The 870,000-nt window shown below is 48.2% G+C and overlaps 307 protein-coding genes and 1 non-coding gene across 308 annotated transcripts; 161 read left to right on the top strand and 147 right to left on the bottom strand.

Annotated features, from left to right (window-relative positions):
- Window positions 1-1,274: 1,274 nt before the first annotated feature.
- I303_106326 (uncharacterized protein) lies at window positions 1,275-1,946 on the top strand (the record flags this gene model as incomplete). Its single annotated transcript, XM_018411676.1, has 3 exons — window positions 1,275-1,540; window positions 1,594-1,715; window positions 1,774-1,946. 3 exons carry the CDS (start codon window positions 1,275-1,277, stop codon window positions 1,944-1,946), a joined length of 561 nt encoding a protein of 186 aa, XP_018259488.1.
- Window positions 1,947-2,800: 854 nt separating this feature from the next.
- On the top strand, window positions 2,801-4,105 carry I303_106327 (uncharacterized protein; the record flags this gene model as incomplete). Its single annotated transcript, XM_018411675.1, has 3 exons — window positions 2,801-3,018; window positions 3,084-3,556; window positions 3,624-4,105. 3 exons carry the CDS (start codon window positions 2,801-2,803, stop codon window positions 4,103-4,105), a joined length of 1,173 nt encoding a protein of 390 aa, XP_018259487.1.
- Window positions 4,106-4,601: 496 nt separating this feature from the next.
- On the bottom strand, window positions 4,602-6,976 carry I303_106328 (uncharacterized protein; the record flags this gene model as incomplete). The annotated part of the gene is made up of 3 exons (XM_018411674.1): window positions 4,602-5,395; window positions 5,469-6,498; window positions 6,563-6,976. 3 exons carry the CDS (start codon window positions 6,974-6,976, stop codon window positions 4,602-4,604), a joined length of 2,238 nt encoding a protein of 745 aa, XP_018259486.1.
- Window positions 6,977-8,393: 1,417 nt separating this feature from the next.
- On the top strand, window positions 8,394-10,427 carry I303_106329 (uncharacterized protein; the record flags this gene model as incomplete). Its single annotated transcript, XM_018411673.1, has 10 exons — window positions 8,394-8,756; window positions 8,830-8,913; window positions 8,975-9,029; window positions 9,101-9,144; window positions 9,210-9,299; window positions 9,350-9,446; window positions 9,523-9,911; window positions 9,975-9,995; window positions 10,043-10,128; window positions 10,190-10,427. 10 exons carry the CDS (start codon window positions 8,394-8,396, stop codon window positions 10,425-10,427), a joined length of 1,467 nt encoding a protein of 488 aa, XP_018259485.1.
- A 579-nt stretch (window positions 10,428-11,006) lies between these two features.
- Window positions 11,007-13,046, top strand: I303_106330 (uncharacterized protein; the record flags this gene model as incomplete). Its single annotated transcript, XM_065969354.1, has 7 exons — window positions 11,007-11,113; window positions 11,209-11,524; window positions 11,624-11,992; window positions 12,051-12,238; window positions 12,411-12,511; window positions 12,627-12,852; window positions 12,953-13,046. 7 exons carry the CDS (start codon window positions 11,007-11,009, stop codon window positions 13,044-13,046), a joined length of 1,401 nt encoding a protein of 466 aa, XP_065825426.1.
- A 1,256-nt stretch (window positions 13,047-14,302) lies between these two features.
- On the top strand, window positions 14,303-15,060 carry I303_106331 (uncharacterized protein; the record flags this gene model as incomplete). Its single annotated transcript, XM_018411671.1, has 2 exons — window positions 14,303-14,432; window positions 14,591-15,060. The coding sequence occupies 2 exons, from the start codon at window positions 14,303-14,305 to the stop codon at window positions 15,058-15,060; spliced, it is 600 nt and encodes a 199-aa protein (XP_018259483.1).
- A 499-nt stretch (window positions 15,061-15,559) lies between these two features.
- On the bottom strand, window positions 15,560-17,750 carry I303_106332 (uncharacterized protein; the record flags this gene model as incomplete). Its single annotated transcript, XM_065969355.1, has 7 exons — window positions 15,560-16,003; window positions 16,067-16,151; window positions 16,213-16,426; window positions 16,487-16,658; window positions 16,727-17,139; window positions 17,204-17,263; window positions 17,336-17,750. The coding sequence occupies 7 exons, from the start codon at window positions 17,748-17,750 to the stop codon at window positions 15,560-15,562; spliced, it is 1,803 nt and encodes a 600-aa protein (XP_065825427.1).
- A 1,703-nt stretch (window positions 17,751-19,453) lies between these two features.
- I303_106333 (uncharacterized protein) lies at window positions 19,454-21,654 on the bottom strand (the record flags this gene model as incomplete). The annotated part of the gene is made up of 15 exons (XM_065969356.1): window positions 19,454-19,756; window positions 19,809-19,907; window positions 19,964-20,008; window positions 20,066-20,163; window positions 20,226-20,471; window positions 20,515-20,591; window positions 20,720-20,825; window positions 20,880-20,891; window positions 20,951-21,040; window positions 21,087-21,136; window positions 21,206-21,265; window positions 21,318-21,337; window positions 21,402-21,415; window positions 21,471-21,504; window positions 21,556-21,654. The coding sequence occupies 15 exons, from the start codon at window positions 21,652-21,654 to the stop codon at window positions 19,454-19,456; spliced, it is 1,353 nt and encodes a 450-aa protein (XP_065825428.1).
- Window positions 21,655-22,173: 519 nt separating this feature from the next.
- Window positions 22,174-24,526, bottom strand: I303_106334 (uncharacterized protein; the record flags this gene model as incomplete). The annotated part of the gene is made up of 12 exons (XM_018411668.1): window positions 22,174-22,491; window positions 22,567-22,683; window positions 22,736-22,889; window positions 22,945-23,130; window positions 23,191-23,302; window positions 23,352-23,372; window positions 23,429-23,714; window positions 23,776-24,006; window positions 24,087-24,273; window positions 24,336-24,367; window positions 24,420-24,438; window positions 24,495-24,526. 12 exons carry the CDS (start codon window positions 24,524-24,526, stop codon window positions 22,174-22,176), a joined length of 1,695 nt encoding a protein of 564 aa, XP_018259480.1.
- Window positions 24,527-25,581: 1,055 nt separating this feature from the next.
- I303_106335 (uncharacterized protein) lies at window positions 25,582-27,207 on the top strand (the record flags this gene model as incomplete). The annotated part of the gene is made up of 9 exons (XM_018411667.1): window positions 25,582-25,794; window positions 25,850-25,981; window positions 26,045-26,167; window positions 26,225-26,412; window positions 26,472-26,479; window positions 26,540-26,674; window positions 26,727-26,861; window positions 26,933-27,015; window positions 27,073-27,207. The coding sequence occupies 9 exons, from the start codon at window positions 25,582-25,584 to the stop codon at window positions 27,205-27,207; spliced, it is 1,152 nt and encodes a 383-aa protein (XP_018259479.1).
- A 623-nt stretch (window positions 27,208-27,830) lies between these two features.
- On the top strand, window positions 27,831-30,070 carry I303_106336 (uncharacterized protein; the record flags this gene model as incomplete). The annotated part of the gene is made up of 7 exons (XM_018411666.1): window positions 27,831-27,992; window positions 28,056-28,278; window positions 28,335-28,372; window positions 28,450-28,813; window positions 28,866-29,068; window positions 29,125-29,551; window positions 29,601-30,070. 7 exons carry the CDS (start codon window positions 27,831-27,833, stop codon window positions 30,068-30,070), a joined length of 1,887 nt encoding a protein of 628 aa, XP_018259478.1.
- A 658-nt stretch (window positions 30,071-30,728) lies between these two features.
- Window positions 30,729-31,505, top strand: I303_106337 (uncharacterized protein; the record flags this gene model as incomplete). Its single annotated transcript, XM_018411665.1, has 5 exons — window positions 30,729-30,746; window positions 30,815-30,892; window positions 30,943-31,092; window positions 31,148-31,303; window positions 31,383-31,505. 5 exons carry the CDS (start codon window positions 30,729-30,731, stop codon window positions 31,503-31,505), a joined length of 525 nt encoding a protein of 174 aa, XP_018259477.1.
- A 241-nt stretch (window positions 31,506-31,746) lies between these two features.
- I303_106338 (uncharacterized protein) lies at window positions 31,747-33,287 on the bottom strand (the record flags this gene model as incomplete). The annotated part of the gene is made up of 5 exons (XM_018411664.1): window positions 31,747-32,244; window positions 32,296-32,558; window positions 32,626-32,801; window positions 32,862-33,075; window positions 33,128-33,287. 5 exons carry the CDS (start codon window positions 33,285-33,287, stop codon window positions 31,747-31,749), a joined length of 1,311 nt encoding a protein of 436 aa, XP_018259476.1.
- Window positions 33,288-34,012: 725 nt separating this feature from the next.
- Window positions 34,013-36,701, top strand: I303_106339 (uncharacterized protein; the record flags this gene model as incomplete). The annotated part of the gene is made up of 11 exons (XM_018411663.1): window positions 34,013-34,541; window positions 34,599-34,719; window positions 34,776-34,964; window positions 35,027-35,092; window positions 35,142-35,356; window positions 35,418-35,520; window positions 35,578-35,787; window positions 35,874-36,028; window positions 36,089-36,315; window positions 36,374-36,597; window positions 36,674-36,701. 11 exons carry the CDS (start codon window positions 34,013-34,015, stop codon window positions 36,699-36,701), a joined length of 2,067 nt encoding a protein of 688 aa, XP_018259475.1.
- Window positions 36,702-37,060: 359 nt separating this feature from the next.
- Window positions 37,061-37,933, bottom strand: I303_106340 (uncharacterized protein; the record flags this gene model as incomplete). The annotated part of the gene is made up of 1 exon (XM_018411662.1): window positions 37,061-37,933. The coding sequence occupies one exon, from the start codon at window positions 37,931-37,933 to the stop codon at window positions 37,061-37,063; it is 873 nt and encodes a 290-aa protein (XP_018259474.1).
- Window positions 37,934-39,145: 1,212 nt separating this feature from the next.
- On the top strand, window positions 39,146-41,856 carry I303_106341 (uncharacterized protein; the record flags this gene model as incomplete). The annotated part of the gene is made up of 3 exons (XM_018411661.1): window positions 39,146-40,882; window positions 40,956-41,618; window positions 41,686-41,856. 3 exons carry the CDS (start codon window positions 39,146-39,148, stop codon window positions 41,854-41,856), a joined length of 2,571 nt encoding a protein of 856 aa, XP_018259473.1.
- Window positions 41,857-42,125: 269 nt separating this feature from the next.
- I303_106342 (uncharacterized protein) lies at window positions 42,126-43,329 on the bottom strand (the record flags this gene model as incomplete). Its single annotated transcript, XM_018411660.1, has 5 exons — window positions 42,126-42,511; window positions 42,569-42,734; window positions 42,787-42,844; window positions 42,913-42,972; window positions 43,052-43,329. 5 exons carry the CDS (start codon window positions 43,327-43,329, stop codon window positions 42,126-42,128), a joined length of 948 nt encoding a protein of 315 aa, XP_018259472.1.
- A 1,571-nt stretch (window positions 43,330-44,900) lies between these two features.
- I303_106343 (mitochondrial 37S ribosomal protein uS5m) lies at window positions 44,901-46,397 on the bottom strand (the record flags this gene model as incomplete). Its single annotated transcript, XM_018411659.1, has 5 exons — window positions 44,901-45,038; window positions 45,131-45,267; window positions 45,365-45,481; window positions 45,570-45,682; window positions 45,904-46,397. 5 exons carry the CDS (start codon window positions 46,395-46,397, stop codon window positions 44,901-44,903), a joined length of 999 nt encoding a protein of 332 aa, XP_018259471.1.
- A 374-nt stretch (window positions 46,398-46,771) lies between these two features.
- On the bottom strand, window positions 46,772-48,080 carry I303_106344 (uncharacterized protein; the record flags this gene model as incomplete). The annotated part of the gene is made up of 2 exons (XM_018411658.1): window positions 46,772-47,269; window positions 47,340-48,080. The coding sequence occupies 2 exons, from the start codon at window positions 48,078-48,080 to the stop codon at window positions 46,772-46,774; spliced, it is 1,239 nt and encodes a 412-aa protein (XP_018259470.1).
- A 566-nt stretch (window positions 48,081-48,646) lies between these two features.
- Window positions 48,647-49,279, top strand: I303_106345 (ribosomal protein P2; the record flags this gene model as incomplete). The annotated part of the gene is made up of 3 exons (XM_018411657.1): window positions 48,647-48,805; window positions 49,004-49,162; window positions 49,259-49,279. The coding sequence occupies 3 exons, from the start codon at window positions 48,647-48,649 to the stop codon at window positions 49,277-49,279; spliced, it is 339 nt and encodes a 112-aa protein (XP_018259469.1).
- A 547-nt stretch (window positions 49,280-49,826) lies between these two features.
- On the bottom strand, window positions 49,827-50,786 carry I303_106346 (uncharacterized protein; the record flags this gene model as incomplete). Its single annotated transcript, XM_018411656.1, has 1 exon — window positions 49,827-50,786. The coding sequence occupies one exon, from the start codon at window positions 50,784-50,786 to the stop codon at window positions 49,827-49,829; it is 960 nt and encodes a 319-aa protein (XP_018259468.1).
- Window positions 50,787-51,784: 998 nt separating this feature from the next.
- On the top strand, window positions 51,785-52,773 carry I303_106347 (uncharacterized protein; the record flags this gene model as incomplete). Its single annotated transcript, XM_018411655.2, has 6 exons — window positions 51,785-51,828; window positions 51,910-51,929; window positions 52,016-52,085; window positions 52,266-52,372; window positions 52,551-52,568; window positions 52,667-52,773. The coding sequence occupies 6 exons, from the start codon at window positions 51,785-51,787 to the stop codon at window positions 52,771-52,773; spliced, it is 366 nt and encodes a 121-aa protein (XP_018259467.2).
- Window positions 52,774-53,303: 530 nt separating this feature from the next.
- Window positions 53,304-54,592, bottom strand: I303_106348 (uncharacterized protein; the record flags this gene model as incomplete). Its single annotated transcript, XM_065969357.1, has 9 exons — window positions 53,304-53,528; window positions 53,589-53,648; window positions 53,706-53,720; window positions 53,774-53,867; window positions 53,938-54,003; window positions 54,138-54,222; window positions 54,315-54,384; window positions 54,448-54,461; window positions 54,532-54,592. 9 exons carry the CDS (start codon window positions 54,590-54,592, stop codon window positions 53,304-53,306), a joined length of 690 nt encoding a protein of 229 aa, XP_065825429.1.
- Window positions 54,593-55,624: 1,032 nt separating this feature from the next.
- Window positions 55,625-57,491, top strand: I303_106349 (uncharacterized protein; the record flags this gene model as incomplete). The annotated part of the gene is made up of 5 exons (XM_018411653.1): window positions 55,625-55,772; window positions 55,839-55,945; window positions 56,050-56,124; window positions 56,193-57,282; window positions 57,394-57,491. The coding sequence occupies 5 exons, from the start codon at window positions 55,625-55,627 to the stop codon at window positions 57,489-57,491; spliced, it is 1,518 nt and encodes a 505-aa protein (XP_018259465.1).
- Window positions 57,492-57,604: 113 nt separating this feature from the next.
- I303_106350 (uncharacterized protein) lies at window positions 57,605-59,544 on the bottom strand (the record flags this gene model as incomplete). Its single annotated transcript, XM_018411652.1, has 7 exons — window positions 57,605-57,701; window positions 57,770-57,995; window positions 58,108-58,208; window positions 58,297-58,484; window positions 58,549-58,914; window positions 59,026-59,341; window positions 59,429-59,544. 7 exons carry the CDS (start codon window positions 59,542-59,544, stop codon window positions 57,605-57,607), a joined length of 1,410 nt encoding a protein of 469 aa, XP_018259464.1.
- Window positions 59,545-59,908: 364 nt separating this feature from the next.
- I303_106351 (uncharacterized protein) lies at window positions 59,909-60,847 on the bottom strand (the record flags this gene model as incomplete). The annotated part of the gene is made up of 1 exon (XM_018411651.1): window positions 59,909-60,847. The coding sequence occupies one exon, from the start codon at window positions 60,845-60,847 to the stop codon at window positions 59,909-59,911; it is 939 nt and encodes a 312-aa protein (XP_018259463.1).
- An 838-nt stretch (window positions 60,848-61,685) lies between these two features.
- I303_106352 (uncharacterized protein) lies at window positions 61,686-62,713 on the bottom strand (the record flags this gene model as incomplete). The annotated part of the gene is made up of 2 exons (XM_018411650.1): window positions 61,686-61,936; window positions 61,999-62,713. 2 exons carry the CDS (start codon window positions 62,711-62,713, stop codon window positions 61,686-61,688), a joined length of 966 nt encoding a protein of 321 aa, XP_018259462.1.
- An 830-nt stretch (window positions 62,714-63,543) lies between these two features.
- Window positions 63,544-66,519, bottom strand: I303_106353 (uncharacterized protein; the record flags this gene model as incomplete). The annotated part of the gene is made up of 4 exons (XM_018411649.1): window positions 63,544-64,068; window positions 64,156-65,839; window positions 66,134-66,378; window positions 66,496-66,519. 4 exons carry the CDS (start codon window positions 66,517-66,519, stop codon window positions 63,544-63,546), a joined length of 2,478 nt encoding a protein of 825 aa, XP_018259461.1.
- Window positions 66,520-68,572: 2,053 nt separating this feature from the next.
- On the bottom strand, window positions 68,573-70,269 carry I303_106354 (uncharacterized protein; the record flags this gene model as incomplete). The annotated part of the gene is made up of 6 exons (XM_018411648.1): window positions 68,573-68,720; window positions 68,967-69,165; window positions 69,348-69,451; window positions 69,554-69,583; window positions 69,671-69,753; window positions 69,829-70,269. The coding sequence occupies 6 exons, from the start codon at window positions 70,267-70,269 to the stop codon at window positions 68,573-68,575; spliced, it is 1,005 nt and encodes a 334-aa protein (XP_018259460.1).
- Window positions 70,270-70,848: 579 nt separating this feature from the next.
- Window positions 70,849-71,652, bottom strand: I303_106355 (V-type ATPase, G subunit; the record flags this gene model as incomplete). Its single annotated transcript, XM_018411647.1, has 4 exons — window positions 70,849-71,025; window positions 71,292-71,392; window positions 71,496-71,574; window positions 71,650-71,652. The coding sequence occupies 4 exons, from the start codon at window positions 71,650-71,652 to the stop codon at window positions 70,849-70,851; spliced, it is 360 nt and encodes a 119-aa protein (XP_018259459.1).
- A 341-nt stretch (window positions 71,653-71,993) lies between these two features.
- I303_106356 (uncharacterized protein) lies at window positions 71,994-76,280 on the top strand (the record flags this gene model as incomplete). Its single annotated transcript, XM_065969358.1, has 11 exons — window positions 71,994-72,315; window positions 72,376-72,671; window positions 72,759-72,895; window positions 72,990-73,181; window positions 73,266-73,587; window positions 73,660-73,809; window positions 73,876-74,204; window positions 74,287-75,265; window positions 75,395-75,560; window positions 75,659-76,047; window positions 76,185-76,280. 11 exons carry the CDS (start codon window positions 71,994-71,996, stop codon window positions 76,278-76,280), a joined length of 3,378 nt encoding a protein of 1,125 aa, XP_065825430.1.
- Window positions 76,281-77,799: 1,519 nt separating this feature from the next.
- Window positions 77,800-79,982, top strand: I303_106357 (uncharacterized protein; the record flags this gene model as incomplete). Its single annotated transcript, XM_018411645.1, has 9 exons — window positions 77,800-77,898; window positions 77,981-78,130; window positions 78,265-78,327; window positions 78,390-78,610; window positions 78,688-78,856; window positions 78,917-79,124; window positions 79,190-79,488; window positions 79,560-79,726; window positions 79,796-79,982. The coding sequence occupies 9 exons, from the start codon at window positions 77,800-77,802 to the stop codon at window positions 79,980-79,982; spliced, it is 1,563 nt and encodes a 520-aa protein (XP_018259457.1).
- A 357-nt stretch (window positions 79,983-80,339) lies between these two features.
- On the bottom strand, window positions 80,340-82,137 carry I303_106358 (uncharacterized protein; the record flags this gene model as incomplete). The annotated part of the gene is made up of 2 exons (XM_018411644.1): window positions 80,340-81,889; window positions 81,954-82,137. The coding sequence occupies 2 exons, from the start codon at window positions 82,135-82,137 to the stop codon at window positions 80,340-80,342; spliced, it is 1,734 nt and encodes a 577-aa protein (XP_018259456.1).
- A 606-nt stretch (window positions 82,138-82,743) lies between these two features.
- I303_106359 (uncharacterized protein) lies at window positions 82,744-83,961 on the bottom strand (the record flags this gene model as incomplete). The annotated part of the gene is made up of 2 exons (XM_018411643.1): window positions 82,744-83,487; window positions 83,545-83,961. The coding sequence occupies 2 exons, from the start codon at window positions 83,959-83,961 to the stop codon at window positions 82,744-82,746; spliced, it is 1,161 nt and encodes a 386-aa protein (XP_018259455.1).
- A 595-nt stretch (window positions 83,962-84,556) lies between these two features.
- On the top strand, window positions 84,557-85,981 carry I303_106360 (uncharacterized protein; the record flags this gene model as incomplete). The annotated part of the gene is made up of 1 exon (XM_018411642.1): window positions 84,557-85,981. The coding sequence occupies one exon, from the start codon at window positions 84,557-84,559 to the stop codon at window positions 85,979-85,981; it is 1,425 nt and encodes a 474-aa protein (XP_018259454.1).
- Window positions 85,982-86,150: 169 nt separating this feature from the next.
- Window positions 86,151-87,176, bottom strand: I303_106361 (uncharacterized protein; the record flags this gene model as incomplete). Its single annotated transcript, XM_018411641.1, has 1 exon — window positions 86,151-87,176. The coding sequence occupies one exon, from the start codon at window positions 87,174-87,176 to the stop codon at window positions 86,151-86,153; it is 1,026 nt and encodes a 341-aa protein (XP_018259453.1).
- Window positions 87,177-87,698: 522 nt separating this feature from the next.
- On the bottom strand, window positions 87,699-90,346 carry I303_106362 (uncharacterized protein; the record flags this gene model as incomplete). Its single annotated transcript, XM_065969359.1, has 10 exons — window positions 87,699-88,187; window positions 88,261-88,538; window positions 88,599-88,869; window positions 88,919-89,105; window positions 89,171-89,433; window positions 89,496-89,578; window positions 89,641-89,837; window positions 89,893-89,942; window positions 90,001-90,164; window positions 90,223-90,346. The coding sequence occupies 10 exons, from the start codon at window positions 90,344-90,346 to the stop codon at window positions 87,699-87,701; spliced, it is 2,106 nt and encodes a 701-aa protein (XP_065825431.1).
- Window positions 90,347-90,785: 439 nt separating this feature from the next.
- I303_106363 (uncharacterized protein) lies at window positions 90,786-93,019 on the bottom strand (the record flags this gene model as incomplete). The annotated part of the gene is made up of 5 exons (XM_018411639.1): window positions 90,786-91,016; window positions 91,083-91,569; window positions 91,633-92,712; window positions 92,775-92,866; window positions 92,930-93,019. 5 exons carry the CDS (start codon window positions 93,017-93,019, stop codon window positions 90,786-90,788), a joined length of 1,980 nt encoding a protein of 659 aa, XP_018259451.1.
- A 532-nt stretch (window positions 93,020-93,551) lies between these two features.
- Window positions 93,552-95,749, top strand: I303_106364 (uncharacterized protein; the record flags this gene model as incomplete). The annotated part of the gene is made up of 10 exons (XM_018411638.1): window positions 93,552-93,739; window positions 93,802-93,817; window positions 93,874-93,952; window positions 94,018-94,233; window positions 94,305-94,394; window positions 94,448-94,504; window positions 94,564-94,844; window positions 94,918-95,149; window positions 95,210-95,440; window positions 95,499-95,749. 10 exons carry the CDS (start codon window positions 93,552-93,554, stop codon window positions 95,747-95,749), a joined length of 1,641 nt encoding a protein of 546 aa, XP_018259450.1.
- Window positions 95,750-96,318: 569 nt separating this feature from the next.
- On the top strand, window positions 96,319-96,824 carry I303_106365 (uncharacterized protein; the record flags this gene model as incomplete). Its single annotated transcript, XM_018411637.1, has 3 exons — window positions 96,319-96,511; window positions 96,576-96,733; window positions 96,804-96,824. The coding sequence occupies 3 exons, from the start codon at window positions 96,319-96,321 to the stop codon at window positions 96,822-96,824; spliced, it is 372 nt and encodes a 123-aa protein (XP_018259449.1).
- A 387-nt stretch (window positions 96,825-97,211) lies between these two features.
- Window positions 97,212-99,247, bottom strand: I303_106366 (uncharacterized protein; the record flags this gene model as incomplete). Its single annotated transcript, XM_018411636.1, has 6 exons — window positions 97,212-98,122; window positions 98,172-98,195; window positions 98,298-98,399; window positions 98,456-98,587; window positions 98,664-98,938; window positions 99,003-99,247. 6 exons carry the CDS (start codon window positions 99,245-99,247, stop codon window positions 97,212-97,214), a joined length of 1,689 nt encoding a protein of 562 aa, XP_018259448.1.
- Window positions 99,248-99,747: 500 nt separating this feature from the next.
- Window positions 99,748-101,231, top strand: I303_106367 (uncharacterized protein; the record flags this gene model as incomplete). Its single annotated transcript, XM_018411635.1, has 6 exons — window positions 99,748-99,875; window positions 99,945-100,047; window positions 100,102-100,342; window positions 100,406-100,642; window positions 100,697-100,950; window positions 101,016-101,231. The coding sequence occupies 6 exons, from the start codon at window positions 99,748-99,750 to the stop codon at window positions 101,229-101,231; spliced, it is 1,179 nt and encodes a 392-aa protein (XP_018259447.1).
- A 655-nt stretch (window positions 101,232-101,886) lies between these two features.
- Window positions 101,887-103,280, top strand: I303_106368 (uncharacterized protein; the record flags this gene model as incomplete). The annotated part of the gene is made up of 7 exons (XM_018411634.1): window positions 101,887-102,276; window positions 102,331-102,426; window positions 102,479-102,580; window positions 102,635-102,665; window positions 102,731-102,865; window positions 102,914-102,973; window positions 103,033-103,280. 7 exons carry the CDS (start codon window positions 101,887-101,889, stop codon window positions 103,278-103,280), a joined length of 1,062 nt encoding a protein of 353 aa, XP_018259446.1.
- Window positions 103,281-103,720: 440 nt separating this feature from the next.
- I303_106369 (uncharacterized protein) lies at window positions 103,721-105,798 on the top strand (the record flags this gene model as incomplete). Its single annotated transcript, XM_065969360.1, has 5 exons — window positions 103,721-104,014; window positions 104,080-104,269; window positions 104,338-104,377; window positions 104,448-104,856; window positions 104,920-105,798. The coding sequence occupies 5 exons, from the start codon at window positions 103,721-103,723 to the stop codon at window positions 105,796-105,798; spliced, it is 1,812 nt and encodes a 603-aa protein (XP_065825432.1).
- A 458-nt stretch (window positions 105,799-106,256) lies between these two features.
- Window positions 106,257-107,543, bottom strand: I303_106370 (uncharacterized protein; the record flags this gene model as incomplete). The annotated part of the gene is made up of 4 exons (XM_018411632.1): window positions 106,257-106,699; window positions 106,806-107,042; window positions 107,112-107,235; window positions 107,343-107,543. 4 exons carry the CDS (start codon window positions 107,541-107,543, stop codon window positions 106,257-106,259), a joined length of 1,005 nt encoding a protein of 334 aa, XP_018259444.1.
- An 864-nt stretch (window positions 107,544-108,407) lies between these two features.
- On the bottom strand, window positions 108,408-110,695 carry I303_106371 (uncharacterized protein; the record flags this gene model as incomplete). Its single annotated transcript, XM_018411631.2, has 13 exons — window positions 108,408-108,502; window positions 108,564-108,636; window positions 108,693-108,745; window positions 108,806-108,887; window positions 108,947-109,022; window positions 109,073-109,323; window positions 109,375-109,635; window positions 109,697-109,915; window positions 109,965-110,032; window positions 110,087-110,206; window positions 110,263-110,385; window positions 110,435-110,467; window positions 110,527-110,695. The coding sequence occupies 13 exons, from the start codon at window positions 110,693-110,695 to the stop codon at window positions 108,408-108,410; spliced, it is 1,623 nt and encodes a 540-aa protein (XP_018259443.2).
- Window positions 110,696-111,466: 771 nt separating this feature from the next.
- On the top strand, window positions 111,467-113,975 carry I303_106372 (uncharacterized protein; the record flags this gene model as incomplete). The annotated part of the gene is made up of 8 exons (XM_018411630.1): window positions 111,467-111,678; window positions 111,735-112,019; window positions 112,073-112,400; window positions 112,472-112,533; window positions 112,595-112,692; window positions 112,743-112,871; window positions 112,955-113,199; window positions 113,256-113,975. The coding sequence occupies 8 exons, from the start codon at window positions 111,467-111,469 to the stop codon at window positions 113,973-113,975; spliced, it is 2,079 nt and encodes a 692-aa protein (XP_018259442.1).
- A 1,801-nt stretch (window positions 113,976-115,776) lies between these two features.
- I303_106373 (uncharacterized protein) lies at window positions 115,777-117,083 on the top strand (the record flags this gene model as incomplete). The annotated part of the gene is made up of 2 exons (XM_018411629.1): window positions 115,777-115,905; window positions 116,028-117,083. 2 exons carry the CDS (start codon window positions 115,777-115,779, stop codon window positions 117,081-117,083), a joined length of 1,185 nt encoding a protein of 394 aa, XP_018259441.1.
- Window positions 117,084-117,255: 172 nt separating this feature from the next.
- I303_106374 (uncharacterized protein) lies at window positions 117,256-118,278 on the bottom strand (the record flags this gene model as incomplete). The annotated part of the gene is made up of 1 exon (XM_018411628.1): window positions 117,256-118,278. The coding sequence occupies one exon, from the start codon at window positions 118,276-118,278 to the stop codon at window positions 117,256-117,258; it is 1,023 nt and encodes a 340-aa protein (XP_018259440.1).
- A 966-nt stretch (window positions 118,279-119,244) lies between these two features.
- On the top strand, window positions 119,245-120,562 carry I303_106375 (uncharacterized protein; the record flags this gene model as incomplete). Its single annotated transcript, XM_018411627.1, has 2 exons — window positions 119,245-119,346; window positions 119,471-120,562. The coding sequence occupies 2 exons, from the start codon at window positions 119,245-119,247 to the stop codon at window positions 120,560-120,562; spliced, it is 1,194 nt and encodes a 397-aa protein (XP_018259439.1).
- Window positions 120,563-120,978: 416 nt separating this feature from the next.
- Window positions 120,979-122,238, bottom strand: I303_106376 (uncharacterized protein; the record flags this gene model as incomplete). Its single annotated transcript, XM_018411626.1, has 2 exons — window positions 120,979-122,061; window positions 122,134-122,238. The coding sequence occupies 2 exons, from the start codon at window positions 122,236-122,238 to the stop codon at window positions 120,979-120,981; spliced, it is 1,188 nt and encodes a 395-aa protein (XP_018259438.1).
- Window positions 122,239-123,475: 1,237 nt separating this feature from the next.
- I303_106377 (glycine-tRNA ligase) lies at window positions 123,476-126,775 on the top strand (the record flags this gene model as incomplete). Its single annotated transcript, XM_018411625.1, has 13 exons — window positions 123,476-123,623; window positions 123,766-123,928; window positions 124,087-124,321; window positions 124,424-124,569; window positions 124,658-124,807; window positions 124,901-125,066; window positions 125,148-125,279; window positions 125,403-125,686; window positions 125,776-125,864; window positions 125,969-126,078; window positions 126,154-126,247; window positions 126,399-126,521; window positions 126,603-126,775. 13 exons carry the CDS (start codon window positions 123,476-123,478, stop codon window positions 126,773-126,775), a joined length of 2,013 nt encoding a protein of 670 aa, XP_018259437.1.
- Window positions 126,776-127,139: 364 nt separating this feature from the next.
- On the top strand, window positions 127,140-128,936 carry I303_106378 (uncharacterized protein; the record flags this gene model as incomplete). The annotated part of the gene is made up of 5 exons (XM_018411624.1): window positions 127,140-127,205; window positions 127,371-127,626; window positions 127,913-128,069; window positions 128,312-128,380; window positions 128,510-128,936. 5 exons carry the CDS (start codon window positions 127,140-127,142, stop codon window positions 128,934-128,936), a joined length of 975 nt encoding a protein of 324 aa, XP_018259436.1.
- A 672-nt stretch (window positions 128,937-129,608) lies between these two features.
- On the top strand, window positions 129,609-131,923 carry I303_106379 (uncharacterized protein; the record flags this gene model as incomplete). Its single annotated transcript, XM_065969361.1, has 7 exons — window positions 129,609-129,772; window positions 130,025-130,133; window positions 130,270-130,413; window positions 130,559-130,950; window positions 131,133-131,341; window positions 131,531-131,601; window positions 131,690-131,923. 7 exons carry the CDS (start codon window positions 129,609-129,611, stop codon window positions 131,921-131,923), a joined length of 1,323 nt encoding a protein of 440 aa, XP_065825433.1.
- Window positions 131,924-132,520: 597 nt separating this feature from the next.
- I303_106380 (uncharacterized protein) lies at window positions 132,521-134,672 on the bottom strand (the record flags this gene model as incomplete). The annotated part of the gene is made up of 8 exons (XM_018411622.1): window positions 132,521-132,772; window positions 132,893-133,085; window positions 133,194-133,282; window positions 133,359-133,484; window positions 133,551-133,664; window positions 133,773-134,006; window positions 134,166-134,253; window positions 134,437-134,672. The coding sequence occupies 8 exons, from the start codon at window positions 134,670-134,672 to the stop codon at window positions 132,521-132,523; spliced, it is 1,332 nt and encodes a 443-aa protein (XP_018259434.1).
- A 701-nt stretch (window positions 134,673-135,373) lies between these two features.
- On the bottom strand, window positions 135,374-138,165 carry I303_106381 (uncharacterized protein; the record flags this gene model as incomplete). Its single annotated transcript, XM_018411621.1, has 5 exons — window positions 135,374-136,209; window positions 136,271-136,649; window positions 136,709-137,433; window positions 137,504-137,819; window positions 137,878-138,165. 5 exons carry the CDS (start codon window positions 138,163-138,165, stop codon window positions 135,374-135,376), a joined length of 2,544 nt encoding a protein of 847 aa, XP_018259433.1.
- Window positions 138,166-144,167: 6,002 nt separating this feature from the next.
- I303_106382 (uncharacterized protein) lies at window positions 144,168-145,820 on the bottom strand (the record flags this gene model as incomplete). The annotated part of the gene is made up of 4 exons (XM_065969362.1): window positions 144,168-144,575; window positions 144,655-144,725; window positions 144,797-144,870; window positions 144,943-145,820. 4 exons carry the CDS (start codon window positions 145,818-145,820, stop codon window positions 144,168-144,170), a joined length of 1,431 nt encoding a protein of 476 aa, XP_065825434.1.
- Window positions 145,821-148,641: 2,821 nt separating this feature from the next.
- I303_106383 (uncharacterized protein) lies at window positions 148,642-150,570 on the top strand (the record flags this gene model as incomplete). Its single annotated transcript, XM_065969363.1, has 5 exons — window positions 148,642-149,139; window positions 149,216-149,225; window positions 149,305-149,345; window positions 149,541-149,565; window positions 149,660-150,570. 5 exons carry the CDS (start codon window positions 148,642-148,644, stop codon window positions 150,568-150,570), a joined length of 1,485 nt encoding a protein of 494 aa, XP_065825435.1.
- Window positions 150,571-150,815: 245 nt separating this feature from the next.
- On the bottom strand, window positions 150,816-151,811 carry I303_106384 (uncharacterized protein; the record flags this gene model as incomplete). The annotated part of the gene is made up of 3 exons (XM_018411618.1): window positions 150,816-150,999; window positions 151,309-151,534; window positions 151,670-151,811. The coding sequence occupies 3 exons, from the start codon at window positions 151,809-151,811 to the stop codon at window positions 150,816-150,818; spliced, it is 552 nt and encodes a 183-aa protein (XP_018259430.1).
- Window positions 151,812-152,140: 329 nt separating this feature from the next.
- Window positions 152,141-154,304, bottom strand: I303_106385 (uncharacterized protein; the record flags this gene model as incomplete). Its single annotated transcript, XM_018411617.1, has 9 exons — window positions 152,141-152,475; window positions 152,565-152,757; window positions 152,826-152,951; window positions 153,052-153,304; window positions 153,416-153,565; window positions 153,665-153,784; window positions 153,877-154,032; window positions 154,116-154,179; window positions 154,259-154,304. The coding sequence occupies 9 exons, from the start codon at window positions 154,302-154,304 to the stop codon at window positions 152,141-152,143; spliced, it is 1,443 nt and encodes a 480-aa protein (XP_018259429.1).
- A 748-nt stretch (window positions 154,305-155,052) lies between these two features.
- I303_106386 (uncharacterized protein) lies at window positions 155,053-157,293 on the bottom strand (the record flags this gene model as incomplete). The annotated part of the gene is made up of 10 exons (XM_018411616.1): window positions 155,053-155,219; window positions 155,303-155,470; window positions 155,536-155,566; window positions 155,671-155,769; window positions 155,831-155,939; window positions 156,009-156,445; window positions 156,524-156,642; window positions 156,730-156,795; window positions 156,874-156,975; window positions 157,038-157,293. The coding sequence occupies 10 exons, from the start codon at window positions 157,291-157,293 to the stop codon at window positions 155,053-155,055; spliced, it is 1,554 nt and encodes a 517-aa protein (XP_018259428.1).
- Window positions 157,294-158,007: 714 nt separating this feature from the next.
- On the bottom strand, window positions 158,008-159,246 carry I303_106387 (uncharacterized protein; the record flags this gene model as incomplete). The annotated part of the gene is made up of 5 exons (XM_018411615.1): window positions 158,008-158,224; window positions 158,287-158,352; window positions 158,436-158,820; window positions 158,890-158,966; window positions 159,020-159,246. 5 exons carry the CDS (start codon window positions 159,244-159,246, stop codon window positions 158,008-158,010), a joined length of 972 nt encoding a protein of 323 aa, XP_018259427.1.
- A 691-nt stretch (window positions 159,247-159,937) lies between these two features.
- I303_106388 (uncharacterized protein) lies at window positions 159,938-161,345 on the top strand (the record flags this gene model as incomplete). Its single annotated transcript, XM_018411614.1, has 9 exons — window positions 159,938-160,140; window positions 160,193-160,265; window positions 160,336-160,405; window positions 160,471-160,510; window positions 160,571-160,596; window positions 160,653-160,805; window positions 160,879-160,918; window positions 160,980-161,264; window positions 161,327-161,345. The coding sequence occupies 9 exons, from the start codon at window positions 159,938-159,940 to the stop codon at window positions 161,343-161,345; spliced, it is 909 nt and encodes a 302-aa protein (XP_018259426.1).
- Window positions 161,346-161,808: 463 nt separating this feature from the next.
- On the top strand, window positions 161,809-162,725 carry I303_106389 (uncharacterized protein; the record flags this gene model as incomplete). Its single annotated transcript, XM_018411613.1, has 4 exons — window positions 161,809-162,089; window positions 162,182-162,305; window positions 162,419-162,494; window positions 162,577-162,725. 4 exons carry the CDS (start codon window positions 161,809-161,811, stop codon window positions 162,723-162,725), a joined length of 630 nt encoding a protein of 209 aa, XP_018259425.1.
- A 238-nt stretch (window positions 162,726-162,963) lies between these two features.
- I303_106390 (uncharacterized protein) lies at window positions 162,964-165,138 on the bottom strand (the record flags this gene model as incomplete). The annotated part of the gene is made up of 7 exons (XM_018411612.1): window positions 162,964-163,029; window positions 163,098-163,557; window positions 163,624-163,819; window positions 163,878-164,328; window positions 164,399-164,578; window positions 164,656-164,754; window positions 164,848-165,138. The coding sequence occupies 7 exons, from the start codon at window positions 165,136-165,138 to the stop codon at window positions 162,964-162,966; spliced, it is 1,743 nt and encodes a 580-aa protein (XP_018259424.1).
- A 349-nt stretch (window positions 165,139-165,487) lies between these two features.
- I303_106391 (uncharacterized protein) lies at window positions 165,488-169,722 on the bottom strand (the record flags this gene model as incomplete). The annotated part of the gene is made up of 7 exons (XM_018411611.1): window positions 165,488-165,551; window positions 165,625-165,662; window positions 165,757-167,097; window positions 167,183-168,451; window positions 168,542-169,021; window positions 169,099-169,284; window positions 169,429-169,722. The coding sequence occupies 7 exons, from the start codon at window positions 169,720-169,722 to the stop codon at window positions 165,488-165,490; spliced, it is 3,672 nt and encodes a 1,223-aa protein (XP_018259423.1).
- A 1,717-nt stretch (window positions 169,723-171,439) lies between these two features.
- On the bottom strand, window positions 171,440-174,431 carry I303_106392 (translation elongation factor Tu; the record flags this gene model as incomplete). The annotated part of the gene is made up of 9 exons (XM_018411609.1): window positions 171,440-171,531; window positions 171,624-171,792; window positions 171,874-171,907; window positions 171,968-172,200; window positions 172,331-172,404; window positions 172,489-172,589; window positions 172,659-172,805; window positions 172,912-173,066; window positions 173,127-174,431. The coding sequence occupies 9 exons, from the start codon at window positions 174,429-174,431 to the stop codon at window positions 171,440-171,442; spliced, it is 2,310 nt and encodes a 769-aa protein (XP_018259421.1).
- A 451-nt stretch (window positions 174,432-174,882) lies between these two features.
- On the top strand, window positions 174,883-176,752 carry I303_106393 (methionine-tRNA ligase, beta subunit; the record flags this gene model as incomplete). Its single annotated transcript, XM_018411608.1, has 6 exons — window positions 174,883-175,014; window positions 175,080-175,175; window positions 175,320-175,824; window positions 175,936-176,072; window positions 176,220-176,385; window positions 176,568-176,752. 6 exons carry the CDS (start codon window positions 174,883-174,885, stop codon window positions 176,750-176,752), a joined length of 1,221 nt encoding a protein of 406 aa, XP_018259420.1.
- A 440-nt stretch (window positions 176,753-177,192) lies between these two features.
- I303_106394 (uncharacterized protein) lies at window positions 177,193-178,982 on the bottom strand (the record flags this gene model as incomplete). The annotated part of the gene is made up of 2 exons (XM_018411607.1): window positions 177,193-178,091; window positions 178,232-178,982. The coding sequence occupies 2 exons, from the start codon at window positions 178,980-178,982 to the stop codon at window positions 177,193-177,195; spliced, it is 1,650 nt and encodes a 549-aa protein (XP_018259419.1).
- A 938-nt stretch (window positions 178,983-179,920) lies between these two features.
- On the top strand, window positions 179,921-181,529 carry I303_106395 (uncharacterized protein; the record flags this gene model as incomplete). The annotated part of the gene is made up of 6 exons (XM_018411606.1): window positions 179,921-180,129; window positions 180,230-180,378; window positions 180,471-180,715; window positions 180,813-180,984; window positions 181,078-181,206; window positions 181,306-181,529. The coding sequence occupies 6 exons, from the start codon at window positions 179,921-179,923 to the stop codon at window positions 181,527-181,529; spliced, it is 1,128 nt and encodes a 375-aa protein (XP_018259418.1).
- An 825-nt stretch (window positions 181,530-182,354) lies between these two features.
- Window positions 182,355-183,700, top strand: I303_106396 (uncharacterized protein; the record flags this gene model as incomplete). Its single annotated transcript, XM_018411605.2, has 3 exons — window positions 182,355-182,625; window positions 182,770-183,328; window positions 183,553-183,700. The coding sequence occupies 3 exons, from the start codon at window positions 182,355-182,357 to the stop codon at window positions 183,698-183,700; spliced, it is 978 nt and encodes a 325-aa protein (XP_018259417.2).
- A 223-nt stretch (window positions 183,701-183,923) lies between these two features.
- On the bottom strand, window positions 183,924-187,404 carry I303_106397 (uncharacterized protein; the record flags this gene model as incomplete). The annotated part of the gene is made up of 10 exons (XM_018411604.1): window positions 183,924-184,141; window positions 184,221-184,344; window positions 184,461-184,663; window positions 184,755-184,820; window positions 184,895-185,009; window positions 185,085-185,232; window positions 185,308-185,451; window positions 185,527-185,624; window positions 185,690-187,288; window positions 187,363-187,404. 10 exons carry the CDS (start codon window positions 187,402-187,404, stop codon window positions 183,924-183,926), a joined length of 2,757 nt encoding a protein of 918 aa, XP_018259416.1.
- A 291-nt stretch (window positions 187,405-187,695) lies between these two features.
- I303_106398 (uncharacterized protein) lies at window positions 187,696-188,599 on the top strand (the record flags this gene model as incomplete). The annotated part of the gene is made up of 4 exons (XM_065969364.1): window positions 187,696-188,013; window positions 188,077-188,146; window positions 188,201-188,439; window positions 188,516-188,599. 4 exons carry the CDS (start codon window positions 187,696-187,698, stop codon window positions 188,597-188,599), a joined length of 711 nt encoding a protein of 236 aa, XP_065825436.1.
- A 181-nt stretch (window positions 188,600-188,780) lies between these two features.
- On the bottom strand, window positions 188,781-190,141 carry I303_106399 (uncharacterized protein; the record flags this gene model as incomplete). Its single annotated transcript, XM_018411603.1, has 2 exons — window positions 188,781-189,863; window positions 189,959-190,141. 2 exons carry the CDS (start codon window positions 190,139-190,141, stop codon window positions 188,781-188,783), a joined length of 1,266 nt encoding a protein of 421 aa, XP_018259415.1.
- A 5,954-nt stretch (window positions 190,142-196,095) lies between these two features.
- On the top strand, window positions 196,096-198,098 carry I303_106400 (uncharacterized protein; the record flags this gene model as incomplete). Its single annotated transcript, XM_018411601.1, has 4 exons — window positions 196,096-196,166; window positions 196,222-196,334; window positions 196,396-196,480; window positions 196,547-198,098. 4 exons carry the CDS (start codon window positions 196,096-196,098, stop codon window positions 198,096-198,098), a joined length of 1,821 nt encoding a protein of 606 aa, XP_018259413.1.
- Window positions 198,099-198,653: 555 nt separating this feature from the next.
- On the bottom strand, window positions 198,654-200,498 carry I303_106401 (uncharacterized protein; the record flags this gene model as incomplete). The annotated part of the gene is made up of 6 exons (XM_018411600.1): window positions 198,654-199,036; window positions 199,184-199,356; window positions 199,426-199,581; window positions 199,653-199,822; window positions 199,925-200,379; window positions 200,462-200,498. 6 exons carry the CDS (start codon window positions 200,496-200,498, stop codon window positions 198,654-198,656), a joined length of 1,374 nt encoding a protein of 457 aa, XP_018259412.1.
- A 513-nt stretch (window positions 200,499-201,011) lies between these two features.
- I303_106402 (uncharacterized protein) lies at window positions 201,012-205,690 on the top strand (the record flags this gene model as incomplete). Its single annotated transcript, XM_065969365.1, has 16 exons — window positions 201,012-201,102; window positions 201,179-201,378; window positions 201,441-201,713; window positions 201,802-202,050; window positions 202,112-202,906; window positions 202,965-203,075; window positions 203,131-203,199; window positions 203,285-203,548; window positions 203,611-203,760; window positions 203,834-204,125; window positions 204,246-204,403; window positions 204,491-204,556; window positions 204,648-204,830; window positions 204,936-205,322; window positions 205,421-205,562; window positions 205,647-205,690. 16 exons carry the CDS (start codon window positions 201,012-201,014, stop codon window positions 205,688-205,690), a joined length of 3,474 nt encoding a protein of 1,157 aa, XP_065825437.1.
- Window positions 205,691-206,402: 712 nt separating this feature from the next.
- I303_106403 (uncharacterized protein) lies at window positions 206,403-209,457 on the top strand (the record flags this gene model as incomplete). The annotated part of the gene is made up of 7 exons (XM_018411598.1): window positions 206,403-206,447; window positions 206,525-206,546; window positions 206,680-206,960; window positions 207,104-207,336; window positions 207,434-208,323; window positions 208,401-209,281; window positions 209,383-209,457. The coding sequence occupies 7 exons, from the start codon at window positions 206,403-206,405 to the stop codon at window positions 209,455-209,457; spliced, it is 2,427 nt and encodes an 808-aa protein (XP_018259410.1).
- A 487-nt stretch (window positions 209,458-209,944) lies between these two features.
- On the top strand, window positions 209,945-214,733 carry I303_106404 (uncharacterized protein; the record flags this gene model as incomplete). The annotated part of the gene is made up of 19 exons (XM_065969366.1): window positions 209,945-210,025; window positions 210,145-210,199; window positions 210,338-210,395; window positions 210,530-210,573; window positions 210,650-210,766; window positions 210,911-211,056; window positions 211,170-211,230; window positions 211,309-211,370; window positions 211,442-211,506; window positions 211,560-211,699; window positions 211,795-211,980; window positions 212,042-212,134; window positions 212,213-212,245; window positions 212,317-212,430; window positions 212,485-212,618; window positions 212,677-212,722; window positions 212,786-212,887; window positions 212,943-213,092; window positions 213,142-214,733. The coding sequence occupies 19 exons, from the start codon at window positions 209,945-209,947 to the stop codon at window positions 214,731-214,733; spliced, it is 3,279 nt and encodes a 1,092-aa protein (XP_065825438.1).
- Window positions 214,734-215,198: 465 nt separating this feature from the next.
- Window positions 215,199-217,076, top strand: I303_106405 (uncharacterized protein; the record flags this gene model as incomplete). Its single annotated transcript, XM_018411596.1, has 3 exons — window positions 215,199-215,957; window positions 216,058-216,135; window positions 216,231-217,076. 3 exons carry the CDS (start codon window positions 215,199-215,201, stop codon window positions 217,074-217,076), a joined length of 1,683 nt encoding a protein of 560 aa, XP_018259408.1.
- Window positions 217,077-218,390: 1,314 nt separating this feature from the next.
- On the top strand, window positions 218,391-221,048 carry I303_106406 (uncharacterized protein; the record flags this gene model as incomplete). Its single annotated transcript, XM_065969367.1, has 10 exons — window positions 218,391-218,663; window positions 218,792-218,889; window positions 219,047-219,105; window positions 219,205-219,351; window positions 219,467-219,651; window positions 219,755-220,018; window positions 220,110-220,323; window positions 220,398-220,511; window positions 220,616-220,910; window positions 221,021-221,048. The coding sequence occupies 10 exons, from the start codon at window positions 218,391-218,393 to the stop codon at window positions 221,046-221,048; spliced, it is 1,677 nt and encodes a 558-aa protein (XP_065825439.1).
- Window positions 221,049-222,662: 1,614 nt separating this feature from the next.
- On the top strand, window positions 222,663-223,757 carry I303_106407 (uncharacterized protein; the record flags this gene model as incomplete). Its single annotated transcript, XM_018411594.1, has 3 exons — window positions 222,663-222,829; window positions 222,900-223,064; window positions 223,163-223,757. 3 exons carry the CDS (start codon window positions 222,663-222,665, stop codon window positions 223,755-223,757), a joined length of 927 nt encoding a protein of 308 aa, XP_018259406.1.
- Window positions 223,758-224,094: 337 nt separating this feature from the next.
- Window positions 224,095-224,753, bottom strand: I303_106408 (uncharacterized protein; the record flags this gene model as incomplete). The annotated part of the gene is made up of 5 exons (XM_018411593.1): window positions 224,095-224,208; window positions 224,275-224,379; window positions 224,446-224,475; window positions 224,549-224,635; window positions 224,700-224,753. The coding sequence occupies 5 exons, from the start codon at window positions 224,751-224,753 to the stop codon at window positions 224,095-224,097; spliced, it is 390 nt and encodes a 129-aa protein (XP_018259405.1).
- Window positions 224,754-225,941: 1,188 nt separating this feature from the next.
- I303_106409 (uncharacterized protein) lies at window positions 225,942-229,737 on the top strand (the record flags this gene model as incomplete). Its single annotated transcript, XM_018411592.1, has 2 exons — window positions 225,942-226,704; window positions 226,763-229,737. 2 exons carry the CDS (start codon window positions 225,942-225,944, stop codon window positions 229,735-229,737), a joined length of 3,738 nt encoding a protein of 1,245 aa, XP_018259404.1.
- A 285-nt stretch (window positions 229,738-230,022) lies between these two features.
- On the bottom strand, window positions 230,023-232,089 carry I303_106410 (uncharacterized protein; the record flags this gene model as incomplete). The annotated part of the gene is made up of 7 exons (XM_018411591.1): window positions 230,023-230,105; window positions 230,172-230,342; window positions 230,410-231,150; window positions 231,240-231,384; window positions 231,448-231,665; window positions 231,737-231,818; window positions 231,883-232,089. The coding sequence occupies 7 exons, from the start codon at window positions 232,087-232,089 to the stop codon at window positions 230,023-230,025; spliced, it is 1,647 nt and encodes a 548-aa protein (XP_018259403.1).
- A 799-nt stretch (window positions 232,090-232,888) lies between these two features.
- On the top strand, window positions 232,889-235,513 carry I303_106411 (uncharacterized protein; the record flags this gene model as incomplete). Its single annotated transcript, XM_065969368.1, has 10 exons — window positions 232,889-232,967; window positions 233,019-233,182; window positions 233,243-233,292; window positions 233,347-233,543; window positions 233,615-233,697; window positions 233,759-234,021; window positions 234,095-234,281; window positions 234,338-234,608; window positions 234,682-234,959; window positions 235,025-235,513. The coding sequence occupies 10 exons, from the start codon at window positions 232,889-232,891 to the stop codon at window positions 235,511-235,513; spliced, it is 2,061 nt and encodes a 686-aa protein (XP_065825440.1).
- Window positions 235,514-235,950: 437 nt separating this feature from the next.
- I303_106412 (uncharacterized protein) lies at window positions 235,951-238,233 on the bottom strand (the record flags this gene model as incomplete). Its single annotated transcript, XM_018411589.1, has 12 exons — window positions 235,951-236,117; window positions 236,195-236,492; window positions 236,571-236,614; window positions 236,677-236,806; window positions 236,868-237,017; window positions 237,079-237,127; window positions 237,184-237,197; window positions 237,254-237,534; window positions 237,616-237,681; window positions 237,757-237,858; window positions 237,920-237,951; window positions 238,019-238,233. The coding sequence occupies 12 exons, from the start codon at window positions 238,231-238,233 to the stop codon at window positions 235,951-235,953; spliced, it is 1,548 nt and encodes a 515-aa protein (XP_018259401.1).
- A 2,653-nt stretch (window positions 238,234-240,886) lies between these two features.
- Window positions 240,887-242,648, top strand: I303_106413 (thioredoxin reductase; the record flags this gene model as incomplete). Its single annotated transcript, XM_018411588.1, has 8 exons — window positions 240,887-241,054; window positions 241,140-241,156; window positions 241,238-241,274; window positions 241,359-241,429; window positions 241,500-241,619; window positions 241,747-241,919; window positions 242,015-242,130; window positions 242,247-242,648. The coding sequence occupies 8 exons, from the start codon at window positions 240,887-240,889 to the stop codon at window positions 242,646-242,648; spliced, it is 1,104 nt and encodes a 367-aa protein (XP_018259400.1).
- A 519-nt stretch (window positions 242,649-243,167) lies between these two features.
- On the bottom strand, window positions 243,168-244,948 carry I303_106414 (uncharacterized protein; the record flags this gene model as incomplete). Its single annotated transcript, XM_018411587.1, has 8 exons — window positions 243,168-243,252; window positions 243,344-243,428; window positions 243,580-243,758; window positions 243,890-243,984; window positions 244,083-244,184; window positions 244,304-244,526; window positions 244,662-244,753; window positions 244,871-244,948. The coding sequence occupies 8 exons, from the start codon at window positions 244,946-244,948 to the stop codon at window positions 243,168-243,170; spliced, it is 939 nt and encodes a 312-aa protein (XP_018259399.1).
- Window positions 244,949-246,370: 1,422 nt separating this feature from the next.
- Window positions 246,371-248,181, top strand: I303_106415 (uncharacterized protein; the record flags this gene model as incomplete). The annotated part of the gene is made up of 7 exons (XM_065969369.1): window positions 246,371-246,400; window positions 246,576-246,683; window positions 246,745-246,806; window positions 246,856-246,871; window positions 246,926-247,680; window positions 247,763-247,814; window positions 247,891-248,181. 7 exons carry the CDS (start codon window positions 246,371-246,373, stop codon window positions 248,179-248,181), a joined length of 1,314 nt encoding a protein of 437 aa, XP_065825441.1.
- Window positions 248,182-249,624: 1,443 nt separating this feature from the next.
- On the bottom strand, window positions 249,625-251,582 carry I303_106416 (uncharacterized protein; the record flags this gene model as incomplete). Its single annotated transcript, XM_018411585.1, has 6 exons — window positions 249,625-249,910; window positions 250,033-250,307; window positions 250,376-250,496; window positions 250,564-250,786; window positions 250,863-251,155; window positions 251,302-251,582. 6 exons carry the CDS (start codon window positions 251,580-251,582, stop codon window positions 249,625-249,627), a joined length of 1,479 nt encoding a protein of 492 aa, XP_018259397.1.
- Window positions 251,583-253,148: 1,566 nt separating this feature from the next.
- On the bottom strand, window positions 253,149-257,043 carry I303_106417 (uncharacterized protein; the record flags this gene model as incomplete). Its single annotated transcript, XM_018411584.1, has 5 exons — window positions 253,149-254,992; window positions 255,069-255,401; window positions 255,494-256,127; window positions 256,215-256,319; window positions 256,435-257,043. The coding sequence occupies 5 exons, from the start codon at window positions 257,041-257,043 to the stop codon at window positions 253,149-253,151; spliced, it is 3,525 nt and encodes a 1,174-aa protein (XP_018259396.1).
- A 1,416-nt stretch (window positions 257,044-258,459) lies between these two features.
- Window positions 258,460-260,393, bottom strand: I303_106418 (transcription elongation factor S-II; the record flags this gene model as incomplete). The annotated part of the gene is made up of 10 exons (XM_065969370.1): window positions 258,460-258,489; window positions 258,555-258,561; window positions 258,657-258,667; window positions 258,746-258,925; window positions 259,022-259,131; window positions 259,219-259,308; window positions 259,406-259,699; window positions 259,812-260,010; window positions 260,140-260,202; window positions 260,325-260,393. The coding sequence occupies 10 exons, from the start codon at window positions 260,391-260,393 to the stop codon at window positions 258,460-258,462; spliced, it is 1,053 nt and encodes a 350-aa protein (XP_065825442.1).
- Window positions 260,394-260,784: 391 nt separating this feature from the next.
- Window positions 260,785-261,624, top strand: I303_106419 (mitochondrial 37S ribosomal protein mS41; the record flags this gene model as incomplete). Its single annotated transcript, XM_018411582.2, has 5 exons — window positions 260,785-260,899; window positions 261,007-261,160; window positions 261,285-261,291; window positions 261,366-261,448; window positions 261,582-261,624. 5 exons carry the CDS (start codon window positions 260,785-260,787, stop codon window positions 261,622-261,624), a joined length of 402 nt encoding a protein of 133 aa, XP_018259394.2.
- Window positions 261,625-261,961: 337 nt separating this feature from the next.
- I303_106420 (uncharacterized protein) lies at window positions 261,962-262,222 on the bottom strand (the record flags this gene model as incomplete). Its single annotated transcript, XM_018411581.1, has 1 exon — window positions 261,962-262,222. The coding sequence occupies one exon, from the start codon at window positions 262,220-262,222 to the stop codon at window positions 261,962-261,964; it is 261 nt and encodes an 86-aa protein (XP_018259393.1).
- A 306-nt stretch (window positions 262,223-262,528) lies between these two features.
- I303_106421 (uncharacterized protein) lies at window positions 262,529-264,179 on the top strand (the record flags this gene model as incomplete). The annotated part of the gene is made up of 5 exons (XM_018411580.1): window positions 262,529-262,852; window positions 262,960-263,063; window positions 263,127-263,226; window positions 263,311-263,559; window positions 263,706-264,179. 5 exons carry the CDS (start codon window positions 262,529-262,531, stop codon window positions 264,177-264,179), a joined length of 1,251 nt encoding a protein of 416 aa, XP_018259392.1.
- Window positions 264,180-268,793: 4,614 nt separating this feature from the next.
- Window positions 268,794-271,279, top strand: I303_106422 (uncharacterized protein; the record flags this gene model as incomplete). Its single annotated transcript, XM_018411579.2, has 3 exons — window positions 268,794-269,212; window positions 269,407-270,293; window positions 270,456-271,279. 3 exons carry the CDS (start codon window positions 268,794-268,796, stop codon window positions 271,277-271,279), a joined length of 2,130 nt encoding a protein of 709 aa, XP_018259391.2.
- An 818-nt stretch (window positions 271,280-272,097) lies between these two features.
- On the bottom strand, window positions 272,098-274,649 carry I303_106423 (uncharacterized protein; the record flags this gene model as incomplete). The annotated part of the gene is made up of 6 exons (XM_018411578.1): window positions 272,098-272,610; window positions 272,745-273,041; window positions 273,137-273,232; window positions 273,302-273,422; window positions 273,501-274,340; window positions 274,474-274,649. The coding sequence occupies 6 exons, from the start codon at window positions 274,647-274,649 to the stop codon at window positions 272,098-272,100; spliced, it is 2,043 nt and encodes a 680-aa protein (XP_018259390.1).
- A 1,602-nt stretch (window positions 274,650-276,251) lies between these two features.
- I303_106424 (uncharacterized protein) lies at window positions 276,252-278,711 on the bottom strand (the record flags this gene model as incomplete). Its single annotated transcript, XM_018411577.2, has 9 exons — window positions 276,252-276,333; window positions 276,449-276,719; window positions 276,794-276,984; window positions 277,064-277,191; window positions 277,259-277,338; window positions 277,408-277,504; window positions 277,572-277,631; window positions 277,721-278,370; window positions 278,534-278,711. 9 exons carry the CDS (start codon window positions 278,709-278,711, stop codon window positions 276,252-276,254), a joined length of 1,737 nt encoding a protein of 578 aa, XP_018259389.2.
- An 810-nt stretch (window positions 278,712-279,521) lies between these two features.
- I303_106425 (uncharacterized protein) lies at window positions 279,522-281,759 on the top strand (the record flags this gene model as incomplete). The annotated part of the gene is made up of 4 exons (XM_018411576.1): window positions 279,522-280,797; window positions 280,897-281,002; window positions 281,076-281,294; window positions 281,435-281,759. 4 exons carry the CDS (start codon window positions 279,522-279,524, stop codon window positions 281,757-281,759), a joined length of 1,926 nt encoding a protein of 641 aa, XP_018259388.1.
- Window positions 281,760-282,364: 605 nt separating this feature from the next.
- Window positions 282,365-283,127, bottom strand: I303_106426 (mitochondrial import inner membrane translocase subunit TIM8; the record flags this gene model as incomplete). The annotated part of the gene is made up of 5 exons (XM_018411575.1): window positions 282,365-282,497; window positions 282,691-282,700; window positions 282,813-282,862; window positions 282,978-283,006; window positions 283,086-283,127. 5 exons carry the CDS (start codon window positions 283,125-283,127, stop codon window positions 282,365-282,367), a joined length of 264 nt encoding a protein of 87 aa, XP_018259387.1.
- Window positions 283,128-283,528: 401 nt separating this feature from the next.
- On the top strand, window positions 283,529-284,112 carry I303_106427 (uncharacterized protein; the record flags this gene model as incomplete). The annotated part of the gene is made up of 2 exons (XM_018411574.1): window positions 283,529-283,587; window positions 283,815-284,112. The coding sequence occupies 2 exons, from the start codon at window positions 283,529-283,531 to the stop codon at window positions 284,110-284,112; spliced, it is 357 nt and encodes a 118-aa protein (XP_018259386.1).
- Window positions 284,113-285,383: 1,271 nt separating this feature from the next.
- I303_106428 (uncharacterized protein) lies at window positions 285,384-287,121 on the bottom strand (the record flags this gene model as incomplete). Its single annotated transcript, XM_018411573.1, has 4 exons — window positions 285,384-286,244; window positions 286,302-286,725; window positions 286,785-286,869; window positions 286,929-287,121. 4 exons carry the CDS (start codon window positions 287,119-287,121, stop codon window positions 285,384-285,386), a joined length of 1,563 nt encoding a protein of 520 aa, XP_018259385.1.
- A 2,607-nt stretch (window positions 287,122-289,728) lies between these two features.
- Window positions 289,729-291,094, bottom strand: I303_106429 (uncharacterized protein; the record flags this gene model as incomplete). Its single annotated transcript, XM_018411572.1, has 7 exons — window positions 289,729-290,105; window positions 290,199-290,228; window positions 290,308-290,418; window positions 290,492-290,514; window positions 290,599-290,672; window positions 290,752-290,874; window positions 290,945-291,094. The coding sequence occupies 7 exons, from the start codon at window positions 291,092-291,094 to the stop codon at window positions 289,729-289,731; spliced, it is 888 nt and encodes a 295-aa protein (XP_018259384.1).
- Window positions 291,095-291,620: 526 nt separating this feature from the next.
- On the top strand, window positions 291,621-292,368 carry I303_106430 (uncharacterized protein; the record flags this gene model as incomplete). Its single annotated transcript, XM_018411571.2, has 4 exons — window positions 291,621-291,711; window positions 291,939-292,083; window positions 292,187-292,209; window positions 292,304-292,368. 4 exons carry the CDS (start codon window positions 291,621-291,623, stop codon window positions 292,366-292,368), a joined length of 324 nt encoding a protein of 107 aa, XP_018259383.2.
- A 720-nt stretch (window positions 292,369-293,088) lies between these two features.
- Window positions 293,089-295,693, bottom strand: I303_106431 (uncharacterized protein; the record flags this gene model as incomplete). The annotated part of the gene is made up of 7 exons (XM_065969371.1): window positions 293,089-293,286; window positions 293,458-293,834; window positions 293,929-294,400; window positions 294,478-294,746; window positions 294,843-295,484; window positions 295,553-295,609; window positions 295,678-295,693. 7 exons carry the CDS (start codon window positions 295,691-295,693, stop codon window positions 293,089-293,091), a joined length of 2,031 nt encoding a protein of 676 aa, XP_065825443.1.
- A 364-nt stretch (window positions 295,694-296,057) lies between these two features.
- Window positions 296,058-297,770, top strand: I303_106432 (CDK-activating kinase assembly factor MAT1; the record flags this gene model as incomplete). Its single annotated transcript, XM_018411569.1, has 6 exons — window positions 296,058-296,234; window positions 296,400-296,488; window positions 296,592-296,744; window positions 296,857-296,930; window positions 297,028-297,272; window positions 297,378-297,770. 6 exons carry the CDS (start codon window positions 296,058-296,060, stop codon window positions 297,768-297,770), a joined length of 1,131 nt encoding a protein of 376 aa, XP_018259381.1.
- A 424-nt stretch (window positions 297,771-298,194) lies between these two features.
- On the top strand, window positions 298,195-300,343 carry I303_106433 (uncharacterized protein; the record flags this gene model as incomplete). Its single annotated transcript, XM_018411568.1, has 3 exons — window positions 298,195-298,510; window positions 298,604-298,928; window positions 299,002-300,343. The coding sequence occupies 3 exons, from the start codon at window positions 298,195-298,197 to the stop codon at window positions 300,341-300,343; spliced, it is 1,983 nt and encodes a 660-aa protein (XP_018259380.1).
- A 226-nt stretch (window positions 300,344-300,569) lies between these two features.
- Window positions 300,570-302,145, bottom strand: I303_106434 (uncharacterized protein; the record flags this gene model as incomplete). The annotated part of the gene is made up of 4 exons (XM_018411567.1): window positions 300,570-301,170; window positions 301,307-301,413; window positions 301,492-301,610; window positions 301,674-302,145. The coding sequence occupies 4 exons, from the start codon at window positions 302,143-302,145 to the stop codon at window positions 300,570-300,572; spliced, it is 1,299 nt and encodes a 432-aa protein (XP_018259379.1).
- A 355-nt stretch (window positions 302,146-302,500) lies between these two features.
- I303_106435 (uncharacterized protein) lies at window positions 302,501-303,840 on the top strand (the record flags this gene model as incomplete). The annotated part of the gene is made up of 4 exons (XM_018411566.1): window positions 302,501-302,520; window positions 302,601-302,733; window positions 302,834-303,070; window positions 303,241-303,840. The coding sequence occupies 4 exons, from the start codon at window positions 302,501-302,503 to the stop codon at window positions 303,838-303,840; spliced, it is 990 nt and encodes a 329-aa protein (XP_018259378.1).
- A 476-nt stretch (window positions 303,841-304,316) lies between these two features.
- Window positions 304,317-305,376, bottom strand: I303_106436 (uncharacterized protein; the record flags this gene model as incomplete). The annotated part of the gene is made up of 7 exons (XM_018411565.1): window positions 304,317-304,396; window positions 304,463-304,473; window positions 304,539-304,640; window positions 304,701-304,735; window positions 304,804-304,872; window positions 305,036-305,091; window positions 305,340-305,376. 7 exons carry the CDS (start codon window positions 305,374-305,376, stop codon window positions 304,317-304,319), a joined length of 390 nt encoding a protein of 129 aa, XP_018259377.1.
- Window positions 305,377-306,036: 660 nt separating this feature from the next.
- On the top strand, window positions 306,037-307,390 carry I303_106437 (uncharacterized protein; the record flags this gene model as incomplete). Its single annotated transcript, XM_018411564.1, has 5 exons — window positions 306,037-306,101; window positions 306,206-306,343; window positions 306,479-306,560; window positions 306,674-306,803; window positions 306,954-307,390. The coding sequence occupies 5 exons, from the start codon at window positions 306,037-306,039 to the stop codon at window positions 307,388-307,390; spliced, it is 852 nt and encodes a 283-aa protein (XP_018259376.1).
- Window positions 307,391-310,298: 2,908 nt separating this feature from the next.
- Window positions 310,299-312,648, top strand: I303_106438 (uncharacterized protein; the record flags this gene model as incomplete). Its single annotated transcript, XM_018411562.1, has 2 exons — window positions 310,299-310,797; window positions 310,862-312,648. The coding sequence occupies 2 exons, from the start codon at window positions 310,299-310,301 to the stop codon at window positions 312,646-312,648; spliced, it is 2,286 nt and encodes a 761-aa protein (XP_018259374.1).
- Window positions 312,649-313,343: 695 nt separating this feature from the next.
- I303_106439 (uncharacterized protein) lies at window positions 313,344-315,550 on the bottom strand (the record flags this gene model as incomplete). The annotated part of the gene is made up of 5 exons (XM_018411561.1): window positions 313,344-313,381; window positions 313,562-313,731; window positions 313,906-314,330; window positions 314,526-314,937; window positions 315,033-315,550. 5 exons carry the CDS (start codon window positions 315,548-315,550, stop codon window positions 313,344-313,346), a joined length of 1,563 nt encoding a protein of 520 aa, XP_018259373.1.
- Window positions 315,551-316,718: 1,168 nt separating this feature from the next.
- I303_106440 (ATP-dependent RNA helicase DBP2-A) lies at window positions 316,719-319,445 on the top strand (the record flags this gene model as incomplete). The annotated part of the gene is made up of 8 exons (XM_018411560.1): window positions 316,719-316,721; window positions 316,795-316,906; window positions 317,106-317,193; window positions 317,252-318,202; window positions 318,263-318,354; window positions 318,939-318,969; window positions 319,038-319,190; window positions 319,256-319,445. The coding sequence occupies 8 exons, from the start codon at window positions 316,719-316,721 to the stop codon at window positions 319,443-319,445; spliced, it is 1,620 nt and encodes a 539-aa protein (XP_018259372.1).
- A 963-nt stretch (window positions 319,446-320,408) lies between these two features.
- Window positions 320,409-320,678, top strand: I303_106441 (uncharacterized protein; the record flags this gene model as incomplete). Its single annotated transcript, XM_065969372.1, has 1 exon — window positions 320,409-320,678. The coding sequence occupies one exon, from the start codon at window positions 320,409-320,411 to the stop codon at window positions 320,676-320,678; it is 270 nt and encodes an 89-aa protein (XP_065825444.1).
- A 50-nt stretch (window positions 320,679-320,728) lies between these two features.
- I303_106442 (uncharacterized protein) lies at window positions 320,729-321,926 on the top strand (the record flags this gene model as incomplete). Its single annotated transcript, XM_065969373.1, has 5 exons — window positions 320,729-320,839; window positions 320,945-321,006; window positions 321,171-321,513; window positions 321,624-321,712; window positions 321,797-321,926. The coding sequence occupies 5 exons, from the start codon at window positions 320,729-320,731 to the stop codon at window positions 321,924-321,926; spliced, it is 735 nt and encodes a 244-aa protein (XP_065825445.1).
- Window positions 321,927-322,888: 962 nt separating this feature from the next.
- I303_106443 (uncharacterized protein) lies at window positions 322,889-323,856 on the top strand (the record flags this gene model as incomplete). Its single annotated transcript, XM_018411558.2, has 4 exons — window positions 322,889-323,032; window positions 323,118-323,261; window positions 323,335-323,405; window positions 323,490-323,856. 4 exons carry the CDS (start codon window positions 322,889-322,891, stop codon window positions 323,854-323,856), a joined length of 726 nt encoding a protein of 241 aa, XP_018259370.2.
- A 1,008-nt stretch (window positions 323,857-324,864) lies between these two features.
- I303_106444 (uncharacterized protein) lies at window positions 324,865-326,258 on the top strand (the record flags this gene model as incomplete). The annotated part of the gene is made up of 6 exons (XM_018411557.1): window positions 324,865-325,014; window positions 325,126-325,278; window positions 325,376-325,437; window positions 325,587-325,905; window positions 325,975-326,063; window positions 326,138-326,258. 6 exons carry the CDS (start codon window positions 324,865-324,867, stop codon window positions 326,256-326,258), a joined length of 894 nt encoding a protein of 297 aa, XP_018259369.1.
- Window positions 326,259-327,138: 880 nt separating this feature from the next.
- On the top strand, window positions 327,139-328,439 carry I303_106445 (uncharacterized protein; the record flags this gene model as incomplete). The annotated part of the gene is made up of 6 exons (XM_018411556.2): window positions 327,139-327,294; window positions 327,386-327,535; window positions 327,613-327,674; window positions 327,756-328,080; window positions 328,164-328,249; window positions 328,322-328,439. The coding sequence occupies 6 exons, from the start codon at window positions 327,139-327,141 to the stop codon at window positions 328,437-328,439; spliced, it is 897 nt and encodes a 298-aa protein (XP_018259368.2).
- Window positions 328,440-329,648: 1,209 nt separating this feature from the next.
- I303_106446 (uncharacterized protein) lies at window positions 329,649-330,793 on the top strand (the record flags this gene model as incomplete). The annotated part of the gene is made up of 7 exons (XM_018411555.2): window positions 329,649-329,665; window positions 329,755-329,776; window positions 329,857-329,901; window positions 329,963-330,005; window positions 330,084-330,448; window positions 330,522-330,610; window positions 330,676-330,793. 7 exons carry the CDS (start codon window positions 329,649-329,651, stop codon window positions 330,791-330,793), a joined length of 699 nt encoding a protein of 232 aa, XP_018259367.2.
- A 1,297-nt stretch (window positions 330,794-332,090) lies between these two features.
- On the top strand, window positions 332,091-335,302 carry I303_106447 (uncharacterized protein; the record flags this gene model as incomplete). Its single annotated transcript, XM_065969374.1, has 14 exons — window positions 332,091-332,184; window positions 332,276-332,562; window positions 332,629-332,682; window positions 332,755-332,870; window positions 332,937-333,078; window positions 333,160-333,561; window positions 333,630-333,759; window positions 333,819-333,949; window positions 334,001-334,376; window positions 334,459-334,536; window positions 334,606-334,746; window positions 334,816-334,921; window positions 334,990-335,119; window positions 335,216-335,302. 14 exons carry the CDS (start codon window positions 332,091-332,093, stop codon window positions 335,300-335,302), a joined length of 2,274 nt encoding a protein of 757 aa, XP_065825446.1.
- A 1,973-nt stretch (window positions 335,303-337,275) lies between these two features.
- I303_106448 (uncharacterized protein) lies at window positions 337,276-338,139 on the top strand (the record flags this gene model as incomplete). The annotated part of the gene is made up of 3 exons (XM_018411553.1): window positions 337,276-337,477; window positions 337,601-337,750; window positions 337,931-338,139. 3 exons carry the CDS (start codon window positions 337,276-337,278, stop codon window positions 338,137-338,139), a joined length of 561 nt encoding a protein of 186 aa, XP_018259365.1.
- Window positions 338,140-338,944: 805 nt separating this feature from the next.
- I303_106449 (uncharacterized protein) lies at window positions 338,945-342,583 on the bottom strand (the record flags this gene model as incomplete). The annotated part of the gene is made up of 7 exons (XM_018411552.1): window positions 338,945-339,108; window positions 339,181-339,208; window positions 339,318-340,170; window positions 340,239-340,307; window positions 340,376-341,675; window positions 341,733-341,784; window positions 341,849-342,583. The coding sequence occupies 7 exons, from the start codon at window positions 342,581-342,583 to the stop codon at window positions 338,945-338,947; spliced, it is 3,201 nt and encodes a 1,066-aa protein (XP_018259364.1).
- A 364-nt stretch (window positions 342,584-342,947) lies between these two features.
- Window positions 342,948-344,289, top strand: I303_106450 (uncharacterized protein; the record flags this gene model as incomplete). Its single annotated transcript, XM_065969375.1, has 5 exons — window positions 342,948-343,520; window positions 343,599-343,663; window positions 343,807-343,933; window positions 344,092-344,176; window positions 344,252-344,289. The coding sequence occupies 5 exons, from the start codon at window positions 342,948-342,950 to the stop codon at window positions 344,287-344,289; spliced, it is 888 nt and encodes a 295-aa protein (XP_065825447.1).
- Window positions 344,290-344,919: 630 nt separating this feature from the next.
- Window positions 344,920-347,512, bottom strand: I303_106451 (uncharacterized protein; the record flags this gene model as incomplete). The annotated part of the gene is made up of 9 exons (XM_065969376.1): window positions 344,920-345,033; window positions 345,197-345,355; window positions 345,460-345,544; window positions 345,605-345,649; window positions 345,779-345,946; window positions 346,025-346,758; window positions 346,821-346,843; window positions 346,912-347,217; window positions 347,311-347,512. The coding sequence occupies 9 exons, from the start codon at window positions 347,510-347,512 to the stop codon at window positions 344,920-344,922; spliced, it is 1,836 nt and encodes a 611-aa protein (XP_065825448.1).
- Window positions 347,513-348,296: 784 nt separating this feature from the next.
- Window positions 348,297-349,922, top strand: I303_106452 (uncharacterized protein; the record flags this gene model as incomplete). Its single annotated transcript, XM_018411549.1, has 7 exons — window positions 348,297-348,332; window positions 348,387-348,459; window positions 348,534-348,640; window positions 348,712-348,847; window positions 348,946-349,170; window positions 349,240-349,518; window positions 349,702-349,922. The coding sequence occupies 7 exons, from the start codon at window positions 348,297-348,299 to the stop codon at window positions 349,920-349,922; spliced, it is 1,077 nt and encodes a 358-aa protein (XP_018259361.1).
- Window positions 349,923-352,257: 2,335 nt separating this feature from the next.
- On the top strand, window positions 352,258-352,728 carry I303_106453 (uncharacterized protein; the record flags this gene model as incomplete). Its single annotated transcript, XM_065969377.1, has 1 exon — window positions 352,258-352,728. One exon carries the CDS (start codon window positions 352,258-352,260, stop codon window positions 352,726-352,728), a length of 471 nt encoding a protein of 156 aa, XP_065825449.1.
- Window positions 352,729-354,703: 1,975 nt separating this feature from the next.
- On the bottom strand, window positions 354,704-357,001 carry I303_106454 (uncharacterized protein; the record flags this gene model as incomplete). The annotated part of the gene is made up of 1 exon (XM_018411548.1): window positions 354,704-357,001. One exon carries the CDS (start codon window positions 356,999-357,001, stop codon window positions 354,704-354,706), a length of 2,298 nt encoding a protein of 765 aa, XP_018259360.1.
- A 512-nt stretch (window positions 357,002-357,513) lies between these two features.
- I303_106455 (uncharacterized protein) lies at window positions 357,514-360,334 on the top strand (the record flags this gene model as incomplete). Its single annotated transcript, XM_018411547.1, has 8 exons — window positions 357,514-357,887; window positions 357,965-358,081; window positions 358,147-358,341; window positions 358,404-358,666; window positions 358,731-359,158; window positions 359,211-359,302; window positions 359,357-359,409; window positions 359,469-360,334. 8 exons carry the CDS (start codon window positions 357,514-357,516, stop codon window positions 360,332-360,334), a joined length of 2,388 nt encoding a protein of 795 aa, XP_018259359.1.
- A 1,100-nt stretch (window positions 360,335-361,434) lies between these two features.
- I303_106456 (uncharacterized protein) lies at window positions 361,435-362,430 on the top strand (the record flags this gene model as incomplete). Its single annotated transcript, XM_065969378.1, has 6 exons — window positions 361,435-361,531; window positions 361,648-361,666; window positions 361,737-361,746; window positions 361,882-361,967; window positions 362,103-362,130; window positions 362,326-362,430. The coding sequence occupies 6 exons, from the start codon at window positions 361,435-361,437 to the stop codon at window positions 362,428-362,430; spliced, it is 345 nt and encodes a 114-aa protein (XP_065825450.1).
- A 675-nt stretch (window positions 362,431-363,105) lies between these two features.
- On the bottom strand, window positions 363,106-364,521 carry I303_106457 (uncharacterized protein; the record flags this gene model as incomplete). Its single annotated transcript, XM_018411545.1, has 3 exons — window positions 363,106-363,401; window positions 363,488-364,080; window positions 364,151-364,521. 3 exons carry the CDS (start codon window positions 364,519-364,521, stop codon window positions 363,106-363,108), a joined length of 1,260 nt encoding a protein of 419 aa, XP_018259357.1.
- A 1,573-nt stretch (window positions 364,522-366,094) lies between these two features.
- I303_106458 (uncharacterized protein) lies at window positions 366,095-368,862 on the top strand (the record flags this gene model as incomplete). Its single annotated transcript, XM_065969379.1, has 10 exons — window positions 366,095-366,350; window positions 366,489-366,553; window positions 366,689-367,057; window positions 367,169-367,288; window positions 367,389-367,529; window positions 367,620-367,817; window positions 367,959-368,107; window positions 368,210-368,384; window positions 368,484-368,631; window positions 368,756-368,862. The coding sequence occupies 10 exons, from the start codon at window positions 366,095-366,097 to the stop codon at window positions 368,860-368,862; spliced, it is 1,728 nt and encodes a 575-aa protein (XP_065825451.1).
- Window positions 368,863-370,104: 1,242 nt separating this feature from the next.
- Window positions 370,105-373,409, top strand: I303_106459 (uncharacterized protein; the record flags this gene model as incomplete). The annotated part of the gene is made up of 7 exons (XM_018411543.1): window positions 370,105-370,179; window positions 370,252-370,299; window positions 370,384-371,149; window positions 371,222-371,340; window positions 371,402-371,589; window positions 371,651-372,866; window positions 372,963-373,409. 7 exons carry the CDS (start codon window positions 370,105-370,107, stop codon window positions 373,407-373,409), a joined length of 2,859 nt encoding a protein of 952 aa, XP_018259355.1.
- A 575-nt stretch (window positions 373,410-373,984) lies between these two features.
- Window positions 373,985-375,224, bottom strand: I303_106460 (uncharacterized protein; the record flags this gene model as incomplete). The annotated part of the gene is made up of 3 exons (XM_018411542.1): window positions 373,985-374,251; window positions 374,340-374,805; window positions 374,923-375,224. 3 exons carry the CDS (start codon window positions 375,222-375,224, stop codon window positions 373,985-373,987), a joined length of 1,035 nt encoding a protein of 344 aa, XP_018259354.1.
- Window positions 375,225-375,684: 460 nt separating this feature from the next.
- I303_106461 (uncharacterized protein) lies at window positions 375,685-377,424 on the top strand (the record flags this gene model as incomplete). Its single annotated transcript, XM_065969380.1, has 6 exons — window positions 375,685-375,876; window positions 376,046-376,139; window positions 376,266-376,508; window positions 376,583-376,825; window positions 376,907-377,159; window positions 377,247-377,424. 6 exons carry the CDS (start codon window positions 375,685-375,687, stop codon window positions 377,422-377,424), a joined length of 1,203 nt encoding a protein of 400 aa, XP_065825452.1.
- A 593-nt stretch (window positions 377,425-378,017) lies between these two features.
- Window positions 378,018-379,557, top strand: I303_106462 (uncharacterized protein; the record flags this gene model as incomplete). Its single annotated transcript, XM_018411540.1, has 3 exons — window positions 378,018-378,767; window positions 378,890-378,935; window positions 379,031-379,557. 3 exons carry the CDS (start codon window positions 378,018-378,020, stop codon window positions 379,555-379,557), a joined length of 1,323 nt encoding a protein of 440 aa, XP_018259352.1.
- Window positions 379,558-379,750: 193 nt separating this feature from the next.
- Window positions 379,751-382,457, bottom strand: I303_106463 (uncharacterized protein; the record flags this gene model as incomplete). Its single annotated transcript, XM_065969381.1, has 12 exons — window positions 379,751-380,478; window positions 380,538-380,621; window positions 380,675-380,747; window positions 380,800-380,882; window positions 380,937-381,033; window positions 381,136-381,537; window positions 381,617-381,660; window positions 381,723-381,849; window positions 381,942-382,040; window positions 382,109-382,184; window positions 382,258-382,345; window positions 382,418-382,457. The coding sequence occupies 12 exons, from the start codon at window positions 382,455-382,457 to the stop codon at window positions 379,751-379,753; spliced, it is 1,941 nt and encodes a 646-aa protein (XP_065825453.1).
- Window positions 382,458-383,023: 566 nt separating this feature from the next.
- I303_106464 (uncharacterized protein) lies at window positions 383,024-385,735 on the bottom strand (the record flags this gene model as incomplete). Its single annotated transcript, XM_018411538.1, has 8 exons — window positions 383,024-383,257; window positions 383,374-383,871; window positions 383,938-384,399; window positions 384,475-384,767; window positions 384,875-385,034; window positions 385,120-385,274; window positions 385,364-385,470; window positions 385,575-385,735. The coding sequence occupies 8 exons, from the start codon at window positions 385,733-385,735 to the stop codon at window positions 383,024-383,026; spliced, it is 2,070 nt and encodes a 689-aa protein (XP_018259350.1).
- Window positions 385,736-386,052: 317 nt separating this feature from the next.
- Window positions 386,053-386,914, top strand: I303_106465 (uncharacterized protein; the record flags this gene model as incomplete). The annotated part of the gene is made up of 4 exons (XM_065969382.1): window positions 386,053-386,270; window positions 386,354-386,376; window positions 386,513-386,714; window positions 386,848-386,914. The coding sequence occupies 4 exons, from the start codon at window positions 386,053-386,055 to the stop codon at window positions 386,912-386,914; spliced, it is 510 nt and encodes a 169-aa protein (XP_065825454.1).
- Window positions 386,915-387,234: 320 nt separating this feature from the next.
- Window positions 387,235-387,599, bottom strand: I303_106466 (uncharacterized protein; the record flags this gene model as incomplete). The annotated part of the gene is made up of 2 exons (XM_018411536.1): window positions 387,235-387,498; window positions 387,585-387,599. 2 exons carry the CDS (start codon window positions 387,597-387,599, stop codon window positions 387,235-387,237), a joined length of 279 nt encoding a protein of 92 aa, XP_018259348.1.
- A 781-nt stretch (window positions 387,600-388,380) lies between these two features.
- On the bottom strand, window positions 388,381-390,104 carry I303_106467 (uncharacterized protein; the record flags this gene model as incomplete). Its single annotated transcript, XM_018411535.1, has 6 exons — window positions 388,381-388,943; window positions 389,009-389,136; window positions 389,325-389,507; window positions 389,572-389,774; window positions 389,880-389,965; window positions 390,032-390,104. 6 exons carry the CDS (start codon window positions 390,102-390,104, stop codon window positions 388,381-388,383), a joined length of 1,236 nt encoding a protein of 411 aa, XP_018259347.1.
- Window positions 390,105-390,665: 561 nt separating this feature from the next.
- On the bottom strand, window positions 390,666-393,018 carry I303_106468 (uncharacterized protein; the record flags this gene model as incomplete). The annotated part of the gene is made up of 12 exons (XM_018411534.1): window positions 390,666-390,678; window positions 390,737-390,977; window positions 391,039-391,154; window positions 391,223-391,248; window positions 391,310-391,360; window positions 391,433-391,630; window positions 391,722-392,241; window positions 392,296-392,323; window positions 392,389-392,442; window positions 392,510-392,579; window positions 392,657-392,789; window positions 392,864-393,018. 12 exons carry the CDS (start codon window positions 393,016-393,018, stop codon window positions 390,666-390,668), a joined length of 1,605 nt encoding a protein of 534 aa, XP_018259346.1.
- Window positions 393,019-397,169: 4,151 nt separating this feature from the next.
- I303_106469 (uncharacterized protein) lies at window positions 397,170-404,422 on the top strand (the record flags this gene model as incomplete). Its single annotated transcript, XM_018411533.1, has 9 exons — window positions 397,170-397,245; window positions 397,320-397,402; window positions 397,475-397,740; window positions 397,791-398,182; window positions 398,268-402,790; window positions 402,851-402,941; window positions 402,997-403,964; window positions 404,046-404,248; window positions 404,317-404,422. 9 exons carry the CDS (start codon window positions 397,170-397,172, stop codon window positions 404,420-404,422), a joined length of 6,708 nt encoding a protein of 2,235 aa, XP_018259345.1.
- Window positions 404,423-404,754: 332 nt separating this feature from the next.
- On the bottom strand, window positions 404,755-405,806 carry I303_106470 (uncharacterized protein; the record flags this gene model as incomplete). Its single annotated transcript, XM_018411532.1, has 5 exons — window positions 404,755-404,996; window positions 405,165-405,257; window positions 405,355-405,428; window positions 405,504-405,514; window positions 405,594-405,806. The coding sequence occupies 5 exons, from the start codon at window positions 405,804-405,806 to the stop codon at window positions 404,755-404,757; spliced, it is 633 nt and encodes a 210-aa protein (XP_018259344.1).
- Window positions 405,807-406,614: 808 nt separating this feature from the next.
- Window positions 406,615-408,299, top strand: I303_106471 (ferrochelatase; the record flags this gene model as incomplete). Its single annotated transcript, XM_018411531.2, has 6 exons — window positions 406,615-406,632; window positions 406,836-407,303; window positions 407,414-407,520; window positions 407,602-407,676; window positions 407,777-407,963; window positions 408,069-408,299. 6 exons carry the CDS (start codon window positions 406,615-406,617, stop codon window positions 408,297-408,299), a joined length of 1,086 nt encoding a protein of 361 aa, XP_018259343.2.
- A 161-nt stretch (window positions 408,300-408,460) lies between these two features.
- Window positions 408,461-410,259, bottom strand: I303_106472 (uncharacterized protein; the record flags this gene model as incomplete). The annotated part of the gene is made up of 6 exons (XM_018411530.1): window positions 408,461-408,802; window positions 408,914-409,121; window positions 409,248-409,605; window positions 409,693-409,927; window positions 410,017-410,095; window positions 410,162-410,259. 6 exons carry the CDS (start codon window positions 410,257-410,259, stop codon window positions 408,461-408,463), a joined length of 1,320 nt encoding a protein of 439 aa, XP_018259342.1.
- Window positions 410,260-410,597: 338 nt separating this feature from the next.
- On the top strand, window positions 410,598-412,364 carry I303_106473 (uncharacterized protein; the record flags this gene model as incomplete). The annotated part of the gene is made up of 4 exons (XM_018411529.1): window positions 410,598-410,895; window positions 411,022-411,491; window positions 411,593-411,795; window positions 411,899-412,364. The coding sequence occupies 4 exons, from the start codon at window positions 410,598-410,600 to the stop codon at window positions 412,362-412,364; spliced, it is 1,437 nt and encodes a 478-aa protein (XP_018259341.1).
- Window positions 412,365-412,629: 265 nt separating this feature from the next.
- On the bottom strand, window positions 412,630-416,741 carry I303_106474 (uncharacterized protein; the record flags this gene model as incomplete). Its single annotated transcript, XM_065969383.1, has 18 exons — window positions 412,630-412,692; window positions 412,759-412,789; window positions 412,883-412,949; window positions 413,044-413,072; window positions 413,156-413,188; window positions 413,263-413,427; window positions 413,514-413,567; window positions 413,640-413,647; window positions 413,725-413,841; window positions 413,919-413,990; window positions 414,076-414,257; window positions 414,353-414,565; window positions 414,648-414,800; window positions 414,888-415,042; window positions 415,111-415,188; window positions 415,249-415,337; window positions 415,432-415,524; window positions 415,644-416,741. The coding sequence occupies 18 exons, from the start codon at window positions 416,739-416,741 to the stop codon at window positions 412,630-412,632; spliced, it is 2,700 nt and encodes an 899-aa protein (XP_065825455.1).
- A 1,292-nt stretch (window positions 416,742-418,033) lies between these two features.
- On the top strand, window positions 418,034-418,759 carry I303_106475 (40S ribosomal protein eS10; the record flags this gene model as incomplete). Its single annotated transcript, XM_018411527.1, has 3 exons — window positions 418,034-418,063; window positions 418,167-418,565; window positions 418,715-418,759. The coding sequence occupies 3 exons, from the start codon at window positions 418,034-418,036 to the stop codon at window positions 418,757-418,759; spliced, it is 474 nt and encodes a 157-aa protein (XP_018259339.1).
- Window positions 418,760-419,477: 718 nt separating this feature from the next.
- On the bottom strand, window positions 419,478-420,012 carry I303_106476 (uncharacterized protein; the record flags this gene model as incomplete). Its single annotated transcript, XM_018411526.1, has 3 exons — window positions 419,478-419,581; window positions 419,716-419,857; window positions 419,974-420,012. The coding sequence occupies 3 exons, from the start codon at window positions 420,010-420,012 to the stop codon at window positions 419,478-419,480; spliced, it is 285 nt and encodes a 94-aa protein (XP_018259338.1).
- Window positions 420,013-420,639: 627 nt separating this feature from the next.
- On the bottom strand, window positions 420,640-422,719 carry I303_106477 (GDP-mannose transporter 1; the record flags this gene model as incomplete). The annotated part of the gene is made up of 7 exons (XM_018411525.1): window positions 420,640-421,095; window positions 421,237-421,410; window positions 421,488-421,613; window positions 421,717-421,805; window positions 421,919-422,027; window positions 422,115-422,170; window positions 422,518-422,719. 7 exons carry the CDS (start codon window positions 422,717-422,719, stop codon window positions 420,640-420,642), a joined length of 1,212 nt encoding a protein of 403 aa, XP_018259337.1.
- A 756-nt stretch (window positions 422,720-423,475) lies between these two features.
- Window positions 423,476-425,900, bottom strand: I303_106478 (uncharacterized protein; the record flags this gene model as incomplete). The annotated part of the gene is made up of 6 exons (XM_018411524.1): window positions 423,476-423,740; window positions 423,844-423,969; window positions 424,047-424,843; window positions 424,922-425,004; window positions 425,125-425,294; window positions 425,467-425,900. 6 exons carry the CDS (start codon window positions 425,898-425,900, stop codon window positions 423,476-423,478), a joined length of 1,875 nt encoding a protein of 624 aa, XP_018259336.1.
- Window positions 425,901-426,333: 433 nt separating this feature from the next.
- I303_106479 (uncharacterized protein) lies at window positions 426,334-428,845 on the bottom strand (the record flags this gene model as incomplete). The annotated part of the gene is made up of 12 exons (XM_065969384.1): window positions 426,334-426,472; window positions 426,559-426,793; window positions 426,894-427,008; window positions 427,075-427,196; window positions 427,259-427,270; window positions 427,336-427,439; window positions 427,511-427,604; window positions 427,668-427,770; window positions 427,984-428,263; window positions 428,340-428,473; window positions 428,529-428,572; window positions 428,653-428,845. 12 exons carry the CDS (start codon window positions 428,843-428,845, stop codon window positions 426,334-426,336), a joined length of 1,575 nt encoding a protein of 524 aa, XP_065825456.1.
- Window positions 428,846-429,424: 579 nt separating this feature from the next.
- I303_106480 (uncharacterized protein) lies at window positions 429,425-430,207 on the bottom strand (the record flags this gene model as incomplete). The annotated part of the gene is made up of 2 exons (XM_018411522.1): window positions 429,425-429,540; window positions 429,763-430,207. 2 exons carry the CDS (start codon window positions 430,205-430,207, stop codon window positions 429,425-429,427), a joined length of 561 nt encoding a protein of 186 aa, XP_018259334.1.
- An 802-nt stretch (window positions 430,208-431,009) lies between these two features.
- Window positions 431,010-433,148, bottom strand: I303_106481 (uncharacterized protein; the record flags this gene model as incomplete). The annotated part of the gene is made up of 3 exons (XM_018411521.1): window positions 431,010-432,294; window positions 432,414-432,467; window positions 432,571-433,148. 3 exons carry the CDS (start codon window positions 433,146-433,148, stop codon window positions 431,010-431,012), a joined length of 1,917 nt encoding a protein of 638 aa, XP_018259333.1.
- Window positions 433,149-433,836: 688 nt separating this feature from the next.
- Window positions 433,837-435,568, top strand: I303_106482 (uncharacterized protein; the record flags this gene model as incomplete). The annotated part of the gene is made up of 9 exons (XM_065969385.1): window positions 433,837-434,165; window positions 434,235-434,345; window positions 434,413-434,554; window positions 434,618-434,625; window positions 434,688-434,752; window positions 434,821-434,917; window positions 434,990-435,035; window positions 435,107-435,186; window positions 435,265-435,568. The coding sequence occupies 9 exons, from the start codon at window positions 433,837-433,839 to the stop codon at window positions 435,566-435,568; spliced, it is 1,182 nt and encodes a 393-aa protein (XP_065825457.1).
- Window positions 435,569-435,754: 186 nt separating this feature from the next.
- Window positions 435,755-436,256, bottom strand: I303_106483 (uncharacterized protein; the record flags this gene model as incomplete). The annotated part of the gene is made up of 3 exons (XM_018411519.1): window positions 435,755-435,859; window positions 435,960-436,054; window positions 436,169-436,256. The coding sequence occupies 3 exons, from the start codon at window positions 436,254-436,256 to the stop codon at window positions 435,755-435,757; spliced, it is 288 nt and encodes a 95-aa protein (XP_018259331.1).
- A 314-nt stretch (window positions 436,257-436,570) lies between these two features.
- On the bottom strand, window positions 436,571-437,101 carry I303_106484 (uncharacterized protein; the record flags this gene model as incomplete). The annotated part of the gene is made up of 3 exons (XM_018411518.1): window positions 436,571-436,675; window positions 436,778-436,872; window positions 437,014-437,101. 3 exons carry the CDS (start codon window positions 437,099-437,101, stop codon window positions 436,571-436,573), a joined length of 288 nt encoding a protein of 95 aa, XP_018259330.1.
- A 597-nt stretch (window positions 437,102-437,698) lies between these two features.
- Window positions 437,699-438,228, bottom strand: I303_106485 (uncharacterized protein; the record flags this gene model as incomplete). The annotated part of the gene is made up of 3 exons (XM_018411517.1): window positions 437,699-437,803; window positions 437,940-438,034; window positions 438,141-438,228. The coding sequence occupies 3 exons, from the start codon at window positions 438,226-438,228 to the stop codon at window positions 437,699-437,701; spliced, it is 288 nt and encodes a 95-aa protein (XP_018259329.1).
- A 1,068-nt stretch (window positions 438,229-439,296) lies between these two features.
- Window positions 439,297-441,597, top strand: I303_106486 (uncharacterized protein; the record flags this gene model as incomplete). The annotated part of the gene is made up of 9 exons (XM_018411516.1): window positions 439,297-439,353; window positions 439,459-439,679; window positions 439,768-440,078; window positions 440,163-440,443; window positions 440,507-440,755; window positions 440,824-441,025; window positions 441,090-441,227; window positions 441,293-441,330; window positions 441,403-441,597. The coding sequence occupies 9 exons, from the start codon at window positions 439,297-439,299 to the stop codon at window positions 441,595-441,597; spliced, it is 1,692 nt and encodes a 563-aa protein (XP_018259328.1).
- A 147-nt stretch (window positions 441,598-441,744) lies between these two features.
- On the bottom strand, window positions 441,745-443,329 carry I303_106487 (uncharacterized protein; the record flags this gene model as incomplete). Its single annotated transcript, XM_018411515.1, has 6 exons — window positions 441,745-441,817; window positions 441,876-441,974; window positions 442,035-442,661; window positions 442,740-443,020; window positions 443,084-443,166; window positions 443,227-443,329. 6 exons carry the CDS (start codon window positions 443,327-443,329, stop codon window positions 441,745-441,747), a joined length of 1,266 nt encoding a protein of 421 aa, XP_018259327.1.
- An 823-nt stretch (window positions 443,330-444,152) lies between these two features.
- I303_106488 (uncharacterized protein) lies at window positions 444,153-446,118 on the bottom strand (the record flags this gene model as incomplete). The annotated part of the gene is made up of 10 exons (XM_018411514.1): window positions 444,153-444,353; window positions 444,412-444,520; window positions 444,590-444,660; window positions 444,721-444,853; window positions 444,910-445,045; window positions 445,101-445,225; window positions 445,294-445,491; window positions 445,544-445,673; window positions 445,744-445,874; window positions 445,943-446,118. 10 exons carry the CDS (start codon window positions 446,116-446,118, stop codon window positions 444,153-444,155), a joined length of 1,410 nt encoding a protein of 469 aa, XP_018259326.1.
- A 570-nt stretch (window positions 446,119-446,688) lies between these two features.
- Window positions 446,689-447,162, top strand: I303_106489 (uncharacterized protein; the record flags this gene model as incomplete). Its single annotated transcript, XM_018411513.2, has 3 exons — window positions 446,689-446,776; window positions 446,878-446,972; window positions 447,058-447,162. 3 exons carry the CDS (start codon window positions 446,689-446,691, stop codon window positions 447,160-447,162), a joined length of 288 nt encoding a protein of 95 aa, XP_018259325.2.
- Window positions 447,163-447,525: 363 nt separating this feature from the next.
- I303_106490 (uncharacterized protein) lies at window positions 447,526-449,344 on the top strand (the record flags this gene model as incomplete). Its single annotated transcript, XM_018411512.1, has 5 exons — window positions 447,526-447,654; window positions 447,740-448,522; window positions 448,629-448,811; window positions 448,913-449,152; window positions 449,234-449,344. The coding sequence occupies 5 exons, from the start codon at window positions 447,526-447,528 to the stop codon at window positions 449,342-449,344; spliced, it is 1,446 nt and encodes a 481-aa protein (XP_018259324.1).
- Window positions 449,345-449,510: 166 nt separating this feature from the next.
- Window positions 449,511-455,569, bottom strand: I303_106491 (uncharacterized protein; the record flags this gene model as incomplete). Its single annotated transcript, XM_018411511.1, has 6 exons — window positions 449,511-451,537; window positions 451,600-453,880; window positions 453,949-454,040; window positions 454,096-454,766; window positions 454,855-455,442; window positions 455,514-455,569. 6 exons carry the CDS (start codon window positions 455,567-455,569, stop codon window positions 449,511-449,513), a joined length of 5,715 nt encoding a protein of 1,904 aa, XP_018259323.1.
- A 364-nt stretch (window positions 455,570-455,933) lies between these two features.
- On the top strand, window positions 455,934-457,519 carry I303_106492 (uncharacterized protein; the record flags this gene model as incomplete). The annotated part of the gene is made up of 4 exons (XM_018411510.1): window positions 455,934-456,073; window positions 456,193-456,345; window positions 456,436-456,593; window positions 456,753-457,519. The coding sequence occupies 4 exons, from the start codon at window positions 455,934-455,936 to the stop codon at window positions 457,517-457,519; spliced, it is 1,218 nt and encodes a 405-aa protein (XP_018259322.1).
- A 588-nt stretch (window positions 457,520-458,107) lies between these two features.
- I303_106493 (uncharacterized protein) lies at window positions 458,108-460,185 on the bottom strand (the record flags this gene model as incomplete). The annotated part of the gene is made up of 10 exons (XM_018411509.1): window positions 458,108-458,137; window positions 458,202-458,448; window positions 458,514-458,782; window positions 458,854-458,952; window positions 459,018-459,135; window positions 459,189-459,323; window positions 459,389-459,470; window positions 459,550-459,678; window positions 459,797-459,828; window positions 459,899-460,185. 10 exons carry the CDS (start codon window positions 460,183-460,185, stop codon window positions 458,108-458,110), a joined length of 1,428 nt encoding a protein of 475 aa, XP_018259321.1.
- Window positions 460,186-460,827: 642 nt separating this feature from the next.
- I303_106494 (uncharacterized protein) lies at window positions 460,828-462,228 on the top strand (the record flags this gene model as incomplete). Its single annotated transcript, XM_018411508.1, has 8 exons — window positions 460,828-460,845; window positions 460,907-460,927; window positions 460,997-461,036; window positions 461,130-461,234; window positions 461,335-461,405; window positions 461,460-461,481; window positions 461,545-461,678; window positions 461,806-462,228. 8 exons carry the CDS (start codon window positions 460,828-460,830, stop codon window positions 462,226-462,228), a joined length of 834 nt encoding a protein of 277 aa, XP_018259320.1.
- Window positions 462,229-462,619: 391 nt separating this feature from the next.
- Window positions 462,620-463,846, bottom strand: I303_106495 (uncharacterized protein; the record flags this gene model as incomplete). Its single annotated transcript, XM_018411507.1, has 5 exons — window positions 462,620-462,795; window positions 462,949-463,024; window positions 463,238-463,572; window positions 463,662-463,677; window positions 463,757-463,846. 5 exons carry the CDS (start codon window positions 463,844-463,846, stop codon window positions 462,620-462,622), a joined length of 693 nt encoding a protein of 230 aa, XP_018259319.1.
- Window positions 463,847-464,609: 763 nt separating this feature from the next.
- Window positions 464,610-465,684, bottom strand: I303_106496 (acyl-protein thioesterase 1; the record flags this gene model as incomplete). Its single annotated transcript, XM_018411506.1, has 5 exons — window positions 464,610-464,785; window positions 464,851-464,926; window positions 465,062-465,438; window positions 465,527-465,542; window positions 465,613-465,684. 5 exons carry the CDS (start codon window positions 465,682-465,684, stop codon window positions 464,610-464,612), a joined length of 717 nt encoding a protein of 238 aa, XP_018259318.1.
- Window positions 465,685-466,039: 355 nt separating this feature from the next.
- On the top strand, window positions 466,040-467,428 carry I303_106497 (uncharacterized protein; the record flags this gene model as incomplete). Its single annotated transcript, XM_018411505.1, has 3 exons — window positions 466,040-466,269; window positions 466,345-466,612; window positions 466,682-467,428. The coding sequence occupies 3 exons, from the start codon at window positions 466,040-466,042 to the stop codon at window positions 467,426-467,428; spliced, it is 1,245 nt and encodes a 414-aa protein (XP_018259317.1).
- Window positions 467,429-470,360: 2,932 nt separating this feature from the next.
- On the bottom strand, window positions 470,361-471,225 carry I303_106498 (uncharacterized protein; the record flags this gene model as incomplete). The annotated part of the gene is made up of 2 exons (XM_018411504.1): window positions 470,361-470,984; window positions 471,070-471,225. The coding sequence occupies 2 exons, from the start codon at window positions 471,223-471,225 to the stop codon at window positions 470,361-470,363; spliced, it is 780 nt and encodes a 259-aa protein (XP_018259316.1).
- A 631-nt stretch (window positions 471,226-471,856) lies between these two features.
- I303_106499 (uncharacterized protein) lies at window positions 471,857-473,388 on the bottom strand (the record flags this gene model as incomplete). The annotated part of the gene is made up of 5 exons (XM_018411503.1): window positions 471,857-472,086; window positions 472,143-472,233; window positions 472,305-472,493; window positions 472,541-472,666; window positions 472,927-473,388. 5 exons carry the CDS (start codon window positions 473,386-473,388, stop codon window positions 471,857-471,859), a joined length of 1,098 nt encoding a protein of 365 aa, XP_018259315.1.
- A 778-nt stretch (window positions 473,389-474,166) lies between these two features.
- I303_106500 (uncharacterized protein) lies at window positions 474,167-475,433 on the top strand (the record flags this gene model as incomplete). Its single annotated transcript, XM_018411502.1, has 3 exons — window positions 474,167-474,344; window positions 474,434-475,266; window positions 475,362-475,433. The coding sequence occupies 3 exons, from the start codon at window positions 474,167-474,169 to the stop codon at window positions 475,431-475,433; spliced, it is 1,083 nt and encodes a 360-aa protein (XP_018259314.1).
- A 612-nt stretch (window positions 475,434-476,045) lies between these two features.
- On the top strand, window positions 476,046-477,484 carry I303_106501 (uncharacterized protein; the record flags this gene model as incomplete). The annotated part of the gene is made up of 3 exons (XM_018411501.1): window positions 476,046-476,286; window positions 476,367-476,491; window positions 476,576-477,484. The coding sequence occupies 3 exons, from the start codon at window positions 476,046-476,048 to the stop codon at window positions 477,482-477,484; spliced, it is 1,275 nt and encodes a 424-aa protein (XP_018259313.1).
- Window positions 477,485-478,117: 633 nt separating this feature from the next.
- Window positions 478,118-481,366, top strand: I303_106502 (uncharacterized protein; the record flags this gene model as incomplete). Its single annotated transcript, XM_018411500.1, has 8 exons — window positions 478,118-478,274; window positions 478,342-478,513; window positions 478,572-478,666; window positions 478,744-480,328; window positions 480,391-480,456; window positions 480,512-480,757; window positions 480,818-481,235; window positions 481,292-481,366. 8 exons carry the CDS (start codon window positions 478,118-478,120, stop codon window positions 481,364-481,366), a joined length of 2,814 nt encoding a protein of 937 aa, XP_018259312.1.
- Window positions 481,367-483,499: 2,133 nt separating this feature from the next.
- I303_106503 (uncharacterized protein) lies at window positions 483,500-486,100 on the top strand (the record flags this gene model as incomplete). Its single annotated transcript, XM_065969386.1, has 15 exons — window positions 483,500-484,035; window positions 484,214-484,318; window positions 484,418-484,545; window positions 484,604-484,619; window positions 484,700-484,709; window positions 484,793-484,857; window positions 484,914-484,996; window positions 485,082-485,341; window positions 485,417-485,430; window positions 485,492-485,581; window positions 485,639-485,649; window positions 485,721-485,737; window positions 485,794-485,817; window positions 485,872-485,966; window positions 486,034-486,100. 15 exons carry the CDS (start codon window positions 483,500-483,502, stop codon window positions 486,098-486,100), a joined length of 1,521 nt encoding a protein of 506 aa, XP_065825458.1.
- A 487-nt stretch (window positions 486,101-486,587) lies between these two features.
- I303_106504 (uncharacterized protein) lies at window positions 486,588-488,001 on the top strand (the record flags this gene model as incomplete). The annotated part of the gene is made up of 6 exons (XM_018411498.1): window positions 486,588-486,599; window positions 486,659-486,724; window positions 486,833-486,937; window positions 487,008-487,213; window positions 487,394-487,497; window positions 487,658-488,001. The coding sequence occupies 6 exons, from the start codon at window positions 486,588-486,590 to the stop codon at window positions 487,999-488,001; spliced, it is 837 nt and encodes a 278-aa protein (XP_018259310.1).
- A 173-nt stretch (window positions 488,002-488,174) lies between these two features.
- I303_106505 (uncharacterized protein) lies at window positions 488,175-491,479 on the bottom strand (the record flags this gene model as incomplete). The annotated part of the gene is made up of 6 exons (XM_018411497.2): window positions 488,175-488,198; window positions 488,281-488,386; window positions 488,483-489,238; window positions 489,311-489,466; window positions 489,536-490,079; window positions 490,162-491,479. 6 exons carry the CDS (start codon window positions 491,477-491,479, stop codon window positions 488,175-488,177), a joined length of 2,904 nt encoding a protein of 967 aa, XP_018259309.2.
- Window positions 491,480-491,853: 374 nt separating this feature from the next.
- I303_106506 (uncharacterized protein) lies at window positions 491,854-492,775 on the top strand (the record flags this gene model as incomplete). Its single annotated transcript, XM_018411496.1, has 3 exons — window positions 491,854-492,234; window positions 492,358-492,438; window positions 492,560-492,775. 3 exons carry the CDS (start codon window positions 491,854-491,856, stop codon window positions 492,773-492,775), a joined length of 678 nt encoding a protein of 225 aa, XP_018259308.1.
- A 114-nt stretch (window positions 492,776-492,889) lies between these two features.
- On the bottom strand, window positions 492,890-496,362 carry I303_106507 (uncharacterized protein; the record flags this gene model as incomplete). Its single annotated transcript, XM_018411495.2, has 16 exons — window positions 492,890-492,924; window positions 492,989-493,076; window positions 493,166-493,395; window positions 493,477-493,558; window positions 493,639-493,750; window positions 493,814-494,080; window positions 494,142-494,273; window positions 494,336-494,394; window positions 494,470-494,505; window positions 494,562-494,894; window positions 494,965-495,073; window positions 495,145-495,593; window positions 495,648-495,909; window positions 495,979-496,121; window positions 496,186-496,220; window positions 496,287-496,362. The coding sequence occupies 16 exons, from the start codon at window positions 496,360-496,362 to the stop codon at window positions 492,890-492,892; spliced, it is 2,448 nt and encodes an 815-aa protein (XP_018259307.2).
- Window positions 496,363-496,814: 452 nt separating this feature from the next.
- On the top strand, window positions 496,815-499,048 carry I303_106508 (uncharacterized protein; the record flags this gene model as incomplete). Its single annotated transcript, XM_018411494.1, has 7 exons — window positions 496,815-496,926; window positions 496,987-497,082; window positions 497,170-497,360; window positions 497,475-497,714; window positions 497,806-498,174; window positions 498,278-498,377; window positions 498,513-499,048. The coding sequence occupies 7 exons, from the start codon at window positions 496,815-496,817 to the stop codon at window positions 499,046-499,048; spliced, it is 1,644 nt and encodes a 547-aa protein (XP_018259306.1).
- Window positions 499,049-499,430: 382 nt separating this feature from the next.
- On the bottom strand, window positions 499,431-502,681 carry I303_106509 (glutamate-tRNA ligase; the record flags this gene model as incomplete). The annotated part of the gene is made up of 12 exons (XM_018411493.1): window positions 499,431-499,671; window positions 499,825-500,222; window positions 500,289-500,611; window positions 500,676-500,782; window positions 500,854-501,021; window positions 501,096-501,304; window positions 501,361-501,519; window positions 501,595-501,722; window positions 501,833-502,048; window positions 502,155-502,216; window positions 502,300-502,397; window positions 502,496-502,681. The coding sequence occupies 12 exons, from the start codon at window positions 502,679-502,681 to the stop codon at window positions 499,431-499,433; spliced, it is 2,295 nt and encodes a 764-aa protein (XP_018259305.1).
- Window positions 502,682-503,004: 323 nt separating this feature from the next.
- On the bottom strand, window positions 503,005-504,307 carry I303_106510 (uncharacterized protein; the record flags this gene model as incomplete). Its single annotated transcript, XM_018411492.2, has 4 exons — window positions 503,005-503,360; window positions 503,470-503,814; window positions 503,944-504,193; window positions 504,269-504,307. 4 exons carry the CDS (start codon window positions 504,305-504,307, stop codon window positions 503,005-503,007), a joined length of 990 nt encoding a protein of 329 aa, XP_018259304.2.
- A 661-nt stretch (window positions 504,308-504,968) lies between these two features.
- On the top strand, window positions 504,969-508,881 carry I303_106511 (uncharacterized protein; the record flags this gene model as incomplete). The annotated part of the gene is made up of 3 exons (XM_065969387.1): window positions 504,969-506,018; window positions 506,083-508,123; window positions 508,184-508,881. 3 exons carry the CDS (start codon window positions 504,969-504,971, stop codon window positions 508,879-508,881), a joined length of 3,789 nt encoding a protein of 1,262 aa, XP_065825459.1.
- Window positions 508,882-509,543: 662 nt separating this feature from the next.
- I303_106512 (uncharacterized protein) lies at window positions 509,544-510,091 on the top strand (the record flags this gene model as incomplete). The annotated part of the gene is made up of 2 exons (XM_018411490.2): window positions 509,544-509,980; window positions 510,061-510,091. The coding sequence occupies 2 exons, from the start codon at window positions 509,544-509,546 to the stop codon at window positions 510,089-510,091; spliced, it is 468 nt and encodes a 155-aa protein (XP_018259302.2).
- A 644-nt stretch (window positions 510,092-510,735) lies between these two features.
- Window positions 510,736-512,160, top strand: I303_106513 (uncharacterized protein; the record flags this gene model as incomplete). The annotated part of the gene is made up of 4 exons (XM_018411489.1): window positions 510,736-510,840; window positions 510,964-511,235; window positions 511,354-511,507; window positions 511,579-512,160. 4 exons carry the CDS (start codon window positions 510,736-510,738, stop codon window positions 512,158-512,160), a joined length of 1,113 nt encoding a protein of 370 aa, XP_018259301.1.
- Window positions 512,161-512,847: 687 nt separating this feature from the next.
- Window positions 512,848-514,137, top strand: I303_106514 (uncharacterized protein; the record flags this gene model as incomplete). The annotated part of the gene is made up of 9 exons (XM_018411488.2): window positions 512,848-512,956; window positions 513,058-513,145; window positions 513,225-513,258; window positions 513,328-513,376; window positions 513,449-513,589; window positions 513,686-513,724; window positions 513,800-513,910; window positions 513,983-514,037; window positions 514,125-514,137. The coding sequence occupies 9 exons, from the start codon at window positions 512,848-512,850 to the stop codon at window positions 514,135-514,137; spliced, it is 639 nt and encodes a 212-aa protein (XP_018259300.2).
- Window positions 514,138-514,262: 125 nt separating this feature from the next.
- I303_106515 (uncharacterized protein) lies at window positions 514,263-514,583 on the top strand (the record flags this gene model as incomplete). Its single annotated transcript, XM_018411487.1, has 1 exon — window positions 514,263-514,583. The coding sequence occupies one exon, from the start codon at window positions 514,263-514,265 to the stop codon at window positions 514,581-514,583; it is 321 nt and encodes a 106-aa protein (XP_018259299.1).
- A 344-nt stretch (window positions 514,584-514,927) lies between these two features.
- Window positions 514,928-516,648, bottom strand: I303_106516 (uncharacterized protein; the record flags this gene model as incomplete). The annotated part of the gene is made up of 5 exons (XM_018411486.1): window positions 514,928-515,122; window positions 515,237-515,364; window positions 515,439-516,310; window positions 516,388-516,451; window positions 516,528-516,648. 5 exons carry the CDS (start codon window positions 516,646-516,648, stop codon window positions 514,928-514,930), a joined length of 1,380 nt encoding a protein of 459 aa, XP_018259298.1.
- Window positions 516,649-517,562: 914 nt separating this feature from the next.
- Window positions 517,563-517,931, top strand: I303_106517 (uncharacterized protein; the record flags this gene model as incomplete). The annotated part of the gene is made up of 1 exon (XM_018411485.1): window positions 517,563-517,931. The coding sequence occupies one exon, from the start codon at window positions 517,563-517,565 to the stop codon at window positions 517,929-517,931; it is 369 nt and encodes a 122-aa protein (XP_018259297.1).
- Window positions 517,932-518,515: 584 nt separating this feature from the next.
- Window positions 518,516-519,541, top strand: I303_106518 (uncharacterized protein; the record flags this gene model as incomplete). Its single annotated transcript, XM_018411484.1, has 1 exon — window positions 518,516-519,541. One exon carries the CDS (start codon window positions 518,516-518,518, stop codon window positions 519,539-519,541), a length of 1,026 nt encoding a protein of 341 aa, XP_018259296.1.
- Window positions 519,542-520,125: 584 nt separating this feature from the next.
- On the top strand, window positions 520,126-521,214 carry I303_106519 (uncharacterized protein; the record flags this gene model as incomplete). The annotated part of the gene is made up of 1 exon (XM_018411483.1): window positions 520,126-521,214. The coding sequence occupies one exon, from the start codon at window positions 520,126-520,128 to the stop codon at window positions 521,212-521,214; it is 1,089 nt and encodes a 362-aa protein (XP_018259295.1).
- A 557-nt stretch (window positions 521,215-521,771) lies between these two features.
- On the bottom strand, window positions 521,772-522,542 carry I303_106520 (mitochondrial 54S ribosomal protein mL59; the record flags this gene model as incomplete). Its single annotated transcript, XM_018411482.1, has 2 exons — window positions 521,772-521,819; window positions 521,883-522,542. 2 exons carry the CDS (start codon window positions 522,540-522,542, stop codon window positions 521,772-521,774), a joined length of 708 nt encoding a protein of 235 aa, XP_018259294.1.
- A 423-nt stretch (window positions 522,543-522,965) lies between these two features.
- Window positions 522,966-524,891, top strand: I303_106521 (ATP synthase subunit beta, mitochondrial; the record flags this gene model as incomplete). Its single annotated transcript, XM_018411481.1, has 4 exons — window positions 522,966-523,131; window positions 523,281-523,596; window positions 523,677-524,050; window positions 524,104-524,891. 4 exons carry the CDS (start codon window positions 522,966-522,968, stop codon window positions 524,889-524,891), a joined length of 1,644 nt encoding a protein of 547 aa, XP_018259293.1.
- Window positions 524,892-526,495: 1,604 nt separating this feature from the next.
- I303_106522 (uncharacterized protein) lies at window positions 526,496-531,996 on the top strand (the record flags this gene model as incomplete). Its single annotated transcript, XM_018411480.2, has 19 exons — window positions 526,496-526,692; window positions 526,844-526,857; window positions 526,925-526,999; window positions 527,139-527,467; window positions 527,536-528,186; window positions 528,241-528,402; window positions 528,493-529,044; window positions 529,110-529,244; window positions 529,309-529,350; window positions 529,406-530,794; window positions 530,856-530,902; window positions 530,958-531,057; window positions 531,109-531,154; window positions 531,208-531,266; window positions 531,323-531,416; window positions 531,476-531,487; window positions 531,555-531,714; window positions 531,788-531,848; window positions 531,916-531,996. The coding sequence occupies 19 exons, from the start codon at window positions 526,496-526,498 to the stop codon at window positions 531,994-531,996; spliced, it is 4,206 nt and encodes a 1,401-aa protein (XP_018259292.2).
- Window positions 531,997-532,532: 536 nt separating this feature from the next.
- I303_106523 (uncharacterized protein) lies at window positions 532,533-535,661 on the bottom strand (the record flags this gene model as incomplete). The annotated part of the gene is made up of 5 exons (XM_065969388.1): window positions 532,533-532,758; window positions 532,816-533,924; window positions 534,025-534,782; window positions 534,915-535,232; window positions 535,352-535,661. The coding sequence occupies 5 exons, from the start codon at window positions 535,659-535,661 to the stop codon at window positions 532,533-532,535; spliced, it is 2,721 nt and encodes a 906-aa protein (XP_065825460.1).
- Window positions 535,662-536,240: 579 nt separating this feature from the next.
- Window positions 536,241-537,137, bottom strand: I303_106524 (mitochondrial 54S ribosomal protein bL12m; the record flags this gene model as incomplete). Its single annotated transcript, XM_018411478.1, has 3 exons — window positions 536,241-536,357; window positions 536,601-537,056; window positions 537,132-537,137. 3 exons carry the CDS (start codon window positions 537,135-537,137, stop codon window positions 536,241-536,243), a joined length of 579 nt encoding a protein of 192 aa, XP_018259290.1.
- A 425-nt stretch (window positions 537,138-537,562) lies between these two features.
- On the top strand, window positions 537,563-538,272 carry I303_106525 (uncharacterized protein; the record flags this gene model as incomplete). The annotated part of the gene is made up of 3 exons (XM_018411477.1): window positions 537,563-538,003; window positions 538,106-538,163; window positions 538,229-538,272. The coding sequence occupies 3 exons, from the start codon at window positions 537,563-537,565 to the stop codon at window positions 538,270-538,272; spliced, it is 543 nt and encodes a 180-aa protein (XP_018259289.1).
- Window positions 538,273-538,716: 444 nt separating this feature from the next.
- I303_106526 (uncharacterized protein) lies at window positions 538,717-540,347 on the bottom strand (the record flags this gene model as incomplete). The annotated part of the gene is made up of 4 exons (XM_018411476.2): window positions 538,717-538,819; window positions 539,050-539,639; window positions 539,858-540,012; window positions 540,161-540,347. The coding sequence occupies 4 exons, from the start codon at window positions 540,345-540,347 to the stop codon at window positions 538,717-538,719; spliced, it is 1,035 nt and encodes a 344-aa protein (XP_018259288.2).
- Window positions 540,348-540,889: 542 nt separating this feature from the next.
- I303_106527 (uncharacterized protein) lies at window positions 540,890-544,041 on the bottom strand (the record flags this gene model as incomplete). Its single annotated transcript, XM_018411475.1, has 16 exons — window positions 540,890-541,009; window positions 541,093-541,115; window positions 541,213-541,279; window positions 541,370-541,541; window positions 541,638-541,701; window positions 541,879-541,954; window positions 542,026-542,082; window positions 542,145-542,184; window positions 542,266-542,344; window positions 542,407-542,439; window positions 542,500-542,715; window positions 542,842-543,019; window positions 543,131-543,221; window positions 543,331-543,408; window positions 543,534-543,761; window positions 543,845-544,041. 16 exons carry the CDS (start codon window positions 544,039-544,041, stop codon window positions 540,890-540,892), a joined length of 1,719 nt encoding a protein of 572 aa, XP_018259287.1.
- A 1,833-nt stretch (window positions 544,042-545,874) lies between these two features.
- I303_106528 (uncharacterized protein) lies at window positions 545,875-547,179 on the bottom strand (the record flags this gene model as incomplete). Its single annotated transcript, XM_018411474.2, has 5 exons — window positions 545,875-545,983; window positions 546,150-546,611; window positions 546,751-546,886; window positions 546,970-547,035; window positions 547,152-547,179. 5 exons carry the CDS (start codon window positions 547,177-547,179, stop codon window positions 545,875-545,877), a joined length of 801 nt encoding a protein of 266 aa, XP_018259286.2.
- Window positions 547,180-547,832: 653 nt separating this feature from the next.
- Window positions 547,833-548,884, top strand: I303_106529 (uncharacterized protein; the record flags this gene model as incomplete). The annotated part of the gene is made up of 2 exons (XM_018411473.1): window positions 547,833-548,251; window positions 548,545-548,884. 2 exons carry the CDS (start codon window positions 547,833-547,835, stop codon window positions 548,882-548,884), a joined length of 759 nt encoding a protein of 252 aa, XP_018259285.1.
- A 204-nt stretch (window positions 548,885-549,088) lies between these two features.
- On the bottom strand, window positions 549,089-551,766 carry I303_106530 (uncharacterized protein; the record flags this gene model as incomplete). Its single annotated transcript, XM_065969389.1, has 11 exons — window positions 549,089-549,383; window positions 549,456-549,966; window positions 550,021-550,175; window positions 550,228-550,484; window positions 550,545-550,642; window positions 550,697-550,770; window positions 550,829-550,953; window positions 551,007-551,107; window positions 551,173-551,398; window positions 551,470-551,510; window positions 551,658-551,766. The coding sequence occupies 11 exons, from the start codon at window positions 551,764-551,766 to the stop codon at window positions 549,089-549,091; spliced, it is 1,992 nt and encodes a 663-aa protein (XP_065825461.1).
- A 657-nt stretch (window positions 551,767-552,423) lies between these two features.
- I303_106531 (uncharacterized protein) lies at window positions 552,424-555,050 on the top strand (the record flags this gene model as incomplete). Its single annotated transcript, XM_018411471.1, has 6 exons — window positions 552,424-552,500; window positions 552,611-552,792; window positions 552,911-553,116; window positions 553,184-554,576; window positions 554,687-554,748; window positions 554,823-555,050. The coding sequence occupies 6 exons, from the start codon at window positions 552,424-552,426 to the stop codon at window positions 555,048-555,050; spliced, it is 2,148 nt and encodes a 715-aa protein (XP_018259283.1).
- A 589-nt stretch (window positions 555,051-555,639) lies between these two features.
- On the bottom strand, window positions 555,640-556,281 carry I303_106532 (40S ribosomal protein uS11; the record flags this gene model as incomplete). The annotated part of the gene is made up of 3 exons (XM_018411470.1): window positions 555,640-555,885; window positions 555,981-556,083; window positions 556,175-556,281. The coding sequence occupies 3 exons, from the start codon at window positions 556,279-556,281 to the stop codon at window positions 555,640-555,642; spliced, it is 456 nt and encodes a 151-aa protein (XP_018259282.1).
- A 401-nt stretch (window positions 556,282-556,682) lies between these two features.
- Window positions 556,683-558,051, top strand: I303_106533 (uncharacterized protein; the record flags this gene model as incomplete). The annotated part of the gene is made up of 8 exons (XM_018411469.1): window positions 556,683-556,703; window positions 556,758-556,829; window positions 556,898-556,942; window positions 556,995-557,087; window positions 557,147-557,220; window positions 557,276-557,476; window positions 557,550-557,859; window positions 557,929-558,051. The coding sequence occupies 8 exons, from the start codon at window positions 556,683-556,685 to the stop codon at window positions 558,049-558,051; spliced, it is 939 nt and encodes a 312-aa protein (XP_018259281.1).
- A 145-nt stretch (window positions 558,052-558,196) lies between these two features.
- Window positions 558,197-560,368, bottom strand: I303_106534 (uncharacterized protein; the record flags this gene model as incomplete). The annotated part of the gene is made up of 1 exon (XM_018411468.1): window positions 558,197-560,368. One exon carries the CDS (start codon window positions 560,366-560,368, stop codon window positions 558,197-558,199), a length of 2,172 nt encoding a protein of 723 aa, XP_018259280.1.
- Window positions 560,369-561,984: 1,616 nt separating this feature from the next.
- Window positions 561,985-563,731, bottom strand: I303_106535 (peptidyl-prolyl cis-trans isomerase D; the record flags this gene model as incomplete). The annotated part of the gene is made up of 7 exons (XM_018411467.1): window positions 561,985-562,303; window positions 562,522-562,647; window positions 562,713-562,801; window positions 562,866-563,088; window positions 563,172-563,272; window positions 563,361-563,531; window positions 563,639-563,731. 7 exons carry the CDS (start codon window positions 563,729-563,731, stop codon window positions 561,985-561,987), a joined length of 1,122 nt encoding a protein of 373 aa, XP_018259279.1.
- A 414-nt stretch (window positions 563,732-564,145) lies between these two features.
- Window positions 564,146-565,003, bottom strand: I303_106536 (uncharacterized protein; the record flags this gene model as incomplete). Its single annotated transcript, XM_018411466.1, has 6 exons — window positions 564,146-564,200; window positions 564,259-564,302; window positions 564,363-564,423; window positions 564,529-564,557; window positions 564,640-564,746; window positions 564,898-565,003. 6 exons carry the CDS (start codon window positions 565,001-565,003, stop codon window positions 564,146-564,148), a joined length of 402 nt encoding a protein of 133 aa, XP_018259278.1.
- A 606-nt stretch (window positions 565,004-565,609) lies between these two features.
- Window positions 565,610-567,810, bottom strand: I303_106537 (nucleolar protein 58; the record flags this gene model as incomplete). Its single annotated transcript, XM_018411465.1, has 6 exons — window positions 565,610-565,768; window positions 565,861-566,436; window positions 566,511-566,905; window positions 566,981-567,331; window positions 567,411-567,610; window positions 567,692-567,810. The coding sequence occupies 6 exons, from the start codon at window positions 567,808-567,810 to the stop codon at window positions 565,610-565,612; spliced, it is 1,800 nt and encodes a 599-aa protein (XP_018259277.1).
- Window positions 567,811-568,493: 683 nt separating this feature from the next.
- On the top strand, window positions 568,494-577,217 carry I303_106538 (uncharacterized protein; the record flags this gene model as incomplete). Its single annotated transcript, XM_065969390.1, has 27 exons — window positions 568,494-568,653; window positions 568,807-568,965; window positions 569,148-569,257; window positions 569,565-569,737; window positions 569,799-569,872; window positions 569,928-569,991; window positions 570,047-570,342; window positions 570,400-570,789; window positions 570,848-571,452; window positions 571,510-572,121; window positions 572,182-572,505; window positions 572,573-572,753; window positions 572,820-573,114; window positions 573,172-574,266; window positions 574,340-574,694; window positions 574,749-575,062; window positions 575,149-575,273; window positions 575,335-575,501; window positions 575,569-575,773; window positions 575,842-575,914; window positions 576,017-576,170; window positions 576,237-576,335; window positions 576,393-576,448; window positions 576,520-576,702; window positions 576,770-576,807; window positions 576,875-576,954; window positions 577,026-577,217. 27 exons carry the CDS (start codon window positions 568,494-568,496, stop codon window positions 577,215-577,217), a joined length of 6,579 nt encoding a protein of 2,192 aa, XP_065825462.1.
- A 403-nt stretch (window positions 577,218-577,620) lies between these two features.
- On the top strand, window positions 577,621-577,734 carry I303_106539. Its single transcript, XR_010669135.1, has one exon. It is a non-coding gene; the product is annotated as a 5S ribosomal RNA (ribosomal RNA).
- Window positions 577,735-578,179: 445 nt separating this feature from the next.
- I303_106540 (uncharacterized protein) lies at window positions 578,180-580,624 on the top strand (the record flags this gene model as incomplete). Its single annotated transcript, XM_065969391.1, has 8 exons — window positions 578,180-578,266; window positions 578,344-578,371; window positions 578,450-578,585; window positions 578,677-578,750; window positions 578,814-579,668; window positions 579,777-580,081; window positions 580,163-580,219; window positions 580,334-580,624. 8 exons carry the CDS (start codon window positions 578,180-578,182, stop codon window positions 580,622-580,624), a joined length of 1,833 nt encoding a protein of 610 aa, XP_065825463.1.
- A 211-nt stretch (window positions 580,625-580,835) lies between these two features.
- On the bottom strand, window positions 580,836-585,489 carry I303_106541 (uncharacterized protein; the record flags this gene model as incomplete). Its single annotated transcript, XM_065969392.1, has 16 exons — window positions 580,836-581,872; window positions 581,937-582,099; window positions 582,170-582,292; window positions 582,363-582,620; window positions 582,700-582,846; window positions 582,909-583,170; window positions 583,241-583,386; window positions 583,438-583,488; window positions 583,542-583,783; window positions 583,847-583,937; window positions 583,997-584,101; window positions 584,177-584,293; window positions 584,371-584,541; window positions 584,615-584,738; window positions 584,809-585,007; window positions 585,081-585,489. The coding sequence occupies 16 exons, from the start codon at window positions 585,487-585,489 to the stop codon at window positions 580,836-580,838; spliced, it is 3,645 nt and encodes a 1,214-aa protein (XP_065825464.1).
- Window positions 585,490-585,817: 328 nt separating this feature from the next.
- I303_106542 (uncharacterized protein) lies at window positions 585,818-586,880 on the bottom strand (the record flags this gene model as incomplete). Its single annotated transcript, XM_018411461.1, has 4 exons — window positions 585,818-585,931; window positions 585,993-586,353; window positions 586,431-586,747; window positions 586,815-586,880. 4 exons carry the CDS (start codon window positions 586,878-586,880, stop codon window positions 585,818-585,820), a joined length of 858 nt encoding a protein of 285 aa, XP_018259273.1.
- Window positions 586,881-587,724: 844 nt separating this feature from the next.
- I303_106543 (uncharacterized protein) lies at window positions 587,725-591,589 on the top strand (the record flags this gene model as incomplete). Its single annotated transcript, XM_065969393.1, has 9 exons — window positions 587,725-587,956; window positions 588,031-588,133; window positions 588,197-588,824; window positions 588,886-589,086; window positions 589,152-589,796; window positions 589,870-590,420; window positions 590,483-590,617; window positions 590,683-590,838; window positions 590,917-591,589. 9 exons carry the CDS (start codon window positions 587,725-587,727, stop codon window positions 591,587-591,589), a joined length of 3,324 nt encoding a protein of 1,107 aa, XP_065825465.1.
- A 1,287-nt stretch (window positions 591,590-592,876) lies between these two features.
- On the top strand, window positions 592,877-595,720 carry I303_106544 (uncharacterized protein; the record flags this gene model as incomplete). Its single annotated transcript, XM_018411459.1, has 10 exons — window positions 592,877-593,105; window positions 593,189-593,284; window positions 593,421-593,633; window positions 593,711-593,752; window positions 593,863-594,014; window positions 594,094-594,385; window positions 594,506-594,621; window positions 594,699-594,823; window positions 594,924-595,387; window positions 595,491-595,720. 10 exons carry the CDS (start codon window positions 592,877-592,879, stop codon window positions 595,718-595,720), a joined length of 1,959 nt encoding a protein of 652 aa, XP_018259271.1.
- A 389-nt stretch (window positions 595,721-596,109) lies between these two features.
- Window positions 596,110-597,569, top strand: I303_106545 (uncharacterized protein; the record flags this gene model as incomplete). The annotated part of the gene is made up of 7 exons (XM_018411458.1): window positions 596,110-596,181; window positions 596,261-596,342; window positions 596,420-596,493; window positions 596,679-596,818; window positions 596,905-596,998; window positions 597,093-597,282; window positions 597,520-597,569. 7 exons carry the CDS (start codon window positions 596,110-596,112, stop codon window positions 597,567-597,569), a joined length of 702 nt encoding a protein of 233 aa, XP_018259270.1.
- Window positions 597,570-597,962: 393 nt separating this feature from the next.
- I303_106546 (uncharacterized protein) lies at window positions 597,963-600,352 on the top strand (the record flags this gene model as incomplete). Its single annotated transcript, XM_018411457.1, has 10 exons — window positions 597,963-598,171; window positions 598,261-598,342; window positions 598,408-598,528; window positions 598,602-598,699; window positions 598,782-599,078; window positions 599,160-599,387; window positions 599,465-599,590; window positions 599,657-599,822; window positions 599,900-599,922; window positions 600,035-600,352. The coding sequence occupies 10 exons, from the start codon at window positions 597,963-597,965 to the stop codon at window positions 600,350-600,352; spliced, it is 1,668 nt and encodes a 555-aa protein (XP_018259269.1).
- Window positions 600,353-600,624: 272 nt separating this feature from the next.
- On the bottom strand, window positions 600,625-602,315 carry I303_106547 (uncharacterized protein; the record flags this gene model as incomplete). The annotated part of the gene is made up of 4 exons (XM_018411456.1): window positions 600,625-601,099; window positions 601,230-601,375; window positions 601,522-601,904; window positions 602,210-602,315. 4 exons carry the CDS (start codon window positions 602,313-602,315, stop codon window positions 600,625-600,627), a joined length of 1,110 nt encoding a protein of 369 aa, XP_018259268.1.
- A 588-nt stretch (window positions 602,316-602,903) lies between these two features.
- I303_106548 (uncharacterized protein) lies at window positions 602,904-603,567 on the bottom strand (the record flags this gene model as incomplete). The annotated part of the gene is made up of 3 exons (XM_018411455.1): window positions 602,904-603,033; window positions 603,158-603,283; window positions 603,398-603,567. 3 exons carry the CDS (start codon window positions 603,565-603,567, stop codon window positions 602,904-602,906), a joined length of 426 nt encoding a protein of 141 aa, XP_018259267.1.
- A 781-nt stretch (window positions 603,568-604,348) lies between these two features.
- I303_106549 (uncharacterized protein) lies at window positions 604,349-605,674 on the top strand (the record flags this gene model as incomplete). The annotated part of the gene is made up of 7 exons (XM_065969394.1): window positions 604,349-604,465; window positions 604,544-604,791; window positions 604,901-605,018; window positions 605,081-605,159; window positions 605,235-605,300; window positions 605,362-605,487; window positions 605,553-605,674. 7 exons carry the CDS (start codon window positions 604,349-604,351, stop codon window positions 605,672-605,674), a joined length of 876 nt encoding a protein of 291 aa, XP_065825466.1.
- A 531-nt stretch (window positions 605,675-606,205) lies between these two features.
- On the top strand, window positions 606,206-607,579 carry I303_106550 (uncharacterized protein; the record flags this gene model as incomplete). The annotated part of the gene is made up of 4 exons (XM_018411453.1): window positions 606,206-606,601; window positions 606,806-607,067; window positions 607,214-607,278; window positions 607,376-607,579. The coding sequence occupies 4 exons, from the start codon at window positions 606,206-606,208 to the stop codon at window positions 607,577-607,579; spliced, it is 927 nt and encodes a 308-aa protein (XP_018259265.1).
- Window positions 607,580-607,930: 351 nt separating this feature from the next.
- I303_106551 (uncharacterized protein) lies at window positions 607,931-613,206 on the bottom strand (the record flags this gene model as incomplete). The annotated part of the gene is made up of 14 exons (XM_065969395.1): window positions 607,931-608,072; window positions 608,180-608,274; window positions 608,411-609,588; window positions 609,652-609,766; window positions 609,839-610,266; window positions 610,336-611,181; window positions 611,235-611,383; window positions 611,434-611,693; window positions 611,757-611,966; window positions 612,021-612,236; window positions 612,297-612,659; window positions 612,721-612,870; window positions 612,938-613,079; window positions 613,139-613,206. The coding sequence occupies 14 exons, from the start codon at window positions 613,204-613,206 to the stop codon at window positions 607,931-607,933; spliced, it is 4,362 nt and encodes a 1,453-aa protein (XP_065825467.1).
- A 556-nt stretch (window positions 613,207-613,762) lies between these two features.
- I303_106552 (uncharacterized protein) lies at window positions 613,763-616,364 on the top strand (the record flags this gene model as incomplete). Its single annotated transcript, XM_018411451.1, has 8 exons — window positions 613,763-614,016; window positions 614,113-614,203; window positions 614,263-614,635; window positions 614,702-614,869; window positions 614,927-615,042; window positions 615,103-615,296; window positions 615,354-615,849; window positions 615,921-616,364. 8 exons carry the CDS (start codon window positions 613,763-613,765, stop codon window positions 616,362-616,364), a joined length of 2,136 nt encoding a protein of 711 aa, XP_018259263.1.
- A 309-nt stretch (window positions 616,365-616,673) lies between these two features.
- Window positions 616,674-619,924, top strand: I303_106553 (uncharacterized protein; the record flags this gene model as incomplete). Its single annotated transcript, XM_065969396.1, has 9 exons — window positions 616,674-616,837; window positions 616,940-617,419; window positions 617,523-617,674; window positions 617,745-618,104; window positions 618,163-618,344; window positions 618,416-618,605; window positions 618,686-619,048; window positions 619,144-619,274; window positions 619,397-619,924. The coding sequence occupies 9 exons, from the start codon at window positions 616,674-616,676 to the stop codon at window positions 619,922-619,924; spliced, it is 2,550 nt and encodes an 849-aa protein (XP_065825468.1).
- An 851-nt stretch (window positions 619,925-620,775) lies between these two features.
- I303_106554 (uncharacterized protein) lies at window positions 620,776-622,165 on the top strand (the record flags this gene model as incomplete). The annotated part of the gene is made up of 2 exons (XM_018411449.1): window positions 620,776-620,826; window positions 621,107-622,165. The coding sequence occupies 2 exons, from the start codon at window positions 620,776-620,778 to the stop codon at window positions 622,163-622,165; spliced, it is 1,110 nt and encodes a 369-aa protein (XP_018259261.1).
- Window positions 622,166-622,730: 565 nt separating this feature from the next.
- I303_106555 (uncharacterized protein) lies at window positions 622,731-637,563 on the top strand (the record flags this gene model as incomplete). The annotated part of the gene is made up of 16 exons (XM_018411448.1): window positions 622,731-622,875; window positions 622,982-623,125; window positions 623,177-623,670; window positions 623,737-624,070; window positions 624,126-624,252; window positions 624,313-624,512; window positions 624,572-627,041; window positions 627,098-629,701; window positions 629,800-630,255; window positions 630,323-632,189; window positions 632,243-632,949; window positions 633,006-635,389; window positions 635,436-636,485; window positions 636,540-636,685; window positions 636,742-637,204; window positions 637,304-637,563. The coding sequence occupies 16 exons, from the start codon at window positions 622,731-622,733 to the stop codon at window positions 637,561-637,563; spliced, it is 13,851 nt and encodes a 4,616-aa protein (XP_018259260.1).
- Window positions 637,564-637,757: 194 nt separating this feature from the next.
- Window positions 637,758-639,659, bottom strand: I303_106556 (uncharacterized protein; the record flags this gene model as incomplete). The annotated part of the gene is made up of 5 exons (XM_018411447.1): window positions 637,758-637,818; window positions 637,927-638,165; window positions 638,535-638,675; window positions 638,767-639,348; window positions 639,465-639,659. The coding sequence occupies 5 exons, from the start codon at window positions 639,657-639,659 to the stop codon at window positions 637,758-637,760; spliced, it is 1,218 nt and encodes a 405-aa protein (XP_018259259.1).
- A 342-nt stretch (window positions 639,660-640,001) lies between these two features.
- Window positions 640,002-641,070, top strand: I303_106557 (uncharacterized protein; the record flags this gene model as incomplete). The annotated part of the gene is made up of 6 exons (XM_018411446.1): window positions 640,002-640,011; window positions 640,183-640,265; window positions 640,396-640,510; window positions 640,627-640,691; window positions 640,797-640,876; window positions 640,968-641,070. 6 exons carry the CDS (start codon window positions 640,002-640,004, stop codon window positions 641,068-641,070), a joined length of 456 nt encoding a protein of 151 aa, XP_018259258.1.
- A 1,299-nt stretch (window positions 641,071-642,369) lies between these two features.
- I303_106558 (uncharacterized protein) lies at window positions 642,370-646,088 on the top strand (the record flags this gene model as incomplete). Its single annotated transcript, XM_018411445.1, has 2 exons — window positions 642,370-644,615; window positions 644,762-646,088. 2 exons carry the CDS (start codon window positions 642,370-642,372, stop codon window positions 646,086-646,088), a joined length of 3,573 nt encoding a protein of 1,190 aa, XP_018259257.1.
- A 371-nt stretch (window positions 646,089-646,459) lies between these two features.
- On the bottom strand, window positions 646,460-648,186 carry I303_106559 (pyrroline-5-carboxylate reductase; the record flags this gene model as incomplete). Its single annotated transcript, XM_018411444.2, has 7 exons — window positions 646,460-646,493; window positions 646,637-646,730; window positions 646,816-646,887; window positions 646,990-647,227; window positions 647,344-647,512; window positions 647,741-648,065; window positions 648,162-648,186. 7 exons carry the CDS (start codon window positions 648,184-648,186, stop codon window positions 646,460-646,462), a joined length of 957 nt encoding a protein of 318 aa, XP_018259256.2.
- A 443-nt stretch (window positions 648,187-648,629) lies between these two features.
- On the top strand, window positions 648,630-649,733 carry I303_106560 (uncharacterized protein; the record flags this gene model as incomplete). The annotated part of the gene is made up of 2 exons (XM_065969397.1): window positions 648,630-648,686; window positions 648,846-649,733. The coding sequence occupies 2 exons, from the start codon at window positions 648,630-648,632 to the stop codon at window positions 649,731-649,733; spliced, it is 945 nt and encodes a 314-aa protein (XP_065825469.1).
- Window positions 649,734-650,049: 316 nt separating this feature from the next.
- Window positions 650,050-650,841, bottom strand: I303_106561 (uncharacterized protein; the record flags this gene model as incomplete). The annotated part of the gene is made up of 2 exons (XM_065969398.1): window positions 650,050-650,642; window positions 650,745-650,841. 2 exons carry the CDS (start codon window positions 650,839-650,841, stop codon window positions 650,050-650,052), a joined length of 690 nt encoding a protein of 229 aa, XP_065825470.1.
- A 1,183-nt stretch (window positions 650,842-652,024) lies between these two features.
- On the top strand, window positions 652,025-654,475 carry I303_106562 (nicotinate (nicotinamide) nucleotide adenylyltransferase; the record flags this gene model as incomplete). The annotated part of the gene is made up of 8 exons (XM_018411441.1): window positions 652,025-652,098; window positions 652,233-653,203; window positions 653,284-653,310; window positions 653,377-653,494; window positions 653,588-653,888; window positions 654,010-654,110; window positions 654,175-654,264; window positions 654,391-654,475. The coding sequence occupies 8 exons, from the start codon at window positions 652,025-652,027 to the stop codon at window positions 654,473-654,475; spliced, it is 1,767 nt and encodes a 588-aa protein (XP_018259253.1).
- A 328-nt stretch (window positions 654,476-654,803) lies between these two features.
- On the bottom strand, window positions 654,804-655,929 carry I303_106563 (uncharacterized protein; the record flags this gene model as incomplete). Its single annotated transcript, XM_018411440.1, has 3 exons — window positions 654,804-654,842; window positions 654,912-655,403; window positions 655,471-655,929. The coding sequence occupies 3 exons, from the start codon at window positions 655,927-655,929 to the stop codon at window positions 654,804-654,806; spliced, it is 990 nt and encodes a 329-aa protein (XP_018259252.1).
- A 92-nt stretch (window positions 655,930-656,021) lies between these two features.
- Window positions 656,022-656,774, bottom strand: I303_106564 (uncharacterized protein; the record flags this gene model as incomplete). Its single annotated transcript, XM_018411439.1, has 1 exon — window positions 656,022-656,774. The coding sequence occupies one exon, from the start codon at window positions 656,772-656,774 to the stop codon at window positions 656,022-656,024; it is 753 nt and encodes a 250-aa protein (XP_018259251.1).
- A 1,033-nt stretch (window positions 656,775-657,807) lies between these two features.
- I303_106565 (uncharacterized protein) lies at window positions 657,808-659,167 on the bottom strand (the record flags this gene model as incomplete). Its single annotated transcript, XM_065969399.1, has 4 exons — window positions 657,808-657,841; window positions 657,916-658,164; window positions 658,257-658,543; window positions 658,628-659,167. The coding sequence occupies 4 exons, from the start codon at window positions 659,165-659,167 to the stop codon at window positions 657,808-657,810; spliced, it is 1,110 nt and encodes a 369-aa protein (XP_065825471.1).
- Window positions 659,168-660,860: 1,693 nt separating this feature from the next.
- On the bottom strand, window positions 660,861-661,335 carry I303_106566 (uncharacterized protein; the record flags this gene model as incomplete). Its single annotated transcript, XM_018411437.1, has 2 exons — window positions 660,861-661,250; window positions 661,297-661,335. The coding sequence occupies 2 exons, from the start codon at window positions 661,333-661,335 to the stop codon at window positions 660,861-660,863; spliced, it is 429 nt and encodes a 142-aa protein (XP_018259249.1).
- Window positions 661,336-662,028: 693 nt separating this feature from the next.
- I303_106567 (uncharacterized protein) lies at window positions 662,029-664,062 on the top strand (the record flags this gene model as incomplete). The annotated part of the gene is made up of 4 exons (XM_018411436.1): window positions 662,029-662,151; window positions 662,263-662,587; window positions 662,698-663,084; window positions 663,203-664,062. The coding sequence occupies 4 exons, from the start codon at window positions 662,029-662,031 to the stop codon at window positions 664,060-664,062; spliced, it is 1,695 nt and encodes a 564-aa protein (XP_018259248.1).
- A 286-nt stretch (window positions 664,063-664,348) lies between these two features.
- Window positions 664,349-666,634, bottom strand: I303_106568 (uncharacterized protein; the record flags this gene model as incomplete). Its single annotated transcript, XM_065969400.1, has 8 exons — window positions 664,349-664,549; window positions 664,647-665,285; window positions 665,381-665,410; window positions 665,507-665,571; window positions 665,629-665,647; window positions 665,718-665,823; window positions 665,928-665,946; window positions 666,049-666,634. The coding sequence occupies 8 exons, from the start codon at window positions 666,632-666,634 to the stop codon at window positions 664,349-664,351; spliced, it is 1,665 nt and encodes a 554-aa protein (XP_065825472.1).
- Window positions 666,635-667,663: 1,029 nt separating this feature from the next.
- I303_106569 (uncharacterized protein) lies at window positions 667,664-668,532 on the bottom strand (the record flags this gene model as incomplete). Its single annotated transcript, XM_018411434.1, has 4 exons — window positions 667,664-667,716; window positions 668,068-668,165; window positions 668,304-668,416; window positions 668,512-668,532. The coding sequence occupies 4 exons, from the start codon at window positions 668,530-668,532 to the stop codon at window positions 667,664-667,666; spliced, it is 285 nt and encodes a 94-aa protein (XP_018259246.1).
- A 504-nt stretch (window positions 668,533-669,036) lies between these two features.
- Window positions 669,037-669,711, bottom strand: I303_106570 (uncharacterized protein; the record flags this gene model as incomplete). The annotated part of the gene is made up of 4 exons (XM_018411433.2): window positions 669,037-669,188; window positions 669,265-669,347; window positions 669,490-669,608; window positions 669,688-669,711. The coding sequence occupies 4 exons, from the start codon at window positions 669,709-669,711 to the stop codon at window positions 669,037-669,039; spliced, it is 378 nt and encodes a 125-aa protein (XP_018259245.2).
- A 1,685-nt stretch (window positions 669,712-671,396) lies between these two features.
- On the top strand, window positions 671,397-672,176 carry I303_106571 (uncharacterized protein; the record flags this gene model as incomplete). Its single annotated transcript, XM_065969401.1, has 3 exons — window positions 671,397-671,660; window positions 671,905-671,977; window positions 672,169-672,176. The coding sequence occupies 3 exons, from the start codon at window positions 671,397-671,399 to the stop codon at window positions 672,174-672,176; spliced, it is 345 nt and encodes a 114-aa protein (XP_065825473.1).
- A 566-nt stretch (window positions 672,177-672,742) lies between these two features.
- I303_106572 (uncharacterized protein) lies at window positions 672,743-675,765 on the bottom strand (the record flags this gene model as incomplete). Its single annotated transcript, XM_018411431.1, has 6 exons — window positions 672,743-674,459; window positions 674,540-674,691; window positions 674,760-674,857; window positions 674,929-675,378; window positions 675,464-675,609; window positions 675,671-675,765. 6 exons carry the CDS (start codon window positions 675,763-675,765, stop codon window positions 672,743-672,745), a joined length of 2,658 nt encoding a protein of 885 aa, XP_018259243.1.
- Window positions 675,766-677,762: 1,997 nt separating this feature from the next.
- Window positions 677,763-678,401, top strand: I303_106573 (uncharacterized protein; the record flags this gene model as incomplete). The annotated part of the gene is made up of 1 exon (XM_018411430.1): window positions 677,763-678,401. One exon carries the CDS (start codon window positions 677,763-677,765, stop codon window positions 678,399-678,401), a length of 639 nt encoding a protein of 212 aa, XP_018259242.1.
- A 4,075-nt stretch (window positions 678,402-682,476) lies between these two features.
- On the top strand, window positions 682,477-684,840 carry I303_106574 (uncharacterized protein; the record flags this gene model as incomplete). The annotated part of the gene is made up of 2 exons (XM_018411429.1): window positions 682,477-684,061; window positions 684,137-684,840. The coding sequence occupies 2 exons, from the start codon at window positions 682,477-682,479 to the stop codon at window positions 684,838-684,840; spliced, it is 2,289 nt and encodes a 762-aa protein (XP_018259241.1).
- A 1,222-nt stretch (window positions 684,841-686,062) lies between these two features.
- I303_106575 (uncharacterized protein) lies at window positions 686,063-688,943 on the top strand (the record flags this gene model as incomplete). The annotated part of the gene is made up of 8 exons (XM_018411428.2): window positions 686,063-686,087; window positions 686,157-686,195; window positions 686,328-686,368; window positions 686,469-686,592; window positions 686,729-686,792; window positions 686,867-686,894; window positions 686,957-687,019; window positions 687,090-688,943. 8 exons carry the CDS (start codon window positions 686,063-686,065, stop codon window positions 688,941-688,943), a joined length of 2,238 nt encoding a protein of 745 aa, XP_018259240.2.
- Window positions 688,944-689,323: 380 nt separating this feature from the next.
- On the bottom strand, window positions 689,324-692,606 carry I303_106576 (uncharacterized protein; the record flags this gene model as incomplete). Its single annotated transcript, XM_018411427.1, has 9 exons — window positions 689,324-689,701; window positions 689,979-690,086; window positions 690,234-690,655; window positions 690,774-690,860; window positions 690,953-691,249; window positions 691,362-691,541; window positions 691,671-691,847; window positions 691,965-692,172; window positions 692,346-692,606. The coding sequence occupies 9 exons, from the start codon at window positions 692,604-692,606 to the stop codon at window positions 689,324-689,326; spliced, it is 2,118 nt and encodes a 705-aa protein (XP_018259239.1).
- Window positions 692,607-692,874: 268 nt separating this feature from the next.
- On the bottom strand, window positions 692,875-694,244 carry I303_106577 (uncharacterized protein; the record flags this gene model as incomplete). The annotated part of the gene is made up of 4 exons (XM_018411426.1): window positions 692,875-693,580; window positions 693,707-693,854; window positions 693,921-694,163; window positions 694,223-694,244. The coding sequence occupies 4 exons, from the start codon at window positions 694,242-694,244 to the stop codon at window positions 692,875-692,877; spliced, it is 1,119 nt and encodes a 372-aa protein (XP_018259238.1).
- A 506-nt stretch (window positions 694,245-694,750) lies between these two features.
- On the top strand, window positions 694,751-698,794 carry I303_106578 (uncharacterized protein; the record flags this gene model as incomplete). Its single annotated transcript, XM_018411425.1, has 10 exons — window positions 694,751-694,756; window positions 694,824-694,895; window positions 694,980-695,069; window positions 695,136-695,269; window positions 695,329-695,901; window positions 695,972-696,398; window positions 696,454-697,380; window positions 697,454-697,539; window positions 697,799-698,198; window positions 698,264-698,794. The coding sequence occupies 10 exons, from the start codon at window positions 694,751-694,753 to the stop codon at window positions 698,792-698,794; spliced, it is 3,246 nt and encodes a 1,081-aa protein (XP_018259237.1).
- A 781-nt stretch (window positions 698,795-699,575) lies between these two features.
- Window positions 699,576-700,379, top strand: I303_106579 (uncharacterized protein; the record flags this gene model as incomplete). Its single annotated transcript, XM_018411424.1, has 2 exons — window positions 699,576-699,869; window positions 700,035-700,379. The coding sequence occupies 2 exons, from the start codon at window positions 699,576-699,578 to the stop codon at window positions 700,377-700,379; spliced, it is 639 nt and encodes a 212-aa protein (XP_018259236.1).
- A 107-nt stretch (window positions 700,380-700,486) lies between these two features.
- I303_106580 (uncharacterized protein) lies at window positions 700,487-701,383 on the top strand (the record flags this gene model as incomplete). The annotated part of the gene is made up of 1 exon (XM_018411423.1): window positions 700,487-701,383. The coding sequence occupies one exon, from the start codon at window positions 700,487-700,489 to the stop codon at window positions 701,381-701,383; it is 897 nt and encodes a 298-aa protein (XP_018259235.1).
- A 615-nt stretch (window positions 701,384-701,998) lies between these two features.
- On the bottom strand, window positions 701,999-703,940 carry I303_106581 (cell differentiation protein rcd1; the record flags this gene model as incomplete). Its single annotated transcript, XM_018411422.1, has 5 exons — window positions 701,999-702,137; window positions 702,218-702,507; window positions 702,719-702,825; window positions 702,893-703,048; window positions 703,118-703,940. 5 exons carry the CDS (start codon window positions 703,938-703,940, stop codon window positions 701,999-702,001), a joined length of 1,515 nt encoding a protein of 504 aa, XP_018259234.1.
- Window positions 703,941-704,581: 641 nt separating this feature from the next.
- Window positions 704,582-705,902, bottom strand: I303_106582 (uncharacterized protein; the record flags this gene model as incomplete). The annotated part of the gene is made up of 3 exons (XM_018411421.1): window positions 704,582-704,849; window positions 705,045-705,149; window positions 705,337-705,902. The coding sequence occupies 3 exons, from the start codon at window positions 705,900-705,902 to the stop codon at window positions 704,582-704,584; spliced, it is 939 nt and encodes a 312-aa protein (XP_018259233.1).
- A 507-nt stretch (window positions 705,903-706,409) lies between these two features.
- Window positions 706,410-706,826, top strand: I303_106583 (uncharacterized protein; the record flags this gene model as incomplete). Its single annotated transcript, XM_018411420.1, has 2 exons — window positions 706,410-706,564; window positions 706,664-706,826. 2 exons carry the CDS (start codon window positions 706,410-706,412, stop codon window positions 706,824-706,826), a joined length of 318 nt encoding a protein of 105 aa, XP_018259232.1.
- A 535-nt stretch (window positions 706,827-707,361) lies between these two features.
- On the bottom strand, window positions 707,362-711,605 carry I303_106584 (pyruvate carboxylase; the record flags this gene model as incomplete). Its single annotated transcript, XM_018411419.1, has 6 exons — window positions 707,362-707,469; window positions 707,587-707,926; window positions 708,016-710,425; window positions 710,492-710,850; window positions 711,057-711,341; window positions 711,445-711,605. The coding sequence occupies 6 exons, from the start codon at window positions 711,603-711,605 to the stop codon at window positions 707,362-707,364; spliced, it is 3,663 nt and encodes a 1,220-aa protein (XP_018259231.1).
- A 1,567-nt stretch (window positions 711,606-713,172) lies between these two features.
- On the top strand, window positions 713,173-715,689 carry I303_106585 (uncharacterized protein; the record flags this gene model as incomplete). The annotated part of the gene is made up of 3 exons (XM_065969402.1): window positions 713,173-713,228; window positions 713,298-714,058; window positions 714,143-715,689. The coding sequence occupies 3 exons, from the start codon at window positions 713,173-713,175 to the stop codon at window positions 715,687-715,689; spliced, it is 2,364 nt and encodes a 787-aa protein (XP_065825474.1).
- Window positions 715,690-716,116: 427 nt separating this feature from the next.
- Window positions 716,117-721,856, top strand: I303_106586 (protein CFT1; the record flags this gene model as incomplete). The annotated part of the gene is made up of 18 exons (XM_065969403.1): window positions 716,117-716,467; window positions 716,588-716,740; window positions 716,831-717,054; window positions 717,150-717,889; window positions 717,986-718,149; window positions 718,206-718,274; window positions 718,341-718,502; window positions 718,567-718,702; window positions 718,776-718,948; window positions 719,007-719,828; window positions 719,891-720,083; window positions 720,183-720,409; window positions 720,504-720,659; window positions 720,760-720,906; window positions 721,005-721,152; window positions 721,210-721,347; window positions 721,477-721,606; window positions 721,682-721,856. The coding sequence occupies 18 exons, from the start codon at window positions 716,117-716,119 to the stop codon at window positions 721,854-721,856; spliced, it is 4,308 nt and encodes a 1,435-aa protein (XP_065825475.1).
- A 789-nt stretch (window positions 721,857-722,645) lies between these two features.
- I303_106587 (uncharacterized protein) lies at window positions 722,646-723,340 on the top strand (the record flags this gene model as incomplete). Its single annotated transcript, XM_018411416.2, has 5 exons — window positions 722,646-722,673; window positions 722,730-722,793; window positions 722,852-722,867; window positions 722,922-723,020; window positions 723,086-723,340. The coding sequence occupies 5 exons, from the start codon at window positions 722,646-722,648 to the stop codon at window positions 723,338-723,340; spliced, it is 462 nt and encodes a 153-aa protein (XP_018259228.2).
- Window positions 723,341-724,294: 954 nt separating this feature from the next.
- On the top strand, window positions 724,295-727,886 carry I303_106588 (uncharacterized protein; the record flags this gene model as incomplete). The annotated part of the gene is made up of 2 exons (XM_018411415.1): window positions 724,295-727,807; window positions 727,872-727,886. 2 exons carry the CDS (start codon window positions 724,295-724,297, stop codon window positions 727,884-727,886), a joined length of 3,528 nt encoding a protein of 1,175 aa, XP_018259227.1.
- A 2,773-nt stretch (window positions 727,887-730,659) lies between these two features.
- Window positions 730,660-733,414, top strand: I303_106589 (uncharacterized protein; the record flags this gene model as incomplete). The annotated part of the gene is made up of 6 exons (XM_018411414.1): window positions 730,660-730,863; window positions 730,919-731,040; window positions 731,094-731,799; window positions 731,856-732,984; window positions 733,080-733,196; window positions 733,272-733,414. 6 exons carry the CDS (start codon window positions 730,660-730,662, stop codon window positions 733,412-733,414), a joined length of 2,421 nt encoding a protein of 806 aa, XP_018259226.1.
- Window positions 733,415-733,937: 523 nt separating this feature from the next.
- I303_106590 (uncharacterized protein) lies at window positions 733,938-737,541 on the bottom strand (the record flags this gene model as incomplete). The annotated part of the gene is made up of 10 exons (XM_018411413.1): window positions 733,938-734,455; window positions 734,573-735,004; window positions 735,084-735,199; window positions 735,263-735,365; window positions 735,430-735,576; window positions 735,647-735,968; window positions 736,020-736,156; window positions 736,230-736,451; window positions 736,524-737,332; window positions 737,432-737,541. The coding sequence occupies 10 exons, from the start codon at window positions 737,539-737,541 to the stop codon at window positions 733,938-733,940; spliced, it is 2,916 nt and encodes a 971-aa protein (XP_018259225.1).
- A 251-nt stretch (window positions 737,542-737,792) lies between these two features.
- On the bottom strand, window positions 737,793-739,174 carry I303_106591 (uncharacterized protein; the record flags this gene model as incomplete). Its single annotated transcript, XM_065969404.1, has 4 exons — window positions 737,793-738,602; window positions 738,682-738,830; window positions 738,894-739,019; window positions 739,105-739,174. The coding sequence occupies 4 exons, from the start codon at window positions 739,172-739,174 to the stop codon at window positions 737,793-737,795; spliced, it is 1,155 nt and encodes a 384-aa protein (XP_065825476.1).
- A 364-nt stretch (window positions 739,175-739,538) lies between these two features.
- I303_106592 (uncharacterized protein) lies at window positions 739,539-749,386 on the top strand (the record flags this gene model as incomplete). Its single annotated transcript, XM_065969405.1, has 9 exons — window positions 739,539-739,785; window positions 739,850-740,862; window positions 740,914-742,506; window positions 742,560-745,757; window positions 745,871-746,490; window positions 746,542-748,242; window positions 748,362-748,689; window positions 748,799-749,225; window positions 749,367-749,386. 9 exons carry the CDS (start codon window positions 739,539-739,541, stop codon window positions 749,384-749,386), a joined length of 9,147 nt encoding a protein of 3,048 aa, XP_065825477.1.
- A 288-nt stretch (window positions 749,387-749,674) lies between these two features.
- I303_106593 (uncharacterized protein) lies at window positions 749,675-751,279 on the bottom strand (the record flags this gene model as incomplete). The annotated part of the gene is made up of 9 exons (XM_018411410.2): window positions 749,675-749,856; window positions 749,974-750,225; window positions 750,442-750,608; window positions 750,693-750,808; window positions 750,885-750,970; window positions 751,030-751,044; window positions 751,104-751,130; window positions 751,199-751,214; window positions 751,277-751,279. 9 exons carry the CDS (start codon window positions 751,277-751,279, stop codon window positions 749,675-749,677), a joined length of 864 nt encoding a protein of 287 aa, XP_018259222.2.
- Window positions 751,280-751,736: 457 nt separating this feature from the next.
- Window positions 751,737-755,211, top strand: I303_106594 (OPT family small oligopeptide transporter; the record flags this gene model as incomplete). Its single annotated transcript, XM_065969406.1, has 18 exons — window positions 751,737-751,994; window positions 752,077-752,348; window positions 752,441-752,583; window positions 752,662-753,068; window positions 753,153-753,334; window positions 753,391-753,476; window positions 753,533-753,572; window positions 753,625-753,701; window positions 753,761-753,831; window positions 753,885-753,898; window positions 753,950-753,992; window positions 754,047-754,063; window positions 754,123-754,161; window positions 754,221-754,243; window positions 754,307-754,432; window positions 754,492-754,745; window positions 754,805-754,851; window positions 754,968-755,211. 18 exons carry the CDS (start codon window positions 751,737-751,739, stop codon window positions 755,209-755,211), a joined length of 2,343 nt encoding a protein of 780 aa, XP_065825478.1.
- Window positions 755,212-756,442: 1,231 nt separating this feature from the next.
- On the top strand, window positions 756,443-760,070 carry I303_106595 (uncharacterized protein; the record flags this gene model as incomplete). The annotated part of the gene is made up of 3 exons (XM_018411408.1): window positions 756,443-756,495; window positions 756,637-757,247; window positions 757,324-760,070. The coding sequence occupies 3 exons, from the start codon at window positions 756,443-756,445 to the stop codon at window positions 760,068-760,070; spliced, it is 3,411 nt and encodes a 1,136-aa protein (XP_018259220.1).
- A 531-nt stretch (window positions 760,071-760,601) lies between these two features.
- I303_106596 (uncharacterized protein) lies at window positions 760,602-761,791 on the bottom strand (the record flags this gene model as incomplete). Its single annotated transcript, XM_065969407.1, has 3 exons — window positions 760,602-760,940; window positions 761,012-761,167; window positions 761,294-761,791. The coding sequence occupies 3 exons, from the start codon at window positions 761,789-761,791 to the stop codon at window positions 760,602-760,604; spliced, it is 993 nt and encodes a 330-aa protein (XP_065825479.1).
- Window positions 761,792-762,123: 332 nt separating this feature from the next.
- Window positions 762,124-764,590, bottom strand: I303_106597 (uncharacterized protein; the record flags this gene model as incomplete). The annotated part of the gene is made up of 5 exons (XM_018411406.1): window positions 762,124-763,478; window positions 763,565-763,795; window positions 763,898-764,114; window positions 764,217-764,485; window positions 764,554-764,590. The coding sequence occupies 5 exons, from the start codon at window positions 764,588-764,590 to the stop codon at window positions 762,124-762,126; spliced, it is 2,109 nt and encodes a 702-aa protein (XP_018259218.1).
- A 984-nt stretch (window positions 764,591-765,574) lies between these two features.
- I303_106598 (uncharacterized protein) lies at window positions 765,575-767,041 on the top strand (the record flags this gene model as incomplete). Its single annotated transcript, XM_018411405.1, has 5 exons — window positions 765,575-765,686; window positions 765,782-765,933; window positions 765,996-766,270; window positions 766,329-766,507; window positions 766,596-767,041. The coding sequence occupies 5 exons, from the start codon at window positions 765,575-765,577 to the stop codon at window positions 767,039-767,041; spliced, it is 1,164 nt and encodes a 387-aa protein (XP_018259217.1).
- A 2,420-nt stretch (window positions 767,042-769,461) lies between these two features.
- On the top strand, window positions 769,462-770,915 carry I303_106599 (uncharacterized protein; the record flags this gene model as incomplete). Its single annotated transcript, XM_018411403.1, has 2 exons — window positions 769,462-769,647; window positions 769,770-770,915. 2 exons carry the CDS (start codon window positions 769,462-769,464, stop codon window positions 770,913-770,915), a joined length of 1,332 nt encoding a protein of 443 aa, XP_018259215.1.
- A 1,838-nt stretch (window positions 770,916-772,753) lies between these two features.
- On the bottom strand, window positions 772,754-773,459 carry I303_106600 (uncharacterized protein; the record flags this gene model as incomplete). Its single annotated transcript, XM_018411402.2, has 4 exons — window positions 772,754-773,050; window positions 773,129-773,218; window positions 773,311-773,341; window positions 773,413-773,459. 4 exons carry the CDS (start codon window positions 773,457-773,459, stop codon window positions 772,754-772,756), a joined length of 465 nt encoding a protein of 154 aa, XP_018259214.2.
- Window positions 773,460-773,819: 360 nt separating this feature from the next.
- Window positions 773,820-775,247, top strand: I303_106601 (proteasome subunit beta type-5; the record flags this gene model as incomplete). Its single annotated transcript, XM_018411401.1, has 7 exons — window positions 773,820-773,987; window positions 774,112-774,265; window positions 774,351-774,435; window positions 774,502-774,628; window positions 774,695-774,826; window positions 774,932-775,070; window positions 775,135-775,247. 7 exons carry the CDS (start codon window positions 773,820-773,822, stop codon window positions 775,245-775,247), a joined length of 918 nt encoding a protein of 305 aa, XP_018259213.1.
- Window positions 775,248-775,635: 388 nt separating this feature from the next.
- I303_106602 (uncharacterized protein) lies at window positions 775,636-779,778 on the top strand (the record flags this gene model as incomplete). Its single annotated transcript, XM_018411400.1, has 8 exons — window positions 775,636-775,834; window positions 775,923-776,072; window positions 776,160-776,696; window positions 776,779-777,168; window positions 777,232-778,321; window positions 778,406-778,730; window positions 778,805-779,459; window positions 779,534-779,778. The coding sequence occupies 8 exons, from the start codon at window positions 775,636-775,638 to the stop codon at window positions 779,776-779,778; spliced, it is 3,591 nt and encodes a 1,196-aa protein (XP_018259212.1).
- A 261-nt stretch (window positions 779,779-780,039) lies between these two features.
- Window positions 780,040-782,050, bottom strand: I303_106603 (uncharacterized protein; the record flags this gene model as incomplete). Its single annotated transcript, XM_018411399.1, has 7 exons — window positions 780,040-780,159; window positions 780,291-780,469; window positions 780,689-780,777; window positions 780,895-780,943; window positions 781,035-781,308; window positions 781,471-781,599; window positions 781,796-782,050. The coding sequence occupies 7 exons, from the start codon at window positions 782,048-782,050 to the stop codon at window positions 780,040-780,042; spliced, it is 1,095 nt and encodes a 364-aa protein (XP_018259211.1).
- Window positions 782,051-782,821: 771 nt separating this feature from the next.
- I303_106604 (uncharacterized protein) lies at window positions 782,822-783,928 on the bottom strand (the record flags this gene model as incomplete). The annotated part of the gene is made up of 3 exons (XM_018411398.1): window positions 782,822-783,315; window positions 783,505-783,737; window positions 783,903-783,928. 3 exons carry the CDS (start codon window positions 783,926-783,928, stop codon window positions 782,822-782,824), a joined length of 753 nt encoding a protein of 250 aa, XP_018259210.1.
- A 412-nt stretch (window positions 783,929-784,340) lies between these two features.
- Window positions 784,341-785,294, top strand: I303_106605 (uncharacterized protein; the record flags this gene model as incomplete). Its single annotated transcript, XM_018411397.1, has 4 exons — window positions 784,341-784,376; window positions 784,447-784,482; window positions 784,602-784,670; window positions 785,001-785,294. 4 exons carry the CDS (start codon window positions 784,341-784,343, stop codon window positions 785,292-785,294), a joined length of 435 nt encoding a protein of 144 aa, XP_018259209.1.
- A 1,193-nt stretch (window positions 785,295-786,487) lies between these two features.
- On the top strand, window positions 786,488-787,816 carry I303_106606 (uncharacterized protein; the record flags this gene model as incomplete). Its single annotated transcript, XM_018411395.1, has 2 exons — window positions 786,488-787,099; window positions 787,202-787,816. 2 exons carry the CDS (start codon window positions 786,488-786,490, stop codon window positions 787,814-787,816), a joined length of 1,227 nt encoding a protein of 408 aa, XP_018259207.1.
- Window positions 787,817-789,011: 1,195 nt separating this feature from the next.
- Window positions 789,012-790,015, bottom strand: I303_106607 (60S ribosomal protein eL33; the record flags this gene model as incomplete). Its single annotated transcript, XM_018411394.2, has 3 exons — window positions 789,012-789,035; window positions 789,215-789,373; window positions 789,878-790,015. The coding sequence occupies 3 exons, from the start codon at window positions 790,013-790,015 to the stop codon at window positions 789,012-789,014; spliced, it is 321 nt and encodes a 106-aa protein (XP_018259206.2).
- A 2,050-nt stretch (window positions 790,016-792,065) lies between these two features.
- On the top strand, window positions 792,066-793,784 carry I303_106608 (uncharacterized protein; the record flags this gene model as incomplete). Its single annotated transcript, XM_018411393.1, has 3 exons — window positions 792,066-792,310; window positions 792,451-792,694; window positions 792,765-793,784. 3 exons carry the CDS (start codon window positions 792,066-792,068, stop codon window positions 793,782-793,784), a joined length of 1,509 nt encoding a protein of 502 aa, XP_018259205.1.
- Window positions 793,785-794,739: 955 nt separating this feature from the next.
- Window positions 794,740-804,809, bottom strand: I303_106609 (uncharacterized protein; the record flags this gene model as incomplete). The annotated part of the gene is made up of 30 exons (XM_065969408.1): window positions 794,740-794,794; window positions 794,911-795,264; window positions 795,367-795,507; window positions 795,579-796,389; window positions 796,443-796,908; window positions 796,969-797,172; window positions 797,252-797,535; window positions 797,594-797,824; window positions 797,904-798,060; window positions 798,120-798,331; window positions 798,388-798,463; window positions 798,514-798,648; window positions 798,700-798,780; window positions 798,834-798,906; window positions 798,964-799,179; window positions 799,238-799,332; window positions 799,397-799,703; window positions 799,759-799,947; window positions 800,004-800,079; window positions 800,141-800,600; window positions 800,657-800,875; window positions 800,947-801,289; window positions 801,352-801,644; window positions 801,700-802,152; window positions 802,218-802,356; window positions 802,409-802,734; window positions 802,788-803,054; window positions 803,102-804,250; window positions 804,323-804,469; window positions 804,546-804,809. The coding sequence occupies 30 exons, from the start codon at window positions 804,807-804,809 to the stop codon at window positions 794,740-794,742; spliced, it is 8,223 nt and encodes a 2,740-aa protein (XP_065825480.1).
- A 639-nt stretch (window positions 804,810-805,448) lies between these two features.
- I303_106610 (uncharacterized protein) lies at window positions 805,449-807,003 on the top strand (the record flags this gene model as incomplete). The annotated part of the gene is made up of 6 exons (XM_018411391.1): window positions 805,449-805,522; window positions 805,591-805,755; window positions 805,827-805,981; window positions 806,090-806,126; window positions 806,260-806,716; window positions 806,875-807,003. The coding sequence occupies 6 exons, from the start codon at window positions 805,449-805,451 to the stop codon at window positions 807,001-807,003; spliced, it is 1,017 nt and encodes a 338-aa protein (XP_018259203.1).
- A 262-nt stretch (window positions 807,004-807,265) lies between these two features.
- I303_106611 (uncharacterized protein) lies at window positions 807,266-809,912 on the bottom strand (the record flags this gene model as incomplete). The annotated part of the gene is made up of 4 exons (XM_018411390.1): window positions 807,266-808,786; window positions 808,845-809,069; window positions 809,131-809,654; window positions 809,867-809,912. 4 exons carry the CDS (start codon window positions 809,910-809,912, stop codon window positions 807,266-807,268), a joined length of 2,316 nt encoding a protein of 771 aa, XP_018259202.1.
- Window positions 809,913-810,917: 1,005 nt separating this feature from the next.
- Window positions 810,918-811,580, bottom strand: I303_106612 (uncharacterized protein; the record flags this gene model as incomplete). The annotated part of the gene is made up of 1 exon (XM_018411389.1): window positions 810,918-811,580. The coding sequence occupies one exon, from the start codon at window positions 811,578-811,580 to the stop codon at window positions 810,918-810,920; it is 663 nt and encodes a 220-aa protein (XP_018259201.1).
- A 1,293-nt stretch (window positions 811,581-812,873) lies between these two features.
- Window positions 812,874-814,420, bottom strand: I303_106613 (uncharacterized protein; the record flags this gene model as incomplete). Its single annotated transcript, XM_018411388.1, has 3 exons — window positions 812,874-812,903; window positions 812,965-814,233; window positions 814,319-814,420. 3 exons carry the CDS (start codon window positions 814,418-814,420, stop codon window positions 812,874-812,876), a joined length of 1,401 nt encoding a protein of 466 aa, XP_018259200.1.
- Window positions 814,421-815,287: 867 nt separating this feature from the next.
- I303_106614 (uncharacterized protein) lies at window positions 815,288-817,387 on the bottom strand (the record flags this gene model as incomplete). The annotated part of the gene is made up of 7 exons (XM_065969409.1): window positions 815,288-815,587; window positions 815,664-815,882; window positions 815,973-816,018; window positions 816,082-816,436; window positions 816,549-816,676; window positions 816,747-817,081; window positions 817,160-817,387. 7 exons carry the CDS (start codon window positions 817,385-817,387, stop codon window positions 815,288-815,290), a joined length of 1,611 nt encoding a protein of 536 aa, XP_065825481.1.
- Window positions 817,388-818,461: 1,074 nt separating this feature from the next.
- On the top strand, window positions 818,462-819,873 carry I303_106615 (uncharacterized protein; the record flags this gene model as incomplete). The annotated part of the gene is made up of 7 exons (XM_018411386.1): window positions 818,462-818,601; window positions 818,720-818,834; window positions 818,915-819,099; window positions 819,178-819,271; window positions 819,341-819,428; window positions 819,494-819,647; window positions 819,708-819,873. 7 exons carry the CDS (start codon window positions 818,462-818,464, stop codon window positions 819,871-819,873), a joined length of 942 nt encoding a protein of 313 aa, XP_018259198.1.
- Window positions 819,874-820,135: 262 nt separating this feature from the next.
- Window positions 820,136-821,162, bottom strand: I303_106616 (uncharacterized protein; the record flags this gene model as incomplete). The annotated part of the gene is made up of 4 exons (XM_018411385.1): window positions 820,136-820,198; window positions 820,290-820,643; window positions 820,810-821,042; window positions 821,105-821,162. The coding sequence occupies 4 exons, from the start codon at window positions 821,160-821,162 to the stop codon at window positions 820,136-820,138; spliced, it is 708 nt and encodes a 235-aa protein (XP_018259197.1).
- Window positions 821,163-821,538: 376 nt separating this feature from the next.
- Window positions 821,539-823,115, top strand: I303_106617 (uncharacterized protein; the record flags this gene model as incomplete). The annotated part of the gene is made up of 8 exons (XM_018411384.1): window positions 821,539-821,544; window positions 821,606-821,640; window positions 821,701-821,721; window positions 821,777-821,886; window positions 821,962-822,065; window positions 822,141-822,253; window positions 822,359-822,713; window positions 822,822-823,115. 8 exons carry the CDS (start codon window positions 821,539-821,541, stop codon window positions 823,113-823,115), a joined length of 1,038 nt encoding a protein of 345 aa, XP_018259196.1.
- Window positions 823,116-823,472: 357 nt separating this feature from the next.
- On the bottom strand, window positions 823,473-824,575 carry I303_106618 (uncharacterized protein; the record flags this gene model as incomplete). The annotated part of the gene is made up of 3 exons (XM_018411383.1): window positions 823,473-823,603; window positions 823,755-823,961; window positions 824,164-824,575. 3 exons carry the CDS (start codon window positions 824,573-824,575, stop codon window positions 823,473-823,475), a joined length of 750 nt encoding a protein of 249 aa, XP_018259195.1.
- Window positions 824,576-824,984: 409 nt separating this feature from the next.
- I303_106619 (uncharacterized protein) lies at window positions 824,985-826,565 on the top strand (the record flags this gene model as incomplete). The annotated part of the gene is made up of 7 exons (XM_018411382.1): window positions 824,985-825,134; window positions 825,180-825,247; window positions 825,337-825,479; window positions 825,561-825,700; window positions 825,800-825,937; window positions 826,018-826,061; window positions 826,148-826,565. The coding sequence occupies 7 exons, from the start codon at window positions 824,985-824,987 to the stop codon at window positions 826,563-826,565; spliced, it is 1,101 nt and encodes a 366-aa protein (XP_018259194.1).
- A 640-nt stretch (window positions 826,566-827,205) lies between these two features.
- On the bottom strand, window positions 827,206-830,352 carry I303_106620 (uncharacterized protein; the record flags this gene model as incomplete). The annotated part of the gene is made up of 9 exons (XM_018411381.1): window positions 827,206-827,277; window positions 827,377-827,561; window positions 827,634-827,786; window positions 827,867-828,243; window positions 828,315-828,832; window positions 828,898-829,092; window positions 829,149-829,231; window positions 829,287-829,379; window positions 829,473-830,352. The coding sequence occupies 9 exons, from the start codon at window positions 830,350-830,352 to the stop codon at window positions 827,206-827,208; spliced, it is 2,556 nt and encodes an 851-aa protein (XP_018259193.1).
- Window positions 830,353-832,081: 1,729 nt separating this feature from the next.
- On the top strand, window positions 832,082-833,458 carry I303_106621 (uncharacterized protein; the record flags this gene model as incomplete). The annotated part of the gene is made up of 3 exons (XM_018411380.1): window positions 832,082-832,258; window positions 832,356-832,620; window positions 832,698-833,458. 3 exons carry the CDS (start codon window positions 832,082-832,084, stop codon window positions 833,456-833,458), a joined length of 1,203 nt encoding a protein of 400 aa, XP_018259192.1.
- A 155-nt stretch (window positions 833,459-833,613) lies between these two features.
- On the bottom strand, window positions 833,614-835,130 carry I303_106622 (uncharacterized protein; the record flags this gene model as incomplete). Its single annotated transcript, XM_018411379.1, has 3 exons — window positions 833,614-834,582; window positions 834,691-834,926; window positions 835,070-835,130. The coding sequence occupies 3 exons, from the start codon at window positions 835,128-835,130 to the stop codon at window positions 833,614-833,616; spliced, it is 1,266 nt and encodes a 421-aa protein (XP_018259191.1).
- Window positions 835,131-835,568: 438 nt separating this feature from the next.
- On the top strand, window positions 835,569-837,683 carry I303_106623 (uncharacterized protein; the record flags this gene model as incomplete). Its single annotated transcript, XM_018411378.1, has 5 exons — window positions 835,569-835,677; window positions 835,816-836,273; window positions 836,335-836,666; window positions 836,722-836,809; window positions 836,874-837,683. 5 exons carry the CDS (start codon window positions 835,569-835,571, stop codon window positions 837,681-837,683), a joined length of 1,797 nt encoding a protein of 598 aa, XP_018259190.1.
- Window positions 837,684-838,314: 631 nt separating this feature from the next.
- On the top strand, window positions 838,315-839,346 carry I303_106624 (uncharacterized protein; the record flags this gene model as incomplete). The annotated part of the gene is made up of 5 exons (XM_018411377.1): window positions 838,315-838,430; window positions 838,565-838,700; window positions 838,823-838,920; window positions 838,986-839,073; window positions 839,158-839,346. 5 exons carry the CDS (start codon window positions 838,315-838,317, stop codon window positions 839,344-839,346), a joined length of 627 nt encoding a protein of 208 aa, XP_018259189.1.
- Window positions 839,347-840,031: 685 nt separating this feature from the next.
- Window positions 840,032-846,361, top strand: I303_106625 (uncharacterized protein; the record flags this gene model as incomplete). Its single annotated transcript, XM_018411376.1, has 6 exons — window positions 840,032-840,234; window positions 840,377-842,247; window positions 842,419-843,389; window positions 843,451-843,568; window positions 843,621-846,181; window positions 846,242-846,361. 6 exons carry the CDS (start codon window positions 840,032-840,034, stop codon window positions 846,359-846,361), a joined length of 5,844 nt encoding a protein of 1,947 aa, XP_018259188.1.
- Window positions 846,362-849,524: 3,163 nt separating this feature from the next.
- I303_106626 (uncharacterized protein) lies at window positions 849,525-851,147 on the top strand (the record flags this gene model as incomplete). The annotated part of the gene is made up of 2 exons (XM_018411375.1): window positions 849,525-849,600; window positions 850,543-851,147. 2 exons carry the CDS (start codon window positions 849,525-849,527, stop codon window positions 851,145-851,147), a joined length of 681 nt encoding a protein of 226 aa, XP_018259187.1.
- Window positions 851,148-851,514: 367 nt separating this feature from the next.
- On the top strand, window positions 851,515-852,818 carry I303_106627 (uncharacterized protein; the record flags this gene model as incomplete). Its single annotated transcript, XM_018411374.2, has 4 exons — window positions 851,515-851,564; window positions 851,768-851,912; window positions 852,419-852,538; window positions 852,672-852,818. 4 exons carry the CDS (start codon window positions 851,515-851,517, stop codon window positions 852,816-852,818), a joined length of 462 nt encoding a protein of 153 aa, XP_018259186.2.
- A 103-nt stretch (window positions 852,819-852,921) lies between these two features.
- On the bottom strand, window positions 852,922-854,589 carry I303_106628 (uncharacterized protein; the record flags this gene model as incomplete). Its single annotated transcript, XM_018411372.1, has 11 exons — window positions 852,922-853,058; window positions 853,129-853,205; window positions 853,326-853,431; window positions 853,495-853,520; window positions 853,594-853,605; window positions 853,673-854,054; window positions 854,150-854,221; window positions 854,287-854,309; window positions 854,384-854,406; window positions 854,460-854,484; window positions 854,546-854,589. 11 exons carry the CDS (start codon window positions 854,587-854,589, stop codon window positions 852,922-852,924), a joined length of 927 nt encoding a protein of 308 aa, XP_018259184.1.
- Window positions 854,590-854,975: 386 nt separating this feature from the next.
- On the top strand, window positions 854,976-855,657 carry I303_106629 (cytochrome c oxidase-assembly factor COX23, mitochondrial; the record flags this gene model as incomplete). Its single annotated transcript, XM_018411371.1, has 5 exons — window positions 854,976-855,083; window positions 855,190-855,210; window positions 855,268-855,342; window positions 855,469-855,513; window positions 855,610-855,657. The coding sequence occupies 5 exons, from the start codon at window positions 854,976-854,978 to the stop codon at window positions 855,655-855,657; spliced, it is 297 nt and encodes a 98-aa protein (XP_018259183.1).
- Window positions 855,658-856,731: 1,074 nt separating this feature from the next.
- On the top strand, window positions 856,732-860,317 carry I303_106630 (uncharacterized protein; the record flags this gene model as incomplete). The annotated part of the gene is made up of 4 exons (XM_018411370.1): window positions 856,732-856,977; window positions 857,190-857,899; window positions 857,976-859,962; window positions 860,048-860,317. 4 exons carry the CDS (start codon window positions 856,732-856,734, stop codon window positions 860,315-860,317), a joined length of 3,213 nt encoding a protein of 1,070 aa, XP_018259182.1.
- A 130-nt stretch (window positions 860,318-860,447) lies between these two features.
- Window positions 860,448-863,896, bottom strand: I303_106631 (uncharacterized protein; the record flags this gene model as incomplete). The annotated part of the gene is made up of 12 exons (XM_018411369.1): window positions 860,448-860,550; window positions 860,648-860,909; window positions 860,988-861,051; window positions 861,115-861,364; window positions 861,427-861,502; window positions 861,561-861,662; window positions 861,726-861,952; window positions 862,027-862,205; window positions 862,293-862,575; window positions 862,644-863,268; window positions 863,387-863,591; window positions 863,645-863,896. 12 exons carry the CDS (start codon window positions 863,894-863,896, stop codon window positions 860,448-860,450), a joined length of 2,628 nt encoding a protein of 875 aa, XP_018259181.1.
- A 335-nt stretch (window positions 863,897-864,231) lies between these two features.
- I303_106632 (AP-2 complex subunit sigma) lies at window positions 864,232-865,203 on the top strand (the record flags this gene model as incomplete). The annotated part of the gene is made up of 6 exons (XM_018411368.1): window positions 864,232-864,255; window positions 864,339-864,398; window positions 864,458-864,529; window positions 864,800-864,920; window positions 864,980-865,032; window positions 865,102-865,203. 6 exons carry the CDS (start codon window positions 864,232-864,234, stop codon window positions 865,201-865,203), a joined length of 432 nt encoding a protein of 143 aa, XP_018259180.1.
- Window positions 865,204-865,514: 311 nt separating this feature from the next.
- I303_106633 (uncharacterized protein) lies at window positions 865,515-867,685 on the bottom strand (the record flags this gene model as incomplete). Its single annotated transcript, XM_018411367.1, has 3 exons — window positions 865,515-866,806; window positions 867,055-867,343; window positions 867,392-867,685. The coding sequence occupies 3 exons, from the start codon at window positions 867,683-867,685 to the stop codon at window positions 865,515-865,517; spliced, it is 1,875 nt and encodes a 624-aa protein (XP_018259179.1).
- Between the last annotated feature and the right edge of the window lie 2,315 nt (window positions 867,686-870,000).

Below are 870,000 nucleotides of genomic sequence, written 5' to 3' on the forward strand. Positions count from 1 at the left end.
CCCCTAACCCCCTAACCCCCAACCCCCAACCCCTAACCCCTAACCCCTAACCCCTAACCCCGAAGTGCCCCACCATAGCACCGTTTCCTCTGTAGCTCGTCACAAAAGCGGCTGGAGAAAATCAAGCTACAGATCCCCGTAGCGTTTTTAAATCTCTACAAGATGCCATCGATCGTTTTTCTCAAAAGTCCCTCAGGCAGAAAACCCCCGCCCCGGGAACCCCTTGTAACCCCCTAACCCCCTAACCCCCTAACCCAGGGAACCCCTTGTAACCCCCTAACCCCCTAACGCTTATAAAACACCATATGACTGCTCTCTCTGACAGCCTCTTCCACCCTACTTGAACCGTGAAATTTCTGAGGCTGCATATTTGACCAAAAACGTGGCAGCTCCCTAGGACGGTCATCTCCACCCTACTTGAACCGTGAAATTTCTGAGGCTGGATATTTGACCAAAAACGTGGCAACCCCCCAAGGACGGTGATCTCCACCCTACTTGAACCGTGAAATCTCTGAGGCTGCATATTTGACCAAAAACATGGCAAACCGGTACACTGAAATAAAATACATGCGGCTACTAAACGATTCAACCTATGGTGGTAGTCTAAGAAATGTATGCATGCCTCGCAGGGGTGATGTTGTGGGTGGATATATGATGCATAAATAAGAGCTATAAGCATATTTGGAGGCTGGTCGGTTGGGGTCCGGCTATGGGTGCGCGGGTATGTTTTCACGATACGTGAAGGGGGGGAAGACATGATTTTTGCACCCTGCTATGGTCGTCACTTTTCACAGATCGTGGAGGGGGAGAGACAACAACCTGCCCTACCTCCCTCCAACTCGCTCTGCCAGTGTACGTACGTGTACCAACAGACATGTCAAGTGTCCTCGTCTCTGGCTCCACCACGCTGTACTATTGATTGACCCCTTGCCCGCTGCGCCATTGTCCGACAATCCCTCTATGATGCCTCCTTATCTCAGGCCCCATCTCGCTCTACTTTCTGCTGCTCCCTACACCTGTGCGCCTCTCAACAACCACCCTCCACGAGCCTATACCACTTGATTGAACCCCCTGCCGGGTACCTATTTGGCCCTTTTTTTCACGTTTCGTGGAGCCCCAATGGACCACTTAACTGAAGTACCTCGATCAACTGCCACAGACCTAGGTCTGTGGCTGATTCCGAGCAGAACCCCCGCAAAGTGGTCCCAAAAGCCGTCAAGCAGACCTTCTGGCGGATCGCAATCTTTTACTGCTTTGGAATCCTTGTCGTTGGAATGGCTGTCGACTCCGCCTCAGCTGCTCTTGCCCAGGCAAACAAAGCAGGCACTGCTGGTGGTGCCTCTGCATTGCCTTTCGTGGTCGCTGTCATCCAAGCCGGTATCAGATTTGTCCCTTCAATTGCCAATCCGGGACTGCTTGTTTTCACGATCTCGGCAGCCAATTCGGATCAATATATTGCCAGTCGAACACTCTACGGCATGGCTCGTGATGGTCACGCACCTAAGATCTTCATGAAGTGCAACAAGCGAGGCGTTCCTTGGTACGTAACGTATGTCTCGTAGACATCCAAACAGTGACTGACCTACCACTCAGGGTGGCATTCTGCATCACGAGTCCTTTCATGATGCTGGCCTACCTTGTCTCTAGCAGTAACTCCCTCACCGTGTTCAACTACTTCTCCTCCGCGATCTCATTATTTGGGGAGACTCATTTGGGTAAGTGATGTTATCCGTCTGCTATTCCTCATACTGCGCTGACATCATCATCATACAGATCTGTATCCTATCCAGCCATATCGCCTTCATGCGAGCGATGAGAGCACAGGGCGTCTCGCGGGAAACGCTCCCTTACCGAGCTCCATTCATGCCTTACTATTCATATTACTCCCCATTCGTCATTTGCCTCGTCTGCTTCTTCAAGGGCTTCGACGCATTCATGTCGTTTAATTACAAGAACTTCATTACCCATTACATTGGCATTCCGGTCTTCATCATTGGCTATTTCGGCTTCCGCTGTGAGTTGACTTCCCTTGACCAGTGGAGAACAAGCTGACTTCTCTTCCAGTCGCTAAATGAGTCCGTTCTCCTTCTCCTGCAGAAGTTGATTTACACACTGGTCTCAGAGAGTTTGACGAGATTGGGGATGTTGTCGACATTGAGCATCAAAATTTGTCCCTCAAGCAGAAGGCGATAAGATATGTGAAGAACTGGTAGTTCCGGAAGATGACACGGCATTGTTATCGGACGATGACGATCCACGGACAAGGATTTTGACGTTGACTTGGTAGAACCTGCTTAATAGTCAGGCCGGCTTGGGACCTTTTGTGAACTTGGCCGTTGAGCGTGATGATGGATCCAGCGCGTTCACTAAGTGAACGCGCTTCTATAGGTTGAAATCACCATGACGTAGCGTGACAGAGATGTTACCCGCAATAGATAGTTAAATATGACCGGCCTCTCGCTTTTGCGACAGATTAATCGGTGATATATTTGACGGATCCAGTTTAAGGATTCCCGATCGATGTACCGCCCTCGGTTGAACAGGCACCAGCCGAAAGAAGATTCGCGCTATCGGTGCAACAGGCACCAGCCGAAAAAAAGATTCGCGCTATCGTGACTGATAAGATTTGGGCATCGCCGCTATAGGAAGTACACCATCAAAGAAATCGCCATGGAAGCGGGTCGATGAGGCCGCTATGTTTCTCGCAACATCTGAGAATCTCGTCGCCTTGTATAGATATAAGACACAGCGCGAGCAGATCTTCGCCTTCATTTTCATACCCATTCTGAATCAAACCAAGATGATGCTCCCCCTCGTCACACTCTTCTCAATCCTTCTTCCCCTCGCTCTGAGCGCTGTTGTGCCGTCGGGCACTACCTCTCAGCAGACTCGCTCGAAGGTTGCGCGCGATATCCCTGTGTCCAATGCGACACTCCCCCTCCGCCATTTTCTGTCCGAGACAAGGCAACCAATTCGCAAGCGTGACGACAGAATCATCACGAACGATTACGACTTTGTGTAAGCTGAACACGACCATCTTGATAAATCAAGCTCGAGGACTGACCGCAATGTTCTCTCGTCAGCCTCCTGGCCGGGATCACGGTGGCGGGCGCCGAGCTGGACTTCGTTGTTGACACTGGATCCTCAGATTTCTGGCTTGTCGCATCCAACTACACATGTCTCGACGGCTCGGGCAACCCTACAGCAAACACCGCCTGTAGATTTGGATCTTCCAGCTTTGATCCTGCTTCTGCAACTCCGATTTCCCCAAAGACCTTCTTCAACACCGGTTATGCAGATGGTGAGTATGTTATCGGCGAAGGTTTCATCGGGGAAATTGAGTTTGCGGGAGTCACCATTGCCAACCAATCTTTCGGCGTGGCGACACGAGCCAGATGGAATGGAGACGGCATTTCGGCAGGTCTTCTCGGTCTCGGTTCATTGTACGGCAATCAGATCTATTATGGAAACAGTGTGGCCGATGTCTCAGATGACAACCGCTATATATACAACAATCCAGCGACGAATGCCTACAGACAAGGTCTGAGTGGTCCTTGTAAGTCCCCGTTACTCCAAAGTCTCGGTCCATCGGTCTCTTCAGCTGACATCGTCAACGCTCTCAGATCATACATTTGCCGTCAACCGGATCCCCTTCGACCAGCAACACACCGGAGTCCAAAATGCTGGTTCCTTGACTCTTGGTGGGAGGCCTGGGGACGTCGAGGTCACCGACGCAGTCGTTACAGTCGGCGTGCTCACTTGGAGCCCTACAGCAAAAGGCGTGCAGATACCAGAAGAGGCCTATAGTGCCCTCGTCGCAAACGTATCTTTCATCTTCGACGGGTCCGACTCTGTCGATCAGCGTTATTCTGGTCTGAGCCTTGACAGTGGTTCTTCCGGCTTGTACCTGCCCACCGCTGTATTTGAGGCTTGGAAGGCCAATATCACTTCAACGCCTTGCGATGGATCTACGATTCCTCCTTTGACCTTTGTCATTGACGGAGTAAAGTTTCCGATGGAGCCAGTCGACCTGCTTGCGTACGATCCCGCATCAGCAACTTGTCGCTTGAACGTTGGGGATGGAGGAGCGGCGATTGGCCTGTAAGTGATATGTCGGCTGGAAATGGGAACACTGAAGAAAACCTATGGCTGACCCGATGTGTAGCAACGCGCCATTCCTGAGAAGTAACGTTGTAACGTGGGATATCGAGCGGAACGAGGTCACCATCTACAATAGGGCGCCCTATTGATCATTGGTCATCGATCTTTACTTGTGTGGGGTCACGAGAGGCTGCAAAGTAGATCCCCAACGGGTGAGATTTGGCGAAACTTCATGTTTCACAACATGCTATATACCCTTAGAAGCAGAAAAAATGGGCTTCATGCATTATCCTCCCAATAAAATTTTCCAACGCATCATGAGTTCCCGTTGGCGGAGAATGAGTATTCCGATAGTATGCAAAAGAGCGCGAAGGATAGGATTCATCGACACATGTGAATACAACAGAAGGAACCGAACATTCAAAAAGTGTGCCATCTCCTCACAACGTTGCATCCCATAGAGGTGGTTGAGTGATGCGGTTCGCCGCGGACTTGGGCAGCTACATATGTTGTCCGATGTCCAATGGATATGGCTGACTCGATCCTGTGAAAATGGGCTCTCGCGAGAGTTGCCAAGGCGGTTCCGAAACCCCGACGGTTTCGACAGGAAATAACATGGTCAACGAGGCATTTTGGGTATCCCAGGGCGATCTTTGGGCCTGAACGTGCGTTTGCCTATACGGATCAACAGGTGGCTGGTCGACGTGTTGGAGGGTGTGATCTTGATATGGCGGAACAGCATACGACACATCCCCTGCGGATGCATGCTGCTCACGGACCATGCTCTGTTGAGACGTACGACTGTCCCGACCACCTTGATGAGAGAGATGTGCATCCATTCTCCTCGATCTATTGTCCAGCAATGTCATTTGCTGCAAGATTTCCATATACTGTTCCTCAGCCATGGGTGTAGAGGACATGGCGGGAATAGCAGAAGTAAGATCCGTCGGACTTCGAATTGATGCGGTGTCGGCTGCACTCGGCTTGGACGGCATGAGAGCAGGTCGAAGGGCCCAACGTTGCTCCTCATGTCCATGGTGCATGCCCGAGCCCACTTGCTGATATGTTGTGACAGAACAATCATTCGAAGAGTGGCGTCTTTGTTGGGGAATGTATGCGGAGTCTCGGGACATGGGAAAAGAAGCCGTGCCTGCGCTACCAATGCTATATGGCGAATTACTCTGGCGCGATCCCGGGGGCGACGGGACAGGTGTGAGCAGCTCTGTCGGTTTCATAAGGGTGCCCGAGACTGATGCACCTGACTGAGGGCTAAAACTTGCGTGGATGGGAAGATCTTGATCGGGCGTCAGGGGCTTTAAAACCGGCGTCTGTCAGCTTGAGCGACCAACCAGCAAAGGAGAGCTGACTCGCCATTCTCCGCTTGGGATCCCATTCTTCGATTGTCGAGCTTTCACCCCTCAGCCCCTTGTCCTGAGTCCATTGGTCATACGATCGGCGCAGATACTCTTGCATACCGGAAATATTGCCGTTATTCAAGCCCACTTGTTGGTGCAGCCAGCCAGCCCGACTCAGGTCCTGCTTGAGAAGAACAATCAAGCGCGAAGCGAAAACTTCCCCAAGACTCATCGGTGTCAGAACGGGTGCTACTGACAGAGTTTGAGAGGTGGAGCATCCAGGTAATGTCTGAAAGCTATTTTTTGACATGTCCGGCACACTTTGATTCAAAGCTACCATCGGGAGGCCGCCTGGCTGGGCATGCTGCGTGGTGTCCGTGATGGTCCCGTCGCTCGACTGTGATTTCGAAGTAATAGTAATTACCCCTGCGAAGGAAGGCTCACTCCGGCTGCCATCCGTACAGGAGTGATTCTCCCCTGATAGGATCGCTTTGTTCCGCCCAGAGATGGATGACATCGATACATCTTGCCCGGAAGCTTTGTTCTCGGAATTCTCGAGGCTATGGACATCGAGATGAAATCGAGGCATAGAACTGATTGCAGGCTTCCAAGTTGTGCTTGATGGATTGGGCATAGATTGAATTGGCCCACGGTGGTATTCCATATATCTTTGGGTGGGTATCTGTGCTGACATGCAGGAGTGGACGTCGGGTGAGAGGCCACCGGGATCCGATGGAACTGAGGATTCCCATTCCGTTTGGCTCAACATGGATCCCGGGGTAGTGACTGCCGTGAAAGGTGACAGAACGTCGCCGGGTGTCGAAAGATGAGACGAGAGATTGCGCTCTGACATATTGTCCGACATGTCATTAGAAAGGTAGGAAGGGAGCGATGCAGCCGATGACGAGAGTCCGCATAAAATTGGAAGACGCTGTCTTGAGCTTTCGGAAGATGATTCTTGGATGTATTGGTTGTTGACGACATCTCGCTGGGCGCTGACGCTCTGAATGCCAAGCTGAGCAGTGACTTCAGAGAATGGTCCCTAAGCGTTTCCAAAGCAATCAGCATGCCGCGATCCAGTCATCATGAGCAAAGGGTGATCTTACCGCTTTGGCTTTTCTGTCTCGGCTCCGCTTGCGTCTCTGTCTCTCCCGACCAAAGAACCTCGACCTAGCTTGTCTTGCTGCTAGCCTCGAGTTCTTGGTATCCTCTTGACTAGGTCCCGAATTAAGATGTGGTGTACTGGATAATCCTCTAGGCGGGTGAATGGTTTCTTTGGGACGTGTCGTGGTGTCTAAGACATATGAGCTGAAGGAGGGCGAGACTCGGACGTGGTCATCGACGGAAGGGGATCCGATAGAGCCTGAAGAGGATGCTTTGAGCGGATCCGCGGACTTCTGGTGACTATCTACCTCTTGAACCGGTGAGCCTGCATTAACACTCGGCTCGAGAAGCGGCAGTGGAGTACGCTGGCAATCGTGCGGGGAAGACGCTTGAGATTGACGGAGTTCCAAGGTCATGTTCTCGAGCCGGATATGCATTATTGCATTCCGATGCTCTGTGTTGGAGACCAGGTTGTTGACGGAAAGGCAATCGCGCCAGGGCGTGGCCGCATATATGTGAGGCAAGTACTAAGGGAAGTATCAATGCCTGAAGCTCGGGCAAAGACAATCAAGACGCTTCGTTGGACAATCAACGACACGTCGTCAGATACACTGAGCACGCATTTTTGTCTGATTGTCATTGCGACTTCGAGGTAAAAATTGTCAGACGCGTTTTAAGAATACACAACAGTTGCACACAGTGGGGGAATGGCATCTCGGTGCTGAGAATGATCCGAAAAGGCAAATAACCATGTGAGACGGAAGAAGACCGCTCCTGATCGTCCGCAGGTACCAGTCATAGCAGTCTAGTGTCTTGGTCAACCGGTCGCAAAAGATCGAAGCTCAGTCCGTCCCGTTCTTTCAGTAGTAAATCGAAATACGCCCGATTCATGTGTCCTCGACGGAAACTGAATGAGCTATGTCCATCGCATGGAAGAGATAAACTTTTGTCATTTGTTTACCACAGCTGCCAAAAAACCCCGATGTCAGAGATCGGTCCGGTTCTGAGTTCAAGCCTTTTCAGAGCACGACGGAACCGATTTCCGCACGCAAATTCGTCGGAGTCGTCCTTGTTCCCCTGCTTCCCTGAAGACAAAACACAAAACACCACATGCTAAGATCTACTGCGCATCGCCTCGCCGTCACTCGCCGCCGGATCTGATGTTTAGCTTGCTTTCCCTTTTCACATCGCAGCCATGTGTGTAGTGCTTAGATCATTTTGCCCTGAGGCGCCATCCATCCGCGGTGATATATGCGATAATCGCAATAGCCCTTATCTTGCACCAAGACTGCCAAGTGACGTAAAAGGTGCCGCCCCGTTACTTCCTGAACCTTCTTTTAGGGGATCCAGAAGTGGGGGAAGACGCTTCGAGAAGCTTCCTATCTCTTGCCCAGAGAATGCAGTACTATCGAGCTTTCGCCAGGAACAATTGTTACCGCGGACTATTCCTTACAAGATCTGTGGAAGTAATTTTAGCTTAGAAGGCAATCAGGAACGACCCGACGCGGATTATTTGTTCCGCAACAACGGGTTTTGCCCTCTTCGGAGATCTTGTTAAGGGAACTGAGGGAAAATCTTGAATGGCACATGTGACAAATGCCAAGATGCAATGGATAGATGAGCGAGCAATCTCGACATGATTGAACTCATGTGAGACCCATATGGAAGTAAAGGATACTCGTACATGGTGCTCGCCCTGTCTGACCGCAGGCTCTTGATGAAGGGGACAGGACACGCCGTTGATTGTCTTGTCTTTACCGGCGGGGTGAGTATGAAAAGGATGCGTTCAACATCTTGCCAACCGCAATTGTTCTGGAGGCATAATATTAGGTCATGCTTCCATCACTCAGATTGAAGAAGGCCACTTTCCTATCGCTCGCAGGTCTATCCGCCTTTTTCGTCATAGAAGGTCTGCATATACTTGATGTCGGGATCGAGACCTATATCTTACCTTCTTCTTGGCAGGATGACCCTCCGGCGCTGCTAGCCGCTCTCAAGGGTCAGTATGGGAACGAGCAAGCATTGGCCTGGGAACAACAGCAGTATGTCGCCAAAGTAGAGAGTGCATTCCCTCCATATCCGGACTGGGGAGGAAGTCTTCATGGAAGAGAAGATTACAAGTATCATTCAGAGAAAGAATTGAGAAAATTGGCCGTGTGTACGGCCACGGACACCTGTGCGCAGAACCAGTCCAGTGTCAGTCTAAGATTCTGTTCTTCAAGGATGAAGCTTGCAAAGGCGATCCGACGCTAACCGAATGTTACACCAGGTTATCATCCTTGGACATATTTACAATCACTTCCACATCTACGACCACTACTTAGGAGGCGAAGGTATTTGGACGGCATCTTTGGTGTGTTTGGATCGTATATCAAGAATATATAATACATCTTCCTAATCTAGCCCTTCAGTAGGTCGAGACGTTGACGAAGTGGGGTTACACCATACTTCACGCACGCGATGATTGGGGTGAGTCCGAATACGACTTGATGGGGAAACGACTGTATGAGCGGTGCCCTGACCCCTTAGATTGATTACAGTCTACATGTGGTACCTGTATAATCAAATACCGGGATTGGTTAAGGTGAGCAGCATCGACCTTATAACGTCAAGGGGTCTTCAAGGCCGACCTGACTGGTACTTTCCTAGGGCATCATTGCTTGGCCTACAGGCCAATACGGAACTTTCGAAGATCAAATGAAAACTGGTTGGAGAGCTAATGGCATACCGGCGTGGCAGGTAAGCTGAAATATGCAGAACGTATTTCGTAGCTGACAGACCATGCTCAGTTCTTTGTATACAATTACTTTCCTGGTCACTACACCTCGATAGTCGGAGACGCTTGGAATATGCATTCTGAGCTTGGTTTCGTGCACGAACGACAAAGTAAGGATCGTTTTACCGGCCAGCAATTGGCATGTCGAAACGCTACGATCATGTTAACGCTTTGTGAGCTTACCAGACTTCACATTTATACCTTATGTTGTCGAGAGAGCTACTTCACCTCCTTACGTACCGACCGTACAGCGCCCAAATCAGATCTATATCCTGGCTAAATTCCTAAGATACTTCTACCCCGGCTCGCATCCAGCATGGGAAGACACGGGGATCTTCCAACGAGCGAAGGAAATACTACAAGTAGAATTCCCCGGGCTGGAGTTTGTGGTTGGATGCAGGGATGACAGGGATGAGCTCTCCCAACAGCAAACGCCTTTGGAATTGCCAGTTGGTGTCCGAAACCTAGGGTATATGAGCAGAGCGGAGTTTGAGGCTCAATTGGCTAATTCACGGGTGATGTTGGGTATTGGGTGGCCGACTTTGAGCCCCAGTCCACACGTAGCGTTGAGTCTGGTGAGTACACCCGGAGATCTGTGGCAGATTCTGCCGTCGACTTCAGCTGATTAAAGAGCACAGGGGATACCGTTCGTCAACCCCGTAAGTCGTCTTGTCTCGACTTAGGCGCGCTGCTGATTATGGCGCAGTTCACCTTGTATGGTAACAGTGACCCCAACGATCCAGAAACATGGGCGACAAGTCAGCACTACACTCTAGCAGCTCTCGGCGAGCCGTGAGTACGCCTCTCGCCGTGTTTTCACTGCAGCCACAGAATATGACTAATTGACTGGCAGATACGTATATAATGTCCTGTACAACAACGAGACTGGTTTCATTGATGCCCTCCGAAAGGCCTTATCTACACCGATCGAGCCCTTCATCTTGCCATTCATGACCCGGGAGCATCACGAAAGACAGCTGAGTGAATGGCTCAATACCGATTGGAAAGACAAAGCAGCTGCGATTCTCGACAACAGGAAACATGGCAGGGAGACGGAGCATGGAACGGAGATCAGGGAATTTACGTTGTAGCTCCCGTCGTCAAGGGTGGCAGCGAGAACACTCTCGCTCATATTCGTCTACGGCTCGTCTCCCTTTTTCTGCACAACAGAGTAGGAAGCTGCGAGAGGTGAGAGTATGGATATACTGCTTCGCCTAGAAGGGTTGCTGTCCCATAGAATGCATCTGCCTGAAATGTGGTGACAAATATTGAGAGGCATCTCGAATGTAAATAATCATCTTGCCATATACGGCTGCCGAAGTGTATCGGCACAACGTACATTTTACCGGACCTCATGCTTATTTCGAGTGTCGAGCAATGTGGACAGATCCCATAAGGTACAGCGCCGCTTTTCGAACCTGTCGGATTCATTTTTCACGGCTCAGGGAAAGGTCCGAAGGGGATCCTGTCGGCAGAGTGACAAGCCGATAGGAAAGCAGGAGTCACAATGCGCCTTTCCGCTGCTCCCTTCTGCCAGTCAAGGGGGCGATTTCCAACGAGACCACGAGTTCCTCGATTGATTTCCTGCGAAACATGTTTTCATATTGTTTTACGATTTATGACTCCAACGAAACCGCCATTCAATTTTTGTCCTTCGTACCGCCTCCCTCATGACATCGTTTCCAAGAAGCGCCTGGCATAAGGCGCGAGATGTAGCGCTGCTTGTATGCGCGAGCTTGATTGCTTTGGAAATGGCTGGATGGGACCTGCGGACAAAGTAAGGCTGCTTTGCACTTTTGCCAAAGATCTAAAGCAACACAACACGTACACTGAATGCAAAGAATTTATCGACTGAATTGGTATGGCCTGTAGCTTCGGACTTGACTCTTTTCGCAACCCGTATCTCCTTCCCGGCTTTCTTGTCTATTCGCAGAAGAGTCCACATGAAAATCGATGGTCGCCCTTCAATGGCTCCTCCTCTCCCGCCCTACTTGCATCACTTCTACGTTCCTCTTGGCATACTACATCCTCTTCAATCTCCTCCGATATTCTGAGACCAGAAAACTGGTGGAAAGAGCATCTGGGGCCAGATGGCCAGGGGTGGGAAGACATCAGCTGGGCTCGAGGGAAGACTGTACTCGTTGTCGGTGATAGCGTGGGCAGATTTCAGGTTAGGTATTTCTGCGAGGTGAGTGATCCTGAATACTCCTGGTCTCATAGCGATCCCGCTTCCGATGACTCAGCAGTGAGGAATGCAGGGCTGAACATGCGAGTCCATCAAACGCAGATGGCAGGTGAACCACTTCGGGAGCTGAACTGGGATCACCCATTCTCGCCGCCCGAAATATTGCATGAGGAACTCGTAAACTCGCAAGCCGAAGTCACAGTCGACCTACAAACCGAAAAGAAACACAACCAGCGATCATCACCTTCGTGGCATCGGCTTGACCGACAACCAAAAAGACCTACTGATGCGCCTTTGGGCCAGAAAGCTGTCTCGGGCGATAGCCCCTTGGTCGGTAGAGATGATGACACACGTCATGAGGGAAATGGTACCGGATTTCACGGGCATTACTGCCATGTGCCGGGGGTAGACCTGATGATCGTTCAAGTGTTCAATTACGGCTTGGACCAAAGCGGTTTCTGGACCTTCAGAGTCAGTGACATACTCGTAGAAAAGAGGCTTGGTCATTAAACAGCTCCGTATATCACAGGAAGACTACATTCCGCCATATACGATAGAGTCGCGGATATCGTTGCTTGCCTCGCCATATATAACAGCAATGGGACGAGCAAAAACAGCTCCAGAGCTGACATATATCGGCTCGGCCCTTTGGGACACGACGAGATGGATGCGGGAAGATGCTGCTCAAGGTAGAGATATCTCGCATCCCGTGAGCAGGTATGTATCAGTATCCGAATTCGTCATCCTTCTTACTTGCGCAGCCAAGGTACCTCCGGTATGCGGCAGAGTCCTTAGCCTCTTCTTCTGCTCCTTGCTCTTCTTGAACTGTCGGATGTCGTGAAGGAGGAGTCTATGGAACTCGGAAGCCGAATGCTTATGCTTTGGGCAGGGAGCGTCTCTTGTGGTATAGGTCCAGGATCCGGGAAGTCTTGATTCATACCAGAAAGGTTTTCCCCAAGACGGTGATCAAATGGTCAAGTCACCATTATCGTGAGCGATCGACCCTGGATTCAGTCTGGAATGCCTGAAAGCCGTTGAAATACCACGGTCTCCTGAATCGTTGGGATTCGGCTGACAGAAAGGACGGCGAATCAATCTCTTGCAGCTCTACGCTCCATGGCAGGGTGGTTCTTTGACGGAGGAAAACAGGACGAACGTCCCAGAAGACCTCAACAGAGATTGAATAGGCTGTGGCCTCTGCATCAAGCTGCTCTGTCTGCCACGACGGACTTCAGTGACGTGTCCCTCGCGGACTTCATTGCTCTTAGGGGGATCACGGTCAACATGTGGGGTAAGCTGATGATGGGTATGGAAGATCATCAGAGAGACGAGTGAGTGACAAGTATCATGACAAAATTAACTCGCAAATATCTTACCATGGCTTTGCCCGCATACCGTACGGCTAACAAGACTTATCATCTGGAAATGTAGCCTGCACCACAGACTTCTCCCTGGTGGCTATCTGTGGGCCGATATGATGTTGTTCGATCTGAGAGAAGCTGTGAATCAGAAACGGTGGAGTTGATAAGCTACAAAGCGTATCTACAGTCGGCACAGGTACAAACTACCAGGTCTTCGAACTTTGTTTTGTACTTCGTTGTCTGGGTGATACGTAGTGTAGGTTGTCGCCGGTTCTGATTGATACCGACGAGACACGAAGCCGGTGTGTGGCAAAACCATGTCCCCAGCCCATTCTAACCATGCTCAAACTTGCGTCAGACCCGTCATTCGAGAATCGCAAAATGTTTCTGGGAAATGCTTGCTTCTCGGTCAGCGTTCTTTGGACGCTTGCACCTTTCATGATGGCAATCGATAGCTACGGAGGTCGGCGATATGTATGATTATGATCCTGCTGCATCAGTTAGCACAGCAGCCCGTTCATGCAATGCCGAGGCCAGTGTAGAAGCGTAACGACGGATTGAGTCAGAGAGGCGGAATTGCCTTAGCGAACCGCGCGAGGAAAAGCCAGCGACGAGGGACCTGTGCTGCGATCATGGGAACTCCCGAGGCAGTAACCTCGGTTTCCAATACTTAGGCTCATAGCGATATTTGAGGGGTCAGATACAATGGATCAATTGCAACACACTTCTACGGATACGTATCCAGGGGTACACAAGTTGAACGATGATTGGTTCTATGCGACGTCATGAATACAGAGAAATGCGATGAATCAGACCACTCACAGCTGAGCCAACCTTGCCAAATTAACCAAATAAACGAATTCTGATGCCGTTGTCCAACACGAGCATTGTCACTAGTGTATAACCGGAAACAGAAGCTCTCAACATGGATGATGGCGTCGGACCAATTCTGTTTCGGCTTTATTTCAATCCGGAGATATTTATGATAATACCGTAACCCAAATGTCACGCAGGGCGGGCATATACCCCTTGTTTCACATCCCGTTACGTACCCTACCTGATCAGCTTTACCTTCCGATAAGGGCCAACCATCCTCCAGGACAATCATTTCTGGATGCAAGTCTAGGATAAACGCTGGAGTAAACAGATGCATTAAGATACAGTCGGACACCGTAGGCTGCCTAGATCACGTCAATCTGGATTGTTCTTGCTCGCTATCACAACAGCCATTGAAGGTGATCCGACTGGACAACCACGACATCGCGGATTGGCATACAGCTTGAAACGAGTTGTGTCTCGTGTATCTTTGAGGACCAGCAGGAAATCAAGTCGAAAGCTCGTACCACCCCACCTGCAAAGAGTGCCTTTGAACAGCTAGTCGACCATCTCATCGAATTGACAATCGGTCATGAGAATGAGCATGTCGTCTTCGGACCTCTACATGGAAGACGCCGATCCGAAGTCGAGCGAGGGAACAAGATCATTCGCAGGAGACGCGAAGCGGAATATCGTTAGGGAGCGGAACAGAGTCAAACAACGAAATTTGCGTGGTGAGTTTTCGCCTTCCAAACATGAGACACTGGTTTGTCCGGGCAATTATCGCGGAAAGCAACGATTGTCCTTTGCGTGAAAACTCTCGATACAATACAAATCGGTGTCTCAAGACAATGCGCTTCTCAAGGAGCTTTGAGCTGAGTCACTGGTCTAGCCCGACGCTCCACTCATGCAGCCCAAATGGAACAGAATCTCGCTGTTCTTCAGAACGAGTGCGCAGCACTCAAGATCCGACTTCAGCAGCTTCAAGATGAGCGAGAAAATCTACTAGCTTGGGGTTACGAATTGCAAGCGGCTTTGTTTCAGAACGGTTTGGCGAGCGAGGTAGACCGGATTCGTCGCAAAGGAGCAAAGCACACTACGCATGTCCAAAAACATACTCCACCGCCTCTCTTACCCGAACTGTCGAGTCGATTATATCAAGCTGGCATGCAGCTCCCAGGACCTCCAGGTCTCCACAGTAACGTGCTGGTCCATTCGCCCTTAACATCAAATTCTTTTCACTCGTCCACAGCTCATGCCCAAATCAGCCAACCCGACCGAACTCCGCATACAGTCCCGAAAACCCCCGTCGAGTCTCGAAGAGTCAGCCTGCCGCCCATACAATCTTTCGATTTTCTTTAGGTCTTCGGGACAAGGACGTGCAATCATACTGTCATAGAGTCATGTACGCACGTTTCCAGTACGATGCAAGTAGTCAGGTGAGCAGAATTGGCGGAAGCCGAGACTGCGACTTACAAGTCGTGTCGCAAGGTAGATCGCTCACTGCTATCATATCTCAAGGTGGGATAATTTTTCTTGGGGGGCTCGACATCCTCCCCGTACTAGATTCTATACATATTGAGCTTCACGCTTTCAGCGATACATTGTGCTGAGCGAGACCCATGCACAACCACATGCGCATGTCGATTAATGACACGTGTCATCCTACCTTCCACAAAACACAGATTACTCAGGATCAAGACACGAGGAAATAGCATAGATAAGATCTCTTAAGGGCGATGAGTCCCGTACAGTAGTCTCTTGATGTTTGTTTTATCTGTATCACATGCAAGGATTTACATGCAGTTTCGAGATCACGATGGAGACTTTGACTTCGGATCTACAAAAGGAAAGAAGACGTCTAAGCCTCTCCGGATAGTCTCCTCCGCTCGATCCGTTGGTACAGGCGTTCCAGCAAATCAGACATCATGCCTTTATTGGCCACATAAAGGTTCTGATGATACTGTTTCCACTCTGAGGAAGGATCAAAATTCGGCTCTCCGTCGGGTCCATGTGACTGTCCAACTTTTCGCACTGAGTGGACTGGCTGTTCGGACGAAAGCAAGCATTTGGGTAATAGAGGTTTGGTTTCGGTCAGAAGTTCCTTGTTCCAGCTCCTCGAGTTTTCCGCCTCCAGCGGTGATCGATCCTGAAATACTGGTTTGTTGGCTGTGTATGGGTCTAGACCTTTCCGCAGCAGTCCGATAGCTTCGATCTCCCTCATTCCAGGTTTGTGCAAAATGATTGCAGGCTCGCGCAGAAATTGATATGCGTTGAGGAGTAATTCGGATCCTAACAACGGCACCTTTGATCCAGATGTAGTCAGCCTATAGGCGCAGATACACAATGGACAGAGGGAAGGACTCACACGGCTGATAATAGCCGCCGGGATAGCAGAACTCAGTTTCTTCTCCAAATAAGTCCATCCTACAAAAGCAGGTAGGATGAGATCCCTACCACCGACAGTCTGTGTCAGTGAAGATGGCCGAGCGAATTGCTGTCATCGAAACTCACATAGAGCCTAGTAAGCGGTAAAAGTCCAGATAATACAGATCGGAATGGATAAACACCATATTTGTCAGAGGTGCTGGTACATCTAAATGCACGGTGGGAAGCAATGAGCCGATGAAATGCAATGTGACTGGTGGGGTCGATTTATCGTTTGCTGACATGTACGTAGAATTGGGTTCTGAAGATAATGGAAGGTAACCCCAACTAGCCGGGTCAGCTACAACACAGTGATCCGTCAGCCTTTTGAGCTACAGCTGCCCATCCATGAGAGATTGACCTTCTACAGCTTGAAAAAGATCGTCCAAGATGGAGTTGTAATTCCTTCTCCAAGGCTGGATATTGCCCAACACGGCAAATCTAGAAGGCGTCCGACCAGAATGCCGAGGGAAAAACTCGGCAACATTTACGAACTCGCTATCGCTCAGTCGCGAGGCGTCGATGGGGAATATCTGCAGTATGTCACCCTCGTGAAGGTTAGCCGTGTCGCAGTTCCGCAGTCTGACACAGTGGCACTTACGGGTATAAATTCCTCGACATAAACATTGCCCCAAGTTTGCTTATTCAACGAGTGACTCCATTTCAGCACCTCACTTCTTAGGTAATTCTTGACATGTTTACTCAAGGTGAGGTAGGTCAGACGTTCTTGGTCTGCGACGACCTCCCACGATTCCCTTTCCTCGTCGTTCAGATTCTCTAATTGGTGCAACATGCAGACCACCTCCAGTTCTTTACTATTCTTCATAGCTTCAAACGCCATGTCATTCCTGGGCCAGTTCCAAAAAGCGTGATCGCAGGATATGTGGAAGACCACATCGAACTCTCCGTTGTTCACATCCTTCGCGAAAGTCCCGTCCGAATACGGCGTAGGGGGTATCGTGTAGTCCATACCCAGCTCAAGGACCTGCTCAAAGCCCCATCGGAAGCCGTCACCTGCACTCATCGGGCTTCAGCTTAACAGATTGTCCTGTCGAAGTCCGATACACAAGACACCAACGGTAAAGAGTAAAGTCCACTTCGAGGTCCCTCAACGTTTTCAGCACAGCGCCAACTACCTCTATATTGATCGGCGATCAGTAGTCAATCTGCACCCCGGTAGCATCACAATTAGGTGCAGACGATTGCTTACCTTCGTGAAACCCAGCATGCTCAAGGACAGCAACCCTAAGTCCAGCGGTGCGCCAGGTATCGACAATCCCCTCCAGTACACCCAGGTCGTCTTCTCCTTCGTTGTGCCAGGCGCATGTTCCCGCATCGGAGATGACAATGTTCCGCTTCACCAACTTCGGCAGATCGTAAGCGGAAGTTTCTACAAACGTGTCCTTGGCAATTGGGCAGAAGTTTGCGCCAGGTATCGAAATCGGTGCGGGGCAGAACAGTGTGCTCCAAGATGGATCATACGAGGCTAGTAGATCTGGCGAAATGAGCACAGAGAGCTCAGTGGAGATGGATTTGTACAATAAAAGAGCCGTAAGTAACGTGATCGTCACAAGCACAGGAAGACGGTGTAATAGTACAAGACTCGAGTGTGGTTGTAGTCGCATTTTGCTCTACTGCTAAGACGATGTTGGAAATAAAGTACCCAGAGCTCTGAGGCATTGTACACACTACTGATGGCCAATTGAGGAGACAAATAGAGAATGACAAGGCAATCTGAGGGAGGTCCTGTCCATCGATTGAGTATACCGTGCTCTATCGATGCTGGCGGTGCATGACCTTCTTCAGGCAGATTGACGGCTCTGAGCTGAAGATCAGAATACTCCTGTTGCAGAGAGGCTTTTTCGCTCTCGGAAGTATATCGCAACAGACGTGGGATCCAGCGTCTGAGATGAGTGTCGATCCGTTCCCTACCGTGACAATACCCTATCAACCTGTGAACGCCACCCGATCAGGACGCCCACCGAGACAACTGTTGCATCCTGAACGAGCGGTTTCTCACCTGGTAGTGCTAGGTATCCATCTCGTCGCTCATCCCACCTCAAAGATTGTCCTAGCGGCAGATCCTGGTGTGACGCCCTTGAGCCGGCATACAGGAAATCACATATTTCAACACGAGAGAGCTGAAAGCATGAAGTAGAATGTATATCGCAAATGGAATCAGCATTTCACGGATCTTGAGCGCGGCCCTCGTGACCTGGCATAGGATGAGGAGGAATCTAACTGGGACTCTCGTAGACGCAATCAACAGACTTCGAAAAATCAGGAAGTCTTGAATGTATCGGCCTTTTGAGCTGCGCTAGAGGATGCAAAATAAAGCGAACTCCTCGTTGGCAAATATGTCTAAATGCTGTCGTGCCTCAGTGGAGGGCGATTACGTTGATGTCCTCCGGCACTACTTCCCGCCGGCTCACTTGATGCCGTGACCCTTTCGAAACGGTGTCTGGGTATCAATTTTGAACCTTCACCAAGAGGATCTCACTGGATTACCCTGCAAAGCACATGGTCATTCTTGTCGAGAAAGGCACAGCGTTACGGTACATTCCCTTTGACATCAAATGCTAAACGGAAGAATGTTGGTACCAGCATGTTGTTAACTATATCTCGAGCCTGCAGTTGAGGATTGCATCGGCTCACTCGCATTTAGGCTGTTGATAACCTGTTCACGGAACCTTTGTGTTATCCGACAAGTGCTGTGCAGAGGGACTCAGCAGACGGGCTTGCTGACACTTGGCATTACTCCGAAGTAAACGGGATCAGGGGTGCACTATCCGCAGTGGAAGACACGAGACAGCCGACCTTTGCCCTCATTGAGAGCGCAGAATACTGTCTGAACCCTAGACTGCAATGTATGATGGTGTGACCCGCGGACCCTGAGATGGCGGTGGCCAAGCGATGTTACAGATTGCGAATGTTCCGCATGCTTCAACCTAATAGCGCCTTGTGGCTGAAATAGTGTCGCGATGGTTCTCGCGGAGGAATCTCATTTATAGCGACCTCGTCAGTCTGCTTGATGACAATCCATCTCAATCGCTAATTACGCATCTCTTCAGCCACAAGAATGAGTCGGGAAGGCGTTCCGAGTCTTTCGTACAAGTATGTCTCCTGGAGGGACAGTAAGCCCAAACAATCTAGGCGCCAGATCCCGTCGATAGATACAGTCCCCGCTAGTATCGGTAACGGAAATGAGGGTTCTAAAACAATCGAAGCAGATCAGTCACGGTTCTCTTGGTCGCAGTCTGACTCACCTGTCTGTCGGTCAGATCCTGCTCTCCCATTCGTCGACCTTCATCCTCTGCTTCCTCCCAAGTCATCCCCTTTTCCCTGACAACACGGTCTCTCGCTTTGTTCGTAGCTCTCGCCCAAAGAACCAGCAGATCAGGATCATCTCTACCAGCACGAAACATGCTGCTGTGGTGTATAGCCCAGGCTTGTAGTCTGGCGCAGAGCTCGCCCAGAAAAATTGGGGGCCGATCAAAAAGCCGAGACAGTATGAGATGAAGGTCAGCGCTTGCGCGACAGACTTCTTGGTTCTGCCGGCTACATTCTGGGCCAAGGTGGACATGAGCAGGAATTGGGAGATGACATATGGACCCGTGATCCAGAAGCCGATCTGATGCTGTCCTTCAGCTTGACCATTCATCTTGACCGTGAGATGGACTCACTAATCGGCCCCACTTCATGCTCTTGGGCAAGAGACCTTCAAGGAAGATACCAATAATAGCTGGCAGCATCGCGAATATGGATATCAGAAGACTCCAATTCTATTGAACATTCTCATTAGCCGCTGCTGGGGCGGTTGAGGGGAAATGGGCCTTACCTTATGAGGATATCGTCTGTAGATAAGGATAATCGCTATGATAAACTGTACGTCGACAATCAGCTCGTTGACTCTTCAACGAATCTGAGAAATTATGCTCACAGAAGTCTGCAAGAAGTACCAAGGCAGTTGCAAAGCTAAACTCTCTGCAGCTGGAAATCCGAAGGAATTGACGATCAACGCTGAAAAGGAAGTGATACCTGGTAAAAGCCGCAAATGAGTGTCGGCCACGCAGCGCGATCGAATAGCAGCGAAAGCTTACCTCCTGACGCTGTGCAGATCAACAGCATGAACACAAACTGGAAGTAGATCTGGGGGTCGCGGAAGCACTCCCAAACCTGATTCCACTTGACCTTCACTCCGGATTCGTGTTCACCGTCCTTGTTCGACAACAGCCGTAATCGGAGAAGTTCCCGTTCCTCGTCGGTCAGCCATTTAACATGCGCTGGAGTTCCTAGGTTCCATGCCATGACGAACCCCCAGAGCAGAGATAAGGCACCGAGGAAGACTGATGCGATGTCAGCAACCATATTGACTTCGCTTGGACTCACCATTGATAGCCCTCCAAGGTTGCAGGCTGTTGCCGGTCGCGGCTTTCCCGATTCCGTAACAGCACATTAGGACCCAGCTTCGAATGTCGTCAGCTTATAACCAGGGGTCGAGTACATTGCCCACTCAAAGAGAGAACACACTGTTCATCATGCTTCATGTATGGAGTCAGCCTGGCTCATCTCCCTCCCCATCCACTTCACTCACAAGAATAACATTATTCGCACGGTCTGCTCCTCTCGCTTATACCAGGCGGTGACGATGATCAAGAAGCCGGGAGACACAGTGGATTCCGCCAACCCAAGGATAGCGCCTACTCAGATCGTTTAGTCTTTGTAGCCAACGTCACCTCGGACGTGGTACTTACGAACGATCATGACTACACAGGGAGACGTACCAGCATCAGACACCGAAAGACTTGAAATTTTCGAGACTTACGATCTCTGAGATTGTTGCAGGCGGCCAGACAAAGTACGCAAATACCCCAAACGATCACGCAGTATGCCAGGATTCGATCGATTCGAAATCCTTGGCGGGTGTCAGCTAGAGCCTGCGTAATGAGTCATCAACTTACTTTGCATAAAGTATGCTACCGGGAACTCTCCGATCAAATAACATAGATAGCTGTGGGAGCTATCAGCTTTCACGGCGACCAGATGATACCGAATGACATACAAGATTGTTGTCAGTCACGGGTACTGGTTACCCACGAGATGTGTGTCTTGTCGAAGATCGAAAATCGCTCCGGAGGACCTGCTTGATGTCGTCAGACTGCTTGATCACTTTCAGCGCAACACAGACTTACAAGGAGATCTTGTCGGAATACTTGAGATGCATAAATATTCCGTTAGTGATTTCCGGTGATCGCGCGACTTCGTTCCCGACGTACCTGAATCCCATAGGCTAATGACAATACCAGTCAACATCACATCGCGCTGAATTGTAATCGACGACTCACTGATCATAAGGAGAGGCATCACATGGAGATCAATCTGCAGTGGTTCTTCCTCAGCAGCAGTCTACATCTTTTTCTTCTAACATACCTTCCACAATAGCTTCCTGTCCCTTTCTTTCGCTTCCGCAGAGCCCTCTTCCAGGGCTGGATCGATCCGGACGGTATCAATCAAGTCTTTGTCATCCATCGTAGTGTTCAAGGTATGGTACGAAGATCGATCCAGGTTGCTTGAGCTGGGACAAGCATGATTGCCTTGTTGATGTGCCAGCTTATAAGCACTTCTGCAATCGCGATAAGGAGATTGGTCGAATGATGATATTTCCAATTCAGGGATCCCCATTTCCATTTCGGAAAAGACGAGCGAGCGAATTCGTTTTGAGTTATGTATATTATAACGGCTTCAGGGTGTTACCCCGCACTCACTTCTTGTAATCGTTCAAGTAGGTATATCGGCAGAGGTTTTTCACGGAATCCAAGAGCGAACTCATGGACGTGCTTGGCGCGTACGCTTACAAGTATCAATTGGAGGCGAGACTGAAAGATAGGACGACTTTGTGTGAGCGAGCCCATTGCGCAGCGTCAGATAGAGGTCCTCACAGAGTCGGACAGCTCGCTCTGAAGGCGCGAGACACCCAGCTTCGAAGCAGCCATCACAATCGTTGCATCACGTAGATCTGGAGACGCAAGTCATCTAGGATACATTCGCTCACAATACAATGGGATTTGCAGTATACAAAGCTTGCAATAATTCATCCAGATCTCTTTCACTCGACAGCGTAAAGTCACCTACCCACCACTCCCTGGATAGTGATTGCAGAATGTCTCCCATTTGAGCGGCACGGGGAATGCCCATAGATTTCAGTATCGATATTGATTCCTCGCATCGTGTTTTTGGATCATATATCACTTCATTTGAAGGATCACGAGGTGTGACTGATGCCAATAAGTGGACAGTCGCTGCTCCGAAAGCTGCGTGGCCTAGAATGAGAGGACAATTGCGTATGCCATACGTTTCTTGCCAATACTATATTGACGACAGAAAGGGAACGTTTGACTCTGTCAATATATGTGATGCGTGATCCATCTTTTCGATACTCACCTTCATGCTGTCATTGATCTGGGCCGCATGTCTATCGCAAGACCTTATAGCTTCGTCTTCGGCGATTAAATCCAGTATGTTATGATATAGAGGGCGCAAAGACAGGATCGAGAGCAGCTATACATCTCACACATCAGCGAAACATCCTTCGACGATTCCTCTAACGCACATCGGCGGTGATGCTGAGAGTGTGAACTTGTGTAGGCACAGAGGGCTGCCTCAGGGGCAATAATTGCCTGGGCAGATCCCTCCGCCATGCATCGATCTGACGATAGATGTTGTTACACGTTTTAGAAAGCTCGGCTGGACCATTCAAGCCATATCTGACCGGACGAATAAGCAATCATCCTTTTGAGAACCGATACAATGCTGACTCACATTTGCTCCATAATCATACCAGCTAGGTGCGAAAGCTTACAGGTCTCAGCAAAACAGAGGGAAACGATCGTTTGATCTTGAGCGCCGGTCAATAAGTTTGGTTGATGCAGTATCTCCTGCCTGTCCGGCATTGGGACGTTGAACGCTCCTAGTATAGGTTGTCTGCCCACAGCCAAAGCCCACAGTCTATGAATGCGTAACGTCAACGACACTTCACTAATGCAACCCTGCTCTAACATGACTGACCGATCTTGGCAGAACACAGACCAGAAGGTGTTGTTTCGTTGACGCTGCCTCTCTGTACTGATCATCCCATATCTGACCAAGTACGCGGGGTTTACGTTTAGGCCGAGGGTAACTGATATGTCATCAGCATAGATTTTGGTTGTAAGGATGCTCGGACGCACCAGAAGTCTGCACCGCCGCGGCTGTAATCATCGAGATCAGCTGTTGACAATCAATATTTGAGCATTCAGGAACTCACCGAAATAAGCTGCCCCGCTGTTCGTTTGGCTTTGTTCAGTATGTAGCGAAGCGAGCAGCATCAGTCCATTCACGGTCGCCGTCACAGGGTTTTCCAACTCTTCATGATAGTAACTGATCGCTTGTTGTCGGAACAGATGTGCTGCGTCCGCAGGTCGGTCAGGATTGGGTACGAAACGGCAGGCCATGGCTAAGATGGCGTTGTGAAGCAAGGGGGAATAATAGTCTGAGCGAGTGATGCCACCGATCCGATGCATGTCTTGAAGAAAGAGGTTCATATCTATAGCCTAGAGACGGTTTCAGCTTTTGCAGTCTGTATATTATAGTGTAAAAGCGGGAACCACACACATAAACCCATGAAGCGAAGTATCGAGTGAATGCTTCTGTCAGTTGTTGATGCTCAAACCACGAGATGTTGAACGAATAAGGCAGACAAGCTTTCCAACGAGTCGGGTCGAGCATGGTGGGTTCGCTGGGATTGACCATCACGATGTTGGATTGCATCATCTGCAGGTCGGGCAGATATGCGAAAGGAGAAGTTGGACCGAAGTGACATATTTCTGCACCTGCGCCGAACAGCTGTCGAGATGATTGGATCAGCAAACTGCCCACAATACAATTTGCTCCGTGTCATTCAGAATGGTTTGACATTCACTCACCTTGAGCCGATCTAAGACCTCGAATGTAGGCTTCTGCTCTCCTGCACCATCAAACGCATTCTCTGAATGTGGACTGGCGCTAGCTTCACCTGAAGAAGCCGTCCGATCCCGCTTCAACCTGGCATTCTCCGTCTCCAACTCATGTATCCTAGCCCGGAGCTCGTGTGCAACGGTGTAGGATATCCGTCTGTGAAGTGTGAGGATGGTCATTATAAAGCCGTTGCCATCCTACATCGCAGTGCAACTCACCGCCTGGAGTCCTCCTCAGACTGTATCTGGCACTGAGAGGGTATCCTTTAGCTGGTGTTGTCAAGATATTGCAGGTAGGCTCACCATGTCGCCTCGCCGTTGACTATTTCGTGAATCAGCTTCGCATGCGTAATGATCGCAGCGATGGGTCAGACTCACCAATTTTGACAAGCGGTAGCCGATCGTTCCATTATGCATCGCACCCTCCTATGACCCAAGAATCAGTCACGCCTAATCAAGAACAAATTGCCCGACTTCACCTGTTCCGACATGCTTTGCAGGCCGCGGGAGCATGACTCTTGCGCCTCCCAGATGTGTGTGATGAGGATGATAATGATGACGCAGGTAGCCCAGTTGTACTCATTGTTACATGATTATCAGAACGAGCAGGAATGAATAGATGATAAGAATCAAGAATCAACAAGTGGAAGCAGCGTCGTGGAATCGTCTTGTCTTGATTTTCCTCCACCTCTTCATCTGGGTTACCCTTTTCAGCTGGATTGACCATATGTTATGCATTCAGCACTATGAGTATTCTGCCTAAAGTCACATTATGCACTTCGTGAGCTTCGAGCTTCAACGACCCCACCCCCGGCAAATATTCCTCCAGCTGGACAGCCCTTTTTACTGAGCCTCGTACTTGGGTTTCATGGATCATTCAACTTTGGAACCTTGAACGCGATGCCAAGGGGAAATCAACTGTGATCGTTTTGATCAGACGCATTGCGACCACGGAAAAGGTCCTCGGCTCTTACACGACGGCAGAAGTAGGCAGACTGCGTTCTGCAGATAAGCAAATAGTGGAGAGCTGACATGCGGTAGAATGGGAATTTCGGAAATCACCAGCGAGGTATGTGCCGAAAACCATTTCTAACAACTTCACTCGGCTCTCATCACTTATTCTTGTCTTGTCCTGCCCATTGCCCTTCATGCTGATGGTCACAGGATCATCAACGACAATTGCCAATCATCAGCTCGCCAGTAATGTGCGAGCTCGTCTGCCCCTAGCATTCCCCATACTTCGCTATCCAACCCGATCCTCATCATGTGATTCTACGAACAAGCTGCCTTATCGAGAAGACAAGACGGGGTAGAGTAAAGGGAGCTAGTTGCCATTCGAAGATAACCATCTCGGTCGCTGAATCCGACTGCAAGCGGGTATATAGGATGAATCTGTACGCGGTACTCCAGCAAGAAGGGACTAGCACAAACATTTACGAGTGTCAACGCAACTCACACGTTCAACATGGCTATCGCTGCTAAACCTGAAATCCCACCTTGGATCCCTCCTCCTGAGACCAAGGAAGACCTAGATTGGGCATCGTTGAAGACACTCGATCTCTCTAAGCTGGACTCGGAGGATCCTAAGGACATCGAACAGCTCCTTGACGATACTAGACATGCTATTAAGGAGGACGGCTTCTTGTACTTGACACACTATGGCATTCCCCTTGAAAAGGTGAGCTAGATACATAGAACACATGACACTGAGGCTTATGTCTCATGTTACTCAGCTGCATCGACAATTTGCCATCGCGCAACACCTCTTAGATGGCAATGTGATCACGGAGGAGGAGAAGAAGAGATTGGAGATCCAGCAGCACACCGGATCTTACGCCGGTTACAAACCCATGAAAGGATGGGGAGTGAGTCTTGTCGAATTCATAATGATAGTCCTCGTCGTGTACGTTACTGACACGTCCACGTAGGCTGGAAATGGATCATATGACGGTATAGAAAACTTCACCTTCTATTCACCTGAGATGGAAAATCCAGACAAAAGGCCCAAGGGGCTGGAACCTTTCATGGACGAGGTCAAGGAGTTTTGGACTGTGAGTGAGGCTTTCATTCTGTATACAGATCACCGTGGAGCTGAAGTGTTTATGCAGTATGCACATGATGAAGTGAACAGAAAGTTATTAAAGCTCTTATCGCGTGTCCTCGAACTCCCCGACGACTATCTTTGGGACAATGTACAATCCCACGATGGTGAGGTATGCGCCGAAGGATACTTTAGATTCGTTTGCTACAGACCGATGGAGAAAGGACAAGAGGGAGCTAGTATGCGGATCCATGGGTGAGTCATGCTTGTTGAGAATCACAGGTGTGTCTACTGACTGAGACTGATTTCATTAGTCATCATGGTCAGCTCCGTCCCCAGCTGTGTCCACATTAGTTATGCTCGCTGACGCTTTCATCCATAGACATCGGCACCACAACCCTGCTCTTCTCCGTTCCGATCAGTGCGCTGCAGGTCTGGAATTCGAAAGCTGAGAAATGGCAGTGGGTTAAATACAAGCCTGGAGCTTTGGTCATCAATCTTGGGGAATCGCTTGAGAGTGAGTCGAGTCGACATGGTAGGAATACTCAATGCTGATTTATCGATCGTAGTCCTCACCGGTGGCCACTTTGTTGCTACCAAACATCGGGTTGTATCTCCACCCAGTGATCAGCAACATCTGCCTCGGCTGTCTTGCGCCATGTTCTGTTCCGCCAGAGGGGATCTGAAAGTCAGTCCCTTACAAGGTGAGTTCCGTTTCTGACATTGCCCGAATCCGCACAAATCTCAATTCCTCTCTGACGACATCCTTGCTTAGACTCTCCCATGATTCAGCGAGAGGGTCTGAAGAAGGAAGGTGTGTATGGGGAGTTTGCCAAATTGCTTGACGCGGGCATGGATGTAAGCGTATCCCCCGTCTTTTCCTCTGTGCCAAAAGCTTATCTTCCTGTCTGCTAGGTACCGGACCATGACACATGGCGAAAAGCTCGACGAGCATATGCTCAGCAAGGTCCATCCAAGCAGGTCACGATCAACAAAATCAAGTATTCTGAAGAGATCTTCAACGGTATCAAGGTGTATGTTCCCGTGTAGACCGATACTTCGATGGAACAAGTGCGACGGACATGTCGTGTGTGTACGTGTTGTCATTGTCAGCAGACGGGATCCAATTCTCTTGTCCACTATGATTATATGTATCTTTGCTTTATTGTGAAAATGACTATCAAGTGGGATTGCCGGAGTTGCACGGTGTTTTGCTGCATCGGATGTACGCGCTTCGCGTAAATTATGAATGGGAATATGAATGAATGAGTGAACCCACCGTCCAACCAAGATGCACCTTTTCTCAGGTCACACTATCAACCGGAAATGTCGGAATAACCCAAATAAGCGGATAAGCAGGGGGGATTCCAGTTGGGGCAAGTAGCAGTACGAGTATGCTGCAGATCATGCAAGGAAGAGTTATATGCGTGCCTTGGTAATTAACGTACGAGTATCTGGCACCATGCGGTTTGTTTTCGTTCCGGATCCCTTATCAGGACGAAAAATCAAAAATAAATCGACAAAATTTAGAAAATTATTATGGCTCCACTAAAAACCAAAGATAAGGATTTCAATCCTTCTGAAATATATGAGAACGTTTTCAAGGTGACGCATGACCTATATTCCCGCCATCCTATACACTTGGAACCCCTACCGCAACTGGAGTCCTCGAGATGGTCTCGCTCTCACCGCACTCGATCAACGAGGCTGTAGCCAAAACATTCGTCGGAAGATGGTTCAGATTAGAAGGTAGCGGACACCCATTAGCCAGACCAGGCTCTAAGTTCTTGACCGAGCTTAGAGCTGGTACCGTCACGGCGGCTGCTATGTTATATGTGAGTGGTGTCTTGTCCTGGTGTCAGACGTCTGTAAGCTTGTCTGACTCACTCTCGTTACAGATTATCAGTGTCAACGCCTCCATCTTGTCAGACTCCGGTGGACCTTGCGTTTGTGAGGGAACGGCCGATGATCCCATCTGTGCTACCAACACCGACTATGCTCTTTGTAAGAACGAGCTCAGACGAGACTATGTCACCGCTACATCTTCGATTTCTCTTATTGCAACCTTCTTGATGGGTCTTTTAGCAAATATGCCTTTGGGATTAGCGCCAGGATTAGGAGGTGAGTAGAAGAATGGTAATTCATGACAGGCAGCAAATACTCATCCTTTGTCACAGTCAACGCCTACTTCGCATACAGTCAAGTCGGTTTCAACGTGAGTGCTCGTTGGTCACAAGCAACTTCCTTCACTCGTTTCCCTGACAATCTGTCTTAACTTGCATTGTCATATAGGGTACCGGTCCAATCTCTTACCACGAAGCCCTCGCAGCAGTCTTCCTCGAAGGTATCATCTTCTTTGCTCTCACTATCCTCGGTCTACGACAATGGGTCGTCCGTCTCATCCCTCGATCTATCACGACTGCCATTGGTAGTGGAATCGGTCTTTTCCTCACCATCATCGGTCTCTCCTCTAGCGGTCTGAACGTCATCTCCGGTGGTGTCTCTACACCTCTCCAATTAGGTGGATGTATATCAGATTACGCGGATGCTACGACTGGCTTCTGCAACAGTCATGTACTGCAGGATCCTAGAATGTGGTTGGGTATCTTCGTTGGAGGAGTGCTCACTGCCTTCTTGCTCTTATACCGAGTCAAGGGTGAGTCTTGAATATTTTATATGCCTGAACGATTATGCTGACACCTGTGCAGGTGCTCTACTTTGGCCCATCCTTCTCGTCGCGATCATTTCTTGGCCCCGTCCCACCTCCGTCACTGCGTTCCCTCACACCGAGCTGGGTGATTCCAACTTCGATTTCTTCAAGAACGTGGTCGCGGCTCGAGGGTTCAAACTGTTAGGACCGTCCAACGTAGACTGGAAAGCGTACGCAAATGGAAAAGTATGGGTTGCTTTGGTGAGTTTATCGGTCCACCCAGTCAACTCGCACCTTCTGACACATCTCAACACTAGATCTCCTTCCTCTACGTCGACTTGCTTGATACTACTGGTACCATGGTCGCAATGTCTAAGCAAGCTGGATTATATGACGCTCGAGATGGTGATTTCGAAGGAAGCTCCGTCGCCTTCCTCGTCGATTCTGCCTGTATCGCTGCTTCTGGTCTCTTCTTCGGTACCAGTCCTTGCACCCCCTTCGTCGAATCTGCCAGTGGTATCAGTGAAGGAGGAAAGACCGGTCTTACCGCCATCACAACCGCATTCTGGTTCTTCATCTCCATCTTCTTCGCTCCTATTCTCAGTAACATCCCTGCTTGGGCTACTGGATCAGTCCTCATCGTCGTAGGAGCCATGATGATGGAAAATGCCGTCAAGATCAACTGGGATTACATGGGAGATGCTATTCCAGCTTTCGTTGTCATTGCTGTTATCCCCTTCACTTGTGAGTTAAACCTCTCATTTTAAAGCCGCTTCAGCTGACAGGATCCCAGACAACGTTGCGTACGGAATCATCGCCGGTCTTATCCTTTTCATCCTCCTTCACAACGTCCCCAAGCTCCTTGGTATGATCTCACCTCAATTGCTCCCACCCGGCTGGAAGGATCTCAAGGAGCCATACAACTCCACTGCGTTCCTCAAGCAACCCAACGGCAAAGGTCGAGTCAGCTTCTTGGCTCTTCTTCCACCTTGGCTGAGGAAATTGGTCAGTGGTGAAAAACGATTCTGGGCGTACACCCCCGAGGAGATTGAAAGAATCTTGGATGGTAGGAAGATTTCCCAGGAGACCGACGACGCTGCTGCCAGGATGCGACAAGACGAGAGGGATGAGATGAGGAAGAGAATGGGAGAGGAAGTCGTCACTGCGGATGAGGCCAAATCGGACGAGCATTCCGACGATGTTAACGCGCTAGAACAAGGCATCATGGCTAGCGGCTCAGCCTACGAGATGGAGCGAAAGTAAGCGATATCACGCGCAATTTTACTTGATCGAGGGCACCATTGCCTCCGTCGATTTATCCAATCCACATCATTCATTTCCATTCTCGGTCAAAATCGCGACGATATGTCCGAGAACCAAATCAGCGTAGTGGTGATTTTGCTTTTATAATCATGTTGATATGCACTCCGTTTGGGAGCTTCTCTCAGGTCACACAGTCGGACGAAAGTTGCTGGAACGGTTTCCAGCCGAACTTTCACTATTTGTGATAGTCACGCCCGCCTTTCTCCTCGTCACTCGCTTGCACAGTACAACTCGCACCAAAATTTGCGTTCACTCATATGCACCCCTTGGAGGAAGGAAGCAAAGAGGTTTCCAAGCGAGGAAGAGCTGGATTAGATCGTATGAGTTAGTCCAGATCGCGCAAACGCGCACGCGCGATATACGTAAAGATCGCTGAAATCGATGAGTTTTCGATGTATGTAATTGCGACTGAGCGAACGTCACGATCGAGAGTGACGTCAAAGCACGTAAACCTCATTCAGATGCGGATTGTGCACTCTTGCATACCAGCGGGGTCATCCAATATCAGTGCTCAAGATGACTCAAGTCTTTACCTCTTTTACTACTCGAATCGCTCGAAACACTCAGACTGAAATATCACGACTCAATACCAATCATCATGTCGACCCAAAACTTGGTGAGCGGTGTCAGATGGGCGATGCGAACTTTGTAAGGGGTTTCGCTGATCTTAGAACACCCCTGTAGCACACCGGTCCTGCCAAACACTCCGGTCACAAAGAAGCGACCGAAGAACACACTGATGCCGCTAAGCTCAATTCTCAAGTGAGTGCGTAAACCTCCGCACTCGAAGCGGCCAGCTAAATATGCTGCAGGCCGAAGGTGGTGATTACGAAGATCTCTTGAAGAACCGTATCCTGAACAACAGTCAAGTATCCCGTGCTGCTCTCTTCGACGAGTCCGACTTCCTTACCGTCGCTTCTTCGCCTAAACAATTCAACGTGGAGCCGGAGGATGTCAGAAAGGTGAGTGCGATGCGATTACTTGGTGGAATAGAAGGGCTGACCGCAGTCACTGCAGATCCTCGATGGCCTCTTGACCTTCTCTAGACAAGGAGATCCCACTTTCGCCAGTGGTGACGGACAAGCACCTCAGAATCTGAAGATAGGTAGCGAGGGTAGCGCATCGGTGAAGACTGGAAACGCAGATTACATCGTAGCGGAGCTATCTGGCAAGGTGAGTCAAAGTCGAATACTGAGATTGCAACATATCACCGAAGATTCAGCTCATCATTGGATTGATTTCTATTTTATAGCTCATCATTGCTGCCCGAACCGCTAAGCTTGTTCTGCTTGTCGAGGGTACTGACGGTGCCAATCAATCTTCTCTTGAAGGAACCGTGTCGTCTTTCACTGAGGGGTTGGAGAAACTGGCGTGAGTAATTGTCGCAAGTCCTTCTTTGGCGACCAATCTGACATGGTCTCGTAGTCTTTAATGATCGTTCCCACAAGACAAGAATTTTCACCCAATCATCACTGAAGTATAATGTAGAAAGTAAACCCATATGCATGTGCCAAAGCACCGAATTATCTATCCTACTTCAGCTATATGATCCTCTGAGAATCCAGGTTTGCGACGGAGATGATATTGAATCAACGACGGATGCTGTCCTCGCCTGTTCATACCTTCCACTGACCCTTATTCTTGGCAGTAAACCACGCTGCAAGTCCAAACAAACCCGATCCTACCGCTCCCATTGCTCCACTCCAAGCGATCGAAGCGCCGTAACCTCTCGCATCGAGGATAGCGGCTCCCAAAGGACTTCCCGTGAGAGCAGCGATTCCCAAGAATAACATGGTGACACCCATTCTAGTCCCGACCTCCGACTGTGTCTTCGCCATGGAGAATATCGAGGGCGCGAGAAGGGAGACGAAAGCACCAGATGCGGCACCATACAAGATGGCCACGACCACCAATCCAGCTGTACTCTTCGCTGCTCCGAAAAAGGCGAAGCACATTGCTGAACTGAGGAAACACATGATCGTGATTAGGTTGAGCGCACCGAATTTGTCTGCGATGAGATTTGGTAGCGTTCGACCAACGACGGATGCTCCATTCAAGATGGCAACCATGTAGAACGTGAGGTTTGCCGATGTGCCGTTGAGTTCCGCGAAGTACTGAAAAGCAGAGTGTCAGTCGCTGAATGACATCGCGTTGCCGTTACTTACCTGCAAGAACAGGATTGGGAAGAATACCCCCCAAGCTACGAAGAACACTCCCACACAAGCAAGAACGTATCCTGGCTCTTTAAAGAATGCCTTGACATCCGGTTTCGGTCCCGCTTGCTTGTGACCACGAACGCCGCCAAAGGGTCTTATGAGAGAGATACCAAGAACCAAAAGGCCAGCGATGAGTATGCCAGTGTACTGCACGCTCCGTTCGAAGTTGATCTTGGCTATGAGCTTGTTGAGCATTATGGGTAGGACGACCCCTGCAACGGCCGTCTAGGATCAGCGCCTTTCAATTCGAAGATCTTACTATGACATGCGTTGACTCACCTCCAGCGGAGGAACCAGTCACTACGATACCCGAAGCTAGGCCTCTCTTTCTCTTGAAGTACTGGCTGATGACACCCAGAGCTGGCACAAAGATCAAACCCATCCCTATTCCCGCCAGGACGCCTTGAGCGAGGAATGTCTGCCAGAATTCTTTGCAAAGCGAGATCATGAAGAAACTGTGCTATCTAAATCAGCCAAACACGTCGTATACAGGTATGAGACCGTGACTAGCTTACCTGAAGACGTGGATAGCTCCGCCACCAACGACCACAGGATAAAAATATCCCTTGTCGAATAAGGGACCAGAGATACCGCCCATCATGAACTGTAAGAACAGCTGAAGCGAACCGATCCAGGCGATTTCAGAACTCCCTCGCTCTGGGTATTTGTCCAAGATATAATAGGACTGGAAAACTCCAAATGCGTTGGACACACCAAAGGTTGCGAAGACTATGTGTCTGAATCAGGCTGATATTCTATCGTTTCAATGGTGGTCACTCACCTAAGAACCAGGATCCAATGACGGTCGACCAAGCTTGAGAACCGCCTTCGGGGAATGTGGGCTCATTCGACTTATCTTGATGGTCCGTGAGGTGAGTATCTTTCTCGACATCGATCTCTTGCTGTTCATTCTGTGCTGGAGGATTTTGTTGATGGTTCATATTTGCGAGTATCCGGATCTTCTAGGGAATCGTCAAACGAGTTTGACAAGTTAGAAATCATATCCTGTTAGAACCTGTCGCGATCTATCTTTTATACCTTCCAAGTAGACATCACTGGTATACTTCCCCCCGCGGTTATCGAGGTGGGCCCGCAGGCTTTAGCGTTGCGTGAATGCTACTTGATGCGACATTGATGAACAACTTCGGCCCCCTTGATGTGGGACATTACGGAGTTTATCGGTTGAACCGAGATAAAGCCGAAGGCCGGCGGCGTCGAAGATGTCAGTGCACAATCAACTTTGCCTTTCCCTCTTCCTCTATCAAAATTCACTCATCAGCTGCTTTTGCATGCACCTACATGCATCTGTAACAGCTCATCTGGTCACCCACCTCATTCTCTTGCTGCGAGTACGCAACTTTCGCCCCAACGAACCAGCAGGATGAGTGATGACGAGCATGAAATCTCGCCTAGGCGTGTAAAAAGGAAGCGAATCACTGTGGGTTCAACGCGGGTCATGTTGTGCAACAACCGTTTCTCCAGCTTATCTCATTGACCATCATCCAATGCCAGGTATCATGTCTAGCGTGGTGAGTGGTATGATGGCCTGACATAAGTCCGACAAAAGAAGCTAAGTGTTCTTAGCAATCGACGCAAAGTCAAATGTGATAGAACGTTACCATGTAACAATTGTAGAGCGCGAAATGAGGATGATTCTTGTCAATATATGGATGGTCACGCTCCAACCACAAGCACAAATTCACAATCTGCGCCTGCAACATCATACGAGGTTGACGCTTTGAAGCAACGGATGGAGCAATTGGAGAGACACATTGTACGACTCGTCGACATCGTTGATACCGCTCACACTTCCAACGGCTCGACCCACAAAAGTTCACCTCGTTCTCACTCCGCATATCCTACTCCATACTCTGGTCATACCGCTCCAACTCCATCAGCAGGCCCCTCCAAATCAACCACCATAGATAAAGCGTTCTTAGCACTAGATGATCTGTCGAGGGGCTACGTGGATACACCGAATAGTGCATCCAGAGAAGAACCGGCAAAGCGTCCATTAACAGGATCGGATATCCCTCGTCCAGTCGACATATGGCCCAGTATATTCACGGTCAACGATTCGCAATTACCTGATCCCAAAACAAGCCGGCTCATCTACGACATCGCTGCGGCACTCCCAAATGATCAGACAGTGACCATTTTAATCGATCACCATCTATCGAATGATGGAATCTTTTGTAGGTGTATAAACTTGGCAAGAGCTTTGTAGATATGGCTCACGGGCGATGATGTAGGGCATTTCATACAAGAGAACGTCCTCAAAGCGGAGTTATTGCAGTTTAGTCAAGTGCGGTATGGGCCAAGCTTGATTCTTGTAGACCCAGCGTGGTTGACTTTGCTGATTGCGATTCTTCGGTAAGTGCAGCTCTTAGACATTACAATACTCCGCTTACGATTACTGCTCATTACAGAGTATCCATTCAGTCTCTCCTGTCCGAAGGTGATCTAGCGGTCATACTTCTCGTCGGGGACAAAGTTACGTTAGAATCGATGGATGCCATGCTCGCAGATGCTTTCGAGAGTGCGATGCACGCCTCCAAGTTTTTACACAAACCTCAGGTCAGGATATTGCAGGCGTTACTCATATCGATGAGCCCGCAGTGAGTTGTTCATCGGGCTTGCAGTACAAGTGGATTTAATACTGACTTGTGTCGTCCCACAGACAATTGGGTTGCTTTTTAGATTGCAAAACGGAGAGAGGAGTATTATGGCACGATGTAGCTATCAGGTGAGTTGGGTATTCTCTAGGGGAGTTACGCTTATAGACTTGCATGCAGCCTTTGTACCCACCTCGGGCTTGCTCATATCGATGACTCTGTAGCGGATAACGACCTTCCCCAGGATCCTGCTTTCCCTCCTTCGGCGCCGCTGTACACTAGAGAATGGTCCGCTCGGTTCTCGCATAGTCTCCTGTTTATGGATGAGGTCATAGCGGCTATAGAGACGGATAGAAGGGGCAGTAGCAGTACTCGTGCGATCAGGCTCTCAGCTGGTATGCCTTTCCTCACCCTTCATGGCGTCTTTTTTGGCTAACACTAGCTTTTGCCTGACAGAGCATGTATCTACCCCTTCGCCCCGCAATTTCCGTGATGAAGATCTATGGCGCGAAGGTGTTGATGTTATTCCACGAGTGGAGCCGTGCCCTTCTTTTGTTCTGTGAGCGTCGACTTCACTAAACATCATCCGGACCAAGGCTCACGAATTGATCTGTAGCACCGAGACCTCTTGGCAGATTCATGGTCTTCGCGCGGCGTACTTCTGGAAGATCATCTCAGGATTGATCCGCGATCCCTCCACTATGACGCCAGAGATAATCAGGTCGATTGATTCCGAGATACGGTTGGGAGATTACGAGCTTCTGAGTTTAAGAAATAGTCATCAGTTGAACCGGGTCCAGGATATACTCTTAGAATCGTTCCACGGGTGAGTCTTCGAAAATGCTATCCCTACATGATTCCCTACCTTCTGCTGTAGATTACTGACTGAGCTGTTGATCACCCGGTCCATAGCTCATATCAACAACGCTGTCTGCGATTACACCGCCGCTACTTCCTCCAAAGCTACTCTGATTCCGCGTACGATTTCTCGCAGTCAGCTGCACTGTCGGCGGCCCGTTCGATTATTAAAGGTCATAAGGATGTGGTGCGGAAATACGATACATTCAGTGAGTCTTCGGTACTTCAACGATGCAGGCATGTCCGAAGATTACTGAATGCCTCTACAGGTCCTCGCTTCCTGACCCTCGTCTTCTTCTCCCATCACATATCCGCGACAGTGCTGTTGTTTATTCACGGTTGTCTGCGGCCTTCCGATCGTCATGGGGTTCAAGGCGAGCTTCAATCATCTTTATCATTGTTTGTCGATGCCAAGCCACCGAACAGCGTGAAAGACCGGCAGGCCTGGACATTGAGTGTCGGACGGGGAAAGCTGTTCGTCGAGGCTATGCTGCAGGTAAGTTTTCGAGACTGCCAGATCGAAATGTACCATTGCTAATATTCATCCAATTCAGGCTTTGACAGGTCATCCTCCTGCCGACTTGCCGAGCATCGAAAACTATTTGTTGGAGCTCAACAATCGTTGTGTTGAACCTCCTCCTGCAAATGTGGACTCGGTTGCAGATTATGATGACTTTCAGCAGGTCCCGTTATCTTCGCTATTGGGGTTGTTCGATCATTCGACAAGTGGGTATGTGCAGAATGGAGATGTGTCAGAGCAGAATCCGGCCCAACTCGAGTGCGTCTCCTTCGCGTTCTTTCCTGAGCTGAGAGCTGATTTGATACTATGTTTGATCCACTATTATGCTTAAAAGTTGGGACAGCATGTTCATGGGGTTCTAAGCGGAGGGTGAAATTTCTCGAATATATGCGCTGCACGAAAGCTTTGCTCAGAACCTCGCGAATACCGCCCATGCAAGAATACCCCCAGATCCTGAGTTCGTTGCCTGTATCAGAGATCCACTTTCCTGTCGATATGCCCGCTCGAGAAGTACCATATCAAGGGGCGGGGGGGAAACAATGCAGGATTGGCATCGTGGTAGAATCGTAGGATCAGAGGGAATGCAGCGCCTGGATTGATTGGGTGGTCTCTGTCAGACTCGCGTACAATAAGCATCTGCGTAGCAGTCGTCGTACTCCGTGAAGCTCAAGCTGCCAATGGGCCGAACGATTCATGCACTCGCTCAAAGCGTACTGCGATCTTATACCCTTTGACTTATCAGCTTGTCTAACCTTTGCCAAGCCTTCTCCACCTCCTCCGGTATATCCACATGAGCTATGTATCCTGCGCCTTTGGGACCGTAACCGTTCTTGTCGTCACGTATCCTTGGTATCTCTCCCATAACAAGACTGATGAATCGATCAGGTTCCCACAGATGCGACGTTTCCACCTGATCCACGTTTCCACCTTCTATCTTCCAAGTGAGTGAGCCGTCCTCCGAAAGACGTAACTCAGGGTAGAATGACCAAGGGACCAATGTCATTGCTTTGTCCTGTATATCATCTTGAAACGCCTTGGCGAATGTAGCTAGAGTGCGTCGATGCATGGTCGGATCTTGGATGATGACTAGTCGACTAGGACTCATGCCCTCTTTCTCCAATTCCTTCTTGCTTTCTATTGCATTCGCACCACAATTGGTACTCCTGTCATCTATGAGCAATCTCAATCTCCCATCGCCCAGCATTGACTTTAGCGGCGGCCAGAACCTCAGGAGAATTAGTTTGTACACCTGAGCTTCCGGCAAGCCTCGTATCTGTTCATAGATAGATGAATATCTGTGATGACGAGAGACTGCGGCGTAAAGAAGGGAGGTTGAGTGGCCGATTCCACCTGCAAGTAGCAAAGTAACAGGCTGTTGACATAGTGATATGTGTTGGAAGGTGGCTTCCAGAGTAGGTAAGATGGCACTACCTATGAGGACGTAGACCGTGTTGGCTAAGTCGTCGAAGTCAAAGGGCTGTGTGGGTGACGAGAGAAATGCTGAGATGGTATTGATATCCGTTATGCCTTTCGGGGTCGACAGCGAGCTCACTTCTGTGGGGCGAGCGGAGAAGGAGGATTTAGCTGTCGACATGGTAAGATGATAGTAGTAGGTGTCTGTCATTTGGGGCTTGAAAGGGGGATCGTCATTCTCATCTCGAACTCGATTAATTGTCGTTGCTCTGCCTCCACTTTCATCCCGCTTTGGGAATGAGCTGTCACCTTCTTCCGCCTTGTATGTCTGTGTTGAAGACTCGCAAATCGATGTGTCAGGACGGACTCTTCACAGCCAGTGTAGATCAACGTCCATCAGGCACTGCTTAGAGACACGTTTCATCGTATGATCATGTTAGGCGACACAATCGGGCGTGAGAATCTCATGAGTAAATGAACCATATTGGTAGTCGTAGGGTGTCTCAGTCGCGGGATAGAACCGACAGCGTACTCAAATTGGCACGGCGATTGCAGTCTGCCATGACGCTTCACCCGATATTGCCAAGGACCACCCAAATCGATCATCTGTGGCTAGGAGTTGGGAATCCTTGGCAATCATTTGGCATGTCGATCAGCCAAGCCATGAGCCGTGATGAAAGTTTAGCTGAATTAGACTCGCCTTGATCACGAAACAGCAAAGGCAAGGAACCGGTGAGCAGGCGCATCATCGCGATCTTACCAATCTGTGAGTGATTGCTGACGAATACACATGTGGAAGCTTTACCTGTTCGCCCTTGCTTAACGAGAGAAACGCGTGTGCAAATAACGGCTTCAGTTGCCTCTGGAACATGGTGAAACATATATCTCGGATGGCTAACGCCTCATGACGGCCGGAAGTAACCAAATGACCTTTTTTAGACATGATTTCTTACTTTGAAAGGGAATTCCGAGAGGCACTTCCGTGATCGGCGGATGTACATATGATCACACCCTTTCTACCTTTTTACGCCAAACCGACCATTTTCGTCGACTGCTACTGCATGACGCCTGAACCTTTCCCGAATTATGTTCGTGCATCGACAATTTTCGGGTTCAAGGATTCTGAGACAAGTGAGTAAGCACTCGTCACCGATGTACATCGGACACCTTGCATGTGCATCGACTCAACCATATATAAGAGGGCAAACCGCAAAAATGATCAGTCGTTTCTCCTTTTCCTTCTCACCACCAATCGGAATCCATAACCAACCGCGCACCTCGCAAATCTTTCAAACCTCACCCTAGCACCCAAATCTTAAACCTCGTCCCGTATTCTTCAATCCGACAACCTGCTTACTTCTTCACCTATCGCTTTCTTCTCTCAACCCGCACCATGCATACTACCTACGCTTTGCTGCCTCTGGTAGCCTTTCTCTCCCTCGCTGAAGCTGGTCCTGTCAACCGAAGAACACCCGCTGCATCTGCGGCTACCTCTGCTACCACTTCTCGGGCCTCGGGCGATCTGCAGACCTACAACTCAGGTCTAGGTTCCATCTTCGCTCCTGCAGTGACTAAGTCTGGAAATTACTGGTACACCAACAATCAACAGTTCAATTTCCTGACCGAGGCTCTTTCGCGATCATGCTACACCCAAATGGACGCATGTCAACTCAAGGCCAACCAACAGGGTAACACCCCCTTCGCCGTTTCCGACTGTAACGGTTGGCAGATCCAAGCTTGCTTGAACAGTGGATCTGGTAGCGGTAGCTCTTCTAGCTCTTCAGCTGCTGCCTCCAGCACCTCCTCTTCGGCTTCGTCCTCCAAAGCTGCCGCCTCGAGTTCATCCTCCTCCGCGGCTTCCTCCGCTGCTGCTTCCTCTTCAGCTTCGTCTTCCGCGGCTTCTTCATCGAAAGCTTCAAGCTCTTCTTCCAGCTCTTCAGCAAGTTCGGCCTCTGCTTCTCCCACCACAGCTCCCTCGACTACTACCGCCGGCAACTTCCAGACCTACACGGGTGCCGCTGGTGGAGTCGTCGCTCCTGCAGTTGCTAGAACTGCTTTCAACACGTGGACCCAAAGTGGAAACAGCTACAATAACATGTACACCGCCTTGCAGCAATCTTGTTATGCTCAAGCCAGTGCCTGTTCCTCCAGCTCGGCGACATTCGATCATGGTATCTGTTGGGGTACCCAAGTAAATGCTTGCTTGGATAACGCTTACTCTTACTCCAATACGTACTCTACCTCGGTAGCCTCTGCCAACTTCGCCGCCGCTACTATGGCTCGAACTGTCTCCGGTGATCTTCAGACCTTCACTGGTGCTCTTGCGAATATTCCTGCCCCCGCGGTCACCGGTACCCAATACCACTGGGTCGAAGCTGGTCGATCTGGCGAATTTTACAACTTGATCGATGCCCTCCGTCAATCATGTTACGACCAGCAAGACAAAGCCGGTGCGGCCGGTTCAGCTGTTAATTGGGCATTTGAGCTGTCTACCAACAATATCTACAATGTTCAAATCAACAACTGTCTCAACAACGCCAACAACGTTGTCGCCAATTGGTCTCCCAACAGCTCTTCTGCCAGTCCCGCCGCTTCGGCTTCGGCTTCCGCGTCGTCTACTTCCTCAGCTTCCGCCTCAAAGTCTGCATCGGCTTCTTCGTCGTCGTCTTCAGTAGCTCCCGCTTCCGCTGCTGCGACCTCTGCTCCGGTATCCTCCACTGTCGATGTCGCAGCTCAATCCGCCAGCGCCTACTCTGCTTCAGTATCAGCTGCCGCCTACGCTGCTTCCATCGCATCTGTGGCATCTGTCGCCTCTGTTGCCTCCGTTGCGTCAGTCGCCTCTGTTGCATCAGTTGCTTCGGTTGCTTCAGTCGCTTCAGTCGCCTCTGCCGCTGCTGCTTCGGCCTCTGCTGCTTCTGCTGCTTCAGCGGCTGCTGCTGCCGCCTCCTCTGCGGCTGCCGCTGCGGCACTCCTTCCTCCCTCAGGTTGGTCCGCTGCTTCGACCGCCTGTATCGCTGAAGGTTCAAGAGGCCGAGCTCTGATCGGTGCTTCCCTCGCCTCGAGCGACATGACTTATCAAAAATGTGCGACCTTCTGCGAGGGCAAAGGTTACAACATCTTCGGTATCGAGGTAAGTTGATATTATTAAACCACCTAAGCCGCTTCGCGAGATACCAATCTAACAATCTCTTCTTGCTGAACAGTACTCTCAAGAATGTTACTGTGGAGCAACTCTTTCGAACGGTGCTTCCTTGTCTTTGCCATCGAACAACTGTAACATGCCTTGTGGCGGAGCTACCGGTGCCATTTGTGGTGGATCTAACGCTCTGACTCTCTTCGTGAAGTCTTCCGCTCTTTCAGCTGGTACATGGTCTTCCGACTTGACCACGGTCAACGTCGCTTTACCAACTGGATGGGTTGCTGCGTCCAGCGTCTGTGTACAAGAAGGTACTTCTGGCCGAGCTCTTGCTGGATCAAGCTACTACGATGACAACATGACGATCGGCAAATGTCTCGCTTACTGCAAGAAGCAAGGTATGCAATGGGCCGGTATCGAATACTCGCGAGAATGTTTCTGCGGTAACGACCTGGTCAACGGCGCTTCCCTCGACCGAATCGGTTCATGCGACATGCCTTGTCCAGGACAACTCGGTACCACCTGCGGAGGACCCAACTTGCTCTCTTTATACAAAGACACCTCGCTGCTCTATACCAACACCAAAGTCGGAACTTGGTCCAAACAGGGTTGCATCCAAGAAGTTGCCGGAAGAGCCTTGACTGGTGCTTCTCTCGTTACTGCCGACATGACCCTGGAGAAGTGTACCGCTTTCTGTCTCGGAAAGGGCTTTGCCTTTGCCGGTCTTGAGGTAAGCTCAGCATAATTTTGATGATCTGTCCTATGTGATTTTAGCTGACTACAAACAATGGATTTAGTACTCCACCGAATGTTACTGCGGCAACACGATGGCTAATGGTGCCACCCTCAGTGCCTTCTCCACTCAATGCTACATGCCTTGTGCTGGTGACGCCAGCCAGAATTGTGGTGGTCCAAATGCTATTGCTCTTTACTCGACTTTGTCTGGGGTAGCTTTGATCGGTGCTTAGTGGAAGAAGTGGTTCTTTCATATGATCTGTTTACACTTCTCGTTACTTAGGAGTATACCCAGAATGCAAATGATAGGAAGGGGAGCATATACGTCTGTGCGACGCAAGTTTGATGTGGCCTGAAGGTGCACGAAACGAAAATTTCATTTGCAAGACTGTGCATTCGTAGTGGCTTTGCTAATGTCTTCTACTGATTAGACTTGTTTGGCTTCTTCAAATTGTCCGTCCATACTCCCATTCCACCATCTTGGAATGCTCTCCTAGCTAGTTTACAAGATACAGATAGCTCCGATAGCTACACCAAGTATAGCTGAAAGAGGAGCCAAGGTGATCTTGCTGAAACCGGCCGATGATCCACCGCCGGCAGCTAAAGCAGCAGCCGAAGTAGCCTGTCCAGCGGCAGATCCAGCGGCGGAAGTAGCGGCACCAACGGCAGAGGTAGCGTCTCCAGCAACAGATCCGGCGCCTGAGGTGGCTTGACCGGCAGCAGAAGTGGCATCGCCTGCGACGGACCCAGCACCTGAAGTAGCGGTAGCTGCTGCCCCACTAGCTCCGGAAACAGCTGCAGAGGCACCGGAGGCAGCAGCAGAAGTAGCTCCAGAAACGGCTGATGCGCCTGAGCCGACAGCGGCAGAAGCTCCTGAAGTGGCTGCACCTATAATATCGGTAGTCAGTGTATTGATCTAAGCAAAGAGACAATGTCGTAATTCACTAGCACCGCTGGCAGCCGAAGAAGCTGCGCCTCCAGCTACACCTCCAGCAACCCCAGAGGCGGTAGATGATGCATTGGCAGAAGAAGAAGCAGAAGAAGAAGCAGCTGTTTCGTCGAATAGGAAAGTAGGCTCCCATGCTTCGGAAGCGACGTTGGGGGCGCAGTTCTGGGGGTCATGTCAGTGATTGTTCGGGCCTCGAATGGATTATGATGCTTACCTGAGTCTCGGCGTTCGAACCAGAAGCAGAAAGACATTGAGTCCCACCAGTGATCGCACTGTACAACCAATAAAGAGTCAGCTTACTCAGCGTTGCGTCAATCTAAGAACTGGTAAGAAGACTCACACTCTGTTATCTCCTGTCAAGTACCAGATCTGCGAAGGGTTTTGCTGACAAGTTGCGATTCTACGAGAGCATTGGAAGGTCAGCCTGAGCATCTGAGTTGGAGAAGACCGGGGGAAAAGCTGATCACCAGAGCACTCACACAACTTGTCTGCCGGGAGCAGGAGAAGTCTGAGCATCTAAGCAGAAGTTGGTACCGAACAATTGGACACCATTGGCATTGTTTCCTTCAGAGATGATCCATTGTTGACCCGTGGAAGTCTGCTGGCTGTTCGCGCTATTACATGATCCGAGAACAACGTTCGAGTTTTCAGCGGGGGTACCGGACACTTGAAGACATTGTCCTCCGGATCCAAGCGATTGAACAGCTGCAAAGGCTGTTTGAGCGAGTGTAGCTGATACGAGGAGGGTTTTGAACATTTCGTCGGTTATCTAAAATCTTAATTGATCGATTTTGTATTGCGCTATGATGTGACACAATGAAAGGTCATAGGAACCTACATGATGAGTTTTCGGTATGTCGACTTATATCTATAGGTCCGATACTTGCTGTAGTACATCAGTCTTCAGGACGATGGTATGGACTCTGTCCAGACCGATTATTTCAACGTCATTTTCCATCAGAATCAGAATCTTGTTGCAATAGGGCAACTACAGAGATCACTTCTGCTGCTTCACCCAGACGAACTCCCTTCCTGTCCGGACGTGACGTCAATAAGGATATCCATATCCGGGTACCTTTCTTAGATGATTGATTCGTTGGAATTACCGAATCAAGGGTACCACCAAACTCTGCTTGGATCATCGTCGCCCTCTCGATGACTTTGGATCTCATTTTCAGCCTAGACAGCCTTAGGATAACCTTCCCTCATTTTCTTCGGGATGGCATAATGACGTATAGCAAGATCGACTTGATCTAGCGTAAAAGTGCGATTGCGGATTCTCATAAAAGATTACAACGCGACCCTGAGCGGAATATGGGAATCAGCGATATGCGATTATCAGTGATTGAACGCTCAAAAGTATGTGTGGGGTGAGGACGGCAGGGTCGCATCGATGTTACTGAATAAACGAGATTGGACGCCCTCGGCGACATCAATCGCAATCCTCAGAAAGACATGCTGATGGAGCAGTGTGCTATTGCTTGAGGCGACCTCGTCTGTGCAGAACAAAGCCAATCGTGCGAGGCGACGTTTCGACTCTTTACAAACTACTTGAGCGTTTGCTCTAGTCAAGTCAAGTTATCGGTCGTTTCTCTCTATTTGACTCGTTCTTTAAAAGGTCGGGATGAATGGTTTGCTGAAAAGGGTCTCCGGGCAATCTGCGCTTGTATTGGGATTGCCTACTGGGCGCTCTGAGATGGAATCATGGGAAGTGATCGTTTGAATCGTTCAGCTGAAGATCAACTTTCATCACTTGGGAGATCAACTTATTGACCCAGTAGATGGCGAAAGTGAAGCCTGACATTGGAGTTCTTGCAACTTTCTCAGATTTATATTACCTAGAATCGAAGGTCTAGACGATGACAATCGCGAGGCTGCCTAGTGGATAAGGGAGTGAGGGTAACCTTTGAAACGCTTCTTTTCTGTAGACCGGGACTTGAGGACCGTTCGGCCTGCTCGATACCATTTTTCGATGAATCTTCGCCGGCTACCAGGATCCCGAATCAAGTCTGGTCGGAAATATGATTGCCTTCTTGCAAGCGCTCTCATCCGTTTGTCGCTCCAAATCAGGATCAGGAGCTTGGTCACTTACCGAGAATTTCCTACCAAACAGAATTTGACTGCCTGTATTGACGGTCTTAGCTAAGGTATAGAGATCTGACAGCAGCGATGGAGACAATCAGTCAACGCTGTCGAACCAACGCCGTCCACCACTCTGGTGAACATGGTCGTCACTCGGGTAGATAGTTCGTGTTAATTCAAGACGCACGCAGAGACAGTCATGGACCAGCCCAGCAAGCACCGATCACGACGTATGATGCATGTGGACTATGTCCTTCTACCTACATCGACCCCGTATCTTCCTCTTTCACGTTCAATCTCCTCTTTACTCCTCATACCTTGGCCTTTATTTTCCCTTGGTCCCTTCTTACCGAATATACCAGTACCAAAACCAGACGGGTTGCCCTGCACAAACAAACGAGAAACATCAGATCAGGGTGGACTAGAGGATAAAAGCGAATAATTCGCTACTGGGTCGGAAGATCCAGCCTACTCACACCACCGTGTAAGATCTGAATAGTCGCTTTCAACACATCCGGTCGATTTCTCGAACCCGTTATCATAGCGCTGGCATCCTTGATACCGCATGCTGTGAACAATCTATGAATCATCGGTGGTACCATCAAGCCAAAGCCTACGACATACAGGGTCAATCAACCGAATCACATACTAGACGATACAGTCTAGGAGTCTAAGGTAGATGGTGATGTATGTATGATAATGATTCTCACCTGGTGGTCGTGCTCGAAGATGTACTTTAGCGGCACCCCACTTGCCCGTTAAGTCTTGACCTTCTCCCCAGAGTGTACGAGCCTCGTATCGATTCACGTAGTCCATGCTCAATACAGCTGTATCATGAAAAGACTGTCTGTCAGCTATGCCAATCCTCGCTGTGATTTCGATAGCGGAGATGCGAGCCAAGCCGATGATGCTCACCTTTGTGGAAGGCAGCATCTGCAGCAGCAGCACCGTTATGACCTCTTCCTCGACCTAGTCCGACTAAACCTCGTTCAGGTGATCCGACAACCACATAAGCTTGGTTGACTCCCCTAGACAGGAAAGACGAGATCAGATTTAGCTGCTGGTTCTCTCTCATCTTCAACTAAGCTTTCAACCACTTCACAATCTTTATCACGAGAACTTCCAGAAGGCGATCCTCGTGCCGAGTCGACGGACAGCGGCAAGCATGTTGCTTGGCGATGAAAGTTCCTCTCTACACTGAATCTTGATAGAGATACACATGAATGGCCAAGCGCAAAACTCGACTCACATCTTCCCCTTTTTGGTCATGTGCTGCACCTTCCTACTCCTAACAACGAACCTATTCAACCCTCGCAGCTCTTCCCGAGACAGACCAGAGATCGCCGACAGCTTCTGCTCTTTCCTGACTGCATTTTGATCTTCCAACGTTGTCGGGTACTTGGAAGGATGCGGCGGATTAAATAACGGTGTTGGGTGATTATAATGTTTATGCAAGGGGGAAGAATGTGTATTGGGGAAATTCGGTAATCGAGGGACTGTATGAAAAGGGACTGTGAAAGCTGGTCTTTCTGATACCTGTGAACGGGTACCTTGCGAATGTGTATCTAAGTCTGTTGAAGAGGAGGAAGAAGGTATAGGAAGATCGGCGGAGGGAGATGAAGAGGAAGAGGAAGATTCAGCTTGAGTGGTTGCGTTTCGGCAAATGATTCGAGATCCAGATGCGCATGCTGATGATGAGTGGGGAGCGAGTGCCCGCAATGGTCTGGCGAGGTGTCTTGACATGCTGACTATGAATGAGATCGCGATGATGATATGAGGATGTATGTTGATCAAATTAGTCAAAGAGAATAAGAATTCGGTGATTCACTGTCAGAAATCAAGAAGAAATCAGAAATCTCATTCTTCACCATACGTGTATTTCCGGGAAATACCGATCCCACCGTACAGTCAATTTAACAGGGTGGCACTATCACCTCACCGTACTGCTGTATCTTCGATCATTGTTCAACCACAACAACACTATTCATGCATGCTACAACGATGAGAACAACAAAACTTTGGTAGTATCGGGTACAAATCTAGCTACATACAAGAGTTTCTAGCAATCTGACGGATGGCATAACTGGAAATGCGAGATTCCACTAGAACCTGTCTACTCACGTCTCGTCCCATCTTACCCATTCGCACCTCAAAGCCCACAATCTCCTTAGACCCTCTTTCTCCTCTACTCTCCATTGATCCAACTCGCTCGTCACATTGAGACCTACCTCTCGAGATATCCGTTTGAGGTTTGAATTGCTGTCTATCTGATCTGTCGGTTTGCTATTCCGTTGCTCCTGATGACGACTATGATCATCAAGCGGAATTACCCTTCTCGTCCTCAGACGCTCCTCACGCCTGCCTTGTTGTCGGTCAAAGGTATAAGCCGTGTCGATCTTCATCTCTCTCGAACATCGCGAATATGCCACTCGAACTCGTATCTTCGATCGATGGTGAATGGAACCTGCTTGTTCATTGAGTGAATCTACGTTGACGCCAATATTTGTGTGAGACGGAACATTGCCTGAATCGGATCCGAGTTGGAAATTCAGGATTATGTTTGGTGGTTGGGAGCAAGTTATCGTCAATTGACCGAGGGGAAGATACATCTTGACCTGATAAACACCCGAAATATAAGTGCTCGGTCGCTCAAACATGTCCATTCACAAATTGGATAAGACTTACTCGCGGTGTGATGCATTTGAACCCTTCTACGACATCCCCAACATTCTTCCAGTCCCTTTTATCCTGCTCATTCCACATCTGTGCATTGTCCAGATTCAATACCAGCTCTGCGTCTTTGCCTTTTCCCGTACCGAATTCCGCAACATATCCCCCCCTTCTGATTTTGATCACCTTCCCTCCCACTAAAATGAGTATAAGCTCGTAAGCTGATCCGGGCAGACCAACGATTATGGTATCTTTCTTTCCTTTGATGAGTGGTATCGGACGGGATGTAGGCGGTAGTGGGTAAGATAATATTGGTCGTATGTTGGTTGAAGGATGATCTGAACAAGCTTGAGCAGAGATAGATTTCTCTCTTCGTTCCTCGTCGATTTTACCATTTCCTTTCTGAGTCGATGAAGCAGCTTTTGGTTCAGGTTCAGCTGCATCGAGTCTGGGCGATGTCGGTGGTGTCGTGGGTGGAGTCAGGAGAGCTGAGGAAGAAGAAGTGATCGCAAATCGAACATTGTTCCTTTTGTTGATTATCGGTGTATCGCTCAAATGCCTTCGTCTTGTTTCCTTCCAACCGCTTTCTAGATCTCTCAGAGGAGATGGCGTGTCGTCCGTCGGTGAGTTGATCTTGAGATCGGCTAACCGGAAAGGTGTACCAGGAGTCGGACGGTCCGCAAGGATAGAAGGGATGTCTTCTGGTAGTTCGGGTCCAGGTTCAGACGAGACAGGGCGGGGCCGACGCCTGATCATCGTCCTAGGAGCAAATGTGCTCTCACATTGTCAGATGCGAGGTTGATGATGGTCGCAATGGGTACAAGGGAGGTGTTGACTAGAACAATAATAACAAGGAGGAGAAAGTGGACGTACCGGCAAGTAGGTGAACCGAATCAATTATGGATGAATGACGTAAGCAAGCAGATCAGGGCGGAAGCGGCGAGCCCCGATACCCCCTCACATGGTCAGCTTAAAACCGACATCGGCGATAAGGGGCAGCGGGTTGACCGCCACATGAGATATTCCCGCATCCTACATGCAGCGTTTTCCACCGTAGCAACTTTTGGCCTCTGCTTGTCCAGCTCTCTCTCGTGGCTGTGGTTGTAGGTATAGGTAATATCATCTTCAACATCATCTGCTCCTACCTATATCTCCTTCCTCTCTCATCATCCTCAACAAAGGCTCAAACGTTCTCCTGCTTGATAGCTTAAATTTGGTTGACGTGCCATCAAACAAAACAAAGTGAGCAACGATAGCTTTACAGCATATTCACAAAGTCAATGACGGAGAAACTAACCCATCAATCAATTTCAACTTGCCAGATGAAATACCTCGCTTCTTACCTTCTCCTTCAACTCGGTGGTAACGCCTCCCCCTCCGCCGCCGATGTCAAGGCTCACCTCGAGACCGTCGGTATCGAGGCTGAACAAGAGAGACTCGACAAATTGATCTCCGAACTCGAGGGTAAGGACATCAACGAGGTGAGTCTTTTGAGTACAGTATAATTTGTTTTGTGCAGTCCCTCAAGAAGCGAGCAAGAATAGTAAAGAAGATTGGAGTAAGACGAGATGAGAGGGATCGGACCATGAAATATGACAATTAACAGGAGAGCGAGGAATGCAGGGTCTTTGTTCGGAAAAACATGCTGACTGCCTCGTCTTGTCTCGCCTCTCCTATAGCTCATCGCTGAAGGTTCCTCCAAACTCGCCTCCGTCCCATCCGGTGGTGCCGCCCCTGCTGCCTCTTCCGGAGGTGCCGCCGCCGCCGCTGGTGGTGCCGAGGCCGCCCCTGCTGAGGAGAAGAAGGAGGAAGCCAAGGAGGAGTCCGATGACGACATGGTGAGCAGTGCCCTTTCATTGAAATCTTGCATTTCGGTCACAATACACCTCAGAATTCCAATATGATATGCTGACTCTGTGTATCTGTCACTTTAGGGTTTCGGTCTTTTCGACTAAACTCGTCACTTTCCAAAATCCCAATCTTTGGAAAATCGACTTACTTCCTTCGTATCATGTAAAGCATCTATCTCCAATTCTCAAATTCAATTATATGGATCATAGATTGGGATGATGGGATGCATGGTATGCCTACTTCACATTTGACCACCGATCACCGATCTACCAAGTGGAGAAAGGGCTGCGTGACACGAGGACCTTCGGGCGCAGTGCTACTTACCAATCTCTCATTCACAGTCATGCTCACGCCGCAAATGTCAGCAAGACTAAACTTAGGGGTGAATCTGTCCGAAGTCATCTCAAGGGGTCGTTGAAGATCCAGATTTCCGGCAACGGGGACAAGGCTCAATGTTATATTTACCGATGGAGCAGCTGAGCGATGACGGCGGAAGGACGATCCACTTCGCATCACATCAATCTTATTCATATTCGTGGGTTCATATACATGATTGACAGGCTACAATCCGTCTTACTCATTCGACATCTGCCCTTCGAATCCTTCTAACAGTCTCGTGTTCCTCGTGTTCCGTATTCAGTCTGATCTACTTTACTTGGTCCATCCCACCTGAGCCAACAGACCCCCCAATACCTCTGCAGTGAATTGCGGTTGATCAACCTGAATAAAGTGTCCCGCTCCCTTAGCTATCACCACCCCTCTCTCACAATCCCCTATCTTCGTCAGACCTTCATTGTACCTCTCCCATGCGCTTTGAACGTACCCCAAGGACGCAGCAGGCATGCCTTGTCTAGTGACTGAATCATCCTTGAATTTATCCGGATCATGTCCAACCACAATAACCTTCGGGGGTTGTTGACCTTTCGCGCCTGCACTTCCACCTGCACCGACTAATTTCGGTCCATCGGAATCAGGTAATAATTGAGCCATATTCCGCCTGTCGAACCCCTGCGGATTGGGTAAAGTCGGTGAGAAGAATTTGAATGCCAGTTCCCTGGCTTTGTTCAGATCTTCGACTGATAGCCCCGTCGGAAGTGCAGAAGGGTCGAAGTCCTTTGACGATGGATTAGGGTAGATATCGTCGTGGAAATCGGAATTCGCAAGTACAGAATCGAGCAATAAGAGACCGGCAACTCGGCCAGGGTTCCGGGCTGCAAAGTGTCGAGCGACGGCGCATCCGATGGAGTTACCGACGAGCACTAAAGAAGGGGGAATAGAAGAGGACGGGGCGATTTGATGTATTACTGCTTCGAGGTCGCTGACGATGGAGTTCAAGTCGTTCCCGAATACAGGATCGGCAGGTTTGGGGTCTTTGTGAGTGGTAGTACCCGTCCCGAATCTGTCGTATGTGAGATAAGCGACTGAAGGATCGACACGAGTCTGAGCGTTGTCCTTGACCAGGTCGATGACGGGGAGCCAGGCTGCCTGAGGAGCCATCATACCGTTGATGAATACGACGAGTTTGGATACGTCAACATCGGTTTGGTTCTTGATGAGATGGGCTTGGATGGGCGCCGACTCTTTGCATGGGATAGTGATTTGTAAGGACATTCTGGATCTGAGGCGGTGGGAATGAGAGCAGGATGACTGAGGACGGTATCGAAAAACTATGGAAAAGGGTATTCTCATTCGACACGAGAAGCAGAAGAAGTGAACAAGTCTCTGCACGATCCTTTGTTATGCATATATATGACTGACTAGATGCATACGTAGCTTCCCAGGGAGATGGCCAAAGGGTGATGATGCACGCTGTACCGTTCCGGTCGCTTTGATACTGCTCGTCATCAACGCCGATAAGCCGGTTGGCTGGTTCAGGGGGGATGACGATCACTTTGGACGAACCTCGGTCTATCCAAAGTGCCTCGGTGATATGTATGCAGTCTATACTTGAAAGCGTATTCACAGACGCAGGTATGCACGATACATCTCGAGGACAGCTGTATGCATACCCTTGCATCGCATGCGACTCTCAGTACAAGAGCCTTTCCTCCCCGCGCGGCCATGCACATTAATGATTTTAATCGCTTCCTTTACCGTGCCAACGGGTCTGATTGAAGTAACCAACGATCCTCCTCTGCTGTCGGTCTGTCATCATCTAACTCTCTCGATCTTCTGTCCTTCAACGACTTGTATAATCAGGTTCTTGCATAAAAGCGGGCTCGATTGCATGCTTTGAACGGTTGGAATCTCAAGGAGCAATCTGAGCAAGAGTAGGATGACTTTGAATTTGATTCCGTTGATGGACGCGTTGTGAACATTTTCCCCGATCCATCAAGCACGCGTATCATTACATTCACTCGATATTATCATCTATCCTCTTCTTCTTCTTCTTCCCCTTGAACTTTCAAACATATCACATTGTCAACGACTACCCACTGGACGCCTCTCCGACTGCATCGACTACACCACATACAACGACACGGAATTCGACCTCGTCCATCGATTGACTCCTCCTTCATTTCGAGTCACTTCCCTCGCTGTCCTGTCGAGACCTTCTCGTCCCCACCCTTCTTCGCAATCACATCTCAGCCTGTCCTATCGCATAGATCATGGCGCCCGGTAAACAACCCACTATGGACGAATTAGCAGAGAGGTAGGTGCTGCACTCAGAGGCATATCGAAAAATGTTCCGTAGAGAGAAGTAGCTGATCGCGCAAATACGAATTCCCTTCAGGATCATCTATTCCGACCGATGTATGTTCAGACATCGAACACATTCATTTGGACAGACTCAACGGATGTAGAGCAAGATAGTATACTGATCATGAACAATCCGTTAGATTCGGACGATAGATTCGAATACAGACATGTGATACTGCCTAAAGCTATGCTGAAGTACATCCCGAAACAGTAAGTACCTCAGCAGACTTCATCTTGAAGTACAAATACCAGTCGAGTCGCGCATGCTAACGAAAAAATACTTGTACCCCTCTCTCGCTAACCTCCTCTTTATATCTGGAATCGCCTCGACACCCTGGTCTTTGACCTTACAAAACTGGTGTATCGTACTCTTCTATTTCCACATTACAGCTTATTCTCGCCGGACGATTCAGGCTTACTTCGGATACTTGAGGAAAACGAGTGGAGAGGGATAGGGATTACGCAGTCATTAGGATGGGAGCATTTCGAAGTGCATGGTGAGTGAATGATTCACGGGTTTGTATCTTAGACAGGTTTCGTTCGGAACGAGAAATGAATAGGACTCCAAGTCACAGCCAGCGAAAGATAGACAGTTCTCCTCCTTCCGCTTCGTTTCTGCGAACGCTCCGATCCTTAGCACGTGCTGACGTTTGCTTGTTCCTGGGTCATATTTAGCTCCTGAGCCGCACATATGTGAGTTCCATTTAATTCAAGTCATCGTCAAGAACTCTCATTTCTTCGTGGAACTCTTGTGTATAAGCTCGGAGCTGACGCTGTGTTCTCCTCTGCAGTACTTTTCAGACGACCACTCGTGAGTTCAGAGGAGTTGCGAAATGTCGACTCGCACATGAGAGCTTCTAACGCCATTGACCATCCTTCTCAGCCCGCCAAACGATAACCGGTCGACAAGTCCTGGCTTCCGGTGATAACAGCATGATGTGGAGACCGCAATTGCGGGGGACGTAGGCGTAAGGCTTTGTAGAGTGGATGATTGATGTTGATGAGTTTCGCATTTGGACGAAGGGTCGTCATCCTGAGAAGCAGGTATATGTCAAGTGATAGCTTCCAAGTGTATTTTCTCTCTGAATAGGTAACTTGACGTACCCATCATCACACCATCCACATACTTTCAGCCAGGCAGATATATTATTTTTCTTCTTCGGGGTTCTTTCTTTTCGGTTTTCTTCGTCTCAAATCATCTGAGTAGGCTTTCATCATCCCTCTTATGCAACATTTATATACATTCCAGTTGGGACTGTTCGAGTGCGAAAAAGTGATCATAACGTCATATATATACAAATACAACAATCAAGTATCCTTATCTACATACGAGCCAATGTAACGTCCGCGACTACTGAACTCGCTCTTTCAGGAGGAACGAATTTCATACGCGATCTAAAAAGAGGCGTCGTGAGGGTTTCACTCAACTCATATTCCGACAAAGGAGGATAATCTACCCACTACAGCCAACAACACCACAGCGACCACCCATCTCCAACTTGGCATCCAATACGATCCACCTCGCGGGCAGTTCGGTATGGGTACCATCGGCTTAGCGTCAGCTGGATTAGGGGTGATAGTAGTTGATGCTGTTGTTGGTGTTGAGTCTGCGGGGGCAGGTGTACTGGAATTCGGGGTTACGACTTTTGATGTCTCAACGACCATACAAGTAAGCCAGGCTGCAATCTGAGGCTTATGCAGACGATAGCTTACGGAAGTCGAAGGTGCACCTTTGCCCATGTCTGGTAGATCTACCATTTCGGGTTTATTGTACTAGATCGGATCGATGAATCAGCATCTCCAGCAAATCCTATAGCTCAACCGGCTCACGTCTGGGAAGATTTCCTGCTCGAACACACTATCAGCTCGGATCGATTGCAGAATGTGGAAGGACTTACTTTAAATTTCTTATTAGCGATATTGAAGCCATGACTCTGCTTAGCCAAGATCTTCTTTTCCGCGACGGTCGTTTTGACAGCACCAGCTGTTATTCTAATTCACGCCATAGGTCTCAGTCTGCCGTATATAGTAACTGAGCACGGCTAGCTGAGTCCCGACTCACTCATCCGAAAGCATGAAGCTGAGCAGACCAGTCAAAATAGTAGCTACAGACCAAGCCGCATTCCAACTGAAATCCAATACGATCAGCTTACACCCATACATGGGTCGTTGTGAAGAAGCTGACATACGTGCTTGGATGACTATTATGACCAGCCATCAGCGATGATACCACTAGATGAGGATGGATGATGCTGAACTAACTAAGAAGTCATGCTCATACAGATCTTATGCCCTGTCTCGAATCGCCCAGAAGGAGTGAACATCTTGACGTCAGGCGGCTTGAACGCTACACCAAGCCATTCAAGTCAGCAAGACACATTTCTGTCCGCTGTCTGTGACGGTATGCATCCGTGCAGCTATACTATGGGCACAACTCACGATAATCGCTCGGGAACCAGATAAGCCCGTGATATTCCCCTCCTTCATACGGTGTATCCGGTGGACCTCGCTAGTTCATGCAATCGATGAGCTGAGTTTGAATACACCAACAGCGAGTGAGATCCCAGCTTACTATAATGAAGTGCCCTGTCAACAGTGAGAAGTCTGTCAGTGATGCCAGGTTGAAACAGGGGCTGTTAAGCAGATGGCAACTGACAATCTAATATGTTCTTCTCCTCCGGACATGCCCATATGAACGGTGGCGGCGCTTTCTGCATAGCGAGGTACTCCTGAAGCACAAGTCAGCTAGTCCAACTAGACGTGGTAAAGCCGCTCGAAGCTAACCTTTTGGAGCTATGAAGAAAATCAGAGTATTAGCATAACATCCGAAGACATGCGAGGTCCGAGCGGAGGTGGCAAAAGGTAGATAGCTTACCCTCTTCTGAGCTACTTTGGTGGCCATCGTGACCTACTGCGCCTTGTCTGCTGCCCTAGACGATGATGCAAGAGATAGGATGTAAGAATAGAGACAGGATATTGGGGAAGGAGGAGTTGTATGATGGATTGTTGATGCTGGTTCACATACAGGTGATAGTTGACTCATTCGGCAAAGGAACGGCTAGGTACACTGATAATGACGTGGCATTTATACTTGTACAGCCTCCTCCTACTCATCGTATATTAAGACGCCATAATCATCAGCATTCGACTATGCCTATCTTATACGCCGATGCATGCATCTTGAAGCCTGCCTAGAAAGCGATGACTCCTCTCGACCAGATATCTTTTGATTATATGTACAACTCAGGCTACTGCTTGACGAGACAGCAGCGATTCACCTTTCAGAGAGCTATCCGGTTAAAAGCGGTGGTTGTTGTTTTGGCTTGAGTATCAGCTAGTCTTAGGCTACTTCGGAGCATATCCGGTCAGATAAGGCTGGTATCTTACACGATCCCGTCAAACTTGGTACGAGCAATAGGATATTTCCTCACTCCGACTCCGGACACTTCTTCTGCGCAGTCCCCTATGGCTTGAAAATCAGCATGCTGATAAGTCTCGGTATAAAATGGGTTGAATCTCGGCAAAATCGGCGCCGATCCTCCACACGACCCCGTCTAGCTATCCAGGTGATCTCATGATGCAGCTGCCTATGCGGGAAAGTCAAAAGACCAAATACAGACGATTATAGATGATGATGAGGGGACACATGGTCACATCGCATGCCTGATCTTGAACGAACACCTATCCTCCGATTCAAGGTGGTCCACAGATAATAATAGTCGAACAAGCGAAAGAATTCTATCGTCAAGATGGGTAGCTTCCAATCTAAATCCAAGTCTGATCCAGCATCGACGACCAAGATGAGCAACAAGAAAGATTTTTTGAGAGTTGACGGTGAGAAGATCGTCTTGGATGGGGATGAGATAATTCTCAAAGGCGCAGCTATCGGAGGATGGAGTGAGTCCTGGTAACAGATCCGATAACTGTTCCGTGACTCTCCCGACTGATCGTCACTGCTCATAGTGAATATGGAGAATTTCATCACTGGATATACAGGACATGAGCACCAAGTCAGAGCTGCGTTGAAGGAAGTACTAGGAGAGGAGAAGTACGAGTTCTTCTTCGACAAAGTAAGTACTGTCTTGCGTGTCTGCATCCAAAGTGACCACCTTCACTCAAACATCTCATGGGGTGTTTGACGAAAAACTGACTGGATTTCTGTATTTGGTGACAGTTCCTGGAGTATTTCTTCGGAGAAGAAGACGCCAAGTTCTTCGCTTCCCTCGGTCTGAATTGCTTGAGAGTGCCTGTGAGTTCCCGCTTGTCTATCCTTCGCCTCGTCTCTCTTCGATCCTGTCACTCATGAGGCAACTGTAGGTCAACTATCATCATTTCGAGGATGACATGAATCCGCGAGTCTTCAAGAAAGAGGGATTGAAGCATCTCGACCGAGTAGTCGACATTTGTGCGAAGTACGGTATATATACCATCATCGACTTGCATGCCGCTCCAGGAGGTCAGAACTTCGATTGGCATTCTGATAACGCTACACACAAAGCCTCCTTCTACGATCACAAAGATTTCCAGGATCGAACTATAATCCTATGGGAGCACCTCGCAAGGCACTACAAAGATAACACTTGGGTAGCGGGTTATAACCCGCTCAACGAACCTACGGACGAGAAACATGTTCGATTGGTTGCTTTTTACGATAAAATCGAAAAGGCTATCAGGAAGATTGATCCGGATCACATTCTGTTCTTAGATGGAAATACATTCGCAGCGGATTTCAGTGCTTTCGGTAAACCGCTGCCCAACAGTGTGTATACTTGTCACGATTATTCCAATTATGGTTTCCCGAGCGCACCGGAGATGTACACTGGGACGAAAGAGCAAGTCCAACTTCACAAAGACAACTTCAAGCGGAAGACAGCGTACATGAGGAAACACAAAGGCCCAGTCTGGGTCGGTGAATGGGGACCAGTCTACCAGAATGCCCATGATGGTATACCGAATTGGGAAAAAGTCAACGATTCGAGGTTCGACGTGCTGAATCTCCAATTGGGCATATATGATAAAGCGAGAGCGAGTTGGTCGATATGGCTGTACAAAGACATCGGCTTCCAGGGTATGGTCTATACAGGAGAGGAGACTCCCTATGTCAAGCTCCTAGGGGATTTCATCCAGAAGCAAAAGCGCTTGGCAGCCAATAAATGGGGGGCCGACGATTCTCACGTCAAAGACCTCTTCGCACCTATTGTTGAATGGCTATCGTCGAATGCGCCCACTTTCAAGAACCGATACCCAGCTAAGGGAGGTGTCAACGATTCTTGGAACACTGCTGGACATCTAGCGCGACTAGTAAGGAATATCCTGTTATCGGAAGAGATGGTCAAAGAGTATGCAGAGTATTTCAGGGGCAAAAATATGCAGGAATTAGATGATTTGGCGAAGAGTTTCCATTTCGGTGAGTGTATCATTCTGCGAATCGACGCATCTTTCCAGAGCCAGGTGTTCTTAGATCGATAGGTCTTCAGAAGATAGATGACACGAATGCTGATGTGGATGGTCGTTATAGACAATTGTACGCAACGGACTAGATTGAATAAGATCCTGAAGGAGGACTCGAAACGCGGTGAGAAGGGCATTTCCAGCTCGGCCAATGAGAAGGTCTAATAGATCTCAGCAAAGGACGTTTTGGTAGTAAGGTGTGAATTCATTTGTCAAATTTTGACAAGATGCATTGGTTGCATTACCATATGATATCGCACAGGGGATGCCGGACAGATCTATGGCTTCCACCACTTCTTCGTAACCGCTTCTCTTAGATCATACAGCATCATGTCTGCCCACAAGTATCCTCCCGGCAGCAGTTTATGATGGAGACTATCAGTCATCGAGCTATATCAGCCTGTGAAGCTGAACTGACATTCCGCAAAAACGCAAGAACTCACTCATCCTTCTGATGATCCTCCATACCCATCATCCGCCTCCCCCACATATTCATATCTATGTTCTTCAGCACGCTCTTCTCTTCGGACGTAGCATCGCTTAGATCGTTTATAGCTGATACAGCTGCCTCGTGTAAAGGCGATAGTCTGTTGAGCTTTTGCTGTGGTCTGTTCGGGCGCTGTTTCTGGTCTCCTGCTTCGAAGAACCAGCCAAACATTGCGCGGAGGGCTGAGTTTTCGTTCATTCAGTGACATAGTCAGTCAAGATCCTATTGACTGTGCTATTTCGGATGTGTAGCCAAGGACAGGGCGCATAGTTTGCGAGAACGTAGGGAACTCACGATAATGATGACTTGACCATTTGATCTTGGTCTCTGGGAAAACGTGTCTGGTATGCATGAGGACTTGCCGTATTCTAGTCCTGTACCAATTGAGACGTTCTCTGCGATAAGATGAAATGTAAGTCGTACCAATTCAGCTCTCGTTGTTCGATACCGCAAGGTCTGAAGAACGAAGAATGGCATACTCACTTGCTTAACGCTTCTGCAATGTCTTTTCCATTCGCAGCATCTTCCCTCATCCACCTGGTCGTATCCCATAAAGCCGAGCCCACATATGTCAACTCTGGCGCACTTGACGCTCTTCCGATGGCTCTGATATACGGTAAGGCCAATGATGATATTCGTGTTTCAACGGTATACGGTGGAATGTAGTCTTCCTAGAAACCCCAAACAACTTGACTATTCAGCATGTGACCTTAGCGGCATCTCTCTTCGACTCACTCGGAAAGTCCAGAAATTCTTCTCGTCCAGCCCGTAATTGAATACTTGAACAATCATGAGATCTATTCCTGGTACGTGGCAATAGTGTCCGTGATACCCAGTCCCATTCCCTTCGTGCCTTGTATCATCCTCGCGTTTCCTCAAGCGCGGAGTATCCCTCGTAAGATCGTCTCCTTGATCGAGGTCCATGCCTCTACTTGCATGTCCATGGGTCGAGGAGGGTTGAATCTGTCGTTGATGGTATCGCTCTATCTCTTCCGGCGTCTCTGGCACCCTATGTTCCTCTGCTTTAGGCTCTTCCCCTGTTATTTCGGGTGGTGAGAACGGATGGTCCCAATTTAGCTCGCGAAGTGGTTCTCCTGCCATCTACACAGTTCCAAGTAACGCATATCAGTAGTGAGAATTGTTCCTCTCTTGCTCTCTTTGCAACACGATCAAACAGCATGAGAAGTGGCTCGACCTAGATGAGAGACTGACCTCGCAGAAATATTTGACCTGATATCTGCCTACGCTATCCCCAATCACCAACACCGTCTTTCCTCTGGCCCAACTGATATCTTCCCATTCTTTCCCGTCCGGACCGAGCTCTTTCTCCGACCAACCCTTCGGATCCAGTATGTCTGAGGCCATAGAAGAAGCCTTGATAGCCCATGATGAGCGCAACAGCGAGGCGAGCAGCGCGGGCGAAGATGTTCCGGTGAAGGGATGCCAGCGATTCCCGTGCGGGTTCCATTGAGAGTATTCAAGGTAGCCCGGTAGAAGGTATGGATTAGACTGGGAAGAAAGGCCGACACTGGCATATTCAAATCAGAATCAACATGTGACAAGCACTTCAGGTGACAAGGCCGCGCAGTCTGGGTAGGGGAGATGGATAGCTCACTTTGTCCGTATGTCCCATCCACCCAGTTCGAGCGCTATCAGACCAGCGAGTACAACTAAAGCGAGATCACGTACTTTTCGCCATATATTCCAAGGAATGTATGGAGCTGGGGCCATGATACGAATCGGTCGTCCAGCTACTTTTGCGACCGTGCGACAGGGCCGATGAGCGCATTGACGAGACTGTCAGCGTAGATAACAATTCAACTCTGCTAAGATGAACGCGTTAATGTTTATAATTTCGCCGGAAAGGGGGTTATTACCGTGTTTGTTTTTGATTTGATCTTCGCTGGAATTGTGCCTGAAGCATGATTAAATGTGGATCATCTCACTATGTCAATCCGTCAAACAGTGCATATATTCATGTATTATATTTATAGCGGAGACTACGAATCAGGAGAGGAAATTTGGATCTACGAAATCTCTACGAACGGCGCATGATGTACGCAGCCAACGAGAGGAAAAGTACAGGTGGGATTATCTATGATCGTTTGACGAAATCACTCTTAGTCCTTAACCAAGTTTCGAAATCCATCATCCCCGGGTTGATCGCTTTCAACTCTTTCGAATCGGTGCTTATGAAACCATCTGTGCCGAACCAATTGATCATAATACCCATCTCCTTGACCGCTGTCTTGAGCAATGAACCCAAAAAGCTGAAAGTTGGAGTGAATGGTTTTCCAGTTACCTTCTTGATGATCGCCGACATCTCATCGATTGACATAGGTTCACCCGCCAGAGATAGAGCTTGACCATTGTATTTGACCGGATCTCTGAACATGGCAGCTGCGAACTCCCCGATATCGTATGTCGAGATCCAGCTCATCTTCTTTCCCTTGAGTGTATCTCTCAAAGAAGTCAAGAAAACCCTGGTTCCGTAATTGGGCGCGAGATTCTCGAAGAACGCCGCTGGTCTAAGGATACCCCAACGCATGTTCGTGCCCTTGCTCGATCTGAGTAAGTGTTGTTCGATCATGTGTTTGGTCTGGAAATGGGGTACGACGGTTGGATCTTGCCATGATTTCTCGGGCCCACCTCGTTCCACTGAGCTGTAGACAAACATCTCGACGTTGGCTTTGAGTGACTCGTCGATTATGGCGATACCTTGTTTGACTTCTGGAGAATTGGCGAGATCGTCATGGTGCTTCGTAGAGACAGTCTGGACCGAGAAGACCCCCCAAATCTTGCCGTCGGGAGAAGCCTTTTTGGCATTGGCGAATAGCTCGGACGCGCGATCAAGGTCGCCCTGGACCAGGCGGATAGCCTTTGATTTTGATTGGAGCCGCTGAGCACCGGACGATGTGGTATCCCGGGTGACGGCTAGGATGTTGAAGTTGGCAGAGGGAGTAGAGATAAGAGATTGGATTAAACCTCCCCCTTGTTTACCCGTGGCACCGGTGACTAGGATGGTTCGAGACATTGTGTGAGCGGTTGTGGAGCAATGGGTCTAGTATAAATGTAATGAGAGGACGAATGGTTGTGACGATGTTGCGCTGGAGCGTTGCGTGGTGTAGTTCGATACTAAATCGCGATGTGGATGTTCAGATCTGGAGAGAATGAAATCTTGGAGTTTTGAAGACCGTGATGAGATGATGAGAAACAGAACGAAGAAGATCACCTGAATCTCGACATATTTATACCTTTCATACTGCGGCGTACATCCGTCTGTCTCAGGCTGTCACTGACAAGATTGCTCAGCCGCTTAGACAAGCAAGCACCATCTGCACTCGAATTGATAATCAGTAACCTTGAAAACACACAATCGCCGAGGGTCTTCATGGGTGATAACGTTATGGTATTTTGCCATCTCGACAACTAGCACCAAAATTGAACGAATACTCAAATGCTTCTCGGCAGCAGCGTAGGCAAGGTTGCGGAAATGATGACAATGATTACTGCTTTGCGGTTCGAAAGTGGCCGTCGGTTCAGGTAATGAATTTATCGATTTATCAGTCATCTTATCAATCATGATTACTGGAATCTCCGAGCACCGTAGTTTCTCCGACCACCATACCGGAGAATCTGAGGAATAACCGCACGATGATTTGTCCAGCTAAAGTACAGTGGTTGATTAGATATGGCTCGCAATGCTCGATTGGGCTATGTGGTACTCATCAGTGACGGGGAGCTCTGGCGGGACATCAACGATGATGGTCTTGCGTCTTGCAGGATCTGGAATCGACTAGTACACACCACAATACATACAATACAGAATCTTACAGAAGCGATGACGGAAACAATCAAAATCTCGCTTCCTTTCAAGCTTTCTTGTGATACACGCTCTTCTCCTTCATCCACTCCTTCAGACTCATCAACCCCGGATGGATCTCTCTCACCTTCTCAATATCCGCGCCGTACCCATCACTGTCGAACCAATCCAACATCAACCCATAATTCCTCGCTACAATCTTCATCACACTTCCCAACAGCCCCCACGTCGGCGGAACTCCCTTGCCCGTCACGCTTTTGAATACCTCGTCCAACTCCCTAAAAGTGAACTCGTCCCCCGCTAACGAAATTGCTTTTCCCGCGAATGCATCTGGATCCATGAATGCTTTGCCTCAAGGACACCTGTATCCTTCGTTAAAATCCTTTGGCATCTTTTCTCCGGCCCAAGGGTATCTCGATAGGCAGTCATGAACATTTTCACTCCAAAGGAGGTGTTCGGGGTTTGTAAGTTCTCGTAGAACATTGTAGGTCTCAATATCGTCCATCTCATCGTCATCGATGATTCCCTGTCCTGGATTTGCGATAAGAGGTATTGCTCGATATGGAGTTTAGTCTTGAAGTGCGGTACGTAAGTTTCGTTCGTCCATGATAGTGCATCCCCGCCTCGATCGCCTGAAGTGTACACGAAGTATTGGACGTTGTGCTTGATAGCCTCGTCAATCAGCCCGAAGGCCTGTTTCACTTCTAGAGGATCCAAGTAATTGGCGTGGACCTTAGAGTCTTTATCTTGCATGGAAAATACGCCCCAAACGTGATCCTCCTCGTCGTGACTTGAATAGGAAGGGCTGGACGAAGAGGACAAGGAGGAGGAGTCGCGGATATTGATATTCCGAAAGATCCCTCCAGGTGAATTGAGATCCCCTTGAACGAGCTTAATCACCCCCGGTGACTTATCCAAAAGCTTCTGAGCACGCGGGGTGTTGATATCTCGCGTAAGAGCGAAAATCTTGAATTTCTCTTCGATATCTGGTTGAGATAGTAATGCGTCGATCAGCGCACCGCCTTGTCGGCCGGTCGCACCTGTCACCAAGATGCTCTTTGGTGTCGTCGTTGACATGATGGAAAATGATTCACGATCAGACGATTCTGGTCTCGTCGTTGTTATGGCTATTATTGTAAGTATTAATTGGATTGGATGGATTGTTTGCAATATCTGGCTCCTTCGCACTCAGCATGAGTATGCATCTGCGATACAGTCCAGGCATATATACCTTTTCTCATGAGACGCAGATCAAAGAGTGTCATTCTCCGTATCTTTCCCAATATGTGTTCTGTTCCGCGTTGACCCGAAGTCGAGATCTTGCTAAACTTTACGCCGAACAACGTTGCAGTCGCTATCAAGTGACGGTTTCTGCGTTCCTGTTTTCTCATAAAATGCTTGCCATTGCAATCGTACATGTCTTCAAATTAGCTCAGACAAAAATGCGATTAGGTCATAACATGCGCAGAATTGTCTTTTTGGATCCCAAGAGAGAAGCGGCGCAAAACGCATGTAAGGTAGATCAGAATGAAGAGATACATGCGTACACCTATTGTAATGGATTTACTGAATACTGAACCATTCGTTCGTTCGTTCGAGTCAAGAGTCAAGAGCGAGATGTCAAGGAAGAGAAAAATGAGAAAGGCGGAAAGGATAAATAACGAAAAAACCCGTTTCCTATGAGAAGAACGAGTAAAAAGAGCTCGAGGGATGAAAGTCGTTTCTATGTTTGTGGATGTGTTTATGCTTGGGTGGATGAGAACAAGAAGTACCGTATACTATATACTCTGCGATACGCGATATCGCGAAGGTTAGGGGCGCTAATGATGTCGGGAACATGATATTGATACTAATGATTATGACGGCGATGATGATATTATCGAGTGAAGGGAATAAAGTCGAATGCCCTATCCCAAGGAAGTACCTCTCCTATGACCTCTACCACCTGCTCCAGCACCGTGACCACCTTGCCCTTGTCCTTGTCCTTGGGTACCAGTGTGCCTATTCACATTCCCTCCCGCAGTTCCACCTTCATTTCCATACCACAATGCGCCCAGCAGATCCTTCGCGGTAGAAGCTATATTGGCTGCTCGACCCATGATACTGGCTCCGTCATCCTCGTCGTGTAATTGAAAAGGCTGATTAGACAAAGTTGGCTGAGCATTAGTTCCGACATGCGCTATCGTAGCTTTTCCTCCAGAGTTCGAACGGGCGTTACTGGGTGGAGCAGTGGCTGAGGCGGAAGTAGAGGATGAGGATGAAGGAGCAGGAGCGTGAGCGGTACTTTGAGACGAGGTAGGTGCAAATGAAGTAGAGTTGGTAGGTGAGATAGTAGTTGGTGGGTCGGCTTTGGGAAGGTCTGAGACTCGGGTGGTGGTTGATTGATGAGGTAACGAAGCGGGCGAGGTATCTTTGAGGGGTCGTAGTGAGATCTAGAGCTAAATAGTCAGTCAGACCGAATCTCTCCGTTTGTTTATGTCTGACTCAAGTTATATATTAAGGGGGAAAAGAAGACTTACTTGGGGTGAAGAATGAGGAGTAGGTGTGTTCGATCTATCAGGCACGTAATTCGCCGCATCCTTTTCTTTCTCCTCTGTAGATGAGGAAGGTTGCCATGATACACCTTCTTGAACTTTGTCTAACTGCGACGAAGGAGAGGACACCTTCCGGGGCAAAACCTGTTGCGAACCACTTGGACTGGTAGCGGTCTGTTCATTTGGTGATCTAGCCGAAGAAGCCGAGCCGAAAGACCCGGTAGAGCTTGTCGAAGTACCCCTAGAAGTGGACCTATCGTTCAACCCCCTGTCCCTGGATGGAGTCCTTCCTCTGCCTCGCTGTTCGTCAACCGTGTTGATGGCAGCTTGAGGCGATGAAATGGGTGAGCCAGTAGGTCCAGGAGTTGAATAGTCATATGGAGATCCTGCCGCGGCGGAACCTCTCATACCCCCGATACCGGTCGCGGCGGATGGCGTATAGTTGAAGTAGGCGGTAGGAGGTGAGGAAGGTTCCGGTATATTGGAAGTCGACTGTTGCGGCGATCGTACCTTGAGGATGCTTCGACTCGGCTGAGGAGGCGATAGCACGTTCAATGACGAAGAAGAAGAGCTGCTCGAAGACACAGAAGAAGGCTCAGCAGACGCGGACGGAGATTGACCTTGTCCTTGTGGTTGTTGTCGCCATTTGGGTTGTTGAGGAGGCTGATTGACTGTAGGAGCAGAGTTCTTCCCGTGCGATGAAGAGGCGACATGACTCGGAATGGGTTGAGCCGCGGATCTCCGATCGCCTTCTTCACCACCGGATCCGCTAGTACCACCGAGGTTGGGTCCGCCGAAGTAATCGAAACCGACTGAACCATAATCATCTTCGTCTTCGTCGTGGTTAGCCCATTTGCCAGTGTGCTTGTCGACTTGAGGCGAAGGGAAATCGAACGAGGCTTGACTGTTGTTACCCGGTGACTGATACTCAGGTGGTGGGGCGTAGATCATAGCTCCACTACTTCCAGGTAAGTTGAGAGTCTTGAGCGAAGTGGGAGCGATCTTGGCAATGGTCAAATGGTCCGAATTCGAAGACGAGGTTCGGCTTAAGGATGGTCTTGACGATCTGCTGCTTGAGCTGTATGATGAGGATCTCATTTCTAACATTTCATCGTCCGAACTGTCTAGATTATTGTTTAAATCCCGAGGCTCGTCTAAGGCGATCACCTGTTCAACAAAAGTGTTGAAACTGATGTGCTTCTTTCCACCTTCAGCGTTTGAGCCGGGAGAAGTGACCGATCCGGGAGAGGTTGCTTGATTGAGGTGATCCGTGTTACTCGCTATAGCAGTAGCGGTACCGATATCCAGGTTGAAATCCCTCGGAGGTGATTTTTCTCTTGTGACCGGTTGAGTACGTGCTCTCATTACGTTGGTGTCTGATTTACTCTGTAACAATTGAGGTCGATCGAGATCTTTATCATCTGAATCCATCTCGTCTCTTGATGTCGTAGCTTCGAGGATTGGTGAAGATGGTCGAGGGCCAGTGAGCATTTCCGATAGCGTCCTATGCTTCAGAATGGGCTTTTTCAGTACGGGAGCTGGTAGATTGGGATTGGGTCGATCGATGCCGTATCGCTCGTCAGTTGAGGCGACTTTCAGCGGCCGTACCGGCTCCACATTGGCGGTGTGCAGAGGTCCGTATAGCCATGTGACGTCTGAGTCTTTCAGCCTGCGGAGTGGAGCCCAGATATTGGACAGAGGCGATAAGGGCAGAGGGTTGAAGTATAGAGGGGGCAGGAAGGGCAGAGGGACCGGGGAAGGGGGGATTGGGGGAAAAGGCAAAAGTCGTTAGCTGAAGCTCCCAATGACAGATATCCGCTCTTAAAGCTTGCTGCTTTGCGCCTAATACGGTTACTGGATATCGCTTTGAGACTCCGCTCCACACCTCTTTCTCTGAATCTTTCGTTTGCTGTTCACTTCCTTCCACTTACGCGGAGCACAAGAGGGAGTCCGATACACTCACCAATTCAGCGTTTCCGGACTGATAGTCTTCAACTTATTCCTCTGTTTTTGCCATGTCCTCCAACTTGCATTTTCCAGTCTGACACCATTAGCGATCTCGTGCTTGTGTCTGGTCATATTCCGCCATGATGCCCAAACGTCTTCCTCTGACCAATCGTGAGATAGGTAGTCCACACATATCGACGGTAATCGATCTTGGATGTCTTCTACGGACGGTGCTGCGCTGGAATCGATCGGTAGGGAGGTCTATTGGGTTGATACGAACGTGGTTGCAAAGCGAGGTACAAGTAAGATGGGCAAGGGATGATTTCATAATCAGCGATCTTTCTTGACAGCTTCATGTAAGCATTTGATATGACTTACAATGGGAGGTATTATTTGAGCCATGGTGCGAGTAAATGCGAAGAGATGGCGTATTCAGACTGTCAATATATCAAGACAGAGTGATACAGCCTAGCAAGTGTGTGATCGGTATTCTCGTTTGAATAAAGAGAAGGTTGACTGGCTGAATCGAAGGCCTCCGAAGGGTTTCGATTGGATACTCGAATCGTCTGATGGCGTTGGTAGGCTAATGTAATGATTATGCAGATGTAGTGATACTGTGAATAGGAAGATAGATGCCTGAAGTATAAAGATGCTGATGGCGATAATTTGATGACCAATCTGATGGTTATCGTTCGGAAAGCGGTGTTTCAGTTGCGATCCGGGAATACAATCGTGAAGTCTGAATGAGGTATGCAGAGGGGCTCGTGGGGTGTTACTGATGGTTGCGCATGAAGAGGTAGTTGTAATGTTGAGGTGCTTGAGTTGTTCTGTCTTTTGCTATTTGCTATAGTGAGTGATGATGAGCCAGGGTATAGCTGTTGATGGTTGCGGGGAATGATCCTATTAGTGGCACTTTGACTAGTTTGTATGGTGGAATAACCGGTACACTCAAATGCAATATGAGGAAATTTTCCATCAAATAATACCATATTCGGTAATTCCTAAATCAATTTCAAATATAAAATATAAACCACCACCACCCTGCAAGCGGACCGCCGTTTATTATATACGCTATAGTACACCTGCTGACTCATTACACCGCACTGCAGATGCAGATCATCATCATCATCATTAGCTTCTTGTCCTATTCCGTCTATTACCATATCATTCGCACCAAGTCACGAGTCCAAGCTTGTACTTCATATACATCCCTATACACCGGCTTGGGCAGTAGGCAGTTCATATGTACATATGTACTGATGACACGGCCGCCCAAAGGAGAAGAGCAGATAACCCACCGGCAGCACAAGCCGCCACATACCAAGACCATGCATAACTACGAGTACATGGATAACTTATGTACTTGTACTTCGGGTTTATTATTGAGGGAATCATGCACACCCTCACACCCCTCATACAGTACCCTCACACACGTAATTAAGGTTTTCCCTTGCCGCCGGGTCCAAATGAATGTAACCCTTTTTATCATATCGGATCAAATCGGCCTTTCTACCAACTGCAATTTCGCACGTTACACATAAATGCATGGTGATCTTCTCGGACGCTACACATCCAAAGGGAGGGGTTGTCACTCGATACTTGTTTGATCTGCGTCCCACAAGTAGAAGACCCCGATGACCGTGAGAAACAAATGACTACCAGGTAACCAGTAATCAAAGTAAGGATGCACACCTCACCATAATTCGTCGAGTTGACCGACCACTGCGAAATTGGGTCATCCGGATATAAGACCTGATCTGACCTGAGCGGAATACAGTACACAGAGAAGACCGAGTGGACTGGTCTAGCATCATACCCCTCGATATCCCTGTTACTGGTTGGCACAGTCAACGATAAGTCTATCGGAATTCGATCGACCGCATGTCGGATAATCATCGGGCAGGGTAATCATATTTCTGATAGCACGATAGCAAGGGGTTATAAGTCATAAGGAGCAACGTGGGATGTTTCATCTTGGTCGTCAGCGTCAGCAACGGAAACCCTCGAAATTGATGAACAAGCCACTCACGTATGTTGGCATGATATCACTTTTCGCGATGCGATAAGGGTATCTGTAACCTGCAACCTGTAATCTGTCCTGTAATCTTGTCCCACATGAACAGATTTACCCTTGTTTAGATTAAACTAGTTTCTCCCATAGATAGCCCTGAACCCGTAATTTGGACTATTAGCCCAGGAGATGGTGTATGGTATCTCTTAGCGCCCACGTGAGGAGATCACTCCCATCGAAATCATGTATAGGTATAGGTATGAAAAGAACCTCGACTTTCAAACGATAAATAGTCAGATATATTCGGATCTTTTCTGTTGGGTCTCATCGAGCAAGCAGTACACCTTCCACTCTGCTCGTAGAGACATGTATCCGATAATCTGGGTGGTGTGAAAGTTGCGACCATGTGTATCTTGCATAACAAGAGTCCAAAACTAGTCCACTCTACATGATCTTACATCCCTCATCGTCCTTATCCAGCTGATCAACCAGACCACCCGCATCCCGCGACCTTTGTCCGCCTCCTCGACCTTGCAGGTCGACTATCAACACGCCCGAGTTGTCCGGATCAACGTGGGCGGAGAGGTTGTATCTACACCGAGTACATCGTGTTCAGCGTCGAGGCCATCAAACGAATGGTCGAGATTCGTGGAGAAGAGGGATACGGCAGGGCGACAGCTGAGACGTGGAGACCGATTATAGAGAGATCAGGTATGGAGAGGGTTCGAAAGACAAGTAGAGAGCAAAAGCAAAAGATGGAGTCCAAGCAATGATTTATTCTTCGCCCAGTAAACAGGAAAAAAGCGGGCAGGACACGCGAACTCAGACTCAGACTCACTTCGCCATGAGTTCTTCTACGGCAGGCTTGATCTTTGCTTTCCCACCTTGAGAATGAATCCCTTTTCCGACAATCACTCGCAGTTCTTCGGCACCGGATCGCTGAGAAGAGGTTATGGATTCTTCGACTTTTTCAATGGCTTCTTTCACATATAGACCGTGCAGATCTATTGTGTTTTGAGGAGAGGCTTTGTTGTTTTCTACCCAATGACAAAAAGACAATCGAGTATTAGTGTCAGTCTTCGCGTAGTCATATATTGACATTGGCATCTTCACACGGAAGGGGGACGAAGTCGAACAAGAAACACGGGGTGCAATATATTACGGTACACAATATACAGGGATCAAGATCGTCGAGGTTGTTCTACTGAATAAAACTCACCGTTGAAGATCCACGCACTAGCTTCATCATCTAGCTCATCTTGTCGCTTCTGGTGCGATTTACCTTGTACCGATAACTCATGCGCACGTTCACCGTCGCCTGATCTGTAGTGATAGCACACTGCGTCAGTATACGCGTCACATCGTACGTTGGCAAATATGGAGAATGCTCTCTTTAGCAGTAAGGAGACTTGAATTAATACTTACTGATAAGCCTGTTGAGATTGAGCGAAGCACCTAAGGAATGGGTCGATCATCAGTAAGCTTGAGTCACGATCCATTTCGCACGATGAAGCAAGTGTGCGTCTATCATGATGAACTCACCTATGAGCTTCGTCCCCTTCTTTCCGTGCGCGGTCTCGTAGTTCGGTATATCGTTGGTTGGTAGCATTGATCTGATCTTGGTTCTGTGCGCAGGAGCTTCACATCAATATATGGAACATACGTGATCGAGATCAGTCATGTGTGGGCAAGAGACTCACCATAGCAGGATGATGCGGTCCGACCACCCCTCCTCCGCCAGGACCAATGGGTGAATGAGGTTTACTCGGCGCATGTCCATTGGTCTGTTGATGTTGATAGTTGTTATGATGTTGGTTTTGGTAATTGTTGTTGTTGTTGTTGTTGTATTGTTGTTGTTGATTGTTATTGTAGTATGATGCAGCCTCACCACCGGCATTCACACCGTGACCCTGTCCATGTTGACCCGCGACGTTAGCCCAAGAAGGTTGACTCTGAGGAGGATAAGCCTGTTGTTGTTGATTATATTGTTGCTGCTGCTGACCCGGATAACCCTGTTGCTGCTGCTGTTGAGGATAACCTTGTTGATGCTGCTGAGGAGCTGATGGTTCTTGAGATGATCCGCAACATATCTTCAGGAGGGACGATATTATTGAGATCAACCCGGAATTATTGTTCGACATGGTGAGCGAATGAGCCGATGAGGAGCGCAGAAAGAAAGCAGCGTGCTGGACTAAGACCTTACAGGAACTGACGATCAGGCGGCTCAGGCTAGATGTCGAGTAGGACCGAGATGAGCGGTGAAGTAAGATCACGGATGAAGATGAAGATTGTAAACAATTAACGTTGAGGATGATGATGAATTTGAGGATGGTCACGTAACCGGGATCTGAGTGTGGGGTAGTAGTTGGTTATCGCTCGCTCGTGCAACGTTCATCACACTGAAACGACTCATCAATATCTCTGTGACACACTGGTTCTATGCAGCATCGAAAGAATGCAGTCAAGGCTAAGACATGTATGCAAGCCGTAACAAGAAAGTATGCCTAAGGGGTATCCTGCGGCAGAAGAGCAATGTGCAACCTCCTGCCTCACCAGCGTCCCCACGTCGAACCTTAAGCACAGCTAAACAATACAAAATGCATCTGGGAATCTACAAATCTTCAACAAACCTCTTCCCCCCTTGCTTCTCTAAAGCTATATGTCTTCCACATGCAGAGCCACCACAGGGAAATTGTATGAACTCAAGTATGATAACGCAACTAAGCCTCGATCTTCTTCAAGTTTTGATGTAATTTCGGATCAGATTGCAAGACCCTCTCTACGATCTTCTTGATCACGTCACCCTTGTTCTTCTCTACTGCTTTGTCCAAGTCGGACAGCTGAGTAGTCGTTGAGCTGTCGATGGATGATTGCGATGAGGATGTTTGGTTGGTGTGCTGTGTAGGCGGGGGATGCAAAAGTAAGAGAAATGACGATGGGTCAATCGGAGCGAGAGCGTTGAGTAGAAAGGAGGAAGGAGTTGAGTAAGAGAGATGTATGCGAGATACAAGTAGGAAAAGAGATTGAGGTCATAGTCAGCAGTCTATCCCAATACAGTGATACTGAGCTCAGTTAGGGGATGGCGGAACGAAGAGGTTTGGCGGGATAGCTGACGGAGTGATGCCTAGATATCTGGGAGATCCTTCGAAGTCAGTGCACTCACGTCCTTCTCGAACTTCTTGAACTCTTCTTCCTTTTGAGCACGGTACGCCTCAATCTCCTTGGCAGCCTCCGATCGAGCGTCTTTGAGCTTCTGCACTCGGTCTGTGTATGCGGGGAGAGTAGAACAACACGCCCAGTCAGCTGAATGGTCTACAAGATCACCTCACATGCAGCTGTCAGAGAAGTGTGGATGAGAATCACCCACACTGTCTAGCCTTTTGGACTACCTTGGCAGCTTCCTTCTCGGCTTCGAGAAGCGTTTGAATACCTTGCGAATTGGCGGCCTGTCCAAGAGCAGAAGCAGAGTAAATTGTGAGCTAGTCTTTCCACGAGACGGCTGCTGCGGCGGTGTAGCTCACCATCGTGTCTTTCCTCGTTATGTTCTAGCCGTCCGGGAGTCTTCTATATTGCTTGTGAAGTAGAGGTGAAGGTGAAGAAAGGAGTATCTGAATGAATCAGAATGATACGGTGTCGGAGTCCGGTAGAAGCGTGTCATAGCATCAGGGGTTATTAGGCTCGCCCATAAATCAGCCCTACAGTGCAATGCCGTGTGCCTATTGCGAAAGTGCCTTTATTGCTTCTCGTCATCTTGTATTCACCATCAAAAACCCAATACATCCTCCTCAGAGATGTATAAAACATTGGCTAATTGACTATTCACAAGCTCACTTGATCAGCTGCCCATCAGAGAGTCAGCTCCACGATGTCACTGTACTCGGAGGACGACCTAGGGGGCTACTTCCTCCCTGATGACCCGGCTACAACTGCCCCCTCGAGCTCAGGCGACCCTTTACACGCCTTGACAGCTGCATTGGCTCTACCTTCCGAGTCGACCGCACAGCAGGATGGTCTAGCAGAAGCAGCTCTCAAATTCGAGGAGAACCCTTCCAAGCTACCTGAATTAGTACCTCAACTACTGGGCTTGATCTCAGATGGAGGAGATTCGATGTTAAGGTTCTGGACGTTGGATATGATTGCGCTTGCAGTGGGAAGGAGTGGCCTAAAGTTGGATATCAAGATGACGGGTAAGTCGTGTACATAGATGCACAATTATGCAATCACGACAAATGCTGACCCGTCACTAGTCGCTCAACAATGCCTCGAAGCTCTTGTCAAGCTCTTGAACTCCTCTTCAATAATAACGATCAAAGCGGTCATACCGATTTTCTCCACCATATACCCCTTGATATTCAGATTACTAGCGACGTCTCGACCGCCTCCCGAGATAGTGGATCTCTTCAACATGGCCAAGATGAGAATATTGACGTTCGCCCTGGACCCGAATGCTCAGCCAAACAATGTTGGAATCAGGGCTGTCTCATGGAAGTTTCTTCAGAAAGTGATATTGGCAGGTACGAGAGCAGCAGGAGCCGATCCCAGAGTGAGTCACCTATAGAACGACATATGATGCCGACCAGTCGCGTCAAGAGGAGCGAAGGTGGCTTACCCATTTTCTATGCGAATACAGCTGCAACACAAAGCGACCAATCCGAACGATGTTAATCTGAGTATGATCCAGCCCAACTGCGCGCTCAACCCTGCGGAAGTCGAGGAAGAAGGGAGTGCCTTACTCACTCAGCTGGTTACTCACCTATATTCCTTATCGTGGGTCAAAAGCGTCAAAAGCGCTACGTCCCCTATCCAATGCAGAATCGTATCCGGAAATCGATTACTGATGCCTTGCTTCCTTGTATTCCAGTGACCCGGCATTGTTACACCCAATCATCAACTCCCTCCCCATTCTATGCAAATCTCGACCGGTAATTGCGGACGCCTTGATAAGTTCGATGACGTTATGGACGCCCTCTGCTCTCGGTGCTGCAGGCAGACAACCTATGGAGATCAGAGCAGTGGAAAAGACGATGCGAATAGTCATGTCCCACCTCCTACGGTGAGCTGATGCTTGATACCCGCTACTTACTGGGCAGTCAGTAGTGCAGATTTGGCTGACATTAACATGAAACTCCCAACATAGTCATCCACCTTTTGCCAATTTCTCCGCACGGCTCAACGAAGCTCTTGTCAGGCAAAAACAACGGATGGAGTCCGCTTTCGTCGCTGAGGCTCAAGCTAGAAAAGAACGCAGAAGGAATAAAGGTAAACATCTCATGGATGAACCGATTGCCGAGTCAAGTGAACAAGCTCAGAAACGAGCTAGACTTGAGATCCGGTCGGGATCGGGAGTTGGTAGTGGTCCAGAAGCGGATATCAGTCAATTGCCTGTGGAAACGGTGATTGATGCGGTTATGGAGGGATTGGATGTTGTTCCGCTCGAACTCTTGAATACTGCTTTCGAAGTGAGTGCAATACACTTAGCCGAAGAAGGTGAACCCTTTTGGAATGCGAGGCTGATTCTTCTCATTGATTAGAATGCGAGAAGGGCTTTAGCCGATAATGGCCCCGAAGCTCTGCCTCTTATAGCGTCTATATTGGGAGTGGTCAAGGTCGAACCTAAAGAAGAAGATCTTGATGAGATTCTGAATCCCCTGGATATGGACTTGGATGACGATGATCTCCTGGTACGCTGCTTCGTTCGTCTGCCTCGTCTTGGTGGAAAAATAGCTGACCTGATCATTCAAACCCAGCTCGAAGGGCTAGATGAAATATCGGGTGAAGAGGAAATGCCAGTCACTTTCACTTCATTTGAACTACCTCCCCCGACACCCCTTGAACCGGAAGATAAATCATACGTCCTCTCATCAGCCTTGCAACGTATATGGATGACAGGTGCAGATCTGTCGACGTTACCTGATCCGAAAGAGGAGACAGACGCGATCAAGCTGGCGGTTAAACCGAAAGAAATGTGGATGTTGCTTTTAGCCAGGTTAGCAACGCGCGTCAACGGGGACGGACCCACGGATCAAGAGAGGAGGAAAGCAGTAGCGGATTTCGTAGTGGAAGATTTCGTGAACAGGTCAGTGTAACTATCCTTCTTCCCCGCCATAAAAGCCATCTATGCCGAGGTTGTCTCGCTTACTGGTTTTGCGAGGTTTCAGGTCAAAGTTCGCATCGATATGGCTGAACGAAGAATGGTACACATCCAAACTATCCGCCAACCCCTCGACATCATATATCGATAATCTCCTATCAATCCTCAATGCCTACTTACCAAAAATCGATTCCAAAGACAAAACCCTCTTCGCTTTCATAGCCGACCTACCCGAAATACTGCCTCAGCTCATTGAGTTGCTAGAAACGTTATGCCAGGATGTCGATCGTAACTTGGTCGGCTTTTTAGCCTTACGAGATATAGTTGAGACCCGTCCGCCTGCCAGGAAATCCGCATTAGATGCTTTATTGGGCCTGTGTACCCACCCAGAAAGGAAAGTAAGGGTACCGGCCATCATCACGACTGTCAGAAAGTGGGGTCCTGATTCGCCTATGATGCCGACTCTGATCAAATATGCTCTGGGCATACTGTGGAGGCTGAAAACTGGCACACCTGGCACGCAGGAAGTCAAGGTTGAAGAAGAAGATGTAACAATGGAAGAGACCGCTCAAGATGAGGATAGTGGTGATAGCAAGGAAAAGACCGATGATGAGGTTAAGGTTGATTCTGTTGAGAAAGAGAGTGGACCCGAACCGGAACAAGTGGAAAGTAAATACCTCGAAGATGTGTCGCCGGAGACAGTCCAACAGCATGTGGAATTAGCATTTGCATTGACCAAACGGAATCAACAACTCCTAGATTCCATTTTCGACTTGTATCCCCAGTTACCTTCGACCGAGATACAAGATGCGTTAGAAGCTCAACTCATACCCCTCATCCAATCGCTCGGACCAACCGAAAAATTACTGGAAATCCTGAAGAGATACGCTCCGGGTACAGAGAAATTGGTGATGCGTATCATTGGTCTATTGAGCTCCAATGGCTCGAACGCGAACTTGATTAGCGTGATCAAGAGTCTGTTGGATGATGAGACGAAAGAGGTGGAGGGGAAGTTTGTGGCGAGTGTGGTGGGTGACTTGGATAAGGTAAGTCCTCACATCTCAGTATCCAGTGTTACCCCACTTCTCCCTTTTCTGCACTGGGTAGAAGACCAGAGTATCGGTGAACGAAATGTTTCGAAAACATTGCTGACATCGTCATGATAATTGCGACAGGTTGAAATCGACAAGCAATTACCTCGGATAGTCTCGTTGCTTGCAAATTCAGAAGATAAGGATCTCGTTCGAACGGCATTCGCCTCTGTTCTGGGCAAGATGACGCCAGCGGATTTGATGGTTGCTCTGCACAAGGACGAGAGCCAATTGAAATTCACTATCGAGGGTGAGTTGACTTGGATCGATAAACAATCACAAAGGAACGGAGTAAAGACGAGCTTGAGCTGATTTACGGATAATTAAACCGTTATCATGACAATTTAGCCATCGGAATATGCTTCTCGATGACAACAGTCTTCCGATCCGACGTCTTGGCCAACTCGATGTCCCGAATCGCCGAATTACCTACTCTACCTGTAGTGTTCCTCCGAACGATCATTCAAGTAGTCACCACCTACAAATCTCTAATCCCCTTCGTCGCCAACCATGTCTTGCCTAAATTGATAGCCAAGAAGATTTGGGAGAACAAACCGATCTGGGATGGGTTCATACGTTTAGTTAAGCTTATCTCGCCGGCGAGCTTTGGCTCGTTATTGCAATTACCGAAAGAACAGTTGAAGGAAGTAATTACGAAACAGCCGACGTTAAAGAATGGTCTGAGGACATTTATAGCTAATAAACCGGGAAGTGGGAATAAGAATGCTTTGGTGGAGGTGAGTCTTCGAGGCATTCGATTGTTCTTCCCTCCCGTCAATACTCGATCCCGTTCATTGAGACGCTTAGTGCTTGGTGCTTGGCGGTTGATGACTTGATGACACATGACTGACTCGCATGACTGTTTGCTTGACAGATCTTTGGCGACGAGTCGCCTGCTCCCACACCTACACTGGCTCCGGCGACCACGGCTACCCCGCCTCCACAACAGACTCCTATCCAGACTCAGTAGATTTCCTATCGACTTTTTATCTTTGCTTAGACAGGATATCGCTCGCTCATCAGGAGATGGAGCGGCAATGACCATTACGAAAGATACTCATCTGTACCATTTATGCATCGTGCATCATGTCACTTTATCTACACCAAATGTCTTGTTATCAATAACTACTCGTAATCGCCAAGTCTCCAAGAAGAGCTACAGAAATGAGCCGCGATCCGTCCCTGACGTGAATGATTTCGCATGTCGCTTCTGTTATTTTTAGCGAGGGGACTACGACCTTTGATCATCGTGATCCTTCTACCTTGCTCCGCGATACTTCCCCTTCCGAGTCCCATCGATACCCCTTCGTCTCTCCGTTCATCTCCATTCAACATAACCAGCCCACATGGGGATGATCCGATCTCCTGCGCTTCACACTTCCCCTTGTCGTTTGTTGTGACTGAGATACTTGACGATGAGATACAGGGGCAGTGATTTTGCCCCCGTCCCATCCATGTATCCCTAAGCTATCCCGAATCATTCGTTCTCACGAAATCAGGTACATGATAGCTAGTAATCTTATAGCTAGTTTCTCGACTTCCGCAATCTTCCGCACAATCGTGATCACCTGCACCTGAATCCCTGGAACGGAATGAATTGGTTTGCGGTTTGCGATTGATGCGGGCGAAACGACGCATCCATTGCACCTACTGTCCCACTTTGCGAAGGTATTATCCGAGGAATAATCAGATTTTCCTCGGCCGAGAAGGCTGAGGTAAGCCATTACCGAAAATATACCCTTAAATACGCAGGATGCCGGCGGCAGTTGACCTTCTTTTTTCGGTGTGTGCTAAATTAACCCCTGAAATCGGCAGTCTTACAGGGAAGAAACGTCATAAAAAAGTTTATACCACATGCGTTTGCTTTTAGGATTTAGTTTGAAAAATTTCTGGGTGACAGGTGTTACTCTACTCAGAAGTCAGCCGTACACTCGTATCTGCTCACGCTCAGCTACTGGCTTCGCTTGTGTTTATACACGCCAGCTCGTTGATCCGGTCTTAGAACGGATACCAGGTAGGCCTGAATTGCGGGCGGATGTATGCTTACCCTTTTCAAAGGAAAACGAAAATTTCACATACCTCTCCACACTGGTCAGTCTTCCATGGGGGCAAATATGAGGGTACGAACCCACACGAGGAGTAGTCCAAGGGGTAAGCAGGAGAGAATATGCAATCTCCAGATCCGATATTTGGTTTTGGTATTTGGTTTTGATAGCCATGGCTTCGTCAGACGAAATTTGTCAAACAAATCGCCCTCGCGTTGCTATTACGTCCACTTCACTACTGAGTATATGAAAGCAACGGCCCGACGAAGTCTTTCGTATACATCACGAAGTTATATATTGTTATAGCACTGTCATTGTTATTGCTTTGATTGACATTTTCCATCTTCACACACTCATCATTAACCGTATTTTCCCATACGAAACTTGTTCCGCAAATCGAACACAAACGGTATACCTAGTACAGAAACAAACAAACAAACCAACATGCCGCCTAGGAGCAGTAAGAAAGCCTTGACGCTATGTCTTTTCCAGAGTTTGGCTGGTGTCTTGTTCGGTTGGTCTAACTCGGAAGGAAGTGGTCTGGTGAGTTTCTGCGACAATTCCTCATAATCATGATCTTGCTATATAAAGTGGCAATACTGACTGTATTCTGCGTCTCATACAGTTCAACATGACTTCCTACCAAACTCGATTCGGTGAATGTGATGCTAGTGGTCTCTGTACCCTCAGCACTACCAGACAAAGTGCTATCACTGGTCTATTGAGTGTCGGTGCAACGATCGGTGCCGTCGGTTCTGGTTCGATCGCAGACAGAGTGAGTTGGGGTTCGACCGCATCAAAATCCCCTCTGTATGGTGCGGTCGTGACGGTATTCGCATCAGAGAGGGAGCTATTCTGAGCAACGTAATTCGAAGGAGTCCATACTGACTACGTAATCTTACCGCACAGTTCGGTCTCCGATTAACCTGCTTGATCTTCATCTTCATTTACCTCATTGGAGCTGCTATCGAGGTAAGTCATACCAACCAGCCTCATCGAATATGTTGGCACAGTGCTGATATTCATCTCGTCAGACATCGGCTATGCAAACATACGGTCAAATCTGCGTGGCTCGATTACTGACTGGGTTGGGTGTCGGTGCGACCTCAGGTTTAGTACCTGTTTTCCAAGCCGAAGCTGCCCCACCCAGATTCAGAGGGCTTGTTACTGGTTCTTTCCAACTGTGTGTCACTCTCGGTATTTGGGGTGTAGCGATCACAAATTGGGGTATGAGCTCTTATGCCGGCGATGTTTCGTAAGTTTTGCCCTCCTATGCAGTCCTTTGGTAATTAACGATTAGAACGCTAATGATTGTCATCACCGTCCTCATAGATGGAGGGTGCCAGTCGGATTGCAAATGGCTTGGGCTTTCTTGCTGCTTATCGGATTCGTCTTGTCACCTGAATCCCCACGATTCTTGGCCAAGAAAGGGAAATGGGATCACTGCCGCAAGAACCTCGCCAATTTACGAGGAGTTCCTATCGATCATCCGGATATCGAAGTAAGTCATCCATCATTCCTTCTTCCTACTTCCAGTCGGCTAATGATGCTTCTAATACAGACTGAGATGGGTGAAGTCAGAGAAGCCACCTTGAAAGACCAAGAACAAGGAGACGCCAGCTACTTGGAATGTTTCTCCACCAAAGACCGAATTTTGTGGAGGACTATGATCGGTATCTTCGTACAAATCGGTCAACAAATCACCGGTATCAACTTCTTTTTCTCATACGGTGTCCAATTCGCTCAAACGGCCGGTATCGACAACAGTTGTGAGTATACCTCTGGACTTCATTATTCCCGGATACCACTGGCTGATCAGTCTATTGCCCCGCAGACATCTTCCAAATCATCCTGGCTTCAGTCAATGTCCTCTTCTCGTTCCCCGGTATCCTCGCTGTGGATCGAGCAGGACGACGACCTGTCTTGCTTATCGGAGGAGCTCTGATGTTTACCGGTCAGATCGTCGTGGGATCAGTCTCAAAGGCTTATCCCGATAACAAGATTGCTGGAGATGTCTTGATCGCTTTCACTTGTCTCTTCGTCGCATCCTTCGCATCCAGTTGGGGTCCCGTCGCTTGGGTCGTATGTGGTGAAACCTTCCCAATCAGATTGAGTAGCTTGTGTGTCACTCTCGTGAGTATCTTCTCGCTCATACACCTAATCTCCGCCAGACTGTCAGGACTGACTGGAATCACGATGTCTAGGGTACCGGTGCGAACTGGCTGTTCAACTTGATCATTGCTTTCGCCGCTCCTCAAATCCAATCCATCATTGGAACCGGTATCTGCTTCGTCTGGGCTGGTTGTCTCGCTTTGTCTTTCACTTTCGCATACTTCTGCATTCCCGAAACCAAGGGAATGTCCATCGAAGAGTGAGTCAAGCCAGCACTTCTTTGAGCATAGAGCATACGAATGATGCTGACCACGGGTATGTCTCGCAGAGTCGACGCTCTTTACCTCTCGCACTGCCCTGCGTGGAAGTCCAACAGTTTCAAGGCTTCCCAAGCATCCACTCAAAAGCTCGCTTCCGAAAAGGCTTACGCTCGATCGACCCACAGAGAAGGTGAAGCGGGAAAAGCTTCCAACCAGACCAGTGCCAGAACCAGCGCCGAAGGTGCCATGGTATAGCTTTATGCACATATCACACATTCTTTGCGTGAATGGACGCTTGCCTCTCATTCCCCACCATACAATCCAACATCGCATCATCTCATCGCATCATCCCGTTCATACATCAATTCAAAGTAGAAAGTAGAAGATAGAACACATACAAATACAAGCACATAGCCTTCCATACGACGTGTCATGAATAGTCTGCATAGCACCAAATCCCTTTTTGCACTGATCAAGCTCAAACCCAGAATCAGGTGGACCACATAAAACAGATACATTCTAGCAATGACAACAGAGTGATGACTACCTCGATCTACAGCGCTCAATCCTGTATATGTAATATTGTATAGACGGGCGCCGATGAATAACGCCTTACAAGCCTAGCTTTAGTTTATGTAATTGTTGTAGCTCGGCACTACTTAGAATTCCCGCCAATTCCGCCCAGGTATCTTTCCAAGCTTCGATCTGCTGACTGTCGATATCATGATCAAAGGTCAACTCCTCAGGCCTTGACTTGCGGTTGTGCAGTATTTCCAACCGAGTCGAATTATCCATAGCTACGTAAGTATCTTCTATCCTTCTATAACCTTCACCTAGCCGTGCGGAAGAATGCACCCATATCATCCTTGTAGCGCTCGTCCAATGTACCGATTTCTGTCTCCGGAACCCCTGCAACTTTTCAAGCGTATTCCATCTTGTCCAAGCATTGGGTGGGAAACTATCTGACCGATACCTCTCATCCAAGAGTGATGCAACGTGCTCTCCTCCGTAATACGTATGATCTGCGCCCAATGAGCCTATGTCCTCGTCCAGCTGCTCCAACCGATTGAGAGTGGCGTTTCTGTGGGGATCATGACTGACCAAGAGGAACTCGTCGAAATCGATATACGCCTGGTATTTATCGGTTATACCATATCGCGATAGACAGTCAGCGGCGTAGATAGCTTGGTCGGCGTATTCCCTTGAAGATGCTGGAAATTGCTCCGAAAGTACGGGCGCGTCCAACCAGGTATCGCCCAATCCCAGAATGCGGTTGAGAGAATCTATCCATGTTCTGAAGATGGGATCTCTGGAATACCAGTGGACTTGGGTGACGCCTTGGTACATATGCCATACTCTCCACTGTACCAGTTTCCTCAAGTCAACTTCCTCGGGGTTCTCGGCCATCGGCCGCAGCCTTACGGGAGAGACACATATACTCAACCCGTTCTGAGGAGATGGCGCGGACCAGTCCGAAGGCGAAATCAAATGGCTCGGCCCAGGAATGATGGATCCCACTCTTACCTCAGTGTGAGCCTGACAAAGCTGGTTGCGTAATGTGTTGTCGAGAATAGGGGTCGAGGCTTTCGGAACGCAGTCGGTAAAGTCGAACCATGTTTTGATAGCTAGTGTCCCCATCTTCAGTGAATTCAGTCCTGCCGTGCGAATATCCTGAGGCTGCTCTGTGGTCAATCCATCTTTGATCCAGCTAGGTAGGACGCATTCGACAAGGAGATATTCGTTTCTAGCTTGATTCGTACTAGTGGCGTTCACTTCTTCCGTCAAATTGCCTGGTGCATTCGTGAAAACGCAGGTGAATCTAAGAAGGTCAGAGTTAGGTGTGATTCGAGCTTGTACATCGCGTCCGATCCATTCGTCATACTCATCTTGCTCGATATTCCATATGGAGCTCACTCGAAAAGCTGTGTCGGAGCGATGCTTCGAGGGATGTATCGAGGTCGAGATGTGATACATCGTACCGTTGTAAGGATCCATGTGAGCGTAGACGCTGAATGGAGAAGAAGAAGAAGGGTTTGTGACTAGCGTGAGATGCTCCCGCGGCGACTCCGCAGCGTCCTGTCCATAGGAAGAGGGATCCGGCTCTTCGGGCAGCACCGAGCTGTCCATACCTGGGTTAGACCGGAAGATATGTTGTTCTGGTACTGACAGTTACCAGTCTGTTAGCTTTTCGGACTGTCCTTGAGCGTCTCAGAGTCTAAAACATACTTTGATCGATCGAATAAATATGCCGTCTGAGACGAGAAGATCCCAGTCTATCTATGTCGAGCCCTGTAGCATGCCCCAGGGATACTGGATCGACGAGATCTGCAAGTACCACCAACAATAGAACGGATAGTAGCGCCTTGCCTAGTCGGACAATCCATTTCGGACTGGATAGAGTCACTACCATCTTCAAGGTGTTCAGGCTATTGGATGGTGTTGTCTAATGTAACAGCAGTCTTCCATGTGAATTCAGTAAGGACATGAACGAGCGGTATCATCATGGATGCTACTCTCCTTTCCATATACATATTCTACCCCTATTTCAATGGCGTGCATCAAAGCTATGCATAGACCGTTCCGCAAAGTCAAGGACCATTACACACAATTACATGGAGCAGAGAATTCCTGTACAAAAATCCGCACAGTCCTCTACGTCACTTTGACGACCCCGGAAAAGTAGGCTAATTTCGGATTCCCCTGAACTTTATTCACCGATAATCGCATCTCTCCCTAAATGCCAAGAAGGCATATCCGCGTTTCATGTTGCATCTGGCAAGTGCCTTCGGGCTCGCAGTCATCAGTCATAGGATGCCAACCTATATGCCGGGACTAAGTGTATTTGAAGTCAGATTCGTTCTTATCTTGAACTTGTCATTTTTAGTATGAGAAGCTTGAAAGCAAAGTTTTTGGCTATTACAGGACAAGGGTACCGTATCCTTCGTAGAGACAGTGTGAATGCATGAAAATGAGATACGACAGGCTAACGAGCTACGAAGCTTTCTGCAAAGTTGCGCTAAAGCAGTCCAGCCTTTTGCTCTAAATCCATCTTGGCAGCCTCGACGCCGGTATTCCTTTGCTTTTGCCTCTTTTCCATTTCCTTTACCCACGTATACCTTATTGATCCTGCCAGGATGAAACCTATACTCACGACTTGCCATCCGGAGAGACTCTCGTTGGGAAGTAGAACTACTGCTAGTAGACTCTGGAGAACACCTCGGACTGCGGTTGATATGGTATGAGTGACCGGAGTTGTGACCGTAATTTGAAGAACGGCTGCGATAGATACCAAATAATATGCCACGCTTGATACAAGAATAGGAGTGATTATGGATTTGTGTGTCGTTGTTGCCGTTAGGAGCGATTTGAACTGGTCGACTCCGCCAGAAGTGAGTGAGAGCGCAGAGAACACCACAAAACCGACAAGCGATGTCGTATAAACAGCCCTGAATACGGGCAAGTTAGGAGCGTACAGCTTGACCACGATCGTCTCCGCGGCGGTGGTGAACGTCGATAGGATACCAAGTATGAAACCAAGATCCAGCAAGGCCATGAAGGCCTCGAATGGTCTTGGACTCGAGTCAAAGCTTGCTGAAGCAGAGTATTTGGCTATCGATCCGACGATAAATCCCAGACATATCACCAAGATACTCTTGAGTATGGCAGAGGAAATGCGATTGCCGAGAAACGCGAAAGACATCGAGACTGTGATTGGAAGTAGCAATCCTCGGGAGACTTGGTAAAATGACGCCGGGACAAGCTGGATCAACAGAAATTGATGAGTCAAGTGTTCCAGAGACAAAGGATTCATGCTCACGTTCAGACACCACACCTTCATTCCGACTGCCAGGGTCCTCATAAACAGATAAGGCCACAATCTCTTGATCTCTTTGACATCTATATTGAGTGGTCCAATCGAGTCTGACGAGACTATCTTTACTATCAACGAAAAAAGAACACATATTCCAGTTTGAAACGCCAGTAACACTTGTGGCAACGGTACGTTGTTCAACGCCCATTTGTTGAGCAATGTCACCGAAAGCGCAATAGTGATGTGGAATGAGACCGTAAGGAAGACAGTGAGTCTACTTGGTTGGTTGTCGGTGTTGTTGGTTGGAACGCTCTTCTCCTCGGTGACGTCGTGGGGCAGGGAGGCATAGCTAGACGAAGCCACATTGGCAGGTGATGGAAGGAGACGCGCAGGAAGCGATCTGATGGGCCCGAGAATCCTCATTTTCGACAAGTAACTTAGGCATACATGATCAAGAATAGCACTTAGAGCTTGATGCTCTTGAAGACGTAGCAATGCACATGCAAATATGCTGATACTCCTGGTCGTCTCGGTCATGTTGAGGACTTCGGAGAAAAAGGCAGACTACGGAAAGATAGTGAAACGGGGTTCTCGTAATAAATCTGCTAGTGAAGCTTAACACCTTAGCATCCCTGACCGATAAGTGTGAGAACATCGCATTCTCCTTCTTTCTCTCTTCTCTCACGGCTCACCCGGCTTGAGCGTGTCATTTTCTAATATCTTTGTACTGCAGGCCAACCAGCCATCAAAGGCATCTTGCGTTTGACATGTCGGGGTTCCAACGGCGCCGCACGAGGCAGGCTTTTGTGGACGAGGGCATTGGCAATTCCTTTGGTTCTACCCCCTACTATTGCATGCGATCTAATTCCTGGTGAGTGAAGTCTCCTTTCCAATTTAGCAGGATATACACTGCCAATGTTCAGCAGAGTGCTGACTCAAGGTGCTGCTGGCCTTTCTCAATTATCGGTTGTAGCAAGCTGGAAAGTACATACAATCCCCAAATTGAGCTTGCTTAGCGATGCTGTTTTCGCCAGGCTCGCGCAACAGACTTATTCTCCTATCCACAATCATCGCAGCGACTATTCTTCTTCTATACTCCCAAGCTGAGCAAGCGAACTATGTCTACGGTACGCTATCGAACTACGTTGCCCCGTCGTCATCTCCCTGCCTCGACTCTATACAGCATCAGCGACAAATCCTGCTTTCATCCTACGCGGACTCTTTACATGGTGTAACACACGTCGCCCTCTTGGACGCTCCTTGGCATCATAATGCAGGAGACTCAGCAATTTGGCTGGGAGAAGTAGCATTACTGGAAGCACTAGGAATAGAAATACGATATGTGTGTCAACACGATGATTTCAGTATCAAGGAGTTAGACGCTGCTCTGGAAGATGTACCATTAGAGCAGACGGCGATACTTCTGCACGGAGGAGGGAATTTTGGAGATATCTGGGGAGGCCATCAGAAATTGCGGAACCAGATATTGCAAGCTCTCCCCAATCGCAAGATCCGACATTTCCCCCAAACATTCGAATTTAACCTTGATAAACCTTCAGAACTGCTCAAAGAAACACAGAGAGCGTACTTCGATCATTCGGATGTGGAGATCATTGCTAGAGATTCCGAGTCCTTTGACTTGTTCAAGAGGACCTTTGATGGGATTCATCTCAAACTTACTCCGGACGTTGCCCTTTTCATCGGTCATGACCAGCAATCCCCTTTCACTCCGCCCATCATGCGATCTCCTGGTTCCGACATGAGCATTTTAGGCTTGCAAGGAGACAAGAAAGCCGTGTTCAATCCTCCTCTCTCGCCTTATCAAAATCTGTCACAAGATCCGAACCACAACCCTTTCGCATGGCCAGTGATGTCCCTATCACCAAATCCTGCCTTTGATATCGTAGTCATAGCTCGCGGGGATAAGGAGGGTGGTCAGAATCGTCAAGACGCGGACGTTTGGGCGGGATTGAAACCCTACAAGATGGCAATCAAGGATTGGGCAGACGAATGGGGACAAATCAAGCGACCTACAAAAGCTAACTTCGGTACAATCGACAATGGCGCAGGAGAAAAGACGACATTCATGGATTATTGGAATCAAGCTGCATCGCTCAGGGTGCAATGGGCAATGTCGATGATGTCCACTGGCAAGATCGTTATTTCAGACAGATTACACACTGATATCATGGCGATATTGCTTGGGATAGGACACGTAGTGATTGAGACAGGACAGCTTAGAAAAGTGGAGAAAGTCAGTAATACCTGGTTATCCGAATGCGTTATCCCGCCTCCTCCCGTCACAACCGACATCAAACGACAATCACGTCTTACAGATGCGAACACGGTATTTGTGCATGATGAGGGCGAGGCGATCAAAGCTGCTAGGATATTGCTATCTCAGCAAGCAAATGGGGTGAAATGGTCGAGGTTTAATCGGTAATGCACATATGTCGGATGGATACTTGATGTCTTCTACGGGGGTTGCATACTTGTAAGCTACATTGATTTGCCAGCTGGGATGCGTGACACGGTTGAATGATTCTCAGTGGCTCGTCAACATGCAGTATATTTTGCAGGCCTTCTTTTAAACCTCCCAAACAGTCTTACCTTTACTGCAATTGGCTAAAGCGCAACTCGCTGTGGTGTTGATACGTTTCTCCAGGCTTCAGGATGGTGTTCGGGAAGTTTGACTGATTGATGGCATCTGGGTGTACTTGAGGTTCGAGGGCGATACCGTATCTGGACTTGATTTTCAGACCATCGTGTCCAGGCTGAGCAATGTTCAACGGCTTTCCATCGAAGAATTGAATTCCAGGTTGATCCGTCCATATCTCCATCTTCAAGTCCTTGTCAGACGAGATCAATTCTGCCGCTCTTCTAAGCTTCCCAGTATGATCCCTCAACACCCAATTGTGGTCGTAATGAAAGGAATCTGGCGTTTCAATAGGACGAGATTGTCTAAAGTCGAAGGGGGTCGATTCAACCGATTTGATCTCGCCGGTCGGGATGAGTCCGTCATCGACTGGTGTATAGTGATCTGCTTCGAAAAGGAGGGAGTGTTTGCTGGTATTTTCGCCCTGCGAGCCATTCAGGTTGTAATACGCGTGCGACGTGAGATTGACAATTGTCTCTTGATCGGTAGTGGCTGACCAATCCATTCTCAACGTGTTGTTGTCAGATATCGTATAAGTGGTTTGCGCAACCAAGTTACCTGGGAAACCTTCCTCGCCATCCGCAGACTTGTATTCTAAAGTGACTGATCTTGGGGTCTGTTCTTTGATTGTCCAATTGCGCACACCGAATCCGCTGGTTCCACCGTGACATACATGTCGATTGTTTTCATTCAGGTTGATCTGATAATGTTTCCCGTTGAGTGTGAATTTACCATGAGCGATCCGATTCGCGACTCTGCCGGGTACCGCACCCCAATGTCCACCTTTGTTGGCTAAGTGATCCTCGAAAGAAGGGAATCCGAGAACTACATGTCTTTTACCTTCAGGTGCGGGGACTTGAAGGTCTTTGATGGAGGCTCCAAGGGTGATGACACCTACTTCTATTCCGCTATCTCCCTTGAGCCGGACCTCCAGGACATCTTGCCCATCTATCGTACCGATTTTGGTAGCGTTTTGCGACATTTTGTATGGTCAGATGATGACCGAAAGTGAATGGGATTGCTGATGTTGGAAAAGAAGAAAGCTGATTGCAATTGCAATCAAGGGTTCTGAACTGGGATGCTGCATGTGGGCTTTTGAATCAAGAAACGTCATCGGTCCGACCGGTTAATTAGGATGGATGATCAGCCGGGGAGGTGCTGTGGCTAAATTACGCCGAAGGATAACATATCCGCCGAAAAGGCAGGCTGAAGGGGGAAGCAGCGGGGCAGGGGCGGAAACAAGTTCGCGCGATATGCGGAAGAGACTTACGGAGGAGACGGGGTCGATACAGACAAAACCCAAAGCGGAATCAGACAAGAGATCAAGCCTGGCGACATCAATAGAGGGAAACCGGCGGATGGACAGAGACAAACAAGCGGCGGGAACAAAGGCCGAACATTCAAAGCAGATCGACTTTCATGTATTTCTATGATGCATTGGCTACAGTACTCATTTATCGACCGTGTTCTCGCTGTACACATACGTGTTCTCGCTATGCAACCTCTATGCCGCCTCGTCGGCTCGCAAGAAAGCTGTCCTCAAGTGACCCTTACCACCTCTATTATCCCTAGCAAACCATGGAACGAATTTCAGCTTCTGATCAAGTTTCTTCCAAGTCCTAGCAGGTTTGTCTGAAGTGACCGCTCGATAAGCTTGATTGTTTGAAAGTTCGTTCAACGCAAAAGTCGGTTGATTGGCCTGAAGGAGGACCACGGGTATACCGTGAATGACTTCTTCGTCTTCTTCGAAGGTGGTTGTTGACGATATGCCCAGGCCTTCGAAGTGTTCGTACTGACCTTCGAGTTGCGAGTTGTCGAAGGCTTCGGCAGTGTAAACGATAGGTCCTCGAGACACGATCAAGGTATCTTGACCAGTCGAAATATGAGGAGCAAGCAGTCGCACTGGCATGTCGAACTGTTGGGTGACTTCCGCATTATTCGACAGGGACAGGTGAAGGAAGCCAGGGTTGACTTCTTGGGCATTCTCCGAGACCTGGGTTTCGGCAAGACGAAAGATGAGGGAATAAGCTTTTAGCTGACGGATAACTATGAGAAGCATCACTCACCTTGAGGTTCTCAGCGTAGTCTGGTTTGGGTAATCGGACATCCCATTTCCACCCCTCCGGAGCTTTGAAATCCCATGCTGACTTGCCCTTCCATGGCATATCGCTTCTCATTTGGACAGTAGCGCTTTGGCCGTTGGGCAAGGAGATGTTACGAGTAGCGGAAAGGAGAATATATACATCCAGCTTGATAGTTTTCGTCGCTTCCTCAACTTCTGCTGACCAGGCGTATCCTCCTAGCATACCCAATTGCCTACTTGCGTTTGGGGGACAGCAACAAACTAGCATTTTCAGAACATCAGCATGTCGATCCAATGGGTACGAGAGCAAAAGGAGCTCACCCTCAAACCAATCATGTCGGATCTGATCCTCATCGCCCCAACTTGCCTGCTTGTTGGCGTAACTAAACTGGTTGCCCTGCAAACTTCCACCTCCCAGTACGTTATTCAACAAACAGAGCTCGAGTATGTCTCTGACCTTTCCATCTAATTCGTGCGAGAGTATACGCTCAGATGTCATCATGACGGCGATGGATGCACAAGTTTCGGCGTAACATCCACCTTCACCAGTTGATTGGGGTAGATGGTGGGGTACGGGAGAGAAACCTTCGACCTGCGAAATATCAGCTCTAGCCTAGTCGTGCATGAAGTTGAAAGCTTACTCTTGGTTCGGTACCGAAACCAGCGGTAGCATACATCTTGTTGTCCACAGCATCGCTCCACAACCTCTTAGCATCGTCCAAGAATTGCCCTCCCAGGTCAGCAGCCGCTGTCATCAGGTAGAACGCTCTGACAGAGTGACCGAGAATAGCCTCTTGATCGTGAATTGGCTTGTGCGCTTGGTGATACCTGTTACAAAACAGAATGAGTCAGAAAAAAGGTCTGGCTTTGCTTGAATCGCAGTTAACACTCACCAAACATCGTAGATAGTATCTATGGTAGGTGGGAGGATATTGTCCTTCCTTTGCTTGGCCTCCCAAACGAAGTACGGTTCACCGCCTTGATCTTCGGTTGATACTCCTCTGGCTTCTAGAAGGTATTTGGCGAACGCGAGGTGCTTGGGGTCTTTGGTGAAGCTATACAATCTCAATACAGCTAGTTCCAGTTCCGGATGACCAGGATAACCATGTAGTTGATCCTTGTTGGGACCAAAGTGTTTGATGAAACAATTGATGTTCTACCATCCGAGGATCAGAACTGTCTTACACGAACATAGCATTCAACATGCAGAGGACTCACCTTGATCATGACATCGATGAACTGCCGGGAGCCCGTGTACCTTTGATGAGCGAGAGCAGCTTCTAACAGATGTCCGGCGTTATCTGGTAAATCAGATCTGGTGAGCTTCTCTGTGTGGAAGATGTTCGAGGCAGTATCCACTCACACATTTCATGTAGATCTCTCAAGTTCTTGAATCGCCCTTCTTTGTCAACCACAGTGAAGTAGATGTTGAGATATCCGTCAGGTTGTTGAGCCTTCTCGATCATGTCTACTAATTCTTGAATGGCCGATTCGAATTCAGCAGCGTGGGCACAAGCCTTTGCATCAGGCGATGAGAGGAAATAACATGCTCCTTCGACCCTTTGTATTTCACAGTCAGCTCTGAAGCGAAAGCGGGAAAGGACATAATATTCACCATTTGCCGACGTCCGATTCCCAGAAAAGCGAGGGAGGAATACCGTCAGTCTACCAGGATAAAGCATCAGCTTCACATGCTCGACTTGCTAAGCTAAGGATTGCTCACTCGGGTCTTTCCTCCATACATTCTACGGATGTCATAAGCAGGATGCCACTTGAGCCTGAAAGCATCGTAGCTGCCTTGCTTTTTAAGCTGCTCGAGTTGAGTCTTGAGGACCTTGTCCGCATAAAGCGATCTCAATTTTCCGTAAAAAGACCCAGGTTCCACAGCTGTAGTCGGTCCTCAATCAGCTTCATGGTAGACCCAGACCCACCCGTGGTTACTCACAAGTGAGGTTATAGGTTTCTTGAGGTCTGGTTCTGGTCAGGACACTAGAGTAATCATCCTTTCCATGTCCATTCAACCCGTTGGCGGCATGATCATTCGCATTGCTGACTTTGGTTTGTCCCATCTTGTCTTGATCAATCTACTTTTCTTTGACGGCGTTTGTCGACAGCGAACGGCGGATGGCGACACGCAGTCTTATATAGCACAACATTCCGCTTGATCCTTCCGGACGTCGGTGTGTCTGGTCTCAATCTAGCTGACCGAGATTGCGATTGCGGCGACGATGACACACAAGCGCTAAGAGAAGTACCGAGATGAAGAAGTAACACCGAGATGAGGTCAAACTCAGTAATTGCGTTGCCGATCGATTTCCCTCATTTACGCGAAGCTGGAACAATCAATCACATGGAACCGGCGATTGGCGGCCCGTGAACTCCACATACTCAGGTAAGGGGCACCCATAGTCAATGCAACCAAACTCTCTGTGCTATTCGCGGACGTCAAAAAGTGCACGGATTGGCAGCGGGTGATACAATGTCATTTATGCGGTACAACCAATACAATTAACTTGAGCAAGCCGCCAGCAATTTGACCTCATTCGCAACGGACAAAGCTTGCGCCATGGGTTGCACAAACGCCATACCGCTGCGATGTGATGCTACGTAATTATACAAAGTCTGCAACAAATCTGTCCATCGATCTAGTTTAGCGATATCGACCAGATCACTTCTTAACGTTGTTGAGGTTTGAAGCAGATCCGTCACAATCGATGCGATGTCATACAGCTTTTCAACCTGTGGAAAATGGCTTCCAATAAGCTGTGACCTTGTATCTGCATATACACTTGATTAGATACTCACGAATCCACAACCATGAGCTTCCAAGGCTTCCACATTTAATCGCCTGCAGATAAGAACAGTCGCACTGGCTACATCCACTACATAGCCAAGACCAAGCTCCTTGGATGATTCGTCTTCGGTGAGCCCGTGACCAGCCGCCAGCCGCCAGATCCGATTTCGCAACCATTGCCACGTAATCAGCAAATCGGCTTGCTGGACATCGCTGAGTCCGGTCAAAGCGATATCGCTGCCAAAGACTTGGGCTGGTGTACCACCAAGCGATCTGAGTATCGTCACGACTCTCTCTTTGGTGAGGCTAGTACATGTTGCTGCGTTGCATCTGCCATTCCAGCACGAGATGATGTCAGAATCGACAAATGAGAATAGCTTCGCCAGATGTAGCAACGTGCGTGAAGGAAGATCCTGGGTAGGTATCAAGCTTTTGAAGGACGGTGTGTGTAACGCTCCATGGAAGGTGATCGTACCGAATCGTTGCAAAGCGTACGCTCTGTAAAGACGTAGCATGAGCATACATTCATAGCAATTAGTGAATTTTCGTGGCAAAACTTACCGCTCTGTTATTCCCAATACCCAGAATAGGCGCATCCTTCGCCTCGCTTCATCCGCTTCAATTCCGACGTATGTCCGTATATCATCTAACTTCAAGAGCTCTCCAATGCCGATAGCCTCCTTGAGCCTCAACCTGGCTCCTTCTGCATGACCAAGCTCGAACATCGTTCCGAACAACATGTAGCTGGTAGTCGCGCTCTCTACACTCGCTTGCGAGGACCAGTCCCACTTCGACCTCAATCTTAACACTTCGTCCATCAAAGTCTTACTCTGTTTAGCTCTTGTAGTTCTCTGGGGCACCTCGTCGGGCTTCAGAGGGTGTATGAGTGACAGCGAACACATTGCTAATATAAGCGCAACGAAAGTTCGATTTTGGTGGGCTTCGACATCTGACAATCTCCCAAAGATGAAGGTGGGGGAGAATATGGGCATCATTGGATATATGCGCTCGAAGAAGATCTCTAATTGGGGCTTGATGAGGGTATCGAGGGTTAATGTGAGGACCGGAGAAACGTCTTCAGGCGGGTAGAAGGGCAAGTAGCTGGGTATTATAGGAGCGACGGTGGCGGGGCCGCCAAGGATGGAGAAATTGTTGTAGGTGAATGGCTGAGTATTGGTTTTGTTCGTCATCAAGGCATTTTGCGGAAACAAAGACAGGAAGTTGCCATCATCGAAGTCGACAGGGTCTTGCTGCGGTGGTATCTCTTCTAAAGCATTATCTGGTATCACAGAATTGGCATCAAGTGGGTCGAGCACCGGTGGTAATGCAGACTCGAGAAGCGACGTGTCCGCCGCTCCTGATAAGTCTTCGCTGAGAGGGGGGCATTTGTTGGCGGTCTCCGCGCATATTTCGTCCCACAAGCCTTCCAACACAAGACTTGTAGTGTCAGGGACATCCTTTTGCCAGTCCTGCACGGTCCATCCCGGAGTGCTGTTTGCTTGTAAAGTAATGTCCGAGCCTTGCCAGGTGTTGTCTATCCAGGAGTCAAATGGATCTTGCCTCGGCAGCCGGACTGGCGACGAAGAGCGGGATGTTCTGATGAAAGCGGACTTTTGTGATTTAGGTCTTTTCCGTCCTAGACTAAGGTATGGTCAAGTTTTAGCTGAAAGAGCGGAGTCCCAGCGTTCCTCCGATCTACTCACCGCGGTATCGGTCCTTTTGGCAAGACTGGGTTCAGGAAGGAACAGATAAAGTCTGATTTGGTGCACCTATCGCAAGGCTCTTGACCGTCACACTGAGGCATCGATCAGCGGGTCTGTGCCCTGCTGAAAGGTCAATAAAACTGATGACGGCTCACTTTGACCTTTCGGCTGTGACAAGAGTCACAAGCACGTTTAGTCGGCTTGGCTGGGCTGGCGGCGGCCGCAGTAGTCCCTAATCCTGGCATTTCTCCGTGTAAATATCGTTGTTGACACCTTCGTATGGCAGAAGGACCGATGAATGTCGATAGGAGAGTTCCAACAAGTATTTAGACGAGTTATATTTACAACTTCAAACAGTTGTGAGCGGAACTTTTTGGCTACATGATGGCAAAGAACCGGTCCGCTAGGTTCACTGACGGTAGGATTTTTGTCCGGTCATGTGGTACACTCAGCAACGTCATTCTTACGGTATTCCCAGAATATTCACCTGTTTTAGTCTTGTTCTTCTAGGAATAGCATGTCAAGTCAGAAGAGTTTCATGTGGTGACCCCACTCGGCGCAATGATAACACGTTGTTTTACGGCATCCACCTATTTCAGAGTAGCGCCGAGCGGCGAGCAGCAGCAGTGTCAGTTGCCTAGCGATGGCATTTCGGCGTCATTGGCGGATGCTTTGTCAGATAGCGATGTAAGGATGGGTATATAGGCAGATTGGCCGTCCCCATGGGCCACCGTCCAGTCTTCTCATCATCACTATTGCCGATACTATTCAGTCAGGATGGAACAGGAAAAGGTAGCACCTGCCGTCGCGGTCGCGAGGATCGATAATGAAACGCTCGAGCTCATTCAGAAAGCCCAGGAGGCCGATCTGGCGGATCACCAGTTGACGATTCGTCAGGCTTTGAGCAAGTACAAGAAAGCAGTCTTCTGGGCGATGCTCTTGTCCACTTCGCTTATCATGGAGGGGTAAGTGGCTCTCGGCCAGCAGAAAGACAGACATCCCAAGCTAATACTGGCATAACCCGCAGATTCGACCTGATCATCGTCAGTCGATCACGAAAGGAACTCAATGCCCCTTACTGACTGGCAGGCGTGTATAGATTACCTCGTTCTACGGTCAAACGCAGTTTCAGCAGCGTTTCGGAGAATTGCAACCCGATGGGACGAAGATTATCACTGGTAAATATGCTGCGCTTCAACTAGCTCGCGCACGAGAGTTCATAGCTCATCGCCTTCTGTTCTAGCTTCATGGCAGTCGATTCTCAGTAACATGTCCCTGGTGGGTCAACTGATAGGCTTGTCTGTCAACATGTGGGCGCAAGATCGATTTGGAGCGCGTCACACGATGATGTTCTTCATGGCGTGGATGACCGCTGCCATTTTCATTCCGGTGTTTGCATCAAGTCTACCAGTGCTCACAGTTGGCGAGATCATCTGTGGGATAAGTTGGGGAGTTTTCCGTGAGTTGCGAGCCCTGCGAGCCCACGTAGTAGGGCACCTTGTTGACTTATTATGATGGCATTCTGCTCAGAGACTCTGTCGACCTCCTTCGCGAGTGAAGTGGTGCCGACTGTGTTGCGTGCGTATGTCACCGCCTGGGTGTGCATGATGTGGGGAATGGGTAAGGCAGAGACACATATCACTGTCGACGCAGGAGGCTGACCGATCTTCCAGGTCAATTGATTGGTTCTGGCACCGTCCGTGGGGTGGTGAACGTCTCTGGAGATTGGGGTAAGCCATCCGCGTTGTCCACTCCTTGAGCTTGAGTTTACGAGGTCTCATCGGCACAGGATGGCGATTGCCCTTCTGCTTGCAATGGATATGGCCTGTGCCACTTTTCTTTGCGGCTTACTTCTCTCCCGAATCGCCTTGGAACGCTGTCAGAAGAAACAAGCAAGATCTTGCCAGGAAGTCCTTGAGACGGCTCCGTGACCAGTCAACCACAAGCGACAGCGATATCGACGCGACTCTAGCTTATATCACCCATATCACCAACCTCGAAATAGCAGAAACTGCGGGCGCTTCGATTTTCGAATGTTTCAGGGGAATCAATCGCAGAAGAACGGAAATAGTGGGTCGACTTGAATGATCACGCGCGATGCGCTGCAATCAGCTGACATGTTCATCTTTCACGTATTTTGCAGAACTGTGTCGTGTGGGCTGCACAGATTTTGTGCGGAAACGCAATACTGAACTACGCCGTAACCTTCCTTCAACAAGCTGGGTTCTCAGAAGTTCAATCATTCAACCTCAGTATCTCCTTGTCTGCCTGCTACCTGGTCGGCGGTGTCTTGTCTTGGTTCCTCATGGCAAGACTTGGTCGAGCCACTCTCTATATGGGTGGATTAGCTTTCATGTTCGTATGTCTGGTCACGAGTAAGTTACTTCTTTCAATCGAGGCCGTTTCACTGCGATGCTTATCGTCCATATTCGCAGTCGGCGCACTTGGATTCCGCAATAACAATCAAGCGAATCTAGCCATAGGAATCCTGCTTGTCGTGTCGACTCTGTGCAATATGACCACCGTCGGCCCGGTATGCTACCCTATCGTGGCCGAGACACCTTCAGGTAGACTTCGATATAAGACCTTGACCATCGGTCGATTCGTGTACAACCTTACGGGTATTTTCAGTAACTCCGTCACACCCCGAATGATCCAACCAACAGGTGAGCTTGTATTGCTCAGCTAACCCTCGCGCGACACAGCTGACGCCTTGTTTGCCAGCTTGGGGTTGGGGAGCTAAATGCGGTCTCTTCTACGCTGGGACGAACCTTCTTTGCAATATCTGGTGCTGGTTCAGGTTACCGGAAACGAAAGGCCGAGCTTTCGGCGAGATCGACATCTTATTCGAGAATCACGTTCCAGCACGGAAATTCAAGTACACAAAGGCTGATCAATTCGCACAAAGCGCTGAGGAGGTTCAACGGGTCGAGTCTAGCAAGAAGGCGGAGATACAACACAACGAGATAGTATAGTCACAGGTGTCTAACACGGATCAACCACCCCATGGGAATGGGTTCATTACGTATTCGGCGGATCTTGTGCGAGACAGGCTTGTAGGAGGCGAAAGCGCCGGTGTGTCAGAATCGACCAATATATAAAGAATTCGCAGAGATATGCACGTTGTGTCCCGTAGTCCCCTTGGATCTCCTTGACGTTGACAGAAACACAGAAACTGTCTCTTCGCAAGGAAGACGCTTTCTCTGTATAGGGAATCCAACAATGGAGTGCGGAATGCCTTTGTCACATTTCTGCTGCTTTACTCGGTGCACACGAAATGATTAACGGGCTGAGTCATACGATCTCGCGGTGTTTCACGAAGCCGTGTCAATTGGTCAAGAAATGCGATTGAGCTGTGTTAAGCCGTGAGATTCATTGGGGCGACCGGACCTGAGTGTGATTCGAGTAACAGATAGTGTAGGAGAAATGATCATACATCGTTGCATCTCCCTTTGTAGACTGCTCGCCTTATGTACAGCATGAGCAACAAGAACAGACAGACCGTGGGTCCAGGTAAGCTTTCAATCGCCAATCGGGGAACTCTATGACTGACCAGACTTCAGCCAGTGTGTTTGGCAGCGACGTGGTGATCGCACGGGGCTTTGTCCACATGGCCGGGGCGATAGGGGAGGATGGGAATGGCCAACTGATTCCAGGAAGCATCGCGGATAGGACGAAGGCAGCATTCAAAGTCATTGAAAAACGTTTAGCCTCTGTCGGTCTCGAACTTACAGACAGTGAGTCTGGCGCGAAGCTCAGCCACAACGATCTAGTGTCTGACACTGAAGGATCATATGCCAGTCGTACACATTACGATCTATCTTTCGAATTACCATAGAGACTTTGCGTCTTTCAACGCCGCGTACAGAGACGCTCTTCCAAAGACAGCCACGCCTCCGGCAAGAATCTGCATCGGAGTAGCGGATCTATACGAGGGCACTGATGTTGAGCTCTCAGCTGTAAGTGCATATGTCACAGGGATATCATACAACGATTCCGTTCACACGAGTACTGATGTCAGATTTTCAGATCGCTGTGACTAGGGATTGACTGACCGATGAGAAAGCTGCAACCACGCGCTTATCCAAGCTGTAAAGCGATAGCGAGCCCTAAGTATCGAATGTTTCGTTCTCCATTTATCAGGAATGTATTATAACTATGCAAATGGAGTTATTTTGATGACAAAAGTGATATGCATGGCATTTGGACGAATCCTTGTGACACTGAACGAGATTTGAAATGGCAGTACAAGAGAAGTTGAAGAAGCAGACTCAGAAGGAGACAGCCAGAACAACTAGACTGCAGCAAGAAGAAGAGCATATCCGAACCACATCGCACCGATCAGTTTATGACGATGCTAGAACAAGTCAGGTCAAAGCAAGAGTGATAAAAGCGTTCGTGGACAGAATCACCTGTGAATAATAGCGTGGGTACGCTCTAACCCCAGAGCCATCGATTGAATTTTCCGATCTTGGTGGTAGGGTCAGGTTCGTCCCGATTGTCGTCCATGTCCAGGTCAGTTCGGCCAGCATCAAGTGGGACTTCTCGGAGAGGTACCATAGGAGGTCGCTTGAAGAGTTTGTAGCCGACCAAAGCGACAACAAATATCGCGAAGGAGAAGTAGGCGAAGATGAAATTGGCGACGGACCAATGGCCTTTCATGAAGACACTGAAGCCGTTGGTGAGGAAAATGATCGAGTAGAAAAACAGTGACACAATCGAGTAGTAATATTGATGTTTTCTGAACCATGGTCTTTGGTCATCGGTGACTCCTTGAGCCTTCTGAGCGCGGCGGAATCTGATATAGATGATGTGGAATATACAGTAAATGAGCAAGTTGCCGGATCCGACAATGCTGGTGAGCCAGGTGAAGACCGTTAAGGAGTTGTTGGAAACAGACATGAAGGAGATCCAGGTTACTGCCCAGATGGCAAGCACGCAGAAAGTGGGGACACCTCGCCAAGTGAACCGCATGAACTTGGGGACCTTCCCATCGACGGCAAGGGAATAAAGCGATCGAGTGGAGGCGTAAAACAATTCGAGTGCGCAAGACCACGCGGAAGTCAAAAGGACCGCGTTGATGATGTGCGGTAGTACTGGGATGTTGAGCCGAGTCGCACCGATAACGAAGGGACTTGCGCCCGCACCCGGCTTATTGCTGCCAAGATCTCGATCGTTGGAGGGGACCAGAATGCCCACAGCCAGAACACCAAGGATGTAAAAAACTGCGAGTCGATAAATGACCCTTCTGAAGACCGATGGAAGTACACGACGAGGATTTCTAGCTTCACCGGCTGATAAGGCGATGTAGTCGGGACCCCCGAATGCGAAGGCTGCCTGTACAAATACTTTTGGGGGCTTTAGCATGGTCCGTAGGATAGCAGAGTGACAACTCACCCGACCAGAAACCAAGGAAGTGACCTGGAGAAAAAAAAAAAAAAAAAAAAACACCGGGGGGGTGGGGGCGGGAAACTCGACGTTAGCAGCCACTTGGTATCTCCAATGCATAAATGTAGGACCTACCTAGAGAGCCACCAGCGAGGTATTCATTGAATGGTCCCGGATTCTTCCAGTATCTGAAACCGAATGCGTCGTGTTGTGGATTGCCACCAACCATGACAATAACTGTACAACGGGATCAGCTTTTCTCGGTAAAGCAGTGACGGGACGGGGTCGCTCACAAGTAAATACGAGCAGACCAAGAATCAGTATGATCTTGAAAATGGAGAAGTAGAATTCCCCTTCGCCATAAATACGAACACCGAAGATATTGAAAGCGACAAGAGAGGTCGAAACGATCGCGACATAAACGCCTGTGCTCCAGGTAATAAGCGCACGATCATCGCGGCTTGTGGTATCGATGAGCCAATCGGCAGCGAGCTCACTCACCAGCATTTACCTTATCAGTCCAGAACTGAACGATGGTCGCCACAGCAGCCACTTCCCCGGCAGTGGACAAGGCGTTTGTACAGGTATAAAGCCAACCCAGTGCGAAACCCCATGCATCGTCGAGATAGGCGTGAGCGAAAACAACGAATGAGCCATCGACAGGAAGCCATACGACCATCTCGCCGACAGCATTGAAGGTTGACCAGACGAGCAGAGCATAAACAGCATAGCCGAGAAGAAGACCCAGTGGACCTGCCCGGGCCAATGCTGAACCGCTATCGGTTGACACATATAGTGTCAGCGGTATACTTTGTCGTACATGGGAAACCCAAAACATACCTTCCAACAAATAGACCAGTACCGATAGCTCCCGAGAAAGCCATCAATTGAATGTGTCTCGGCAATAAGTTTCGTTTGGTCATCTTCACATCGCCATGTAGACCACTGGTCCCGGCTTTTCCCCCGTCGACCTCGACAACATCATGGGAGGTATCGACACCGAATGCACCTTTGGAATCGGTGGTTTCGATATCTTTGCTCGTGTAACTCTGAGGCATCACCTCGATTTCTGGAGTGCGCGACATTGTGTGTGCTAGTAGCTGAGGAGTTTGTGTATCATCTCACACGAAGCGTTGTGCCGCTTATATGTGCTTCTGTTTTACAGCGTTTCATCAAGCGGATGACACTCCTTGAGCTGGGTCAGATCCTTGAATGTACTTGAAATAACTATTTGAAGGCTACTCCTCAACAGCTTGATGTCATTTAATGGGATCTGAGCTGCGTCCGATCAGATCTGTCAATCATGTGATAAGCGTGAGATTCTGACACTTGGGCCGAGTCACCTTAGCCGAGTCAGTGCTCACAATGAAGAGTGTGAATCCCTGGCTGATCTGTTGTTCCGCTTCGAGGAATTAACCGGCGTTCGGGATCCGCGTCGGATAGTAGAGATTATTTCGATATACTCTACAAATAGCTGCAAGCTCATGGCACCACTAGTTGAACCGTCACCATAACTCCTTTTCAAACGACGACTTGCGCAACAACTTCATCAGCTCAGCGTTCAGTATAACCAGTCATCACTACAATGGCCGGACGACCTCAATCACTCGATGAGAATGTCTTCTGCATTGCCGATCTTATCGAGCACAGTCAACGACGTTTGTCAAAGACAGCTTTTGAATACATAGGAGGCGGAGCGATGGACATGATAACGTATGCATCATTTCGAGCTGTTCGTCACATGAAGCTGGCACTGACTAGCAAATCGCGACTCGTATGTAGGACACAAGATAATTGCAATTCGTTCAATCGATATCGCTTACTCCCTCGAGTCATGAAAGATGTCCGACATGTGGATCCTTCATCAAAATGTTGGGGGAAGAAGGTAAACAGTTGTTTCCACTGCTTGGATCATCTGGCTGAACTATTTTTGACGTAGACTGCGTTCCCGTTGGGATTTTCGCCGACCGGACTGCATGGAGTCGCGCATAAAGACCGGGAACTGGGCGTGTCTCGAGCGGCATCTAAGGCAAATACTCCAATGTGTTTGTCCAGTTGGGCCAACTCTTCCATCGAGCACGTCGTTGCCCAAGACACCCAGCATACCGGAGTCTATGCGATGCAGTTGAGTGTCGTGGAAGATCCCGAAGCAAACTTGTACACCATCAGGAAGGCTGAGGGTGAGTTCCAATGTGATCGGAGTGGAAGGACGGCTGACGATGTACGGTCATCTCATTTGCTAGCCGCCGGATGCAAAGCTCTCTGGGTGACATGTGACTTGCCCATTCTGGGACGTCGACTGAACGAGTTCAAGAATAAATTCAGCATTCCACAAGGTCTTACTGTACCGAACCTTCCCCCAGACGTTGACTTTCGGGATACCGGGAAGAGCTCCAGAATGGGATACGATCGAGGTATGACATGGGACAGAGTTCGATGGTTCAAGCAACACACCAAAATGGAAGTGTGGCTGAAAGGCAGTATGTAATACATCGACTATCACACGAAGGGTTGATCTGATGCACTTTGGACAGTCATGGACCCTGAGGATGCCAGATTGGCAGTAGAAGCTGGAGCCGATGGTATCATCGTGTCCAACCACGGAGGAAGGCAACTGGACGGCATCTCTTCCACTCTTTCTGCTCTCCCGGGTGTTGTGGAAGCGGTCAACAAAAGGGTGCCAATTCATTTCGATGGCGGTATCAGACGGGGTACCGATATTTTCAAGGCGCTGGCACTGGGTGCTGATTTCTGCTTTGTTGGGAGAATAGCACTTTGGGGTTTGGGGGTATGTACCGTGCAGTCTTAATGGAAGAATCCGTGCTGACATCTTCGACCCCTTTGCTATAACAGTACAACGGTGAGGCTGGTGTAGCCCTAGCTCTGAAGCTGCTTTACGACGAGTTCTACGCTACGATGACAATGGTCGGAGTTAACAAAGTCAAGGACATCGGTCCACAACATCTGGCTTGGGTGGCGGCCGATGGATCTTTGGTCAGACTGGCAGATAAGAAAGGTCATCATGGGCAACGTGATGGACAGCTGTCGAGGGCTCTAGCTAAGCTTTAATTTAAGGATTGTTGCAGTCATGCATCGAGATATGTGTCGTTCTGATTAAGGCTTAGTGATAAGGTGCAGAATCACCGGATTGGTTATAGTGAAGCAGAAGCAGTGGACAAAGCGTGTGATCAGCCACTGATTACTAATCATTCTATTCTGCAGTGTAGCATGCTGGCTTTGCTGTGCCAATACAGTTCGAAGTGTATGGCTCCCTTCATTTCACCCAGCCCAACTCCAGCGGTGTGGAGCTGATGGCCAGGATCGAGAGTTTTGCAATGATGGCTTTGTAGCGGAGGTATCAGCGATGTTGTTCAACTCATCTTAGCTACGCCTCGGTCCGACAAAGAAGCTTCGGAAGAATTCATATCAGCATTATTTGATTAGAACACCGCTCTTTTGGAACAGAGGTTGAGCGGTGTGATAGATGGATGACCGATGCTGTGATCCAATTGGTAGGTTGTAGATCCAGGCACGAGTTGATAACTCAGCCCCATGAATCGGATAATTCTTGACATATCGGCTCAAAGTCCTAGTCTGACTCGGCCCATTGTAGCACGACATGTCATCGTTCAACGTCTCGCAACCTGGTTCAAACGATATAACTGAAAAGGCTGAAGTCATTCATTGTGCTATGCAACCGCAAATCATATAGCTCCTCAACAAGATGTCTTCTCTCGATTTGACTGTCGCTATCACTATTGGCTTACCGCCAGCCAGCGTGGAGGGGGTGAAAACCCGTTTCAAGAAGGTGTACTATCATCCAGACGGGAAGGTCGACCCATCTGTCTTCCCAGAGATCCAAGTCTGGCTACCTCATTATAAGGGTCTACCAGAATCCGTGAAGTCTTTAGATGATCTGCCAGCTCTTCAACACATCCAGCTGATCAGCGCGGGAGCGGACAAAGTCTTGGCTACCCCGCAATTGAAGGCATATTCCGGGAAGGTCACTTTATCCACCGCGAGCGGTATTCATGTTTTATCTATACCAAACTACGTGGTTGCTCAAGTGATCAACATCTACAACCAGATTCCAAGACAGATTGCTCTGGGTAGAGTGAGTACAGGTGCATCGATGACAAGCATCGGCTGACATCGACGATATCTGTAGGAGCGAAAGGGTTGGGCCGAGGCGGACGAGGTCGATCAAAGTGGAGAACCGGTATTCTACAATCGAAGAACTCTTGGAAAGACAGCAGGATTACTAGTAAGCAGTAATCGAAATGGGCCTCGCAATCCCCACTGACGCGTTGTCAAAGGGGTACGGTGCTCTCGGCCGCGAATCGGCAAGACTGTTAAAGTCATTCGGTGTGAAAATCATCGCTGCTAATACGTCTGGAAAAGCGACCCCTCAGGAAACTGTGAGCAAAATCAGCTTTTCACAAGTACTGTTCACTGACCCTATATGATGGCAGTATGTCATCCCTGGTACCGGAGATCCCGATGGTGAGCTCATTGCACAGACACGATGATGCAAGCGTAGCTTGCAGCTGACATACAGCCCACCCCAGGCTCCATACCCTCCAAGTATTACTCAACCAAAGATCCAAAGGCTGTGGAAGAGTTTTTACAGCAGTCCGACATCCTTATTTCCAGCTTGCCCAACACCAAAGCGACTGCTTACTTCCTTGACGCCCATAAGCTTTGTAAGTCAGGCCACACATCGCAAGGAAGCTCGGCTAATGATGAGGTAGCTCTATTGCCCAAAGGAGGAGTGTATATCAACGTTGGAAGAGGAAATGTTATTGCCTCTGGTGAGTCTCGTCTGACCAGTACAAGCGTGAACACTGCTGACCATAATGACCACCAACAGACGAACTCAAGAAGGCGTTAGACGTTCCAGGTCATCTGCTTGGAGCCGCTATCGATGTCACCGACCCAGAGCCACTGCCCGATAACCACCCTTTATGGTCGCACCCAAAGCTCCTGATCACTCCTCATCTCTCTGGAGACACCGAAAACGAGCTCGGCATCGCGGCAGATATTTTAGTTGCAAACGCGGAGAGGTTAGTCGCTGGAAAGAAGGTGTATAATCAAGTAGAATTTGGGCGAGGCTATTAAAGGAGTCTGATATCTTCATATGCATACGACAATGTTCCGTACACAGCTTTTTGATCCATCTTGTCCGATACGCAGTCGTTCGTCAAGTGACGGTGTTTCGCTCAGAGTGTGTTGTGCTGCAGATGTCTGCGCAGGTTCCAGCAGATGACGGGATTCTGGCACTGAGTGCTCGTTGGTCATCTTCGACTGACCTTTCATCAAGCTTCATAACGAAGTCAACAATAGCGTGAACTCCGCTGAAGGCGTCATACAAAGGGAAGAGAGCGTCATCGTTTTCGAGAGCGGTCAAATCCGAAATCCAGTGACTCATGCCATAAACCCACCTGGCAACATCTCTAACTCGACTGTTCCTCTGTTGTTCTTACGTTCATTGATGCTTAGCGACTATAACGTGCGCTGGTGCGGATTTCTTGACGACAGCCCATCCTGGCCAGACATAAATGACGCTCTTCCTCGGTGCTCTCATCTCATTCGCAGCTCTGCTCCTTGCTTGCGCCCCACAGCAGACGCAACAGCCTTTCAAGTCTGGTCGCAGTCCGTCGCTCCTATCGCCCCGCTTGCATCAGAGAATAGACAAGTTGAGGATCAAGTGGGGTGTGAAGGGTCTCACAATCGCTTTGGCTGCATCACCGAATTCGACAGTCCGCAGCGCAGAGCACCTTTCGGATGATTGGACTTTGGAGACACTAGGTTTTGGACAGGCTGATAAGTATGATAATGAAGTGGACGGAGATGTGCGTACTTTCCAATGACCATTTATGCTTTTGAGCTACCATGCGCATGCTCAGATGATGCGTAGACCCTGTTCGCTATAGCTTCGAACTCGAAGGTTTTCAACGCGTTATCTTTAGGATTATTGATCCATAACAACACAATCTTGTCCAGCGGGGCGAAATTGGAATGGACTACCAAAGTGAAAGACATATTACATGAATGGAAATTGCAGGACCGATATGCTTCGGATCATGTTGACTTACTGGACCTGGGTAGTGAGTAGACAGATCAATGGTGTAATTCTCGCTTGATCAATCTGATACGGCTTGCACATCTGCGATAGCTATGAGATCAGGAATGCCGAGACATGATTATGCGCATGGGTGAGTGGACTGTCCAGCTTCTCACACAAGCAGCAGCAGCAGGAAATAATCTGACACCAGTTATCGCCAGGGGGATATCACCTGTAGACTTGATTGCGGGAATGCGACACTTGAAAGCATCCACTGAGATGAGGCGGGATTTCCAATACAACAACCATCATTATATCACCATGGGCTTGATCATCGAACGTGTCTCCGGACTGACTTTGCCCGAATACGTGCAGCAGCACATCTTCGATCCCGTAGGTCTGAAGAGTGCAACCTATAATTCCACTCATGCCGCAGTTTCGGGACACAGAAGTGATGGTTTCATGAACACCTTGCCAAATTTGGAGTTCTGTAAGAAGGATATCCTAGCAGGAGCCGATCAATTGGATAGCAGATGTCTTGGGGTTCAGGGATGCTTGGATTGGTGGACTGAGACCGATGGACTATTCGAAGCTGGTGCAGGGGGTATCCTATTGTCAGCCATTGACATGGTGAGTGTTCATTCAGCTGGATTGCAGGCGATGGTGTATTGAATAGCTAAGATAGATGATCAGAAAAAATGGGTGCAAGAGTTGCTGAACCCGACCGTCCTTCCGCCATCGATCGTCAAGGAAGTGACAACGGCACATACTGTCACGGATGGCAAACCTACTTTGCCCCATTATGGGATCAATGGCTATGGGATTGGGCAGGTCATGTACTCCTACAGAGGATTTAAGATTGAAGGTCATACAGGCAGCGTACCAGGGCAGATGTCAACCATGACCAGGGTACCTGAACTAGGGTTCGGCTTCATGTTAGCTGTGAATCAAGACAACTTTGGTTCGTTCGTCAATAACATCATCCAGAACGAAATCTTGGATGAGATACTAGAGGTCAAGGAATGGGATCTGGTCGACTGGGAGAAGATGCTTGGTCTGCGATTGCTGGAACAACTTGGCGACGCAACGAAAGTGGAGAAGCCACGTCATCCCAAAGTCCCTAAACATCTGGATATAGCAAAGTTGAATGGACATTACCATCATAAAGCATACGGGGCATGGGATCTAGTCAAAGTCGAAAATCCAGCTTCAACGGAAGGAGGAAAGGATGGTTCAGCCCGGATCGTTGAAACCGTCTACCCAAAAATCAATATCACTGGCCCAATCTACTTGGCGGAAGTAGATAAGATCTTCGTATCGCACCTTGTCTTCTTCCACTTTGATGATAACCTCTTCAATTGGACAACCGTATTGCAGAAGAACAGCTATAACAGCGAAAACGAAGTATCGGGAAAGATCACCAATGTTCAGCAGACGGGAACGGCCGTATTCACAGAACGAGGCGTGGGCATGTATGGAGATTATTGGGGATCAGGGGCGGCGGTAGGACCTGCGGTAATCGATCAGCACGATGTCAAGGGCAGCTCCGAAGTTTGGTACGAGAGGACATAAGTTCCTGATGCCGCTGATTTCAGACTGAGTCTTGCCTTTCTTGGCTTTGACGATATTGTAACATAAAAGACGATGTATAGCCCTCGTTTCGGATCAAAGAGTACAAAAAGAGATACAACCCAACACCTAAATGTCAACATCTTACATGACAAACCAACACATACAACATAATCTGAAACCAAAGCTAGATGACGGGTCCATTGACATCAGTCGGACCGGACGGAGGGACATCATGTTGACCTGTATCCTGGTGGAGATTCGAAGAACCTCCAGTGGCGTCAGACATCAATTGACGCAGTAACCTGGAGTCTACATGTACGGAGGATTGACCATTGTCCAGTGCTAGAAGCAAGCCCCACACATTCTTGACTACTCCTGTGGGCTCACTATTTGTCTGTGTAAGCCTTTGTGGGATGTCTGAAGCAGGTAATAACATCAGTCAGAGGCGAACAGTCGGATTAATGCGAATACCACGACATACCTGTATGCGTTTGCCCAGAGTCCAAGTCGCGCATCTGACCTATAGGTGACAGCTCTGAGCTCAATGAGGCTATCCATTGCGATATTGGATCGTTGTCGGGGTCGGGCACGGTATTTGGGTGATTAATGTTGGCGCCTTCAAAAAGGTCTTGCAACCCTTGTGATGTCTGAGTTGGACCGTTCGTATTAGACGTTACGGGTATGATATTCGACAAGCTAGATCCAGCAGGCTGACCCATCGAGTAATCGAAATGAAGTGGCTCCAAGGGGTTGACAGAGTTGATTTGAGGATCGTTGGCGATGTCGGGAAAAGCCCAGTTGAGGAGAACGTCTGTCGACTCGCTTTCAGCTGATGTCTCTCCAAAAGGACTGTTGTTCAGTTGGTCGTCATTCGTCACCTCGTTGCCGCCAGCGTTTGGGTCTAATTCATTGGGAACATCAGTACACGGCTACCCCAAAGAATGCCAGAGGACGTTAAAGTGACGCAAAGGCTGCTTGAGTGGGATGATGCCATGGACCAGACTCACCCCTTTGATCTATAGTGGTTTTCAAGTATTTCCTGCTACGGTTCCTACAAGCCAAGGGGCTCCTTCCGGGGAGATGGTCTGCTATAGTTGTCCATTTGGGCCCATGCTCTTCGAATAGCTGCAACAACAGTGCATCCTCCAAGCTTGCCCAAGGTTTCTTCGGGGTGAGCTTGGGATCCAGCACATCTCGCCAACGCTTGGAGACCTGATCGTCCTTCCGCCCCGGTATACGTAGAGCTATAAGGTGCACATTGACCGTCGGTTTGTGCCCTGACCGAGTGCGTATGAACGGCAGGGGTGACTCACCAATGTCCTTCCACTGGGGACCAAGCTCATCGTACAGGTTCTTCAACTTCTCATCCTCTTCTGTTGTCCATTTGCCCTTCCGCAAGTTGGGATCCAAGGAGTGGAACCACCTCTTCCGGCAATCCTGTGGTTCATTCGACATCAGCGGACTGGGTTATTGTTGACTGTACCTGGCTGTCACAGGCCGTGTCGGGGCAGAGGTGAGGTAGGGTGATGATGCGGTTGGCTCACCTTATTAGTCCGGTTTCCTCCTACTGCCTTGGATATTTTACCCCAGGCTGAGCCTGGTCCTCGAGAAGAACCATACTGTTTGACGGAAGCAATGAGGGCTGAGTCTTCCTGTTCAGTCCAAGGTCGTCTCACAGTCGGAACCTTTAGATCGGATGAAGAGGAAGCGATCGGACCATTGGGTATTAGGTTGATATTCGTCATCATTGTAGCTCATACGCGACCTATTTCGGGGAACGTCAACGAACACGCCGGTCGGTCCGCTTGAGCAAGGCTCACTTCCGAAGATAGGGACGAAAGGATCGGTGTCAAGATGCTGACTGTGACAGGGGTACCAAATTGGGGAGGATGGCGTTCTATCGAAACAAGTTCGTCAAGGCCAAGTGAAGGAGAGCTGATGACTAATAGGATGCCCGTTCTTCAAGCTTAGCTGAATCATTGACATGGCTCTCACTAAGCGATACGGGAATGCCATTATTGTTCATGATGGATACGATATTCGTCAAGGGCACAGGGGGTGGAGAGCAAGGATACGAATACATCATGTTATCCAGAAATCCAGACAAGCAGTTGGGGATCGCATGAATAGCAGAATGCTAATCTCGAGCGTTAACATTTTTTGGTTCCGCTAATGCACGCATTAGAAAATCACCATCAGATTGTATTGGTGAGCATCTTGGGCTGTGTCAAAATCTAGGGATAACAGAACTGGGCCGTGTCGGAAAAGAGATCTGCGGGGGAGATTACAGCGCTCAGCACCCAATCACACAGCCCTCTATCTGTCCAGCATCAACTTGAAATATCGCACCGATCCCTTTACTCATGTCGATCGCATAGTGGCAATGACCTAAGAATAATCAAATGCAGGATTGCTCAATCATAGTTGTGCATTCCACCGAGTCTTAGAGATTACTCATTGATCCATCTCGGTCTTCAAATATGCTCAAGAATACAAAGCAAAACAGCAATTCACCACCTAATTACTTTCCGGTATCCGCACCTGCTTTCATCTCCGCATGTCTCAGAGGGGTTGATAGCTCAACGATCGTCCGGTCGTCTCTGGGACAATCATCCGGCGATGGTGTTGGCAAATCGCTTCAGGATGCTAGGCTTCTTTATGTCGACGAGGAGGTCCTCGGTGTTGAACTCTCTTCTTCCGGTCACTGAACGGGCAGTCAGCGCGATCGAACGCTACTTAGAAGCGGAGTTTTCTATCGCACTTACCGAGATCAGCAGTCTTGAGATCGACCCACTTGGTCTTGTTCCAGAACTTGTAGACGAGATACATAATCACAAACTGCGACCGAGGCATGCTTGAGTATCGGTATCGCATACGGCCACCAAACAACTCACCACGGGGATCATGATGTAGTTCATGAAGAAGTCTTCGATACTGAAAGGGGAGACTACGATCGTAGCCTAGATTAGAACAACTCAATAACGTCGTCGGTCAAGCGAGTACGCACGGAAAGCAGTCCATCCTTGAAAGAAGATGAAGAACAGATTGCCGATTAAACCAATCCACGCTCCATAAGGAAAAAGGACAGCCTAGGTCATTGATATATCAGCGCTTATGACTGACATGATCAGATCTCGTATAGACTTACCTTGAACGGCAGGTCATCCAGGGGAATGTTCTGAGCTTTGAGTGCAGCCCGGAAGCGAATGTGAGCCCAACAAATACTGCAAGCGCAATCAGCATAGTAAGGTCTACTTTCAAGAGCACTACTCACCCTGCCCACGTGATGAACGTGGCTACACCCGTGATGTTCACAATCCAGCTGTAGACGTGTCCAGCGCTTGAACTGAGGTTGAGCAGAGCTATGAAGCCGAACAGATTGGAGAAGATCAAAGCGTTGGTGGGCACACCTCTTTTGTTGATCTTGCCGAGGAATTTCGGAGCTTTACTTTCATGTGCCAAGGCCGACACAGTTCTGGAAGATACATACAGGGCACCATTCAAAGCTGAGATGATGGTGACAATCTATTCATGGTCCATTAGCCAGCGATCGAGACAGAATTTCCTGACACTCACAATGATCGCATTGACTGCATCACCTCCTCTTGGTAGACCCGCGTTGACAAAGGAGATCACGAATGGGGATCGTGCGGTCTTGCTTGCTCCGTTCAACATGGTAGGATCGTTCCAGGGTACACAGAGCGAGAGGAAGAATATGCCACCAATGAACACGATGAGAACTCGCCAGAACACGAATCGGACGGCTTTAGGTACATCTCTCGCTGGGTTGGCCGATTCGCCCGCCGTTAAACCGATCATCTCTGTACCGGAATATTGCTAGCCAGGGAATGATCAGCCAGAGTGGAGAGCGGATTTCAGTCGGATCTAGACGGCTCACAAGAGCAGCGAAGACAAAGACCTTAAAAGTACCAATCGCTCCGTCCGCAAAAGCACCAGGGTCCTTGTAGAATTTGAAACCGACTTTGCCCTGATCACCAATGGCACCAGAGGTGATCAAAATTGAGCAAAGGAAGAAAGCCATGATGAATATCAATTTAGCAGCTGTCAGGAAGAATTCAGCTTCCCCAAAAGCCAGGACGCCCAGGTAGCTGAAACTCTACAATGGTTGTCAGCTTAAGGGGATCTGCTTGAACAAGTGCACTAACCAAAAAGAAGCACCAGAAGATGAGAATAAAGCCGTAGTTAGGCATCGCAGACTTCCAATAAGTCATGACTAACAGATATTCAGCCACAAGTGTTTCAATTTGACGGTCATCGTGAGACTCACCCAGTCCTAGATTATTGTACTCCGCAGCGAGAATGCCGAACCAAAGGAAAGCATAATTCCAACCCAGGCTGAAGCCCAATGCTGGGTCTAAAAATCTCGAGGTGTAATTGGTGAAGGACCCTAGTCAAGGTTTCTTCAGTACGGAAGTCGTTACTCTATATCTGTCAGACACTAACCGGAGACTGCCAAGAAGGCTGCCATTTCACCAAGAGACTGCATCACGATCCACAGGAGAATACCCACTATCCCAAACCCAAGCAGTAATCCGGCGGGACCACCATTGGTGAAACCATTTCCAACTGCAGCTTGGTCAGTACTCTCATAGTGATTGATCATTCATCCACTTACTACCGACGAAATAGCCAGGGCCAATAACACCACCTGTCGGAAGATTAGCACAGCGCACAAATACCCAACAGTCATAACGATTGTAGACTAACCAATGGCAAGCATTTGCATATGACGCGATTTGAGGGACCGCTTCAAGCCCGGATCGGCGATCTCATGATTGGCTTGCTGAGTCTCAATCACATGTTCAGGAACGGTGTCATCCAATTTGTCGTCGGCCTCGTAGGGGTGGTTCGCAGTGGTGACGTCGATTGCAGCCATTGTGTGCGCTGGTTACAGTTATTCGGAGAGCGGCGTTGGTCAAGGTCAGCAGAGCTCGTTCGATGTCTGGGCGTGTGAAGCGGGACACAGCTCAAGGTCCGAATGGTCGCTCATTTATATCTTGCATAACGCGTCGTCTTGATGATTCCTCGACCATGAAGTATGCAGGAACAGATACTTCGCAATTTTGACAGGGCCTATGCTTGATTGCACGGCCTATACATATCTTTCGATAGGATAGTAGAACGTATCACCGCTTAAACGTCCTTGTCCATGGATGCGCCTTCAAGCGAGAGATAAGCCAGTTTCGACTTTGGGCCCCGTATCAAATCAGGTTGAGCTATAGTTTACAGGGCCTAAGGGTGGAATTGCATCAACCAGGCCGGGTGATAAAAAGCATGCCCACAATACTCCAGATTTGAGCTGTGTCGGCGGAAAATTGGCCCGTGTCATCCGATAAATCAGTAATCCTGCACGTGACTCGTCATTGGCTTATCGTAAGTGAGTGAGCCGTGTCTGGTGAGGTATTTACCTCGCTGTCTAGGCTGTTCGAAGCCGAGCACTCATCTGCATATCCCTCAACTCGGCTAAAGACTGTGTCAATCCTCCGTCGTAACCCAGCATGCCACTCAGAACTGTGTCCCATGTCCATGACACGGCTAGTGTGATCAGAAAGGCATATAACGCGGCATTCCTTGACCATCTGGTTCTACAAGATAACCACAATACCCATTATCTCTTCCCAGCGCATCACTTGACCAATCTGAAAACATGGCTATCACTCAAAGTAACAATCACCCTCTCGACCCAGCGACACCGGAGGAGCTCGCTTTAGCTGTTGAGCTGGTCAGGAAGCAATATGAAGTCCCCCTTCATTTCAAGTGCGGAGGTCTCGAAGAACCTCCCAAGAAAGTTCTCCAGAAGTACTTGCAGGCTGAACATGCCGGCGAAACCCCTGAGCCTGTCAACCGATGGGTCTTCATGTGAGCATTCGGAATCTTGATCTTACGATATGCATGATGGCTAACGTCGTCTTCAGGATGTATTACATCAAGCGAACCCCACGACTGTTTGAAGTCATTGTTGATGTCACCGCTGGCAGAATAGTCCACCAAAAAGAGCTGCCAAGGACACATCACGCACCAGTAGACCGAATTGAGCTCAATGAAGCTGCGCAAGTGGCCTTGGCTGATGAGACTGTCAAGGCGGAGCTTGAGAGATGTGATCTTGGGGACAATGTTGTGGTTGTTGATCCTTGGGACTACGGAAAGGACGATGAGAACGAACAACGAAGGCTCACCCAGATCTTCTTCTATACCAGAAAGTGAGCACCCGCTGAATCTTGACAGTCTTATTTCTCTAACATTCTCGCTGTAGTCCCAAGAACAATGATCCTGCCTCCAATCACTACGCTTTCCCTCTCGACTTCATGGTCATCGTTGATCTCATTGAAATGAAGGTCGTCAAGATCTGTCACCTCCCATTAGGCGCCGAGGAGATCACTACCAAGCATACTGGCCCTCGAAAAGTTGGAAACCCAGAAGAGCCTGAGTACGATCACCGATTGCAATCCAAACCAGCCAGGACTACTCTCAGGCCTCTTCAAGTCATACAACCAGAAGGCGCGTCCTTCACGCTCACAGGCCGATTGATCGAGTGGGAGAAATGGAGATTCAGAGTAGGCTTCAACTGGAGGGAGGGAATGGTAAGTCATCCTTGGTTCTTGCTCTGTCGATTCTGTCCGGTTGCTGATCGCCTTTTCCGGCTGCTTTCCAGGTGATACACGATGCATGGTTCGATAACCGACCTATCTTCCACAGACTATCCATGTCTGAGATGTGAGTCAACCAGTCGTCCGGCACCTCGATCTGCTCGACTGATAACTCGTCGACTCGTTAGGTTCGTGCCATACGGAGACCCTCGAGACCCTCTTCACAGGAAGGGTGCTTTTGACCTTGGAAACGTTGGTGCTGGTATCACTGCTAATGACTTGTCACGTGAGTCGGATTACCGCGTGGCTCAACTTTCGCTGATGTCATGATTTTAGTTGGGTGCGATTGTCTTGGTCTCATCGCCTACCTTGGCGGTCATGTCGTCAACGCCAACGGTGAAGTTGTCGCTAAGAACAACGCCATATGCATTCACGAAGTGGATGCGGGTATACAATGGAAGCACAGTACGTCATGCTTGACCCCTGGGTGTGGCTCAGATTCGAAATTGGTGACTAACACAGCTAAAACTGGACTTGTCTTTTCTTAGCCAACCATCGAACGGGACAGGCTTCCGTGGTGAGGAAGAGACAACTTCAGCTCCAGACCATCATCACTGTAGCGAACTATGAGTACATATTCTATTGGGTGTTCGATCAGTCTGGAGAGATCGAGTTCGAAACAAGAGCTACGGGAATTTTGTCGACCACTCCTATCGACCCAGCAAACAAGGACAAAATCGCTTTCGCGACTCGTGTAGGAGATGGAGTGCTTGCGCCTTACCATCAACACATTGTGAGTTAGCTCGATTGCTGTACAATCAAAGCATCTGACAGCTGACGTCCTCGTAGTTCAACCTTCGTATCGACCCTGCTATCGACGGTGACAATAACACAATCTCTTACGTGGACTCGTTGCCTATGGAAAGAGATTCTAAGCTCAACCCTTACGGTACTGGATATATCACCAAGGAAACAAAGATCACTGAATCCGGTACAGCTCAAACAGATCCATACAAGAACCGTATCTTCAAGATCTCCAACCCCGACAAGATCAACCCGGTCACTCTTAACCCCGTCGCTTACAAGCTTGTGCCGATCGCTTCTCAAGTATTGCTTGCCGCTCAAGATTCGTGGCACAACCGACGATCCCACTTCACCGATGCCCCTATCTGGGTTACCAAGTACAAGGACAGAGAGCTATTCCCTGCCGGTGACTACACCAACCAATCCTCAGGAGGCGAAGGTATCCGAGACTGGGTTGCTCGAAAGGATAATGTCGAGAACACGGATGTTGTCCTATGGCACACTTACACCTTCACTCACAACCCTCGACCCGAAGATTTCCCAATCATGCCTGCGGAATTCGTTAGAATCGCTCTCAAACCCGTTGGATTCTTCAACTACAACCCCACCATGGACGTTCCTCCGTCCACTCAAGCAGTCAACAAATCGACCGCATATGATCCGACTCTTCAAGTCGGTGCGGATGGTGTGCTCAGTTCCACGCTCAACGGTCTGTCGGTGAACGGCAGCGATCAGCACGCGACGGGCAGCTGCTGCAAAAAGTGAACATGATTGTTGATTCATCTCATGAGGATCGGCAGCAGCAGTAGCAGTCGCAATTTCCATTATGTATCATTACAGATATGCATAGACTCAATCGCAAATCACTGGTGGTTTGCCCATCCGGCACGCAAGCCGAAAGTTCGCAACCTCACCTCCCAAGTGACGGTTCTGGGGTTGTCGGGCTGATTCTGGTTTGACTGGGCGGGGCATGACCAAATTGACGGTCGAGGTTGCCATATTGAGTGCTACTCTCCTTTTGTCCAAGAGCTACACAGAAAATGTACCATTGCTCCTTGATAAAGCAATCCATCTCACCACCTTCTCCCGGATCCGGCCCGCCCTCCCCCGTAGGCACACGTGCTCGGTCCCGCCTGTGTTTCTGCCTTCAGTGATTGTCCCGCCCCTTGCGCTCCTGTCCCCTCCCAGTCCGCCCATCTTTCCGGTCTCGTTTCCTCTTCCGTCCCCTTTCCATCCCCTCTCCGACCTCTCACCACTCTCGACTCCCCCTCGCGCGCCCCACCCTCCCCCGCCTCTCCTAAGATTGGCTTAGCTCTGAATCAGACCTGCTCGCTGTCTAGTCTAGTCACCTGTATACATGTTTACGTGTGTTTCGCATTTTGACTGCCGGCATTCCGATAGCACCTACATTGACTGACCATGGGTCTACCGCGCGACCGATTTCTTAGCTGGCTGAACACCTCGTCAGAAGATGACCATCGTCTTGTGGTTATTTTGGAAACGCGACTGCTATGTGATCGATGAGTACGGGAATGAAATGATCACCGTTCTTGATGCCTCCGGCTATCACCATTGGAAGATCTTTTTCGACCTTATAAGCTGATCGAGGCTTGCTTAACTATGAACCCTGGTGCTGCGCCATCTTGACCGGGCCGTGGTCACCTTCCTAAGCGCGCTGCCGCTTTCGCTATCCCCAAAGGGTTAAAGTTATCTTATCGAGATCCGGTCAACCAACTTAGCCTGTGATGCCTGATTAGGTATTGGTAGCGGGGAATCAAGATGAAACGCGCCCTGCATTATCGCAGATCGCTAGAGGTATGCTGAGAATTGGGGGCTCGGACTGTGACTATTCCTTGAGGGTCGTAGGGTTTGACGACGATGCGTATACAAGTGATACGTTGACAATGTTATTGAGGCGGGAGATGATGGAGCTCTGGAAGAATCAAAATGACCAAGGGCCGGTCGGATGGAGGCGAGTTGGCAGAGGGGAAAGGGTGGAATTGTGCGACAGGGAGTGTATGCAAGAAACGTCTAATTTGATGCACGGTGTACCCGTTTGCCAGAAGGTAGCACGCAGTAGGATGTAGATAGGCTGCAATGACACCATCGACAGCGATCAATCAGCCTGCCATGGGTTTTGCAGATGATCTGTCGGACGTTGTGCACTGTCCAGGGAAGGTGGGTTCCAGGCCTTATCTTATCGCGTGGCTCAGGAACGACGGATCCACGCCCGGGAACGAGGCACAAGCGCCCTTTTATCGGTTCAAGCGGCGCAATAAGTTACCGTTTACTCTGAATTGGTAATTCGGTTCCCACCAGCACAGCACATTCGCGCATCGCATCGTGTATTCAACTTCCATATAAGATCTAGCGCATATGATGATATTGGAGTAAAAATGCCCCCTATACACGACCACAACCCGTTCATTGATATGTCGACCGGTAAAATAATGTGAGATTTCCTTGCAGGTTCTCGCAGACGATAGATCTGAATATTGTATTTTCAAGGACGCCTGAAGAATATGCTTGGTCTCTACCCGAGATCCGCTATCGGATCCTATCCCATATGGATGGCGCCTCTCTGCTCGCGGCTGCGGCGTTATCGAAAGAGAATTTCGAGTCAGCCGTGGACGTGTTATACGATTCTATGGAATATTCGGACTATGAGTTGATGATAGAAACCAACCCATCTGTCGTGAGCGAGTTCAATCGTCATCATCTAATTGTAATCTCGATCTGCCTGCCTTGACCATCTTCATATGGGGATGTCAGACATACTGTGAGGTTAGCTTACTATGGTACTGTACTATTTGTTAGGCCACGTCGCGTAAATACACTTCCTTAGTCCGACATCTCACGGCACCATGGGGTCTATCCGACCTCTCAGGCTACTTCGCCAATTTCCCAAACCTCCGAGTCGTACATGATGATGACGACACCACAATGACTCTGGTCTCTTCCACCTCCCATCGGACAGCGTTTATCCTGGATTTCACATCCGACATCACTGCTGACAAAGCGCCAACTGCACATCCTGAGAGTGATCTCATGGAAGACTGTCCTTTGGCTTGGGACGTCACTTGGCGAGTCAGCGAAGCTACAATCACCCATCGACCGGATCTGACTACCGCGGAGAAGGAAAAAGATCTCAAAATTCTTATCAACGCTTGGAGATGTAGAAAAGGCTTGTTTAAGTTTGCGATCAAGAGATTACACTTGGACTTGCCGATTCCCTGCCAGAAGATCATCGAGCTCTTGGGCCAAACCTCAACGAAGCATTCATCGACTGTGCCCAAAAGCCCAAAAAGCCTACACATCTGCCCCGTAACTGAGGAAGGTGGTGGCCCCGATATAGTGGATTTGATAGGGTTCCTGTCCTACCAAGTGGAGGAGTTAGAAATTGATCTGCCGGAAGGAGATATCTCAAGCTGCAAGAATACCATGACGGTACGAAGATTCTTCACGAGGGTTCCGCACACCCTGGACCAGATGCGAAGCTTCGATGGAATGAAGCTCAAGCGTTTGGCTATTATGCTCCATCAACCTGCCGATGAAGATCTTGCGGATCTCGATATCTCGTATGAAGGTCCCCCAATCGCACTTGACACCTTCTCAGTCACTCTAGATCTGGCTGATGTGGATGGGAGCGATGATGTAGTGGATATGACACAGCTTGCGAAGGGAATGTTGTCGATTGGCGGGATCAACTGTCGATATACCTTGGATATCGTCGAAACGGATGAAAATCCCAATAAGAGCGACGAGTGGAATAACGCCCTCCAAGAAGCGACGGGTATGTTGATACAAGCTGAAAGGCAGAAGATACCGGTGGGCTGGAAGCGATTGCTCCCTGATGAAAGAGTCTGCATTTGAGGGAGACGTATATCTCCCAGGATTGACGGATCATTTTACCTTTTGCAAGGGTGTCATGAGATTAAATTTTACGTTTTACCGATATCAAAGCCGTAACCTTTGTCATGTTACACCTATATTCTCTATGTACTACAGCTCAAGTTCGAAAACGACAGACCGTCAACAAGGCATGCTACCCTACTCGCACCTTCTCCTTCGGAGCCAGCTTCCTCCAACCTATTGTCGGAGGTTTCCAGTTCTTCTGCACTTCCTTCATCTCCATCTGGAACGAATTATTCAGAACCCAACTCCTGATAACACGATTGTTGATTCCAGCCATACGTAACTCGTATCGACATCCCGTTCCGCCAATCGCGTACATCGCACGCGCTATCTGAGACAAGGCTGGGATCGGATTCGGGTCGCCGTCCCCATTTTCTAGCGCGAGGTCTAACGTAATGGTGAATTCTTCGAGGTTGACCGGGGGATAAGCATTGTCCATCAACGCATCCAAATCCTCCGAGTCATATGATTCGGACGCGGAAGGTTCCAGTTTGAGCGGTATGTTCAATCGCTTGAATTTCACCTTTGATCCATCAAGCAGGGATGCGAATTTGCTGTTGATGTTGATTCTCAGGAAATCCTGTAGTGTCATGATGACCCTGTGATGCTCAATTTCCAGTGGAGCCATGTCTAGCTGTTCGACCCATTGGCATAGAGACATGATCAGATCCACTAAGCTGGGTCCTCCCGGTTCCTCTATCGGGGCGATCTCCATCTTTCGAGGTATCGCATGTATCGAATGCGGCATTTGCTTGAAGATATCGTACAAGTGCTTGGCAGCAGCTGGACAAGGGAAGCACAACTTCTTGACAGGGTACCGGAAGATCCCTCGATGGGTCTTCCATGCGTTGAAAAAAATGGCCAAGTCCTCTTCCGGGTCCAGGTCTCCAATTCTGAGAGGCTGTATACTCACTTTTTTGTAAGCGTGACGCAATCTCCAATGCTCCGGGAAATAGCCGTTAGTTTCCGATGCCAGCATGTACTCGTCGACATCCCGGGTGAGAGGAACCTCGAATAGGTCGCACAGGAACTCTGATGGATGTAAGGGTGTGTTGGATGTCGAGGGGAGAAGCTTTAGGGTTATATCGTAAGTTTTGATTATTCTAAATATAGGGAAGCGGGCGAAAATCTCGTTGTAGTCCAGCTCGTCCATCGATGCGTCGAAATACAGGCGTACAACCGCGGACGCGTAAAAGCGGGATCTTGGCTGGATTTGCGCATCAGATGCATCATTGATACTCTGATCTGATGATAGGGCTCTCTTGTAGGCTGTAGGTTGAATAATCTTGAGGATTGGCTGTAGGGCAGATCATACGTACCACTGACGAGCAGATCTGGATCATCTTTTTAAAATCTACATCCTTCATATCGCTGTACAGTACACTGGCCGCCGCTTCAAAGCTGCATTGAGATAAGCTTGCCATTTTGACAAGAGTCTGGTCGGACATATGTCCCAATATCATGGAGCGGATGTTGGGCAATGACCAAGCATATGCAGCATGCCCATTTAGCTTGCTATTCGAGCTGAGAACGATGTATCGTGATCAGCACCTCCACTGGATACCGTTGAGAAGGGTAGAGAGAGCTCACATGGGCGTTGAATCGAGTTCAGCCTTCATTATGAGATGTTCCGAACCAATCGATTGACCATGTCTACCTGTGCCGTATCGAGGCTAGAAAGACTGATGGAGCCATCACGAATAGCAGGAAGAGAAATTGCATATCAAAGAGCCAGAAATCAAAGCTATGGTGAAACGCGTACTCGTAGTTGTTTCACTCGATCAACGTCATATCACGTGACCAGAAGACATGTGAGATATCTGATAAGACGCGTGAAGAATGAATGAACTTCTTACCGGCCAATTTCCTCTAATTGTATATCTCAACTCATAGCATCTCTCGTATGGACAGCGCACCTTCGACTGCGTTGCCTCTCTTCGACACTCTGGACCATCTCCTTCACTCGTGGAGCATCGCCGCTAGATCCTCGCCATACATCTGACAGACTCGCCAGGTAACTCGCTAGACTCCAATGACGCCCGCCGAAACGGTATGGTCTCTTCGTCACATCCGCCATGCCATCTTATCTTATTTGCCTGAAGGCGCTCTTGTGAAGACGATGGTACTGGATAAGGACCACTTTGTCGATTCTGCAAGATTGTTATATCGATTCGTGACCCTGGATAATTGGAAAAAGGTTGATCAAGCCTGTATGAGTATCGTAAGTAGGATCGAGCGCCGTGCGGGTAACGTCTACCTACCGTATTTCCCGCCTTACTACTTTCAATTGTTGCGTCCGTGCGACTGTTATGTACACTGGCTGATGCGAAATCTACGATGCGTAGGCTCGATCTCGCTTCTACCGCAATGCTATCCACCATCTCATTGACGAGGAATACTCCCAAGAATACGAATTGGGCGTGTCTACCTTCAACCTATTCCCAAATTTAGAGTCTATACGTGCCGGAGGAGATTGCCTGGAAGTCATTCGGGTACCGGACCTCTGGCAACCCTCCGAGAAAACACAAGCTATCTTATGGGAGGAATACGATGATCCGTACGAACATGTGGGCGGGGAATATTTGAGGGACCTAAAGGAAGACGAGAAATTAGCAGCTATCGAAAAGCAATGGGACCTGAAAAGAAAAATCGGATATGTGGTTCTATACCCAGGAGACCGCGACAGTCAAGAGGATCTCGATGAGTTTTTCAAGTGCTGGTTGGAGGGCAGAAATTTGTTTGCGATTGAGACCAAGGAGATAAATCTACAAATACTCCTCTCGACGGAGTACTTAATCAAGGAAATGAACAAGATGAGGAACAGGAAAAGCCCCATGCCGAAGAAATTGCGATTGCTCATCGATGAAAGCGAGGAGTTGGGTGACCCTCGATACGGTTTAAGTTCGGTCATTGAGATTATGTCAGTCATGGTGGAGCATCTGGAAATTTGCCATTCTTCAGCTCATGCACACGAGCAGCCGGTCATCAAGACTACGATCCACCAATTCATCGCTCAGCCCATTGCGTGGCCAGAGGAAGAGCTCAAGCTGAAGTATCTCAGAGTCCCCTTGATGGTTGAACGATTAGGCGAAGCAGGTATCGACAAACATCGAAGTCGAGATCTTTCCATCACACCTCTGGTTGAAACAGACATCAAATCCAATCTGCTAGGATTGACCATCGATCTGGATTTCGCATTCCTTCAAAGCGAAGAAAAGGCACCGACATTCGAGTCAGTATTGCACTATCTACCTGATCTCCACGATATCGCTAGAAGCCTTCTTCGCATCGGCGGAACAGGCTGTAAATACCAGATCAACGTTAGAGGACTGAAGTTGGATGACGAAAAGGTGATGAGCGAGCGCTTGACTTCAGCAATCATGGAAAAGATGATGGAGATATGGGATGCTGAACCAGCGGGATGGATTAATATGTGAAGTAAAGGCGAAGCGAAGGCATGAATTTGATCTCGTAAGTATGCAATGGGGAGAGGATCCGGGAGGAGAATGGGTGACGAGTTGGAAGGAGGCGTGAATCGAGGGTCATATATTACACTGTGCAGATGTCGCAGGAAGGACTTGTGCATGCTAAGTCAGGTAGGGCGTACATGTACTCCATCATTTGTGCATATAGTGTATGTCATGAATGATATGTACATGTACTCGAGAAAAGCTTATACATGCTGAAAATGATCGGGCTCCTTGCCCTACTTGTCGCTCGCATATTGACGTCGTCGACGTCCTCCTCCCAACAAATACTCCGCGCACAATTGTAATCTCCTCCATGCGATCTACTCTGCTCTATCGAGTTCAATGCTCTTACTCCTCTGGCCACTATCCTATCCTCCAGCTTGCTACGGCGTGATCTTGCTCCATCCTATCTCCTTTGGTCGGCGTTCGATGATTTCCGAAATCTCGTCACTGAGCAATGTCTCCAGAATACTATTTATGGTATCGTCACCTGTACTTCCGCAGATATTTAATGAGTATCGACACAAGTAACCGCCAAGTGCGACCATGGCTCGAGCGATCTCTGACATCCTCGGGATATGTCGGAATATTTTGGCGGGATTTTGGCTGATCGACGAGCCGACGCGGACGTTCAACGTCAAAGTCAGAGTCTGCAGCTGAAGACTCGGATCGACGTAACTGTTCCCAGCGGAATTGTGGAATGGCACAAGATGATCGTCCACTTCGTCGATGTTGCCATGTAAGGATAAGGATAAGTACAGCTTTCTGAGTTTGGAAGGATGCATGATGCGCAGAGGTCGAGCGAACAGATCATATATCGTGACCCCTAAATCGGTACCTTTTGTTGCCTTAGAACTCATTGTCAGTGTCCCGATCAGGGGCGCGAAGCCTTCCATCAGGCATGGTAGTTGAGAGCCCTCGTCTGGAGACTTGTCGATCTTGATGAAGAGTTCGCGTGGCATGGGGCTTCCTCGGGCGAGAAATAAGGGTAAGTGATTGAGCAGTGGATGCGAAGGGACTACGAAGTGTATCGCCAGCTCTTCAATGGATATACTGAAGAGCCCTTGTCCGGAAAGCCAGAGGTCGAATACCAAGTCAATCACTTGGTCCTCCGGGTCGCTGCTCGCGAGGAGGAGCGTGACTTCGGAAGCTCTCTGCTCAACTTCCCATTGACAGGGTATATCATGCGATCTGGAATTTCTTCGAACTTTCTTAAACCCCTCATCACCGATATCGGATGAGTCGGCATGCAAGTAGAACGTCTGCTGAAGCGAGGCTCGAGTAGGAAGGGAGATGTTGGTCTGTTTGTATACCCTAAGCTGCACTTCGTAACTCCTAACTACTTGAAGATGTGGCAATATGTTAAAGAGGGTCATATCGTAATCGATGGCAGAATAAGGCGGGAGGTTTACGGCACGGATGGCGTTCAGATAGCAATGGGACCGAGCCTTGGCAGATTGTACCCTCTTTCGTTAGCTCGTACGGTTCAGATCTCACACCATAGGTAGAAGCACCGCTCAAGTGAATAAGAGACTCACGACATTGGCCCAGTTCCGTTGGGTTCTCTCTACCTCCTCATATTCTATCGTATGATACAGCACGCTTACACCATCTAGGAAGTCTTTTTGGGAGAGTAGTACCATCTTCTGCAGCCCAGACAGCGGAAGATATGTCATGATCGACTTTCGGATATGCCGAAGTGACCACACTTGTGATGCAGTGGATGCTGTAATCGCTGATGCCATTGTAGTAAAGTTGAAGTGGGCGTACGCGGTGGAGAATAGCGACTGAGAATTGGTTGTAGTCGTATCGCTACTATGAAAGCTATCGAGCGGAAATCAGCCATAAGCCAGGGAGAGTCTATGAGATCAGCGCACCTCTTCCCAGTCGGAGCAGGTCTGCTCAAATCATAGATTTTGAAAGCTTTAGTTCAAATGTTGATACTCTTTCCGAGTGATGCAGTGGAGGATGTTATAATGGTAAAGACAGATGGGAGGAAGAGAAGATGCGCTGATGATAGCGTTTTATATGTGGACAATGGTTACACTGATGATTTATGATTGATTGTTATGTGTGTTTGATGGTGGTCCGAGCGGTCCTTTGGGGATGGGCATCCATCAAATCGACTCACCATCACTAGTCCACATCGTACATGTGTCATCATCTACTCGTGCACATGTATCTCTTGAAAGAGTTTTCGCATCTCAGGCAGATGTGACTCAGACGTGACAGAATTGGACAGTATTTGCGCGGTACAGGCGAAGTGCTCCTGGTTTAGTATTAATGCCTTGAGTAATCCTTCGTTGGGGAAGAACGTTACAATGGTGTCCCTGATATGTGGGGATGACCGGACAATGTGCGCACTGGTCATTCTGAAGGAAGCGTACAGAGCTCTGACGGTACGAGCGAGATGACAGCGGTAGTGGGATAAACCAGGAAGTGGGAAGAACACTGGTCATACGGTCGTACATATGTACATATATAATCTAATCGTTATCTGCCTCGATTACGCAATGTGAGAAGGAAATGAACGGTGGGCATGTCCGCCAAATGCCATAAGGGGGGACAGGCAGTTGCAAAATATCCACGTCATGGTCTTCCTTCATTTTCCCGTCGTTCGAGTGACAGTGGGTGAGTCGTTGAATGAAATAGTTTACTCGTATCAAATAAAGATATGAGTGTCATCTCTTCCTGCTCCATCAACTCGACAAGATACTTATGCGTCAAGCTTGCTTACAATCCATAAGACGCTTCTCATCCGCTGGCGTTCACTCATCTCAAAATAAAACCGCTCTTTCGAGTAAAATCCTAAAATTGAGGCAAAAACAGTTAGACCAAGTTGAACAACAACGCATACTACGAAACAAAGACATAGACAAAATGGTCACTCAATCAGCAGCTTCCACTTCGCACCCGTCAGAGCTTGCTCAACCTATAAACAAGACGGCTCACGAATTCGATAAGACCACCCTTGATGCTCTGTTGGCTAGACGATTCTTCTTTGCGCCCGCCTTTGAGATATACGGAGGTGCGTTAGTCGTATATGTGCTCAATTGCCATTAACCATACACCCTTACTTGACTTGACTTCACATGCTACGTACTGAACCGAAAGCAGGACCGTCATGTATAGAGAGCTGACGCCTTTCTTTCTTTTCTATGCTCGTCTAGGTGTCGCCGGTCTATACGATTATGGACCTACCGGTTCTGCGTTGCAGGCTAACGTATTGAACGAATGGAGAAAACATTATATCATCGAGGAAGACATGTTGGAATTGGATACGACTATTATGACTCTCAGTGAAGTGTTGAAGACTTCAGGTCACGTTGATAAGTGGGTTGACTGGCCGTCTTGTCTTGTCTTGTCTGGTCTTGTCAACGATCTTGCATGGACTGATTCTTAATTGTCTTGTTAATCTATGTTTCGTCTCATCTTATTCACCTTGATCCTCATCTCGCTATACATCGACTGGATGACATACACACACGCAGATTCGCCGATTGGATGGTGAAGGACGTTCAGACCGGAGAGATCTTCCGAGCGGACCACTTGGTAGAAGCCGTCATCGAAGCCAGGCTGAAAGGCGATAAAGAAGCTAGAGGTGTCAAAGATGAACCTGTCGTAGAGGAGGACGAGAAGAAGAAGAAAAAGAAGAAGAACGTTAAGTCGGTAGCTATCAAGCTGGAAGATGGTGTAGTGGCTGAGTACGAGAGCTTGTTAGCGCAAGTGAGTGGACGACCATAGTCCCATCTTGATTGTGCCGTACCCCTGCAAAGTGCACTGGGCTTGATGTAGCGGGACAAAGCTAATTGAGGGCAATTTCTATAGATCGATAACTACACTGGACCAGAGCTGGGGGAACTGGTACGAAAACATAATATCCGAAATCCAGCTACGGGCAATGAGCTCTCAGAGCCTGTGGAGTTTAACTTGATGTTCGAGAGTAATATCGGTCCTACCGGTCAGATCAAGGGGTGAGTATACTCTACACTAGCAGGACGTTCCGCTTCCGCACATCTGTCAACCTAAGCGAGTCCAGTCAGCTAATTTACCCCTTCCTAGTTATCTCCGACCCGAAACTGCCCAAGGTCATTTCGTAAACTTTGCCAGATTGTTAGAATTTAACAACGGAAAAGTCCCCTTCGCATCTGCTCAGATCGGTAGATCGTTCCGAAATGAGATTGCGCCAAGACAAGGTTTACTTCGAGTCAGGTGAGTTAGCTCAACACATATTTCCTTTTATTAAATGTCCAATATGCAATATCCGAAACGTCTTGAGCTGAATCACGTCACCGATACTTGCAGAGAATTCACCATGGCTGAAATCGAACACTACGTCGACCCTCTTGACAAACGACATGCCCGATTCAACGAAGTGAAAGACGTCACATTGACTTTGTTACCTAAAGATGTCCAGAGTGAAGGTCGAACCGAGACTACTCAAATGACTGTCGGAGATGCTGTTGCCAAGGTGAGGGAGCTGCTATCGCTATAGCGCACCGTTTGGTGCCTCTCATAGGAGCTGACTTGACTGGTTGGGTGGTACCTGTAGAAAATTGTCGATAACGAGACTCTCGGTTATTTCCTCGGACGAACACAACTTTTCCTTGAGAAGATCGGTATCGACCCGTCGAGAATGAGATGTAGACAACACATGGCGAACGAGATGGCCCATTATGCAGCTGTGAGTTGAGAATTATGTAATCATACAACTTGGCACTTTTCACTTTCTACTTGTTATCTGTAACTTGTTATTACTGAAGATGCAAGAAAGCTGACGAAGAACGGGTATACGACATACCGATAGGACTGTTGGGATTTCGAGATTCAATCATCGTATGGATGGATCGAATGTGTAGGCTGTGCCGATCGATCAGCATACGATTTGACCGTCCACTCGGTCCGAACGAAGCAGCCTTTAAGGGTCCAACAGAAATTAGATGAACCTAGAAAAGTAGAGAAGCTCGATGTGCAATTTGACGCCAAGAAATTCGGTATGACTTTCAAAAAAGATGCTACGATGATCAAGGAGACTCTGCTTGGGTTGGAGAAGGATAAGTTGCAATGCATAAAAGATGAATTGGCGTCCGGGTAAGTCGCTAACCTGAGAAAGCCACACACTTCTTTGATGAAAAAGAGGTTCCAGGACAGAGTGCTGATTGGATGCATGATACGAGTAGTACTTCATCAGTGAAATGTGCGGATGGTAAATCGTATGATATCACATCTGATCTCGTGAAGATTGAACCTATTACCGTTACTGAATACAGTGAGTTCTTGGCTTTTGGCTTTTGGCTTCTAGTCAGCATAGCCAATGCCGCAACCTCCACCATATCACTGCATCTGGGGTCAGTAGCTGATCCGGACTATCAGTGCGAGAATTCACACCAAATGTCATTGAGCCTTCTTTCGGTATTGGTCGAATCTTGTACTCGTTACTCGAACACTCGTACTGGGCCAGAGAGCAAGACAAGGCTCGAGGTGTGAGTGTTGGCTGCTTTCAGAGGATATTCGCACGTCGATAAGAGTAGGCTAATTAGTCATATCTCTACCACTAGGTCCTATCCCTTCCTTCCGTTGTTGCTCCGATCAAGTGTTTGATCGTCACGATCTCGCAAGATGCTGAACTCAGAGCCAAGATTCATGAGATCTGTGAGTGACTGAGAGGATTATCTGATCAATTATCATATCATGTTGGGCAAGGGGGAACCAACTTGGATTTGTTATGATTCGACTTGTTTTTTAGCTATTCAGTGATGTCGAGGGAGCGGGAACTGACTTGGATATTTTTTATGATTTGTAGCTCGAAAGATGAGACGAATCGGTATCGCCTCTCGGGTAGACGATTCATCCGCGTCTATCGGAAAGAAGTACGCTAGGAATGATGAACTGGGTACGCCTTTCGGATGTACCGTTGATTTCGCTAGTAAGTCCCTTCTAGTTTGATGACATATGCGCGACAGAATGTGGGAGATTGATAAGTGTGACTGGACTCGTGCTATTGTAGCTATTCAAAAGGGAACTATCACTTTGAGAGAACGAGATTCGACCAACCAATTGATTGGTCAAGTGGACGATGTGATTGATGTAGTTGATCAATTGGTTAAAGGTACGATTGATTGGTCGGGTGCTTCGTCGAGGTTGGAATCGTACTCTGGTGTCCAAGATGTCGAGGAGTAGGCGGTAGATGCAAGTGCGTTCTGCATGCAGTAATTCGTCGTTTTTATCATTCAACATACATAGTAATCAATGCATACATGCATAATGCACATATATGTGAATATGTATGCGCTAGGGTGCCACCTGGGTATAGGCATCGGGAATATTGCCACGCGTGGTATAATTCCGGGTGTAGTCGGATTCTGGTGTATGATTGAGTGTCCGTTGATTGGCAGATTGGGAATGGGTCAATTTGATCCCATTAATCACCTCAACCAGTGAATTTACTGCAATTCGACCCTTGTTGCGCTGACCATCTTGAAAACATCCATATTGTCAACCTACTCCTCCTCATCGACATCGACTAATCTACTCAACTCGCACGATGCTCTCTTCAGCTTTCCCAAGGCTCGTCAGCAGAGTAGGAGCGGGTGTCAAGCCGCTCAGCAAGGTGGGTCTGGGTTTTGGGTTTGGTTTATTGGGAATTGGCTTTGTCAAGTGTCAAGTGTGCAAGTCAAGATGACAACGCGGATGGGGATCACCGTTGTATGACGAGGATGGTCTCCTATGGATATGTAATGAACACTGACCTTGATCTGTATTGTTGTGGACTCAGGCCCGATTCTCAAGCTCGACCTCATCTTCCACCCAAACACCCTTCCTCGCTTCGAAAACAGCCATCGCATCTTCAACGTTATTAGCTGGAGGATCGTTGGTATGGTACAACCACCTATACGGATTGGGATCGTTGTTACCTGAAGCATCGGCCAACTCTGCGGCGGAGAACGGTATGCACCCTACGAAAATGCCGTTTGAGCATTACGGCCCGTTCGAGACTTTTAACCATGCCAGTATTCGACGGGGATACCAAGGTGAGTTCGAATCTGAGTTTGGGGCTTGGGGCCAGGGTTGAGGGTTCGGGGTTTGCAATGATATTGCAAGGTGGGAAGGATGCACGGCAAACATGGTATCTTGCTGGATACAGTGTTAGGGAATGAGCGATTAGATAAACGATGAACGAAAATGAGGATGGAAGACTGGGAGGGATATCGGCCCAGGAATTCTAGGTGGAATGGCAGCTAGGATGGATGATATTTGAGATCGGCTCTTCTGGTTTAGTCTTTAGTACACCCAGCTGACACCCTATACCACTCGCAGTCTACAGAGAAGTCTGTTCGGCTTGTCACTCGCTCGATCGAATCGCGTGGAGAAACTTGGTCGGTGTGTCGCACACTGTAGACGAGGCCAAAGCTATGGCTGAGGAGGTCGAGTACACCGATGGACCTAATGACGAAGGAGAGATGTTCCAACGACCGTGAGTGGTGGTTCATCTGCCCAGTTCATTGGAGGCTATCGCGCAATCTGGCGAGCGGACGCGTAGTGGGATAGTTCGATGGTGAGAAAGGAGGACAATAGGAGTGCCAATTGCATTGGCGTAGATCGGATACCGTGACGTCCATGATGTTGCTCTCAATGCCGTTGATCCGATCGGCGTAATTGTCTGTTGCGATCTCAGCAGAATGTTGATGCTGACGTTCTGCTCTTGGCTGTTCATAGAGGAAAGCTCGCGGACTACATGCCTGCACCATACCCCAACGAGGAAGCTGCCCGAGCTGGTAACGGAGGGTGAGTAGGGGCTCTTCAATCCACAAGCACTTTGCAGGCATCTGCTCTTGGCCTATCAGACAACAGCTTTTCGCCTGACTCATTCTGGGGATTGATGTCGATGCTGATTATCTTTCCTCCAATATGTAGTGGTCTTCCCCCCGATCTCTCGCTTATCGTCAAAGCCCGACACGGTGCCGCCGATTACATCTACTCGCTCTTGACAGGATACTGCGACCCTCCCGCCGGTGTCAAGCTCGCTGACGGTATGAACTACAACCCGTACTTCCCCGGAGGCGGTATCGCCATGGCCCGAGTCTTGTTCGATGGTTTGGTCGAATACGATGACGGAACACCCGCCACTACCTCGCAAATGGCTAAAGACGTTACTGTATTCTTGAACTGGGCTGCTGAACCTGAACACGATCAACGAAAGAAGATGGGTCTACAAGCCCTGATCATCCTCTCGACCTTGACGGCCATCTCGCTGTACGTGAAGAGATTCAAATGGTCGTACCTCAAAACCAGGAAGATCGTCTACGACCCACCCAAGCCTGCAAGACACGGTCCTCTTTAAGCGGATGTGGATGTGGATGTGGTGTCACGTAGGTGATGTAAGGAAGGGAAATGGATACAATTGGCATAGCATAGATATGGTGAGAGGAGGTACGGGATAAGGGGATGGCGACACGTTTTTTCGCTCTTACTCGGTAGCCTGGTATACGTTCACGCACATGGGACAGGCTGAGATGTGCTTCTTCGCATGCAAAAAAACAAAACTTGATTCGTTCGGAAAGGAAAATCACTCGTGCCATGGCCATAATTGTGCAGATAAAAAGTGACAGACAGCGTATAAAAGACTTCATGACCCATCAAAAGATGCGGTAGTTTTATTGCGTAGTCTGTGGGCTCGTTAATCTTATGCACAGTTCCGGTTAGTCCAGGTCAGGCTCAGAGTCAGAACAGGACGCTTGATCAAGTCAACCTTAAAAGAGGTGATCGATAACGGCTCAAGGACGGGATCTAAATTATACGAGCAATTAATGTTGATCCCTTCTTCTGAACGTTCGTCAACTCGTCAACTCCTCCACTTGACTCGTACACTACAATCATCGTCGCTTTCAAAGTCATTCTCAGACAGTACATTTCAACCCTACAAGTTCCTATGTGGTGATCCAACTCCGACTCGGTATCTGACTCCGAATTTGATTGTGACTGCGATTGTGACTGTGTTGTCAACTTGTGGGAAATGAGACAATTACGACCCGTCGAACAACAATGGATATTCTCGCCGTCGGCTTTAGATAATACACCTTCTCCAGATGATGGGATCCCGTTGGAAAGCGAGTTGAAGAGGAGGAAATTGACGATTGAGTATATGAGGAGTTTGGCATTGAGAGCGAATTCCCTTGTGTGAGTGAGCTCGACTCGACCATTCATTCCATTGCTTCACGCCAAAAATCGCCGTCACTGTCTTGAAGTGCCCTTCGGCCTTTGTACACCCAAGTTGGGGGTTCACTCCATACGATACTGGAGCAAATCACCCAATCCATAAAACTAGACACTAGACACTGCACACTCAATACTAGACACTGGATACTGGACACTAGACACTGCAGTAGATACTGGAGCTGATAATCATGCCTGATACTCGGTGCTACCTAGACACGGGGACGATGCTGAGTGTCAACATCTCCGAGGGACGCTCGTCGTCGGTTCTGTATTGGTACATCGCTTCTATATGCGAAAGTCATTCAAGGACTTCGAAGAGACCGTGAGTGTTTTGAGTTTCTTCCTAGTATATAGTATGTCAAGCACAATCTACTCGATTCACTCGTATCGGCAGCATTCAATTGCAATTTGACCTTGGGTGTGTCTTTTGCTAAAGCCCCATGGGTTCGTACGTTTAGCTCATCGCTCCGACGGTCTTATTCTTGGCGAGTAAGATCGAAGAAGAACCGCTCAAGCTGCGACACCTGGTCAATGTGTCCATCGCGAAGTTCGAGAAAGACAAGAATGCGAGAGGGTGGTATCCCGATAGCAATCCTCATGAGGTGAGTTAGTCGCCATTGATTCGAATTTGATACAATTCCCCGTTAAATCCCGATCATCGTCTTTTGTCTTCAAACTCCTTACTATCTGCAATACAGAACAAAATGATTCATGGGGTAAGGAGCTAATTCTGATCTCACTTTGCAGCAACCCTCCAGGGAATATCGATCATGGGAAAAATCCATCCTAGCCACCGAAGAGATCCTGCTAGAGACGCTATGTTTCGATATGGCCGTCGAACAGCCCTGGAACGCGCTCTATAAATCTGTCAGAGGGCTAGACGAGATGATTGCGCGTACGGGTGTGCGTGCGGTCGGACAGAATGCCATAGGGAGCGAGGGACTGAGGGGGCAGCGTGAGAATAAGGATGATGTTCCTCCGGCGACTGCGACTGCGACCAACTCTTCGGATGGGACTGGGAATGGAACTACGCTCATCGATGAGAAATGGAAGAGAGATACAAATGGACATGCGAACGGAGTGGGGCGATTGTCGGAGAATAGCATCAAAGAAATAGGTTGGGCATTGTTATCGGAATCGTGAGTTATATTTGACGCTTCTGTTTCACTTATGCTTCCATCACTCATCTCCAACTGGTCATATTCATCCTCCATCAGAAAACACGAGCAAGTAGAGGAGATATCAACTGGCTCCCTTAGAGACGGAACGGAACGAAACGAAGCTGACGATTAACTTTCTCTGGCGTGTGGCTCTCACTCAGATTGTTGTCGCCAATAGCAATACTCTACCCTGCGCAAATCATAGCCTTCGCAGCATTTACCTTGCTCATCAGCATTATCGATCAAGTGCCCCTCTCGGATTGTCTGATGTTCGCCTCGGAGCTGAGTGAGAGGGAGAGGTTCGACGTGGACGTGGTTAGAACGCAAGATGGATTGGGTGTACGAGGGGCTGATTTGAACATGGTCAAATGTGAGTTCGACCTCTTTTCTCTGATTGCGTCACATCAGAATCGGATTCCACCTCCAACCGCAAAAGCAAAAATAGAAGGGTTCGCCTCCGATTTGTATAAGCGGGGTCGTCCAAATTGAAGCGCATCATCTTACTCGAGTGAAAAGAAAGACGACTGTCGCTGATCTTGTGTTTCTAATCACACTTCAGCATGTCTGGCGGACATCCTCAAGTACATGAACGAGGGTCTGATAGATGATGGTCTGCTGACATATATCGTAGTGAGTCCAAACCCAAATGCCTCACTTTTGAAGAAGATGACCAGAAGCTGATGTTGGTGTGTGAACGTTGCTGTCTCTTGCAATCTAGGCGGAATCGGAACTCAGTGAAGAGAGGAAGGAACCTTACAAATATCGATTTACGGCGAAACCGAATCCTGCTTTGACTAAGGAAGAAAAACATCGGCGTCCTCTCAATGGGGATGAAGGAGGAACTTCATCGGCGCCTGAAACCAACTTCAATCTGAATGGAACCGGAAACGGTGACATCGCGGCAAGCAATACGAATGGAGTTGGAAGAGATAGCGGTATGGACGTAGAATAAGATCGCCAGTGAGGAAATGAGGAAAGGGTCAATGAGGCTGGAGGAATGAAGAAGTAGTAGAAGAAGAAGAAAATACAACAGTGAATATCAGTCCTAATCTCGATCGAGAGGCATCAAAAACAGTGAAATAGCATAGCAAGAGAAGGAGAAGCCAAGGGAAGAGAAGATATTCAGAAGCGCATAAACATTCTGTTGTATTATCATTGCCACATCGCATCGAATTTGAAACGAGAACGAGACGACCTTCATATTGCTATCATACCGATGTGCACTGGGCAAGTCCGGCTAGCGCAGAGCAGGGTGGCGCAATAGTACTACAACCCCGAGATCATCAGAAACATCTGAAGTTCCAATCTGGATAAAGAAAACAACATCAATGTCGGTATAGATCTCGCCCCGTCTCTACCTTGTCTATCTTCTATCTTCTAACTTCTATCTTCTATCTCGATCCACTCAATTCCATTCTATCCTATTCTATCCCGCATCATCTTGCTTTAAAACATGCTTCGAACGTGCTTCTAGCCGGTACAGCGGTGCATCGGTACAGCGGTACAACCCCATTCAGTCACAATCGTGCGTAGAGATACTCTCTTATCCTTATCCTGTCCGACATGCGTACACCTGATCAATTGAATCGATCACAGCCTTCTCGAACGCCTTGACGTCTTCGCGGGTCATTTCGAAATTGAGCGAGATCAGCCCTCTTTGCGAGATCCAATACCCCTTCTCTAATAACTTGAAGTAGAACAGGTCTAATCCTTCTTTGCGCATTTGCGTTTGGGACTGCGTTTGGCTGCCATCGGTACTAGGATGGAAATGGACCTGGTTGATCGAGCCTAAACCAGTTATCTAACAAAGTAAACATTGTCAATTGAGTCAGCTAGGCATTCCTTATCAAACATGCATCGATCTGAGCGTGAAATTTGGGGTGACAAGGACGTTGATCCGTCTCGACGAGATGCGACTCACGGAGAATGGTATAGCGTTCTGAGATGTGTGTAAATTCACGTTCTCTCGGAACTCGTCTCCCATTTGATTCAGTTTGTCGAGGTTCTCCTGTGTCAGGATCTTCTGGACCGCGGTGAGACCGGCGATCATAGTTAGAGGGGAGTTGTTGAATGTGCTTCCGTGAGCGATGGATTGCGGATGGCGAGCGTCGAACCTGGTGAAGAAGCGGGCGTCAACAATTGAAAATGAAAGCTGAGGCGTAGGACAAGCCAGAATATAATCGGTCCATTGAAATCCATCGAGTATCCGCGAAGCAACTCACAATGACATGATCTCCCTCTTTCCTCCGAAAGCACCAAATGCGAAACCGCCCCCGAAGAATTTACCCAGCGTAGTCATATCCGGAGTTATCTGGGACGAGAGGAACCCGATGACTTGAGGTCAGCTGAGGCCAAAGCAAAAGAGGGGCTGGGTTGAGGGTACTCACTCCTAGTATCTTCTGTCGTCCACCTGTACTCAATCGAGCAGTTTGTACTTCATCGAAAATCAATACAGCTCCTATTTCGTCTGCTAGATCTCTTAGACCCTGCAAAAAGTCGGGTGTACCGGGGTGCTATGTTGATCAATTTGTCAGATTTAGCACGATCAGTAGGTAGTCTAGCTTGTATAGTTGACTCACGCATCCACCAGCCCCTAGCATGGGTTCCACCAATATGACTCCTATGTCATCTTTATGCTGCTCGATCGCATCTCGTGTTCCGCTTATATCATTATACGGACAGACCAGGAAATCCTATTGACAACAAACCAGAATAAGCTGTCATTCCTTGTCATTGCATATCCTGAGTTGATCTCATGGCTTATGTGGATCTTCCCTTCCTAAACTTGCGATCAGACTCACATAAGGCACTTTCAGATCCCCTCCATCGTCTTCGCCGAAATGCGATAACACACTCCCATGATAACCTCCCTTGAACACGACCACCTTCTTCCGCCGTGTATATTCCAGTCCGATCGAGATAGCTAATATGTTCGCCTCGGTTCCTGAGTTGGCGAAGCGGACCAAGTCTATCGAGGGGAATCGAGCGCATAATTCGGAAGCGAGGAGAGATTCCGTCTTGGTATGTGCTCCGAGCTGCGATGAGAGTTTGACACAAATACAAGTGTAGCGATCGACACGAATCAGCACTCCGTCTTGGTGCATTCTGTGGGCGTTGGGATAATCCAATACCCAATACGCAGTATGAGAGGATGAAAGTTGGGTCTAGCACGGTTCACTATCAAGGCAACTCACTTGTAAGCCATTATCCAGTGCTCTCGTTATAGCGTCTTTCAAGATGGGGTTCGATTTCCCATATATCCCACTGGTGAAGTCCGATACGCTGTGTGTGTGCCAAGGTTGGAATGATATCAGCATCTGGTCTTAGGGCGCGGGGTCATGATGGGGATGAGGCGAAGCGACAGAGGTATATGAGTTTTCAGCCTTGAATATGGTATCAGGCGCAGATGCAGATTTGATAGCAGAACGAATAAGGATAGGTAGACGGATGAGAAAGGAAACTTACAAATCCTGATACTGATGCCCATCCAAATCAAATACCCACTTCCCCTCCCCCCGCTCGATGAATAGGGGGAACGGATGAACGAAGATGGACGATCGAGTTCCGCCTCCAGGTAATGATAAAGTCGCTTCTTGCCATGCCTCGTATGATCTCGGATTACGTTGTGCGTATTCCGTCTGAGCTACTTTCAGTGGTCCAGCGTAGGCTGATGGTGCTGCTGGTGTGGTGGGAACCGTCATGGTTGGCTGATCCTAAGTACTGTACATTCGAGGTCAAAGACTTTTGTTTTGCGTATGGTGGAATGACAGACTTGAAAATAGTGCGCCGAGTGCGAAGTCCGCTGCTCAGCTGAAGATGAACACGACGAAGGGGGACGCCCAAAGTGCACAGTGATCAGAATTGGTGCAAGTGAGTACGGATTTTTATTATACTGGATTTGTTTGATACATGAGCGACAACATATATGCAGACAGAAAGTCAAGAATGTCATCTTTCGGGCTTCTTTCTCGGCATATAACCCTATCGTATTAACCGAACTTCCAAGCCATCGGGCAAAGGCGAGAATTATTCGTCGTAGGGTTTGGGTTGGGCATAGACATGCGTGACGGGACACAAGCATAGAGATGCAATTTCAAAGTCATCTGACAGCACAGGCAAGGAGGACAGGAGAGCAAGTCAAAGTATCTACAATGAAAGACATGTCCATCACCGTATTAACTCGAACATCGGTATATACTAGATCAAAGTCAATGAGAATACAGTCTAACGAGCGAACAAATGAACATCGTAAAAGGCAAGACCTTATTTCGTGTGAATACAAATACACCCAGAAACAGCGACAGAAGCATATCAAAGATAAAACAACAATCAGGCAAAGAAGAGAAAAGAGCAACACATGACTTTGCTACGGATACATGATGCCCACTACTGTCCAATCGCTCTAGGCAGTCGTCAAAGTCCTCCTCTCTTTTTCCTTCTCACTCTCACTCTCCGCTGCACTGACCAACGCCGCAATGCCCATTAAATGATTACTTTCCTTCCTCTCTCCTCCCATAGGTGATCTGCCTATACTGGTCGGGCCGGCCCATGACATCCGCGGAGATCTGGCGTATGGATGATGTCTCGGACTAGTCGTAGATATCGACAAGCTGGGTTCTCTGAATTTGCCATGCGACGATAAATCCGCCGATAAAGGCGGCAAAGAGATTGGTTCGGATCGATCGGAAACTCGGCCTAAACCAGGGAGCAAAGAACTGTTACTTCTCATGTCCCGATGGAGCGGCGGGGAAGGTGATCGTTTGGAACCGTAGTTGTAGCCCATCGACGCGGCGGACGACTGAGCTCTAGGTCTGAGTGGTGGGAGGGTCGTGGCCGAGCTAGTGGAGAATCGACCATACGACGACATGTGGGGAGTCGAAATTGACATTGTGGACACGGGCGATGTCGCTGAGATGGCTGAGCCGGTCTCCGTCATCTGCCTGACCGGTGATGTTTGATATAGACTCAGACCTAAGCCTGAAGAGGGAAGCTCGATAGCTGAGTGAGATTGGGAGTAACGAGGGGTAGCCAAAGAAGGTGGAATCGTGGTCGAATTGTTCAAGGAGTAAAATCCACGTTGAAGTAGTTCGTGTCGATCTGTACCCCACTCCAGCTTCATCTCGTTCCACCAGAGAGATAGTCGATCTTCCATCATAGCTTGTTGAGGCCCAGGGACTACCAAGTTGGACATCTTGAGATGCTCCTGCCAGTTTGACACCACGAAGAGAGGGAAAAGGACTATACCCAGAGCAGCGATCAGCTAAAGCTAGAGGTATTTTATGCTTGAGAGCTGACTTACAGCAACATCCCTCACGTCCGTTCTTACCAATGGTATCCATGATGACCGTCAAATTGTCCACGGCTTGACTCTGCCTTTGAGCGGTGTACGCACCGTCTGTATACTGCGCGACAGCAGCTTGGAGGTAGAACATCCCGCATTCCGCTACGGCGTGCATATAAGCATACATCCAGCCAGTCATCTTGGTCTCCGCCACGGGCGAGGCAAGCTTGCTGACCGCAGCCGAGAGGTTGTGCTCGTCGAAGTGCAAATGTCGCGGTAAGGATAATGCCCATCCTTTCAAAGCAGACTCATATCTTGAGGCGAGGTTCTGTTTGGGTTCCGAACGATCTGATTGAGTGTCCGTAGCCAAAGTCATGATGTCCGCGAAGATGGACAGCTAAAAACAGAATTAGCCAAACTCGCAAGGGCTATCGCAGCTGCTACTCCCAAACTTACGATACGTAAAACATGGCCAAGCTCTCCAATTTGGCCTTCCCCGCCTGGCCAGTTTCCACTACCAATGACCAGGCCGTCCCGTCTACCAGGCTCTCGGCCTCCAGCGGCATTACCTCCCCATCTATTCCAGTGACTTTCGCTGGCCGGTAGAGGTATATTCCCAAGCTCTGCTTCGGTGAAGCGTCGGATGCGGCCATTAGCGGCAGCGCACAAATCGTGGAAGACCAAGAGCCAGAATGTCCTGGTCCTAGTTTCCATGAGGGTGTTGTATTCTATTGGACCAAGGCTGAGGTGAGCAGCAGGAGGCGGGATGTATGATGAGTTTGTGGATCGTAAAATATCGATACCCGAATCGAGATAGAACAGTCCAATCTTAGGTTGTCTGAGACAGCTGAAATAGATGCTGAGCAGGTAACACGCCTGAGCTAATTCTGTTTCTTGCCATGTCCCTCTGTCCATACGCCTTTCCTCTTCATTCCATGACTTTCTGATCTCGATCATCCTCTGTGCCGCCCCGTGCGCTCGATGAACAAAGGGTTCGCCGCGTAGATGCGCAGGCTGAGAAGGCGAGAATGTCGAGAGGAAAGCAGGATTTTCGCATAGACGGGAGGAGAATGCGTAGATCACATCAAGTAAGATGGGCGAAACTTGATTCATGTATAGGCGGTATTGGAAGGTCGGCGAATGGAACATCGTTGAAAGGGGCGCGCATCGTTTGAAGAAGACTGATGATAAAGTGACGACGATCAGTATCGCGTACTCGCTCAGCCAATCAGATCGCGCGAAAAGACTCACTATCGATAAGTTCGGCACTCAATGACGAATCTTGCTCAACCATTTGTATGGGGCCAAGAGATGGCCGTTTGAGCACGTCCGCGTCGTCTTTGATGCTTTCTCTTCTCGACCAGTTGCTCTCGCCACTGGTCTTCCTCTCATGAGCGGCATCAGCGGATTTGCCATCTTCTTTAACTGGTCGAGCGGGAACCGTCGAAGAGTCTCTGGTCCTGGGCGGCGGTATAGGTTCGCCTTGCGCGTTCACGTAAAGACATGGTCGATTGGAAAACTCGCAATTTGAGCATGGAGCAAAACCATCGCATCGTCGTTTGTTTTTCTGCACGATATAAGCTATCAGTCTCCCGATGAATCAGGTCGATCAAATTGGGACTTACGTGACAGGCACTACAAGCTTTAGCCAATCTCTTCCTCTTTCGACCTTTGGTCGTGAGCTCTTCCTTATCAATCATCTTGTCCGAAGCCGGGGACGTTTTTTGAGGAGAGTTCTGCCAATCATTCTTGGCCTCTATGTCTTTCGGTGTGCGCAATAAGGTGTTCGTAGAAGGATTCGAATAGCTATAAGCTGATTTGAATGTCGGTGGGTGAGGTCTTTCTCCTGAATAATGGAATGACTCTCTTCTAATTGCTGAAGGATGATGAAGAGGTGGTCCAGGCGGTGACATCTTGTCAGAAGGGTGGGCGTGTTTTGAGCTTTCGCCCAGGTTCATCGATGGCAGATTCATCGATTTAGGTGATGGATAGAAAGATGGAGAAATAGGTTTGCTCTTAGTAATTAGCTGGGGGGTTTTGTGAAGGTGAATACCACTGTAAGAATGTGGTGATGTGTCGTATGTTATCGATATTGTCATCGAGCACAGTACTCGCTTTTTGATAATCGACTAGATAATATGGTGGCGATGGCGAAAGGGTTGAAAGGGGAAAGATTTGTATTCCGTCCCGTTTGATTGTCAAAAAGATGGCTTATATAATCGAAGACCGGAGAGCTGATGCTTGACAGCAGTTGCTTTAACGTTGAGGCGCAGCTAAGAAGGTGCGATGGTGCGATCGGACGAAGAAGAAGTCGGTCGAGTCGCTTGCGCCGAGAAAGCTTCTATTGCTCGGTCCCCGTCAGCGATGATGTCGGTGTTGCTTCCTTTTTGAATGTTTCGAGATAAGCGAGATAACGAATAGCAATGATGGCTCTTTTTCCAGAAGGCGACACAGAGTAGGAAAATCACCTCCAGAAGATATCAGTCAGAAAGGATCTGAACCTTATATGAGGCTTGTGAGTAAGGGTGATCGAGAGATGTCGTAGTCGGAGGGTGGGGAGATCGTTCGATCGGTACAAAGGTGACTGCGAGTGCGATGGTCTAAGCTCTGAGTTTGACCTTATCGACTTTGACAATGTTTGAGAAGATCAGAGGAAGCTCCGCCCGTACGAAAGGTTCGGCTGCGCGAGTCGTCACGGTGTTACAAAGGTAAGAATGACCAGAGCGAAATCCGTTGTGATAGGAGATGCGAATGTATGAAACAGTGAATTGGCAGCGGATGGCGATGGCGATGGCGATGGCGATGCGAGTGCGAAGGCGAAGTGTGCGATTTGATGGGAGTCAAGCAACTATAGCGTTGTGTAAAAGTAACACGGTCACAGGTACAGACAATTTAGTGAGTCATTTTAGCACGATTACAACCGGCGGATAGGCGGAGACGGGCAAGTGCGAGGATGGGGGGAATGATGATGATGATCACAAATAGAAAGACAGAAAGGCAGAGATCCAAAGGAAACGAGGTAGTGGCGTCAGGGTGATGTTGATGCGCACAAACCCACATACAATCAGGAAGAGGCCGCGGTCAGATGGTCAGATGGTCAGAGAAGAAGTCAAATTCGAAACAGAAAGCAGAGCGGAGTCCAAAAGAGAAGATGGGGGATGGCAAACCGAGGCGGATTGTGCAGATCCGTGTTGGTCGGGAGGAGGGAAGCAGCGTTACCGGAACACCGAGGAACGTCCGATAATTCAGATTCGATTGAAAGCGACGGCGCAGATCACGGGTCGATGATGTTCGATGTTCGATGTTCGATGTTCGATATCGCCGGGTAAGCAGGGGGAAGGCGAACATAAGAATGTATGATCCAATGATCAGCATCGACTCGAATCATACGATTACCGCCGGACAAAGGGCGTTGTCAATGGTCGAAACAATTGAGAAAAGCTTGAGCGTGATATGATGATGGGGGAAGTGGGGAAGGTGGGGAGAGAAGTGGTTTTGCGTTGTTCGAAAGGATGGTGTTGCAATAAGCCATCTGGCTCAAGTGGGGGATCGATACAAGTAGGGATCAAATAGATCAATTTGGAACAAACAACATGCTCCGCCCGACGCATGAAACGAGATAGAGACCAAAGGATCGTTCCCAGCGACTAAATAAGAAAAAGGTCAACTCACCCTTTCAGATGACCCGAAATACCTGGCTGAGCTAATTAATTCGCTGTTTGACGACTGTTTGGCCGGATGAACGAGGATTGTACGTTGTTTGGCCGGTCTGATGTAAGCAGAAGAAAGAATACAGATCAGCTTGATGCATGATAAGCTTGGAGAATCCCCGAGGCACAGCGAGTAGCCAAGTGGGGCCGTCACAAGGTGCGAGCGAATACTCACCTGTATATCTTCTAGGACTTGTAAACGGATACCAAGTTTTAAGCGATGTAGAAAGGTAAAAGATGAATTCACTTGACAATCCAACGCAGTATATAACGTTTAGTGCAAGGTGGGGGAGGGATGGAAGTGCCGAGTAATTATTGTATCCGTCCTCTCCAAAGGACAGGTTTCGGTTTCGGTTGGTGCGGTAAGCAGTCGGGGTGATGAGGGGATGAGGGGGCCCTTGGGAAGAAAAACTCCGTCTAATATTCCAAAATGGATTTCAGGGGTTTGTATTGTATATTGTGTTCACGGTTGCGCTTTGCAATTATTGAATTTGGTCGGGAAATGATCCAACGGCAGAACACCAGAGATTGATCGGGGTTCGGAAGGGAATTCCAAATAAATAGTTGACAGAATAAGGAAAGGAGATGCCTTTTGTGTGCTTGTTTGAAGTAGGATCCGAGAAGAAGCTCAAACGCTTTGTTTCCCCTTCTTCTAGAGGGCCGCCTGGGCGTAGCGATGGATCGGTATGCGGTAGGATCTGAGTCTAACAAGCTAGATGGATACTTGTAACGATCACGGGGTAATTGATTTGCGGTATGGGTAGTACGGGCAAGGTAAGCGGCTTGAGCAATGAGCGGTGAGCAGGATTAGTTTGGTGTTGAATTGGTCGGAGCTGTTATTCCGTAAAACCTTGTTTCCTTTCCAGTACGTCTACCGAGCGGCTAATGTTATTAAATGCTTTGAGGGATTTCCAGCTGAACAGTACGACCTGTACGTTGAATGAGGAGTACAGCGCTTCTAAGAGATACCAGCCGTGCGATCAGTGCGATTGATCCAGTCTGGTCAAAGGATATTCGATGGTGAGAAGTAAACGAGTGAGATAGAGATGGAATAGATTGTGAATCTAACGTCGGTATCGGCGGCTGTTGTCTTGCGTCTTTCTTTGACCTTGTCTTGAGTTGTGTCTCACCGCAAGAAAGATCCGGAACGTCGGACGAAAATGACCTGACCCTGTTTGTCTATCAAGTGGGTAATAGAATAAATTAGATTACGCACTTCACTTCACTTCTCCTTCGCTCTTTGTTGCCCATCAGCGATGGAGCGGTAAAGCGGCAAGTGTTCCTCCCCCAGGCCTGCTTTGCTCTTCACTACGAGGTGGCTTCGGCGTAAATCATATGCAATCAACATACATATGATTTGAGCACTTTTCTTTTCCGCTCGTTTGTTTCGTTTTTTTCGGGCCGCATCATGGAGATATTCCCCGAACCCTTTACCAAATGAACCCTGGCTTTTGGCCCTCATGGATCCCCTCTTTCTTTCCCCACCTTGTTCTCGTCGGGGTCAGCGGAGATGGAGTGCATCTTACTCATGCTGCATTCCTATCATGGCAGTCATACTCAGACACATCATTGTGTTTAGTTCATTCATTCATACATGCATGCAGATACAAGTAGCGTAGCGTACACTATCGGAATAAGACCTACATTGTATTTTGCCATGACAGATTGCATAACAAATGACAGCGATCCACTTGCAGATGGGCTCATCAAAAGATCAACACCGGAGAAAGGAGACGAGAAGGAGTACATACGTCAGGTTACTCATTTTCCAAAAGGAAAAAGAAAAACGAAAAAAACACTCCAGGCCCCAAATCGTCTAACTTAAGTTATCCTAAATAGGCTTTTTTCACACTACGGCAAGAGCGGGCGGTACTGTAAATTACAAGTATAATCGTATAATCGCGGGCGGGCATTTTGGAGACCGGTCCGGCAGTTGACTGCTTGTTTTCATCATTTTATTCGTTTGCGTCTTTTCGCTTTAGATTCGAGATTATCAAATTCAGCAGAAGAGGAGATCGCTTACACCTTCTTTCGACATTACTTTACCCTGCATTGTATATAGCATGACGAGGTGCTGCTTAGAGTGTTGCTGGTTCCGTATAATCGGAGTGTACGCTATGTCGGGTTTCGGATGTCTGATTTCCACTTTCCACATGAGTGAGGGGGGGGGTCATTGATCTGCTGCTCGTCAGTGAGCTACATGCATGTATGGTATGTCTACTGGGAAGGGCCGGCGGGGTGGGCAATCGCGTATTACTCGTACCCTACCTCTCTCTACAGGATTTACTTTTCCGCGATCGCTCGGCATTAAGTTATCCCACCAGAAAAAGGATGACGCAAACCCCTCTGAAAGTGTGGGACGTGAAGTACGAGACATGAGACATGAGATATGAGACGCCGACCGGCGGTTAAGGTGGGTAAGGCCAAAGACCCGGCAGACTTGTTGCTTTTGGCCCCATATTTGATGTGGTGTTCAGGGTTCAGGAACTAGGAGAAAAAAGCAGGAAGATGCCCCGCCAGGGTGAGTGGATTACTTCGGCTTTAAATTGACTCCCTGGCAGGAATAGATTTAAATGCGGCGGAAGTCCGGTATGGTTCAGTTCGTTCGTTTGGTAGAATAAGGCAAGGTGAGCACAACAGCTACTTCGTTTGTGTCGCGTCGCTTCGCTTCGATGCGAGGACACACAAGTAAATCAAATTCGACTCCCTACACGCTGGTATCGCTCAAGGTCTGTCTGGAGGTATGGGTGATTGATGCATGAATCAATGAATGAGTATAGAAACAGACAAGCGTCTGCCGCACTCAGAACAGATATCTCCGCTCAGCGCCATCCACCTATCACCCTGAACAGACCTAACATATGTGCGATACAAGTCGTTCGTGAGCTTTAGCAGATCTACAGAATAGAACACCACTCAATTCACCGGTCCCGGTCTAGATGTTTGGTCTTGCTCCTGAACCTGCTCCTGCCCCGTGAACCGCACCGAACAGACAAAACTAAGAATAAGTCAAGTTCCGAACCGAGCCGCACCTGAGCTCGCTTGAGCGAACTTCCGAGAGAACTTGAGTTCGAGGCCGATTACGTTAACGCTATAAAGCTATAACCGCAATTTACCATCGTAATCCGGCGGTTGAGGATAAGGTGCCGCTCGTAGCTGAGCTTATGACGATCTACGGAATTATCAAGGCGAAGACGATGATGCCGTCCGGAGCTATCTAGTGGTGTCATGTATGCTCTCGACTGGACACACCGATCCGATCTCTCGCCCTCGTCCTCCTCAAAGTAAATTTTACTGATTGGAGTCCCGAGATCAGCAGACGGTAAGAAAACGTTGAGGGTTTTGGCGATATATGATTCCCGCTCTCCCTCTTGTTCTTGTTTTTGTTTGCGCGGTGATGTATCGTATGACGTCCGGCATGTTGAAGGCAAAGAAACAGGGAAAGGCAAAGAAAAAGTAATACCGACCAACCCTTCTTGCTACTGAACTGAACAAGCAATGTCGCCGGAATTTATTCGATTAAGGGGTGACCTGCCCAGGTCGGACCGGTTGACTGACTGACTGACTAAATGAGGCTGCAAAAGGATTCAGCATCAGCAATATAAGATTAGCATGGAGTGTCTTCGTTCTACAGTCACGCATGAGCATAGAAGAAATTGCATAAGGATGTACACAATTATGCAGCGCAAGATTTACAGATTATATGCAGGGACTGATGAAGTGATATCATGTATTCTTACTCGTACAACACATATTGTAAGCCAAGGCTAATGTAGTTAATTTGGCATGAGCCCATGATTGTCCGACTTCTCGTTGGGTAATTAAATATAATCAAGTCAAGATGAATGAAAGATAAACTAACAAGAATCTCTCAATGATCTGATAATCTATACAACATCAGCCATTTCAACATTCGTCTCATTCATACGGCCTTCTCGCGAAGTAGTCGGAATGGATCGATGTATTTATTTCAGCACGATGAATCGATTAGATGATAAGTGTCCGCGAATGATGTACAGTAATGTCCGCTGGTTACCTTTGACCGAGTAGACCGGACTTATCACCTGTGGTACGAAGACCGGTCGACTAAAAAGTCGTATCTTCCTTAGCAGTATTTCATCTACTTCCGCTCTCATTCCCTCTCCAGTATAAGTCATTCGATCGTCGATGACGAAGTACCGATCTTGGTGGTTTAGAGGAAACGCCTAGGCGAGCAATAATCCCGCTTTGGTATTCATCTCCAAATCGATCTCGTTCATCCCCACATACCCCTTTCGAGGCATCTCTTGACCTTTCAATCCCTGTTCTCGAGCTACGACTTGATATTGAGCTAAACCTCCCACACCGCCGTGCCCGTCCATACTGGATGTAGTGGACGAGGTGGATGATGTACCGAATTGTGAGGCGGGCGGGGGTGGTAATTGGTCAGAATAGGATGACGAGTTGAAAGGCTGATAAGGATTGTGATTGTAGCTGAATTGAGCGACTTGAGAGTATAATGGAGGAGCATGAGCCGGTGGAACAGGTGAACCGGTGACTGGTAATGACTGGCTGAGCTGAGATGGAGTGTATGTGTGGGTAGATCTGTCTTTCTCCGCTCGAAGTTCGTGAGTCTACGTGAGCAATGCACCTCAGCTTCTGTTCGTTTTACCGCTCAAAATGAGTCAGTGTAAAGGGAAGCTGAGTACTCACACGCTCATGTCGCCTGAGGTTTGATGAGACTGAGAATCGTCGTTGACAATCAGGTCGACTACACATGTACGCTTTATATGATGATGAAAATAATATCAGTCAAGCTGGCATTATATTCCACGGGAAAGAGAAAGGATCTCACGCTTGGCACCAGTATGAACGGCCATATGTGTGTTAAGCGAGCTCGGCCTGTTGAATCTCTTATCGCAGACCGGACTGATCGCCATCATCATCATCATCATCAATATCAGCATTTGCACGAGACCCCATGCCTCCGAGACTGCTCACCAAACGTGTTTTCTGCCCTTGACCAGATTCTCTTTCCGTTTCATCCGTTTCTCCTGCAAATGAGGCGAAGAGAAAGGCGAGGTATTGAAGCTTGGTTGGGAGTACGGTGCATGACTCTCCCAAGTACCTTCAGGCAGTTCATAACTCTCACATTCGTTTCTCTGTAGCGGTAAAGGTAATTCTGTGCTTTGAGGCAGATCAAGCTCAGGCGGGAAACGGTAGGGCGTCGTGGACAGCTGAGAATGACCTTGGAAAGGCGATCCATCACATGACTGATATGACTGAGAAGGCGAAGCAAAGAGATTCGGCGTAGAATGCGAATGGCCATGAGAGATATGCGTTCGGTAGTAATTCGGTTGTAAATTGTATGCTTGATAAGGTGTTTCGTATGTCTGCGTCGCAAAACTTCGAAGAGGCCAAGTCCCGCCAGTTGAAGGTGGTTGTGATTGAGCTAATGGCTGAGGCGGAATTTGATTATAGTCGGAAATATTTCTCCTGTATTGGCCATTGGACGGATGATGTGGCAGGTCGTTTAGGGCGAACGAGAATGAAGGTTGGTATGGCGCCGCAGAGGGAGGTGCACTGTGACTAGTCTGCATAGTCTGAGGGGGAGATAACGTAAAAGGATTTGGCGAACTGCCATGTTGGATTTCAGCGCCAAAAGGCTTCTCGAGATGCGATCCTCGATCATGCGATACTTGTATTTGAACGGGACTGGGTGCTTCGTCCGACTGCAGAGAGGGAAGCTGATAACGAGAGAGATCGAGTGGCTGGATCAATCGAAAAGGGTTCATCTCGTGCTCTGTCGACTCCGTATCGGGCTCTGAAGTAGGATTGGCGATTGGAGGTAAAACAGGAAGGTCGAATAGGGCGTTCATCGTGAGATAGGAAGGTATTAGCTTATGTCTTACTGTGTGATGCTCTGACTGCACTAGAGAAAAGAGCAGAGTGATTTGATAGAGCAGATGACCGTGATAGGGAGACCAGGTGATCGTGACGGAAGAGAAAAGATCCTAACAACTCACTAGTGTCGATTATAAAGCAGGAACGAGATTATGGTCCGAGGACCGAGCGATATCGGAGACAAAGGGTTTACAGTACAGTATATGTCGACGCGAGGCAGCGTGAGAAGATAGAGGATTAGGGGTGGTGTCGCGTATGAAAGGAGTAAAGGTATTGCTGTGGCGGTGAAAGGAGTTGCTGTGGAGTCGGCCTGATAGAATAGATCGATTGATCAAGGGAAGGAGAGGGAGATGGGAAGTTGGATAGGTTGTCGAATGGGGTGGATGGGTGGATTGAGATATCAGCTGAAAGTGATTTGACGGGGAAAAAGGAGAATTGATTATGGTTTGGGCTTAATCCCAAAGGGGTCTTCCCTGTTCGTTCATACAGAGATGAATGAAAGGAAAGTGAGATGCGATGCAAGGTGAAGGTTCGATTGTGGTAGTAGTGGATATCCAAGTGGAATAAAATCGATTATATGGCTTTAAATGGTTCGCTGAGGAATGCGATTGTGTTATATGGCGATGAGGGGAGAAAAGGCAGTAGGAGTATGAGGCGATTTTATGGTGTTTTAAGGTTACGGATCTGACCAAGGTAGGTTTTGATGGGTATCTCGTGAGCAAGGGGAGAAAAGAGAGAAGAAGGTAGTACGTACATGTACTCACGAGCGAGAAGTTTGGGAAAAAGGAGACGATCAATGTAATTTGATTTTTCTCACGGCTGACGATATCGATGGGGATGGGTCTGATTGGTGACTTTGCTGTTTTCGCTTTACTGATGCTTGATGCTTGATGCCGAATCGTGATCTTAATCTTGCTCTTTAGCAGGACCTGATGATGATGAAATGGAGGTCCCTGTGACTGAGTGCACTGGTCGTCGGGTCACAGGAATGGTACGTTATAGCTCCAAAGTCGAATATAGAGGTATATCTGCGGATCACCTAAGCAAGTGGGACCGAGCGTCAGAATTAAGTGAACAAGGTGAGATAAAGGACAACCGAGGGATAAGGCATATGATATCTGGTTGAAAATGTTGAAGTGTCAATCTCTGTTGGCTTATCGTAGTTCGATGGCTCTGACTGACTCTGGGACAAAAGGGGATCTGCGGTATGGTTTCAGTATTTACTCTCAGTACTCTGCATGTCACCGTGTATCCTCACCCCTTCTAGCTGTGTAAAGTACACGATCTAAAAGTCCCCAACATCAGTAGCAGCATCGTGTATCAGTGATTGTGTCGTGTGACCTGAGCAGTTCAGTCGACAGTCAAGCCCGAAGTACTTTTTTCCAGTCGGGATCAGAAAAAAGCTTCTAGTCCATTCCCCCTCATGACGCTGACTAGTAGAGATGCGTGATGGCGTGGAATATGAAGGATGATGTAGAGTAAAACATGTTTTCGATTTCCAAAGGACGTTTCGTTTCGTTTTGTTCGAACGACTCGGAATGGTTGAGATACTGGATAATACCAAATTTCGGATATGAGCGACGATCGAAAGGACGCTTGAGCATCGCCGTCTCTCGGAGGACTAGGAATGGATGATTCATGGGAGCATGATTCGGGCGTGAGTCATCAACGACTAGTCAGATGTTCACGTCATAAGTCACTGAGTCGATATCCATATGACCTTGATCTCGTCAAGCTAGGTAGGTACTTGCCGATGGTGCTCATTACACGGTGTCAGTTGGTCAAGCAGCCCTCCGAGGAATTTGAGATCAATCACCTCGATTCCAGACGTGCTGCTAAGCTAATTTGATGATTCCCGAAATTTGACGGCGATTAGGTGAGTCAGAAGAGTCAGAACAATGAACAAACACCTTTGAGCTAGTCAAACCTACTTACAGATTCAGCTCAAAGGACGTGATGTCAATCCACGGTATAGCTTTCAGCGTCTTGACGTCAGTATCGCTTACTTCCCATCAGTGAATGTTGCAGGAGACGGAGTGGAGACCATGGACGCCCTCTACAGATTTTCAAGCCGGAACGGTACGACGGTCTATTGTTGAGCTCGATCGGTAGAATTTCAAGCGAGATCGAGTAATTGTATCAAATCAAGACGCAATCTCAAAGGCTGTGCGCTTGTGATTGTTATTGTGGTTTGATGGTACCTGCACGTTGCGCATAGCACGTCGCACGTTGCACGAGTTTGTCGGGAATTGATTTGTCGATAACGATGACAAAATCCCGATATTCAGTGATCCTGTCCTCTTGGCTTCGTTACCACATTGAGCGCATTCGTGAGAAGATGTATTAGGTTCGTAGCCTGTGTGTCCGTTTGGATGTAGAAATGCTTCTGACGCGATGATGCGATGATGCGGTGATTTGTTATGGTGCTTCTCTGATATCCCCAAACAAGAAGGAAAGTGAGGAGTCTGGTCTGTTTGCATTCCGATGGAAGAGTTGGGGCGGAAGGTCTCGGATTCGTTTCAGTGACCAGATCACGACCTTGATGATACGTAGATATGTTCAGTCAGTTAAAATGCCATGACATTGGCGGTCAAATGAAGTCAGACGATATTGTGACGTTGTGACGAAGAAACCGGTTAAACGTGGAAATCGGACCGGGCATTGACCATGACCGTCGGCTTCAGTCGTCAGTCGTGGACGTGTCTTCCGTCTCAGCTTAGATTGCTTGTTGCTCAAGTCTTGTACATAGCTTTTGTCACTTATTCGCAGAGGACATGTAATTAGACAAGCTTCATCATGTCGTGCACAAATACGTTCCATAGCTCACATCGGCCGGAACATCTCGACAAACGATTCTCCCAAGGCTCGAGCAGGAACCTCGATACAGACATGGATATGGAGGACGAACAGAATGTCGATGACTCGATAGCCTCCACTCCCATAGATGGAGGACCATCTCAAACTTGGAAATACGCTACAGTCGATCCTGTGGATCAAGGGCAAGGCCCCACAGACGAGGCTTCGGAACGCGGAAATATAGAAGGTCGGAATACAAGCAGTCCAACACCGCCTCTGACGGAAGAACGCCTTCATCCTGAAACACCGAATGACAATGACTGTGACATTGACGAAGGAGACCAAGAGCAAAAAGCGAATGCAGAGTGGAAGGTAGAGGATGGGAAAGGGGACGAGAATGCTGGTGATAAATCCTGTAGAATATGTTTCGCGGGACCCGAAGAGGAGATGATCCTAGGAAGGATGATATCCCCCTGTCTCTGCGCGGGTAGCATGCGCGTAAGTCCCAAATGCCGCCTTTCATGTTTGTTTCGACGAAGGAGCTTGATTTTGCGCTGATAACATTAATTCTTAGTATGTACACGGTCAGTCCGATATCTCCTCCATGAATTGACCATCACTTGAACGGCGTTGGACTGACTTTGAGCCATGGTTTTGCATCAGTGAAATGCCTGAATGCTTGGAGAGGTACTGGTACGAACGCAGTGAGTGGAGCAAATACAAGCTGACGTCCATGTTGATGTTCAATGAGATGTCATGCTGACGACGACATGCTTCTTGTCATCCCAATCAGAAAGCACATCTAGGTACGTGAACAGTCATTCGCATGATGGAACTCTGTGTAAAGAGGCGAGAGAATACTCCTGACGCCGTGTTAATGCAATGCAGAATGTCCTCAGTGTCATTATCGCTATCAATTGCGGAGTGAGTATGACATACATCCTGTCTAACATCCATGCAAATATGCACGGGGAACTCAATGGTGGCTGCTTCTGATGCTTCGGGATCGACCTCATAGGAACCCTCATTTCCGGACTTGCAACCTCCCGACCCATCCTCCTCTTATCCACCCTCCTCGCATTCTTCAGTCTGACACTCTCCCTCGGCCAACTCTTACATTTCAGCTTACACCATTCGCCCACCATCTCCCGGACCCTCCTCTCGCGCCATTCATCTAGGGTGACCTCAATGTTCGATCTTTTCGACGATCCCTTCGCCGCCGCGGACGGTGGTGGACCAGTCATCATCGTCGGAGGAGGGGGTACCTTGATATGGGACGTTTTCATTTCTGCCATCCAGACTTTCGTCGAGATCTCCAATGGCTTCATAGCGTACAAAGATAAACTATCCGCTACACTAGCTTTACCTGGTTCAGTGGCTAGTGTGATCTTCGAATTGGTAGTTCGAAGTTTACTGGGATTAGCGATGTTGGGTTCGATGTCATTCATGTCGCTCATCATCACCCTCCCGCTTTTCGGGCCGCTCCAGCTCCTCAATGGTTTACGGGGATTCGGATTTCTCGGAAGACGGTTCGGAAGAAGGACGGCGAATGCGGCCGGGGGAGGTGGGAACGGAAATACCTCCATAGGGTCGATCATGGTAGTCATTCTGGTATTGATTGGAGCTGCGAATACGATGGTACAGTTCTATCGACTGGTCTCGAGGTTGACGCAGAGATTGTTGTTGTATGTAGAAACGCAGATTTTGGAGGTGAATTCGGAGGAGATTAGAGCTCAGCGCAAGAAGAAAGAAAAAGAGGAGAGGGAGAAGAGGAAAAGGGAAAGATGGTATGTACGCTGGGTGAAAGATGGTCAATATAAGAGAATCGATGGATGGAAAGAGGTCTTCGTGAGGTTCAGCTTGCTAGTGGACAGATGCTTCGAAGTGCTTAGAGGAGGTAGAGGGAATGAGCATGAGCATGTGGAGTAAGGAAGGATGGGTTCGTACGCTAAAGTACGTTGATGGTTTTGTAAATGATATACATGTGTACACATATACATGTAGCGATTATATTGATATAAACAGGAGAGATTAGGCAGATCGAGATACAAACGGACTAAACATACAGAGCTATCAGATCTTATGGTGAGAAGATGGACGTGCGGCGGGTGCAGGTGAAGTAGAGCGGACCACGAATGGAGGTTGAGTGACTATTGGATGGGCGGATAGACGCATCATGCGAAATCTGGTATGGCCCCTATGGCTTTATCTCTGGCCATGACCATCAACGATACAGCCCCACTCCCGAAATACACCCCGCCTTTATCGTTGTGCCAATCCCCATGCTTGTCCCAGTGACCGTGATGTCCTCTTGACTCGTCGTTCGATATATCCGATACGCCACCGCCGATCAGCAGTCTGCGGGGCGAAGAATACAATACAGCATGAGGTCAGCATGCCGCATATTGGTGTAGATCCGAGTGAGGATGAGATATAGACATAAAGAAAGATAGTGAGGCTTGAAATCAACCAGGAAAATGGTCATGTTTGAGGAGAGAGCCGAGATACGGGTAGAGGCGAAGAGAGGAAACGGGAGGCGAAGAGGAGGGTGAGTAAAGCGACGAAAGGGACAAGGGAGGGAAGGATTGACGCAAAGGGTATCAGAGAAGAGGCGAAGAGTGAAGAAGAGCGGCGAAGAGAGACGAAGGGAGGGGCGAAGAGTCTCACCCAATTCCAATCCATATCAACCAAGCCCACAGAAACGCTGACCAAAACCTCTTCAATGCTCTTGATCTGGCAACTGCGTACGATGCGGGAGGGGTCCATCCGTTTGTGGCCCGAGCTGAAGCTGAAGCTGAAGCTGATTCTAGATCGCGCTGATGTTGAGGCGGAGGCGGAAGGATGGTTTGGTGTGGTATCGCGCCGGGGTTCTGGTTGTGAGAAGGTTCGGTATCTGAGAATAGAATCAACTCGTCAGCTGTTTGCGATTTCTGAAAGGGATGTGATCTTCCCTTGCAGCTTGCAGGAAATAGGATGTAGCGAGTCTAAAAGACTACACTTCGAAGGACCATGTCAGTCAGTCACTTACAAGGAGGCGGCGCATCACTTGGACCGCCTGTTGTATTCACACTTGAACTTATTCCAGAGTTACCGTTGCCCTTCGAATTCGAAGTTGAGGAAGTGTCTGTATGGGGATTGACTATTGCTGCGTAAGTTGGCTTGTTCGACATTGTGGTTCGGTCCGTCCTATAAGGTCCTGCGCTGCGCTACGATGTGATGTAGCCTGTGATGGTAGTGTGCTGTTGGGATAGGTTTGTTGTTGGTCTCGTTGATATTGGAAAGACTGTTAACAATGACAACAAGGACGAGACGATCTACAATTTCATCCCAAGCCGAGTAAGCGATGAGGATAAATGGGTGGCAAAATCCCAGCCAGTGGGAAGATTACGTCATGCCATGTTGTGTCTCATGTCACACGACTGCTTTTTCAGGTTGATATAAAAATCAAGATTATATGCATGATGTATCCGTCTATATATCTATATATCTATATGGTTGACTATTTCGTCAATGCAGCAGTCTGACCCCCCGATGAAGCAGGAGTCTGAGTCTCGTTTTCCGAAGGGAGCGACCCGGCGACGGAACCCTCGTCGTCGATTTTGTCCCCTTTTGGTGCCACCATATCCTCAGTGACTACCACTTCATGCGTATGATCTAATGCCGAAACGACGATCCAAGTTGGAATGACAGCTATTAAGAGGATCCCGAAATTCAGGCCGATACTGACGAAATGGTTGACGTTGGCTTGGGATTGCATGGCCCATGCGACTGTTTGACCTAAAGCTTCCAGGCCACGAAGAATACCGGTGTGGTGAGAAAGCGAGGTTAAGTCGGCTAATGATCGTTTCAAGATGAAGGGCATGGCAAGATCGATTAGCATTTGGACTTCCTCGATTGAGGTGATGGTAATCACGATAACTCACTCGTATATTGCCCGACTAACCAATAACAGAATTGCTGGAACGCTTGTCCCGTAAACGTCCAAAAGAACACCAAAGCGTATGCGGAGCCGAAGCCGCCCTTGAACCAATCGAACACAGGTGGGTTGCCGTAGAACCTCTTCTGGAGGATGATAGCCCAGATCCAAGTGCCGGTCAACATAATCACAATGGTGGCCTAGTTCAATATCAAATGAGCTAATCAGTCTCGTGTTAAGATGGATTTGCTGAGCAGGAAGAACTCACAAAAGCAGTTCTTGCTCTAGTCCTGATGAATATGGACTGCCTGTCGAGGAAAGTACCGATGATGAAGGAGCTGAAAATCCCGGCGAAGGGAGTGAAGAAAGATGAGAAAGCTCGGGATCGAACGGTCTGTAATTTCAACCTTTGTCAGCTTTAATGAAAATTTTAGGCGAAGGAGTAGGTGAGTCATTCGAGTCGAGAGGAAACTTTGGGTAAAAGTTAAACTCACGAAATAGCTAGTCAACCAAGTGCTGACGAATGGGTTGTAGAAATAACTGATGAAGAAAGCCGGGACCAGAAGGACGATCCGTCTTGAGATTACTAATCTTCCCACAGCCTGTAATTCCGCCCACCAAGAGTCATGCTTGTGAACTACTACCCGAGTACCGTCTTTCCTCCATACTTTGTGGGCTGGCGATAGGCATAGCGCAATGGGCAGTCCCAGGCACATCAAAACTATGAATACGATATAAGTCGCTGAGCTAAATCATCATCATGACCAATGAATCAGCTTAATTCCCCGTCACAGCTGAGGAATGGGTATTCAAACAGGAATGAGAGACAAGGGAGCGAGCAACCGGCTTGATGCTTACCCGACGGAACCCGCAGTCTCCCGATTTGCATTCAATCCCAACGTTATAGCTCCTCCAATAATCGGCCCAGAGGCTTTAGCAGTTTGCCAGCAGGCCAAGTAGAATCCTCGTTCTCTCGGACTAGGATAACCGATGATGATTGCCGCTTCACTGTGTGGTCAAGGTGTATCGTGAAATTAGCTTCATCAATTTCTCGGATTTTCAAATCCCGACACTGAATCAACGGGTTGAAGAGCCAAGGTAACTCACGCTGCCCAAAAGAACCCCGCTGAGATCCCACAGCATACACTTCCGAAAATCATGAACCATGTAGTAGCCGTCTTGTTGTTTGTGTATAGCCCAGCGCCGTAAAGCGGGTACCCAATGGCTCTATAAAGCCCCATCAGATGCATTAGCTAGAACTCCCAGGTGTCGGTTGTGATCAATGATACGTAAATGCAATCGCAGGGAAAGTGACTCACCCTAAGGCCAAACCCCATTTGAGACCGATTCGATTATTGATAGCCCCCGCCAATACGCAGAACACAGCGAACAATGCGTATAGGATAGCATTGGCTGCTGAGACGGCGTATGGCTCAGCTGCTCCTCCGGCTCCAAGACCACCGAGGGCATCCCACCTGTGATTGATCGCGGTCAGCGGCTATACTTAGTATTCACGAGGAAACGCATGCGAGCAACGTTGACGAAGAAAGTGACTTACATGCCCGGGGCGGTGAAGGATACACCAGCAGCGACGGCTATCTGGAACGGGACTGACCGATAGACTGAACGATGTGTGATGCGTCAGCTGGACACACCCATCATACTTCAAGGGCATGGCTGAGAATGAGATGGATCACGCACAAGGCTTTCGTTGGTGTGACACACCATTTTCGTCGATCACAGACATCTTGACCGTTATAGATGAGCAGAGGTGCAAACGGACCAGCTAGAAATGTCAGATATTATGTTGTTGTATGAGTTCAGAGATCTCAATCAGTGAATCAATTGATGGATGATGGATAGACATCCATAAAATATCATGTCATACCATGTCAACGCGTAATGATCGACCTTTGGTAAGCTCATACATGACAGCAGTAAATTTCGGACGTCGCAATTTCGGGCACGCCATCGATTGCAAGCTATATATCCTAATAGGATTTCCAACTTTCTCATTCATGCATATGTGTTCATCGGAATAATTTACTGGTTCGCTTGGCAGATTTGGATCCATTTGCTACCACTGAGGCAGCGAAGGCTTCGAAATTTTCTAGTGTAGGAACCAAATAAATCAAAATCGAACAGAAGGCGAAAATTCTCCTAGCGAGGGCAATTGCCGCGTGGTAAACTGCTTGGCAAGCGAGTTTACGGCATTCCTGGATCCTCTCGGAAGCAGAAAGTGGTTCTGCTCGTAACGACTGGTGGAAGTGAGCTGAAGCTGAAGCTTCCGATTCTTGATCTTTGCATATCTCACCCGCCTCCGTATACAATCCCATTAGGTTCAAGATGTATAGACTGCACGATTCTCAGGCGCATACATGACAAGTATATGCGGACAGGCTGCCCTCGCGCTGCAACATATGGTCGATCACGACCAAACGTATACTGGCCCACTATCCGAAAACAAGTAGACTAGAAAGCATTACGAAAGATGACTAGTATCCGATATATCTCCAGCCAAGATCAACTTGTTGTTGAGTGACACCGCTCTTCATAGCTTGTCGCTGCTGTTCTGGCGTACCGCCCAGCAAACGGTTCACCCGGTTGACGTAAAGCTTGTACAGGGTGATGGTTATCATAAACGAGATCGTACAGGCCAATACTGCGATCCAGCATTGACATTCATTGATCAGCCGCCTCTAAATCTATGCAAGATCGCAAGAAAAACTCAGACGACCAACTCACCGCATCCGAAGGCAGCGTAGTAATGGGGAGCGCTGTAGTACAGGTAAGCTGTCCAGACGTTACTCAGGCCTCCGATAGCGTTCATCATCGCCACTCCGGCTGCTCGCTTGGGATAGGGTCGAGCCATGTGGACGTTTAGCGTTTTGTATAGCATGATTTGCGGTCCAGCTACAGCCCGACGAAAGGTCAGACAGACAGACTATATACCCAGCGGATATCGAGGCGACACTTACAGCACACCGAAGGCATGAGCATCATGGCGAACTGGAGAACAGTAAACCGTCAGCCTGTGCTTGAAAAAGGGAGAGGAGCAGCAGAATTCGGGAAGTGGAAAACATGCGGAAAGCGGAAAACGAGTCAAGACCTACGTATCGAGCAGGAATCTTGAGCGTGGCAATGGCGATAACATACGCCGCGATGGCCACGCTGAGGCAGCTCATGATGATGGGGTACATCAGGTTCTTGCGCTGTCACTCTGGACGTCAGCCACCAGTCTTCACGCAGAAAAGCTTGTGATCGAGGACTCACGTCACTGATATACGAGATGACGTAGAAGACGACCGCAGCCAACAAGTACGGGGGAGCAGTCAAGAGTAAAGTCCCGGTTTTGTTGAAACCCAGCGTATTGACAATGATTCTTCATTGGCGAGGCATTCTTGTCATCCAGAGCATCTTGGTCTTCATAAAACGAAAGGGAGGAGCTTACGGGAAAAAGTTGACGATGGAACCCATAGCTTGACCCATACCCATACACCAGACCATAGTCCAGACTTTGGGATCGAGGAGGGCGAGCTTGAATCCACCCAATGTCGAGGTATCTTCGCTCGCCTCTCCCGCCCCAGCCTCCATCTCAAGTCTCCAGACCGCATAATCCCGTTCGACCGGTTTGAGCAGGCGCGCATTATGCGGAAACTCAGGCATCATTGTGGCTCCGATCAAACCGCATCCGATCGTGACTACGCCCTCTACAATAAAGAGCCAACGCCAGCCCGCGATCCCGTATCGACCATCAAGGGTAAGACAGGCGGCAGCAACAAAACCGCCGAAAGCGTTGCCGACCATCTGGAACATGAAAAGAGCTGATAATCGTTTACCCAATTCGTTCTTCGTGTACCATGCACTCAGGAAGTAGATCATACCGGGCTATATAACAAGAAACGTTGGCCCATCGTTGCATTGAAGATGTTTAAGCAGCTGTAAAAGCAGATGACTTTCACTTACGAAGAAAACAGCTTCGGTGACACCCAACATGACTCGGATCACCAATAGATGGTGGTATGTCTTCGCAGCGGCTGTACAAGCACTAACAGCACCCCAGATGATGGCAGCGCTGCATATGTCTACATTACCGGAAGGTGCGGATAATTTTAGTAGATGCCCTTACGACAAGTGAAAGTGATTAGTAGACTGTTCGTAGCTTAACTTACAAATACCTGGTCTGGATATTTTCGTCATAATGAGGTTGGATGGGATTTGAAAGGGAATATAACCCGCTATCAGGATGCATTTACGAATCATTAGCTCAGTTCCCGCTTCCCCTGAAAATCTGTAGGCTGTTCAAGATAACCCACCAAACAGAATAGAGATGGCGGTTGCAAAATCGGTGGTGCTCATATTGAGGTCTTCCATGATCCCGTAGACTTTCGTAGCGGACAAAGCTGATCGATCGACGTCTTGGATACATGGAACCATGCATCAGTCTTACGTACAAGTATAATAAAGGAAGTAAACATACAGTTCATGATATACAAGACACCCATGATGGGCATGATGACCATATCCATTTTCCTCACCATCTTCTTTTCCATCGCTTTCCTCTCGTCCTCTGACATAGCTCGAAAGCTCTCGGGCATGGGAGCAGCATCTTCAACGTGTTCGTGCTCATGCTTCATCACCTCGTCGTCATGCTCGTTGCCCAGCGGTACTACAGGATCATTGTCTGGTACATTGTGAGGGTGAGTATCGTTATGATGATGAAGTCTAGTGGCCATCTTATCAATATGAACAGCTTACAACCGATCGATCGCTTGGAGTCCCCAAGATACCCCACTGGGGGCAGATCAAAGGGAGCAGGCCTTTATACATGGGGAAATCATGCTGTTGAGAATGTCATTCCTTGGATACGATTGCACCTAAGCTAAAATCATTAGTCTACCCGAATGAAATGTCGGCTTGCAATGGATTCTCATTCGGGAGAGATCGTCGAACGTTCGTGCCGATACCGAATCCCGCATTCCAAATCTCGAATTCCAAATGCCAAGATCAGTACGATCATCTGATCAACATGCAATTAAGGGATAAGCTTGATTGTGTTCGTGGCTGAACGGATTAGACGGACAAGGAAGGGGGAAGGGGAGGTGATATGACACAGGATGATTTAGCGCTAATTGTCAGGTGGATACTGTACAGGGTATGTGTTCCGTGGCAGATCCGAATCGGACAAATCAAGGCCGAGGTTGATAATCGGCGCCGATTATGCCTCTCACCAAGGTTATGTGAGCGTAAGTGCAAGCAGTTTGAAGGAAAAGGTCTGGATCAGATGGGAGAAAAGTAATCATGCTACACGGACCCCAAACGCTTTCAGAGGAACAAGGACGCTCAAAGTTGGTGTGCGAAGATCTTCAATGCTGACAAAGGAAGGACATATCGCAAGATCGCATGAAGTTGTCAGACAGGACATGTACACGATGTAATACAATACTTTCTCAATAGCCCTTAACAGTCTTGACATGCTGAATCGCCTCCCATACCCACGGAGTAAGCGTCGAGCTGAAATTGTTGCTAAACTTGATATCGAGGTAATTGTACCCCTCATCCGGTACCCATTCGGCAGCGTATTTGATATTTGCCGATTCTTCGAGAGCTCGTATGGTGGGTTTGAGCGATTCTGGCATAGGTATTACCGCCCCGTTTTTGTACCATCTGCAATAACGATATCAGCTGTGTCGAGGAAGATTTCATTTAAGGGTTACAGTGCGACTTACGATGCCCAGTATACGATAGCCAGCATAATCCTGGTTTCTTGAGTCGGATTGGGCATACCGGCGTGCCTACGAGTAAGCCTGTCAGTCCACTGTACCATGAATTCGAAACGACGAATCAGGATATGAGGATCTGAATGGACTCGACTTACCATAGTCTCAGATCTCGCAGGACGATAGAACCTTTCTTCAGTCTAGGATAAATAGGTGATCTGACCTTTCTTCGCTCTTCCAAGAACGGTTCAGCAATCATAGGCTCGCCCAGATCCCTGTGTGTCTCTAGACTGGTATTCTGCGTGCCCAGCCACAATTCAGTCGATCCGTTCTCTGGCCCAACGTCAATCAAGCAGGTATTGAATGCGATAGCGAAGGGATGTTTGGGGTGTTCGAAACGCAAATCTGCGTGGACCATCTGTCGTTCGTCCGTTGCTAGTAATGTATTGGTTCGGCAGAAGTGGACTTCAGGCTTGGGACCGAGGATGTTGTTGACTATTCGAGCACCGTGTTTGTTTGCGAAGATCTCCGGAAAAAGCCATTCTGCGACAGGTCATATAGATCGTTAAAAATTATCTTTCAGAAGTGGGAAAGCACAGGGGATCAACGCACCCTTCTGAAGAGGTGGAACCTGCGATAAATTACCGCCAGCTGCTGCGCCCTTAGTAGCTGCATTCTGGTTCAGGTGACTACAAATCGCTTAGTACCACGACCGCTTGTTCTGAGATAGACCTCAACTCACTTGAAGTGCACGTTCCCGCCACCTCCCAAAAGCTTGTCCGTGTCCTGCAGCATCCTCTCATTGAGCTTGTCCACTAGGTCTACGGGGATAGCATTCTCTACGACGACCAACCCATCGGTGTGGAAAGCTTCGATAGCGTCATACAGCTTCTTATCGCTCATCACGCCGCTGTCTCGCTCTTCATCGGTGAGGACGATAGCCTGCGGTGCATCGAGTCGGACTGGCATAACGGAAGGCGGACTGTGATCCGGTCGTAATAATTAGAAAGAGAAGAACTGCTGTTAAGCGTTGATGATTCACAGGTCAGGAAGGAAGATTGGCGAAGACGATCACACAGTGATGGCACGATGAAATATGGATGTATCTGCACTCCTTTTCGACCAGTATGCAAGCAGCCTTCGGGAACAGGCCATAGCGATGTGAGAATCCATATCGGCAGCCATGAGCGATACCGAAAACCGACCCCGACATCCGATTATCAGTATATTGTCGATTCGGAACACCATTTCTGGACTACTCGATTGATTGAAAAGTTGAAAGACAGGCTAGGACTTGGGAAAGTGGGGAATGGGCGTTCAGATCAGCTGATGCCCCACCAAGACGGATGGAGAGATTAAGCTTGTCAGAGCGTGCCTAGCGCCACTGGAATTTGCATTAGCTTGGCGGTCTTTCGGTTTTGGTTCTCCGTAACTCGTCCGAAAAAGGTATCCACCTGATCTTGTCAGAAGACAACTAATTTGTTCCGACGTGATTCGGTCCGATTAGGTGTCTTCACACCTCCACCTTCCAGTCGAGATGACCGACCAAGCGTGGGGTAGAGAGATCTTCTTCCGTCGACATTTTCAGTCTCTGAGAGTTGGAAAGTACATCCAGAGTATACCTTACCATACATCACGAACACGCGAGTAGCTAGTCATCATGGCTGAACAACAAGTGTCATTTAGGATTGAGGATCTCTTTTCTGTTAAAGGGAAGGTGGTTGTGATCACGGGAGGAGGATCAGGGCTGGGCAAAGCGATCGCAGAGGGATTCGCACTAAACGGCGCCAAGGTGTATATAGTCGGAAGGAGGTTTGATACTTTAGAAACAGCTGCTAAGCAGATAGGCGGGGATATACATGTGTGAGCATGTGATCTTTGCTAGGAGTTTGTCAAGGCTGATGGGTTCGATTAGAATCCAAGGTGATGTGCAAAGCAAGAAAAGCTGTCAGGATATCGTTGCTGCGGTTCAGGCAAAGGAGTCACATGTGAGTACGGAGGAAAATCTTCAGCAGGGCTCCAGATAAACCCGGAAGCGACGTTGATGGGATAATTCAGATTGATACCCTCATCAATTGTGCGGGCGTGAATAGCCCTTGGAGAGTCGGTGCGAAGGATCATAATGATCGTGAGTGGCTTTTTCTGCATCCGACAGACAAATCGGAATACATGGTCTGACTCAGAAGTGCATAGCCGATCAAGTGGAGAACATGCTTATCAACGGCTTGGAAGAGTGAGTACCTAGTTCCGCAAGCTTTTTCCTGGGACAGCTCAGGCTAAAATGCAATCGCAGAGAAGATTTTGATCGAAGTAATCAAAGTGAGTGAATACATCAACGACAAGTCGATTCACTCAGCTAACAATTCCGTTTGCAGTCAATGTGAACGGTGTCTACTTCTTGACCGTCAACTTCGTTCCCCTCCTGCGAAAGTCGAAAGATCCGAACGTATGCGTCATCGCCTCTTTGGCCGGGCTAGCGAATATCAGGTCGATGGGATCACTGACTTACGGTGTCTCAAAAGCTGCCGGTGAGTTCGCCCTTTATTCGCCCTTAGTGCCGTCGAACAGAGCGGGACCTTACATGTGTCATGTTGAGCTCAGTCATCCATCTTGCAAAACTACTGGCGGGACGATTACACCCGTACGTCATCCTCATTGGCCTTATGGGTAGTAAGAAGGCACGCGCTGACCATCGTATACAGAATGAAGATCCGAGTGAACACGATATGTCCAGGTATTTTCCCTTCCGAAATGACAGGTTCAACAGCCGGTAAACATTCGTACAATATCAATCATCAAGCTGAGAAAGCCGCTATGCGATGTACGGCTGGCCGGCCTGGTCGTCCGGAAGAGATGGTCGCTCCTGTCTTGCTTCTCTCTTCTGCCGGTGGAGGATATATGAACCATGCCCTGTTGACTGTTGATGGTGGACGATTGATGGGTGCCAGTATAAATGATGGAATCAGGATGCCTGAAGATACTTACACGTAAGTCCCTTGGTGTATGTCGATGCTATATCGATCACAAAGCTCATGTCCGTCTCAAATAGGGATGAGATCAGGGGGTAATGTTTCATATAGTCTTAATGATCTCTGGTGTATGAATGATAGACATATATCTTTCATCAGACGTTCAGTCATGACGCGGGAGACCGAAATGCCATCCTCTGGAACGAGCAAACCCGCCTTTTGACTGTGCTCTCTTCAGTGTCTGCGAAAAACAATACACTTCTCCTCAGATCACTTTCAAACATCTACAGATCGATACAGAAATTACTTATGCATTCCATCCCCGTCATCAGAGGTAGAAAGAACACAAAGGTGTCTTCAGATTGAGCATCAGACTACCATGGGGAAAATCCGAGTTCGAATCCTTGATCACGTGTCCACCACATGATGTGACTCGGATGTAGCGATGCCCTTGTGTTGTAGTGCAATATGCAGTCGCAACTCATCTTCACGCTATCTGTGTATCCTTGCTATTGCTCATGGTAATTCATCTGCGCATGACCAGATCAACTGACTAATCGAGATGATCCACGCCGTCCTCATATTCAACACACACGGGAAACCGCGCTTATCGAAATTCTTCACACCCCTGCCTCCGCTAGTGCAACAATCGCTCATCTCGCAGATATTCAGCTTGATATCTGACCGTCCTGCCGGTGTGTGTAATTTCCTCGATGCGCCAGACTTGGTCTTTCCCACACCCGGTGTGAGTGAGAAGGGGAAAGAGATAGGGAGAGAAAAGGAAAGGAGGGAAGAGGATGATACGAGGGTGATTTATAGGCATTATGCGACTCTATATTTCGTGTGAGTCCACCTCTGAATCAGTTTACAGTATCCCGGATGAACCTCATATGGATTATGGACGGTGAAGCTGATGATAGAGAGGATTGCATCAGGTTTGTGGTTGATGGAGCAGAGTCGGAATTGGGTATATTGGATTTGATCCAAGTTTTTGTGGAGAGTCTGGATAGGTCGTTTGAGAATGTTTGCGAGCTGGATTTGATTTTTCACTTTGACGAGGTGAGTGCATATCACATGAGCTAAGATGAATGGGACGAAATCACCATGACTGAAAAAAAAAACCTTCGCATGATTATAACTGGATGAGGCTCACTCGTGAATCTCGTTCACAGGTGCATCACGTCTTATCCGAGATAATACAAGGTGGACTGGTGCTGGAGACCAATATCAACGAGATCTCAGCGTGTGGTGAGTCAATCCTTCTTCGTACGGTCCAATCTAGATCCGAGACTGAGAAGTGCTGCGATGCTAAGTAAGATGTTCAATGAAGTGCAAGCGGCCTCACGTAATCGAAAAGCATCAGCAGCATCGTCCAACCCGCTCATACCCTCTGCTCTGGCTGTCCCGGGCGGGCGAGGTGGAAGTAGGGGAGGAAGTGCGGACGGAGCCAGGAAGTGGTTAGCGGCTATAGGTGTGTGAGGGCCGGAGGCGTCCTCGGTTGGTTGAACGCTGGGAGAACAAGGACCGGGATAGGCAATCATGTAACACCCGACGAGGAAGGAAAATACCGTTGTACATTACACAATTACACAATACTGTTATTTACACCATATACCTATGTACAAACAACCAGATTATGCTACACGACACAACATAGAGACCGTGTCTAGATTGTATACACGCCATTTTATCGCAAATGGTAAGAACATTATGGGTATCATGCTTTCCAGTACCACGCTGGACCATTAGGAGAATGCTCCGCCCTTGACGCATCCGACCAGATCTAACGAAGGGGGCCGATTCCATTAGCAATCGAATCAATCAAATCGTCCGATGATAATGGTGACTTACCCCGAAGAACCCCCTCTTCGATCCTCGACCGCCGACCTGCACGCACTCAAGCCTCCACCTATCCTGCCCACGGTATCGTATCATCATCGTCCATCTGACTTGAGGCGGGTCGTCCGCGGTGAGCGATACCATACCCCTAATTGCATTCTGCGGTAATGTCGGCGCATGATGGTCTCCACCAGGATACGGCGTCGACGAGCCGTGAAAGTATAAGGGAGGGAGTAAATCCGATCTAGGTAAATCAGTCTCCACCGATGGAAGGGGATGTCGATCTTGTTCAAACTCATGGTTATCGCACCGTGTCGATCGCTTTCCGTCGGCATGTGGGTCTGTACAGATCTTCAGTTCCAGTTGCATGAGATCGCCCAGCGCTTCATGGTACGTCGATAAGTCGATAGAGTGCGGTCGACCGACAGGTATACCCAGTTGCTCGCGGTTCATCATGGCCCAGTCGGAGTAACTATCGCAATGCGCTAAGCTCAGCTAAAGATCGACATTAAAGTTGAAAATGATCAAACCGACTCACTCCATGAAAGCATAGCATCCGCACCACGATCCCTCCACACCCGCCCAATCCCATACATCGTCCTCTGCGAGATTGTCCGGCCGACGCAAATCGTTATATCCCCAACCTCGTGCAGGCTCGATCCCATACGACAGAGGCTGGACCACCGGCAGCCACCCGTCAGGCTCCGTATCGAGCAATTCCTGGGCATTACACACTATCATTCTCAATCAGTATCGGTTGTGCGCAGATGAGTAATATAGGTCGCGACTCACTCATAGTTGAGCTGATAGCGTCCACCAGCGTCCAATCGACTTTCCCATCCTCTGTGAAAGGCCCATAATCGTTCTTTTCCTGGTAATTCCCGACATCGTACACTGAATGTCTGACGTGACCTCTCCACTCTCTGTCGGCACTGGAGTCATCGTTGTATAGCGGCGGAGCGAGGCAGTGTAATCTTGATATTATCGGATCGACGGTATCTCGCTTATCACGTTTAATCGATCGGCCAGATCTGGTTAACGGAGTTGTGGGCTTCCTTGGCGAGGCTGGGAGAAAGTATTGGCTCTCATAAATGTGTTTGAACAACCTCGAGCTTAGCCATTTAGATAAGAGGGCAGAGTTGAGGGAATCGTCGGATTTACTGGGATCGAAGGAAGAGTTCGTAGGTGGAAGATCAGAATACATGGAAAAGAGTGTCGAAATGATCAGTTCAGAATGTTTGTCCTGAATAGTCGTAATGTAAGCTTTCACCTTGTATACGATACCGTGGAAAGGAATGATGTTAGGTGCGCACCAATTGGTCCACGCTACCCTCATAGTCATTCGAGAATACCCTCCCGACTAATTCGCGATCCTGTACCCTCTTCTTCCAATCTATCCTGATCCCAGAGCTTCCTGCTGGACTCGATCCTGCGAGACGGGGATCGTCGTAGTGCTCCAAGAACACATCCCGCCAGAGAGTCTGGTCGGTATCCTATATACCCAAGTTCCGCTAGGTCAGTGGACCCCTGCGACGCTAGAAGCTATAGCGAGACCAGCATTTCCACTTACCCCGTATATTATCGACCTCAACTCTCGACAGACCTTCGCAGCTTTAGCGATGTTCCCCACTTGATCTCCCCCTGAAGCCGAGAGTACTTTCTGTATTATCTGTCGTTGCAATTGCCAGAACAAGCCAGTCAACATATCACCTTGAGGATAGGGCAAAGCTAGTGTGGACATTGTGAGCGACGATCGACTCACCTCGGATGGTGCTCTGAGTAAGGGCGACTGCAATTGCGGAGTGACAGGATACATGATACTTGACGACGTGCTGGGCGTGGTCGTACAGCTCGTCGCTGGGCTTGCTATCCCTGATGAAGCGGCAAAAGGGTTTGTGGGGTGTGATTCGCTGCTTGCCTTCGAGGACGAAGCGACATTTGCAGGTGGTGGAGGTGTGTTGGAGGTGGAGATGGAGATGGAAGGCGAAGTTGACGATGCGGCGTTATGAGAAATGGGACATCCTGAGCGTAGTCCTACAGCTGCTTGCGACATATTGATTTGTGCTGCGTCTTTGTCTTTGTATTGATGACAGGCAGCTAGTCAGGAGGGAAGAAATATTGTGAGATGAGATGGAAAGTCATTAGTGATCGACAAGGACAACGACAACGAGGCTCGGGCATTACCGGCCATCGTCTACAGCATCACGTCACAACCGGAGCCATTTTCACACTAACTTCACCGTCGGCCGACTGCATTTCCACATTGGCGCCAATCCAGGTAGATGGTGTAAAGACATTAAGAGTGCAAGTGCATCTTGCTCCAGTTACTTGGATGTGACTATAGATGCATACTCATCCGACATCCTGCACTAGTACAGCACCATACCCTACTACATGATGACTCAAGCAACGATAGACTTAGAAGCAGCTGACTCTTCGACGGGCTCGGCTTTCCTCCATCGCCGTCTTACAGAAGTCTACGACCATCAGCCAGTTGTGATTTGCGATTCACTGGAAGAGCAAGATGTGGGATGCTTACTGATAAGGAGCAGTCAATGACTCGGGGGCGATCATAGGCTGTATAACATCAAAGTATGGTCAGCTCCGAACCAACCAAAAAAAGCAATTGACCATTGCGCTGGACATTCGAGGGCCAAGGCTGGCGACTTACCTTCTGAAGCAAAGAATCGGTCCTCAAAGCATTGATAGCGACATTAGCTTCGGCGTGTAGACCTTGGGCGGGAGGGGCAGAAGGAGCAGCGTCAGAATTAGAGGCAGGTGCTGAAGAAGCTTGTTGAGCAGTAGGAGCATCTTGAGATTGACCTTGGGTTTGTGATTGCGCTTGCGAGATTGGAGCAGAAGCGAACATAGGAGCATCATCCCCTGAGTTGTCGCTTGAGCTGACATTGTCGTTCACATTATTCAAGTCCGAGGAAGGAGAACCTTGCGATTGAGACTGAACTTGGGTTTGATAATTATCAGCTCCGAAGTTCTTCCCGTTTCCGCTGATATCGGGACTAGTCCAACCTCTCTTGCTGTTCATGTTCATGTTCGTGCCCATGGTAGCTTGTTGAGCGTCCATACCGTTCTGCGTTTGAGCAGAGGACGGATCGGCATAAGCAGCTGAAGCGTCAGGGCTAGAATCAGAAGCGGAACCGGAGCCATAGTCGAAATTGACAGCAGCTGAATTGACGATAGCCGGAGTAGAAGGTGTGAAGATCAACGTGACGTTAGAAGCACCTCCGTTCGATTGAGGCAAAGCACTCGAATCAGTCGAAGTTTGAGGGCCGGAAGTGACTAAAGGCGGAGGAGAGTTGACCGAAGGACTAGCTGAAGGTGGGGGAGCGGAAGTGGCTCTTCTGACCATGGACGCGGCTGATGAGGCGGTAGGTAAGGAATCGCCAGCGTAAGTCTCAGCTTGGAGAGTTGTTGAAGAGGGAGATGGAGAGGCAGGATCAGCGATGGCAGCCGTATCGACATCGGCTGTCTGGTCAGCTGAGGCCGCAGACATAGTAGTATCATCGCCATCGGTCGGGGCGGAAGAAGCCGAAGCAGTATCATCCACTGAGTCGGGCACAGCTTGAAGAAGCTGTTGAGCATCTGTAGACGGTTGCCAATCTGGGTGAATGACCCCCGTGTCGGGATTGTAAAGGAAGGTCTGACTTTCGTGCGACGAAGTAGTGTCGTCCGTACAAGGTGTGACGGTCAATGGAGCGGGATTCTCGGGAGATGGATCGAAGGTGGCGCAGTATGGCTCAACGCTCGCTGAGGCAGCCACGAAGATGGGCACTTTCAGATTGACGGGGATAGGCGCGGAAGTAGTGGTGGTGTTGCTACTCGATGCGGTGATCGAAGCGGAGGAAGTAGTCTGGTTAAGAGGGACCAGGTATACTTGGGTACGGATGTTACTTGACGCGTTCAAGACGAAGGTCGAGTTGGCATCTGTACCGTTAGAAGTTGACAATACCAAAGAGGCGATTCGAGTGGCGGTGGTCGAGTTGAAGACCGGGCTCTGATGCAAATATTGTACATTAGCGAATGTAAGTGAAATATGAGAGAGGATCAATGTGTATAAAGATAGGCCGGACTGGACTCACGGTGACATCAATGTACCCAGGTGCACCACTCATGCCGACATCGGCAGCTTGCCGCTTATGGTTATTGACGATCGTCACGTCATCGCCATCGTGTCGTGAATCACATCGACCATGTCTACACTCATCATATCGATCATGTCGGTCTCGGTCATCACTGTGGTGTCGTTTATGGTTGTTGACGACGGTAACATCATTCCCTTCGGGATGATGGCCGTTGTGTCCATGGTGAGAGGACTCGTTATTGACAATGGTCACATCTTCGTGGCCATGATGATCATGTCTCTTCTCGACATCCACGTCTTCGCCTCCTTCTCGTTTGTAGTATCCGGGATATCTACTCCATCCACTACCTCTACCGTAGCCGTACCGCCCATCGCCTCTGTATGGAATCGCATCAGCAGGGATAATATTGATATTGTTGCCACCATGGTAATAGTGATAATCATTATCGACCATCTTGATCCTGTTGAAACTACCTCCATCGGAGAAATAGATCGGTCTACCGTATCTCAAACCATTATCCCACGAGTGCTTGTAGTAGAAATCGGCATCTCTGTATCGTCTTGAATCGCCCACAACGATGATCCGATCGGATCGATGGTGTCGCTTGTGATTGTTCACGACAGTGGTGTCTCCGTGACCATGATGTCTGTGTCCGTCGTTGTTGACCACAGTCGTATCTCCGTGTCGGCCATTGTTTACTACCGTAGTATCGTGGTGTCTCCCGTTGTTGACAACGGTGGTATCGTGATGACGTCCGTTGTTGACGATGGTAGTATCCCCACCGTGGTGATGTCTGTTGTGATCGTTATCGACAATCAGGGTATCGCCATGTCGACCTCCTGCATTGATAAGAGTGGTATCTCCATGTCTACCGTTATTGATCAAAGTTGTATCACCATGTCGACCTCCGTTGATGATCGTGGCACCGCCGTGTCTGCCTCCGCCGATGATGGTGGTATCTCCATAGTGATCGTGTCTGTCCTCGTGCGATCGTGTCAGGAAGGCGCGACCCAAGCTGGCCAATTTAGAAGAGAGGCCCAGTTTGGGCGAGGAAGGGGGCGATCGCTTGTGATTGTTAACCACGGTCGTGTCCCCACCTCGGTGGTGGCCGTTATTAACTATAGTAGTGTCCCCTCTATGTCGGTCATTGTTTACAATAGTGGTATCTCCGTGTCGGTGACCATCGATGATGGTAGTATCCCCGTGTCGATGACCATCAATGATTGTGGTATCGCCGTGATGGTGATGCCCATCGATGACAGTGACCTGGGAAGTATCACCAACCATCAGCTTTGATGACTTATGGCGATGATGCAGTGGTATCCGCGAGTGCAAGGGTGATTGATTATCACTTACATCACCGTGCCTATGCCTGTCTCCATCAACTACCACCACCCCATCATGGTCATGACTTCTCGCATGTACATGATTATGCACATGAACATCTCCATCGACACGATCATACCCATGTCTTCCCCATCCCCAGCCCCTACCTCTGCCGGTATCGATGATCTCCACATTACCATGTCTCCCATCTCCATGTCTGTACCCATCGCCTATGACTTCGACCACAGAATGTCTGTTCCCGTGCCCGTGATGTCTCGCGTGGACTCGGAGATTACCATGACCATGTCGGTGATGTCCTTGTCCGTGTCCGTGTCCGTGATGACCTGAATTCCGGTAATACTCATGCCCATGGCCCGTGAGATGCAGGTGATCGTCGTTGGCGTGCTTGGGCGATCTAATAGCGATATCCAGGAGATTACCATTGATCAAGTGATCCGGATGATCAGGGGAGTTCTCTATAGCCCCATGACCGATATTCAGGTCGATCAACTGCCACAAGTCAATACGGTATGTTCAGTTGTTCGTTTTATGTGTGTGAGAGAGAGAGAGCGGTGTGGGTGACTCACATTACCGTCAGATCTCCATGGACCCCTCTTAGAAGCCTTTCCTTTCCATACTCTACCACTACCACTACCACTACCACCGCTTAGACCCTCGGCAGTCTTCACCATCTCTTTCACCGATCTTCGCAGCCCACCATCCCCTTCTTGCGTTTCTGGATCCTTTCGCTCTCTTCGAGCTTTGAGTAAAGGCTATAGAGTCACATCGCCATTCCAGTTATCAGTATCAGTATCAGTATCTCTCAACTCGGCTCTACCCTCCATCAGAAAGTGAAGGAGTACAGGAATACAGGAGTACAGGGGATAGAATCGAAATTGTGAAGACCCATGACCCACTTGAGCTTTATCCAAATTGACATTTACGTCAACTACAGCTTCCCCCGTCTGTTTACTGGCATTCTTGTTCGAATCCGCACCCTTGATCATACCTGTATTCGAGGTACCAGCACCGCCACCGCCAAAGGCATTCGATTTGGTCGGACTAGCCGAATTCCCGTTCCCATTAAGGAAGACATCCAAATCCAGATTATTGTTCGAATTGGAACTGGACGTTGAGGTGGGTAAGGCCAACGAAGTCGATGCTGAGATAGCGGCGGCAGCGACCAATACTGACGATTTGATCTGGACCATTTTGACGGGGGGTTTTTTCGTATTTGTTTTTTTGGGAGTTGAGAGGAGAGGAGGAAGATTGGGTGACTGGATGACTGGACTGGACAACCTGGTTTTTGTTTTACTGTACTTCTGTACTGGGATTCTGTGCTCTCGAGTAATTGGCAGAAGGCAAGCTCTGCTCGCTTTACTTTATTTTGCTCTACTTTATTATACTATGCTTGGAAGTACTTTAAAGTACTGGACGATTCGGCCTGCCGAATACGAATGACGAAGAGAAAAAGGAAATTATACTACACCAATTAAGGAGTCGAGTTCGATTATGAAAACTTTGTCTTGAGTTGCTTGAAGTGTTATGCGACTTTGGGTTGATCGTTCGTTCGATTGTTTTTTCCTTATATATTCTTCGTGATTAGCTTGTAGTGTCTTAGGCAGGATTTTAACCTATAGTAAAGTACGTAGAGTGAGTCTTTGGGTACGAGAGAGGCAGAGGCAGAGAGCGTTGTTTAGGAGGTGTACAGTAAAATGGATTGGATCACCAGGAGTCCAGTCTTTTGGGGGGTTGTAGATTGTTAGAGAAGGAGGTTAGGTGAGGTGAGGAAAGAAGAATCGGAAGAAGCGGGACAGAAGGAGGACTTATATGTCGTTTGAGTATGAACGTCAGTGTGCATTGTATGCGTGTTAATTAGTACTTGATGGCAGCCTGGCTGTATTTCGGGATGACCGATCACCGTGGGTGAGTCGCGATGAATGGCTTGATTGGATTAGAATGCGACTACGCATGAAATTATTATCTGGCCTGAATAATACAACAGCCAGGTGTCCAGCGGCCAGAGCTGTCGTTCATTAGACACCTTCAATCTTTGATCCGTTCGTGAGGGACAGTCCGGATTGAAATCGATGAGTAAACGGCGATGTCAGTATGTATTTGATACGATGGTTTGTCGTTACTTACAATGACACAACACTCACGCGAGGTCGGACCTAGCCTGAAATAACGATCAATCGAAAGAATGCTGACTTACCTCCTATACCCAGAAGGCACTGTGCCCCTGTGTCCCCCTCACTACTCACATACCGGCCTGTCCTGTTTACCCTGTCCCACCCTTTCCTCGCCCCCTCGCCCCCTCGCCCCCTCGCCCCCGTCCTGTTCTACTCTCTTCCACGCCCACGTCCACGCATGTTGTTCCGCTCGGTCCACTATCTCATTCCGCCAGGCATCCCCAATAATCCGCATCTCTCCGCCCTTACTTGCCTTTTTCCACCTTCTAGAGTGCCACGACTCACCATATTTCATCCCGGATCTCGCCGACATCCATCCCGCCTCCAGAGTCCGTCCCAATTTCTCTCGCTCTTCTCTTGCAGTTTGCCTCGACTCTGACGACCCTCTTTCTCATCCTTCATCCTTCAAGCTCCTGCGACTCTAGTGTCCTGCAGTCTTCCAAGACCCGTCTTCCTTGCCTCAATCGTGACCATATTATCAGTGTATCCGCTCAGCCTCAGCCCGTTCCACAGCAAATAACGTATGCCTTCGCACACTATGCATCCACTTCTAAGCAAGACATCGTATCTACAGTCTGCGTCTCAGCCTCATTCCTCATAGCAAGGGAGCGCTTTAGCATCCACAGCAATCTTCCCATTTTGTGTATCCCAAATTCAGCCCATGCCTGTTTCTTAGGGGTCAGATTTGAAGTACGCGAGTGAACCTTATTGCGACTTGTGTGTATTGTCATCGCATTTAAGCAGCGCTGACCTTCAAACCCGCTACGTCAGGCATATCTTCAGTCTTCTCGATGAGTTTCGTCACTTTTCCTATGGCTACAGTTTTACCTGAGATGATTGCGGTATGATAATCAGCATAATTCAATCCCGGATTCTAATTTGTAAGGACATGAAATGTGAAGAGTTGGTCTGTGACTCACCTTCGTCACGCAGCGAGAACCGTCCTAGGATCTTGGAATCTTTGTACGTCTCTATACATATAGGCGCCGAAGTCTCTATCAGGACATTAACGAGCATTCCTTGTTTGGCGAATTGAGGAGGTCTCTTGGACTTCCTCTTGCTCTTCTTTTCGTAGTAGTGGAGGAGGGCCTATAGACGGAACAGGTAAGTGTAAGCTCTTTGACTGATAAAAGGCATAAATGAACATCGAGAAAGGCGGCGGCGACTCACGGTCAAAGTGACTTCTTCAGCCAAAGTATGAGCGCTATAAGCAAAAATAAACCGTCAGCTTCCAACAGTGATTGAGAGGAGACTGCTAACTCACTGAAGAACAGCTGTATACCCTCCACAAATAATGTTCTTGGCTTCAATCACACTGATGTCCGCCTTGAAGGCTGTGACCGTCTTGACCGGTTTAGCGGTCGAGCAAATCACGAAACCGGGCGTGATATCTTTATCTGAGATACCTGATATACGGCATCGGACGTTATCGCCCGCGAAAGCAATATCGAGCTCTTCCATTGTCTCGGTGTAGATCGTGGAGATTTCGACAGGTGTCTATGAAGCGGGGAAGTAATTAGAGAGAAAAGTCAGCCAAACGCAAGCTACATATTGTAACATCGGATCAAATGAATGTGGGCGTGGATGTGAATTTGAATGAGAATGTGGACAAAAGACCAAGACGTACCTTGTTAGGCATCAATATCACACTGTCTCCTTTCTTCATTCGACCAGCTTCTATCTTCCCCATGACCATCGTACCTGTGTCGTACAAAACATCAGCCAAAGAAGTCTTGCACTCCGTTGTATGACCCAGAACAGCAACTTGGCAACTCGGCAACTCACCAAGCTCAGCATACTTCTCTTGAACGGGGAATACTAGTGGAGCATCGATATCTCGGTCGAAAACTTCCATATTGTCGAGGAATTCAAGAAGGGATGGACCACTGCGAGAAGAGAATTATCGTCAATCAGTGCCCGTATCCCGTGCGTCATGTAGCGAAAGCGCCACTCACTCGTACCACGAAGCGACCTTCTTGTCAACTCTATCCTTCATGTTCTGACCGATTTGCGCGGACACAGGTATGAAGGTGACGTCTGTCTTGGGGTTGAATCCGACGGATTTCAAGAAAGGCGTGATTTTACTGCAGACTTCGTCGTATCTACGAATGGAAGATGCTTAGCTTCACCCGATGTTGCATGTACTCGTTTACCTTTACAGTGTGCGGGGATTTGACTCAGACTGATGGAATGGAATGTAAGACGCACCTTCCCTTATCCCATTGCACGGTAGTGTCGTCCATCTTGTTAACAACCACGACCAGCTTGTTGATTCCGTTGTTCTTGATCAACATAGCATGTTCTCTGGTCTGTCCATCCCTCTCGAATCCAGTCTCGAATTCACCTTTTCGTCCGGAGAGCACCTGCACGATACATCTGCAGTATTAGTATTTATCGATAGACCCGAAATCGGCACAACTCACCAGAATAGCTACATCCGCTTGAGCTGCACCGGTGATCATACTCGGCACATAAGTCTTATGTCCTGGCGCATCCAAGATAGTGTATCTTCTCTTTTCACTCTCGAAATAACTTCGTCCGACTTCGATGGTCTTTCCTTTCGCTCTTTCTTCCTTGTTCGAGTCCAATGCCCAGGAGAGATACCAAGTCTCCCTTCCTGCAGCTTTAGCCTCTTGTTCGTATTTCTCCATCGTCCTCTTATCCACCGCTCCCGTCAGGAAGAGCAACTGACCTCCCATAGTGGATTTACCGGCATCGACGTGACCGGTGAAGATGATGTTCAAATGTGATTTCACGTTGGTGTCCTTCGCATCGTCGCCATAGAGATCTTTCAGGACTTCAGCACCTGCAGCAGCCTGTTCTTTCGCGATCGCGTCTGCGTCGTTCTTGGCTGAAACTTTGGTGTAGTTTGTCCCGGACGGAGTGGAGGTTCCGGAAGCCACTGGCGCAGGGGTGTGAGATTGGGATGGAGCTGAAGCTGCAGCTGGGGCATCGGTACTAGAGGCGATTACTTTGACTTGAGCGTCGGTTGCTGGAGCTTCAACAGGAGCAGGGGTCTCCTCTGGTTGAGGAGTCGATGACTTCGAGGGAACAGCTGAAGTTGAAGCTGTGTCGGCTTTCTTCTCTTCTGGTTTCTTGGATCCGCCAATACTCAAAGAAGGAGCTGCTTTCGCACCGCCGCCGCCACCGATGGACAATGATGGAGCTGCCTTAGGAGCACCTCCTCCTCCGATGGAAAGTGAAGGAGCGGCTTTTGGTGCACCGCCGCCGCCTATAGATAATGATGGAGCTGCTTTTGGTGCACCGCCGCCGCCGATAGATAGTGAAGGTGCGGCCTTGGGAGCGCCACCGCCGATGGAGAGGGATACTGGTTTACCGGCTGAGACGTCTGGCTTGGGCGATGAAGAAGTGGGAGGTAGGTTTGGAGGTTGGAAACCTTGGACATTTCTTACGGCGGGAGGTTGTTGTTGCTGCTGTCTAGCTCCAGGTGGGACATAAGCTTGAGATTGCGGTTGTTGGGGGTATCCGCCATATCCACCTTGTTGTCCGTATTGAGGATATCCATTATATCCTTGACCTTGTTGCGGGTATCCTCCGTAACCTCCTTGTTGGTATTGACCGTACTGACCGTACCCTTGCTGTTGTTGGCCTGGGTACCCGCCTTGTTGTTGGTTTTGCTGCTGACGAGGAACAAAGGGTGCTCCTTGACCGGGTCGGAATTCGAAAGCGCCCGGGTTGAATCCGTTAGGAGGAGGTTGGCCGGCCATGGTGAGTGTCTTTTTGTCGCTGAATGTGTAGTGTAGTATCGTTCAAGCGACTTTTGGTTGTCTAGTCTACGATGTGTGTAAGCTGAGAGTAGACTTGATATGGGATGGATGGAAAAAGGGAGAAGAATCACGCACAAGGACGTCAGAGACGCACCGACAATATAATCCGCCACCGTATGGGTTAATATTTTATAAAATGGTACAAGTCAAATCCACGTCATGCCAGATTACTTATGATTACCTTTGTTTTCGTTATCACTCACCACAGTCCACTAGGATCCCTCCACTCGACAGGTCGATATAAAGTTGAAAGAACAAATGTCAACGCTTCTCTGCATTCAACTTTGACTCGTACATTATAGACAAGACATACATGCTCACCCTGCTACGAGCAAGTACAAGAGCATCCTCTCTCAAACCACCAACACGACTATACAGTACCGTTCGAAACATGTCTACCGTTTCCGACTTTGTCAAAGCCGCCGAGAGAGCTGATCCAACTTTGGCCGGATCAAGCGACAAGGACAAAGCTGAAATTGCTAAGCTATCCAATGAGACTGAGGGATACGTCAAAGATCTTTCTGTGAGTCATCTCAAGTCCCCGACTGCTATGGATCAATCGGCTGATAGCTGATCTGTCTCTTCTAGGCGCTCAACGAGAAACTTACCCCCCTTACATACCTTTACTCGAATGCACCTTCTTCGGCGGATATCTCTTTATACGCGCACCTTCACCCATCTTTAGTGAGTTGAAAATGGGGTATCGTTCGTACTGCGAGAAGGAAGACTTCTTGATCTTGCCTTGCCTGGACCAATCACTCTGGAACATCTGTTCTGTAGAGATGCAAAATAGCAACTGACGAATGTCCTAAATTATTTTCTTTTCAGATAAATGCCCCACCAACCCAACATCCCGAGAAACCTTCTTTACTCCGATACTTCCTTCAAATCCAATCACTCGACTCCGTCAAATCCGCTCAAAAAGAACTACCCAACTCCTTCCCTTCTTTGGATATCGATCTATCCTCTCTTCCTGTTCCCGAGCGTAAAGCGCCTCCACCAAAAGTCAAGAAAGATAAGAAAGCAGCGCCAGCTCCCGCTGCTGGGGTAGCTGAGACAGTGACGAACGCCGTCAATGCTGCTGCCTCGAGCGCCAGTGCAGCCGTCAGTGCCGCTACCGAGACAGCTGTGAATGCCGCTTCGGCAGTCAAAGATGCCGTTGTCGGTGGATCACCTTCTGCACCGGTTGAAGGCGGTAAAGGTAATGGTAACGGTCAGAAGAAGGAAAAGAAAGAGAAGAAAGAGAAAGCGCCTAAAGCTCCTGCGGTGAAAGAGGAGCCTACGGGTCCGTTACCGTCGATGATTGATATGCGAGTTGGAAGAGTCCTTGATGGTGAGTCTGCGGAACTTTTACACGCCTCCGCTCAAGCCCCGTACATTGTCTACTTCTGAGATTGATGGCTCACGTTCACGTTGGTCTGCTTCTGCTTTTTGTGATACCTAGTCAAGCGACATCCCGATGCGGACAGTCTGTATGTCGAATCCATCGATGTGGGAGAAGAAGAACCCCGAACGGTATGTTCGGGGTTGGTAAAATACATGAGCGAGGATCAGATCAGGGGAGCTACTATCGTTGTCATCGTGAGTCGACTTTCCCTCTGAAATTCAAATCAATCAGGTCCAGCCCAGTTCAGTCCGGTCTGGTACGATCGGACCATAAGATCGAATGATGGCGACGTAGGGAAAAAAAAAACAATGGCTGATGATACTGATGGATCCCCTGCGCAGTGTAATCTGAAACCAGTCACCATGCGAGGTGTCAAGTCGTTCGCGATGCTCTTATGTGCCTCGTCGAAAGACGGTAAAGACGCGCCGGGCGGTATCGAGTTCGTCCTTCCTCCTGAGGGTTCTCAGCCCGGTGAAAGAATCTACTTCGAGGGCGAGAAATACGAGAGTGAGTCGGCTTTTCAGGTTTCCCATTTCAAGCCCCACCTCTTTCATCAATATCAATCATTATCCTCGATCAGTCTTGTCTATTAGCCTGCAAGCCTGCATGGCTGCATGGTGATCGTTCGATAGGACAGGGTGAATATGTAATGTGATACGTATTGGCTAACTTGGTTTCTGATTGAGCAGATGCCAAACCTGAAGCCCAGCTCAACCCTAAGAAAAAGATCTTCGAGACCATCCAACCTGGTTTCACCACCCTAGAAACTAGAGAAGCAGCATGGATCGACCCTGAGACGAAGACGGTGCATAAGATCCGAACAAAGGATGGGGTCTTGAAAGCTGGTACTTTGGTCGGTGCGAGTTTGTCATAGATGGATATGGAAGAAGAACCGAACGACCGAACGTCAGAGCGTATCAATCGGTAGAACTACCATGTCTCTGCGTGAATGAACCCGAGGTATGCGGTTTTAGATATAACTTACGTGATGATAATGCATATGAGAGATATACCGATGTAATATGGTCAGGTACTTGTTTGTGGTACGAGTAATGATGATAGTCCGTTTGAGCGTTTATGGGTTTATGGATTTGTGGGTTTATGGGTAATTTGATTAATCGAAATCTACTGACGATATACTGGACTGACACATTGAAGTATGCCAACGACATTGACTAAGTATATATAGAGAGAGCTTTCAAAGCTTATCCAAATTCGCTTCGTCTATGTCTTAATCCTCCTGGTCATCCGCGAGTGATCTCTCTTCCGCTTGAAGCGACATCAAGAAATGTCCCTTTTCACTTTTCTGACTCTTTACTCCGTCAACCCCTCTGCATCCTCTTTCTTCGTCAAAACACCACTCTTCACAAACGTCTTTCCCTTGACCCACTCTAGCCCTTCTCCAGCATACGACACACCCGGCGTGACCTCAATCTCAACACCTGCACCATCTGCACCTTCTTGCACTTCCGCTCCAGCCTTGATCAACCATCTGAGTTGTTGAGCCAATAAATCCCTCCTGGAAGTTTCCGGGCAATCCGCCTTTGATCCCGGCGCATTCTTCAACGGACTAAATTCCTCTTCCCTCGGAACCTCTAGGACCGCTAAAGACTTCGTGAATGGGAAAACATCAAAGATGAAAAGTTCCAATTTCATCCCATTCGGTTCTGTCGGCTTAATCATCTCCCCCGTTTGTAGATCTACCGTCGGAATCTTCTTTCTCGCAATATGAAACGCCATCTTTCTCTCCATAGCTTCGACACCCTCGAGGAACGTCCGCGTATAATAATGATTCGCAATATTCGCTGCCCTAAATGCCAATTCCCCAGTATGCGTTCGTAATTCCGCTTTTTCTTTTGAAAGTTCGCTATATTCGACAACGGCGAACGCGTCCCCCTTGGCAGCTAGGACGCCGACGGATTCGGTAGGGATGGTTTTTTTCACTACCTTTGCGCCTGCCTGAGAGTTCCGAGAGAGACAACAACCGATAAAGACGGGGTCGGCGACTTTGACGAGGCAGTTGTCGACGCAGTAGGCGTGGATGTACTCGATCCCGTGCTCTTTGAGGTCGGACAGCACGGTGGAGCTGGAGGTGGGAGATAGTGGTCGACGAAGTGCGGCGTAGAGACCACCGTTTCCGTCTGGAGCGACTGAGAGGGTGGAGGGAGTCGATAAGAGCAGTTTACCGTCTTCGCTTAAGGCGGGTAGGACGCCTAATTGTTTATGAGCAAGAGCAAGTTTAACGAAGCGAAGTGAGGTTGTCAGCGTTGAAATGGTATATAGTAAAGACTATCATTTGCGTGATATACGGGATAGAAAGCACATATCGTGTTTCGGAAAGCATCGCACTCACCTTGCTCAAAGAAGATCACATCGTCCTTGTTCAACCCGAAAAAGCTCTTCTCCTTGAAGTACTTCTCGGTCTCCCCTCGAGTCGGGCCAGAAGTCATAACGTACCACCTGATCCTAACTTCTCCCTCTTTCTTCCCTGCCTTGTCCGCTGCAAGCCTCGCAAGCTTCCCGATCCGTCCCGCCTGGTACTCGAACAAGCTTTTCCCCGAGGGCAACTTGATATCGTACATTCCCTTTGGCAACGCGCTACCCAATCTAGTTCCCTGTCCACCAGCCAGGAGTAAAACAGCCACTTGGTTTTGCGCAATAGCGTTAAGACCTAGTTCTCTCCATTTCGCCTCTTCCTCCGGGTTATTGATTATCGTCGCACAAGCTTCCTCGGGGAGAGGTAGAACTTCCGCAGGCGGCGTAGGAGAGGGTGTCCTTGATCTGCCCAATAGGTTCTTGGTGCCAGGTGCCAAGGAGTCGTCGAGGTTGATATTTCCCTCGGGCTCGTTGGGCGGGGTCTGAGCTCCGTCAGCTAGAATAGCGTTCATATAGATCCGATTGACTCGATGGATGTCGATCTCGTCTAGCTGTTTTAGGAGGATATCTTGTTCCGAGGAGGATAGTGTATCGAAAAAGGTGAATACGTGTGATTGACCTGCATCTTCGTATGTCGCTTTAACCCTTTCGAGCAGGGGCAAAGAGGATTGCTTGGTCGGGGAAGAGTTACCGTTGGTCCCGTTGATTTGAATTGCGGGGGAGGTCATGTTGGTGAATGTGTAGATGGGTAAGTAAGGCGGGTTGATTGCTCAATGTATACTATATATGCGTTGTCGATGTAAATAAAGCTGTGTTCGTTTATCGTTTCTGTGACGTATGGATGTATTTGTTTGGTGCGAAATCAAGATCTAGAATGCTCTGATGGTATGATGGTATGATGTACCAATATGATCGTCGTCTTGTCCGTCGAATTTAGCGTCGTTTCTTATAGCTTTCACACCTTCGGAAGAGGAGGTGTGCTTGTGATGATACACAGGTCGTGATGGGTCGAGAAGGGCGACGGGCGTATTACCGATGATGTCGGGGAGTTGAGGGTAAGAGGTTCTTCTGATCTCAAGAATGATCTTTGGTAGTGATCGAAGTCGGACGAAGGAATTCACAGAGTGATGTGAAAGGAGCAAGATGCGTTTTGTGAATTGACTGAGTGAGGCTGAATTGAACAAAGTACCAAGAGATGTTATGTCACTTTATGTTCCAGGGAAACGTGTATACAGAACAAGCAAAACCGGAACTCGGAACTCGGACTGATCCGATTAAGGCGGTGTTATAAGTAGAATAAGAAGGCCTGAGCGTCAATACTCTTGGCTGACTGGCTTCTCCGTCGTCGCATCAAATCGAGTTGGGGATAGCAAGCGAGCTATGGCTGGTATGCACTCGTAGTGACTATTTAGATTACGGTGTGTGAAGAAGAAACAAAGCTCGAGGACGGGAAAGGGATGACCGGTTATCTCGTCTCAAGTTGAATGACGCACTACTCGTTCTGCATCTTTCAATCTCTTGGCTTGTGCGACTTTGCCAACTGAATCAACTGAAATTATTGGATTCAATTCAGTTTCAGCAACTCAACCCATCTTAGTGACCAGATCATCTGTATGAACAGGCAAGGTTAGGCAGGCAAGGCGTCTATCACTCCGACCTTCTGACCATGCCGACTTCCTCGCTCCCACTTTCCCTTTCGTCCCCACTTTGGGCTCTCTTAGCACTTCCACTCTTACTTCGTATCCTCAAGTCCAAAGCATCACCTTCTCGAGAAAGGATCATTCCGCCTTCGGAAGAAAGGGTTGTCCTTCTCGGAGCAAGTTCGGGAGTAGGTAAAGATCTAGCGTTAGCTTATGCGAGCCGAGGTGCGAAGGTGTGAGTCAAGATACTTCTAAATCCACAACGCAGAAAAACCTTGAACCGGGAATTAGAAAGCACAGCTGATATGATATCGTTCCTATCATATCGAACGCAGCTGCATCGTAGCTAGACGAGCGGACGCTTTGGAAAAAGTCAAAATACAATGCCTTGATCTTGGAGTAGCCGAAGGAGATATCTTGGTCGTACCGGCAGATATCACCACTACGGTTGATCTGATAAAGGTCCGAGAAACAGTTGAGAGTGGTGAATGAATTTCTCCGGTCCTTACTCTTCCTATCATCTAGAATGGCTTGCTTCGAACTGATCAGTCGGCTGATGATACGTACGTCCGGTAGCGTGGGGAGGCCTCGATACTCTTCACATCTTAGCTGGATTACCGTCGACCTCCATCCTGATGGAATTGGCCGGAGTGAAGTTGAATCAACAAGATCTCAACTCCAAGAATCAAAACCCCTCGAAAGCGCCTCTCGCTTTCTCGAGTACTGGTCCGGACCAAAAGGATTTAGATAAAGTAGCCAGTGAAGCTCGAGCGTTGAGCGAGGTGAATTATATTGGGACGGTATTGGCTTTGACTTGTTTTGTGAGTCATACTCGTTGTTCTTGGATCACAGACCCCTTCATGATCCACACTAGCATGTCAGAATCTCTAAACTAACGAGATACGATTGTCTGACCAGCTACCCCTCCTCGCGTCGACATCGAAATCACCAGCATTACACCATCTCTCCTCGGTAGCTGCTACTGTACCTGCGCCCCATCGGGTCATTTATGCAGCTACGAAAGCGGCGGGTCTCATGGCTGTCGAAAGCTGTAGAGTGGAATGTGAAGGTTCGGGCGTACGCTTTTTCTGTGAGTCAGGATATGTGCTTTAGGTATCAGTAATATACCGTAGATGTTTCGCTTGCTGATATATGCTAATTGCTATCTGCTCCGACTTGATAGCTTTCTGTCCCGGCACGATCGATAACGAATTCCGCCTGAAGACTTCCACTTCTCAAACGGGAGGAAGGGACGAAACGAAATTACCTATCAAACATAAATGGGGGAAGTTGTTACTGTCCCCTCAGAAAGGTGTGTACTCTCCTTTCATCGTGTCTCATAGCGTCGTGGAGAAGGAAAGGAACGGAGTCAGAATGAGTTGCGTGTCTGACTCAAACTTGACTGACTTAGTCGTCGACATCATACTCTACAACCTCTCACTCTCGCCTAAACCCCAACCTCTCATACCTTACCCTCCGTTCTCATGGATGAAATCCCTAAATATCCCTCCGAAACATCTCGTTCACGCACCATGGCAATACCGTCTGGCGATGATGGTGCGAGATACGCCGATAGGCTGGGCGTATATCGAGCCTGGAGCAAGGAGGAAATACGGCTTGATCGGGAAGCCTTGATTGGTTCTCCTGATAAATTCGATGCCAGTAAGGCGGGTAGAGCCATCATCACTTGATGCGCATGGATCAATATCCGATTATCCAATGTGATATAGTAGTAAATGCATCATGCATTGTCATGTCATGCCAAGTCACGTAGTCAGACCAGTCTAAGGCGAACGCCAAAAACAAGTGGCAGCGTTTCCAGGGAGATCGACCATCGAGGATCCTGATCAATCTTCGGCTTTCGTTGTCCACCACTCATTGCTCATCCATTTGTCGGTTCCACGTCTCTCTGCTTTAGTCACACGCCCTCATGGGCCGCATACTTCCAGAGCGTAGTCTTAGGGAAGGCTTCATGTCAGTAGGACAGGGCTCTCCAATCGCTCACGTATTGGAGAACCCGCCCCTTCCTTCCCTCTTTTGTCAATCGATTCCTCTCACTTCTCTCCGCACGTTTCATGTAGGCTCAAATGCGAGCAGCGCAGTGCTCGGAGCTTTCGTATATCGGTCAGTACGTGAGATTCTGAATTGCTTACGTAATCACGCACGTGGCACAAAGTTTCGTTCTCGAAAGGTGGGTTCGATTCCCTCAAGCTCCTTATACTTTTGATTTTTGTGTTCGAGGCTCTTTTTTCGAGAACTTCCTTCCGACAGACCAAATATTGAGTGGAGGTTTCGTTTGGACAGTCTCGGTCTCGTTGCGAGCACCGTATCATGCATCCGTTCTCGTCTGAGCTCCATTAAGAAGCCCCAGAATCATAGATCGAACTTTCCATTGGAGCCGCAGGCGGAAGGGAAGATAAACTCAAGCCTCTAGAATAAGAGGAAAAGAGGAACTACGAAATGGTCCGACCTTCCTCCTCTTTGCAAGTCATCGCAAGCTCCGCCCTCCGAGCACAACGAGTCGGACCACGACCGCGACAACAACCGATCTCTTTTGAAGACCGACAGCAACGGCAACTGCAGCTGCAAGGGCAACAAGCGGGTGACATTGTTCAACAAGCAGCCCGATGTATCTTATTACATGATATACCCAGGCCAGCGTTGCCCAGCGATATTGAACGGGCGTTGAAGGCTTCCGGAGCTGTGGATTCGAGTTTTTCATCTTCGTCGAGTGAGTCCTAACTTCTACAGATCATCTACCACGCGCAGTCTGCTAAGCTCGGCAGAAAATCAGAAAACCAAGAAAAAGACTCCATTGAATAGCAGGAGCACAATATGCTGATTGACCACAAATTTGATTTGACTTTGTATATAGTAACCACCCTCCCGCCTTCACTGCCTAAAGCGCCTTCTTTATATCGTACCGTACATATAACCCTCCCGTCACATAAGAAAGCCGTACAACTATCCACAACTTTGTCGACCAGACCTATCTTTTCATCTGGTCGTCCGGTCCGAAGTAGAAGTAGAACTGAATCAGCCTCAGCCTCAGCCTCAGCCTCTGCTCAATTTGGTGAAATTAGTGCGGACGGAACTTCATCCGAGGGCATCAGCGGAAGTGGGAATGGGAATGCGAGCACAACGAAAAGGGATCTGAGTACCCAAGCACAACTCACTCATGTCAATTCGACCTCCTGGACCTCAAATATCATAGCCAAAACATTTTCGGATCGGTCGAACCCGGAGAAAGATCAACAACAGAGTCATTCGGTCCAGAAAACCTTCACGCCCGAATGGAGTATGCGATCTGGCCTCAGAGGCCGGAGGGTGATCATCCAGGGATTACCGCTCAGGATTAGTTTGGACGAGGTGAAGAGGCTAGGCAAGGATTGTGGGGTTGTGCAGGACATGGAAGGGTGTATGAGGCTGCCTTCGTAAGTCCGTTCATCTGACTTGCCTTGACATGCCTTGACTTGATCTACTACGCTTGACTCGTGATCAATCCCATCATATTTCACATCGTGGTTCACTCTCAATATTCATGCCTTGGGTATCCTTTCAAAACTCAGTGTGACACGCTGAGACGACACCTTCCAGATTGCATATGTGATTGAGGGATTGAGCTGACCTACGAGTACCTCTCAAATCAAATGAGTAGAAGCCGACAAAGCCAAGTATCCACATATTGCCTGACTACCAACACCGTCAACGACGCCCATCGACTGGCCCGCAAGATACATATGAAATGGTACAAAGTAGATTTGCTAGGTCAACAATGGCTCATGCGTGCTCATGTGCATTACTAGATCACCAGATCTGAAACACCACATTCATACGTACATGCACATAGTTTCATCGTACATTGTACACAATACAGACAGGTCAGATATATTATATTCCTTGACGCTCGTCGCTACAATGAAAGTACGATACATTCAACAACGTTGCGACAGATTGATTTTACAACACATCACATGAGTCACGACCCCTCACCCTCACCCTCACCCTCACCCTCACCCTCACTCTCGACTAAGCCTTCTTTTTCTTCTTTTTCGGCCCACCGCCAAACTCCATCTGCTTAATTTCCAGTATCTTCGCCGCGTCAAACTCTTTACCTAGCCATCTGACGAGTATGAGCGGTTTCGCTCCCTGGCCATCTCCTTGGCCTGAATTTCCCCCCTCCTTCCCTGGCTGATTCTCAGGATGCTGATGCTCAGTCGGACGATGGATATCCGGATGTAGCCCGACTATATCCCAATATCAAGCAGACCAGACTATATCAGCTAGTTCCAGACTGCCTAGATGTGTCCGAAAAAGCGCACTCACCTGGTCGTGCTTTGATCGATTCAATAAATTCGGGATGCCTAGTCAAGTACTCCTCGACATGCACGAATGATCTTTTGCGGATCAGAATGTCGGCAAATCGTTCCCTGACCAGAGGTATGTATCCCTAATAACGCCACGATGTCGGATCAGCAAAGCGTCCATTCGTCCATTCGCATGACCTGATTCTTGACCTCGAACTCGGACTTGGACTCGGACTCGGACTCGGACTAGTAAACTCACCCCAGACACTGTCCATAAATGTTCACAAGGCGGTAATAGCTCAGCTTCTCCGCCGACTAGCTTGGCCCGTTGTGTACGCTCCGCGTTGATTTCCTGTTGAAGAGATTGTACCTTGGTAATCATTTCTCCGACGCATAACGCCGTGGAATCTTCCCCGTCGGCACCTTCGAACGGTATGAACGTCGAAATGAGTAATGAGCCGTCTATCGTCGCAATCGCACGACACGACATCAAGCTGCATCAGTACGGCTTACTGGATTTAGAGATTTCAGAAGGGGGTGGACATCGGCTCACTGTGCATGTTCCATTCGCCGCCCCACATCCCGATCAATTCTGACCCAGGAGGAATAACGACGTTGGCTGTGTAGATTTCGATAGCATATGAGCAAGAAATATACGTTCGTTGATATTCGAACGAGCGCTAAAAAGCTTACTCTTCTTCACATTAGCCAGGACTGTGCTCAAATCATCGTCGTTATCTTCGGGCCGGATCCATTCTTCTTCTAGATCGACCGTTCGTACGGTTCGGCGAGGTTTGGAGTGAGACCACTAGTCCGAATACCCAATCTCCTTCAATCACAGATCTCGCTGCACCTTCAAAAAGTGAGGCGAACAGCCACTCACGATCAACGATAATAGTCTCCTGAAACGATTCGGGTCCAGATCGTTCGCCTTGATCATAGCTTCTCTACTTGGCCAATTCCGAACTACCATATCGTCCACGTCGGCAAAATCGCGCAACGGATTACCCAGTCCTGCAGGCAAGTCGACCCTGGTCAAGATCAACAATTCCAATTCAGCCTGGAACAATGGTGTCACCGTATCGTAGTAAGTGCGGACAACTCACTCCAGCATCTCGGGGACAGCTAATCTCGCCAAGGTCTTCTCGTTCCACAAAGCCTTGCATCGCGTCAGGACTTCCTTGATTTGTTCAGGTGAAAAGTCCGTCGGCGTCACATGTACTCCTAATTCACGTGTCCGATCGCCGAGCCTGTCGAACAACCCGTCAGCATTTCGGTACAATAGGAGTGACGAAGCAAATGCTAGGTGTTTTGCTTTTACTTACCGTATATGATTTAGACTACATGTCTTCCTACCAGGGTGGAAGACCTGTTTCATCCTCCATTTACCTATCCCGACTCGGGGTCCACCGCCTCCTCCGCACTGTCCACCCAAGACATCCGTTAGCTAACCGCCCATACGCGAATTGCAGGAGATGCGTCGCTCACATCGGTGCATCTCTGATATTTTCCATCACAATCCCCACAGATGATCTCAGCTATACCACCGATTGATTCTTGATCTTTCCCCTTGCCCCCGATGACTTGGCCTGAACCGACGATCCGCTGGCATACATCACACCATTGTCTCCTGTCTCTCACTTTGTTCTCTTCGTCGTCAATCTCCATCTGCACCCTCATTCGCTTCCTCGTCTCCACCGTGCCTATACTATGCCCATTCGTGGAGTCCGGTAAAGTGGAAGGTTGATCTATAGGTACGCAATCCGTACATCTGACTTCGATCTTGATAGGATCCGGCATCGTCGATTTAGGAGAACGAATCATCACTCTGCAGAGAATTTTCCTGCACATGGAACAAGAGGTAGAATGCTCGACTACCACTTTCTTCTCTGTTCCCCGGCGCTTCTTGGAGGGTGGACCTGATTGCTTGGGCGATTGCTCTTCTGCCGAAGCACTCCGACGCCTCGTGGGCGATTGCAATTGCGATTGCATGACCTGATTTTCGTCGAAAGAGATGGGCGGTTGGTGGGAGTTGTGCTGAGGCAGGAAGGTATCTACGGGGTGGGTGGAGTAAGGGAGGTGATTATTTGTGTCCGTACTCGCATTTCCGTAGTCTGTGGTGGGTGCAAGAGGTAAGATCTCAGGTAAAGGATGATCCCCCAGATCGGGTAACCACGATAAGAAGTTGTCCATGTTCTCGCTTGAAAGCATCGCTTCAAGATCGAAGGGAGTCATGGGTTGAGTATTGGTGAACATGTTATTATTGGTAGTGTGCTCCTGTTGATGGCTCATATTCATGTTCACGGCGGAAGAAGGATCGGCATTGATATTTTGATGAAGCATGGCATAATGTCCGTTATTGGGATCATCGACATTGGCTGAAGATGCAGTTGCGCTTGGTCCGTGCGAGCCTGCATCCCTCATCAAACTATTCTCCATGTTTTCGCTCTTCGTAGCAGCACCAGCCTTCAACCTCAGGATCTCCAGCTCGGCTTCCTTCTCCTTCCTTCTCGCTTCGGCGATCTGTAATTCCAGCGTTCTAGTCTTGAGCCTGATAAGCTCGGTCCACATGACATGTCGTGTCGGATCCTCTGCCTGCGTGGGCATCTCAGATAAGAAAGCAGAGATCGAATCCATGTTGACCCCCGTTGGTGGTTGTGCTTGAGCAGATTGAGCTGAATGATCGAATGACGTCTGTGGATGCGATTGTGACCTTGATTCCGCTTGAGATTGATAATCACCATTTCCACTGCCCTTTCCATTCCCGTTGCTATTCGTAACGAAATCTGACTTGTTTGCTTCGCCGGGTCGATTCTGAGAAGTGTTGGAGGGCCAAGCCCACTTGTTACCCGGTATAGGGAAGAACCCAGCCTGATAATCCTTCCCCTGCGCTTCCGTGCCCGTTATATGAGCGGGACGCTGGTGTCGATCTATCTCAGCCTGCGTCAAGCCGTGAGCTATGGTCGGAGTCGTCTGCGCGCTGTTTAGAGGATGCGTCCCCGCAGCTCTCGAGCCTGTCACAGGAAATAGAGTCGTAGGATGGGGGTAATATTGCCCGTTTCCATTCTGCGCATTCGACGGTTCAGCCTGAACAATAAACAGAATGTTGCGGTGATCAGATTAATGCACGTTGTAAAGTTGGACAGGGTCTCAAGACTTACAGTGTATTCGGAACCAGACCCGGATCCTTGAGAGGTCTGCATATCAGTCGATATCCGGTGCTCTCGACACTACGCTGCTATATCGTGCAGGTCATCTCAAGTTAGATGTATGAGTCGACTGTAGAAATGAAGCGATGCTGATTTTGAAGAAGAGAGTAGAAATGTAGAAATGATCCCCATGAAAACAAGGTTACTCGGGAATAACCGAACATGCGCTGCATGTCATCCACTTCGCGTTCCACTCGTCATCCATAACCTAGTCCACGATATCATCCATATACATAACATACAAAAGCTCCGTCAGCATCGGCAGTGATCACATATGACGATGGTATGCAGCCCCCAACCCCCATAGTCGTAGTCACTCGACCCCTGTCGGCACATCCGCAGCTGGAAAACATCAGCACACCGCTTTCCTCGCACCGACTCCCGTTGACAGACGGCGCGGCTGGTAGTAATGTGGAATATAGAGTATACAATTATCGTGTATCCCAAAATGGGCGGATGAAAAGAGGAGATGGATGGAGCATGTCAGATATGGGGATCACCTTATCCCTTGTGTGGATGTTTTGGTCATATCGATTGTGGAACAAAGCGAAAGGGTTGTATGAACATGCGAGTGAGGTCCGGAACGGTTGGAGCACTGAGCAGGTAAGTCAGGCTACTTGCGAGGCTCGCTGAGAGGGACACACTGATGCTGACTCTGACTCAAAGGTCGTTCTCCTAGCGTGGCTGACATCATGCATCCTGTTCACAAGGTATAAATGCAACACAGTCTTATATGGTGAGTCGCCATTACTCAAGCAAATCAACCACTTCGCTGACTATCTGAATCCAGAATCCGTCACACCGCTACCTGGTCTGGGAATCCAGCTTGCCTCCTCTCGAGGCATAAGCCTGCCTTGGGCATACAGCCCCCATCGGCGACTTCTTTTGCCCTTGACAACCTCATATACATTCATCCCTCTCGCGGATATATCTACAGTTATCCTCAATCAAGCGCTGCACAGATTCTCGGTCAGATATTACCTTGGTGTAGTCAAGAAGGATGGTCGGGGCGTAGTCGTTCCTTACAGCGTGAGTATCGAATACAGATATACGGCTTGCTGTTGGGTATACCGAGGAATGATGGGATCATTGACGTTGGTCGCAGGACGTCCGACCCAGATTTGAGGTTTTGCTCGAGGTATATCACGGCGTCCGAGAGACCCTGTTTAGCGAGTACAACGAGTGTTAGTCACAGTAGGGCAGTGGGCAAGCATTGAATGCGATGCTAAATCAAATTTCACCCGTGACGCTCTCGAAAGTCCATATTGGGTCTAGAAAGGACAGCGTCGTGAGGACCAAAGGAGGCGGCTGCCAATCTAGGTACATGAATGTCAATCGGACATGTCACTTCCGTTACCAGTGCGACTTATTCACCTTTGTATCCGTTGAATATCGTGAACTTCCTTGTTCAATCTCCTGCTCATGTCCATCCCGATGAATGTCGGACTGTTATTCCTTAATTCGTATTTACAAGTCTCCCTCGCACCGAGTGCTGCCAAGTTGGCAGCGACGTCTTCCAATGGAAAAGGATACCGAGCGTCCGGCCCACCCATTCCCTCGCCACTGTATATGTTGATGACCACCTTCTCGAGGTTTCCCAAACTTTTTGTCAACGATCGAGCGACACGGATCTGCGTGACCGGTATGAATTTGTGATCCTGCCCAACGATACTAAACGGCAGCTCGAGATGATGTAGGTTGGGGAACGTTTCTGATATGTAGGTGAAAACACTGTCGATCTTGTTCAACCTCAATCTACTGGCTATTCGATAATTGTCCAAAGCCAGAACTTCCACTTGATCGCCGTGGTTCTCCATGAAAGCTTCGCAGAATTCCTCAAAGTCATCAATCTCAAATGGCTTGAGCGTCTTCAAGTTGATCTCTCGAAATGGGAGGTGATATCCGTCCTGGTCTTGGTCTGGGTTTCTAAGAGCGAACATTTTGACTGCATCACCGAGTGTCATGTAGAATTTGGATATTTCGATACCGCATATTCTTGAGTCTCGCTTGTTGGGATTGGTGAGGTATGATATATATCTTCGGACCAGTCGATCGATCTCGGAAGCATCCCCAAATGCGCCCCAAGCTAGTGTCGGAGGTCCTCGCGTGGTAGCCGGAGCTTCAAGAACAACGTTAAACTTGCGCTCCACTTCCAGCCCTGGGTACTGTTGGTCCCCAGGTCTTGTGCGTCGAAGCGCCAGCTCCTCTGCGAGATTCAGTTCTAAAAGTATGTCGACCTTATATCGACCTTCCCCTATTCTCTCAATAGTCCAATCATGTTTCCTTCTTCCCCTTCTTGCGTTCGACCGCTTTTCAGCTCTGACTAGAAGAGGTAGGTTCCTGACTAGGTATTCTATCGTATCCATCTGGGAAGCTTCGTCTTTCTCCTTGGGTGGGTCGGAATCGTGCAACGTCACATAGCGAATCGACTGTTTATACACTTGTGAGCGATACTGAGAAAACGTAAGCTGACATCAGCTTCTCTCACATCCGTCAAAGTGTAAGTTGACCCTGACCTGTGAGAGAGTTATGCAGGATGGACACTCACGGTATGCCTTCTCAGAGCTTTCTTAGCTGTCTGATAATCCACGTCCCTCCATAGTACCCTGACGGCAGCGTCGAACGAGGTTTTCTCGAGGGTGAGGACTTTCCAAAAATGTTCTCGGTCTACAAAGCTGAGTATATTAGAGAATAGTCCAGGTATCTCGTATACGTTTCTCGCGGCGGTCATTGTTTCTTCACCACGCCACGACGCGGTGCATCAATAACTTTCAACTAGGACAGAAGAACAAGTGAGCGACTCTGACAAGAACATGACGGAGAGGCAGATAGATATAAAAACATGGCAGTGCAGCAGTGAGAGAAGATGCCTTCATTGTTGACATCATCAGATGAGCGGCGAATAAAGGACGAGGAACAGGAACGGATTGGGTGGAGGTCCAAAACATTACAAGTGGCACCTCTTTTGGGGTGCTGAAACGCTGAAACAGGTTTGGAATGATGCAGCTATGTCATCACAAGTGCATGCGTTAGGACTTTCCCAAGATATCTGTGCAATCAGATGTCAGATATCAATCCACAAACTGACCTCAGAATACTTTGGTTCGCTGGTGTGTCATTCAGTTCTGCAGATATCAGCTGCAGGCGATTTGACACTCCGCCGAAAGGCCCTACGTGAAGCTGGTACAGAAATCAGGAAGAAGGGAGTCGAAATAAGGCGCTCAAAAGAGCGAGACGGGGGTAGTGCGAGAGCGATAGGGAGGATCATCGCACTCGGCGAAGGCAGGCGAGACGAGCCAAGTCAGGGGAGGAGGAGGGGGGGAGGACGACGGAACAGGGTTGAGGTGGGCGGTAGCAGGACATGTGTAAGAGGAACAAGTGCAGATGAGGAAGGGATAGAAACGCTACCTGCTCCAGCAGTCTGCCAGGTCAGATGAGCAACACAACCGAAAGAAGGATCGGCCGTCGTTGTTCTGTGGCAACGGAGAATGAAGCTTTCTCAGCGTACCTTCTTAGCTAAAATCTCTCCCTGCCTCCATCCAAGTACACGCTTTTCTATCACGAAGGACCTCTGTGGCATGACTGCAGGTTCCTGGTATCACACTCGAACCGCGAGATCCCTATGACACATACACGGTTGTCCTATAGCTTTCACTTTGTGCCAATCGTCTAGACCTTTCCCCGTTCTTATCAATCATTCGCTTGGCTGCCATGGGAAAGGTCTACCACATTTGTCGCGATCTCTTATACCCGCTCCAAACCGCGAGCGTCATCCAATTTGTGTGTACCATTCTCATACTATTTCATGGTCTTCGTGGACGTGGACGCAAATGCCCCGTCTGTACTCCTGGAAGCAGAATCGCGGGGACTAGTCATGCAAGGTTATAGTCAAAGAAGTTGATTTGAAGGTCTGGTGACGCAGTTTACTGTGACCTGATATTGATGGAGCCAGTCTATACGATTCACGAGTTGCGGCTGTGACTAGACCTGCACGTCCCGACCTCTGGCGGTGTGAAGCGGATCCCGGATCTGATGATGAGGATGTGCGATCTGAAATATGGCGATGCTGTTCTGCCTGGTTTTTCACAATGCTCCACGTCGGTTGAATGCACACAACCACGTGTTGGACTGGAAGTACGAGGCTGAGTTCTCGCTCAGCAGGCCTCAGCTCAAGCGATCTGCAAGTACTGAAGTCATTGATTGAATCAATTAGTAATTGGGCCCTGCGGAGTTGGTCTCCCCCCTCCTCCACTGACCCCTCTCCCTTCTCCCCTTTGAGGTCTGTCCCCGTCCAATTGGCTGATACATACAGTATCGCCCGCCAAGCAGACGAGATGTCCTCTCAGACAGCCCGGGGAATGGATATTCGCTGCTGCGCCAACATAGCTATCTCTACCCAGTTCCGCCGAGTAGCCGCTAAGCTCGTAGAATGGCGCCGCGATGGCTCCACCGCCGCCGCCACATTTCACTTTAGGCTGGATGTGAAAGGTGCACCATATATTCCCCGAATTGTGCGGATCGTCCATTCTCCCGATGATGTGAAGATCGCGGTTTGCAGGTTGTTTTGGATCGCTCATCAGAAGCCTAGCTGGGCTGCACCGCTCCGTAGGCGTAGGCGTAGGCGTAAGTGAAAGGGTGGGATTTTGATATTTTGATGCCTCTCCGAAGTGTCCGGGAAAAGAAGTACATACTACATTACTATTACCACATACTTGACCTGAAACGCAGTGGAGATGGATGTATGTACGTACGTGTGCTGGAAAAATAGAGATGTGATCTGATCAAATGCCGGATTTGAGATCTAGAAAAAGGCTAAAATGATACCATGAGCCCCCTGCAAAGCGTGATATTAACATACTAACAACGGTTATCGGCGGATCTTGTAAAAATCATGAAACACAACACTACTCACTCCCGCACCTACACGCGTGATCAGATCAGACCACGGCCACGGATATATACATGTGTCTCTCACAAGCTAAGGTTGTTCGTCGGATGCATTTCAATCTTAGACTTAATCTGTAAGCTTAGCTGACAAAGGTCGACTGCCAAAAAGGGAGGAGTCGACATCCATACATTTTCACGGTGTTTGCTCTTTACTCTAGCTTCCCAATTCACGCGGATGCCCTAGAGAAACGACTACGACCAGCACTGCGCGACGCAACGCGAAAAATTGTCTGTATGCATGTACGTAGACATGGGTCCACTCATCTGTATCAATAATGTTCATCTCGCCGGTCTCAGTGTGCCACACGCTCCCATATGTACATATAAATATGAACATCGTCCAGTATCGAGAATGCAGATATACGAGACACGCCGAACTAAGTGGAGACATCAGAATCGGTTAATTCCTTGTATAGCGTTGTGGCCAGGTCCGAGAGAAGAGGGAATGACGCTAATGCTATACCTTAATTTGAGGGATTATCCTGACACTCGATCAAACTGCGGACCTTGCGGCATGTTTTTGACCGAGTTACCCAATGGAGAAAACCACGTATAAATGCCTGGATCTCACATTACGAGAGAGGTGCTAAGGGTCGCGGGTCCAGGTGAGCTCGCTTTCACCTTGTCAAGCTTAAACGAGTTTGCTCGGGATCTGAACGAAACTCAAATTGTATTTAGGCTTGTTTCATCAGCCAGCACCGATAACCCTAACTAGACATTTGCAGTATTTGCAGTTGTCGGGATTGCCTAAGATGACGATCCCACCTCCGATCGTACGGATTGCAAGGAACTATATTTTGTTGTGGGGACAGACAGATGGGTGCCTCGGACTGTAGATCACTCTCATCAGCGGACGAGAAACGCCTAACAACATCTTATTGCGCTTCACTTATCAAAGTGAGAGCAGATCTAGATCTGAGAGTACCGCCGCGGCATGATTATCCGCTCGCCAATGGTACCGCTCTTAGATTGGCTCACTCCGCTCATCTTCCGGAGGTGCGCGCACGCGTGATAGTGACACATCAAATGCAGGTGAAGATCTTGCACATCAGCACGATAAGGCTAAGACGCTTGGCTTTGACATGAGATCACGGAATGATGAAATCGAACTCCAAACGACCGATCGGAAGAAAAGAAAGAACGAGAAGAGCCGAGCGAAAGATGAAACCACTCAAGAATATCCTAATCTGGCTAGGAATTCCCATGTTACACCTACGAGTGCTGTAACTGCATTGCGTACCTCACTCTGACTTCCTTCGGGTGATCCCCCTCTATCGCCGACGCACTTTTCAAGTTACCGTTTCCCGCTTTTTTGGTGGCCAGGTCTTCGCTTCTACTTGTCTGATCTGCTTGCCCACGCCGGGAAGTGGGCGTGAGTGTCAAGCTTGCCTTTCGTTTCGTTTCGTTTCGTCTCGGAGCGTAAACAATCATATGCTGGTATATGCTGAGGGGACGGACGAAGTGATTATATCACCGCGCGGACGGAAGTATTCGGCCTCAAAATAGAACGAATATAGGGAAGGTAGTACGTGATCTTCACTGAGAGCTGGGGAGGGGCTGCGTAACTTGATTTCGCTTGCTTCGCCTCGGAGAAGAAAGATCAGATCCCCCTTCGGTAGATTGCAAAAGTAAAGCCAAACAACCGTAAAAATAGCCCTGGAAGTTTAGCTTGATCCGTTTAGGATTTTCCTTCCGCCCCTTGGCTTTGCTTCCTGCATTTCGCGTTGCGCTCTGTCCGTTGTGCTTTGTGCTTGGGATTTTCGCAATATTAGGATCGGGAACTTCAAAGCCCAAGACCGAAACCAAGAACCGAGACAAGACGAAACGTATGTCAAAAAGGAGTACATGTCTTACTTAGCCTCCACCTTCACCTTCGCAGCCTTGCGATGTCGCGGCAGTAACATGTTGGCAACATACCGCACGTCAAATTATCGGCAAATGAATAAAATAACAGCGGAAGAAAATTATTCCCTTATTTGGTGCTACACGCCTCGCACCGTACCGTTTGGGGGGAATTCGTGCGATAGAGAGTTAGTTTCTTGGGATCTTTTTTAGCTTCCCTTTATTAAACTATTACGCAATCCCTGACAAGCACATGCACACGCACAGGGGCTTCATTCGTTTATTCGCCCCCAAGTGATAGCGGAAAGGATACGATGATGATGCGAGACGTATGACATGAACGCTGTGACACTCGTTACAAAGGGTCCGTCCAGAGTGCATGTTCGTTTAAAGGGGAAAGGGAAAAGACACACCCAAATATAGCTTAACTTACTTTACTTGTCCTGCAGAAGCTGCGGCTTTGAAAATTACCCTTGTTTCGATCAAAGCCCACCCGCCCATTCACTATACGTAGGTGTCGTAGGTCGTGTCTGTCCATCCATCCATCCGACATAACATCTGACCTGATCTGGTTCCATCCCATCCCAGCCACGATGAAGTTTTTAGCCTAATTTTTCGGCTTCAGAAGGTTAATGACTTGGATCGTCATCGAAATCGGGAGGAAGCAAATTTAGGGCAGAAAAGTCAAACCAAAGTAAAATAAACATATACCTTACATACTCTCTTTCAATTACCGACGACAAGCGATAGAAACGAAAAGAGCCTTAAAGTTAGATCTTACATATACATATACTTACTAGCCCCTCGTACCCCCCTCTCCTCCTCTTGCCCTTCCCTCTCCTCAATCTCGTTGTGAGAACAATCCACAAGCAATTTTCAACTTGACATTTAATCGCTTTACAAGACAAGAGTCACTCGATCAACGTTGAATCACATCTCTATCTACATCTACATCATAGGCGTCAATACAGTCAAGACTTACATCAGATAATCGCGAATACGACAAAACAACGAACGCCTGGAATCTGCTCAAATAATTCAGTCGAAACCATAGAGAAAAACAACCAATCTCAGCTTCGACCACGAACAGACCTAACGTCTACGCCTCTTCAGACCACGTCGACTGAATCACAACTTGCTCCCACCCCACCCTACGTATAACTCGGTATCACCCCTGTGATTCGAGATTCCCACTGATCAGGACGGACGATTTAGACTTTGACGCTAGATTCACAAAATCAATTGAGATCCAGTTAGTAAGGTTGTGTTGGATAGACATACATACCGTCTGACATCATCCAGAGCTTTTTCAACAAGGCACCAAGTAAGTCGTATCAACGACAAACGACAACGACCACCGACTATCGTGTTCTGCCGCCTCACAGTTGACCTCGATCCAGACCAATCGCCTTACAACAGAGTCAACCAGGGGATCAACTCGACCTACTTCTCTTGTGTATATTTTCCTCATTCACCTCCTTAGTCTCGATTGCTGGATCTCGGTAAAATCCTTTCCGTTCGTTTCAATTCAGCACGACCCTCGTTGGCAAGGCTGAAACATTACACGTTCGACATTCTTACGCTTCGGCCAGTTCTCAAGAAGCGCTATATCCGTCGTGACCGTCGACTCCACTCTTCACAGCATCACAGTGACGATCTTGTATCCCGACTCGGAAGTCTGTTAAGATCATCAACCTACACGGTCCGCTCTTCGGAATACACTAGCACGGACACACATCAACCGCTTGGATCACCTCTGAGAACTTAATTAGTCTCAGCTCAGCTCAATACCCTTGATAACCTTAAATTCACGTCATCTTCCTTCTTCCATCTTTTCACTTACACTTTACATCTTCCTTCTATCTCTCGGTCGACCATCGACCAATACTTTTAGCCATGGAGATGTATCAAGGCTCCTCCACGCAGCAACCTGCTGCTATATGTGCGCTCAAATCACCTGTCGACGCGTGAGTACTATTTACTTGAACTTCGCCGAGCTTCGGCTAATCTACCACCTTGTAGCATCCATATTCTGGAAGCCGTCAGATTAGGTATCGTACCGCGAGTGACAAGACGATTGACAGGTCACGAAAGAGCAATGATTAGGCCTGGAACGGTCTGGGTATGGGAAGAAGGTAAGCTGTAGTTTTAACATCTATACCAGAAAACGAGCTGACGAGATATCCATCATTTTAGAGGAAACAAACATGCGCAGATGGACGGATGGTAGAAGATGGGGTGCATCTAGAGTAGGGGGTGGCGGGTTCTTGGTCTACACCGAGTTAGTCGTATTCTCACCTTGGCATTACGACGAAAGCATGTTTACTAAAAATGTTCACTCGAATAGATCATCCGAATCCCTCTCGCCCCCTCCCTCGAGATCCGATTCCCCGTACGGACAACCCAATGGATACTATCCTGGACCTTCTTCGTCCCGTCGGACGGAAAGTCTCATCAAGCAGACATATTCCACTACGATGACTCATCCCGTCACTGGCAAACTGAAGAAGTTCCACGTCGTAGCCTACTCGAGCAAGCACAATCCACAAGGTGACGCTCATAATCCGCTGCCTTTGCCACATCAGCTCCCCGCTCTGTCCTCGTTGCGAGTGACACCTGGTATATGGCCCGAATGGGAACATCGACGAGAGCAAGAGTTTGGGGCGACAGGTCGAAGACCACCTTCAGCTTCTGGAACGGCTTTTATACCTCCCTCGCAATCTGCGCCTGTCACCGCCGTATCCTCGCCTAATGGCCCGCCATATTCCGTGGTGGTACCGCCAACTGCCTATCCCGCTCCTTCGCCCAGACCAGGCTCCCCTAGAGGCGATGGTATGTTTGGCCGACCTTTCCCGCCGCCTCCGTACCCTCAGAATCGATTCGATGGCAGAGCTTCGCCCGCTTTACCTCCTCCTCAAGGCAACTTACGAGGCCCTTCTGCTCCGTACACCCCACCATATCCGCAAGCGCCCCGCCGAGATCCGTACGATAACGCAGCCGGATACCCCGGAAGACACATGTCGGTGCCGCCAATGTACCCCAATCAACCAGCACCGGGTAGCGAACGATACCACCCATACGGAATGCAATCCCGAAATGCCAATCGAGTTACATCGTACCCACCGTCGACTGGCTCTTCCGTATCTTCTGGAAACCCTGCGTTGGCAGTCCCCACTACACCCACTGAAGGTGCTGCGGCCTCTCATCACATGATCGACGGTCCGTCCTCGAGGGATTCGCCAAGCCAACAGTATCCTTTCGCCTATTCCCGTCCGGATAGCTCACACGGGAGACCAATTTACCAAGATACCAAGCCCGATCGATTATCGCCCGAGGTGAAGTACAGGAATCAACCTCAACTCGACGGGAATACCGATCCTAGAAGGTACCCTTCCGGAGAAAGCCCCATGAACGGCGGGCATTCGAGAAATGTATCTAACGCATCTAGGTCAGGTGCCGATATCTCTCCGAATCAGTCGAGCAGATTACAGCCTCCGGCGAATCCCAATGATTTGGCTTCGGCTTCAGGCAGATCACCTAAGATGTCAATCTCGTCCACTTTGCTCAACCACCAAGGACAGGGACAGACCCAAGGTCAAGGGCAAGGCCATAGCGCTTCTTCTACACCTGCCAATGGCCCAGGCTTAACACTACCGCCCCTCAGAACGACATTTGATGAGAGGTCGAATGGGAATACAATTGGTGTCGGTGGTGGTGGTGGTGGGTCCGATGGTGTCTTACCTAGTCCAGGAAGAATAAGTCCTGGCGGAGGTGCTGGAGCAGGAGCAGGAGCAGGGAGGAAGAGTGGAAGTAATAGTCCGAATGAAATTAAGAAAGATTGGGGAAAAGGAGAAGACGCGAGGCAATTGGGTGAATTAGGAAGAAGGGTAGTGTTGTAGATGTGACCACGTTATACTGGTCGTTGGAAATGAAAACACTGAAGGGATCAAGAAAAGAGGTCAAAGCCGCTTACTCGTAGTTCATACCGTAGAAATAGCGAATGACGTGTGAATTCCGAATAGTCTGAATACAATGTAGCATGTGCCAAACACGCGCAGCAAGAGGACAGGCACACTTATTGCAGATGCTTTGATTTGATTTGATTCATGATTGCGATCATTCGATTCATGATATGATATTCTACAACGTGCCAACGTGAACTGGGGACCGAGTGCAGACTGTGAATGAATGAAAAAGCAGGGTATATGGTGGGAGGTCAAGCAATGAGCATTGGTACTGGTCTTGCAATTGATTTTGGTATTGGTGTATCTCTAAGAAAAATCGCTGTGCCGCGATGAGGAAGGGGTAACACAAATGACGGTATACCATTCGATCATTTTTAGTGTCATTCTCATTTTCATTTTCGTTTCGTTTCGCGAATTTGGAGCTGGCGTCCGTTCTTTCATTGATCAATGATTCGGCGACGTCAATTCGAGCCTGTTCATCTCTCTCCCTCATAAAGCCAAAACATTCAACCTGGTCCCACTAACACATCCTACCCAATCACCTTTCTCGTTGAATGCCAAATTATTGATTTCGGTCTGGGCGTTCCACGCTTTGACAGGTAAGATCTCTATCGGCTCCCCACTTGCACTAGTCCCCGTCGTCGAGCTGTCAGCTCGGGATCGGGATCTCGACTGTGATTGAGATTGGCCTGTCGAGAGGGGACGCTGCGCGTGTGCGTGTGAATTTGGAGTGATGGGAGGGGATAGTGCGCCGTAAGGATTCGACGAGTTTGTTCGGGATGTTTGATGAGAATTAGTTGGTTTGGTTGATGGTGGTCGGGATTCTGGTAATGGTTGAGTGAGGTCATATAGCAGTAGTTGACTATCATCGCCTGTTTTGGTATCGGAAACATCGATTATGCAATGATGAAAAACAATTAGCTTTGTCTCCTTCAAGAACATTCCCCTAGAACACAGGAATAGGGAGAAGAGGGGGAAAAGGAAGAAGAGGAAGCAGAAAGGATGATACTGATACTGACCACAACTCGCTATCCACCCTCCGCCTGTCGAATCTCCTCGCCCTGGTGCGCCCCAAGCTAGTCCGCCTAAGGGCGCGGTATGTCCGACCAGCTCGGCGACGGGTTGTCCGGGACTGCGCATGTCAAGGACAAGGACTTTGTTATCGTCTAATCCGAAACAAGCCATCATGTGTCTATTCGCAGTGAGAGGTCACTATTCGTCAGCCATAACACCTCACTCCTAGAGGTGGATCAAGACTTACTGTTCTTTCTTGCTGAATGCTATTCTGGCTAGAGGGGTGTCTTTACTTGATTCGTATAAGATGGTTGAATGTTCCAATTGACGAAGATCGAACGCTCGTAATGAACCATCAGCACCGACTGATACAAAGATATCTGAAGAGTCTGGTAGCCATGATCTGATGCACATCCAGTTCGATTCAGCTTATGGATTTGAAGAGAATGCCTGGAAGGAGGAAGGAGCACTTACAGATCATACACTGCCCGATCGTGCGCTATTAGCTGAGTCAAGGCTTGAGAGGTATTTATATCCCACAAAGTCGCCGTCGTATCTATCGAGCAGGTGACTATCGAATGAGGGGCCTTTGGATTCCAGCTGAAGGATGTTACGGGCGGTAAAGATGCGTGAGGTGTTTTACTCTATTCCGAGAGGTATACGAGTATTAGCGAGACTGCGGAGGGCGTACATACGTACATACAAAAAAATGCGAAGGATTACCATGGGGTGAGAGCTGGACTTACATTCGTCAACATACTCCGACTCTTGACACTGTAGCTAGAACTACCTTCCGACTCGCTCCAACCGTTCTTCCCTATATATCCACTTGCCATTCCATCGGAATTCCACTCTTTCGTAACTTCGAATAACCGCAAAGCGTCCCCCGAAGTAGCTATCAATTCTCCCCGACCACCATTATCCCCGTATCCGACGCCGCTGAGTGACTCGCGCGGCTCCCATCCCACTTTGGTAGCTGGAAAAGTCAGGGGAGTGCTCGCTAATTGTTGAAAGTCCTGATTGGGGTTATGATGACTATGACTGTGATGACTGTGGTGATGATGGTGGGGATTATGGCGAGAATAGGGATCTTGTTGGTCAACTACTATGAGCTTGTTGGTGGCAGAAGAGTTTATCGTGGTCAATGCTATCCGGGAAGGATGGGAAGATGAATTGGAAAATGAGACGCCGTATAGGGGATCTGAAGACGGGCAGATCAGCAAGTGATCGAGTTAAGTAACGATAGAGACGTCACTCAAAGCAAAACGGTGAGAGATACTCACAGCCTGAGTCGTACTGTAGCAAACGCTGAGAGCCCATTGTCATCGGTCCATGAGAGCCTGGGTGCGACCGAGGCGTTCCGATATGTTGAGGATCTGGGTTCGCTTTGGCTCCGCCTTTCACTTATATCGAAGGAGGTGAATGCCGGGTTACCGGGTCTTGTGGTATACTTCCAAGTGATCAGCTACAGATGACTCCATACGTCTTCAACTTAATCCCCCTGACTCCCTGTTGGTCTGTCGATGAGTCTTTGTCGTTGAGGATAGCTTGTGATCTGGTGTAATGCTCGAATAAGGTGAGCAAGGAAGGCCTAATTGGCGACATGCACCAAGCTACAAGTAACGCGTAGTCCACAACCGAACCACGTGCTGCATAACCCCCAAATATCACGTGATGCGAGGTATCTCGTACAGTGAGCGGCAAGAGCATGAAAGGCTATGGTAGTGGTGGTTGTTGTTGATGACAACGGAGTGAAGGTAGATAGATGCTTGGATATTGTGTAGATATATCGCTTCAACAGCAATCACCTTAGCAAGACAGACGTCCTGAGGCATGTCAACGACAGCCGAATATGTCGCCAAGTTTCCACGTCGGAAACAGCTGTTAGAAACGGTAGAGAAGTATTGGCTGGATGAAGCTCGGCGTAAGTGTTTATCTTCTTAACATGCCTTTGACGAGTACACTGATAGTCGACTCACCATGAATATGCATGTGTATAGGACCAGGGGGATCTCTCGATTCTTCGTTGAAGAAGCATACGACACTCATCAATAGGTTAAAATCATCGTTGCTGGTCGGACCATCTGAAGCCCTCATCAAGGAGATCGATGGATTGACTTTGACTAAATACCTGGAAGAGATTGTCGCTGCCGTAGTTGAGGGAGCGACGAAGAAAGGAGATACTGAGATAGCTGTGGATGTGAGCTCTTTCCTCCGCCCTTCTGTCAATTAGATGTGATGTCAGCTGAAGATCATGCGTAGGTAATCGTACATCTTCATACCAGATTGGCACCAGATTTCCTCCCACTACTGCTTCAGCAACTTCTGGCTATACTAGCTACGACCGGCGCGAGTAATGCAAATGCGGTGCCAGTCACCAAAGATGCAGAGAAAGATAAGGAGAAGGAAGATAAGGAAAGACTGGGAAGACAGAGGCCGGTTTTGCGGATCGTGGCTGAGCTAGCTATGCTTGGGGCCTGGGCTGAGGGAGCTACCAAAGGTGCTTCGGAGGTGGGAAAGATACTCAAGGGATTTGTGAGTAGTCGGATATCTTGATGAATCGGTATCCTAATCCCAATCGGTCCCTCGTTCGGACGAGGTCGAGCTGACGCTTTTCCTGTAGATGACTGGTGATCCGCAGTTCACCAACTTGCCTCTCATCTCGACCTTCCTGAAATACTTTGCCAGACCGTACCTCGGCCCAAATACCACTTCCGCTCAGAATGGCGAGTCCGACACAAATGGCTCGGAGAAAGACTCTCTTCCTCAGGGCATCACGGAATTGATACCTATAGAAGTTCAGAAGAAGATGAGAGAGCTGTTTGAGAATTACTTTAGTTCCGCAAGTAAGACTCTGGTGAAAGGTCAAATAGTAAGTCGGCTTAATCGTGAGATGTGTTTCATTGTTGTGCAGCAGCTCATTTCTATTGAAGAGACTCCTTGAGCAAGATCGACGTAATCACGAAGCGTACATCAAGTCGGGCGAGATATTCGAAGATCGTCAACAGGCTTACGAGAAGATGACCAAAGCTGTAGAAAGACTGATCGTCGGAGTAACGACGCTAGCCGAGCTTCTAGGATTGAGCCCACCGACTTTACCTACAGCTGCAAGTCTGGGCAAATCCGGATTACAGATTGTGGAGAGTGCGAGCTCTTTTACTGTGCGGGAAGATGGACCTGTCGCAGGTGGAATATGGGATGATGAGGAAGAAAGACGATTCTACGAGGATCTGGTGGATCTCAAAGAAGTTGTCCCGTCCGGCTTGTTGGGCATTAAAGAGTCCAAGCAAGATGCGGCCGAAGGGCCCAATGGGAGTGGGAGTGGGACTGGAGAGGATGTCGGCGTGGACGAAAAGCAAAAGCAAAAGCAGAAAGCGGATGAAGAAGATCTGCAAAGACAACTTGAACAGATGGACTTGAATTCTGATCAACCGACATCAACGACGGATACCCAGTCGCAAGTCCAAGCTCAAGATATGTCAAGAACAGCTTCAATGTCTACCGTTGAAGACCCAGTCCAGGAAACTCAAGTAGACCTGGACGAAGAAGCGCAAGTAGTGCAAGATACGAGCGTTGGAGAAGACGATGGACTACAATCTGGACCTGCGGCTCGACTAACAGCGCTTTTCTCAGCTCTGCCAGAAGCGAATAATAGGGAAGTAGTGGATAAGTTGGCTGTGGAATTTGCTTTCTTGAATTCGAAAGCGGCCAGAAAGAGGTTGATCAAGGTCAGTTAATTTGCTCAAGCTATACACGCATGGCACCAGCTGATAGCTCCTATTTTAGTTTATCGGAGAAGTACCCAAACAGCGTACAGACCTCTTACCTCACTACGCTAGATTCGTAGCTACTCTAGACAGGCATATGCCTGATATCGGTACTGGCGTCTTACAAATTGTGAGTGTCCGATGCAGCTGGTGTACGGATATAGGCTGATCTACGTGCTTGGTAGCTGGACGAAGAGATGCGATATCTACAAAGGAAAAGGCTGGTTCGAGAGCTGGACTCGCTTAGGCTGAAGGTGAGTGCATCAGCACCTCCCGTCATGTTGCTTTCGAGACTTGGCGGATGTCAAATTGATTTGGATGGTTTTGACATTACAATAGAATGTCCGCTTCTATGGAGAACTTGCGAAGTTCAAAGTCGCGAAACCGTATACCATCCTACACGTGCTTAAAGTATTCCTAGACGAGTTCAAATTCAACATCGAGAACATCGCAAATCTACTTGAGACTGCTGGAAGATTCCTCTTGAGATTCGAAGGAACCAAAGACACCGCCAAGAAGATGGTCGAATTGATGAGGCGTAAACAAGGCACTTCGCATCTCGATCAAAGGCATCAGGTGATGTTGGAGAATGCCTTCTATATGGTGTGTCATAACTCCATTCACTAATTCGCACGACTGTGGCTGACTGATGTGCCGATACATAGTGTAACCCGCCCGAACGAGTGGCAAGGGAAGTCGTGGTCCTTTCGCCGATGCAATCGTTCATTCAGCATCTGTTACATGATATCCTGATGAAGCGGACGCTGGATAAGGTGTTGAAGCTGCTAAGGAAATTACATTGGGAGGATGCCGAGGTCAGCTTTTTCGGAACTCAGTGTAGCGTGAGACAGATGTGCTGATGTCGTTGATATTTGTTTGATTTGGTAGACATACGATTTCATACTGATGTCATTCACTTCGCCAAACGATATCAAATTCGGTAATATCCCTTTCTTGGCTGCGCTGGTACATGATCTACAGCGATATCATCCCGAGTTCTCCATATCGGTGGTCGAACAGGTGATGGAGGATATCCGAATTGGGATGGAAGAGAACATCTTCAAGCACAACCAGAAAAGGATAGCTACTATACGGTATCTCGGAGAATTGTATATGTATAGAGTCATAGGAGCAGGTGTGGTCTTCGAAACCCTGTGGAGTTTGCTGAGTTTTGGCCATGGTAAGCATTCTCTTCTCCTCTGATCACTATCGTATCAATAACCTCACAGCGACCGGTGTTATATGTTACAACATGGTAAACTATCAACTGACCGATCGGTGCTTATCATTTATAATTTAGCCGATCCGTTCCCTATACCAGGTCGAGAATCACCCATAGATGCAATCGACGATTTCTTCAGGGTCCGTCTGGCGTGCACTTTGCTGGATACTTGCGGAGCATGTTTCGATAAAGGTTCGCAAGCTAGGAAATTGGATCATTACTTGGTGATGCTGCAAGTGAGTACGATGTGTTCTGTCGTCTTCTGCAAATACCCAAGACAGGAAAACGCTTTGGGAAGAGAATCGAGCTGATGTGATAATCAGCTCTACGTCACTTGTAAAACTGAGATTCCGATGGATGTCGAATTCATGCTCACGGATACTTTGGATGTGAGCTTTTTCTGTCTCTTCTCCCTTTTGCATCTTGCTTTCTGTGCTATCGTGCAATAGGATGAGAGGTTGACTGACTGAGATTTGGTAGACCCTTCGACCCAAGATGACACATCTGAAAACGTTCAACGAAGCTGCTGCTAAAGTCGATGAGATACTTGCGCTTGGTGCAGAAGGAGAGGGAGAAGATGATGCGGAGTCGGAAGATGGCAGTGAAGCTGGTGATCGAGGGCCGGTTGACGCCGATGATCTGGTGGATGCAAACGATGCTGAGGTGAGCTTGAGCCCCTTTTCAATTGTGCATAATTTGAGACGATTGGACTTGAAGCCGGTCGGTGGATCTGGGGACGAGCTGATATCGATTCCGGGATGTTCGTAGGCGAACCCTATGTTAACGGAAAGAGATGAAGTGGAGGAAGAAGAAGAGGAAAATGTGGTCCTGATCAAATCGCAAAACAAGAATGAACGATCTGAAGTTGACGAACAAGCTGAAAGTGAATTCGATCGAGAGTTCGCCAGGTTGTTAGCGGATACGACGGACACGAGGAGGGATCAAAGGAAGAATGCGCCTCCGGTATTTGATACGGCTGTTCCATTGATCAGGAAACGACCGGAAGAACAGGCTAGATCGACTGCTAATGTCAATGGTATTGCGAATACGAGTGCGAACGCGAATGGGAATGGAGATGCAGGTCTGTTGACCGGTAATGCCTTAGAAGGGAAGATGCAGTTTATGTTATTGAGTAAGAAAGGAAATAGGCAACAGGTGAGCCATATACGTTTCTTGATCTCGATCAAGGATGATAGAATCCACCGACATGATGTTGACATCGTATAATGCGATCTTGCTGCGCTGCTGATTAGATCCGCTCGCTGGATATTCCCGTCGACTCGAATATCGCTATGAACTCACGAACGCATCAAGCGCAGTCGAAAGCTGAGCAAGAACAACTGAAGAGGTTGGTCTTGCAGAATGAGAGGAGGTTGGAAAGGGCCGAAGTGCAGGGTGAGTGGGATTACCGTGATTGCGCCATGAATAAATCATGAAAGACAATACTATACAGCTTACTAATTCTGATGATTTACGTAGACATCGAGACTAGAGGTGTCAAATTACGATTCTTGCCCTCATGATCGCTTTGACTGTCAATGGGGAAAGCGTTCCACTCATTCACAAGCAACATTGCTCAGCTCCTTAGGACTGAAGCTGAAGCTGCGATCTTGGATGAGTAGTCCTTGAGGTATTCTTACCTCGCGAAATCTTACGCCTTCTTAGGCTGGACGAAGATGTACGGCTGAGGCTAGGAGAACTGGAAACGAAGGGAGGATCTAACTCCTTTCAACCCGATTTCATCATCAGCGTAGCTCATCGCGTGATTGTGATCATCGGAGCCTGTGCTTCCTAACTCAAACTGCGTGAGATTGCTATCTGGGTCCTGCTTCATCATATATATGTATATATGCATCCCTCCATGCACCTTGAATTTGCTTGCTGTCTTTGATATCTCAGTCACCAAATCAGAGACAGAGAGAGAGAACGCCACAAACGCCAAACGCGTCTTAATTCTGTGTAAATTTGGTTCCGCACATTAGGAGTAGGAGGAAATTGAAAGACGCGTCAAAATACCACCGTAGAGAAATACCCAGGCAGCCAGCCACTTTATCACTTGGTGTTCCTTCCAACATTACAGAAACCCAATATACTATACTGATACTGATAGTGATATCCTGGTCTGCTAGATCATCTGATATCTGTGCTCCACCTTTTCATCCTCTTCGCAAACGACCTCTACCTTCTTCTATTCCTGGCTGCTGTACGTGTATCTGATACTGATTATCAGTCAACATGGCTGCTCCTGCTGTTGGTGTGCTGCCAGTGGCCTCAATTAATGTGAGTGCAGTGGATCCTCTTGCTTCGGCACAAAAGTGTGAAGCAGGTTAATGATGTGTGTCTGTCTGACCGGATAGATCAATTATGAAGAAGAGACGGGTGAGTCAGCTACCTATATCTACTTCAATCAGCTTTAACCCGAGTCCAAGACAAAGTGATTCGAGGCCTGTAGTATCATCAAGGTATCAAGGATCCTCAGCTAAAATCTGTCATCTTTGCTACTCGACAACAGATCGAATCCGAGAATTCTTGACTACCTACGTATCGCCTCCGCGAAGTAGCAGACGAACGATACCGTCCAACGACGACGAATTGGCGGAAGATGAAGATGAGCAAGAAGACGACGATGACGAAGTAGACGCAGACGCAGACGCAGATGATCTGGCGGACGATATGTCCGACTTGAATGTCAGGGATAGGACTAGGTCGAAAGCGAAATACATGAAGACGTTGAGGAAGGTGGCGAATAGGCAGAAGGAGGAAGTAGTTGTTGACTTGCAGGATTTGAGGAATGTGAGTCTGGTTTAATGGGATCCGTTCCAATCCGGAGCTGTGTCCTGTGCCCAGCCAGCTAGATCTTCCTCTGTACTGCGCGCTGCGATGATCCTCAAGAGTGGTTGGACGGGCACTGATATCCTTGCTCCCTTGTCCCGCAGTTCAGCAACGATCATACACTACTACATAACATCACTCGGAACACCCGAAGATATATACAGCTGTTCTGCGATGTGGTGGACAAGATCATGCCTGAGCCAGATCGAGATCTGGACCACACCTCCGATGTGCTGGATTTGATCATGCAACAGCGAAGAGAGATGAATGAGCAGGTGCAGAATGGGGAAAGGAACGAAGAGGGGGGTATGTTTCCTCCTGAATTGATGAGGCGATAGTGAGTCCGGTTATACTATCTTCCAAACATGCAAGGCTCCTGTAAAAATACCTCCCAAATACCTGGTGCTGATTGCTGCCATCCCACACCTCTTCAGCAACCTATACTTCAAGCCGTTGCGAAATAACGACGTCCTTGCTGTTCGGGCCGTACGAGGCGCGCACTTGGGTCACCTCATCACGGTTCGAGGTATCGTCACCCGAGTGTCCGAAGTCAAACCCCTTTTACTGGTCAACGCCTACACTTGTGACTCATGCGGTAATGAGATCTTCCAAGAAGTCGCTCAAAAAGCTTTCACCCCTTTGACAGTCTGTCCCTCGGCTGAATGTACGCAAAATCAGACGAAAGGTCAATTGCACATGCAAACTCGAGCCAGTCGGTTCAGACCGTTCCAAGAAGTCAAGATCCAAGAAATGGCCGATCAAGTACCCGTCGGACATATCCCAAGATCAATGACCATCCATTTGTACGGTTCCCTCACGCGATCAGTCAACCCTGGAGATGTTATCCACGTCGGTGGTATATTCTTGCCTACACCCTATACTGGGTTTAGAGCCATCCGAGCGGGATTACTCCAAGATACCTTCCTAGAAGCGATGAACGTCCACCAACTGAAGAAACAATATCATAATATGGAATTGACCCCTGAATTGCAATTGCAGATCGAAGAAATGAAGGAAGATGGGAACTTGTATTCCAGATTAGCCAATTCGATCGCACCGGAGATCTACGGCCACGAAGATGTCAAGAAGGCTTTGTTGCTGCTGTTGATTGGAGGAGTGACCAAGACCGTGGGAGATGGAATGAAGATCAGGGGAGATATCAATGTTTGCCTGATGGGTGATCCCGGTGTGGCCAAATCCCAATTATTGAAATACATCACCAAAGTCGCGCCTCGAGGAGTGTACACGACTGGTAGAGGGTCTTCGGGTGTCGGTTTGACTGCTGCGGTGATGCGAGATCCTGTGACTGATGAGATGGTTTTGGGTGAGTCCGCGTTGACATTTTTGCCATAATATAGTGGACATGGGTTGAAGCTAAATTGATTTCGGTTCTGATCATAGAGGGTGGTGCGTTGGTACTTGCCGATAACGGTATATGCTGTATCGATGAGTTCGACAAGATGGATGAATCGGATCGAACAGCCATCCACGAAGTAATGGAACAACAGACCATCTCCATCTCTAAAGCCGGTATAACGACCACCTTGAACGCCAGAACATCAATCTTGGCAGCTGCGAATCCCTTGTACGGACGATACAACCCGAAAATCTCCCCTGTTGAAAATATCAACTTGCCTGCTGCGCTCTTATCGAGATTCGACGTCTTGTTCCTCATTCTCGATACGCCCACCCGGGAGGACGACGAAAGACTGGCTCAACACGTCACTTATGTGCACATGCACAACACCCATCCGGAACTAGACTTTGAACCTGTCGAACCGACGTTGATGCGACATTATATCGCTTCTTGTCGAAGGATCAGACCGACCGTTCCTCAGCAGATGTCGGAATATATAGTCTCCAGTTATGTGCAGATGAGGAAACAGCAAAAAGAAGATGAGATGGAAGATAAGAATTATAGTTATGTCTCGGCGAGAACGCTTTTGGCTGTTCTGAGATTATCCCAGGCGTTAGCTAGATTGAGGCAAGATATTGTAGTGGGACAAGGGGATGTGGATGAAGCATTGAGATTGATGGATGTTTCAAAGGCTTCGTTATATGAACATGCGGCTAGAGGCATGGGAGGAGAAGATTTGACGGATACTTCGAAGATCTTTAGGATTATCAAAGATATGGCTACGATCTCGGCTCGGGACAGGGATGAGGAGGAAGAAGAGTATGAGGATGAGAATGAGTTGGAGGAATTGGGTATGAACGAAGTTAGGAATAGAGTGTTGGCCAAAGGGTTTACGGAGACGCAACTCATGGATACGGTACTTGAGGTGAGTGTCTTCTTTCTCGATTGACTGACTCTCATCGATACAACTAAGTTGATGATGACCTGGGCCTGAGCTGATTGTGTACCTGTGTTTCTGTCATCTAGTACGAGAACATGGGTGTATTGGTCAGGACGGCGAATAACACGAGATTGAGATTCGTAGCTGCGGACGAGTACTAGGTTTGTCGTAAATGGTGGTGATGATTATCAAATGTTGATTTTGGATTTGCTGGATTACCTTTTTATGATTCATGGGATATATTGTACAGTTACACATATGGATGAATTTATGCATTCATACTTGATACTTGCTACCTGATACATCGGCCTGGCTTACCTGAACAGCGGATTCGATGAAGAAGTGCTCGCTCGGTCTTCCGATGGGAAATGTTCATGATAGAATAAGGTAGCGCAAAGATGAAACGCGTTCAGGTCAATCTAACTTAGATGGAAATCTAAAACGTCATTGGAAATCACTCATACATATTTATACCTTTAACAAATTACAGATACCTTATCTCGCCTTCCCATCATCTAAACATAATCCAGATTTCTCATTGTATTGCTGTCGATCAAAAGGCAGCTCGATATCTGCAAGATGAGCTATCGTACATAGCCTGGCCAATACCTCGTCAGAAAGCGATAACAAAATACAACCGGACGCATAATGGCTTATACACCTGGAGAAGCGACGCCGCTTCTCGGGCCCAGTTCTGCTGGAGGACCGTCCTCGAAGATCCTCAGTGAGGTGAGTTGATTCGATTCGGGTCGAGTCGAATTGGGCTGCCTCTGAATTCAGCTGAGTTGCGAAAGTGAGCTGATATATCGGGTTCTACGACTTTTACTGCTTACTGCTTACTGCAATAGACCCAGGTTTATCCGTTGATTCATCTGATCAGGGTGGATATCATGGCTCATATTGGTGAGTGCGAGCTCAAGGCTGAGTCTGACACCACTGCCGTCCGACACCACTGTTCCCCACGATTGGAAACCTTGGAACCTTGCTTTGGATATTGTCATTGTCATTGTTATTGACTCTGACATTGCCTCTATCGCTTAGACGCTCCGTTGACTTACGAACAACTCCTGGCGCCGGAATCGACTTATACGATCGTCAGGTGAGTCTGCGCTTGATCAACGAAGCACGGTCATGGAAGGAAGTCAGGGATCTGAGGTGAGGAATGTGAAGGAAGGAAGGGAGGGATGAGATTGACGTTTTGGTTTTGGTTTTGACCTGTTTTTGGGGTTGTAGACCGTTGACGGAGAAATACCTGGAATTGCAAAATCAAGCTACGGGTGAGTATCTCTCCATCTTCTCGCTCACATTCATACCTTGATGGAATACACAACTGATAGTGGGCATACTTGACAGTATTCTGCCTATTGCTCAACAAAGTACAATTTACGAGAGACTCGAACCAACTTTCCATATCGACTTTATCGACTGCCCGGGCGAATTTATGTGAGATATTAGCTATACGGGTCCTGCGTATGTCGACTCTTTCGTTTTCACTTGTACCGCTCTTCCCCTTCCCTTCGTCTGTTGAAATGACTCGAGATCGCAACATGTCATGTCATGCTTTCCTCATAGTATTCGAATCACGCTTACGTATCCGTGCATGCCAACGTGTAGGAGGATGGTCCGAACGATCATTACCACTCGCAACGGTCCTGCTCACTCCCTGGGCGCTTTTCCAGGGGGCTTCACAGGAAGTATTGGAGCGAGCGAAGGAAGAAGGGGATGATGATTTGATCACTCAGGGTGGCAATGCCTTGGAAGTGAGTGCAACCAAATGATTAGCCAGAGCTGGCTAGATCTTATCGGACACGCCACCTTGTCGCTGAGACGGTGTAGCTGATTTTTTGATATCATTGGGAATGTGGTCATCTAGATGGCGATTATAAGTGGATCAAAAAGGTTTATACGGAGTCCCTCGTGTCAGAAAGTGATAGGTGAGTCATCGTACATGAAAGTGATTACGATCGATTAGTGTTGATACAGAATATGTGCTGATTTGGTTGCATGATCAGAGGGCATATGGACGGGTAAAATAATATATTCAGCTTTGAACGCCCACGCTCTGATAGCGGATGTGAGTACACATGGGTCCGCTCTCGTGGATGGAAGGGATGTCTATGCTGATCACACTGAGACCCGTTTCAGAATTACAAGAAGAAGCCGATCCAGATGTACAATCCACATAAAGCGCCATTACTGGATCATTATCGGTATGTGACTGCTGCCATCTGCTCAGACACTGGCCGAACTGATATCGGAGTAGACTAAAGGTACCGCGAGTTCGATCAATGCTGGAATACTTGAACTTCTTGATCCTATTCACGCTTTATGTAGTAGCTATCGAAGGTTTGCAGGAAGATAAGTTGAATGGAAGGGAATTGGCGTTTATCGTATATGCTTTGGGTGAGCCGCGCCCTGCTGCTTCCAATACAACATCGATCATTGTGCATAACAGCAGTATTGCCAGAGGCTGATAGGATCCGTGCGATGGTGTATAGCATTTTCGTTGGACAAATTAGCTGCAATTCGGGAACATGGTCTCAAGGTGTTCAGCAGTAGTCTTGTCAACGGCTTCGACTTGGTTTTCATGGTTATATATGCGGTTTATCTTGGTGCAAGGACTTATGGGTTTCATTATCATGATCAACATGCTTTAGAACTAGGTTCAGACTGGCTGGCAATAGGTGGGTCACACTGAACTAATCAAACGTAAGAGAGCTTATGCACCTGAGCTCGATCACCCAGGCGCTGTTCTCATATTCCCTCGATTGGCTTTTGTCACGCTGGCGAATAATCTGATGGTTCTCAGTATACGGTCGATGTTGACGGAATTCTTCTGTAAGTCTCGAGCTGGATTTCCTGCTTTCCGGCGGAGACACAGAAGACTGACTGATAATGTCCCTCGTATATTCATAGTTCTGATGAGTGTGGGATTCTTCTGCTTCCTTGGTAAGCTCGCTACCCTTCACAACGATAGGATTCGGGTAAAGCTGATCGCGTAAATCACGCGTAATGTGTAGGCTTTCTGTACGCCCTCTTCACGCTCGGACAAGGAAAATTTGCATTATCGCAAATCGGATGGTGGTTGTTAGAAGTATATTTCGGACTAGACGCTTCGGGGTTTGAACATGCCCGTGAGTTTACAGCCGTTTGGTCTGAGATAGCCTCAACTGACATGATAACCCCAGATGTGTTCCATCCTTTCCTCGGACCGGTCTTGATGATCTCCTATGCCCTCCTCTCGAACACTTTACTGTTGACTGTCCTTGTCGCCATTCTCGGTAATACCTTTGCGACTATCAATGCGGACGCTGCTGCCGAGGTGAGCTGAATGAGCCTCAAAGAGCTGAGCCGCAGATACTGATGCGTGTGCAACACAGTCGATGTTCAGGAAAGCTGTATCAACTCTTGAAGGTGTGAAAGCGGGTAGGCATCAATATAATGTCAAGCTGCAAATGTACTCAGGCTGATCGAGTGCTAAAATGATAGACGCCGTGTTCAGCTACCAGTTACCCTTCAATCTTGTCGCTGTTGTCGTCATGTGGCCGATGAGCTATATTCTGGGCCCGAGATGGTTCCACAAAGTCAATGGTGCGCTTCCCGATCACAGGTGAAGAGGTGCAGAGCTGATTCGTGGTGACAACAGTGACGATGATCCGAGCAACCAGTCTGCCCATCCTATTGATGATCGCCTTATACGAGCGACAATCTTACCGAGAACAGTCTTTGATGGAATCGTTCGGTGACTTCGCCGAGCGGTATGTAGGCAATCTACCAAGACGATTGAAAGCGGCAGGTAGGTCAACTCCTTCTTCGGCCTCTGATTTTAGCTGACAAGTGCATAGCTGGCTTCGATAATTTCGGTAATCGTCATGACATCGAGACCGTTTTCGAAATCGAGCGGGAAGTTGGGGACTTCTATAGCGGCTGGGACGACGATGTTTTCGAAGAGTCGGATTTCCAATTACCCCCTCCGGTCGATTCTACCCCTTCTTCGTCCGACGATGAAGGGCAGACATTGCACGTCGGAAAGCCTGAAAGTCTGAGTCCGGTCAATGGTACGACACCTACCAGGCTGATGTTCTCTGATACCGGCATGACATCTTCGCCTTCGGCATTGGAACATGATGTAGAAAGCGGCAAACCGCCTTCTGAAGGTGTACCCTCGCCTAAACCACCGACGCGGCGCCGAACAAGCTCGATGCCTTCTCAGCCAAAATCACCCAACATCGATATACGTCCAAGATACCAATCTACCGCCAACCAGATTCAGCCTCCAGCTCAGGCCCATGGACCTATCACTAGACCTCGGCGGAACAGCTCTATGCAGATTCACGGACCGAGTCCTCTCGCGCAACTATTCATGATGGCTTCACCGGAGAACGAGAGGCTGTATCATCATGGACGAAAGAATTCTATGGCTCTCAGTACTTCTCATCCAGCTTTGAGCTTGATGTTAGGTCCCAACAGACGGAAAACATCCCTTCAACCCGCTCAAAACGTCAGATCGCCTCCAAGAGCAAATGCTGCACATAACCCGCAACACCAGGCCTCCGAAAGAATTGCTGAATCCCCTTCAAAAGGGGATGATCTAGGGCAGAAAGTAGCATCGAGGTTGAACAAGTCGAATCTGGCTTTGGGTAGACCCGCAATCTCCCCGATTATCGCAAGTAGACAAGCTTCGTTCAGCAATGCTACAGCACAGAGCTTACTTGGTGCTCCTACGTCGGAGGGGTCAATCACACCCACTCCCACCATCTCCAAGGCTACAGGAGCCAGTGCTGGTGCCGATGCTGGTCCAGATACTTCAAGCATGTTTGATAAGACTGAAAATACCCCTACCCCCACATCAAGCCTATCGAAGGGAAGTTCGAGCGCGACGAAATTCGATCAGAAGGAAGATCAAGCTCATTCGGACGTACCTTCTACCTCGAATACGAAGAATCTGTCGTTACCCGAGGCCAACCTACGGAGGGATATGCCAGCACCTTCTCCATCGCCCTCTCCCTCGCCCTCACCCGCTCTGACCCCACGAGCCACAAGTCGATCTGTCCGATTCCCATTTCCGCGATCTCCATCTTCATCTTCCCTTCAGCCACCCTCGACCGCCTCCACGGCCTCGGGAAGCTCTACACCCCCTACTAGATCAGGTAGTCCTTCTTCTCAACTCCGATTACCATCGACATCAACATCCTCGACCATCACCAATACAGGTCCTAAATCCCCACGACCGAACATCATAAAAGCGAGCCAAGTTGAATCTATGCAATTGAATCGTCCGGACGAAGAACGACAATTGGAAATTGGCGTAGGGATGGATAAACGACTTGAAGCGATTGAGAAGAGACAAAAGAGGATTGAAGATATGTTAGAGAGGCTTTGTAGGTCTTCTGAAAGGGATAGGGATAGGGATAGGGATGCTTCGAGGGGGCGGTGAGGTTTGCACTACGCTGACTGTTCATACACTGACCGAGTTAAGTTTCTGGCATCATTCGATTTCTTACTAGCATATATGTTTCAGTCTCGTGCAAGCATGTCTCGTACGTTGTAAATAGTCTCCTAATCACAATATGTGATTGTCTTGCATCTTACCTCTTGCCTGTTGCATCTGATCTTGATGTTATTTAATGTGCGCACGTGACTCTTCGAGATCTGTGCTTAAATCGGAATAAACATGGATGGATGGCGCTAAAAAGTCACGGGCGTCGATCACCGCGAAAATCAAAAACAAGACCCTGAATCAACCGAAACCAGACATCCAGACATTCAGACATCTATCTCAGAGTGGACCCGTATCAACGTATCATTCTCTGTCAATGTGTCCGACCGTCTTGCAGGAAGAATAGAGCTCGTGACTGGTCTTTGGCTTGCTCACTCACGCTCCTTTCGATACCACCTCAAGATGACCGATACCCACGGTCGTCCCGATGCCCTTTCCAACAACACTCCTCCTAGCCTGGCCTTGAACACTGAACAGCAATTGGAAAGTACTATGGCCCATCAAACCAACTCGATTGAGCGCTCTCCTGTATCCAAGATGGATTTCCATCTTCACGAAGACATCCAAGGAGAAAAGAATATAAGTTCCGATGGCGAAGGAGTAATACCCACTCTATCTCGGCATCCCGACACACCCCACTCTCCATCAACTGTCGCAGCAGCGACACTCATACCGATTCAGACTAAGGTATACAAACGACGTTTCTTTGGTCTCATCCAGCTTAGTCTACTCAATATCATCGTCTCATGGTGCTGGCTCACATTCTCTGCCGTCTCTCGGACCTCCTCTGAATTTTTCGGAGTCAGCGAAAGCGATATCAACTGGTTATCTACTGGATTTCTCTTCGCCTTTGTGATAGCCTCACCGGCGGCGTTGTGGGTCCTGAATCATAAAGGATGTAAAGCCGCTATGTGTGTATCGGCGGTCTTGTTAGTCCTAGGCGCGTGGATCAGATATCTCGGAGCAAAGTTGGCATCATCGGCTTCATCTTCTCGCAATCCGAGTAGATTTGGAATAGTCGTTCTAGGCCAGATCATGATTGGATTTGCCCAGCCCTTTGTGTTGAGTGCCCCGACGAGATTGTCGCATGAGTGGTTTAGTGAAAGGGGAAGAATTACGGCGACGGCATTGGCGAGTCTATGTAACCCCCTTGGAGGAGCTGTGAGTCTCTTTCCTACTACCAAGTGTTCTGGCAGATATGAGACTGATGTATCTTTTCATCGCTCTGCTTCACTCTGATTTTTGGTCCGGATATGCACAGCTCGGCCAACTCATAGGTCCATTTATAGCTACTGAGCCTGGGAAAGTCCCAAATATGGTATTGTACGTGGCTATCATCGTGAGTTAGATTCATATCACTTCGAAGTCTTTCATGCCACCTCAGCACGAGAGTCAATATGATTTGACTGACTCTGCTGTATAAATCCCCCGCAGACCACCGTCATCTGCATTCCTTCATTCTTCTTACCCTCCGCACCACCTTTACCACCGACCATCACCCCTTTCAAGGACACCAAGATCACCTTCCGAATCCTTCGAGAGCTATTCAGCAGCCTCACATTCCACTTGATCGCATGGCCATTCGTAATCTACGTCGCAGCTTTCAACTCCACCTCGTCTTTGCTAAATCAGATACTAGAACCGTACGGTCTGACGGAAGATCAAGCGGGGATAGACGGAGCAGTGATGATCGTCGTAGGCTTATTAGCTGCTGCTATCGCTTCGCCCCTCTTAGACAGATTCGGCACTCGCGGCGGAAGTGGAAGTGGAGGGGAGACCAATACTTCAAGAGTAAAATTAATCGTCATCAAAATCCTGGTATTGATCATCTGCGCATCGTACATTCTATTCATCTTCGTACCGAAATCAGGCAAATTAGTGGGCCCAGCGATAATCTCAGCTTTAGTTGGATCGGCGAGTTTTATACTCTTACCCCTAGCATTGGAGTTGTTGGCGGATACGACGTGGCCTATCGGACCTGAAGTCTCGTCGACGATCTGCTGGTCGATCAGTCAACTTGCAGGAGGCATCTTGTTGATTTCGATGACTGCTCTCAAAGGGAATGCGGGGGATAAGAAGGAGCCGGATAAGTCGATGTTCAGAGCGATGATTCTGCAGGCGATCATCTGCGTGGCTGTTGCGCCGTTGGCCCTTTGTCTGGGTTACTGGGGCACGGGAACAAGTGCGAAAGATAAGAAGGATGATATTACGAGTACGAGTACGATCACGAGCATGGGCATGGGCACGGCTTCAAGGACGTCGGAAGGTGTTGCTGCTTGACTTTGAGAGGGGACTAGGATATCAAGTAAAAGGAGGATTGTTCGTGCGTATATAATAGGCAGAAGGAGGTATTGTTGTGCATTTTACATTTCAGCGCTGGATAGACTATGATCGCGAAGTCTGGCGGAGCTTTTGAGGGTCAGACAAATTTAGATACAGCTTTTATAATAGTGGATTTCCGGTTGTACAGTAATATGATTAGTATAATGCATATGTATCGTGAAAAATATGATCTTGCACTGGACAAATGACCCATAAGTGAGGTATCGTCAAAGTGTATCCGTTCGTTTTATCCTGTCAACCTCACGAGTTGCCCTCGACTTCCTGAGTCATTTAATCAAATGGATGCCTGGATCCATCGCTCTAATATCCCTCCGTTTCATGGATGTCGCAGCGTTACATATAATAGCATCACATTACAGATTAGTTGACTGCTCGCGCCAGGGTTCAGAGGAGAACGCCAAGCCAACGTACGTTAAATTTAGCTTGAAATTAAGCTAATCAACATCTCATGTCCGAGGTGGATACTCCACATGTGTGGATGACGTCTAACCTTACTTTTTAGCTTCTTTTCTGTGGGAGTCAGCGCTTAAGTTGCAACTCACTCACACTACACTGTTTTCGCCGTATTTTTCCCTTGTACCTTCTATCTAGCCTTGGGCTTCTTGCTGTTCTTGCTGTTCTTGGCTTACTTCGAAAATAGATTCTACTTTCTACTCTATGATCTACACTCTCCGAATAAATGGGAGAAGATACCCCAGACACATTTACCTTCTCGTTCTCCTTCTCGTTCTCCTTCTCCTCACTTTGACCCTCTCCTTCTCCAGCTGCCACGGCAGTCCTGATGTTCTAGGTACACGACTGCGTACCAACAAAGCTTTAAATGCGCAATACACATGATTTAACTGAGCGCCGTCCTGACACGACCCACCCTTCCATCCTCCTAGTCCAGATCCAAGAGGTCTTCAACAGCCCGGTCCATGCTCAGATGCTATACACCACCTACTGACTGCTGAACATCACCGACTGGCTGATCAAGAAACGAACGGCCCGAAAGTCCCCGCGGGGGTTCATTCGTCCGTCTACGATCGTTCTCGGATGAAAGTCTCCACGATGTTTGATGGACTGAACCGTTGTGCTGATAATATAAATGAGGAGGAATGTTCTACGTCGCGGGGAGAAGCATAAGAATGAATCCCTCTTATTGTTAACTGAACCTATCTAGAACTGCGTCTTATCTAGGACTGCGGGAGTTCGGCGAGGCTTTTGTACCACATTGTGTTAATCAGATACAAAACGAAACCCAAGATCAAGATGAACAAGGCCGAAGACGATAAACAAACCATCGAGCAGATCGACGATGTAGCTCTCAAAGATACAGATGATCAACATGATTTGGAGGATGGCAATGGCAATGAGAACGGAAACGGGCACGGTCACGGTAATAAGAAGAAGAAGACGGCGAATAATCAGCTCGATGAAGCACAAGAAATCTTAGCTAGATCAGGCCATGTTGAATTCACCCAAGAGGATAATAAGCGTGTCTTGAGAAAGATCGATATTTTCGTTTGTATCCCGATGTGCATCGTGAGGTCAGTCTACTGTGTTCTGGTATCGTCACTTGTCGAAAAAATGAACACTGCCAATTTTATACAATCTGCAATACGAGTCTATCTGGCTAAGCTGATACTGTAAAAATGCATTCACGCGGCTAGGTATACTGTATCCAACAGCTCGATAAAGGCGCTGTAGCCCAAGGTGCGGTATTTGATTTGAGGGAGTCGACGGGGTTGAAAGGGTCTGAGTATAGTTGGTAAGTCTTTGAGTGACGAATTTGTACCCAGTCGACATGCCTGCTAACGTGTCTCGTCTAATCAGGCTTCAGTCGGTCGTGTGAGTTGAAATCTCCATGGATTACGCTTCACACCCGTTGTGTCGCTGGCACTGACTCAAAGGGATGGCAATGATAGCTACGTCTCGCAATTGGTTTGCCAGCCTTTGTCAAGTTACGCTCTCGTAGTCTTTCCTGGTAAGTCCCGTTCCGCCCGAGCACTCCAGCATCCCTGGTGCTAGGACGCTCAATAAGGGCAGTCAAAGTGCTCATCATTATACACGTGGCTCCGCATAGTCAAGTACTGGGTCATGTTCAACTTCATCTCTTGGTCGGTCGTCACTATCTGCAGTGCAGCAGCTACGAGCTTTGCGGGATTGATGGTTGCTCGACTCCTGCTTGGTGCATTCGAAGCTACGATCTTGCCATCGTTCGTTTTCATCAGTGAGCATCCGGTCTCCTTTTTCCCTCCCAGCATCTGATATCTTAAAAGAATTAGGACTGGATTCATCATGTTGACTCAATATTCGGAGCTGAAATTGCCGACCTTCCTTCGCAGCTCAGATGTGGTGGACTCGCCGAGAACAGTCTTACCGAACGGTAGCATACCAAATTGCCAATTCCATGGCTTCGCTCTTCGGACCATTATTGGCGTTTGGCGTAGGCCATGTCAAGAGTGGTATCAAGCCTTATCAAGGTATTTTCATCTGCATGGGCGGTCTATCTTTGGCTATGGTTCCGCTTGTGAGCTCTATTTCTCATTTTCCTTCCTATAATTATTGGTTCGGCAAATCATACGAAAATTCGGTGTGAGCAGGAGAAGTAGCTGACGAAAGGGGTTTTATAGGTCTGGTACTTATTACCGAACTCACCTACGACAGCCAAATTCCTCCGCAAAGGAGACGATCGATTGATCGCATTGGAAAGATTGAAAGAGAATCAAACGGGAACGAAATCGTCAACTTGGAAATGGAATCAAGTCTGGGAGACTTACCGGGATCCTAAAACGTATATGTGGGCTGCGATGTACCTTTGCACTGCCACCCCGTCGGGAGGTATCGGGTCATTCTCTGGTTTGATCCTCAAAGGCTTCAAATTCGATTCTTTCCAGGTAAGTCAGGTCGAAATGAATTGACCCTATAGTGCACTACCAAAACCGTTTCGTGATGTACTAATTGAGCTGATACGATTATTCACTGCAGACGACGCTCATGCATATGCCGACTGGAGTTATAGGGATCTTGACTCTCTGGATCGGTATCTTGTTCACGAATAAGTTCAAGTGCCGTTGGCTTGTCATCTTCACCATTACCCTCGCTCCTATCGCTGGGGCTACTGCGATCTGTCGATTGTCCAGAGATAATATCCCGGGCTTGATGACTTCGTTCTACATCGCTTATATCTTGGCTGGAATCCGTGAGTGGTGTGCAACCTATGACAGACCCCTCAATGGAGGTGATAGGAGATGAACGCTGACGAGGCAATCGCAGAACCCCTCTTATACTCTTGGGCGAATCTCAACGCCGCAGGAACGACCAAGCGAGTCGTGACTTTCTCAACTATGTTTGTGTTCCAATGCGTGGGCAATATAGTCGGTCCGCAAGGTGAGCAGATCCGCACACTCTTCCATGTGATGCTGCGGTCGACTTGAGGCATAGACATGCATGCAATGATCCCAGAAGCTGATGTTGTGTAAATCCGGTATTAGTCTACCTTGAGAAAGAAGCACCGTACTATTACACGGGTTTATACGTGGATATAGGCTGTTGGTCGGTCCTCTGCCTCTTGATCGTGGCTATGAGAATCTATTTGGGACGATTGAATAAGAAACAAGCCTCAAGAAGAGCAGCATTAGGTATGCCGGCTGAATGGGAGGATATGTCAATTATGACGACGGAAGAAGCGGCGGCGTACAAGTTGAAACTGACTGAACATATGCGAGCGCACGGATTGGACGAGGCGAAGTTGTATGAGAATGCTTTCGATGATATGACGGATATCGAGTGAGTCTACGATATCGACCAGACTCTACCATTCACCCTTCGTTGTTGCTCGCCCAAAAGCAGAAGCATGCTTGTGTGAATGAGCTGAGATTGTATGTGTGGACTACCAGGAATCCTGCATTCATTTATGTCGTATAAAGGCGGTGTCATCTTAGTAATCAATAGTAGGCTGCTTGGGCAGCACAGATAAGAAGTGGAGGGTTATACACGCCGAGCTGTGCACTGCACTCGATATCGTGAACTCCAAGATAAGATACCGATGGCGGCACTGCCCGTCAAGCGATGCAACGATGCACAGATGTAACGATAAAAGCGCTCACAAGTGCACGAGTATCGCCACGATCCCGGTGTAGTCCAGCTTGCATCGGTCAGTGATAAGTATAGCTTTATTCCTGTGAGGTCGAATTTCCTATAAAGGCATAAATCAAGCAGCCGCGTGATCTGATAACGGATTCAAATGTACTCAGGTCTAAGAGATCCGCAAGCAGTTAAGCTACTACCTCTGATGAGTTCTGTATTTAATCATGCCGTAAGGTTTACTCGATCATCCCGGTCTCGAAACGTAAGATAAAAGTAATGTTCGTGATCCATTTCACTAGACGAGCACAGAGCAGAGTCTCGGCAATCTGTCGGCATGATATGTCTGACTCATGGATATGACGTAGGAATTCTGATTCTTTACATACACAAACCGATCATACGTCTTCCCTCCTGAGTTTGTAACCTCATTTGACTGGTCCCCTTGGACCAGGAAGACTGACCCTAAATGACGCAGGTGACCTTACCCGTAAGAGCAATATTCCAATAATCTGGTACCCCCGTTTACTCCGGGCAAAGTCATATATAGCGCCTTTTTTATCTGTCTCATATCTGGGATCTTTGCACATGGGTCCCCAGAAACTGTTTTATCTCGTTATCTCATCCGGGTATGACGATGGTCTCGATCACCCTTACTCCACACCCTCGTGTCCACTCAGCGGCGCAACATGGCAGGCGAGTTGGTTATCGATATCGAAGTCCGGGTGCAAAAAGGCTATTTTGGAAGAGATTTATGTAATTTGATATCCGGATCATCCGACTTAAGCGTCCCGTCTCTCGGGTAACTGGCTTGAATAGGGGACAAGGAGAAGGCAACTTACGGATCATGAGATCATATTCAATCATTCTTTCATTAGATGATACTTACTCTACTGGATAGATTAAAAGTCTTAATTTAGCTAATCGCTAGTATTACTGTATCACTTTGCTCACCGACTATCTGACCCCTTGATGCAGGCGCAATTGCTGACGCAACCTCTTAAAGTCCCCCTTACATACCGGTGAATGGTTTTATCAGCGGGATTGCTTCTTTGAGCATGTTCATGCATATTGCAGACCCAAAAGATCGTACGACTTACCAGATCTGATCAAGGGGTCCTCATCAGGTATCGAACATAGCGTCGTCGTCCATTATCAAGAGTATGGATCGTACGATTGATTGATCTCGGTGACCAGTGAACAGCTTGTGAGGCGTATGAGCTGAAGGCGATGTTGTCATTTTGCGATGAAGATGAGGGATATACCGTTTCGCCTTGAATTCCGGATACAGCCCGAAAGCTATCCAAATCCATATGGAAGTTACATATATATAGATGGGTATTCCCCTTTCGATACCAATTATCCCCCTTCCATCCAAACTTATCTCTGAATTTAAGAATAGCTCCTCACTTCTTACTCTGATCACCAACCAGTCTTAAATCCTAATCAATTACGATGAAGTCCGCTGCTATCGCTGCTCTTGCCGCCATCGGTGCCGTCTCGGCCATGCCATCGGCTTACGCTTCTTTCAAGAACGCCCTCACCAGACGAGCTGACGGTCCCACCGACACTCAAGTCTTGCAGTACGCTTTGACCCTTGAGAACCTCGAGAAGCGATTATAGTGAGTTGACCCTCTTACCTGTGATGTCTGACTTTCAAGATCGTTTGGCTGACTCTAATTCTTTGCACAGCGCCGATGCCCTCTCTCAATTCGACGAAGCTGCTTTCGAGGCTGCCGGGTGCCCTAACTGGGTCAGAGGTAGAATCAGCCAGATCGCAGGCCACGAAGCCGATCACGTATCCCTTCTTTCCGGTGCCTTGGGTAACGACTCCGTTGCTGAGTGCACCTACAACTTGTGAGTAGCTTTTCCTTCTTCGCCTTGCCCCTTCACCTCGTCTTTTGAGTTTCGATCGGATTATACTGATCAGATCCATATTCCCCCGTTTATTGTAGCCCTTACACCGATGTCAAGTCTTTCCTTGGCTTGGTCACACTCATCGAGAACGTCGGAGTATCCGCCTACGCCGGTGCCGCCCAATACATCACCGACAAAGACTACTTGACGGTTGCCGCCGTCATCCTCTCCACTGAGGCGCGACACCAAGCTTGGGAATCCTCTGCCGTAGGAAACGCCAACCCATGGGGATCAGCTTACGATACCCCTCTCGACTTGAACATGGTCTACACCCTCGCTTCGGCCTTCATCACCTCTTGCCCCGACTCCAACGCTGCCTTACCCGTCAAAGCTTACCCCACTTTGGCCGTTGGTGATGGATACGCTGCCGGTTCATCCGCCCAATTCACCTTTGATGACGACCACTCTGCTACCAACTACGTCATCTTCTACGAGGGTCTCGGATCCAGAGCCGTCCAACTTGATGCTAACGACATGGCGACCATCCCATCCGAGCTCCAAGGTGTAGTCTACGCCCTTGTCTCCACTTCGTCCGACCCCATGGGTGTCTCCGCCGACAACATCGTCGCTGGACCTGCTATCCTCAACTTCCCCTTCTCCGCTTGGGCCGAGAACCCAGCTTTCTCCGGTTAAGCGATATCGGGGGTAATAGTATGGGCGAAGCGTGATCTCACGGACAATGGGTGTTGAGTTGAAAGGTAATTAGGTGAAAGAAGTAACTCTACATATAATATATCGTTGCTCAGAATGTATCTCATATACCGCTGCCGAACTTGCATATGCGTCAGTATGGGAAGACCGATATCATCGCAATTCACAGCCGGCTTTCAGCAAGAACGACGAGATATATGCTTTAACGGCAACGGACTAATCGGTACCATAGACTGGTAAGGAGATTCTCCGTCTGTCTCGTCTATTTGACTTCACTTCATGATTGCATATCAATTTCAACGCTCACAAGCGCCCGTATCTAACCGTCATAAGCTGTAAATTCAATTTCGACGTCCGTTCCGCCAGCTGGGAGCTCAGCTACACCGATACATGTTCTAGCGGGTTTAGGCTCGGGCATTAGTTCTTTCCAGACCTATTGCAATTGATGATTAATGATAAGCTTATTCCGGCCACAGTCTCAGCGAAGGGGCAAGCTTACCTCGTTGACAGCGTTGAAGTCTCTGGATAAGTTGGAAAGGTAGATATTGGCTTTGACAACGTTCTTGAGAGTCATGTTCGATCCTTTGAGGACGGCTTCGAGGTTCTATAGCAGTGATAACGTCAGCTGTGTTTGTCTCTGCAATGAATCTGATAGCTATGATTGACACACCTGAATAACTTGTCTGGTCCTATCTTGGATCTGATGTGTCGAGGAAGTCAGCTGTTTAGCTTTAGTCTTGAAAGAGCAGATAGGCAATAACAGCTGGACTCACGGTACCTTCAACCATCTCACCCTCTTTTCTCATACCTACAGATCCGGAGGTGTAGACATAGTTTCCAGCTCGGACGGCTTGAGAGTACTACAGCAGCCATGTTGTAAGCTTTTTCGCTCTCGATATGGAAGCAAACATCAGGTTAGCTTACGATTCCTGGAAGAGGAGCGGGAGCCTCCTTGGTCAGTGTGTATCCAGCTGGCATCTTGGTATTTGAGTAGTTGTGGGGATTGACGCTTAGAATGTTGTTATCGAGAGTCAAGTTCAAAAAGCAACAACAATGAGGGGGAAAGAGAGAAAAGAAGAGAAGCAATGAAGATTGTTCTGAGCACCCAGCTGGTATGTCGGTTGGAAGAGACCGGGATGAACCGATAAGAGTGGGGGAAAGTGGGGGGGATTTGACATCTGCTGAGTGGCGCGCCTGAAAAGAGAGCTGAGACGACACCGCGCACCTATTTTTGCCAATTCTGTAACGCCGTGGATTCCCGCCAAAATGTTGAAATGCAGACTTTTGAGCTATGTGCTTGATCTTTCTTTCGTTGATATTCTTCTTCATCCTATCCACCTTGATCTGTTTGAGAATTTATCGAGACGCGGAGAATCAGTATAGAGATTGTATAGTGAGTACTTACATCTGCCTGCTTTGTTCTTGACCCAGCCAAATATCAAATATCCGGACGAAACTTGCTAGACATTTGCACGTCAGTACGACAAGTTCTTTCCCTCTCTCGTTCTTTCTTCGGAGTGGACGAGGGAGTTGAGCTTTGAAGGCGTTCACTTCGCACTATCTGATCTTACCTTCGTTCATGCTTTATCATTCTGACACTGATTTGAAGACAACGCTGATCGATTTTCAGTCATAGAATAGCATGCAACGATTATCCTGATCATTCGATTCCTCTTGACTCTTCTCATTTCCCAATTCGTTGTCTTAGTCATAGCCATATAGAATGGCAATGAGCCCGCTTTCAGTCCCCCATCCGGATAAGGTTGACCTTTTGTCGACTCATATTTGAAGGTGGGGTTAATCTTTTACATACGTGTGAATAGATAAAAGCGAAGAAAGAAGTCTTGACTGGGCATGTCCTCCTTCGTTTACGCTTCCACTGAATGTGGGACTAATCAGTCTTGTCGACATTATACATATGTAAACTTAATCTCACGTTGTTCATCATGCATCTTACCACATCTGAATATTATCCAGCCTGTTGCATCGAGTGATTGCGTGCATGAGCCCCAATCTAGCTGCAGCTACACATTGGCAATCTGGCGTGTTGTATGCAGGCAAAAATGTAAAGTGGAGGCAAGCCAGGTCATGTTGACAAATCCAAAAAGTCTCTTCTTTTGTGTCTATCTTTCTCAGTCCCAGCCATCGGCATCAAACAGCCCAGCAATGCTCAAGGACATCGTCGAACGCTCTACAAAGACGCCGGTGGCTCCTTCGGCACCAATCCCAGGATCTTCAAGCTCAGGTTTCCCAGCAGCAGTCCATCGTTCGCACCGCCCTTCGGCATTTGCAAAAGCCAGACAGAGTCAAGCGGCTCGAGCAGCCGGAGAGAAGGTCGCAGGGGAAGGCAAAGCCGTTGATGCTCCTCCTACCATCGGTACTTCTCGACATACCGACAGCAACATCAGTGGCTCAAACCGGCTCTCTGAAGTCGAACAGATCAGAAAGAGTGTTCAGGATGAGAACCTCAGAAGAGTCGAAGGGATGTCTCAACTTGAAAGAGAGGAAGAAGTTGAGGAGCTGAAAGAACGATTCGGATCCGAAATCCTTGAGCTGATGCGACGAAGACAACAAGCTCGGAGTCAAGGATCGTCCAGCGCTAGTGTGTACAAGGTAGAGCAGGAAGCAAATAAGCATCCTGCAAGGGAAGAACGGGATCAAGATAAAAGTGGACCATCATCTCGGCCTCTTGACCTGACCAATGCGCAACAAATCCTAGACCAAGTCTCGGAGGAGAATTGGGAGAAGGTAGAGAGCATGGATAAACTTGAGAGGGAGCAGGAAATAGAGGATCTGCAAGAGAGATTCGGCGGAAAGCTGCTACAGGCCCTCAGAAAGCGGGCCGAAGCTAAAGCTGGGACAGGGAAAGGCAAGGAGAGAGAAGAAGCAAGTAGTCAAGGGGACTCCCTGCGATCGGATCCACCCAATGGTATGTCCTCAAGCTCGTCTATGACAGCTGTCCTCATACTGACATCAGCATCCCCCAGTCTCTTCGTCCAGCTCTGCAGTGCTTTCTAAACCCCGCCCAACTCAGCCAGATGATCCTTCGCTTTCTGAACTCAAACAATATTTCCCATCTGTGCCTTCGGAACCCTCAAAACTCGCTTGGCTACAGCCTGTACCTGCATCAGCCGCGTCTTCAGCTCCATCATTATCTACCCGCTTCGACCTGTCGGGCAATGTCCTTTCATCCGCTGAGCAAAGCGACTTACCACAACATTTGGGTTTACACCATCATGGCGCATCACCGGACATGGCGGGATACACAATACAGGAAATACTCTACTTGTGTCGATCGACGGTACCCAGTCAGAAGATTACCATGATGAATACTCTGTCCCGAATCATCCACAAGTCTCGTCAAGGAGTGTACCAGGAAGTCGTCGCCACCGAGCTGAAAAAATCGGAATGTATTAAAAGGAGTATTGAATCAGGCGTAGAAATTCTAGCTGGATTATCGAGAGGCATCGGAGTGATCGAGTCAGGGATCAACCTCCTTTTCGAAGCCCTCGACGGTCCAGCTTGGTCATGGATAAATGAAGAGCAGGATCATCCCCTCGACTTCACTGCAGATGCGATAGAAGGGGAAGGTATCTCGTCTATACCTTTCGAAGATGTCTTGCCAAGGCTCAAAGAGCTCTTGTCAATTGAAGATGGACTTTCAAGCCAAACTATAAATCAACTTTTACTCATCCTTCGTCGAGCGACATATCACTCCAAGGATCTTTGCGAGGTTATCTGCTCCTTGATACCTCCGGTAATCAGAACGCACGTCACTGCCAAAGCTTGGCCCCCGACTCTCACCAGCCAGTCCCAGTCGCATAGAAGTTATCCGTCATTAGAAGCCATGAGACTATTAAGGGATACCACTGCCTCCTCTAGGGAATGCGCCGAGGATCTACTTGGTCAAGGAGTATATGAGACAACGCTACGATCCATAGTAACAGCCACTTGGTCGAACGATCTGTCGAATGAAGTCAAAACTCACGGACAAGGATTAGCTTTGGAAGTCTTGCGTACGTATGCGGTACTGGGCAGGTACGGATTGTCCGCAAATATCGTCACTTCCTCCTCGGAAATATGGCGTATGCTCGGTCAATGGGTAAACAACCACATCCAATCCAATTCCGCAGAAAATCTAGTATCAGAATGTAGAGTGATCGAGGCGTACTTCAAGCTATTAGAAATCTGGATTACGTGCGCAATAGATCCGCATAGGACGACACCGGAACATGACCTTACTTGGGCACAAGTTGCTGCTCTGAAGTGGGAAGAGGAAGGTGTCTCGCTCGTGCGTGAGGCAAAGGACACAAAGCTTTTAGCAGCAGCGATAGAGATGCTCTGTGCTTGGACTAAGGGAATTCGAGTGAATGGCATCAAGTCTGGAGAAGCGGAAAGAGCTCAGCTAGTGGTCGCCTTGGGGGAAACTCGACTAAATGAGCTACTAGAACGGGTTGCCGGAGCCAGAACAGAGGAGCAATCTACCGAAAGGCTTTTAGCGGCAGCTGTCCAGCTTCACAGACTATTACTTCCAGCAGGTCAGCTTATATCCGAGAAAATGCTCGATCAACTGCAAGACCAATACGCAACCAACGTGAACACGGCGAGTCGATACAGCACGTATCTACGGTACGATCTGCTGATACTGGCCAAACCAACGCCGCTGAGCAGCGAATGGATCGCAAGCGCCTTGAACCTGTTCCAGCTATTTCAAGTAGGCGACGAGCCCTTAGCCTTGGAATTGCTTGATGTAATCCTCAAGTCCGACCTGACGGCTGTCCTACCTGAGATATCCCAACTGGACCACGCAGACGGTCTACAAGTCATCCGGCCATTACTGCAATATCAGATCCTACCCAACGTCGAAAACGTGGTTTCACCTTATCAACCTTCTCATCTCTACTTGAAAGCCACATCGACCCTTCGCCAAACACCTCCCAGCAACAATGAGGAGAAACCTGCTTTACCAGGATTGCCACTTGATAGGGATTGGTTATGGTCACCTCTCAATGAACTCCTCCGTTCCGGAACATCAGAGGCAATCCAGCAAACACCTAACGATTGGCAAGTCTCCGAAGTCACTCTCGTTCAAGCCACTCTCCTTCTTCTGAAGCTATGCTACGGGAACCGAATCGAAGGGTCGGATCGAGCGGGAGCTATTTTCGGTTTGATGAAAGTCCACATGCTCGAACATGGTCAGACCTCTAGTAACGCTGTCAATGAAGTCGAGGTGTTTAGAGATAATCTAGTCAGTGATCTGATGAAGGGATTGATGACCACATTGTGTCTACCTCAAGAGGAAATCGCCAGATCGACCACGAGATCGAGGCAAGCTGAGGAAGAGTTTGTGACCTCGCCCGCAGCTTTGGAGAAGATATCGATACCCTTCCTTGGAACGGGCGTTCCATTCTATCAATTCTATCAAGATTTCCTAGACCTATACGAATCGATCTCGTTCTCGGATACGCTCTTCACTCAGCTCCTCTTACCAGTCCTATCCATGGACTACCCGCGCGATTATAGGAAGTTGTTATGGGTAGATCATTTTGGCTTGCTGAAGAATGTCAGGTTGACGATAACCCAAATCCCGTTGATATCGGCCAAGGGAATAAAGGGGTATTTCGAGCCTTACGAAGAAGATAAGGAGATTCTCACGGCGTATGCTCGAGCTTTGACCTCCGGGCAGGTCACAAAAGACCGGAATCCGTTCTTGTTCGTTCTGGCTGTAAACCACTTGGCGGCTCTGTTCTGGTATGGCGCCAATGAGGCTAGAGATTCGGCAAGAGTGGGCCTGATGATTATGATCCTTCAGAATGGACATGATGGACTGATCAAGGATTTTTTGTCTTGGGACTTTGAATCCCTCGTTTTCAAGGATAACGAAGAGGAAAGAAAGAAGAGGAAGGAGATCGTGAGAAATCTCACGGGTGAAAGAGGCTGGAAAAGGATTGAAGGTCTCTAAGTGTTGATTACGCCAAGCAGTATGCTTCTTCAGATATCGGACTTCATGGAAGGTGGGAAGGCTCTGCTACAGCCCATCCATTCATGCATATTGTAGCGTATACCCTGCGTCGAATGTGACTTCCTGCTTTCATTCATATATGTCAACCGGAAACAGCATACAAAAGTATATCTCAATATGAGTACGATGACTACTCCTATTTTGGCCCATCCCATGCCATCTTCTACCGTCCATTCAGAAGATCGAAGCTTCGCTTAGCATCCCATCAGCCCATCTCGCTCCAGCTTAAACCCGTTCTTCGATATGATCCACTTCCATCTTCTCCTTGTCATGGGTTTCGTCAACAGCTTGGGTTGAGTGGATGAATTCTGCACGAGTTTCATCCATCAGCATTGCATTTGTCGTCTAAGAGAATGTTGGGAACGAAGACTTACGGTCGACTTTGGTTGACTTGAATTTTCTAGCTGGGACCTTGTTCTCGAATAGCAGGTCGATCTCACCGAAGGATCGATCTTTGGTCTCTGGGAGTCTGAACCAACACCATATGAGACATAGGAGACATGTTCCAGCGTAGAAGAAACCGGCTTTGGCGCCCCAGTTCCAAGCTATGCAGCCACTAAAGTCAGCAGAGTGCTTATAGGGCATGATGGGCATAGAACAAGGGTAACTTACCTGTAGAGGAAACCATTCGAGGAGTGACTGAATTATTGAAGATCTGAGTAAGTTGATACACGAATCGACCAATGACGATAGTCTTGTATCTCAACCTTCCGGAGGGTGTCTCAGATACGATCGGATAACAGACTGGCCCGACGGTGATCATATTGCACAGCGTCTGGATGACAAGCACGATTCCCACGGCGAGAATTGCGCCGTGTGAAGATGAGAAACCCAATGCTCCAATGGCGATAAGACAGCAGAACATGAATGCCAGACCGCCAATGTAGAGATCCGCTCGACCGACTCTGACCATGAGGAACCACGAGATGACGCATCCGATCACGTAGCACGATCGAAGGGCGATATTGATGTTGAACGTCTGGTTCTGGCTCCATCCTGCGTTCTGTAGGAATACCACTGCGTAATTGAGTAAGGCATTACCGCACAGGATCTGAGCCATCCATGTGACGCAGTTGATCTCGGTTCGACGGAGGTTCGTGCCCTTGAAACAGGCGATGAAGCTCGCTCCGGCGGTCTCGGCCTTTTCGAGTCGGTTGGTATGGTCGATATAAGCTACAGTGGCGTCGATCTCTTCCTGCGTGGCGCCGGCGGAACGCAATCGACGTAAATTCGTGCGCGCTTCTTCGACTCGACCTCGACGAATAGAGTTCCACGGCGATTCGGGAGCGAAGTAAGCGCCGATGAAGAGGGGGACGGGCCAGATCCATTGTAGTCCGTAAGGGATTCGCCAAGCTACCCAGATCGTCAATTCGTCAGCTCGCTTCAATTGCATAATTGCATCAAAGAGTTGTCAATAGAAATAGTCTCGGAACCAGACTCACCCCACTGATCAGTCAGAGTCGCGCACGCTCTGACGGCGACCGAGGCGATGACGTTACCCGCGCCCCAGCAACCGCAGACATACGCGGTCACGTATGGTCTCAAGACAGTAGGAACGATTTCGCATGCGTAAGTGGTCGACAAAGTCTGAGGCGCAGAGTCATCAGCACCTTGTGGCTATGAGTCAAGATCCAAGAGATTTCGACTCACCTGGAAAACACCCCATGGGATACCGCAGAGAGCCTCACCGGCAGCCAAGACCTGCGGGGTAGTAGAGAAGAAGGGGATGAAAATAGCCACAAGCATCCAGACCATGAAAAACATGAAGGTCTTTCGACAACCAAAGTAATCTTGACAGAAACCATTGACCACGAGACCAAGCACTTGCCCACATTGAGCGGCGTTGGTCAAGCCGGATTGCCACGGAGCTAAGACGAATGACCCGGATCAGATCAGTGCCTTGAGCTTGGTTTAAATAGCAAGGGAAAATGTTGTTCACCTGAGATAGCCCATTGACCTTTGGCATCTTTGATGGTGCCGAACTGGTCTTTGAAAGGCTTCAAACCAAGGAAAGCGGTAATCTGCCATACATGTCATTAGTTCACGATCGATCAGTAAATGGCTTGATCAAAAACCTATACGCACGATAGCGAGATCGAAGCCTTCCATGATCAGACTGGTCGAAAGGAAGAGTGACCAAGCGACGGCCTTCTTGTACTTCTTTAGCGCTTGCTTGATGGTCAGTTGAGCATCCGCAGCTGCCTCTGTCTTAGCCAACGCAATGAGTCGTTGGACCTCATCATCGCTGATGTCCAGAATAGGATTGTTGAGGGCGGTGACTGTCTTGGGCATTTTGCTACTGAGCTATGGATGTCCTGCTTGTAAATTGAGGTCTACGTCTAAGACCTGGCAATATCAAGCGACTTTATATACCCTGCCGATCGCTACTTAGACCTCGCAGCTGAGAGCAGATCAGCAGATCATTTCGCAGTCAACACCCCGCGGACCAAGAATCCGAGCCACCACGGGGCCACTTGGAGAGAGTCATACATCGCAATTGAGCTGAAGGACCGAGCTGCCTGCGGCCCGCTTCGGCGATGCTGTTGCTCTCACGTTATGTACCTGTGTGATTGAATGGCTGCTTCTGTGCCTATATGTCTAAATTACCATATGGTGCGTGAAAAGGTTGTGAAGTCTGAAATGGGCTAAATCGGGCAATCCCGAGAAAGTCAATCCGACGCCAAGCCACAGTCAAAACGTCGTCATACGTGATGAACACAGACAAATGTGGTTGATCGGACCAGCAAACCACCGTCTGGATGCCGGGATGAGCATGTCGGCAGCGAAGTCATAAGTAGGTAAGTGATGTAGCGTAACGGCTCGGCGTTACTCTGCAGGTCACGGGACGAGATTGATATTTCCTTCTCACCTGTATTTCCGGTGGAATCGGCCTCATGCGACGTCTCGTAAAGCTGGGTGGAGGTTGACCATATTTGGTTCTGCGAAGCTCTCTGGTTGTTGAGTGTCTGGCCGGTGTGATTAGCCTTATAGGGATGGACAGCGGACAGCGGACAGCGATCTCGCCCTTGTCTTCGTACTTCCCCCATCAGACCAGACCCATACCTGTCCAGAGCTTGATACCGTTGTTAACATGACTTCCTCAGTGCAGACGAACGGTCACCAAGGCAACGTCGATCGTCCCCATCCTCAGATCACCTTCAAAGATACCAGTGAGCTACGTTCAAGCACGGACAACGAAGTGGAGCTGATCCTTTCCTCAGCGATCAAGTCTGACTCATTCTATGGAAAACTCCGAAAGACGTACTCAGAGAAGGTACTCAAGACTCAACTGGAGCAACTCAAGAAACAAGGGAGTTACGATGCCTTTGATCTGAAGTGGCATCCGGCATATGATATCAATCGCCTGACTGGCGGTCGTGTTGGGGTGAGTCTACCAATTTTCTTCACTTCGACACCGAGCTTGATTGTGCTGACCGAATAACAGGTAACAGGAAACCCACCTTCTCTTTTCTGGGAATCGGACGTTGGCAAATGGTAAATTTCCTCATGCATGGCTAAACGCAATATCCTTGCTGACAAACATGGCAGGATCGAGGCTGTATGCTACTTCTTGAACTCCCCCGATGGATCCAGTTGTTCCCACAAAGCCGAGTTCGACAAATGCGTCCAAGAGCTGGTTGACAAGATCGAGAAGGCTCAACAGAAGGACGGCTACCTGAACATCTATTTCACTGTGGTAGATCCTGAAGGAAGATACAAGAACTTCAGGGATATGCACGAGATGTGTGAGTATCGGCCGATCGCAAGCAGCCACAAGACATTGATTGGCAGGTTGACATCTGGGTATGGTAAACAGATAACTCTGGGCATCTTCTAGAGGGTGCTCTGGCGCATTACCAATATACTGGCTCCCGACAGTTTTTGGACGCCATGATCAAGGTGAGCCCCCTTGGAGCACTCGCCCGAATAGGTCTGTACAACAGCTGATGGGAATGTTCAGAACATTGACTCTTGGATACGAGAAGTGGGACCAAACAAAGGCCAAATGCACGCTTATCCTGGTCACCCCGAGCTTGAATTGGCCGTACTGCGTCTCGCATCTCTGACCAAAGATCCCAAACACCAAGAGTTTGGTCACTACCTCTTGAGCGAACGGGGTCAGAAGAGAGCGGACCTCGACAACAAGCAATACTTTGTCAAGGAGGCCGAAGATAGGAAAGACTTGACGGCTGGAAAGAGGTTAGATAGGTACGACGCCATCGAGTGAGTCGGATTCATCGTATCGACTGGCTCACGAAGCGAAATGGAAGCGAGCTGATGACATTCCCCAACACAGGTATCATCAAGCGCATCTCCCACTTCACGAGCAGAATGATATTCTTGGTCATTCGGTTCGAGCCATGTACCTGACGACCGGCGCGGCGGACCTTGGTGGATCCTTCCTCGACGATGCGAAGAGACTATTCGACGATGCCGTAGATAACAAGATGTATGTTATCGGTGGTTTCGGTTCCGAGCCAAGGGTGAGTCAGTAGCTTCAGGCTTCACTCCCGCATCTCTTGCTGACTGTAAAAAACAGCACGAAGGGTTTCATATTGCCAAACATCGTCTGCCCAACTCGACAAGCGAAGGCGGTATGTACGCCGAGACCTGCGCCGCAATTGCTGCTATGATGACCAGCGAGCGAATCTTGTCGCATCAGCTCGATGGTCGATATAGAGACGTCATGGAACTAGCTTTGCTTAACGCTGTTCTTGGAGGCGGTTCGCTAGACGGGAAACAATTCGCATATGCCAACAAGCTGCAAACCTGGGGAGATGAGGTGGCTACCAGGAAAGACTGGTTCACAGGTGAGTGACCCATTCTGATGATCACCCTGGGTTTTGTCGGGAGAAGATGATTGATTGATTAATGTCAATATAGTCTGTTGCTGTCCACCCAATCTCTCGAGAACACTTGGTATCCTCGGAGGGTATACGTGGAACACAAAGTTAGACGAAACTGCCAAGACGATCAAATTGGACATCTATCTATTCGTATCAGCCGAAAAGACCGTCGACTTGCCAGGTGGCGGAAAAGCTAAGGTCAATATGAGCACGGAGATGCCATGGAAAGGCAAGGTGGACGTCACTACTGAAGCTCCGGAAGGATGGGCATGGGAGATCCGTATCCCAACGCCCGAATACGCAGAGAACGTCAAGGTAAGGCTTAATCTCAGCCTCGTTGGAGTAACTTATCGGAGGGAACCAAGCTGATCTGTTTGCAGTTTTCAACACAAACTTCCGCCACTGTGGCAGGTTACGCTCTGGTCAACGCTGGACCATCCACCTCTATCTTAACGACTTTCGACCTCCCTATCAGACTGCTCGCGAACCACCCTCTGGAGACGACCGACACTTTGACCGTCTCTAGAGGTCCTATCATCTACACTGCCGAATCGTTTGACAACTCCGCATTGGAGGGCCAATATACACATTTTGATGGTTTGGGTATCAAGTCTAATACGCAATTCGAAGAATTCCCCATGGAGATAGAGGGAATTGAAATGATCGGTCTAAGGACCAAAGGCAACGATGTGTATGCGATCGAGGAAGTGACTACCGAGATACCTTTCAGGGCAGTGACCAGCAAGAGCCCTGCGAGGACTTGGAAGAAGTTGAATGAAGGCTTGACGGTCGTGCCTTGGTTCGCCAGAGCGAATAGAGGCGGAGCTGGACATGTCAGGACTTCCTTCATCAGAGCAGACGAGGCTTGAGTAGTAATTCAGTGAATGCAAGATGCATGCAATTCTATGGATCTATTCTGCATTCAGCCATCGCGATTGTGCGGGTCATAGTTCAGCTTGGATTTGCAGAAAATCGGGTTGAGGCAAACTGACAGCCAATGGTGCTCTTTGCAATCGCGTGGATATGGTATGTGTCCGCACCAGGCATCGCACAATTATTGATCCGACAATCCGGGTTGGTCGAAGCTCTTTGCCCTAAGCATCCAGCATCCGTATAAGAAACAGTTGACGCCGTAAGACTGATTGAACATATTATTGTACGTAGAAACGATGCCGACTGCAGATATGCCCCTATCATCAATCTTTGCATGCAAATTGAATGAAGTATTTTTCAAGCTATGGACGATCAGCTCTCTACATCGTCCCCCCTTATGAACTTCGTTCACGGTCTCCTACGTACTCCACCCTTAGTATCCAACGTATCTCCAGCCCAGATCCATTTGTTGCTGAGAAACACCGTTCTTCATCGCTTTCAAAGCTTGGGCTCCTCCAGCATCGAGCATCTTGTTCTCTCTTCTCACGTGCCATCGGTAAGCAGTCAAGATGAGCATCATGGCGATAGCCATACCGAAGTCTAGTCGCTCAAGATCAGCTTGCTGCTTTGTGATTAATGTTTGACTTGGGGGGATCATTGGGTAAAATGAGACTTACTGGCTCCGAACGCAGCGTAAAGGTGGGGAGGAGCGTAGTACAAGTAACTCGTCCAAAGGTTAGCGAGCCCTCCGATGGAATTGACCATGGCTACGGCTGCGGCTCTTTTCTTGTAAGGTCGAGCGACATGAATGTTGATAGTCTTGATTAAGAAGATCTGGGGGCCAACGGCTGTCGAGGGAATCAGCATCATGGCGAAGTATCTTGCCCCGATGTTGAGAGTGGCGATTGCGATAACGAAAGCAACGACTGAGACGGCAAGCATGCACATCAAGGTGATGTAGATCTTGTTATTTCGCTATGTGAAAAGAAAATGAACAGTTCTTAATGAGCGATGCTCCAGCGTTCTGGCTACGCTCAGCGGATAAAGACTCACGTCAACAAGCCAAGTGAGGCCGTAGAACACGAAGATGGCGAAGACTAGTGTCAAATCAAATTTAGCGATATCGCGAACGAAGGATATTCATGGTGATGAGACATACTGTATGGAGGTGCTGTGAGCAATAGAGTATCGATTGAGTTGTAACCCAAAGATTGGACGACGGTAGGGAAGAAATTGATGATGGAACCCATTCCTTGAGACCAGAAGTTGACAAGCACAAGTGTCCAAATCTGCAATAAAGCTCAATTAGCTCAGGAAGACAATAAGGAGCTTTCGGGAGATTGTGCCTACCTTTGGGTCTCTGAGAGCCATTCTGAAACCTTCCCATGTTCCGGTATCATCGTGTCCCTCGGCAGCACCTGCTTCTTGCTCAAGTCGCCAAACTGCCAAATCACGCTCGACGGGATTGAGAAGACGTTTGGCATTGATCGGGTATTCAGGCTGCAGCGGAAAATAACATCGTTAAATATTTCACCCGACCCGCAGCAGAGCGAGGACTTACCAGGAAGAAGGCAAAGATGATTCCAAATCCAACGGTAACAGAACCTTCGCTGTCCGGGAGTCAGCGAGGGTGTATCATGATGATAAGCCAAGCGATCATACGTACACAATGAACAGCCACTGAGAGACGCACCGGGTCAGCAAGTCGGACTTAGCCATGAATTTTGTTCACTCACTCTCCAACCTCGAAGTCCATTTCGTCCATCAAGTTTGAGTACTCCAGCAGCAATCAAACCACCAAAAGCATTTCCAAGTTGTTGACCCATAAATAATGTAGCAAGACGTTTACCGAGCTCCGGTCTGGTGTACCAGGCACTCAAGAAGTAGATTACTCCAGGGAAGAAGATCGCTTCGACAGCTCCAAGGACCACTCGGACCCCGACAAGCTGCGAGAAGTTGTGCACTGCAGCGGTACAGAGGGAGATGGCTCCCCAGGTGATGACGGCGATACAGATATCTGATCATTAAATAAGGTGTCAGAGGATCGTACGCTACGATCTCGAGCATACATCCACCGAACATGCAAGGATGTACTCACAAAGACCTGGTCGGCTGACTCTGGCGATTATCAGATTCGAAGGGATCTGGAACGGAAGGTATCCGACTAAAGAGCGAGAGTAGTCAGATAAGCTGATGAACCCGAATGGTTCACCAAAAGGAAAAGAAGCTGATGACTTACCGTACAGAAGGGAGATACAAGCTGCGAATTGCTGAGTCGAGAGGTGGAGATCGGTCATAATGCCTTGAAGCTTGGCGGCACCCAAATTGGCTCTGTCGAGGACTGTGGTTCCTCGGTATCAGTAAGATGTGCTAGGATGGTGCTGTACACAATGGGAACTTACAGTTCAAGATATACAGAATCGCGACAATCGGCCTATCATTTATCACATCAGTGCAGTCTCAGCCCGTGCATGCAGAGGTGAGGTCGAGGAAGTACTAACATAATCACAAGATCGATCTTCCTTACGATCTTCTTTTCTAGAGCATTTCTGTCTTCCTCGCTCATTGCCCTCAAGCCCTCAGGCATGATCCTCTGCCTCTCATTCTCGGCGACCTTCTCATCTCGAGTCTCGGCATGATGAAGATCGAGGTCTTTCTCGTTCGAAACGACGGCTCGAATTGCCTCGTTGTTGCTGACTGGTGGAGCGGGGTCCATCGTTCTCGTCTTCGTGAGTCTTGTCGATATCAAAACACAATTGGCAGATACAGCGATTGACGGTGGGAGAGGAACCAGAGGAGGGCATCGTCCAGATGTTGCCGCTGACCATGTTGATGTTTATACTATATACTCTGCTCATTCCCCTTGAGATCTGGCTGTCGTTATTGCAATAACAACAACAATACACTGTATCTGGCCGATCGAATGTGGAGGTGTTATGTCATGGAAGCCACTCTGTCACCTGATATCTGAGTACGACCGAAGTTGTTCGGGCCGGACGATACCTGAAGCAAATTCTGTACCAGATCTCTGGTATATCCCAGTAAATTAACGTAATTAGATCAATTGTCAGAGATCAACTAAATTGCATTCAGTTGGCATGTACTCGTGCAGGTGAACTCCCTCAAAGCTTCAAGGATTCAGTCGGTCCGATTAAGCTTACCACATCTCAAGGCTGTTTGGCTGTTTAGATATCTGGCTGTTTGGCTGTTTATTGTGTCACAACCCCTGTCGATTGATCTGAGGCTGTGGCTTGGCGAGATTGATTTAGGGAAGATTGGAAAAGCCAAAAGGAAGAAGATTTACGTGAATCGCATAATCTCGATATGAACAGGGGCATCTTAGTCCGTCCGAGCATTGAATTGCCCACATTTTCCTGTCATGTCATGCCGAGGGCAACTCAGTCCAGAACAGGACTGCAGGATCTGGGGGAGAGCGATCTAGTGAGCAAGCTTACCATGATCACGGTTCTTCTATCGCAGCAGGAACGGATCGGCGGCTGGTTTCACGGCACAGCGGGAATGTTCAGCGTGGGACTGTTCGGGCTCATGACACGTTGACCTGATTGATGGATTGTTAGGACAATGTACGATACCCATATGTCCGCCTGCTCTTCTCCTTCTTTCAGGATTTGATGGCTCATGTCGCTAACGATGTTCCGCTCGGAGTCGACCTTCCTTATATTCCATTTCCGCTTCTCCGCATGTTGGGATTATTGCCCCGCTGCAGTTGGCGAATTTGGATGGGAACTGGACGGAGTATCGAGCATACGCTGATGAAGTCGACCGTGCGGGCAATGCTCAATTGTGATTCGATTGCACCTGTACTAAGTCACTGATGCCGATCAGGCACAGACACTTGTTGGTCTCAATCGACTAGTGTATCTGTGTTTTGCTCTTTGTCAGATTGAGTAGAGTGTCGCAGGATTTGGCTGATGCAAGATCTGAAGCTTCTTGTTGAACCTGTCGAATACCCAAAGAGCCGGAAGTCTAGGCTCTTATAAGCAGATATTGTCATAGGACAACCTCTCGCTGCGGGCTAAGTAACCAGGGAAGGGGTCTGTGTGTCTGCATCCTCGAACGCGTTTTTTGGGTATTCAGAAGGCATGATATAAAAGTTCACACTCGATCATCGAAACATTTTGATAACCCTTGATGTATGTATATCTCGTGAATCAGAGTAAGTCGATGAGCATTTGTCTAGCGAGAGGCATAACAGAGCGCGCAAGCGTCCCATCATAGATACGTTGGCTGCCCTAATATCAATCCTTGTGTACACGTCTCACTCCAGACGAAGAACAGAGCCCCATGCTCGAGCGAAGAGTGAATATGAGATCAGGTTTTAGTCAACACGCTGCTGATCAATGACACATAAAAGCGGAGTCTAATACGGTGCTGCACATAACCCTAAAGCATCAACTTTGCATACCTGTGAGGCTGATATGATATGTTATGCATGAAGCACTGGATCATCGGCGTCTTTGTGATAACACATAGTTGAGATCCGTAGCCGAAGACGAAAATCGATGGACGCAGGTCTTCAGGTGAAAGTATAGCAGTCCTACGGCCTACTTCGCATAAGAACACCGTGCCCCGTAAAGCTGAAGCCTGCCATCGATTTCAAGCGTCGATGAAGACCGAAGCAGTTCTGATATACGTGGACAAGCAAGCTGACGCCGCTGATAATCCAGGAAGCGAGGACACCGTAGAATGATATAAAAACTCGTCGTTGGAATGATCATGGTTACCGCTTCTTTGTCCATCCTCCTTTTTAGGCAGACTACAGCAGATGACTCAGCTCCTCGGCCGAAATTCACGGAGCTGAGTAGGAGTGAGTTAGGTGGTGAATGCCTTACAAACCCATTTGTAATTAGCCTAAACAATGGGCTAATAGATCATTAGGAAAAACAATTATCGCTTACCTAATCAAAGTGGCCAACTAGGCGGCGGATGGTTCCCTTGGTTTTAACCCGATTACACGGCGAATGCACTGGGTGATGAGGTGATTCGACAAGAAAGCGAAGCTTGACTTTTTGACTCTGCTCTCTTATCTTTTTCCTTGTAATTCCACTCAATTCTTCTCATCCTTCTGCATAATCAAAACACAACAAAACAAACAGCAGGAGAAGAAATCATTCAAGATATTGCGAACTACTACATCAACCCTGTTTCGCGCTCAACCTCATAGATTATTGTATAGAGCTAGAAATAGAAATAGAATTACTCCTTCCTCATACATCAGAAACAGAAGTGTACATACGAATTCAACACCACCACCACCACCACCACCACCGGCGAAACACATCAGACCTATAACGACTATACCTTTACCTACCGACCACCAAGAGAAAGCAAAAGATAACAAAGGCAAGATGGCACCTATAACTAACGGAGATCACATTGCCGTGACTGAGCCCAAAGCCAAGGGTGAAAAATCTAAGAAACAACATTCTCAAGTTGTCATTATTGGTTCGGGACCTGCTGGACACACTGCTGCCATTTACTTGGCTAGAGCTAACCTCGAGCCAGTCTTGTACGAGGTAAGCCATGTTCCTTCTAACAAAATCATTCATCACTCAGCACGGCCAACGGTACAGTGAGCTGACGTTTGTTACTGATGCATAGGGTATGCTTGCCAATGGGTCAGTCTTTACGCGACGCCGTGCCAAACTCCCCTTCGTCTAAACTAAAGAAGGGTGTTGACTGATTGTTACGACGCGCAGATTCGCTCCCGGAGGTCAACTTACCACTACCACTGAGGTGAGTGACCCCGACAAGCTTGCTTATGTTTTCCAAACGTACAAAGGTAGAGCTTAGCTGACAAATCCAATTGACTTGGTGCAGGTGGAGAACTTCCCGGGTTTCCCAGATGGTGTTACCGGTACCGAGATGATGGACAAGTTCAGAGCTCAATCGTGAGTAAACCGCACTACCTCGTTGACTGGAATTCTACGTGAAGGGCGCTGATTGTTTTGGCCGTACTAGTGAACGATTCGGTACCAAGATCATCACTGAGACTATCGCCAGAGTCGACCTCACTCAAAGACCGTTCAAGTTCTGGACTGAGGGCGAGGAGGAGGAAGCTGATTTCATGACTGCTGATACGTGAGTCAAACATTCGTCGTATCCTTGCCAGCGTCCTCTCCATCAAACGAACTCGAGCGACATCTCAAGACATCACATTTTCTTGTCTGTGTCTGAGCAATGCTGATCCTGTTGAACCCTGTATTAGCCTCATCATCGCCACCGGTGCATCTGCCAAGAGGCTCTTCCTCCCAGGAGAAGAGACTTACTGGCAATCCGGTATCTCAGCTTGTGCCGTCTGTGATGGTGCCGTCCCAATCTTCAGAAACAAGCCTTTAGCCGTTATTGGAGGTGGTGATTCAGCTGCTGAGGAAGCGACTTGTGAGTGGATCTCTTTCCCAATTGCCCATCATACCAAAATATCGATCAGAGAAATGCCCAAAAAAGAGGATACTGATTGGTGTTCCGCATGACAGACCTCACTAAATACGGTTCTCACGTTTATGTTCTTGTTAGAAGAGACGAATTGCGAGCCTCCAAAATCATGGCTAAGCGATTAGTATCTCACCCCAAGGTCACCGTATTATGGAATGTGAGTGGACGTTTATTTGGTTCGGGTTAGACTTGTGACTCTCTCGTGGTGTCATTGGTCTTTCTATTTTTCCAGAAAGGGCGCTGATGTATATCCCTTTTTTGTGATGTTGGTAGACCGTCGCAACAGAATGCAAAGGCGACGGCGACCTCCTTCAATCTTTAGCCCTGAAAAACGTCAAGACAGGCGAAGAATCCGAATTACAAGTGAACGGTCTGTTCTACGCTATCGGCCACGAACCGGCTACGGCTCTTGTCAAATCGCAATTAGAGACGGACGTAGATGGGTACATCAAGACTGTTCCTGGGACTGCTCAGACCAGCGTCAAGGGAGTCTTCGCGGCTGGTGATGTGCAAGATAAGAAGTACAGACAGGCTATCACGTCTGCCGGAAGTGGATGTATGGCTGCTCTAGAAGCGGAGAGGTTGATCTCGGAGGAAGAGGCCGAGGATGACTCGATCAGTGCGGAAGATGTGCATGTGCCTTCGGAAGGATATATGGGCGCTGATAAGGAGTAACTCGGCGAGGATAGTGGGAACAGGTGTAAGCTGTGAATTGATTTCAGTTGAATTGTGAGAGGTATGATAGAGCAGGGTAAGGCAGAAAGGAGTAGTAAAGATCATATAGAAGATTCTAGTCATTTTGATGCATCAGTGAACATACACACAATCTGCAGAAGAACGATTGCTTCAGTGAAAGACCTCAGCGAGTCGCTACACCCTTGTGCTTCAATGTTGCAATTATGAGCCTGGTGTTCATAGTCGATCTTTATCGCATTTCGTATATTGTATATCCATTATCACCCAATAAGTACAAGAACTTCCAAGACTACGACCACGAACAGTACGAAGTCTGCTAAGGATCCACCACTCTCGATCGGACTGAGCTAACTTCAGCTGCTTACCCCAACTACCACTATCACCCAAGGCCAGACCCCTTCAGTCCACGCTCGGCCAATGCCATATCACCTCATTAACCAGTGATACCCTTCAATCTGCACAATCATTCTACTTTCGTCCACTAACTATAACGCCGTACTATGTCCTCGACATATTCTGATAATGCGTAGTCGTAGCTTCGTATTCCTTGACAAACAACTTCTTCTGTTCTTTGATCATCCACCTGTGATAGCGATTGACATCTAGTCAACATCTCTTCTCCCCGCGTAATGCCGATGCCGAGGACGATATGATAAGGATGGGCTGGGACTCACTTCATTATATCATTGATGTATTCCCTCAAGATGTTGAGTGACTCAGTATCGATATTCGTATAAGCGATAAAAGGGCCAAAGTTGACTGTGTTTGGGTGCACGCCGAGGGACAATCAGCTTTGCCTTCCATAATTATACCATGTCTCCCTCATGCTCCGCCTCCGCTTCGCCTTTCCCAGCGAGGTCGAAGGAGATGGAGTACAAAGGAATGAGATTATTGGAGACGGGGGACTCACCAAATAGACGAAGAAGATGTTCTGCCCCGTAAATCTCACTCATCGCTTTCTCCGGGTTCTGTCGTTTCTGTTCGACGTACTGTGCTCGTTCGAATCGGTACAAGAGGTTATTGCCCAGTGCTTTATCGAAGTATAGTGTGATTCCTGAGATGATTTCGGAGAGCAAAGCTGTCGCCCGACTGGATTGCGCAACGAACCGGTCCTGTCAGCTTCAGTATCCTCTCAAATGTAGACCCCGAGAGAATGAGTTCTGGTGTAGAAGTACAGAGAAGTGGGATCCGGAAACGATCGTAGCGAAAGAAAGACTTACGGTCCTTTGTCTTGGCCTTTCTTAGTATTATTGACATAGTTCCTATATTCTTCCAATAACTCTCTGACATTCGGTTTACGCGGTAAAGTGACGAGCTGAGACAAAGCACATCACGTCGATGTCAGTATGGGAACTCCTCTGCGTTATCTGCAACAATCTTGTCTTGTGAGTCAGATTCGGAGCCAAAACGCACCTGATTGTTCTTGGTCACATTCTCCCAGTCATCGACCAGTTGCAATTTCAGCACTTCAGGGATGACAATTTTCACTTCCGGCCGATTGAGGAAAGCAGCTTCCTATGAGGTTTTCAGACTCATCTCGTCAGCTCAAGCTCAAGACCAAGCAAAGCAAGATGTGTGACCAAAATTCCGCCTTCCGGGAAAACACTGGATATTACTAGCGAGAAAGAACATACAGTATCAACGGCAGATTCCCTGGCTCTCTTCTTACTGTCGTTCTTCTTACCGCCCTTCTCCTTGCCCTTGGCTGTAGCAGCTGGGGCGGGCGAGGCGGTAGATGATCCAGCTACTGAGGGCGGTCTGTTCTTTTTCGCTTGGGCGTCCAGAAGTGCTCGACGTTTTGCGAATCCGGCTTCGTTCAGCTTGAGAAGCCTTTGCTCTGGTACCCATTCATCCCATCTGTCCAGGTCATTTCATTTGCCGGATCAGCCTCATTCACACGCAATGGGAAAAACAGTCAAAGTCATGGTGAAAAGCGATATTGTGCGCTGTTTTTGCCTGTTGACCTTAAGATGATAGGGCAGAACCACTCACGTTGTCTTCCACCCTTTGTAATGGATGAAATAGTGCGGACCAACAGTACCTAAGAGAGTATTATTCTCATCCCAATTTTCGGCCAGAATGATCTGTAATGCCGAGAATCGACGTATATCAGCTTGTAGCTCACGCAATAGCGCACATCCACTCCTGAGACTTTGCACAAAGTTGCGGAGGGTCTGTCACCTGGAGCAGATAGTACTTACACGAGCCTCGTAGAGCAACGGACCGTGATAAGCGAGCACGTACTCGTCATTCGTAAACTGATTCATCGAGCCTGACATTCGATCGTTGACCCTATATGTATCGCGGATGTATGCTTGGAAGTGCTATCAAAAGTTGCGCACTATCCAACAGGTTATGTTCAGCATATCTCGCGCAACGTGAGTGCAAGATGGCGGGGTGCACAGTCGGATATACGTCTCGTGAGGGGGAGGGAATGACGCGTACCTTTCTTCAGGACTATGCATGACAAGCAATCGCCAAAGGGATATGTATTCGGTATCAGCACGAAGATCTATGCAGCACGATTCTTTTGATACTTACGCGACGGTGCTAACTTCGTTGTATAGGAAGTTATAGGTGAAAGAGTGAATTGGAATTCACTATTTTGACGCGTGGATCGAAGTAATGTTTGTGTAATTTCGTTTTTCCCACCAAAGGTGAAAATCGTCGCTTGGTTCCGCTCGATCGAATCGCGTCACCAATAACTTCGCGAGAGGAGTCGATCTACGAATAGGAAGTCAGCGGAATTAGTATGAACGGTCAGTAGGTATACTTACACTTTGGATGGGTTAGTAAGAGATGTAGGGGAAGGCGATGTTGATTAGTATCGGTGGTGAAGATGACCAGCCGCGGGGAGATGGTGAGTAGTTGATAGCAAACGACGACGACGGAGGGGACCCTGGGGCAAGAGATCAACAATTACTAAAAGTGGCACTTTATTCGGAAGAGACCCTTAATCATGTATACTCCCCTCACTTAACCAAATAACCCAATTAAGTCGACTTTTGGGCGATGAGATGGAAAGATAAAGACAAGTGACTTTGACTGATACTTGATCTTTCTTCCCCTTCTTCATCTCATCCTACATCTCCTCAGTTGACCAAAACATACCCTCTCTACGAACCTCTCATCGTTCTACTGCGTATCAACGTAGACAGAAACGCTAGGATCGCACCGAGATAGGGTTTTGGTTGATTTTGAACTAAGTCGGACAGCTTAGTAAGTCTTTGTACTTGTTGGGTTGCTGCTGTTGGGTGGCGAGGGATTTTATCATTCCGTATTTGTCTCGCATCCTTCTGCGAGGATTGCGAGGCATGAGGCATAGGAATGTCGAAATAAGAGAGAAAGAGGGGGGATGCGAATAATTGCTTTAGACCCCTGGACTCAGTATGCAAATTCTTGCCATGTCGTACAGATTCAGAGATGGTCCCATCATTCGTTCGATATCTCGATATGGATATGGACACGAATGCTGACACATGACTGCACACCTCTTCTACAAACCTTCTGGAAAACCATTACGCTCCTTTTGGTCACTCGATCAGAACACTGTATCCACTTATCCGGACTGCAAAGTCAAGAAAAATCGTTTCAACACGGTTTTTACGAGTTGAGCAGGAGTCTCCTCAAAGCCCACGTATCGTCCTTTTCTTCGTTTTGTGCGCGATCCGCGGAAGCTCCAACAGCGACTAGTGATCAACATGGCTTCAGCTGGACCCAGACAACCTGGAGTGAGTGACGACCAGCTTGCATCTTGTAGCAAAACTCGTGGAGCTTGCACAACTCCTTGCCATCTGACTATTTTACTCGTACGGGAATATCTTGTCGCAATGAGAGGACAGATGATCGCATTGAGAAGCCGAGCGGGCGAGGTTGCAGTGCTGATAACACGATGCTATTCAATAGCCCAAGTTCGGTCAATCAGTCGCTCCTAATCTGAATGTTCGACACTTGTGCCCTAATTGTCGGACTGATCCACCCAATATCATTGAGGAGTACTCCAAAGGTGATCTGGTAAGTTCGAGATTCGCAGATCCACACCCACCGGCCTGGCTCACTTATGCTGGCTTTCCAGGTATGTGGGGATTGCGGGACTATTTTAGGTGACAGAATCGTTGACACTCGGAGTGAATGTAAGTTAATTGTGTTCGCAAATCAATATCACGAGATGATCTTTTGCTGACAGACTTATCGCAGGGCGTGTAAGTATCGATTATGTGATCACTGACCGTGAATATGTGTTTACACTTGTGTAGACTTTTGCGGGCGACGAGAATGGCGACGACCCCTCTCGTGTTGGAGACGCTGGAAACCCTTTACTAGGCTCCAATCACCTGGATACCGTTATTTCTCATAAGGATGGTCGATCTGGTATAGCTCGTGATCTAAATCGAGCCGTACAGAGAGCCAACAACCTTTCGAACGGTATCAACGGTAAAACCAATACGGCCGTCTTGTCTGCCGTATTCTCTCGGATCGGCGAGAAATGCGATGCGATGCAACTGCCTCGAGGCGTCAGGGAACGAGCTCAACACGTGTATAAAATCGCGGACGAGCAGAAAGCCATCAAGGGGAAGAACGAACCTGCTATCATTGCTGCGTGTATCATCTACGCATGCAGGGATGCGGGAGCTCATCGAACTTTCCAAGAAGCTTCCAAGGCACTGAAAATCTCCAAGAAGGAATTAGGCCAAGTTTTCACAATTATCAAGAATGCGGTCCAAGCTTCAGGCGCTAGGACAGGAGGAACCTCAGATGGGTCGAATAATGCTCAAGAGTCCACCGAAGCGCTGCTCGGACGATTCACCAACTACCTGGATCTTGGAAATGGTGTTTTCAACGTATCGAAGCATATCGCAGCGGAAGCGACTGCTAAATCGACTATCGACGGTCGATCGCCTGTGTCAATCGCGGCCGGCGTACTTTACTTCACGTGTGTGCTGCTCAGCAAGAACGCCTCGGCGAAGGATATCGCTGGTATGGGAGGTGTGTCAGAGTCTACCACTAAATTGTGCGTACTTTCCCCGCACTCTCGTCGGAATTGTGAGCTCCAGGTACCCGTATGAGCTGCGCTTATTCTGTGCCAATGGTAGGATCTGCAAGATGGTAGCTACAAAGCTTGACGAAGTGATCAGACCAGAATGGGTGAGTTTATTTCCTTCCTCACTTGTGGACGTTGCTAAGATCGGCCTCTCTCTTTTTGTGGCTCATGATATAATAGAAAACCGAATTCGCAACTGGGTACGCTCAGTTGGCTCAACTCGGTCGAGTCAACGAATCAGCTAGGAATTCCAGATCAGGAACACCTAGCAGGCCCTCCAAGACCCCTGTTCATCAATCGCAACTTTCTAATGGAATAGCCAACGGTAACGGTAACAGCGAAGGTCAGTCACCCAAATCTGAAACGAACGAAGAGGGTAATGCCAAGGTGATCGCCAACGGGAATGGAAATGGCAACGGGGTCAGCAACGGAAATGAAAATCGGAATGGAGTGGCCGTTGACAAGGTTTAGACGGCCGTGCCCGTCTTTCTCGGTGGTAACGATGTCAAGCATGCACACCAGATCTCGAAGAATAAAAAGGAAATTAGAGAAACCAACCAACAAAAACAGAAATTGGATCTGCTGTACTGTACGAAACGACAGTTGTCTTTCGGTTGGTGTATGGGTAGACTAAAGCGTCATCAAAAGGGCTGGTGGTGAATATCGTCAACATGACGATCCGGTTCGTCGACTGAAGAGAATCTAGTTTCATATTGTGTCACTTAAACTTGTTGTATTGGTATCTGTCCGACGAATTTCACTCAATCTCACAATCTCACAATCTCACAATCTCACAATCTCACAATCTCACAATCTCACAATCTCACAATCTCACAATCTCACAATCTCACAATCTCACAATCTCACAATCTCACAATCTCACAATCTCACAATCTCACAATCTCACAATCTCACAATCTCACAATCTCACAATCTCACAATCTCACAATCTCACATCAAGCTCAATGTAAATCTCGAACAACGTCACATTGATCATCGTCGGGTCAATAAATCTCATAGACCGCTTAGGAGGCGAGACGTCGATCATAGATCAAGATAAAAAATGAAAAAGAAGAGACAAAAGGAAATCCGACGGCGCGTATCGATTGACTTGTAGAGATCGATCCCTCTGGATACCGTATGCAGGATGAGGAGTCGTTGGTGTTTTCCAGATGGCTGTCAGCAGACAAACCGTGTCCATGATGGGCGATCTCACATGGAGGACGAGGTGGAAGTGGAAAAGAAAGCTGGATTTGATCCTTTCCTTTCCTTTCCTTTCCTTTCCTTTCCTTTCCTAGCTTTGCTCTTTCGTCGTATAGTCCTACTGTATGTCGTCTCGTCACTGGTATACCTTATGACGTTCACCTTTTCGTCACATGTCTCCGCCGAGATCGAGATGCATAAACTGTAAACTGTAATTTGTACATTTGAGCTGCTTCAACCTGTTTTCGGGAAGGTGATGGACGACTCACACAAGTTTTGATCGATGCATGCGTTCATTGCATGTGTAGCTACATATTCCTCTGTCGCTTTATGATATATATGCCGGTAACCCTAATACGCTCTGTAGTTGGTTAGTTCTTGCGGTAGATTTGATTTTGTATTGTACATCTGCCTGTTAACAGTGATTATATATTCGAGAGAGGATAGCAAAGTTGCAAGTTGAGCAAATAAATATGTATGTATGTTTCTAGTACATCTACCATATCCTCGATATGCGACCCGTTGATTCCCTCTTTCCGGATTGTGATACAAATACAACACAATGATTTATCCGCCAAGATCAAAATCAAGATCAAGGTCAAGACAAAGCTCTGTTTTCCTGGCATAGTCATAGCCGTTTTCCTGCTTCTGTTTTCATGAGTATGTGTATGATATTTGACTTGATTTGAGCTGAGTTGAGTTGATGTTATCCTACGAGAGATTGGCAAAGTACGCAGCGATTATCGAAGAAAGTAGTACGCCGATGGCCGAGGATGAGGTAACCAAGGGGGACGCTCCGCTGGATGAACCTGAACCACTTCCTCCTGAGCCGGTGGTTCCTCCGCCGGTGGTCGACGAGGAAGTACCGTTCGAGACGACCGATACCCCGTCTGCAAGCTGGGCGAAACCGATGGCAGGTGGGTTGTATCGGAATACAGAGTATACGTTCTTTAGGAAAGAAGCTCCGACAATCCATTGTATAGGCGATTGTGATGATCTAGAAAACGCCACAGAGCATCAGCTTCTGCAGCAGTTGAAATCAGATTGTTGAGGAAAGAAAGTGCAGCATCTACAAACAGAGGAAGTTGAGGTAAGAATAACAAGACACAAGGTACTCACAAATCCATAGCGAAGAAAGCACCAGTACACATAGAATTGTCCCTGGTGAAACTACCCAAATTCATGTCTGCGTTGGAAATAGCGTAGCTCAATCCACCGAATTGAACAGTCACATTGACGGTAGTGCTGCAAGGATACTGGTAATACCCATCGTAGCCTGATGAAGCTGACAATGCGGCGGAATTGGGGATTTGCTCGTAGATCGCTTCTGCGACTTGAGATGGGACACCAATCAGGGTGGTTCCGGTATCAATGGCGGCTTGGGGTGACGATCCCTATGACCGACAAACTCTGTCAGTATAGAGCCCGGTGGCGCAGATACAGACTTCATGTTCAGACTTACAATAGATACTTGACTTCCTTGAACGGTGACCGCTTGAGCGGGTATTCTCCAGTAATCTAAATCGTCCTCGTCTATCGAGACGTAGTTAATTGCTCCCGTATATGTGCTTGTGTTGGTACCTCTGTTCACAAAAAGTAAACGATTAGCTCAACTCCCGGAGTGAAGCACAACAAGCCATGGGGGCTTACCCAAGTGTCAATTCGCCACCTTCACTTTCGACCGAGCTGGCGTAGTTGTTACCTCTGTATCGTGCAAGGTAGAAACCCATCTCGGCGTCGGTCCATGAGCCTGAAGCCGCCAATGCCTGCCAGAACGGAGTAGCTCCCGATGCTGCTATAGATTTCCACGCGAGTCCCATCAATCCTGATAACGGCGCAGATATCAATCGGGCCGTAGTAGAAGTGACAACGCCTAGACATGAAGAATATTCAGCAGTTATTCCGAATTGCTTCTCATTCCATCCGAAGGAAGAAGATTGGGGGCTTACCGAAAGTCTGACCAGTGACGGTGAATCCAGCTAAAGATACGGTATCGCTAGCCAAGAACCCATCGGCGTCTCCCGATCCGTAAGAGATGTTGAAAGCGGCGTTGTTCGTATTGTACGAAGAAGAATCGCCAGTGTCGAACGTCGAGACTCCGGTACAAGATGATGATGTGCAGGACGAGCCGGCTACCCATAGATCGGAAGATCCGGTATCCATTATCAAGAGGAAATCTTGTGCGGGTGTACCGATGGTTACTTGACCAGAATATGAGGCGTCGATCCCGACGTCTGTCAACCTGCACAACAAGAAAATGCAAATCTCGTCAGCTGATCTTTGCTTTGGCAACTGCGATGCTGATGACAAACCAAAAGGAAATCGGATCGGTTGACCAGACATGGGTTGGTATTAAGCGTGTGAGATGAGAGAAGGAGCTTGGCCTACTGTACAGTCCCACTTGCTCTCCTGCCGAGACTCCGCCTGCTGATCTCCAGATCCTCCTCGAACCTGTCCCTCTTCAAGAGCTCTTGGCCCCTCTCGCCGAGATGCTGCTCATACTTCTTCCTCAGACCTCTCGCTTGTCCTTTCAACCATGATTGACGAGTCTCGAGATCGTCCGAATACTGCCGAGAATGGTGGGACGTCAATGGCACTTTGAGCGGTTCTGCCAGTATCGTAGGTATGGCCGGTAAAGTCAATATGAGGGTGGATATGGGGAAAATCATTTTGATGATCGATCAATCGGTCGGTCGATCCGATCCTAACCTTTCGAAATGATTAACTAATGAAGTAGAAGGTCACCGCTGGTCGACGACAGATGGAAAAGGTAGTGGATTCGATCTGATCACTTGATCAAGCTTGATCGATGTTCAATGATGACTGTTGATTTTGTGAGGTTACCGATTGTTGATTTGCGATTATTGCTACAGTGGAAGTGATTGTCAATATGCCAAGAATTTGGATCCGAGTGTCTTGTTGCCCTCCTTTGATTGATCGGAAGTGAAAGTGACTGTCTATGATTGACTGATTGATTGATTCAATCAATATATAGGTGGCAAAAACTATAAAGCTATGTTGTTATACTATAACTGGAACTGGGATTTTCGAAACAAGGTACGATTATATGTATAAGTTGATGGATATAGAGTATATCATATGCACAGACAAGGATGATAATGATTATAGAATGAATGGATTGAAGGAGAAGGATGATATGCCAAGGTAACTTGAGGTCGACGTCGAACTCTTTCTTTCTTTGCACAGGTTCTGAATCGTCGCAGTGCTTGGCAAAAATAGTTCAGTCCGGCGATGATGATGACGGTGATGATACTTTTCAGGGTAAATCGCTCACTCGGCGTTCGTACCCTACCCTTTCCTTTCCTTATTCAGCCTCTCTCCCACTTGCTTCTTCCTGTCCTTTGATCTCACTTGAATTGGATTGGATTGACTGCGCCTGGGTCTGCGTGTCCACCTGCGTCTGCGTCTGTCAAAATGCGTATGACTGTATGACTTCTACGCGGCCGAAGGGTTTATTCGATGATTATTTTGATGATGGACTGACTGCGCTGTCGTTGGCGATTACGGGTGTTATGACGCTTTTCGTAGCCTTTCCTACGTTTTCTATCGTAATATCGTAATGCGTGCCGAATTGGAAAGTCTAATATTATATACCAGTTATCGTTCCTATTCCTGTGCAAAGCAAAGCAACAACGCAACGCAAAGTGTAAGAGCGTGCGTCACCCAATCAGTCACCGACTGTGCTTTGCAGATCGTCGATTCTGCTTTTGCGTTTAAATGGCAGGTGTAGGTGGCAAAGGGAAAGCAAAAGCAAAGGTTGATGAGCTTGAGCAAATCTACAACTACGAGCGTATATGCCGAAGAGAGAGCGTGCAGATGAGCGTGAGCAAGAGAATGAACTTTGAAATGTGAATATTGGAAGATGCCAAGCATTCCCTCTCCTTAGCAGCGCACTGCTTCCACGCTTCATGCCGCGCAGCTGCAACAGCTGCAAAGTCATCTCGAGACTGAACGACTGAATCACACTAATTCACGATTCACGATTCAAGACAAGTTTACCTGGTAAGTAGCAAGTGGCTGATCATAATTCAGTACGGCACATCATTGAGTCAACTTCACCTCCATGACATCAGTGCATGCATGATCGTGCGTGAGCTGTTCTGGTCGATTATTCCAAGACATTCATACATACATGCAAGGCAACTAACTATCTGTTGATATCTGTTCAGTATGTATACAATGGGAACTAACGAGTCTGAAAAATCTGCTCATGATCATAATACTCGCCTATTATCATCAAACACATCGCCCTCGCCCTCGCCCTCGCCCTCGTTCCTCCGCTTCTGCTGTTTCTGCTTCTCCTGCAACTCCTCCAGAATCCCAGCTAAGGCCATCGTACCTCTTCCTTTGCCCATATTTGAATCGCTGGCAACTTGTACTTTATTCACCACTTGTACTCTTGGTTCAGAATCAAAGTAGTCTTTCGTCGTTGTCGTCGAGGAAATCATCGATGAGGGCGAGATGATACTCATTAACCTTTCTTCTCTATCACTCTCACCCTCCATTTCTTCTTCTGCATCCGTATCGGCGTCCTGGAGATAATCTATTGAATGTGAATCGTCTTCGATGTGCTTAGAAGGTAGAGGCGGGGGTTGTTGATCCTTAAAAGGGTTCTCGAACGGGTGGGATTTAGGTAAACTCATACCCTCGCCTATCGTTGGCGCTCTTGACATCGGTCTAGGATAAATAATCTGACTACCATTCTGATTTTGACTCTGATTCGATGAGTTACAATTATGATTGATGGAGGGATATCTTCCATCGATCCCACTTCCAAGAGAATCGTATCCGTCTAAAGCTCGTCCGATCGATTGAGGATCCACCATCGTCCACTCAGCGTTATTCCTGCCTTCATGCAGTTGCCCATTCAAGTTCTCCTGTGATCTGGAAAGAGAATGAGAGGGCCAATTCAGATCTTGGGTGAAGGCCGTAGGAACTTGACTCGCCCCGAAAGACTGTTCAGTCCTCGTACTTCCCTTCCTACCTAACGCAGCTCCATGCTTGGCGCCTCGCGTAGGAAAGATCGATTTGACTCCTTCGAAAGCTCCGTAGAACCTATCGACCCATAATGGTTGATCCCTCTCTGCACCCGCACCTCGTCGTTTTACGATGTCGTTGTTGTTGTTGGTATTGAGGTCATCTGCATAATCGTAAGGATGATATTTATATGTCGAATTGTATTTCTCTGAACTGATCCCTCGATCCACTAATTTCTCATCATCACGCTGACCGTCCAAATGAGGAGCATTTGTTGCAGAGGTAGAGGTAGAAGATAGTTTACGGCCTGCTAATTTCAGGAAAGCCTGTCCTGGGGCAGCCAAAGATGACATGGTCGATCCGAAAGTCCCTTTACGCGGTACGAACGGTCGGACCGCATGCTGGGTCCGTCCGGCTCCATCTGGATATTCGAAGAAACTCTTCTCCCCTTCTCCTGCATCTTGGTTGGAAGAAGGTTCAATGGTCCTAGGAACATTATGTGTTTGAGTATGCGTAAAATCGGTTGGAGTCGTTCCTCTGAATTGTTTCTCGGCGTATGTATCGTATATCGGATGTTGTTGTTGTTCTTTCATCCACGGGATCCATCTTGTCATTGCATTACCAGTACCAGTGGCATTGATGGGTGTATCTCCATGCTGATCTTGGGGTGGAGAGATCCCTCTGATCGAATAGTATTTTTCCCTTCCGCCAGAATTCCAAATGACGATGATCAGCCCGATGAAGAACAATACTCCCCACATGGCAATCATAATCCCGTAAAACATCCTCTCGGCCTTCAAGGCATTCTCGAAATGCGCAATCAAGCTTCCTACGACTCCTTCGTCCTCTTCGCCGTCAGAAGAACCGACAGCAGCAGCGGCGATGGGCGTCGCGATCTCGTTCATCGAGTCATTGGATAGCATGAGGATGTTAGCTGGAAGAGTGGGTAAGTCGATATGCGCATGTTCAGATATCCAAGTTAAGCCCTTTTCGAGGTTATCGATCTTCGATCCGAGGATGCAGTACATGAAGTTGTTTATGGGGTTGAACAGGATTGTTCCGCCAAACGTTGTATTAAGCACTACCGAGATAATATTTGCAGTCAGATGACCAAGTTCATCCACAAGCGCACGGATGATATACGGAATTTGACTTACCTTGCTCGACACCATCGTAGAACTCTACCAGTGTGCTGTTGAGCTTCACTGCCGTGGTGTTCAACCAAGATCCAAATAGCTCGTCGTCGATCCTCTTTTGATAAGCTGCAATAGCGGCGTTATACTGATCCGCATACTCTTGACTTGATTGCATCGCTGCTGCGTTCAGCTTGGCGGTAAGGGATGTAGTCGAGGCTGCCACTGTGGAATTGGCGTTTTCCCTAGCATGCGCTTTTAGGGCGTCAAGAGCGACTAGCTGGAATTGGATGGACAGGAAACCTAGCAGCGAGATGAAGAGGAGTGCAAGACATGTCGGATGAGATAGGTATGATACTGAGATGGTTCCATATTAGCATGTACGCATTATGCAGGTCAGATCGAGTCAGGTATAGGTATGGGGAGATGGTAAGAACAGGAAGACTCACGGAACCACCTCAGATTGGTTCTTGTGCGATTCGATCTGGTGACTCGTCCCAGTATGTTCCCCGAGTACTTTTCCAACATAGGATGTTCAACAATCGCCACCATTCTCCAAGCATCTACCGTATTTTCCCTCCTACATTCATCTTCGACGGCTTCTACAGTATTCTTCAGCGTCCTCCATTTCCTCCATTCCCAAATAGCCAATGCCGCCCAGATGCAGAACAACAATAAGAACATCAGGCCGATCGCCACGTTCGATAACTTGTGTAAGGCTTTCGCAGTATCGTCGATCAAAGACGTGTCCAAGTCCGTACAAAGATCGTTCTGCAGATCGTTGGCTTTGTTTGCTGAAAGCGAAGAGAGCGAAGAGAGCGAAGGGACAGGTAAGAGGGATGAGTTGAAACTTGCGGCAATCTCAAGACGGGTTTCGTTGATCTCTTTCTTAAGCGCTTCAAAGGGCACCTCCAAGATTGCGTTCATCTTGTCTTTGAGCTCGGCCAAAGTGGGTAATGTCGCGTTGAGCTTGATCAGGCTATCTTCGAATGTAATAGGAACAGTCACATTGGCTAGGAAGTCGAGAGACGGTATAGAGAATTCCGGTACGGACAAGTTGACGTTGACTAGTGATGTGACGTGCTGATTAGATCATATGGTATCAAGGCGATTCGTCAGCGAGAGGCTCCATGTTGGACGAAACAGAAAAGAGAAGTTAGCTTGACTCACGTTGATACCGCTCACGGCTGATTGGATGAGGTTGTTCGCACCTGCAATATCGGATTGAATCTCTTCTCGTATTCTGTTCAAGGAAGTGGTAATTCCATCGGTGATCTGAGTAATCATCAGAGCATGAGCATGAGCATCTGTGTATCGCTCATATACCAAGACTGCTGCAAGACAGGCTGAAATTTTAAGGTGAGGTATGAGGGGACAAAAATATACTCACCACTTCCACAGCTCCAATGACAATCTCCAGCGTGCCCCTCACAGCCAATTCGATCGTACACAGCAGCATACTCCTATACGTATCCACTATAAACCCCACGACGACCTCGATGATGGTTACGGCATCCATCAACATACTTCCAATCGCCAGTATGCTCGCCTGAGTAGCTCTGATCACTTCCTCGTTGGTCTGCATAGCCAAGTACCTTGGCATAGTCTGTATTGACGCTGCGCCCTTGGCTAGTCCTCCACATGCGGCAAACATCGACTGTTTGAGCGAAGCAGCCATTGAGGCTGTCGATTGACGGTTGTTGATCATATGTGCGATAGTCAGGATGATAGGCAAGAGGCATGGCGAGAGGAAAGTGAGTAATATTCGCGGAGAAAGCGATAGACAGGGTCGCAATTTTGTAGGAGTTGAGCTTGAATGTGTCGAGGAGGTAGCGCGAGGATGAGGAGAATAAGGTGTATGAGGCGTCGGAGGGAGAGTCGAGGATGATTGATAGTGCGCAAAAGGTGGTCGAAGGTGAGGCGTGAGAGGGATGATGTGTTCTGGATTTGGGTTGTGGTTCCGTTGCGGCGGGCGAAGGAGTTCTGGGTCAGAGGACATCTTGTATAGTCGAATATGGCTTTGATATCGATGTCACCGTCTGAGGAGAGGGATTGAAGGGGGTTCGCTTTGTAAGCGGGTATGGGTGCTGTAGAATCTGATTAGAGGGCTCAGCCAGTGAGTGATGGTCAACAAGTATACGGGACAAGATTTGCGTGATTAGCTTAGCAAAGGTAAAAGGCAGATTGCAGAAGACATGTGAAGCATTGGCAACGAGTTGAGAGGATATACATCTCATCCACACTATCCCTCAGCCTGAATAAGTAATGTTCATCGTCCCACAAGACAAAGACACCGCAGGCTGAACGAAGTCATTCAGTACCCAACTATAAGTCGAGACAAAAAGCGGAATCGAGGAGAAAGAAGTAAAGACAGTGTTGATCCTTTTGTAGGTGTAACATCTTGACGTTTCATGTGCGCGAGGCATTGTCTCGACTGTTCTTCTTCTACTTAGCTCTTTCTCATTTGAAGAGCTCTTTATGTCTGCAAGTCGAGTCATCGTATTGATGTAAAAGGGGGAAGATGGGATGTAAGAAGAACAAAAAGCGATTGGTGAGTTTTCGAAGAGTCGCGTTTGTATCTTCATTCAACCTGAAACTTGAACTCCACCAGTCAGGCACGTTATAACACCCATTTGCCGTGACATCATCATCTTAGTTAGCTTGAGCTTGATCTTGCCACTCGTACAGAAGAGCAAAAATTGAAACCAAAAAAATGGAGGGAATTGATCGCGCGCCCACTAGCTTTCGCTCGTGAACAAATGTAAAATTCAACAATTTTTGACTTTGAGATTTTGCTACGCGGCCAAAAGGTTCCAGAAATTTTGTTGTAATATATTATCTTTTCAGAAACTACAAACGTCTTCCGCCTTTGGCGCATGTGCTTGCAATCCGACTCTTCCCGTCCGTCCCTCTGCTCTGTTACCTTGGTTCCAAGTACATACACTGTCCCAATTCACTTTTGGAGGGCTGATCAGAACCAAAAAGAGGTCCTGCAGAAAGGATTGACCCCGCGTCTTCGGATTCAGCGAATGCTAAAGAGCCAAAGACAGAATCACAGTAACCTTGGTATGTCAAGGGATACCGTCCTGGTAGATGATGCTACGCGGCCATTGATCCGCATTATTGGTTGCTATATATTGTTTATGGTATTTTCCATTTGTGTCTGTTTGTTGGACAGTCAGGTTCTGTGCGGACCAAAATACAAAGGATACATCTTCATCAACAAAATGGGGAATGTCAATAACATGTCACTGCCCACTTGCTCCTTCTGATCCGCTTCATCTCTGCTAAACACTATAACCTGGCTGCCCACCAGCATAAAACGGCCCCTCTACAACAACATTGCTTGAAGTACTTCTACATCTACTTCTTAAGACTATCCAGTGATCGCCTTTCCCCGCTTGAGTGATACGGTCTAACTGAACTTCCATCTATTTCCACAATTCTGCAGAACCATGCAATCCATCAGCACCAGCGAATCACGATAACTTCAAGTTTGATTGTACTCACCGTACACCTGTATATCAGAAAGCACGAACAGAAAGACAATGTCAGCGAACTTCAGACCCACCCATTGGGCTGAACTGGCCAATGGAGTGAAAAATCACATACGTTACGAATGTCTAGTTGCGCCAGAGAAACAAGACACGTCAGTGAAGTCTCAATTAACAAGGAGAATAACATAAATCTAAAGGACTCACCGTCATAGGTTCATCCGCTGATCTGGTCTGCATCTGGTAATAAGTGCATTTCCTCTGTTGACATCTACCGCACTTGAACGCGTCCGTCTCCGCTTGAGTCTCTCCAACAGCTTTCGCCTTGAACAGATTCTCAGTCGCTAATTTCTCTTTCAACGCTCTGACCGATTCCGACGCCATTTCCTGTATATATCAACATCAATTACCGATATGGGACAATCAGCGTAATGTTTTCCAGCGTTCCACAATGCCATGATTAAGGCGCGCCCGCTGACTTACATCTTTGCTCATGTTCGCTACTTTCTCTGTACTTATATAACCTAACACAATCTCATTTCGTAGTGCTGGATTACCTTTATCCTTGAGATTCAAGAATAGCGATCGCATTTCTAAGAGACATCCACGGATTAGCTCTTAGACCCATATTCCGGGATTTAAATTCCTTGTGCATGGGAATACCGTGAGAATGGACGCACTGCCTCTGTAATCATTCCCAGTCGAATAATTCGTTGCTTTATGCGCATGCTTCTCGATACCCACCGCACGTTCCGTCAGGATCTTGCTTTCTGCATATAGTATAGGTATATTGAAGTTGGCGTTAGCGTCTTTTGCACTTATAATGACTAAGAGAGTTTGAAGGAAGATTTGCAGTGCAGAACTCACGAGCCGTACTATCCCCAGCTAATGCATCATATATCATGACCACGCATTTATCTCTTACGGGATCATGCGCGCCATCCGAATTATCCGCTCGGAGACTTTTATCCACCCCATCTGATTTGGCTGTTCGCGGCGTCGTTCGGGTAGAGTCTATCGTGGAGAGAGGATGGCGTTGTCGAGGGGATTGAGGGGAAGGTGATTTTTTGGTGGTTACGTTTTCGGCTTTCACGTCTGGCGTACTGGCTGATCCGGAAGCGATAGGTGAGGCAGCTGCCGGTGAAGGAGCCGAGGAAGAGCCTGTCGCAATTGTGTTGTTTCAATTGCAATAATTTAGCTGATTAGTCCATCCACAATGATAGAAGAGGATGCCCAGTATATTTATGAGGGATTTGAGGAACACCAGACTCACCCTCAGCTTTCACCCGTTTAGCAGCTCCATCTTCCTTCTTCGCATTGGAGTTTGTACTATCCCCATCGTCCCTTTTACGTTTCTTCTTGTTCTCTTCCACAGCATCTCGCCACGACTTGACGATTTCCTTGGCGAGACTCGAGATGGAAGATGTGGAGGATGATCGTAGTTTACCAACGGCTACACCTGCTTTGGAGGACTAAGCAGCCCACAAATCAGATCAGGTAAGCCTTTGATCACTGCATTCATCATGACAGATGGACAGATGCCTTTAGAGGAGAAGTGGAACGTAAAAAGGGCGAGCGGCAATGGAAAGAAGGGGACTTACCCGCAAGAGATCTTCAGACGGTTCTACGTCCGCTTTCAGCTTGTTCAATATTCGAACGACTTCCTAAAAGACCAAGCGACCGATCAGTCAGCTGTGAAAGTCAAAACAGCCATGCCATTGAAAAGACAGCGATACAGGGTATCTTCATCTCTGAAAGACCGACTTCGTGGAATGATCAGACCTACTTCTGTCTTTCCCCCTGCATTAGCAGCGTTCAAGTCCTTAACAAGGCCAGTGAGGGTAGTCGCGTCCATGATGATCGTTTTTCTGCTATCGACAGATGACTCCACACCACTTGATCTTCTCGTGAACTTTGTATCTACCCGAACCCTGCTCTATCGGCCCTCTACTGTATGCCGTGTGAGGTGAGTCAGATTGCAAGTAAGGCAAGTAAGAAAGACACATCAATCTGTATCTGTCAACACCGGCAAATGGGTACAAGGAACACCAAAATATCGGTCTGAGGGAATTACGTAAGCAGCATTCCACCGTTGTAACAAAAAGTCGAAATCAAGTTGCTGCTCAGAGGTTCAGCCGGTCAGACCTTCTCAATTCTTTTGACATACATCCCATCAATCGTACAGAGCAGCTCGCCAACTTGCAATTGTTCTATAAACCCCAATCACTCGCAAGAATCAGATCATCATGTTCCTCGCTTCCCTCCGAGCGTCGTCTTCGAGACTCCCAGCAACCTCAATCGGACCTCGAACATTATCTTCGACTGCAAGGGTGATGCAAAAGGCGCCTCTGCAAGCTTCAGGTGAGTCCCACAGATCCACGTTCCTTCTGTGCGGCTGGCCATGACAAATTTATGCCTCAGCCGTATAGTGCAGAGTACAAAGCTGATACCCAGTATTGGAATATTAGCGGAAACACCCACACCTCAATCACTATTATCGTTGATAGGTAGAAACGCAGATACCAAACTAGAAGCTCATGCGGAGTCGTGGGAGAAATTGAACGAATTATGGATGAGGAGTGTTAAGCTCCATGATGTGGGTTTGTCGCACAAAGAACGGAGGTAAGTGACGAATATCCTGCTATTTCCGTTCTTCTCCCTTTGTGTCTTTCGCATTCGATCCTCTAGCTACCGTGGCAATAAGTATATGAAGGACATCTGACTGATCACCCTCTCTTTGTCATAGGTATCTTGTAAGTAACCAGCCTGATGTCATGCCATGAGGCAAGATCCTGTTCCCTCAATTGATCTCGTTATGGCAATCTAGCTATGGGCGTTCTCGAGGTATTCCCAAGGATCGGCTCCTTCGACATTCATTAGGCCTCCCAGACCACCGAAGAAGTTCAGAGGGTGAGTCGCACATTGCTCATTTTGTTGGAAAGGTCGTATCTGATCTTGTTCCATCTCTGCTCAACCCTCACTCTCCTTCAACTGCCTTTCTTGGATCTTTGTTCACCGCTCAAATCGGCCATTGCGCGAACAGATGGGGTCCAAAGATACAACATGGTGTTAGGGTAAGAGAATGAGTAGCGAACACTGATGTACGTATACATATATGCATTATGATTGTTCGCCTTGTCTTTCCATGCGGGACTTCTGTTCTCCTTCATACAACTGGATAGGCAGTACAAGTACAGGTTTGATATAGCGTTGCTCGATTTCTGAGCTGCTATCATTGTTCTAGCTTGATGTTTGCCGACTTTGTGTCGCGGTGGCCATTTGAATATTGATGACAGTCGCCAGACGACATTTTGCATGAGTTTGAAGAATTGCCCAGATAACCTTTTGAACGATATAAGCCATCAACCCATTCGCATTCCCCAATTCAGCATAGATGAATCCACTTACCTGGTTCAGAATTGCTTATTTCTTTTCTCCCTGGCTAGCGCCAGCGCCGACGCCTAATTCTCTGGTGACCCTCTCCCATTCTCCATCATCTTCCTTCTCCCTTGCCTGTCTAAGCTGTTTACTATCGTTCCATTTCCAAGCTATCAATTCTCTCAGAGTGTGTCCTGGCAAAGGCGCTGATCTGGGATTTGTCTCGTTCAAGTGGAAAGCTAAGAGACCGGTGAATATACCTAAGATCGGGTCGAGCGTGCGCGAGAGCAGGTATGTTTTGGCCATGTTGCCTTGCGCTATCTGCGTGTTCGTGGAGAGATGACGACGAGACTAAGATGAGATATACAAATATACAGCTCAAGCAAGATATATCCATCCATTCAGGTTGAGGACGGCTAAGAGTTGCTTGACTGTATGGTGACTTGACACCGTGGGAGAGTAAGAACGCGCACAAAGATCGTCATAGTCGACTGGATTCGGCCTTTACGAGTACTTGTCAACAATCTCCTCTCTTGGATGTTCAGACTCTGATAGAAGTGACACTCATACATTTAATACACGCCAGCACATTTGAACGAGTGGTTGTTAGAAATGTCAGAAGACAATGAGACGGCGATGATGCCTCCGCCTCCCACAGGTTTCCAATCCGCTTCATCTTACCTCAAAACCCAAAATACCGACATACCTTCCAAGCACGCTCCATCTACCTCATCGCTCCGGAACGCATCAGGCGGTCAACCACCCATACCGAATTTACCAGGACCGAGCTCCGAGAAGCCTAGCAATGGTAATTCGACAACTGTACCTTCTACTTCTATAAGTGGGAACGCTCAGGCCGGTCCGTCGAGCGGTAGTTCCAGGCCGATCAATAGACCGGCAGCGAGTAAGAATAGTATAATATATAGTTCTGTGCAGGTACGTTTCATACCTCCTTCTCCTTACTCTCGATCTAGATATTTGAAGACCCCGTATGCTCATCGGCTGGACCACGTCGTGCTGCTGACTACATTCCTATTGTTTAGAGACGCAATCCCGTGCTCGGATCGATAAGAAATGTCGGGGTGGAAATCGGGGATATCGTAGCTGATTATCAGGTTGGAGCACATAATGGTGTCTTGTTCTTGAGGTGAGCAAGCTTTCCCGGAAGCAATGCTGCTGCTGCAAAGTTGGTGCTAAGCTGTGAGCTTAGCTTGAAGTATCATCGATTACATCCCGAATACATACACACGCGAATAGAGAAGATGAAGGGCAATTATAATCTGCGGATCATCTTGGTATTATGCGATGTTGTTAGTACAACGGTCTCTTGTCCAAAGATTTCTCTTTGGCGTGAATCTACGCCATGATTGTAGCTGACACTTCCTGGGGGATAGGCCGAACATCAACAATCGTTGAGGGAGATCAACAAGATAGCAATAATCAACGAATATACCGTCTTCGTAGCTTGGTCGAACGAAGAGATAGCTCAATATCTAGTATGCTTCAAATCCTTCGAACACAAATCGGCGGACAGTCTCAAAGAGCGAGTCCAACAGACGTATCATGATCAGCTGCAACATGTTCTGACCAGCGGAAGGAAAGTTAATAAGACTGACGCCGATAATCTGGCAGCTCAATTTGGGGTAAGTCCGATTCCCCTCGTCCAACACCGCATCTTTCCCGCACTTGAATAAAACAAATCGAGTCGAGTCAGAGCAGTTGGTCATATGAGGCTCATCCGATGTACTGATTGTCGCTTCAATACGGAATCTTGATTCTGGTTCAATAGTCATTCGCGAACCTCTCACGGCAACCCTCTAAGATCCTATCCAACGTGAAAGGACTGGGAGCTACCAAAGTGACTTCTCTAGTGGACGCGTTCAACAAGCCGTTTTTAGTGGGTGGTCTGCGGAAGCAAGATAAAGATGCAGAGACGGGAATTGTCAATGTAGCGGAAAAAGATCGGCAAGCGGTAGGCACTGCCAGACCCATATATGATAGAGAGGACAGAGGGGAAGAAGATGTCCAGGATGAAGAAGGACCCGGTAGTCCGGACTGGCCAGATGAGGAGGAAGAAACAGCTGAGTCTGCACGAACGAGGAAGAGAGTGGATAGTCCCGATAGATCGCCCGGACTGAGTCCTGAGCCGCGTATACTGCCGGATGAACGTGTATGGCAAGATCCGTTAGACGACGATGATGGCGATGGCGATGGAGGCGATGACGAGGAGATGCCGAGTTCGAAAAGGAGCAGGATAGAATAGGTCAATACTGAGCTCGATCGGTGATTGTTGTTGTATCATGCATCGAGTCATGCGTTGAACCTAGTAGAAAGGTGATGTCTGTTCTAGGCAGACATAACAGAGCTTCTAGGGAGGCGCTACACTATCTGAACGTGGACCCGAGCTAACGAAAGACCGATAGACATGGGCAAATTAACAAGAGTCGCAGCTTCGTGAAAGGCCTGAACTCGCGTTTCAAGGTACTAGATGAAGCAGGCATGTAACGTCACAAATCTGTTTCAGCTTGTTCAAGCTGTGCACCGATCTTGTCGCATACGATTAGGCCCACAAGGCATCGGATGCAATTGAACAGAAATTCTGGGTCCAGCTGTTTATCCGCGTCCGTGTCCCATAGTGGACAGGAAGCTTGGACCCGCTCCCAGAGATCGGATTGGTAGATGACATGTGAATCGATCTGAGCTTGAGCTTGAGCTTGAGCTTGGATATGTGCATGTGCAAGGGCATGTGTATAGAAGACATAAAATGGGGTGTGGAGTTCAGAGGGTCAGTGCGTCTAGGGTTTCACAATATAAGTTAAAATGTGGCGCTTTGCTGTATATTGATACTGTATTCTAGGCTAGTACAGCGGACTTGAAATAGAGCGGTACTTTGGAGCCTTGACGAGGTGGTGAAGTCTTTTTTGGACAGCTTGGGTCGGATGAGGAAGCGGAGGGCGACGAAATATATATGTGTACATCAGAGTGTAAGGCGTAGATGGAGGAAGAATCGAATTCCGCTATACAACAGTCTCAATCCGAGTGAGATGAGCGGTAAGGAAAGGACGAAGTTTCATTCATCCTTCAGTGCAGTCGAGGTGGAATACAAATGCGAGGAATTACTGATTGAGATTGACCTTTCCCACAGAAAGGAAAGCAAGACCACAGTTCCACGGACTGTAACAAACGAGATGAATCGATCAACGTGAATAGATCCCAGCTATGCTAGATTACCCGGCGATCTAGCCGTCAGACTCGCTTGTAGCGTTGTATAGCTGTTGAATAAGTCCCCCAAGTAAAAGGAACGGAAGCACAAGCGTACTTTCGATGATATTCTTGTTGGGTTCCATGTGATGTCTACAGCGACAGCAGGACTTTTCCCTTGTCGAATCCCCAAACCCGCCTCAACCCGTTCTTACATCGCGTACTTTATCAATCGATACCGCGCTAGCCCTGCGGTAGGTGCGTCTCTGAGATACAGCAAGTCCAGATGAGAGTAGACGAGAAGCAGAACGGAAATGAATCGCGATAAATCTTACCTTGCGGCTCATGCCAAAACTATGTATCTAGGGCAAGGTTTTATATTGGCAATGATGTTCTACGTGTCCGAGACAATGTTCTGACCAGCCATAGGATGAGCCAGATTGGGTAAGGGGACCAGAAGCAATTCCTTCCGAGAACTTAGCGAAGATACTTTGCTCAACCTCATGGGGCGAATACATATGCCGTTATGACATAACACTCCACGTCGCTGTGTGGCCGTTTCGGCTCGCATCATGACAGTATCGTCTTCCTCGTCTGAATTGCATCTGTGTCGGATTACTTCGATATGCATACTGAGTGGAATGCGTAGGACGGCCTCGTCAGCGCTCCGAAGCAACGACGGTCCTGCAGCTGAAGATCGTGTTCATCGTGATCCCTTGACTTTGTCTCAGCGATGCTGTTGGCGATATACCCCATCCCCGCCCTGCCCAAGATACGACCCACGTTCGACTCTGCTCACGAGTACAGACAAGTGTGCGTGGCGATGCTATGGATTACTCGCTTCGGATGCATATCGCAACGTGACATGTCCGTCTTGCGCAGTCTTGAGATCTCCAGTATACATCCGAAGATCCATCATACGTATCAACTTCAAGCCAGACTTAAGCAGTATACGATAGGGCACTTGCCCCATACACACTGTCTCCATACGGTATACCGATGCTCTCATGTTTTATACGCAGTGCCACACAGTCGATAAACACAGAACAACATCGTTTAAAGTTCATTCTCTACTTCGGCGATCATTCCATACCTCTCAACTTCTTGGAGTGGGACGAACAAACAATAAATGTGCGTTGTTCATTTCGGCCTAATCCTGATCAACTCGCTAAATTAGCTTGAAACGTCTCTATCTATTGTACGAAGCCAAAAGATCGGAATCGGAATCGGAATCGATTTAAGCTCAATTGATTGTACCTTACCTTAAATACCCATAAGGCACAGAACTTTCCCGTTCTCATCCTAATTGGAATCTGAAACAAGCTTTGACCTCTTCATCGTTAGTAATCGGTCATTCCGGATCAAAATTGGATCAGTCATTCTGCGCCGGCCGTGAAGTCGGATCTTACGATTGGCCTAATCTCGCTTGACGGATGAGCGATACTTGAGTCACCAAATTTGCAGGATCGAATACAGGAGGCTCACCTTGCTCAGATCGATACCGACAGGCGGTCCTGCTCATTGCTGAGATATACCTCTTGGCGCTGTACTCATACCGCATCACATGCTCATGTTATTTTCGTTGGTTCCTCATTCCAAGCTTACGGTACTCTCCATTCACAATTGCAACGCGACTCTCGCTCGGCTCGGTGACGATTCTCGGTGATAAGTAGAATTGGGGTGCTTTGGACCCTCTCTGATCGACGTTAAGAACGCCAACACGCCTTATAAATCTCGTTCCCGATCAGGGCGATCAATTATCGTGATCATACCACGGGGCAATTCACACTAATTCTCACTCGGTGCCGGTATTGACCGGGTGACTGGACGACCTCACCTTATCAGACTCGTTCTGATCATATCGGCTGTGATGTACTCCAACAGCATTGCCAGCCTGCGCACACCGGGACGCCTTCTGCGATACCAATCGCAGGTCGCTTGACAATCACCGGTCGCAAGGATGAGATACTGTGATGTATTTTCAACCTACGTGGACAGTAAAGGTAATCCGCCAAAGTCGGATTGTTCGTAGACTTGACTCACATGACACGGTAAGTAATCAGATCGACCAAACAACGTGTTCCGGAGCATGTCAAGGCCATCCCTAACCTAGTCTAGGCTCGGATGTATATTGATCGACGAGAGAATGTCCAAACGTCATCCCCACCCTAGCTTGGATTGAAAGATGATACGCCAACCCCCTTTGGTGCCTCGTTCGTTTAGTCGCTAGTGATGGTCGGTGCACCGCCGAAAATGACCTTCGGCGTCAACCGATACGAGTGGTGTGCCAAGATTATCATGACACGAGGTTTTCCTCCACTATCGCTTTGACCTAGTATCTGGTTTCATCTTCGCCCTTTTTACCGAACATTTCGACTGTGCTCATTTGACCCCCTCTGACCCTTATCAGCAAAGAGAGAGAGTGGAGAGTGGAGAAAATGAAAGAAAAAGGCGTGGCTTAAAGTTTCATATGACATCAAGATTTTACGCCAAACCATCAAATTCTCGTCAAGAATCAAGAAAACATCAACAAGTGATCAATTCTCTCTGGAATCAAACCGGACCAGAGTCATAGCTCAGATGAGAGTACTGATCACGTTGGTCATGCTCCGCATGCATGCACGCAGGCAGAGCATCGGGTACTATAGGAATCTCGAGCGAAGCGCCTTTCGTTCGATTGGCTTGAAATGGTCGGAAGTAAACCGATTCCACCGACACTTCAACACCTATTCACCTTTTTTTACGATCAAATCTCCTCTTTGATCGAATGCATACTAACTTGCAGCTTGCATAGTTGACTACTCACTACGTTATATGGTCCTTTGGTCCTTTGAGCATTGACTAACTGTATGTGCATACATGACAGAACATATACTTATAAGGGTACTCGTATTCTTCGCCTTTTCTCTTTTCCTGTTTTACCCACAATAACTCATTTAAACACAGACGTCTGATATACACAAACACAGACACAGACACAATTCCTATTCGCAATCCCAATCGCAAACAATAAACCATACACACACACCACACAGCGGTGCACAAACAACAACTCAAATTCATCCTATTCCATACCATACCATACCATCAAATCGATCGTACCTTGCTCTCGCTCCCTTCGGTCAATTCCCGATTACTCCAAGTAGTCTAAATCCAAACAAGAAGACATTATTTCGCCAGCCCCCTATTCCTCGGTGTATCTTTATCAGATACTTTCCTCTGGAATCCTACGTGCACCTGTATGATCTGGGACGGATTTCGTGATCTGATCAGAAATTAGAATAGACCAATCGATGAATTCGGTCTGAAGGCTCACTAATCATCCAAGACAATACGAAACCACACGTTCTTCCTCTCTTCCCCATTTGATCTGAACTTAAGATATAAGGCAGGATCAAGCAGAGAAGATTGAACCCCCTCGATATACCCAATCTGAATTTGATCACTCACTCCAACACACAAACTCGCTTATCCCCCATACAACTCCATCTATCATATATACACCGGCGGTACTTTGAAACGTGATTGCTCCATTCCGTCTATCACACCTCTTACCTGCTATCGCCTGCAAGAACATCGCCTCCCCCTTTCATATACACTGTTTGTGTTGTTTCGCATCCTACCTACTTGCCTACCCAACTGTTGGAGCGGAGTATACGGATACGGATCAGACGCGATGTTTGCGACTCCGAATCCACCCAAGACACGTCAGACAGGCTACTCGTCAGTAAGATATAACAGCAGCATTCACACTCAACAGACTCCGACACCCACACCCACATCCACATCCAAAACAATCACAACGACAACCACAAATTCGTTGGTACAGCCTTTTGATATCAGTAATTTCGAAATTGATCCTCAACTAACACAACTATCATCATCACCTCCTCTTGCGTCTGTACGCCAATCAACTGTACCTGCCTCTTCACCTTTTGTACACCACCAAAGGATCGTCTCGACTTCACCACCACCATCATTGGAGCGAAACCTACACACATCCCCCATGCAGCCACCGTACCCAAACACACCTTCGCCTCAAGCCTACGGTCTAAGTGGTACAGTCATTGTAAACGAGCCTTCTTCCATTATGCGGTGAGTTTCATCTATTTTCGTCTATATCTTTTTGTCCTTCGTTTCATCCATGCTCAATATCCCAGTCATCACCAATCATTTCCTTCTCATGTTAAGCGGGTGTGGCTATGTACGATGCCGTAGTATGCGAAAAAGTGACATTAGCTGACCATGCTTCCTTTTGCTCCTCCCTTTCTCCGATCAATTCTTAGTAGATCCCACGGTAGCGTATCTGAGTGTGGCTCCGGATCGGATGTCTTCATGTCGCAAGCTGTACCAAAGAATCACCACAAATCCGCATTGCGCCCCTCATTATCGCACAATACGATGCATAATACCCCTTCGCCTTCTTCTTGGCCTAGAAGAGTTATGACAACTGGATCTACGATACCGACTACGTACCCAATTGATGATCGGCTATTGCGACAGGGCAGTCTTGGTGTACCTTCTATTGCGCCCGCTGTAAACTTCTCCGCTTCGGGTTCGGCGTCTTCGGCTGTTTCCGATAACAATAACAACAACATGTCACAACATCAGCATCAAAGTGGAAATGATTCTATTGTTCAGACTCAGACTCATGGTCATCAGCTACAGTCAACTAATCACCATCAAAACGAGGTTAACACGCCTTACTTGTCAACATCCACTTCATCCAACTCAAGTACAAATATTAACCCAACAACAACGACGCATCATCATGTTGCCACTCATCCTCATCAATACCCTCATCCCCAACAACACCAACAGCAACACCAAGCATACTACGGTCACACTACTCATCCTCACGAGGAACAACTATCACACCCACACCAACAATCACAATATTCTTACGACGGTTATCCTTCCTCAACCCTGTCACCCTGGCAACCACCAATGTCAACCACGTACCAACCACAGCAACAATCACCCTATCATTGGGGCATGCATCACATGGCTATCCCTCAGAAGCAGGACGAGCCAATCCTAGCTCCAGGTGAACTACCTGCACCACGACCACCAATGTCTTACGCAGCTCTCATCGGTGAAGCTTTGTTACTCGCTCCTCCCCCTCATCAACTGTATGTCTCCGAGATCTCCGATTCCATCAAGAAGAGATATCCCCGTGAGTCACCCTCTCCTTTCGCCACCGCACCTGAGCGTTGAGACCCTATCCGGAACATACACAATCATGCATCATTCCACCCTACCTAAGCTTGATCCACCGCACAGACATATAGTTAATTGAGCTGACGAAATATTCTATTCGCTATGCTTTGTCGTCCAGACTACCGACAAAACCCTACCAAGATCTATAACGGTGTACGACATCAAACCTCGATGTGCAAGGCGTTCGTTAAGCTCCCTCGACCCTTCGGCGACCAATCCGGCGGAGCACGCAAGTGGGCGATCCGAGCGGGCTGCGAGACCTGGTTCGCTGGTGGCGGATACCATCCACCTACTTCCACACCACCCTCCAACAAGACACCCAAAATCGGAGGTAAAGCCAAAGCTACCGCTCGATCCAAGCACCTCATCATCGGTACTTCTGAAGACAAGAAATCTCGAGGTTTGTACAATGGTATTTACCCTGACTCGAACTCTTCTGGAGAAGGTCCATCCTCCGGTCCCGCATACGACGGCACGAGTAGGCCTCTGATCCCTTACTCCCAGTACAACCCTACATCGATGGCATCTACTGGATATGGTGCACCGGCTCCACCACCTTCCAACAGTCATCTGCCTCCAGGATACCACTATGTTCCTATTCAGCCTGCTCACGGACACCCTCAACCGCAACAACCAATCTACGTGCCTGTCTGGGGTCCCTACGCCACACCTCCTCAACCACAAGGTGAAGCGTATGCTCAAGGGTACCCTCAGAGCTCCGAATCGCCCGAACAGGTTGATCACGATCAGTCGTCTTGGGGTCGAAGCCACATAGGCAATGGGAACGGTATCGAGACTCAATCCAACGACGGTACACACGTCAGCTCAAGCTATGACGAAGTCAAGATGATGAACCAGTCCATGGGGTCACCCGCTCCTTCTCATCACTCAATCAGCCGGTCGATTCACAGCTCCCATGGTGCCTCTCCTGAAACCATGTGATGATCGGCCTCTTCGATGGTGTTCAAGAACCCGAACCTGATATCGGGTTTTCACCTTATCATCTAGTTTTCCACGATCTTCGCCCATATTGTGTAATATACGAGAAGGAACAACGATAATATCACTGAATCAACGATGGCGAAATACGAAATCTCACGACAAGTCAATTGAAGGGGAGGTGGTCGCTCGTCTTATCTCTCCTGAAAGATCTTCAGATTGTTACCGTTGTAAATGGGTTATGGTTTTGTTTTTAATTCTTCTTCTTGTTTGTGTCATTTTAGGGTTTAGGGGAAGATACTTGCCAAATATTTCCACGTTGTCGTGTCTTGTCTCGACCAGTCTTCCATTCTTCTCTCATAAGTTCGTTCGTTCTTCGTGGCGCTGTGAAGGATCTCAGGCAGATCCATTCCCATCTTTGCATATCTCGCTTATAGTATTTGAGTTGAGTTGAGTGATTCGTCTGCGTTTATAGGTCTGATATATGTCTGTGTTTGCTTGGGAGAATCGATGGAAATATGTATTATAAATATTGTTCGCGGTCGCAACCTGATGGACCAATTGCAAATGGAGACTTATCTGACATCTGCATTCGCAATTGACATATCCTGGTTTAGACCAGTTAGATCATGGCCAATGTGAGATATATGCATGATGGGTATAGTGGAGATACAGTTTTCCAGAAATGAGAATACGAATACAAACAGAAACAGAAACAGACAGCACAGCACTTCAAAACAGCGCACAGCGCACAGCGCATGGGAATCAACGACGTGATGGGAGACATCGTAGATGTATTGTATGCCCCTGGTTTCTGCTTATCATCCCTTCAACGCTCGGGGAGCAGGTACCGGACTCGGACTCGGGCTGACCGATAAAGCGGGGCTCGAACCTCTACTGATCATTCCGCCGACGACACCACCGCCACCAGAGGAACCGATCCGACCCATCGGGATACCCATACCCCCCATCGGACCAGCAAAGGCATTTGCCGCCCCTCCCATGCCTCCGCCACTCAGCCGACGTTGGGCTAGGGCATTGGAATTCGCCCCAGAGTGTGAATGTGGGTCAAGCATACCGTTGCTGTTGCTAGAGATATTACCTGAGAAGGTGGGATTGGTAGGTGATTTGCCAGAGCTTGAAGGAGTATTCAAGTTTTGGCGAGATGTGGATGCTGAGATACCTAGACCGATCGTAGGTGGGGGGCCCATAGTGGACAAACGATTTGGAGTGGAGCCAGACCCTGGGCCGGAAGTCATGAGAGGGGTCCTGGATGTGGGGAATGGTATATGTAAGAACAATCCCGAAGGCGGATGAGAATTGGTAGCGTTGTACTGAGTGAGTGGACAAACAATTTAGTTCTGAACCACTTGTCGAGATGCGACTGTCGTAAAGTGTATAGCGATAGGAGTGGGAATGAGAATGGAATGACAGCGATAGAACCCAAATCCAGCAGACCAAAGCTCACCTGATACTCCATACTCATACATTCCCTATCCTTCCCTTCTAAACCCATCACTTCCAATACCCTCCTTCCCAGCTTATTGAGCTTATCGTGATCGTCCCTGGATCTAGTCCATATTTGTATCCTATCTATCTTCGGTCTGTTGGAAGCCACGATCCCGCAAACCTCGTCTTCCTCGTCCAACATCTCACCGACGAGCGCCATAGTCAGATTCGCCCATGCCACGTCCATGGTGTTTGACGAATTGCGGAAGAGGATCACCCATTTCCCACCGTTGGCATTCGAGGGGTCTTCCCACATCTATGGAATAACAGAGCCTGATTAATACATCATATCGTAGAATCCCTCGAGGGAGTATGGAAGGTCCATAGGCAGAACACGATGATCAGACTTACAGGTCGAATACCGTTCTTGAACATGTGGTAATTCGAGTTCTTGTTTAGTAAACTGGGTAATCTGATGTTGTTTAAATGTCTAGCAAATCCTTCAACCTGGTATACGGTCCAGTACATTGTCAGTCTTAGACGCTCGACGTGCAGGCAGTGCATGCTCCGACTTACCGTGTCGAATTTGCCAACAGTCAACAAAGTCATTTCGTACTCTGTCAAAGCCTTTCCAGTTTCCTTCTGAGCCAGGATGGACGGATCAGGTTTATACGTCTTGGAATCGAAGAACAGAGTCCTAAGTTGTCAAAGTAGGGGAACACGATCAATCAGCTTGCGATCCCAGGACAAGAGCAATGAAAGGTCTACAACATACCATGCATGTCGGAGAGGATGTTCTTTCTTCTTTTTACCGTTCGTCAATTCGCTCTCGGCGGAGGATGAGCTAGAGGCGGTCAAAGAAGCGCTCTGAGGCGGACTTTCACCTTGACCTTGGCCTTGAACACCAGTCTTCACGATATTCAACGGAGCTGAGGGCGCCGCCGCAGCTGCTACTTGTTCCACAGTTTTGTCGGCAGGAGCTGGAGAATTGACTAAACCACCCGCGGGTGTAGGTAAGATCGGGTCCGCCTTGTTATTACTTCCTTGTGATACTGAGATTCTTCGTCGGATCTGGTCTAAAGAGGGCACGCTGGAATATCCTTGGATGTACGAATTCGTACTTGACGACCTTGACATTGGCGGAGCACTTTCTCTTCCCGGAAGGACTCCTGGTACGATGGTGGAAGATTGAGGTGTACCCAAAGCGGCTGTCGAGATGGGCGATTCTTGAGCAGTAGATGAACTGCCGAACAAATCACCATTTCCACTGAGACCACGCGATACCCAATTAGGCGAATGGACAGTCTCTAAAGGTGTCCCTCCGCCATTGGAGCCGGAAGAGAGGGACCGCATCATTGCGCTTGCGGGTAATCGCAGTCGACTACTTGGTGAAGGAGCGACCAAGGGGGATTGAGCTACACCGCCCCCACCTGGCGTTCCCTGGGGTAGAGAGCCGGTAGCAATTCGCAGAGAAGGGGGAGTACCTGGTATTGAGGATGGGGATTGTCCGGGAGTAGTCAAGGGATTTGGGAACTGAGCGGTCGAGCTGGATGAAGGGGTGTAGTGGAGATGGTCTGATAATTGCTTCAGAGAGGGAAGACGTGTCATCCGGGGGCTAGATCAAGGTCTCTCTATCAATACAGGACTGTGACGACAACGAAGTGGGTATGCTACATTTGGCGGAGTCCATACGAGACGCATAATAACCTGGAGCAGGGATGTATTGAGGGGAGGGGGATGGTACTCACGGTGGGCCCGGCACTCCAGCAGCTGCGTTACCATCCATTTTGCCCTCCTTGCTAGGTATCGGAGGAGGTAACATCAATCCTCTCTTTTCTGCGGATCTAGCTCCAGTATCCTCTATGCTGCTCGAAGCTGCGTTCGCTGGAGGACCAGCTGAGAGGGGCACAGTCGAGTCAGGCATCTCCTTTTGTTGACACTGTATATGGCGAGTATGCGAGCAGAAAGAAGAAGAAGAGGAAGAGGAAGAGGAAGGGAAAGTCGAAAATGCCTCTTGTATCTACCGTATCGTGCTCAAGTGCGTATCTTGGTTTGAGTCTCGTGAAACTTGTGAAACGATGTTGGTCGTCAAGCAAGAGTATCGATATCGGATCGAGGGATCTCGAATCACCTTCGACGTCAATTGAATGTCCTGGTTGCTGTTACCCTTAGCCGGCCTGTTTCTGTTTGTGGTGTCCTGATCTGTTTGATCGGAACGTGCGTTGAATCTATTTCTAATAGCCTATACAATTCTAAGACACCCAGAACGCCGGAATCGCAGAAGCTGATTGATACAGCTACGGCTCAGGTCAGGTCAGAACAATTGTGTTTGCCGATGAGCGCTGAAACACCCCTTGACTGTATGTATGTTCGTATGTCAGGGTTGCTGTCGAGGTGAGTCGAGGTGAATTGTTGGTCAATTGACTGGCTTGAGCGCGTGAAGCGGGAGAAGGGCGCTGAATCCCAATCCGAGTGATACTACCCTCTAGCTTATTTATCGGCTTTGTTTATATACAGTGATCACCTGGAAGGTGTGAAGTTGATGCGATATAAGACGAGAAAAGAATGAAGATCCTTTGATGCTTTTTGGTGATCCGTGATTAACTTGATTTCCTTATGACCAAGATATCCTTTTCTTTCTACCTTTTCTCCGTACGTTGAATCAGTCGAGTACGATCGAGGGGGCGTGATGTCTATCTGTACGCTGATACCGACGTGCACTCGATCAGTCGATCAGTTGTTCAGTTTCTTGTCGTGCTTAGCTTAACCTGATGATGTGCAATTGAGGTAATTAGGAAGAAGCGATGCACCCGCCTAACTTACTCTTCGGAGTAACTTGACTAGCTCTTTCGTCACACTGACAGCGCGTCACGATAGGAAGCCAATTACTGTAACTCCCTACTCTGCTCTACCTTTACGTTGTTGTTTACGTTGGAAAAGCTTGAGCTTATTCTTTTCTTCCGGGGATCCTATCTCATCCTAATACTGCACCCTGGATTTGGACGGTCTAGCGCAGCGCTTCGACAACAACAAGAGCTCGCCTGATCTACTGCGCTTGAAGATATCTGCATAGCATGGCGGGAAGATATATTCTAGTTGCCTGCCTACTCAGTTGCCGGAATCTGAGACACCCTACCTGATCAACCCCCGAGGGAGAAGTACGGGTTTACAGCGACAAAGTTCACGGCGATCCGATTGGAATGGAATCGAATGCCCTGAGTCTGAGAGGAGTACGACTGCAATGCTTTTGACAACGTAACAAGAATGCTTGTGCTTTAGCTATTTGAGGATCTGAGATGCATGCCTCGTAGTAGGATCACTATACATGCATTATACATTATCGCTCGTGAAAGCTACTCAGAGACGGCGTACGGTGGCGCGATCATCCGATTGAGCAGAGCAGAGCCGCACTGGAAGATCAGGAAACTAGATATGAAAGGCGATAAAATAGACAATTTATCCAATGTAGATAGATACGCGCTGAAGATGATATACAGATAAACCCATTTGGCTTAGGTGTTAGGTGTTAGGTGGATAACGGTCTGACTAGTAAAGGCATTTGTAACCCCGCTTTCTCCTCTCCAACAACTCGAGGTCTCATCACGACGCTACTCAAGTCAAGTCGAGTCAAATCACATTATCAGCATGTCAGCTGGATCGAAGATAGGGCAACACCACACCTGATCTGTAGGGGCAGTTCGGTAATTTGGTATTTGGACTCACGATGCTTTCCTCTCTATTACAGGTTTGGAAGGCAATTCTTCAAATTCGAATCCCCGAATCAACACGAACAAGATGACCTTAATTTCCGCCAGAGCGAATCGGTATCCAATGCAATTCCGCGTTCCTCCTAAGAAAGTCAACAGATTGCCCCATACACCGCCAACTGATACGTCGTTTGATGACAACGAGCTCGATTTGAGGAATCTCTCAGGGTTGAACTTGTCCGCGTCTGGACCCCATACTTGTTCAAGAGTATTGACGTTCAGAATAGCTATACTCCGAATCAAAGCAAACCATACGATCAGCCTCATCTTTCTATTCTTTCCAGAAGATTGCAGAACCCACGAATCATCAACATAGCTCCTTTTGGAAGATTAATACTTTCAATCATCTTTCCATCTCTTCCCTTCACGGGCACGCTGAGCGGTACGACGGTATTTTCCATGGACTGCCGCATCGTAGCTGGAGCAGGCGCGCATAGTCTGAGAACTTCCCTGATGACGGCGTCCATGTAAGGTAAAGCGTTCAGCGTTTCTCTGAGAAGCGAAGAGAATTATCAGCTCTGATCCGTTGTATGTTTCAGCGATGGTTTGTTGCCGGACAAGCTAGACTCACAAGCTTGGTCGTTCGTCCGGGACTTCCATCGCTTCGTCCCTCAACTTTTTCTGCGTCTCAGTATGTTGGGCAAGGGAGTACAGTATCCAGGTCAAAGCAGTAGACGAGGTTTCGTTTCCGGCTAGCATCTGCGAGGCATCAAGGGGTTTTCAGTTAGGTAGGCTTCATCTTCTCAGAGGAAAGGGGGATGCTGACGAAGGTAGTGATCTGAGCTAGGACCTCTTCGTCGGACAATTTCTGATCTGGCCGAAGATCACTGGCCATATTCGCTTTGACTGTGGATCAATGTCACATTCAGATATGCTCTCGACGGTTCACGACCGTTAAGACGTTGATGTACTTACTAAGGTGTGACAAGAGGTCATTCCCGATATCCGCCTGTTTTTCGAATCCATCATGATGAGCAGCCGCGATAGCCCGCTTCTTCTCATCAATCAGTCTCTGCCATATCAATGAAGTCCTTAGCGGACAAGATCTTGCAGACGATGAGATATAGTCGTCGGCTTACCTGACCTATCTCTTTGGTCTTCTTGGTGCTCGCTCTGACTGTTCTCATCCGCTCAGTGGGCTGCCATTGCCAGCGGTCAATTTGATTAGCGTAATCACATTGACGTCGAGACTATAGAATCGGATTGAATTATAGACACGTAAACTCACGATGATCTGGAAAATGGGAAACAAAGCCTGAATAATAGCCCCAATCGTCACCTCCATTCCAGCACTGAACATCTTTCGATACGCCTCCGCAAGCTCATTATTCGGATCTTCCAAAGCCTTGAAATCGTAATTGAATCCCGCTAATCCGATAACATCCAACGTCGTCTTTCCTAGCCAACTCATTACGTCGATCTTCCTTGTTCCTTTGACGACATCAACCTTCACTGGCGGGGTGGGGGAGGATTCCGTGGTGATCAGATCGCCCTCGATGAGGGAGATGAACTTTTCTTTTAGTTCATACGATTTGTCGTAGAAGATAGGAACCATCCCTTTGATGGCTGCCGGACTGAAAGATGGATTCAATAATTTGCGTTGTCGTTTATGGTCGTGCCCCTCAGCGACTAGGACACCGTTGCCCAGCATATCGGCCATTGCTTTTCTAGTCTGAGGTGGTTTAGGAAAGGTATCGCTATGGTTGAGTATATAGGATACGGCGGCTGGATCGGCGGTGTAGAATCGCGGCATGCCTGCTATAACTCTGTATCGGAAGGTAGGGCCATACTCCTTGATCCACCTTCCATGGGGTACCATAGGCTCGGACTTGAGGAATGTGCGTACGTTGCCCCAGAACCAATGCTCGGCCTTGGGACCTGTATGTCACAGGGATATTAGCTGTTGATTTCTTCTTGGTGTGCGATGTAGGCGGAGATTGAGGGCAAATAGGCAGACCGATCTCAGAGAGGTTTGGGCAAGGTGCGCTGCCTGATCGAACATATACATTGAGTGACGAAGCAAGAAATGGTGAAAACTCACCTCGCAGATTCCGGTATGGCAAAGTATATTCCCTCCATGGCCACATGTACAGATACACTGCCAACAAAACTACTGCGATAGCTTCCACCCCATATATAGCGTACCCAATCTTCGGAGATGATCTAGCCCAGGAAGGGAGAAGTGGCAATCCATTCAGGATTTCTTTGACCTTATTCATGATACCTGATCGAATGCTCCTTGCAAAATGCTAATGTAGTGTCGAACGGGATCGGATTGATAGTGATAGTTCAGTGAGATGGTGATTGTTCTCACACGAGACACTCGAACCTTGTGGTTTTGCCCTGCAGACTGACGAGAGACAGGGTTGCGCAGTGTCGAGCTGGATCCTGGATGCTGATCGCTGGGAGTGAGAGTGAGATTGAAAAACAGAAACGATAGTGATGCTGACGAGGCGATCATATATAATTGGTTCTCACAGACAGCTGCTCGGCACGGTGATGGCCAATGCCCGTAAAAATCGGCGTACCTGCGATGGTGGAAATGGTGAATGACCCACCTTCAAGCTAGAATATGTGGGACTCCACTCGGTCACCGAGAGGTCTCGGCTCACAACTCGTGGCCTCCTCGTGAGTGAGGGATTTCGTCGTGAGCTTACTCTGATAACGTAATAGCGAGTAAAAGTCGAGGCTCGAGCGCGTCGAGGCTAAAATCAAAATCAGATCAATGGCAAAGTGCGAGTATCGTCACCATATGAAACAGAATCTCTAGAGCTGGGCCAAAATCACTCCGTCACCTCCAGCTATATCTTCTCGGCCTCGCTTCATCATCTCACGCCTCTAACGACATTGTACGACTCCGCAGGCGGACTGATGTCAGCCTGACCAGATAAACGAGACGAACCCCTCCACGAGCTTGAGTAATGGTCAATTACTTCCTTTCTGCTCTCCTTCGAACGTGACAACACGAACCCACCTTTGCCCCAAACCCCATACAAGCCGCACTTCACATAAGTCAATACAAGGACGAAATGGACACATCAACCTCTCCTACCTCATCTACCTCTTCATCCTCGGCTCATCCGCCTATACAGCCACTCAGGAACCCCAAATACCGACACATCTCTAAATCCGCTGCCAAGCGAGAATCAGTCCAGATGCTCGGCTCCATCCGAGATCTCCAACGGCATTTCGCGAGCGGGGGAAAAGTCGAACATCGCCCTGGTCTCGGAGTCGGCCTCAAGGGTATCTCATCACTCGGTAGTCTAGGCGAAGACGCAGCTGAGGGAGAAGAGAATCGTCCTCCTTCAGCACTTAGTGATCGTGCAAATTCACACTCGAATCCCCACCGAAGACCGTATAAAGAGCTGGAATTGCCTCGTATCGATATCGAAGATGCCCGCCGAGAAGCCAAAAGCATAATTGAGGATGTAAGAGGTATTTGGGGATTATCAGTACCCATCTCTCCTACAACAGCAGCTTCGTCCGGCTTACCTTCAAGCAAGAGTCTGTATTTCCCTATCAACTTCGACGGCGACGAAGAGACACATGGGGAAATGAGGACGTCGGAGGATATTCAGAATGCCCTTGTACAGACTGCACAGTCGATAAGGCGGATCAGGTTTTTAGCTCTTTCGATATCGCATAATTCGTCTGGACGGAAGACTTCGGGATCGGGATCAGGATCAGCGTTTCTGCAAGCTAGATTGGGCGGTGCGGGCAAACTGAGATCAAGCTTGAGCACACCCTCAAGACCCACAGGCGCACCCCTACGCACCATCTCCAATCCCGCCGTATCGACGTCCACCGAGCGTAAAGCGAGTCTAGGTAAATCGGATGGAGATGTGTTGGGTGAACTTCGGAAAGCAGCGTTGGAAGTATTGACTCATCTGAGGGAGCTTGAAGAACGACTGAGGGTGGATAGGAGTGATACTCCGACTCAAGAACGGCCGTTCTCCCCTGAGACAGAGGGGACTTCGGGAAGTGGTGATCCAGACGGAAGTGGGAGTGGCATCTTCAGTGAACCGGAGAATTATGATTCGGAAGAGGACGAACTGTATAATCCGAACAACCTCGCTTCGACCTCTGAGAACACGAGTCATCTGACCAATTGGGAGGATCGTATCTTGAGTGAGAAGAGGGAGTACAGGGACTTGGATGATAATGCTTGGGAAAAGGAAGCTAGAGGAGCAAGAGATGGGATGGGTAGATGGGTAGGTGTGGTCGAACAGCTTTTCGTCTTCACCCCGGATAATGGGGAAAGGGAGTTGGAGGATTGGGCGAAAGATTGGTCTGGTAGGCAATTGGGTGAGTGCCTTTTCATATCCCATACTCTTTTGTGCTGCTAGATTGCAGCCAGCCAACCAACGTCATGTCTGCTGACGGACCGTGGTTCACTCCTACCAGAACGACTACATTCGTTTCTTTTGTCCAATCTACCCCTCGACTTGGCGTTACGATTACCGTCAACCACGTCTAGCGATTTTGAATCATCCATCTTATCTCGTCTGTCGTGAGTACGACTTCTTCTCGCTTAGACCAACTGCACCGTTTGGTCCTCCATTGACGTGTGGATACAACTATAGCGATGGATATATACTTATCCACGCATACAACTCGTCTTTGCTCAAATCAACCAAACCATGGGGTTTCATCCCGGACGAAGACGTGCACGATACGCTATCATCGACAATCTCAAGCGGCCATACATCCCCCTCTAAAGGTAGCACCGCGGGCCAAGAGGAGGGGCGGAAGGAGAAAGAATGGACATTTAGGAGAGTCGGGAATCTGACTTGCTTCGCGGCGTGAGTGCAATCTGCAATTAGCCCACGCAGGCTACCGTACACTGCGTCGACCTCATATACGAGCGGATCACACTGAAATGGTCTTTTCTCTGTGTATCTGTTCGCTGACTGATCGCTCCTGGCATGGCATGAAATAATAGCGCTCTGAAACATCGATATCAACTACCGATCCAACTTCCACTCACCAACTTACCCGTGCCTGCCATCCCACCGAAATCATCTGCTCGTCCAAGGGCTAGACCATCGATAAATACTTCCGTTTCTGCGAACGGTACTACGATCAAAGCCGAGGACAAGATAGAGTTCGATCCTATGGTTATAGCCAAGAAGAATGCTGGATGGGAAGCTATGCTGGGTGATCTAATTCAGCGATGGCTTGGAGCTGTGATCAAGGAAATTAGGGATGTTCATGAGAAGTCGTATCTGTCGAATCGTGGCAGTGTGGACAGGGGAGGAATGATTTGACCTGGTCTGAATGGCTGATGCAGTCACTAGGGAAGAGATGTGCGGTCAGGTTATATGAATCAGTTTGTAGATTGCATCGCCTATCGGATTGTGGTCTCTGTTGATAACGACATATCATGACATATGATGAGGACAAACAGATCAATTTGATCGACATTAGTGGTTAATGACTAGTGACGCGAGCCTGAAGATTTCTCTTCGAAAGGTTCCAGATCAAGCGTTTCCAAACCAGCGTTCTCAGATTCACCAGCGCTTGGCGAGCTGCGAGCTGCGAGCTGCGAATGGTGAATCATTTGGATCATCGAAAGTATGCCGGGAATACAAGTAACCCTTTGAATCCGAGATAATGCGATACATGCAATTTTAATTGGTGATGTGTGAGCTATAATTCCGTCTTTGTCCTTCATGGCCCGTCGCCTGTCACCTGTAGCCATTGCTCCTTGCTCCTTGCTCTTTTGTAGAACTAATTGACATTCAACAGAGACCCTCATTGCTATTCTGCTCTTGACCAGTCGTTCGCCCTCGTTCAGATATCTGCCCAGCTCAAATACACTCCCATCTCCTCATCTCTGCTGCTTCGCTTCAACCGAGGCCGGATCGCCATCTTACAATTGTTGTTTCTGAGCTTCGATCTGTTTCACGATGAACAGACTCGAATCTAAGAATCGGTCTACGCAGTTCTCAAGGCATTGAGCTTCGGTTTTAGAGAATTTCGAAGAAATCGACCCTGTTATGCAGCTATGGACGGTGCAAAGGTGTGATATGGTTTGATCAGCTTGCATGTCACTTCTCACTTTGAGGCATGGCACAGATTGTTTCCCTTCTTTTGGTGTAAATGGTGTAATTGAATATACAATTATACGCCAAGTGGACGACAGAGTGACAGTGATACTGCATGTCGCTGAAAAATGTAGATGAATGAAAGACCTACGTGTTCCAGCCTAATCGGATCGATAATGTCATTATCATTATCAGCTTTCCGTCCACTCAATTACAAGCAGTATGATGATTTTGTCAAAGTATGAGTATGAGTATGATGGAGACAAAGCTCACATGTGTTGGTCAGTTCATGGATCGAAGCTTGCAATTTAGCTTTAGCTTGTCTGTGAATCAACCGGATCGTTAGCTGATTGGTTAATCAAGCTTCAAGCTTGATAGCGGCAAAGGAACAGTCGCTCTTCGGGGTGGTATGATGGCGGGACGCTTGAGAAAACCCACTCTTGTTCGAGGAAACCTTCCAATTCTTTCTACTCATTGGTAACATACATATCAGCTAAGCGGTTTACAATTTGCAATATCTTCAACAGAGGTGATAGGCCAGCTGACCTTGGAAGCTTCGTCAAGTTGAGGAATACCAGCGGCGGACATATTGTGCTTTGTTCTACGTTTGATTCTCCGATTTGCGATTGGTGCCTTTTGAATCTACTTTTATAGGGTGGCCGATTATCTATTCAGACATTCAGACGGAGATGTAGTGGCAAGGCAAGGCATCGTCGAAGTAGAAGAAGTCAAACCCAACTTTTTTGTAGGATACGGCGCTCGCCGCCCCTCGCCGCACTGTGGTCTTGATACGCCAACATGATGTGGATTTCAGCTGGTCAACCCTTCGAGCCTCCTGTTGTTGCTTGCTGTTGTTTGGCTCCTCTCGACTCTCCGTTTCACTTGAGCAGGACGCCGTAAGATCGATCTTGAGATCCCCCAAGCTCACTTTGACCACCCCTCCGATATCTCGATACAGGGGACGAGCGACTGTTGGAGCTATTCACATCATGAGTGATTACGCCCACGTCCCGGGCGGATCACTCAAGTTCAAAGGGCAAAGCGACAAGTGAGTGTCTTGTGTTCTCCTGTCTTCTTTTGTATAGTGATCATATCGAGTCATGTCAAGTCAAGCGCAAGGGGTGAAGAACAGCATTCCATCCGCCTTTCCCATTCAAATGAGATCTGTGTGCCGTATGACTGCCTCGCATCGACTCATGAAAATATTCGAATGTCTACCATTAGCATGCAGTCTTGACCTCTCTTACTGATGAATGAATGATTGCTTGGAAATAGGAAGAAGAAGAAGAAATCGCATTCCTCATCTGACCGAAAGACCGCCGAGACCGAAATCAAGCTAAAGGACAAATCCAGTGCCAGAAAAGACGAAAAGGTCAGAGATAAGGAAGAGAATACTTCTGATTTTGGGGATTCGGATGAAGAGAGATTGGACAATAAAGAAAGGGCAGAGAGGGAGAGGGAGAGGGAGAGGGACGGGCGTGAAGATGGACCGAAGATGACTGATGCCGAGCGACGGTTCCTCGAAACTCAACGGAAGAGGGTGAGTAGCTTAGCGTGGCTCGGCTTAGCTTAGTTCCCATCTGTCGAATCCATGAAAATGTGCGTTCACTGATCTTCCCTCATTCCTCATCTGCCCTGTCGTTCTATGTCGTAGCGCGAATCAAGAGTCAAGGAATTAGCCAAGAAGACGCACAAAGATAGAGTCTCGGAATTGAATGCGAAGTTAGATAGACTCAGGTGGGCATTTCTCCCCCCTTCTTCTTGCCCTCCCGCCTTTCACCCTTCCACTCGCTCTTTCTCCGTTCAGCTTGCGGGACCATTTGGGCACAACACCATATACCAGGAAGGGACCAGTACGCTGACCATGAAACAACATCAATACTTCGTTTCTAGTGAACATCACGATATGCCAAAGGTCAGTCTTCAGCCAACTAGTCAACGCATTCATCTGTCACTGGGAGCTGAAGGAGCTCATATTGCTTTGCCTTATTTTTCAAACAGATTGGTCCGGGGTAAGAACAATTCAGCAAGATCCTCCTCGCGTGCTCCACTCGGTCAAACCGCCATCAACATCAGAATGTACTGTACCATATTGTATGCAACCATTTCTAAGATGCTTCAAGATTTTTTCGAGATTCTCCGCTTTCGCTTTCCGCCATTCATTCTTCGCATACTAAACCTGGAAAGCAGACCCTACATCGCGTCTTTACTGTACGGCTGACTCGTACTGATTATCATCAAACAATAAAAAAAGACAGCTGAGGTGATATATCATTACATTTCGTCAATTCAATAACCTATGACCGATAATTACCAATAGACACAGTCGACCAAACTAATCATTTCCTTTTCGATCCAAAACTAATGCTTTACTACTTTGATGCAAACCTATACACATTAAGAAGAATGATCGAAGCTAAATTTATTATTTTACAAACGAAAAGCAAGAGGAAGGCGAGTGAAGGGATTTCACCGATGGTCACGAGAGATGTAGCTCAACCACATCTTCTCATGAGCCATATCGATAGGCCGAGGTAGAAGAGGTAGAAGAATCAGAGATCGGGATGAATACGAAAAGCGAAAAACCAAATTAACCAAATGAAGACCATTGACTGGGTATATATGAGCCGAATCTCATCGCGGCTATGGGTATATGGTCGAAGTGCATTAGGGATGCCTCATCGGTTAATGATGGGTGTGCCTTCTTCTGGACCGTCTTGAGAGGTGGGACGCTAATGCCTCGCCTGCTCTAGGGATCAATCCTCTCTTCTTACCCCGCCTGATGATATGTATGAGTCAGCATATCAATCTGAAATAGACACGCATGGTCAAGATTGCTCCGACTTACTTGCAGTATTTAGCACCAGAGGAAGTTTCTCCTGTCTCGCTTTCTGAAGGCGTTGTCGGATCTGTGGTGTTACTCGATTCTTGCGGTTCCGCCGCCAATACAGGAGCATCTACAGGTGGTGTACTGCCTTCACGATTCTCGGTCTCTTCTCCATCTTCTTGTTGATCTTGAGCGGCGGTATCATCGTTTTGATCACCGGCGCTTTGGTCAGATGCGGAGTCGGCATGATCGGGGTTCGTGTACATGTTTCCAATAGCCGGAGGCTTAGTACCAGAAGCGAGCGAATTGATGATCGATTGCCAACTGCCCTTTTCAAGCTGATTCTTGTTCGATCCTTCGGTTCCCCACCAGCCCAGTCGTCCAGCGCCGGTATCACCGACAGACGGGATGTATTTCGTGATGTCCGCATCGTCTTTCAACTCAGCCAGAGCAACAGGGATCTTGTTTCTGAATTTGAGATTCTCGAAATAGGCATTGGGGTTGACGTAGCCTGGTTTGGCTGGTGTCGAACTGCATCCAGGCTTGGTGGTCTGACTGGCTTTCCACAGAGGGTTGCAGCCTGGTAAGCTCTTGATGGGTCTCCATAAACCAACTTCCTCATCGGGAATTTGACCGTCCAATCGACAATCCCACGATTTAGGTTCCGACTTCGTCTTCTTCAGTGGTGCGCAAGCGTCGAGATTGTCTCCGACACCTTTGCCGAAACCGCATTGACCGATGGCGTCCTTGAGCGTCTGGGGAACCCATCCGTTCACGAAGTCTGCATGGAAGGTATCTCCGAGACAATCACCATTAGACAAGACGAAAGTGCATTCGTCGTTCCTCCAGGGGTGTTTGGCATCGAGGTAGTAGTTGAACTAACGTGCGATACAAGTCAGCCAGCAAGCAGTCGATTAGGTGTGCAGATGACTTACTTCAGCAAAGATGGTGGGGTATTTGATAGGGTGAGAGGCGGGACAGACGATACCATTGGGATCATCTACCAGGTTTGGACCCTTGTAGCTTTGAGGCCAAGCCATGTGTGAGAAGTGGTCCGATGAAGAGATAGCACCGTTGGCAAGTCCGCAACTTGGGAAGTAGATACCAAGGGCGATTTGTCCACAGCCACCGGGGTGCGAAGTACCGTTGGGGAGATAAGGCGTTTGAAGACCGTGATCGCATGATATTTTGACTCCCAAACCCTTATATGTTCCAGCTCCTCTAGCCATGGCGGTCCCTGTGATCATGTTGAGTCCAGGTGGGAAAGGTTTGACATCTTTGTTTTTGTTGAAGTAGTATACTCTAACGCCACCGAGAATAGGAGTAAAAGTGTTGTTGGGGTGTCGATAGTACAGTTGACTGAGGGTTGATTGCATGAACCTCAGCTAAGAATGCAACAGGTAGGAGAGCTGACTCACGGTGCCCAGTAATTCGACTTGTCATCTCCGATGATGGTAGAACTGCAAGCGGCGTTGAGCTGATCATTGGGGCTATTCAAGTGCCCTGCCATAATTCTCATCGGTCAGTGCAGTAGATTTTGGGGCTGGTCTGGGGTGACTTACAATTGAAGTTGGATGCCCCGACAATCCTGTGAGCATGAGCACTGACGTCGTTGGGATTGACGATCGGATCCATTCGACTGATCGTCAGCGTTTGCAGCTGAGTGATGATCCAGTGATCTGCCGCACCCAGAGCGAGGCTGCTCATGATGGTGGAGGTGGCGAGGAGGGTGGTGATGGTGGAAGAAAACATCATCTTGGAAGATCGTATTTTGCTGTCCTATATATACGTTTGTTTGATTCGTCCAGCGAGTTTGAGAGACTGCAAGGCTGTAGATGGTTCGTGCTCGCTCTAACCAGGGTGTATGATGTCACGGTCTACCTAGTGTCGACTAGCTTGAGCTTGAGCTTCAGAGGTATTTGATATTTGGTGTTGATAAAGGAATGTGAATTTAGCCGTGAGATGGCGTCGAAGTTGTTATTTGACTTTTCCCTATCCTATTAGTATACGCTTGCTTGATCGATCTTTTACTTGGTTCGAGGAGTCTTGACTAGCTAATCAATAGCGAATCAGAACAAGCAACTAAGAAAGAAAGTCGAGAGTGAAGGTCGGTATCTTCGGTAAAGAAAGAAAGTCAAAGGTCGGTTCAATGAAGGTGAGTGTGTTCTTTTGTAAAAGAATGAGTGAGTGGGTAGGTTTAGGAGTGGGAATGGGAAAGTTAGGTAGAGGTGATTATATTGATGATGTTTGCGATTAATCAGAAGGAGAAGGGAAAAGGAAGGATGGTCGTGGTGACGATATATATATGAAAGACGTGCTTTTGGGGTTTTGCTATTGTTACTGTTAGTGTTTGGTATGGGTAGTATGGTTTGATGGTTTGATGGCTGATTGGTTTGATGATTTTGATGAGGGAAGGGGAAGAAAGGAAGTGATCAGTCAGTACTAGTGGTCCGTGCTCTTTTATACCTTGTTTCCCTAAAACACGAAACACAATCTGACAATCTACAATGCGCAGACTTGTAAGCCAAAGGATGCTTGGATCCTCATGCCGAGCATTCTGTTACCAGGACCCGTATTCACCCTTGGCCAATTAATGCGATTCACCCGCTGTATGCGTGTATCTGTTGCGCAATTACACTTTCGGCGTTGAGTCGAGGGTGTCTGTCTTGGTTTCCAACCTTGTATGCATATTCAGTATGTATCTTGTATCGTGTGGGTCCAGCAAGCCGAAAGCACAAGTTAGTATTGTATTGTATGGACTCGGCTTCAATGAGTCAGCAGCAAGAGGTACAGGAGGTTTGTGCGTTTCGAGATTAAACGAAGGAAGGAAGAAGATCAATGCGCGATTCAAGGATTCAAGGCCGGGGCGGAGGTTGGTTTCATCTTTTTGTGTGTTCGTGTTTTGCGGTCATGTTCGACCCTGTGACCGGAGAGGAGATACAATCTTCGTCCCGGCCTTCTTGATTGATTCATTCATTGATATAGTCAGAATCAAGTGACATTACTGGTTTCGATGTTGATGATCAACAAACAGAAATGTACACTCAATTGAGCATTCGAGCTGGAATCAACTTCATTTTAGTAGCTTTAAGGTTAATTACCACAAAGCAAAACCGCAAACCACAAACAACACCACAAACATGCTTTCGCGGGAATTCACAAACGATCTATACGCTGTACTACTTCTCCACTAGCCGTTGTATCGCTTTCTCTATAGTGCGAATAAGCTCCAGCCTTTCAGCCTTGTTTAGTCGTTTTCAAGCATATTCTACATTTCTACCGCTTTCAGTGTGATACTGTGATACTGTACCTCGTTCCGGGAGTCCACGATGATCTTTGTATCTATGTTGATCGACTCGACTGATTCATTGATGGATTGATTCGTTGATTTATTGGATTTTTAGGGTCCTCCTTTACACGTTTCATCCGTTCCTTGTTAATCGTCGTCTATTCATCTGGGACCTTGGATACCTCCTCTGACTCAACATGCTGGCTTATTGCCAGAGTCCAGGCAGATCCACTGATTCAGGCGTAAACATCACTGGTCTCATCGCCAACGCCGCGTGTTTGTGAAAACGGAAAGAAAAGGGCTCAAGTTGATAATCAATTATCAATTGTCAACAGGACAGGAGATGAACGTGCCTTGGTGGTGGTGCCGCCGTGCCGTGCGATCAGGCCAGCCACGCTGCGGACCTGGTGGCATACAAACAGGATTCAGAAAGCTTACCCTCTTTCAGCCTAATTCAAGCTTAATTACCGGTGACTCATGAAACGTCTCAGAACATGAAGAAGAGAACAGGTGCGTAAGTAAAGGAGTGAAGAAGTGAAAATAGTCAATTACACTTATGAACATTTGGGAGCCTCTCGCCGTTGTCTCAGCCGTGTTGATATACCAATACCAAAACAGACGCAGTCCTCGTCCTCTACGAGGATATGTTATGGTAACGGAAGGCATGCTGTGCTCTTACACACATGAGTTGACAGTTTCCCAATACGCTTTCACCGAAATGAGCCCATGCGCCCCTCTATTCAGACGAACCAGAGGCATAAGGACAGGAACGAGTGGAAATGATCTGTCACTCCGACACTAACATTGCTAGAGCTAAATCAGAAATATCTGGTTATATGTATCTAAGCGGTAAGAATCTCGAAACCAAATTTGCTTTCGGTAAGTTACTCTATCGAGTCAACCAGATTCCCCAGGTGCAGTACCCACAGCCACCAATTGGTCACTGGGATTTGCAATGACTTGCAGAATCTCTTCGGAATCCGCTAGCGATATCGCATCACCATATTGTCTCCATCGCATCGCATCGCACCGCATAACATCGCACTGCGCTGGAGATGCCCGGCTGCATCCATCTACTTTCTCAAGCCATACTCCCAAACCCACTCGGCAGTCTTCTCCACCATCTCTTTACTGACCGCATGACCCGTATTTTCATCTACCCAAATCTCCCCCTTTCCTCCACTCTCATTCACCACCTTCAACACGGCATCGATATCTGCCTGTCCCTTGTCAAGGGGTACAAGCTTATCATGTCCCCCATGAATAGTCAAGATCTTCTTGCCCTTGTACTTGTGATGGTCCACGTCGTCCTCCAGGAAGGGTATCAACGAAGGGGGATATGTCGGTGGTACGAATGGGATTCCCATGGCTTCGGCTCGCGGTCTCATGTATTTCGGGAACGACTCGAAAGGGAGACCGATTATAGGTATTCCGATCTTTATGCGTGGTTCTGTGGTGCACGAGCACAGTGACGTCAGCTTTCGTGGACCCAGATATATAGCAGACTTCGTCATGCGAGCAAATTGTGTAAAGGGAAGCGCACCTTCACGGAGTAATCGCCAAGCTACATGGCCTGAGATGTCGCCGATTATCAGTAAATCGCCAATCGGACGAAAAGGTATATGTACACGAAGATATGAACTCCTGCTCACCTCCCAATGAGATACCGGTAATTATCCATTCATCAATCGTCTTTTGGCCCAGTGGAAATAAGTAGGCAGCAAGGAAATCGATGATGAGCTGTACATCTTGAGCGCCACCAGCTTATCCGGCATTGCCATCGATTAGTGCATCTCCTCAGGACCTTGATGTTGATGATTGATATGTCAAACTTACAGACTTTCGCTGCCATATCAATCCTGACGAGGTATTTCTCATCAGCTTCAGGTCTAACACCACCGCTAGTGCAAGACGAACAGCTCATTGCATTGTATTGTACTCACAGATGCCGAGGGTTCTCGTCATACGATAAGTTCGCTTTCCTATCCGTTATCCGTCCACCATGATTACGTTGGTCCTGCAAGAGTGACCAAACAGAACATGTTGATTCAGCTACATACTTCTCGAGAGGGTAGAGGAATTGGAAGCTGACGAACCAGAGTAACAATGATCAAATCCCTCTTTCGCTCTCTATCATCCTTGGAGTTGACTTTGCCCAATATACCATGAGAGAAGGTGATCATGTTCTTCTGGCTATTCGTTCGACCATGAGCAGCGACCTATAACACCTATCATTATTAGCCCAGACAGATAGATAGTTCATTTGCGAGAGAGAGCAGACCGACTGACCAGAACAGCTAACGGTCGATCACTCTTCTCGATCTCCTTCAAGCCGTATACCGTCAGATGCAAGCCCACGATGGACAGTTCTGTGACGCTGCTTTCGTCGTGCCCGAACGTCAAGGATGGTTCGTCCGTTCGGTGAATCACGTTGGACATGGCGGCGGTCGTGAACAGCTGCTAGGCTCCGTCTGCTTGTCTGCCGTCTACAAGTATGCTCAGCGAGATGCAGATATATTTGGCAGAGGATCAGAGCAGTGGATGAGATCTGAATGTAAGAACGACGACTCCGCTCTGCGTCGCTCATAGTCCATAGCACACCATTTGCCATTTATCGGTTCCGGACCAGTTAACGGATTAGACCGATTCGTGAACTGGATTCTGGAGCTCCACAAAAAGCCACGCGTCATGCCACTCGGACCCTGAGACAAAACAAGATGTCTTCGCTTCGGGGTATTTCTACGTTGGCTATTCTCGTGACTTGACCTGGTCAGAGCATTCCTTGATACCTTCAACTTCACTCGGCGCTTGGATCCTTTCCTCCTCATTCCATCTCGCAGACATATACATATCACACACGACGTTCATTCACGGTCTCAGCCTTAGCACGAATAATACAGTCTCCTTCGCCCGTGCAATCGCCAACATACACGAGACTTCAGCACCAGGTTGGCAGCCTCGAATCATGGCCCAATCCAATCAAACGAGAATGTCAGGCTCGGGAGTAGCTTCCCTCAGAGGTCAGAACTTGAATGCAGTAATCAAGAGTGTGGACAGTGAGTATGAGATTCTCTGCACAACATAACATTGAGCTGCCCCACGTATACTTTACTCTTGGAACGGAGAGTGACCTGAGACGAGAATATGTGAAGGGTCCCATTCTGAGGTGTCAGCGTCAAGCAAGGAAAGAAAGGAATCACGCAAGATACAGGCTGAACCGAAATAGCATCCATATATGCGACTCATTTTTAATTCAAAGGCTGACTGCACTCCATCTCAATAGTGTCCGAAGACATGCAACAAAAAGCAGTGGACATCGTCGTCCTCTCTCTGGAGAAACACGACCTCGAAAAAGATATGGCCATGTTCATCAAGAAGGAATTTGATAGGCTGTACGGCGTAACGTGGCATTGCGTCGTGGGTAAAAAGTGAGTCCAATCAGAACATATACCCTCATAGGCATAGTCATAATACCGATACGAGTATGTGATTCCATTTGCTAGAGCGTCTTGCTGATACTTTGACTTTTAGTTTCGGTAGTTTTGTGACTCATGGTAAATCATCCGTTTTCCATGTCATACTCTTGCAGACCTTTCTGCTTTATTCACAAATCTACAATCACACTTGCTAATATGGTTCAACTCGCAGAAACCAAAAACTTCATTTATTTTTACCTCGGCCCAATCGCTATTCTCCTTTGGAAGACCTCATAGGCAGTCTCCCTCTTCCTCTTCCTGTCCCTCTCTCCCTCTCTCCCTCTCTTTTCTCTCCCTCTCTCCCTCTCACTCTACCTCTCCCTCTAGCGTACCCGTCATGCCCCAATCCTTTATATCACCTCTCAACCTCTGGTGAAACCCCACCTGTCGACCATTGTTTAAATATCATCAATCCCCGCAGATCACATCTTTATACAGCCAAAGCAAATTAAAATCCCAGATCAAATCATACCAAGCTGTTCCAACAACAGAACCGCTCAACATCGCAAAGTCAAGCATTAGTCCGCGATCCCATGATCTCGGGCCTCGCATGTCAAAGACAGAAGAAGGAGGATATAGCAGTGCCTCCGAAGGGAGGAGGGTCCTCACAATGAAAGTGTATCATCGGGTCAAAGTCAAGTCAAGTAAAGTGAAATGCTCAGCGGACACATCTCAAATGTACATATTCCGGATTCTTTGATACGTCAGTTACTGTGACGGTATTCCGTTACCATCTCATGCATATAAAAATGACACATTCGAGGTTTTTACCTGAGTGAGCTGAGTTTCACTGCAACCGCGAAGTGATTCAAAGTATTCCTCGAGCCGGGCATACTGATATCCGCTCAGAAAGACGAGAAGGGAAAAGGAAGATGGCACATAGAATGCATGATATGAATCCGACTTGACCTGACTGATTGACCAACCATCCGTCCGTCCGTCCGTCGCTGTTTGTCACTACAATATACCAGCCATGATATCTTTGACGGCATCAGCAGCAGCCGCGTCGAGGTCTTCCTCTGCCGGAGGAGGAGGAGGGGGAGGCGGTGAATTGTCTCCATTCCCATTCCCATTTCCGTTTTCGGAGGCAGGAGCAGGGGGTGCTTCTCCGCCTTCTTCAGGAGGTGGGGCAGGTGCAGGGGGTAAGAATTCTTCCTATGAAGCAGAATCGCATAACCAAATTTGACGTCAGCATTAGCATTACCGTCAACGCGCGAACATATCCGTTGCGTTGCTGGTTCTCAGAAATCAGGTAGTGGTGAAACGAAAGGGTGATTGATGAAGAGCGAATAAAGGAAGGGTGGAATCTTGGAATCTTGGACATACCTCAGGTACATTAGCTACCAAAATAGTCCTTCCTCCGAATTGTCTCCCTCCAATAGCTCGCATGGCTTTACTACAATCATCCGTATTCGTATACATGACGTACACCCTTCCGACTCCGTTCTCCTCGTCGATCTTCCTGTTCTTCTCAGCTGACACAGCGGCTGAATCTCCCGGAGCCCACTTCTTGTTCTTAGCTACCGGTCGAGGTATTCGGACACCCTCAACTTCTCCGTATTTCCCACATTCATCGTTGATGTCTTCCAAGATCTCTTGATAATCTTCATCGGAGTAGAGCTCTTCGGGAGTGACCATGTTGAGTAATAACATGACTCGGGTGGGAGGTACGTCGTTTGCGTTCGATTGAAGGATATTCGGAACTACGCGAGCGATTGAATCAGCTGTCAGCCGAGACCATTATAGATCATAGACTTAGACCATGGTGTACTAGACTAGGAAGACAAATCAACTAACCAGCTTGTTGTAAGAAAGCAGCACTTCCGGGCATAGCATGTTGTTGATGATGGTGATGATGGTGTGGGTTCTGATTTCGTCCGACTGCTGCCCGTTGGACTACCAATGTTCTATCACCCAGAGCGAAATTATGCAGACCCTGAATAGCCATATCCGTGACATTTGAGTCCATGTACTCGCAGAACGCAAATCCTTTGGATACATTTCCAGTCTCTTTGACAAGGTTGAATGTCTTCAATTCACCGAACGCCTTGAGGAGTTCCAGTACTTGTTCGTCGTTCAGGTAAGTCGGTAGACCTCCAATGAACAATTTGTTGGGCGAATCGACCATTGATCCACCCGGTACACCAAAGGTGGCTGCTAATGGGTCTACACCGGAGTAATCTTTCGGTCGTCTCACTCGAAGCGGAACACCATCGTACATCACACCGTCGAATTGCAAAGCAGCTGTAGCCTCGTCAGATGTTCGGAACTGTGACAGTGATGGATATCAGTGTCAGCTATTATTACGATATGAGTTGAGATCAATGGGAGCTCGACGACACGTACCTCGACGAAAGCGAAATTCTTCTCATTGTTGATCTGACAAGTCGCGACTGGTTCTCCGGGCATCTCGACGGCCAGCTTGTGTTCATGCATCAACTTGTTGAAGAATGCTTGGATATCGCTTTCGGACATCCTGTCGTTGATATTTCCGATATACAGTCGCTTGGTCTGACGTTGGGGGTTGGCGGGCGGGAAAGATCCAGCCATCAACTGAGCGGGAACTCCGAGAGAGGCGGGCGGCGGTACACGTCCTGGACCGTATGTGAACATTCCTGCGAAATTGAGAACACATGTCAGCTATAACCATACTCACTGACCGGAAGCGAATGCAGTTCAAATTGAGTTTTGGGGAGCAACGGGACACTCACCAGTCATCTTGGCTTCCATAGCTCCAACGCCCTCGAATTGTTGAGGTCGTATATCCCAATGCGAGTTGACTACGTGTCTCTCTTCCAAGGGCACAGTTCCGGGAGGCGTCGGACTTCTAGGCATACTTCCACCTCGTCTTCGACGCGCTTCTCTGTCTCTTGATCTATCCCTCCCATACCCACCCCCACCTCCGCCTCCGCCTCCTCGCCAATCATCTTCGTCACCTCGTCTACTTCTTCGGGGCGGCGAATACCCTCGCATAGGCTGTGCATAGGGATCTTCGAGTCGTTGTCTTCTATCCCTATGTCCCCCTCCCCCTCCTCCTCCTCCGCCACCTCCTGACATAGGTTGAGCAGCTAGATCATTCTCATCTTCGTCTCTTCGTCTCCTTCGTGGTCTTTCTTCATATCCTCTATCTCGCTCATACCTATCTCTCTCCCTATCTCTGTCTCTATGTCTTTCCCGGTCCCTATCTCTGTCCCTTCCACTTTCTCTCTCGGACCGATAAGAATCGTCTGCATCCCTGTTCCTATCTCTATCTCTATCGCGATCACGATCACGTTCATCCCTATCGCGGTGTCTTCTCTCTCTGTCTCTATCTCGATCGTGATCCCTGTCTCGATGACTTCGGTGACTTCGAGCTATACAAGACATAGATCATCAGCATTGACGTTAGCGTCTCTTCGAGGAGCAGGAAACTCGTACTCACATTCGTCGTCCCTGTCTCGGGTTTTAGCATATGAAGAAGCAGCCGCTTCTAAGGCGTCTACAAGTCAGTAGCACCACATCAGCAAGTTTCCCGAGCGTAGTAGCGGGTTGAATATGCTGGCTTACCGTATCCTGCGTCCATTTTGACGCTTTTGATACGATCCTTTGATCTTGAGGATGTCTAGCTGTCAAGAGGGAAGGAAAGAAGTGTAAATAATGACAGACCTTGTAACAATCTTTCAACATGCAGTTAGTGGTGTTGCCCCGGGTATTATCGGAAAAATGTCCAATGTGGCAACTAGCATAACAGTGAAGCAGATGTGGAGACCCCTCAACGTGCATGAATAGAGAAGCAACAGATGCCATCTCTTTAGCTGTTATAACTATAACTTATGCGACTAGGACCATCAGCAACAATAGATAGACTATACGTCTAAGAGGACAAAAAGACCGTCCTATAGTGAACACGCGAAACAGCTCGCATCTGACGATTCACCTTCAACGCAATGTCATCCCGCGTACCGATGCGGAGGGCGCCCGCAGCATCGTCGTCGTCAAGTCGGAAACCACAAATCATACAGAAGAAAGGCCAGAGGGTGGGCACGAATGCGAAAGGGACTGAAGATGGGTATTTGTATGTCGCTGGTGTCAAGGATCCTAGTAAGAGAGTATCAGAGTTCAGGGTGAGTCAAATGGCCAATCATGGCTGCTTGATCATCAATCGTTTTAAGACATGTCCAGCAAATCATAATGAATTTGAATTGAGGACAGAAAAGAGCAAGTAGGAAAGGGTATAAGGAGATATCGTTACGAATGCTGATCTCTCTGTAACTCGCGAGATGGAATAGACCGATCAAGATGTCTGTCCGATATGTCATACCGATAGACAGTTTAATCAGAATCTCAGATTACTGGTCTCGCCATGTTATCATAAGATGTGAGTGGGCTCTACCTACTCATATTATGACTTTTTCGATCCAATGGAATTCCCTTAGAGGTCAAGGATGTCGGCTGACGATTAGCTGATCCCGTCCATAAAGGTGCGAGTCGTGTATAGATCGATTGTTCACCCTCGGCCCCGAGCCATGTCCCCAATGCGGCAGGATATTACGGAAAGTCAATTTCGCACATCAGACTTTTGAGGATCTGAAGGTTGAAAAGGAGGTAGCGGTACGGAGAAGGATGGCTCAAGTGTGAGTCTGATCATGGCGCAGAGATAGAATCACTCTACTGTTTCCGATGCCGCTGTCTTCCTTGTGCGCCGCATAGATGTAGGCAGCGAGGCTGATAGTCCACCTGGATCAGGTTTAACAAGCGTCGTGACGATTTCGGGAGTGATAAAGAGTATGATAATTACCTAGAAGAAGTTGAAGATCTGAGTGAGTCGAGCGATTGAGTACTGTTTTTATGGCGTCGACGAAATCTATCAAATCAGATACCATTGGATCTCGCTGATACTATTCCATTCGCATGCAGCGTTCAACCTCCTGAACGATATAGATATAGATAAAACCGAGAAGCGAATACAGGAGTTCCAAAAGTCAAATGCCAGTCTGATAGCTACGAACCAGGAGAAAGCTGCGTTGGAGGCTATGTCGCAGACTGAAAGAGAGGAAGTCGAGCGGCGAGCAAGGGAAGAACGTATGAGGATGGTAGAAGAGGCAGAGCGGATCGAGCGGGAGGAAGAAGAGAGAGCCAAGAAGGATGTGACGGAAGCTTTGGTACGTTACGTTTCAAACATGATCAAAGGGGGATGTCTAAAGTCGACTATATTCGTCTACTCTACGGCACAGAAGAGCGATGCTTACAATTTTATGCGTAATTAGGCAAGGGGCGAAAGCAAACGAGCGAGAGAAATAGAATTAAACGCCCGAAACGCCAAACAAGCACGTCAAGAAGCCTTATTCAAGTTCATACCGCCCGCTTTACTGCAATCAACAGCCAACCCCGAAGACGAAGTGGTGCATCTGCCGACCTCGCCATCGTATCATGGTCCGTTCGTACCCATCCCATATTCTGATCCGACGACGCTGCCGCAGTATGGTTGGTACGAGATGAAGGAGGGAGATTATGTGGATGGACGAAGTGGAGTGCAATTTGTTCTGGACGAAAGCAAGAATGGGGAGAAAGTCAGAGGAGGCGGTTGGGATTTGAGATTGTTCTGGGAGATGGAGGTGAGGTGTGCGGTAGAAGGGTTAGGTGTCGAGCCGTTAGTCTAGTGGGATTCTTGTTCGACATTGTGGTGCTGCTTCACTTTGCATGGGTGTGTTTGTGTCATCTTTCAGATGGGAATAGTCTTATGAAACTGTTGTATCCATATTGTGTGTTCGTATTGTCTTTTGACTTTGTCTTTTGCCACCCAAAAGTGTTGAAACCCGTCTATTGCCAATTCAACGCATTGACGCGTTCCTACCTGGTCGCTTTGGTCGTTCCTGTCTCCATATTCTTGTGTGGATTGACCAAAGAGCTAAACGTCATGACCATCAACAGCAACTCAAACTTTGCATCTCTTAGTCTTGTCCGTGTGTTGTAATCGTGTGATGTGTATATGTACGTGTTCACTTGCGCAGAGAGCTGTATCTGTATTAGTAAGAGACGAATCGAGTTGAGTTGAAGGGGAGTATCGCTTTCGAGACTCGTATAATGTCATCGAGTGATCTCATCAGCTTCGACCCAAATTCGACCTCAACCTCAACCTCGACCTTGGATACCCAGGCCAATCCTGGTCCAAGCACGAGCAAACGAATGCAAGCTTCCAGATCCCATTCCGCGCCGTCCCTCACTCATTGGGTAGGCACCCCCGATGGACCCATTAAGAGATCATGGAATCCCTCGACATCGCCTTGCATACCGATCATCTCTGTAGAAGGCAAGATCGGCGTGGCCACTATAGACAAAGGTAAAGGTAAAGGTAAAGGGAAGGCGAAAGAATCAGGCATAGAAGAAGAATTGAGCCAGCGTGAGTCCATTGTTCGCGACACCTGATGCTTGATACTCCATCACTTTAAGAGAAGGAGGGCGATCAGCTTAATAAAGGTGTTCTTATTTCTAGTGTATGTCACTCATGAGCGACAAGAAGCAGAAGCAGAAGCTCAAGCACAAGCGCAAGCGAGTTCAAGTAAATCGGCTCATACGAGGAGATCACCTGTGAAGAACAGCATCAATCTCGAGCGTGGTACACCATCGAAATTGTTAGGCGCACCTTCATCGGTGATACCCGGTACCAGTGAGAATGGGGCGACCAATGCAAATGCAAGTGTGATATCTAGTCAGACCGAAGATCTGCCAGAGGGGTCCAGAGGGAAAAGACGGAGTTGGGGAAGTAGCTTGGTAGGGAGTGCTGTTAGTGTAGGCGTATTCGGCGCTGCATTGGGATTGTAAGCCATCAATCCCTTGTCATGGGTGAACTCGATCGCTCAAATTTCGGGCTATGCTGAGTCGAAGTGATAGAACGGCATACAGGTTGATATCGAATCAACCCTCTTCATCGCTATCTCCTACACGACCCGAAGTGCAAGGAGCAATCTCCGCCGCCTCCGAGGTGGAACGAGACTCGACGATATCTGGTCCCACAGATGCAGCACCCGTACAAGGCCAAAGTCAACGCTCAGATGCGATCGAAGAGAACAGCTTGCCTCGTATAGCGACGACAGGAGAGGAAGCGGCAGGAAGGTGCAGATCTACAACCAATCGCCAGCAGCCGCCGACCTCCTCTCCAATGTCGCACGATCGCGCACAGGGTGGGCAAATACCCGTGCAGGAGGTACCGATTAGCCGAGATGATGATACCAGGCGCCGTATCGCGGATCTACAACCACCTCCAACATACGAAGAAACGGAACGTCTACGTGAAGGTAGAGCTCATGTTGCATCATCTGTAAATCCTAATCCGAAAGAATGGGAGGATTTGGTCGATATCGATATAGGAGCAGAAGAAAGACATGACACAGTTCCGTTATCTCGAGTATCACCCCTAATCCCCAGGACGATCAAAGGTAGACCCTCGACATATTCACTGCTATGTCGATACTCCCCATCACCCAAATCGAAATCAAATGCAAGAAGGAATAACCGGATAAGAAGAAGCAGATCGTCCAGGAAAGGTATGCTATTTGGTCATTCGCATTCCCAGTCAATCTCTTTATCAAGTACGAGCTCGATGCCCAGTATAGAGATATATCACGATGGTTCCGATCTTTTCACCGCGAATCTCGAACATTCAGGATTGAAAACTCAACAAGGGTATGAGCCGCAGCAAGATGGAGTGGGGCAAGCGGAAGATGTCAATCGGGTAAATCAGGAAGGAGAGAAAGAGGAGGATAAGCACGAGGACGAAATGATCTCGAGATTAGATTCGATGTCTTCGCGTCTCGCATCGTTGATTGAGGAAGGGAGAAAAGCGTTGGAAAGTACGCCGGGATTGGGCACGACTCCAGGGTGGGAAGATGAAGTCAGCCTGTATGGTGCATCTCAAGAGAGAGAACAGGACCACGAGCAAGACCAAAAGCCAAGTCAGGTCGAAGATGGAATCGAAAGTGCGCAAATCATCACAAGTATCGAGCACGGGACGGATACTCTCGCTCAGAAAGATCATGGGAAGAAACGAAGAAGATATAGTAAGATACCGACGAGGGTAGGCTCGGATTTACATCTCAAGCAATCTTCGTCGAAGGATAGGGTCTCTTCTGAACAGGCAGCCGAGTGTCACGACGAAAGTGAGAAACAGATAAATCAGCGGTCGAAGATTCCAATCAGGAGTAAGGGCAAAATCGACGGGTTGAATGCTGTATGACCCTTTCTTTTCGATTTTGGTGAAGAAGGGATAGGGAGACGTTGATATGTGCCAGTCACACACAGCATCTGCTCGAATCGCAAATTCAGTTGTATTGGATTTTTCATTAGATAAATGTTGTATCATCCGCTATATTTACCGTCCCACGGGTCTGTACATATTGGTATGCATCATCAAGGCAACACTCTCAATTGTCATACACAACAATGGCATGGGCGGTATCCACTTATCGCCTATTCCCACCTCCGCCTCTACCGCCCCTCCCTCCCCTCCCACCCCTCTTGCCGTCCCTCCTATCACTTCCACTCCTATTCGCATTGTTAACACTATCTATCTCCCCTTTACTCAACTTCAACATCCCTCCACTAAACCTCCCTACTCCCATACTCAGACCTCTACTTCTCGCGGAATCATCTTTTACTCTACCGCTCATCCCCTTTTTCTTCGTCGTATCTTTTCCTACTTCCGCCCTTTCTTGGCCCCTACCATTACTACCATTGCCTCCTCCTCTTTTGAGACCATCTGATAAACCTCCAAACCTCTTATCCAGATTGCCTGCACTCCTTTCCACCTCTTTGTTCGCTTTATCCCTCTTGGCTTGTTTATGAATCATACCCGTCCGTATATGTGCAGGGAGCTTCGACAAGGCAGCTGTTTTTATAGTTGTTTGACCTTCCCCCGGGATATTGTACGATGCTAGTTCGTTGAGTCTCCCTTGGAGGTAATTGCGCTTATCGACGGGCCGTGAGGAGATCTCGAGGGTGTTTTCGGCGATTAGGGTGTTGAGGATCATTTTGTGCAGTGTCTGATCGAGTTTAAGATTTGACCTGCATCACACCGGACATCAGTTTTAGTGCGATGTTTGTCATATCGAGCTTTCGACAAGCCACATGCGGTATGCAAGGATTGTTGCAGATGCAGATTTTCAGCATATTTATGAAAACGACTCCGACTCCGACTCACTGTTCTTCCAGATCCTCTGATCCAGCTCTGGCTTTCTTAGAGGGTCTACCGTCGTAACCGTAATCATCATCGCGCTTCAGACCCATCATTTTCGCTGAATTACCATTCTACCATCCAAAGACCATAACGTTGTTAGCCAATTAGGGAGTGAAACCCAAGATGACCGGTCGTGTGTGCGGACTCACCATAAACGCCTTTCGTTCAGCTTTCGTCATACCCATGTCTCTCTTCACACTTGATCCCCCATCAAAGACTATTTCAGGTACACCAATCTGATCTGCCGCTTTCAAGGGCGGATCAACATCTAGCCGAAGAATAGCAGCGTCAGATAGAGTACCTAGTTGCTTGTGCTGTGAAGGTAGCTCACCTGGAATAGCAAATTCATCTTCGCTATCCGTCACAAAGCCATCCTCAGCACCCCATCCATCATCCGATATCTCATCTTCATCCCCATCTCCGTCCTCATCCTCGTCGTGATCATCGTCCGATTGGAACATAGCCCGTTTCTTGCCCTTCACAGCCGCGCTGCTCTCCCCATTGTTTAGCGGTTCTAAGCCTAACATAGCTCGTGATTGCGCTTCCAGAGCAGCTACCATGGCTGCGTGATCTTCTTGATCACTCCCATCCTCATTGTTTTCATGAGCGGCATTACTGTCGGTCTCGGAACCGTCCGACGAGCTGGGTGAAGAATCTCGTGGGCGCTTCGAAGCTGGCACAGGCATTGCTTTGGCCTTTCCTTTCGAATTGACAATTACAATTGGGTTTGATTTCTTGTTGAGAGCTTTCGGCGCTGTCATGTTAGACTGCTTACCTTGCAGTTTCGAATTCGACGTCTTCATATTGAGCTGGGCCTGTCGTGGGTGCTGAGACTCTGATGCTCTGTGGAACTGTTTGGCATTGACCTCGATACTAATCAAGGCAGATAGATAGATGCCCTTTCAGCTTGCCTTGCAGCTCTCAACTTTTCGAACACACTGTAGTGACAGTTGCAGCAGCCAGCGGCTAAGACCGCCCAAGTGGAGGTTATAAACAATTTTTGATCCCGTCGGGCAGTTCAACCGCACATTTTTGGATTTTTGGGATGCGTCGAGGACTGTGCCATCAAGTGCTGTTCTTGGTGTTATATTCACTTATCTATCCATTGCAATCCGAAACGAGAAGCCGACTTGAGCAATTAGGGCTTTTTGAACCAAGATGTCGATGCTTCGTACGATGTAAGCTTCGATCTTCGTTAATCTCCACATGTAATCCGGAGAGTTCAGCTGACGAATTCCTTGATCGGAACGGATGGTAGAAAACCTAAAAATGCTCGAGTGAAGCGAGCTCTTGAGAGGCGAGAACCTCAGATCGTCGAGAATGAGAAGACTGTCATCTTTGTCAGAGGACAAAGTACGAGTGACATAGTGAGGAACGTCATGAAGGATTTGGTATGTCTATCTCCACCCCCCCTTAGGATACGACATATTGGATATCGAGGGATATTACAATACTAGAAGCTAATGTGTATGTATTCATGGAATGTCGCAGTACGCATTGAAAAGGCCAAATGCTATAAATTTCTCGAGGAAGAATGATATCCACCCATTCGAAGATACTGCCTCGCTTGAATTCTTTGCCAACAAGAACGACTCGAGTCTGTTCGTCACTGGATTACATTCCAAGAAACGGCCTCATAATTTGGTATTTACGCGGATGTTCGATGGGCGAGTACTGGATATGATTGAGCTGGGTGTGGATGATTTCAAAGCCATGGACGAGTTCGATGTGAGTTGAGTCGAGTCCGGACCCGGACCCGGACTCTGGTCCTCATTATCGTTCCAGGCAGACCTGGCAATCTGAAGCGTTCTGATACCTTGATCCACTGTCATCCACCTCGTCTTTTGCTAAAATTACTCGGTAAAGACAAGAAGCTAATTCCAACTACTTGATCAAAGTCCCCCAAATCTTCAGTCGGTGTTCGACCTCTAATGGTATTCCACTCGGACCTCTTCGACACTCACCCTAAATATCAAGCCGTCAAATCGCACCTATTAGATTTCTACAACGGTCACGCCCTCTCTGAGATACCCCTCATTGGCGGTATCGAGCACGTCATCTCCATCACTGCTGGACCCCTCGATCCCGATGCTGACATAAACGATGTGTCAGCATCGGCATCGGAGAAGAATTTACCGAAGATACATTTCAGAGTGTACACCTTGAAATTACTTGCTAGTGGAAGTAAGTTACCCAAAATCCAATTGACCGAGATGGGACCCTCGATAGATCTCAGTATAAGGCGAATCCAGGATGCCGATGAGGAGATGATGAAGATGGCCAACAAACGACCCAAGGTCGCGAAATCCGATATTGAGAAGGGCCTGGGCAAGAAGAAGAAGAATATCGAGACGGATACGATGGGTGATAAGGTCGGTAAATTGCATTTGGAGAGACAGGATTTGAACAAGATGCAAGGTAGGAAGATGAAAGGTCTCAAAGTAAGACCTGCCAAGAATCTGACCAGTACAGAAGATATTGAGGTTGATGATGAATGAGCTTGAGGTGGTTTGAGGATCACCTTCCTATTCTATTCTGTTGTATCATAAAATCCCTTCTGTAATGCATTCCATCTAACATTGAAGATGATCACCTTCAGCTGGGTGTCAAAGTGTACAGGCGTACAGGCAGTCAGACACATCAGTCCGCGTAACGTTCCAGCACGATATGGATGACTTTATGCAGGTTCAGGTTTGCTGATTCTCAGAAGATCTTATGCACAATATCAGCTACTTCGTTTCTCACTCCAATCGCATCTCAGGCGAAATAATACAAATCATACACAATATACCATATCGATCTCAGGTGAATTAGTCATAGTCAGAAGAAGCTAAATCAGAAATGTCTCCTCTTGCTCGACCGTCCCCGCTATTCTCGTCCGAACATCTCGAGGGCGAACATCTCGAGACCGCGCTTGATTCCAACATCGCCTTGTTCCTACCATACAGCCATTCGTCAAACCAAAACCTCTCCTCTAAAGTTCTTCATCCTTGACTTCGTATCGGGCCAAATCACCGAACGTGTTCTCAGAAGCGTAAAGGACGTAAAGGAAACCTAAGTTCACATATGTCAGCTATCTCTTCCCTTGTGCCTTTCAGCGGACCACGAGACGCAGCTCACCATCCTCATCCCTAATAAGCAAAACACAAGCCATGTCAGCGATGCAATCGCATCAGTCAGGCGCAATACGACTTACTTATGTTCCTCGTAGATGGAACTCATCATAGCAGCCGTGGGAGGGAGGATATCATCGACGAAAATGAAGATGGCTTTCTCAGGTGCGAGCTTGATTCGTTTTCTGCCCAATCCAGAAGGTCAGCAGCTGCCGAGAAAGCATTTCGATTCTCTAAGAGCTAACCTGATTACATAGACGAATTGTCCAACAGTGAGATCCTGTAAGACGTCTATCTGTTAGCTCCCTCCTGTCTATTCGATCGGCATGTGCAACCTGAAAGACTGACCGATGGCACAAGGTACTTCTTCTTGTCAATTGTGGGGATATCGCTCTTCTCCGCTTTCTCGCAGATCACCTACAACGCAAATTATCAGCCAACTGCTCATTTCACTACTTTGAGCCAAGTGGAATGGCTTTCGGCATACCGGATCCCATACTCATTCACTTGATGGGAGAGGGAGAGGGAGAAAGGAGAAAAATGGGGGATGAATGGAGATGAGCAAGGGATGGCGACTTACTGGAATTCTGTCGTTGTACTTTTGACGAATTCGTTCTGCCTCGGCCTTTCGCTTGTCTACAGTGATCATTCACGGGGCACAAGTGAAACAGAAACAGGAACATCGATGTAGCGGTGTTCAAGTTCAGTATACGCATGCGAGACGGATAATGTGAGTATCGTTGGTATAATCAATGACAAGGTGAGTCAAGCATTGAGGATAAGGAGCAAGAACGAAAATAAGCGACAAGAGACACAAGTCAGCGATTTCCTTGGTGTGTGATGCGTCGGTAGAACGTTGTAGAAGGGGGAAGGAGTGGACTCACCGAATGGGTGTTCATCCTTAAACTTGCTTCGAACCATGATGACTGATTATCTGAAGTAGCTGATGCAAAGCGTAGGAAAGCTATTTGTGTACCGTGGCAGGTTTAGTCCGGTGGTGAGAGGCGTGTGAGGTTATCAGAGAGGATGCGTGAATTGTGTAGGTTGTATGGATTGAGGAAAGAAGGTGATGTGAAGGAGGGAAAGGGGCGCGTGCGCGTCGGAAGCAGGTTGGTTGATAAGAAGGCAGAGTAGGACATATCATCAGCATGCTTGTTGTACACGTCGGTGTCAGCAGCATACGGCGCATCACTCACGGTTTGAGGGATGGACGGTTATGGGGTATCTAGTAATTGTCCTTGAGTAATATTGAGAAGAGGTAAGGTATCAACGAAGATAGAGTGGGTGGCAACACGAGTCATGTAATCAACAGTCCACAATCACCCCCTTAACGGCAACTTGCATCATCCCACACACGCAACCGGTTATCAGCCCACGTGAGCCTAGTAATGCTTTGTTATTAAGTGGGCTGCTCATTCAGATAAGTGCCACATCTGTGAAACCACGATGACGGTTACGCGTTGACAACTTGGACATGGTAAATCTACTCGCCAATGGACGAGGATAGACGAAAGGTAATTCGAATTCATAATCAGACAGCTCGAACAATTCCCCTCAGTAGCAGCAAAGAATAAGGACACGATGGCTCTCTATCATAATCCACCGATGGCTTACGCTCAAGAACCAACAACAGCTCCAATAGAGCAGTAAGTGCTTCCTTCATTTCGAGCATTGTCAGACCTCTGGCTCCTGGCTCTTGGCTCCTGGGTTGAAGTGCTCCAAGCTGATTGCGTATTGCTGCTATGTATAGCCGATTCAACCCTTACTCGGATAACGGTGGATCGATCCTCGCTATCGCAGGAAGCGACTTCAGTGTGATTGCAGGCGATACGAGGCAATCTGAGGGATACAATATCCAGACCAGATATGCTAGGAAGGTATGGCAATTGTGCGTACGCTTTCGTTTCTCCTCTTTCCGAAACTTAGAATATTACCTCATCTATCAGATAAATCACTCCAGTATGATTTGAGAGTCCGGGGGAATGTCTAATATCTGGGCCACGTCACTGATACATCTGCGTAGAACCGACAAAGCCGTACTGGCTACCAATGGATTTGCGGCCGACGGTAATAACTTTGTCAAAAGGGTTAAGCAAAGGTTAGAGGTGCGTAATCTCCTTCCTCTAGCTTGCCTATCGTGATTGTCACAGAGTATTGTGATATGGCGCGAAATCGAAGTCGAAAAGGGGCTGATCGGACCATTTGCCCGCCGTTATAGTGGTACGAACATGCTCATCACAAGCCGATGGGATTGAAGTCCATCGCTCGAATGATCCAGACCATGCTGTATGGCAAGAGGTTCTTCCCTTATTACGTCTACAATATCTTGGGCGGAATTGAGGAAGACGGTGAGTGCGGCTTTCGCTTCATCTGCCTTACCCCTTTAGCACGTAATGTGAACCTCTGCACATCAATCAATGTTCGAAAAGTTAATCCTGCATTGGGCTGCGAACATTCTCGTGAATTGATGCTGACGATAATGATATCATACTTGGCAGGAACCGGCGCAGTATACTCGTTCGATCCGGTCGGTTCATACGAGCGAGAAGCATGTCGGGCTGCAGGAGCCGCGCAATCGCTCATCCAGCCATTCTTGGATAACCAGATCTACTTCAAGAACCAACAACCCGAACCAGGAGCCGCTCCTTTCATACCTGGAAACCTTCCCTTGGGTACGGTCTTGAGTCTAGTGGTGGACAGTTTCACCAGTGCGACGGAACGTCATATCGAGGTGGGAGACGGTATGGAGATTTACGTTGTCATGAAGAGAGGAAGAACTACCGATGACTTGTTGGGAGATAATAAGTTGGCGCCTGGTATGACGATTGAAGAGCTTCCTTCATTAGGTGAAAGCGTAGGGGGAGTGGAGAGCGAGGGTGAGGGTCAGGGTGGAGAGAGGACTTTCTTAGTTCGTCAAGCCCTCAAGAGGGATTAAGAGATCAAACAATCGATTCCGTAGCATACCTACATAAGTTAGAATCAGGGAAGATAAGAATGAATCATGCACGCTGTTGTAAGTTATTCGAGGCGCATAGGCGTATCCTTGTAAAGAGGTATCTGAGACATGCAGATGGACATGAGAAGTATCAAGGAATGACTCTTTGAGATGGGCTGTGGGAACCATCAATACACGGGCCTGAAATGGGAGGTATAACTGATCTGGTGTGATGTGTATGTGATCTGGTGCGCGGTGTGTGTATGTGTCACTATCGCTGTTCATATGAGTCGAGAAACAGTTGAATTGGCACGGGTACACCTGAGTTGGTGTACGCTGATCTCAGTTTCGCTGGATAGAAATATTCCGTCTTCTCTCCCTGTTAAGCGAAGCAAGCGCTTGAGAGTTGTGTGAACAGGTAAATGTATTGGGACAATAATCTAAGTTTGACCAGGGTTCCGAACTGTACTGATTCAGCTGATATCGATATCTTGCTGAATACCGACTGTGAGGTAAGGTGAACACATGACACGAAGGCAAAGATATAGATAGTTGAGGTTTCGTTTCGCGAGAGAATCGTGCCACTCCCATGTGAAGAGCATTGGGTCATACTTCGTATCTGTTGAGATGTCTTACGAGGTCGAATCCAGCGAAGGGGGCCTGTAGATAGAAGATGGAAGACTGGAGACTGGAGACTGGAGACTGGAGACTGGAGACTGGAGACTGGAGACTGGAGACTGGAGACTGGAGACTGGAGACTGGAGACTGGAGACTGGAGACTGGAGACTGGAGACTGGAGACTTGTTATCGAATTATCTGACGACTGACTTGCTCAACACTCGACCAAGCGGATTGCTTGATCAATGAAAAGGATAATGGATTTGAGCAAGCCTGATGTACTATCTCGATGCATGAACTCTAACTTTCACGGACGGCTCAGTAGAGGAATCATAAGACCAGATCTGATCTGGCCTGTACCTCAAAATAGGATAGCCGGCAGAGATAGGGGTATGGAACATGATTCCGTAATGATCTGTCCCGCGACTAGGGAGATCGGCTCGTCGACAATACTGCCTCACTGTACAGCTCTCTCAAGTTCGGGTTAGGTATGAAGTATTGTGTATTTGTTGTGGAGAAGCAAATAAACGCTGATCTCCGGCCATGATCATGGATAAGCTTATACTATAGTATGCTTTCCTCTCCGCAATCTCTGTTCTGTCCTGTTCAAAGCGATGCATCATATCACCCATGTATCACCTGACTGCAGTTGAATAACATTAATGGCCTCATGTCGGTAATCCGCCGATAGTAGGAATCTCGTAAAGCTAGATTTGTACCTCAGGAAGAATCCTGCGATCCTGCGGTGTACGATTATGACGCGCGGGGCTGAAGACATTCAGGAATTGGTTCGGCCGCTTGGTTTGAGTTGCCGCCGCTGCGCTTGCTTGTTCGCGCACATCCTGCATGGTCCGCATGCACATTCGTGCACACGAGCGAAGTTGCGGATTTAGGGTTTTCACTAGTCAAGTCGGAAGACCTTGGCATCGGAGAAAACGAGGTCTTATGCGTAGCCATACACTTCATCGCTTAAATCTGCTCCTACTTGCCTATTGCTTGAACGTACGTTTGAAGGGGGAAAGGGAGGATCATAATAAGCCAGGCCAGGCCCCATTGAATTACCCCAGAGTATTCCGATTGAGCGTGAACAAGAAAGAACTGTCCGCAGTAATCGACCGAGAGATCTACGAAAACCTGAATACATGATACATGATCACGATACATGACTACGCTTGCTACGATGGCTTTCTGAATAGCTGCGGACTTGGACCTCTTGACGTACTCAACATAGGTCAGCTAACGTAAATTCCTCATGACAATTACCGCGCATCATTTACTTTACCATTCTGAGGCGTAGTACGTATACTTGAAATTGGTGGAATTCAACGATAAGAAACTTTTTTTAGACCAGACTTTCGATCCGTGCGGACTTTTGGGACACTCGTCACTGCTGCATCCGATTGATCTACTTGTCAGTCAATTAGTCCATGGATACTTACTCGATCTTATGCTTATGCTTGATCCATATCACTTAGTTGGATTCCAACAGGATTAACATCTTCCACTATATCATATTATCACCTCCGACGAGATCATCCGCGATCCTTCCGAAAAGTGGTCAATCTAGCAATCGCTTGGCGGCACGCGTCATACTTTTCGATTCATGCTTTAACAGACTTAGACTTACTTCAAGCAAGACATCCGACATATCTGAGACGCTTCAACAGGTCGTACTCCTCAAGCATAGATAAAGGGGATAAGATCGCATTGCATTGCATAGTAAAGCCTAGCCTAGTGAGTCATCATGATCCTCATGCCTTCACCATCATCTGGGGCACACGACCGCATCATTTTGTTGCCGCCTCCGACGTCTGATCGGAGGGTTTCCAACATCGTTCCTCTCCTTGGTGCGCTAAAAAAGCGACCGTGCCCTCTGATTCTGCCAGAACAATCATCAATTGCGTCACCTCTCTTCGATGCACAAGCGTCTCCTCACGATGTTTCATCCTCAATCCTCATTCTTGATTGATTGCTGGATGATGACATATCCGATAACCGCGTTTGATTGCATTCTTGGTATCCTTTCTTCACCCCTTGACGATTCTTGGCATTTCTCATCACGACTTCAACGGCAGCAAAGGTTGCCTTTCCTTTATACTCCTTGCATATCTTCTCCGCCCATCAACATATCTCCTATTCAAAGTGATTGCCTTATAGCTGACTTATGGGCAATTCAAGTTGACTGTCCATAGGGCAATCTCAGGATCCTTCTGCGCAGAGCGCAGTCATAGACACACCAATCTCTTGTCAGCAGACATTCTCGTCTCCTGGCTAATCTCAAATACCAACCATGTCTGCGTCGGTGTCTACGGCACCCATCTCGGATAGCTTTCTCGACGCGAAAGCCCAATCTTCGAGGAGAGCGACATCATACGATATGAGCAGCAGCAGCAGCAATGGCTCGTCATTCATCAGAAGAGGATCATCAGCTCTGGCGGTCGTTCCTGAGAATCATGATCATCATCCGGCCACATCGACATCACAACCTCAAGTCCCGCCGCCTTCAGCGTATAACGGACAACAGAGTGGATCAACTTCGAGAAAGTCTACTCGACGGACAGTCAGCGATACGTCGAATGCCCATTCTGCCGGGAGTTTGAGAGAGATGGACAAAGCGCTAGAGATGAAGATGAGGCGGACATCTCCCGAGAAAGGCAAATCGAAAGAACTCCCTCTTTCCAGCCAAGTCGAGAGAAGGAGAAAAGCGGATTGGGTGATTGATCTAGTGGAGACCTCTCAGGGGGCGGTGACTTGGTCAGAGGATCAACGGGTGATCCTGGTTCTGGGTGGTGAGCTAGCATTCACAACATCGTATACCTTATCCAGGAACTAATCGCCATACATATATCTCAGACCCTACTCCTGCATCACTCGCTCCAATATTGTACGACCCCGCATTTTCCGACACTCTACTATTGGTCGGCTCTTACCGACCTCTGCCGGCCATAGAAGCTCTGTTGTCCCCATCGCATCTGATGTCCTCGTCACCAAACCAGCAAATCTTCCCCACCGTTCAACCATTCAACACGTCAGTCGAATCGAATGATACCGATGCGCATGCCTTGACAGTGCTTTTAGCCCAAGCGACCTCGCTGGCTCAGCAATACCGCTCGAGGCCCAGAGGATCTAGCACATTCACCAGACCTCGAGCAGGCTCAGTCACTTCGTCTTCCGCCTCGAACTCCCCTCCTTCTACACCGCCAATGCGAAAGCGGGTACTCTCCAACTTCAACATTAGCGGCTCATCGTCGGCAAGGAGCTCGACGGATTCCACTCTGAGTACGAATGAGCGACAACGGTCCGCTTCTATGTACGACACCTCGAACGAATCCACCCCTAAAGCTAAGAATAGGTTGACATCTTTCGGGAGAGACAGTATATTTGGAGGATTGATGAAAAGCTCTGATGGCTCAGATTTTGGTGGCAGCCCTTCAGCCGGAGGGAGCGGACAGCATGGGAGTTTGTTCGACGCCGTCATCAACTTTGTACCGGACATGAAGAACTTCAAACCTGAGAGAGCACTACAAGACATGTTACATCAAGCTGTCGTCATCACAACCGGAATCATGCCGTCCTTGACTCGGCAGCGGGGGAAACCGCCCTCCAATCCCCAGATGCCAATCAGCTTGATACACGTCTTACCTAAAATCATGCCGACTCCTCTACCCAACGTCATCGAGAGTTTCCTCCTGTCGCTTTTACCGACTTTCCAGCTCCGATGTCCCCGAGAAATTTTCGGTTGTGTAGTCACCACTCCCGTGTGGTTATCGCCTTTTGTCGAATCCAGACCCGCCCATGCGGCATCGAGTACAAACAGCCGACCCGCTTCGCAAATCGCGGCAGGAGACGTAAGCGGGGCGGAAGTCTTGCTGTTTGGAGGGGTCAGATGTCCTTATCAGGTCTTAGGATCAAACGAGGAGTTCCGTCCCAGGGCATTCTTGGCCAATTGGTCTAGCTGTATGAGCATGCCTGGCCTGATCGCTGAATCTAGGAGACCGTCAACTACCTCGGTTACCTCTGCATCTACCTCTGCCTCTTCAAGGCCGTCCTCGTCTGGTCGACCTAGTATAGGGCACGAAAGGCAATTGTCTTCTCCGCCTTCTATACCGTACACCTCCACGCATGCTAGAACACCACCTCATTCGAGATCACCTTCTCCACCGAAAAACCCTCCGCTTCCTCTCTCAAGCACAGGTAGAGCAAGTGGTCCCTCTTCTTTACCTAGATCCATGTCTATGCCTATGCCCAATACGATGTCGACTTCAACATCGACAACGGCGTCAACAGGTGTAGGAAGATCCAAATTACATGTTAGTCATACGCCGCCTATGTCAAGTGAGATCGACCTCCCGCAAACTTCCCCTACCCAAAGCAGTGCTAAGAACCTCGCCAATGGTAATGGAGGCAGCGGCAATTCACCACCTACGCCAGATCTGGACCCTTCGGTCAACTCGTCTTCTCGCGCTTCGAGTTTCGCATTAGGCGAAACTACGAGTGGGAGAGGCAGTGAGCACGGAGGCGAGAATGTTAAAATTGTGAATGGCTCGGAACCGCTTTCTACCGTTGGTAGTGCGAATGGAAGGAATGCGAGTAGCGTGAGCAGTAGGAAAGGATTGAAAGGATGGTTCAAGAGAAAATAAAACTCTTGACCAAAGGGTCATGTCCGTTCATCACGTATGAGAAGCAAGCTTAGAATGAGAATTGAAACTAAGGCAGGCTTGATAAGAGGGACATATAGTTGTAAAAAATGTTCGGAAAGGCGAGGGCGAGAAATCCTCACTTGCACTTACACTCCAACCTCGAAAGTCATATCGTATATCATGAGTATAATAGCAGTTCATATCGCATAACTTATTCACGAAATGCATATTCACGCGTAGATTATGGTCAGTGGGCCTCCACGTAAACAACGCAGAAAAGTAAAAGGGACAGTATGTGTATCTTGTACTATGCACACATGTATATCCCCAGCTATTTTGTACAATGTGCATGAACGTGTACGAGCTTGGACGGTGATCAGAGCTATATGATATGAACAACAACAATTCGATTGGACTCGTACCCAAACCCAGATCCAAAGCCAGGAAAGATTACATAAATTGTAATGGGATAATGTGAGAGTGAATTATGATGCTATAAACAGCCAAAAGCTGGACGCTGGATCCTGAAGCGAAAGCTGAACGGCCTGAAAGAAAGAAGACCCTGTTTTTCTTCTTCTTCTTCTTCTTCTTTTTCTACTAATACCTCTAAATGTACTCGATACTTCGATTGGTCGCGGTCACGGTGGCGGTTTTTCTGAGTCTGAATAGCTTTCCTAGTCGATAATTTTATTACTCTATTTTCTAGCTCCATCGCCTTTCCAACTTCCTCGGACTATATCGCATTTCGCAAAAAGACATCAAATCAGCGATGTCTCCAAGAATAAACGGCCGTTGATCTGGGACGGAACGGGTCTCTTTCGAAATCCCAGAAGAAAAAATGGACAGTACAGCAAATCAAAACGATTCGACACAGTCAAAAAATTTCAGATTCAACATCAAATGGGTCACTCACAGTTGTGCAATACGTTAGCTTGTATACTATCTGGATTCTCTGCGCCGAAATCCCGTTCGCCCCCTGGACTGAACCCGGTAATAGGCAAAATCAGGACGTCTCCTATTCGAAGAGGGTGGTCTAATGAGCGGAGTCGGTGCCATGAGACGTTGTATCGGGCCAGTAAGAAGCTGCGACGAATTGAATCAGATCGTGTTGAGTCAGCCAAAAGATCAGTGGTCTCGAGAACTTTGCTATGTGATCGGTTTGAGATCCAGTATTCGTCCGAAATACGAAGGATATAGAGGGGGACGAGAGGGTTGGGAGGTGAAAGGTCAGGAAAGATCAAAGGGACTGAGACTCACGCTACCACACTATCAGTGAACAACCCAGGTCCAGTCCACTCCATTACATTCATCGCGTGATCCCTATGCTGTCCTTTCAGCTCTTCGGCCTGCTCGACCTGGCCGTCCGATTCGAGTTTTTGAATTTCGTCGATCCTCCATTCTTCCCACGCTTCTACCACCCTGGTGGAATTGACTACCCTGCGAACCGCGTCTAGGAAGATGGGATGTGAAGGGGCGGAAGATAATGTCCATTGACAGATTCCCAGGGGTCGAGGCCACTCGTTCTGCCATCCTTCTTTGTTGTGTACGTCGACGTCGACACCGACAATCACAGCTGGATGAGTGGATATTCTGGATCTCCATTCGGCGCCGTCGGTGTATGAGAGATCGAGGAGCTCGACCGAGTGGGTGCCCCATTCTTCGATTGGTCGGATTGGACGTGTCTACGAGTCAAACGAGTCATGGATTGAATATAGGTCAGCGTTTTTCCACCTTTGCTATTGACCATGGAGCCTTGAAGGTGATGTTTGTCTTGCTCGTCCTTTGGTGGACCAATGATTTTCGCCTGGATCTCATATAGGATCGACACCAAAAGGAAGGTACAATCAAATCAGTCAAATCAGGAAGAATCCACTCACGTCCACATCAGAATAAACACCACCAACCACAAGAGGAAGGAGATACCGCAAGAAATCAGCTTTGAGCACACCACGGTGCATATAGTCCCAAGCCCAATTGACGTCTGATCCTTCGAATTGACTTAGCATCCAATTGTGTGCTTGAGCATCGTCTAAGAAGTTCATACGCCATCCATCAGGCTTGTTGATGCTTTCCCATACTTTGGGCAGCTCGTTCTCGGGGTTGTACTCTTTATCAGTCTGGTGGATGTATTTGTAGCTGATCATCGATGGAGAATGCGGTTGGTCCGGGTAAAAAGTAGAGACGATGTTCTCGTAGTTTGGCGGAGAGTGGTAGAATAACGAAGAGAGGAGAGGGGTGTGTAGTGGTTCGGGGAGGGATAAGGCGAAATCGTGCAATCGTTGGAAATACCTTATAGTCCGCAGCTCAGGTGTTAGTACCGATATATTGAGATGGAGTTTGATATATGCGAGGCGAGCGGACAGGATCAGATAAGGTGTACTCACTCTCTGGAACCAGTTTCGCCAGCTGAGAAACCTAGTCTATACCTCCCTTCCGCGACTTCACCGAGTACACTGGAGTTGTACGGCGGCGATATCCAGCCCAAATCTTCCGACACACCCCAATTACCGGCTGCTCTCCAAGCTTCGGTGTCAACCTCGACGTCGACATCAGCTTCGGAGTCCGTTGACGTCGAAGTGGAAGGAATTTCCACCGAGTCAGGAGGTATTTCAGAACCAACATCGAAATCAGGTGGATCGAGAGGCTTCGCTGTGTCCGTGTCACCTATTATGGGTTGAGATTCTTGGAACTCTATAGGTTCTTCCTCTATTGTTACTGTCTTGACTGATTTCAGGGAGTACCCTATTATCCCCATCAGCACCAGAGCTACTAATGTAGTTTGGAATAAACGTTTCTTGGTAGAAGTGTGCTTGATGGGTTCTGGAGAAGTGGGAACGGAGTTGGTCGGTAGTAAAGAGTATCTCTGGGATCGCAGGGTGTCTATCCATGTTGAAAGTGACATTATGGGGGAGGACGAGGAAGAAGAGGAGGTAGAAGTAGAGGGGAAGATGGTTATTCGGGGTGAGCGAGATGCCATGAATATCCGAATGGGTTACTGTGCTTGATGACGTTGAGTAATAATGATGCAGAGGGCAGGGTGGTTCGACAGTGGCTCGACAGTGGTTCTTTCGGTGGTCTAGGGAAGGGTGTTCGGTTCTAGCTTCTAGCAGATGGTTGATGATTTCGGCGTAACAGCTAGCTACCTTCGAGATGAGATAAGAGGAGGCTGGAGGATCCTCCGTCTGGTATCTCTCCTCTTGCTTGACTTCTAGCTGTGTGCGGCTGTGATTTATGCCGACCTTTCCTGAAGTGCCGAGCTGATACAAAGCGATAGTGTCAGTCTTGCGCTTCGACAGAATTGATTAGCATGCATGCGAAGGTGAATTATATTCTGCTATCTGCGCAGCAATTCATGCAGCATACGGCGTAGTATAACAAGACTTTTGCGTTTGCGCATGTTTTGAACAAATGCCGTCATATCGATTACACACAATAGGAACTCAGGGTAAAACATTGCCCAAGACCAATGCACGACCTTCAGCACCGCCGGTTTGGTTTCAAACTTTGTTTCGCTCATACGGCTCAGCTCGAGTGAGTTGCGCTTCCAATGAATGATCTATATTCTGGATACGAGCATTACTTTAGTGCAGAAGATCATGAGCGAACGTAGAGGTCTCTGTAGGATGTTTGTGATATACCTTGGTAAGATCATCTATATCAAACTTGGGCATCTATCTCTATCTAAAAGAGAAAGAGCCGAATATTTTCTCTTGGCTGAAATTCGCCGGAAACGGCTTGAGCGAGAGCATTTCGTACACGTGGGAAAATACTTGAGCTCTACAATGCCACACTCGAAACTCCGATATAAAAACCAGACAGTCCCGCGCCAGTGGAGCTGACCGCCGATAAGTTTTTTGACCTTTCTCCTTTTTCCATTCAGAGTTTTGTGTTGATCGTGCAGGCCTCACAATCAATCAATCCACCAATTCTCCCTTCCATTATCAACTTCGCCATTCTCATTCCTCTTTGTCTTCTTTCTGTTGATACATCTATAAAACAGCTCTTGTCCTAGTACAGGCTACACCTCTCTTATACACTCTTTCAGCTCTTACATTCTAGTAAAAAGCATTATGGTGAGTGTTACGCTCGTTTCGCCACTGGCTCAACTGAACCCGATGGCTAACGCGCCCGTTCTTTTATCTGTAGTCTTACGGCGGTGGCTCATATGGCGGTGGTTACGGAGGAGGTGGCGGCGGCTACGGTGGTGGAGGTGGTGGATACGGAGGAGGAGGCTACGGAGGTGGTGGTGGTGGTTACGGTAAGCTTCTCACAAATCCCCCAAAACCACCGGTATAACATCGAAAGGTGACCGACCATTTTTCCCGTTCTTAACAGGCGGTGGATCATACGGTAATTATTCTGGTGGTTCAGGCTATGGCTCTTATGGAGGCACGTCCAGACGATGACTTATATCGTCGTTTCGGGATACGCTGACCCATGTTTGTGTCTCCCAATAGGTGGCGGTGGTGATCGAATGGGCAATCTCGGTGGTGGTTTACACAGCATCGACTGGGACCACACCAACTTGACCAAGTTCGAAAAGAAGTGAGTTCGTTCACGCATGCATCCATATTGTGACTTGCGCTGATGACATCGTGATTAGCTTCTATGTACAAGACCCCCGAGTCACCGCTCGAAGCGATGCTGAAGTCGCCCAATTCCGAGCCGAAAAGACCATGAAGATTCAAGGTCAAAACGTTCCTCGACCCATCACCACTTTCGAGGAAGCCGGTTTCCCCGACTATATTCTGTCCGAGATCCGAACCATGGGTTTCACTGCTCCATCCTCCATTCAATGTCAAGCTTGGCCAATGGCTCTTTCTGGTCGAGATTTGGTAGCTGTTGCCGAGACTGGGTCCGGTAAAACTATCTCTTTCGCCCTTCCCGCCATGGTCCACATCAACGCTCAGCCTCTTCTCGCCCCCGGTGATGGTCCTGTCGTTCTTATCCTTGCTCCCACCAGAGAGTTGGCTGTACAGATTCAAGCCGAGTGCAGTAGATTCGGTAAATCTTCCAGAATCAGAAACACCGCCATCTACGGTGGTGCCCCCAAAGGTCCACAAATCAGGGATCTTCAACGAGGTGTAGAGATCTGTGTCGCTACTCCCGGTCGATTGATCGATATGCTTGAAACGGGAAAGACCAACCTTAAGCGAGTCACTTACCTCGTTATGGACGAAGCCGATCGAATGTTGGATATGGGTTTCGAACCTCAAATCCGAAAGATTGTCAGTCAAATCCGACCCGACAGACAGACCCTTCTTTTCTCCGCTACTTGGCCCAAGGAAGTGCAAAGACTTGCCATGGACTTCCTCCACGACTTCATTCAAGTCAACATCGGTTCTATGGAATTGACTGCCAACCACAACGTGCAACAACATGTTGAGATCTGTACCGACTACGATAAACGACAAAAATTGCTTGGCCATCTTGAGCAAATCTCAAAGGAAAATGCTAAAGTTATCATCTTCATCGCTACCAAGCGAGTGGCTGATGACCTTACTAAATTCCTTCGAATGGATGGCTGGCCCGCTCTTGCCATCCACGGTGATAAGTGAGTGGCCCTGATATCAAAGGATTCCGCTGAGAAGCTGACAACCGTTCCTCTTCTCAGACAACAAGCCGAACGAGACTGGGTATTAGCCGAATTCAAGGCTGGTCGAAGTCCTATCATGCTTGCTACTGACGTTGCTTCCCGAGGTCTCGGTATGTGTCATATCTCAATCGTCTCGCCGCCGGACGACTCCGACTCCTACGCACCGGCGCCTTATCCGCAATCGCTGTCACGCAAAGCTGTCCAAGAGTTCGAGCGCTCCAGTGATCCTTCTTTCGAGGGGTGATACGCGTCAATACGTTCTGTTTTCTCTGATGCGTCGATCATAACTCCGCCACTCCCCTCTGAGGGGGCTGCGTTGAGAATGGTCGACAATTCTACTCGAGAGGACTGACCTATTTCCTTACGCTAGCACCCCTTTACAGAGGATCTCGAAGGCGCCAACGCGAATTGCTATTGGTTGGCCGACCTTCCAGCTAGACTACCTATCTTGTATAGGGAAATTGCTTGGTCGGTCACAGCAATACTCACCACGCGTTCTCTAGCTTTGCCTCAAGTTTCAGTGATTGACAGGCGCCACTCATGGTGTCAGATCCGAGTCAGGTCGTCAAGCGGTTTCATACTTGTTGAGGGAAATTATACTTATGTCTGTGCCTCTTTTTCTCCTGCTGCTCATTCGCCCTTTTGCAATTGAATATTTACGTTGACAATCGATGATCCGCATCTTGATATAAAGATGTCAAGGATATCGGTTATGTCATCAACTAGTGAGTTAGCTCTTGTTTCGTTGAGCCCATCGACTTTGAATAATTGATACTGATATCTTACATCATAGTGATTTCCCTAACAATTGTGAAGACTACATCCACCGAATCGGTCGTACCGGTCGAGCCGGTCGAAAGGGTGTCTCTTACACTTATTTCACCCCTGATAACTCTAAGCAAGCGCGTGAATTGGTGCAAATTTTGAGAGAGTCCAAGAGTGAAGTGTGAGTCTCATTAAACAATTTGGAGTCAGTGATGCTATGATGGCTGATTATATACACTTCAATAGCACTCCTGAGCTTGAGCAAATGGCCATGTACGGTGGTGGCGGTGGTGGTCGAGGACGAGGCGGTGGTGGTCGAGGAGGAGGTAGAGGAGGAGGCCGATTTGGAGGTGGTGGTGGTGGTTACGGAGGTGGATCTGGAGCCAACTCCTACGGCGGAGGCGGTTCAGGAGGAGGATACTCTTCCAGATGGTAGACAGACTAGACAGCCTTTACTGACTCCTCATCAATCTGCTGACTGGGGTCTCTTGATCCGAGTCCGTCCATTTTCATCATCATTTTTCATTTCGGGATATAGACTCATGTACAATACTTCTCGTCGCACCATCATGATAGACACCATTACCTGAATCTCCTAATTATGGACAATTAGGCGATTTGGGTACATATACCATAGACCAACATGCACTTCATGTGAATATATCGTTAAACGGTGTCTCGACGGATGTCCCCACTATGGCTCGGCCATTGTAAGTCTGCAAGTCCCACTGCCATTTTTGTCCGGGCACGGACCCTGACGTCCCCAATTGATCCAGTGTCTATACTGGCCCGTCTTGATCTCGTGCATTGATATGCGGATCTTGAAGCACATGTTCGGCCTCAGTCCAGTGGCGTTGGCGGTGCAATAAATCAGAAGGATGTGAAGTAATTCAATTGATGCACTGATTACGTGACATGCGATTCCACAAATGTTGCTTTTCCTGATTTCTCGTCCACAAATGTTGCTTTTCCTGATTTCTCGACTCTGGATCTGTTATTATGTCACTTCAGGATAAGGGTTATAACCTTGAAGCCCTTAATCAGCACTTAGTTCAGGTTGTTGATCATCCATAGTGATGATCGGTAATTTGTGATTTTGCGTTGTTTGTTCATCTTTGTCTTTCTTCTACGACCGAATCTCATCTCGGCGCTGGGTCGTTGAGCCGACACAGTCTGCTTGTGTCGGAGCTACGGACGGATCCTGTCGCTTGCGGATTAGCAGCTCTAATTTCACTGCGCCTTGCTATATCATTTATGAGTTTCGCATCGCTCATCGCACTAAACGTTCTCTGATCATCAAAATACCAAAACGGATTCAGTGTTGTTGTTGTACTGACTTGACTGATAAATTGGCTTTGCATCCTGCAGAAACAAGCGAGGAACAGCTATGCCGTCCACAATGAACGTTCTCTTCCTGCTAGTCTCTCTCGTCTGTACGGCACTGGTAGTCGAAGCTCAGACCTTTGTCGGGTGTTATCAAGCGGTGACTCCTACTGGTTCGGACCCTGCTTCAACGAATGTAGCGAGTGAAGCGCTGTGTTATGTGAGTCCAGCTTGTGCACGTTATCTCCTCTTCCATCTTCGAGACCCCCGCCCCAACATCTTCTACCCCCTCACCTTCACAGACTTCAACACATCGACAGCAGGTACTATCGACAGCAGGTACTGACCGCATGGCGATAAGATTATTGTCAATCGACCGCGGACACGGCGCCGTACATGTACTACAACTCGGGTGGTACATGCGTCTGCACCAGCGTAGCCCCTGTCCAGTCGAAGATCATACAAGGAACGGATAATATGGGTACTTGTCCTTCCAATGCCTATAGGGTGAGTCTCCAGTCCAGTCCAGTCTAGTCCGGTGGCCTGGCTGCATATATGGAAGGTGTGCTCTGAGTTGACGAGTGTTCTCAATGAACGTATGCGATACTGTAGGCGTCCAAGCTCGTGACCACCTTCCAATTTAACGGATGTTCGCCAGGTACCAACCCTGCTTCGTGAGTGTCTCTGTGCTGATCGGAAAACAACTCATGATCATTGGCACTGTCACTGTCATTGCCATCATCATCGTGATTCGTGTACTGGGGCTCTTCTACAAAGTCATGGAATTAGCTGATGTTGATGTTACGCGCGACCCTATCTTTCCGGACTGTACGTGTAGGGATAAGACGTACTTCGTATCTTCACCTGGAGAATGTTTCTCGTCTTGCGCAACTTCAGGCCAAGCTGGTTTTGCCCCCCGATCAGGCCAAGCAGACAACCAGCTATACTGTCTTTGTGCGCCTTCCAACGACGTCTATCCACCTCAAGACAATTCTCGAACGTGCGGTTACTCATCCTTCTTCTTATACAGTCATAGTGCCGCTTCGTCAGCCTCGGGAGTAGCCAGACGACAGATGCGGGAAAAGTTGAACACAGTCAGGAGACAGAGACAAAGTGCGAGGTTGAACTATTGTCCGAGGGAAATGGTTGCTTGCATGATTCCGCAATCGGGTGCTTACGAAGTGAGTGGTACTCGCTTGTAATCACAGTACAGTGATTCGTGATCAACCGATTTCGCCGTCGTCGACTGATTGTGAAAGATAACTCAGACGCCGTGATTACGGGTGTTTAGTGCATCGATACAGCTTCGGAGCTGGAATCGTGTGGAGGATGTATGCACGGTGAATATGGGGCTTCCCGTAATCAAACGAAGGGTATCGAGTGAGTCCATCAAACCGAAAGCCTGATACTTAAAAACCACGTACAAGCGCGGTCGTTGATGATTCGCTTGCACGTACGTTATAGCTGTTCTTCATTGCGTGGGGCAGTCTTGGGCGGTGTCACATGTCAAGATTCAAAGTGCCGCGCTTTGGCTTGCGAGAAAGGGTATTATCCGGTCAGAGGGGTGTGTATGCCCAGAGCTAGGACGAAGTGAATATCAGGTGCCATACATCAATCATAGACTAGAATTATAGACAACCGCTCGTTTAGCAACCGCTTTTGGAGGGAACATCATTGACACGAGTCATATACCCTTGGACAATCAGTCTTTCATTCATAACGCATCATGCATCAATTTTGGGTTTCGCACCATTGCGACCTCAAAGACGGTCTAGATTTTCAAGTTAGGTCTCACCAATACTGGATACAGATGTAGTCTCCTGTCTGACCGGTCAGCAGTAAACAGAAACCGTCGATGGTTGAAATGATCATCGAATGATGGATGAATCGAATGGCTTTGCTTCCCGTCGATCGGAGTGATTGATTGACCTGATTCAGCTTAAAGTGATGAACTGAAGAGCTAAAGATAAGGGTGGGAGTCGTATGACCATTCTCAATAGAATTTTATCGATAAGATATAGTCTAGGTCCCGAAAGATTCTGACGATCATTCTTGCGACGTCAGGCAATTCAAACCGTTTATTCGTTTGACAAGCGGGCCTGCTTGAATTGGACCTCGGCGAACGTCATCGGATACCATGCATCGGAACGATATGGTGCGTCATTCTCGCTAGAAGCTTGATTGAAGCAAAAGATACTTTTCCACCTAAAATCTGATCTTCGTCTCATTCGAAAGGACAGATCATCTGGGAACGGGTCTTAAACGAATTGAATCAGGACAGAAAAGCACAGGACAGGACAAGACAAGACACCCCGTGATCTGATCGCGACGACATAGACAATGACGACAATGCTTGGATCTTAATGGGATCCATCAGTATTAGGTGTTGTTAAGCAAGGGCACAATGATCCGCGGAAGCTGGCTCCAAGCTGTGTGAGGTATAAAAGGGGTCATTATCGACAAGAACAATTCTTCACCATCACACCTTCATCCTGACAACTATCGATAATCATACGGACAAATCAGTCCCTTTCAATCTTCAGCTTGGTCGACAACATGCTATTCGCTATATACATACTGTGCTTCTGCATGTCGGTATCCGCGTATACCTTTGTTGGGTGTACTGACCCTTTCAATTTCCGTCCTCAAGCCAACGATCCCAAGGGGCATTACGCAGGAGGCACGTCAGCTGGATGCGCCGTGAGTGTCCAGGGTCGTTATTGTGTGGTGTTCTGCTGGGGGATCTGTGAAGTACTTCACTGAACTCTGGAAATCTCTTTTTCAGAAATACTGCTCTTCACTCCACATGCCTTACTTCTATAATCAGTACAACACAGGTCAATGTTATTGTTCGAGCGCTGCGCCTAAGGCTTCTCAATATACCTACGGCGCATCGAATTTGGCTGGGTGCGAAGGAGACAATTACGAGGTGGGTATAGGCCGTGCCGTCCTTGCTCTTTGCTGCTGGATACTTGGCTTTGGCTAAGACAATCTCCCGTTAGATCTATGCCTTGAGCGGCCCCGCCAATTCGTTATCTTTCCAAGGTTGCTACACCGGGGTGACAGCAAGTTTGTGAGTCCTGACTTCCCAATCGGGCGATCTGAATAGCTTGACTGACTGAGCAACCCGGGTTTGTCACTTGTTACCTGATCGTAGACATCCAGGAAACCGATTCTCTTCTCTTGAGGGCTGTATCAAAGCATGTTCACAATCGAAGTCAATCATGTTTTCGCCCAATGCCGATACGGGAGCCTTCGACTGCAAGTGCGATAGCAGGTCTAGTATCGGTGAGATGGCAGCCGACACCACCACGTGCGGTCAATTTACCTGGTTCACATACCTGAACAATCAGCCGAAAAGGAGGATCGAAGGGAAAAGAAGGTTGGACAAGCAATTGGTGTTCGATGATGACGAGGAAGACTGCGAGGGTGATGAGCATGAAACGGTCCACCTCGTAGAAGAGGTGAAATACGTTTTTGTCGGAGAGGGCTGTGATGACGACGAGCAGTCTGATGCTTCTTAGGTGAGTACTCTAATGATACGTCCTGAATGAGTCGCTGACCCGCATTTCCGGTAGGGAGGAACAGATTCAACGAGAAGAGTCGCGCTTAGATCGGGTGGAGCATTTCGTATACCACTGTTCCGGGCTAGGCTTGGTAGCTACGAGAATTCCCATCTCGATTCCGCAATTCAGCAAACCTCTTACGATTGTAGCATAAGATCTGATTTGTATTTGTTCACGACTATGTATTCTGTCAGCTTGAGCGCTTATCACCAGGGTGATGATTTTCTCCCTCAATTAATGCCGTCCGGCGAACACAACTCTTGAGGTCAAGGGGCGCCGCCCGATGTCCATGTGCGCGTACTCTTATGGCTGCAGCCATGCCCTTAATCGCGGCAACCTGTGTGTTTGTTTCGCTGTTGGCTAGCTCCGTCTATTATGCATGTCCTCCTAATCCTCCGCTAGTTTGTTGTTTGTTTATTCTGGTCTTTTTACGTTATCATAATTACTGGGTGCCTCAAATCAGCTGCAGATTCGGTTAATTACCATCTAAAGCTTATTTGAAGTGGTTGCTCACCACGCGGGCTAGATAACACATCTGATGAACCGAAGAGTATGACAGCGATTAGTAAGGGCGAAGATCCCATGCATTTCCGACATTCCTGCATCCTGTCCATGACTGACGCCGAGATCAAGCCAGGGAGCAGTTGGTTCAGGAGCAGCAAACTTTGTCGATCCGAGCGTTGTTGATCAGCTTCGGAAGTCCGTCAGTTGGCCTGATCCGCCGAGGTATAACCTCATGCATGACCGACTTGTTTGGCGAGCTGATCCCAGAATCCGTCTAGATAAAGAGGCCTTATTGGTCCGGAAAACAACATGCTCCTCCCCATTCCATGTCCAGCTAAGATCACCACTCACCGATTCAACTCGTTCCCTACCAAGGAAACTCCCACACTCTTTTGACTCTATTCAGCTCACGCAGTCGCTCTGCTACATTTCTGAACCTCATCCGTAGATTATACAGACACAATGGTCCCATCGATGTTCGCCTCTTTCTCCGCATTCGCCATCATGGCCTCCTTCGCCCTCAAGGCAAACGCCGCTTCATACCTTGGATGTGTCACCACAAAAGGAAACACCCCAGTGGTGAATACTCTAGCAAGCGTTGCTTCCTGCGATGTAAGTCCAAGCTCGTCTTACATCTTCAAGTCTCCCCGGCAGGCAGAGGGTTTATCCGTGTATCATCCGCGGTTGCAAGAGGTCACCGCTCACCGATAGTGTTGTTTGTAGACTTACTGTGGGGAAAAAGGTGGAAACACGGAGTTCCTTTACTTCAGAGCAAGCGACAACCAATGTTCCTGCGGGACGACTGCGTCTCAAGCTCAGTACTGGGCTCAAGGATCAGCGTCCACAGGTGCTTGCACCAACTCCGAGAACTACTTGGTGAGTTATTGTGGTCGTGGCTGTCACCGGTCATGAGAAGAAGGAGGCGATTGTTTGTCGGTTACTCAGCTCACCATACCTGTATTGACTTGGGTAGCTATACTCGAGGACTACCACTTTCAATTTCCAAGGCTGTTATACCAACATGGCAACTGATAAGTGGGTACCTGTCAAGACCGCTAAGTTCTTTCATTAAACGCGTACCGCCCCTTTCCACGTTGCGCCAGTTCCACAGCAGGATATCCCTTATACTGTATCCAATTTGCAAGTCAGATTATATGGCTGACCAAAGAACCTCTCCTCTACAGAGCACCGGAAGATGTCAACAGCTTCGAAGAGTGCCTTGCTGCTTGTGCTACTGAAGGTTCCGCCATGGTCGAACCGCTAGGAGAGACCAACAAGTTCGGTTGTAGATGTAACAACGCATACACCATTGAAGGTGGAACCCCTGCTACCACCTGTGACGCTTACACCTGGTTCAACTATATCCACTCTCAAGAGGCCACTGCCAGTGGTCTCGCTAGAAGGCAAAACAGGGAAAGGTTGCAGAGACTGAGAAGGGAGAAGCAAACCCTCTGTCCCCGTGGTGCAAAGGCTTGCGCCGTACCGGGCACTGCCGCCTACGAAGTGAGCTTTTCGTTTCGTCCACTTCTATCCCTCGAGCGAGACACTTACAGATGTTTCCTGGAATTGTAGTGTATCGATACTCGATCCGAACTCGAAGCTTGCGGTGGATGTCTCTTCGGTGAATACCAGAACCCTTTGAACTCCACGGTTGGCATCGAGTGAGTTGAGGAATCTTCTTGGCATATTCCTCCATCACGACTGAGATCGGCGCTGATATACCTCGCGATATCAGTTGTACTAGCTTAGCAGGTATTGCTCAAGGAGCGGTGACTTGTGCCAACTCACAATGTGAAGCTTTCGCTTGCAAGTCCGGCTTCCAGCTTGCTTCTGGGCTTTGTGTGCCACTTGCTTAGAGAAAGATCTCGATCATCTCATCACAACATGAACACGGACATTCCTCTCATCTTCATCTCAGATGTCGAGCATGAATACTTATGCTTTTGGTGTAGTCAACATGGCCGTGTACCGTGTCACGAAAGGCAGTCGCCGGATACGTGAAAGCAATTCCCCTTTCATTGTTCATTGTTCGTTTCGGTCGCATATGGATGAAGCTGTCCAGGTCCATCTGACAAGCTGAGGGTGAATACGTGCACTTGAGGCTTGCTCTGCGAAATCCCAAAAGTCACAAGGCGTCCAGGCATGACGACAAACTCTTGTGATATCCCATGATGCAGATCAGATCTGGCGTGCTCTATGCGTGAGAACGACTCTCGCGCGACTGTGATTTGAGACACCAATTGTTTTGATTTTTCGAACGAAATTTACACAAGTTGGTCTCACCTTGAGTGACGATCTCTCTCTCTCATACCGTTCAACTTGACAAACGTAACCGTATATACAGTCGAAATCAAGCAGAATGACCCGCTTCGTCATCTCCTCGGGAAGATCTAGGCGGAACTTGTCGACTTGTTTGTGTTCGACCTGTGTTGACACTTTTCTCTTGATAATATGCCTTGCATCTCCGTCTGCGGGTATTGGAAACACTGTTTTCCAGTGAATCATATAAGGAGGCAGCCCGAAAGCGCTCCCTTGCATCTGGAAATGTTTCCCCTTCCATCACTGATGTTTTAGGAATGTACTAACGAATCAAGCGGACCGAATCAAACTTGGACACGATCTTTTCCTAGTGGTTATACCTCACACTCTTTTGTACCCATATTTCTATATAGCCCTTTTGGCCGATTATCTGCATCTGGGAAACCAAGTCACTCAAGTCGATACTACATAATCAACATGGCACGATCGACGCTACCGTCCTTCCTCTCGATTATTTGTTTCTTGGCGCTTGTGATTCTCCGAGCTCAGGCCTACACATTCTTGGGGTGCGTCTCAACTACGGCTACGGTCACCGCAACGTCTCCCTCGGAGCCTGATGAGCAAGCCTGTGCTGTGAGTCTTCCGTCCAATATCGAGTACACCCCATGATGGTGGTCCGTATCAAGACGATTGGCTGATAATTCTAACTTTGATGCCGGACTAGGGATTCTGTGAGCAAAATGGTAACACCCCTTACTTCTACTATCAGACCGGTGGTGGACTTTGCGAGTGCGGCCCTAACACTCCATCAGCGGACTATTGGGTTCAAAGTGCGTCTGACACGGGAGGCTGTCAGGATACGTCACTTGTGGTCGTACGTCCCTGATCTGATTCGTATCCATCCCTTCTCGCACTAGCACGACACCTCGTGGACGCTAATCTGGGTCTTAGTTGTACTCCACTGTCACCTCTTTCCAATTCCAAAAATGCTACAGTAATATGGTCACCGACAAGTGAGCCTCATCCTCTCATTGCAATCTTCGAGAGTACATGCGCTATGTGAAGAAGGAGCTGATGTTTGGATGAATTCAAAGTGCGCCGCCCGATCAATCTACACTCGAAGGATGCTTCGAAGCCTGTAGATACGAAGGATCGGTCATGGTCGAACCCCTTGCTGGGCGGAATGCATTTGGCTGTCGGTGTAACAACGCCTACACAATCCAGGGTACCGATGGGAACGGTGTGGGAGCTTGTGATTCCTATACGTGGTTCACTTATGTGCACTCTCAAGAAGCTGCCGCGACTGGATGGTCCAAACGACAGCAAAAAGCCAGGCTAGCCGAGAAGAGGCGACGAGAACAGGCCCTATGTCCAAGTCATCTCACGGCGTGCACCATACCACAGACTGCTTCGTACGAGGTGCGTATTCTGCATAGCCTTAAACGACTGTTCGTTGGTTGAATCAGCTAACGCACTGACCTTACGCCGTTGCGATGACCCAGTGTATCGATACTGGCTCAGAGCTGGAGTCGTGTGGTGGCTGCATGCACGGCGAGCATGGCAGGCTGAACTCGACTGCAGGCATGGAGTGAGTCGATCTCTTCCATTCTTTCATCAGATACAGGTCATACTCAGCTCACGTATTCGATCGCCACCTCAGCTGCTCGACTCTTCCGGGAGTAGCTTTCGGGGCGGTGACCTGCTATGACTCCCGATGCGAAGCTTTCGCCTGCAAGGCTGGATATCGGCTAGTCGGAGATTTTTGTGTTCCCGTCTAGTCCAGCCGCCATCTCTGCACCCCTCTTACACCGTCTCCTTAAATTCTTTACCGCGTTCTACCTTTAGGACAATTGAACCTCCGTGAATCTGTAATTTTCCCTCTCGATTTACGATAGTCAACGATTCGATGATGTCAGGATATTTCGATTGTAATCCAGTCAGGACACTGATGAGTCGTCCAATCAGACCTGACTTATGCAGCGCCTTACGATCCGATGTAAGTTGGATGATTGTTGTGCTCCTCGAGGGAGGTATTTCCACGTTTCTATGGACCGATCTCATTGCAAGTCTACGCAACAATAGTCATTTGGCACATCGCGATTGTCCATTATGCATGCCGTAAAACATAAACAACACAAGCCGTTCCTGTAGATCCGGATGTGCGTCAAGTGAAACCTATCGGCATTTGTGAGGGAAGGGGGGTACGTACCACTTCCTCTTCGAAAGTACTGGCCCATGAGTTGAGATGCATCGAGCTGTGGCTTGGCTTCGGGCTTCACCTCTATTCACCTTTCAGCTCAGATCAATGCATCAATTTGCTGGAATCTCCAGCGTGGTCTTACCCCTTAATTAACTTGTTTAGCTTACGTCAAAGGGTTCGAAGCTTATCTGGACAGGTGAACATACGGCTCATCCTTTGGTATGCTCAGATCAGATATACTTCGCGGCATGATTGTCGATCCTTTGGTCTGCTCTAAGACTGACTTGATTATGACCGGCGACCTCGAGCGCATGGCTGCAAGGTGGTGTCAAAATCGAGCGCAGATCAAGGGCCGTTCGGTGTAATTTCAACTGGCATGTTTGTTTACGTCCAAACATCGGGATCTCGACGTCGGAGCTGTCCTGGAGATGCGTGGACATAGGTTTATGTGGGGATGCATTGCCCCATGTCCCCTCGCTCTGCATATGCTTCCCACCTCCTATGTAATCGTGACCGATTTCGTCCTTTTCCCAACTATACTTCTATGCCTTGGTCGACAACCCCTTTCATTTGAAAAGTCTTGATATCTCAAACACGTCTCTATATATCTGTCTTCGCGATCTGAATAGCTCAGCACCCAGCAACATGGCCCTCTCCTTTTCCCACTCCTTGTTTCTTTTGGCTGTCCTAGGCAGTACTTGATCTGTTGTGAGAGCCGCAACGTATTTGAGTTGCACACATGTGTCCTTCACTGGAGACAATAATTTCCCTTCCGGAACATATGGCAATGTCGGTAAATGTGCAGTGAGTGTCTCGAAGACCGCTACGAGATCGCAGGACATACACTCGGCATGGCTGACAGTTGATCTCAACGTCAAAACTCACTATCCTAGAATTACTGTACAACCACCTATAGTGCCCCCTATTTCTATTACCGGGCCGATGCGGAACTGTGTACTTGTTCCAATTATTCGCCAGAAGCCAGTGCATATTAGCCTGGTGTGGATTCGAATGGTGGTTGTGCAAGTACCAGCAATTATGTGGGTTGAGGTGGACTTTCGCCTTTGATCGTCTTGAGGCTGATCCTAGTCTGCCAACCAGGTATATTCAACCATAACGAGCTTCGCGTTCCAAGGGTGTTACAGTAACATGGTTACAGATGAAGTAAGCCTTGTCTACCCCTACTTGTCCTTGGCTGCCACAATTGGGGTGTCCGTTCCAGCTCAACTGATCATTGAGTGTAGGGCTCCGAGCGATGTGGTCTCCCTGGAAACTTGTTTCGCGTCGTGCAAAACCGAAGGATCAGCGATGATCCAGCCGTTGATCAACGATGATATGTTCGGCTGTCGATGCAATGCAGCAAACACCATCGAGGGGATCGATAACGAGCAAGAAAGCGGTAGTGGAGCAGTGACATGCGGAGGGAACGCTTGGTTCACCTACACCCATAGTGCAGATGCTACCGCCAGTGGACTTGCGAAGAAGGCGTTGAGGGAAAGATTGGTAAACCTTCGAAACAGGAATAATGGTGGTCTGTGCCCCTTCCGATCAAAAGCCTGTCAAATCCCCTACAGCGACACCTACGAAGTGAGTCATCGAGCTTAGTCGTTCGATTGATTGTATCATACAGGTACTGTCATATGTCACATGGCTGCTACAGTGCATCGACACCACTTCCGAGTTTGAATCCTGCGGAGGATGCACGTTTGGCGAATTTCAGCCTGCTAAAAATGCTACGATGGGTACCAAGTAGGTCGACAATCCTCCTGATCTGCCTTGCCAGTCATGCTGACGGAACGCTCGCACGAGAACAGCTGCTCTGCCCTGCCCGGTATCGTTCGAGGCGCCGTCACTTGCTCAAATTCCCGATGTGAAGCTTTCGCTTGCAGATCAGGTTTCAAGCTTGTTTCCGGCGTTTGCGTCGCCGCTTAGTCTACCTTGAGTAAAGGACTATCGAAGCATTACACTGACCTCAGTGTCAATATATCTTCGGGCATCCTGTATCGATTTCGCGCTTCATCGTAGTCTCGTATTTTCGCACTTCCAAGGACAATATCTTTGGCTTTTGCGTATTCTAGCAAGTTGCCTGGATGGATATTCCGATATTTGGTATTGGTCTCAGATTGTCTGGCTTCTTACATACCAGCACTGACGATGTTGACATGTCTGAGATTGCTCATAGGAGGCTCTAACTCCCTAGCGCGATGAGCTGCTCACTTGACAGTGCTGCGATGTGCTGCCTCGGGCTAGAAGAAGGACATGCGAACGGTTCATATGCAGTGGCGGCTAAACTCGACGATTCACGTTCCGCAATCTGAATTTGCATCTGAGGTGAAGCATGATTTTCAGTACCCAATTTCCGAGCTATGGTATATCTCTGACGAGCAAGTCAAGGTTAAACACACCGGGCGAGACTGTACCGATTCTAGTTTCGACCACTGGTCGCTTCAGTGCCGCTACACATTACTGAGCGTCGCTTGAGAAAGCTGTCGTCAATCCTGCCACGATCCTCGCTGCGAACCTGTCGCATGTAACATGCTGTATCGAATGAATTTTGCTTTCTGCCTTCCTCTAGTGTGAACAAACTCAGCCGAATGCTTGATATTCTGTCTTTTCATCTTCACTGCATCTTCTCTGACCTTATGCTGCAATCCTTCCTCAGTGTAGGTTCATGTTTATTGTGTTACAGTACATGCTGTCTCCGGATACCGCCACACACACACTAAAACACTTTAATCTACGGTGACCTTTGATTCTGCTCCCGCCCACCACGCGTAACAACCACAAACGACGACCATCATCATTCAGTGCTCAGTAGTATCGCTCTGTTTACATATCCATCCTATACAAGCCGCAGACACATATTTATACCTTATCAATCCCCAACACCTCACAACGGGAAGAACGGCATCATCATTGCTAGCAACATCATCGACAATACCCATTAGTGCCCGCAGATCGGCCGGATCCATATACTCAGACGGGCGAAGGGTATACCTTTTGTTAAAGGCGTTTCATAACAACTCAACTGGTCTATCTAGACACTTGACAGCCAATTCATCCATATCCCTCAAGCCTAAAGCTTGAAATCTCTGACAAAAAACTGCTTTCCGACGTGTGCGATTCATCCGTTTGTAAATACTACCGTCAAACCGCGAGTTCAAGTTCAAGTAGACATTTCGGGGGACAACGAGGATTTCTCGACTTTCGCTTTCGCAAGTAAGATACGATGGAACAGTATCCAGACGGATACGTAGATGTCAAGCGTCCAAGTGGAAATGGGGTGGACGATGACCAATACTCGAGTCGCTCAAGGCAATACTGTAAGGCTGAACATCTCGCACTCCTCCATCACCTACCCTTGAGTCGTAAGAGGAACATGCTGAAGTTCGAGACTTTATGTGAATTCGTTAGCTCAAGACGCCCCGCAACCTCCATCACCTACCAAACCGCAGCTCCCCCATGCCTCTTCATCGTCAAACGCAACCTCCTCACATCATGAGTCCCACCGCCAGAACTCTCAATCTGATTCCATCAACGCAACTGTCGCTTCTCGCCCCAGTTTGAGTAATGATAGGCGGCTATCATCTGGATTAGGAGGTGGCATGGGTAGTCTGGGAAGTGTCAAGAATGCAGCGCAGGAAGATGTTGTCCCTGTTGGATTCGATGAGGGCATATTAAGAGGTTTATGCGAGATTGACGTGAGTGTGCGACTATGTGCGCTTGCTCGCCCCCCTATGTGCTGATGAAGTCGCATGCTGTTGTAGTGCGCGTTGCCTTTATTGGCGGATAGAATAAAACAGAGCATCGCATCATGTAAAGTGAGTTGCTGATTCAAGCCCACTACAACAGGCAATGTGTGTAGCTGATGTTTGGTCCTGGGACCTGTATAGCAAGTAGCAGTCTTCTTTCGGTCACGAGCAGAAATAGAGGAGAAATACGCTAGGTCCGTGACAGAGTTGTGCAGGACGACGGGAGAGGTTTACTCGAGGGCGGACTGTAAAGCTGGGTGAGCCGAGAGATTTTTCTCCTCTCCTAATGGCAAACACGTAGCTGATACCGCAACCTTGTTCAGTACATTCGTCTCGTCGTATCAGAGTGGGTTGAAATTGCAAGAACAGCTAGCGCAGAATCGGATAAGGTTCTCCCAAAGGCTGAACGAGATGAGCGATGAGCTGTTGAGTCTGGCTAGAGAAGGAGAGAAAATGCGGAAGATCGTGAGCCTCCTTGAAATCCATAGCAATGTCAATATGCAGATGTCAATGATCGTACTGATGTATGCTATTTCGGCTCTACAGCACAAAGATAACGGCGCGCGATATCAAGGTATATTGCAAGAATCAGAGACAGTGATGGACAAAGCCAAAGGCCGATTTGACGCAACGGCAGAAGAGCTAGAACGGCTATTGGTTGCTAAAGAGGGAGAATCATTCAAAGATGCTGGCATGAGGTCCTCAGCTTCCACATCATCTACGTCGACATCGGCAAACAATCCAGGTGGAGGAAAAAGAGCGTTGGGCAAAGCGATGACCAAAGGTGGACTGTTGTTCAAAGGGAAAGGAGCCGGCTCGATAGCTCGCCAAGAGGACGATGTGCGAGCAAGGATGGCACAAGCCAGCGAGACTTTCAGAAAAGCCGTCTTGGAGAGTCAAGCGCTCAGGCAGGAGTATTTCAACTTCCAATTGCCGAAAATCCTCAGAGTGAGTCAAGGTGACTCAGAGCAAAGAAGGCCAGTATAGCAATGTAAGCTAACGGGATTTTCCTGTAGCTTTTGAAAGAATGCGCGGATGAGCTGGATCTCGGAACGCAATATCACCTAACGCGTTACGCTTTCTTATATGAATCCACTCTGGTGGCCGATGGAACTACGCTGAACCCCATGAGTGCGGCTGATGAGGGTGAGTGAAGCTTCGCCCATCACGATGGCTATAAGAGACTGAATGCTTGCAACGCACAGGGCCTGGTCTCAAGACGATATACGAGAGTATAGACAATCGGACCGACTTCAAGTCGTATATGCAGAATTACACGGTCGCTAGGGGCGCAACAAAGGGACCAAGGCGAGACGGACCGTATGAAGAAGGATTCGTGAGTTGCGTATAGGTCGTCTGTAGCTCTCAGCTTATCATGCGTACTTAGTTACCGCCTTTACCGCCCCACATATCGAAAAGCAACGATGCGCCTCCACCTCAACCGATATCACAACCCTTGCAACACACGCAGAACTCGCAAGGCTCTTCTCATATCTCTCAAATCTCGATCGGATCCAATTCAACTGCTATGTCGAATGGTACCGCTCATATATCGCAGCCCCAACCCATTCACAACCCGTCATATTCGTCTCAACAGCAAAGTCATAACTACGATAACGGATCGTCTGAAGGATGGGTACCACCTGGTCTGCCCGCTTCCTCAGGTGCGACTTTCGGTGTAGATCTAGGCGAACAGCTGAACAGAGATGGAGTGGAAGTGCCGAAAGTCGTGGAAAAATGTGCGCAGGCTATCGAGGCTTACGGTCAGTGTCTCCTTGCCGCAACCTCATTGTGTGACGCGTAATGAAGGGCACAAGCTGATGATTTTCGGTTTTGTTGGTTCAGGCTTGGAATCAATGGGTATATATAGATTGTCTGGTACTACATCACGAGTACAAGCTCTCAAGAACGCCCTGGACAAAGGTAGGTTGTATCCCTCACTCGTTAGAGCGCTTCTGATGTTGATGGTCCCACCGCATTTGGTGTTGGTAGATGTCGATAACATCGATGTCATGTCGGATGAATGGTCGGCAGATATCAATGTCGTTTCAGGAGCCCTGAAATTATGGTTCAGGGAATTACCAGAACCGTTATTGACTTATGGACTGTATCACTCATTCATTGAAGCTGCTCGTGAGTGATGTTTCGCGTCCATCTGCTGTGAAAATATGCGGATGCTGAAGGTCGCTTGATGTTCCGTAGGGTATGAGAACGATCGTCTACGTCATATCCGTCTACACGAACAAGTCAACGAATTGCCAGATCCAAATTACGCTACGCTGAAATTCTTCATGGGGCATTTAGATCGGTGAGTCCTTCCGAAATCCAAAGTTCAGTATCAAGTTGTCAGTGTAGTAGCTAACGACATGGAGACAGGGTACGAAGGAAAGAATCGATAAACCAGATGTCAGTATCGAACTTGTCCATCGTCTTCGGTCCGACGCTTCTGGGCGCACCTCCGGAAGAAGGGGGACTGAATCTGGAACACATGAGCTTCCAATGTAAAGTGAGTGCGGCCTTCATCCCGGGCTGAAATTGTCCGGGAGACCCAAGATGAGTGCGTCCATGCTGATGCTGATGATGTGTTCGAAATATTGTTTAGGCAATCGAAACTATCCTAGAGAAATATAATGAGATTTTCGTAGAGGAAGATGGGGGTGGAAGCATAGAAGAAGCTACGCAGGCGTAGAATCTGGTGTCGGTGTGGGTGTCACATTTGTCTTTTGTTGTTCAGACCGATCATGTAGGTTGGTACTTCATCATGTATGAACCTAGCCATTGAGTCCCGGTCGGACGAAGTGCACGCGTTGATTCCGCAAGAAACCCTAGCTCTGGGTAAGGCTGTTCGAATGATCGAAGCGCGAAACCAACCGGAAGGCTAGACTGCTCAAGCGCCCTGAACATCTTGACTTTCCTCTTCATGAGCGGTGTCCTGTCGACAAACGAGGACATCGATTGCTGTCCTAAATCACGAGTGCGCAGATGTACTATCACGGGATAATTGGACGCTAAGAACCCTATTGAAACCCGCATTCAAGATGGCAACTTTTGGCTTCTGTCAGGAGTATTGATTGTCATTGATATAGATTTATTGCATTCCCATGATTATACCCATTCCTCAGCGTACGCGCTAATGGCACAGACGCTGGATCTAAATCGACGAAAGATGGAGTATATGCATTATCTAAGGTTTGAGGGAAGCTGGGAAAGTACCAGCCTCGATTTGTTCATCCCATTTACCGGTCCATTCGTCTAATGGGAGCAGTGAGGCAGAACGAGTGGATTCAACATGTCGATGTCGAATTCAGAGAGAAGAGAGGAATCATCGGGGGACAGGGCAAGCGCAATTCGTGATTGATTGATGAAAGCGGAGTAATGAGGAGATCGTTATACGATCAGCAAGTACAGCTACACATGGAGAGCGGAAACTAAATGAATGAATGGAGAAGATGGAGTGTACGCACTGGGACAAAGTGCCCGGTAGGCCTTTTTGAATTGTTGACAAGGTGCGAAATCCTCTCCTTTGGCATTAACGCATTTGTGGTAATCTACGAAGTTTTGCTGTGGAAGCGGAAAAGAAGACAAGAGGAACAGGGATCCGAAGTTAGCGCGAATCTCTGATCCTTTGTGATAATCAAATCGATGGTTGACGATAGAAGGAGAAGGAGGTTCTGACGGGTCTCATGGATCTCCTTCTCTGACAGGTCTCATGAATTGGATGAAGAGATAGAACTTACCCAACTAAAGAATCGAAATGACCAAAACCAGAAAGGTAATTTAGTCAGTCTACATTTCTAGGCTCCAAATCTTACTAGCTCTAGATCATGTCGAGAGCACATACCAGTGTTTGGTTTGGTTTTGGTTAGGGAATCGAGCGCTGTTATGAGTATGTACGAGATCAGTCATATCGATCTTCATCACGCTATCTCGATGTCAAACCCACTCGAATCCGGCGGTTTGAAGCTGTTCGTAGAGTAAAACAACAAAGTCAGATCAGCGTAATCTCTCTCAATTTATCCCTCTTCCATGCTCGCGTCCATCAATTGTGATGCTTCACCCCGGATAAGGTCTTCAAGGGAATAAAACGTACAGTGTATGATCTGTACGCGAAACACCATTAAGCGATCAGCTCGATCTCCAACATAGTCCCGATAAAAAGCATGCAGAAGACAGGGCGCGGGGTAGGAGCAGGTAGACTCACTTATCCTCGGCCATTTTGTCTGAATGTCTAGATGTCTGATGTGTCTATTGCTGAGTTAGTAAGATGGTAAGATGATTTCGAGTGGTTTGCGATTGATGATAACTGGTTGGTTCGTTGGTCGATCTTGTTGCGCTACGGTGAGGAATGAGAATGAGAATGAGGAGCAAATATCGGAATTATACGCATCGACAGTAAAATGGGTGGGGTAGATATGTAGAAGGATTTTTGAAGCGGAAGTAACGTAAAGTGGCGATTAACCAAGTACTATCTCGTATTTCGAGCGATTCGAAGGTGAGTAACTTGAAATATTCAACTTGACCCATCTACTTCTTGGATGAATGAGTAAAGTTTTATAAGCTCAATCAGCCCATACAAGAGTCAGAAATCAATCGACCATCGGCAAAACAAAGAGAACATCAGAGGATTTGGCAAAGCTTTATTTAAAAGGTCTATAACGCACAATGTCAAGACAGCTTGATAACGACAACCCCACAATCTTCGCGCCGACAGCCTCGACTTCGACTAAGAGGATACAGAAAGGCAAAGCGAGTCTATGGTCTGAAGAAGCTCTTTTAGAGGAGGATTATGCGGTATCAGGGTATGGTTCTGGATCGGGGAGCGAGGAGGATGAGAGGGAAGATATCGATGCGGAAGAAGTGTATGGTGAGTCTTCCTGATGGAGTCGTATGGAAGCGAATACCCATTGTATACCAAGTTCTGCGAAGGGAGATTAGAGATACCATCTGGTTTGTTTGATACTGACGATATTCTCCTTCTCCTTCACAGACTTGCTACGCTCAATAACCGACCCTGAACATCCAGTCTCACTCGAAGCGCTCCGAGTGGTCAATCCCGATGATATCCACGTAGCAGGTAATAGAGTGCTGGTGTATCTCACACCGACGATTCCTCATTGTTCAATGTCAACTCTGATCGGTGAGTCGTTGTTGTTGTTGTTGTTGTTGTTGTCTGAGCCGAGAATCGGGGCAATACTGTTTTTATTTTTATCAATCAATTCGAGCATAATCAGAACAAATACTCAAATATCACATATCTCATTGATTCGATTAATGGATCAGGAACAGATAACTGACCAATAATGACGATCCAAAATAGGCTTATCCCTCCGCGTCCGACTACTTCGAGCATTACCAACTCGATACAGGGTAGATATTCGCATCAAATCGGGAACCCATCAATCAGAACACGCCGTCAACAAACAGTTAAATGACAAAGAACGAGTCCAAGCTGCCCTGGAGAATAAACATCTGTTGGGGGTTGTAGAGGGGTGTCTGCAGACTGCCGATAAGAGGGGTAAAGCTTAGAGCTAGGCACTGCGACGGACAAGTGTTTCAGTACAATTCACATTTGACATCTGACATCAGAACTCGAATGAGCAATGATTTTAGTCATTCTTCAGCCTTCGTTTCTGATTAAGCATTTCGCATGTCCGCATATTATTGCTTCTTCATCTTCATTTTTATCCTCTTTGAACCTGTACTTTCGTTGTATCCTGCTTCGCATCCGCATTCGCCTTCGATAGTACATCTATCCGTCCGTACAGTTGGTATGTCATGTATTCATATGTCCAATACTGCTGGCATTACCATCCATCGCTGCCCCCATGATGATATCGATTTGCATTCGCTTCTTCCTTCTCATATTCGACTTCTGACTCCGTATATCTGACTTCTTACTTCTTATCACTGTTTACGGGTACGACTGGGTATGCCTTTTTGGGAATAAATACCGCTCGTATATGTAATTGGCTTCTTCTATCTATAACGCTGACTGTACGATTGTACATCATCGGACATCGTCCTACTCCTTCCTTGATCATGCTAATACTTCTTGGTTTGTACTGACAACAACAATAACCGAGAAACTCAATTGGATAAGTTCGCTCTGCCATCTCCCAGCCTCCCAACCTCCCAACCTCCCAACCTCCCTACCAGCCCCGTGAGATCGCACCGTATTTCCTAGCCTCTCTCTTCTTTACAATCTTTAGACAGCCTTCATAGCTCTAATGCCTACTATCTTGCTGATCGACCTCGCTAAAATGACTAGGTTCGAGCAGGTACCTGTTACCCTGGCGCATCGGAGCTCGACCCATAATAGAAAAGCAGATCATTACACCCTGCACGGATCCACGCAAATCACTCCACCGTTCTCATTCCACGCATATCCCCATTCAGCTAAGACCTGCTTGACGCTCGTCCCCAATCTGATCTTTGACGCTCCTCGTAAAGGATCTTGAGATCCTACATGTTTCTCTTCTCCAATCACGATATACGCTAAGAGCGTTTCATCAATCAATCAGCAAGGAGCAAGTAAGAGGCGATGAAGCAGCACGGTCCATGACTCACCTAGACCTCTGAAATTCTCTCTTTCGAGCTGATAATCGCACTCATGTTAGCAACAGTAGCAGTGAAAATACGTGACAGCGGGACAGCGTGAACGCTATTGAGAACTGAGAGTCAAAATCAAGTCGAACAGAGCTCACCTCAGCTAAGAATTGTCCAGCGATATCCTGCGCCTCATTCCCATGCAGCGTATGTAAATCCAATAACGCCTCAACTCTCTCTGCCGAACTCAGGAATTCCCCTCCATTGACATTCTTCGGCGCTGTACCCATAATGACACCCAATCCCCCCGCACACTCTTTACCTCTTTCCGACCTGTCCGTCGGATCATCGCTCCAGCCCGGATCCCTCTCTCGGATCGCACGTTGCGCCTCGATCCTACGTTCTTTCACTAGTCCCTGCGCCGCCTCGCTACTCTCATTCAACATACGCTGGTTCAGCGCTTTCCCTTCTCGCGAGAATCGTTTGGCAGCAGCACCATCCCCACGGCGAAAGGCGTCGGCCGCTCTGGCCAGACAGGCGTTTCGCGCATGACCTAAGCGGATGGCTGTGGATCGGCTGGACATATATTGATCGTTCGTGGCTGAGCCGGTCTTGAGCGTGGGTAGTAAGGATGGGGGCCGTAGTCTGATACGTGCGGACATCTTTGGTAAAGGTACAGCGAGGGATAAAGAGGGGGACGCGGAGGGTAAGGCAGGGGATATCTGGGCGTTGGGTAAAAGGGGTGATTGACGCATACCGGAAACTTGGAATGTGGGAGGTGCAAGACCTGGCGTAGCTCGTTTGACCGCGTTGGCGAATCGATTCCGAGATGGATCAAAGCGACCGCCGCCTCTACCCAGCCTGCCCGCCATTAAGTCAGGGAATTCCTCAGTGGGCGTGTATGCAGCTGGAGAACCTCCTCTAGCATATCCGTCGGACGAGATTTCTACGTGAGACATGGCAGAGGATAATGCATCCGGATCAAGGTTGTTCGGAAGCTGATGCAGAAATCTGTCACACCAGACGCAGTCAGCTAAAGTAAGCTGAGGAGCGCGGCTGTCCATGCCTAGCCGACTCACTCGCAATTCGGTCCTTTAGCACAGTGCCCTCTTAACCAGAACCGACACAACGCTCGGTCGATGTCATGGCTGCATATCGGGTTATCCATCAGCTCGGTTGTTATGTTGAATGGGGGGTAAGAAAGTGTGAGACTCACCTGAATCTGCAGTCAGACCGCCGGCATTCTCCAGCCAAGAAATACCTACACATCTTTCCACCGTGTCCGCCCGGACTTCGTCCTCCGGCAGGTAAGAATCCAGGCGACAGATCACCTCTGAACGACCTTCCGCCTTGTGTGAAATATCCTCGCTCCGGCGCGTGATGTCCAGGAGCGATATTCCCGCCTCTGACACCTACACCTAATAGGGGTCTAGGCGAAGATACCCTCTGAGGAGTGGATGCGCCAGAACGCGGGTGCGTATGTTGCGAGACCAAGAAACCCATGGCTGATTCGAAATCGTATCCTGATCTATGGAGTGCGTCTTCCAGTTCGCTCCGCGGTACAGAGGTAAACACCGAACAAAGTACATCTAGCGGTGTCATGCCTGATCCTGCAACATCTTCATCGCCACTACCTATGAAATCTTGTTGATCTCCTGAAGATTCCGAAAGGCCATCATTCGAGTAGTTTCCCGACCTACCCCCCTGAGCAGGGTTGGTAGTACTCCCAAACGGCGAGAAAGGTTTCGCATCCATATTTAAAGCCGAGAGACCTCCGGAAGAGGTCTGATCTTGATGATGTAATTTAGGTAGACCTTTACCGAACGGCGAGAACTCATCTTCATCATCGTCATCAGGTATAACGCCCTTATACGAAGATGTCCTGCTGAATGTAGGGGTATGTGCGCCTGAAGCTGAACCCATGCTCAAACCTGGAGAATTGAAAACGTCGGGCATCTTGACCGTGGTCCGGTTAGGCGTGCCTATAGGAGAATGGAATGGGGAAGATCTATCGCTGAATAACGGTGCTGCGATTGCTATGCTTGAATTTGTTCTAGACATACTGGTCGGTCCTATAGCTCTGAATGGACTGGCAGATCTGGGCGGTATATCGGAAGTCGTGATATCTTTCCAAGGGTCAGAGGGCAAGAACGGCGTCGATGCCTTCTCCGATGCGGCGGGCGGGGGATTGCTGGTACTTGATCCGCCGGAGACGACGCGCGTGGTAGGAGAAAAGGTGGCGGCTTTGGCGTTCAACATTCTGGGGGAGATTACTGGCGAGCCAGAAGAGCTGTGGCCAGAGGAAGAAGGTGGTCCTACTGGATTTGCGCTGGTCGGGGCTGGTTGAGCAAGGGCTGGAGAAGGGGAATGAGGTCGACCGAGCGGTGTGCGATTCCGAAATGAGGGTACTCGAGTAGGAGTAAAGGGACGTAAGGGATGGGCAGCTGCTGGATTCGGAGATCCTCGAGCTCGTGAAGGTGTAAAATGAGGGGCGTATGGGACTTGATCGACGTCGTCTGATCATACATTCACACGATAAGGAAGATTCAGCGGATATCAATTGGCGCACTCACCCCTTCTGCGATGCATACAATCCAAACATACTTGATCCATGAGGATCTCGTCCTAATAACAAGAGAGCATTATTCAGCTATGCCAAGTAGGCGCAATGTCAGTCGTGCTCGCTTACCTTTGCTAGATTACCCATGAAAGGCTTCAAGACGTCCTTGACCTTTTCTTCTTCCTCATTATCGAGCAATTCCACAATACGCTTCACCAGATTATCCCTCTCGACACCAGATACTCCACTGCTTTCTGGTCTGCCACTCTGACTCTGACTCGTGGTCAGCTTGGGCTTCTTCGGAGTTTGCAAGGTGGTAGTCACTCCATCATCGTCGTTGTCGTTGTCATTGGCGAATGAGGAAGTTGAGGTAGAGGTGGGGGTAGTCAATGGTGGTGAAGGTGATTCGTCATCTGATTCTCCCGACGAAGACACACTTAAAGGGTGTTGTCCTGTAGTCGAGGACGTCGAAGCATGCTTGGTAGGACTGATATTCACGTTCTGCAGTAATCCGAAGATGTAATTTGCCAAATGAGGGTAAGTCGTTACCGTCAACGAGGGCGTAGGTGCTGATACCTGTGTAGCGGGGGTATTGGTTGAGGTTGTTGCTGCGGGATTAGGCAAGATTGGTGGTTGAGCTGGAACACCGAGACCGAGGAAGTTGATATTTGAGGGCTTCCTAGGTGAAGGCGATCGAATGGTGTTGTTATTTGGATCGGCGTGTAATGGTGTAGATGAACCCGATGCTGAGGCTGAGGCTGAGGCTGATGAAGGTGAATGTGTATGTGTCTCAGTCACGCCTTGACCGCTTGATATGGGTACATCATCCTGTTGTAACGAGTCTGCGTTGGTGTCTGCACTCATCTTGATGTGTTGGTAGGCGTATTGAGTGTCAGGAGAGACTGATGAGGCTCATCGATGTAAGCTATTATACAATCGTTAATGGGTATAGACGATAGGTATCTCTATGTCACTCGTACTCTCGTACAACGTGTTTCAAGAGTGATTGGATGATGGACAGTATAAACTCAGTACACGCTAAAATCAAAGAGATGACGCACACACCCATAATCAATACTTTCCCACGGTCACTTGACTTTGCTGATCATCGGCCTCAAGCGACATAGAGCCAAGCTAACAAAGTGCTTTGTTACCTTTCTTCTTCGCATACAAGCATATACGATCATCACAACAAGAAGGAAGAATAGCAGTATACTGTATAGTCAAAATGTCTGAATCCACACTACCGACAACATCCCCAGCTCAAGGCGAAGGTTCCGGATCAACAGCGACGGGATCTACAAACAATGCCACGTCTTCCTCCTCAACCGAAGTAACCCAAACCAACAACGAACAAATACCGAACGGCTCGAGTACCAACGCAGAAGCAGGTCCATCCAGCACTTCTGCAACTGCTCCGGCCCAAACCCAAGATCAGAACACATCTCAAAATCAAAGTCAAGACGAAGACGTGAATATGGAGAATAGCGATAACAATAATCCTCAACCCACAAATACCCTTAATGTCGATGGACGAACATCAACATCTCAGAGCAACGGAAATCCACCGAAAGGCGAGCTTCATCCTCCAGTCGAGGAGCGAGAAAAAGGAGCATCAGGCTCAGGAGAAGGAGAGGGACAGGAAGGACGGGGTGCTCAATCGCATCCTCACGGAGCAGAAGAAGAAGATACTCGACCTGATCTGACGGAATTATTCGCTGCGAAACGAGAAGAGGAATTGGCAAGGAGAGATAGGAGTCTGGTAGATTTCTTGAGCATGTTGGATGGGTACAAGCCTTTGGTATGCCGCTATACACATTCGATCATTACGAAGAGATACGAGTGCGTTAAACTGAGGGATCGTCATGGGACCGCGTAGATACCTGAAGAAGTCACCGAATATTATCTACAGAGATCCGGATTCGAATGTTCTGATCCTAGACTGTGAGTCGGCTTATTGATCGCAGTGTCACCTCACGCATTTGGCGAGCAGGATCGAAAATCGTGAAACAGATTAATAGGGAGACGTTGGCTGACCATCAAGTGTTTAACCTGTTGTCCGCAAACCCGTATCTTCTCAATCACAGGAAACGACTATTATCTCTCTCAGCTCAGAAATTCATCTCGGACCTAAGTAGAGACGCATATCATTTCGCCAAATTACGAGTGAACGGTACGAATGCCGGTGGGAGAGGTAGGCCTGTTGCAGGCGTGGTGAGTTTTGTCACCGAGCAATGATCCTTTCACCTGGATACCTGGATCTCTCTCACTCCACCTTCTACCTCACTGCCTTGCGTCCAGCATGAAGCATAAAGGCGAAAACAAATTGGACAAGGACAAAATGAGCTCACATGCCATACGTATGCCTGCAGGACCGCAATCGAGTGGTATTGACAATGGACGATCTGAGCTTGGCATTAGGGGAACACGGTGTGAACGTCAAGAAACCCGATTATTGTGAGTGTACTTCACTTCGTCAGCTGCAGACAGAATACTATGCTAGCCTATCACCACAATATCATTCATCAAAAGGCAAGGTTCCACAAAGTTCTGAGGGAAAGAAGAACTGACCTTGAGATCAATGTTACCCTCCAGATTTATGATCCGTAAAACTAACCAGGGGAAACCACTCGCATTTTAACCCCCATCCCCATCCCCATCTTACTGTCAATCTCAGACTCAAATCCGCGAATTCCTCACGCTCACCGCAATCATGTACTCGCTGAATCGCATATACATAAGTTCCTTCATCTGATCAATCTCCCCGAGACGGTTTATGTACGTAGATAGCCATCACTTGCTTTCATGCGACGTATAATACTGTATCTGAATCCAAAGGCCCCTCAAGAGCAGCGATAGGGATAAACGGTCCGTCGTTTGATAAAGCATCAGCAGGAGTAATGTGGAAATGCATCTCCTTGACCACGACTATGACTACGACTACGTCTTTAACCACCATCCCGGAGTATCCGCGTGTAGGCTTCGTTGCTCGTCACATGCCGTTTCTCACATTGCATCGTATCTCATTACGTCTCGTTGTACGTTGAAATTTGGTCTCCTTCTCAATTGCATTCTCAAAGCCGTGAGATTAAGTCGTTAAATCCCATCTAATAAACCAAATAACCGATTGCCCTGATAGACATTCAATATGCTGTCAGTATCGATACCGAGCCTACGTTCCATTATGCGTTGGGTCTAACTTACAATAATGGGAACCCACTCATCAACCCCATCCAAAATACGATATTCCCGACTGTCTTGTTTTTCTTCACTGCCGGTAATTTACCAAGAGCAATCATGGGTAATTGAGCCATCTAATTCGGAATGACACAGGTCAGCGAGTCAGCGATGAACGTCTAGTCCAGTGAGCCGAGTATTTATCCTCTCCTGGGAATGCAGAAAAGCAAGCAAGAATCAAGAAGCAAGAAGCAAGAATCAAGCAGCAAGAACCCAAGAAGTAACCCTGTGGAGACCCACCTGCATCAAGAACAAATAAGGTCTGATCTTCTTGGTCACTACAGCCATGACCAGCTCATGGCACAAGGCAGAGACGAAGAAAGTGACGAATGCAGCGGACGATCTGGAAAGTCGGAATCCTGAGATTGTCGACGCGTATACGTGTCTCAGGAGGAAAGTCTGCAAGTCAATAGAAGTGAATGGCAAGCAACGAGAACGCAGTGTAGTCAGTTTTTCGTGTCTCGTTTAAGTTCAGATTGAATCTATTGGTTTAAAGGACCCACATATACCGGCTTATTCCATTTTCGACTGAATTCATCCCATGTAGTCGAATTCCACCAATCTTGATAGAATTCCCTATCAGCGAAGCTGCGATAAAATCTCATCAGATAGCTGGAAGAGGATATGTTGTAGGACTTCGTGACCTACTAAGATAATTCTGCGAATCCCGTACAGACGCATTCGAAAATAATGCTATCGTCCAGTATCAGCTGAGTAACCTTGATCGTAAACTTTTCCAGTCAGCTTACTAGAAAATCCTGTAATAAGGCAGATATGAGCTATATCTCTGCAAGGGAATTTGTAAGCAGGAACTCGACCTACAGAAGGTAATTGACCATCATGGGCAAAGCAAGATTGATGAATGATTTGAACAACGAGTCTCCGGGTTTCGGTATCATCGGCATGATGTAATGCTCCGTGATCGTGTAGATCAGCGAGAAAGTCCCCAGTGTAGCTACGACTTTCTCGAGGACAACAAGCGGTCTCATCCTGATACAATCGAAACACGAATCAGCTAAAATGTCTCGTGGTGTCCTGGATTAAATCAAGAAGTATAAGGTAACTTACGTTTTCGTGCGCGGGTATTCAAGCTGATACACCAGTGTGGGGAAAAACATGAAATCCAAGAAATGCCTATACGTAACATTTTGTGGCCAAACCAGTCCTGTTCCGCCATTAGAGATCAACTCCTCTTGCATAGCATCTATGTTTCTCGCTAGAAGAGCAACCTGTTCATTGCTAGACCAAGCCAACGGACTTGGCGGAGCACGTTCATGCGGAAGTGTGCCGTGTGAAGGCTCCAAAGAGGTTCCTAAGGGTAAATTAGGTCGCGGATCCGGCAAGGAGTCCGTGGCTTGATTCTTCTTCTTCTTCTTTGCCGCAGTACTTGTCCGTTGTCGAATTTCGGCTGAAGGACCTAATCCTCCAAGCGAAGATGGTTCTGGAGTTCTTTCTTTGATAGCGGTTATTGTAGGGGTATTTCCATTCGCACCGCCGATATCTGTGAATCCACCTAACTGCTTCTTGAGGATGCTTGCTGGATCCTCGTACCCCGACGAAGTTCCTGAAGGAGCGCTGAAGCTTGTCCGACTGGTCAGAGCTGGTGTACCTGGACCAGGAGTACCGACTGGAGTAGGGCCTTCCATGGCTTCTAGTTGAGCCTTGCGCTCGGCAGCCTCGGCTAGCAGCTGTTCTCTTCCGCCATCGATGTGGGTGATCACTTCGTCCAATTGTCGTTTCTCCTCCTGTAGCTGGAAATATACAGTTGCTAGCATACCGTTGTGGGCCATATACGAGTGCATCTGAGGCGTAATTGCGTGAGCTGGGTCGGCGCTGATGACAAAAAGCTGACAGAAAAGCTCACCTTCATCATAGACGATAAAGCGTCTGTACAATATATAACAGTCAGTCAGGACGTGTTTAATGGTTATCGCCGACAGGCTGAGTGCACTCACGAAGTACCAAGAAACCAGATTGGACCCAATACCATTGTCTATGCCATCCCCACCAGACTGCTGTCCCAAGATACACAGTCTGAAAAGTATGCTGGATGATCAAACCGGTCCAGCTATATTTGTACCATCTATACTGGAGACCTTTCACGAACGGCACGCAGAAAAACATCGCTAGTACCATGACCAAATCCGATATCGCTAATACGAGCGCATCTCCCGTTATAAGCCGACCAAAAGTCCAGGAGAGCGGCGTCCGGTTTTCTTCCCATGACTGCATAGATGTCCGCAGGAATAGAAGCGCCAGACCTGCGCATTCCGATCAGCTGGATACACTGGTGTACCAAAGAAGCAGAAGAAGGGAAAGTAAGTCAAGGAGATTGAGAGGGGGAGAGAGCTTACCGAACCAGAATAAAACGAAGAATCCTCTGAATTGATCATTCTGCGAACGTTCATTGGTCCGATCTAAGCTTGATACTCGCGGTGTGAAGCTCAGAACGGCTTTGAGCTGGGCGTTGGAGCTTGACCGGTATGGTCGAACATGGATGATACCGCCGGGAGTGTTGATGACGTTGTCTTTGGTTTTCGAGAGGGTCGTAACCATCTCTACGGATTCGTCTGCGATAGGTGGCGTGGTCTGTTTGGAGGATAATGCAGGGGGAGTATCAGGAGGTCGGGACGATGAGCTAATGGTAGGTGATTGAGCATAAGTTGGTATTCAACGATATATGAATATGCAAATATGCTTGAAGTTTTGACTTACCGTGTAGATACCATTTTATTGGCGGGATGCGTAGACTAATGCAAAGTTCAAAGATTGTATTTGGTGCAAAGGATGTCTTTGCGGTGATGATGGGAGCGATAGTGATGATCACAGAGGAGACTAGTTGTTCTTGATGGTCCAAGTGTCAAAGGGATTAATGACGTTTGACTTCAATGACCAATCGATTTTTCTGAGCTGTGCAAAGCACCTTTGAACGCAAGGTGGCAAGACTTCTCGGAATTCTTGCGAGTCTGGTGTGCTTTGTTTTTGTTGATAGCCGAGACAGATGATCAACGAAGGCACATGTCCACTAGGGGATGATGTACGACGAAGCTGGAAGAACGTGAATGTGATTCCAGCGAGTCGCTACGCAAGCATTAGCGCATTAGCCAAAGAGCTGCGCGACGTCATCCCATAATTTCCGTTTGCTTATGCTTGTTTCGCAGGGACAATTCAAGCCGACGCGTACTGTCGCGGAGATTAAACGAGTGTCCGCGAAAACAACATTGAGGAGAGCGAGTGCACAGACGCGAAATGTAAACAAATGGGTTCTTCTACTCGTTGATTTTCGCCTGTGTGGAATCCTATCATCCTTTAATCTGTCCAATCATTGAAAATATATAACATGGCATCAGCGACAACCTCGAAAGGAGTCAAGAAGGTGAGCTGTTGGGAAAGGTCGTCGTCGTCAAGAAGCAGCTGACTTGTCGCATAGGTGGGCAAGGAGAATGCACCCCCTTCCAGGTCAACCAAGAGGACAGAAGACGGAGACGGAAATCGATCCGAAGGTAAGTCACGTCGTCCTGACCACAACTGTCCCATTGCTTGCACACCGACTCAACTGATTCGTGCATCCTGTTAGGGTCAGACGCCGATGACCTGCCTTCTAAAGCCTCGAAAGCACCTTCATCGAAGTCAACAAATGTAGACGAGGATGATCCGAAAGAGCTGAAGAGGAGATTGAAAAGTGTAAGCCAAACCAATGACGGGTGCCTACTGTACTGAAATGACCTAGCTGATCTCTCTCTTGCATTTTGTAGGCGCTGGCGGATCGTGAGCGATATCGCACGCAACGAGATACCTATTCGACCCAATTCGAAGAATTGACTAAATCCCATTCGGATGGAAGCGATCTCTTGGAGAAATACAAGCAGAAAGCGGAACTGCAAGCCAAGGGTGAGGTCTCTTTGCCAATCCCATCTTGCTCCACCATTACTGCATTCTTCGCTTGACAGCCTTAATGAAACTGTTCTGAACTGATGGTCTGCATACAGCCCAAAACGACGTGATAGCCGCTCAAACAGCATTAACCGAGAAACTGCAGGCTAAAGTGAAATCACTGGAGAAGGCTTTATCTTTGAACGAGAAAGATAAGGAACTACCTAGTGCTGGTGGACCTTTCGATGATCCGAGTACGAAGGCAGATCCAAAGGACATCAAGGCTCTGAAGGATGAATTAACCAAACTGAAAAATGAGAGTAAAGCGAAGGATACCGAAAGTGAGTTTAGCCGAAAGACCGTGCAGTCGTCTCACTCAGGGCGAATACTGATGCATTGCATTACCATAGTATCGGAACTTCAAAAGCAGTACAACGCAGAAGTGGAGTACTCGAAGTCCTTGATAGCTGGAAAACAATCCCTTAATTCCTCCACCAACAAGAGCCTTGGAGCTAGTACCAACTCTGCTCCGTCATATAGTACGAATCCTGAGGAAGCTGCCAAAGACGCTGCCAGTCTGGCATTGTACGAAGATCTCACTCTAATTCAGATTGCCAATGTGAAGATCAAACCTGCTAGGATAGGTAATGAAGAGGTATTCAACTGTATTTTATCTGCCGATGGTCGAAGTGAGTCCAATCTCCAGCTTCTTTCGCACCGTCATCATCGTCTTTCAGGAGTTCCGTAGTACCTTGCATCCCACTGAAATAATCCCTTCGCTTCTTTACATTGTGTATCACTTATCGGCTATACTCACGATGCGACTGTATGCTCTGAATGATTGCTAATCTCCTATTTTACACCTTTGTTAGGCCTCAACTTCAAATTGAGATGCTATAGAGAAGTAGACAGATCCGAGACACCACCGACTTACACCAAACAGGTCCACTATACACCTGAGCTCCTCCAACATGAATCGGAAGCATTCATCAAACGCCTCGATTACTTTGCCAACGAGTTCGTGGTTCCTCGAGATCAGCTGAGCGGATTCATGTTGGAGATGCGAGCCAAGATGAGCGACGAGTGCGAGTGAGAGTCAGGAGCATTTCGTATAGTATAAATAGATTTTTCCCCTTATTTCCGGAATCCCTGATAGCGAATATAGTGGATCTTTTGGATTATTCGATCTTGTATGTATTAGCTATTGACGTTTGTCCGTCAGCAGCCAACGAATTCCAGGGCAGGCCTAGGCGCGAATGTCGTTTTATTTGGTCTCGTTTCGTTTCGTTCAGAAATGGCAATGCAAGAACAGTCGAAACTTCAAGTTGTCTGCACTCACGCATTGTGCACGCTCCCTTCACAAAGGCTTATGATATGCACGCGTAACATACTGATAAGCAAGGTCGGGAATTACAGGACAGAGTCATTCGATAAGCTGTTTCAAAACATTTCTTCGAAAAGAGATCTTCCTGCTTCAGAAAAAAAAAAAAAGCAAACACATCAGCAAAAGTGAGTTACAAGTAAAAGCAAAAAGAAATATTGATCGCGCGTCTTCAAGGAAGACTTACGACGTGCACCATCGTAAAGGGGCGGCCGGCCAAGCTAAGAATGCGTGGTTCACATTTCGTGTGAACCACGACTTATGTCCACCGCAGGGATCGACCTGCGGCGCTACTAAGTGCTAAGTGCTCCCATGTAAGGGAGCATACTAAGTGCTTAAAATCGTAACCGTTAAGCTACGCAATGCTACGCGATCAAAGGGAGGGGTGAAGCAGGGTTTATGTACTGTACCCGTCCTTTTGATTGATTGGTGGACTGAACGTGGTCCGAGTGGTCTGTGCGTTCTTTCATGGTGGGGAAGTGAAAGCCGAGCGGTGAGTGGGGAAACAGTTAAAGGAATGTTGTGTGTGTGGGTGCCACTTCAGTCGAGCTGACGAGAGATCTCAGTGTACTTTGGTTAGTCTGCTGCATCCAAGCCGCGGTGCAGCTGTATTCTCAATACAATTAGACAGATCGCGTCTGTTGGACAACGCGAGTGGCTCACAGCGCTGGTAATCGATAAGGCGAAGAGGGCTCTCAGAACGCATACGATGTGAAGGTGTCCTGCACCGTACTATGATCACGGACTGCCAATTCGCCAATCATTACTCGTCCGCACGGTCCACTCGGACGCTCGGTCATCTCGGACACCTTTTCAACCCTGATTCTTGAGCTGTTTCAACTCTCTTTCTCTTCTTATCTCATGCATCACATTATGAACATCGCTCAAGCCATAGCTTATAAGAAACAGCATCCAGAGGAGAGTGTTGGGAAGGTAGCCAGACGGTTCCAGGTGCCAAAAGCGACTTTTCATAATCGCTTGAAGGAGGTCCATGCCCCCAGGGGTGAAAATGCAAAGCGACACCTCTCAACTCAACAGGAAGCCGCCCTCATCGATGAGATCAACGCATATGCAGGCAGAGGTACATACTTGACCCCCTCTCATGTCAGACAGCTTGCTCGGGTGCTCTCTCAGCAAGAGATAGGAAGGAATTGGGCGAGCTCTTTTATTCGCAGACACAGAGACACCTTATCTTCGAGATATGTGAAAGTCCAGGACGCTGCAAAGTTCAAAGCAAACTCTCCTGAGGTTAGACAGATGTTCTACTCTATTGTGAGTGTTTCTGGTAGTTCCTCCATCGCTTTCCTACTGAGAATACTTGAGAGAATGTGTGGATAACATCAGCTAGGTCAAAGCGGCATTTGACGCTTACCACTATCGCTCAGGCGACATCTACAATATGGATGAAGCTCCGTTTCACTTGTCCAGTCACAGGAGAGCGCAAAGGGTCGCTCCTCATTGTCATTCAAACACTCCCCAAGCTTTGTTGGCCGACGACTGTCACATCACTGTGGTTGTCACCATTTCAACTTCAGATGCGCCTGTTCCTCCCTTTCTGATCTACCCTGGGGACAACATGCTTCAAGAGGTGTCAAAGATTCGAGATGACAAGCCAACGCTCAAGGCAGCAACAACTCACAGCGGCTACAACAACAGTTTCTGGATGAAGAAGTGGTTAGAGGAAGTGTTTGACCCTTCCAGCAGGGAGAGGGCAAACGGACGAAGGCGAGTCCTGTTTCTGGACGGACATAGCTGTCATGATCAGGTGGACTTCTTGAGAGAATGCTGGGCTCGAAACATTGTGTGTATCTTCTTCCCTGCCAACACCACCAACATATTCCAGCCATTGCACGTCAACTTCTTCAATACACTCAAACTTCGATACCATCAGCAGGTGGATGAGTATCAGCTGGGTTCTGATCGATCAAGAGTGAACAAGTATTACTTCTGGAGGTGGTTTCAACGTTTCTGGGGTTCAACAGCTCATTCTCAACAGATCAGATCAGCGTGGAGACGCTCAGGCTTGTTCCCTCTCAATGAAGGGATAATGTGTCCTCTAACACCTCCCCCAGTGATTCAAGCCAAGCCACTCACACCCACTAATACCAGGACACTCCAAGCGTTAGATCGAACAGTTAGAAGGGGAGAAATCGATGGCAAAGTGGCTTTCATGAAGACCAAAAGGGCGTTGGAAAGAAGCTTTGCTGATGAGGTCCTACTGCAGGAGAGCCAGAGGAGGGAAAGGGCAGCGGAGGCACTTGACAGGGAGGTGGATTCTATTGGAAAACAAACTAGATACCCTAATGGCAAGGTGTTTGACCCAGATTTTCCATCTGAACATCCTGAGGAGCTCGAGGAGATGAGGCAGCGAGAGGAGAGGAGTAAGAGAAGGAAGACCGCTGGTGCAAAGAAGAAAGCACCAGCCAAGCAGCCAGCTCGCAGGAACACAAAGAAGAGACCCTCCCCACCACCTGTGCGAAATATCAGGTCAACAGCTGTCCTGGATCTCGAGGAATAGCATGAAATGTATTGAGAATGCATGTTGAATATACTGTCCGAGTAGCCCGAGCGTCCGAGTGGACCGTGCGGACGAGTATGATACAATCAATGCATCGGTTTGCAAAAAGGTTGATCGCTCGTCTTCTGGGAAGACTTACGATGTGCACAAATCGTAAATGGGGGCCGGCAATTGACCTACAGATGAATAATTTACGAAGTGTAAATTACGCATTGATTTGGGCAGGGATCGACCTGCCGCTCTACACTGTTTGGCTACGGGGGGTAATAATTACGGGCGAAGTGCTGTAACCGTTAGATTACCAATGCTACACGATCGATAGTATATGTGTTATTGGGTTTATGTACCCTTGACTGATTGATCGATTGATGGAGTTAGTGATTGATTGAGAGGTCCGTGCTTCGATGAAATGCGGACTTAGAGGGAGAATGGTGAAAATCGAATTTGGGAGTAGGTAGTGCCACTTTTGTTTAGCTGACGAGAGATATGGTCGTGCTATATCAGCTTGAATCTTCTGGCATGCCATGTGTGGATGCATTTAAGCAGTTTTATCATCACGGAATCGAGATGCGTTGGACTAGATCCTGTTCGTGAGACGGTACGAGCAGCACAATGAGTCTAGGCAGTGTTAAGCGATGACTGTTGACAGGGGTAATCTGACAGTTGTTCTGGACCCACCGCACTTCTCCCAAATGGCTTGATCGTCCTCTTGAGGACTTCACTTATCATCTACATGATGATCTAAATACTAGTATAATTGTACGAGTCTTTCGACCGTAACCACGGGGCGCGTAAATGTGTTTATATTGCAATACAATTGCCGCTTATCTTTCAAAAGCAGTGCTATATGTGTGTAATATCGATGAGGTGCAAGTGCGGTGTGGAGTGATGAAGTGAATTGAAATGATTGGAAATGTGAGAGGACTCACCAACATAAGATACTGACTGGGAATCGAATGCTATACTATAGAAAAGGGGTTAGAAGGGAATAAAGGGGGGGTTTAACCGCTAGGCTAAGACGCCATGCTACGCGATCGATTTGTATTGGGAAAATTCAGATTTTATGATGGTATAGTAAGATCGTCGTCAGGCTCAGGTAAAGGATATTTTGGTATGCAACGACAAGTCCAGAATCCTGAGGTGAGCTGACGAGAAAACTTTTCTACGTTTGAGGTATAGCTCCAACTTTTGAGCGATCTCTGCATCAGAAATTCTCCTCTAGGAGGACATAGGAAGACGAGCTGCGCTTTGTAAGCGCTGTGGATGGGGTATGGGAATGAGGATTGCAGTACAGAGGCAAAAGTATGATCGCGTGTCCTTTGCAGGGCAGATGATCTTTTGAATGATGCATCGGGAAACAGGGAAACAAGGAAATAAAGAAATAAATAGTCGATGATTGTGTTCGATCCCCAGCCATCGCTGGTTGTGTCATAAGAATGAGGGAAAAGCATAATTGAATGATCCCCAACGCTACGCGACCAATTGCTTAAATCTCGACTTGGGACACGTTACAGATACGGTTGAGCTGACGTGATGGTTCTTCCGTGAACTTGCTTCATACACTTGTTGTCGCTTGGCGACAAATGACGCCCGATAATTTCCCACAATCTTTTGGTGGTGGTGGCTACACAGACCGGCACATTCACGTCAAGCTTTGTCGTCCTAGTCTTGCTATGGAGGCATGGGATATGGAGCACTGTTATTGTGGTTGGGAAACCAAATGCATAACAAGGACTGGGTTAATGCCATAAGTCTTCGGAAAGTCCTGTGCTTTTTCGGCAAGCTCGCCGCCCGGTTCGAACGGTGCCTGCCGATATCATAGTATCCACTCCACATCGCGCTTCTTATCTGCATCGCCTCGAGATAAAGCTATACAGTAGGACGCAAGGACAGTCAAAATAGGACTCAGATGACTGAGCTGATGCTCCAGCAGCACGGCACCAATATGCGGAGACGTTTTTGTTTCGGTGCCACATTATCCCTCAGGTTTAGCTAGTCCGTTGACTTCCAATTTCCTCTTCGCCCAATGTTGATTCCCAGCAATAAAATCCCCTCTCACAACTTTACCTCTTCTCACAACCCTTCCATCTTTCTCCCACTTCACGTAGATCCCTTCCACCCTTCCATCGTAATATTGAGAAGGTCGCTGTACCATATCTCTCAGCTCCCTCTCGGTCGGGCAGACCTCGTACTGCGCCATCAGCGGAACAAGGCTGATACTTCTTGCGTATCGTTGAAGCAGGGAATCTAGGGTCTGACGATCCAAGAATGTGTCGGTAGATCTGTCGTACATGTCGAAAGCGATAAATCTGTCTGGCAAAGCGGTATAATGGATGGAGTGTGTGGCGTACATCCATTCGCCGAATAGTATATACCTCTCGGGGAAGTACGGGTCCCGGACCAGTAATTTTTGCAATTCTTCTTTGTGTGTGTCGATCCAATGACCGAGTTTTTTGAATTGTTCGTGTGATTGAGTGTTGACGTAGTGTGACCGATTTTGAACGATGATCTTGCTGTCGGAAGAAAGGGATATTCCCATGTTGGCGCCGTCGATCTTTTCTGTGATCACCACTCTCTCCCCTGTACCTTCGCGTGCTAGATCGGATTCACTGCTGAAAGTCGGTACACGCTCTACGAGATCGTCGGAAGTAGCAGCGCCCAGATTGACGAGATGAGGCGTCCGAGGGTACTTGTATATCTCTACTGGAGGAGAAAGAAGCTTTACCAATTCCAAAGCCGCCTCAAAGGATCTGATCGTTACGATACCCTTGAACCCTTCCTTCAAGTCCGGCTTCTCGAACATCTTGTCCATTTGCTGAACGGCATTTCGGACCCTGCTGCCCGGCGGAAGAGTAGGATGACCGACACGCGATTGTGCTCGGGCAGTACAAAGCTCTTTCGGATAATCGAACCATATGCAAATCGGATCCTTCGCCCAATTTCCAGCTAGATTCAACCATGATTTACGATCTTCCGAAGAGGTGTTACACCTATCTGACAGGACACGAGTTTTGCCTGATGGTGTGCGTGAAATCTCAGTTTCGCAGAACGCCCGACTGCCACTGTCGTCCTGGCTGATGCTTCTCCACCGGCTAGAATTTCTGGCGATCAGGGAATTGGAGAACCATGATTTACCGGAACCTGGTAATCCAACCAGCACGAACAGGTTCGTGTCCCCTCCTATAGATCCTTCGACCTCCATCGGACAAGCGGGCGGCTCAGTTGGTCTGGAAGGGAAGACGGATTGTCTTTTCCAAATATTTGAACACCATTTCGATACGAAGTCTTCCTGCTGTTTAGTTTCCAGACTGCCTGGACGAATCGCTCTTAAAGCTCCGATGGCCTCTTTGGCGGACATCGCGGGGTGATCGATATCATTGAGGGGACGACTGAAGCCGTAGGTAGCTAGATAGCATGCGATCACCGTACCTGCTCTGCCCTTGCCGCCCCCGCAGTGCACTAACATGGGTAAATTGTCTTGGTTGTCAAGAAGCTGAATTATGATGTCCATTTGCGCGATTGAGGGAGGGTAATAATTCGGAACGGGCATGAAGATGTTCTGGATGGGCTTGTTGGTGAACCATTTGGCTGGTAGAGGGGTCTCCTCTGTGAGTGTCAAGACGGTCTTGATGCCCATTGGAGCTAATGCGGTGATGTCGTCTGCATTTCGAGGCGTTGACATAGCGGCCAAGGTAAAGGGTACGATCCATCGGAAGAATCTTGGTAATTTGTAGTATCCCTCGTTAGGGGAGACGGCCGGTCGAACTTTGTTCAAGATTGGTATATACATACGATGTCGAGAGTCCAAGCATAGTGTGGGGGAAAGAGTCAATTCGCCAATGGCGTTGTGAAGTTCTGTTGGAAAAGGTTTCAGCAGTAGTGAGCTGAGTCTCTCCGGGATTTGAGTGAGCTCTTCTTCCTGAAACACGAGGTCCCATTCTGTATGGTGTGAACATTTCTCGATCTTCTTCAAGCAGTATCTCATGACTTTCTCATCTTCTTCTCGGTGCGCAATCTCGTACGCCCTGGCGAGACATAACATCGCCAATTTGAATTCGTCTTTACGATAAGCTGTATCGCCTAATCGAAGATATCCTTTGAAAGTTGATCCGTCTTGAAGGATGAGTTGTTCACTGGAGTTCTGAGCGCCTTCGAGGTCGTTCTTTTCTTGGAGCTGATATATCAGGCGATCCAAGGAGGCGATGGAGGTATTGCTCGACAAGGCGTCCTTGGGGGCCGGAGTCGATGTATCGTGGACTTCGGTTTCAGGCATTTTCGCGAATAATCTTCTGACAAGTATCTTGGCCTTATTTTTTGCTTCGGAAACGAATGAAGCTGAATTTGTCAGTAGCCATCATGACCACTGTATTTCTGGTTTCCTGACCGCACCTGTCGCCACAGGTCAGTGCATCTTGTATCGGAGCCGAGACGAGTCGAATGTAAGCAAATTGAACAGCTGAAACGCAAAATGCCTAGTTTAGGTGGCAAATTCCTGGAGCCCCCCCAGTCGACTCCTCAGGTCCGGTCAGGTACGACGACCGCTGATAGCGCTTTATCGCATTTACCCTGCGGCTTACGACTTGACGCACGGATCTCTTGGCCTCGAGGTCACAACGATTCACTCAACTTCTCGTCCATCAAAATAATCGACTCAAATTTTCATTCTTCTTCATCTCTTTTTCTCTTCTCTTCATCACTCTGCAAGAGAAGGAGACTGCTTGACAGTTTCTCTTTTTCTCTTCTTTTTCCTTATCCCTTTACTTGCTCAAGTCTACCTCCACGAAAATGGCTACTCCCATTGCATCCTCTCTTGAGGATTTGCGACTCGGCACCAATAAAAAACCCAAGAAAGACTGGACTCTTCCTCCTGCTTTTCTCAGCCTCCTTCCCCTGCCTCTTGACAAAACTATCGATCAACTCATCCCTCTCAGGCCTATCTCTCCTCCCTCCACTGTTTCGGCTGCCGATTTATCCACCACTGGCGCTCCCTTCATCGATGCTCTCAAAAAGGCACCCAATACCCTCACAGAGAAAGGTGCCCACGCCCATAAGTCTACCGACTCGGCTCTCGTCGATTTGTTCGGTGACTTCGCTCCCGGCATGGAGGAGGAACATTTGTACGATCTCCTCGGCAAAGTGTGGAAAGAGGATCCCTTAGCGTAAGTCAAATGCTCCGTATTGATTTGGGTGGCAAAAATCCCTAGAGATGACGTTATACTGTACATGTGGTCAATAGAACAATAAAACTCATATTTCAGTGTCGTTCCATTCATGAAGGCAAAGGCTGGAGGGAAGGGTTCTACCGAGCATTAGCTTGGGTATGGGACAATCACCCAAGAACATTGCTTGAAAAGTAAGCTATTTCGCCGGATCCAAGAAGCTTTCGCTTCGAGCTGACGATATCCTCTCCTACTATAGCCTTCACGTCATTGTAGATCCTACTTGTGAAAGACCAAGAGACCTCAAGCGAGATGCCGATAAGAAGAAAAGAAGGGAGGCAGCCGCTGGCGCATCAGATGATGGGATTTTGGAGCTGGACGATGAAGGAAGTATCGATATTCCCACTGAGGAAGAGGAACAGTACCCTGCTAGACCGCACGGTACTTTCAAAGAGTAAGTTCGCCATATGTGTTATGAGTCGAAGGCAGATTCACAAGCTGACCTGATGGAATCAGCTTGATCGATCTTCTGATCCTTCATATCAATGGCCAACTGACCACCACCTACAAGGGTGACCTTACGGCTCTCGATGAAGCTTTCGCTCCCTCATGGCAAGGCGCCAATTTCAAGACTGCCAGGTTGGCGCTCAAAGCCGATCGAACATCGAAACGAGACAGGAATGGCTTCAACGAAATTCTCAAAGCTGCCAAAAAAATGGAGAAAAAAGACGGCGTTAGCCATAACAATTTCCATCTTAGGCTTTGGAGGGCACCCAGTGGTCAGTGGTGCTCAATCTCTGATGATTGGCGACTACCGGATGATATAGCTGACCCGAAATACAGCTCAAGCGAAGCACAGTCTTCTGCATAAACGAGCCGAGAAAGCGTTGACGAGTGACAAGAAATATCAAGCTCTGTTCTTGACGGTCTTGCACTTGTTCGTCAAGTATCTTCGAGCGGATCTCAAAGCTTTCGACCAACATCGAGATTTCCTGACTCTGTCCGCCGAACGTCGCAAGCCTTACAAAGGAGAGTCCTCACCTTTCCTTTTTGAAATCTCCTATGCTGCCAAATGGGCACCTACCCCTGCCAACAGCGGTGATAGACAAACATTATTCTCTACGGCTCTCGCGATGATGCTCTACCCCGGGGATGGTGTTCAGTGGTCGAGAGAAAGACTGCAAAAACTTGTTCTCACACCGCTCAGAAAGGCTTTGGCTGTGCCTGAGGTTGCCATGTCGAACAACAATTGGAAGATTGACTATACCAAGGTTTGTCGCTAAAACCGGAAACTTATGGCAAGGGTGCTCATGTTTTCAATAGGTGCCCTCACGATCTATGGTTAGAAACTCCGAATCATTCGTCAAGCACGATCCGCAAGGCTTCGAGACTTATCTCAACCAAGTATCTAAGGGGTAGGTGCTTCCCGCAAAGCTTACGATATACCTAAACTGACTCAATCCTTGTAGCAAGAAGACTATCTCTGGGGCGTCTCTTATGCCTCATGAATTGCTGTTCGAAGGTGAGCTTGTATTATACTGCATCTTGGCTTGGAGCTTAATACTAATATCGGATCTACAGCTACTCAAGGGAAGACCGTCATTCAGAAACGACTTGCGGATCTTCAGTGGAAGACTCTGGTAGACTCCATTCGAAAGACCTCCGCAGATCGATTGTCCAATTGTATCGCTGTTGCCGATGTTTCAGGCTCCATGGGATCGTTCGGTCATTCATCCAAGGACTCTCCATCACCGATCCTTCCCTGCATTGCCTTGACTCTTCTTCTTGGTGAACTGGCCATACCCCCTTGGAACGGAGCTTTCTTTACCTTCTCGGCGGAACCGCGCTTCGAAACCATCGAAACCTCCCTCCCATTATCCGAGCGAGCTGCAACCCTCAGCCACGCCCACTGGGAAATGTCAACAAATTTCTACAAGGTTTTCGATCTCATCCTCAATACTGCGAAGCAGCAAAACCTTAAACCCGACGAGATGGTTAAGAAAGTGTTCGTCTTCTCGGACATGCAGTTCGACGCCGCCGCCCACAACGATTACGGCGAGACCGAGCACAAGGTGATAGAACGAAAGTTCGCTGAAGCTGGATACCCTCTTCCCGAAATCGTATACTGGAACCTCGCGCCCAGATATGATGGTGCACCCAAGCAAGTCAAGAGCGATACACCCGGTGTCTCCATATTTTCTGGGTTCTCCGGTGCGCTCATGAAGTATTTCCTGGGTCGAGGAAATCTGGATGACGACGAGGACATGGGCGAGCCTGAAGTAGAGGTAGAGGAGGAGGAGGAAGATGAGTTCATTGTACTTCCTGGTGGTGGCAAGACCAAGAAAGAAGAGCAAGTTGAGAAGACGAAGAAGAAGCTCAATCCCCTTGAAACCGTAATGAGAGTGATTGACGCAGAGTCATTCAGTGGGCTGAAAGTGGTTGACTAAGTGGGTGCGGTATTGAGGTTCTTATTCTGGGGGTCGGGTCGAATCAATGGTGGAGTATCATCTGTATCTATAGCTTATCATATAACGACCTCATCATGTTTATAAAGAATATATAACGAGAATTGACGATCCATTCATGTATATATATCTATGCTCAATAGATGCCAACGGGTGGAGGTGATGTCGCGTGAGTTGATTACCCCGGATTTGGTTTGGCTTGCGCAGAGTGACTGTGCCTTTTGTAACGTGTTTGATTTTTCACTTTCGCACCTGATCCTGATTTTACCCCGCATTTTGTGTTGTGTGTTATTTTGAATTGGGATGGCATTTTGAACCTGAAGGGTCTCTCATTCGTCTCTATAAGCGGTTTGTTGACTTCTGATGAGCGGACCATTTATCTTTGTTGATCTTGACACTTCATTTCATCTCTCTCCAACATTGCTCGTCTTCTCCTCTCAAGCATTTTGATCGCTTTCTGCATAGTATAGTAGAGCAATTAGCATAGCATTTTTACGCCTTAACGAATAGACATCGTAACGATACACTACACGCACGCCTCGAAAATAAACAAAGTTGAAGTAAGTTGAAAGATAAACAATTGAATCAGTATCAGTATCAGAATTAGAATTGAGACACAAGAGAAAAATCAATCAAAATGTGAGTGTGATCCATTGCTGTTCAATTTAGATTGTGCATAACGTATAGCATCCCAAGCCAAGCGCATTCAGTAGTGGAACCCATCCTATTCCACATCTATCTCTGGACGTAAGCGGATATTGGGTGTGACTCTGCTCTACCCATACCTCTGCTTTTGAGCATACCTGAATTCCTCAATCCCATGTCACAGTATCAACATCTTCACACTCAGCACTCTTCGCGGTGAAGCTTCTACTGACATACTGGAAATACCATATCGGAACAACTCATCAGCCGATCATACCACCTTCATCAAAGCATATCGTCGTAACAGCTCGAATTCGAATTCGCATTCGCATTCGAACTTCTGGCTTAGGTCAGCTACATCCACGCACGAACATCAACCTCCGAACTCAGTCTCGATAAACCAGGTCAACTGAACGTAAAAAACAGGTCAAGACGACATGTCGAAATACCAACAAAAGCCATACACTGCCGAAGAGAAACGTAAAGCGATAGAGATGTATGCGGAGAAGATACAATATAGTCCGAGGTATTCTAGTGAGTACTGGTGTTTTTGATCAAAAGTACAACTACTGGTCTCCCTGGTTCGTGGTGTTTGATAGATGTGTGAGCTGATTTGACGTCGTGTGTGTTTTGCTACTCTTTTGTGATAGATGAAGAATGGGAGTACAGGTGAGTGACATGCTACGTCGTATACCTTTCTCGGTTCGAAGAGTGAGGCTGATTTTGCGCGTCTATTTAGACATGTCATCGTGAGTGCGACAATTCACTAATTATACGAAACAACTCTTTTGCGACCCACTCTCCCCCTCCCAGTCAATCTCGTCCAACTTGATTCGTCTGGAAAGCAGTAGAAGGCCGGGTGCTTATTTTCGCCCTATGTCTAGATACCGAAACAACTCGTCAAATTTGTTCCCCCAGGCGTGTGTCCGGAAGATGTTTGGAGAGGATTAGGTATCAGGCAATCACCCGGGTGAGTCATTTGACCGATGTTCATACCTCATACCCATGTTGCCTTTTTCTGTCTGGAGTCACAATCGAAAAGCTACTGCTCTGTTTTCTGTTTGAAGGATTGTTGCTGACGAGATTTCCGCCTTCTGGGGTGTAGATGGGAGATGTACATGAGGCATGAACCTGTGAGTCAGCTATAATGCAGCCGGTATGACTGGGAAGCTGACAACGACAATACTCTCCATCGTAGGAACCGGTAAATATCGTCCTCCATCATCTATTACGCAATTTGACCCTTCGTTCAGACTCGCATTGCTGCACGATATCCCAAAAACCATGATCAGAATTCGCTGACCGTATCTTGTTGTCGATGATCATAGCACGTCCTCCTATTCCGCCGACCGAAAGATTACGATTCGATGCACCAACCCTTCTCCACGGTGATGGGAGCCAGAGCGATGAACGTAGCTGGCGTGAAGAAGTAGTTTGATTCGACCATACGCACATACATGGCATTGGATGCTTCTTTTGGTAAAAGAGCTTCCCGTTTGAACGATCACCACAAACACAGATACCATTAACAATACCGATAGCAGAACTTGCATTTATTCTCATTTTGGGTCTTATCATACTTTTACTATTATCATCATCACTATTACTATAATGATCCTATATTTACATTATCATACAGTAGCATTTTCAGCATGTCGACATTGGTATCCGCCAGTTCAAAGTGAGGTAGAAAAGGGCAGTGAAAAGATCGAAGGATTTTTAGTGAGAGATCAATGACTTGAATTTACATAATTGTGCATATTTCGATACCTCTCGTCCATTTCGTATGCAAATCATCATGAACTCACATGTCTGATACCTGATATACCGTCAAGAGAATTCTGCTAGCTCGTGAGCTGTCTTAGGCCACACATGATCCATCATTTAACATCACCTCATAGCGACGTTATCACGGGTACCGGTCATACACATAAATCCTGACGCTTAGCAAAATCGCCCCCGACTCGAAAACATAATGAGATTGTATTGGCTTGACTGACATTTATCGATGATATACAATATGTTTATGCAGAGCATCGAACAAGACCAGACAGTAACGATACGAGCTATCATATCATATAATATCATATCTACCAAACGAATTCGATCTAGATCTGGAAGGTATTCCTCTTATTGCTTATCCACTCAGAGACTAAAGGCTGAACGTAAATATTCAATGCGACACCCGCTCCGGCAGCTACGAAGAACCAAACGATCGAATTCAACTTGTCCGTCAGAGTGCTTGTGCTCTCTTGACCTGTAGATGCGTTTTTCGTTTGCGTCTGCGTTTGAGTTTGGGCGGCGGCAGTAGAAGTAGAGATAGAAGTAGAAGGGGATAAGCGGATGACGGAGAATAAGTCGGTGTTGAATGAGAATGCCAAGTTGGCTTCTTCGACCAAGTCGGCTAGAAGTATCGAAAGAAGTCAGCTCGAACGAACAAGCATCCGGGCATTTGCCCGTTGAGTATATCACGCTTGTGGACCGACTGACCTTTCAACACCTGATCATCCGCTACACCCTGATCCATCCCATTCCTAAACCATTCCTTGACTTCGCCCAACCTTTTCTTCGCATCAAATTTGCTTTCTTTCTCCCCTTCCCCTGCTGATGCGCGATTGGAGAATTCGAAATAATAAAACCTCGTACCTTCCTCACTCGATGAAGGAGGGAGGTTATACGATTTCTTCACTTTATTACCTATGAATTGCCCCCCGCTCAAATCTCCTAGATAACGGACGTACGAGTGGGCTAGTAGTCTGCTGGAACTGGCCTCGGTGCTGGAGAGCGCCTTGATGTGGTTCAGGTAATTTGTGAGCGGTTGAGGAGGAGAGGTGAATATTTCTTCTAGGAAAGGCGGTACTGCGAAAGGAGGAAGAGATGCTGTTTTTGATGTTGTTTTCAAGTCGTTCGATTGGGCGAAAGCGGAATATGTGGAAGAGGTGAAAGAAGAAGAAGAGGGTAAGAGGGAAAGAAGATAAGTGATGTCTTCTGCCAAAGCTGGTGCTCTGGCAAGTAAAGCTGGATCGTACGTTGGTGCCAAGACTGGATTAGAGGAATTTTCTGCTAAACCCAATTCTAGTGCACTGTGAATGGCGAACCGAGATTAGTCAGTCTAAGGTAAAATGAGATAGGACAAGATGAGACATTGCCCACTCGTAAATCCTCCAGAGAACGGCTAACCACCTAATATACTCTTCGAGCGGCAGACCACCCTGCACCAATGCAGCTGCTCCGGCAGAATGCTCAGCTTTGACATGCGCGCGCTGTGTACCGAGTCGAAGGAGTGTCGAGATCGGAGCGCTGAGGTCTAATTCGAGGTCGTCGGTCTTCGATGTTATTGTGCCTCTGGCCGAGTGAACTTTTCCGACAGACGATTGGTTCCGTTGGACAGAAGAAGGTTGTTCGGTCGTTGGTGTATTAGGGGAGAAAGAAGGTGTGTCGAGCGGTGTATCGCTTGGAGAAGATGAGGAGGTGAGATTGAGATGGATCTTCGAGACGGAAGAAGCAGGTTGGATGAAGTGCATGTTAGCGAATGGACATGATGTGAATGGCATTGTCATTGTGATCATTAGACCACAAGTACCAGAAAAGGAACAAATGATGAAGAGTGAAGTACCGAATATGCAAGCAAGTCTTATCAGATAGAAGGTCGACCGAGTCGCCAGCGGGCCCAATACCAAACCCCTCCAACGGTGTATGGTCGAGCAGTGTCAAGTAGTGACCGGCCGAAAATGTGGATTGCAAGAATGGCGATATGACACTAAATGAAAGGGACCGACTCACTTGCTTATCAGATATGACAGTCTGCATTTTGTTTAATCGGATGAACCTGGTTCGTTATCCTGGTATATCCTTTGTTTGGGGCTAAGGAGGATCTGCAGTCGTGCTGATCAAGGGACTACCTCTTTAGACAGTACAATATACACAAAGTAACGGATTTCGAAGAGAAAATGTGATAGTCGATTGTAAGATAAGAAGAATGTGAGAATGATAGGAGTACTTGGCGATGGATTTCGGTGGATGATGTGATTTTGAATAACCTTTTAAGCTTCCTTTCCGGTCTGCTCCGCTTGCTGCACTTGATTTTGATGGCAATAATCTGGCTTGGCTTCGGCCGATCTGTCTGGTTTACTTAGACTTATCTGATAAGCAAATGAATCATGTAAGACGGTGAGCAGATGAGTTCACGTGCATATGCATATAAAGGGGTAGACTGGGATCCTTGCGACTCGCTGATATAGTACGGCCATGCTTGGTTAGGCATCTAATGAGATGGAACACCCATTCTGAGGTTAGGCGGAATCATACACACCTATACAAAGAGATTTGAACTCTGCGAGCTCTGTGATCTTCCCGTGAGGACACTGCTGTAGCCATGGAAACAATCTTTCTGAAGCAGACTACCAGAAAGGCATTGTTGATTGGTACCTCAAGATCGTGTAGCTGATAGGAAAATCACTTTCGCGAAGAATATTCATTTGCTGTGCATGGTACAGGGCCCCCCAGCGGACCTATATCTGGATTGTACATGCTGCGCTGCTTCATTTTTTCTGTGTACTATATACCTACCTCCGTCCCTCCTCGAAGCAAAAGGTCAACAATTGACAAGCATGTATGGCCAGCTGTGCGACAAGGTGCTCAGCGGATACTCCATAAAAAGCAGGCGGGCAAGAAGCTCACCAAAAGCCTCCACCGGGTTGGACACGTCGCGTCGCAGAGTTAACCGGTTGCTGTGAAGTCAAGTGGATCTTGAAAATGTTCAAAGCGCAAGCAGAGCTACTGTCATCACCCATTAAGACACCGACATCATGCGGTAAATCCTCAGATCAGTCAAACGCCCAGTCAGAGATTTCTCCCATAGTGAGAAGAAGATGGCTACGGGTAAAGATGATATGAATGCAAGTGCAACGAAATTGCGATCAAGAGTGAGTGTGTTTCGAACCACCTTTCAGCTCGTACATTCCATCCCATTCCTTTCATCCCCGCTACATTGCCCGACGGCGCAGCGGAATAGATGATGAGGTGCGACATGACACACGGAATAGGACGCTGATGATCCAGCTGGAAATCTAGAACTCACCTCAACCTAAATCCAGAATGTCCGAATTACCTCTTCCAGTTCCCTCTACCCCTTCGCCGACATTGACGTATCGCGATAAGCTCAACATCACGGATTTCACGATTAATATACCAGGAAGTAAAGTGCGCCAGAGGGAAGATGCAAGTACTAGCAGTAGCGGCACAAGCGACAAACCGAGGCCGAGGTGGGATACCCTAGAATTCAGGTTATACGGGGTAGTATTTCTGGTAGTTGTGCCGATGATGATATGGGTACCTATACGGCTGAGCTTGCGTGAGTCTGTTTATGATCGCTGTACATCACAAGCTGCCAAGGCATCGGAGTTGCAGATTCCATGTCCAACATCCAATATACGATTCAGGAGAGATATTGATGTATGGACTGACACTGACTCTGTGCTCTGTGACCTAGCCTCGCATCCGAATTACTACAATTTCGAATATCGATTATCGGAAGGATGGTTTGGCCACAAAGTAGTGAGTGTAATGATACCATGCTCGTACTTCTTGGCCGTTACTCATTGTTTCATCCGATCCAGCTGCATCTTCGCTGCCTAAGTTATGATCTGACTAGTAACTGATAAACTGACGAATGGCTTCGTGTACGTATAGGACAATAGCGATGCCCAGTATCGTACATTCCGATCGAATCTCACAGCCCTCTTATCCCTTTCTTCCGTCTACTTGGCAACCTCATCAATGTTTTCTCGCCTCGTCAAGCCTACTCCGAAACAACGCCTCAAATTGATAGCCGCCTTTTCGACGGCGATGATAGTCCTGTTACACGGCTTTTCATCTCTCAAGATACTGGTGATCCTCTTCCTGAATTACCGATTGTCTAAGATACGCATATTGAACGAAGGGTTCCTGAAGAAAGTTTGGCCTGGGATATTGATCGTCTTGAATATGGGGGTCTTGTTTTTGAATGATAGACATCAGGGATATAGGTTTGGAGAGCTACATGCTGCGTTGGGTACATTCGTGAGTCCAGTCCATCTTCTCGTTCTCTTACTGGATGATCATGCACGGAAATGGGAAATTTAGGATCTGGAGCCTGAGATTTGGAAATTGACTGATACTTCGCTTGAATAGGATAAGTGGGAAGGAATGCTGCCTCGTTGGCATATCAGCTTCAACATCACGATGATGAGGATGGTGTCGTTTGGTATCGATTACTTGTGGAGTAATCAGAATGATATCCCGAATCAAGAGGTGAGTTGTGCCATTCTGCTACAACCGCCTATCGCCCTATTGCGCCTTACACGAGGACGAACAATAATTGATTATTTACTCTACTTCTGCGTGTATGTAGGTGCCTACAGATTATAGGAAACGAGTTACTACGTCCCTGCCTTCCGAAGATTACAATTTCATCAATTATCTAGCATATTGCCTATATCCCCCGTTATACATCGCTGGACCGATAATGACTTTCAACGACTTTGTATGGCAGGTGAGTCCGTCAGATTTTACTTCTATGACTCTTGTATCGATCTTCGCAAACAGCTTTTGTTGTGTTGACTGATTCATCGGATTTTGGTAGACACGAAATCCAACAAATATCCCTGTGAAAGCCAAGATCTCGTATGGCGTCCGATGGGCGTTCTCCATATTAACGATGGAATCGGTTCTACATACCATGTACATGGTAGCTATCAAAGACTCGAAAGCGTGGCTAGGTGATTCGCCGGCTGAGATGAGTATGATTGGGTTTTGGAATTTGGTGATTGTGTGGTTGAAGGTGGGTCGGCTTATCTATCCCTTCTTTCCCATGTTGCTCGTCCCGCCTCTCAAGGTCGTGATTTGGCAGAATCTTCCTCCTCGACGACTGTCGACGGGATATGTGACACACTTACTGACGCAGCAGATGTTCTATATGTAGCTGCTGATACCCTGGCGATTCTTCCGATTGTGGGCACTGCTCGATGGGATGGACCCGCCCGAGAATATGATTCGATGTGTAGCGAATAATTATTCGACCTTGGGATTCTGGAGGAGTTGGCATAGGAGTTATAATCTTTGGGTTGTCAGGTATGTCCGCTTTGACGTTAGAAACTTTGTCTGACAGGAAAAGATGCGATACACTCTGACGTCTGATGTGAGCACTGACGCTAATCATTCGCCCTTATGTAGATATATCTATATACCTGTTGGCGGATCGAAAAACGCAGTCCTGGCTACGGGGTTGGTATTCACCTTTGTGGCTTTGTGGCACGACCTGTCCTTCAAGCTCCTAGCGTGGGGTTGGCTAGTCAGTCTGTTCATTTTACCTGAACTCGTGGCTAGGAAAGTATTCACGGAGAAATCTGTAAGTCAAGCGCGCTACCTATTCAGGCGGGATGACAACAACAAGCACAAGGAAGAAGTTCGCCACCGGGAGTGTTTGCTGATCAGTATGGGTGGATAGTACGGAAACAATTGGTGGTACAGACATGTGTGCGCCATTGGAGGGGTAATCAATGTTTTACTTATGATGTCTGCGAACTTGGTTGGGTTTGTTCTGGGTTTAGATGGGATGAAAGTCCTCTTGAATGAATTGACGACGACTGTATCTGGTAAGCCGCTCCATCGTTTGCACCACACACCAGTCAACGTGTTTTGGAAGATGGATATCATGAATCTGGCTGACGTTGGAATCGCCATGGACGTGATGTCTTGTGTGATTTGCGCCGGCTGTAGGGTGGACGTTTATGATTTTCGCGAGTTGTTGTTTGTTCGTCGCTGTGCATGTGATGTTTGAATACAGAGAAGAAGAGAAACGGAGAGGGATAGATAGGAGGTGTTGATGTGTTGACAACTTGACATGCAAGTGTCGATCTTTACGAGTAAGGTATCAAGTACAAATGTACAAATGTATAATCTCACGATGGGGATGATGATTCATTCGCGTTCCCCTTGATTCAGTCACGTTCATTAAATTGAGTTCTTTTTTTGCTTGGCATTCGTAGGTTGGAGTGCTGAGATCGCCCTTAAGATGACGGAGGCAAATAATCCGTCTCTTTGTTTCTTTGTTTTGGTGGTGCCTTGATAATTCCGCTGAGCTTATCCACTGACTAAATCAATCAAATACTGAACCGTCTCCGTAGTCAATCTAAGCTATTCAGTCGTTTCATCGTGTTCCATCCTAAGTTTAATCCGTCTTGACAGTGATAGAATAACGCTCATCCGCATGTATCGCCACTCCCGAGATAATCGACTTGCCATCCACCGAAATCAAAGATGAGGCACAGGATCATAGGATGAAGGATTTAGCACAAAGGAGGAGCAATCAATAAATGATCAAATCAAGTCAAATTAGAGACATTTACCTATTCATTCTCGGCTAGATCAATCGTCAATCGTCAATTCAATCATCGGAATCTACCTATCCGCTCAGCCCATCGATCACTTGACCATAAGCACACGCACACTCACACTTACTTTTGAAACAAAGAGAGAGATTATCCTCCACATCCTTCACGTGCCAAGAGAATCAACTTGATCGTGATCGTACCATCCGTTTCATATCCTTGTCAAAGCGCGTCAAAGCAAGAGCAGTATAGTATATATACACACGGGGCACTTGAATCAGATTTGAAGTCAAGGTCGATGCACAAGGAAGAAGGCTGGTACTCTCTTCTAAAATCACATACACTGGTGAGTAGTTTCGAATGGGCCGCTCTAATCGGCTCTGACAGTAAGAGACACATTGACCCATCATTTGTACAGTAGATCAGATCCACAAACAACCACACTCATTTTGTCTTCACGTACGAGCCTTTCTCCTCAAAAACCTACCTTTACCCGACCAAAGGCTGATTCAATATAGATTACGATCCTTGCCCCACCCCCATATCGATATTCTTTGATCACGGACCACGACCAAGGGGTTCCTTTCCCCACCTTATTGATCCTGACCTCACACAAGAGAGAAAGGATAGCTCCAATCAACCACTCCTCACGCCTCCCTTATATAAGATCATCTTCCCTTCAAATAGATCAACCTCGTTCTCTTGCCTCACAAGTGTGACGGATCCATAGTCATCACCATGTTCGCGGATATCTTGAATTCCACTCTGGCGTCCGAGTTCGTTCGACTCCCACTTGCGAAGAGGTCTATATCTGTAAGTTCGATCCGTTTCATGAATGCGGGAATGAAGAAGTTGTGTGCTGATGTAGAGGTGAATGTATTGCAGGCAAGTGTCTTGACAGGTCTTGACCCTACTGAGGTCGACCCCACCAATGTGAGTGTGGAAAGAAATGCTTAAGACGGTCACTGGTCTAATTTGATGATTCGTGCTGACCTATATGCCCAACACCTTCTCTAGCCCATCACCCTTTTCATCATCCAGCTATTTATCATCATCGTCTTCACTCAAGTGCTAGGATGGGGTCTCCAATACATCAACCAACCGCGAGTGATTGCCGAAGTGGTCGGTGGTATCGTCTTGGGTCCAACAGTCATGGGTCGGATTCCTGGATTCACAGATCACATCTTCCCGAAAGCATCGATACCATACCTCAACCTGGTGGCCAATGTCGGATTAGTTCTATTTCTCTTTGTGATGGGCGTGGAAGTGGATATCAACGTGATGAAGAAGAACGGTATCGCGTGTGCGGCAATCTCAATCGCAGGAATGATCATACCTTTCGGACTTGGTGCTGCGGTCGCTGTACCGGTTTATCACAACTACGTTGAAACGGACAAAGTATCTTTCGGACATTTCATGCTTTTCATCGGTGTCGCAATGGCCATCACCGCCTTCCCCGTGCTCTGTCGGATCCTCACCTCGACTAAATTGCTAGATACCAAAGTGGGAGTCATCGTCCTGGCTGCCGGTGTAGGAAATGACGTGGTTGGTTGGGTCCTCTTAGCTTTGACCTTGGCTTTGGTAGGATCGGGAACAGGAGCGACAGCTGTGTATGTCTTGCTGTGTGCGATCGGATGGGCGATATTGTTGCTGTGGCCAATCAAGAAGGCTTTCATGTGGGTAGTCAGGAGAAGTGGATCGCTGGAGCATGGTCCTACCCCTGGTATCATGACTCTTATCCTGTTGATCATCTTCACTTCGGCTTTTATGACTGGCATCATTGGTATGTCCAGCCTGTCCTCTTTCACGCTGACTATATGAGTACTCGCTGATGATGTCCTGCTCCTTTCCCTAGGCGTCCACCCTATCTTTGGTGGTTTCCTCGCTGGTCTCATCATCCCTCACAATGGCGGTTTTGCGATTGCCATTGTTGAGAAGATTGATGATTTAGTCACATTGCTTTTCCTTCCTATCGTGAGTATCCTTATTGCCGGTCAATACAGTCCCGACGTACCTCTGTTGACGACGCTTTCAGTATTTCGTCCTTTCTGGTCTATCTACCAATTTGGGACTGCTCGATACCGGCAAGATTTGGGGCTACATCATTCTGCTCTGCTTCATCGGATTCTCTGGTAAATTCATCGGCTGTGCCGGTGCTGCTCTTGCGATGAGGTACCCATTGCGAGAGAGTGCTGCTATTGGTATGTTGATGAGTTGTAAAGGGTAAGCCGTCTTACATACCAGTGATCAACACCGAGGGGAATATTCTGACGCTTGTCGACAGTCTCGTCGAGCTTATCGTGCTCAATGTGGGTCTTTCTGCCGGCATTATCGATCAAAGACTTTTCTCGATGTTGGTCATCGTTGCGATCGTCCTCACTTTCATCACCACCCCTGCAACTGTTGCGATCTACCCTGAGCACCTGCGAGAACGACTTCACGGCCCCAGTACCGTGCACAAAGATCACGAACACACGGCTCACACAGACGGCTTCTCGGATAACGCTTCGGGCGGTCGAGAACAAACATCTAAATTCCTCGTCATCCTACAGAAGCTTGAACACCTCTCTGCTGTCATGTTCCTCACTCAACTCCTCGAAGGTCCTTCCGCTTCTACCGTACGAAAGCCATTCAACGCCGCTGAAGCTGTCGGACATGAGTCAAATGGATCTGACCTCAAAGATGGATCCAGCGCTTCGACTCCAGAGAATGTCCTTGCCACGCTGCCCACCACTAGTACCGATGGCCATCGACCACCGACAACAGCCATGACGCCTTCAATTGATGCATTGAAATTGATGGAGCTTACCGGTCGTACACACTCGGTCATGCAATCTGCCGAGAAGGATCAATTGCTGGTCACGGACGATGCTCTTCAGTTGTTCAAGCAATTCGGCAGACTGAAAGGACTGGAAGTCACTCCTCACATTTCGATCGTAGAGCAAGATTCGTATCCTCAAGCAGTAGCCGACTACGCGCACGATCTAGGTAGTGAACTGGTAATCCTCCCCTGGACAGTACCTGTGTCGGGGACATCATCGGAGTTGATCGATTCGTCAATAGTCAACAAAGAAGGAAACACCTTGACTGCAAGTGGATCAAACACGAATGTAGTCGCGACCCAAGGAGCTACGTTCGATTCGATCTTCGGGACTGAATCTGCCGGATCACCGATATACACGCATTTTGTTCGAAGGGTATTCTCCGAATGCAATTCCGATATTGCGCTCTTCGTGGACAGAGGATTCGGATCATCGACAACTTTCCCACCTGGTTCAGGACAACATGTCTTCCTCCCGTTCTTCGGTGGACCAGATGATCGATTGGCTCTGAGATTTGTGGTTCAGCTTTGTAAACACCAGAACGTCACTGCTACGATTGTTCGCATAGAAAAGCCCGACTCGACATTTGAGGAGGACGATAATGAAAATGCAGGAGGGAAGAACGAGCACCAAGCTGCTTTAGCGAGTAATCAATTGACAGTCGGTCCTACGAATTCTGTAAGTCCTAATTTTTCAGTTTTCCTTCACAATACCCTCAAAGCAGCAGGAGTGCGACTGAGAGCTGACGGATTCTTTGCTTATTTCATTGTTCAGGCTTACCCTGGAACTCAAGCCAAATTAGCATCAGACACTGCGGACAATATAGCTTGGACATATTACACTTCCTCCAATACCTCTTCCAGATTGACGGCGATCGAAAGTGCTTTATCAAGAATCTCATTCTTCTCGACCAAATCAGCTACCCCCTTAGGTTACGCGTATAGATGCGCTACATCAGCTATCGAACATACGACCAATGCCAGTGGTGCTTCCAATGGAAACACTTGGAGACCTATGTTGATTGTGACTGGTCGGGGTAGACGGTCGGCATCTATCAATCATTCGACGGAATTGAATAAGATCTTGGTTGAGAAAGCCCTGAACCCGTCGATTGGAGCTGAATTGAGGAAGACTCTAGGAGATCCGTCGACTAGTCTGATCCTGAGTGGCGGATTACCTGCAACGGCGAGTTTCTTGGTCATGGAAGCTGGCAAGAAATGAAGTGTTGGCTGTGCGTTCGATGGGCATTATCGGGCTTGAAATTACCTGATTGTTTGTAAGACTATGTTGAAGTGGGTTATTCTTCATTTGATTCGGATTCGGTTGTTTGTAATAAGTCACGATTATGGCTCTAATGGAATGTACTCTCGTCGACTTGCTTTGCTTTGCTTTCTTGCTGAGTGCGGCCTTGGTGGATATTACATATATAAATTGCTCAGCTTGTTTACGATAGTTGTTGTCTATAGATTCGTCATGTAATACTTCACGACTTGACTGGTGGCTGCGCATCCCGACTGGACACTGCATGACGGCTAATCATCAATCAAAGGGACAGACAGGTGTTGTGATTTCTTCAGCGATGAGGAGAGTCTGAGTCTGCAGTGCCCTCATTCCTGATCATGCTGACATACACTCGTGATCCGTACATCCGTACTCATATATATAAAACCATACTCGGGTTCCGATAATGCGATGCAAGTCTGTGGCATACGAACATCATGGGTCGTACCCTACTATGCAACGATCATGATATCTAGCTGTATCAAAATGTGTGATGGTAATGCGACGAAGGAAATCTACTTGGGGAGACTAGTATTCAGCTCATCTATCAACTCTTTCGCTATTCTCGACCCTTCTTCTAATAATCCTTTTATACGAGACGCATCTATGGATTGACCACCTTCGAACCGTATACCACATATCTTCAATTTCGATTCCGGCTTGTTTCCGGATGAGGACATGGACGGCGTTGTTGATGCGGAGAAGAAAAGATGGAGTTTGGAAGGACAGGCTGATTCTTCCTGCGCGGTGGAATCTATGAAGATATTATCGGAGTTTGGGACCTGAACGAAAGAAGAAAACGCTTATCAGTATAGCATCGTAATAGCGTTATAGTGCGGTATCACTTGTCCGCCAATTTGTCTCACTCACAAGATTCAGAGTGATCAGAACAGGTAATTTCTCTCTCCCCTCCATATATCCCAGCCCTTCTCCGTCCCCCGACAAATCTAAATCCCAATCCTCGTTTCCCTTGGTAACGTATTTCCCTTTCCTCCGTGTGGATATGGCAGCTTTGATCCCACTCAAATCACCTTTACCTATAACCCCGCCACCTCCTGCGTTAGATTCAGATTCAGATTCGCCGGTCCATTGGATTACTTTGATCTTTGGGATTTTCAGATCGGCGAATGCACTTCTAGAAGCGATGATTAAGGCGGTGAGGATGTTCCCGTCGGAAGAGAGGAGGGATAAGTGCAGTTGAGGCTGAAAGTATTTGGTCGTTGTGATTGGGAAAGAAGGGATGGAAGGTAAGAATTGAGAGGAGATTATGGAGGATAAGTAGGTTGAGAGGGATGAGAGGGCGTTAGGTTGGGCGGAGGGGAATGATTGGGGTGTTCTGTGCTCAATGCGCTGGTTAGCTTCGATTCACTTCACTTCGCAAACGATATCGGCGGAGTCTATCAGGAGAGACTAGACTACACGAGACCAGATGAAGACGAGACATTGGACTCACATATCGACATCGACTCTTCCTCGCCAACTCTCTGATCCAGGCTTGACAGTACCTGAGCTCGTACTTGACGACACCGGGGTATAATCGACAACTTCAAGTTTGATCCCTGCTATGACTTCGGTATTACCTATTTTCACCCTTGCCGACCCGTTGGCATGTGGGAATATATTGTATGCCACCTCGATACCCCTTGAATCGAGTAAAGATCGACCGTCCAGACGAGTGGGTGTGTCGGGGTGCGACAAGGATGTCTGGATATATGAGATCTCCGAAGGTGAGAGAGTCAAGGTGGGGATGGACATTTTGAGGTAGTTGAGATCGCTTGATGAGGACGAAGGTGGGAGTATTTATCGGTCTTTGGGAGAAGATTGAGCGCCCCGCTACTTTTGAGGCAGTGTTGAAGATCTGCGAACTCGTGACCTGTCGTCCTGATCTATTTGCTCTATCTATCGTCTATGTTGCTGTGAGTCGTCTATGCAATCGATAATTGATTAGTCCGGTTCCACTTTTGACGAAGATGAAATCGACGCTAGGCACCAATGTATAACACAATGCACCGTGGGAAAGTTTACGCGATCAGAACATGAGATAGAAAGAGATCAAAGCACGCGTCTGACATTAAGATTGATTATTTCAAACTTGATTGTTTCTCTCCCCCGCTCATATTTACTCGTCACCTTCTTCTCTGTCCTCTGATCCTGCACTCCTCCAGAACAGGCAGCAGCGGAGCAACAGCCGGCGATAACTTCAAGTGTGAGGACCATGCCGCCCAAAAGACCTAACACATATGCCTCTCAAGGTTCCTCTCAAAGGAGACGTCTCACCCAGGTCGCCTTGTCCGACAGCTCGGAGGAAGATGATGATTACAATGGAGAGGTCAACGGGCAAGCAAATGGCGCACATCGGAATGGAGAGAGCTCTACTCAGCCTAGCTCCGGAGGGCTGAAAGACAATGTGAGTAGTCACGTCTTCGTCCTCATCAGCATCTGATACCTCGAAAGCCATTGGCAGAATTTGGGTCTGCTTTCTTACAATCATCGTGCCATCACAAGCTGGCTCGAAGTATTGCCAATTGATGTCGGGTATGTGTCTTACTGACGGAACTGTGCTACTCTCCTGGTAGGAGATCAATATACGAGCTGGTCAGCTCGCTCGATTTGCCTTGTTCCAGGAATACAAGAAAACCCTAATCAGGCGTCCAGATATTATAAAGAACGGTAAGGTTCCTCAATCCTAATCTGACCTATGCATCTTCGTTCTTAACTTGCCCCCTCTTCTCTGCTCTATTCATGCACCGTTACTAAGCTGATTGTCGAATGCGCTTCCCTTGCTTGCATGTGCAGTTCTACCTAACAATGCTCGAGCGTATAATGCCGTCTTCCTGCGCGCTCAGACGATCCTGCGCAATACAGTGGGATGTGAATTAGTCGAAGTAAGACCACGAGGCAAGGGCGCCGCTCAGAACGGGGAGGTACAAGCGACGCAAAATGGAGGTAAAGACAAAGGGAAAGGTCGAGCAAGGCAAAATGGGAATAATGAAGAAGATGAGAACGATGATGAAGCAGCTCCAACGCAGAGCAAGAAGAGTGAGTCGGAGTCGCTGAAAAAAGAAACAAATATTTAACGGACTTCCAAGCTCATCAGAAGAGCGATGAAATAGGCTCTTCCAGCACGAACGCGTACATTTTACGATCGATATTGCCGCCTCGACTTCTCGCTGCTATGTCAAACCCCTCGCCATTACCTCTTGAACCCGAAGCAGAGGATGCGGCAGGCGAAGACTTCGGCGCGTTGTTAGCGTGGGATAAAGGCGATGGGACGAGTTCCGGTCATATTGCATTACTGGGTATAAGGACAGTCATATTGGCAATTGTCATGACGATGGGCAGAGTGATCGCAGATGGTGAGGCGACCTCTCCCAGCTTCCGTCACTCGGAATATAAGATATTTGGGATGAACTGACAAAATCGTACACGGATCGTAGATGTCTTACATGCTTATTTGCGACGATTGAATCTCAAGAGAGATACGATCTTACCGTACTCGTCGCCTGATTCGAAAGAGCCGTATCTCACACTGGACAAGTATCTGGATCTGTTGGCGAAACAGAATTATCTGGAAAAAGTGAGGATACCGGGACATGGACATGGGGAAGGCGGAGATACATTTGAGTGGAAATGGGGTCAAAGAGAGGTCGAATTCAGTGAGAAAGATGCAGCGACCTTCATTGAACAAATGTAAGTCACTGAGACAGCGTACTATTTACGTCTTGCCTTTGTGACTTGTGACTTTGTTCACTGACAAGTGCTTGTGTGGGCCAACAGTACACTGGGCGAAGAAGATGAAGAGAGCAGCAGCGAGGAAGAAGATCAAGACAGAGACAGGGATAGACGTCGAAGGCGGAACGGACAAGAAAAGGTGGATAGGAAAGCAAAGAGGAACAAGTTGAAGGCGGATATCGCCAAAGCCGCTGGTGGGGAATTAACGGGGAAAGATTGGTAGGTTGGTTGATCTCTTCAACCGTGCCATTCGCTCGGAGTCAATGTTGTATATATGTCAGAGAAGACACGCCATAGCAGAATATGTACTTCATCTCTATGTGCAACACTGTGCACATGAAACGTAAGTTACAGCTTCAGTCGTTGGCTGAGTATCGGCATAACCGCCTCGGGGTTGCGATGTGCCACATTCCACCTTGTAGATGGTTTAGCGCGACTTTCGGCTATTTGACCCGAACAAAACAAATATCTCAATATCGTCAACATTGATTAATGTGCAAGTGCAAGATCGACCTGTATTTCAGGCCATCCTCAGCGTCATCATCATACCGTATACCAGCTCAGGCAGACACGATCGTGCGCTGGAATCTCAAGTATCCGGACGTCTTGGCACGACAAGCAATACCGAGGGATTAAAGCCAAACCCAGATCAGCGATCGTCAAAATCCTGACCACCCGACACCGTCTCAAATTGAACGGACACGAACATCGAGCCGCACAAGTGGTCCTTATTCCTCAGAATCGAGTCGCACCGGACTAGTATCTCACAGTGTCGGGCTGTGTCTGTTAGAAGACTTGAACTCATGGAGACGTAGCATGGATCCATCTTATTTCTTACCTAATCAAAGTGGATTCGCTTCAACCTCAACCTCGGCCTCAGTTTCAACCTCAGAATTGGGAGCAGGAGTTGGAGCCGAACCTGGACCTTCGAATTATTCTCAGTCTTCAGGAAGCGTATCAGCACGCAATTCTTCTTCTCCCAGGAGCCCTCTGAGTCTGACTATGACGGGAACAGGATATCAGAATCAGAATCAGAATCAAAATCAAAATCAAGGACAAAGTACCCGTCGCAGTCAGGCAGATGGGTATCATTTGACAAATCATCATCAACAACACAATATACCTGCTGCTTCGCATTCATCCAATCCTCAAATGTATCCGAATCATAGTCAAGGTCAAAGTGGGAGTGGGAATCCATTCTATAGAAATGGAACAGGATCATCATCAGCTTCAACATCCAATCCGACTACCCAACCTCAAGCTCATCCTCATCCTCATTCTCATCCTCATAATCAAACCCAAAACCAAAACCAAAGTCAATCTCAACCGCAGTCACAGTCACAAGCAGCACCGAAACCATATCTCACACAAGCCGAACAACGCCAAGCCCTTCATCCACCTTCACAAGGACCCATGATCTTACCGCATCAAGATCTGAATACCTTTTTAGAGAGTTTCTGGACCCGTCAGATGGATAATGTAGAGGGCGAAATACCAGATTGGAAATCTTACAATCTCCCTCTGGCGCGGATCAAGAAGGTCATGAAGAGTGACGAGGAAGTCAGGGTGAGTCGAGTTGAGTCGATTGAGTGGACTCGTATACAATCGGAAAGATTACATTACATTGTCAAAATGTGAACTTGGCTGACCTGTTGTTTGGGGATTTGGGGGCCTATACATATATACAGATGATCTCCGCAGAAGCACCTATAATGTTCTCGAAAGCATGCGAGAGTGAGTGGGGGATAGCTCCTCTAATTGATCTTCTACGTTTACCGAGACCCAGTACAGTCCACTGATATGCTGTATTTTGATTCGGGCGGATCCAGTATTCATCTCCGAGTTGACTTGCAGAGCATGGCTCGTAGCTGAATCGCACAAACGGAGGACATTGCAGAAATCAGATGTGGCTGCTGCTATCGCGTTCTCGGACATGTTTGATTTCTTGATCGACATCGTTCCGAGGGATGATGGGTCGAATAAAGACGGTAATGAAGGTGCCGAAGGGAACGACGGCGGAGAAGGAAATGAGGGAAACGATGGCAATGAAGGTGGAACGGCGGATAATAGTGTTATGGGTAATGGCGAGGATGAGAATGAGCATGAGACCGATCACGGATATGATCAAGAGCAAGAACGAGAAGGAGCCCAAGACGAAACTATGGAAGAAGGAGGAGAAGAGCCAGACATAGGAAATGTGAATCACCAAAATGGAAATAGTATACATCAAACTCAACATCAATATCAACAGCAACAGCAACAGCAACAGCAACATCGTCACGAACAAAGCCATAATGGGATAGACCATGTCCAAGATGGTGATGATCTTTACAACGAGTATGTACAAGAAGGATGATTCTCGAATCGCCTGGAGGAGACCCCTTCATCCGTGCCGTCAATGAAAAAGCCAGATGTACTGTATGTTCAATTCAGCATGTATCAATAAGTATAATCCGATGGAATACTGGTGACCCATATAGCATCCGCATGAAGGGTATAAATCACATCTCGTCATTAGGCATAGCATTTACAAATAAGCGTCCCTCTCATTAGGCACCACGTAAGCTCATCCTGTTGAAATCCTGAGCGGCACTATCGACTTGGGCTTGGGGCGGATAAGGAGATTGACCATAACCACTTTGCGGATGTTCTCCTGATTGTGGCTGAGCAGGAACTTGAGCCTGTTGTTGATTGTATCCCTGTTGTCCCAGATTTTGCGGGTGAGGCAGCTGATTCTGAGCTTGGGAAGCATAATAATCGTCCCATGCTTTCTTGTGTTCAGCCTGTGGATCTGATCCCGCTCCTAACCCGGCAACGCCAGGTTCGGTATTCTGCCTGATCGGTTCCGTTGGCGGTAAATTCAAGCCTGCGGCTGTAGCTGCATTCGAAGGTGGAACCCGGTTGACAGATGACGAGGACACCGCTCGTTGTTGGTAGTATTGTCCAAGCTGAGGCTCACTCACGGGTGCGGCAGCTGGGGCGGGCTGCGCTTGAGGGAAGGCTTGTTGTGGGATGTGACCGTTGGGCGATTGATCATAGTATCCAGACTGACGAGGTTCAGCGGGGTACTGTTGTGTTGGATGTTGAGCTTCGGCGCCATATTGAGGCTGTTGCGGATAGGTATGTTGATCGGGGTAAGGTTGGTGTTGTTGGTGTTGTTGGTGTTGTTGGTGTTGTTGAGGTTGAGGGTGACCCTGCTGCTGCTGAGGATATTGTTGATATCCACCCTGCGCGTACGGATCGGCTTGCGGTGATTGTTGGGGCGCATATCCGTATGCTAGACTGCGGGGTCAGCTTGTAGGAATATACATCTACAGAAGGTCAATGGCAACTCACCAGCAGGAGGTGGAGCCGGATTCCTTAAGTCCTCATATTGTCTGATAGCTCTCAAGAAGTTTGCGTTCATATGCTCCAATTCAGCTGGAGCAAGACTGTCAGCTGAGTCCAAAGTTACGGTTGGACGCGCAGCTCACCTTTTTGATCAGAATATTTCTTGATCAAAGCATTGATTTGCTCTTGCAGGCCGACCGAAGCTTGGTACATTTCCTGGACGACGCAGTGTAAGTTGACAAATCGATTGCCAATACACCTAACTTACCTCAATCTCAGGTCGATCATCGATTCTGTCACCTCTAGCCGGATCAATTCCTTTCAAAGTCTGCAGAAGCTGATCGACCAATCCTGAAAGCCAACAATGTAAGCTGTGTCGTGCGCATATCTCGTCTCCCAGCTTACCCAATGATGCGAAGACTCTCGCTTCCTCCTGAGCTTCTTCCTGCAGTTCCCTCGGCGAAGGCTCTGGGACGGCTTCGACATACGTGACGGGGAAGATCTGGCCAGTAATAATGTCAGAAAGCGCTCTCATCGAGCTTCCGGACAGGGACTTGGGAGTTAGGAACGTGTTATGATGTGAGAAGCCAGACCCGCAACTCACTCCGATCTTCCCATTACAAGCACCTCGCCACCATTCCTTAAATCCTCTATCGAGCACTTTGATGAAATCTCCTCGTTCGAAATTCAACTCGCCCACCTCAGCTGATGTGAAGGTGTACAACGCTCGGACTCTTGTAGCAGAGTTGATGTCCAGCGGTTGCTCGGGTTCCGGTTCCGGGATTGGTGCACTATAAACCGGTTGTTGTTGTTGTTGGGGAGGCTGATATGTAGGTTTTGACGATGAGGAAGATCCACCAGCGTTGTTGTTGATGGAAGAGGAGGAACCACCCGCAGCAGGGTTGGAAGGTTGATAATTGTAATTTGATCTACCTCCTTTATCCTGCTTTGAGAGCTCCAAGACCCGTTGAAGTTGTTCATCCTCAAGTCTTTGACGAGCCTCGGCCTGTAGTAGTCGTACGCGAAAATCAGATTTTTGCACTCTAGACATTTATGACCAGAGGCTGCACAACATGGTGACTCACGGTATCCTCGGTATTCTGGGGTTCAGCTTCGTCGAAGTTGAAGTCTGCGGGACGATATCAGCATCTAGCGCCCAGAACTGGTATCTCAGTCGAAGACAATACTCACTCTTAGCTCTCAATTGGTCATACAGCTCTCCCATGATTCCCAAGTTGGGATCACCGGTATCTTCGAATTGCTTGGCCCACGATTTGATGTATGTCAAGGCCTTTTTCTTGACAGGAGACGCGGTTGTCTTCGGTCAAAGCATGTCAGCCAAGATGATTATGACAGCTGATGCGGTCTGTCACGCAAACGGATAGCTATACGCTATCAATGTGGACTCACTCGATCGTTGACCAGTCGATCTAATGCACCTGTCCATCCTCTGGAGGACAATTCTCCAAACAACTCTTTCCCGCAATTCTGAACTAGAGTGTTGGCAAGCTGATCGCCATGTCCAGTATATCAGCTAATTGTCCCGCTCTTTACGCATAATTTCTCAGCTGACTGACCTCGAGGGCGTATATCTGAACATTTGGATTCCGATGGCTCAGTCTCTTAGTCAAGGCAGCTACAGCTTGTCTTGCACTACATGCAGCGATCAGCTATCCGATGGGAAGCTCGTATGCTTCCAGCTGAGCTGAGTGTGAAAGTGACATACCCGTTCTCTCCTTCTCCAGAGACTTTATCACATACATCCATATTCAGCGCCCAGTCCTCCGAGGCCAGATTCTCATCTGTCGCTTTGACTGTCACCGCAATATAATCATACGCATTAGCTGTATCGGCTGGAGACGGGAAAGCGTGATGAGATCACCCACCGACAATCTCGTCATATGGATTTGTCGCTGTCGAGAACATCTTCAGATACTCGTACAGTCGTGATCACTCGAAATATGCAGATCCTCTATATGATAATTGGACGTTGATAATGTCAATGACGGTAACGATTGGACGGCAGACGAAGAGAAGAATGCTAACAAGGATACATGTCACCGGCTACGCAGATGAGATTGCACCGACCTCCAGCTAGCATACCACTGACGACATCTAGGGTGGCGCTAAACGATATGACGGGATCAAATTCGGCGTGGCGATGCAAACAACCTCATCAATGCCGACTGTGCAATTAACGCGTTATAAGCTCTGGGATCTGTGTGAAGTATGGATACCCTCGAGCCTATTACGAACATGCAGCTGACGATCAAGGGTGCATGCAAGCCAATATTTGATAGTCTATGTGCTAATGCATGCAATTTTGTCTTTGATGATATTTTGATCTTGCTCTGTTTGGCGCCTGATTGGCGATGATATTTGACGATTGTCATGAGTTTCTCATTTCTCCCGACGTTCCCTCTACTCATCATCACCTAATCAATCCTCCTCGCAGCTGACTTCTCTCCTACCACCCTCCATCCTCCATACACTCATTGCCCCTTCCGCTTCAGCAGGCAATAATCGCCCCAAACTCTTCCCTTCTCCAGCAGTCCTCCGGGGAGCCAGATCAACCTAGCCCACCATTTCGTACTAGCAGCATCCAGGAATCCTTTGCAGTATTCTTCTTCCCATTCTGGCTTGGCTGCCCAGTCCGGTTCCAGTGTCGTATGGGTCGTGGAAGGAAGCGAGAGGGATACGAGATATGTGCATTCGGAGGGGTCCACCTGAATCAAAATTGGTGTCAGCTTTGTTGTAAACCATGCACTGTATGACGGCTGCTGTAGTCGCACAGAAAGGCAAGACTCGTGGTGGTGAATTTTCGTGGAAAATTCCGACTCACATACGTCCCTACATCGCCGGATGCCTTGTTCTCCCCATTGAATCGACCGACTCTCACACGTCTGGTCTCGTCTCTTGGCCAAATCGAAGTAGAGTTCGCGGACGAAGAAGGCTCCCATGGCCGAGGCATCATACCGTCAAAGTCAGACCTGATCCATCGTACTCTGACACCTTCAGGGACCAAATAACTGGATGGGAATCTGTACCACTCCGTACCGTAGCATAGCGTTAACGGTGTCTCCAGGCTCTTCAAGGGTGATAAGTCCCATTGAGGTTTTACGACTTCGTTTCCGTATGGTTTGAAATCTGCTGGAAGTGGGATTGGCTCGTACCCTAGGTTGGTGAGGAAAGCAGGGATGGATTTGTATTGGAAATGGTGGACGACATCGAATGGAGCGTGGTAGAAGTAGATCGATCCTCCAACCCTGAGGAAAGAGATTATTCCAGGGATCAAGACCGCCGCCAATGTGAACATGGAGAAGATCGAGGATCGACTCGCCTGTACACAGTAGTATTGAGTAAGCAAGGACTCGCAGCAATGAACGGGAGATCAGGAACCTCTCACATTGTAAGGCGAATTCGTCGCATGGATATAGTAACTCTCGATCCAACCTCTGATCAAGTATATGGATACGGACGCGTTGAACAGTAAGAAGGGATAGGCGGGGAACATGAACCTCTCCTCCTTATGAGCTTGAGCAGTCAAGATAGCGAGCCAGAGGTAGAAAGGTGAAAGTCGGACGGCAAGAAGGGTGTAAGGTGAAGTTTCACCGTCTTTGGGCTTCATTTGCGTTTTACCCAACCTTCTATAGTCGAATGTGTATGTCACTGCCAAAGCTGGTAGAGCGATCAGAGCGAGAGGCAAGAGGAAGTTGAAGTTCAAGAATAGGTTGGCGAAGTAGAAAGATGTGGGTGAAGTACCGTATAGATCTGGACCATTACCCGAGAACAGGTTGTAGGTGATTATATTCAGTGTAGGGAATGTAGATCGACCGTACGCCCAAGAATCAACCATCGACACGGGGATCTGCAGCACGGTCTGAGTATGAGTATCCATCATGCAACACACAACAAGCTTTGATCAAGCTGGAAGGACACTCACGGCGATACCAGCGGCTAAACCAATAGCTTTACCCATAGTCTCCCATCTTTTAGCCATCCAAGCTCCTTTCTGAGCAGGCAGCACCACTTCACCGCCAGTAAGGAAGAGCTCTTCCAGCACGAAAGGGATACCTAATGCAGCACTGAAAGGCCATCCAACGATAGCTCCAACCGCGAAAGCGAAGGTTGCGTAGTAAGCCCTTCTTATTCCAGTAGGGGTGGATGTGGCTGGGTGAAACCAATATGATGAGGCTAACATGGCAGTGTACATGCAGAATGACGAGGGTAGGAATGCTACGCGTCCGATCTCAAGAATCAGCTCCCGCACACAGTACTCATTGCATCTTCTGCAAGTAAAGGTAATTTGAGGTTCACAGCGAATGACGAGCATGACTACTCACCGACACTGGCTGTCCACATTCCGGCGCTCAACAAGAACCCGAACAGTAGGTATCGTCCTACTCTCTCGTTGATAGTCTCCACAACAGTCCGGAAGAATTTGGCCTCGCAGAAGGAACATATCGCTCCGAGCGATATTCGAAGAGCGAAGAATGCTGGTCGCTGCCAATTCCCATTCGACATAGTCAGCACCTGAAATGATAGGCAACAAATGTTGAGAATAGATAAGAAGCAGCTCGCAGCTTACCTTTCCAACTTTAAGTATCTTTGGGATGACATGTGCCAATGGCCAATGCAGCAAGACATAAGCCCAAGATCGGATAGCGAATTCGGGGGATAGTTCCCAAGTTTGGAATCCAGAATTGTATTGGAAGTAATGCAATGGCTCGAAGAAGTTGAAGACTAGGACATGCAAGCGAAATCAACTTGATCAGCTTACTCGGTCATCAAGGAGGACGCTTTCCTCAGACACACTTTCCTCAGACACATACCCTCATCGCAGTCGGATATAACAGCGTACATCGCAGCCACTGTCCGGACTAACAAGAGTAATCTGAAAGCGAAAGAAAGGCCCGGAACGGTTGGACCGGGTTTGTTTCTGTAGGTCATACTTCATATCAGCATAATTTCTACGACTTGTCAGTATCCGAGAAGCTAAGCAGAGGGTATTGAGACAACAATCTCATCAACCTGCAGACTCACCGCCCGACTTGATCCTGTAATAGACCTTGGTGTCTCTTCTTAAATCCCGTAGGAGCCATTGACCCAAATTCATCTTTCTTCGGTTCAGTCGGCTTGACAGCACTCGGACCCGTCGTAGGTCGTCTGAAACGGACGTTCTCCGTCCCTGGTACAGCAGCCATCCTGATTCGTGTCCTGCCGATCTGGTGTTCCAGTGACTAGAAGAACAGTCAAATGGAGAACAAGAAGGACAATATACATATATCGGCAACGACGTCGTCCACTCGTAAGCTACGTGTTTTGATCTGACTTGATTTGATTTTCGGTATGATGCGTGCCTGAATTGATTTTGAATTGGAATCTTCGGAATATCACCGAACCATCAATCTTGCTCCGTGCACCGAAGTATGACATTGTCCTGATACAAGAAGCAGGACATATCTACCACGCACATTATACTCAGAACCTCACGGGCAGCCATCAGAACACCAGCAACAACATGGCCTGGTCGATATTCACGAACCCGTTCGCATCCTCGTCGAAGATTCCGGACGATTCAAGCTCAAGTACGGGCTCAAAATCAGTTGCCGAAGCCATAATACCTACTCCGCCTGCACCGAGAGTCAACCGGTTCGAAGCGATATTGAACGACGAGGAGAAGAATCAGGAGATCCAGTACCCGACAGCAGATGAAGTGCCGGGATGTATGCGCTTGTTGTGCGTTCATCACATCTTCCTGCCTCGGACTTACATGAAATCTCGAGCTGACGATTCCTTCATTTGGATCTCTGAACCAACAGGGATGAATTCTTGATGTGTTACGGTATGTCAACCCATACTCAATCCTTAACAGGATACTTTGGCTTCATCCGAAAACTCAGACACAGAAACAAGACATCTCTCAACTGTTTCAGATGAACTTCGGCATTCAAGCTGATCACACTTTTCCGATGATTTAGCCCTAGCACCCCAACTTCGATCGATGTATCGATACGGTGAATTCCGTGACTGTACGTGGAAATGGGAAGACTTCAAATACTGTCTATCCCTGAAATCCGAAGAAGGAGACGTGCGCAGGAAATTATGGATAAAGAGGCGAGCCGAGTGGTGGGCTAAGAGGAGGGTGGGCGGTAGTAGTGAGGATGTCTGGGATATGAGAAGGTGAGTGGATTCGGGTCCAAACGACCGTATCACATCTCATAGTCCCTGCCTATCCATCTTTCAAGAGCATCTTTCTCCTTCGAGAAGGCCGTGTCAGAATGGGACCGCTGCTAAGACAGACCTCGTCATTCAGTGAACCTCCGCCAAATTTCCCTCCGGTGATACCGGAAGAAGTCACCAGTGAGAACAGTACGACGTAAACCTGGAATATCAGGTCGATTGTTTCTCATATCATACAATACATATTCGTAAGTATGCATGTATTAAAGCTACAAGGGTAGTTGATCTGCAATCGGAAGTCAAGCGAATTCATTTGATTCGCCTTCCGTCTCATTCTCTTCAAGTCCCTTCACCGTCTTTTTCAGCTGAGATCAAAATGGAGAAGTCTGTAGGCTTTCCGAGGACCTTGCCAGATGATCACGCATCTATAAGCCGAGTCGTATCAGATATCGGATCAGTCAGTTGTACATCGTACCTCGCTCATGCCCACTTACGACTCCTAGTCGGAATGGACCCAACCTTAAAGGTGCTTCGACTTCTCATCCTCCTCGCCGCTCGTGCCATCCCTCTCGTGTCCGTTACCGTTGACATTCGAAAGCGAATTGGCATGACCATTACTATTCGTGATCTTGCCATTGCCAGTGGCATGTCCATTGGCGTTCTTCCCGTTCGGGCTCCGTTGGCCCTTATTCTTACCGTGGGTGATATCGAATTGTTCGGCTTTCTTGGCTTTCTTCTCGGCCATCTTGTCTTTCTTGCTTTGTTTGTTTCTGTTTGTTTCAGTCTGAAAGAAAAGAGAATTCACCAAGTATGAGCAGGGGTACCTGTGTCGGCGCAGGTGTGAGGAAGCCGAAGGAAGAAAAGACTCACTTTATCACGACCCATCTTGGCTGTACACGAAAGGGGTGATCCTCAATAAAGTTTCAAGGGATTGATTGATCCGTCTGGTCGAGTTGTGCGAGATGTATATCTGGATCGATGAGCTTTTCGAGTCGGATATATGGCGGCAGGTAGTGCAGTATAATATATGTGTCTGGTGTGATTGAAGTGAGTGAAAGTAGATGAACAAACGATGAAATCAATCTGTGATACATCTAACTTATATATGTTGGAAGCGGACAGGACTTCGTAAGCCTGTGCCCGAGCATTGCATGGCATTCGACTCAAACAACCTAAACACCCAACCTTGTCTTCTCTTCGGTGAAACGCGACCACGCAAATGATGGCTTCGACTCCATATCAACACCATCATCATTCTTCAAGTCAAGGCCGCATTCGGGCTGAAGACGCAATGCAATCTCGAATATTCGTCGAGTCGTTTGTTCACGCTCACTAGCTCGAATCGAGTCGACTCCTTTCAAGAAAAGATGCGAATCGACACAGCCACGGCGGGAATTATGAAAGGGACAGCGTGTTACCTACTTCTCTTCAACCTTCTTTGCACTTCGATCAAGTGTTTTTGAGATCAGCCCGAGTCGAGATCAGTATATTCATTTTCCGTCTTGGCCGGAAGTATCACGTCAGTGATTAGTATCGCACAACGGAAGCGAAGGCGATCAATCGGATTCGTAAAATGTGCGACATTCCTCTTCGTCAATTTGACTTGCATCGAACATACTCCACAACCCAATTTGAGTGAACTCCTGGAATATTCGAGTAGATTCGATCATACCTGCAGCCCGGCCATTCTGCCTGATAGTCCTTTGCTGCCCGTGATAGGCCAAACAACCAATCTACCATCTCTTCCAGCCGTGAAGATCTTGCTGACTTCTCCAGACTGGTTCCACTCGTACGCTTCTACGTGGGTGATCGTATTTTGGTGAATCGTAAGCAGTAAGCCGTCTGAGCCTACCGGGGTGAGGCCTGCGGAAGTGGGTGTTGCACCGGGCTGAGAGGCACCTCGTTGTCCCTTAGAGTCGGCGGCCTTGAACATGTTGAATGCCTCATTGTTACCTAATCTACCAACACCTCCGGCTCTTGCGCCAGTAGCGGAAGGAGTGAGAGGTTTGGAGGTGGATGAGGGATCATCAAGCGAGTGCGAGATGGCCCAGCCCTCGTGGCTTCCGGTGAAAAGAATGGGTTGACAGTCGTGCCCTGCGGCTACAATTGACTGTTCGGATGTCCATGTCAACGATGTGAATGGCAGGGAAGGGAGCTTGACTACGATGTGGGCAGCGGGCGGCTCGTTCGGTCCGGATGCGTAGATGATATTGACGGACGAGTCGTGGGCTAACAAGGGGATAACTCGTGAGTGCGAAGTTCCTTCGTAATGAGTCCTTGGCAACCACACTCACCAACAAAGGCTAAAGCGTCCCCGGAAGGAGAGAAGGCGACATCATGGACCCAGCCACCGTTGGGTGATTCGAATCCTGCTAAGATCTGGCCAGTAGGGAGTTTGTCTCCCCAGATGTTTGCTTCGGGTCTAGGGGAATAAGTGAATTAAAAGGGTGGAAGGAGAGGGGCGAAGAGAGAGCGAAACAGGGCGAAGAGACGGCGAAACAGGGCGAAATAGGAAAGCGGAAGGCGGACAGAATTTTAGCAGCGGATAGGATGGACATGAATATTTGTCAGCTGCGATCCATATTGCAAGGATCGCGATGATGCACTCACTTAGCTTCTAATCCCTTGATGTAACCAGAGTAAACGAAGACCTTTCCATCAGCAGTACCGGCGGCGATGAGGTAGTTGTTCGGGTGCCAGTCGAGAGATAGAACGGTGGATCTGAGGGGCTTCTTGATCTGTCTAGCGGTCCACCAATTGTTCTCCTCATCGAAGGAGCAGATAGCGATGATTCTGAAGATGGCGCACATGAGATCAGCTCCTACTTCAAAGATTAGTGGTATGAAGCGGGACTCACCTGGAACCACTTCCGACCGCAAACTTGTTCTCCGCAGGACTCCACTTGACACTGGTGGCTGCTCTGTTTATCTTGAGGATCACTAGAGCAGGCTTCCACCCTTGTTCAGTCTGCGTCCATACGTAGGCGTTTCGATCTTGAGAACAGGTCACGATTCGGTTGGTGTTCGGACCCCAGGCGATGGCAGTGATGAGTTTGTCATGCTATCAGATTAATAGTGTCAGTATTGCCCCCTCGTCAGATCGATCATCATGTGTCTTGGGCTCGGGGCGAAATGGCTGAGATGATAAACGCAACACAGCACATACCTCGGCAAGAGTATCGGTAAGATCCCAAGAATCCCCATTTCTAGTGTAAATCTGAGCCTCATTGGAGTTGGGACACACACAGACCTCTGTGCAGTAGATGTTTCAGCTGTGATGTACGTGACTTCAAACTGTCATTAATCAGCTGGACTCACGAGACCTGTCAGGACTGAATGCGATACCGGTCAATGGACCTAAAGACAGTTGGAATACTTCGGGAGCGGACATCTTGGCCGTTATGTTCTGTACGAGCGGAGGACTTGGTGAGAGGACTCTATCAGTCTACCCTCCTGGCGTGATCAATGCAATAGTAGATTACTGTCGTAATGATAACAAATGCGAGCAAGTTAGACAAGAGGCAGGTTGTAAATAAGCTTGCAACCGGGGCGATGACGCACGGAGTGAGTTGAGATGGGCACGCGCGCCTGTCTTTTACCGGCAGTCACGTTGAGTCCGGCGCGCCTGAATGTTCAACACACAGTGAACGTTATACCATACGATTCGTCCTGCATCTCTCTTTTGCATATGCATCTATCTGCTTATCTATATATTTGTCAACCCAAAGTAGACAGCTGTGTTTCCAGCGTCTCGAAAACTAGAATTATCTCTACAACGTTAACCCGTTTCTACGCACATCCGCCCCGCAAGTCACTTTCAACAACATCGATGACCGCCTGCCATCACTAACGATACAACCCCCACTCCGCGTACTGACACTCGATACAAGCAACACATTGACCGCTACTCCCATACAACGCTTGACACAGCTTACAACATAACGAACTTCTCCTAGGTAGAATACCTGAAGCGATGTCATGTCAGCGTAAGCACGGCCTGCGTGCCGATCCGGCGCGACTTACGTAAAGAACGGATTCTTCATATCGGTGGTATCTTCCGCTCCAAGCTCCTGTCCCTTCCTCTCGATCTCCTCTTGGCTCAAATTCATAGCGGCAACGGTTCGAGCCTTTCTCTTGTTCGCCCATACGAGGTAGAGTCTCCAGAAGAGAATTGTAACAAATTCTCCGCCCATGCATGCGGCGATGGCGATTGTGCCAGGGATGTAGTGTGGCGCGTCCTTCGCTTTCATCACTTGGGATCCGGCTACATATTCCTCCTTCGTCAGCTCGCCGACCAGCAACTAATTATCCCGACAAATACTCACCAATGTTACCTGTACAGTAAGCAATGAAACACATGGAACTGATCACACTTCGCTTGGTCCGGCCCGCGGTGTTGGACGAAATCAGGGACCAGGCGGAGAATAATGGAATGACGAAGCTACGGGACCCTTCCGGTCAGTTTTTTTGACCTCAATTCGATGATTAGCGCAGCGTGGCCTCGCTTACGTTACGCTCATGAGGTATCCGCCCCACTTCAAATGAAAGCCGAGATTAGCCAAGAGATCTGCCGGTGAGGTATGTCGCAAAACTCACCTTGACCCATCTGTAGCTTACGTCGCTGGGCAGAAGAGCGATCATGAGGAGCTGAATGAGGTGAATTAAGGTTGGGAATTAGCCTCTTTCGATATGTGGCCAATATGGAAGCGCTGAACTCACCCCGGTGAATGGGAAGATACAAGACACCATCATGAAATACATTCTGGTGCCTTTGATCTTGGAAGTGGTGTATCCTACCACGACGAACCAGAGTACGGAGACGACACTTCGAGGTATACTATAGAGGATGACTTGAGACTCGGTGAATCCGAAGGACTTGTTGATCACCGTACCGAAAGTGGTAATAGCCCCGTTGCACTGTTACGTGTTACGGTATCTGAGATCAGTCAACAAGCTCGCAGTTGATGTGTGCTGAGATGGTGTGAGATGTCTGAGGGGAATCACTCACGACACAAGATAAGAAAGCATTGACGAATTGAAAGTACATCACTGGGTCCATGAAAGCCTCTCTGACTTGATCCCACTTCCAAGTTTTTCTACCGGTCAGATCCGTTCCAGCGTTGTTACTCATCACTCGGGCACAAGCCATGAGCTTCTCTCTCTTGGTCAACCACCGGACCTCGTTAGGTGTACCGAGCATGAACCAAGCAACGGCGGCCGCCAGCAAAGTCTGACCACCCAGGAATACGGCAATACCCCTCCAAGCTTCGAAGCCACCAGGATTTTTCTCGGCAGCTCTACCAATTCCATACATGGTCAAGTCGACAACTACCCCCCACCCTGCATTGGCAGATTGGAAGACCAAGGATCGAGCATTGTGTTCTCTGGTCGTGTACCATGAAGCGATGATGAGATTGAAACCGGGTGAGATGGTACATTCGAAAGCACCTTGCAGGAATCGTAAGACCATGAAGGGAGCCCAAGAATGGAGGAATGCTTGACACAGTACGATGATACCCCAGATCGCCCTGAACATACGAGATCAACTCATGTACAAGACTGACGATCGGCTGAGGACGTACATGTAGATAGTGAGAGTTTTACCCATGTCTGTACAGGAGTATCGGTCATTGCGTTAATTCTGCGCTCATCCACCGCCGGGGAGGTGCACTCACTAAATCTCTGTAGGATGACATTTGAAGGGAATTCGAACAAGGCGTAGGCAGAGTCTGCGAGGCAACAGAGTCAACCAGCTGAACGACTTCACAGGGATGCCCGCTCGAGGAGTTGACTTACAGAAAACGACAGTCAGAAGTGAGTACTGATTTCCATGCATACCGGTCGATTTCTGTACACCGTACAGGTTCTGCGATGGCCCCCATTGGTAAGCACGTAGGCCTAATCCAGATTTGCTGATGGGGTACAAGTGTTACCTTCACTCACCATCGTACCGAGACCGGTTTTGTCGGTCTGCTGAATACCGTAACACACCCACATCAAGGGCAAGAGCAACATGTCGACCTTTCTGCGAAGCTTTTTGTATTCTTCTTCCGTAAATTCACCTTCGGCTAGAATGCTGAAAACATCGTCCGAAACACATCGGCATCAGCTTAGACCCAATGAGTGCTCAGAAATTGGACGCTGACTTACGCTTCTTCTGCGACGTTGACTTCGTTAACGGTTACAACATTACCATTCTCAGCGATGACTTGCTTCTCGTCGGGGTATCCCGAGATGTCTACCTGAGTGAGATGATGAGACGTCTTCTCATCTTGCGAAGCGGGTTTGTCTGTGTAGGCAGACATATTGTCGTAGTAGATGACTTAAGCTAGCCAAGCCGATGGAAGCGAAGGTCTTTATTTGACTTGCTAGAGTGAGACCAGCAGGAACCAGATATATTCTCTCTCTGGGAGAATCAGTATGGGGTCTCTTGATGCAAGTGGGTCGATATATAGTGATGCTCCACGGCGTATTCGTAGGTTGGTATCGTTCTTGCCTTATCTCTGGAGTAGCTCTTCTTCGGTCCTGACCGTTCGAAGAGAGATAAGCCCGCTAATAACTCCAAGGGATAACCTCGGCTAAATCACTATGTCATGGTCATTTCCCCCGCTTCTGGCCCACCATCAGGCGGTGATTCCCTCTCTGTGCCATTTTCATCAAGGCAGATATTTAGCGCCCATAGCGATCTTTATCAAGTGAAGAGACGAGCGAGTCATGAAACCCTTCTCACATTTCAACCTATAGTCTTGGTAATATTACGGTTTAGAAGGCGTGAGAGAGTTCAGGGTATCGACTGTACCTGGAAATAACGGACATATAATGGATTCACGGACGGACAAACGGATGGAAGGCATACCGTCCCAAGCTGATATCCTTTTTACGAGTAAATACCTCTCGGCGAATATCAATATCGGTAAATTCGCCGTCTGCCGTCCATTCCAGCTGGTTGTCAACTTATTGAAGCTTACCCCAGAAGGTGCGGAGTCAATCCAACGCAGTGCTTCCGTGCCGCCCGAAAGGAACAAGCTGTATTTAGCGCTATTTTAGGATATGGTAATTTGTCATGCCAAGACTTCGCCCATATGCTCGTGAGAGATAAGGAGGTTTACGAAGATAAGGAAAGCGGTGAACACCGACTTCATTATCTTTCTTCGGAATGCCGAGTGGGCATGATTCGGCATTCTGGTGCATATCTCGTGCTTTGTCATATGCGTATCTGCGGTTCAACGTTGCATAATTCAGGCGGTGCTTATCTCATACGTGCGCTTCTCTTATGCATCTTGACACGGGGAAAATTCTCTGACTCACCGAGATGTGACTCGGACTTGATTGATGACAAAATTGAGAAAATGTCGAAGCGTCTGATCGATGGATCGGACCTTGCTTTCCTGGACATACAGGTAGAAGATGTAGGACCCGCATACTTCACAAGGGGCAGAGAAACAACTCCACAAGTCATCCAGATAATTAGCTTGATATCGCGCATTTCGAAATCAAAGTTTGATAAGTGTCACACCGCTCATCGTCGCTGGAACGTAGGATGACTGGGATGTCGGTTTTATGTCAACTCATCCCGATTTACAATGCCATACATGTATCTAGTGTGCCACTTCAGACTTCAGCACAGACCTTCGCAACCTGAGAGCTATTGTGCGGAAGCATTCGAAACTTCCTGGTGGTAATGCAGTATATTAACCCATTAAATGGCTGTACATCGATCGCGTAGCGCGTAGCTCAGCGGTTCGAGCGACAGTCTTAAGATTCGCAGTTCTGCACAGTAGAACTCCTGTAGATATGTTCGATCTGTAGATCTGGTCAACCTGTAGATCTGGTCAACCTGTAGAAATGGTCAACCTGTAGAAATGGTCAACCTGTAGAAATGGTCAACCTGTAGAAATGGTCAACCTGTAGAAATGGTCAACCTGTAAATTTACAACAAACCCTCAGTGAACCCATGCGAAGCGTCGTACCGGCGATTCAGCATAGTCACAGAGAGATGCCTCAATAGGGGCGCGCGATCAATTCTTTTGCTGGGCGTCTTTTTTTTTCATCCCGTAAGGCCCAGACTCTCTGACCTCGTGCAGCCCATCATTGTCCGTGCGATTTAGATGCGGGACCGTGCGACGAGCGAGTGTGGCGAAAGCAGACCACTAGACCACTGCCCAATAGGGCCGTTCGACTGTACAATTACGGGCTAAAGGTTTGGAAAGGCTGTGTTGACCGATCGTGTAGCGTGTGGCTCAGCCATTTGAGGGACTCATCTGAAGATCGTTCTTCAATCGGCGATTGTTTCCTTCGCGTAAATATCTTTGATCATGAGCTCTCAGATCAAGAGACTGAAGACGATGGAAGGGGTCGACCTCGACCCATATATCATCGTTGACGACGACCATCAAGGAAAAGCCTCAGCTCCGACGTAAGAGGAATGACATTAGTGTTTGGATAGATAGGAAGGTCAAGCGATCAAATCGTTCTCACAACTTGTTCTTGTGCGGATGTCCTTTCGACGAGTTTCCGGTATTGATCCAATTTTTGCGTTGTGACGGTCATCTGCTATCATTGTTGGAGTGAGCTTACGAAAATCGACAGGCGGTGTTTGAACGTCGGATGCGGCGGAACGATGTACTGCTGGCGGGCGAACTTTTGGCTTGCAAATTTCTGTCACGGCTCAGCACCGTCAACAATGTGATCACGTTGAGGAGATTGCATTGAGTTGTGAGCGTGTTATCAGTCATCTGCAATTTGTTCGCGAAGCCGAAGCATTTGCTACCGATACAAATAACTAGGTCCATGGAGGAAAGCGGGTCAGGAAAAGCGATTCTGGTCTGAGATAGAAAAAGGCAGAAATCAGTGTTGATCGGACATTGTGATTAAGCACAAACAAATTTCAAGCCAAAATATTCATTGGTTTCTGAGTATAGAAAGGCAATTTGTCAATGCAGGTCGATCACGTAGCATAAATCACCCAACGGTCCTCATCGCCTCGATACACAGATTGAGTGGTTCGAGGCGATGAGAATGAACGCAACTTGTCCGCAAGGGCGCGTGATCAATCCTCTGACTTTTTGATTGTGTTCGTGTATTTTTGCAGAAAATACACAGCTCATCGTCGCTGTCGTCATGGAAGCGAAGCTGGGTTTAACATATTACTTGAAGCTTGACGTTCGTTCCGACCTGGAAAAGATAGCTTTCTCCGGTCCACCGGCTTCTGATGCCCGAGAAGTCGTTATGATCAGTGACATATCGCTAGTCGGCCAGAGCGCTGATTGATCAGGTCCGCCGGGTCGATTTTTCCAGTACGAAGTCGACTTCGTCAAATATACACAGGTCATCCTTTGATTAGCCAACCCTACCATCAGACAGCGCCGTTGCGGCGTTTTTCGACATCAGTATATAAGGGCGAGTATGCCTGAATAGCTCGGCCGCGTAGCATAGTTTGCTAGAACAGCCAATCGATACAGCGCCACTAGCTGTTTGGGGTGTTATTGGCGCTGTATCGATTGGTTCCCTATGGTATCGAGGCTTACCCTAGCCTCGATCCGCGCGATCAAACCTTTTGCGTTGCCTTTTTTTTTTCTTTCTTTTTCTGGGTTCATATGGTTGTTCCGTCAATCCATATGTTAGCGTAACATCAGTATATTGTCTTCGTTGGCATCAATGATGTCGAGAGTCTGTTTCGATCGAGGTATAATGCTCTCGTTCTGCGTCGCGAGGGATTCTATCCATCTTTATCGGCCTTCTCCTTATCTTATCTTCCCGCCTTTGCGGCTGTCTCAGGTCCATTCAGGTGTCTCGGGTTTTCGAGGCTCGGAGACGTTACGCGGACTCAACTGTATCGAGAGCAAGTCTATATCGTCGTTCGCTCTTATAGCATGGGAAAAAGTTGAATGACAATCCCCATCGACCATTATGACAATCCTCCATAGTCCCCATCAACGCATCCACCTCCAACAGCCGAAGAAAACCGATCATAGACAGTTGGGGAGGATGTGGTGATTATGTAAAGAGATAATCGATCATCGTCTTGATTTTTTAATTTAGTCCACGTGTCTGCCTCCACTTGTCGCGTCTAACCGCTTGTGCTATGGGGGGATTATGTTTTTACCGGGGATATGGAAATGATCCCCAAAGGTAACTGGGTGTATGTCACCGAGCTCAATACCAACAATTTCAACTTGACTGTCATCATCCTCATCCTCTTCATCATCGTCAGCCCTTCCGCACTCATCCACTAGGTCGGCAACTTCAGACAGGGCCTTTTGGATTATCCATTTCCTCTTTCAGTCCTCGGTCGTTCTCCTTTTTGTCAGCTGTAGTAGTGAGGTTGCCAATCGTCGCAGCTGAAATTTCTGTCTTCAACTTTTGACGTCTATTCAGCTACACCACCTTTTCCAATCAACCGATATCTGTGCCTCTTACCCATCAATCCTGCTAGAAGGGACATACATTGCCCAACATGTCCGTCGTTAACGGCAACGGTACCGACGGTCATTCCGATCAATACGATCATGCCAAAGTAGCACACTTCATCGGTGAGTGGTCGCTCAGACATGATTGGACTCATGACTTGCGAGCGAAGCTGACGCTATCGCCTTGACTTATATAGGTGCCAACAGTCTGGACGTGGCGCCAGCAGGGCGAGTGACTGATTTTGTCAAAGCTCAAGGAGGACACACAGTCATCACCAAGGTTCGTCTTGACTCCCTTCCTGCTTAAATTCTGTGGTCATACGAGAATGGCTTTTGCTAAACCCCACTTCAGGTCCTTATTGCCAACAACGGTATCGCTGCTGTTAAAGAGATTCGATCAATCCGAAAATGGTCATATGAGACATTCGGATCCGATCGTCAGATCGAGTTCACCGTCATGGCAACCCCAGAAGATCTGAGGATCAACGCCGAGTATATCAGAATGGCGGACAGATATGTTGAAGTTCCAGGTGGTACCAACAACAATAACTACGCCAACGTGGACTTCATCGTAGATGTAGCTGAGCGAGCAGGTGTACACGCCGTATGGGCCGGATGGTGAGTGCAATTCCAATTGTTGGTATTCGGCCATACTGACGGGTGCTTAGGGGTCACGCATCGGAGAACCCTCGACTTCCTGAAACCCTCGCCAAGCAGAAGATCGTCTTCATTGGTCCTCCTGGATCAGCTATGCGATCTTTGGGAGACAAGATCTCTTCTACCATTGTAGCTCAACACGCCGAAGTACCATGTATGGCTTGGTCCGGTACCGGTATTTCAGACACCATGCTTTCGCCCCAAGGTTTCGTCACTGTTCCCGACAAGGCATATGCAGATGCATGCGTAACATCTTGGGAACAAGGTCTGGAGAAAGCTGAGAAGATCGGATGGCCTATCATGATCAAGGCATCTGAAGGTGGTGGTGGTAAAGGTATCAGAAAGGTAGAAGACCCTGAGAAATTCAAGAATGCTTTCCAAGCTGTTGCTGGGGAGGTGCCAGGTGAGTCAGTCAGGGCCCACAGTCTCATGTGTCCAGCGTTTCAGGCCTCTTAGCCGGATCAGGCTGATACCTTATATGCGCATAGGATCCCCCATCTTCATCATGAAGCTCGCTGGATCTGCTCGACATCTAGAAGTCCAACTCATGGCAGATCAATATGGTAACGCCATTTCCCTCTTCGGTCGAGATTGTTCCGTTCAAAGACGACACCAAAAGATCATCGAAGAAGCTCCAGTGACCATCGCTCGACCAGACACTTTCGAAGAAATGGAGAAAGCTGCTGTGCGATTAGCCAGATTGGTAGGATACGTCTCGGCTGGTACTGTCGAATACCTCTACTCCCATTCCGACGACTCCTTCTACTTCTTGGAACTTAACCCTCGTCTCCAAGTAGAGCATCCTACCACTGAAATGGTCAGTGGCTGTAACATCCCTGCTATACAACTTCAAGTCGCTATGGGTATTCCCTTACACCGAATTAGAGACATCCGAACCCTATACGGAATGGACCCTCACGGTGTCACCGAGATTGACTTTGACGGTACCAGACCAGAATCAGCCAACACGCAAAGAAAACCTAAACCCAAAGGTCATGTTATCGCCTGTAGAATCACTGGTGAAAACCCAGATGCCGGTTTCAAGCCCTCGTCCGGTAATCTTACCGAACTCAACTTCAGATCTAACTCAAACGTATGGGGATACTTCTCGGTTTCCTCAGCGGGAGGTCTGCACGAATACGCAGATTCTCAATTCGGTCACATCTTCGCTTATGGTATGGAACGTAGCGAAGCTCGAAAGTCAATGGTCGTAGCCCTGAAGGAATTGTCCATCCGAGGTGAATTTAGAACGACCGTAGAATATCTCATCAAATTGCTTGAGAAGCCAGAGTTCGAGAATAATACCCTCACTACACAATGGCTGGATGGGCTCATCGCCGAAGGTATGACCTCTGAACGACCTGATCCCGTTGTCGCCGTTGTGTGCGGTGCTGTAGTGAGAGCTCACCTCGCATATGAGGCCTCACTCGCCAAGTACAAGTCGGTTCTCGACAAAGGTCAAGTTCCGTCCAAAGATACTCTACAGACCTTCTTCAAGAGTGAATTCATTTACGAGGATGTCCGATACTCCTTCGCTATGGCTAAATCTTCACTTTTCTCCTTTACCCTTTACCTGAACGGTGGTCGAATTTTCGTTGGCGCGAGAAGCTTGAGTGACGGAGGTCTCCTTGTATCCCTTGAAGGTGCTTCCCATACCGTATACTGGCGAGAAGAGGTCGGGGCTATGGTGCTGTCCATCGACTCCAAGACGACCGTTATTGAAGACGAGCAAGATCCCACCCAACTCAGATCCCCTTCGCCCGGTAAACTCGTCCGATACCTCATTGATTCCGGTGATCATATCGATGCAGGTGACGCTTACGCCGAAATTGAAGTCATGAAGATGATCATGCCTGTCACCGCCAGCGAAAGTGGTATCGCTCAATTCATGAAGCAACCTGGTCAAACCTTAGCTTCCGGTGAACTTTTGGGTATATTGACCCTCGATGATCCCACAAAGGTCAAATTCGCCAAACCCTTTGAAGGCATACTTCCAACCTTTGAGCTGAAGAACGGTCGATACGGAACCAAGCCTCACCAAAAATTACGAGAACACCTTGAAGTCCTTTACGACAACTTGCAAGGGTTCGATAACAGTGCTTCCGTTGGTAACTCTTTGAAGGTCGTGGAGTCCGTACTCAAGAACTCCGATCTTCCGTTCTCCAACGCACAAGAGGTTATGTCCACCCTGAGTGGGCGAATCCCTCAAAAATTGGAAGACGAGATCCGGGCACTCCTTGATTCTAGCAGAGCGAAGAATTCTGAGTTCCCATCCCTTAAGATAAAGCGAGCCATCGATCTTTACATTGATGATAATGTCCCCCCCAAAGAGCGAGCACAGGTGACAGCTGCACTCTCGCCTCTGCAAGTCCTCATCGACGCCTTCGCACATGGTTTACAAGTTCACGAATGGAGGACTTGGGCCGACATGCTCAACTACTTCGCTGATGTCGAAGAGCCGTTCGCCGATTCGACCCGAACCGCTGAGAACATCGTTCTCAAGCTACGAGAGGACAACAAAGACCTCGACGCCGTTGTCAGACTAGTACTTTCCCATAGCAAGATTGCTTCCAAGACCAAGCTCATACTTGCCCTCCTCGAAATCGTCAAGAACGAATCACCTCGAGCCTCCATGACTCCTGAAAGTCACATAAACGAAGCTTTGAACCGATTGGGCGCTCTCGAATCCCGACCGGCTGCCAAGGTGGCTCTTAAAGCGAAAGAGGTCTTGATCGTCGGCTCTTTGCCATCGTATGAAGAGCGACTTAGTCAGCTTGAGCAACTGCTCAAAGCATCCGTCACGACCAGCTACTACGGTGAATTGGGTTCAGGTCACCGACTGCCTTCGTCCGATATGCTCAAGGAAGTTACCGACTCCCGATACACCGTATATGATGTGCTTACCACTTTTTTCGAACACGCGGACCCCTGGGTCGCTCTCGCTTCTCTCGAAGTTTACGTTCGACGAGCATACCGAGTGTACAACGTCATGCACCTCGACTACGAAGTCGGAGAAAACGGTGAACCCAACATCATCACTTGGCGATTCAAGCTGGGCTCCCCACAATCTGAGCCTGTTACCCCTCGTGTCGATTCAATGAGGGATTTCTCGCGGATCGCATCGATGTCCGACCTTAACTACGTTGTCCATACCAAGCAGGAGCCTACCCGATTTGGTCTCATGACTTCCTACAACAAGCTCTCCGAGCTCGAGCAAGGATTCTCCAAGTTGTTGTCTATGTACGCGTCCTTCAGCCATGCCGAGCATGCCGAGAAATACGGTAGCGACGCTCGAAGTCCTCATGTTATGAATGTAGCCCTTCGACTGTTCAACGGTGATCAAGAACTCAGCGACGAACAGCTCAATGAGCGATTCCATGCTCTGGCTAATCAGTACGCCGACAAGATCTCCAGCAAAGGTATCAGACGAGTTTCCTTTATGGCGTGTCGAAAGGGTCAATACCCATCCTACTTCACCCTCAGGCCTACCTCAGACGGTTCATGGAAGGAAGAAGAAGCCATCAGGAATATCGAACCTGCTCTTGCTTATCAATTAGAGCTCGGACGATTGGTCAACTTCAAGATCACTCCTCAACCTTCCACTAACCGACAAATCCACGTCTACCACGCCGTCGGACGAGAGAACACCTCAGATGTCCGATTCTTTGTGCGAGCACTGTTGCGACCAGGTAGATTCCAAGGTAACATGCAAGTCAAAGAATACCTGATATCCGAGACCGATCGATTGATAGGTGATATCCTCGATACATTGGAGGTTGTTTCTGGTCAAATTAGACAAGCCGACTGTAACCACATCAGCGTCAACTGTGTATACTCCCTCAGTGTGACTTTCGATGACTTGCAAGAAGCCCTCGCCGGATTTATCGAACGACATGGCAAGAGGTTGTGGAGATTGCGAGTCACTCAGGCCGAAATCAGAGTCGTCATCGAAGATGAGGAGGGAAATCCATTACCCATTCGAGCATTCATCGAGAACGTTTCCGGTTTCGTCGTGAAGTATGAGGCTTACCAAGAAGTTACAAACGACAAAGGTAAATCCATCCTCAAGTCAGTCGGCGAACAGACAGGTCAATTCCACCTCCAACCTGTCAACTTCCCCTACACCACCAAAGAATCTCTCCAACCCCGACGATACCAAGCGCACGTCATCGGTACAACCTATGTATACGACTTCCCAGACCTCTTCAGACAAGCTGTTGATAAGGCTTGGAGGCAACTCACTCATTACCTTCCGCATATCAAGGTCCCCTCGGATCTCCTCAACGCTTCCGAACTCGTGTTAGATGAACACGGCGAATTGCAAGAGGTCAATCGACCTCCTGGTCTTAACACCTGTGGTATGGTAGCATGGGTGTTCACTATGAAGACTCCGGAATATCCTAAGGGTCGAAAAGTCGTAGCCATTTCCAACGATATCACCTATCAAATCGGTTCCTTCGGTCCAACCGAAGATGAGTTCTTCTTCAAGGCTACTCAGTATGCTAGACAATTCGGATTACCAAGAATCTACCTTTCCGCAAACTCCGGTGCCAGAATCGGTTTAGCCGAAGAAGTGATGGCCTTGTTCGATGTCGCCTGGAGAGAAGAGGGTAAACCCGAGAAAGGTTTCGACTACCTCTATCTCACTCCTGAGAAACTCGATAAACTCAACACCATTGGTGCTGGGTCCGTTATCACGAATGAGATCGAAGTCAACGGTGAAAGGCGACATCAAATCACTTCCATCATCGGTCTCAAGGATGGTCTTGGTGTAGAATGTCTAAGAGGTTCCGGTCTGATCGCTGGTGAAACATCCCGAGCTTACGATGATATCTTCACCATCTCTATGGTTACCGCTCGATCCGTCGGTATCGGTGCGTATTTGGTACGATTGGGTCAAAGAGTTGTACAAGTGGAAGGTCAACCTATCATCTTGACTGGTGCTCAAGCCATAAACAAGGTTTTGGGTAAGGAGGTGTACACATCTAATATACAATTGGGTGGTCCTCAAGTGAGTCTGACTGCCTTCTGACAGCGTAAATAGATTCACTGACTGAAAGGACCCTGTCAGATCATGTACAAGAATGGTATCTCTCATTTGGTTGCTGCAAGTGATCTGGACGGAGCTCTGCAAATCGTCAACTACCTCATGTTCATACCTGGTACGTCCTTTTTGGGATTCGTCGCTGCCCTACCTTTGCTGATGGCTGTATACAGAACAACGAGGTCGAGCTATCCCCATCCTCCCCACCGGTGACTCATGGGATCGAAGTGTCGAGTGGAAACCTACCAAAGCCGCTTACGATCCTCGAAACTTCCTCGCTGGTTGCTACGAGGATGTAGACGGTGTGTCGATATGGAAATCTGGTATCCTCGATAACGGATCCTTCTTCGAGACTATGGGTGGATGGGCGCAAACTATCGTGACCGGTCGAGGGCGTCTCAACGGTATCCCCGTATCTGTCATTGCAGCCGAGACTCGATCTATCGAGCGAGTCGACCCGGCCGATCCTGCCAACGAGAACTCTCACGAATCCAGAGTGTCGCTCGCCGGTACCGTGTGGTTCCCTGATTCGTCTCGAAAGACAGCCACTGCTATCGAAGACTCGAACCGAGAAGGACTTCCTTTGGTCATCTTCGCTAACTTCAGAGGTTTCTCGGGAGGAATGTCAGATATGGCTCAAGCTATCTTGAAAGAAGGTGCCAAGATTGTTGATGGATTATCTTCATACAAGCATCCGGTCATTGTCTACTTGGTCCCGAATGGTGAATTACGAGGTGGTGCCTGGGTCGTATTGGATCCTTCGATCAACCCTGAACAGATGACAATGTTCGTCGACAACGAATCACGAGGTGGTGTCTTGGAGCCTGAAGGTATTGTCGAGGTCAAATATAGGAAACCCAAAGTTCAAGCTACGATGGCTCGACTCGACTCTGAATATGCTGAACTCAAGAAAGCGGTCGACTCTGCTTCATCATCACCGGAAGAGAAAGCTGCTGCCACGGCTAAACTCGAAGCGAGAGAGAAACACTTACAGCCTGCCTACCAATCTATTGCCTTAGAATTCGCCGACTTGCACGATAGAAGCGGAAGGATGAAGGCCAAGGCCGACTGTGTGCCTTGTGATTGGGAGAACTCGAGAAGGGCTATCTATTGGTCATTGCGAAGGAAATTGAGCGAAGTTGTGAGTATCGTCGGCTTTCTCCGGTCAAGCCCATAGCAATTGTGCACGATGGAGTAGCTGACTTTTTTGGTGCCCTAACAGCGAATAATGAGGAAACTCTCGACCGCCAACCCTGATTTGACTTACGCCGAGCGAAAAGAGCTGCTGGCTCAATTCGTGCCCACCGAAGTCGGTTCAACGGATTCTGAGATTGCAGCCTACATCGAAAAGCAAGGTGAACAAGTCGAGAACTTCGTGCAATCTGTCAGGGACGAGTACTGCTCGGAAACGTTGGTCTCCTGGGCGTGAGTAATGACACCTCCGATACCTTGTCGCAAGAATCAATTGTTGACCTGTCTCCCTTTCACTATAGCTCGACCAACCAAGACGGTGTCATGTCTGGGTTCAAGAGGATACTTGAGGGTCTCACACCCGAACAAAAAGCTCAAGTCTTAGCTGAGTTAGGCGTGACTGCTTGAGTCACTTAGTGCAATGCGGTATTGTTTCTTCGTTCTTCTTATAGCATCGTTCACTCCCTCTGCTCATTTGTAAATAATAAATCAATACCCAATTTTTGGATCCTCGATTTCTCGTTCTCATTTTCTTCCTCTCATTCTGCTTTTGGCATATTCCTTCTTTATAGATGAGTGAATGCGTCTAAGGATCTGGATAAAATGGAAATATAGAATAATATGCAACATCACATGTCTTTCGATTCTCTATACCAATATTCCAAAATCATCATAGATGAGGAGAAGGATAGATTGCATGATGAAGCCAATACGGCTTTACTGAATGATAATAAGTAAGATTAAAATGGTAATACACTACCCGCACCTCTTAATGCCATCTGCCCGCCAAACCTCAAGGTAGTTATACCTCCTGGGAAATAAGCTGCCAAGTACGATAATAAAGCTACGACCTGCACTATGGCAGCTACGAGGGTACCCAAAGTCGACCTTATACCGACTGCGAAGAAGAGGGTGAGGCCGAGAGAACCGAAATATGCCAGAGAGAAGGGGAGTCTTTCGGGCGATAAGATGTGTTTGAGGTCTATTATTGCAAGTTTTGCGTTCATGTCAAAAACCGAGGTTGAGGTCAGCCAGATGTACGGAAGGAGTAGTTGAATGGGTTGTAAATAGGTACACAAGTACAAATCGCAAGAGGGCAAGGAGCTAAATGGTGCGTGTCTCAAGCCGACTTGACTTGACTCAAACTCACGATTCCATGGTCCATGTAAGATTGCGAAACCCAACATGAACAACAGACTTCCCAAGGTGAATGCCAAAGCGAATTTACGGGGTTTGATGGCAACTAAAAATAGTGCGAATGTCGAGTTGATTTTGTTCAGCTAAATGTCTCACAGTCGTAGTCGTCATAGAGGACGCATGGTCAATGAGTGACAACACACGTATAGGTAGGAATAAGAAGGCGACTCCGAAACATGCTATTCCGCCTGCGCAGCACGCTAAGAAGCCAAGAAATCTACGTGTGTTGCACCGTGGTCAGCTATCGGCCAGACGATCTGCGTGATGGGATACTGAAATGGGTCGAGCTCACCTTTCCCACCGCTATGGTAGGGGATGATCAAGGCATCGGTCAGCTGGGTTACATATGTAGTGAAATAGAAGATGTTGACGTCAAACCCACCGATAAAGCGAAATACGCTTCTTCCTCTTGACTCCTCCCTTCGTTTCGTAGCGGTATATAACCGCTCATACTATTCCATACCCTACCGAACGGACCAGAAGCACTATCGCTCTGGCTTTGGCTTTGACCGCGCTGCGAGTCATCTTGGACGCTATTCGCCCATCGGAAGCCTGATAATTGGGATCTGAACGATTGTTGGGCGTTGGCTGACATCTTGGATGGGCTTCGAGCGGACAAGGGGATTGTGTGAGCTGGAAGTCGTGCGATCAATTCAAAGAGCCTACTGCTGCTGAGTATGAACTGCGATGGTCTGCTTGCGATCAGCCTGTTTAGTGCTGTGTATTCATTCGCCTTTGTCTCAAGCTCGAGATGCCGAATTCGATACCTTGACTTGATGCGCTCGGCCGGCGCAATCATCTTGTTTGTGGGGAAACCCAAGTCCGTGAGGTGAATACGATTTCTGCGTAATCATCATTTTGATCCCGCTAATCGCCATTACAAGTTATTTGGGCTTGTTATGAATAATTGCCGATGGATGATTCGATGATCACCATGACGTTTTAAGCGGGATTCACTTTGTCACTTTTCGACTTTTTCGAAAACAGTCACTGATGATCATCGTTGACTATAACATCGCTCCGAAATAAAATCCTATATCGTCATACAAAAGACGAACCAGACTCAGAGTTACCGTCACGATCGCTGTGCTCTCTGCAACCCACTGAACTTTATACCTCGACTTCGCTAGCAAGATGATCTTCCAACGACCGATGACAGCTCTATCCCGTCCGAATAACCTGATCGCTTCTTCATCCAGGATACATCTTAGGCGATCTCTCGCAACGATCAGAGATGCACCCATGCACAAAAGCAAAGCGTAAGTCTGCCAGCGAGCTCGTACTATCAAGCCGGCAGCTGATCATGCTGCCCCTCACAGTCCGACAGGTCAGTCCGATCCTACCCCCCCCCTTATCAAATTGCCACCTGACATACATGATTTTTAGCTGTTGTGATGATGAACATGGGTGGTCCTTCCACCGTAAGTCTTCCTCACCCGCAACTCAGTTGTGCCTCTCAATCTCAGTCAGCTCTGACGGCGACCCTGCGTCCGTCGTGCTGCCCGGCCTTCTCTTCTCCCTTTCGTCCCATTCTACTTCGTTTCTACACCTTCACACCCTTTCCCCTAATTCGCGCTTTCCGCTCTTGCTCAGACACTAACTGCCTATCCCTTGTCCCGCTTAGATCCCAGAAGTACACGATTTCCTCTCGCGATTATTCCACGACCACGACCTCATTCCCCTTCCCTTTCAATCAGTCCTCGCTCCAGTCATTGCCAAACGACGTACCCCGCAAATCGAGAAACAATATACCGACATAGGCGGCGGCTCACCGATCTTGAAATGGACCAAACTCCAAGGTGAAGAGATGTGTAAATTACTGGACGAGCTCAATCCTGAGACGGCACCGCACAAGCCTTACGTAGCGTTCAGATACGCTAAACCCCTGACGGAGGACTGTTTAGAAGAGATGAAAGCGGATGGAGTTACAAGGGCGATCGCATTCACTCAATATCCTCAATACAGTTGTTCAACGACAGGAAGTTCGCTCAATGAGCTGTATAGACTAGCTAAGAAAGATGGGTATGGGGATAAGGGGAGTATACAGTGGAGTGTGCTGGATAGGTGGCCTACGAATGAAGGCTTAGTAGAGGTGAGTTGCGCGACCATCATTCATTCCGGACATTATCAAGCGGGACTATTGGATTCGCGGCGTCATATGATCCCTCATGTAGGCGGGAGTATGCTGATTCGCTTGATTAGGCATTCGCACATAATGTCAAGACTGCGTTGCAACAATACCCGGAAGAAAGGCGGAAAGACGTAGTCATCATGTTTTCCGCGCACTCTCTGCCTCTTGAAATCGTCAAGTGAGTGGTGACGGCCCATCTGGATCTCGCTTGTCGTTTTGACTGATGATTCACGCTCACTCTGGCTACTGCTCACCCTAGTCGAGGAGACCCATACACCGCCGAAGTCGCCGCTACAGTGCATGCCGTTATGAGCAAATTGAATTTCTCCAACCCGTAAGTCCAGTCTTTCCTTCGACCATTCAGCACATGGGTCCGTTTCTCCGACTGGTCAGATTCTAGTCCTTAGCTGACCACAGATACGTCTGGTCGCCAGATATCGTCTGACATGGCAGTCGAAAGTCGGCCCAAAAGCATGGCAAGGTCCTCAAACAGCCTCAGCAATCGAAGGCTTCGCCAAGATCGGTAAAAAGGATATATGTTTAGTGCCTATAGCGTTTACAAGTGATCACATTGAGACGTTGTATGAGCTGGACATTGAAGTTCAAGAAGAGGCCGAGAAGGTAAGTCGTGTCGATCGTGTAGATTACACCTTTGCGCAGACCCATGCAAGGCAAAGGCGGAGCTGATCAGTCCCTTCTCCCTTCATCGTGTGTCCGAATATCTAGCTCGGTATCCACCTTACACGAGCATCGTCATTAAATGACTCTCCGATATTCATCCGGGCCATCGCTGATTTAGTGTCGAACCACTTGAGAGACTTCGAAGCTGGAAAGATTGGTCCGACGGGACAACAATTGTTATTGCGTTGTCCGGGTTGTAAGAACCCCAAATGCGGCAAGACCAAGGAATGGTTAGCAACTGGAGGATTGGGTGATGCAGTTGCAGCGCAAAGCTGAATCTGAGGGTGAAGCTCGAGAGGTGATCTATCTTAGACTGGCTCAAGATCAAGGGGAATTGGATCTAGATTACGAGTACGGGTCATCATCGGAAATCATGTCGTCTACAAGTAGCATAGATCCATCATGCATTTTATCGATATATTTGCAGATTTAGCACATTACAACAACAGATTCTCCCGCCTGTTATCCGTTTCCTTATCCATACCGTCAAAATCTAATCCATCTTCTTGCTCGTCTACCAGCTTACTAAGCTCGTTCTGCGCCAACCTTTCTAGGACTAACCAATCTGACCTGCTCAACGCGCTCAGGGCTTTAGTGTAAAATGCTAATTTTCTAGGTATCGCTCCGCCAGATTTCGGCGTACTGTACAGTCCGTACAAATCACTCAGGACGTAGAATAGTTTGGGATATGAAGGGGTAGTGATGGGCGGATGGAGGAGAGAAGGTAATATCGATAGAAGATGATGTAGAGCTTTGATATCGGTTTCGGATCGCGCGGACTATGCATATGTATGCGGTCTATCAGCACAATGGGAATCTCGATGACTTGTTAAATCTTACTGGATGATTCGAGGTTTAGGGAATCAAGGGAGAGAAGACGTTATACGTACAGATTTCTCTAGGGTGATCTTGTCCCATACGCTACCCCACGCTGAAGGTATGTTTTCATACCGGACAGTGGATTTTTGGTCGATAAGGAATGGTAGCGATTTCCCTATGAACTCTTTGATCTCCTGAGGCAGGATATCTGCTTCGTGTAGATAATCAAGAGATAGGGAGGGTAAGCGGAATGAGAGCAATGTGTGCAAATAAGCAATACTACCATCGTAAATCGCAAATTACACCGTCAGCCTTGAAATTTGACCTTGATTCCGGCTGTGATGACCGGGCATTGGCGCAGGGAAGACCAAGAGAGGAGTGGGAGTGTAAGGGACGAATACTCACCATATAGCGATGGCATTGTACACCAGCTTATTACCTACGCCTTCAGGGGGCGAGATGGCGCTCAATACTTCTTGCGGTATTTCCCTAGGCATAGGCGCTACATCCGGTCTCCGAAGACCTTGTTCTTCGCCTTCCGCCTCGGCATCATCGTTATCATCGCTATCACCGCTCAGATCGTCCTCCCACCAAGGTAAAGCGTTCGGCACTGGTCTTTCCTCAGGATTCTGCTGTTCGGATCTCGTAGCTTGTTCGAGCAATTCTTTCGCCTCTTCCGATTCCGGGTTCTTCAGAGCAGCTAGGAAGGCATCTCGGTGATCTTGCGGTAAGAGATGGAACAGTTCGTTCGAATCGATGGTATCTATCAAAGGGTGGTGAAATGGGGATGTCAGCTTGGTGGTATGCGAATCTGCGAGGTCGCTACAAGATGGAAAGAGAGATGACTAACTCAGATCAATCCCTTGTAATTTCTCCAAGAGCTCATCGTGCTCCTCTTCTTCCTTCTCGAGCTCTTGTAATTGTTTCAGGATTTCTTCGGGGTCTTCTCCGTCGGCTTGAGCATCTTCGAACCGGCGTAACATATCCATCATATTCTTCTTCTCGTCCATCCCGACTTTCGGGTCGGTCGCGATTGACGATAGGATGGTGGATCTGTAGAATGGTTCCGAGCACTGAGCGTGGGACTGAAGATAGCGAGGTGAAATAGTAAGACCCAAGTCGATCAGCTACATCATCCCACATCGCCATCGAGGTGAGATGAGATTAGACCCACCTCATCGCGAAAACAGTCTAAAGAGCAATACAGTATATTACATCTCGGACAAGTATACCTACTTTCCCTCTTTCTACATCTACAGCCCAGACACATATTTGATAAGCTTGTACGACCCTACAGGAGGGAGAAAGGGCTCACCTACATGCCGCATATCTTTGATTCGGTATTAGTCGACTTGTTGGGTTTGGGTACCGAGAAGGGCAGGCGGATTTGTAGAGGCTTTGGCTGTTTTATCGACATTTCGGAAGATGTTCGTGTCCCGGACACTGGGATGAGATAGCTGGCGGCTTCAGTCCTCGAAGATCGTCGAGGGAGATTCTTACAAGTGACGATGATCTATGATCAGCCGGAAGATGAGAAGTGATCGAGGGATAACATGAAATAAAATCGGCTCGAAGCAACAATCAGTTGATCTGACTTCGTGCGTGCCTGAATCTCCAATCTCGAAAGCAATTTCAGCTCGGGCAGTTTACAATCTTCAACTTTTTCAGGTCTAACAGCTTTGAATCACCTTCCAAAATCCCTTCCTCCCCTTGTTGGTACCTTCCCTGCAGCAACCGAGACTTTCCAGCAGCAAGATGCCCGCTCCACCCTCCATATCATACGCTACTATCTCCTCGCCGCTCCCCGCCAAGCCTTACATCCTATCAATCACCCCTTCGCCGACCAAACCGCATTTGATTCTGCGTCATCCGGGCCCGGACCTGACTATAATCGATAATCAGACTCTACAGTCTGTCGAGCGGCTCACAGGTGGACACCAGGGGAACGTCACTTCTGTCATAGCTGATCAAGATGCTTTGTGGTCAAGTGCGAAAGATGGAAGTATCGTCAGGTGGGATGAGAGGAGTAAGAGGGCGGGAACGATTATACAAGGTAGGTCCGGTCAGAACAGACCTCATATCTACCTAGCGCCCAATCAAAGAGGAAAGCATGATCCCTCCTGACTGTTATCTTGCTAAGTCACTTGAATTAATGCCATGACACGTGAATCTGTATCAGCCGCCGTCCGAAAAGCCGTGCCCGTTACTGCTCTCGCCATTTCCGAGCGAGATCACCTCGTCATAGGAGGTACCGAGCTCTTATCTTCTGAAGCCCACATAATATACTGGGACGACCGACATCCCTCTAAACCACTATACCTGCACTCATCCACCCATTCAGACGACATCACCCACTTATCACTCTTACCCCCTACACCATCTTTCGCTCGGCCCTCCCCATCATCGAGTAGCGGGGTACCGTTCCCTGACAAATTACTTTTATCGGCATCGACGGACGGTCTGATAGCTCTGTCCAATCCGAAGGATTTGGACGAGGACGAAGCTGTCATCGCTACGGAGAATTGGAATCAGTCAATAGCGGATTCGAAAGCTTACTTGCACAAGGGCAAGATGAAAGTCTGTGCGAGGTCCGACATGGACTTAGTTTCAACTTGGGATATTGGATTGGGTGCGGAAGGTGAATTGGAGGTGAGTCGGCTTGGTATTGTCGAATGTCAACCCTTCATGTTGCATCATGGAACAGAAGCTGATGTGAGTCAATGACGAACATTCACATTGTGATAATACAGCTTCACAGCCAAGTGGAATACCCTTCATCGTCATTCAGATTCAAATCCTTCAAACCACCACCACAAGGTCCGACAGTCACTCAAACAGCCTCAGAGGAGATGGAGTCGAAGTTACAGCTGAAATCAGATTACCTGATTGACGTCGTCCCTTCTCTCGGAATAAGTAAAGCCGGCGGAGCAATCACTGCGGTTGGTACGAATGAGTAAGTCAAGTCGCTCTTCTTCGGTTTCGGTTCATCAATCCAGACCGCCCAGTGTCCACGTCCACAATCGCTGACGCGGTAGCCAACAATCTTGACCTTGTAGCGGAGATATTATCCTTCAACATCATGTCTTATCAACTTCGACCGCGACAGATTACGCTCCTTCAGCATACTTCCTCTCCGGACCCTCCAAGGCAAGAGGACACAAAGACGTCATTCGAGCATTATACCACGATCTGAATAGCGAAGCCATATATACAGGATCCGAAGACGGCGTGGTCTCAGGATGGAATCTCGCCTCCTTGCCTGACAAGTTGATCGTAGGTGATGACGAGATCGACATGTCGGGGGACGAGGACGAAGATATGGACCAAGATGATCAAAGCGAGGAAAGTGAGATTGTCACCGAGGAAGAAGAGGAGGAGAGCGACAAAAGCGATGATGAGATGAATAACCTCAATGATGAAGATGAAGGACCGAGATATGGACCTATACTTGGAGCTGGAGCTGGGCGAACGCAGGAAAGTAGGAAAGAAAAGAGGAAAGGCAATAGGTTTGGGCCATATTGATTGTGCACGTATCCGGACTCGCGCTCTTACTTGAGATCACCAATGCTGAGACGATGATGCATTGTGCGTATATGCATATGCGATGTCTATGACTGTGGTTATTGCAATCGTGACGGGCAAGTACATATTGATGCTGACAACAAACAGGCGGATGTTCTGTAAGATGATAAATGGCGAATGATGCAAAGGCTACAGAGAGACAGAGAGAAATATGCTGCGATCTAACGTGTGCGTGTGAGTGGAACAAGCAGTGTTCTTGTCTAGATTAGCAAGTATCAACGAGGCTGTTTTTCGGCATGGTGAAATTCGGGATATCGCCCATGACGGTCTATACAACAGAAGGATAACCCATCAGTCTTCATCGCTCACTTATCAGCAGAGACTCGTCACATACGATGTTCGGATTACTGTAGATCTCGGGATACCTGATCGACGTTGACGCAACAGCCAGATGCAGCCACCGAGTCAGTGAGACGTCCAGCAGACTTTGGGCTCCTTTGGCCTGTAACGATACTCACAAAGAGATGTATTTGGCAGTGGGCATGTTATCTGGATCGCATCCTATGTTCCTCGCATTTGGATCCTCTACACAGGCAAATCGAGAGACAGTGACCAGTCACTTAGTCACTCACTCCTTGCTGTTCATTGAGCACAAATCCGGAATCAGAGAGCAACTCACGGTAGACTCTTATGTAGTCGACTTGCATCCTGAACACCATCATGGATTAGCTGCCCATTTGATTGGCCCATGATCTGATCATTCAGCTAAAAAAAGGAAAAATGACACTTACTTTACAGGCCAGAGTTTCTCTAATCCGTCATAGCTGTAGCACTCCTGAATCAGCCCTCTGTAGAGACGTCCTCCAAAAGTACAGAAGAAAGTAGGAAATTGACTCACTCTACCGCACCGAAGTTTTCGGAGATACCAAGATTGATGATCAGATACATTGGTTCTTCCGATACCAACCTCTGACCGACCATCGCATCGGCATTTGGACCCATAGCTGCGCCTCGGACCGTCCAAGCTTTCTTTGCGTTATTTACCCAAGTGATATACCCATCTCTACGACGTGTGAAAGATGACATTCATAACGGTCAGACCGAATGCCGAGTGCCGCTGCTTGGCTGATAGCTGATAATAGTACTTACGCTCCAGGGGAATACTCAAATCCATAAGTCGAGAAACAACCTGTGTTTTGTGTGCTGAATCATTAATCATAACACCGTCAATGTGCTGTTCACTGGTTCTCAGTAGAAGGGTAGGGAAAGCCTTACTAGCAATTCTATTATAGGACAGCCAAAAGGTCAATAAAGAGTCCGGATCAGCAACAGTATGGTGATATCAACATTGCCAACTCACTTGATCTGTAACCGACAAGCCAGACGTGGCTTGCTGATATACACTCCCCATATACGTATTGATCTTGGTCACATCGTCATCGTAGATCTCATAATACTTGCTTGATGTGTTCAGAAACTAGTTTGCCCTCAAATCAGCTTCTCATTTTCCATAAAAGACAACAATATCGAACAGCCAGGTGACAGTAGACCTACATAATAATGGGGATTATACGGTGCCCATTGTCCAGATTGAGATACTTCGCCTTCTAGCAGCGTGGAGTCCACCTGATTGCATTGTGTTGATCATTAAATCAGCCATGACTCTTCAAAGTCACAATGGTCACAAGCAAGCACAATATCTGTAACGTACAGTAGCTTCGAACATATCTATTTCTGGAGCGCTCCTACCCCTAAACGTCCCATTGGACAACTTGGGTCCTGGGTGAGTCTGGTCGTTTGGGCAAGTACATCTGGACAGCCGTTGTCCAGGCAGGTAAGATAAAGCATTATCATATGTTGGATCTCCATCAGTCGCCGTCAGCGCCGGTTTCCCTATTACGCGCGCCATCATTAGCCTTCATGACGCCAGGTATTTATGTACATAAAGAGTTAACCAGTGAGAATCCGTACGAAGCTCTTGAACTTACCATGCAGAGTCTGATTGGGCAGAGTCCCGACATCGCAAGAATCGTAACTATAAGGCCACATCCCATCCAGACTACCTCCGTATCCCGCTCTTCCTAAATTGCCCATAGCCCAGATTGCCGGCCATAGTCCGTAAACATTGCTGGTCCCGGGAAGAGAGACTGAGGCTTCGACGTAGCCACCAGTAAAACAGAGTCTATTCCAGGTCGAAATCACTGGAACATCGTAAACCAAATGATAAGCTAATAATATCGAGAGGGAACAGTCGGGATGCATAGGTGTCAGCGGACTACTCACTCGCGCCGGTATAGTTCATTCCGTTCGTAGCCACTTTATCCAGTGTGATCTCCAGATTACCCCCCTTGGTAGTGACCATCCTCGGATCATACCATTCTAGATTGTTAGTTTGCCAATAATGAAGATCAACCGCTTCCCAATACGGGTCATCCCCTATCAATCAAGATACAATCGTCAGACAAGCAGTCGATCATTGATCATTGATGGAACCTGAAATATGGTGATTACAAGATGACATACCATCGAAGAAGCTCCTTCCATCCCGATTGAATTCATCCGAGAAGATCAATTCCCACTGATCTCCCGTTTCAAGACTCTGCCACGTATACGCAGATTGAGGTGTATCTTTGTCGATCAGTTGGAACGCACCGATATCCGGTATTTGGCCCGTTGCACTGTGAGTCAAGCAAGAGAAATCAATAATCTGCTTCATTGGTCGTCAATGACTCCGTTATGAGCTCACTTGATTCCGCCTAAATTGTACGCTCCATGGGACTGTATCTTGGTACTCAGATAATTATCCAGTATTGGATATCCCGCGCTGGTATAGGCGTGGCGGTCAGCCGTCGGTATCATCATACCGTGTCACGCTGAGACTCACAACAAAACCACCAAAACCAGTAGCATCGCAGCCAAACAACCCAGATTGGCAGCCCCTCGCCAAGTGAATATAGCTCCTCGAAAGCGGCTCTACGTGATCACATTTCGCATCATCAGTGTCAAAGCAATCAGAGAGTTATAGTGGGCGAGCCCAAGAACGAGAAGGTCTGACGTGTATACCAACTTTCGTTAAGGGCCTATAATCCGGATCATGGAAATCATCATCTGGCTCTGGACCTAGATTCGACCAAGTCGCTGGATCTGCCGGCAAAGAGAACTATACCCCGCTTGAAGATCAGCATTTAAGGCGAAATCACATATCTCAACAGCATTATGAGTCAGGATGAGTGTTCATTAGGAAATATTGACGCAAGGAGAATTTCGGTCCTGACTCACCATATCGGCCAGATGTTTTTTGCCGCCTTTACTAGATATACTAAAGTTGCTATATCCATAACCTCTATCATCGCTATTGATCCCATGTTCAAGGTATTTCAGATGGTCATGCTGTCTCAGGTGAGCTGCCGATGAGCTTTCTCCGCTACCTAAGGAGTTGAGCGATACTCTAGAATCGCCATATAAGCTGGGCAATGGATTATGAATACTACCTAAGCCAGAACGGTTGACATCGTTGGTTTCGTATGGGGAATATGATATGGATGACAATGAGTAATCGAGATTCGGCGGATAGGCGGTCACAGGTGATGGCCCTTGACTATTGCTATGGGAGGAAGAACTTCCTGTTGCAGAAGCTGAACCGGACCCGGAGGAAGAGTATGGAGGCATGTAATACGATTGTTTGTTTCCATGGCCTGTCGAGAGGAAATTGGAGGTCTCCTCGTTGACTCCTGCTCCGGTGGAAGAGACGTCCGAGGCCGATGAAGCAGATCGTAGACTATCTTGAGAACGCGACGTCTTCAGTCCCAGTCCGTCCGTCCGGCCATAATCTAGATGATGAGCATAATCATCATATCGCTTTGATTTTGTAGGATACCCTCGAGGATCGTAACGAGGTACAGGATTAGGTAGTCCCTCAATATGAATTTCTTTCCTGCTTTTATCCTTGCTTTTCTTGGGAGAGGGTGTACCGTGATCCGTCAATTCTATCCATCCGCCTTTACTTCCCTTCTTCGACTTGCCCTTCTTCAAACTATCTACAGGAGACGGATAGCTATCACTTTCACTTTGGAAAGAATCGACATTGGCTTGAGTGATGGTATTTGAGTAATTGGGGGACGCTATCCTCGATCTAAGTACTGAAGGCGAACCAACTCCTAGACCACCTTCTATCCTGTTCAGCGCAGGCGAGTTGAAAGCTTGTCCTTGTTGTTGGACACCGGTAGCTGAGATGACTCGTGTCCTGCCTTCATTTATCGTGCGTTGGGTCGGCGTGGCAGTCCCATTCTGCTGAATTTGGTTTTGCTGATTGGCGGACGAAGACGACGAGGATGAGGCGGAGGGTTGAGCTCGTGACCAGGGATAGGAAGGAGCCATGACGAATGCTCAGTCATGTGCAGACCACTGGCCTGACAGTGATGAGCAACTCCCGAGGTGAGCGACAGTGAGGTTTACTGGGAATGATATGATGGAAAACAACGTTGCGAATCTCGCGAAGATTAATAAATAGGTAAAAATAGTCAGACGCGTCTTGGACTTGACTTTTGACTTTTCTTTCCCAAGTCGCGAGATCAATGACGACTCCTGATCGATTCTTTATCACTTCTCTGCGCAAGAAGGAGGTTGTCTCGGTCAGACTCGATGTGAACGCAACGTCAATTGCACTTGACGGAGCAGATAAAGCAGGCGATATATGTCAAAGTCGAAGACGCTCTCGTCCCTATGTGATCATACCAAAACACCTTGATTTCCATAGAAACCCATAAATAAACCGTAGATCACTATTCCAGAAGACCACGAGGCACCAACGTAAAGCGCTCCCAGGGCAAAAGGTGCAGGTACAAAACGAATGATCAATGGTTGTCGTCGCTGTGCAGATGCATGTCTTTATGGAGATAGCTCGAGCATGAGAGAGACAGTGTTGCCCTTGCAGTAGTCCTCCCCGATGAAGCAAAGGATGGATGATGAAGACACGAATGCAAACAGGAACCTTTCGGCGTTTTTATCCAGATCTTATCTGTCAACTTCCGAATCGTCTGTGCGTGTTTGTACGATCAGCAGTGATGACCTACCACTACAACGTCGCAGGTGTCTCCCCTCTCGAATCCACGTTGGCTTGGCCATAAAAGACCCTTGAGCTGGCGTGCATGCACTAATGTTATTTGCGCAAGCATACCCGTGCTCTTGTTCGCAGCTGGGGGAAAGTCACTTCTATTTCCGTGTCTTGAACACCAATTTAGACCTTTTTGGTGTAAGAAAAGCAGTCCCGGTACAAGGGTTCTGCCCACGTGGACAGCACGATTCTACCATTTTTCAAGAACTTGAAATGTGAAAGTTGTGCCACATCAGTTTGTGTCCGGCGGAGTTTCTGCATTTTCGACTTTTCGGTCCTCAGCGTCTCTTGTATGCATGCATCCTACCGCACTCGCTCACTAAGGTCAAAAATCATCATCGACGTCTAAATATTGTATATTTCCTCTTCCCCAATCAAGCCAAAGGTAAGCATTCCTGACCACCTACATGATAGCCGATTCTTGCATTTGAAAGCTGACGAGCCATCTGTTTCGACATTGCAGTCAGCGGCCTTTTCAAGCAAAAACACCAAAACCACACACCTTAAATCTCTCTTTCTTCTCTTATCCCGTTAAGCGTAGGAATAGTTAGTCAAGATGATTATCACCAAGCAAAACAGACGAGTTGTGAGTGTGGTCGTTCTGGAGTCGGACTTGACTCGAATTGCCTCACTGCCGTTCTTGGTAAAGAAGGAGGTCTTGAATCTGACTAACGTGTATACGCACCTAGATCTACGAGACCCTTTTCAAGGAAGGTGTCCTTGTCGCTCCTAAGGACTTCAACAAGCCCGCTCACCCTGATATCCCCTCTGTCCGAAACCTCGAGGTCATCAAGGCTATGCAATCCCTCACCTCCAAGGGATACGTCAAGACCCAATTCTCTTGGCAATGGTACTACTACACCCTCACCGAAGAGGGTCTCGCCTACCTCCGAGAATTCTTGAACCTTCCTTCCGAGATCGTTCCGCAGACTCACATGAAGCCCGCCAGACCCCAAGGTCGACCCTCCGGCTACGGCGGTGACAGAAGAGAAGGCGGTGCCTACAGAGCTCCCCGAGGCGACAGAGAATACAGAAGAAGAGACGATGGTGCCGGTGACAAAGAAGGTGCTTCCGGTGACTACAGACCTGTGAGTCCGGCTTCCATACGGCTCGATTCTGCCTTGATCATACCACCCCTTCTACCATGATCAAATCACCTCTGTCGTCCCCGCGCATACTTGAAGGAACAACCTCGGTCAGACCGATCGCACATGCTAATCTCCCATCTGTAAAATAGCGATTCGGCGGTGTCGGTCGAGGTGCCGGTGCTCCCCCTTCTTAAACGACTAATAGCCTGTATACATATCCCAATCGTGAATCAAGTCGGCTCTATGAGAGGGATATGCTATAGGATTTAGTCGGAACGGGTCATACCGTTAAAAAGTGGTGGTTAAAAATTGGTGGTTGGTGTCAAAAGCAGGAAACCAGGAATGTAATTCGAGGGAGACCGTTCAGGTCGTTCGTACTTCTCATGCATCCTCCTATCGCGCTTGAATAATGCAGAAGAGTCGAGCGTATCGACGTCGTCCTCTTTTCTCCGGCTTGAGCTTCTTACACCTGTCTTGAGGATTCAAGATGTTCAATGCCTAGTCGATTCAACGAGCAGAGGCCATGACGAAACGTTACCAATCGCAGTGAAAGTGTTTTGTTTACTTACGTAGCAGCCTTAAGCTGTTTAGACCGAATACACAACCAGGCCGAATACTCATTTAGCCTACTTACTCATCATGAAACGTCCGAATTGTTTAAGCTGACTGGGAAGTCTGTACGGTATTCATTTTATACATAAACCTCTGTCTTAGACAATCAGATCAATCAATCGATCAATCCTGCAAGCTATCGCTATGAATAGTTCTCCTCCTCAAATCCCCTGACTGCTATCTGCTATACTACATACAATGCAGAGGTTGCCCGACTTATCGCTATTTCCAGAATATTGAACATGGCCCCTTTAACAGCGCGATAACGCTCAGCCGCACTTTCTTCATTCATCAAAGTGCCTACTGCGCTTTCTTCTTGAGGTCATTCCCAATCGTGCCCCTCTTATTTCTATCGTTGTAAATGACCAATCCCACCAAGATCAGACCAATGATCACGATGTTGGCTATATCAATCAAAACCACAACATATCAGGGTCAGTCGCCTTGCCTTTCTTTCCCTTTGACCGGACGTCACAATAAGAATAAGAATAAGAATAAGAATGGGGGGACGATCGAAGGAAAATCCGACTCAACTCACAGATAACGAAATGGACCGAAGCGCCCACAAATTCAGCTACGTTCTCCAGGACATTCCAAACTAGCGATACTGCTCCGTGAACTACCGAGTAGATCACGTTGAAGAATGTCTGTATGACTGCGAACAGACTCTCAAATAGGCCCTGCGAATAGACCACACAAATCAAGGGGTGATTAGCAAGCAAAGCTTTGAATCACAGGGGTGATAAGTCATAAAATGCAGGAGAGAAGTCAATGTAAGTCAATCCAATCGACTCACCTGGACGGTATGGAATAGACCTTCGATGATGTTAGACATGTCGATAAGATACTTTGACTTCGACTGCGACTTTGACTGGGAAGATGGCTCCAGATGTTGAGTAGAATGAGCGAAGATGGGCTGAAGTGAAGCAAAGGAAAGCATAGAACAGGGTGGCGGTACTTGTTGTTTGTTTATATACTGTTTACTTGGATACCTCTTCGGAGCGTGAACATGACCTGACATGACGGAATGACGTAATTGATCGATAAATCACGTGGGATAACCGTATTACCGTTGTTGGAATCATCGTCATCAACGTCCCATTTTTATCTCTAGCTCTTGAGCAAGGACGTGGTTAATATTATGGTTATACTCGAAATCACAGCTCGGGTCAAATATGGTATAATGGATATGTCAGGATTTCATCTTACCTATATTTCAATTCGAATGAGTGGTATCGATTTGTCTGATGTATATAAATATGAATGGCTATCTATATACACGTTTTGAGCGCAGCGTTATTTGCGCCTTATCTAATCTGATCTAATCTGATCTGATGTGATCTATCTCCTTCTCCCAAGCCCCAGTTCTCATGCCTCATTACCAACGACATCCGGTACCTCATCCGATCTTCATCATCGCTCACCACTCACTTGACAATCAACTACCATAAGTCTCAAAGCCCTAAGCTCTCCCACCAGCCGCTCTAGCTTTGTTTGCCTGATCCACCTTATTCTGATTGATCTTAGCTACACTATACACAATCCCTGCCAACCCCCCAACGCCGATGGCAGTGACATTCCCAAACGAAGCTGGATCACCGAAGAACAGCATACCGCTCGCAGCTACCGGTAATTTGTTCAGAGCTCCCACCATCGAATAAGTAGTCGATCCGCAAACCCTGACACACCATGCGGTGGAATAACTGATGAATACTGCTGCAGCTCCCGAGAACGCGATAGCCGATAAGAGCAAGACCCGGTTTGATGCTGGGAAGTTCAATGATAGCGATTCGGATCCCCAATCTTCGATGACGAGTGAGAAGACTACTAGCACGGGAATAGAGAGGAAGTTGTTGTAGAACATAGAATCCCAGTCTTTGAATCCTGTGACCTTGATTCGTTTTCTCATGAACAGGACCTATAAGCGGGAATCACATCAACGTCAGTAGACAAGAACGATATACCGTCCAGGAATGAGATCTTGCGAGACCCGGCACTATATGATACGTGACGCGAACTGGGTGAATGTACGGATGAGCATGAGGTAGCCCCTACTCACATAAGCCGCAGATGCTAGACAATTAGCAGCCATCCAAACATATCCAGCGTTGAGCCCGCCGATCGTCGAGATAGGTCCCGTAGCAATCTCGAGTCCCGTAGTGGGGTCAAGCTCAGGTGGAGAGTTGAGGAACGAGGTGATATCTGACCAAGCGGCAATGACGGATGATCCGACCTATTTCAGACCGTCGCCGCCAACCAGATGTGTCATAGTGCTTTCTTCGACAAAGCAAGGATTTGACTCGAACATACCATCAAAGCGAAAGAACAAAGGGTCAAACCAGTGACGACTCCGCTGAATAAGAAGACTTCTCCATACGCGATCAAGATGATGGTGAGGTTCTTGAAGATCGTGTACACCGGAATAGACAGGAATTGCTGTATAATACGACATAGCATGCAACAAAATATATCAGCTGGTGAATACGAGAGATGGACATCCGAATGTAAGGTGGAGTAAGAAATGGAGGACGTCACATACTAATGATTTCGACCCAGTGTAGATCACAGCAACGAGCAAGGTCGAGATAGGCCACCAGGCCTTAGCATCTTTCATATCGAAGTCGCGGACTGCGAGAGAATAGCGAAAATTCAGTCAGCGGATTTTCTGTAGATATTTCTTGGTAGTGAGGCTCGAGGCGACAGTCTTGAGATTCGATGTAAGGATTAATTGAATCACGTACAAGTAATTAATCCAAATCTCTTGACTGAATATACGGCCAAAACACACACCGCGGACTGGATAGCGAGCAGGAGGAACGTCATTGTGAAGTGTCTTCCAGATACAACGTACTATACTCATTACTCATGGATCAGTCTATAGCACTTCTGCAACGCAGTCGCGACTAGCATCCACCGAGGAGAAGCGACTCGACTCACCTTGTTGACTACGGTCATCATGATACTTGCTGCGCAGTACGACAAGATAGGAAGAGCTGCAGGGCAAAATATCAGAGCTAGTCAGCCAAGCACTGTATAACAAGCCGTTTCTTCATCGGTCTCCTGTCATTCGATGCGGGACACGATACGCGGGATGAGGGACGAGGGATGAGGGATGAGGGATGAGGGATGAGGGATGAGGGATGAGGGATGAGGGATGAGGGATGAGGGATGAGGGATGAGGGATGAGGGATGAGGGATGAGGGATGAGGGATGAGGGATGAGGGATGAGAAATTGGAAGAGCAGATTGTAGACTATCCTCAAATCGATACGAGGAGAAAGGTAGATAGCGTATCTCACGCTTGACATCTTGATATCGATATTAAAAGTCGACACACTCACCTTGTTCACGCCCTAGACCAGAAGTCTGATCCTTTCTCTCCTCTCTTCGTTCTCTACCTTCCCTCTCGCGGTCCGCTCCCAAGTTATTCAAAAGCATAGCATTCGCATCATCCTTGCCCAGATTATTATTCCCATTATACCCGCTCGAGCTGGGTGTGCCGGGTCGAGAGATGTTCGGAGTAGGTACGAATGGTTTCGACATGTTGGAGTGACTGAGTGATGTCTGTTAATCAGATCAGATCAACCTCGTGATAATTTCGGGTGAATTATGGATTATGTCTAGGTGTTTGCCGAATTTCTGGAGGTTAAGGTGAAGGTGATGGTGATGGTGATGGTGATGGTGATGGTGATGGTGACAGTGATGGTGATGCTGTTACACGGATCACTCTTGGTTTTTCTAGGCCGTTACTGCCTCTTCACTGCCTAGAATCCTCAGCCTGAGTCAGTAGGAATGCTTGACGTTGACGTTGACGTCGAGGAGAATGAGGATAATGGTTCAAAGCTTGAGCTTTTGCTTTTGATTATGATCACCCTCTGAATACAGAATTCACCAGATTGCTCGTATAACTATAGTCAATTGCTGCGCCTGCGCCTGAAATTGACGGTTTTACGTGTCTGGAATTTGAAATTTCAGGGTCATCTCAAATCAATAAAAACGTGGTCCACCCAATTGTATGCGGCAACTGGTGAGATCTTTTAGGTAGATGCTCGTGTAAGTCACATTGGGCACTGGGCGTTTCATGACTTGCTACCCAAACTGCATGTGGAGCACACATAACATTGATGCGCACTACACACTGTACAGCTCGCAAAAGACAGCCTCAACCAACCTCGCATCGCGTCAAATGCCCCGATTCCGAGTTTACATCTCGATAGACCTTCCTTCGAACAAACAGTTTTGAAATGACTTCCACAGAATGGGCAATATCGCCTCAACATTCGTCTCAATTGGCGAGACTCACGTCGTATCGCTGGTCTTCACCAGTTCTACAGCTGTTTTATCGGAAACTGAACTCGATGGTGGTTGCGGTGTAGAGGTTTGTCCTGCGGGAGCCGGCGCAGATGTTGATGTCGACGCCGAAGGTGTGACAGGTGCTGGGCTGACGCCTGTACCAGGACCAGTACCAGTACTAGTAGCAGCACCGGATAACCCGACTTTCGAACTGACGTTCAATACTCTGGCCAGAGCCAACAATTGGGCTTTTGTACATTGACCCAGATGTCTGCCAAGCACAATTGAACAGATCAGCATTTGAGCCCCTTCACTCTCCCACAGAATGACCATTAGCAGCCTGGGAATAGAAGAAGGGAAGGTTTTCTACTTACATGGACAAGACGACTGATTTTCGATCTTCAGAATTCCTTAGTATCGTCGCAGGAGTTTTAGGCGTATCAGGCGGGATTGGAGGGATGACGAGTAATCCCAAGGCTACTAGTTGTGGTAAAATTGATCTGCGATGATACAAAACAACACGCCGTCAATACTACTTCTCATAAAGGCAAGTCGCATAATCGTGAGAAAAACTTACATGCTGACTGTGATCGACACTGGATTCTGAGTTGACAATCCCCCTGTCGTGGAGGTCGCTGACGCAGCAGGACTCCCTGGCCCAAGCGAGATGGGAGGCAAAGAAGCTGGACTAGGTGTATTATTAATGTTGCCGAACCCATTCGGAGCCGAAGTCGAGGCTGAAGCTGCAGTCGAAGCTGATGTTGACATGTGCGACTGGGCGGATTCTCGAGTCCCGCCTCTTCCTCTTCCTCTGGGTCTACCTCGCGGTTTCCCTCTGTCCGAATTGGCCCGAGAGGTTGTAGGTAAGCTTGCTGAAGCTGAACTGGGGGTTGACGATGCATTAGGGATAAGAGGGGAAGCTGCAGTGGTGAAATGCTGAGTGACGGTGGATGCGGACTGAGGCGTATTTTGACTTTGATGCTGCTTCTGATTTTGATTTTGTTGACCTTGTGTTTGCATTGCAGTTCGACGCTGTTCATCCTCCTTTTTCCTTCTTTCTGTATCCATCCTTTTCCGTTCTTCTTCTTGTTCTAGTTGTTCCTGTTTTCTCCGTTGAGCCTCAGCGATCCTCCTCTTCTCATCTTCGACACGCCGTTTCTCATCTTCTATAGCTTTGATTCTTGCCTGTTCCGCCCTTCGTTTCTCATTGGCTATTCGATCTTTCTCATCTTGGATCCGTTTCAGCTCATTCTCGATCGCCGCATATTCCGCATTGAGTGGCCGTAATACGCCCTGCAATGATGATACTTCCTCTTTCGTATCCTGGTTCGACTGTTGATAAATCGATATCAGAGATAGGAGGTTAGATGGCCACTAAGTCAAATCACATGTCGAACGTTAACATCAGGTACCTCTGACATGCGGGCTTCTGAAGATTCAGTGTTGACTTACATCCGCTTCTCTTCGCCGTATCTTGCCAAATCGATCTTTAACACTCAACACCCTTTTCAGAAGATTCTCCGCCTCGCGCGATTCTACCAGGCAGACGCGAATTATCAGCTCTTCTGGTGGTCGTACAACTGGCGGATGTCCGAACCCATGATGTTTTGGTAAAAACGAAAGTCGGAGCAGGAGGGAATTTGATGGAGACCTACCTAATTGCTCCTGTGCTTTCGACCTTCTAGATCCATCCAAATCTTCATCGTGCACCTGCCATACATGGTAAGGTAGCAATCTGTCCACTACATCGCCGTACGAGGTGAACTTGGTCGGCGGGGATGGGTACAAAGTGGAAGTTTGGTCCATCAACAAAGCTAGATTCAGACTGTCCATACGCGAACACAGAGGCGGTATCAGCAATTGTTCAGGTTCGATGTAAACAAATCGAATGACATTGCGGTCGTTATGATACCAAGATATTAGTACACATATGGGAAGGGGTAGGAAGAATAAATGTGTCCAGCTGAATCGTATTGGTTTCGCTTGACTCAACTCACTTCATATATCCATCTTCCAGCAAATCACGTTCATCCTCCTCATATCCCATCAAAGCCCATTTCCTCTTTTTGCTCATCAATTCCTTCTCCCATGGTGGTGGTGAAGATGGTCCAGCTTCGGCATTCACTTGACCAGGGAATGGTTGGACATTCGGGTGCGACTGCGATTCACTCTTCAGGGTCGTATCTGCGTCTTCGTTCGCATTGGCTTTGGCTTTCCCCTGAACAATCGAAGCTGAACCTGACGTCGAGGTAGAAGTAGAAGTAGAAGTGTGAACACCTTGTTTAAAATGAGCTTGAGCTTGAGGAGGAAGGGAAGATTCCTTCTTAACGTCTACCGTAATATCGTCGTTCCTCTCTACCTTGATAGAGGGGGTTATGGTTCTAGCGACATCCTGATTATTGGTATGGCTTATACCATTAGATGATGACATTGAAGTGATTAGGACAGCAGACAGTAAGACCTGGACACCCTCCACCTGGTTCTTGTGCTTTGGTTTCTGGCGATAAGATTACGGAGTAGAACAAAATGCGACACGACCAAATAATCACCATAATAATAGTGTCGTGGCTCCCTCTATTGACGGAATCAAATTATTCGAGGATTCGAGGAGTAATCCCCCATTGTCACAGTAGGTTGTGGCACTCTTCCTTTCTCCTCTGTGCTTCTGAGCAGATCATCAATCCGCATGATCTGATGCATTACATGCTTTTCCGAAGCTCCTCTATCAATTATATACAATCCGTAATTCCGTTGCACATCTACTCATCTATGCCTTATCAGTTCTGAGACGCCCCAACTAGGTTTGCTCGCCCAACCCATCTCATGCTTTGCCGTAGTGTCGACATGATCCGCGAGTCAGGCTTCTATGCCAATCCTAAAGCTTTTTGCTTGTCCTTGATAGCCTCCGCCAACCTCTGGAACCCAAGCTCGGTATCCTGTTCTAAGTCGACTATCGAGAACGATAATCTAACATGGGGGGATTTCCTTCCTGAAGGGTAAAAGCTATAAACCCCAAACGATGGTGAGCTCACGACTTCCGTGAGGTCCACCAAAGCTATTCTGGGAGAGAGGCGGTATCGTTCACTCACGCCATACCAGGTACACCCAAAACACCCTTGGCAAGCGCTTCGTGTCTTATCAACTCGTAACTATCCTTGATCCCACTTGGCGAAAGGTCTACCCAGAGGAACATCCCAGCAACAGGTGAGACCGAGGTCGCGAGTCCGTCAAGGTACTTATGAGCCACCTTCTCGAATTCCGCTCGTCGTTCCGCATATAATTTAGCGACTGATCGACCGTGAGCCAAGAATCCGTCGACACCCCCTGCATCGATTCCATCGAATCAGCTTGCTTCGACCAAGACGCGCAGGCTAAAAGAATAAGAGTGCAGACACAGCAATGGGAATGAGAGTATCCGACTTACAGTGCTGCATCAGCCTAAGGGCGACAGCTTGGGATACACCCGAAGTGTGCAAGTTCGCTCCGGCAGTCAAAACGTCTATGGCCTGCGTGATTTCTTTGGGACCAGTCGCGAAGCCCTGATATGGTCACTCTCATCAGCATAACCTCGGCACCCAGCAGCTATCCCGCATCAAAATGCTCACCAATCTCAATCCAGCTGAAAGAAGCTTTGAGAAAGAATCGAATCTGACTACATGTCCTGCTTCTGGGTATACCTCAGTCTCGAGTTCGAAGTAACTCGGGATAAGCTCGGTGGCCAGGTAATCTATGACGAGCATGAGCTACGTGATCCTCCACTACACCTCGCTCGACACAAACGGAACTAACAGTATGGGTCGTCTACGGGAATGTTCTGAACGTTAGTCATGTTCATGCCAACCATACCTCATCAATGTATTGCTCACCCTCGAAAATCAGAACGTTGTATTTCTTGCAAACCTCCAAAATCTCCAACTTCCTTTCCCTAGGGGCCGAGCATCCCGAGGGATTATTACCGACTGGCGAAGTACTGCATCCATACACTGCATCAGCTCTTTACCCTTCCTTATCGTCGATCAACCTACACGGGACGCAACTCACTATAAAACACGAGGTCTTTTCTTTCCTTCCGGCCATTCAGACAAGATCTTCTCCAAATTCTTCGCCGAGCCACCCTTCTCATCAACGTCGACCTCTGATCATATCACATATTGAGCAGATGCGCCGGGACCTTACCGTGCAACTGCACTCGACTCACCGATCATTTCTGCGCCCAGCAATCGCAATGGCGGAAGTACGCCCGAATAAACGGGCGTTTCAAGCAAGACTGGATCACCGGGATTGAGCAGGGTGTGGAAAGCCTAAGTCAATTGATGCGTCCGAGCAACAGCAACAACAACAACAACAACAGCAACAGCAACAGCAACAGCAACAGCATCAATATCAGCGTCATTATCTCTTCCCCTCTTTCTGCGATCCCGCGTCGCCCAGATGATTGTTCTCTGCCCAGCATTCGGAAGGATGGGTAAGGTAAGGTAAAGCAACGCAACGCAGCACAACGCAGCACAACACACCTTAGCCATCATATCCTGACTCCCACTCCCGAAACTGACCGTCCAACTCTCATCTTTCTTCTTATTATGCACGTGCGATTGCAAGTCCACAGCCCATTTCACCAATTTGGCTAGACCCGGTGAAGGCGAGTATTGAAGAGCGATATCCAAGTCTTCGGTATCGATCGTTATGCTTTCTGCTTGACCGTTCCCGTCCCCGTTGGAGGAGCCGTCCAACGGAGATTTGAGGTTGAGGGTGATGGATGAGAATGGGAATGTGGTAGGATTAGGTCGACCGGCACTGCGCGTTCATTGCCACATGTTGGAAAGTCAGATATATTACAACCATAATCATAGCAGCCGTGAAAGAGGCCAACGCTGAGGTTGCATGAGGGTCTGTCGATTGCGTTTCGAGCTCTTCGAGTGGAGCCGGCTGATGTAGACAGAGGGTGGGCGGAAAGTGGGCAATTGAAGGTCGGATCAAAACACTCACAGCTGAACAAGATGACGACTATCATCAGCTTGACCGACCAATTGTGAGATTCAAGCTAGAGCAGGGGACTTACGAAAGAGACTATACCAGGTCCTTCAACAGCCATCAAACCTCGAACTGCAATACAGGAAACACAATTAGTCCGGTATAATCATCGGCATTGCCTCGTTGTCGGCATTGGGAGAGGGCGGACTCACTCCCGTCAATCTGGGTTATCTTGGCTCTATCACTCAAAAACTCCCTTGCATTGTATCCCTTATTCACAGCTTCCACTCCATTCCCATCCCCATTTCCATTTCCATTGGGGTGTTTTTTGATCTCTGCACCATTGGTAGCTAGTACGAGATTCGTCTTGGCTGGAAGAGCGGAACCAATTTCGATATCTCCCATCTTTGAGCTGTTATCTGCGAGTGTCCAGGGACAATGTACTCTTGTTTCAACTCAATTATTGACAATCAGCTGTAAAGTATGCACAATGAGTAGAGGAATCAAGATGACTGAAGATGGACGCTCAATCGAGTCGAGCTGATATGTAGATATGGATTCAAACAGATAAGTGGTGTCTGTTATTTTGACTTTTTTGAGTCAATCATACAGTATCTTGGCTCATGCGGAACTAAGCTTAAGGCACACTGGACCCTTGCCCACGCGTGTACCGACGGTGCGGATGCAGATCTTTTCGATACGATAGGCGATACGGCCGCAAATTGAGCGAGAGAGAGAAGAGGTTATCGGTTGTGTCCGACGGTCTTTCCGCGCTTATCTGCAGCGTACCCCACAATCCCCTGCTTGCTTTAAGCGAGGACTGCATCTGAATCTGCATCTGCGCCTCCAAGCATCCATCCAGCGCGGACTCGTGCATGCGGATACGAAATATCTCAGTAGATCTCCGTCTTCCTTCTTGCCATTCTCAAGCAACCAGCTTGAATGATGTGTGCGATTCCACGCTCCCTGTACTCGGAAGAACAATTACGCTTTCGACATTACGGCTCCTTCTAATCTTCCTTCCGATTTAGCTTTCCTCTTCTTGCGTCGATATAGCATTGCGATTATCACGACAATGACGGCTGTACTGACGAAGATGACTATGATCGAAGTAAGGAGACAATCAATCGATCGGTCGTCAGCCTATTGTCCCGTACGAATGGGACAGGCTGATGGCAGTCACCACTGAACATTGCCCACTGATGACTCATCCCTGATTACTCATCTCTCATCACTCGGACCTCAAAAGCTCATAGCTCATAAGTCCTCAAAACTCTTGACCGAACACACCGAATACTGAAATACCATGCCTTATCACTCACCAGCAATGACCACACCCGAATTCTTCTGCCACCAATCCAAACAATCCTCACTCCCCGTTCCATTCTCTATACATTTATTCGCTCCGTCGACTAATGATCCACTTTGGGTGCTCAACAGACCACCTGCTTCATCAGTGGTCGTGGCTGTGCTTGTACTTGTATTCTTACTCGTTTTAGTGGTCTCTTCGATTTCTTTGCGTTTCGTACTACTCGTTCTTTCTCCCTCTTCATCATCTTTATCATCATCTCTAGCCGAAGTAGTATGTCTACTTGTGGTCGTTGTCCTTGCCTCCTCATCGTCATCCGTCTTCGAGGGACTCCGAGACGACGTGGTGGTTCTAATGGAAGTCGGTCCGGCGTCTTTATCTGTTGGAGAAGTAGTTCGGCTGGAAGTGGTTGAGGTCGAAGAGGGGTCTTCGCCCTCTCCGAAATCCAGGAGAGGCATGTTTTACAATCTACGACAATGAAAAGGAGTTTCTTCCAAAAGAAAAAATCCCAAGTGGATTGAGAGATGTGGTGCGATGGTTGGCTCTGCTCTGCTCGGAACAGAGTAAATCGGAGTGATGAGACGTTTTCTGTGATCCTATTTTCTTGGTTCAGCTCAGACACGGCTCATCTCCCCTGATCACAGGACAATTTTAGGACTTCCTATTATCAATCGCTTTTATCTCTTTTATTTAATTTTGAGCTGGACGAGGGGAGGGCAGATTCGATTACTTTTTTTTTTCTTCAGTCAATTTGAGTCACTCCAAAGTCAATTCTCCCACCCTTAGCTTGGAGTACAGTACGGTACCAACCTCGTCCTACCTATGTAACTCTACTCCACGCTATCTGTCATTGGACTCTTCATAAAAGGCAGCGAACGCCCTGTTGAGACAAGTTTCATTGATTGGTTTGACGGTTCACATCCTTTGATGCTATACGAGTACTGTACCGTACTCGAAACCGGTCGAAGTAGAAAGGACCGCAATTCTCCATCCGTTGAGCTGATACCACCACCCTAAGTTCAGTAATAAGTAACAGAGCAGAATGCGTGTGATGCATTGAGTGGTATGATATATGCATGAAACGTAGGTTGATTTTCTGTAAAAAGCCCAAAATGCACAATAGGTCGGCTTCATCTATGTGGCACACACTGCACTCATACGTACAGTCTAAGCAAAGCGCAGTCTCCCATTGTATAACGACAGTCCTCATATATGCCCTCCCTCATTCCCACTTAGAATGAGTTGCAGATCTTCCTAGCATCATCGAACGAAATAAGTCCCCAACTTCTTTTCTTCTATTAGTCCATCTGCATCCCCATCGTCCTCATCGCGGGTCAACCCCTGAAGACGCTTCAAAGCCCGCTCCCAGATTTTCCAAGGTTCCGAGCCCTCCACAAACTTCGCATGGACTGTATCGAACAGCCTCTTCTCGAAATACTCGTTGAATGTAAACCAAAATATAACCCTGTACACATCTAGATCATCTCTCCACCCCCACTCAGGGGTCTGGGCCGGAGCGGACTCGACGAAGTGGGCTTGGTGCGTAAGGGTCGAAGGGGTCGAAGGGCTTGTTATAGGCGGAATCGAAGGTGGTGGAGCATAATTTGAATGTGAGTATAGGTATAGGAAGTATGCAGTCCGTCTAGATCTACTTAGTCTCGTGAATATACCGGCACCGGCTACAGCTTCAGTTTTCGGTCTCAGTTGATCATTCGGAGTGGGACTGAAGAATTCGATAAATAGGTCGGAGGATGAGACTGAGGTGAGCTGTTCTGGGAAGAGTATGAGGGAGTGATGTGGGCTAGGCGAGATAAGGAGGTTGGTGAAGAAGTAGGGGTCTGAGGACGTTATCACTAATTCCACTTTTGAGGGAGTGTGTCCGTTCGCATGACCGTTCGCATGACCGTTCGCATGACCGTTCGATTGTCCGTTGATACCTTTCTCAGGGATTGAATTCAATTTCTCAGACTGAGCAGAAACTGTGAGGTCCTGCCTGCCGTTCTTCAGCTTAACGGTCAAATCGATTCCCAGTTGAGCACACCTCCCTTCCGACCGCTTCTCGATGATTCGCCTAGCTTTGATTTCCGTCCAGCCGATCTCCTGCCGTTGCATAGCCGACCCAACATCAACCCGATCTTTCTGAGGGGGATTGAACAAACCGTCCGATCCAGTCGTATAATGTTCCGGTCGGGGAAACAGGGCGAGCTTCTTGATATAGTGTAGCTTGTATGCTTGGTAGAACGTTCGGAAGGTGACGCTCATCAGCGTGAAAGGCCATTTCGACAAGGTATATAATATCTTAAATATCGAGTAAGGTTCCAACGGTACGGGCGGACTTGGACCTGATCTGAGAGAGGCTACGAATTTTATCTGATCGTCCGCCGAAATGACTTTGAGTAAGATCTTGAATGCTGGTGGTTCGGAAGAGTACGATTGCACGTCTTGATTGGGATACGGGTTGGTGATGTTGCAAGAGTAGTATCCGTCACGAGAATTGAACGGCGATACGTGGAATGTTCTGGGGAATTTGAAAGCGAGATCGTAGCTGCGATCGGGGTAATTGTGTTGTGAGCCAATGATGCCCAAGCCAAGGGGTATTCGATGAAAGACAGGAAGAGAGTGCGAGGCTTCTATAAAAGGAAACAAAAGCGGCCGCCAACTTACCCTTTGGCAGGTTCTTGACGGTACTCCGACGTAGGTTTGAGCACATACGCGTGTCTGCGAGATCACAGAATCATCAGCGTTGTTGCGCAGGAATGACAGGAGAGCGAAAGCTGGAATGCTGTAAAGCTCAGTATTTCGATGGAATAATCAAACTTACGATTCACCAAAACTACTATGCACTTCCAATATTACACAAAGTACCTCCCCAACCCTCCTCTCATCTTTATCTTTCCGATATACAAACCACGTAGTCAGGGGGTTCGGTCCCTCCCAACCAGCTAAACTAGGCAGCGTGACCAGCCATACTTTGCCTATCTCATCTCTAGATATCCCATGCTTCTCTTCAGTCAAGAGATCCTCTAATTTCTGACGGAATCCTTGATCGCCATGTGCCAGATAATCTTTCGTCCGTATCCCGATCAATTTGCTTATTGGACGACCCCCGTATTTCAGGATGCGGAATGGTAAGTCCAATGAACCGCTTTCGAGGGAATCTATGTCGGCTCCTAGGTATAAGACAGAGTAGGAGAACCCATTCTTGGCTGTGATAGGCAGATGTCTGCCATGGGAGGTTACTGCCGGGTAAAAGTAGGATGGTAAGGCATTCACAGATGGGCGGCGGGAAGGAGAGAGGAATGATCGGAAATGCAGGAATAGAAGGGGTATCAGACTTAGACTGAGACCTATTCCGGCTGCTGAGATGGAGAGCGGTAGGTTGGTCCACCAGAACGACATTTTCAGTCAGGATAGCTAATCTACGGGCAAATGCGTGTTAAATGATCAGCGTAGAAATGAGGAGGATCGATGAGAGTGGATCAGATATGATGATGGAAACCTACTACAATAGTGACTGCGCAGACGTCAATCCTGACGTTCTGCGGTGCCGTTGAGTGTAGGTAGTATCAAGGTGGGGAACACCAAAGCTATATGCGTTCACCCCCACACAACTGACCCGCCTTCTCGTAAATTCCCAATAGAAGAGCTTCTAGTCCAATCGCATCTTGCTTAGATCGTGTCCAAAAGGCGAAGGCGTACAATAGCGTGGGATGAAATGATGAACTCGCTCTGCGCCTTCACCCTATATGCTGTCTGCCAGCTGTTGTTTGTCGTGATGCTCAACATCAACACGACTCTCGGTAAGATCAAGCTTGCCCTTGTTGGGTAAGATATTACGTCTCCCATCGGCTCAATTGGTCGGAATACCTCCACTCTGAGCCGTACGGTGACGCTCAGGTACCGAATTGTGTGTTTGTGCTCCTGGAATGCCGATCCACCGAGAATCAAACTATCTCGTGTATCCATTGATCATTGAGCTCGAACCACATTGGAGACAGGCCCAGACTACAGCGATCAGATCAGCTGAATTCGCTTTTGACAGACTCACAGATCCCGCATATGGCAGCGAAACGGCAGCAGGCCCGACATGTCATCCTCCAAAACGTCTCACTTCTTACCCCTCCCTCCCCTGTCTCTGCGTACACCTCCACCGCCTTATCGTCGTCCGACTATCATATCCACATACTCGCACCAGCCAGATAGGAGTATTCGACATGATGACTCGTCTATGGCATACTACCGCCCAGCACCAATAGGATGTGACTTGAACCATGGCTTCGATCGGCGGACAGAGAGGAATGAGAGTGTGGATGAACACTTAGATGGCTTATGCGATGCTCTCAGGAAAGTCGAAGAGGAGAGTGGGAAAGGTGAAAGGAAGGGCGGCATCATTACATGGAGAGGTATGATAACGAGGTGAGCTGCGTGACATGCATACTGCTATTGAGCGTGCCGGGCTAATGAATCCCCGTTTAATTGCTGCAGGATCATGACTGCCCCGTACGAGGATCGAGAAGGGTGGGAAATGACGGCTATAGCTCTAGACGGATCAGTATATGTCGAGCTACATGACCCGCCAGACGTCCGAGCGAAGAGGTAACTCGGTTCATTGGCCTACATATTTCATGAATGCGGTCTGACTGGGACGGGGATTTGGTTGTAGGCGGAAACAACAATCGACATGGGCATGGCAGACATATATGGGGTATTCCTTCGAGTCTTTCTCTACTCAATTTTTAGTGCCAGAGCAGGAGAACGAAGACTGGCCTACGGGGTGGGGCGGCGACGTCAATACCAATGTACAGGTGAATTGCATCCCCGTCTGCATAATTGTGTAGCGCTAATACCGTCTCCGACATTGACGATAGTGGTGCAAGTCAGTGTACTCGTTCATAATACGCCATGACGATAATCTCTTGAAGCTGAGTGTATATTCAGCGTAGTTCGCTCAGCTATAGGTGATATACCTCTATGCCTAGGTGGAGAAGTCGACTGCGTACGAGGTGAGCTGTCATTTCGTCCTGTCCCTCACAGCTACCGCAATCTGATCTGATCCTTATGTCTGGCATAGCTGAACCCGGAACACCGCATCCTGGCCTTGAGAAATGTGTGGAACTCAAGACGAACCGAGTGATAGAGAATGAAAAGCAAGAATTCATCTTCCACAAGTGAGCGTTACCCAAAATCATTCAGTGCCCGTCGCTGAAACTCGCTAACATACATTCTCGCCCTCGGTGTAGAAAACTGCTGAAACACTGGGCTCAGAGCTGGCTACTCGGTATACCCGTAAGTGATTCCTCGCCTCTCAGACCTCTCATGGCACCTGAATTGACCAAATGGTTCGTGATCGTGATAAGGAAATTGAAGTGGGGTTCCGTGATGATTCCGGTATTCTGAGGAATCAAAGGGCCTTCGAAACGGAGAAAATACCCAGATTGTGAGTACGCTGAGAAAAACCCGTCAGATAGCGTGAATTTACGAAGGAGCAGCTCAAAGGGATTTTCCCTTGTCATAGTATCGCTTCAGTCCCCTCAGCACATCCACCATGGACCCCTGGTCCATGCTTGCACTTCCTTCACGCTGTCCTCAATCTCGTCTTGACACATATCCTACCTACCGACCCATGCTTGAGGTATCCGCCTGACAGCATACGGCGAGGTGAACAATCACCTTTACCTCCAGCAACAATGTGGAGGTTCAGTTTCATCCCGCGCAGAGGATGTGAGCTGTACGAGGTCGGACAGATGGGTGTGGATGATACTGGGCGATGGGGTGGGGTGCTGAAGGAAGACTACGTCAGATGGCGCATGAGCCGATGAGATTGAGCATTCGCGTCCTCCTGTCTCATGGCTTGACCTGTTCTTAGAATGGGTATTCATCAGGGACTTAATGAGATATCGTCCAACTGCAATTTATGGCCAACAAAAGATCCGTCAAGACACTGCTACATCGTGATACACCTACACCTCACTCGCGCTGGATCTGGTTCATATCCATTGGGTCATCTACGTAGTGAAAGTGTGTAATTCGTAGGGTCTGACCATATTCTCATCGAGGAAATCGATCAGAGGTTGGAAGATCGGATTCCCTTGATGATGTATCCTCTCGGACTAGTTCGTTGGAAGTGGAGATCAGCTGTATGATCCTGCATGGCTTCTGACATGCGAATACAAGAGTGCATGATCTGAGCGACTGGTATTGGGCACTCACCTCTTCAGTCTCAAACCTCTCTACAATAATAAACTTAGCTGGGTTTTCTAAATCTTGTTGTACGGTCCATTCAATCGTCTCTGGGTCTTTTCTGACTGTACTCGTGCAGTATCAGCATCCCCCTCACAATGTACATGCCATTCAGCTGAGGCCCAGGCCAGGACCGAGAATGAGAATGAGAATAAGAATGAATCGTCGATGTGACTCACAGATAGGCGCAGACTCCAAGATCCGATTCTTCATAGCTTCGATCTTATCCGGCTTAGCCTCTAGCAAACAGATCATAGTGAACACCATCTTGTCTCCCGTCTCTTGTCTCTTATCTCTTGTCTTCTTGCTTGGGCGTCACTAGGTATGGCAGAGATACGATGTACGGTGGTATCTGTCCTATGCAAGGGTTTCTATGGGTACGGAGGCATGTATGCATGTATGCATGTACGCGTACCGACTATATATACATGTATGATTGAAGGTCACAATTTAAGCGAAGTCATCTAAACGCTGTGTTCCGTTACGAAGACCATAAACGCCCGATGTGCCCTATCCGACTACCGATACTCCGGCACAGTATGTCCCCCCCTCTTCGCGCCTCAGTGCGTTGCATCGATATTCTAAGTATGGATGAAATGCTTTTCGATGGGTTTCGAGACGTTGGAAGTGATTAGGTCGATTGTTTCTTGGTAAATAGCGTTCTTCCGGTGAATCTCGGTCAACGACTAGGCGTACGAGTAGGAGTACAATGAGCAAAAGACCTAAAGTCAGCATCGGATGACAGCGCTCATGTCTTGATGGGGTTGATTTGGTAGGAACAGGCTCACAGATTCTCGCTCATATTTCTCTACGAGGGTGATTTTCTTTGGATCCGTCAGATCTTGTTGCACATTCCATTCTACCGTCTCTGGGTCTTTGCGATCTGCAGGAAACATTTGTTTTTAGCGACTTTGCGACAAAATAACCTGCCTTGCTAGTACCCGTTGTATCCGATCGAGACTTAGTAGCCTGCAGTCGCTGCATGAAGTGCCGACTTATACACACCAGCGCAGATATGACTTACAGATCGCAGCTGCGTGCAACAATTTTGATTTGATAGAGTCCACTTTATCAGTGGGAAACTCCAGGAAAAGTACTACGATGAATCCCATTTTCACTAGGCTGTTCTTCGAGGTGGTGAATGGGTGAGGGCGGATATGTTTGTAGAAGAAAGATTATGGATGATTACTTTGAGTGCTTAATGCTATCAAGACAGGACAACACAAAAGTACTACCTACACTCGCGACGTTATATCTCCCCGGGATGTCTTCTTGAAGCGCAAAATGAGCTACAGTATACTCGGCATGACCTAATCGAAATCACGTCTTCTTCCAGAATACCTGACTCATACTCATACTCGTAAATCACCACCACCTCCACTCCGTATATTCCGGACCGGCGTATGGTGGAGGCGACAGACTATCTCTCACGCTGATCAAGCAGCTGCAATAGCATGGAGTAGCAGAGATGCATATACGCGAGGAGCGAAGAGAGAGACACGAAAAGGAGGTGAAGCGGGCAAGAATGACTATGGAAGGGAGGGTGAATTGGGATGCAGGGCTACCTGTATGTCGTATACGGAGTAGAAACACTGAATCAGAGCCCGCCCGCACAAGTGTATCGCAATTCGTCACCCCTCGAATTAGTGTGTATCCGACTCTGGCATGGATGATCCATCCTTATACATGCGTCACGCAGTCGAATCTGTCTATGCACTGATATGATGAGGCTCGTTCGGCTTGACTACGTTTTCCCGCAACCACGCTACTGTCTCTGCGAAAATGGGATTCTTCCTGTGTATCTCGTTTAGCGACTAAACAATGACCCAACGCATACATGATCAGCTTGGAAAAATTCAGTGATCGTCATGATGGTCATCCTACATGTCCAGCTTGCCGCTATAGGAGCGGACGGGTGATGCGAATTCCGAAGGAACTCTCCTCACTCACAGATTCTTGATCGTACCTCTCAACTATCACGAATTTCTGAGGATTCGTCACATCCTGTTTCAGGCTGAACTCGAGGGTTCCCGGATCTTTCTCGTCTATCCCACAAACGGACAACGTCAGTCTAGCATGCATGAATTCTCCTTGCGATCCATGCTTTGCAGCGAGTCCATCAACGGACTGGATGAGGATAGCCATACTCACAGATCTTGCCCGCTTCCGTCATTCGCTTCTTGACAGCTTCCACAGACTCTGGCTTGGCCTCGACGAACACAACGACAATATGCACCATCTTCTTACTTTGTACTCTTGGATTTCAAGCTGTGTTGCTGCTTTCGCACTGATGGGAGACTTTGAACTTTCGAATATCCATGACAGGAGGGTTCCGAGTGGGAAGATCGGGAGTGCACCAAGATTATATCTGGTCGGGAAATCTGGTAGCCGGTTCGGCCCGGCTATGGTATCAAAGGAGGAACTCAAATTCACATTGAACAAGTGGAGGGACTGTTTCCGCAGGAGGATGATGTAGGTATGTGAAAATGAAGGTCGAAGTGAGGCAGAGGACATAGTGGGCAGATAGCAGAATATACCTCTTCCGAATTGATTTGCATGCGATATACTGTGTATTGAAGTCACTTGTTCGGCTATCTAGGGTGTACAATGAGTCAGACCACCTGGTAGATTGGCGCGACTGTCGAAGACGCACCCGACTGCAGGGAAGTCGTCACCGTCTCTTGAAGGTACTCCCCTCTACTTGCTTCTGTTTACGTCTTTCCACCTTGCCAAAATTCCAGGTTGTAAGCTCTCAGCATCGTTTGCTAGTTATTATAAGCTTCGGGACGAGTAACGAAACCACTCACGTGACTTTCCTCTTGTACCCAGCAACAGCTGGGCAAAACACATGCCGTAAGCTTACCACTCTAGCGGATCTTGAATCTGGATTTCGCACAAGCGCTTGCGGCTATTGCATCCGCCTGAAGGTATCCGTTAGCTATTCATACCATACAATACTCATTGTTTATCTGCGAAACAGCAGCATATGGTACATTGCTGTTTACAACGTCGTATTGCTTATCGATAGCTCCTCAGTCCACTACCGCGCAGATTCGGGGGGTTCATCTCGGGCTGGGGTTTCAATATGCGATCGCAAACCTCCTTCCAAGCGGTTATTCCCTCCACCGCCCCATACCCCTCCCGTCAGACTGGCTCCTCGTCATACGCAAGTAGCTCGGACCGCTCCTTTCCGCCTGACACCCAGACACATAGCAACAACATTTCGAGGGATGTAGAATCGAGCCACGGTGGTTCAGAGCCCCGCACACCGCAGGGTGAGGGTGAGGGTCCAGGTCGTAAGCGACGCATGAAGTTCTCTAGGTCGAAAGGAGGGTGTAAGCGTTGTCGATCTCAGAAGAAAAAGGTATGTCTGCATGAGTGGCGGAATGGACCTGGGCCCGACAGCGGGCGTCCTTTGGAGTCAACGGCCCATGCTCAGCCGCCACTGGCTGACTACTTGGTTCCACAGTGCGATCAAACCCAGCCTGCATGCTCAAAATGTGTTGCAGCGAGTCAGACGTGTATATATCCAGATGCAACAGACTCTCCCCCCTCCAGATCGGGGAGGAGTGCATCCAGCACTATCAATACCAGCAACGACTCATATCTTTACAATGGATTCTCGGCAGACGTGTCGGCGGGAAATTTACTGGATCCCACTCGAGTAGGGGATATCGATTGGACAAGCGAGTAAGTATCGCTCTGCTTTTGTTCAGAGCTTCAGAACCGAAAGTGCCTTTTTTGTTATCCCTTCCTTAGCTAAACACTGTGTTCGTAGTGCATCGTTCCTTCAGGCGTTCACCGATGTCGCGTCGGTCCTACCTATTCCTGACCTCTCATTCCCTAACATCGACACCATTCCTGGCGGGAATCCAGCAAACCCCGCTAATGTGCCCGCGGAGCTGCCTTCTACATGGTCGACTGCTCTGCTTTCTGTCCCTCTAGACTGTGATCCAGCACTTTGGGCATCTTTTGTGGACTCAAGCCTGTGGGAGTCAAGGCCATCAAGTACCTCTACCAATGACAGACCGCTCTTGGAACACTTCACCAGATTTGCCTCGACGACAGTCGTGGTAGTAGATAGTCAAGGTGAGTTGTCGATAATCATGATCCCCGAGTCCTGACCCACTCACACATGTATGTTGCTTACATGGCACACTACCTTCCCTTCAGATTCTGCCAGCAAGTTCTATCAGGAGCTAGCGACTCGAGCAACACAGGAAAATCAACAAGCTCTGATGCATGCCATCCTAGCCGTGTCCGCGCAACACCTTTCCAACTTAGCCAGAAAGAGCGAAGACGAGCCTAAAGCGTTATTGTATGGCGACGAGAGCTCGAAACAGCGCGGACTTGCCTTGCACACACTGAGGATAGCCCTGGCAGGTCAACGAGAAACAGGGAATGATGATTTGGAATTAAGGCCTTCAGTCATGCTGTTGCTGGTACTGGCTGCCGTGAGTTCATTTTGGTTTATATGTCATTAACAGAGGGTCTCAGCTGAATATTTGATTGCTTAGATCCTGAAAGGTGATGGGGATATCATCGTATCTTACCTCTCTCGTGCATCGAGCTTCATCCATGGAATAGAAAATCCAGCTAGAGGTGGACTTCTTCCGACGTGTTCAGCTCTACATTCCATCTACTTCGGCTTGCATTCCGTCAGTCGTGGTAAACAGCTAAACATCGCCAGTCTGTTCCCTCAACTCACGAACGAGAATGTCTGGCATCAGAGAGCGGATCAAACGGTAGAGACGTTACTAGGTGTAGTGAGTCTTCGATTTATTTGGGTGGTTCAGGCATTTCTGCTTGATTAGAGCTGACTATACAACATCAGAGGCGAGACATGCTGCTGTTCTTCTTTCGGGCGCACTCCTTGGTCATCGAGTATCAGACCGTGTCAAGAGGTCTTGAGAGGAACCCCGATGATGACGAGCTCATGATGATGCAACTTGGACTGAAGTCCGACTGCTCCATCATCGAAGCGGATCTGAAGGATGAGAAGATGTGGGAAGGCAAATGGCTGTCCAATTGCGATGGTAAGCCATTCGCTCTCGGTACCACTATCGATACGCTTGATCTTATTGACCTTTGATTCGGCAGAGCGGATACGCCTAGCGCACGAATTCTATCGGCTGGCGATACGCGTGATGCTGATGACTAAAGTTTTTGAGGTGGATGTAACTTCCGCAAGGGTACAGCAATGTGTGACGCACATGCTGAATCTGGGCGAATCAGTCCGTAAGTGGACGTGCTGGGCGAATGTAGCGGACACAAATCGTTTCTGATCGTCTTGGGATCTGCAGATGCGGGAAGAGAGATAGGCCTGATGTGGCCATTCATGGTGAGTGAATCGCATAATCGCATCGTGTTTTATGTGATGAGGGGACCCAAGCTGATCCACATTTTGTGACAGCTTGTATGCAGTGCGGCAATACCTCAACATCGATCGGCATGCTTGAAATTCATAGATAAATGTCAATGGAAGGGCAGTGCAGGACCACGCATAGCGGAAAAGGTCGTCAGAACGATATGGGAGCGGAGAGATGCAGGTATCGCTACGGATTGCGTGCAAGTTACCATGGAATTAGGCTCTCCTTTGCTTGTGTAGTGAGATTTGTACAATAGACCATCGCCGTCCTACAATACGATGCATGACCACCCTTTCCATGAGTTGTTGTACAATGTGCTGGTAGAGAATACGTCATGTATAAATTGTTGTTCTACTATCCGAATCGTTCTTGCTCGCGATCTAGACTCAGATCACCTGTGTTGCAATCTGCTTCTCGTATGACAAGACGGCGTCAAGCAGTACTTGGGCACCGATCGTACTGCGAAAATCTGTCAGATCATAGCTCTGTCATCCGAATCCAGTGATGCGGAACTTACATGTCTTCAGGAGTGGAATACTCGGATGGATGGTGAGAAATGCCATCTCTGCATCGGATGAAGATCATCGCTGTGGGCACTCGTCTAGCCGTGAAGACGCTGAACACAGGAGAGACCGTCAATAAGCACTGATAAGATCTGACGAAGGCGTATACTCACGAGTCATGACCCGCACCACTGATCAACACTTTGTGAGGGATATCCTTCATAGCGTTCTCCACGCAGCTCACAGCTGTCTGGTTGAATGCTGTAGGAGCGGTGTCACTGAGCTGTTTCCATTCTTTCATTTCCACACCTTTAGATGACCCAACTATCGCTTGGAACTCCTTTCGCAATTGACTTTCCAGGTCTTCGAGCCTGTCCAGCTCGTGGTGTCTGATATCAAGGTGAAATACGATATCATCCAGAATGCAGTTGGTACTTTGCGGCGCAAGTGATGAAACTCTTCCGATAGTCGTCAAACCCCCAAGCTCGACGGCCAGCTTTTCAGCTACTAGGGCCATTTGAGCGAATACACCCAGAGGATCTCGTCGATGCGTCATTGGTGTGGTACCAGCATGGGATCCCCTTCCTTGCAGATGTATCTCATACCACCTCCACCCCTGTACACCTTTCACTGTCGCCACCGAGAGACCGCTTTCGAACAATATAGGACCCTGCTCGATGTGTACTTCGAAATGGGCTGATAAGGGATTGGATTGGTACGAGGCTCGTGTAGCACCGAGCATATGATGTCTTTGCAATTCGTCTTGGATTGAGATACCATCTTGATCTTTACGGGAATGACTGTAAAGACATTACCGTATTAGCTCATGTCGTCCTTGGACTGAGTACTGGGATAGGACAGGAGAAGTGGTCGCTCACCCAAACTCAAGTGTAGCTGATTCCGACCATACAGTACTTCCAATGCAGCTTGGTATGAATCTCGCTCCTTCCTCGTTCGTCCATACAACTACGGCCAACGGTACTTCTGTCTCATAATCGGCTTCGTGAACAGCCCTCAGAACCTCTAACCCTGATAGGACACCGAGAATACCGTCATATCGTCCGCCAGTTGGCTGTGTATCAAGGTGAGATCCGATTCCGATTGGCGGTCTAACACTTCTGCCTGGTCGTACAGCAAAGATGTTTCCCATCTCATCAACCTGCTCAGCTGCTGTCAGCAATGCGTCCCATCATTTCATGTATCTCAGATCGAGATGACGCACAGATATGTCACATTTCAGCTTCTTGGCTTCAGTGATGAACCACCGTCGTACAGTAGCATCATCGTCGTTCAGAGCCAGCCTGTCTATTGATGAGTGATCAGCACTGGTCAATTCATATTTGCACTGTAAGCAGGTTTACTCACTCATACCTCCATCAGGTGTAGCACCCCACTGACACGAATGTTGCAGGGTATCATTCAGCCTTTGATGGTTGATTCTCGGCTGAACGGTCGTGGCGATCGGCATGGTGGCGATTGAGGCGTGGTTTGGACTGCTTTGAGTAGTAGGATGATGAACACTTCACAACAAATCATACAGTATGTATTTTGTTGGTCTATTCACAAGTTGTAAATCCCACTGATATATAGCGACCAAGGAAGAATACGACCCATGCCATGTCGCTTGAGCGCGCCGATGTTCCGCTGTGTCGGTTCATAATGGTGCGACGAGGAGTGGCATGGGGAGAGATGTCCAGGCGCAACGCTAAAGTTCAGTAGGTGAGTGATCACATGCTGGAGAGAAACCAGTAGCGATGGGTCTGATAGCTATATGCTCGCACCCGGGAATACAGGCGAATGCGTTCCTGCCGTAAAAACAACCGCTTCGTCAAGCGACCTTTGTTAGGCGACAAGCTGCAAAATGCGATCTGCCGACTTTTAGCGACTAGCACCAGTAGAGGCAGAAGGGTGGAGCCAGGATCAATGCGGGTAAGTGGACTGGACGATGCAGTTAGGTTTCTTTTCTCTTCCGCACAACCGATCATATCGAGCAAGCATGAGGTGGGGACAGCAGGTTTGGATCGAGACAGGGGCCACTTGAATCTCATAGTGGCCACAAGTACTGTACGTTCGCGCGGGAAGTTTTCATCCTTCTATTCATACTTGCATTCAATTTAATCTACAGTATAAGAGGTTGTCTACGTAAGTTATTATGGACAAAACTCTTCGAAAACCGAGCGCAACTGCGTAATACTGTTATCCCGTGGACTTCCCATGAGCAACTTATCCCCTTCCTATCCCCTGGCCTCATCCTGCTCAAAGCATACTTTGTATCCTTTACAACGAAGGATTTAGCATGAAAAGGCATGACCGACGGTACCTTCTGCGTATGCATCTACGATGCTTTGGATGCAAGTATAGGTTCCAGCGACTGTGATGAATGATCCAACAACCATAATCAAGCAGTGGAAGGCGAAGAGACATTTCCTCCACCATGTAGTGCTGTGTTTGCCTTTATCCATGTATATACCCATCATAGCTGGGATAACGAGCTTAAGGAGATTATAGATTAGCCCGGGTTGCGCGCGAATGAATCTACTGACGACTTACACAGGTGGGAGCACAGCACAAGGCACCGATCAGACCGACTAGGTAGCTGAAGAAGGGAATGGCTTCGGCTATGACGAAAGAAGTGGTTGTGATACCAATAGTAGCACCGCTGTAATGATCATTACTTACGGTCAGCATAAGACAGGACTTGGCAAGAACTTGACTAAACTCGACTCACAGCCACACCGCCCAGTGAATGGGTGTCTTACTCTGGAGATGCCTAGAGTTTCGCAAGACTCGCACAAGTACCTGTGGGAACACGGAAGCTCAGCACGGCGGTCACGACATGTTCAGTGGTCTTTGGCTTACGTATTTGGCAGCAACATGGACCCATAGAGTGGTAGTCATTATCAGACCAAGAATAGCGATCCCATAAGCGATCTTCTCGATAGTTCCACCTGCACTGCCCAACGAAGGACTCGCGACATATTGGCCACAATAGCTGTATGTACGCGTAAGCCTCATCATTGTGTTGGCAGGAAGGCATTCATCACTCACGCGTACATGACCATTCCAAAGGAAACGTAACACATCATCAGGAATATCTGAGAAGTCAAGAGTGACTTTCGGAAGTCTTTAGGTCTCGCCATTTCGGCAATCACAGGCATGAAAGTCGGAGTGGACCCGTATCCGGCTGCCAAAGCCCATCGTCAGCTACTGAATACCGTTCCGATGGGTGTCATACCCACCAAATAAGTTGATTGAAGCGGTGAGACCAGCAACAAAGCCAGGATGGCCAACGGCGATGAACATCAGGTCATATGGTCCTTCTTTCGGAGCAACAGCAGGTCGATCAACCTGTGTCACTCCGACGCTAGCAGAATGAAGCGAAGATCATCAGCATGAAATCCTAAGTTCAGGTAGGGATCTCACTTGACTTACACAACGACAAAGACAGCAACGAAACTGCAGCTGAAGCCGACCCAAGTCAAAAGTGTCAATTTGCCGAGAGTGGGGATACTGGCGCAGAGAGCTGTACAGGCCGCGGCGACAAAGGTCCAGACGACCAGACAGACTTTACCATCTGCCAACACGTCAAGTCCTGTTGCCAGACCGACGAGACCTGAGCCAGTAGCAAGACTGATCATTCCGATTAGCGTCGTCTTCTATTTCTGTCGGTACCTAGACTTACACCCAAGTGAGCAGGAAAAGACCACCAGTCACGTCTCTGGCGATGGATCCGCCCATCACGTGAGCGGCATCAGCAATGCTGTGGATACCTGGGATCTTCATTCGGAATTGATACATGACATAGGCGTAGTCTAAGTCATAGCGCAATGATCACCCGTGTTAGCATGTATGACTGGCAGTATATGGGATTGTGCCGCTTACAGGTGAAGAGAACACCCCACACCACCAAGAGGATTACACCTGGCACGTAGCCTACGACCACGAGAGACGAAGGGATAGCCAGTACACCGGTAGCGAAGCACAGCTTCATCAGGATGATAGCTGCCTTGATCCTGAGCATCATCACCAGAAATCAGTCAATCAACCGAAGAGATGACGAAATGCAGAGCGTTAAACACACCAGCCCAATGTCCGGAACTCAGCTTGACCTGGACCGACTTTGAAGACCTCGCCGTCATCTTGGGGGATCTGGTCAGGCTTGACGATCCCATCAACCTCATTGACAGAGGCATATTGATCGAGGCTCTTCTCATTCGCATCGAGATTGGTATCTTTCGCTGGCGTGATTTCGGACATCGTAATTGTATATCTGCTGATCGTCTCAGGAGATTCCTACTTCTTCAGAGTACTCGAGTCGTGCCACGATATTGGGACATGCTCGGGTATGAGAGCAGCCCAAGCTGTCTTTTATAAAGATGAACAGCAAGGAGTTATGGTTTTGTATCATGTAGTAGTCGGATCACCATGTCCAACCAGATAGCTGTAGAAGACTGATAGATGTGAATGGCGGCAAAGTAACCGATCCACGTACCCAGACGATGAAAAAGAAAGTGTGCTTTGCCGACTTCTACCCAGACGACCTGGACGAAAGCAGAGTTACGTTATTTTGTCCTGTATCGCCTAATGCAAAGCAAGGCGGATGGTGTTCATTGTGGCTGTCGAGCAAAGGCGGTAGATTAGCCGACTCGCTTCGATGTGGAGAGAAAAAGCTCAAGCTAAGATTGATAAGAGACATACATACATATGCGTCTTGGGCCGCTCCTCGGGAGGTGCTGTCATTCCTCATACTAGACACATACTTGACATTGTCGCATCCACAGCTTATAGCACGGGACCTTACAGACCTCCTAAGAGATTCCTGGCATTATGGTTTTCGTAATGATCTGCTTGCTAGAAGCGAGATCGGATTCAGCCGAAGAAGTGAAGACTAGATTACTTCGCGATGCGACCTCTTGTGAGTGGTGCAGCATCGGAAGCGCCATTGGAGATGGGACAAAAGATGAAGGTGGCAAACTTGTGCAGTGCGCTGAGATTGCTCGGTTCTCGCAAGTATAGTCCGAAAAGATCCCGAGACGATAGAATGGTCTATCCAACAAGACGTCGAGAATCCTAACAAATTCTGTATCGTCGAGAGATACGAGCGGGAAGAGGTGAGCCAAGAATACCGACCTCCCTTTCACACGAACGCTGCAACCTGATGACATTTCCTCTGGGGATTTGTGCTTTATTGCTTAGTCGGAGAAATTGTATCATCAGAACAACCCAGACTTCAAACCCTTGATACAGTTCCTAAGCGATCATATAGTCAAACCGTTCGAGTTGAAGACTTTCACCGTGTGATGTCATGGGTCCTTCGAGCGGATAAGCTCGCTAAGCTTTGTAGATTATTACATATGTCTTATGATCTATGCTTGATATCTTATGCCCTGTGCGCTACGTGGTTCCAGTATCGTCAACAAGGCTGGAATGATTTCGCAGCAGAACATTACTCGAATGCGTAAGCGTTGCGCTTCTTCGTCGCTTGCGATAAAGTTGTTGTTTCTCTCGGACCGAACCTGTTGGCTATGTCAGATTGAAGTCATAGTCGTCCACTGCATTTTGGAGAAGACGTTCAGACTGCTGTACCGTCGACTCTTTGACTCTACTTCCACTTCTTATTGCTATAGCACGCTTTACACGCCTCGCCCAAAGAACGTCATGACGATGTCACAGATCGAGACAAGATTGTGGATCAACAACGAGTACGCCGCTCCTCACAACGGCGAGACCTTTCCGATATACAACGCATTCGATGGATCATTAGTAGCCGATGTCGCTGTTGCCGGCCCAGAGGTATGTCTGTAATTGGTCATGTGTGACTCTTAGCGTCAAGAAGTAAAACGCTGAAATGCTTGATGTTGAATGTGGTGATATGCAGGATGTTGAAGCCGCCGTACAAGGAGCCGAAGTTGGTCAGAAAGTATGGTTCGACCTATCTGGCGTCGAACGAGCTACAGTCATGCGTAGATTTGCCAACCTGCTGAGAGACGCCACAAAGGACTTGGCAAGGCTAGATGGGCTCACAATGGGCCGACCAGTCCATACGAACGACGAAGGTACTCGTTCTGCAGCTACTTGGGAGTACTACGCCGGTTTAGCAGAGCATGTCCATGGAACTTCCTCCTTACTTTGTCCGGGTTATGTGAATATCAATCTCCGACAGCCTTTCGGCGTGACATGCGGTATTATCCCTTGGAATCTCCCCGTCGGAGCCTTCGCCTTCAAGGCCGCTCCAGCCGTAGCAGCCGGAAATGCCATCATCATCAAAACTTCCGAAAAGGCTCCGTTGGCCATTGCCCATCTATCAAAGCTGATCGCTCAAGCGGGATTCCCTCCTGGAGTTATCCAGATTCTCCATGGGGCAGGCAAGACTGGTGCTCTGCTGAGTGAGCATATGAAGATCAGGAAGCTGAGTTTCACGGGATCGACAAATACAGGAAGAGCGATACTCCGAGCATCGGCGGATAGTAATTTGAAGAATGTTACTCTTGAGCTAGGTGGAAAGAGCCCTACGATCGTTTTCGAAGATGCGGATTTGGATCAAGCAATCAAGGATTGTGCTTTCTCGATAAGCTTCAACAGTGGGCAAGTTTGTATCGCTTCGTCAAGACTGTACGTCCATGCAGGGGTATACGATAGCTTCGTCCAGGGTCTCGTTGAGGTGAGTAGCGATCTGCGTTCTGCGAGTTACTCGATTTCCACCGAAAGTCAAAAATCGCCATGATGATGTGAGCTGAGGAAGAGTCATGCCTGTTGTGATAATCTAGGCGTTCAAAGGTGTAGAGCACGGTAACCCCCAAAGTGAGAGCACGACGATGGGTCCTCAGGCCGACAAGGCACAATCATCAATCGTGTCGAACTACATCGAAGTGGGTTTGAAAGAGGGAAAAGTGGTATATGGTGGTAAAGCAGATGGAGATGACAATGTCAATGCTTTCAAGCCAACAATCGTGAGTTGAACCTTGAAACGTTCCGCTGTGTCGTCTTCGCCCCTGATAACAATCGGTCTGACTGATATATTGATACCTCGATATCGACATGGCTTTTACAGATCACCGACCTCCCAGATTCCAGCGCAGTAAACACCGAAGAGGTATTCGGACCCGTCTTAGTAATTCACAAATTCACAGACGAGCAAGAAGTAGAAGTCTTAAAACGGTGTAACGATTCGCCATATGGTCTTTACTCTGCCGTATACACCAAGAACTTCGATAGAGCGATGAGGGTTGCAAAGGCTCTGGAAGCTGGTTCTGTTGGTGTTAATTGTAATTCACCATTCACAGCGAATGACGTGAGTGTTGCGCCCTGCGCCCATCCTATCTGATATTCTTGCTTACCTCCTTCACGCCCTTGTGTGTCCACTGTATTGTAGCTCCCCTTCGGAGGTTGGAAAGCCTCAGGAATAGGCAGAGAGAATGGTCCGAATGGTCTGGATCCTTGGCTAGAGTACAAATCCATTTACATGCGAGTTGCCGGATTATAGTCGAATTCTGTCTGTTACTGTACTTTTACAATGCATTTTTGAGAACAAGATTCGAGATATTGATGGTATGTAATCATTTAGGCAGGTATAGCTAAACTAACAGAGTAATGAAGCAACGACAAATACTATATAGTGTATCAGAGAAGTCGATGCAGAAAGAGTGAACTCAATCATCAGTACCGAAAACCTTCTCTAATTTACTCCTAATCACTCCCCTCATTCCACTTTGACGCGCCAACAAAGCCTGCAAGTCATTCTGCAATTCCCTTATCGTCAAGCTCTCTTTGCTTCCCGCATTGGCATGACCTCCCGAGGACTGCCGACGGGGTTTCGAAGTCATAGTCATGGGGCTAACATCAGAATCCAGATCCATATTTTCTTGGTCGACCCGCTTCTCGTGTTCCGGTAATAACGAATGACGTAACAACAATTGTGTTGAAGCGATCAACGATGAAGTTTCTAAGATCTGGTTCTGTATTTTACTCAGATACCCCGCTTCTGTATCATCGTTTGAAGATGACACAGTAGTGATATTGGCGACGTTGGTATATATGTCATTAATGATTTCGATCGGATCATGTGTATCGTTATGTTCAGCCACGCTCAGGATCAAACGCTCTAAATCCGAGTTTGACCTTTCGTCCAATTCCTCTTGGGAGGTAGAAAGTATTTCCCACGATTTAGTCAACTTGATGATTGTTAAACTGATATTCCGGATAACCCTCAAGAGGAAGGTAGATCGCGAAGCGATGATAGGGGTCTTTTCGAAGTCGAACAAATTGGTATTTGACCCGGATTCATCTTGATCTCCGATCGTCCGCAGTTCAGCTTCCAAGTTGAACCGTTCTTCCTCGGAAGCATGTATGAAGAGTGTCGATAGTAATCTAGGATGAGATAAAGCGTAATTGATATTCTTCAGTAGTTCAATCGCGCTTATAGAATAATTCTGCATTATTCCGTGGAATCGGGTCGCAGAATCCACTTCTAACGCAGAGGCGATGCCGTAGAACACGTCCGTGATCAATTCTAATTCGGTCAACGCGGCCAGAGATATAGGAGTTTCGCCATCCCACGATAAACATGAGAGGATTTGTTGGTTGACCACTCGGATGAAGGGGATGACATCGTTCTTGGCGAATGATAAGGTATCCGGTAATGTCGATAGAAGAGCTTTGACAACTAAGAGCATACCGCACCATGCATCGTGTGTCGAGTTTCCAAGTCCAAAGGAGGACGGAGGTACAATGTTGCCGTGTTCAGCTTGGACGATTATCGCATTATCCGAATAAGAAGGCAACAAGCCTGAGATAGCTAATTTCTCGCATGTCGTAGGATTCTCAGCTAATGCCAAGTGGAGTAACAGGATGCTGGAGATATGTAAGGGAAGTCGATCGTTCACTACACGAGTTCGGACCAGAACTTCTAGCGATCGGCCAATCAAGTTGAATCCCTGAACTTTATCCAGCCACAGGCTACTCGTATTGCTGTTGGCACCGGATGCGAGTTTGCTGAGTTCGCAGATTACTCCGATGATCATGCTGAGATTACCGGCGAAGACGGATTGACCTTTATTTGATGTCGCTGAGTCCGGAAGGGCTGTGCTGCCCTTGATTACAGCCTCGAAAGCGATGTCGGCGGATTCAAGCACAAATATAGTCGAAGCATCTACTAATGATTCTCTGGTGGACACGTTGGAAGTCGTTGTCTCAGAGCTCGAGATAGCTTGTAGGAGTAGATACAATATTCGGAGGACCGGTTGATGAATCGTTGGCAAGTGAGGATGGCGTAGGGAGACGATAGGCGGGAAAGTTTGCGAGTTCACGATCAAGGCCATGTATGTCGAAAGCTGTTTGATGAGTTCCGAGTCTGGCGATCGAGATTCTTCTGCGTCCAGTGCGGTCTCAAGCAGTATAGCCAAGATCGACAGCCGCTCTACTTGAATAGCAAGCATCACATCACCCCCTCGGTATTCCTCTGCGACGGTCTCGGAGATAGCCACTGCCGCTCGGAGAGCCGCATTGATCGCCAAGCTGTCGCCTTCGGTCCACACCGAGATAGATTCGGCCAGTTGTCGGAAAGAGCGTGTGAGCGCGATGTCGGCGTCAAGCATCGACCAATTCAGATTGAGCAAGTCTAAAGCTAGATTAACGGTTGATTGCTGGGTTGTTGAGCTTGGCACAATGACCGATCCGTCTACTCGCAGACATGTGGGTAAGCTACATGTCTGACATATCTCGACGCCTGAATGAACTCACCGTAAAGGTAATCCCTTCCATACTCCCGCTCGCTAGATAGCTTGACAGTCTTCAATCGTCCCAAATTACCGCCACAGCCCACAATTTTCTTCGACTGCTCTTCGTGCAGTTCAGGTACGCAGGAGCTATGAGTACTCATCAGGGAAGCTTCTTGAAGTGCCGAATTGTTCCTGAATAGAGAAAGCACCAAAGTTCTGGCTTTTGTCTCCGGCTCATCTTCATTATCGTTATTCAGAGCATATGAAAGTTCTGAAGATAAGAGGGAAGTTGCGTTCGCCTTGGCTTGTACTGAATGAGCATACTTCTGGATTCGGTAGGTGAAGTCCTCCGAGTGCATGGACAGCGAGAACGACGGAGGAGCAGGTACGATCCGAGTGGAAAGGTCGAAAACCCCTTGCCAAAATTCCGAGTTCTTCCGTAGGTTTGCTATAGCCTTATCGGCGCCGGCAGATCTCATGATCGACTGAAGATAACTCAACACCGCTGATAAAGTATGAGGAGCTTCCTTGAAGGATTGAGTCCAGTTTGTGATCTCTTCGACAGCTGCTTTGAGCGTCGAGCCAGGCTGATCACCTTCGGGCCGGCCGATGCAAGCGGATACGCATCCAGGTTGAGTAGACACGATGGTCGAAAGTAAATCCCAAACGGCAGAACGGACGTCGGGATCATCTGCTTTTGCTGCTAATTCCGTAAGCTTCTCGCAAGTTTCGTTCGGGTTTCGGAGCATGCTCGCCAAAGATGGTTTATGGGGATCTTGCGATATGACTTCTAGGTACACTCTGACGGTCTTAACGATGTTGAGAACATTGGTCACTTGCGCTGCCGGTGTGACAGCTATTTCGAAAAGAGCATCGACAAGCTGAACCTTATCTCGGGACGGAAGGGCGACTGGCAGTCCGCATAGCGATTTCGGCAGAGCCATAGCGGACGTGGCCATCATTGAGGATACCCTGAATAAGGTTGCGACAAAAGAAAGCGTCTCGTCCAGGCATGTGGCGACAAGTTCGGCATCCGCGTTCCTTCTTGATCCGATGAGCCGAGGGATCAGGTAAGAGGCTTGTGTGATGGCGTCGACTAGGGGTCGGTAAGTCAAAGGCGAGGTTGAAGTTACGAACAGATCTATGAGCACCTGAGCTGCCGGTGTTGGTCCGTTCCCATCGGCTGCGAGAGGATGACTGAGAATCGTGTCGAAAATACCGACCAATAGAGACGATAGTTCGTATTTTTTCGCTACATCCTTGTATCTCCACGCTGAAAAATTGCTCCAGATTTCCGAGAAGACAAGATGCAAGGCAGAACGCAGAAGAATTGTGTCCGAATCCGGTATATGATCCGCGTTCTTCACTAGCGTGAGAACGAGTCTCAATACCGATGCGGTCAGAGTGTGCTCTCCTTTGGTCGAGTCCGCCTGAATAAGGGCAACAACGCTTCCTCGCTTCTTGCCAGTCGCATCAAAGAATCCTGAAGAACGCAGAGCAGGCCAGACGTTGCTTTCAGGTGACGTGATAAGCGATTGGATCAGGTCAATGGCCTGGGAGATCGTTGACGCGTCGAAGCTGAGTTCGTTATTCCGACTATGTTGAAGAATTGTAAGAGCCAGGTGAAGCAGTCTCTGACCAGAAGTAAATTGACCATCTGGGCTGAGGTGGGTGAGAACAGTCGCCTTGATGTACGTGGAAGAGTGCAGAATCGAATGTAGGAATTGAAGACCAGCCGCCAGTATTTCGGTAGTATCGGACTGTATGCCGAGATCTCGTACTGACAGGTAAACAGTATCGGTAGGGCTAGCTGAGTCGCCACGAGCTCGCTCGTCCAGTGATTTCAGACCAGAAGCGGCTTGTAGTATTTCGAGGAATAGTGGCCAACCCGAGATGATTTGGTTCGTCCACATTACCTGACTTGAATTAGCGGCACCGACGATAAATCCTCTCGATCCTTTAGGTATGCTTCCACCGCCGGGTAAGATCAGGCTCTTGGTAGACTCGACAGTCTCCTTCCCATTCTCATCTTTCCCTACATACTTGCACCATGAGGACTCTACCGTAAGAGTGATAGTTGGCAGATTCGTAAAGTAGTGGTGCACCTGTGCTGCAGGATCGGTTCCATACTCCTCTGAGGGATTGTCCGCCGTAGGTGAGCCGACCAAAGAAGACAAGAGGCGAAGTACATGCGTAGGCTGATAAGGGTATTGGCTTCGATCCAAAACTGAGCGTCTCTCCTGATAAGGGAAGTCGTCTATCCAGTAGTCGGCGCTAAGTATTGCTGCATTTGATGGTGATCCCTGCGAAGCGGTCAGTCTCGTCATTCCGCCTGAATGGTATGAAGGGATAACCAATCTCATATACTCACTCCGCCGAAAAGCAACTCCCAGCTGCGATATAACCCTGGTCGATCCGCTATACTTTCCAGTTGAACAAGCTCTGACAAGCCAACCAAAAGGTCTTCACACGGTTCGTCAGTCCCGCACCGAAATTGCGCACTCCAAACCGGACTCACCTTTGAGCACTTTCCTCAGGAATAAGCCGACATCCATCGCCCCACTGTCCGGTATCGTATCCCTATCAGATCCTAACAGCGGGCCCGATAGTATGACTTCCAGCCAGGGGAACAGACCTGAGGGCAATCGCAATCCCCTAATAGCCATATCCTGCCACGTTACACCGTGATCGTTTGTCGGTAGCCTGTCTTGTGGCAGAGACCGAAGGACGATAGACCAAGCCAGACAGATTATCGACATTGGCCAAATAGGAAGGGGTGTAGATGTTAAATCTGGTTCAGGATGATGAGGTGTCAAGTCGTTCGAATAATCGATGATACAATGGTGTATCGATTCGATCTTGCTCTTGTCGTGTAGCAGAGTGTCCTGTATTCGATCTTGCATCGCTTCATCATCCGACAGATTCCCTTCTTGAGGCGAAACGATTTCGGATAAACACAATGCTTCCAGAGCGATTATGAGCATCAAATCCCTTATCCTTGTGCTGATTTCTGTGCACTCATAATCTGTCTCCCATATCTCTCGATTGGCTTGAGAGGTACCGAAGGAAGACATGATAGCGCTTTTTATCAGTCCCTCAGATATGATGGACGGACGAAAACGAGATTGGATTAGGAGAACGAAAAGGAGATTCAAGTATTGTTCTTGCAGACGTAATTGATGTGTTGCCCTGCTCGCATACACTTGCGTTAGCGAGACCCGCTCCACTAGCACCTCATGAGATTCATGGGGGATTGAATGCAGGTGATTGTACTCACCAGAACAGACTAGTCGATCCTCTTTGCTTATCGTCCAAACTCCTCTGAGCTAGCATACTGAAATTCCTAAATAGGCTTTCTATGTAGGCCGAGGTATCTTCTCCGATAATATCCACCACGAAGCCAGAAGCGAGATCTCCCAAGCTTGTTTGTTTTATATCATTATCGTTCGATAGCTTGAGCAAGGTCAAGATGATTTGTGGTAATGCTAATATTTCTTCTGAATACCATAACAACACTCTTTCCAGTATCATATCTTGCTCATCGTCTTCGGTTAACTCATTGATGCTGAAGGTGTCGTACGAGCTTATGAGCAAATAGCTGGATATTTCGTTAATGTTGAGTATCTCCGTAAGCTTAGCGGCCAATGAACGGGTCTTCTCGTCTACTGAGAATTGAACTTCGGAGTAAGGCAGTGAGAAGGAAGCTTTCGATATTGCTGCTTTCGACTTAGCTGAAGGGGGATCGAAAGGTGCCCATGGTGCGGTCAATTTCTTCTCATGGTAGGATAGTAGAGCTGTTAGTTTCGGTATGTAGATCGATGAAGGGTCCGACTTTTGAAGGGTATCTCGAATGGTCGTTAAAGGGCTAAGGGAGGTTCAATCGTCAGCTTCGGACCACCATTAAGCAGACTCAGGACAGGGAGACAGACAGCTTACCAGAGGTAGTCGTCTGCCTCCATCAGATTTGAAGGCCCGGCTTGAGGTTGAACCATGCTGCGTGGTGTCTATTGGTGTTGCTATCGAATAGCTGTGAAGATAATGTTTAATGCAGTCTTACTCTTGACGTTGATTTCACAGTACGCGAAGCAAGTTGAAGAAGGCTACCACGTGGGCAGCCAGCTGATGCCGCTATGACGTGTATTTGTTTTTGCTGTTTTGTTAGGTTATCTGTCGGAGTGATAAGCCCCTTGCCCCGCATTAAGCCGGTCAGGTCAACCAAGGTTAAGAGTGCATGTCATTCTTGTCATCTTGACAGTAACCCATCATCGACTTTTTATACGTTCTTGGCCATTGCTGTGAACATAGACTGAGACCACACCCTCAGACGACTGGAGGCGATCGATCGATCCAGGCGCAATGTCGAAATTACCATCAGGGGCCAATGGCCCGACCATCATACCTCCTCAACACCTAGAATCGAAACGAGATAGAAAACGAAGAGAGACCGTCAATAAGATAGAGATGCTGCATGATGAGAGTTGGAGGAATCGTGATGAGTGAGTGGTCGTCACACCACCGGACTTCAACAGTCCACTGTCTCTTGTATCCATGTTCAACTTTGTCACTTTGGCTAATCAACGTTTTGTGATGTGTGCGATGCGACGCCTTTCATCAGAAAATTCTCAGCATTATACAAAGAATATCACATCGAAAACAGAGCCGTCAATTCCCAACCGCCCACTTCAGCCAAATACCTTCTGAGGGTATATCCCATGGCCATTGAGCGGGATGCATTATTAGAAGCTGCAGAAATAGAATACCAATACAAGTGAGCCTGACCGCCTTTACTTGTGCGCACTACACTACATAAACTGATTGATCGTCGTTCTCCTTCATTCTGTTTTCTGTCGCCACGTAGAGCCGGTCAAGCCAAGAGGATGTACGAGTCCGAGCGAGAGTCCATCGAGGCTCAATACTGGGACGCAAGGGATCAAGTCCGTCAGCGACTTCTCGCTTCCATCGAAGAACGAAGGCGGAAGTTGAGAGAAGAGAAAGAAGGTGGTGATGTGGTGACTGGTAAGTCATCTTTCTATCCCTCTCCCTCTCCCTCTCCCTCCCTCCCTCTCTCTCTCTCCCTCTCCCTCTTCCTCTCCCATGATTACCACTACCGCATTACGACAATTGATATGTACGTTGTCAATCGATCCTGACTATTTCATCTAAATCCACACGCAGATACACTATTGGAAGCCCAGATACGTCCTCGACCGACACGTAAACTGCCTATCCGAAATCGATCCACCTCCTCCGCTCTCCATTCTCGAGGCGACACTCCATCCATCCTCAACGGTAACGGTAACAACCCTAGTACCAGCGTCAACCTCAACAACGCCAATTCTACTTCTAGAACAAGCGAAAAAGACGGCGGAGACGGAATGATCAAATCATCCGACATCTTACTCCACTCCTTAATCTCTCCTCAGCTAGCCATAATCTCCACGGACGACATCATCTCTTCTTCCTCTTCTTCGCTCGTCGTCCATCCGCCTCCCAATGGCCAATCCTACATCGCTCATCAGCCAGGAAAGAGGGGGCCCAGGGGTAAAGGCGCCACCGCGGCCGGCGCAGGTGGTTCAGCATCCGCAGCAGGTGCAGGTGCAGGTGCAGGTGCAGGTGGAGGAGCTGGAGGAGTAGGAGTAGGAGGGATTAATGGTGGTATTGGATTAGATGGTGATCTCTTACCTACGAAAGATTCCCTCAATGTCCCTGGAACAGCTACTGCCTTAGGAATAGCTTCGGGCCAAGTTAATGGAAGTGGATCCACAGCGAATGGAGGACCTAGGTCAAGAGGTGTAGGAGGAACGAGGGACCAAGCTTTGACGCTGGGTAGAAGTTTGGCGGATCTGAGTAAGATGACCTCTGCGAGCCAGCTTGAGTGCTCGAGCGATTGGGCGAGGATGCAAGGTTCCGGAGGAAGGAATAGGCGAACAAGAGGTGATTGAGAGTCAAGTGACGATAACGACGATCGTCTCGTCTCTTCTCGCGCTACATTCCTAGAATCTACTTTGTATATCACACAATACAGCTCATCATTAATATCATTTCTTGTTTGTACTGTATGGACTGTACTTGACATCACCCATGTACACGTGTATCATCGCACAACATGACTGCGCCATTGCGTTACATGACCTTGGACGTACGAGACAGAAGGCCACGCCATCAATCGTTCAAGCTAGCATCTGCATAACCAAGAATAGAGTATATGCACACTATTATTCCAAAAGGGAAAAGGGTAAATACTTTTGGATATATGACCAAGGCAGGATAGTATATCTTTTTTCAAGCTAGGCGAGGATCGACTCGACCAAACAAAGAGGTATATCTAAATATTCTGATTCAAAACAGGCTGAATAGGCGCTGAACGGAGGAGGAGGAGGAGAGACGACGTATAAACACATGAGAGGGCATTAAAGGGCATTGACAATTTTGTTGTATAGGGATTCCAGAACATAACAACCGAGGCGAGAAGCTTTTGATCTCACTCTGACCGAGAGGTTGGAGAAGGTCGGATATAATCACGGTCAAGGTTATTTACCTAAACCGAATCTCTTCTTTTGCTGTAGTATAACGGCAAATCAGCGCAATCAAGGAGGAAAATTGGAATCCACGCACCCCACTTACAGATCCCTTCTCCGGAGTCAATGGTCTACCACTTTCGATCCTTCGCTTCTTATCTTCGAGCTCTTGTCGTTGTTTCTCCAAAGCATCTTTCATCTCCCTGTGTCGGAGGTATAGCTCTTCTTCAGATTGCTTCAACTTCGCTTCCTTCTCTTGCACCTTTTGTTGGAAGACCATCTTCATCTCTGCTTCCATTTTAGCGAGTTTGGCTTCGTGTAATGCTCTCTCCTCAGCTTGTTTGGCAGCGGGGCTATCCCGATATCCCAGAATTAGCACATAAATTCCTCGTTCACTCATCTGCCAGCGTAGACTCACTTGGTCTCCTTGAATACTGTTTCGTCTTGGGCGACACCCATAGCCTTGAGTTTGTCTGTTCGGTAGTTCTCGTACAGAACATCATTGGTGTGTTCCCTCAATTCCTCCATATGTGTCCTGACAAGCATTTGTCGCAGTTTGACAAAGTCGCAGTGATCCTCGTTGTCCACTTCGATGACTCCCCAGGGGTAAGCTCGACCTCGTACTTGGCGGCCATCGGGCGAGTTGACAAGGGTGTCGGATCCGACGACGGCGAATGGTACTTTGCTCTATGTCACAGAAAAACTGTTGTCAGCTGAAGTACATGAACTTCAAAGACTTCCCAGCTGATTGAACCTACAATAATCTCTTCGTTTTCCTGGATAGTCTCCTCGTCTTCATTCTCATATTGAGGGGGTTGGAAAATTCGGATACCGTGATGAGCAATGTCGGACAGGATCTGCATTGCGCTATCATCAGCTAGAGTTCAAACTTATTGTAAAGGACATGTGTGCAATGACGTACTCGTTGTTTGAAGAGAACAATCTCATCGTCGGTCATAGTATCCGCTTTAGCAATGACAGGTATCAAATTGACTTTGGTATGCAGTCGTCGCATGAATTCGATATCGATCGGTTTGAGGCTATTTATACGAATAAGCTATTTGCTTTAGGTCATTCGATCACGGCAGCTTACGAGTGACCAGTAGGCTGAATGAAGTATATGCAAGCATGCACTCGGTTATCAACCAACTTCAATCTATTGACTCTATTTTCTTGTTCCAAGTAAGCGTCGAATCGAGCTTCGATATTGTCCACGATGGGTTTCCAACTGTTCGCCCATGAATGTATCAGCTTATAGACCTGCTAGCGTTTAACGGGCACTTCGAAACTGACCTCTCATCATTGTTTACGAAATCACCGAAACCAGGTGTATCAACCACCGTCAATTTCAGTCTGACACCGTTTTCTTCGATCTCTGCGGTATTCCCATACGCTCAATCAGTCCAGATCCGGATCAAAGGAGCCGCTAGTGTCACTACTTCAAGGAGACTTACCAGCGGAGATAGATTCGATTTGAACTGTCTGCCCCCTGTCCTCCCCTGGTGCAGGTACGTTCTTGGGTTGATACAATTTGGTCTCGAATAAGGTATTTATGAGTGTCGATTTACCAAGCCCCGATTCACCTGCAGAGAGATCAGCACCATTTCCCCTTTTATGGGCAGGAAGGTTTGCGGTGACACGATGCCTTTGGAATGTATGGTAATGCGTGTATGGTGGTTAAACGGTCTGTGCGCGACTTACCAACTACCATAGCGACGAATTGGAAACCTCGTCTGGAATTAACAACCCGCATCAGCGACTGGTAAAGTGGATAGAGAAGCAGAGAATGCAGGACGAGCTCACCTTACACTCCTTCGGTGGACTTGATTTGGCAAATTGCTGAATCCCACCCAGCTTGCCAATTTCTTTCGAGCAGGTTGTTGAGCTTGCGCTTGCGCTTGGACACCGGCGTTGGGATTGGCATTCCCATTGAGTCCAGGTTCAGTTTTGACGGGGTATGCAGAGGGGCTTATAGCTCTCGAATTGAGTAGACTATCTCCGTTGGGCGAAGTCACATTGGATCTACCTTCTCCGTATGTCCCGTTGGTTGTTCCGTCGCCGTTCGAGTTTTCGTAGTACCCCTCAGACATCTTGAGTGAATAAGGTAAGTCGGCGAGTGAGAGTGAGGATTGAGTGAACTTCAAGTTACTCTGAATCAAGGGGTAAAGAACGAAAGAGAAAGCAAGAAGTGAAGGTTGGACTGTGATATAGAAAAGCAGGTTATAGATTGAGGTTGAGATGGAATATCAAAGGTATACGGGAACAAGATGATTGGTATTTTGTTGTGGTATAATTGACTGAATGACTGAATGGACAATGAAAGCAGCACCGTACACAGACCACGTCCCATTTAGACGCTAATTCAACTACAGACACGCGCACGGGGCACCAAAAAATCATTACTACTATAAAACGATAACAGACATGCCACGCGAGTGCCACAATACAATAATGCCTCTCATATCGCCGTCTTCACCATAATAATCATGGCTGCTCGAGATGTCTTCGATAACTGAGATCCACATCGTCTTGATATTTCAACATTCAAAGATCAATGTGCACGCGATACATGTCATAGACAACCCCAAAGAAAACGAGTCACAACCCAAAACCGAGCTGAGACGAGCGAGCAGAAAACTCTTTCAAACATTCTAGACGAATCACCTCGTAGACATTCAGATATAGCGGAATCGTAACGACACGGTCAATCAGATTATTTCGATTGCCTCAAGATGAGGTTGACTCCAGATGTGAGTTCGCCCAGCTTCTAATCGTAGCATTGGGTGGAATGTTGACATGCGTAACGTATAGTATGTCTCAAAAGCGCCATCCGTTAGTCTACTCAACACCAAAACACCCCGAAATACTCGTCAGTCATGGCTAAACAGATTGAAAATGTAGCATTTGAATCCATTGAAAGAACGAGAGTTGGAGTTGAGGGGTAGGTCCTAGCTTCACGATCAAAACCCTGTCAAAGAACTCTAGGTAATGACCTGGTTATTGGCGCTGATGCTTCTGACACCTATTGCTACAGGTCTACAGATACCTGTGATCGAGAACTTGGCATCGCATCAAGGATCATACGATACCCTCAACTTGACCGATAATTCGATAACGGTGCTGGGGAACATACCGAATTGTGAGTAGTATTCGATTTGAGCCCTATGAGGCTTGATTGCTGCGTATCATGCTCGTTTCTGTTTCTTCAGCTGATCCTGGATTCAAATCCATTCCTTTAGCACCGAGATTGACCGCTATACATGCTGCTCAGAATCAAATATCCAGCATAAGTCCATCATTACCACCTAATGTGAGTTGAGTTTCTACGGATCTAGCGACCTGATGACTAACATGATCGACATAGATACCGAATCTTGTCACCCTAGGTAAGCTGTACATTAGACGCACTTACGCGATCGAACATAGCTTATGATTTTTTGTCCTCTTAGTCCTCACCGACAATGCCATATCATCACTCGCCTCCCTCTTACCTTTAGAATCATTAACATCGTTGCGGCATCTAGTGTTGAAGGGTAACCCGGTGACTCAGCAGGAGCATTACAAGGAGTTCGTTGTTTGGAAGGTGAGTCTGCTTCTTGACCTAGGATCTCAGACGGATGCAAGCTTCCGATCTACAATCCATTATCATCACGCGTACCGGGAGTCATGCAACGGAAAGGAAGCTGATAATCCAATGTTGCCCAACATAGGTCGCCAAGGGCAACCTCCATGTACTAGATTACGAGCGAATAAAAGACAGTCTCCGAGAGAAATCACGTAAACTCCTCATAGATCCATTGACCGAACTCCCCAATTCCCTCGCCCACCAATTATCCATACCTACCACTTCGAGCGTATCTTCCTCTGCCTTCTCAGCCAACGCGAATAAGGCCAGCGCGATCAAGGGAGGAAAAGGAAGATTGATGACCCCCGACGAGAAACGACGGTTGGTAGAGGCTTTGACGAATGCGAAGACGTCGGAACAAGTCAGGAAGATCGAGAGGATGTTGGCGGACGGTGTTATACCTGAAGGTGGAGTCGAGGAGGCCGTGAACGGTGCTGTGACGGAGAAGGAGACGGCGGAAACGGAGACGGAGACGGAAGGGAAGATAGAGGAGATAAATGGGTCTTAGGGAGACCGCCCGTGATACGATGCGAGAAGGAAGAAAGAATTGAGGGGTGCTCATATCTTCACGGATTCGAGCCAAATCGTGTTGTGCTCACAAATTCGCAGCAAGGCATGATGTATTCTATCAGACTTGCTTGAATATCGTGCTATAACACAGCGACTGAAAATCTAAAAGCATCTTCGAAATTAGATCAGATGCAGTGGTAGCGATGGCATTCATCCTTGTGTTGTCTTGTTTGATTCAGAAACGAAGATGTGCAAACAATCTCCTTCGCGCAAGAACTGTCACCTGCGTTGTGTCCAGCTCTGCATAGACTCCCTCCTCTCCGGAGCCGCGTTTTATTAGCTCAACAATCCGGCCGTCTACAATGTCATCTCCAATCCCATTTCCGTTTTCACTCTCGCAAAGCCTCTACAAGCCATCCTCGTAGATCTTCCACCTCTTCAGCCGACCACGTATGAGCCAAACCAGGATACCCTTCGAACCTTATTCCCTGCTTCGCAAATACTGTGCCTTTTGGTAATAATGGGAATCCGAGACCTTTGAGCATGTGTATCGATCGTTGCGCCACTGCAGAAGATGCGAAGAACGAAGTGAGAGGCAAGCGTCAGCATATTAGTGACCATTTGAAACACCCCGCTATGCGCATGATATCTGCACAATCAGATTTGAATCCCCTGATAGCACGGAATAGCGGACGGGTAGAACAATGACTCAACTCACTAGAGAATAAGACTTTATCGTCGTCCATCCCGTGCCCCCAGAATACAGGCATCTCCTTAGCCTCGGGATTAGCGATCTTCGAGAGAAGAAGGAATCATACGAGTCAGTATAACGGTCAACGTATACCGTAGAACGTCTCAATCACACTCGATGACGGTATATGAAGTCTGAACACGACTCATCGTTCTTGCAGAGGGGTTTGGTGTGTCAAAGAGACATAAGTAAAACGAAGGACTGACCTCCTTGAGCCGTATTCCCAATGGTACCCCCCCCCCCCCCCAAGGCCCACTATCCCGCCCAACCTCCTTTTCGTCGTCAAAGCAAATAACATAGAAATGACGCATCCCTGCGAAAATCCACCTAACACAAGCCGATTCTCAGGTATCCCACTCTCCTCGATTTCAACTTGGATGAGCTGCTCTATACCCGAAACAGCTTCGAACATCCTTTCGGAGTCTTCAATCTCGGTGTCGTCAAGATAAGTCGTACTAAGGATATCGAACCATCCTGCTCTGATTGTTCCGTCGTTAATCGTTATAGGGATCATTGGAGAATGGGGCAAGATCCATTTGACGTTTGGAAGGGAATCGGAGAGGGTCTCTGCTAGATGAGCCCAGCTGTGACCTATAATCCGACACGACATGGGATGGCATGACAGATTTAGTATAGGACCTTGCAATCTCCAGCGAGCCATATTGGCTGATAGGACATACCACTATTGCCCAGTCCCTGCCCGACTCAATACAATGAGATCAGCTTCCTCGGACACTGAGAAATTAGGAAGACGGATGATCAAGGGTGATCTCACATGTAAAAAGATGACCGTGGCCGTGTGCCTCTTTCTCGGCAAGACGACCACAGGACTGGACCTGCCCACAATGGGGGCTTGGGTCGACATATTGAATGCTTCAGATATCGACGGCACCGGGAAGTTGTGGATGATATCACAAGCGAAGCTTATCGACGACTGCTAGCAAAGCGCAGAATAGGTCGAGTGCACAAATACGACGAATGCAAGACCTGTCATCTATCCACGAGGGACTGTACATGTATATGTATTTCACGATATTACACTGCAGGCTTACTGAAACGTTCTGAACATTTGGTAGCACCGGTGGGCGTTTAGATAAACGTTAGTCACCAGGTGGGCAACGGCAGGAGGGAGATCTTGGAACGCGTATCTACGAGTACTGCGGTTTACGGAACTCTGGATCTTTGGGATCTGAAAATGTGTCCACGGGTCCATAACCTCATATATTCATACGCTCGTGCGCGATGACAAACTCGCTTGGTGCGGGAAAGCATGACCAGCAAAGACCCATGATTTCAATGTTGATCGACCTGTGACGCCCGCGCAGTAAGATTTCCATTGTCAGATGCAGTGGAGTCGCCTTCCATCCAAGAATGGAGCAGATGAGCTCGAGACGAGACTTCGCCATGAGATCGAGACTTGAATCGGGTGAGGACTGCGTGATAGCGCTGCATTACAAATTACAGATACCGTCCTCTCATCCAGCTGCTCGATGACTTCTGATAATTATCTGTAGACCGATAACAATCTCCCGATGAGATCAGGTACATGTCAAAAAGCTAGCCGCCTTTGCCTGATCCAACAAACTCCCCCTCCTCTTATACAAGTCTCACAACTTACTCCCTGATCCTCATTTCAGAGCTGCGGTGAGCCAGTCTTTGAGATCGTTGATCTCCTGAGGCGAAGAAGAGTGAGGCAGTCCTCTATAACTCTCGAATCTGAGTCCGGGTCGTTGGAATGTCGTTCCGGGAGGTAAGAGCGGGAAACCTAGTTTCTTAGTGAGGAGTTCGATCGATTGCTGGCCATCTACGTAAACACACCGCGTCTGAGTATAGGCAGGACAGCCTCTATAGTCCGGTGAATTCACTCACAAGAGTAGTCTACCACAGGATCAGCGGTTCCGTGGCCCCAAAAAATCGGGATTTGATTCGCATGACTGCTCTTGATCTGCATAGCGTGACGTAGTATAATCACGTCAGTCACTTCAGTCGAGCAAAACATAACACACAATACTCCACAGTTGCAGTCGCAGAGAGTCGCGGGCTGAGATGATGACAGGATTGAGAGAGCCGCTCGACTCACCTCATCGACTTTATGGTTCAACGCAACCCACGTCGATAACCCTACTACACCTCCCAACTTTCTCTTGGACGTCAAAGCCGTCAATATAGAGATCACTCCCCCTTGGGAGAAACCGCCCAGTATGATCTTGTTCTCGGGTATACCACTATCGATCTCAGCTTGTATCAACTTGTCCACACTGGCGATCGATTCTAGTATACCAGCTTCGTCGTCGTATTTCGAGTCTGTCAGATTATCCAAGGAGGACAGGTCGAACCATCCAGGCATGCGCATCCCTCCGTTCAGCATTATAGGTATTTGTGGAGCGTGGGGTAAGATCCATTTGACGTTGGGGAAGGAACTCCATAGTAATTTAGCTACGGGTAGCCATCCATGACCTACCAAAAAAATTGCAGTATATATCAGCCTTGAGCTCTCTAAACGCGTACATTCGTCTTGGATTTTTGGCCAGATAGGATCACCTACCACTATCACCTAAACCCTGATTGTCGCTTTTGAGGTCAGCGGTGTCTCGACGAGTTTCGGAGCTAAAGTATCAAGACCCCGCTCACATGTAGGAAGATCACTGTAGCTGTATGAGCCTCTTTGGGCGATACCTTGAGGTGTTTCAGGGTAGTCGTCATTGTTGATGGTGCCAAAGAGGAATCTGTCGGCGTTGGGAATTGCTTAAAGATGCTGAAAGTTGCGCTAGAGTATAGGTACACGGCAGCGATCGAGAGAAAAGACAGGAAGAGTAGTCTGTAAATCAAGGATATCATGCGTCCATCACCCATGCATCGGATTGTATCGACATAGATGCGGAATAATGAGGAGGTGCTTGTCGCCCAGGGGATGAATGCGATTTCTGCAATGGTGAAGAATGTGGAGACTCCACAGTCACCACCAAGAATTCGATAGAATCCAAGCGGCAACAGAAAATCACTTTCATTTCATCGTTTTAATTTCACTCTTCCAGCAAAACAGCAAAAGCAGATCAAGATGACATCGATAATACCTCGGACGACTTTTCGGGCGGGACTGAATCGATCATCCGCAACGGCTCCTGCGTCTACATATCGAGTTGCCGCGAAAACATTGTCGACGTCAGCAGTTCGACGAGACGTCCTTTCGGAATTGGAGAACCAGCTCCATCCGAGAGAACTGATCGAGAGGAAACGGAAAGAGTTTGAAGAGAAATATGGGGATAAGCTGAACAAGAAAGCGAAAGCGTGAGCTTCTCTTCTTCATCACAATATCTGCTGGCTACCCGTCTACTGACTCGTCTTTATCACTTGCACTTGTAGCGAAGGCGTCAAAGATCTCGATTCCCTCAAGCTCAAAGTATTGGCTCCGTCAGTCAAAGCAGCTTTGAAAGCGAAGAAAGCCAAAGATGCTGCTGCTGCGGCGATCAAGCTTGAGGAGGAGGAAGAGCAGTTCAACAAGGATGTAGAAGGGCAAAAGAGTGCGAGTGCGAAGTTATCTGATGCAGTGGAGAGGAGGTTGCAGGAGCGGGAAATCAAGAAGAAGGAGGGTGTCAAGAGTCAGGCGGAAAGTGATCGGGCAGGTATCAAGGTTGGTCTGGTCAATTTTCCTTCCCTCGAACAGGGCTCTGAAGCTTACTCTGTAGGGTACTATTCATAGCCCCTCTCGTCGATCATAAATCTTCCCCTGATACATTTAACACCTCACGATACAAATGCCATCTCCCAAATATGGACCGCGTACCACACTTCTCATCCGACTTTGTCCAACTCGTTCCTTTCAGCTCCAGTACCCGCAGACACCTACAAATCGATGTTAGAAGTTGCCAAACGCAATCCATTCTTCGTCCTTCCTTTACCCAGATTGACCGAATCATTACCTTCCGGATCAACATCGAGCGAAGCAGCCGAGAAAGGCGAAATCAAGACAGACGAATACGAGATGTTCTACCTCCAATGGATATTCCATCCTACACCCGAAAAGTCCAATCCTCCAACGGAGTCTACCGAACCTCTACCATTGAACACAAGTGTCATCTTCACACCATTGGAAGAGTTCAAGAAGCAGGGGGAATGGTCCCAGCCTTTCTTGACTTTGACGCATTATACGGATCTAGCTCAAACGCATAATTTAGTATTAATGCGAGGCGAGATCTCACCTGAGTCTGCCTCGGGTCCGAATGGATCTTCGACAAATCCTGGATTCTTGCTTTCTCAACAACAAGCTCAATTACTGGCGCTGGCTTTGCAGAGGTTCTATTGTACTTCGATACAGCCTTCCGGGGAACGTGCGAAAGATACGCAAGATAGGCTGAATAGGGCAAAGGCATTAGTAGATTTCAGGGAACGACCCGAGCAGTGGAGTTGGGAGGGTCTGGTCGAGCAGGCTTACGGTGGATTGGTGTAGATGAGACAGGACAAAACAGGATAGACCATAATAGAAGACAAGAAAGGGTAAGAAGTAAATGCATAGTTGAGCCTGGTTACAAGCTGAATCCGATGTTGACGATGGTATCTAAATTACTTAATACTGACCAGATCCTCATGCTCCTAAATTGGAGCTGACGTGTATTTTTGTAATCTGATCGAGCTAAAGCAGGTGGTCCAAGCGTTGTTGGTCGAGTACATAAACCTTCTAACCTTTATATATTGACCGCGTAGAACAACACTGTACCACAACGGTAAAGTTCGCATGGACTTATCAAGCATCTTTGCGTATAATCAATACCTTGATCATGTTGATCATTACTCAATATACCATGAAGCTCAAGGCCGGCCATATGGTATATTGGGTACTGCTCAATATGATGAAGGTAATGGTTATACGCAAAGATGCATGATAGATGGACCCAGCGAGCGAATGTCCGATTGGCTCCTACCACGTCGACATCGACATCGACATCGATGGGAGTCATGAGGGCGCGCGATCAATCCTTTTGCGATGCTGTTCTTTTTGTACTTTGTACTGATTCTTCACGATCGAGAAGAGGAAGGAGTCGAGCTGATGAGATTGATCGAAGTTGGCCTGTCGAGTTCAAGAGCAGGTCCGAGCGTTGTGCTGCACTGACAAATATGTGATCTTTCGAATTTGAGCAGCCGAAGTCGAGGAGAGATCAGATTACCCCTTTTTTTCCTTACCAGCGTTCGAGTGTCTTTATCGTTCCAATGATGACTGACAAAACGATGAAACAAAAACCACCGACCTTTCGTTGTGGTTACTGTGGACAAGAAGATACACAATGGAAGCGGAAGCAACTGAGATTCCATCGGTATATAAATCCCTTTTTCCGCCATCTAGTCGGTCGTGGTAGCTGAACCATAACGGTTAAGTCATGCGGATCTAAACATAAGGGAGGATCTAGTCGAGCAGTGAACGTGCTTTCAAGTGTGGCGATTCGTTCCCAAGGGAACGCACGATCAATCCTTTCGCAATGCAATGTAGCTTTTTTGCTTTTTGACTTGACTTAAGATGATCAGCTCTCTTACCGCACTCGAGGTTGTACGATTGTACAGCATGTATCTGCGTTCCGAGACACGTGTTGGGAGAGTTCAGGCGAACGTGCAGATGGAGTGTATGGAGTAAATTTGTGTCATGTTGATGGCCTGCTTTAAGCAAATTCAGCAAATCAAACGAGTAAATCAACCTCCTTCGTGGATTGATTGACTGACTGATTGAGTGATTTTGATGGGTGAGGGATCAACGTCGTCCGATCGCGAACACGCATCGCTAAATCATGAAGCGAGGATATATGTCACCCCGCTAGCTAATCAGCATGTACTGTATACCCAAAGAAACATCGAGTGAATTTAGAATCCGCATAGTCAGTCCAAGTCTAAGTTCAGCCCATACCCAGCGAGCTAAACGCTTTGAAGTCGAGACAACTTCGTTCGTCAAGTGGCTACCTGCTGCTACGAAAGCTCCACTATGCAAAGAGGGGACGACAACTTCACCTCAGTCAGTCTCGGGGCTTGTCCGTGTCAGTCAAGGGTCAAGGTAATCTGACCAAAGCTCAATTTCAGATTCGACACGGTACGAGTGCGGTATATAAATGCTGAATATGGGTCGGTGTCCGACCGCGTTCAGAAACGACGCGGAACCATAACGGTTAAGTCAGCATCCTGAGAACGCTTGTCCTACTCAGGTGTAGGCGATTTGTCCTTAACGGACGCGCGATCAATCCTTTTGTTGCTCGTTCTGTTTGGTATCGATCTTTTTGGGGTTTTCACACAGAGAAATGACGTCTGAGGATATTTCCAGCGTTGTCAATCAGGCGTCGGACAACAAATATCCTGACAACGTCTCGTCGTCAGACTGGAGTCATTTGGTTGACGATAAACTCTTCACAGGAATTCCTACAATTTTCCACCATCGACAGGTAGTCCTATGCTCAGAACAACTGAAGCGTTTTTGTTTTGGTTAGGGTATATATATCCTAAAAATGGGTTGATGTCCGACCGCGTACGAAAAATTACGCTGAACCACAACGGTTAAGTCGGCAGTACTGAGAAGCGCTCTTAGTTCCCGGGGCTATCTGCGCTACTCAGGCTGTGGGCGACATGTCTCGAAAGGGACGCGCATCAATCCTTTTGCTCACTTGATTGAATCTCAATCTTTTTGGGATTTACACACAGACAGCATTCACCTAGCAGAAATTGATTGTGGAAACTTCAAGCCGGAGAGTATGAAATAGTAGAGTGCCTCAGTCCCGCCTCTGAGCGAATTGAGTCTTCTGTATAGGACCTCTGGAAACGTCGGCGACAGTTACCAAATAGGGAACATCGTATCGGCAACGACACTCGTGCACACTATTTATTTTACAGGTCAAAGGGGGTATATAAAGCGTGAATATGGGCCTGTGCTCGATCGCGTACGGGAACGACGCTGAACCATAACGGTTAAGTCGGCGATTGAGGCGCTAATGAGATTTTGCCCCCAGCTTCTCATGAGCGCCTCGGTTGTGGGCGACATGTCTCGAGAGGGACGCGCGATCAAATCTTTTATTCGTCCTCACTTTTGCTGTATTTGTCGTGTGAGGTGTATCTCGATCAGTAGCTGGGTTAGTGATGATCGAGTGATGTTGAGATTGATTGATTGAACCATCAAAGGAGGGTAAACAAAAACCAATGATGAGTGATTGATCGATGACAGTGTGGAGTGCCACGTTGTTTCCTCATCACAAGTCGGATCGAGATTGTGACACAAGGTCGTTGGAGATATTGAGGAAGAACGCAAAAATAGCATCATGCGAATATCTGATTGACCAAAGTACAGAAAACAAACATACAGGTTCAATATTCATATTTGATAAGGATGTTCAGTCTCAATCTCAGCTTGTGGCTTATTGCATCGTTCGTGCCATTTTCCTAGTGACCATCTTCCGACCTTCCTGACCTCTGTCAGGCAACTTGACTCTCCACGTGCGCAGAACATCCCAAGCTGATTCCGGCATCTCTAGAGCCCTTCCAGGCGTGGTCCATTCGATACGCTGGCCTAGCAACTTGTATACTTTGTTCAAGATCGGTGGAGGTACAGTCGCGTTTTTGAAGGAAGTATGATCGACCCATCTACTTTCAACCTCTTGCTTCATAGCCTCATAATCATCCTGATACGATTGATCGTATATCTTTGGCTGGACGGATAACAGCTCCAGCCTTCTAAAATGGTAGAATTCCTCTCCGGTAGCTTGATTAGTATAACATCTAATCAACACTCCGTTGACCCTTTTCTCGCTCCATCCTGAGCAGTCTAACACTTCCTCCACGGACAGAGTCGATAGACAACTAAATTGCACTGCTAGGAGGCTTTGAGCCTGACGAAGATGAGTTATGACATGAGGTGAGATGGAGTTTCGGGGCGGAGGGGCTTTAGCCCAGTCTGGTGCGGTAAGGTGACGGGACCATTTCGGTGTGCGACACGGTACGAGTATGGTCCTCATTGACGGGAAAGGGGGGACGAGTATGTTCTATGATCATGGACAGTGATCATCAGTATGATGCACTGCTCTGCCTTGGTGACCACATGCGAGACCAGTAAAAAGCATCACTCACCTCAATATATGTCTCACTTTCGCACTCGATCGCTTGATTCTGCACGAGAATCTCAACATGATCGAACCCCTCCTGAGAAATTTTCTCGAACCACCATCTGGCGTCCAGCCCACCGTACCATTCGAGCCGTTTGATGTTCGGATGTTCACGTAACATTTTCATATCGACTGGAGTCAATCTACTGTCGTACCCTTTCCACGTATGTCTGTCTTCTGAGCAAAGCACTTTCATATCCTCCAAGTGCGGGGCCGTTTTGATGATCCGACATGAACCTGAAAAGGCTCGTGAATGTAGTTGATTGAGTCTCAGGGATTTCAGATGAGTATAGCTAGTCCGCAACTCTTCCAATCTATCATTTGACGATCTGTCCGATTCATCTGTCCGATTCCGAACGTTGCGGTTCTAATACGAGATGCCGCATTGAGCTGCCTATGATGCCGAGGGTTTGGCATATTTCGACCTCTGGTTGATAATTTCCGACTAACGCGCAGTTTAATGTTTTTGGTTTCGGTAGATATGGGCCGATCAAGCCTGTTTGAGTGAGATAGGTTCTGATGCTCAATGAATATATTTCATTACCTGTCCATCTCTTGTTCAATTGACCAGAGCCGACTTTGTGTACCCGAAGATTCCGTTGAAGAGCCTGACTACTTGCAGTTCTGTCCAGTCGTGCTGGGTGATTTGAATGTGTTCCAACCGCAGTTAATTGATCCATCTTACTCGCGATGGGTCTTCACCTGGACTCTTGATTCCACGCAGTGAGCTTGATAGCGACCAGCTGTAGCCACTACAAGGTATCACCCTCAGTCTTCGGCCTCTCTATAACTGTATGTGTCCCGCATGACCTGACTGCTACTGAGATACCTGCTCTGCCAGATTGAGACTGAGATGTCCCTCCAAGCGGGCGATGTCCGATTGAAAGACCTGCTTGTCGTAGTCTAGCCCCCTCGTTGGTGCCTTTGTAAGTGGTTGCTGATCGGGGTTTGAGAGGGAGGACATCAACCCAATCCGCTGCGCCTGCACGTTTGCATTCAGCAAACCTTGAACCCGGACACAACAAAGAGATATCTCACCCTCCAGGATGGTGCAACAATCCTCATGCGCTATGTAGAACCACTCCGCTTCCGGCTGATGTCTTTGCAGAATGAGGCCTGCGAGCTTGCCCTGCGATCGGGCGAATCAGCGCCCGTCCATCGTTCATCCTGCACATAGGAAGGACCGCGAGCCCCACTTACCTCATACGATCTATTGGGATGATCCTCTCCATACAATAGACCATAAATCTGGCCGCCCATCATGTACTGCTCCATCATCCATCCGCCTTCCCCATCATAATATGGAGCAGGATATCCGTTCGAATATTCCCATTGCGACAAGGTTACACCATCGTAACATTTTGGAGGTGTAAATTTCTGCGCACCAACCTGCTCGACGGGATTAGCAGGATTCAGCAGCGGTCACAAGCACTCACTAAGAACCCCCTCATTACGTGTGTAAGTTCGTGCATGAGGATTATGCTGAGGTTCAGCAGAGCGTAATCCCGGATAATGGGATTCCTAAAGGAATTCCCCTCAGCAAGACCAGCAGAAGTGAGAATCTACGGCCAAGCGAATCATCAGCGAACGACACAGGCAGCACGTCCACCGATTGGGGTGTAGCTTCGACCAAGTCGCCGTCAACGAAGATGACGTGGAGCAGGAGTTTGGAAGGCTGACTGAGAGCCAGACCCACACGGAAGAAGTTGAGTATGATGCTGATGTACATTCTACCACGCATGGCATGTGAATCACCCAGTATGAAGTGGAACGGGGAACAGTCGAGCCGCTCAGGTTTGAGAACAGCGGAAGAATGACTCACATCTTGCCTTATATGTATAATCGACGGCAGCTCACGGTCCACATACGCGTAGGACGACCTTATGGAGGGGTCTACGCATACTTCGAATTGCCCGTGAATAGCGAACCATCTCTGTCGGTGCAGGATTGACTCGTTGATATCCAGAGCATCTAGATCTTCGGGGATCGGTCGCGGATCATTCTCTTCCAAGCGGACGGCTTCACCAACGACACCAAACATCTTGTTCAAGATTGCCTCTCCACGAGGACAAAAGCACAATCTTCGGGCGATTGCGATTGCTTCCCGTAAAACCCTCCACTCGCACTCGTTGTCCACATAATCCACTATCTCACCATTACCATCGGCATCGAGTATCGGGAATGTCGTCTGCTCGACGTAATGCTGCTTCTCCGGAGTTCTCAAGATGAAATTTTCATAAGTACACTCGGGGGTCATAGGCATTTCATTGCTGGCGGCTGGCATATTGACGAGACGGTTAAATCAAGCTGGGCTGCCGATGAATTCGCTTTTGATGAAATGCGTAGGGATTGGATTGATCGTTTCAAGAATCGAGGTAGACGATGTTGAGGTCTCGATATGCAAAGTGATGTAGCGATTGCGATGACTCAAGTCGAACGGTCGGAGATAGATTCAGATATTTAGGTTGCAGAGCAGAGTTCATCCGGCTCGAAACTCAACCGGAAACTTATTAATGTTTCCCCTTTTCCACCTCAAGAACATGGTATGAAACCCTAACTCACATCTTTTCACCTGGTGTCTTTTGCCTCCTGTCCGCTCTACAATCTGCTGAGATGCCGTGCATGCCTACTGCAGTGACATCGAGGCTGAATCTGACTTCCTCAACTCGCCTCGTGGGGGCAATGCACCTATCCTCGCCAAGTCACCCGATGCTCAAAGGTGTTCGATCCCCCTATCCCTTCGTTCCTAATCTCAGGATACTCAACAGAAACGATGGTCCAAACGCCACGACTTCGCACCGACGCCGCTGCACCGAGTGTATATGCTGCCCGAGCTATGGACCTGACTGTCCAGATCTGAGACTCTAGCTCGATCGAAAGGAGGATGGAGCGTAATGACATGCTTGTGCGGCGACCTTTGAACGGTCAAATGTGTCTTCAAGCTTACATAGCCGTAGGCCAAGAAACATATATAACCCCATCAACACATCCTTCTGCCAGAGTGATATGGACGATTTCCACAAGTCACTTATCAAATATCGTCGTCTCAGTAGTCTCCAAATATGAAGATCCCTGTCATACCGTGCCCGACACCTTTCATCGATCACGTCGCTGGTCAAGTCGATGGGATCGATCTGCCTCTCAGAGTATGGCCTGCTGTAGATAAGCAAGGAGAAGAGGAGAAAGGATTGGGAAAGAGACCTTGGGTACTTTGGATACATGGGGTGGAGTTGTTCTCTAGTCTGACGAAGGATGTCCATTCTTCCTTGCTTCTTTCGATGCGCCTACCGTACCTCGACCGGAATGAAAGTGATGACCGGAGGCTACAGGTGCCTTCATGTATGGCAAGCATTACGTGCCCAACGTATGGGTCATCCCAGCCTTCAGGTCCTTATCATACCACGTCGTCTCGGTATCCTACCGATTCGTGCCTCAAGTCACACACGATGATATTGCTTCCGATATTCTGACCGCCTACGAATGGTGCAAAACCAACCTCTCGAGCGTCTTAGGAGAGGAGAACGTCGACACCGATTCCTTCATCTGTGCGGGTGATTCAGCTGGCGCTCATCTCGCCTTATGGTGCGGTAACCACCTTTCCCCTCGACCCCGAGTCGTAGTCGACATATACGGCTTGACATCCCTCGATGATCCTTTCTACTCCCTCTGCGTTCCCGATCTACCCCTTCCTACACTTGGACAGCACTCCACCGAGGAATTAGAAAGTGACTTGAACGATAGAGATCCTGCGAATGCGGTAGTTACTTCTGCATTTACTCTTGAATTACCTCCTTTCACCTCTGGAGACGATCTGAAGGTTGCGTGGGGTATCGATTATACGCCGACGGAGAAAGATGTGCGGAGGGCGGATCTGAATGTCTATACCTTCAAGAACGGTCTCAAGATGGCTAATATCTTTAGGAAATATCGCTTTGAGGCGGAAGAAGAGTACACGAAGGAGCTGCAAAGATGGTCTGCGATGCACCACATCGGATCCAAATCGAGTGGATATCCAGCAACGGTGATCGTGCATGGAAAAGCGGACACGATCGTGCCTGTCACTCAGAGTCATCAGCTCGCGGCTAAGCTTAGAAAGATGGGCGTGGATGTGGAAGAGAATTATATTGATGGAGCGGATCATCTGTTCGAAACTTATCTTGCTGTGAGTCATTGAGACTTCACTACTCCACAAAGTATTGAGTGAGCATCATTCAGAAACAAGGAGAAGCAGCTGATGTTGCAGATATGACTGAGCAGGGACCGGAAGATCCGATGTGGGAGAAGGCTGTTGTACCGGTCATCAACTTTGTCAGGAAACACTTGGGTTAAGAGAATGGCCTTTATGACTTCACGAATCATATTTGAGTGAGATACGCTTGTCCATGCATGCAGCATATGACTCATGCACCAGCCCAGCTCAAAAGGAATTTTAATAAAGTAAGAACCTAAGTGGGTGCATACACCACATGCAGCGGCTGTACCGGCTGTACAGTACGTGCGATTCATTTGGATTCGGACAAGACCGATGTACTTAGATAAAATCGCCAATCATGGCTTCGCCAATCTCACCCTCGCCAATCGTCTTATCTACAATCGCCAATTCGGTCTCTGTCGCCAATCATCCATGTATACTTCGAAATACCAGGATTCACTTCGCCAACTGAGCATGTGCTAGCGCCGTTTCAATACGTACATCGCCAACTGAGCAGATATCTTCGCCGTTTCACTTTGTAGACCGAGGACGAATGCCAGCTAGCACGAATCTTCGCCGGTTTCTTTCAGCGAGAGTACGGACGGTGACTCAATGATCGCCAATCTATTGTACCCTTCCTGCCATGGACATCCGTCGAAAAAAGGTATAAATAGGAGTCGTTGGGTGACTCAAAAACGTCCACATGTCGACATATCCAGCCATAACACCTGAACTATCGATTTCCCGAGATGTCTCAGCGACCTCAAAATCCGATTATCATCCTTGGTGCAGGCATTATAGGCTTGACCACAGCCGTCCGACTACTCGAGTCGCCCTTATACCGAGATGAGGATATTCCGGTACATATCATCGCTGATCATCTGCCTAACGATCCGCTCGACGCCAGATATGCAAGTACGATTGCGGGAGCGCATCATCTCTCGTTTGCAGATGACGAGGACGAGAGACAGAGAAGATGGGATGGACGAAGTGAGTCAACCAGGCCTCATTGAGTGACTTTGTCAATGTTGGTGCGGTGAAGATCGATATTGATTGCGGAAGGAGTGTAGCTTTCGAAGTGATGTTCGATGAATGGAAGAATGAAGGTGAAGCGACGGGATTGATGGCGGTGAAGCAGACGGAGATGTTTGTGGGGCATGATAAACACTTGAAGATATACGAAGAGCATCCGGACGTGAGTCTCCATTGATCCGATCGTATAGAAGCATCAAAGCATCAAACGAAGGGTTTATTGATGCTATCCGTGGGTCGCGCGCAGTTCAAAATCGTTGAAATGGCGGAACGACCGAAGGATATCGATCATGCAGTCTCGTTCACCTCTTTGACAATGACACCGCTCACATACCTCAATCGTCTCCTTCAGAGGATATCACACTTATCAGAAGGCAAAGTTCGGATTCATCGATACCACATTCCATCACTTTCGTCTCTGACTGAACCGTCAGTCCAGACCTTGATTGGGAAAGGTACACCACTGGCAGTCGTAGTTTGCGTAGGTCTCGGAGCCTTGACTCTAGGAGGAGTCGAAGATAAAACGGTCTTCCCGACTCGGGGTCAAGTGATCAAAGTCAAAGCTCCATGGATCAAAACGGGGTGGACGAGACAGGTTGGAGATCTTAATGGGGGAGAAGGTGGAGAAAGGACGTATGTCATTCCTAGAGCTGATGGAGAGGTCATCCTTGGCGGAACGAGGGAAGAGGGCGGCTGGGAAGCTGAACCGAGGCAGGAGACTACCCAAAATATCTTGAGAAGGGTCTTGGAGATTTGTCCGGAGCTAACGCAAGGAGATTCGGACCATAAACACCCTGTTTCAAATCAGTCTTCGCCTGATCTACACAACCCCACTTCGACAGACGTTTCGGCTATACCGACGAACAAGAAGGAAAGACAGACACAGTCTTCACGCCTGCAATCGATCATCATGGATAATCTAGTAGGATTCAGACCATCGCGAGAAGGAGGTACGAGAGTGGAAAGAGGTCCAGATCTGTCTCTGACCAGATCCGTAGGCAGCGGCAAGTGTCAAGGCGAAGGCGAGGCCGAAGGCGAGGCCGAAGGCGAGAAGACGGTTGTCGTGTATAATTATGGACATGGTGGAGCGGGCTGGCAGAGCTGTTGGGGTACGGCGGAAGATGCAATCGCCCTTTTAGAAGCAGCTTTACAATGATCGAGGCGTGGTAGCCTCACCTCTTTCGGCTACGTGACACCTCTACATGAATGACGCACTGCTTTCCGACATGATCTGATCATCTCCAATGCCAGCATTGCGCCCTAGACCCCTGTTTGCTTATTTGATCCGTTATGATCGCATATCGATATGGCCCTTGTGCATTTTGTCGCTTTGTACTTGCCAGATTAACAGATGACAGATGAATTAGTCATGTGCCACTTTACTCGATTTGGTAATTTCAGAAATGGGGCGAATCGCTAGTTTGATTCCCTTGACGACGCACTTAAAACGCATACAAAAAACGACCAAACGGCGCTTTTCACCTTCTCTCTCCCATCATCAACTCCACCAGCTCATCATCATCATACCATCTTCACTTTCTCAATCCAATCTGCTTGACCTCACAATATATATATATATATACCTTATTTTCATCTCACAAGTTACCAATGATCTTCAAGTCCTTGCTTTCACTTCTTCTCCTTTCATCATTCAGTGGTTAATTATACAGCATCTCCTCTTGCCAAATATCCTTTGACCCAATTCATCTCCATATATACTTAACCTGATAGCAATATCCTCAGATACTAGATTCTTTGATTTAGCTAGAGTTTGACAGGCCAATTCACCATGTCTGTAGCGGCGGAATTAGCTAGAGTGCGACTTGAGCCGCGAGATCAAGGCAACGGCGAGGGTGAGAGATCCGACACCAGTAGTATTGGCGGCAGTGAGATCGAAAGTGCACCAACCGATGAAGATCCAGATGCAGACAACGAGTATATTGTCGGTTCGTCCATTGTCTTCACGCCGTTCTTCTTTCCGTAACGGCAGACTAACTCGCGGATTTCCTGTAGATGCTATCAAATGGGCCAAGTACCGAGACTCGACTCGAGATCGCTCAGATGGCTACACAGGCTGGCATTACGGCGTCATGTGGAATGGATATTTGAAGACTGGGTCGGAGACAGAAGAACCGTTGAAGATGTTCAGGGGTGACACAAGAGGCAAATACCCTCTGATCGACGAGTGAGTGGAACAGCAACCAGCTTGTCGCCAAATCACTGATCCATTGACGTTGAGATAGATTCTGGCAAGCTCTCGGTATGGAGATACCACCTAGGCAGAAGGAACCAATGGGAAGATTAGGCACGGTATACGAGTGTCCTCTTCGTCTCCTTAGTGAGTATCATCAATCACGGCAACTCGGTATGACACCTTTTCGGGACAAATTTGCTGACGATAAGCTGGATTGATAGGACGTTGGTTCAAGAGAAATCCCACTAAACGCGGACCTGTGCCCAAATACAAACGATCCTATGAAACTTATAAACGTCGACGAGCCAAAGAATTGCAACGAGAGAAGTTGGAGCGAGACTTCAAACCCATTCCGGAGGATTTGTACACCAAGAAAGCCGACTCGGATTACTATATCTGGAAGAAGAAGGCGAAGGAGCAAACACGTCTCGCCAGATTGAGAGCCTTAGGTGTCCTTCCCCCTACCCCTCGCGCGCCTTCACATACCTCGACAAGAACACCCACTCCCGTCGCTGGACCTTCACAACCAACTATCCCACCTCCTCGTGCTTCTCCCCCCGCTGTCCAGGATAAGGGAAAGGGCAAAGCCAAAGAACCATCCGCGTCTCCTCCACCACCACCTGGGAAAGGCAAAGGCAAAGCATCCGGATTCGGGGACTCGTCCTCCTCCAATACCTCCGACAAGAAGGCCAAGAGCAAAGCTCCACCAGCGACAACTTCACTTAGTTCCCCTGCTTCCAATTTGGGATCTCTGTTCGATTCCAACGATGAAGACGTCGAGGTCGATCAAGTTCTCCAAGCTGCCTCGTCAGAGGAGGAAGAAGAACAAATCGAGAAACCAGTGCAACAGTCCTCCTCTTCCAAGCGAAAAGCCACGTCTCCCGTCGTTTCTACTTCTAAGAATGATACGCGAGCCGAGAAAAAGGCCAAAAAGGAAGAAACCATTGCAAAACTCGCTAAATCAAAGATCGCCAAAAGAGTGGTATCACCTCCGCCCTCTGCTCCTAGCGCTACGTTTGGAGAGCTTCAATCGGGTATCTTCGATGCTCCTCCAACTCCTGCAGCTTCGACTCCTGCCGTCTCCGACAACGCGTCTGCGCCAGTATCCGCTTCGACCGCACAAATGCAGAGTTCCGCGCCCGCGGCGGCTGCACCTATCGCGTCAGCAGCAGTGACAGCCTCCTCAAGCGGTCCACCTGTGCTGTCAAAGCCTCCTCTGACCGTGCAGAATGTATGGGCGTCGCTCAAAGCTCAACAACAGGTCGCACCGGCACCGGCTGATGCGGCTGACAAATCGCCAAGTCAAAACAATCAGTCAAACGGAATTCACACCCAAACTACCCCAACAACCGCGTCCTCTGTTCGTTTCGCTGATGCGCCGGGACTTCCTACGCCTGCTACTCCTGTTGTGAAATCTCCTCCCGTGACACAAGTCAATCCTCCTATCACTTTTGACTCGTCGAGACATAGTCAGCAGACAACCTCTGCCGGTCCTGTTCCGCAGTTCAATCCTGCGCCTGTTCCATCAACATCAACTGGTCGGCTCCCATCCGCCATCAATAAACCCAAGTACGTACAACCTTCAAAGATCAAAACCACTGATGAACCGATCAAATCGATGAATCAACGTAAACCACCAACTGGTCCAAAGCTTTCAACACAAAGGCCGACCCCTAGTGGCCCAGCGAGCCTTCCTCCCCGTCCCGCGTCGGCATATGTACCAAGGCCCAGCTATCCTTCCGACCAGAATGAGAGTAGAAGCACAATTGTAAATGGAAATGTCTCCCCAAAGAGAAGTCCTGTTATGTGAGTACAAATGTGCTGGAGTGGGGGAAATTCAAGCTGACGTTTCTTACACCATATCCCAGCCCACAAACGTCCTTTGCTCCCAAAGCCCCCATGGCATTAGATCCTCGCCGAAAAAGAGCAACAAAGTATGTTTGTTCTCCTTCGTACCGGTGCAGAGTAAGCTGACAAATATTCCTGTAGTGGTGCGGCATCGCACAATCCTCTCCCCACCCCTATCACTCCCTCTTCACCGCCGAAACGTGTCACTTTCTCGCTTACTCCGATTGATGTATCCGGAGGTCTCGTCACATTCTCACCCTCACTGCTACTCCGAAATCCCGGCAAATTCATTCAAATCATGAAGTTGTGCATGACGAACCCTCATTGGGGCGCATATCTCTGTCCTGCTGCGATGGAGTTCTTTCATAGAAGCCTCAGTAACAATAAGTGAGCTATATCTGAGTTTCCGAGGTGAGGACGTCGCGTGCTTAATACCGTGAATACCAGCTTGTGTCCCGATCCAACCACTGCTTACTCGGTCCTTGTGCAATTCCTTCCTCTCGATGATCATCTTCGTCAACTCTCTGGTGTCGGCGTCACCTCTGGAGGCGGGTTAAACATCACTGTCTGTCCCCCCAACATGTACGCTCATCAAGCGTGCGAAGAGTGGAAGCTGTGGATGCACGATATCCTGAAAAGCACGGAGTACGGTGATCTTGTTGCTTTATGCGAGAAACACAACAGTCAAATTGCCGGGCCGACTGTCAACATGATTTTGCGCGAGAACAACGAAAAGAAATTGGAAGATCTTCAGCTCGAAGATTTGAAGAACATGAAAATGGCCAAATCGTTTGCTAAGGATCTTCAAGGCTATACACGATTCGTGTATGTCGGTAACGACACTCGCCCTCTCCCGATTGACGGTGTGAGTCTTCCTCGGCACATCGCAGGAAACCCAGCTGATTGACAAATCTCGCCCAGATCGAGATGTATACGGCAGACGAGTTCCTGCGAGTCCTTCAGCAGGCGAACGGTATGAACGGTGGTACTCATTGAATGAGTGAGCGCAATCGACAAAACCGGTTATCGCCGCTGGTTACCGAGACTTGGCTGACACTTCCTTTCTCTGCAGGTCTCAGACCAATGTGAGTCACATCATCCTTCCTTCCTGTCCCTAGCCCTTGAAGTATCCCTTCCTTTCCTGCTCCTTTCTCAATCACCTTGCGCCTCATCAAAGATGAAGCAAGTGGTCCTTCCAAGTGGCTATCGTGTCCTTGTCCACTCAAGATGATGCTGCTCTCCCCCTTGATCACTCCCTTGCGGCAGCATACTACCACATAACAGGGAAACCCCTTTATGTGTAAAACACAATTCTCACGGCTGCTTGCTGCTCAGGCAACCTCTCTTTGTCCTTTTTGTGGTATCAGTGTTTTGGCTGATGTGCTGATGAAATCATATGTGCTTAGGTCAATACTCAAAATTCTGGATTCCTTTGTCAATCAGCAATTTCCCCAGGTTGAGACTTTGATTTATTGTCAATCCCAGGGCAATGAAGACCTGAAACTTGATGTCTCAAATCCATTCTTGGTTTGTTTCTTTTCTTCTATCAGATTCCTTTGATCAGCCTCCTTTGGGTTGATTGGATTAGGATGAGTTTGCTTGTATCAATGATCACCTAACCTTTTGTCATTGAACCTTTTATGATCTATTTTGGATGTACATAGTTTGTTGCTGTATCTGAACCCCTTATTCAGACTGCTTTCAATAATTCAACTCCAATGTTTGCTTTTTTGGATTCCTTTGTGTGTGGTTATGTTATGAAATCCCCCGTAATTCCATAACATGTAGTCACGTGACTACCCACGTGACTACATTCCAATACACTTTCGTTACGTTTCATCATGGTATCCGTACGCTCAAACCACCAACCTCAAAATCATACCTCTTGAGGAGCAACGAAGATACAATAACACAGCCACCATCAGTAACCTGGACACTTCAGCAAGCATGAGTAAGCGTTATCGGAACCCTCGCATCTTCCATTACGATTACTCATAACCATCAGTCATAAATCCCTCAAACCAGCGGTATGGACGGTTCGACGAGGATACCTGGCGTGGATGAGGGATATTCTGCTTGGAGACAGCGAGAGTGATGATGATTACGAAGACGGATCAAAGGCGGATGATGAGATGTGAAATCTAGATAGGACCACTTAGTAAGCGTTTGTACAATTGTAAGATATATAAGGAGGCTATTCGAGCAACTCAGAACTACGATCCCCAGAGATCTAGTTCTGACAGTTGTTCGATAGCATAGTGCTATTGAATGAATCTGAGTTAATCTACCTGACCTCGCTAGCTACTTAACCAGTCCCTAGTGAGTTTTGTTATTCAAGGTAGCTCCTCGAGGAACGAGGAGCTCCATCAGTCGAAGTATTTAGAGTTAACGGATACGATTTGACTTAGACCCTTAAGTTCAGATATATCAGAGTCCAACGCTACAAGGTAGGTTGACTCAACGTAACAGGTTATGATCTGAGATCAAGGATGCCGGTATGGTAAACCGTGAGGACAGGGGGAAAATTGAAAACAATCACAAAAACAGTAAAAAATATGCTAAAACAAACCCAAAAAAAGAAAGTTTAGATAGCTATGTATGAGTTGGGTTCCTCTTTATGCATTCTTTGATATGTCTATATGTCAATTGGTTATGCTTTGCATGTGGACCAGGCCTTATGAGGTGATGCATGATGTTTGTATAGAAGCTTACACCAGGCAGTCTTGCTTCTGTATGCTGTATGCATGTGAGATTGTATCTGAATGTGAATTCTGATTGGGACTGAAGTGCACTGCGCGCGCGCGTGTGATGACGGGTAAGAAGGTTATTAGTGAATTAAAGGAATGAAAGACGTCATTCGGGTCGGTGGGTGTTTGCATCCGACCCGGATTCACTCTGACTCTGAACCACGCAGATCATTCTTCCAGTCTTCTATTTTACTGTCGTCTTTCGATTCATCTGTATATACACATCGTAAGAGATAGCTCGACAGCTTCCGCTGCAGCTGCAGAACGTCTAGCTGCCGGCAATCATCCGTATCTGGACACGCGAAGGAGAGTCTCTGAGAAGTTCGAAGGCAATCGAGCGTGAGAACGAAAAGGCTTGTTTGTGGTGATTGAACAACCCAAGATGTCATCCTCAACTTCCACTTCTGCCTCTACTTATACTTCACCTTCGACATCTGATCCATCGAGTTCAAGCTCCACCCTGCTCGAGATACCTACACCGCCTTCTCGAACCGAATCACTCACTCCCAAACATGGACCATTGGCGCCCAACGCATTCGACTCTGAATCCGGGTTCGAGCTTGATACTTTAGAATCCCACGGTCCGTCGCCTGTCCAAGGGGATATACCGAATGGACATACGACGCGAGAGGAAAGATTGAGGAGACGTAGTTTGGCGAAGAGAGGTATAGGTATAGATGAGTCTGGCGGAACACCCTCGCAGCCGGATGACGAAGAGGATGAGGATGAAGATGGGTTTCTAGATATTCCTGGACACGATGGTCCAGATGGAGTCGCCGGTCAAGGAACAGGACATAGAAGGGGAAGCTCCTTATCTGAAGCAAGGCGGAAGATGCGGGAAAAGATCAGGAGTCCGCTGGTTAGTACGATCAAATTGGATGAGTTGAGGGATACCCTTGAGATCGGCATTGAGAAGAAGTGAGTCCTTTCTTCTCCTCTCAAAGTGGACGGACGATGTTACAATAATCACCCCATCACCAAGTTGTGTCCCTTTCATTATAGTTGTCCTAGCGCAACGATAACCGTTCCACCGAGAGATCATTGAAGGGGCAGGATCATCCGTGAGGATAATGCTGATAATGCGTCAACTGTCTAGATTCGCTCCGCTCAGCATACCTCCTCACCGACGATTACAGACTGCCGCCGTAGCATTATGGGCTTTGTTGATACCGATATGCCTGATCACCTTCTTGTTATGCTTGTGAGCTGCCTTCGAAGCCCCTCTTGACTCGTACAACATGTTGCGATACCTTCGTGCGTCAGAGACGAAGGCTGATTATTGAGATCTATCGTGGCTCAGATCGTTCCCTCCGACCTGGCCCGTACTGATACCTTACCTGATCTGGGTCCAATTTGACACGGCGCCAGACTGGGGAGGTCGACCGAAAGAATGGGCAAGGAGGTTTTTCTTTTGGACGTACTTCGCTCGTGAGTCATCTGTCCCTGCTTAAGTGAACAAATCAAATTGATCTCTCAATGGTCATAGAATACTATCCTTGCAGGTAAGACAATGGAATGTGGGCATTTGCCGGGAGTCAGAACGTCGATAAGCTGATCGTCGATGGTGATGGTCATCTGACAGCATTGTCAAAGTGAGTCATTTTATCTTCAGTCGGATCTTGCACTAGCATGCGGCATGCGCCAAACAGCTGATGTCTCATGCTTCACTTGACAGGAAGCCGAGCTCCCACCTGATAGACCTTATCTCTTTGGGTATCACCCGCATGGAATTATAGGGATGTGCGTTAATGTCCTGCTTTACTCTCTCTGTCCAATCAGCTGACTGATCGGCATAGGGGCGCATTCGCAACCTTCGCAACTGAGGGAACGAATTTTTCAGAATACTTTCCCGGAATAAAACCACATTTACTGACTTTGGGTGAGTTTAATTTCCCTCTGACGTAGCTCATACTGTCAAACCAGCTTTCGTTCGAGTGCTGATTAGCTCTGCGTGTGGGACGTAGAATCCAACTTCAAAATACCTTTCTACCGCGAAATCTTGATGTGGCACGGTATCTGCTCAGTGGCCAAGAAATCATGTGCGAACATCTTATCGAAGGGTCCGGGGACAGCAATTGCTATTGTAGTAGGGGGAGCGACGGAGTCTTTGTCGGCTCATCCAGGTACGGCGGATCTGACGCTGAAGAGACGTTTTGGATTTATCAAGATGGCTATAAGGGAAGGAGCGGATCTAGTGCCTGTCTTCAGTTTTGGAGAGAATGACGTGAGTATATCCTCTTGCAATGACCGATTACCGACGAAGGCAAAATGTCACTAAATGCCATCTGTCTAATGATAGATCTACGAGCAACTGTATGTCAGCTTTTCTTTCATTCAGCTCGATCTGGATTTAGCTGATCGTTTGACATCGAAGGGCAAATGCAAAGGGCTCGTGGGTGTATAAGATACAGAAGAATTTCCAAAAGATGTTTGGATTCACGTTACCCTTATTCTACGGGAGAGGGTGAGTCAGCTCTGCAGTCTTTCTCGTTCGCAAAGCTGATCTTGAACGCTTGCATAGACTGTTCAATTGTATGTCCAGATCTTTCTGTCTTCGGAGCAAACCAATTGATTGCTGATGACCTTTTTTTCCATTTGTATAGACAATTACGGCTTGATGGTGAGCTGACTTGCATTCGGGACACTTCTGAGTGCAGCTGATACGCCTCACATCAGCCCTTCCGCCATCCTATCGTTTCTGTCGGTAAGTCGATCGACCACGAGATCAGCATTATCTGTCAGCTCATATCATAGATAGTGGGTAAACCGATCCAAGTCAAGAAGGACGCGCATCCATCAGATGAATACGTTCAGGAAATGCAACAGCAATATATTGAGGAACTCATGAGGTCAGTTGCAAGTCTGTATCGTAAAAAACTGCCAACTTGTGCTGAATCGTTGCGATTCGTTGTGCAGGATTTGGGACAGGTACAAGGATCTCTATGCAAGAGGTAGAACCAAGGAATTGACATTGGTGGAGTGACCATGGTGAACCCGGGGGAACAGGCTGGGTCGGAAAAGGTTCTTTGATTACATCGGCACGGCGGGCGGCGCTATCCAAGAGCAATATGACTGTTTCTGGTATATCACATCATTCGAGATCCTGACAGGCTATTTACACGATGCATGGTTGTCATAGTAATTTGTCTGAGTTCCAGGTCCAGCCTTGCTCGTAAAACTCTTAGCCTGAGTATGACTAATGCTTGGAGGTCTCATGTCTCATGAAGCATGCATGAAGATTCCTGCACTGCAAGCTACACATATGAGACTGACAGTAGTGGTAAACAAATGAAGGTGGACAACCTCCACTTGAGACGATCGACATTTTCAACTTTTTCGGGATCCGACAGAATTAACAACAACAATTCAGCATAAAGCTTAGCAAACTCATTGAGAAGTATCGCACCGTTATACAACTGACACCGGGAAACCAGACCGACAGGATCGGTGGAGTGGACAGTCTGGGCAAGATGAATATGGCTGTGGGTGTCATTGACTTGCTATTCGGGCGGGCATGAGCTGACGGGATGGGATTATGCAGACTTATATACCTCCGAACGAGCAGGATCCGAACGATTTAGCATGGATGAGAGAAGCTTTGAATATGGTACAGTTACATTTCGGATGCTGATTTGCAGCTCCTTTGCTGTGGATGAGGACAATCGATGCTGGACGATATGCTGACACACGATATTGCCTTTTCCCATTTGAATAGGCTGAAGAAGCTCTAGCGAACGACGAAGTTCCTGTTGGATGCGTTTTTGTGAAAGACGGCAAAGCTATTGCTCGAGCTCGAAATCGGACGAACGAATGGCGGAATGTGAGTCGATGATTTCTGTGCATGCGAAGCACGAGAAGGGTCTTGGGCCTGATAAGCTCCGACTTCCTAGGCTACCCTTCATGCGGAATTGGAAGCTATAGATCACTTGTTAACCACCAACCCCGCTCCTTTGGACACGATCACCCTATACGTAACGGTGGAACCCTGCGTAATGTGCGCCTCGGCACTGCGGCAGATCGGGATAGGCAGAGTCGTCTATGGATGTGGGAATGATAGGTTCGGTGGATGTGGGAGCGTGATCAATGTCAATAGCTCGTGAGTTGGGTGTCCGAATGATGAATCTACCGCACACCATTGTACACGTTACCGTAAACGCCTCAAATCCCACTCTATACGCTTTACGTCTATGTGCGTATATGCAATGAGTGCTGGCTCCGAGCTTATGGTGAAAGAGGCTGCCGACTAAAAAAAATTGATAATGCGTTCACCCTGTAGATCTCGCCTGGACACTCATCCGGCATATATAGCGGAGGGCGGATATTATCGAGAAGAAGCTATAATACTACTCAGGAGGTTCTACCTCTCCCAAAATCCGAATGGTACGTTCATTCATAACCAAATCCCAAATATACATCATTGCGTCTTCTGCCCCCATGTCGTGTCCAGTCTTCTGTCAACCAAAGTGTGCCAATCCTCTCTTTCCGCATACAAAACGCTGACAAAACCTCATGTCATCCACCTCCAATACGGATCGTGAAGCCCCTAAACCCAAAGCGAAAGCATCCCGAGTACTTAAGACCGATATCGCACCGGTCCCAACGTCGTCCAATAATACTCCCCAATCATCCAGACCACCTTCCACTACTCCTTCCAAAGGAGATGGATCATTACCGCGGAATATACCTATGACAAGCAATCCTTCCGCCGCCCCTGTCGAGTCGACCGCAATCAGTATACCAACTCCCGAGGTTCGGACGTCGGACGACAACGCAACATTCGAAATTGGGTCACTCAATAGCGAAAAGACCGTCACTGATAGTACGAGCAATCTGCCGATCGGATCGACTCTGGCCAGTACGCCCGTACCGGGACCACTGGCGTAGAGGATAGGAATGACAAGACTGTTAGGTCAGCGGGCATTAGGAAAGAGAAAGGGAAAGACGTCGAGCTTGAGCTTGATTGCACATGGCTTCGCGCCGCTTTTGCATTTGCATTGCATTATACTCATTATTTGTACAGTAAATTACAGAAATCGACATCAGCATCTTCATTGACATCATGGATGAATAAACGTTATTATCTGTAGATGCAGAAAGCCAAGTCAGCCGTTACGCCGCTCACCTGCGTCACTCGGCCGGTAAAGGGGGAATGGCATCACTTACATCTTCTTTATACAGGTTTACCAATCTTTCAAGCTCTCTCTTGGGTAATCCGGTCCTATAACTGATCTCTTCGAACGTAGTCACACCATCGAGATACTGCACAACCCTGGATTGTGCCATAGAATTAGCCACATGTTGAAACATCCGGTCGATACCAACGATGTCAATATCGTGAGAAGAGTTCAGCCTGATTGAGACTCACAAATCGAATTTCGAAGCTAAGACTTCATCTCCGCATTCTCTGATAACCCTCAACCACCTCGCCTCATCCTTTTGCGCTCTGGAAGGCTTGAAGATGAAGCTGGAGCCAAACTTCGGGATCTCCGATTTGAGAGGTTCTTCTTGGTCAATCTTGAAATGCTGGAATTTCTTCTCGGCTTGAGATTCCACATCTTCATCGCTATCAATCTCCAGCTCTGGATCGTAATCCAGACACCTTTTATCTGTAATATCCCATATTTCGCCTCTCATCGTGTTCCTATCGCTATATCCTTTCGCATTGACATTGCCGTTAACACTGGTCATTGTGCTTTTTGTGTTTGGCGGAGGTACACTGACGATATCCAAGGGATTAATATTGTTCATCTCGCTCGCTTTGGGAGTTATCAGATCCGAACCTGTAGGCGATTTCATAATCTCTTTTTGTTGCTGCTGTTGCTGGTGCAAGAGGTTGAGCCATTTATCTCTGCGGCGTTTCCATAATCTCTTCCAAGCTTCGACTTTGATTTCCTTTCGAGCGAATACTCTAGCACGTGTATGTACCTGAACGACCAAGTCTTGCTTTAATAGCCAGATCAGAGCGGACATGTAGAACTTCCGAGTTGGTAAGTCCGGATCGGCAGGTAAGATGTCTCGGAAGGGAGATGGAGAGGATGAGATTTGCGAAATAAATGCTGTGAAGGGCGGCAAAGTCGGGAATTCTCGTGAGAATCGCGCGGTATATTGTTCGATCGATACACTTGAAATAGATCTGACAGTCAGCAACATGGTTGCAAATCCGCATCACCTCTTTTCGAATTTTCGGGCTCACGTGTGTTCGTCGATAGTTGTCGGCATCACGATACTTCGTAATCTGGTATTTATGACATCTACCAAGATAGCCTTTTTGTTCTCGACTAATTCCCTAGCAAGGGGAATAACGATGGCTTCCAGATCGAACCGCAGCGAATGAGCGATGTCGACCAATCTGATGGTATCAAGCAATTCGGCCTACGGTCAACCAAGGTACGAGTCTGAATGAGATAATAGTACTTACGGCTTTGTTACATCACAAGCCTCAATCAAAGCCTTCATCAACTGAGTCTCATCCTCTTGATCCTGTATAGTGGCTGTCGTAGCCTTCGAGCCCCTTCGTTCGCCAGCTATACTAGCGAGACTCTGCCCCTCCATCCCTACACCCAGTCCAATGATAGCAGTACTTATCTCGTTGGCCCGCTCCGTCGCATCATCATCGATCAGCAGGAGGGTCTGCCAAGGTTCGACCCGGAGATCAGGTCTGCGTATCGGTGTTGTGGGATCATCCCATTCGGATTCGTCAGAATCGGACACATCAGACTCGGAATATTCGTCCATTTCTCCCCAATGAGCCCATGCCTCGTCAGCATCGACGGTCTTGGGTGACAGCACCGTATGAATTGTCATGTCCCCCATGTGCGTGGTAATCGTTGTTGGTAGATACGAATGCAGAGGATTGGCAGGCCGATTCTTCAATTGGTGTAGCCGTAGAAAGAGGGAGTTTAGGGAGCGATCAAGAGGCATGTTGGCGTACATCCACTTGCAGCAATCCGTAATAGGTATTCCTGTCACGACGTATCGCCGTTAGCATTATCCTCGACAACAGTGTACTCTCCAACAAATCGAGAAGATGGGTGGTTGACTTACCTTCTACCAGACATTTCTCCTTGTATCTTGCCATGGTCCAAGTCTGTTTACCCACAAAATTGCTCTCACATTGCAGCTTCCAGGCTGCTGCGGTCCACTTGAATGCGATTTCCCGGTAAATCTCATCATACATTCCTAGCGTTTGGTGATGATGCTCATCGTGAGCTTCCGTACCTGGCTTTGGATCGGGCTTGTCGATAATCAAGACGAGGTGAAACATGTTCAGGTTCGGAGTATCGTCTTTCTCCAAAGGATTCGAGTGATCTGAAACCGGATGAGGGGTCTCAGGTGAGCTGAAAGCCGTCAATGATTCTCGACTGTTGCCTCCCTCTTTTTTATGTTCAACCAGAGTGGTCAGATTGGATTGATGGTTCGACGACGCGGAGAGTTGTTGATCTCTTGTCCGTCTTCCCCGTGTTGGTAGACTATGATCTTCTACCAGTTCTGGATCGTCTTCTTTGGGTATCTCCCATTTACCTTCCGAGTTACAGCATACCGGATGACCCAGAAATACGACTGATCCGACGCAGATTTCGAACTTCCTATTGCATGCGGCTCTTGGCGGAGTGAGCATGTCACTCAGGAAGTCCAGATGATAGCCTAGTGCGTAGTTGTACTGTAGATCGTTCTTTTCTTTCTCCTTCTTCAGATCACTCTCTGTCCATTTGGTGTTGCCATCGTGATGCTGTCTTTGTGTATCAGTGATGGTCGCAGTGGTGGTACTGCCCGAACCCCTTCTAGACGCATCATTGGAGATACTACTATCCACCGACCTGAATGCTGAAGACTGATCCCTTGTATTACCATTACTGTTACCGTTGTTGTTGCCGTTGGAATTAGCATGCATTGCTGATTGCAGATCGTCTCGTTGACTCTGATTTTGACTTTGATTTGTTTGATGAGACCAAATCACATCATAATCACTATCCTCGTCAGAGCTAGTCCCATCCCCATCATCGTCTTCGCCATCATTCTCGTCGTTGCTCGAATGATCCGTTGAATGATCATCGTAATACATTGGGTGGATCTTGTTTTTCCCCTTGAGTCGTTGACCGCTTCTATCTGATTTCCTATGCGAATGAGCAGCCGACGAGGCTTTGCCGTCTTCCCCGTACAGCTTTCTACGCAAAGCATTGGTGACTCCCAAATGCGGATTTTTGTAGTCAACGTCGAAGTCTGTCGCTGTGAATGTCGCTGAGGGATATATGGGTTGAGCGAGACGGATGTTGGGTGAAGCGGGATCAGGTGGATAACGGAAGACCGCTCGACCCCTCGAAGATGAGGTGACGAGCAGAAAACCAAGGATGTTCTCGGCCATCTTGTGATACAAGCTCGAGCTAGGAGCTATGGCGGTGAGGAGCTCATGGTGGTTTGAGCCGGTTACGAGGATGAGCACAGGTGAAGTAATGTGGATAGACGTGATGAACTGGTCTTGGTCTGGCGATTTGATGATTGCCGTAACTGCTTCGCGTTACGCGATAACCGAAAACAACAACACCATCTACATTCTATCTAATCTCTCGTCAAATCTTCGTCTTCACCTCGATCTATTGTCGATCATCACCCTCGTCTGCAGCATATTCCGACTAGCTCATCGTCTTCGTCTGTATCTTGGACAGTAAAAGTTCAGACTCGGACCCTCATCCCCCCGATCTGTGGTGATACAGCTGCTTTGAGAAACTCGACATCGCAATGCTATTAGAGGGCCCATCGACGTTACCGAATTTCGAGCCCCTGACACTCTACTCATTCTACCCCCATCCAATCTCACCTAGATCTCACGTTCACTCAACGCTGTTCCCCTCATCCTCATCGAGCGGTAATGCTGTCGCGGGCCCCAGCTCAAGCAAGCCAAATCAAAAGTCAAAGCAAAAGCAAAAGCAAAAGCAGACAACCGGGCTCGGCCAAGGGAATGTAGTAAGAGCAGAAGCAGGGACGAGTCGGTTGGAGATTGAAGCATCTATGAAAAGAGCAGAAAGACGCGCTCTGATGGGTCGTAGAGCTGCAGGAGTGGGCTTGGGTAAAGATGATGATGAGGTGATTCACGATGAGGATGTACTAGACCATGAGCAGGTATGTGATGTGCTGTTTCAGTCAACAGTTCAACCCCAGCTCTTCCTCTCTCATACATGTGCAAGCTTGAAGCTGCGATGATTGAAGCGCCCGAGCTGATAGTCATGAGCCGCTTTTGAGCAGCACGATATCAATATGTTCGGACATCGTTTCCTTTTACCATACGGAAGACGATTGACGCAGATGGAAATGGATGCTGCACCCGTAAGTTAGCGTTCCAATCTCATTGCACCTGTATTGTTTGTCTCTTGCCCAGTGGTCAATGGTCAATGAGATGAGGATGTCAAAAGGGAAAATGATCACTGATAATCAGACACATGACCAGTCCCCATCTCCCTCAGAACACGATCACGAGAGACGACAAGAAGATCATACGATGGGATCGCCAATGATGGAGACCCAAACTCAAGCTCAAGGCGGTAATATGGATATGGACGATGACGGTACAGAAGAGGGCAATGAGGTCGTCGATCTCGATGCGAGTATAGAAGATCTGGACGACAGTGGAGCTGTTGAGGAAGGTAGTATGGAGGAAGAGTAAGCGAAGCGGAATACGAAAGCCTAAACGACCACGATAGCAGCAGTAAAGCGATAACGGCCTTTCACGAGCACAAATATGTGACATGCATTGTATAGGATGTCGTAGAGCTGTAGATTACTTGGCAAATACAAAATCAACACTCCGCGGAGCTATTTTACCAGTCAGCCAAAACCCTTTTCCCACTTGACAAAGCTCGACCAACGACCAACGTACCTGTACCAAAGGTGAGCTTTTCAGGAATTTCAACTCCATCACCAGTAATATCCAATAATCTCACTTTCAATGCCAATTCAGCCAGTATCTGAATTATCATCATCATTTCGAAGACATCGTTAGCCAGAGTTCATTCTAGATGAGCCAGCTCGTGATGACGAGAAGAATATCACTCACATGTATGTAATCTGCAGATTCTTTACTGCTCATACCGCCTTCACCCCTTAAAACCCTTATCCCATCTGTCCACTCTGCCATCTGAGCAGCATGTATCGCGTCCAAATCCAGAAGACTGCTTTCTCCTTCTCCTATTATCGAAAAAGACAGTTTGGACACCAAGTTGGGGGATCTCGAATTTACTGCGCAACCCGTCTGGGGACGAACAGAGTTGATATTTGCGATTTCGACTAAAGGGATGAGGACAAAGCATAAGCTGAAATGGTCATTGCGTATGATTGCCTCGAGGTCGAAAGTTACAGCAAACCCACTTCTTTCTCGTAAAGACTCAAAAGGTGGATTATCGATTCTATGTGAGAATTCGTCCCATGCTATGATCTTTCGATTCGGCGACTGCATTGTTTTGGTCGTTGTCAGCCAAGAAAAGACTAACATCATTTCCAACATCATTCCATCAAAGCATTGGGACTCACCAGACGCAGAAATCGCAATGGTTTCTGAGCATTTGGCTTCACCGAGGGAAATACCCCTGGTATGATCACCATAGCTGAGTTGAACCATCCTCCTTGTAGCATACAACCGATACTAAGGGCGAAGCGCAATCAGCTTCAAATTTAGACTCAAATTCCTATGATCTGCACGGCTCACCGCTGTTCAGACAAGACCTCATATCCCTCTCTCCCCAATTTGTCTCTCAACTCCCTTACGGCATGTCGGGACATCATCCCATCCTCTTTCTCCAGCAACTCCATCTGTCTATCCCTGATAGTCCTGTACTCGGTGTCCAAAAAATCTCGCTCCAGGTCCAACCACGACTTGTTGCCTTCATCAGAAAGGGATAAGCGTATCTGCGATCGAACGAGGAACGACACTTTCGGGAAATCTGGCGTCTGCGAAGCTGATTCGTGCCACATCCTAATCAAGATACGGTGAGCGAACCGCTCTTTGAGACTATATTGCAGATGGGCTAGCTCACCTCAGAAAGAATCTCAGCACCAACTGGTGGAGCTTTGAGAAATTCAGTAAGAACAGCTGGAAATTTGCGGGGGAATGATGGCCTGCTTGAGAGATCTTGTAGTGCTCGCACAGTATCTTAACGCATTCAGAGCTAAATTGAGAGTTCCATGAGCTAGCTAATTACAGTCAATCGCCGTGGAAACATCAACTCACCTTGCTTTGCCTATTGGACAACGACGTTCGGCAGGTTTAGCCTGCTGTTCCATGATGAGCTGGTCGAGGCACGTGTCAGCATCAGCATCAGCGTCAGCATGCAGACCCGGAAATTGGTTTCAAAGAGCGCTTACATTGTAGAAATTCTCTTCATGTGTCGCAAAGTAGTGCTATACCAGTTGATTAGCCTATTAAATTGCGAATCCAAATGATTCAGGTGTCTCACCAAACATTCCAAGCCTAATTCGCCAACATCGCGGAACATTTCGAGCTCCATCAAGAATCCAGCCTCTTCCTCTCCATCTTGACACAGACCGACCCGTTTCCAACCGGCCGCTGTTCGCGCCATACCCGTTTTCCTCATTTGGCCGGGGGATGGCTGTTCTTGTTGACCTAATTTGCCATACTCCCACAACTCCCTCAGCATCTTCTCTTGAGCAGGATTCGAGCCTGGTCTGATTGGTCTCAGACGTGTATTTTGAAGAATCACACCATAACGAGCTTGGAAATTCAATATTTGAGGCTCAACGACGTTATTCGAGGATGTCGGCATTAAGCGCTATGCCAATTGTCGATCATAAGTCAGCTGGGATGTTCGCATTATTAATTATGCGTTGCTGTCAGCTCACGGATACGTAGCGTTTGATGTTGAGGTGCTCCAGTACAGCAACTAGTTCAGGATATTGCTTGGAGTTCTCTTGATGTCCTGATCGTAAGCATGAATTAAGCAGTCCCAAGCTATAACAAACCGATTATTACGGTCAGTCTATCAGGCCGAACATGACGACCACTTAGAGAACGGAACTCACCTCTGAGCTACCAGTTCGAGGTCACCCGTACCTTCTAATCGCTTGACAACAACCTTGAAGAAAAGCTCTACACCGCTAATCCCACGATGTTCATTCCCGTGCCCATTTCCATACCTACCATCATCGCCAATAACGTACTTAATCCGATTATAAACTCGATCGAAGCCATACTGATTGACCTGAGTAACTTCTTTCGATTTCCCCTTCCTGTCTTTCTTGATCTGACCATAAGGCGTGACGGGCATTTTCAATCCGGCCAGATTGTTATCTTTGCTATTGAGTTGAGGCGAGGATATGACTAATTTCCTAATAATAGCTGTTGCTGGTCGAAGTATATTAGGTTGTGAGGCCGTGATGACTAGATACAAGATGCGATCGATGAATTGATCGGATAAATCTCCCCACCCTGACTCAAATTCCAATATACCTCTTATACCTTGTAAGGCATACTTCACACGTTATTAGCTGCAATATTCGGATCGAGAGGAAAGCTCTGGACTTACGGCAAGACTATTCCCACTTAAGCCGCCTTCATTTCGCTCCAGCAGACGAACAAGCATCTTCATTCCTCCTTTCAACATAAATTCGACGGCAAAATCTTCCTCCTTGATGTACTTTTGTAAGTTGAACAAGGCCAATTTAAGGGGTATACCATCCGCAGAAGTCGGTAAGTCCAGATTACTATCCGCCAGAGATCCTCTTCTGGCGGACGCCTTCAGTGAAGTCACCACTACCAAAGCCTCAGTCGCTGGAGACGGCACCAGTCTAAGGCAGTCTATCGTATCAGCTTGCGAACCGTGTAAGATAGTCAGTTGGTAATTAGGCTAGACCCACTTCAAGATGTCATGATTGTACACTTTGCTCGGTAGGTTGTTCTGCGTCACCAGAGTATCTGCCTCGTCTCGCAGACATAACGTGATATGGTGTTCCTTCGTTGCGAATGAGGTTGACATGATCTCGACTATATAAGCGACGCGCTATATGCCCATCAACGCCTAATCAGCTTGATGTCCAATGAGCACACGGATGAGTCGCACGTACAGCTTCTGGATCGATTCGAGCTGGTATCCTCCGTCCTAAGCAGCATATGAAGTCAGCAAAACGCGTTCCAAGGAGGTTCAGCTGATGACAGCTGTACGTACCCTTATATGTCACGACATTGGTAGGTATCGCCCCTCGCCTGGTGATCGGCGTCGGAGGAGGAGGTTGACTTGACATTTCGACGGACCCACTCGGCCTGCGCATATGAAGTCAGTGATTCGACTTACCCCTATGGAGGAGAAGCGTTCCGCTGTGTCTCTTTCCGAAGTAGAAGTAGAGAATGAAGGAAGCAGTCGCGACAACAATCCATCTACCTTCACGACGGACATTCCCCGTTCAATCAATCAGTCAACATTTCATTGCGACTTTCAGGCACGGATCGCTTTCGCATTAGAGCGTCAACGTGACGTTGACGAGCATCCATCATGACATCTTCCTCCTTTCTCCTATCTGCATGATCATCAGGTATATCATCGCTACTCTGAAGAATTTGAGACAGCCGATAATTGCTGTTATTTCACAAGCCGACGTGATACGCGTTCTCACCTCCGACGTTGATCTGAGAAAGAAATTCCGAACAAAGGGCGTTTGACCGGTATATGCGTGACAGACCACTTGCACTGCAACCTATGGGCCCAGACATCCACGAGCGCAGGCCTCTTCAGAGCGAGAGTCATGCTCGCGCCAACCCCGACGTAGATGATTATGATGAAGACGAAGATGTGGATGATTTCATTGCTGGTGAGCTGCACAACTCTGTCTTGCTCGAACCTCAGCTAATCCGTACGATCCTCTTGCTAGCCAACGAAGAACAATCTTTGAAAGATGTCACTTCTTCGAAACACACCAACAAGCGGTTATTTGCTGCGTTTATGATCTTTGGTCTGCTCAACAATGGTGCGTACTCGAAAATGCCGCCTTCGCAATCGCAATCACCCCTAATTCATGGCGTCCGGCTGATCACATGAAGCTTTCCACCCGCAGTGTTATATGTGATCATCCTTTCAGCAGCTTTAGACCTCGTATCTTCCTCTACGCCCAAGGGGATCGTAGCTCTCTTCAACATTTTTCCGGCGCTACTGACTAAAGTCGTATGGCCAATCATCTCCAACGGCAAGATCCAGTATACGCGAAGAGTAGGTCTTTGTACCTGTGTCAGTTGGCTTGGAATCATGGTAGGTCAACCTACTTCCTTCCGCTCGTCTTATCGGCTCAAGTCAATCTACACTTCTGCGATACAAATGGCCTCGGGGCGGGGAGACTGATCTTCGCTTTGACTTTCAATATAGACAATTGCGTTCTCAAGCTCCCTCGCACCTCGTCTGCTGGGCATCTCGATGGCCTCCCTTTCATCCGGTCTTGGTGAACTGACATTCCTCCAACTCACAACAACCCTACCGACTCGATCCACCTCAAAGACCGCTTTGGGAGCTTGGTCGAGTGGAACTGGTTTTGCAGGAATAGCAGGGGCCGGAATATGGTGGTTACTTCGAGGACTCGGTGTGAAAGGCGGATTAGGTCTATCAAGCGTTAGTATTCCCCCTCCCTCAAAAGATTTTGCGAGCCATGATGAGCAGAAGCAAACCCATATTTGATGTATTCTGACTATGGGCGGAATAGATCTTACCGTTATTCTTCCCCATCACTTATCAATTCCTCTTACCTTCTCACGCAGAGTTGGAGGCTATACCTTCCAACGCCGAATCCGACTCCGACTCGAGCGGGAGGGGAGGGTATGAACCTATCAATACAGATAGTATCCCGCCATCGATCTTCATCACGCCGCCATCCCAAGATGTCGTTCCTCAATTGACAATAGCAAGTGGAGCCAGATCACGAGAGCAAGACCACGATCTGAAACCTATTCCGGAGGAATATCATAAAGTCTATCTCACAACCCAGGAAAAACTGGATCTGCTCAAACCGCTGATTCTGAGATACATGGTACCGCTTTGTGCGGTCTACGTGGAGGAATACGTGATCAATTCGGTGAGTTCGGCAACACTAGCTGTCTTAACCGATATCTCGCGAAGGGCGTGATAATGTCGAAACACGGAAATTCGATGTCGTTGCTTACGTCGAACGATTATAGGGTGTTGCGCCGACTCTTGTCTTCCCACTACCGACGCGTGGAATCTGGTCAAAGCTATTCAAATCGCCGAGGGATTATTATCCATTCTGGTCTTTGACATGTGAGCCCACATCCTCGTTTCTCTCCATTTTGCATCAACCTCACCTCTGAGCAAGGCGTGTGATCACTCAATTGTCAGAGGCGGGTCATTTATTCGTTCCCCTTTGCTGACCAGATACCGTTCTCACCTTGACAGACCAAACATTCGTCTTCCTCTCTCGATCCTCCATATCCCTCTCCCTCCCTCCACTCCCCCTTCGATTCCTGCCTTTCCCATCGATCATCCAATTTATCGTCCTCTCCCTCTTATTCCTCCAAGCCCGTTTCTTCCTCTTCTCATCTTCCGAATATACACCTCCAGCCCCTGCCCCAAGCGAAGGGGTGGATCGAAGTATCACTATCGTGTTTCTCTTAATCTGCATAGAAGGGCTGTGCGGGGGATTGGCGTATGTGAATACGTTTTATCATGTCCAACATGAAGGGGAAGAGGCAGGCGACAATTCTTCTCATGGGATTAATGGGATTGGTGGTGTTGGCACAGCTACAGCTACAGGTACAGGTACAGGTACACGGGAGGAAAAGATGAAAATGCAGAAAGAGTTTAGGATAGGTGCTGTCGGAGCTGCGGATTCTACTGGGATTCTTTTCGCAGCGTTGATTTCTATGCCTCTTGAATTGAGTTTGTGCAATTCCCAGATAGAACAAGGTAGGACCACTTGCAGGGACTTGTGAGTCTGTGATTGTATATGTACCAATAAATAGATAGAATGGGATTCTGCTTGCCTTCACGGCTATGCGCTATTCGGTGAACATGCGACCTCATTGTAATTGTATAGCTCATCTTATCTATGAAATGCACCATGCATTAATGTAATCTACTTGGTACCACTGCTACGATATGGCGGTGTGTGTCTAATTATCGTAAATAGGTTCAACTTTGAACATGTTCACTCCGTTCGCAACCGCCGGAACTTCATCTTTTCCGCTGTGGTGAGACGCTTGATCAGCTCAACTCGCTCCGTCCTCACACACATAAGTGGTCATGGTGGCGTAGATTGTGTGTTGAGAAGAAAACGCAGGGCAGTGGTGTTGTCCAAGCTGAAAAGACGACTCACTAGATCTTGTCAGATTCGAACATACCGCTCTTGACTGGAATCTTGAATCCTGTCGAGCCATTGGAGAGCAAAATTCTCGTACCGTCCGAGCTGGCGCTATCGCCAGAGGAGGTAGCAGCGGCAGCTGAAGTGGCGGGTTTAGTGGATCCCGGTTTACCCCATGATCCCTTTGGAGCTCCGGCGACTTTAGGCTTTTCTACCGCTGGGGTAGCTTTGAGGGTAATTGTTTGAAGTCGTCCACTGTGGTTACAAAGCAAAGGAATTGTTCTTCAGCTATGTTCCTCTGTGTGATATTGTATATGTAAGATAACAGATCATGGAGACATGAGATTACTGTCTCGGCAAGTCTGTAGGGAGACGCAGACACGAAGAGAGCGCGCAGTCGGGACTCACTCAGGTATGAATCCAAATTCCATTCTGCCTTCCGCATCTTTGGTTCCTTGGCAAATATAATACCCCTTCCTCTCGAATTGTATTATATCCCATTTCTTCAAGCTGGCAACTTCAGCAGAAGCGAGAGCTTTGACCCTGTACTCTGTCTTGGGGTTGATGATATCTTCGAGGTTATCGTTCTCTTCCAACTTTTTCTTGGTAATCAGGTAATCGTACTCGATCAGCGTCACTGGAACAAGAGCGTTCTGAGTCGACGGAGCGGAGAGCCAGTGGATCTTCTTGGAAGTCTTCTTGAAATCTCCTTCAAGGTGTAATTTGAATTCTAGCGACTCTACCTCGCCATTGAGATTGGTCTTCTTGTTTGAGACAAAGACATTTCCCCAGTCCATAGCGGTGATCTACATGCACATTGTCTGTCAGCTTCGCTTCTCTTTCCGAGATGATGAAGGATCGAGCCGACTCACCTCCTCAGTGTCACCGAACGAAGCAGCATCTTCTTGCTCTACAAGAAGCATGTCAGAGAGGAACAACTTCTTATTACCGATCTCGGGATTCTTCTTGTGCAAAGGTTTCTCGACCGCGACTTCGCCGTCCTTGTAATCAACCACGATGACAGGTACGGCCTTGTCTTCTGCGATAGCCCAATATCGAGGAGCGACGGGATCGATGACTTTCTTGTTAACAGTCCAGATACCATCCCATTCGAGCTGAAGTTGAGCTTGCGAAGCACCTTGTCCCAAAATGTAGTTCTTCAATCCTTGGACAGTCATACCTCTTGATCTGATACCTGTTTTCCATGCCCGTCATCATATAGCAAGGAGGGTGAGCGCGACCTTAGAGCAGCTGCTTACCTCGTACAGTAGGGAATCTAGGGTCATCCCAGCCATTGACAACGCCTTTCTCCACGAGGAATTTGAGCTTTCGCTTAGACAAGACAGTGTAAACGAAATCAACTCGACTATGAGAGCAGTACGAAGCAGCCTTATCAGCAATGGTCGAGAGCAGCTGGGCACAAGCATTCAAACTGACCTAAAATCGAAGATTTCGATCTTAGGGAAACCAAGCTTTTCCAAGAACCATTGGTACTGCTCGTGTCTTGCGTAGTACTCGTTGGCCCTGAGAGCATGGGTGACTCCGTCCAGATGGTCGATGATGGGACAAGCGAGATCATACATAGGGTAGGCCTTGTACTTGGTTCTAAGCGATTGCATCAGCTGAATTAGCGACCACGCCGATGTATTTTTGCCGATGAGGAAGATGTTTGGACTTACCCAGTAATATGATGAGAACCCTCAACGTATCTGTACACGACGGGATCTCTCATGGTTCCGTTCTTATGTTGATAATCGATCTTAGCTCTCAAAGACCATTTCTTGCCCTCATCTGAACCCTTGAGCATCTCCTTGAATCTGGCAAGGTTATCTTCGATAGACGCCTCTCGGTTTTTAGACGGGATTTCAGCTCGTCGTTGTTCTTTGACCTAGATGCCATGTCGGGTCAGCTTTGACATCGAAATTCAGGGGCGAGTGTACGTACAGTCTCTCCATCCGTGTCATCCATGAACGCATCGCCTTGTCTGATCAGTTGTTCCGTGATCTCTTGGATCTTCTCGAAGTGGTCCGAAGTGTGCACTACTTTATCGAACCCAATTTCGATCATATCGAGATCTTCCTTGATAGCATCTTCAAATTCTCCCTATTTCATTTATCGGACATATAAGCTTTGCTATGACGCGGAAGCGGAAGACCATTCCCCATTGATTGAGCTTACCTCTTCTTTGAGCGGGTTGGTATCGTCGAACCGTAAGATGAATTTCCCTTGGTATTGATCAGCTAAGAATCTGTTGAGGATAGCAGCTTTAAGGTGACCGATATGAAGGAATCCCGACGGTTCCGGGGCTGCGAAGGATGGAAATCTCTCATCAGCCTCGACGATCGTCCGTGGTCTCCCCTCTTGACAGCGTCTGTGACAGTCTCATAATGATTTGACTGAATGCGTTTGGACTTACCGAATCTGACAACAACCTTCCCCTTGACAGCGTTGGGTAATACGACGTCGACCGTCTCTAGTCGTTTAGTCTTCTTCCCTTTGTCCATCTCTGATCTGGCCTGTTGGAAAGTCTTGAGCGAGTTTTGGGGCACAGGAAGAGTCTCAACGTGGTTAAACCATCTTGACAAGTGTGGTCTTCCCGGTTTCTTGATTGATCCAATGGCCGAGTTGTTTCCTGTGGAAAGATATACGTGATTTAGCTATCGATAAATTCCAATACATGAAAGTCGGACCGATGGGCTCAGAAGTACTTCTGAGCGGGGGTGACCAGACAGACTCACCTCGAATCGTTCCCCAGATAGTAGCATCCCCAAAACCGAATTTGGCTCCAGCGAAATACGTTCTGCACAACGATATATCAGCTCTTCCTGTGCTTGGTGCATTGACTTCTGAAGGAGCAATCGGTTACTGTTGGAGGTGACTTACCTGTAAGAGAGATAATCATCCAAGGCATCTAAGACAGCAGATACCTCTTGGAAAGAGCTGTTCGCTGCCAGGAGAGTTGGCAAGGGAGGAAGGGGTATCTGAGAATCATGAGTAATTGAATTAGCGTGGGGTTTCCTCCAGAGAGGCGGGGTGATATTCTTTCTTAATCTGAGTTGATTCTAAAGATGTCATTCACCTCTTTCCCATCTATGCCCTTTTCCAATTCTTGTCTGACTGCTTCGGCACCTTTGATCTCACCATAAGAAGCTTGGCCCGTCTCTCCTGATTCGGTGTCCCATGAGACGGGAATACCTTGTATCACCGCCAACGCGATGAGAGCAAAAGGAGGTGTCTGGACGAGGGGAATGACGACTGATGGCATGTTGTTTGAGATGTCGAAAAAGCCAGTAAAGGTGCAAGAGATGTAGAAGAGGTTGAAGTTGAATTGGAGAATGGTGGAATGACGCTTCAGTTGAATGACTTTTTCGAGAATCAACCTCCACTAAACTGGTTGTGGCGGGAATGACCGACACTCTATCTCGGTGTGACGAGTGAGCCATATGAACGTATAAACAGGCGAAAAGATGAACAGATGAAACAGCTCGAGGGTAGCCAAGCCAAGCCTCCAGGTCTCCCAGAAGGACACGCCGAAGATATACATGCATACATGGTAACGTAATTGAAAAGTAAAGAGTAACAGAAGAATCACCAATCACCCCGCGTATAGCCACCAGGTATCCTACCAGGACCTTCCCTTTCCGCTTCTCGTTCCCTTTCCGCTTCTCGTTCCCTTTCCGCTTCTCTAAGCTGCGTTCCACTGGATCCGAGGCCATCCTGCCTTAACCCCGCATCGCTCTCTTGCGGCGGGTCTGGATCTGGTATACGTGATAAAGAAGTGACTGAGGGTGTGACGGGCGGAGTCGATAGCGGTGTACCGCCAGAAAAAGCCCGGGGCGGCGGAGAGGGGGACGGTAAATTCCATATTAACCGTATTATATGTTTGAGGGGAAGATCAAAGACCAATGGGGGTTCTTGTATCCGTATACGTGATCCGCTCGGAGCTGGTGCATTCGTCAGCTCAGCTCGGCGCGTATCACCCTGTGACTCCCAAGCTCAAGCTCTAGCTGAGGAGAGAGAGCCAAAGCAGGCAGCAGGCAGCAGGCGACGTACATGATTTCGTAGAATTGTTCTGATCATCATTCAACCATAATTCCCTATCTGCTTGATCTTCATCCCCTTGAACAGCTTGATATCCTTTCCCTCCCTTCCTTCTCCGTCTCCGGGAGGATCCTTCTTCCACGTCGAAGTTGACATCATCGACTTCTTCGTCAAATATTGTTGTTGACAAGGGCAGCTGTGCTTCTTCTGGCGGTAAGAGTAGATCATCATAAGGTAAGGCTGGAGATTTGGGTAACTGGGTAGAATGGTTGACGTATGATACACATAGTCCAGTTAATTGCATGATGAACAGTAATAAATCCAGGAGTAAAATCCGGGTCAAAGATGCTGGGTTTGCTATTATCCCATACGCGGCAAGTCAATTATCAGCATTCATTTCGAAAGAACCGACATCATCTTGGCACAAACACACGCAAAGACAAAGTGAAAAGGGACAGGAGATCAGTGATGAGTACAATAGCTCACCTTGACCGACAAAGTCCAGTACCAGCCCTTTCCCGCCGTTCATCCCTCCTGCGAAATCTAGTAGGTGTAAAAAGGCGGCCGCGATATTAAGAGCGACCAGCATGAGGGAAAGCCCGAACAGGCTCTTTGTTGGATGTATGAATGCACAGGCATTGATCTGGACTTGAGCAAGTACTCTCGAAATCAGAATGAGGAGGTTGGGTGTGTAGAAATGTTGCATTACACATATAGCTTGAGCTGTCGTTGCGAGCTGAATTGGTTTTCGACCGGGAATTCGTCAATAATCAGGACAAGGCCAAGAAGGAATGGTGACCGGTGAACTTACGGATGCGACGGCATGACGCCGCTGAGGGGCATACACCATACCCTATCTTTGCTACTGTGAAAAAGGGAGTTTCGCAGTGTCTATGATTGTCTGCTCTCGGGATCGATTGTTATGACTCGTACTTGCGTTTCGAGCGATTGATCGGTCGCTAGCTCATATGCTCATCGTGCGTGCACGAGACGCTCTGAATCGGCGCAGATGAGACTGTACGACCTGATGTTTGTCGAGGCTCGGTCGGCTCTGTCTGTCAGGACAGGAAGGTCTTGAGTATGACACTGGTGTCTATGGTAGGATGAGGACATGGACATGGACAGAAAGGGGATGCATCGCTCTTGTCTTTGCTTTCAATCAGTGCTCAATCCGGGGCCTCGCGATGATTTACGAGTTTTGCTATTCGCATTACAAATCACGAGAACGAGGGATGCAGGATTACAAAGTGAATTGTAATCGGAATCGTAATGAGCTTGTGCGCCCTGACGCGTTTCGACTGACATGTTAAATCATTTTCATCCGGCTCGTTTTATCATTTCGAAACACAATAACATTCATCATTGACCACCAGCATTCACAGTATAAACATAGCCGACAGCGACAGCGACAGCGATGGCCCGTGTTTCGTCGTGAAGAGGACGAATTGTCCCACATTGACATCGCTTGATTCTCGTATTTTCATGGGAGCGCCGCGTCAAGAATCAAAGTTATGGTCTTGCAAGCCCCCACCGCCCAACATTCTCGATTGACGCATTCCCACTCAACAACCTCTCTTCATTCCGATCCACCCTCATCCTCTCGAGCATCAACTCCTTCGGTGTGCAATCGATCGTCCACTCCTTCTTTGTACCGTCAATCAGCCACCCCATCCCTGTATCGAGGTTCCAGCGTTTCGTCCTCATACAGAAGATCTTCAACGCCCTCATTGTTAGGTCGAGCATCCACACCGATACTCTTCCCCAATGGTGGTCGGATCCGTTCTCACTCCGTCAAGCCAAAGACGGACGAAGAGAGGAGACAGGAAGAGATAGCGAAGCGGAAGATTGATTCTCAGCAGAAGCTCAAATCCGCCTGGGAGTTGATCAAGGAGAAATACGGTTCGATCAGGATAGAAGACGATGACGAGATCGACTTGCGTACCGGTAAAATTACTAGAGATAGGGGTAAACTTCGAGAATATGAAGGAAGAGAATTTGGCGAAGTCTCGGATGACGAGAACGAAGATGAAAGATCATCATTATTTGGTGGAACTCCGGGAGAAACGGAGTACGAGTATGGTAGTGACGAAGATGAGCTGGGACAGTGGGATGAGAGATCTGGACTGGGATCTCAATATTCTGATACACCGTTGTTTGAGGAAGAAGCCGAGCTCTTGAAGAGGAACGAAAGTTGGGATACACCCGAAGCGCAAAGTGATTTACAGGAGTTTCTAAAATTGGAAGCCGAGCAACAACGGCTTTTCGGTCGAGATACAGATGTCGAAGACAACGAGGTGGACTCAGAACGACACGATGATATGCCCCTATCGGAAGACTCTGATTCCTATGATGAAGATGAATCGCTACTCTCGCCCAGGTCAAGAGGAAATTATGTGAATCCACCGAGATTAGAGGACCTTTTCTTGTCGGACGACGAGCAAGCAGGGGAAGTAGAGGAATCTTCGGAAGATGAGCTGCTTTTGGGCAGTGACGGAGTCGTTGAGGAGTTATCGACTTTCGATGGGGGGTCTTTTGATCGGGAAACTGTCACCGTCGTAGAAGTACGTTCTTTGCTCTCTCCTCTTTTAATCTTGCGCAATATATGCTCATATTCAGTCAAAATAGCCTCTCACGGATGATACAATTGAACCTGTTTCTCAACCTCGCCCGCGGCAGATATTGGAAGTCGTTATCCCTGTCCGGCCACGAAGAGCATCCCTTCCTGGGTCGATTACGACCAGACGCCCTCGAGTCGCACCTGCAAGGATATCGACTTCCGTGTCGGCGCCGTCCTTGGCTAATTTGTTCGACTCTCCCCCGCCAGACGACGACTTGTGTTCGAGAACTTCCTCGCCCGTTTCAGCACGCCAGATTTCGCCTGAGCCCCTTCCTTCTCCCTCGCCCTCATCGCACAGTATACATCAAATCTCCTCGTCCCGCTCCGGGCGCAACGTACCCCAGTCGCCATCGCCGTCAAGTCAAACCACGGCCGATTTTGTGACTCTCACATCCTCATCGAATGGAGGCGGTCGGACAAGTTCACTGTATCGGGCGAGCATCAAAGGCAAATCGCGAATGATCGGTGAACGACCATCTGAGGACGCTGTTGCTCAATCCATGACTGTCTCGCCTGGCGATGCTAGCGATGTGTCGCCCTACTACACCCGATTATGGAAATCACGATCAGGGGCCATCAAATTATGCAAGCGATGCAAGAAGGCTGGTGGCGAAAGAGCAGACAAAGCTGCTCTGTGTCGGGGTCGGAAGGGACCGTCACGGTGTTTGTTCGAGTCGAGTGGGCGAGACAAGCAAGCAGAATTGCGATCGGATCATGAGCCCGGTCTTGTGGAACGAGCTACTTCTGGATCGTCGCGTCCTGATCGCCGGCGCACGGTGGGACGATCAGGAAGCAGGGCGCACAGCCTGACGACAGATAAATCAGACACGGACAATTCGCCTTCGGTCGGGAGGAAGCCCAATCGTCGAAGTAAGCTGGTGGCGGCTATATCGGATAGCGAGACTGAACAACGTGGTCGATCTGCTACCACTCCCTTTAGAGCTACGAGCGAGTATCCCGAAGAGCCTTCTGGACGACCCGATGATTTAGATCCCGATATATATTGCCAGAGTATGATTTACAGGAAGAGTGGACGCGCAAGGTACTGCGGTCAATGTTGGGATGCTGGTGGTGATAGGAAGGACAAAGCCTGGTGGTGTAAAGGCAGAGCTTGGATTAAATTCTGTTACTTCTCTACGGACGAAGATGGAGGGAACTCGGGGCTGCCGAGAAAGCAAAGTACCATACCGAACCCGCACAGTAAAAGGACTACACCTGGACGAACACCTGAAGTTCAACTTCCTCTGCATTCTAAGGGCGATAGGATCAAACGAAAAAGAGTCATTTCCTCAGAGATGCCGTCAAATGGACTTCATCTAGTGAGAGCGACGCCAACGTACAATACAACGCATATGCCATCGCCTCCGCCCACTTCGTCTGTTGAGCCTTGTTCGCCCATGCTATACGGAGGTGAACAGGCAGAGAGGACTCGCTCGTTATCTGCCTTTTCGATGCCGCCATCGTCTCCGCCGATATTCACTCCCTCGACTCGACCTGTACATCCTACGCCGTCGCCTTCCCTGTCAGCTACAGCAGCTGCAGAATCACCGACCACCCAGAAATTCTCTACAGTTCCGACCCGAGGCGCAACTATCGGTTACAGACCTACGCCTCCTTCCTCAGTGGACGGAGCTCGAAGCTCATCTCTAATGAGCGAAAATATGCCCCTGAGTCTACCGAGAAGAGGTATTCTACGACGTCCGTCGGATGCCTCCTGCCCACCAAGTAGCGGAAGTATCAAACGAGCCAGATTCTCGTTACAGCCTCGATCACCAGTCCGCTATGAGTCTTCCGATCCTTTGCAAGACACCGACCAGAGTGACGAGGATGGCGCATCGCTAAGCGGCAACTCCCTCCACTCGCAAGTTGGATCGTCGCCGTACTTCGGATCTTCCTCACCTGGTATAAGGGCCGACCGATACTCGTGCAGTGCAAGTCCACTGCGGAATGAGTGGTCCGTCCGAGCTAGAGATATCGGTATTCAGCTGGGTCCTGAACATACAGGCTCTTTACCTCGAGGAATGATCAAAGCCTTGGCTCCTTCATTAGGTAATTCATTGTCGAACATCTCAGCAGTTACACCAACAATATCTGAATCAATGTCAATAGCAAAACCAACTTTGGCGTCTTCTGCTTCGATCAACCGATTTTCTTTGCCCACGCCGACACCCAGTACAGGTTCCTCCGCTCCTCCGCCATTCAGACCAACGGTGCGCAACCGATCATCCCCTGCCCTGAGGAGAGGTGGAAGTGTCATTGGCGGCGATTCGTCAAATACCACCGGGCTCATGTTACCTCCCCCTGTACCGATAAAACAATTCACCCTAGCCCCTTCACCTGCTCCTGCGCCTGCGCCTGTGCCTGCGCTGGCTCTCGACGCCGTGTCCGATTCTACTTTCGCTTCGGTATCTGCGTCTGTGCGTAGACTGGAGACGCCTATCACACCCTCAATCGGAAGGACTGAGCCGAAGAGCTCAACATCAGCGGCGTCGAACCTACAATCGCAACTTAAACCACTCAATAGGACGATAAAAGGCAGATCTCGCTCCAGGTCAATCTCCATCACCCCTTCGTCCTCTTCTTCCTCTGCAGCATCATCCGCCAGATTAACTACACCCTCGTACAGACCTCTCTTGAGGATGGTAGCTACTACGCCGAGGAAGAAGTCGCGGATCGAGCGTGAGTTGGCGAGAAGAGCAGAGGAGATGGATGACGCGGGTCTAGAATGGGGTATGGACGAAGATACGGAAGATGGAGGAAGGATGTGGAGAGAAGCTAGTGTTGTGATGCTTCATAGTGAATTATAGTTATAGTATAGGTGGCGCCTCAATGGTATGATCTTTTCGTGAATTGGTGCGAGACGACTTGTAATGTGAGAGGAGGGAGCTGATGACGGAGAATGCACATGAAAAATGTGTGAAGGTGGATGAGTGTCGTTTGATGGATCTCGATGGAAAATTGGATTATCTTTCTGTAGTTGTATATAGTATATCGAGTGTAATTCATAGGAGGATCTTCTTAATCCACATGCATTGGAACCATATCTACTGTTCTTTTCAATATCGATATCATCAGCCAAGATGCATGAATATTTAGCTAGCACCTTGGCTCTCCGAGGAAATTGGGAACCAAATAACGGGGCGCAGCGAGATTAGATAAGTGCGGAATGAGGAGATGACGTCAAGCAAGCGATCGACAAGTGACAAGTGGGCCGATGGGATGGATGCAAGATATTATTGGAATTTCCACCAGATCGAACATCGTCAGATGCGCTAATACAACATCACACTTGATGGCTTGCTTGTTGAACAATATTCTTCGAACTTCGAACGATATACAGTAGTAGTATTCTCACGTAACATAACCCAGCAATCCAAGTGATTCTCTGTATAGTTATACAAATACAACACCTTTGGTTCCCCTCAAATTGACTCACTTCAAACTCATCGCTCATCACTCATCACTCATCATGCCCGATCCATCCGGTTCGACCGTCCGAAAAGCCTTCTTGCTCGAAGCGTTCCTCAACCTCCTCTCTTTTCCCCTGCTAACCAACACGCGGGGTACACTCTCCTTCCTCCTCCGTGATCCAGGGGAAATCAACGATTCCACCGTCCTCTTCGCCAGGTTGTTCGGCGGGGTGATCATTGGCGGACTTACGACGGCACTGATATACGGGGCGAGACATATACCTTCAAGGAGAAATACGTATTGGACTCTAGGTATGGGAGAGGTATTGCTCATTCCTATCTTAGCTCTAGAAGCCTCGAAACAGAAAGGAGCATTGAGTACTAGGGCAGCAATTGGAAGTATTGGGTTGTTGTTGCCCCCGTTGTTATGGAGGATTTTTGTGCTGTATGTAAGGCCGGAGATGATAGGGAATGAACGGGCATCGAAGAAGAATGAGTGAGTAGTGAGTTGTTTTGACTGTACCTGGGATCGGAAATCGGAACTTGTGATTGATATTGCGTTGTATCGATTGAAAGGAGAGAGCCGCTCATACGGGAAGAAGAATAGTAGTAGTAGTAGCGCTTCGCAGCAAGTGCGAAAGTGCAGGTCCGCGGCTCTGTCCATCCTTTACGTTTGAGGTGTGAGCGTCACCAAATGTTGGGAATGTACGTTCATGGCGGGTCTAGACTCGATTTGACTTCCAATCTGATCTGTCCCACAAAGGAGTCCGAGTGGGATGTCACTCGATTAGCTTTGGCAGATCACCAATCAAGGTGATTCGCTGGTCATCCCTCCTTCCAATATACAGCACAGTCCTTTGATCTGAATTGCAGAGTACTGATCGGGTGACCTTCCCATTCTTGGTGTTTCGATGTTTCGGTATCTCAACCTTAGCTGATCAATACCGTTGACTGCAACTGCGCGCTGAAAGGGCTATCGAGGAGATATTCATCAATTGAGGGTACTCATCATTATTAACAAATTAGCTGATCGATCAAACGGGGTGGCCAATCCGCTTTCCAAGCACTGGAAACCGAGAAACCGGTACTGACCAATAACCTATAAATACCTGTCGAGACCAGCTCAAAATTCATTACTCCCATCATTATCATTACATCCCTTTCCGACAACTGTTCATTGACTGAACATCCCACGCCCTCTCCCTCTCCCACTCTCACTCGCTTACTTACTCACTTACCTATCTGACTACCATGTTATCCGCTATCCTCCTCTCCCTCATGGGCGCGAATGCAGGCATTCACGTTGCCGCTGCTCCGGCCCTTACAGCACGACAAGCTGAGTCTCACCAAGTCACCGTATGTCCCCTTGGCCCCTTCCCCTTCCCCTGACCCTTCCTCCTTGGGCATATGCTTACGCAGCCTGATCCGGTAACTTTGCAATCCCAATCCAACTGATTATGGAGTTTGTTGATCTTGCAGATGGTCAACAACTGTGGATCTGGAGAAGCAGTCTTCGTCCATGAAGGCAATCATTCCCCCTCTGGATCATCAGCGATATCTGGCCCGCTCAAAGGCGGATTAGCCTGGATGTCAGGTATTGACGGCGTGGCGTGCGGTGATAATGGCCTCAACTGCGGTCTAGTCGAATTCACCCTGATTAATTCTCAGGACGGTATGCAGAACTCGGCGGATTATAGTTTGTTAGATGGAGTCGATGATGAGCTGGGAACCAGTTTGGGTAATCATCAATTGTAAGTGGTATCCATCCTCGCGCTCCCCCGCCCCCCTTCGTCCTATCCTGTTACGCCTGCTTTCGAAGTCGTCCTGCTTTTCGGAGACTGAAAAGTAATGTTGCTGCCTCCATCCCAGCCAATACTCTATGGATTTCACTTTCGACGGATGTACGCCTTTCCACGCCAATTCGCCATGTACGGGCGACTCAGCCGAAGCTTGTCCTGGTGGTTTCCTCGACTCCGCCACGGAGGGAGGCGCTCCTGTACAGTGTTTGGCCGATAATGTTGGGGTGAGTCATCACCTCCTCCAATCCCCCCATTAAGCGGGTTTTGTGGCTGACAAGAGGTTGGGGATTTGTAGATCACCATTACCTTCTGTTCATCCGGCGGACCACAACCTAATGACGCTGCCGATCCCGCGAATCCTGCAGAAGGCAGTCCTGTCTCCGCCCCTCCCAGCGGTGCACCTAGCGACTCAGCACCTATTGCCGGCTCTTCTGCCGTTCCGACAGGTGCTGCTTCGGCATCTGCTGGGTACCAGCCAGGTGACACAGCCGTAGTACCTCCTGCTGCTGGCTTGTCGACTTCAATGAACCCCGCTGTACCCTCTGTACCGGCCGATTCGGCCGCTTCCTTGCCTGCGAGTATGCCACCATCCGGTACTAAGGCCGCGATCACTTCTTTCGGAACAGCGCCCTCGGCTGCTCCTGGTGCAGTCGATTCAGCTACTCTCCCTCCGCCTGCTGGTCCGTTCGGTTCCCAAGCCGTCCAACCCAACGGGGCAGGCAGTGTAGCTGAAGGCGGGCCGTCCATCGCCACTGTCCCGTCCGTCTCACCTGTGGCACCGGTTGGAGCTGTCGCTACGAGTGTCCCTTGGTCGGAGACTGCTTCGCAGAAACTCAACTGGGCTATCAATTACGCCTGGACCAGAGGTTTCGACTAGAAAAGCGGAATACGCTACACACTGTAGTGAAGGTTGTAGCTTTTGTATCTCATGATGCATCCCCTCTGGAAGGGGAGTTCTCATGCCTTCCAGCGTCATACGCTCCAGTGTGACCTGAACATTGGCCTTTCTCTACCACAATCAGCTATTTCATGTTGGGATCCTAGATCCCCCTCACTTCCTTTCTGAGGAACTGTACATGAGCGCCTCGATCATGCCAGGGTCAAGTGTCATACTGGCCAATCCACTCTTGAGATCCCTTTGACTGCTTAAACGAGTGGAAATAGCGTAGAACTAACACATCATCATCGGTCATCAAAGGCATTGTCTACTCTCATTGAGAATGGTGATTGATCAATCTCGGTGCTGGATTGATCATGTACATCGTGTATCTATAAAAAGCAGGCTCTCTACGTTCCACGGAATGTCCAATATTCGATGTCCATACTGTACAGCTGGGTGTTACACAAAGGATACATTCGATATTGTCTCTTAGAAACGTATAAGATGGCTGCAGTATATGTCGTAGACAACAACTCAATCTCTGTGTTGCGACCAACAAAGCTCTGCACTCCGACGATGGTTTTACAAATCTCAATAGCGCTTGTTGTCCTTCCTCATCTTGCATCTTTCGCTCAGGCAGTAAGGTCGATCACAATCGACAATCAGTGTCCTGGGACACTCAACATGGGGATAGCGTCTCCTCAGGGAGGAACCACCAAGCTTGACGGATCACCTCATCCGGGAAGTTGGGCTCAGCAGCCAGGGACATACACTTTTTATGTTCCTGATGGATGTAAGTCAATCTCCACCTCTGAAAATATTGACATTATTTTATTCGCTTCCTATACTGACGTTTCAGTGAGAGGAAATGTACTGAAAATATGTGTTGATCAGGGGCAGTCGGTCGTGTTTGGGCTAAAAGTGGATGTTCGGGCGGAGGAGCGGGTTCGACTTGTTTGGTAGGCGATTGTCCAGGTGGATGGTCAGTCGTCTCAAACTTCTTGTAAACCAATATTGTAGTCTAAGGCTGAACCTTGCGGATACTGACACTTTCCCAATAGCGATGGTGTCAAGAATGGAGCAGCAGGAGCCACGGTGCGTATCAGCTATCATATCTAATTCTGATATGATCATACGCTCATACTGTTTGTTTTATTGTCGCAGTTGGCCGAGTTCACCATGAACGCATATATGAACTCTGATTCGTATAATAGTCAGTATCCACGAATACCGACGCCCTCTTACTGGCGTGTCGACATAGCTGATATACTGAGATTGCACTCAGTCTCGATTGTCGACGGGTATAATTTCCCTATGCAGATCACCGCCACGGCAGGCTGTCCGACTGCATCGTGCGGGACCACTCAAGATCTCTTGGAAGTTTGTGATCCATCTTTGATCTTTCCCAAAGGGTCCGATAAGATATGTGGGTCATTAACATGCGTTTGCTCAAAATTTGCAGTTCGAAAGGCCAGCATACAAGGCTGCAGCTTTAAGCTCACCGTATAATGTGACTGTTTAGATAGCTGCAATTCAGCTTGTGGGAATGCCATCCAATTCCGTAAGTCAACTCCATATTACTCGTACTCGGTATATATGCATTGCTCCAAGATTTAACCCGATTTTGCCTGTGCAGAGGACGGAACATCGGGTCAATTAGTCAGTGCAGACATAGCCGACTCGCCCTCGTGTTGCGTCAAGAATGGGGTAGCTGTGGACCATAAAGATTGCCCTAATACCTATATTCGCAAATTCCCAGCTCATAAACCTGATTGACTCTTGAATTTGATGTCAGCTGACTTTGGAAACATGTGTATAGCATTCTACAAGCAGATGAAATCGCTCTGTAAGACTGCCTATGTCTATTCTGACGAGTAAGTCGATTTTCTGCATTATGCCTTCTCCTCGACGGAAAGCAATGGGAAAGTGGCTGAAGTGCGTGTCGGTGTTTCGACGATCAGCGATATGTATTAAGACGCCATTCTAGGTTGTCCGGCCGATTCCAACCCATCTGTAAGCCAGATTCATCGTTGGCATCCCATCAATTTTCATCGAGTCGTCAATCATGAATCCCATCTACCGACTTCGCTCACGTACTCATGCCATGGCAGTACACCGTGATTTTCTGTCCGGGCGGTAAAGGTTCCGGACTGAATCCGCCACCAGCTTCGTCAGCCAAGAAGATGGACACTACACCGGGCGATAATAGCGGCAACCTCCAAGGAGGTCCAGCACAGAGTAATATATGGGGCAAAGGGTCCGGACAGCCAGTGGAAGGCGGAAGTGGGAATATACCTGCTGGTGTAGCCTCTTCAAACGTACCTGCTGTGCCGGCTGGTTCTTCGGTGTCTGCGCCATTACCGGCGAGTAGCTCTGCGCCTGCGTGGGGAGGCAGACCTACGTGGTTAGCCAGATTATGATTCGCTCCGATGCTATCATCCCAGTATGTGCATGAGTATGTGATGTTATGTTATGTTATATTATGTCGATGATATGATTATATAGCTACAGTTTTACTGATAGACATCCGTTGATCCGTTCTGTCCGCGATATTGAGTCGTTCCGCATTATGTCTTGTATCGCATTATAGGTAAATCGTCCGATCGTTTTGTCTTTTTGACTTGAGTGTGGTTCCGGTGAAGATCAGGTAGGTGGAGGAGAGTGTATCGCGGTCAACAGAGGAACAGGTACCAAGATGAGGAGAACGTATGATTGTTTCGTTGATACTTGCAAAAGTCATTTTGCTGGTCATTCCAGGTTGCCATCAGACCACCACCAAGCCTAATATCAATCCTGCTGCCGTTATAGTTCCCATTATCCATCCTGATCCGCTTTTGATGAAGGGTATGTCCAGTCTTCCAGCTGAGCCCGTCTGCAGGGATCCCCCATCTCCTGCTGTTCTGGTCGCAGTGACGGTCAGTCCTCCGACGACGGTCAACTGGGCATGTATCGTGCTTGTCTGGAAAGCCACACAGCTCAGCTTTGTGAACTTGTGAGGGGTCGATCGAGGCGAATTGTCGATATGGAATACATGGAATACATTCAGAAGGATCCATGATTCCGTTCAACTCACCACCAAGACGATACCTGAACTCCCGGCTTGATCCGTTGTTTCTCCGGTGGACGTCACGGTGACTACTACTAATCCTCCGTCTGAGCCTGATGTAGCTCCTGGGTCGGTCGCTGTAACAGTCACCACGGCTACAGAGACGTCAAGATCAGCCCTTGTAAGGTGCTTGATGCAAGGGATATCCAGATCGTGGCGATACACTCACCTTGTCCATCATCAGTCGGTACGGCGGTCTGGGTTGCCGTCCCTCCGCCAGCTGTCACAACCACGACCACGGTCTCCTCTGACTGTCTCGTCGTGACTACTCCATTGCTAGTCTCTACGGTCTGCGTAGTGAATGTCCGGGTGGCTGTAGCTGTTATTGGTCCACCCGGTGTAGGAGTGGTTGACGGAGCTGGTGCTGCAGAAGCTTGCGAAGAAGCGACTGTTGTCGAAGTGGGCTGATCAGTCGCAGAGGCCGAGGACGAAGGTTGAACGGATGGGCTCGCTGATGCAGCTGATGACGCTGCCGGGTCTGGCGTTGTAGCGGAAGAAGGTATGATTGTGTTCGAACCTGCAGAAGAGGAAGGGTTGATCGACATGGATCCCAAAGCAGAAGAAGGGGAAGCGGACGACGGAGAAACACCGATAGTCGATGAAGTACTCTGCGATTGAGAAACGACTGCAGACGGCGAGAGGAGGGAGGATTGAGTGGAGCTCGGTGCAGAGACGACTGGGATAGAGGAAGCGAGGGACGTACTTGAAGGTGAAGACGGCGAAGCCGAAGATGCGGCTGACGACCCGATGGTGCTCGACTCGGCAGCAGACGAAGGATCGATCGATGAGGGCTGAGCGGAGGAAGATGGCGTTGGATTTTCAGAAGATGCTGCTGATGATGGGGCAGGAGACGGAGTGGCCTCAGGACTTGATAATGGCGCAGCCGAGCTAGCTTCAGAGGATGGGGCGACTGAGCTAGGTACCTCCGAAGAAGGTGCCGGCGCTGCAGAGCTCGGGTCAGGAGGCGATGATGACGGCAGGGGTGAAGATCCACTCGGTGATGGTGTAGCTGTAACGGCTGAGGATCCGACACCCGAAGACCTTTACCCGGAAGCAGGTGATTCATGAGCCCGCTGGCTTCTCGACCAATGATGGAGGTCACAATACTCAATACTCACTCGACCGCGGAAGAAGGGGTCACTTCAGGCGAAGGGGCAGGGGAGACAGTAGCTGATGCGCTCTCTAGAATGGTAATCAATCAGCTTGACCAGCGAGACATGCGACTGTAAGAAATTCTCGAGCGGGAAGATGTACTCACCTGCAGCTGACGAAGATGGTACATCTTGCCTTCTTACCAAGTCCTGCCTATCTACATGAGGTCTCGCACATGCCTGACCGATCAGGCACAAAGCGCCTAACCAGAAAGGTGCTCCCAGCATTTCTCACCGCAATTCACGCAGAAGCTCCTGCAGAATCCGTCGTATTGCTCGCTAACAATGAACACCTGTTGGACGGCGCATTAGGACTACTGCGCACGGTCGGACTGAAAGCGATGTCGAGTATCCGGTAACACAAAGGAACTATGAAGATAGATATAAGCGGGTTTCGACCACTATTGCTTATCGGTCAAGGTGACAGTGAGTACACAAGATAGTCGCGGTCTCAAGCCAAGGCGGGGCTATGCATCAGTCGGAGTGCGGACAAAGTGTGAGATTTGGCTAATTGCGTTAATGTTGAAAGGCTAGTCACGTTGAGAAAATGTTCAAGTGGAAAAACGTCATGTCATGTCCATGTCCAACCTCCACTTGCTGCCAATCGAATGAGGCACGATGTGTGGCGCTTGAGAAGAGAAAAAGATATGCTTAATCCACAGCCGAGAGGCGCATCTTAGAGTACAGCTGTTTCTACTAGTAGCGACTGACGAGCTCATGCCCTCCTTGGTACGTATGCTGTTAATTTCCCTACTAAGACACAGCGGGTGCTGAAATACGATATAGTCCGAACATGTCGGAGACAGCTGTCTTGACGTTCGTGCTCAGAAGTAGACATCCATTCGTTTTGAGCAACAGAGGGGAGCATAGTATGACCTCATGCAATGATCCGAAGAGGATTGATCCGGCATGAATGTAAGTCAGGACCGGAATTCCAGCTGCTTCGAGAAGGTCGCGTGATTTCTGATCCGCGATTACCTTATCTGCCCTGGGCGGAGCATCAATCGCACCAGATAAGTCCGTCTCTTCACAATCGAAAAAACTACATAAACAGAAATCGAAGTAAAGTTTACTGACGCCAGTCAAATTATGTTTCATTGCGCCTACTCATATCGAAACATATATCGACGTCTTTTGAAAACATGTCCCAGCCTCATGATCAACTATCGAGCTCTCGCTCGAGCTTGTTATCGGCCCCGCCTTCTGCTCATGAAAGTCAATCAAGCTCTCGGACACATACACCCTATGACTCGAGTGTCGCCAGCCCCTCGCGCTCGCTCAGATCCTCAACGACCTCTTTGGACGTATTAGCAGAAGCTTACGACGACGTCTTCGCTGGTGCAGAGAGTGATGGTGGCGATGATCAACTAGTCCAGCTTACACAAGCTGCCGATGCGCTGTTACGTCAAACACATCCGCAGTCATCCTTCAATTCTCAAGTACGCACCAATCAAGGATGCTCAAGCGTTCCGCGAGTACCTAACGTATCGAGGGACGAACAAAATGGATAACCGCTTGGATGCAGTATAACATGCTATGCATATATACTGATCAATCTTTTCTGCGTTCACTACATTGCTGCACAAATTGGTATGTATCAACAACCCGGACCAGTACAAAGTTGAGGGTGATTGATGCCAGTGGCGCAATGATCAGCGAAAAGGGAATACGATGTCTTACCTTTCACCAGAATTTCCTGGCGTCTGTCCTTTGTTTCTCTCTGTTTTGGTCTTCAGGATCTTTTGATAATGATGAAGTCCAGAAGATAATCCAGCTCTGCACTTGCACCTCTCATAACCTGACAGCGAGTCACAGTATCTGCCCTGTCCCTATATTCTGATTACATCTGGCCTCTCTTCGGCACTTTACATATACTATTTCCTGACCCTTGCCACTTGGCTCAGATCTGTGTGATCCCACGTTCTTCCACGCTTGACTTTTCATACCGAACCTCTCCGCACGAACGGAACTTCCTACAGCTCCCCACCTCGTACAGACAGCTCTAGCAGCTCGAGCGTGCAAACATCCTATCTCTCGTCAGGGGCCGAGAATCACTACCGTCCAAACGGTCGGACCGCAAAACCAGCCAACGTCAATGCCCCTTGAAACGATCCAAGAGACTCCGGCCTCGCGGTCTTCAATGGCGACACGATGGCGCTTCTCACCTTCGAGAATCTCAAATCACACTTGCCCATGTACCAGTACCCATCGTCCTCTCGATCCTAAGCGGAACCCTGAGGATGTCTCTCAAATCAACCTGAAAAGATTCTACAAAATCTGGACTCGCACGATACATATCGAAGTACCTCCAGAAGTCGTTGAATCTGTGAGACACATCCTCCAAGTCACAGGGCAGAACAGAGGGGACGGGCTACTGCATATGGCAAGTAGGCAATTCACGGATGGTCGTAAGGGGTTTAGTATCTTATTTTTGATGCCTTCTGAAGGTGAGAATGTCGGGCATGAGTGGATAGCAGAGATGTCTGTCAGGTTGAAAGGCGGTTCGAACATGAAATCGACTTCTATTTCGAATTTGTCAATAGAGAATGTCGGCTTCAGATTAGCGTCTGATTGGACGGATTGGATATTGAATCAGCCTTATCATTGGACGCCCACACGCATCTCGTCTCCTCCTGCACCGCATTCGAGCGAGGCATGCGTGGTAGTTGCAGACCTCGATAAAAAGGGTGTGCTCGACGAGGTTGTTAATGAGGTACTTCAGCTAGCGAGAGGACGGGCACTCCAGGTCGACAGAGGGCGTTTGATGATAGTCATTCTCAAAGAGACGAATAAGCTGGTTTTGAAGCGGTCCTCTGATCGAAGGAAGGTAGTCCGATTCTCGTGGGGTATGGTTTATAGGAGGACACGTGATAAGAAGGTTGAAGCGATCTCGATCAAATTGGACACCTCGATATCAGCCCCAGCCACAGCCCCAGCCACAGACACCAGTGCGAATACGAACGCGGATGAAAGGGTCAATGATCCAGGATGCGAAGAGGTGGAGATTGTCATGACCATTCGAAATAAAATGATATTGAATGTGGTAGTTCGTTATGAGGGAGAAGAACCGTTTGTCCATTCTTATAGAGACGATATACCTCCTCCAGTCTGGACGAAATAGATGGTCTGCTAAGCTGAAACGCTTGTCTATGAGGATCATGCACAATTATGACATATGATATTTGACAAATGCAGCCTGTCATTGACACCTAGCCCTGCTCTTGGACAAGACGATCCAGCTGTGGCAATGTCAGGTACAGTACATGGCGCGTCCAAGTGACGTTACGCAGATATCACTCAGAGATAATTTACAACTTCCCGCTCGCCCAACTCTTTCCTCTGGGATGACTTGCTCCCCTCACGACGTCAAGAAAATCGCAATAGACAAGACACGTCTGCCGGGGGAGATCCGTTGATCAACGTCATCCGTGCACATCCTTTGAAACCCTCCATGGCCTTCATACAGTATCCACCTACAGTAAGACTGATCTCGATGCTTGGGACGAATCTGCCTTGTACAGTATCGGGTATATGTAAGCATGAAATCGACAAGGCATCCCTCCCACCCTCTTTCTCGCCGTAAGCTTGATCTTATCACAAGGATCTTATCACAAGGATCTTATCACAAGAATCCTCATTGACCGTAGCCTTCATAGGGTGGAAGACGATTACTCAGCAACTTCTCGCATATATCACGCTTCCGACATGGTCCCCAGCGGTGGCGGAAAGTCTAGGCATGGCGATAGTGATTGGTCCACCTCTTTCTCTCCCTCTGGCTCTTCCTCTTCCGCGTTATCTCATGACGATACCGATGAGATCAACCTTGATATGGTGGGATTGTCCATTTCGTCCTTGGCTGACCCAGAGCTCACTCGGGACAAGAACAACCAACCCACCTCGAATCTAAGTAAAAGTGAATCGCAACACGCCCATGAGCCGATGCTGAGCACAACGAAAGGAAAGAACACTCCAGGTCCGTCGTGGGAGATTTCGCCCCATCAACTAAAACTCTCCAGCTGCACCTGTTCCAATGGCCGGAAAGAATTGAAAACTTCCGAAGAGTACTTGCAATACAACTTACGTCGCTTCGAAAGGCTGTTAAAGAGATTATCAGAATCACAATCACAGCCAAAGGCAGTGTCCGGAAATGTCATGAACCTCGACCTCAAGCTCAATTATGTGGGAAGGCGTAAAACCGTTGAAATGGTCGAACTGAGTATCCGACTTCTTCGAGATAGGGGACACGAGCTCTTCCATTTCCTAGGCCGGCATTTGAGTCCTGACGAGAGTGGATCGAAGCGAAATGAAATCAGTATATTCTTTGCTAATCCATCATCGTCTCCTAGATCATCCTCGACCTCCTCAGCGGAAGCAGTTGAGGCTGCAGGTCCCAAGGTCAGTCCTGCTCAGATCCCCGGTCCAAGTCCAGACGCAAAGTCCAATACACAGTCAAAGTCAAGTGCACACGCAATACCGAACTCAGGTGATACTAAGTTAGGTCATCGAATTTTATCTGAGATCTTAATCCACGTTCGACCGAATAGCACTATCGAGAATGTAGCAATGAGATTGATGGAAGATCCGCAAGACTGGCTATTACTTCAACCTTATACATACCTCTCGAGCCCTGCTCCTCACGAGAAGCTACAAATGGATATTCCCGATAAGAGACAGAATATCCCTTGGGACGGAGTGATGAACATGCTTTTGACCAAAATCCGGACGCTTAAACCTAGGCTGAACATCGAAGCGAGGAAGATCGACCAAGTATTACTAGGGCGAGCATGGAGTTGAAAAGAGAAGGTAAGAGAGTGTGTGCGTTCGAGGTTCAGTTGGTGTATAGAAAGACTTCTAATGGTGAAGTTATCGAGGTGGTGAGAATCGGACTGAGGGTTCTGGGCAAGGCTACAACCCAGTATGACGATGCAAAAGAAAACGACGAGATCGAGGTTAAAGGTCCAGCTCAAGCTGAAGTTGAAGTTGAAGCTGAAGCGAGAGGAGGTACAGAGGTAAATGATCAGTCAGATATTGGAGCAGTAGTCCTCCTGGAGATGCGGCGTGATAGAGTGAAGAATACGGCGGTGATGTATGAAGGGGATTGGCCGGTCGTGCATTCGTACAGAGACTGGATACCTCTTCCTGATCTCGCAGAGCTGGGGCAAATGGTCAGGAAGGACGATTGATAAAAGAACGTGGCACAAAATTGCGGACCGGGTTGATCAGACTTGACTATTTCAGTAGATTTACGACGGTTGCTTACGAATTACTTTAATACTGTGGAGTATGCAATGCATTTGTATTGTACATGTAGGTATATTGTGTCGTGACTATGCGTCGATGGTCAAATGTGCTTAGAAAGGTAATGATGGTCTATTCCTGATTTTTTCATCGTTTCGGCCCTAATTTTGACAGCCAGGACTTATCAGTCAACGTTCTTATACAGGTAGTCGACGTGCACTTACCTGTCTCCATTCCCTAATTCGCTTTTCCATACCATCCAACCTGACTTGTCGATCTTGCAATTTCTGTTCCCTATTCCTCTCATCTTTGTGTCCCTTGAACATCTGTTTTCGTCCACTATACAGACCCTTCGTCGCTGTCGTCAAGGGTTCCGAAGTAGTAGATGAAGAGGGTATTTGGTTTTGGGTTTCCGCTGCTATTTGCTTCTCAACTTGTTTTTGCGGTAATTGACCTGTCCAATGTATCGTCATCGTCGATCTTCCACCTGCACCTGTACCCGTGTTCCATTTGACAGGTCTTGATTGAGCGCCTACTGGTGATTTAAGTGAAATGGGAAGATCAATAGAAGGGTAAGATTGAAGTAATTGTTTTTGCCTTCGATTGGAGATGGATGACTTTTTCCAGTGATATCGCGGTTCTCCAGTTATATCTGAGTCGCTCCTCCTTCCTAATCGTTGAGGCAAGAATGGGTTCTGCATGTTGAGGGTGGAGGGTAAGTCGCCCTCATGCTGGAATATCCGTTTGGCTATTCGTCGTTGTAAGACCCTAGGCAAGTGTTTCGCGTGAACGGGAGAAGAGAGGTCGAGAGGAAGGGTATTTTCGAAGGCTGTTGATCGGGTGATGGACGATGAGCTGAACAGTCGACGAGTGATGGAGGACATGATGCTTGATGTGGTTATGTATCAGTGCACTTGCGTTTGCGGAGTTCAACTATCATGGCTTGGTGTCGACCATCTAAGATACCTATCTGTCGTGCAACTTATTTTCGGAGATGATTAGACGTGCTATCGAGTGGAGTTCGCCGCCAAACGGATGAACACACTCAAGCAGCAAAATGCCACAAAGCCGAAACTCCGATGTGAAAATGCCGCGTCGCTCCGAACCCTTGATCCGTTGCAGCAGAGTAGAGTATTCACCATAGACACTTCCACCCAACCAGCGTAGCGTATCCCCCCACTACCCACTACCATCTCATCCTCTCACTCTCTCTTTCCATAAACCTTTAATTCCTTCTCTTTCAACCCCTTCTCCTCTCTTCTTCTTCAAAACCCTCTCCTGACGGAAGAAAAGGATACACCATCAAAATGACTCTCGTCTCTAGATCAGCTATCCGTCTCTCAAGACGAGGTGGTCAACAGCTCAGAAACGCCCGTGCCAACGCGGCTTTCTTCACCACCGCTGCCAACCAAGCTTCAAACGTTCTCCCAAAGTTCGCTGCTTCCTCTTCCAGAGTCCAAGTCCCTAAAACTTGTGAGTGGGGCTTCCTCCTTGTCAGACCCAGTCCAGATCGGCAAGATCGAGCAGGATAGAAGCAAGTATGGAGCTCTAGAGGTGTTACGGATTATTTCGGCCGGTGTAGTTTATCCAATTAGCTGACAACGTTTCTTCGTCATATGCAGCCGTAAACTCTACCAGAACCTACGCTACCCCTTCCAACCTCCAAACCGGTGCTATCAAGACCGTCATCGGTGCCGTCGTCGATGTCCACTTCGACACTGAGAACCTTCCCCCTATCCTCAACGCCCTCGATGTGCAATTCGCTGAGGGCCAAGAGAAGCCCGAAGGTGGTCGATTGGTGCTCGAAGTAGCTCAACATTTGGGTGAAAACACTGTCAGATGTATTGCTATGGACGGTACTGGTGGTCTCGTTCGAGGTCAAAAGGTCGTCGACACTGGTGCTCCCATCAAGATCCCAGTCGGTCCCGCTACCCTTGGGTGAGTTTCATATAACATCACCCCGCGATCTCATTTTTTAGCGATCGATCTTGTGCTGACTACTCGATTGATGCGATCAGTCGAATCATGAACGTCATTGGTCAACCCATTGATCAACGAGGTCCTATCAAGGGAGTCAAGGAGGCCCCCATCCACGCCGATGCTCCTGAATTCGTTGATCAATCTACCCAAGCCGAAGTGCTCGAGACCGGTATCAAGGTCGTCGATCTCCTTGCCCCTTACGCCAGAGGTGGTAAGATCGGTCTTTTCGGTGGTGCCGGTGTCGGTAAGACCGTATTGATTCAAGAATTGATCAACAACATCGCCAAGGCCCATGGTGGTTACTCCGTGTTCACCGGTGTCGGTGAGAGAACCCGAGAAGGTAACGATTTGTACCACGAAATGAGAGAGACTGGTGTTATCAACCTCGAAGGTGACTCCAAGGTAGCTCTTGGTAAGTCACACCCCGTCTTCATCCACGATCGCATGACTGACATATAATTGCAGTGTTCGGTCAAATGAACGAGCCCCCTGGAGCTCGAGCCCGAGTTGCTCTTACCGGTCTTACCATCGCCGAATACTTCCGAGACGAGGAGGGACAAGATGTGTTGTTGTTCATTGACAACATTTTCCGATTCACCCAAGCCGGTTCCGAGGTGTCTGCCTTGTTAGGTCGTATCCCATCCGCTGTAGGATACCAACCTACTCTTTCCACCGATATGGGTGGTATGCAAGAGCGAATCACCACCACCAAGAAGGGATCTATCACTTCCGTGCAAGCCGTCTACGTACCTGCCGATGATTTGACCGATCCTGCTCCTGCCACCACCTTTGCCCACTTGGACGCCACCACTGTGTTGTCTCGATCCATCGCCGAGTTGGGTATCTACCCCGCCGTGGACCCTCTTGATTCCAAATCCCGAATGTTGGACCCTCGAGTTGTTGGTCAAAAACACTACAACATCGCTACTCGAACTCAACAAATCCTCCAATCTTACAAGTCTCTCCAAGATATCATTGCCATTTTGGGTATGGATGAGTTGTCGGAAGAGGACAAGCTTACCGTCGAGAGAGCCCGAAAGATCCAAAGATTCATGTCTCAACCTTTCGCCGTCGCTCAAGTCTTCACTGGTATCGAAGGTCGATTGGTACCCCTCAAGGAGACCATCAACGCTTTCGAGGAAATCCTTGAAGGTAAACACGATCACATCTCTGAAAACTCTTTCTACATGGTCGGTGGTATCGAGGATGTCAAGGCTAAGCACGAGAAGTCCCTCAAGGAGCAAGGTAACTAAGCTTGAGATCTGAATTTTAGATATGAAAGGCAAAGGGGAAAAAGTGTATAGGGATATGATAATTTGGAAGTTTCGTCTCTTATAGATTCTTTTGGATGTCATTTTACAGATCGCTTTTCCTACTTTGGTTGCATTCTGAATTTTCAAGGTCAGCGGAGGGAGATAATAGGATTAGTTATTCTTATATAGCATACAAACCATCAAAATGAAATCAATGAACGAGACTGGATCGGGGGCAAACGCAACTTGCAGACGTTCCATGCGGCATTACATGTCTTTGTGGTCGACTCGAGGGATGTGCCGCGGGAATTTCGGCGCAATGAAAACTCGTTCGAATATTACACTTCTCTCGTATGCTTCCAGGTGAGTATGGGTCTCCGTTCGAATATTGAGGGCTGACGAGAGACATGGTCTACGGGCATCAGCTCACTCAGGTGGACACGTGAGATTACGATTCGCCAAAAAGTCGAGGTTGATGTCTGATGAACAATCAATCGAATTATGCTCTCATCGCTACCTAATTACGCATTCCAAGACAAGACAACACAGCTCAAAGGACCATCCTTTGATATGCTATCGACGAAAATGGAAGTTTCCCTCCGTCAGGCTAAGCCTGTGTTAGGAAATCAGCAACCTCAAATTCAATCTTGAAACTCCGAGTGGGCGACATATTCGCATGGCATGTCTACCTCGAGGTCGAGTCGACCGATCCTCGTTCTCGCTCTCCCGTTCTCGCCCACTTGTACTCTTGCCCCTACTTGCAGACGTGGGCCGGTGGCGAACATCTCATGCATGGATGAATATATACTGACTCATTACCGCACTGATCACCTATGATGTGTGTACCTGACGAACGGTTGAACGATCATCTACCTACCTATCTGCTAGCTACTAATCCACACATCAAACCAAACTCACCTCACTTTATCGTTTTGTTCTTGCTCTTCTCTTCTCTCTTTGTTTCCTCTCTTCTTTCTACCTTCCAATGTATCTTGATCTGTTGAATGCCTTTGAACTTGACATTCGAACCCTTACGAAATATGGCGACCAAGGTATTACGAAGTACGAAGACGTATGCGGCTGATAAAGGGGAAGCACCAAGGCGGGTGGAAGACAAAGTAGAGATCGTTGATTATGGTGAGTCGGAGTTGCTTTCTTCCTTGGGTTTGAGATGATATCCTTCCTATCGTTTGATCACCTCCTTCCGCTCACTACATCTTGTCTGAAAAGGGAGTTCATGGTGTGCATACACTCGCCAATCCCTTGGTTTATATCAATTCCAACGCCCTTGATGATGAGACTCTTGTTCTTGGTTGTACTCGGAGAACAATAAAGCCCTTTCCATCTCCATCTCCAACATCCTTCCTGATATGATCGCGATCGTGATCATCACGCTGTATCATCGTCATTGTACGCCGAATCCGGCGATATCACATACCATCGCTTCGCAAAGCACTTTGATCAAGTTCAAGGTGGCTTTGACTATATATATATATGTTTACTTCTCTCGGACTGTCTGAGGTCCTTCATTTGATGTCATATACCCTTTACCCGTTATTTGAGACTGCCTCTCACTGTGTACAAGTCTATGCTTATAGATCGGGATGTCGCTAATCATGTCAATACCATACATTATCCTGACTTATGATCCACCTTCATCACCCATCTCATTCATAGGTCTCAATAAGAAATTACCAGATCACCCACCGCATCAACACTACCCATCGGCTGTATCTCATCGATCCACACCACCGAAAGAGTCCAAGAGCTCTGGTGGTGAAAGAGCTGACAAGACGCCTTCGTAAGTGTTTCTTGTTTCCCTATATTCACGCTGGAAAAGTCGAAAAAGGGTGAGGAAATAGCGTGGAATCGTTTGATTGTATGAATCTTCCATCCGTTTGTGGATAAATACTGATCTTTATGTCCTCAACGGAAACGTGTACGGAAAATAGCGCACGAGCAAAAGGTGAGATCTAAACATACGGTACAATGCCTCTATTGGGAAGTTGATTGATATTGATGATTCTGTTTAGTCTTACCCTGGGTACAGGGGGTACATGTCGCTGAAGACGCTGTACCAGATGGGATGTTTGGACCGTATCCTTCCAGTGAGTCGACCTTTCATCGTGCTAGTCCATCTCCATCATACGCACAAGCAGGACATCCTTTTGATATTCCAACATTCTGTTATTCATCGCTCCACTTCTCGAGATCTCTGAGCGATGCTGAGCATACTGTCGTTATCAGGACCACAGTCGATGGCAGAACCTACACAATCTCGACACCCATTCGCCTACCCAAGTATACCGACTCTGCCTTTCGCAGCGCTAGGTGCAGGTAATCGTAGTGCAGACAATGATGCTCAAGATTATGTCAAGTCGCAAAGACCGGAAAGCGAGGTTTTGAGTAGAGGCGCCGGTATGAGAGCTATGGCGAAACCTCATAATACAACAGGTAACGCTGGAGATGGAGAGGAAACACCAGGAGGGATGAGTAGTATAGGTATGGGTACATTTGGTCTGGAAGGGCAGAGCGCTCTCGGTCCAGCTGGGATCCCTTTACCCAAGTCAAAATACGTGGGTACAGTCAGCTCGAACGATACGCGGCGTGATCACACAGAGCTGATGTCATCTCCATCGCTTAGACTGGAGCAACGGGCGTGACCGGATCACCCAAAAAATCTCAGTACACCACTCGAAAACCTCCGCCTACTGATCCGCTTCCGCCAGACCCGCCCACTACGAAACCAGAATCAGACGGACCAGAAGTAGTCGCTCAGCCTCATGAGCACAAGCCGCATCACGAGTATCCATTTTCTCACGTCGAAGCGCAAGCGAAACTTGTCCAAGCAATGGAACAAGCGAGAGCTGCCGCTTTGGCTCAGCTGGAAGCGGCTCAGCGGAACTCGGCTATCGAGATGGAACAAGAGATGTTGGCCGCACTCGAAAATCACACGGTACACGACAGAGAGAAGGGACCAAGACAGACATACGATACAATGGATAGCGGGCCTTCCTTCGGACATCTACTCCACCAGAATGGGATCCCACTCTCAGCTAGACAAAGTGCTCAAGTGCCACAAGGCTCGGCAAATCAAGCAGACTTCTTCAGGATTCCATTCGGAGTACCATTGGGCATGAATGTACCTCGACCACTCCTGGTTATGCGGGATAGCGCAGGTGCTGGCTTAGGATTGGGATTGAGTCCTGATTTACTGGAGATACTTGAACAAGATCAGGGTATCAGTCCGAGAGGTCCAGAAGATAGGAGTGCTTTCGTCGAGACGGTTGAAGACGTAAGTCAGCTAATAAGCGGACACGACTCGTAGCTGACGATGATGTACTCCTAGGAGGAAGCGTCTGGTATACCCAGCGATGTCCGTACAGCAACTCCATCCAAAGGTCCCACGCCAAGTCCTCAAGCCAATCGCACCACTGGACAATCTGCCGCTCGCAGCGAGTCTGGGGTATTTGGGGCGCATCCGGCTGCACCCCGGTCGACAGCGCAGACGGTGGGTCTCGTATCTTTTCCTTTGTTCTGAACAATCTTCCTTTCATCACCATAGTATGCTTGACTGGTTTACCAAATCTTCGGTATGCAGCGTGCTCCTGCATCCGCTCGAGCACCCACCGAACACGTCAAATCACCTTCAGTTGCTCCTTCGGCTGTAAGAAGTAGAGCGCCGACCAAAGCTCCAACGAAAGCTCCTACTGTCGTGTCCGCTGTCCCAGCGTTCCCAAAGGCTCCCTCTGTAGCGCCTACTGTAAGATCGCAAGCTAGATCGGCCGCACCCCGAAGTCAGGCTCCAAAACCTGTACTTCAAGAAACTTTGATGGAATATCCTGACGGACACACAATTTATTCTCAAGTGAGAACCAAGAAAACCCCTACTATCATCCCGAATACCGTCCATGATCATGATGAGAACGAAATCGAATACGAGTATGAGATGTCGCACCACGGTTCAGTTGCTCCTACTACCATCAGCAACGTCAAGAAGCTGGTAGCTGAGAGCAGATTTCATGATGAGACGCTTTGCCAATTGTTGGATGCTGCTAGATTGAATTTGATCGGAGAGGCGGCGAAGAAAGCTTTACAACGGGCTGCAAGAGCGCGAGTGATTGAGTTGAGAGAATTGAGGGAGAGAGGCGCGGTAAGTGACATCGGGGGTTGCTATTTCCTGCGGTGGCAGTCAAGTTGATGATTGCGATGCTGCAGATTGAGGAAGGGCTCAGAGAACCCGTCATTCCCGAAGAACCTCAGCCTAAATCCACCCAATCGACCCCGAAGAAGGAAAAGAGGAGCAAGAGTAGGGATAGATCGCGTAAGAAAAGCGCATCTGAAAAGGCTGAGGTGAGCTGTGTCCTTCACGCGTATCGCTCATTCGTATGACTAAAACTGATCGATTGTCTGATAGACTGTCGCCATCACCCAAGATCCACCAGCATGGGCGCAAGATGTGGGTCGTTCCGTGACATATACTCAACGACTGCGAAGCTGACTTCGATGTACAGATCATGGGAAGGCTGGCTGCCTTTGATGCGGAATTTACCGCCCTGGAACAACAAAAGCACGATATCGAAAATATGGGTCAAAACCGACCGGCGACTCAGCACTCTCAGACCACCCACGAAATACCGAGTCAATATCTCAACGAATTGATCTTCAATGATATGCCCTCTTCAGGCTTCACACACGGCATAAACATGCCTCAAGGACTGACTCAGTCGATCCTATATCCCGAACACAACTCGAGGCCACCTATGCCAGGTCCAGCTAATATGAAGGCCACTACCCATTATACGCATCCTGCTCAATCTAGTCATGGTATGGACCAACCGACAAGAGCCAATGGGACAGGATATTCTCAACATGCTCCGACCGCGATGCCTTCCCATCGTACGCAATATGCTCCTACTGCTGTACCCTCACACCATGCCTCGCAAGCGCCTACTCAGTATACCCAGCGTGCTCCGACTGTGGCTGCATCTCAGCATACTCAGCAACCACCTTCTCAAGCGAGAAATGGAGCCGGCACGAATGTGAATCCAGCGGATATTCCAACCTGGGGGTCAGAAGTTGAACTTCCCCAAGTGAGTAACGACCATCTCCCGACTGGACCTACGATCAATATTCTTGCGCCCACGGAATCTGGTCTGGGACCAAACGGTCGACCGAGTACTCGAGCCCCCTCACCTTCGGTTCATACTCAAGCGAGATCAAGAGGTCCATCCCGAGCTGGTACTCATCAACCCGGTCCCGATCATGTCGAAGTGACTATCATACACGAGCAACCCCTTCCGGAAGCAGCTATGCCAGATCCGAATGAGCGAGAAGTACCTGCGCCACCGTCGGAAAGCTTGAGGTCGCACCGACCCACTCCACCGTCGAAATCTACTCCGATGGATGCCAACACCGTGCACACCGCGCGAGTGACTACAGCTCCTTCACAAGCAGCACAGACAGCTTTCCCTCAAAGTCACACGGCACATAGTGCACAGCACAGTCAAGCCGGTACTATGCCCTACAATACCAATGCACAAAGTCATGTAGGACATGACCAATTCCCAGTGCAATCCGCTTATATAGGAACCCCGGACGCATATCCGCCTACGCTGACAAAACCGGTACCATCAAGTCAAGTAGCTCCGACAAAGCCAGCCACAACAACCGTCCAACAAAGTACCATTCATATGCGTCCTCATAATGTGATGATGTCGCCTCCAAAACACGCAGGTACCCCGCCCCGAAGGGATATGATCCATATCATCGACCCGCTTTTACCCCAGATGAGAGGTTGGCAGCCGTGGGACATGCTTACGCAGCGTCTGTATTCTTGGGCTCTGATCGCAGAGGAGAAAAGCTTTGTGAGGGCTTTGGAGGAAGTCAGTCTAGGTAGACAAGTGAGTCAGCTTTCTTCTCGAGATGTGCTCGTGGCAGAAGCTGACCGCCAAACATAACTAGGTTGAAGAGTTCCCATTGAGCATCTTCCTGATGATGACTTATAAAAGGTATGTCAGCTGAGCTAGTCCGACTTCATCTTAGCTAAATGATCATTATTCTCAGATTAATTAGAAGAAATCTGAGCGAGAATCCTCCAATACCAAGCGACAAGCTGTTCGTACCCCCAAATATAGCGAGTGCAATCAATGTTGCTGTGCACGCGGTGAGCTTTTTATTTCATTGTCCAGGGATCATAGCTCACGTTGATGCACAGAGGAGATACCATGATGCCAAAGAGATTTTACTGGAACTCTGGAACTGTGAGCTAGCTCGTGCTGATGTACGCATAATCCAGCTGACATTTCGAGTATAGCCCTCGGAAGCGATGAACCTCCTAGAGTAATCATATCACTAGCTCCTTTGGGTAATGACGTAAGTCGGCCTTCTTAAAGGGGCTCGTTGCAGGAGCTGAAGTGTCATGTTCTTAGCTCGACCAATGGGCTGCTCATCGATATGATTTGGTCACCAGGCATCTGACATCGTACAGAGTGTCTCATCTGGAAGATATGCAGATAGATGGTCGTAAGTCAGATGGCGATTCATTTCTTACTGAAGTCTCAGCTGACGATTCGTGTCATCAGGTTCATTCTGGTGTATGTTACGATCTCACACTTCTATAGTGTGCGTCGGCTATAGCAGCTGATGGTTTTCTGCATGTAGGGTGGGCAGCTATAGGTCAAGCTTGGCCTCAACTCCAGATTCCCAGTATGGACACACTCGAGCAGAGCGGTAAACAAAGGATCATCAACGAGAGAAGACCTCCTGAGCATAGGCATGACAATTCGTTATATGCCGCTAATATCAGCAGGAACCTTTTGCTGTGAGCTATTCGCTTCATCATGTTTGTTTTCGGACAAACAGCTCACATGGTAGTGGACGATTGGATCATACAGGGGATATAGACCGGAACGACAACAGGACCTGACTAAATTGAGAGAATTAGTATGGGCGGAGGTGAGCAGACTGACTGATTGACATGGCCTACCTGATTTCGAATCAAAGCTGATGCTCATGTTGACAGGTCAAGCGATTATTGGGCAAGAAGAGACATGGTAAATTGGTAGTTGAGCCTGAATCGCCGGAGCATCTGTACGATGCTTAAATGAAATATGCGGGCTGGTTGTGAACATAGATTAGGATTTAAATGGCATATCGAATACAGCTGTCATATATAGTTCTGATTTTCCTCGTTTTTGTATGATCGTCTTGCGATATTTACTATATACCTAGCCTGATACCTTGAGGATTTGCAAATTAGGTAGTATAAAAAGCAGTCTTGGCTCCATATCAATATTTTTGTATATTATGAGTGCTTCTTGATCTGGCTCTGGATAGCTCTGCGAAGTGATACTGCGCTACTAGATCGTGACGGTGTGATCAAAGCGAATCCAGATTGATCATCAGTGGTGTGGGTGACGGATGACGGTGGTGATTTACGGTACCATGCAAGTGAAGTGAAGTATGTGTATGTACTGCATATTGAACACTACACAAAAAGATGTATGTCACAATCATCGTACTGCAACCAGTGTCCGTCCTTGATAATAATGAGAGGGCAAAGTACTGTAAATGACAACAAGCAAGTGTGATTAATCAATTGACCTTGACTGCCTTCTTCGGTCAGAGACAAGGGACAGCCTAATGATCCTCATCGAACGCCGGCGTCCCTGCTCTACTCGCACTTCGTTGCGCTAAGCCTAATTCACTGAGATTGACTCTCGAGCTATTCCTTGAGATCGCACTGGCACTCGTGGAATTGAGATTAATGTTGTTATTATAGGTCGATTCCCTTGATCGCGATCCGACTGAATTCGAATTATCATCGAATAGACTTGATGGTGGATCATTCCATCCCCCACTCCCACTTGGTCCGGTATTACTGTTCGTGTTTGTACTAGAATTCAAGTTCGGGGATGATGACGATGATGATTTTTCCCAAGCGGAAGATAAGAGCGACGAAGATACTTGACGCGATTTACCTGATCGGGAGGTCGTCTTTCGTATACCAGGCGGAGAAAGGGGTGTGCCTAGTCCATTTATGGGTGAAAGGGATAGGGATAAATCAGGTGAAGTTGAACCTGAACCCGATCGATTTGTTGTCGGAACACCCAAATTTCCCCCACTTCCGTTCAAATTGCCCCCGGTATAAGCAGGAACGAAGAATCCATTTGTAGTTGGAGAAGAAGGGTTCGAGCTGTCCGACGAGGAAGACAAGTTCATGTTGTTCAGTGACATTGGGAGGGGCATCGAATTGTGTCTTGATATTCCCATTCCCATTCCCACTCCTCGTCTTGGGAGTCCACTACTGGATTTGCTGATACCTGCGAAAGGCATACTGCGTCTGACCAAATTACTTATCCTTAAAGTCCATAACCGTAGACTACCGGGTACAGTCCCAGCCTTATACCTGGTCCTACCATTCCCGTTCGCATGGCTATTGGCATTTCCATTACCGTTAAGTGAGATTGACGAATCCGACAAAAAGCCTTCTTCAGGATTATAATCATTCGCCCCAACACTGGATTTCCTATTCCTCTTCGGCGTTAAACCTGTATGGCGCCAGTGGAATTTTCGCCTAAAGTAGTTGAACAGACAAGCAAGCACGAAGAACGATACGAAACCGTATGCCCAAAGAGTTTGTATCCCCATCTTCTCTAAGCGGTCTTCGAGACCCTTGAACGGGAGATGTTTTATGCGCGATGTCCACATGCTCTCTTTGTACGTCGAACGAGGCTGAATAGCCTTAGAAGCTTCAATTACCATTTTCCCGAGGGTCCAGCTGATAGCTGTTTCGCCGATCTCATCCATACTTTGGAAATGCGTTTTCGTTTTGGATTTCCCTTTGGTCTCGAATAGACCTTTTTCTTTAGCTCGTCGCTCAGCTTCTTCGTTGGTTTCCCCCAAGTCGCCACCTGTGAGAGTAGCGTTTCCGCCTGCGTCGACCAAACGGGGTATGCCGATGCCTTCATGTAGGACGTTGGAGATCCATGCGCCTTTGAAACATTGCATTTGCATTCTGGAGAGGTCGACCTGTGCGTGTTATGCGGAAGTCAATCAATCGGTCTCAGTATCAATACAAGAAAATGTCGACAAGCGGGATTCAAAAGCGGCGGACAATTGTGTCACTTACCTCTGCACCCCTCCAGCCTTTCTCATCCCCGACTTGTTTCTGGATATCTTGCCAATCCCTTGCGCAAAACGCATTCATACCCTTCTCCCATTCGCCCCAATCCCATATGCCTCCTAATCCTAAAACCTGTTGAGAGGTGTACCAATACTCGCTAATACCTATGAAACCTCGCTGATCATGCTTCTCGAAATCGATATGCGGGGTAGGCAGGCCTGCGAACAGGCAATGTTCCGTCGGACACGGTTTAGAATGTTCCAACAAAGGAGTCAACGTCTCTAGGCATTGAGAAAAACTCCCTGTTCCCTTGATCTTCACTCCTCTCAGACTCGAGTCTAAGCCTGCAGCTGACGTTGAGGATGAGGATGAGGGTAAATCGTATTCCAGGTTGAGGGGCAAACAAGGATCTTCGATAGGTTTCTGGAACTCCGTTCCCGATACTTCAAAATCGGATTCCTTGTTATCGCTTTTCCACGTTTGAACAAGGTAATCTATATATCGTTCTCTAGCTCGATTCGTGCCGAATCCTAACCATGATGCAACAAATACCGGCCATTCGACATTTTCGCCCGACAGTAGACGCAGTTGGATCTTGTGCAATTCGTCCTCTGGGAAATGCGACGAGGCGATCTCGTTGGGCGACGGCGAGAATGCTAATTGGGTTGAAGCACCGCCCATATCTAGGAAACCGAATGTCGGGGAATGGTGGTTGACATCAACGGGAGTAACGCTATCGTGTAAGCTGTTCGGCGGGGCTTCGGCTAAAGGTGCGAGCGGTAGTAAAGTTGATTCGACCAAATCGTCGTCATTATGTGAGCTTGACGATAAAGATGAGGATGACGAGAACGAGGAGGCGGAGGAGGCGGAGGGAAGTGAGGGTGGAGGAGCATGACCGAATCCGTCCATCAGGTAATTGACAGCTACCCAACCCCACATGCCTTCTTCTTCACCGCTAATCACCCTGACGTTCTCCCCGCACGGTCCGGCAGATGAGGGTCCTTCAACCTTGAACGGATATTCGTCCTTGATCAGATTGCAGGACGCTTTGAGGATTGCTTCGCGCGTAGATTCCGGGATTAAGCGCATTCCGGCTGTTGCAAGGATGTATATGGGCGTCGAGGCATGTTGGGAAGGTGGGATATGCCGCAGACCGTGTGAGAGCAGGGGGGCAAGGTATTCCGGTATATCTTCAGCACGGACTGTGGATATGCCTACGAAGGTGCAGAAAATCCAAATTATATACGAGATCAGCTCACTTGCCTCTGATCAAGTTCACAAACGTTGATAGTGTATGTGGACTTCATCAGAATCACCCAAAGAACCAACGTACCAGGTTCAACCCTTTTGACCCAATCTTCACCTTCAACGCCCTTCCCAACCCTGACCAACCTCCTAAGAGCTTTAGCTTCCATAGCATGCTCGCTTTCTTTCCCTTTTCCCTTGCCTTGATCTTTGTTCCACCACCATCTAGATTTCCCAATTGATTCAGGTGTCCTACGAGCAGCAGAGACCTCTTGTAAGATCTCTGCCCGTTCCAGATCCGGATCTCGCCACGAGTAGATCTGTAACCTCGAGCCCGAAGATCCTGCGTCTATCACCAAGGCATAGTGAGTCGTCGAGGAAGATATCGAGGGTGCCATCCCGTTTTGAGTGTCGACCTTGTTTTGCTTTTGATGTTGAGTTAGGTGCGATTTTGTTGTATTATGAGACTTCACAACGCGGAGGACAGCCTCTTGGTCGATACATCAGCGATCTATCTTGGTAGCGTAGCAAGAACAGTCAATGAGCTAGTGAGTCGCAAGTAGAACAAGGAGATATGATGGGTTGATGTTGATCTTCTTTCGCAGTTACAGTGATGAACGGCAGAACAATTGATAGTTACCAGTAACCAAATAAACATGTCCCTGTTGCACCATACGCTCAAGTCACGTGGCTCGCCTGTAAGACCGAGATATTATTATGGCAGTGTCACTGTAGCCTCAAATGTTGATGGCATGCTTGCAGCGCAGTGGGATTGCGGAGTACAGATGCTGCAGCCAGACCTCGTGCAGAGATACGAGTACGTCTGCTGAGGATCGACTGTACCGAACGAGATATCATTGTTTCTACCCTGGCCAGAGAAAGCAGAACAGCTCAATGCGACAAGAGATGCATATGCTTTTGTATTATGTATCTGGCAGAACCCAATATCCTCCGAAAGCGAAAGCGATATCATGAACCTACACAAGCAAAACAGTAGCTCCGAGATCTTGTAGTGTCTTTTGCAATTTCTCAGCCTCTTCCTTTGGTAAGTTCTCCTTGAGCGTTTGCGGGACCGATTCGACGAATTTCTTGGCCTGAAAGCGTTGCAATGGTCAGCGCGAGTTCGATACAGCACAAAGCCAGATCGCCCAAATCAGAATCTTTCTCCATTCCATTGCCATCTAACATCGCTACAATGGCTCTTCCTATTTGCATCTCCACATGCTGCTTCCCCGTCTCTCGCTTCTTCCCCATCCAGTGATATACCTTCCTTCATTCCGGTCAAGCGATCTTCCACCTCAAAAACATAATTGAGCCACATCGACAGGGACACTCACCTCTACCAAGTTCATATTCGGCATGATCGCCTTGACCTCCCTGATAATCTTAGCCTTCGCACCAGCATCAAATTTATCCAACTTGACAGTAAAGATCGTCTTCTCCTTTGGTTTCTCCTCTGCCTGTTCAGCTGCATCACCCGCACCTGCTCCTGCTCCTGCCGCCGATGCGGCCGGCGCGGCAGACGCAGCGGGTAAAGCCACTTCCGTTATATTCAACTTGGTCTTGAGTGCGCTGACCAGTTCCGAGACTTCCAATAAACTCAGACTTGAGATCTGCTCGACGATGGGTGAGATTTTAGGTGAAATCGGCGCGGAGGCAGTGGAGGTCGAAGCTTCGGCAGAGGATTCGGCGAAATTGGGTCGGGAGGTAGATATACATCGAGCGGATTGGGCGAAGATTAGTCGGGAGGAGGAGGAAGATGCTCGAGCGGATCGAAGGATGGTTCGGGGGAGCTGTAAAAACAAAACAAAACAGAGATTGTTCAGCTTCTGGCGGCTGTCACAAGCCAAGATTTATAGCTGACTTACGCTCATGTTGACGTCTTGTTGATGATGATGATGAAGGGCGGAGAGGGTCGTATTCAAGAGATTTGTGTTGCACAATGACAATGACAATGACAGTTGAAAAGTCCAAAAGCAAGAAGACGATCGTCGAAATCTTGGAAGAGCTCGAGGGTATACCCGAATAGAAAAATGTGCCACAACCGACTAAATTCCGGCATTCCCCGACTTACGAGCACGCGCAGCGCACAGAGCTCCACTATACACGTCCAGCAATAACATACGAGGAGCATCAACAAGAGTCTTCTTTCTCTGACTGTATATGCATATTCATAGTGACAGATCATTGTCTAGACCCATCAACCTACAGAGCCTAAGGCAAGAGAGGTGGGACTCGAATCTAGAACACTCACAAGTCGAACATCACCAGGGACGGAAAGCAGAGAAACACAAAAAGGATGTCCGCAGAAGCAACAACCTCAACTTCAATCCCACCTTCCACCTCTCAACACACCTTAAACCTCGACTCTGTCCCTGTACAATCACCGCCACCGCCAGAGATAGAATCGACTTTGAGCAGATTATCAGCTTATCGGAATGTACGGGGAGTCATGGTCCTCTCGCGCTCCTCCCTTGCTTCTACCTCTACCACTCCTTCATCCTCAGCTTCAGCCTCCAACGCGAGTTCAACTTCGACTGTCCATGCAGCTTCAACTGTAGGGTCAGGAGTAGGCTTAATGCCGAATGGCATAGACAGTAATTTAGATCATACATCCGTAGGAGGGATAATACAAACTACAGGAACCATATTCGAGGGTGAATCAGGCGCGAAATACGCTAAAGCTGTAGAAGCCATCGTTGGAGGGGTTAGTAAAGCTTTAAACGATTGTGAAGCAGGTGTAAGTGTTCAGTGCATACCATAGATGAATCAGCTGGGAAGAGCATGGTCGTGAAAGGTGATGTAATCAACAGCTGATCGTGAATCTGTGCTTATGATGCAGGACGAGTTGAGATTCATGAGGATACGGACGAAGAAGCATGAATTAATTATAACGCCTGGTCAGTCCGCTATCATAATCAGGTTGCATTGCCCAGCTGATGGGTGTTGTTACCGATAAATGTAGATGAGAGATACCTTCTGGTCGTACTGCAAGATCCAGGTCAATAATCTTCGAGCCGAGTCAGCAGAGAGAGGAGAACGAGGTCAACAATGACCCAGCGGATCTTCAAGAAGATCATGCTACTTCAGCACAGTCGTGTTGGATCTCACGACGTATCATATTATATTACATCGCCACATCCGATATCATGATGCATTTTACGACTTCAACGCCTTGGAGAGGGAGAGGATCAGGACCATCGAATCGAAGTCAGCCTCATTTAGTTGATGGACCAGTGCATATTCGCTGCCCCAACCCTTATGTATCCCGCCGACCAGTAGAACAGATTATCCTGACAACATGTGCATTGATGGTAATACCCCGATTCGCTGATTGTTCACATCTATGTATCTATGTTTATCTATATCTATAACACACCGCACTCTGAGCTATAACGTTCTTGATGATAAACGATAAACATCGAAATCTCGATTCTCTCTTCTGCTTGCCCCTCATATCACCCTATTCCTGATAGGCTTCCCATCAAAGTAATCCGCCATAATGTCAATCGCCGTCATACACCCTTCTAGAGTGACTGTATCCGTGCTTCCCCCTCTGTGGGGAACAGGGATTGTCAAGATCATTGAGGGTCAATCATCAGCAACAGATCTATACTCTTACAAATTGGATGATTCTCGCCTGTCACCTTGTCTTGCCTTGCCTTGCCTTGCCTGGCCTGCTGAATCATTTTCTTCCTGACCGAGGCAATGCAAGGCGAGGCAAGGCCAGTCATCCGAAGATCGAGGTCTGGCTGTTCCAACCTCGATCGGAAAATGCCAACTTACAGATGAGGCAGCACAACCGTATTCCTCAATTTCCCCAACTTTCCCATCGTCTCTCCAAACGCAGGCTCAACCTCCCAAACATCTATCCCCGCACCCGCTATCACTCCCTGTTCCAACGCATCCTCCAATTGCCGTTCATCTATAATCCCCCCTCTGGCAGTATTCAGAATCACCGCCGTCTGTTTCATCATTTCCAATTCATCCTTCCCTATCAGACCCCTGGTCGAGTCATTCAAAGGACAATGAATAGACACCACATCAGCAGCAGCCAATAATTCCGGAAGTGTAGCTGCACGAGTATGAGGGATCTCTACAGGGTATTTATGAGGATGTTTCGGATCTGCAGTAGTCCATCGAGTCGAGGGTGATGTAGGAGAATAAACGATGATTTTGCAATTGAAACTCAAGAGGAGTTTGGCGAATTCGTACGCTATATCTCCCATTCCTATAAGACCGACTGTCTTGCCGAATAACCCTGGGGCTAAAGCTGTGATGGAGGGTACTTTTTCGCCGGAGCGAATACGGTTATCGATCTCGACGACTCGGCGAAGGACGGTTAAGGCGAGTGTCAGGGCGAGTTCTGCTACTGCCTAAAAGTCAATGTCAATTTCGAAGTCGAAGTCAAAGACGTCGGAGAGAAATCATGTCAGCTGTACATCCTTTGACATGATTTGATATGACCATTTCTTGTATATACTCTCTTGACACTCTGCATTCTCCAAGATGTCAAGAATGAAGAATGGATGATAGTCCAAGGAAGGTTGAGATGGATTGTCACAAAGCAAAAAGAACGCTCGGCTCGGCTCACCTGGGCATTCCCTCCTGGACAATTCGTAACAACCACTCCCCGTTCTCTAGCAGTGGGCATATGTATATTATCCACGCCCACCCCGTTCCTCGAGATGATTCTCAATTTCGGAGCGGCGCGAAGCATATCTCGAGTGATGTTCGATACGCGCAGCACTAAGTTACCCGAACAAACCTCAGCTCTGAAACGTCTCGAACTTTGTACTACCCTGCCCTGCCCCGCTTCGTTCGGAAGTTTAAGACAATGGTAGACGGTAGATGTTAGATATCAGACGATAGACGATAAACGGTAAAGGATACCCACAGATCCCATCTACTTGACCCATGATCTCCTCCACACTACTCGCATCCTCCGGACGAAGGATCTTCCCGAATTTGGTCTTGGCGTATTCCTCGGCTTTAGGGTGGAATGGCGTATGGAGGTAGACTGTAGCTTCTTTAGCGGATATCGAGGGGGTGGATTCCGATGGTGGTGTGGGTAGGTATGTCATTTTGAAGTAACGACACAAGTCAGGCGGAAGAGCGGGTGCGAAAGTGGAAGCGAAAGCGAAAGTGCAGAAGCTGAGAGTGTTGATTTTGCCAGGCTAGCCTCTGGGGCAGTAATAGCGTCTTGAGGAGAGGATGAAGATGATGAGTAATGAGGAGAGTGCAAGTGAAAGTGAAAGTGATCCTAGTCGATTTGTACTGTCAAAACACGACTCAATCACAACAATCAAAAAGTCGGAAAGTCGGCAAAATGCGATAAGAAGCTAGAATTAGTCTGCGCTTCTCGGCAACTCGGTTCCATCGCCGCGTTCCCCATTCTCGAGCATATATTTATTTCACCGACAGCAGCCGCATGGTAGCTACAGAACAAGTCCAGAAAGATGCATGCAGTATAATACAATGCTATTCATCTATCGTTCTATCGGACAGGCCATTGTCTATCCTCCATGTGTCCTTGACCATGCTCGTTCAATCTGCCGAATCTCTCAGCTCTTACAAGTCGATGCTGTCTTCCGACCCATGTTGCGGCTTGCCATTTTATCAGACCTCACAACCGCCTAACCTTTTCCTCCTGAAATTGCGCTATCCATTCCTGAACAAAGTTGATTTCCAGCTCGTGCACATCTTTGATACGCGGCGGTTCGGCAGTATGATCCGCAAGACCATTCTATAACCACCAGAGGCGATCGGTCATTCAGCTTTGTCATGTCACACACTGCGCTCGAACACGTTGAGCAGACTTTGACTCACCTCATCATAATGATGTACCCCGTCTGCGTACAGCATATTCTATCAGCATTACATCCACTCCGTCGTACTTCATAGCAAAGTAATTGAGAACGGTACCAAAAATGATGTTTAAGCACATACCAAATATCAGATGGACAGGCTTATTGACTGAACTTTTCCTTCGAGGAGCCCAATCACTCTGAGGAGTCTACAGAAGTCATATATATCAGCATAATATGGGAACAGCATGATGCAGATGCACAAGTTTCTGCGGGTAAGTGCGGCTCAAACTACTCACCATAGGTCTCCATGGATCTCGGTCACCATCGATAAAAGCCAATCTATCGTACTCAATCTCATAATCTCCTCTGGAGTTCACTTCTTCGACATCAGGCCATTCGGGCACGGCAAAGTGTTTCCCAGGTGGAAAGGCTTGTTTACATATTTTTGATGTATATTCCAAGGTCAATCTATAATGGAGTGATTCATCGACATCGCATGAATCAGTGCATCGTGCTTGACTTGACTTGACGAAAAGAAGAACATCGGGTCAGAAGAAAGCTTACTTATTGGATATGATCCGTGGCCCTTCCAAAGGAGCAGGCATGAAGTAGCCCCATTGTGTGCAGACTATTCATGAATATTATTGTCAGCTTTGGCGACACTACTCATATATCCCGTGGGGACAGTGTCATGTTGTTGAGCGGCGAAGGTTCCAATCCAAAGCAGGTGGTTTAACTTGATCCCCACTTGGAACCGTATGAATTGTTGAGATCGAGCCGAAACCTGCCTCTTGAACCCACTCACCCTGGAAAATCCATAATCGCCACGTCTGCTCAAGATCTGTCTCTCTAAATTTGGAGTCTTCGGAAGTGCCAAAACACTAATGAAATACTCGTCAGTCTTTCCACTAGGCTCGAAAGGGCTCAGATTTGGTACGTCCGGTGAACGCACCTCTTCAATGTCAGACGCAGGTTCACCTTCAGTCCGAGGGCACCTGAGTATCACTTTCTGCAAATGAACACTGTAAGTCACCGTCTGATGGAGACCTTGTCATGGTAGAACCGACATACCTCCTTAATATATTTACCGTAGTTCATGATGGAAGCCGGTCTGTAGTGTCGTGCTATTGTCAACGATCTGTACCATTCCACTTGCTATCGTAACCACGAATCAGGGCGGAACCTCACTCACATTCTGATTAAGCCAAGTTTGTGCTCGGCTCCACCAGCTGTAAGGGCATCGCAGAAATTGTAGAATTCGCTTGAGCCGACTGAGTTGAACCGCGACCAGCAAATCAGCCCAACAACATCGCACAGAGAAATTGCGAACCACCTTTCGGATCCCAGTTCTTAGCTTGCCAATAACCTAGCGTGTCTGTCAGCTACCGATGTATCCGATGCACAGCTGAGAAATCGGATAACCCACCTAATGGCCCAGAGATCACATCCGCGAAATCATCATTACCCACCAGCTGTTCTAAGCCGAACATACTCTTCAAGTATCTGGGTATCGGTTCAGGCTGGTCCAGCAGGTGATCTATAAATTCGATGGCTTCTTGGAGGGTGGTTATACATTGTTCAGGGGCGTATCGCTGGATCGGATCGTGGTATTGCGGGAAGTTTACCTGGGCGTGCGTCACAGCTAGATAGGAAACAACAAGACGGCTCAGCATGGAACAATCAACCCGGTTGATCATGGCAGAGGAGGAACCTGGACGGAGCCGTGAGAGGAGTGATGGGCGATGATGAAAGTTCGATGAATACTCACCACTACTGGCAATAGCCCCCCAGACTAGATGCGGATATTCCTTACGCATATGTGCTGCTCTAGCGCCGGCATACGATCCTCCGTAGTAGAACCAGGCTGTGTTATTCGGGTGTAGAGCATTTTGCTGCTGAACGACGTCAGATAAAATACCTGAGGGAGCCCTGAAGTTCTCGATGAACTGAAAGACAAAGCCTGATTAGCGAATCAAGTCCCCGGTGGATTTCGGCTTGAGTAGACAGCGCCGATGAAGACGAGTAGATTGGAAAAGAGGGATGGGAAGGACGCGTACGTAAGCTGAATCCGCGAGCGCTTCCTTGTTATTTAGGAATCGCAGATCATCCGTGGAGAACGATTGAACCGGTACCGAGTCTCCGTAATATCTGATCTCGGTGTCAGCACGGACGGGATGAAGTTAGGATAATCAGAAGATTGAGGAAGTCTCAGAAGAGAACGACAGGTGAATTGTTAGATGAAGAATTTTGAGCTTACCTGTGTTCCAGTACGATTCCAATCCCGTTCGTTGCATTACTCAATATCTGCAAAATACCTTTCTCAAGGAATGGAACTCTGTGGATGAGGCGGAAGATCGAGCGGGAAAGTAAGCTCGAATTACATCATATTCAAAGTCTTGATCGAGGCATCAAGAGAAAGCGCTCAGAGTCGAGTCAGAGAGGTGGTCGCATAAGACTCACCTATCTTCTCCACTCGTTTCTCCGCCATCCAACAAGAAAACCGGTCCGCCGTCCTTATAATAGCTCGCGTCGATCCAGTATCTTTGGCAGAATGTCCCGTTGACGCTATCGTCGAGATGACTGATCTTCTGAGGGAAGCAATGCGCTTCGAATAAGGTTTTTCCTTTGGCGTTGGCGTTATCGTTGGATCCGAAGGCAGTGAATGGTCGTTGGGGTCCGCCTCCTTCACTGTATCATTGTAAGCCTTGTCAACCACTGACTCGACAGCGCGGCTTGTAAGCCAGGTCAAACGAAAGCCCGATTCCACCCACAGACTTGATAGAGCTGCCCGCTCCTCTTGGACCTTCTGCTCTTTGAGAAGACTCTTCCATAATCCGACTTGGGGCCTGCCGCTCAATAGTAATTCCCGATGAGTCTCTGGGTCCAACTTGGTCTTTCCGGCTATGGCTTTGGCTATGGGAGTCTGTACAATGGCGCAGAGTAACAGTAAAGAGGATAACACTAGCATGATACCGACTTTCACTGTTGACGCAAGTACCTATAGACAAGGAGTGAAGCTGTACTTTACAATCTCGCGCTATTATCAGGTGAGAATAACCAGAAGACAGCCAGACGAGACAAGTTGAACACTCGTGGGATCGTTATCAACCGGTAAATGGTGGACCCGACCGATATCACAGTCAAGGAGATCCGCACATCTCCATCACCCAAATCATAACGCCAAATTTCCAGACCCCTAGTAAGAGATTTCGACATTTCGACAGCAGTATGGTAATGCATAATAGGAATATGATATGATATGATGTATCGCCCAACCTCCGTTTCTCATTCTCTCAACAAAGACAGACGAACAAGACCCCGACTAAACGGTGGGAAGCAAGGACGAACTTCCGTTCTACGTTGAGAAGGGAACCGTGCGTTATTCTGAGCTCTTCCGAGCACCTAACTTGTCGTAGGAAGTAGACAGCCAAGCGACTCTGTAGTACATAAAGAAATGAGATGTCAGCAACGTGCATTTTCGATTGGTTGCTTGTTGAGAGGTGTGGATGAGGTGGAAGGTGGGGATGCGCTTACCTATAAGGAAGAGTTCTAAGTAGAAGGGGAAAGGAAAACGGAGAGAGATGAATCAACTTTTTGACTGTGTAACCAACGCGTCGTTGCAGTTTGTCGTTTGTCAACGGAATCAAATTTGGTCAGTGTCGACTGTAGTTACGTAAAGATGCTGAATGTGTGTGGCATTTCTCCGCAGTCACCGTTACAACTTCCACGGATATGTGTATCAACCTGATAGTACGCTCTGATGAAGACTAGACTGGAATGGACTGGGTCGTCAGAAATTGTGTCACTATCATTTGGATGCCGAACACTGGAAAGTTCCCACTCTACGACAGATTCGTCATAATTATTGTCGAATAGCGGACGACATCGCACCACGGATGAGAGAAACCGCTTTCGCAGAGGACACCTTACCTACGGAGAGGAATTGTGTTCATAATCATCGCTGAGCATCCGCATCACATGCATAACCCGACTGACCACAGACGTGATCTCAAATTACAGGCGACTCGCCTTTGGCAATTTAAGTCGCGAACGCAAAAAGATATTTTTTTGTTGTTTTTGTTTTTTGTTTTTAATTTTTCTTGTGTCGCAATCTTTCCGATCCTTCAATCCGTCTATTTCTATTTATCCTAAGTCCGAAGCCGAATCCGAATCCGAAAGATGATGATGATGATGATGATGAATGGTCTCTCTGGTCCCGTCCCGTCCCGTCCCTGACCGACAAGTGGTAGTACACGTATTCCGCCAAATACGCTACTTGTCGGCTACCGTAGTCATCCGACCCGTCCCGCGAAGTGTGGAATATGCTCGTACTCCCTCAAATACGAGATACCCGTGCAGGTCCTTCGCGGGACGAATGTCCATGCATCTATATCATTGTGTCATGGCGGGTTGAGCGGTTTGGAATGATAGCCAAATCGCCGAGAAGAGGCGTCTTACTCTAAGCTGCCTCGCCTGTTTTAATGGAGCGGAGAGGTAGTGGCGCCTCACTTCAATTTGCGACACTCAATGGGTTCACTTCAAAAAATCGGATTTGATGGTACAGTATCAGCATCATGATCAGTGCAGCTATCAGTACTGTAACAATATCAATCTAGATTAACGACAATGTGCACTCTACGTTAGCGGATAGATAGATATGAGTGAGTCGTGATAACGGACCCCGGGTTGAATGCTCAACGTGTTAGCAAATTCTCATAAGAGGGATAAGATACGTCTAAACATATTATACATACAAGACACAGATACATGCTTTCACATAACCCACGAACACAAGAACAGTCTAATGCCCTACATGACTCGACCCGAATCTACCAAACAACATCTCACCCACTCCGCTACCCACAACTACCGAGATGATCCACCATATATTGAAGGTCATAACGACCAGCCTATTGTACATCGTCATCTAATCAGCTCAAGCTCTGCTGAGGATTCATTTACGTCTTCTTCTTTCTTTCAACTACCGCGCATCGAGACGAGTTGATGATTTGGAATATGAAACAATATCTGTCGAGCTGATCGGGACCCCAGAACAAGGGAGCACCTCCCACTCACATGAGTAGATAATGTATCAAAACCTGTAAAGCCTGTAACAATCCCCTAGGCAGATCCACACCCCACCTGAAAGGCCGACTCCATCTCCCTTCTCTACCTGGATCCAAGCTCTTTCTTACCGCTTTGGGCAGATGAGGATAATGCTGATTCCAATCTTGCTTGTTCTCCCGACCTGAGATTTGCTCCTTTCCATTCAATTCATTGTCCAGGTTCGGCGAATACGAAGGCGCGGATCCGAATGAGATGCCATCCCGACCTGATGAAAGGGGTACAGCGTACGAGGAGGTTGTAGGTATAGTCAACTCATATCCTTCCTTCTCTTGATCTTTCCCGTTGTTTGATCTACGCGAAGTCAGTACTTCTTGTGCTTGAGTATGAGTATTGAGGGATGAGGTACTGCCGGATGAAGAGGAGAGGGAGGGGATGTACCCTTCCGAGACTGGTTTAGCGTATCCCAATAGACTATGGACGTGTGATGAATCGAAGGGGATCAGTCATGAATAACCTCACTCATTTCGGCATAAAGGAAGGAAGGGAAGATGTACGATTGACCGACTGCGAACTGCCGCGGAGACTCTAGATGAGGTAACGCTGGACTCACCCTTTTCGCCAAGAAGCATCGCACGCCCGTCTGAAAGCCACCAAATACCTCTCAAACACAGCTAAGAGGAATAACCCTATACATACTCCGACTGTGGCCCCTGCTGAAGTCGGCATCCATGATGCAAACCATAGCACTGCACAGCAATGCTGACCTCAGCTCACAATATATCGCTTCGACCGGTGGACGGACGGAAGCGCTTTGGTCTGTTAAACTCACTATCGGTACCGATCGATCCGTGGAAATACATCTTCATACTCATAGACCCAGAGCCAGTGGACGACACTGAGGTCATTAGGGATTGACAGTCAGCCCCAATTGTCGTTATCAGAAGTTACGGACATTCCGTGAGGGTTGGTATCAGGTTTGAGTGAGGACGAAGAGCTACTGTAATGACTCACTGTCGTCCATTCCCGACATCGAATCCATATTATGGCTCACTATCTAACCCAAGATCAGTCTTTGAGCTGCATCAGACGCACTGATAACACCATATTCTGGAAAGTAGGATGAGATCCCCTTGCTTACTTTTTATTTCCGAGGTGGCGCTTCTATCCTTTGACGTCCCAATAAATTGCGCTCTTGTCGTGCGAATGCTAAATCAAATCAATCTGAGCTGTTCCGCGAATTCTAGTCAAGTGTCACTTGAACGACAATTGGGTGTGGTGAGTATTTTACGAATCGTATCAGTATGAGTAAAAGAGAAATTCAGCACGTATCATGCATCCTTGCCTTGTCACCACAACTCTTAATCGTGGGATGATATGATACTGATGATTTCTGTGATTGCTATTTATGGCTTCATGCAGTGAGCCATTACTCGAAAATGCCTCAACCTCCTCGTCGATCAAACACGTGGTGAGTCGCATAGAGAGATATGATGACGTCGAGATATTGTGATATTATTCGCTCGACAGATGCTTGGTGCAGTGGTGCAGTTTGACGAGACCTTCGCTTTCGAGGTAAGATTCGCTCACATCACACTGATACGAACCCAGACCATCTTCATCTCATACATACATTCGCAACGAGTGCGGAAGCGACATCTTGTCAAACTACGGGACCGACTAGCATCAATCAACATGTCCTCCTCGGCTTCTTCCTCATCCTCCTCCTCCTCTTCTCTCGAACCAACCCTCTACACCCTCCTTCCCTCTGCATTACACCAACCCTTCCTCATCCACTTATCACTCTATGCGATCCACAACGAGCCCCTCGAAATCTTCGATAGGGTATATACGACTAGCAATCCAATTGTTCCCGGTCAACTACGTAATTTACGACTCCGCTCGCGCTTAAGGCCTTCTCCAAAGATTAAAGGGAAAGAGAAAGAGAATCATGTCAACCAATGGATCCATTCGCATTCATTAAGCTACATCTCCAATCCACTTCGATCGCAAGAATACTCCGGGACTTCTACGAGGGCTGTGATAGGTCTAGATATTTTGAGTGAGGAGGATGAGTGGGAGATCAAGGATTTTATCAGTTCTCTAGGATTCGAGTGAGTACGAGTACGGTCTATTGTCTATTGTCTATTCTATTCTATTCTATTCTATTCTATTCTATTCTATTCTATTCTATTCTATTCTATTCTATTCTATTCTATTCTATTCTATTCTATTCTATTCTATTCTATTCATTCATAGCATTGCTCATGAGATTCAACCTCAACTTCCAACTTTTAAACATATCTATTTCTGTCTCGACCTCGGTCTCCTTTCTTGTACCGAATCGCCTTAGCTCATAGGCGCTCTCCTCACCTACTGACCATGACAAGATGCTCACTCCGAATAGCCATTCACACTCATACACACAACGAGGTCACTTATTCCACATGGCACTCCCCACCAATCAACTTACCCTGCAATTATCAATCACACACCTTACTCCACTTGAAGACGACTCGACGTTTCCAACGAAGACAATGCACGATTCAGTTGGCACCGATTTTCAGAATGGGAAGGCCACTCAAAAGGACGACCGACCGTGGCTGATCCAATTATACCCCTCGAAACCCGTCAGTGCCGTATCTAACCCCGGAGAGCTGAATTATAGTTCGTTAGTGGAGTTGATGCAGGATTTCGTGGAAAATCTGGGATTCGCAGGCTTGAAATGGGGAACAGGAGGTAGATGATCACGCGTGGCTGAGATCAACAAAGTTGTATTTATGCATGATGGGGTGTGTTTGATTTTAATTTATATACAATTTAGTCGCGATTCTCTGTTCACGCGATCAAAAATGGCAACAGTCTACAAGCCCATATTCACAACAGCCCATGCTCGATCGTCGTCTAGCCCTAACCCTTGGTCTGTCCTAAGCGTCAAATCTCACTGATATCTAGAGAATCTCAAAGTCATCCTCTTCATCGAGTACCACCACCTTCCTCTTCTTCACTACCTGTTCTTCCTCCGTCGCACCTTTGACATCCCCATCATCGGGCGCTGATCGCTTGGTACCCACCGCTGTCGTACTGGATATCGGCGTATTCTCGCTGACATTATTGGTAGGTGGAGGCATCGAGTCGAGTATGATAGGTTCTTCTGATGGTTCTCTTGAAGCAGGAGCAGGCGGTGCGAGGGGTACACAAGGTGGTTCTGAAGGAAGGCTGTATGGTGATGTAGCTTGGGCGTCGCTAAGATTCCCAATCCGTCAGCTCTACATAATCCTGCTGCAGAACTATACAGGATCTGAGAGAATCACTTACCCCTCACAAATGCTGAAATGGACGGGTCTGTATTTCCCATCCTCGTCTCGGACTGTCAACATCTTTCCCCTCTTAACGTCCAGATCGTCCAACGTCCTTTCGTGATTGTCGTCAAAGTCCGGATCCGCAAGTAATCGTCCACCTTCGAATATCGTCCACTCAATATCCTCGTCCTCATCTTTTCCCTCAAACTCCGCTTTGCTCAGCCAGCCTTTGACTACTTCGTCCACAAAAGCCCGCAAAGTACACTTCTCCAGATCGACCTTGATAGGCACGTAGATATCTCGGCATACAGAACACTTCTTATCCGCCTTAGCAGGCATCGAGTAACCCAAGGGCTTGATCGCATCCGTACGCAAGAATACATTTCGAATCGCGGGTCCAGCAGAGCTTTCTGCAGGAGCTGACGGGAGAGGGAGACGACGCAAGATATTGAGTGATTGCATCACTATTAGTCCGGCAATGATAGCGTTCGTAGTGGCGATGGCGGGGATGATGTTTCCGGCCATCTCTGCGGTGCGCAATCAGCTTGCTATCGAACTCATTGACTTGGAAGCTGACATACCTTTGACCTGGAAACGGGTTTTGTTTGCGATACCATAAGCGGTTGCACGCAGGTTGGCAGTAGCTAGAACAAAGTCGAGGGTGTCGTCGTCATCCTTGTCGAAGGAGAGCGGTGTGTCGGGATATGCTATTGATCGAGCAGACAATCGTTTGCAACTATCAGGCTCGTCAGCTTAGGGGCACAGCCTGAGAAATGGAATACACTGACCTATCGATGAACAGCTCCAGATTTTCCTTCAGCGTCAACTCCCTTTGATCTTTCAGACTTTGCTTTTTCTGAGCACTACTGCCATTGGTCTGCGCGGTTCCGTTCGGAGCTGATGTCGAGGGAGCTTGGCGCGAGGGAGGTGTGGCGAATGTGCCATTCATTATCCCTTCATGTTCTAATGGCACAGGTTTTATGCGTCCTTCCTTCTTCCACATATCCTCCATGGCAAGCAGACGATTGATGTCTTCGTTGAATACCTATGCGTGGGTTTCACCTGTAAGTATCAAGGTCACAAACTCTGAGACAAGGTCACATGCTTTGTGGAAGACCCGTTGCGGTCCGTCTTCTTCACCTAAATTCTTCCTCACTTCCCTGAAAGCAGTTGCCTCTTTCTTCAGGTTCTCAATTTCCTCGGCTGGCAGTGGGAACATCAGTAACGTTCTCAAGCACTTCGCTTCGATTGACTCACCGTTCTCTCCGCTTGCTTTAGCCTTGTCCAGTTCTTCAGTGTCCATATCCTCATCATCCTCTCCGAACAATTTGCTATTGAGCGAGCGTGTCGATCAGCCTTGTTTCTGCGTGACAGGAGGTGGCTACTGACCCGAAGAGATACGTCTTACCCCACACTATACAATGTATAGGCTCTGATGGAGTCGACCTGATTGTACAGACGGGGAAAGATTTTGGCGCAGGTTTAGGTACACAGTCGAAGCATTCAGTCTCATCCTGTTCCAACTTGTCAGCTACGATTGCTCGGTGGGTGGTAAGGGGAGACTGACCTTGATCATTGGAGTCACTTGACCCAGATATCCCGCTGTACCTGACTCGATCAAAGGGACATTCGCAGCTTGACAGAGTCTGTTGACATGTCTTCGAGCGTCTTTGAGGATCGAAAGGATCAGTCGCGACATCCTACGGGAAGAGTGCTGCTGACAAAGAACGCACCCATATTATCCAAGGCATTCATCACTAGACCGAAACCTTTTATCCATTCCAAGTCATTCACGCTGTCTTTGACATTCCCATGGCGAGCATGTATATCGATCCCAGAGGAAGGGTTGAAATGGCGTGCGGTGGCAGCGGCTACTAATGCCTTAGGCTTGGATATGTCGGGCTTGCGGAAAAGGAATTGTCTATTCAGATTCGACAGATCTATAGTATCTAAATCGATCTGCACGACGTCGGACCAATTCAGTGTTGAGCCAGACGCTGCCATTGAACAGATAACACACGAATACTTACAATCTCTATATTGGCGAAACCGACGAGCACCAGGTTTTTCACTGTAGAGAATTCGAGGTATATCTCGTCAGCTCTCGCTCAGACCGTCACAACATATGATACGATGAACCCCGTTCGAGCGATCAATATATTACAGATTGGAGAATCACGAGTCCATAACCTGCAGATCTAGCTATGTGATCACGTACGAAGCTCGCAACCAATCCCTCCTGCTCCAACAACCAATATTCTCGTTTCCTTAACTTTCTTGAACAGCTCTGGGCCGAGTAAAGCCTCAGTATAGGTTGATCGAGGCATTTCTGATTATCCCTTGCACATATGCGCCAGCCCGAAACGGTAAAAGAGAGTAATGGAGAGAGTTGAGGTACTGTTAGCTTCCCAACTTCGACTTTTGAGTGAAGTTGATCGTCATGTTCTGTAATCTTGCTTCAACGCTTCAACGCGATTCTTGCCAGATCACGTGACTCCAGCTCAGGTTGTGTATTTCACTCACGTGTCTGCTGGGGACGAAGGGCTTCCTTTGCTTGTATAATCCGTCACCACGCTGCATGAAGCGTTCACTGCGCTCTTCCATCTCGCCTCTTCTCACCTCTTCTTGCACTTGAGTCAGCAGCATGACGAGGATGGGCAATGACGCCAACCCAAGGACATCGAATGGATCTCGATGGACAGATATTCGAAAGCTGAATTTGTAGGTTGCGACTCGCGTCGCACAAGCGAAAATCAGATCATGGCGGCATCAAAACCAAGGTCAAAGCGCTGAAAACAACAAAGTGACCCACGGTTCGACTCCGTCCCATTCCTGTGCTTCGTCACGATTATCAAAATTTGACGCCTTTCATCACCTCATCAGTCTATCTATCTATCTATCGACCATTCGAAAAATCGTCATAGATAAGATAAGCTTCTAAGTCGCCTGAAGAGCGAACGTGCGAGCGAGCGATAGGAGGTAAGATGTCCTCGACCAAGGTCTGTCCGAACTGTCGGGTCGCTGGGGAGACCTTGACCGATCTCGCTGCGGGAAATGTCGTGTATGTTTAAGTCAAGTCAAGTCTACAACACGCCCTTTCCTCCCCTCACCTGTCAGGACTCGGGCGAAGCTGATCACTGTCTTGTGCACTTTGCAATGGGTTTATTGCAGATGTCAGAATTGTGGTGTGATCGTTGAGTCCGGTATCTTAGTACAAGAAGTGGGATTCGCGGAAGGTAGCGGCGGAAGAGTACACGTTCAAGGTTCATTCGTTGCTCGTAATCAGACTGGATTTGCGGGGCATAGATCGAGTGGAAAGGGCATACAGAACACCGATGGTATCAAGCAGAATGGTGAGTACCATACTATCATCGCCTCTTCCCAAGGAAAAGCAATTCTGATGTTCTAGGTCGCACTTGCAACATCGTGTTTGTTGTTATCGTTACCACGTCCTAACATTGTTTGTGATAGGGTCAATCAAAATTGACAATGTCGCTCGACAAATGCACATCAACAGCATGCTCACTGGGAAAGCCAAACGGTTCTTCTCCATGGCAGTGGACAATCGATTTAATAAGGGGCGTAGGACAGAATATATAGTTGCGAGTTGCCTTTATCTGGCTTGTAGGATTGGGAAAGATGCGCACATGTTGATTGATTTTAGTGAGAGGTTAAGCGTAAGCCTGATTCACTTCTGCTCGACCATCGTGTATACCAATTGAGTTTTAGCTGACTCAAGCTCAGATCAATGTATACGAGCTGGGAGCAACATACCTGAAACTGCGCGGTATATTACACCTTCCCGAACAGATGCCAGAAGTGGATCCAGCAATATACAATCTCCGATTTGCCCATAAATTAGATTTCGGTCCGACAGTCAACATGGTAGCGACCAATGCTTCGCGCTTAGTCAGGCGGTTCAGAGCAGATTGGATGACGCAAGGTAGACGACCTGCCGGAGTGTGCGGTGCTTGTCTGATCATAGCAGCTCGAATGTCCAATTTCCTCCGAACCCCAGACGAAGTTGCGCAAGTCGTCAAAGTGCATCCGACTACAATCAAGAAGAGATTATTGGAGTTTGCGCAGACCGAGATGGCCAAGAAGACCATTGCTGAATGGAGGAATCTGACTACTGAGGAACTGGACAGGCCAAATGAGGTGGAACGTCCGCCGATCGTCAAATGGCATGAGAAACAACAGATCAAGGTGGAGCGCTTGAGATCGCAGCAGCTTGCTGCGTCCGAAGCCGAAGCAGGATCGCAGAATGAGGATGAGAATGAAGCTGGAGCTGAAGGCGAGGGTCGGTCTCAAGGTGGATATCAGGGATTGGATGATGAAGAGGACGAAGATGTGATTGAGCGCATCAGGAAGCGTCTGAAGCCGATCGGAGACGATGATATGGCCGGATCGATCGCAGCTGCTGCTCACGATATCGAGAACGATCCCGTAGAAGAAGAAGAAGAGGAAGAAGATGATGATCTGGCACCCATCAACCAAGCTGAATATGTCCGCGAACTGGAATCGGCCCGAGATAATCCGGAAGCATCGAAAGCTGAGAGACTGAGGGAGAAGTCAGCCTTGATGAGGCAAGTCAAGAATCTACAGAAGACCGGTAACGAAGACGATCAGTTGTTCCTCGATAGATCGGATGACGAGGATTCCGAGCTCGAACAATTGGCGCAGTACAATGGCGAAGATAAAGAAGAGGGTTCTGAAGGCGAAGGGGAACCTCTCACGCAATTGCAAGCTATAAGTAAGGAGGAACAAGATGCAGCCGCTGGACCAAGTATGAAGATGAAGGTGGAGTTTAAAGAATGGGAAGACCAAGATGCGGTCCTGGACTACCTGGCGAAAGAACATTTCAAAGGTGAAGAATTACTGTATCAGGGGAAGAATATGTCCGACAGGATAAAGAAATGGATCGGAGAAAGAGATCCGAAGATCATGATTGAAGAATTAGCGATAGTGCAGAAAGCCAGGCTGGACAGGGAGAGATTAGCCAAGTTCAAAGAAAGTCAATTCGATGATCTCGACGATGAAGAGTTGGAGCAATCGTATAGACTTGATGAGGATGAGAAGCAGGCACGAGCGAGGATGTGGTTGAGCAGTAATGGTAAATGGCTTGAGGAGGAGAAGAGTGAGTTCGAGCTCTATCTCGACCTGGACTAATGAACAGCTTCATCGCTGGGAATTTATGGCGATCAACGGGGATCAAATCGCTGATGTCTTTGATGTGCCTCTGTGTAGTCCGTATAGAACAGAAAGCTGCAGCTATGAGAGCGAAGGGTCTTGATCCCTCAAAACCCAAAGTAAGCCTCTGACCTTTCTTGTCAGATTCATCATGATTTTTGCTGACGATGGTCGCTCGCGATGTCACTTGCAGCCAAAGAGGAAACGAGCTGCTCCTCATAAAGGACCATACAATACTCCTCGAGAAGCCATCCAGAACTTTGCAAAGGGTAAACAATTCTCTTCTAGGGTCAATTACGATATTCTCAGATCGCTGGAAGGTGGCAATACACATGGATTGGTACCTATGGAAGACGAGAAAGATGAGGATTATGCGGAGGATGAAGGATGGGATCAGAATGAGAAAGAAGATGAGTATTAGACTCGACCGGAATCGTTTCGCATGTGACTGTCTGCAGGGGTTTTTACGATGCTTTTGCGTGCTATCATTCGTTTTCGTTCTATGTTTATATACGGGAAGGCGCAAGAAGGATCAATGTTGTTGTTGTGTATATGTGTATATGCAATTTCATGCCATGTCCATAACGTTAGTCTGCGTGATGAAGGAGCGCGAGAGCAACAAATGTAAGTGCGGTGATCAGTCATTAGTCGTGCAACGTCAGTTACTATTCTACTGTACTTGTAGTCATCACTAGGTATAGAGAATTTTAGTATTAAGTTTTGAGCACGGTGAGAGGGAAAGAGACTTCTTGCTCCCAAAAGGTTTATGACAGAGCCACGGGAAATAACATATCATCTACGAACGAACTATCGAAATTAACCTAATAACTCAATGATCATCCTTGGATATCCATGCTCAATCGCGTGCTCCGCAGCGACCAAATACGACTAAAACTTGGTTTGGATTTTTTATGTCTGCAAGTTCATTCCCAAGAGATCCGGCCAAAGACCAAATGAGAAATGAGCAGCAAAGGTGAAGAAGGGAAAGTGCGGAAGGTGGGGTAATGAACCTAAAGTCTTCTACCTCTTCTACCACCCTTTCTTCTGGTAGAATCGGATGGGATGGGGGTAACGTCTTCGATTCGACCGATCTTCATACCGGCACGAGCGAGGGCTCTGAGGGCGGCTTGTCCTCCGGGACCAGGTTGCTTGGTTCCGGTACCTCCGGTAGCTCTGAGCTTGACGTGGAGAGCGGTGATTCCGACTTCCTTGCATTTAGCGGCGACGTCTTGGGCAGCCAACATCGCGGCGTAAGGCTGTGTGCGGGCGAAAATAATTCTCAGCGTCGTATCTAGTTTTCCGACTGTGCCGACGATACTGGTAATAATGTATGTAGACCTGATCGACTCACAGAGGATTCATCTCGATCAGCCTTGACCTTCATACCACCAGTGACTCTGGAGATGGTTTCTTTACCGGAGAGATCGGTAACGTGGACGAAGGTATCGTTGAAGCTATAATCGATCCGAAGCATATCGTTAGCATCCATATCAATATCAACCGAATATCTTCGATACTCAATCTGCTTGAAGCGAGTCGACTCACGAAGCGAAGATGTGAGCGACACCGAAGACGTTCTCACCCTCGGCGACGTTGGGACCGAGGTTGACGGCGGCTTGCTCTTGCGGAGCTCTGGTTTTCTTGGGGGCCATCTTGGTTGTTTTGTCGTATTTGGTTGGGTTTGATGGATGAAGAAGAAGGTCCAAAAGTGTTCGACAAATTAACGATAATTGAAAAGTTGAAACTCCTCCATGCCGCGCATCTTACGGTGAGGAATGCGATTTTGGTGGATCGGAGTTTAGCGGAACTTACTCTGAGAAAATTGTGGCACTTGCATTTGAAGAATGGCACAGATGTGACACGTGCTGAGACTTGGAGACTCCGCATTTGAAGATCACCTGTACTCCCGGCTATATTGACGCCCAGGCATTCAGTCAATCCACTATCCATGAATCGTGATTATGCCAGACTGCCGCGCTTGTTTACCTTATCATCCTCCCCAGAATACATGGCAGCTACTGTACGGTAGCAGAGCTGCGGATATTGTCCTATGATGCTCGAATCATGCCCAGTGGTGAGCTCTTGTGGAAGCATTAGTGGCCATCCGATAGCTGACGCCTTCACCCAGACGCACGACGTGCCGACACTGGTACTCTCTCTACTACTCTGCACGGGTCTAGTCATTAGCTATCTACCGCAGGTTAGCTAACCAGTCTAGATCTACCCCCACTGAGACGGAGTAGCGAGCTGATATACCTTCATTCGTAGCATCTACGTATAATCAACGCCAACACCTCTGAAGGGTTCTCGCCAGTACGCTGGCAAGAAGTCCACATAATGATGGCGTAGCTGACTGGTTGTCCAGTGGTATCTCTTACTCGGAGCAACATCATCGGCGTCCGGAATGCTCAATCTCCTGATCGTCCAGTGGCCCTTATTTCGTTGCTGTCGAGTCATTGTAAGTTTCAGCTGCTCCCAATTCCAGATAATGCTATGGTCGCTAATGTCCTACTTTAGAGCGCTGGAAGATGTTTTGAATCTTTACTTGGCTTTTATCAAGTGACGCTACAATGGCTACTGTTCACTATCATGTAAGTCGTATGGTATGTCATACTGAAGCGTATTTGTGGCTGACTAGATAGGCAGACTGGTTTTATACCTCGCATATTTCCCAAAACATCTCAAATATCAACGAGTCATGCCCCTCGAACCGAATGCACAAACATACGGCGCTATAACTGAGAACGCCCAAGCGGACGGTACAAATGCTAGACCGCGAGTAACTGTAGCTACTACACCTGAATGGAGATTAGCGGTCACACTTGGTATTGTGGTATTCTTGCATTTGTGAGCAGAGTATTTCCTATTTCGCTTCTCCAAGTCATGACTAACTACTTTGCGTTGTCCTGCTACTTTTCAGATCTCTGCTGTTCCTTCTATCAATCTCCCTGCTCCTCATCTTACCGTCAACAACCCCACCGCATCCATTCTTGCGGTATCTAGCTACCTTCCTAGGCGTATCCGGAACCCTATTAGCTGTTCTACAATACGCACCGCAGATCCACCGGACATACCATTCCAAGCTTGTCGGCGCTTTGAGTCTGGGGACGATGGCAATACAAGTGCCAGGAAGTGTATTATTCGTGTTGAGTTTGGTGTTCAGACCGGGAACAGATTGGACGAGCTGGCTAGCATACGCTGTGACGGGAGGTATGCAGGGCGCTCTTCTGGTATGTCAGCTGTCATCATGATCTTCATCGGTAGATCGTGACACCGAGCTGACTCTTTTCGTGGGGCAGGTCATATGCCTATTGTGGAAACGGAGACAAAGAAGCCTTGGAATTGATGATTTCGGTAGACCTGTCAACCCAATGGACGGCAGCACTGAAAGGGAATCACTCCTCACTGATGCGCAAGATTAGACCGATTCGTGGGTCAGGAGTAGTTATGGACATCATTGTATGCATCTTTTGTTTACTATATACTGCCGTTGACTATACTTACACACTGAACGTGGGTCCACGCCCATATGAGCTCGGATCTTGATCCAGGCGCACATTTTTCCTCTTACGCAAAATACGGATTGACATTCCCTGTGTCCCATCTTCCTCTCTCACCTTCAAGACCGAATGTACCAGGTGTCGGAACGTGTTCTTTGGCTTCTTCCTCAGAGCTAAGAACTGAAGCTGAGTTGCTATCTTGCGATGGACGGAAATACGACTGAGGCAATTTCATCTTCAAACTACCTCTCCCCCTTCGGATCGGTAGACCCGATATCGATGCGTTTGATAAGCTTGAGCTTGAGACTGAAGAGCTGAAATATGTTTGAGAGGTAGGGCTGATGGATGAGGGCGAGAATAGGGGAGGGATGTATTCTGTCCCGAGGGATTTAGGGGAAGTGATCAATGATGGTGGAGTGGGACAAGGTAAGATTGCGGGTTTGATTATTAATGACATCCTTCTTCGGGTGGTGGGCGGAATATCTTGAGTCTGTGTGTGAGTGAGAGTGTGCGAAATCGAATTAGACTTAGAGATTGCGTTGTCGAGGGTGATACTGGAATTACGACCGGAAGACGGTCTCGAAGGTCTTCTATCGGTCAATGATTTATGTCTACCTACCGTCACAATTCTCTGAGGATTGAGCACCGATTCGATCGATTGATTGGGCGTCCTTGTGCCTGGTCGTGCACCTCGTCGAGGGATAGGCATGAGGATGGGTATGTGTGGTGAATTGGGAGGATCTTTAGATAAGAGTGGAGTGGGCCACGAAGAAGTCTCGAGTTCTTCTGTATTTGTGATGACTTCGGAGGATGAGGTGGTTGTTGACGGAGGCGGTGGTAAAGATGAGAATGAGATACTAGATGACGTGGTGGTCGTGGCAGTCGTTGACGGTAATTCCAATGGGGAGATGGGTAAGGAGTGATCTATTAGCGATAATGATAAACCCCTCAACACGGGTGCTTGGGGCAGAATCATACTTCGTGGTCGGGGCGAGAAGATCGTCAGATCGAATTGGGGTATATCATTACCTCTTTGTCCTTTCCCGACTCTGGAGAGAGTATCGAATTTACTGGGAAAAGAAGATTTGAGTAGAACCGATGAAGGTCTATAAGTCGGTGTGAAGAATTCTTCTTTCCCATCATCGTTTTCATCGTCATCATGTTTATCGTCTTCAACATGGTGCTCATCCTTCGACGTCCGCCTCGAATCATCACAGCGTTCCTGTCGCGGAATTCGCGCACTCCTTGCAGGTGTATTCGTTGGTTCCGCTGTGCCTTTATCCTCATCTACGGTACCCAATTCCGGTTCCCTCTCTTCTTCGGTGTCTAGCACAGGCGATAAGATCGACGAATGCGATTTACGTAAATTCAACTGGGGCATTAAAGGCATTTCCAAGGGGGTATCGACTCTCCCACTCGACTTCGAACCAGTAAATTCATCTAGAGATGGGTTTGTGCCACCTTTTATCGGCAAAGTCTCTTCAGATCTTGATCTTATCGACCGGTCACTTCTATCGCATGCCTGGTCTTGGTTTTGATTCTTGTCACCGCCTATCTGGTAATTATCGAAATTCTCCTTGAGTCGAGTGATCTCGATATGCTCCCCTGTGAAAGTGGGTATACAACTCAGATCCAGCGATAGCGGTAAATTCAACTCTCTCCATTGGGTAGGAGGCCAATCTGATCCCCTTCTTTCAACGATGTCTGCTGCTTTTTCAGTTTCTTCTTCCATTTTCAGATCCGCGTCTGCATCTGCTTGAGCGCTCGCACTTGCGCCCGATCCAGTCCGTGCCCAGACTCTTTTCAGTGGATTGACACCCCCCAAAGCTGCGTCGTTTCTGGACACATTGGTATTGATGGCCGTAGCACCAGCATCACCATCTTCATTCCTTTTCGTGAACGCTTTGGAACGCCGCTTAATCCTCAATTTGTTTACTACCGTAAACCCTCTGAGTCTACTTTCGTGATTGGTCTTCACTTCGAGTCGATCAGCAGGGCGAGACTGAGATTGAGTTTGGGTTCGAGGCAGACCCAGAGGCACCTTTGTTTTTCTGCCCCACGTATTGAAATCGACCACCTTGATCAGACTCCTTCTTCGCCCCGTCCCACCAGCCATTGAAGTGTTATTGGGAACATCTTCGTAGTCATCGCGGAGGTGGAAAGTCGGATCTCCCGAAGGACGCCTGATAAAATCCTCTGAATGACGAGGGGACCAAGTTTGGTTATTCTGACTTGGCATTTTGACCATCTGAGGTCTGGCACTAGTCACCGAAATGGATTTTTGGATTTCTCGAGAATTCGGTTGGGCAAGTGTGTGTGATGTAGAGGTACCTGTGAAGACTTGGAAGCTTGAATAATTCGGATGGAGACTTATGCCTATACCTGGGGATGAGCTGTTCGAGTCACAATTGGAGTTGAAATTGGAGGTAGAGCAGGAGTATGAGGTCTCGAGGTCCGTCGAAGTGGCTGAAGATGATGAGGAGCGAGAGAAGAATGGGATGGACAAGGAAAAAGAGGTGGGAATGGAAGAGCGGGTTTTGGAGTCCTGTGAGAGAGGATTGAGGTCATTCATTTCGATGACAATCCTATGATTCTGTTGTGTACTAGGGATACTTCCGAAGCGAAGATGGGTGGTTTGGTTTGGTTTGATCCGAGCAGGATTTAGGGGTCGGGATCATTCAATCAATTGATTGATGAACGAATCCTCGAGTGAGACGGATCACAATCAGGGGTCGAATAATCGAAATACAGCTTCGGTGACGGTCATATGTACAAAGATGTAAGTCAGACTAAATTTATCACGGAGAAGAAATTCGTACGAATAGCAGACAGCTTACTCAGATACATCGAATAGAAAAATAAGATAATTCGAATCTTGTTAATCACATGAATGGTGATATAGACAGGCGGTGTGAGGTGTCTTGTCACAAGGATTTTGATCAGAGGGCCTGCACTCTGTCCGACACCAAATTGCGCGTGGTTTGAGCCTATAGTCTGCGTCTGAGTAGATTGAGTCTGGAGGCAGAATAGACGTAGACAGGAACGTGTATTCGGATGGAAAATTCGGTGGATGATTTGGACTAATTACTGTAGTGTTTCTGATTGGATGATGTGATCTAGTCCCCCTCTATTCTCTACACTTTACACTCCATAGCTCATGACGCTATGAGCAGCTCTGCACCGTGCTGTATGTTGCACCTCTCACGCTCATCCGCAGCGGGAAAGAAAGAAGATCGGAATTTGATCTCAGCCTTGAATAAGCATGATGGCTTATCAAATCTTATCCTGAATATAAGTCAAATACGATTGGTTTGTTAGTTTTCCCTCTGACGGCATACTGAACCATGTCCCAATTTCCGCCGTGAACGATATGTCATGAGCCATACGGAAACGAACCACAGACTAGCCCAAGTCGTAGCGACGAACTTCAGTCTGAATCAAACCCTGCATCAGGGGAGTCAGTCCATCAAGGAGTGGCGTTGCGTGTCTGACTATTCTTGATTCGAACACAACAGCCACTTTCGTTTCAGACGCTGTCTCACGTCAATCTATGATCTGACTCAGTAACGATCTGCTTCCGGATGGGTTGCGCGTCTTCAACCACTACTCAAGTGTCTCTCTTCCGCTACATCAGTACAGTATACTCCTTGTTGGCATCGCCTACGAGCATCGCATATTCCAATCGTTGACAACGTTGCTCTCGGCATCGCCACGACCGAGCAACGCGCTACCAGCTTTCAGAGTAGGGTCGAGTAGACTCTTCCATCCGATTTTGAATTGACCAGACCATATACTGTAACCAGGAATTTCGAATGCTTAATATGCATAGGGTGACCATAAATGCCAATCAACGATCTATCCAAACATCTTCGAGAAAGCTTTCCTCTCTTTCTCCTTCCTCTCCTTTCGCTTGGTCTCCACATCCTTCAAGGCCTTCAACACACCCGCATCGCCGGGCACACATTCCAAAGCCGCTTTCAGGTCTTTCTCAGCTTCTTCGTCCTCCTTCTTTTGGATCTCAGCTAATGCTCGTCGGTACAAAGCTTTACCTTTCTCCGCTGGAGTGAGATCGGGAATGGCCAACGCTCGGGTAGTGAGTATCATAGCGAGTGTAGCAGCGGGCGGTGTGCATTTCAGTGCGGCCAATGCGGCGTTAGTCAATAATGGGATTCGGCTAGAGATGGATTTGGTCATGGAATCAGTATCCGCATTGCCGTCGCAGTTAACCTTACTCGCAGATTTGAGCGGGGATAGAGTGAAAAAGGAAGTAGGAGCAGGGATAAGGAAAAAAGAGCAGGGAGAAGGGAGAAGGGAGAAGGGAGAAGGGAGAAGGGAGAAGGGAGAAGGGAGAAGGGAGAAGGGAGAAGGGAGAAGGGAGAGTGGTATACTTACGCTGATCTGTAACCCTCGATTTGTTCTTTAGGTGCGTCATCAGGTAAGACAGGATGGACATCGAGATACCTCAAGGCCTTTTGGTACTTGTCCAAAGCAGTAGCGAATTGTCCAGCTTTGAATTCTCTTACAGTGGTGTCGGGTATGAGCACATCTGTTCGCTAATGGGGCACATTCAGTGGAATACTCACTTGGTACCGACGTCTTTCAGCTTCAATGCTACGCTCAAAGCCTCATCGGCTTTCTCAGCATCAATACCCTCCTCATCTTGAGGATAATCCTACAATCTCTCGTCAGCTCAGTCTCAACCTGATTGATCTCGTTACGGTAACAAAATCACTCACCTCCCAGATATCCTCACCGCTACTTGCTTCTTGTGCTTTCTTCTTCTCTTCGTCCTCTTTAGCGATATCCTCAACCGTCAAAACACCAGCAGCGGCGATTTTTACCTCTTCGTTTGGCTTGTCCGACGTAGTGGGCAGAGCTTCGATTCGTCGGACTAATCCTTTATTCGATCTCACTCTTCCGAAGACTACGTGTTTTCCATCCAAGTGAGGGGTAGGTACGCTGACACCAACGTATCAGCATGTCATACATCGCTTCTTGACAGCGCAATTTCGAAAATCTGGTATGTGGTATGAACGACTCACGTGGTGATGAAGAATTGGGAGCCGTTGGTATTGGGTCCAGCGTTGGCCATGGAGAGTAACATAGGTTTATCGTGTTTCAAAGTGAAGCCTTCGTCCTCGAACTAGTCATATACACAATCCATCAGTTCGTGACCCCCTTCGCTACAGCACGAGAAAAGAATTGAAGAAATGACAAGCGATCTAGCTTACCTTCTCCCCGTAGATGGATTCACCACCTGTACCATTCCCATTGGTGAAGTCTCCGCCCTGAAGCATGAAGCTCTTGATACATCGGTGGAAGTTTGAGCCCTCGTACGCCAATTTGCGGCCTGAGGCATTGGTCTTGTCGCCGAGACAGAGGTGCTTGAAATTGTCGGCTGTCTAAGGGGGCAAAACAACCCGTATGTCAGCGTCTTGGAACATCTCACGGTGCACCAACACTTGGACCGGAAATTGCACATGGGGGCTTGAGGAAGATCGCCACGTACCTTAGGTACCACATCATCGTACAACTCAAAGGTCAGTCGGCCAGCCGGGGATCCAGCGATGGTGATGTCGAAGTAAGTGATGGTGTTTGGCATTGTGACGCGGATGAATGACAAGGATGAGGGAGCTGGGAATGAGAAGATGGTATTGATACTAGGGGTCTGCTATGGGAGCTGCGAAGAGGTATTCTGGGATGATCTCGAGATGAAAGAGGAATTGATGCTGATGCTGTTGATGCTGCTGTCACTCGGTGCACGGCCTGCGGTCAACAGGTTACATGGAAATTCAGATTCGAGCATTTTCTAGTAAGCGATGTATGTTTGCGTGGAGACCCCATACATCATTTTCATAATTCCTCCACTTCTGCTGCTGGCGGAGTACAGAAGTACAGATGTACTGGTAAACTGGTAGAGCCTTTGCCTTACCTCAGAATGCATAACAATGAAATCTCCACTCCCGGACAGGATTATGCAAATGAGGAGGTGCGATCAAGGACGATCTATATCTATCTATAATTTGGCTTTGAGATATGTTTTATGTTGGACTCCTCCGCGATTCGTGACGCTTTTCGGGAGTTCAGTGTACCGTCCAAACAGAGCGAGCAAGGATGTTACCGACTCACAAGAAAGCTTTGAATGGGTTCTTCAGCGATAAGAATGCTGCGCCCTGCATGTAGAGTCTACAATCAGCGAGAATCGGTATTGTGCATCCATCCATTGATTTTACCTTTGGTACGAAAACAACGTCTCCTGGTCTAGCTATCAATTTCTTCCCTTCCTGCACCATACTGTTCGACTAGTGAGCTAAGTTTTTCCTTCATCAAGTGCAAGAAACTGGCTGAGCCGGCTCCGGGCGCAGCTTCGCGTATAGGAATATGGAAAGTCAGACTCACTGCCATTCACCTTCCAAGATGTATTTCCACTATCGGTCAATCACCAACCGCCTCAATCAGCAGAGTCCGGTCGGGTACACCTCACACGATGCATCCGTCACGCCAACGCACCTCGTTCACTGGGAAAGAAGCACTATCCAGATCCTCCGCCAATTCATCTTTGACGAATATACCGCCCGTATATGGATTCTCGCTTATTTCCGCTGATCCGAGATCACCTATTTTCGCAATAAATCGCATACCAAGTCACCAAATTGAATGGGTCAGCTTACGAACCTCGCTTTGACTGTTTGTATTTGTCTGTGTCCCCAAGCGACATGTATCCCTGCATGATCAGCACAACGAGGAAAGGAAAGACGCGTAACTCACACACCCATGCACCGGGTTTGGTATTTACCAGAGGCATCTGGTTGACATCGTGAAATATCTGGATTCGCTTATCCGTTCCACCCTTGGTTGAGGAGGATGATGACATTTTGCTTTGGCCTGCTTACGGAGACTCCGTTCTTTCCGCTTCACCGGATTCGTTTGATACTGATACTGAGCAGAAGAAAACGATTGTATATGGATATCATACATGTATATTGCAGAGACAAATACCTCGTCCTATGCATGTCCTACTCGGTGGGTTTCACGATAAGTCAAAAAACGGATGATAGACCGAATTAAGCGTCGGCTATCTACTCAGACCCAGATGGGTTTACCGATATCCTTTGGTACTTTACTCTCACACGACAGGAGTGATTTCTTAATTCATTATTCGCGATGGTCGAAGGTCAATGGTCAACGGTCACCGGTCGACGGTCCAGCACTTGCAGACTGCTTATGCGTATGATCAGAATAGCAAGCAGAATAGCAAGTGGACAGGGCAGAGGGTATATAAATCATACATTCTCATCCCTTCTTAGTCGGCGAATGCAAAGAAGACGGACAAAGTTTGAAAAGTAGAGGTAGATGAAAAGAGCAAAGTAAGAAATGACGATGCTGATGCTAAATAATGAGGTACTGTAAAGTGACCTGAGGTGACACGATACGACGGTTGTAGAGTAGATGAAGAAGTAATCGCTAGCCACAGGCCAATCTAAGCAGCTTCAGAATCCCTCTTCTTCTTCTTCTTTTTCTTCTCGCCATCCACCACCACACTCGCGTCTCCAGCTTCTCCATCTTCCGCTCTTCGTTTCTTCGATTTCTTCTCTGACGAATCTCCGTTCTCCTCTGAAGCCTTCTTAGCTGCCTTAGCCTATGAAATGGACCACGATACACACTCAATCAGCACTTGACTGACATAACTCACATTCGTAAAACACCATTCAGGCAAGAACGTTGACTTACCGCCTTCTTAGCTTCTTTCCTAGCTTTCCTCTCTTCCTTGGTTTCTCCAACGACCACACTCATATCGGCATCGTCCATCGTCACATCTGCCGCGGACGTGGGCACTTCCGACTTCCTCTTTTTCTTCTTATCTTTCTTAGTCGGATCCGTATCTGATCCCTTCTCAGCCCGCTTCTCCTCTTTGACCTCCAACACAGCCTCTACAGCCTTCGCAACCGCACCAGCAGGCTGAGTGGGTAATAATCCATTCACGCTATCTAGAGGAACGTTGTCCGTCGTCGAGTTGTATGAACCAGATCCATTGGCTGAGGCTCCCAAATCGAATCTGGGTTGTTGTCTTCCGTTCACCCCTGATGTCACTTTTCGTACGGATTGTATACCGGCTTGGTGTTCTAGAGCTCTCAAACGAGATTCGAGTTTGACTCGATTCGTTATTCCGACTTCGGCTGAAGCTGCGTCCGACCTTGATTCGGCGTCCGATAGAGCGTCTACACGGATAGAGAGGGCCGCTTTGGTAGCTACCATTCTTGCCATTTTACCTTTTAGCTTTTGAGGGGCTTGACCGATCAATGATGCCTATGAGTGAGAAATCATATAGGATCAGCCCGAGGCTCGAGTGGTCTGACCGACATTGGTTTACTGCGACTCACATGGTAGATCAGACCGTATTTAGGAGTATCGTGTTTAGTTTTCAAAGCTCTGAACAGAGCCTTTTCGGCACCGAGGATTTGGACGGTGGACGCAGGGTGCTTGGCGAGGTTCATTAATGAACCGGCGTGAGAGATCAGACGAGCTCCAACTAATTCACCGACCAAGGCGGTCAAGTTGGGCGCAATAGCTTGCATTCGGTTTCGAAGGTATTCGGAGAGTTGAGTTCGGTATTCGGTAATTGAGATGACTTGATCACATAGCGAGTGGATGTGAGCCATATCGCTATCGGAGATTTCAGTTCCCATCGATAATTCTGCGGCGGCTTTGATGGTAGCTTCGAGGTCTTCCGGAAGAATTAATTCGAATGAAGTAGATGAGGCATTTGTTCGGAAACCTGCGAATGGGGTTTAGGTCAGCTCGGTTCGGGTGGAATGGGAAAACTGGATGAGGATGAAGTAGATTGACTCACCCATAGCTTTGACGACTCGGGCGTAGGCAAGGTTATCCACGATGATCTTGGCCATTTCTGGGAAATGCCATCCGTACCATTCCTTGACTCTCATAGAGTAGATGTTAATTTCCTTGTCCAGGTCATCTAGAAGAGCAATAGCTTGGATAACCATGGTATCTACTTTATCGGTGGAGAATTTCAACTTGAATCGAGATAAGGAGTGACCGAGACCTAGTGACATGGTGTTGAGATCTTTCTGGTCGACTCCACCGAGTAAAGAGGCGAGCTGTTGTCTTATACCTCGGTAAAGATCTTGCGTTGATGAATCGGATAGTACGGGAATGGATAGGGTTTTGTTAATGGTTCCAGCTAAATGACCACCGTACCGTCTTAGCATACCTCTTCGGACCGCTGCAAGGGTCGAGGGGAGTAAGTGACATATACTCACCTAATTTGGGATCAGAAACAACCAGCATTTCTTCCAACTTCTTCTTCTTTTTCTTCTTGTCGCCATCTTCGGCAGCACCTCCGGCGGCCTCTGCTAAGAATTTGGACAGCGAATCGGTCAGACGACCTTCCTGGATGGCGGCTAGGTCTTCGACAGCGGTAGCTGTCGAGGTGAATCGTTGGATGGCTTGGACTTTCAAGCTGTGTGTATTATGAGCCATGTCAGTTGTGAGTATGAGATCAGGTATTCGAGACCTCTGGGTCAGGTGATTCTGCACTTACGCTTTGTTGGCTCCCTCAGGTGTTTCAAATTCCTTCCATAGGTCCTTGGAGTCGAGCTTGGCATCATTGCTCAACTTGAACACCACGAATCCGATCGATGTTTCGGCAAGGACCAGCATTGTGACCGTATAATCTGCTCAAATACAGGCGACTATTGCTGTTGCTAATGATAATGTACTTTTTCGTTGACCTGGTGGAAAACCTTCTTTTCTACAAAGAACGTGTCGGGATATGTTACCGGGACTTCTTTCTGGCCAGCGAACGGGTTTTGCGTCGGTCTATGCTACTTTGAAACCAAGATACTTATGCCAGTCTGATTGCGATCTCTTTGACAGGATAAAGCCTCAAATCGTAGTAGTGTCAGGTTTTTTCAGAATTCTTCATCTGCTAGCATCCCAGTGAAATTCGTCCAAAACGATCGTTATCACTTGTTGGCCCGTTCCTGACTGTTCAAAAGGTGAAAAATTTCCACATCAGCATGCGTCTACCTTTGCGGACTTGTTTTGAATTCCGATAAAGTCACTTGAGAGCCGAAGTGGAGGTGTCCGCCCCCACATTCCCATTCCATCATTCCATCAGCACATGAGCAAGCGTTGATTTCATGTCCACCAAAGACAATATTAGACGATTACGAGTACGAGTACCCGTTGATGGATATATATATATATATATAGGTGTACAAACACACACAAGCTTCTCTTCCTTCCTAACACACATTCGCTCCACTACCTAAACGTACATACATACACTCAGATCAGCTTCTGCTCCCTTGATCTTTATATCGGAGGTGTATCTTTAGCCTATGGCGACGTCTCAAAGGACTCCGGATCAGACGTCATTGACTTCGACTTCGACATCGACCCCGTCAGCTTTGGACACCACAGCTTCCAGATCACTTGACAAGCGCACAGTGCACAGAAGGAGGCCACACAGCTGCCCCAGGCGCAAAAGCCTACATAAGCGTTAGTAAACTCCTTCAGCCTATATATCACTTCTGGGACCCAATCTCCCTTGATCTTTTTTATTGATTCGATACCTCTGTGTGACACGTCTCGGAGATCACACACAACAAATTGATTATCTATTATAGATGCTGATCAATCCACATGATACAGAAGCCAAGCTTCCTCTCCAGCCAAACTCCCTGCCTTCATACGGAGCTGGGGCAGCCCTCGAGTCAGGAGCTTTTTCCTACGACGACGAATATTACGAAGGGGAAGAGGAGATCGATATCGAGGAAGAGTTAGCTAAACTCGAAGACGAATATCTGTCTGGTATGTCTAACCCTGCTCTCTTATCCTCCTTGTTCGCTTCTCGCTTCTCGCTGGCGCTCGGTCACATGGGGACTGTGTCAATTATGACGCCCAGCTGATTGTTTGTTTTCCGTCCTGTACCTCTCCGTCATCCTTTGCCAATGCTTCTGTCCGTGACATGATTACGCACGTTCGTCTCGAAGCAGAGGAAGAGGAGATTGATTTACAAATGGGCGAGACCTGGCCATCTGCCACGCCCAACAGGCTAGGTGAGCCGTACAACAAGGATGGAGTGATCAAGACGCTACAAGACGTAAGTCACCCCTTCAATTGTCGCCTTTCAATCGTTGATGGTTTACCCTTTGCATCGCTCTTCAAATCTTCTTCAATCCACAATGTCTGTCCCTTCTGCTCATCATACGCTGTCCCGCGCCCACCCGTACATACAACAACCCAAATTACCGTATCGCTCCTCGCCTCGCCATTGGCCCGTTGCACATATCGCCACACCGCCAATTCCATGTCCGCCATTCGAACACGATCACCCTACCTCTCCGTATCCTTCTAAACCTTGTTCCGCTATGGGTTTCTGGCCCTCCGCTGTGCCCTCATGTGATCAGTCCGACGATACAAGATTATCATGTTTGGGCTTACCGCTTTCTCTGCCTTACGAGGTGGAGACCTTGGCGGAGATGGATGACAAACTAGATTTGATATGCTGCAGAATGGTAGAATGTATCAAAGCTAGAGAGTATGGTATGGGATTTAGGGTGTGGGATTCTGCATTATCCATGTGAGCTACTTCCGAATCTCAGAGATGTCGCAAATCGTCTGATGGCTTCTCGCTATCGCAGCTGGATGAGTATGGGCTACCCACTGAAGCGAGATATCAAGATCAAGTTGATCTTTATCTACTACGAGATGATGTGTAAGCTCTCTTGAAAAGGATGACCACAGTATTGCAAGCTCATTTGTCGAAACAGTCGTTCCTGGCCTTTCTTCGTCTTTCATCGAGGACGCAAGCAACCAGTTCATCAATCTCATAGGGTATGTAAGCTGTCTGAGCAGTTCCGAGATGGTGAAGCTGATTTTAGCTTTTCAGAGATCGTTCTCTCAACATTTATGACTTTCGCATTCCTTGGCGACCTCTATACGAAGCCTTGTACTTCGAGCTCTTTCCCCACCCCAACAAATTGGCACGGCACTCTGTCAACTTAGCTCCTTCCTTCCTAAACGTCGCCGAATCGGCTCAAAGATTCTTTCATCCTTCGGACGTCGATGAGATGCTAGAAGAGATACTACCGAGATTAGAGCCGTCGATGGACTCTATCCTAGCTACCCAGACATTCCTTGTTCACTTCCTGCCTATTTCGCATTGCCAGAAATGGCTACCAATCAGTGAGTGGTAGTCTTCAGAATCGCGTGACACTCCGCCAAGCTAACCACATTGTGCAGTTTTCCGGTTGTGGCATGGACTAAACAGTGGACTGTGGGATGATCAAGCCTCAGATCTGATGGGTCAATTAGCTATTGCGCATGTCGATCCCGGGAAATCAGATCCGTCCGTTGTCAATCGGATTCCCAAAGGCACCCACAATACCGCTGAAGAGCAAGCTAAAAATCCCAGTATCAGAAGGCGGTTCCGAGCTCACAAGACACGTTTAGCAGAAGTGGCTGGAGAAGTGGAGGATGACGAAGATGGTGTCAACTACTGGGCGAAAGAAAGCGTCTTACCGCCGGAGGAGATACTCAGTGATCCCAGTTGGGCAGGCATAAGGAAGGATGTAGGTATATTTAGCGATCAGGAGTTTGAGTTTCTGATGTCAAAATGTTTGAGATCTCTCAGTGAGTCAGCCGATCGGCGCGCACCCTTAGTGAAGGTGAATGCTGACGAATGCAACAGATGTGCCGGTCGGAGGTAGTATCGCCTCGCAAAACTCGATGTCTGTCACTATGGCCGACGCACGAGCCTCTAAAAAAATTCTGGATGCCAAGAAGCCCATAGATCGAGTGCAATCATTAGCCGAGACGATCGTATTTTCCATGTCGGAAGATTCACCTTTTGTAGCTCTACCCTCCGGCACTGCTACACCGGACACTGCCACCCCTCTCCCCAACTCAGCTCGAAACGCAACCCCAATACAACCAGCGATATCGAGACTTCAAAACGGATCATCCATGGCTAGGAGTGCAAGCAGCGATAGTCTTGCAGTAGCCGGGCAGAAGTCAGAGATAGATAGGAGGTACTTGGCTGGGAGTAAAGCTTTAGATCATCTCAGTAAATTGTTGACCAGTTGCGAAACGTTCTTCCACCCTTCCAACTCAGGTCATTGGTCGGTCTTCCTTACTACCTTCTTATCTCATTTGGCAAGCAACTTCGTGGAAAGATGGAAGTCGGAAGAAGAGCCAGACTGTCGAACTCCCGCAGCTTGGCGACTTACACCTGCCATAAAGAGGGAGTTTGTTCTTTGTTTGAGACCGCTAGCTTTGACTTCGATGTTCAATAAGGCGAGTCGCCCGCATCCCTAAAGACATGGTGATTGTATGCTGACAAACCCAACGCAGGACATGAATTCAGTGACGCCAGCGATCTCAGCACTGAAGAAGTTGTCTCTACTCGAACCGGATCTGATTATGCCGGCCATGATGGAACGCGCTGTACCTTCCCTGCAAGGGTTGGAAGAGACCCAGCGTACACCAGCCGTCACGTACGCCCTGGCAGCTCTGTCTCAACCGCTTACGGCAAGGCAAATATGGCGATTCGGTGGCATGTATGTGGCCGATATATTCGCCCTGTTCCTCCCGGGTATCGATCTCAACGACCCTGCCAAAACGGGATTGTCGTGCATGGCGATATCCAACATGGTTGACTTCATACACATGGCCGATATCGCCGTCGATGACCAAGATGATACAGCGCCTGGACCGCGAGCTATAAGATCCACTCCGCGTCCAACCGTAGCAGATGACCCGAACGACCCGGTACAACATGAAATGGAGGATCTTAGACCCGAGGAAGTTGATGGAAGAGTCAGATTTGCCACTTCTGCCTTCCGAGATTGGGTTCCCGAGTTCCTTGGCCGAGTGTTACTGTTATTCAGCAACTTGCCCGAAGAGGGCGGAAAGAGCGGTAGGGCTGGAGGAAAAACGGAAGCTTTGACTTTGTCGAGTGTCCTGGTAAGCTGCCGTCTGCTGGACTTGATCAATACGACTGCAGCTGATATGGATTTGGCTTAGCACACTTGTGGAGGAGTCTTTGCTGCTCTGGATGACAAGCTATTTGATGCTGCCCTCGATCAAGTCGTTGAGTACGCCACTACGACATGTCGAGCGAATGCAGTGGATGCTGTTGGAGAGCTCGTCCGAAATTTAGCTTCGGCAAACGCTACGAAGGTTTTTTCGAAACTTTTCCCCATATGTAGACAGAGGATCATCCACGAATTGAAGACAGGCGCTTCGTCCCTTAGGACCACCACTACCAGTATACCGCTACCGGCCGATGCGGGTTTGCATTGGTGGCAATCCATTCTAATTGGAATGTTGATACCAGGAAGAGTTATAGTAAGTACATCCGATTTACACACGCATATCTGGCCAATTGAGCTGATCGCCCCTCCTTCGCGAGTAGCTATCGGACAAGGAGATCAGAGCACAATATATCGAATTGCTGAAGATCATGATAGACTCGGCTTTATCCGAAAGGGGTTGGCAATGGACCGGAAAGATCATCGAGAAATCAGTCAGCTCCTTGACGTCAATCTACTTCAGGGACATGAGGGCCCTCAACGACGATGTGTATCAAAGCCAAGGTACGTGCCCCTCATCCGATGCGCAGTCATGGAATTAATACTCATCCCTGATTTCTCGCATCGCAGATTTCAAGCGAAACCATACATTATACTGGGGTAAATTATACAGATCTGCAGAGGTAAAACCAGATTGGCGAGTTCCGACCACGGAAGACATCGATATGGCTCTTGATATCATCGGCATAGCAGACCAAGCGACGACAAAGCTCAACAACCTGCTCGAGAATCCTTCGTTCGGTGATAAGGTCTGGAGTAACGAATTCTGCAGATCCATCAACGTGGTGGACAAGATACTAAGGGGAACCTACAACTTGATCGCGGAGATCGAAAGCAGGAAGACGGGCGGTGTCAAGGCTCCTTCGTACGTCTTGATCTCTTGGGCTGGACAGAACCGTTAGCTTAGACCAGACTGCTATAGTTTTCTTCCAGAAGAAATTTTGACCCTTCTTCCTCCTTACAAATCCGGTCTGATCCTGACCAACCCCGAAGATCCGCGCTACCAGCACGTAGCAGCTTTCCGCACTCGTGTGGGTGACACTTTGCATCGGGCTGCGGCGGTGATGCGAACAGCGGGTCAATCTGATAACTCAGTCGAAACCGTCAAATTGCTCGTTACGACGATCGGCACGTACTTGACCGCCTACGGTGTCCGCTCCAAGCAATTTGCTGGAGCCCAGAACGCATACACTGGTATGATGGCTACCAAGAAAATGTACGAATCGCAAAGGAAACACCACAGAACCATCTTCTTGGCTGCTGCTTCCGTTCATCATCAAAACAGGTTGACCACTCTGGCTTACTATCGAAACCGGTCAGAATTGGACGACAAACTGATCGTGAACCTTCTCAACTTCTGCTTATCTCCTTTCGTTAGGGTGCGAAGATCTTCGCAATCTACTTTGGACACCGTCGCGAAGCTCTACCGCGGCACTTGGGTCTTATGTTTCCCTACACTCTTCGACGCTCTTCAGCCTGGAACGGATCCCGACATCATGAAAGGTGCCCTGTACGTTCTGAGATACAATCACATGGGATTACATAGAATCGCCAAGGACTGGAGACAACTACTCCAGCTTACCGAATGTCTGCTGGGAGCACATCACGAGAACAAGGCTTCCGTTCAAGCATTGGTTTCTAAAGCCACTGATGAGCTGATTCAACGAATCAAAGAACCGGTTTCCTTCGATATGGACATCAGAACCGAGAAGATACACGCAGCTGCAGATGACTTAGCATCAGTCATTGATCGCAAGCCAAGCAAGGAGATCATAGAGAAGATACATCAAGGCACCAAGGACAGATTGAAGCAGCAAGATGCGGAATGGGATATCTTCGTTGATCGAGTTCTGGCTATAGCCAATGCCCCCGGTCTCAATTGGCGATATGTCCTGAGCGCCAGTCGATTCTTATTAACCGTAATGAGAAGAGATAAACCTACCGACTTGAGACTGGCCAAATTCTTCATGGGAAACGTGCAAAATCCGCACCCCAGGATTAGAGATTATGGGACAGTGTAAGTGGTATCCTACGTCTCCATGAGATCTTGCTAGATTGATGAATTAAGCTGATCCGCGTACTTGTTCTAGCGGTATCACTCGACTCCTCTTCCACATCGCGCTGCGGTCATTATGTCAAGGATCGGATGAACTGCTGTTCCTCGAAGAACCAGTTGACATCTTCTCAAAAGACATCGATTTGACAGATACTTCCCCCGAATTCACTCAGAAATATCTAGCTTCTTTCAAAGATCCTTTACCCCAGGATGAATCTCAAGCCCTTCTACAGGACAGACAGGAGACAGGGTGGTTAGCCTGGGGTAAGAAGATCGAAGTTTCCCGACTGAGTGGCTGGGACGAAATCAGCTGGACTTGTGAAGCACCATCACAGGAGGGTAGTAACTTGATTCAGAGTATGATGGTTGAAGAAGGATGGTGGCAGAAGGTCAGCCGTGACGTAAAACATCTCTGGAGGAATATGCTGATGATTGATCTGTAGATCGCCGACCATTGGGCTCAAGAATCAGAACGAAATTACCCTTCCGCAACTCATATAGACTTTATCCTTGCTCTGACCCAACTTTACGGTCCACCGATCTACCATGCGATCAAGCCTATCGTGGAAAATTACCTGGCTGAGATGGAAAATACCAAAGTGTATGACCGACACAAGACTCGAGCGATGTGGGAGTTCTTAGCTGGTCTAGTGAGAGGTTCGATGGAATGGTCTGGGAAAGATCGAAAGGAGTTCTGGGCTTGGTTTGGAGGCAGATTAGGGGAACTGTTCGGGAATATAAGGCACGACACAATCAAGTGAGTTTGATTACCCGGCATTCTGTAACTGTCGTTCTTCCGCCTCGAAGCGAATCGTGATTGATGGGAGTCTTTCATGCTTGCAGGTGTTGGGATATATCGATCGAGTACATACTCTGCGACCAGGACCCGAGGAGATACAAGCCTTTGGTCGACTTCTGTATCAACACTGCTTTGAACGCTGACTTCCAAGGTGGCTCGGCATTTGATTGTGAGCAATCAGGCTTGTCACTGAAGCACTCGGAGCTTAGCTGACCAAAGGCATTTTGCAGTGGCAAGACGAGTACAGCTTGTCCGATCTGTTATTCGATGCTTGCAATGGCGATTCAATGCTTGGGCAGATGATTTCGCTGAGCTTTACTTCAAGTCGATCGCGTGTCCATATGCGGAGGTGAGAGGTTTGATGGCTTCTGTTCTCAATGCCGTCGATCAGATCAAGGTCAGTCGCCCAATCGACTAGGGAATCACGCAGAAAAGGTGTTTTGTTGATCGATTATTTTGCGCAGTTCTACCCTTCCTACCCCTCGGCAGCAGCCTTGATAGCCGACATCTTGTCAGATCCGAACGACGAGAAAGACCTGATGCGTATCCGAAGTGGATTATTCATGCCTCAATTGCAAGATATCATGACTTCTTTGCCTGAGTGGAAGAAGGACAGGCCACATGGTCCGAAAGCTGTTCTTTCGACTCATGACACGTCTGCATCGACAGGTCAGCTATTTCTTGCTTGCGAAGGAACCAGAACGTCCAGCTGACGAGGTGATTTATACATATTGCAGCTTTGAGCTGGTTGTCTGTCGAACTGTCCGATGTACATGCTGTTGCCACTTTCCCATACATCATATCTGTTTTGTGAGTCCCCTGGCATCTGATCAACACCCTTTGCTCTCCTCCTCACACCTCAATCGCGGGAGCTGCGGAAATTAACGAATACTGACATCGGGACTTGTGTAGACCTGCCATCTTTGAGTTGAGGGACTTGAACGATAATGCCGATCTCCAACGTACAGCCGGCCGACTTTTGGCTGTTATCACGTCTATCACACCCGCCCTGGACTTGATTGAACCGCTCATGGCGTCATTAATATCCATTCTTCAAGACTCAACGGTGAGTTTTACTATCATAACCGAACCCGTTCAAACCTTTGAATTGACGAGTTCCTCGAAACCACAGTCATGGCGAACGAAAATGCACAGTATGCCGGTATTAAGTTTAGTATATTTCAGGAATCTGAGCTTGTTGAGCGAGCCTTGCAAAGCCAAATGTCTAGATGTGAGTCAACCTCATCTATGCTGTTTGTCGAGAAAATGCTCACAACCTCCGCATCAGGTTGTGTCAGCGTGTCTGAGAGATCCGAACCAAGAAGTCCGAGAGATGGCATCAGCGTGAGTCTTTCGGCTGTTTCGATTCTGAGTTTGTCCAGGCCCACAGCTGATACAATCACAATTTGACGTAGTACCTTGAGTGGATTCTTGAGGTGTTCACAGCGTACCATGGTGGTGGTCCTCAAGGATCGATTTACTCGGGAGATCAAGTCTACAGTCTTGCCGAAACGTCGAGACGCACCCGGACAGATCAACCCGGAATATCAAGCTAAGCTTGTTCAGCTTCACGGAGCTGTTTTGGGCGCTACAGCTTTGTGAGCGATCTCCATTTCACGCTAAGTCGAAGGATTCTCCAGGTGCTGATGCCTGACTTGAAATTAGGGTTGAGGCTTTCCCTTATACTGTGCCCAAATTCATCCGTGCGTCCAGCTTCTTGAACATGTTTTGCTCGAAGCACACAAGCTGACATATCCAAAATCATTGTAGCGAAACTATTAGCGGATGTCCTCGCGCCTAGATCATCTGATCCAGCACCGATCTCAACGACCATCCGATCCTGCGTCGCCGTGAGTTCATGCATGTGATCAAGCGATGGACGTAGGTAAGCTGACTCATGGTGTATTTGCGCTTCTTGCAGTCCTTCAAAAGAACACATGAGAAGTATCAAGATAAATTCACGGAAGATGAATTGAGCGCTATGAATTATGCTCAAGCTGGAAATTCGTATTGTAAGTCTGCTCGATATACCACTTTACAAAAGCTATTTACGGGGCTCATACCACTACCTTCCCATCACAGATGCGTAAACCTGACCACGGAAGATGGGTGAAAGCATAGGACAGAAGTATGGATAAGATGGTGGAAGGAATAGGTTTGGAATATGGTTAAATGGGATAAAGAAGTCAACGTAATGAGGTGTTATACAGTACAAAGTCATGTAATCAGTGTACATCATGCATTTATTCAATCATCAATCATACGATTTCCATCTTTCCTTGATGGCGTCCATCGTCTGAACGCAGTACACACATTTCACATGTTGGACATGCGTTGTTTCCCATTCTTCGATATAGACATATCATCTGCCATGCCGTCTCTGTCCGACGCTAGCCCGATGGGAGCAGACGGGACCCGGTGCTTTATGCATCCCACGCACATCCGAGACCGTCAATGTCGTCGTCAACCGGCAGAGTCCAAACATTCATAAATGCAGTCTCCCCTTGGCTTTCATCTACGGCCATAGAATCCAGAAAGCCACGGGTCCCGTCTGCTCCCGCAGTTAAGTTGGATATCGCTCGGTTAGTACCAAGGTGGGGGACCACTTGGGAATCCCGGGTGCTGTAGTTTTTGTTTTTTGGGCAACGATTACTCAATGTTTGAACGTCGATGATAAGTTGTAAAATCGATCATTAGACGGTCGCAAATCTTTTTTCCTTGATCGATAGCTACTCAGAGGCAGTCCCTGTTGGAGATCCATGTGTGTATGTGTGTGTGTGCCTTTTGATTGATCGGAATATTCTTTTCGGACCTAAAGGACCCTTTGAAACGGTGCTCAACGCGAAACCACGTTTGTTAAAGTAGGCTAAGTTTGTAGTTTGTTTACCTCCACTCGCACGGATCACTCGACACTGGTAACTCTGGCTCTTGATGACTCTCGCTGCAACCAACCTTTTTCCGATAAGTCTCAAGCCTGTATCACTTGCGGATCTGATGGCTCAGATGTACATATATCCTTAGCAGCCAATCGTCCATTGGCTTCATTGAAAATCCCTGTAGGAAGCAGCAAACAACATGGCGATCAGTGGCATTCCTCCTCCTCATGTCCGGGCTTGGTATTCGTACGCTTTTGCAGCCGAGGTGTATTCGGCCTGTGGACTGGTATGTCAGCTTGAACCATGTTCAAACTTCTTTTCAAAGTTCTGGAGCTCGAGTAGTAGCTGACAGTGACTGATTAGGCCATATTCCTTCCTATCACGCTGGAGCGTAGGTCCGATGTTTTCCATTGATGCGACCCTTGGCATATGGCCCAAGGAAAGCTTACCCGTGCTTTGATAATCGCAGAACTAGCTAGAGAGATAGGATATTATGCGCCGGACTTTGTGGAAGCATGTAGCCTCAGTAAATCTGTCGGTGACGAAGTCGAAAAAGTCTGCAAAGCTCGGATATTAGGTGCTTGGGTGGACACAGCTTCCTTCAGGTAAGTCGAAGTTGAGCTTCGGCATCTCTATCTCTCATCAATCATCGTATTAGAAGGCTGAGTTGGACTGATTGCTCTTCTTGGAAAATAGTATGTATGTCAAGTCTATAGCCGTTGCTATACAGGCCATCTGCATCATCTCCATAGGACCTTTAGCGGATTCCCGTAGGTTCAAGCCCGGTCAGCGTCGAATCGTAGAGACAAAAGGCTGATCATTCGGGATCTCAGCATATTGGCGCAAACGACTACTTCTTCTCTTCGCTTATATCGGAGCGTTCTCAGCCGTCCTGTTCCTTGTCTTCCCTTTGACACCAAATGTCGCTCTGCCCTTTATTGCTGCTTTGCTGTTCGTAGTTGGCAATACAACTTATGCGGCAAGTATTGTCTGTGCAAATGCGTTTTTGCCGATACTAGCTCGCGAAGACCAAGGCGTCCAACAAGCCTACAAGGAATCACAAGCCCAGCTTGACGAGGGATCTGCCGGGAATGACGATCCATTGCACACGGACGTTGAAGGACTGAATGGAGCCGAAATTGATCCGGTCGCCGGACTGAGAAGAGCGAGTCTAGATGAAGAAGGGAATGCAGTAATACCGCGAGGAATGGGGATGGCTGTTCGAGCAATTTCTGCGGCAGATCTAACGGAAGGCGAATATGATGTTGCGCCAAGGACGAATGCGAGTGCGAAACCGATCATATCGACAGTACATGGCCTGAAGACTCACTACGAGACCCTTTTCTCGTTGACTGTGTCCAGATTATCCTCGACTGCGATCGCGCTCGGCTTCCTATCAGGCGTATCGGTATTAACACTTCTCCTCATCCCGGTATTGTATTTCCAAGGAAGCACATTCAGCTTGAGGTTGGCTATTGGCTTAAGCGGGATATGGTGGGCTGTTTTCACGATTCCGTCTTGGATCGGATTACCAACCGGCTCGCATGTCGAAAGCCAGCAGGGAAAACACGGGCAATTGAGAATAGGAGATGCTTGGCGACGAATTGGAAGCATGTTGAAGCCGAAGCAAATCAGAGAATTACCGAATCTTTACGTTTTCTTGGTAGCATGGATGTTCCTCTCTGATGGTGAGTAGCCCAAACAACGCGACCCGTCTCTATCGGAGCTGCGCTAAACATTTCTTTGTATGTCATCGCCATCCTCGTCATTTACGCTGACATCGTTTATCGAACCAGGCTTTCACACAACGACATACTCTGCGATACTCTTCGCTTCCTCCGTCCTATCTATGTCAGCCTCGAAAGTGATTTTGATGGGTATTCTCGTCCAGATGGCAGCGGTCATCTCCTCGATACTCGTACCGAAATTACAACATCGCCTATCATCCCCCAATAAGCCAATCACCAATTTCCGGATCCTCTTGTATGCCGTTCTCGCGGGCGGCGTCATTCCCCTCTACACATGTATAGGCCTGGTGTTGCCCATCGGAGGACTGAGGAGTGAAGGAGAGATGTATGTCCTGGGAGTATGGTTTGGCTTGGTATGTCGCCACATCCACCCAAGAAGCTTTAAACTATATCACTCATTGGACTAATGTTCCATTATATCTGTATCTGTATAGGTATACGGTCCCTTTTTGAGCTATTCCAGAGCTGTGTATACAGAATTAATTCCTCCTGTAAGTGCATGCCTGCTATGTCGTCTTTCTCCCTAGCGTGGTATCCAGCTTTTCCGCTGTATAGTGACCGAAAATGAATGGTCCCGGTTCGAGATCGCTGATACCGTCTGGCAGGGCCACGAATCGACCTTCTTCTCCCTGTTCGCATTCACCGACAAAACCGCGTCCTTCGTCGGTCCAGCCGTCGTGGGGCTCATAGCTGACCTCACGGGGAATCTTCGATACGGCTTCATATTCCTGTTGATCATGCTTGTCGTACCTATACCCGTTTTGCTCAGGGTGAATATCAGGCAAGGTGCCGAAGATGCTCAGCGGTGGAGCGAGAGTGAATTGTCATTGTCGGGATTAGGCAGTTCTGGTGCTGGTGCAGATCAGGAGACTACGGGATTGTTGAACTCGCAGTAGTGACAGTGCATCTGGTTTCGATTGTAACAGAGAAATGGAGCAGGACAATTCGATTTGTTGTATGTATAAGTGATTTTGCGTTTTGTACGTTATGGGGTTTTGTACGAATGTTGGGGGGTACGGAAGTAGATCGTAAGAATGCAATTCATAGTCATCGATACTCAGGCATTGTAGAATACAAAGTGATCTGCCTGTTACATAGGATAACTGATCAATCGGAATCAGAATCGACGATGCGCCTGACTTTTCCCCCTAAACCTGAATCTCGACTCGCAGAAAGTACTTCATCTTCCGCATCCATCTGTACGTCCGAGGCAGCCCCCCTTCCGACCGGCGACGGAGCCCAATTTGCTTTTCGTCCTTCGTGCCCGTATATCCTGGTATCGTCCTCATCCCCACTGTCCATATCATCATCACTTGCGAGCTGCGATTCGAGCGGGACTATTGAAGGTCTTTTCCGCCTTCTCGCTTGTGCTTGACTCGATTCATCTTCACTCCCACTCCCACTTCCACGCTTGTCATCGCTGTCCATCCCTATATCCCCTAACAATTGAGACGAGTCTATCTGTGAGAATCCCTCAAGCATGTTCTTATCTTCGTGTTCATCCGCGCTGGAGTCTCCATTGAGATCTCCATTTTCATTTTCATTCTCTTTGCCTTTTCCTTTCTTCTTCGCTTGATCCTTCCTCTTCCTCTTCCCTCCGTTCGCACGCATGATATTCCCCTGACGCTCCGCCAAGGCATTCATCTCGTCCCGCAGACGCTGCTCATTCTCGAAGAATCTCTTTGTAGCTTGATCATCCTCATCGTCCGAATCTTCAATGAACGCAGCCGACTTGAAGATCTGAACTTCCTTTTCTTTCTTCTTCCTGATCTTCTTCTGTTTGACCCGTCGCACCAATTCTCCAGTCTCGCTATCCAGGTCCATCTCATCTAACGAAGGTGATCTAGACCTCCTCTTTTTCGCAGGTCTCTTGCGACGAAGTAAATTCTTGGTATTTTCGTCCAATTCCGGTGGATTGCTCAGGTATTGTTGTAAAGCGCCGAGGGAGGTCGAGATTGATGAAGGAACAATGTGAGCCGGTAAGAACCATTTCGTCGGTTCCGAAGCAGCTGGGAGAGGATTAGGTTGAGGGGGATCGAGATTATCGGGATGGATCATATCGAAAGATAATAATCGTAACATCAATCGGAAATGCGAGTCTTGCGCTACTGCTAATTTCTGAGAATCGGTCTCGGGCGTAAGATCTAAAGATAGCCGGGACATAAGCTTCAAACATCTGTACAGCCTTAGGATGAAAGAACAACTCACCGTGCTGTACGAATTTATCAATCGCAGTTTTACTTGGTCCGCTGAAGTCCCTGACTCGCTGATCGTCGTCTTCATCATCGCTGTCGGCTTGTCGCAGAGCAGCATCGGTCCCATCGGTCGAAATGACTATTTCCGTTCGCGCCGCCAACGCGATCTCAAGAACCTAGATACAAGGACAAATTTCCTTCAGTTGGCCATCCCCCGTCGTCGAACGAATATGAGAGCGGAATCACCTCTATTATCCATTTTATCCAATCGCTCTTTTCTTCTTTCATCAATATTCCAACAGTGATTTCCATTTGCTGACTCCAGCTCAATTTCTTGTTCTTCTTGAATTCGATCTCAGCTTGACCCATCTGCAAATCACACCAGATAAGAATCAGCCTGATGTTACCAGATTGTGCGCGAGGGGGAAGTCGGATCTACCTTTTCTTTTATTCTACCCCTCTGTCCGCCCATTCCATCGTCGCTCTCACTTCCACTCTGATAACTACTGACTTCCTTCCATTTGGTTCTCGACCTGCTGCTGAACGCATCAATAATCAAAAATGGATCTTCCGCGACTCGCTTGAAGAATTTCCGCAAAACAAATTGGATGAGCTGGTTTAAGTCTTTCGATGAATCGTGCTTTGGTAAGGTATGGGCGGAGTCGATAATCTTCCGGAAGAGGTTCAAAGTTGATACCTAAATTAAGTACGAATCAGCTTGCCTTCTTGCACAATCTTACTATGCGATATTTCGTGGCAGCATAACAAGTACTAACCTTGAAATACAGCCCTTCAGCTTGCGCCTTGATGACTTGACGGTGCATAAGCCCGACTACCCTCTTCATCTGTTCACTATCCTCGAACTCCTGAAATCTCGCGAGGTAAGACAACAGTGTATTGGTGACAGGTTCACTTGCGAATCTCTACATGATAATCGGAATCAGCTTGTTGTCTGCAGGACGAGAGGAGTGAAACCCAAACGGACCTTTTCAAATGCATTGAAGGTGAAGGCATGTTCAGCATAACTTGGCGCTTCAGCATCGGGCTCAAGAGCTTCTTCCTCTTCGTTGCCATACTCTTCCGGTATATTCTGGGTGGAATCAGGTTCTTTCATCGCTTCATCTCGTTGCTTTCGCTTCTTCCGAGCTGCCTTCTTCTTCCGTATGAACATGAATGCTTTGTTCTTTGAATACTTTTCCAGCATTCGCAGAAGGACATAAGCGAAATGAATGACGGAGTCGAGGTATCTGGAAACACAAGCAAGTCAGCTCTCTTGGTCTTTCCTAACTTTGAGAAAATTTAGACAGGGCAGCTTACGCTACTGATTGATCTCGATACTGCGATATTACCGATAAAGACGAGTCGAGTATATCACCATTGTAGTAAAGATTATTCTGTACTATTTCGGCGACTTCTACGTCCTCTTCCTCTCCCGAAGTAGCCATTGCGTCCAACAATAAGAGCTATCGAGCACATTCAGCTATTTGCGTTAACGATACAAGAGGGTGACTGACGATCTGAGTGAAACAGTCTAGACTGGCTTGCAATTCTGTCCAAGCTGGTGGCTGCAGTCGTCATCAGCATTGTCTCTACCAATAAATACTGTAGGCGCACGCACCTTATCGTCCATCGAGCTCTTCATCCTGGAGAACAGCCATCGGATCGAATCTATCTCAGCCATCTCCGCCACGAGGCCGAGGTTTAGCTCGTGCTCTTTGGATCCCTTCGCTTCCTCCTGTTGTCGCAGCACAAGCAGGTATTCGATGAAAAACCTCGTGAGGTAGAAGGTTCGCACATTATCGCTCGGCCGAACCTTACTTCGTTCCATTCGGATGTCTTTCAGGATGGAGGCGAAAAAGACTATCAAACCAGGACAGAACGTCAGCGATAATTAGTCTGAGGGGTCAGGAGGCCTAAACTTGCTATTGAAGCAGGACTCTATGAACGATTTCGCTAGACTTTGCAAAGCCCGCATAGCATCCGGACTGAAGTTGACGATTTGGGTAAGCTCATCCTACAATCCATCAGATCAGTTGGATTCCCTTCTTGTCGGTCATGTTACGTGTGACTCACTACTTTCTTCGCTTTCTGCGCTCGCTTTCGTTTGACTTCGTCCAGGATTTTGCCCGCATTTGCAGATATGGCATTTTGCTTATGCAAAATTACTTTTTGCTCTCCCTGATTGGATGAGGGCAGGAATCTATCAGTTCCAACTATTACTTGTCGGAAAGGCAATTGCAAAGAAGTACGTACAGCTCGCACAGCCACAGTTGTTCCGAATCTCGAATGCCTGGTCATCCCTACTTTCGATACCAGCGCTTTCTGCCTTTTCTCAGCGTCCAGTAACTTCGATAGATTTTCTAAGGGAGCCTGTTTGCGGAGATATTAGCTAGTCTCTCGATCAAGGTCTTCCAGCCCGTGATCGTGATCGCGGGTTCGACACTTACTCGATCTTGATTTTGCCCCAGATCCTTGGGCTTCACCGATCTGAAGATAAGATGTAGAACATCCAATACGAGAACGTTGAAAGGGTTGAAATCCGTCATGTCGACACAAGATGCCAATGTGAGGAGTAGTTGGAAATAGGTCAGTTTGTTCAATTGCAATATCAAGGTGGACTACGAGATTCATGGATCAGCTGTAAGCCAGGAGGTCGCTTGAGAAAAAATGGCAATACAAACAGCAACTGACCTGCAGATTGGCAAATTCCTCCTTTTCCCCTGTAGCTGTACCCTCGGCCACGGTATCTTTAATGGCTAGCAAGTTTCTGACGACGTGTAGCCCTAGCGAGATGACTCTCTCATCTTTCTCATCCCTGGACATAGAGATTCCGTCAGTCGTCCAACATTGATCATGCCTGTTGAGGTCTAACGTGCACCGCTCACTTTCGAGGTTTCGCCAGACTGGGAAGCATCAAGGCTAACAGACATCGAAGCGGTTGACTTGATTGTAGTAACAACGCTTTATATTCCAGCTGAGCCCGCAACAGTGAAGCGTAATCCGTTACGACATCCGGCTCATCTTCCATCTCTGTCAACTCCGAAGCGACGTCGATAGGCCAAGTCAGGGCCGCTATCAGATCGCCTGTTATTCGGAGATGGCATGAGCTTCTGGCAACCATTTTTGGAAGTAAATGTGGTCGATTAAGACGACTCACAAGCGACAAGCGCAACCTTGCGTCCCCAGTCTCCTCGATCCGTACATTCCGTCAAGAGAGCGACCAGTTCCCTCATGAGACCAGCTTTGGCCATACATCTCGCTACCGTCCTCTCGTCATCTTCATCGTCCTTCCTCCATAACTTCTTCAGGTCTTTCAATACCCCCAGAACACTATCACCAGGTCTATAGATCGTCTCGAATTTCCCTGATCCCGGCGAAGTCTCGATGTTCTCGTATCCTCCTAAGGCAGCTACCAAGGACTGTACGGCAGGTAAGAAGATGGCATATTTGTCGATTGGTTCGTCGATTAGCGATGGCGACACTCCCCGTCCGTCGAGATCATCGTGATCCAGGTCCAGGTCTAGCGTCGAGTACGGATTAGGTGACGCGGCAGGAGAGTAGCTCATCTCGATCTTCCCGAGATTCCCCTCTGAGCTGGGAACTGTGAACGAGGGCGAGCTTCAGAGCACTGACACGCAAGACGATACCTTTGTGAGAGTTGTGAACATTACTGATTTTGGCCTGGACTGACGCGTTTCACGGAGCAAAATCAACGCGTCAAACCCGAGCGTGCATTCGGCGGTTATCTCCGCCCATCCTGAGCGCAGGCGTGAACAGTGCTGTGGGAGTGAGTCACGAGAACAGCGATAGTCTACACCATGCATTCAGTCCGATATCTACAGAGCTTCCTTCCGAGCGTGTCCCTTTTGCTACATCTTTATGCTCCCAACTTCATCAGATCAGACTGTTCTTCTTAGCGTCTACAAGGAAAGACGATAGATCCGACACCCAGGGGAAAAGCGCTTTAGTATCTGCCACTCGTGCGTCGTTCTGGTTGAGCATGATGAACTGAGACCTCAGGGAGAATCAGCATGGCTCGCATCACAGAGGACTGAGAGATGAGACTCACTTTCAGCAACTTAATTCTCTCCTCATCCATTCCTCCGCTCATCTTCTTTTCCCTTTGACGTAAATCTTCTCCTGTGACAGATTGCCACGCATCCATCCAATCTTGTGGTGACCCTTCGTACCCGCTCAAGCCTATTGTCTTTCCTCCAAATCGACGTGGATCCAGCAAGATCTCCGAAGCTGCTCGTCCGATATCATCCGTTCTTATACCTGACTTAAGCAGGTGAGGCGGCCAGAAATGAGGTATAGCGTCGATGTATCCCGGTAAGAACAGATTCTCTAGGAATCCAACAGGACGTATAATCGTGTACGTCAAGCCTGATGCGACCAAGTGATCTTCTGTCAATTTCTTCGCTTCGATCCTGTTTGAACTCATTGCAGTCAGATCAATCCATCTTAATCCATTAATTGATCCCGTTCAATAAGAGAGACGACTTACGCTGCGATACCTGTATCTTTCTCTCTATGTCCACTGAAATCCGTACTTGAGAATACGAAATGACCGGCTTGGTACTTCTTAGCCAGATCAATGGCTGTTTTGCCCTGCTCAAGCTGTGAGGCGGCATCATAGCCGACATTGACGAAGAAGACACCATCTATCTTGCTTTCAGCACTCTTAAATACCGTTTCGGCATTTGATGCATCCCCTTGGATGAGGTGGACATTGGTCAAAGATGCAAGCGATTGAGCCTTTGATGATGAGGGATCTCGAGTGACGGCAAAGATTGAAAGTTCGGTATGCGATGGAGCGAGCCACTACGTAACATTGTCAATCAGCTTGACCTCCGGGCACCGTCATTCGACGGGGTATTATGTGACTCACTTTTACAACCGCTCCGCCTTGTTTGCCGGTAGCGCCGAAGATAACATAGTGTTTGCTTGTCGACATTCTGATTCTGGAGTGTTTACCTCAGGATATGTCGAGGGTACACTTGGTCTACTTAGGAATTTGAGGTGTTATTGCGTTTGATCTTTCTGGTCTGAACGAGGAAACCGTTTGTTATTGGATTTATGAGCTGAGCTATTTGTGCTCCGAGATCTGACACTTCGGCACAAGTGGTGACTCATCAACTCCCCGAGCTGTCAATAAGCTGATTCATGCTGATCAATCGATTGACAAGCATTGTGCATCAGCAGCCCAGTGCGGCTCAATGAGCTTTATTTCATCTCGGCTTGTGTTTCGGTTACCGCGGGAATAAGCGAAGTTAGTCACGGTTTGTTGCTGTGTACGTAAGCCTCAATAGTGCTCGCCGAGGCTGCTTACCAAAGACTGTCATCATGAAGCCTGGTGACACCGTCGCCGACCGGGGTTAAGCAGGTCATGAGCCTCCTGACATCTGAGGCTTGGAGCGCATTGTGAGGTTCTCGCTTGTGCTTGTGCAATGCTTCGGCCAGATATGAATGACTGCAGGAGGAAGGATCCCCGTCTCACTGTAGCCTCTTCTGACACTAGGCACGGACACCTCCGCCTGGAATCCCCGTAAGAGTGTACTTTCGCCTCCACTAAGAATTTCAGAAAGCATCGTGTCTTCATCTCCATCTCCATGAAGTATATCCCAAGTTGACCTGTACATAAGCCTTACGACACCCCAATGATATAGCATCCCTCCTCATCATACATCCGGCAGTCAGTCAACCTGCTTCTCAATCGCCCATTTCTCTTGTACGGGAGCCTCTGTGCTCATCGTTTGACCCGTCGATCTCCCTTTTCCACCACGTCCTTCCGCTTCAAGATGGCGCCGTCAAATACGGAGGCATATCTGCCTAATTGGCAAGTCAAGTGTCTGACAGCTCCGGGACCAGACTCCGACCTTTCTCTGCATGTCTCCTTCGACAATGCCCGGTTCCTATTTGGTTGTGGGGAAGGTGCGCAGCGCGCTTTCAACCAGAAGAGAACTACCATGAAAGGGTTGAGTGGGATCTTCGTGGGGACTGGCGAAGCTAGATCGAGAGCAGGGTTAGCAGGCAAGTTATGAACATTTTGAGCTGTCTCTTCATTCAACAATTTGATTGGACTGACGTCAAATTTGCAATTGCAGGGGTTTTGATGACTGCTGCTGATGCGGGCATCTCCAAGGTGGACATCGTCGGTCCGCCTGATATGTCTCATTATTTGTCTACACTGCGATCGTCTGTCATTCGGTGAGCGTCTTGTGCGATGCTGCTCTTGCTTCGTCCATTCAGGCTGATCTGGTCTTTTTCCAGGGATTCACTTACGGTAAATATGCGATCATATCCTCGATCTTGTGCACCAGGCGAGGCAGTCGAACTGTTTAAATCGCCGAACATCACGGTCCACGGCATCGCGCTGAGTCCTCAACCAATTGCTGGGCCATCACGCCCGTCACCACAATACACCTCATTTGACCCTCATTCGGCAGACTTCAGACCTGCTAGACTATCTCCGGAAGATACGCAAAAATGGACCGACCAGATCATAGGCGATATATTCCATAACGGTCCCAAAGCCAGAGCATCCAGGCGACCTCCACCTCCTGGATCTAAATCTCCACCTCGTCCAGCATCTCCCCAGCCCGCAAATCCATTCGTCAATCCCGATGGTACCATCTGCTCATCCATACCAGATACTCGATATCCGCTGCCTCTTCCTTCTCTAGAGGATGCTCAGACTCAAATGGTATATATCTGTCAAGCATCTGATCTGCGAGGCAAATTCGACGTGAATAAGGCGAATGCGTTAGGCGTGCCAAAGGGACCGGCTAGAGGAAAATTGACGAGAGGAGAAGCGATTGAAGTGGATGACATCAATGCCGAGGGCGGCAAGCGGATTGTCAAACCCGAAGATTGCTTAGTCGGAGGTGGACCAGGAGCTGTAAGTCTCCCTACCCTGGTCGAAAAGAAGATACAAAGCTGATTGGACTTTTTTGGGATAGGTTTTGATCGTTGTAAATTGTTCGGAGAACAGCAAATCTGATCTGCTATCAAATCCTACCTTCCAAAAATACCAACCTGGAGCAGCATCAAGTGTAGAACCTGCAGTACACGTCCACCTGATGGTGCATAGAGTGCCTAGGTCGGTATGGGAATCGGAGGAATACAAAGATTGGATGACAGCTTTTGGTCCTCGCACTCAAGTGAGTCTTCCGCACAGTTTTTGCGGTAGAGAGACTTGACTTAACGCTCGATCATGGTGATGTAGCATTTGATAGCCGATCCGATTAATTATCCCGATCGTACAGTCTTCAACTCGGCAGCATGGAATACCCTTCAGCTCTCCATAGCCGACCCGAACATCTTTATCCCGCCGTGGGTCAGCTCCCCGCGATCTCCGTCTGTAATGCTACCGCCCAATACGTCATTCTTGGTGGAAGGCACACACTGTCGTATGCACCCGCCTGCGCCAGTCACCATGCTAGAGACTCACGAGAAGGATATACCGTTCTTGATCACGAAAGAGGAAGGCGAAAGTGCGAGAGAAACGATAAGACAGGACATGCCTGAATACTCAATTGCATGCGATGCGGCCCAAATCGCAGTCTCCTCAGCTCTTCGTTCAGGCCCACCCAGTGAAAAGCAGATAGGGGATGTCATAGTGGTGACCACTCTTGGTACGGGTAGTGCCATCCCATCGAAATATCGGAATGTATCCTCCACGCATCTCGATATACCTGATTTGGGAGGTATACTCCTAGATGCGGGAGAAGGGACTCTCGGGCAAATCAGGAGAAGATTCGGTAAAGAAGGAACCAAAAAAATGTTTGAGGAGCTTAGCATGATCTTCATCAGTCACATGCATGCGGATCATCATTTGGGGCTGAATAGTGTCTTAGAAGAAAGGTTCAAGGTGAGTAAAACCAACCATAGCCCGTCCAATTGTCAGGGATAATGAAGGCTGACGACTTTGGGGCTGGTCATAGCTTGGTATAGATTCCCCTTTGTACATCATTGGACCAACCAGCATTGCGTTGAACCTGCAGGAATCAGCTTCATGGCAATATGCTGCACCCTCCGAAGATGCTTTGAGGAATGTGCAGTTCATCAACATACAAAGATTGAATTTTAAGGTGGAAAGCAATTTCAGGTCTACGGATCCGGTTTCGCCGTCTCGCAAAACTGCCGATCAAGCGGCCGACACGAGCTTGGATGGAGAAAACCTGCATGAGCCCTTAGAAATCAGAGAGGGTCACAGATCTGTTTTACCCTCTCCGATGGGCAATTTATTTGAGAATTATGCTCCTAAGGCCGAAATACCTCGACCCTCTCGTTCTAGGTCGAGATCAAGGACACCGCCTCGGCGTGCTCCTTCGGCGGGAGATCCCAATTACAGTGAAAATCCAGTCAAGTCGAAAGCAGAAGCGGAGAATCAGGGTGTCGAGCTAGACCAATGGGAGTCGGAAGGGCTGGAAGACAGAGCGAACGGCAGAAGATTATGGCCATTTACGCATGTCTACAACTTCACACCTGCAGCGTGAGTCCCTTGGCAAGTCCAATTGACCGTATCACTAAATATCAACTTTGGCTGCGACATAGCACTCGAGATCACTGGCGGCTTGTGAATACAATGTTGAACAGCTTGGGACTGTCTTCGATCTGGGCTCCTCTGGTACCACACCGAGGAAGGGCGTATGGATTGGCAATTGAGCATGCTTCGGGCTGGAAAGTTGTGTATGTCTACTTCTTCCAATCCTGCGAGCAACGTGTCACTCATTACTTATTTCGCCTCGATATAGGTACTCTGGAGATACCAAGCCCTCTGAAGAGCTTGTCAAAGCCGGACAAGATGCTACCTTGCTCATACACGAAGCGACGCTCGAAGACGACAAGCCTGAAGTGGCTGCTATCAAAGGGCATTCGACCTTTTCTCAGGCGATTGATGTGGGAAGGCGGTGCGTGTTCGCTCGAAAGACTGCTGTCATGACGCATATCGCCCAGATATAGCTTACCAACTCGAACCCATGTTTTAGGATGAACGCAAAACATATCTTGTTGAATCACTTCTCACAACGGTATCCCAAATTACCTAAATTACCCGTTTTCAGCCCTACCCCTGTGCCTACCGTTTCTACCGACGAAGCAGGAAATGATACAGCAGCAACGCACGAGATCCCAAGTCGACCGGTCGTTTCGATCTCGTTCGATTTCATGTCTCTACGAATTGGGGATATGTGGAAAATGCAGTATTACATGGAGCCTCTTAGTCTGTTATTCGTAGAAGCAGAGGAAGAAGGTGATGGGGAAGGCAGTGTTGTCGGGGCCGTGAGAAAGGACGTTAATCCGACTCTAGACGGAAATGGAAATGTCAATGTCAATTCGAATGGAATCGGAAAGAACAAAAAGAATAAGACGAATCGCGCAGCTGCGGAGACAAATGGAAAGCAGGCGACGAACATGGCGGAAGAATGTATGAACAATGTGGATGGACAGGAAATGCACAATACAGGGCAGGAGCACGGAAAATCGAAAAGAGCAATGAAGAAAGAGAGGACGCAAGCTTTGCAGCAGGATCAAGGGAAAGGTAAAAGACCGGCTAGTCCGATGGGCAATGAGACCGAGAGGGAAGTGAAGAGGAGGTCGACTGACTCGTCAGTGGGTATGGGCGGTGAGGAAGGGATGCAAGTGGATGTGGACGTTGCGTAACGAGTCGGACGATAGACGCGATGGACTGCAGATCTCGGACCTCCCAGCAGACAGGGAATAACCTTTCAGTTCTTTGCTTGTTGCATACATCTTCATGCATGCACTTGTCATCATGAAACCTCCTGTCAATTGGCGGTCGAGCCTGGTAGCTGTTCTTCATTGGATCTCTCCATGAATCTGCAGACAGCATGTCATCCAGTAAGGTATCTTCCAGGCCTGAATATCTAGTCGGCCGAATAAGGGTCTCAGAACATTGATAACTCCGATATGGGCTTACATGCGAACGAGTATGCATAATATGTGTACTCGTACTGGGATTCGCCGAAGGTCGATCGGACGATCATCCCGAATTGCGCAGCTGCTCTTTACGTCTTACTCCTGTATTCAATTCAATGTGTAAGGAAGGTTTCGGGGACCAGCTTCAGGTGCAGGAGATCAGCATGACTCGCTTGCATCGAAGCGATACCTGCCACTTATCCTTATGTGCTCAAGTCGATCCCATGCTGCGCTGTATATACTCGGCGCCTAATCAGGGATATCAGACTCAGGACGTTGGCGTTGTGCGAGAATAATCCGGGGGAAAGGAACGCCTTGGCGCACTGACCTCGATTGACTCTCTCGGAATGCCGAGTTGAACTTAGGTTTATCAGATAACTTGACCCTAGGTTTTCTCAGGGACACATTTGATGCGAGGTACTGAACTGACTTGAACAAGCTAGACTTATTTTTATCCTTCTTATACTTGGCCTACATTCATATTTCCGCAATTCCATGTTCCTTACTTCCATGCTTTCATACGATATTTCCGAATCCCTCGAAGGGGCAGGTATAGGTTGAACCCTGCAATACTATTCTGTTTCCCTTGTCGGGACGGCCGAAAAATGATTGAGCTATCAGATAAGTGATCTTTTTATCCGACCACCGCAACGCATCTCCGCTGAGCAAGTTCACAAACAACGAAGCAATGATGATAATGAGAACCCGATTATCCCGAAAGCAAATCTATGCACAAGTCAAGAGACAGAACGAACAGGGTCCACGATGCTCCGCTCCGCCCCCTACAAAGCGATATGCAAAGCGATATTGCAAGGCCCAGTTACGCATTTTGTTCCTGGATGTTCAGTTCAGCTCCTATCTTTTTTTGGCAAAATTTTCGGAGCGGGTCCTGCAGCTTCTGACATATATATAGGTCTTATTTTGTTAGTTTTAAGCTCCTAAAGTGTCGAATTGATCTACAAGCAAAAACACCATCCTGACTTTGTCCCCAGAGCAAGTCACACACTGAAGATGGCGACTCGATACCCTTCTTCTGAAGAGCCCGGTCAGACTGAGGCATCTGCGTCTCAGAGACCGACGTTCACACATACTCGGACCGAAGAGCATGTCAAGAAGTCGCTGAACCTCAATGGAGAGGAGGCAAATATGCCTTCGCTGAACAAGACCAATCACGACGACGCTTCATCCCACCAAAGTACCATCGAGCAGGATGTCGGAGTTACCAAGATTGAAGCGCTTTGTAAGTCTCTGGCCTGCGGTCTGTCTGGGCATCAGACATACAGGCTGACTAATCGTTGTATCTGGCAACTGGCATCGTTGCAGACCTCGTTTTTAGCGGATGGAAAATCTGGATCTTGTGGGGAAGTATCGCCTTGATAGCTAATATCTACGCCCTTCAAGGATCGACCACTGGGACTTGTGAGTCACGTTCAGTCCACCCCAGTCCAGTAGATCAGATTTTACTGTGATATGAGATCTATCATCGTGTGGTGTCACTAAACTGTCGGTTGACTAAATGACTGACTGACTGTTATGTGGTCGCCTGGAAAATCAGATTTGTCTTTCGCCACCTCCGCATTCAAGTCCCATGCTTTACTAGGTACCATCCAAGTGGTCACGTCCATCATGACCGCCGTGATGCGGCCGTTCGAAGCGAAAATCGCGGATCTGATCAGTCGGCCCGCGGCACTGGCTATGTCAGTCATGTTTTACTGTCTGGGATACATCGCTGTGGCTGCTTCCAAGAACGTCACGGATGTGGCTGCTGGTGGGTCTTCCTTTCGAACAAAATGATCAGAAAGCTTGGCCGAAATTTAGCTTCTCTGACTGCTATCTCTGCGGTAGGTGAAGTGCTTTACACTATCGGTACGACCGGTATCACCGCTAGTGAGTCATGCACACCGTTCCATAGGCTGGCCACCCTCTCCTGAGCCTGCTCAGCGACCTTCAAATCGATTGGACTGACAAAACAATGTGAATCCGGTGGTCTACTGCAGTCATGGCGATCTTGCTTGCCGATATCACTTCTCTCCAATGGCGTGGCTTGGCTTCAGGCCTGTACTCTGCGCCATATATCTACACGGCATTCATCGCTGGATCCATCACACAAGGCATAAATGCGTACAGCGAGAACGGTTGGAGATGGGGTGTGAGTGGGACGAGATCGTATTTGGCTACTCTCGAAAGTATCGTACTGTAATGTAGCTGACCGAGTATTGGTGGTAAAGTTTGGAATGTTCATCATCATGGTACCTATCCTGATGGCGCCGGCTATCGGAGTTCTTTTCTGGGCAGATTGGAAAGCCAAGAAGATCGGTGCCCTATCATTGGCTTCGTCCTCTTACGCAAGGAGACATGCTCTAGGCCAAGAAGATGGACCGAAAAAATCGTTCACCCAGATGTTTGTGTATTATTGTGAAATGATCGATGTCCTCGGTTTACTCTTGATGGGTTTCGCTTGGGCGATGTTACTCCTCCCGTTCACTTTGTATGCTAGTGCCAAGAACCACTGGAAGAACCGTAAGTCAAAGCAAACCCCCAGTCAAACAACTGCCGTTCAACTTCATGGTACTACTTGCCATGTCAAGAAAGATTTGCGGTACGGGAGATGAGGCGGCTGATGATTGGTCCATCACGTAGCCTCGCTCATTGCCATGTTTGTGGTGGGCGGTATCCTCATGATTTGCTTCACCATCTGGGAGCTGAAGTACGCAAAACACCCAATCATGCCAAGGCGGATCCTCAATAGATCTCTGGTACGTCTCCTGCTCAACGTCTTGGAAATTTTTGGCTGAATCCTTACACGCTGATATGTCGCGTTCCGACTCGACAGATCTGCTCTTGCGTGATCGATTTCTCATACTATCTTTCGGGATATATTCACAGCACGTATTATCTGTCATGGGTATACGTCGTCGTCGATTGGTCCGCGAAGGACTACAATTACTTCAGTAACATGTGAGGCCACATTGCAGCACCCTTGATTCCTTTTCGACCATTCAATACGTTCTCAGCCGGTGTGTATCAGCTGATATCAGTCGTACTCGTGATGCTTTAGCACGACTGTCGGACTTTGCCTTTTCGGGGTGGTTGCAGGTCTTATCCAAAGATATACGCATCGTTACAAATACCTACAAGTGACTGGACTATGCCTTCGAATAATCGGTCAAGCTATCGTATACGTGCAGACTCGGCATATACACCGAAGCGACGCTTTGATGGTTATGGGTCCAGTAATCATTTCGATGGGGGGAGCATGCTCCGTTGTCGGATCACAAGTTGCTGCCCAAGGATCAGTCCCTCACCAAGATATGGCCCTCGCGATGGCTTTGCTTGCGTTATGGACGCGAATTGGCGGGGCTATCGGAGGAGCGATTTCTGCCGCGATCTGGACAGATCAGTTACCGAAACATCTTCAAGCTAATCTCGGGCAATATCTGAATGCGACGCAGATCAATAACATTTACGGGTCGATCAAAGTTGCCAGAGCCCAAACTCAGCACAGGGAGTTAATCATCAGGTGTGAGTAGGTCTTTGCTTTACGACTCTTCCGCATATCTCCTTCTTCTCCTCTTTGCGAGCTTTGTGACCGAGGAATTCGTCATTGACATCTCTTGATCACTAGCATACCTCGACACAGCTTGGTATCTCGAGGTCCCCACTCTAGTACTATGTATTGTACCCCTCATTGCGGGTCTCTTGACCAGTAATTTCTTCCTAGGCGAGAACCATAATTCTATTGAGGACAAGAAGGTCATCATTCACCGCGACGCGAGCGCTGTGGATGAAGAGATCTTGAGGGAGAAAGCTAAGCAGGTTGAGGAGAGGGTCAAGATGGAGGTGGGGAGATTGTAGAGTCAGGCGGCGTACGGAAGGACACTGGAGTGTGGGCTCTATCAGCTATGCTTTTCTACCAGTTCTACAATCTATGCGAGCTAGTTGCTATTGCATATAGAGAGTGATGAATTGAATGTCCGCGGTGGAATATGCTTCACGCTTTTACGAGGAGAGCACTACGATAAATCCCTTAATGACGTAGTATAACCATGTTCGTTGAAATACAAAGTTTTCCTAGTCAATTCGTTGTTCGGGTAAATTGACCGGACTTTTTCTTTGTGTGTTGACCAGACGCACACTCGCTCATACGCTCATACGCTCATGCTTCCATTTCAGCATCTTGACCGGATATTGGTGCTTTGGGAATAGGTAAAATAACATCAACTGTCAAACAGGAGCGTGTCACAATGGGTCGACGAATGCCAAGAGTCTACTTGATCCGTCATGGAGAGACGGAATGGTCACTGAACGGTAGACATGTCAGTGTTTTCTTTCTAACCACATATTGGCCCTCCGCGGTAGAAGCGTGATGGCATTGATGTGGCCTCTCATTTGCAGACCGGTGTCACTGACATCCCCCTCACCGAGAACGGAGAGAAGATGGTCAAGGAGATGAGTCCCAAGATGATGGGCAAAGGAAGTGAGTGTATATGTGTTCTTGCAACAATTGACTGTATCCAAGATCAGTCGAGGCTTTTTGCTAATTTACGTTTACAGAGCTGATCAACCCTAATCATCTTCGACACGTCTTCGTGTCTCCACGTAAGAGAGCGCAAAGAACCGCAGAACTTGTAGGTGTTTGCTCCCTCTCCCTCCCGCGAAGTGTCTCGTAGACCTAGCTGTTCTGCGCAAGGGTGATCCACTGAATGACAGGTTGTCATGCATTTCATCATATTTGTCGTGATCCAATATCACCCCGAACATCCTGCCAACAAGATAGACCTTCGCGCTGACAGGTTCTTTCCATCGCTGGTAGCTTTTCGCCGATGACAAGCCAGCCAAGTGCAGCTTTGTCACTGATCCCGACGTCGGAGAGTGGGATTACGGGAAATACGAAGGGATGCTCACCAAGGATATCAGGAAAGACAAGGCAGATTGGGATATTTGGGCTGACGGGTGAGTAGTGACGGGGTTCGAGACTTACCCTATCTCAATAGGGCTTTACAAATAACGGTCATAGTGCTGACAATCGCCATCTTCAGGTGCCCACCCGGTGAGACTCCTGGAGAATCCCCTCAACAAATGACAGATAGGGTAGATAGAGTTATCGCTAAAGTCAGAGCTATACACCAAGCTGTAAGTTCATTCGCACACTACTAACTGTCTCCATGAGTAAAGCGAGAGACAGCTACAGTGTGCTTACTTGTATATCAATGCGCATCAACGATAGGCTGAAGACGCCGCAGACTCCCCCGAGCAAGCGGATTACGCTGACGTCATCATCTTCTCCCATGGGCACTTCACCAGATCTTTCATTGCTAGATGGTGCGATTTGCCCTTGAAGACAGGTTATCACTTCAGTGCGGAAGCTGGTGGGTTAGCTGTTCTCGGATACCAGCATAAAACCTTGAAGGAGCCTTGTGAGTCGTTCGATTCCCTTCAACTTCATCTGGAAATGGGGTTCCTCGGTCTACCTAATCGATGATCCGCTTTCGAGGATCATGCGCGTTTGATCCGCACTTTCCCGTCCCCTTGCCCCACTTTCGTCTTTCTGCTGGCAAACAGCGCTGAATATCCTGAGCAAGCACAGCTGTTTCCATTTTGGTCCTACTTCCTTCTTGTCAAGGACCAAGCTGATACGCTTTTTCACTCTGTAGCTCTCCTCGGCCTCAATTGGTACACTGAAGACGCCTTAGAAAGAAGATAGAACGGTAGACAACGTCACACAAATGCTTGTAATACAGTGTATGCATTCGGCTTAGGATGTGAAGCGCTAACCACCGTTGCATGCACTGATAGTTCAGGGTGTAGTGAGATATGATCGGATTTGACCGAGTCCGAGCGATGGTGAAATGGCGACTTGTGATTTGTTTTTTTTTCTTGCAGAGAACAGGAACCCCATTTGCATATCTTCTTCCACTTGATGACCAGTTGATCTCTCAAAGCTCTTGGTCCGTTTTGGAGTGTTTCCTTGTTATTGGGTGTCTTTTGGCGTGGGTCGAAGTGTATAGTAGAATGTCTCATCAGTTTGTGTCGATCAAAGATCACGCTACCCATATCTATCGTGATATATTTACCAAAGATAACGATACGTTGAAAAATGACTGTGCAAGACGAACGACAAGCTCTTTTACGATCACCCTCGGCGTCAAGTAGCGAGACGACCGTCAATGTGAACGATGCGACGAACCGAGATACTTCAGGAAACTACGGTGCTGTAGAAGATGGATCCATACAGAAAAAGGAGGATGTCAAAGTGTACAAGACATTCCGGGAGATATGGCCTATTTTCTTAGGTTTGACCTTTGCGTAAGTGACAATTATACAATGATCGATAAACGAGATGCTCTGAAAATTCAAGTCACGGCCGGCCAAATAATGGTATTCACATCATGTAGTGTATTCTGCGGCGCCCTTGGCATGACGATTGTTGCGAACTTGACTATCGAGATTGGTTCGCATTTCCACGCTGGATCATTGGTAAGTGATTTCTCGTTTCGAAGACACGCCAAGCCGTCCTCTGGCTGATTTGTTGCGCTCCATAGGCGTCATGGCTTGGTACAGGATTCTTATTGGGTCTAACGGCTATGACCCCTTTGTACGGCCGACTAGCCCAAGTAATGGGCAGGAAAGGTGTTATGTTGCTTGCTGTGAGTTTGTATCTAGGTCAGTCCACTGTCTGCTGTCTATCAACTTGTAGTAGGGGTACAGCGGGAGCTGACTCGTATTTTTGATAAAGTTGGCACTATCATGTGCGCAGTTGCACCATCTATGGGGTTTATGATTGCCGCCAGAATCGTCGCCGGCGCAGGTAGTGGCGGTATATTGACTGTATCTGTAGGTCCTTGTCCATTACCGTCTCAGGTATATTTCACGTCTGTCACGAGCGATACAAGCTGATTCGCGAACGCGAGGTCAGGCTATTATCATTTCTGACCTAGTATCTCTGGCCGACCGAGGAGTGTATCAAGGAGGCACGAACCTGCTCTTTGGTGCTGGATCTGCCCTTGGTGCAGTGGTTGGTGGAGCGATATCGGATAAATGGGGATGGCGAGCAGCCTTCTGGATCCAGGTCCCACCAGTAGTCCTCTCGCTTTTGCTGATTATCTGGAAAGTCAATGTGGATAGAGAGAAAGGCGAAGATTTAGGTGGAGATAGCGTTTGGGACAAGATTAAAGGGATTGATTGGTCGGGAAGTGTTTTGCTCATGTTCTCTGTACGTTTCCGTTCTTGCCCTCTCCCAACGTCTTCCATTCGTCTTATTGATCAGGGGCTGATACTTTCGGCGATGATACAGATATCGGCCTTTTCGACTTCCTCCTCATTATGGACTTCGTCGCATTATCCGCTGAATCATCCATTCCCATTGACGCTGTTCGTTGCGGGTCTTGTGGCCTTTCCGCTGTTCATTTGGGTAGAGAAGAAAGCACTGCACCCGATCTTACCGCTCACGATGCTATCGAGAGCGCAACCTAGATTGATCCTCGTGGGGTTCTTCTTGACTACACTGTCCAACTTCTCAAGAGTGAGTACAAAGGGTACTTCATCTCGTTGATACTCTCGATATGGCATGTGAAATGCTGATCGATAGTCTATCTGTAGCTGTACATGCAGCCTGTATACTTGCACGTCACTCGAGGTCTGAACGGTTCTGAGACTGGTTTGTTATTGTTGCCAAGTTCGATTGTCGGATCGTTCAGCTCGCTCTATGCAGGATGGCACATGCGAGTGAGTCGCATTGCTTGTTCTGATAGACTTGTCAATCCGTCAGTATGCTGATGAGAGCGTCAACAGCACTGGCGAGAATATAAATGGTTCCAAGCGTTCGCATCGTTCATCCCTTGGATCCAAGCTTTATCACTCACCATCTTCTGGGGTCCCAATACGGACAAAAACGAACTTTGGATTGAGATGGCTTTTGGTGCTTTGGGAGGTGGTATCACCATAACGACTTTGTTGAGTGAGTCACAAACTATAGCTCACCAATATCATCCTAGTCAACTGTGGCTGAGTAAAACCCCCCTTGTACGAATATAGCTTCTCTGATAGCTTGCGTGGAGGTGAGTCCGAGATTTCCACCCAGCGCAGCTTAAAACATCTCATTGCGTATGCTTGCCTGCGTGCGTGCGAAGGGCTCAAGCTGATCGTATGATCGACCAACGTCTCAATTAGCCCTCCGAACTGTCATTGGCAATCTCAGCATGTTATCTCTCTCGAGCATTGGGTCAGGTGATCGGCCTATCGATCTCAGCATGTATTCAACAGATCGTCCTTTTCTCATCCCTCACTTCGAGGTTTCCGGATAATATGGAATTAGTCAGACAACTCATTCAAGAGCCCTCGGAGATCTTACCGACTTTGGACCCGTTATCGAGCTTACAAGCAAAATTGGCGTACCTGGACAGTATACGAAGTGTCTTCGTGTTTGTTATTCTGGGAGGAATTTGCCTGAGTGCAGTGAGTTTGAGTGTTAGAGGGAAAAGGTTGTAGAGTAGAAGCATTAGATTTGTAGAGTATTATCAGTATTGCTTTCATACTGGTCAAGGTGGACTTCGCATAAACCTCTTGTTCTTGATGCGGGAGGATACAGACATGCGATGCATACTCTCTCTTACCGTCCAGCTGTTCACGGACAAATTGGATAAATTGGTATAGCTATTTGATATTCGCTTTCATGATTAACTGCTGCATATGTGGTTTTCATACTTCTATAGTGGCAACTCAGTTCAGTCAGTTGGTAAAGCCTTACTGTCTAAGCTTATCTACCTCTTCTCGAACAGGTATTTGCCCACACCCCACGTCTCTCCACCATCCAATCCAAAGAACTCTGCACACGCCATGAAGAACACCCTGAATCTATAATACGTCTTCCTCCCCTCTTCCTCTCCCATGGAATCGACAAGATTCTTCATCGCCTGTTTCCCATTCTTGTCTTGGTTGACCAACCAGCTTTCAAGGGTTTTACTATAATTCACTCCGTTGATGTATTCCGAATGTTTGAGAATCAGGTCTTCCTGGAAATAAGTGAACAAGTCGAAAGAGGGCATCGTACCCCCCGAAAAGAAGGTTTGGGACATCCACCCGTCGTCCTCTTCGAAATGGTACGGCTGGGTCCGGTGGCAGAATATATGTATGAATAGCTTGCCGTTGGGTTGGAGCCATGAAGAGACTTTTTTAAGGAGGAGATGGTACGCTTTCATGTGCTCAAACATCTCGATCGACATGATGTGTGTGAATCTGCGGATGGGGAACTTCGAGTCAGCTTGATGATTTACGTGGTCCGTTCTCCGTGTCTTGTCTTTGATCCTTGGGCTGACAAATGGCAAAAACAAAGAAATGAAATTGGTGAATCGGGCTTCGGACTCACTGTTCTTTCTGCTCGAAATCGTAGACATTCACATCTCCAGTGATGACTTCTACGTTCTTGTATCCCTTCTCAGCGGCTTTCGAATCGATGTATTCTTTTTGCGTGCGGGAGTTGGAGAGCATCTTGATTTGCGCGAGGGGGTAGTGCTGTTCATCAAGCATATGCCGAGTTAGCCCTAGTCCAAGTCCAATTGGCCACACGCTTGCACAAGTGCAACATTTATAAATGAGGACGTGTAGAACCAAGTCCAGCCAGATCATCGGGATTAACTTTGGGCTTGGACACAACGCACCTCAGCAAGGAACAATCCCAAACTACCCCACCCACAACCCAAATCTAAGATTTTCAACCCTTCTCCCTCTTTCCCTACTTCTCCGCCATCTTTGGCATCCCCCACACCCCGAAGACCAAGACCGAGCTTCGCGTCGGAGCAATACGAGGACAACATCAGATCCTCTGCCTCTGCAAGGGTCTTGACTGGTTTGCTTGTCTTGTTTTTCGGATTGACCCAAAGACAAGAGGAATATTTCATTCGGGGACCCATACATAGCGCATGGAACGAGGTGGGCACTTCGTAGTGCTGTTCGTTCGCTTCAGAGGTATGTGTAGCTATGGGTCGATTGTGCAGGTCCTTAACGAACTCCATCTTGGCGGCGTGGTTTGCGCCGAACGATCCTATTTCACGATTTCATTTATTCAGTTGGTTCGCTCTTCGATAATTGCCCCGACTTCAGAGTCGGCCCGCCTCGCCGACAGTCCAGTCCCCCTTGATACTCATCGCATCGCTGATCTGCCAGACTCCTACTACTCCGCCGGGAAGACATGCAAGATACCACAAGACCCTCCCCTCATCTCAGCGGAAACCATTCATCCTTCGCCGTGTACCCCTATCTCGGTCTCTGCCTCCCTGCGTCTATGGTCCATCTCATTCGTCTTCCATCCTGAGCACTGGAAAGACGTTACTTAGAAGCCGCACTCACCATGATCAATCTCCCTCAATCGTTTCCTGCACAATTGCCTGATGACAGGTCGTAATGCGGAATCAGGTATATAGCCTTTATCCAGAAGAGCATACGCGTAGTCCATCTTGGGCCGAGTTCAAGTGATTCGTTGTTCGCGAATGTTCAGTAGGGGATGCGAAGGGCTTCGATGATCCTGATACACTGATCCAGATAGATAGCGGTGTGACAAATGCAGCCAACTCTCATTCATATTTCAAATGCACGACTTCCTTGTCACTTGTCTGCAGACGATGACGAACGCCTATCCGGTTACCTACCCAACGGCTTGTATTTTACCCTGATTTCCCGATAAATCATCAAGGCACGATCGGAACTTGCCTAGCGCAGATCGAAATCACGGCGACGAAGTTGCGAAGAAGCTGCTCGGTGCTCGGTCAATGACCGAAATGCATTCGGATGAATATATGCATGAGGACATGATTTTATGGAGTGAACACGTTCACTTGTATGCTGAATTCTGAATTATACTTGATTGACATGGACTCCATTTTCTTCTGCTGTTGACGGGTTGAATTATACTTGATATGTTATGCTTTGATATGATATGACACGTCCTGCGACATGCTTTCGATTCTTGATTATACTTGACGGACTTGCAGAAATGTGGAAATAGCACGGACAGTGGTGAACGTCTCTGGAGGTGCGTGACGATCTACTCGGTCTGAGCAGGGGTATCTGCCGTGATGGAGGGTGTACCGAATGCCTCTTCTTTCGAAATTATAGGTCGCACAGGGCTTTCAGCAAAGAGAGACGGGTCAGCGGCGTCTTCGATTCTGAATTGGCTATATTCAAAAGGCACCATCGTTGTCAGCTTCATTTATGCGGACTGCTTCTTGCAGGCGGACAGATTGGTAGGTGAGGCTTGTTGCGCGGATTAGAAGATTTATAGTATGAGACTCGGCTTACAAGCTGCTGTTGAATGGATAAGCGTCAATATCGGCGAAATGATAGATGTACGACTTGAAAGCTTCGTTCTCGAAGATAATGGTTTCGTTGGTGGAGTTTTGACCGGGATAAGTCAAGATTCCAGTGCTGTCGGCAATGGAGAGGACAGGACATGACCGGATACGAATATTAGTGACGATCTTCTCATATACGGCAAGACGATGCTACTCAGATCCAGATTCAGATGAGGGATGCACTCACAAAGTGTAGTTTCCTGAACCACCCGTCCACCCTCTGTTGTATCCGGCAATCTCGACGTAGTATTCTGGCCAGTACCCCGTGAATGCTACTTCGTCTGCTTTTCTAGCCAGGGGCGCGGGCGCAGCGAGGGCGAGCAATGGGACGAGGAATAATAAGATGAGGGCGATCATAATGTCTTATCGAAGATATACGAGTGAGGGTGAGATGAAAGCGAACTTGCTAAGCTATGGATGTATTTGGATCAATGAATCGATGAAAGCTTGCTTTGCAGACGAGATTCCAACTTCATCGCTGGTTTATATATCTCCTTAGATTTGTTCGGACAGTATCGAAACGAATTGTGATATTCATCGATTCGTCATACACTTACATTTCTACGCGAATGCTTCGACGCTAACGCTAGTCCGATGATATCGCTCCAATCCCTTGATCTACTTGCGTACGTCGTTCCGTTTATCGTCATGGGTTAAACGAGATGATCTACTCTGATCAGATGATGCACCGCTTTTCTCACGGACTAGGGGAATACTACTTTGCTCCAAGCCTAAATAAAGATGGGCTCCTGCGGTACTGATATTGATTTAGACTTTTATATTTCCCACACATGCTCATCATCATCATCATACAAAACAGGCACTAGCCAGTGAAGATCCCTGATCCTACATGCTAGACGCTAGATGATCCGAAATCAATCACGCGCATACCCCTTACGTACGAGTGAGACGTAAAGTTGAAAGCCGGAGTACCACTTGTACTCCGTCGATATTTCGGCTTCTTTGCGTCCAGCCAAGGCGACTACTTCATCAGTCACCATTATCCCGCTATGCTCATACTGTACTCGCTTGATGAGAAGGCAAATTTGAGGGCTAGTAGTACAGCATACACATGCCTCCGCGCGCACTGGACCCACCTTCACCTCCACGGCGCAAAGTACCTCCGGGAACAGAAAAGATGGCCGATGTCGATACACTGATGCCCTCAGAGGCTGGATCATCGTCCTCCACATTAAGTAGGAAACAGCATCTGATGAGTACCTTTGAATCGTACAGATCAGAGCTAGATACAGATGTCAGTGTGTTTCCTCATCTCCGCTGATCTGAAGATCTATAACTTGTCAATCGAGCTGATCATTGTGGGAATCTGTAGAATGAAAGACGAGAACGCCTGATCATCACTTCCCGATCAATAACGCAATTGTCGAAGAAGCTTATATTCCACTTGCATCGAAATGCGACCTCCTTATCACCGCAATTGAAGGAGAAATGCCTTCGGGAAGGTCGATCGAAAGAGAGGGAGATTTGGACGCTGTTCAAGAAGATAAGAGACGAGTTGGATAGTATTGGGAATGGTGGAGATGAGGCGAAAGAGGGGTATTGGAGATGGAATCGACAAGTGTAAGTGACCCCATTGATGACTCTGATCGTCATTCCCGACGATACAAATTGAGTGGGATACTTGAGGGACATGAATCGGAAAGGCTGATGGTACATTCTGCAATGACAGATCGCCAGGCTTGGAAGAATACATAGAAGGCCTGTCTTTCTTGTACTACCTCGAACATCAATCGCTTATACCGCTTAGCGAGGTACAGAAGACATTGTCGGATGAAGAGGGCGAAGCTGTGCGTCTTCCTGCTTTTCGCGAAAGGATGCTCGAATCGCTGATGCATCCCCCGAACATTAGCTTGTGGTCGTGACTCCCGAAGACTATATATTGGGGATGTCAGATTTGACAGGAGAGCTGATGAGATACGCTACCAATGGCATGTTCCGCTTCGTCTTGACGCCTCAGAAGGAATACGCTGATCATCGGACAATCCCATGTCATCGGATTGTAGCGCTGAGTACAGGCGATCACAATACCCCATTGGAGGTCTGCGAGTTCGTACGAACAGTCAAGTCGCGTAAGCGTTGAATTTTCTCTACTGATCAGGAGACTAGCTTATCGCTATACCGCTGTCGCAGATTTCGATGGTATACCGCCACATATGCTCTATAAGCTATCGAAGAAACAAGAAGAGACGACACGATCTCTTGAGAAGATAGAAAGAGGCATGTCTTTAGCTCAGCTTTCATCTCTCGCTTTCCACCGTGTCCATCACCTCAATTTCGCCTCCGAGTTTTCAGCTGACGAGTTTTACTGACGACTACGGTAGTATGCTACGCGTTGCGATTGCGATTGATAGAATTCGCTGACAAGCCAGAGGTGTTGGCTATGATGGCTAAAAGAGCTTTGGAGGATACTGCGGAGAAAGAGGACAAGGGCAGGGACGACTGAGTCGCTGCCTACCCATGAGGTGCGATCCTCGGCATCCCCAAACATCGATCAGAAGTAATCTGTCATAGCATCACAGCGCGGTCAGACTGTAGACGACTCGAACGCGACACCTACAGCCTGCGGACGTCTCTAGTATTCCACCGCATCATGTATCACAGCAATCACGACGAGCGATAGCCATTCACTTGCATCTCGATATACACACTCGAGTGCATGCGCAAGTGCAATTTACCGTTCACTATAGCCCACCTGCATGCATATCTATGCCCATGGATGAACCGAAGTACCATATTGGGGGGGATGATTATGCCATTTTTGATGCCGTTGAATGCCCCTGTGCTTGTACCTGGTTGCTCCACTCTTCTTGTTGTGATACGTGCACAATCTCATCTCAATTCAGTGTCAGTGTCGTTGGAACCTATCACTACTATTTCTTGATTCTAGCAGCTCTTGATCCTTCTTCGCCCTTCTTGATTCTATAGCTATCCACCACTCTATCAACACATACAGACACACTGGAGGCTTAGCAAAATGACCGTCATTGACAAACTAAAAGCAGTCTTCACACACGACTCTCACGATGCTTCTTCCGCTACTGGCGGCTCAACTTCGACCTCTGCTGAAGCTCCTGCTGCTGGCCCAGCCCACCCTAAGGAAGGCGATGCCAAAGCTGCGCCAGAGACAGCCGTGTTGAGCGATAAACCGGTATTCGACCAGGCGAAAGTGACCGTCATCTTCGTCCTTGGAGGACCCGGTGCCGGAAAAGGAACGCAATGCGAGAGATTAGTAGCGGATTACGGATTCAAGCATCTCAGTGCGGGAGACTTGCTCAGAGAAGAGAGGAACAGGCCTGGAAGTACCTATGGGGAGTTGATCACTGAATATATCAGGGAGGGGAAGATCGTCCCTCAGGAAGTTACTATCAAGGTGAGAGGACAAGACGTTAATTGATAGGTAGATAGGGAATATAAGCTGATCAACTGTGTTTTGTTCCCACTTCATTTCACTTGACCTCAATTGAACGTAACAATCACTTCACCTGGACCTGAATATTACTCGATTTGCTATGACACTGTACTCGTCTTTCTAATCCTCCTCCCTCCATCCTCCCCGCTCACTCACCCACCACAGCTCCTTGAGAACGCTATGTCTTCGACCCTTGCCTCCCCGCCCCACACCTCCCCTGAATGGAGTAACGGCCACGGTCGATTCCTGATTGATGGATTCCCTAGAAAGATGGACCAAGCTTTGAAATTCGACGAATCAGTCGTCAAATCCTCCTTCGTGCTGTTCTTCTCTACGACCGAGGAAATCTTATTGGAACGATTGATGGAAAGAGGAAAAACCAGTGGAAGGGATGATGATAATAAGGAGAGTATCGTCAAGAGGTTCAGTGAGTCAATCACTCGATTACATACTCGTCTGCCGGCACATGAATACATTGAGTATAGTATAACATCATATGGCATGTGATATGGCAAAGTATAGGAGCATTTGAGCTTGAGTTGAACAAAAGCTAATGATGATTCTCGATCGCAGGAACGTTCGTAGAGACTTCTATGCCCGTTGTGGACTATTATAGAAAAGCAGGAAAAGTGGTAGAGGTGAGTTTCACAGATTTCATTCGTCTTACCTTTCTGAAGAATCTAGCTGCCTCAGCCGATAAGCGAAGACCATAGCTGACCTCGATCTTCCGATTAGATCGACTCCTCTCCCCCTATCGATGTGGTATACGAGAAAGTCAAAGTCGAGATCGACCAGAGACTGGGCGCCCCCGCGCCGGCTGCCTCCTCTCAAGCTACACCTGCTACCGCCGGCTCAGCTGCGACAACCTCCAGCGAGGCTCGGACTGAGCCCACAACCGGCACTGGCACTGGCGCTCCTACACTAGCCCCTGCTGTATAGATGTATAGATAGGTTGACGTGATTGGATCGGCTGGGTGATAGTCGTATTTCATGTCGTGCCTTGTGATGCAGTCAATTTGGTCGCTTGATTATTTGCTTATGCTATAGACTATATGTTTGCCGAAGACCGTTAATCATATGAAATTCAATGCTTCAATAACATCAGCGTAAACGTAACAGATGATACGCACTTGAGAACTTAGATTAGGTAGATTGATATCCATTTACACATATACTCTCATGCATAGATTCATAATCATTGAGCCAAAGAGTTTGAACGTATGAAGCATGAAGTATCGTTAAATAGCAGGCGTAAACCCGGAACAAGTACAGGAGAAGAGTAAAGCTAGGCTAATACACATCAATCTCCATACCCATCCCGTTCAGACCATGATGACCCTTGCCGATCCTATCTTGACCCGCTTTGTACGCTGATTCAAATAAGAGGGGTTTCTTCCTCGGCAAAAGCGGTGCGGGGGTGACGATTGATGCGCTGTACATCCAGCAATATCGAGGAGTCAGCAAAACACATACGATTGACATGAGACACCGTCCAGCATATGGAGCAAGGTGAGCGAGAAATGGCTACTGTGTACTCACAGGGAAGTACCACATCCTGGAGCGGGTGTACCCATGATGATACATTCCGAAACACCTTGAATCTCGTCTTTCTTCGAGAACAGAGAGGCGTCGAACTGCCGGAGGAATGCGGGTCAGCATATTGTCGCGTCCCGTTTGAAATAGAATGAAGAGGGGATGAGGAGACGAGAACAGGTATTTATAGTGGGCTTGGATTTGGATATACAAGAAGTTGAAAGGAGAATCACTCACAAGATGATCAGTCGTCTTCTCAAAGGAAGCCAACATCAAGACCGAATCTTTCATTTTCTGCACACCGAACCGTGTAATACCCAGTACTTCACCTTTGTACGTCATGACGTCTCCTAACAGCATGACATGTCTCGGGTCGATGGACATTCCGTGCGATCTCATCGTATGTTGAATCTCATTGTAAATCGTCGATCTGGCAGCTTCTATACCCAGGACTTTTTGAGTCTCCATCACATGGTTGGTCTTGGTCTTGAGACCATCTACTCCTTCTGTTCCCATCACTTCACTCAAACCGTATCCAGTTACTAATAGACGGTGGATCTTATCGTTCTTCTCATCTTTCGTCACTACACCTCTATCGACCGATGGGAGACCCTTGACTTGGATGTCGCCTATAGCCCTCTTGAGGAACTTCAGCCTCTCGTATATACCGCCAGAAGTCTTTTCTTTCTCCTTGGGAGGCTCATCAATCCATACCCTGATCCTAGAAGTTTTCTCCGATACGTGTATGGATCCCTCGGGGATCTTCAATTTCGGAGCTGCGACCAAAGACCACTTGATAGATTCAAGAGTGATCTCTAATTGGAGCCTTCGAACAGCTTTCATATCGATGTGAATCTCGATATACGCATTGGCATTCGTCCAACTTTCCTCTATGCACGATGCGATATCTGAAAGGACGGTACGCTCGATTCGTCCTTTTACTATACGAGCGGCGGTCTCACTCTCCGGGATGTTCATTTCCGCAGTAATGATCGGAGTAGAGATGACTTTGGCGGCATTGATAATTTCTTTGATACGGGGTACACCCAACGTGACGTTCATACTGGCAACACCAGCAAAATGGAAAGTCTTCAAAGTCATCTGGGTTCCCGGTTCACCGATAGACTGGGCTCCGACAGCTCCCACAGTTGATCCAGGTTCTATCTTGGCTCGCAGGTAACGGATTCGGCAATTCTCGAGGAAAGAGTTAAGTTGAGACTCGGTGACTTTGTTGGCGTTCTCCAATACTTGTCGAATCGCTCGGTCATCAGATACTAGTAAATCCTCATATTCTTCCGCCATGGCTTTGTCATCGGCATCCGGTAGACCTCTAGCCACACGCTGGTTGACCATGGTCTTGACGATTTTGCTGATGATGAAGTTGTATGTTGTCTCTCGGTATTTCTCGTGACACCCTTCCCATCCCGGAAGTAACGGAGGTGGTGGCGGAGGAGTGGGTTCTTTGATGACTTTTCTACCTCGTTTCGGTTTTTGCGGAGGTGGCGGGGGAGGCACAGATTCAGGATATATCCTTTGAGCGATTTCCCTTACTTCATATGGCAATAATGCCTTTCCAGATCTATCGGCAGTTCGCTAACATCATCAACAGTCGCCATCAGCTTCGGATCCGACAGTATATAATTGGGTAGGGAACAGATCACTCACACAAGCATGAGTCCAACTCCTCACATACTCCACAGGCGTGGCGTCACCCTCCAAACAAGCCGGGTCTAACATATCATCTCCATACTGGAATTGAACCACACCTCCCACACTGTTTCTGACAGATAAGTCGTAATGAGTACACAGATCTTCGAGGGCTTTCATAAGTCTTCGCGCCATATAACCGGTTTCAGCAGTCTTGACCGCTGTATCGACCAAACCCTCTCTACCAGAGATAGCGTGGAAAAGGAATTCTGTGGGTGTTAACCCAGAAAAGAAAGAATTTCTGACGAAACCTTTCGAAGGTGGATTCTTCGATTTCTTCCTGAAATGCGGTAAAGATCGATCTTGGAAGCCGTTGGGTACTCGCGAACCGGCGATAATCTGCTGTCCTACACATGCCACCATTTGCGCCACGTTGATTACCGAACCTGGAGCACAGAATGATATATCAGCAACCATTTACGTCTACGCTCCAAGATGAAAACGGTGAGTTTTACCTTTGGAACCACAGGTGGCCATAATTAAGGGAGCATTGTGTCTGCTCAGTTCCTGCATACAGATCTTACCGACCGCTTCTCGGACCGCAGATAGGGTACCAGAGATCTTCTGTTCCAGAGTGGCTTCTTGATCACAACCTGGAGCGTTTTCCAGCTTTCCTTTCTTGGCAAGATCAATAAACTCATCACAATCCTCGTAAGCTTTTTCGACCTTCGCATCTTTTGAAGCGAAAAGTACCGGTCCAGGAATAACGTCATTGATACCTAACGAAAATCCTATATTGGCTAAAAATCGAGCTGAGAGTTTCGCAAGTCGGTTCATCGCTTTCGCGGCCTCTTCAGGTCCGTAGTCCCTCAGTATGACTCCGAATACCGAGTTCTTCTTTCCGTCTCCGACGGTGTTTTTGTCGAATACACCGCACATGATCTCACTGTTTTGGATGACTAGATATCCGTCGTTGGGTGACATGTCCGAAGGGAAGTTATCTGATTTTGCCGGATCCACCAGTGTACGACATTTGGCTTCTAGGTTGACTAGCACATGAGAAGTTTTATTGGGTTTAATAAGGAGGTTAAAGATTTGTTTACCGGTCCACATCCGAACAGGCTTCCAGATGACCGGTGGAGGGAGTTCTATCGGTAAGTTGGCGTCACCTAGATATGAGGCTATTTGGGCGAATTGTTGTCGGTCGAAAAATCGATCTCGCCGAGACAGAAGGTAAGACGCGGTGATGAAATCTTGGATAGCAGCAATGATGGGTTCTCCGTTTCTCGGTGTCACCAGATTCTTCTTGACTGACATCAACTCCAATGCTTCGGTTCGTGCTTCTTCGGTTTGCGGAACGTCTAAGAAGTCTCACTCAGCAACACGGAGGGATTGATGTGTGATTCGAACTTACGCAAATTCATCTCGTCACCGTCGAAATCGGCGTTATAAGGATTACAAACACATTCGTTCAATCGGAATGTCCGCCATGGTCGCACTCGCACTCGATGACACATGATGGAAAGCTTGTGCAAACTCGGTTGTCGATTGAATAGTACGATGCTATAAGTGGCAGTCAGCACAAGGATCTGGAAGGTTTGGGTTTGACTCACTCTCCATCCCGAACATGACGATGTACGATATCACCAATTTGCAGATCTCTCGCCCATCGTTTCCTCGCTTCCCGATCTTTCATGACATGCAACGCTATCCGCATGGGCGGTTGACCATTATCTCCGCGCCTTTCCAGTACGTTGGCACCAGGATGTAATCTTGACCCATTCACTATAGCATCTTGCATAGCTGCTTTGTTGTAGTCTGTGACTCTCTCTGGGTAGGATAATTTGACGGCCACTTTCTCCGGCACCGCGACCTGTCCAGTTGTCAGCAGGCAAACTCCCCGCTAAAATTCAGAGGGAAAAGTCAATCGGCTCACCTCATCGATCCTTAGATTGGGATCCGGTCCAATGACAGTACGACCCGAGAAATCCACACGTTTACCTGACAGATTTCCTCTAAATCGACCCTGTTTACCCTTCAGCCGTTGCACGAAACCTCGTATAGGCTTTGCTCCTAGTGTTTGCATACCCGGCGCTTGCGAATTGATGTATAGCGCTACAGATTGACCTAAAGCCTCCCAGTTTGACTATTTCCATTCGTCAGCTTTTGCACGGTCAATGGATTCGTAAGCAAAGCTCACAGTGATTAATTCTATCCCCATACCCTTATCCATCATGATCGAGACGTTATTGTTGATGTTGACTATTTCTGCTAACTTGGCTGTAAGATCGTCTTCGTTGTTTCCAGCTTCTGAAGCTACGGACGGCCGTATACATGGCGGAGGCACTGATATGTATTGCCATATATAGTCTTCCGGTCTACCTATATCTGGATGTAGCGATAATAGCTCGCAGTCCTATCAGACAATCATCAGCTGTGTATTCTCGTGACGAAGATGACAGTGAAGCTGACTTACTTCTGCGGTCACTCTTTTGAACAGTTCCAAAACTTTCAACGCATTCAGATCTTCTACGGCTTTACTCAAATGTGTAGCTACCGCCGAATTATCCGCTACAGCAGTCTTGAAGGTGCTCATCCATTCGTCCTTGAGAGCTGCCATTTTGGTCGCTCTATACGGCTCATGACTGATTTTCATCGGACCAGACTTCTTCACCACTCCATTTGCGGCACCGCAATATCCACAGATATTCCTCTTTTTACACGATGCTAATACTGCTTTCGAAGCGGATTGTCTTTGTAGGGATTCTAAGCCTGGCCGACGGAATCGCTTGAGGTATGTCGTACGCTCATTTGTAGGTAACAGAACTCGAGCACAAGTCTGGGGTAGTTTCGATGTATTAGTTGACATTATGAGATATTCGTCCCGAGGATTGACTCACTTTGCATATGCAGGATAGCATGTTGATGGTGGGTCTGAAGTACCCGATGTGGAAGACGGGCAATGCCAATTTGACGTATCCGTAATGCCCAACACATTTTGCCGCTTCTTCGCCGCACGTTAAACATTTCTTGCCCTTCTCGTTGGGACCCTACCAATCATCACGCAATCAGCTGCAGTGCCGCAAGTCTCCCTGGCAGGATGAGAATGAAGCTAACCATCCTTCCGTCCAAAGGACCATGTCCTGCGGTTGTCCGACTTCCATCCTCGTGATTCTGATACAAGTCTGCATGGTTGACTTGGACCTCGGATATTCGTACTATATCTTTAGGTGTGAAAGGCTGAAATTGGATATGTTTGCTATGGAGCGATTCGTCAGCTGAATACCTGGATCAAGGCTCTTACATCTATTGACTCACATTCTTCGAGGCACATCCGAGGAGACATAACGTTTCTCATCTTGGTCTATGGGCGGCCAAGGATCCATCTTGGCGCTTTTTGAGATTTCGGTACGTAAGGTTATGTGTAGTGTGGAGAGTTGGTTCAGAGTGGGAGAAAGAAAAAGTTGGTCCGGAAGCCTCTGCGAACGACTTCCGGCTTCGCTCAAACGGTCACGCTCGTGGCTGCTATAGGGAGTCGCTGATGTTATTGATATACTCGAGAATGTTGATCAAAATTACTTGTACATCGTGGTTATTCATGTCATCTTCTCATCCGAAATAATCTTGAGCCAACATCAACGTTACGTAAGATCATGGGCTCTGAGCGAGCATGGGTTATATGAGGGTGAGGAATAAGTATGTGCGAACGATTGTGACGTGGGCAGTAGGAGTAGGATGGAATGTTGACAATGAGCCAGTCAGTGTCATGGACAACGTCAAATGCCAATGCCAATACTGCTGCTGAAGTCAGGTAGACAAGCCAAACGTCGACGTGAATCTCACAGTCTCCCGGATACCTGTGGTAGTCAACTTCTTTCCAAACGATCTCGCCGATCAGAGAACTCCAGTGTCACGTCGACCTGGTTCTCCACTCACCGCATCATGTCGCGTCCTACCCTGCTCCAATCCCAAACGAACGCCCTCCTTACCCTCTTGAATCTGAACCAACAATCGCCGGCCTCAAGCTCGTCGACCGGACCTTTCCCCAGACCAGCTACACCATCTTCGGGATTTGATGAGAATTCTCAAGCTCCGTTAGTATGGAAGGTGTTGATACTGGACGAGCAGAGCAAAGATATCTTAGCTACGAGTCTGAGGGTGCAAGATCTGAGGGAACAAGGCGTCACACTGCATATGTGGGTCATAACACCCATTCACATCATGGCATCGTGACGTCTCTTTGGTATTCAGCTCGAAATGTCGCAGAGCTGACATTATTGGGGTGTGAACAGGCAATTACATTCTGCTAGACCGCCATTAGCCGATGTCCCAGCTGTATACTTTGTTTCGCCCACTTTGGCCAATATAAAACGCATCGCTGAGGTATGTCAACATCACCTTCGTATATATCGACCGCTGCTCATCATTGTGCTGTTTCGTAGGATCTGAATCCGCCTCTTTACTCTTCATACCACTTATCATTCACATCGTCTCTTCCCAGATCATTACTGGAGGAACTAGCAAGCTTGATACTCGCCAACGACCCAAGTGGGAGTACCGGGCAATTGATCTCATCAGTGCATGATCAATTCCTCGATTTCCTTGTCCCGTCCACCAATCTCTTCTCCTTGTTACCCCGGAGAGAGATCAAGCAAAATGAGGTCAATGGGAACGCTAAGTCCAAAGCACCTCAGAAAGAAGTGGAGGGTCGACCGAGTTACGTCGTTCTCAACGATCCCAAAGCTGGCGAATTGGAAATCGACGAAGAGGTTGAACGGGTTGCGAAAGGGCTTTTTAGTGTCATCACTACTATGAGTAAGCTTGTCCTTCATACTAGTATACTAATAGACGTCCTTATCTTAGCTGATTGGAATTTGGCAGACTACATACCTATCATACGATGCCCGCGGGGAAATGCTGCAGAGATGGTGGCTAGGAAGCTGGATGCCAAATTGCGGGACCATATAGCGTCTAATGCTTCGCAACGAGGTGGTGTAGGACGGGACGGTGCCTATGGAGTGGATGGACTGAATAGTCTCCAGAGACCCCGTAAGTCTTCGATTCTTGCTTTGCACTCGCGGAACAGCTAATACTAAAATGCTACAGTTTTGGTCATATTGGATCGAAATGTGGACCTTATTCCCATGCTGTCTCATTCTTGGACGTATCAAGCTTTGGTGCACGACGTGTTAGATATGAAGTTGAACAGGGTGACTGTCGAGGTATGTACATCAAATTCGTTCAAATCGATGGACATTAGCTTACCTTGGTCGAATACATAGTCGCCGGAGAACGGACGATTGCAAAAGAAGTCCTATGACATCGATTCAAAAGACTTCTTCTGGGACAAGAACGCTGGAAATCCCTTCCCTCAGGTCGCGGAAGATATCGATACAGAGTTGAGCCGGTACAAGGCTGACGCGGCCGAGATCACACGGTCGACTGGGATAAGCGACGTCAACGATGTCGCCCAAATGTAAGTTCAGTTATCGGTGACGCGAAAATGTACCAACTAACTGTTCTTCCTTCGAAGCGATTTCACCTCCAATACCGCCAATCTCAAGACAGCTATCACTGCTTTACCCGAATTAACAGCACGAAAACATACTTTGGACACACATATGAACATCGCTACTGCTCTGTTGCAATCTATCAAAGAACGAGGTCTGGATAATCTGTTCCAAGTAGAAGAGACGGCGGCAAGGCAAAGCAAAGTCCAGATTGTATCTACGTTGAAAGGTCAAACGGATGATCCGGAACAGACTGCGCACCCGACACCGGACGATCAATTACGTTTAGTGATCATTTACTTCCTTTCGATGATGGATGCTTTACCCAAAGACGATCTTGCGGAATTGACTGGTCTTCTGAAAGAAGCAGGAGCGGATGTGAATGCCCTGGAATATGTGAAGAAGGTCAGAGAGATTACGAGGATGACGATGATGGCGAGTCAACCTGCCATTGCGGCTCAGCCTGCGCCTTCAGCGGGGGGAGAGTGGACGAGAGGATTCAGCGCATTAGGTAATCGAGTAAGCTTTTTACGATGCAATCATAATCACGTCATTCATTGACTGATTGCTGACTCATGGGGTTTGAACAGATTACTGATAGGTTGAGGGAAGGAGGTATAACAGGAGTGGGATTAGATAACATCATCTCAGGAGTGAAAAACTTTTTACCTGCAAGAAAAGAATTGACTGTGACTAGATTGGTGGAAGCTCTGATGGAACCCTCAACAGCTACTACCCAGGCATTACAGGATACAGACGATTATCTGTTCTTTGATCCTCGTGCATCTCGAGGTAGGAATCCAACGACGACCAGCGGTAGTGGGAAAGGGAGACAACAGTATAATGAGAGTGTGGTATTTGTTGTGGGCGGAGGAGGGTATGTGGAGTATGGGAACCTGATGGAATGGGCCAATAGGAATAAAGAAGGCGGACCAGGAGGAGTAGGAGGGAATAAGAAGATCACGTATGGAAGCACGGAGATACTTAATCCCACTGCGTTCGTTAAGACTCTTGCAGAGTTGGGAGCTGCATAGATACTGTATATACCTTATATCATAGATGTTTCACCCTGATGAGCTCGTCATGCATCATGATGCTTCTGCTATCATTACGAGCTGAAAATCTACAAGGTAATTTACTGTATGCTGTGCGGGTGGTTTTGCGCTGACATCACCAGATTCTTTGGTGACGGTGATTACCGCTTCTGTTAGCCGGGTCCGTGTGTTGTTGTCATCGTCGTCGTGTGTAATATTCAGAGAAAGCATCAGATTAAGTGCATTCATGGGATACTGACTTAGACATATAATTTGAGCGGGTAAACAGACATCAGGTATCAGTCGACGATGGCGTCACTTCGTAGACCGTCTGCGGCTATTCCGAAAGGACAAGGCGGCCATGGACCCATTCAATCGGGTCCTCGACCTCCTATGCCGGGGGATCACGAGAAGAAGCGGGATGCTAGGAAATCGAAAGTCGGCGATAAGATCAGAAAAAGGATGAGCATGAGGTGAGTGCTGTCTACTTGACATGGACCAGCTCTCATCATATCCATACCCAAATCCATGTTCATGTTATGTTCGCAAGCTGACCCATCGCTTCTGGCTTTTAGGTATATGGGGGCAGATCAACTCCCTCCTTCGGCTGTTCCACCATTACCGACCCAAGGCGATTTCCTGGACTCAGATCCATACGGAGGAGCCGATTTTACACCTCTGCCTGATGATGCTCAGACCGGTGAAACTTACTTCAACCAATTTGGATCACCTGAATTCCAGCAATCAGCCTTTGGCGGCGCGGGAAGGGTTTCGGACAGAGACGAAGGGGATGGTGTCAATAGAGCGGGATTCGGGAGTGGGTCCAGGTTGTTGTTAGCTGAACAAGAAGGTATTCGACGACGAGGCGCAGAAGATCTGACGAGAGAAGAAGAGTTTGACCTGGCGGAGCTGGACAAAGAGGATTTCGATATCAATGATTATTTGAGGCGCACGTTGACTGGAGCAGACGAGGAGGAGAAGAAGAGGTTCAAGGCTGCTTTGATGAGAGAGAAGGGTAATAATCAGAAGGAATTACAGAAGAACGTGTTCAGGCAGTAAGTTGTCACCGCCATGACCATAGCATCGTCAGACTTCACATTAGATATCCCAGACAGCTCGAACTTTGGTGAAGCTGACATATGTTTTCCTGCTTTCCAGCTACGCTGAATTCGTCACTATATCGAAAGAGATCTCCACACTCGAGAACGACATGCTTGACTTGAAAGAATTGCTTGGACAATGGAAAGACCTCCCGCAGTTGATGGGGATGCAAGATACCCTTGCTCCTACCTTGGATAAAAGCGGTAATAGTAAGTCAATCTAACGGAAGTTTAGCGTACTATTCATCGCGTAGGGTCTGACACTCGACTATCTGCGCAGTCGAGAGGAGACGGACTCAACGGAATTCAGTGATGGATCTGCAGAACCTGTACAAATCCCAATTGACGCAACTATGGTCTACCGTCGAGGGGTCACAGAAATACCTGCCTCTAGTACCCGGCAGACACCTGGTATTTGAGACGCATAATTTCGTGGAACTCAACGCAGCGACATATAAAGCGAAACAGAACGTCTCGATGTTCTTATTGAACGATTTACTATTGATAGCAGGTAGAAGACGGATGAAGTCGGCTGCGACTTCAGATGGCGGCGATAAGGAACGGGAAAGGGGCAGGATGGTAGCTGAGCGATGTTGGGTTTTGGCTGATCTGGTCGTGGTAGACGTGAAGGACAGTGGAGGTGCGTTTATGCTTTCATTCTCATGGACGTAGGACCTGGCTGAAAATTGGGAGTGTAGATCTGACGAACGCGCTGAAAATACGTCGAGGGAAAGAAGTATGCGTGTATAGGACGTCGAAACCTGAAGACAAGAAATCGCTCTTGGCTGCCTTTAGGCAGGTCTCGCAGGAGTTGGGCGAGAAAAAGAGGAAAGAAAGTGAGAAAGAACAAGAAAGGAGGAAAAGTATGTGGCATGGAGAGGTCAGTCAGCTCCCCTTCACGCGTCACCATACAGAGGTCATCGAGCCATTCCTGATGGTGTTGGACTGCAGAAACCTGGAGGAACATCGCATGGGGCTCCTGCTTTACCTGGGATGATGAGCCCCGGTCGTCCTCTATCGACTATCGGCATGTCAATGGCGGACTCGAAAGACCTCAGGTGGATAGACGAATACGGCGACGAGTTGACTATGGCGATTGCCCGTCGAGATTGGGAAGAGTCCGTCAAACTGGCTGAGAGGGGTGAGCACTTCGTCCTCTTAGGCTTTAGGCTCCCCGTTCTGGTTTCAGCCTGCTGAATCAAGGTGTCCGATATCTGATAGGTCGAGATCTGTTGAAAACCGTCTCTTCGAACCAATCGGCCTTGGCACTCCTGACAGCGAAGCTCGACCAACTTAGCCCAACACTGATGAATCAGATACTGCACGACTTATCTTCAGCTCAGATACGGAAGAACCAAACTGCGACATTGGTTTCGTATCTGGCAAGGCTCAATTGCGCAGATCAAGCGAGAGATGTCTTCCTGAAATCGAGAAAGGAGTTGATGTTGAAACGCATAAGAAGCATAAAATGCGAAGGAGACATATCGATTTATAACTCGGAATTGTCGGTGGTGTGCTTCACGATCATCAGACATACGAGTGATTGGTTCATGAATGCCTTCAAGGAGAACATGATGGCGTCTGGTAGGTCCTACCCTATTCTTGGCTTCGGCATATTAAATTCCCATTTGGCGTGTTTCAGGTCACACTGAGCTGATGTACCCTCCATGGTATTATAGGTTTCACAACATGGGCCAAAGAGCAGATTGAGACCTTTGCCGATATGTTCAGAAGACAGGTCTATGCGCCGAACGTAGAACAGAGTGTGGTTGATGAGTGTCTGAGAGTTACTGCGTCTCAAAATAGGAAGGTGAGTTTCTCATCTATTAGATATTGAGAATTTCGCATTTCCTTGGGTTATACATGATCCCGCTTGATTTGAACTCGCGTACAGAACTACGGAAGAAGGCACTGCTGATTTTATACGCGCAGCTCCTTCGTGATGTCGGACTTGACTTCACATACCTCCTTTCTACGCTCTTACAACCTGATCCCTCCATACCGGGACCTAATGCTATCTTCAACAACTTCAACACGTCGACTTTTTCCGGTAACAACGGTAACAACACTCGTAATCAACCATCACCTCAGCCTCAGCCTCAGTCGACGATGACGAGGCAAACATCAGGATATGCCCCGAGTATGGGAAGATCCGACTCTGCTGCGGGTTATCAGGTCGATGCCCCAACACAGTCACAGTCACAGTCGGCTTCATACGCAGGACGCGATCGATCTCATAGTAATTCGTCTCGTGATGGTGGTCGAGCAGGCAATACGGCTCCTCTCAACATCCCTTCTCGTCAGAAGGGTACGGGGATACATAGTCCGATAAGCCCAAATTCGGGCCAATCGTCCCCTTTGCCGTCACCAGCGACACTTGCAGGATCAAGTGGTGGGCCGACATTGCCTATGCGCAGTGATCGGCGAGGTAATGCTCCTTCAGCCTCTCAAACATCCTGAGTTTTCTTTGTAACTCCAACACGTGCAAAACAGTATTGTCGGGAGTTTTGTAGTCTCTAATGCATAGTATTGGACATTGTAGTGATCAGTGATTATAGGCTCGCAGATAGGCAGCCTCTGAGATGTACCAGTATCCGAAGGGCTCCTCAGCTCTAGTGGTCCGTGAACTATGACACCAATGATACCTGTGCAGATTAGCGAAGCTGTTTCTTGATTGCTCATGGCGTGTTCCGGAAACGACGTTGTGCTGATCCAGCTCAACTGTTCGTCTGTTCGTCATTCTTTATCTTATCGAAGGCTAGATATCTAGATATCCGGGAAATTCACTTTGATCGCCTGCACCCCGCACGTGGTTTTTGGGGTTTGTAATGTTTACCCCCGCCACCAAATCCAGGCGTCCTTTTGTTTGATGTTTTAGATGGATTCAGGGAATTGATGCCGTTCCTTATTTTCATACGCTGTCTCAGGCCGCGGCTCAAGCAAACAACCAGTAGTACAGGTGCCACAAACCAATAGTGAGACCGGAGACGCTAGGACCCCCTTTTCACTTTTACTGTTATGCAGGCAAGGCAGGCTGGTCGTCAATTGCTCCTTACCTTACTACTATACATTCCTTTACAACAACATTATAACTGCTTGGCTTGTACATCCTCATTATAGTATCTTCATCTTTACCATTGTTACAACCACATTCACTTTCACTGACAATACATTCTTTTCGACTGCAACGAGAGCTAGCTTAATAGCTCATCGAGAAATAACAAACAACAAACAAACAACGCGACATTCATTGCGATTGATTTAAGCAGCAACAAAACTTGGCTTCCTCAATCGTCTATACAACTTGCAAGATGAAGTACGCTGTCTTGGCCTTGGCTTTAGCTGGTGCTTCTCAAGCCCAAGTGAGTATACATGTTACATCTCAGACTGCTGGATTGTAGAGGAGGAGATGTTGAGCGAGGTCTCGCGGTCGTTAAAAGGGAGTATTCAATGATGTTTTCAGGACGGCAAGAGGGGTCTTCTGAACGGGTTCAGAGAACACGAATTTGAGGCATGGTCATAGGTCTCATGTCACAACGGGCAGTGTGTGAAAAGAGCTAGATGTCATTAGCCTTGACAAGGGAATACTGCGCACGATTGATGGAGAAAGGAATGACATGCTGACGTTATCTCCCTTGTTAGACTAACAGCACATCTTCCACCCTTATCCCATCCAACATCACCTCATCTTGTTCGACATTCCTCGAATCCCTCAACAACGACGGGACACTTTCGTCTTGCGTGACCCCTCTGATCAACGCTACAGCATCTTTCTCCCCCACAGCCCAAACCAACCTGACCGAAGATTCGATCAACTACACCCTTGCATCGATCTGTAAGAGTAATGCTGGATGCTCCGACTCCACGATCAGAGGATGGTTGGCCAACTTCTACTCTCAATGTAACGCCGAGTTGACCTCTGCTACCGCTTACAACTCTGATGTCAGAGAATTATACGATATCCTCTACGTGGTCAACCCTCTCAAGGGCGCTGTATGCTCTATCAACTCCGGTAACCAGGAGTATTGTGTCAACGAGATTAGATCAAATGAAATCGCCAATGCCACCACTTCATCCAACTCCACCGCCTCTGCTTCTGGCAACTCTACTACCGCTGCTACCGCTGCTGGAAACAACACTTTGTTCGCCAACCTCGCTGCTACCGCTCAAGAAATCACCAATCCCATTCAATACGCTGCTCAGAACCTCTACGTCGAAGTCTCCATCGCTGCCTCGTCCATCTCCAAGAGATTCGCGGAGAACGTCTTGAACAGAAGACAAGATAACGGCGACAATGCTCAATCCGTCAACATGGTCACCGTCATCAAACCCAACACAGCTACATACAAATCTACCAACCTCCCATTCTTGTTCCTCCAACCCTCGATGGCCTCTTCCGCCCTGTGTACCCCTTGCACAAGAGAAGTCTTGGTAGCGTACGTCAAGTGGGAGACCCAAGTACCTTACGCACTGGGTCTCAAGCAGTCTCCTATTTTGGGCGGTCAATCTGATTTGTGGAACGCTATCAACTCCACCTGTGGTATCTCGTTCATCAACGCTATCAAGTCTGAAGTCGGTGCCCTTGCGCAAAACTTCTCTTCGGCTGCTCAACCTACTTTCGTAGCTCAGACTGGTGTGGCCGGATTCTCCATGATGATCGGTGCCACCTTCCTTACTGGTTTAGCTGCCTTGTTCATCTAATTGCGAATCAAGTCACAAATGTGCTTTGATTCTGCTTCATATCTATATACTCTGTATCCACCCCTTCTGTCTCAGCCTTCTCTTCAGGACACTCTATTATATTATATTATACCCTGAACATTCTTTTTGCTACTTTCTTCAGTGTATACCCGGATATGTAATGAGATGAATAATTACGCCTTACAAGTTGCAGATCACAGATCACTGCCCTCTGAATCACCGCAGACATCTGAACGACGGTCCAAACTAATGCCATCAGGCCAGTACGCATCGACTATTTTGCCAGTGTTCTTGTACTTCTATGCGTCTTGTCCGGATTCTCGCATGTCTGTTGAGGTTGAGATTACATTTCCTACCTCCACTTTTGACGCGTCGTTGAGCTTTGAGCTTTGGTCGTGTACTCTACAGAAAGAAATAAAGTCAAAGCGCTCTCTCATTTCGTCTCCTTATCCCTCATCTCACTTCCATTTCCATTTCTACATTCATCATATACCCAGAAGCAGCAGAGCAGGTGTATCTTCCTTGATCCTATCGTGCATCGTGTAGCAGAAAGGACTGGAGGAAGATGGCTGCTCCAGCTCTCGAAGATGGGGTTGATACCCCTTCTCCCCCTGATGGAGCAGGAACGGGAGCAGGAAATACCGGTACGGGCACGCTGGATTTCGATGTGACTGTCTTCAGGTCTTATCTTGAGTCCTTGCTTCTTCCTGGTAAGTAATCTCGCCGATCTCCACTGTAGGCTCACCGCACCGGCTTTCTTCCGTCTCATCTTTGCGGACAATGGGCAGCGAACTGACTTGTGAGCGCTTCACCTAGTCATGTCTGCAACGAAACAAGAGATAGAGGATACCCTATTCGAAGATCCGAACTTTGACGATAAGACAATTAGATTCGCTACTGATCCGGGATGTCAGGTGGTATATCTGACGAAAGAACGATATGTCGATGTCGACGAAGATGGTGAGTTAGGCCAGGGAGACTGACTCAGCTGCTAACTTACTTATCACCCAGATACACCTATAGCGAGAAATACATATAGACTACACTTACCACCCACTCCTCCTCATTCAACCAACTGCATCTCCACCCTCGCCCTAATCAAGATATCCCCGACTCTAGACTCCCTCAATCCACTGGGTACCCAATTACAATTCCTCCAGTTGTCCGCTTCGTCGGTCTTACCTTCGCTGGTATCCGACGATGTACCTTCAGGGGCTACGACAGCCGTCACAACCCCGACAGCTCAAGCGACGCCGTACGATGGTCTGCACAGCTTGGTCCACTGGGGTGTAGCACCATGGTTCGATTCTTACGTCTCATCCAAATCAAGTTTGACGGAAACAACCACCAGTAAGAAGAGTCAAGGTGAAGCCTCAATGGGTATCCCAGTGACCAAGAAGAAGTTCGCAGAGCTGGAGTTGAGCTTGTTGCATTTGAAGCAGAATGTTGAGATTCCGGAAGCTCGTCTCGGGGTTCATCCAGCCATTAGAAAGGCTGTTGCTCAGGTCAGTATCGTTGCGCACTCACGATGCCCGAAGTATACCATGCTGTATTGACTTGCCAGATTACAGTGCCATGCGAACGGGACGAGAGTATCTGTCGATGCTGTCGAGCCTGCAGCTTTACTCTCCGACCCAGCTTTCTTTAACAAGCTTCAAGCGGATGTCAACTCATGGATCAAGGAAATTCAATCCGTAACTAAATTATCTCGAGACGTCTCCTCGGGAACAGCTTCTCAAGAGATCAATTTCTGGCTCTCGATGGAACATGCTCTGGAGAACATCGAAGCTCAACTCAGAGGAGAAGAAGTCGGGCTAGCGATGGACGTACTCAAGCATGCTAAACGGTTTCACGCTACAGTCAGTTTCTTAGCTGATACAGGATTGAAAGAGGCTACGGATATTGGTAAGCGACTCTTTATGCTTGTATGATTTGATTTGTGCTGATGAAACGGTGATAGTGCACAAACATAATATTCTCATGAAAGACTTCCCGCTCGACGAGCTGTTGGCCGCAACTGATTTGGAGAAGATTCAGGAAGCTATCTACCTGATATTCGGACATATTAACAAGAAGCTCAAGCTCTCGTACGTTTGCTTTCCTTCCAACCTAGTTCTTCGCACTCATGCTTGTGTATGTCATTTCAGCCCGTACCCCATCCGGCGAACTCTTCCTCTCGTCGAAGCTATTTCCTCGGACTTCAACGATCAATTGCTAAAGGTACTCGGAAGCCAACGCCTGATGTACATGGATTATGGCAAATTGGAGGATGTCATGGCTATGGCGACTGAGGTCTTCGCGACCTGGGATGAGAACATGAAGGACTTCACCAATGTGGCTAGAGAAGGTACGTCATCAGTGTATTGACCGACATCTTGACCTCAAAGCTAATCTACTACGGTCCAGTCTCGCGTAAACGAGCCGAGAAATTCATCTCCATCAAAATCAACCCTGCTCATGCCAAACTTCAAGAACGAATCACTTATCTTCGGGGCTTCAGGCGCTCTCACGAACAGCTCAGAGTGATGACCTCCTCCACCAGAACATTTAGCGGTCTCGGTAATGATGCCCCATTCGAGATCGACATGGAGGAAGAAGTCCGACTGAGTTATGAAAACGTCAAGAACGTTGACGTCCTAGATGTGTCGTCTGAAGGATCGGAGATCTGGTACACTGCTGAAACGGCTTATAACGATGGAGTAGCAAGAATCGAAAACCAGATCATCTCTAGGCTTAGGGATAAATTGGCTACCGCTAGAAATGCTCAAGAAATGTTTAGAGTATTTTCCAAATTCAACACTCTCTTTGTTCGACCCAAGATCAGAGGGGCTATTCAGGAGTATCAGACCCGCTTGATCGAATCGGTAAAAGAGGATATTAGGAGATTGCGACAAAAGTTCACAGAAAACTACCGGAACTCGCAAGCCTATCACATGTCACAGATGCGTGACTTCCCATCCGTATCGAGTGCGATTATCTGGGCGAGGCAAATCGAAAGACAGCTTGTCACATATATGAGGAGAGTAGAGGATGTGTTGGGGAAAGGATGGGAAAGCTATGCAGAAGGTCATAAGCTTCAAGTTGAGAGCGCTTCTTTCAGGGCAAAACTGGACACTCGACCCCTTTATGATGCTTGGATAGGAGACATAACGAAACGAGGCAATCTGACGATCCAAGGAAGATTATTCGACGTCATAAGAACGCGAGCAACAGCAACCAACGCTCAAGGTCAACTTCAGTTGGTAGTCCAATTCGATCCCCAAGTCATTGCGCTGTTCAAGGAAGTGAGAGCGTTGATCTGGCTTGGCTTTCCGGTACCTTTGACAATCAGTCATAAAGCGAAAGACGCCAAAAGAGTCTACCCTCACGCAGTCAGCTTGATGGAGTCTGTCCGAACTTATACCCAGACGTTAGATTTGATTGAGCGGAACGAGGATGTGGCGCTGTTATTGGCTAGTTATCGATCTCACGCTCAACAGATGATTGAACGAGGTATCAAAATGCAATGGGATCACCTAGTGAATGCGTACGAGGGTCAAAGATTCGCGCCAGGCGGGGCGGTCGACGCTCGAGAGAACCGACACTTCCTCTTCGTGCGAGAATTCGCATCCGTCATCTCACTTCTTCAAGACAAAACCAATGCTCTGATCGACATTTCGAATGACATCACTCGAATCGTTGATGAGCTGTGTACCTGCGACTTCACCGCAGAGGTGTTCTCCAGTCTCTTGACCCAAGTCCAGAAAATTATTGATCATCTCAATCTGGAAAATTACAGTAACCTCGACGCCTGGGTAGTGACTCTAAACGAGCGGATCGACAACGTGCTCAAAGAAAGACTGGTGCAAGCAATCGATACCTGGTGTGAGGAGTTTGGTCGAGACGAAGAATCTACTCGGCCAAAGGGAGAGCTCTCAGTACCAAAGACTGGTAAGACCGACTTACTCATCGAACCTCTAGTTCACGAAATTCGAATTAGAAATCAAGTCATCTACCTTGATCCACCCATCGAATTGGCTAGGCAAGAATGGTTAGGCCAATTCCAAGATGCTCTAGGAGTGGTCTGTAATCTGAATCGGATCCGAAGTTCGCGATACGAAATCAGTCTACAAGTCGATGAAGCCGACATCGAAGCGACATCCTACGTTGGTCTCCTTACTTCTTTTGCGGAAGGAATCCTCGAAAAACCTCTAGCTCTGATCGAAGACAAGGTGCAAACAGTCAGCGCTTATGTCGACAAATGGCTTCAATTCCAGTCGTTGTGGGATCTAGAAGCAGAGTCTGTGTACAGCAGGCTGGGCGATTCTTTAGCAGATTGGGGTCAGCTTATTTCAGATATACGACAAGCTCGAACCACCTTCGATACAACGGACACCAAGAAAGAATTCGGTGTATGCGTCATTGACTACGCGAATGCCCAGAGTAAAGTCAACGCCAAATACGATTCGTGGCAAAGAGAATTGCTCAGCAGGTACGGAACAAAGCTTGGAACCTCTATGAAAGAGACCTATTCAGCAATATTGAAAGCTCGTACGGACCTCGAAACGCTCGCCATCGAAGGCTCATCGACAGCTCAAGCAGTATCCTTCATCACTTTCGTTCAAGATCTGAAGAGGAAAGTGGTAAAATGGGGGCCGGAGATCGAGGAGTTCAATTCCGGCCAGAAGACCCTGGAAAGACAAAGATATTCCTTCCCCAACGATTGGCTTTACGTCGACCAGATGCAAGGCGAATGGAGCGCCTTCTCTGATATTCTCAAGAGGAAGGACGATTCGATCAAGGAACAGGTTGCCGGTCTACAACTGAAGATCGTGGCTGAGGACAAGGTTATTGATGGAAGGATCAGGGAATTTGTCGCCGAATGGGAAGCAAATAAGTAAGCCTGGTTTACAACGTACATCAGGTACATGCTGATGGGCCGTATTTCTGAAGACCCCTTCAAGGCAGCATCAAAGCTGAAACGGCTATCAATACTCTCAACGTATTTGAAGGTCGACTGACTAGGTTGATCGAAGAATATGATTTGGTCTGTCGAGCGAAAGAAGCTCTTGACCTGGAACATACGAAAGACGATAGATTACAACCCGTCACCGAAGAGTTGCGGGATCTGAAAGCCGTCTGGACTGCCCTGTCAGGTATCTGGAGCAGACTGGCACAACTGAGAGAAACGCTTTGGTCCGCTGTTCAACCTCGAAAACTCCGACAAGAATTGGATGCAATATTATCTTCTACTCGAGATATGCCAAGTCGCATGCGACAATATGCGGCATTCGAGTATGTGCAAGACACGATTCGAGGTCTGCTGAAATCGAATATCTTGATCGGAGAGCTGAAGTCGGAAGCCTTAAGAGAAAGACATTGGTCGAAATTGCACAAAGCTCTGAGAATGCCTTCTACCCAAGCCACTTCCATGACACTCGGTCAAGTCTACGATCTCGACATCAAGCGGAACGAAGCGTTGATCAAGGAAGTCGTACTCCAGGCTCAAGGTGAAATGGCGTTAGAAGAATTCCTCAAGCAAGTCAGAGAAACGTGGACCTCCTACTCGCTAGATCTCATCAACTATCAGAACAAGTGCAGATTGATCCGAGGATGGGACGATTTGTTCAATAAGTGCGGTGAACACCTCAACTCCCTTACCGCGATGAGAATGTCTCCGTATTACCGAGTATTCGAGGAAGACGCTGCGGCTTGGGAAGAAAAGCTAAATAGGATTCACGTTCTTTTCGATGTCTGGATCGATGTACAACGGCAATGGGTATACCTTGAGGGCATCTTCTCCGGCAAGGCAGATATCAAACATCTTCTGCCTGTGGAGAGTGCTCGGTTCCAGAACATCAACTCAGAATTCCTGACCGTCATGAAGAAAGTCAACAAATCGCCTTTCGTCCTGGACGTTTTGTATATCGCTGGTATCCAGAAGAACCTCGAACGACTTGCCGATCTGCTTACTAAGATCCAAAAAGCACTCGGAGAGTACCTCGAAAAAGAACGATCATCTTTCCCACGATTCTACTTTGTTGGTGACGAAGATCTACTGGAAATCATCGGTAACAGCAAGGATATTAGACGTATCATGAAACACCTCAAGAAGATGTTTGCTGGTATCTCCACCTTGCAACTGAATGAAGAAGAGACCCAACTATTGGGGTTTTCGTCTAGAGAGGGAGAAGAAGTATCTTTCCGAGCGCCAATTGCACTGAAAGATTACCCAAAAATCAACGATTGGCTCGCTAAAGTTGAGTCGGAAATGAGGCTATCTCTCGCGCATCTACTGTCGCAAGCGGTACAACAACTCCAGAATTTCTTCCAAGTGGACTCAGATCTTTCGCTATCCGATCTGCTCTCTTGGATCGACTCATACCCGGCTCAGCTGGTGGTCTTGGCCGTGCAAGTGGCTTGGACCAATTTGGTAGAATCATCAATCTCTTCAGCTGAGCTTGCCGGCGCTCTCACCCTAGTATCCAAAACACTCGACTTGCTTGCTGATACGGTCCTTCAAGATATTGCAGTACTGCAAAGAAGAAAATGCGAACATCTAATAACAGAGCTCGTGCACCAACGAGATGTCATACGGTCACTGATCACGGCTGGAAGAAGAGATAATACCGCATTCGACTGGCTGTATCATATGCGATTCTACCTCAATGAAAATATCGAGGATCCTCTTCTTCGCCTGGAGATCCGTATGGCCGATGCGGTCTTCCCGTATGGGTACGAGTATCTCGGTATTCCCGATCGACTCGTTCAAACTCCTCTTACCGACCGATGTTACCTGACTCTCACACAGGCTCTCGATAATCAGCTTGGTGGTTCTCCCTTTGGTCCGGCTGGTACAGGTAAAACCGAATCAGTGAAATCCCTTGGTGTGCAGTTGGGTCGTTTCGTCCTTGTGTTCTGTTGTGACGAGACTTTCGATTTCCAGGCCATGGGCCGAATCTTCATCGGTCTCTGCCAAGTCGGTGCATGGGGATGCTTCGATGAATTCAATCGACTCGAAGAACGAATCCTCTCGGCCGTTTCACAACAAGTTCAAAGTATCCAACAAGGTTTGGCTCAAGCAGCTACCAATCCCAACGCCGAGGTGGAGCTCGTCGGCAAGAAATTGAAGATCAATACGAGAACAGGTATATTCATAACGATGAACCCCGGTTATGCAGGCCGATCTAATTTACCTGATAACCTGAAGAAACTATTCAGAAGCATGTCGATGACTCGCCCCGATCAAGAACTCATCGCTCAAGTCTTGCTGTTCTCGAAAGGTTTCAGGACTGCCGAGGTGCTCGCTTCGAAGGTGGTACCGTTCTTCAATCTCTGCGCGGAGCAGCTTTCCGCTCAACCGCATTATGATTTTGGTCTGAGGGCTCTGAAAGCTGTCTTAGCATCTGCTGGTATACTCAAACGAGATCGACACTTGAAACGCGGAGACCAGCAAGATGGGGCGGACCAGATCATTGAACAGCAAATCATGATTCAGAGTGTGACGGAAACTATTGTACCGAAGCTAGTTGCCGAAGATGTACCCCTTCTCAAAGCGTAAGTCCTATACACCAAACACGAGCCATTTTGATATACCCAATATGCGGCATCTGAATATGCCGAGCACGAGTTAGAATCACTGACGATGTTCGCAGACTTCTGGAAGATGTTTTCCCCGGAGTCGAGTACGCTCCTGTCGACCTCGATGCGCTCAAGGCCAAGATCTCAGAAGTCTGTCGAGAACGTCAACTTGTCGCTGGACCAGCGTGGATCGAAAAGGTGGTCCAACTTTATCAGATCCAGAATATCTCACATGGTCTCATGATGGTCGGTCCTTCCGGTTCGGGTAAAACCCAAGCTTGGCAAGTCCTCCTCAGTGCCCTTGAAAGGCTTGATGGTGTAGAGGGATCCCCATATGTCATTGATCCGAAGGCTATAGACAAGGAAGCTTTGTACGGTACTCTTGATCCGACGACCAGAGAGTGGAATGATGGTCTCTTCACCCATATATTGAGAAAGATAGTAGATAATGTCAGGGGAGAGACTACCAAGAGACATTGGATCATATTCGATGGTGATGTCGATCCGGAATGGGTTGAAAATTTGAACAGGTGAGTATACGCTGGTTTTGCTTCTTTCCCTTGATCATGAAGAAACATCAGCTGATCAGCTCCGCAGTGTTCTTGACGACAACAAATTACTCACTCTGCCGAACGGTGAACGTCTGAACCTGCCGTCCAATGTCCGGGTCATGTTCGAGGTTGAGCATCTACGATATGCTACTCTCGCAACGGTCAGTCGATGTGGTATGATCTGGTTCAGCGAACAAGTAATCGATACTGCCATGATCTGTCGACACCATCTCGACATCCTGGCCACGATCCCAATCGGCGCAGAGGATGACGAGTCCCCTGACTACATCACCACAGCGCCCGCCAACTCCCAGATCGACGTTCAAAAGCAGATCGTCACGATCCTTGAACCGCATTTCGGATCGGACGGATTAGTCAATTCCGCGCTGACGTTCGCCGAGAAGTGCACTCATATAATGGATTTCACCCCTATCCGGGCTCTCAACACCCTATTTTCCTTGCTCAAGGCCACTGTTCGAAATATTCTAGAGTACAATGTCCGACATACCGATTTCCCTCTTGCGTCAGACAAGGTCGAAGCTTATGTCACCAGAAGATTACTTCTCAACATCGTTTGGTCATTCGTCGGAGATGCAAAATTAGATGTTCGAGCCGAATTAGGAGAACATCTTCGGCGAGAGTCAGGTATAGACACCCCTGTCTTAGGTCCTGGAGCATCCCTGATAGACTATGATGTCGATGTCGCCTCTTCGGCTTGGATCGCTTGGCAATCCCGAGTACCCACTGTCGAAGTCGAGACCCACGCCATCACCTCGGCTGATGTGGTCATCCCCACTATCGATACCGTACGACATGAAGAAGTTTTATATAGCTGGCTCGCCGAGCATAAACCACTGATCCTCTGTGGTCCTCCTGGTTCTGGTAAAACGATGACGCTGTTCAGCGCATTGCGAAAATTGCCAGATCTCGAGGTCGTCGGCCTCAACTTTTCCAGCGCCACCACTCCAGAACTAATCCTGAAGACATTCGAGCAGTACTGTGAATACCGAAAGACTCCTAATGGGGTCGTTCTCGCTCCTCAACAGATCGGTCGATGGCTTGTGGTATTCTGCGATGAAATCAACTTGCCTGCGACCGATAAATACGGTACGCAACGAGTAATCTCCTTCCTCCGACAGATCATGGAATGTAATGGTTTCTGGCGCACGTCAGATCTCGCTTGGGTGAAGATGGAAAGGATCCAATTTGTCGGTGCTTGTAATCCACCTACAGATCCTGGTCGAGTACCGCTCAGTCATCGTTTCATGCGCCATGCCCCGGTGGTCATGGTAGATTACCCGGGAGAAATATCTCTCAAACAGATCTACGGTACTTTCAACAGGGCTTTACTCAAGGTCATTCCCACTCTTCGAGGTCATTCCGACGCCCTCACCGATGCCATGGTAGAATTCTACTTGGCGTCTCAGAAACGATTCACTGCGGACATACAAGCTCATTATATCTATTCTCCACGAGAATTGACCAGGTGGTCAAGAGGTATATACGAAGCTATAAAACCTCTCGAAACTCTGTCCGTGGAAGGATTGGTGCGAGTCTGGGCTCATGAAGCCTTACGATTGTTCCAGGATAGATTGGTGGCTGAAGAGGAAAAAGCGTGGACGGACGACAAGATCGATTCGACCGCTTCGGCGCATTTCCCTCAGATCAACCATACGGAAGCTCTGGCTAAACCCATCTTATTCTCCAACTGGACTTCCAGAAACTATATACCCGTCAATAGGGAACAATTACGAGAATACACCAAAGCTAGATTGCGAGTGTTCCATGAAGAGGAATTGGATGTCCAGCTCGTGCTGTTCAATGACGTCCTTGATCATGTTCTGAGGATTGATAGAGTATTCAGGCAGATCCAAGGTCATCTCTTGCTGATCGGTGTCAGCGGTGGAGGAAAGGTAAGTCATGGTGCCACGATACATCTCACATAGGCTGACACAAACATACATAGACTACCTTATCTCGATTCGTGGCGTGGATGAACGGTCTCAGCATCTATCAGATCAAAGTGTCCAACAAGTATACCGGAGCTGACTTCGATGAAGATCTTCGAACGGTACTCCGACGGGCAGGCTGCAAAGGCGAGAAGATATGTTTCATCATGGATGAATCGAACGTTCTTGATTCCGGTTTCCTGGAAAGGATGAATACGTTACTCGCCAATGCGGAAGTTCCAGGTCTTTTCGAGGGAGACGAGCATGCCGCTTTGATGACGGCTTGTAAGGAGGGATCTCAACGAGATGGACTGATGCTTGATTCCCACGAAGAGCTGTACAAGTGGTTCACTCAACAAGTCGCGCGAAATCTACATGTGGTTTTCACTATGAATCCACCTGCCAACGGTCTCGCATCGAGAGCCGCAACTTCGCCCGCGCTGTTCAACAGATGTGTCTTGGATTGGTTTGGTGATTGGTCGGATCAAGCTTTATATCAAGTCGGTTCTGAATTCACCCAAACGCTCGATCTCGATATGGCATCTTACATCCCCATTACTCCTTTCCCTGTCGCTTATCGAGATCTCGCCTCGCCCCCTACTCACCGACAAGCAATTATCAACGCCATGGTCTACATACACCAGTCCATGCAGAGCATAACGAGCAAGTTAGCCAAACGACAGGGTAAATATAATCATATAACCCCCGGGCATTTCTTAGATTTGTAAGTACAGAAGATTGCGTAAACAGAGAACGATGTTAGCTCACCGCTGTCCATAGCATCAATCACTATGTACGGTTGTTCAATGAGAAGAAGGAAGAATTGGAAGAGCAACAACGACACCTCAACGTCGGTCTTGACAAGCTCCGCGACACTGTCAGTCAAGTTGAAGAACTTCGACATAGTCTCGCAGCCAAAAGCTCTCAATTGGAAGCCAAGAATGCCGAGGCCAATCAAAAACTCAGACAGATGGTCACGGATCAACAGGAGGCCGAAGCGAAGAAGGCCGCATCAATTGAGATTCAAGCTGCTTTGGTGGAGCAGGATAGGTTCATACAAGAACGACAGGAGATTGTGAGGGAAGATCTTGCTCAAGCTGAACCTGCCGTGCTGGAAGCCTTGGCTGCTGTAGGCAACATCAAGAAGCAACATCTATCCGAAGTGCGATCTATGGCCAACCCACCGGAAGCCGTCAAGCTTGCTATGGAGTCGGCTTGTTCCGTATTGGGACATCAAATTGACTCTTGGAGAGCTGTGCAAGGTATCATCAGAAGGGACGATTTCATCTCAAGTATCCAGAATTTCGACACCAAGAAGATGACCAAATCTGTCCGGGACCGAATGATGAGAGATTACATCAACAAACCGGCTTTCAACTTCGAGACTGTCAATCGAGCAAGTAGAGCTTGTGGTCCCCTAGTACAATGGGTGATAGCTCAAGTGCGATTCTCCGAGATTCTTGACAAAGTAGCACCTCTCCGACAGGAGGTCGCTTCTCTTGAACACCAAGCCGAGAATACCAAGAAACAAGCGCAAATCGCCACTGATACTGTAGCTGAATTAGAAGCTTCAATCGCTCGATACAAGGAGGAATACGCCCTGCTCATTAGCGAAACACAAGCGATTAAGAGTGAGATGGACAGAGTACAAAGCAAGGTAGATCGAAGTATGACCTTGCTCAAGAGTCTGTCATCCGAACAAGAAAGATGGGATGCTGGAAGCAAGACTTTCGAGACTGAGATGGGTACCATCGTCGGGGATGTCATGATCTCAGCAGCGTTCTTGGCCTACGGTGGTTTCTTCGATCAACATTATCGAGAACTCATGCGCAGGGAATGGGTAGATCACCTGTCTGAAGCTGGAGTATCGTTCAAAGCGGATCTTGCGCTTGCCGAATTCCTCTCAACAGCAGACCAACGTCTCGGATGGCAAGCGAATGCGCTTCCGGCCGATAACCTTTGTGTTGAGAATGCTGTCATGCTCAACCGATATAATCGATACCCACTCATTGTCGATCCTACTGGTCAAGCTGCAACCTTCTTGCAAAACGAGTACAAGGACCGCAAGATCACTGTCACCTCGTTCTTGGACGAGGCTTTCCTCAAGAACCTCGAGAGTGCCTTGCGTTTCGGTAATCCATTGCTTATCCAGGATGTGGAGAATCTTGACCCGATCCTCAACTCGGTTCTCAATAGGGAATTACGTCGTACAGGTGGACGAGTACTTATCCGGATAGGCAATCAAGACATCGATTTCTCTCCTGCATTCACCATGTTCCTCTCGACGCGTGATCCATCAGTCGAGTTCTCCCCCGATATCTGCAGTAGAGTCACTTTCGTCAACTTTACCATGACGCGAAGTAGTCTTCAGACACAAGCTCTGGATAAAGTGCTCAAGGTGGAAAGACCGGAAATCGATCAGAAACGAACCGACCTGATGAAACTGCAGGGAGAATTCAGACTCCGTCTGAGACATCTTGAACGATCTCTTCTACAAGCACTCAACGAATCATCGGGTAGTATCTTGGACGACGACAAAGTTATCGAGACCTTGGAAGTTCTAAAGCGGGAAGCTGCTGAAGTGACCAAGAAAGTGGAAGACACGGATGTGGTCATGCGAGAAGTTGAGTCTGTCACTGGAGAATATCTTCCTCTGGCTCAGGCTTGTAGCGGTATCTATTTCACCCTCGAACAACTCGCCAATATCAACCATTTCTATCAATTCTCCCTGGATTATTTCCTCGCGATATTCGATTATATACTCCTACAAAACCCTAATTTGAAGGGTGTCACCGATCTACAAGCTAGAAAATCGATATTGCTCCAAGATATCTTCCTTGTCGCGTACCAACGGACCTCGAGATCCCTCTTGCATACGGACTATCTGGTGCTGGCTATCTCTTTGGCCAAGCTCAGGCTTAGAGGTGATATAGATGCGGCTGTATTAGATGAATTGGACGCAGTCCTTGAAACTCCCAGCGGAGGGGCTCAAGCTGAGCTTAAACTTACGGCGGAACAGAGGAGAAGTTTGGATAGTTCAATAGGGACTGATATGGCCAAGGTGCTTGAGCGGGATATAGAGGAGAACGGTGAAAACTGGAAGCAGTTCTCGGTTTCTGCTACGCCGGAGAAGGAAGTGCCATGGTGTTGGGCCGAAGCTGACGGTGAGTCTGATGATGACATACCAAGCGATGCTGATCGTCTTCTCAGACCTATTCGTTGCGGCAAGACGTATGACGATGATCAAGCTCTTCCGACCGAATCGACTCATCCAAGCACTTTCTGCGTTCGCCGACCTTGCCTTTGGTGCAGATCTAGCCAGTCAAGCTGGATATGACTTACAAGCGGTTGTTGCAAATGAGGTCAGCCCTACTCATCCGATCGCACTCGCATCAGTCCCTGGATACGATGCAAGTTACAGAATCGACAATCTTTGTCGAGCGGTCGGTACCGCATGCGCATACGTCGCTATGGGTTCAACGGAAGGTTTCACCCTTGCCGATCAAGCTATAGCAAACGCTGCCAGAACTGGAACATGGGTATTGTTGAAGAACGTTCACTTGGCTCCGGGATGGTTAGCTCAGCTCGAGAAGCGATTACACAGCTTATCGCCCAACCGAAACTTCCGACTATTCTTGACTATGGAAACCAATCCCGTCATTCCTGTCAACATCCTTCGCCAATCGCGAATCATCATGAACGAACCTCCTCCTGGTGTCCGAGCCAACCTTCTTGATACCCTCAAGGGAATCCCTCAGTCTCGCCTCAGTAGCGGACCGACCGAAAAATCAAGACTATTCTTCTTGTTAGCCTGGTTCCACGCAGTGGTGCAAGAACGTCTCCGATACTTGCCTTTGGGATGGAGTAAAGGATACGAGTTCAACGATTCTGACTTCGACGCTGCTCTGAATACCATTGACGCGTGGCTCACGGCCCTGGCGAAGGGCAAAGCTAATGTCGATCCTGCTCAAATACCGTGGGTAGCGCTTAGCACGCTCATCAAACAAGCCGTTTATGGTGGACGAGTAGACTCAGATTACGATCAAAGGGTCGTGGACGCCTTTGTAGATAAGGTCTTCACTGCTCGAGCGTACGATCCCGACTTCAAGCTTGTCGAACATTCTGATGGAGGCCTGATTGTACCTGAAGGAACGCAGATGAGCCACTTCATCGCTTGGGCGCAAGCTCTACCCGAACGAGAACCACCCGCATGGTTGAGTTTGCCTAGTACCGCCGAAGGATTAGTTGCTGCTGCTGAAGGTCAGTCCGTCCCTTGGTATATACGATTATCAAATACTGACAATATTGCAACAGGTGATGCATTGATGGTGAAATTGCGAAAGATGAGGACGACGGACGATGAAGAGGACGAAAGTGGACCAGCGACTACTAGTGGTAGACCTGCTTGGATGAATGCTCTAAAAGCGCATGCGGAAGGATGGCTGAGTACCCTTCCTAAGGTCAGTGCGCGATTTCATTTACCCAGATTGCACGGGCTGATCTTTTGATTCCGCAGGGTATCGCCACACCCCAAAATGACAACTCTCCATTGTCTCGATTCCACCTTCGAGAAGTATCGACTGGATCCAAATTACTCCAACGGATCCGAAGGGATCTGTCGGAACTCGTCCAAGTATGCAGTGGTGATCTGAAACAAACCAACGAACTGCGTGCTTTGATGTCCGACCTGAACAAAGGAACAGTACCAACCCACTGGAAGAAGTTCAAGATGCCGAAAGGAACTGCCGTCGCTTCTTATATTGCCAATCTCTGTGAAAGGCTCAAACAGCTAGAGGAAATTGCGACTTCCCAAAGACAGGGTGGTGCAGGTATCTGGTTAGGTGGATTGTTCCAGCCTGAAGCATTCATAACTGCTACTAGACAAGCAGTAGCGCATAAACAGGGATGGTCTTTGGAACAGTTGGTATTGAGTGTGGATGTTGAGAAGACGGGAGGAGAAAGCTCATTCACTATACAGGGTATGCGTTGATTTCCCTTTCCCCTCGCACCTTGACATTGTGCAAGTTAGCGATCAATTACGATTCAATGCTATTGCTGACACTGTTGCATGGATTTAGGATTGAATCTCCAAGGAGCATCGTGGACATCTGATCAACTCGTTCTCAACGATGGGAATTCAGTCACCCTTGGCCCCTCGCAGATTGTTTGGAAGAGACACGATGACTCAGCGCCACAAAAGGATAGGACGGTCAATCTACCTGTGTACTTGAATGGTGATCGATCGGATGTCCTATTTAGTGTGGATCTGCCGACGGAGATACAAGGTCAACAACAGGATATCGTTGCTCAACGAGGTGTTTGTTTGACTGTTGCGTGAGGTGTGCTGTAAACGGGAAAAAATTTCATTTGCAATGCTCTGCGCTTAATGCTTCATTCGCTGTGGTTATGATTTTAGCTTTGATACGGTGATTTGTAGGTAAAGTAGATATGCATTATGACATGACATGACATGATATGAATGCGTTCTTGACCAATTTGGCATATTAACATAGATAGGTCGTTTGTAGGTACTTATCCCATCAATTGCGATACATCCGCGGGTGGTCTTATAGTTTGCGAGAACGTCAACAATCTACAGAGCGCAATGTGGTATGAGTATGATCAGCAAGAATCAAAAGTTTCATACGCCTACAACATGGACTGAAGGCAATTGATCCATGTTCGGAGGTCCAGGACTCACCTCTTGACAGCCTGAATGTATTTTCTCGAGACTTCGTCATTCAACACATGCGCAATATTATCTTGACCAATCTTCTCTCTTGCTGATCGCTCGTGAATACCGACGGAGGTTACTCCGATAGGCCACGCTGCGTTTCCTATGGACAGTCGTAGATATGCGTCGTTCGCTTTGAGATATGAGCGGGATTGCATGTGGTGTACTAGTTCTGCTAAGAGTCGGAGTACGTCCGGGGGGAGGTCCTAAAAAGGGACAGGATCGTCAGTGAGCGGAAAAGAAGGCTGCGCGAGAAGCTGGCCAGAAGAGAGTGGGAATGGTGAGAGACCAGTTTGAGTAAGAGGTGTAGAAGCAGGATAGGTGGGAGGCACGTGGGGCAGAGTGCGAACGAGTGGAAGGAGCGGAGAGGGAGGGAAGAAAGGAGGGAAGAGGGAGGGAGAAGGGAGTAGGGTGGTGAGAGTAATATGAGACGGGGACGAGGATGGGATGTGGCGAGAGGCAGGGAAAAGGGGAGAGAAGATGAATGAAGGTAGGAGGGGAAGGTGAAATGGCGAGGGGGATGGGAGCAGGGAGGATGGAGACGGGACAGCGGAAGAGTGAAAAGGCGGACTCACTCTCGATCGCAGCGATTTAAACAATGGTTTCAGATTCTGCGCAGACTGCACCTGTGTGGCAGCTGCCATTCGACCTTGAGTCGACCGGCGTATCTCCTCTGGTCGGAGATCCATGTACTCCTCCCACTCTTTGACCACGTTCTAAGAGCGAGAGTCAGCATCCTTGTCTCTCACTTGAGGCCAGCTACAAGCAACAAACGAGAGATGCAGAGACGTGAAGAATTGCACTGACCTTCAATGCATAATAGATCAACGGATATAGTTTGTTTGGATCCGACTTGACCAATCCTAGATCCAGTATACCTAAATCTTGACCCCGTTTCTTCGTACCATTATCTTTTGGCTCGAATTGATCATCCTTCTCCGAGTTTGCGTTCGCTGTAGTACCATTGTTGTTATTTGAGTTGTCCTTCTCATTCTCGATTTCTTGGATCAATTTTGATTTTGATTTTTCTTCGGATTGTTTATGCAGTTCTCTCGCTTTCCTCTCAATCTCCTTCTTGTCTACCGAAGACTCCATCTCTTCTAGGGCTTTCATGAAATCGTTTCGTCCATGATGACCTCCTCCAGCTTGACCATCTATCAATTCCAGCGCCCTCAACCTCAATCGACGTTCTTTATCGGATTCACCGAATAGCCTGATGGGTTGACCTTTGGCTCTCAGTCGCCGTATACATTCTTCAGGCGATATATTGAATCCTTCCTTCTCCCCAGTACCGGATCCAGATCCAGATGGTTCGGGGGTATTGCGTGATGAAGACGGAGCTGAAGAGCCTGCTAAGCGTTTCAAAGAAGCATGACGAGCTTGATCGGCCTAAAATCCAGTCGAAAGACAGTCAGTATGGGATGGTAAACCCCGACTTGCGGCGACCACGGGATGATCGATGCTTTCCAGTGAAACCTGAAATGCTATGCAGAGCAGAGACCCACCTCTTTCTTCATTTTCTCTTGCCTCTCTTGATCCCTCTTCGCCCTCTCCTCTTGCCGTTTACGCTTGAGCTCTTCCTCCTTCAGCCGCTCGACATCCGCCCTCCTCATGTATTTGTTGGCTGGTCCTGCTCCATCCCCAGATTCCACTTCTAATGCTTTTCGTTTTGCAGATATCTCAGCTAGGAGGCCGTCCATTATCGTTTATAGTGGTGCTCGTCCAATGCTCGTGTTTACTGTTATCAATGCGGGTTTATTCATGGTATCGTATAGGTTCTGACGCGAAGGATTGATGTCAGTTGAATTCAAACGATTCATGGCATTACGGTGGCAAAATAACAACAGTGAGATCTTGCCACTTTCGGTAATTCAAGTGAGAACAGGACCCAGATGATGCGTCACTAGCCGCAACCAACCTCCTCCTTCACAACGACGACATTGTGACGACTTGGTATCAAGTTGCATCTTCGTCACAGAGATATATAGCGAATCTTATACATCGCTACAGAGGATAGACAGACAGACAGATAGCCAAGCAGGATGGCAAAGGGTAAGCTGTAAACTTCCACAGTTCAGACCTGTCATCGTGATCAGCAGTGGTCGCACGAGCATCCTCTCGAACCCACATGCTAAGGGGACGAAATCGTAATTCCCATCCTCCACACTACCTGAGAATCACAAGAGAGAAGCTTCAGCTGACATGTCATCCGCCTGCGTGCAGTACCGCGAAGTTTCCGACTCCTGTCAGAGCTCGAGCATGGAGAGAAGGGTATCGGAGACGGATCGTGCTCTTACGGTCTGAAGGTGAATACCGGTATTCTCAGCTCTCGGTAACACGGTCCAGAACCATCGGCGTTCATCCTCCTCTGAGCCAGAATATCCTCCGGCAGATAGTGGTATCGCAGCTCACACGCATTGTGTATGACTTTTGCAGGATTCAGATGACATTGCCATGTACGAATGGAACGGGACCATTCTCGGACCTCCTCATTCAGCTTACGAGAACCGAATCTTCAGTCTGAGTATCTATTGTGGGGACAGATATCCAGGTGAGTCGACTGCTCACTGTCACACATATACCGATACATCAATACTCGATTTGATCGTATTTGTTTGCCTCGATGATCGTTGGGTATATAACTGACTAATGGTCGTTGACGCTCAGATCTCCCTCCTTTGGTCAAATTCGAAAGTCGAGTTACCCTTCCGTGCGTAGATCAACAAGGTTTCGTAAGTCCGCCAATAGGATTCATTGCATAACTTTTTGACCCTCATTGCCTCTCGTTCGGTCTGAATCGGCGCAATGAGCTTATCATGACGGTCTACGTATCAAAGGTCAACTTCTCCCGAATCCCCTCAATCTCTAACTGGAAGAGAGATTTCACTCTCGAGACAGTCTTGGTAGAATTGCGAAGGTGAGTCTGGTATACTGCGTCGCTTTCCACTTGTCCTACAGAGAGTCTTCCAAGTCGAAGACGTTGTGCTGATCTGCGATGATGACTTCAGAGATATGGCCGCCCCATCAAATCGAAAGACCCCTCAACCTCCTGAGGGCTCCGAATACCCACCTGCCGATCTCGAGGCGATCGCTAAGCAACGAAAACTCTAGACAATTTCAACGACTACTCCCGTTGAATCAGCCGGTTCCTATTGACGTTCAGATTCCCCTTGGAATGTGGCAATCGATTACTTCAATTAACTCCGCTTCATTGTGAGATACCAGTTAGACTCATTCAAGCTTCAAGCTTTATCACGTGTTGAGTAACAAACTCGATGTTCATGCAAAGCATACCCAATATTCCGTCTTACTGACCATCACTCGATGACGAAGAACTCACAGGCTCAACTGCGATTCCCTCAGGGCTATTCAGTTGACCGACATCATTGCTGACTTCTTTGGTACGGCCACTTGCATCCTTTCGCCGATCCGTCCGAGGCGCCTGTAGCCGTTCTTCAGATTGAAGGCGAGAGGCGAAAGGCTAGACTTGACAATTGGAGGACGATCGTAGCTACCGGAGAGACCATCCCTTACCACCAGGCGGTGTGGTCCGCTTTCGGACCGTCTCAAGTGCCGACAGAGACAATGTTCTTCCTTTGTCGATTGTGCTTCCAACTTTACGCACAGCAATATGAAACAGGTCAACAACCCCCCTTTGTGTCGGATTGACTTTGGACAACGCGTGTATGTGTAAACACACACGATGGACCTTTTTGACACATTTATCCTTTGTTTGCGGATCTTCCTCACTTGCACTTCTTTAGCCATCCGTGCTCATGCTCATGCTCATCATTCTTTCCCGATGAAGCATAATTGTCCGTCCGTCAAAGGACGGTCATTTTCTAAAATGGAGGACAGGCTAACGAGGAAGAAGGAAGATTCGAAACGCCTTCAAGCGAGATAGACTAACCCATTCCATGCCCAATTCTTCTCAATTCAAGGGGCAGATACTAAATATGGGAAAAGGATATGCTTGTTATGAGAGCAAGATCTAGACCTGACTGGATGCGTCAACTTTCGATTATCGTCAATCATGATTGGGATCAATTATCTCTTGAAGTGACCACCCGCTCCCACTTTGATTATCCTTATCGTTCACTAAATCCACTTAAACCCATTTCATGACTCCATCACCTTGATTGGTCTTTTTATCGTTATTCTCGTTGTTACAGGCGAACAGCGACTTTGCCTCTTTCTGCTTCGATTATCCTTTTCCTTTTCGTCTGCTATCTCTACTTCAGCTGGTCCTGAATTAGGTGGTTCATCAGACTTGCTTGACTCGCCAATATCCTCACGCATCAAGTCGTGCCATCAACATTCGCGTACTCATTTTTTACTTGAGCGCTTACTCCGCAACATCATCGATTTTTTTCGCCAGTTGATCTTCCGCGGACCAGCCAACAGTGCACAATGCCCTCCGCTATCTCCCTCTCGTCATCCATTATTCCGGACTTCAAGGATCTCCGATCGAAGACAAAGTCACCTTCATTCTCATTACCGAAATCGCCCAAAGCAGCCAAGAGGTTTTTCGGCTTCCCCTCAAGCGATGATTCGCCACCTGTACCGCCCTTACCCTCTGCATCGCATCATCATCATAATCCCTCTTCTGCATCTCTCGGTTCAGCTTCCGCTTCAAGCTCATCTACTCCCCTTGGTGGCTTCTCCGGCGCAACAGTCGTTCGGACTCCTCAAGAAGCTTTGGAGGGTATAAAATCACTTACACCCCCTGTTCTTCCTCAACTGCCGATCGCGCACGCATACATGTATACGAATGGCAAGAAAGAGCCCCAGATCAAGCACATGCCGAATCACCTACACTCGCAATCCAACTCATTGGATAGAGGTAACAGGAACAAAGGTGATAATGTCCACCCTATGACTGGTCAAACGATCCATCGATCTCAATCGGCTACGGAAGAACTTCGATCACCTATCTCTGCATTGACTTCTGCGACTGGTCCACCGACGCCCTCGACGGCACCGCCATGTAGATCGGGGATCGTAGGCGTACGAGGCGTGCTGAAATCGCCGAGCTATGGGTACTTGAGGAGCGACGAGACTGCTAACGAATGGGCAAAGGAGGTTCTGGGTAGTATAAGGATAAGTACCGATCACAAGGATTCGGCTTTCTCGTTTGGCGCTTTTACGCATGGTGAAGGCGAAGGTGAGGACTTGACCTCATTCATCGAGTCGTACCGCACCAAACACGACACTTTGCAAGCTGTCCATCCTGGCTTTGCTTCTCATGATGTCAATTCCTCCACGACTTCCGTCCAGACTTTCGGGCACGGACACAACCTCGAAACACAATCGAAGGGATGTGTACAGCCTCAAGCTCAACCTCTTCCTGAACCTGTCATCCGACAAGGCTACACAGAAGATCAGTACAAGCCTTACACTCAACCAGAACCGCGTCCTTCAGGATCATCGATCGGATCAAGTATGATGCTTGACGAAGCTAGCTATCCTCCCAGATCATCTTCTACTTTACAACACCTCGAAGAGGTCAAATTCACTCCTATTCCACCTACGTCGACTTACTCGGAAGTGTCCTCTTCGCAATCCCGCATGACGGCTACTCCTGAAAACGAATACGACGACGTGGAATACGATCCATTTAAGAAGATCAGCCATTATCCCTCTTCATCAATATCCACCTTGCCCACCTCAACCTCAACCTCAACTGCAACACCAACACCAACAGTCAAAGAGACAGAAACGCCGGAGAGACTGATCAAATATACTACGCCGACATACCCGCAAGCTAATCCAGTGGAATCGACTTATTCGCCATTAGGATCCAAGACGAGACGCTTGGCGGGCGAAGAGGAAGAAGACAGATCGTTCATGTTAGCTCTACCCACTCAGGATTTCACCAGATCACCTTCTACGCATTCTATGAATCCTCCCAGTCCCGTCCAAAACGTTGCCGCACCAGACCAAGAAGCAGAATCTCCTGAATCGCTCACTTACAATTCACCGTTACTCCGACAATCACGTTCACAATCCAAGTCTGATCTCGGTCATGGCCATGGCCGTGCACAGGGCCATGTCAGGTCACCTTCTACTCCTACCCCTATCCCTTCATGTTCAGCAAGTTCCGCTATTCCTCGATCGATTCAGACACACCACCGAAGTCCTTCTTCTCCTGCAGAATTTACCCCTTCTCCCCTTTCGCCAGGCCCGAACGCGCCCATCTCTCGTTTCAGCAGAAGACCCTCGCTCCTTTCTGATCGAAGTACCCTCAAGACACAGCCTCACCGACCTCCCACTCGAATCAGCGTCAAACCAACGCCAACGCCAGCGGCAGCACCAAGAAGGATATCCGTTCAAACTCCCTTCCACGCTACCATGCTTCAAGATAAAGTCCAATTACTCCCTGATCCAAATTCGCCAAATCTGATCTTGTTGAACCTCGAATTCGCTTACTCCTTGGACGAAAAGCCGAATAACGAAAAAGTGATTATACCTTTACAGATTTTGCAGAAGCAGGCACCGAACCAACTGGTAGCATGGATCGAAAGGTATTTAAGTAGGAGTCAAATCAGTGACAAAAAGGTGGTTTCGACGGTCACGACGATACCGGAGATGACGGATGGTGAGAGTGCGGAAGAGAGTGATTTGGAGAGTGATAATGGCTTGAATGCGTTATTGAGGTGAGTCCAGGATTGGCCGATGCAGTGCTACTACAATTATGATATCTTTCGTCAGGATAAAGTGGAATCAGACGCAATAGCTTAGTTTTAGTTTTTGCTTTGACTCGAAGCTGACGCTGATGAGTACTTGTCTCTTGGGGATACAGGGATGAATACCTCAACTCAATTCTCATGCCGAATTCACCAACACTATCAACAGCCGCAAATGCACGCACGGGTCTAGCGATAGAACACCTCTTATCGATGTCCGGCTCCGACTCCGGGTCTGCAATCAAAGTAGCTAACGAGCTCGACTCAAGTAATCTCCCGCCTACTCCAGCATCAATGCTGAACACCTTGGATGATTTGCCCACACGGGTTCAATCGCCAAATAATCAGATGTGGAAGCGTGGAGTGACTCCTAGACAGTATGAGCAATTACAAGGGATATATCCTACGCCATTGTCGTCTCTTGGACCGACTTCTCAGTATGAAAATGACGATGACGAGGGTGACAACGTCGAGGTAGAAGGACCTGACGTTGGTCAGGTTTCACATGACGAGTCGACTATTGGAGCGTGTCCTGATGCTGCGGCTCTTCCGGATGGGCAATCCAACAGCTGTGGCCAAAGCAATGACCATGAAGAAGAGGAGGGGGAGGAAGGTGTTGAAGGTGATGAAAGCCATGACAAATTCGAAGAACATTGGATACCTCCGAAAACCCCTCCATTGAGTATAAGACGACACTCTAAATCGCATTTACCTCCTTCGACTCCTGCTCCTACGTCTATATCTGCCCGAAGGACAAATACGCCTACGCCATTCTCCACCAAAGCTCAAACACAAAGAGACGTAGAAGAAGGGAAAGGAGGAGAAGCAGGAGGTTTTGGTAATGAAGACAGTACCGATCAAGGGAAATTGAGAGAATTCAGGATATTCTTAACTCGCGAAGCGGGATCATGGCATCGAATTGCCCATCGACTCTTATCCGGCAGATGGGGTCATATGAGTCAGGATATCAGGTCAAGGGTGATTGAGGAGTTGGAATGGTGTGATATGGCCGACCTGAAAGATGAGATCGACCTGGAAGATGGATCGAAAGGCTCTTCATACCCAGTCAACGGCGATGTCAGAGCTGATGGAGGTGGTCGAATAAATCAGTCGCCAGTACCTCCATCATCAACGACGCAAAGCTCCAGCACAAGCACAAGCACACGAGGAAGAGAAAGACAAATGAGGCCTACGCATAAACCCTCAATGTCAGCTGATTTCATAGGTTTCGCACCTCTCAACGGAAGCTCTAACTCCAACTCCAATTCTGATATCACAGTAGATGATTATCCGAATCATCCGATCTCGATTCCGAATCCGAATGCAAATTCAAACTCAACGAAGAAAGTGACGAGGAGCAGCTCGTCGACTTCGTTGATGATGTTGCGCAGTAAGGGGAGTCGGATAAGCGGAGTTGCTCGAGGTGGATCAGGGTATATATGAGCAAATGTATGGTCATTCGAATAGAAACGTGCATCGTGCATTTATTCGTACTCCTTCAGTGCAAACAGCCTGGAGTCCGCTCAGTATTGCCCGTATGTATATTATGCATTATGCATCACGGTCGACAGCTGGTTTTCGGTTTTAGCTGGGAATCACATTCACAGCCATAGCGGACTATGGTCATCGAAGGTCCCTGTCCTGGATTTACCGATCCTCTAATTATTTTTCCACTGATTGATTATATGCTTTCTTCCATCAACCGACTGTATTGTGAACAGGTCGGTGTTTCCTTCTCCCTTTTTTACTCAGCTCTCTTCTCTCTCTTGACGCCGTATTCTAGTTGATCACATCACTGATTGGTAGTCATTCGGTTATTTCTTGGGGTCTTGACCTAATCCAGAAGCACTAGTCGACCGTGAAGTAAAGTAAACACATGTTCAAGTCAGCTTTCCATTCTTCTGTCTTTTGTCTTTTGTCTTCACATCTCGTGTTATTTTTTGGTTCACTCTGATCCAACGTGGTATTGGGTTTGGGAAATTGATACTTGCTGGTTGGTAGCCACTTGAATCGCTCTTGCCATCGTCGACCTCACTCTCCCGTCTTCCAGCGTCAACAGACCCGCAATCGTACATCCTCCTGGGGCTATAGCGCAAAGGCGGAATCAGTCGTCACTCATCAGCGTGCTTCGCATACGTGCATCGTAGTATGTTGTAGGGGCATGACTTACTGGTAACGCTATCTTTCAGTTGGGCAGGATGCAGACCGGCATAAAGTGCCATCCTACCTGTTCCTTGAAGGGCTACAACACAATAATATCGCGAATAGCGATGGCGACGGGTTAGCTGTCTGAAGATCGTACCAAAGGTCAGATACATGAGATGGGTCATGGGACTCAACTCACTCTGAGCAGCTAACTCCAACGCTTCAACTCTTGGTAAACCCATCATGACCCCTCCGTCCGCCATGGCTTCCAAAACCAACGCGACGAACGCAGGTCCGGATCCAGCGACGGCCGTACAGGCGTCGAAGTATTTCTCATCTAAGAACCGACATCTGCCGCATGAAGTGAAGATGTTCAGGATGAGCGTGCGTGAGAGGGGATCAGATAAGGGAGTGACGACTGTCATGCCTTCTCTTATCTAAGGGACAAGTACAGTATATTCATATCAGCGTAAATCAATACACGGCGCAAGATAAGATCGTGGAGGGTGCGAATCAGGTAGGGCATGTTGAGAGGCAATGAGTACACACCCACCTTACAAGGAGTATTGGGCATCGCTCGGACAACGGTAGTGCCTTCTGGAACCCAAGAGACGAGTTGAGAGATGGTGACTCCGGCACAGATGGAGATGACTAATTTGCCCTTGATTGCTTCTGCCATGCCGGGCTCTGATAAGATGGTCTTGGCGATATTGGGTTTGGAGCTGCGGGTCGTGTTCAAAGGAGAGGATGAGAAAATGGGAGAGTGCGAGTGCGAGTGTTGGTGAGGGGGGACACGAAAGGTAAGGAGTGATGCCAGAAGGAGCCAGCAAGGCAAAAATGACCCATTCAGCATTTTCGAAGTTCGAAGTATAGTATACATCAACAGTATGATAGGGGGTCTTGCTTCTCAGCGCGACGCTTGTGAGGACGGAGAATGTACTCTGACTCACCAGACTAAAATCACATCCGCCTCTTGGACCGTATCGACATTGCCCTTCCCAGCTCTGACTTCTACATCACCCCCGAATCTACCGAGGGCTTCGAAGGTCTTCTTCAGCTTGCGCCCCGTCTCTTCCCTTCCTACCGTCGCGATGAACCTCGAGGGGAGGCTCTCTTCTGGGGCATCGAGAAACTGGCTCGCGGTAGGTGTAGAGATTCCTGAAGGAGGTTCAGAGTCGCCTGAATGGGTTTTCTGGCTGCCTAGAGGTGTGGATAATCTGGCTTCGAGGGATGATAAGACACCGGAGAGGATGGCTATTCCCATTGTACCGCATCCTACATAGCGACATGTTGGCAATTAGCGATGTATTGACATTAAAGGCATCGGGCAGGACAATACAAGAATCGACGATATGAGTGTTGACGACTCACCTAGGACGGCTAGAGTGTATCCCATTTTGAGTGAGGTATCGTTGCTGTCCGATGAGAGGGTCGAAGTATTTGATCGACAAATGAGAGCGATGAAGCTGTAGAATGAATGTTCTGCTGCTTTGGTTTGGCTGCTTTAGGTATGGCAAAGTCAACTCGAATTGAGAGCAGGTGATGCTATATAAGTCTATGTTGATACGGTGTGATAGGCCGCTGCCGTTATCTAATATCTTCGAACGAATTAGCCAACGAAACGACTCATTCCCACTCTCCTCGCTTAATTTCTTGCCATATTTTACCGGTTCAACTTCCGATCGAATCCCAATCTCCTGCTTTCATCCTACCGTACATGCATCATAAAGCCCTCTGAGCGAGCGACTACAAAGCATAGCCACGAACCCTTGTCAACGCGCTTCTCTATCCCAGCTGAAAAGACGGACGGACGGCGCCTTCTCGGCAAAATCAAGCAAGATGTCTTCCTCGACTCAGGTTGCGAAGCCGCCTTCAAGGGATGAGAATGACCAAGAGGTGAGTCTAAACGTCATGCTTCAGATGCGCTCGAGCTTCTACGGCAATGCCTACGTTCATCCGGTTAGGCATCTCGAGCGCAATGGCGCAATGAACTCGAGGCCACCCGTGATGGAAGTTATACCATCTGCTGACTCATCTGAAAATGCCGTGTTACAGTCACACCCGACCATCGTGCCCGGCGCATCCCTTCTCTTAGCTCTCCGTCTATCTGCCCGACCAATCCTACTGATCGGAGGCGGCCTCGTCGCTTCTCAACGACTATATTTCCTCCTCGAGTCCGACGCACACATCACCCTCATATCCCCCTCGCCTCTTCATCCTTCCATCCAACACCGAGTGGACGACCCCATCACTTCTAGGCAAATCACATGGCTCGACCGGCCGTTCCTTGGGCGGGAGGATTCCGTCAAAGTGAAGGATTTCGACTTGGTGATGACCGCCATTGACAACAACGAGCTCTCGAAGGAAGTGTGCGACTTGTGCAGGGAGGAGAGGGTGATGGTCAACGTAGCTGATATACCGCCGCAATGCGATTTTTACTTCGGTGCCCAGCTCCGTCGGGGTCCGCTACAGATCCTCATTTCTACTGGAGGGATGGGACCTAGGGCAGGAGCTATGATCAGGGATATCATACTGGACTCATTACCGGATAACTTGGAGGAGAGTATACAGGGTATAGGGTTATTACGAGGCGACCTGAGGAAAAGAGCACCAGGAGTAGGGGGAACACTGGGACAGGAAAGGATGGATTGGATGAAAGAGACGTGCGATAAGTGGGGATTGGACCAGATGAAGAGGTTCAACGATGATTCGTTGAGAAGGAGGATCTTGGATCAAGGTTGGGAGAATAGGAAGATCATTGGCCCGAATGAGATAGATACGAGCTATGGCGTCAACGTCAGAGGGTTAGTAAGCCTGGACAAGGTAGTGCAGTTGGGTAGTACGATAAATTGGGGATCTGCGGTAGGTGGGATGGTGATCGGAGCGTCCGTCGCAGTCGTGGGGACGATGTACTTGATACGGACGGGTGTGATCAAAGCTTGATTTGTTTGTTTTTGGATGCTGCCAGGATATGCGGCTAGTGCACCGTATGTATCAATATCATAAATTTATAATCAGATGAGCGCATCATGAATTCTGGAACTGTGGGCTCGGAAAATGTGCAGTCGAACAAAGACAAAGGCCAAATGCAGTACGATGATCTCAAGTCAGAGGCAGAGCGATATGAACTGATTTGACGCTTGACATGATCACTCATATGCAATTTGACCATATACACTAAGTATTACAAGCAACAAAGAATTTTGATTACGATTCTCCCAAAGCAATTGAACACATTATCTACTATTGCTCAGATACTTCATTTCCACCTGATACCCCATTCTCCTTTCGCGAAACTGGTCTCTACCACCTTGCCATTCTGCACAGCTTCCACCGCTCGATTCTCCGTTGGAATACCCTGAGACGAGAAGCCGAAGGCTACTAATCTCCGAGCGGCTCTTCGTGCTTCTTCTCTCTGTTCACTTGGCGATATGTTTGACGATGTCGCCATGAATGTTTTACTTGGGCGGTCACTTGTCAAACCGTCATTACTGTCGTTATCGTTGACTTCATCTTTATTCTCTTCGTGCTCTTTACTTGTATCGGCACTACCAGGACAAGAACTGTCTTCGAAGCCATGTCCTCCATCCTCCACCTCGTCCTTCGCCTTGTCCTTTGTCTGGGGCGCGAACACAGCTTTCTCCGCTTCGCTACATAGTATAATCCTTCCAACTTGATTCCCTTTCCCTGTCTTCCTCACATTGAAATGCGAAGTCGAGTTGGATTCCAAGAGATGGTGAAATGTACGAATCAGTTCGGTCCGGATATCTCGGAGATAAGTTGATTTCGAGTGAGAACGACATGTCGCTGAGCAATATTTCCGAGGCGTCGGATCATTTTTGTCTTCGCGGGCTTCGATGCCGAGTAAGGAATGCACAAGCAAAAGCGCGAATATGATTTCAGCAACAGAATCGGGATGACGATGACGAAGACGAAGACGAAGACTCGACATACGAAGTAATCTACCACACGAATGACAATATCCTTGACCCGTACTTGAGCTCGAGCCAGCGGGTGCCGGTGCCGGCGCTTTTGATTTTGGTCGCGTCATTGTCACTTTTCTTGCTGCACTTGTATTCGTACTTGCATTCGTACTTGCACTCCGAGACAGGGAGCTGGAATGGACAGGCCGGACTTGTAGACGTAATCGAAATAAAGTTGAAGTCGAAGTTGATAACTCCGAGCGGAGAAGTGGGACCCTGAATCTCATATCATATTATTCAGGTCATTCAGGTGCAGGTCATCGTGCACGACAAGCAATCACAAGTATTTTGATTGATGGGAGTTGAGTGCAAAGACAGGTCCTGATGCATGTTATGGTGGAATGCTGGAATGCACTTCGCCGAACCGAACCGAAAAGCAGAGACACAGTCAGAGCGGCGTATGAATTCCGATTGCGTCTATAACAATAAAAGCTCGGAGGGATGCCGGTCAAAAATACATCCTTGATTGATCGACTCCGCTAAAGTCCGCTTGACTATCTATGGCATCATCATTGTCATAATCACCCCCACAACCATTCGTAATAACAGACCAAAAGTCAAATGACGAGACGTCGTCTTGTCAAGTCAACCAACCATAATACAAGGACAGATCAATCTGATTAGTATTAGCCTATACTATACTCATACTCGTGCTCACTCTTACGGACCGGTTAGAAACACTGATTCGATACATAATTGAAGAGGGGAAAGAGGAAAAGTCAACAGGTGATCGACTAGTTCTCCCAGCTTGTGTTTTCGGAATTACTAGATTTGTTTCATCAGAGAGAGACAAGTTCCCCGGTTACTCGGTTTTATCTTTTTACTCGGACTCACTGCATTTATCGTCAACAAATCCCCCATAAACCCAAACAGCCAAGAAACCGGAAGACAGCAAAAGCAACAATATCAGGTCGTGTGCATACACTAGGATTACAACAATTACATCCTTCCTTGCACACAAAGATCTCCCATCATTTACTGGTCAATACCATTGTCAACAAATCTATTTGCCCCAAGTAGGACGTCATTCTGCATCATTCATCAGCAGCAGCATCCACCATTCTTTAACGATAACAACCATTACCCAATTGACTCTTTTCATACATATCTTGCATTCCACCAAATCGAATCAAGTCTCATCCTTGCAATCCTGGACCTTACAATTAGTACTCCTTAGTCAAAGTGATACACGAAGGACGACGTCAGCGCTAGCCTAAAACAACTGAACATTAGTGTGCAGACATCAACGACATGGCTGCAAACGGGTTCAAATCACCCGCACCGGTCTTGCCTGGATTGGGATTACATAGCTTCCATGCGGATTCGTAAGTACTCTGCTCTGTGTTGATCAACCCTTGACGACGAAATACGCCATCGGGAGATATCATGCTTCTAGCTCAATCCTTAGACCCACAAATGTACGCCCTCACGAAGCTGACTTCTACCAATATCCACGTAGACCACCTTTCGCAGGGGCAGCTACTTCAGAACATGGTGATCCAGAATACCTGACCCTCGAATCCAGTCAGACCCTCCCTTCCTCTTCTCCGCACGATGACTCCCAATTATCTCCACTCCGCAGTCAATTTCAGCACAACCTCGACTTCAATCCCATACCCTCTTCGTCCAGTAGCGCAACTATCCGTCCCAACCTCAATATGAATGCTCCCATCCCTCAACGAGTGCCCATCCACAGATCACGATCAAGCGCCAACTCCAATCCGCGCTCCGAGTCCACAGAGGAGGATGTCCCGCTAGCTCCGGGCTCAGCAAGATCGAAGAGGCTGTTGAGCGGATATTTATTCGGTAATCCGCCAACCCAGACACCTCAAGATGGTAATGGCGACAATGTTGCAAGGACCAGATCACCGAGCGAGGATTCCGAAGAAGATGGCAAATACCCTTTACCTTCTCCTCCAATCCAAGGAGCTGAAGCTGAAGATGATTCTCCCCCATTGACAGAAGCGTTCAAATCGTATTCTTCCCCCAACCCAAACGCTCAAGGGTTATCCAGAGATCCCCGCTCGTTAAGCGCGACTAGCTCTATGAGTCTGAGTGCTGCATCAGGCGCCAACGCCAGATTACAACAGAACGCCAGTCCCGAAGACCGACCTGCATCTTCGATCGAAGCTACGGCAAGTGGGAGTGGACTAGAAGCGAACAGCGTAGGCGTGACAAATCAGACTGGTATCAACAAGATAAATTCGAATCCTGAAGAGAATGATGGGACGTCTTCCGCCTCGAATCCTCGGTCGAGGCAAATCAGCGGAACAAGCACGAATGCGGACGATGCGCTGAGTGGGTTAAACGATGGAGAAGCAGATCTGGATTTGAGCGCGCCGCAAGCGGAAGACGGTGGGTCGGGAGCATATCTCAGAGGAGAGGTGGAGTATAGTTTCCCGAGACACAGATTGAGGAAGACTATGAAAGGTGAGAATCAGACTGCTTTTTAGACAGCTGCGTCATTTACAGGCATGCTGATATGTGTTTGTCATATTCGGTCATTGTAGACGAAAGCAAGATCCCATTGGTAATTGGTAAAACGTCGCCCCACGCAATGCATGTCCGCGAATAATACTGATCATTGTGTTTCACCTTTATAGTGGCGTGTGGATCTTTCTCTCCGCCGACGTACCTCCATTTGAGAATGTTCGAAATGGCCAAAGACGAGATAATAGAATCGCAGACATACGAAATCATGGCAGGCTATTATTCACCAGTGTAAGTGATGTTGTTTGCTACCTCTGGTTTGCTGATTTCTCTTCCATGAACCATGAACGCTGTTACGTTATACTGACTGACTTATCTGGATAGGTCCTCATATTATAAGAAATCAGGCTTAGCACCAGCCAATCACCGAGTGAAGATGTGCGAGTTGGGCGTAGAACACACTTCCACCTGGTTGATGGTGGATCCATGGGAAGCTGGTCAGCCGGAATATCAACGGACAGCTATCGTCTTGGATCACTTTGATGAGATGCTTAACGGCGGCAAGAACGGAGAAGGCGGAGTAATAAGGAGCGATGGGAAGAAGAGGAGGTACAAGATCATGTTGCTGGCGGGTGGGGATTTGATCGAGAGTTTCGGAGAGCCGGGAGTCTGGAGTGAACCTGATGTGAGTCCGATTTCTCTTGCCACCAAGCCTGAACGCCGTATCCATCACGCAGATGACGACGAGGGATCAGAATTCAATCAAAGAAGGGGCTAAGCTGATACTTTGTGACTTGGGGTTGTAGCTGCACATCATTCTGGGTCGATTTGGCTGTCTGATTGTTGAGCGAGCCGGTTCAGACGTATGGGCGTTCTTACTATCTCATGACATATTATATCATCATCGGTGAGCCAATTTTCTGTCTGAGGTCGTGGAACGTGTGCAAGCTAATGCATGATGATACCTCCAGACGTAATGTGATAGTGATCAAACAGTTGATATATAACGATATATCGTCTACCAAAGTTAGGTTGTTCGTCAGGAGAGGTATGAGTATAAAGTGAGTCTTTTTCACCCACTCGTTTCTCCATCCTATAGTCGACGAACACCAAATTCATGACTCATAATTTGCCCTTACGATTCATGAATACTATGCTAACAATTGTTCTCTTCTTTTCCTCGATAGATACCTATTACCGAATAGTGTGATACAGTATATATACGATAACAAGCTTTACCGGTTCACCGATGTCAAGGCGACGATAGGATAGTGAGCTGATCGGTTGGATTCGATGGTGATGATCTGGACTCGCGGCTGTATAGTAACGCCAAGCTGTTAGAGGCGGAGACAGGAATGGACATCCGCGTTGTAGACACAATTTCGATCGGTGTAGTAGTCCGAGTGTTTCCATGGCGCAGCTTTGCCTGGACAGGTTTATCTTGCATCTGGTCGGTGATACACATCTAGTTGAGCATGGTACGCAATCTTCATATAGACAGAATGTCGCTTGGATAATGTTACTACTTCAGACATGCGGTTTTCGAGCCGAGTCTTGATACCACGTTGAAGGGGCTGAATTTCTATTTCTGGTGACTTTATTACCTTTTGGTTTTTTTCGGAGTTTCTTGCACTTCCCACTGCCGCATTGTATCAACATACACATTCGATCACAAATCGATAATCGCGAGGGATTCGTCTCGACTTACTGAGCTTGTTACTGACATATCCCTCTTCCCTCTACGTCTTGTTGCTGGCTTCCGTGTTGAAGAAGGTCCTGCCTCTGCTGGAGGTCTTGCCTTCGATGAAGGTCCTGCATGTGATGAAGCTCTTGCCTTTGAAGCAGGTCCCGTCGTTGAAACAGGTCCCGCCTTCGCAGTCGGGGACAAGGGTTGTTGGAGCTTCTGGATCGTGTGTGGGGGACAAGGGTAAGTGCTATTCGAAGTGTCGAATTCGGAAACCGCGTCATAGACGAATGCTGAGAAGGTCTTCAACAGGGAGAAGTCTTGGATTCGCTCGAACCTGAGGTCTACACCTTGTTCCGAAGCAGTCCGTGCCTCCGTAGTTGTGGCGGAAGCAAGATTTCGGATCGGTGGTGAGATTTGCATATTGCCCTTGGAGTCACTGCTGACCAAGATGCTGTATTGCCCGCTCGTAACGATGGTGCGTCCCGTTTTCGCCATCATTTGGCAGCTCAAGATCTACACGATACGGCACTGGAGGGTCAGCGATGGCAATAAATCTTGTCTCGGATACAGCGAAACATACCTGTACGAGCACTTTCGTCCATTCGCGGGGCAATCTACTGACAAATCCGAGCTCTTCGACCTCTTCCTCGAAGGCGTACCGATCCCCCTGCTTCCAACAATCCTTCCCTCGCAGTCGTACGTAGCTTCTACCTTGAGAAGTCCATTGCTGACCCTCTTCTCTATCGGCAGGCATCGGCTCATCTGCTTCAACGCCGGTCTGGGGGATGCTCTGATTCTCAGCCTTCCTTTTCCCCTTCCTATCGAGGTTCAGGGTCGTGGAGACCAATCTCTTCGCCTCAGATATCGCCCGTCCTCCCTTCTTCAGCGCTCGGCCTGATATCCCAAGCCCCGGTCTCACACCTTTGGCAACCTTCACGTCTTTCGGCTGGATCGACGTACCACTCCCCAATTCTTCACCTCCAATCTTATCCCGTTCTTCCTCCGTCAATTTGAACCTCCTCGTACGTCTCTTTTTCATGGCGACCAGATGAATCGTGAGCCCATCTGTCCGATTGGAGAGCGCTCCACTCAGCTCAAGAAAGTCAGACTCCGTCACAACCGATGGCAACTTCACCTCAACGATGACTGCTGCATGGGTGTTGAGCTCTCCGGATGCACGTTGTCAAGCGATCTCTTCAAGACGAATGATAGATCTGAGATAGCTGTTCCAGAGTACAGATCTGATGCACCCGCCTCGGAGGGGACAAGGGGGTATTGGCTGTCGAAGTCCTTCTTCAATAGGCTTCGGCTATCTAAAGCATCTACATCGTCCAGGAATCGCTTGACCGTCGAAGTGGGATCCAGGCGGTGGACTCGATTACTGGCCATCACAACATTTTTCAGTCCCTCTCGTTCCTTCAACGTCGAGTGATTCGCCCCACTAGGAGCAATGACGAAAAGACGGTCGGGACGACTTGGAGGAGAGATGAAGTAGGTGGATGACCGGAGGATGTCGACAACGCCTTGAGCCGGATATGTCAACAGGACTTTCTGCAAGACTTCTTCAGTCGTCATCTGTACCCGGTCAGGATCGAGTGAAATCTTGTATGCGGTATCGGATACCTCCAAAGTTTCCGAAGTTTTAGCTTCGGTCACCAGATTGGAAGTGAGGGCGGACACCATTCTGCTGGCCATATCGAGATCGACCTTCACAGTGATCGACTGTCCAAGGCTGCGGAACAACAAGATGTCGGATGGCTTCGGTGCTCTGGTACCTTGAGAAAGGCCAGGGCTGACTCCATCGCTGTCGCCGTGCTCTGCTAATCGTTCGACCTTGGCAGTGGCAGGTATTCTCCGGCCGATTCTGGATTGTTCGATAGGCATCGTGAACGCTTGGTCCAGATACTTGCTTATGCTTCGGCTCTCCAGGGTGAATGACATTATGATCACACACGGCTATGCGGACTCAGAAAGGCTGGCGAGATTCGGCAGTGCGATTAGGAAGGGACTGCAATAGCGATCGTTTCAGCTTTCATTCTGGCGGAACCATTCAAAACCTGGGAAAAATGCGACTCTTGTAACACCAGCGACCAGAGACTTACAAGCCTTGGAGTGTCGATATGAGAAGACGGTACAAGATATAGGTGTAATGTATGGCGTGGCGCTCTCGGAATCGACTGAAACACGATCGATAATGGAATCAAGAAGGCTTTCGCTCGGGTGGAGATTGCGTGACGAGAAAGCGAGATCACGGATCGGTAGCTCCTCGAGTTTTGATCTGTTCAACAAGGAAGAGGCGTAGGGCAATGGTATGGTGTGAGCTAGAGCTTTTAGGACTCGATGTGATAGGGTTGATCATAAAAGAATATTGCAGCTTTACTATCACAGAAGACATATACTACTGTACTGTATTGTAATATACGGAACTCATATGCAGATTTTAATCGTCTGCTTATCTCTCCTCCTGCAGGGTACAGTGCAGGCAGATCTACATGTGCACCGCTTATCAAGAGGATACATACCATCTTGAATCACTAAACAAGTAAACAACGTGCAGCTACTGATGATTGATGGTTGATGAGTGTTGAGTGATGGAGGATGAGTGATGGATTGGTCTCAAAGGAGGAGGGGAATGACGGTGATGAATCAGATTAAATGATGTATGTAAACCGCCGCGCCGATCCTGTTTCAGTGTAAATCTTGTCCAAAGGAACCCCTCAAATTCGGCTCGATCAAGGAATGCATACGAGCCATCATGGAGCATAAGCAAGGTGCAAGCATACCCATATACGAAGCATCATAGCATCATCACCTCTCCACTGTATACAAGGTCAGCAGTATTACAGTACATATGTCGAAAGTCGACGGATGAGTGCCTTCAGTCTCATTGATTGGTCGCACAAGTCGGATGTGAGGATCAAGTCCTTTCCAGGAGCTTGCCTGTATTGGGTCTGTCAAAAGGGTTCGCGACACTGATACATTAGCACGATACAGCACCGCGATTGACGCCTGGAAGACTGCTCACCCGTGTAAGTGAGACACGCCCAAACTGTATTCCATGTCCCTCACTTCTCCATCAATCATAGTCTTCTTGTCGGCTGCTTGCCAATCCGCCACCGAAATAGCGCTGGAGAAATCGACCAGGGCAAATCTACCGTCCTTGGGGTTGCGCTTGGCTTTGTGTTCCCTCTCGAGTATATGCCTGGACTCGCTATTGCAATGGACGACCTGAGCTTCCTGGTGTAGACGTTTGAAACAATCAATTATCTCTTGCCTGCGACAGGCGAACAGACAAGATGCGACCATTTAGCGGAGATCATCGGTGCTCATGTTTCACAAGTCATTCTTCTGAGGCATACGACTTACTTGACGGCCAGAGGGTACAGTTCCATGACCGGGTAGACCGGAGCCCCAACATCCTCCATAACGCTTGCGATTGTCCAATCGTCTTCGTCGTCATCTTCAGCTGCCCGCCAGATGAACATCCCGTAATAATAGGGGACTACCGAGCCCTGTAGATGACGCAGGTGCTGTCGCAGCATATAATCTTGGTTGATGACTTCTCCGATAACTTCAACGCGGGTGCGATCCCTCACGAAATCATAATCCCAGCTCTGTCTCTCTTCCGGAGGCGGTATATCTTCCCTGATCGACTGAAACTTTGTTCATTTGAGAACGACTTTTTGAGGTCGTATACCTTGCTCTTCGAGACCCAAGTCATAAAGACCTCTAAATACATCCCAAGTTACCCCCGAGTGAATGTGCTCGGTGACTTGACAAATGTTGGACTTGGAATGATCGGTGTCATCAGGAGCGAAATTGCCGCTTCCCTTTCCCATGATCTTCCAGTCCATCAAAGAGAAAGTCCTGTCATAATTACGAACACTGTGAAAGTGCGGAGATCGGGTGTTGCCTGATGAGGGTGTATTGGCTCCAGAGCCGATAGGAGTGATGAGGCCGTTTCTGATCGTCATGGTGGGGTCTAGTCGATTTGGATTATTATTGAATCCGGGAGTCGATCCAACGATGGTTTCATGGAAGGGCGGCATAATTCTGAAGAAGGGCAATTCATCGAACGCTTCCCCATAGACCTGGACGCGAGCAGACCCCATAGTCGATGGCATCGTGATTTCCAGGATATCTTGCTGGTCCAATCTTGCGCGGATGTCTTGCATAGGCAGAAGTGGTCCTTCCGACTCAGGCGAAGACGTAGGTGTCGTTCCGTCGTCGTCATCAGGAGGAGTCGGGGGCTTGGGGACTTGTGGTATCGGTGACATCTTACTTCACTTGTTAAGCTTGTCTTGACGGGAGGTGGATGCTGAGATGGAGTGGGCTTGTTGGTCTTGCTTATGACAGGTCGGCTGCGAAAGTGAAGCTGTTGAAGAACGGGATGGGAAGGAATGGATGAATGAATGAATGGATGAATCGCTAGTACGAGTACTTTGATGGGATAAATCTATTTGATGCAGAAGCTTCTAACGAGTGGCCAAGAGAGTAGTAGTACGTACTACAATCAATGGGAATTGTGCCTGAGATCTCGCAATTACGCAATGACCATCGTGTTTCTGGAGCCTCGTAACTTTAACACGATATAAACCACGTGATCACAGACTAACACGTCGTTATCTCTGCAGAGTGGACTCGAATCATGTACTATGCATACAATATGGGTCATAGGCAGCAGGACTTGAGTGGAGCTCGCAATGCAGTATATCTTTGCACATTCAGAACCGCATCTAATCGCTAAAAGAATCATACATGTGGTGTATGTGTCGAAAAGCATTATGACTCTATTGAAGCCCCCAGCTGGCTAAAGCTGTCCAGATCTCCCGATGTGGCGATGACAACATTGATGTGAAGCCGATGATGACGATGATGGATTGGCTGATTGATTGTTTGACTGATTGACTACTGATTGATTGATTGATTGATGGATGGATTGATGGATTGATTGATTGATTGATTAATCGTCAACTTCCATCCCGCATAGACCCTTTTTCAACCTTCGGTATATCCATAAACGCCACCGTACATGGCGTCCTTTCATCCCGAACAAAGGATATCGCTCTAATGCACTAAAGCTTTAAGTGTGAGACAAGCGAATAAGATCGAATGCATGGCGGCAGGTTGCTGGACCGAGCACAGCATCGCCCTCTCTAAACATATACAATTCACGCTGAACGGATTATTCTCAATCTTGACCCAATGGCCCGCATTGCTCTTGTTCCTTGAGTAAGGCTGTGACATGACTGCGCGATGGACAGATCGTTCCTAAGTCAGTCAAGTACTTGGCACGGCTCACATATTGCAGCTTCTGGCTTGAGAAAATAAGCTCACTCGTATCTCGCATGTCAATTGTATCCCACGACCTGTACCTCTCGCTGAAGCGCTTCCTGCCAATTCTTAGGATAGACCGAGGCAGGCCGCCAGTCTGCCTCGGCGGTAGCCCATGAAAAGTCGATCAATGAGTGCTAGCCCCTCTCGTTTCTATTTTCATTGGTCTCATCTCTCAGGAGTATGTGCCTGTGATTGCTGTTCTGAAGGATGATACCAGCTTCGTTGTGTAAACGTTCAAAGCAATCCATTATCAGTTGCCTGTGACGAGAATGCAACGCTGTCAGCGAGTATCGTGGGACAGGTCCTGCGGCAGGAATCGTAGTTAACTTACTCACTTACTTACTCACTTCTCAGGAAGTGAGTAGGTTGCCATGAGTCGCCGTGCCGGATCTCTTACATCTTCCATGACACTGGCGATGATTCAATCTTCTTCGTCCGTATCTTCCGTCGCGCGGAAGATGTACATTCCGTAGTAGCAGGGAACCAGGGAGCCTCGCAGAGTACGGAGAAGTTGTCGTGGGACGATATCTTGACTCGGCACCTGATCGATCACTTTACTGCGAATGAGGTCGCGGGACGATTCCCAGAATATAATATCCTCCGGAAAATCTTCTCTGAATGAGCTGAATTTCGTTAACTTGAGAACGCTCGGTTGATGTGGGTATGTTGGATCTTCAAGCCCAGCCCCCAACGACCTGCGAATACAACCCAAGTGGCGCCCGCACGAATGAGGTCAATCGCCCTGAATATGACCGTGTTGGAGGAGTCATCATCATCTGGACCAAAGTAGCCACTGCGGTTACCGAAGATATGCCATTCTCCCAAAGAAGAGGTTCTTCTGTAATCACGGCGAGATTGACATTCTTGATATTGTCTTTCGCCATCTGATGGGCTCGGCGCCTCGTCCTTATGTGTCGTTGTCGGTGGGACTCGTGAAGATGATTCGGTCGACGGGGAGGAAACGCTGTCCGTCATAGTCATAGGTCGCAGAGCTGCCAGAGGCTGTTGTGAATGCTTGGTCACCTGCCACCTGTCTCAGCTGAGGAGCAGAAACGGAGCGCAGACTGACCTTCTCGAAAGCTGTTTTGCGGAGCTTGAAAGACCTCATTTGGTCGTAATGCGCTCGGACAGATAACACGCTGTATGAACAGCGTTTTATCTAGTCCATGCTAAGACTTGGTCGGCTTTGCTTGGGTGCGGCTTATACAATTTTGTTGATGGTGGCAATACGTAATGGCGGCATGATTTTGAAGAAGGGCATGTCACCGAGATCATCCCCGCAGAGCTCAACGCCACCGGATCCCCATACTTGACTCATCTCGAGTTGCAATATCTCCTGTTGGTTCAGTCTGTTGCGAATCTGCTGCAGGTGTAAACACGGTCTTTCAGGCGAGGGGGCGGCTAATGGCGAAGAAACACCTTTATCACAACAGATCCAACTCGGATTCGTAGGAGCACTTGTCTTACTACCTTGAATGGAAGGCTCGCTGAGTGGATGCTGACACAGCTGATGGACGAATGCAGCAGGCGTGGACATCGCATGAGCACGGGTGAACGTCGAAGAAGAGTTACCTGTACAGTGATTCCGAGGAGATGATGGGTAATTCGAGTAGCCGGTCCATGGCGTACTACAATACAAGCTACGTGTGGGGTCTCCAATTGTAACACGTGACAGGAGCCGGTTAACGTGTAACTGCCAACGGGCCATCCTGCTGCCTGCTTGCTTCATCTCACTGTCCCCACATCGTACTGTCTTGCTATATATGAATCTGCATTCTGAAGGCAGGCCAGAGCTTCCGAGATGTCTCTCAGTCCATCGCAGCAAGAAGCGCTCCAGCAACTTCTGGCAGTGACTGCCTCTAGCACTCCCGCGCAGAAAGAGCGAGACGAAAGGTTATTGAGGGAGAATGGGTGGAATGTACAGGTGAGTCGACCTGGCTTGACTCGAGTTGTTTCGGACTCCCATTTCAAGTGCACCATTCTTTGGACTTTGCTCTTCTGATGAGCCTCAGCACAGTGCTAATCAGATGAGCAGGTCACCGTCGAGCAGATCTTTTCGATGGGGACCGCCGCATCGGACGTACCGAACGATACAACTTCCGCATCCCCGTCATCCTCGATACGGACCTCTTCGTCAGGAACCAGGCCTATGATGTCTCGCTTGGAAGTTGATGATCATAATCCATTCTTACCTCGTCACCCGGCAGGCACAAGGCGGCTATCTGGTCCCACAAGACCTCCCAGGTCTCCTGTCGGACCCGGAGGTAACACTGCCAACGTAGGTCTCGGATTATGGGGTCTGATAGTGTGGCCAATATCCATAGTCTGGGGCATCGTCGGAGGGATATGGTATTTCATCAGTATGTCCGAACTCACAAACCGGCCTAAGATCACTGTCATTCTCATTGCTCTCAAAATTCCCTGCTGACGGTACCCGATTGTACTATTTCCCTGATGTTGTACTGTCCAGTCCGCACTTTCGTTCCACTCTCGCTGCTGCCTCGCCTCCCCTCGTTCCTCTTACCACCCTCCTCCTCGTCTACATCTGCCAATCTTCGTCGCACAGAAGACCCGACTACTACGAGTCTTCGATTCATACGCGATTTAGAGACCTCCACCCGATGCTCCGCATCGCAAGGCAACTTACCGGACTTCTACATCGGCCCATACAGGGAATTCGTTCAACACCTACGCAAACAGGGTAGATTGGGTCTTGTGGTAGTTGTCAGCGGGGAACACGAGAATGACGAAGAGTTCAAGAAGAGTGTCCTGACAGACGAAGAGCTCGTTCGGACGCTGAAGGAAAAAGACGTAGTTGTTTGGGGAGCAGATCTGAGCAGTAGAGAGGGATATCAGGGTGAGTGAGGAGCTCGTTACTCATAAATTATATCCTATCACATCACTCGTGTCTCCATCCGATGAAGATACTGACAATGACCCTGATTCGACTGGTTCTACTTGATTCTATCTTACAGTTGCTCAAACTCTCTTATTAACGACGTACCCCTCCTTGACCTTCTTATCGCTCTTACCAGTCCCCAACTCGTCCACTCCCAAATTGACGATCCTGACTACCCTAAGCGGATCTCCATCGACCACGACATCCGCTTCAAACATCCTACAAACCCTCACCACCACGATCTTACCCCGTGTTACACCGTTCTTGAACAGGCTGAAACGAGAGCGGTTGAGTCTGGAAGAAGCAAGACACCTGCGGGAAGAGCAAGACAAAGCCTTCAAGGAAGCCGAAAGGAAAGATCGGGAGAAAATGCAGATCCAACGCCAGAAAGAAGAACTTGAGAGAATCCAAGTGCAACGCAAAGAGAGGGAACGGGAGGAAAAGCAGAAGTACGAGCAAAATCGAAAGATATGGAGGAAATACGCCAAAAAGCATCTTGTACCCACTTTCTTCCCCGAAGGCAAAGCTGGAGAAACAGACGGTGTGAAAGTCGCGATCAGGACTCCATTGTCTTCCGAAAGACATAGAAAGACTTTCAAGAGATCGACCTCGACTTTGAGTCTGTTCGTATTCATCGATACTCTCCTGGCTGATGCAGAAGGAGCGGAAGGAGCGGGTGTCGTGGTGGATAGTCCTCCCGAAGGATTCGAAGATGATAAATTGGAGAACATCAATTGGGGATTCGAGATTGTCACGTCTTTCCCCAGGAGAGAGATCGAGGCTACCTCTGTCAATGGAGAAGAGTATTGGAATATCATCAAGCAGTCCGGAGGGGTGTTGTTCGTAGAGAGGAAGAATGGTAGTGGGTGGGGTATGAAGATCAAAGAAGGCGAAGAAGCGAGTGATGAGGAAGAGATCGTCTCTGACTCGGACTAAAGAGTTCCTAGAACGGAGCACATGTATACCATGCAATGTATAGTACACAATACATTAAAACGTCTCTGCTGACTTGTTTCTCACATCATTCGACTCAGTTGCCCTGCTACATGTTGCACGGCATAGATACATGGTGATTATGCATGCATTAGATTGTGCCGTAGTATCCAATAAGTATCGATGGCGAATGACCCGTGTATTATCCTTGACTTTGACGGACCTGCCCAACAAGATAGAAAGCTCTTTGAGATCAGGTTCGATATATCCAGATCACTTTTTCCCTTATTCACTTATTATTGCTGACAACCACTTTTCTCATCTGCTCAACAGTAAATTGCACGCCAGGAAGATCAATCTCCTTCCATCCAATATCCTCCTGCTGCACCCCAGCCTGATACTGATCACTAGAGTCGGAAGGATCCCAGCCATTTTTCAGAGCATGTAGAAATCGTTTGAGCGCAGTGAAGTTGACGATTTGGTCTGACAGCTGAATAGTGCAATAGCAATAGAGTATATCAAAAATCAGCGAGGCCTGTTAGCACTCAACCACTACGATGGGCTGTAGAAAGGCGAGGCAGACGTACAGGAGTACGTTCTAAGCCTGACGTATTGGGTACCACCCAGAAATACGTATATCCCTCTAATGTTCCTTCTTCATTACGATGAGGTATTCGGTATCTACGCGGTTTAGTGGCGTCGAACGGGTCTGGCGGAGTCTTTGTGGATCTAGCCTTCTTGGACAAACCATTCGATTCGGGTACTGCGACTTCGCTCTTGACCTTGACCTCGGTATCGAGGAGAGCCTCCTGCGAAGGAAGAGGCGATAACGACGAGTCTGGGGTATTGATCTGTTCTACCTTGACTACGCTGGCAGACGTGGTGATCGCTTCGGTTGCAGATGTGGATGTCTCTTCATGCTCCGCCTGGGCCTCTGCATCTGCCTCCTGTTTGACCTGCTTCATGTCCATCTTCACCATTGTCTGATTCCCAGGCGAAGCTGACGTCGGCGGGTCTACTTCGTGCTCATGTGTCTGTCCGACTCTATCAGAGTACGTTTGGTAACGATTCCGCACGATCGGCACAGCCGTCTTGCGCACCACACCCTCATATACATCCCATATCTTCTTACCGACGAAACACACCACACGCGGTCGATATCTGAGGAACTTCTGGGTCAGGTAGAAGACGTTGAGTCGCATCTCGACCGTCGATAACTCAGATTGCTATGTATGGTCCTCACATCAGCTATACTTGCTACACACATGGCGTGGAATGGCGTCCAAGCCGAAGTTGAAGTACATGAGGATTTGTGTCGTACCTCAGATGTAGGTCTGTCGACTAGATTGGTCTGTATACCATACCGGGTGTCAGTGCTTGCGCCCCGTCCTTGTCCTCCGCTATGGGAGTGATCAGTGGGTTCGGAGACTGAGTGAAAAGTACTCACCAGACCATATTTGTATTCTAGCATCTTATGGTCTTCCGTAGGATCGAGCAATCTAGGGGTCAGACCTGACATTTGCCGTGCAAATCAGCTCGATACCCACACGAATTGTGAGTAACACAAACCTGATTGATGAAGCGATCGCTATATACCGTCTTTTATCAGTTATTACCCATGACCAAGATCAAGGCCAACAACGTTGCAAGTAGCTCACCCAGAATTTGTTCGTTGGATGTGAGAAATGATGCCCCATCGTAGATGACCTTTTGCCTTGATATTGTGCGGCAAATTGCAAATCAGCTAGAGTATTGGCTGTCGAGCTGTGTGTCGCGTCGAATCTCGGACTGACCTGGGCTGCCATGAACCACGACTTGGTCAACAATTGCGCTCCGGACTTCGTCACTTCGACCTACGAATGACTCACTTTATACCGCAGAAGAGGACTGCAGTCGACCAGACATCTATCAGCTTCCGCAATGCCGTCTCAACAACACTACAAGTCCCGATCTGCGGCCTGGACGGGAGTGATAACAAAGCCAACTCACTATCGAGCCCATCCTCCAGAAGATCATTTACAGGCCTCAAGTGCTCATACGCTTCAGGCGGAGCGTAGCCTCTGGGTATTTTGCCTTTACCTTTCTTAGGTGTCGTCACCGGCGTGCTCGTTTCTTTTTCTTTCCCTTTTCTCGATCTTTTCGTGCCGTTCACTTTATTCGGAGGTTCTTCATAATCACTCCCACTTGCAGTCCCACTCATACACCCACTGGCACTATCATTTTCAATCGCATCATCGAGTATAAACTCGTCCTTCACCGGTCTTATGGCCTTCTTGCGAGGTGAGGTTCTACTGCTTCCCCTGTCCTGATCCTGATCACTGCCCAAATCCACAGGCGGTCGATAAGTCGTCCGTGCTCGCTTCCTGGGAGAGTGAGGTAGCTCTACGATCGGTATTCTCCTCTTCGGAGGAGATGTAGACCCGAGTCTTGCGCTTGATGGTCTTGCATGTTCCGATATAGTAGCGAGCTTGATTGGTGATGTTTGATGATAAGCGTATTTAGATAGATGGGTTATGAAAGCCTTCGAAGCTGGACTGGGTTGCTCGACGGTGGGCTCTGGCTTTGGGTCAGGCATGTCGGCTGCGGCGGATGTCATTCTCCCTTTTCCGTCGACGCAAGGGTCTAATTTTTGCACAAAAGTCTCGTTGACGTTGACTGATGGTGTCTTCTGAGCGACTTGCGAAGTGAGGGTGGAGGTCGAACTAGGTCGTAGTCGGGTTTTACTTTAGCCGAGGTGTCAAGCTATTATGCTGTTACATTATAGCACTTCAGACGACGACTGCAAACCGACAGAGGTTCAAGCTCCGAACGATGACTGCATCAAGCGAACATGAGATATTGAGCAATGCTTCATGAAGGCTACTGACATCCGACAGCTGTTGTATGTCAACATGCACAAAACAATGATGCGAGACCTCCTCGGCTAAATGACGGAGCGATGCAGACATTGGATATTAAACTGCTTCCAAGTCCTCCGCGATAATGCTCAAGTCGTGCACGGTGCCGATGTGTACAATCATATCTTAAGGAGAAGAACATCGACAATACGAAGGTCGATTAACTTAACGATGCTCTTTAGTACATCTTCAACAAGCCGTGGCTCTCACAACTTAATGGAGGCCGGAGGCAAAGGAAGAGACAATAGTCCACGAAGCTACGGGCAAGATGTTCCGACTATCCGTAAAAGTCCAGTGAGTTGTCATTTTACCCATCAGCGCAATACCCGAGTACCCTGCCCATGCAGCTTCCTGCCAATCAAACTCGATCCGATTGCTTTGTTCTCTCTGGTAGTCCGTATACCGGAGAGCTAGTGCGAAGATGAGCTCATGGACTATTCATCGTATGTCTCCTTAGATAGAAAAGATCTCTGAGCAGGATCTCGCTTCGAACTTATCCGCATACTATCGTAATCACTCGGTTATGCTTGACTGCTTTCCCTCCCGCCCAAGCTGCCCGTGACCTAAGCACGATACAAGCAGATGTTCTTGGATTTTGAGAGCCGAGTGGAAGACTGGTTATACATGTCGACATTGATTACATACAGTTCATTCATCTATTTCTGTCCGAGATCGTCTTACATCGATTTATGTTTCGCGTTTTACCTTTAGAAACAGCATGCACCGAGGTCGAAACATAGTAAAGCACCACATAGTGCGGCTAAGCACGTATTTGAAGCGTCAGCATCATTCGCAGACGGATGTGCGGCGAGAAGATAGAGATAGACGGCGAGATGGGAAGAAGACGAGGCGGAATAAGAAGAAGACAAGGCGAGGTGGTTCGACGGGGCGACATCAGACGAAAGCAAGACAGAGAAAGGTTCAGGCAGAGTTGATGGCCAAGCACGGTGGTAACGAGACTCGTTGCTTCGAACGGGCCACAGGGGAGAGGGGAGGGAACGAGGGAAGAAGAGGAGGGGACGAAGCGGAGACAAAGGGGAGGGATGAGGGACGATGTAGGAGGGAAGGTAGATGCATGATATGTAGGCGGATTGAAAGAATCTTGACTCACCAAATATACCCATACCCGCTCCTGCTCCTGCGCCTCGTCCTCCTTGCTGCTGAACATAGACAGGTTGAGAATTGGGGTACATCGGTTGTTGTTGGCCGCTGTACAGAAAGAGCAATGAATCAGCTAGGCTTGTATACTTTGTGTTTTTGTCTTTATTTGTTTTTTTTTGCGTTATTCGCAGCCGTGCGGCGGGCGCGGAGCCAGGAAGCATTGAGTTGTTGTCATCATCAACTCACTATGGCTGTTGTTGTCCGTATCCTCCTTGTTGCTGCCATCCCTGCGGCATAGCACTTGTGGGATACCATTTTCCGTCGGAGGCCTGATACATCTGCTGTTGGCCTTGGTCGTTCTGTCGTATCAAGTAATCCGTCCGTCGATAATGTGGATACATAATAATCAGCATAACGTGTCCCTTGACATACGAATTGAGCGGCCTGGACTTACAGAGTAATTCGGTTTGTTCATCTTTATTTGGTTCTAATCTCTTTCTAAAGTTTGGACAAAGTCGATTCAGTTTGGTTGTTATAATATTTCTGCTTGAGTGACCAGTGAGCCAGCTATTCGAATCGCTGAAGGTGAGTAATATAGTGTATGTCAGAGACGAAAATAATGTGATGGTTCAAATCGATGTGAGAAAGGAAAGACTGAACACGAAGATATGTAAAATAGAAATGCCAAGAGGCTGTGTCGTTGGGAATGGGTGGCAAAGTCGCAAAGGTACAAAGTCCAAATGCGTCAATCATAACGTTATTACCATGACCGAACATTACTTTGTTACTCAGTTACCGCGATTTCCGCAGTAGTCCGATGAGTTGGGTCCAACATCTAGTTTATTCATAGTCCGGATGTTACAACAGTATCACTCGTATGCGTGTATCGAAAGAAAATAGAGAACGGAGCGCAGCGCGACAGGGCGAAAGAATCGACGAGTTGTGCGGCAGAGATCAAGGAGTAGGAGGGATTGATTCTTCAGCAAAGACATAGACCGAGGTTCAAACAACATAGACCCGCGCAAATACCGGCTACTCGCATAAGACATTTGTAAGCTCTGTGTTTCTCGAGCGTGATGATCATGAACTCGAGGAGGAGTGTGGGTATGTAGATGTCTGGAGCGGATTCACCTGAAAGGATAAGGCAGTAGAGGAAAGGCAAGGAAAGGAAAAGAAAAGAAAAGAAAAGAAAGGCAAGACCACTCACCCCAACATCCCGTATTATTATCGGCTTTTTGTTGTTGGATGTACACGGGCTGAGGACCAGGTTGCATAGGTTGTTGTTGGCCACTACGGTATGTGGATCAATACAAAACCAGAAACGTCTGAAGGAGGTCGTGCGGTCGTTTAAAATGAGGATCATGTGGTTGATACGCAGTCGCAAACTTTGACGCGAAGACTGACCCAGATGCAGATGCAGGTGCAGACTCACTATTGTCCATAGAAAGAGCCCTGTTGACCACCATACCCATGTCCATGTCCTTGAGGCATCTGACTGACCGGATACCAGTTCCCATCAGACGCCTGATACATCCCTGGACCCGGTCCATTCTACGATGAGGAAACGATAGTTGTCAGATCTCTGGCGAGGTCATCTGGGAATCAGACGGCTTGGGAACGTATGACTTGCCTGTTGATAATGAGGTTTATCCATCTTGTCTATCGCTCGCCTCGGTTGCTCTTATGTGTGTATGACTAGTAGTCCTTGAGATTGTGCTAGTCCTCAATGCTGCAGCCGGAGTGGGGTGTATGTTTTATAAGGGATAGTAATGCAGAGCAGATAAAGATAAAGCCTTGTTGAAGGTTTGAGTATTCACGGATGCATGTAACCAGCCTGCATTTCCTTTATACATATTCCAGGAAAGGATCCCATGTTGAGTGAGTGTCAGGCTGTGCTGTGCAACGATGAAACAGAATGCCAAGATCAACCGGAAAATGAATAGGGCTAGGGGACTTATCTCGCCAAGCGATTCGGCAGCGTTTCTCGGTCTTGGATCCTATGCTCAAGAAGTTTGACATAATGATACGATGATCAGAGTCCTATTCCATGTGATGTACAGCTATAGCGATTCGCATACATTCACAGTGCCACCACTAGAGTAGCAACAGTATCAATGAATGTAGCATACATCCAGTGTTGAAGACTCAGCATGAATGACTAAATAATCTACAACAACAATCATATACGTACTCGTACAACACGGTACGAGATGTCCTGAACCCGAGTCAAGGTATCTTCATACCTCCCCCATCCAAAGGATAAGAGGAGTCACATCGAAACCTCCGGCTTATATCAAAGTCAGCCTTCCGCTCTGATCACCTGCACAGTTCATGAGAATGATCGGACGAGGGAAGTGGGGTCGATATACCCCTCCAATGGGTACCGCTTATACATGGGACGTAAGAGCAGGGGGCGCGATCCGCAGAGGGATCGGCTATGGAGGGGTGGCGGGAGGATAGATTGGGTGCCAGGGTAGTGTGAGTGGGCGAGTGAGAACAGAAGGATGGGTAGGATTGGGTAGGGTAATTGAGACGGTAAGGGTGGAAGGAGTAGAGAAAGCAGACAAATCGCGAATCGTGCATCTTTCTAACAGAGTTGAGAGGTGGGCGTCGAAGACGGAGAGGAAGCATGAGCTGCATGAAATACACGATCTAGCTGCTGAGTTGATGATATAAGAGTCCATCTATGGAGAGAGGAAAGTGGAAGATGAGTGAGCGGAGACTGCTGATAGATATCTTGAACATTTCAGACTTTTGCTTCGGTGTCGTGTCGTGTCGTGTCGCGTGAATTTGGTAGAACAACATGTAAATAAGTCACCCATATAAGCTCAACAACAAGCAAATTGATTCCGCCATCCAGGTAGTGCACATACGCACATACAATACGCTAGTTCAGGGTAAACAATTGAATGCATGCATGATTGATCGTTCCTGAGTATCCTTTGGTCTTCGTACTGCTTTAGGTAACATGGCGTGAGTGCTCGAAAGACAATAAGAAAGTTGACACAGTAGTATAGCATCCTTCTTCGATGTACATTAATGCTATAATCGACTAAGCCCTTCTCATCGTAGTTCGTCTTCATCAGGTTTCATCGCGTCAAATACACGACCAGACGTACCACAAACACTCAGGAGGACAAATAATTCGGAGCCACTACAAGATTAAAGTCCCGCCAGAACAGAACAGAACAGAACAAGCATCAACAGTATAATATAACCAGTATACCTTCTGCCCATCTACGACTTCACTCACGTCACCTCAAACCCTCCTTCTACTACTGCTATCTTCCTGGAACGACCTTCGATATTCAAAAGTCTTGCACTCGTTTATCATAACCGATGAACGGCCATACACCCTCTCAAGACGGCTTAGGCGTATCAGACTCGACTTCCCATATACCGACCTCTGCTGCAGCAGGAGGACAAGCGCAGGGCAGATTGATCCGACCCAAGGGGCATAAACAATCAATGGCCGAATTGAAATTACGTAGATTGACAGAACACAACTTGAGGCTGAGAGATGATTTGGCTAGACCCAGAGTAAGGGTCAGCGAGGCCAGTCTGGGGTTGTTGAAGTATTGTACGAGTACCAAGGATCCTATGGTGCGTCAACACGACGGTTCTCTTCGTCATCCTACTCTTTCCTGAGCCCATTCTTCAGTCCATCCTCATTCTTTCAATCCTTCTCGTTACGGTTCCTTACTTCGTTCTTGATCCTGTCCTATCGTGTACCTATGGTCATGCCAGGTCTCATCGGGTCTTCTACCTATGGTCATGCCGATATTCACCACGAATATCGAGTATCATGCAGACGAACGCTAATTTACCCTCACTTCATCACTCGCAGCTCCCCTCGATATGGGGCTCCTCAGGTAAATCAGCCGACCCATTCGCGCCCCCGGAAAAAGGATGTTGTACGCGTACGTATGCCATCATCATTGCTGCATCTGTAATCATCCCACATCCCACGCCACATCGAGGACAAGTACTCACTACCTACATCCTGGCTTTCCGTTCTTGTGCTTTCTTCTCCTTCTCCTTCTCCTTCTCTTTCTCTCCCTCGTCCGGTATAAGTACGCCAGCTGACACCAAATGTATCTCGTTCGAACAGTCATGTGAGCTTCTTCCGGCTGAATTCCACTCGACCGCTGATGCAATAATATCAACGACAAGACCCTCTTGTACACTACATTTCCTTCGCTCATACAGATAGAGCCTGCCTTATATCCCTAATCAACGTTGTATGCATACTATGATATCTTAATCCGTTCCGATAGATCTATAAAATCACCATTTATCAAGCTCAGAGATCTATGCATCGTCTGGACAATCTCAATCTCTCCGTTTACACAGAGGCATTAAGCATTAGCATGGTCGAATGATAATTCCGGATGCATAGGTTGGTAACGAAGGCTTTAAAATATTATATCATTGGGTGTATAGGGAATAAGGGTGGGGCTGAGGCTACAGACTACAGACTACAGACTACAGACTACATATACTGTACTCGGGGTGGCTCGATCCGACACTTGAAGCAAGCATGGAATGAAATTGAGGGAACGAAGTGAAGGGACGGAAAGGAAACGATACGAAACCTACAAGGTTTAAACTGAACTGAAATGGATCTATTACTAGTGAAACCAAAGGTCAAAGCGTTGAAACAACGAGATCACCAGACTCAATCCCTAGTCCCTAGTGGGACGCCTTTGCACCCCACTAAAGAAGTTCTCAAAAGGTATAATCGCTGAATCTGGCCGAGCAGCCGATTTGGCCGTCCATGCTGAAGAAGTTGACTGATTTCTTCGATGTTGCTGTTGCTGTTGCTGTTGCTGTTGATGTTTTTGGGCTTGAGCCTGAGCTTGAGCTTGTCCGGTCGTATATTCTGTGTGTTGGGTATATTCGCTCGTCGTTGATGGTGTTTGGGGTATAGCGGAAGTAGGATACGACGATGGTGGAGGAGGGATTCTCGAGGTGGAAGGGGTGGTAGTGGAAGGGTGGATTTGTGCGGGTGAGATCAAGAATGGATGGGAATGTTTCGGTTGATTTTTCGCTTGAGAGTGAGATTGGGTTGCGGTCGAGGTCGAATCTGGGTTATCAAGGAAAGTCATTTCTACTTTAGGTCTTACAGGGTGTCCTGCACCTGCACCCGCACCTGCCCCTGAAGGAAAGCTACTCTTGGGATTTCTTGGTGGACCGTTTGACAAATTGAGAGGAGCTGTTGTATTGATAGGGAGTGGTAGAGGATAATTATCCATCTCGCTACCTGGAAGAAGGAGGAAAGGGGAATGATGTAATGTAGTAGGTGTAGCTGCTGTCCAATCTGTCAAAGTAGATAGTCTACCTTCTGATCCGGGCGCAGTACCGAATACACTCATTATATCGCTCGGAGTATCAGAATGTCTGTTCGTTGATGAAGGACCAGCTTGAGGTGGCGTCGAAGTCGAAGTCGTAGTAAACCCTCCGGGTCCAGCTCCAGCAACGGTCGTCGTCGGTGTGATACCACCGTTCTCATCTTTCTCGAATTTCCTGAATATCGCTAACTGCGCGGCTTTCTCTTCTGCAGCAGTAGGGAATCGAGTCGTATTCTGTCCTTGTCCCTGTCCCTGACCTGGTGCGGTGGTCGAAGCTTGAGCTGGTGTACTCTGCACCGATGATGCTGGAATGGAATTTCCGTTTGAAGGATTCGTGTTGGTTGGAGTAGTCCCAGTAAGGGTCTCATAAGCCGTAATGGGCGAATGATCATTACGCCCGCCCGTGACTGTGACAGGTGTAAATTGGGATACATAAGTCCCTTCGGGCGTATAGGCAGGCAAAGCTGTACCACGCCTCGAGTCAGGTGCGGCTGTAGACGCGGCGTACTGCGAACCGAGTAAAGATCGGACTCGATCAGGCGAAGACGTCGTGAACGTCATCGTCGTTGTATTTTCAGGTAGATTGGTCAAGCCCATAGCGGCTCCTATTCCCGTATGACCACTAACGTTCGTGCCAGTACCTGTACCGCCTTCGGGCGATCTAGGCGACCGAGTCGTGGCAGTAGGAGGGGTATTGGAGTTGCTTGGACTTGTAGGCGATCTCCATCTTTCACTGAGACGCTGCTGTAGAGCTTCGTCATACGACACAAACACGTCATCGAACGAGATTACCGATCGAGAGGAATCGCTCCGAGCGTTACCGTTCCCGCCCATTTTCTCTCGGTCGGAAGAAGGTGAAGCGAACGCTGGACGGAGATTACGTTGGGATTCCCGAGAATTGCTCCTTCCTCGTCTGCTGCCTTGACGTCGTGTGCGGAATATCCATATTGTGAGCAAAGTAAGGAGGACGAGGACGGTCACGGGGATGGCGACACCGAGAATCAGCTTGCCTTTGAGACTTGAGAAGAACTCGTCGGATCCGCCAGAGGCTCTATAAGGGGAATTGTGAGATCAGCACGAAAAAGATTATTCGAAATCGAGTACAAGCACGATGATGGAGCTCTGACGTACAGTTGAGAAAGCGTTTCTGCATCGGTGGTGAGAATAACGAAATCCAGAGCCATCTTCTTATCACCCAGATTGGTCATCACCACTTGATTAGTTTGCGAGGCGTCCAGTCCCGTTTGGAACCACAGAAGCTCGTAAGGCATCTGCCATGGGGACTACATTCGATGAGGAGGCTGTTAGTAAAAGTATCTGGTTTGGACATTCAAGTTTGGGGCTAGCTTACTGTCAAATTGAGAGATGAAGCTACCATTTGTCCGTTGAGCGAGACTGAAGCTGATCCATAATCAGGTCCGACCGTCCCATATATGTAGACAGCAGATCCTAAGAAAACCTTCTCGTTAATACCCGCTTGACTTGACTTTAAAGCCGAATGCAACAGAAGCAGCGCGTACCAGATCCGAAGAAGGTGACTGCACTTCCTTTCCCTTGTGTCAAAGCCAACGTCCTGTCGAAGTCTCCGTCGAGTTTACCACTTTCGCTCAGCGCATCAGAATGCGTATTCGGGTTGAGATGTGTCCAGTCCCCCTCGAATCTCAGACCGACATTAACATCTTCAACAGACTTGAAAGCGTCATCGATGGTGATATTGGAATATCCGTTCGACTCGATCGGTCGCGTCCCGTCGATACCCCAGAATATCACTTGTTCGCCGTTCGGCACGATGCCTGAATCCCACCGGACGCTGTGCATGCCCGTCGGCAGGTTGTATAGTGTGAAAGGTATGACCTCTGAAGAAGAGGTCGAGACGGGGCTGGAACATGCAGGAATGGGTGAGGATGAGTTGATGGATAGTGTTGCTTGACAATTCTCGAACGACGGTACGAGGAGAGTGAGCGATGAAGCTGTTGGGTCATATCAGCCTATATGGTATTTGATATGCAAAAAACCCTCCTTTGCGTGGGAAGCTGTGGACACTGAAACGCTTACCGGTGATATTGAAGGCGATGGAGGAATTTGAAATTGAGGTCAAGTGAAGCGTCTCGTCGTACCCGTCTGACTGTTTGGCGTAGCCTGCTGTCCAGGGCGAAGAGGTGCTAGATGAACTCGATGACCCATAGGAGAAAAGAGGAGAGCTGGAAAAACCACAGCCGTCAGACTTTGCTTGTCTCGCAATCTTCAAATCAGGGAACTTACGTATCTGAGATGGAGAAGGGGGTCGTCGATGCTGAAGCGGAATTAGAGGCCGACTGATCTCGTCGAAATATCTTACGGGATGCTGGACCGCCCATCTTGCTCGAGTAATGACAGTAAGTAGATTAGGTAAGTTGGATGATAGGTATATTGGGGATACAGATACAGTCGGAGCCGCAGCAACAATGGAGAATACTCGAACGGATCGCTTGATGAGAAGGCAAAGATGTGGAAAGATGAGTTTTGCGAGGCTCGATAGTGGGAAGAAAAATCACACAGACCAGCTGGAGTGAACGTTACGATTCGCGACAGTGGTCAACAGTTTGGTGACCGATAGAGGCTTGGAGGGCAGAAACTTTAGCTTGATTCCGATGTATGGATATGACCAATGCGGATGTATGTTATATCTATCCTCTCCGATTTCGGGTTGTGACAAGCCACTGATGGTAGTCGAGGAACGTTAATTGTGTATTTTGCCTTGTTTGACGTTGTGTGTGTGTTGCGTGTATGCTGTGTATATCGGATCGTTTGGTCCCTATTTACCATTCCATAGAAGAAAGACCGTAGGTTCAATCGAGACTAAGGAGCGAATAGATCAGATGGGCTAGGCTGTTTGTCTGATGTGTGAATTGTCAATAGTGTGTAGCAGAATGAGAAGAGGAAGATCAGTGAGAAACCATAAAAATGAAACGTTGTTACGATTAGGTGGATGTGCGAAACCAGAATGATTGTTACAGTAAAGTCAGTAAGTGACGATAAAACCCCTGCCTGTCTCGTCTTTCTCTTTCTCCTTCGTTCTGAGCATGCCTTATGATTAGCATAATCCCAAGGACCTTCTCTTACCTCCCAGACTCAATCATGAGGATCAAGATACGATCTCCTCAGTCGAAACGCCTTGAATTCGATAGGGGATGACAGGAGAATTGATCCTTTGTAAGTAGGAAGAGAAAGCTCTGTCAAAGTGCGATGAAGTCTATAAAGGAAGGATAGTGCAGCTCGATTTCAAGTTCACACCCCTTCAGACATGTCAGCATATCTTATATGCGCTATGAAAGTTCACCAGATGCGCTGTTTGTCGATGTCGATGTCGAAGCGAGCTCCTTTGTCGTCCATTCCAAGTCGGTTGTGGACGCAGGTCAAAGCGCCATAATAATTAACGCTCGATTCCACAGGCATACGTAAGACGCGGTCTTTGCTTGGCGGCCGTACTCACAGATGGACGCTCACGCGCACCGTACCTTTTTTCCCCAAAGAATCTAGAATACAACCTAACGACCTAATGCGGAAAAGCCGGACACGCAGTGGCAGGTGCCCCGCATGAACGAAGCAAACTTTGTCCTGCGAGTAAGTACCAAATTGTTGGGGATGGAATTATACTAAGGGTTTATTTGGTTCTTTACCCCAAAGCGTCAAAACCATCAAAGCATCAGCACGGTGACCGACACCGAAATTATTACATTGGGCATGCATCGCTGATCATCTACTGAGATGCACTACGTGTACATCTGCTCACATCCTCATCCTTTCTTCTCCTCATATACATACATACTCCAACAAAAGAGGGGTCCCCAACTAATCACCTGTTTCCAGCAAACGACAACTCCTACCAACCTACCTCTCCCCAAAAAAAGTATCGACACAGTCTAATCAACTGTAGTGCTCCAAACATCAAAGACAACACGTTGCCAACAACCTACTTTTGAGCTGACGATCGCCTGCCATCAACGTCATCCCAATACATACTCCAAGCGCCATCCACGCATATATATTTCCATCGACTACTGCAGGATCAGTCTTGATCAATCACATTCTCTCCTATTCACTTGATTATCTTCCAATCACGATCCTCGAAATACTGAAAATACAACTCATCTCGAACCAATCATTAGACATCGTCTGACAGCCAACGCATCAGCGTATAAGCTATACCGGCACCGCGTGAACCCCGTCTAGGTCGAAAGCCTTTCTCGTAAGCTGCTTTTGGTTTGCCATCTGCCAAAATACCTTTCGCTGACTTGCTTATGGTCTTCAGCACTCAATCAACAACCTGATACTCTTCGCTTCCGCTCGAAGGACTCCTGATCTATTCGACACAATGCACCCGTCTTCTCTCACATCACCCGAGTCTGGGCCATCTTCCCGACGATTCACCGATCAATCCTCATCTTCGCCCTCGTCATCTACCGAGCACTCGAACTCCAACTCCGGTTATTCCAGCGACCACGAACACGATGAGCAAGGTTCGCCCACTGAATCCGAGAAAGAGTTCATGTCTTCATCCACTGAAGACTTCTCATTCTCGCCCGAATCGAAACCCTTGGCTCTTCCTGCTGTCCCATCCGCATCGTCTATGCACACACCACCTTCGACATCTTCCAGCCAAGCTTCGTCCTCTTCCTCGGATATCAAACCATTATCATCTCGATATCCCAAGATCTTCGCCAATCCCCCTACTGGCTCTTCAGCCTCCCGAGCCAGGGTACGAGGATTATCCCCATTGACATCTACCACAACTCAGAACAGACCGAATGCGAACGAATTCACACCTAGATTACCTAAATCGCAACCCCTCTCGAGAGCTTTGTTCAATCGATCACTCACTGATTCGCCCCCGAACGGTCTTATGGCTGGAGGCAAGAAGAAGACGAGCCAGAAACTGGTCGTTCCTACCAAAGCATTCAGAACGACGTTCGAATTGGGCTTGTCGGCCAGTGAGTTCGCCAGAAGATCTTAGAGGCAGATGGTGAAATAAGGTTGTGACGGATGGATGGAAGACGGGGGATTACGAAGTCATATCCAAAGAATATGAGAGACGAAACCAAATTAGGACAGATCCCTTAGGGATCGAGATATCGCATTGAAGACCATCGCAAAGACAATCAGCACATTCAACACAATCAGCGACAATCACACAATCATGTATGTAACTTATGGTAATCAACTCAAATCAGCACAAACGGGCGACTCGTAGAAGACCCCGAGAAAGGAGATAGGCCGCCATGAGTTGGAACCGAGATCAAAATGTGCATAGAACATCAAGAAACATGTTATATAACTTGTAAATAGATATTATATATGTTGAACCGAATGCGAAATCAAATCAAATCAGATCGAAATCATGTTATGTCTCCTAGGAGCTGACTTGATCACTCCGCATATGCATTTTATGTCATGTCATGTCATGTCGTGTCGTGTCGGATCCAATGGGGTTGTGGGCCGTCATACTCCCACTAGTATCGTCGAGAGCACTGAAAGCACTAATCGTTCACCTACTGGTGTTCGTGTCATACTGACCAGCCAACTGCGAAGCAACTGTGATTGCGATTTGGATGGGGATTATGGGCTTTGGATCTGCGTGCGCTAGCTAGACGTATAGAGCGAAGGACGAAAAGTAAAGACGGTCTGGTTAAGCGCCTGAATCGCCGTTTTATGACAATTTTTAGTTAGAGGTTGTCCGTGGTCAGTAGGCAACGTTTCATGAGGTCAAATATTGCACATTTGTAGTCTGGCATCCACTCATTATTCGACAGCAGGTCGTACTCCTACTCCTGCTCCTGCCTCATTCGCCAACACCATGCACCATGCACCATCCGCCACGCGGCATATAAACGTGGGGGAGGACTAGTAATTACCACTGTAACCAGCGAACGCGAGATCCGAAAGAACAGGAGTGGAGTGCGTGGACATGCGAGCATCACACAATCACTTGTTGAGCCTGGTAGATCCTTTGGAATCGTTAGTTGCCGTAGCACCACACGCAATCGCACTAGGGATAGGGATAAGAGTTTGGAACTAAGATATCCGAGCTTCCGAGCTTTCGATCACCTCGTTGGCCCTTTAGCGTGTTGTGTTTTCGATCAACCACCCCCTCCTTAAGGGTTTATCTCGGACGGTGTGGGTGGGGTTGGGGTGTTCTGTATTGAGATGCGATTTTCTCGGCATGAAGTGAGGAAATTTCATGCAAAATTGAATCCGACAAGTTACCAAAGAAAGCACTTTGATGCGTCCCGTTCTCTCTTACCCACCCGCGGCCGGCGGGACCCTCATGGCTGCACACGGCTGATGGCTCCACTACACTGCGCATGCTGTACAGGTCATATTATATACATATGCATAGACGTCGAAATGAGCGGGATGAAATGAGCAACGGAGAGAAGTGAACCGAATACGAGAACGAGAACGAGGACGAGGACGAGTAGCCATAGCAGATAGATAAATCGAGTATTTTATGTTGATCATTTCAATTCGGTTATTTCCACTCCGTTGTCCGATTCGCCTTTCGTCTTTCGTCCACGTTTGCAGGTGTACCAAAGCGGTAGAGCTGCAGCTGCACATGTATGTATCTTACTTACCGTATGACCCGTATGACCCGTATGATCGATTTTTTAATCAGGTAACTGATGAGATGATGAAAGATTTTAATCAAATCAGATAAATGAAAACAGAGTGAGGTAATAAAGGTGAAATCCCTGAACGCCTCGCAGGTTGTGCAATAAAAATAAGATGTGGCTGCTGCGGAGTGGAACACCAGCCAAAATCAGTGACGTGTTTCTTCTACCTTACCTCTCTCTTTCTGCCTTTGTCTTGCTGTCTTTTCACGGTGCAAGATTACCTCCGGCGATATGCGATTTGCGATATGCAAGATACAAAATCCAAAACACGCTAAGGATTGGAGCTAATTCAAGTGAAGGTACTGATGATCCTGATCCTGGTCCTGCCTTTGATTCTGGTGCAGATGCGATGCCGATGCTTTACTGTATCCAAGATCCAAGCATCCAAGCGTGTCCTCCCACAGGAAATACGGTAAGAGAGCACAGATTTCCTTTAGCACCCTTTGAAGGAGATAAGGGAATGCAAAGGCAAATGCAATGCGAATGCGGATTTGATGGGACCCAATACCAACGTGGTAACTCATCTTTTGCAGGATCCACCCTAAAATACGAGATACCCACCACCAGCCGATGATTTCTCGTATTCTCGTAAAAAGAGTCATAGGCATATCTAAACATCCACTACTATACCCTTGGCCCCCTGCCCCTCTGCCTGCTCCTTCTTGAGCATTCTTTATACATACCCCGCAAAGGCAAAACGAGAACCGTACTATTTTAGTCCGGCACGTCTTTTTGGATTTTCATTAGTCTGGTTTCCAGTCGACCTTTACTCATCTTGCCTTGCCCTTGATCATCTCCTTATATCTACTTCCCCCTCGTCTGCGTCTGCGTTCGCGAATCTAGGTTTTTATCGTGAGTTAGCTCAAAAGTACACCGATATCTGAGTCACCCACTAGACTGGCTCGACTGCTCTTCTTTACGCTTTACGCAAATAAGAAAGACTTGGTCATTACTGATCAAGTCCAACACGATACCAGATAGAACAGACCAGTTACACCGGATCACCCGTTCTTAGTCTATCCGACTTCCAACTATCTATCTATCTATCTATCTATCTATCTACCTACCTACCTAATTACCTATCTTCCATCAACAGAACCATTCTCGAATTTGCGTTGATCATTCAACATCCTCATCGGCAGATCTGTACCATCAAACTCACACTAGCATAACGACATAAATACAGATCGCCGTCGTTGGGATTCATCAATTCGCTACCTCAGTTCTGCACAGCTTCGGCCGACTGATCATCGCTTTGCCAACATCCCATCAACTATTACATATAACACGCGTCTCAAAACCCTTTAGAGGAAAGATCGAAGGTAGAAGAGAGGAGAAGTCACAGATACACGGAGAACCTCTTTTTGGACATCGCGCGGACTCATTGCGGTACCTCTGGGACCTGAAACTGAGACGGAAACGACAATCTCGCATTTTGATTTGATGCGGTAGACGAATAGCATTCTTGAGTTACCTGAGACATACAATACACTCGTACCTCGCCTCGCCTGCCTCTCTTTCGACTTGATCAACAAGCAAGCAAATCGGATCAAATCGACAAACGAAAAGGAAAAGCACCATATTGGGGAATAAGAGAAAAGAACCACATTAGCAATAAGATTACTCTTTGATCCATCATCATAAACTGTGAGTCTACTTGCACGAGTACCATTCCATTGGAGATCACCATATCCCCATTTAGAATAGCCAGGCAAGGCATCGCATGTGTTTTCATACTTCACGATCTTCCATCTACCTTATTTTACTTCCATACCATTTCGTCCAAACCCTGCCTATCCTGCGTTTTTCTTGCAATCAAGCAGACCAGCAGACGAGAAACGGAAGCGCAATAAGCATATCATTGGCGCAATTGATTCTCATTATTTGTTTCGCGGATATAACATATACATACATCACACATACGAACTCCGTTCATCATTACTTTTTCATTCATATCGTAATCTCCACTCCAATCTCCAAAGATTAAAGACACATGGTCGCATCGTTTTTGTCGATCTGGCGACTCTGATGATTGTCGCTTTCATACCTGTTCCATCGTTCGTTTGCTGATAATCTTGTCATCTACTTCTGTCTCCTTACCTCACAATCTCGACCGCACGACACACGTATACACGCAATACGAATACGACAACGGATACGACAACTCGACACGCGACTTACACCATTGCACGGATCTTGGCGTTTCCGTCCTCCTCATCATTCCCCACTTTCCCACTTACCCACCTTCTTACCCTAACACAACCCTCTTTTCCCCCAACTTGCCAACTTGCCCATCAAATGTCGCCAAACATCGCTTCGTCCTCGACAAATCTGTGATCACCCTGCTCAAATTTCCCATTTACCCACCGAAAACCCTTAATCCCTTCGCAACAACGCGTTCCTATTCGACTTTTCATCATGTCTTCGACAATTTTCACGACTCCTGGTTACCCCACCACCAATTCCTCGACGTCGGTCTCGTCTTCTTATTTATGGACTTCACCCGATGATGCGCTGACTTCGACAATCAGCTGGTCTACTCCTCTGGCATCACTAACAACGATGACTACTGGAGGATCAAACAACTCATCCCCAACAGATTTCGCGTTCGAACCTCCTAAAAATACCTTCGACACCACCATCACTGCGAACTCTACTGCGCCGTTCAAACCAGAACCCATCAAGACCAATTCTTTCACATCGAACGGGAGCGATACCAGCCCTTTCACTCCCAGTGGTGGACAAGTGAACAACGCCAACTCGTACCCCTTCCCCAACAGCTTCCCTTATAATTCATCTGCAGCTTCGTCCTTCTCATCAGCCTCCGGATCCGGCGCTGGAAGCTCCTTCTCATCTGTCGACGCCCTTCCAGCTATTTCACGGGACTTTGCCAGGCCATCTACCTCAGAGACTAGACGACCAGCGACCGCAGGAGGAGCCTTACAGAGCAGAAGTCCATTTGCAGGGTTTATGCCTGGTAACGCGACGGAAGAGGCTTCAGGACAGAGATTTCATAGGATAGATTCGGGGCAAAGACCTACCTCTTCAGACGGGAAAGTTAGACTGACTACGACAATTGAAGAAAGCGGCGAAGGAATGTTCACAAATCCTTTTGACACCTCATCGAAAGACTCGAGCGAGACGGAGGGCGGTAAACAAGTGCCATCTCAGACTCCCACTTCTGATGGTACCGTTGATCCTCACTACATCCCGTCCAATCGACGAGCATCTGAGCCACAATTCAATGTGCAACAGAGCTGGGGACACCAGCATTCCCCTCTCGCACCCTCACATGTTACTGGCATCAACCCTGCACTCGGTCTTACTTCTGCTCCCGCCCATGTAGCACCTAGCGGCTTCCTCCAACAACAGCAGCAACAGATGCAAAGCTCGCAAGGTCAGGGTCAAGGTCAACAACTCTCTTCGTATGCTCGACCTACTTTCCACGGTCGACCGCAAACTTCCGATGGTTTGCCTTCTTACCCGCACCTCGCCGGTAACGTATCACTACCAAGCGCCCAATCGATCGCTCGTCAGATCCCAGGTATTGGAGCAGTATCAGGAGGAGGGTATTACCACCCGCCAACCCCTTCGTCAGCTAGATCGTTCGACCAGCAAGACATCAAAGGATACATGCCGTTCAGAGACGACCGATCGAATTCACTCAATGCTTTACCACCTCCTATGGTGGGAGGCCCACCCACAGGTTTCCCTGGTGACCGAGCCTACTCTATTGACTCTGGTCTAGCTAGACCGGGAGGACCCGCAAACATCCGATCATCATACATGCCTCCTGGTGGTAAACCCGGTGAGATGGCAAACGAGTTGACGTTTGTACAACTCGGCGGACCTGCGCCGAAGAAAAGACCTAGAAGGCGATATGATGAGATAGAGCGATTATACGCTTGTGGATGGAATGGTTGTGAGAAATCCTACGGAACGCTGAATCACTTGAATGCGCATGTTGCGATGCAGAAACACGGTGAAAAACGATTACCTTCTGGTGAGTGTGGTCCCAACACCTACCTTTAGTGGAGCGCAGTGAAGTGGATGGCTGACTCTATTTCTGGAATTGCAGAGTTCAAAGACATGCGAAAAGCTTGGCGAAAGAAGAAGAGGGAAGCAGCTGCCAACAACGCCAACGCCATGTACGCAGCCAATGCAGCTGCCTGGTCACAACGAGCATCAATCAGTTCTGCTTCTGGCACGGAAAGCGATTGGGACCGAAGAGACTCGATGATGTCCGTCGGATCGGAATATCCACCTAGTCGATCATCAATGTCATATCAAGGTGGATATGCCCATGCCCCCTGGTCTGCAGGCGGCGAATCAAGACCTTCAACTTCATCTTCATCCATCTCGTCAGTCGACGGTCGATCATACTTCGCTGGACCGCCACCGGGCTCGTACGGAGGGACAATTAATCCTCAAACCAACTTCATGTCCGCCGCCCCTGCGCCTGGATCTGGAGGTTCTTTCTCGTCCGCATCTGTCTCTGCTATCGGTCGAAGACCATCCGCACCGAATCATCTGCCCATCCCGATGAATGCGTCGGGAATGGATGGGTTCAGACAACAGATCTTGTCGGGAAACGATGATCATCCGACACCGACTGCACAGAATCCTTTCCCACAACAACGAAACGGCAGCGCAAATGCAAATGGGTTCCCGTTTGCTACGTTGACTAGCCCGATGGCGAATGGTCAGCCGATGCCGATAGCTGGAAGCAATGGCGGAGAGGGGAGCTATGCGGGCGGAAGTCAATTTGCGTTTTCGCGATAGAGAAATACGGTTTGGATCTTATCAATTACTTTTTGGAAATTGTGCGTTTTGACAATCAATCTATAGAGCCTTGGAGGAGTTTCGTCATTCGTTCTTTGAGCTCAGATACTATTGCTTCTCTCTTTACATCTATCTGATCTCCTTTCTCACTCTCATTCCGAGGTGTTGAGGTGTATTTGAGAATCGTTCTTTATCCTTTTCGAAATTTATCAATGTAGCAATATGATTTAGGTCTTTTTCCAGATTTGCTTGTGCTTTTGCTTTTGCTCTTGAATAAAGAATCGTCGCAAAATTCGCTTTTTCTTCTCAGTTCGTTGTGTAAAATAATTGGAGAGCAAGTAGTACTGTAGTGCCATACATCCGTTGCTTGACCCTCGTGGATATAGGAATCAGAAATCAGGTATTAGGTGATTTACATATGACATACATCGAAGTAAAAGATATCATATGCATTCATATCAGGTCAGGGCGAGCGAAGATTCTGATTTTCCTCTATTAGATACCACGGCGTGCATCATCTAAATTCGGTTGCTCATCGACTGTTGTAATGCCCATGAAGTCAGCTCAAGTGCATGGGGTGAATTATACAGCATGACATGGAGTCGCCTTCGCCTTCAGAGTCCTAACAAGTGAACAGTTGAGATGCGGTTCTACTTGGCCACTGTCCGAGCGGTACCTGAAATGTGGTGTACGCGGGATGCGGGGTCAACTCGCAGTTTGTCAGCTAGGGTAACGTCATCCAGTGAAATGATACCTCGGTCCACCTTTTTCGGTCATGTGTAAGCGGGTAAAGTAACTCCTTACAAATGATCTACGTTGACGTGTTCATGTAGCTATACAATAAACTAGATATCATTAAGCATACATAGCTCTTGGTCATCTAATAATATCCTCGTTGACACCGAAGCGGTAGTTTCTTCGCCGCCGCGAATTGAAAGATTCCCGAACGAAGGTGGACGACCTCTCACCAACTGAGAGAATTCAAGTGGTCCGAGCGGTTTGGCTTTCCCTAAACGTCGCTTCAACAACTCGTCACAAATACATTTCCGACAGTTTACCAGTACAAATATTTGGGTAACTTGGTGCCTATCCCTCAAGTACCTCACTCATAGCTCATCACTCCACTATCCCGTCCCTGTCTGATCGATCCGTGCGCTTGCTATAATCTGGAGTACAACTAGAGTAGAGCCGAAAAGCAGAACAGGAAGAGTAAATTAGTGAAATGGGTTTGAATAGTCCATTGCCAGGTGAGCAATATCTTGAGCTCAACTGCATCTTAATCTTGATTCATGATTGACGAATGTTTGACATGGTAGTACGACTGGAGGAAGAGACTAGGAAGGCAGCTAAGATTCGTATGTCCACCATCCACCACTTCATTCATCGCGTTATATATGAGGCCTTATGCCTCATCTGCGACGGAACCGAGAAGCAACTGGCGCAAAGGCTGGGAGTCACATGCTGAATTACTGTCCAATCACACACAGTGAGGAGTTTTGTGGACACTCATAATAATGGATTAGACAAGGTGAGTCTGACCGCAAGCGAAAGACTGGGTTTCCTCCTCGTCTTCGGGAGATGCGTTTATTGCGCATACGAATACGCTGACAGATTCTGATGCAAATTAGGTCATCCCCCGTCATGTGCTAGAACGAGCAGCAGGATTCGCCATTTTCACGGTATTCAAAGCGGGGTTCTTGCTTTCGGCTAGAGCTGGTAGTGGGGTAGTCATTGCTCGATTGGATGATGGGTGTAAGTTGACCTGCCTTTTCACCTACTTACTTCTTCACGACAGAAGAATTCGATAAGATCATCCCGGATGGTCCAGGTCGCTTCGGTCACGGTAAAGTTGAGCTGATTGGACTATATGTGTAATTATCGGTGATAGCTTGGTCGCCTCCATCCGCGATCGGATTGGGAGGGTTCGGATTCGGAGGACAAATGGGCGCTGAGTGAGTCCACTCGCCCCTAGAATTCCAGCCCATTAGGCCGTGACACTGATTTTTGCTGTCTTCCTTCATTGCAGAGTCACGGATTTCCTGATCGTGCTGAATGTGAGGCGACCCAGATATCAACGTGATACGCTTCAAGCTGATTGCCAACTCTCATTTATCAGTCAAGATCAGCAGTCACGTCCTTCATGTCTGCTGGAAATCTCACACTCGGGGGCAATCTATCTGTGAGTCTTGACTGCATACCCCGCTCATGCTATACCGGTCGCTCAGCCGAAAATGCTTCCCGCTTCTCAGGTCGCCGTTGGTCCCTTGGGCCGAAATGCAGAAGGATCCGGATCAGTGAACACCAAAGGTCGCATAGCAGCGATGTACTCGTACTCCAAGACAAAGGGTCTCTTTGGAGGCGTCTCAGTCGAAGGTTCCGTCATCGTCGAACGCCAAGATGCCAACCGACTAGCATACGGCGGGAATCCCAGCGCTAAGCAGATCCTGAGCGGGACATTCGATCCTCCAGAATGGGCGCATGTACTGATTGACCAGCTGGACAAGGCGACCGGCTTACCGGGGGGTCAGCGGTGGACTGATCGGGATGAAGATGGCGAGGGCGGAGGCATGGGATACGGGACGCCAGAGAGAAAGGGCGGAAGTGGAGGAGGAGGGGGAGGAGGATACGTATTTGGACAAGGGGTAGGAGCGGGCGGCAATACCCCACCGGCAACCAGTGGTAGGCGGTCCAGAGGGAATAGTCTGTTCGGCGGGCAAAACGATAGGTCGAACGGCAATGGCAATGTTAACGGCAGCGGATCTCCCTCTAGACCTGGTAATTCAAGGAAGGGATCATCATTCAACCCGTTTTCCAGCGGTGGAGGGGGGAATAACAGTCCGCGCAGAATGACTCTAGAGCATTCGTCCGAGAACTATTCGGCGAGTCCGACATTCGAGACAACCGGTGGAGTTGGGTTTACACCGACAGGAGGAAGATCAAGGTCAGGCTCGATGTTGAAGAATGGCGAAGTACCACAGCCTTTCTCATATATGAACCCCTCAAAAGCACAACGATCTCAATCACCACATCAGTCTCAACAGCCATTCCCAAGAGAGAAAGAGAGAGACTTATTAGGAGATTGGGATTCAGCTGCGATGAAGAACGACCCATTTGGAAGTACGTCCACAAATAGATCGGCAAGTAGAAGTGATGTGAGGAAGACCAGTGGCGAGCAAAAAGATCTTTTGGGCCAGTGGAGTTCAGATGGGAACGCCCTTTCAGCCCAATTCGCTTCGATGAATACCAATACAGATACAAGAGGAAGGAGCGATTCAAGATCGAAGACTGGGAATGGCAACGGTTATGGCAATGGATCCGAAGATATACTTGAAAACCCTCCAACAAACGGAAACAGTAAAGGAAATGCGGGAGAAGTGGAATACGATTATACACCGCGAGAAACCGAATCGAAATTCGCAAATATGGATTGGTCAAAATATAACTACAACGGTGCTTCTTCCTCTTCTTCGTCTTCTGCAGCAGCAGCAGGAATGGCGAAACCAGGTAATTTCGTCAGTATAGCTTCAGCTCCAGGAAATAGGAGATCATCACCTACGAAAAAGCAAAGACCATTTTCAAGTTATATCGGCGGTAGCAACAGTCTCTCGAATTCGAATTCACCTAAACCGTCGACTTCTAATAATGACTTTTCACCTTTTGAAGATCTACCTGTTGGGCGATTACGGTCCAACTCGAACGAGGAATCTAAACCTTTTGAACAGTACCTACACCTCTCTTCGAACAGGGTACATGACATGACCGGAATGGGAACAGGTAGGAATGAACCTAGACCGGATTTGAAGCTGAGGAGTGGATTAGAAGAATCCGGAAGATATCAGGGATATGCAAAAGCCATTGGATTATACGATTTCAATACGACCACACAAGGTGATCTTGGATTTAAGAATGGACAGGTGGTGGTCGTTCTAGATAAAGTTGATAGTGCAGGAAGTTGGTGGAAAGGGTACTCGCCGATCAGCGGGAAAGAAGGGATATTCCCTAGTAATTATGTGGAAGTGGTGGAGCTGCCGAAGAACCCAAAGGGTGGAGTAGGGTGGGGAGAGCTTAGGAAAAGAGTGGGAGGCAGTGAATTTGATCTGTAAATTATGTTTGGCTCTAGGGGAGAAGCAGTCACGGCTGGGCCTTCGAACCGAATCAAGGAAGATGATCTTTTGGGTTCTGCGTCGTAAGCAGTCGCGAAAACGAGAAATGGAAATGAAGTCACTTTAGGGGGTCTTAGTGTCTTAGTGCGAAAAGGAATACGTTATAGTCAGTGTATCGAGTTTTAGTTTTGATCTACCCAGGCAGATTGGAAACGTTGTATCAATATGAAACGGAGTACGAGTACGAATATGACCTAAGGGGATGCGTTCCCGCTGAGCAGTCAGCAGATCGTTGCAGTACTAGTGCAATCCTATCCATGAGCGTGAGTCTGGAATGGTCTGTTAGGACAAAAAGTATCTTGCATGCGCAGGCCAGTATATCACCCTTTCGACCTAGATCTCAAGACTCTACCATTACTCGCTTCCGGTTCTATATCAACTGTGCTTTTTGGCTCCAACAGGATCTCAGAGCCTACTTGGCGGGTTGCGCGATCTAGATCCTCCCCAGCGAGATTTGATTCGTCGGGGCGAGACTCCTGAATCTCGTCAGATTTCTCTGATGACGCTGTGATAGGGTCAATCGCTTCCTCGGGTTTTGCGGCCCCGTCTGTGTTTTCGGCTTCGGCTTCGGCTTTGGCTTTGTTTTTCGCACTTCGACCTTTTCTCCAGGATATCAGTTCTTTCAGAAGACCAAGTAAGAGCGGGACGGCGATGGGGGCGAATAGCGGCGTGTAAACTGCGAATTTGTGTTCGTCGGGCTACGGTGTCGTTGCGTTGAGAAGTCAGCATAGACCTTTGAGTAATTGCCGAGTCATCAAAGCAAAGCAGAGCAAAGCAGAGCAAAGCAGAGCAAAGCAGAGCAAAGCAGAGCAAAGCAAAGCAAAGCAAAGCAAAGCAAAGCAAAGCAAAGCAAAGCAAAGCAAAGCAAAGCAAAGCAAAGCAAAGCAAAGCAACGGGGGGCCACCGATCCGGGTATATATGCACATGGACAGAGCGCTAGGCGACCATGAGCTTGAAGAACAAGTAGCGACTCACGAAATATAGTAAGCCCATCATGGACGGATCGAAGAAAGCTTGATTTGCCAGATTGACCGCATCTCTAGATAAGATGAAATTCTCCAAAGGTGAATTGCTCTCTGAGATCTACAATGAGGAAAGCAGAAAAGGAACAAGCAGCAATCAGCGAAAACAGTTCTCTAGCGTCTATATTCTGCTGTCCTCTTGCATTACACCATCTGGAATCGTACTTCACAAGGCGACAAGGAGAAAAACAGTAACCGTATTACATACCTTTTCCAGATTCTCAATCGAGCCAATCACTTTACTCCTAACATTCTCACCGAATTTCATCTCTTTGATCTTCAGCACTAGCCTCTTGATACCCACTAACGTCTTTTTCGCTTCCTCGGTGTTTTCCCGAGTCCGACTATCGAGGATCTGGTGCATCTGCCAGGGGGTTATACCTTGCCATATCTCGTTTCGAGGTAATAAAGGAGAAGAAGGCGGGGGTAGGTGGATTTTACCTTTCTCGTATAATGTCGGCAAGGCCAAGAGGGCGTACAAGTGTTGGGTGAATAAATGGAATGAAGGTTTCAGCGCGGTGCCGGGTAAGTGATATGATGTTGCCGAGACTGAAGATGAAGATAAGAGGGAGGGCGGATTGAGGATGTGCACCGAACCGAATTGAGGTAAGAGGAACGATTGGGCCCCGTCTATATTGATACGATCGGCTCAGAGATCAGTATGCGTCGTCATGTAATTTCTGATATCGGAGATTGGCGTGAAGTGAACAGGGGGGAAAAATGATCTGAATTTGTTGACTCGACGCACCAACTGTAGCCAGCCGCATGGGCCGATGACCTTCCTTCGGGATATACAGCAAGAATCTGAGTACAGGATTGTTCGTACTTCCGGAATCTGTCACATCGCAGGAATGTCAGTCAATACAACGCGTATATCGATTCTCCGATCGGCAAGGATGGATGTCCAGGGATAGAGATGATAATCACCAAGAGACCACCTTTCGGAATTGACAAAGACCTTCATATCCTCTTCACTGACTTTCCAGAACTGCTCTTTCTCTCGCTGAAGCAATTCCTTGGCAACCTGTTCGGCATTTTCGTCGCCGTGCTTGGCTTCCTCGATGGCTTGCTCCACTTGAATGTCAGTCTGATTCTCATTCACAGATCGTGCTGCTGCATCGGTGAGAGTGGGATCGAATGTCAATGGCGCATGGTATAGGATTTGAGACTCGATAGTGAAGTTGAAAATGTCCTTTAGAGGTTCAAGGTGCGGCACGAAGTGTTCTGTAGGGTCAGAGCAAAGGATGTCAGGCAAGACAAATTTAGCTCCTCCATAGATATAACACCTGAACGAAATGAGAACGAGGGGAATTAAGGGGCAGCAGAAAAAAGGCACCTTGAATAGCACCGTCGATATCCCAACTTCGAACGTAGCTACCGGCACTGGAATCCTCGTTGAGCAGTACGAAGCTCAGTGTGATGTTCGGCGAGTATTTGAGTGCTCTGAGGGGTATGGCCGGGGGATCGGCGGGGTAGAGGGATAAGATGGAATTGATCAATGCGATCTTGTAGTGTTCTGCCACCGCGCCAATACAGCGGGTCGTATGGTAATGGTATCATGTTGGCATCAGTACAGTAATCCAATATTGCTTGCAGAAGATAGTGAAGAGCACGTATCTGATGGGGGTGAAGAAATTCGACTCACGCTTGAGAAATCTGTCTCCCACTTGATCAGGATGCACGGGAATGACCAATGTTCCCGGCCGTATTCCACTAGTCATGAGCCCCGTTTCGTGAGGCTGGACATACGGTTCGAGCGGGAAAGAGGTGTTGGCATGTTGGAATCGCCGCAGATGTACTCTGAACGGCGTGGTCTTCTCGACTGTTCAAGATCATTGCCAGGTGAGCTTCGGCGTCTGATCAACCACTCGGCCATAGCATGCCCCGTTGATGGCAGGGCCGAGTGGAAGGTGACTGACTACACGTCTGGCAGACCTACTTTTCGTATCATCCCCTTCATAGATCAAATCCCAATTCCGCTTCTTCTGCGGCCGACTCCGTTCATATATCCCATCGACTCCCTCGGTGACTATCTTTCCCAAAGCCTGGAGGATGACCTTGGTCTCGAAGACTGCTCGACCAGGAGGAGGCGTGGGGAAGGCATCTTTGTCGGATGTTATAAGGATTTTACCCCTATAAGCTGGTATCTGGATTTCGGTATCAGTAATGACTCCTCACTCATCAGTCAAATTCGCCCGACAAGCTATCGTTTGTGCCAAATCGTTATTTGTTTGTGGGATGGGGAATTGAATGAATAAACTCGAAAGAAGGAGGAAAGACAATCGGTGTTTGATGTTTGTCACCTGACATCAGAACTCACCCCGATACTATCTAGCTCATCTATACGTTGAATAGGTAACGATAATCGCTCTATGGAAGTCGTGTACCACCAGAATGGAATTGCCAGTAAGAAGAGCAAGGGGAAGGAGAGTAAGATGAATAGACGTTTCTTATTAGGTGGATTGATTGATTGCGTAACTTCCATCGGGGTTGGCGATGGACCTGGCTTTAGTACCGTGCCATTGCCCCTTGCCGCTGTCGAGGGTCCAGCCATATCCGATAATGGGCTTGAGATTGACATCTTCGCGAAGTTTCTTTTTGTGAAAGCGTATGCTGTGATTCAACTAAAAGCAAGGCAGGGGCATCTTTGAAGTGGACATGATTTTGTTCGTACGCGACGTGGACCAAATATATGTGGGGCACCACACATCACTGTTGTGCTGATATCTGCTTTCATGCTCCCTCATACAGGTAGTCTTATATTCTTTTCCTTCATAGGCAAGCTATGAGATAATGACTCAGTGTGGCTACAAGAATGTCGCGGACGACCGATATCATATGCGTGATTTCTACTTGGCTCTGCTCCTGGTATTCCTACTTGCAGCACTATCATTTCCTCTGGCTCTTTTCTTACTCTCCTCATTCGGAGAAGCGACCTCGCCTTCTTCCGGACCCACCTCCCCATCTTCCAGCGACCCACCATGCAGTGTAGCCGGAGTAGGCGAGCTGCGCAATGCAGATGGTCGAGCAGGCAGACCGGGGTTCGAGCCTTGTCTGGTCAATTTCGGCGCACCGTTCGTGCTCGTATTGGTACTTCCACCAGAAGAGCTGCGCTGGGCGGGTCTCGAGGGTAATAGATGTCCGGAAGAAGGCGGTTTGAGCGTATTCGTATTCGTATTGGCACTGGTGTTTGTGTTTGATGAGATAGGTTGAGCAGAAGATGATCGCGATGGTGCTGACTTTGTTGTACTTGGTGCAGTGGTGATCACGCTGGGTGCGACGGAAGGCTGGAACTCCAAAGCGGATAGATTCAATTTTGATGATCCGGCGATAGCGGGCGACGAAGCCGTAGATATGTCGACGTCCATCTTCTGATCGTCAGTGGGCAGGTCTTCGATCGAGCTTGCTGGCTCGATAGGGAGTTTCAGTGATCGGCATTCGTCGATCAGGTCAGTGATTTGGTTAAATTTGTCGAGGCGGGCTTGGGTAGTTTGTAAACATAGCGCATGAGAGGCTTTGTGGTCTTCTAACGAGCTTTGAAGATTTGATATTTGACTGTGTAGTTGGATATGTCATCAGTACTTCCGTTCAATGGAATAGAGTCGTACTAAGAGGAAGCTGAACAATGCGTTCGGGCAACGGAAGGAAAGGTCCACTACTGGAAACGTCGAAAATACTCACTCATCAAGCTCTTTCCTACCTTTACCTCTGGCTAATATACGTTTCGCAATCTCATCGCACTTGACTTGATGTTCCCGCAATTTCCTCTTACGTTCCAGCTCTTCTTTCTCTTTCGCCAATGTCAAGCGCAGTTGTTCGGTCTTATTGACTACAGCTCGAATCAGCACTTCAATTTGGGCTGTCCTTCCGAGTTTGCAGTAGCTGCGAGGCTCACCTGTATCTTGTGTTTGTCGTTTGTATATCTCAGTCTGCCTTTCGAGATTGTTGATGGAACCTAGTATCCTTTCTATACCGGATCTCCATTTCAACAATTCCATCCTCACCAATTCCCTTTCGAGCTCGACATCGACTTCGGACCCATCCGGTGTGGCCGCTAATAGTGGTAGTCTGTGCAGCCGCCTTATCAAGGGTTTCAAGTCTCGGTCGGGATGCGTTATTCGGAAGCGGTTCAAAGCATCTATGTTTGGTCTGTTGTCAGCTAACCAGCGCATGACAGGCAATAATGGTTTAGCTCACCTTCTTTGAATGGAGCTGACATTGCGAAGTTGATTTTGATGATAATCCCGCAAGACGGTGAGAAGGCTGAGGATTTGCTGAGAGGCTCTGGTACAGCTGAGCAGATACTGATGAGGGAGTTATGTATGAGATGCCGCTACGATGTTAAGCCTGATTATTCCGATAACACGACCGTTGACCACACCTAACATCCTAACATCGCTGATGCCGCCGAGAATAGGAACCAGGTGTGCAACGAAAATTCTTACGTAAATGAGGGTGAAAATCGACTGACGTGTCAATATTTCGGAGTGAAATACACGTTCTTCCAATGATAAGCCGAGTAAATGTTAGTGCGTTGCTTTGATCGTTTTATTTGCCACGCGACGACGCATTGACCGTTGCAACTTTTTTGAAGTGGATCAGTTTCTGAAATTTCAGAAATCGGTTTTGATGTGACAGGAGTATCTTAGATTCCATTCGACCTTTTAATCGTTTTTCTTTCACTTTTCTTCTCCATCTGTACCTTGCATATCATCTATAGGCAAGATGGACGTGAGTATCCTCAGTGTATCGTCCCGGATTCGACTACACTCGCTGACAATACCAATCCCAATTGCAGCCAAATTACATTTCTCAGCTTAGACAGCTGTTGGAGCATACTATAGCTCCCGATACCAATGTTATCAAAGCTGTGAGTGGATTTACTATTAGCACTGAAATGCCTCTACCGGGATATGATCTCGAATAGCGTACTGATGAAGGGTGTTTGACATAGGCTACTACACAATTAAACACCCAATTCTATAAATCCCCTCAATGTATTCCCGCCTTGTACGAGATTGCCGCTACAACGGACAATCAATCTGTGAGCTGAACTATCTCAATCTTTTTTCCACAAAGAACGGTAGCTTATGGTCTTCTTCTGTAACAGATACGACAACTAGCTGCCGTCGAGTTGAGGAAGAGGATATCGTCAGGTGATGGACGTCAATGGAAGAAGAACCCTCAAGAGCTGAGGGAACAGATCAAGTCAAGTTTACTTGAACGTCTGACGCAGGAGCAATCGTAAGTGTATCCATTTTCGCGGGTCGGTATGGGAATCTTGACTCATCTTCACTCCACAGCGCAATCGTACGACATGCTCTGTCCCGAGCGGTTGCCGCTATTGCCGATATCGAGCTCACGGTTAACCCTCCTCAATGGCCAACCCTCTTACCTGGTCTATACCAAGCTGCCGCTTCCCCCACCAAGACTCACCGAGAAACAGCTATCTACGTGTTGTTTTCAATCTTGGACACAGTCGCCGAATCTTTCGAAACCCAATTACAATCCCTCTTCAAGGTCTTCTCGCAATCTCTCGTTGACCCTGAATCGTCCGAAGTCCGAGTCACTACTCTTCGAGCGCTCGCCAAAGTCGCTGAGTACATTGAGGCCGGAGACAAACATGATGTTAAGGCTTTCCAGGAACTGATAGTACCTATGCTCAAGGTGTTGGAGCAAGCTATCACCGAGGGAGATGACGAGGGTGTGAAGCATGGTTACGATGCTTTCGAGACTTTGTTGATCATCGAAGCTCCTTTGGTCAGCAAACACGTGGCTGAATTAGTACAATTCTTCTTGGGCGTGGCTGGGAACAAGGAGGTTGACGATGAGATGAGATGCGGTGCTTTGAATGTTCTCTCATGGGTTGTACGATAGTGAGTGAACAGCTCAGCTAATGTCCGTGTATTGTGCTTGCATGGGCTAATCTCGGCATTGGCTAAACAGCAAAAAGAGCAAAGTGCAAGCTCTCGGTCTTGCCAAGCCAATCGTTGAAGGACTTTTACCTATCGGTTGCGAAGATGATCCTGAGGATGTTGACGAGGACTCGCCCTCCCGACTCGCTTTCCGAACCCTTGACAACCTTGCTCAAGCCTTACCTCCCCAACAAGTCTTCCCTGTTCTTACTCAACAACTTCAAGTGTACATGGGCGGCGATGCTCGAATGAGAAAATCCGCTTTGATGGCTTTCGGAGTTTCGGTCGAGGGTTGTAGTGAATACATTAGGCCTCACGTTGACCAACTTTGGCCAGTCATTGAAGGCGGTCTCCAAGACGGTGAAGTCATTGTCCGAAAGGCTGCTTGTATCGCTCTTGGATGCCTGTGTGAATGGTTGGCTGAGGAGTGCGCCACCAGACACTCTGTCATCGTTCCTGTTGGTCAACCCTTTTCGCTTCGCTCCCGAGCATAAAGCTGACATGTAATTGCAGATCCTGTTCAACTTGATTGTCGACCCATCGACGCAAAAGAACGCATGTACATGTCTCGACTCATACCTTGAGATTCTCGGTGACGACATCGTCAACTACCTCACTCTCCTCATGGAGAGACTCCTTGTCCTTCTTGAAAATGGCACCACCGCCGTCAAGATCACGGTCACCGGTGCCATCGGATCTGCTGCCCACGCTGCCAAGGAGAAATTTGTGCCATACTTCGACCAAACCATCAAGCGATTGGTGCCATTCTTACATCTTCAAGCCTCCGATGAGGAGTCCGACCTTCGAGGAGTTGCTACCGACACTATCGGTACTATTGCCGATGCCGTTGGCGCCGATGTCTTCAGACCATACTTCGAAGGCCTCATGAAAGCCGCATTCGAGGCTTTGACAATGGACAACTCGCGATTGAGAGAATCTTCTTTCATCTTCTTCGGAGTTATGGCTCAAGTATTCGAAGGAGAATTCTCGCAATATCTTCCTCAATGTGTGCCAGCGCTCATCGCCTCATGTCAACAAGATGAGTCTGCCGACGAGTTCCTCAACGACGGCGAAGGAGGTTCATCCAACCCTTCTGCCCTTGCTGAAGCTTTCACCACTGGTACATCGAAAGATGCTGGAGAAGATATCGAAGACGAAGAAGACGAGACCGACTTGGCTGCTCTTGAACAAATGTTCAGTAAAGTCAACAGTGCTGTGGCTATCGAGAAGGAAGTAGCTGCCGACACCATTGGAGAGCTTTTCTCCGCCACCAAATCAGCTTTCATGCCTTACGTGGAGGAGACCGTCAAGGTCCTTGTAGAACTTCTTGATCACTACTACGAAGGCATCAGAAAGTCAGCAGTAGGAGCCCTCTTCGCATTCGTCAAGACAATGTACGAACTCTCTGAACCTGCTGAATGGCAACCCGGAGCTCATGTCGTGAGTGACTCCAATCCTTTCAGATGGGATGATCCCACCGGAAGCACACCGGAAGCTAACAATGACATCACAGCGAGTCCCTCTGCATGAGCACGTCAAGAAGATTGTTGAGATGGTTCTTCCACCGATCTTTGAAGCTTGGAAGACTGAAGATGACAAGTGAGTTTCGTGCCTGTGCTCAAAATTCCGCTGTTCGCCCTTCAACGCTTGCTGCTTTTTTTCGCTTCCATGATCTGCCAACTTTCCCACATACCTTACCCTACACATGATGATACATTAACTCAGCTCACTCCGAAACACTAAAAACAAAACAAGTGTTCTTGAGGCTACTTTAACATTTTATCTGATTCAATCACTTATTGCCCTTTTACTTCTTCTCCATCAGCGGGCGAGATTGCTGACGGAATGTTACTATCAGATCCGTGGTCATTCTCATGTGCGCTGAGCTTGCCGACACTATGAACAAGTGTGGACCCGCAATCATCGAAGGCCACCTCGATGAAGTTGCCACTTTCGCAATCGAGATCCTCGAAAAGAAATCTCTGTGTCAACAAGATCCCGATGGAGATGATGAAAACGTCGGAGTTGACGCCGACTCTTCGGAATACGAGTCCGCGCTTGTCTCCAACGCTGCCGATGTATTCGGCGCTATGGCCTCTGTTCTTGGTCCGGATTTCGCACAAGCATTCGGTCAAGTCTTGCCCCTTATCGCCAATTACACCGACCCTAAACGAGCCCAATCTGAACGATCAATGGCAATCGGATCCTTGGGTGAGATCATTGTCGGCTTGAAGGACGGTGTTACCACCTTCACTCAGGTGAGTCAGATAATGCATTTCCCATATCAAGGAGGAGCCTCAGCTGACGATGTATCCCCTTCCAGCCATTGTTGCAAATAATCTCCCGAGGATTAGTAGACGAGGAAGCCGACGTGCGATCCAACGCTGCTTTCGCCGCTGGTGTCCTCGTTGAGAACTCCTCTACCGACCTCTCATCAAACTACCAAGCCCTCTTAGCGGCCTTGCAACCCTTCTTCTCGCCTGCCGAACACTCCGCTCCTTCAGTCTTTAACGCTAGAGACAACGCCGCAGGTGCCGTCGCAAGGATGGTCACCAAGAACTCTTCTGCTCTTCCCCTCGAACAAGTCATTTCCGTGCTAGTTTCGGTCCTACCACTGCGATTCGACCCGTTAGAGAACCGAGCGGTGTACGGAGCTCTATTCGCTACTTTCAGGAAACAACCTCAAGTATTGATGCCTCACATCGACCACTTGTTACAAGCCTTCGCCTACGTGTTGCTCGACCCGTCGCATGCGGATGATACGACAGACGAGACGAAAGCCGAGTTGAGAGCTTTGATCGAGCATTTGAAATCTCAAGTCCCTGATAAAGTGGCGGCTGCCGGATTTGCCTAGACCTAAGCTGGATCCCATTGGATGGCAGGCTGAAGAAGTACATGTAGGAGTAGACTTGATGTTGATGTTTGAGTTTCACGAGAAAAGTAATTGACTTATAGATACCACCCATTCCGTTTATACACCTTACCACCACCCCAATTGTAGATAGATCGCTTACACCTCCAAATCCTTGCCAATGCATGATTTCTAATTCCTATCTTCATCCACAAATGCTTTGAGCAGTGATTTCCAAGTCCCTTTATTCCGAGAGGCGGAATCTCGTGGCAATGGAGCCTACAGACGAAGCAAGAGAACGATCAAGTAGTCTAGTCTCATTCGGGTGCAAGCTTCCGGAGGAATTTCAGGGCTCAGATGCAGCTATGATGAAACCTCGTGAACCATATCTTGCGCTTGTTTCGTCTCCGCGTTTCACATCGCACACCGCACACCGCACCCCGTTACGCCGAACATACGAAACATACGAACATACAGTCAACTACGATCGTTAGCCTTCACTCTGTACTGTACACTCTGTTCTCTGTTCTCTGTACGCTGTACCTGTCCCATCTCGCGAACTTGTGGAAGGATGTGATGATCTTCGGTTCATCGTCAGATTGGAATGGTCCATGTGACACCCATCTATCCATTCACGTATTGAGTACCACAAGCCGTTGTTCGTGAGACGTGAGAGGTACATATCCAATAGGCTACTTACTACCCAGACGTCATCGACTACTACCAGAATCACGGCGACGGCGACAACTACGCATAGGTCAAGTCGACACCTGCATCTGCAAGTATGTCACCCTTGCCCCCCGCCTTTTCCTCGTTGTCGGATCCTACACCAGCATCACTTACGAGTCAAAGGACGGATTCAAGTCCAAGTCCAAGTCCGAACCCTGATCTCAGCGCTTTCACCAGAATCTTCTCGGACCCGTATATACGTCGATTGATCTTCAAGGACATCCATCCGAAGTCACTCGCTCCTATCGTGCGAACATGCAAGTTATTCTTGCTGGGCGGGAGCGAGGCGCTGTATAGGGATTTCGGGTATGAGAGCTATAATAAGATTATCAAGCGGTGTGAGGATAAAGTGAGTGCGTCAATGTCAATGTCAAATCAATTTCAATCTCAACTACGATTTAGATCATCATTCAGCTCCTTCCTTTGTTTTTGCTTCGATGACAGTATGAGATCGTAACGATTCAATGATAAGAAATGACTGTGCTGACCACAACACTCCTGATCTTCCTTTCAGGAAAGACTCCGTCTCTATTTCGACGCCGTCCGAACAGTCGATTTATCCCATTTGACACGCACGATCCAGATTGCCAAATGGCCTTCTATCCTCTCTAGTTTCCCCAATGCTTTGTCGATCAAGCGATATACCGATATCCTGTATCGACGGCGAAATTCTACCTCTTCTCTCCACCAAGTCGAGACCCAAGAAAGTAGTGCTCAGGACGAAGGGGTGTACCAATACACCTTCTCATACCAATTCGCCGAAAGACTACTTCCAGACATTAACACTATGGACCCAGTCGGAGGGAGAAGAGTGGGTATACCTAAGAAGTGTGGAAAGAGGTCAAACGGGTCACGTTGAGAGCGTATTCTGAAGATTTCAAAGAAACGAGTGTACCTCCATCGCAAGGCAATCTACATCGTGAGCAAGGCAATTCACATCGTAATCAAGGCTCAGTTTCAGATACGATGGCGATTCCCAACTCGACTTCGAGTCCGAATTCGAGTCCGAGTCCGTTGAGTGATAGCAGAGGTGAAATATGGAAGAAGGCATTCGTCGATCGGATGAAAAACCTCAACCATCCTTTAGAAGGCATATACATCGATTTCCCAATCCCGCACTCATATATCCATGAAGCGCTAGTCGAACTGAGAGGTTTAGGTCTAGTAGACCAGGTCGAGATGATACATCTCCGATCTAGTGATTCAGCACTCTTCGATATTCTGCGAGTGGTAGCCCCCACATTGGAGAATCTGAATATTTGGGGAATCAATTATACGGATTGTCAGATCACCTTGAACGAGTTTTTCACTCGGATCCCGTGGAGGGATTTGAGGGGGTTGAAGATTCTCAAATTGAGTGTGAGGCGGTTTGGCGATGACGATGACTATGAAAAGGACATTGTGAATCACCATGATAAAACGATAGAACATATGGAGTCAGACCCCAGTTCAGATGATACAGTCCACCCTGACCCACACAAAGTCAACTTCAATTTCGATTTCCAGTTCGATAACCCGTTCTTGCCCGAGGAGACTAATCACCTATTCAACGAATTCAACCTGACCATCCTCTATCCAACGACACTGACGCCCGATCGATTCGACCAAGTCTTCTCGAATGACATGGATACTAGCAATTTGAGAGAAATGGCTCAGGCGCTGGTGAATATAGTAGGACTGTACAGGCCCCCGAGTGTTCAGATTTCGTATAGGACCCATAATGAGGATGAAGAGCAGTATGTGAAGGGGTTGATGTGTTCTAGGAAGATGAATGATGCGTTGTGGGATGAGATTGGGAGGATCAGGGAGGAGTACGAGGGATATCAGGAGGAGGAGCGGACGAGGTTGCAGAGAAACGACTGATTCTCAGCTTGCATGAATATCACGAAATGACGAGTCGACTGTTTGACTCTCTGAATTTACGACGAAATGACGATTTAATGTGATGACAATATGATCAGTACATGATCCGAAAAGTATGCACGAATATCAGCACGATCTTTGTCTCCGCAAAGATAAGTTACACATTTGACCAGACAGTGCTGACCTTGTATCTCGTTGCATGGTGGAATCAGTATATAATATATACATATTTACATATAAGATATAGGAAGATAGATTATGATGGCTTGACTACTTGACAGCTATGCTCTTTAGAAATCGTGACTCTGTCCCTGGTTTCGTAGAATGAGAATGAAGGAAGGGAATATCAATTGTATCTGTGAAATGCGAGATGCGACGATAGGAAACACAAAAACAGTCGTTTGAAGAATCTTTGTATCACAACAATAATGAGTAGGAGAATGTATGGTGCAGAATGCAAAAATCTATATATGGGAGATTGCAATGGGAATTAAGTAAGAGCAATGATGAGTGTACCACTCAAGAAGCAAGAAGGTTTACAAGCGATGACACGATGACGCGATGCACTGATTCTGCGATCCTTCGATGTTTCCATCGAATGATACTACGTGTTGCCTAACCCTCCGTTCTGTCGTTGAGGTTCATCAACAGCGTCGTCAAACATCGCTTAGTGACCATATCTCCCTTGAGCAAGGGCGTGAACGTATTATCTTGGAGCGCTTTCGGTAGACATGCTCGTAGAGCTTCTCTTGCCCTGCAAACAAGCACACAGAAATCAGTATCATTTTTACAGATGTCTGACACGATATAGGACGAGTGTGACACGAAGCTTACCTGGGATTGTCGCTCATCCTCAAATAACACCTTACAACATGCTTCAACAGCCTGACCGCCTGACTCTCCACTAAGGCGTCCACCATATTGCTCAGCACTGCTCCGACGGCATAGAACCTCTCGTATGTTTGGCAAATGTATTGCAAGCCCAGATCATCCGCCAGGATCTTCTGCACGATGAATATGGCGACTGTCTTCGATAGCTCGGAGCCGGTCTCCATGATTCGCAAGCACAGGGGGATGATTTCGGTAGATAGGAGGAAGTTGATCACGTCTGAGTTTTCGTTTTGCTAGAATGCAGTGTATGTGATTAGCTAGACTGCTTAGTGACGAGGGAGGTGATATAATTCAGATCTCCCCAACACCGGGCAAACGCAAGAAGAGAGAAAAGCTGCGAGGGAGATGACATCGAGCAGCAGAGATAGAGGTACGGACGAGGACATAATAGGGTATGATGGCAGGAGGTATGGATAAAGAGGTGCCGTTTCAATGCCGACCCACCTTGACCAAAGCTCCGATGACACCCAGAGACGTCAATCTCAGATATTCGAACGGTCTTGTCTTGCTTGTCGTGTTGAGGAACGGATACAGGAAGAGTGGGATGTGAGCTGTCATGAGAAGAGAGTGTCTGTCAGTCTTCGCCCTCTCAGCCTTGGGCAGATAATGTTCGCTTACCGTTTAAGAACAAAGCTCTCGTATCCGAATGACTTGCTACGCATTGCAGAAGCGCCAAAGCATTGCAGACTCGATTCGAAGCATGGGCCGTTAAAGACGGGGGCGACAATGCCGGATAGACCGCTACGATTTCCAGCAGTAACGAAGACATTATGCCTGGTCGTAGCAAATCATCAGTCATCAGCGTTGTGCACTCACCTGGTCACGTATTGAGAATCGACTTACCATAACCTCCCCAAAGGACCAATGCCAGGTCCTCATACAGCTCTCTCTTCTTGCTTAACTCTAACAAGGCTCCTTCGCGCGTCTCCGGCTCCAGCAACTCCGTTATCAGTATATAGATCTTCTCCTCGTCGCTTCCCGCAGGCGGCGGCGCCCCGTTCGGCATCAACAGTACTTTCCCCGAAACATTGTTCGTCCCGCTTCCCTGATTTTGATTTTGGTTCTGACTTTGGGCAGATGACGAGTTTTGCGCATGTGTAGGTGCAGGTGGGTTATTCAGATGTTGAGCCAGGTTCTGAGGTAATAATGGTCCCCCTCCCCCTCCACCTCCCCCCACTCCTGAGCTTGAGGTGGTTCCAGGTAATGGTATTGGAGTGGTAGAAGTTCCGTTCGGGTTCGTAGCGTTACTCAGAGATAATTGGGGTGTATGTGTATGAGCGTTCCGATTAGGTATTCCACCATTGTTATTACTACTTCCCAGCCCTTGCCCTTGCCCTGGTCCTGGCCCGGGACCGTCTAATGGTGAATTCCCTCCGCTGGTAGCTGAGAATGGATATTGATTCGATCGTCTACCATCCCCTGCTCCTCCGCCGGCAAACAGGAATCCTGGACCCCCGTTAGATGGGGGCAACGACAGGAATCCGCCGGGACCGGAGGACGAGGGTTGGGATAAGCCGAGATTGACACCAACGCCGACGCCGACGCCTGGAGGAGGGTGGCCGGAGGACCATGAAGGCGGAGCATCTGTATCGGGCGTAGGCGGGTTGGTGGGCGGTCGATGTTGGAGATGGGATTGGAAGTGCGGCGGGGCGTGAGGGGCGTACATCGTCATATATATAACGACGCAGCCTTCAAAGTAGGACGAAACGATGGGTCAAAGGGGATGGTGCTCTTCGCTATGCAATAGAGGTCGGCTGAATTGGCGGGACGATTGATTTTTGGGAGTTGATGCTGAGCTAAACAGGGGACTCGAAGCTTCTTAGGCGATCCTTGTGGGATTTCACGCTGATGACAAGGTGTACAGATGAGTTTTATGAGGATGATGCGAAGGGATGATAAATGATGGTTATTAGTCGTACGCGGAGCTGCAACTTGCGAGTACTCACTGAGCGGCATTTACCGCAATGTGGCACCCATGTGTCACAGTACAAAAAGGTTGGGCCCACAAGATCATAAGATGGTCGAGTATCTGAGTGGTACATGCATGCATGCATATCTGCTAATGCATTATTGACGTCGAGGTAAGCGACGGAACGGGTTGCAGAATAATAATCAAAATCAAAGGGTTAAAAGTGGTGCATGTGGTGTCTACCATGTCGTGAAGAGCCATGACAGACGGCTAAAGAATGAAAAGTCATGCCATACAAAATTACAAACGGACCCAGTCGCGGCAGGAGAAGCATCGCAAAGTATACAAACGTGAACTGAAGCAACACCTGCAAGATGGCAGGAGATCCGACGTATACTCTACTGCGATGAACTGTTCTGACTCCGCCATTCTTCCCAACTGACCTTGATCCGCTCGCTAACACTTTCAAACGAGTCCAGAGCAGGTCGGACGTCCAACGAGAATACGGGGTTGCCCTCTTCGTCCGGTGGGGCAGAGTAATAATCTATCACATATCGAGTCGAGGTCTCTTCCCTGGGGTATTTCGGTGCGTCCGCTGGTTTTGGTGTAGCCGGGATGACAGGGCGAGTGACGATCCAATCGTGTCTGTCAAAAGGTGGTTCGGTGCTATTTATGCCAAATCGGCGCAATGTCAGTTATGTGTTCCAGTCAAAAAGGTAAAGGAAGAATCCAAGGCGGGATGAGGAGCAGACAACCGAAAGAATCCCAAACTCTGCTTGAAATGTCATGAAGCAGGTGACACACTCGTTGTGGAGATGGCAATCCGTGACGAGGTCAACAGAGAGAGAATGCGGCACTCACTTGAAGCTGTTCGGGAAGAATTTACCCAACCAAAGATGCATTCTTGCTTTCGGCGATAATTCTCCCGGTCGTCCTGTAAATCTAGCCAATTGAGCATCTTCCCCGCTAAAGACAACATCCATCGTTAGCTTTAACCCTCATGGATCCATGGGCACATTCACAGACGCGGATCAAGAGTCTCCCCAAGCCGATCAAACAAAATGGATCAGATACAAATGTGGTTTCAGGAGATCGCTCTAATCTGACATGATAGATAATTCTGTGTTTCGCATTGCGCAATGAATTAACTCACCCAGGTAATCTCTTCTCCCACTTCATCACCTCCGCCCATGCCTGCTCATTGATGAAATTATGTATATCCACCACTACCTGTATACTCTCTTCCGGGGTCTCCCACCCCTTTCTGACCAAGGCATTATAGAATTGTTGAGGTGACGGATAATCCCATACGCTTCCTCCCGCCCCATAGGCTTCTCCGCCGAGGGTAGATCCTTCTGGCCGGGGGATCGTACTCTTCGTTCGTTCAGTCGGGAGGTCCATCGTTTGTCCAGGTTGTCTCGCGATCGCCGATAAGTTCGCAGGGATGTTGTTTAGGGGGTTCATGGAGTTGTGATCTATCGGACATTTCGCAATTCCCCCTTCGTCGCTTGCGTTACGGGATGAAAGTTTCGAAGTGCTCTTGAACTGATCCTGAGATGAAGCGTTTGTTTGATGCATTGGACATTGAGGAGGAGGTTCCAGTGCTGACCCAGAAGAAGATGCGGTTGGGATGGAAGGATGATCGGGTGGTAAACTGTGATCGACGGGAATTGGGGGAATCGAAGAAGTGGAGGAAGATGAGCCGATATTCCACTTCATATTGAATGAGAATCACTTGATTAGCTGTGGATCCTTGAATCGGTGAGTCGTATCTGTATATGTATCGTGTATTTGCCGCTGTTGAGAGTTGAGTTGATATAATGGTAATTCTGATGATGTTGTTGGTTGTTCACCTTTTGTCGCATTTGCATTTGTATTTTCAACTTTTACTTCTTAGTTAAGCGGCAACGGAATCAACTCATGTTCCTTAATCAGCTTGATCCGACCCGACAGTGATTGCTTACGTAACTTGGTACCGCTCTCAAGCTAAGACAGATCTAGACGCGTTCTGGCCGAGAAGATCAACAATGAAGATATCCAGACCGCTGTCTTCACGCTCAAATTGGATCATCGCATTCCATTCCATCCCATCACATTCCATTGCATCACAGCATTATCATCACCTCTTCAAAGGACAGACACGACTGCAACTCTCAACTCCGTCCTGTGAACAGTAGAAATCATCCGTAAAACAGGTAGTCTGAGCGAATAACCAAAAAGAGCGCCATGTCAACTTCCAACCTGAAAGCAAGGCATTACTCCGCCCTCTCCTCGCGCCTCAAACACCTGCAATACAACTTATCCGAGACTGAGACGCAATTGGAACTGATGAGCGATCAGTTGAAATCTATGGCTAGGCTAGGTGTAGGATGTGGATCTCAGTGGGTCAAATACCATCCACGGTCCACGCTCTAGCTCAATGGTCTTGAGCGGAACAGAACACAGCTGATCACTCATCCTCCGTCCCACTATACGCACAGGTTCATGGCCGTCTCGAGGTTGTTGGATATCGAACTGATGCAAGCTACCCAAGAATCCACCTCATACCAACACCAACAGCAGCAGCAACAAAATCAAAATCAGAGTCTTAATCAGAATCAGAGTCAGAGTCAACAAGCAGAAGAAGGAAATTCCACTCCGTAATCGTGACATACTCCCAAATATCTCGAATGGAATCGGATAAGATCGGATCAGATGACCCATTCTACAATGACTATATGCCGGAAGAATCCCATAAATACTCTGAAAACAATATCTAAAATGTAAGAGATCGCCCAGTCACAATGAAGAACAGTATTTGGATCGAAAAAATTGTTCGAGTTGGATGATTTAATAGTATAGTGTAGTGTAGTGTAGAGTAAGATATCTTAAGTTGTATGTAAATTCCCGCAATGATCAAACAAATAACAAACAATGAACAGGTTCATGCAACGAACGAGCCTCAATGTCAACCTATGGCACGCCACAGCTGCAATACCATACAACTAAGCAGATAGATATGCTGGCAGAACAACCAAGAATGCATAAACGAATCCTCTATTTCAACTTCAACTTGATTTTTAAACTTGTTTCTTCCTTGACACTGGATTATGGGTATATCAAACAGTCCAGACATATCGCCATATCGAACGAACCACAATTCGACATCAAACATCCAATCATCCATTCGATCAGACATCTAATGAGTGATCTCAACAGTCAAATCACCTTGGGCTATCGAATCGTTTTCTTTGACTAAAACCCTCTTCACTTTTCCTGAGACAGGCGAAGAGACTACTGACTCCATCTGCAAGCGCAAAGAAAAAAAACCAACATCAGCATCGGAATTGCACTTGCTGATTAATTGTAAAGGAGTGGACACTAAATGAATGCCGACGCCAACGTCAAAGCCAACGCGACTCACCTTCATGGCACTCAATACACAAAGCGGATCTCCAGCTTTGACATCCTGCCCCTCTTTCACTCGCACATCAATCACCACACCCGACATGGGCGATCCGATAGATCCAGGATCGGCAGATGCCTTTTCTCTCGAGACATGCTCGATAGCCGCGTTGGTATCTTCAATCACCACCGCTCGGGTCTCACCGTTGAGTTCGAAGAAACATTCTCGAGTACCTTTTTGTTCGTTCAAAGTACCGACCGCCAATAATTTGATGGTGAGCGTTTTACCTTTCTCAATCGAGATGGACATTTCCTCGCCGATGACTGGTTTACCCAAGAAGTATCGTGTAGGTACGACACTGCCCAATGAAAAAGACGAAACCTCTTTCGTCAGCAGACATTTCACCTGACATTGGACAAGCAGCTAAGACACGGAGATTCAACCCACCTGAGATCACCATACTTCTCAACGAATCCTTGGTACTCCTCGAACACCTTGGGGTACATGTAGTAACTCGCCACATCGAAATCGGTGATGTGCAGACCAAATTTCTCTCGGAGCTCTTCCTTGATCTTCTGGAACTCGAGTGGTTTCATCGACAGACCAGGTCGTTGGTCGATCCTCTCTTTACCTCTGATGATGTTGGATCGGAGTGGTTCTGGGAATCCACCGTACGGTTGACCCAAGTATCCTTGGAAGAACTCTACTACCGAAGATGGGAAATCAAGAGTAGATGCTTGTTCGTTCACATCCTCTTTGGAGAGGTTGTTGGATACCATGAATTGGGCGAAATCTCCAACGACTTTAGAGGATGGAGTAACCTTGACGATGTCTCCACAAAGTTGGTTGGCTTCGATATATTTCCTCTTGATGTCCAACCATTGAGTACCGAGACCAAGTTGAGAAGCTTGGAATTGCAAGTTGGTATATTGACCTCCTGGCATTTCGTGGTCGAACACACCAGAATCGGAAGCTCTAACATTGGCTTCGAAGCATTGGTAGAGTTTTCTGATTTGGGACCAGTATTGGTTGAGGGCTTGGATGTTCTCGTGGGAGATACCGGTACCGAGACCGGTTTGCTCAAGGGCTGAGCAGACGGCACCCATGGCGGGTTGAGAGGTCAAACCAGAGAGATCATCGATGGCGACATCGACAACGTCAGCACCCGCATGAGCACAGGCGATCATCGAAGCGGCGGCGATACCGGCAGTATCGTGGGAGTGGACGTGGATGGGGAGGTCGGGGTGCGCCTTTCTGATTGATCCAATCAATAATCGAGCAGCCTCGGGTTTGAGCAGACCAGCCATGTCTTTGATACCCAGGACGTGGATACCTTCCTTGACGAGGGCGTCGGTGAGATCGAGGTAGTATTGAAGAGTGTACTTGGTCTTCTTGGGGTTGGCGACATCTCCAGAGTAACAGATGGTGGCTTCTACTACACCACCAGCTTTCTTAGCGGCATCAATACCTACCTTGAGGTTATCGAGGTAATTGAGCGAATCGAAGATTCTGAAGATATCCAGTCCTGCTTCCACGGCTTTCTTGGAGAAATCGTAGATTGCGTTATCCGGGTAAGATGTGTACCCGACAGCGTTGGCTCCTCGGACTAAAGCTTGAAGAGGGATGTTGGGCACAAGCTTTCTGAGGGTTCTCAACCTGTCCCATGGGTCTTCGTACAAAAATCGCATGGCTACATCGAAAGTAGCTCCACCCCAGCATTCAAGCGAGTAGGCGTTCTGAAGGGCGTGGGAAGTTTCTTTGGCGATGTTTGCCATGTCGACCGTTCGCATTCTGGTGGCCAACAAGGATTGATGGGCATCTCTCCACGTGGTATCCATGATGAGGGTACCTTTGTAGCCTCTAATGGCTTTAGCGAAAGCTTCGGGACCTTCCTTGACGATGATGTTTCTCCAACCATTTTGACATGGTACGGAGGTATCTACGACCTTGGTAGGATCGGCGGTATCCTTGATCTGCGGGATGATGGCCTCAGTGAGAAGACCTGGTTCACCCATTTGACCTTTGATCGAAGAACCGTTAACGGCGAGGTCACCGAGGTAAGCAAGCAATTTCTGCGCTCTGTTTTGAGAGTGGACGAGCTTGAAGAGATCGGGAGTGTCGTCGATGAATGTGGTCCAGGTCTTTCCGGACTCGAAGACTTGGTGGGTGAGCAATCGGATCAAGAATGGAATGTTGGTCTTGACACCTCTGATTCTGAATTCTACCAACGCTCGCAACATCTTCCTTCGAGCAACTTCGAAGGTAGCACCGCTGACTGAGCATTTGACAAGCAGTGAGTCGTAGTGAGGGGTGATTTGCGCACCGGCATAACCGGATGAAGCGTCGAGTCGGACACCGTTACCACCAGCCGATCGGTATACTTCGATCTTACCAGTATCAGGTTGGAATCCGGCTGCAGGATCTTCGGTGGTGATTCTACATTGAATGGCAAATCCTCTTCGGTGGATGTGTTCTTGGGTAAGACCAAGTTGTTCAAGGGTAACACCGGCAGCAATCTGGATTTGGGCAGCGACGATATCGATACCGGTGATCTCTTCGGTGATGGTGTGCTCTACCTGGATACGAGGGTTGATCTCGATGAAGTAATGTCTGTTCTGTTGATCGACCAAGAATTCGGCTGTACCAGCGTTTCGGTATTTTACACCTCGAGCAAGTTTGAGGGCATCACTGAGAATAGCTTGTCGCACATCTTCGTCAAGATGGGGTGCAGGAGCGACCTCGACTACCTTTTGGTGTCGTCGTTGGACGGAACAATCTCTTTCGAACAGATGGACACAGTTTCCTTCACCGTCAGCGAGCAGTTGGACTTCAATGTGTCTTGGTCGGTCGAGGAATCCTAAATACACCTCGCCAGTCAGTTAGTCTGTCTGGTAAGAATGTCAAATCAAGTAAAATCACTCACGCTCGATGAACACGGTTCCATCTCCGAAAGCTGACTTGGCTTCACTGACAGCTCGCTCGAAGTTCTCCTTGAAAGACTCTTGATCCCTGACTACACGCATACCACGTCCACCACCACCCATAGCAGCCTTGATGATGACCGGGAAGCCATATTTGGAGATGAAGTCATGGGCTTTGTCGTATGATTCTACGGGACCGGGAGTACCAGGAACAACGGGTACACCGGTTTTGATAGCCAGAGTTCTAGCTTTAGTCTTGTCACCTAGAGCATCGATAGTCTCGGGTCGAGGGCCGATGAAAGCGATTCCGGCTGCTTCGACCTTTCCGGCAAATTCGGCATTCTCAGAGAGGAAACCGTAACTGGGGGTAGCCAAGTCAGTTCCAGATAGGCCTCGGAGGCGTTCGGGATGCGAAGGTAGCTTTCCGAGGAGGACCCTCGGGGAACGGCGGCAAGAGGCGGAGAAGCAGGAGGAGCAAAGGGAAAGAGAGGAGAGTGGGACGAGGGGCAATAAGGGAGACGCGAATTTTTGGCTCGGCGTGGAGAACGAGAGGAAACGTTGACTTACCCCGGGTGGATCATATCAACTTCATGCTCCAGAGCCACTCTGATAATATCGTCTTGCGACAAATAAGCAGCTACAGGCGCCAAGCCTTTTCCGACCAAATAAGATTCATCAGATTTGTATCTGTGCGCATTCATTCGATCTTCATGAGAGTAGATGGCCACTGTTGACATTGCCAATTCATGAGCAGTTCTGAATACTCGGATGGCGATTTCACCTCTGTTGGCGACTAAGACTTTCTTGAGCGGACCAGAATGCCCGGCTTGCTTCTTTCGGAGTCCATGGATGCTGCGGAATGCAATGTCAGCTGGGCTCCAATCAACACGAGAGATAAGGTCCAAGCAGTCAGGCAAAACGAGGTGTGAGAGGTGAGGGGGTTTTTGGGACTCACGTGTGAGGGTTGGCGGAAGGAGTAGAAGGGGTACCAGGACGAGAAGTGTCGTAGCCTGTGTGAGCGACCCAGGCTTCGATCTGTTGATGAGTTGACCGACCGTGATCAAGGCGAGAGCGACGTTTGTCGGTGTCATTTTCAGGAGACAGTTCGATATTCATGTTGAGCGGTCATAATTGTAAGGAAGGCAGGCATTTGAGTGAAGTACAAAGAGAGCGGATAAAGAATATATCAGCTCAAGTCAATAGTATGTCACTTGTGCGAACGAGGGATGGCTGCCAGTCTCACTTCGCTCTTCGCACGAAGGTATGTCTGGGTAGGAAAGTAGATGTGTCGTGTTTTCAGGAAAAGCATTAGAACCAGACAAGCCGACAATCCCCAAAAACGCGCACATTGATGGAAGAGACTTCTGGACTGGACTGAATAGGAAGTGAGAAGGTCGGTCTCTACTCACGGGAGTTTGAGCTTCAGCCATGATGTCTGTCTATCTGACTATCTGACGACGTCTCCTTGCGACCAGAGCCTAGATTATATGCAGTATGCAGAAGAACGTTTGTTTTTCCGTTTCGAGATGAGGTATGATCCGGTTTGGTGTATGTTTTTGAGGTGGGGCAAGATTGGCGTTGCGGCTAAGTTTGATTTGAATGACGTGTTACTCGGCCAAAGTACAAAGGAGAGGCACAGACAGATCAGCCAAGAAAGAAAGAAAGATGGGTCCCTTTTCCTTCACCTGACAAGCCAAATGTTCTCTATCTCTGTTTATAGTGACTGCACAACAAAGCACAAAGCAAACAAGGATGGATGGAGACGGGATGATGATTGACCGCTTTGATCAATCAGTCAACTGGTTTAAAAAAGTGATCAGCTCCAAATAGCATATGGCATACAGCATATAGCGTATAGGGTATCGCACATATACGGTAACGGATTTAAAATGAGATCTGGGTGTTATCGGTAGTCCGTCCGCACTAACTGATTGGTTGATTTGGGACATCGTTGAGTCGCTCCTATCAAGATATCCGGTTATAGGAAAAGGATTGAATTACCTTTTACCCTGGGCTCATCCCGTCATAAGGTATGCACCGACTCATACATAACGACGGGGCACCGCCCTGATAGACTAATCCGACCCAACCAATCAGAATTGCCAATTACCCTTTCCTTCCTCCCGGCACTCGGTCCGTGATCAACTTTCCTCTGCCTTCGATCACTCCTGCCTCTTTTCGCTGAAAACCCACCTCGCATGAGTTCGAACAGCCTTATTGACACCCGATAAAACCGATGACTATGCATGGGTGTACATCCTTCCTAGGCCGCTTCCTCCCATACGACGCTCGGGAACTCCGTTTCAGTCTTCTGCAATGTCTATCATACACACATCCGGAGGATGCTTGAAAAACTAGAATAAGCTGCCCGAAAAATGCAAGCAGGGCCGGGTGGGTATGTTTTCTCTGGGGAAACAGAAACAGCGTTATCTAAACGAGTTCAGCTTTGAGCACGACGTGCCGAATCCCGCTGCGGAAATTATATCACCGCTCCCCTCCCTTTGAACCATGTTACTACCACGTGTTTTCTTGCTTTTTAGCGTGTCTCGTGCGAATAGACAGTCGCGTCAATGCGCGAGAACATTACTTTTCACTTGCAGAATGATGCATTGACGTGCACATTTTTCAAGCTTGAGGACAGCTGCCTCGACCAGTCCAGATCTATTGATGAGCCAAGCTCAAAATGGAAGACTTCGTCAAGACCGGTCTCGGTGCTGTTGAATCAGATGCTGTGATCAGGTGAGTCGAAATGCAGTTCCAGGGATCCTGAGATGAGAGCGATAACTTCTGCAGACCATGGTTGATCAGATCAATAGTCCAAAAACCGATATGGCATCTCGTACCTCTTCCGATATCGCAGATCAACCCATCAGCCACAAAACCACTCTTCATTAGAGGTCAGATCCCGACACTCAAGTCAAGCTGCTTATCTGTCGCCTCGAAGAATCTCCACTTGTACACCGTCGAATTGTTCAAGGCAATCCCGCCTGTCTTCATCCAGCGGATAATCAGCAGAATACGGAATGATAGACAGTATGAAGATGACTTCACTGCATACACCGAGCATTCGACGTATAACCCGGACGAAGGTACGATCTGGGCATTATCTGCTTTATTAGACCCAGAAGGAACGCTGGAGAAGAACGCTGGATCTTTCCAATTATCTTTACCTCAGGAATCGGTACTCAATCACCTCACCCCCAACAATCTCCTCAAATACCCTGATCACCCACTTGTAGAGTTACCGAAGTTATATAACACACTGCACACATCCTCCAACGTGTCCTTGTTGACGAGTCTGACCTTAGATGGTATGGACGAATTTGTGAATGATCATAATATCCAGCCCTTAAAATACTGTACCAACCTCACTGCACTTTGGTTCAAGCGATGTAGAATAACGGACATGGGAGTCCGTCTATTGACTAGCTCGTTGGAATTGCCAGAACAGGGAAAGAGCAATGGAAGAGGTCTGTGTAAATTGAGAAGTTGGGGCGTAGGAGGATGTCGAGGGATCAGCGATAAGTCGATGAATAGCTTTGCTAGGTATCCTGGACTGGTCATGCTGGGTGAGTCGATTGTCCATATACAAACCCATCCCGAGAGACGACGTACATCTAAGCTGATGGTCTCCTAAATCTGGAAACGAATAGATATACGCGAGACGTCATGTACATCATCTGCGATCGACATATTCAACCGAGTCTCACAGAACCTCTTCTCAGAGCAGAACCCGGATTTTCAACCATGCACCGATGGCCTCTTAGACCTCTTTACAAGAAACACCACGTCAGCCGATATAGTGGATCAGCTATGTTTGACCTTAATCAGACTACCTCACGCTTCTGAAACCGAGTCCAAAGCGCATGTATCACTGAACATCGTTCCTTCTCATCGACCGCTTGATCCACGATATCTACCTGAATCCTCACGGACTATATCGACCGACGGATCTCCTTTGAGACGAACATGGGAAGCTCCGGACGCCAAGACCGTCTATAGGGGTAACGGCGTAGGTCAGATATACGGGACCTCGGTCAGTAGGGTGGACAACGAAGTCAAGGATTTCAGAGAACGGCGGAAATTGGCTATTGAATTGACTGAGAAGGAGAATCAAGCGATCCGAGAGGCCGAAGCGTACGAACAGATGGGTAGCAACGAAAGAAGGGCATTTACCCGAAGGAAGAATAAAGAGCTGAAAGAAGATAGAGAATGGAATTGGAAATACAAGTATGGCAAAACCGATGAAGAGGACAGAACGGGAGCGTATAAAAAGGCGGGCTCGAAGACGTATAAGCAACGAGGGAAGAAGGGGGATGCTGAAAGATCGAAATCGTTTGTGATGGGTAATAAGGGCCAACAAGTTTTGATTGATAGAGTTGCGAAAGATGATAGGAGCTTGATGCTGGTCAGAATGGTCAATGATGATTGGGAAAACCTTAAATGGACAGTCAATACGGGATCTACGGGATTTGCCAAGAATCTGGATGGTACAGGGACTGGTACGGCCAAAAAAGCGGCTCCTGGTTTTGCGCTTAGTCAAAGTAAGATGAAAGCTTCGAATTTGGTAGAAGATCTACTTAGTACGACGATGACAGTGATAAGTCCTTCTCAATCTCAACCACAATCTCAATCTCAATCTCAATCACCATCTCGATCTCAATCTCATTCTCGATCGACATACTCGTTCTCTCAATCGCAGTCGTCCAGTACTTTCAACTCATCGCAAGACACTCCTCAACGACCGAGTCAAGGCTCGATATCCTCTTCGCCTTTGCCTTTTAGCAGCTCACAAGACGGACCAAAACGCAACGCCAACCCCTTCAAGTCGCAGAAGACCAAATCGAACGCTATGGGCGTAAGACCATTATCCGCAAGTTCGAGCTCTTCCACCCTGATTCGACCGTTGTCCGCATCGCAACCCAACAATGATAGCACTATTGCGAGATCACCATTTGCCAATTCAGGAATATCGGGTAATCCATTTAATCAGTCAATCAACCGCAACTCGTCCTCTCAACCGAGCGGAGATGTCGGTAGTAAGGCATCAGGTAGTGTGAAGAAGACGGCGGAGGAGTTCTCGTTCTTCTCTGGCGGACCGAAGAAACGGACGTTTGAAGGGATAGGAGGGGATCCGGCAAATAAGAGGAGTGGGATGAAGATGTTTTCGATTGGTTCGCAGCGCAGAGAAAATAGATAGGGATATCAAATTCGTCGATTCATCCTGCGTTGTTCTGCCTGCAGCTTGCGTTGTATGTTTTATTACCGTGTCACCGTGTTGTATACTCTTGAAAGTTCTTCGTTGTAAATATGTAAATATGTAAATATGCATGCATAGGATGGATTGGGGTTCAGAAGAGCGGCATGTGCAAGTTGCGTTACGTAAGCATTACATTTCGGTTAACAGGAACAAACGTTAACGAGCGAATGATTTCGACTTGGCTAACTAACTACAACTACAACTGGCTGACTTGCAGCTAGGGGAGCTCGACAAATATATCAACCCAGTCCATCGTCCGGAAGCTACCAAGTAACACTTGTGCACAGTGGATCCTAGCTAGAGCTAGCACGGGACACGGGACACGGTCAACAGACTTCCACGCCTGGCCGGCGAAAGCGAAAGCGAAATGCACGCATTCCACCAGACACTCCTCCCTTCCTCTGCGATCCACCATTCACTGTACCTGCCCAATTTCACACCTTCGACCATCTACCCTTTGCCGAAACCTATCTCAAGCATCGATGTCGGCAATGCGGTAGCGTCAGCGTCAGATATCAAGGTCGTCGGGAATTTGATCGTAGCTGGAGGAGAGAATTTACGGGTTTTTGAAATTCGCGAATCTGTCGAAGTGAATAATGCGGATGTATCGATCAATGGGATCAATGGGATCGAGCAAGATGGGAAGGAGGAGGACGAAGATATGGAAGAGGGTGAAGAGAGGCTAGGAGATGGGTTCTTTGAGGATGGTCATTCCAAAGTAAGTAGGCTCTCCTCGCATTCCCATTACCATCCCGCAGGAATTTCGAGGTCAGACTGACCTGGTTTTGGTATTGGTATTGGTATTGACATTGATATGGTATTTCCATCGTCATCGTAGAGAGATCCGATCAAATTCGAGACACGGCGTAAATTGCATTTGGTAGCCAATCACGAGTTGAATGGGACTATAATGGGCCTTTCGGGGTTGCGGACTATAGAAAGTAGTGTGGATGGATTGGATAGGTTATTGGTTTCTTTCGAACATGCTAAGGTCCGTCCGATACTCTCGAATTAGGTCATCTTGCCATCAAGCGGAGGAGTACTCAAGCTAACAGATCTTGCTCCATGTTCTCATGTCCAGATGGCATTGCTAGAATGGTCGAGAGGCTCAATATCGACAGTCTCCCTGCACACCTACGAGAGATGCTCGCAAATGACCTCGGGCGACTTGCAGACTTACGTGCCCATGCTCCGAACGGATCCCTTGTCCAGATTAGCGGTCCTCAGTCTGCCTGAGGATAGCTTGGCAGTTCTGCCTGTGTTGCAGGAGCAGTCAGAGCTCGACCTGATAGAAGGCTATGCTCGGTGAGTCCTCACTCACACCACTGTAAACCTTAGCTCTGCCGCATGACCTCAAACTCTGATCATCAAAGCTCACACATCTGATGTATGACATCCAGAGACGTCCCTTACTCCCCTTCATTCGTCTTATCCCTTTCAGACGTCTCGCCCAACCTGAAGAATCTCCAAGACCTCCTTTTCCTCTCGGGATTTCACTCGCCCACGATCGCTTTACTCTACTCGCCGCTACATACCTATTCAGGCCGATATCAATCTACCAAAGACAACTATTGTCTAGAAATCCGGACTATAGACTTGTCTTCCGGTGGCGCATACCCGCTTCTCACATCAGTCACTGGCCTACCATCGGACAGTCTTTACTTGGTACCTTGCCCCTCGGAACTGGGTGGTGTCGTTCTAGTCACATCTACGGGAGTCGTCCATATAGATCAATCGGGTAGAGTGGTCGGCACAAGTGTGAATGCCTGGTGGAGCTATGCGACTAATCTGAAGAGCGACCATCAGTCGGAAGGCAATAAGATCAATTTGGAAGGATCGAGATGTCTTTTCGTCAATCCAAGGGATATGTTATTGGTGCTTCAGAATGGTGATGTGCATCAAGTTAGATTCGAGATGGACGGTAGAAATGTTGGACAAATCAAGATTGATCAGTCGTCTTCTTCGGTACCTCCCCCTTCAAGTGTGGTCATTGCAGGAGACAAGGCGCTGTTTGTAGGTAGCGCAGAAGGAGACTCGCTTCTCGGTAGAATAAATGAAGTGAGGGAGTTATTGGTGAATGGGGACGGGGATGAAGTGAAGGAGGAGAAAAAGGATGAAATGGATGTCGATTGGGACGAAGGTATGTCAAAGGCATTTACATGCCGAACCCATGGTCTGCAGCACGCTGTTGTTGGATCGCACCGCAAGCTAATGAGACTTGTCGACGCTGTCCCAGATTTGTATGGAGTTATGAATGACTCGACCAATGATGGGCTGATGAACGGACATGCGAAAGAGTACACTGGGCCCGTCAAAATATCGGTGTCGCCATATGATGTGCTGGAAGGCACAGGCAAGATAATGGATATAGAGTTTGGTATAGCAGCTACGGATCAAGGGGTAAGCTAACCCTCTAGGCAAAAAGTAACCGTAGCTTATATGTGTCATCATACCAGACGAGAACTTACCCACAGCTTGTAGCTCTAAGTGGAGGAAGTAGGAATTCGACATTGAATGTGTTCAGAGTGAGTCGACTATCCTGAAGAGAAAGACGATTGGCCGGGTTACTGATCTAGTGGGTGAATGCTTAGCGCGGGATACCGATTACGAAACGACGTCGGTTCAATGAATTATCTTCTGCAGAAGCGGTCTGGTTCCTCCCCATAGATCGACCATCCGGCCAGAAGTTCAAAGATATACCTGAAACCGAACGCACGACTATTCTGTTTAGTACGGAAAGGAATGCTACCAGAGTAAGCTGCACTCTATAGAGGTTGCAACTTGTACACAAGCTGACTTGGCTTCGTCCCATTATAGGTATTTGCATTGACCAACAAGGCAACACCAGAACAAATTGGGCGTATAGACGGCAAGACCATCAGTGCGGCACCTTTCTTCCAGCGTAGCTGCGTCATGCATGTCACGCCTAATGAAGTGTCTCTGCTGGACAATAGTGAGTTGAGCTAATTAATGTTAGCATTTACTTGCTGTGCCTCTTCGTTCGACGTAGCTGACCTACGTGAAAGACGGGAAGCTTTTACAGTCGGTGTCACCCAAGTCGGATCTACCACCAATATCCAGCGCTAGTATATCCGACCCGTATGTCGCCATACGGAGGATGGACGGCAGTGTTTCCTTCTTTGTTGGTGATACTGTCGCTCGGACAGTATCGGAAGTGTCCCTAGGTGCAGACTCATCTGTAAGTCCCCATCTCTTCATATAGTATTGCGGTCCTGTGACTCATGGACGCGATGCAGAAGGCGCCGCTCTGTCAGTCAATCGAGGTCTTCGCAGATGTCACAGGTATCTATCGAACCTTCGAGCCGTCTCGTCCAGTCGATTCGATCCAGGTGAACGGACAGTCTTCAACCAACCGATCAGATGCTATCAAACAAGGTCAACAATCAAAAATGCAATTGACCCAACAGCAAATTAAGCGACTGCAAGAACAAGAACCTGCCATCTCAGTTGAAGAGCCAAGTAGGGAGAATGCCATGAACGCTTCTAAGGGAACTCAATGGCTATCACTACTCACCAACAGAGGGGAATTGCAAATACGCTCATTACCCGATCTCAAGCTCGTCCTTCAGACTGATGGACTCGGCTCCTCTGCCCATACATTCACGGACGATCTGGTCGACGGATTACTAGACACCGACGAAAACGAGGTGGAAGATCCGGTCAAGCAAATGGTATTCTGTCCTATTGGCAAGTCCACTGTCAGACCCCATCTACTGGCCTTACATGAATCAGGTAGATTGAACGCGTATGAAGCGCAACCACGATTCACGGTGGATTCCTCGACTCAGACTAGACGATCTTTGGCCGTCAGGTTCAAGAAAGTGCATACCCAGCTATTACCGATATCGGGGGGATCAACCAAATTGCCTTACACCATCATACCGTTCGCTCAGATCGAGGGAATAACGGGAGCGTTCATCACTGGGGAGAAACCGCATTGGATAATAGGCAGCGAAGCTCATCCTCTCAGGACGTACGCTCTGAAGCAAGCTGCTATGGCTTTCGGTAAGACCACGCATCTAGGTGGAAAAGGAGAATATTTCATCAGGATCGAGGACGTAAGTTCGCTCGCCCCCCTGGCTTTGCGATTCATACACTGATGAGACGACGCTCGTTATAGGGATCCTTCATATGTTATCTCCCGCCAACGCTGAATACGGACTTTGCGATACCGTGTGATCGGTACGATATGGATCGGGTGTATACTTCGATAGCGTTCGATCCTACGTCTGCGCATTACGTAGGATCAGCAAGTATCGAAGTACCTTTCCAAGCGTATGATGAAGAAGGTGAAATCCAAATCGGTCCGGAAGGTATGTTCGCGGTGGTCCAACACGCATGCGCTGCTGTGCCTCATCATGGTCCACGATCGAGTTATGAATTCGGCTAACACAACGTGATGTACATTGCAGGTGAAAACTTGATTCCGCCTACGAACCAACGATCGACCCTTGAGCTTTTCTCACAAGGTGCAGATCCCTGGCGAGTGATTGATGGGTACGACTTCGACCAGAATGAGGAAGTCCTTTGTTTGGAGAGTGTCACGCTTGAGTCTCAAGGGACCGAAGGTGGTTTTAGGGATTTCATAGCTGTTGGAACGGGTTTCAATTTTGGTGAAGATAGAGCTACAAGAGGCAATGTGGGTCTACTAAATCTTCTCGATCTGACTTTGCTTTCTCTCTTAATTGCTGTATTAGAAGCGTCTCAACGCTGATGTCTGAAATTTGGCCTAGACGTACATCTTCGAGATTGTCCAAACTGTCGGCACGGGCGGTAAAGCCCCTATACCGGGCTGGAAATTGCAATTGCGTGCGAAAGATCCAGCTAGAAATCCTGTTTCGGCTATCAGCCATATCAATGGGTATCTCCTGAATTCGAATGGGCCAAAAGTGAGTCCTGCGTCCCATGGCACTCGTCACGATTCTGTCAGACTCCATACCGATAGAAGAGCCAGGTGTTGCTGAATTGCTGACACCGTCTCTACTGTAGCTCTATGTGAAGGGCTTTGACGATGATCAACAGCTCATGGGTCTCGCATTCCTCGATGTACAAATTTATGTGACGAGTATCAAGGTATTCAAGAATCTGATTCTGATCAGTGATATCAACAAGAGTTTCTGGTTTGTGTCTTTACAAGTGAGTCTGACCATCCTTCCTTCCCATAACCCGCTCGTTCCGCTTCGCTGGACTTTGGGACAAGGCTGATGGCGTATATGTGGATTGGTGGATTGCAGGAGGATCCGTATAAACTCACCACGATCAGCAAAGATCTGCAACCCGTTTCTCCCCTTGTTACCGATTTCTTGGTCCATGAAGGTCAGATGACATTCATCTCGAATGATAGGGAAGGGAATATGCGAATGCTGGATTTCGATCCTACAGGCGAGTACCGCTACGATCGATCGAAGCTTTGTGTGCTAATCCCAATGCAAATGCTAGATCCCGATTCACTGAACGGAGAAAGAGTATTGCTCAGAACGGAATATCATACTGGAGCACCAGTGACTTCGTCAAAGGTAATTGCTAGGAGAAAGACAGCCGAGGAAGAATGGGCACCTCAGACACAGATCATATATGGTATGTCTAACTTCCCTTCCTCTGCCACCGGAAGCTCGTAGTCATCGTCCAACCGATTCCTCAACAGAGAAATGCGAAGTACGCGATCCGGTGAGCTGATGATGTGAATTGTAAATTGCGGTGTCGTAGCTACTGCAGATGGAGCTTTGACTTCGCTCGTATCTGTCAAACCAGCCCGTTTCAAGCGATTACAGTTAGTCTCCGACCAACTAGTGAGGAATGCTCAGCATGTTGCAGGTTTGAACCCAAAGGCATTCAGGTGAGCTGGAGGAACACCATCGCCCTTCGGTGTGGGCAATGATCAGCTGACTTGATTGATTGAATGGTATCCTAGAACGGTCCAGAACGATCTTTTACCTAAGCCCCTGTCGAAAGGTATACTGGATGGAACGCTACTTGCTCATTTTGCTGTACAGCCCGTGGACAGGCAGAAGGAGATGATGAGGCAGATTGGGACGGACGCAGTCACGGTCGCTAGTGATTTAGCTGCTTTGGGAGGGTTCTGGTGATGTAAGGACGATGGTAATGTGTTGTAACGACCAAAAAGACGTGATGCAGTGCCTGTCGTCTGGGCCAGACTTCATTTCCTTTAGTGCCGCGAGCACAGCGACTTCAGCCGACAGGTTCGATAGATAGAATGCTTCATCACCCTTCAATTGGCCACATGATGACTGGAGCAATGCATAGCATTCCTCACCCGGCCTTCTAGCGATTGTCAGCCTTCTCAGGGACTTGCTCAGACCGCCGGCTCGCCGTGGGTCAGTGCTAATCTCGTATAGCTGCTACAGGTCCATCGGATCTTATCTGGTAGTGCTATTGATTGGGGTTCTTTGATTGCAGAGATATTGGGGATCGGCGAAGTAAAGGTGATGAGCATCGGGATTTCGCGCTAGATCGTCTTGCAGAACGATATGATGACTCGCAGACCAGGCAGAGCGCATGTCCATAGCTTGTTTCAGGAGCTCGAGCAATCCTTGACAGATTATGGTACGTGAATCATCTCGTAGAAGACCAGCACTTCGTACCCGGCTACAAAGAGAAGCGATTCATGCAATCAAGAGCCACACCATTGCGGACTGCACTTCCAGCGTGGTCAGAATGCATTTGACAGCTTTTTACTGGTTCAAGATAGGTAAGATAGGACCGCCACGTCCAGTCAAGTGACGTCACACACGCCGAATATTTGATAGTATCTTCTCCGATCAACCCAAACCCATCACGGACACGGTTTAGAATTTATCTATTATAGTCCGCTCATCGTGACATAACTGTACTACTAAAGTTGAACCATAGCCATCATGTCTCTATCAGGTTCCACAGCTGAAGGTGAGCATCGCTGCGCATCCTATTGAAGCCGAGAGCTGATCATCGACAATCATTAGATAACGCCAAAACCAATGATGCCGGTTTGATGCACAATGACATTCAAGGTCCAGAGCCTACCAGGTCAGTACTCTTCCATCGCTACCTGCACGCGACCATCCGCTTATTCATGCAACAACAGAGAGAATCCAGCCGGAGTGAGTGTCGACAAAGTCAGCTAGCAATCGAGCGTCATTTGACGCGTTTTATAGGTATTCCCTCAAGTCGGAACTCAGCCTGCTCAACCCGGATCCATGCCTGGGTCGGGTGCACCAGACCACGGGGGTGATGTAAGGGGTGTATTTGGCAATGTAAGCGATCTCTTTCATGCTTGATAAGCCTGTGTTGCTTACTGGTTTTGCGTTCTCGGTTATAGCCCCAGATGTTTAGCGACACCTTCGGACACCTCTCATCGGCTTTTACAGATGCGATAAATAAGATCAAGGATGAGTCTGGGTCTGGAATAGGCTCGGTCGGAAAGACCCTGATCCACAAGCTGGAGACTATGAGGGGCGAGGTCGATGGCTGGAGGCAGGGCAAGGGGTTAGAAGAGGTGGAACAAGCTGGAGGAGAGAGGAACGAGAGTGTAGAGCGAGCAAAGGGCGATGGAGGTGGACTTTACGCTGATTAGACAGATGCAGAAAGGCGAGATGGAGGATATGGTGAGCTTTTACCCTTGTTGGCTGGTCCTTCGTGCGAATCAAGTCATTAGAGGGGTGTTGACCTTCTGCTGCATGATAGTCCGTTGTATTGAAAGCTTAAGCAGAAACACATATGAGAAGAGTCATGCACCCTGTACCAAGCGGTCGTTCCTTATAGTGTCGGGATCTTATGTTACAGATGATTACATAGCATGGAGTTCTCTGGTACCGAGGGCTTGCATTGACTTGAATGTGAAGAGGACATCAGCTAATTCCGGCCGTTATCGACTCAAGCTGATCTGCCGATCGCGGTGAGTATATATGCTTAACCGTTAGTTCCCTGTCCATCCTTCGCAAATTAGCTAATGAACAATGCGAAGGGGCTCAAACAGCAGGACCGGACAAAATTCCAATTCACCATGCAATAATCCCCATTCATTCGAGATTCCGATTGTTTACTTTACTAGCCCAAATTGCAATCCCGCCCATTCAGCTTTCCAGCTTTTTTTTTGACTGGCCGCACGATCATCATCGTGCTATTCATCTCCAGTGCAATCCATGATGCAACGAGCTCACAGGATTAGGCATTACCCTACTGCTCTCCGATGTTGCTTCCATCGCCTCTCCTTCGCTTCTTTCCTTACGCTTGAGCATCGTGTACTGGCTGGATTCATCCTTTTCGATGTTCCAACGACCACACCTGATCCTCGTCAATCACGTTCATTTCATCATTACTAACATCCTTCGCTGGTCGACTAGCGATCCAATCGAAATCTGCAGCTTGGACCACAAATTTGAAATTATTCACCTGAAGTCTTCGACGTTGGCCCGCCAACGGTGATTAAAAGGGCGACCGGAGGGTGATTCGTCCTCCGCCTTCCTGAACACTGCTCGCACACTGACTTATCGAGCACACAGCCCATCCAATAAGGTCCTTCCTTACAATGATCTTCTCAACCATATTAGCTTTTCTCTGTCTGCTACCAGCGCTTATTTTAGCCTCCTCCATCGGATCTCTGACCATTTTGCATTCCCTAAATCAACAGCATCCTCCGGTCGGAAGAGTGGATCAACCATTCCAATGGAGTTTTTCAGAAAACACATTTTCGCCCGCTTCCTCATTGTCATACACAGCCTTCAACTTACCGCCGTGGCTTTCATTTGTGGGGACAACCAGAACATTCAGCGGTAATCCCACGTCAGACGATATCGGGACCAGACTAGTCCAAATCACAGCTACGACCACCGATGGTCAATCAAGCATCTCAGATCATGTAGCTTTCGTCGTTTCCGAGCTGGGCGGGAATATAACTCTAGGCCACTCAATAGCCGACCAGCTAAATCTACCAAATTCAGCGTCAATCACCTCCGCTTACCCGTTCAAATCCTCTTCGTCTCCGAATTATCCAGGCGTAAGGGTCCCGCCAAATTGGTCTTTCTCCCTTGGATTTACGCCGTCTACCTTCAAAGCTCCAACAAAGGTGTTTTACTCCGCTTCTCTGAAAGACGGCTCGCCACTTCCGGCGTGGCTGGCGTTCAATAATCAGACGGTCACTTTCGACGGTGTGACTCCGGCAGATTCGGACGATCAGACGTTCGAGATCCTCTTATCAGGATCAGATATGTTCGGGTATTCAGATATCCAACAGAGTTTCACTATCGTAGTGTCAGCACATAGTTTGCAATTGACGAAGCCTTTGGTGGTGAATATGACACTGGGCTACTCGGGCGAGATAGGACTGAAGAGCTTGCTCAGGAATAGTATTGGCGTCGACGACAAAGCGGCAGACATCAGCGATTTGAGCAGCGTCAATATCGACACGAGCTCTCTTAGTTGGCTGGAATATGACTCCATGAATATGAGCATCATAGGTTCGGCGCCGCCGAGTCAGCAACCTACTGACCTTCCTGTATGTGTGACCGACAACAACGGCGACACTCTCAACACCACTCTGAAGGTCGTCTTCTACCCTTCACTCTTCAAAACCGATAAGGTCGATCCTATCATCCTTGAATCAAACAAACCCGCAACAATATCGCTTGGGCAATACCTAAGCAATTCGACTGATAGACAGTCCAACTTGACAGCTTCTTTTGATCCTAAAGAAGCTGGCAATTGGCTCTCGCTTTCGAACGATCAAAAGAGTCTCTCAGGAACTCCACCGAGCGATGCGGCGTACGATTCCATTGCAGTCACCTTGCGTGCGCAGGATTTAACGACGAATGCTTTCTCCAAATCGATGATGACCTTGTCCTTATTCTCAAACACCACTGCGGCAGTCACCCATCATCCCCATGCGCACTCTAGCGGGCTATCAAAAGGTACCACTGCTGCCATTGCGGTAGTCTGCTCTTTGGTCGGCATCCTCCTGGTCATCTTCCTGTTGATGCAATGGAGACGGCGAACAGCTTCCAATGGTGCATCTAGGGGTATGAATGGGTATGGCACGAAATCGCCTACCATGGAGGAAGAGGGGAAATGGTCATACGAAGCTGCTGAAACACCTGCGTTGGAATATGTGGAGAAGATGGGTGGTGATCCAGCTACGACACACATGTTGGTACTGGGCAGGATTGACGGTGGCTCTTCGGGGACAGTCGTCGGAAGCAATGGGCAAACAACGGTATTACCGCATCTCAGAATGGGCAGTGGCGCAGGAGTAGGTGGCGGGACTTCGACAATCAACACTAATGGTAGCCGACTGAAGAGGTCTTTCTTGTCAAACCCATTCAGCAAAACCAACAAGAGAGTTATACCTAAGATATCGAATCCGATCATCATGCCTTCGCTCGGCAACGCGGCCTTCCAAGCCCAGTTGGCAGCTGCAGTGGACAAAGCCGGAATAGTTAAGCGAGATACAGTTTACACCACGGGAGACGATCAATCGGAATCTGGAAGATCAGCTGGAGAATTCATAGCTACGCCGTCATACGTCACAGGAAGTCAGATAGATAGATCTCAGAGTTCCTCAAAATTGTCGCAGAGATCGGATATGACCGGTAATTCCTCGAGCTACTTGGACCGAGCTACCATCGTGACGGACGACTCCAAATTCGCGAAGACCTCGATAGGCGGTCAGTCTTCGAGGGCAAGTTGGGAATCGGAACCTCCTTTCGTGTGGACTACAGGAGATACACCTGCACCAGGCGAAACAAGCTTCCGATCTTCCGCCAGAAGCTCCTCTTCCGGTATTACCACCACCAACGAATCACATATCCTCAACGCTGTTGATCCGAATGCTCCGACCCAAAGAGCAGATTTCAAGGTTACGAATATCCCCATCCACCCTTCCTCTTCGTCATCGTCCTCTGCTCGCAGGGGCGGGAAGGGAATTAGACCTAGAGCTGGATCGCCTGGCGGCTCGATGAATTCCGAGGACGAAGAAATCAGTATTGACAATATCCATTTCCCGACTGACTCCGATTTGGCACACACAGAGACCTCTTCCTTGTCGGGTGATGACCCGAACAATGGAGTAATTATACAGACCGCATCAAGGATAGATGCTAGACGGACTCTGGATTCTCCGGCAACAGCGAGTCTGGCAAGTAGTCATACGGAAAGAGCCCCTTCTGCGGCGGGATCAGTGAACAGTCAACATACAGGAGCAGTCCCGAGTCCAGTGATGACCACGCATTCGCGTTTGGTCAGCTTCGGGAAACAGAAGAAAGTCGAGGTGGAACATCCCAATCCGAATAAGAGGGGCAGTATAAGTCATTCAGCGGTGGTTGAAGCTGGAAGTATAGGATTAGGTATCGGAATGGGAACACCTAAGTTTACACCTGCGATGACGATAGATCGTGAGAGAGTATACACGCCTAGTCCACCCCCTGAAAGTCCTTTGCCTTTACCACCTACAAAAGCGGTGACTCGCCCGAAAGTAGCAGGGGGCGTCACGGGTACGGTAAAGGGAACCAGATCACCCAGTCCACCAAGTAGTCTACCCTCTTTGCCTGCCTTACCAACTAGCTCTTCGATAGCGTCGAAATCGTCAGTGGGGAGTAAGAAAAGCAATGCCAGTGCTAGTTCCAGTAAATTGAGATCAACTTCGGTGTCCAACTCAGCGAATTCGTTGAATACGAAGACCGCCAAGGGTCGTTCGCCATTATCGAGTCCGCAAAGAATCTTGTTAGGCGTATCGGAGCCATTCCACTTTTATCCACCACTGTCGATCACGCCCTCGAATTCGAACGCGTCCTCAAATGCCTCGTCTGGAGTAAGTTCTAGAGGGAGAGATGAAGAGGCGGAATACTTGGCTTTCGTGGAGAAGCGGTTGACGAGCACGAAGAAGAATGGGAGTATAATTATCAAGTTGACTGAGTTACCGGATTGGCTCCACTTTGAAGATGGCGAATTGTGGGGTGTACCCCGCCAGCAAGATCGGGGGGAAGTGGATATTCGGATTGTAGAGAGACGAGCGGATGACGAGAGGGTAGTAGGGCGTTTCTCGTTAGAGGTGAGCACGGTCAAAGGTTCAGCTGAGTCAGGGCTATGTGCTGATGCTTTCAATGCTCAATTAGGTGGTCGGCCGTTAAGCTGTGAAGTACGAGGTTGATTATTTCGTTGACTTGTCGGTCTGTCCATCGAAATATCATCTCCCTCTTTCTGTGTGTCTTTCCGTTTCACCTTGTTTTGTTCCCTTCCCTGTGTCCCGTGTGAGGAGTTTCCCATGATAGACTTTAGATGTGTTCTTTCTTGCGATTACCTTTGGTGATTTTGTACGATGTACTGTAAATATCCTTTCCTGCCTGATGATGTCGAGCAATTCATATGCATACCATGACGCTGTTGATGTTGACATGTCCGTCTTTTACCGTGATACAATCCGATCTATACTTGATAGAGTCCACTGCAAGGGAGAAAGGAAGAAAAGGTGAAGGTAAAAAAACGAAATCGTATCGCTCGAGGTTGCCCTCGAACAGACGATATGGGTGCTATTTTGGGCCTTTTAGTTGACGCGTATCCCGTGAAATGGAGGATATGGTCTTGAGAAAGGCCAGACGCTGACATGGCATCGTCCCATGTCGGCGTTGATCCTGTGGATTTTGTTGGCGCCAGTCCAGGGGCACATGTATCGATCAGTATGAAGCTGGACTGGGGTCAGTAGGCTTGAAAACTTGACTTTGGGAAATAGGAATTCGAGAAACCGTTGTCAGTCAAGGGAATTTTGGTGATCATTGGCTGACTGCTGAATGAGTGTCCGGATTTGAAATGAGAAAAGTTTGATAGCATGGCACGAAGACAATGAGAATGTAGAGAGAATATGGAACTAGGTTGATTGTAATCTAGCTTTTCCCCACCCCCTTTTTCGATATTGGGAATCGATAGCAAGAGAGATAACAAGGAGGAAAAGAAAGATAGGTAGGTTTGTTATTGGCCCATTCAGGAATCGTGATTTGCGGTGGTGAAGCAAATACGAGCAGATGGAGCCGTAGTGTGTGTGGGGGAAAGAAATTACGCTTATGTTTAGGGTAAGGATCGATACAGATTCATGCTGTCTCGAGCCCTTGGACGGTAGTCAGACGATTGGCAAAGCCGCCGCGGAGAGAAGAACCAAGATGAGGGCCAAGGATCGCATGCCTTAACTTACACAAGGCAAAGAATGGCGAAGGGGGCAAGGAGTCACCGACAATTCGTTGTTGTCGGACAATGACAGCTGAGTCAACATTGAGCAGTGTGCGTTGAACGGGAATCGCAAAAAGACCAGATGCGACCTCGTGTGTACATCAGCCAAGTTTGCAAGTTTAGAGCCAGATCTCCTTTTAGTCGGCGATGAAGCGATGGCGTGCGAAGTGATGAAGATCAATGACGACAATGGTAGATCTATTCGGAATATGGCGGGAAGGAAGCACAATCATGAAGGACATTGAACCGATAGTATCATGTCGAAGAAGGGAGATAAGGATATACTAAGATTGATAGCGAGAAAGCACGATTAATTGTTCGAAGGAAAGAAACGAACGCTGGTAGAAAAGCAGAACGACAATGAGAATTCCGAAATTTTGGTGAAGACGCGAGATTGCGCAAGAGAAAATTTCGATGTCGTGATTATTTATCGGCGTTCGCCATTTACGAGTAACCCATTTGTGCGTCGGTCCTGCAGTGACGAATGCTCCGAGCCCTTTACACACTTGCGCTGAGATTAGGAATTCTGATGCATGCATGCAACAAGAATGACGAGCTCACAGTCAGAGCAGAGAGTGTGCGAGCGCATTCCTCGAGTATCGGTAAGACGGCATTGCGAATGCAGATCAAAAACACGAATCTACCTTGACGAAATCATGCTATACAAACTTTCGGGATGCGATGGTATCATCTTTCGAGCTCGGAACGCCGAGATCATTTGGAATAAATAAACAAACAGGCACATGGTTAAACCCGATGATGCTATCGCGATCACGCCTTGAATAGACGAATAGACCTCTTTTCGGAATCTGCTTGCTACAGCTCGCAGACAGATACCAACGCGGGGCACAGGGGGTGGCGTCGAATTAACATAGATCGTCCATGCGTTTGTTAGCTAACGTCGTACCGTTCTTTTGAGTGTTGACGGGATATGGCGAAATCCGACGGTCCTTTCCTTTTCTTCTGAGTGATAATCAGCCAGCGAAATGACTACATCTGGCGTGCTTTCTGGACCAGGCATGCGTGCAAGAGCCATAAATGACCGCTTGCTTGTTTGCGGCACACACAAACACACGCTTTGCATGATCAGCATGACAGACATGATGCAATGGTCGATCACTCTTGTCAGATCTTCTAGTGTAGCATGTTTAGGAATTGACAGATATCATTTGCAAACGACGACCTCAGTTATCTAGTTATCTGGAATAATCGCAGCTGAAGAGGTCGAGGTTGATAAAGACTCCGAGCGGGTACTCGGCTTGACCCGATCATATACAATTTACGGGATTGATTACGATTATCTGGTCCCTGAAATTAGCATCTTAAGCTAAATGATTAGAAAAGATCCTTGCGTCAATTAGCGTATTCGTAATCAATCGTAATCAGATGATTTTCTAAAGAGGTGTCACGTAGTCAAACGTAAAGATCCTCTATTTTCATCAACTCCTCTTTCTTGCATCTTCTCACCACCACTTACAACTCCACCAGCAAATCTTGCTTCTTGACAACAGTCTCAGCATCACAAACACCTTGTACGACAGAAAAGCCAGCTGATATAACCAAACAAACTTGAACAATAATCGAAAACATACAGAAAACCGTCTTAGTCAGACGACAGCGAAAGGCCTCATTGCCACTCAGCTTCCACATTTTCTCTTACAAACCTGGTCAGAGAACGTCGAGATGGCGACTTCGCCCAACTCTGCGCCGGCCAATATGTCCTCTTTCCCACTCGCCTCTTCGTCTCGCTCGAATGGGCATGCTCATCAATATCCGTATCCTGAACAAGACACAGAATTAGATGTTATTCCCACCAGAGCAGGTCGGAAGCTATGTGTAAGGCATAAGCAGATGGCTAATCAGAATGTCAATGAGAAACTGCAAAGGGTAAGCTGTCTTCGCTATGACGATTGATGGAACCCAAGCTAATGCGGACCAAAAGTCATTGGACAATCTCAGTCAATCGGAACGAGCTGCAATTACCTCTATGTGGTCGACGTTCTCGAATGCACCACATGGGAAAAGAAAACTTATCTTGGAAGGTATTTTGACTATGTGTTGTTTGTGAGTATGGGCTCTCGGTCAATACGCTGTGGGGTGCTGATTGTTTTGTTCAGCTCGCAATTATCGCATCTTTCCGACTCGCTCAACCAAATCATCCGAATAGATCCCTTCTCCCTCTTACCCCGTGAAACATCCCTACGTATTCTTGGATACCTTGATGCCTTTTCTCTTGGACGAGCAGCTCAAGTGAGCAAATCTTGGAAAGCTTTGGCCGACGATGACTTGTTGTGGAGGAGGATGTGCGGTCAACACATCGACAGGAAATGCGAGAAGTGTGGATGGGGTTTACCTCTATTGGAAAGGAAGAGATTGAGGGTCGAACTGAAGGACCGAAGTCCAGCTACTTTGGTAGAACACGATCACAAACACGACGACCATCACGATCATTCGCATAGTCATGCTGGACCCTCAAGAGTAGTAACGAGAAACGAAGTTTTATCAGGAGCCGTATCAGCCACAGCGGACGGTTTCGATGGATTCGGCTTGTCGAGCGAGATAGGTTTGAAATCTTGTGATATGCCTGCGATGTTCAATAACTCGTCAAGTCTCAAACGGAGCGCGCCGTCCACACCTGATTCGCTGCCTGCCAAGAAGTCGAAAGTGAAAGATAGTGATACGGAAGAAGAATTGCTTCAATCGAAAAACGGACATTTGACGAGGGACATCAGGTTGACTAGACCGTGGAAGACTGTATATTGCGAACGTTTGATGGTTGAGAGAAACTGGAGAAAAGGAAGGTTCAACCACAGACTGCTTAGGGTGAGTATTCACACCTGCTGGCTCGGGTCTCCCAGCTGATAAAGATGGATGCTTAGGGCCATACCGACGGTGTCATGTGTCTTCAATATCACACTGCTCTGACCAACCCATCTTATCCTGTCTTAATCACTGGCTCTTACGATCGAACGGTTCGAGTATGGAATCTCGATTCGGGCGAAGAAGTACGAGTTCTCACCGGTCACACTCGAGCTGTTCGAGCGCTTCAATTCGACCAAATGCTGCTCTTCACGGGTGCCATGGATGGAACCGTTAGAATGTGGAATTGGCGAGCTGGAGAATGTCTCCGAGTTATGGATGGTCACACCGACGGAGTCATCTCTCTCAATTACAACGGCTATCTCTTAGCATCAGGATCCGCAGATTCTACCATTCAAGTCTGGAACTTCCGATCTGGGAATAAATTTGTTCTCCGTGGACATGAAGAATGGGTCAACAGCGTGGTCTTGTGGGATGGCAAATCCTCACCATCAGATATCGATCCTACCTTGCCTCCAAGCTTCACTCAAGCAGTCTCTTCGCGATGTTCGAAAGCCAAATCACCAGGGCTCGCCAGCGACTCGGAATCGCGACAGCGAGCTGCTCAACCCGATATTGACGTAGGCGCGATGTTGTTCTCGGCCTCGGACGACGGCACGATCAAGCTCTGGGACTTGACCGATCAGACTTGTATCAGGACCTTTGAAGGCCACAAAGCCCAAGTACAAAGCATGAAAATCCTCATGGTGGACATGTCGGAAGATGAGATCACCCAGCGAGATATCCAACAACAACGAGAAAGAAGACAACTCACGCCTACTGAGAATGGCCAATTCGTTTCCGGCACCCAATACGGATCACCGCCTCACGTCCCCATCGATTTGAATGACGTTGATACGCCTGAAGGCTTTGATCCTGATGAACATCGAGGTCGATCAAGGAATGCAGCTATCAAACCTAGAGTCTACGTCCATTCGCCTAATGGAAATTCTGCGAAGAAGGACCAGCCCGATAGAGATAGGTCGAGAGGTAGAGAGAAGAAAGCTATCCTCGCTACGGGCTCGCTGGATGGGACGGTGAAGATCTGGGATGTGGATTCTGGTAAAGAGCAATCTACGTTATTTGGGCACATCGAAGGTGTTTGGTCGGTCGACATCGACGCACTCAGACTGGCGTCTGCTTCTCATGGTAAGTCTCACGAGCGGTTTCATCATAAGGCGGTCACATCACATTGCTTTTCTTGACTTGTGCTGATTTAATCGGATATCGTGTGCTTTTTGCAGACCGTACGATCAAAGTATGGGACAGAGAATCCGGTCAATGCGTTCAGACATTGGTCGGACACAGGGGTGCAGTCACTTCTCTTCAGTTGAGCGATGATATGATTGTCTCTGGATCAGGTCAGTCCCTCCCTCATACTTCCAGGTTGTCATTCGATAAATTGCCGACTGACCCGACGCTTCCTCCTTCCGCAGATGACGGCGATGTGATGATCTGGAATTTCGCGCCTAATTCCGGCAGTAATAGCAATGCCAACGGTAGCGGAACTCCAAACTTAGGGGGAGATTCGACGCCGCACGTCCCTCAACAAGGGAATATTACACCCATTCAGGAATAAATAACGAACGCAACTTGGCGAGAAAGGCCATGCGAGACTCGAGACTCGTAGCAAAACGAATAACACCGAGACAGAACAAAGCATATTTCTTGAAACCCATTTTGAACTTCTTGAAGCGACAAAAGACCTGTATCATAAATATCACGATCTTTAAGTTCCATGACCGGGCTTGATTGTCCACAGACCTGCATCTTGTATATACCATTATATTCGATACCTTGTATTCATATTCCGTTGTCTATAATACTATATACCTATCGACGAGCAAATAGCTGAATGAGCAAAATTGACTGAGAGGGCGGTATGAGGATGTGAAATAGTGGGTGAGAATGGTGAATGAGGAGAAGCCATGTTTCTAGGAGTAATCATTCATCATTTTCATTCTACGATATGATATGCATTTTGATCATCATGTGCTTGGTCTTATAGTGCACTACAGCTATAATGCATTCCATCCCAGTACGAAAGGGATTTTGAGGAATCGCTTATTGTATTAACCCCTCGTACTCTCGTCATGTAGCGCTTATCTTATCGACTGCTTCTCTTTCTCCCAACTTCCACCACAAAAGCAATTCGTCCTCAAGTTCAACTTCCACTGGTTCCAAGGCGATAAAGATCTCTCGCTTGTGTTCGTGTTGGTCGGATTGACATTTGTACTTGTCAATGCATTCGTATTCGTATTCGTGTTCGTGTTCGTATTGACCAAGTAAGGTAATTCTTCAGTGTATGATTTACATCTTGAACACCTAATCTGGGGCTGCGCATTTCCAGCAGGACTTAGACTTGTATTTAAACTTGCACTTGGACCCAAGGACGCTGGGGCAGGAGTGACTGGGATTGGTAGATAGGTGATAGGGTCGTACCTGAACTTGTGGTGTTTGTTTGATCTAGGCGATAGTTGCGATTGCGTGGTAGATAAGAACAACTCGGATGAATCGGGTAGCGATTCGATGAGCCGTATCAAGTGATCTTGGATGGGTTTGAGAGATAAGTCGAACAAGGTCGAATTCAGGTCATCCTCTGATATTCCCGTTGAAGATACTGAACAAGATTTAATCGATCACAAGTGAGATTGCAGCGTCAGACATTAGCGGAAGTCACGTATTTTATGGCGAAGCTTGAGAACGATCAAGTTAGACAAGAACAAGATCAACTCACCTTGTTCCAGACTTTTACCCCAGTCGGAAATACCTAAGCCCTCTTTATAAGCTATATCCCTGATCTTGTCGCGCGCTACTATCGTAGCCATCGCATCCCGTTTCAGATTCGGATTTGGATTTGTAGGATCATTGATACTTTTACTCCTGTCCCTATTTTCGGGCTGCAAGATCGGTCTATTCAGCCCTTCGATGAAGATTATAAATTGATTCAATTGGGATAAGAGTTTGATGACGATTCGACGAAGGCGAGGATGAACAAGGATGATGGTCGATAGAGGTTGATCGAGGTCGGGTGTTTGCAGAGCAGAATCAGAAGCAGGAGGATCTGATTGCAATTGGAGTTGGGAATCAAGCAGGATCGATTCGCGCATTGCATCAGAGATGAATTCGGTCGACCATTCGAAAACGCCTATAAGAGGCCATATCGAATCTATGGCGTAGGTGAAATGTCAGCTTCATCCCGAATGTCTCGTTCCTCATGCGAAGTCCGCACATGTTGATCAGCTTACCTAGGTCAAAGGTGATTTTCCCATCTTTGAAGATCGCGCACTTGTCGATCAAGTCAGTGGCTTCTTTGAGCTTGAGGATATCACTAGCTAGATCCAGCCGCACATCCTTTGTTGAGCTGTCAAGCAGACGGAGCCATCAGCTGCGTTGATTCACGTCGAATCAGGACAAGGGAGCTGACCTGAGTAAGGCGATTTGCACCTTGAGCAATAAACTCAATTCGTCGACCTCGCTTTCCTCGCTCGCAAACGCGAAGGCGTGCTCGCAGATCTCCTGGATCAAATCTGTAGCCACACAGAACATCAACTCAGCCAATATAAGAGAAACATTATGAGGTCGAGCGCTAACCTCTTCGTTTCGCCACACCAGTCGATCCCATCGCAGCTCTGATAACGTCCGACCAATCGACTCCGTCTTTCTCGGCCAGTATGATGGAAGTAGCTGCATCGATTGCCAAGGAGGGATTGCCAGCTGAAGGTCCAATATTTGATTGACCTACATACATATGAACCGTCTCTAACCAGTTTCAGAAGACGCACAATTCAGAATAGATGCGTTCGCTTACCTTCTATGCGAGGCACAACTACGTATACCGGTGCGCACTCTCTGCCTATGATGGCCGCTAAGCCAAGTTGACCTCGAGCTGCACCTTGACTGAATGTCAGATCGAGATGGATTTCTCCCCTCAACTCGCCAAGCTCTGTGGGATGTCCAACCGTTTCCCATTGATCCGCTACCAATTTGAGGTGAGCGAGGGATAAACCAGCAGGTTGAGAAATGAGCGCTAATGCTGAGTGCCCAGAGGCTATCGAGCTCAGGTGCCGCAGAGATACAATGGAAGTATCGCTTGGAGATTCGAAGTGGCGCAGAACTCCCGGCACAGTCGACTGAACAAGGTGTTATCAGCAAGCACCACGAGAGCAACAAGCCTGGCTCACCCAATCCCAAATGGAAACCGGATCGCCGTTCCCGGAAGCGATCTCGCTAAAGCCTTGAGCAAGCTCGATCCCTCTCCTCTCGAAAGAGAGAACATGGATCCTTGACCGAGTACTGGGCATCGAGGAAAATTGTGACACTACACGTAGGTCCAGTGAGGTCAGCTGACTCAGCACAATGTGGAAGTCAGCTGCGTGATTTGCGCAACCCACATGTGTCGTTATAGATCAGCGCTGCTCCCACTCGTCTCGTAGGCGCTTCCTTCGCCTGTCCATCACCTTCCATTCCGTTATCCCCCTCGTGTTTGATCGCTTCCATCTCTAGAGGGACAAACACGATGCTCTGCAATTGTTCCGCGTAGTCTTCAATGCCGTCCTCCGAGAAGGGTGATTTTGGTATTCTAGGTAGCGTAGGCATCGGAGTCGCTTGTATATCTGCATGAGATGTATCACCTCAGCATTAGAGATCAGAAGGCGTGCAACGAGATGAGTTTGTTCTTCACTTACAATTCCTGCTGAGCTTATCTTGCCCTACCTCGAACCTGGTGACTCCAACTTCATCTTCGTTCTGCCAGCCTAGCCATACACCCTGATCAGACGGGGTACATCCTAGCCATCCTCTCTGTATGTGGAAACTGCTTGACACTAAAGGGTTCGAAGCTCCTTTCACATGATACTTGGTATTGATGGGCGATTTCAAGTATGTCATTTGCCATGAGATAATGTCACCATTCCTCACGGGTGTCGGATAGAAGTACAGCACCGAGGATTCTAACAGAAGTAAGAACGATGGACCGTTACTAGCATCGTAATTGATTGGCGGACTTGGTCCTGTCGGATTTGATTTACCAGACGTCAAGCTGATTTCAGGTGGGTAGAGGTGGAAGATCGAAAGAGGCTGCGAGGGGATAGAGAAAGTAGCTATCGGCAGGGCATTCAGATTTAGGGGTGATAAGAGGTTTTCGGAGGGATAGATGGCTAATGTGCCCCCTTCTGTATCGCTGAGTGAGGCGTTATTGAGGCCTGTACTAGAATCTAGATTGATGCCGGTCCCTGCCCCTGCCCCCATACCATTGCCGTTACCATTGCCAACGCTGTCACTGTTGTTTGATGAGCGACTGGGATGGAAGATGACGGTCCACTGGCCATCATGGGACGTTGATAGTTGTTGAGCAGGTGTGAAGATCGGAGGTGTTCGCAAGGGTTCAGGATGGGATGAAGAGAATATCGAAGAAGTGAGATATCCGTGGATCCGGGACGAAGTCGGGGCGGGGTATACCAATTGAGAGGTCGAGGGGTGCATACAAGCTGAAGAACTGCAGATTCGTCGTGATCAGTGGACATTCAGAGACGCAGCAAATTATTACTGCAAGCATACTCGGGGGAAAGGGAGATTGTCAAGAATCCCAACTTACTCGAAACCGAAGGAAGGTATTTCAGCAGCCAGCTTTCGCATCCTCCTCAGCCCCTCCCTCGACGTCTCAGCAGGGCTCTCTTCCATTGTCGTCTCATGCCCAGTCTCCATCTTTCGGGCGTACAGTCATGGATGCAGCGATAGATGAAATGAGGATATTTTCGACTTGTTTTGGACAATCTCTTTCAGTGCACCTTTCGGTTAACTGGCCGGGCGAGATGACGGGATCAGATTCAGCCGTCATAAGTGTTCATTAAAGTGCTGTGTTCTACATCTACATCTAGGTGATACACAAATATACAATCTTGGGGGTTGTACCAATGACTGGCTGCTCCCGATGCGGTACGATCACATAGTATGACCTACTCTCCGTTCGGGTCCATAGCTTCGGCATCAGGTTCATCCACTATAGCCTCTTCAGGCGGCCGTTCACTGGTCTCGAATCCCAGAACACTTTCTCTGAACTCCTGAGGCGTTTGAGCTGGTCCATCATTCTCTATATGTTCCTCATGTGTCTTCTCCAGCAGGTCAGACTGGCGGTGGTTTAAGTCACGTATCTTATTCGATTCAGCCAATTGATCAGCTTCGAACGCTGCTCCAGCTTCTAATTCCTCAACGGTCAAACTCGACTTCCTCGACCTCTCTCCTGTTCCAGTCGGCGATATCTTCGGTTCGTCCTCCGCTGTTAGCTCATGTTGCGGTAACGGTATTTTAGTATCTTCTGATATATTCAATAATTCCCTTAGAGCCTTATTTTCGTCTTCCAGACGCTGTATTTCCATCTCTCGCTCTAATGCCCAGTCAGATTGACCCTCTGTACCGTTGTATCCACCATTTTCACCCGGTATAAACCCTGGGAAATGGACGGGTTTATTGGGTGCTCGTGGGAAAGACTTCAGATTCGAAATTATTGATTTTGGAGAAGATGAGACCTCGGACCCTTCTTTGCTGTTGATGAGATTCAGTAAGCCTGGTAAAGTCGATAAATCGGCGTCCGAGTCTTCGCCGCCCATAGAGCGTAAAGCCGTCCGCAGCAGTGTTGAGAGTCGGGTGAGTAAGAGGGAAAGAGAGGTAGAGTCGTGGAGCTGAGCAGAAGAGTGCGCGGTTTGAAGAGTCTGTAGAAGAGATGTGTAATATGAATGAAGCGAGAGATCGTGTTGTTGTGAGGAATGCTTTTTGAAGAACCACTGTGATCAGTGTCACATATCTTTTGGTCGTGCGAAGGGATGTTTATAGAGAAGGAACACATACCGCTACTCCTCTAAACTTCCCCATTACTGTCTCCAAAGTCTGCTCGTACTCCTTCAATAACGCATTGAGCTGTTTGTTCTCATGCTGCAGCTGCTGATTCTCCATTACTAGATGCGAAGCAAAAGCTTCTAGCTCAGTCTGAAATTCCTCTGTTTATACACAAGACATAAGCTAAGAGTCTTGCTTTCAGCAGAGAATCACGACCAGCTTACCGTTCGTTATATCCAGGTTGAACCTCCTCAACGGGAAGCCTGCACCCGCATGGACTGCTTGACCTTTGACATTATCTGACCTCGATTTCAACTGAGTGACCAGAGCTCGATTATTCGCCAATTGTTCTGATGTGTCCGTGGGTCCATAGAACGCATTGGCTATCAGCATAATGATGGCGTTCAAGTCAAGTCAGGCGGATAAGTGACGGACCGGATAATTCCCCTACCAAACCCCATAGTCTTGAGAGCTCGTCCTCGATGTCCAACATCGATCGAGCCATCTTGCCATACGTCTGCTTCAGGTTTTGGACTAACTGACTGACTGACTAATATCGCTGTCAGTTATAGCCTTGACGCTGTTTGAGATGACCTTGATGTCATACGTTCACATGTCGCTTTGACCGGTTGACTGGACTATACTGCAATTAAACGGAATCAAATTCCAACACCGGATACAATCAGTCGCCGACAAGTTCATTCGTAATTTCAACATCTTACTTTCATCTTCATACTTCTCTAGATCCAGTATATGTAGTGTATCAGAGGGCTCAGAGCGACTACATCAGACCTCGCTCGCCCATCTCTAGCTAGGCTCTGTAGTCGACCGACTTTGTCTTAAGAGTTCTTCCTCAATGGTCTTTCACCATGAACACTGTTCGAGGTTTGGAGAACGCTCTCCAACAAACCCAATCTAAGGTCATCAAGGATAGGGTTGAGGGGGTTAGAAAAGTCAGGGAGCTGTTCAGCAATCGACAGAATCTCAACGCTTTCTCGGATGTGGCGAGCAGAGAAGGGGGATCAGCATGGATATCTTTCTACGAATGCCTGTTCAATACGGTAGCGAAGGAGAGGGCCTATGTGGTCAAACCCGCTGCGAAGGGCGGCACCACTGGCGAGTACCATACCTTTCAGATGTCCATGGTTGGTGAATAAGCTGACCAAGTAACCTGATGCAGCTGATAAAAGATTGGCCGATGCGATCTCTCTGGTTCGATGGATGGCAGAAAGAACGGTCCACCTGATCTCGAAGAAGCCTTTCCTTACCATTTTCAACAATATGACAAAATCACTGGTATCTGGAGACCGGATCTTCCCACCTGCAGCCTTGGATTACGCCAAAGCTCTACGAACTCTTCTGATCTATCCTCCGCATCTGGAGAGCCTGGATACGACTAGCTGGAAGATACTGATGAATATCTGCTGGTGCGCTGTCCTGGGAGACAAGGTAACGATAGACCCATCATGGGGAGGAGAAGATTCAGTAGCCGATTTAGAAGAAGAAATGGAGGTCGATGAGTTTGAACTTGCTGAAGCTGGTACTACCTCCTGGAATTCCGCCAAAGTAGGCATGACCCAATTCAACGTTGAGCTTGTCTCTCTCATTCCGATCCTCCTTTCGTCTTCGTCAGCTCCCATCGTACCGCCAATACCTCAGAAGGCGGCACCAGGATTATCAGTCGACAGATCAGGGTATTCGATCCTCATGAAGATAAATCGCTTTTTCAACCAATACTCTACCGAAACTTCCGTGCATCTAGCAATCTTACGTTCTCTCAATCTGCTCTTCGCCGAATTTGAATTGAATTGCAGGGACGACTTTCTTACGTCAGGCTTGAAGCTCTTTCCTCAATTAGTCTCGTTGTGGACAACGAAAAACAAAGTCCTTCGCGAACAGGTCGTCATTGCTATCAGAACACTCCTGCCTTTCATTACTCATAAAACGCTGGTGGATGCCAATGATGCCTCCGATGTAAGAAGTAATATTGAGACGCTCATGGAGGGGTTGTACAAGGAGACCATTGATAGACGAGGGGTCGAGCCTCTAGAACTGAATCATCTGCGGCTTAGTCCGACCAAAGCGGGAAATGGAGTCTTCGAGAAGAGAGGCATTGGAGCCGGGTATGGGTTTACCAATGAACATGCTATGATATGGGCCATACTGGAGCTCTATGCGGAAGCCGCGGTGTATGTGAGTAGAAGACGTGAAGCCTCCCAAGATATCCGCTAACAGCGAAGACAGCTGCACGAATCCCAATCTTGGTCTCATCCCTCAACGCCGAGCCGGAATGGAGGACCTTCAAAACGCCGACGTGTGGAAAACAGCATCAATTCGCTCATCTTTGGAATGCGATCCGGCAATGTCAAGAATCGATTGCTGGCGCTGCAAGTCATGACGTTCATCTGTGATCAGGATTTGCGTATACTGCACGACGAAGCTCAGGCGGAAATCAGGAGGACGATGATTGATTTACTGGATGAAGATGACGAATCGCTACAAGCGTGGGCGTTCATTGGCCTGTCCGTTCTTGCTCAGATTTCGCATGAACAGGGACAACAAGCAGATATCGGCCACGACAATCTTCTCGAATCACCTTCAAGTCGCTCTTCCGCTAAAGCATCTGCTGAAGATGATTGGAAAAAGGTATGGGGTCACGCCATCCGGAAGGCATCAATTGCTGGAACGTGCAGGGCTGCCTGTCACGCTGCCCACACTCTCCTTCGACTCGACAAGCTGGACTCAGCGCTGTTCGTCAAAGACATTTACACCTTCCTCCGCAATGTGGACGTCCAGGGACCCATATTCGCCTACGACTCGGTCTGCGCCTTCTTAGCGCTTGCTCTCAACATAGCCAAATCGGATGTACGACTATACTCCTTGGAACTTGAGAGCAAGGTATTGAACTGGCTCGAAAAGACAGGACTGATGGAAGGTCCGAGAGGTAATTCCAGGATGGAACAGCAGACACCAGCGGATGTTCTTGCCCTTCTAGCCTCGATATCAAGGTATAAACACTATCCACTCATGGAACTGTCGACCGAGGAGGTTTTACCGGATGCAGCCATCGTTGACCGAGTTTTAGAAGAGGCCAATACCAAGCCTATCCGGGATTTTCTGCTCTACGGCAACCTTCCAGCCGGAAAGTCGAATGGAGTCGAGGCACATCAGCAAGAGGGACAAACACTACGAACGTCTGCATCGACTGAATCTCTCAACTATCTTGAAGGTCGAGCGCGAAGAATCTCCTCGTTCCTGACATCCACGCTGCATGCACAATCCAGCGGATGGGAAACTGCAAAGGAGGGCGCCATCGCCCCAGAAAAGGCAAGACGATCTCTGGATCTTATGGTCATTACCCTGTCATTTCAAGCCACCGTGCAACTTAACGGTAACATCCCAGATTCCCACTGTATCAATTCCGCCGTCGAGCTCCTCGCCTGCACTCGTACTTCATTGCTTTCCAATAGTCTAAGCATTCCGTCGCAACACCTGATCTGGAGAGGCTTCGAGCCTTTGGTGCATTCACCGGTGACAAACGAGACCGACTGGCCGCTCCTTGTACAGCCTGACTCAGAATCTGGCATCAGACGAGACCTTCTTCCGACTTATCACTATGATACCAGCTTGGACAACGACGCTGGCCCCATGACGGGAAGTGTCGGCTCCGCTCCGCCTGCCGCGATGGGGCCTTCCCAGTCTTTCGCGATACCGAGTCAGATTCCCTTGAGCGGGAGTGCCACGTTACCGCCGACAGCTGTCAAGCCGGTTTCACAAGCTCTCACAAGGCTGTCGGCCTCTCAAACGTTGACTCAACAGATATGGCTTTTGTCCACTGTCAGTCAGGAAACTCGATCGATGCCTACATAGCTGACACAAATGCTGATTAGGTGTCTGCGGCATTCAAAGACGTCTTCAGCCTTTGCCTTCAAGTAATGACCAATCGACACTCTCCGAGCAACAATAATGGAAGCGTAACCCAGGTCGCCGAGCACATTGACGATGACGATTTTGGAGAGATTCGAAATGCTGAAACGGACGCCATGCCATTGTCTAAAGAAGCCATCGAATGTCAACGCACATCAGCTTCCCTGCTCAGTACAGTCATGGCAGTACGTCTCAAGGGTTACATGTTGATTTCGAACCTTCAGCGTCCGTATAAAGACCCTCAGATGATCAACACTGTGCTTTCGACGGAAGGATCGAGGTTCATCGAGTTAGCCAGGGTGATGTGTCTAGCCGTTCGAAGTAACTGGCTCAAGCTATCTTTCGATGCCACCGAGATGATCATAGACATGATGGAAGACATGCTTCGATCGTATGCGTTTGCCAGGAACACAGCTCTTCTCGGCTTGATCATCGACTTCGTTAAATGCTCAATGCCAGTTTGGCTTGGACCGGATGGCCTCAGAGGAGATTTAGGTGAGAGAGGGATGCAGCTCGTCTGCTACTGCGCAGATAGAATTTTGAAAGGAACGATATCGTCTTGGAGGGTGAAAATTAGTGTGCTTAGTTTCATGGACGAATTTCTACATTACGACCTAGCGAGGGAGATCTGGATAAAAAGTATAGAAGATTTCGTAGACATCAACGCAGAGCAAGATCAGGACGATTACGAACCTTTAGGCTATCTAGCTGCTTCCCTACTGGATCTCGACGCTCGAGTCCGACTACGAGCAGCGACTTCGGCCTCTCTAGCTTATTATCGACCCATCCTGCCTTCGAAGGAACATCGTGATTTCTATTTCCGTACCCTCGGCAAACAGCCCGGTGACGACAAGCATTTTGATTCATTCATTTCACACACGCTATGGAAGCTCAATTGCTGTATCGCGACGGCTCAACAACGATCCGCAGCTGTTTTTCACTTATATGAGATCCCAGGCGTCACTTCAGCTTATAATGGACATCTCCAACTGGGTTTAGAAGCCGTAGCAAGTCGACTGGGATTGTCCTCCATCTCAGATTTATACCTCCCGTACGCGATTATCATCATCCGAAGTCAACTGATCGAAGGTCAGCTTGCTATGCGAGTTCCGCACAAATTGTACGGATTTCCTACAAGAAAAGCTTACTCTCAGGCATGTCTGCAGCGAGTTGGGCCTTTCATGCTCGCAGAGGGTCACATCGACTTCTACAATTCGGCTTGTGAAGCCGCAAATATGGACGCCAGTCTGGCCATCGAACAAGCCTTTCCCAGTACAGCTGCTATCGCTTTCGCTCAGGCTTTCACGACCGAAGCTAAACAAGCAGCCAAAGAAGCCATGGACAAGCTTGGGAGCCTACCTGGAATAGATAGTAAAAGAATATTGAATAAATGGCTGGAAGACTCCGTTGATACAATCGCTGCTCATCTCTGGGAATTGCTAGATCTTCAATTGACTACAGAAGGAATGGCCGACGTGCTGAACGAAATGACAGGCGATCATGCAGCAGGTCTTCTGTGGTCAGAATTGATGACAAACGATTCGTCCTCCGATGAAACAACCGCTATCGATCCGTACGCCTCAGCTCGGAATATAGTCGCCGCTTACCAGTACCTCAAATCACAATACCCAACCTTAGCAACGCTCAAAATGGTCTTCAGCGCAGTTATACGTCTCACAGGCAAGATCAATGGAATATTTCTGGTCAGTGAACAACGAAGGTACCTGAAAGCTCTGTCACTGCTGGTAGTCCTGCATCAAGAAGCGTTCCAATCCGCCAATATCCTTCAAGTTTTCCTCCAAGAATTGCTGGCGATTTTACGTCAGCCAGACATCTGCGGGATAGTGATCTCGATGGTAGGGTGGGGATTTCGTCAGATAGAGGTATACAAGAGCCCCATTCCCAATCTCACGGATCTCTTCGTTCAGCTAGGTCTGGCTCGCACCGCGTTGAGCGTGTCAGAGGGAGAAGAGGTCGGGGCTGGACTAGAGAATTGGATCATCGAGAGCGCGCAACAATGGTCGACATCAACCACTACGCGCACAGCATTCGAAGCTGCTCTCGCGCTCTGGCCCGCCTCCCTCAGAATGAAACTAGCGGAATCGTATACGCCCTTATTCACCGACTTAGGCACCCTGAGCGAACGACCATCGGTGAAAAATGCCGGAGAACTGTGCAAACAATACCTGACCATCATGAAAACGAGTACGAAACCTGAAGCCGTGACGACTTTTACCCAGTCTTTGTTTTGGCATTTGAAGGGCAAAACCTTCGATGGTGCGGACATGGAGGGAATCAACGCTTTCCTAGACATACTGCAGCTTGCTGATGGTCAGATACGCCTTCCATCGCTCGACTCGATGGCTGTATTCTCCAGCTATAGTACGAACTACCTGAACATCAGTACCTCCAAGCAGGAGAAAGAACCCGAAATCGCTTTGAGAGCATCGATAGTTCAAGAAGTCTCCAAGTTGATCGACGACGACAATCACAGGACCCGTGCGATAGCTTACGAAGCTTTGCAAGGGATGATACCCAGGATCAGGGAGCTGTTGAATGGAACGATACTGCCTCCCGACCTCAAGGCGCGATTATCTGTCCTCACCCCCATCTCGTTCTCATCGACTCACTCCGAATCTAAGGCTTTAGACGCTGGTATAAATTCATCAGGATGGCTCAAGTTGTGCAGGTCTTCGGCTCGCTGGTCGAAGGAATTAGTGAAGGTGCTCTGTGAAGTCGTAGCGACGGACGACGATTTTTACACGTCACTTCAACCTCTGCTTTCGTCCGACGGGATTTCCCTTCAACATCTCCTCCCTCATATCGTTCAAGCTACCTTGACCTGTGGAGCGTCTCAAAACCCTGAGATTACTCTAACTCGAGTTCGCCTTTTCTCCGAACACTTCACAGGTGTGATCCAGTATCCTGCAGCGAGCTTAGATGTGATTCATACGATTATCGATACCATCCTCCATCTGAGGCATTTCCAGCCCAATTACCGAAATGGTGAATTGGGATACAATGCTTGGCTCGAAGTTGATTACGTACTGCTCAGTCAGGCCGCTGTACGAATTGGCGCTTACGCTACGGCTCTGATGTTTCTGGAGCTTGCTAGGGATCAGGATGGGGGCATACAAGAGGGAGATGGACGGGTACAGAAAGTCAGTCCGACCCCATTTTATCTTGAGTACAGCTCGCAAATGACTTGATTGAGTGAAGCGACAAGCTTGCACGGAAGCAGTGCAATAAGGCTGACGTACTGGCGGACTTGTAGATCATGTACGGGATATACAGTAATGTCGAAGACCCCGATGGCTTTTACGGTATCGAGAACCACGATGTACGAGATGCCTTACTTCGACGACTGGAACACGAAGGCCTCTCGCAGAGAGCTTTCGCATGGAACGGAGCTCTGATCGAAACTTCCCCCTCAAATGGTCGTTCCAACCCTTTCTTGCCTGCATTGCATAATCTTCATACCTTTGGCTTCAACAGGCTAGCATCATCAATGACCTCCCACGCTCAACAGGAGGGTTCCGCCGCAGAGGAAGATCCATTCTTCTACGAATTAGCTTGGCGAACAGGTGGCTGGGACCTTCCCATGAGCGATGCCATGTCAAAGACACCTCAAGGGAGTCTGTATTCCGCGCTCAGAGCTGTTCACAGAGAACGAGATCGAGAAGCAGCGCTTCGTTGTGTCAACTCTTCAATCAAGGTTGAGATGGAAAGGCTAAGCGGTCTAGGGATGGAGCGGATGGCACAGATCAAGAAGACCACGGTCAACCTGCTGTGCTTGAGAGAGGCTGCCCATTGGCTTGACGGCGGATTTCAGGCAGAAATTGAGAAAGCGCATGGAGATGTGGGTGGGTTTGGCGTCATGAGCAAAGCATTTGAGTGAGTCCAATCTGCTTGGCTGTCTGCGTTCTCGCTAACATCCATGTATAGATTCGCCGATGCCGAGCGTCTCACGGCAGTCCATTTATCTCTTCTGCGATCAGGCCGACAACGTGAGGATAAAGATGTGATAGGAGATATGCTCAGTCCCAAGGCTGAACTTTTAGCTTCACTGGAGAAGAAATCTTATCTGCGTTTGGCTGAATTGGCGAAGGAGGACGATAATATCCAGGCTTCGGTCAACGCCATCACTGCGGTGCAACAGCTTGAAATGGGCAAAACACCTTCTGACGAAGCGCAGGATGCGTTCAGTCACGTGCTATGGTCTCAACATGAACATGGTTTGGCGATACAGCATGCGCAGGATTTGACGGAAGAAGTCAAGATCCGGAAACCTGCGGATCCTGGGCGGCTGGCAGTACTTTACGGTAGAATCGCTCATTGGACCGATCTAGCCAAATTAAAAGCTGCTAGTGATATTAGGCAGACTTTCGAAATGGCTTATGGGATAGCTGCCAAAGTGAAAGTGCCCAACGAAGATCTAGCTAGAATATGTCACGAGTACGCCTCGTTTGCGGACAACCATTGTTCCAATCTATCTAAATCTTCCGAATTGGGACGTCTCAAGTCATATCAGGAAAGAAAGATGCAAGATTCAGACGTCTCATCGACCCTAAAGTCGTCAAGAAGAGAGAGCACATCAAGAAGCTCCAAAGCTGGACTCGAAGCTGAAGAAGACGAAAGAACTATTCAAGCTTTGGAAAAGGAGCGCCTCAGCTATATCACGCTGGCGCTCAGGATGTATGCCAAAGCTCTAACCTTCTCCGATACCTATGACGACAGTATAACCCAGCTAGTCTCCTTGTGGCTCCAGCATGACGATCAAGAAGAAGTGAACAAAAGCTTTGCGGTCTACTTGAAGCTTATACCGTCGCACAAATTTGTCTTCCTTGGTCCTCAACTGGCAGCGAGACTATACCGACCCACGGTGCCAACTTCCTTCAACCAGAATCTCAATGGCCTGTTGTTGCGGATGAGCCAGGACCACCCTTTCCACATCTTATACCAAGTCATAACCCTCGCTCACGGTGTTACACCTCCAACTTCGGCGAAACGGAAATCGACTGCTGCTGAGAACCTAGGACGTGGACCTGCTGCTCTAGAGATACTATCAAGCCTAGCTGCGATGGCCTCGGACAAGTTGCCCAACAGAGCAGCCCAGCAGATGAAAGTCTTCGTCGAGGCTAGTGTGGCTTGGTCAAGGTACAAGGAGAACTCTCAATTGACAGACAGCTTAGAAGGCCACGCAAGAAAACCTAAAGCTGGATCTTCCCATAGTCTGCCTACGAACAGTCCGCTCCGGAATCTCTCATTGCGAATTCCAGTTGCGACTTACTCATTGCCCCTGGATCTTTCATGCCAGTATCAGGATATCCCGACATTCCACAGGTATCGAACTCGGTATATGATTGCTGGCGGCGTACATCGACCGAGGATCATGCAGTGCCTCGACTCGGATGGAAAGCAACACCAACAATTGTTCAAGGCTGAAGATGAAGTAAGACAAGATGCGGTAATGGAGCAAGTCTTCACCATGACCAATGACCTGCTTTCCAGGGACCGTCAGGCGAAAGTGAGGAATCTTAAGTTCAGGACATACAATGTAGTTCCCTTACCTGAGCGGACGGGGATTATCGAGTTCGTGGAGGGAACGAGGGGGATTGGGGATTGGCTGAAGCCTGCGCACCAGAAGTGAGTGGGCCCGTTCGTCCCAGCTTCTTGTATCCCCTTGCAACTATTGCCAGTCTTCGTCAGGAGAAACAGGTGTCATGGGCATATCTGCGCGTACTGAACGAATGATTGCTCTTTAGGTATAGGAATGGCTTAGATATACCTACCTCAGAATTCCAGTCGAAGATGGCTGCTATCCAAGATCGGGATTACAAGTCGGCCGAATTGCCCAAGAAGTACATGGAATGTATGAAGAAGTTCAAGCCTGTTCTCAGGCATTTCTTCGTCGAAAAACATAAGGATCCGATGGCCTGGTTCACTATGCGGCTGAATTACTCTCGATCGGTGGCTGTGACCTCTATCGTTGGGTGGATGGTCGGTCTGGGAGATAGACATTGCTCGAATATCCTGATCGATCAAAGTACAGGAGAATTGGTTCATATTGATTTCGGGATCGTCTTTGAAGATGTGAGTGATGAGTGGCTTTTGGCACTGCCCACGCCAATCAAATGCAACCGAAGCTCGTTGCATCGAATGAAACGAGTATGCTGACCTTCGTTCTACTTTTCTAACGTAGGGCCGTAAACTACGTATCCCCGAGAAAGTCCCATTCAGATTGACGAACGATCTGGTGGACGGACTCGGGATAAGCGGGATCGAAGGCACATTCAAACGATGCTCCGAACACACTTTGAGGGTCTTAAGAGATTCGTCAAGTCTGATATTGACGATATTGGAAGTGTTCAAGAATGATCCTCTATACGCTTGGGCCGGGGACCCTGATAAACTCCAGCGTGCTCAAGGAGGTAAAAATGCGAATGCCAATGCGAACATCAATGCGATCACGGAAATGATGATTCAAGATGCGAATGTGAAAGAGAAAGCGGATAGAGTGTTAAGTAAGATCAAGAGTAAATTAGGGAGTGAATTGAGCATTGAGTACACGGTCAATATGCTCATTCAGGAGGCTAGGGATGTAGAGCATCTCTCGAGGATCTATCATGGTGCGTCGGGATTTTTTCCCCTTTTCCCCTTTTCCCCTTTGCCCCTTTTCTCGATGCCGATGCCGAAGACGATGAAGATGCAGATGTGTTGCGGAATACTTGTCATTGCACTTGAACTGATGCTTTGTCTTCGTCTCGCAGGTTGGGCGCCGTGGTTCTAGCCTAATTTGATGGCGTAATTGAAGTGTCGTATAATGCTATAGTGGGGTTCATTGGGAGTGATGAGCCATATTTATCGAGCGAACGATTATATTTGTACTTTATTACCCTTTGTAGCTTTAGCTTACTAAGATATCCAGCATGCTATGTATATCCACCGACATCGACATCGGAAATGAATTCGGACTGTATATGAAACATCCATATTCAAATGTGGATATATGCACGATGCATCTGACTCTACTGCTCCATATATCTTGTCTGAGCTCGAGGGGTGAAGAAGGCTTTGACTATGTCGAGATAGCTACATTACCACCACCACCTCCGCCCGTTCCCTCCATCGCACCAACCGCGTCTTCCTCGGTACCGCCCAATTCCAAATCTCGAAGGAGGCCATCTAATTCTGATGGTTTGTATATCTTGGATAAAGGTTGTTTGCTCGTCGGGTGGAGGGTCATCGTTGCGAATTCCACTGTCGATTATTGAGGGGAGTGTTAGCATCTCATCTCATTCTCAAATCTCAATTCATCATAAGAGATCTTCGAGATCACAGACGCAACGTAGACAACGCAGACAATTGGTCACTCACACTTCTCACTGCTCAACTTGGTACTATCCATAGTCTTACTCATGACCTTCAAACACAGGCTCTTGGCCTCTTCCAGGGTCAATTCTTCCTTGTAGTCCTGCTTCAGTAAGCTGGTAGCTGAGGAATGGTTGGATCCTATACAAGTGGCTTTCCACCCGGAGTAGTTGCCCGATGGGTCGGATTGGTATAGCTGGAAACCGTAGATTGGGTCCCAGCCCATATAGAGTAACGCTACACCGAAAGGACGAAGCCCTATTCGAATAGATGATAATCAGTTGCAGGCTCTTTCTCCGACACTCTGATTCTCTGATCCGTTCTTCGAAATGGAAAGTCCCGGTGAGGCAAGCGCAGAAAGAGCGGCATGATACCACAGCTTCTGGCTTCTTCGTTCTTTCAATTTCCTTTGACCATTGGTCACACGCCTAGATCTTTCTAATGAGGTAGTGTATGACGAAACCCTCCACTCACCTCCGAACTGAGTATAACCCTGCTTCATGTCGCACAACCTCTGAACCAGCATCTCCACCGGGATATCCTCGTCGTACGTGAACAGATGTCTTTGTGCGCTATTTCGAGCGAAGTTGACCAGAGAATTGGCGTCTGAGGTGATACCTGCTAATCCAGCTAAGATGTTGCTAATGTCCAACTCGAAGGTAAGCTGCTTAGTCTGAGCCCCGTCAATAACAAGGGGAATGGAAGGGACAGGTGATGTTGCTTACTTGTTCAAAAGGAAGATCTTCTCCCCTCCACCGCCCATCCAGGCTTCCGTGCCTTCCCCGCCCATACCTTCTCCGCCAGGTGCTAAAGACAGATCAAGCAATTTACCAGTGACTTTCTGTGATCGTTGTAAGGGGTCCGATGTGTCAGCTGACCGGATACTTCTCAGATAGCAGGGATATAGCGAAGCTGACCTTCTCCGCGGCCATGGCTATCCCTTCTTTCGAAAGAACAGCTAAGACTGTACCTGCATGCGAGATGGCTTCCATAGCATATTCGACTGATTCGCAATTTAGTTGGCATCATCGTTTTCCTGCTCATCTAGATCAGCTGGCTCACCCTGGAAAAGTCGGCCTAGAAATGGACGGTGTCAGCTCAAGATTCTGATCGGTTACAGTAATGATATAGCTCACCCTCCGGCGAGAAGATGGTTGTTCGACCTATGTGACGAGAAGGGATTAGTACGACTGTCGCCTTTAAACCGGCTTGAGAAGGGCGGTGAACGTACTATCGTATCTTCGAGCCTAGTCGCTTTAGCCGTCAGCTCGTCTGATCGCTATCCAGAACATTCTGAGAGCTGACTTACCATCTTGGATCTGATCTCTCTCTGCTTGTCTCTCTGAGGCCTTCGAACAGGTCGTTTTGAGCTTTATCGATATGCTTCTGTTAAGATGTCCTTGCAGTGGACTGACGATGATGCATCGATATACAGGAGACGCGTGTTGCGGGGTACGATATGAAGATAGCAATTACGTGGCATTCTCCTCACTGTGACTTTCGGAGATCACGGCTCAACTCCGACGCTGTACTATACAGTCTATTGACAAGATAACCGTGCCTGAGGGCGAGTGAAGCGATAAGATCAGACGCGACCCGACAGCAGTAACATGACAAAGGGATACATATTGTTACAGTGAGCAGATCATGTCCATCACTGCCCCTGCGCCGCCGTCTCTCCTGCGAATACACAACTACCAATGTTCTTGATATAGAGAGCATCAAAAGACGAATTCTTGGACTGCTTTTGACGTAACCCGCGCTTCAGTATGCCAGTCAACCCGCGCGAGGCAGAGGAATACGAGTTACCTCCCTTAGCCGAGACAGGCTCCAGCTCGAAGCTGTACGGAGAAGGGGAGGAGATCACTCAAGAGGAAGCAAGATTACTCGGTGGTGGATCCGACAAGCTTGAAGCGGTTGACAGCGATGATGATGCAGAGGATGACGGAGCTTCAGAATATAAGCGAGCAGCGGAAGATGAAGAGGTCATAGGGAAAGGTGGTAATGTAGAAGCGTTGATCGCTCGTGTGAGTGTCTCATCGGCTCCTTCGGTCCCTCGCTGGGGACATCAAGCCATAGCAACAATTCGTGAAGCTGACTTGATGTCAGAGCGTTCCATCGACGGATGATCCTTCCCTTCCCACTCTCACGCTGCGAGTGATCTTACTAGGCTCAACATTCTGTGTCCTCGGAGCATGTTCGTCGATGGTGTTTTACTTCAAGTCGAACGCACCGTCCTTCTCTCAGTACTTCGTCATTCTCGCTACATACCCTCTCGGGCACTTTCTGGCGAACGAGAGATTTATACCTCGTGGGAAAAGGTTGCTCGGGTGGGAGCTCAACCCCGGGAAGTTCAGCATTAAAGAGGCCATTTTAGTCAGGTTCGTCTAGCTCACGATCACCCCCTGATATCCTGATACCCAGTCCTGTTACCATACATGGCTAAGATGTGATATGATGTACCGTTACGTAGCGTACTGAGCTCGTCTGGGGCAAGCGCAGCTTACGCTGCTGATATTTTGACTATTATGGACTTGTACTTCGATACCCCCGTCGGAACCGTTCCTTCGATCTTGATGCTGTTGACCACCCAATGTATAGGCTTTGGTTTAGCCGGTGAGTCGCGGTGCTTGTATCGCATAGCCGTCTTCATCCACCGCCTTCCGAGCTGATTGACGTTTCTGCATTCGGTAGGAACGCTGCAGAACCTCTTAGTGAACCCTCCAGCAATGTACTGGCCTTCAACTCTAGTCACCGTCCAACTCTTCACCACACTCTACTCAACCACATCGTCGTCCCTCTCAAATGCTGCCCAGGTGTTAACGACGAAACGATTACGTGTATTCATGATTATTTTCCTCATCACTATGATATACCAATTCCTCCCCTTCCTGTTATTTCCGACACTGACATCTGTCAGCATACTGTGTTTGGTGAACAACGAGTCGTGGTGGATGAGGACGTTGGGAAGTGGGTATTCCGGATTGGGAGTAGCGAACTGGAGTTTCGATTGGAGTAGTATCGGTTCTTCTGGTCCTTTGTATACACCTTATTGGGCTTTAGGCAATTATTTCGGAGGTTTAGTGGGGATGATGTGGATTGTGAGTCTCTTTCATCCTCACCCAAGTTCGCTACCCCCTCTGTATCGCGCACCATTGCTAATTCAGGTTTTTGCTCTTTCGCAGATCATGCCGTTACTGCTCCTTACCAATTTCTGGTCCGCCAGATCATTCCCTTCGCCCGTCTCGGCGGGCCTGTTCAACTCGTCATTCGAGAAATTCGACGTCACCTCTATATTGAAGCCTGATTTGTCGCTGGATGTCGAGGCGTACGAGAAAGCTAAACCTCTACTTCTCACTCCATATTTGTGAGTTGTCCCCCTGCTCTGTCGGAGGGGCCTTTCAGGCTTATTTTTGGCATCAGTGCTCTGTCGTACGCTTTGAATTTCGCCGCGCTATCTAGCGTACTCGTGCATGTATGGCTCTGGCATCGGGACGAGATCAAAGACGGTGAGCCGGCTCACAATTCGATCGATTTGAAGTCGCAATCGCTTACCTATGTTCAGCGCTATCGAAACGGGGGGCCGAGCTGACTGATGTGCACAAGTGAGCTAAAGTTGGCGAGTATGTTTAATGACGAGCTCATCATCCTCCGTAGTAAGCTCATGCGGTCTTATCGGAGTGTCCCGTCATCTTGGTACATAGGATTATTAGGTGTGAACTTCGGAGCGGCAGGTGAGTATCCGAGTGTTCGAGTAATAGCATAGAAAATGGTCTAACGATCGGATTTCCAGTCTTACTGGTCAAAACCACTCCTTTGCAGATGCCTATCTGGGCTCTGGTCTTGGCTATAGCTATAGCGACGGTGAGCTGGCAATAACCCTGCTATATATGAATCAGCTAATGTATGATTGACAGGTCTTTCTTGTTCCGTAAGTCAGCTGTCACTTCAATGAAATCGTCAGCTGACTGGTCAATCGTAGCGTGGGGATAATTACTGCTGTCAGCAACACTCAGATTGGATTGGTGAGCTGTCGAATTGTACGAAAAGTCGGTAACCACAGCTGACTCTCAGTGCAGAATGTCTTGACGGAATTGTGAGTGACTAAAAGAACGCTATGTAGGCTGTTGAAACTGATCTGATGGTACGCTGCAGCGTCGCAGGAGTATTGATGCCAGGCAAACCGATCGGAAAGTAAGTCTTCCATGTTCCCGGGCAAAATTCGACATGTTCAGCTAAGCTATCCCTTGTAGCGTGACATTCAAATGCTACGGCTGTGAGCTTTTAATTTCCTCAGATATGTCAGGTTATGGGTGATGAAGCTGATTTCCTCTCGCAGACATGGCAATGTCGCAAGCTCTAGCTCTGACAGCTGACCTGAAGCTTGGGTGGTACACCTCTATACCGCCTAGAGAGATGTTCGCATGTCAAATCATGGGCACGGTCCTTGGTGCTTTAGCCAACTGTAAGCAGCATCTTTTCCTATTAAGCGAGCGAGCAGCGCGCTAATGTGATCCGGTCCAGATGTTACGCTGGAATCGGTCTTACAATCGAAAAGACCTTACCTGAACGGATCAGTCGTTGATCCTACAGGACAATGGACCGGTAGAAGTCCAGCGATATTCTATTCGGCAAGTATAATCTGGGGCGCTGTTGCTCCTGCCAAATTCTTCAGTGGGGGGTATGAAGTGTTGTATCTGGGTTTCTTGGTCGGCGCATTGGTGCCGATTGCTTGTTGGTGGGGCCATGAACGATGGCCGGGGTATAAGCTGAACAAGGTGAGCTACTGGTATCACGAGAACAGGCTCGGCGAGAGTTGATGAGAATATTTGCGAAGGTCGTCTTTCCGATTATCTGTAGTGGAGCTTCGATCGTACCCCAATAGTGAGTAATTCCACTGTGTTACAAAGCCCCTTCTCAAGGATGTTCGACGTGCCTTGATACGCATACGACGCTGATTTATTTTTCATTGAATAATGTGTCTTTACATGTCTGACTAGCCCAACAAACATCATCCTGACTTCAGCATTAGTAGCTATCCTCTCGAATTCGTATCTAGCCAAGAAATACCCCAAGACACATAGCAGGTACATATACGTCATTTCGTCCGCACTGGATGCGGGGACATCCATGACTGCCATGAGCATCTATGTGCTCTTTGGCGGGGTGATTTGGACGTGGAATGGACCGAGGTGGTGGGGCAACAGTCAGGGGGATAGTGAGCATTGTATACCGGGAACGTAGTTGCGATGCATCAGAATCGGTGTTGGTAGTGGTAGTGGTAGGGTAGGGTAGGGTACCGCCCTTCGCGTGTACCGTACCTCTCAGGTATAATGGTGCCAAGAGTGAGCGTGTATATGCTTCTATTAACGCCAAGGAGGGAGGGATTCAAACCATACCAAGACTCGGCAGTGGCTTGTCGATACGAATCGAGTTGAGAAGCATCGGCTCGTGAGTCATGATCCAGATATCATTCAAGTCTTCGAAGAGGTCTTGCTAATGCAGTTCAACGTGCGACTTCCACATCGCTCGCTAAACAGTGATCAAGACCCACGTATGCATATAACGAAAGGCTACGACATGTGTACGGTGTTGTCCCCGTCAGCGAGTGTAGCTATTTTCGTAACATGCATAGCTATAAGCCAAACGTCTGACTATAGGTGTATATCACATCAAGACTCGTCAGGAGCATGTTTACCTCCCATCCTCCCCCGCATGCTCATATTTAGGGTGATTCCTGAATAATGCAGTCTTACATAATAATCATACCATACACTGTTCAATCGCATGCCTAAGTCAATGTAGCCGGTCCGAGCGCATAATTCACAGGGGAACCCTTAGTTAGGAGACTCGCGTGCATACATACATACAGCATACAGCATACAGCACAAAACCAATACAGTAGGAACGTAAGAACAAGAACACCTAACAACGACAAAGAGACTCTTGGACGGCAGGACAACACACTGCTCACTGCTACTACTGGCTGAGCACAGATACGTATATTCGGTTGACTTGGCTGCTGTCAAGCTCGATTTCAGCATTGAATCCCAAGTCAAAGTCGACATACCCCTCAAGAATCCGAAAGAGAAACCACGTCAACGACCATTTCCCTTCTTCAGGCCAAACGAAAATCCAATACCACTGGAATCCGCACACACAACCAGACGCAACGATCCTTTCGAAACGACCGATCAGATTAGACGATACGCATAGCCTCGACAATCATACTTGAAAAATACCAGCACACTCGCACCGCATCGACACCTCATTTATTGAGCATACTCATTATATAGTACTTTAGAATACTTAGAACAGTATCCAATCGTTGGACGAGGATAGCCAGAAAGAAAGACCATCGATTGGGCTCGTGCGGAGAACAGTGATATCGTCAGTCAGACCACAACTTGTAGTATAGATCCATACGGGACAATCACAAGCACAACACCGATCAACCACAGCCAAACGACCGAAGATGCCCTCAGAGGTATCTGATCAGGAGATTGAGCGAGAGATAAATACCTTACGGTGAGTCTTACGTCTTCATGTATTCCAGAAAGATAACACACAGACAGGGATCTACCGTACCTTCCCCTCTTCTCATGGTGTTTCAAGTATCATATCATCTTTACTGACTCTGACTTCGACCCTGACTGCTCTGCCCTCTAGAAATCTGAGGAGACGATCTATAACGTCCGCTGGACCAGGTGCATTACCTCTTGATCCCGACTTACCGCCGCCTTCACCTGTCTCCCGACCGGAATCTTCTGGGTCGTTGTACGACACCAACGACGATATCACCCTCTCGACGCCGGACGGGCTCAGCGGGGAAGATGCAGGCTTGTTCTGGGTCCCAGCGCACCTGCATCCCGAATTAGCTCCTGGGGAGTTCCGCGCATTCCTCAAATCGCATACCCACCCCGATCCGACACACGCAGATGGTACTGAGGCAGGAGAAGCACCGGGATTGAGTCGGAGTCCGTCATGGATCGCGAGGAATCCCAGTAGGAGGGGGAGTGAGGGACTGGGAAGGAAACGGTCGATGTTGAGTAGACAGTATCAGCCCAAGTTAGGGGATAATGTCGAGAATGAAGCTCCCCCGTTACCGACGAGAAGACCCGCGAGTATATATGGGGGTCGATCGGGGGAAAAGGGGCTTACGCTGAATGATCTGCAGAAATTGGAGGAGCTGGTAGATGAGGCGGAGGATGTGGAGGATGATCCGGAAGCGATGAGGACGCTGCTGAGAAGGAGTCTGAGTATGAATGTTGCTCCTGGCTGTGAGTGCGAATTATCAATTTCATTGAGTATGCTGCAAGGCACCCAAGCTGAAGAAAACATTCCATCTGTGTTTAGTCCTGCAAGACGACATACCGCAAGGCGGCGAGATCGATGATGAGCCACTGATCCCATCTTCCAGGCCAGGTTCGATCCTGCGCCGTTCCGCTCGTACAAAGATTAGGGGCAAAGCGAGTCTGTCAGGAGATGGAGGCGGCCATCGTTTCGCTGCTACAAGAAAGGGTAGAATGACAGCTGCTCCTCAACGGGAACTGCCAGTCTTCGAGGACGAGTTCGACTACTCTGATAGGACGAAAAAGTCTAGTACGGGTACGACTTCGAGCGCAGGTGGAAGCGACGAGAATGCTAGTGCGGAATCGCATGAAGAGAAAGAGGTCTTCCACGATTCGGTGCAGCACCTGGAGGACAGAAGAGGATCGGATGAATCGACTGACGAAGCCCATATATTCGATGCTTACGCCAGAGACTCTCGATCAAGCTCAATGTCCTCATCTTCCCAAGATCATTCAACCTCACCAAGTCCAGAAAACTCGCCTCCCGGGAAAAAGCTGTCTTTACCGCCTATGATTACGACTTCGGCATACCAACCAGATGGTTCCGACTGGTTCGCATCAGACAATGATTTGGACCGCACGCCTACGCAGGAGACTATCCGGGATCCTCTAGCTGGTATAAGGAGAACATCACCTGGATCGGAGATGCAACTTGACAGACCTGCTATACCTTCTTTATCCAATGGTCCTAATCTCCAAATACCAGATGAGACTTATTCGCAAAAACCTCCCTCGCCCACTACACCACAGCAACGTCCAGCTTCACTTCCTGCCGATCAGTATGATTTGCCTCCTGGAATGGCGCCGCCGGCACAACGTTCCTCGCTGCCTCCTGGCATGGCTATGCAGCAACAGCAGGAATCACAACAGATGCCAGCTGCTCCTCAACCGATGGAACAGAAAATGACCCCCGTCAACCTTTCTCGCACCGAGTCAGGCGTTTCTACTGCGTCATCTACCGGAAGCAAGGAGAAGGAGAAACAGAAGAAAGGCGGTTTGTTCGGAAAGAAAGATAAGAAGGACAAAGACGGGAAATCCAAGAAGGATAAGGATAATAAATTCCTTGGTTCCTTATTTGGCGGCAACAAGAAGAAACAAGAGGAAATCTCTTCGGTCTCGAACTTCTCTTCTGCCGGTCCGGCTGCTGCCGCTGCCTTGTTGGGATCTTCTAAATCAGCTAAATCACTTGGTGTTCCACCTTCGCCCTCGCCCACGTCGCCCGGCTTCTCAAGCTACGCTCGATATCCCATTCACGTCGAACGAGCTGTTTACCGACTCAGTCATATCAAATTAGCCAATGCCAGACGACCGTTGTACGAGCAAGTCTTGATCTCCAATCTCATGTTCTGGTATCTTGGTGTGATAGGCAGGAATGTCACAGAGGAGAAGAAATCGACGTCGAGTGATCCTGAGAACAAGAAAGAGGAAGTCAAAGTTCCTGTCAAAGGTACACCACCCAAACCTGCAGATTCAGGCTCAGCGGGCAAAGCTCTACCGAGGTCTAATCCCATCGAGTCGTCCGCGCCGACACCTGCTCCACCAACACTGCCCTCTAACAAGAAGAGCGGTCTGACGAAGCCGGAGCGAGCGAGAGATGGCAGGAATAGCGAAGCTCCCATGCGAGCCCCTTCTTACGGTATGCAAAACGCTCAAGTAGACCATGAGCTGAGATCACAACCGCCACCCAACAAGCAATCCCCACCACCACCTCGTCCACCTTCCCAACAGTCTCTACCACCGCAGCAGAGCTATAATCCCCACCAGCAGCCACCTCCAAATCATCAACAAGGTCCGAGACCTCTACCCCAAAATGCACCTCAACGAGCTTTGTCTCAGCCGCCTATGAACGGATCTGGACCTCGGTCTCCTAATGAAGGATATCACCTCTCTCAGCAGCAACAACAGCAACAGCATCGCCCTCCGCACCCGCAGCAGCATCCGCAAAACATACGCGGTCCCCCCGGCGGAGTACCGCAGTCTTCCTTTGGTCCACCTCCACAGGGCCATGGGCCAACTCAGCCTATCCTAACTGGACTGGATGATCGACGGGATACACGACAGCGGACGATGTCAAATCCCAACCATCCTCCACCCGTCATGGGTCCTGGACCCAATTCAGGCGGTATGCGAAGGGTAGTCACTGATGGAAGACCTCCCGACGGACATGGACAAGGACAAGGCCAAGTTCGACCGTTGTATCCTCAGCATTCCGGACCACAACCAGGCCAGATATTCCACCATCCTTCCGCTTCTAATGGGCCAGGACCAGCTTCACCTTTCCCTAATCGACCTAACGGTCTCACGTCTCCGGGTCCTCAGCCGGGTCAAATCTTCAATCAACCTCAGCCTGGTCAGATTTACCAACAACAACAACGACCTCCACCGCCACCTCATTATGGACCAGGACAAGGGCCACAAGGTCCACAGGGATCCCGACCTCTACCACCGCCCGGAGCAGGCGGGAACTGGGAACCCCCTCAAAGATTACCTCCTGGAGCTGGCCCTCCCCATGCACCAGGGCAGGGACAGGGACAGGGACAGCAATTCAGACCATTACCCGGTCCTGGCCAGCCCACTCAGGGATACGACCCTCGCCGAGGAGGTCCTGTACCACCTCCCCCCGCCCATCAGCCTTACAATCCGCAACAGACTTTTTACGGTGGACAACCGCCACCTAGACCGCAGAGTCAGCCTCAGGTGGGACAGGTTTATGGGTATCAGTCTGGGGGAGGGTATGGGCATCATCGCTAGATAGGACAGTGGCATGGTATTGCAATTGGGCACGAACAATCTAACCGCGATCAACATCAAGATAGGCATTGTGCTGAGAGTAGTACATGACCAGACAATCCAATGCAATGCGATGCTCGGGAAAAAGGGAGGTGTACATGTTGAGCGAGGCGAACGGTGAAAGAGAATAGAGGAGATCAGATAGTGTCGAGGGTTTTGCATATTGTATTATATAGCATATTTTCGAGTCGATATAGACTTGGTATATAGAGTGTAATTGCTTTTGCTTTTGCTTTTGCTTTTGCTTTTGCTTTTGCGTTTGCATTTGCATTTGCAGTGATAGCTATTGGAAGGCAATGGGAACGGGATGGGAATGGACTTTGTTATTCACTTTTGTTTTTGCATGATACAATACAGTCAAGTACGATCCGAATGAATTACAATGCAATGTCTTTCGTTCAAATTATTAACCCAGTAACATAACATAACGATAAGCTACGTTGTTGAATCTGCACTAAGTCCATTACGATGGGAGAGATGAAAGTTCCTCTGTTAATCTGGCCATTGATTGACTACTTGAGCTCTTTCATTCGGACTTATCCCCATCCGCTTTACTGCTAGATGGACTAAGATCCTTGAATATTCTTTGTGGAAAGCGATAAAGAGCCTGTTCAGTATACTCAGATCCGAGATTTGATCTTTGTGGATGGAAGACACAGAAATGGCATTGGTATTCCCGGGAGTCGAACTGGAAGTGGAGGATATTGGACTTTGATCCACATTCAGATTCAGATTCGCATCCGAATTTTGAGTCGGAGAGGAGGAAGACGGACGGCGGTATATACCTTCAGCAGCGAAGATCAAGTAGACATCTTCCTCGTCTTTGTTCTGCTGCGAGTCTCCCTTTCGTGTTGAGCCGAATTGATATCGTTTCTCTGCGGGAAAGAGCTAGCAGGAAGTACTGCCAGGGTATGATATCCTCCCGTAATCAGAATTTTTGAGCTTGATTTAGAATTGGAAGGAGTGAGATCGCCCCAACTATAGACGATTCTAGTCGAACTCGAAGTCGCATTCGGACTCGCATCGAGAGGCAAAGCGTCTTTCGACTCGACGGTGAACTGCAATTGAGAAGAGGTAGATCAATATCATCATCATCATAATCTCGAATAAGGTTATCTAATCTAGTTCAGATGCGAAATGAAGGTTGCAGGTCTCGATACAGCCCGAAACCGTCTGAAACTCACTAAACCATTCAACAACGTATTCCCAACTCGCACCTCATCTTTCTCAACATCGACATCACCTCTTCCTTCGGTATCTCCCAGGCGCAGTATACGCTTGACTAAACCCCATATAGATCCTTCTAAACGTAATGCTGCGCTACCCCAAAACGCCTTATTCCATTGCAACCCTATATCCTGTTCACGTTGGCTCTCACTTTCACTTTCACTTTCACCTGAATTCGCAATCGCTTTCCCAGTTTCAAGAGTATTCGACCTCGACCTCGAGCTTGGTCTTAAGGCATTTCGAGGAACTCTGATAGCCCACGCATCACCCATACCCGTCTGAGCCCACTTCTCGGTGCTGTAAGGGACATCCGGGCGATTGGAAATGAGTAATTGATGTGGAACAGGCAGAGAGGGGTAGAGGGATAACAGTTTGAGGTGGTTATACCACCATGCCGATACGCCGAGTGCGCCAAGGGAAGAGAGGGAGATGACGATCGACCGGAACTTGGGCATTTCGTCAATGTATCGTGCTCATGTCATACTGCAATTGAGGAGAAATGGCTGATTCACTCAACAATACGAGTATGACATGTTCGACAGCACTTGGACTCGGTAATGCGGAGAAGTATTGTAACTGGGTCAATAGCCGAGACGTGCTCGAAGCGGATCGGAACCAAACAAAGGAATATCCCGTTTCCGAGTATCTCGTGAACACATGCGCATCCGAATGATATCGCATACCCATAAATAACACCCGTGGCATACACATCATGCATCGTATTATACAACCTCTATAGTATATGAATCCGCAAACAACGTCCATCATCTTGGTCCGAGCGCTGTATCTATATCCTCTTATTGCGCTCGGGAAACCCTTCCGTCTCTTCGCCATACTGATAAATCCCTGCGGGGACAGGAAAAGAAATGACCTCCTCTTCCTCCGGAGTCGGGACCATCATCCGCCCTGATCCCGCATAACTCAAATTAGAGCCGCTGAACGTACTCGCATTTCTAGTATGCACTAACGAAGGTCTTTTCGCACTCCCATAAAAGGAGCCTACCATAGAAGGCTGAGAATATATCGAGGAAGTGTCGTCTGCCACATACCCCCTCTCTGGCTCTTGTGCAGGTTCAGGTGAAGAAATAGGCTCAGGCATCCTGACTGACGGGATCCTTTCTGGCTTCTGTGAAGGTTGCGGTCTTCTACCGATCGTAGTGATCAACTCTCCTAAACCTGGTTTACTACTCCGTTGCGTACTACTTCTGCTTGGCACATCGTTCTCTGATAAATGCTCACGATCAACTGTGTAGGCTAAGGTCGTATCGTAGGTATCTCTGAACGGCTTGGATACCTTCGATACGTCTGTATACATCGTATCAGCCGTCTTCAGTGTGTACTCGTCATGCCGTCCAGCCCCACTTCTTGTGCTATTCATACTGTCTATATCTTGGAGATAATGGACATCCGCTCCTGCGCCTGGAGCATAACGAGCGGGATCCGTCGAGTAAACAGTCACCAGGTCCTGATACTGAAACGGCGGTGATCGACTTGTGCTTGCTCCGGATGAGTATTTCGAATAATACACCGGCGTAGGTTCTTGTACGACAACTTGTGGGATGGTGTTGACCATCTCCGAAACCATTAATTGCATTGGAGGAGATATAGTGTCTTTGGTAGAATGCGGATGCGGATGTGTATGCCTCTCCTCCTCCAGCATCGCATTTGGATCTACATGTGTCTTCAATCGACTGGTTTCGTCTTGCGAAGTAGACTGCATGGACGGCTTGAGCAGTCCTTTGAGTGATTTACGCTTTGCGGGAGGCGGTAATAAACTCTCTATCTTGTTTCTTCCTTTCCGACTTCCTCCTCTCCTTCCCCCGTCTCTGTCGGTCTTGGCAATTTGGTTATCGGGTATAAATTCCACTTGTTGCGGAGTAGGAGGGAATCTAACACTTCTTTTCGAAACTAATGCAGGTACCGGTCCTTCGATCTTAGGAGCGTAAAACGAGGATGTGCGCTTGACATTGTATGTCATATCTGATTGAGGGGTATTGAGCGACCATTCTGAATTAGATAAGAGCGGAGTAGGCGGAGTGCTTTCTGGTATGGGCGGACCACGTAGCCGGACCCAGTATGAATAGGTTCGCCAGATATTGGTGTCGAATAGTAACGATAAGGCAAGGATTGGTCCAGCGAGACCTATGGAGAGTTCAAATCAGTCTCGTGTGGGTCATCGCCATCGTCATCTTCGAAAACCGCGGCTTGACTGTTAGACGGTGGCTCACCTTCAAGAGATCTAGGCCACCAAGAATCGTTCCAACCTATGACCTGCTCGATGATCAAGTACGCCCCGACCACTACAGCGGCAAAGAGGAGTATGATTCCTTGAGCCCAACTTCGCCCGCTTGGCCGAATATGGGGAGACGGATGACCTGAGGTCGAGTAGAGGACGGAGAAGATGAGCACTACGATTGGAAGAGTGAGGATCAGGGGGGCGAGCAGAGTGAGGGGTCGAACTGATCGCCCGAAAAACTGTCGACTCAGCTTTTTCCTCTCGACATTCTCATGGCAAACTGTAACGCTGCAAGTCCAAATGATACGGATAAATCCTGACTTACCCGTTCGGAACCAATTACCAGTATCAATACAGTAAAACCCCCACCAACGTGTCAGACTTTGGGGAGTACCCGAACCCCCAGCGATGGCTCTCGAAAGTGTCGGAACGCAAGGTAAGAATGAATAAGCGTAAATCAAGATCAAACAAACCAGGTTCCGGGCTTTGGTGGGTATGGGTGGAGAAGGTATTGCTGGTGTGGGGATAGCGCGATATCGATACTATCACGATTAAGCGCATCAAGCGGATTAGCCTGGAGAATGTATCTTGTTCTCTTCGACAGACTTAGATCACTTTGCGCAAATGAATGTCGCTTCACTCACCAAAGCTATGGCGGGTATATGAGCTGCCATACCCGTCGTCAAAGCCGCTATGAGTATAGCATCGATATTGCAGAACAGGTCATTGTCAACTCGTTTCAAGAGGACATATCGATCGAATATTGTTGAAGCGCTTTTTAGTATCGTCCATATTCCCAAGGAGACTGTTGGTACGCTTAGTCTGGCAGAACGGGATATCCCGGAATGATTTGAGCGGACCAGATGGGGAATTAGGGATAGGAGCAAGAGTGGGATCGATGCTAGCGATATTACTGCGAAGGCCACACAGATATGGTCAACATCTGTTGGCATCCTCACATAGGGGTGGAGGGTTACTTACAGACGTATGCGGATTGAGCAGAGTCCAGAGGGTCCATCATTCATGGTTTATCGCTGCTTCTTTCCTGGTTCTCTCGCGGATGTAGCGGTTGAGAGGTAATATGATATCGTCGAGAATCTTGGATTAGACCTGCAGTGTACGATAGGGATCTAATCTTCGTCGAGGCTGCTCGGTCACGTATCCGAATATCCACTGGAAAGGGGGTGTCAGAATGAGAGGATCCCGTCCGTCCTTTCCCGATAATTTCTCTGCGATTGGGTATCAGTTGAAAGTAAGCTTGAGTTCTAGGATATCGTAAATCAGCTTCAATAACTCGCAGTGCTCTCTTCCATGAGCAGGTCGTTTCGCGGTCAATAGCACGCAGGCCTGGAGATCCCGAAATAAGAAGTTACAATCAGTCGTCAAGGTCAATCAGAAGTGATATATCTTAACTACCAGTACACTGGCTCAATAGCACGAAAGTCAAATAAACAGGTAAAACCTCTGCTGTTGTGCATGTCGATCAGACGTCCATCTTGTATCAAGTGTGAAAGGGGGTCCTGTACTAATCAATCGATTGACCAGCCGGTCAGATACAGCATTCCAGACATGAAGGGAAAAGAAAGGTACAGGGGTGATGGGCGGATTTCCAAGGGGTCATCGTAAATTGATATTTTACAACCAAGGAAGGCCGGATAGCGTTTCATGTGTATCGCCGCGATTGTATTTGGCTACATGCTGCGATGATAGCGCAGATGGTTACAGGTCACTTCGCTAGATGTTGTCGTTGACCTTCTTATTGGTATGACGCTTCATGTAGAAACCCAAAGCATGCAATAGTGTGCGGTTTACAGTAACCTGCTTCTTGGCTGATACTCGAAGAAGGGGGCGAGATCACGTGACTGACTGACACAACGTGGCTCGTGCCTTGAGAAGTAAAAGTTGAAGTTGAGCGAGTGAGTAGAGTATAGGAGAGATGCTATCTATATTCAACCACATTATTCCCTTCTATAGCATCGACAACGATAAAAGTCCACACGGAATGACGCGAACGAAAAAAGCTGGTCGAAGAGATGGTGTGCCAAAGGGTAAGACTACCCCGGCAAATGCAGCTAATGCAACGGCTGGACCTGTCAGTGCTGCAAGCTTGATTGGTGAGTCTAACTTCATGAATCTGCGCACTGGAGGGCGACTTTGAGCAGCATGGGCAGCATGCAGATTAGAGACTGACCATCCAGGTGATTCTTAGATAAGTCGCATACCCTGCTTGCCCAATCGAATTTCGAGCTAGCTATCAAGTTCCTGGACAGAGCTCTTGAGCTCGAACCGACTAATGCCGAAGCTAGGGAGTTGGTCGGAATAGCAGAACTCGAAGCTGGAGATGAGGATCGCGGGCGAGAAGTACATCGACTATCCAGCCGTTGCAAACGTGTCATCGCTGACAGCTGATGGTCTTACTGTAGCATCTCTTGCAACTGTTTCCACCTCATGCTGCTGAACCACCCTCTCATCCCTCACCTTACCTCTATCTCGCTCAATCAGCTTCCGAGCCCCAGGAAGCACTGGGTTATTACTCTACTGCGACAGCTATGATCGAGAAACGCATAGCGGAACAAGATAGGAAAGGCAAGGGCAGGCAGGCAAATGATGGAGAGGAAGAGGAAGAGATCGACGAGGAAAGACAGATGGCGGTCACTGCTTTAGTTGCTATGATCGAGATTTGGATGTCTGACTTATGGTGAGCTGACACAATGGCGTATGCTGTTCCATGTAGCTGATGAGATCTGTATGACAAGTATGGAGGAGGCAGCTGAGAAGAATTGTGATGATTTGATACAACGAGCCTTGAGCATCTCATCGAATGATCCGGAAGTGAAGCTGTCGTTAGCAAGTATAAGGATGTCTCAATCGCGCTTCGACGATGCCAAGCAAGTCGTCATTAGCTTGTACAATGACTTGGAGGGTAGAGAACCCTGTAAGCTTCCCCTTCGTTTCCTTGTCATGATCTTCGAAAACAACAAGGTACGAAATTTAGCTGACGTGCGATATGGTCCCTTGAATAGTTGACCCGATATTACCGGCTCTGCCTGTCCGATTAGCCTTATCCCGACTATTACTTGAACACAACCAACACCTAGAAGCACTAGACATCATCTCGACGGTCCGAGAAGAGGATACGCTGAACATCGAAGGAGCATACTTAGAAGGATGGGCTTTCTACCTAAGAGCTGAGGCAATCAAGGAGAACCCCGCTTTACTCATAGCCGTACCCGTCTCGACTGTGGTGGAAGGTGAAGAGCCCGAAGAGCCGATGAGTGCCGAAGAGTGCCTGAGCGAGAGTATGCGATCACTGATCGAGTGTGCAAGATTGTATGAAGATCAAAGCTACGAAGATGAGGGTATTGGATCGCATGTCGCGGAGTTGCTAGAAGAGCTGGAGAAGAAGGGAGTCGTACCTGCTATTCACGAGGAAGAGGAAGATGAGGATGGAGATGTCGAGATGGCCTAGTCTCCTATGGCCAATCTAGTCCTCTCAATCTCTCCATTGTGATTGCTGTGATATCACTCATGCTGTTGATTACACTGCGGTATGCATTTTGTATGGTACTTCGCACCAGGCTACTCATCAATCTGTGAAATAATGAACCCTGGATTTTGTGTGTCTGTGTGTATCCAAGAGAAGCACAGACCCGTCGTTGCAACCCTTTTTTTCGACACGTATTCGATTGACCCTTCACTCAACTCAACCGGTCGTGTAAATTTACTGCTGGGATTGGAATTTTCGTCCTCTCCTTCTACCGTAGTTGAACAAATTACTTCTCCATATCGATTTCCGACGTAGACTTCCAAGCATGTCGTCTCACGATAGAGTTTGGTCTATTCCTCATCTGCGGAAGAACATCCTTGCACGGCTCACAAAGAACGAGACAGTCCCTTTGTTACGCGTCAACACCTTTTTCTTCGAACATGCGGTAGAGAAGCTCTATTGCGAGCTTACTTATGCTGAGTATCCTTCAACGCACGATGTATGCAAGGATGAGGTGAGTCTGAGTTTGTCTAAGCCCCTTTCATTTCCTCCGCTGCCTTTCTTTCGGGAAGATGCTGACTGTACACTATGCTGATCTACTTATATCATAGACCCGACGACAAACCTATCGAGACGCTGTGCGGACTCTTCATCTGGATGGTGAACACTGCAAATCCCCTCCGAACAAATGGACGAACCACTTCGAAGTCTTTCCGAGCGCGAACACCGTCAGGGAACGGCGCAATAACCAGAACGTGGATGACAAGCTTGTTCGACGGGTGATCGTCGATGGTCGGGCTTTTTACGAGTATGAATACCATCTATACCTATATCAACTTGGTGATGTATTGGAGGACATCGGTTCAGAGGCCAAACCGTCGGACAAAGCCGGGAACTTCAAGACCAGGACGATCATACATTTAAAGCTCCCTGCATGGAGCTTTTGCATGGAGCTTTAAATGTCGAGGTGCATCAAGCAAGCACAAACCTCATAATACATTGACGAGACTGCTCGTCCTCCTCGGGAAAACGATCTTGCAAAATCATTAGAATCTCATATCCAGGCCCATGACGGAGAGACGGTCATCCGGCACGTGAATCTGGTTTCTGCATCGAGCAATCGATTATTCCGGGACTTTGTCAATGATCCACAAAACCAAATTCGCAAAAATCTAGTCCAGCTCACAATCCTTTCGTTTGATACGGTGGACCAAACCATTCTGGATCTGATAAATTCGCAGGTATTCACTTTGGAAAGGTTGCACGCCGGGGATATATGTAATTCAGAGCACAATCTGGTTCTTGCCGACATCGTTCACCGTTTACCTTGGACAAAGTTTGGCAAGCTTCGATCATTGCAGATTGCATGTATACGACATCCGGTCCTCGATCCGATCAGTTACTCTGCTGGTGCACCGCCTGTACTTGGAGATCCCAAGAAGTCGGGGGAAGAAGCGGACGAAGAGGGAATTGAGGACCGAGCCGAGGACGATCGCCCAGCCATAGCAAGTGTCGGACCTGGACTGGACAATCTGGATATACGTATTATCTTTCCGTCAAGTAGTACGAGGACCGAGACGGATTTTGTAGAAGATCAAAGATTGATCAGAAGGCTGGCAAGGTCCATCGCACCTTTGATTGATCCCGCACGACCTCCGAAGGTCCCAGCGTTGCGCAAAAGCTGGTTATCTATCACTCGTACTGGTGTTCACAGCGGGTCTAGCGCTTGGCCAGAGGTACCCTTCATCGTGGAGCTGCATCGTATCTTCAATGAAGAGCTAGACAGAAAGCTAGGCAAGACGTTCAGTAATTAGTGATGTTCAGGCATCAGTCCTCATTTTTCGTAGATTTCCCAAGCTATTATGTATTTGCTATTATAACTTGATCGTGCGGTTCTGGTACATTTGCATTATCCTGAGCCAACACAATCAGTCAGTTGGTAATTGATCAATCCGAGGTTGTCCGCCGTGGGAAGAACGATTTTGTATGACTCTCGCTCCGCCGAAAATCAGCACAAACCTACTCGTATGACACGTTCTCGTCTGGCGCCACGACTTCGGTGACTACTTTCTGCATCAACTAGAACATCAATCACCCTATTTCTGTGTTCATCAGTCACCCTGTTTCTGTGTTTGTGTTGTGTGTATCGCCAGACAAGCACGGACCCTTCGCCCCTCCTTTGTTCCGGTGAGATGTCGACACCGTTTTGCTTCCTTCACGAATCCGCACCGCTGCCAATGCGATCCTTGTGAAGTCGTCTGCTTTCTCTCCTTTATCTTCCACTATCCCCATCATCCTGACAAACTCAATCGTCATCTCATTTGGCACATCCTTTGGGCGGTTCCCTCACGAAAGCAAATAGCCCATACTGACACCGGATGTTTCGGTGAAGCTACACCACAATGTCGTACGCTAAGGTGTGGTCTCTACCTCACCTACGAAGAGATACCCTTTCACATCTTATAAACAAAGAAATAATCCCTTTGCTATTCGTCAACAACGGCTTCTTCCTATACGCAATCGAGCAGATTTACTCCGAGCTCAATTACACTAGGTATCTGGAAGTGCAGAAGACTTGCGAAGATGAGGTGAGTTCAGATCCGGTCAAATTACCAATGTTCTCATGCTTCCCTTTGCCTACCGACTAGCACATTCGGCCCGTCGTATACCACGCTAATGTATTGTTGCCATATGCTCCTCTCGTTGGCAGACTCGACGACAAGCCTATCGAGACGCTGTTCGAACTTTGATTCTGGATCAAGAAAATTGCGAACTGCCTCCCAGCAACTGGACGAGCTACTTCGAAGTCTTCACGAATGCTACCAACGTTATACAACGGCGCTACGAAGAGACCGCTGATGACAAGGTTGTCAGACGAAGTACGGTCAACGGCCAGCCGCTTTACGAGTACGACTACCATGTTTACCTAGGTCAATCCGACGAAGAATTTCAGACCTATCCTGACGCGGAGGAAAAACCGTCAGACGAAGCTAAGGATTTCGCAATCAGAACGATTCTTCATCTGTACCTTGATTATCGCAAACATCGCCATCAAAGCCACACACAGCAAGGCCAACATACACCTAACAAAACGGCCCATTCTCAAGGAACGTATTTTGCGAGATTGTTAAAACCATACACGCAATCTGGGAATACAGTCGTCCGTGAAGTGGAGCTTGGATCCTCTTTGAACAATCAGCTTTTCTTGGACTTTATCGATGATCCACAGACACCCGAGAACTTAGTTCAGCTCACCGATATCTCGTGCGATATGATTTCCCCGAACGTTTTCAGTGTTGTCACATCGCTAATGCACACTTTAGAAACGTTGAGGGTAGGATTCTTACACAAAGTCACGGAGAGAGATTTGATCCTTCCCGAAATCATTGAGCGCATGCCTTGGACCCAGTTCCGCCGACTGCGCTGCTTGCGAATCACATGTCTGCGAGACCGCACCCTCGATGCCGACTCGACTGAGGATGGCAAAGGGTGCCGGACAGACACCGGAGGAGCCGAATCCAGCGACGAATCAGATATGGGAGAAATTGGACCTGGACTCGAGGAACTGGAATTGACTATGATATTTCCGGAAGCTAATACGCGGACCGAACAGGAATTAGCAGAAGATGGCAAGATGTTCATGAGGCTGGCACGGTGCATCGCGCCGCTGATAGATCCCGCACGACCTCCAAAACCTCTTGCAGCGCGTGAGGATTGGCTGCGTATCATTCAGAATGGCTTGGATAGGGGACTGTCAAATCAGCCCGAGCCGCATTATGCTAGAGGGCTACATCGGATCTTCAGAGAAGAGCTGGAAAGGGTACTGGGAAAGAAGCTCCACCATCATACAATATGACAAAATGCAGGTTTGCCATTGTAGAGGGGCTCGTGCGTCAATATATATAAGTTGGTCCGTGCGCGATGAAAAGATTGAGCACGGACCCGTTAGTGTATGTTATGACACGTAGGAATTACGCATGGTCCTCCTCAAGTAAACACACGTCAACTCGTCCTCTGAAATTTGTTTCTTTTCTTCTTCTTTCTCTTCTCCTTTCTCTTTCCCTTTTCCTCATTGTTTCTCTTCCAATCGATCCTCCAACCAGACCCTACTACCAGACAACAAGGTCATGACGCAGCCAACACCGTATGACCAAGTCTTCGCCCTTCCGAATTTACGACAGGAGATCTTTTCCCATTTGGCATGGAAGGACGCGGCGCCGCTGTTACTTGTGAACACCACTTTCTTCCAATACGCCGTGGAGGTTATCTACCATGAATGCCACTATGTGACCTGGGTCGACGACTTGCGGAAGATATGCACAGATCGAGTGAGTCTACGACTTTCTGTTCACTGACGTAGTCCGCGTTCCGTTGACAAACACCCTGTATAGAATCGACAACGGCAATACAAGAACGCTGTTCGCACTTTAGTCCTCTACGAAACGCACGAGTGGACCCCCAAGGAGTGCATACAGTATTTCGCGTCCTTTCCAAACGCTTTTGTTGTACGTCAGCTCCGAATTTGGCCCCATTCCCCGACTCCATCGGAAATTCGAAGAAGCTTTGTCAACGGTGAATCTCATTATGAGTGGGATCACCTTGTGTCCCTTTACGTGTCGTGGGACGCCGATAATCAGCTCACAGCTAGAGCGGACCGGATCCTTGATACACTCTGGCCCTCAAAGGACGACTGGACTCAGCGAACGCTGATGGACCTAGCTATAAGAGAGCTTCCCGATGACGAGAGAAGGCAAGCCACTGTCAAATACAGCAATTTAGCGGCAATCTTAAAGCCCCATCTACGACAAAAGGAGAATTACATTTACCAGCTAACTACAGACACCTCCCGTGACAACCGGTTGGTTTTCGATCTCCTGCATCAACCTTTCACGTCGCCTCTCTGTATCGCGCTCAAAGAGATCATCTCTTCTTGCGTCGATGACGTTTTGTTGAGGATCATCCAACGCCAAACGAATACTCTGGAGGTGATCGATTTATATCAAATCGTTCAAACACGAGGCGGAGAACCCCTCTTGCTACTCATCGCAGACATGCCCTGGAACCAATTTCATCGTTTGAGATCCTTCCAGCTCGAAATCACACGCGGTCTCTGTACCGATGCCGATCACCTTGTCCCTGCAAACGAAACTCCAACACAGAACAGACAGAGGACATCTGTAGGCCCTGGTCTCCAACACCTGCTACTGCGGTTGATCTATCCAAATGAAGCATGCCTTACCTCAATCGCCCAAGAAAGAGAGATAGAACTCGTCAGAAGATTGGCGAGATGTATCGCTCCACTGATCAATCCTACCAGCCCCCCAAAGCCCCTCTGGTATCAGGTTCGTCCCGACAGCTGGCTCGTTATCAAAACACCGAATCCTAGCGAACAATTTTACCAAGACTTGCATCGTGCTTTCGACGAGGAAGTGCGGCACGTCCTGGGCCTTGAGCCCCACGCGGAGTCAGTAAGGCGAGAACTTTCAAGTTTGGAATCTTAGCGAAACAGCCCCGACTCTGGATCAGTATCAGAATGGAGGTCGAAGAACCAGAATGTCTGATTCAGCAAGGATAGAAGACGGTCAGAGGCCTGTCAGAGAATCGGTAAATCGCTCAAGAATCAGGTGCACGACATCCAAGTGGTGTAGCGCAGCAGGGAATCGAAGGAAGTGTAGATCAATCTCGCATGCATGTTTATGTACCTCCATGTCCAGGTAGTTTCCCACCCCATTGATCCCTATCTCGTCCACCCTCATCCTTCTTCGTCACCTGCTTTTTCGTTTCCTCACCATCGATCTCCCCGCCCGGGCCTTGCTCTAAGCTCGTTGTACTCTCTGAGGACGCCGCGGATTGTGGACTGGAGGTTGCCTTTGTACGTGTTCTAGCATTTTGGACTTCGCCGGCCCACCAGTCTTTCCATTCTGGTGATATGGATATTCGCTGTGTTGAAGGCTCAGACAGCATTTCGAGGGTCCGTGACATTCTGCGTAGCTGCAACGAGTTGAGATCCATCAGTGTATGTCTTGAATTGTAGATGTGATAGGCTTTGAATGTCGCTCGCAGACTTACCTGATGTTCGATGGCAGTGTAGTCTCGTTGTCCCAATGGCGGATTACGGAAGTTATATCGCAGATGCAAAAGAAAGCTCTGTCTCGCTTCCTGGCGGTGCAAGACGAGGCGTAGACCAGGAATATCGGCGGTAGATGTCAATAGTCGATCTTTCTACTCATGAGGGAGCAGGGCCTGCTTACAACTGTCTTCGACATGGCATTTCGTACACCTCTGAATCGATCAGGTTTCGTGAATATCTTTCACGTCCAGATACTGAGATGATGGAAGAAGGTTAGACTCACTGCCTGTACAAATTGATCACATCTTGCTGTAGTCCTGATCTCGTCATGCTGTTCGTCGTTCCGCTCCCTATGATCTATGCTGGACTACTGTACTAAACCGTGCATCTCTGTCATCTGCGTTATTCAATAGTCTGCAAACGAAGTGACGTGAATCGGTTGTGCCAAGTGGAGGTCGATCGTAGCTCAACACCATCTTAAGTGGTGTGCACGTTTAAATATTGCTCTTGAGATGGGCTGACGCGGGGAGCATCATCGTTGGATTCGCTGTCGCGGCCTACTTCATTACAGTAAGACGTATGATATCGCTTCTCTAGCTCGAGCTCAATGATATAGACATATCGCAGTGACACATCAGCAACACTCTTTCGGACCTCTCAAGGCGATCAGATTATCCATACAAGGACAGCATGAACTCCGTCCTCACGCAGATACAGCCACCGGCACCGCACTCTCGATTAGAGGAACAAGATGAATTCGAACATACCGACGCTGCTGCTTGGGGAAGTATGGCTGGGTTCGGGAATCTGTCGAGGACAGGTGGGATCGCCGGTATGAGCGTACCTCGAGTAGCTGATGTGCGTTTACCTGTCCACTTCTGGCTCATTCACACATGTCTCCTTACCATCGAACACATTCCGTAATGGGTCAACTCATTGCGTATGATATTCACGTGCTGATCTTGCAATGGAAACCGTTTAGCCCACGGCATTCCTGGATATGCACACCGATAACATGTCTTCCAACCCCGAAGCCAAGATCAAGATCGCGCACGGAACGACGACGCTGGCTTTCAAATTCCAGGGAGGGGTTATCGTAGCTGTAGATTCGAGAGCTACTGCCGGTTCATATGTCGGTGAGTTGTCTGATCTCACTCCTCGCTCGCTCTCAACTATCTCGTTGAATTTCTTTGGAGACAAGCTGATCAGGAGGGAGGATAGCTTCTGGGACTGTCAAGAAGGTCATCGAGATAAATAAGTTTTTACTGGGCACGATGGCTGGTGGTGCCGCCGATTGTCAATACTGGTAAGCTGGCACCCGCTCTTTGTACGAAATCGGACAGGACCAGCTGACAGGGCTATGCGTACATAGGGAAACATACCTCGGTATGCAATGTCGTCTGTATGAGCTCAGGAACAAGGAGAGGATCTCGGTAGCTGCTGCATCTAAGATATTGTCGAATATCGTATACCAGTACAAGGGTATGGGACTGAGTATGGTCAGTTTGATCTCCTGTTTCTACTTGACAGGCTCCAGCCTCAGCTCAAACTGCGCTCTTGTATAGGGTACCATGGTCTGTGGATGGGATAAGACCGGACCCCAGATCTTCTACGTGGACGACGATGGACAACGATTGAAGGGTAATCTGTTCTCGGTCGGTTCGGGTAGTACCTTCGCATACGGTGTTCTTGATCAGGTGAGCCACAAGAGCATACACATGCGGGTACAGCTGCATCAGGGCTGTCAATTCGGCCGAGGGATGAGCGCAGCTGGCTAACTTGACTCGCAATGATCATGATAGGGATACCGATGGGATTTGACGGACGAAGAAGCTCAAGAATTAGGTAGAAGATCGATCATTGCTGCAGGTCACCGAGATGCTTACTCGGGTAACACTTGTAATCTGTATCACGTCAAAGAGAACGGTTGGGACTTCATCGGTAAGCATCTCTCGTCTGCACCGACATCAAAGCGAGGAGCTCATTCAGTTGTTGTCACTTTTAGGCAACTACGACGTCAATGAATTATGGTATGAATACGAAGCCAAGAAGAAGGCAGATCGAGAGACTGCCACTGCTGCTGCCGCTGCTCCATCCCCTATGGCAGTAGAACCATAGACTATGTAGTTCGTTTGACGAAAGAAGCCAATCCCCATGTGTACGGTATGATGCATCATGTAAATAGTAGATTAATTATTGATTGCCACACGGGGGTTATGAGAGCGGCGAATGCCGAAACTTGTCACTCGGGTTTTGTGTTTTTGTTGCCACTGTTCATGTCATGACTACATCGAGCATTAATAGCGTTCGATGACCTCTATTCTTGCAACGCATCTACGACGTATATCGACAAGACGTGTCTGCGTGTCAGTTCTGTAGCAGATCAAAAGTGGTACCGGCTTCTGAGCAGTGCGAAGGATAGGATATATTAGCGTCAGTGTGTGAGCGAAAAGTGTAGAAAAGGCATTCAAGATGGTATGTCAACTCAAACATTTGTGCAATTAGGATGGAGGCGCCTGACAATTGTGGGGTTCAACAGGGTGTCCCAGCTCTGTTCAGATGGTTATCCAAGAAATACCCAAAGATCGTCAATAAGGTGGTGGAGGAGACGCCGAAGAAGGTGATGACCGACGATGGGATCGTTGAAATACCCGTAGATATAAGTAAAGACTTTGACGGTGCGCCATATGTGGATAACCTGTATCGTACGTGCAATGCTTTTCAATCCCTTCTCACTCAGAAAGGAACTCACGTTGAAGCGCAAGCTGACCGTGTATGTTCGCTGTATTATAGTGGATATGAACGGTATCGTGCATCCATGTACGCATCCGGAAGGAAAACCCGCACCGGAGACTGAGGAGGAGATGATGGTTGAGATCTTCAATTATACGGAACGGGTCGTCAATATGACCAGACCAAGGAAGGTATTGATGATGGCCATTGGTGAGTCTTATCACTGTGGCAGCTGCTTCGCACTGCGAGTCAACCAATCGTAGCTGATCATACCACCTTTTTCGCTTTGAATTGTAGACGGAGTCGCCCCTCGAGCAAAGATGAACCAACAGCGTTCGCGTCGTTTCAGAGCTGCTCAAGAAGCAGCCGATAAAGCAGAGGAGAAACGAGAAGCGATCAAGATGTTCGAAGCTATGGGTCACACCGTATCTGAAGAAACGCAAAATCAGAAACATTGGGACACAAACGCCATCACACCAGGAACACCGTTCATGGACTTATTATCGATATCTCTGAAATACTGGGTGTCCCACAAGTTGACAACGGACCCCGGATGGAAGAATCTTAAAGTGATATTGTCTGATTCGAGCGTTCCGGGAGAAGGTGAACATAAGATCATGGACTGGATACGGCGTCAAAGATCGTATCCTACTTGGGACGCTAATACATCGCACGTCATCTATGGGCTGGATGCGGATCTGATCATGCTGTCACTGGCTACTCATGAACCCAACTTCAGAGTGTTGAGAGAAGACGTTTTCGCGCAGGGTAGTAAGGGACCTCAACCTTGTAAGAATTGTGGGCAGACTGGACATCTCACGGCGAACTGTATCGGTGAGTCACCATCTCGCGCTCTGCAATATCGAGATAACCAAGTGCATGTTTCGGCTGACTGACTGTTCGATAACACTTACAGGCGAAAAGAAGGCAAAAGATCCAAATGTAGTGGAAGTAGCTAAACCAGTTGACCCGAAACCATTTATCTTCCTCGACGTCGCATGCCTGAGAGAATATTTGGCTGTGGAATTGAATCTACCTGGAGTCCCCTTCAAATTCGATCTTGAACTAGCAATAGATGATTGGATCTTCATGATTTTCTTTGTCGGAAACGATTTCTTACCGCATCTGCCAAGTTTGGAAATCCGGGAAGGTGCTATAGATGTTTTGTTGAAGATCTGGAGAGCGGAATTGCCTAGAATGGGAGGATATTTGACGAATCATGGAAAAGTCAACTTGGATCGAGCGCAGATAATATTAGAAGGACTCGCGAAGAGCGAAGATGAGATCTTCCAGAAGAGGAAAGAAGGTACGTCTTCCGACACGAGGAGTGGCGTGGGTGTCGTGACTAACGAATGTGTCAACGTTGTAGACGAAGAGAGGCAGGAAAACAATAATAAGCGGAGAAGGGTCGATGATCATCGACGACAGAACGATGCAAAGGCCCGGGGAAATGGACAACATACTCGGTTTGACGATGCGCCCAAAGGAACAATGCAGCTCAATGGGACGGAATATGTCGCTGTGACACCATCCGCTACAGCCAGAGGAGGACCTTTACATCCTTCTTTACCGACTCGACCTGGCTTTGACCTCGTGTCTAAGGAAGAAGTCAACAAGAAAAATGATGACGAGCTCAAGAAAGCCATGTCCAGTTCCGCTTCTAATTCCGACATCGTGAAGAACAGGAGAGCGATACGGATGGCCAATCTCAGTGCAGCTGAGGCACTCAAGGCGGAATTGATGGGAGAAAATGTGGAGTCAGCCGAGCCTGAGAACGTCACTGTCGAGAACACCGAAGACGAGGAGAAAGAGCAATTGCTTGTTGGAGAGGCCGAGGATGTACTGGAGCAGCAAGGGGAAGATGAAGGTGTGGACGAAGAAATTATACAGCCTGCCGTCAAGTCAGACGAGGATGAAGGCGAAGCTCCAATAGGAGACGAGACAATGGAAGGGGATGACAACGCATCACCCGAAAGACCGAATAAGAGGAAGCGGAATGGGTCAGCTGAAGGTGATGAGGAGAGCGATGGAGGATCATCTTCCTCAAGTAGCTCAGATGAGGACGACGATGATGACGATGCACCGCCCAACCCCGAAGCCGATCAACCGGTACCGAAGAAGAAGCTCAAGGTCAACCCTGATGGTACTGTAGACGGATACGAGGACGACGTGAAGCTTTGGGAACCTGGATATCGAGAACGATACTACGAGAAGAAGTTTGGCGTCTCTCTTACCGATACCGAGTTCATCGACAATATCACCAAATCCTACATGGAAGGTCTGTGTTGGGTTTTGGAATACTATTACCAAGGTGTTCCAGCTTGGGATTGGTTCTACCCTTATCATTATGCTCCATTTGCTCAGGATTTCAAGAACATCGATAAGTTCAAGATTGAATTCAAGCAGGGCATGCCCTTCACGCCGTACGCTCAGTTGTTGGGTGTATTCCCCGCTGCAAGGTGAGTTGTCTGTTTCTCACATCCAGAATGCCGTCCGATCAAGTCGCTATGGCAAGTGCTGACTCATGTAACCGAATCTTTTAGTCGAATACATTTACCTGAACCTCTACAGAAGTTGATGATAGATGAGGATTCTCCTATCTTGGATTTCTACCCATCCGACTTTGAGATCGATATGAACGGGAAGAAGATGGCCTGGCAAGGTGTCGCATTACTGCCTTTCATTGATCAAGACAAATTGCTTGCCGCGCTGCAAAGTCGGATACCACTGTTGACCGATGACGAAAGACGGAGGAATACTCATGGCGATAGCGTGATGTTCGTCTCGAATCAACAGGAATATGGATTGAGTCAAGCTTGTGCGGAGCTGTATGGTTTGCGCGCTAAAAAGCAAGGCCAAGAAGAGAAGGTGAGTATTCTTCTCGGCCATCTTGTTTATCAAGCAGTGCCCGAGAGTTATCTGACCTGTAATTTGTTCCTCAGCTCGTACCCTTGGAGCCTCAGCAGACAGAAGGAATGACCGGATCGATACTACCCGATTCAAAATACATCCCAGGCACAACATTCGAAACTCCTATACCTGGCATTGATGAATGTCCGGACATCGAGAACAACGAGTCCATATCAGTCAGATACTTCTTCCCGCGACAAGCTCATCCGCACCGGTCAATCATCCTTTCCCGATTCAAGCCGTTACCCGCGAGGCTGAGCGAGAGCGATCGAGATTGGGTTAGGCGTGGTGGAGGAGGTGGTCATCATCATCGACATGGCGGACCTAGGCATTCTGGTGGTGGCGGAGATAACAGGACCGGTGGACCCGGTATGGCCCGAGGAGGATATCATCAAACCCCCCAATCGTCCTTACCGCAAAACAGGACCGCTAACGGGTATCCGAAACCCTCTCCAGGCGATTTAGCTCGTCATGGCGCTGCACCTGGTGGATATCATGTGCCGCCCCCACCAAGACCAGTCAGTGCTTATGGTGCTCCGCCCAGCAATTATGGGTATGGTGGATATGGCGGTGCGCCATCGTCAGGAGGGTATGGAGGGTACGGCGGGTACGGTGGAGGTGGAGCTAGTCATGCTCCGTATGCTGCTCAAGGTGGTTATGGCGGGTATGGAAATGGTTCCGCTTATAGTGCGTTCAGGCTCATCTCGCCTTCGATTTTATTCGCGAATGATGGCCGCTGACCAACTTTCTTTGCTGTATAGGCGCATATAATCCTCCCCCACCTCGATCGAATCCGTACGCAGCTCCGCCGCCTAATGCTTACGGTGCTCCTCGACCGCCGTACGGCGCGCGTCCACCGGCACCTCCACCTCAGAATGGCTATGGTGGATATGGTGGTGCAGGAGCAGGAGGAGCAAGAGGAGGATATAATCCGTATGGAGGTTCGAATGGGGCTTATCAGCCTAGAAACGGTGGCGGTGGTGGTGGGGGTGGACGTAGGTATTGATCAATCGGAGAAGGTTTGTGGGAAATGGAAAGTAAGGCGAATCATCAATAATCAGGCATCTCTCAAAAATCATCTTTTTGATATTTCTCATCGTACATTGCAAAGCAGAAAGTGTAACACATCGTATGTACTGCATTTGGGCATGATTAGACTCAGCATCGATACGGACGACGGTCAGGGTTTCCGATTGAAGTCGTGGGGCAAGTATCCGTATGGTCTTCTGTTCGGTTTTGTGACCTCGACTTACCGACTCTGATCCCCTTACTCCTCCTTGGAACTGTACGCTGGCTTGTTGAGCAGGTTCACCATCATATCATGCCTCGAATAATGGCCTGCGGCATCGAAATCGAGTCTTGCGCCGTGCAACGTATCGAGATCGATCTGTAAGGCAACATCGATCAATTCATTTATTAGCCGATCAGGTAAGCGGGAATCAGCTGATTATCGAAATTGGTGAGAAGATTCGAAGCGCGGAAGACTGAGTTCGGTGGTCTGGTTTCGAAGTGACTTACCTCAGCAGTGAGTATACCTTCTTTGTCCCATAATGGCCCAGCTAAAACTTCTCCTAGCGGACCAACGATGGATGAGCCACCTCTTGACCAGGGCTTGTTCTCTGCTTTCTCGCTCTCTGAGAGGGCTAGGGAGGGCGGGTAGTCTGCTGGGAAATCCGATGGTGCGTGGTACTGGTTCACTGGATCCCAACAGTATCATAATTATCAGTCAACTAGTCAATTATACTGCTTTACTCTATGGATGTGTTGGTCCCGTCTCCCACAGTCAGGCGCAGTGCGGACTCAAATGGGAAATAGATGGAACAACCCGATTGAGTAGACCAATCGAGAAAAGCGCCCAGGCCCAGGCAGAAAGAGAGAAAGAGAGAAAGAGATATCTGAAGAATAGCTTGACTCACCTGAAATCACGAAACATCTGCCTTCTTGGGCGATGTGTTGCATTGCAGGTAGCCATGTGGGTCTGCTATCTGCAGTCGGAGCGGTGTATCTGCGATAAGGGTCGAGTTGATAGAGGAATCACATCAGTCATCATTGGCATGCAGTCATCTAACTTTATTTGACTTATATCGAATGGAATGGAAACAAGTCCCTCCGTTTCACTCACATCTCGACGCCTTTTCTGTATAATTGATAACGAGCAAGCGGCATGAAATCTACGCAAGCACACCAAGACATGTTGAGCTTGTCAGTTCTGCGTTCCCATTTCAACCGGTATGTCTTTCAATGAGCTGTACATATACTCACTTTCCCAGCAGATCAACCCTCCAATCTTGCCAATCTTGGTCTCAACCACCGGTAAATTATCATCTCTCGCTTGTCGCTCTTCCCCCTTTTCATCACGGGTCGCAGGGGCAGCAGGGTTCGTATCGTCTCCTTGATGCCAGACTATACGCTCCGCAGCTGTCGGCTGTAATTTCCGATGCTTCGACAAGAGTCTTCCAGAGGGCGAGAAGAGTAGATTGGTGCAGTATAATGTCGAGCCGATCAATTCGCGTTCGACAACTCCGATCGAGAGGTACTATACGATAACGCAAGCATCGTCAGGCCATGTTATATCACGTCACTACACGAATACACCCTGATCTTCCTCTCTACACCTAACAGTGTTTGTCTACGCAGTTGAGCTCGCGTATCATCGTGGTTTGGGGATGCGCCGTGGATAGCAGTCCAGTCAACTCACAATCTGGTGCTTCTTCGCTATCAAGCATAATCGCTGGAACGCCCAGAAGTCATCCTGATCTTGCTCGTATATCGGTTTATCGCTTATCCAGTCGGACGAGATCGCATCGAGGGGGATCTTGACGCTTGACTAGTGTAGTCACGATGTGTCATCAGCGATAAATTGAAGGCAGGAGATAAAAGGAGGAATTTGAGCAGGTCACGAGAAGGGGAAAGTCAATATGTTATTCAAACCAAATTAGAGCACGATGTGGTAGGAAAGTAGCGAGCCATGACTCATCCCTCGACTAGCCAGAGTCCGAAATGGAGGACGTGGACATGCTCACCTTCACATACCTCGCAAACCATTCCCGGCTCTCAGTCGATCTCGTGCCAATCTGAAAATCCAGGAATCGCGGATAAGCACTCAGGAAAGCTTCGGGCAGGACTACCAAATCGGGCCGCTTAGCTTCATCCGCCGAAGCCGAAGCCGAAGCTTTGGAGATGAGGTCTTCGAGCTTGGCGAGTGTTGCGGGGAGGTCGAAAGAGACGGGAGCCGCTTGGACGGCGGCGATGGTAATTTTGGATTTGGTTCTGGGCATTGTGATATATTTGTCTTGTCTTATTGATGGAAACGGTCTCGCTGTTTAAACGATTATTATCAGATCTGTTCGTGACTGAACTTGACTTGTTGTACATTCGGTCGGATACTGATACGGTTCACCAAGGTTTACCAGCGCAAGTATGCCTATGGCAAATCAGCTGCGAGACTGTGATTCACCCTTGACATCCTGACTCATACGCCTTCATCGCTAATCTCGGCGAAGTAAACAGGCGGAACGACGATAGGGTCAGATATCGGAAATAGCCGAGAACCGAGATATCCGCCTCAATGCAACAAGGAGACTGGTATATTTTGCATCCGAGGGAGGTGTACAGTGACTCATTCGGATTTGCTGCACTGGGACTCTGCTGCGGGTGTCAAGAGCAACAAGCTTCAACGCGGTTTTGTTTCGATGGCGTTATAAGCCTAGGTGAGTAAGTGGTTTATCGTTCTTCTCGAGTAACACTCGAAGCGTTGTAGAATCAAGTTGATGAATATGCCTCCCAGAGGAAGCGAGTCAATCTTCTCAAGGGAAAATGAGGACGGTGTGTCATGATATATTCGTCGCGATGCATGTATATATAGACACAGATAAGGGATTGCTACAACAAATAAGACTAAACAGAGACCATCATCTTCCACGCCATCTCTCGACAAATTCTACTCCATATGAAACACCCTCTTCTGTATACGATCTAACAATCCAACTCCTTCGCGTCGTGACTTGTTCGATCCGCCGTCTTACCATCCCACTCTACGAGATAATAGGCTACGCCTCCAATATGCCCATCTCCCTCCATTTCTCACTCAACTCCGCCACCCCCTGACCCATCCCTTGGTTAGTCATCAAATCCTTCATCACCAAAATATCGAACTCTTTACCGAACGCCAGGAAATGCGCGAAGAGCGAATTGAAGTGCGCCTCTATCGACAGGTGGAGGATCTGCTCGAAATGCTGATGGTACAAATGAGCAAAGATCCTGAATAAATGCTTGTAGATGTGTTTTGCGGTATACGCGAACGAGTTCGGGAAATCTCGACCTGATTTAGTCGGGAAGACGTTCTCGTCGTCGAGCAATTTCTGGAGCCATGACATGACGAAATCGATATATGTTGGTGCGGGCAGAGAGACCAGCCGTTGATTTTGATCAGGCCACAAAAAGTTGAGGGTGGGCCCAGCGGACATGGTAGGACAGTTCTGGAGGGTGCAGAAATCAGTGAGGGCGCCGTAGAAGTGGTTCAGGTTGTTGTAGAAGTCGAATACTAATTGCAGCAGAAGCAAGATCAGGGCGTCAGCACATCATATCATTTTAGTATGTTATCGTATACATAGCCCGCTTATGATTCAGCCCGAGTTTGGGCTCATGATCCCCTGTTCCCCATCCTCGACCCCTTATAACTCCTCCTTTGTATGCGCGATAAGCCACATGATGCAAAGTACAGCCCACTCACAGTTCACTGCCACCCACTCATTGACATCTACATACTTCGGCGGAGCTACGATAGTCTTGAAGCTCCCCTTGACCAGCGCGGCTTTCACGAATGGCTGGCAGAGGTATAACGGTTTTTGCTGGGGCGATAAGGGCGATTGAGTGAATTCTGCGCCTGGGGAGGGTAATGGCTCGAAGAATCCTGTTTGGGATGTCGGAGTGTTCAATGGTGATCGTTTCGGTGCTCGGAGACGCCTAAATCAATCGATTGAAACGGAGATGGTCAGCCAGATGTACTTCGCAGCATGCCCGCATAGTACCGGTGAGGTCAGATCAGCACGGCACCGAAAGAGCAAACCAGTGGAATCCTTTCTGCTCGTCAAGTACGCCTTCGCAGAGGCTGAAGAATGATCTACTCACCCAATGGAGTTGAGGAAGCCAGACATGTCGATAATCTACCGAGGGGGTTTCGTTATTTATATCGTGAAATGAGATCAGACTGCCAGAGTCTGCTTGATCGATCGAGCGAGCTGCCGTGAGAGGTATCGCTGAGCTTTCGAAAGAAAGTATGAATGTATATCTGGGATATATAGTGAGAAGTACACTCTTGAGACGGAGTGGTGTAAAGGTCCATGCGCGTCACCAAGATGTTACTGGTCTTGGTGTTTCAGTAACGCGATTCTACCAAACCTTATACGAGGTAACCACTTATTCCGCCTCAACTCGTCAACTAGCATTTGAATATCGAATGTCGAACGAGCATCCCAATTATTTCCAGCATCATCAGTCCAGCTACTCAGCATCTCCTACTCACGACAACAGCAATCAGGACGAATCAGCAGGGTAGGATTTGGCACGATGGTGTACATAAAGAACTGGACGGACTTCGAGACTGTAAGTTCTCAATTGATGGCTTTCAACCATTTCTATGCGGTCGTCTGACTACCAGGGGGTCCATTTGTAGGCTACAACGGATTTGTATGCTCGAGCACCTTCGAAAGTGAGTCAGACCTCTTCATCCTTCTTCTTGACTATACAATCCTGCATACGCCTACGGATCCATCCACCTCAGTTTAGAGTTACATCATAAAAAGCTAACACTCCTCCTGATATTTCCAGGTCCGTTATAGCGTTAAGTTCGTACCGAAATCTGGCGAGCTGGTGTTAAAAGTCACCGACGATGTAAAGGTGAGTAAGCTTGTGAAGTCCTTGGCACTGCATCCCTCATATTGGCTTGCCGTCCAATCTCGGAACTCGCGATACCACCCCTTGACTCCAGTGAAGGTAGCGAAATCAATCGCTCGTATCGCTCTGCATTTGTATCGTGTCCTATCCTATCCGACTCCATTCCACCCTTCATTTCATGAACATCTGCAAGAAACTTCCTGTCCTCGTCCACTACTGCATCGTCCTCTCCGGTCCCCCATCCGTCCAGCATGATCCTCAACATCACACCTTCACTTTCACGCGAAACAACAAGGCCAAAACGCAGCTAACAATCCCGTGCTCTTGACTCAGTGCATAAAATACAAATCGTACTCTTCGATAATACTGAACCGATTCGAATCCTTGAACCTGAAACTCTTGACGCAAATGAGCAACTCACGCCGGAAGCCTATACCTGTATCTACACTGGGTATATCGACGCCGAACGCCGAAACCCCCGAGAGGGGAGGTACGCCTGCGTTAGAGAATGCTGCGAGTGCGAGTAACGATAAAGCAACACCAGCAGGGGCGGGTGGGACAGCGCAAGTGCAGAATCAGGGGCAAGGGAAGAGTGGGGGAAAGAAGAAGAAGAAAGGGAAGAAGTAAATTCTAGGTGAAGGTGAAGGTAGAATGTTATATTGATATAATGGGTGTTCATACGGTATCATGCATGGGTGGGTTGTACATGTACATGTGCTTGTTATCGATTGATCGCAATGTGTTATCGATTTGGGATCGCGTAGTGAGGATGCAGAGGTACAACATATTATTTGTACAACCATCTTAATACTCATGCCATGAGGTAACACCTTCGACTCGTATCTAATCTCTGGACGAGCTGGAAATCTGCTCCGGCGAAGCATCGCATTTCTTCCTGTACGCAGAACAATGATGAACGGTATTATGGATGCGCTTATTCTGGCTGAGTCGCTCATCTTATCGTGGTCCCCGTGCAGACCAGTACATTCTATGCGCAAGGTAGTCAGTAAGCATTGAAGACCTCAAATAATGGCAGAGTGATAAACATACCTGAAACAAAAACGAAAAACAACAGCCTGGTCTCAAACTAGACTTTGACCTCACCCAGCACCGACTCAAGACCCTGACCCCTCTCTCGCAACTCATCAATCCTCTCTCCGAGCTTTTCCACCTCACCAGACTTGTCTAATATCTTAGAACCGTTCATCTGGGTAATATAAGCCTTTGCTAACGCCTGACTATTTTTGTTTGTTGCTGTTTTCGAAGAAAATGTATTTAGCACATCGATGGATTTCTGGTCTTTACTTGAAGTGGAAGGATGGGATGGGGGATCAAGGATTGAGGGGATGGTCGTATTTGGGATAGAGAGGAGGAGGGATAAGTCGGAAGTTATTGATTGACGAGATAACGACATTTTGCGCCTTGTTCTGATGCCAAGGGTGTTGAGGCCGCTATACTCGATCGGAGGGGTGCTAGGCTGAGAAATTTGAGTCTGAGTCTTAGTGCAGTCGTGTTGTTATTAAGAGAGTCATTGTATAGGATGTTCACGTTGAGCTGTGCAGGTCATGAGATGTCGGTAGCGGATGCGGAGTCTCCGCGTTTCCTCCATTACTGGACCTCAAATTTGTTTTCATGTCCATCGATATTATTCAATGTCTTCTTCCGTAACTCTCACTTGTCCTACGGTCCACCAAGTTGAATAGCGACACAGGCCTCAAGAGACGGTCAGCACTACTATATAAGGCCAAGGCATTGTACATTCGCTCACCTCTTTACCCTTTGTCGGTCTGTCAGCACCTGATTCGTATACCCCACCCATCATGTCTCTGTCATCCTCCACCCTCTCTCTGAAATTCATGCAGCGCGGCAACGCCGCGGGCCGATCACAGCCCTCAACACCTACCGTCAACTCGACTCCATCAGCTTCGACTTCCAATTCGACCCAAGTGAAATCAGAATATCCTCACGAGACACCGGTCAAGTCGACGAGCGGCTCATACCTCTCCGCAGAGGCTTCAGCAGCTTCGCGAGGCGATAAGCTGGTGATCAAGAACGAGGAAGAATGGTTTATGCCTTCTTCGTATTCCTCCTCAAGCTCAGACTCAAGAAATATATCTCAACGTCAATTCCAATCTCAAGATAATTGGACAATATTCGAATCGAGCTATGTACCGTTCTTATCGAGCTCGAGCGATAGGACGATTGAAGATCAAGCTGGGCCTTCTACTTCGATACATTCCGAGCTTAGTGGGAGTGGGAATGGAGGAGGAGGTAGGATGATCTTTGGTGGATTTGGGAAGAAGGAGAAGAGTCCTCAGATTCCGAGTAAGCTTAATGGGGATGATGAAGATATGGATGAAGATCAAGATGAAGTTGAGCTGGACGTCAAGGCTGTCAAGCGAGAAAGAAACGAGAAATCAGTCAAAGTCAAGGTAAGTCACTATCAATCCCTTCTGTATCTGTATCTGATGAGGTACCACTTCATTCGGCCCATCGCCAGTATAAGAGCTCATAATTGTGCTTTGTATCGCTAGACACCAACACCAACACCAAGACAGAAGCCTCAGAGTGCACCACGTACATTCCAAAGACCAGCCATATCACCACCACCTTCATCCCGCTCATCCGGGCATACTCAGTCATCAACGCCCAAATCCTCTTCGAAGCGACCTGATACCCAGCCCCGTCCACTTTCTGTGGCCGACAAGATGCGTCAAACCATCTCGTCTCGGTCTCGGAAGTCACCATCGGCTTCGTCCACCTCAGCAACTTCCACAAGATCGCCATTTTCATCTTCGACTTCTTCCCCTGCTCCCACTCCAGCTACTACACTAGCCCAGACTAGTCATTCGGGTCATAGCAGCACAGTCTCACCCGCCGATACAGGTACGAGCGGCAAATCGAAGAATAAGAAGAAACGGAATGCATCAGAACGCGAACGAGAATCCATCACACCCAATAACAATACTCAGCACACTTCGACATCTCCGTTAATCACCAAGAAGAAGTTCAAGACCGAGCCAAAACATATATCGGGCGGTGTAGGAGAAGGCGGGAAGACGATGAGTCTGGACGAGCGGGAGAAAGCTATGAAGGCGCAGAAGAAGAAGGATAAGAAGAAATTTAAGGAGGGCAGTCTGAAAGCATGATCGCGTGGCCCCAATTTACGAATTCACTGTCATTGTAGATGTAGTAGGTCTGCACTTCAAACCGTGATTAGACCGGTATGACATTTGCGGTTGGTTCGTTACAATCTGGACAGTCGGGATCTCTCGACATCCCGTCTTTCGTCTTTTGCCTTTGTCTTTGTCTTTGCCTTTTGATAAGGCGCAAGATGAAATGACGGATGTGCCCTTTGGCGTGTATCAGAAGCAGGACAGCACAATTGAGAGTATGATCGTATGATCCTCGTTATGTATTGTGTAGATTAATGTCATCACTAAGTCACTAAGTCTCTGAGTCGCTCTCACTCGCTCACTTTGTGATCATGATGGATCGAGAATAATGGATGAAGACCGATGCGTTGTTGCGTCGTTGCAGCATGCATTCTTGCAACATGCAGTTCTACATTAATGGCTGACCATGTGACAATATGGTCATACGACCATAGATCATACCGCATCCATTGAATGTGTTGTGTTGTTTGCAGCTGGACTTAAACTATGGTCATTCGGATTCGTTTCATCGTGGACTGGGCAAAAGGTCAACACAGGAGTGTTCAGCTTGATATAAGCAGTCAGTATATGCAAGGTCGACATAGTAAGCCCAAGGCAGCCAAGGCAGCTAAGGCAGCTTGAGCTAGCTATTTGAGGAGAAAGTTGCCTTTGCCAGAAACAAGATCAAGGTCAAAGGTCAAATCTTACATGGGATCAATCAGTGAACCACCGCAGCACAATTACAACAACCACAACCACAACGTCAACGTATTCAAGTATTCAAGCAATCATCTCTTCTCATCCCCCAATTCACCACTTGACCAATCCACCACGCATCGCACAGAATATGATATGCCATGGTATGACATGCTGTGACAAGCGCACGCATGAGGTTCTCATGGCCTTCAAATCTCGACTTCTCATACGCTCATATACACGCATGCGGGCATCAGTATGTCCGTCGCGCATCAAACCAAGATAATCACAATAGATATCTGCCCGTCTGACCGTCGACTCATTTGTGTTTGTTTTGTCTTTGTCTGAAGTTGCATCTCCCTGAGAAATGGTACATAACTATCGTATCATTCGGGATAACCTGAAGTGAGAATGATGTGGTGTTGAGGTTGATGGATCAATCCGATTGTCCGACTGGGTTGGGTTGGATTGGGTGGAAGTGAAGAGGTTGCGCTTAGATGTTGGATGGGAAGAGCATCTATAAGTGGTCAAAATAGACATGATCAGCATCGCGCTTTTTCGAGTATTGCTGATTCTCGAATTAGGATGAATGGTCTATGATGAGATAGCGAACAAGGCGCATCGATGCGACATGACCACCGATCATGATGATTGATAGCCAATGGATGTCTAAAGTTTGTAAGGGACCATACTCACGATTCGGACGGAAGCACCGAACACTTTAGCCGGGAGGTTGACTCTGAACTTGGCCTTGGCGACACCAGAGTTACCGTGGGGTCGGGAGATTCGGCCCCAGATGACTCGGACTCGGCTACCGTTGATCTCTCGCTTGGCCTTGTAGACGTAGGCGACTCGCTGTGGGTAAATGGTTAGGTGTCAGCGAAAGTTTTTCATTCATTCATATTATACGCTTCAAGAGGGCAACAAGGCTCCGACAGGACAGGACAGGACAAGACAAGACATGGCAGATCTGCGGATTTGATTCTTCGTATCATCGATGTCGGGCAAGCGACATTCCTCGCCTTTGACTTCGATTCCTACTCCAATCCCGTTCATCTCCATCGCAAATTGCTAATCCGTTACAGCCTACTCCATCCTCATGCAACCCTACCCTCCTAGCTCCATCAGATTCGTGCGACCGCATCGAAGATGAGCCAGGATATTCCTTGCAATCCTGCCCAGCTTGAATTTCCAGCTCGCCGTCATCCGTTCCCCGTCCATGCGACTTTTCCTCTTTTCATTCGCCCATCCCAACAAGCCCGTATGCTATACTGATGTATCCGGTCTGTCCTATCCTGCCCCTGCCTGTCCTGGCCTTGAAGCCAACCCAGCCGAAGAAAATGCCAAACCCAGACTCACCTTTCCCAAGTAGTGTCTAGCAGCCTCCTTGGAATCCACACCCTCGATTTGAACTAACGATTGGTTAGGTCGCGAGTTTCTCTTTCCTCTCTTGTGTCCGAGGATTCGGCCTTTTGTGTAGAGTCTGTTGGGCGGCATGGTGGTGGTTGTGAGAATGGCGAATAGTCGATTCCGTTTCAACAGGAGGAGTTCGTTGGTCGGAATGAACAGAGATTGAGGTTGAGTAAGTAAAGCAATTCACATGATCAGCTTTCCGCTCCTTTCCTTCCTTGCTCCTCCATGCTGTCCACTGTAATCCTCCTCATAGTGTAAGCCTCCCAAGTACTCACCGAGTAGCAGCCATCTTGCCCAAATTGATTTTGAAGGTTGAGTAAAAGGAATTATAGGATGGTGTTGATAAACCTCGAATTAAGCAGTTGCCAGCCAGTGCATCCAACGATCCAATGCTTGGACGCAGGATTCGACAAACCGACAAACCCTGCAACTGATAGCATACTGCAAATTGCCATGCGAGATTCTCCACTGGGAATAACTGAGAAGCGGAGTATGCCGGGATTAGCACTTTTCCGCAAGACGCACGTAGACATCTGACCCCGGTGGCACTTTGATCGGCGATAAGAAATATCCGACAGACTCGATTACTTCCTGAAAAATGCGCCGTTCCTATTCCACGCTAGACATTCGAAACCTGAAACTCATCCTGTGAAGTCATCAAGTATGGTACACAGACTACCTCCTTCAACTGCGAGTGGCATTCGCTAAATTATGCATGCTTCGTCCGCTCCGACGTTAGATCAAGTGCGAGGATGTGGCACCGAGCAAGACGACAGACGATAGTCATCGCCCAGGATACTGCTACCAAGCGATATCCAGTGTCCTACCATCGAACGACGGTTCCAGCTACACGACGATTCCATCTACACGACGTGTCTGTCTCTGAGCAGCAAAGAGACAAAGAGACGTATCCTTTGTCTCTTAATCCCGCTTGGAAACCCTTTGATGCACTTTATAATTGCCTTGCGGAACATTATACCCTCATGCTCGCCATGCAACGAATTGCTCACTTGTGTAGGATCTATGTGATTTATGTATTTATGTTGTTGTTGAATTCTACCAGTATCGCGTTCACGCCTATGACTATACCTACGATTCTCTTGTCTTGGAGAAGGCCACCCAACACTGTATACATCGACAGGCGGATAGACTCCGATAGTCTCACGGCCTCAAGCAATAGTAAACGCATTTCATCATAGGCAATTTACAAGGGGCATATGAGTCTCCGTCTCTGGCTGCACACATCCGGTACTCACCACAAATAAACAGATCGCTTTTCCCGGATCGCATCACGGACAAGCTGCCCAATCCGACGAGGTGAACAAGTCACCAGACATCGCATCATTCAGCCGCAATCACATAGCATCGCATCGCATCATTGATGCGTAGGCATCTGCCAAGACGGGATACTGCTAAAACGGACAAAGCGTTATTTATTGTAGCATACAGAGGCTGATGCCAAGGTGACCAAACAACGGTGAGTAGTGTAGAGCAGAAGCGGACACGCCCGGACCGTTCTGAGATGGTATCATAGAGTAGAGGGTTCAGGGTTGTGACTACTGAGAATGGGTTTACCTCGTGACGCCTTGACGCGATTGTTCGATTGTTTGGGTGAAAAGGGTTTTATTTACGTGTTTCACGTCATTTCTCCATCTTTCATCCTTCTCTTTTTCACCGTAGGACCATTTAATTGCACAGCCCTCCTATTTTCCTTCCCTTGCTTTTAGTGCCAAGATCAATCATTAGTCTAAATTGTCCTGATTCCTGATTTTTGTTGTTGTGCTTTGATCCCTCCTTCATTCATCCTTCGATCCTTCACTTTCACTACTCACTGGCGAACGAAATCAAATCCATCATCTGTTAACACTTGAATACACTTTTTTGCTTTCTCATCTACTTCGTCTTCTATCAATATAATCGACTATCTTCTTCATCCTCTGTTTGATCATCTTCCTGATTGATCGCCTTTCATCGACAGATTAACGTCACCATCGACCAACACAAACACTAACGAACGCGTCTTATTTCTTTTTCTTCTCGCTCAGTCACCCAGACCCGACTACTATACAAGCTATCACAGCAACTTCTTCCCCCTTTCATCATCGGCGACTGGAAACGAACATAACGAATCAATATGTCTAGATTCGCCACTACCGCTTTACTCCTTTCTCTGCTTTCCGGGGCATACGCTCAATCATCAGATGCCGCCGCCGCCACTAGTGCTGCTGGATCGGCGGCTGCCTCGGGAGCTGCTACAGCTACCGCCGCTGGATCTGCTGCTGCTTCGGGCGCAACATTAGCTCAGACTGGTACTTCCGTCGATGCTAGTGTTATCAGTCTGACGGCTACCATCTCCGCTCCTCAAGGATTCTCCATTCCGTGAGTCCGTCATCTGTGTCTTTTTCCCCCAACCGTAACGGTTGGTACCCCAACTCACGCTCGGTCCGCTATTCGCTTGACCAATCAGATGTGGTCTAAGACCTGTCATCGCTAACCTTGACTGCGTTTATCACTTTCAGCGCCTTAAGCGAACTCACTTCTGGCGCACCAACGGATACCACTGTAGCCCTTGACTCCACTTACGCCGCTGGTTCCACTCCCACCGCCGTTTCTGGCGCTCCCGCTCTCCCCACTTCCGCTCTCACCATCGCCAACTACCCTGCCTTGGATGTCGTCCCACCGACGGATTCGACAGAGGTCAAAGACTGGTTGAGCAAGATTGACATGTCCAAAGTACCCACATACAACACCACCACTGGAGAGGTGAGTCGTGTCTTCTTTCGTTCTGCCTACTCTTCGAGCACGGTACACTGACTCTTTTTAACTATCTTAGTGCGCTACCGACCCAACCGCAATTACCGATGGACGATGTTGGTGGACATGTGGTGGATGTACTCGGGAGACCGATATCACTGAATGTCCCGATAAGATGACCTGGGGTCTATCGTACGATGACGGACCTTCGCCCTTCACTCCTTTGCTCCTAGATTACTTGAATGAACAACAAATCAAATCCACCTTCTTTTTGGTCGGTTCCAGAGTCTTGTCCCGACCCGAAATCGTCCAATCGCAATATATGGCTGGCCACCACTTATCTGTCCACACCTGGTCTCACACCGCTCTGACCACTCAGACCAACGAACAAATCGTTGCTGAATTGGGTTGGACTGCCAAGGTCATCAGAGATGTTACTGGAGTTACCCCCAACACTTTCCGACCACCTTACGGAGATATCGACGACCGAGTCAGAGCTATCGCCGCTCAAATGGGTCTCACCCCTATCATCTGGACTTCGTACAGAGAGGGTGTCACAGACACCAACTTCGACACGAACGACTGGCACATCTCCGGGGGTACCGCTACCGGTGCTTCATCTTTCCAAACCTTCGACACCATCTTGAACGACTACGTACCTAAATTGGATACCGGTTTCATCGTATTAGCTCATGACTTGTACCAACAGACCGTCGACTTGGCCGTAGGATATGTCTTGCCACAAGCTATCTCGTCCGGTAAATTCCAATTGAAGTCAATCATCGAATGTCTCGGTAAACCCATCTCGGAAGCGTACATCGAGACCTCCGCCAACGCCACTACGACCGCCGTCACGTCCGTCGATGGAGGTTCAACTTACTTCCAACCTTCAGTCGGTACCGCCACTGGATCCCTCGCTTCAATCACCACTGGTGGTGCCGCTGCTTCAGGTTCCGGTGGTTCCGGTGCTTCTGGCTCAGCCGCCGCTTCCGGTTCTTCTGCTCCATCGAGTGGAGCCTCTAAATTGGCGCTCGACAAGGTTATCCCTGCTGCTGTCGCTCTCGGTGCCGTCGCTTTGGGTATGATGGTTGTTGCCTAGTCAAATAGATGGATACAACTGTAACGATGGATTGTAAGGCAGGGCGGGACGGAAGGATGAATGGTTTCATGATAAGAGATGACGAGACGAGACGACGCAGATGTGCAAGCAGGAATCGACAACGATGAGCATGATGAAGTTGATGATGATGACACTTGTTGAATATTGATGACCCTCACTCTACTCTCCGGATCCACTTGATTTTTAGTTTTCCTATCATCATTACCATAGTCAGTAAGCTAGATATCAAGACTCTCATTCATCGTTCCACAATCTCGCATAAACCTTTTGTTCTATTTGATCTTCAGCTCTTCAGTATCTCTCGCGAACTTGGATAGCTCGTCTCATGTTCCCATGTTCTCATGAATAAAATGGACAATCTCCTTCTGCTCGTACACATACTCACCTACTCACCTACTCACGCGTCATCCGCCGATTGGAATAGGGCTCTTCGGTCATCAAGTCCTTTGTAATAGTTGACATTCTCCTATAAGAGATTATCGTTGCATGGCATTAGTTGAGAGAAGTCGGCTCTCGAGGTAATCAATAATATCAGCCTGTCAGATTATTGGACTAGAACGGTCCACAACCGAAGGAACTGGTCTCCAACCTGCTATCAGTCTCATAAGTACAAAGAACATCCGTGATCATTCATTATCATAATTATTATAATTGTGAAGCATACTCTTGATCGTGTATGAGCGGAAATTTCACAGGGCAATGGTATATGATGGATGCAGGGTATGTAATATTTCTATATCCGGGGGTTCCAGATCACCTAGATCCGAAGAGCATTCAAGCCTTGCGCTTATGCAGAAGACAGCCTGATATTGAAACGAAGGGGAAGAAACACGAAAGGCAAAGAAGAAGAAGAAGAAAATCGGCGAGAAGAAGAAGAATTATATGAAGTACTATACGAGTTCTAAACTATATACCCGACCACACCCAATTTTGATCAGATGGTGAAGCCCTCTATCAACCCCGCAATCCATTTGGCCATCATCAATAGCCTACACACACATCTTTGCATCAGCATTTATCCTCTTCATCCGTACCTGTGTCCGCGATGCATATAGAGCTAGCTCGCATAGAGGGGAAATTGCGAGATTGCGAAGACGAGACTCACTTATCGCCTTTGATCTGAGTGAAACCCAATTCACTCAATCCTTTCATTCCTAAGTCCTCTAAGACCTGCTCTCGTGTCCCTCCTCCTCCTCCGGGATTTGTATTCAAGCTCGGACTGCTCGATATACTACTTGCGTACATCTTATGATTGTTTTGCTGCTGCTGCTGTTGTTGTTGCTGTTGGTACAAGTTGAGTGAGGTGGAAGAATCCGTACTTGGTAAACCGTTAAAATTGGGCAAAGAGTAATTGGAATCTGATAATGCTCTTTCGAGTATGATCGATGTCGAACGTAAAATCGAAAGGTTCGAGGTGGTTGTCAAGGTCGAAATGATTCTTGGTATGAGGACATCGTATCTTCATGGATGAAAGCAAACAAAAATTCAATTCAATATCAGCCAGACTTCCCACAAAAGGACAGATCATATCCGACCGTGGTTCGGACTGAGAGGAACTCACGTCATAGCTACCACTTCAGGCATCTCGGCACTTGCATCAGCAAGTAACCTATACAAGACCACTTTCTCCCCGTCGGATCCTCCCGATCCACTCAGAAGAGCAACTACCAAGCTGACCAAGAGTAGCGCCGTGGAGTTATCCCTGTTCCGCAGTCAATATCATCATCAGTCCATTTACCGCGGTGAGAGGAATGAGGATTTGAGACTACTCACGGTATAGACAGCATATCGAATATCGCTATATTGGCCAAATCTTCTGTCGGGTTCATCTCCAATCCTGCGGCCCGGAAGATATTCTTGATCTCTTCATTACCATTACCATTGCCCGCATTCCCGCTCGTGCCAGTGGAAAGCAATGCGATGAAGTACGCTATGCTCCCCGGCGAGATCATCATCTCGTCTTCACCGTTCGGCCTGGTTCGCTCAGCAGAAAGTCGCAGCAAGTCCAGCAGGGAATCAACGGTCAATTTTCTGGTGGTCGGATGTCTAACTCCCTTGTAGATGATCGCGACCAATGAGAAACTCAGGTCGGTCTCGAACGAGACTCCCGACGTCTGATCTAATTTCCTGGCTTGTTCCGTTATGCTCCTTCTTGTGTTCGACAAGAAGTCCATCAGGTCTTTGCCGTGCAGTACTCGGTCCGCGGTGGTAGTCTCGCTGACGGCTTTCAAGGAAGCGTTCATCAAATCTAGGGCTGGCGCGAATAAGGGGATGTAGCCGAGTTGAAGGATTGCCACGGCGAGCCAGAACAGACTTGAGGCATATCGACTATCGGGCAAGAGACCATTGATGATTCGGCTGAGGCATCTCAGCATGCTGATCAAGAGCACGCTATCACGCTCTTGGAAATGGGATAGCGTCGTGCTCATAGCAACCAAGATCTGATACACTAGATCGTCATCGACTTCGTCCGACGCAAGGTATCCCAAGACGGTAAATGCCTGTGGTTGAGTAGCTGGATTGTGCTGGAAGCAAGTCGCCGCGACCAGACCCATCCAACGGGCACGCCAAGCATTGGCACAATCTAATCGAAAAGTCAGTTGAGACTCTAAAGGGCCGTTTAGTGGGCAAGCTCACCGACGGAGATAGCACCTGCAGCCAAGACTTCCCCAAGGAACTTCGAGGCCTCCTCAACTCGCTCTAACAGTTGAAGATCCGTTTCGTCTTTCACAGGCAGTCCAGATAATTCGATGCTGCCTTGTCCTTGAGTGAGACCGAAAGCAGCCATAATCTGAGGTTGTTGTACCCGTTTGAGCAGATTTTGAAGTAACGTTGAGTCCATATCGCCTGAAGTCGGGTTAGCAGCGAGTGACTGGATGACATTCACCAGTAAGCCGAATATCGTTTGACGCATCAGCACTGGACCAGCGCCAAGCAGGAGGGTGATGATGTGGAAGAGTTCTGGTAAGAAGAGTTGAGTGTCAAGCGATGAGGATGGATTGAATCCCAGGATGAGAGTGATGCGGGCCAAAGAGCATATCTCGGGCCATGCAGCGTTCTCCGTGATATGTCCCGACGGTTTGAGGTACGTTTGGGCTAGCGTCTGCGCTCGAGATTATTAGCGATGGTCATGCACGGGCCAAAGGGCAGGTACTGCACATACCTTTCGGAGCTTCGCAATGACTTTACCCCTAACGGCGGTCGACGAGACAGAAACCAGGATATCTCCAACGCATTCCGCTTTATCACTTCCAATGCCAGCATCGACCGCGGCGTGAATGAGCTCAATAATGACGATATCTGCTAGACTTTCGTGGGATTGGGTGAGGATCGCCCATACTTGTTCCTGAATAGCAAGATGCAATCGCTAATGGGCGTGACATCAGCACCACCAACCTGATCCGACTTATGTTAAAAGCTAAAGATAAATGATGATCTCGACTCACCCTTCTTTCGGTCACCGTGATTCCGATAAACGCTCTGATAATCTCCCTGACCTGCTTGATGCTTTCAAGTCCATCTTCCTTTGTAGGCCTGCTAAATTGATCCAGATTGACCAGCCAAGGTCCGACATAATGCAAACAAGCAGTCTTGAGCGGCGTATCCGCTTTGCCAAAGCCGATCGTCCATTCTTTCAAGAATTCCAATGTCAGATGCGGCACAGAGGCAGCAAGAGCTCGTGATAGGTTTCCGACAAATGCAAGCGAATTATTGGGTATCGTCAATCCAGCTAGTTTTATTCATAGCTTCAACACTCCGTTCGGCATTATGTCAGAGAGTATACTCACCAGAAACTCTTAAGACTCTTGAAGCTAGGTCGTATTTGAAGAACTGGCAAAGCTCGTTTAGTAGTATATAAGCACCCATTCTGAGCCTACCGTCGCTCGAGGAGAGGTTGAGCAGGGCAACATTGAGCAGGGTCGCAGGGACATCGCTTGGTCTGAGTGCTCTCTCGTTCGATGGGCCTTCACGTAATCTTGCTCTTGCAGCTCGGATAATCTGAGCCATCTCGTTTCGTCCTTTCATAAAAGGATCAGCTTTAATGCTCGCTCAATCCCAGATCTAAGCGGTCATGGCCAGGCACAAGACCTGACTTACGTCTCGAGACGAACACTAGGGTCTCGCCTTGGCTATGTTTGATGACCAAATGGTCGGAAGGCGCACCGTTTCCGACTATGATATCGTCGATGTCGTGCAGACGGACCACATCGATCACGTATGACTTGATGCCAGGAAGCAGTTCTTGTTTCTTCCACTAACACATTCGCGGTCAGCTATCACGTCCACTGATTTTACCAGAGAAGTCAAGCTCACAGAGGCGATTTGCAAAGAGCCATGACCCTGCTTGACAATTACTGGGACTTGAGTTTCGTGATCAGCCACACATAAAAGATTGGTGAATACGTGATCCGCTTCAAATGCCAAAGCCATCGTGTACTCGGGTAAGGCTAGACTGGTGAATGGTATGAAGTCCGCGAGTTCCGATGGGCTGCTACAAGCGATGACATTCTTGCCGACGGCCGGGGCTACATATATGGAGTCAGGCTCAGATCAGATCGGCGAAACTTGAGGATCCACTTACTGATTGTTAGTAATTCTGAGACCAATCGCTTTATACGTTTCTTGGCATACGTGTTGGGGTTGTAGATGGCCAAAGTCTGCAACGCGAGTCAACTGCAGCTCGGTAGCACAGCAGAAGGGGACTCACATGTATACTCGGTAAGATGCCAGGAGGAAACAGCTGGATTGATCGTTTGAGCCATGGTAACGGGAGTTCATTAGCCGCGGAGAAATTGGTCAAGTCGATAACTACATCAAAGAAATCGGTAACTTTGTCGAGGAGCTACTTGACCAGTCAGCTATAGTAACCACAGAAGAGGCTAAGATAGCTCACCGAGAACACATGATAAGCTAAAAGATCGTAGTCTACCAGAGCTACTCTTGAAACAATGAAATAAAAGATACGTCGGCCATTCTAAGTGTGAAGCTGTCAGCTATATAGACGGTCAAGGTGCCAATGAAGCTCACTTGACTAGCTGGGCCTTCGTAGAACGCATCCGCTACACTATCGGTATTACGCCCGAGATTATGCTGCATGAATCTGTACGCCCGATAAGTACACCGGCTTTTTGGGCGTCATCAAAGCATATGGACTCACTCGTCGTAGACTTGGGATCTCGCCGAAGCACTCAATCCATTATTCGTAGGTGGTGGACCGGATCTTTCCATAATCTTCTGCAGGTTCTCCAAAGCGGCTTTACCGTCCAACTCCGTTCTGGCAGCTTTAGTAATGACAGCAGTATTTCGGAAATGCTTAGGCATATTGGCCAAGGAGGTCTCAATTTTGCCTTGATATTTGTACACGAATCGATGACTATTCGAAAACGCCCATTAGCTAATAGCACAGCCGGGACTTGATTTCCTCCACGCACATGATTGCGTCATCGCCACTCAGATCTTGATACCTCTCAGCATCTCCTGCGAAGATTTTAGTAGCTTGTTGAACGTCGGCTGTCTTTGGTCGGATCTGGGAACGGCACTTCATTTAGTGCTTGATATTTCAGGACTAATGACCTGAATAGTCGACTTACAGCTATATCGCTCAGAAATTTGGTGACCTGCCTGATATTCTCCGATAAGAAGCTATTCAGAACTTTCATGTGCGGTTCCTTGAATATCACATTGTTCGCCAAATTCTGAATGACCTTGGTAATCAGTAACAGCGCTCTCCTGGTCTCCCTCGTATCCGGGTTGACATCCAAATCTATCGACTCAGGCGATACAATGGCTGGACAGAAAAACCGAAGGAAGATGAATGATCCGACTGCCGAATGACGAGAGTCAGGGAAGCGATCGTCGACCAGTTCCCAAATGTGATGACATAGTGCTCGGAACATCCTGCAATATGGCAAATCAGCTATCGTTTCAGTCCGGAGTGTTCAAGATGACTTACAGAGGTACCCTTGGTGTTGAAGAACAGATCAGATCCAACAACGCTTGACACATCAACCGCAAATGATCTGCATTTCTATCGATGTCATCTGTTCCCGAAGCCTTACTTGGATCCAGTTCGAAGGAGCATTCGGCTGGCTTTTCGATCAACGAGAGTACCAAGGGCTGCAGAGTGAGTCTGACGTAATTGCTATACCGATTGTCAGTAATCACATTTCGTGAGACGCCCAGCCCATCTCAACTTACTATCCGTATGTCTTGGCAAAAATGGTAAGCATTCTCATGGTGATTGAGTTCGCTCTGAACAGCTCAGATTCATGATCTGCGAAAAACTCGCATCAGCTTCCAGAAATTCTATGACGGATTAATGGAGTAACACCCACTGGTCATGGCGACTTCCCGCTCGATCAAAGCCCGCATCAAGCCCAACAAGGCTCCTGTACCTTCAAATACCCTAAAAAGTAGAGTTGACAGCTCGTCTACCTCATTTCCCGATTGAGGACAGACATCTACCATGGCCAACGCCAGAGCTAAATTTGGTCCAGACATAAGGTCGAGGTATTGGTTTGTCGATTCTGCAGAGCGTTGATTCTTCGAAGACAGTCCGCCAAATCTGGCTCCCTGTTGTAAGGTGTTGGTCATAAGCTGCATGGAGGCCGTGCGCAAGACTGGATCTTCATGATAACCCAATGTCAAGCAATGTTTCAAGCCGACGTCGACATTGGCCGATAAGAGGTTCGACAGTGCTAAGATGGCCAAGATGGGAGCATCATGGGAAGGCGGTTCTTTCAAGTTGCCATTACCGGTGCCGTGCAGCGAGGAAGTATATCCCACTGATTCAGCCTGAAAGATAACCCAAGTCAGCTGTTTTCATCCACCTGAGCTGCGCGAAAGCTCACCTCTTCGAAGCTAGATCTTTCGAGCACCTTGACCAGATGATGATAATGCTTATAGAACAGTCTAGACCTGACCACCCCTTGAGAATTGTCACCCTCTTCGCCGGGATTCGTGAGCACCAAGCCATCGGTCACCGGCACCATCGCCCGAAGACATGCATGATTGAGTTCTCGTTGAGCTTTGCTAGTAGTCTCGAGGCCTGAGACATACTTGTCGTTGTCCTAGCACGCGTAAAGTGATCAGCATCCGACTTGAAGAGCTCTCGCCGAAAAAAAGAGAGATTTTAACTCACCCTCATCGACTCTAACGACCACTCCGACATCCAGTCAAGAAAGGCATTCTTGAATTTCAGCTTATTGGATAAAGTCACATTGTCAGGCTTCTTCAGAGCGATTTCTATCAGGTGACAAAATCTGGTCTTGAGTCGAAGAGCGACATCGCCCCTACCGAGCCTGTGTATGTACTGGGCCAACAGGTAGAATAGTTCTCCGAGGTCCACTTGAACAGTTGGAGAATCATCGCTGGGGCCCATGCGGTCTATGATTAGTCGAAGGACGGAGACTGATTGTTCTGCAAAGGCAGTGAACGGTTCGGACACGCTGACACCGGCCGGTCCTATGGCATGTGACAACAGTCTGGAAGAATACCTCTTCAGTGGTCATGGTCTTTCTCATCGTAGTATTTGAGAGTGACGCACTTTATCATTGGCCCGACAATCATCTTACATCCATTAGTAGGCAATTCACTTCCCAGAGCGTTCTTGGCGGTCTCTCGTACATTTATTGAACTGCTGACCAACAGATCTACGCATTGCTTCACGAAGGCTTCGACAGGTACGTGCGGGTCAAGAATTTGCTGGTCGTAGGCCGGAGGCAAGATGCCCTTCCCGATGATATCGCAAAGAGATGGAGGGGCTTTCGTTTCGAAATTTGCTACCCCGACGCAAGCGCACAACCAGGATATCAAGTTTTGCCATTCTTTGGACTCTTCCTGCAATAAGTCTTTCATTCAGTACTTGAGAATTGGCGGAAAATGAATGACTTACCTCATCGAGACCATCTATATCAGCGGTCAATGCCCTTCTCCGCACATCCCTGCTGGACAAGGTGGCATCAGATTCCACAGCAAGAATTTTAGCTGTGAGCTTCTGGGCGACAGCGGCCAGTCCGATCCATAAGCCAATGGTGAACGGAGTGGAAATAGCTAGAGGTCTGAGGGTCCGTCGTATCTGCCTCTGCTGCTGTTGTCTACCGATAGACGTAGGTAGCATAGCCAGCGCATCGAAGGCGTTCGCCCTTTGGTCAGGCACCAAACCGCTCGTGGCTGGTGTGAGCTGACCCATAGCTGACATGTGAGCCATTCTCGTGATCTTGCCAAAGACCGATAACATTGGCAAGGTGAGAGAAATCTGTTCGCTATCGGGACCAGCACACGTTGTGAAGCCAGCTACGGATATGACCATCGCAGCTGGTTGAGCCATCGGGGAAGGGAAGAGTACCTGGTGACCTCAACATCAGTCCTCGCATCCCTCGTCAGTTGGAAGGTAGGGGGTATCTCGCTCACTGAAGGAAATTCTTCAGCTAGGCGTAAAACAGTACTACTTGACTCCCTCAAGGCATTCATGGCAGTCGCAACATCGTCCGAATCGGCATTGTGAAAGGCGAACAACGTTTGTCTTCCTATATCTAGCAGGACTTGCCAGCTACAACGCAGGGATCAGCGGACGAGTCTATCTGACCCGAGATTACACTCACATTGCTCCACCAGCACTGGTCGCCAACGCCTCAAATTCCTTGTCTCCCAAACACTTCTTCCTCATTTCATCGATGAGGACACAGGCTGTTCTGGAGGCGATGGGAGATAGCGAATCAGGACTCGGTATCACCGTCAAGGACGACAAGGCCAATAGAAGCTGATTCAGGCTGTCGGTGGATGAGGAAGATTGGTCAGATGAGCAACTTTCAAAGACAAATTGCGGATCTAGCGAATATAGAAGTAAGATCTCGTTGACTAAGTCAGTCTGTCCAGATGGTAGCTCGGGTGCAGCTCGTCGACGTAGGGAGAGGGACTGCGCGTAGTTCTGTTTTTAAGATTCAGCTTCCTTATCTTACCGATCGGTAACATCCAACTTACCTTTAATATTGCACGTAAAGAGGGAGCAACGACTCGTCTCAGATCACTCATCGGAGCGAACCAAGGCAGCCTCTGACCTTCCACGGCTATGACCACACATGCTCTGACAGCAACGATTTTGTTGAGATCGACCGTACTTGTGAGGAGTCTGGGGAACAATGTCGAGCTGACCGTGTCCGAATCCGATCTGTACAAGGCAACTAATCCATCGATCAGGACATTGCTGTCGGAGACGTCGGTTGAGGTAGATGATCCGAACAAAGCATGCTACACAGACTCAGCTTCGACTCGTAAAGGAAGGAGACAGAACTTACTTTGACATCACTTTGTATATCTGGTACAAGGCTCCTGACACCTGTGGCATGGTGTTTCGGTGATAGGGCCATAGCGACTTTGACCATGTCCACGTAGACCATAGCGCAGGTTTCCACACTCTTACTTGAACTCAGTCCTTTTCTCACTCTATCTATGAAAGCAGCTTGGTTTAGCGGTGACGTTCGGTGAGTCGTCTCGGTAGCTACCATTTTGGTGAAGATGTCGGGAGTGAGTACCATCAACATTGCTAGTAAGGGGTAAAATGTCTTCGTACGCCTGGCGTTCGATGAAGTGAAACCTGAATCAGACAATGACCATAGAGTTTCCCATAATGCTTCGACACCACCTTCCATCTTCCGATTAGCTAATATGAAAGATTCGTATTCCGACGGGTGCACTTCGATCCAATTCCATGTTGCCTTTCTCAGCGCATTCGCTATGGACAGCTGCGCTGGACGCTTGACATGTATGAAAGTGTTATTGATTTCTTGCAGGACTTGAGATAGCCTGTTTCTATCCAGATTCGACCATTCTAACAATTTCATCTCAATGACATCCGGGGATTCTTCGATGGTAGTTTGCAGATGACCGATTCTGCTCCGCATTCTCGACAGAATTAGGTTCCAATTAGATGCTGACAGGTAGAAGATTACTCTTGAGATGTATTTCATCATCTGAGTGATAATAGCAGTAGGCGTAGTACAGCACGCTGAAAGCATCTTGGTTTTGTTCGAAGCGTTTTGCGGAGCTGTCGAAGAGGAAGGGTAAGAGTGTTCTTGGAAGAATTTGGTGCCCAGTGTGTATGCTGAGTTGTTGGAAGTTACTGATCGCATTGAAGAGGTTGTCGAGGATGTCCCAGAGATCTTGGACTCTTTCGTGGGTGCTGGACTAACCCTGTCGTGATTTACCGAATCTGACGAAACTGATCTAGCGTAAATCAACATGATGCCGAGCATATACCTTGCTAGTATATCGTCGAAGGGATGAGGGTCGGGCCAACATCGAGGAATCTCGCTTTGCGGAGGTGGTGCGTTTTGCGATTGGACCTGCCATGATGTGGAGAGACACAAGTTGAGGATATGCAGGAGGTACAATTGTGAATGTAGGATGTCAAGGGAAGTTTCGGCCAACGAGGACGAGCTAGTGTACTGTAGTCTCACATCAGCTACATCCGGTCCGTTGTAAGTATAATCGAGGGCGCTGATGAAGGACGATCATACCTTGGATAGCGTTTCCAGCGCGCCCACTAAACTCTGCACTATCAACGGTAATCGCGATCTAGACAGTTGTAATAATGACCCAATCGTAGCTTGAACACCAGGATCCACCTCCATGATGGCTAGCCGTGTTCCGGAATTACATGGTAGCTAAGTGTGAGTTGCACATCAGCTTTATTGACCTTCTGGTCGGTGCTGTATGCTACAGGCTACCAAACTAGCTTACCTTATTCACTATCCTAAACACCAGCGAGTTGATGACCTTCTGCTCTGGGGTGTTATTCTCAGGTCTCATGATTATACTGCTAGTCTCATCTATCGATCTCGTATCAAACGTTGAAGAAGCTTGATTCACACTACTTTCGCCTTTGCTGAGATTGTGATTACTATTTAGCTGATTTTGAGAGGTTGAGGAGTTCGAGGAGCGGAATAGGCCTGAAGGCGAGCTGAAGGAATGATGAGGTGAAGATCCATTACGTCGCACAGGCATCTTGTGCGGAATAGCAGTAGGGCGTGTTGTTCGGTATTGTAGTTCCGAAGGCGCAGGGTGAGGTCTTCAAGGTTGGAAATGGTATCGAAGGCCAGAAAGCGAGAAGCCGAGGCTGAAAGAGGGGTTAAGGTATCATATGTGCAAGAGCAACAAGGAGAGAGAAAGAGGGGAACGATGAGTTGACTTGACCAGATGGGATACAGGAGAACAGGGCAGGGTATTCCGAATCTCAAACGATATGTTATGATACTCTATGCTGAGCTTTGACCTCTTTGTAATGTGCCAATATGCTATAGAACTGAACACTGAACAATGGTAAATGACATGAAATTACACGGACGCGTCAGGGCACAGTCCAAAATCCCGATACATCAAACCAATCCATGACACATGAAACCACAGCGTACGGTGAGAGCATGCTTAAATCTCATAAATCATGGATTACCCGTACTCGTACCTCATTTCAGATTCAGATTCAGACACAGACACACACGCTCGGACCACTCCGCCCCTTATTTTCTCTCGATCAGTACAGGTGCTGTGCTTGCTCCGAAAGATCCGTTATATGTTGGATCACATACACGACAAAGGAATAAAGGCTGCTGGCATTTCGCTCCTTCTGGCTCTGGCTGATGCAGGATGGCCCCCTCTCGCGGCGATGGTATTGCAGACGGAAAACCGGATCTCTCATACCCCTCAAAGCTAGTCCAGACGTGAGTGAGCAAACCACCGGTATATATATTCAATCAATAGCTTAGCATCGTGTGTGATTACTGGATAGCCTCGACGCTCATTCCGGTCCAGTCAACGTGATCAAGTACAATCATGGAGCAAAATACTTGCTATCAGGCTCAACAGATCGGACTATCCGATTATGGAATCCAGCTCTAGGTAAAGAGATCAAATGTTATAATGGACATGCTCAAGAAGTATTAGCTCTGGACATGTGAGTGACAAATTCACAGGCACTTGACCTCAAAGACGCTCGAGCTAATCTTCTCTTCAATGCTCATATAGAACCCATGACAATGCCAAATTCGCTTCCTCCGGAGGCGATCGAGCAGTCTTCTTATGGGATGTTCCGACAGGCTCAGTGATCCGGAGGATGCAAGGTCATTTCGGTAAAATCAATGCTGTGGCTTTTAGTCCCGATTCGCAGATCCTTGCAAGTGGTGAGTCTGAGCAGAGTGTATCAATTTCGCCTCGTCATATCCCATGCATCGGACACTATCAATCCGGAAGTAGCACTTAGCTAACACAGCGATCATCATTATCAACAGCCGGATTCGATGCGAAAGTCATGTTATGGGATATGAGGTGCGTCCAGCTCATCCTTTCCTTTTCCTTGCATTTCCCGAGTAGAGCTTTGGGTCCTCTCGAGTCTCATCAGCTATTTCTCTTCCTCAATCGTATTATACACCTGGTTAATGCTAAATTGTACGACTCTCAGAGCATCATCCCGAGACCCCCTTCAAACGCTCAAAGAAGCCACCTCGACCGTCTCTTCCCTTCTTCTTCCCTCCAGCCCTCAGATAATCGCCGGATCATATGACGGCTTCTTACGTACCTACGATCTACGATTCGGTTTACTCACCGACGACTTAATCGGCGAACCTATAAATTCCCTCAGACCGTCCACTGTCAATCCTGAAGAAAGTATACTCGTCTCCACCAATCCTCATGCCCATTCAAGTGATCTGGATAGCAGTGGTAATGGCAATTACAACGGTAATAGTAATGCTCAAAATAAGATTAGGATATTCGATAGGAAAGACGGTAGTTGTTTACAGACTTTCAGAGGACACCAGGTGATACCCAATAAATGGGGGATGATTTGGGGGTATGGGGAGAGTCATGTCTTAGCAGGAGATAAGGATGGTGCATTATGGAGTTGGAATGTATTAGATGTGAGTGAAGCGATGTCTTGAGTCGTTTGCTTGTCTACCTTCGTCGCACCGCATTTGCTCTTCCCTCTCCAATCCCCTATATCGATGATCGCAGCGGGCAGCGGAATTGCGAGCAGTACTAGTCTGACGATTTGATTCTTATCATCTTGATTGGGCAGGGTAAACCGCTTTCCGATCATCCTAAAGCAATACACAAGAAACAGATAACCAGCATAGAGATGAATCCTAGAGGAAAAGAAATGATAACCGCCTCGCTAGATGGTACGATCAAAGTATGGCATAAGTAATAATGCTTTCAATCAATAAAGTCATGCACATCGCGTCATGTTATCATGTTTGCATGGGACTATGACATAGCTATACAATACATTTTTATACTCATATAACAATTGAGGCAAGCGCAGTGAAAGCCAAGAGTACGAGAATGAGCTCGAGCAGGAACGATCAATGTGATTCTGCCCGTATGAAGGGATGAATGGTTGAGACGGATATTGGGAAAGAGGGTGATATATATCATGCTTGGTTTGTATCTCTTCTTTCTTGAGTTCATTATATCTGCAATAACGGCATCGTATTGCTGCTTTCCATCATTTGTTGTTGATGTTGTTGAATCGCTTGAGCTTGAACTTGAGCTTGAGCTTGTGGATGTGACTGACCAGCCAAAGCTTTACGTTTCTTCCTTTTCTCTTTTCGGGAATTATGATTCGTAGGTTGCAGCACTGGTGAGACCAACAGTCTACCTCCCATAGGTCCGACTAACGTATCTTCCAATTGTCCGCCTATTATCTGCTGGTTATTGTTATTTGGAGATTGCACGTGAGCACCATCGATAAGTCCAGTCGTTCCAAAGTTCCGCCTCAGATAAGTCGATACTCCAACTCGATCAAACCTTATCATATGTCTAAGATGTTCAGCGTCTTGATCATGTTCATGATCGTGCTGATGCTCCTCCAGCTCATGCATCAGCACCGAGGTCTCCAGCATATCTTCAAGCGAGAAAGCTTCGTCTGAATCTGACGGAGTAGTCTCTCGATCTTGAGGGTCGCAAAATGCCTCTGCCGCGCGCCGAGCCGCTACAAACCTCGGATGGCCAGGTATGGATGAGTATCTCGCTTTCTTGTTCAAACCGAAAACAGCGTGACTGGCAGCTGGTGAGAAAGGATCGTTCGTGGCGGTGGAGTTCTTTCGCTTCCTTTCTTCCAGCGACCGTTTGCTCGAAGCGACAGAAGCGGCATCCCTGCCGCGACGTGACCTGCGTCGATGCGTAAAAGGCGACTTGGTATCTCCACCTGTGCCGTCTATGACAGCATGCTGAGCTGGATCGTCCGTAGTCGGATGGAAAGTACCCATCACGGGCACTTGAGGGGCTGGTGTTTGAGGTAGAGGAGCGGTAGATGGACCGGCAATTTGTCCAGCTGAAGACGTTGTAGACAAGGCAGGGGTTTGAAGATCATGACCAGTAGCATCTGTCACCATGGTTGATGGTCCGGCGTCCAACAAAGGCATGTCTCCGTTCTCCACTGCCATTCGTAATACCGCTTCGGCCATTTGTACTTCCATGAGCTCGTTCAATGCCGGACTATCCAACATAGGCATATCTTCTTCGGCCATGGAGTCGGTGGTATCTCCTCCATCATCTTCATCACTCATGCCTGACCAATAAGAGTCTGCATCTGTATCGAATTCGCCATCGCCAGCGTCCGGGTCGATGAGAAGTGCCGCCTGATCAGCGCCGGATAAGACTGTACTGCCACTGACCGATCCGGCTGTCCGAGATCCTTTGTCGCCACGATGTCGAGAACGCGATCGTTCCTGTCTAGGTTGGACCAGAACAAATTGACCATCCCAATTCTCCATCAGGACAAGACCAGGATCACCACTTTCACCATTTTCCATTTCTTCGTTGATCGGAAAAAGCGATGCCGAGGGCATAGGGAAACCGAATTCGTCTAAACCATCGTCTGAACTGGAGCCAAGATCGGAGTCAGACATGGAGTCGTCGGACATTTCATCAACAGATGACTGAGATAATTGCTCTGCTTCGGATCCGGACAGCTGATTTATGTAGACCTGAATCAGAAAAGGCGTCAGAAGTAACCAGGACAATGGGAAGGGGTACACAACTTACCTCCTCCTGATCCTCATCACTTGACGTGTCGTCCCAGAAATTCGTTGCTTGGCCTTCAACATCGGCGTCGTGCCCTGCGCCGTAGTTGAGGTCCTCGATATCGTGCCCGACAAAAGCAGCGGGTAATCCTGTGAGTTCGTCTTCCGTGAGATCACCGATATCCGACTCCGTATCTCCGTATGAAGACATCTCCTCATCGAAAGTGTGTATAGCGGGAGTGGGGGTCTAGACAGATCACTGTAAGCTCGACATACAATTGAGATAAGGCACATTATCTTTTACTTACCATATCACCAGCGTAAGTGCCTTCCACATCAAATTTGGCATCTCTGGCTCTTCTCCGTTCTACCTCTTCTAGTTTGATAGCCTTCTTCTTTTCCCTAGTTGGTGGCCCTCCAGCAGTACTCGAGCCTGTGAGAGCCTTCGCAGTAGGTGTCGGGTGTTTCTTCTTGCCTTCACTCTTTATTTTCGCTTTCGGATCGGTGGTTGTTTTCGTTGTTTTCTTCTTCTCTGCAGACTTCTTTATGGGTGTCGAGATTTGGTTATTTATCAAAGTTGTAGGTGTTTGACGGTTTTTATGCATACCCTTACGAGGGGTTATCATGCTTTCGTTGTAATCTTCATCATTGTCGTCTTCATCCTCTGGAGGGGTCAGATCGGAAGACGACCCGTCGGAGCCGAAGGTTTTGGATAGTATTGGTGGTCTGGATCTGACTGAAGTGGAGGAAGAGGCGGACGGGGAGTCATTGCGTATTTTCAATTTGATTCGGGGTAAGGATGCTTGAAATGATGGATTGGGCGAGGCGTGAGCTGTCAGGTGAAAGCAAGAAGCAGGTGTGACCTCTCGTCAGCGCTATTCTCGTTATATAGCTTTAGATGCCAAACTCAAAGGACCTTTGGAAAATCTGTGGGAAAAAGAAGAGAAAGAGGAGTATAATTGCTCGCACGACCAGGACTACGTAGCGAACGAATGGACAAAGGTCCAGATGGAGGCTCATAGGACAGACGGGGACGACACTCACCTTTCACCCCACCCTTTTTATGAGAGGTCGAATGAGCGCTGGGCATTTAAGTTGAAATGACCAGCTAACTCAGACTCTGGGTATCTTGTAGTGGTTCTGGTTGATCAACAACAGATGCAATTCTTTCGTATGGGTTTTGACTGGCTTGAAGTTGAGTACAGTGCGTTTGGCTGAGGTAAATAACGTGGTCTGACTGAGGTTGATAGTCTTAAGCTGAGCAAACATCGAAGGAATGATTGGTCCAAGTTGGTCGAAGGGTGGAGTTGCTCAAGCGTTGTGATTACTGGAGCAAGTGCGGTTCAACAAGCAAAGTGTGCTGTGCAGGTGACGGTGTCTGGGTCGTGGCCTGACCACTAGATAGTTGAGAGTTGAAAGCTACAGCAATGGTTGTACGAGTGATATATGGCTTATCGAATAGTATAATATGAAAGAAGAGCAAGTCAGCATATGATGATGTGCTTTTTTGCTTTTGTGGATGTCTTAATTCAGTCTATCTTTCAGTTTAAAGATTTTTCAAACGTATGGCATGGTATTCAGGGTAACAATCAGTAAACAATCGCTAAATTAGGAAATAATATACCTTGATCCTCCGGGTCCGACGGATTGTCAGCGAGTACCCTGAAAATCATACTAGTTAGCTGTAACATGACTAGTGAAATTTTCTAATCAGATTTCATCCACAGGACTCCACTTTCCTTGTACATTAGCTTTTAAGGTCGTGTGCACAGACCGCTTACCACACAATACACAATGTGATCGACTATGGGCTCAAACGCGGACCTAGCTTCGAACAAGAAGCCTAGCTCAGTCAAAGTATACACCACTCATTGCATCCCGCTGCGTGGTTGTTGATCACCCGTATCAACGATATGGGATGCTCGGGACTGGACACACGTAGCGCAGCGCAGATCCCAACAGCCGCTGACCAGGAAAAGACAATTTCATACAGCGGAACTCGCCGAACTTCGCCCAAATATACCTGGAGCACGACGAGCATAAATAGCAGAAACGTAGCTTCCCCTGCTTTCCCCAATGCCAATGCGAGGATCAATCACGCTGCTCCATTCCCACGCATTGTCGACAGCGCCGTATCTACCAAAATTGCCCAAGTTGATCGCTCAGGCTGCTTGACCAACCCATGGTCGGTGATATAATCCAAGAAATACCTCTGAAGAGCCCTGGAATCGAGCCGCAGTCTTGTCTGGTCCAGCTCGTCGCTTGCAGGTCCCGCCGTATCTTCAGTCGCGGCGCTGGCGAATCTTTCATTTTGTAGACGTACAATTCTGCGTCTCAATATGTGCATATTCTCGTTATTCTCATGAGACCACTTCGAGATGTTCTCCGAGCGTAAGTCAGGCATAAAGTGCGATGGGAGTAGTGCCACGCCTCTAGCTACAGAAGAGTTGAATCCTCCTTCTGGATTTGTATTCTGCTTGCCACTCATGTGGAGAGATTGTATCATTTGCCCTTTCCACTCGTTCCAAGCTTTTTGGGCTGTCGCACGAGCAGAAGCCACCTCGTCATCTGTGGAGGCCATATGCTCTCCACGGTAATTTATGAAGGAGAAGTTGTTGTCTCTCGAATAGAGGTGATGGTCCGCGAATTCATTCTTGAAGTGCTCGATACTTGAATCAGGTAGCGATTGATAATGGGACCGTTCCAATTGAGCATTCTCAGATGCAGTGTTCTCAAAATCCTTTTTCAATTCTAGCATGGTAAGCCGGATACAACTGATGACTAGGTCATCCCCATTAGAAAGATTGCCATGATTGCGAGACTGTTTCATGCCTTGAAGTTGCCCGGATAAGTTACCTATGGTGATCTCATAGGAGGAAGGAGAAAAAGCGCGATATCGAGCTGGATCGGGGACGATCACTCGGCATTCTCTTTCTTTGTACATCGCCTCACTGTGCGCCTCTTGGAGATCCGGGTGCACATCGCCGAAACGGTGGATGTTGTATATCGAGTTAATTAGTGGTGATCCTTGGAAAGCGGGCCTGGATGGGTTCCGGGCATTGCGGCAATTATTCGTCAGCTACAAGGATAAAAGGGATTGTAGGGTCAGCTCAATCTGTAGCCCACTGGTCCTGACGACCAGATATAGGAGGATTTGCGACACTCACTCGGGACTGAAGATGGTACCAAACCGCTAGACGTGGGAATGGACATGCCAAATGGCGGATGATTCACCTTGGACTCAACGCCGTAGAGAAGAGTAGAAGGATTTAGGCACTGTAGGATAACGGCACGCAACGAAACTATACGTGGTAGCTGATCTAGTAAGTATTGTCTAAGGGGAGGCTGGAGATCATACAGGGTCAAGAGAGCGAGAGTCCATCATCATGTCGATCAGCTCCTCCTCTTGGGCTCTGCGCTGTGTTCAAGAAACAGTCAAACAGAAGAAGCGAAGGTGTTGAATGACATCATCTTCAGGCCAAGGATCAAAAGGAAGTCTGACCAGCCATGCATTCCGAAACACTCAATTATTCAAAAGAGGACGGGCTCATACATGCAGAAATGACACTCTTGCTGAGAACCCTTTCTCCTCGGATCTGCGATCACAAGGCGACCTCCTTTCAGTGTGGATATCACTGCCACCTTTATTATATCGTCATTTACCAAAGGACCAGCCTTAGGACGTCCGAAATCAGTCCAGAAAAGGGTCTTGCTGCTTCGATAATCAGTCTCCTGCCCCGCTCTTCAGTTCCTGGTCATAGCATATCAGGATGATGAGCTTAACGGGGGCGAATACAGATCCATGACGGCGTCTGATACAGTACGAAAAGGTCCATGTAAGAAAGATATCTAGAAAATTAAGTCAAGAACGCATATGTGTATATATACTTGATACTGAGCCGATAAACAGGTCCGCTTGCACCGTGGTGAGACGAGCGTATGAACGATCGATGGGTTAGTGAATCGTACTGCACAGATGCCATTCCCGCTGAGATGATCCAGTCATCATACGCTCGAGATTGTCAACAAAAAAGCTTCTTTATACGGTACCCTAGAACCATGTCCATCCAGAATCACTCTGCTAGTGAAATGCGTCAGCCACTGTACCGAAACATACCGCGACTGGACACAGTCTGACTTACGGTGGCAGGTGTAGTACCGGTAGATTCCGGATCATCAGCTTCGACGAAAGCGAATGGATTGGCAGTACCAGTGGCGACGCTGACACTGGTAGACTTCATGACCGCGCCAACCTCTTGTGGGAAGTCACTGGGAGCAGCATCACCTTCTCCAGGAGCTTCACCCGTAGGCTTAGGCGACGCAGTGGTAGTCTCGTCATCTTCGCAATCGCAAGTCTTGGTTTTGGAGCTCGGCGACGGAGTGGCAGACTCTTTCGGGGTGGTACTTGGCTTAGTGGTTGGTGTGGCGGAACTGGCAGGCTTGGAAGATGTCGAAGGTGCAGTGCTGGTTGGGGCGGCGGCTTGTTCTGTGGTATCAGGCTGCGAAGGTTTAGACGAAGTAGCTGGCGCTTTTGATGACGAAGTTGGTGCGGCAGCTTGAGTAGTAGTTGGTCTGGCTGAAGATGACGATGGAGCAGGAGTGTTCTCTTCTTTGTCCTCGCAATCCTCCTCTTTGTCTTTCTCATCCTCGCAATCTTCGTCTTTGTCGCTTCCTTCACCGCCACTTTCTCCACTATCACCCCCACTGGACCCTTGCGCCGGCTTAGTCTCCGTAGGAGTTGCGGCGTTCTGGGTAGTCGGTGCGGGTGTATCTTTCTCCTCTTCACAATCTTCCTCCTCCTCGTCGTATTCCTCACAATCATCTTCTTCCTCTGGTGCGGGGGATGAAGTGGGTGTAGCAGCCTGGGCGGTAGTTTCGGCGGGCTTATCCTTGTCCTTGTCCTCTTCGCACTCTTCAGTCTTTTCTGGTGGTGGGGCTGCAGCGGACGAAGAGGAAGAAGTGGGAGTCGCAGCCGCGTCTGTCTCACCCACCGGAACGTCATCTTCGGTCGAAGTGGGACAAGCACCTTTACAGTCATCGACAGAGGAGGATTCTTGAGGGCTCAAACTCGTCGACGAAGCAGGCGATGGAGCCGCAGAGGGCTTAGAAGAGGAGGATGTTGGAACAGGAACACCTGAACTTTCAGATGAGGGCTGTTCTGTCATAGTCTGGATATGCGTTCGCGTGATGGTAATTGGGCCTTCTTGGGACGAAGAGGAAGGAGCAGGAGCAGAGGATGAGCTGGTGGGTGCCGCTGCTTGAGAAGTACTTCCTGGTGCTTCTGGGGTATTTCGTTCAACGATGTCGAATGATTCTGCTGAGCCATTCGTAAATAGGGGAATACCCACTCGGAGCTCGACACCAGGAGGTAGTGTGGCAGGAGCATCAGCTTCATCTTGAGGTGCGCGTTGCTATGATCAACGATTTCGTATCATCATGAATCCTGTTAGCTTACCACGCTACATAATGACTAGCACAGAAAGCTTGGGAGCTCACGTTAAGCGATTCACGTTCAGACCCTGGTAGCCTGCCTAGAGCGATCGCTTGGACTACCACCAGGCTCGACAGAGCGCAAGTGACTATAGTACTTGTTTTCATAGTGGGTGAGGAACTACCAAGCGGGTAGATGAGAAGGGTGTAAAGAGCGTGGTAAGTAAGTAAGTTCAGTCGTTTAGTCGGCAGAGAGGTCGTGTGAGAAAGGGTATGCGCGCTGATTATCGTGTTCGAAGAAGCATACGCTTCAAATGCTATGGGAATATGGGAATCTGGCGAGACAAAGAATTGACGACGGTATCTGAGCTATATATGGATTGGATGAACAGGACAAAGAACTTAATTTAGCGTTTCTCAAGGATCAATCGTACGGCTGAAGGCTAGAATCAAGGGGTGATCTAACGTGATGAGCCTTTTATGACCACCTTTTATTCCTCATGATAGGTCAGAAAGGATTACTTCGTAGCTCTTGATCAGCTTGATTAGGTATAAATCGCTTGAAAAGGAGGTTGAACGACTCGCAAAGTGGCAATCATCAAGCAGAAGACCGAGGATATTTGTGCGAAAGGATCTAAGGTCCGCATGTCCTTTCCTTTGTCTGGATTCGAACGTCCTTCGTATTGCTGAGATTGAACTTCATGCGAAGGATGCCTTTGAGTCTGTCCGGTATCACTTTCGTTATTCATCACTCAATCGCCCCATCTGGGACTGAGCATAAATCGAAACTCATTCACTGCATAGATTGATGAGATTGACGATGATCCACACCCTGACAGCCTCTTTTTTTTCAAGTTCATGGTCTGCCGATGATCAAATAAGGGGAGAACCATATCGCATGTAGCCACTCCGCATGCAACCGAAATATAACTCATATTTACTACATACATGTCTGTCGTGTTGTCCATACTGTATATCTAGTCTACTGTCCATTCTAGCAGTCACAGCGGACTGAGCAGCTATGTGAGCGCCGTACTATTGATTCCTCCAATTTCCCCATCTACCAGGTAGCGAACTGCTGGCCGGAGCTACGGGCACCGAGGAGACAGCTTGTGTGGCACTTGTGTTTCCACCTTCATCAGAGGGAGTCGAATAGGCGGAAGAGGCTGGAATGCTAGCTTCCGCAGATACAGCTGTCCCAGCTTCCACACTGGAAGCAGGTGCTGCTGAAACCTCAGGAGCCGATGAGGCTAAAGCGGTGTCACCACTGGCCGGGGAAGAGGTACCGTCAACGGCAGCAGTGCCCGCAAGTACGTTGAAATTGTACACTCCGTTCTACCAGGTCCAACCATCAGCTTGTCGGTTTTCGATGACTTTTCTTCTCCTTGCACTTCCCCTAGACTTCACTTACATAGCATTGATCGGAAATCTCGATAGCTCCTTTTCCAGTGGCACTTCCACCGCCGTCTACCTCCATCTGGAAAGCTACACTTCCCACACTCATTGCGAAGGCAAGGGTATGTACGCCTGCACCGTCCACTGACTGGGAGGAGGCTACACCGCCTATGGTTACGGTGATCGTAGCTGGACCTGTAGTGAGCGCTGCGACGAATACTGAGTCCGCCGCCATCTGGAAGTCAATGATGACGATCAGTGCAATTCAACAGGGTTCCCATGATTATTTCTCAGGCATAACCAATCGTCGAATTGTCAGACTCACTTCCCATCCTCTGGGCTTCTCGCCTACACTATCGGTGGAGGAACATCTGGTTATACATGACGATGATCAGCTCATGATCGCCAGACTTGTATGGTCGATCACAACTCACTCGGCATTCTTCAATGTCGGTCTATACCACCATACCATCCTATCTTCAGTGACCTGCGGCTGAGCCTGTCCGGCCTTGAAAGCAGATATGAAGGGACCCATCATATCCATGAATACTGAGTGGTCGAAATCCTCCGACCATTCCTTGTTCCCGTCCGTAGTCATCGTGCCTTTGTACGGGGAGATCAAGGATGACTCGGTCCAGTCGTTCCAAGTAATAATCTCGACAAATTTCACTTGGTCGGGATATTTCACTCCGAGATCGAGGATTTGCTGCCATCTTGTAGGCCACAGTGTATCTGAGTATAGGTAGTAGTTCTTCGGGAAGCCTGTCGAGGCTGGAAGGTGAGAATAGACTGCATTTTGCAGAACACAGGCAGCAGAAGCTACTTAGTCAGCGCACAATGCGACCGATGACAGCGTAACAATTGTCCGCAGGAAATGTCGATATGAACGGATGTGACTCACACCATGGCGACACAGGAGCCATGAATGTTTTTCCTAGTGGAGCGAGCAGGTTAAGATACTCCTCATCTGGATCACTTGTCATGTTTTGAAAGACGACTTCGTCTGTACCTTCTCCAGGCCATGTTCGCCTAGATCGAATTTCAAATCTCGTCATCAATCAGACTCCCTAATCCGCTTGTCTCGGTCGAGTGCACTCACCATGAGAACAGCCCGTCTAGTCCGGGAGTGTCTACAGCAGCCTGACTCGCATAGTCATATGGGCAAACATATAGCTCCACACCGACGTTCTCTCTGACTTTGACCCAATCCGTTCCTTCACCCCAGAAGGAGCTTACAAACGGTTTACCTTCGTATTGGAAATAGCCCAGCTGGGTGACCCAGGGCTTGAGTAACTCGGAAACGGGTCCCGGATCCTCGTATGAATAATGAACGAAATCAGGCGAGATGATCAACTTGAAATTCGAGTTCGAGGCAGCAGTGAATGCGTATTGCAATTGTTGGGCATTCGTGTCTTGACCATCGCAGTTCAGAGCCTACATCGATATTACCCAAATTAGCTTATTGCGAATTGATGCTCATCAGGTACGCGGAGCATATCGGTGTCTGCTCACAAATCCGTCGATGCCTTTACTGGAGGCTAAAGCGACATCCCTGTTCCAGTCGTCCTGGGTGTAGGAGTTGACGAAACCGACCATGAAATGCGCGAACACATATCGCTCGGACTCAGCAGAGGCGGCCTGTCTCTCCTCAAACGATACACTATGGCTTGGGCTAGGGATGCTAAGCGCATGAGCAAGCACAGTGCCTAGTATAGCACAGAGGAGCGTGCTGAGAAGCATGTTGAGTGGAATGTCGCTCAGGACAGAATAGGTGAGTTGTGCAGAGATTGTCAAGGAACACGTATAAACAGTATGAATGATAATGGCTCAACAAAAGGATCGTAAACAAGGGAATGTATTGATAGTATGAGAGAACCGCTTGATGAACAGACCAGTCTCTTATATACATATCACGGTCTTCCTTATCTACACTTCATCAGAGTGAACGCTATTACTTGAGTTGTTAATCAAGTAATCGAGCAACGGATCACAAGCTTGAAACACCTGCAAAGGACCCCAAATGGAAGATTAGTTCATGGATTGATGAATGGAACTGAAGACCATCCTTCGATTGTAAGGACTTTGACCGTACGAGAAGAAGGGCCTTGAGAGAATAAGGGCATTTGTCCATAATTGTTTAGTGCAGCAGTGCAGCCTAGGAACGAGGGATGCGTTTCATCTGAAATTACAGCAAATCGTACAGTACCTGTCAGGAGAAGCTGTACTCATCAAAGGGCTCGATGTGAGCGCATTACAAGCGAAAAACTGGCATGCATCGCCCCTATGTTCCCTCTCTCGCTTGCGAATGCGCTCACAGCGCCAAGAGAAACCTAGTGGACTTCACAATGCTGCAATTGTACGGTAACGAGTGCCGCCACCTCCGGGATGACCTCATCTCGGCACACGGCCAATGAGATAAGATCGTCGGTGCCTCGCACGAGTTCCGGTTAGTGTCCCTCTTCCACGCGGAATCCACTCTGTTTGTTGTTATCGTAAATCAATGTTTCCCATGTTTCCATGTCACGTTGGAAACTGATCTGCAGTCGTATTCTTATTCTGAACGGAAGTCATACCATACATGACCATTCAGATCTGAGTCAGGTCAGAAGCACACAACAAAAGTAGAAGGCACAAGCTTATCAGGAAGGTGTACGAGTAATGGATTATTTTACCCGACTGAAACACTTTAGCTCGTCCCACTCTTCTCATCTCTACAATCATATGATATCCCTCATCCAATACAACCGATCATTCTTCTCCATTGAAACCCGACACTAGCGTGCAAAGCACTACGCATAGATTTCAACGACGACGATGCCGAGCAGGTTCCGATTATTCATTCATACCATCGCTTTGCTGGTGTTGGTCACTATAGCAAATATAGTTCTGCTCTTTGCGGTGCTGGTCAAACCGTTCTCCGAGGAGAAATCATGGGATATAGCTTGTTGGACTGGGTAAGTCATCTGAGTCGTCTCCGCTGCGCGATCTTACTGTCACTCTCGCTTTCGCTTTGGCGAGAGGAACATTCGTGACCTAGAGAGCTGATATCAGCTGCTTGTATCGTTCGAGTAGGAATTGGTTCTGGACATATATGCAGAATCATTGGGAGATCTCGTTGAACGCTAGAGATGCGGTTCAAGTCACGGGAGATGAGATACCTAAAAGAGAAAGCGCATTCGTCATCACCGTAAGTCGTACCGGTCCTCACATCGCGCAAAGCATTGTACTAAGAAGTAGCTTGATGGCTTGAGCTGACGAGATGCGTAGAATCACCTTGGGTATTCCGACTACTACCTATTCCAATACCTTTCATCCCGAGCGGGCATGATGGGCAATTCGAGGTATTTCGTCAAGAGGGAGATACTCAGGATTCCATTCTTCGGTCTGGCTTTCTGGTCGATGGGAATGATTTTGGTCTCTAGAAATTGGACGAATGATCAGAGACTCATTGAGTGAGTAACGACGAATATCGGAATTCTGACATCCAAATATATGTGATTGAGCTGACGAGAGAATGCCGACCTACGCAGGCGAGCTTTCTCAAGGATCAAGGCGAACAACCATCCATGCTGGATCGTACTTTGTCCAGAAGGGACCAGACGTACTTCTTTCAAGCTCCTCAAAGTGAGTCTCATGACACGATGCGCATTACTTCTAGGGATGATGCTAACTAAACATGGTTACCGGTGACAGTCTCAAGCTTTCGCACGGGAGAAAGGTAAACATGAATTGAAGCATGTCTTATTCCCCAGGACTAAGGGCTTCGTCTCAACTGTTCAAGGTGAGTCGTCTCAGCCGAGGACGCCTCTTATGCACTACCTGACTGCATGTGTCACCTGATTGTAGCTCTGAGAGATTCGCACATCAAATATGTCTACGATTTCACATTGCTTTATCAATCACCGAAACAGTATAAATGGAGAGTTCCAGCTTTGGCCGAACAGCTGAGCTGCGACGATCTGGCGAAGAAAGGCTACAAATACAGAATACACGTCAAGAGGTAAGTCTTCACTCATCCGCTTCTTCAACCTATTCACCGGCTCTGATGGCCATTTTGCAGAATCCCCATAGATGAATTGCCCAAGGACGAGGAGACGCTCAAAGTGTGGTGCGAGGATCTCTGGAAGGCTAAAGATGATTTACTGGACGACTGGATGACCGAGTCTAAACTTTTGAATGGCTTGAACGGAAATGGCCATATCCACGAGAACGGGTTCAAGGCATGATTACCTATTTCTTTTGTGCTTATCTGAGTGATCCTATACGAGATATCCTGTAGTTGATATGCTATATTCTATGCTACGTCGTCCGAAAGCGCTATATTGCGCCCGCAGCTTTACTGGACCTGGTATTGCATGAAGCAGGATTGGGTCATTCTGCATTCCCTTGTCCGGGATCTAGTATCTATAACATCCGAGTTGCGGTAAAAATACAATATTGGGCGAGAAATTACATCTATCTCTGCCAGTCTGAAGTCAGTCATCGTCCTTATGTTGGGCGGCTCAACAAGACAAGGGATATCGAACTTACCATCATCCTCATATAAGCAAGCTGCGTCGGCAAATCGTAATGATCAGCCAGTCCTTCGCGCACGGAACAAATGGTAGAAAAGCTGAAGTAGGGAGATATAGTGTCTACTCACAAGTAAAGCTCCAGAACCAGTAGCTACACCGACGAGGTATTGCAATATACTGAATTTGGCCTGTTCGATCTGCGTCCTCAACCCGGCAATCTCACTCTCTATCCGCGTGTCTACTTCTTTGATCTTGAGTTCTTGTTGACTTGACTCATCCCTTATTCTACCTTTCTCCAGGTTCAGGTCTAGCCGTACACCGGCCTGCGTACGGGTTATCTCTTCCCTCAGGCGTTGTTTCAGCTTCTCCACGTCAGCCATCAGGCGCTCGTTCTCCGCTTTCATCAAGGAAAGGTCGTTCTTCTCGTGCAGCTGTAGTTCTGATTTAAGCCGTGCAAAATCCACTTTCTCGGTGTACCGTTGCTATCGTCAGGGAGATAGCGCGCGATCAAAATGAGGGATGAGATTATACATGCAAGATATTCCGTAATCGCACATGAGAATGTGGAAAAAGAGAAAGTAGAAAAGGTCATTAGCATTGTTTCAACACTCATACGCAGTAGGATTGTTTGACGAGAAACCGACTCACCTTCTCTTGCTCGGCTTTACTGACCAGCCCACTCTCCATGCCTTTTATACTTTCCTCTACCACTTCAGCCAATACACCCATCACGCCCTCAGCCTGTCGACGCGTCATTCCATTCATCTCCAACTTTTCCACGAAGAGGTACGTATCGAAATGGCTGGTTTGTCTACGTCGCGTCGAAGTGAAGTTCCGACGAGGTAAGCGTGTCGCCAGGAGGGGAAGGGGACGTGCGATGGCTTGAAGAGGATGTGACAATTTCGTCAGCTTAGCTACGATCGGGTCTTGATAAATAGCTCACACATGGCTAAGAGAGCTCCTGCTCTGCTTGTCGTGGGCTGTGATAATATGGATGTCATCCTAAGATGCTTGCCTGGGCGAATACTGGTAGGAGATAAGAGGGAATCGATTGATGTTGTTGAATTACTAGTTGTTGCTGTCATGACGATAGTCAATTACAGTGTGCTATGGCTGGTGGCAATATCCGGGATAAATACAATTAAATCATCGAGTGACTTATTGTGTATCCTTGTAAAACGTGGCGAGTGATAGGTGGGTGGTGGTGATGACCGGTTACTTTGCTTTTATTTTGACTTTTGAGATTTTGAATTTTGAAAAATCCAGTAATTTGAGCTGTCCACAAAGGTCGAATACCGTCATATCACCTTCGCCAGTAACACAATTGAAAGCATAGCCTTTAAGTACACCTAGCACCCAAGAAACAAGTCAGGCATCATGCAGGTGAGCTAGCCTTTAACCGTTGCTCAATCAAGGTCTGTTAGCTGACAGTGTTTGCGCTCAGTCCGACGATATCATCTGGACAGTCATAAATCATCAGTAAGTCATTTAAATCGCCCCTACATCAGTGTCTTCAGCTTACATGATTTGACCCCGCAGATTCTGCTCTTACAAAGTCAAGTGAGCTGGGCGGAGCCATATTGGTCTCTTACAATCAGCTAACATCTGCGTATAGAACGGCGACGCAGAACTTTTGCAGGAATGAATACAACCTGACGGGTTTCTGTACAAGACAATCATGTCCACTCGCAAATTCGAGGTATGCTACCGTGAGGGAGAAAGATGGTATGTGTCAGGCGCTTTTCAGCTTGCTTGCTCTAGACATAAGTGCCGAGCTTTCAGCTGATCATTAGAATCCAGGTGTCCTGTATCTGTATATGAAGACTATCGAACGAGCGCACACACCAGCAAACATGTGGGAAAGGATAAAGTTGTCGAATAACTACGTCAAAGCGTTAGAGCAGGTCAGTCGTGCTTGCCTCTTCTTCACATCAATGTACACCGATACCGAATCAGGGCTGACCTCTTGTGCATTACAGATCGACAAGGAGTTGATATATTGGCCAAATTTCATAACGCATAAATGTAAACAACGTATAACGAAGATCACCCAGTACTTGATCAAGATGAGGAGGCTGAGCTTGACTGCACAGTGAGTCAAATTCATTCTCCCACCAAACGGTAGCAGTCTCACATCCGCGGCGCTTTGAACTCCGTGTTCGATCGAGAAGTACTGACCCTCTGCACTTATGATTAGACCCAAGAAAGTCGGTATAAAGAAGAAGCTCGAACGAAGAGAAGCGACTCGAGAGCGAAAAGCACTTGCGGCCGCGCATTTGGAGAAGAATATCGAGAAAGAGCTGTTGGAGAGATTACGTTCGAAAGCATACGGAGATGCGCCGCTGAATGTGAACGAGGACGTGTGGCAGCAAGTGTTGGATCTCGATAGGAAGGGCAAAGAGAAAGAGTTGGAGCTGGACATGGAGGACGACGAGTCTCTGCTCGACTCGGACGAAGAGCGCGAAGAAGAATGGGAAGGCGGGGAGAGGGAATACGTCGAGGACACGGATGATGAGAGTGTTGGTGATTTGGAGGATTATAGTGGAAGTGAGGTGAGTAGACTTGCCTCCCGATTTCACATCCGAACTTTACTCGTTCTCCCTGCAAAGCACCCGGCTGAGACATCTTGCTGATATGTTTGTCCTGCTGCTCGATTTCAGTTCGACGAATTCGATTCGGAGGAAGAAGGTTCAGAAGGACAAGAGTTCCCATCGGACTTGGAAGTTTCAGATGAAGACGACGATGAAGAAGAAGGCTCGGACGCAGCAGACGAGCCCAAAGCCAAAGGCAAAGCACCACCTCCCACGAAGCCGACGAACGGTACTCTGGCAGGAACGAAACGTAAAGCACCGCCTAAAGGAGGAGCTAAGAAGGGTGCTAGACGACCCAAGGTGGATGTCGAGTATGAGATGGAGACTGAGCCTCTTAGTCGAGAGATGCTTAAGAATTGGTAAAATGATTCCACCTTTCGATCAGATGTCCACATCAGCAACGGTAGAGACGATGCGAATTGTGAAACGAGATGGGACAGCTCGCCGGATATACGATTACATCACGATACTCTGTAAGATTATGTCCTCTTTGAGAATTGTGGATTATGATACAACATGCATTGGTGGATACCCTGCGAACTGAGAACGTTGCCTCAAAGGACAAAACTGGATTGTAAAGTTGGGTTATTCCGGCACTGAGCAGACGACTTGCGGTTGTCTTTCGCTTCCTCTGGATCGGTCTGGTCGAGAAATCGAGTCGATGTGTCCTGGAGGTGTGAGATTTTTCAGACTTCAGTCGTTGTATGTCAAGGGATGCGATCAGTCATCGTCCGAGTCATCCGAGTTGAGGTCGAGCGTAAATACCGCATTCGGATCATATCGTCTCGCAGGTTCTTCATGTACGACAGCGCTTTGAGGTTGTTCGACTATCGTCTCGCTCGCTTGTGTTTCTGCAAGAGAATGATTATGATTAGCGGACAACAGACAGCTTGAGACACGATATGGTATGATAGTATCCGGTGTTTGTATCTTTACACTCCAATGCGGAGAGCAAAAAGGTTCAACAAGACAAGGAAGGAAAGCAAGAAGATGAGGACATACCATCTCCAAGATTACCTTTCTTGCCCATCCCGCCCATGCCTTCGTTCCCGCCCATCTGGAACAGAAGCCCCATCCGCATCATCGTTTCGTTGGGCCACGGCTGGAACTGGTTCTTGTCGACGTCCGACATCAGGCTCGATATTGGGGCGCTCGAGTATCGGGCGAGTCTCTGGGAATGCGCCAATAGGGTCGGGACGTGTGCTGGATCTGAATTCAGATAGATTTCAAATGGGCCAGGCAAATCACAAATCAGCGAACATTCACCAATCTGTAATCAGTAACGCGAAGCATAGTGCAATCTTTGGTGTCATTGTCGGGGAAGCAAGTCGCATGTCGATCTCGACTAGGGATACGAGGGGGTAACTTCATGGGATCATTCAACCCATCCGACTTATTCGAGGTGACTCACGCTTCTCACTTTGCTCTATACCCTCTTTTATCTTCTTCCCACCCTCCACCAACCTCTCTAGCTCGAGTCTATCATTCTCCAAGCCCTTGATCAGCCCCCTGACTCGGCCTTCAAGCTGTTCGACCCTCGCGCGCTTCTCAAGCAGTTTGGCGTATTCGGCTTGATGCGCATAAGCGTCTTTGACCAAGTTGGACAGATCCAGGGTAGATAGTTGGAGACCCGTATATATCTGTTGGATATTGCTATTTTGAGTAGCGGAGGATGCGGAAAGGATGGTAAAGAGCTGACTAAGGAGGACGGATTGGGTAGTGAGGTTCCGCAAGAGTGCTTGACGCGGTGGGAGGGATGTTGATGACGATGAAGAGGAAGACGAGGCAGATGCTTGGGGAGCTTCGACAGGCAGATTGGCCATCCTCGCAGATCCAGGGCCTTGATCGAGGCCAGGGAAGGGTTTGAAAGTGTTAGTCTGCTAGATTCTACCTTGTAATCGTTTAGCGATGCTCAGCTCAGAAAGCGGATTTAATGCTTCGATATGGCAGATGCGTCCAAGAGAGAGTGAACGCTATCTCGCTGTCCGCTGGGTTTTCGCTATTTACATTTATGGGCCTCCACATTTCGTTGACCGCGCATCATCATGCTTGATCTCCAAGTAGCTGATAAAGCGATGCGTATAGTCACATCGGCCGAGTGATTCTTGCACATATACTGCTAATTCACCTGCTGATACATTGATAGAGTCTCTTTGAGCAGCGATCTTGGTCACAAAATTTACTTGAGGGACAAGCGCAGCCTGCCATTGAGATCGAACAGACTTCAGCACCATGCCAAGACTCGAGGTCTCGCCTACGCGACGACGCAATAATGGGATATTCGATTTCCGAAATATCGATGTGAAGGCTCTGATCCACCGAGCGAGGGGTATGCCCAGGGAGATGGTGCATCGGTATCACAAGCTAGGGAGGAAGGGAAAGGTGAGTCGCGCTCATTCAGACAAGCAGAGCTGTATTCTCATCTAGCGGCATGGGTACGAGCGGCCATCGCTGATCATTGATTTCGCACGTTCAACTATACAGGCTACGATCTGGTGAGTCCCTTGTACATACCAAGTTCACGTTCATCTCCACCCATTGTCGCCATCACACCGTCGGCTGACCGATGCCAATCGGATTTTAGGTTCATCACGTTCATGCATCTCCTCATGCTGGCTCTGGTGATAATCATTACTCCTACGAGGATCGGGCTCTTCTTCAATAACCTGGGGCTCAAGCTCAGAGAGATGGGCTGGAAAGGCATGGTGCTATGCGGTCTATTCTGCAGTATGTTCTACTCACCTGTCTGTTTTTGTCGAATCATGCTGATCAAGCCATATCGTTTGTTCGTCCATGCGTTCATCTTAGTTCTGAGCTCCCATCCACCCTTATTCGGATTCATGGGCTCCCTAACCCTCATCGGATTCACATATGGCATGTGGCCTGGAGCTTTGATCTCTTTCATCGCATCGATGATGGGTTCCATCATCTCTTTCATCTCTGTCAGAGTGAGTTGACTGTAACTTGCTACTTCCCCTTCAGAGTACACCGTACACAGAAGAGCGTCAGCTGAAACGCTCTCGATCCTGATCCTGGCGCCTGGTTAGACCTTCTTTCTCGGGTATCTCGGCAAGAACGATAAATGGGAAGCGTTCGGGAATGTCATGCGAGCCAAGGGTCTGCCATTGGTCATCATGATCAGGTATTGCCCTATCCCTTGGGCCATAGGAAACGGTCTTTTCGCTGTGAGTCAGGAAAACCATGTCTCAGTCAGCCAGCCATCAAGCCGATGTGCTAAATATCGAGTCACCTCTCGGATCTCCAGTCGATCGACAGTGTGAAATTATGGCATTTCGCTCTTGCCAACCTGTAAGCGAATCTCCTTCTCCTCTCTCGGACACAAGGCGCCTGACTCGAACAAGCTGACAAGATCATCTCACCTGAAACAAAACCAGCTTGATACAACCCCGTCTCTTGATTCCAGTATTTATCGGATCCCGCCTCACCTCCTTGACATCAGACACGAAAGACCCCTTGCAATTCTGGCTCAACCTCCTCTCGATAGGCCTGTCATCTACTATTTCAGTAGTGACGGGCATAATCATCTACCGGCTCACCCTCGAACAGATGCGCAAATTGAAAGGAACGGGCGACGGCGAGTTGGCAGCGGAGTACATCGAGGAAGATGCTTTGTTAGGCGAATTGAGCGGCGGTAGCGATGACGAGGCGGAGATGTTGACGAGGCCCGATTACAATTCGAATTCAAGGTTGAAGGTGGTCGACCCGGAGTTAGGTGCAGGTAGAGGAAATGGTAGGAGAAGAACGAGTGGAAGTGGGAGCGAAAGTCCGGATGAGAGGGAGCTGGTGCGATAATCTACGGCATACCGCCATAGATAGGCTAACAGCGAGCATGTGGAAAGCTGCTTCCTGAATCTCCTATGATGCGATGCGCCTCACAGGGAAAACGGACAAGGATCAGAAGCTATTGACAGGTCGGTAGATATACCCAAAAGGATAGAATCGGATATGTATGTACATGTGTACCATATGCACGCGTATACAATCAGGCTGTGACGAGCGCAAGATGTCGGTCGACCTGGAAGAAGAGTCGGGCGTGTAGTCGATGCTCCAGATAGAATCGTTATATATACATTTTTTCCCACCTAATAATACTACTCATCGTTGTTGTTATTTGCGTTTTATGCCATTGTCATTTATTGTCATTGCGGGTTTCCAGTATATATGCAAGAAAGAGAAAAAAGAATAATATCAAAGCTAAGAAAGATGGAGGCAAAGTAAAAAGAGCTCATAAGAAATGCTGGGTTACAATTGTGGAAATTGACTTTACAATTTCAAGGGTATATATATGTTTCAGCTCGAAGGGATCGATAAGAGAGATTTGAACACAAGAGCTGATGCAAAAGCAAGAGAGCAAGAGCAAAAGTAAGAGCCGAGTGATAGCACAAAATGTGATGTGCGGGGTACGACCGGAGGAAGAGTTGATTATCATCAATCATCCCTTCCTTGCTGATCGGATCATATTCGATAATGAATTCAACGGGGCACAATGCTTGAAGAACTCGTGCTATTTGATCATTCAGACGGAATAATGAACAGTACCTCATCAGCGACCGACATTTCCCTTGCCTCCTAATTCAATCTCTTTCGGCAATGAATGACTCACCTTCAACAGCTGATCTGCGTTGGGTCTGATATCCGCACTGACAGTCAAGGCGCGTCCGATGTAATCCTTGAAATTCGTGCTCAGTCGATCGAAGTCTTTCACTTTAGGTGTCCCGTTCGTAGCGATCAAGTATAATGCCCTAACGGGGTTTTCATTCAAATACGGTGGTTCACCTTCAAGCATTTCTAGGATGACGTTAAGCAAAGATCAGCAAGGTAATATTACAGAACAGATACAAACGAGACTCGAACACTCACCGATAGCCAAGATACCCAAGGACCAAATATCGACTTTTGGTCCGTATTCGTTCCGCTTGACTACCTCAGGCGCCATCCAATAAGGCGTACCCACCATGGTGGTTCGTTTAGCGTTCAAGGGATCGGCAATCCTCGCACAGAATCCAAAATCGGCTATTTAAGATGTCATGGTTCACATCAGCCGACTAAAATATCATTCGCTTGGGGGGTCAAGATTCAGATCGTAGACTCACTCAGCTTGACATCCCCATTGATCGACAAGAGGATGTTATCACTCTTGATATCTCTATGAATGACACCTTTCGAATGAAGATGCCTGAGACCTTCGCAGACTTCTTTCGATACAGCTGCGATTTGAGCTTCGGACATGCAGTGCGCAGTGACCACGTCCGTGAGGGATCCACCTTCCATATACTCCATTATGACCCATAAATCCCCTCTCCACAGGTAAGAATCCTTGAAGTTCACAATATTTGGATGAGCCGATTCCCTCATTACCAAGATTTCGTTGATGATCAGGTCTTGCTTTGGTTGCTTCTCCAGGTTCATTTGCTTGATGGCTACCGGATATCCATGACGATCGTGGCATGTGTACACACCGCCAGACGCCCTGCGGAGGAGAAAAAATCAGCTGGTTCGTCTTTTTAGAAGACCTGCCAGCTGATCGATCATTGGACTCACCCTTGACCAATCTTGACCAGGTTCTTATACACTTGATTGGGATCACCCGGCGTACAGATAGCTTGCAACTGTCTGATGACCTCCTCATTCTCCTTCTGCTTGTCCCTCCTTCGTGGAGTAGCGCCACCTTGCGGTTGTCTGCTGGTACCACCTTGGGTTTGATTTCGTGCCAAGCCAGCGTTGTTCGAAGGCAGACCTTGATCCGCCTTGCCTTTTGGACCTTGTTGTGAGTGAGATTTACCCATAGGGACTGCACTCGGCGGTGCGGCCTTGCTCGCTGGCGCACGAGTGGTATTTGCCCTGTCAAGTGTTTTCTGCTTCGGAGGATGTGTAGGAGGCGTGCGTTGCGAATATGACCTGTCCAAGGGTGACGTCGCCGCAGACGACGATTGGCCGGGTGCCAGACGAGCAGGTTTAGTCAGTTCTGCAGGAGGCAAGCGACCTGGCGGAGCGGGCGGTGGTCTTTCGGCTTGCATCCGCGGCGGACCAGCTTTAGCCGGTGGCGGAGGAGCAGCTCGCTGAACAGACAACTCAAGAGTCAGTATGCAATCGCGAGTGAGCGGCATAGGTGCACGGATCTCACAGGATTGGCGAATTGATCAACTCTGGCAGGTCCTTCCGAGCTGCCTTCCCTTGACATGCTCATGTCTTTCGGTGGTAGGCCAGGTGAATCCGGACCCTGAGCCGGACCAGCATTTCGCATCTTCTGCCATACCTCGTCTTCTTGACTTTCCTGCTGAGCGTCTCGGTTCTTGAAGTACTGCACCACTGCGAGTACCTGAGGAGTGATAGTTGTCAGCGTGATTGCTTCATATGATTGAGGCAGATACTCACCTCATTGGGATTCTCCTCTTGTTCAGCTCGAGTGATACCATTCTCATCCAGTATCTTCTGCCATTCCTGTGGCATACCAGTATCTATGGAAATTATCAGCCGTGATTGCGGCACTTCATACCCTCAAACGGGACTCACATTGCCCAGTATTATAGTCGAAACCGACATGGGTAAGATGGATAGGATCATACGGAGTAGATATAACGGGAGGTTTGCTCGTGGTCAAAAGATCTGTTTTTCTCGTCAGCTCGCCGAAGTCAATTTGTAATGGTTAAATCAGAGAATTGAGGGGATTGGGAGAACCGAAAAGTCACGCCCACTCACCACTCATGAACCCAAATACGCTCTTCTTGTCTTTGCTGCTCTTGCCCGTCCCGCTCCTATTTCGCCCTATCGTTCCCGGCTCTTTGGGCAGATCTTTATCTTTCGGTTCTCCAACTTGCAGAGGCACACCAACACCCAATCCAATCTTGGCATCTTCAAAGCTTTTCTCCAGCGTCTGGGTGGAGTACGGATTCGAAGGGGCTGATATAGGTTGATGGTGTAAAGGCGGTGGTTGCTGTTGTTGTACGGGGAGGAAGGAGGAATTATTCGTGGATGGACTATTGATCGCGTTTGGATTTGGTGATCTCGAAGTCGTAGGTGACATCGGATCCCACCCATTGGATGGTGCTCCCGGATGTTCACCCAAGGGCAAAGTGCCTGCTCTGGTTGGTCTGGGCGGAGGCAGTCCTGCAGATCCACCATTCGAGCTCATAGTCATATTATTACCGTAGAGCGCGCCGGCAGAATATCGATTCGGATTAGGTGAATTGTTTGATGATCTACTTTGACCTTGACCTTGCTGCGAGAAGCTGGGTCTTGACGATGAGCTTGAGGGATTCTGGTAGTTTTGTGATTCTCTTCGGGATCCGGGTGGGAGTGGAGCTGCTCTCGACGGTTGGAGTGATGTGGGCGAATCAAATCCCATAGGCGTGGAGATTACGGGTGATCGATATGCTGAAGGTGCACCTGGACCTGACCCGTTAGGCGGTTGTTGATGCTGAGGTATACGTGGTGATGATGCGTTGGAGGATGCTGAAGCTGATACCATTCCTAAGGAAACATCTGTACCTGCAGAGTAATGCGCACTGTTCCTTGATGGTCGATGATATTCAACGGTGCGAGAGACAGGAGGCTGGTGGGAGTCAGAATTTGGCGTCATCGGTGTAGCACCCGTATCTATTCCAACGTTGATGTTGTTATTCAGGGTTATGCGGTCCGAGGAAGTCGTGATACAGTGATAATGATGGTGGTGGTGGTGGTGGTGGTGGTCAGGAATAAAGGAGGAAGAAACAAAAGGATGTCATATAGCATTAGCGTAAAGCAAAAGCACAAGCTCAATCTCAAGCGCGGTGCAGACAACAAAAGACGTTGTGGGTATGATTATTGTTGTTGTAACTCACAGGATGCTTGGGGATGACGAATCTGTCTTTTTGGACTCGTATTGCTTCCTGACATTCTATTCTAGTACAATGGGTAGAAGAGAGAGAAGGTTGAGGGTGGCGAGTGACACGCTTCTTTTTGTGTTGATGTCTTAGTTGAGGAAGGATCTTCTAGTCTGCTATTTCACCTCGTGTTTTATGGTTGAATACAGTCTTCCTCCTGTCTTGTCTTGTCTTATCGGATACACGTACTTTCAAAGTAAGATTATCGATAAGATGTCTACTGACGAGATGCAATGATGCAAGTGAAGCGAGGGGTAAGTGATATTGATATCAATATCAATTCAGAAGGTGAGTGAGGGTTTTGGCTTATTGTTATCGTTGATACACGATACACAGAACCGCAATACCCAAATACCGATCGCAACCCCCGTTTACTTGATTTTTCTGCGATACGCGTTTTCTTTCTTGATTTTCAATTCTCGATCCGAAATCTATCCCAAGCTGTTCTATACATCTAATGCTCTATACCTTGAAGATGTCGTGGTGTTGATACAAGCGCAAACGAAGGTGTATCGGTGGAGAGGTATAGGTTCGCCGATTTGTTCCTTTCTTCCCCCGTCTAAAGGGATTACTAGCTATCTATCTGGAGGAAGATGCGGATTCGGCCGGGCTGGATTGATTGATAGATTGAAGATGATGAACAAGTAGCGATTTGCTCTTTCTGCTTATTCGAGTTGATTGGAAAGCGGTAGGGGTGGTCGCATGCGAATTTTAGGGTGAGTCCATGAAGGATGTAACAAGGGGTGTGGGTGTAAGATTGCAGAGCGGTTGGTGGTATGAGGTGTGGTGTTTGGGAAAAAAAGGTCCGAGCGTCAAGGCCAGAGCTTTGATTACAACGGATACAAATAAAGCTTAATTCTGTCGACGCGATTTGTTTGCAGGCTATTGAGCTTGCTACTGTGTCCGCAAACACTTCTCAGTATTGAGTTCTTATGCTGATTGACAACTCTCGTATCTAACGCTATGCAATGGATACAGACGTTGTATGGGGTCTGAATAAGTGGCATTTGGCGATGACACCTGCCTTTGTGCTACGGTGTGCCCGTGTACCTGTGCACGTTGTCCTGGATGACTGTTGTTGTCGAGGGACTTTGACCCAACGTGGACTGCTCATGGAACAGCTTTCAAGCAGTAAAGCGGTCTTGGCCGTAAGGTGAGCCGTTATTACAACACTCATATATTGGACCCGGTCGAGAACATGGGCTCAAGCGTTTACGGCATTACGCGGAACACAATGATGTGGCGCTTACCGGATGTTCAGAAACGTCGTGATGCAATGACTTTTCCACCGTCTATGAGGGGCACCTTTGATGACATTGATGCAACGCACTTGCATGCATCCCGAGGTCAATCATCCTCCAACGTTGCCATACACGTTACTCCCCTGTCGGCTTCATCGACATAGACGACTATTGGCACTGACAGACCTGTAAAGTCGGGAGAACGATGCCGCCTATAGACCTCACATCGTCCTTCCAATCAGTTTTCTCGGAAAAGCTATCGTCCGTTCCTCCTTCGATCAGATCAAAGTCGCCTTCGAGGATATCTACTTCCCGAAAAGGTAAAGGCAAACAAGCGGATCACGAGGACGAAGAAGAATTTTTGAAAGAAGCCTATCGCATAGTGAGCCTCCTAAGTATCCATACAATCCATCATCGCACAGCCAAATCACGGTAAAAGTAACAGTCGAAGCTGATACTCGAAATTTCGCTCCCACTAGTACAACCACTTGCAATCCCTCGAATATCTGTTGATCACCGTCCGGAAAGCTTATCTGTCCAATGTGGAACCGCCGCCGCTCTCTCGAAGAAATCACCGACTACAGCCGGACTCGGCTGAGAGGGACAAGGAAGAGGATGAATGGAAACGATGGGAAAAAGTCAAATACCTCACTGATAAAGAGCGGGACGAGATCGATCTGAGAGCGAGGATGATCTTGAGGCGATGTAAAGATCGTGTGAATGTCATGGAGGCCGCTGAGCTAGGTGGGCATACTTCTGACATACTCGTACACTCTGGGCTGCGTGATCCTCGCTGAAGTCCGGGCCAATTGTGTCATTAGCTCGTAAATCGAAGAACCCATCTATATCATCCACAAAGTCCGCTGTTCTATCCTTCCTACCTTCTTTACTCCCCAACGAATCCTCTTCGACCTCTTTCCAGCCCCTCATAACGGCCCATAGAGCATCAGTCATCTGGAAACTCAACGATTGGCTGGCGAAACTCACTTCGAACGTCAGTAATTTGCAGGAAGAACGATTCAAGCGCAAAGAAGAACGTATGAAGTCTCTAGGTTCAAATGCCAGTATAGAAGCTTCACGATTGAACAGCACTATTAATACTACCAACTACACCAACAATCGCAGCAAAGTGAACATACCCGATGGAAGGATAATCAATGTGGATGATCCGGCATACTCGTCAAGTGGAGTTGACGACAATCATCCAGGATCCGGAATCGGAATAATCGGTCCAGATGCAAATCAACCGCAATTAAGCGAAAAGCAAATCCAGGAGTACGAGAATGAGAATAATATCTTACTCGAGAACATGTCTTCGACTCTATCGTCCGTCTTATCGGCTGAATCGAGTTTACTGGAGATTAGTCAACTGCAGAACGAGCTTATACAGCATCTCAACTCGCAGACGGAGATGATTGACCAGCTGTACGAAGATGCGATAGGCAGTGTGAACGAAGTGGGCAAGGCGAATGAACAGCTCAAACAGGCCCGTAAGCGGGGTCAAGAGAGTAGATTGTTCCTGTTGATTTTCTTGATGGGAGCTAGTTTTGCGTTGCTCTTTCTAGATTGGTATGCTGCGTAGTGCGTAGTGCGTAGAGGCAGACGTAGGAGTGAGGATGAAAGACATGGCGTGATGTGACATGGAATGCATCTATGTTATCTATACTTCATACACGTTACAACGCGTTCTCGTCTCCGTTTTCCCAATGCTGCTCGTCTGGATGTCGATGCAGATGCTCACGTATACACGTAGAACCCTTGATCACCCCTCTTCTCCTGCAATTTCACCATCGCCACTCCGCCTTGAGGTATAGTATGTAAAGCCCCGTCAGCACATACCAGTCTCTCATTCCCTCTTTCTAAACCTTCGTATTCTCCTTCTGAGGGGGAGCTAGGAGTCCACGCGAAGGAAGTACATCTGAAGACTTCTACAACTGGTTCGCCTTCTCCCTTGTTCTCCAATTCCAACTTTAGCTTGTCCCCCTTAAGCGGTAGAGTAAGATTCACATGATTCCCATTCGCATAAGCTTGTCCGACCACCTCGAACGCCCTAGCCGATAATTTCGCTTTCCTCTCTTCGGGCTGGGTGGTAGTGATCAGCGGATCTCGAAGGGGTCGAATGATCGTGACGTATACATAACCTTGGGCGTCATTGAATTGACCTAATTGGGTTAAAGGAGAAATGACAAAGGTAGGTTCTAGTCTGTCCACTGTGGAAGTAGAGAGGAAGTACGAGAATGGCCCTTCTATTCTCACAACACCCTCGCCCTCAGAAGGCTGAGTAGTGGTAAACGGTTGAACCCATTTATCGATTCGAGGGTCCCACTGTTCCACGTTCGCGCCGGATTCAAGGCTGACAGTAGCATAAAAGAGTTTGGAGGCGTTCTGCTGAGCGGCATTCTTGAACCTCTCTACGCCTGGATGAGTCTCTCTGAGCGCTTCGGAGTCATGCAAGATAGAAGCGTGGAGTGAGGTAGATAGCAAGACGTGAGAAACGATTTTCTCGTGGTGTTGTTCTGAGGTCGAGGTTATGGTAGTGCGAGTGATGGGTAGATTGACGGGGCTGGATTTCGAGAGGAAAGAGAACAAAGAGGAGAGCTGATGTGCAGTCTCTTGGACCGGTGCGGAAGGTAGGGTATCGATAACTGCTTGGTATTTATCGAGGGATCCGGAAGGAGGAAATAAGGATGAGAATAAAGCATTCGCCTGCACAACGCCATACCAGCCTGAGCATGAATACAAGATAGGCGTTGTTCTACGTTTATTGCCTAGAATAGATGAATGGATTGAAGTCAAATCGTTGATACAACTCACCGTACCGAAGGGGAACAGTACAACTTCCCATCTTACGCCCTCAATCTGGTTGACGCCCTCGATGAATTCGTGAAATGTTCCATCTCCGCCTACTATAGCCACTTGGACGGTCCCGTTCCCTTGCGTCGAAGCAAGCCTTTTGCCAATCACACCTGCGTTGCCAGGTGAGGTGGTCGTGTGAATTTCATACTGGGTCGAGAAGTTCTCCAGAATCGGCAGGACGGTGCTGTTGACGACTGGAGAGGGAGCGCGAATGTCAGCTTAGGCAAACCATATAGGCGGACTATGGAGCGAGGGAGGATAAGGGGATATACAGAATGATGCAGGGGTTCAGAGAGATACCGTGAATCCTGAGACTGATCGAGCGACTGAGACTCACACTCTGAGGCTTTGCCATGTCCTGCTACGGGATTAACTATCAGATGAAGTGGCCCGGCCATCGTGAAAGCGCTGCTTGTCCGCTGGTCTTCCGGGAGAGAAAAGGTTTCCAAAGTCACAGCTCTTCCACAAGCCCTTTCGCTCTTTTTACATGGCTACCAGCGACCGACGGGGCAGGCGGAGTGCATTGCTTGTGACGCTGTCTTATTTAGGCTCGATCACATCATCCAACATGGCCGGATGACCACGAAGACCATCAACAATGGGGTCTCCGCTTGCGCAACGGTCATCATGGTGATCTCCGCTTCTGCACCCGAAGCGCGACTTTTTTCCTGGCTAATGTTTTCAGTAGGATTGGATTTATACGGTGACGCGCTTGGATTCTCTATGTCTTTTCTGCATCAACTCTCTCCATCGTCCAATCTAAATCCAGTGTCCAATAGTCTTCTTGACATCACCTGCATCTTGGACATTGCTACGCCCTCTTTGGGTCCGTCATCATGGGTCGGACTCGTCTTGAAGACGTGACGTGTGCAATATGTTACGATTCGCTATTCAACAAGAGAGACGATCTGCGAGACTTGGTACCGATAGCTACGTGCGATTGCGGTGAGTTGAATAATTACATATCATACTAGCTTTTGCCTATCCAACCGTTTGTAATTCAATACTCATGACGCCATCAGTCGCGTTTCATGCTGCCAGAGGCATAGATGTACAATGCTGATATACATTGATGGTATATAGGTCATGTGTTCCACGAGCCATGCTTGTTAGAATGGTTCCGCACGCAGTCCGACCAATACCTCACAGCTGCGAGAGAACAGGGTATAGACGGTCGTTTCGGCTCACCGACCCTATCAGATGCACCGGCAGAGTGCCCTACGTGTAGAGCAGAGTGTTTCGCCGATCCGGAGACTGGTCAGCCCTCCATACATCGATTATTCATCGACTTCGATTCTGCCTTGGATGCAAGTGTCAGTCAGATTGGATCTTCGCCATTGTCCGACAAGATCGATAGGAAGGGAAAGGGGAAACAGAAAGAAGAAGAGGTACTGAATCTTGCTAGGCGTGCCAAAGGGATAAGGGAGGAAGCGAGAGGGCTGAGTGCAGACAGCGAGGAGGCGGATATGGAAGGCATGCTCAGACGAGGGGAAGGGTTGGTATCGGATTTAGTGGGAATGCAGGTTCTAGATACAGTACGAGTGAGTCATACATCTCTTCCCGACAAGCAAAATATGAAGCTGATCTTGATTCGATGCAAAGAGCTATATTGAAGGCCTGACAAAAGAGATAAAGTCGCTCCGCAGAAATCTACAAAATAACCCCCTAATCCCGAATCTGAACGAACAGGTATTGAAACTCCAAGACCAGCTTGCGACTCTGGATCGACAATCTCGCCAGATGATTCAAAGAGAGAAGAAAAAGGCGAAGGATGAAGAAGAAGCTCGATGGAAGCCGAAAATAAAACAGGCTGAAGAAGAGAGGGACCTCATTAAACGAGCCTACGAGAAGGAGAAGGTGTTACGGCGAAACGGGATTCGGTCCATGGAAGAGAGAGTCGCAGATTCAGAAAGAAGGCTCGAAGAAGTGTCGCGGTAAGTTGCTGACATCCTCTTATCCTGTAAAGAGCTGACGAGTCCGTCCGAACAGGCAATTGGGAAAGGAGAAAGAGGACAGGTTAGCATTACAAGCCACGTTGCAAGAGCGGACTCAGCAGCTCAAGCTAAGTACCAAGCGAGTGAGTCGCTATCCGCTGCTACGTGATAGGATCCCGGATCCCCAGCTGACACAGCTCGTGATAGGTTGAAGATAGGAAAGATCTCAAACGACAGCTTGCAGCTTTGCAAGCTGAGAACGAGCGACTGAAGACAAATAACAGGGGTTCCGCGCATACACCTATTCGCGACGACTTGGCGGCGGAGGATCCGAGTATACAAGAAATATCAGGATCGCATCTCCCTGCTTTCTTTGGATCACCAAAACGGCATTCTAAAGCAGAAGACGAGTCTCTGCAGATAGATATGTCAGTATTTGAGGATTCTTTCGTTTCACCCGACCGACTCCTTCCCGCCAGAACGTCTCTCAAGCCGAAGCTGCAAGGTGCGAGACCAGTCAGAAGTCATCCTACAGCTAGGATAATGGAGTTCAATCTAGATAGCAGAAGCAATAAGGAAAATCACGATTTCGACAAAGACAAGGATAGAAGAAGATCGACATCAAGCAAATATTTCCCTTCTTCAAGTAGCGCATCAGGGGAAGAAGGGTGGGAGGACATGATAGACCACCCCAAGAAGAAGTCCACCTCGACGACGCCTGCGGATAAGGCGTTCATTTCGAATTTTGTCAAGAGAAGTGCGACAAATCCATTCCAAACTACCAAACAGTCCATCGAGAATCGTCGCCAACTGCCGTCATTGTCAAGTAGACCGTCGGACAAGGGGATAATCGATATGACGGAATCGCCCAAATCTGATAGATTGCTGAAGAGGGAGAGCAATTCGAACGCGGTCGCTAGTCTAGGCTTGGCGGACAAGAACGGACGACCGAAGAAAGGCATTGTCAGTGGGCAAAAGGTGAAACGAAAAGCTCAGGGGTTCGGTGGTCTAGGTTGAAGGCGGATGAAAATCAAAGATTGCCTTGATACGACTTAAAGTTGAGTGCTTGGATACGGTCTGTTGTCTTGTTTATACGCATATACCAGTACTATCGTTGTCGCCATATTCTTGTTGAATGCATGATTTGAATCAGATTAATGCTGCGGAACGCAAGACCCGGTCATGGGAGTCGAGTTGACAACGTCCGGCCGAGTATGACAGGAACAGACAAGCCAATGGTATTATTCCGGTAACCAAGAGCAACTACCTTACAGCTCTCCCGCTAGCACTGACTCCATGGATGCTTAGATACCCAACTTTGATCGTATACCTCGTCGTCAAATGGCATGACTTGGTCGATTTCAGAGGCATTCTGATGAAGAGCAATATGGCTTGAGAAAAGTATAAATATCGATACCCAGCAGATCAATTCAATGCTTTTCTTCTTCTTCTTTCTTCATCAGCAGTGCTGCTCACTCTTTCTTTACTACTTCTTTCGCTCCAACTCTTTATCACTCTTCAATCGTTCGGCCGGTCCGTCCAAACCACCTTATTCACTTCGCTTCGTACAAACCTTTTTTTGGCTTTTTTCCGAGAATCAACCTTGCACAACAGATCCAAATATCCAGGTCTCTTTCGACACGACAAGATGCTCTTCAAATACCTCTTCTCAGTCCTTCCCCTTCTGGCTTTCGTAGCTGCCACCCCGACCCCGGTGAAGAGACAAGCCGGGCGATGTCCTACTTTCGCTCTTCAGGATTACGCGTGAGTCAACTTGGGTCCAATGTTCGTCCTCGCCTTGAAGCGATCGTAGTCATCTGCTGGGAGACTGCATGAAGTATAATGTAAGGCTTTGAGCTGACCATGACTTCGTCAATGCTGCTCAATCACTGGGTCAGGGCCTTCCAAATCTCCGATGGCGTAGCTGGAAATGCCGAGGCAGAAGCCAATGCAGTATTCGTTGACCCGTTCGCCGGCTGCGATTTGGCGACGGTAGATGCGGATAGTTTGGATAATATGAAGGCGATGAGAGAGGTGAGTGCGCTCGATACAAAGACAGACATCGATATCTACACACACATTAATGCGGGCACAGTACGTTCCGACAGCACGATATGAGTATCTAAGGCTGATTAGATCTTTGCTTGCGATACAAGGCGGCCGAAGACGCTGAAACTGAATTGTTCAATCCTCAAATCGACGCTGCCGATGGGGCTGCTGCCGACTCCCTACAAATTGGAAAGATCAAGAACAAGTGAGTGAAATGCCACAACTAGACTTCGTCACATGTACGCGGCTAATGATCGGTTGATGGGGCAGAGTCCTCAAGTTGACCGGGTTCAATCAAGTACTCCGGATCCAAGCTGCTCAAGGGGAAGACACTGCCGATAAATTAGCTGAAGAACAGGTAAGCAAACGAATCCTTTATAACCCCTTAATCTTCGGACTGCTGTAGTAAGTTACTGATGAGTGTGGATTGTTGGTATCGTAGACCAAGCTCGACAAGAACATCGCTACTGACGAAGCGTCCGCAGGGGAAGCCTCGACCGCTGCTGTCGGCGGCGGAGGTGCCAATGCCGCCGCCGCTGCAGTCGCGGATGCTGCGGATGATGATGAGGCAGGTAGTGCTGCGACGGTATCCTCTTCGGCCAACGCTGGGACTTGTACTTGCGCCAACTAGATGAGGCCTGACTTTATCCTGGCAAGCAATCAGTCGTCTTGCGCTATTCAATTAATGATCGCTCGTCTATATGTCAGTCTGTATGCATGTTTCGCTTTCTCGCTATCAGATCTGAAGCATTACGAAAACACTTTCATACACGTGGATCAAGCCTAATTACCTTTTACAGATGCATGACGGTTCCTTATTCCGGAACAACAGGGTTTTTTAAACATTCGAAATGATCATCCTCTTATTGTTCTCAATTGAGATTCCCTGATCTGCTTCTAACGTCTGTCTGTCTATTCGTCTATTCTGCTCGGCCGCCATGCACACTTTCAGCTTCCCAGCTTTCGGATACAAGCATGACTATCGGTTGCGATTTAGTAATGTTCTCAGTACCGTTCGGAAGCAAGAACAATAACGCTTTTTTTCGGGCGGGAATTTAGCATGATGAGTAGCTTTATTTCTATTCTGATCTTATTGTTCTTTTAGCGCTGGAGGTGAGAAGAATCGGATGAGCAAGTCTGGAGAGGAAGTTAGTAAGTAGTCAGTAGTGGAGGAAGTCAGCGAGAACAATAAGGCAATATATCTCTGTCGTTTCATCAAATAGCGAACAATGAAATCACTTTCTGTCCTACTCGACCTGCTTTCTTGACAGACACAGAGGTATGATGGATAGTCGGGAGGCAGCAAACCACACACCATGACGACCTACACCGAAATCTACCTCGCTCCCCACTCCCACCCTTTGGAGGCTCACGATGTCCCGCGGTCTCCTTCGCCCTCACCTCTCCTCAAGCAGGGCTTCACGTCAGATGATCTGTCCGCCGTTTTTGATTCACAGTTACCTGATCTGGGAGATTATCCCTTCATAGAAGACGGACTTGACAAGGATTTCGGATCAATGTATGTGTCCCCTTTGCTTAGTACTGAGTGTCCATGAAACATCTCATGTCATCCCCTTGGCAACAAGCCTATTGTCTTGCTGCTTGTTTACACCGCTTCGTCGCTGACGCTGATAATCTGTTTATGTTCAAATTCGTTACAGTATCAGCAGTGATCAAGAGCTCGAAGAAGAGTTGATTATTGTTGCTCCCTATCTTACATCTTCTTCCACACATACACAGGACTCTGCGACACACAATAATAATAAAAACGCACAGACCTACGATACTCTACCACTATCGACAATTACCCACGAGCACAAGCCCGATCCCTCACCAGTGATACTACGTGATTACGCTACTAGATTGAGTTCAAGCTTCATTAGTCTCTCGTCACCTCTGCTTGGATCATCATATGAACTCGGTACCGGTACTATTGTAGACAAATTAGAAAGTGAACGGGGAAGGTCTAGACTTACGAGAAGTCTCTCATCGCCATTGCCCTTGAATCAGACTTGTTATAGTTATCACACCGATAATTGCGCCCACAATTCATCATCATCGTTAGATCCTTTGGTCAAAATCACCGATCAACAGCAACCGGCCAGGATGTCATTCAGAACTCCTGAAGGACAATCGTCCTTTGACTTCGGAGACGAATCTCCTAACACATCGACTTGGAGAGGCTTACGAAGAGCCCTTTCTATGGGGTCTAACGCGAGTTCGAGCATCGGAAGTAAACGGTCTTCAACAATCACCAGGCTGTCGTCAAGGCAATCGCATTCAAAGCACGCTAGCAACCATAACCATAAGCATGATCTCACGACTGTCGTCACCGCTAGTAACAGTACTAGCGCTAATGCTAGCCTCAATTACAATGCGAACAGCAAGGGCAAACAAAATGCTTTCCATGTATCGGAAACCGACTTACCGGATATTAGAGATGTACTGCAAGGGGAAAGAGGTGTTGAAGATGAGGTGGATATCGAAGACGATTGGCACAACAATATGGTAATTTGGAAGGCGGGTGAAAGCTCATCAACCTCCATTAATTCCATTCCGGCGTCAAGATCGATAAATACCACTGGGACTGGGGCTGGGACTGGGTCTAGCCATAGGGACGATGTACCTAGTGGCCCGAGCTCACCGTGTGACACGGATCGCTTCTCATTGTCAGATTATACACTCGGACTCCCTTTCCCTAAACCACCAAGCATAATCCATAATCATAATCATCATGACACCCAAGAGCAAGAGCAAGAGCAAGAGCACGAGCATACCATCACCATCCAATCACTCACTAACATCCCATCTCATCTCGACTCTTCCCCTATTGACCCTAATTTCCCTTTTCACTCAACCACCCAAACCCAAACACAAAAACATACAACATCCTCATCTATCTCTGTCGCAGACGATGGTAGGATAACCCCTGTATCCATAGTATCAAGCGGTTCTCAATCAGCTTATTGTCCTCCTTCACCTGCTTTGACACCTTCTCCACAACTCTCTTCATCGAATTCTCCTATCCTTACTACGCCTGCCGTACACCCCTCCCCTGCAAAAGCTATATCCACTCTGAAAAACCTGGAAGAGGAAGAAATTCAAAAGGATATTCAGCTCGAAATCGATATACAATCAATCATTGAAAACACACAGAGTGTACCGTTGGCACCTAAATCCTCTGGTCTTCCGCCGTTGATTCCGAGAAATATAACCCCTCCTTCAGGCTCCACTGGTCCATTGTCTTTCCCATCAAGACCAATCACATTCACGACGTCAACAAGTACAAGTACAACTGTACCCATTGATGCTGATGCTGATGATAACGCTGATCATTCCGCAATAAAAAGAACAATAACCGAAACCGAAAACGTGAACAATAAACAAGTCGATTCATTACAACCTCCTATTGTTCTCGACACACAAACCAAAGACGACCTCAAGTCCACTGCATTACAGTCTAGTGATTCGATGACGTTTGGTGAGCGCCCAATCGAAGGTAGGGAAAGGGACTGGGCCTACGATAATCAAGGTACGTCCCACTATGCTCTCTTTCTTCTTCGCCACCTCTTCCCATTTCCCATCGACGGCCCCTTTCATCCAATCTGTCCCCCTGACTCAGCCTGCCTACTTCGACAGCTGTCTGCCCTCTCGCCTTCCGCTCGCTTCTAAAACTTTATTGACCAATCGGATCCTCCAACAGATACTCTGGACCCTCACCCACCACAACCAGCTACTGTCTCCAGACACATACCGCCTCCGCTCTCATACCATCCGCATCACAAGGCTCAACAACCTTCCGTGCCCTTCTCCACACGGACCACCTCCACAGTATCTGGTGGGCACAACTCCCGATACAGCGGTGTCGACCCCTTAGACACGTTGTCACCACCTCCATCTTACGGTCAGTTCTCAAATTCATCAAACAGCTCAAGGAGGAACTCCAAGTACACGGCATTCTCGGGATCAAGTGGGAGTTCGACCTATTCGTATTCGACTAACGATTCATTCTCGTTCCGTGGTAATCACAATCACAACAATCAACAGCACTGGCAATTTGGCGGACAACCTGACATTTCGACTGTGTTCGAGGAAGAGAATAGCGCTGATTACGGTGAGGACGAAGACCATTCAAAGAAAGACCAGTACGAATTTGGCGTCAAGCAAACGTCTTTACCAAATCATCAGACCCACGGCACTCTGCACACTGGATCTTCCGCGACATTGGTCAATCGTCCCAATAATCGATCGACACCAGGATACTTTTCAAGAGAAAGATCAGGCACTGTAAGCTCCCAGGCTGGAACAGTCACCTCGAATCACTCTGGCAAGTCGTCTGCAACCAAAGGACCAGTCCACCCATTCGCCAACGCAGTAGTTAGACCAACTTCACCACCCAGTATACCAACTAGCAAATCGCATAACAATTTCTTGTCGCCTCAAGCTGGACGAAGACCAGATCATCCATCGCTTCAGTCTTCCAGATCTTCGCCTGACCTAGCTGAACAATACAAGATGTCTCACCCTGCCCATCAAGTCGCCTTGGTATCAACGGAAGACGATCGAGATGACGAAGAGACCTGTCCCGTATGTGTAGAAAGTCTGAGCTTTACATACAGATTACCAGGAGAGAAGCCTCATATCGTGCCGGGATGTGGACATGCTTTACATGAGGTAAGTTCTCGAAATGTATCTGGATCCAAACGCAGACTGACGCGCAGTTTTCTTCGCATAGGAATGCTTCGTCACCGTGTACGGAGATGTACCGCCCGAAGGATCGAAAAAGGTGCTAGGTGTTTGCGGTGTCTGCAGACAACCGATGAAGATGGCCGATGGAGCCACTAAGCGAGATAGTGAGTCCTGCTTATGGTCCAGATCGAGCACGTGCTGATCAAGGATTCGCAGAACTCGCCATGCTCATGGGTCAACCGGGCCAGAATGGAGCTCGAAAATCCTCACAGTCAGCACCTTCCGCTCGATCGGTTGGCGGTCGAGGTCAAAACACTTCACCTACTCCTGCCGATCCTAACGCAGATGATCCCGTCACCAATGGTACGATCAGCTCCTCCAGATCGATGCATTCAGAAGCATCTCAGCCAAAAGTAGTTGTACCGTCCATCTCAATTCGATCCGAATTCCCCTCGATTGCTAAAGGTCATCGAAAGGGTAAACAAGTTATCACCGCGATGGTCACAGTCGAAGTCCCTTCTGCAGGCGACCGAGGCAAATACCCGACTACCCTCAGGCCGCCTGGAATGTCAAGATCAGCATCAACCGATGACCAATTTTCCCCTCAGCTGCCTCCATCACCCAGATCAGCTTCTGACGCATCCGTTGTACCCTCAACTGCAAGAAGCGGGGTGGCCACTGCTCCCGATCCATTTGCTCATGTTGTTCACGACCTGAAACATCGTGTGGTGGACTACAAGACATCTGGTCTAGATCAACTTGGCTCCTTGAGGTTATTCGATTTGTTGTCCGTCAGGAAGGGTCAATTGATCCGGGAATTCCACGTCTACCTTTTCCAAGAAGCCTTGATATGTGTATCGGAAGAGAAGAAATCTGGCTTCCGCGGTATCTTCTCCTCTTCCTCCTCCGTCAGAAGTGATCATTCCGGCGGGTCGCACCATGGTCGAGGTGTTCTCAAACTCAAAGGCAGGATATACGTTCGACATGTCAAGAAAGTGATCGATTCTTCGGTCCAAGGAGAAATGAGTCTGACTATCACGATGGAGGATGAATCACTAGACTCCTTCATCCTCTGCTTCAAAGACAGATCAAGTCATGAGACTTGGAGGTCGACCATCAATAGGCTGCTTGACGAAGTCAAGGGAGGTCAACTGAAGCCATCCAGGATGCCTCGATCGGCCAATACACCGCTTTCCGCTGGTGGGTCAGCCCACGGTTTCGGCATTGACCTCGCGTCCCCTTCGACAGCTGGATACGCCATTACCCCTTCGACATCATCATTTGCGAACCATGAACCAACTCCTGGCGATCTCGCTTTCGAACAACCCCTTGGGCCGATTCACACACCCATCGATCTAGTCATTGTACTGTCTCTTCCTGCACCTTCGCAATCAAACAATCAGCTGCCCCTCAAAGTCAAGCTCATGAAATCGTCGCTCTCGTTCATACTCGCTTTGCTCGGTCCGAAAGACCGTATTTCTCTCGTCACTTGCGAGATGGGCGTCAACGGAATCGCGAGAAAGACGCCTTTCCTTACGCCTTGCAGATATGAATCACGCAAGCGATTAGAAGCATTCGTCGAAACTCTTGGAAGCGGTAGAGAAGCCAAAGACGATTTCGAAGTGCAAGTCGGACGAGAAGAACGATATGACGTTGTTACCGCTGTCAATGTGGCATTGGATGTGGTCTTACAACGAAAGGCAAAAAACCCCATATCCAGTATGATCCTCATCAGCGATACATCAGATGTCATCAAGCGAGCCCAAATGGACCTGGTCACCGCTAGACTAGATGCTGCAAATGTTCCTGTTCACGCCTTAGGGTACGGTCGATCGCATGACCCGTCTCCACTCTGGATGATCTCGAATCACACTCATGGAACATACACCTTCGTCAAGGAATGGTATCACCTCCGAGATACCTTAGCCGGCGTGGTTGGCGGTCTGATGTCAATCGCAATGGATAACATGAAACTGCACTTGACCTGTCAAGAGAACGAATTCCATGTCACCAAGGTATCCGGCACAACTCAGGCTATAGTATCAAAGAACGGTAAAGACGTTGATATCGAGTTGAGGGAATTAAGATATGGCGAAATCAGAGAGATCCTGGTAGAGCTCGACCTGGAAGGCGAGTCATCAAACGAGCAAAGGTATTCCGGCGAAGGTTCTAGCGAGAATGGACAGCTGGATGGCTCGCAACATGGTTCATCGATAAGGAAACAACCGTCATTCAATGTCGACAGGGGATTAGGTCTTGACACTCTTTCAGTTGGCGATGCGAATGCGCTAAGAGATGTCGTGTACGAGGATGCCCTCATCGACGAAGTTCCGGTTGTCGAAGTCGATTGCTCGTTCCATGATCCCAGAGCGGGACGATCAGTTGCTCGATTGGCTCATCCGGTTTTGCTTACCGTCGCCATCTTGCCGCCAAATGCCCCTCCGTCCAGTACTCCGGCGGACCCAATGATAGTGAGGAGACGAATGGAACTTTTGGCCAGCGACATGATTACGCGAGCTCTTCTCATAGCATCCAGGAAGAATTTCACTCACGCATCCAGGATATTGCGCGAGACCAAGAGAATTATTGAGACGATAGTAGACGGTTTACGATCCCACATCAACGGGAATAGCTCGAGGAGTAAGCGGGAAGCTCAGACTATCTTCGCGATAGACGGATTACTGGGAACCATTCAAGATCTGGATGGATTGTTAGATGGTCTGGAAGAGCACAAGGAATTGTTCGAGCGAGATCATAGGAATTACTCAGCACAGCAGGTGAGCTCAGCTGATTCTTTCACACGACTCACTCAAGCTGACCGAGAGTCAATAATTCAGGCCGGGGTGTTACGTGCGCAACGAAGTTGGACGACGAGGACACCGACTGAGAGGAATTACTGTACAAAAGAGATAGGAGAGATAATACAGCTGAGCGGAGAATGGCAAGGAAGGAGTTGACCGGATTGGCTAGGATTCGATTGTGTTGACTATAACATACATATCTTGTACATATTTTTGGGTTTGGGTTTGGGTTTACGGCTGAGTCTTGTATATACATGACGTCACCTTGCTTGCATGAAGTTTCATCGATATGACATAGGAAGAATAGCGTATGCATGTGAAGCTAAATGCAGCGAACCTCAAATGAATGAGCACAGCTTAACGCACGTCGAGTGAGTGAGAACTGCAAATGAGCCAAGTACATAAATGAGCCCAGCCTGCGATGCAAGATGAGGAAGACGCCACGCTGCACGCTGGCATGACAAACTCAGATGACCTCCTTTATATACGTCAGTCGAGTCCAGTTCACAGCTTTTGGTATGCTCCTTTCGTGACAGCGCACCTTGACACATATCGAATGTCATCATGTCCCACTGGGTTTTCCGGGCTGTCTGAATGCTCCTGTTTAGTATCTCGCCTGACCTGGACTCACCTTACTTCACCGCGCTTCATCTCGATCTGTCCCGTTTGATCTTATCTCATCCTATCATCCTATCTTGCTGCATCGCATCTGACCCCTCCAGACAATCAGTGTATAAACATGACGGAACACCGATCATGCGACAAGTCGACGGGGGCGGCAAGCCTTCCATCGCGGACGGCCACAGAGGTTGCAGGTAAGCAAGCTTGCTTCCAGTCTCATTCACAGCACTGCTGTTGATGCCTTTGAGCAGATGCAACACAAGATGGCATCACCAGCTTTCCTTCCCATGATACAGACAAGCTGCTCTTCCGTGTCAACACCACATCTGAAGCCTTCCGTGATAGACTTAAAAGCGAGCTCAAGGAAGAATTCCACAATCTTCTCCGTCGTGACAACCTTTTCAGCAATGATGCTTCATGGACAACACTCCATGCGAAGGCCTCGTTATTCGCTAATCAGATCGACAACATCGCGTGTTCATCTACTTTTTATGATCCCCAAATCTTCAGCGTAGTCGATACTGAAATGTCGAAATGGCTCAAGACCGGGTCGACACCGACCACGCAGCAAGTCTTCGATGCTTACTACGAATCTTTGTGCACCAACATCATGTATGACGCGAAGCGCCGTACCGATATGTCGTTTTGGGTGGGTAAAGATGAAGAACTCCAAGCGGCATGGACTTAGTGGAATGCTGATGGAATCAAGAAACCGCAAGGCTCCTGTCTCACCGCTTCGATACTTCGGGGTATCTCGACGTTCGATCACGAACAGACACTCGACCGAGACACCGTGATCAGTACGAAGAGGGAGATCGGACCAAGGATCTCAAGACTCGAGCATGAGATCACCGACCTTCATAATGCTGATCTAGCCGCTAAGGATGGAGAGGCGGATCGGTCAGCCATTCGGGAGAAACAACTCGAGCTTTCTAGGCTGAGAAGTAGAAATCATTTTTTGAGCGTATTGGACACAGGAAAGACTGATTGATCGCTATGATCCGAGCTTGCTGCACAGGCCACAGAACTCGTACACAGATACATACCGTAGCTACAGTATAGCTGAATGATTCATGACAATCTCCACTCCACATCCCCTCAAGTCTATCATCAGTGGCAGCCATCCATCGGTACTAATCAGCATCGTGGCGGTCAACAGGTCCCTTGCTGTCCCGCAAGCTGTGCAACATTTACAGGCATGACACTGCTTCTCATGCGCGTCACAGTGGAAAGAAAGGAGGACTACATTCACTATACGTCATTATACGTCAGAGCCCGGACCAGGACAGGTTGACATGATGCAATGTTATCCTGGTGAAGATCCATTCTCGCAGACATCCCTTCAGTCGACAGCAACAAAGGGTCCGAGAAGCTCATCTGCGCGTGAGTGGTGTGGTTGCCCAATGGCACTCGGCCTATAAGACCCAGTACAATCAAGTTAGCCAATTTCTCGATACCACTCTGGACGATGCGTCCAAGAAGGAGGTCAGCTTAAAATTTTTCGACGCGGTCAAGCAGGTTGGTCGACTCGGGACTCATGCCGAATACGTGACTCTGTACCTGGACACGAAGCACGAATACTTGATTGCTCGATCCCCGGACGTCACCAAACACTACTGGCAGGCAGCTAAAAGCGCGTGGTCCGATCTTGATCCGGCTGAATACGGCTTGGGGCAACCGACTTGGTCGACGGTTCGAGGTTTGCTTAACACCGACAGTACATACACATTGCCATCGAAGGAAAATCTCGAGTGGGAGCAAGAACAAGCAAAAGAAGCAAGCGAATCAGCAACGTCGTGCCGAAAACCGCAATATTCTCGTTTTTGTTCTGCTGAGGCGGAATTATTGTATCTCCAGACCTTGAGATTGCGGGAAGAACTTTACGAGCACGATCTGCTCTATATCCAAGATCTGGACAATCCAATCCATTCTAAACGTGAGAGAGATTACTACCCGACAAAAAAGGACTTTAGAGCCATCTTGGCTTTCGTTGGATCTGTCAGTCTTAAATCATCATATAAATCATCCGTATGATTGATTTGGCTATGTGTGCTTCATCGCGACTCTTACCTCATCTCGACTTTGCCTATCAGAAACTATCTCGCAAGTGCGCGTAGCGTGGTTTATATGCATAACGCACTATTCTTCGCGAAATGGACATGAGATTCATACTTGAAGCTTTGGCACGACTAGGGAAGTATACCCTCGGCAGATTAGTGCGAATATGAGAAGACTTGCTGGCTCTGCGTCATGGCTCAAGGGATCGGCAGGGATCGTCGTCATCGTCTTTGTCCAACAGGAATATACCATCTTGGTCAGGCGTGCGGCGCAGAGAATTAGACACCCCATGGTCGAAAATGCCGGTCAGCATCATGCGTCTCCTTTCCTGACCTCATGGTAAGGTGTCACCTTTGGAAGGATGAGTGCCCAGGCCTCCACGGTATGTGTCATCGGTGGCTCACGTAACGCCAAACCTCCGAGCTATCGCATCTTCTCATCGTAAAGCTCAGCTCCCTTCATGCTTTTCCATGAAGGGATGCCAAAAGGCTACTACAGAAGCACTGTGTCAAAGTTGCATTGCGTCGTCGAGTATATATCGTTGAAACTCTGACAATTGAGTTTCGCTCTGATCGGTTCTCGTCAGCGATCTCCTGGTTATCACTTCTCCAGATCTTGATTAGTCGGTCCTCCGCGAATAATGTCGAGCGATTCACAGTCAAGCGACGAGCCTTACCATTGGCTCAAGGGTTCTCCCGGAACGTCGCCCAGACTCGGTGAGTATCTCAACACGTAGTACGCTGAGATCGTCAGGTAGACTTACAGTTGTGATGTAACCGTTAGTGTGATGGCTCGCTTGCTTTTATTCTGGTTGCCTCTGAGTAGACGTGTTCTACTTGTACTAGGTATGGTTCACAAGATATACATTTTCCAAGAGAGAGAGAAATGTATCTAAAGAAATGACAGCACTTACGCACAGCAAAGTCGTGCATGACCCTGTGTGTAGTCCTATGATTCTCGACGAATGCGTGCCTTATATCGACAGCAGAACAATATTACACTGTGTGTTCCAAAGCGTATCGTTCATCGTTAGTACAGCTATGGTGAACACACAAATGAGGAAGTCATCCTTTGCAGAACGCATGACCTCCTGAATGAGATGCATGTGACTCTGTTATGCGAACCGATATCAAACATTGCGACGGACCTGAGAAGTCATGAGAGGCTGCAATTCGGGATGCCAGAAACGACGCATGATGGCAGGCATGATGCTCCCGAATTTCTAATCCCTTGTCAGAACGCATCTTCCGAAAGGATACGATTCGAGGCCAACGTATCATCGATGACTCGGCGCAACGCCATTCTTATCCTGACGATGACTCTCGAGTAACTCCCTTCATTATCTCTCCTAAAAGGTTCCTCGAAGACGAAAGACAAAGCAGTGCAATCACTTCCTATTGCGCATCAGAGTATATAGTCCTCATTCCTGACAGCTCAACTTCGCTCTGCCTGTTCTTACCATCGATTCTCACATTTGATCATCTCATTAGGTAAAGGTCGATTTTCCCCCAAACAATGTCCAGCCAATATCAGTCGGACCAAGTATCCTATCATTGGCTCAATTAGGCCCGAAGGCAGCCATCCAGTAGTGAGTTTACATAACTTTCCGTGTGCATGGGACAGCGCATGTATGCTTACTGGTATTGTTCTCGCGCTAGTACCCGAAATTGAATTTCATTACGATCAGCTTCCTATCCATGACAACCTAGACGCGGAATTAGCAGGCGCAGTCTGTGAGCAATTCCATGAGACTATCAAGGAAAAAGGTCCTTTCGGCTCGTTAGACGAATACACAACTGCATTGCTGGACACCAAGCATACGGTACTCATCGCCCGATCGAAGCAGGCGGTAGCTAATTGGAAGGCAGCTCGCACCGCATGGAATCAGCTTGATACCACAGGATACGGATACAGCTTGGGAAAAGCCACACCCTCGACCATCAGGGGCCTCCTTGAATGCAGGAGCGCCCCTGGACGGGTGACCCTTCCTACACTTACGGACATCAGACAAGCAAAGTCAATAGCGGATTACGCAAGTCAAGATGCGGAAGAAGGACGGAAACATGAATACTTCTCGTCCGTCGAGGAAGAATTGAGCTATTTCCAAAAATTGTCAGCTCGAGATCTAAACGACGTCGATCCCTTCCGCATCCTAGACCTGGACAATTGGGAGCGAGCTGAGTACGAAAGGGAGAATTGGGTTGACTTTAGAGCCATCAAGGCGTTTGCTCATTCCATCGACGTGTCACAAGCGAGTCAGTAGCTCTGTGCAATCCTGGACATCAGACACCCACATTCGCTAGAGGACCTCTCGATACACTTCGATCATTCATATCATACGATGATGTTTAATGCGATGGCTTCTCATTTCAGTTGATAGTTGATGAAATCTGCTGAATGTGCCACATTGCCCGTTGGAGGAATATCTCCGATTTCATCCGACTTCTCTCATAGTGGAAGGAAGGAGATGAAGCAGAGTGATGATTTGATCCCGTTGCTTTGATTTCCAAGCCAATGATATCGCATGGGATTGACTGAACGACTGAATATCAAAGCATTCATCCATAAGTGCATTTAACCTACAACATCAATAGCTTCTCCGTCATCCATCGCCCCAATACACCTACAAGATGCCGTCCCTCACAAAAATGATCTTCGGAAACGGTCCTCTGGGCCCTTCGTGAGTTTTATATACGCAGAACGTGAGATCAGGAAATGCTAATGGAAGTCTTCATCCGCGATTATCCGACTTTTCATCACAACAACAATGCAAACGACTAAACACTTAAATGCCGCCTGTCTCCCCATCCCATGACCCAATTCTGCATCGATCTTCCTCCCCGACTATTTGACATGCTACCAAAAATCCACCCCGAATGACAGCTTTGCCCCGTTCATCCGACAACACCCAGGTGTCCAGAAGTACTGGGCTAGATGGTCAAACTTCTACAAGAACGCAGCTGGATACAGACAAAAGGGTTACCTGTATGATGATTTGATCGTTGAGGAGACTCCTCAAGTGCAAAAGGTGGGTGCAGCTTCGGGCAACATCTGGGTACGGCGATGTGTGCGAAGGGTGTTAAGGGCATACTAGATCGGGCGGTGGGTGGAAACTATCGGACCATCGGGACACCCTTACGAGTCAAGCTCGATAGAGTAGGGACGGAATAGGCCCAAAAAAAAAGCAGAAAGATAGCTCTGGAAAAGGAGGAACAACAGGGGTTCAGACAAGGCGTACGATGAAGGCGTGACGGTGGATCAGCGGAATCAGCTGCAGGCACCGAGCATGCAGGTGGACGGACAGATCATGCGCATCACGAATCGCTCCCGGTTTCAGCTCGCTTGTCCGGTCCAGCGGGCTGGGGGCCAGGTGATCCAACGGAAATGACAAGGGGAAAGAGCGGGAGACAGAGGCATAAAACGGTTACTTGGAGATGCGGGATACTGGGATATGCGGAAATTCCTGTTCTCGTGGACGTGATGGGTGTTTCCAGGGCATTTGTCGCTGACCCTCCTTTTTTATTACGGTTACAGGCTCTTTCCCGACTTTCCGCTAAACAACGATACGACCGAGTCTTCCGAATGCGAAGAGGTCTTACCCAATCTATGGCCCACAAGAACCTTCCTAAGGAACAATGGATCAAGGCCGACGAGGTGAGTTTGGCTTCAACATTAATCATCCCTTTTAATTTTAGCAATTTTAGCATACAAGACAACGTTGTCACAATATACCCATTTCTCACCAAGGAATGAAGTTGCTGATGGGGTTTCCAATGTCAAATTGCAGGATGTCCGATACCTTACCCCATTGATCGAGCAAGTAGTCGCTGAGGAGGCCGAGCGAGCTGAGTGGGATTACATGACCGTGGAGAAGATCCAACAAAAACGAGCAGAGAAGCGAAACATCTTCTCCAAGCGGGAAGGTACTCATTAAGCGGAAGTGGGTCACCGGTCTAGACTTTCTATGAAGGAGGAAGATCGTGGGCAGGTGGAGTTGATAGCGGACCCAATGCATCGCATTACCATTTCCACTACTACTACGATATCGAGAATTGTCTCTCATCATCCGCCCTCAGACCCCTAGACTCCTCAGATTGATTCGTTGCTGACGCGTATTGGCTGGACCCTTCTCGAGGTGGATTGGCACCGTAAATGATGCGTTGAGCTAAAACAGCTACGAAGACCCGATAATTAGCTTAGACCGGTCACAATATATGGCAGGATAGAAAGCTGCTGAAACTCACCGCTGTCCCAGCATAGTGTCATTATAGCAGTCACCTTGAACTGGATCGGTGATCCCCTGAGAAAGAAGTACACGGTTCTGCGTTCGGAGTCGTGGTCGATCAGCATTCCTGGCTAATTTCTCAAGGCCGTATAGCTAGACTGTCGAAATACATGGATGGTGTGGTTGGCATGACATGGCTCAGCGGCACAGACTCACTTATACGCATCTCCGAAGAACCATCCTGCCAGAGTAGATGATCTGAAGCCATAGCATGATTTACGCTGGAAGTTCGATACGAATTGAGGGATGGGCAAGGTTGATTCTGTTAAGATCCTTGCCTTCAGCGATGTGATCTACATTTACCATCTTCGATAAAAAGACATACCTATAGTCAGAGCGATGAAACCCAATCTATTCATATGATATGGTCAGCTTTGACTATGACGATGACGGAAATGATCGGTCGAAATCATCAATGGCTTACGCATCTATATACCTGTACAAACATAAAAGCCAGCTGTAAGCTTGGGATCAGATGGGAGAGGGATAAACGGTAGACATACCACATCCACCTGCCTAAGATAATCTGGAGGACCCCCAAGAGCAATATCAAACCCGCTAAGAACTCAAGATAATTCCCATATCCATCCCATTGCCAGAACCCAAAAGGTCTCCTTCCACCTACGAACAGCCCTTTAATTCCGGAGCCTTCACCTACACCTGCACCTGCGCCTGCGCCTGCACCTCGAGATGATGAGGTCGGAGGCTGACTGAGGTAGTCGGACTCTTCCCTTGAGTGACCTGGATTAGGCGAGTTAGGCAAAGGCGACAAAGGTGCGTAGTTCGATGAATCTTCAAGGTTTGGGGAGGACGGTTTGTAATGCAGACAGATTGCAAGAAGGACGAGTTGGGATAGTATCAATAGTAGCGATTGAATGAGTAGAGCTAGAATGGCCGCGTGTCAGTACGTCGGAATGCAGTCGATATCTTGTGAGTACCTCGTATAGTACGGATACTGAGGTCGACGTGACGTAACGTACGAGTTTCGAATCTGTTACCAAGCCAGAAGAACACTCTGATAGTATTTGCGATGAGGAGAACGCCGCATACGTCTGAAGACGGCACATGCATCAGCTCGTCCTCGATACTTTGGGGGTGGGAAGTCTGTCATACTGACCATGTGAAAAGCCTGAAGAGTCTCTTTATCGTGCACAAAGTCAGCGGACACTCAGCATACACAGCACATATCACAGGACCAAGGAGGATGGACTCACTTCTTCTTGACTATACTATAAGCCTACAGCATCACTTAGCCATCCTTCAGTCAAATTCGCCAGCATATGCACTCACTTGATCTGCATATATCAGTGGGGGCCTGGCGAACTTTCATCAGTTTTCATGGTTCAGTGAAGTCTGTCAATCACCGAGTTACTTACCCTACGGCCATCCCAATTCCAGCGAGTGTACTGAGTATGGTCATCCTGCTTCACGTTCGCAAAGCCTTGACCGACGGTAGATCTTGGCCTTGATGGTTGTGCGACTGTAAAGCTGTGGCTATCGACGACATGTATGCATAGATGATAAGGCAGACGATATTCATTGCCTGTCATTATCACTCGCAGTGACATTTGCTAAGGTACGGTGCCCCACGCCATGTTTACGGTTAAATTACAGACTCATCTTCCCGTTCATCGCTACTATTGTCATTAAGCAAGATCATCAAAAAGTCTGTCGTAGACTAAGACACAGACCCGAAAGGATCCTTCATCAACCCAACCGCCTCGTAAGTTCCTGCAGACAGAGACCTTGACATCAAGCACATTCTGAGGGACGATTATTCATCGATTAGATCGCGTACATCCCAAAATGGCTTCCCAAGTCCCTCCTTCGAAAAACCCAACCCCCTTAGCCGATCGTCCGTTACCGCCCTCAGCAGCTCTATCGGAGCCGGCAGACTACAAGAACACGTTCAGGGTGAGTGCTCTGCATCGAATTATATGAAGCTACCGTCTGGTCACGTTGAAGACTCACCTGGCGACTCGTCAAATCGAGCGACTTCCGCTGACATGGTGGCAAACAGGGTCGAATGACAGCTTCGAAGGTGCGCTTTGATACTTGCACAATCCGAAGTGCAAAGGCTCACAACCAAAGTGGATAGTTTGCGGACCCGTGCGAAGCCGCTTCGAGGGCGTCTTTGGAATGTTTAGAAAGGTCGCATTATAATCGTGATGAGGTGAGTAGTATTGTGCAGCTCAAGCAACCTTGTCACTCAGTCGTGTCCTCGTTCAATTACACCTTGTCCCCTCTCCGGCATATTCACTGTACCTTTTTGGTGTTAGCTGATCGCCTTGCTCAATAGTGTATGGATTTCTTCGCGGCATATAGGGAATGTAAAGGTAAATGGGTAAGTCCTCTTGAACTCGCTTATTTCCATCCACCCTCTTCAACCTGCCTCTTGCGAAAGCATCCCCGCTCATGCGTCAAATACTGGTATATGTAGATCGCTCAGCGCAAAGAAGATGCGAGGAAAGGGCGAGATACGGCATAATCTTCCGTCTGAGCAGACTATACGGTCACGAGGTGGCCAGGCGGCTGTTGACTAAACACGCATGCCAAAAACATCAAAATTACCAGTCTCTGCCGCATTGATGTATGCGCTCAGGCGTGCCCGCAATAATCTCGTTCAATGCATTGTACAATTACCCAGTGATCTTGCACTTTAGTCCCGGAATGAGCTCTTGCTCGAGCAGACTTCAACTCTTTACTATGAGGCTACTTTCTTGAGGTCGAATGTGCATTACCTTCGGTTCAAGGGGTTCGTTTACCGGTAGAACGGTGAGCATACGTGATACGGCATGACCATCATATTGCACAGCCAGGCGTCTCAATACCGCTAAACGTTCTACGTTGCATGTTCGGACGCGGCCTACATCCCACGCCGACTGATGATTACAACGTCCTGCCGCTCTGTCAAAGCACAGTACAGAGGCTTGATTGGAAGTTCCGTGGATCGGCGCGACCATGATATGCTAAACAACACCGAAATGATCTATACTTGGAGCCACTCCGTCAGATCCAATGTAGATGCTTCTGTCGATCACTTGCTCCCCCTCTGATTCTTGGATTTTCGGCCGGAATAATTTCCTAATCCGGGTTACTCCGAGACCATCAACTTGTATCTGATTAGAGTTTTTTCACCGTATTTCGTAATCACACCGTACAAGTACGAGTAAACACAGCCAACGTCATTCGCACCACCGCATTATTTGTTATTGGAATTTTAAATTAGTTTGATGCTTATTCAGACAGTTCTTCTTCCACTTTGTCATTACAACATCTATCCTCTTGACATCGCCACCACAATTGACTCTCAATATCGTCGTCAAGAAGAAGAGGGTTGCACAGGAGTGATCCGACAATCCACCCCTGTAACCTGAAACACGCACATGTTTGTAACCGCAACAAAGCGATCAACTAAGCAACCAAGTCCATAACCCTCCATCCTCCTTTCCCCTTGTGTACAAATACACCAATCCGCAGTCGTTCACAAAGCTAGGAAGTCCACTCTCTTCGTTGGCTTCGACTTGCTTCTTGCATTCGAGCTATAGGCTTATTCGATATCATGGCACTCCCATCCCACAATCGGAATAGATCAGCAAGTGGATCTCTGCTGAACTCGTTCGCATCCGTCATACCGACACCGATAACCTCCATTTTCACCTCCCCAAGGATCTCGCAAGGTATCACACTGGGCAATGAAGAAGAGGGCAAGCTCGGAGAGTCGAGTAGAAGCGCTACTTCAGCTGGACTGAGTAAGGATGCTCCAGAAGGACTGAGGAGAGTCGAGCTGAGGGTAGGAGGAATGACCGTAAGTTCAGTCGCTATGCCTTCAGCAGCTTGCATTTGCTCTCGCTACGGCTATCCCTTGTCGGTTTCTGCTTTCTTGCAGAATTCTTATCTCCCTATTACAAGCTGTCTTCAGCTTTGCCCTGGTCCCTGCTGCTGTTCTCACATGCCTCATTCTCCTTACTTACTTCTTGCAAGTCATTCAAAGCTGCCACCAAGCTGACTGCTCCATAGTGCGGAGCATGTGTCGCATCTATCGAGTCTCAACTCGTACAACCCGGTATACATAGTGTGCAGATTTCTCTGTTAGCCGAGAGAGGGGTAGTGGAATATGACGAAGACTTCGTCGATCCTCAAGGGAAGAAATGGGACGACGCCAGGATAGCAGAGGAGATTGAGGATATCGGATTTGAGGCTACAGTCGTTGAGAAGAGTGAAGTCGACGAGGTGGAATTGAGGATATACGGCCTCGAGAATACCGAAATCGTGGACTCACTGCTCGAGACGACTTCGAACTTAGCAGGAGTTCATTCGGCAACATTACCTTCGCCCTACACCCATCTCGCTCTCACCCATTCACCATTACTCATCTCGTTGCGGACACTGGTCGATACGTTATCATCGAGATTTCCCCAACTATCCTTCCTACCCGTATCTAACAGAGACGACTCTCAAATAGCATCCCTCCAAAAGCACAAGGAGACAGCAACATGGAGGAGGACGTTTTTGCTTTCCGCTTCGTTCGCTGTCCCTGTCTTTGTCATTGGCATGTTGGCCATGTATCTGCCGCACTGGCTGATGGGTTGGACCATGTGGAAAGTGATGACCGGCATATATCTCGGCGATCTGGTTTGTCTGGGCTTGACGATACCTGTGCAACTTTTCTTGGCAAAACGATTTTATGAGAACGCTTGGAAGTCTGTTAAGCACGGATCCGCTACAATGTAAGTCAAATCCGCCAGGCTTTCGAGCACCGAGTGGTCCTATTGACCTCGACTAAAGCTGACTGATTTTGCTCAGGGACGTCCTTGTGGTGCTCGGTACATCCGCAGCTTTCACATATTCTGTCTCGGCCATGTTCTTCGCCATGTTCTCTTCCGATCCCGACTTCCACCCACAAACCTTCTTCGACACCTCAACAATGCTGATCGCATTCGTATCCCTTGGCCGTTATATTGAAAATCTCGCGAAAGGAAAAACTTCGGCAGCGTTGACTGACCTAATGTCCCTTACACCGTCCTCAGCAACCATTTACGTAGACGCCGCTCCCGAAGGAGAAACACTGGACACTTCGGCTGAGACCAGAAAAATCCCCACCGAGCTTGTACAGGTCGAAGACATTGTCTTACTGGTTCCAGGCGAGAAGATACCTGCCGACGGAGTGGTTTTGACTGGAGCTACATCGGTCGATGAATCTATGGTGACTGGAGAAGCTGTTCCTGTGGCTAAGACCGTAGGAGACCAAGTCATCGGTGGAACAGTCAACGGTCTCGGGACGATCACCTTCAGAGTGACTAGAGCAGGCGCAGACACCGCTTTATCTCAAATTGTTAAGCTGGTCGAAGATGCCCAAACTTCCAAAGCACCAATCCAGCAATTCGCAGACCGAGCAGCCGGTATCTTCGTCCCAATCGTCATCACTCTTAGTCTCGTCACCTTCATCGGCTGGATGATCATTTCTCTTCTCAATTCCACCGGCAATCTTCCAGACGTTTTCCATTCGCCCGGAGTGAGCAAATTCGGGGTCTGTCTCAAGCTCTGCATCTCTGTCGTGGTGGTAGCGTGCCCCTGCGCTCTTGGTCTAAGTACCCCCACCGCCGTCATGGTCGGCACGGGTGTCGGCGCACAGAACGGTATTCTCATCAAAGGTGGAAAAGCACTGGAAGCTTGCAAAGACGTCCGTAGGGTTGTCGTGGACAAGACAGGTACGGTGACCGAGGGGAAAATGCAAGTCGTCGCTGCTTCTTGGGCGCCCTCCGGGAATCTCACGACTGGATCAAGTGATTTCGAGATTGATACTCCGGCTACTCTGTCTCTTACCACTGCCGCGACACCATTACAGCGACACACCCTTCTTTCGATATTATCGCTTGCCGAAGCTAGGTCCGAGCACCCCTTAGGTGTTTCAGTCGCCGCGTATGGCAGAGATATCCTTTCTTCAGCTGGTCTGTCACCACCTAACGGAGAAGTGGTGGAGTTTGAGTCTCACACTGGTGAAGGATTGGAGGCGGTCGTCAAGCTCAACAACGGGTCTGTTACTGAACGAATCAGAGTCGGTAAATCAGACTTCATCTTATCCACTTCCGCTGGCGAAAAGGCGAATGAAGCATATGGGTCGGCTGAACTCCCTCGCAAAATGCAAGAGTTTGAGGATAAGCAAATGAATCTTGCTCGAACAGTCATATTCGTCTCCATCATTAGATCATCGACATCAATACCTGTCCTAGCACTCGCATTGGCCGATTCACCTAAAGCCTCATCAGCCCATGCAATCAGAGCGTTGAAAGATATGGGGATCAAAATCACCATGTTGACCGGAGACGCCGAGATCACCGCTAAAGCCGTTGCGAGAGAAGTCGGTATAGACGAGAACGAGGTCTATGCTGGCGTCAGCCCAAAAGGCAAAGCGAAAATCGTTAGTGATCTGGGGTTGAAAGACGGCGGAGGTGTAGCTATGGTCGGAGACGGTATCAACGATTCGCCCGCTCTGGTTGCGGCGTCTCTCGGTATCGCTTTATCATCAGGGACGTCCATTGCAATCGAAGCCGCCGACGTAGTCTTGATGAGGTCCGACTTGCTAGATGTGGTCGCGGCTCTGGATCTGGGTCATGTTATCTTCCGAAAAATCAAGGCAAACTTGCTCTGGGCATGTTGCTACAATATTCTTATGATCCCTCTGGCGATGGGTGTCTTCTTACCCTGGAATATCCACTTACATCCTATGATGGCGGCCGCTGCTATGGCTTTCAGTAGTGTTTCGGTAGTGGCATCTAGTCTGACACTCAAGGTGAGTATCCAATTCAACTTTTCTTGGATTGGATGTCGTGGTATCGGAGTTGTACCAAAGCTGATCATCGACCTATTTTTCGCAGTGGTGGAAACGACCGGTCTCATCTGTCATGCCTAACGAACCATATTCTCCTGGTGGAACAATCAAGGGATTCTCATCTCTGTTTTCGGATCTCAGAGACAACACAATTGATGGATTCAGAGGGATTGTGTCCCTCGGATCAGAAGTAGGAAGAAGAGGCAGTACTTTGCCCTTATTGAGGAGATTGAGTTTACGTAGACCCAGTAGATCAGCATATGAGGCTATCCCACTAGATCGGTCGGGTACACCTCTTCCTGTTAATCCTGTCTAAATTCTGGTATTTTTAGTTCTTTATCATGTCACGGTGTACAAGTACTGGTACAACAATGCATTTCGCTACAGTTTACCCCTGCTGAGGTCCCTAAGTGCTTTTTAAATATCATTTATCCGTTTCCTTTTGTCTAATGATGGATTTTGCCTCCGACTCCCCATTTCTCCTTCAAGAAATCAGTCATCCACTCGTAAACCTCTCGGTAAGCTTGACGTTTATCCATGGAGTGGTTACTAGAAATGAGCGGATATCGCATCAGCTCTCTACGTCCATCTCTGGTTGAGACAGCTGGGATGAACAGCAACCGCTTGCAGAGGACTTGTGACTTACGAATCGGTGAACATCCTGAACCTCCATCCTCTGACCTGTTCCTGCGTCAATTTATCCAAGAAGCTAGCCGAGTTGACGTAATGCACATTATCGTCTCCACTCCCATGCGCCCAGATGAAGTCCACCTTATCGCCCGCAAAGGAAGTGACGTTGTTCACCGCGCTTTTGATGTATCCTTCCGGGTTTGTAGAGGGGACCGACATATATCGTTCAGTGTAGATGGAATCGTAATACAACCAATTGGTCACTGGTGCGACAGCCACTGTGAAGCACAAGCATGCAATCAGTCCCGATTCTGTAGCCACCAAGTACATGACACAGATGTGGTAGCCATACTCACTTCCCAACGTGAATATTCCCGAATCGGCCTCGATAGTCTTACACGTCATATATCCTCCGTAGCTCTGGGTATAACATCACCGCTTAGCTCGCATATGAGTTTGAGAGCTTGACCAGTGACGACTTACCCAGCCCCAGATTCCTATCCTCTTCCTATCCACGTACGTCCTCTTAGCCATCTCCTTGGCAGCGTTGATCTGGTCGACCACCTCCCAATGACCCAGATCATCGATGACCGGATTACGCAATCGTCTACCTTTGAACCCTGTCCCCCTACCATCCACAATGACCACAATGTACTTCAAGGTCGTCACGAGATAAGTGTGCCAATCTCGCTCGAACCGATTGTGCACCATTTGGGATCCTGGTCCTCCGTACCTATGTATGGCCAGTCATCAGAATCGAACTCGATCAAACGTTACGATGTGGGTCACGCTTACACTCTCATCAGCACTGGGTACTTCTTTCTTCCTGACGTATCAAAGTTAGGCGGAAGCATTTCAAGCATATTCAATTCTGCACGCTCGGAGTCATTAGCTGATAGGAGCTGATAGGCTAAACTAGGATCACCCACCATATCCGTCGCTTTCGATCGTTTGACGCGTGATTATAGGTCTGACAAACTCGCTGAGGGTCTGGTTCAGTCGGGCATTGCCTTCAAGTAGTACGTCCAGAGCTAAAGCGAGAAGAAAAGCGCTCAGCGTGGGTTCACAGTGATCGGATGCGATTGTCTACTCACGTTCTTCGTTTGGATCGGTCTGCATGACTCGCTGCCAGGGCACTTCTGGACCTCGATAGTTGAGAACATAGTAACCTGCGCCAGGGGAGAAAGATGCTTCGTAGTACCCGGGAGATGAGTTGTCCGTCAAAGCCGTAAAAGTTTGATCATACTCTTCCGTCAAAGACATGGGCAGTTTCGCTGAATACAAATGTCGATCAATGGATGGGGTAGCAGCCAAGAAGTATCTGTCGTTATATTGGCTTTATCAGTCAAACGCGCTCACGGTCTCCCCAGAAAAGTGGGAATCAAGAAGGCTCACATCGTTTCCGTCTCAACGTTCACACCCGAAATCTCCGTCACCTCCCATTCACCTGAAGTGATCCATATGGGGTGAGTAGCATTGATAGGGCTGAACAGGGCAATATGATTGTATCCCTCATTAGGAACGATGTCGAGATATCCACTCAAACCCCCCTTCACAGGAATGACGTTTTGACCCTAGTCGTGGTCACGGAAGATCAGCTCTCCATGTAGGACAGGCCATGGCCATATTTGTGTCAGGGATTCGGGAAGATGATTGCTCACATGATCTATCCACCCGTCATCTCCCTCTTCGCCATCTTTGCCTAGTATCCTGACGATATCTCCTTGACTCTTGCCATCTTGGAAAAGAACGACATTTCCCTTCCGGGCAGCTCGGTCGATCTCCTTGACCAGCAAACCATCATCTGCCACCCAGCCTACTTCTACAATAATACGACTGTCCAGCGGCATTTCGCGCTCCCAGTACAGCTGGTGACGCGTTTGGGTAGATATGCTGTACGTGTGGACTGTGGCTAGAGGATTGGGCGTACCAGGCTTGGGATATCTTGTATGTAAAAAGGGTGTCAGCTGGATTATGTGCGCTTTAGATGTCTTAATACCTAGGAGACTCACTTCATGTCCAGCTCAGTCGCATATTGGTGTACTTCGAAAGCGTCACTCGAGGGGTTATAGTACTGCAGTTTAAAATCCTTCACGGCTGATTCATCACTTCTGAGATAAGCCAATGTCTGAGCATCGGGAGACCACCAGACAGCCGAATCAGTCTCAAAAACTTCTTCTTCATACACCCAGTCTGGGACGCCATTGAAGACAGTCTCACTTCCATCGTTGGTGATTCTCGTGGGTTTCGGCGTAGTAGAATGCATTTCCTCTTGAGTAATCAGGTAAAGATCGTTCTTCGAGACGAATGCTAAGGCGTGTCCGACTGGCGACCATACGCATTTTGTGACTGTCGGATGAATCGAGGGAGTCACGACTGGGAAGGTCACTGAATCCGATCTTCTGTGCACCCAATAATTGCCGAACGATGAGTGTCTCCACTGCTTGACGAGATCGGTTTTGAAGAGCACGTATTCCATATCTGCTGATAAAGCCCATGACTGCCAGTGCAGCTTGTTTCCATGCAGATCTAGGACCTTGTTGGAGTCAACGAGTAACGTTTCTTCCGTCATGTTGTGCACGTCTGTCAGAACGATGTTGTTGTCTTTGTTGAAGTGAGAGAATGTTCCGTCGGCAGCTATCAGTCACGGTATCATCGATGTCAGCTTGACGTCTTTTCTTCATCATCAAATCTCGGCGCAGTCCTCGTCCCCTGGTACTGCATCCACCGAGAAGTGGTAGATGGGCAAGCTCACCTTCCTTGACCCAATCTAAATCCTTGCTCCAGGCGCTGAATGTCCCATTAAAAACATGATCCATCGTTATCCTCTGATTACCACTTTTTAAACCGAATGTGGGTGCCGAATACCCCGATGCTGCTAGGCCCCCTATAACAGCTGCAAACGCTAGTATAGCTATCAAGGAAGCCAAGATCTTTCGGGACTTCTGGCGAGTCCGAAGCTACCCTTAAAGTAAGCGATCCTATCTGTTTATCTAACGCGAACATGACTTACTCGCTGAGGCGGCTCTACAGCGTACCCTTGCTCATCACCATCTCCAGCTTCATCCTCCATTCGTGGATCATCCCTGAACCTATCACCCTTCTCATCGAACGGCTCTACGTCTAACTGATCTCGAAATTCTATTGATGACGCGTCGGACTGTCCACCAATTGATAGCCGTTTGGGCGCCGTGATTGGTGTCTGAGGTGCGAGAGGGGCGTTCTCTCCCTCGTCATCTGGCAGAGGTCCGTACGATGTTGCCATCTTGCGGCTTTGCGTCAAAACTAGACTTATCACTTACAAGAGATGAAAGGGAACTGAAGATTCCAAGCCAAGTATAATCATGAGTTAAGGCGGGTGTTGTGACGATATGACCACGTGGTCACCGAATCGCTCATACGCGGATCCCGGTCCTCCCTCCCTCCCTCCTCATCTTTCACTTATTGTTCAAATCATCCTGCGTTGTATTTGTATGATAGTGCTCTTCATCTACATCCACGTACATCACAGCTCCTAAAGCCGCCGGCGCGCTCACAGTGATACACGACGCAGGAAGAAGGTCGGTAGTCGACGCAAACTGATTTGGCCACCTTGGACCAATGATCAAGTTCATTCTCGTACAGGTAAGTGAATCACCCTCTCCCGACAGTATCGACCGTATACTCATGTCACATACACTGATTGGTCACTGTGCACGCTCATATAGAATCGACAAGGCAAGACAAGACTGTCCAAATGGTATTCTCCATATGACGACGACGAGAAGGTATGCTATCTCCACAAAACGTTTAGCTCTCCTCCCAAATGCTGATCCCACCAATATAGGTTCGATTAAGAGGGGAAGTGCATCGTCTGATAGCACCTAGAGACCAGAAATATCAATCTAACTTTGTTGAGGTACGTGCCGATGTCATTCCTTGGCTCTTGACTTCTCGCTGACTGGCAAGCCTGCACCCATACACCATCCATCTACCCTATTTCGTCGGGCCCCTTCCAACAATCTAAACTCGTATGCCCTTCCATCCGGAACATACTTGCCGCGCTCCCCTCAAATGGCGCCCTTCCTCCTGTCTCTCTCTCTTCTCCTTCTCTTTCTTCGCGCGATTGCATTCGCCCGTTGGTGCTTCCTCGACACTCAATTGCTCGTTCGCGTTTCTCACCATGTAGTTTCGAAACGACAAAATCGTATACAGACGATACGCCGGTCTCTTCTTCTGCGTATGCGTGGATTCCAACGATAACGAATTAGCGTATCTTGAGGCGATCCACTTGTTTGTGGAAGTGCTAGGTGAGCTGGACAAAGGCAGAACCCTCGTAGCTTCAGCTGATGAGCACTCTCATATTCAGATGCCTTTTTCCAAAACGTGTGCGAACTTGATCTGGTGTTCTCATTCTACAAAGTGAGTGGTCAGATCTTGCAGAGCAGTGGTAACAACATCCGTCTTTGCTGACACCATCGCCCGGAACAGGTGTACGCTATTCTCGATGAGGTGTTCTTAGCTGGCGAGATCGAAGAAACGTCAAAGCAGGTTGTTTTAGACAGGTTGGACTATTTGGAAAAACTGGAATAACTTGGAACAGACTTGGCGGGATCTCTGTATTTTAGAACTTGTACTCATCATGTAAGGCGTATCTCCTGGAACGACAACCCCTTGACACGGCACTCTGATCGACATACCGATGACTCATTGAACTGAGAGATGATTCAGATCAAGATCTTTGCATGAGATCAATGTGCGATCTAGAGGCTTTTCACAACCTGTAATCCAAACGGATAATCTATGCGGACAGCAATGATACAGATAGGTCCGACCGGAATGAAAGTACAACAGGAGCCCGGGTTCTCAGGACGTCGGTTGAGCCTGCTCAACGAGAACGTGTATTACAGGTGGATATTCAGGCTTTCGATACTATCGCCCAGACTCAATGGTCCAGTTTCCTGATCCTCTTTCTCTTCCCCCTTCTTCTCCTTCGTCGCTCTAGCTAGAAATTCTGCTTCGCCATGTAAGACAAATTCGCTTTCGCTAGGTGTCTGAGGACTGACCATACTGTCCAGTGTGCCGGAAGTTGACAGTCCAGGTGTAGACTCCGATCGTTCGATTCTGAATGGAGGAGAGGGCCAATCCCAATGTTGAGCCTCTAAGACAGCGAGCAGATCCTCCTCCATGTGACTGTTGTATCTTGAGAATGACGAAGAGGCTATCGAATGCCGCGAGTGATTGTATTTTACTCTCAACACCTCTTCACGACTGCTTCCACTATATGACGACGGAGCGGGAGAATAACTTCCGTGAGAAAGCGACAATGCTTCCAGTGTCTTCGAGGTTGTTGGGGACAGCTGTACCACGCATGAATCGCTTATTGAGCGAGATGTAGGGGAGGATTTGGAGCTCCATTCGGGTAGCCCCAACAAAGAAGGTCTTCTGACAGAGTGGCTTTTCTTCAGACCGCCTAGCAGATTACTTGATAGTTTAGTCGACTTCTTGGGTATACTTCCAAAGTTTGTCGTCGGTCTACCGTCGAGACTCATCCTACTCGGGCTCTCAGGCAATGCTGCCCTTGGCATGAACGTTCTAGCCATGTCTGAGAAGGACGCTCTACTCTCTCGTAGCCTATCGCTGCCGTCGAAAGAGTCCCGAGATGACGGGAAAGCGTCGAGGGGCATGAAATCGCTCGAACCATCTTGATTTGTTTCCGACGAATTGGATCGTCGCAATTTGAACTTGATAGTCATATTAACGCCCTGACTCCTCAGATTTGGTTGTGATTTGGCTAATCCGAGTCTGCAGTATGGTCGACGTAAAGCCCAAGAACCGTCAGGTGGAACGTCTAGATCTTTCGGTGTCTCCGATATAGGCTGCAGCAGAGCAGGCGATATCCGCCGTTGACTTCGGAGTGAAGATCTTTGAGAAGAACAGGAAGGAGGATGCGAGAATGTTCGGATCGGTATTGGACGATGTGGGTGTGTCGAGCGTGAGGGAATGCAGATTTGACTCTCTGTTTTCAGGTGTGCCGATAAGGATTTGAGAGATGAATCGCGTTGTGGGAGGACTGGACGTTTCCTGGATGACGCTCGAGCGGGAATTGATGGGCCAACTGGCTCGCTGGGAAAAGTTGGAATAGGTGGACGGCGCTTCGTGAAAGGGCGACGAATAGGTACACTGGCAAAAACATCTGCACCGACAATGACGAAAATCAGCAGAAGATCGTCAATTCGAATCGGTGGTCAGAGGTTTTATGTCAGTCAGCCGAAAACATGGTCTGTGAGACCGAACTATCTGACAAACTTCAAGCGAATGAATTGAGATGCCCATTCAAGTGCCTTGGCACCGAGTGAGACATATTCAATGTTTGTAATGTTCGAAAATGAAGAAACATTCCATTTAGTCCGTTACGCAAGTATATGAGACAGGATCACTCACCTTGGCGATCCTCGCTGTCTAAAACAGAAACGTCAAAAATGCTCCTTCCTGTCATGCTCATTCCCGAACCTAGCTTATCGTCAAAGGGCGTTCCGGGTCGAGCAGGCATCTTTCCCATCCTCTTGCTCGATAAAGGTCTCCCTAGGGAGATGGCGGGCATTGTCGCTATTTCTGGTAGTTTGCTAGTGGAAGGGAGAGTAGGTGAATCATCAAGGCAGTGATTGTCGATGGCTTCGTTCTCTCGATCGTCTTGATCTTCGCCTTGAAGTGTTGAACGCGTACCGATAGCCTGTACCAGGTCAGTTCAACAACGCAAGAGGACCTGGCCTTCACTCACTGTCCACCAGCTCTCCCTCCCTGCCAATTCGATATACTCCACTTGATTCTCTGCTTCACCTTTGGACTCGTCATTGATGCTACTCATGTTGAATGTCTTCTCCACTTTAGGCGTTATGAGCGTTGTCGACCAGTCAGAGTTGTTTGAACAGATCGAGTCTCGTGAGGGTGTCCATGATGATGAAGACGCGTGAGAAAAGGATGACGAGCCGCTATATCGATTGGGCTTCCGTGATGGAGGGAAAGAGGTGACTATTGGTGCCAGAGGCGATACTTCGTGACACCTGAATGTCATCTTGCTGTCAGGTTTTCACGTCCTGCGTGGTGACTGTGTTGTCTTTTCTATGCTGCCGAATATTCTTCCACTTCGATATATATCGAATGTCAAGACGGTGCTGTGGCAGCCAGCTCTCTAGTTCATTCACTCATTTGGTCTTCTGGCGACTATGCTGGCTGGCTGCTAATTAGGTCACCCCGATCAAAAATCAAAAGTCAATTGCATTGTGAAATGCTCCTTGTCACTCCCTCCTGCAGCAGGATTTTATTGAACGCGTCCCGGTCGTTACTACTGATCAGGCACCAATCTGCTTGTGTATTAAAATGTTTTTGTCCGCTGCCCTTCTCCCTTCCCTTGGTATCTCCCTAATTCACTCTAATTGCTTAGCGCACAGAAGAGCTGGCACTGCCGAGAGATTGGGAATGATGTGAATCTTCCAACCCTTCCAGGTTTACCAAATCTTTTAAAGGCTTTTTACCTCCCAGTCAGCAGTGAGGAATTCTAGATCTCCCGCTCATCGGTCCTTACGTTATTCCATATCCCACATTCCACTTACACCACTTAAGCCGATTATAGTGTGGAGAGGTGAGCAGCAGGCGGCTCATTTACCGGATTCATCATTCATACCCTAACGATGGAACTAGACGCGCAATACATGATGCATAATCCATGGTGTTGATCCACTACACGTGAATGGAAGAATTCAAGACATCTCGATCAAACACATAAATGATCGCTTCGTTATGCAGGGAAAAGGAGGGACCACAGTGAGCGCACACAGGCAAAAGGTACCTTGCCTTCATCGCATGTTGTTCTCTACACATTCGATGTGGACATACAATCAGACAAACACTGTCTGTAAAGGAGAACGTCGCGTCGCGCGCCGTACCTCGACAATGTGTCCGGCGGTCGTCCTTACGCGTCATCAAAATTGATTGACCGCAACTTGCTCTCAATACCTTCGAGGCAGCAGCATAGGAGCTGGTTTACATCTCAGATCGCCTTTGGCAACACATATACACCTTCTGTAGCAGGCCGCAACCGATATGCCTTGTAGCGAATTGTTCCTTCGCTCTGACACCAGTTCACCCAACCATCGGAAGCCAGTCCGAATATGTGCGAGTCTGTGAAACACCGACTTTCTGCCCCTGCGCATGAGCCGCCTCGGTGATCTTGCAGAACATCATCTGGACCCACGATCTTGAAACGCATCAGTGCAGAAAGGATACCACAGCACGGCTTTCCCCCTGTTTCACCGACTGCGCAATATTATTTGGTGTCATCAGGGACTATCTGGCCGGACACCCTCCCAGTTCCACCATTCCACCTGACAACTCCGTTATATCACAAGGCACGTTTACGTACATGCTTTCATGATGGCCGAACTTGGGAACGGAGTCTAAAGTGCAGCCGTCCTCATGTTTTCCCGTGCCCGTGAATCCGATCGGTGCTTTTGAGCGAAAGGCCAATTATATGGTCAACGAAAGGGTATGACCGAGCAGCAGTTTCATATCGTGAAGCTTGGTTGTATGCGGAAGCATCATGATAAGCGGTAGATGCGAATAGTTGAAGCATTACTACCCCGTTAAATGCCTGCATGACCATTCTGGGACGCACAGCCAGGGTCGGGGTTGGATGCCGAATAGATGTCTCTGCTCCATGAGCCCTACATCATCAAAGCTACTCCTTTGAGGAGATGGGCTGTCGCCGGCGGCGCTGCGTGAAGACCCTGCTTCGCGGCAGGCTTCAAGGGATCCAGCCTAATCCCCGGAGACCGCGCGAGATGCGATGCTTTGATTGTAGCCTACTTTATCCTCTAACCGGGCCCTTCTCGCTTGATGCGTCGTGTCTGCTAGATGAGATCCGCTAGAAGCACAGCCCGGACAAAGCGGGACACTCTTTGAGCTGCGTGGATCATCTCTATGTGAACTCTCAGACGACTTCCGCAGCCATCCATTTCACGCTCATTCATTCCGACATCTCGATCGCCGCGCCTGCGATGGATGCACTGCTGTGCCTCGCAAGGCTGCCTAGCGGCACCGACCAGCTATGCAGTCTTATGATGAACCCTTTCGTTCTGCGCTTTGCCCTATAAGGGGAGTTTTCTCGCGCCATGTCGTCCGAGCCAGATAAGGTCACCTCCACAGGCCCGGCTGATAACGCATCATTCGGCCAAGCGCGCCGGGAGTCTTGCGCGTGGTCTGGCCACACAGAGACTCCAGCGCATGCTTGTCTGACAAAGCTGCCGATGACTGATGAGTAAGCTTGCGCCTTCATGCATGGAGTACACCCGTTCTGCTGGGATGTCCGGATACCCTTGGAAACCTACACCT

The sequence above is a fragment of the Kwoniella dejecticola genome, chromosome 8, assembly GCF_000512565.2.
Source record: "Kwoniella dejecticola CBS 10117 chromosome 8, complete sequence".
Classification (NCBI taxonomy): Eukaryota; Fungi; Basidiomycota; class Tremellomycetes; order Tremellales; family Cryptococcaceae; genus Kwoniella; species Kwoniella dejecticola.